General features: G+C 38.8%; 3 protein-coding genes and 3 pseudogenes across 4 annotated transcripts; 4 read left to right on the forward strand and 2 right to left on the reverse strand.

Moving 5' to 3' along the window:
• The window catches only part of LOC114216398 (immunity-related GTPase family M protein 1 pseudogene), a 14,288-nt pseudogene extending 8,003 nt beyond the window's left edge, over positions 1–6,285 (reverse strand).
• A 45,269-nt stretch (positions 6,286–51,554) lies between these two features.
• Positions 51,555–747,833, reverse strand: PLCB1 (phospholipase C beta 1). Of its 2 annotated transcripts, XM_088026705.1 has the most exons (33): positions 747,406–747,833; positions 730,553–730,630; positions 515,847–515,915; positions 288,020–288,157; positions 263,497–263,576; positions 261,639–261,692; positions 260,484–260,559; positions 252,953–253,053; positions 251,535–251,701; positions 226,615–226,761; positions 215,725–215,882; positions 205,183–205,265; positions 198,785–198,869; positions 197,109–197,286; positions 192,927–192,994; positions 190,587–190,683; positions 187,967–188,051; positions 186,187–186,311; positions 181,270–181,424; positions 177,648–177,812; positions 175,958–176,057; positions 175,156–175,260; positions 174,010–174,119; positions 158,861–158,993; positions 156,168–156,221; positions 152,953–153,172; positions 148,652–148,832; positions 131,568–131,644; positions 131,370–131,459; positions 130,873–130,930; positions 130,353–130,439; positions 119,431–119,548; positions 52,993–53,081 (listed from the first exon to the last, which is right to left on the reverse strand). In XM_088026705.1, exons 1-32 carry the CDS (start codon positions 747,502–747,504, stop codon positions 119,450–119,452), a joined length of 3,522 nt encoding a protein of 1,173 aa, XP_087882831.1. In that variant the 5' UTR covers positions 747,505–747,833; the 3' UTR covers positions 52,993–53,081; positions 119,431–119,449. The 2 variants fall into 2 exon arrangements, with proteins under 2 accessions (XP_027968768.2, XP_087882831.1); XM_028112967.2 differs by lacking the exon at positions 119,431–119,548 and having other exon boundaries at positions 51,555–53,081.
• LOC114216442 (small nucleolar RNA SNORA70) lies at positions 140,593–140,711 on the forward strand (annotated as a pseudogene).
• A 98,587-nt stretch (positions 747,834–846,420) lies between the features above and the next one.
• TMX4 (thioredoxin related transmembrane protein 4) lies at positions 846,421–890,881 on the forward strand. The gene is made up of 8 exons (XM_028112972.2): positions 846,421–846,761; positions 857,600–857,715; positions 865,697–865,742; positions 867,348–867,476; positions 870,762–870,807; positions 879,962–880,063; positions 885,261–885,324; positions 886,717–890,881. The coding sequence occupies exons 1-8, from the start codon at positions 846,589–846,591 to the stop codon at positions 887,079–887,081; spliced, it is 1,041 nt and encodes a 346-aa protein (XP_027968773.1). The 5' UTR covers positions 846,421–846,588; the 3' UTR covers positions 887,082–890,881.
• A 27,810-nt stretch (positions 890,882–918,691) lies between these two features.
• Positions 918,692–968,321, forward strand: HAO1 (hydroxyacid oxidase 1). Its single transcript, XM_028113020.2, has 8 exons — positions 918,692–918,828; positions 924,983–925,134; positions 941,442–941,697; positions 949,756–949,931; positions 960,217–960,308; positions 966,183–966,341; positions 966,448–966,517; positions 968,251–968,321. The coding sequence occupies exons 1-8, from the start codon at positions 918,692–918,694 to the stop codon at positions 968,319–968,321; spliced, it is 1,113 nt and encodes a 370-aa protein (XP_027968821.1).
• Positions 953,762–956,844, forward strand: LOC114216434 (ATP synthase F(1) complex catalytic subunit beta, mitochondrial pseudogene; annotated as a pseudogene).
• Positions 968,322–1,153,433: the final 185,112 nt, after the last annotated feature.

Below are 1,153,433 nucleotides of genomic sequence, written 5' to 3' on the forward strand. Positions count from 1 at the left end.
AAAATGACCTCAAATTTGGCAGGGCCTCTCTTGCTGGAAAATCTCCCTTTTCTCATCATCATCAAAGGGCCTATAGCATTATTATTTCTTACGATGACACTGTGACCTTTGGACACAAGGCAAAGGCCACCAGGGATCAAAATTATGATTGCTTCACACACATATGGCCACTTTACATTAGCATTTTGCAGAGTCCTAACTTTCTTATCCTCTTTTGATGTGTTCTTAAAACGTTTGGGGAAAGTTGGGCTACTCCCCACACCAATATGTTTTCAGCTTGCGGGAGGGGGTCATAGATATTTTCTGTGAAATGGCACAAATCAAAACCAAAGTCTTACTTGGATCACATCTGCTTATTTAGGGCCAGGCATTGTTTTAAGGTGCTCCGGTCAAGGCACATGGTATATTCAAAATGGGTAGTTGAAGGATGTTTAGTGAAGGGATTATTTGGGGCGGGGGGGAGAAAACAGTGGAAGTTGTTCTGCTAGAAACAGCCTTACTGCTGACTGGCCTGAAGGAGGTGGGGTGTTATAGCTTGTGAGGGTTCTAGGAGGGCCGCCAGGGAGGAGAAGCTGGCAACTGCCAAACCTTTGGGACTTCCAATCTCCTGGATGTGCTTCCCATCGGTCAAATCCAATTGGAAGCCAGAGGCAAGAGAAGGGAGTGGTATAGTCATCAGAGATCAGCTTCCTGGGGCATGGGGCTGGGCCAGGCTGGATCTCAGACTCACTTTATCATTATCATCACTGCACAGAGCAACAGAGAGGTTACATAACCAGCCTAGGGTCACCCGGGTAGGGAGGGGTAGACCCAGGATTTGAACACAAAGAGTCTCTGTCTAGAGCCTGAATTCTAGTTACCATGCTCACCTGCCATGGGGTGCCTCTGGGCACAAGACGCTTAAAGAAGCCCAGAACTCCTCTAGATCAATGCTGTTCTGCTTATCTATCACTTAACAATTGTACTTTCATCTGCAGGCATCCCAACAGACCCTATGTTACAGGAGGTCAAGGACCTTCTGTCCATTTCATTCAGAGCTGGATTTCTCAGCGCGGAGCTCATAGTAAACACCAACTCAGCATTTTTTCCTTAGGTCTTTTCTAATGAATGAAAGAATTTGTGGGGAACCTCCCATAGGCCAGATTCTTGCCAACCTCCTGCCCTTCCCCTTTCTTTAGAATGACTTTCAGTAAAGGGAACAGAATCCCCTGGAGAGGGTTTTTGTCCTCTGTTTGCTTCACCTCTGTTCTCTGCCTCCTTCTTTCCACGTTTTCCTTTCTTGGCCCCAAATCTACTGCTGAAAAGTGCTACTCGCGCTTAGGCTGGGCCATATCTGGCCTTCGTTTCTGGCACTTTTCCAAACTGGGAAAACCCCAGCTCATTGAGCGGCCGGACTTCATTAACCACGGCTCAGAGGGAGTTGGTTGTACTTGAGGGAGGAAGGCAACCAGGGCAGCACAGAGAGTTTCCAGGGCCCGATTTATCCGCCACAGGACAGAATACTCAAAAACACAGATGCTGTATCCCTCATTTCCATTAGCATCCTGTACGGATACAGAAGAAATCAGTAATGTGATTCCGTCTCCCATTTTGGGAGCTAAGAAAGTACTGCAGTTCTTTGACGCTTTCTGGATTATCAATGGCTTCCTAAGTACCCCTAGAAAGGAGAATCCCTTGCCTTTTGTTTTGAGGAAACCCTTCAATTTCCAATATAGTATACTACAGCTGAGAAGTGTGTACATGTGTGTTGTGGGGGGCGGGGATGGATCTTACAGTGTCATTTGGTCCATTTCCCTGTCTCTGGGCCTTTCCACATCATCCAAGATAGGTCTCCTTTCAGCTTTCAAAGAATCAAGCGTCCGGACACTTTCTTTAGAGCATGCATGATGAACTGGTGTTTTAGAGCCTTTGTCTAAGCAATTTAACATGGTTAAAACCTAATTATTTTGAAATTATTTTGAAATATTCTGAAAAATAATTTTCACATCATCTTCTTCTTATGCAGTTTTCTAAAATATACAAGGTAGCATGAATCAATCAACTCCCATATACCCATCCCCAGATTCAACAATTACCAAGATTTTGCCACACTTGCTTTATCTACTTATTTTTTCTTCTTTTTTTTTAAGATTTATTTATTTATTTGACAGAGAGAGACACAGCAAGAGAGGGAACACAAGCAGGGAGAGTGGGAGAGGGAGAAGCAGGCTTCCTGCAGAGCAGGGAGCCCGATGTGGGGCTCGATCCCAGGACCCTGGGATCATGACCTGGGCAGAAGCTTAATGACTGAGGCACCCAGGCATCCCTATTTTTTCTTCTTAAAAATAGTTTTATTGTGAAACTATTCTAAAGCAAATCCCAGAAATGTCATTTCATGCCTACGTACTGCAGCATGCATCGATAAAAACTATTACCATTGGCTACCACAGCAATAGTGCCAATTCATACTAATTTTTAAAGTAATAGTAACAGCAACCATTACATTGTTAAACAACAATTAGGCGCCAGGAACTTTATTTACATTTTGTTTCAGTTAGGGCATGTTTGTGACAAGAGACTGAAGTCCATTGGAACTAGTTTTAAAAAGCAGGATTATCTCCCTGAATGAAGGGCACAAAGGTAGTGAGGTTGAACCCAAGGAAATGAAACTTGGAAATGGAAAGTTGTTGGCATTAGGGACTTTCCTAAGCTGTCATGTGTTTCTCTACAAATCTGTAGCAGAAGAAACCTTGGGGCCCTCGTTTCTTTTCTATCGTCTATATTCCTGCCCATATCCCACTCTTGCGAAGCCGCCAGAAAGACCCGAGTGTCTGATACACAGCCAGGGAGTTGTTAGATCAACTTCGAGCTGAAGCTCCATTTTTAACAATATGTTCCCAACAACACATCCTGAGACTTGCTGGTCCTGATGTTCAAGTTCCAAAGTTCCGGTTTAGCAGGAATGGGGCTGCCCATTCTGTGTGTGATTGTTTTCTTTCCCAGTCTCATCCTCTGATGCTGGAGGATTCCAAAGAAAAGGAATCTGCAGCGATTGCTTAGCCCATACAGTGGAAGACAAGGGATCCTTTATCTCCCCTGCCTCTGTGACTTATCCATTAGGGGGTGTAGATGTTTGAGGGACTGGGGCGTGTATGCAGCTTGGAAGCAGGGGGGCGTGACTCCGTGGGCAGGACTTTAGACCTGTACTCGTGAGCGGGGAATGCTGGCTGCCATGAAGAATAGGTCCAGGAGGGCTCTGTACCAACAGAGCGGGATCGCTTTCACTCTCTCCACATAAAATATCTTGCCATGTGTTCATTATCCTCAGTCTGCAAACCAGTTTCTCCCACCTTTGCTTGTGGTCCAAACAGGTGGCTCAAATCCAAGGGACTTGCATGCGCTAACTAGAGTTTCCTTGTTCCATTTTCAATATTTCAGGGGGGAAGATCCAGTTGGCCCACAACAGACTTTGCATCAGGTGTCCCTGCTTTGTCCAGTCAGTTGTGGCCAGAGGAGGGGAGGCCAGGTCTGTGGACAGACCTGCACAGGTTGCCCCTGCAGTTGGGGGAACGGGTCTCAGAGAAAGGATTTCTGGATGGACAAACACACCCAAAAGGTGTCTATCATAGCTAATTTAATCCCAACATCCTCCAAGGAAGAAAATTTTATTCTCATTTTACAGGAAGGTTAGTTGAAGCTTAGAGGATTATATTGCCTTAGATTTCATGTCTAAAGGATGTGAACCCAGCTCTACATGACTCTAAAACTCATAGGCTTGCCAAACCCTGCTCTACATGACTCTTATCTTAATATTTATTGATTCAGTCAATCATTGTTCCCCTAATTCTGGAGAACAGAGCAGTTCCTTTTTTATAGCCTTCATCCTATTAGAAAATAGAATCACTATTTTATATGTTTCAATGTAGGGTCCACAAAAATCACTTTTCCCATTGGGTTTCAGCCAAAGCTTAGGAATATGTCCCCCATATATGGAAGCCCAGGAATGATAAAAGCCAGATTTTATCAAGGAGGTCAGCAAACTTTTTCTGTAAAGGGCCAGGTAGTGAATATTTTAGACTTTGTGGACCATTTGGTCCCTGTTATGTACTCAGTGTTATCATTTTAGCATGAAATCACTAAAGCACAAAAGTTACATTATTACACAGACACTATGTAAGTGAATGAGCATGGTTGTGTTCCAAGGCAACTTTCTTTGTGGACACTGAAACTTGAATTTCATATAATCTTCAGGTCACCAGATACTATTCTTCTTTTGGTATATTTTTAACCATTAAAAAAAGTGAAAACCATTCTTAGCTCACAGACCATACAGAAACAAGTAGCAGGCCACATTTGGCCAGTGGGCCATAGTTTGCTGACCCATGGTTTACATTATACTCATCCTAGTATTATTTTATTCATTCAATACACATCAAGAGGACAGTAGCTATAAATGAGGTGTTGTGACAAGCATGACATGTATAGTAGAACCAGATCCAGAACTTGCTTTCATGGAACTGACCATTTGTAGGAGGATGATATTTGTCAAATAATCACACCAAAATTTTAAAAATTGCCATAGTGATAAAGGCCACTAAAAAAAAGACAAAGGAAATTTGAGCGTGCATTACAAGGAGAGGTGATCTTGATGGGGAAGGGTCCGAGATAGCTGCTACGTACTGAGGTAATACTTTGTAGTCGTGCTCATGAGCTCCCTAGCTGGAATAAACATCGCTGACATGATGCTCACCGGCTTGGGTATGAGTGTCTCCTCTCGCTGTGGTCCAGCCAGTCTTACTTACCTGTCTAGACATGTGGATTTTCACTGGGATGAGCCATCCTATGTTTGTGCCCCCCTCCCCCATGTTTTATCTCCTTTCTAACAAGCTGCCTTTTTAATTTGCTGAGGATCAGACTGAATTCTAGTCTGGTCCCTTGAGCCCTTAGGAACTCCATCTAGTTTCATTTTGCTTGCCATTGAAATCCTTATTAATCCTCAATTCCTTCAGCCAGGCGATTGATAAAAACATGCTATCCCCAGAATAAAATTTCCTTCCCTTCTGGTGCATGGTTTTGCTGCAGTTCTAGGAATCTAAAGATGGTTGATTCCATTTTCTTTGCCCAAAAGAGCAGCAAATACTCCCTTCAGTTGGCACTGGTACAATGCTCAACCTAAACAAGTGGGTCAGAACATCTCAGGATACAATTTTAGGATGTAACATATACTCGTCTCCAACGGTCCAGGTACTTGATGCAGAGTATATCACTGACATGACTGAAGTTCATTTAGGCTTTCACCTCTGAGTCATAGCTGCAAATATCAGACTTAGAGTCAGAGAACAAATGTTCAATGTTTAGCCCTGCAAGTCACACAGCTAAGTGACTGCAAGTCCTGCTAGCTTTCAGTGTCTTCACGTGGAGCAGGTGGAAAAACAATGTTTCTCCTACAAAATTAGAGGGTCAAGATGCACAGAAATCTGTTTTTTTTTTAAAGATTTTATTTATTTATTTGACAGACAGAGAGAGCGGGTGGGGGGGAAGGGCACAGGGAGAGGGAGAAGCAGCCTCCCTGCTTGAGCAGGGAGCCCGATGTGCAGCTCAATCCCAGGACCCTGGGATCATGACCTGAGCCAAAGGCAAACGATTAACCGACTGAGCCACCCAGGTGTCCCAGAAATCTGTTTTCATTAGATGGGAGCTTCTTGAGGCTTCTGTGATAATAAATCTAGCAAAGCCATTTGATTAGTAGATTTGCATGTCTATGACTACTTGTAACATTATAGGTGAAGACCCCAGAGAACATCAGTATAAGGAAGGCGATCACATTTAATTTGGTTATTACATCGGTCACAGAGTGTGGCAGTTTTAGAAAACAGTTGAAATATCTTTGCTATTCCTTCCATTGAAAGGTAGGGTCTAATCCCCTTTCCTCAAATCTGGGTGGGCTTGTGTGTCCCGTATAGCAAATAGAATGCAACAGAAGCCGTGCTACGTGACTTCCAAGGCAATAGTAGCCAGTCTCCTGCGTTCTCAGGGAACGCTCACTATGGGGAAGCTAGAAGTCAGGCACCTTACCGGTCAGAAAACCAACAACCCTGAGATCACCATGCCGGGGAAGCACGAGTCAGTGCTTCCAGTCATCAGCGCCAGCTGAGTCCAGCTGATAGTCCGCACTACCTGCCAGCCATACCTGGTGAACCAACTTGGATGTCCAGCCCAGTTGAGCCTCCTGGTGACTGCAGCCCAGCCAACATGTGATTGCGACTGCATGAGAGACCCCCAGAGATAACTGTCCAGCTGGGCCATTTGCAAATTTCTGACCCAGAAAACCAAGAGCAAAAAATAAATATATAAATAAATAAATGGAAGCTGCTGTGTTCTGGGGTAATTTGTTATATAGCAACACTACCAGCAATCATAACTGGAACCTGTAGTCACAAGAGCAAGGGGATGTGACTGCAGACCAGGGTGGTTGGTAGAGATGCTGCTGGTGGTGACAAGGCACAACTTTAAAATGTTAGGTTTACACATATTGACTGTGACTTCTTTGTGTCACTAGGACAAAGTCAAGCAGGAGACACAGTGGAGACCATGGGTTGAGGTCCAAGCCTTGGTTAACTCCCATTCCCGTTGTGTTGAAGATGAGGTTTTAATTGCAATAGTGATTCTTTTGAGCAAGTAACAATCATGACTGCCTAACAGCATCAGGCAAAGTCTGCTTTCACTTCCGTATATTATCTATGAAGGACAGACTGCATCTGAAACTTAGCCCATGCTTTAAAGTGTGTATATTTGCTTATGCTAAAAAACTGAAAAAACTCAGAAAGGAAAGAAGCGTCTAGTTAGAAATACCTCTATCCAAACCTCACATTTATAAAACTGTTTTATTTTTATTTATTTATTTATTTGTTTATTTGTTTGTTTATTTATTTGACAGAGAGAGACACAGCAAGAGAGGGAACACAAGCAGGGGGAGTGGGAGAGGGAGAAGTGGGCATCCCGCGGAGCAGGGAGCCTGATGTGGGGCTCGATCCCAGGATTCTGGGATCATGACCTGAGCCAAAGGCAGACGCTTAATGACTGAGCCACCCAGGCGCCCCTATAAAACTCTTTTAATCTGGTTGGCTTTAATTGGCTGCCTATGACAAAACCCAAGATGGAATCTTTTTCACACGTGTAAGGAGAGTAAGGAGAGTAAGGTAATGGGATCTCTACACTTTGAGGGATCGCTACAGGGGTCCTTAAGTGTTCTGTTTGATTTATAAATAAATGTTTTATTGAAGTATTACACACACACACACACACACACAGAAAAGTGCACTAAGAACAGTTCAGAGAATTTTTTACAAGCTGACCTGGGGAATGAGAGTCCAGGTCTGAAAATGGAACATTACTATTTCTCCAGGAATGCCCTTGTACCCACATCTAGTCACAATGCAAACTTCAAAGGTAACCATCATTTTAACTTCTAACACAATAGATTAATTTGGCAAAAGTATTGGGGCGCCTGGGTGGCTCAGTTGTTAAGCATCTGCCTTCGGCTCAGGTCATGATCCCAGGGTCCTGGGATCGAGCCCCGCATCAGGCTCCCTGCTCTGCGGGAAGCCTGCTTCTCCCTCTCCCACTCCCCCTGCTTGTGTTCCCTCTCTCGCTGTGTCTCTCTCTCTGTCAAATAAATAAATAAAATCTTTAAAAAAATAAACTTTTTAAAAGTATTGTTTGTATGTATTGTTTTGTTCTGGTGGCTTTTGCTCAATATTATATTTGTGAAATTTGTACATGCGGTCAGATGTAATTGGCGTTTGTCCATTCTCATTGCAGTATAACATTCCATTGTGCCAATATATCATAGATTTACTTATTCATTCATCTACTGATGGTCTCAATAATATTTTATTCAACTTAATGAAGAATTTGCAGCTATCACTGGAATCAGTCCACTGAAGATCTTGAGCGTCCAATGTGGTAGCTTTTTGGAATATGGTCTCACTGTCATCTTCCTCTATGGAGACTCTCTAAACTGCAAGCATTATCTCTGATGAGCTTTTTAATGGCAAAAAGAAAAGTAAAGTTGTCTCTAAACCATGTTAATGACTTCAAGTGAGTGGTTGAAGTCCTTTGGGGCTCTATCCTTTGGGATGTGGCTCTAAAAAATGTCTGGTTCCTGATGAAGGTAAGTTTATGGCAAGGAAAATGTTGAGTCTAGGACATCATTGTGCTCAGGAGGTTTTCTTTCACAGGAACAGCCAAATCAAATTTCTAATGACAGTTTGCAGTTTTTGTAGGCTTGTGAAGGATAAGTTCATGTCAGCTTCAGAAGCCACCCACAACTCTTTTTATGTGAAAATACCAAGTGACATTAGACTCATTAGGAAATAGAATCCATGCAATTCACACCTGTTTGAGAAAAGCAAGCTCATTAACACTTTCCAACAGCAAAGCTAAGGGTAGAAAACAAAGGGGATCTTCTAGCATCAAGGAGGGTTTGGGGCAGAAACAGGCTATGACAAATAAACATTTGGATAAACAAAGAATATCAACGATTAAATTTTATAATTCTATTGCTACACATTGAGAGTTAAGCAAAATAAGATAGAGCTTATATCATAAAATTAGCATGTTAGTAGGGTTTGTGTGACAGAGGATTGGTTTTGAATATTCTAAGATCCTTTTATTGTAGGTGAAGATATTTAACTTTAAACTTTTAAAAATTTACAGGACAAAAATGATATCTCTCAAAGAACAAACTTATCAATCCACAAGCACAGTGAAAGGAAGCAAGAGAAGAAAAAATAAAACTGCATAAGAGCAGGGCAAAAAGCACAAATAACAGAAAAGGATCTAATTGTAAGACTGATTGTAGTAAATGACTATAAATTAAACTCCTCAGTAAGAGCACAGAGATTATCAGAGAAGACCAAACATTATAGAAATCAATTACATGTTGTTTACAAGGGACACACATTAGGCAAAAGGACTTAGAAAGATTTGAAAGCAAGAGAATGCAAAGAGAGATAATACCTCTAACAATTTTGTATTTAATTTTGTACACTCTTACTTGAAGAGGAACCCCAAATTTATATATGCTTCAGTCATAACTAACCACTCTAAAACTTAATAACTTAAAATAACTACTTACTTTGTTCATAAATCTACAACTTGCAAGGGCTTTATGAGCACAGTTATCTCTTGTCTTTTTGATTATAGCCGTTCCAATAAGAATAAAGTGATATTTTATTGTGAAAAAAAAAAAAAAAAAGAAACAGGCTATGACATCTGGTTACTACTTAGATCCCTATCTAACTAGGTGATTCTTCTTCTGTATAAAACTTGGGGATTTTCTGTTAAACCTAAAGATTCTCTCTACTTAGATTCCTTAACACACACCTTTCTGCAATGCTATTTTAGGGAGATTTCTACCCCAGAACCTCTAATTAATCCAGCATCAACTCTACATGTTGCCACAACAGAAATTCTTTTTTTCAGCGTCTAGGTTTCTTAAAACCTAGACACTCTATCTTGCTTGGCTCAGTTTTTTTTTTTTTTTTTTTTTTTTTTTTTTTGTGGGGATGATCTTGTATTAATTGAGGTAATATTAAGTGATGTAACAGTGGTTACAAACATCAGTGGTTCAACAGAAGACACATTTATTTGTTGCTCTCATAATGGTCTAATGCTGGTCTTCCCGGTCAGAGATGGCCTTCCAGGTGACATTCAGGAGTTCACTTTCCTTTCATTTTGTGTTTCTGCCTCACCAGGGCCTCGGTGTCTTTTGTGATTTAGATAGCAAATGAGGGAAGAAAAAATAGAGAGAAGATACTTAGGTCCGGAAAGGACACGCATCACCTCCATTCATTGGATGGGAACTGATCACATGGGTCTACCTAATGCAAGGGGTTCTGGGAAATGTAATCTCCTGCTGGGCAGCTGCTTTCCGGTAAATATCCTATCACAGTGCAGGGAACACACATTTTGTTGGAGAACTAACCGTCAACTACAGAAAGTGTTGGCTATTCACATTTTACCTTATTTTATAAGAGATGATTACTACAACAACTAACACTTGTTGGATTTTGAGTAAAGTACATAACTCTAAGGCTTCAAAAGTGGGTTGCAAAAATATATGATTTTATTTCCTGTAACTTGAAACAATTTGCATTTTAAAGCTCTATCTTTCTAGTACAGCAAGATGATTTATTTGGAGTCCCTAAGGTATTCCTTTCCCAGAATTTATGCCAGAGTTCTAGAATGCATTTCTGAGATATTGGGGGCAGGGTAGGAATCTTGTCCTTGATCAGCCTGTTGACAAAGGTCCTCAGAGATGTCTGCTATAGCAGAAGTTATACCCTTTCATTCTACTGATTTTGTCATGTTATTCTCAGGGCATGGAGATTTTCCCATGTCTTCCCCCAAATGAATCCTCTAGAAAAGAAGTATTGAAGTCATAGGGTGCTGTTTCCCTTTGTTTTGAGATCCCAGATCCCTTTCGAGTACCACTCTCTGAATCCTAACCCCAAATGGAGGAGTTTAGCTAGAAATTCTGAGAAGAAAAATCCTTCTTCTTGCATGTTTCTGATCAAGATGTTTTGTCTAACCCCAAATCCTCCTTTTTCTTCCCGTCAAAGAATATGACTTGGAATATGAAATCTTCTTGATTTGCTCTATTTGTGACTTTGGGTAAATTACTTAATCTCACTATGTCTCACTTTCCCCATCTGCAGAGTGAAAATAATGACATCTCTTACAGATGATTGGGAAGTTTAGCTGATGATGAATTGAGCACTAAGAAGGTAGGTAATTAAGTCAGTTTTCTGTGGTTGCAACAATACACAACAGTGTAAGGGACAACCACTGAACCACGGGGGCATACAGTAATAGATTGATCGCTCGCACATCTGAGGTCAGCTTGGGCTTCAGCTGAGCAGCTCTGCTGATCTTGACTGGACTTTTTTGTGTATCTGGGGTTAGGCTGGCTGTCAGCTGATCTAGGCTGGCCTTGGCTGGGATGGCTGGGTGATTCAGCTCTGTTCCATCTATGTCTCATCCCCTAGCAGGTTAGCCTGAAAATGTTGTCATGGTGATAACAGAGGCACAAGAGAGCAATGGAAGCACATAAATTCTCTAAAGGCAAGTCTCAGAAGTAGCACACCATCACTTCTCCTGCATTCTGTTAACTGAAGAAAATCACATAGCCTAGCCCAGATTTAAGGACTGAGGGAATTGACTGTCTTTCTTTGTGAAAGAAATCCAAAGTCAAGTGGCAAGGAACATAGAAATAGAGGTAAAATAATTGGGCCATTAACACACTCAGTCTTCCACACTAATCAATAAATTTTAGTTCAGTCTGAGGTACATTTGGGCATATTGAAACAGAATTCACTTAGAAATCCGTCCCATAGGATGAATCTCTAGCTACCTTCTGGAAAGGAAAATGGTGAATGGCTACCTCTCAGTGGAGAAAGGCCTGCTTTCTAGCCAGGGATGGTCCCTTACTGCCCAAATGTCCACAATTCGTAGATTAACGAGGTCTAGCTCAACTTCCCTTCTCCCCCAGTGAAAGGAAAGTCACCTTCTGGTCTCCAAATAAAGTTTAACATTTCTATATTCAGAGGAATGGGCAAAAAATGTCCATCAGTATAGCGATCTTGCACACCTGCCAAAGTCCTTCTAGTATGGTCTCCAGGTGTGGTAGGCATGGCCTGGGTGTTCCCGTGGAGCTTCACTTCCTAATTTATGTTCATTATACTGACTCTGAGGATGAATACAGGATTAGATGAGCTCAGAAGTCATGGTATGGTGGGAGAGGCAGTGAGGAACTTCTCTTGGGACCCCTGTTCTCCCCCAGAATATCTGAAAGAAAACATTCCCCATATTACAAAGCTGATTTCCTTCTGAAATTTTCATGTTGTCTGCCTGTGGTATTCATAATCCTAGAAATATATCTGTGACTGTTTTTTTAGTAAGCAAATTGCTCTGGTCCTATTTGCTAAAAGAGTATTTACCTTCTACCTGTCTGGAGTTTCAGTATAAAGTTTTTCTTACACTAATTTTCCTAATAGCCTTGAGGTCTATGGGTGAGTGGCCTTGGTGTATAGCCTTCCCATAAAATTCCTTTCCATACAGTAGGACTTCAATACATATAACTTCCTGTTTAAAGCTTAACCTATCTTTTTTCTTTATATACTCCACCATGTAATTTAGAAAGATGTGTCTTGATGTGTATGCTTTGTTGATTTAACATATAATGAAAAATTTCCCTTTCTATTATGTTTACATTTAAAATGCTATTTTTAGTCCTAACAAAACATCCCATCGCATGTATGGACAGAAATTCACTTAATGAAATCTTTTTGTTGAGAAACTAGATGTTTCCTGGTTTGTCATGATTATAAACCAAGGAGAAAATGCTGCGTCTCATATTTCCACAACAGATTCTTGCTGATACACGACTGTAACTGTATTAGATATTTTCAACCATGCAGGTGACAGAGTTAAGGAAGCTATTATAACAGACTCCTGGTTATTACCCCAGAGCCTCAACTCATTCTAACCATACTAAGCTATAATCCTCTACACAGGGGAGTCTTGAAAATCTATATCCATGTGAAGAGAGGGCAGGTGCCCTCCAGCTTATTTCTATGGTCAAAATTTTTGATAATTGTACCTCATTGGATTCCCACAATGGTGTTGTGAAGACAGGAAGACAGATGTGATAAGCACTTGGCCCAAGTCCCAGTCCTATAAAGTGGGGTGTTGTCCTCTGGCTCAGGCTTTCTGACTCCCAGGCTGGGATCTTCCACTGCAGTGTGCTACAAAAACTTATTTGTACTAACAACAACAGTCATAGGTAACTTTCATTGGGCTTTTATTATATGCTAGACTGTGTTCTCAGTGCTTTACATGTACAAATTCAGTCAGTCTTCAAAGCAACTACATGTGGTTGGGTGTTACTATTTTTATCATCACCATCATTGGTATTTTAATGAGGTGGCAACTGAGAGAGATTAAATAATTTGACAAAGCCACATGACTGGTGAGTAAAAGTGCTGCAATTTGAACTCAGTTTGAACTCAATTTAAGAGCCCAAGCTCTTGACCTCAGCGATAGATGGATAGATATTGACTGATGTGTATAACTTAAAGTAAACACAAAGTCAACCTGGAACCTCGTCTATCAATATCATTGCCATGTTAAATCCTGGTAAATTCATCGTCTTCTTGTTTTCTCGATAGCTCTCCGTTGTGCATGCTTGTGCGTGTGCCTGTGCACGCATGTATGCACGTACGCGTGCACGCACACACATACACACACACACACAATTGGAGTATTAACCTACCACCAGATTACAACCCAAAGAATGTTCTTATCATCAAAACAAAGTAATCCCTTCTGCTAATCCTTCTCTCCCCCTACAAATCTCTTCTGTGCCAATCCCCCTCCATCTTAGCATCTTCAGCCATATATGATAAATTAATTGTTCATTTGGATTTTATTTCTACTTTAACATATCATTTATTATTTCCTTCTTATTGCAAAAGTAGTATACATTTACTGAAAAAAATCAGGAAAACAGAAAAGTATAGAAAATAAAGTAAAACCACCCATAATCTCTCTGCTTCCCAGAGATAAGCACTGTTTACATTTTTTCCCTATCTCCTTCCACACATTCCTTCATATGAGATCATACCACAGTTCTAGTTTGTACTGGCTCTTTTCACTTAATGTATCATGAATGTTCTCATGCTTTATTAACTGCATTGTGACTTCTCACATCTACATAGTATCCCATTGTACTAATTAATATAGTAACTTAATAGATGAGCATCCTTTCACACACATAGGTGTCCCATTCCTGCTCATGTCTTTAGGAATGATTCCTAGAAGTGGCATTGCTAGATCTAAAGTGTCTGTTTTTCAGCTCTTAGTGACAGTTGTCAAATTCTACTCTAGAAACACCTCTAAATTGACACTTCCATGAATACTGAACACTTGTTGAGCCCGCCTCTACAAGGACCACAGCTGCTTCGTACTCTCCTGGTCCACCTCGGGCTGCTCCAAGCTGTGTGGATGACCTATGGAGTTGCCATGGGATCAATGACACCCACCTCCCCCGAGGCAGACAGACTCATGCCTGCTCACTCTGAGGGTGTTACTGATCCCATTTTTACAACAACAACAGAAGACCTACTGTTAGGAAATGATCTCCTTCCCACAGGCTCCAGGAATCAAACCCTCTTTCCTGACCCACTACTTTGGAAGTGGCCAGGTAAGCCTGCCTTGTCTGATTCTATTAGTGCCACACAACCAGCCTTTGATTTTCCTAAGAACACGTTTCTTCTGACTCGACTTTTTGCAAGTTCGGAAATCCCTACGTAATTAGCTCTTCTTAGAACCTGCATCATAAAAACCCGGCTCAAATGAAAAGTGGCAGTGAAGATTTCAAGGTAAATGAATTTAATCTTAAATTGTTTGCTGAAATATTTCAGGACATGTTAGTTGCTAGATGGTAAGACACAGTGTCTGTTTTCAAGAAGGTCACAGTCTAGAGAGGAGGCAGAGAACTAGACCAATACGCAGAGTACTTGGGACCCATGCAATAAGCAGAATGTTATACGAGAATTTTTCTGTTGTATTTGAGTGATGGACAATAGCAGATAAATACAGCGAACGAAAGTGTTGCCAGACACCTTTCAGAGGGGACGGGAGCAGCTTTGCTCCTCCAAGCATCTTATTCTCCCCCTGCCAGCCCATATAAAAGGATTTAGTGGAATTTGTTGGAGAGTCTGAGATTGAGTTTCCAGGTGGAAAGTCCTTCCTTCCTGTGGGAAATGGGAAGGGGGCCTTCTCCCTTCACCCCCAGCCAGGTGAGAAGGGCTCACAAGCCTGGTTACTGGGAAGACAGTAGGGTCACTCTCTGTGCCTGACTGCCCTGTGCATTTGTCATTCTGCTCACTGGACCTTTGGAACAAGTTAAAGTAATGGGTGAGAGATAGCGGGGTGGCCGGGGTGGGGGTGGGGGGTTGGAACAGTCCCACTTTCACTATGGGGGCAGGGACGGTTCTTGACTTTCTGGGTAGGCCAGTGGCATAGTAGAGCCTGATCTGGAGCCCAAGCTCCAGGGAGGCAGATGGACAACATGTGCAGGAGGCTAGGAAGTATTCCCTTGGGGGCTGGAGATGAAGCGATGGAGGAATGCTGATGAGATGCCTTGGAACAGAGAGCTTCTTCCTATCAGACAACTGTGCCCTTGGAACATCTTAATAGGCACCCCTCCAGAAGTCAACATTTGGAAACCTGACACATCAGAGCAGGAATGCAGCAGTGCCACTTAAGATGTGTCGCCCCTGCCCAACCCTGTGCCCCAATTCCCTGGGTGTCTGGATCACTGACTATATTCTCCACCATTCTAAATGACTGAGTAGGGCACCTGGGTGGCTCAGACGGTTGAGCCTCCAACTCTTGGTTTCGGCTCAGGTCATGATCTCATGGTCCTGGGATTGAGCCCGGTGTGAGGCTCCAAGCTCAGTAGAGAGTCCAAGATTCTCTTCCTCTCCCTTCCCTCTGCCCCTCCCTCCTCTCTCAAATAAATAAATAAAACCTTAAGAAAAATAAATGACTGAGCAAGAACGATTCATCGGAACTATGTATTTCTATGTCTTGTCCAAAGGTATGGCTGGAGACTTTGTCTAATCTACAAATGTCAAGATGGAAGAGTTTGTTTTCCTTTTTGTCTTAACTGCCAGTAACCTCAGGACCAAGTCCTTGCCCAATGGTGGTAATTAGTCTGTCTCTTGCATCTAGACATGTCACCCTTTGCTCCCATTAAGTGGCTTCTGCCCTTCTAATTGTGCTATTTGACCATTTGTTTCATTTTGCAAATGGCCCCAGGCCACTTTGTGAGTGTTGATGCAAACTTGAGGGGGGTGTGTGTTTCTCAATGTGAGATGTGAGGAGTCACAAACTGACTGTGGTCCTAAAATCTAGAACAACGGGGATCTGCTGTCTGAACAAGCAAATGACTGTAGCTGAAAGCAGAAGTGTAAAGAGGACTCTAATCAGTGGACTGGCTAAGCAAGCATAGTTCCTGTTTTTAGGAAATTAGTCATGGTTTACTCATATATTTTTATGTTCTGAGGTCTCTGTCGTTAGAAAAAGCTCTAATTTGTGGTGCTGGTTTTCACTTTAACCCAAAACATCACCCCTTGAAGCCAGTCAGGGAATATTAGTAAAAATTTATTTATTTCTGAGGTTTTTTTTAAATAATTAAAGATAATTTATTTGAAAGTATTAAGAGCAATACAGTATTTTTCAAATTTCTTATGGGGCATCATTTTCTTATGACTCGGTGGGCACCTGCTATGGGCCTGACCCTGGGGATATAAGAGGGAATACAGTGGGTGTGGTTTTGCCCTGGCAGAGATTATGGTCTGACAGGGCCGTTTGCGTGTTGTACAATGGTTGTTACTATTACTAGCAACTCATGAACAATAATTCCTTTGTTTTGTCTTAATACCTCAGTAACAAATGACCACAAAATGTAACAACCTAAAACTGCTACTTAAAATTTTTGCTCCCAAATTTGTGGGTCAGAAATGTCGGAAGGGCTCTCTTATATGGCGGACAGCAAACCTCTGCTAGGCTACCGTCATCAGGGGGCTTGACTGGGTCACATGGCTGACAGTGAATGCAGGCTGTCAGCTAGGAGCTCATCATGTAGGCTGCTGATGGAAGCCCTTCCCAAGGCCTTTCCAGCATGGTGGTCTCAGGGTAGTTGAGTTTCTTAAATGATAACTGGCTTCTCCAGAACAAGCATCCCAACGGAAGCAGCGCAAGTCACATGGGCTTTCTGCATGGCCTTTTTCTTCTGTGACCTAGCTTTGGAAGCAGCATCACTTCTGCGGTATTCTAGCGGCTACAATAAGTCACCAAGATTAGCTCAGATACAAGAGGAGAGGACACAGAACCCACTTTTTGACGAGAGGAGTCTCCCAAAATTTGAGGTCATGTTTTAAAACCACCAAGAGAGATTTTTCAAGTGGCACCTGGTCCTGCAAGAGTTATGTGATTATCTAGGGGACCTAGGGCAGATAAGGTGGAGGCCATTCTTAAACATGACGGGGATTTGAAAATACACCGACAAAGCCTCCTCCACTTTACTTCCTCCTACAGTTTCTATAAAGCTAATCGAGGTAAATACCCAGTAGTGCAATTGCTGGGTCGTAGGGTAGCTCTGTTTTCAACTTTTTGAGGAACCTCCATCCTATTTTCCAGAGTGGCTGCACCAGCTTGCATTCCCACCAACAGCGTAGCCGGTGATGGGTATTAAGGAGGGCACATATTGCATGGAGCACTGGGTGTTGTTCGCAAACAATGAATCATGGAACACTACGTCAAAAACTGATGATGTAATGTATGGTGATTAACATAACATAATAAAAAAAAAGTTAGTTGAGGCAATGGTTTCCCTACTCCATTTCCTTATTCCATTGAATATCAGGCTTCTTCATAGTTGTTTTGGACAAGAGCCTAGGCTCTCACAAGCAGTGCTGCTACTAATACCCGTAGTATGTTGGATTTGCCAATAGAACACCCAAAATGAACATATTTACTCTTGGTCCCAGTACAGAATTAAGAGCAGAAAACTTTAGGTTATTAAAAACAGCAAGTGTCACATGCTACAGACAGCACCCCCAACATGTAGTCACTGTGTCATTAATCTATTTCTACCTGTAAACTTTCTGAATTTCTTTTTTTAATATTTTATTTTTTAAATATTTTATTTATTTATTTGATAGAGAACACAAGCAGGGGGGAATGGCAGGCAGATGGGAAACAGGCTCCCCAGCGAGCAGAGAGCCTGATGTGGAGCTCAATCCCAGGACTCTGGGATCATGACCTGAACTGAAAGTAGATGCTTCACCAACTGAGCCACCCAGGCGCCCCCTTTCTGAGTTTCTTAAGTGTAGACTTCCCTGCTGCCACCTGGCTCTGGAAGGACTTTTATTAGGGGAACAAGATGTTCTCTGACACAATCTTGAGGATTCTGGGTTCTCCTTACAAATGTCTTTAAGAAAACCGTTTGTAGCTCACATAACCTTGTGAACGAGCTGAGGGGATCCATGTTATTATACACTTTTGCCATAGTCCCAGTGAGCAAGAAATCTCTTGAGGCTTCTCTCTTCTCCCCAAAGGGTCTAAAATTCAAATACTGACACGTCATGTTGTAAAATGTATTTCTTCTGAATGTCTTGGTCAAAAGGTTAGAAGCCACCTGCTTTTTATTTTTCAAAGAGTTTTTTTTATTTATTCATTTGAGAGAGACAGAGTGAGTGAGAGCACGAGCAGGGTGGAGGGTCAGAGGGAGAGGGAGAAGCAGATTCCTCTCTGAGCAGGGAGCCCGACGGAGGGCCTGATCCCAGGACCCCAGGATCATGACCTGAGCCAAAGGCAGATGCGTAGCCGACTGAGCCACCCAGGTGCCCCCAAAACCACCTGCTTTTAAACACCAAATGTGATTTTCAGAGACTAACCAGGTGCACAGTGCCAATGCCGAAAGGATTCAGACCTTCATCCCACAGCAGTGGGCAGGTGTTCATGGGGCTGTGTGAGACCCATGTTCAGCAGCGACATCATATGATAACTTAGACTGGTCCAGACCTCTAGTCTCCTCTCTGCCTGGTGGCAGGACCTAGTCTTGACCGTTTTGAACTCTCTGCTCTAGGAAATTATACCTTCCTACTTCATGTCGTCTCAGCACCCAGGCTACGCTGGGGGCGGGGGGGAAGCTGCTGTCAGAGGAGAAGCTGTCCTCCCTGAACTATTATAGGGTGAGTGTGACCCATCTCTAAGGGATGGGACGATGACTTAGCATAGGGAACTCTCAGCCAAGCTGACCAAAATTCCTTGGGTTCAACCCAGGACTAGGGAGATGGGCAAGAATGTGGTGCTCACTCCCTCACAGGCTAGGATGGATGAGGGACACTGAGTTTAGGAACCACTTGAGGGGTGGGTTGGGGGGTGGGTCGTTTGTGAGTTTCTCTAGTGAGGGCTGGCCCCATCCTTGCTGGCAAAGCCATCTGTAATTTTGGGTCAGGAGCGCTGGTAGTGGCTCCTAAATCCCTGTTGCCCAGCTTTGAGGTGGACCTGGTGTTTTTTAGGCCAAGGACTTTGAACCCTTAGATTTGTTCCAGCAATGAGTGTTATAGTTCCTTTCACGCTGGGGCAGGACCAGTCTTTCTTTGGGATCTCAACCATGCCTCCCTTTCATCTCCTACCACAGGGCATACAGGAGTCTCCCCTCACCACCTTTTAAAGTTATTCCTTTACAGGGGGTGCCTGGGTGGCTCAGGCTGTTAAGCACCCTGCTCTGTCCCTTCTGCCCTTCCCCCTCCTCCTGCTCACGAGTGTACACAAGCTCTCGTTCTCTCTCTCAAATAAATAAATAAAATCTTTAAAAAAAAAAACTCTCTCTTCCTCTCCCTCTGCCCCTCCTCCCTCTCTAAAATAAAAATCTTTAAAAAAATAAAGTTATTTAAAACACAGTAAATTTTTTAATCCCCACCCCCTGTGCTCATCACCACGTTGATCCAATGGTGCTAAGGTGGACACTGTTAATTTTTATCCTTATGTGGCTATTTCTTCCTGTGTTTCCAGGGCTCCGCTACTTCTCTTCTGCTTTTCACATCTTTCCTTTTGATATGTTAATACATTTCATCAAGTCCTCATGCCCTCAAGCTAGTCTGTTCAGCTCTGGTGCCAAGATGAAATTTTCTCTTGGGAGTTTTGACTGCTCGGGAGAGCACAGGAGAAAGTGGAACTCAGTTTTAAAACCTAAGATCTCAAGCAGAGTCTATGAATCAGTTTTAGGGACTTAACAGAATTGTATACAAACTTCCAGATTTGTCTGAGCTTTTTTTCTAGGGACAGAGTCCAGATTTAATTAGGTTCTTAAAAGGGTCAGTGACCACAAACTAGTTAACTTCATAGGATGCTGTTTCTTTCCATATAATCTCTAGCCCATGGGTATCTTGTGCTGCTTCCTAAGAATTTTGACTAAGAACCACAGAATCATATGGAATTAATTTACTAGGATTTTTTTTTTTTTAAGTAAGCTCCATGCCCAGCACAGAGCCCAATTTGGGGCTTGAACTCCTGACCCTGAGATCAAGACCTGAGCTGAAATTGAATCAGTTACCCAATTATCTGAGCCACCCAGGACCCTCTATTAGGCTTTAATTGCACACCTACTGTGTGCCATTCACAATACTAGTGTTTTAGTCAGTTTTGGCTGCTATAACAAACTACCATAGACTGAGTGGCTTACAAACAACAGAAATTTATTTCTCACAGCTCTGGAAGGCGGAAGTCTCACGTCAGATGCCAGCATGGTCAGGATCTAGTGAGAACTATCTTCTGGGTCACAGACTGACTACTTCTCACTTTATAGTCACATGGCTGAAAGATAGCGAGCTGGCTCTCTGGCCTCTTCTTCTGAGAGCACTAAGCCTTTTCATGAAGGCTCCACATTCATGATCTAATTACCTCCCAAAGGCCCCACTTCCAGATACTCTCACACTGGGGATGAGATGTCAACATATGAATTTGGAGAGGTAGGAACACAAACATTCAGAGCATAACAACTAAGCACTGAGGTATGAATGATAAACTAGTATGGTTGGTAAGAAGCTTGCACTCAGGTAGGGGAAAAAGGCAAATAAATTCACTGATACTGCCCAGAATGCAATTAGACAGAAGTGCAATTAGAGATTAGAGAAATACTGGGTACAAAAAGGAGAATTGAAACTATAGCACGTGGTTAAGGGAAGGTTTCTAGGAAGAGTAAACTCTTGGGAAAACATTTTACAGAGTTACAGACCATTCTTTAGTCTGAGAAGTGGGGTTGAGGGATGAAGGCAATTCTGGAAGAGAAAAATAATAGATATGTAAACACAGAGTAGTGAAATGATACTAGCATGTTTTGATTAGGGCAGTGGGAGATGAAGTCACAGAGGTAGTTTGAGCTTTGCTAGCAAAACTAAGAGTTTAAGCAGATAAAGGTATGATAAGACTTGAGCTTCGGAAAGCTCATTCTACAAGAACTATTAGACAGATTGGTTGGATGTGCAGTGGGCCTGCCGTCTTGACCTGTGGTGTTGGCAGTGGGAAGGAAGAGAATGGAGCTAAATGCAATGCTTAGGTGATGTTGATAGAGAAGAGAAAATGGACTTGGAGATTCTTTGTGTGTGGGTGAAGGAAGTTTCTAGTCCCTGGTGAGTCCCAGGTTCTGTGTGGAATAGCTTGGATGATAGGCAAAGATCTCATTCACTTAAATAGGTTTGGGAAAACATTGCAAATTTAATTATAAACATGTTTAAGGAGGTTGAGGAGCACATGGATATACAGGTGGAGAGATGTTCAGTAGACATTTGCATTTGGATCTGGAACCCAGGAGACAACATAAATATGAATCCTTAACATATTTGTGAGAGTTCGGTTTCAGTGAAGGACCCAGTGAAAATCTATAGTGAGAATAAGAAAAAACCAACAGAGAGTCCTGGGGAGTGCTGGAATTTAGAGTTTGAGGGAAATATGAAGATTCTGAAGAAAAAAAAAAAGAAGATAGCCAAAGATATCTAAGGGGTGATGGGGAACCAAGAGGCCAGTGGAGAAGAAGACATCATCAGGGAGTGGTCCTCCGTGTCCCACCCTGCGGAGATGTCAGGAAAGCCAAAGGCAGAGACGTTGTGGGTCAGGTAACTAACCTACTGGGACTTAGCAGGAGCATTTCCTTTTTTTCTGGTGGAAGCCAGACTAGAGAAGATCGAGGCATAAATGGGAGATGAGAAAGCAGATAGAATGAAGAAACTTGGCCAGGAAGGGAGGAAGAAAGCAAGGACCAGTGGGCGAAGTTTGACTGATGGAAGGAAAGCGTTTTATTGTAAAGATTGTGAGGGATTTAAAGACATCACTCATGGAGAGGAGCCTGTAGAAGAAATCACAAACGATGGGATCAACTCTGTGGCAAAGGGTGTGTGGAGGGAAGATTCCCTTCCAAAGAAGGGGTTCAAGAATTCACCCTGGCGTTGAAATCTTATGTTGGGTGAAAGAAGCCAGACCCAAAGGGCCACATAGTGTATGGTTCTATTTATATGAAATGTCTGGAATAGGCAAATCCGTAGAGACAGAAAATAGATTAGTGGTTAATCGGAGGCTGGTGGGAGGAGAGAATGTGGGGTGATTGCTAATGGTGATTCTTCTTTGTTTTTTAGAAATAGATCGTGATGATGGTTGCACAGTTTAATAAAAATACTAAAAATCATTTAATTGTACATTTTAGAAAGGTGAATTTTATGGTATGTGAATTACATCACAATTAAAACAAATTTTGAAAAGAAAAAAGGAATGCTCCTTGAGTAGAAGGAGAGACCTCTTAATCTCCAAGGTAGAAATGCCAAAAGGAATTTAAATAACATGTTACCACTTTGCAGGAGGGGAGTAACAGCCACATGATTTTGGGGCCTGGTGTAAAATGAAAATGTGGAGCCCCATGTTTACAAATTATTAAGAATTTCAAGACAGTGACAGCAGAACATTAAACCAAGCTTTGGGCCCTGTGTGATTGAACAGGGCATACACCCATGAAACTGGCCCTGCAGAAGGGAGCTCTCACAAGATGGATTTTCTCATGAAAATTGGAAGTAAGAGGAGGCACTGGAGTAGCTAAAATGAGAGAATGGGAGAAATTTGGAACTGTCCTTGAGGAGAATTGTAGAGAGAACTAACCACGAATTTGAATTACTGGGCAGGGCATTGGTCAGAGACCCTGAACTTGTAGTAATATGATTGTGATTTTTCACTGTTTGATCTCAAAGGACTAGCTATAGGGCTTAAAGCAATTGGAATGGTAGAGGTGAGGTTTTTCAAAGCAAGTTATTGAAGATCAAAAAAGCAAAAGAATAAAAGTTAATGATTAGACTAACTGAGATTGCTGGATCCTTGAAGATGGGTTAGGGAAATCACCATGCATAGAAGGTGCTCATATAAAGCTTGGAAGTAGAATGGCCTATGAGTCATGGTCTAAATGAAGTGCAGACTCAGAAAAATGAGGAGAAAGAAAGGAACATTGAAAGATCGTGCATGGAGATGGGGTTATTGGAATTTAAGATTTTAGGTGTAGAGTTTTGGGTTTTGATAAGTCCAGGATGAAATTCTGTTGAGTTGAGGCTGCCTCACACAGTAATGACTTGACTCACAGAGCTTCAGGCTTCAAAGCATTTTAATCTTAAGATCTAATTGGGGCAAGTTATTCTCCTCCATGGAAGGAATGTCCTCAACCACACACAGCAAATTGCGTGTTGATAGAAACTGCTACATATGGCATGACAGATGGGAAAAGTGGGGGAACATGTTTTTCCCTTGTCACAGAAGTGTTTTCTCTTGATGGCTTTGCTCCTTTATGGGGGTAGTTGTGCTTCTCACAGTTCTCACCTCTACTACAGAGAAAGGATGTGCCAGGCGTAGTGCTCAGAGGGAGACGACAAACCTGGCTGGCGGACAACTGTCCAAAGGACCAAAAAACTATTTCTACTCTAGTTTCTTTTAAAGACATTTTCATAAAAATATATAAGTGTGCATGAACCATGAGTTGACACACCATGGAGTTGATACAGAAGGCCCCAGTGTCCCCCTCCAATCACAGCTCCTCCACAAAGGTGATCACTACCCTGATTTCCAACAATGTTTTGTGTTTTTCAAATAAAATCATGCAATATGTACACTTCTGTATTTGACTTGTTTTGCTCAACTTTATGTTTTGAGATCTATGTTGTTACATTAACTGAAGTTCAGTCTTCCTCATTGCTGTATAATATTTCATTATATGGACACACTACAACTTAACTTATCCATCCTACTGTTGGACACTTGAGTTGTTTTTAGCTTGGGACTATCGTGAATAATGTTCTCTTAAACTTTTGTTGAACTATATTTGCATTTCTACTGTGACTGTACTTAGAGTTGGAATTGCTGGGTCCTAGAGTATACATTTAGAGTAAAAATTTTGTCATTTTTGTCATGTTAGTCATTGTCTTGGGTTGTGTGGTATCACATTGCGTTCTGTTTGAATTTATCATGTATTTATTTCATAATCTGTGGTGGGCCTAGCCCTGTGCTGGATTCTGAAGGATATGCCTAATGTATTTGTCAGGACCCTGCATGCAAGCAAGAGAAACTTGAGCTACAAATTGAACTATAGTAAGTGAAACAAAAGAGATTTGTTGTGCATATTACTAAGCTGTGGGAAGGAAGCTGAAGGAGGGACCTGAACACCATGGGGACTCCCTTGGTGTATCATCTCTGCTTTGCTCTGCATTTGGGTTTCATCCTTCTCTACAGAGGGCAGGCTTCTTGCCATGGCCAGTCATGTGGGCAGTGGCAGGACTGGCCTTAGTGCAAGGACGAGGAAGGAGAAAAGTAGCTCTTTATCATCAGTTCCACGCATAAAAACCCTGGAGAAGTATTCTTATTGATTAGCTTGGGTTTTGTGCCCATCTCTGGACCAGTCTCGGTCAGTGGCAGGGGATGTGGGAGGGAAGGTAGCAGACAAGTGACTACAATTCACACATTTGGATCAGGAACTCAACCTTTATCCAATTACTTTGCTTGGGGAGGCATTGATTATGGAAGAAGATATAATTCCTATTCTAATGACATAGCTCAGATTAAGGAAGGAGCAGTTCCCCACAATGAGAAGGATAAACACATGTGGTCCAGGAAGAATCCTTAGGAGCCAGGCCAGCATTGCTTGGTGGGTTTTTATAACAATGGGTGCAACTATTTTCTCTGTATCTGCTCCCCTTTGCAATGTGATGCTGTAGCTCCTCCTAGGAGTAGATAGAGTCTATATCCTCAGTCCTTGGATCTAGGCTGGCCATATGACTTCCTAAAGGATTTCCTTTAGGATGTGATTTCCTTAACCCAAGTAGAATGCAAAGAAGTAACAGGGTGACAGTTCTGACCCTACACTCAAGAAGACCTGTGAGCTTTCCCTCATTCTCTTGCCATTCTTCCCAGCTACCATGTGAACAAGCCTGGGCTAGCCAGCTGAAGGAAGAGGGACCGAGGGACCACCTAGAGTAAGGACAAATCTCTCTTTTTATCCCTTTGGAGGCCCCAGACACATGAGAGAATACAACAAAATTAGTAAAGCCAGCTAATGAGAGAGTCGGGCCAGGACCAGATAGATTATCCATCTATGTCTACCCTAAACTGCCAGCCCACAGACCTGTGAGCTAAATAGATGATTATTTTTTTTTACCATGTATTCAATTACCTAATTAGGGGATTATTAAATGATTCACGATGCTATTGTTAAGTTATTGTTCTTGTTAAGTCACTTAATTTGGGGATGGGCACTGTGCAGTAGTAGTTGATGGTGACATACACCCCAATTTGTGATTCCTAGGCAAGAAAATATGTTTCTGTACCCCAGAGACAGAGTTTTGGTGGGCAAACAAAGCATTCACAAATGAAAATGCTAAAGAACAATATGAAATGGTGCCAAAGTATAAATAAAGAAGAGTTCAGGAAACAAGTACTAATGTCATGAGTGTGGTGAGAATAAGTTGGGCATACTCAAAGCATGCTGCATGGAGATACAGGAATTTCAGTTAGTTAGCCTTGGAAGCAATGAGAGCATGAGGTACAGAAATGGTGATGAAAGCCATTCCAGATGGATGTTTAAAAATGAACATGAGCAGGGGGCGCTTGGGTGGCTCGGCGGGTTAAGCATTGGACTCTTGATTTCAGGTCAGGTCATGATCTCAGGGTCATGAGATTGAGCTCCATGTCAGGCTGTGCACTCAGCGCGGAGTCTGCCTGAGATTCTCTCTCTCCTTCTCCCTCTGCCCTTCCCCCTGTGTGTGCTCACGCTCTCTCTCTCTCAAATAAATAAAATTAAAAAAAAAAAGACAAAAACATAAAGATGGAGGAGGACAGGTATGGGGGACAAATGAAAGACTTGCATGGAATTGTGTGTGGGAACAGTGGGTTAAGAGCAAGAAGAAAGGGGAAGATAAGAGAAAAGCGTTGCTCCATGAGTAAGGGCAGAAGAAGGAAGCACAGGTGGCCAAATGAAGACATAGAGTTTTGACCCACATTCTTTTTAGTATGAACAGCATTTTATTTTTTTTAATTAATTTTTTATCTGGGGGGGCACAGAGGGAGGAGAAAGAACATCTCAAGCAGACTTCACATTGAGTATGGAGTCCAACTTGGAGCTTCTCTCAGGACTCTAAGATCATGACCTGAGCCAAAATCAAGAGTCTGATGCTTAACCAACTGAGCCACCCAGGTGCCCAGCACTAACAACATTTTAAAGTTAAAAAAAATATTTTTGTAGAATGCAGAAATGGCCCTAATTCTTTTCTCCTTTCTCTATCCATTGCCTTTTAGAGTGTAATGTTGTATTTCCTCCCATCAATAGAGGCAGTCAGTGTCTTTACTCTGAATCAGAGCTAACCTTGTGATTTGCTTGGACAGCAGAAAACAGAGGAAATGATTGTGTGCCAGTTTCAAGCTTCGGCTTCCAAAGGTCTTGCAAGTACTCACCCTTGGAGCCCTGCCTCTATGGTGGGGAGCAATCTCAGGCTAGCCTTCCGGAGATGAGAGACACATGGAGCAAAGGCGAGCCCCTTAGCTGATCCCATCCTAGAGAAACTAGGTCCCCATCCAACCTGGCAACACAGTGCAAATCCAAAAGGGAGCCCAGCGAAGATCAGAAAAACAGCCTGGATGGACGCAGCCCAAATTGCTGATTCACAGAACTGTTAACTTAGTAAAAGAATGTTGCTTTAAGCTACTTAAATCAAACTGGTGATTTTGGTAGAAATCTGGAAAAATATCTTCCCTAGGAAAAAAAATCATATGATGTGGAAATATTGGCCTGCATGCCTGCTTAGCAACAATTGGGACTTGAGTGCATTTACCTGTTAGAGAACTGCAGATGAAATTTGCTACAATTCTTACCACTCGCTGCTGTGTTACAGCTGGCCTGATTTACTCATTTACAGGACCGGACTGGCCCCTATCAGCATATTCATTTGCAACTTTAGTATAAGTAGTGGGACTGTTGAAGGGGTGGAACTTGGGGGCAATAAAATAGCAGAATAAATGTGATTTTTTTTAAAACACTATCTGGTGGCAGCCTATAGAACCAGGAATATGAAGGCAGAAGGCTAAGGGGCTGAAGTTGTTAGAGGAATTTTAGCAAGAGGGAATTTAGAAGACATTTGCAAATATGAAGTGTCAGAAGACCTTGATAACTGAATGGTTAGTCATGATGAAAATGGAGAAATTAGTCAAATTGTTTACGAAGGTAGAATGACATGTGTGGTTTATGAGAAAAGGCCCAACTGCTCCCTTAGGAAATGAAAGCGATTACAATATAGCCTAAAATTAATAGCATTGACTTCTCATGATGAATTAATTATTTAGGGCAGACAATTCAGTTGATCAGTCAGGACCACAGAGTCTTCTGTCCTAGTTGACACAGTGTGTTGAGTATTTTATCTGTTGCTATTTAATATATTACCCCAACATTAGTGGCTCAAAACAACCACAAGCATTATCTTCTTAGCTTTAGGAGGGTTGACTGGACTTAGCTTGTTGAGATGTCTCACAGCACTGCTGTCAGACTGTGGTGGGTCTGGAGTCAGTTGAAGGTTTCCTCGGGCACATGGCTGGTAGTTGATGTTGGTGGCTGGCCAGAAGTTCATCTGGGATGGTCAGCTAGAACACCTGCACATAGTCTTCCCATATGGTGTGGACGTCCTCACAGCATGGCAGCTAGGGATACAGTTCCTATTTCTTCTTATTTCAGTGTGTTTCTAAGAATTGACAAGATCATGAACCTCAATGAGGACAAAAGGAATGGACAATGGAACAATTGGAAATTTGGGTTTATTATCAATGCAATTTAACCTACTAGGTTTGTGATTCTGAATAGAAATGGCTTTCTCCCCAAGGAATAAAAGAGTAAACTTAGAGTCATAGAATTACTGTAGTGATTCAGGTCACTCGTGAGTATCTAACACATATTTTTGACTCCAGACAAAACTGAATTTAACACACTCCAAAGGAGTTTTTTTTTTTTAATCACCCTGCCCAAAATGTACCCATACAAGGAGACTCTTCTGTGAAATTTCTTGGTTGTATGTTCTAGGTTCTTCAAAGAATTCAGGATCTTTGAATATTTTAAAAAATATTTTAAATGTCATCAGTATTGGTATTTCCCTCATCATAACATCTCATGGTATTGCTGAAACCTAGGTCTGAATCTGAAAAATGCAAACAAGTCCTACCAACCCCCATGGGCTGAAAAATATGCTTCAAACCAAAATACAGTTTTTCATTCTCTTAAATATTTCTCTTTCCTTTCCAGAAAAATTTTAATACTAAATATTCCAAGATCTACTAACTGCAGGACCTCAGCAATTATTTAGGTCAGGGCTGCGTATGAATCTTATGTCCAAAGAAAATTTATGTTAAAAATATCATCAAACTGTAATACATAAAAGCAATCAAAGTAAAGATGGTTACATATGCATTACCCAGGGCACCTGGGTGGCTGTCAGTTAAGCATTTGACTTTGGCTCAGGTGATAATCTCAGTGTCCTGGGATCGAGCCCATATTTGGTCTCCCTGCTCAGTGGAGAGTCTGCTTCTCCCTCTCCCTCTGCCCCTCCCCCTGCTCATGGTGTTTCTCTCTCAAATAAATAAATAAATAAAATCTTTTTAAAAAAGTATGTGTCACCCATCCTCTAGATATTAACCTCAGCCTGTGTGGGTATGCCAAGTCACTCAGCTGCCTCCCCCAACCCTCCTCTCCCACTGTATTATCAACTCCACAGAACTCGGTTTGAGAATCATCAGTTAGAATTCTGAGCAGACAGGGAAGCACGATCAGAAGAGAGCTTTTGCAGTGCTCTTAGCATAACATTACCATTGCTGTCGCTATCATTATTGTCATCATCTTTAGAAAACACAAAAAACCCTGAATGTTCATAAATGCTCTGTGCAAGGTCAAGTGAAGAGTAAGCTACATAGTTACTTTATTCTAAGAAAGACAGCCCAGGCGGACTAGGCACGGAAAACAAAGCACAGGATGAAAGAATTTCACAACTTCAAAGAGTCAATATTTTGTGTTACCCATTCTATCCAAGCACTTATTTTGCCACAGTCAAGTTTTGAGAGAAGAGGATGGGTTTGGGAATGGACTGCCTCCCATCTATTTCAAATTCAAGCAGAAAGATTCAGGAGCTGGGAGGGCCTGGGGCGGGGAGGGGCTCCTCTTCATTAGAAGTCCAACTTCCTTGTCTCAAGCATTGGCCACCTCACCAGGTATAGTTAAATAATTCATCGTGGAGGCTATGGACTTTGGTTTAAGCATGGTCTTCCAGCCCAGAATCTTGTTAAAATGCAGATTCTGATTAGGTAGGTTTGGGGTAAAGACAACATTCTATATTTCTATCAAGCCCCCAGATGATATTCACAGGCCACACTTGGGGAAAAAGGGTCTAAAGAAATACCTGTACTGTGTTTGAAGGTGTAGATTTACATCTTCCTGGATAGGAAAGATGATATTTAGGAACTTCTGGCTCATCATTTGGAAGCAATGACAAAGTCTACCTATTTCCCAATCCTTAATGGTAGCTAGACAAATCTATTTATTTGTTATGGATGCTGGTAAAGAAATGGAAAATATTCTGTATTGTATATGTATATAATCCAAACACATATATAAAGTATATAACAAATAATGTATTATACATTATATACATGTATATTTACATGAAGTACACACGCATGAGTGTATATGTAAACATTTTCATCAAGCAAGAATATATCATTTAAACATTCCTGTTAGACTACCACAGAACAAATTTCACATTGAGATTTGAAAAGAAAGACTATGTAACTTCTTAACTTTAGTTCATTCATTCATTTAATCAACAAAAAAATTTGGGGGGTATCTGTTGTATCTCAGGCATTGGAAGAGAAACAAGATAATGTTCCTACCCTGGGATGAGAGATGGTGATTCACAGTCGACTGCAAGGGACAAACATAAATTTCTAAGCGATGTGGCAACTTTTACAACAGATATGTTTACTGAAGTTTTCTCTCTGTATTGAAGGAAGAATCTTGACTCATTATCAAGCCTGAGAAGACATTTCTGTTTACAAACTTGTTATTGAAACTTTCAACAATGCAAGTGCAAAATGAGAAAGAATTCTGATCCTGGCAAGCACATGACTCCAACAGATGACTTTTTTTTTTTTTTTAATAGAGGAGATTGTCTGACAGCAAAAAGTCAGAATTCCTGTTATGTTAAATAGCTTAAGTGAATGAAATGAAACCACCAATTTTTGACAACCCGCCAGATTGAATTTCCTGTGTTTCAACTGACTTTGGCATTTTTAAAATGTTGACTTCTTTTTTTTCTGAAGCCTTCTACTCAATATGTGAGTTTGGTCTTGGCCGTTAGTCTTCTCCGGGGCGGGCAATGGCTTCTTTGAAAGGCTTGAAAACAATTAAGATCTTGTCCATATAATAGCATCTTTCCTCTAAGGAGTTCTAAGTTTCAATCTCCCCCTAATATTCTCAGATTAATAGCCAGAAGGTTCATCAAACTCTCCAGGACTGTAGCCAATATCTTTAGAAACTTCGTGAGAATTAAAAAATTCACCTCCCCCACACAGTTAAGTTATGAACACGACATCCCTTCTGCCAACCTACAGCCCTGTGCTATGACTCAGGGCTTAATTTCATCCACCATTACCCCCTTGGTGGGGTCCGCATGCTGCACAAGCCCACGCAGCAGTACCGAATCTTCCTCAGTTCAGAAGACTTCCCCTTGGATTTTACACCAAGTTGGATAAATGGCAATCTGTTCCATACTCCAGATAGCTTGGTTAATGCTCTTAGGGGACCAGACATTTCCGGCACTGTTGAGATAGTCAATAAAATTAGGCAGAGAATAACTGAAGCTCAATTAAATTTCTAACAACCACCAACATAGCAAACTTCTGAACGGGACTGAGGGGTGAAGGGTGTGTCTCAAAGAGCAGGTACCTGGTTCTTTGGGGTTTGTTAATCTTTCCTGACAGTGGATGATGTAGGGCAGTCCAGCTCATCCTCTGCCATCTTTTTATTTATTTTTTAAGATTTTATTTATTTGTTTGAGTGAGAGAGGGAAATGGGGAGAGAAAGAAAGAGAGAGAGCATGCAGGAGCAGGGCAGGGAAGGAAGGGGCAGAGGGAGAAGTAGACTCCCGGCCGAGCAGATTGCTGATGTGAGGCTCGATTCCAGGACCCTGAGATCATGACCTGAGTCCAAGGCAGATGCTTAACCAACTGAGCACCCAAGCACCCCCTTATTTGTACTCATGTAGTACACAGAAAGCAAATCTCCAATATTGGATGCCCTGTCTGTAGAAACTGTACCATTTCCCAAAGACCACTTCAGTGAATGGACTGGCACTATATGAGGCAGGAAGCTTTCATATTTTCCTAAGAGACAAGACATAAATGAGGAAAATGGCCCCTGTAGGGGATCAAGTCCTCTCTCACCTTGGATGCCTTTCAGAATTGGCACAGGCTATGTGAGTACCCATTCCTTTCCAGATTTTATTCATTGTGTCATTTAATATTGACAATAATACTGTGAAGTTGGATTTTTTATTCCTTTTTGATAGTTGAGAAAATAGGTTCATAAAAATAAAGTAGCTTTCCACATTCAAACAGCTAATTAAGTGATGGGACTGAGTTTTGAACCAAGGTCTTTAGGCCTTAGTTCTGTTTTCTTAATCCCACAGTGTGCCTTTGAACATAATGCCTGACCAGGAGAGCTCTAGATCCGGTGTATGAGCCAACACCTGTCTCAGGTATTGAAATTGACTGAAGAAAGTTGAACAGGACATAGATTCTCCTGGTATGTATCCACTGCATATGTACCTTCCAGGACATCCCTTGTTTGTCTGCTTCAGTTCTAGGTCCTCTTTGTGATTTTTGGAGAAACAGAAGGGAAGAACTGGAAGGAATTAGTTTGGTTCAGTAGTTGGTGTGACAGGACTCTGAGGAGATAGATGGAGAAGATGAGTGTTTCATGTTATGCATAAAATTTACCTCCACTTCCAACATCTTCTTGAGTCTTCTTGGAAGATTTATTTATTTTCTTTAAAGATTTTATTTATTTATTTATTTATTTGAGGGAGACAGCAGGGAGAGGGGCAGAGGGAGAGGAAGAGAGAGAATCTGAAGCAGACTCTGCACTGAATGTGGAACCTGATGCAGGGCTAGATCTCATGACCCTGAGATCATGATCTGAGCCAAAATCAAGGGTCTGATGCTTAACTGACTGAGCCTCCCAGGCACCCCTGAGTCTTCCTGGAAGATTTAAACTACTTTTTTTTTTTTAATGAGGGATTTGTATTCCTTTGGAATGTGACCACATACCAAGATCAGCCATGAAGTAGCCCAGTTATCTTTGGATTCTACAATAAATAAGGAATCAGAGACCCTAGGAAGGTCTCTCCTGTTACTTCTGACTAATATTTACTTCCCAGGTTTTTCATACACTTTGGTTTTTGGGTCTGCTACCAAACATCGGTGTGTGTGTCTGTGTGTGTGTGTGTGTGTGTGTGTGCGCGCGCACGCGCTTCTACTCAGGCTTGAGTTGGCAACAGGTTCACCTTGCTTCCATGGTTTCTTCAGAAAAGGATATTTTAACAGAATTTGTGCCCTATCCCCTGGTCCCCTGTGGCTCAGCCTTAAAGAAATAACTCACCATGACAGTGGTTGGCTTTTATCCTTACAAGGAAGGCATCAAGACAGCAGAGTCAATAAGCGGTGTTCATAGCAAGGAACCCTCCCCCTCCAAGGCACCACCTACTGCAGATTTCTTACATTAGATTGGTGTCTGTTCATGTGCTCAAGAAGTTTGCCTGCACAGATTACAACAGCAGAACTGGCCTGAGGAATGTGTTCTGTGCAGTCCAGCCTGTAGGGGAATAGGGACGTAAGATGAGGGGAAAGAGAGACCTCAGAGGCAGGGCACAGATGGGATGGAAAAACCTTATGGTAACTGCACCCAAGTAATTACTTGAACATCTTAAATGAAGCATTTTGAATGTCTTCACCAAGGTCATTAGCTGTGTATGGAGCAAAGGCTTATTTTTAAAGTTTGACGCAGCCCAAGGAATGCTTTGTTCCTAATTTAGAGCACTTGCACTGAGAGGTTCCAAGTCTTCGGCATCTGCTGCCACCCACCACGTGCTTTGCAGCAGGGCAAAGTCCACTTGTGGTCAAGTCCCAGAATCAGTCAGCTCCATGGGGAGCCAGCAAGGCCTGGGAGAGAGGTTGTTTGGGGGATTGTTTAGAAAGAACACTAGCTTTTTGAAAAAGACATCTTGGGTATGAGAGTTTGGATTTTATTTCAGGAAGTCTTCACTTCTCTGACCTTTCTATTGTGAGTAGAGTATACTTCCTGGTCCTTTTGATTTGGGGTTGGGCCATGTGACTTGTTTTGGCCAATAAAATATTAGCAGACATGAAGTGGACAGAAGCCTTAACTGAACTTTGGCCATTGGTCTTGTTCTTGCACTCTGGTGATCTGTTGTGAGTTCTGGGTAGCGGCCACTCCTAGGAAGAGCAAACCTGAATTCAATTCACAGTGTAACTGGCCCATAGCCCAAAGCAGAGTGATCCAGCAGAGCCCAACATAGATCGGCCAACCCCCAGAATTGTGATTATGATATTAATCTGTGATTCTTATTATAAGCTTGCTTGAATATTTGTTACACAGCATGATTTTAACAATAGTTGACTAGTACATGGAGTTAATGATTTGTATGCTTTTTCAGCACCTGGGTGGACATTTATGTAAATCGACATGATAAGAGTTAAGATTCCTTTAGCACAAAATATAGAAAGGGAGCTTTAATCAGCTTCAATCTGGAATTCAGAGACAAGAGAAAGGAGTGGTCTACCTCTAACAAAGATGACAGCTGCCCCCAAAGTCAGCCTGTGGAGAGCCAGAATTAACAGATATCTTAAGGGTGGCAGTATTTAAATTAATTTTGACCCCAAAACCTGAAAAGTTCAATGAAATCCTCTAGCCCATAGAGGCTACCTGAAAAATTGTCTACAAACTTTTGAACTTAAATCGAAGATTTTGACTTATTTAAACTAAAGTTAAAAAAAGTAACTCATATTTTCAGATTTCTAGCTTCTCTTGAAGAAAATCAGAATGTCAGGAAATGTTGAGCTCACATTTCTTTCTGATAATAAATATGGGAGCTGAGCTGTTCCCTCTAGACTGAGTGTATGCCTTTCAGTTTGCTGAGATGTCTGCCATGTTCTTTACTCACTTTCAGATGTCTCTGTGTTTTTGTCACTTGCCTAATCCTTAAGCACTGGGGTTTGTGACATCTACAAGGTCAACAACTCTCTTCCTATTTTAAAGAAATCCACAGAGGTAAAGAAAGGACCAGGTGCCCAGAGTAGATGCTCAATAGGGTGATCATACATCACTTTTGCCCAGGACAGTCCTGGTTTGATGCTTGTCCTGGGCAGATTTATCAATTTGCATGAAAAAAAATGACAGGGCCCTTTATGGAAGTTGATACTGGCTTTCAGTACCCCAGGAGCACCTCACATGGCCTCACCATATGGTCTGGGTTTGCTCACAACATGGTGGCCTCTGGTAGTTAGACATCTTATGTTGTGGCTCAGGGTATCCCAGGTTACAAGGCAGAAGCTATATTACTTGAGTGACTTGACCTTTGAAGTCCCATAACATTACAACCATCTCATTCTATTGGCCACAATGCTGCCCAAATTAAGGGCAGGGGACACAGATACCACCCAGGACTGAATGACTAAGTAGTGGCAAAGCAAAAACTAGAGCCAAGTCTACTTACTTTACCCAATATTTATTCTTCTGTTCCAAGAAGCCCTGTCTACATGCTCCATCCCATTCTTAACCTCTCCACCTGTATTATATCATTATATGTATTATATTATTAATGTGTAAGTGCCTATGTATTCTAAGAGAGCTAAACTATGAATGGTCTTCAGATGGTCTTACAAAATCTAGAAATTGCACGTAAAATTGGTTTTTTATGCAGGCATCAATCAGAATTTTCTGTTGAAAATATGGTTAAATAATTTATTTAAAGGCATTAGATAGTTCACAGCATCCCTGAAAGGGTCTGGAAATCAGGTTTGGCACAACTCCAAAGTTAGACTGTGGACAGTTCCCGGTAAGAACTGCTGCCTCTGCACCTCACCCAGTTGCAATAGGGCATAGTGTGTCAACTCATCCAACCACTCCAGCTTCTGAAATCCCGGTGTCTTCACCTCTGACCTAGCCAGAAGGGATCTGTGCAGTGCCTGCTCCCAAATGTCTTGTGCATTTGTACCTGAATGGTCAGTCCTAAGCCATGTCTGTGTCAGAGTTACAATTATAGGAAGTGATTTCTAGTGTCTACTCTGGGGATAAGCAGATTAATAAAGTGGAAAAATTCTCAAGCATAAGGACAACATTTATAAGGAGCTAAGAAGGCAAAAAGCATGAGAAAGTCTACTATGTGAATGTGGCACATATGTGTGCTTTTCTGCACCATGGGTTCCTAGTTTTCATCAGATTTTCAAAGAGGTTCCTAATTCCCACATATCAAGAATGACTGACACACCACTTCTTATATTAACACAAATCTGTGTGTTTGAGTCCATTTGTGTATATATAAGTCTGATATACTTTTCAGAATTGAGGACTGTGAGGTCCAGTGGTGTATATCTTTCTACTCCAGTAAATCAATCAGTTAATAGAAGCTAGATGGATATTGAAATGTTATTTTGTTTTTGTTAAATCTGTTTTGTGTCCCTCTTTTGGGATGATGGAAAAGTACAAATTTCACTAAAGCACTGATTAACAAGGACCCTTATATTTTTTTTAAAGATTTATTTATTTATTGGAGAGAGAGAGAGTACATGAGGGGGGGGAGGGTCAGAGGGAGAAGCAGGCTCCCTTACTGAGCAGGGAGCCCGATGTGGACTCGATCCCGGGACTCCAGGATCATGACCTGAGCCGAAGGCAGTCGCTTAACCAACTGAGCCACCCAGGCGCCCACAAGGACACTTATTTTAATAGATTTTGTTTGTTTGACTTCTACTTCGAGAATAGAATGGCAAAAACAAAAGAAAACGAAAATCATTGAAAGTTTCCAATAAAAAATTGTTTTAAAGGGTCCAACAATACATTAAAAGGATCAACCACCACGACGAAGTGGGATTTATCCCTGGGATGCAAGGGTGGTTCAACATTCGCAAATCAATCAATGTGATAAAACACATTAATAAGAGGAGAGAGAAGAACCATATGGTCCTCTCAATTGATGCAGAAAAAGCATTTGACAAAATACAGCATCCTTTCCTGATTAAACCTCTTCAGAATATAGGGATAGAGGGAACATTCCTCAAGTTCATAAAATCCATCTATGAAAAACCCACAGAGAATATCATCTTCAGTGGGGAAAAGATGAGAGCCTTTCCCTTAAGATCAGGGACACGTCAAGAATGCCCACTCTCGCCACTATTGTTCAACACAGTACTAGAAGTCCTAGCCACAGCAATCAGACAACAAAAAGAAATAAAATGTATTCAAATTGGCAAAGAAGAAGTCAAACTCTCTCTCTTTACAGATGACATGATACTTTATGTGGAAAATTCAAAAGACTCCACCCCCAAATTACTAGAACTCATACAGCAATTCAGTAATGTGGCAGGATACAAAATCAATGCACAGAAATCAGTTGCTTTCTTATACACTAACAATGCAACTGTAGAAAGAGAAATTAGAGAAATGATTCCATTTACAATAGCACACCAAAAGCCATAAGATACTTCGGAATAAACCTAACCAAAGAGGTAAAGGATCTATACTCTAGGAGCTACCAGAACACTCGTGAAAGAAATTGAAGAAGACACAAAAAGATGGAAAAACATTCCATGCTCATGGATCAGAAGAATAAACATTGTTAAAATGTCTCTGCTACCCAGAGCATCCATACCTTCATTGCCATCCCAATCAAAATTCCAATGACATTTTTCAAAGTGTTGGAAAAAACAATCCTAAAACTTGTATGGAATCAGAAAAGACCCCAAATTGCCAAGGAAATGTTGAAAAAGAAAAACAAGGCTGGGGGCATCATGTTGCCTGATTTCAAGCTATATTACAAAGCAGTGATCACCAAGACGGCCTGGTACTGGCACAGAAACAGACATATAGACCAATGGAACAGGATAGAGAGCCCAGATATGGACCCTCAACTCTATGGTCAAATAATCTTCGACAAAGCAGGAAAAAATATTCAGTGGAAAAAAAGACAGTCTCTTCAATAAATGGTGCTGGGAAAATCGGACAGCTATATACAGAAGAATGAAACTCAACCATTCTCTAACACAATACACAAAGATAAACTCAAAGTGGATGAAATACCTCAATGTGAGACAGGAATCCATCAAAATTCTAGAGGGGAATATAGGCAGTAACCTCTTCGACATCGGCCACAGCAACTTCTTTCAAGATACATCTCCAAAGGCTAGTGAAGCAAAAGAAAAAATGAACTTTTGGGACTTCATCAAGATAAAAAGCTTCTGCACAGCAAGGGAAACAGTCAACAAAACAAAGAGGCAACCCACAGAATGGGAGAAGATATTTGCAAATGACACTACAGACAAAGTGCTGATTTGCAAGATCTATAAAGAACTTCTCAAATGCAACAGCCCCCCCCAAAAATAATCAAGTAAAAAAATGGGCAGAAGACATGAACAGACACTTCTCCAAAGAAGACATACAAATGGCTAACAGACACATGAAAAAATGTTCATCATCATTAGCCATCAAGGAAATTCAAATCAAAACCACATTGATATACCACCTTACACCAGTTAGAATGGCAAAAATTGACAAGGCAAGAAACAACAAATGTTGGAGAGGTTGTGGAGAAAGGGGAACCCTCTTACACTGTTGGTGGGAATGGAAGTTGGTACAGCCACTTTGGAAAACAGTGTAGAGGTGCCTCAAAAAATTAAAAATAGAGCTACCCTATGACCCAGCAATTGCACTACTGGGTATTTACCCCAAAGACACAGATGTAATGAAAAGAAGGGCCATATGCACCCCAACGTTCATAGCAGCAAAGTCCGCAATAGCCAAACTGTGGAAAGAGCCCAGATGCCCTTCAACAGATGAATCGATAAAGAAGACGTGGTCCATATATACAATGGAATATTACTCAGCCATCAGAAAGGATGAATACCCAACTTTCGCACCAACGTGGATGGGACTGGAGGAGATTACGCTAAGTGAAATAAGTCAAGCAGAGAAAGTCAATTATCATATGGTTTCACTTATTTGTGGAACATAAGGAATAGCAGGGAGGACATTAGGAGAAGGAAGGGAAAATGAAGGGGGGAAATCGGAGGGAGAGATGAACCGTGAGAGACTATGGACTCTGAGAAACAAACTGAGGGTTTTAGAGGGGAGAAGGGTGGGGGGATGGGCTAGCCCAGTGATGGGTATTAAGGAGGGCATGTACTGCATGGAACAATGGGTGTTATACGAAGACAATGAATCATGGATCACTACATCAAAAACTAATGGTGTATTGTATGGTGACTAACATAACATAATAAAATAAAATAAAATTTAAAAAAATCAAAAATTAAAAATGAAAAAAAAGAAAGTAAGCTCCTGGAAAAAAAAATATACTCTGAGGGATAGCTTAGACTAAGGACACATTCAGCTTAAATTTCTATAATTTCTAATACTTGATGTACAAGAAAGTTCCCTGGAGACTTGATAAATTCTCAACTATTTAAAAGAACAAACTTTTGTCAGAAATGTAGAGTAAATCATTTTGGGGGATTCCACATAACCTGTAGGATTAGAAATTAAAGGAATCTCAAATCTGATGCAGAAAGTGTGAAGTGTTTTGTGCAAGACTAGCAAGCTCATAGCAGAGACTTAAGTGGGACTGAGGACATATTTCCAACTTGGCATCCTCTCCTCTATAACACTGCCAGGAAACACTTGCAAAAAGACTTTGTACAAGTTAGTTACTGCTGTGTAATAAACCACCTGAAAATTGAGTAGCTGAAACCAAAAACAATCCATCAATGCTTACAAGTTTGGAGGTTGATTTTGGGACAACCTGCTACCTCACCTGGGCTCATTCATGCTCTCTGGTCAGCTGCGGGTTGGCTGGGTGGCTTAGCTAAACTTGATTGGGGTCTATCTTACATTTGGTTTTCAGTTGGGGAAATGAGGTCTGCTTTGCTTCATGAGGTTTCTCATCCTTCAGCAGGCTAGCACAGAACTGTTTTTATGGTGGTGTCAGGGTTCCAAAAGATAGAAGTTTGGTCTGGGAACTGGAATAATGGAGTCATCTCACTCTCTTGGTCAAAACCCATCATAAGAGCAGTCCAGATTTAAGGTGGGGAGGAGACATGACCTCTCGATGGAAGAATCTACAAAGTCACATTACAAAAATATAAAGAGGCTGTGAAGAATTAGTGCCATTTTTTCAATCAACCAAGGGTTAATTCATTCAACCTCTGTTGATTGTCACCCATTGTACCTGGCTCAGTACTACACTAAGCTCTGGGGGATGAAGGAATAAGAATCAATCTTGTACTTATTTCTTGAACTATCTTGAAATTTCTTGAAAAATATCATGTAGCCAAAACATCTGTTTCCTCAGGCAATTTGGTGACTCTAGGATCAGGTTTTACATCATTGTTCTGAAAGCCATTAGTCCTTAAATTTGATATTACACGTTCTGTTAAAAAATCACATAAGAAATTCAGAAGTAATTTGGTGTGCATAAATTAAAATTGGCTTTGGTGAGAATAATTGACTTCTCAGAGGTGCAGCCAATAGGGAACTGTCAGGCTAGATGAGTTTTTACATATCTCAGAGAGAAATTGGAGCTCTAAATGTTAAATTTAGCTTACAAGGATATCATACATATATTTGACAACTTGAAGGTCTTTAGATTATAGGGAGAGTTCTTGACGTCTCTATCGGACATTTTCCTATTTAGTTGCTATTTCAACTGAAATATATGATTGAGGCTGTACAATGTCCCCAATAACAAATGAACTGCTTCATTTTTAGACTTTGGTTGTCTACTTTCACAGGTTATTGACAGTAACATATTCATGCTATCTAGATGAAGGACCTGGTCTAGGAAGCATCAAAGGTGTTCTTTGGGAAAATAGTTTAAAAATTTCAAAATCCACCCAATAGAAATTGAGTAAGTGTCCTGCAGAAAACAACTAAAATGGTAGATGAAATAGAAACCTAAATATTTTCTCAAAGGTAATGAAGAGATGACAAGATAACAAGTAATTAATGGGCCAAAATCTGAGGGAAAGCTGGAATCCAGTGAAGTAAGCACAATACTCAAGCCAATTTTATTCCGAGAATATTTACCTATTTGGGCAAATTTGAACTTCAATTCTGATGGCCTTACAGATTGAGACAGATAAAAATGAAAATCTAAGAATTTATTCATTAGAGAATCTGACAGGAAACCCTTCACCCATCAGGCTGGTGCCCCAGTGTGTTTGATGTTAGAATAAAGGAAAACCAGAGCTAATGCTAATATTGTATTTATTATAAATTCTCAAAGAAAAGTTTCTTTGAATCTCGGTTAGAAGATAAAATACCAAAGAGGTTATATCTTCAAATAAGCCTAACAAGAATTTACATCTTTAAGTGGACTATCACATACATTAGTGGTTCAAAACATTAAAAAGAATACTAAACGTGTCTGAGTTGGATACTCTCCCAGGTACCATGCAGAAACAAACACCAATTCTTTCTGTCAGAAAGTGTCTCATTCCTAGGTTTCTGAGAATTCCTATAAATAATTTTCTCAAGGAAAATAAGCATTATAAAGTAAAAATTAATTAAGTACACAAGAAAATGAAGTACCAACAGAAGAACCAGCAGAAACAAAACCGAAAGTGACAGATATAAAGCATTTACTATACGTATGGGAAAAAAAGACAAATAGAAATGATCTTCAGAGAAGAAACACTGTAAAAAATGCCCTTAACAGTTTTACAAGAGTACCAAATAAAACATCTAGATATAAAAAATGAAATAGCTGGAATAACAAACAAACAACTCAACAGACAGATTTATCAGCAGATTAGACCCAACTGATGAGAGAATCAATGAACTGGAAGATAGGCCAGAAAAACTGTAAATTATAAAGTTAGTTGAAAATGATAGTTTTCTCAGAGGCCATTATAATAAGACCAATGTGCCTAATGGGACATGAAGGATCTCAGAAAGAGGGGATTTGGGAGGACATAGACAGCTGAAACAGCTGATTTTAGCCATGTGGCCTTTCAAACTCCCTTTGAGTTATATGGGGCTTAGGCAAGTAGTAAGTAAGATAAACAGCAGAGAGGACAGCTTTATATCCCCAGAATTAGAATCCCCATACATGGTAAGATAGAATAATCCAATATATTGAACCACAGACCCCCATGAACCATTGGAATAAAAGAGGCAGAGTGTGACATCAAACATATTCAAATGAAAATTCAGGTATGGCTGGTCTTAGAAGCAGAGAAGAGCAAATTTGGAGATTAAAGGAGACATTATCACCAAAGTTTCAAGCAATGAGATCAGAATGGATGGTGAACACAGGAATCTCTAAGCGAACACTTTCTTCACCATGGTTGGCCAGTTGAACAACATTTACCTTGCATATCATAAAGTTAGCGTAGTCCTCTGGTCTTAAAGGACATTTTAGATGAACTTAGACCTTTGGGAAATAAAGAATTATCTTCATTATTTCAGAAGCCTTTGGTAGGGTGTGCATTATTTTTATATAACTCAACTTAGTTCATTTTTTTGAGCACCCATCTGCTAAAAAATCTCAGTTAATTGTTTTCAGTTGCAGCTATGTTCCAGAAAGCTTGTATAGTGCCAAGATATGCCAGAAGGAGGACCCACCTGATCTTCAGTTCATCTTTCTATGCAGGCATCCTCTGAATCATCTGTTGTCTTGCTTTGTTCTTATGCTCCTTTTATATCCAATGGTTCTGCTTCATCTGTTCCATCCTTGGGAGTCCTGGAATTCTTTTGTTGTTTTTATGCTTCTCTAGGATATAGGAATTTCCTGAAGCTTTCAAAGTGCAGTTTGATAAGGTTGACTGTGCTCCCTCCAGGGTCTTGTTATTTCTTTGGTATTTTGCATAGGAGGCAAAATTCCTCCCTTAGTATTCCTCTGACATCTATACTCTTAATATATATTATCTCCTATATCTCTTTATTTCTCCCAGCTCAAGGAAAAGTTACTTTGTCTCATGATTTCTCCCAAAAGTTTGTCCATAACTGAAATCGTTTCCATTCTGCTGAGGGTACAGGTTTTTGAATGACAAAGCCTAGGAGAACAGAATGACAGACTTCTAGCTTTCCATTTTGCTACCCGCCTTCCTTGATTTATAGAACACAGAAAGGCTTAGACTTTTAAATAAATGGAACAGCAGTTGGGGAAAGTATTGGGGGAAAGACTACATTATTTTATATTTAAAAAATTATCCAGTTGCTTATGTTTGAAAGCAGTACTGCCCTAGATCCTGCCAAAAAGAGTCCCTGCTATGTGCTCTATGATTTAGAGGGCTTCACTGTGGCCTTTTTCTGTTTGTGCCCTGCCCACCCCCACCCCCACCACCATAGAAGGCATTTGGTGAGCCTAGGGCACCTGCCAAACTGGAGGCCACAGCCCCTTTTTGGCCAAGCTTGGCATTTCAGAATTCCTGACCCAAATACCCTCAAGCACAATTGTCGGGCCAGCACAGGCCTCTTTCCTGGGTCCATCCCCCTGAGTGGACCAAGTTGATATTATGTTCACTTATAGGTCTGAGACATGGAGGGGGGGCAGTTCAAAGTTACCATTTAAAAACTGTTATAATTCTGACTTCGTAGGTAGCTTTATAGGAATCAGTTTACCTTCTCTTCTGTGTATGTTACTTACAGATAGAATGGGGCCTGTCTTGATGTGTTGGGTGTTAGGATGTAGTGGTTAGCTTGCCCCAGATCACCTGAGATCATTCTCTATCCACCTAAGAAATTGTCTCTCTCCCTGAAGATGCTTTCTGGCCACAGGAGCATGTTTGGTCAACAGATGAGACAGCTGGAAGTACTAGACAGCCAATGCCCCACAAAAGACCCTCAACCAATAAGAGATGGGCATTTGTGGGTAAATATCTCAGATTGTTCATGCTTAATGGGTCAATTCTGAGCAATGCTGATGGGGAGTGATCCCAGTTGCTCACAGTGATTACCTGCTTATCAAAAATAACTCATTGGCTTTCCTCATATCCTTGTCTCACTTTAAAAAAATAGAATAAAGAAAGAAAGAAAATAGAATAAATCAAGTGGGAATTGAGAGATGTTTTGGAGGCAGATATTTTATCTGTGACAATCATATACAGGGAGATAAAAAAAATGGGAAAAGTATTTTTAAGACACTTTGTACTATACTGTGAATCAAAAACCACTTTGCCATTTTTAATAGAGATTTCAGCAAAGTTTGTCTCCCAAATAAACTACTTGGACTTACAGATTTTCTCTCAGTGGCATATGGACCGTGTATTAGGTTCAACAAGTTGGGGTTGCTCCTTGCTGCAGATAAGGGGAGAATCACTTAGGGAGACTACTCTTAGAGGATACAAAGGCGTTGTGTGCCTTTTGATGCTGAAGACCCCGTCTGGGCTACGTGTGTGTGCGCATGCGTGCACATGTATCATGCTAGCGTTGTCGCGATAAAAGGGAAATAGACCTTTCCTCTTAACTGTGTTGGGGGAGAGACATGTAATATGAATCATTTTGTGGGAGTAGCCTGAAAGACATATTCCATCTGGGTGTGGTTATGACCAAGAAACCTGGGCTTCTAAACTGATTGAGCCTGTGCTAGAACCAGTGCTTGGAACAGAGTAAGTATTTATTAAACATGTGTTGACTGAATGTATTACTGGAATGATGTTCACAAGGGAATATTTATAGCCTCTACCAGTAAAAGAATAATTCTGTTTTGCCTACTTAGCTTGTGAGCCATTTGGGGGGTGAGTTGGGCAATACTAGAGCATTCAGTAAGGATAGAATGTTTTACTTTGGAAAAGTTAAAGAATTTAAAGAAAATAGAATACATCCAGAAGTGAAGATGAGGGGAAGAGAAGGCAAGAGTCTGTACGGATTGGGATTTGAGGGATATTGGGAGGGAGGTGCCCTTATCTGTGACAATCACATACAGAGAGAGAAAGAGAGGGAAAAAGCAGTTTTAACAGACTTTGTAATATGTTATGAATCAAATCCTATTTTGGTACATTTTATAGAGATTTCTGTACAAATTTATCTCTCATTTTCAACTACTTTTTTGGTCTTGAACTGGTGTCAATGCTTCCTGGAGATTGGGCTTTCTATTGGTTTTAAATAAATGAAACTATAACTTTAGATCTCATGAAAGAGATATATCTTTGAAATTAAAAAAGGGAAATTATGATATTTCATTGACTGTAAGATTTACATTTAGTCTGTCTGAAATCAGGATGCACCTTTATGTTTGATGAGGAGTCATCGTTTACTTGGCAAGAACTTTTTCCTTTCTTACTGATACATTCCTTTTTTTGCACGTTAAACTTTTTGACAGCCTAGGTTCAATAACATGTTCTGAAATTCACTTCAACTTTTAAAGGCTATGTGATGAATATTTTCCATGGCAATATTCAAAATTTCACTGTCTTTAATAAGTTTCCTTCCATAGAAAATACACTGGATTCCAGTGAATTCAACCTACATTATGAGACTTATTTTGCACCGTTTTTAGGAGGAAAAGAGAAATCTGGGAAAATAAACAAATGTTTGACATTTAGTAAAAAAAAAAAAAGAAAAAAAGAAAGAAAATAACAAATGACTTTTTGGATTCACGTAGAAAATAACCAGTACCACTTTCTAAACAATCTCCAAATATTCAGTGGCCCAGGGGAGAATGATAATTGCGAAGACAGAGATTTGGGGTAGGGAGGCACAAAGGGGACTGGAGGACAAAAAGCAAGAAAGGGGGCCCAGATTTTAAAATAAATATTTACCCAATTAAAAAAATGTGCAAAGGATCAAAATAGACATTTCTCCAGAGAAGATATACATGTGGTCAAGATACACAACATCATTCATTAGGGAAATGCAAATCAGGACCACAGTGACATACTATTTCCTACTCACAGAAAAACAAAAAACAAGTGTTGGCAAGAATTTGGAGAAATGGGAATGCTCAGACGTTGCTGGGAATGTAAAATGGTGCAGTCACATTAGAAAACCATTTGGTAGTTCTTCAAAAAGTTAAATGGGAAGATTCCACGTGAACCAGCAATTCTGTCCCTAGTGTTTACCCAAGAGAATTGAAAATATACATCCAAGCAAAAACTTGTGCATGAGTATTTATAGCAGTATTATTCACAATCATCAAAAAGTGGAAACAACCCAAATGTTCATAAAGTGATGAATGAATAAATAAAACGTGTACACAATGACGTATTATTCAACCATTAAAAGGAGTGAAGTACTGATATATGCTACAACATGGATGGACCTTGAAAATTTTACGTGAAGTGAAAGAAGCCGGACCCATAAGGCCACACATTGTATAAGGCTAATCATATAAAATGTTCAGAATAGACAGATCTATAGAGACAGAAAATAGATTAATGATTTCCAGGGGCAAGAGAGAGGAGGTGGGGCACTGGGGAGGGAATGGGGAAGGACTGCTAATGAATATGGGGTTTCTTTTTGGGAAGACGAAAATGTTCTGGAATTAGAGAGTAGTGATTGATGAACAACTTTTGACTATATTAAAAATCACTGAAATGTGTACTTTAAGAGGATGAACTTTGTGGTAGGTGAATTATAGCTCAATAAAAGTGTTATTAAAAATATATATGCAGAATGTTCAAAGTAACAGCTGGACTGTGTGTGGATTCCAGGGAGAAAGAATGGCTCCTGAGTTCTCTCTTGTGGGCAAAATAGACTGTTGTTACCCATGGAATGCACGGTGAGCCTCGTCTTCTCTACCTGTGTCCCAGGACCCAATATCTGGTGATTGACCTACTTTAATCACTCACTCGCTGTTTTATGTTTTGGGGTCGGTGCCATAAGTCAAAGGTCAAGAGTGTCGATCCTGTGTGGTCTCACTTACTGTTACAGAGTTGCAGACCCATGAGGTCCTTAAACAAGACTGTGGTTTTGAGTTAATGACACTTATTATGTTTATATCAATTGTTTATTTTTCTCTACCTTAGAACTAATACCTAGATGAGCAAGTAAGAGCATTAATAGGTAGATGAGCAAACCAATTTATTCAACATAAATGCAATACTTATTGAATGATTGCATCATGGTTGATGAGGGATTCATTGGTGAATGAGACATGACACCTGGTACCATAAATGTAGTGAAGGATCTAAGTAAAAGGGCCATTACATTAGAGTCAGCATGTAGAAGAAAGTACAAGGTGTTTGGTGGATTGATTGCATTAGTGGGCACCATACAGAGCACCCTGTGTCCATATCCTTTTCCCTATAATGTTGCAATGTCTTTCTACTCTTTATCAGGACTGGTCTTATGACTTACTTTCACCAACAGAATGTGCTAGAAGTAATGGTGTGCCAGTTCTGAGTTTAGACTGCATGAGGCCTGAACACTCATTCTCCAGATCCTGCCTCTGACGTGTGAAAAAGCCATTGCTAGCCTGCTGGGGGGTAAGAAATCATATAGGACAGAGCCACGTCAGCCCAGTCATTCGAGCCACAGTCCCAGACATGTGAAAGAGCCCAGGTCAGATCAGCCACTAGCCAAGTCATGGCTGAATGCAGATGTACACATGAGCCCAGCTCAGATCATGTCAACCCAGCCCAGATCTGCAGAAACATCCACCTTCCCCTAGACTCACAAAGAATAGAAAATGACTGTTTTTTTAAATTTAATTTAATTTTATTATGTTATGTTAGCCACCATACAGTAGTACATCATTAGTTTTTGATGTACTGTTCCATGATTCATTGTTTGTGTATAACGCCCAGTGCACCATGCAGTGCATGCCCTCCTTAATACCCATCACCGGGCTCACCCATCCCCCCACCCCCCTCCCCGCTAAAACCCTTAGTTTGTTTCTCGGAGTCCATAGTCTCTCATGAAAATGATTGTTTAAGACACGAAGTTTTGGTGGTATTTGTTATGCAGTGATAGATAACTGATATAGGATGCTATGAGAGCACAGATGATGAAGCCTGGCAAAAACCTGGGTGAATGAAAGAAGGCTTTTTAGAGGAAGTAAAACTTATGCTATAAATCTAAAGATGAATAGGAGTTAGCCAGGGAAAAGAGAGAATCTGAGGGTGTGTGTGTGTTTTGAAGAGGGGTTCAAGGGAAAGAGAAACAGAAAGAAAGGGTCTAAGTAGTTGAAGGAATAATATTCAAAAAGTCAAGGAAGCAAGATGGCCCAGAAGGCTGGAACGTGGTGTGGGAGAGGAGTATTAAGAGACAGATTTAGAGGGGTGCCTGGGTGGCTAGGTCAGTTAAGTGTCCAACTCTTGGTTTCAGCTCAGGTCATGATCTCAGGTTTGTGAAACTGAGCCCCGAGTCGGGCTCTGCACTGGGTGAGGAGCCTGCTTAAGATTCTTTTTCCATCTCCCTCTGGCCCTTCCCTCACTTGTGTTTCTCTCTTTAAAAAAAACGAGAGAGATGAAGTTAGAGAGTCAAGTAGGAACCAAATCATGTAAGATCGCAAACATTTATTAAGGAGTTTAGACCTTAGCCTGAGGACAGTTGGGGTCAATAAAGACTTTTAATCCCATTTTTGCTTTTGTATGATCAGTCTAGCTAGAGTATGGTATAGTAGTATGGTACAGTCTAGTATAGTATAGTATAGCTGCACAATTTGGGACTAGCGGCATGGAGACTATTTAGGAAAACCTTGGCAGGTGGGAGGAGGTGGTAGCCTGAATTTAGGGACTAGCAGAAAGGACAGAAAGTGAATGAATCTGAGGGCTGTCACAGGGTCAGAATTGACCCAACCCACAATTCACTGGAAGGGGGATGAAAGAGCTGTCAAAGATGATGCCAACGTTTTGGTTTGGGTGACTGAATTGATACTGATTTTGTTCACTGATGTAGAACACAAAGGAGGTGGAGTGGGTTTGGGTGTAACTACACATTCAGTTGGGGCATACTGTATCAGGCAGATTGTATTTTCCAAAGAAGGCCACACCTGTATGTTTGTTTCGCTCCTCATGCTCTTGGGTGTGATCCACCGCCACAGTGAGATGGGGCTCATGTTTGTTCCTTCCTCTTGCCTCTGGGAAGGGGCTTGTGAAAGCACCAATGAATGGGGGTCCTGCATAAGTGATAGTATGTAACTTTGAGGCTTGGTCATAAAAATTTGGAGACAGCCCCTACCTGGGTCACCTTTGGAATCCAGCCACCATGTTGTGGGAAAGCCCAGTCCATGTGAGGAGGACATAAGTGGGTGTCCAGCCCAGCTGCCCAGCTGGTCTCTCAGCTGACATGTCATCATTGACCAGATATGTGAATAAATTAGTCTTCAGAGGATTCCAGCCCCCAGCCTTTTAATCTTCCAGTCGAGGTCCTGGACACTGCGGAGTAGAGACGTATCATCTCTGCTTTGCCCTCTCTGAATTCTTGAGCTACAAAACTATGAGAGATAAGAGATAATTCTTATTGTTTTAAGCCACTGGGTTTTGGACTAATGTGTAATATAGCAGCAGGTAACGGATATACAGAGTGCCTACGGGACATTCTCATAACTCACAGGTATATTCCTTTTTTTTTAAAGATTTTATTCATTTGACAGAGAGAGATATAGCGAGAGAGGGAACACAAACCGGGGGAGGGGGTGAGGGAGGGAGGGAGGGAGAAGCAGGCTTCCCGCTGAGCAGGGAGCCTGCTGCGGGGATGCGGGGCCATATATTCCTTTTTTTAAAAAAAAACAATGTTGCAGGGGGCCTGCGAGGCTCTGTGAGTCAAGCATCCGACCCTTCATTTCAGCTCAGGTCATGATCTCAGTGTCGTGAGATCAAGCCCTGGGCTGGGCAAGTAACCTGCTTAAGATTCTCTCTTTCCTCCTGCCCCTCCCCCCTAAAAAGAAAGAAAGGAAAGAAAGAAAGAAAGAAAGAAAGAAAGAAAGAAAGAAAGAAAGAAAGAAAGAAAGAAAGAAAGAAAGAAAGAATATTGCAAACTCTTTTTATGTTTCATAAGAAAAAGTTACATCAAGTACTCTGTCAGTTCATCTCCACTATTTGTTAGCAAACTTTGACTGTTTTGCTTTCCTTAGCTTTGGTGAAGGAAGGGAGGGAGGGTTTCTAAAACGGAAGTAATGGGCAGGTGTACCATCATTCCTGCACAGGATAGTGGAGTGATAGAGTAATGAGAGCTGTGTCCTCTGGCACATGCATTGCAGCACATCCCATTCCCTGTACAGGCACAGGTGGGCTGTATCAGGGTGGGCCTTCTGTCCCTAATGACTGGTACAAAGTGTACTCCCACCACTCGGACCATCTGGTCTGTCAAAAAAGAAAGGTTGGCTCTGACACCAAGAAATGACACACTGGGTTGAGTTAAGAAATTTTTATTGTTTCCTTTGGATTCGTGATGAAAGCACATAAAATTACAAGTGGAAGAAACATCATGCCACAAAATTGCATAGAATTATTACAAAAATGTGAATTACGCATTTTAAATAATTTGAGATTGAAGAACCAAAATATGTACACTTTAAGAGTTTCAAATACTTTGTCCTATCTTTTATTTTTCTTCTGAAAAGGCAAAAGTCACAAGGTCCAATCCATCACAAACAATATTTATACAGTGCACAAGCGCAACATTAAATTCAAAGTAACGCAAGCAACGGCCCTTTCTTTCAGAATTATTTAATGACTGCTTATCTATTACAGGAGCATTAATCAATTAATGTATGGTGAGGTTAAAATGTTCAAGTGAAATGCTGAAAACCAAAAACACACGGCATGTCATTAGAATTTTGAAAATTGGCGTTCATGGCCAAAACCACGCTATTCTCAGTAATGTAAGGGTATGGGGGGGGGCTCTGTCTAATTTACTACACACCTCTAACGCTCTATTACAGGGAAAACCACAGTACAGAATTTCACACATTCAACACAGAACAAGGCAAATACATAAAGGCACAAAACTGCACATCATATAGACCCTTTTTCTTTATCTTACTCTATTTCAAGTAATCTTAATATTGTTAAATGATAGTATCGCTGTAGTAGGTTCAATGATGCAAGATGGACAGTGTAACACACTACCCCACAACTGCAAAAAGTGTCATTGTACAGATATAAAAATGTGATTACAGTAAATGGCCAAATACAAGTGTATTGCAAAATGACTAGAGTCACTAAGAGAATGAAATCCAACTACCAAAAACAGTTTTGTGTAAGTCAAGGTTTTCCCACTTCTGTCTATCTCTGGACTAAAATGTGAGACAGTGTTCTATAATAATCATCATTGCGTTTGGTTATGAATGTTATTATTCGTTCATTCTTCTGCAATGTTAGTCTGTAATTTTATTTATAAAATTGCAGCATTCAATTGTGCCCATTCTTGCTTCCTTACGATTAATGCCTTTCTTTCAAAGTGCAAAAGTTGAATGATTTACAAAAGATTTATCTTTCAGTGGAAGATAAGTTTTATTAAGTGTCTAATTACTACCCCAAATCCTTCAGATCAAAATATAATCATCTCCCAAGAGGATGGGATTTTTTTCCCCTTGTGTCTTGCTAGATGTGTTTTCTTTTTTAATCAAACACTCTTGCCTCACGTTTGAACTAAGCCTTCTTTTTGATTAAAACTTAATTGTGATCCCTAGTTATTGCTTAAAGTTAAATAAAATAATTTCCATAAAAATATTAAATTCTTGAGACACAATTTTCAGGACACAACTGGTTTTTGCATTTTAAGACGTTTCGCTAAGCTACAATCAGACAGATTTATCTTAAAGGAAAATAAAGCTGTGAGCATCTTTCTTCAGCTCTTTAACTTCAATGTTCTTTGTGTTACTCTCTAAATTATATTTTCCTCTATATAATTATTCTCTCTTACTTAAGTTCTTTCAATAATATTTTTGATCAGTTTTCCCATGATATAATTTGTTTTTCTTATGCCACCCAACATAGAAACTTAACAAAAAGACATAGTTAAGTGAATTAAATGTACATAGTAAATACATAATGAAAGATTTTTTATGTTTATGTTAGAATAAAATCGAAATCTGTCAGACTTAAAAATTATGAAAGATACTAATAAATTTCCATATTGCTGTCCTATACATTTTTTGTATATTCTATTAAAACAAGCTTAAAATCTGATACTTAAAATCCAGTTTTTGATCCTGCAAAATATATATCAAATTCATATTCTAAGCTCTAAATCTACTTCAACTTGCATCAAGTTCCATCAACTGTTTTTTAGAATTTCAACATAATTTAATAGCCACATAATATAGATAGATGTTTGACCATTTTCTTCTCTAGGCATTTATCCCTGAATTTGGTTTTAAGTCTTGTGGAAGAGACTTGGGTCATTGCCAATTAAAAAACACACATCTACACTTGTATGTGCGCATGTGAGTGTGTGTGTGTGTGAGTGTGTATGCACTTACATGGCTGTGTGTGTACATATATACATGGGGATACTATATATCATTTATATGTGGGTCTGTGTATTCTCTAGATAAATATTCAATCTTTATCTCTATAGTAAAAATAAATGAACCATAAAAAATGTGAGACAACGAAATAACCACTGGAACCTGTTCACTCTGATTGAATCTCTGCTCAACATCCATCAGCTTAACTATTTTTATTCAACCAGACAGACTCTTCGTAGTTATTTAATAATTTCAGGCCAACAACCAATAAATACCCAGACTTTGAGTGCAAATAGTCAACTCAGAAAGCACAGTGGGCCTGGAACTGTGTGGCCAATTTGCTCAAGCAACCAAATGTATGAGCCATATGGCTAAGTCTTGGGATAGCTTCACTGGGCAAGGATACAATTAAGTGACTTTTTTTCAAGAAAGAAAACCAACTTAGTTGAATCACTATGGTATCTAATAAAGCCATGTCAGCAACAAATACATTGATGCCTCTATGATAAATAAATTAGCAAACTGCAAGCCACCAGTGCTTGCAAAGCAAAGGATAAAACAATTTAATATGCACATTAACTTGAAGATATGGTAGTTGAGGGGCAGTTAGGAAAACGAATCCTCAAAGTTGGCTGTTTGATAGTGTTAAATAATGCTATGCGTTTCTCAAACTATTTCTATTACTTTGAAATACTTTACACCAGAGCTTCAAATAAAAACATGAGCTTGATTTTCTTCAAAAAAGACACTGTCCTTCATTAAATGTCCCATGGAGCCTGGAAGTTGCCTGCTTTGAATTTACTATTGGAAAGAAAACAAAAATCCCACATACATGCACTCTCCGCAAGCAGACCTGCAGTAGTGTCCACATAATGCATGGAGCCTGGGCATGAGGATGTTTGCATGGATCCTTCTAGAACTCTCCCTTTGGTGCAGATTTTAGGCTAAGGGATACTTCTCAGGAAGATGCTCCTGGGCAGTGATTTTTGTAGTAAGAGAGAGTCCGATGAAGTGGCCATGCATGCTTTGAAGGCCTGGCAGGAACAATCACAGAGGAGTATCAAACTCTTTTCCTGGGTTGTCTCCTTCTAGCTCCTCACTGGAGGGAGGCTTGTGGTTCATTTTTCCAGGCTCCGAGTCCAGGGAGGGAGGGGCAGAACTGTGATTGCTGTCTTCGCTGATCTTCCCTTTCATGGCTTCCTGCACAAACTCCAAGATCTCCAGGGGCAGTCTTTTGAACTTGTCTTGATACTCTTGCTCCAGGTCCATCTGCAGCTGGGAGACATCAAGAGAGGAGGATGGTTTTAGGTCATTTAGTTTTCTATAACCACCCACGTGGAAACTCTTTGAAAGAGATGTACAAAGATGGGGGGGGATAAATTAAGGTAAATACCATCCACCAGTTACCTATGGAGAAGATGTAAAACAGACACATCACTTGTCCATGGCTGAAAGTGAAGTTCAGATTATGTGTGGCATAATAGGGCTAAAGACCTGCAACAGTATAAATAAATGCACACATACACACACGCGCGCACGCGCGCGAATCTTTTGAAAAAGTTTACAGAAATAATATGCAGTGATCTGAAGTTCTTACGTGAAGGGACTGGAAGCTACTGACAGCTGGGAGTGCCAAGGTCAGCCATGTTTCAGGCTGGGGAGAGGGAAGAGGTGGCTGGAGAGGACCGGAGAGGTGCGAGTGGGCTTCATGAAGCGCCGCCGAGTACTTCTAGAGAGGAGCTCAATGTACTTTTTAAAAAAGATTTATTTATTTATTATTTTAGAGGAAGAGGGGAGTGGGTGAGGGGCAAAGGGAGAGAATTTCCAACAGGCTCCCCGCTGAGCGCGGAGCCTGAGGCGGGGCTCGATCTCAGCACCCTGACATCATGACCTGAGCCAAAACCAAGAGTCAGACCTTTAACTGACTTCACCACCCAGGCACCCCTCAATGCATTTTTATGAACTGAATATACTCTTGTAACCGACTTTAACTTCTGTTTTGTCTTCTTTTATCACCTCTTTGATTCTTTTTCTTTTTGTTCTAATTTTATTTGCCTTGTAAATTGCTTTAGCTACCTTATAAACTGTCTTTTAACTTATCTGTTTAATGCTCTGGAGAATGCCCAGACTTTTAAAAGTCACAGAACCGTTTCTTTAGACTTAAATGGAAGCCATAATCATAAAACCAGTGAAGGCCGGGCATCTTCTGTAGCTGGGATGAAGGGCGGCCGGTGGTGGGTGCTCCCTCTGGAAAGCTCTGCTATGCTGAGCCCCATTGAAACACAGAATTTTCTTTTCTTTTCTTTTCTTATTTTAGTTTTTAAAGATTTTATTTATTTATTTGACAGAGAGACAGAGAGAGAGGGAACACAAGCAGGGGGAGTGGGAGAGGGAGAAGCAGGCTTCCCGCTGAGCAGGGAGCCCTATGCGGGGCTCAATCCCAGGACCCTGGGATCATGACCTGAGCCAAAGGCAGGCGCTTAACAACTGAGCCACCCAGGTGCCCCTATGTTATTTTTTAATAAAGATTTTATTTATTCATTTGAAAGAGAACGAGCACAGAGGGAGAGTGAGAGGGAGAAGCAGACTCCCCGCTGAGCAGGGAGCCCGATCCGGGGCTCGATCCCAGGACCCTGGGATCATGACCTGAGCCGAAGGCAGACACTCAACCATCTGAGCTGCCCAGGTGCCTTGAAACCTAGAATTTTAAATGAAATTCTCTTTCTTTATTGAATGGTAAGTAGGGAGTCTAGTCTTAGAAACAGCATGTGAGACTAATGCTTTTTCTTTCTGCTCTTACTAGCCTCCAGGCAGCTTTTCTTGAGACATGTCCTTAAAACCTTTATGGAATTTTTTGTGTGTGTGCTTCTCAAACATTTAAGGTTCACACAGATCACCTGGGATCCCGACTTTGCTTCAGATTCAGGAGGCCTGGGTGGGGTCCAAGGTCCTGCATGTCTTAGCGACTCCCAGGTGATGCCAATGAGGCCGGTCCACTTTGGACACCCTGCTTGACTTCCTGTCCTGGTTCAACTCTGAACTCCCGTTCTACTTTTTGTCTTGATCCTAGCTGTATGTCCTCCATTTGAGGCTTCATGCAGTCTCTGGTGCTTGCCCTGAGCCCTGGACCATCCAGGGTAAAGACAGTGCTCAGGGCATCTGTCTCTCGGTGTTGTGACCTCCTTTCCTTACTCACGTTTTGGACAGTGTCAGCAATATAAAGAGAACACCCTTTTTAGTTCAACCCCTTTGCTCTTGCTTTTATGCTAGAGAAATTCTGTCAAGACTTAGTTATATAATATAGGACCAAAATCCTTTATCTGCTATTCTAAAACCCCCAAAGTTCTGAAATCCAGAACTTTTTTGTAAATTTGGTGCAAACACATAGACATTAATTGATATAAGGTTTTTATAATTCTTATATATTTCACTGAATGCACATATCATGCACATATCCATGCACGGTACTGTAAATACATTAATTTGTATGACTATGAGGATGACCAAGCACCCCTCTAGAGTATTATGCTCACAGTATATGCATTATATAACACTTTCTAAAATCAGAAAAATTATGAATTCCAAAAAACAATGATCCCAGGAGTCTCAGATAATGGATTGTGGATCTGTTTGAACAACCTTTCCCCCCCACACACACACATCAAAAAGTGCCTGATAGGGGCGCCTGGGTGGCTCATTCAGTTAGGCATCTGCCTTCAGCTCAGGTCATGTTCCTGGAGTCCCAGGATTGAGCCCCGTATCGGGCTCCCTGCTCAGTAGGGAGTCTGCTTCTCCCTCTGCCCTTCACCCCGCTCTCGTGCTTTCTCTCACTCTCTCTTTCTCAAATAAATAAATAAAATATTTTTTTTAAAAAAGTGTCTGATAAAAATGACTTGCACTAAGTATTGGAAGTCAACTATTCTTCCCAAATATAAAATGTAGGGTATTTATGAAGATGTTGTGCCAGCATATGAATTCTAATAAGCCAAGGAGAAAACATGCTATGAGAAGGGCACTCATGGGGCTCCGAGATTGACATGACTACAACGGAGCAAAGGCACCTGCACACACAGCTGCTCCCTCCCTATTGGGAACAGGTGAGCCACTGGAGCATCAAAGACAAGATGACAATGGGCAATTCTTTCCCGGGTATCGCAACCAGTCTCTGGTGTTAGAAGGGAGTGGGGCTTTTACAGGAGTGAAATCTTAGCCTGGTGTTTGGCAGTTCTCAGTAACTACCATCCAGGTCTCATCATTCATTTGTCTCAACTTTAATTCAGCAAAGCGTGCTGTTCAAGTTTTGTTTCCGAGGAATATGAGGAAAGGAAGAAAAGCAAGGGGCCTCGGGTTCAGCAAACAGTAGATTTCTGTTTTCCTTGAGGTTAGTGTGGGGGACCTTCAACTTTAGATACATTGTATGTGACATAGTAGTCAAATGCTCTTAGGTCAGTGGTAGACAAGACCCCAGAGTGCTTGATAGTGCTGTTTCTTTTTAAAATTTATATATAAAAAGGGATGTGAAATGTGAGACAATATCAAATACTTTAACATTTTTGAATAATTTTTAATAATCCAATTTTTAAAATAATCTATTTTAATAATTATGTTTCTGCACCCAATTCGAATGTGTGAGATCTTTTCCCCTCATACCACAAAGCAATTCCCTAGGACACCAGCTGGATGTCCCATAATTTAACTCAATTCTGATATTATCTACCTGGAGATAGCATCAGATCCTACAAGCTAAGAGCTCAGTCCTATAAGGCTGTCCCCCACCCCCACCTCATGTCAGATATCAGTTGCAAATCCAGGTTGTCACCTGTGATTCTAACTGGATATAGATTGGAGGTTCCAATGATCTGCCCCCCCCATTGGGTTTGATTAATTTGCTAGAGCGGCTCAAGGAACTCAAACATTTTACTTACTAGATTACTGGTTTGTTATAAAAGGGTGTAACTCAGGAACAGCTAGGTGGAAGAGATGCACACGGCAAAGTATGGGGGAAAGGGTGAGGAGCTACCGTGTTCTCCGATTCCCCCTGCATCTCCTTCGACATGTTCTCCAACTCCGAAGGTCTTCAAACCCCAACCTTTTAGGTTTTCATGGGGGCTTCATTACATAGGCATGGTTGATTACATCATTAGCCATTGGCTATTGATTCAGCCTCTTGCTCTTCTTCTGTCCCTGGAGATTAGGGGTTGGGACTGTGAGGTCCAACCTTGGAATTGCAAGGTTGCTTCCCCTGGCAATCAGCCCCCATCTTTAGGTTACCTAGGGGCTTCTGAAAAGTCACCTCACTAACATAACAAAAGACACCTTTATTGCTCATCATTTAGGAAATTTCAAGGGTTTTAGGAACTTTGTGCCAGGAACTGGGATGAAGACTAAATATATATTTCTTATTATAAATCACAATAATAATAATTGAATAATTATTTAAAATAATTTTTAATTATTGACCCAGTTGTGGCTAAATTACAATTTCAGTGGACTCTTCTTTCATCATGGGTTAGTGGTAGATTATATTGTATTCTAAACTACTTTAATAAACTAAAATAATTTATTAACTAAATTAATTTTATTTAATTTATATTATATGCCATGCTTCACTCTTTTAAAAAAGTCATTCAGCTATTAATAAATTAATTACAAATTTGCATTTGTTATTACATTTCAAGTTAGAGCTTTTCTTTTATTTATTTTTGCTTCTTATGCATGGAATACTTGTTCATTGTAAGAAAGTATGAAGGGCAAAGTCTGGCTCTGTTCCCAAAAAGTCCCACCCATCAGGAGTCTAGAATTATTCCAGCCTAAGGGTCACAAACTCAGATGTTTAGGGGGGGCCAGGCAAATCATGAAAATAAGTGAGAGTGGTGGGGAGAACATGCTCAGTCTAAAGGGGTGGCAGAAACCCAGCTCTAGCTAATGTTTGCAAGACTTTTGTTTTTCAGGAGAAGTCAGAAATTTAAATTTTCATGGAGGACCTGATTTTTTATTGTTGGCAGTCAATTTGAACCACACTCGTGAGTTCTACTGGGCTTGTGGAGGGTTTCTAACTTCTGTCCTAGCAGATTTAAATCTGGCTTAGACCGGGAAACTTGAGAGATTGGGTCTATGGACTTTCAGTTTGGATTCCTCCTCATTTTGCCTCACCACCATCCTGAGATTCAGATGGTTCTCCCCTGAACACCAGGACTTGCTCTTGATCATCCTTCTGCTGGGGTTCAGTGCTATCCCAGCTCATTTTCACATTCTGGTTCACATCCTCATTGAATATTGAGTGTCTACTCTGTGTAACTCAAGCTGTAGGTTCTAGGGGAATGGTAGATTAATTGCACAAATGATACCAATGTCTCACCCCTCCTGGTACTCATGGCCTTGGCAGGGTTTCCCATGAAAGAGTAGAGTGTACTTTTCATCTCCCTGAATCTAGGGAGGCCTTATGATCTGCTTTGTCCAGTAGAATGTCAGAGTGACAGCGTGCAGTTCTGAGCCTAGACCTCAAAAGGCTTCATGTGGTTCTGCTCTCACTGCTGGAAGCTCACGGAGCCATTACGTGAAGAGGCTCAGGCTAGACTGCTGCAGGAGGAGACACACGACCCAGTTACCCCCCTCTCCATCACTTTGAATGACTATCAGACATGAGGGTAAAGCTATTATAAACAGCCAGCCCTCAGCTGACCCACCAGCTAAACATAGGCTTGAGTAAGGCTACTGAGACCAGCTGAGCCTGACTCAGACCACAACTGCCCAGCCAGTTCATAGACTCATGAGCTTAGTAAATGCTTAATGTGTTATGCCGCTCAGTTTTGTGGTTTTTTTGTTAGGCAGCAGTATAGTGGCAATAACCACCTAATATAGTAGGGGAATTCAAAGGAGTGTCATATATGGCCTGGTTCCATGAAGCACTCATAGTTTAATTCAGCTGGCCCCGTCTTTCCATCGCTATAATTTTAAAACACATTCTTGAGGGACAATCACCATAGGACTGATAGATCTTCACGAAAAATCTGATTTTGGAGAATATGCTTTGGAGCTTTTCTATAACATTAGCAAACATGAGCTTGCTTGATCTTAAATTTATAAGATCTATTTTTAGGAAATGGGCAAAAAGAGGGAAGGACATGGTCGAATTTAATCTCTAATTTTAAGGCAAATAGTTACATTACACTCAGATATTGATAAGTAAGAGCATTGCCAGAGTTTGTTTTATTATAGGCTGAGTTCTCCAATTTGACTAGCCAGACTCAATTTCTAACTTTCTGTTAACTCACTTTTCAAAACATGTTGCCTGCTCATAGCTTTTGTGAACTCTGGATAGTTAAGCAGGAAAAAGCAATACAGTCAAGTTCAAATGTTTTTAGCTCTGCCTGATTATAATGTCCAAGGTTTCTGCACTTGGGATACTTATTCTGCTTCTGACAGTTTTTCAACTGCCTTAAAAAAATAAGGTAGAGATTTGATCTAGTTATGCAAGGTTTTTAGATTCATAAATGTAAGCGAAGACCAAGGAGAAAGTAAAGTTACTTACGAAGGTTAGTTTAAAAGTAGGTGGGAAATACTCAGTATAATGTAAATGTGGCATAAATATAAAATAAGACAGGTACTGACTTAGTAAAGAGATGTAATCAATACCAACTTTCTAAGGAAACAAATTGAAAACAGAGTGTAATAAGCTACTGTGGGATAACAAAGACACAACTGCTAAAACTTAAAAAAAAAAATGCTACAGAGAAGGCACAGAGAGATACTTAAGGAGAATTTTCACTTTGAGCTCAGGTCCAACTCAAGTCATTTCGCCCAATGAAGTATATTAAAGACCTTAATATAGAACACAAAGCGGGGTGCCTGGGTGGCTCAGTTGGTTACGCGTCTGCCTCTGGTCAGGTGATGATCTCGGGGTCCTGGGATCGAGCCCCACATCAGGCTCTCCGGTCATCAGGGAACATGCTTCTTCCTCTCTCTCTCTGTGCTCACTCTCTCTCTCTCAAATAAAAAAATAAAATCTTTAAAAAAAATAAATAAAACACAAAGCAAAAAAATCTTAGGAAAAAATCTGGGTGAATAATTGCATAATCATAGGGTATAGAGACCTTCTCAAGCAAGATAGAAAAACTGTAAGCTATAAAGAAAAAAATTTATTAGGTATGTAGTTGATCCTTAAACAGTGTGGGGAGGGCAGGGGAGCCACCCCCCTACATAGCCAAAAATCCAAGTCAAATTTTTGACTCCCCCAAACTGTTAATAGCCTACTGCTGACTAAAAGCCTTGCCAATAACATAAACAGTTGATTAACACATATTTTTAACACGTATTTTATGTTATATGCATTATATATTATATTCCTACAATAAAGTAAGCTAGAGAAAAAATGTTTCTAAGAAAATCATAAGGAAGAGAAAATACATTTACAGTACTTTACTGTATCGAAAAAAATCCATGTATAAGTGGACCTATTCAAACCCATGTTGTTCAAGGTCACTGTATTTATCTAAATGAAAATAATCATTTTTTGGTGAAAAAATGGACAAACCTCAAGCAATTCATAGAAGTGAAAATATCCAATATATATTTCAGAAAACGCTCACTCATAGACAATAAGGGAGATTCAATAGCACATTTTTTAAAGGGACATATTGGTAGGAAAAATAAAAGGTTTGTTCAAAGGAGCAGTAACATCTGGGGAGAAGTGGACATTTTCAAACATTGGGCAATAAAATGGTATCCATAATATTTATAAGAAGGAAAATGCACATAGCTTTTCACCTAGCAATTTCACATTTGGAAAAGGAACCTGGCCCAGGGAAATGAAAGCACCAACATATAAGGATGGAAACATCACCAAACTTACTGCAGCATTGTTTGCAGAGGCAAACCCAAAAACCACCACCACCACCACCACCACCAAAAAACAAAAACACAAACAACAACAACAAAAAACAAAACCCCTAAAACCAAAACAAAATAACAGCAACAACCACAAAAACCCTGAAAGCAACTGTAATAATAATCTTGATATTTTGCCGCATGTGCATTCTTATTGTTTATCACTCTATTTTTTTTTTTTTGGTGAATCATTTGAAAATAAATTTCAGATATCACAACCCTTGACCCCCACACCCCTTAAAAATAAAGACATTTTCCTACATTATGGCAATACCTTAATCATGTCAAGGGAATTAATAATAATTCCTTAATGTTACCCAACATCCATCCATGTTCAGATTTTCCCAGTATTACCTCTCCCAACTTTTCTAGCTTTTTTTTGGACCAGAATTCAATCAAAGTTCTTGTATTGCATTCGATTGTGATATCTTCCTTTTTCTTCCCTGTTGAGTTATTTATTGTTTTAAATTTTTTTATGACTTGGATTTTTTGAAGAGTCCTGCTCAATTTTCTTATAGAATGCCCACATTTTGAATTTGTCTGATTATTTCCTGGGGGTGTCATTTAAGTTGGTCCTGGAAGACCTGCCTTTCCTGTAAACTAGAAATTAAGCCTGTAAGCTTGATCAGATGGGGATTAAACAAACATTTGTTTGGGTGAGAAGAGTCAACAGGTACTCTTTTCTATCTATATCGTAACATATTAGTGAGCTCTATTATCATGTGGTTGCATTATCAGCAATGCTAAATTTGATCACTTGGCTAAAAGTGGTAAATATCAGACTTGAACTTTGTCAACACATTTTTTTCTTTTGGCTATTGGCAATTATTCTGTGGGGTAAAGCTCTGGGTCCATATAAAGTTTCCTTAGCACCTTTTCATGAAATGGATGATTCTCACCTATCTTAATAGGGGTAAATGGCAATTTTATAACTCTTTTTTTATTTAGCTAGTATTCTTCTGTAAGGCAGAGCTTTCCCTTGTCAGGTGGAGATGAACCAGAGTTCCTCCTCAAAAGGCAGAGTAAGCATTTAATTCTTTTCCTTTGATTCACAAATATTCTGAGTAAGGAGTTGGGGCAATAATAATTTCAAAAGATAACCAATGAGTTTTCTTTTTCTTCTCTCTCTCTCTGAAAACAATTGCAGACAATATAGTTTTATTTCCATTTATTCCCTTTGTTTAAATCAGTTGCAGTCATTCTTTTTTGAGCTCAAATTGTCACATGTAATGCCAGCAAAAGCCCTTTTAGGGCATGATCCTGGGTCCTTTTGACATGCCCTCATTGGTTTTTGAGCACTTGCTTGCTTTTCTAGGTAAAATAAGGTAACTCAGTCACCTCTTGTGCTTTCTCTGACTCAGACTTGGAATCAGCTAATTTTCCAAAGAGCCTTTATTGGAGAAGGCATTGGGTGCTAAAAGTGCTCACTGCTACCAGATGTCTAGTCATTATGTTTAGGCCAGCAGTGGAAATTAGGACATATATTTTTGAAGAGTCATTAGTACATATTGATATCTCAAATTTAAATGTAACATTATAGAATTTTTTCTTAACTCCTTTGATTTTTATATTTCTATATTTCATTTTTTAAATTTTATTTTATTATGTTATGTTAATCACCATACATTACATCATTAGTTTTTGATGTAGTGTTCCATGATTCATTGTTTGTGCATAACACCCAGTGCTCCATGCAGAACGTGCCCTCTTTAATACCCATCACCAGGCTAACCCATCCCCCATCCCCCTCCCCTCTAGAAGCCTCAGTTTGTTTCTGAGTCTATATCTCTTTTATTTTGTAACTAATTTTGTATATTTTGCTTTCTGGTAACAACGTATTTACTTACTTGCTTTACATTTTCAAATATATGGAAATAGTTTCAATATTGTGACCTAACAATAAAATAACCGTGTGAAGCGTAAGACATTCTTGAGGTTCTGTTTTTCACAGAATATATCCCACCAAGGATGCAAAATTATATTACTCTGCAAAAATTCCCTTGAATTAATTATATTCTTTGTATAGTTACATTACTTTTTCTAAAGATTTTATTTATTTATCTGACAGAGAGAGAGAGAGAGAAAGAGAGTGCACGCACAAGCAGGGGGGAGCCTCAGAGAGAGGGAGAAGCAGACTCTCTGCTGAACAGGGAGCCCAATCTGGGGCTTAATCCCAGGACCCTGGGATCAGTTAACCCAGGCGCTCCTCGTTATGTTACTTTTTATATACACATAAAGCCATTTGTTTCAGTTTGTTTTCTCATTAGACATTTTAGATTATTTCACTTTTTTTTTCTTTCTCTGGAAGCATCTGCTGTATTTTTAAAAATGTAATTCCTCACAGTCTCTTAACCTTTTTAAAAATATTTCTGGCCTTTGGGAAATGCAAGTGGCAATATGGTACTGAAATTATCTTGCTCAAGATATTTTAAAATGTACTGCTAAAGATTAGGGAAAATAATAAAACAAGCAACCCCCCCCCCAAAAAAAACCCAGCAAAAACATCAATAAAACAGAGTTTCTGTGAAGGAAAACATAAGGCTTTTGCTTAAAGAAACGAAATGCTGCCAATAAATGTAAAACAATAAATGGCTATGAAAATAAGGGAACATAATTGTTACTGTGATAAATGAAGTAAATCTACATACAGTTTTATACGTACTGTGATTACAACCATGAGAATATTTTCTAAGAACATAGAATTACTTTGAAAGAAAATGCTAAAATATAAACTCTGTTGGGACTGAGTACTTTTACATTTCCTATTTCTCATTTTTATGGTAATGTGATTATTTTACTTTTAGCATGAAAATAGCATTCCAAAATAAAAGCAAATATTAAACAAACAAACAAACAAACAAACAAACAAACAGAAAAGTGTTTAAACACTGAGCATGGGATAGAGTGACCGGGAAAATTTTATGAAGAATTAATGAAAGTATTTTATCGTCAACATCATCAATTAATCAGCTAAGAGGTTACTGAAAACAGTGGGAAAAGCATTAAAATACACACATAGAATGAGTGGTTTCAAAATCAGCCTGAGCCCCCTTGCAGACTCATCTTATTTTTAGAATAATCTCATGAAGTTTTACTTCAACCAAGAATAGAAATAACAGGATCATTTGGGAGGTCAGTCAGGTTAGCAGGGGATTGTTGGAGAATCGCATGTGGGAAAATGGGACCACATTAGCTATCCCAACCATTACAGATTGTGTTGGTTTACTTGCTTTTCTCTATATTCCTTTAGAATAAATTGCAATGGACTTCAAGTCAAAATGTCTGAGTGGAGATTCCTTCTACTCCAAACAGGGAAATGCTGAGTAAAATAGAACACATACATTTAATTTAAATTGATAACTGAGTTTTTTTTTTAAAAAACGATTTATTTATTTTAGAGAGAGAGAGTATAAGAGGGCAGGGCAGAGGAAAGAGAGAGAATCTCAAGCAGATTCCACGCTCAGTGCAGAGCCCCACCTGGGGCTCAATCTCACCGCCCTGAATTCACCACTTAAGCTGAAACCAAGAGTCAGATGCTCAACCCACTGCACCATCCAGGAGCCCCTGATAACTGAGTTTCTAATAGTAGAAAAAGAAATCCTTAAGACACAGGAATAACAAAGGAACTCAAAGCCAAACAGTCCGCGGTGGCAGAGTAGATTCTCCATCTTAGAGAACTGGGCTTTTAATGTTCTAAGAAGATGGGAGAGAAGGCCTAAGAACTGGGGGTATTAAAATGGTGAAATCATAGTCTCTGCAGAAAGCCACTGGTTTCCACACTTGAAATGCCAACCAGGAAAACTCAATCCAGACTATCAGGGACAAGGTGAAGAAGCCAGCAATTCGTGGGGCCCATTGAAGGAAAAAATGTCAACCAGGAAGAATAAGGAACCCAAACCAGCACCATGAGGGAGGGCAGTCCCCAAATTCATAGTACCCTTTTAGATGGGTAACCAGTTCCAATAAATTAAAGCCAAAACTTAAAAAGGGATACAACCCATAAAGTCCCTGCAGAGGCCCAGCAAATTCAGACTGTTTGGATTTGCCACAATGCAAGGAGGTCGTGATCCTTATAGATGAACAATTCCCACTGAACATGAACTCAAAGTTCAAAGTTACAAGCCACTCAAGTAAAATGCAGCACTTGTTTAACCTTGTAATTTCAGGTTGCCATTGGCAACTGAAGTCTAAAGAAAATGAGTAAAAGGTGAGATGAGTGTATTTCTAGGTCAAAATGAAAAACTCTCCAGACCTAAACAGAAGTAAATTGGATAGCTCATGCCAATGTGGAGGAATACAATTAATTCACAAGGGGTATAAATTCCTGACACTTTTAATCAAGTCCTGAAGTATGTTGCATGCCTGTATTTTTGGCAGATTTTTCCTAAACGATTATATTTGCCTGAAAATGATATTAAAATTAAGTCTCATCTTTTGAACAAAGACCAACTAGCAATAGAGTCCATTACAAAGGGTTAGGAAGACAATCACAAATTAAACTGTTGTCATCGGTCTATACAATTGGATAATTCATTGAGGGATAGATAAGATTCTCTTTCCATGAAAGGTGCTTGCATCTTCCAGATATGACCTTGGGCAGCTTATTTACTATCTTGGAATTGAAATCTCCTCATATATAAAATGGAGATAATAATGACAGCTTCCACAGGTTGTTGTTACAAGGTTTAAATGAGATTATATATGCTAAAGTAATTAGCATATTGTGCTTGCTTATTAATTCTGGATAACTTCATTTCTAAAGGGAGAGGAAAAAACGTAACTTGCCTCTGAGAACAACTGGAACCCTAAGTGGTCTTTGTTCTTTCTAGTTATATCATTTAAGTCATTATTGGGTCAACGCAGCGCAATTATGGCATGTGTTGGATCTCACTTTTAGACTATGTTCTGGGCTGTTGTTGATTTGAAGCATTTATCAACAAATAATATTTTTGAATACTCGATTGGTGCAAGGCCCCATGTTTGGTGCTGTGAAGAATGAAAAATTTAGAATCTGTCCAGGGTGATAAGAGATAGTTATGTGGAAAATAACAAGTTGGGCTGAATGGGTTCTAAGACAAAATATACTATGGATGTTGAAAATGAAGGTTGTATTGGGAAATACCTTGTTATGGGAAATACTTTGTAGAGGAGATGGGACTTAAAAAGTCTGGGCCTTGTAGGATCTGCCAATATCCTTGTTATTATCATTATCCTGGGGCAGAGGTTTTCAACCTTCAACCTATGGCACATATAATAGATGATATTTACTAAGGGGATGGAGTTTTCTAGCTGTAACTTCCTTCTTCCTTGCACTTTTTAATGGTATATAGCACAAGAACTTATCTTTGAATCTGCTCTAATACATAACAATTAAATCATTACCAATGTCTTTCATCTATAACTAACCACAGATTATAATTGAGGGGACCTCACAGTCTGTGACTGAGAGCACTTTTTTAAAAGATGGTTGCATGTTAAAAGTGAAAAGATGGGAAAGCTTTACATCAGCACTTCTCAAAAGTTAATGTAGACATAAAGTACCTGGTGATTTTGTTAAAATGCAGATTCTGATTCAGCAGATCTGGAGCGGGTCCTGAGATTCTGCACCTCTAACAAGCTCCCAGGTGATGTTCTTGTTGTTCGTCTGAGGACCATTTTCTGAACAGCACCACTTTAGACAAAGGGCTCCCTACAAAGTGCTCCTTTTGTATATCCCTCCTCAACATTTTTTGGGGGGTTTGATTCATATAATAGGATTCTCTTTGTAAATCTCATCTCTCCACACCTCTGGAGGTTGCTAATGTTCAGGTTTGGATTCAAGGTGTTTGATGGAGGCTGTTGTGTGAAGGCAGAATGAGGGTTAAGTCTGCAGAGATGAAAGATGGAAGGATCCAGGATAGGCAGGCAGTGGATCCAAATACTAAATGCTAAGTAGATCCGAAATACTGAATCAAAAAGAGGAAATATAGAAGCTAGAGATCATGTGATTTACCAAGCATAGTCCCTACATGCATTTGCATTTTAAAATTTTATTTCATGTCAAAAGCCAAACGCATTGTGACATAGGTCTTATGTGTCAACTCCTCTACACACCCATATACTCCATGAAATTGCCCATGGAGGAAATCTGCTCTTAATACAGCAAAGAACATAATCAGATTCCTGTGACTTTTTTCCTAGCTACATCCCCATTCTTTCTTCACTGTCATTTCCCCAATATACCTCTCTTGAAATGCTTCAGTATCTTAGCTTAACCCATAATTTATACCTCCTTTGATTCTTAAGATGTATTACAGAACTTCTTTTGTAATCTTCTTACACGTGTCTAGAGATTACTGTAGAAACCTTTGAAAGGGACATTAGCAATTATATTGTCAACCTCTCTAAGACTTAGTAGTATTGGAAAGGGATTTTAGATATTATATAGTCAAACCTTTTCCTTTAACTTAGTATAAACCTGTGGCTGAAAGAAGTTAAGCGGCTTTCTCAGGGATACAGCTTGCTAATAGTAAAGCTAGGACCAGAACCTAGTTGATTCTCTTTTGTAAACTGACTGGATTAATGGCCTCAATGCCTCACCTTTCTCTCTCTCTGTATCCACAGCCTTTGCCTTCTGACCTTAAGTTGCTCTTACTAAAGTGGTAGAGGCTACTTCTCTACCTTTTGAGTATGAGGTGGTCATGTGACTTATTTTGGCCAATAGGGTGTTAGCAGACATGGCCCAAGGAGAGGCTTGAAAAAGCACTTGTGCATTTCAGCTTTCATTCCTGTTACTCTGCTATGGCCATGGGAACATGCCCGGTCTAGTCTGGTAGAGGAACATAACTGAGTCACCCCAGTCATCCCAGTCACACAGTCTGAATCGTCCAAGATTAACCAGCAAGTGGCCAGTACACTGATATGGAAATAAGTCCAGCTGAGATCATTAGAGTCCCCTACCTGACCTATACCTAACCATAAATGTATGACCAAGCCCAGCTAAGCTCTACTCAGTGCAGATTGGCTGAACTCTGCAAATTCATGAACTACATAAATATTTATAATTGCACACCAGTGAAGTTTTGTGTTTTTAGGCAGTGTTACTGTAGCATGTCCCCCATGACCTCCCTAATTTCTTTCAAAATTGTGCATGAAATTCTGGTGCCTTGACGTGGGATGAATTGTTTGTCCTGTCCCAGGAGCCATACTCTTGTTGCTTTGTATATGTACCACCACCATTCAGCATCTAAAAGCAAATAATACTATAATGGGAGTCAATAATTTTGCTACCGGGCAAGCCACTTCATCTCAGTGAATGTCGGTGCTCTGGGCCTTGAAATTTTTGTGTCTGTCATGGAGTATTCTCCCCTTAGAGGTGCCTACTATTAAGGCCTAAGAGTTTTCTATTTTTAGTGAAGTGCTTTCTGTAGGATGACTCAGCTGGGGTCTATCAGAGCTGGGAATAAAAATAATTGTGAGTGAGGAAAGAAATTTTTATTTTACCAGAAATGAGTAATCACAGGCCAGTGACATCTTGTCAAACTGAAAGTTACCACTGTACTTAAAAATACCAAAAGATGTTTTAAATCTCTGAAGACCTGTGCTCTGAGCCAAAGAAGTTAAGAGACTTATAACTTTGAGTGAATGCACATTTAGCACATTATTAACTGTCATTCCTTAACCAAGGAAACTGAAGCCTACCACTCCAGAGTTTTAGTGCAGAATCAAGATCTGAGCAGCAAACTCTTGCCACCTAATCCGGGGCTCCATCCTCCCCGCCCCCATTCTTAGCCAACTCCCATTCTGTAAAAACAGAATTTGTGATGATCTCAGTAACCTGCTCTGCTGTGTGTTGAGAGTAGAATCACAAATAACTCTCCTGTATTTTCCTGGCATGTCTAGGATTTTAGAATGCTTTCACAAAATAATTGGAAAGTGTCTTTTACTGAAAAGTGATGATAAGGCAGGGTTCCATGGCATAGGGTCTTACTGACATGCTGCCCTTTTAGTAACAGGATATAGGCTCTTGGAAACAATAGGGACTCTCACCCAGCTGCAATTAGCCTGGTCTATTTCTCAGCCTTCACTGGGTTTTTCTATTTGAATCTGTCATGCTTAGAAGACACTGGCTTTTCACCCCCCACTATGTAATTCTTCAGCTTAGGATCTGTTTATTTGGTCAGCTGGCTGTTTTCCTGTTTGCCATTAAGTGCAGTCTAATTTAATCAGATTATTTCTGTAAAGAACCATATACTACGAGAAGGAACAAACAAATGAAAAATTGGAAGAAGAAAAACATCCCAGTTTACAAGAAAAAAAATCTCTTGGGGTAGACCTGATCTCGTAAATATTGCTAGTAAACTATAATGAAATATAGAACAATAAAAATAATGATGATTAATTATAATTTACTGAGTGCCTATTATGTGGCAGGCACTGTTCTTAGGACTTTTTTTTTTTAAGATTTTATTTATTTATTTATTTATTTATTTGACAGAGAGAGAGAGTGAGAGAGAGAGAGGACACAAGCAGAGGGAGCAGTAGAGGGAGAAGCAGGCTTCCCGCAGAGCAGGGAGCCTGATGTGGGGCTCGATCCCAGGACCCTGCGATCATGACCTGAGCCAAAAGCAGACGCTTAACCGATGAGCCACCCAGGTGCCCCAGGACTTTTCATGTATTTACTAGTTTAATACATGTTCATTAATTTTGGAATCTCCAAATTCACATACCTATGGGGCCCAAGAAACAACAAAAATCTGTGAATTAGATTTAGTATAAGGTAGTCGAGAGGCACCAAGACCTGTGGCCAACTGGAATAGTATTTCATGTTTAAACACTCAAATTCAAAAAGGTATACATGTACCAAGAGTCAAGTAAAAGGCTCAGTTTAGTTTGCAGGTCACCAGTTTGTGGCTCCTGATTAGCTGCACTATAAGGAGCAAGGGTATGACAGTGAAGGATGATCTATGCCCATTGGTAAGAAGCTAAGAAAGGCCACACCAGAAGAATCCTATTCTCTCTACCACATAAACCCTAAAGGAATCAATAAAAAGCCTCAAGTCAATTGAAATAAAAGGCCGTTCAAAGGCTAATTATTTTTAGATGAAGTGTGTATTTCTTTTCAATCAAGTAGAATGCCACCAGCAGGGAAGAATTGAATTTACATTATGAATTCAATTCCTGTACTGAGTCACATTAGAAACAAATGTCTATAGTGCAGATGGTGCCCATAGCCATCTCAGATAAGGGCGAGCTCCGGCAAAACATTCTCTGGGGGATGTCTTGGGCTGGGATCCTTTGAGACATTCCAGAAGTGGTCACTGACACCTTATTCTCACGGAGGGTCCAGCCCCTGTGTGGGTCCTCCTTTGGATCAGAGTCTCCAGGCACACACCTTTGTCTTAACTCCTTTTAAGTCTTACCAAAAACATCAGTAATTATCCACCTTGAGCCCTAGCTAAAAACACTCTCTCTCGACTTAAAGCCTGTGCACTAAAAAAAAAAAAAAAAAGACACAGGCTATGTCAAAGATCCTGGAATGAACTCAGCCATGCCCCTGGAGAACCCCCTTCTCCTGATCACCTAAAATTAGTTTTGTTTTTTTCTTTTTATAAATGTATATTCAAGAGTGGTTAGCAGTCCTAGGGTTTTATCAGGATAACTGATTTTGATTCTTAGGGAGAGGGTATTTCCTAATTATTTAGTCACTCCTTCTAAATATAATATTTATGTCTTCTAGTTAAATCACTGTGGTTTTATGTTGGCTGATTCCAACTTGATTTGAGATTAACGAGACAATTGTTCTCCTAGCCTCAGGGGTTTTGAGAAGTCTGATTGTCATTCCTGAATTCTCCACCCAAGGTGAAGTTGGAAAACTACGATGGAATTTCTCAGAGAACAAACTGACACAGGGCTGGGTAAAAAAGGTAAATGAGTGTCTGGGGCTGGGCTGGAACGAGGTGACCACAGAGGGCGTTCCTAGGCTACAAAGAGCAGCCACCCAATCTTGCCACCTAGATTGCTGCCATGTGCATGCCAGAGGTTGCTACATCTGATTTTTTCAAAAGAAGCTAGCAATCTGGATTTTCATGTTAAATCTTCTGGTTTGTCAGTGTTGGCACCTAAGTTAGAAATGTATAAAACACTGTGCAGTTCTGGGGTGCTTGGCTGGCTCAGCTGCAGGAGCCTGTGACTCTTATCTTGGGCTAATGGGTTCAAGCCCTATGTTGGGTGTAGAGATCACTAAAAAATAAATAAATAAATAAACTTAAAAAACAAAACAAAACAAAACACTGTGCGGGTCAATTTACAACCTCCGAAATATCTGGGTAGTATATTCCATGAATCTGTCTTTGAACTTGATCTAAAAGTCTCCTGAGGTCTCTCCACTCTGGGATTGGCCTCCATCCTCTTTGCTGAATAAATGGAAACATGACTACATGGCCCTGGTGTCCTGAATCTTTGATAAGGCACCAATGACTGGGAAGGAGAAGACACTTCACTTAGCTCCTCTGGAAAGCGGTTGCTAAATAATTTGGGATGTCTCCCTATTCTCCCATTTCCTCATTTGCCAACTTGTGGTGATGTGACTGTGCTAAATGCATAGGGTTTGGGATGGGAAATCTGATAAACCTAACTGCAAGGTGTTTGTATAGAAATGTCTTTTTTAAGTCTTCTAGTCTAGATCCTTCTGCTGATGGATCCCTTTTTTCCAAGAGGTCTGCAGAGGTGATTTGGAACACAAAGTGTTTACTCCACTGACTTTATCATTGGGGTCTTATACAAGGGGCAGTCAATTTAGAGTAATTCTAGGAATAGCAGATTTGAATTCCATTATCTTGGCCAACAGTGCAGAAAATGACTAGTTATCCCCCAATCCATTCTTCCTTCCATGGGGTCTGCTGTGCCTGTATGGCACTGCCTAGGCAGGGACAATGTTTCCAAGCCCTTCTCACTATCTTTGCACCCAGGGGTTGACCGTTTGACCAGTTCTTGCCTCTAGAAGTCAAGGCAGGACTTTTTAGAGGCATGCGAGGTATCTCTATTGTTTCTTTCCCTTTTCCAGAAAGCAAGGCTCTAGAGGATGGTGGAGTCACATTATGAAAAGAACCCGGTTGTCTGAATTAGCATGTGGAAGCATGCTATCCACCAACCAGAAACATCCACACTGGACTCTGTTACACGGAAAAAAAAATAACATTCTACTGTATGAAGCAAGTGACATTTTGGTACTGTTTGTCACAGCAGCTAATGTTACGCAAACCAGTACATACTTGCATAAATAATTTATGTTGCGTGATTTACATTAAGTTTAGGGGAATACTGAACATACATGTAGATATTATAAGTGTTTCTCCTATTAATGATTCATCTTTCTTAGCCAATTTTTATACCATAAAGATGGCCTCTTAAAGGGGCTTATTTGATTATTATGAATTTAAAGTAGCACGAGAGAATAATCCTAACAATAAATCTCGAGTACTTTATAGCTATAAGAAAGAAAGAGCTAGTGCTATGAAACCCAGGGGCATTACTTTCCACCATTTTTGATCTATTTCTCTTCTACAAGGAAAATGCAGGCATGAAAAAAAATCCCCCTTTTCTTCTTTTGTTATCACTGGATTAAAAGTGTCTATAGAACCTATAGTGTATGGCTATAATGAAGTTACTCTTATAAAGGCAGCCATGGGTGACTTCAATTAAGTGCTATTGCAAATCAATGACAAAATATGATTGCTTTTTCTTCTGCTTAGACAACAAGGCAGAGCTACTCAGCTAAATCTTACTTTCTGCTTCCACCTTCTCATCAATTAACAATCTCCTGGCATGCACAACCCTGAGGCTGCTTCCAAAAACTTGGGTGATTTCTTCAGATTGTCCAGTATAGAGGACTAAAAGCCCTTCTGACAGATCATCGGCATCCTTACTTACACAGGAATAAATGTCTTCAGGGAAAGTTACTGGTGACAGAAAGTCTAGTAGGCTCTACCACATCTGTTCTGGTTCTTGGTTGGCCTTGCCAGCCAGAGAGCCACCATAATCTCAGATCATGGTACACAACCCAATGCTTGCAGTACAGGTCTGGATAGCAAATGCCACTGAATCATGGCTCAATCTCAACCTTTACTCATGTTTTGGCCTTTACTCTCTCACACATTCATTAATTTATTCACTCATTTATCTAAAATGTAGTGAGTACTCTTCCATATACCTGGCACTGTGACTAATGCTAAGTGTAGAGATATGAATGAGACATAGCTCTAGTTTCAAGGAGTCCCCAGACCAGTGGGAGGATATGAAGCCTAAAACAATGATGTGGTATGCTGAGATAAGTACCAAGATCAAGTTATAAGCAACATGCAATAATAGCACAAAAGAGTTTCCCTGTCCTTGGTGTCACAGAGTAAGAATTACCTAAGACTCTAAGTACCGGACATCATTAAACTCCAGTCCTTTTGCATACTTGTCCAAGTGACTGCCACGAAATTTTATCAAGGGCTGACCTGTGTCACTTTCCCCTTACTCTCTGTTGCACATACAATTACATTACAAAATCATTTAAAAAGGAAAAATATAAGAATTCTGAATTATGTTTTAAAGACAGAGCCATTTTATCTAATTGTATGCCAAGTAGAATAAAACACCTAAAAGTTGAAAATATCCCATGATGCAGCAGAGATCAGTGACCTAGGAATAGTGGAAAACATGATTACATGCATAAGTTTTGATAGTGCAATCCAAAATCCCACTCAGAAAACCTATCAACCTAATCCTTACCTATGAGTCCTAACTATGAATGACCATCTTTCAATACATGTCAATCAAAAAGATATGATAGAATTTTCAGCCATGGGTAGAATATTTCAGATTCCACTCCTAAGTTGTCTGACTTCTTCAGGGGTGGGGAAAACTTCCTCTGCTTAGCTCTTCCAGTTAGAATTAGATTGAAAATGTATTTCAACATTTTTTATCTGAAGAATATAACATACTTCTTTTGGTAATAATGATAAACACAGAAATGATTAGGGCAGGGAGAAGCAAAGTGTGTGAGGTTACACAGGACATCAGCATCACCTGGGATCTTGTTAGAAATGCAAGTTCTCAGGCCCACACCAAATATACTGAAATTAGGAACTTTGGGTGTGAGGACTCAGTCATCTGTGGGTATCATTCATGGCTGCTTCTGATGAATCCTAAAGTTCGAGAACCGCTGATTTAGAACATAAATAAGTTGTAGGCGACTCCTATATACACATATTATTGATAATCATTCATATATTTAATTATTAAGTTTTGCCAAGACACTAGTGTCAGATTTAGAAAAATATTTTGTAAGCCTAAACACACTTGACTATTGTCAAGGTACTTATATCAGATACAAGGTATTGGCTCAATGCCATCAAAAGTTGAATTATTAAGGCTATAACAATATAACCTTGGGGGACTTTTCACTCAATTCTGGAGGCTAACTATAGCAGTGAGTACCACTGCCCAACATAGAACTCTGCAGAATGACCACTGCAATGCAGACTGCCCTATTTCCAACTGCCTGTTTTCTCTAGTGGAGAGCATAGCTGGCTAGAAGAGCCACCCAGGAGTTGGCATATGTATACCCCAAGGGCCCTAACCCTTGGATGGAATAACTCTAAGATGCATGTTCTAAATAGTCCTCCAGAGTTCCCTACTAGGACTGAGCACCAGTTGCCCACAGTCGTAACTTACTTGATAACAAACACACATTTTATTGGCTGCCTTCGCCTTCCTATTTCACTTCCCTACCCCCTACTAGTTTCCTGGGATCACTTCTCAGGCACGCATTTTTATTTGATATTTATTTATTTGTTTAGTTAGTTATTTAAATCCAGTATAGTTAACATACAGTGTTATATTAATTTCAGATGTACCAGACCCTGAGGCAAGGATGTGTGTACAAGGAATGTTTCTGAGAAGTGATCCCAAATGAGATCTATTCCTCACTTCTCAGAAACACTCCTTGTACTCACATCCCTGTCCCAGGGTCTGCTTCTGGGGGAACCCAAACCAAGACATTAACTTAGTTTGAGTTTATTAGCTGACATATTTTAGGTGTGTGCAAATTGCAGGGATTTTCGGATGGATGTGTCCCACTGTCTGATGCATGTGGATATTATTTGACTTGCTTATAAACAGGAGTTCAAACTGCTGTGAAATTATTTCTGTGAGAAGAGAAATTGATGTACTGGAGAAAAGAAAGGCTGAAATGTGCCCAGCATAGTGATGATGCACATTTATTTCCCTCTTCATCCAGCAGCATATGGAACAGTGGGATAAACCCAAATGCCAATTGGTTCTGCTGTTTTTGTTACATAACATTTCAAGCGAAAGAAAGGCTGTCAAGAAAAATTATGCTGAACACTGAGATGAATAAATAATGTGTGGTATAGTGAGCATATTCAAAGAGTTTATCCCATCAGAAGACCCAAATCTGGGTCTTCTGGGTATTCCAAATCTGTTACTGCGCTGGATTTAATAACAAAAATATAACAATATCCTTAAGAAAATTGCTTTTGCATAATAACTGAATAATAACACCAGAGATATAATTAATGTATGTTTAAAGGAAAAGGCTTTTGCTTTAAAATAAATTTTTAATATCTAACTGTCAAAATGCATTTTCAATGCTTTTCAAATAACTAAAAAGTTAATTGGCATTTCTTCTCTTTAGCCTGCCTTTTAATCAAATGCTCTGCCTCAAAGAAAATGGCCCATCTCAACAATTAATGTTGTTTTCCGTCATTTATGTCTCAAACAGAGTAAGTGCATGATTCTTTACTAACAGTTCCTGTGCCTTGATCAAATGTCATTAATACAAATACACAAATTAAACTTGTTTGCTTTATGCAAGTATGTTTGCATTTCATACTTGTGAGCCAAATGCAATCAATATTTTCAAGTAGAAATGTCACTGAGACATGAAACCTGATTTAAAATATAGTCTTTTGGATTAAAATTTAGTTAGAAAAATAACTGGCAATTTGGCTTTCTTTCCCCTTTACTCATCCACAAAGTATTGTTCACCTTCTTCTCCTACTCCCCTAAAATATTTATTTTTATGTCTAATATTTATTTAATAAATTAGTAACCAACTTGGAAACCATATAACAGAATACAATTACAGATTTGTCTGTCAAGTCAAACATGAACACCATGATGGTACGGACTCTTTCAAGAAAGTTAGGTCTACCAAAAGGTCAAAATAAGGTGTTGGAAGTCAAGCAACTGATTGGAATTATTTAGTTTCTAATTGAATTTGGAAACTCATTGATGATTATCCTATCAGTATATGAACTCTTCTTGCGAGTTCTCTTAAGACATCAAGAAAATCATGTTCAAGAAACAAATGTGAACACACTGATAATGTACCAATTTCTTGAAGAGAATAAGCCTTAAGATGCTTTTCCTGATACACCCAGCATGGGTCCCTGTGGAGGTATGTGGATTACTTCAACTAATCACTGAACTGAGGAATAAATATTTATTGAGCATCTACTAATGTATGTAATTGGCTCTAGGGAGTTGCTTGGGGAATCTTGAATAGTATATAAGTTGTTTCTAAAGGGTTAGAAACTTAAAAAATATATCATTGTTGAGCCAAGGCAAAATCCTATAATGACATGAGCTAGTCATGCAAGATGAATTGCCAAATCAGTGAGTATTATTGATTTGGGAATTGTGAATCAGAGACTTGACTCTGAGTTAATCCATGAAATCAAAGTCTGCAGTTACCACACATAAAACAAACCAATAGCCAATGCTTTTAAGCACAAGGGTTTTCTTCTCCCAGGCCTTTAGTAACTATTCTGTAATGACTATGACTATGAATATTTATTGAACATTTATTATATGCTGGGTACTAGGTTAAGTAACTGGCATGGATTATCTTTGTGAATTGCCTCTTTGAAGTCTCCCATTATTCTAGGCAGTAAATACTATTATTATTTAATGGCAAAGTGACACAGCTAGTCACACAGCTGGTAAATAATGAAGTCGGAATTCAAACTCAGTTATTTTTTTTCTTTTTTTTAATATTTTATTCATTTATTTGATAGAGAGAGACACAGCGAGAGAGGGAACACAAGCAGAGGGAGTGGGAGAGGGAGAAGCAGGCTTCCCGCATAGCAGGGAGCCCAATGCAGGGCTTGATTCCAGGACCCTGGGATCATGACCTGAGCCAAAGGCAGACACTTAACGACTGAGCCACCCAGGCACCCCTAAACTCAGTTATTCTTTAAATGACAGTCTCCAATTACGTATAATGACCTCCTCTCCTACCAAACACTAGCAAGAGGCCTACATATTTGTATTCCCTCAATGACTTGTTAGAATAAAAGGCTGGTGGGAGCTTTTCTGTAGAATAAAGGAGGAACAAAGGGAAAATTGATATATATTATCACGGTAGGTAGACTGGAGAACAGGATATTATGGTTTTTTTTCTTTCCTCTCCTATTCCCACTGTGTTATCCAGGTCTCATCACATTCAAGTAGATATTTATTCAGTTGAATAATCCATAACCTTTGCAGGAAAATATTTTACTTGGTCTAATAGACTTCAACTTGAGTCTATACTGGAAAAAAAGACCTCAACAAGAAACAAGAAAGGTTTTTGACTTAACAGAAGACTGAGGTAAAAAATTCAAAATGTTTTCAAAAGATAGCTAGAAGGCCATCTCTAGAAGAAAAAGTTCTCCAACTCAGCTGTGTGGGATAAAATCACTTTATAAAGCCTCGATCCTCAAAGTGTGGTCCTAGGACCAGAGGTATTGCCTCCATTCACCACAGACCCACTGTATCAGAATTTGCATTTTTAACAAGATCTCCAGGTAATTCACATGTATATTAAAGTTTGAGAATCATGGGCTTAGAGATATTTGTTATGATTTTCATAATGTGGAAAGAAAGCTGAACAAGTACAGGCTGGGTTATTTTAAAATATTTTCTCTTTGTCAGCAGATGATATTGACCAAAAAAGTTCCAGATTTGGTGCTTCTTTAAGATGAATTAAAGCTATTGAGCCAATCAAGAATGAGCTCACTTTTCTTAACTGCTGGCCTCAGAAGTGCATGAGCCAGTTAGGAATAGGGAGGGGCATCTTACCAGAAACAGGCTGTGTTTTGAAGTTACAGTAATCAAGAGATTGGTTCAGACACAAGAATAGACGAGTTCACCAACGGAATAGAATAGGTAGCCCAGAAATTAACCCATGGATGTATGGAATTTTGATATATGAACATGGTGGCATGGCAGACCAATGGGAAAAAAAGAAATTATTTAATAGATGAAGTTTTAAAAGATGGCCATCTATTTAAATAAATATGAAATTTGATACTCACCACACACTACGTGCAAAGACAAAATTCCAATAAAGATTTAAAAGCCAAAACTAAAACTTTAAAACTTTTAGAAGAATATAAATAAATATATTTCAGACCTTGAGGTATTTAAGTGTTGCTGAACCAAGCCTCAATAACTAACACTAAAGCAAAAATTAAACGCTTTAAATTAAGAAATTTGTTAATCCAATGACACCTCGAATAAAGTGAGAAACAAGTTATGAACTGACAAAGATGTTCACAACACACACATCTGAGAAAAGCATAAGATCGAGGATATATAAAAATTGCTATAAAGCAATGAGAAAAAAAACCTAGCTTAAAAAATAAGTAAAAAATACAAATAGGTATTTTACTTAAGAAACACATATGGCTAAAACCAAAGCAACAACAAACAAACAAAAAGAAACAATCATTCTCTTCATTCTCTTCATCAGAGAAAGGCAAAAAAGGCCTCAATGCTATACCATCTTATACCTATTTATGGGAAATAGTAAGAAGACTGACTTGAATATCAACCGTTGGCAAGTGTCTGGATCAACACGGTCTCTCATATACTACCGCGGGAAATGTAAAATGGTACAATTACTTTGGGAGACAATTTCGTATCATTTTGTAAATTCATATTCCCTATGACATAGCAATTTCACACTTTGGTATACAGCCAAGAAAAATCTTGAACAGAGTTTGCATACTAGGGGATATGTGCAGGAATGTTCACAGCAGATCTGCTTATAAGAGTGATAACCTGGAAATCCTTAAAATGCCCATCAACAGGAGAGTGGATACACAAACTGTAATATATTCATGGAATAGAGTGTTAGAAGTCAAAGCAAACTGGGGCCACACCCAGCAATGTAGATAAATTGTATAGACATATACTTTATTTTATTATTATTATTATTCTTTAAAGATTTTATTTATTTATTTGACAGTGACACAGTGAGAGAGGGAACACAAGCAGGGGGAGTGGGAGAGGGAGAAGCAGGCTTCCAGTGGAGCAGGGAGCCCGATGAGGGGCTCGATCCCAGGACCCTGGGATCATGACCTGAGCCAAAGGCAGATGCTTAACGAATGAGCCACCCAGGCGCCCCTTAATTTTATTTTAAAAAACATATTAGTATATATACATAGAGAAAAGTGCATATATCATAATTGTAGTAGGTCGGTTTTTAAAAAGACTGCATTTCCTCACTCCTCACTTGTGCCCTTTTTGTGTGTGAATATAATATGGCAAAAGTGACACAGTGCCATTTCTTTAAAATGCCTCCTGTGCTTCCACTCTTGCTTTTTGAACCCTACTACCAACATGTGAACAAGCCTGAGCTTGCCTACTGGCAGATGAGAGACCATTTGGAGAGATCTTGTTGTTCTGAGGCCATCTTAGACTGGCCTAAAGCCAGCTGACCCCCAAACTTGAAAGACAGTCTGGCCAAGATCAGCAGAGCAGCATACCTGGCTTTTAGATAACACATGTTTGAGTCCAATCAAGAACAGAAGAATTCTCACCAACTTATGACTAATATTGTATACTTACTATTTTAGGTCACTGAGTTTTGGAAATAGTATCAACAATAACTGGTACAATAAATGTATAGATTTATGGGTAGTTGTTTTGTTTTTTTTTTTTCCCCGCAAAGTGACCACATCCATTTAACCAGCACCCAGATCAGGGAAAAGAATATTACCAACACTCCAGAAGTTCCCTTCTTACTACCTTCCAATCACTAGCCACCCTGTCCCCCACCCTATCTTTATACATGTAATAAATCACATATACTTTTTTTGTATCTGGCTTCTTTCACATAATATTTTGTTTGTGGAAACCATCCATTATTCTGTATGCCATTGTGTCCATTTTCATTGCTGTGTAGTTAAATTGTGTGAATATGTTATGTTGTATTTATTGATGTAATGCTTGATGGACATTTGGCCAGTTCCAGTTTGGGGCTATTATAAACGGTGCAGCTATGACCATTCTAGTACATATCTTTTGGTGAATATATGTGCACTTTCTGTTCATCTATCAATATATTTTTAAGTGAAAAACATAGGTCTCAAAAGATTATATACGGTATAATACTTGATTATGATAAATTTACATATATTCTCATAGATCAGTATGATACTTTTAACTTCATTTGATGGTATTTTATGAAGTTAAGAACAACTAAAACCAAAAAATAAAATACCACAGGAATGTCAATAAAATATCATAGGAATACACGTGCATATGATGTATATACATGTATATATGTATGTGCATATATGTATAATGTATGTGGATTCATATACCTATGCAAATATAAAAGTACAAGAATTATACATACAAGATTGAGATTTACCTTGGAGGATAAAAGGGTGGGGAGAGAGAGGCAGGGATACCAGAGCGGGGAGAAGCCAGTGTTCTTGTTTTTGTGTTGTATAATTATTTCACTGGTATTAATTATATTATAAATAGACCAATATCATCTTGCGTGGACCCATGAGAAGGGTGTATCCCGAACTAAGGATTATTATTTATTCAATTCCATACACCTGATGTCTACTTAAACTAAACACGTCTAGGGCTACCAAAATAAAGTATGTGGTTAGCACCGAGGGGTCCCAAAAAGTCACCAATCCATGTGGTAATTTTATATTTGAAAAGACTGAAGACCATAAAGTGTAAGTGGCTTGGCCAAAGTCAATCATATATTTTCATGACATGAATCCAGTGTGAATCGCTTCTCGGCCTTTTGGCTAAGATCAAGTGTATAGTATGAATCCAGTGTGAAAAAAGTACATTTTAGAAGTAGGGGATTTTCTCCTCTATTCTTTATGCTTGGTATGAATTCTGTTTCCTTACAAATGCCTCGTTCTGACATTGAAAACATTGCCATCATAGGCTCCAATCATACATTACTCACTTGCTTCCTAAAATAAGATGTTCTTGCTTTCCCCCACTTGAAGAGTATTCTTTCTTTAGTGAGGTTCTGAACCTTCCTATTAAACTTGCTAGAATGCAGAATGGAGAAATTAGAAAGGTGAGTTGTTCTGTCTTGTCCTGTTTTGCCAGAAACGTCATTAATTACAACACATTTCTTGTATTTCTTAGAAGTTGGAGGGAGTCCTGAGTCAGGAAGAGCTGGTGATTTGGAATAAGTTCTGTTACAGCTGGGTGAACTTGGCCTTAATAGACTTCCCTCCCAAGTCTAAATCAAGAGAGGGATTTGGCCACAAAATTACAATAGAAATACCAGCATCGTTTCCCCATTTCTTATTGCTTACCTAAGAGCACAACTTGAAATATATTCTAGCCTTCACTTCTCTTATGAGCAATACTCTAGAACTGATGGTGGTGGGGAGGACCTGAACCCCACCTCATCCCCATTTCTGAAATGTCTGAATCTTCCTCCCTTCCAAATCACATGCTCAAGAATGTCAGGAGGGAAAGATTTCCAGATCAATTCTACATTTTGGTCACATCCCCTTATTAATCAGATGTTTTTGCTACTATCACAACAAAAAGAAATTCCAAATTCACTGTGCACACATCATTAAGATTTCCCCTCTCCCTATTATGTTATTTAAACTTCTCCTACATATCAATTAGTTTGAAATAATAAGTCTTTAGGCTATCCATTAATTGCTGCGCTGTAGACATGATCTGTATTTAAAATTACACAAGGAAAATTAAGCTGCAGCAGGAAGGAGCCTTGGCTAACACTGAAGGCTTCTTAGCCCTTCAGAGAAGCAAAAGGAGAGAATGGGGACAGGGAATACACAGGAGGCTCCTCTCTGAGTTTGTCATTCGCCAGCGTGGGATGTGAAAACAGACTGCTCCAGCTGTAGGCTCTTCTTCCTTGCTTTTCAGTTTTCATTTTGAATTCTTACTGTATTTGGTCATGCCCAGGCAGAAGAAAACGGTTGTCAGCCAAATGTCCTTTTCTAGTAGAAATTTATTATAAATAGTCTGAAGGCAACTGGCTTCATAATGAATTTCCCTACCCTGCCTTCCCCCTTTTCTGCCCGCCCCCCAACAAAAGCAACACATCTCAGTCTGTAATCTTGGGTAAGTCTGTGGGAGGCGAGAGGGGGTGGATGGAGGGAGAGGGGGAGAGAGACGAGAGGTGTCACAGCTTACCCACCAGTGTCTTGACTTTAGTCAACGCTGTGGTTTTAGTGGAAGAAATATTACTTGTAGGGCAGAAGAGGTGGCAGGATTCCCTGTTGCTTGCTCAGAAACCCTGGGTTTTGAGAGTTCATAAGCTTCCCTCCCTCCCTAATCAAGGCTCTAGGCTATGCTGAAAAACATCCTTTGCGATCTGTCTGACCCAGTCCCGCCTTGCTAAGTGGTGGTTTCAACAAGTGAGGACCCTGGAACTCATTTTTAAGAACTGGAAGGAGAAAGGAAAGACGGAAAGAAAGAAAGTGACTCATGGGTGACATTTTTCATACTCTCCCTACCCAGAACAGTTTAAGTTTATGGATGTTTATTTTGCTTTCCTGTGCTCTTCCCCCCTTCTCTCTGGCTTCTTGTTTTTGCCTAGCCATGATTAATCATTTTGACTCCAGGTCTGGCAAAGCCAAGCATCACGGAGTCGTTCTTGCCCTCTAGTGGTGAAATGCTAGAAAGTACTAGAAATGCTGTGTGGTAAGTCAAAGTTTAGAGCTTGGGGGAAGCATTTTCTTTGTAGAAGACTTTGGCCAGAGCCCACTCAACCATATAAAATGTTTCAGTGCAGGAGACTGCTGGAGGGGCAGAAAGCATCCCATTCTGGGTGTCATCATTTAGGAAATTCATATAGAAGAGAATCTTTCTAGGGAAATGCTTTCTTTTCCTTGATTGTATTGAATTTTTATTTCAGAGGCAGTTATTCTTAAGTCTTTACCTTTCTCTCCGCAGTACAAGCGTTCATAACATCACTACTTATTATAGTCATACGCTGGAAACAATTCAAGTGTCTATCAACCATGGAATGGATAAATAAATTGTAATGTATTCAAATACTGTATAACAATGAAAAAGAAACCAACTATGGCTACATACAACAGCAAAAAAAAAAAAAAAAAAAAAAAAAAAAAATGAAGCCAGATGCAGAAGACTACAGACCGTATGATTCTGTTAATATAAAGTTCTGAAACTTCTAGAAAAACTAATCTCAATATTGACTGAAGTTAGAATGGTGGTTACTTCAGGATGAAGGTGATACTGATTGGACTGGAGCATGAGGGAAGCTTCTGGGATGTTGATAATATTCTGTATCTTGATGTAAGTGGTAACTATAACCTTTTAAGAAATTGTCAAACTATGCCCTTACGACTTGGGCATTTAATTTTTTCCCCTCAGGTGTTCACCTATGGACTAATATTCTATTTCACTGCCTACTATTCCTTTGATAAATGCTCTTTTTTTCCCTGGATAAGCCACTTCTAAGAAACTTCAACATGTATATGTGTTTTTGTGTTGTCTTTAAACTCATGCAGTTGTTAGAGGTTGTTTTTTTTTAAAGATTTACTTACTTATTTTTGAGAGAGAGAGAACGTGGGGGAGCGGCAGAGGGAGGAGCTCAAGCAGACTCCCCCATGAGCGTAGAGCCTGACCAGGGCTCAATCTCATGACCCTGAGATCATGACCTGAGCCAAAATCAAGAGTCAGACGCTTAGCTGAGCCACCAGGCACCCCAGGCACCCCTGTGACAGGTTGGATACTTCCACTCAGCAGCTGTGTGATGCTCACCTTACCTCCAAGGCCCTTGTCCCCCCATTGGTCATAAGGACTGTTGCACTATAAAGACTTCTGCCCACTATCCAGGAGCAGTGAGAAAATCAGAGCCCACCTCCAGACACTGGGGGCATCCAGGGATGTGATCATGCTGTTGTACTAAGTTCCCATTGCCTATAGGATCTAGCACTGGGAAGGTAGAAATGGCAGGTGAACAGTATAAGAAAACTATAAACATTACAAGGGAAGAAAGAGCAGGGGAAATCAGAGAGCAAACAATGCTTTTGGAGGTTTGTGGTGACTTCTGGCATGTTCCAATCTTAGTCTGTAGAAGTGACCCTGCCCACACTTAACCATCAATCCCAGAAAAGGTAGGTGATTCTTTCCTCACAGTTTGCTTTTTGTTTAGGACTGACCCTATGCTCCCATGACTTTTGAAGGTAAGGAAGAGGTGAGTAGGGTGGGTTTCCTGAACACCCAGGTCCGTACTGATAACACTGGGAACACCAGGATGCAGTCAGCTGGGTCCTACACATTGAGGATTCCCTCCACTTCTTGGGATGGGCCCCGACATCATTTCCAGAACAAGGGGAATAAGGTAGTTGAACAGCGTGGGCAGTGTGGCTGTTCTCCCTTCCAGGGGCAGAGCCCAAGACAATAGACTCTTGCCTGGTGAGAGGGGGTTGGGTTTCCGTGGCTCAGTCCTGGAGGATAGCTTCATTGTTCATGAAGAAAAATACTCTGTAATGGGGCAATTTTCTCAAGTTCTCCAATTGGGGGTTAGAAAAACAATCAACATGTCTTTTGCAGGATATAACAAGAAGATACTCACTAATGTTGGTAGCTACAGCTTAGGAGTAACACATAGCTCAGACGTGGCTGAAATGCCAGAAAAATTAAGAGGCAAAGAAGAACTACAAAATAAAGAAAAAGGGAAATGGGATGGAAGCATAGGGCTGATGGGAGCAGGTGCAGTGACCGTGGCAGACATCACTAATCAATCATGGCAGTCTTTCAGGATGAGCCTAGATAGCCATGGAATCCTGATCAAAGTCCCAGACATCTACCACCATACATTGAAACTGGCATGCATAAAGCAAACCATGCCATTGGGGTAAGGCACTCAGGGACTGCAGGTTGGGTGGGCACTCAGGGTTATTTTGCAATCTGGTACAAATCCCCAAGCAACAATCATCTCCTAGGTATGACCTGTGGAGGCAGGGCTTGTACAAGCATATACACATATCATAAATTATAAGGGACCTTGAACAACAGGAAGTTAGTAGTTATTAATGCTACTGCCTATAGGAGGAAGCAGTGTTGGTGGTGGTATGTGGCTGTGGTGGTGACGGGGGCTAAAGGGAGCGCATACGACCATCTAAAGGGGGAGCTCATTCCCCAGCTCCAGAGAAGTACTGCCAAGTGGGAACTTTGACGCAAAATGGCCAGGTCTTCCAATATTCAAAAGAAGCCAGGAAACATTTTAAAATGGGAAATTTCCTGGTTTTTAAAAGTTGGGATCAAATTCAAAAAGAAAATAAAAGAATAACAAAGGGGCACCTGGGTGGCTCAGTCAGTTAAGCATCTGACTCTCGATTTCATCTCGGGGTCATGATCTCAGGGTCTTGAGTTCAAGCCCCACACTGGGCTCCACACTGGGCATGGAGCCTACTTAAAAAGAAAGAAAGAAAGAAAGAATAGTAAAGATTAAAAACCCCACTATAACAACGTGTGAGTCAAATACATTGTGTCTGCTGGTTATTTCAGCCTGGCTGCCAGTTTGTAAAGCTCTGCTTTATAGAATTTGCTTGGAATAGAATTGCCAGAGACAGGGCTCTGGGAGCAGGCTGGGGAATTCTTATTCCCAACTTCTTCAGATATTTAGGATGAGAATCACCGATTAACTGCTCTGAATAATTTAGCCTTTTATCTTTTCCTGACCAGGTAAGGGGAGTCCAGTCTGGTTTCTTCGGAATACTGACCCCTGGGAGTTCCTATATATCCATGATTCATGAGCACTATTGGTACAACAGCAGCCCCTTAAACACTGAGTACATTTCCTGGCTTTGTAAGAGGAAGTAGGAAATGCGCCCATGGGTATTTTTTAGTGGTTTGCTTTGCCCTGAGGCCAAAGGCCTAAGGCTGTGACAAACATTAACAGCATAACCCTTCTCCTTTGCACTCAACAAAAGAAGACTCCGCTGGGAGTTTCAATGGAAAGTTGCGGGACATTTACACACGTGTGTTTTAAAGAGACCATGTAGGCTAGTGGTTTCCAGAACATGAGTCTAGGGCCAGGTGCCCTGCTTCACTTCTCTACTCTGGCTGGTGGAGAGTTGCATGAGCTTGGGCTCCTAGCCAGTCGCCTTATCTCGGTTTCCTTGCATAACATCAAGGTGATAGAGTCAATCCCGCAGACACTGCTTGGACACCCAGAAAGAACTCAATCAAATAAGCTCCCATTATCTCAAAATCCTGAAGCCAGGGCTTAGATCGACTTTCTGGGGGGAAAACCCGGATGCAGACAGTACCCGCTTGAATGTCTGGCTTCTCTTTTATTTCTCAGGCCACATATGACAATAGCATTCGAGCGGAAAGAGCTCCCAGAAGCAGAGGGTGCAGCCAGCCTGAATCTCTCTAATTTTCTTTCTCTCTCTTTTTTTTAAAGATTTTATTTACTTATTTGACACACAGAGAGAGCGAGAGAGAGAGAGAGAGGGAGAGAGCACAAGCAGGGGGAGCGACAGGCAGAGGGAGAAGCAGGCTTCCTGCATGAGCAGGGAGCCCGATGTGGGGCTCGATCCCAGGACCCTGGGATCATGACCTGAGCTGAAGGCAGCGGTTTAACCAACTGAGCCACCCAGGCGCCCCTCTCTCTAAATTTCTCGAAGCCTACAGCCATTCTCTCCTGGGGTAGACCGTTTGGAAACTCCAAGTATTTGGCTTCCAACTTCCCCGAACATGATGCATCTGCAAAAGCATGACAAATTCCCCATTCGACGCTCCAAGTGCGGTTTCCAGGATCTGACTAGCACTGAGAATGGTTAAACAGAGGCCGGGGGCAGGGCGGGGGGTGTGGGGGAAGAGAGGAAACTTTTCCTCTTTGGTTCTGATTCTCTTGCAGGGTTTGTCTTTCCCAATGGACCCTGTGGATCGTCTGCTTCAGAATCTCCTGGGAGAGACTGTGGATGAGGCTCTCAGGCCCACCCCAGACCTCCTAGGAGACCACTCTTAGATCTGGACAAAGGGCTCCTCACAGCCCCCTTCTGACCTCCTCCACGCACACGCTCCTCACAGGGCAAGCTCCTCTGGAAACACAGCCTCTGGAATGCTGGCGTACCAGATGGGGTGTCATAAGATTTGGTCTTTGTATCTGGTTCCTGGCACAGAGCTCCTAAAACCCTTAGAATTTTCTAAGTGATAGGAGTGGGGGTTTTTTGTCTGTTTGTTTGTTTTTGTGATTGATAAGGAGTCCCTTTCATCCCGTCTGAGTTTTTGCCAATGAGGTGACTTAGGTAGGGCCCCTGGATAGCCTCAGGATGGGCCGATGGCTAGAAGGACCAAGTGATTAGAGCATTGGAACTTCCAGCCCCCGGTACCACTCTCCAGGGAAGGCGGGTAGCTGGAGACTGCGTTATAAAAACTCTTGAAGAACAGCACTGAGAGAGTTTCTGGGTTGCAGAAAGCATCCACATGCTGGGAGGTGGCACACCCCAACTCGTGGGGACAGAAGCTCCTGTGCTCTGTCCTTCCAGACCCTTCTAGCCCGTGCCCCATGTACTTTTCCATCTGCTGTTCATTTTCATCCTTCATAATAAACCAGGAAGCACAAGTGTCTTTCTTAGTACTGTGAGACATTCCAGCAAATGATCAAACCTGAAGAGGGGGTTGTGGGAACCCCTGATTTGTAGCTGGCTGCTCAGAGGTACAGGTAGCCTAGCATCTCAAGGAGGGCAGACTTGTGGGACTGGACACTTCAGCTGTAGAGTGGGTGCTAACTCCCAGTAGTTAGCATCAGAACTGAATTGTATTGTAGGACCCCCAGCTGGGTTCAGAAAATTGGTTGGTGTCAGAAAACACTCCACCGGAATACCAGAATTCCCTTCTAACTGGCCCCAAGCCGCCTTTCCAGTCCCTCACAGTCTGCTTCCCACGGCCAGTCCTCTTGAGAGTGACCTTGCAGTCATTTTGCACATACCTGAGTCTAAGGGGTCACCTGGGGTGGACATTTGAAGGGGAGGAAGGAGAGACCTTGGATATCCACACCTATGCACAGATGATCCTTTATGGCACAAGAAAGAACAGGGGTGAGGTGAGGGTGGGAAGAAACAGGGTTTTACTTTTGCCTCTCTGGTCCTGCCAATATTAGGGGATGGGTGGTCTTGACTTTTTGAATCAGAATTTCTGAAGATGGTGGCTAAAAATCTTGCTGCAGTGGTCACTAAATTGATTTTTTAAAAAGATTTTATTTATTTAAGAGAGAGAGCACATGAGCAAGGGGGAGGGGTAGAGAGAGAAGGTGAAGCGGACTCCCCACTGAGCAGGGAGCCTGACACAAGGCTCGATCCCAGGGCCCTGAGATCATGACCTGACCTGAAGGCAGCTGCTTAACTGACGGAACCACCCAGGTGCCCCTCACTAAATTGATTTAAACAGAAATTGTCTACCTTGCCTTCACATTAGAACCACTTGGGAGCTTTTAGAATGTCCAAGCCTCACCCCAAACCAAAGACATGAGGGTCTTTGGAGATGGGACCCAGCCATGAGTACCTCGGAAAGCTTTCCGAGTGATTCCAATATTTAGGCAAGATTGAGAGCCCTTGAGATTAGGAAGGCTGATGAGTAAGTACCATAGATTATGCGCAAGGGGTCAGGGTGATAGAGGTGAGGCTTATGGCAGAAGGTAAATCATGGCTTTCCTCCTCTCCAGCTGACTTGCCATGCATGGAAACAGGCCCACTCTAGCCAGCTCTTCCCAGAGTTTAAGGGAAGCTTCACATGCTTACGTGAAACTTCACACTTCATAAATGTTAGTAAGTAATCCTGAACCGTGTGCACCAACACTACACAAGCCAGGTGAGACAGCCATTGTCACCAGGCAGTGTTTGGGCTGTTAGCTCTGGCTTCTGAGTTAGAATCCTCCTACTCAGTGCGGTCCAGGGACCAGCAGCATCAGCATCGCCTGGGAGCTTGTTATAAAGTCAGATGATGAAGGTGGACATGTTATTAAGTCCACCAGCCCTCCTCACTTAGAACCTGCTTTTCCACAGGATCCCGAGGCGATCTGCGTGCACATTCAAGTTTGAGAATCACTAATGAGCAAGTTACACCACTATGGTGATAGCAAAACCCAGACCTTAGGTGTCTTCCCAGTTCCTCTGGGTTTCACGATTATGGAGTTACATAACCCCTGATGTGTGCCTTCAGTAATCAAAGCCTCCCCTACAGGGAGACTTGGCATCAAGTGGACCTACCACTTGCTCTGTCCCCACTGTTAAAATCAATTATTTGTGGCTTGTCAATCATTTTTTCCTACCTTCCTGAAAGGTGAAATAGAGGAGATGTCTTTCTTCATCTTTTTAAAAATGAAGACTTAATTGTCCCTCCCTCTCTACACTGTCCACTGAAGCCCTTGAAAGACTCATTTTAATGTCACCTCCTTGAGTTCACAGATTTGCTTTCTCTCAATGTTCTCCCTTCCCTCAGCACTTTTATTATCCTGATTATGCTTATTATGATTCAACTTAATGATGAAAAGCAGGCTTTTAAAAAGCCCAGCATAACGGAAAGAGAATGGACCTGCATGGAAGTTCAGCAAATTACTGTTTCAAAGTAAGCTTCTTAATTGAGCAATGAATGCTATTAAATTCATTAGAGAGAAATCAGTGTTACAGGGGGTTTTATCAATTGTATTAATAATTTTCAACTAATAAACCCAACTTTTAGCCTTCTGGATTTTCTGTATTATTGCCTATTTTCTATTTCACTGATTGCTGTTCTTGTTTTTATTTTATTTTATTTTATTTTATTTTATTTTGAGAGAGAAAGAGCACATGTGCAGAGCCCGAGGGGCTCCATCTCACACTTTTGAGATCATGACCTGAGCTGATACCAATGGTCAGACACTTAACTGACCCAGCTACCCAGACACCCCTCTGTTCTTTTTAGTGTTTGCTTCCTTCTACTTTCTCTGGGTTTAATGTGCTGTTTCTTTTCTGGTTTTCTTGAGATGGAAGTTTAGAACACTGACTGTCACCCTATTTTCTTTTCTAATATATGCACTGAAAGCTAGGCATTTCCTTCCAAACACTGCATAAGCTTCATTCCATATATTTTATTTTTTTTTTTTAAAGATTTTATTTATTTATTTGAGAGAGAGAGAATGAGAGATAGAGAGTATGAGAGGGAAGAGGGTCAGAGGGAGAAGCAGACTCCCTGCCGAGCAGGGAGCTCGATGTGGGACTCGATCCCGGGACTCCAGGATCATGACCTGAGCCGAAGGCAGTCGCTCAACCAACTGAGCCACCCAGGCGCCCATTCCATATATTTTAATATGTTGTATTTTCATCATTGTTCAGTTCAAAATACAGGCATTCTCATTTTAATTTTTATTTCTTCTTTGACCCCTGGGTTATTTAGAAGCATGTTGATTATTTTCCAAATATTTGGGGATTTTCTAGTTATCTTTCTGTCATTGATTTCTAGCTTAATTCTAGCATTGACAAAGAATATACTCTGTATGATTTTAATAATTTGAAGTTTTGAGACTTGCTTCATGACCTAGCACATAGCCTATGTTGCTAAATTTCCAATATGTGCTTAAAAGAATATGTATTGTACTGTTGTTAGAGGTAATGTATTAAATGTATGAATTAGATTATGTTGGTTGTGTTATTCAAATCCTCTATATCCTTATTGATTTTTTCCTGCTTTTTGAAGGTGTGTTAAAATCTCCATCTATGATTGTAGACTTGTCTAATTCTCCATGCATTCATTAACTAAAAGAAAATGTAGTTGTTTTAACATCAGATGAAGTAGCTTTAAGCCAGCTCTGTGCAATAGAAGTTTCTGAGATAATGGAAATATTTTTTGTGCTATCCCATAGAATAGTCACTAGCCATGTGGCTCGTAAACACTTGAAATGTGACCAGTGCAACTGAGGAACTACATTTTTTAATTTGTCTATCTTTAATTTAAAATTAAATAGACACACAAGGCTAGTGGCTACTATATTGGCGAGCATTAATTTAAGGTTAGAAAAATTAAAGAGGAACATTTCATATTGATAAAAGGATCAATTTAATAGGGGAACATAGCAACAGTAAATATGTATGCACCTAATAACTATATCTTCAAACTATATAAAGCAAAAATGGACAGATCTAATATGCTTAGATACGTTCGAAGAGATAATGCTTACAACATGGGCACTTCAAGTATCTTCCCTGCCTCCAAAATGCCAGAACTCTCTAGTCACCAAAAGAACTCATGATCTATTTTCTTGGGGAGCAAAATGATCTAGTATCCTCCTGTACCCTAAACCTGTACCCTCCAAGGAGGCATGTTTATGCTCAGAGGATACATAGAAAAACGATCCACTGGAATATGAGGAAAGAATACTAGAGCTTCCACTTGCAAGAAAATGTAGCTTTACTCATACTTATTATAAAGTTTGACACTGGTACCATATTAGTGTTTGTCATATGGTTATGGGTGCCACATGGTGCTCAAGGCCTTCTGAGGAAAGAGGAGGGTCCCATGTCTTCAAGTGTTAAACAGTGGTGCCCTTGCTTATGTGTTCAGTTTTGGCATCCTGTAACCTGTTCAGTTCCCATGTGGCCATGTTAAATGGATTTACAGGCTACTCTGCCTATTTTAACTAAACAAACCCTCATCAGAGGAATGAAACCCTTGCAAAAAAAAAAAAAATGAAGATGGACCATATTAGCAATTATGCAAATGCTAACCAATAAAAAACTGGCAGAGTTGACCTTTCCCTTTTTCCTACATCATGAGATAATAGTAATCAGATACTACCAAAGGATCAGTCTAAAACATAGTATTATTAAGAAGGCTCTTTGAAATATGGATTACTTCTCTGTAGCCAACAGCAAACCTTGCCCTAAGTGTGTAACTATAGCATGTTAATGAATGTGTGAAGCCACTATAATTAGCAGAACACTTAAAAATTAAGCAGCCATTATAAAGTCAAACCTCTACAGCTGGTGGATGGGATTGAATGAGAAGGGATGTAGTGATGCAATAAACACAGCTGAGATGCATTCTTCCATCTCAATCTTCAAATCTGTGCAAGGAATCTTTTCTTCCAGCACTGACAGTTATTAAAACAAGTACTGAAAAAAATACCTAAACTCAGAGCCAGCGCTTTGAATTTCTGAATCACAGTGTTAAACCAAGACATTTGAAAATCATGAAGTCTATTCAAACACACGTGCTCTCACTTTGACAGCAGAGAGGTGTTTTGAATCATTAATAAATAAAATATTATTTTCATCTTTATTTCATCCTTTTCCATTAGTATTTCACTATAATTATAAAATATATTTACATATTGTGTATACATTCATTTATAATGAAGGTATGCGTTAGTCTACAATGAATAAATAAGTAAATGAATATGCCTAAGGTGGGGTGAATGTTCAATTTTTAGGGGCGTGAAATAAAAAAGTTGGCCCTCAACTACTGGCCTAATATTTAATTTTGTTTCAGCAGGAAAGTAAAAGTCATTGGGTTGCCAATGTCTAACTTTAACTTTCACAAAATGAAAATTTCCAAAGCCAGGATGTCCTGATTTTGAAATAATGCCTAACAGAGTTTCTTTATATTCATAGTGTAGAATTTCCTCAAACTTTTTGTCTAGATGACGCTATCAGGTCATGATTTAGCCACAACTTGGTAAAACACAAAAGGGTGAAATATTGTCATTCTCCAAATTCAAATACTCATAGTTTCATCTCAGTAAATTTTGTGTTTTCTGATATTAAAAAAACCTTAATGTGCAATTTAACCAATTAAAGAATACATATTCAGAATTTGTGATTTCTTCTCTTTCATATTTTGGCCTGTTGTTATTCTGAAATCATTTCACTGTCAAGTCCATGAATCAAAACTGTTAGGTACTGAATCCACATACTCTTTAGTTCATTCAATATGAGATAATAAAAAATACTTCAATAGGAGATTTTGCATTGCCACAAAGCACAATATGTGATTCAAAACCACTTCTGAATAAATTGTAAGGCTAGATTGACAAATAGTCAAAGCCAATAGTCATTAGCAAGAAATGAACAATAATTAGCTCTATTTGATATAAAGTTGACAAAGAACACCAAATTTGATCCAAATGTCAAAAATCCATATTAAAAATATCATTATTCACTTACTATGTAAGCATTTTTACTGATCAGTTGCCTATCCCTGTGCATGAGTAAGCGGGCCCTTGCCATTCTCTCTAGGCTTTCAGAATATGGTAAAGCATGGCATTTGCAATGGTCAAATTCATTCTATTTTACATCGATGTCATCATTTCCTTGTTTTGTTTCAATTTTATTACAGTTTGCAACAGTGGCCACATAAGCCAAGGTATTTTCAGAACTACAGATAAAGCTATCAATTCTAACTCTGCTAGTAACTGGACAATGCTAATGTCTTATTTACATTTACTCCCTTCTTACTCCAAACCTCAGACCACATCAGATAACTAGCTCTTTGCACAAAGCTAAAGAATCAAATTAAAGCCCCTCCAAACAAGTTCAACATCCCTAAAAAAATGACTCCGAGAAGTTACCCCAAGTATGAGTCACGCATTCAAGGACGTGAGCTCAGAGTCAGTGGGGAATTTGAATTTGGAACTGCAAAGCCTGATAGCTTCACGCACATGAATACAACTGTCAGAAATTGTGACCTGTGTGGTTCAGAACTTATTTCGTTTATTAGCATTTACCCTGGAATTCTGATTTTAATATCAATTAGCACAAGCATAAGAGCCGAGATTATAAATCGGGAGGTGCACGCACATGCTCACCAACACGCTTGCTACAGAGCCCCTGCCCCAAGAAGGATTTGTCTTATGGAAGGATAGTGCTAGAAAGGCAGTAAAAGCTCAGGAGTCAACTGAACACAGAATGAAGAAAACTGTTGATCTCAATTACTCTGACTATGCTGATCTTTTAATAAGGATCTATTTTAGAAGGAAAAAGGCAAACACAGCCTCATGATTCCCACAAGGGGAAAAAGAATTTGTCTTATAACAATCATGATAAGGGGGTCTGTTCTTTAAAATATAGCTGCAGCTAAAAAGGTAATTAAGGTAACATGACAAAGTGTATTGTTTTAGAAATGACTCCATAAAAGGACTTAATAGCCGTTACTCACACAGTTGAAGGAAGCTGCCTTGTGAGATAACACCAGGCTACTTCAGCAGATAGATTGCAATCATAGAAAATGCTGATGGAAAGTGGTTTATTAGTTAGTTGCTTGGGTTTTTTTTTTTTTTTTTTTGCTTATAATTATTGTGGGATGCTATGCCTGCATATAAAATAAAAACTGATTTCAAATTTAAAAAGGGGGAAGTCATTCGGTATGATGGATGGATCAGGTCATATTATTCTTGATGAGATTCAGTATGAAGTGGTATCTACAAAATTAAAAAGAAAATTAAATCAATGGAGGGTTCCATGTTGAATTTGCTCTTATAGCATTTATGAATTTATTGCCTCCAAAAAAAAAAAAGCATACTGGCCAAAGTTATTGGGAGTTATGAAATCTTGGAACTTTTGAAGAGGGCGACCATGTTTTGCTCTGAGATAATTTGCTCGAGCCTGGCCCTTTACAGACTTTCCACTTTCCCTAGACCTCCTTGCCATATCTTCTTCCACTCAACTCACAATGTCCTTTCCCTGGGTACTTTCTACAGAACCAAGTATTATTTTTTCTTCTCTCTATTTTTTTTCTCTTCTTCTTCTTTTTATTTTTTTGAGCTCTTGTCTACCTATGTCAATGTCACAGATCCTAGCCCTTATGTCATCACTTCACTTGGTTATATCGCCCTAATGAGATTACCGGAGAACTTAAAGCAGGGACCATGTCCCTTTCATCTTTAAAAGCTCACACTATTCTTGGATAGGCCGATTGGGGTACAGGATTGTGTTTCAGCTTGTATAGGAGGAGACCCACAATCGCTGCTTCAATTCAGTCTTATGGGCCCTTACAGCGGTCCTGCAAATGCTGGGGAATTCTCAGTGGCTCTAGGAGATGTGAACAGAACACTGGGGAAAATAAGTTAAAAAACAAACAAACACAGATTAGCCCTGAATACTTGGGAGTCCACAGCTCAAGTACCTTTTTTTTAGAAGTACTAAAAAAAAAAATCTAATAAATAAATGAAAAGAAAGCAGGCTTTGGAGTCTGCCATAATCACGTTTGATGCTTAGTCTCTCAGTGAAACTAGTTATTTATCTTTTTGAGCTCTTTCTTAATTTTAGGTGAGTGTGTGTATGACACATACTAGTAAACCTAGCCACCCCTGGAGCTGCTTGATGTCCAACTAGTCGAATAGAACAAAGGGCTGACCCTCCTAGTAAGGGAGAGTTCTCCTAATAGCCTTTGAACTGAGCTATTTTCCTGGTTCTCCAGCAGCTTCTGGTTTTGGACTTGAACTGCGACATCTGCTCTGAAGATTTTGGATTTGTCAGCCTCCGTAGGCATGTGAACCGGTTCCTAATAATAGCTCCTATTGGTTCTATTTCTCCATAGAACCACCTCCTTAGGGTCACCTTCTCAACAAAGCCTTTCCTGATCATCCTTTAAGAATGGAGAACTAAAATAAAATAAGACGAAAACAGAGAGGGAGGCAAACCATAAGAGACTCTTAGCTATAGGGAACAAATTGAGGGTTGCTAGAGGGGAGGTGGGTGGGGGGCTGGGGTAACTGGGTGATGGGCATGGAGGAGGGCACTTGAAGTAAGGAGCACTGGGTGTTGTATACAACTGATGAATCGCTGAATTCTACCTTTGAAACTAATAATAAAGTATATGTTAATTAAGTTGAATTTAAATAAAAAAAATTTTTAAAAAAGAATAGAAAACTTCCACTCCCTATCCCTCCTTCTTCTTTTAATTTTCTCTGTAGTTTTACTTCCTCCCAGCATGCTATACATTTTATTTCTTTATTTTACCTATTGTTTACCTATGAAACTTTACGGGAGTGGGGTTTCTTGCCAGTTTTCTTCCGCACCAGATCTCCATTACTCAGAAACAATGCCCTGGCACATAGCGAACGCTTGACAAATATTTGTGGAATGAATGAACTCAAGAAGAAGGCAATTCACTAACTGAAGAGTTACTTTTGATCAAATATTTTTTTGAGCTCTGCAGATTTCACACAAACAATCTGTAAGAAATGTGGTTGTAATGGTTTGTACTATTGCCACAGAGAATATTCCAGAAGGATGTGCAGGAGCATGGAAGGGGAAAGACTTTTAAGATACCTCATCCAGAAGTGCAGACTTTAGGATGTCACCAATAAATGGAGGGAACCGAATCCACTGTTGGTGTATTAGTTTCCTGTGGCTGTTGTAACAAATCACCACAAATCAGTTGGCTTAAAAGAACAAAACTCCATTCCCTTGCAGTTTTGGAGGCCAGAAGTCTGAAATCAAGGAGTTGGCAGGGCCATACTCCTTCCAAAGGTTCCTGGGGAGAACTGGTTCCTTGCTTTTTCCAGCTGTGGGGGCTGCCAGCATTCTTTGACTTGGCCTGCCCTCCTCCAGTTTCTGCCTCTGTGCTCACGATCCCTCCTCCTCTGTGTCAAATCTCTCACTGCTTCATTCTTATAAGGACACATGCCATTGGAATTAGGGCCCGCTTGGAAAATCCAGGATGATCTCCTCATCACAAAATCCATACCTCAATTACATCCTCAAAGGCCCTTTCTCCAAATAAGGTAATATTCATAGGTTCAGGGAATTAGGATGTGGATATTATCTTTTGGGGGACCACCATTCAACCCACTAGAGCTGTGATAAAAAATTGGGAGTTTGCTTTGATTCCACAATGACAGTTCTTGATTGCGTTGTCCAGCTGCCAACATGGGGTGCTTTCTGAGGAATGTGGGTCTTTGTAATCAGATAACTAAGCCCTTTTGTGTTTCCCTAAGGACTCAGACTAATCCATGTGGTAAAGTTGCAAACAGTTACTTATTATAGTAAAGATCTTTGCTCAGGAAGCCATGCATTGAAAGCAAGATCAAACATTTTCTTTAAACAAGAGAGTCATCTCTGGGTCAGGCTTTCAATCCTGATTCTTCCCTCTCGTTTCTCATAATCTTATGATAGGGATTCTTATAATCTGGCTCAAGAGCTATCATGTGCTTTAATCCATGGCAAAGGAATACGGTGCACTTTGCACTCGAGCTTATAAAATGTCAGTGGTCATCAGGATCAACTTTTAAGTGATGATGTAGCACGAGGACATGCAAAGAAATCCAAGTTCAGAATTTCTGGCTGTTTTTCCTCGTGCCAGTCTCTACATCCTATGACCGCATTTTCACCTTTCCTGACACTCAGGAAACTTGAGACTTCTAATTAAATTTAATCTGTTTAAAGTATCATAATGGACACTATTCAGGACCAAGTGTTCCACAATTTATTTAAATCTCCTATGTAACTCTCCATTTCCCTGAGTAAGGATAAACAAGTGCTCTAATTGGAATTTTAAGGCCACACAATTTTATTGCAGCCAGTAATAGTTTCTTTTTTGCTGTTGGAAGTCTCAGTCCTTCCAAGCCTAGGTCAATAAAATGTCGATTCAAAGGTCATATGCCAATGGCAAGCAATATCTACCAGGTGAATTCGTAAGTCTGAATTTATTTCATAAAAATTCAGTTATCAAAAACTAAGTTGCCATTTAAACTTTTTAATTTAGGGCTTTGCTTTCAAGAAAAAGAGGCATATTATAACAGAAGGAACTGGTGGGATTTATTCAGCATCCTAATATTGAAGGTATGTCCTGAGGGCATTAGGATGACCCCCCTCATTTATAATGACCATACTTTCAGAGTGATGATTCTAAGGCACTGGAAGCCAAGGCCAAATCATCCAGTTAAGAAACAAAAGCACAGAAATTTTAAATGAGACTTGAGAGACAGAAAGGTCACTGCTGAACTTGTGGTTAACACTCTAATGAAATCTGATGTGACTGTCCATCATGTGGCAGATAGTTTTGTGGGCTGGTGACAAAGCAGGACTGCCCTCACCTCCCATTCAGTTTGCTCCGAACGTGAGTATATGTTATATACTCTGAACATAGTGGAGGGTTCCACCTGCGGAAAACAGATTTGCTTCTAAAGTTTATGTCTGGGACTCCCAGTGTTACCTGTGTGAAATCTGGGCTAGAACATATGCTCTACCTAGATATACTGATGCCACACTTTGGATAGATTTGATAATAATTAATACATGCAGACTCACATTCAGTAGCTTCTCATGAGACTCTTAACTATTAAAAAAAAACTATAACGTTGAGTTTCATTTAGACAGGGTACTTAATACAATACATAAAAAAAAAAAAATGCATATAATGGGTTAGTGGGCCTAAATTGTTTTCTTTATCATCCTGAGCCATTGGATGGGGAATATTTTTATCTATCAAACAAGGATTGGATGATCCTTACCTGTCCAGAATATCACTATTTTATAGAATAGCCTTCTAACTGGTTTCCTCGTTCCCCTTTCCAACTCAGTCCCCACATCACAGAGAAATTCTACTAAAACACAAATTGGACCATGCATCTTCAATGGCTGCTATTGTCCTTGGAACAAAGCTCTAAGCTTTTCTTGCGTCTTGCAGTGATCTGCCAGTTCTGGCCCCATTTTCTTCCTTGGCCTCATTTCTTTTTTTTTTTTTTTTCAGTTTCTTTTCTTTTTCTTCTTTTTTTCCCAATCTCTGTCTATTGTAATAGACTCCCTTCATTTCCTCCAATGGTCCCCTTGCCTCTGGGCAGCCACACTTGCTGTTCCCTCTGACTGGAATCTCCTCTCGCAACTTCTAGAGTTCTCACTCCTACTCACACATCTGTTATTGTCTTACACCTCACATCCTCGAGAAATGATGCCTGATGAAGCTAATACGATTTGTTAGTCCAATGGTTATAAATCAAAGACCACTGACAGTACAAGCATTTAAAAAAGAGACTTTGGATTATATATATATGTAGACAATTTGAAGCAATTATCAAAGACTGATGGGCTTCATGATATTTTCTGACAAAACCATCTATCTGGCATTAGATACTCCATGGGGTGAAAAAATACTTTTTGCTCCCAAAACTGCTGCTATGTGCTTCAGGGATCTCAATCATAACTTCAAAACCCATTCAGTAATGCAAAATTTTACTCAAATATCTTTTTTTGTTTTGTTTAAAAACCAAGTGGTGTATACATTCACAAACATTCTACCTTCCCATTCATTAATATTAAATTAAATTAAATAAGTCTGATGCATGTCAATAAGAAAACTAAATGTCAAAATGGCTGATTTTCAGGTCCTTTTACTATGGAATTACTGTTCCAATGACTCCTTCCAGGCATGCATCAACGTGGAATTCTATACTGAACCAACTGGATGTCCTCAAATCCCCCTACAGAACACTCTGAAAACCTCTGTTTGCCGGAGGACGTAAACAAAGACGGTACAAACCAAAGTAGGCTCAGAAATCTTAGAGACTGGAAGTATATGAGCTCCTGTTCCTTTTACCACATCATGGTATTAACCTGAAATACCCCCTAGCAGCCAGTGATTGGAACTGACACTGGGGGGGTCAAAGGCACACACTACTGAGGTGGGGACTAGCATTTGTACCTGAACTTAGCCATGGACAATCCCTTCGGTCACAGATTTTCCTGATGATTTACTCCTCTGAAGTCAGTTAGGCTTAAGGCTAATGCTGAGGATTTAGAGGCTTAAACAAGAAATGCATTTCCTGAGGGTTTTTTTTCCCAGATACAATCTTGTACATCAACATCATCAAATGGGTCAGCTGAGCTCCTTAGGGTGCTTTGCATGGCACAGGTCAATGCCCAGGTAAAGAAGATACAATCCTGGGGTCCTGCAGGAATTCTCAATAGCCTTGTGGCATTTCTGACAGGGAATGGCTTAACGAAGTTCCTGCATGTATTTAATCGTGGCCCAATAAGAGGTACCATATTCTTATTAGTGAGCCCGTTCTCAAGAGATGAGGAGACATGATAATAATGAGAACAGATTGAGGCTGACTTGGCTCAAGTCCCACTGCAAAATAATTTTTCGTTGTCTCAGCCATTCCGCCCAAGAGAAGGTTAAGAAGATAATTGGCATTGCTGTCAAGAGGGTGAGTGAATTTCCTTGTTTCATACTGTCAAACCTTTGAGAGAACTTAATTTGCGTTTTGACAATGGGGAGGAGAGCGCGTTATAGAGCGAAGCGAACTTTTAGATGGTATCTTTAAAAATTTACAAAAAGACACTGAGAAAGCTGAGGTTTCGATGAAGCCCTTCGGATTCACGTTAAAAACTACCTCCAGCATTTCTGGAGACTTTACCCCAGTCGACCTAAAAGGCAGGGCATCCTACAGCAAGTAAATCAGGGCACGCGCTCTGAATACATTTTTCCTTCCTCAGATTTCCTTTTCGAAAACCACACGGAACGTTCTCTGTCAAGGAGACTTGTGACATTGCTACCTTCCCTCCTTCAGCTCAAGCACTGGCAAACTTTTCTGTAAAGAGTCAGAGAGTAAATATTTTAGACTTTGCAGGCTCTCGGGTCTCAAGGTACTCAATCCGGCAGTTGTCATTAGAAAGGAGTCATAGACAATACATAAAGGAGTGGGCACGGCTGGGTTGAATAAAATTTACCTTAGAAACACTAAAGTTTGAATTTCGGATGATTTTCATGTGTTCTAGAATATCATCTTCTTTTGATTGTGTTTCCATCATTTCAAAATGTGAGAATCATGCTTAGCTCAACAGGCCATGCAAAAACTGGCAGCAGCCTGGATTTGATTCCTGCTTTCCTGATTTGATTCAGAAACCTTCACTAGAACTTTCTGGGATGGTGGAAAAGTTGTATATTCGCACTGCTCAACGCTGTAGACACCAGTTACACTGGACCATTGAAATGTGGCTGTTGTGACACAAGAACTTAATTTTTAATATTATTTAATCTTAATTAATTTAAACTCAGATTACCCTTTGTGGCTAGTGGCTACCATGTTAGACAGTGCCGCTCCATCATCCACTTTCATATGAACTTGAAAAAGACATTCTTATCTCTTGCCTACATTAAAAAAACCCAGATTCTTCTACTTGCTGCTTAAGTTATACAGTTACTGCTCCTTCTGGGGAGATCACAACTGATGTCTTGGTTTTAACTACACAGTAAACATGGGCAGACACACATAGCATGTGCAAATTCGTGTGCCCACGTGAACAAAATGCAACTTTTCATTGGAATGCCATCACTACCAAATTCAGTGAACAGAAAATCATCGAAAGAAAACTGTGCCTGTCAATAAAGATCTTACCCTCTTATTCAATGTGTACTATGAAAACACAATATTGGACAATGAAAACTATTGAATCACATGAACTTAAACTTTTCTGCTGGTTTCCTCAATTATCTGTTTCAAAATCCTGTCCTTTCCGTTAGATGTAGCTTGCCATAATGAGCTTGCAAAACTCACCCCAAAGGATGTCATCTTCTAAAATATACGAGGTGGTCATTTCTAAGTAAATGACCATGCATGAATACCAGGCAGTCTCAAATAAATTCTCAGACTATCTATGGGCAGCACCTCATGCTAATCTCACAGGACAAGGCCAGATTAATTGACCAGTAAAAGACAAAAAGCATGCAATCACTAATACTTAAATGGTTTTGGTAACAAGCATCATTTAGCACACATATAAAGTCCTATTCATTAAAAACTAACTCATTTAAAAAGTATTCTTCATCTCGATTAAAACCATTTATGGTGAAACTTCTATCATTACTGGCAGGGGTGATCGAGTTAACCAAGGAAATTCCAAAAGTGAGAAACCGGGGGGATAGTTGTCTATCCAACCAAAACAAAGCAAAATAATAGGGATGAAATATAAGTTCATGGTGTAAGAAAAAAAAAAAAAAAAAAAAGACTTGCCCCTACAACCTTAATGCTGTGTTCAGAATAACCCCAGGCCAAGCTGCTCCTTGAAAATGCTTAAAGTCTCTATCTGAGGCTTTTTCTTTCTCTTGCTATGTTCTGTTCCTTGGGAACCTCATTCATGCTCACGCCTCCCTTCCACCTTTATATGTATATCTGTATGTGCATACGAGTCACAAATCTTTTATTCCCAGCTAATACTTCTCTCAACTCCAAATCGGTATACCTCACCATCTATAGGACTTCTCTCTCGGATGCCTCTAAAACATCTCGATCACACCATGTCCAAGACTACCCTCATGGCTCTGTCTCGTCATTCTCAGTTTGGCTCTCTTCTGAAATTCCCTAGGCCAATGATAGGTGACAATATCCGCCCAGTTGCACAAACTCCATATCCAGGTGGTTCTGTGACCCCTGCCTTTCCCTACACTCTACCACCAACCCAGCACCAAATCCCACCTCTCACATCCTTCCACTTTTTTTTGTCTCCATTGTCACAAACCAAGTCCACACTAACAGGCTCTCTTGAATGCACTAATATAACAGCTCTAACTAATCTTTCGCATCCTGCTTGCCCTTTTTTTCCTTCAATTTGTTCTCTTCAGTCAATAGTATTTTTTTCAAAATGTACATTGGTTCAGGTCACTACCCCCCCACCCATGGTTAAGTCTTATTAGGATAAAAACCAAAATTGCTAATGTATGGGTTTCACCCCTGTCTTCCTTTCTTTCCTCATTTTATATTTTCTTCTTTCCTTTCTGTACACTATCTACCTTGGCCTTTCAGTTCCTTGAATATACCATGGTCCTTCCTACCACAGGGCCTTTGCATGCACTCTTTTTTTGCTCTAGAAAGATTTCCCTCTATCCATACACCCCTCCTCACTCCACTGGACCCCACATCATTTACTTACTTAGTTCCTACTCAGCTTCAGCTTCCAATTAAAAAATTACTTGCTTTAAGAAGTCCTACCTGATCTTTACCCTTTGATACCTACCCCATCCAGACCAGTCTGGATTTTTCTGTAATAAATTTTCCTGGAACCATGTTCCTTTCCTTCAGAAAAGGTATCTCAGCTTATAGCTCCACACTCCTTTATGTGATCATTTGTTTTTCTATAAACCATGGTTTCCCCAGAACCTGGCACGGTGCTGACCCATTAACTGCGTTCAAGAAATGTTTGAATGGATAAGTGTACAACACTGAAGATCTGGGGATAGTGTAGGTATATGGAGGCATCTGGGGATGGGAAAGTATACAATGCCAACCTTCTATGAAGCCCAAGCTACTCCAGGGATACTTCTTCTCTATAGCTAGTTTTGACTTACAGACTCTGTGGCTCAACACCAACTAATATACATGCTATTATGGAGTGGGTGCTGTGTGTGGTTTACTAACTTACTCCTTCCTGCTTCCAAGTCACTTTTCTGCTTTTATTTTCCCCATTTATTCTCTACTGATTTTTTCTTTCTATTCTACATGCACTATTGTCAGCTGTGTTCTGTCTTCTTGCAAACAAAGCTACCTTTAAATAAATAAAAAAATAAATAAATAACATTTGTAATTATAATTATTAACCCCAATCCTTATTGTACTGTTAAAGCTCTGAAGTCCAGAGTTGAGAACCAATCCCAGTGGCTCTGTGACAACCAGGCAGTCAGTTGGTTACTGGACAAACAGCTAGACAAACCTCATTGTCTCACTATGATTATTTTTTTGCCCTTGGTGCTCCTTAGAGTTTCTATCACATGCTCTTCCTCACCCACTCCATGCTGTTCCTGAACTCCCCTGAATTTCTGGGCATGTAATAAAATTAAGATAAATGAAGCAGATGCAGAGCGTATTTAGACTCTAGCATCCAATGAAAATAATGGACAGTGCGATCACATTTAAACCTGTGCTGTGGTGATTTTTCTAGGACAGGTAGCTGTCCTGGGGTTGGTGCTTGGTCTATCAACACTGTTTTCCAGGGTCTCCTCTCAGAGATATATTTGCATACATCTGACATTGATTTATGTAGCCAGATGGCAAAGGAGAGAGCTGGGTCATTCCACACAAAGTGTGACCTACTTACAAGCCCAACAATCTGTGGTTTAATACTAAATAAAAGCATTGAGACTTTGAGTTAAAAAAAAATGCTTTTTTTTTTTTTTTTGGTTATGGTACCGGCAGCATGAACAGTCTGAATGCTGGATGCATCCGTTCCAGCAAGCAAGGGGATAAGATGCTAAACTGACTCCCCAAGGCTGGGTGATAAGGTGTGTGGTGGGTGTCACTGCCAACTCAGTAAGGGGCTGACAAAAGCCTTTGAGAACCAGGAGTGAACATTTAGGCACCTACGGAACAAAATGTCAGCAGCAGACAATTGTGATGACCTTATGACTTGGTCGGAAGTGTCCCAGGGTATTTTGAATGTACAAAATCTTCAAGGGCCTTCTGAACTAAGAGGTGGTAGAGATTAAATGCATCCCTGTGGAAAAAGCCTTCCTGCTTTGAGCCTGTTCTCTGTTGAAAGAGGGTATGAATCAAAAGGATTACGAACTGAATCAGAGCATCCCAATCCCATAGAAACAAAGATGCAATTAGGGCCTGTGCCCCCACATCAAGACATAATTGGTTTTAAATGGCCTTGTCCAAAACTGGCCACAGACATGTCAAAGCAAATATTAATATTTCAGTATGATATAAAACTGGATAAAGTGTATATTAATCGATTAGGATGCTAATATAATACTGTATTAAGGAATAATATCATCTGTCCTCCCAAGTTCACGTCTTAATTTTATTGCATCAGATCAAAGGTAGAACTATTGTTCCTTTAATCAGTCTTTGAATTCAGAAGTGTTTTCTCAACGGGGGCTTTCAATGCCATTTCTGAGGAAGATGTAGGACCATGTTTAAGAAATTTATCCAGCGGGTGCCTGGATGGCTCAGATGGTTAAGCGTCTGCCTTCGGCTCAGGTCATGATCCCAGGATCCTGGGATCGAGTCCCACATTGGGCTCCCTGCTCAGTGGGGAGCCTGCTTCTCCCTCTGCCTCTCTCTCTCTCTCTGTCTCTTATGAATAAATAAATAAAATATTTAAAAAAAAGAAATCTATCCAGCAACTCATGTTTTGCTGCCTTTTAATTTGCTTTCTGGTGGAAACTCTGACATTGGTGCAATGACTGGCTTTGCATCTTAAAGCTCTTCTTACCACTGATATTCTTATTCTTCAATCGACATGCTGCCTGTAGGCATTGCTATAGAATTAGTTAAGAGAAAGGCCCAGAATCCCACGCCTACCTCTTTGGTAAATTGGCATCCAAATTGCTCAGGTCTTGATTTTACTCTGACTTTTTAGGCCGCTGCTCCTGACAACTGGAGGCTAGCCTATTGAAATATGTTGACATTAATATCAATAATTGATACTAATGGATTCATATTCTTTCATCTTATTTCATACTTTTTCTTTTTTTTACAGTCTTATTGACTATATTCTCTATGCTGTACTTTTCATCCCTGGGACTTAATTATTTTTTAACTGGAAGTATATACCTCTTACTTCAGGATTGCTTGTAATTTTTTTCTTGTTTTCTTTTGGATTACTTTTTCCAGCCTAATTTTTTTCTCTCTGAAACATATGAAGTTATGTACTCTTTTTATTCTCTTAGTAATACTAGACATTTCAATATTTATCACTGTCAAGGGTTCATCAATATCTTTACCCTCTTGCTGAATAACACAAAGACTTAGGAGACTTCAATACCAATGACCTCTTCTTGAATGATACAGAATTGTTTTATGTTAGTTCTAATTTAACCCCATAAGACATTATCAACATTCTATATAATCAATGTTCAGGTAGAATGATCTACCTATTTATAATTTCTTTGGTCTTTGTTCAGACTTTCCATCTGGATTAATTCTTCTTCTGACTAGCATTAAGGTTTATGATTTCCTTTAATGAAGGTCTGCGGATGGTAAATACTCAGCCCTCCCTGGCCCTCACCCCCAGCCCCCATCTCCTGTCATCCTGAGCTAGGCTGAAAATGTCTTTATTGCTGTGACTTTTAAGTGATAGCTTTCTTTGAGTACAAAGCTCTAGACTGGCAAAGATTTTCTTTCAGCACATTGAAGATATTACCCCACTGTCTTCTTGCTTCCATTGTTACTGCTAAGAAACCAACCTTCTCAGAAATTGTCATTTCCCTAAAAATAATTTCTCCTTAGCTGTTTTTCAGATATTTGCTTTGTCCTTGGTCTTCTGAAACTTCAGTATGATGTATCTAGATATGGAATTGTTAAAAAAATGTATCTTGCTTGGGATTCCTGAATCTATGAATTTGTATTTGTCATGACTTCTAAAATACAATGTCTCCAAATACCTTCCTTTCCTCATTTTTGCTCCCCTCTTCTCACGTTATCTATCCTGGCTCTTTATCTCTCTACCATATTTTTCATCTCGTTGACACTCTGTTATATTCTGAGTAATATTATAGGTCTCTTAAAATCTCCTAGGTCTCTCTCTATTGCTGGAATGCTGGAATTTTAAATGTATTTCATTTATAGAAAATCAATTTGTTTTCAAATATACTTCATCCCCTTTTTCAGTCAATTGCTTTTGACACATATTGTCAATTCTAAAAGCACTTGTTTAACATTCTGTATGTCATAATTCCAAAATATAGTCTTATATAAATATAGTAAAATATATAATAAAAATAACATAAATATAAATAAATATAATAAAAGCATTTGTTTAACATTCTGAATGTCATAATTCCAAAATAAAAAGTCTTATATAAATATAATAAATATAATATATAATAAAAATAATATAAATAGAAACAAATATAAGAATAGCACTTGTTTAACATTCTGAATGTCATAATTCCAAAATATAAAGTCATTCTGCTGTCTTTTGTTTCTGTAGGTTCTCATTCATGGACTTTTTTTATATTCATTTTGTAATTGCTTTGATGAACTGATCTTGGATTTTTTTTTTTTTTTTTTTTTTTTTAGAGAGAGTGCATGGGAAGAGGGGGCAGCAGGGCAGAGGGAGAGGGAGAGAGAGAGAATCTTAAGCAGGCTCCACACTCAGCATGGAGCCTGACACAGGGCTTGATCTCATGACCCTGAGATCATGAACTGAGCCAAAATCAAGAGCTGGATGCTTAACTGAACGAACCACCCAGGCACCCCTGATATTTCTTGGAACTTTAACTGTAATATTGGATAAGGTCTGGTTTGTAGATAGGCTCCGTTACAGACAAATTGACTGATTATGTCAGGAGCCCAGAAGATTTCCAGGGTGGGACATATTTAAACTAAATCCTGAGTGTGTCAGGTGAGGTGAATCCATGCTTCAAACCCACACGAGGGGTAGCTTGTGATCATGAATTCTCAGGGAGAATTTTTCCTCCTCTATTCAACATCAAGTTTTAAGACCAACCATTTTCTTGCAATTCTTTGAGATGATGGGTTCATTTTTTATTCATGCATACTGTGAGGTAGTGTGGTCCTCTGCAATCCCAGGTTTATGGAGTGGGTCCCTTATTAGACTCCTCATTTTGTCTTCATTTCCTTTTCTTCCACTACCTACACATCATGGAAAAAAACTCTAAGCTCAATGTCAACTTGACAGATACTTTCAAGGTGAAAAACAGCTTTACTGCTGTTGGCCTCTCTGGGTACTTGCTTTTACTTGGACTTCGTGCTTTGAGCATTCCTTAATTTCTTTCCCATTCACAGATGCATTTAAACATATTTTAAAAGTTATGCAGAGTTTTTATTGGAAACTCAGGTCTCTCCAGTTTGCTTTTTTGATATTTTCATAGCTTAGATCATCAGCGACAGATGTTGATTTTTATATGGCTGAGGGAAACAGGTGAATTTAGGATTGCTTCAGAATCACTGTAATTTTACTAAAAACCAATCAAGTTTGAAGGGCTCATTAACAGAAATGCCATGATATCTGGGACTCATAATGGCTTCTTTTAGCCTGAGTTGGATTTTTTTTTTAAACCAGAAATAGAAAGAAAGAGGGTACTTGGAAGAAGTGCATCCAGATGAACAGTTAGAGAAAAGCTTAAATTTCAAACAATCTCCCATTTAAAACTAATTTTTAGCAGTAAGAGAGTCTTTTACATTAAAATGCAGAATATTTGTGATCACCCAGATAATATACACATTATTTTCAGAAACACATGCAAACATACAATACAGATAGCTAGAAAGCATCCCTTGACCTCCTCCCCAATCCCAGCCTCCTCCCTCAACTTAACCACGGTTTAAAAGTTCGATGCGTATAAGTCTAGAACTTTCTATTTATTCTTATTCATATTCATACCTCTGCACATACACAGACATCAAGTTTGTTTTGCAATTTAGAAAAATATATAGGAGATCTGGTATTCTGCATGTCTGAATATGGTTTTGAGTTCTCTCTTGCTTAATAGATATTATCAATCCTCCATTAAATCCTTTCATAATTTTGAAGAGCTGACTTCCCTTTTTTCAAACTTCCAGAATTTCTGTAGAGAATCCTGATCCCATTCTGACTTTTAATTTGTGACTGGTAGTTTCCTTTCTGGATATATTTAAGCATTTCTCTTTGTTCTTGGTGTTCCAAAATTTCCCAGTGTTGGGCCTTACTGTGGACCTTTTCTTTCTTGTTATTGGGCAATCACTTAGCTCTTCGGCCTGGTAACTAATGTTCTTCAGTTGTGAAAATGTCTCTTATCTGATCTCTTTGATAATCTGCTTTCTTCAGTTTTCTCTTTCTGGTGCCCCTCTCATTTGGGGGCCTGTCTGGGCACTTAGCTTCTCCCTTCTCTTTCTGCAGAATCAGTTACCTTCCTTCCATTTGCCTTCTACATTCTAATTATATATTGATCTCCTATATACTATTATCACCTGTTTTGTATTCTTGGACTTTTTTTCCCCTTAACTATCATCTTAGGAGAAACCATTTAAACACCACTTCAAGGAATCTGTCCAGTGGAAATACGCAAGACTCCTTAAGAATATCAACCCATAGGTTATATAAATACGTGTTACCTGTTTTATAGTTTCTGTTGTTTTCTATTATACATAATTATATTATTATACATAATTATATGTGTATATATATATTATCTATATATGAGAGAGAGAGGGAGAAATGGTATTGCTGCTATAGAGGAAAATCTGTTGACTTTTAAAATTTAAATTGCATTTGGTGCATAATGAAATTCTCTTTTTTTCTCTATAAGTTTTTAATTGTCTTGTAATCAGCAGATAATTTTTAATCTTCAAGCTCGCATAGGTCTTATTTCTTTTTTGTATGTGTTGCATTATAATTCACTGATGCAGAATATCACTGAGGGAAGACAGGAGCAGGGAGTGAGGTTGGGGGAACAAAATAAGGAAGCTGGAGACTAGATTTCTGGCCTGGTCCTACCACTGTCTGTAAGTGGACCTCTCTTGGCACCTTTTCACATCTGCTAAATGAAGGCATCAGTCCAGCTTATTTCAAAACCCTTTGCGTTTCTTACTGTCCATGTGATTTTCTGGAATTCTCCATCTTGGGCTTCTCAGGCTTAGCAGTAACTTTCCCCCACCTTTGGATGCTGATAAATTCAATGTGCCCATGCTCATCAACACATTTTTGTGTGAATAATGGAAAGAGCAGAGCATGGCACTAGAGTCTGAACACAAGATGTTGTCACAAGTCCAGTGGAAAAATCCTCTGTTAAGTCAGAAAGGATAAATCTGGGGAAATGCCATTCCTGGACACTGGAGGTAGTGAAAGCAAAGCCCTCAAGGTTATGTAATCCATTTTTTTTCAATTAATATGCTTCCCTCTCCCTTTGATGGTGCATAAATTGATAGCAGCTGAAAAGGAACACAGAGGAAAGTAGAGTGGAACAATGTGCTAGAGCAGAAATTACATTTACCGGACATCCGCACAACAGGCAAGGGAAGCGTGTGACCTGAAGTCAAAGGGGACTGGGTTTCTAGAATAATGGACATTCTACCTGGATAGCTAGTGTAGAGATAGCTGTGTGGCAAGACACGGTGAGGTGTGCTCGCTTTGGAATCCGTTTGCTGCTGACATGGTAGAAGGATGTGCATAATAATATTTGCATGTGCTTTGAAAAAAGTTAATGGATTAACACATTTGATAGGTAATGTGCATGGTGCAAAATTCAAACAGGACAAGAGACTATTACTCAGGGGTGCTCATCCCCTCCCAGTATTGTATCATAATACAATTTTACTGGTAATAAGCTATTGTGTACCAACACAGACTTCTTTAGTTTAGAGATATGTACCAAAACAATGAGTAAATCTGGCTTTTAATATGTCTACATATTTCATATTTATGTATTATGTATTTTATATACATATGTATCTGCACACCAAACATATATATATATATATATATATATATATATATATATGCATGCCAGTATGTATCATGTATAGATGGGGATGGAGTGCTACTTTCAAATACATTGCCTTCCAATTTCAAGAGATAAAAGATTTGATTTGATCTGACTTTTTTTAGGGGTGGGTAGGGCAGAGGGAGAGGGAGAATCCTAAGCAGGCTCCATGCTCAACACGGAGCCCAACGCGGGGCTCAATCTCACAACCCTGAGATCATGACCTGAGCTGAAATCAAGAGTCAGGTGATTAACCGACTGAGGCACCCAGGTAACCCCTAAAGAGATAAGAGATTTTAAAAAAGAACACCTGTTGTCTATTCTACTTTGATAAGCGAGTGAGCACTATAATTCCAAGATTAGAGATCTAGGTGATAAAATCATTCTCAATCTGCAGTCTCTAGGTTTTCCAATTAAAATAGCGTTAATCTTTAGACAGAATATTCCTAGAGGCCAGAATCCTGGTGAAAACGATGAGAAGTGCAGTGCAGCTGATGGCCCCCTGGGTATCTTCACTTGTCATCTTGGGAATCTTGTAAGGTCTCATATAAGAGCTGTTTTCACGTTTTAGTTTGCAAGCAGGACTTACATACAGAGGGATTGTAGAAATATAAATGATTATGGTAAAACTCTGACCAAAACACGAAACAATATATTTAGGCACAAGGTTTAAAGAAAAGGAAACAGCAATTTCAAAATCCCCCAGCTGAGCCCAAGTCTGGCAGGCACATCAGGATGGAGAGAAGACTCACCGGTCACACGGAAAGCGTTGCTAACTCTGGGCCCTTGCAGGGGCACACATTCACTTAGGAATACATCTGTAGGCTAAATCTATTGAAATATCACCAAAAAAGTGACTGTCAAGAGTCAGTCTAATTAATTTGTCTGTTAGGAAGATCTTATTTTAGAGCCGATCTTAATAGAAAGACGTTCTGAGCAGTTACAGATGGAATACCCATTTCAAAAAGACACAAATTTCTGGTTCTAGCTCAGCAAGACTGAGCATAATTTTCAGCCACGAAATAGCAAACACTTCTTCTCAACATGTGAATTTAAAGGCTTTGACTAAAAATCTTGCTGAAGCTTTTGACAAGAGTTCCATGTGGTAGAGAAGACTCTAAGAGAAAACAGGAAGAGGCTGGCTCCACCTAGGCCAGTGTGCTTTTTGTTGCCCTGTGACCCAACCTTCATGAAACTGTTTGTTATTCACCTCACTACAAATATCTCTCTGTCACAGCAGATGTTGGTTTGGGAGGGGACACGGTGTCCAGGAAACCTGCAATCAGGTTAGCAAACTCCCAGGAGACCCATTCCCTTTCAATTGACTTGGAGGGTCCAGCAGGGCCTACCACAGCCCCTGAGCTGTCTGCCCATGAAACGGTTGTCATTTGAGTCACAGCGGAAACACGTCCCCAAACCACTTTCCCTGGAGGTGCAGGAGCCACACTTCTAATGACAGAAAGGAAAGCTGTCCAAGCTTTTCCAAGCATTAAAGAAAAGACAATTTCCTTAGAGTTGCTTCAAAATTCCACTCCCTATAGAGTTGGTTTTAAGAGTTTCTTGCACGAATCAATCTCCTTGGGTAAAGCTCAGCTTTTCAAATATATGTCCTTCTGATTTTTAGCTCCTCAAAATGGTGGCTAGGTCTATTTCAGAACTCAGACTGCCTTCAGAGCGGGAGAAGAGGATTCAGCAGACTCAGACATACAAGGCCTCTGCTGTAAAGGGGCTGGTCTAGATTTCTCCAGACGAATGGCTGCTGGCCCTCTGGGGTGACTGACTGGTCGTCACTGCTTGAGTCCATGGTGTGAGCCAACTGGCCCGAGGGAGCATCTTTGTCTTGTTCTTAGGTTTCCGCCAGCCCCCTCAATACCACCACTTTTTGTCACCAGGGCACACAGGACCTTTCCTATTCCCTCTAAGATGCACATGATATGGGAACCTTCCAGAATTTCAGCCGGAGAGAAGGGACAGAGGTACATACAAATCTCACCTGTTGCTCTATTCTCTTACCCTACTTTTTCCCATAGTTCTCAGGGTTGGAAGGGGCACACACTTTCCTCCTCTGTGGCACACCCTGAAGTCCTCTCATCACTGGGTGTATAGGAAGACTCCAGCCCCTCAGGCTGTCTGTGTTCAAAGAAGATACAGGAACTTGGGAAAATCCCTTCCTCTCTTGACATCTCTTATCTTTCAAGATTTCTGCCCTGCTAATGAGAATCTTCTCCCTCAGGGAGCCCCGTCCTTCTCTTTCCTGGAGCTATGATTCAGGAAGGATAGGGAGGGAAGGAGGATGCTTAAAGAGAAAAGAAAATATATCCGTTTATTATGGGCAAAGTCGTTTCACCGCTACACAAGGCAGAGTAAACTCTAATTACGGGACGGTAAACGTGGAAGTCTCTTGATCTACCTACACTTTGTGTAGCCACCATTGCAGGTTTTGTGCCCTTGTGAATCAGCTCTGGGGATCACGAAGCAAGCTCTATCAGTATTATTATTAATGTACTAAATAGCAAGAGGAAAGAAACGACCCAACATTTAACTGGTGTCTAGGGAAACCCTTTACTGTTCTTGATAGTTCTTGATAGTTTATGCCACATGCTCATTAAGATCTCATTCTTCCACTGAAGAACTCTGATTCATCACAGAAAAACACAACCCTGACAACAGTAAAATGGGTGAAGTCCCTTCTTCCCTATTCTTGCCTGGCAATCATTTAGTTTAGTCATGGTAAACTAGACTGGACCATAAGTTAGAAGTACTGATTAATCTCTTCTCAAATGGATGTTCCCTTATTCCCTACATTCCCCATGACTATTCCAGATTTCTGCTTCCCTTCAAGTCTGGACTTCTGGAAGAGTGTTAGATAAGCAGTCCCTCATTCCTTGCTTCCTGTTTATCCTACACTTATTTGGTCCCCACTCCCACCTTCCTACCGACCCATCACTAATACCAAAGGCACCAGGGGCCTCCTGGTTATGAAAGTCAAAGGACACCTTTTCTGTACCACTCAGTCGCTGTAGTCACTGTGCATCATTTTGTTCCTCTTGGCTTCTCTGACAGTCTTGGTCTTTCTCCACTCTCACAGGTTGTACCTCTTCTGTCTCTTTCAGGTTCTATCTCCTCTACCAGATCTCTTAAAATGAAGAGTTATCTGGACCTCAGTCTTGGGATCCCTTCTCTTTTCCCTTTCTTGCCAAGGATTTTAGCCATTCTATGCTCGAATTTGTTCTATATTCATCATTCTCAGATTTTTGTGGATATAAGTTACACTCAGAGAAAGGTTGAAAACTTCCAATCACTTAATCTTTGCTGCTTGAATTTCTTCTTTTATAATCACCTTCATAAGAGTCTCATACAGTGTTATGGTGACAAAAGAAATCCTAAAGGAACAGGGTTTTCATGAAAAAGCAAGACGCATTGTGGTGTCCATTTGATGTGTCTACCTGGAGCAGGAAACTGAGTCCCTATTTGCTCTGTAATCTTAGACAGGTACTTTCACTTCCTGGGCTCCAGATTTGAGAGACCACAGGCATGACTTAATTGTAGTGTTAATCAATGATTAAATGTGAATTCTGCCAAATGGCATTTCATTTTCAAAATATGAGCACCTCCTTATTTGTCTGGAAGTGGTATAAAAGGGCAACAGTAGAGGGGTGCCTGGGTGGCTCAGTCGGTTAAGTGTCTGACTTTGGCTCAGGTCGTGATCTTGGGGACCTGGGATGGAGCCCTGTGTCAGGCTCCCTGCCGAGCATGGAGTCTGCTTGTCCCTCTCTCTCTGCCCCACCCCTTCGCTTGTGCCCTCTCGCTCTCGCCCTCAAATAAATAAATATAATCTTTAAAAAAAAAAAAAGAGCAACAGTGGGGAGAAATGTTTCCTACAAAATATAAAGCTTAACCTGAAAACCGCTATTTACCCCAAAGATTTCCTATTCTATTTCACTTATTGTCACTTAAAACTTTCGTAGGAACAAAAGTGTCCCCTTTAAAATGAATGAGGCAAGTAAGTATAAGCTTAGTATTAGCTGCAGGGTAGTATTAGCAGTGGGAGGGATCTTATGTTACAGATGAGGCAATTATCAGGTAGAAAACATTGCTGGGTGGGTTAGAAAGATGTTGTCAATGCTACGTTTATGTTTTAAGGGAATTTTCTGTTGCCCCCAAAATATTGTATATGCAGGGACTGAGAGTCCATGGGTCAGCAAGGCAGCACTGCCCCTTTCTGGTGAAGGAAACAAAGAAATACAGGCTTTAAAAAGGTAATAAATTACATTTCAGCAGAAAGTTTGGTTTTGTTTGTAACGGATGGGTAATAATGTTTGCGTCTGTGGTAGGTGGCAATAGGAACCCTGCATACATCTGTGAGCTGAGTTTTGGGTATTTGTTACCTTTGTTTTTAATATAATTTGTTTAATTGTAAGTGTATGTAATTTACATTTTTATAACGGCTGCATTTAACAACTGGCTCACAGAATCCCTGAAAATTTTAAAAATTAACTTCTTGCGAGCTAGTCTGACCAACTCCAAGTCACCACTGGCTTGTTTTCAGAGAATAAAGGAAAATTACTGTTAATATTTCTTGAGCAATATTTAATTACACTTGAGTTCTGAGAGGTACACACCTAATTTAGGTGTTTTCTGTACTTGTTAATTTTCTAGAACTCTATGTATCTATCAATAGGTAAATCAAAAGCAGTGATTAGAATTATCATATGCTAGATCAGTAGATGATAGTTTTCTATAAATTTGTGTGAGCTGAGTGTGAGGTATGTCTCTCCTCCTCGGGAAAAAAAAAAAAAAAGAACCCGGAGAAAAAGGATATTTGCTTATTGAATGAATGACATGTTTTATGGATATAATGGTGTCTCTTCAAAACTCTTATGTTGAAGCCCCAACATAGATGACTTATTTGGAGATGGGATCCTTAGGGATAAAATTAAGTTAAATGAGGTCATAATGATGCGATCCTAATCTGACAGGCCTGGCATCCTTGTAAGAAGAGGAAGAGACACCAGAGTGCGCTCTGTGCACAAGGGCAGGTCAATGGCCATTGAAGGTTACAGCAAAAAGGCACCATCCGCAAGCTGAGGAGAGACGCCTCACAGAAACCAACCCTGCCGGCACCTTGACCGTGGACCTCACACTGCACAACTCTGAGAAGATAAGTTTCTGTTGTTTAGGCCACCCTGTCTGAGATTATTTTGTTACAGCTGCCCAAACTGACTAATACAACATGCAAATAATGCAATTCCGTAGCAGTTAACATGATACTCATACCTTAGCCTCTGTCACGAGGTCACCAGGAATTTCTTCCTGTCTGCTGCTCTGCTTGACAAACTTCTACTTAATCTTATTGGTCAAGGGTTACCACCTCTGGGAAGCCTTCTTTGGTTTCCCCCAGTATGTATCAGGCCTTCCTCCCCTGTAAACAGCTCTATTATAATGATGATCATAGTGTTTTTGTCCTAACACAAATCCTTTGAATCCTTTACCTTTTTAAAGTTATTTATTTATTTTAAGAAAGAGAGATGAGAGAGAGAGAGAGAGAGAACATGAGGGGAGGGGTAGAGGGAGAGGGAGAGAGAATCAAGCCGACTCCCTGCTGAGTGCAGAACCTGATGTGGGACTCCATCTGAGGACCCTGAGATCACAACCTGAGCCAAAATCAAGAGTTAGCTGCTTAACTGACTGAGCCACCCAGGCGCCCCCACCTTTAAATCTTTTAAAGAAAGGTAGATTACATGTTAGAAATTAAGATTCGGCATACCATGTACCTGTGCTGCCTGTATGTGGCTATTTGTCCTTAAATTTAAATAACATTTCAATATAATTAAAATTCAATTCCTCAGTTGCATTAGCCACACTTCGAATACTTTATAACCACCTGTGGCTGGTGGCTAATGCATTGAGCTCTCAGACGTGGAACATTTCCATCACTGCAGAAAGTTCTGTAGAACAGAGCTACACTGGACTGCAAACAATTTGAGGTGGGGGGGGCAAGCTTTGCATCTTTTTGCATTGCTTTATTGTCCCAGCATCTAGCCTAGTGCCTGCTATGCAGTAGGCATCCAGTATTAATTGAATTATTAAAAGAAAAAAACGAACACTATTTACCTAGTTGCAGCTCCTTAAAGCATTCATGGTTCCTAGAGATCACAGAAATAAACACATCTATATAAGTGTGTTTTTATGATTGGCAAGTAAAATGCTAAAAATAAGCAATTTTCATTTTTCCTGGGATGAAAACACGAAGATGCATTAAGATGTAATTATAGAATTAATCTCAGGTGTTAATATAGCAATCTATAGTTGTTAATTCAGAAGCACAATATCGATTCTAATTTATTTTTTTCTAGGTCATCTCTGCTTCATTGCTCTTTAAGTGACCCTATGGACTCATTAAATCTTTCAGCATGATATTTATGCAACCCTATTTAATGAGTCCTCCAACACCTTGAATTCTCTGGATCTCATACCTATTATTTCAGCGGCAAACTTCTGAGTTTAATTAATCGTACTCTTTCTGGACACAAAGGAGGTCAGGAAAAGGTTGCTGCGCTTGTAGATAGCCCCTTTGTTGCCACATTTAAAGATCTTCGAAGAGACCCGCAATAACCCGTGGGAATTTAGGTATTTAGACGTTCCTACACTAGGAAACTTTTCTTTGTTTCTTGCTTAAATGTTTCGTAAGTTACCTCAAGGGACTTCCCTTCACTCAAACTCTAGAGCAAAATTTGGAGAAGCCCCGGGGCACCTGGGTGGCTCCTTCGGTGAAGCATCCTCCTTCTGTGAAATTTCACGTATTTATGTGAAGGGTACTCTTGGGATCAATCTTAGAGGAAAAAAAAAATCACTCTTTTCTAGCAAATGCACGATGGCTTTATCTACTATTACTTTTTATTCATTCATTTTGTGTTCAGCCGTAGTCTATCAATGGAAATATTATGAGGTGAGCGAGAAACATTTGGGGGAAATATTAAACGTGGCCCAAAAAATGTACCTTTCATATACTGGTAGAAAAGGACTTTTTGTTCTTTTTCGGATACAAAACAGTGCAATTTTTTTTGTTCTGTTTTAGCAATGAAACCTCTTTTCCCACAGAACATGAGAAATGGTTTATTTTTATATTGCTTTTTATATGTAGAAAGCTGAAGGGACCAAATCATGATGTGATTAAAGATTTTCTTAAGGTCCAGGTATTGTGGGAATACCTATCTCTTTTGAAAACAAATATTTTTGCTACACAGGAAGCTCAGTTGACCTTCTAAAGGAAAAACAAGTCGAGGACCAGCCTTTAGAAGCCTGATGGAGCACAGCAACTAAAATGGGGTACTTAGGTCTCTCTTGCATTTGTTTCGAAAAACAAAACCCAAGTCATGTGTTCTGAGCTTCATTGCCATTTACCTCCTTGGAGAGAATTCAGTATCCCATCTGTGGTATTAAATGTTTCACAATAACTTTCAAAAATACCAGGAGAGTAACAATAAGTGCATCAAAAACAAACAAGCAAAAATCCAATGATGCTGATAGCTGATGACTTAAAACATGCCCTGAACATTTATAGACAAATGAAGAAGACATTGTCAAGGTCTTTCTGATGCCTTCCTGGAGAAATCAATATTTCCCGCCCCTCCCCTGCCCGTGATAAAGTCCACACGGGGTCACCACAGGAACAAGATCATCACCTTGGGGAGGACAGGGAAGGAATTCATAGCCAGGCTGAGGCTTTGCTCTAAATGGCATTCTCTCCCTTTCTCTAGTGTCACAGTCCGTAGTAAAAAAATAAAAAGGCTCAAAGGGTTCAGGCTCGTGATTAGGCCAAAAACTTAAAATACAATAAACCTCCAGGAAAGCAGCTTAAAGCTTTTCCTTCCAGGTGCCACCACCAGGAGGGGTAGGAATGTACTAGATCCCTGCTTGTCAAATGTGGTCCATGGAAATGTGGCAGTAAGGGCATCCCCTGGACTCAGGTGAGAAATGCAGATCTCAGGTTCCACCCAGACCTCTGGAATCAGCATCTGCATTTTCATAGGATCTCCAGATAATTCATACACTCATTGAAGTTAGAAAAGTGCTGAGCTAGAGCATTAATGAATGTGCTGATGGATGTAGCGGACAAGAAGGAAATTGCAGCTTTTTTTTTTTCCCCAGTAAAGTTGTTGTTTTCACTAATTCTTCGACATGTTTCTAAATGTTCTGCTTCACAGATCAATGAGGGCTTGAAGATGAAAACATCATAAGCCTCACTGTAGGTCTCTGCTTTCAGTACATCAGAATAGATGTATTCTGCTTTCTCTATAATCACAATAACACCTCTTTTCTCCCTGAAATGCACGCGCACTGGAATGGTTTTGGCCAGTTTTCTTATTAGCAAGAGGAATACGATAGATTTCATGATGCATTTCCTCTGGCGAGTTAAAGTCCTCTCTAACATCTGAGCTTCATTTTGCTTCAACCAGGAGCCCCTGGCCCAGGCGTCCCTATGAGTGAGGTCTTTTCAAGAGCTCTTGATTTTAGAGAATCCTGAGCTATCCCCTGAATTCAAAACATCATGTGGGAATACAATGACTTTTACTGGATTTTTAAAAGGACGGGTGTAGTCAATTGAATGGAGTGGTCAGGAAGACTCCCCGAGAGTTCATTTAATCCCACTGGAGTTTAAGATAATAAGACTGTGGGCAACCAGAGCTGCAAGAAGTAGGAACTTAAAAATGTCTCAAAAGCAGAAATAATAGTGTGAGTTTAAGAGAGAAAGATCGAGTTCTAAAAGGAAGCCAGTTTTGCAACTAGAGAAATAAAATGAAGAAAGGGGAAGAAGACAATAAGGGGAGAATGGAATTGATGCCAAGAAGAGAGAGAACAATGATGAAAAAATAAATACCAGGGAAAGACAGGTAAAGGTGAAGGTGCATCATGGGAATAGCTAGAAACTATGGCAGGAAAAGCATGGGAATGTAGAGAAAGGCTGGCGGGGGACGAGGGTGGCGTGAAAAACAAAGGAGCGAGTCCAAGATGTCTGTAAACTTGATGGCCACATGCCACCCCTCTCTCAAAAGCGACCCCTCCCATCCAGTCCTACCTGGCCGGAAGGACGGTGGTCACCACTTGAGAGCTTGAGGGTTGGGGGGAGTAAAGTTGGGGGAAACAGAGGGATCCTCATGGCAAGTTTCCGACAAGAATGAGGAGGAACCGTCCCCCTGTGTGGGAAAAAAAGGGAGGCTGTCATTTTTGTGGCATTGAAATGGATTTCTAATCATCGGTTGTTTCAAATTCTTGGTCTGGGAGCTCTCTTGGAGTACCTTCTAGAATGGAGATTTAAAATCTCCGTATCCTTTGTCTATTCCAACACTTCCAACCACAAATGCAATAGGATTGGCAACTGAATTCTCCTTGGTTCTTGCCTGCCCTCTGTAGGAATTAGTTGTTAAATATGATTGCAACTAGTAGTTTCAAGAAATTCTTTACAAAATCCCACTACTGTCAAGAAACTTGAAAAGAGATTGTATGGAATCCCTGACAGCAACTGAACAAAGCAGCCCAATGAGTCTGGGCTGAATGGCTATACTTTTCTCTCTCAAAGAGAGAAAACTATTTTTTAAATACATGAAGTTAGTTTTGTTAGCCCTCTGCATAACTCGTTTGTTAAAAAGTTATGTATCAAGCACCAAGTATGCGCCAGGCATTGTTCTTGGGTGCCTAGAACTCAAGAGCATCAGTGAGCAAAACAGTCCAAACCCCTGCCCTCCAATGTAAATGCAGCTTGTGTTCCACTGGGGAGGGATCAACACTGAATGACACACCTAAGAAAGAAGTAAATGACCTAATGAGAGAAGGTGATAAATGCTCTGAAACACAGCAAGTAGAGCAGAATAAAAGGAAGAGGAGATACTAGGAATGGGGAAGTAGGGGAAAGTAAAGTGGTCATGGAAGGCCTCTTTGAAAAGAAAGTGGTCATGGAAGGCCTCTCTGAAAAGAAAGCTTTGAGCAAAGACTTGAGCCACAGGAGGGAGGTGCCCAAGCAGACCCTTGAGAGATGAACATTCTGGGCAGAGGTCCATACAACAGTCCAAGGTGGCATTGGCCTGGGTTGTTGGGTCCCAGCAAGGAAGCCAGGTTGGCTGGAGCAGAGGGCAGGTCAATGAGGAAACAAAGAGAGGATACAGCAAAGTGGAGTCAGATCATGTCAGACCTTGTAGACTTTTATTTCTCAGAGAGATGGGAGCCATGAAAGAGTCTTGAACTGAGGAGTGAGCTGATTTATGTTCTAAAAGATGACTCTGTCTGCCCTGTTGGGAGTAGATTGTGAGTGGGCACGTGATGAAGTGGGAAGACCAGTTAGGAGGCTATTGAGAAATCCAGTTGAGAAATGAGGGTGGCTTTGACTGGGGTAATGGCACTGCAATTGGTACCTTAACAATTATAAAGATGTCCTAACTCTTTTATACTTTGCAAGTCCTGCGGTATTTGTGATCCCACCTAGAACAAAGTCCCAATAATCAATTAAAGAATTGCAACAGCTCATTATATAGTTCCTAAAATCTAAGAACTATTAAAAAAAAAAAACAATATGTAAGATTCAAAGGAAAAAGAGAAGAAAATCCTTTCCAGCCAAAGCTAGAAGACAACATATTCCCTATTCTCTCCATGTCACAAAACTATATACATGCTGCTGGCTACTATTTGAGACAGGATTTCCCATATACTAGCATAATTTGGGAGGGCAAAATCCATTTTGATGCCAAAATAGTTAAACATGTTAAGTTCCCCCGATTACATCAGGTTGTTTGTGTGAGTGTGTGCCTGTGTGTGTGCGTGTGCGTGTGTGTGCGTGTGCATGTGTGCATGTGTGATGGTCACAGACGGTATGCAGTGGAGAATCCATGCAAACTATCAGAAACGTCATGAACTGTTTATTATTCCATCACAAACATTAGCAAAAGTTAAATCCACCTCTGATAAAACTCTTTGAAATGTAAAACTCTTTGAAATATGGAAATACTACTTGAGCCTCAGTTTCAACTACAAAGTCAAAGACCTCCTTGTCAAATTCAAAGATTATCCTCAGCAAATGATTATAATAAATGTAGAAGACTTGTATTAATTGACATTTATTGACAAAAAATGCATAACCAGGACTCCAAGTGGTAGGTTTGTTACATTAATTTGGCCTTAGGCAGGATACATGGGAAACAGAGAATGTGACTCTTGCTTTTAGAAACTGCTTTCCCATTTTGAACTGAAATTTTCTTTAGCATTTTTCAGCTCAGTGGTTGTGCATTTTTCCTTCTGCAATAACTTTTCCTCTGGTCTCTGCATGCTGCTTCCTCAAATGTTTCAAAGCACCAGGACATTTCCTTTTTGGATATTCTACAGGTACATATTTTTCTTGGTTTGAATTTGCCATCCTTCCCGCGAAAATGTTGAGGACCACGGTAAAATCAGGTAGTGGTTCCTTGAAATGAAATGAAATGAAATCTTTACATTCCTTGCCTTAAACAGTATTTAGGGTGTGTGTGTTTGAATATTTTTATTATTCTGGTTATACCAAAGCAGGGCTTTAAAAACAAACTAGAGATACATTTGGAATAAAACATCTAATTACTATTGGCAAAATTCATGTAAATCATGCACAATGGCAGGCACACAGAGTAGAAGTCAACCCAAAAGGTTTTGTGGGCTATCTGTGGTTGTGTGAACTCATTTTTAAGGGCAGATAAAAGTCAATGGGATTAAAGTCCATCTTATCCAAATTCCTGATGTTAATCTTAGTACTTTCTGGGGAGACTGTGAACCCCATCAACACATATACTCTCTCTGCTCTAGCAGGTGGTGAGTATTCTCTTTGGGTCCCCTTCCCTCCAAACTGTATACCCATCACTGCACTCCCACATTTACTTATCCTTAGGAAAGACAGTAAGGACAAAGGAAGGGGAAAGAAAGCTAATGGGGTAAAGAAAAGGGGGAGGAATCAAGGACAACCACGTGAATCTCTCTTCCAATTTTGTTTAAATCTCAAACCCAGTTGCCTTACAGGGGCTAATAGATAACAGAAACCCATGAGGCAACCTGGGGAATGCCATACAGGCCGAAGGCGAGCCTCTTCTCTGTCCTAGAGATTTGTTTACATGTTGGCTCTTTGTAATCATATAATCTAATTTTTTAAAAGATTTTATTTTTAGGTAATCTCTACACCCAATGTGGGGCTTGAACTCACAGCCCTGAGACCAAGAGTCGCGTGCTCCACTGACTGAGCCAGCCAAGTGCCCCCATATAATCTAATTTTTAAAGAGAAATTAAAAAAAAAAGAAAATTTCCAAGCATTAAATAATAGCGTGAGGGTTTTGTAATGTGCTAACTTGCCTAGGCTGAACTACATTTCGAGAGTTCCCTTTCCAGGTAGGGTGAGTTATAGGGGAGCCTCTCCTGAGAATTGGAGGGCTTGAAGAGGGAGGCAGCAGGCATCTGTAACACACACATGCTGTTGCAGATCTGTTGAATGGGGTCTGGAATCACTTTCCCTTCTCTTTGGGTCTTTAGTTGTTCCTACTGCTGGGCCAGGTGTGTGTGTGTTCAGCTCTGTGATAAAGACTCAGTCTTTTGGAGGTTCTGCTTCTCTAGGTGAACTCCAACCAATACAGATGTTAATGAATTCAAACGTATTAGAAACACCATGTGGAGATTTTTTATTTCTGGTTAGGAGTTGGACCATCCTTCTCACAGAAAACAACTAAAAAACCTGGATTTGGGATTGAAACTATTTTCTTTAAAGAATCTAAGAACCACAAAAATTTAAAGAATGATCAGGCCCAAACTGCAGAACCTCAAACCTAGACAGGGAAGCCACTTTTGCCCTGATGGGCTTTTGCTAATGCTGAAAATTTTGAATTCATCTTTTGAAAGCCTGGTAGGGTGGGGCCACAACTCAAAGCCTGGGACCTGTACAGAATGAGGAATCTCAGGGGAAACTTTCCCTACAATAAGCCAGACATACAGATTGTAGATTAGAAAATAAACCAAATAGCACTTATGGAATCAAATAGAACACAAAAGCTAGAATTAAAAACTCAGTGGAAAAGTAGAAGAGCAGTGTAAACAAAGAATTGGTAAATTAGAAAAAGGGTCAGAGAAAAATTGTCCACAGGGTAGCACAGAGAAACAAAAAGATGGAAAATATGAAAAAAGTTAAAAGACTGAGTTGATGGAGTAAAAGGTCCATTTTATTTTATATGTGAATAATGTGAATGAAGCCATTTTTGCTGACACAATGTCTGAGTTTCTACAGAAGTGAGGAAAATTATCCATCCAGTCACCTCAAACACATATTTAGATACATTTTAGAAAAACGGCACAGAACACAACAAAAAAAAATCCTAAATGCAAGAAAAGGAGGAAAAATGAAAGCTATTACCAAAAGAATTACACTGAGACTAACAGCTTCTCAATAATAAGAGAAGCCAGAGGACAGGGGAATTTTATCTTCAATGTGCTAAAAGAAAATAACTGTCAACCTGAAATTTTATACACAGTGAAAGTATCCTTCCAGAATGAAGGTAAAATAAAGACATATTCAGACAAAAATGAGAACAAAACCAAAAACCCCAGAGTTTGCCATCAGTAGACTGTATAAAAGAACTTCTAAAGGTTGTAGAAGATAATGGTCCCAAATGGACGGTCTGAGACACAAGATAGAATGCTGAACAAAAAATCTTGTGAATATGTAGATAAGTCTAAATGAACACTGACTGTATAACATAGAATAAGAAAGTCTTATTTGTTTAGAAATATGTACACATTTATTAATAAATTTTAAAAATATATCATGAAAAGGCAGAGTCAAACGGTTCTAATGTTCTAGTATTGCCCAGAAGGAGAGTCAATGTATCCAAGCTTTACATTCAAGAAAATAATGAATAGCTACACTTTTTAAAAAGGTAATTATTCACATTGATCAAATGAAAAAAAAGTTTCTTTCACAGAAAAAAAAAACCCAAACCTAAATTATTGGGTGGGTCTACCAAGACTTGACAACAAGCAAAACATAGTTAATGGGCAGCCAGTTTGCACTCTGTGGTCTAGCTTCATTGAGACGGTCCAATGGGTGATGGCAGGGAGAAACCACATTTCCCCATCAAGTCACAAAGGATCAGGGAACACACAAATGAATCATGTAAGGAAGAAGCTTTTACTTTAAATGCCCCAGTGTCTTTTCTCCCTGAACACTGGGAAGGCAAGACTGAAATCACAACATTGAGAGTTCTGTCTCAGGGCCCAGTGGTAGGTCTGACAAAACTAACTTAACCCAGAGGGATGAGTCACTCATCCTGTTCATTCTAAAGATGTCAGGGAAATGAGGAAAATCAGTCTATATTCCCCTGGTAGAGGGAAAAAAAAAAAAATAAGAGCCAGTAGGCCACATAATGAAATGTTCTTTCGCTTATAAATTAAAATGCCCTAAAGCTTCCTGGAATTCTCTCTTATTGATGAGCTCAATTTAAAACAGTAAACTTGTGTTTTTAGAAGCATCAAAGACAAATTAAATGTCAGAGAAAAAGTAAATTCCACATTTATTGACTGTTTTATGAGGTTATGGAGACGGTTCATTAAAAAGACCCCTTAAAAGATGATTCTTCTTGTAATGAGAGCCAGTAGCTGCAAAGTGATCAATATACATTGGAATATTTGCAGCAGATTCGGGGCAACTCTGATTAACGATGCCTCAGCATGTTAAAATAAATCTTTTTGAAGTGTTCAGGAGAAAGGCAGAATGTCCTTTTTATAATGAATCAGTTTAGAGTTGAATGTGACCACAGAGGTTATGGTTTCTCTCTACTGGTGGTTGGGTTGTGGGTTGCTTCTATCACCCTTTGTACATATATAACCTTTTCCTATTGGCTTTGGCAAATCCAGGGATGGAAATTCCAAGGAAACCAATTATGTCACTTATATAATTGGTGGGCTTTATTGCATCCATCTTAAGAACTCTGTAGCTATAGATTTCATAAAAAGACACACCTGGAACAAAGCTGAAAATAGCATACACTCAGGGACTGAATAAAATATTTCACTGCTAGGATACATGCAACTGAACATTTTTTCAGAATTTAGAACTTTACCGAAAAGGAACTGAATATTCTCTTTCAAGGATGTCTACTATTGTTTGTAACTTAAGAAATTTCAGAGGGACTTATGTACAGGAATGCACAGTGTAATTCTACATCAAATTGAGGGCCAAAATATTTATCTATTGCATAAGTTGCCTCTAGAAATCACCTACTTCCATTTTCCTCAATGCCCTCAAAAATTACATACAAAAGGAATAGACTCGTTGATCTCTTTTTTAGTGGAGAAAAAATGGACTCTACATATGAAAAAGGCCTAGTGCATGTCACAAAGTTGGACATTCTAAAGTAAATTTTCACACTGTGGCTGGCCAAATTTGGTTCCCTACCAAATATGTGCCAGTAGGATGGAGGTTCTTGGTCTAAGTGTGGAAATGAAATGGTTTTGACTGAGGCACATTGTCTTCTGACTGTTCTATTGGAGGACGGTAACAATTTTAGGAACTTGAGTTGATACTTACAGATCATAAGCCCGTGGTTGAGTAAAAGGTTAGAAGGTTACACTTTGAATTAATCTTCATATGTAGCTTGCTCTACATCCAGCCAGAACTCCTTGCCATTGAAGAACTGTTGTCTTTCAGCAATTGGCTTTTCAAATTTCTTTTGTTAAAAAATACTTGTTCAATTTTAAAGGAGTTGTTTGGTTATCGAAGGTGTGGAAAATTATGCAGCTTGTGATTGTGGTTCAGAACAGCTCAAAATAGTAATACTAGGAGAATATAGGCATGTAAAAATAGCTTCCTCCCTGTTTCGGAGGAGGTTAGGAACATTAAACACATTATTACATTAGTTAGAATAAGTGGACGAAGAGAAACTAAGTGATTATATTTGACATGTTGGTGAAAGAAACTGACAAACAGGAAGAAATATGATGCCATGTAGTGTATATTTTTGCTGTAAGCAAAAGATTAGCTATTATTGGTTTCAAGGTAGAAAACTGCTTATTGCATCTTAAAATACTTGAAGAAGGAACTCTACTCCCCTCAGTAACCTCTGGAAAAGTTTGTCATGTGTCCTCTTCCTAGGAGGGTTGCAATTATCTTTAATATTACCTACTGTAGAGTCAACTCAATTACTTTGTCCAACATTCAGTGATGGAACAGCTCATAAATTTCTAGATGTCATAAAATCATTCCACCTTCTCATCTTTCTGACTGAATGCAAGTGACTCCCTTAACCTCTTTTATAAACACTGCTGGTCAGTTTCATTCCCTTGAGTTACTATTCTTTCTGTATTGTTTCTGCTTTTGTTAATTTCCCTCATGTCTATGTTGAGCTTCAAAGGCCATTCTGATACTGGATGTGAAGAGGGATTATTTCAAAGCCGGTGCTATCCTATTTCTGGTCCACAGCCAACAATTACCAGGAGCATGGATGAATGCTACTCGGGCCTGGACTTTCACTTGCCTATATTTGCTTCCCTGTGCTTTGTTCTTTCTCCACATAACCTATAGTTGATCTTATTTACTTCACTGTTTATTATTGTTCCTTCATATCACAGACATTTCCTTTGATTAGCCACTGTGTCCTACAATATTAACTGTCATGATTTCTTATGTTATTGTTAAAGTCATGGTTCCCAAGCACAACATTTTTTAAGCCTTGAAGAACACCTCTTAAGAAATGCTTTCGTTTGACATGAAATCAAAAATCTCCAGGCAACCTTCAAATCCGGACACAAGATGGTCATAAGGGCAACATGGTTGAAAAGCAGAGAGCTATCACTATGGTTCCTATTTACAATCATAAAGAAGGCAACAGAAATAAATGCTGGTGAGGTTGTGGAGAAAAAGGAACCCCCATGCACAGTTGGTGGGAATGCAAATTGGTACAGCCACTGTGGAAAATAGTATGGAGGCTCCAGTATATCCACTACTGGGTATTTACTCCCCCCAAAAACCAAAACCACTAACTTGAAAAAGTACATGCACCCCTATGTTTACTGCAGCATTATTTACAATAGCCAAGATATGGAAGCAAACTGAGTGTCCATCTATAGATGAATGGATTAAAAAAAATTAGGTATATTTATACATTGGAATATGACTCAGCCATAAAAAAAGAATGAGATCTTGCCATTTGCAACAACATGGATCGAGCTAGAGGGTATTATGCTAAGGTAATTAAGTCAGACAGAGGAAGACAAATACCATATGATTTCACTCATATGTAGAATTTAAGAAACAAAACAAATAAAAAAAAAGAGAGAGGCAAAAAATCCAGACTTTAAATACAGAGAACAAACTGGTAGTTGTCAAAGGGGAGGTGGGTGAAGGGATGGAAGGGGATTAAGAGTACATTTATCATAATGAGCACTAAGTAATGTATAAATTGTTGAATCATTATATTGTACACCTGAAACTAATATAACACCGTATATTAACTATATGTCAATAAAAATGAAAAAAATAAAAATAGAATAAATAAACATAATACCTCCCAAAGGCCTTTTCTCCATATACCATGATTTTGGGGGTTAGAGCTTCAATATGTGAATTTTAGGGGGACACAATTCAGTCCATAGTACCATTTGATTCTGATTATTAGCTATATTTGGACAGACTAAACTGATCATGTGCAGACAGGCTCAGAATTTTGCAAACAAAACAAAACAAAAATGAAGTTAAAAGAACTACTATAAATTTATAGAAACACTTCAAATCTCTTGCTAAGAGGCCAAAAAAGAAGAAACGGGAAATTGCTATATAAATATGGTGGTGGCACAGACGGTTAATTACCTACCTAATTGCCATTTCTATTTCTTTGATAAGAAAACATCAGTTTTGTTTAGGTGCCTGTTGACTATGACACTGAGGAGAAGCTGGACTCCCCTCCACCCTTTTGAGTGAGCCTTAATTGCACTAAGCCAGTCATGCAAATGACACTCTCCTGCCTGTGATTGGTTTTAGGAATGGGTATATGGAACAATCCTAGACAATGGGGAGAAGGGTATCAGGAAGATTTAGGAAGGTTTTCCTTAATCCTATAAGATGAAGGCATTGCCTTTTTTGCCTTTGAATGGTTTTATGTAATGTTGTGATGCATGGAGCTATGGCAGCCATCTTGTGACTACAGGTTTACAGCTTAGGCATGAAAGGCAACAAAGTGAGATGGCATGGTGGAAATTCTAAAAATACCTGGATTCTTGATGAGGTTGCTGAGCTGTTAAATTAACCCATCCTCAAACTGTGACATGTCTAAACTTCCAATAATAGGACTTACTAAGTTTATTATTGTGTAAGCCAGTTTTAACTGAGTTTTCTGTAAAATTGCTATAGAATGCACCTTGACTGATAAGTTGTCCAATACTTATTCTTCTAGTGCATAGTTATATCCAGCGCAGAAGTTTAAAGGTGCTTTAACACCTACCAAAGTTGATTTTAATCATGATGACCTAGAACAGTAACAGAATCTTTTTAGGGTTTTTTTTATACTGTTACATAACTGAAACACATTTGTGATTGCATTGTATCTATAAGACAAGTAGCTGACATTTTTAGACCAAAAACAAAAACAAAGCAAAATAAAACTCTGCAGGAAGAACAATGTCTCACGAGAGAGATTTTTTTTTTAATACAAAAACTGGTTAATGAGATAGTAATTATAACCAGGGTATATTATGTCAGTGTACAAAATAATGACATGTGAATTCAGACAGCATGGATTGAAAATGTATATATTTGAATATATCACCTGGGACTGATTATTAAGGTGTTAATGTATTTCTTAAATTCCAGCTGGAACTGAATCTTTTGCTCTAAACATTCTGAAAGATCAATCCCAAATGGAAAATATAGCAATTTCTGAAATTATCTTAAAACTTATTACTAATGCATAATCAACCCAAGATGATGGCTAAGAATATTCAAATTGCATGTTTACATGAAAAACATAAAAATTAGCAGCATACTTAAGTAATTATTAATTCTCAGATTTTCATTACTGCTTCATCCATATTGCCAGGCAACATAGGAGTTAAAAATATTAAATAAATCTCTAATAAATACAAAAGGAGAAGAGCAGAAATAACCACAAAGCTATATTTAGAATTATCCCCCCAAAATTCTATAAGAAGTAAATTGATGAATGGACTATACAATGAAACGAAAATAACACTTTTAAGCTTTGCAGGTTCATAGAGTACTTGTATGGAATAGCAATACCTTTTAGAGTAGATATTTTAAACCACACATAGAATAATAATAAAACTGAAAAGCACACTTTTCACAGACAAATATTCAGTGATGAATCAAAATGTAGGTAATGATCTAAAATCAAGATGCTGTTTGCCAACCTAAAAGTATTTGATTTACAGATGATCAGTGTGCTTAAAGTTAATATTCATGAAACAGTTGATTTTGACCAAATGATAAGGATAAGGTAATTTTAAAGAGGAGCTACAATAAACTATTACTACAGGGGGAAAGAAGATTTGTTTTTTTTTTTCTGGTTTATGAGAACATTTTTTGGATAAAAAACCAGAGTGATTTTGGTACAGGACATCCCCTGCTGGACAGAGTCCACCATTACAATATTTTATTAGAGCAGAAGAGGCTTGGCCAATTCCTCTAATTCTCTCTATTCTGGCAGGGAGAGAGGGAAGGTACTTCAAAGATACCTGAACCACACCTCACACCAACTGCAACCAAGATGTCAGGAGCTGGGTTCCGAGCATTTGCAATGTGTAAAGCTCACCAGTTGATGATAAATATGTACTGAATATTGCTAGAAAGATGTTCACCATGGCTGAGGAAGATAGAGGAGTTTACCATGTCAGAATGGATCTGAGACTGTGTGCAAGGTACATGACCTACAGAGGTCTTATTCTAATTGAATGGAAAGAAAATGAAGTTATTGTGTATTATTATTCGGTTCAGTTTACCTTGGGCTTTTCGTCCAGGATCTGCTGACGTATCTCCTTGTGTTTCTCTACAAGTTTTTCTTGCCGTTTACTTTGGGCCTCTTCTAACTATAAGAAAGTTACAAAGAAAGTAATTTTCATCTGAACATTCAAGGGAATGTTTTCAAAAAAACTTGAAAGCTTTTCAGATCTATGCATACATTGAATTATTTCATATCCTGATCAAAAACTGCCCTTACAAGTGTAGGAGACTGTTGGTTAAGTGTTGGTTCTCGGTGATGGGGCACAGGGTGGGGGTAGGGTGATCTATAGATTCTGCTCTTTTTACATTTTTGTTAATGTTTAGATGAGCCTTTTTATATATAGGTTTGCAATTAAACTTAAAGAAACATTGATTACAGAACGCCTCCTCTTTAAGCAGCTCTTCTGGGTGCTGGTGATAAATGGATACAAGGCATGGCATTTCCCCTCAGAGGCTCACACTGTGCTTGCCAAACATTCATACATGGTTTGCAAAACAGAGAGAGATTAACTGACGTACCCTCTTGATGTACTGCACCACCTCTTGGATGTATGACCGGATCATCTCTGTCTTTTCCCTAAGAGCAAATGACAACTAGATCATTATATGACGTCATCCTGCGTTAACAAATAGGTGAATTTCAGACTTTCAGGTGAAAGTTCACAGAACTTTCCACAATCTCATTGCTGCTTCAAGAAAGGTACAGTCTGCCCAAGGACAAGCAAGCTAAATGCTGGGAAAGTTGCCCGACAGTATGGGAACTGAGGACTGGGTTTTTTCCTAAGGGCAACTCTTTACTCCATCTTTATCTGAAAGATCCCTGGGTGTGCCTTAGTCATTTATTGAACTGCTCTTTGACTTCCATGTTAAAACCTTTACAAAAGGGATCTTTTGAAAGGTTAATTAGAGGAGAAATTTCACAGATGGGTCTTTATGTGGTTAAGAAGCTGTTATCCTGAACAGAATAAAATAATCCCCAGGTGACAGGTGGGAGAGAAGGGGTTCTTTCTCCTCACTCTTCCATTTGACTTTTGTCTTTGGATTTAGCCTCTGTTATCTTCTCCTGCCTTTTTTTGTCCATTTTCTTCTTTAATTCCTTCTTCTCTCTGAAGTCAAAATGTAAGTAAAAGGGAAAAAAAAAGATAAATGAAACGGCAGTTTGTGTGCAACACGTTTACAGACACAAGCCCATTGTAAAGAGAATGCAGGCTTACTTCTCACAGATTTCTTTGAGCTTCTTCAGCTGATTGTTCTGACATTCTTCAGCAACATCCGTCAATTTTTGAATAAGCTGGGGAAAGAAAATGTGTTTGCTGTTTTACATGATCTTAAACAAAGCACCCTCTCCCCTGGAACCCCCAGACAGCAGTATCTGGAGTTAGAAAAACTGTGATTGATGTTTAACAATAGTTAAAATTACCAGGCATCTAACAGGCAAGGGGGACATGATTTAAAACCATCACATTATCTAGGTTTTAATATCAAAGTCTTCTTCTTCTCTCCTTTTTAATTAAAGGGATTCCTTAGATTATCGTGCTGGTTTCTGCAGCTTGGCTCGGTGCAATGACAAGTAACATGGAGGTTCAGTTTCCAGTCCCCACTCTAGGACATCAAAAATATGATTTTGGTCAAGAGTGCTACATTTTCTGAACTTACATGTTCTTGGTTATAAATGGGATGATCAATGCCTTTGTCTCTTGGACATACAGTGAAGCTCAAAATCATATGAGGTTGGTACGAATGTAAGTTATAATCAACCGTGGATTGGAATTCTTGGTTTCCACCTAATTCATTGTTTAATTGCTTCGAGGACCATGAGTTGCCCACCTTAGATAGAAATTGATGTTTGCGTCCTTGTGTAGGTAACTTCCAAAGACCATCAGAACTTCTCTTCTATGGTATGGTACCATTGAATTTTCATACATGCCATGAAAGCAATTCTTTCACTGTTTTGCATCTATTTTCTTATCAAACCAAGCTTCCAGAGGGCAGCAACTGTGTCTGGGTTTGCATATCCTTGGCCCTCCACACCATTCCTAGTGTTTAGTCGGTGCTCAGTAAATGCTTATCAGTTACATGAGGGTCATTTTGCCCTCCAGCCCCATCTTTTTCTCTTTTCCACATGAAGAACCTATAGAACCTTCTGTCATGACTCAGGCAGCTGTGGTAACTGGACTCCATCCTTCTGATTGGAGCCCCAAGCAGACGGTGTGGACTTCCTCTGAAAGCCCCCCACTGCTGTTTGCCAGTGAGGGGAATTCTCAGATACCGCAGGGTAAGCTGACCAGTTTAACATAAGTGGTTGCTGCAACAGGGACAAGGCAATCTAATCAGAGTCCCAGCAAACTTTCATGGCTAATTTATATATGGCCCATACAGTTTGAAGAGTTTTAATTGTATTCAATTCCTATTCAATTCCAGGAGCTGCACTGTGAGGTTGTGCTTTTATCTTTGTTTTACATATGAAGACACTGACATGTGTGGTTCAAGTTCTGGGCTCCCAGCCACAGAGGTGGTAAGTGGCATAGCTGGGTATAAACCCAGCAAATCAGGCTTTGTGGCTTGTGGCCTTCACCACTATCCCATGCTCTTTTCATGATTTTAGAAATTATTTAAAAAAAAAAACAAAACCTTTCTTGGGGCACCTGGGTGGCTCAGTCGTTAAGCGTCTGCCTTCAGCTCAGGTCATGATCCCAGGGTCCTGGGATCGAGCCCCGCATCGGGCTCCCTGCTCAGCGGGAAGCCTGCTTCTCCCTCCCCCACTCCCCCTGCTTGTGTTCCCTCTTTCACTGTGTCTCTCTCTGTCAAACAAATAAATAAAATCTTTAAAAATAAAATAAAATAATAAAACCCTTCTTAAGAGAATGAAAACTTAAGGGAGAAATTCTCTTAGAGAACTATAATAAAGAGGGCACATTAAATTAACGTTAATGTGAAATTTGATGCATTCATCTGTGAAGTGGATTAAATCTGAGCAAATATGAACTGGGACTTGGGTCAGCAGCAAACCTATTTGATCATTCAAAAGAGACTGCCTGATCGGGACCATCACAATTAAAGAAATCATGAAATATTACAGCTTTGTAGTGCCATTTATCAAGCTGTCTAGACGTAAAATGTCGGTGTGCAAACACTGGAAATTTCCTTGAGGATTCCCGCAATCTCTATTCCAGCTGAGGGTATGCACCCAGCGCCTTTCCTTTCCCTCAAGATCTTTCTTCTCTCTCATTCACTCCGACGAGTTAACAGTGTTATCCCCAACACTGGCTGCAACATCAGAACCGCTCCTGGGTAACTTCCTAAAATGCAGATTCCAGGGCCAGCACCTAGGCCTATGGACTCCAAAGGTCTAGGGGGAGGGCCTGGAAATCAGTATTTTCAAAATTTCTGGTGATTTGGGTATTTTGTCCTATCTTGGAGGTCTGCGTGGGCCTGTCCTCATTCTACAGACCATTGTTGACTCTCCCAGCAACGCTTCTGAATTCAACAACCCTCATACTTCTGTTTCTACTTTGTCATCTGTATCATTCACCTGACTCCAGAATATTCTCTTATTGGTTACGCCAGCATCTACTCACATTTCTTGCTTTCCTTCCACCTCCTGCCCTCATCCTCAGCCACCTCACCATCCAGTCATGGAAACCCCTGAGCTTGAGCTCCCACAGCCCTTATCCCCACCCAGTTCTGACTTTTATTTTGATTTGGTGTCACCCTCCTGTACAATTGGCAGCACTACATTCCCTCAAAGTTCCACAGGGGTTCCGTGCCTGCTGCATCCCCTGGCCTTCCTCATTGCTCCTCCCTCAGACCATCTGCACTTGCTCTTTACTTTTCTCGGGAGGAGTTTCCACTTCCTTTGCTTCCGGAACACACACCTTTACCTAAACTACTCAATTTAGCCACAATTCAACAAATATGTCTCAGGTACCTTAAACACCTGGCACTATTCTACAAACTCCGAGCCAATGACTTGGCTTTCTAGATCTTGTTACTCAAAGTGTAGCATAACCATGTCACACCAGCAGCACTGGCATTGCCTGGGAACACAACAGAAATGCAAATTCTCAGGCCCTACCCCAGATCAACTAAATCCAAATCTGATTTTAAATAGGATTTTCGGGAGATTTGTGTTCATGTTACAGTTTGAGAGGCACTGTCTAGATTATTGAGAAAGATGGAGACAATCTAGAAGAAGCCCTCTGTTATGGACTGAATGTTTGTGTCCCCCCCGCCCCCGCAAATGTATATATTGAAATCCTAACCCCTAATGTGATGGTATTAAGAGGTGGGGCTTTGGGAGGTGATTAGGTCATGAAGTTTGAGCCCTCGTGATAGGAACAGTGCCCTTATAAAAGAGATCCTGCAGAGCTCTACTGCCCCTTCAGCCGTGTGAGGACTCCATGAGGAAATGCCCATCTATGAACCAGGAAGTGGGCTTTCACTAGACATCGGAGCTGTTGGCTACATCTTGGACTTTGGGCTTCAGAACTGTGAGAAATAAGTGTTTGTTGTTTAAGCCACTTTATCTATGGTAAGAGACTAAGACATTCCCTCAAATTCCCTCTTTTCTGTCTCAAAAGATCTTTGGCATTTTATCTACATTCTCTTCATTACCTCAAACTCAGCTCCCTCACATCTGACATAGGGATAACGTCTCCCTCCTGAGGTGGTTGTGAAAGTTGAAAGGAAAATCACATATACAAGACCACTTTGTAGGTCCCTACCTTGGTTTCCTTACCCTTCCTTCCAAGAGAAAGGTTCTCGCCCTTGTTTTCCATCCTGTCTTCTCCAACCTGTGGCAGGACCTGATCAACCATTTCATGGAGATTTGTGAACTGCTCCTGTTACCTGTCTCTCACGGCTTTGTGTTAATGGCATTCTGGTGCAGATTTTTGCTAACTCTGGTCTGGATTCTGAGAATTCCTTTCCTACCTTTCCTGCCCTCAGTCTCTCCTTACTCCTGCCACTCCATCCCAAATATTTTTCCTTCTTGTATGTACCAAAGCCTTAACTGGCCCTCTATCCCCAAATATGTTATGCTCCGGCTCCAAATTTCCTTTCTAGGCTAGCATTCATCATACCCAATAACCTAGGCAGTATTCTGCTCTTTGAACTGTCCAGGCACACACCTGCTTCTATACTTTGTCTCATGTTATTCTTCCACCTTGATGATATTTCCATTTGAATGGGAGACAGCACAAAATAGGACATGCCCATGAATGCAGAAAGTTCCATTACGCTGGGCTGCTCTAACCAAGGGAGTGGGTACTTGTGGAGGGATGCACTTGTCCATGCCCCTTTCTTTTCTAACTAAACCAGCCTTTGGGGATACTCCCCTTTGACTGCCCAGATAACTCTAGGCTTGGCCCCTTAACCGGCTTTTGTAAAAGATGCCAATTATCGATACTGACCTTTGTGTGTTATTTTATTATTGCTCCCTAAAAGAATGTCACCACTGCAAACTCCTTTTCTTAATAATTTTTTTTGGAACCCCAGACTCTACACAAAATAGGTGCTCAGAAAATGTTGTGAATGAAATCTTTTATGTTTTAAAACCATACTGATCCTGACCTTGGTGAGAACAATGAAGCATCATGTCCAAGCCATGGGCTGTCTTATTGGAAATACTTTCAAAACTATATGGTTTGGGTACTTAACAAGCGAAGTTTTGTTTCTTTGAAACAAATGCCTTATTGTGAAATCCAGGGATGTTTTTAAAAACATGGTTTTTGCATGCAACTGATGAAAACTGTTTCTGTAAAATCACAAAGAATATGTTTTAAAAAGGAAAACATCTCTGTGTTTAATATGTTTAATATGTCACAGATATGTGACTGTCTTTCCATTGTGCTCAGTTAACCTTGGGCTCCCCCATTCTTCCATACTACAAACCCCTCCCTCTAGCATTCTGTCCTTTCCAGCTATTTCCAAAAGACTGTCACTCTTACTGTAATTCTGCCTTTTCGATATTTGCTGTTTTCTTTTACTCTTCCTCAACTTAAGGTCCAGGAGGTAGAATGATTAATATTATGTCTTTGTTAATAATATGCCACTATTGTCAGATTCCCATAAAACTGGCAATGGGATCATATATACATATGCATCAATAATTTATCCCTTTCCTACACTAAAAAGAGAGTTGGGGCTCACCTATGGTTTTCTCTACCCAACACTCCTTCTCCAGGAAGAAGTTCTGCTTTCTGAGAACTGGCTCTGTGCCCAATGTGGCTCCCATGGGAGCTACTGTATTCTTTATCCCCATCCCTTGACCAAGGTAACTGGTCCCCGGGGAGACACTGATCCAAGCTGGACCAGGCATAACCTGAGTTGAGCAACAGGTGATTGGCCTAAGGTTGCAAGTTTGGCCAATCACATTACCCTCATAAGGCTTTCCTCCAGATTTTTCCAACCTGCTACTGGAGATAAAAATGTAACTTAGATGGGGCTGGTGCTTATATTTTCTGACGGGAAAATAATAGTGGTTGGAAAATAATAGTGCTAATACACATTGAAAAGCAGGAGGGAGAGAGGGAGACTGGCAGAATGGGGGGGGGGAGGAAAGGAGGGAGGGAGGGAGAAGGACAGAGAGAGAAAGAGAAAGGAACAGAGAGAAAAGGGGAGAGATACAGGTAGACAGACAGGCAGACAGACATAGAAAATGTTGCCAGTGATTTCTGGCATCCATTTCTCCATCCCTTCCCTTCCATGGTGTGGATAGTCAATCTTCCCTTATGTGATCTACCCTGTGCATTTTTCTAGTATATATATTAGCTCAACATGGATTTCTGTCACTTGCAACCAAGAGAATCTTGACAAAAAATAGAAATAGAAAACCCCAAATAAGAAAAAGGAATCTCTCTGAGTATCGAGTCCAGGATTTCTATTGCATGAGATGTGAAAATGGGACCAAGAAGAGGGATTTTTCACATAATAACTGGAGTGCTTTTTAACCAACTTAAGGATACACTCATTTTCGGTGTATTTATTAGCAGACAGGCTCTACTCAAAGAACTATTCAATCATGCATTACTCACAAAACTCACTGAGGATAGATAGGAAAGAAGAAAAGATTAGTTTAGAATTCCCAGGGAAAAAAATGCCAAGAAAGTACATAGTTAAACTGAAATGCAGTAAACATTTAATTTTAACTTTGAGTACAATTCTTTTCTCTGGCCAAAGGAATAGACACATTTCAGTTATTGGGCTTATTTGTTTACCACTCCAGACAACTCTCCTAGTTAAATGTTCCAAACCTTTTAAGGAGTGAAAAAGAAAAGCCCTGGGGAAGTATAATTTCGTGCTTGTTTTCAACTCTGTGCTGAAATTCACTTGGTTTAGGCGTTTGAGGGTGAGAGAATGGTTTCCATGGAAGAGAATAATTCTTTGACTCTAACTCAAAAGGGATAAAAAACAAAACAAAACAAAAACCCAACAACAACAACAACAACATGTGGACAGAAGTTGGCCTGTTTAGTCTCTTCTTAAGAAGGGCAATTTTGGAAAATGGGCAAAAGTCAAGTATAGAACGTTCACACTTCGGGCACAAAGCATCCTCCTTCCCCCTTCCAGTAATATCTAGAGAGGATACCACCTTTTTTTCTGCTCATCAAAGCATCCACTCTGAATTTTCACTCTAATTTGTATTTTTTTCTTCTACAAAGAATTAATTTATGATGCTCCTAAACTAAGTAATGATCTATGGACTAAACATGTTACTGACGATTTAAATGCAAGGTGTATCCTGGCCATTCGAATTGAGAAATATTCATTCAGCCAGCCAACCAATATTAACTGAGCACCTATGGTGTGCTGGATACTGTGCTGGTATTGATGGTCCGAATGTGAGCCGACAGACAGGCTCAGTCCACGTGGGGCTGATAGTCTCCACTAGCTCTCTTTTCTTTTCAGGAGGACAAAATCTTGGACTCAAAGGGCAACCATCATTGTCTGAGATATTCTTTCTTTCTTAGGAAATTATTTTTTAAATTTGCATAGCTACATAGAATTTCTAGCAGCTTATTTGAGTCTAAATGTTAAAGGAACCTTGGAAATTTTTTTCCTTGCTGGGCAAAAAAAATAAATGAAAATGAGAATATGACCAAGATTCCTGGTCCATGTCAATAAGCTGGCCCATTAAAGCTGTAACATTTAAAGTTATTTTTCACTTTTAAGTTATGCCGTGGTAAATGTCAGCTCTTGAGCTTTCAGGAAAATGTAAATAGATCAATGTAGCATACTCCCTTGAATGATATTTCTGGTATACTTTTATGAGTCTATCAACTGGAAATACTTTCAAACTTTTAAAAAATCAAGAAATTTGATAAAGGGAGCTCTACTTAAGGCATGCTAATGATGCTTGGGTTTTGCCAATGAGAAAATGTTTGCATTTCATCAAGCTAATTGATATTATCATATCTGATTAAATCAATTAAAAAAACAACCACCAAACCACTACAATTTTAGGGTAAGGCTTCGTAATTTTAAAATATGTCAAGACCATTTAATTCAGAATAAATAAAATAAATAAATATTGTTTACCACTCAGATGTGGGAAAGCAGCAATAATACTTAAACTGGAGGTTTTCAAATAATTAGCAAAGGAGATCTGATTAAGAGATATGTGATTTGTCCTGTGGTTTGTTACTAAAATAGGGCAATAAATCATGGGCTTAATATTTCAACAGTCCCTTTGGAATTCAGACTCAGAAGAGTTGCCTGTGAAGACAAATACCACAGCATGTCAGCTACTTTTTTTCTTAATGCAAAATATATCATTTCAGCATCCCTGACTTGTCAAATGGAATGCACTGAGTCCTGTAATTCCAGAGGGCACAAACGAAATCATCAGACTTGTGGGTTCTTTTTTGGAATGTTCCTTCCAGCAGAATCCCTTCTGTTCCCTAAGTTTTTTAAGTTGACGCAAGTCAAAGCTATTATTTTCTTTGCCTTTGGGGATGGTTCTGTTTCCTGACTTTTTTCCTTAATGTTACCTAGTTACCAATTAACACATAAAAGTACATTAAGATATATTGTGTACACACACAAAAGAAAAACCAAAGTTTATTGCTTTAAACTGAAATCCCTCATTATTATTTTAATAGGCCCAAGAGTTGGGTCATCTCTGATTCTATAATTAAAGGAAACTAGCATTACTGTCAGAGGGAGACCTTACAAGCATTCTTGAACAAACTTTTTTGTCTTAAAAATGAGGATACAGACACTAAAAGAGGTGAAATGATTTAGCTAATGTTATATAACTAAAAAAGGAAGTCATATCTTCTCAGTTTAAATCCTGTGCAAATAGTCTTTTGGTAAAGAATGATGACTATCTTCTAGGCACCATGTTAAGTTTTCCCTGGATTATTTTATTGCCTCTCACATCCAAATTATGAGGGCTGTGTGTAGATTATTGCCCTAATTCTCCACCATTTCCTGTATTCACACTTTTTGTAATGTGACTTTCAGGTCCCCTAAACAAGAGATAGAATCTATTTCCCTATCCCGTGAATACGATTTGCTTTGACCAAAGAAGGAGGAAGAAGTTTATAAGACCCCTCAAAACACCTTGTCCATTTCCTCCTGCTCTCAAGTGGAATCCTTTTCAATTTCCACATGAACAAGCCCAGAGTAGCCTGCTGGATGATGAGAGATGTGGATCAGTCACCTGTCTTGACCCAGCCAACACTCAGCCAACCTCCAGAAGCAAAGCCCTTAGGTGATGGACAGCTGAACCAGAGAAACATGAATGACTCCAGCCAAGACACATGAAAGAGCCCAGCCAAGATTAGAGGAGCCATTCAGTTGAGTCAAGCTCAAATTGCTACCCACAGAATCAAGAGCTAAACAAACTGTCATTTTAAGGCAATAAGTTTTGAGGTGTTTGTTATGCAACAAAGCTACCTGATAAAGATGGGCATACTCTGAGTAGATCTGTCTCACTTCACAGCGTATACTCTTAACCACTGTAAGCCCCTGAGGGCAGGGCCTATGTTTAGGCTTGGTCCACAGGAATTCCCCCACCAGTATAGTATGAGGACCACAGGAGGACTTCAATGACTTTTGATGCATAAATGGTTATATAAGTGTATTTCACACTCTCTAACTTGCCCAACCTCCCCAAATAATAAATGAAAAGATACCACAGGAACTCTGTGGGTCAAAAGGAAAGGAGACAATCCAACAGAAAAGTAGGTGATGGATGTGAATGGGCAGTTTGTAAAAAGAAAAAAAGACTATAATCTGCAACCAGTTAAGCTGACTATGCTCTCCCCTGGGGACCTGGTGTGCAGTGGTTGCAAACAGTAGTATATGCAGTCCGTTGTTTGTAGCAGTTGCCCTAAGGGACCCTGGAGACAGCCCTTTCCAATGGACATTCATTTTTGATGGTACTATCCTTAATCTAGGCTCTAGACAGGTATTCAGAGTGCCTTTGGAAAGTCCCAGGGCACAGTGACCAGGATTGGACACCTGGACAAATGGTGCACTCGAGAGAGCCTTGGCACTGCCCTCTTCTTATTCATGCCCACCAATAAATCCTACTTCCTGTCCAAAAAAAAGAAAAAAAGAATACAAATACACACATGGAAATATGCTTATTTCTGCTCATAATTGAAGCAATGGAATTTAAGATAAAAATAATATCTATCCATATATATATATGTATATCTCCAAAAGCAGAGCCCCCCCTTATATATATGAAAAGAACAACATCCACTCTATTAGGGTTACCCAATGGTGAGCAGAAAAATTGACAAATAAGAACACATTTTGACAATTCTTTCATTCTTTATTTCACTACTAAAGTCTTTTATTTATTTGTCATTTCTTATTTGGTGGAGAATGTAAAGTTTTTAGGAAAGTTAACTCATTTATTTATCAAGAAAAAAAATCCCATGTTAAAGCTAGAATATTGGAGGAAGACAGAGAATACTACCACTACTCAGTAGAGTTACTTCCTGACACTGTAATTACTCCTGGCCCATATACTTCAGCTGGCTGACCATAGAAGGGAGAAAATTCAAGGTTGGCTTCTTTACAGGCTGCAACAACAAATGGTGCTCATAGAAATCATCAAAAGGAAGGCGATGAGCTCCATCAATCTGTAGCAGGATGTCAAAGACTGCAATACACATTTATATTTGAAGTCAAGATTTCCTAGTCAATTCATGTATTATTAAAGAAAAAGTCTTGGGTGCCTGGGTGGCTCAGTTGGTTAAGCGACTGCCTTCAGCTCAGGTCATGATCCAGGAGTCCCGGGATCGAGTCCCACATCGGGCTCCCTGCTCAGCAGGGAGTCTGCTTCTCCCTCTGACCCTCTTCCTTCTTGCGCTCTCTGTCTCTCATTCTCTCTTTCTCAAATAAATAAATAAAATCTTAAAAAAAATAAAGAAAAAGTCTTCCTTAAAAAACAACGATTTGTGAACATTATGTCATTATTCCTCCTTATGCTTCTGTGAAGTGAGGATTATTCTTACAACCACTGGACAGATGAGAAAATGAAATGGTGGTCACACAGTTACTCAGTGGAAGCGCAGTGGCCAGAAATGACATTTGACTCTAGAGCCCCACTCATCACTACTTACATCCTGATGGGCCATCCATTGGAGCTGGTCAGGATTCACCCAGAGCTTTCACTGTGAAACACATCTTTCAATCCCCAGGATTGGCAGGGACTTGGGGAACTCAGTGGGTCTGGATACTAATGTTGGTTTAGGGCCCCAAAATGATTGCTAGTGAGATCAGTGGGGGGATGTATAAAAACAACAGCAGCCATTAACGCTGATGTGAAGGAAGGGAGAAATGAATGGGACTGGCACAAGTGGGGGACTTAAAATATGAGAAGGAGGAGGAAACATAGGGAGCAAAGGAAAACAAAACAAGCCTCTGCAGAGGATAAACAGTGTGGCAACTGTGAGAAAAAAGGAGGAAATCTTTTCTTGAAGCCTTGAAAAAGAAGAAAAAGAGAGAAGACAAAATGGCGGGACCGCCGCAGTTGAGAACTCACCCCAGCAACATCACCATGGAGTCCCCTCTCACTATGCTATGGGTCTTTAAGCTTGAATATGGTGCTGGGGCTCATTACTGACAGTCATCAAGAGCCCCCAGAGGGACCCCCTATGATTTTCTCTAACTTACCAGTCATTTCTATTTTTATTATTATTATTATTATTTTTTCTATTTTTATTATTTTTTAAAGATTCATTTACTTATTTTAGGGGGTGGGGAGAGGGGCGGAGGGAGAGGGACAGAGAATCTTGAGCAAACTCCCTGTTGAGTGTGGATCCCAACATGGGGCTCAGCTCACGACCCCGAGATCATGACCTGAGCCAAAAGCAAGAGTCAGACACTCAACCAACCTAGCCACCCAGGCGCCCCATACCAAAGTCACTTTTAAAATGAAAACCTAACCCTAATGGTGTGACCAAACTCAGGGGCAACCTATGGCTGTTGATGAAAAACAGATTAAGTCAGAGCAGATTCCCCAACCCCATCCTTGGAACAGGGGGCCCCAACTGGGGTTGGATCCTCACAATATCTATGGAGAGATTTCAGGGAGTGCCAGAACTTGAATGGGGTTGGGGAATTTATATCTTTATTTTCACTCACCTCTAACTGAGAGTAACTGTTTTCTTCTGATGCCAGTATAGGCAGGCAATGACAGGAGTGATTGCCACAGGCCCTGTGCCTTTGGCACCAATAGGTATCCCTCCAGCTTGATCAAGCTGTGAATAATGGAGCACATGCTCTATTTCCCATTTCAACTAAAAGTAACTTTAGCCTTATTCCAAAAGGCATTTTGAGGGGCGCCTTGGTGGCTCAGTCATTAAGCGTCTGCCTTCGGCTCAGGTCATGATCCCAGGGTCCTGGGATTGAGCCCCACATCGGGCTCCCTGCTCAGGGGGAGCCCTGCTTCTCCCTCTCCCACTTCCCCTGCTTGTGTTCCTTCTCTTGCTGTGTCTCTCTCTGTCAAATAAATGAATAAAATCTTTAAAAAAAAAGGCATTTTGAGCGAAGATAAGGATCGATGGCTCTCAAACGGTGCTTCTTTAACTTGAATGTGTAACAAGTCACCTGGGACTCCTATTAAAATGCAAATTGTGATCTAGCAGGTCTGGGGTGGGGCAGGAGACTGAATGTCTAGTAGGCTCCCAGGTGATTTGGGACCCACACTTGCATAACCAGGCTGCAGAGCTATTTGGGTAGAGGGTTTTAAGGATAAAGATCGTTCTTTAGACAGGTATAAAAATGTGTTTGAAGCTATACAGTCTATGACACTTGGTGTGCATTTTACACCTCCTATGAACAATTACCTCCAAAATATTCTGTTGGCATTTATCAATTTATAGTTACATAAATTGTTCCCATATCCGGGTTTTCGTATTAATTTGCTGATACCTTTATTATTTCATTTATCATATGCTATTATAGCTTTGGGATACATGGTCCCTGAGTGTGTGGTAACCACAACTTCTTCATCTTCATCTCCAGTGTCTTGCAAATATTAGCTTTTTTTTTTTAAGATTTTATTTTTAATCCATCTCTACATCCACGTGGGACTCGAACTTACAACCCGAAGATCAAAAGTCATGTGCTCTACCAACTGAGCCAGCCAGGCGCCCCGCAAATATTGAATTTTTATTGAACGTTTGGTAGGGAGTTTATTGATGTAATGCTTTCTTTCTTGATCCTTGAACGGTGGGTGCCAACGTTTGAAATGTATAGACCTTAGCCTAAACACATCTGTATTTAATTCCCAAAGGAAATTTGGGAGATGAAATATCTTGTTTAATTTTCCTCATCACCCAAATACTCCTTTTTACCTGGGACCTACTTGCTTTTTAATTACACTTCCATTTGTCTAATTTAGCCTGAGAGGGCTGTTCATAACTCGGATCCACAACCAAAGATAGAACTAACACTTCTGGGTGCTCTCGGTCAAAAGATTTCCTGGCAGAACAATTTCTGGTTGTTACAAATGGAGTGAGAGAAAGTTCTGATATATGCCAGCTAAGGGCATGTAGTACAAATAGTGGATGCCTCCAAATGGCCATAAAACAAACTCTGTGTGGTTCTAAAGTCTAGGTGTTTAGGCCTTCACCTTCTTAACCAAAGAATACAACTGTGTTCAAAGGCATCAAGACTTTATCTGAAACCCAAATCCACAATCACAAAGGTGACAGGGTGAGTATTTTGAGTATATTTGGCCTGAAAGGGCCAGACCAGCTTAGACATGTGTGTATTTTTTTCTGAAAAACTCTTCAAAGCTTTTTTTTTTTTTAAAGCTTTTATTTATTTGACAGAGAGAGCACAAGCAGAGGGAGAGAGAGGGAGAAGCAGGCTCCCTGCTGAGCAAGGAGCCTGATGTGGGACTGGATCCTAGGACCCCGGGATCATGACCCGGGCCGAAAGCAGCCGCTTAACCGACTGCGCCACCCAGGCGTCCCTTCAAAGCTTTTTTTAAAGATTTTATTTATTCATTTGAGAGAGCAAGCGAGCACGTGTGAGAAGAGCAGAGAGGCAGAGGGAGAGGGAGAAGCAGGCTCCCCGCTGAGCAGGGAGCCCGATGCAGGACTCAATCTCAGGACCCTGGGATCATGACCTGAGCTGAAGGCAGACGCTCAACCGACTGACTGAGCCGCTCAGGGGCCCCAAAACTTTTATTATGGACACGCTCGTTCCTTCTTAGGGAGAAGCGAGTAGAAGCCCCTGTTGTTGGACTGCCACCTCCAGGAGGAGTTCCACTACCTCTCCAGTTCCAGTGTCCCTGCAGGGAAGTAATTTTCCACTTAGAAGCTCAGCTTGGTCTTCCCTAGTTTCCAGCCCACCTACCCCTCTGGGAGAAAATCAGCTGAGCCACTCTCTGTGGTCTCCTCTAGCGGGATTTGATGTGGGACCTCATGCTCAGGTGTTCCTCCCGTGATGCTGAGCTTGTGCAACTCTTTCCTGTGATTTCTGCACCCATTTGTATTGCCCCCTGCTCCCCTAAAGCCCTTTCTGGCATGTCTGGGCTTCTGTTTTCATCCACACTCTGAATTCTTGGTTTGGGACTCTCCTATGACTATCGAGTTTTCCTCTTATTCTGAATTACTGCATTTCTCTCCTTGGGGAAGGGAATCTTGCCAGGGGCTGGAACTCTGGGGCAACTCAGGATGATTATGGATGGATTACCTAGTCCTCCAAGTAACAGTCACCCTATTTGTCAAATGCAATCATCTGCCAGAGAACCCTAGGACTTCTAACCCCATGGACCACCATTCATCTGAACTCTGCTTTGGGATGGCCCTTTCCTGGCACCCTACTCTTCATCATGTACTAGAAGAGTGATCCTTGTAAAGGTTACTTCAGGTCATGTCGCTCCTCCATGCAAAACCTTCCAGCGGCGTCAACTTCACTCTGAATGAAACACAGAGGTCTACAACTCTAAGAGATCTGTCCCTAGCCCCAGAAGTCCCATCTCGGACAGCCTCAGACAGAGCCAGCTTGCTGGTCCCTCAACAGACAGCCCCATCCCTGACCCCGAGTCTTTGCCTTTGCTAATCCTTCTGCGGAGCACAATCCTGCCTCATGTGTGTGTAGACGTCAGTCCTTCACTCCTAAGTCAGCTGCTGCCTCTTAGTGAGTCCTTCCTGGTTACTCAGTTTAAAATTTCAAAGCATGCTCTTCAACTTTTCCTCCATCCCCACTCCCTATTTCCCCATTTCTCATTGATTTTTCTCCTAACCCTTAGGACCACCTGATATACTATATATTTTACCAACTTTTTTAAAGCTTTTATTTATCTGAGAGAAAGAGAGAACAAACGATGGGAGGAGGGGGCAGAGGGAGAGGGAGAAGCAGACTCCCTGATGAGCGGGGAGCCCGACTCGGGGCTCGATCCCAGGACCCCAAGATCACAATCTGAGCTGAAGGCAGACATTTAACTGACTGAGCCACCCAGGTGCCCCTTACCAACTGACTCCTCATCTAGAATGTAATCTCCATAAAGGCTGGGATTGTTGTCATTTTTTTCCCTCTTCTATTTGAAAATATTTACTGAGTAGGTATCTAATAAGTATTTGTTTAATGAATGCATGAATGAGGGTTTATTTTTGAGGTGATAAAAATGTTCTAAAATTGTGCTGATGGTTGTACATATCCAAGAATATACTAAAGACCACTGAACTATACACCTTAAAGGAGTGAACTGCATGGCATATATAATAAAGCTGTTGAAGAAAGAGAGAGACAGTACAGTATCCCAGTCATTGTAATGAAGGAGTTGGCTGTGCATGTCCTGTGTGAGTAGATATGAGGTCATTATGATAAGTTTGGTTTGAAACCTGATTTGCCAGAGGTATCTGCACAATGGTTAGAAAGGAGGGCCTCCAGAGTCAGAGGACCAAGGTTCAAATCCCAGCTTCATCATTTTCTAGTTGTGAATTGCTCCGTTTTTTATTTGTAAAATAAGCTGACAATAATACTGAACTCCAGTGGCGGTTGTTGTAAGGATAAAACCAGACAATTTCTGTAAATGGTTTAGCACAAGGTATGGCCCCTATGGTGAATGCTTAATACATGGTTATTATTTTAATTTTTTATTATTGTTGTTATTTTCTGGAGTACTACGGATGAGGTACTGGAGAAAATCAGATGGTGGTCGTGGTAGCAAGGTCTCAAAACCATTATTTCTCACTAAGATTTACTTTGACTTTCTCTGGCCTGTCAGGCGATCCCTTCCTTACACTGAACCTGATCTCAGACCTACCATTCCTTCATGGCTCAGATCTTATTTCAGTGGTTCACATATAAGGCAGCCCACCGCCCCCCCGCTCCAAATCAAATGGATACTGTTAGAAATAAATCCTCAAGCCTTACATTTAGCAATCAGGCAGCAGTCCTCAAAGTGTGGTCCTAGGACCTCAAGCATCAGAATCACCAGCCCTACAAGAGGCCCAGTGAATTGGAAATTTGGAGCAAGGACCAACAATCTGTGTTTTAACAGCCTTCCGAGTGATTCTGATGCATGCTGAAGTTGAAAATAACCGGCCAAGTGGAATCTGATGTTTGATAAGCTCCTCACATGACTTTGGCCTACTCATTTGCATATCATCCCTGGGGAACTGGCACTAAGTCAACAGCATGACACTGAATCACCTAGTTTGCTGTGATGGCTAAACCACCCACCAATGGCTAAACCACCCACCCATCTCCAAAGCAGAAACATAAAAACACATACAAACTCTGGCTACAAAACTTCAATTTCTATTAGTTTACTCATTTGTTTTGTTTGGGGCACAGGCTTGTTTTCAAAGCTACTTTATCATTTGATCATTTAATCTGTCACCAAATATTTATCATGACCTCAAGGCATCAACAACAGTTGGCACAACCTTGGAGAAACCCTTTTGGAGGACAAAACTGATCACTAAGAGGGACTACGGTATTTCCTTCCACAGGGGGCCTCAGCAATTGGCTAGACAATATCCCAGACTGACCAGACACTCTTCTAAATGTAGCAGAGTAGACAGTATTGTGTAGTGCCTGCAAGGCCCATGGACACCAAAAATAGTGAATATTTATTTGTAGCATGTTGTTAATTTTCTTGAACCAAAATAAGCATTGTTTTTTTTTTAATTCCTTGGGAGAGTTCAAAGACTCTCCCCCCCAAAAACTATAATAACCCCAAAATAAGTTAGTGAAAATAAAACAATAAAACATAGCATCATTGGGGAACAGAGAGGAGCTTGGTGAAGATGCTGGAACAGTGGAGCTTATAAAATGTTAGTGTGGCAGACACTAGGTGCCCTTATGCAATTTCAAGTTCTAAGAAATTATTTTGTTGCTTTTTAAAGCCCAGGTACTGGGTTTTGATTGTGCTTTTAAGTTAAGCATGCATTAAAGCACACCACAATATGGATCCGAGAAATGCACCTTACCTCTCTCTACAACCTGGCATCAAGATAAGATTATTGGCTAAGGAAGCCAGGGGAAGGGGCCAGCCAGACCCGCCACTGTCTCTATTTTTTTTTTTTTTAAGATTTTATTTATTTATTTGAGAGAGAGTGAGTGAGGGAGAGAGAGAACAGGAGCAGGGCGAGGGGGAGGGGGAGAAGCAGATTCCCCACTGAGCAGGGAGCCTGACTGGGGGCTCGATCTTAGGACTCCAGGATCATGACCTGAGCCGAAGGCAGTCGCCCAACCGACTGAACCACCCAGGAGTCCCCACTGTCTCTCTTTAAAGTTATCCAAGAGCATCAAGAGTTTTCCATAGAAAAGAGCGTTCCAGCTACACAAACACAACAGCATTTCTCGGGCTTACCAGTTTAATATGTTCTCGCTTCTGGTATTTTTCACTATAATACTGCTCTTGTCGAAGATTAAGCAGCTGCTGCTGTTGTTTGTCCTTCAAGTCTATTAGCTTTTGGGTCATTTCGGCATCTAGGGCAGCAAGATCTTGCTCAATCGTTGATGAACCATGGTCAGGACTGCTGGGATCTGATCTGCAGAGACACAGAGCTTGACTCACAAAACAGGTGGGTCATAACAAGGTGGAGGGAACATTGCATACCACAGTTCCTCCTAGATAGAGTGCTGTGTTGGGAAATAAATGTTTTAACAAACCACTTGAGATAGAGGCTGATACCCTAAGGACAAGCTTAGCAGTGGAGGGTCTCCAAACACAGAGTGGATGACATTGTGAGATTTCATGTAGGGACAAATAAAGAAAGCCAGGAGGCTGGGGACCCTGTGGTAGTGGTGGAGAGAATGATAATCCTCCCACCCCAGTCTAAGGAAAAACAATGTCTAATAAGGATCTTTTAAGGCTTTTATCTTTTAATTTTTAAACAAGACGTGTATAATGTAATTCTCGGCTACTTATGTCCTGTAACGACTTCAGTACACTCGACATTGATTGGATTCTGTCAGGAGAGTTGAAGAGGTGCTGAATTTTGCATCTGGGTGATATGGATAGAAAACAGAGAGCATGTGCAGACCCCCCCGCTCCCCAGCTGACATGTTCTGTTTCTTGACATCTTTTAATAGCAAAGATACATTATTAAAATGTTTCTTTGGGAGATGTACAAACTTCATGGATAGCTCTACCTAAAATGGCACTTTCCTCCAAAGGGTTAAGTTACAAGAGAAAGGAGGATGCGTGAGTTCATTGAAAAATACTTATTGAGTGCTTACTCTGTGCACAGTGACTTTCTTTGAGTTGTTCACAGAGAATTATGCAGATTTTGAGAAGTTTAGGAGTAATCTTGAAATAAATCAAAGCAATTCTCACTAACTTATTGTGCTAAAACATATAGTGTGATTCCTTCAGATTTTGTGCTCTTACTTTTTTTAGGGCACACAGAAAAGGAGATGGTGTTGGGAATGGGGTACTAAGAGCAGGTCTGTTTCCTTCATTCATATGGAAACCTCTGCAGAAAGAAAACTAAACCACCTAAGATATCTAGCACATCAGATTCTGCCTCCATATTTTTCGCTTGTGGCCAGGCGGAACAGGTGGAAGTTTCTTGAATCAGCTGGCCCTAATTCCTGTTGCTTTCACTTTGACTGAGGTCAGCATTGATGGTACCTCAGGAGAGGCAGTTGGTTGAAGTTGGTGTTAGGATCCTATTGTGGCAAATAAGGGATGCAGAATTCCCTCAAAAGTTTCTATTTGCATTTTAATGTGCAATGCTAAGTGAGAATGAACATTCTACAAGGCTCAGGGCATCTGATACATCAGAATGGCATGGCAGCATTGAGGTGGCCCTCCATCCTGGCATGAATACAAAATGATTTGTCAATATCACAATAAGTAGCATCAGCAAGGTGACCTCCATCTTGGCATGAACGTGAGATACACTTATTGTCTTTGGTAGCAGGAAGTCAGTGTAACCAGAACATAAAGGCATCCTTTTAATCAGCCACAACCACCACAACCACCACAGCAGAGGCCACAGGTCAACAGTTATTGACCATGCAACATTTACCAGGCACTCTCTACTTTTGGTTTTCACAGCAACCCATCAAGTAGGTGTGGCCATCTCCAGTTTGCATTTGAGGAAACTGAGGTTCAGTGAGACAATCTGCCTAAGAACACAGTATGGGGGAGCCCAGAGCAGCTCATCCAAGGACAGACATCTAGAGTAAGGCAAAGGCTGTGTTGTTAAAAACAACACAAACACTGCATGCCCGTGTCTGGACAGAAACCATCTTTAAATGATCTGCTCTTTCCATGATGTGGAAATCTCAGTTGAGGCAGTGGGTATTTTAATAAGAAACTAACCTAATGGACAATAATTTCCATTTATTACTCTGAGGTATTTTCAGGATTTTAATGTGTATCAAAGGTGATGGGAGAGAGACGGACCTCAGTGCTTTGCCTCTTAAAAAGAAGTTTCTCTTGATGTACCTCTTTTGATACTAGATGCTTAGGGATTTTTGTTTATTTATTTTTTGAAGAAAAGTATAAAAAAATAACGAAGGGAACAGTATTTCTGTATCTTCTGTAAAAACAGGGTTGAAGACATTATCCCCTGTTTTCTACTACTGACTGTATAAGATCCATGAGATGAATTCTTCTGTAATTTAATACCAGGAAAATGTTTGTCTCTCTTAGAAAAACAAGCAAGTTTGCTTTAATCAGATAAGGAGAAATATCTAGCCCATATTCCCTTTTCTCAGAAACTAAGAGCTAAAATTCAGTGTTCAAGGACAGAAATTACATTAAATGGTTGATACCGTCCAGTAGAAATATAACATGGGCCACGTATTTGATTTTTTCCACATATGTGATTTAAAATTTTTAGTGGCTAGCCTGAAAAGTAAAAAGAAGTGAGTGAAACAAATTTTATTTTATTTTATTTTATTTTATTTTTTTAAAGATTTTTATTTATTCATTGAGAGAGAGAGAGAATGGTAGAGAGAGAGCATGAGAGGGAAGAAGGTCAGAGGGAGAAGCAGACTCCCGCTGAGCAGGGAGCCCGATGCGGGACTCGATCCCGGGACTCCAGGACCATGACCTGAGCCGAAGGCAGTCACCCAACCAACTGAGCCACCCAGGCGCCCTGAAACAAATTTTAATAACACATTGTATAGAGCCTAGTATACCTAAAATATTATCATTTCAACATGTAATTAAAGTAAAATCAATATGTCAATATAAAATATGAGTTATTTTATATTCTTTTTTTTTAAATGAAGTCTTTAAAATTTAGTATGTGTTTTAGACTTAACAGCACATTTCAACTTCCATGAGCCACTTCTCAAGGGCTCAAAAACCACATGTGGCTAGTGACTCCCATATTGGACAGTGGGTCTTGATAACTGGTAGCCACTCAGATTGTGTGTATGTGTGTTGCTTCCCTTTTTCTATTTTCATAGGATTTTTACATATCTCTTCTACGATGAATTACTTCCATACTCTATTAGAAGTTTTCAGGATATGACCTCTAGGTAAACAAATATGTGAATAAACAAACACATACACATCACTACAACAGAAATTTAGAAGTTTTAGGCCAAGCTTTGCCTGAACCATTGTGTAACTATGTAATTGTAATTGTGTAATTGTGTAAATGTCTTGAGCTTTTGGCTTCCTCCCTGAAGAAGTGGCAGCAGTTCACCTCGATGGCTTCTACGACTATTCTAATTCTAAGAAATAGTGATGCTGTTGCTTTTTAAAACCCAACTACTGGGGCGCCTGGGTGGCTCAGTTGGTTAAGCGACTGCCTTTGGCTCAGGTCATGGTCCTGGAGTCCCGGGATCGAGTCCCACATCAGGCTCCCTGCTCGGCAGGGAGTCTGCTTCTCCCTCTGACCCTCTTCCCTCTCGTGCTCTCTATCTCTCATTCTCTCTCTCAAATAAATAAATAAAATCTTTATAAAACCCAACTACTGGGTTTTGATTGTGCCGTTAAGTTAAGCACATATTCAATCGTATGCCACAACGTGGATCTGAAATTGCCTCTTACACCTCTCTCTAACCTAGCATCAATCTAGGATTATTCCATAAGGAAGTGAAAGAAAGGGTGGAATAGAGCCTATCTGACTCAGCTCAGTGGCAGGTGGCTTGCATGATCACGTAGTTCCCTGCATTGCCATGCTAGCTACTTATGGGTGATAACTGCAAAGGTCATGGTCACTGCTGTGTCCCCAGGGCACACAGTAGGCACTCAATAAATGTTGGTTGAATGAATGTGTGAGAGACGCTTCTCCTTGTCAAGGTCCGGGTACATGGGGCTATGGGGACTCCTAGACCCAAACACAAGGGTTACCTGTACAAGCCTCTGTGGGTTTCAGCAAAGGCAGCTCTTTTATAACAAGTCACCTCTTCAACTAGGTTCTAGAACACAGCAAAATTGTATACCTGCCGGGTTGGCAGCTGTAATATGGGAAGTCAGCCAACTGGTATTGGGCCCACAGGCCAGAACCCAAGGGTAGGACTTCCTGCAATATCTATTCTTAGGAGGCAGGCAAATAAAGAAATTTAGTCCACAAGCAAAACCGAGCTGAGGTGGCCTTCCTTCTTGCCCTGGATCCAAAATATGGTGTAAAATACCGAGAAATCCACGTAAAGGACTCTTTTCCTTCATACTATGAAACAAACCAGAAATACTCAACTTACTTTTTCTTACTGTCCTTTTTGGCTGTCTTTTCCAAAGCTGCCCTCCTTCTAAAGTAGTCATTCTGAATCTCATTATACTTTGTAGTGTGTTCTTTGATTAGGTCAGTGGTTTTCTTGTGGTGTCTTTTAACCAGGTCTTTCATTTCTTTGTAGTGCTTCTTTTGAAGTTTCACAAACGATTTCTGCTGCTTTAGCTCTTCGATGGTCTGGGCTTCCACTTCTGCAACAAATGAGTATAAGAGCTAACAGACGTGGAAGGACTGCAAACACAGATGTAAAGAGGAGTAGCAACCTGCTTCTCAGGCAATATTTGTTTGATCCCAGCCAGCTGGAGCTTCTGAGCAGAGCTTGGATGTCAAACGTATCTTGGTTCCAGGCTGGCACTTGCTAACTTCTGTGATTCCGTCACCGAATTTCTCAAAGACCCAGTTTCTTAACTCATAATTTTTTTTGGAAAGTTTGGCTTCCCTAGAAACAGAGCCTGAGAGAGGGGGATTCTAGTGTATGTGATTTACTGAGAAGGGCTCAGGGGGAGGAAGAGAGTGCAGCAGACAAGGAAGGGGAAGGAGCTGAGCAATGGTATGGTCTCCGCAGGAGCCTGGCTTCTGCCTGTGGGTGGGAGCTCTGGAGGATGACAGAGTGGGTCTCACCTTGAAGCAAGAAGACCAGCCTTTTGCACATTGAGGAGGTCAGGGAGGGAAGGCATAACCCCCTGGTGAGGGGTCTTCCTCTGGGCTTAGGGCAATTTTCAAGAGAAAGGGAAGCTATGAGCTGTTAGCAGCAACTTTCAACCACAGCTGGGGCATGGGTGCACCAGATGGGAAAGGGATGGGCACCAACAGGATCCACTTTAAGGACCTCAATATTTCCACTACTTGTTAGGGTTGTTGTGATGACGAAATGAAAGAATCATGCAAAGTACTGAACACACTTTCTGGCAGTGTGCCTGTTGAGGCTTAACAAATGATCATACATACAGCACTGTCTCGAAGGGCACTCTTCACACCATAGACTTTGTAGGTTGGATTTATCACAACAGTGTTGCAGGAAAAAGCACCGCAGTGGGGCGCGGGCCCCTTGATGGGATTTGCCCAAAGGCACCATCAGGGTTAGTGGTAGCATCCATTACTATGAGGTATTTAATCCCTTGCTTAGAAAACATGTAATGTGACAGACCTGGACCCTAAAACGTTCTGTATTTTACCAACATAGTTCATCAATTCTAGAATACGCATTTTAAAGTACGTGAACATTTCTGAAATTAAGATGCTTTGTACAATCACAACTTGTTGGTGCTTTTCTTTCTTAGCAATCCATGAATAGTGGGGTGCCTTCAAACTGATGGTGTCTTAACTTCAATGAATTACCATTTGTTTGGACCTAACTTAAGTCACAGTTCACATGTTTCCATCCTTTTGTTTGAACTTTCTGCTTCTGGGAACAAAAATATGTTATCATAAATATTTAGAACTGTCAGGAGATTCAGAAATAATATATGCCATGAACAACAACAGACCTGAATAGAAATGAGTAATCTAGTGGATAAACACTGAAATCAGAATAATAATTCATGTGCTTCAATGCTAAGGTCGTTAAGCAATTGAAACATGTTCCCCTTTTTTATAATGTATCTATTCTCCTGACATTCGATTCCTGAGAAAGAGGCCAGGAAGAGAATCAGGTACATTTATCTAATGGTTTCCCTCAGGCCTAAATGGACTCATTATGGTTGCATAATAACTTATACTAAGAATTTATAAGCCTAAAGAATTGCTGCATTTTGGGTATCAGATTCAATCCCACTTCATTAAAATGGTATAGAGCACTCCAGCAACAGCAGGTTTAGCAAGAGGGTTCAAGATATTCCAACCTACGATTAAAAAAAAAAAAAAATTCCACAGAAAGTACTATTTTTTTTAAAAGTCTGGGATAAAAGACTATTCTTTGAATAGGCTCTTAAGCATAAAGGGAATGTTCATTTACATAAAGAAACAAGTATCACTCATAAACAAGCCACCCAGAGATCCTCACTGCTAATAACTTTGGTTCATATCCACTGCCTTTTTCCTACACATTTATGTATTTTAAAATAACATTGGACTGTCTCCTGTTTTATGTGTTAACATTATATTGTTGCCCATGGAATTAAATCTTTTAGAACATGTTTTAATACATTCCTCAAGTAATTATTTGATGCAGATTTTACATATTGGTGAAATATACACACATAAAAGCACATAAATCATAAATCCACCCCCCTATACATTTTCCCAGAGCGAACAGACTTTCGTAACCACCACTCAGATCAAGATCAGAATATTATCAGTGCCCCGGAGATCCTCTTTTTGGGTTTTGCATTCTCTCTCCCCTCCCAAGTATAATCCGAATCCGTGTTTCTAACAGACAGATTCATTTTGCCTGTTTTTAGCTGTACGTAGCAGGAATTACAAAGAATGTGCTCTCTTGTGTCTGGCCTCTTTCCCCCCACATTGTGCATGTGAATTTTATCCATGTTGTGTATGATCATAGCTTATTTATCCCTACAGCTGTACCCTATTTTATTCTGTGACTACACCACAATTTATTTATCTACACTACTGTTTATAGACATCTGGGTTGTTTATAGTTTTTGGCTATCACCAAGAGTGCTGCTTTTGGTGAACATGTGTTTGCCTTTCTTCTATGTATTGGGCCAAATATTGTAAACATTTCGAAGATTCTGCTACATGCTGCTCGTTGTGTTAAAGAAATCATGTACCAATTTTGGTCCCACTAGTTTAAGGAATTAACCAAGTATAAATTATTTTCCAATGGGATCATAGTTCTTAAACATTCTGTATTTTGTGGTCCCAAATGGTTCACATTCTGCATTTCTAAAATACGGCTAATTATCGGCACTTTGGGAAGGTATGTATTCCTGTTCCCTGGGTCATATTTCCAGTATGAAACTATCCTTTGATTCTAATATCGATATCTTATGAAATTATATTATTTTTATACAAATAGAGTCCTATCCACCAAATATGGTTACTTCTCTGTGATGACATGATTACATTGTGTAATGTGGCTTGAACTAGGATTATTTATCTGTGCATGTTTTCAGAAAAGAAATATTAATGATGTTATTTTTCAGAGATGAGGGGAAATCTCTCTAAATACTTATGCTGTCTAATATTCACCTGCCTAATTCCATGGGGGAAGAGGGTGGCATTTACCTGTTAAAACACTCTGAATAAGATCTTCTGTTTTGGCAGGTGCCTTTACAGAACCTGAAATAAAGAGACAAAAGAAATAGCCTCCTTTAACTTAAAAAAAAGTGTGTTCTTCCCGTAAAACAACGAAGTTTGGCCCTTGAGTCTAAGTCTCTTTATGGAGAAATAACAAATTCTAGGAGAAAATCATTCGCAAAAAAACCCCCTTGGAAGCAATGTCTTCATTTTGTTACTTGGAGGCAAACCTAATTAAATGGAAGTCTATATGCTCCATTTACAGACAGAAAGGACGTCCCTCCACTTTGAATCAAAACGGTCAACAAATTCCATTTTAACAATGCTACTGCCACCTTTTGGCAAGATCAGGAATGGCAAGTGGACTTTTAAAAAAATCAAACGGGGACCTGCAGGCAGTAATAACTGAGGCAGGCAAGATCCACTGGGCGATACCAAAATTATCAGATAAGTTGAAGGAAAAAAAGGATATTTTCATAGTCTCAAAGCATCTCCCCCAAGACCACTATTATCTATAAAGGGGAAATGAGAACTTCCAGTTTAAAAACCTGGCCGGCTCCACCTCAACCAAGTGCTCCAACATTGCCGATGATGAGAAATACTAACATCAGGTACCCCTGATATGATGCAGTGAGAAGGACAGTTTTGTCTCTGTGATATTCTCACCCAAAATGCAAAACTTCACTCTAATCGTGAGAAAACATCAGACAAACCCAAACTGAGGGATATTGCACAAAAGAACTGACCAGTACTCTTCAAAAGTGTCAAGGTCATAAAAGACAGGACAGACTGAAGGACTGTCATAGATTCAGGGAGACTAAGGAGACATGACAATTAAACACAATGTGGGATCCTAAGTTGGAACCTGGAGCAATAAGAAGACATTAGTAAATGGGCGTCTGGGTGGCTTAGTTGGTTAAGTGTTGGACTCTTAATTTCAGCTCAGGTCTTGATCTCAGGGTCATGAGTTCAAGAGCCACATTGAGCTCCATGCTGGGCATGGAGCCTACTTAAAAAAAAAAAAAGACATTAGTAGAAAGCAGGTGGAGTTCAAATGAGGTCTGTAGTTCGGTTCCAAGTACCGTGCCAACGTTAATTTCCTGGTGTGATAACAGCACAATGATTCTGACAGATGTTAACACTAGGGAAGAAGAGATCAGTTTTGTGATTCTGTGCCATTTTTTTTTAAAGATTTTATTTATTTATTAGAGAGAGAGAATGAGAGATAGAGAGCACGAGAGGGAAGAGGCTCAGAGGGAGAAGCAGACTCCCCGCCGAGCAGGGAGCCCAATGTGGGACTCGATCCTGGGACTCCAGGATCATGACCTGAGCCGAAGGCAGTCGCCTAACCAACTGAGCCACCCAGGTGCCCGATTCTGTGCCATTTTTAAAAGTGATTCTGTAAGTCAAATTATTTCAAAACATCAAGTTAAAAAAATCAAGTGCTAAAATGCCAAATTTTCTTTTACTCTTCAAAGCACAAGACTATATTTACTCACATATTTAAATGACTTATTTATATTCCAGAAGCACTCAAAATGTTTGTATTTGGTATACAAAACTCTTCATTTGAAAATATCACTCTTTATGATCAAATCATCTTCTTACTGTTATTGATCTCAACAACCTTCTTAAAAGCACAGGCCCCAGTTCATGCACACTTGATACAAATTCAAAATGATTTGTTCTTTTAAAAATCTTACTCTCCCTCATGAGAAATGCCCTTTCCCTTCCAAACAAAAAAAAATCTGGATTTCGTCACTGCCATGCTGTAGTAGGACGAGGAAGGAAGGAGACAAGGAAGACATAACTTCATGGAAGGAAATTCTTCTCCCTTTTCTTTACTTTATATTAACCCATTCAACAAAAAGTGATCCAGGACACGCTATTCCTCAGGTCTGTGCAAAGGAAGCATGAAACTGAAGCCTGGGGAGCCTACCATCTACTGGGGAAAGGGGACATACATAGGAGAGAGAATTGCCTAAAGCAGTCTTAGATCAAAGGTCAAAGTTAGCTGCACAGAAATGAAAGGATTTTTCTAAGGAGTGAGACATGAGTGGACCTTTGGTAGGAATAGAGTTGAAAGCAAGAACTGGGATCATAGGGAACTGTGTCCATCCTGACTTCCTTCTTCACTAGCTATGTGGCCTTCAGGAAGTACTTCATCTTAAACCACTTTCTTCCTCTGCCCACTGGGGACAATGACAGAAGCTACCCTCATAGCCCTGGCATGAGGGTGAAATGAGTCAATCCACTTGAAGGGCTGAAAAGAGTGCTCAGCACATGGTGGACACCTAAGGCCATTGAAAACTCAGTTGGAGAAAGATGGAAAGGAATTCTTGGCAGAGACTGGAAGAGTAAAGGAGAGCTAAGAACGTGCTTGTCAAGCATAGCTCTTTATAAGTTGCATGAAGAACACTTCACAAACCCTGTCCCCACATGGATTATAACTGATCACTAAATAGACACGGAGATCTGGGCGATGGTTTGTTGTAGCTTCATAAATTATCATCAGAACCAGATGAGCACTCATGAATCTCTCTTGGCATTCATTCATTCATTCCACATTTCTGGAGCTCCTCCTATGTCCTTGCATCTTTGCTCATGCTATCTCTTTGAGTGGCACAAATAAACTGGAGGCTCTTAGTCATGTCACATAACTCTCTTTTCAGAGTGTTTACCTGGAGCTGGTTGGCTGTGGAGAGCCTGGGAGGGTGGTTTGGGTGCCAGGGATGTAGTGTGATTCACTCCGTTTTCTGCTGGAGTTGTCCTGGCTTCACTTGGAACTTCTGACGGTGTTTCCCCAGGATCAGTCTAGAATCATAAACATCATTTCATTTTCCACATTTTCTATTGTTCTTTTATGACCTTCCTAAGCCAACAAGGCTACATTTGATTTAGCATTTTCACAACTCATCTGGGGTCTGAAATACCAAATTGAAACTGTCTGGAAAGCAGGGTAAAAATAGCATGGTGTTGAACCATGACACCAGTAGGTTAATTATATTAAAAAGCCCCGATCTGTACACCTTTCAATGCCCATGCCCCTTTGTAGTGCCCTCCCACATGGATATAACCATGTGATTTGTTTTGGTCAAATGAGACAGCAGCAAATTTGCTGCAAGTGGAAGACTGAAAAAGTACTTGCGAATTTTCCCTCTTTCTCAGACCCCTGCTACAGCTGTGGAGGATGAGACACCATATAGAGGAGAGCTGGGTCATCTAGGTAAGGATCTCTTAGGCCAGCCAGGCCCAGCTGACCACAAACACATGAGGGAACTACCTAGCTAACCAAATGACTCATGAAAAATAGTGAGTCACTGTTGATGTTGTAAGCCACTGAATTTGGGAGTTGTTTGTTATGCAGCAGTAGCTAACTGGTACAGTGGTTTCAAGCAGAGATTTTGGAGTCAAACTTACCTGGGGTCAAAATCTGGCCTTGCCACTTATCTTAAAGATTTATTTACTTATATAAGACAGAGGGCAGGGGATAAGCAGGAGGAACAGAGGGACAGGGAGAAAAAAATCCCAAGCAGACTCTGTGCTAAGCACAGAGCTCAATGCGGGGCTCGATCTCACAACCTTGAGATCACAATCCGAGCCAAAACCAAGAGTCAGATGCTCAATGGACTGCATACCCAGGCACCCCTGGCCTTGCCACTTGTTAGCAGTGTAGTATTGGGCAAGTCACTTACCTCTCTGCCTCAATTTCCTCATATGTATAGATGAAGATGTGTCTGTACTGGGTGTCATAATATTATGTACACTGTAAGGTTGTTTAAAGGATCAAATAAGTTAATAGTTATAAAATGCTTAGAAAATTCCTGGCACAGAGTGAATAGGTATGTCTAAAATAAATAAAGCTTTTAAGTTTGTACAATACTACCAGTGAATAATAATAATAAATGCACTGGAATTTATGAAATCTCCACTCCATTCCTTCCAGCAGCTAGTCCACTGTGTTCTATGTAGAATAAATGTTAGTAAATGTTTGTTGAATAAGCATTGGTCTTTATAAAATAATTGCCTCAGTAGTCATCACATACCATTGCAATGATGCATTTCAATTCTGAAATGCCCTGCAACACTTTTCTTAGAATTGCCATCGGGTTCATGGCAGACATTACTGACAATGGCTATCCCAATGTTCTACTTGGTAGTACATAAAAATATATATATTAGGAAATAGCTAGAAGTCATTTGGAGCCCAACCTTGTGATATTTTGTCATGTAATTACAGACAGCAGAAGGTCATATGAAAACATTTTTATGAAATGTAAGATGAGAATGATCGTCACAAGTGGCTTTGACTCTGTCCCCAAAAAGCATCGTTAAAACATGAGTTCCAAAACTGCTTCCCATGATGGCAGAACTTATTTCAATTCAACAAATCACCCTTACTTATCAACCATGGCCTGCTCATGGCTAGTGGTATTGAAGTGCAAGCGATGAGCCCTGGGACGCGTGGCTGGGAATGAAGTGGGGAAGGCAGGAACCTAAAGGGGGAAATGAGCCAGCCTACGGAACTCACCATGGTAGAACACTGCCTTTTGAAAAAAAATGGCGACTTTGGATGGGTAAGTCCTACTCTGCTTGCATTCTTAAGTTACATCCTTCAGGAAAATTCTCCCTAGAAGCATTATGCCAAAGGGAGGGATTCCATATTTTTTGTTCACCAAGAAATTGCAAAGTGGGGGTGCCTGGCTGGCTCAGTCAGAGGAGCATGTGACTCTTGATCTCGGGTTGTGAGTTCGAGCCCCACACTGGGGGTAGAGATTACTTAAATAAATAAAACTTAAAAAAAAATTGTAAACTGGAGGCATGGGGTCCAAACACAGCACACGGAAATGTTTTCTTTGGCTCACCCAAGGTTGCCAAAGATTTTAATGAAAGAGATTTTATGTTAATAAAATGAATTTCTTGCTTTTCTTGAAAAATCAGATTGGCAATGCTGGGCCTGCATTCCCCACGTTGGGCTTGAATGGAGTGGTTTCTATCCCTCTTAGGATGATTTCCTCTTTACTCATTTAGGCTTTACCTGTCTCACTCCTGCAGGCATTTGGGTTTGTGGGACACTTGAGAAGAAATATCATAGATATTTGGCCACAAAATTCATAAAGGAGTTGCATGTACGTTGCAAAGGATGGACTGAAGTAAAGGGAATGTGGGAAAGGGCCCTGGGACATCAGCAGAGTCATCAACTGGGCCTGGTCCTCTGGGTAAAGTAAGGTAAGAGAAAGCTTCCCAGCCTTCCCAGCCTCCCAGCCTCCCAGCCTGCGGTCACCAAACTCAGCTGCCTGGGACACGAGAAGAGGGTACTCCTGTTCCATTGGCATCCGACCTTCCCCATCTATATCCAGGCAGGTTGCTGGAACCATGTGGGAGATAAATCACATTTTTTCTCAATGTGACAGCTGGCTAAAATTAGCCCTCTGCAGAAAGATAGGGTAAAAGAAAATTCTGACGGAGGAAAAAAGAGGTGATGGCAGGCCAGCTTTCAAGAAGGCAATAGTATGTGGATTTTTTGGCAACCAAACTTAGTGTCTTGGGGGTATCAGGCTGGAAGTGTGTTCAAAATGAATCCAGCAAGCCTATTTTCGCCTTGTATCAGGTTTGCAGGCATTCCTTGTACTTGTACACCCTTGGGAAGCCAGGTTCAATCATCTTGAGTCAGGTTGAAGGAAAAATAAATCTCTGCTTATCAAGGTTATGCAAGACAAAGCCCTACATCCCAGAAACTGACATAATGTATCAATTCAGAGAGTTTTTTTTTAAGGCAGATAAATGTTGAATAAACATACAGGCAAACATGTTACAGTTATAACTGAGGATAAAGATACCACCAAGTTTTGGTGCTGGATTTTGAGGTAAGCTTCCTGCCTCCAGGAAGGTGGATTGCACTGCAGAACTCCAGGGGGCGCTATTCACACTGTACAGTCTTTTAAAGATTTTATTTTTAAGTATCTCTGTACGCAGCGTGGGGCTTGAACCCACAACCCCGAGATCAACAGTCGCACACCCCACCGACTGAGCCAGCCAGGCGCCCCTCAGACTGTACATGAATAGGCTGTTAATGGAAAGGATGGAAATGAACAAACTGACCAGACTTAACACAACAGGGCAAAGTGGGGCCGTGGCCAGAGTTGGAGTGGGAGCTCCTGGAAAGGGGCGGCTGCCACTCAGCTTCAGCCTGTTATTGCCCAGGCTTCAAGAAAAGCTGGAAAACGAATTTTGTGTGTGTGTATGTGGGAAAGCTCCTAATTTTAAATCACTGAGGCCAAACAAAGCACATCTTCGGACCACATTTGGCCCAGAAGCTGCCCATCTGTACGCTCTGCTCGGAGGAGCAGGGTTTGTTTAGAATTCGGAGACTGTATCAGGGTGAGCAATGCACCCACAGCAATGGTGGCGCGAGAGGGGCATGCTGGGAAATGCAGTGGGCCAAATGACCGGCAGCCCGCCATGCCCCACCTCCTCGCCCCCGGGGCCCAACAAAGGTGGAGAACAAAGGGTGAGTGACGAGGGCTGAATGCTGGGCTAAGGAATCTGGGGGCTCCTCCACAGTTTTTTCTTTTTCTTTTTTTTTGCTTGATACTTGTCAGGTGTCTCTTATGATATTCCGGAAACAACTTTTATTTATTAATTTAGTGGGAATCTATGATGGCAAATATATCAGACTGATATTTAAAATACTATGTTAACCAAGGGCAGTAGGTACAAATTCTAATCGACTGTTCCCTCATGGAGAGTGCTTATAGAAGCAGCTGTAGATCAGCGAGTGCTAGATGGTGTTAGACACACCAGCCTCAGTGCAGCCTGCGTCGGCTGCCTGCTCAACTCCACTATAAAGCAAAGAAATCCAAGGTGTTATTAAAGGTCTTTACTAGGGGCGCCTGGGTGGCTTAGTTGGTTAAGCATCTGCCTTTGGCTCAGGTCATGATCCCAGGGTCCCTGCTCAGCGGGGAGTCTGCTTCTCCCTCTGCCCCTCTGTGCTCTCTCTTTTTCTCTCTCTCTCAAATAAATGGATAAATAAATCTTTAAAAAAGGTCTTTACTAAAGACTTTATTAAAAGTCATATAACTTGCTAGAGGCCACCCAGTTAATAGCAGGATTGGCGTTCGAATATGTGTTGGAATCTAAAGTCTGAATTTCACGGCTGCCCTACTTCACTCTGAATTCTATGCTAATAGCAACTTTTTAAGGAACCACAAAGGTAACTTAATTTGCAGCTGAAATTTAGAGATGTATAAATGTGAACATCATTCTCAAAGAGTTTACTCTGTTACACTAAAAAGGCATTCATAAATAAAAAGCTAAATGAGTTAAATAGAACAGCTAAACACAAGAACTGAAAAACAAAAAATGCCTATAGTAGTAATAAAATACTAGAAGAAAGGTGTTGACATTATCACTGAAAGGTTGAATAATTCCCCTTTATAGATATGCGAGCTGAAATGCAAAAACCAAATTCCTTGTCCAGATCAAAAGAATCAGTGGGGATCAACCCCTGTGGCTTTATTTCTGCCTAGCCTTTGCTCAAATATTCTTTTTTGAGTTTAAATAAAATAAGCATGAAATACTTTCATATTTTACTGCAAATTGCGATAGAAACAAAAGAACAAGAAATTTCAGTTTTCCCAATTTAATGGAGAGCTTCCTGCGATCCAATTAAATAAATTTCAAGGAAAGAAGGTTCAGAAGATAGTATGTTAATTGCACTAGATTTTGCTTAGGTGGAGAAAATTGTGCAGAATGAACTACAGTAGTAGGTGCCTGCCCTCTAGTGGCCAAATAGAAGCATTACAATATTTTTCCTTCAAAACGGAATAACGGACTTGTTAAAACCAAGATTTTATTTAAAAAAAATTTATATCCTTCCACTTTCCAAAATGAACAGAAGTGACTTTAAAATATAACACAAGTGGATCAGTAAGAGGATTACTGGGAAGGCCGTTTTCTTTTACAAGTTTTGCAGAAGGAGGTGATACCATTTGGTACACCAGTTGAAAAGATTTCCATCCAGCGCATTGAAAATTTGGATCTGACAATCAAGCAATAGAAAACTAGGATTTGGGGAATTTATTTGAGAGGGTAGTATAGTAAGTAACGGGTCTTTCAAATACCAAATATTTATTGTACTATTGGAGGTGTTGGGTCATGCTGTCCTGCCTGAATCACATAAAAAGTATAATCCCTTCCATGTAGTGGTTAGGATGACAGCATCTTGATTCAGATACCAGGTGAGTAAGGGGCAGGGTCATCAGCTTTTACTGAATATCAAGAGCAAGTCTTATAATGTCATCATGTAGAAATCCAGTCCACTTAGGACAGATGTGGGCTTTTCCCTCAAGATAGAACTTGGGGCGCCTGGGTGGCTCAGTCATTAAGCGTCTGCCTTCAGCTCAGGTCATGATCCCAGTGTCCTGGGATCGAGTCCCGCATCGGGTTCCCTCCTCCTTGGGAGCCTGCTTCTCCCTCTGCTTCTCTCTCTCTCTCTCTCTTTCCCTCTGTCTCTCATGAATAAATAAATAAAATCTTAAAAAAAAAGATAGAACTTCCTCAACCATACATAAAATTGGTACCTTGAATTCATATTACCTGGATGAAATTAAATAATGTATCTACTGCATATTTCTAAGGAATTAAAAACATTTCTAGGGCGCCTGGGTGGCTCAGTCGTTAAGCGTCTGCCTTTAGCTCACATCATGAACCCAGGGTCCTGGGATCGAGCCCCGCATCGGGCTCCCTGCTCCGCGGGAAGCCTGCTTCTCCCTCTCCCACTCCCCCTGCTTGTGTTCCCTCTCTCGCTGTGTCTCTCTCTGTCAAACAAATAAATACAATCTTTAAAAAAAATTTCTAAAAACCTCCCGATGTATGTACTCTGAAGCATTTCAGGATGAAGTATACTAATATTTGCAACCTACTTTGAAATGCATTAAAAAATAAGATAGAATAATGAATAGATAGAGGGATGGATAGATATAGATGTGATAAAGCAAATGCATCACAATTTAAATTGTGGAATCCAGGTGATTGATACATAGATGTCATTACACAATTCTTTCAACATTTGGCTATGTTTGAAAATTTTTATAATAAATGATGGCAAAACTCTATTGTGAAGAATCTACCAGAGTGAGTTAGAAACAGAAGACAGCTTTAAGGAGCTGAATAAATTCATCTGTTGACTTCAGTTTTGATCACATAAAAAGTCAGCAGCATTCACATGGTATCTTCGTTGAAACATTTGTAACAGCTGTTTACATGTATATGCGTGAATTTTTATTAATGTTAGTCTCTTCCTCCAGATTGTAAGGCGTATGAGAGCATCTGATTTTTTTCATCATTATATATAATTAATATGTTATTAATAACATATGTTATATATTATATATAATTAACATGTTACATATATTATATATAATATATAGTATATAATGTCCAGCATGGTGACTGACAAAGTTGTGTTCAAAAATTTTTTAATTGAATGAATAAATGAAGAAATCTGCATTTTGTTTTCCGCTCACGTATAATCACTAAATACACTGTCAATGACAAGGTCCTGAAACTAAAGAACCACTTTATGTTACCATAAGAAAACAATTTTTTTTGAATGAATGAATCGGTGAGTGAATGAAGATGCTGCTCTTGTCTGCAGAGAATTTTCATGTAATTCAGAATTATGGCAGTTTATTTAGAAAGAGATTAAAGGGAGACACAATTTTATATATGTTACATATATTATCGTTCCTGCCCATTGTAATTTATTAGAAATATTTGATACAGTTGCCAAAGAAATCAGAAGAAATGAACTCTTTATAGTTGGGCAGAAATCATGAATTTTTCTTTTTAAAATGAATGTAGACCATACAAGGAATTTTTGTGATGTCTTTTTGCAAAAAAAATATTGTGTGGACACTTCACTACTCAAGCCATTGCTCTGGGCCAGGAAATCAGAGACGCCAACAGTCGGTTTTAAAAGCCACATACCATTTCACAGAATGGATGCAATACTGTGTACTCTGGATGGACAGCTAATCTTCCTTCTACTTTTTGCACCTACAGAAAACAATGTTTGTACAAACATCCTTGTATATCTATCTTCAAGTACTGGGTTTTTTTTTTTTTTTTTTCCTTGTTAAGAATAGGAAAAGGCAGGGATGTTGTATAATGGAAAGGGAGATTTTACAAAACAAGCAAAAGGGAAAATCACTCACCGTATAATGTTACAAATGAAAATGTTATCTATAAAGTGACCACATATGAGAAAAAAATGAATATGCATATTTGAAAAAAAGATGAAAAGGAATATCAATAAACAAAGCATTTACTTGAAAAAGAAAAAGATTTTAGACCAACCACCCTTAACATTCATCTTGTGGGAAAATATCTTTTGAATTAAGCCAAATCACTTGGCAGAGACTGCGGTCAATCACTCACAAAATAGATTCTGGACAATTCCCTGAGAAAAGAGTTTCTCTTGGAGCCCTACTGGGGTCCTGTGATAAAGCTGACATTTTAGAGTGGATGGAATAATGGCTTTTTAATTCCACACGGGGAGAGCCCCAAGTGAGACACAGATGTAGGACTCCACAGCATTGGTTCTCAACGTGTGGTCCCTTCACGAGCAGCATCAACATCACTAACAAACTCATCAGAAATGCAAATTCACCCCAGACCTACTCAGTCAGAAACTCTCAGGGTGAGGCCAGCAATCTGTGCTTTAAGAAGTGATCCAGGTGATTCTGATAGATGCTTAAATCTGAGGGTCTTGCTACTCAGAATCTGTTCCTACAGGTCAGTAGCTGTAGCATTGCTTGGAAGCTCCTTTGAAATGCAGAATTTTGTGTTCTGCTTCAGAACAATGAAATCTGAATCTGCGTTGTAACAAGATCACCAGGTGATCTGTATGCATAGTAAAATTTAAGAAGCCTTACTCTAGAGAGTGAAAAACTGTCATTGAGATTCACACTTTTACAGTCCCTAGGGTAGGGGCCTGGCATGGACTATAATATTCAAATTTCTGGATGTAGCGCTGTTTTGGGCAGATGAACCCAAAGCTCCTTATTTGAATCCATTGAAATTTGAAAAATTGATATGGAGGAGATTTGTAAAAGCAGTGAGACTGAACCAATCCTTGAATAGTTTCAACTCAAATTCATATATGGTCTTCTCTTGAGAACTCATTTAAAAAGACTCTAGTTCCATTTTTTGCTTACCGTTATTAGGCAAGTCAATCTACCATGATAAGCAACTGTTCCCTCTTTTAAAAATGGGGATTATGGGCACCTGGGTGGCTCAGTTGTTAAGCGTCTGCCTTTGGCTCAGGTCATGATCCCAGGGTCTTGGGATCCAGCCCCACATCGGGCTCCCAGCTCAGCAGGAAGCCTGCTTCTCCGTCTGTCCCTGCTTGTGTTCCCTCTCTCGCTGTCTTTTTCTGTCAAATAAATAAATAAATCTTTAAAGAAACAAAATAAAAATGGGGATTATGTGTTGTCTAGTTAGGGCTCAGTTTTTTCCAGGGCACCCAATAAAATGCCTTGTAAACTCCAGAGCTGTATATAGAAATAAAGGGATAAGTGTCATTATCTAAAGGCCATCTCCAAAAAGGCAAATTTTCTCTTCCTACTTTATTGGATGCTTATAAAGTTCAGGGATTGTGAGAAACCATTGTTTCTACAAGTTGGTATTTTGCTAAATTATTATTTGAGGAGAAAGATTTTCATTTAAAGAGAATCCAAAATGACCAGGAAAACTCATCTTTGATTTTAGCGCCAAGTTCTTGAACCATGGATGAAGTATCAAGCTTCTGTCTTAGAAATAGATTAAACGACACCCAATGCTTTCTCTGAAGTTAAACACAGTAATCTTATGAGTTGTACCAGCTTGAATTTTTGCTGTTGTTATCCTACTGGTGAAATCCACACTAGATCATATAAACCTTTTTTCTTTTCAAATAATCAAATCCCATCAAAGATGCCTACAGTGCCATACACTGAATAAGGAAATAAATTATTTTTGATACATTCCAGCTCACTTATAAGAACACAAGAGTCTGACAACTTAAAAAGTAGGCCTCTTGGAATTAATGAAATTATGGTATTACTAAACAGCTTTCCCTTTCAACATCAAAGTGATATGAAGACCACTAACACACCTTCGCTTGTGTAATACACACACAGATGATACAGGGAACTCTTCAGAACAGAAATTTTGGCCTTGAGGATTGAGTAAGGTTTGGGGTATCAAGTTCTCTGTCTTAGATCATAACTTCCTCCAAGGGTAGAAATGAACACTTAGTGAATTAATGTGGCCTTAGAAGTTTTTGAGTTGGGGGAACTGAATTTTGGCCAGAAGCCAGGATGCAAACTAATCAAATGGAACCCACATATATAAACCTTACTATTGAAGAACAATATAATATCCAGTGATATAAAGGAGGGGGGAATCCTAACATTTGATTCGACAAAAAATTCAATTCAAAGGATGCTACAACCATTTAAAGTAAAGGTCTTACTATTCTGTGCTTAGTTATCCAGGCAACGTGCTATAGAGGACAGAAAGAGGAATGAAGCATAGTCCTTATTAACGGTTACCAGAAAATTGCAGTTTTGTTATTGAGGTAGTACAATGGGGTAGAGTGTATACCCTTGCTACTCAAAGTATGCTCCGTGGAATGGCATTATCCCATCACCTGGGGCTTGTGAGAGATGCTGAGCCTCTCCCCACCCCAGACATGCTGACTCAGGATGCCCTGGTCTACACATCAGACTTCTAGATATGCTGTTGTAGAACATGAGTCCTGGAGCTAGATGGCTTGAATTTCAACGCCAATTCTGCTCCTTACTGGTTGTGTGACACTGGCTGAGAAATCGAATCTCCTGGTACTCAGTTTCCTCATCTGCTAAGTGGGAATAATCCCAGTAACCAAAACATACAGATATTTTAAGATGTAAGTTTGTTAATACATGAAAGGGCTCAGAACGGTGCCAGGTACATAGTAAGCACACAGTAAAATGCTTCTGCATTCCCCAACATGCTAAAGCAAGTCATGTTCAAATACTGCATGTGGACATTAAAGATGTCACATATTATTTTGTATTCGATACATTGGATATTTACTTTTTTCTCTTTACAGTTGTATTTTAAGAATAGAAAATCAGGAGTGTTACTGATGTCTCATTAGGCATTTCTATAACCACATGAAAACATTAGGATTGTGAAATCATTTTAAAAATTAATATTTTTTAAAAGAAAAATATATATGCATCTACTTGCTAGAAGGACATACACCAAAAATGTTAACAGTATCTCCAAGATTACTGAGGGCCTTTTTTGTGTGTGTGTGGTTTATTATGTTTAAAAATTTTTATATACCTTTTTTTTAAATAAAGATATAGCTATAAATATTATAAAGCCTTTGTTATAATTCAGATTAGGCAATTTTCTACAATTTTACTAACCCAGTGTCCTGAATGACAACTTTAAAAGACATAAAACAAACCCAGCAACTCAAATCTCTATTATTCTTTAACTTACGTAAATATGTTGAATTTATATATAGATATCTATCTATCTTTTCACATGATCTGAAACAAACATCTAGTGTTCAAAGCATGTGGGAATTTTCAACTTGCCTAGTTATTTGGTTTGCAAATTACTCTATGAAGATAATTTATTAAAGTATTAAAAATATGAGGATATTTTGCAGTCCAATGAAGTCTTTAATTTTCAAATAGAAATGACCTTTATAACTACCAAGTTAAAAGGATTATACTAAAAAAGTCTTCGCTGCTAAAATAGCGTCTCCAGTGCCTGCCATGTCCTAGATAGAATTTTCTTTTGAGAAAACCACAGCTACTTATTTTCAGTGGCCTCATTCAAACAAACTTACATCATTACAAGACAAGATAAAGGACACACTGGTGTTCAAAGTGTGGAATGACTTTTCCTTCCTAGAGTTACATGGTAAGGGCAAATGATTTTTTTTTTCCTTGAGTTTCAAAAATGAGGTCATTTAGGGTTTTGACATTTCAAAATAAAAAAAAAAAAATCATATTTTCAGGAGCCTGGGTGGCTCATTTGGTTAAGCAGCTATCTTCAGTTCAGGTCATGATCCCAGGGTTCTGGGATTGAGCCCCACATAGGGCTCCTTGCTCAGCAGGGAGTCTGCTTCTCCCCTGCCTGCCATTCCCCCTGCTTGTGCTTGGTCTCTCCCTCTCTGTCAAATAAATAAATAAAATCTTTAAAAAAAAATCATATTTTCTCTGTTGGACCATTTGGAATCTATGGGATTCAATGCCTCTAAAATGATTTCTAAAACTGAAAATGTCTAAATATCCTCTAAATTTAATGAATATTATGCATTTACTGAAAATCCTTTCTGATCACCACTGCTAGAGGAGAAACAAAAATAAAGTTGACCTAAATTGCTACTTCTGTATTTTTATATCCATTAGCGTTGCTTTCTCTCTAAATAGATTTTTGATATGTGATGTTTGGTGCAAGGATAAGGCTTTGAACGGACGGTAGTGTGACAGGATCCCTGACATCTTGAAGGCCCTAGGTCTCCCGTTCCTTAGAGTGACATTTTTTTTTGCAATCTCGAGAAAAATGGTCTCTCTGGTGCACCATGAGTAAAATACCCCATTAGGAGAATTTTTATCTCAATTGCTGTACTATATAAGCAGAAATTGGCGGTGTCTTGGATGTTCTCTCCAACTGAGAGAACATCTCACTCCCTGGAGAACCTGGCTAACGAATGTGTAGAAATGGATGATAGAAAAAGTATTGTTTCTAAATAGTGACAATACAGGCAATTTCACTTGAAAATGCTTTCTTTGAACTTCTATTTCCTAGAAAATAAAATACATCCAGTTGATTAAAGAGATATTATTAAGGATTATTTCTACCTACATGACCTATCTCTACCTTGAATTATATTTTATTACATATGTTAGTGAGCTAAAGCAGGTAGAAGAGAAAAGAGTTTCAAAGCTTCTGTAAGATTTCTAAGGAGAGCCTCTAATTACATATTGGTGTCTATATGAGCAAAATGAGAAATTCACTGAATTTTCTCCTCTTAATCTTTTTGAAGGCCATTGGAAAGAAAAAGCACTATGATCTCTAAAGAACCACCAGGATTAAAGATGTAACTGCGCTCAAACATTCAAATTCTGGTTCCCAGACAAAAAATTCAGAAAGGGCATTTATTCTTGATTTTCAGTATAAAACAGCAACTGTTCAGCCTTATGTTCCCTATAAGCAGAATTCAACATGGCGGTGGTTGAGTGTGTGATTTACTGAGAACAGGAAGAAACTGCAGGAAGGTGAGGAAAGCAAGGTAAGACCGGGAAAGAAGATTAAGTTGAAATGTGGTCTCAGCCTGATCCCATGGGGGCTCAGGAGTGTGAATTATAATACAGAAGTTGCCCACCCAGAAGCAAGGGACCTGGGCTCTTATTCTCCTGGATCTTTCAGTCGCTCAGCATGGGTCACCCCCTTCCGAGAATAATCTACCAGACATCTCCAGCAAAGTAGCTCCTATCAGCTCAGGCCAGTCCTCTGGAAAAGTCTGTAGCCGTGAGCCTTCTGCAGCCCACACCTGCAGTAGTCCTGTGGCCGTGGGTGAAGCAGCACTAAAATGAAGGTCTGAGGGCGCCTGGGTGGCTCAGTTGGTTAAGCATCTGCCTTCGGCTCGGGTCATGATCCCAGGGTTCTGGGATCCAGCCCTGAGTTGGTCTCTCTGCTCAGTGGGGAGTTTGCTTCTCCCTCTGCCTCTCACCCTGCTCATGCTCTCTCTCATTCTCTTTCTCAAATAAATAAATAAAATCTTTAAAAAATTATAAATATAAAGAAGGTCTGGGTAGGACACCAATAGCATCTGCTTGGAGCGTGGGAAGACCCCTCCTTCTGTGAGCCCCACACAAGCAGTGAGCACTTGGACTAAGCCCTCAAAATTCACACAGGGGGCCTAGGTGTTTCTCATTTGTTTTTTTTCCCTCTGCAGATGCTAAGCATAGATGTTAGAGGCACAGATGACTTTGGAAGTATATTCATGTCTGCTGTTAGGCATAATTTTCTGGCAATGTAAAAATTTCCTATAACCCTATTTATTGCATACCACAAAAGGCATTATTTATGAAACTTACCAGTCTAACTTTAAATTTCACTCTCTACTGGTCCTATGGGACATGATGCTGGCAGTGTAAATAAGATCCTGGGAAATGTTACTCTTATGTTGAATGTTTTCCTCTCCTTTCATTTTTTTCTCATGTTCAATTAGCTCAACATATCTTATATCAAAAATTTCTAAAATTCTATGCAAGAAAAGAAGGAAATAATCATAGATGTGCTCAAAAATGTATTTACATATGTTCACTGAAGATCTGTTTAAAAGAGTGGAGTATTTCAAATATCCAATAATAGGGGATTGGAAAAATAAACTATGGTATGGCTATATGATAGAAAAGCATGAAGTCATTAAAGGGTATGTCACAGAAGAATATTTAATGACATGGAAAATGTTTGCAGTAAGTGAAAATAAAAGGTTAAAACACAGATAGAGAATATTATCCCATTTTATAAAAAAGTAATACTTGTGCATAAAAAGACTAGCTTTGTATACACTCCATATTTACAGTGTTATGTCTGAGTGGCTTAGGGGTTTGAATTCTAGGTAGTATCTTTGGGACTTTTCTTTTCTTATATTTAGTTTAAAAATTTTCCGTGATAAACCTAGGTTTCTTTTGGCACAAGAAAAAAGTTATTTAATAAGTTATATCAACTTAGGGCGCCTGGGTGGCTTAGTTGCTTAAGCATCTGACTCTTGGTTTTGGCTCAGCTCATGATCTTGGGGTCGTGGGATCAGGCCCTGTGTTGGGCTCCACACTCAGTGGGGAGTCTGCTTCTCCCTCTCCCTCTGCCCCTCCCCCTGCTTGCATGTTCACTCTCTCTCTCAAATAAATAAATAACTCTTAAAAAAATAAATTATATCAACCTTTATGGACTTGGTATTAGTTATAGTTATCCAAACAATTTTCCAAAATTTCTCCCCCCATTCTGATAGTTCTCCATTTTTCTCATCTTTCTCCATGAATTGATCTTCAGAATATTCAATGAAGTATGAAAATAGCTTATTTCTTTCACTGTTTTTAATGTTGGTGTCACCTCCAATCATTAAACTATATTTCACTTTTTTGAAAACTAAAGGACTGCCAGTCTACATAGAAGCTTTATATTTTTAAATTTCACTTCTAATATTTCCAGTCCCTTCCTTGATTACTCTTTGCATTGTGACATCTTATTTAGAAAAATATACCAATTATTTGGGAATATGTATTATAATATATAAGTATACAATGTAATAATAGTAGTAAACATTTCATGGCCCATACTACACACTATGTATTTGTATTAATGACTTTATGTATTCTAAGAAGTCACAAAAGCACTTTGAAAATCCTGCACTTTCGATTAAAGAAAAAAGAAAATACTAAATATGTGATGATCATCTTCTTTTCTAAGTGCTTTAGTCACCTTTAATTAATATGAAATCAGTTAGAAACTTTCACCTGAAATGGCCAGATGTGGACTGTTCGATGCAGGCACAAAATAAGATGCTGGTGTGGGCACGGAACACCAGAAGAGGATGAAATATGAAAAATTCAGTCAATCATGTAGATGTTTTATAAGACAATGCTGAGCTCCATCAAAGAGTTTTTCCAATGTATTATTTTCTTCTCATGAGGTATGATGTTACATAGGCAAAGCCAGCCACTGGGTGTGGAAATCATGCTTAATACCACATAAGATTAGAACACTCGCTCACCTCTTTCTTTACTTCTTCTTCATCTTCCAGTGTCAATGCAGCCAATTGTTTAGCTCTTTGTTCCATCAGATTCACATATCGTATTGGATTTGACAAAGCTTCAATCACATCTAGATAAGGAAGAGATATTTTAGATCAAAGGTCCTGGATATATTGATTATCCATCCTCCATTCATCCATCCATCCATCCAACCAACTAACCATTCATCCATCCATCCATTCATCCATCCATCCATTCACTCATCCTCTATCTACTCACCCACCCATCCACCGAATCATCATCCATCTTCCACTCTTCCATCTACCATGTAACTATCCACTCATCCATCCAACATTTTTGGAAATGGACAAGTCAGGACCCTTTGCTTCAACCTCAGGAAGACAGAACTCAAGGGAATTCAGCTCTGACAGCCAAACTGGATAGGCTCCAACCCAAGATACCTCAATATTACATAGTTTTCAGTTTATTTTGAGGGGCCCATCCATTCCAACAATGGCCCACACACTTGTCCTATTTGGCCCAAATGGTGTTTCATAAATGAAGGAAAATATTTCAAATAAAAAGCCTCCTTTCCAGACTGTTGAAACAACCCAAAGACTTGGCAATATGAGTATCATTCACACATGATACTGTCTAGCTGGAGTGAGTTATGGCTGCCATCTTTGGACGGGCATGTGCTCCAAGTTTGCCATAGTCTCCACCACTCCCCAATACCTTATAATCAGGCCACTTAACACCAGGAGTATTTAAATTTATGATTCCTGGTTGACATTGTCACAAGTTAATTCCTCTAAACTTAGGATTTCACCCATGAAAAGGATCTGGCTTCTAAAACTTGCTGAAGATAAAGTCATTGTACAGACCTAGATACACTGCTTTAGTACCAAGTAGCATGGGTTAGAAATTGCTGGACCCATAAGAATAATACCACTAGTAGATAAATATGCTCAATATTTTATTCAGACTTCAATGAAATTAAAATCTATTCACAAAGTCTTGAGCAATTTAATCAACATGGATACATAAATAGAAGTGATTCTGAGGCCAGAATTTCCTGCCTATTTTTGGTCCAATTTTCCTTCCACTAAACCACAAAAATAAGGATGGCCCCAGATAGAAACATCCCCTTGACTTAGGTTGTTTACCTGCATATGTATCTGGGACATAGTCTTTCACCTCTATGTAGACAAAGACAGCTGGGAGCATCAGAGGCTGGTTCCTCTCATTCCTCAGACAGATGTAGTGATAGCCTATAGGGTGACATTAATACCGTGTATCACATATTTCCTTCACAATGTTAGTTACAACACAGGAACATCTATGTGATGGAAGTGTTTGTTTTAGGTGACTTTGGATGACAAACAGGTCACTTCTTATTTTCATCACATGGTTTTATGTGAAATTATTTTTCTCTTCAGACAGGAAAACAATGTTGATTCTGATTATTTTCCTTTTCAATCACGTTTTTCCCCACAAAAGAGAATCTAAAACTGTATGTCATAGACTGAGTTCTTGGTCCAAATTCTTCCCCTGTATGTGATTTCTTGACTTGGGGCTTAGCCATATGCTATGCTTTAGACAACTGGATGTTAGGGTTGTGGTGCAAACAGAGGATTCAAATGCACTTGCAGAGTCGGGCTTGCCCTTATATGCATTCCAGGGGGTGGCCATAAATGTCCATACTGTGGGTGCCACTGCTCCTTCCTCCTGGAAGTCTGAATGAGCTCACGGGGAGCAGACCTAACTCCAGCCCTCAGCCTAAAGCACAGCCACACAGCTGAGCCCAGCCAAACCCTGCCAACCCACAGACTTGTGAGCATAAAGATAAAGCACTTGTTATAAACCACTGAGTTTTCAGACAGCTTCCTAATTCACCCTTGAACAATCACGTAAGGCAGTGATGGTTTTCTTGACAGCTTTGATAGTTTCTCACCACACTGTCCATACCTGGCCGAATTGCCTGTACTGGCAAGATCCGGTGACCGATGAATTTACCTCCTTCTTCATAAACTGCTATCCTCAGACAGGCCAGAGAAGGAAGAACCACCTAGAGGGAAATGCAGGATACAAGTGGTTATAAGAAGGAGCAACTCCAAGAAAGAATTAGAAAGGTAATCTTTAAATATGGAAATGACAAACGTTTAAATATAAAGTTAATAGTCTTGGGCGCCTGGGTGGCTCAGTTGGTTAAGCGACTGCCTTCGGCTCAGGTCATGATCCTGGAGTCCCAGGATCGAGTCCCATATCAGGCTCCCTGCTCAGTGGGGAGTCTGCTTCTCCCTCTGACCCTCTTTCCTCTTGTGCTCTCTGTCTCTCATTCTCTCTCTCTCAAATAAATAAATAAAATCTTTAAAAAAAAAAAGAGATAAAGTTAGTAGTCTTACCACTATTTGAGCCTTTACACTTACATTTTCTTTTTTCTTTTTCTTTGAGGGAGAGAGAGAGAGTGGGCAAGCATGAGCAGGGAAGGGAGAGGGAGGAGGAGCAGAGGGAGAGGGAGAGAGGAAGGAGGCTCCATACCCAGCATGGAGCTCCATGTGGGGCTCATTCCCATGACCCCAAGATCATGACCTGAGCTGAAATCAAGAGTTGGATGCTTAGCAGACTCGCCAGCCAGGTGCCCTTACTCTTATATTTTCAAAGCAAATCACTTTTATACTTTCAAAGCAAAAGCAAACATGCAAAAATAGAGCTTGCAGACAGCTTTCAAAATGAGATTGCTTTATAAATAATTCCCAAATGAGCAACAAGTAATTGCTCATTTTCCCCCCCACAACGTAAAACATGTGTGGAGAACATGAGGCTAACTCTATCCTTAAAGACTTAATTTTGGTAACAAGAGCAAGCTAATATTTGTTGACTATTTTCAAAGTGCCAGACATTTCATAAATGTTTTCAGTGTATTGGGGAATACTTATTAATAACTCTTTGAAATAGACACTACTATTAAATCTGATTAACATATTAAAGATAGTGGGAGCACAGAGACCCTTAACACAGATATTCTCTTTGCAGAAGACAACCTTTCTAGATCTTTTGGCCAGATAAAAGCAAATGATATGGTAAGATAGTCTATTCCACTTTCTACTAGACTATTGTCTTCCTTTGTGTGACAAGCATGTGTGTAGAACATTTGCTTTTTTGGTGAAGGCAGACAGGAGGCCCATTCAAATGGAAAGATTTTAACTCTATCAGACAGAATCCAGACAAGATAGAATGATCGGCTGCCAGAGGCTAGAGGTTATAGGAAGTTTAATTAATATTCTTTTTTAGGATGTATGGGCTTCCTTCTCTCTGCTACCATGTTATTCCCTACTTTCCACTTTACTTCATTTCAGTTACGATGAAAATATACCATTTACCACTTGTATCATGAGGGAATACGAGTTAATTTATATGTTTTTCTGGTCTTCCAAACGAGGTATACTAGAAGTGATTCACAACGCAATTCTGAAAATCCAAACAAGTGATTCACAGAGTTCCTGAACAGTTTTTAAGATAGCCCCCAAAGTGCTATTGCTTTATAAATGTGTAAATTCCCGAATTAGCAACAAATAATTCTTCCTGTAATTTTTTTTCTCAGAGTGAAACACCTTGAATATACAGTTACATCTCATATCAAGGATATGAGACCTACCTTTTTGAAGACAATGGGCTCTTCTTCCCAGACAGGATTTACAGCATTTCCCTGTGATGTTTTGGTCTTAAATGCCTTCCTCCTCGTGTCCACAGGCAAACCAAACATATCCACTTCCACGTAAGTCCCGACTTTCTTATCAGAAAGAAACTGACCTGAAATAATCTAGAAAATAATCAAAAAGGAACTCTTGAAAATGAGTAAGTGATATAAGAGAATACTTTAGGGAGGTACAAATGCTGGTTGAATCATAACCAAAATGAAATAGAGGCAAGAGGACAAATTTGGTTAAGGAATTGATAGAGGCACATTGAAAATGCTGAAGTCAGAAGGAGTCAGTTAATAAGACAAAATTGTATAGGAGGAAATAAATGAAAATATACCAAAAGTTTGATGAGATTATACCTTTTGTACTTGAGATACATCTGTTAAATGTTGAAAATTGATCTTAGAGCCAACTGAATATAAAGGTTTTTCTACTTAAAGATGTTACAAGAGAAAAAAATTCTCATTTTAGCATGATTGTAAATGAAGTTAAAAGGGTAAGAGCACAAATTTAAAACATAACAAAGTAGAAACTTTAGCATTTAAAAAGTTTCCTTTTGTTCATAAAATTCAACTTGAAGAAATGGTTGTAACCCTATGTTATTCAATTCTCAGAGTTGTTATATTTTTATTTTTTTTATTTTTATAGTTTTAAGTAGACTACAAGGTATTGAACTCACAACCCTGAGATCAAGACCTGAACTGAGATCAAGAGTCAGACACTGAACCGACTGAGCCACCCAGGTGCCCCCAGAGTTGTTATACTTTAAATAAAAAGCTACAATGATAATAAAAACAAAACCCAAATATCGACTTTAAACCATCAAGCCCAGTTTATCATCACTCCTAACCCCAATCTGTTAGCTGTCCACACAGTTATGGGTTTCCTTGCTTAGCTATACAATTTATGGATATTGTAGAGTTCAAAGAGTTTAAAATCACATATCCTGATGGCTAGGAGCTTTCTGAGCTCAAGTCCGTGAAAGGGGACAGAATTATCAAGACTATGGCGGGGCCAGAAGTGGGACATGATGTCAGCCTGTGAATGGCCCTCAAGGGCTCAGCGAGGCCAGTGAGCTATTTGCTGATGGGGTCAGAAATTCCAAACCAGTTAGAGAGAAAAACGAGGAATAGGCTGTCTGAATTTGCCAGGATAGCTCATTTCTCCTGAATGTTCTCTTTAGCCTGAGTGCCTGGGACCTGCCAACAATGATCTCTATTTAATTTGAGGTTCTAAGGGAGAACAACTTAGCAGACAAGTGTGAAACTTCCAAGCTTGTGAGTCACAGTGGGAAATCAGATGCACCAAGGATTCTGTGTGCTTAAGGTGTTTGGTTAAAGCAGAGGTTCTTGGGGAACCACTTGGGTGGCTCAGTCAGTTAAGCATCTGCCTTCAGCTCAGGTCAGGATCCCAGGGGCCTGGGTTGGAGCCCTGTGTTGGGCTCCCTGCCCTGCGGAGAGTCTGCTTCTCCCTTTCTCTCTACCTCTGCTTCTCCCTCTGCCTCTCCCCTCTGCTTGTGCTTGAGCTCTCTCTCTCTCTCTCTCAAATAAATAAATAAATAAAATCTAAAAAAAAAAAAAAAGCAGAGGTTCTTAACTAAATTAATGACCTTCAATGTTCCCATCAGTAGAATAGGATGGTGGAACACCTTTTGGGCACCCAAGTCCATTCTGACACTAGGAAGTCTATGTCAGAAGGTCAAAACAAAGGCACCACTGGAGGGACATGAGCCGCCTCTTGGCTCTGGCCATCATGTGAAAGGCAAGATGAGACAGCAGCCTGGCCTGTCTATTCTGAGGACACTGACCACCCAACAGCCGTGTCTCCATTCTGGACTCAGGCAGCCCCTCATGCCTGTTTGGGTCTCAACTGTTTCCCCTCAACTCACTTTCCTGTTTCTATGCCATCATCTTCTAACTACTTCTACCTTCATGGTAGAGTTTTTAAAAATATTTTTTAAACATTATTTATTTATTTATTTGAGAGATTGAGAGAGTGGGGAGGAGCAGAGGAAAAGGAACACACAGGCTCCCCGCTCAGCACGGAGCCCAACGTGGGGCCTGAGATCACGACCTGAGCTGAAACCCAGAGTCAGACGCTTAAATGACTGAGCCACCCAGGCGCCCGGAATTTAAAAAAAAACAAATAAATAAGCAAGCACACATGCACAAAACAAGATGAACTGGCACACAAGAACAAAATTATTAGTTTGATCCAACTATAACAACAATTGACAAGGGTTCTAAAAATAACATTTTGTCAGTGTGTGATGCTTAGGACTTTATCTTAATCAAACTCGGCAGGAATGAAACATCCTTTGCTGAAAAGAATTTCCTAAAATAAACATAATCTCGAAGCTCTAATTCTGCCAACTCCACTCTTCAGATAGATGGCATGAAATAATTTCAAAAGATATAATTTTGAGACACTTCACTGAAATTTTATTTTTAATCTTTTGTGTCAAGTGACAAATTTTAAAGTAAAAATGGGCTCAACAAGCTTAGGGTAGATAGAAATTAGCAAAACTGTTACTTTTTTTTTTTTTTTACAGTCTTTCATATGCCTTTGGTTTAAGGTCAGTCTGAAAATTGCATTTATGTCCAATACAAAACGTTTCTTAGTTCCACAGTTACCCAACTAAACAGGAAAGAAAGGAAACTTTATTTTATTTTATTTTAAAGATTTTATTTATTTATTTGACAGAGAGAGAGACAGAGCAGGAACACAAGCAGAGGGAGTGGGTGAGGGAGAAGCAGGCTTCCCGCGGAGCAAGGAGCCCGATGCGGGGCTCGATACCAGGACCCTGGGACCATGACCTGAGCCGAAGGCAGACGCTTAATGACTGAGCCACCCAGGCACCCCAAGAAAGGAAACTTTAAAGTAAATGAAAGAGCCACAACAACCAAGAGCTTATAGAATTCACATAAAAAGCTCCTATGAAATGATTTTTCATTCATAGCACAAAATATTTTCTTACAGCTAAAAAAATTATATGATGTAACATCAATTTCAAAGACTGCAGAAATAATTTTGAATTAGTATTTTAAGGTCAGATGTATGTTTAATGAAGCGATTCTTTTACTTAATATCACTACTCTGTGTTTTAAGTCCCTGAATACTGATAGATTTTCAAAACAGTAACTTGGGAGCTTTTATTCAATAGTTAACAATTTATTGAGAGAATATTATTGAGAGAATACCTTGTCTTCTCTAGTTTTGCTTAGGGTGGCTATTTTTCAAGAACTAATGGAGAAATAAAAGACCAGAAGATTTCTCCAACATAGGTCACTGATATTTGTACCAAAAGAAAAGACCAACCATGGTGACTCTTCAAGTTGGTTTATTGATTTAGGGTCCAATTTTTATCCTATTAAAGAATAGGACTTAAGTTCCTTTATCTCATGCATATGGCTTCTGAAACTTGTAATTCAGATTTGGTCCTTAAAGGAAAAATGCACGAAGGAGGTGGAGATATTGCTAGCTCTAAATTTTTGATGACTAAACTACTTCTTTACGCAAAATAGGTACTGTTTGAGACTTTTGTTGGGGACAGTTTTGTAATAGAGAGGTACGTACCTTGACAGATAAAGTATTGGCTACTATCCCATCCACGATGCCTTCGGTGAACGGATCAAAATGCTTGTCAGGTCTCCTCATGAACTCTGGCTTTAATCTGTAGCCACTTTTCCCATTGTATTCGTACATCCCCATATTTATTTGCATAGCCAGGTCTGAATATTAAAGACACAACCCTTATTGTGACAATACTGGTGTTTAGAGCAACAAAGTAAGATTGTATTACAGTCCATTTTTACTCCCCTATTTAAAAAGAAATAAATATTATTATTATTCATTGAATAAATATTTATTTAATAAATATTTATTCATTGTAGAAATTTAGGAAACACAGACAAGAAAAAAAAGTTGAGCTGTAATCTCCAAATCTAGAGATAAACCACTGCCAACTCGTTGGTGTATATTCTGTTTTTCTCCTTCAAATATGTTTTGAACATGTAGTATATCCATTTCACTAAATATTTATCTGCTTTAATTTTAACAGCTGTGCAAATTCTTCATTACCTATAATGGTTTGATGAATACCATTGTCATGAAATCTTTGAAGCCATCGTTAATGGCATTATTAGGAGTGACATTTCTAGGTCAAAAGATGTGTTCCAGGAAAAAGATGTGTACTTTTTGATAAGTCTTGCCAAAATGCCCTTCAGAAACCTCATGCCACTTTAAACCTCTCATCCATGCTTCTGAGCCTTCCCCACACCTCACCAACCTTGAACGCTAGAATTCTTTTTTTAATTTATAGGAGAAAAGGATTTCCTTTTTTAAATTTGCATTTCTTTTGTTACTTACCACCTGCATCTAATTACACATTGACTCCTTTCTAATGGACAAAACTTACTGCCAAAGTTTTCCTAAGGCTTAGTCAGCATATGAAATGGATGTTCACACTAATTGCAATTGGTAAGGTTTTTTTAAAAAAAATTTAAGTCATTGGGAATCTGGGAAGCTGTTCTAGGTTGTTCTAGATTCTGAATCATGACTCATCTCTGCTTAGGTGGATAATAGCGAAGTGACCATAGATTTATTTCAGTTCCAAGTAACCAATCATTTTTAGAGCAGGGAAAATAAGTGAAATTTTATCTGTCAATTTATTAAGCTATGGTAACTATGATACCACAATTGGACAAAGTACTAAAATAAGAAAATGACTAACTTATCAGATTTGAAAAAATGGACACCAAAAGCCTAAAAAATTACAATAGCAAATCTTTTGTTCTAAAAAATAACACACAACAAGGAAGTAGAGTTTGTTCCAGGAAAAAAAGGACAATTACATATTAGGAGATCTATTTACTCACAAAAGAAGAAATGAATATATGCTTATCCCAACAGATTTCAAATAGACATTTAATGACATGAACATAAATTCCTAAAGCACTGTTAGTCAATTAGGACAGGTGCATACAGTAGTCCCCACTTCTCCATGGGAGATGTGTTCCAAGACCCCCAGTGGATGTCTGAAACAACAGATAGTACCAAACTCTACATATACCATGTTTTTTTTCCTATACACACATAGCTATGATAAAGTTTAACTTATAAATTAGGCATGATAAGAGATTGACAACAACTAATAATCAAATAGAACAATTATAACAATATACTGTAATAAAGGTTTTGTGAATGTGGTCTCTCTCTCTGCACTCATCCTTTTCGTGATGATGTGAGGTGATGAAATGCCTACGGGATGAAATGAAGTGAAGTAAATGACATAGGCATTGTGACGTAGCATTCGGCTACTTTTGACCTTCTGACAATAAGTCAGAAGGAAGAACATCTGCTTCTAGACCCCCGTTGACCATGGGTAACTGAAACCACAGAAAGTGAAGCCACAGATGAGAAGGGCTATTGTACTCCTTTACTGTGTGGAAGGGTATCTGTCTCAGTCACAGCCAACATCTACTCAGTGAAATTCCCCTTAGTCTCAGGATGAAGAGAAAGCTGCCCACCCTTAATACTATTATTTAATATTGTTCTAGAATGGTCAGTCCAAAGCACTAGGAAGGGAAAAAGCATAGATGTGATTAAATTGTTGTGTGTGTCTACCTGAAAAACCCAATAGAAGCTACTGGCAAAATGGGCTATTATGAGAGCTTGGAGGATGACTATGAAACATTTGTTCATAAAATAAATATACAAATATCAATATCCAGGAACAATTTGCTAAAAATATAATGTTTAAAAAAAAAAAGGTTTTCATCTAAAGAAACTAGACCACAGATGAAAATGTGTGATTTTGCTGCAGGATATTATGTAAGAACTTTTAAGGTAAAGGGAAAAACATTCTTTCTGTGATAAGAAAACTAAAAATTAAAAGGTGTTGGTTTTCTTCAAATTTCCTCAAATTATAAATTTAATGTGATTTTAAACAAAATAATTTTTCCAGTGGGGAGAGGGAAACACAATATAACAATTAAACTAATGTAAATTTAATGTGATTTTATTGAAAATCCCATTTCTTTCTCAGGGGCGGGGACGGAAATAATAATAAGTAAATTAAATTCATTTGGAATAGGAGTCCCACTGGCAGTAGCAAGAAATGACTAAAAACTAATAGCCATGAAGGAGAATTTCCACTTCCAGGTATTAGACCATATTATTAAACATTATAATAATAACTGAGCTATTGGCTCCAGGAAGGCAGACAAATTTATTAATAGAGGAGAATATAACTGGAAGAAAATGGACCCAAATTAACCACACCAAAAAAGGCTACATCTATTAAGCTGTAATTTCAGTTTAGTGTAAAAAGGATTTATCTCTTCCTGAGATTATGTATCACAATTAAATTTGGGTGGTTGAAAGGGTCAAATTCAGATAAAAAAGAAACCATGAGAGAAACAGAAGTAATTATGGATCTAATCCTGGGATGGAGAGCCTGTAATAATAAAAATAAACCAAGACTCCATAAAATAAAACATTAATCAGCCCAATCTCATCTGTTTCACAAAATATGACAATATGCCCATTATATAAAAAGTGCTGTTATAAGTGGACAGGAAAATTGACAATAGTCTTAAATATGCACTTCATAAAAGCAGAAATATAAAAATCAAAATCCATATTTAAAATGTTCAACCTCAATAATAATCAAAGAAATAAAATTAAAGCAACAGTGAGATAATATTTTGTCTGGAATATTATTATTACTATTATTTAATGGTAATACTTAACCAAGATCTCAAACGAGAGGGAATACTTCACACCATACATTGCTGATGGAGGAGAAATCCAGTGTAACATTTTTCTTTTTTGACTTGCTAAAGGTACAGATTTTTTCAAATCATTTAATTTTTTTCATCATGATAAGTGTCCTCTTAATTCCCATCAACCTATTTCACCCATCCCCCCACACGTCTCCCCTCTGGTGACATCAGTTTGCTCTCTATGATTAAGAGTCTGTTTCTTGGTTTGTCTCTCTCTCTCTCTCTTTTTTCTTTGCTCATTGGTTTTGTTTCTTAAATTCCACATATGAGTGAGATCATATGGCATTTGTCTTTCTCTGACTGATTTATTTCACTTAGCATTATACTCTCTAGCTCCATTCATGTAGTTGCAAATGGCAGGATTTCATTCTTTGTATGGTTGAATAATATTCCATTGTGTATATATATATATATATATATATATCACATCTTCTTTATCTTTTCATCTGTTGATGGATACTCGGGCTGCTTCCATAATTTGGCTACTGTAAATAATGCTGCAATAAACAGAGGGCTGCATGTATCCCTTTGAATTAGTGTTTTTGTATTTTTCAGGTAAATAACCAACATTTTTGTTGGACAATTTGGCATACTGCATGAAGGTTTTTAAAATGTTCACATCTTTTAACAGAGTAATTCTATTTTAGGAACTCTTCCAACATTAGGACATAGACTTGACAATTTATATTCAAGATGTTCTCCGAGCATTATAGTAGAAAAAAAATTCCCTAATGTCCAATGATAGGAAATGGGTTTGAGTGAATTGTGAAATGTGCTTAATATACAGTTATTAAAATTCATGTTTCTGTATAGCACTTAAATGTATATAAATATATACATATATATACTTTTTTTTAAATTTTATTGTTAATCACCATACATCATTAGTTTTGGATGTAGTGTTCCATGATTCATTGTTTGTGCATAACACCCAGTGCTCCATGCAGTACGTACCCTCTTTAATACCCATCACCAGGCTAACCCATCCCCCCACCCCCCCTCCCCTCTAGAACCCTCAGTTTGTTTCTCAGAGTCCATCGTCTCTCATGGTTTGTCTCCTCCTTCGATTTCCCCCCCTTCATTTTTCCCTTCCTACTATCTTCTTTTTTTTTAATACATTTTTAAACAAGGAATTAAATTTAAAAGCCTGTATATACATAGCCAAAAAACCTTACAGATTACAGAGCCAAAAAGATAACTGTGTTGACTTTCTGAATGGTAGTGTTCCTGGCAGTTTTATTTTTTTCTTTATATTTTTCTGAATTTTCCAAATTTTCTACAATATATACATATTAATTTTTTAATTTTTTTAAAAGATTTTATTTATTTATTTGAGAGGGAGAGAGAGAGTGAGCAAGAATGCAAGAGCAGGGGGAAGGAGAAGAAGACTCCCCGCTGAGCAGGGAGCCCTACACAGGGTTTGATCCCAGGACCCTGAGACCATGACCTGACCTGAAGGCAGACGCTTAACCAGCTGAGCCACCCAGGTGCCCCTCTACATATTGCTTTAAATAGCATAAAAATTTTTCTTTGAAAATAATGGAAAACCACTAGAAACAAAGACTTGTTCATAAACTATTAAAGACAGTTTCTCTGTTTTCAAAGGTTACCTTTTTTCTGTACGAAATTCACTGAAATTTGCTTCTCTTTTCGTCTGGAAATGTGGCTTTATAACAGAACGGAAATGAACTTTAACTGTGTTACTTACCCACAGTTTGAAAATTAAGTGCAACCATTTGGCAACCCGCATTCCAGAAGAGCTGAGGCATGTAGTTAGATGAATCCACACGGGTTCCTTTTGGATATATTCTGCTAAGCTGCATTTTGTTATATCTGGACCATCATGTTAAGTAGTGAATACAATTATAAAAATAATTAACCAATACTATTAACTGAGAGGCCACCTTCTTCCTTTTCCATTGGAAAATGAACTAGCTGTTGATGATCTCATTGGGCTAGTCGATGAAAAAGGTCAAAAACTTCCCGAACACACGGAATAAATGGACTTTTATAATAGAAATGTACTATCACCTTTGCAGAGCCTTGTGGGTAAAAACTAATGGGGTAGCGAAAATGACCGAGTCAAAGTCAGTGTGATTTTGCGGAGATTATTAAGGACAGGCTTCACGATGAAGGACACATGAGGAAGCTCAAGCGTTTCTAAGCATGTGAGAGCGTGATATTGTCTTTGGCAGAAAGTTAATGTGAACTGCATGGCTATTTTTGAAATGCTCTCTGCTCATTTTTTAACCTTCTCTGAGAATGCTGTTTGCCAAGACTGTGGTACACTTCATGATGGATAACAAGGTAAATAGAGCATAGAAGGTGCTGACCTTGTTTTGTATTTGAGTTCCTCCTGCCATCAGTTTTCGATCCTGAGAACCATTAGCTCTCAACTACTACGTAGTGATTAAACAATGCTATGTCTTTAAAAGCTGGCCGACTCTTCCTATTACCAAATTTGGCAGAGGTTAGCTAAAGTTGTGAGCTTGGGCAGGGGAACAAGTTATCTCACACTGTGAGTTGGTTTCCCTCCTTAATAGATTGAACAATCCCTACATTCTAGGTCTATTGTGAGGGTTCAGAAAGATAAGACAGCGAATGGAAGGTCTACCCAAGAGGCAACACTTAAGAGTGTGACTTCGTGTGTGGAGTTTTACATTTGTTCCCTCTCCTGTTGTGGATGAGTTCTAAGGGTGACTTTATTTTTATTCTGGGACTTGCTTCATGAAATTGGGCTGCTTGTGGCATTTACTATTTATTACTTTCATGAAAAAAATTTAAAGACTTGTTTCATTTTTGATCTATGGATAAAAATTGTAAGGTTTTGTTGTCAGGACTATCAACAAAGCCATTATTGGTAATATGTATTTATATTTTTCTTTTTTAAGGATTTTTATTTTTTTGTAATCTCTACACCCGATGTGGGGCTGGAACTCATGACCCCGAGATCAAGGGTCACATGCTCCTCTGACTGAGCCAGCCAGGCGTCCTAAAATTTATATTCTTATCATCATCCCAACTATCTTCTGATTGGACACCTATTACATGTAAGGATGTGACATGCCAAGAAAGTTTATATTTACATATATAATATTCTGTCTTACATATAGCCTATCTTACATATGTATACATATGTATACACACACTTGACTCATGTTGTCCCTAACCCAAAAGGTTAGCCATAAAGCTGATATCACGGTTTCTGTTTTACAGATGAGGAAATTCAGAAAGATTAAGCAAATTGCCACATGAGAAAGGGCTTGATGGTGTGAAAATCACCTTGATTTTTAGCTTCTTTTCCTGAGAGACCAGTGCGAGGCCACCCCCCTCAGCCTCGCCTATGAAACCTGAAACTGTTTCTCACACCCACGTGACAGTGGGAAGCCATTTCATGCATCTTTCTCCTTATTCAAGACAAAAATCAAACAAATGGTATGTGGCTTCAATTGGGTCACTTCAGCGGTCAATCGTCAAATCAAGGATACTCTACAAATTCCACTGGAGACTTCGTCAGTTGCTCGAGGCCTTTGGTTTCCACGAAGGAAGACATTTCAAAACTTTTGTTTCTTTCTGAGTTCATGACAAGAAAAATGGGCGAGAAGTAAAATGTAACGGTATAAATTATAACATGTAAGAAGTAGGCGCGTGTTCAGTGAAGTTAGGGCAATGAATCCCCATCGCAACTTTATAAATGTATTTCTTTCAGTGAACCATTTACGTGTACCCAAAGTTGAATCTTCTAAGAAGCTGTCTCTCCTAATTCTTACCACCTGAGTCAGCTATGCTTATGGCCCTGTATTAGGATGGGGAAATGAATTTTAAGATGTGGTAAATGAAAGCTGTTTTGTTAAAAAGGAAAGGAGCCCTGGGGGAATCTTTTGTTCTAAATCCATTCAGACTGGTGTCTCTGCCTCTCTCTTTGATTCTCGCATTGTCATTCCCTCAGTTTGTACGCGCCCCTTCGGTTCAGATAACTAATGTGACATTAAGATCAGGGTATTTCAAAGCAGAAGAATCCTTGGAAATTTTCCAGCCTGATGGCCTCATTTTCAGATTAGATAAGAGAGGCCTGAGAGATGAATGTGCTAGAGGTCTCAGGAGAATACAGGAGCAACATTTTTAAAGTGGAATCCAAACTTCCCATTAGAATGGAAGAAACAAAACAAAGTTATCTTAGTCTGTAAAGACTAAGAGTCCAACAGCTTCTCTGTCTTCCTCCCAGGTAAAAACCAAAGTGTCACACACAGTACTGAGGCAAGTGTGGTTAGAAAGCTCTCAGGGTTTGTTTGTTTTTTTTTAAATTTATGTTTTTTTTTTGTTTTGTTTTAAGATTTTATTTATTTGAGAGAGAGAGAAAGTGTGCGGGCAAATGGGGGGAGGAGCAGAGGGAGAGACTCTCAAGCAGACTCTGGGCTGAGTGTAGAGCTGGATTTGGGGCTCGATCCCAGGACCCTGAGATCATGACCTGAGCTGAAACCAAGAGTCTGATGCTCAACTGAATGAGCCAGCAAGGCACCTCGACAGTTCTCAGTTTTTATTTATGTATTAAAAAAATTTTTTTAAAGATTTTATTTCTTTCTTTCAGAGAGAGAACGAGCAGGAGAGAGAGAGAGCACAAACAGGGGGAGGAGAAGAGGGAGAGGGAGAAGCAAGACGCCCCGCTGAGAGGCAGCCTGACGTGGGGCTCCATCCCACGACCCCGGGGTCATGACCTGAGCCGAAGGGAGACACTTGGCCCCTACTGAGACACCCAGGTGCCCCCAGCTCTCAGTTTTTAAACAGAGTTATTACCTTTGAGTCATTTCCCCCTCTTTGATGCCCACTTTCCATAATTAAAGCCTCATTTTTCTTCCTAAGTCATTCCTAGACTCTTTTATCCATCTCCTTACCTTTCCCCAATTTAATCAACTCTATAGGAAACCCTTACTTCTCTTCTTTTGGTCCATCAGAAACCTCTTTTCATCTGACTAGTTATTTAAGCAAGACTGCCAATTAAAATTCAGTCCATTTAGTAGGTGCTTTGGTAATGTATGTTGAGTGAAACACAAGGAGAAAAGTACTTGTTTGTCAATCTTGGGCCCCTGCTGTTCTTACCAGGTTCTGAAGGATTATCAATGCATCAGTTCCTTCTCAACTTGGCTACTTGTCTAGGAACTTTTGACTCATGAATTAGGAAAACTCATTTGACAGCCAATGAAAGTTATAGAAATATAAAAATAGGACGTTTCAAACTGAACAACTTGCAGTAAGATGCATCAGTACTTATAAAAATAAAAAAAGTTGAAATATTTATATATAAACTGTATTGAAAGTTAAATTCCTCATTGTAGAGATCTAGATACTATATACTACAAAGTTAAGGCTCTTTGGACAAAATTATACACTTATACGTAAGCGTATTACGTAGCTTAGATTTTGATGTATTTATAAAACTATGCTTTGTCAGAGCCTGCTATGTTTAAAAATTCAGCCTTTAAGAGCACACTCATAAAAGCAGCTAAAATGTCCCAAGGATTCTCTTCACCCAATAGCATCTTACATGTCATCAAAAAAAGGGCAATTTCATAAAAGGGCTCTTTTCTTTAGGTGGGGGAAAGATGCTATTTTTTTCTTTGCCTCCAGTATTGGATGTGTGTAGTTGGATGAAGGGAGAACAAAAAATGCTGTGAAGTTAATGTTATCAAACAGGCTGGACAAACAGAACGTGGGTGAACTGACTGATTGTGTTCTATTTCTAGTCATTAGGGCTAACCACTTCTCTGGCCGCTCCCCTGCTGGGGGATGGGTAAATAGTTTATTTCAATACTGTCCCTTATCTAATGGAAGGAGCGCATTATGTTGTTGAACAAAAACAATTGTGGAACTCTCAGTTAGCTGTGTTCTCGTATCTTTCAGATAACCATGGGTGGCTTGCAGCCCTACTAAGAATTCTGGGGAAACATCGTGGAACACCTTCTCACATGGTTATGATCGTCCGCCCAGGCATATAGTCAAGACTTTCCAGAGGAGTTCTGTTAAGGGTAATATTCTTTGTTCTAACTACCTTGTATTGAAAGGATACTCATTCTAGGCTACATTAGGGCTTCTTCTCCAGGGAAAACTTACTTTTTGAAATTTCAAATGACTCAAACTTGACCGGCTGAATATAGTTCACCAGGTTAGACATCTCTTCGGTGGCCATGGCCTCGCTCCCCGCAGTCCCCTGGAAGCAGAATTAAAAATAACATTCCCAGAGTCAGCATTACCTTCCCAAGGGTTATTTTCCCCAGGGCAAAGATGCAGGGACCCACGAGAGAGAACATCATCCCTCCTCTTCCAAAAATTATTGCCAATAGAAAGTTCATCACAGGAGAAAATTCGCTCATAAGGTAGGCAAGTGTGGGGTGGTAGGAGGGAGGTTTAGGGACAGGTCCCAGTGTGCCCCCCCCAAGGGCATTGGCCCCCGGAATAAGAATCTCCATTTTACTAAGGTGAGTCAATGCACATTACAATCTGAGAAGCCCTGAGCCCTATTTCACCTGCCATAGCATAAATTCCTTAGCTGATGTCTAAGGTTAATACATCAAGAAATCAGGAATTCACTGTACAATATGAAAATTAGTATGTAGGTGACTGCCAGTGAACCAAAAAAAAAAGTTTTTTAAAAAAAGTTGCCTTGTGGAAATAGGTTGGGGTGGGTGAACAGCTATTGCTTTTCTTTACAAACATTCATCTCTCCCTGCCTTCTTGGTTCCTGGGTGCCTAGTAGGCAAGCAGTACAGTTCAGGGTAGGGGTCAGTAGCTCAGGTTCTGGAGCCAGATGGCCTAATTTCAAATCCCAAACTCACCACTTAGAAGCTGTGCAATCTTGGGCAAGTTACTTAACTGCTCTGTGCCTCAGTTTTCTTACCCATTAAATTAGAATAAAACCAGTCGCGATAGCATCTAGAGTTTTGGGGATTATTAAATGAGTTAGTTGATGTGAAAGAGCTCAGAAAAGTACCTGGCACATAGTAAAACCTCATGTTACTTTAGCTATGATTAGCTATTACATATCACTTTAATCAAGTTTTTATGCAGTATTGACATGGACAGACCTCTGTAGACTGATCTAATATTTTCTCCCATTCTCAGAAGACAGAAGGCATGGAGACATGATTTTTTTTTTTAAATTCCTGTAGCAATATTTAAGTTAAATGTTAATTGGGAAATATTCATTTGCAAATGGACCATCCAATTAGTAAGACAATTTTAAATGATCAAGAATCAGTGATAAAAGTTATGTGCAATTGAAGTAATTATCAGGCAGAACTACTTTACCAGGCATATTTAGTTTTCCTCCTGGACATTGACTTGAAATTTAGTGGAGGAACATAGTTAATCAAAACTTTAGACTACATGAAAGGAAGTAAGTACCAGAGCAAGAACATCATGTAAGAATAGTTTATCATTCATTATTTATCCCTGAGACAGATGCTTTCCAATATATTTGAAAGCAGATTCGGTATAAACTTTTGGACCAAGACTCTTGCTACAACAAAGTTTTAAAAATTCCAATTGACCTATCCCAGATTCACTGAGCTGGTGAGGTTCTTTGGGATGTTCGAGCTTACATCAATAAGGATCTCTAGTGGTTCCAAAATTACAATAAAGGAATGGATGTCACATTTCTGAACATTTCTCCCAAATCCCATGTCTTCTCTGGATTTGGGGCCATTTGACAATCCATTCAATTGCCTCAAAAATTGAAGCAGGTCGTTGGATGTCACGAATTGAATTTTTGAATTCACCCTCCAGATACCCCATTCGATGGAAGGCAGTCTCAGCAGCATTGTTCATTATAGAGAGCTTTGCTCAATGCCATGCTAACTCCTTTAGAGACCCCAGCATGCGTTTTTTAAAATAATTTTTTATTGTTATGTTAATCACCATACATTACACCATTAGTTTTTGATGTAGTGTTCCATGATTCATTGTTTGTGCCTAACACCCTGTGCTCCATGCAGAACGTGCCCTCTTTAATACCCATCACCAGGCTAACCCATCCCCCCACCCCTCTCCCCTCTAGAACCTTCAGTTTGTTTTTCAGAGTCCATCGTCTCTCATGGTTCGTCTCCCCCTCCGACTTAACTCCCCTTCATTCTTTCCCTCCTGCTATCTTCTTCTTTTTTTTTCTTAACATATATTGCATTATTTGTTTCAGAAGTACAGATCCGTGATTCATCAGTCTTGTACAATTCACAGTGCTCACCATAGCACATACCCTCCCCAATGTCTATCACCCAGGAGACCCCAGCATGCATTTTCATTTTCCAACAGGATAGCTGAAAGTTTTAAAGTGAACTATGACTCTTTTGACCACTAGATGGCAGAAGGGGACCACAAACTGTATCCAGATGGAGCCTTCTGGGTGGGCAAATTAGGGGAAGTGCCTCTGTGACCCGAAGTCAGTCCCTAGATACCTACCTCATCCATTGAAGATTTTTTACAGTCATCATCATCATCGTCGTCATCACTCTCGGTATCAGCTTCCCCTGTCGGATTTTAATAAAAGATCATGAGGTAACAGGTTTGAAGGTTCGAAGCACAGGCTAACAGGCGCATTGCCAAAAATTTCCTTGGATGTTGGCCTTTCATGGTTTTAAAATTATTCTTTTGGATATTTAAATTTTATTAATTATATAGAGAATCATCCTGAGATTTTGAATATGGATTTTTTTTTTCCTCCAAGTTTCGTTTGCGAATACATTTGAAATGCCCACCTTCTATGGAAAATGCTTAACATTTTTATCTGTATGTTTAAAAAAAATATGGCATCATCTACAGTCAGCTTTCTATGGTACACACATCCTATATTGATGTGTACCTTGTCTTTCAGGATCTGTATGACCCTAAAAGGGATAAACTACCCTGTTCCCACTTTTCTCTCTTTTTCTGAGCCCTGACTCTTCATGCGATGTTTGGTCAGTGCTCAGTGACTTTGGGGCCACTTTTCCGAGGCCATAGGGGACCTCACAGTGAAGGCCAAGGACAAGAGCTAGGACAGAAAGGGTGGGGCTGTGGCAGCATACCTAACTACACAAAGACTGTAAGCTAACTATTGTATCCTATGACTTGCCCGCAGGCTTCTCTAATGGATGCATTGTCCTCTAAGCAATGCACGTCTCTTAGAAAATGGCTACGTCCCGTTTTAAAGAGCAGGATAAAATGCATGAACCCTTAACACAATGATGCATGGAAATCTACTTCAGTCAAACATAATTCAGCCTCATCGTTAGCCAATACACAGTCATTTCAATGGATTCTTTTTCCTCTCTGAAGATTTTGTGGTTGATTCTGCTAGTTTAAATATTCATACCAGCATGAGGTATTAAATTCTGCCACAGCTCTGGGCCTCAGTCAGACCCAGTGATTCAGTTATGTAAAAAGACTTTCAAGTAAAATACTACAGAAAGCATTATTTGATTTGACTACTATCTTGCGGCATTCACACGGGGCAATAATAGGACGAGCCCAGTAGATGGCAATATTGGCTCAACAATGAGGCAACTTGCACGTGCAGGGCCCTCCCCCCTCAAACCTTCTGAAAGTTAGCTGCCCCTTTAATCTATATAAGTGACACAGTGTCCACAGCATGTCTTCAAAGAAGCTTATACATATTTTCATTTGGCTGACGAAGTTCAATCAATTACTCAATGACAGCAGTGGGCGAAGTATTCATGAAATATCTTTAGAGGGAAAAGATTTCTGGGACCAACAAATCATTATTTATGGCTTGTTTATTAAAAGAAAGCACATACAGCCACTTTATGATGCTGATATTGTGTTAGTTAATAAGATGAATCCATTATATTTTGGTTAGAAAACATATTTATATAGAGACATGTTCTTTTAGGAAGTTGGCACTCAAGTTTTTTAAATAATCAAATGTGTTGCTCCAAGTTCTTTTAACCAGTTTTTGCTTTTTAATTAGGGGATTCTTTTTATAGAGCAATTTAAAAGTTTCTTTGGCAAAACCATTTACACAATGCTTTACAGGACATAACAATACACCAATCATTTCAAATAACTCTATCAGGTCATTCTTTGGTGTATGGGGGGAAAGAAAGAACTTGTCTTCCATGACTTTATGAGCAGACCCTGGTTTTTCCCTTATAAGTCTTTGGCGGGGTCTTGGAAGCATCTTAGGATCCTAAAACCTTGCACCATAAAAAAAATAAATAAAACTACTTTATTCTAGTTCTTTAAGACAAGTGTACTTGACAAAGGGCTGAATCCTGGAAAAGTCACCTGGCCAACAGGGACCATGATAAATAAATTAGTTTTGAAATAAGAACCATTGCATATTTTTCAAGTTACTTGAGTTCCCATTACCGGAGACCATCTACAAACCAAATGGTAAATTAGCAGTGCTCATTTTTCAAGAACCTACCTACCTATTTAAATGTCCCAAATTTTCCATTCTAAGAAAGATTGCACAACAGACCATGGGGCTGGCTTAGGAAATCTACCGAATTACTACCGGATTGCGCTTTTTCTTTGTATTAAGCAATAATGTTCACCGCCTGTAAAAATCGTTATTTGTGTTATGCATCCAGTTAATAAGAGGAACAGAACTGATAGGGAGAATGGCACACAGGAAAACAAGTTTCTCCATGCAAAGGAAGACCTGCTTTCCTCCCTGGATTCAAGAGTTTCAAGAATTATGCTAGGTAGCCTCATAACAATATTTCCTCCAAACCTTCAAAAGAACATTCATACTGAGAACACAACTGTTTTTGAGAAGAGATTCAGAATTGCGTAATAGTGTTTGAAATACACATTCAAAAACTATCCCCCCACAAAACCTTTCAAAGAATTGTATAATATCTGCTGATAAGGATTTTTATCTAACCCTTAAAAGATATTGGCCATTGAGATGGAAAAATTAAAAAAAAAAGATAAATCAGTGTCTTGGTCCACCCCCCATTGCCCTAGAGTTTATATTTTAATTTAAAAAATTATTCTGAAGTCTTTTAATTGACATATGATAGGTATATAGAGAAGTATACATACTTGTACATGTATAGAGTGTTGAATTTTCACTGACTACGCAGACCTTAATAACTGTTACTGAGATCAAGAAACAAAATAAAACCAGTGTCCAGAGGCCTCCTCGGATCCCCTTCCAGCCACTTCTTCAAGGGTCACCATTTCCTGACTTCTAACTGCATAGGCTCATTCTGCCTGTTTTTGTACTTTATATGAATGGAATCAATATGGCGGATACTTTTTTGTATTTGATTTCTTTTACTCAACATTATGTTTCTAAGATGTAGCCCTATTCTTGTGTGCAAAGATAGATTGGTATTGTTGCATATTATTCCACAGTGTGAATACACTACAACCTCTTTATCTGTTGATGACATTTGGTTGGTTTCCAGTTTTTAGCTGTTGTGAGTAGCGTTGTGTTAAGCAATTCCTTACATCTGTCTTGATGACTCGTCTATACACATTTCTGTCTGGTATAAGCCTAGAAGGGGACTCCCTGGGGCAGAGGGTGTGCCTATGTTCAGTTTTTGTAAATACTGCCAGTTTTCCAAAGTGATTGTTCCAGTGTCAGTTAAACTTCTCGTTGAAGAACTTCCTAGATTCAAGCTTCAAGCTTCCTCCCCTTATTCACCTTCCAATCAGGAGAGCTTCCTAATGCCCTTTTCAGATTGCCAAGATTCTGATTAAAGCTAGAACAGAAATCAGACTAAATGACAAGCAATTCAAAGGAAATGGGGTGACCACTTGGAATCCTTTTCTCATCAACCACAAAAATCTATTTCAACTTAAATCTAAAAGGAAAATTAATGATATTAAGCATCACCTAGGAGCTTTGACAGATAATTCAAGTAACTTTACCTTTTTACATTTTAAAAGAGATCTATAAAATATGGGTAAGTGGAATTGCCCAGAACTCTTCAGCATATCATCAATGAGAATATATCCGGTGATCATCTGGTGCCCAGACCTGAGTGAATGTTAAGGGATCACTGTCCTTGAGAAGCTTAAAATCACAGGGTCAGTTTGAAGATGATTTGGCCAATGTGCTAGACAGCATGGCTCTCCCAAATGACCACGTCCTGGGAATATGTCCTGTGCCCTGTGAATATACAGTGAGAGGGTCTTTGCAGATAGATTAAGGAACTGGAGATGGGGGAGATTATCTTGGATTATCCAAAAGAGTCCAGTGTAATGGTGTGAGTTCCTAAAAGCAAAGGACCTTTCTTGGCTGTGGTCAGAGGGCGGTACAATGCCAGAAGTGAGATGGGGCATCGTTGGCTTGACACTGGAGGAAGGAGCCATAAATCAACAAATGTGGGTGGCCTCTGGAAGCTGGAACCAGCAAGGAATAGGATTCCCTAGGGCCTCCAGAAAGGAAAGCCGCCCTGCTGACACCTAGAGTTTAGCCTCGGGAGACCCACGTGGGCCTCCCTACCTACAGAACTGGAGATAATACATATGCATAGTTTTAACAAAGCCACTCAGTTGGTAGCAGAAATAGAAAAACCAGCCCGGTTTTAAAGCGTGTCCAAATAGAAATGTTCAATGTCCTTCTATGTTAAGTCAGCACTTCTGAAACCCATGTGGAACAGGGAACAAGCGTCCCTAACCCCTTACCAGCTCCTGGAGATGAGGACTCGAACACGCTGGAGGAGTCGCTGTACGTGTTGGAAGCTTGTTCTGAGAGCTTCTTTTTGCCACTTCCTTCCGATGACTTGTGCGATTTCTTCTTATTTTTCACCAAAATTTTGTGCATTAAGTCCATGGGGCTTGGAAGAGGAACTCCAGATTCCAGCTAATGGAAAAGAAAAGCGCCTTCTGTAAAAATATCACACCGTTAGGGGCGCCCTGGCCGGCTCTAGTCGGCAGAGGGTGCGATTCAGGATCTCGGGGTGGTGAGTTCGAGCCCCACGTTGTGGGTAGAGATAACTTACAAATAAAATCTTAAAAAAAAAAAATAGTGCCCCCTTCTTTCAGCCTCCCTCCCCAAAGTGCCAGGATGGTGTTGGACACCGAGAGCTTCTAGATTATTCATTACTACCTTCAGTAGAGCCCAGTAAACTGTTCTAAGTGTGTCTTGCTGCTTTGCAGTTCTTTCTTTTTTCATATGAAAGGCATATTTTAATTACCGAACTCTTTTTTTCATAACGAAATCCCCATGAATAAGACCACTGGAATGTACTGGGGGACTTGCTAATCCAAAGGTTCAGGAGTTTGCTGTGGACCGTAAATCCAACCATTTTGGTTTAGGACAGATAGGAAGGCCCTGCCTTGGATTTTCAAAGGAGGGAGGCCAGTTAGTGTGGCATCTGTCAGGAAGCGTTGGTAAAGATGAGCAGGAGCTTCCAGGCAAGCATACAGAATCAATCTTTCAGATGCAGTTTAAAAGGAGCAGACTCCCTCTCCCCCCTCCCGCCATCCAGAACTCGGGAGCTAAGCTGCACATGTCCTTGGCATCAGCAGGACTGGACTGGTGGCTTCACATTTCCTTGCAGCTCCGAGATTCCAGCCACCCTTATTTGCAAGGCTTATTTCTTGTGTTTCAAGCTTGCATGGCTAATGAGAAAAATCAATTTCCCATGAGAGGGTTGTTAGATATTTTATCAGAGAGCATGTGTGCAAGTCCCAAGATGGGTTATTTTTAGAAAGTTCAGTGAACTCTCCTACACTGGTCCTTTATTCTTTGCTTGCAAGGAGTCGGGGGATTGGTATGAAGCCATGTACGAATGTGCGGAGACTAGGAAAAAGGGTTCAAGAGGGGAGAGGCTACTTTGAGATATTCCAATTGCTTTCCTTCCCAAAGCAGGGATGCTATCAGGGCAATAGGAAGCCTGAGTTCCCTGAACAGGCACATGCAAGGACGTGAGGAGTGGACGCAAGGCCAGAAGGGGGTGTCATGGTGCCACCTGCCACGTCCCATTTTGCTGAACCATATCTCTCAAAGGGTGTGATGAGGTTCCTGGTTGGTGATCAGAGCCCCGTCTGCCCAGAATGTCTCCACGGCTGACTGTGATCGGGGGGGGGGGGGGGGGTGGAATTCTGTAGTCCCGACAGTCACATCTGTCAGAGGGGGAAGGAGATGGAGGGTACAGGAGGAGATGGAGGGTACAGGAGGAGAACAGAGGCATGTCTTTCACCCTCAGCAGGGCACACTGATGGTTTCCTCCTGGTCAGACTTCATTACCAACCGAACGAATCTTACTGAGGAACACGGAAAAGATGTAAGGAAGTCCCCCGCACCCCCACCCAACCCCAGGGGCATTCCTTCAGGGATAAACCTTGAAACTGCTTACTGGGTATTTTTCCAGTGGTTCCATGAGAAGAGCGTCTCCAAAGATCAGTCGGCAATACTCCGCCATCTTGGCTTGCTGCTTTGGGCTAAGGGGAATGAGAGAAAGAAAGCAAACAAGGAGGCTTATTTAAAGAGTTTGGACAGGATTACTTCTCGTTATTAATTACAGAAAGAGGAGATTCCCTCTCTTACCCTTCAGGATTAGTATTTATCATTCTAACCCCCTTGTTTATTATCCTGACTTCTGTGAATTTGAATACCACATGGCAGGTAGACAGTGAAAGCTATTCCTAAAGGCTGGCCTCCGTAGACACAGACGGAGAGTATAGCAGGTCATTTGCCAGTCACTGGATTCTTCAATGTCTCAGAATTATGGGCTCAGTTCCTTTTGTTCAATTTCCTGATTCTAAGTCAAATGCAAGACCTTGGGGGCAGAACTCATCCGTGAGTCCAGGTGAATCCTTGCTTGAGATTTGTCTAACCTGCAGAGAGCTAGGCTGTGGAGGAGTGCTTTTTTTTTTTTTTTTTTGGTCTTTAAATTTTTTATTGTTATGTTAATCACCATACATCACATCATTAGTTTTTGATGGAGTGTTCCATGATTCATTGTTTGCGTATAACACCCAGTGCTCCACGCAGAACGTGCCCTCTTTAATACCCATCACCAGGCTGACCCATCCCCCCACCCCCCTCAGTTTGTTTTTCAGAGTCCATCCTCTCTCATGGTTTGTCTCCCTATTCGATTTCCCCCCCTTCATTCTTCCCCTGTGGAGGAGTGTTTTTAAGGAGGTGAGAGAGAAGGAGAGGGAGGAAAGGGGGGGGGAGAGAGAGAGAGAGAGAGAGAGAGAGAATCTTAAAACATAGAAGGGCAGTCAGGCAGAAGTGTGTCCACTTGGGAGGGGATCCTGGAGGAAAGGTAAAAGAAGCAGGCACACTGGGGAAAGGTGTCTGCACCCCTTATGTGCATAATAGGGCAGCAGAGGTGGTGTCAGCCTGACTATGGGCCAGGAGGAATCTGGTCTGATAGACGAAGGCTGGAGCTGTAGGCTTTCTTGAGCTGAGCTCCAGACTCTCAACCACTCTGGATCTGTAAAATGAGGATAATAACTGTTCTTGGAAAAGGACAGAAGGTGCCAAGAAGATGAAGTGGAGTAACGGATGCAAATGCCTTTGACCCGTTCAAAGAGTGGGGCAGATGTAAGATGATCCAGGGTTAGGAGGCAGCCTCCACTCAGCTGGGCGACTTGTGCACTTGCTAACACGGAAACAGTCGATGTGAGGGAACACCCGCATCTTTCAATATTCCTGCTTCCTTTGACCTTTGAAAAAGCAATAACATTTTTTTTTCTTATTCTGTAGAACGTTAAATATCATTACAAAGGTATCCAATTCCATTGGGTTTTATGGACTGTGAGTTTGATCTACAGGCTGTCAAACTTGATTTCCAGTAGTTGTCTCTGCCTGCTGTAATGTTAATACATTTTAGCAGAACTGGGATTGTAGTAATAATAAGTAAGTGATCAAAAAAGGCTTCTTTACTATAAATCAAATCAATTATAAAATGTGATTCTTCTTTTCTTTCTCTCTTCTGTAACTATTAAACCTGGATCATGGACTGTTTTGTTTTTTCCCCCTGGGAAGGGGGTGCTCTGGGGATTCAAATCGTATTGCAGTGGTGCACGGGAAAACCACTTTTATATCCTTTTTTAAAGGATATAGCATATAGTTTTTGGGGTCAAGTGAGTTCTCTGGAGTTCAAATGGAAGTCCAAAGCCACTGCTTTGTTGGAACTGCAGGGAGAGGCAAAGAAGAGAATCAAAGAATTTGCAAAGCCCTGCAGAATGACCTCCTAGCTTCTCGCCGTTGTCCTTTCTTGACCTATAGGCGATTTTACTACGTGGCTTACGCAGCCCTCAGAATATTCCTCACCAGGATCAGGGAGAGGGGAAAACTTGCCACCCAGAGGACTGATCCTGAAAAGCATGGGGGTGGTTGTTTAAGGACAAGTCACTAGAAGTTGGGGAGCAAGCAGAGAGGTGGCTGATTTGGCAGAGCAGTCTGGGTATCCTCTGTTCAGATGCTGTTGCTCAAAGGATAACTAGCCCAGGGGCTCAACCAAGCCAAACAGCTCTGCGTCCATAGCTGAGACAAGTCCACCTGTGCTCGGCCAAAGCGTTCCAGGCTGCACGGGAGAAACTGTCCAAACCCTTCATTTTGCTTTCACAGAATGACACTACTCAGTGTCACAGAGCTTTGCTACTCCAGGTGTGGTCCACAGACCAGTAGCGTCAACATAACACACTTAGACCTGGTCAGAAATGCAGATTCAAGGCCTCCAGTGCAGATTCTGAGTCAGACTCTCTGGAGAAGCCGGGTGCAGGGGTCTTCACAGACCCTCTAGGTGATTTTGATGCATGCTCAAATTTGAGAACTGTTGTGATAGATTAAAATAAGTCAGCAGGTGCTGAAGGAGATGACATTTTTCTTGAGTGTTGCAACTTGGGAACCTCAAGTTCCTTTGACCAGAGACCTGGAGTAAAAAGAGAGAGTTTTACCCTAATGCCCTTTTTTCAGGATTTTTAGGGGAGCCATATTCACACCAGTGGAGGGATTTTGAGGTGATGTTCCAGGTGTCTCTAAGCAGGTGACAGGCAGAGTCCTCTGTCCTTTGTCAGGCTGTCCCCAAACCAGGCCCTAGGAAGGATTTTGCTGGAGCAAAATCTTGCCTGATTCCACTAAAGAATCACCAGAGTGTTAATGCTGCAGGTGGTAGGGCCAAGGGCCAGGCCCTGATTCACTGAATTGGGAGAGGAATCCTGAAACCTGTATTTGTAACAAGCTTGCAGGCAGCTCTGATGCGGGTAGTTAGTGGACCACAATGTTTAAATTAACGCTCTGACACTTCATCCAAATTACCTGGGGTCTTAAGAAAATGACACTTCCTAGGCAGCATCAGCGTGGGGCCTGAGATTCTGCATTTCTTTCTTTCTTTCTTTCTTTCTTTCTTTCTTTCTTTCTTTCTTTCTTTCTTTCCTTCTTTCTTTCTTTTTCTTTCTTTCTTTCTTTCTTTTTTAAGTAAACTCTACCCAGAACGTGGGGCTCAAACTCACGACCCTGAGGTCAAGAGTCTCACGCTGTATCGACTGAGCCAGTCAGGTGCCCCGACTCTGCATTTCTACCAAGCTCCTCAATCAGGCAGATGCTGCTGGTCCGCGGATCAGGCACTCTGAAGAACAAGGATCTAAATCTGACGTTTTCAAGTTTGCCTCAAAATCAACTGAGATGAAGAGAACAAGAGGGAGTTTTCCAAGAAAAAGTAAAATGGGCTACTTGGTAATCAGGCTGTTCTACACACACACACACACACACACACACACACCTGACAGGAACCGAATCAGAGCAGAGAGGAGAGTGAATAGACAAAGTCAGAGGAAAACCAAGCAACTTAGTGGGTCAAAACTGCAGAAATAAAAGACATTCACATTGCAGCTAGAGAGCAAGTCTCATTTCTACAAATTCAAAATGGGGTGTGGGAGTACGGTTCAGGAATCTGCATTTTATGGGATTCTGATGGGGCAGGGGGAGAAGGATGAGTTGCCAGCACCTAATGGCAGACCTCCCTTTGTTGTTCGTAGATAGGGAATTTCAAGTACTTGGAGGGAAAACCAGAAAATCCAGTCGATTTCTTCCTTTCTTCCGGGGTGAGTTTGTTTTCGAGGTGTGGCTCAAAGAAGCCTGAACCACAGTTCTGAATCTGACATTTTGGAGATGCAGCACACCGGAAAATGAAATGGTCCACTAGAGATGGCAAATAATAGGTGGCGGATGTTTTTTGTGGGGAGGTGTCTCTTGGTCACCGTGTTGCGAAGGATTCTGAGGTTTATTTCTAGGTGTGGGAAAGAGGGCTGCAAGTGAAAAATGATGTCTGCCACTGGGTTCAGCACTGAGGTGAGGTGGCCCACATGTCAAGCACAGGGTTTTACTAGCAAAGGGAAAAAGCTTACCAATTTTTTTTTGGGTGTGTGATAATCCCCACGGGAGAGGATTGAAGCTGAGCAATTTTGACATGTGAAGCTCCAGGATCATGGAAACATGAAACAAACAGCTTTCCCCCACCACAGAATTCAGTATCTTAGTATTTCACTGCCTTAAGTGTATCTCACTGGTTTGGGGTAACTATCATGGCATCCTGTTTTCTTTTGTGGCATATGAATTACTAATAAACTTTTAATAGCTAAATATCTCATTTTTAAACCAGAAAGGACAGTATCATGACACTGTCTTTTCGCTTTTGTGTGCAATGCGAGGTTTGGTTTTCACACCCTATTTTGGCTCTCTGTGGGTTTGGTGTTGAAAACCACAAAAAATGTCCTGTGGTTAAGGATCACAAGCCACATAAAAGTTAACATTTATAGACAGTTGCCTTGTCGATGCTCTGGTTGTCTTAATTTGATATTTTGAAGGCTCCAGATGCATCTGCTTAGGTGTGGGGAGAGTGCTGATGAAACGTGATTTCTGAGGCCAGACCAGCCAGATTTGAATCCCAGCCCTGTCACCTTTTAGCTGCCTGGCTTTGGGTAAGTTACTCACTCTCTTTGGGGCTCAGTTTTAACATCTACAAAATAGGGATTATCACAATAATATTTATTCTTAGGAGCCCCTGGGTTTGTGGGGAGGGGTTACATGACCTTACGCCTGTAAGGCTGCTCGGCAGATAATATAAACTCAATAAACATTAGCTGTTATTATGTTTGTGGTGGTAGGTAGTTGTTGATAGCTCTCTGGCTCCCTTATAGGAAAGTTCAATGGGGCAGGTGTGAGAATCAAGAGTGGAACTAGAGCTTTTCATCTTGTCTAATTTATATAGAAACATTTCTTGAAGACCATAAATATGCTAGATTTGGAGATATTTCTCGAAAAGAGACATAATACATCTACAAGTCTGGGAACCACAGTGCCTGAAAGAAAGGTGCTAAAGGACTGTTAGAGCCCAGTTAAAAATGGATGGGCAGAGATGAGAAAACGCTCATGCGCGAGTCAGGGTCGTCACAGAAAATGAAGTATTAAATACAGCAACTCAAGAGGCGCTCCCTTTAGTTCCAAGAGAGATAGCAGTGAAACAGAATCAATTCTTTTCTCTTCAACTGCCCCTCAGAAGTGTTAGAAAAACTATCTGCCAAATGATTAAATCATTCATTGGCTGACTGTTTCCCAGTGCAACAGAACCAAGAGCTGGTAAATGTAATATGGATTTCCTGAGGGCAAACTAGAAATACAGATAATTATAAAATTGGTTACTTCAAAACAAGGCCCTTCTCCATGATCACAGTAACAAATGATCACATTTACTTGGAAATTCCTCAGGCTGAAATGTGTTCATGACCAAACTGTTTAAGATTTTAGGGAATTCTTAAAGAATTCGTAAATTGAAGCATGTGTTGCAAATTAGCTGGACAAAGGGAATCAATCAGTAGCTTGAGAAAGACTTTTCAATAAGAAGAAGGGTAAAAAAAGAACCCGTGAGCCACATTAGGACAGGTGCTCTTGGCTTTTAGTTGAGAAATCTGGCTCAGGTCGTTGAAAGAGAGGGCATCACAAATACTCTTTTGAGCAATGGTGGGCACTTCTACACAGTCTTCAGCCTTTCATTCCATGGACCAGAATTTTAGTTTCTTGAATTTTGATTCAAAGTAGAGAAAACTCTCATTTTGAAGGATTTTAAACTGGGTAAAGATAGGGTAAACTAATGCCCACATTTTAGATAGAAACGTGTCTTACTCTGGCATTTTGTGATAAAATGAATATAAAATAGTGAAGTCAGAGTATCTTTTCTTTGTGTGGCTCAGTGATAAGGGCAGGCTATTTTTGAAATAGGACCACACTTACAAATACTAACGAACAAGGGCAACCAGTGGGAAGAGGAAGGAGGAGCATCTGGTGGTCTGAGTTCTGTGTAAGCTCAGGCAGTGGAAGAGAATTTGCGGCTTTCTCTCCACCAACTCCAGAGTGTTCGGAACTGGCCATTTGAACTGGCCATTTTTGCGTGGCAAAACAGACTATAAATGTGCATGCAATAGAAGGAGCTAATGAAGGAGGATTATAAAAATGGCCCACCAAAAGAGAGACATGGTATTATTCTACACCATTGCAAAAAGAGGAGTCCTTAATTTAAAATCCTGTGACCTGAAAATAGATTACCCAAGCCCAGTGGATTATTGTAATGTTAATGAGGTTTAAGCGAGTGAATCCCAACATATGCAGATGAAAACATGATACTTAAGACATAACATCACTGAGGAACACCATTAATAATGTCAAATAATCTTAAATCTGATGCACAATTATTAAACATGCCTTCTTTGGGAAAAAGACTCCCCAGTGAATGTGTGGAATACTTACGAATCTACGTGGTTCTCAAATGAAAGCAGAATTGGAAAAGGTGACGTCTTAAATGCACACTCAGCAATTGCTTCTATCACTTCCTAAAAATGAGAACACGCATATATTCAATATGCCAGAATTCTAATGTGTATGTATGTTTTCCCTTTGGGGTTACTATGCCCATTAACGTGGTTGCCTTTTCCTTCATAGAATTATATGGAAAGGCCTGAAGTGGCTAGAAGGGGTTGTGCAAGCTGCTGGACTATACATTTTCTGATTCATTTCTTTTTTTTTTTTGTAAGATTTATTTATTTTAGAGAGAGAGAGCATGAGCAGCGAAAGGGGGAGAGAGAGAAGCAGACTCCCCGCTGAGCATGGAGCCCAATGCGGGGCTAAATCCCAGAAACCTGAGATTGTGACCTGAGCTGAAATCAACAGTCAGTCGCTTAACTGTGCCACCCAGACGCCCCTGAATTTTTTGATTCTTGACTTAACAAAGTAGAAAGAAAGAACACTGGTTTGGTGGAGGGGGAGACAATCGTTCTTCTATTTGCTAATTATATATGTATATATATTACTTATACTTGTTATAAGTATACTTATATGTATATTTTTTAATGAAAGAAGAAATCTAATCACATTATACAAATTTTGAACGGGAGAAGGCAACAATTTTCGCCCATACATTCACCCTTTGAACCAAACCACTGTTGGTATTTGTTTATATTTACTTCTGGTTTGTTTTTCATTTGTTTGTATAACTTGGTTTTCTTTATAGTAAATACTCCAATTGCATTTTTTTGAACATTGTTATTGAGATGTAACCTTATTGAAATACAATGCAACCATTTAAAGTGTACAATTGGACAGTGTTTAGTATATTCACAGAGGTCGTGCAACAATCATCCCAATCTAAATTAGGACATTTTTATCACCCCCAGAAGAACCATGTACCCATTAGCAGTCACTTCCTATTTTCCCCACCTCATTCCCATGCACCCTGCCCAAAGCAACCACTAATCTACTTTCTGTCTCCATAGATTTGCCTATCCCAAACATTTCATATAAATGAAATCATACAATAGGTGGCCTTTTATGTTCCGGCACTTTTCATTTAGCATGATTTTGAGTTTCATCCATGTTGTAACGTGTATTAGTACTTCATTCCTCAGTCTGTATTTTTAAGGAATATGTATGTCATGAGATTTAATAGCTGTATCAAATTCTAGGGAGCAGTAGTATTATAATTGATTTAACCATTACCCAACTGTTGGACGGACATATTTAAAGAGCTATCATTCAGATAGTTCTACAAAGAACATCTCCATTTTTTCCTAGTATTTTGAATTACTTTCTGGGAATGAATTCTCAGAAAGGAAATTACTGAATTAAAGAATATGAATACTTTTATAGACTCCTGAATTTCTCCAAATTATTTTTCATCTTTGATCGCCTAATGTATGAAGGACAAGATTTCAATGCATATCCAACCAGCTTTGGGCCCCAGCTTTTCAATATGTTTTTCTTATTGAACTGGTATACTCATATGTTTGTTTTTTAGTTGCATTTATTTTTTTCCTAGTCTCCTCTCAAGTAGGAATTTCTACTCTCATTCCTTATGTCCGAGACTTTTCCACTATCTTCTCTCCCTTCCTTAAACAATACATTGCTTTCTTTATATCTATGTGAGAAAGCTATTTCCCTGGCCCCAGAGTATAAATAAGGCTTTCTAATTCTGTACTACATTTGCATATATCCTCTGAGAAGGATTTGCCTGCACTGAGCAAAAGAATCACTCTCACTGTTTCTTAGAAGTGAAGTCACAGATTGCCCTTCATACATTATCCATTTAACTTTTACGATAGTTGATGCCATCAAAAAGAAGTGCAGTATAAATAGCAAGCAACACCAAGACTTTAAATTCTTGTTTATTTGAGGACAAGCTTCAGATTCAAACAGGCTTGTGTTTGAATACTAACTTCTTAGCTTTACAAACTGTGTGACCTTGGGAGAAATCACTTAAAGCCTCTGTGCATTGGCTTGCTGGTAAGTAAAGTGAGGGTGATAAGCCTCATTCCACAAGCCTGTTGTGAGGACCCAGGGAGAAAAGGCAAAGGATCCCACCATCTCATGATGAGCATATATTCTTAAATCAACTCAGGTTTCTTACAGTGCAGGTGCCTCTGTCCTCACTCACATTAAACCTTTCCTCTTAGACTCTAACTAATAAAAACAAGAGCTACCATTAAATGAGCATTCCAGACACATATTTTAACTCATGCTATAGACATTCTCTAAGAAAAACTTATCCACCAACACAGATTATAAAATGGAGGCTCAGAGATATCAACCAATTTGCCCAAGGTCACAAAGAAGAGAATCTTAGAAACCCCAGGAAAATTGACCTATCCAGAGTTTATGCTCTTAACCAAGGCAGTGACTCTCATGTAACTAATGACCTTAACCACCAAAGATCAAAGCCCTCAAAATAACTGCAAATAGATATCATAAAGAAAGTGGTGTTAAGTGTGAATAAAAAGGAGCTAGATTTTGTTGATTTCATAAATTTGGCCCTATTGTATCAGCTAAATGCAAAACATTAGAGCCATTCTTGACTTCTCTTTCTCCGGTATCTGATTGTCAGCAATCCATTCTAAAATTTATCCAGAATATAACCACATCTCAGCACATCTACCTCTATCATCTTGACCTAAAAACCTCTGCAATAACTGCTTTTGTATATTTCATCATCATTCCCACATATTCACTACCCCTTCCTGTGAGATGTTGACAACTGACATGGCCATGTCCTTTGTTTTGGCCATTGAAATGTGTATGAAAATGACATACTGAACACAGTCTTTAAAGAGCCACCATGTGATTCTGCCATTTCTCTCTCCCCTCTGCCGTGAGCCCAGTGATATCACAGATTGGGCTGTTCTTTCCATATGGCATATAGACGGTATCAATCAGAGCAATAGCCTGAATGAGAAATAAACCTCTGTGGCTCTAAACCACTGAAATTCGGGGGGTTAGGGGAGCTCCTGTTACTGCAGCAAAACCTAGCAGAGGCTTCTACATTTCCCCCTATATTACATACCACAGCCAGAGTGACTGCTCTTAAACATGAGTCAGATGATTTCACTCCTTTAGAGTAAACTGTTCACTGGACTTCCATTTCACAGAAATCCAAATTCTTTATTAGATCTGGCACCTGTTATCTCTAAATTCATCATCTTTTCCTTTCCCATTGCTCACCCAGATATAGTCTATTGATCTTTTCTTGCTTTTCCTCAAATACGTTAAGAACGATTTCATTTCTGTTCATCTCTTTCATTTCTTCGTTCATCTTTGTTACTTCTGTTAGGAATTCTCTTATCTGAAAGCAAGACTCACTTCCTTAATTTTGCGGGTGGTGGTCTCTGCTCAAATGTCATGTCACCCAAGTCTTTTTCCCACCACTCTACTGAAAAGAGCATACCTTAGCCCCCTTTTCCTTCAATACTGACTTGTGTTGCCTTAAAGGGCATGTGTCCATGTGCATAGTGTATGTTTATGTTGGTCTACCTCTTCCCCTCTAGACTATAAGCTTCTTGGAGATAAAAACTCAGTTTTCTCCATGACTCTGTCCTTAGGGCTTTGGAAGTGCTAAGGAATATTCTAGACATTCACTAAATATTTTCTTTTTTTTTAAGATTTTATTTATTTTTTTTGAAAGAGAGAGAGAGAGAGAGCACAAGCGGGGGGAGCAGCAGAGGGAGAGGGAAAAGCAGGCTCCCCGCAGAGCAGGGAGCCTGACGTGGGGCTTGATCCCAGGACCCTGATATCATGACCTGAACCGAAGACAGATGCTTAACCGAGTGAGCCACCCAGGCGCCCCAGCCCTGATTAAATATTTTCGAATAAATGAATGAATTCAACATTCTTAACAGAAGAGAAACTTTATTTTTATAGTTGTATTCTAGTTGTATTCCAATTTAGTCTTCTATTGATTATTTCAGAGGTCAGCACACATTCCACAAAGGGCCAGAGAGTAGGTATTTTAGGCTTTGCTGGCTATATGGTTTTTATGGCAATTATTCGACTTTGCTTTTGTAGACCCAAAGAAGCCACAGATAATATGTAAACATGTGGATGTGCCTATGTTCCAACCAAACTTAGTTCATAAAAACAGATGGCAGGCTGAATGAGGCCTCTGCAAGGTAGTCAGTCAACGCCTGGGCCAGTTTGATCCGTGGCTTAAGCAAAGCTTAAAACTCAATTGTAACCACAGGCAAATGTTATTTTGCATTAAAGAAGTTTAAATATTGGTTCCATACTCAATAACCCAGTTAACTTTAGCAATTTCGTGGCCAAAATTTCCAGTCAAGTTTGAGTGTTGCATTAAAGAAAATATCTTTCTTTTTTTAATTAAAAAAAATTTTTTTTAAGCTTTTATTTATTCTCATGAGAGAGACAGAGCACAAGCAGGGGGGAGCGGCAGGCAGAGGGAGAGGGAGAAGCAGGCTCCCTGCTGAGCAAGGAGCCCGACGCAGGGCTCGATTTCAGGACCCCGGGATCATGACCCAAAAGAAAGGCAGACACCCAACCGACCGACACACCAGGCTCCCCTAAAGAAAAAAATCTTTCAAACATAAAAGTATATAAAACTTGATAACTTTTCTGAGGCTGATTGTTGTCTGTGGCTATTTGAGAGGTACCACAACTGCCTTTATTAATGAAGGTTGACTGTAGACCTGCCCCATGAGCATTTGGGCCAATGAGAGTCAGGCCTGAAAGTGGAGAGAAACCTAACCCCTCTCCCTTAGAAAGTGGGTGTTTTGCCTCCAGCCAAAGGGCTCTCTCTCTTTATCTCTGGCAAATGAAATGTGAGTGTTTTTCTGGGACTGCTCTCAGACCCGTAGGGAGTTTGTGCCTTCCTCCATCTTCCTAGTTCCCTGCCTCTGGTTCTCTCTTCCCACAGCTAGGATGCTGGTGCAGCCTGAAGAGCAGCTCGGCTCTGGAATCCCTGAGCCTTCCTAGCTGGGTCTCCTACTTCTCCCCTCTTCCATTCTGGTCTTCTGCACTTGACTTAGGACACCCTTCTCAGCTCCCACTGGGGCTCTGACCAAGGCTGGGCTATGTTTAGTTTGGGCTCCGGGTTTCTTCCTAGAAGTGGATCCCAGGGGTTGTGTGTAGAGGGCTTCTATAGCGTCTACCATGGCAGCCTTACAACTGACTTAATTCAAACCCCTCCGCCCCATCCTGACTTCATAGCAATTCTTTGCATATGGAATACCACAACCATTACATCTACAGAAACAAAGCTAAAGTGTGGCTTTAAAAATTTCAATATCATATCAATAGCTAACATGTACAGAGCATTCACTGCATGCCAAACCTTGTTCCAAGTAATGTCTGTGTATTAAGTAGGATCTCTGAATGCTTACAACAACCCTACAAGTTAAACACTATTATCATTTCCATCGTGCTCCTATGAAAGAGGCTAGGTCTGGTAACGGAGTTTCTCCAAGCTCCTGCAGGCAGTCCATGGGAGAGCTGGTATCAAAACCCTAGCATCAGCTCCAGAAATGCATTCTTAACTTCTAGAGTCTCTTTTCTCTTTTCCTCCCATCCTCTCCCCCCTCCCACTGTCCATCTCTCCCCACCCCCACCATAACTTCAGTCACTGGCACAGGAAACCTTTTTGAATCTTCAAAGCCTAAGAAAGCACTTACTAGGTTTCATCTAGTAACTGTAGTCAGGAGCAACCTGAAAAATTCAGAAGATTTTCTAGAGAACTTTCATTTTTTAATGGCGTTGGAATGCTTTGCATGGTGTGCATGATCATCGAGGATGAGAAAACCTGTTATAAGCTTTAAGTTTGCTTCTTACATCTGAGCTATCATTAGTGGAGACTGTATCGAAAGTACCTTACTGCTCAATTGCTCCTTATTAAGCCAAAACTGTTTTTCAGGGACTCCTAACACTGGATTCAATAATCTATAATCCATATGGCTCAATTACTGACCTCCAGTGGGAAAAACTGCCCTTGAAATCCTTTAGCCCTGATAGACAACAGCAGGATGTATTTGGATATCCATTTTATGTGACCATTTATGTAGCTGTTAAATTGCATCCTAAATTATTATTTTTCTTAGAGCTTTATTTTCAGAAATGCTCGATTTAACCACATACTCAAATTTAATATATTTTCATCATTGATTTTATCATATTACCCACTTTTCCATCTTATACAATTGCCGGTAACAAAGGCGCTGCCTGAGGGGAGAAAAAAGAGCAATTTGGGGCGGAATGGTCTGGGGGTGGTGGTGTCCAGTGTGGGGAAGAAGGAGAATGAAAACCAAGTGGCGAATGACTATGTCATAACCATCAGAAAGGCTAGAGCAATGAGGCAAAGAAACAGAACAGCAGATATATGAGATAAATAATAAATAAATCCAGAGTGCAAAATAAAAAGTCCTCCATAAAGACACCAAATTACAGCATGTCCCCTTTCTCAGAACATAACCTTTTATTTTAGCCCATATAATAAATAGGCAGTAAATGCCAATAGGAGCTTTCACTTTTGGGGATGTGTTGCACAGAAGCTTTTCAGATTACATAGATTGAGAGCAGATAAACGGTGTGACATAAAAATGATGAACTTTTGTAATCAGTTTATTTTGCTGTTGCAGTATGTGCAGTGGCTAGAGAATACAGCCTAATTGCACCATGAAGGTCAGGTCCAAATATACGGGATAGTCCAAACTGGCAAACGTTCAGAGAATATTTTCACTGCCCACCAATATATCATACGTGGAAGCTGACACATGAAAATGGAGAAAGACAAAATTCATATATCTGATGGACAGAGGCAAGAAAGACTAAAATTAAAAGCTATGCTGTAATTTGTCTATTTCCTAGGGATGGGAAGAGTCATTTACACACACACACACACACACACACACACACACATACACACACACATTTATTGAGCACCTACTATATGCCAGATTCTTTTCGAAGTGCTTGGGACAGATCAGGGAACAAAACAAAGATCTCTATCTTTGTGGTGCTTACATGCTAGTAGAAGAATAGAAGGAGAGAGACAATAAACAAGAAACATAATAATTAAGTAAATTAACAGAGTGGCAGGAGGTGATAAGGTGCCATTTGGTAAACAGAAAAAATAAAGTGGTGCTACGGAGTGTATCAGGAGTGTGGGAGTGTGCCAGTGGGTGTGATGGCTTGTTATGGTACTAAATCGTGGTCCCAGCGGCCTTCTTGAGAAGGTGGCATTTGAGAAAGGCTTCAAAGAGTTAAGAGGTGAGCCATGCAGATACCTGGGGGAAGAACATTCCAGGCAGAGCCTCATAATCTGTGCAAAGACCATGAGGTGGGACCTGCCTAGCATGGTCAAGGAACAGCAGAGCTGGGGTGCCTGGGTGACTCAGTTGGTTAAGCATCTGCCTTCGGCTCAGGTCATGATCTCAGGGTTCTGGGATCAAGCCCCACATCAGGCTCCCTGCTCAGCAGGGAGTCTGCTTCTTCCTTTCCCTCTGCCCCTCCCCACAGTTCATGCTTTCTCTCTCTCTCTCTCTCAAATAAATAAATAAAATATTTAAAAAAATTTAAAAAGGAACAGCAGAGCCCAGTGGAGTTGTAGCCAAGTGAGTGAGGGGGAAAGGGGTAACAAGGGGTGGATTTCACAGGATTTTGTCCCCCATTTCTCTTCTTACCCTTTCTTCCAAATTCATATACACAGTGGTTTCTGGAAAAGCAGACTCTGTGCTGATAACCATGCAGAGCAAGCTGGGACTGTGGTGAGGCAAGGGAGGGGTCTAAGTGTAAAAAGAGACACTCATCCTTGGGTACCAACTCTGCATGTACATGACACCAAGAGCAAGTGCCTCCTTAAATTTTGCATGTGAGGTGCCGCACTAAGCTTCACCTCAGTCCTAGTCTTGATGCAGAGAATGCCTACTCTCTGTATTTGTCCACAAGACAGGTTGACATTTCTACTATCCACAGCCATCCTAGTCTACCACCACCACCACCCACCTACATCTTTGCAAGAATAATCCATCCTGCAAATGCGCATTAGCAAGAAGCATGGCTGGACAAACCAACCATTGGGGAGATGAGTTTCCTGCTCCCTTTGGCCACCCCCCACCCTCCACTGGCAGGCAGAGAAAGGAAGCAGTATTCTGGGCTAGATTTAGTCTTCTAGCTTCTACATCTGTCCACAAATGTGTGGATGTGGTGAAGTTACGCTTCCCCAGCCCAGGAAGAGATGTCCAATCAGCCTATGACTCTGGGATCACAGATGTGACTAAAGAACCGACTGTATAGACAAGTGTCCAGGGAGAGTCACTCTAAGCTGAGTTGGTGGCTGAGATCAAGAAGGCAACGCTCCACATAAAATAAGTATGCCTTAGAATGCGCTTGGTGTTTATCTCTCCACCTACCCCTCCCTTGCCCCACCTCAGAACTCAAAGAACCTTGAGGATTATGAATTTTCAAGAATATATAATTGCGGGACGCCTGGGTGGCCCAGTCAGTTAAGCGGCTGCCTTTGGCTCAGGTCATGGTCTCCGGGTCCTGAGATTGAGCCCTGTGTGGTGCTTCCCGCCCAGTGGAGGGTCTGCTTCTCTCTCTTTCTCCCTCTGCCCTTCCCCACTACTTGTTCCCTCTCTCTCTCTCTCAAATAAATATATAAATAAAATCTTAAAAAAGAAAAGAATGTATAATTGCTCCCCATATGGACTCTGAGGGAACCATGAGCAGGGGATGGGAGGGCCCTCCTGGTACTGGGTCAATTCACAAGGCCTTCAGTCCCTTAGTGCAGTAATGCTCCATCAGGATGTGGTATCTCCTTTCCCAGGATTATCTCCACCCATCAACAGCCAGATGAGCCCAAACTGCACTCTCTCCACACCAGGGTCATCTGTGCCCTACCTTTTCTTAAAGAGCCCAGCGAGGTTAGGGGTTGGTATCTTAGAGAGCTGACAAAGGACAATGGCAGGAGCTGGGAGGGTAGGGGACTATGGAAATGAAACAAAAACCCATTGATTTTTCCATTAAAGAAAACCAAAAGAACTTGAGTGCTCCCTTTCAGGAATAGATATAAATGTAAGGGTTTGATCGGGATTAAGGTCACCTTTCATATTAAACTTTGTTGTAAAATTTAGGGAAGGGTGCTATATATCTCTAATTACTGTGTTGTAGCCTAAGTTTAAGAAATCATGAAAAGTCAAATTCCCTAGACACAACATAGTGAACATATTTTAAGGTGCTAATGATATCAATTCTGAATGCATTTTTATTACTGTCAAATATGGTACCTTTGATCAGGAAATCCATTTATCTCAACTGAAATCTGGCTGTCCCTTGACAATCTTGCTTCTCTTTTGATGCTCTCTCGAGTGATAGCTGTTTATTTTCTCACATCCCAGGTGCCTTGGGGCCAAAAACTGGGGAGGGTTTTTTTTTTTTTTTCCCAATGCTATTTTTGAGTTCCTAGTTCTCATAAGGCACTCCAACCAGATTTTACCACTTCCTCTCTTGTGCCATTTACTGAGCTCCCCCTCATTCAGCAAGGACTTTGGCAAGTGCCTCACTGTCTTCATCCAAAGCTTTGTCAACAATCTTGAGGACATTAATATATAATTCATCCAACATTCTGGCCTCTCAGCACTCTGACCACCCCATTTTCAATGGCCTTGCTCCTCCCTCTACCTTAGCTATCCACATACTTGGACTGTTTCCTTGGTTGCTTAGGGCAAGAGTTAGTGACCCAGAGCCAGTTCTGTCCTGAGACCCAGGTGACACAGGTAATGGGGCTCATGCCTTGGGATTTGTGCTCTAGAGGTTGTCCTCTGGCCCTTCTTTTCTGGTTTACTTCCAGACAGGTGAGAAGCCTGAGTCAGTAAAAAACACATTGCCCCTATAGCCCATATATCCTCTTCCTAGATTTTTTTCTGGGTCCCTAGAGCCCCAGATTTCCCCCACCCAAATGATTCCAAGCTCCTGGGGATGGCTCTTTTCAGGGGATGTGAACATAACTTGGATATTTGGGCGTCTGTGTCCATATGCATGAATGTTAGGCCCTTTATGATGTAGGATGGAGCCTTGTGTAGAAAGAGAAAGGAGATGACCAAACATATCCTCATTCCTGGCTAATAAGAATGACTGAAGCTCCTTATCAATTACAGTTTTAATCTTACCTCCTAGATAGGATTTATTAAGATACCTAGTCACAGGATTATTTCTGCTTATTGATAGTACCCAATCTATAGCAAAACCTTACTTTCTTGAACTCTCCCCCAAATCACCTGATATAAGCTCAAATCCTGTAAGTCCTCTCTAAGGCACTTTTCCTGAAACACCACAGCTCCCTACGACATGATGTTAATTACCCACAAATACACTACTAAATTTTAGCCTCTGAAATTGCAAAGATGATTAATAGCTTATGGACTTAATTATAACCACTGGGACTTTCTACCTTAGGAGGCTTTACCTAAAAGGGTTCAGGTCTCCCTGGTTTCTTCTGTTAGCAATATTCATTCACTCTACCTTGAAGGATATTTCGGTTGTCATGGTGAACCCATGGGTGATGACTGGTTCCTCTTCAGCAGTCCGTCCCTTCCAGCAGTCCAACTCCACACAGCGACAACCAGACAGGAGCACTTGGCGATACATCTCGACAGAGGAGTTTCCAGCCAACTGGCCAGCTGTAAAACACCAACAAAATGATCCTTAGAATCCTACAAAGCGAGGAAGACATTGGTGGCTTCCTAAAAAATCTTTTCAACAATGGGAAAATAAAGAGTTCAGGAATTTGTGTAGTTGGTCTCAACCATCTGCCTCAACATACCAGAAGTTAGTGGCATAATCCCAAATCTAATTGTGGCTGCCTAGCAGTAGTTTTAGGGAAGAGAAAAGTAGAAGAAAAAGAGCATTGTAACAATAATAATAACTTATGTTTCCTAACTGCTTACCCTGTGCCAACTATAGTTCTTCTAACTTTACATGTATTACTACATTTAATCTTCGTAAAAACCTCTCTTGTGTAACTACCTTTATTTTTTAAATATTTATTTTCAGATAATGAAAATGGCAGAGAACAGCTCCATGTGCCCAAGTTTCCAAAGCTGGTAAGTGGAAGTTCCAGGATTATAACTCAAAACTCAGTCTTTTAGTCTGAGTCTTTAAGGCTATTCTGTTATAGATCAACCATACTGTCATGTTTGTCCAAGGCACAAATGCTTAGAAAAGTTAAACATTCTCTTTTCAAAAGTGGAATACATTTGTAGGAATAAATTTAAATGTAACAAAAAAAGTGATAAACATATTATCTAATAAATATAAGCAGGGTTAAAAAAAATTAAAGAAGACCTAAATAAATGGAAAGACAAACCATGTTCATGGAACAGAAGACAACATTGCTAAGATAGCACTGCTGCCCAAACTTATTTGCAAGTTCAATTCCTATTGAGCTCCTACTTGGCTTTTTAACGGAAATTAACAAGCTGATTCTAAAATTCCTACAGAAATGTAAAGGACCCCAAATGGCCAAAACAACCTTGAAAAATGAGAACAAAGTTGGAAGACATACATTTCCCGATTTCAAAACTTAACTACAAAACTACAAGACAGTGTGTTACTGGCACAAGGACAGACATATAGATCAATGGAATAAAACTGAGAGTACAGAAATAAACCTTCACATTAATCATCAGTTGACTTACAACAAAGGTGCCAAGACAATTCATTGCAGAAAGCATCATATTTTCAACAAATGGTGCTAGGACAACTGGATAGCCACATGCAAAATAATGAAGTTCGATCCCCATCCCACATCATAAACAAAAAAAGTTAACTCAAAATGGATTAAGCTCCCAAATATAAGACATAAAACTATGAAACTCTTAGAAGAAAACAGGGGTAAATCTTTGTGACCTGGATTAGGCAATGGTTTTGTAGATATGACACCAAAAACAAGCAACAGAGAAAAAAATATATAGATATACTTCCTCAAAATTTAAAACCTTTGTGAACAGAACTGAAATCCTCTAGTAAAGTGGTAAGAATTGTAATAATCAAGGCACTTGTGAAGTCTGAGGGCAGGAATGGAAGCCAAACTATTCCCCTATTCCTATTTCATTTAAGTAGTTATTGGAAGGTACTCACTTCTTGATAAGTTATTTTTTAAAGATTAATAGTAAATAACTTTCAAGACAGGCCCACCATCAACACACAAATGGAAGTTTTTGGTTTTTCACATTAAAGATTTTCTCTGATTTCTACTCTATTAAGTCTCCATCATTCTTTAAATAGTTTAAAAAATGACATACTGATGAAAACTGTCAAAATGACTTTGAAATAGACAAGGTCTGCCTGGTGGAGACATACAGGACAAAGAAAATGGGATTAAGCCTGTTGGCTTAATTTTATTTTTATATGCACGTCACAACACCCAAACATTGGCATTACAAAAGGATGACATTCTTGAGTTTTACAGAGCTCTAGTAAATGCATGAAAGGCTGATTAAGTAGGTTTTCATAATCACTTGTCTCTGCCGAAAAAATAGGGCATTTTAAACACACAAATGTGTTTGCAAAAGAAGAAATGCTGACAAAGTAATCTAGAAGTTCCTGATGCTAGATAATCAATTTGCCATTTATAATTGCCTCAAAGTTTGTTGTAATAAAGGTTTCTCCTACAGTAGAAAAGGGGGAGGGGACAGTGAGAGTGAGGAGAAAAGGTAGTAATTTATGTGATTTTTAAGCTTAAGGGAGGGCTACTTTAACTAAAGGAAGTGAAGGATTCAAATAATATTTGGTTAACTCATTAAAAATCCTAGCTCCTGCAGAAAATTGTACGTTATTAAAGAGCAGAGCAGATTTTCTTGTGTACTATCTAGAAAACTGTTTAAGTGTATTACTGACTGCACTACCATCAAGATTTCTGGAGTCTATTTCATTAATTGGTGGTTGAGCATTTCTAACTTAAGTAGGGAAGATGCCATGGATTTATAAGCTACATAAAATTTAATGGTAGAATGAAGTAGATAAATGCCTAATCCACCCTAGAGTTTTCAGTCTTAAAAGATTCAAAAAATTTCTTTGGATTTGCATGCAATTTTTTTTTAATCATTCAAAGAATAAGAGGAATTTGATGTCCTTTTTGAATGTTGATCAGTTAATGTTTTTAAAGACACGGTAAGGCATGGGGTTGGGTTTATGAGATGCAAAGCAATTTGAAGAAAAAAACACTAAAAAATGGAAGATGAGAGAGAGAGAGAATGTGTGTCTATGTTGTGTTTATTGTCCAACACCTAAGCCCAAAAGAATCTTTCCAGAATCAATGGTTGTTCAATTTTAAAATGAATACTCTTTATTAGAAATGGAAGTCTCCCAAAGAAAGAGTATTTTAAGAAAACTCACATTTACCCAAAATTGTCCTATTCCTGGGCATGTATGTTAGGTTTCCTGTGTGTTTTCCTTCATTTATGGAGATTTTTTTCCCCAAATAGGTATTAATATTCTCCATTATTTCCTCCTTTTCTGCATAAATCCTCAAACTTAGTTTATTTTTCTTCCCTAACATTCCTAACTCCTCATTATTATATCCCACCCACCCATTATATTTCCATTTGATTACTTCCAATAAATATAGCTTCTGGGGCCAGGGAATTGCCTGGGGTTGGGATTAATTGATATGTTGTGAGTCCCTCAACCCTTGTTATTTCTGAAACTAGTATCTGACCTCACCTCTGCCTGGCTGTGAATACGCTCTGGAATACATTCCAAGTCCATGATTGAACTTGGGAGCCAAAGCTCCATCTCAGATTAATTCATAATACTGCCCCAAGTCATAGCTCTGCAACTGCTCACTTGACTGCATTCATTTTGGTCAATTGGCTACATCCAATGTCTTTGTCTAAGATTACCCAAGGCATCCATGGATGGAAGAGACCAGAAAATTGAAAGTAACAACCCCTCTATTAACACAGGCTTCTGAGATATTGTCTATATTTACAGTTATCATTATGTAGTGTCTTCTTTTCAACTTCTGTGCAAAAAGTTTCCAGAACGTGATGCATTTGTTAATTCAGTGGCCTTCTTCAATAAATAGTAGCTCCTTCAATAAATGGAGATTGGCACTATTTCTCCTTTGCTTTCAATGCTGTGTCAGCTATTCAGGTCACCTAATCCCACAGTTACAGTTGAGGAAACTGTCCAAAATATAAAGGATGTGTTATTCATCTTGACCATTTCTAGGGGCATGAGTTTGACCTGATGTCTCTTCCATAGTATCTGCCAACTACCCCAGGGAGACCATGAAGTTGTCTTCAACATGGATCCAATTGCCATAAGGTGGTTTAGGTGAGAAAGTGGGGAAGCAACTTTCAGCATATGCCTTACTGATTATAGAAGCCTCACCACTAGGGCCTGTGCACATTCCCAAGCATGTCCTCTGTGCGAGGCAAAATACTGGTTCCTGGGGATGCAAAAATGACATGAGACCTATTCCTTACCCTTACCCATCTAGGTAGGTAGGTAAGGACACATAAAGGAGATTCTCTCATGCGCCAGGGAGTTTAAACTCTCACCCAACCTTGCACTTCTGTTTTCCCTTTCTTTCTCTTCTTTCTCTTTCTCCTCACCAATAGAATTCTATTTAGATTCTATTTAATTCTATTTAATTAATTAAATAATTCTATTTAATTAAGGTTCTGATATGCTTCAGGATCCCCTCCTCCTCAGTCCTGGGGTAAATCTTAATTCTTCCTACTCATGCACAGGAGTTCTGTGGCCCACATTAGTGATTAATGTGGGCATTGCTGTGTGGTGTAGCTCTGGGCTATATCTAATAGAGCATAAAGGGAAGGCTACAGGATGGGGGGGCGCCTCACTTGTACAAAGAGCCACAAAACAGGGACTAGCCCTGTGCCACATGTGGATCTTATTTCATAGGGAAGCAATGCTCAGGTTGCCCAAGCATCTTGCAGCCATAAGGGGAGCAAAGAGACAGAAAGAGTCTGGGTCTCTGATGACATCAGTGAATTTTGATTTAATCAAACTTCAACCACTCTGCTTCTGGACTTCTTGCTGTGATTGGTAATAAATTCCTTAACATTTAAGTCATTAAGTAACAGTATCCTATTACTTACGGCCAAAAATATTCTGGCTGTCTCAATTTATCTTCATTTTACAAATGAAGAAACTAAGGCTTAGAAGAGTTAATTTACTTGAAGGAAGATTTGAATGTGGTCTATTTGCTAAATGTGATCTCTTTCTATTCTACCACTTAACTTTCATAGGTTTGTGTGTGTTTTAAACCAAAACTAAGTTATAAAAGGGTACATATGCCAAGGGTTAAAAGGGTAGGAGAGATGGGAAAACAGAGAGTGACACTCAGTCTGGGTGTACAAGGATACAGACAAGGGTAAAACTATGCCTTGAATTATTTCTAGAACTTTTCTGCAGTCCCGAGCATATATGTGAGAAGTGGAGTTGAATAATTATTTGATATATTCAATCAGATCATTTAATTCATCAGAGGATAACAAAAACCTCAAATCTATTTTTTTCCTAAGCTGAATGAGGATTTTAATTACTCAGAGATATACTACTTTGCTTTGTCCATGAATTTGGAGCCATTATCTCCCAAATGGATTGGAGTATGGGAAGATTTATGAAGAGCTGAAAAAGTATAGGTTGAAATGAGTGCATACTGTTCTGTCCTGAGAGAATTTTGTTTTGAGTCATAAGGGTGGATTCCTCAAGGGAAAACAATAATTTAAAACATAATCACTACTTGATGTACTGCCAAGACTATCCAAAACCCTAGAAAAATGACCATCATAATTAAAAATCAACTCATTCTGTGCATACATTTCTCTCAATGATCCTATTTATTTTTCCTTTTGGGCATCTTGATGGTTAACAAAGGGGCAATAATGAGTGAAGAAATAGACATAATAATAATAACACATTGCTAAATTGATTAGTTTTCATACTGTACATTTAATTTTTATAGTTCCTTTGAATGCTCGAAAGACAACATTCCAAATACCAAAATCCTCCTTATTTGAATCCAGACTAGCATTTCTCAGGAATACTAGTTCATAAAGTGCTCCAGGAAAATAAGCAGGGTGGTGACAGTGGGGGAAGAGGGTTGATCATAACCTTAATGATTGTGAATCTATAAGCTTTTTTCCTATATTCAAAACATCCTGCAATAGATGCCAACCTTTGTTTGTACCTAGCATTTTAAAAACTCATTTGAGTAGGAAAACTCCTTTTTCCATCAAATACCCTTTATATGAAATAACATTTCTACAGAAAAAAGTTTCTACTTGTTCTGGAAATGCCTAGAAAATATAAAATCTCATTTCCTAGGTATTGATTTTAACACTTAATTGGATTCTACTGGGTTATAAATTGGTTATAACTTCATTTCATAATATCCTTAATTGGCTTTGGGAAGTTTGAATTTCTATATCACCAATGCTTATATTTTACTCAAAGGCCTCTGGGAGAATTCTACATTAGAGTTCTACATTAGGTTTATCTATAATTAAAGCAAGGATACTAATAATATCATATGAAGTAAAACCACATTTTACCAATAAGTCAAAAGAGAATTTCAGACAAAACATCCAGAGCCTGTATTAGAATTTATATGTACATTTTTTTTGTTAACTATATGGAATCTTCTTTTTAATCGCCTGTAGGAAAATTAAAAATTTTGACTGGTTTTGGGATAAGGTGGTATTGTGAAAGTGTGGATTTATATAATCACACCTCAGTAAAATAATATATGGCTCAGAAAAGTGAGCAAGTTAAAAAAAAATAAAAGCCCATAAAGATCAGAACATGGTTTACATAGACAACAGAGTTTGAAACGTAAATATTTGAAAATACTTGATTCTAATACTACGAGAAATTGAATAATTGGAGAGAGAATTGGTTTACTTGGTCAGAAATCAGAAATCAGGTGGTGGTGGTATGAAACCTTTGTACTGAAATTGGAGACAGCTATTTGAGCTCTTTCTTCATCAAAAAAGAGAGTAGACTCTTCTCTTTCCTAGTAGCTGAAACCTCCAACTACTGATAACTATTAGCTATTAATATACTAACACCCCAAAACCAAGCCAACACAATGATGCCAAATCCTCAAACACATCTGTGCTTACCAAGTTATTCAGAGGAAGGGTGAATGAGTGACTCTGGAAGAATTTCATTGGACTAAAAGTCCTTAATGAAATGCAGTTAAAAACAACAAAAAGGAATTGCAGAGAAAAACTGAACAGTATTCTGTAGTTTTACTGTTCCTCCTGATACCGAATAATTTTCTTGGAGCTATTATTGTGTTATTAGTAAAGCAAATGAATTAATTATGTATAATTTCATAGGTATCAAGATTGATAAAGAAAGCACAGTTATAGAATCAGGAATTTAAATAAATTAGAAGATAGGAATGAAGACAGTTCTGTGAACTGGCACAGTTCAGACACAAATGTATCTTTTCTTGCTTTGTTCACTGAAACGGTCCAGAAACAATGTTCCATAGTATGGGGTTCAAATTGCTGTTACCCATACAATTTTTTTTTCCACTGAGGGAAACCAGAGATCATTTGGGGGAAAAGTCTGATTCCATGGGGGTGCAGAAAAGAACAACGTGAGCCTGAAGATCTTTATGTGCCAGAAAGCAAGGACATTTTCAAAGAGCAATGGGTCATGTCAAGAGACTATAGAAGTCAGCCTAAAAAATGTTCCCATACACCAAAGCTGAGACAATTTGAGTATCAAAAAGAGAACAGTGGCTGTGGTTGGTGAACCTACATAAAATCTAAAAATCGTAAATACATAAAGAGAAGCAGAAAGACTATATTCTGAGAGAAAGTAAAATGAATAGACTGTGTATCCAATCAGTCTTTTTATTCAATCATTTTGCTACCATTGCCTCACTTATTATATGACAAATAATATAGATACTAATGAATGCAAACACATCAGTTGGAAGGCATTTTTGGAGTTAAAAAGGACCATTGGTAAAATTACTGCATACCATGACTTCCAAGCAGATGAAACCATATACTATGTCCAAAATTTAGCTGAACATGTATTTATGTATTTTAAGAATCTTGTGGTCCTAAGTATATGATAAATGCAAGATGCCATCATCTGCCAGTCGTTACAGTTATATTGTTTAGGACATTATCAAGTGAAAGATCTTTTTTGTATGTTATGTTAATCACCATACATTACATCATTAGTTTTTGATGTAGTGTTCCATGATTCATTGTTTGCGTATAAGACCCAGTGCTCCACGCAGAACGTGCCCTCTTTAATACCCATCACCAGGCTAACCCATCCCCCCACCCCCCTCCCCTCTAGAACCCTCAGTTTGTTTTTCAGAGTCCATCGTCTCTCATGGTTCATCTCCCCCTCCGATTTCCCCCCCTTCATTCTCCCCCCCCGCTATCTTCTTCTTCTTCTTCTTTTTTTTTTTTTTACCATATAATGTATTATTTGTTTCAGAGGTACAGATCTGTGATTCAACAGTCTTGGGCACAATTCACAGCGCCAAGTGAAAGATCTTAATTGAGGTTCTGTCGACCTCCTCAAACTTGGATGAGAAAAAAGATTATGTCTTTAATTTAAATCTCTATGTAAAATTTAATAATCTCTTCAGTTATAAATTCAGGTCACAAATCACAACAGTACAAGCAGAACTGTAACTCTGACATGAGGAGAAATCAGATATTTTCATATCATGTTCCATTGTTGCAAAGAGTCACATCATATTCTTTATGCTAGTATTTAAATTGTGCTCATAGAAATACGTATTATTTTATCACACATTTGTTTTTTAATATTTGATAAAAATATTTTGTTGGAAATTATCTCTTCTTTCATCCTATGTATTTTATTTTATGCATTTAACACTACTCTTAGAAGCGTTCATAGATTTCACCAGAATGCCAAATTGGTCAATGATACCAAATAAGATTAAGATTTCCCTGAGAAGATAAATTTTTTTTATTATTGTTTATTTATTTGACAGAGAGAGATGGAATACAAGCAGGGGGAGTGGGAGAGGGAGAAGCAGGCTTCCAGCCTAGCAGGGAGTCAGATGCGGGGCTTGATCCCAGGACCCTGGGATCATGACCTGAGCCGAAGGCAGCTGCTTAATGACTGAGCCACCCAGGTGCCCCGAGAAGATAAAAAATTAAAAATATTTTGACACTCCTACCAATGAGAGCGATGGTCTGTGTTTTCTCCCTTTGAATCTAGGTAGGTTTGTGACTGACAAATAAAGAAGTGACCATACAGAACTTTAGAGGTGAAGTACAACAAGGCAATTAAGCTTCCTCCTTGTTCTTTGGGACATTTGTTGTTGCAGCCATGACCTGCCAGGTAAGAAGTCTACCTACCCTAGGGCTGCCATGCTGTAAGGAAGCCCAAGCTACATGGTGAGGCCTCTTATAGGCAAAAAGATCAGGAGTCCTAACTGAGCTCAAGTTCCAGACATGTTGGAGGAGCATCCAGATGATTCCAGCACCCAGTATGTTTGTATTACCCTCAGGCACTTATTTGGCAGCTGAAGCGCAAGACACCAGGAAAGAGAGACGAGCCATCTCCTCTTGTGCCCTATCTGAATTCTTGACATACAGAAAATGGATCAAAATAATATGGTGGGGGGTTTTATGCCACTGAATTTCGAGTGATTTGTTATGCAACAAGAAGTGACAAGAATAGAGTTTAGGATGAACCAAACATGAATCCAGTTAGTTTTTGGCATGCGTCTCTCCCAGTAGATAATGTCAATTGAAACAAAATGGGCTGTGAGTAGCCTGAGAGCCACCAGTTTTTATGAAGAATGTACAAGTTGCACTTTGACTGACCAGAACTCAGACTATGTGGTTCTGATTAGATGCTCTCAGATTATATGGAAGCATCCTGAGACAGACCACTCTTGCTGTCAGGAGGCTACTTTGGTTTCTCTGTCAAAGGGTCATTTTTATTCTAAGCTATTTTTTCACCAAGTGTGGGATACCAGGCCAATGCCTGATTTGATACCAATAAAACATACCTTTGTACTGGGATGAATGGATCTTCTTAAAGAATTTAGATGAAAGAACTGCTTATCTGCCATATAACCGAATCTGTGAGATTCTCTTGGACACCCCTGAATATACAGTGCCTGGATCTCCCTTGTCATTATGTTCCTAGCTTTGCAGGTCTACCCTGCAACACAAAACACATGCCCCTAGGCAAGGAGCCATGGGCACGTCTAAGCCTCTCCCAAGGCATGGGGGGCATCTACAACTTACACATACCAAATGAGACTTTGGTTGCATTGTGGGCCTTCAAATCTGGCTATCTTATATTAATTTGGGTAATGGAGTGTTGGAAGTAGGAGAGTGACATGGTTTTTTAAAAAGTCCTTTTTTTTTTTTTTAATGTAGATTCTTTACAGGTCTTTTCAAGGCCGGTAATTAGAAATCTGCCATATAAAAGTATTCTGCAAGAAATGTATTTTGATTATAAAAACGTTTTTAGCTTTATTAAAATCTGTATTTACTAAAAATGTTAATTTTAAACTAAGTTGAGATGATATGTATGTATATATGGATTTTCATGTTTTTCTATTTATTTTTTTATTTATTTAAGATTTTATTTATTTGAGAGAGAGAGAGAGTGTGAGCAAGAGAGCACAAACGATAGAGCACAAGCAGGGGGAGGAGCAGAGGGAGAGGGAGAAGCATACTCCCCTCTGATCAGGGAGCCCATCGTGGGGGCTCCATCTGAGAACCCTGGGATCATGACCTGAGCCAAAGGCAGGTGCTTAACTGACTGAGCAACCCAGGCGCCCCTGCGTTTTTATTTAATAATCTGCTAAAAACCATGGCAATGCTCAATTTAGGATCACATTTGGAAGCACACTGTTGCTTTTTCCTCCATTATTATAGTATTTTTTTCCCTCCATTATTATAGTATTTACAACGAAGTATAGGTTGTCATTAAGGGTTAAATTTATTTACATCTGAAGCCCCATTCCACCTTGAACAAAATTAGCTATTTGCCTTGAACATAAGTTATGTATGTTTTAGTACTTTCCTGTATATAAACACAGTCCAAAGAACTAGGTAGTATTGCCAACGGCTTGAAGTTCACTGAAGAAATTCAGTTACACAAAAAGTCCATTGGCCCAAAGATACCAGATGTGATACATTTCAGAAGACTTAAAAACTGGGGAAGAGATATGTTGTGAAGAAGTGATATTGCCTCTTACAGGCAGAACCTCTGGTCCCAGAGCTCAGTTCTCAGAGGCATTTATAGGAAATGAAAGAAAACACACCTTCCCTTCTGAACAACAGAAAGTAGAAGTTGGTGAAGTTTGGTGAGACTGGCTAAAGTCACTGTCAGAGAACTATGAATTCGTACCTGTGAGGTAGGTGTTGTGTGAGGAATTGATGAAATAGTGAGAAAGGGGCTGAGACATATCTTCATTCAAATCCAGTTTCTCAGGCGAAACGACTCCATTTTCTTCTCCACTCAGATAGCGCATAAAGCCATCCACTGATATCTGTCCTGGAGGAAATGAAGAGTTAAGAAGAATGTGAATGAGTCCATTCTATGAGTGGCTGGTATCATGCTGCTTGAACTTTTTTTTCCCAGAAAACTCTGGTGCATCCAAAGTAGAAGACCATAGCCACAGTTGCATTTTAACATGGATAATAATAGTCAAGGATTACGTTATTTCACAATTATCTCCCAATGCCACAGATACTGGAGAAAACTGTATTTACATGAACCTCACTGACATTCAGAGGATTTAAATACCTAACACCAATCTCTTGTTTTTAAATTAAAAATGGTTATCAACTTTATGGATGGACATCAAAATGTTATTAGTGCTTATCTCTGGGTAATACAATTAGGAGTGAATTTCCAAATTTTCTGTTTTGTATATATATTACTATTTTTTTCCTAAAGATTTTGGGAAAATCTATCTTTATCAGAGAGAGACAGCAAGAGAGAGCATGAGCAGGAGGAGGGTGAGGTGCAGAGGGAGAGGAAGAGGCAGAACCCCTGATGAGCAGGGAGCCCGACGCGGGGCTCTATCCCAGGACCCCGGGATCATGACATGAGCCGAAGTCAGACTCTTAACCGACAGAGCCACCCAGGCGCCCCTATATGTTCCTTTTATAATCAAAAAAGTTATTCATGAGTGGTTTTATTATTTAAAATCAAGCGGAAGTGTTTTCAGTTAATGATCTTTTTCTCTGAAACAGAAACTACAGATGACCACAAATGAGTCTGTCCTAGAAATAAAAAATCAAATGCTGATAAACAAGTAGGTCTTTAAATTTCTTATTTAGAATGACTTTACTTCAAATGGAAGAAGTATGACTCACACTTTAGGTTTACTTGGGTCCTATTTAGAATTTTTGCTTTTGTTGTAACCTTTCTGAAGTGACTAATGCTACATATTGAGATAATCCTTTATCTTTATCGCAGTAATCTTTATGGAATGCCCAGAGAGGCCATCCTCACTATTTTGATCCATTACCACAGTTTGTTTCTTCATCCTTAACAATCAGAGCCTCAAAAACCCCAGCACATTTGTGAGCAGTGGAGATGTTACTTGTAAACCCTGGAGGGTAGCATTTCTTTCTTCTTGTTGAAAGAGTTTTGTATTAACATAATAGTGTTATATGTTCACTGATAAAATATTAGGCAATGAGATGAACAGAAAGGAAAACTAAAACTTTTCTAAACATGCCTAACTCTTTCTTCAGACCTAGGTGCTGTCACAATCTTGGTGTGTATGCTTCCAGGAAAAAAAAAATGGGTGTGTGTGTGTAATTTTTTTTTATGAAGGTGCAATCATTTAGTAACTTTATTAGATTAACCTTAATTAGATTAGTAACCTTTGTATTAGCGGAACAATATATGATAAAAATTGTGATGTAATCTATAATATTTGTATTTTTTAAGATTTTATTTATATTTATTTGACAGAGAGACAGTGAGAGAGCGAACACAAGCAGGGGGAGTGGGAGAGGGAGAAGCAGGCTTCCCGCTGAGCAGGGAGCCCGATGTGGGGCTCGATCCCAGGACCCTGGGATCATGACCTGAGCCAAAGGCAGACGCTTAACAACTGAGCCACCCAGGTACCCCGATATAATATTTTATTTTATATGTATAAGATATGTAACCATAGCAAGACTAAGTAATATTCCCTTATCATTAGACATTAAAGATGTTTCTAGTTTTTCACTAGTATAAATGACGTTGTTGAATACTGTGTTGGTTAAATTCTTTGTTCAAACTCTTAGTTATTTCCTTAGGATGAATTCCCAGGAATAAAACAGCTGGTTCAAAGACTATGCACATTTTTAAGGCTTTTAGTACATACAACCAACTTTCTTTCTGTTAAAGTTCTAGCAAGTTACTCTTTCATCAATGTTTTTTCCTTCTCTTCACCTCTATACCAAACTTGTAGGTAAAAACATGAGATATAATAATTCTAATTTTTATTGAACATTACTCTTGAATGATAAGAGGTGTGCCATCTGCAAGTGTCAAAGCTAGTATTGACTATTTACCACAGTATAAATCTTTTATTTATTTATTTATTTGAGAGAGCGTGAGGGGAGGGGCAGAGCGAGAAGAAGAGGAAGAGGCAGACTCTCTGCTGAGCGTGGAGCATGACGTGGGGCTCGATCCTGGGACCCCAAGATCACAGCCCAAGCCGAAATCAAGAGTCAGACACAATTGGCTGAGCCACACAGGCACTGCTGTAAATCTTTTCACATCCAATAAATTTCTCAAAATAACTGATGAATATTTTTCCCAATTCTGGAAATGTTAGAGCTAAATTGCCTTTAATATTTTCCAGGAATGAGTAAACCAAAAAAATAAATTTGGTCACTGGGTCTTGATGAGTGGAGCTGGGTTTTATAAAAAGAAAAATCTTCCTAAACAAGTGGAAATAAGAATAATAATTTGACTGTGAACTTCTTAAAAGTCAGCTCTAACATATACCTTGATAATTTCAATAATGACAAAAGGAAAAAGTGTTAAGAAGGTCTCATGCATTAGAAATAAGAAATGGGACATAAAGGTCCTCATACTGCTATGTTTGTGTGAAATTTTTTTAAAGATTTTATTTTTAAGTAATCTGTATACCCAATGTGGGGCTCAAACTCATACCCCCGAGATTAAGAGCCACATGCCCCAGTGACCAAAACCACTAGGCGCCCCTGTTTGTGTGAGTTTTTAATAGATGCCATAGTTTGTACCTCCAAATAAATCACCATCACCTAACAAAGTGATTGTTCTGAACACACTACCATTGATGAGAACCCTTTGGTTACTGAGCTTGAAGCCTTTGTTTTAAAATTCATTTATGGTGAAATGCATATATCCTGTCAGACTGGTTTCATTTTGGAAACAAACCAAAATCAATGCCACTTAGAGTCAAAGGTATTTCAACAGATGGCTTCAAAAACAATTTTGGAGTATACAACTCATTAGAAATAAAAAAAAACTAATTTTTTCATAGTCTTCCTTTCTTCTGTGACACATCCATCTGAGCAGCTTCTCTAACTAGTGCCCATTCCTCCCTCCTTCTTTCCTTCTTGCGTCTCTCATTACCTTCCACTTTGCTACCGTCTTGTTTAACAAAGGTTCATTGAACATCTGCCATGTGATGAGTCCACAGAAAAATAAAGTACAGTGAATCACAGCTCACAATCTCATAGAAAATAAGATCATTCATGCCTTGCAAACCAGGTGTGAACTCCTCCAAAGCAGGGTGCACATTTATATCTTTGTCATCTCTGGAATCTACCACAGTGCTTTGTGCACAGTAGGTGTTAAATCAGTCCTCTTTTTTTTTTTTTTGGCTGATTAGTGATTCAAAATAGGAAATAAATTCATTTCAAATTGGAAGATCCCAAGGAGAGCATCGTTTTGATTCTTTGATCTGATCAGGTCAAATCATATGAAATTGCTAATTTTGGCATTTTTAACCTATGCAAATGACAATTTCATCCAGCTCATTCTCTAACTCCAGTTATTTCTCAGAGGTCAGGCAGTAAAGACAAGTGTCTTTAGAGGCCAGCAAAGAAAAAGTAATGTGACTGATGGAATAATGTGCACATCAGGGAGCTGTGGAGTGTGGAAAACTCACAAGTGTATGCTCCTTCTGAAGGCACAGAACCGACAGCAATAAAATATTGTGGGACTAAACCAACTGTTTTTACAGTGCTGGTGACTCTCATGCTGTCATGTCTGTTATCTTGCAGGAATAAATATCCTTTGGTCCGATCAGCAACTTTAGAGAGCAATTAGAACAAAACATGCCAATATGGTGAGGATGACTAATGTTAACTTCAGCATCAATGCTCGTTTATTGTGTCTAGTGCCTTCTGGGGACTTACATTGAGAAAAATTCGGAGCCACACTTACGATTAATTTTGATGTGTTTTATGGGTGCAGGACAGGGAAGTGGGGGGTGCATAAGCTATGTATTTGTTTTTCTCAAACGAGGATATTATAATTAAGGTCAAGTTATACTTTACAATATGCCAAAGAACATGTGTCACACTTATATTTAATTCATTAATGAGAAAACCAGGAAGATGACAAAACTATTTCAAAGAGGGCTCTGAGACACTAGGGCATACATCTGTGTGTCAGCACAGTATCCAAACAAAAACCCCCAAATCTATAAAAATATTGCTAAATTGAATATAAAGCTGGTTAATGTTCTATAGGTCAATTAAACATAATCTTTGGTTATCTTCCTACCTTTATTATTTCATAGGAGTTGATTTTAACATAATTTTTTAGTTTAGATTAAAATCAGTAAAAAAATAGTAAGAGTTGAGTGAGTCAGTATTTGTGAGGACTATTTATAATTAATTATATCAATTAATTAAAAAATCCCCAGTGAAGGAATCTACCTAACTTTGAATAAGAACAATGCAAGAGTTTGGAGGACAGTTCAGAATATGATTGCAGGCTGCAGGTGAGCAGCCACCTGGGAGCAACTTTTCAACCCCAAAGCTTGGCTTTGTTAATAAAGGAGCCAATATGCAAGGCTTTTGATGCATAAATGACTAGGCAGAGATATACCAAAGTCAAGAAAAGTCAATGTAATAGTAAGGAAAAGGAGTAGTAGGCTTGTAAGTCGTGAGGGTCAGGAGTACATTTGCAAAAATGCAGATTTTTTTTGGCATAATGAATTGGCTTAAAAAATAGTTCTGACTGGCTTTGGGACAGAAAGCAGACTCTTAGAGAGTTTTCCTTTGTTGCATATAACCTACAGCTGGATTATTGCTATTGCTGTTGACTTAAATGTATCAGTCCTTCTTTCTCCATCAACACTGTACTGTTTTTGCAAAACTGCTTACATTTTTTTTCCTGGTCCACCGAGGAGCATAGAAAAATGAAAAATCTTAAAAAAAAAAAGAAAAATGAAAAATCTTGAGAATTAAGATAGGAAGCATTGCTTTTCTAAACAAATTAGTAACAGAGCAAGAAATCTAGCTTCCATTTCTGTCAGCGGTAACTGATCAGGGACAAATTCCTCAACCACAGGCTGGGTAAACTATATGGGCTCTTAAGTCTCTTCTCCCTCTAAACATCAGTGAGTTCAAGTAGTTTAATATATTAGGGATGATTACTACTAGCTAAATTAAAACAAACTGTCCCATATTAGGATGACATTAGGAAACATCAAACCACAACTAAAAGCAGTGCTACAATTATCTGGAATAAAATCAAGAAGAGAAGTCCAGAAGGATAAGACCAGCTTACAAAGACTACAAATAAAGCCCCTTACATATTTTCTTAAAAGAAGGCTGGTACGTTTCCAATTGGTCATGTCACTCATATAATGGCACCTACCAAAGTAGGAAAAATAGAACTCCCTTAAGGAGTAGGAAAACGCTGCTCTATGACACTTTTCTGTTCAGAAGTTCTGGTGTTCTGGCGAGAAAGGAAACCGGGGAGGTAAGCGTGGAAAGATCTGACTTCAGTGGGGAGAAACGATCTTGAAAGAGATAAGAGAGGCAAGTGGCATGACAAAACGATGGTCCCCAAGGGCCATTCATATATCTCATAATTCTTCAGCAATATCTTTGCTGCAAAGAAACCGTCATGCAGTTGACAAATGCCATGGCCAGCAATGGTACCTCTGCCTCCTTCTGCTTCCCTCCCTCCCATGGGGCAGACAATGACTGAAACTCTTCTAGTGTCTTGAAATCCTGTTGTGACAAAATGAGACCTTCCAGGGATGCTTTAAAACCATGTGGTGTGTCCAGTGACCCTCAGCTGGATTTATCTCATGCTTACAAGTGCATGCAAAGGCTCTTGTATATTCACGAGGTATGAGCTACTCTGATGCCTTCTCTAAACCTGGGGCCATCCCATGGCTTTTGGGAACAGTTAAGAGCAAGGAGGATCTGTGTCCACAAAAGGGAGCTCTGGAGACTAGAATAGAAGGATGGTCTATCAAGAGCTTGGTGGACTGGTTCTCTCACCTTCTCAGGTCCTGATCCCTTTATCTACTGGCTTCTAGAAAGCTAGATCAACAGAACTTTCTCCCTTGAACTCCTGTTCCAGGCATCTGAGAAAAGATGTTTCAGATCAAGTCTCTCCAGGAAGAACAAGAAATCTTGACCTTAACCTGCCCCTGAAGTTGGGGCACCCAACTAACATTTTTAGTGAGGGCCCAACTCTGTGTGTCAGCCTCCTGACCTTCAAGACTTAAAAAAACATAGCATGTACCATTCCTCTTTGATGCCCTTTGATGTGCAGTTCAGGTTTCTATTCAGTTAGGGTCATGTCCTAATGTACATGTCGCCAAAGAATTTGGAGTCTCATTTAGCAGACAAACTCACTAATTTCATGTTGGCAACATAAGCACCTTCTGGTCCAACTTATTTTGGTCCAGTTCTGCTCCATTTTCTCTTTTACCATTTTGCTGCCCAGGTCTGGCCGGAGATAGAGGAGAATTGGCTGATTTTAATTGCGGATGGACTGAATTTGGAAGGCAGGAGTAAGGAGAGGCTGAGTGTTGCCAGTTGGTGGAGTGGCAAAGGTGCAGTTAAGAAGCCACCCCACCGATTTGCTTCTGATGTACAGACACTAATGCAGGAGATGTCTAGGGGAAAACAATATGGTCCACAAGCAATAGGCAAGCGTTGTTTTCTAAATTTAGATCTCTTTCATAGCTGCTGTCCAGAACCACTTCTACTATGATGGATAGTAGAAACAAGCTCCCTCATTTCCCCTTGATTATAAGCAAATGCTTCCAAATCTTTTAGTTAATACTTTTGGTATTTACCCCTATATCTCAAAATAATATGTTTTGTAGTGCTAGTTTTTGACTTCCCACCACGGGAGATGAGGATATTGCTCTTTCTTCTCTCCCCCCACAGCATATGTACACATTCTTCTCACCCTTCTGAGATAGTTACATTGTAATTTAGTTAGGTCAGTATTTAGTACTTACATTATCATGACTATGCATTCTATTCAGGGCTGAGTCACATAGTAAACCAACAATTATTTTTCTTTCCACGCACAATTTAAAGTTTTCCCTGTAGTTGATAATTGTCTTGTTTTGTCATTTGCTTAATTTCTTTGCACATATCTCAAATCCAACTTCAAATGCTCCACAAGTTATCTAAAGCTCTTTGCAATATGTTCAAACACAACACATGTTCTCCCAGTTTCACTTTCTTGAAGAAGTCTTTTTTGGAGTCTTATGACTTGAAGTTCTCTTATTTTTGTATACCATGTCTTCCGGTAGAAGACTGGAAGAAGCAGACTCCCTGCTGAGCCTTTTCATTTTAGTGGCAGCTCATTTGTCAGTAGATTCCTGAGAAAGGGTTCGTGAGTGAAATTTTTTGAGGCTTGTATGCCTAAAATGGCTTCATGACACGCACACTTGATTACTAGTTTAGCTGGGCATAATATTCTAGGTTGGAAAAAAATTTCTTTTAAATTTCTGTGGGAAAATTTGCTTCATTGTCTTTTAGCTTCTAGTGTGGCTATTGAGAGGTTTGAAGACTTACTGATTCATCCTCCTTAAAACAGTTATGTGGCCTATTTAAAAAAAATTGTTTATTTTCTCTTTCTGGAAATTTCTAGTTTCTTATTAAGTCCCAGTTTCCTGAAATTTTGCAACACTGTGCTTTGGTATAGGTTTATCTTTCTCTTCTGTGCTGGGCACTCTTTGACCCCTTTTAGTATGAAAGCTATTATCCTTTTATTTGAAGGATGTCATGAATTATCTTAATGATAATTACCTCTTTTCTCTCTGGAACGTTATTTGGGCAAATTTTGCATTTTGATATATCCTTTCTCCTATTTTTAATTTTATTTCTTTGTTCTACTTTCTGGGAGATTTCTTCAGCTTTTTTCCCAACACTTCTTTTAGTGTTTTGTTTCTCCTGCCTTTTTTTCAATATCTAAGAGACAGTTTGTGTTCTCTGACATTTCTTTAAAAAATAGCATTGTGTTCTTTTTCAACAGTGCAATATGTTCTGTTATCTTTCTAAGTTTTTCTTCTCACTACATAATCTTTGTTTTGTCCAAAGTTAATATTTTCCTTATTTCTACTTTTTTTTTAAAGATCTTATTTATTTGAGAGAGAGAGAGAGTGTGAGCGAGAGAGAGAGAGGGAGAAGGAGCAGGGGGAGGAGCAGTGGGAGAGGGAGAAGCAGACTCCCCACTGAGCAGGGAGCCGGGCATGGGGCTCAATCCCAGGACTCCAGGATCATGACCTGAGCTGAAGGCAGAGCCTTAACTGACTGAGCCACCCAGGTACCCTTCCTTATTTCTACCTAAAAAAAAAAAAAAGTTTTTCTCATATGTCTAATTACTAGTAATTTTTAGTTTTCTGTTCATATTTCAAACTGGTAAACTAAAAAGTTTGATTGAATTTTTGAATGCATCTAGATAGCTGACTATAAACTGAAAATAAATTGTCATCGTAGAGGGATCAGTCTTTGTCTCTTTGGAGCAACCCCTAATGTCAGTATATTTAGGTCTTCCATCTTGGGCTGATCAGAGTTCTGGGAGAAGATATATTTAATCACTTGCCAGGAGAGTGCAGGCCTGTAGGCCAGCATTCGAGGGCACATGGGGAAAGAAGGATGGAGGACTCAGCCCTCAGTATGTTTATGCATACATAAAATATGTAACTTTATCTCCTTGCTTTCAGTGTGGTAGCCCTGCCTTCACTTGGGACTGTGTCATCTTCAGACCCTCTGTATTCTTATCTCCAGAGAGTAAACCTTTAGTCTTTATCCAGGTGGGAGTTCTGACTATTCCTTAAACAATAGTCAACTAGTTTTCCTTATTTTAGGCTGTACCTCTAAACCCACTTCCAGATGAACCTAAGATCATAAATTTTTAAGACTTTTAAGGGTTCATGGAATAACTCAGATTGGTCCCCAGCTTTTCACATGGCAGATCTATGATCAGTTTTGTTAAAACTGTTATAGCTGTAATTCAGCTGAATAGGGATCAAACCATTCTGAACACCTATGAACTCAACAGGAGATCGAAGAAGAGAGTAGCAACAACTCTGAACAGAGAAGCGGCCACTTACTGGAAGACATTTTTCCAAAGAAGACATCCAAATGGCCAACAGACACATGAAAAAGTGCTCAACATCGCTCGGCATCAGGGAAATCCAAATCAAAACCTCAATGAGATACCACCTCACACCAGTCAGAATGGCTATAGAATTAACAAGTCAGGAAACGACAGATGTTGGCGGGGATGCGGAGAAAGGGGAACCCTCCTACACTGTTGGTGGGAATGCAAGCTGATGCAACCACTCTGGAAAACAGTATGGAGGTTCCTCAAACAGTTGAAAATAGAGCAACCATACGATCCAACAATTGCACTACTGGGTATTTACCCCAAAGATACAAATGTAGGGATCCGAAGGGGTACATGCACCCCAATGTTTATAGCAGCAATGTCCACAATAGCCAAACTGTGGAAAGAGCCAAGATGTCCATCGACAGATGAATGGCTAAAGAAGATGTGGTATATATACACAATGGAATATTATGCAGCCATCAAAAGGAATGAGATCTTGCCATTTGCAACGACATGGATGGAACTGGAGGGTGTTATGCTGAGTGAAATAAGTCAATCAGAGAAAGACATGTATCATATGACCTCGCTGATATGAGGAATTTTTAACCTCAGGAAACAAACTGAGGGTTGCTGGAGTGGTGGGGGGTGGGAGGGATGGGGTGGCTGGGTGATAGACATTGGGGAGGGTATGTGCTATGGTGAGCACTGTGGATTGTGCAAAACTGTTGAATCACAGATCTGTACTTCTGAAACAAATAATGCAATATATGTTAAGAAAAAAAAAGAAGAAGAAGATAGCAGGAGGGGAAGAGTGAAGGGGAGTAAGTTGGAGGGGGAGACGAACCATGAGAGATGATGGACTCTGAAAAACAAACTGGGGTTTCTAGAGGGGAGGGGGGTGGGGGGATGGGTTATCCTGGTGATGGGTATTAAAGAGGGCACGTTCTGCGTGGAGCACTGGGTGTTATGCACAAACAATGAATCATGGAACACCACATCAAAAATTAATGATGTAATGTATGGTGATTAACATAACAATAAAAAATAAATAAACCATCAAAAAAAAAACCTGTTATAGCTGTAAGCATATGGCTAGCTGCCAACATTGTGTAATTATTGTCTCTTAACCTGTTGTTTCCACCCTTGCCAGATTATGCCCTTAAAAAATATTTCCTTTAATGCAATTTTAGTTGAAGAGAATTTAATTTAGATGAATATATTCAGACCATCATATTTCTCCTGATATTCCATGATTTTTCTACTACACCAGACTGCAGAGTTTTTAAGTTTAAAAATTCAGATTTCACATTTATCGCTTGGTCCTATTATTTTTAGGTAAAATTGAGTCAGATGGGAAGAACTGAAGGTTTTCTGTCATAGACCTACTTTGGCTGGTCAGAGACTTCTCATGGGTCTCCTTGGTTTTCTTTTATTTATGTCTTTCTAGTGAAGAGTAAGCAGTGAGTAATATCTCATCACAGAGAGCACTAGATGGGTCATTTGTTGGCTAGGTTTTTCCCAGGTAGAGCATAGTCAGAGTCACAGAAGCAGTTTGAGCTCTCAGGTACATACCAGCAGGAAAGGTGCTTGGTCCCCTTGGTTTCTTTTGCCAACCTCACAAGGCTGCTGGTGTGGAACAGGTATGGGAGTGTGTGTAAGTAGGTGTCAATGTCCACACGTTTCTAAGGCAGTCATGACAGAGACAAGCTGGCCTTTCATTTTATGAGTACCGGTGAATTGTCCAACTCCCCTTACGGTGCTCCTGGGATGTGTCCCTCATGATTTCATTCAGTCAGAAGAAAACACATCCAGATTTAATTTGATTTAATGTAATTCTATTTCCCAAGTCTCTCATGTAAAATTACAATTTGAGTTCAAAGCACTACCTGAGAAATTATCTGATTAAATCTAAAAAAAAATATTTAAGGAGACTTCTGGAACTAAATTCTAAGGCAGCTGAAATAAATTGCACATTCAATTCTGGGGTAGTTGGGAGTATTTAACAGATGAGAGATTTCCTCTCTTCCTTTCCAAGTCCTCTCACCCTTCTCCAGTACACATGGCAACAAAATGTTCTAACTTTGCTTCAGGGAAGGGAGGGGTGGCGGAGAAGGGAGAACTAAAGGACATCTTTTCTTCCTGGTTCTGAGGGCACTCTTCACCTAAGACTTCATTGTCCCAAGTCTAGGGGAATATTCAGACAAGTATGATGTCTGGAAGTGAGAAGGCTGTGACTCCTTTCCCTGGAGATGTTCCAGAAAGTTCCAAGTTCTGATGTTCCCCAGTGGCCAGAAATGGCAGAACAGTTTTATTTTTATTCCTTCCCTCTGACTAGCCCCTGGCAGAAGCACTAATCAGACAGCATTAAATGTCTAAAGCCATCAAGAGACCAGAAGGAGAAGACTAGGATAATTCAGAAGAGGGCAAATCAATTCTTAAAACAATAGAAGAGGTGATTGTCGTTACAGTGCAATGACCAGTTACCCACCCTGTCAATACCCTCTCTTAGCTTCTTTGTTCAGCTCTGGTAGAATTTCTTTTTAAATTCACAAGAAAGAAGTATATCTGAAATAAATTCATAGGCCCTCATCTTCTACCTATAAGCTTATGAAAAAGACTTTTGATAAGGTCAGGTAACACAAGCTAATGTTCTTCTGTGCACCGAGACAGCTGAGCCTGGTGGTGAGTCCTCAGCCCCATACTTTCTCAAGATACTTTTTAGGAGCTGCATGACCAGGGGAAGAAAAAAGTACAGCAGGGCATGCTCAAAAGCTGATCTCTAAATAGAATTCATGGCACATTACTAAGGTGCCATGAAAGTCCCACTGTCAGGCTCTTTTCTGTTGAGTTTGTGTTTTTTACCAGGATGGTTACCTTGGCAATGACCCCATCATGGCATCAAAGCACCGCCATGGAACTTTTCCTGAGCTAGTCCTAAAAGCAGATGGAAGGTGGTGACAGCAAAGGGCTCAAGAACAAAATTATGCCATGGAGCTTCAAGGAAAGAAAATGTAATGGCTGTATTTACAAACACAGTTTTTTTTTTTTTTTTTACTAATGGATTCTGACTTGAAAGGAAATATTTTATATAAGTGCAAGCAGGATATGGAAGGAAGAAAGAGAACCAGCCTTTGAAGAGCTTCTTGAATTGAATCTATTTCCAGCATATTATTTCACAAAACTTTCTATACTGTTTAGTGTATGCAAATATTAACTCATTTCATCCTCATGATAACTCTATGAAGTGGGTAATACTTTTATGCCTAATTTATCAATGAGAAACCTGAGGCACATAGCTTGCCTAATGTCACACAGCTTACAAGTGGTTAAAATGGGATTGGAACCCAGGTAGTCAGGCTTTGCGTTCCGTGCTATTAACAACTATGCTATCCTGCTGTAGAAGACACAATACATAATCTGGGAGAAGGTAAATAATGACAATAATAATCACCATTATCAGCATCATCATTGGAGAAGGAGCAACCCTCACTTGAGCACTGACCATGTGCTAGACACAGAAATCCTATGAGAAAAATCCCATCCCATTTTCAGTTGAACAAACTGAAGCTTAGAGAGGTAAGTAGCTTGTTTGAGGTCACAGGGATACACAGCGTGAGTGCTGGATCTGGAGCCGATGGTGGGGCAATGGAGAGAGACAGTTGGTGGTGAGTACGACTGATGTTGTTTATCCACATAACTTTCCCAGCACTGGCCTGGATGAGGGACACAGATGATGAAAAGGAGAGGGTCTTGCCTCCGTGGCAGTTAGCTTTAATCTGGACACCCTTGGATTAGTCCTATAAATAGCCCTGAATGTGACCAAGGAAGAGTGTTTTTTTTTCTTCCATGATTTACTTATCTCTCTAAAACGTGTGACTTTAATCTGTTAAAAGAAGCTGGGCTCAGGCAGGACAAGTGACCCATGTGGCAGAGGTGGGAGGATTAGCTCTTTGATTCGGATTTGTCTATCAAGGTCTAAAATTCTTTTCCAGACTTCATTTACATTCCAATCTCTGCAAGTGATTTAAAGGTGTCCTCTAGCATTTTTATTCTCCAATTCATGAGTCTAACTTTAAGGAAGAAAAATAAAATACAGCAGGAAACTTGTGAAGCCAATGCGAGGACCAGAGAAATACTAAACAGAAGATGTGACATTATTTTGTGGGTTAGGCAAAAATTAAATAAATAAATAAATAAATAAATAACATACAGGTTAGCTTAAAAAAAATAAAAATAGCCAAACACATGCAAATAACATCTTTCACAGCCCACAGGCACAGAGAAATTTCTACAAATTCAGTCTTGGAAGACAGATGGCCTATAAATTCACACAAAGTCATTGCATAGAGGAGATGGGCAAACTGGACAATATGTCTGACAGCTAGCATGGCCACCAGCCTCATTCTGTGGAGCCAAATGCCAATTAGGCAGGATCTGGCCCTCAAATGCTCGGATGTCACTGGGATTAGGTGGTTGAGAATCCATTCTTCATTATTCAATCCCCACTCCTCATGTCATGATACCAGAGCATGTTGGAATGCTACTGGTCCAATGGCTTAACACCTCCCAAATCACTTCCAAGCACAGCACAGAAAAGCTATTCCCTTGGCTCATGTCGCATGACTTCTGCGAGGCCAGCTCAGAGAAAGTAAGTGCAGATGGCTTGACCATCCCATGGCTCACCGAAATCTATTTGTCTGCTTTCAGAAGTCATCTATGAGATGTCCCCTTTTCAAGAAACTTTACTTGGGCACAAACTTTCCTATGACACTTGCCAACTAACTGTGCTTTTGTAGAGTATGTGAACTTGGCCGATTTCTTTATCTGTTTATTTTTCAACCCTGGAGTCCATGTTACAGACTCTTCTTCCATCTCCATTGCAAATCTGTTCTATTGCCATAAGTATATACAAATACAAGTCCACAATATTGTGTGATAATGTCCACGGAATGACCACATGCTCGTCTCAAAAGCCTCTGCAGATGAACCTCTCACCCAGCTGTCATGGCTTTCTGTGTCCTTGAAGTTTCCCTTGCACTCAGTTGAACTTGTTGGTGTGGTTTGTGTGAAAGTTCTTAATGATAACACCTAACTTTGAGTTAACACTTTTCCTTTATCAAAATGTTCTCACATCTGCGAGTTTATTTACTCCTCACTGTTCTGTTTGGTAAGTAAGACAAAGTTTTAGTATTTAACATGACAGATAAACAAACAAGCTCTTCCCAATGAGATTAAACAGTCCTTTAAAATGGATGTGGCAAGGTAAGGACAGAATCCATCTAAGAATCTTAATCTCTTTGTTTGTTTTTGTTTGTTTGTTTTACAGAACTGTACTGTAATTATTGAAAAAAAAATCCCCGAACAAGTGGACCGACACAGTTCAAACCCGTGTTTTTCAAGGGTCAACTGTATATATCTTCTTTACACTAGAACCTTGAGCTCTTAAACACAGGCTTGGAGTCTTTACATCAGAGTTGTGTAAGTACTGATATATTGTTAAGGATTAGAGGTTCTCAGAGGGATGGGAACAGTTTGTTGCATTTATTAGTGCACTGTCATATTGCTCTATCAGAGGAGACCCTTTACAATGGTTCCTGACCATAAGGCAAAGGAGACAAAATGTTCTGGATTCATAACCAGAATGTTATGTTCCATGGTCAGACTCAACATTGGCTTTCTAAGTGCCAGGACCAAACCTTACTTTCATTTATATCTTCCAGTGTCTAGCATAAAGGCAGACCCAGAATATGTGCTCGCTAATGGTTTCTGATGAGCTCCTTGGAGGATATTATCTCTTAGTGCTTTAAATGTCTCAGCAGTCCTGAAATACAGCTCGAATGTCACTTTCCTCTTCAAAAGGCTTCCCTTCTTAAAGCAATTTCCAATGCTCCCTAGAACCTAAATAAATAAGGTTCCCTTCCCTCCAAGTTTCCCTAGCACACAAAGGACACTTAACAGATACTGGGTAAATGAATGGAAGTATATTACCTTCTATCTTGTATTATAGTTATTTGTATATCTCATTTCCCCTCCAAGTTATAGTCTCCTTAAGGGAGACTTTATCTTGATTTTGTTCCATTTCTTTGTAGTTCTTAAGCCAGGTGGGAAATACATGCTTGTTAGATTAAAATGTCCATGCAATTAAGTGAAGTATGTGTTAGAATAAAGAAAAGAGTTCAGTGAGCATCAGGTACCTTGGAGGAGTTCTCCTTTGAGATGTGGAGGGGGCTGGAAGTGCCTGAGGATTAACGCTTCCTAAAAGCATCTGCAGTGACTATGGTTGGGAAACTTCTAGAATTCACCCCCGGACTGAGCTCCAGTTACACACATGGATAACTCACTTGTTTCACAACCTTATTAGCTGCCTTCCCTTCCTTATTCTCACTTTCTATTGGATCATCTCTCAAACTCTTTGTACTTGAATTCTCCCAGAGTTGGCTCCTGGGAGAACCCAAGCAAAGACAAATAGAGACATTAGTAAAAAGCATCTTTTTTATTTTCTACATGTAAGGTAGAGTGTTAGGTGAGAAGGTTGATTTTGTCTATCATCCTCAGTTAAGGCTTCATCTTAAAACAATGTTCTCTCTACTCTGTTTTGCCTTCACACTGGAGTCCTCGAGACCAGGGTGCTTCAGAGTTAAGAGATAGTTCCTGGAATCTCTATAATGAATTAATGAAATTATTGGCCATTCTCAGCTTCCTGACATTATTTCCCTATGGCTGTGGCACATTACTCAGCTGGTAAGTGTTAGGGTAAATGGTCCACATCTCACCTCATCTGGGTTCCTTGTAGACACGGTTTGTTTTCCTTGGAGTTGGTTCACTCTGCATTTGATCTCTTTCTCTCTCACTGATTTGGTGCAAGATCAACTATTAACCATAGCAGACTATGGGTATTGCAGATGTTGTGTGTGTGTGTGTGTGTGTGTGTGTGTGTGTGTGTGTGTGAGACATTGAGGCCTTTCTCCAGAACAATGGACCTGCCAGGGTGTTCCTTTTTTTTTTTTTTTAAAGATTTTTATTTATTTGACAGAGAGAGAGACAGCGAGAAAGGGAACACAAGCAAGGGGAGTGGGAGAGGAAGAAGCAGGCTTCCCGCTGAGCAGAGAGCCCAACGTGGGGCTCGATCCCAGGACCCCTGGGATCATGACCTGAGCCGAAGGCAGACGCTTAATGACTGAGCCACCCAGCCGCCCCCAGGCTTTTCCTTTTAACTGAGACATAGTCCCCTGCTGAGAAGGGGAAAGGTGTCATAGTCAGCAACTGGTGATGTCATGTTCTGATGGAAGGTTACATCTGGGGAAAGTAGCCATTATCTGCTTTGTCCCGACAGTTCTCAGATGAAATGGCAAAGCACCTGGGGAAGGAACAGTCAGCTGAGGGAGAGGTTTTAACAAAACTCAGCAGTCTGGGGTGGATTCAGCTATGAAGCTCACTTCTCCACACCTTGGAACTGGCATTCCACTTATTCTTTTACTATTTATATTTTTCCTGACTGGTTGTTTTCTGAACAAAGGCCACTTCAGCTGTGAATGGACATGGCTGTGACTTTCTGGCTAAAGCTGTGCTTCTTGGCAGATACTGAGGTCACTGAAAGAAAGTCTGGAGGAGGAAAAAAAAACCCAGGCCTCCTGGGCCAGACATATGTCTCTCCTCAAGCTTTCGCCTTCTGGGAAAAGAGGAAATGCAATCAGAGAAGGGAAAAGGGAAGCAAGTTACCAAGTCAACTAATGAACAATGGACTCATAATGGCTATCTTGAAACAATTTTTTTCCCCCCATTTTAGCCACTCTGAAATACAGAGAAGTCTATGAACATATGAAACAGAGTCAAGTGGAGCTTGGAATATACTCACAGATGATAATGTCATTCTTCTTTGACCTTCCACAGAGGCTGGAAAGTCAATAGGTGGAGTTTATATGGGATCTTAATCAATAAATACTAGAGTGGCTTTTCAGCCACTTTCCCAGTGTAGTAACTTAATTAAGGCATGAAAAGAACTGGCTACGTCATCCAGTTTGCATCTGCCTTTGTCTTTTGGGAAGAAAATATTTCGTTTGAGTTGCCTCTGTACATTCATTTCAATTCTTTTATCTTCTTGTACTGCTACACAGGTAATCTCTATAAGAATATGTAAATGGATGCATCTTAATTGTGAAGCAGATCTTTAAACCAGTCAGTATGTCCTCCAGATGAGTGTTTTTTAAAGTGAGCATCCTGAATCTCCTGGGGTTTTGCCAAAAGTGCCTGCAGAGAATGAGGTGGAGAGGGAAGTCAGCTACATGCCAGGCTCCCCCTCTCTTCAACCAAAAGAGTCCTTTGAAAGGTTTTTCCTACACATTGGCCTTTCCAATGAGACTTTCTTAGAGGAAACAAACACAAATAAAATAGGTGATATCAAGGACAGGTTTGAAAATGACTTTTTGTGAATGTCAACTTCTAAAGAATTGATTTGTATCTCTTTTCTCAGTAAGTCCAGATGGAGGGCCCCAAGTGGGCATCTGGAGTAAGAGGGAAGACTGGGGCACAGAAAATATGGTCCCAGTTTTGATGTTGTCACTTCCTTAGCTGCCTCTTCGGAGAGTTTGGGCTAAATGGCTAGGTGCCTTGTAGACAGGAGAGCCCATGATTTGAGGCCACTGGCCATGAGCTATGGGACTGCCTCTTTCCATGTTTTTTCTCTCAATGCTCACTTCTGATTCTGTTACGGCCATGTAGGAAAAGTGCTTATCTTAGTTTGGGTTCTTTTAGAAGTAGGCTTTGAGACAAGGATTTGAGTGCCAGTAACATGTTTGGGAGGCAACCCCAGGAAATAACAGTAGAGGAATACAGAAATGAGAAGGGAAGGAAAGGTGCCTAGTAAAGGGAACATTATTTAGCAAGTTACAGTTGTGAGCAACTCTAGGGAAAGTCCTAGATTGTAGTGGAGCTGTTGACTGTGTTGGAACAATGAGTGCCAAGGAACGTGGGAAGAGCCCCTAGGTCTGCTAGTGTTGGTAACATCCCATTTTACAGATGAGGAATCTGAAGCTCAGGCAAGTCATTTGCCTGAGGTTAACTGGCTTAACCATTAACACTTTTCCTCTTCCTTTAATTATAGCATGTTTGATTTCTTAAGGATAAACAAGCAGACATTAATAAAAATAATCGTGTTTTTTTATAACTTCTACCTCCTAACCAGAAATGGTGCTGGGAAATTAATGATTTTTTAAAAAATCTACTGGGAAAATTAAATGACGAAGTTAAGTAGTAAAATTCCAGTGTAAATCTTCACATTTTTAACTATAACTCCATTTGAATAAAAATATTTATAAAAGAATTGATTGAGTCAGAAACGAACATTTGTGCACACATAGGACTGGCCATATATTTTCAGTCTTCATCATCAAATGATTCTAATTTCCTACTAATTGCAATAAGTTAAATAAGCCTCTCAGCCAGAGACAGCAACATTCAGGAATGCCTTGGCCCAGTGCCGTGAATCACACTTCCAGTTCCATAAATGATGTGAAATAAGGTTTTGTGGGCAGCAATAAATACATGCAACCTTCCTATCATGAGCAACTTACTTAATTCTCCCAGCAACTCTCTCAGGGAATTTTTTTTCAAAAAATGAGAAAACAAAGGGGTGGGACAGGTCAAAGAAGTTAAATGGCTTCCTAAGGTGAAGTAAACAGTGGGGATGAATTGTTGATTTCTGACCCAGGTTTAGTGGGATCAACTGTTTTTATCTGCCTGGGGAGGCCATTGTTGCTCCTTCTGGGAAGCACATCCGAACTGAATTTCAGGGGACCATCTCCCTGCCACTGTCAGTCTAAACCACATGGTTTAGGTAGTGGGCCTCCTCACTGGCTCTAGGGAGAGTCATGTGACCTAAGTCTGTCCACTTATTACTTCTGTTCTCCAGGCCACAGCGATCGTCTTTCAGCAGTGGCCTTGTGTGACTCAAGCCAGGCTTGGGTCTCTGGTATTTTTGATAGAAATATGAGTAAAAATAATGTCAGTATTGGAGCTGCTGGTGGCTTTCTTGTTACATTAGGAGAGTCTGTCCAAGCCAGTATATTACACCCAGTACAGAGAAAATGATTGGAGATGAAGAAAGACAATTCTTGATGACATCATTTGAGCCCCTGGATATAGTTAGGCCTGGAATCATTAATACCTTGCAGTATAAACGCTGACAGTGTTGTTGTTTTTAAATTTTATTTTTTGTAATGGAAGTGCCTGACTTAAGCTCTGATTGCTGAGGCATCCATTCCAAAAAGGCACCCACTTCAAAGACAACTATCCTGAATAAACCCATTGCTAGCCACATGGCTAGATAGGGAGCCAGGCCTCCTCCCCACACTGAGACTCTTTTGATTTAAAAAGTTTGGTTTACTTCAATAACTGGCCATTTGGGCCACTCATCTTCTCTCTTCCTGCTCTTATGTTTTTATGTTTCACCAATAAAGAGTGATTCCATGAAACCCTAAACACGCACCCGCAAAACCCTATAAAAACAGAACCTAGGCTTGTGAGCATATTCCCTTTCTCTTTCTCTCTCTACAAGTGACCTCGCTGTGTGACTCCAGGTGCGCTGAGTAGTTTCCAGGTCTTATAAGTAATAAACATCTATTTTTTTCCAAGTTACATGGTGGTTGATGAAGGGCATCTTGCAATCATAATAAGAACCACAAGGGTTGGTCTAACAACGTTGGTTATTGATAAGCTGAGACCAATACAAAACACTCCCTTTTTGCTCATAAGCAACCAATAAATTTCTTTCTGTGCTTCAGTTTGAATTAAGCTTCTGTCATTTTTCTCCTGAAGGAGTATCACCTAATAGTACAGTTGGCAAGACTCTCAAGTCCAGTGCTTCCTTTAGCACACTGTGTCTTGCCATTGACAATAATGGTATAATATATTTCAATTGTATAAGTATTTAAAATATATATCTTGAAAAAGCGATAGGTTTTTTCTACTGATGTAATCATTAGCGTAGGTCTATTTGAAGCAAAAATGCTTGCTATACCTCAACTTCTATTTGCTTTGCTTAAAACCAAAACAATTTGCTATTGTATTTTGAGTTCATTTCAACTATTTATTAATTCAGTGAGTACTGATCAAATACTAAAAGAGATGATATAGTTTCATTTTGGTGATTTAATTGCAACAAAGTGGGGAAGCTTTTGTACAACACACCTCATAAAAATTTAAGAGGAAGGACTGATGAAAAAAAGGAACATAGCTTGAAACATCTGCTAATATCATAATCTGCTATATTAATTCAATTGCTTAACAAATCCTCATGAACACCTGCTCTTCACAGAAAAATAAAAATATGATCAGACTCAAATGTTTTCTCTGGGTTTGGTTTTTTAAAAATGAATTTTGGCCTTCTTTTTCAGCCAGAACAGTTCAATCTAATCTGTAGTCTGTTACCTAAGGCATCAATTTATTCTTTTTCATGCTAATTTTACTCATTGCCTTCCTTCTCAAAGGTGTAAGTAATTAAAAAAACCAAACAAACTCTGTTTGGGAGACATTAGTCTTCAAACTGACGTTCAGGACCCTTTGGTTTGGAGGAGGCCGGGGTCATCGTGTATTTCTGTGTTAAACATGGTTTAGCATTACGCATTTTTTTCCAGTGCAAACAACATGATGCACCAAAGCATTTTGCAATGTGTGATTTTTCAATCATAAAAATAAAACCAAACTCCATTGAGAATAGTATTTTCTGCAACAAGATTCAAACTTTTTCTTTGTGGAGCCCAAACATGTGCACATTTGGCCCTTACACTGCACAGAAACCCTGTGATTATTTATAACCAATACATACAGCTTCAGAAACAGAAATTCCAGCATGGAAATGTGGCCAACCTGCCAATGACAGCTGGCCCACAAAGCATCAAAGTCTATCATCCCTTCTGGATTTTCATTTCACACGTCTATGTTTAGTCGACTAACCTATGGTCAGTTTAAGCATTTAGGCATTTGGCCATATTGAAAAATTTTCATTTAATTTTAGATTACTTCCTATGTAAAAATTATGTAAAGTGCATATGAAAACTAAACATTAGCATATGGCAACTTTGTGTAGTTTGTTTAACACCTACTTTAAAAAATAACTTTCTTGATATCAGAGGATTTAGTTAGATTATTAAATATGTACAATATGGATGTATCTTATTCTTAGCATTTTATAACAAATAGAGGCAATATGGAAGTATCTTTTTCAGATAACTGAAATTGAATTTGTGGGTCAATATAACCAATGTTTGTGCACACTTGAGAAACTAGTCAAAATGAAAGTAACAGAAAAAATTATGTAATATACTGATTTCTATCTTATTCTTATTTATTCTAAGTATACTTATTAATATAAGAATATTACACTGTAATATACTTATTATATCCTACTAGTAGCCTACTTATTTCCTTTTGTGTTTATTAATCAAAATGTATTAACTAGTTGGCTGAAAGTTAAAAACTCTGCTTTTTCAAAGAGCATCTTGGTATGAGACCTCAGGTAAGTCATTTGACCTCAAAATTTTGGTTTGCTTCTTGAAGCATGAAGCAGGAAACCACGGCTTGATGCCATCTGTCAAGTGTCTAGAGATTTCTGTATCAGATGGGAAGATGGACTCCTATGATACTCTCTGAGATCCCTTTCAAATCAGGACCCTAAGCAAATCTGTCATCTGGGAGGAGATACAAAAATCTTTGAAATTTATTTCAAAGTTTAGAGAGAATCACATGTTCTTCACATAAAGGGGATCCATTGTAGCTAAAACTAAACTTGAAAAATTGAAACCCAGGGCCTGGCTACACATCCTTTAAAAGAGCCAAAGAAAGTTTTGCTTAGATAATCAATCCTCTATTTTTATTTCCATAGTAGTTTCTTAAACATAGTGGTACCCACGTGTTTGTTCATTAACCTGACAGATTGATGCATATTTCAGGAATACCTGTATTTTATACCCATGAGAAGCTCTTGTAATTGGCATAGGTCAGTGATTTGGATTTTCTCATGTACTTTCTGTCTTGTGTAATATAAAATGCAAAGTATTCATTCTAGCTTTGTAACCTCTTTGTTCTAAGCAAAGTCATCCAATAAAGATTCCACCAGTTTTCAGTTTTGAAAAAAAAAAGAAATTTTGGTTTGCTTCTCTACAAAATGATAATGTACATTTTGAAAGTCACATAATGAATGAAAGCTAATTTCCTTGCAAATCCATACCAGTTGTCATATTGAAATTAAAGAATACTTTCTTAAATTGTACTTTGTTTGATTTTACTTGTAGTTATATTATAATTAGAGAAGATACAAAAGAGAGTTTTTGAAAAAATCCTAAAGTCAAACATCAAATGTGAACAACAAAACCAAATTCAAAAACTGATTTTCATCTTTGGATAAAAAAATTATTAAAACTCATAATTACTAGTGAATTGAGGTTTAACTCAGCAATTTCTTAGTCCTACAAAGGAAGATTTCAAAATCATTATCCTTTTGACAATGAAATAACAGTCAACACAATAAAGCACTTTTCTTTAGTATCTTTGCTCACATAAACAGACCCAATGCAGCAAACAAAATGACTCTCAAGTTCATTTTCTTTCAAGAGTTTTTGGGTTAAGAAATGAAATCTGTGATTTAAAAAAAATCACATCAGGGCCAACATGGAGGCTTATCATCAGTATCATATTAAGTTGTAGAAAAATAAATGAAATTGGTATTTTATTTTATTTATTTAATTTTTTAAAAGATTATATTTATTTATTTGAGAGAGAGAGAGAGAGCGAGAGAGAGCATAAGCCAAAGCGAGAGGCAGAGGGAGAAGCAGACTCCCTGCTGAGCAGGGAGCCCAATGCGGGACTCGACCTCAGGACCCTGGGATCATGACCTGAACTGAAGGAAGACGCTAAACCGACTGAGCCATGCAGGCGCCCCTGAAATTGGTATTCTAAATGTACCTGAAATTTGTGTGCTTGCTGTGATTATGAAATTCATATCTAGTATATCTGTAAGATGGCATTAAATAAATTTGCAAATGCTAAGAGATATCATCTTAATTTCCATTAGAATCAAAATAGGTTCTGCCAGGGTTATAGAGGGTTACAATAATGTGTCACAAATTTCTCTCTTTGTATCCTCTAGTGCCTTCAGGTGGTCAGAGTATGATGGATAGAGGTGTTATACGCAGGCTGAGGCATGGACCGTCCACAGTGTGGCGTGAAAAGTGGAGGGAGGGGCAAAGTTTAGGCTCTGAAGTGCCTCACTGGTTTCACAAAAGCTATTTGTTTCCTTTGTGTCATGGGCTGTTTTTAGAGGTCTTGTTGGATTTGTTATAACACTGTGTTAGTTATTTTTGGTGAAGTTCAGATTTCAAGTTGCCCCAGTGAAATCTGCAAGGAGTTACTCCCTGCATCACGCTAAGAAGAAATACCATGTCCGTGGCGCTGGGGACGGAAGGGTGTCAGGGGGGTGGGCCCGACAATGGCAACACACACCATTGGGTCGTCCATTTCCTTTGACTGACCTCACCTCTACGGCAGCAATAAGGATGATGCTGACAGCAAAGGCAAAGCCCTTGACCATGAAAATGAATAAAATCCAAAAAATTTAATCTGTAAGTTTCCAACTAAAAACATGTATGATAAAGTCAATGGTAATATTTTACTTTTATACTTAATAGATTCTTTTTTTTTTCATTTAGACGACTGGTTCCAGAATAACACACAATTTATTTTTTCTTAATGATTGGTTAGTTGCACTTTATTTTCCTCCCTGTGTAATATCTAGGCAATTTACAATAACATCAGTGATAAGACACCAGTTTTCTCAATGAAGATATTTCAGTCCAGGTGAGACATGGTCTTAGTAGTAAAGAGGAAGCTGAAGAGCCAATTCAGGGACGTGATGCCATGTATGATTGAAAACTTCTAGCAAGTAAATCATCATGATCTTATTTTAGCAATTCATTTCTCCAGAATCAAAAACATAAATTTCCTAATAACTTCCAGGCAACTGAAAGCTGTCTTTCTGATATTAATTTTTAGACTAATAATTTTTTCTAGAAACACTGATTTTTTTTTACATATAAAAGGCCAAATTTTATATTTTATATTTTCCCAAGTGGAAAAATTCATCAATAGTGTAAACTAGAATAAAATAAGGGTCTAATGGATTAAATATTCTCTTTAGTTTTAGAGATTTAGAAAAAGCTGTGGGTTTTACAGAACTTCTAGAAACAGAGACAAAAAGGCAAACTTTACATGTTCCTTTTTTTGAGAGAGAGAGAGAATCTCAAGCAGGCTCCATACCCAGCATGGAGCCCAACATGGGGCTCGATTCCACAACCCTGAGATCATGACCTGAGCCAAAATCAAGAGTTGGACGCTTAACTGACTGAGCCACCCAGGTGCCCCTAAAAAGGCAACCTTTAAGATAGGGAATTTCTTGTATGAGAAATATGCATTCAGTCATTGGGTAAATTTAAGAGAAAACAAATGATTAGACATTTAAAAAAATATGTTATATGCATACATACACATAACAACAACAACAACAAAATCACACGCCGAAGTCTAATTGAACCACTAGTGATTTAAGACAGAAAGGAAAGCAGGCATACAAATGTGGGAAACAGACCTAAACAATCCTTGATGTCGATACTTACCAGGGGGTTACCCATTCACAATTAGAAACCACAACTTCCCCATAGTGTGGGGCAAAGTGGACTGACCTTTTTTGGCAAGGCTATTGTTGGGTTCATACTTCTCAATCAGTACTTGGACTTGTTCTTGTTTTAAAGGTGGGTAAAGTATTTCATTTAGCCGGGGATCTCGCTGCTTAAGGTTGATAAAGTCCATCATCTGATCGACGGTAAGGTATGGTTTGCTTTTGGCACCACTAAAACCAATTAAAAACCAGAAATTAGAATATTTGTCCACCAAGTCTCATCCATATATTTGCATTTAACTATAGAGAAACAATATTGCCCTACCTGGTAATTGCATGCTAGACATCTGGACATTCCTATCTTACCCTGAAAACATGTGTTGCCCTATCACAGTTGCTGCATTCTATGGGATGCAAATATCTTTTGCAATCCCTGCCACTAAATCCCAATGCCCTTGAAGTATACCAGATGCATAAGAGAATCTACAGTAGGGAAACTTCGCATTTTGTGCGTAAAGATGCACCACTCTCAACTGAACGTAGACGTATAGGTTGTTTTTTATTATGACACTAACCTTCTGGTTTAGTCATCAAATTCCCACATCCCACTTACTCATTTAGAGATGTATTTATTACTCATTACTAAAAAAAAAGTAAACAACCTGGGTACATTTTTCTTTTCATTAAAGTTATGCTTCAGCAAAAATCTATAAGTCTTCAACATAGCGTGATCCAAGCTTCCCATTTCAAGCCTGACAACCCAAAGACAAGTTCAATGGTACAATTACTGCTGATGCTCAAAACATTGTTGATAGCAATGAGCATCACAAAGTGGGTATATCCAGTGTCATTCTTAGCACTGTTGACCTGTCTTCCACATAAAAAAATCCTTATTTTGTTGATAAATTTTGGATTGATTTTCTGTTATCATGTAGATTTCAGTGAACTAGGAAAGGTGAATTGCTACAGCCCTGCATTTGCCCTGGTGTTTTGGTTTGTTTCTTTTCTTTTTCTCATTCTTTTTTTCTAAGGAATGTCTATATATTTTCTAAAATAAAAGCAAATGACTTTCAGCTGGGAGGGTTCTTAGCAATCCAGAGTTTTAATTTCACTAATGCGTGTCCGAGACATAACCTGACTGGTCCCCTGGTCAGAGTTCTTCCTGCATCATGAGTCTACCTCCACGGAGCCAAGATGCTCTATTCTAGCCATAATCTTCAAACCACACAGAGCCCCCAGGGGATACTAAAACACCAACACCCAGCAACAAATCATAGCAAACATCCACTCATTAAAAGCAGTGGTTGCACCTCACAGGTAGGAATGTTGATTGTCTCCAACAAATGACACAGAAGCATTGTTGTCATTCACAGTGCCCAAAGAGTTCTGTCTCCCTCTATTGCTCAAAATCCTGCTAGAGCCACCCCGAGCACCCCTGCAAGCTGAAAAAGAGTGGGTTAAAATGCTGTGTTGTTCTCTTACAATTCGGAAAAGATGTTATCAATTTCAGGTCGAGGGCAAAGGTTGTTCAGGAAAACTCTGTACACTTCTGGAGTGAAATCTTCTTGAGGTATTGAATCGTTCTGGGAAATAAAGCAACAGGGTCAGTGAAATGTCTTTTTCTTTCCCTAGCTTACAGCTCCCGCCCAACTCTTTTCATGTTTCTCTCTCCCTTCCTCTTTCTCCAGGAGGTCAGGGTAAACATTCAGAAAATATCTATGAGGACAGCTGTAGAGTTCATTTGGACACTGGCTTTGAGGAATCAAAAGCCGTACTTTCTGTTGCTTTTTCATTATCATTTAAGCTTAAGAGTTTTCTGCGTCTAAAAGGATGTTAAGGTGATTTTTAAAGTATATTTACTAAGTAAGTTAGGCCTAGCAAAACCAAGGTCTGTATAGCAGATTTCTTTTAGGTTGTTTTTCTCTTTTTTAGTTTTAATCTTTTTAAATGATCATTATAAAATACACATACCATAAAAATGACCATTTTAACCATTTTTCAGTGTACAGTGGCACGAAGAATTTTCACATTGTTTATGTGCTATTTAGCAGATGTTTGAATGATTTTTTTTTAAAGAGCAAAGGACCTGGAAATAGACATTTTCAAAATGAAAACATAAATTCCAATTTTGTATCTTTTTTTTTCTCCAAACAATGTTCCTTCCGGTTTAAGTAATCTGATAAATTGTAGAACAGTTTTTGTAAGTAGGACAGCACTAGTCATTATTTCTCACTGATTCCTCTTGGTCTTACTGTTTGGGAAGCAAGTCATTGATATAAAAAGTCATTTCTGTGACTTATTTTTCTGTTTATTCGGGCTGCCATGGAAACCGGAAGCATGTATTCAAGCCTTTGTTAACAGGAAAGACATTCTCCATGCTGTTTTCCTATTTCAGGTATGTGTTTATATAATTATTTTTATTTTTAAGCCCTTAAACCAAAAAAAAAGAAAACCCAACAAAAAAAACCCCTTCCTTTTACCATATGCATATGTTTTGAAAGGTACTTTTATAGAAATACCTAAAATTGTTCTCTGAAATTGTACCCTGCCTGCTAACAGATAAGAGAACTTAACTCACCACTTGGCAAACAGCAGGAGTCTCATATTTGTGGAATGAATGAATAAAATAATATTTCCTTTACTAAATCCATTTATACAGCAGGAATAAAGTCTATTTTGCAAAAACAGAATTTTGAGATAACCAAACAACACCTGTAGCACTATACATAGCAAGGTCCATTACATAGCAGTGGTCCAATTTAGGATCATTATACATGGGTCTTACTGAGCTTTTATTTTTTTCTCTCTTCTTGTGTTAGTTTAAAACCTCTTCTTCCTGAACTGGGTTTTGTCTTCCATTCTGAGCTACTGTTACATTTCACCGGTGTGGTATTTCAACACTCTAACTGTATTGTGCTCCCAGTTGTATGTTTGTTTCTTGCTAACACGCAGAACTACGCAAGCTAGGACCTGTGTGTTGCTTGTTAACTTCTAGATCTCCAGTGTGTAACGTACAGTAAATCCACAATAAACATCTAAGAAATAAATAAATGTAATTTATGAGAAAGGTGGAAGTTGATAGAACAGAATTCCCATAGGATATCAGATTCAACTGAAGTCATTTATATAAGATTCCATACACATAATTTCATAGAACAGTATGCTTTCCTAAAACTCTGTTGGTTATTTACCAGCTGTGAATTAGGACTTCTTATTAAAGAGGAAAAATCAATGAGATAATCTAAATAAACACAATATTATTCTCATTGCCAGTTAGATGTTAGCACATAGAAAAGAAACCACTTCAATACAGCTGATTTTTCTTTGTCTCATTTTTCTTTGCCCAACTTGACTGATGAGGATATCCTAAGGCCTTTGGGGTCAGTGTAGGAAAATAGGAGAAGAAATATTTTTGGAGACATGAGTTAAAATGAGCATCGTTAAAAGCTGAACTTAAAGTATAGGGGAGGTATTTGTGGAAAATCTATTGACAAGTCCTAATTCCTTACATTTTAACAAGGCTGAAATTCACAAATCTCATTTAAATATTTTCTTTTCCTGGATCTCATGATTTGGTGAAGTGGATGGAACAGATTCATTGTATCCTATCTGAGCAGGAGGAAGCCCCCAATCCAACACTCTAAAGATCATACCCAATGTTCAGATACTCTTCTGTAATCCTTCCTGACCACACTAGCTAAAGATGGCACAGTCTTCTTTTGTGTTCAGAATTGGCATTTATATACTTTTATTATAATATCTATCACACAGTTTCCCCCATATTTTTTATATTTCTGATTTTCTACTAGGCTGTGAGGTTTTTTTCTTTAAATTTTTTATTGTTATGTTAATCACCATACATCACATCATTAGTTTTTGATGTAGTGTTCCATGATTCATTATTTGTGCATAACACCCAGTGCTCCATGCAGAACGTGCCCTCTTTAATACCCATCACCAGGCTAACCCATCCCCCACCCCCCTCCCCTCTAGAACCTTCAGTTTGTTTTTCAGAGTCCATCGTCTCTCATGGTTCTAGACTGTGAGTTTTTGAGTGAAGTGACTATCTCTTCTTTAATTCCTTTGTGTCCCAAACATGCTGCAAGGCATATAATAGTTACCCAATCAACATCTGCGGGTGAACCCAGGACATGGGACCTGATCTTAGGTTTTTTGTCTTGTATTCTAAGACTTGGCTCACCACATCATGCTTCCAATACAAAACAGATCATCAGTGATTATTTGTTGCTATTGTTATCAGAAATTTTTGGAGGGACAATTAAGAAGGGTATTATAGTCTGAATCGGGCCCATTTATTCCAGAAACTACAAAGTATTGGCAAACTTTAAAAATGAAGTTGCTTCTGGGCGTCTGGGTGGCTCAGATGGTTAAGCGTCAGCCTTCGGCTCAGGTCATGATCCCAGGGTCCTGGGATCGAGTTCTGCATTGGTCTCCTTGCTCAGTGGGGAGTCTGCTTCTCCCTCTCCCTCTGCCTCTCCCCCTGCTTGTTCTCTCTCCGTCTCTCTCACAAATGAATAAATAAAATCTTAAAAAAAAATAAAAATAAAAAAATAAAAATGAAGTTGCTTCAATTCCATGCTTGGATACAAAGAATCCCAAAAGGGAAAAGATTCTTTTAAAATCTGATGGTAGTACTGATGGCATTTGTATTTCCAGATTCCACAGACCTAGTTATGACATATCTACATGCTAAATTAAAAATAAGAAAGAGAAAAAAACCCCACATATATGCAAATGAAAAATACTCAGAGGAAAATGTTTAAGATTTACTGAGCACTTACTGTGTGCCACACATGCGGAGTTTATATGTTTTCATTTGATCCCATGTCAACTCTATGTGGTTGTGACCCTTTTCAGATGCAAACATTAGGGACATGGCAGCTTATAAAACTTGTCTAAGGTCCCAAGTGTTTGTGTATGGAGCTGCTATGGTTTTGAATCTATGTTGTTTAATTCCATAACTCACACTATAATCCAACAAACTAAATGTTCACATCAACTTATTCTCAGTATTTTTGTTCTAAATCTGTAAGGCAAAAAATGAGTTGGCCATAGAGTACGTGAAATAATTACAAGTAAATTACTCATAATACACCAAATTCTTAGTGTGGTTTAAAGATAGAATTTTGATATTAGTGGTTTTAGGAGTCACAGTTACATAAATGATTGTATTTCTGATTTATATTCTGAGTGTATGGCATAGGAGAAAGGCAACATACTGTAGTCATCCTGGGAGAAGATTTTTTACGTTTTATTTATTGTATTCTTCAGTAAAATCTGTGGTACTCTTTTTTTAAAACATTTTATTTATTTATTTATTTATTTATTTGAGAGAGCATAAGCAGGGAGAGAGACAGAGAGGGAGAGAGAGAGAATCTCAAGCAGACTGTGCTGAGTGCTGGGCCCAATGCAGGGCTTGATCTCACGACCCTGAAATCATGACCTGAGCAGAAAACAAGAGTTGGGTGTTTAAGCAACTGAGCCATCTATGTGCCCTCTATGGTATTCTTTAAATCCAAAATAATCACTGTTTTCCTTGGTATTACATATAAGTTCATAACTATAACAACTTTATTATTTAAAGCAAATACACCTGACCCTTGAACAATGCAGAGGTTTGGGGGTGCTGACCCTCTGCCACACAGTTAAAAATCTAGGTATAACTTTTGATTCCTCAAAAACTTTACTAATAGCCTACTGTTGACTGGGAGCCTTACTGATAACATCAGTAGTCAATTAACACAGATTTTGTATATGATATATATTCTATATGGTATTCTTAGAATAACATAGCCTAGAGAAAAGAAAATGTTATTAAGAAAATCATAAGGAAGAGAAAATACATTTACAGTACTGTACTGTATTTCCTGAAAAAATCCACATATAAGTGGACCTGTGCGATTTAAAAATCTGTGTTGTTCTGGGGACAACTGTCCATGGATTTATTCCTATCTTGTTCATTAAAGTGCCAGTGCTATGCAATGACTATCATACAACTCCAAATGTCACTGAGCTATTTTCAAGTTAATAAGCCTGAAATCAAAAGGAATTTGGTACAAGTAAACTACTTTCAGTTCTCAGAAAATTTGTGGGTAAAATGGTAATTTTCTGAATATGGAAAGGTCTCCGAAGGTCTCCCTGGAAAATATGTTTGGATTATTAATAGAAGGACAGTAATTGCTTTGTCTCTCTTTTTAGATACAGTGCTACTTTTTAACAATTAAGGTAACTTTGGCAAGCAACTGTAATCTCTAAAGGAGTACCCTCTAAAGGAATGTGTTATTCCAGCAGATCGTGTTGGCCAGGATACATCTTCAAGTGCATTAATTATCCCTAACAATGTGCACAAAGATAATGTTTAAAAAATCTCAACAGGATATCCAGTGTTTCTGGTAATGTATCTATTTACAGAACACAATACAATCTAGTCTGAACGACCACTGGCTATGAAATGAGGCTCCCAGATATACAGTGCTATCTACCATTTATGTAACCTTTTCTTCTGTGGAGTGTTTAAAACACCTCTTGTCAGTGTATTCAGAATCTTTTTGCTAATTAGTGGATATTTTCTAGAACCTCTGTTCTGTAGATTTGAAATTACAACAAGGATTTAAAATATAGGCAGTTTAGGGAAACATTTACTTCCTAGATCTGAAATTATCTTTGGTTTTTAGATCTTTAGAAAGCATCCTAATTCTACAAGTTGTCAGTCCTCCAAGTAAAGTATACTTTACTGTGAATAATGATCTATCGGGCGCCTGGGTGGCTCAGCTGGTTAAGCGACTGCCTTCGGCTCAGGTCATGATCCTGGAGTCCCGGGATCGAGTCCCGCATCGGGCTCCCTGCTCAGCAGGGAGTCTGCTTCTCCCTCTGACCCTCTTCCCTCTCGTGCTCTCTCTCTCTCATTCTCTCTCTCTCAAATAAATAAATAAAATCTTTAAAAAAAAAATAATGATCTATCAAGACTTCATGATGGAGGTTGATTCTGTTTTTTTAAAAATCTCCAATTTGTTTTCAGAAAATTACCATAGCATCTAATTTACTAAAGATATATTTTTTTCAATTTAAACATAACTCCTGTTATTTGAATCTTATTTTCTTTTAAGAATGTCTCCAGTTGATATTGGTCTGAAAGCATGAACCTATAATAGACACAGTGGGTTGTAAAAACTCAGTTTATATTTACTGACTGAATTGTCAGAATCCAATTGTTTAGCAAACTGCAATTTACAGAGAATTGGTTAATGGATTTGATTTTCTAGTCAGCTTCATCTTCTATTCTTTCTTCCCCTAGCTAGATTTATAATACGTTAAAATTTTTGGTCATTATATTCATAAGATGTTATCCAGTAAAGGTAAAATCAGGAGCAATTGCAGAGGAAAAGAAATTCTTTTCATGTCTTTCTAAATTCATCTCTCAAGCTTCCTTTTTATGCTTAAATTCAGAGGTCTTTTTTGTTACTCAGACCGGTAAATTCTTTCCAGCCTCAGGGCTTTGCACACATTGTTTTCTTTTTCTGGAATGATCCTCTCTTATTCGCAATGGCAGCCCTCTACTCCTTTTGCTCATGGCACTACTCCCCACCCCCCCCACTTACACTTGTGTTGGTCCACATGTTTAAGGAGAGCCCCCAGAAACTCTGTGGTCCTTGAATCTTGGGACTATATTTTGTTCACTACCCCATTCTCAGTCCTGAGGGCAGGTAGTAAGAGTTCAAGAAATATTTGTTGAGCAAATGATAGGACCTTAACTGGCATATCTGTCCTACCCCAGAGCATCTAAGAAAGAGCAATAATAAGTTTGGTCATTTTATTTTGCTTATGAAAGTGAAGGTTAAATTGTTTGGGGGAGTCTCTCCGGGGCTCTGTCCGGTGTTGGCAGCATCACCAGCCTTTTCCACCTATAACAGGAAACTCAGAGTGGGGGAGCACTCTTTCATTTCTTTCCATTACCTACCAAAGTCCTTAATAAACTTCACTTTCCTGAAAAGTATTCACAACAAGAAAGGGCTGACAAATTTAATAATAACACTCAATACTTTTTCATAACCTAATGATAAGTTTAGCAATGGCTTCTTAACTTCATTCAATGCAACTTGAACATTGCCAGAGTGTTCCAAGAGGCTCAAAGTTTCTCCCTATAGTGTAAGTGTTATCCTTGGGAAAGAGCTTACTTGTTGCTTAGATACTAGGATAAAAATAATTTGCAATAGAGAGACGAGTTCTGCATATAGCCTGAGAAAAATGTTTTATACAACAGACTCCGATCTCCTAGAAACGATGGTAACAAACAATTTTAGAGCCAGTTATATAGAAATGCATTGAAATGAAGGCAAATTAATTTGTGTGGGCAACATATATGGGTGCCTCCAATGTGTTGGGCCTAAAAAAAAAGCATGATACGTGGTTTTCCTCTCATCCACTTTACCACCATATGAGCAAATTAGGGGGTCTCCAAACTGAACCTGCACTCCTCCCAGCAAAAACTTTGTGAGCACAGCCCTGCAGAATATGTCAATATAATTATGTCTAAACATGTGTTACCATGTTAATTGCATATTAACTTATACCTCTTAAAACCAGACATTTAAAAAGGATGGAATCTGATGAAATGGATATTTCAAATATCTTCCTAACCACAATCCACAATTATTAGCTAACGTCTCCAGGGACATCAACAAAGGATTTGTTATTAAGGAGAAGTTTAAATTCTTAACAATAATACATTTTGGTCAATACCTTTTTATATCAGATGGTTCTTAAAAATCATTATTTACAAAGAACAAGGGTCTTTCTAGATCAACATATTGGGTTTATGGGAATGAAAGAAAATATAATTATGGTGGCCCCATACATTGTAAATATTAACAAGTGAATCCTATGGTCTTCTTAATTTAAAAAAGTGTTTGGGTAATATGGGGGCAAGTTATATTTCAGTATAATTATTCACAGCTATTTAGTAGTGCTAATTTTAGAAAAGCAACATGCTCACCCTTGAAGATGGAAGACTACAAGCCTCTAAAGCAGTTTCAACTCGCTTCCGGTCTGCTGAGAACAAGCGGTATATGCTGTGAAGTGAAATCACAACAGTGAGTTATGGATCACAGGTTTATAGATGACACCAACCGACAGTATCCCATTGAATCAAACCCTTTTGTCATTCAAAATATCCACCGCTCCATGCATCTGCATATAGGTTCTAAAAGGTCTATGTATGTGCTTTTTAAAATGAAGATGTTAATATAAAATCAACATCTTGAGGCAAAGGTGATGACCCAATTAAAAAACATTGTCCTAAATAGCCTCTAAGAGTAAGCCTAAAATACATCCTTGATAACTCGCTCTCCTTGCTGCTACCTATTGCTCTAAAGGTTTACATTATTAATATTATTAAGAAACAAGTAATTACTACTATTATTAATAATAATTTAACATTGCAATGAACAAGAGCCTAAGAGTAGCTAGTAGATCAAAGGGTAAAGATTAAGGATGCATTCTAAAAAAGAAAATTTATGTGTATCAGCTATACTTCAATAAAAAAGTGGTCAATTTATTGACAAATAGAGTTTAAGTATTATATTAAAAATAGAATTGAATATAAGAATTTGAATTTATGGGTTCTATCAAAACATGACAAAATCTAGCATCCAGAGCCCACCAGTCCCATAAGGAATATGGTAGAGTTGAATTGTCATTGTCTCCTCCAGATGGGGTTTCACTCCAGCTCTTCGGGCTCCTGGCTTGCTTCGTCCCATAAATTCCCTGACTGGTTTCTGTGGACATTTGAGTTTGCAGCCCCTCCTTCAAGGCTAGCATCATCTTGGTAGAAAGTGGCACTGAGGTCGCCCAATTGCCATTCCTCGAACCGATCTGAATCTTAAAGGCCTTTTGGGTTTAACAGTAAGTTTCCCCCACCCCTTCCCCCCTCTTCCTGCTTTGTTGTTTCTTGAAAATGATGCCACAGTAAAATCTTTATGGGGAAACCAGCTGCATTGATGTGAACATGGCGGGGGAGGGAGAACGGGGTTACCATGCATTCTCAGGCTCCCACTTGGGCCAGTGGAGAAACAAAACACAGCCATGGCACAGAGTCAAATCTTTGAGAAAAGAACATGAACACTGACTGGGAAATGCTCCCGTAGCTTACTTTTTGAGAGGAATGCGCCCTTCTGGAGTGACTTGCAGCTTAAGCTTAGTATAGCTGTTGGAGAAGCAGAAAAGAAAGTGTTTAATCTTTAAAAAGCTGTCTATTAAAGAATAAAATATATAGAAAAGGGTTCATGCGTATGTACTGGTTGCTGAATCTCAACAAACTGTCCAGGTCTCTGCAGTCAGCACTCAAATCAAGAAATAGAAACTTCTCCCTTTAGCAGCATCCCAAAAGCCCCTCTCATGCCCCTTTCCAGAGCCAGGCCCACAAAGGGAGCCATTACTCTGACTTCAAACAACATACATTTCTTTTTGGCCGGTTTTGCACTTTATATAAACGGAATCACATCCTTTTGTGTCTGGCTTCTTTCGTTCCATGTTTTTGATATCCATCCTCATTTTTTGCTTATAGCTGTGGATCATTCACTCTCGTTGCAAAGTATTTGATTGTGTCAGTATAACTACTGCATTTATCTCTTCGACTGCTTTTGGACATGTGGATAGAGAGACAGAGCAACAGAAATTTCAAATGCTGCTGATGGGTGTGTGGATTGGGATTACCACTTTAGGAAACTGCATATGACCCATCAATCCCCCATCCAGATGTATAGGTAGCAGAAAGGCTTATAATGGATTCATCAAAAGGCATGTTCTAGAATGTCCATAGCAGCTATTTGTAGGGAGACACCTGTTGGAAAGGGACATTTGCAATCAATAATGATTTGCCAAATAGAGGTTTACTGGCTATAACATGAGACGTTTCAGATAAGACGTCTTCTTCATCTCTGTGTCCCCTTCCACTAATATTATCTGACACAACAGATGTTCTAGAAACGTCTGTTAGTTGAAGGATGGTAAGATCAAAGTCAGTAAAAAGAAAGAAGAAAGGAAGGGGGTAGGGGGAGGCATTAGAAGGGTCCTCAAGGTGACAAACCAAAGAGGAGATGATCACATGAAAAAAACATTTAAGTGAAGACCTATGGAGTACTAACAGTAAAAGGAATTCACAGAAGAGTAAGAAAGAAATGTAGGCTGGAGTCTTAGGTCTCGAACGATGGGTATGTCTTACAGAAGAAGAGGAAAAAGAGAAATGTAATAAAATAGAGGACTAGTAATGTTTCCACTTGTGGTTTTGATTTCAAGGCTTCCAAACCTCCTGGCCATCCATAGCTTCCAAAGTGAACGCATACAGCTCTCCTTGCTGCTCATCTGGCAAAAATCATTATTTTCCTTGGTCAGATTATTTTTAGAAAGACTGTGTAATTCCAGAGTGATTGGGTAATCCTGTTTTGCTTCTCTTTCCTTCTCCTTTTCACTCTGTGCCTCCCTCCACATCTTTTTCTCTTTTCTTACTAACACTTTCTGTGATGGTCTAAGGGCAGGAATCGGGACATCAGCCTGTTGATTTAGGTAGGCAGGGAAGTTATTATAGCATCTATCAGAGATCTAAGACTGGAGAGAAATGAGTACCGTATGTTCTTCTTTCCCTTTGTCAGATTAATAATTGATATGACACAGGCCTATGTAGAAGCAGAGGGCTCTCTGAAATTAATAATTTTTGGTTCTGAGCACAGCTGCTGGGATTTGGACGTGTCTCCTTATAGCGTGTCAAAGACACTGACATTCAGAGGAACTCAGCCTAACATGGATGTGCAGCTCGGAGGAAAAGAGCGATCTGTCTTGGAAGTTTTCCAATTCCAAACAGTGGAGGTATCAGTTCTCTAACAAATCCCAAAGGGAAGTTTATGTTTATCAATGTGCGAAGCCAGTGCAGCATAAACAAAAGACTCACAAAGGAGAAAGGAAACTGACTCAGAAGAAACAACACCCTTAGTAATAAAATTAGAGCTACTTACGCTTTTTCCAGAAATGCATCTCTTGACATGTTTTGGGCCAGCAGGTTTGTTGCCAAACTGAAAACCTCATTTGTCCATTCCTGAAAGATGTAAATCACACTTGCATTAGCTTAAATACTCTCCAGTCATTAGACACATGTTTTTAGCTAGGCTACCAGGAAGGGCAAATTAGTTCAATCTGTATGCCTAAAGGATTTTTTTTTCTTTTTCTTTCTTTCTTTCTTCTTTCTTTCTTTCTTTCTTTCTTTCTTTCTTTCTTTCTTTCTTTCTTTCTTTCTTTCTTTCTTTCTTTCTTTCTTTCTTTCTTTCTTTCTTTCTTTCTTTCTTTCTTTCTTCTTTCTTTTCTTTCTTTCTTTCTTTCTTTCTTTTCTTTCTTTCTTTCTTTCTTTCTTTCTTTCTTTCTTTCTTTCTTTCTTTCTTTCTTTCTTTCTTTCTTTCTTTCTTCTTTCTCTCTTTCTCTCCTTCCCTCCCTCCTTCCCTCCATTCCTTCCTTCCTTCCTTTCTTCCTTCCCTCCCTCGATCTTTCTTTCTTTCTTTTGTAAAAATGACATGATTAAATTCAAGTCCCCGAGTTACTGCTCCTTTCTAAGGAAATGTTCTTTACACATAAACAAAATTTTGTCTGCTTTTAAAAATCCCTATTTATAGGGACCTGGCAGATTGCCTTTCAGTAACCAAGTATTTTTTACTACTTTCCTAGATTATAAAGAGATAAAGAGTTATAGAAAAGTTGAAAATTTAGTCAAATATATTTTCAATACACCTGCAGATATAATCTTGCTTTACTACTCAAGCCAAAGCAGCTATACCAGGGAATCTTTAAATGTTAATTACAGTTCTAGAAGTTCTTGAAACCGTTTGCAGTCACAATGTCACACTCTCCCAATTATGTCAGTCGCTCACTACTCCCCTAATCTTAATCCCTACCTCAAACCACTCACCAGTGATCTCACTTGGCTTCCAAGAAAATGGAAAAGAGCAAATCCACACAGAAAGTTGAAGTTCCATTTTGAGTGATGGTTTTGAACACAAAATTAACATCTTGCCCACCCCCCATTCTTTAAGAGAAGACATGAGAGCTAAGAAACCATGTTTTTTAATTCAACAGCTTTTCCATCTCATTGTATTATTTCTGCTGTTGTTTTGTTGGCCTTCTGTGTTTTGCATCCTGACTTAAGGCACTGATAATATACCATCATGTAACACAGTGACATTTGAGGTAGGACTTGGGGTATAGAGTGCTTAAGGAGGGAAGAGGGAATTCTAAGCAAAGAAAACTGGGAGAAAAACCAGAGGTAAGCACACATAGTAGGACTCAGAGGGAATGGGGAGGAGTCTAATAGGAATTGGAAAAAAGAAGGTGAGTTGCAATGAGAAAAGTAGAGTTGGGGGCAGAGTATGGAGAGCATTTAAGTCTGTTGAGGTATCCGGAGATAACTTGGCAAGAAATGTGAAATTACTGAAGGCCCATTTTTAGGGTGAGAGATGAGGAGAGCTGAGGCCAGATTGTGTGTTAGGGAGATTGCCTGGTGGCCATTTGGAGGATGGAGTTGAAGCTGAGAAACCAAAAAGAAGGAACTCAGTTAAGAAGCTGTCCCAGTTTAGGAGAGAATTTTGGGGGCTTTGACCCCTATACCCTATTGGTGAAGGGCTTGGAAGATCACAGCACAGAGTACTTGTGAGTGAAGCAAAAGAACTGACCACCACACTATGTATAAGCACAGAAGCATTGGAATAACATTTTAACAGCTTTAAAATAAATTTCCTCAAGTCTGATCATTCTAAACTAAGAGTAACTACTAGCTCTGGTTTTTATAATATGTTTCTGGTATAATAGTTTCTTAGCTAAGGGTCAAACTTTAGACATTCCTACCTCGATGGGAACTTTACCACTTTGTATGTTTACTGGGGGTCAATTCCACACCTGAAATAGGTACAGTGAAGGCATTATGAAGAGTTGGGGAAATTTAAACTGGGTCTGACCTTTTAGGTCAAAAGGTAATGTCTCTATTATACCCAGCCCAATAGAAATACCATGTGAGCTACATATATAATTTAAAACTTCCTAGTAGCCACATTAAAAAAGTAGAAGTAAACAGGTGAAACTAATTTTAATATATATATTTTTAGCTAATATTTTGTAAACATTACTAATCATGTAATCAACATAAAATTGAGATATTTTGTATTCTTTTTATGTGCCTAGTCTTTAAAGTGAGGTATGGGTTTTACACTTAACAGCCCATCTCAGTTGGCATTGGCAACCTTCCAGGTACTCAGTCAGCCACAGGTAGCTGGTGGCTGTGGCTGTAGCATTTGGTCAGGTCTTCTAGATCTTTAGCTCTTTTTATGGGTCCTTTATCAAACCAGTTGAAGGACAGCATCATCACCACCTTCACCATACAGCCACAGTTAGCTCATTCAGCAAGTCAAGTGTAATTTATTTTCATCACATTCTCAGAATGTGAGCATCTAAATTTCCAAGTGTGGAATTCCTAGAATCCACTGGCTTCCTGCAGCCTTTTGAGATGTTCAAAAGATCTGACCCAGGCTACATCAAAGATTCAGGGACTAATGCAATGATCAAGGGAACTTTAGAAATCACCCAACTCTTGGTTGGGTACTGGTCTCAGTCTATACCACACTGAGCTAAAACAACATGTGTCTTACTTTGGTTTCCCCAGAAGCAGACCCTGAGACAAGGATTTATGAAGAAGGGTTTATTATGAAGGGTTTTCTGGCAACTTTATATGGGACTGAGCAGGATTGGGGGTAGAAGGGTTGAAGGAAGAAGGAAGAAGGCAGATGGTAACTTTGGTTTTCTCCATCCTGATATAGACCACATGTCAAAGTTGAGTTTTTGATGAAGAACAAGGGAGCTGTAGTGTGGTAATGCCTGTGTCTGTTATTCTTGGTTAAGGGCTACTGGAGGGGATGGAATCCCCAGGCACTTCCTGGTCTCCTTGGTACTAGGCAAAGGGGTTTCCAGATCCAGAGGAAGCAGCCAACAAAGAGACAAGGGGACGCCTGGGTGGCTCAGTTGGTTAAGCGACTGCCTTCGGCTCAGGTCATGATCCTGGAGTCCTGGGATCGAGTCCCGCATCGGGCTCCCTGCTCAGCGGGGAGTCTGCTTCTCCCTCTGACTCTCTTCCCTCTCGTGCTCTCTCTCTCTCTCAAATAAACAAATAAAATCTTAAAAAAAAAACCAAAAAAACAAAGAGACAAGGGTCCTGGCTGTTGGAAGTGAAAGCACTGTGTATGAAAGTGGAAAAGGACTGGAAGGGACACAGGCAGAGCCCTCTAGAGTTGACCTTAGCAGGATAATATATCTCAGGACTTTTGGGTACATTGTGCAACCAAAGCCTTGAGGGAATGGATTCCCATATGTTCTAGAGCAGTGCTTCTGAATCTTTCATGTACATAGAAACTGCTGGGGGCTGGAGGGCCTGGAGGGTCTTGCTGAAATGCAGATGATGATTCAGGAAGTCTAGAGAGGGGACAGAGAATGTGCATCCCAAGTGAATTCTGCTGAACCATGCTAGGAGCAGCAAGGTTCTAGACTAGACTTGCAGCACTGATGGAAAGTTTGGTAGAAATGAAGGACTTTAAGCTCCACACCAGGTCTTTGGACTCAGAATCCACGTATTTTTCAGGAAACCCTTGTTTTTTTGGTTTTTTTTTTTGCATATTAACGTTTGTTTGAGCATGCTGCTGGGCCAGGAACAGCATTTTGAGTAGCAAGGTGTGCCAGGGCCTGGTTTAGGAAACATTATTCTAATCTTTGTCTGCTTGAGCCCCAAGTAAATAAAGAACTTATTTTGGTTATTTGTTTGAAAATAGGCTCTCACAGCTGCATTAAGAACAACATGGCTAAAAAACTGTGGCCAGAGCCTCTTAAAGTAGCCTCGGCTCATCCAGAGATTATGGCATATGCTTTGCGGCAGGATAGACCAATCCCATCCTGGCAGGATTCTCATACATCCAATGCTCTGCCCTGGTGAGTTTGGCACTGGAAGGACAGCTTCTTATTTCAATCTGGAGGGTTGGTTTTTCTACTTTGATAGACAAGATTCTGATGATTACCACTAAGCTTGGCTCTGCTTCTACTATTTCAACCCTGAAGCTTCTTAAATGACATTTTCTGTTTTATGATCAATCTTTTCGCACACAGGGGATAACAGAGACCTGAACGAGAGAAAACATATCTGAAGGTCAACTTCCATGGAATTTCATCTGGAGTTCAACGGCACATGTTTGTGCCTTAACATCTGCAAGATCGTTTGTGCAATTCCCTCACCACATGGATGAGGGCACACTTACTGAGATGCCAGGCTTGACACCATTATAGATCCCAAGTTTTCCTACCAGGTTGAAAAGTCAACACACTTTTATTTCTAAAGCCATTTCAGTTCCACCATTCTTGGCACAGGATTTATGTGTTTGCTTAATACCGCCAACAATTGTTTCACAATTGTCAATTACTCTCAGAGGTATTGAGTGTTTACTCTGCACTGACCTAAGTCCTTTGCATCTGATCACTTCATTAGTTCTTACAACAATTCTCTAGGAATTAGGTACTGTTATTAACCTCATTTTACAGAGGAGGATTCCAAGTTTCAAAGCACTTATAAGATTTATTTATATTCTCAGAGCTGAAAAAATTCACAATTTGGGATTAAATCACTGGTTTCTTGGGCTCCAAACCCTGTACTCTCAGATACTGTGTACTCTGTCATTTTGTTCTAGAAAATTTTAGGGTGGCTAATTCAGTTCAACAAGATAAAAAAGATAAGTAAATCCACCTCACTGTATTCTGTATAAAACATGGACTCAGCACTTATGAGGGGCTAGTCATTGTTCTAGGTATTTGTTGAATCCTCACAACTACTCTACGAGATAAATTCTGTTATTAGCACCCCATTTGCTTATTTAAAAAAATTTTTTTATTGTTATGTTAATCACCATACATTACATCATTAGTTTTTGATGTAGTGTTCCATGATTCATTGTTTGTGCATAACACCCAGTGCTCCACGCAGAACGTGCCCTCTTTAATACCCATCACCAGGCTAACCCATCCCCCCATCCCCCTCCCCTCTAGAAACAGTTTGTTTTTCAGAGTCCATCGTCTTTCATGGTTCGTCTCCCCCTCCAACTTACTCCCCTTCATTCTTCCCCTCTTGCTATCTTCTTCTTCTTCTTTTTTTTTTCTTCACATATATTGCATTATTTGTTTCAGAAGTACAGATCTGTGATTCAACAGTCTTGCACAATTCACAGCGCTCATCATAGCACATACCCTCCCCAATGTCTATCATCCAGCCACCCCATCCCTCCCACCCCCCACCACTCCAGCAACCCTCAGTTTGTTTCCTGAGGTTAAAAATTCCTCATATCAGCAAGGTCATATGATACATGTCTTTCTCTGATTGACTTATTTCACTCAGCATAACACCCTCCAGTTCCATCCATGTCATTGCAAATGGCAAGATCTCATTTCTTTTTATGGCTGCATAATATTCCATTGGGTATATATACCACATCTTCTTTGTCCATTCATCTGTCGTTGGACATCTTGGCTCTTTCCACAGTTTGGCTATTGTGGACATTGCTGCTATAAACATCAGGGTGCACGTACCCCTTCGGATCCCTACATTTGTATCTTTGGGGTAAATACCCAGTAGTTAGCACCCCATTTGTATAAACGAGAAAGCTGAGGAACAGAGGCATTCACTAACTGGCATAGGGTCACACAGCTCATTATAGGCACACCTGAGATTTGAACCCAAGACGTTTGCTGCTGGGATCTATACACCTTACCGTTGTACTATGATGATGAAGCAAACTATGGAGTTTATGAAGTAAACACCTTAACAACATGTTGTAAGGATGACATTAGGGGAGATAAAATGGAGAGGGGGTGAGGTCAGTCACAAAATGTAGGTCTAAAGTCTTGGAACTTTGATAGAGGTAGGTCACAATTTCTATTCACACTTGCCTTAACCAATGTAAAGAGAGATTCAATCACAACATGCTCGACGCTTGCCCTAGATCCAAATGCCAATCATGCAGCAGTTCAACCATGATGACTAGTTCTGAGAACAGAGAGAAATTTCTCCCATTGGCATTCACACCTCTTAACTTCTTGGTTTAACTTGTCACTGTAAGAGGGTGTACAGACAGAGACAGAGTCTTCTGGAAGAAATAGAATTCTTGCAGACATTTCTCCTTCCCATTGTTCTCATTTATGTTGCTTTAATATTTCAATGTCTTTATTTTACCTTTCTTTTCTTTCACTATTACGTATTTCTCTTATACATAGAAATACAGAGAATAGTGTAACTTACACAGATCAAAATGTAATAAATGTCCACATTGCACCATATTTACTTTAGTACTTTTTAAAAATTATATCCTTAGGATGTTGCAGTGCAGATTAATTCTATGCTGTGCATAGAATGTTTCTCCCTGATCCCATTTTTCTCCCTTTCTCCAGGAGCAGGTTCTATCTCAAAAGGTAGATATCAATACCAAATCTATTTTCATGTGGTATAGATCAGGATTCAGCAAACTAAGGCTTGAGGGCTAAATCCAGCCCGTCACCTGTTTCTGTAAATGAAGTTTTATTGAAATACAGCTATGCTTGTTCATTTACATATTGTCTGTGGCTGCTTTCAGGCTATAATGGCAGAGTTGAGTGGGTGCAAGAGAGCCAAAAGGGCAAAGTATTTACTATCTGGCCCTTTACAGAAAAAAGTTTACTGGTCCTTGGTATGGATGGACCCCTGTATATTTAAAATAGTACATAAATCATATCATACTGTATGCATCTTTGGCCAATGGCTATTCGCAACCAATATTATACCTTTAAATGTATCCTTGTTTCTACGTGTGGGTCTAGTTAATTAATTTTAACTATTATGCTATTCCACTATAGGAATGTAGTTTATTAATTCATTATTTTATTGAGGAACATTTATGGTTTCTTCCTCCAGGAAGCCTGGTTTGCATAAACCTATTTCCTGTTGCCCTAAGTCACATCTGGGAGATTCTCTAGGGTGAATATCATTAATTCTTAGAATCCATGTATCTTCATCAGTACCCGATGCTGATACTTGCTCATCAAAGTGGGAAGGAAGCCAAGTTCCCATTGGCAGTGTAGGAGAGCTTGCATTTTACCATATTCTCAAAAACACTTGCCATTATCAGACTTCCAGAAAATGTTGACAAATCTGATGGATGCAATGTGGGATCTTGCAGTAGTCTTAATAGGCATCCCTGACTTACCAGTGGAGTTGAGCATCATTTTATATATCTTGGGCCTGTTCCACTTTTTCTTTTCTGCAAATTTCCTGTTAACATTCTTAACACACTTTTCTTTTAGGGTGTTTGTGCTTATTGTCTTTAAGAAGGGGAGAGTTTTTGTTTGAGGTTTGAGCTCCAGCACAGGACTGTGGTTCAGTATCATTCCTATTGAGAGAAACAAAGTGCCACACAGTGGCTTCGTGTTGTAAATGGTGCCTGGGGCATCGTGGCTTGCAAGGCACCCACCCAGATCATGGCTGTGACCTGAGACCAAGCACCTGAAGTCGCAGAGAAAAAGCAGAATGTGGCCTCTGTCCCCTAAAACATGTCCTCATGCAGTGAGTTCTCGGGGAAAGAAAAACATTCTAAAAGGAATACTGAATATATATAGAAATTATGAGTCCATGCTACCTTAATAAAGTAAAGGAGCGACAAGTGTTAATAATCTCAAAGCACGTGTTTCCAGAGTGCCTGATTTGGAAGTCTCAATTTCTCAATCTATTATATTAATTAATTTTCAAAAGGTTTCTGGAATAAATAATAATTTATACAAGATATGTTAATATTTGTGGGACATATGAAGGTCCTAATAATTTTAAATAACTGTCTAATTATTTTTCATTTTTTGGCACACCCCTACTGCCATCAGTGATAACTGTGTCATTCCCATCACCTAGGCCCATAAGCAGGTAATGGTTTGGGATTTGAGTAAGAAGGAACATTGTGCTTCTCATTCAGAGTTGCATTGCCTGGCTGAGCACATTTCTCTCACCTACTGGCATGCATCAGAATTCATCTCACTGAGCATTTGTCTTAAAGCACCAGTCTTTTCATGGTGAAAGATGGTCTATGAGTTATAAAGACTTTCATTAAAAGCAGAAAGGACTGTTGGAGAAGTCACTGCATTTATGATACTACATAGAGCATTTAGAATTTTGGTAAAATTTCTGGTACAGTGTCTGCTTTGGCTGGCAGTGAAGGTCTTATATTTTATAGTCAAAATGTTCATCTCATACTCAGAGAGAAATGGTTGTCACGTAAAATATAGTTACCAAAACAAAACAAAAACCAGAAAGCACATTAGGACCCAGTATTATCGCTACCGGGACACTAGAAAATTATATTATTCAATGGTGTAATATCAAGGAAAGGTGCATAATTATTTCCAAAAGACTATGTGATTCAAATGCCTTTAAGCTACAATTGACAAAAGCACAACTCAAACTAGCCTGGGAAATAGGAGAATTTCTCAGGGACACTGGAGATTTCCTGTAATTGAAGGAAAAATTGAGCAAACTGCAGGAATAAAAAAAAAAAAAGCATAATACAAGACATCAGGAAGCTGGGGCCTAAATGCGCCAAGGGGATTGTTTTTATTGCTTTTCCATTGCTCTCCCCTACCTGGTGGCATTCTTTTCTCTACTGATCAGCTTTGTTCCCATGGCCACCAACTGCACCAAAAGTTGTTACACATGGCCCCTCCCACCACCAGAGATAGTCTGATGACCTTACTTCCAGTATGAAAAATCCTGGCAAAGGTCTCTGATTGGTCTACTTCTAGAACAGTCTAGTCAAGTAAGAACCTAGCAGTACCCAGGAGACCAAATCACTGGGGCTGAGGGAGAAGCAGTGAGTAGAAGGACAGAAGAGAATAAAAACACTACATATATATCCATTCACAGGAGTACCGTGGAAAAGAGCCGGTGGAAAAAAAGGATGTGAGCGTTCATACTTTGTGGGGGACCTCATGGTTCTACCTCCCATTCTTTTTATAAAATGGGTAATAAATCCACACTTTTGACCTGAGTTGACTTCATGAATGAATGAATGTGTCAATGAAAGAGAGTTATATCCGTGCCTTACAATTAATGCCTTTTGAAATTAATTTTTATGTCTTCCTTATTGTTATAAGTATTCAATCACCATTCTCGGCTACAGGGTTTTGGATAATCACTTTACACATTTCTTATTGCAGTTGGAACTATGCTGGAATAGGCTGTAAGGACTCAAGAGTACCGTGTACAACATCGGGCTGAGGAGGCTCTCCAGTTAGGAAAGTACAGAAGTTTTAGGGTTAGGGCTTAGGGCATCTACGTGGGCTTCACAGACATGCTTTATGCTTTGCTTTACACTTTGGGCTATCTTCGGAAGGACTGTCGTGCCGTTATCTTTTTCCAGATAAGTGAAGCATTGCTGTAGTACACGGTCCCCTGATGACCTAAGGAAAAGTTCACATCCTTAAAAGTGCAATTTGCAAGACGTGGAAGTGCAAGGATCCACATTTTGGGAGGTAACAGGTGTAGAATAGTGTGAGTCTTCTTCCAACCCCTCTTGACCTTCCCCTGCTCCATGGGAAAAATTTAATGTGGTGAAATCAAGTTAAATAAGTCCTCGAGAGGAGAGATTTGCAGCTCTACCATTGGGAATCTCAGATGTGTTTTGAGCGTCAGCTGAGGGACACGGTCCTCCCCCTCCAGCTAGTTGACTGAGTCATCGCTCATTTGTACAGCTGAGAAAATGTTGATCGAGTGCCCCCATATGAAACCCCTAAAGCTTCCTTTTCATGGCTTTCATGTCAACCCACCACAGTCTTGAAATGGTTCTTTCCAAAAGCCCCATGTCACTTTCATGAAAACGCTTGCTATTATGTCTTCTAAGCCTAGCAGTTTGAATGCTAATGAGTACTTTGGTTTGAATCCGCTGGACTGCTGCACACTATAGATAGTAAGTGTATGTAAGCCAGGTCTGTAATTATAATCGATAGCATTGTTTATTGTTTAAAAAGCAATTCCGTTTGAGCAGGTCAAGTGAAAAGGAATTTTTAAAGAAAAAAAAGTCCAGCTAATTTCTTTGGTAAGATGTATATCAAGTGGAATAAAAGGAGCAATCGTAATTTCCTGGGAGTAAAGTGGTGCTGCTTATCCATTAAATGAAATCTGACAAAATTAAAAGTGCATTCCTTGAAATGTGATTAGTAAACTACACACAGGTACTTCCTCATTAAGTCATAACTTAACCTATGGAATTCTACTAAATATAATTTTCTCATTTGGAAGTCAATTTGTTTTAAATACTGTAATTATATCCCCCATCTTTATGTTAGATTGTTTTACAAGCTGGATTCTTTCCCTTTAGATGCAGGGGTATGTGGCCTTCGGTAAGGACTCTATCCTGTTAGTCCTTCCTCCACTGGGAGAATTACTCTTTGCTTTTGGCTCCAATTGCTTCCCTTTTGCTCATTTTCTCACTGCCTATGGAAGGGCAAATCTTGAATATAACTTGTGCTTCTCTTCTACTTTAAAATTAAAATTCTGTCATTAGTTTATGCAATGATTCTTGCTGACCCTCATATTATTGATGCTTTTGCTAGTTTATTTAAAAATAAATCTTACTGGATTTCAGACCCCTCTCTGCTACTCTCTAGCTGTGGGACCCCGTGGTCAGTGTGGGACCCACTGCTCAGTACTCCCCAATATCCATTTTCCCCTTCTCTTCTCATGGAAACCTGACATTATTCAGGCCAACAATATATAATAATTGAAAAATCTGCATTTTTCAACATCTCCAGCAACTTAGGTGGCAATGTGACACATGAGGAACCACATGTCAGCAGAAGTCTGAGAGGAAAATGTGGTTTCTGATATAGAGGCTCTGTTCTTTTTGCTATTGGGACCACACATGCGATGGCTGGAGCTGCAGAAGCCTCTTGATCTATGAGGAAATGGCCGTGGGAATTATAGGGTTGAGACCAAGGCCTTGATATCCTTGAGTCACTGAATCAATGCCAGAAACCCTTACCTTTAGGCTTCCTGCTGCATGAGGAAAGAAAAAAAAAAAAAGCAAACAAGATGCAAACAAATAAAAAATCCTTAATTTATCTAAGCTACTGTTTGGTTTGGTTTTCTATTACTCAGGGCCAAATGTAAACCCTGCCCGATAGAACTGTCTTGGGCAAGTTTTTTAACCTGTACAATATTCATTTGCCTTATAAAAAGGACGAAATCATAGGACTTACTTCACAGGCTGTTATGAAAATTAAGGGAGATAGCTCATATTAAATGTTTAGATCGGTAACAGCCACAACACATGCTTAGTAAATGGTAGCAATCTAAAAATGTATTATTTATCAAAGAAACACATACATAGATTTTCAAAAAAAATCGTCCAGAGGGGCTATAAAGAAAAATCAATGACTGCTTGTGATACTCTTACCCTAGTTCTGCTTCTTGACAACTGTTCTCAGCATTTCTATTCTTAAATTCCTAGGAGTTAATTCCATATTTCTGATTAATCTATTTATACTGCTTTCTCTTGATTGACCAATTTTAGAATTTAACTATCAATATCCAGCTCTGATCTCCTATCCTATCTCCCATCTGCCCTTTCTCCTTCTTCCTGATAGAATTGTCACCACTGGTCTTTCTTCCCAGACACTTGACAAGCTCAAGCAACATAACTTAAGCCATTTCTTAATCCACCAATTAAAGACAGCATCACTTGACTTCTCTGTGAGAAAGGACATTTACCTGCCAATCCTTTTACCTCCACCTCCTGTTAGCTTAAATTTACTTTTAAAATGATCAAAGTTGAAATGTTTTTATCTTTTTCAGGATCCATAATTGACTTCAATTATGTGCATATAAATTGATTCTAAAATTTCAAAACCAATAAAATAAAAATTTACATGATTACAAAAATGCAAATATAATTTTCTGCAGGCTCATATATTAAACTCTGATTATCCTACTTGTTACAGTTCCAACACCACGAACCACATGGCTTTCAAAAGGGAACATTCCCATGGGACACCTGAGTGGCTCAGTTGGTTAAGCGGCTGCTGCCTTTGGTTCAGGTCATGATCCCAGGGTCCTGGGATCAAGTCCTGCATCAGGCTCCTCGCTACGCAGGGAGCCTGCTTCTTCCTTTGTCTTCTGCTCCCCCTGTTTGCGCTTGCTCTCTGTCTCTCTCTCCCTCTCTCTGACGAATAAATACATAAAATCTTAAAAAAAAAAAAGGAAACATTCCCAATACCACGATAACGTACATCCTTTTTGGGCTGTTCCTTCAGTTGTTGAAAATCCTGTGTGCTTTTAGCATGGCTTATATTTGGATAATACTTTTCCATTTATCTTTTCTTTTGGGGAGAAGAAATTTAAGCCTTTTACATGTATCTAATATCTTCCAGTTTCCTACTCGTATTGCCTGAACCTAGTTGCTATTTAAACTTCAAGACAGTACCTGTCTTTGGCTCATATATATATATTTGTATTATGTCTTTTGTATTTTCCTCTCCTCTGTTTTCTCCTTTTCTCCTGCACTCTTTAGCTTGATTGTGCCTGTATCTCTTACCTTTTCTCTTTCTCTTTTTTAGTAATCTCTACACCCAACGTAGAGCTCAAACTCATGACCACGATATCAAGAGTCCCATGCTCCTCCTACTGAGCCAGCCAGGTGTCCCTTACCTTTTCTCTCTTATTGTCACCTTTTTGTCTTTCACGTTTCCTTTTTTGTTTTCTGCCTGATTCCCCATTCTGGGAGATTTCCTTCAATCTCTTCTTACAACAGTTATGTAGACAGAATCTGGCTTTTGTTCCATTATCTTATTTTTAATTTCCAAAAAAAGCCACTTTATTTTTGTTACCTATTTTTCAGAGCATCTTATTCTTATCTTATGAATGTGATATATTCAAAATTCTCTCTGAAGATAGTTTCTGTTTTAATTTTTTGTTTATTTGTTTCTTGAACTATCCCTGTATCTTCTATCATCATTTCTTATTTTGTCCACCTTAGCGCCTTCATCAGTCAATAGTGTGGACTTTCTCAATAGCTTGTGGACATTTTGTTGCTAGTTCACATTTTAGACTGGGGACAAGAGAGGGGCCAACTGGGAGCTCTGAGTATGTGAGTGGGATCTACCAGCTTGTAGATCTCTTTTTTGGGTAAGCATGTGGGTGCCAGCCACTATGGTATGATATCCATAAATTCTAGAATGAGAAGAGCTTTACTCTGGCTACTTGACTCTAATGTTGGCTACCATGATTCTTTTCTAATAATTTGTTTACTTACACACACACACACACACACACACACACACACACACACACACACACAAAAGCCTTCAGCTCTTTGGTCTGGGAAGTAATTGGCTATCAATTATTCTAGATGCAGAGCAAGAGGACCAGGTGGAGGGGCTGATAGTTTTGTCCGTATTCCTTTAATTCCTCGCTCTTCTTTCCACTCCCAAGTCCTATTCCCTATTCTGCTGGGCTGGTAGTTCTCAAGTCTGGGGCCTCTCTCCACTGATTCTGAGTGGTTCAGTGACCTTGTTGGCTATGGTTCTCTATGGAACCTAGACTCTGTTCCATCGTGCATTCTCCTCATTTTCTTCTGCAAACTTATTGAAATATGTCATCTCGTAGTGACCTATCTCATTCTCTTCATCTCTGCGTATTTCTATTCCTTTACCATCATTTTCATAGTATCTCAAGAGAGATAGCAGGTCACACCTGTGCTTATTCTACTGCTTTGGACTAGTACTATTTTAAACCTTATGTCCAAAACCAAATTTCTGATTTTCCCTCTCCAATTGGCTCTCCATCTCAATAAGTGCAATACCAGCAAAACTGACATCATCCTTAGCTCCCTCTTTCTCTCATGCCATGTGTCCAATCCATCAGTATTGTTCTGTGGGTTTTTTTGGCTTTACCCTCAAAGTATATCCAGAACCCAGCCATTTCTTACTACCTCCTCCCCAAGCACTCTGCTCTCCCCTGTTTCTGTTCCATATCCCTACTATGGCTTTTCAACAGAGCAGTCAGGTCAATCCTGTTAAAATATATTACACCAAATTAATCCTTTGCTCAAAGTGATGCAAGTTACTCGTGTCACTGGAAATGAAGCCAAATTCTTACTGTGGCCACCCACCACTATCTGGGTCACCTGTCACCCCTCTCCCAACCTCTCTGACTCATCTCTCACTGCTCTCTTTTTCCTCATCCCATGTCGGGTACACACCTGTCTCAGGGTCTACTCTCCTCCATGAGAACCACTTGACCCACTCCATCATCTTCAAGGTTTTCTTGAAAAGTCATCACCTCAGTGTAACCTTATCTGACCAATTTATTTAAAATTGAAATATGCCCCCCCTTCTAGCTCTTTCTATTCCCATTCCCTACTTTATTTCTCTCCAGCACCCGGCACCGCCTTATTGCCTTATTTATTGTGTTTATTGTCAACCCACCCCCACCATTATGTAGGCTTCATGAAGACAATCATTTTTGTCTATTTAGCTTATCCCCGGTGCTCAAAATCATGCCTGGTACACAGCAGGCCATTGAGTATTAGTTGAATGAATGAATGAATGACTATCATTATATAGCCATTAGGAAAATTATTGACAATGTATTTAACTTTTCTTTTTTTAATTCTCAGGGACAGCTTGTTCATTGGGACCATTTGATGCATTTGGAACCTAAAAATGACAACTGATATTAAGGCAGTAGAGGGCACAGATCAACCTGCCACTCTCAGAGGATGCCAGATATATTCCCCCAGTAATTAAACAAGGAAGCCAAATGTTTTTAGAGCTCTTCTTCCTTCCAAAAATATTATGGTTTTTGTTTGTTTTAATTTTTTTTATTTATTTGTCAGAGAGAGAGAGCGCGCATGCACATGCACAAACAGGGGGAGGGCAGGCAGGGGGAGAAGCAGGCTCCCCACTGAGCAGGGAGCTCCGATGTGGGACTGGATCCCAGGACCCTGGGATCATGACCTGAGCCGACGGCAGACTTAACTGACTGAGCCACCCAGGTGTGCCTGTTTGTTTGTTTTAATCTGCGTGCCTGCTTCAAGGCAATCCACACAGATAGACAACTGGGGCTTAATCAGCCGAGAGCCTCAGAAGGCAGGGAGGCATAGGAACAAGGGGGCAGCAGGTCATTTCTGTGTTCTGGAGTGTTTGGAAAGAAAGGGGAGACACTGCTGCTTAAGCAGTTTTCTGACTTTCCTTTCTGGGGAAAAGTGGGTTTGCACTCACAGTAGCCCATACTTTGAAAGCACGAGCATTTCTGTGCCCTAGAGTATATATTTTCCCTGCAGTTTGTCATTCATTCCTCTGTGTGGATCCCTTGAACACAGCCTGACTCAAAAGAAGCTCTTGCTTAAGGAATGCAGAAAAGACACCCAAAGGCGGAGGGTGGGGCGCTTCCCACCACAGTCACTAGAAGAGCAGCTGTTGGTTCTTCCGAAAAGATTAATGTCCAAGTTGCCTTTTCCCTCCTCTTTTTATTATGAATGCCTCTCTTTTGACTTTTGAACTTTTAAACTTTTGTACAGACATTCCATATGGGTGACATTTTCACAATTTAAAAGTTTAGGATGTGCTTCTTTCATCTGCTCCACACTCATCCAAAATACAAATGCAGAACGTGGAATGATTCTCATTTGCAGACAAAGGACATCCACGACTACAAAATTCCAAGACCAATAGTACAGTGTATTGACTTGGTGAGAAACTGGCCCTTATTTACAGTTAGGTGGGGGAATATCCTAAGATGACATAGGCATGTTTTGCGGGTATGAGGAGGTGAGGAGTAGCAGGGAATGAAGATCTCATAAAGCACAATAATCCATTTGTAAATGGCGATCCTTTTGGCATATATATTCTACCCCCGAGGAGGTCTTGCACAATTTTCCATTATGTTCCAAAATACACTGCTGAAACCAATGTATGATACCTCATTCTATTCTTCTTAATCATTTTTGTTTAAAGAAAATCAGACCTACACCCACTGCTCACTCACCATAAACTGGTCCTAGTTAAAGGGATAAATTACGTATTTTGTACAGAATATATTAGTGTCTGAAAATTCTTATCTCAATGTATATGTCTCAGAATTATATATATATATATATAATTATATATCATATATATATATATGAACCTCATGTTTCTTAAGGTCAGTTTTAAATACACTGTTAATTTGGAGGAATGTCTAAGAGAATTCCCAGTTTTTGATGAATCAAGTTCATCAAGTTCTAGATCAGGAATAGCTAGTGGTGGCTGTGGCAGATCCTTTCACTGGTTCCTCTTTCTCTTCTCTTTTCCAATTTCATTTTGTAGACGATGATTTCTTTTTTCTTAAAAAAAAAAGCATCCCTCCCCCGTAACACCTTCTCTCATACCTTTCACCTAAAAGGCCTCAATTATCTGGCTATTCAAAGCCATTGTAACTAGTGGGTGTGGGAGGGTGATAGGGACCATGACTCCATGAGCAGGAACAAGGTTGAATTTGGGACAGATGAACAGAATGGAAGCCACTGTGGTTAGTGCCATCCCTTACTCCCACTGAAAACCCTGGCAAACCGTGGAGAGAGATCCGTGCTGGGAAGAAAGGGCCTGGAGCAACCCCAGCTAAGGGGCCTCAATTTCTTCAACTCTAAAAAATGAGAAGATCAGAGTACATGTGTTCCAAGTTCCCATGGCTTAAAATTTTTCATGATCTATCAATTGTTTTCAAGGGCTCAAAATCCCCTTCTCCCCTTTCTCTTCCCCTCTTTCCTTTCTTGTTTCCTCAAACACACATGTACTGAGCACTTACTATACACACCTAAGCTAGATCCTGGGAACATAGAAATGAGTAAGCTATTGTTTCTGACTTTAAGTAGCTCACAAATCCCAGGTAGGGTTCAGATACACTGACAGATAATTACAGTTTGATAAATGACACAGAAAATATCCATGGGGTTCACCAAAGAGCATAGAAGGAAACTCCATTATTCATGGAGATAATGGGATGGAGGGGGAGATGGATGAGTTGTATTTAAGCTGAGTCCCTAAGGAAGCTTGGAAGTTCTCCTAGTGGACAAAATGGAGAAGGGAAGTCTAGCAAGGCACACAATTCAGAAGGCACGAAAATTAAAATTATAAAGGCAGAAAGAATCACAAGTAGTTAGGAGCTACTGGAGCAGAATGGTACAAGGGTCCAAGTGGTGAGTTATCAGCAACTACACGGGCTGTTTGTTTTGGTCACTAATCAATCCCCAGTGTCCACCGAGATGCTTGTTACATACTAGGCCTTCAGTAAATATTTGTTCACTAAATGAATGAATGAAATAGACAGAAAACTTCCTTTTGTAGGTAATAAGCAATGAAAAAGATTTCAAGCATGATCAGGTTTCAGGGTTTTTTTTTTAAGATCATTCTTATGCAGATGGGCACATATAGTTGGAGAGCAAAGAGAGGGTTCTAAGAAAGTAGGTAGAAGTTGCCTATAGGTGAGACCTGTCAAGAATTTGACCAACATAGCAGGGGGAAGAGGGATAAGGAAAGAAATGTGAGAGTTAGTTAGGAAATTCAGAGACCTTGCAAGTTATTTGCATGGTGGGTAAGCAAGCAAGGAAAATTTCCAGGGAATTCCAGGTCATACCCTCAAAATGAGTGAACTATATTTTCTATGACATTCATAGCTGAAGACATGGCAGAGGTTCCCCGGAAAGTCTAAAATAACAGCCATTCAAGGCTGATGTTCACTTTCTAGAGCATATCTTTGGAAAGCTCATTATTCTATGACGTCAAAATGTAATAAATTAACATACAGACATCCGTAATTAAACATTATTTTTGCATGTTTGAATTAGTGTTTAAAATACCAATTGGCTCAAACAGTTTGGTAAAGTGCCATTATCTATGAAAGCTGAACATATGAAGATCTATGATCAGCAACACATATCTCACAGAAAGGCATATGTTTATAGCAACACTACTTATAATAGTCCTAAACTGGAAATTGCCTGAATGTTCATCAACCTTAGAATAGATAAATAAATTATAGTATACTCTTTAGCAAAGAGAATGAACTAAATTATAACCACATGTAAAAAATACAGAAGGATTTCATAAATATAATGTTGAATAATAATAATAATGTTGTCAGACCAGAAAGAAAACATGTTTCTTGATTCCATTTACAGAGATTATAAAAATAGGTAAAACGAATCTATAAAGTTCTAGGTCAAAATAGGGGTGTGTTAGGGGCCCTTGGGTGGCTCAGTCCATTAAGCGTCTGCCTTTGGCTCAGGTTATGATCTCAGGGTCCTGAGAACAAGTCCCACATGGGGCTCCCTGATCAGCAGGGTGTCTGCTTCTCCCTCTCCCTGCTCATGCTCTCTCTCTTTAAAAAAAAATTATGGTTATGTTAGTAGGGTAGACACTGGAGTGCTGGTGATGCCCTATTTCTTGATCTGGGTGCTATTTACATGGGTGTGTTGTCTTTTCAAAAATCTATCAAGTTATATTGGGGCGCCTGGGTGGCTCAGTCTTTAAGCGTCTGCCTTCAGCTCAGGTCATGATCCCAGAGTCCTGGGATAGAGCCCCGCATTGGGCTCCCTGCTCAGGGGGAAGCCTGCTTCTCCCTCTCCCATTCCCCCTGCTTGTGTTCCTGCTCTCGCTTTGTCTCTCTCTGTCAAATAAATAAATAAAATCTTTTAAAAAAAATCTTCAAAATAGTCATAATCAGTGCTTTTCAGTGAAGAATTAAAAAACAATCTGGCTAAGTTCCCGCTAAGTTGCATGTTTTTCCTATTTATACATGTTCCAGAGAATTTAGTGTGTAAAGAGTTAAGGGTGGAAAGCAATGGCATCTGCCAAACCTTGTGCAGAGAAATGAACACAAACTCTCCCCTGCAGAATTCTGTCATGAGGCAACTCATTCTTAACCCACTGGATCCTTGTTGTTTCAGTCCACTGCATCTTCATACACTGGAGCAACACCTGGATGGAAATTTGCCAAACTAGGCAGTGGTTCAACAATATGTCCATCCAGAGGGCCTATCAGAGTGTCAAACTATTTAGGACTGAATATCAGAGACTAACTCTCCAATCCTTTTTCTTAGGGTGATAGGGTATGCTGCTAATATATTGCATTGAACAAAGACGAGATAAGAGTTGGGGAGGTTGAGGGAGGGCATGAGCTCCTAGGGATCCAGCCATGGAAAGGAAGCAGAACCCAGGGGGAAGACATGCTGTCTTTGCACCCTGGGAATCCTCCTTGTTAACCATGAGACAGATTTCCTTCCTTGCTGAGATTCTCTCAGTGACGAGTGATCTCCCAACATATACACACTGAATACCTGCAACCTGAAGGTAAACGCCACCAGGCAATCCTGTAAACCCCAGCCCCTGGCTCAGAGCAATCTTCTTTATGACATGACTGCAATGCTGTTTAGCTGCATGACTACACGGGGTAGTATTCACAACTAGAAGTCTCTTTCTGAGTAGCCCCTCACCTCAAAGAAAAACAGAATATTCAAAAGAGAGTCTGGAATTGGGCAGGTAGAAGACAGTTGTTTTTTTCTTCAAGCTCCTTGACCAATGGAAGAATCTGTATTGATCCGATAAACTGGTTACTATGCTCAAAACAACACTATTTGGGGGGCTGATGTGAATGATCTGCTTTCACAGTCCCTGTTCACCTTCAAAGAAATGCACCAACTGGTGCTGAGAAAGACTTGAGGGTTCAGATCATCTTTACTCTCAGCTGCTGACTTCTGTGTCCTTTGTCACGGAGAAAGTAAAGGCAATCAGAAAATGTCTTCAACTTTCTCCATTATGTGTACCCCTTACTGTCATCTCTACCAATATGTTCCACTCTTCCTTCTCTTCTTGATGAGATGCTCTTGCTCCTGTCTGAGCTTAGCTACTCTATCTCTGAACTAGGCCAGGGTCAACACACTTTTTAAATAAAGGACCGGATAGTGAATATTTTAGGCTTTGTGGCCCATATGGTCTATGCCATAACTACTCATCTCTGTCTAGAGAAAGTAGCCATAGACACCATGTGAAAATGGACATTGTTGTGTTCCAATAAAAGTATAAAAACAGGTGGTAGACCAGATGTAGCCCCTAGGCTGTAGTTCACTGAGCTCTGCATGAGATCCTACTGCATCTCCTACTCAAGGACTTGCTGTAGCAATTCTTCTCTCCTACATCGGCACATTGTTTTCCCTCTATGGGACCATTCCTATTAGCATACCTGTATATTGTTGCTTCTCACATCTTAAAAACCATTTCTGGATCTTGCTTCCTATTTGTCTGCTGTCTTTCATATCAAAACTTCTAAAAAAGAGCAATCTTTTTTTTTTGTTTAATTTTATTTATTTATCTGACAGAGAGAGACAGCAAGAGAGGGAACACAAGCAAGGGGAGCGGGAGAGGGAGAAGCAGGCTTCCTGCTGAGCAGGGAGTCTGATGCGGGGCTCGATCCCAGGACCCTGGGAGTATGACCTGAGCCGAAGGCAGACACTTAACGACTGAGCCACCCAGGCGCCCCAAAAAGAGCAATCTTTTTGGCTTCTTTTTTTCTCTCTTGTCAATATTCCCCAGACTCCATTCCAATAGGTTTTGACTTCACCACTCCACTGAAGTTACTCTAATCAAAGTCACTAGTGACCTCTATGTCATTAAATGCAATGGTCCATTCTTGGTCTTCATCTTGGGCAGCATTTGACCCTATTATTGATCACTTTTTTCTCCCTGAAATATTTCCTTCACCTGGCTTCCAATGACACATACTGCCTCACTGCCTCCTCACTGGCCTCCTTTTCTGATTCTTTCTTATCTCAATCTCTTCATGTTGGAGTAGCGATGACTCAGGTCTTGGACATCTTCTCTATCTATAGTCACTTCCTGGCTGATCTCATCCAGTCTCATTAAATATTATGTATAACCTGATGACTTCCAAATTAATGTATTATATTTGGCACTCAGCTCCAGACTCGTATATCCAACTCAACATATCCACTTGAGTGTCTAATAATGATTTCAATCTGAACATGAAAAACTGAACCTTTACTATATACCCCCAAATGTGTTATACTTTAGATTTTCCCAATGATGTAAGTGGTATTTCTCTTGGGCCAAAACTCTAGTATCCATCCTTGATTCTTCTCTTTTTCTTGCATGCAACATACAATTCATAAGCCTCTGCTCTCAATTCTGCTTTCAAATATGTATATATATAGACTCCTTTTCATTTCCTCTGCAGCCCCACATTGGTCCAAGTCACTAACAACTCACTTCAAATATTTTAGTAGTTTCACTGGTCTCCCTGCTTCCATTATTGCCTCTCCCCAGGCAGTCTATTATTGACTAAAGGGTTAAGTCAGGTGACGTCCATCCTCTGCTCAAAACCCTCAATGGCTTCCATCTTCCTCAAAATAAAAGTCAAAGTCCTTCAGAAGCCCATATCACAACACAAGGATCAACTTCTGCTGCCTTGGCTAGTTTCCTTTGCTGATACCTTCACACAAGTCATGTAGCCGGCAGCAGAGAACTATTGGAAGTTAATGGTAGAAGAGTAAAAGGAAGGGTGGTGATATTCACCTCCTCCCCATGGCCCCCGGGAGAGGTCAGGCATCCCATGGAGGGGAACAGAAGTCCAGGAGTTCCCGGGGGTAATAAATGTGTACATGTCCATTGGTCCCTAGGGGAGCTGAGGATGCAGGGAGAAGTATGCGACTCAGAGGGCAAAGGTGAAATCATCTATTTCCCTGGCACATTAAAAGGAGTGCCCCTCCAGGGAGCAGGGAAAGCTAATTCTTAGGGTACAGAGTGGTTGGAAAGTCAAGCTCCATAACAAAAATTATGACTGTTGTATAATTGCAAGAGATACCACATTTTTAGTCCAACTACAGAGAGAAAAATTGAAAGACGGTGTTCTCCCCTATCAATCTTTTAGGAGTCACTTGTCTTAAAGAATAAATAAAAAGTTCAAATTCAAGTGATTTATGTAAGAAAGAAAGCATGCAGATCTGGAATAATATATTTAGGAAAGTTCAAGGTCTAGTTCTGATTAATTTTTAAAGTTGATCCAAGGGATTTCTCAGAAATCTATGGTATTGTTGTAATTGAGCAACTTCCTTCAGATTTTTTCCCTTCTCTGCATTTCCCCATCTCCCCTACTCATGCCCTCTCCTCCTGCTTTATTCTTCCACACAGATCTCCATCTAACTTCCAATATATTTCCTTCATAATTGTGATTTATCTGTTTATTTCTCCCAGAATGCTGGCTCTCAGCATTCTAGAATGTTGTATTCCTAACATTGGAATTGTGGTTGGCATAGAGAAGGCAACCGACAAATAGGTGTTGAATGAATGAATGAGCCAGAATCCCTTTGTAAATAATTTCTTCTGGAGACATTCGAGTTTCAAAGCAGCTCAGGTTTCTGTCAGGCATTGTACATAATGAGAGAGGCTGTCTCCTTTGGTGTTGGCACTACACAAAGCATCATGTACATAATGGGCCCCAGAGATTAAATAAAAGGTGTGATGTTATGAGACAATACTGACAATTAGAAGGAGGGAAAGTAAGTTTTCAGAGTAAAGTGGTGTTTGCAAATCTTAACCTTCTGGCTGAACAATTTCAGTGGGGAAAAAATACCCTACCGGGAAGGCAGGAAAAGCAAAACATATTCTGTAGCCTCATTAATTATACCAGGAACATCAAGTTGCTGCTGAAAAAATGTCTACAGATGCAGTCCTGATGGGGAATATTATAGGGCTCAGAAATCAAAATCCCCAAAGAAAATTAGTGGGTAGGAGTGCACAGAGGAGGAAATTGAATATGTTTTAAACGTAACTGCACAAAGGTTTAATGCAGTATAAGATATGTAGATTGGTTTCTAATATAAAATCTATATTCACTCTTAGTAAAAACTTCCCTGAAAGTCACTGTCATTTATTGAATGTTTCTGAGAGTTAATGAATCTCCTGAATTGGTTATTTTTTAAACTGAATATGGTTGTATTTGGGGAAAGATACTTTAAAAATATTTTTGCAAATCATTACTATTTATTTATCCATGTTCATTCATCTATCCATCCAACCATCCATCCATATACTAAGAAATGAAGTATATACAACTCGCAGATTACTAAAAGTACACCAGAATAAGAATTCTTGCTAGGCAAATATAACGCTGTCACGCTGAATGTTCCATAAAACTGAAGTCTCTCCAAACGTCAAAGCAAGTTATACTACAGAAACAAATGAATGACTTGGTTCTTTCAGAGGGAAAGTAGACTAGGTCTGTAACACAGTCTTGGAGAGTAGTTTCTAAAGACCTCACACTGTTAAAACTGGTTAGCATTTCATTCATTCCTTTGTAAGAAGTAAAGTTGATGTCATGTAAATGTTGGAAATAAGCCTCTACCATAATCACTAAAGAATTAGAGGTCAGGTCATTACTTCTGGTATAGCTCAAAGAAATGTCAGACCACTAAGGGTTAAAAATGTATAAATCATAATGATGACTGGCTTGACATGACCCCATAGTTGTGATCCTTGACACGAGAAGTTCTATAATGGCACAGATATGACATACAGACTTAAAAGTATTCTTTGATTCGTATTCTTAATTCTTGAAGGGAAGGTATGAAGGGTAAGGATCATCATTAGAATCCTGTGAACTGTAAACATGAAAAAAGAAAGCCCTTCTTTTGATATGTTCATTTCAGTGCTCTGATTTTCATGGCAATTGGACTATTCTAGAGAAAACATCAAAGTGGAGTCCAGGGTTCCCAGAAATTAATGGTTTCTTGTTTGATAGATCTTGCCTGTATTCTAGTTATTTCTGTACGTATCTGAAAGGCCTGCTATGCTAGTAAATTAGCAAGTCCTTAATGGAGAGGACCTAATTTACTATTCTAATCTATAACTGAATAAATGTTATTTATTGTCATTATTTGAAATTTTTGTTTTGGAATTGTTTTATTTCTTCTCATATTCATTGAGCAGCTACCATGTGCATGGTGGTGGGCTAGGGGCTACGCAGAGTAAAAGAAGTTAAAAGTTGTCAAGGATATCTGCTCTCAAGGAGAGGATTGGAAAGGAGATGGGGTCAGAAGTGGTTTGGGATGAGGCTAAGAGAGAATGTGTGAGGACAAGGTGTTTAGGTGAAATAAAAAAATGGTTTCACTTATATTTTCTTCTGCAAAGAAATTATATCAAATGCCTTATTCCTAATGAAAAATCTCCATAATTCTTAGTAGATGCCATTATTTGGAAGCATTTGAATTACATTTCTACGTGGCAGCTGACTTATTTTCAGATGTAATTTTAACACATATTAAATATGACAAAAAAATCTTTTGCAGGCATCAGTACAATGTCATAAGGATTCAGAGTGAGGTGACAAACGTCAGAAGTTTCTATCTACTGTACCTTGGCCACTTCTTCTTGGAAAGCCACGAGATTCAAATGGGAGATGTTAACCAAGTCAGGCCCATATACCACCGTTATCATGCGATGCTCCAGGCGCCCGATGTTCCCCACATCCAAAAGTTCACGTAATTTGGGGTCCTGGGTAATAAACATTGAAAAAAGTTAGTCTATACCTAGAAATTCCAACATGGTAGCATAGTTTTAAAAGCATTAGACCTAGAAAGGCTTCAGAACAAAATTGCTTTTTATTCTTACTAAAAAAACAGTATGATTGAAGTCCCAAACCCCATCATGGCCCAGAGAGGTAAAGTAACTTGCTGAAAGGTTATGGAGAGAGAATTTCTTACTCAAGTCTTATGGTCCTTATGGCATTATATGAAGTGAAATGAGTGAGACAGAGAAAGACAAATGCTGCATGTAGAATTTAAAAAAAAAGGTGAACTCAGAGAAACAAGAGAGTGGAGAGGTGGATACCAGGGGCAGGGGGTGTGGAGAAAATGAGGAGACTTTGTTCAAAGAGTACAAACTTCCAGATACAAGATGAATAAGTTCTAAGGACCTAATGTACTGCATGAGGATTAAATTTAATAATATTGTATTATATACTGGAAAGATAGTAATAGTGTAGATCTTAAACGTTCTCACTACAAAAAAGAAATGGTTATTATGTTATGTGATGGAGGTGTTGGCTAATGCTGTGGTGGCAATCATCTTGCATTATATGCATGCATCAAATCATCATGTTGTACATCTTAAACTTACACAATGTCATATGGTAATTATACCTCAATAAACCCAGAAAAAATAAGAATTATGGTCCTCAGTCAATAGCTCTTTCTGTCATATGTCCTTTAGTAGCATATTTTTATGTGCCATAATTCTCCCTCTATTTCCTCCAATCATCCCATGAATCACATAGTGAAATACAAAATCTCATCTCTCTCCTCAATTCATGACACATTAAGATGAAGAAGGTGATTCTTGTAGAATCAAAACATGATAATGATATCTAGGGCTGAGACAGAAACATGGCTGAGAGTCAAAGTTTGGACCTTCTCCAACACGGAGTTACGTTGTAAAGAAATAGGCTGTTAGACTGGACAAAATGGCAGCACCTGTCATGAATATGTTCATTTCAATTCCATCCTCAGAACATACTGGGATTTGGACAGAGAGAACTTCTGCAGTCTTTTCAGAGCAAGTTCCATTCTTTGGGATACCATAAGTGAAGATCCCTTGGAGATCTAGTCCTGCTAGATTTGGGAGGTTTCCGAACCTCCCAAATTGAAAGTAAGACCTAAAACAGGACTCATTCACCTTGGCTGAATTCATTTTCCCCTCATAGGAAATAAGAAGTCCATGCAGAAAATTAACATCAAATCAATCAGTTATCCAATCTGCAGCCAGCTTCTGAGCAAGGAATAAATTTATATTCTTATTTATTTAGCTAAATGCTGGGCCAATGGGACCTGATTATTCTGATCTCTTTTCTGAGGCTTTTATTCACAGCATCCTTACAAAGAAAAAGTGGACTTAAAAAAACAAGAAAGAAAATAAACAAAACCTTCCCAGCTAAATTCTTTTATTGCCATTATTTTACTGCCATTAATTCTTAGTTAATAAAACTTCCTCCTGTTTGGCTGTGTAAAGAGGAACATTTTCAGGTAAGTTATGAAGAGAGAAAAATCCATCTCAAAGGTGTGCCCAATATAACTAAAACTTCAACTCCACTAACAAGTTGGGAACTTATCAAGTACATCAAGCCTCCTAGAAAGATCAAATGTTATCACAAGAACATCAATTTGCATGACCTAGAAAAGGAGAGGAATAGAGGAAAAATTTCATAAAGTAAACAATAACAAAAAAGGGAAATTTTTAGCATTCTAGCGTTAATGAAAGATTAAAAGAAAAGGTTCAGGAAGAAGGGACTTTCTGTGAAGGCTAATAAAGAATGATTCTAGCTGTTCTGTGATATGTTTAATTGCATCCTGATTTTTAAAAATTTTTATTTATTTTTTAATTCAAGTATAATTAACATACAGTGTTATGTTAGTTTCATGTGTACAATACAATGATGAAACAATTCTCTACATTTCTTAGTGCTCATCACTATAATTGTACTTAACCCCCTTAACCTATATCACTCATCCCCCCACCCACCTCCCTGCTGGATACTACCAGCTTGTTCTCTGGATTTAAGAGTCTGGTTTTTTTGTCACTTTTTTTTTTTTTTTTTTGCTTTGTTGGTTTGCATCACAGTTTTTGAACATGTTTGAGGCAAGATTGGAAAAGAAAATGATCAGTACTTTTAATATTTTTTTTTGTATACTTGGAAGAGAAAGGTAATTCTCAGAAACCATCTGAAACTTATAAATCACAAGTTTTGAATCAATGATTACAGAGTCTATCTGCGATATTGTGATTTATAAGAAAAATAAATTTGGTCATGCAGATGACCAAAATATATTTTTTCGTATGTATTTGGTCTTCATCTGAAGTTCCTGGCTCACAGTCCCTAAAACCAGAACATTTTCTGTTCAGTCTGTATTACTTTACTGAGACTAAAAAAGACTTCTCATGTCTTTTAAAACCACTTTTGTGCAAATAGCAAGATCTCATTCCTTTTGATGACTGCATAATATTCCATTGTGTATATATATATATATATATATATATATATATATATATATATACCACATCTTCTTTATCCATTCATCTGTCGATGGACATCTTGGCTCTTTTCACAGTTTGGCTATTGTGGACATTGGTGGAGTGGTAGGGGGTGGGAGGGATGGGGTGGCTGGGTGATAGACATTGGGGAGGGTATGTGGTATGGTGAGCACTGTGAATTGTGCAAGACTGTTGAATCACAGATCTGTACTTCTGAAACAAATAATGCAATATATGTTAAAAAAGAAGAAGAAGAAGATAGCAGGAGGGGAAGAATGAAGGGGGGTAAGTCGGAGGGGGAGACGAACCATGAGAGACGATGGACTCTGAAAAACAAACTGAGGGTTCTAGAGGGGAGTGGGTGGGAGGATGGGTTAGCCTGGTGATGGGTATTAAAGAGGGCATGTTCTGTGTGGAGCATTGGGTGTTATGCACAAACAATGAATCATGGAGCACTACATCAAAAACAAATGATGTAATGTATGGTGATTAACATAACAATAAAAAACCACTTTTGTGCACTTATTTATAGTGATTGATTAAAGAGTGCCATCTCTCAGAACTGTATGGACTAGGGGTGGGAGTCAAGGGGTTCACTTGAGTTGTCCTTGAGCTATAGGAATGCAAGGCAAGTAGAGAGCACTTAGAGAAGGTGCCAGAATAGAAAATAATTCTGGGGGTGCTTGGGTGGTTCATTTGGTTAAGCGTCTGTCTTCAGCTCAGGTCACGATCTCAGGGTCCTGGGATTGAGCCCCTCATTGGGCTCCCTGCTCAGCGGGGAGTCTGACTCTCCCTCTGCCTCTGCTCATGCCCTCCCTCTCTGTCTCTCTCAAATAAATAAATAAATAAAATATTAAAAAAAAGAAAATAATTCTGGAAAAAGACAATATTGTTAAGTATGGTCAACAGGAATTTGTGAGATGATCAATTCTTTGTGGCATCTCTGTAAAAGTTTTCCCACTAATGGCTGTTTATATATAATTTTAAAAACAATGGATTTTTATGTAATTAGAAGTGTGGAATGCAGTATTTGGAGGTAATGTCTGGGATTGGGAGGATAAGGCAGATTAGCAAAATGATGGCGCTGATGATTGAACCTGAGTAGCAGGTATCTGAGAAACCATTCTGTAAGTCACTCTTTATCTGAGACGGTTATACAATAAATAATAACAAAGAGTATTGAGCATGAACTGCAGGCACAGTAAGATTTGAGAAATATTCTTTCAATAGAAACCACAACATTTTAAAATTATGTAATTCTGGAAGTAAATAGAGAAATTGCTTAAAGTATATAATAAACAAGTTCCTTACTAATGTACTTTTTTGATGATTGATCATACCAATTTATTTTTTAAAGATTTGACTTATTTGACAGAGAATGAGCATAAGCAGGGGGAGTGGCAGGCAGAGGGAGAGGGAGACGCAGGCTTCCCGCTGAGCAGGGAGCCCGATGCGGGACTCAATCCCAAGACTCCGGGATCATGACCTGAACCAAAAGCAGATGCTCAACCATCTGAGCCACCCAGGCGCCCCAATCATACCAATTTTTAAACTGTATTTTACTGTCTTTCTTACCATTAGTCATTTTGTTTGTTTTTACAACTATACCTTTTCTTTATATTTTATTTTTTAATCAACATCAAGCTTGGGTTATGTTAGCATTCTCTTCCTTAAGAAATTACTTTTCTTTTTACCTATACTCTGAGTTTTCTCATTTTGAACTCAATATCCCAAGGTGACAGGGTGGCTTCAAACCTTTGTCTCATTATTGAGCATGTTGACATACGAAGGGTATAGTGAAAAAGATATTTGTCCTTTCAAGTACCAAAAGTTGCCCTCAGTTGTTTTCAGCAGAGGAGACCCTCAGAGAATAAGCAAAGAGGGAATTATCTGGAAGGATAAACAGCAAAGGCACCAAAGTGTTTGGAGGATTTATAGGTAGAAGTAATTTAATGGAAAAGTCTTAAAAAATGGTTGTTTCTGGGGTACATCAGTCTCAGGTCTGGAGATATGAGTGGCTGCATTTCAAAAAGAAATGAATAAAATTAAAATAGTAACAATAACAAAAGCCTACAGACAATTTGCATGAAAACCACCCTCTCCTAAAAACTTATCCTACTAAGGATTTTATGTCTGAGATTCTTTCTTTTTCTTTCTTTCTTTCTTCCTTCCTTCCTTAGAAAGAGAGGGAAGGGCAGAGAGAGTGAGCACACACACACATATGCGTGAATGGGGGAGGGGCAGAGGGTGAGAGAGAATCCTAAGCAGGGCTCGATCTCAGGCCCTGAGATCATGACCTGAGCCGAAATTAAGAGTCAGATGCTCAACTGAAGGAGCCACTCAGACACCCCTGTCTGAGATTTTCTTACTGATTGAAACTTCTGACCAGTTTTCAGAGAAGTATTTACCTACTCAGGTTACTACCAGACTCAAACACATTTCTTGGTTGCTGCTATTAATATATATTCCTTGAAAAATTTTTAAGGGTTTTATTTATTTATTTGACAGAGAGAGAGAGCACAAGCAGGGGGAGCAGCAGGCAGAGGGAGAGGGAGAAGCAGGCTCCCCGCTGAGGAGGGGAGGGAGCCCGACGCGGGGCTCCATCCCAGAACCCTGGGATCATGACCTGAGCCAAAGGCAGACGCTTCACAACTGAACCACCCAGGCACCCCCCCTTGAAATTTTTATAAAGAAAACAAGCTATCTCTACAATTCTGTAAAAATGCTCAATTTTTCTATTGAAGAACGCTAAACAATATAGCTCAGAAAAAAATAAGAGGAGAGATGAACTTGGAATTTCATATTTTCACTAAGCTGTCACTCAAGGCCTGCTTTCTCCTGAGAATATCCTAGATATGTCTCCACGGTGAGAATTAACCAGACCAGCTACGAATTTTGGCAGCTATAATTTAACTGCACTGTGCAAGTTAAGTCCTAGATCACTTCCATTCCCCTAAGAGTTACAAAATAGAGACGGAATAAGCTCACTTTCTTTCAATCATCAGGATTCATGATTAAATTACTTCATGTCTGCTGCAAAGAAAGTTGCTCAAGTTAATAATTCTCATTTCCAGGTAATAGACTACTGAAGAAAGCAAAGACCACTGTATGCCTGAGACACAAGGGCTCCATTACAGCATGTATTACTGTAATTGTATCATTTAAAATGTTAGAAATTAATGGAAGGGATAAACACAAGCCAAAGGATGATTTTTCAAAGAGTTAAAAAGCCAGTTTTAACCTTTATTCCTTAATATGACTTTTAAAGAAAAGCTATTTTATTTGTATGTTTGATATCCACAAGATAAAATACCTTTTCAAGACCTGTACATTTCATTTTTGACACCAGAAAATTTTTGAGGCAGAAAATATACCTTACTCATCCCCATGCAATATAACTTTAAAGGGTTTTAGGCTCATGGGACAATTTTGTATATTAGGTTAATTTTATTCTCAGCATTTAATGCAATATTTTCAACCTGAATTATAGATATATGGATGTAACCTTAATCCATCTTTCATATAATGGGTCAGGTATGTGAAAGTCTTTCCATTTAATACTCAGTAAAATAGTCAGAAATAAAGTGACAGATTCCCTGTTATACTTAAGTGACCTTAGAAAAGAATGACCAAACTTTTTAGATATAAAGCTACCTTTTCTTTGAAGGCAGGGCAAACCCTTTTTATGCTTTATTCAAATTTTGTTTTAAAGGAAAGATATTAACTTATATCCAGGATGGTTTTCCATCAAGCTCTTGAAATTAATATTTGCTTCTCAAAAAATAAAAAAAAAGATAGATTAACAAAATCCCTTGGTATCAATAGTTATCCCTACACTTCTCACTTTAAAAGTTTCTCTCTCCTAGATATTTGCAAATGACATGTCTGATAAAGGGTTAGTATCCAAAATATATAAAGAAGTTATAAAACGAATGAATAATGCAACTGATTATTGGATCAAATGAATAATCCAAATGAATAATCCAATTAAAATGGACGGAAGATATGAATAGACATTTTTCCAAAGAAGACACACAGATAGCCAATGGACACATGAAAAGATGCTCAATATCACTCATCATCACAGAAATGTAAATCAAAACTACAATGATATCACCTCACACTCGTCAGAATGACTAAAATCAACAACATAAGAAACAACTGGTGTTGCCGAGGATGTGGAGAAAAGGAACACTTTTGCATTGCTGGTGGTAATGCAAACTGGTGCAGCCACTCTTGAAAACAGTATGAAGGTTCCTCAAAAAGTTAAGAGTAAAACTACCCTATGATCCACCAATTGCACTACTAGGTACAGTATAAATAAATAAATAAATAAATAAATAAATAAATAAATATATATATATTATAAATATCTATCTATATATAGAATAAAAAAATACTAATTCAAAGGGATACATGCATCCTAATGTTTATAGCAGCATTATTTACAATAGCCAAATTATGGAAACAGCCCAAGCGTCCATCAATTGATGAATGGATAAAGAAGGTGTGTTATATACCTACACAATGGAATATTACTTGGCCACAAAAAAGAATGAAATCTTGCCATTCACAATGACATGAATGGAGCTAGAGAGTATAATGCTTAGTGAAATAAATCAGTTAGGAAAAGACAAATACCATATGATTTCAATCATACGTAGAATTTAAGAAACAAAACAAATGATCAAAAGGGGAAAAAGAGAGAGGCAAACCAAGAAGTACACTCTAAACTATAGAGAACAAACTGACGGTTACCAGAGGGGAGACGGGGAGGCAGATGGTTTAAATAAGTGATGGGGATTAAGGAGGGCACCTGGAATGATGAGCACTGGGTGGTGTATGGAACTGTTGAATCACGATATTGTACACCTGAAACTAATATTACATTGTATGTTAACTACCTGGAATTTAAATAAAAGCTTAAAAAAATAAGAGTTTTTTCCTCCTTTTAACGAATGTGATGAGGAATGCCATTCTCTTCAGGATGTACCAGTAGCTTAGGCAGCTGACACAGCCAGCAAGCCTTTTACATAAAACACTATCCCTTTGCATGAACCACAACTCTGAAATATGGTGCTGTGAACATTCTCCTATGCAGAGAGGAAGACTTGGAGGATGTTGTTTAGGCATTTTTTTCCTCTAAGTGAAAGATGAGGGGGGCTTGAGTATTTTTCAGCTATTCCTTTAGATGGAGGGAGCAAGAGGAAAACACACTGACTATGACAAAGAAAGTGACTATGGGCAAATACTAGAAAGAAAAAAGAGAGCAGATAGAGTACTGTCCTTCAGATGTCACGGTGATATTGTCATAACAAGATCATTTATGTTTGTTTTGGAGAGAGTGGTGATGAATGTGTAAAGACAACCTCCACTCCACTCATGGGGAGCCTCAGTGTACAAATAAATCTACTGATGGAAAAAAGACAGAATTGGCTTGCCTATGCATCTCCCTCGAAAATACAGTAGCTCAAAGATGCCAGGCATGAATTGATTGAGCTAAAATTAACATGCTCTTCGAATCTAAAATTAAAAAAATAGTTTGAAAAAAATGTAAAGGCAACCATCCCCAAAATTATTCCCCTTGAATATGGACATATCCATGGGGCTAAAAGTTTGGTTATCCTTGGGAATGGCCACAGAGATGAGATAAAATTCGAAGAGAATGTCCAAATAGCATTCTAGTGCTTAATTAAAAATTCAACTGTTTGATGTTTTTCTCCTCTCCATAAACAAGCTCAGAGTGTGGTTTCATGTATTTTCAAAAAGCTAGAAATAAAAGAAAGAGAAAGAGGGTCCTGGAGGCATGCAGGTGCCTTTTTCCGCTACTCCCAGAAGTAGCAGAAAAAGGGAATTAAAATAAATTTCCCGGATGCCTGGGAACAAATGAGTTAGTCCCAGAATGTGGAGATGTTCAAGGAACCTTTGACAGAGCTGGACAAATGCTGTCAGTTTCAAGAAGTTGCATTATCTGAGCCGGATGCAAAACAACTGTTTGGCTAATAGGATGTTTGTCTTGAAGCTCCAGAAGCAGACGTGAGTGAACAATCTGGAGGCAAGTAGGTTAATTTGGAGGTGATAACAGGAAGGGCAATGATGGAGTGGGAAAGTGAGATGGGAGGAGAGAAAGCCAAAAACAGTGTATTAATAGGAGGTTTACCACTTTGAGCAACTGAGGCTCAATCTATCCAGGGCCATTCCAAGAGACTGTGAAGAACACACCTAAGAATGTTCCCCAAGGAACACTGATCTGTTAAATCCTATCTGTCATTGGTGGGGAGTGTCTCCTGGGGTGCAAACTCTCTTGCATTATGGCCAGAAAGCATTCTCAGGACTATATGGGAACACTGCAGGCCACCTCTGGGGGTGGGATACCAGTGCCCTGAAAATGTCTATTACACTGTTGAAGTAGTGACTGGAAGAAATAAGAAAATTTCATCCTGATATTGATTCATCTTCATGTATTCTATGGGATCTGCTTTTGAAGGAAACTCATCGAGGCAAATAGACAAATTCCTAACTATTCAGTTCTCTATAAAAATAATAAATGTATCTCACTGAGGTTTTGATTTGGATTTCCCTGATGCCCAGTGATGTTGAGCACTTTTTCACATGTCTGTTGGCCATTTGGATGTCTTCTTTGGAAAAATGTCTGTTCATGTCTTCTGCCCATTTCTTGATTGGATCATTTGTTCTTTGGGTGTTGAGTTTAAGAAGTTCCTTATAGATTTTGGATACTAGCCCTTTAGCTGATATGTCATTTGCAAATATCTTCTTCCATTCTGTCGGCTGTCTTTTGGTTTTGTTGACTGTTTCTTTTGCTGTGCAAAAGCTTTTTATCTTGCTGAGGTCCCAATAGTTCATTTTTGCCCTTGCTTCCCTTGCCTTTGGCGATGTTTCTAAGAAGAAGTTGCTGCGGCTGAGGTCGAAGAGGTTGCTGCCTGTGTTCTCCTTTAGGATTTTGATGGACTACTGTCGGAGGGTGTTATGCTGAGCGAAATAAGTCAATCAGAGAAAGACATGTATCATATGACCTCACTGATATGAGGAATTCTTAATCTCAGGAAACAAACTGAGGGTTGCTGGAGTGGGGGGGGTGGGAGGGATGGGGTGGCTGGGTGATAGACATTGGGGAGGGTATGTGCTATGGTGAGCGCTGTGAATTGTGCAAGACTGTTGAATCACAGATCCGTACCTCTGAAACAAATAATACAATATATGGTAAAATTTAAAAAAAAGAAGAAGATAGCAGGAGGGGAAGAATGAAGGCGGGGTAAAGCGGAGGGGGAGATGAACCATGAGAGATGATGGACTCTGAAAAACAAACTGAGGGTTCTGGAGGGGAGGGGGTTGGGAGGATGTGTTAGCCTGGTGATGGGTATTAAAAAGGGCACGTTCTGCATGGAGCACTGGGTGTTATACACAAACAATGAATCATGGAACTCTACATCAAAAACTAATGATGTAATGTATGGTAATTAACATAACAATAAAAAATAAAAAAAATAAATGTAATGGCAATAGGTTCATCTAATTAGTAACTTAGTTATGTGTCAAGCACCACTCTCACTGTTCTATATTTCCCCCTTCATTTCATCAACAAATTAACACTGAGAGGTAGCTATTTTTTGCCCCAATTTGCAAATGAGAACTCTGAGGTTTAGGAGGGTAATTTGTCCAGTTTTATAAAATGGGGGGAAGGGGGATTTGATTCCAAGTACATCTGATTGTAAAGTGTCAGCTTTCTGTATGTCATCTCGTGTTAAAAAGTGTAGCCAACTGGATGGAGTTTATATAAAAATAGTGCAAATATTTCAAGTGGCAGAATAAACCTCAGTAAATCAGCATCCAGTCATCTCCTGTAGAGATATTTTAGACAGTTCGTAAAAATACAAAATTACCCAAATGTGAAAAAAAATTTTTTTAAAGATTTTATTTATTTATTTGACAGAGAGAGGGAAAGAGACAGCGAGAGAGGGAATACAAGCAGGGGAGTGGGAGAGGGAGAAGCAGGCTTCCTGCCGAGCAGGGAGCCCGATGCGGGACTCGATCTCGGGATCCTGGGATCATGACTTGAGCCGAAGGCAGTCGCTTAACGACTGAGCCACCCAGGCGCCCCCAAATGCGAAATTAAAATAGGAAAGAAATAGTCTGAATGATACCACTTGTCTTCCTGGGAAAGAGTGGAAGCTGAACGGCCAAGTTCATTCATCATTTGTATAATCATCCTTACTGAAAGTTAAAGTGCATGAAATACATAGAAGTTTTCTTTCTTCTTTTTTTTGAATAAAAAGTCAGTGGGAATAGTTAGCTTTTTCCTCCAAATCTAGTCAGTATTTGTCAAACTTAAAAATTCTAAAGTATAGAGAGCTTGTCACTCATGTTTCAAACTATCAGTGTTCTCTGACACATGCCCCCACCTAACCGCCAGCAAAATTCATATGCGCAGTCACTGCCACTCCAGTGCATAAAGATCCGTGTGCCCCGAGGGATCATGGTGCATGCAAAGCAGCCTGTTGGACATCATCTGTCCCTTTCTGTTTAACCCCCTCAGCTAAGATGGTGAAACACGTTTTATTTTCCTTCAACTTTCAGGGAGGGAGTTGGTGCTTCTAGGTAAGTCTCAATTTCGCTGTGCCAAAATTTTGGAAGAATAAAGAGGGTTAATTGTTAAAAGAATGCAGATACATTTACTAAGTTCTCCCTGGTCTGTGCCTCCTTTATAGGTGAGATTTTTTTTTTCTTCTGATTTTGTTGTGATGTTTGCCTCCTCACATGGTACTTGATACATGGTACCCCTTAGATGGTACCAAATGGGCTTCTGGAATCTCAGAACATAAATTAAGATCAAGCATAACAAAAAAGAAGGCCCAAAAATTCCTTAATAGGGACAAACGGAAACAATGTTCCCTTTGCAGTTTCTGGAAAACCCAAGTGTAACCTGAAGACTTTTGACACTTGGAAGGAGACAGTAGAAATTATAAACTGCCTGTTTGACTTTGAGTTTTGGTTCTGCCAATTAAAAGCAATGCGACATCTTGAGGTTTCCTTAAACTTTTTATGCCTCAGTTTATTCATCTGTGAGATGAGGATACTAGTTGTGTCCTCTTTTTTTTTTAAAGATTTTATTTTTATTTATATGAGAGAGAGAGAGAATGGGAGAGAAAGAGAGCAAGAGAAGCGGGAGGGCCAGAGGGAGAAGCAGACTCCCCGCCCCGCCCAGGGAGCCCCATGCGGGACTCAATCCTGGGACTCCAGGATCATGACCTGAGCCGAAGGCAGTTGCTTAACCAACTGAGCCATCCAGGTGCCCTAATAGTGTCCTCTTAAAAAAAGTTTGTTATGGGAATGACTAATTATATGTTAAGTGCTCAAGGCAGCACATAACTAGCTGTGACTACCTGAAAAATAAATCAGTAGCTTGAAAATGAAAGATAATACAGGGGTACCTACTGAATAATTTAATCTCTTATAGGCATTAGAACATTTTACTATATATATTTATATATATATTTATTTACTTTATGACTTATCAAGCAAGACATATATTTGTATTTAACATTTATACATGTATGGATTGTGTATATAACAAGAACTACATTCTAAGCACATGCATTTTAATTTTTTATTTTCTTTAATTTACTCTTCCATGGGGAGTATAATTCAAAGAGCATAGAAGACAAGTCATTTCCAGAACTTTCATGTGTCTGGCTCCTATATTTAACTAGCTTTGACAATTAGGCAACTTGTTTTTTGCTGCTTCACATTAGTTTCCACACAATATGGGTGATAGTCCTGCCTGCTCACCTTAAAACATTATAGTGATGACCCAAATAATATCTGCAAACTGTAGTGTGCCACATGGACAGAAAGAACTCCTATATTTTGTGGTGACTGATGTGATTAACTTAAGTGTGACATGAAAAGTAGCAGTGAAAAATTATTAGCAATATACCTTTTCCTTATTACAATTATAAAGTGCTGTAGGGTTTAAAGGAGAGAAATTTTCCTTTCAATTCGCTATAAATAGCTGAAAGAGTCTGAAGTAAATGGATAATTTATCTGTAAGTGTCTGAATACAGATGTGAATATGTGTTTGCTAAAGATATATTGAAATAAAAATATTTCAAGATAAAATATTTGAGATTGATCTCCTTATTTTATTTACATCTCTTTTCCTTTCCATGACTCTAGATAAACGAATTAACTATATTCCATAATGCACAAAGATCAATAGTGTAATTATTCCTTCAGAAACAAAGGGATATAAAGCTCTTTACAATTCAAAGTCTGCAGGAGGTCTCATGTCTACTTTATAAGAAATAACTAGTAGCATCTAAAAAGCCCCATTTTAAATATGCCTTTTTATGTCTGAGCTTCTCTTTGGAAGTAAGAAAATGTCTTCTAAAATTCTTTACTATCCATCCATCAAAATAATCCAACATTATACAGGAAGACCAAAATTGTCCTAAGACCTCAATTTTCCATGAGAAAAAATTACCTTGAGAGTTACACAAATGTGGTCTATTTTGTTAAAATTAGGCAGGCTAATTAGATCTCCATGCCATTAACACCATCACAGATATTTTGTCAGTGTAACTCTAAACAGGAATGAAAAGGGAATTCAATGAGTTCAAAGCGCTCTTAATTTTATAAAAACTGTGCAAAAATGCATAAGTATTCCCAGGACATTATTAGCCATTTCTTTGCATTTTCACTTGTCAACCTACACTAATTTTTAGGCAATTGTTTTTATCATTGCTCTCAAATATCACTTACCATCTTTTCACCTGTTTCCCCCCTTCTCACTCTTCTCAGCCATCTTTTCTCTCCCCTACCAAAGTTTTCCCTAGGGGATTTTGTAAATCCTTTGGAACCTGGCAAATCAAATGTTTTTATATCATCTTACGAAGACAGCATTTAATGCATGGAGTGTTTCAGGTTGAATTGTAACATCTCCCAGTTTCCTATCACGAGAACTCAAATCATGTTATTATCAAGGACTAACACAAATTATTCCACTTCTTGAGTTCTTTAATTCTTTCAAATATTTGCTTTATGATCAAAACAAACACGGTCTTAGGTACTCAAGAAACAGAACAGTATATGAAGTGGGAGTAAGAGGATTTTATACACTTTTCCTTTTTTCTTTTTAGTGACTCCCGCTCAATACTTTTCTTGTGAAATACAGCTTAGAAGATATTGGAAGATTGGTTCACAGTTCCATTTCTACCTAGAGAATCTCTAACTTTGTAATTTCAACAATTAAGTACCAAAAAAATGGACTGCATTGAACCCTGAATAGGGTGCATCTCATGGTTTGCTGGTACACATTTAAGGTTTTCAACAGAAAAAAAAATCAACAAAAACCAAAACCACAAAGAAACAAATTAACAAGAACAAAAACCCCCATAGCCCTGAACTGTAGCATTTACTGATTTTCATGGTGTAAATACTCCCACAGTAGCCAACTTCAAGCTACTCAAATGACATCACTAAATTGGGAAGTAAAAAGAGATGTGCTGTAGCAGGCTATCATATAGCATTTCACTCTATAGATACAAGAGGTATAAATAGCCTCGAGATCACAGATAGTGGTAAAATACAACAACGTAACTAGAAAGTGAGGAGTTCTGAATACTTATTGCCTTTGTTTCAAAATTTTAGTTGTAAATTCATATTATTTGATTTATAATAATGGCTGTGTTCAAAAATCATTACCATAATTGCCAAAAATTTAGCAATTGATTATCATGAGCTGGTAGGAGCTGGCTCCAGCACATCACTGGTTGTGTCCAGAGGTGATCTGTAAAAGTTAAGACTTAGAAGAGAGGGGCGCCTGGGTGGCTCAGTCAGTTAAGCATCTGCCTTCGGCTCAGGTCCTGGGATCGAGTCTTGGGTCGGGCTCCCTGCTCAGTGGGGAATCTGCTTTTCCCTTTCCCCCGTCCCTGCTCCTGTTCTCTCTCTCTTTTTCCCTCTCTTTCTCACTCTCTCTCATGTGTGCACTCTGTCTCTCTCTAATAAGTAAATAAAAGATTAAAAAAAAAAACCTTAGAAGAGAGACTGGTATACTACTGGGAAAAAGGAAAAGGTGTCAATTTGAACAGCATGGCCCCAAAACTCTATAGGCATCAATTTTTCCATTTTAGGTACCTTCGGTTTTTCTTCATCCTGGCAGAAACTTGCTTCCCAATTGCTATATTGTCACAGATCTCTCTCCTCAGGCCTGATCTGAGATGTGGAAGAGGTCCCCACTCTAGGCATTCCAAGAATTGGGAAGATCTCAGCTTCCTGGCCTTTGTAACAATAGGGGGGGGTCCTGGACTATCACCTTTAAATACAAGATAGTCCAACACAAACGGAAGTGTAATAAGGGCATTTCACTCCAAAGTATAATGGCTTGCATGGCTTTCTCCTCATTAGAGGATCTGTTTCTCTAGGGTCACTCTGCTAGTGACTGATGTTCGTCCGGAGGCTCTTTTGTGGAAAACCGTTCAGAGTTTTCCCAGTGTTTGTGGGCATCTGCCTCATGCTCTTTATTTATCCAGTGAACAAGTGTTTATTAAGCATCTACTATTTACCCGGCATTGTGATGATGGGTGAAGCTACATCGATAAACAAAACAGATACTATAAACCCACATGGTGCCTACAATCGGGTGAGGAAACAAAGCATTAATCATAGAGTCTGTAAATAAATGTTAAGAGAGCTTAGTAGGAGAACCTAATATAATTAATGGATTAAGGGGGGCGTCCCTAAAAAAGTATTACATGAACTGAAATGTGAAAAATGGGGAAGAGTCTTAATCACGGGAAGGGGGGGTAAGAAGCACTTCAGACAGAGAAATAGCACATTCAAATACCCTGTGGTAGGAGAAAGCAGCAAAGTGCAAAGCGGGTAAGAGAGCCTGGGGCCAATGAACCTGAGAGATAGAGAGGGGACCAGACTATACTAGGAAATATGGTCTGTCCTTGTTAAGGAGTTCTAAACCCTTGAGCAAGAGGGAGGAATGGTTTAAAGCAGGGGAAGGATAGGATGGAATTTCCGAGAATGTGGAGAAAGATTCGCAGGGAGGCACCTGCAGCATTTCCGGAGGGAAGGGCTGGTAGCATAGTGGTGCAGCTAGACAGAGTTGAAAAGGTAAAGTCAGCTTGAAGTGTTACTGGACCGTGTATTGGGCATGAAGAGATGGAGGTATCAGCAATAACTCCCAGATTCTGAACAACCGAGGTGATGCTGTAGTCAGGAGAGATGGGGATGCCTGAAGGAGGGACAGGTTTAGGAGGAGTACATGAAATGATGATGAGTTTGGTTTTTAATCCACTAAATCTGAGGTGTCTTTGAGACTATTCCTACTTGTTGATCATAAATCTGATTGCAAAGGTCTTATCTACCTGGGAGTGGCTACAGAAAACAAAGCCTCTGATTTCAGTTTTATTCTGGATAGGATGCTAAAATACAGCGAAAACCACCTGCAGAGCAAGATGTCGAGTAGATTTGTTACACTTTCTCCTCTTCCATGAATTTCAGGTCATTGTTCTTTAATTCCTCACATATCTTTTCTTTTATTTCCATGTTAAAGTCATTTTATATTTATCAAAGTGTAGCCAAAGGAAGCCAAATGAAGTATGTACATTTAAAGAACAGCGGGACTTTGAAGGGACTTAACGAGAAGTGACACATTTTGGATAAGTTTCCACAGAAGACGGATATTAACACCGATTTCTGTGTATTGTTATCAGGAGTGGAAGGGGGCACTTGGATTATAAAGGCACTTTACTAAAAGCATTGATTTCTAAGTACTCACTTTTATGAGGGTGGTTTTGAATAGTGATTTAGAAAAAAAATGCATCATCTAATTGTGATCTATGAGAGGTTTCTCTACATATAACAAAAGAACTATGAATCACTGCTTTCCTTGTGAATTTAACTTCCCCAAATCCAAGTGATTTGCAAAATTCTCAAATATTTTAGTAACATTTTCAGGCCAACATGTAAAATGAAAATCACTTAAGCACACAGAATGGAATAAATAGTATAGGCAGCTTTTCAAAGTGATGTTTGCGAGGAATTTTAAAGAATAAGGTACAATGCCTATGGTATAATATTAGCTGTAAAAGCAACACTGAATCCTTGTACATGTGGTGTTAATTCTGTGAAACTGTAAGTGTAGAGAGCAAAGACTTCAAAGAAATAAAACTAGCAGTGCTTGTTCCTATGTAGTGGAATGATAGGTGATTGTTTTTCATATAAAAGAAACTTCTGAATATGAAGATACTACATACTTTTAAAAAATTCAAGTAATTTAGAAAAGTATAATGAAATGAAATTAACCCTGAATTCCACCAGCCAGAAGCAACCACTGAAAACACATTGGAGACCGTTTTTCCAGACTGGCATTGTCTAATAGAACTTTCTATGGTAATGGAACTGTTCAGTCTCTGTGCTGTTCAGTATGATAGCCATTAGCCACATGCATCTACTGAATATTTGAAATGTGGCTAGTGCAGCTGAGGAACTGAATTTTTCATCTACTAAATTTAAATTTAAATAGCTATATGAGGTCAGTGGTGAGTTAAGTTCTAAACGTTTCTAGTGTTTAGATCGTATAGTTCTAACCATGTCTCTATACCCACACACACAATTTTATTTATAAATGGGCTCAAACCATGTATTTATTTGTAACTTGCACATTTATCAATAGTTTGACAAAATGTTTATAAACACAGGCACACATTCCTCTTTTAATTGATTCTACAGTATTCCATTGTAGGAATTTATTTAACACATCATTATAGATTTAATACACCTCTCATCATTGCACAGATATTACTATTATAAGCAATGCTTCAATAAACATCTTTGTGAGGGTATTATCACGTACCTTCATGTACTTGACATGATGATCTACTTGGGATAAATTCCTAGGTTTGGGATTGCCGGGTTAAAGGTAACACGTGGTACATATGGCCAGATACTCACTAAAGAGGCTTTGCTAGTTTATAGCCCCACAAATAGCATATAAGAGCACAAACATGAGTTATTGACAATTTTTCATCTTGGGCAGACTATTAAAAGTAATATTTTATTATTTTTATTTGTGTTTTAAAAATTACTAGTGGTGGTAAGCATCTCTTCTTGTTTGTTGGCATTCACATGTCTTTTATAGTATAAACTATTTGTTCATCCCCCTATTCTATTAGGATATTTCTCTTCTTCTCATTGATTTATAAAAACACTTTGTTTTTATTGATGCTTTGCCTAGTAAATATCTTGTAATATTTTCTCCAAATGTATCCCGTGCCTTAATGTTTGTCATGATGTTATTTTCCCCCCCTCAGGAAATTTAAAATTTTTTGATATTCAAATCTATCAATATTTTAAATTATTTTTTCTGATTTATTGTCATGTATAAAAGGGTCTTCCTTATCCTGACATTAGAAAAATGTATTTATACCTTTTTTATAAGAATATATTTTGTCTTCATCCTTTATGTACTTTTGCAAATGGTTATAAAGACCATGCACTCTTAATACACTGTTATAATATTGAGATAAATATAAAAAAGTACTTTAAAAAATAACGGGAATGCTAATAGTTTCTTTACAGTCTATAGATGAGGATTTACAAATGCTCGACGTCATGAGAGAATCTTCTATTGACTGAAGGTTACATACCAGCACAGAAAGGAGACAGCCACTAGCCCGTGTTCTGAATTTCCCTTGTGAGATTATTACAATACTCAGAGGTATGCTTAATGGGCACAGCTAATGTCCCTGAAGTCAGTATCCAAACGTGCATTGTAATTTATTACTCTTGGAAGACCTTGAATTGGCTCTGCAATAGCCATATTCTAACACCTGAATAAAAATACCATAATTAATGGTGGTCATTGATATCACTTTACACGATTGCTGCTTTGGCTATGTGCATGGCACACAGCTCTATAATGCGTAGGAAAGTTACAAATTCAGCATAGTGTTGGACAGTACTGGACACTCCTTGAAGAGCCTTTAAATGTCTTCTCTTTACTTTATTTGTTTTAAAGGTTTTATTTATTTATTTGAGAGAGAGAGCACAAGCAGGGGAGCAGCAGAGGGAGAGGGAGAAGCAGGCTCCCCACTGAGCAGGGAGCCAGATGCAGGGCTCGATCTCAGGACCCTGGGATCAGGACGTGAGCTGAAGGCAGATGCTTAACCAACTGAGCCACCCAGGTGCCCCTTTTCTTTTTTTCTTTTAGAGACATAAAGAGATGCACATTTAGACATTTAATATTTGCAGCAGAGCCAACATTCACAGTTCCAAGCTCTATTGATTTACGGTTAAAAAGAAAGCAACAAGAATGGCCTTGTCCCCATGGATTTCACATCTAGACCCATTCCTACTTGACATGTATGTTAAGCCATATCCTGACACACTTAAATGTGATCATCCATTTAGGACCCAAAATTCTTCCTGGAAAGTCATTACAGACAGTAACATTTTCTAGACTGTCTCAGAAAATGCCCTTCATACAGAAGGGAAGTGTGGTGTTTCATTAATTAGGTTGGTTGTTTTGTTTTTGTGTAATCAAGCTCTGTTGGGGAAGGAGCTTAAAGTCCCTTAGGGCATAGTAGAGGCTGTGGGGAGCCAAATAAACTGGAACATGTGGCTTAGTCAGTAACTGGGGCAGAAGGGTCTGTGGTAACCTACAGATCTGTGGAGTTTAGAGGGTCCATGATAACCCAGTGCACCTAAGGAACACAGGACATACAGTGCCTCACGGATGTTTAAACTAGAGGGTAATGGGGCCTCCTGGTGAAGCCTCTGGAATTCCACTAGGTTATGGTAGAGAAGAGGCTGTTAGACAAATAAGGCCATGAGAGATGGACATGCGACAGGGCACTGACCCAAAAAGGGACAACCAGCTCTCATTTATAGACCGCTCTTTCCTTGCTTGTCTATCCAATGAATGGCAAAGATGACATCTTAAGGGCTGCCTTCTTCAAAACTGCCTTTTGGATCTTTCTATCATATAGTCCCAGGAAAACTCTGAATGTTTCCTTAAGGGAACTTTAGTACAAGAATCAATTCACCTGGGGCACCTGGGTGGCTCAGTCGTTAAGTGTCTGCCTTCGGCTGAGGTCATGATCCCAGGGTCCTGGGATCGAGCCCCGCATGGGGCTCTCTGCTCAGCGGGGAGTCTGCTTCTCCCTCTCCCACTCCCCCTGCTTGTGTTCCCTCTCTCACTGTGTCTCTCTCTGTCAAATAAATAAAATCTAAAAAAAAAAAAAAGAAAAAGAATCGATTCACCTATACATAAATGAATATTCCAGAAACTTTCTAAACACCATAAAAATACTTCTTTCATTTGTATCTTTCTTTTTCATTCATTCATCAAACTTTACGCTTTTATTTCCATTCTCTATGCTAGGGTGATGTCTATAAATGAGGCATAATCTTTGCCCTCAAAGTTCGAAGGATCTGTTAGAGGAGAAACATACATACAGCATTTGAGTATAATGGGATAAGTGTCTTGGGAGCACTGAATAAGGCCACCAAGTTGTGGTTAGGCAATTAAAAAGGGTGAGCTATACAGCTGGTTGGTTTCTCAACAGACGACACTTTGAGATGGCGGTACCTTTTAAGAGTTTGCAAACACAAGAATAGTGCAAAGGAAACGTCCCCAAAATACCATTAGGAACATTAGGACAGTTGACCAAAGAGTCCTTAAATACTGCCTGCGTGCTCAGTCAATACAACTTAATCAACTGCATTTGGCCTATAAAATTTCTTCTAGTCCATGTTACTAGCCCTCTTGAAGAAGTTGTTTCTACAAGCTCTGGAAGTAAAACACATATGAAAATCATATTTTCTGGGATTAAGGAATTCATAATTTTTTTATTATGAAAATAAAGTCTTAATTGAGTCTCTTAACATTTTAAGTCAGCACAGGCTGACAACTAGGTCACTTAATGTGAAAGAAATTGACTACAATGGAAACCTTTCTTGGTGATCTCTTTGTTAAAGACACTGATGTGTTTTTAACTTTAATCTTATGTATTTTTAACATTAAGCCTTAACCTTATCAAATCCAAAGTATTTTCCTGTATTTTATAACTAAATCAAGAAAACAGACCGCAACGGGCCAGTTTTTTAGCATATGTCTTTTCTTCACCTTGAAAACACATGGGCTTTTATTTTTAAATAAATTTTTACATTCACATAGAGCTTGTCACATATACTTATATGGGTGCCAACCTCTATCCCACGTCTGCATTTCATTCTTACCCTATATAAATTGAAATAAATTAAACAAAAGTAGAAATTTAATTGAAAAATTGCTTAGTAATATGCAACCTCGATTTGTGTTTCTAGAAAGCCTGAAAAAAAATTATGGCACATTTCCCAGATGCTTATAGTTTAACATTTATTTAATTTTTTTCCTTTTTTTAAAAAAGGATTTTATTTATTTATTTGAGAGAGAGAGCGAGAGAGAGAGAGAGAGAGAGAGACCATGAGTGGGGAGGGGGGAGTGAGGAGAGGGAGAAGCAAGCTCCCCAACGAGCAGGGAGCCGGATGTGGGACTCGATCCCGGGACCCCAGGATCATGACCTGACATGTGCAACAAAAGAAAAAATAGATAAATCAAGTTTCATCAAAATTTTACAAAAACTTTGTGCTTTAAAGGACACTATCAAGAAAGTAAAAAGACAGCCAACAGAATGGGAGAAAACATTTGCAAATTCTATCTATTAAGGGACTAATTAGATATGCTGCTGATGGGAATGTAAAATGGCATAACCACTTTGGAAAAATTTTCAGTTCCTTAAGTTGTTAAACATGGAACCACCATAAGGCTTAGCATTTCCACTCCTAGTTATATGCCCAAGAGAAATGGAAAGATATCCAAACAAAAACTTGTAAGTGGAAGTTCAGAAGATTATCATTCAAAACAGCCAAAAAGTAGAAACAAGCCAAATGTCCCCCAACTGGAGAATGTATAAACAAAACATTACAGTGTTCCCCTTTATTTGCAGGGGTGTGTTCTAAGACATGTGTTCCAAGTGGACCCCTGAAACCGTGGATAGTACCGAATGTTATATATACGATGTTTTTTCCTATACACACATATCTATGATAAAGTTTAATTTATAAATCAAGCACAGTAAGAAATAAATAGTGATAACTAATAATAAAATAGAATAATTATAACAATATGCTGCAATAAAAGTTATGTGAATGTGGCCTTTCTCTCTCTCAAGATATCTTACTGTAATTCCTCACCTATCTTCTTGTGATGTGAGATAATAAAATGCCTCCGTGATGAGATAAAGTGAGGTGAATGACGTAGGCATTGTGACATAGTGTAAGGCTACTACCGACCTATCTGTAGATCAGAAGGAGGATCATCTGCCTCTGGACCATGGTTAACTAAGGGTAATTAAAACCCTGGAAACCATAGACAAGGTTTATGCACATCTCTACAATGGGTTACTACATAGTAATGAAAACAATTAAGTAATCTTACATGCTATAGCATAAATGAATTTGCAAATGCTATACTAAGTGAAAGAAGCCAGTGACTAAATACCACACATTGCATGATTCCACATACATGAAATGTCTAGAATAGTTAAATCTGTAGTGACGAAAAGTAGATGAATGGTTACCGGAGTCTGGAGGGAGGTGGGACAGGGAGGGATTTTTAATGAGTACAGGATTTCTTTCTAGGGTGATGAAAATATTCTAAAATTATATAGTGATGATGGTTGCATAATTCTAAATATACTGCAAGCCACTTTAGAAGGGTTAATTCACTGGTGTGTGACTATGGATGTTCATCCATCTGCCCCCTGAAGTACTTTTGAACCCTCACCATGCTGTGAAAGAAGCTGTTCTATGTCCACAGAGGACACGGATGAATCATGGATTTCAGTGTTTTTGGAGAAAACTTCAAATTTTTTTACTCTTGGTCAGTGATTGAGTTTTCCTGGCCTAATGATACGTGGCGAATTGAAGGGAAAGAAAATGCCTAAAATGGCCGAGGCGAACAGGATAGATGTGTTGGAGTCAGCATATATAATGTGCACAACTTTTGAAGGACACATTTTGCTTAACACAACAACTTTTAATTTTTAACTCACCAGTTCCACTTCTTCCAAATGCTGGGGAGCTTCCAAACTTTAGGCTCATTCTTACGCTCTAAGCCACAAACACAAACGCTTGAGACAGCTTCTTTCGGAAATGCACAGTTAGAACAGATGTCCATCTAAAACCAGTAACCTAATGCCCCATAGCCAACATTATCTTTGCTCTACTGACCTCCCTGGTGTGCAAATGAGTGAAGGTGAGTGGGGGAAAAAGTGGGAGGAGAAGAATACCTTCAGATCAGTAAAGTTTTTCTTATTTTGGCAGAGATTAGGAGAAAGGTATTTAACTTCCCGTACGCTCAGAAGCCCCAGAAATGCTGGGGCCAGTTTTTCAGGGTCCACTTAAAAGATTAGGGTATCTATATTTATATGTCTCAAACATTTTAGGAGCTAATAGTACTAAATTACACAGCCCATCACTGCTGTACAAGTCATCGATAATTGTTACAGTCTTCTGATTATGATAAAGTAAAAATTGATTTAAAATCTGGAAATAAAATAAAGTTTGGCTTGGAACCTTAAATAATTACCTCGAATATTTATAGTTTTTCTCCTCATTCATTCATTTATTTATTCAGAAAATATTTGTGTTTCTACATTGTGCATGTCACTATGCCAACTGACTCATATTCGTGTTTTTATAAAATGCATTTATGAAATGTTTCATGAAAGGCATTAGTGTCCGATGCAAGGAAGCGCCCTTTAAATCTAAGTATCATTTTCTAAATAACAGAAAATATCTCTTATTCAGATATTTAACAAATGTCACATGGTAGGGTAAATCTATCTAATTTAGGTGAACATGGGGGCATCTGGGTGGCTCAGTTGGTTAAGTGATTGCCTTCGGCTCAGGTCATGATCCCGGGGTCCTGGGATCGAGCCCCTCGTCTGGCTTCCTGCTCAGCAGGGAGTCTGCTTCTCTCTCCCTCTGCTTTTCCCCTGCTTGTGCTCTTTCTCTGACTCTCAAATAAATAAAATCTTTAAAAAAAACAATTTAGGTGAGCATGATAAAGTGTTTTTGGAGCTGCAACAAGATTGCCCTGTGGGCATACCTCCTTCTTTTAAGCCAGAGATGATTATCAGCTCATTTTGAGGTTCATTTACTACCTTAAATAAATAGAACAATTTTGTTTATCAACCACACAGTAGAGCCCAAAATCTTTACAAAATCCAAAGCTCATTCTCAAAGAAATGTTTAATTTGCATGTGATATTAGCTCCTTAGACTATGTGAAAATGGAAGCTTCTGAGTTAGGCCTATGATTTAAGTTTTGCACTCTAGCTAGTTGTTATCTAGGGATAACATACATGTATTAAAGAGAAAAGAGTGCATTAATTTTACTTGTACGGCTTGATATACATATATCATTTTTATATCTAACTCTAAAAATTCTCATTCCTCAATTCTCATTCCCATTCTTCAATCTCTCAAATCCATGCCTTTTTAATTTTTATTTTTTAAAGATTTATTTTATTTATTTGAGAAAGAGAGAGTGAGAGAGAGCGTGGGGTGGGGGAAGGGGCAGAGGGAGAGAAAGAATCTCAAGTAAATCTGCCACTGAGCATGGAGCCCAATGCAAGGCTTGTTCCCACGACCCATGATATCACTACCTGAGCTGAAATCAAGAGCTGGACGCTCAACCAACTGAGGCACCCAGGTGTCCCTCAAATCCATACATTTTAAAAATCATCCTGACTGCATTCATTCATCATTCAGTGTATATTTAATGAAGGTAAGCCTGTGTCAGGCACATGTGAACTGCACATATAATATTTACATTGTAGAAGAGCAATAAACAAACAACTCTAATGAACAAGAAAATTTCAGAAAGTGATGAGAATATTCATATTTCTTCATATTTTCTATTAAGAAAATAAAATGGGAGAAGGTGAAATAGTGAATGTTTTGGGAGAAGGAACACCTTTAGGTGGAGTGGTTAGCGAGGGATCCATAGAAGAAAACCCAGAAAACAGACAGAGGAGTCACACAAAAATTTGGAGAAGAATATTCCAGGCAGTGCCAATGCTCTAAGGTGGGAATGTGTTAAACTGTTCAAGGAACATAAAGCTCAGAGACACTGGAACACAGCAAGAGAGGGGACAGTGATCTGTGATGAGATGCGGATGGGCTGAGTCAAGTCACATGGGCTCTTGAGAGATGGAGTTTGGATTTCTATTTGAAACAGAGAAGAAAGGAGGTGGGATTTAACACAGGGAAATGACATAACTTGATTTATATTTTTGGAGGTTCACTTTGAGGCAGCAGGTCCAATTAGGAAGCTATTTCAGTCTATTTCATGGTGGTTGGACTAATGAGGAATTCATGGAGATGGAAGTGCATGCATTCTGGATGCAATTTAGACCTGGAGCCAATAGGCTTTGTCGAGGCACGGGATATGGAGATAGTCGTAGGTGATACTGGGGCAAAGGAAAGAACTAAGGAAGACTCCCAGCAAGTCATCCAATGGGGAAGATGGTATTGCCATTTGTAGAGCCAGAGATTACTGGGAAAGAGGTGAATTTGAAATTGGGGATCATCATCTCCTGCCCAGACTGTCAGAATCACAGAAATCACAGAACCAGAATTCCTTACTGGTTTCTATCTTCAGGTGCCTTCTCAGCAATTCATTCTAGAGAAATCTCATTTACCAAAACTGATCCAAACTGAAGGAGAACTTTTTTTTTACAGGTCAAAAAATCAGAGCAAACCCTGAAATAGTTTTCAAAGTCTTGTTTTCCAGAAAGGTTCAGGGCTTATAAAGGTTTGAAAGAAATTTTGTCAATGCATCGGTAAAGATAAATTTTACCCTTAATGAAGTAAAAATAAAAAGATATAGAACTTTGTGTGTGTGTGTGAAATTAGCAAGTCCTTCATTCAAAGCCTGGCAAAGTTAACATAAGCATAAAGCAACATAGATAGTCTCACTTATGAATATAAATATAAATATCCTAAAAAAGTACTAGTATATTGAGTTGAAGAGGGCAATGGTAGTTAAATAGTGCAAATCCTAGTAGTAGGAGCAGTAATGATCTACAGCTGACCAAGCGTTTATTTTATGTTAGACACTTTTTAAATGTTTCCCATATATTAACCAGTTGAGGGAGGTGTTGTATCTTCATTTTTTTCAGAGGAGGAAACTAAGGTACACAAAAGTGAGGTAACTTGTTCTACTTTACACACCTAGGCTGATAAGCTTTTTTCCAGGTCGGTGAAAAAAAGATTATATTGTTCAATAAATGGCAGTGAAACATTTTTTTAAAGATTTGGAGAAATTATTTTAGATCTTTTTACCATCTCACAGATCGTAATAATGTTCAAAGAGTTAAATGTAAACAAGAAGACCTTGATGATGAAACACACAGGTTTTTTTTAAAAAAACACAGTATTGGGATAGAAAGTCAATACCATGAAAGAAAATGTCAAACATAAAACAGATCCTTTCCCCACAAAGGACAATACCAAAGACCTTTGTGTTGCACAACTGCAGGGAGTACCCTCAGATCGTGTTATAAAATACATTCTACCTGTAGAATACGTTTTCTATAAAATATTCTATATTATATTCTATTATGAATAAAACTACTTATGAAATACAATAGGAACTGACCTTCTTGAGTTTATGTAACATGAGGGTGGGGTGCTATAAGACATTTCCCCTGAAGTATAATTTTAAAAGCCTGGTTTCTATGCTTTCTGCTTTTTCTATAATCCTCACTCTAACAATGATAGGCAACAAATAATGATCTTCCTTGTTCTATTTGTAGTTGAATCTATTGTTTGACTCATCAAGAAATTCTAAAGAGAAACTGTCCATGACTAGCACTCAAATTGCAGAATTATGGCAACTCTGTTTTCCATGTATACTTGGGAAACCTTAGTAATTGTGTAATTAAAATATATCATATCATCATATGTCTAGAAAAAATTAGGATATACTCAAAATATGAATGATTAGGGGTTGGAGAATTTGTTAATCTATAGGTTTATTGTCTTAGACTTGCACATCTAAAGCATTTGATTTTCAAAGTGCTTTCATCTACATTACACCTTTTTAAAATTTGTGGTAAAATTCGCATTACATAAAATAACCATATTTTAGAGTGAAGAATCCAGTGGCATTTAGTGTATTCTCAGTGTTCTCAAACCTCGTTGTGCATCTGACTCACCTGTAGGGCTTGTTAAAATACACATTGCTGAGCCCCACCTCGGAGGTATTGACCTGATAATTTGCATTTCTCTCAAGTTCCCAGAGGATGCTGATGTTGTTGGCCTAGGGACCACATTTTGATAACCACTGACCTATGAATTCAGAAACAGCTGAACAGACAAGCATTGAGTCTATGTTTAAGACTCCTTGCTCTTTGAGGAGAGGGTAAATGGCTCATTAGAAGCCAGCTGGTGATGCTAAAACCTACGAGTGAGGATTATCCAAAAGGTTGTTTGAACTGCATCTCAGAGTCCCATACTTCAGGGAAAATGCAAATGTTAACCCAACTTTGGCTTGGAGCCACTTTGAAAACCTTAAACATTGGGCTTAGCCATAGATTTAGAGGATATATACAAAAGGAGGGCACTGGATTTCTAAAAATGTATTTTTAGTGACAGTTTCCATTCATAGTATGTTAAAGTCAGTGAGTAGGAAAAGAAAAAAAAAGAAGAAAAAAAGCAAAGCAAAGCATTCTGGAACATTTCATTTCTTTAAGTAACACATGCACTAAGAGGTTAAACCTTGGATGAAGATCAAATTAATTTTTGCTAGAGTATTTATTCTATTTCTCACAGAGAATTCCTTCATTTTTCTAGAGTTTTGGCGTCCTGAATATAGTATAGTGCGAATGGCCCTGCTATACAACAAGGTAAGACTTTAACAATGAGTTTTATATAGCCAGCACTTTTTTGAAAGCAAGGTGTACTGAGGACAAAAAAAAAATGCTGGATATTGGTCGCCTAACAGAGGAGCTCCCACTGCTTTTGGGCCCCAGCTCCCCATCAGGCAAACATTTAGAAAAATTCTATTGCTTGGGAAGAACAGGGAAAAGTTCTCACCTGAGCTGTCAGCTTTTAACTGTGCTTTTGGCTTCTCTGACTTTCATGAGCCACAGAAATTAAACTTTTTTTTTTTTAAAGAAAGGCCGACATATTTGACACTACTGTAATTAAAGTAGTCTAACCTGCAGCACACAGGTTTTCCTAATCACAAGAACAATAGATCAAGAAGAGAACAATTAAGCATAATTTTGAACACTTCTTTGAAAACTAACTCCGCTTGCCCTTTCAGCGAGGGAAGCTTTTACGTTAATATTCTTTGACCTGAATGCACTCATCTATTAGAATTCTGGAGAATGGGATTGGCTTTCAGCTAGAATCCATAACCTCTGGTTAATTGTCATGTATTACACATTTTGCGGGTAGAATACATTTGGACAGGGATAGATAAGTCTATTCATGTTAATTCGCCCTTGACATTCAGTGTTTAATTTAATTTTCAGAAGTGATGATATCCCTGGCATTTCGGTAAGTCCATTTTAATTAATATCTCTACACCTCTTTAAACACCATTTTGTATTCTATATGCCTGCTTTAAATTAAGGCAATTTAAGTTCTCTTAAAAGAGCCCCTCTTCTGGGATTTCTAAGAGTCCACCTTGCCTTTGTTTGATTAAAAAAAGAGAACTTGGTGTCAAACACTGTCCTTTGTGTAGAACATTCTTAATGATGCTGGAAAAGTATACTTTGCATTTCTTACCATCAGCTTTCAAACTAGTCTCATTAGAGAAATTTAATTGTTATCTGATTCGAGGCTAGAAAAAGTAGCGCCCCATGTAAAAACGTGTCAAGTGACATTAGATGAACATCAGGTCCCCTGAAGTCTGGAACTCGTACATTCCTAGGAGATGAAATGGCGCTGGCGGTGGACATGGTGGTGTCCGGAAGAGGACAGGAGGGTGGGAGAGGTAAACCAACAGCTTCTGCGCTTCCGCAACAAGCCTTGTCTCAAAGCAAGGGGAGATCCCACCAGGTAACAGGAGATTTAGATGAATTTTATGATTCAAAGTTGGCTCTTTCAAAATGTCTGAAAACTTTAGGATAAATGTGAATTCCTCCACTTGACTCAGGTCCATAGAACACTTGCTGAGAGGTATTCTAGCTCAGGCACGAATGACCCGGTGAGTCTGGCTTTGCCACGGACTGGCCATGGAAGTGTGGGTAATTGTTGGACTTGTCCATTTCCTTATGTGTGCAAGGGGTCAGAGCGCACGTACCTCAGAGTCTTACTGCTAAGCGCAGTCCTCAGTACATATTAGTACAAAGGAAGTGCTCAGCAAATGTTAGCTTTTAACACAGTTTTTGACAAGATGCCCTCCGTGACCTAACCAGACAAATTCATCCAAGCCCTGTAGGCCTTGACCTTGGCAACCTCTTGTCTGGCTGGCATCACCCAGTTGTAGCAAGCGTCTTGCTAAGTCAGTTCAGAGAAAACTCCCCACCGCTGATATCTGGTCACCCTCAACATCTGATCAAATTCCTCATCCCCCACACTTGGTATCCCATTGTCCTGGCATGCCTTCAGCAAGAGTCCTGTCAGCTCAGATTAGCCAGCATTCCCCCTCACCCCTGAGGCTTCCTCCTGGCAATTTTCCATCCACTAACCTGCACCTGCTGCTTGGCTGTACGTCCCCTCTTGTCCTTGCTGTGTTCACAGTGGATCCCGGTCCTACCCTGAGGTCTCCTTACCCCACCAGAGTAGTTCCTGAATACAATCTGCTTTTGCCATTTTAACTTCTGTCAAGTTCGTTCTTTCTTCTTTCCTTCTTTCTTTCTTTCTTTCTTTCTTTCTTTCTTTCTTTCTTTCTTTCTTTCTTTCTTTCTTTCTTTCTTTCTTTCCTTTCTTTCTTTCTTTCCTTTCTTTCTTTCTTTCTTTTAAATATTGCAGTTTTTACCATTATTATTTTAAAATCTGTGGTGGTAAACATCTTCACATTGGGCATCACAAGTCTGGGAAGTGAATTAAAATCCCACTCTTTTTTCTCTTTACTTGTTTGGTATGTTCTGGTTAGTTTTAGTCTCATTAGAAGTCTTCTTTTTCTCCTTGTGTATTGTACAGGCCTATTAATTGCCTTTTAAAAAATCTGTGTCTTTATTTGAACCTAAAAGGTCGATATACATTTTTTTTAAAGATTTTATTTATTTGACAGAGAGAGAGAGAGAGAGCACAAGCAGGGGGAGCTGAAGGCAGAGGGAAAGGGAAAAGCAGCCTCCCCGCTCAGCAGGGAGTCCGATGCAGGACTCGGATCCCGGGATCCTGAGATCATCACCTGAGCCGAAGGCAGACGCTTAACCGACTGAGCCACCCAGGCGCCCTCAATATATACTCTTGAATGAAAATTCATAGACCCATCCTAAAAAAAGTATCTAGGTGCTAGAATATGGGATATAAAATGTAAGACCCACTTTTAAGACAAATAAAAAGTTAAGATAAAAAATGAAAATACCTTTTTAAGAACTTGATTGGGGTGAGGAGCTCTGTTTTCTAAGAATGAATCGGATGTGGCCTTAGTGTCTGAACGATACAAGATGCACTAGGTTAAACGATTTATTTCTAAAAGAGGTCCTGTATTTGCTGTTCTAGTTTCCAAATTCATTTAAAGCACTGTGCTCTCACTAATGTCATTATCTCAAAAGTGTTATTTTTTGTTGTTGTTATTTCCTCAAAGCCATACTAGGGGATTCTTAGAAGTCAATGTTCAAAAAGGACACGACACTCAGTAGAGTCAACAGTGTTCTCGGAAAACTTAACGTAGTCAGCAGGCACCAAATTGTGACTCAAAGTGTGATTTGTGGACCAGCAGCACTGGATGTCCTGGGATCTAAACAGGCATGCAGAATCTCAGGCTCAGGCCTGACCTACTCAGTCAGGATCTGCATTTATAAAGATTTCATTTATTTATTTGAGAGAGAGAGAATGAGAGATAGAGAGCATGACAGGGAAGAGGGTCAGAGGGAGAAGCAGACTCCCTGCTCAGCAGGGAGCCCGATGTGGGACTCGATCCCGGGACTCCAGGATCATGACCTGAGCCGAAGGCAGTCGCTTAACCAACTGAGCCACCCAGGCGCCTAGGATCTGCATTTTTAACAAGATCCCCAGGTGACTCTATGCTCATGAATGTCTGAGAAGCTCTGTCCTAAAGCAATATACTGTAGAATGATAGAAGGTCCCTGGAACACCAGGTACAGACAGAAGTTACAATGAGAGATTCCCGAGTCTCAGTCCAGACTACCTAGTTCACATTTTCAGGAAGTAAACAAGTTGCTCAAGAGAGGTTTATTTTCAGTCAAATTTGGAAAACTAAATGGAGGGTACAAGGTAATATTCTGAGATAACACAGAACTGGGCTTGAACATAAGTCTGCCCCTTGGAGACAGTGTAGTGTCATTTTGGGGTAAACCTGTCTTTACTCATAATAATAGAACCTTCCCAAAATGGTTGTCAAGAGGCAATGCAAAACCCATCACAGTTCCTGGTCTATAGAATAACTTGATAAATTTTGAGCTAATATAATAAATTTTGCAAAATTCCTTGTACAATTAATTATAAAGATATCCATTTTCCAGAAAAAAAAAAAACCAAACCAAAAAACACCAATAACAGTAAAGTTCCTATTAAAGCTAATAGGAATTTTGAAAATTTGATAATCTCAGGTAAGAGTGTTATAAGTTGGGACATGATGGTGACAAGTATACAAGTATGCTATTTCTTCCCCTTGCAATTTGCAGATGAATGCAAATGTCCTAGAAAATAGAAAGAAAAATTAGAAAATAAGAAAACAAAAGGCTCAGGATGTCTTCCATAAGGAATGGCTCTGCTCTCACATCTGCTTTCTTGTTTTTCCTTAACTCCTTGGAATGCCATAGAGGTCTCTCTTGGACGGGCTGGTATATACTCTTGTTAGAATTCTCCCTTGCTTGGGCTATTATGTTATTATATAAGAAAGCCAAGAGTGAATTTGCCATGTACCCTCCTAAGTCGGCCCCTAGGCAGGCCACATTAAGAATGGGGCTGTACACGATCTGATAATTGTTTTATTCCTACTAATTAATAATAACCCAACTCATTTAGTATAAACCTTGGGAGAATTCTTTATTGGTACTGCTGGAAGCTAAGTAAATCCTACATCATCCCCCCTTTTGAGTTCTAAACAGTTTTTATATTTGACAGATCTGGCATTAAGTCCCCGAGTAGCAAAGAAAGCAGCTCATGTTTTGTTCTTAAAATTTTGGCACAATTTTGCAAACTATATAACACTTCTGGTAGGTAAAAATACTTTCATCTAGTAAAAGATATTTTTAGACCTGGAAATTTAATAAAAATATCATCCTTATATAACTTATACTAAAAGCTCTACCCTTTTATGTGCTCTTAAATGAAGATGTCCCATCTGATGCTGGGAATCTATATCTCAAAGATTCCACAAGGTATTTCTAGGGGGGGCTCCAGCTTTTATAGCTCAGACTTTTGAGTTAATTCCACAGTTCTGGATTTTAAAAACAAAATTTGTGAGCCCAAACATACAGGTGTAGACGGATTGGGAGCAGCACAGTGTTTATAGATTATGGCATACATCTAGGGGAAACAAATTGTCCTTAACCTAATTTCTATCAAATCAAATTTTGCAGAAAATATGCAAAGGAGATCCTTTGAATTTGCAAATTTAATATTCCAAGTTTTTCCTCTTTGTGAGTCATCACTAAGGTCTATGGCAGGTTGGGGTTTGTCAATGTGAATATCAGACTTTACAAGTCCATTAAGGGAGTGAGATAATTAGCAAGCCTGGCCTAGCCATTGGCCCAGCACCTGCTTTCAAATGCAAATTTGTTTGCCTGTACTCCTTATGGTGTTGACAATAAATCTGCTACTGCCACACAACAACTTTATTTCTTTGTGAAAAATGTGCCTGGAACAAAAGCCAAAGACTAGAGTGGGTGAAGTGATCCAGAAAGATGATTCTTGAGACATATACACACAGCCTTTGTGATATCAAGGGCATGTCAACTTTGTAGGTCATATTGCCTTCCCAAAAGTCAGGTAATAGAACCAATATAATAAAATGTCTTTGACCCCGTTAACTGATGTGATTAATCCATGAGCCTTGCCTATTCACTCAGGTCTGCCTGCATGCATTCAGTGAACACTTAGTGCAGCTGGATGCTGGAGTGGACCGTAATCCAATATTGAATAAGACACTGTCCCTCTTCTCAAGGACTTTCCCACAATCTACCAGGAAAGATAAGATGTGTGAAAACCATGAAGAGGTATTAGCAAACTTAAATTTGTATAGAGAGGAAGCAGTACACTTGAGAGGAGCTGGAAAGATTTCATAGAGGCAGTATCCACATTTAAATCTAATGAATGAATGAACTTGGACACTTGGAGCTAATAAGGAGCAGGGGCCACCTCAAATTTAGGAAACAGTGGAAATAGAAGAAACACATTAGCATGGGACTCAGGCGAGAGGGACTTAACTGAACTTGGGATTCTTGGATGTGATAACTCAGCTTAGATTTGAGGGAAGAAAGAAAGGATCCAGGTCAAGACAGGTAAAAACTTGACAGTTCTAAAAAGTGGTAATAATTTGATGAAAGGCAGATAGACATGAACCAACATAATATGTCAGGAACTAGAAAGTGTTCAGTATTAATGCAATAAAATACGTGTAGGGCACCATGCGAAGAAGTTGTAGTTGTCCCCAACCCCACCGCGACTCAAACAATTCTGCAAGAGGATGGTCTAAGGATGAATGAAACTGTGACATTTTCTGAGTTCCCAGTGGACTGGAGATGTGGCAATGGAATCTGTCCTGGCCAGATGACCCAACTCATATTACAGCATCGGACATTCCCAGAGTCTTACCTCTGGAAGGTGAGAGATATTTGAAAAGATCTAGATACAGGTCCTAAAACATGCATGTGGACCTTGTAAATATTTTGCACCCAGAAAGTAGGCCAAAGGGCCAAGGATCACACTGAGAACACGGCCATAGCATGGGTAAAGGTACCCAGTGGGGGCAATGAGAGTATGAGCTTTTCTGAGTATAATAGGAAAAGGCTAACAAATTCTGGGATCACAGTGGGGTAAAGAGATGCTCTAAATAGGCAGCAAGGTGCACTATGACGGGATTACTCCTGCTGCTATTTAGGGAAATCATTCTCCCACAGAAACAAGAAAACCCAGGAAAATCTACCGTGTAGTCAGAACGGTGGTTACCTTTCGGTTGGGAGGTAATTGAAGAAGCTTTCTGAGGTATTAGAAATGCTCTATTTCAATACAGGTGGTGACTGTGTGTGTGTGTCTATAAATTCATCAAGACATACACCTATGATTTACTCACTGTACTAATGTAAGTTATACCTTAACAAAAAGTAAAATTTAAGAAAGAAGAAACTACAGATGAGGTATTCACAATTTTGGTTTTGAATCCTATTGTTGATATGATTTATGTATTCACCACATATTTATAGAATTCCTACTTGGTGCAAGACATACCAGTTGCTATTCTTTCACTTTTTATTTTATTTTAATTTATTTATTTGAGAGAGAGAAAGAGAGAGCACCGGCCGGGGCGGGGGGCAGAGGGCGAGGGCGAGGGAGCAGCAGACTCCCCGCTGAGCAGGGAGCCCCACTCAGGGTCCATCCCAGGACCCTGGGATCATGACCTGAGCCGAAGGCAGATGCTTAACCAACTGGGAATGAGGTGCCCTTATTCCTCACACTTTAGATATCATCACATATTTTGACTTGGTTATAATCCTTCTTATATGGTCTCTCCTCATTTTAAAAGACATACATAAAAAAGTTATTCAAAATGATTGTTGTTAATAAATTAATTCCAGAGTGTTCTTGTAGTCAATTTACAAATGCAGATAGAACCCAATATTGTTTTTCTCTGGGAGAGTGCTTCATTTCATTTCTCTAAGGTTCTTGCATTTGTGGCCCGGAAACACTCATTTAAATGCAGGTGTGAGGATGCATAAGCTTTTTAGCAGTGACTCAGAGTGCTGACGGACCCCTTTTTATGATTTTTCCAGACAGAGAGGAATGGTTCAGAATGTTAAGTAGCCACAAATGGTATAATTCAGCTGTAAATGGCTGCTTCACATGATTGCCCACTGCCACTAAATTTCTCTACCTTAAATGTCATGCTAATACACTGGAAGTTCATCTCTCCTTCTCACAACTTACTTAAATAAAGGAATATCCAAAGTTCAAAATGCAAAATTGAAAACTCCCCTTGAAAGCATTTTGAGGTTACTACTAGGTATGCAGAAAGTAATGGAGAGAGAACTACATCATGATATTCCAGCAAGCTCAAGATTCACAGGGGTGCTCTTTGCTCAAAGGAAGCCTGAAGATCATAATGTTTTCTCAATGGTTTGTTAGTTCGTACATGAGATATACTAAAGATCGTATGTTTGTGCCATAGACATTCTCCTGGGCTGGATGTTAGGTCATGGTCCCTAGAAGTAAAGTCTAAGATGGTGCTTCTTAAGCCAGTGATTTATTGAGAGAAGCTCCTGGGGAAACATATAAGAGAATAAAGGAAGCAAAATAGGGAAGGGGAAGCAGGTAGGCAAGGATGAGTTCAGCTGGCGACTAGTCTCAGCCTGATCCTAAAGGCAGTTCTGGAATATGCATGGTACCACAGTATTGTCCCAACATGAGAGAAAATTTACCAAAGGTAACTTTGATAGCACTCTTCTAGTCAGTTGTTGGCTAGAGGCCACCAGTGGATGTAGGATACTACTTCTCAGGCATTTCCAGGCAACGTAGCTACTTTCAGGACAATTGTCCTATAAGGACAATTCTCAAAAGGGGGTGGCTACGAATTGTTAGCAGCCAACACACATAGCAGCTGGGAGATATATCCACTGCCTAAGTATAGGGATGGGATAGAGCACCAACTTCATCTACACTGGGTTTTCCCCACAATGGAGTATCTGCCAAACTTTTTCAAGTCAGCTCATGTCACTGTCATGTTGGCAAATGTTTTAAAACCACCCTTGGGATTGAGGGTGAGGGACAGAAGCCTTGATTTATAGTATTGTTGGTTTGAACCATGTAAATTCTTCCACCATGCCTAATTTCAATCTATTAGTGTGACTCACTAAATGCGGGAATGGGAAGAAATGAGCACAATCAGCTCTTGAGAGTTGGTGTAAGTTGGCTTCAGCACAATACTGGCTTACAGTATCCACACTTTCTTGCCTACTGTGGTTCGTCAGGATTCATTGTCAACAAAACTGAGTGGTAGTTGAGACACAGAAGTTTGGAGAAAAGGAGTCCAGATCTCTCCAATCCAAATTTCTGAGGTCAGAGGGGAAAAACTCAATAGCTATTCTTTGCGGATTATATGACACAGCAGACATGGGGGGCCAACCATCCTGATTTGCCTGGAGCTCTCTTGGTTTGGGCACTAAAAGTCCCTCCTGCACCATAGGAAACCCCTCAAATTCTGGATGGGAAAACTTGCACGGTGGGTCACTCTAGCAGATCCAGAAAGCACTACATGTTTTACCACCTATTCTTTCTGATTGCCCATAGTGATTCCTGCCTGTACCATACATTGTAGAATTTGTCTCTATTCCAATTAAAACTTCATCTTATTGATATCTAGAAGTGGGATATTTAAAATTGAACCAATTATCTTTTTTATAACCATTTCTGAACCACTCAAGCAAGATTTTAAGTCATCCTAGATTTTGAGAGTCATCTCTCATCTTTACATCCCATATCCAAAATGTAACCAACTTACTTCTGCCTATAGCCATCGGCCAGAACTAGTCTTTTTTTTTCTTTAAATTTTTTATTGTTATATTAATCACCATACATTACATCATTAGTTTTTGATGTAGTGTTCCATGATTCATTGTTTGTGCATAACACCCTGTGCTCCATGCGGAACATGCCCTCTTTAATACCCATCACCAGGCTAACCCATCCCCCCACCCCCTCCCCTCTAGAACCCTCAGTTTGTTTTTCAGAGTGGCCAGAACTAGTCTTAAGGCTCCAATTTAACTGCAAGGAGAAATGGGAAAGATAGGAAAGCATATGGAACATTTAATTAGCAAGATGGTCTCTGCCACATGAATACCTACTATGAATCAGGCTTCTTATTATGTGCTAAGGCATTGAAGTGAAAAAAGACAGATAGGATCCCTGTCCTCAGAGTTTATGGTCCTCCATAGTGGAGCCCAAATGACCTTTTAAAAATTCAGGTTGTTCATATTATTTCTCTGCTTAAAGCTCATAAATTGTTCCTTATTATTGGTGGAGTAAAACCCCAACTCCGTAGTACAGTATTTAAGATTCTCCTTCATCTTGAACTATTTCCTACTTAACCTCATCCCTCATCACTTTTTCACAGGTATCCCAGGTTCTGGTCATACAGGAAGTATTTGCACTTCCATATGACATGTTAATTTCGACCTCTGTGCCTTTGCATACACAGTGCCTCTGCCTGAAATGCTACCTACAGCCAGGTGTCAAACTCATCCATGAGGTCCTACCTGGAGGATCTCTTCTCGGAAGGTGTCTGTGACTCAGTTCAAGAGAATTGATTTCTAACTGTAGCTCAATCATTTGTTTTCATATAATTCATTCATGCTTACTGAACTATGGGCCCCTTGAGGGCATAAATGGCACTTGGTTAAAATCCTCTAGTCCCTATTGTGTTGCCTGGTACCTAGTAGGTGCCCAATAAATCATTGTTAAAGTGCATTAAGTTGACACTGCTTTCTATTTATTTCCAATTGCTACCCCTGAAGAAATTCAGAGAGCATGGCATACATTTTTCACACACATTTAAGTGGGCACTCAGCAGAATGCTAAGATGGTTCTACATTACTGTCGAACGTTGGAAAGAAAATCCTAGAAAGGAGAGAGAATAGCAAGAAATTACTGCTATAAACCTCAGGACTGAGAAATCCTTTAAAAAATATTTTAAGGAAGTCATGGTCACTGTATCCTCAGCAGGTTCAATTTACATGATTTTATGATATAAAGTTCAGACTCCCCAAACCTTCTTTTCTTAGAAGAGTAAAATATTATTGCTTAAGGAAGCTAATTTCAAGTAGGGATTGAATTAATCATGTTTTTCTATTTTCTGTATTTCTGATGCTTTGAGATCTAAGGCCTGCTGACCCTGAAAGGACTGCCTCTCCCAGGGCTAGGAATTCCTAGAATAACAATTCAAACTAGAGTCTTATATGTAAACCAATCCCAAATCCATCCCCTCACTTTTCTATTAGGCTCTTAGACTCCCCTGCCCTAATTGCCCAGGACAAGCCCCTGCACCCCAGAGTCTCCTGAAGTTATTCAAACCAACCAATTCTAAGCCTGCTTACTCTATCTTGCCCATTCATTCCAGTGGAAACCAAGAAAGGCTCTTGTCTACATTTTCCCCTCACTCCCTGTGCCTCCTGACTGATTCTGGTCTTTCCTGCTATGGCTTCCTATACTGTAGTGTGCCCCCTTCTCTTGGGAACTGTGAATAGCAAACTATCTTTTCAATGGCAGCCTTCTGATCTGTTGGCCTTACCACACCTGAATAATAATAAAATCTATATTTTAAAACAGGGGTGGAATTGTCTTCCATTGGCTAGCTTAGAGGAATGGGCATGTAAGGGTTCTGGTCCCCCATCAAGAAGAGATAAATGTGACATTAGGAGGAAGACTGTTTGCAAAATGGCTGCCATAATTCTTTTCTCTGTAACAATGCCCTTACAAGCATCCTCACCTCACCCTTCCCCATACGGATTCTGGCTTTAACCAATGGGACAACAATACATGTGATACTAGAAGTTTGAAAAGTTTTTGCCCAAGGGGACTTACCTCTCTTGCTGCTGGGAACTCTTCTGCTACCATGTGAATAAGCTCAGGCCTACTATAGAATAAAAGACTTTTTAGAGAGAAGTCTCAGCTATCCTAGCTGAGGCCCAAGACATGTGAGTGAGGCTATTCTTGGCTATTAAGCTGCTTTGAGCTACCCCAGACCAGATCTCCCTAGTCAACCCATAGAATAGTAAAAAATAATACTCTATATTCCATGCAACTGAGCAGACTGCCTTCTAGAGCTTTACTAAAATCTATTGTCATTTTACCAGTTGGAAACATTTTATATAATTCTAGAAAATTCCAGATACATGCCAGGTGGATTCTTTCGTAGTTGCTAAATTTTTTTGAAAAAAATGAAGAGACCATAGTTTGAACTTTCTCAGAATTTTGGAGGAAAAAATCCATCGTATTTTAAATTTAATTTGATACCATATTTGTAGAACAGAAGCATGGACATATTTGAGGAATTACTATTATGTCCATATGCTTCTATATTTGTAAATAATAAGCAATGATTAATTACATATTTGAATATGGAAAAATCAAGGTATAGCATTCAAGTACTGTCATATTAATGCCACGTTAACATACTGCCCCAACATACAATGGCTTAAAACAATAGACAGCTATTTAGCTTACACTTTCGTGGGTTGATTGTGTGGTTCTGCTGGTCTTGACTGAGCATGCAGGTAGAGGTGCTGATGGCTGACCTAGGATGGCCCTGGCTGGGACAACTCTCAGTTCTGCTTCATGTGTTTTCTCCTCTGGCAGGTAAGCTGAGGTATAACCATTTCCTGGCAGTGTCAGAGAGCAACTCTAAGAACAAGCCGGATTGCACAAATGGTTTTCATACATCTGTGAATGTCACATTTGCCAACATCACATTTGCCAGTGTGAGTCACACTGCTGAGCCCAAAGTCGGAGCAGAAAGCAATTACAAAGTTACATGTCCAAGGGCATGGTTACAGGGGAGTGGTGATGATGAAGAATTGGAGTCAGTCATGCAATCCATCTTCCAACAAAGTAAATACCAGTAAGAATACCTAAAGGAAAATAGGTGCTCTGAAAACAGATTAGTATTCTATCATCTGTCATAATGCTTCAGAATCTAGATGTACATTTATTAAAAATATTTCCATTGAACTAATATTTATTCATATCAAGTTGTGATTGCTAAAAGAAATTTCCTCAGGTCTGTATATGAATATCCATCTTGTTATCGATTTACTCACTTGTTATTACATATGATAGGCTTAAAGAAGCATTTGAATCATTGCTTCAAGTTATACTGGAAATTGATAAGAGATAGTGTGATTTATTTCTCAGAAATTCAGGTCATGGTTGATTTCTTTTTGATGACCCTGCGTGGTAATGGACACAGAAGAAAAATACGGTGTTTAAAAACCCAGAGAAATAATGGGGGAAAAGGAAGGGCTGCTTCCCCTCAGAATTTAACCCAATTTCTGTAATCTAGATAGTCCTTTAAACAATATTGGTTGGAATAATCTTTGCACAGAACTTTCTATCTATAATATATTGATTTCTCTTACAAATAACAGAGACATCACCATCATAAATTCTAATTATGGCCCCTTATAATGAACCAACACAGCCTTTATATTCAATTTCTTATTTAGGAGAGGTAATTTTTTATTATTAATTTTTATGGCTCAACAGCTTTGTTCCCTTCACTCACTATGATTCAACAGATCAAGAAGTGTTCCGATCCTATCAATTATTTATTTTTATTTATTTTTTATTTTTTAATTTATTTGTTTGAGAGAAGAGAGAGAGTGGCGGGGGAGGGAAGAGGGAGGCAGACTCCCCTGCCCAGCAGGGAGCCTGACACTGGGATCATGACCTGAGCCAAAGGCAGATGCATAACCGACTGAGCCACCCAGGCACACCTCCCCTTTTTTTTTTTTTTGATCTGATCATTTATTATCTCCACATACTGAAATACTGTTTTAGTCCCCATGGAATGAAGACTGTATCACACAGAAGCGGCTCTCTCATGTCCATCCAAAGGAAGTTGGTTCATTCAACAAAAGTATTAATAGCAGATATACGACGTGCCAAGCACTGGGTTGATGTCCGGAAAACACACACACATGCGCACAAAGTTTGCATTGTCATTGTTCTAACTAAGCCATTAATCAGTGAAGACAAAGAAATGAATTTACCAAAAATAAATTCCAAAGGCAAGCAAAGGTTAAGATTATGAGTTAATTGTTAGTAAGTTTTATAAGAATACAGAGATGAAAGAGATCCCTATGGGCTGAAGGGGTCAGGTTTATAAGTTACTGGGGCAACTTTTAAAGACATGTTCACAAAGGCAGAGGCCCCACAGTCCATGCTGCATAAACCCAGCTATAATGAGAATCTGATATACATAAAACCACAAATGGTTTTTGCAGGACAACCAAATGCAGTAAATAGTAATAAGCTCCTTGATATTTTAACTTTGAAAATGGGGAGGAAGGCTAAAATTAATTTATAATGCATAAATTAGCTAAAAGAAGACAATTAGCATGGTTTATTGTGTCCATGCATCTACCTTTAGCTTTTTAAATTTATTTAAAAAATTTTTTAAATGTCACCTTTCATCAGATCCATTAGATGCTAAGTCTTCTAAATTACAAGATAAAGATACCATATCTTGAGGAGATTTTTACTTTTTTTCTTTTGCCAGGTTAATATTGCTTACATTAGAAGGTCATCAGAGTCTGTGAAACTGTCTTAGGACACAACATGGCTGTTTTCAAGACTGAAAAGCAGTTATCTCTGATATGCCTACAGACTAAACATGATTTGATGGTTGGTTTATTTCTTTAATAGTATTTATTGCTGACTTTCATTCTTTCACCCTCCAGCTCCTCTGTTGGAGTTCTGCGCTCCATTTTGATGATCTGTCTCTATAGAATTTAGGTCAATTCTGCAATGTTACTTTTTTACTTCCTATCTTTTTAAAGATTTTATTCATTTATTTGAGAGAGAGAGCACACACAGGGAGAGTGAGAGGGAGAAGGAGACTCCCTGCTGAGCAGAGAGCCCTATGTGAGGTTCGATCCCAGGACCCTGAGATCATGACCTGCGCCAAAGGTAGACGCCTGACCAACTAAGCCACCCAGGCACCCCTACAGTGACCTCCCTTTAATCATCATCTTAAATACATGTCTTATTCACCATCACACATAGCTTTTAAATTCCCAGGTAGAAATTTAGATGATATATGAATTCTTATGTAGTTAGTTATTCATTGATAGCTACAACTTTAAAAAAATTAAAACAAAAAAACCCAGCAGAAAACACTGCCCCACATTTAACTTCAGTTTAGCTAGATAAAATAAAAAGCTAATGAATGTTTAAAAATACTATTAGGAGAAATGAATAATAAAGTATTTTCTGATTCTTCATAGGTACATATTCTCCAAATATTTCTGGAATCAGTTTCCATTATTTAAGTACACACACACACACACACACACCCCTACTTATATTAAAAACTGTAAAATAATGCATTAAATTATTGTCTGGAAATATCTAGAAGTATGCTAATGTTAAGTGTCATCTCCAAACCTTCTGCTAAAACTGAAAAGAGAAGTTCTTTTTTTTTTGGAAAGAGAAATTCTTGAACCATATTTAGAATTAGGAATGTTTGGTCAGAGAGCGTTACTTTATTCTCCTTGGTCTCTTATTTATTGCTTTATACTTTGTTCATCCCAGACTGGAGGAATTTCATCAATAACAAAGATGTGCTCTTAGGAATTCCCTTTTGAAGCATAGCACAGCCTTTGAACAGTTAAGCAGCATTCTTTTATTAAGATATGAAATCAGGTTAAATGCTTCGGGGCGGGGGGATAGGCCTTTAATGAAAATTAGGCAGAAGTGCCCACCAATTATCAAATGTTTTCCAAATATTAATTTGACCAACTCTGAAGTGTAAAATTAAGAAGCAATTATATTTTCTTAGCAACTTTAAAAAACTGTAGTGCACTTGAAAATATGCAGGCTTGGGTGTGGATTTTAACTGGGATGTTTTTTATTGTATTATATAAATTAGTGTATTGTATTTATGACTTAATTAATATGCAACTGTTTGAGATGGGATGTCCTCCACGAGACAGGAGTACTTGTTTCTTCTTCAGTTGGGTCAGTCTGTTTGAAATGGTGACTGATATACATCTCTAAGCTTGTTACTGGTATAAAATAAAGGGATCAAATAAATAACATAGACTGCAATCTCTGGAGGTGAGGTGGATATCAATTCTTATGTTATGTTGGGCCAAAGGGAAATCAAATCAAGGTGATTAGAGATGCAAATTCCACTTTGAAGTCTGATCCAGCCTGACTGCTTAAACAGGTCAGATCAATGTGAATCCCTCCGCTAGCACTCTTGGGTGAGTTGAAAAACAGCCAGGATTTTTCCCACTTAACCGTGAATCAAACCTGTCCAACAAAGGGATGATCAAAACCTCAGAACAGGAGAATTTAAATCCAGTTGAAGTGCCAGCATAGGGACATTGCTTGATCCTGGTCTAGTTCAAAGGACAAAAGGAATGTCTTGCCCACTTCCCATGACTGTCCTTTGCCAAATTTATATCTGAGTTGAGAAAGAAAACTTGTTACAGTCACAGACACCCTATCTATCCACAGATATATTCTGTGGGCACAATAGTTATCTTCCATGGCAAAAGGAAAACTCCTGTTGGGATCCTGGATGTTGTCTAGTCTAATACCCTTGTCTGTTTCTGAGTCTGGTTGGGGTAAGTATAAGTTAAGCAGTTTCCATTTTGAAATGCTTTGGTTGAATGTCTAAGACAGCTACTTCCTTCATCTCTGTCAAAATATTTGAAGACACACAATTTATTGATGATGCTCATCAGACTCATATATTAATACATCAAGATCTCTGATTTCCCTGTTGTATTTGTGCATCCTTGAGCAAGTCACTTAAAATATTACTGAGCCTCCACGTCCTCATATGTCAATCAATGGGTTAGACTCAACAGCTGATTTCCAAAGTGATTGTGAGAGTCCCCCCGTTTGGCGTAGTATCAGAAACAAGTACTGGAGGAACACTGTTTTAACTACTATTGTGTCCCGCCAACCCAACCCTTTGTTGATGCCCCTTTTGTGTCCTCCCCTTAACATTTTATTGCATTTAGACTTGACTTCCAACTGTCATGTCACCCTTAGGGTCTTTTCGGCCGGAGCCTGCTTGGTGTCCAGCAGGCTGAAAGTGCCACCAAAATAATGTTCCTTGGAAACAATCCTCAACCAACGACTAAAGGAGTTGGTGGAAAAATACCCCAGCTTCTTTGCAGCTCAACTGGAAAAACTGTCTCTCAGTTTCTAGTGGGATTGTCTCTGATTGCCTACAATGGTAACTGGCTTGATAACACATCTTTTGTTGACCACATCCCTTCCCTGTCTCACTTCCCCACACCTCAAATGCTATTTCTTCAGAACTTCTTCAAAATAAACTACTTTCATCCAAATCCTTGACTTAGGACCTACATCTGACCAACTCAAATTAAGATACTTCCCACCACTAAGTGTTTTGTGATGGAAAATGATTAAGAATCATAAATATTTATTATTTCTATCTTTTCTAATGACTCTAAAGTTCTATGATCATAGGATTTCCTAGTCTTAACCCTAGCATTTTTAACCAGAGTACTCTCTGGCTCTTGTTTCCTTCTCTTTTCCTGTGTATACTGCTGGAAACTTTTGAGATCTAATCTATATGCTTCAAACGTTAATCAGACTTTAAAAACAAAGTCTTAGAGGAAATTCTAAAAAGATCTACATTTATCTTACTCCTCTTTCGCCCATGAAATGATGTTCAATAACTACAGACTGCAAAATGTAAATGCTCAATTACCCTGAAATAACAGGCTTAAAGAGGCATGGAATTCTTGGCTTTTTGTTTTGTTTTCATTTGATCATGGCCTGAAAGCCATAAAAGAAACTATTGCTGTAATCACCCATTGATAACCCAGAGTCCAGCTCAGAGAGAAACAAGAAACAAAAATTTAAAAAGGCCTTTATGCCTTGGGGAGCTTAGAGTAAAACTTGATTAGCAGAGTTCAAAGTGAAACTCAAAGTGAGATCATTTAGAAGATGGGTCTTTCTAGAGAGATCTGAAGGATCATTTGGTCAGTTCTCACACTCATGAATTGGGAACTCTTTTCTCTGTTGATGGAAGTGTAAATTCATACAAACCACTTTGGAAAACAGACATATATATGAACATTCATGAAGTATTGTTTTAAAATACAAAATATATTTAGAAACAGTCGAAATGTCCAATAACTTGGAAAGGACATATAAAACTTACAATGGGTTCATAGAATGGAATAACTACAGCATTAAAATGAACTGCAACCGTACGCATCAATATCACTTCCTTGATACCCCATCTTTTTGCAAACATAGCCCCATTTCTCTGTCCCTTTTCCTGGCAAAAATTCTTGAAAAAGCTGTCTTCATTTCTGTCTCTTTTCTCATGGCACATCAACTCCTGAAGTTTTTTTTTTTTTTTTTGGTTTCCCCAAGGTTTAGTTTAACAGTTATCTCTACTACACCAAAGAGATTGCTTCCAGCAAGATCATTGATGACCTCCATGTTGCCAAATCCAATGATGACATTTCTGTTCTCATCTTGCCTAGCTGCGCAGCAGCTTTCAATATAGGTGACCATGCTCCTCTACTTTAAATATTATCTTCTTATGGGTTTTGCAATCCTGAAATTCTTAATCACTTTATCTTTGAACATGTGTTTTGTAACTGAAGTCCAATGGGATAATGAAGACGGCACATGAGTAGAGGAGATATGGGTAATATGCATCCACTATTCCTTGTTGCACCAATCACATATAGCATTTGCAATGCAGACAAGCACACAATTCCTGTGGATCCACAATGCATGAGAATTCAATGAGACTCAATGTAAGCACAAGGTAAGTTATATCTAGAGGCACTGAAAGCCATGAGAAACCATGTTTTCCATTAGAATCAAGACTTGCTTCAAATTCAAAAAAAAAAAAAGGCAGCAATGTTTTAAGAAATATGGATGACCAAGGAATCCTACCTTATTTGTGTCAATAGGGGAAAGGAAGGGCAGCCAAAATATATACGTGTATATGAACTATGCAATATGAATTGCATGATTTGGGTGATTCTGTATATGAGTTAAAGGTTCTTATGTTTGCTCTTAAAAAACATTGCATAATATAAAGATGAATAACAAAATTCATGACAATAATGTACAATCTCATTCTTTAAAATTTAGAATGATATTAAACAGCAAATTTAAAAATCCATGACAAGTCAAGAGAGAGACCATAGAAGAAAAAAAAAAGCTTTATACTTTAGTACCTATAATGGCATTTCCCCCCCCCGCTTTTTGAATGAACAGACCTTGTTTTCATTTTTACATTGGGCCTGTAAATATATATTCATGAATGATGAATAGACATCTCAGGCTTCAAATTTTCATAAAGTATTCTTAATTCTCCTATTTCCTTCCTTTCCAAATCTTCACTAGTCTTTCTCAGCTTAGTAACAGCTCATTAATCCACCAGTTGCTTAAGTGAAAAAAAAAATTCAGTAGCCATTACTCTATTTTCTCCATCAGTATGACATATAGCATTACCTCTACAAAGTACATCACAGGCTGTCCACTCCTCTCCATCTACTATCACCTCTTCATTCAAAGCACCACCATCTCTTTCCTGAACTAGTAGAGATATTTCCTAAATGCATTCCTTGTCATCTCTCCATGATCCACTTATAAGCAGCCCATAAAGAGATCTTTTAAAGGCATAAACAGATATTTATTTTTCTCTACTAAAGATACTCCAATGTGTCTCATTGTTCTTTGAATGAAACTCAAATGTCTACAGTGGTTTCTGAAGTTCTACATGGCCTGATTATCTATGTACCTCTCCAAACCCTCCTCAGCTGAATCTATTTCATACCCATATCTCTGCCTCATAGGACTTCCTGTGTTTTCTCCAGAAATCTCAGGATTGCTTGTACCTTTAGGCCTTTTGTAGCAATGGGCCTTCTTCTTTGTGTGCTCTATACTCTGATCTCTGCCTGGGTGGCTCTTCTTTTCATATACATCTCAGCTTAAATATTTCCTCCTCAAAAAGCCCTTTCCAAAACACTCCAAAAAAAAAAAAAATCCATCTTATTACTCCAATAGGCATCTTGCTTTAATTCCTTCACATACCTTTTTTGTTTGTTTATTCATTTATTTGTTTATTGCTTGTCTTCTCTCACTGAGATCAGGCACCTTATCTGTCTCACTAAATTTGTGTCTGCAGTGCCTAGAATAGTATCTGGAACAAAACAGGTGCTGAGTAAATACGTATTGCCTGAATGAGGAAATGAATAAATGAGTCAGCTTGATAGTTCAGTTGTGTTTTCTCTGTAGATGGGTGTGTATGTATGCATGTATGTATCTGTGAGTACATATACCCACACGTACAAACACATATATATCATATATATATCATATATATATATACATATATATATATATATCATAGTAGATATTGGCATTGCTTCCTCAGCACTCATGCTATGTCTCCCTCACTGTATAGCAGCCATGGATGTAGAGTGGAATTGAACTACCCACAGTTGCACAGGGGTGCCCAAATTGGCTTAAAGCCAATCTTATCCTCTGGCCATATTTTTTTGGTTCAGTGATAAGCATATAATTCAAAACTTTGGGATTTTGTTCAATGTTTGCAGAAGGGAAGCCCTTATTTTGACCCTTACAGCAACTAGTTCCAGTTTCTGCTGATGTCAAAGTGACATCCAAGAGGAGAGCCTGCTTGACCATGATACAGACATCACAGAAGGCAGAGTGAAGGGAAGGAAACTAACTGGTCTTAATGACCTGGCTGAGCTGCCGGACAAAACCTGAAGCTCAGTTGCTGGGTTCCCAGTTACACAGGCAATAACTTTCATTGCTAAAGCTAGTATGAGCTGGATTTTCTGTTACTTGTAAATAAAACGTTGTAGTTGACACTGATGCTAAATTCTAATCTCTGTTAGCATTTTGGGTGTATGTTCTTTAATAAATTTTTGATGCTGTTGAAAGATAAGATAGCTAGGACCAAAATGCGTGAATACTATTTTTACAAATTTTTTCCATTTATTGTTACAGTAAAAGCATTTATTTTCATGAAAATCTTCACAACCATAACCTCATTGGTGATATAAATATCATTGCCTACACTATAACTTACTTAATAGCTCTATTTTTTGGATATATATCACTCTACTATGTTTTGATTAATTTCTTTAATGCTTATTTCCCAGAAATTTGGTTGAAGGTCAAAGTGTATGGAAATTTCTTTAACTATTGAGAAGCAATGCCAAATTGCTTATTAAAATGATTTTAATATTTTTAATACCACCTGACTCTATTAGACTTTACCATAATTTTACTTTTTACAAACATTTGACAACTAAATACACAATAATTGATTTCATGTTATGTCTTAATTTGTATTTCTCTGATTACTAGAGGGCTTGGATAATTTCTGATATGCATTTTACAGTTGATATTTATTCTTTGGGGAAATATTTATCACTTTGTAGTTGGAACATATATTCAGCTTTTCAGACTCATTGGGGCAAATGTGGTCAATGTCCTCTCAATTACTTCTGGGTTCGCATCATTCCCATGTCCTCAGACCAATGATTTTCACAGCAAAGAGCTAAAGTTCTCTGCCTAAGGGCTTTATTGGTGATGCCCATTAGGTCCAAGTATGGGAGGAGGAGTAGGAAGTTGTTGAATCAAATTGAAACCTTGATCTCCTTGAAACCAGAAGCCTTGGTCAATCAAGGACTGATAGGAGTTTGATCTATAAATACCGCCAGCTCCCTTGCTTCTCATGTGGGATAATAATAAGGTTTATGCTTTACATTCTCACTCAGAACGCTCCAGTGGGGTTCAGTTCTAGTTGTCCACAGCAGTAATTCACCTGATGAGTTGCATTATACTGCTTGACTTTATTTCCATTTATCACTCCCATTCCTATATTGTTGACATCACCTTTCAAATAAATTCTGTACCTAAAACCTTCTCTCAAGCTCTGTCTCTAGGTAATCCAACTTAAGACACCCATCATACCAAGATTTACTATAGTGTAATAACTTAGGCTTTAAAAAATACTTACTGGACTCTGAAAAACAAACTGAGGGTTCTAGAGGGGAGGGGGGTGGGAGGTTGGGTTAGCCTGGTGATGGGTATTAAAGAGGGCACGGTTCTGCATGGAGCACTGAGTATTATACGCAAACAATGAATCATGGAACACTACATCGAAAACTAATGATGTAATGTATGGTGATTAACATAACAATAAAAAATAAAAAAATACTGAACATTTGAAATCTTCCCTATTCAGTGCAAGGAAGGAAGGAAGGAAGGAAGGAAGGAAGGAAGGAAGGAAGGAAAGAAAGAAAGAAAGAAAAAAAGAAAGAAAGAAAGAAAGAAAGAAAGAAAGAAAGAAAGAAAGAAAGAAAGAAAGAAAGAAAGAAAAAGAAAGAAAAAGGAAATCAAAACAAAGCAGTTCACTTTCCTTTGGAAATAAACAGAAGTACTTTGTACATTGTACACCAACCTTTTAAAATTCTTAAAAGACTTTCAAGAAAAAGGAGCAAAAATAACTAATGATTTGCAATGATTTTTAAACCAAAAGGAGTATTTATTCGTCATATATGTGGCTTCACATTGTAGTTTTTTTTCTGTGGGGTACTTCTTAGACCTTTTGAAAAGTACAAATTTCTTTCTCCCTAGGCTTTAATCATCATGCTTTAAGGAAATCTTTTGAAATGAAGGCAGAATATGTTGCAATAACTAGGCCTTTCATTGAATTTATCCCTTAGGAAAAGCCCACACAGTACTGATTTTTGACCTCAGTTCAAATAGAACTTTGGCTAGAAAATTCTCAGAGGTAAAATTCCAAGAGTAATGGGAACTTTTCCTATTTTAAAGTTTTCCAACAACCACAATATGCTTTATCCAACATATATTTTGTTGGGGCTGTTTGAAGTTCACTTGGAGTTTAGATGGTGTTTGACAGATTGCATGAATAGCCTGTTTTCCAAGCATATATGAACCCCTGCTTTAAAGACTGATAATGTAACAAGAGATTCTTCTTTCAAAAGCAAGTTCATTGCTGAGACAATACCATAGCTATATATGCATGTCCTTTCCACACATTGCATTTTAGAACTTCTAATTTCTTCAGATTCCCAATTTGGGTATGAGATCTGAAACTCAACTGATGATAAATTCCCCTTAAACTAGAAATTTACTTCAAAGCTACAGCTTTGATTGCTAAGTCACAACTTCTAAATAATGTCTTTTTAAAAATTTTAACAACTTCAGGGCCGTCCGGGTGGCTCAGGTGGTTAAGCATCCAATTTCTGCTTAGGTTGTGATCTCAGGGTCCTGAAATCAAGCCCCATCTCACGCTCCTCGCTCTGAGCAGTTCTGCTTGTCCCTCTCCCTACCCCTCTGTTCCTGCCACCCCTTGTGTGCGTGCTCTCTCTCTCTCTCAAATAAATAAATAAAATCTTTAAAAAAATTGTTTAAAAACTTCAGATGGGCATTTCAACACTGGTTGCTTTTAAGCAGAGTGGGAGTGTACACCACCTACTAATAAAGATTATTGCTTAATCTATTTTAAATTAAAGTAGCATAAAATGTTTCTGATGTGAAAGCTACAGTTTTGTACATCACAATGTTCATTCAAAATATATGGAATTTGAAGGAAGATTTTGCCATCCCAATTTAGATCTTCCATCAAAATCTTGATGTTATTGTAGAATATTCAATTTATGAGCTTCATGTCCTCAAAGGTCAGGCTATTTATAAGGGCAAAATTAAGTAGAGATTTGGGTCTCTGGATAATTTAGGGTAAAAATTGTTAATGTAACTGAGTTAATGTAATTGAGAAAAGGTTCATGAAAGAAGGGAGACAGAATTAAATTACTCGAAAGAAAGAAAGAAAGAAAGAAAGAAAGAAAGAAAGAAAGAAAGAAAGAAAGAAAGAAAGAAAGAAAAAGAAAGAAAGAAAGAAAAAGGAAATCATATCAGAGTCACCATGGTAGCAATCCTCCTATTTTTACTTTAACTACAGTACATTTCATAAGCTCTAATACTACCAGACATGGCCCACCTTCCCTGGGGCTCAAGGTTAAGAACACACAAATCAAGAGGCTACCCTAGGAACCCTTGGCTGAAAGTGCTATTCCTTTCCAATGTTTATGAGACGTATTCCCAGGTCAGTATCACATGGTGACCCAAAATGCCAATAGTATTCTCATTGAGAAAAACTAAATGTGGTCTGACAAGTTACCCATCTAGCTAGCACAGGGCCAGAATTGCAACTTTTGTGATAACAATTCTAAATTAATTACTTATTACATACCAATCTGGGGAATCCCCAGGTACAAATGACACTGGCAAAATTGTATTATCAACATATCCTTTTGCTGGTAGGAACACTGAAGGAGTCTTCTCTAGAGATGCTATATTTCCTGAATGGGTGGTTTTTAAAAATCAGAGGTGACTTATATTTTCAAGATAGTTCAAGCTAGGTAATTGAGGTCCAGAAAACCCAAGACTCACTTCACCACCCTTAAGTACTATAGACAAATAGTCATGTAGCATAGCCAATTGCACACTAAATTTATGTTGCATCAGCAGGAGCATTCCAAGAAAATTCAATAATGTCTACTTATTAAATTTAGCCCTGTGATTACCAACCAAGCAAAAACAAAGCTAAAATATATTCCATGGAAAATCTAACTACTTAAAAGGTGTCTAACGGATATGTTATGTTCATTTGGTGATATTTAAGTAATGTTCATCATCTCATTCATATTCATGTGATTCCTAAGAAATGATGTCTTTCATATTTCCAAAGATAAGTTATGCATCATTTCCCAGCCTTCTTTGACTGGGTGCTAGGGTATCTGTTGTCATATTATTGGAAATAATAATAATAATATAATGTATATAATATAATAAATTAATAATATTTATTTATTGGAAACAAGCAACTTTTTGATGAAATGTGCAATTGGTTCATATGCTGAAAAACCAATACAAGTTAGGGTATTCTGTTCTTCCATTCACTTGACACATTAAGCAGATATCCTCTGTAAAGCTATAAGCTGATTGGGGGATTAAGAGTAATTTTAAAAATTAAAAAGTAATTATTTAAAAATACCTACATCATATTTTAATTGTATAATTAATATCAAATAAATAATGAAACATTTGAAGTATTAAATTTTTTTAAGACATAAGGATTGACTTTCATTCTTATGGAACAAGCTCAGAGTAGGGATCTGGGGCTGATGTAGTGGGTTCAATCACTAGGGACCAAAGCCCCTTGTAAGTTTCTGCTCTATCAATCATCCTTAGCAATGACTTTCAAGTGCAAGGTTGCTTCATCCAAAATGGCAGCTGCAACTGAAGTTTCAATCTTCACCTCTGCATTACAAGCATTAGGAAGGAGAAAGGAAAGCAGGATAAAAAGCAAGCCCCAGCTGTCTACACCCACTTGAAAAACCTTCTTTAAAGTTTGACTTTCCAATTTTTACTTACAGCACATTGGTTAGAAATTAGGCACATGGCCAAACCCAGTCTTTTTAGCTGATTACATTGCCACCATGAATAAAAATGGGGTATGTTACAGAAGGAAACAGACGGAAAGGATATTGGTTGAGCAAATATACTTTATATTTTCTGATTGCCCATTCAGATGCACTTTCCAGCCTTCCCCACCCTGTTCTGTGCCCCAGGGGACAGACTTCTGTGAAGAGCATTAGCCAGCCTTACTCTGGCTTCCTTTTGAGTTTGGACCACAAGGCACACTAACAGGATATTGAAAAGTAGGAAGAGGGAAATGATGAGGGTTTTATTCTCTCTGCTCTAGCTAAGACCAGAACCCCTGTAGATGGAAACTAAATTATTTGTGCAAATATGACTTTTTAACTTGATTTGTTTTCGATAGAGCTATCCTACTACCATCACACCATTTTAAGAAAATCAACTACTTGCTTGTTAATTCTTAAGCAAACTTTGCAATTTGTTGTATGGATACAAGTCTTACTGGCCAGTTCACACAAGGACTGTTCCAATTGAGAATTATTTACCAATTGGCTATCTTCCTACCCTGTGACTTAAGATAATATGTACACTCCCTTATTGGTTGGTTGATTGCTTGATTGGCTGTCAGTCTCATAAGTCACTTTGGTTTATACTCTGTAAGCTAACAAGAAGATATTTTCATGCAAGTGGTAGAAATGATGTTATTAATGGCCCACAGATTGGTTAGCAGTATATATCTCATAAAGATGAGAGACTATTTCAAAATGCTAGCCCTCGAGTATGTACTTTTCCTGGTTTAGAATTTATCCTATTAGTAAAAATGGTGTATTGAGCAAAATGTTACCAAAGTAGTAATTTGAGACTAGAAATATTCTAGAAATTACTTCATTTCAGGTGTTATTAATGTTAATATTATCTTCAAGTGAAACCACATTGCCTAATTGCTTAGAATTTCAGTTGGTTATATTTAAATTGGGGTTATGCTTATTAAAAATGCCACCCATTTTTTTCTTTTTTAAAGAGCCATTTCCAGGCCACAGAGGAGTCCATGTACTATTTGGCAAAAAGACTGCACACCATTCTGTTAGGCAGGCTGATCTTCATATAAATATTATTAGCATGTGGCCAGAGCAAACACGATTGCGTTGGCACAGATACTACTTAACATGCAACAAGACAGAGAAATATTTTGATGAGCAAGGAACAAACACTTAGCTTGCTTTTTGTTCTTATTGAGACAACCATCTTTTCTTTCCCAAAGTCCCCAGGCAAAAGGTATAACACTGTTTCCTGTAAAGCAGCAGCTCTCAAATGTGGCCACACATTTAGATTGCTGGGCAGCTTTTCAAATTCCCAGTGCCTGGAGGGCATCCCAGCCCAAAAACATCAAAATCTTAGAGTAGGAACTGGCAACTAGAATTTTTAAGGTGCCTCAGTTGATTCCAATATGCAGTCAAGGTTGAAAACAACTGCTGTAAAGAGACAAGCCTCAAGATGTTTTATAAAACAGATTTGCAGCGTTATAAACAATGAAATCCAGTAATACAGTGAATCCCCTTACAAGACCTAGGCTCATCCCCGTTTCCAAAATCTTATACTCTTAGGTCAGTATATGTTTGCAATTGTTTTATATTTGTAATGAATTTACCCTTTTATCAATATTTGATGTCATTTTTTGGTCACTTACAACAATTTGTGACTTGCAGTCGATTTTGTCTGATATTCACATAACCACTCCAGCTATCTTTTGGAATTCGCATAGAATATATTTTTCTGTTCTTTCACTTTCAACCTATTTGTGTCTTTGGATCTAAAGTGAGTCTATTGTAGATAGCATATAGTGGGATCTTTTTTTCTTTTTAAAAAATCCATTCTGTCAGTCTCTGCCTTTTAATTGGGGAGTTTAATTCATTTACATTTAAAGTAATTATGGATGAAGAAGGATGAACAAAATGTTTTCTATTATCTTATATATTTTTTGTTCCTCAATTCCTCCATTATTTCCTTTTGTTCTTAATTGGTTTTGAAATGTATCCTTTTGATTCCCTTCTCATTTCTTTTTCTGTATTTTTCTTTTTTTAAGTTATTTTTTAGTGCTTATCCTGGGGATTGCAATTAACATTTTAAATTTGTGATAATCTGGTTTGAATTAATACCAACTTCACTTCAATAGTATACAAACATTCTGCTCCTTTACTCCTCCATCCCTCTTCCTTTATATTGCTATTGTCACAGATTACATGTTTATTCATTGTGTGCCTATTAACATATATTTATAATTATTATTTTATAATTTTTCTTTTAAATCAGATAGAAAAAAAAGAGTTACAAACCAAAATTATAATGAGTTTTTATATTTACCTATGTAGTTACATTTACTAATGTTATTTTTAGTTTGTATGGCTTCAGGTTACGGTCTAGTATCCTTTCATTTTATCCAGAAAGAATCCCTTTTTGTACAGCAAGCCGACCAGCAATGAATCATACTGAGAATTTGAATTGTTGGATCATATGGTAATTATGAACAGTGATTGCAATATTTTACATTCCTACCAGCAGTGCACAAAGGTTTCCATTTCTCCACACCCTCACCAACACTTATTATTTTCCTTTTTTTTTTTTTTAGTAGTCATCCTAATGGGTATGAAGTGGTATCCCACTGTCATTTTGAATTGCATTTCCCTAATGATTAATGATGTTGAGCATCTTTTTTATGTGCTTATTGCCCATTTGTATATCTTCTTTGGAGAAATTTCTATTGAATTTCTTTGCTCGTTTTTCTAAACTATTTTCGAAAGACTGTATTATTGGCTATATGTTGTCTCTGAATCTCTGTTCCTTTAGCTTGTGGTTAGCTATTTTGTTTGAATGCCTAGAGAAAAATAAAAACAAAACAGAACAAACAGTAACTATTTTGGACTTTATAGATTGGCTTTATGTTGGGGCATTCTTTGTAATGCTTAGATAGGCTGTTTATAACTCTATCTTAGTCATTACTTCCTGCTAGTGTGGAGCCTAAGGATTAGCTGAAGGTAAAAGTTATAGGTCTTCTCAAATCTTTTCTGGGCATGGGTCCTACTTTGGGCATATGCATGGCTTTTTAGATTCCTTTATATTGGGATGTTTTCAAAACCATTATTTTCCAAAGTAACTCTCTCTCCAGCTTTTCCTCCTAGGCTTTAAGTGTATCTATTGTTTGTCCCAACTGTAACCTTTTGTCCCCGATGGCAGCAGCTTATTTATTTGCCTTTCAAAAGTTTTGAGGGACACCCTCTGCATAGCTTCTTCTCTGCTGTGATGGACCTCTGAGTTAGACAAAAGAAAGGCAAGCACCTTGTGTCATTCCTTCAGGGAACCCTGAGACACATCAAAACAAACACAATTCCTTGATAACAAGATTCACTCTGTTCCTTATAGAACCAGGTGACCATATTGGGAACATGGGCTGCCATCTTCATCACTGCTGCCATGCTGAGGGAAGTGTGTGGCAAGGCTATGTTAAAATGCCACAAAGCTTTTTCATAGTGTTTAAGTGGACTTTTTCTCAATTTAGCATTTGCTTGGTTGCTTTAAGCCTTTAGCTAAATTCCAGAGTTCTGATAAAGTTGATTATAACAGTTTTTGCTTGTTTCATTGGTGTTTCTCTGGAGGGATGGACCCTTGCAGCTCCCAACTGCCATTTTTGCTGAGCTCACCACCAAACCTCACACCCTTAACCCTGTATCCTTAGTAGGATTGAATGGAATTCAAGCAGCAGGGCAGGAAAAGGATCATAATGCCCAGCCAGTGGTATGAGCTTTGAAGTGAGAAACAGTTCTGAAACAATCTGGTGACACATTCTCTCTCTTCTCCCCCTCCCTCCCACACTTATATATTCCAGAAGCATGAGGAAAACACCAACTCACAGACTAAGACCATCTACCACCACCCACAATGCTGCACCTCACTCAACAGGGGCTCTTGGCTTGAGCTTCTAGAGGCAGGTTTTATGATTTAAGCACCTCTGAAGGCATACTTTCTTCCTCCTGGTTGGTTTTAAGCCTTCTCTGGAAAGATCATACATTTGCATTTTCTATAAATCTCTGGCTTTCTCTCCATTCTTAAGTGTTTCTTCTAAATGTGACAAATAAAAACAAGTGGAAACATTTTGTTTTAATGATAAGGTAGGACCCAGTGTGTATGTCAGGGTATAATATGGCATGTGCTCTTATCATAAGTGTTACAGGAGCTATTTGCTTGACAGGCCTTCATCAAAAGCATCAGAAAATCACTAACGTTGGAGGGGAATAGACTATAATTTCCATGTCTACCCCAAATAATCCATCACTGACAACTTAGACAATTCTTACCAATAAAGATGGAGCCAATTTTCTCTGTTCCATCAAAATAAGCATATTATTTTCAGAAAGAATTTTAAAAATCATTTCTAGACCTAACTAAAATTACATGAAAGAGATAGTGAGTCACAAGAATGACTTTTAAATGAAGAGAAATTCAATAAATGACCATGAATGTATGTTGATATGCTGGGCAGCCCATCTTTGCATGATGAAAGACCTATCTAGTAATAAGAAAAACATCGAGGTTAATGTTGAAATTAGAAAATTCAGAGCTAGTAGGTCTGATCACTTGGTTGTCCCTCAGCCTTCATCAACATGACCCTGTGCTCACATTCATTTCTTCTCCCTGAGTTTAATCATTTTGCTTTTCTCAAATTCCTCCAAATTGTATCTATTAGTTGATACTAAGCAACAGGACTAGAGAAAGGCACAAGAGAATTGTGGTACATTCCACACAGTGAAAATCTTTCTAAGGTACGAAATATCCTAGTGAATAGAAAATACTCATCTGGCTGTTCTGAAAGAATATTAAATATGTCAGAAAATTTTTTTGTCAATGCCATCTGAGAAGATGACCAGTGTGAGACCCTACCAAAAGAAAAAAGCAGTCCCTGGAGATGCCGCAAAACTGGTTAATTTTTTTTTTAAGGCTTGGTACTTGAAGGGGGAAGTTTTGATTTTCTGGAGAGTTTCCTTAAATGGAACAGTACATGTCCCAGTAATTTCACTCAAATTACATCCTGCCATATGCTGAATTTGAATTTAGCTTCCAAGCTAATGTAGAAAAACAACAGATAATATCAATATTGTCAAACAGGAACTTGGAAGCTGGGCAATAGCTTTTGTTAGTGTTATAGAGCTTATTGAGGTATAATTTATGTACAGATAATGTAAATCTTTAGCAAACAGATCCATGTAATTTGGCAATTGTATATGATATGTAATCATCACCCAGACCAAGATATAAGACACTACATTTCTCTAGAAGATTCTCATGTTCTTTTCCAATGAATCCCCCTGCATTGCAGAGTCAACCATTCTATTTTGGTTTTTATCACTATAAAGTATGTTGCCTATCTTTGAGCTTAATATAAATGGATTCATGGCTTGTGTTCTTTTTTGTATCTCTTCAACTCCCTTGTAAGAGAGCTAAGTAGTATTTCATTATATTATATACCAAAATTTTGTTTATTAATTCACCAGTTGTTGGGTTGTTGACAGTTTGGGGTTATTATGAATAAAAGTGTTATGAACATTTTACAGGTCATTATGTGAATATATGTTTTCTCTCTTTTGTGTAAATACCTAGGAATGGAATTTCTGGGTCAAAGGGTAGATAGGTATATATTAAGTTTTATTAGAAACTGCCAAAAAGTTTTCCAAAGTAGTTGTATTATTTTGTATCACCACTGCATAAGAGTTTAGTTATTCTACATTCTTATTAACACTTGGTCTTGTTAGTTTTTTTTTATTATTTTAGCCATTTTAGTGAGTATATGGTTGTAGAATAGATTTTTGTGGGTTAATAAACTATTTTATTAAAGCTCCAATTTTTTTCTAATTTACTTGTTTGAGTTTTGCTTCACTTGACTTTCTGATTTTTAAAACATTATCACACCCCAAGTGCTATCAGCAGTTACAGATGACAATGAAATATTTAAAAAGAATTTCACTATATATGAGTATAAGTATCTGGAAGACCACATAGGAGAAAAGTTGTATACTGTTTACATATATAAGAATCTATTTTTTAAAAATAAAAAGCCTTCAAAGGCTGAGAAATTTGTAGATCTTAAAAGAAGATTTCTGGGCACCAAATTCTTGCTTTATTTCAAGAAATAATTTCACCTTGAACTTGGAAATTGGCGACATCATTTACCAACACTCACTAATGGAAAATTCTGGCAGTCCACTAAAATTTCAATAGCAAATTTAAATAGTGAGAAACTATATCTAAATCCTGCCTTGCAACAGCAGAAACCGAAAAGAACCCTGAAATTGCCTTTTTCACACTTGTAAGAGTTTGCCTTTTGAATTTTGTGATTACTGTGTCACAAGAACCTATAAAATGCATGCACGTTATAAAATCACTCTGATTCTGATATCTGATTTATCTCTGGGTATTTGCAACAAAACTCAGCTTCTGAAGCTTCAGCCCTGCTCTAGAATGAAGGAATGGATGAAGATAAAACTGTTTTCAGGGATCATCAAATCTATGAAGGATGCAACTCAGGAATAGCTGTCATTTGGATACATGCTTCTGCTCAACAACCCAAGTTTATCCTGAATTCTTAATAACTCCCTGAGGTGATTAACACGTAATCACCATGAAATCGGCGTGAAAATGCTTTTCCAGTTATAAAACTTACAACTTGGAAAGGAGGCTGGGAGTGCAGGACCAGATGTTAAATGTCTGATGCCTGAGGGTGGCAATGTGGGTACGAGTTCTGGCATCTGGCTCTGGAATTTAATCCACCACACATATCTGGCTAAACTGCAAATGTCCATGATGAAATTTTGTGTATGTGTGTGTGTGTGTGTGTGTGAGATCCTTGGTCTTACATTTCTTTGCACATGAACTTTTTGAATCTAAAAAAATGCAGAGGCAGGAACGTAAGTATAATCTCAGGGAAGTCCAGTCCATTGTACTCTGCTCGGCATCCCATTGCAAGTACAGTGGGGCTACCAGGCAGGAAATCCTCTGTTTATAGGGTCAGCTCAAGCTGAAATGCTGATAAATTTCCCAGAAGATCATCGGGTATTGATTGTTTTCTACATTCTTCATTCTCTTGTCTCTTTCGTCTATTCCCTAAAAAGCTAGAATGTGTTAGTTGGACAAGAGCCAAAGGATGTCTACACAGAGAAATAATAAGACTGAGTTAGTGGGTCTTCAAGAAGAATTTCAAGGTCTTCTCTACACAGTAATCAAAGGACAAGCTCTACTTTAAGTCTGGTCCTACCAGGTGCCAAATTAACAACAAGGAATATTAAAACATTTGATAACCCATACGGTAGGTACACTGATCATTTGGGACAATTAGTGCTTATAATACCTGATGGGTGTCTTGGAAGCTCCCCATTATGGTCAGTATTAACCCTTAGTTGCTCAATCATGGGAAAGTACTGTTGACCAGGGCAGTGGTCATACCATCTACAGACTTTGGGGAAGCAGCTCTTTACTAACTGGAATAAAAGCATTTCAATATTTTAATAGTTGGTTAGACATAACAGTCTTATAAGCCTGACATTAAGCCTCAAATCTCATTTTACTTACAGCTTTTCATGAATACTAAGGCCCTCTTTCTTAGTTTGGGTTCCCCCTCCAGAAGCAGACCCTTTTACAGAAATTCAAAGTCATTTCCTTTTACAGAAAAATCTAAAGCCTGAGACAAGGGTGCTTGCATAAGTAGTTTATATGGGAGGTGATTTCAGAAAATACGGGTAGGGGAAAGAAATGAGAAAGGGAAGGAGTCAGTGAAGGTTGTACGGCAGAGCACTTACCACTGTGGGCAACTGGGGTTTAATCATTCAGGGGCCCTCTGGGAATGGGGTAGTTAGCCAACTAGGAGATAAGGAGCTGGGTATTATCCACCAACTCCCATATATCATTGTCCGAAGACTACTTCTGGAAGTGTTCACTCCCCAGCACCCAAAAGACATTGAAAGTCTCAGGCTAAGGAGGTCCAGTTACAGCTAGAAAACAGTGGGCGTGCCTAATGATAAGCATTAAAAAGGAGAGCTGAGTATATATTTTACCTAAAGCCAAGAAGGAGAATAAGTATCCATAAACACAAAAACCACTTCTTATAGATTAGAATAAAAGTCTGAGGATATTTCTTTCTTCAAACCAACCTGTACTACTTTGATCTTCCAATGGAAAGATATCTTTCAAGAGAAAGATTTTTGGCTCCATATTTTTGGTTATAACCAACCTTAAGGTAAAATTACTACCCTTCAGTTATATTAAATTGAAAACCCACAATTCAGCAAGAGAGGAATTTATAAGTGCTTTTTGGCGAAATGCAGTCACTAATATTTTATGATGTTATACTCAATTCGATTATTCTTGTTAATCAGTGAGAAGGGCCATGGGAACAGAGGACAATTAGCCTCAGACCTTATTTGATACAATGTCTTAATGTTTATTCTTTGCTTTACTTGTCATTCCTTGTTATAGAATCTATAGAAACTAGATAGATAGATACATACATACATACATACATAGGTAGACAGACAGATAGAGGAAGACAGTGAATGAGCCATCAGCTAGGATTCTCTAACCTCTTAACTACAGAGAGTTGTTCTTTTAATTCCTCATATGCAATGAATTGTAAGGTGCACAAGAAACCATGGGGAAAAACTTTAAAGCAAAGCACTGGGTTAAAGTTTGATTCTAAAAACATATTCAAGGCTTTGTGATAGCCCAGAGAATGAAAGGAGATTTGGGGATGTACCTGAGCTAGGGCTTGCTTCAGTAATGAAAATCAAATGTTATACAGTCCCTTGGCCATCTGGACTTTCCAATGGGCCCTAAACTGGTCCTTGGCTATTTAATTACCTAAAAAAATTAAAATACTTAAAAGCAAGAACTGGATCATGGGCCTAGACAGTCTTCTTTAATTCCACTTTATCTGTTTCTAATAGAAGATAACCGTTGTTGAGAGAAGGGGTTCATTTTATGTGCTTCATTGGCCTCTTTATTCCATTTTTAATTTCTTTTGGTCTTCAAGAATTGTCTTCCCTTTCCTCTCTGCTTCAGTGAAAACCATTCGATAAGAAATATTAAAATATCTCATTTTCTTGGAATCTAATATTTTTCCAGTGGTTACTGCTTCTTGATCAACATTCAGAGCTCAAACAGAACACTTCAATTTATTGTCCTAGTATTTATTGAGAACCCACCTGTACCTGGCATTGAATTAGGTGTAAGCAATACCACAAATAGCCACTATTCTCATGGAGTTTATAGTCTAATGGTAAAGACTGTGGACACAAATAAATATAAATTTATAAATGGAAATAAGTGTCCTGAAGTACAAAGATTCAGTCCTGTTGAATATGTACATAGAAATATAGATAGGTAGACAGACAGATAAAGATTGGTCCTGGAGGTAGTTGTGTGGGGTGGTTAGGAAGACCTCTCTGAGGAAGTGGCACTTGACTTGAAATATAAATATAAAGAAGAGATTTGGGAGAGGAAGCAGTCTTGATAGAGTGGATCTCTTCCTCCCAGAGAAGAGGAGAATGATAACAAAAGATCTGGAGAAGTAAGAACATGCAGGGTCTTCAAGGTCATGATAAGGACTTTGGTCTTGATATTCAGAGGAAGAAAAACCATCGAAGGGGTTTAAACCTGTGGCTCACTTGATATACTAGTTAGTCTGAAAATAACACTTTTGTAAAGTGTGCAGAAAATACTGAGAGAAGCACAAGTGAGGGGTTGTGGAGACTAGTTAGGAGACTACTGCAAAACATGGAGGCAAACCAACCAGGTGGGAGCAGTTGTGAAGGTATATCCAGGACATCTAGCATGGATTCCAAAAGTACCACTGAAGAACAGAGGATGGGTTGGAGATGGGTTGGAAGAAGAAGAAAGGATAAAGGATGACTCCTAAGTTCCTAGATTACAAAACTGGTTGAATGGATGGAGGTGACACCGTTTAAGCCAAGGAGGTGATGTTTTTATAATACATTTGACATGTGTTCCCATGCGGGATTAATTTCCTGAGATTTAACCTTAGGTTTCATGAAGAATAACTTCATGGTCCAAATCTGTGATGGAATTAGATCCTTCCTTTGATAACATTCTATTTGAAGTTACCATAATTGTTTATTTAAAAAAAAATGATACTAGAGTCAGCCGTAGGGGTTCAGTGCACACAAGAGTGAACCATGAGCAGACAGAATGAGCACAGAAAACAAATTGCTTGATGCTTGGTAGCCCGAAGAAACAATGAGCTGGCTTTATTATAAGTTTGGGGAAATGAGAAAGTTCTGTGAAATGACAGCCTGCCGCTTCAGATTCTTTAAGAGAAGAATTGAAGTTATTATTCTAGAAATGTTTGTGTTTGTTTTTATCAGTGGGCCATTTCACCAGTAACTGTTAATTAATGCCAAACTTTGGTTTCCAACTAGAAGGTGCAATTATACATCTACAGATACATATAGCAAAATATACTATCTGGAAACAGCAGAATAGGGATAAGACAAAGCCATTGCCAGAAAATTCTATTCAGAAAAATATAGCTGAATTCAAAAGAACTCATTTATTATGCCATAAAAAAACCCTCTTATTTGGAAAAAAGAAATGATTTTTGTCGGGGAGGTTTATGATACTAGTCATTTCCTACAAACACATAACTTGAATAAGAACAGCCAGTACACAACAATGGTAGTGGTGTTTATTATAATATCATCCACAGATCTGAGATTTGTCAGCCATGCTCTGAATATACTTATTTTTGCAGCAAGGTCTGCTCAGGAGGTGATTTGAGTTTTGAAACACAGTTTACATGACATTACCTCTCCTCCAGATCTTAAGTGTATGGTATGAGCTTCCATGCAGAATGAGTGGTATTTTTGGCAATATAAGAACATTTCTGGATCATCATATATTCCCAAAACACAGTTCAGAATGAATTTGTGAATGTATCATATGTTAGCAAAATGCTATTGAAACATTCACTGGATTGATTTATTGGTGTCCATTAGAAATGATCATTGGACCAGGAGATCAGCCCTGCTTCTCGAGTTTGTAGAGTATACAAACATACTGAATAGATTTTTATAGTGCTCTTCAATATGTCAGGGAAGGGAAGAACTTTATTTTCTCAATAACTTTAGGTAAAACCACTATGTGCATTCCATGGCCATCTGTCTGCTAGATTTTTTGCAACGGTGATATACCAAGAATGCAATATTTAGATTTCTTCTTGAATGACAATTTTGCCACTTAGGCAGGCTGATTTACTTCTTGGGCTTTAATTTCTCTATCTATAAAACTAGTATGATCTTACATTTTGAAGATTAAATAGGATAATATATGTGAATGTGTAGTGTTGAGAAGGTATTCAATAATATAAGCAGTACCACTAGCACTAACTACTCTTAAAAGTAAGTCTACTGTCTTTCACCCAATGCAGTCTTGCAAGATATTTCATTTTGGCTGGAAACCTGAGAGTCTTCTTTGATACTTCCTTCTTTATTACCTCCCACATCCAATAGGTTTTAAAGTCCAAACAATTTTTTAAGACTGTTATTTCTATTTGTACTAACCTTTCTTCCCTTATACCTGTTATACCCATTCAAATCCTCATATTCTCTCCCTTTGATCGTTACATTTGTTTTCTAATTGGCCTCCCTAATATTGGTGTCTCTCAACATGAGTACATACAGCTGCCAGAATTCATTTTCCATTAACATACTTTGAGTCATACCACAGTTCTGCTCAGAAACCTCCAGTGGTTTTTCATTTCTAGCCAAGAAAGACTGGCACATAAAGCCTTCCGTGGTCTTGTCCTCACTTCACCTTCTTCAGTCTGATCTTCCAAACGAGTGCCCCAAACATTAGTCTTCCCCCTGCCAAACTGGCTGTCACAGCATTTCAGAAATGCTTTGTATTTTCCTGATTCCATGACTTGGCTCAATCTATTCTTCCACCTGGAATGCCTTTCCTGTTCTCAGTGGATTCCCCCTCATTCCTTACTGCTCACTTCAAGCACCACCTCTCTCATGAAGCCTCTAAGAGACAAGTGTTTATCCCTTTTTCCAATTCCACTGTACTTGATTTTTCTTATAATGTTTTCCATATATGCTTTTGCATTCAAGTTATCTTTAGACCTATAGTATCCATCCTTCTAGATTATCATCTACTTGACAGCGAAGACTGTTTTAGTCATCTTTGTATTATCTTTGCAATAAGATAATACAGTGCTGGATGCTCAAGATGTTATTGGATACATGAATGTGAAAATCTCCATCAGATCTGTTTTGGGACTTGCAATTTTGTTACATATGCTGTCTCTTTACAGAACGCATTTTTGTCTTTCATCATTTTGTCTCTTATCAAGAAGCCTCTACCCAAGATATCTTAGAAGTGCATGTACTGGACCTGTTTTGGGGACACGTCAGCACCTGTAATAAACAGAATTTGGCATGGACATCAGCAAAAGTTGACTATATACTGAAATTGTAGCAGTGTCAGTAATGCCTGATACCTGGAGTCCTTTCCAGCTTCTTGGTCTCATTGATATGAATGCAACTCAAAAAGGAAGTTTAGCAACCACTTAACATTTTTACAGTGCCTTCTAATTTTCAAAGCACTTTCCTAGCCCCTGACCCTTAAACAGCAGAGTGGGGAAAAGTGCTCTAATCACTACCTGGAAGAGAAGAAAATTGTCTTCCCAAGAAGAAGTGACTTGCCCAAGGTCACAAAGCTAGGAAGTAATAGAAGTGGAAGCAACAATAGAATCTTTAAGATGCTGATCATATCACTTTGGACTCTCCACTCTCTCTCTCTCTCTTTTTTTTTTGCTTTTTAAAAAATTTAATTCCCATATAGTTAACATACATCATTATATTAATTTCAGGTATACAATATAATTATGCAATAGTTCTCTACATTACTCAGTGCTCATCATGATACGTGTACTCTTTAATCGCCGTCTCCTATTTCACCCATCCCCCACCCCCTCCCCTCTGGTAACCTTCAGTTCTCTGTAGCTAAGGGTCTGTGGGTTTGTCTCTTTTTTCTTTGTTCATTTGTTTCTTAAATTCCACATAGGAGTGAAATCATGGTATTTTTGTCTCTCTCTGACTTATTTCACTTAGCATTCTACCATCCAGATCCATCTATGTTGTTGCACATGACAAGATTTCATTATTTTTTAAGGCTGGGTAATATTCCATTATATATATATATATGTGTGTGTGTGTGTGTGTGTGTGTGTGTGTGTGTATGTTCTTTATCCATTCATCTATCTTTATCCATTCATCTATCAATGGATGATTGGGTTGCTTCTATATTTTGGCTATAATGCTGGGATTAACATAGGGGTGCATATATCTTTTTGAATTCATACTTTCATATTCTTTGGGTAAATGTCCAGTAGTGGATGAGTACATCCACTACTGGAATCATAGGGTAATTCTATCTTTAATTTTTTTCAGGCATCTCCAAACTGTTTTCCACAGTGGCTGCACCAGTTTGCATTCCCACCAATAGTGGGCAAAGGTTTCTTTTTCTCCACATCGTCATCAACATTTCTTGTTTCTTGAGTTTTGATTTTAACCATTCTGACAGGTGTGAGGTGATAGCTCATTGTAGTTTTGATTTGCATTTCCCTGATGATAAGTGATGTTGACCATCTTTTCATGCGTCTGTTGGCCATCTGTATGTCCTCTTTGAAGAAATATTTGTTCATGTCTTCTTCCCATTTTTAATTAGATTATTTGGTCTTTTGGTGTTGAGTTATATAAGTTCTTTATGTTTTTGGATACTGACCCTTTATCAGATATGTCATTTGCAAATATCTTCTCCCATTCAATAGGTTTTCTTTTAGTTTTGTTAATTGTTTTAGACTCTCCACTCTTTTATTCTGCCAACTCCCAAGCTTTTCTGAGGTCCTAAAATAATCTTTTGCAGCATACAATCTTGTATATGACAGACACATCTCCATCTGTCCTCTAGTTTGTAGAGAAGTTTGGTTTCAACTGTTGCCCTTTGTCACAGCTTTTCTCTCACCTGCTTTTTTTTTTCTCTTACATAATTAAAGTTATATTCTGTTTTCTTGTGCCTAACATTTTTTTCTTTATAACTTTTGGAGATAATTTGCATATAATAGAATAAATTCATTCTAAGTGTACCATTAGATGAGTTTTGACAAATAGGTACATTGATGTATTGCCCTCAGTCAAGATATGGAATATTTCTATCACCCTCAGAAGTTCTCTGTGCCTCTTTGTAGCCCATCTCCCACTGCCAGGCCATTACTAATCTGTTCTCTGTCTGCCTAACATGTAAAGCTGTGCTACATATAATTTGTATTTGAGTCATATTAGGCCATACCTTTGCTCAGAGTCCTCTCTAGGCTTCCTTGCCCACACAGAACAAAAGCCCATATCCTTCAAATGGTCCACAGAACCCTGGGGACTCTGCCTCAGCATGTCTCTCTTTCCTCATTTCTCGATATTGTCTCTGAACCCTTCCTATGCCCCTTCTTTAAATTATTTTTTCTATGTCTTCTCAACTTCAATATGCATAGGTAACCCCAGAGGATATTTTAAAAGGATATTCTGATTCAGTAGGTCTGAGGTGGGCCCCGAGATGCTGCCTTTCGATCTAACTCCTAGACACTGTGGACACATTGTGACTAGCAAGGAACTGGGTATTTGTCACCCTGTAAGGGCAGAGACTTGGTCTGTTTTGTTTACCACCATATTCCCAGTGCCTAGGTAGTGCCTGCCACACAGTAGCTCTTTTTTTCTCTCTGCTCTCAACAACTTCTAGTCAGGGGCTTCCAGCGTAAGATACTAAAATTAGCTGTCTGCTGAGGATCATAAAAAATGAAAGAAAGGTCTCAGACCTATTCACAGCCACAAGGAATCTTATGCAAATAGACCTAATACCCAGTGATACTTTTGACAGGGGTGAGCCATTAATGCGGAAAATGTGGGGGGGAACACTCATATTGCTTAAAATGATCAAAGGTGGATGCCAGTTTCACCGGCCCATTGCCAATCTTCCCACTCACCCCTGCTTTCACATTTCATGTGTCAGGGTTCAAGATGTTCTGCCAGACAAAGACTAAGGGAGTACCTAGGGCAGAATGTCCCATGGCCAGGTTCACATCTATGAGAGGACAGGTCATGGAAAAGCAGGAGCCTGGGGACCATTCACTTCTGGATCGTTTACCTGGCCATTCAGAGAGAGCAGAGCACTGCAGAGAAAGAGGAAGGGTGTCTGTCTGAGGCCACTACATGAGTTACATAAATGAGCGCCTACAGTGACAGAGCATCCTGGGCACAGTGCTCCTACTCTATACAAAACGTGCTTTTGGTCTATTCAAAATCCTACCTCCGATTGGGAGGAAAATTATTCACAGCTGGGTAATGAAGTGGCATCTGTGTTCTGCAGCTAGCTGAAGCCACCTCATTCCTCTTGATCTGATCTAAATTGTGCTGCTATTTCAAAATCTTATGCAAATGCAAAAGGGAGGGAAGTTTGAAAGGAAAGTTACATCTCAGAATTTCTTGGGGCTCCTGGGCTTGAGACATTGTTCCAAGGTTAATGTTGATTCAATATGTGATTATTAAACTGTTATGTGAGGCATGGGGCAAATTATGTATTTTACTCTGCTAATGCTCAAAAATGAATATAAATTATGCAAAAGAGAAGCAGATTATTCACCATTCCCAAACTCTCATCAGTCAGTCAACATGTACCCATTTCATCATCTTTCTTTCCTGACCTGGGTTTGCCCACCAATCATTCAATCATCCGTCATTTACAGCACTCTTTATAAGAGTAGGAGACTCGACTGCCAGCCACAGAGTACTTCTGTGTGTCCAGAAGGAGGGTGGACCTTAGTGACACCTTGCCATCTATACCTCCCCTTTGGGAGTTAACCTCAAGCTTTTTCCCTACCATGTTACTCCTCTGTTCCACGACCTTCCAAGCCTGTCTTCTGCCAGTGGACTAAAGTCTAGATGTCTCTAGAACCTTCTTCAGTGATTGAAGGCAGGGGGAGTGGTTTGCTGGCAGTCACCTTGCTACTAAATGGTGGGGCCCAAATACCAACACAGATGTGGTTTTCTCTAAAGGCTCCATTCCTAATTTCTATTCCTATAACCTCTCATACAATCTATGCGTAATCCTGATATGTTTAACCGAGGTAAGATCCCCACAATTTACAGTGGAAGAGACAGTAGAAAACAATTTTGACGTCTTTCCCTTCTCAACTTTAATGCAAGATCTGTATGTCTTTTCTCTCCATGTATTTGTGCATATGACACACGCACACTGTGCAGGGCCAGGCGGCTGTAATAATAATAATATGCCTCATTGCGTGAGCAGTGGGAGAATTCTTTAAAAAAATAAATATAGCGAATCAGGGCTCTAAATCATTGGTTTAGAACAAGCCTGGAAGAAGTTGTATTTTCATGAGTCAAAAACAAGTCCTAACTTCAATAGATCAATTGTAGGTGTAACAATGTTGCCTTTATTCACTGTCTGTCAACAACATGGGGAAGGTGGGAATCATTTTAGTCATTAGTTATATCTGACACAACCTCCATCTTACATTTCATCAATGGGGGTCTATGATGAGGTGTGCTCCAGTGGTTTGGAAACGTTTCAAAGGAAAACTAAGATTTGTGGAGTAATTTGAAAGATGGGAGGGAGGGAGTTGTCTGGAGGCTCCAAATGAATTGGAAAAATTTGTGTGAAAGGACCGTTCAGCCTGACAGGTACAAGGGGCAGGCTCTCTGAGATATAATGTGCTTCTGATTGCTGGCTGACAAGTTATTTTCTTTTCTGTCTTCTGAAATATGCGAGACTTTTTCCATGTTGTGATTTACAACTGGGTTAGGTTTCATCCACCTGTGGGTCGCTGTGAACTGTGTAGTGTGCTATTAGTGAGAGACCACGTTTTGAAAGAACCTTTACCACACCAAGGAAGCTAGAGAAATGGGAGGTCCCACCCTGCTTTCTAGATGAGATGGTTCTTGATTAAGCAAGAGAATATCAAGTAATAGCTCATTCATCCGGCCCAAAGCTACATGAGGACTGGGTCGGGCCTGGTTAGTACTTGGATGGGAGGACTTCTTTATAAATGAATTTTTCAGATAAATGAAAAAAAAAAGAGAGCTGTGAACCTTGTTTTCTTGAGTGGAGTATAAAGAGGATCATTTAACATTTTCGTGACAAATTGATATCATCCCTATGAGCTTCAATGGCTATGTTGCCCTATTTTGATATCAATTATTAATTGATTACTTCTTTTGTCATGTCATTGGAGGCTGGAAGTTCAGTGGGGGAAGAACACTGACATAACCTCTAGCCCTCTGAGCACTGCTATGATATGGAAGACCATCTGGTCAAATCCCAGTCTGCTAAGCTTTTTATGTTCTTACTTCTATTTATTTCTATCAGAGTTTGTGTTTTTTAAAATGTCACCCATTTAAATAACAGAAAAAGAAAGACAGACAGATGAAAGAAAGATGAGAAGGAAGGATGAATTGAAGAAGAATTCTATCTACTCTGTGCCAACCATAACCTTAGGCACCAGGGTTATAACTATCTAACAGCAAACAAGACAGGTGAGTTCTTCCCTGTCTTCTAAGGGGGAGATCATAACTTCTTAATCATCTTTAATTCTATTTTCCTAGTATCAGCATTGCACCTAGAATAGTCAATAGATGTGAATTAGGTGGCTGATTTGATGAATGATTTCGGTAAGTGAATATGAATGAGTATGTTACAGGCTGGGGAAACATATTACACAAGTTCATTTAAAATGCATCCAAAATCAAATACAAATGGTTTTAAATTATTTCCCTAAAGAATTTCTTTACTGTAGCGTCTTCATGACATCAGGTCCTAGCACTCTTACAAATGGCTCTGTTTGCTATATAAGTGGATGAAGACACTGTTCTTTATTAATCCTAAATGGTATTTCTGCTACAGCTGTGGTAAACTAAAAATGGGAATTAAAAATATGGTGTGAATATGTGATGACATTTTTTATGGAGAGGTGCTTAAGAAATTAGTTGTAAAAATTAAATGGGGACTGGAAAGTGTAAGATGGTCATAATTTATTATCTCATTTTCTAGTCACAGAATTAGGCATTGTATTTTGATATCAAGAAATAGATTGTTTGATAGCCTTGACATAGAATGTCAGATGTAGCATGTAACAGGTCAGATAAAAGTGAGGTAAAATAATAGCTGGTGTTGGTTAATTTGTGGCAGACTAGCATGCTTCTAATAAGTGGATTGAATCTTTCTGTGTTGATATTTGCAAATATCTCTTTATTCATTATATATACATATTTTTTAATTATCTTGACTCTTTGCTCAGACTGAATCCAAGAAATATCAATCCTCTGGTGCAAGTAACAGTCCCAGTCATTTACTAATACATTTAGAAACAGAATAAGAATTCCTTTATACAGCAAAGAGGTACACTAGTCAACGATTCTGATTAATTTAATGCTGATTCAGGAGGCTTTATAATGAGTTCTACTTCATTCACTTCTTAGTTGCTCTACTAAGCACTCTACCATCATGGAAAGCAGTTTCCTTAAGACATGCCTCTTCACTAGAAAGTAGTTTGTATCTTTTCTTTTTAAGAAGTTTCTAATGCAAACATTAGTTACTGTCCATTTAAAAAATACAGAAAAAATGATATTTTTAATAAGTATCTGAAAATTTCAGCTATTGATTGATTGATTTCCATGATAGAAAATTCTACTGGAGGATTTTAGGAAGGTCCTTTTTTAAGAGCATTCTAACTGGCAAAGTGCTACTTAAGAGCTTTTACTTTCTATAGCACCTGTCAGAAATGTTCATTCCTTATCCAGATGTTCTACATGTCATAGGTATGGATACATTTTGATACTGTTTTTGGGGGGAGTACAATTCAATTCCACACATAATCATTCACTCCACATTCACAGGTGAATCTGCAAAACCCTTTAGTCAAAATTCCTCATGCCGTTATGTTGGTAAACACGGGGAAAAAGCTAATTATAAATTCTTGTGTAAGACTCTCTCATCTTTCTTTCTAATAGATCCATTAACTTTTAAAGATTTTTTTTTTTTGTGCGCAATGAAAGTATAACACAGGCTTAAGAACAGAATCAATATGAAGGGCATGAGTAGAAGGGTAAATTTTGACCAGCTATGGAAGTCATTTACTAACAAAAAGGGCCTTATTTTGAGAAAGGAGAACTTGGTGTGTATAGGATGCTAAGACAAGTGATATTTCAGAATGCAGATCATGTAAATTTACTGAGAAATAAGAATGTCGAAGTCTGACATCTATGGAGGTTATTCCCAATCCTGAGTGTTTTTCTTCAGAAATGTCCCTAAACTTAAAGAAAACAAGTTTTGAACTTCATACACTCCTAGTTCATGGGCATATGGATATGGCCATATGGTAGGCATTTTTATCACATCGTATTTGTAGGGAAGGTGTCTGTTTTTCTTTGTTGACCCCACCCTACCTTATGGTAGTTCCAGAAACCAAATGTCTCTTGCTTTGGTAGCTTCTGCCTAAAGATGCCCACCATCAAGTCTTTCCTTGTATGTGCATGGCAGTCCTCCCATGGAGAGAAGCTGTCTATTCTTCCACCTTCTACCCCCTTCGGTCTGGAATGCCTTGTGACTATGCTGAACCACAGAAAGGGGTCAAGGTGATGTGCTCCCAGTTCTGGGTCTAATTGTTAAGGGGACTGGCACTTTCGGCCTCTTACCTCTGGAGTACTAAATTGTCATGTATGGAGGCCAGGCTACCCTGCTGAGAGACCACAGGCAGGAGCACTGAGACACCAGACATGTATGTGACAGTCATCTAGGAGCCTTCAGATGGTTTCAGTTCCAATCGCCATCTTATCGAAATCATGTGAAAAGTCCCAAATAATCACCCAGCAAAGCTCAGTCAACATTTTAGGTTGTGAGGTTGTTTGTTAGAAGCAATAGGCGCCTGGAACACATGCTCTCTTAGTGAAATAGTTGAATACCACAACAAATGAGAGCTGTGAGACCAGGGTGAACTACCAAGCCAGAAAGGATAGCATAAGAACATCAAGATTCAAACCACACAAAAACTCATAAAGGGGCTTAACACAGTGGGTATTTTCCACATTTTTTTCTTCTTGTGGATCAATGAATTTTTTTTTCTTACAAATAATTTCTTTCATTATAAACTAACATGACAGCTTTACAAAAACAGTTGAGAACTAGAGAAGAGAAAAACATTCCCCCTAAGCTCACCATCCTTACATCATTGAAGTTAGCTGTTTGGTAATTTCCCATCAGATTTTTTTTTCTTGATTATATGCATCATGTTTCACTTCACTAAAATTGTAACCAAAGACAGACCTGGCTCTATGGTGCCTGAAGCTTGCACCTATTGGGACGGGGGGAGAAGAAAAATCTTACTCAAGACAAAATTTAAATAATCTTTAAAAAATTTTTTTTACAAAAATCTGTAACTGTACGAAAGATATGGCCACAGCCTAAGAGACTTCGAAAAGCTTTGTAGGTGAGAGGCCCTACAACTTAAGTTTCAATAGCTTCATTATAAAATACTGTTGGCCATAAAGTACATATAAATTTGCAACTTTTATTTTCTTTTGTTATATCGAAATAATTTTTCATGTTGAAACCTAGCCTTTATATATGAACTTTAAAGATTTCATATTTTTGTATTGAGTCAGAATACCCTAATTGCCCTCATATAGGATTTTTGAACCTTGGCGCTACTGACATTTTATGCTGAATAATTCTTTGTTGTGAGGGACTGTCCTATGGATTACGAGACTGCCCTAATAAATCCCCTACTCTGGTTACTTACATCAATTTCTTTTTTATCATTATTAATTGAAAAATATTTTCATAAATATGATTTTATTCAATTCTTAATTTTTCCCCCTTAAGACTCTTAGAAATGGAATTATGTTAAAGAGAATGGTATTGATGTGGCTTTTGCCAAATTTCTTTCCCCTAAAGGCTTATAGTTATCTGAAATATAGGGCAACACATTTTACTATAGATGTAGATATATTTATTATAATTAATTATTATAATTAATTATAACAAAATAATATATTTAAAGTATATAATAACTTAGGATATTATAATTAAAACCATTTATTTTGCTAATAAACTGTAATTATTGGCTGAGAATCTACCTTCCTATAGAATGGTCACCAAAGAAATTCGAGATTGACTCTTTTTTTTACTTTTTTTTTGTTTACTTTAAAATTCTAAAAATTATATTTTGAAAAAGAATTGCTCTATTTCCACTAACCATGAGAAGGGACTTGAAGATATCATTCTGGTTCATTGTTTTTCTTACCATCTGCCTAGTTTAGCCCTTCACAGGGAAAGTCTATATTTGAATTCTGAAAGCAAATGGTAAAGCAGTTTCAACATAATGGACTTGCAGGGATCGGAAAACTGTAGGCTTCCTGCTCTGGTTATGTTTAGTGAATAGAGAAGACAGACCAGACTTCCCAGCTTGTGTCTACACCTGTTAGGATGGCTAATTAACCACCGCTCTCTTTTCTCCTTGTCATCACTACAAAAACCCCATTATCCACACCCCTAAAGATAAACAAAGATATCAGTTGTTTTGTCTCATGAATAGAATCTAGAAAAGTGACTTTTTGTTCTCTCTATTGCCTGCTGTGAACAGTGTGAACATCCCCTGTCTTTGAGGGAAGGTTCTCCACCCTCTTTCCCAGATGGTTGAAAACACTGCCTTCTGTTTTACTTCAGTCCTACAATGTTTAAGGTGTAGAACAGATCTCTTCCGGATGGCAACCCCAACAGGCTTTGCTTTTAAGGAGTCCACAAGCCTCTCCTACAGGACTGCCTCCTTCAGGGTATGATGCCAAAGCTCTAAACCACTAGAAGGGTTGGCTTTGTCCCTGCTGAAGGAATTGACATAGTAGAGGTAGCCAATGAGCTTAAAAAGTCTGTTACATAAGGAATATTCCACGACAGTTCACATTCACATGTAACATTTCTCAAGGCTATAAAATAGTGCAATTCCTCCTTTCATCAGTCCTTCCTTCCTTCTCTTCCCGCTTCCTTCTTCCTTTCCCTTTTTCCTCCTTTCTTCCTTCTCTCCTTGAGTCCCTATCTTCCTCCCTCTTTCTCCCACTTTTTCTTCTTCCTTTAAAGTTTTTTCCCCCAATTTCATGAAAATGGAAGTATAATACAGATTAGAGTCTCTCTTTTTCAAAGTTTTATTTTTCACAACACCTGCCCTCCTTAATACCTATCACCTGGTGTCACACACAACTAAAGAATCGTTGAACACTACATCAAAAACTAATGATGTACTATATGCTAACTGAACATAATAAAAAAATAAAATCAGAAAAAAAGTTTTATTTTTCATTTTCATTTTTTTTGTTAGCAAACTACTCCCAATGTGGGGCTCAAATTTGTGACCCTGAGATCAAGAGTCACATGCTCTACAGACTGAGCCAGCCAGGCACCCCAAATATGAATTGTCTCTTAATCTTAAAACATTCTCCTCCATACTCTCAAATTCTAAAAATGGCTTTATGGCTTTGCCCTACTTCTGTTTAATGTGAATCTTCAGCATCAGTTAGTACCATATTTAGCTCCTGTAAATGTCCCTGATTAAAAGTTAACACAGAACGGATGTACTCATGACAGGAAAATGAAAAACAAAGAAAGAAACATAAGAACCTGGGAAATTTGGGGAGGTTGGTGTGAAATACAGGTGGCATGAGACACAGGTCTGGAAGGACTGCTTCCCCAACAGATGCTTAGCAACCACAATGTGTACCTGACCTGGCTTTTAATGGACAACATTACGCAGTGCGTGTGTACTTAGTAACTGACAAAACAATGTCTGCCTGAAGGATGTGCTATTACCAATAGCTCAGAAGAATCCAATAGGTTTCTGATTTAAATGTTTTTTTTTTTAAATTTTATTATGTTATGTTAGTCACCATACAATACATCATTAGTTTTTGATGTGGTGATCCACGATCCATTGTTTTCGTATAACACCCAGTGCTCCAAGCAGTACATGCCCTCCTTAATACCCATCATGGGGCTAACCCATCCCCCCTCCCCCTCCCCTCTAAAACCTTGTTTGTTTCTCAGAGTCCATAGTCTCTCATGGTTCATCTCTCCCTCCGATTTCCCTCCCTTCTCCTAATGTCCTCCATGTTATTCCTTATGTTCCACAAATAAGTGAAACCATATGATAATTGACTTTCTCTTCTTGACTTATTTCACTTAGCGTAATCTCCTCCAGTCCCATCTATGTTGATGTAAAAGTTGGGTATTCATCCTTTCTAATGGCTGAGTAATATTCCATTGTATATATGGACCACATCTTCTTTATCCATTCATTTGTTGAAGGACATCTCGGCTCTTTCCACAGTTTGGCTGTTGCAGACATTGCTGCTATGAACATTGGGGTGCATATGGCCCTTCTTTTCACTACATCTGTGTCTTTGGGTAAATATCCAGGAGTGCAATTGCTGGGTTATAGGGTAGCTCTATTTTTAAATTTTTGAGGAACCTCCACACTGTTTTCCAAAGTGGCTGCACCAAGTTGCATTCCCACCAACAGTGTAAACGGGTTCCTCTTTCTCCACAACCTCTCCAACATTTGTTGTTTCTTTCCCTGCCCATTTTTGCCATTCTAACTGGTGTACGGTGGTTTCTCAATGTGGTTTTGATTTGAATTTCCCTGATGGCTAATGATGATGAACATTTTTTCATGTGTCTGTTAGCCATTTGTATGTCTTCTTCAGAGAAATGTCTTTTCATATCTTCTGCCCATTTTTTGACTTGATTATTTGTTTTTTGGGTGTTGAGTTTGATTTGTTTTATTTAAATAAAAATACTCTCAAAATGCAAACAACATACAATTGGTTCATAAAATATTAGATTGACAAATAAGGTTTTCTAGACTAAGGTAGGAAACAAAATACTGTCCCAAAGAAGTTTGTGTATAGACCTCTCCATACCCCAAATTCCTTATTACTTGGACTTTGGGCATTAAGTTAAGCAGAGCCCAGAACATCAGATTTCACCATTAAACTCACAATTATTTCTACATTGCTATATATATTATTTTCACTTCTAGTAAAAACATAGCCAAGCGAAATTAAACTAAAAGTTATGAAACAAAATGACTTACCCTTTTAAAAAATGTATGTCCTAAAATGTTGGATGAGTGGTAACAAATTTTGTTTTTTGATATAACATTATCACAATATTTCCAAGATATATATTTTTTAATCTAGAAGAATTTGTCAATTCGTGGTGAACTGTTTTTCCTATTCTCTTTCTCTTCTACCCACAACTTCCTGGGGTGGTCAAGATTAAATTTTGAATACATAAAGAGGGGAAATCTAAAGGTGGAATAAGCCTTGCTAAAATTTTATAAGTGAGCACCAATTGTATGAAGTCCCCGTATCCTGGAGAATAGATTATAAATACAAACATAGAACATTGGCTTAATTTATAGGGAATTTGCAGGGAATGTTGCAGGTATCAGGGATGCATATATTAACTTTAATATCACATGCCAGTTGCAACCATTAGGTCTTGTCATTTTTGTTCAAAAAGTAAATTTCTTTTTCTACTTGGTTTAGACCAGAGTAAAACACCATAAAACACACATTAACTATATTCACCCATTTCTCTGGAGAGATGAATAAGTACTGCAAGTATAATTTAGTGTGATGTTTATCTCCATAATATATGATGCTTTTTATACAGCAAAGAATTACAGTGATTTTTGTTGCCTGGGTTTAAATAATTGCTAACAATGTGTACTTCCCTATGTTGAAACTTGCATTTTCATTCATTCTTGTACATTCTTTTTTAGGCAAAAATACCATGACCTTATCCATTCTTCCAAAGTCTCTGCTTCACTTTTTTGACTTGAGCCCTTCAGTATATCATTACATGAAAGATTGTTCCAGTTTTCAATGCTGATTATTATCTAATCAAAAAGTCCCATCCTTACATGAATATAGATCAATGGAATAAGATAGAAATCCACAACTAAACCAAAATTACAATAATTTTGTACATAATAAAGATGGCTTAAGAAATAGGTAGTGAGAAAGATGAATTATTCAATAAAAGCTATTGTTACAACTAAGATTGGAAAAAAAAAGTTGGGTCCCTACCTACACTTTACATCAAAATGAATCCTGAATAAACTGAATGTTTGATTACAAAACCTGAAAGCATTAGTTATATTAATAACAGACAAATAAGACCCTCTCATAATTGATGGATTAAACAGTAAAGACAAAGAATAGTTGAAAAGAACAATCTACAGTTTTGATTTAGGAGAATATATATTATGTTCAAGCCCATGTGGGTAGTTATAAAACCTGACCACATCTTAGCAATAAAGCTAATGGGATCAAATTTCAAGGTATTGATATCACACTGAACACATTCTTTGACCACAGTGCAATTTAATTTAAATAAAAAATTATAAGAAATACCCCATCTTTTCTATAAATATAAAACATACTTCTAAACAATTCATGGGTCGATATGGAAAGAGTAATGGAAATTAGACTATTTTAAGAACTGAATTACAGTACACACATGATGTATAAAATTTTGTAAGATTAGGTTAAAATAATACTTAAAAAATTAAATAGTCTTAAATATTTACATTAGAGAATAAGGTTTGAAATTAGGGAGTACTGCATCTTATTCAGGGATTTAAAAAATGTAACTGACAACAAATGCTTTGATCCAAAGTGTATAGGGAACATTTTATGGGTCAATAGGAAAAAAAAAAGAAACAGGCAGAATAATTGAGATAATTCACTTAAGTGAAAACCTGAAATAAACATCTGAAAAGATGATCAATTTTATTAGTATCCAGAACATGCACATTTTAACCACAGTGAGATACGATTTCACACTCAATTGATTGAAAAACTTGACTAGGTATTAGCAAGGATGTGGTGCAAGAACATCTCTCCCACTCCTAATTGTAAGGCTACTTGTCTGGAAAAAGTTAATAATTACATAACGTGGCTGAAAATACCCATAGCACAGAATACAGAAATTCCACTCCTAGGTATACTCCAGGAGTCAGAGAACTTTTGAAAACATGTACATAGGGAGACATTGTCAAGAATATTCATAGCAACATTGTTTGAAATAAATAAAAGAATGAGTCAGTACAAAAATATCTATCAGTAAAATAGATGAATGAATTACAGTGTGTTCCTACAGATGTACATCACACAAGTGAAAAATGGAAGAACTACTGTTGTATGCATCACCCTGGATGATCTCAGAACATAATGTTCTGAGGAAGAAACAAATCACAGAAGAATTTATACTGTATGGCTCCATTTACATATGACTAAAAAATAATTTGCTATTTAGGAGTCTATACATAAAGAGAGGTGGTAAGAGCCATAAAAGAGAAACGAGGATCATAAATAAAAATTCAGTACAGTGCTTACTTCTGTTTGAGATGAGAAGAGTGTCAGGGATGGGTGTTTGGAGGGGCCTAGTGTCTAGGGTTCTGGTGACATCCTTTGGTATCACAGAATAGCTTCAGAGAGAGCAAGTTGACAATACCTAGTAAAATTGCCAAAGCATATACCCTTATAAGAATGAATACTATAAAAATAACCCCACTAATAATGTACATCTAAGGTTATTCATTGCAACACTCTTTGCAATAATAAATATTGGAAACATTCTAAATGTTATTCTAAATCCTATCACTAAGGGATTAGTTGGATAAGTTATGGTTTATCCATGCAATGGAATGCAATGAAGCTATACAAAAGACTGTTGAAGCTCTTTATGGATGGATAAAGACAAAGATGTTCTTAAGTGAAAAAAATGTTTAAAACATTATGTATAATCTGTCAATATTTGTATAAAAATAAGATGAAGAATATATATTTAAAAATGTATATAAGTTCAAAATAATATATTTTAAAGTGTATACAAATTAGGATTATTGTTTGAGGGGAAGTAAACAGGGTAAATGGGAGACATGGACAAGAGGGGGATTTTCAGTATTTATCATTTCATACATTTTCTATGTTGAACCATATGTAAATATTACTTTTGGGGAAGGGAACAGGATAGCTGGAGAAGGGTAGGAGGGAGACTGGTTTTTATCATTCATCATTGATGTATTGCCTTTGAATTTTGTGACTGCAATGCAATGCTTATATTAATTATTGATAAAAATAAACATAACTAATGTTAAAACAATCAACAACACAACCACTTGGTTCTAATTCATCAGGACTCTGTCAAGAGTGAACCAAAAATGTCAATGACTAGCCAATGCTATGGAAATGGCACTTCCTTAAAAGCTGGAACTTTCATCCAGGAGGCACAGAGAACCCCTCTCAAAATCAATAATAATAGGTCAACACCCCGACATCTAATTGTAAAACTTACGAGTCTCAGAGACAAAGAGAAAATCCTGAAAGCAGCTCGGGAGAAGAGATATGTAACCTACAATGGTAAAAATATTAGATTGGCAACAGACCTATCCACAGAGACCTGGTAGGCCAGAAAGGACTGGCAAGATATCTTCAGAGCACTAAACGAGAAAAATATGCAGCCAAGAATACTATATCCAGCTCGGCTGTCATTGAAAATAGAAGGAGAGATAAAAAGCTTCCAGAATAAACAAAAACTAAAGGAATTTGCAAACACGAAACCAGCCCTCCAAAAATATTGAAAGGGGTCCTCTAAGCAAAGAGAGAGCCTAAAAGCAGCAAAGATCAGAAAGGAACACAGACAACATACAGTAACAGTCACCTTACAGGCAATACAATGGCACTAAATTCATACCTTTCAATAGTTACCTTGAATGTAAATGGGCTAAAAGCCCCAATCAAAAGACACAGGCTATCAGATTGGATTAAAAAACAAGACCCATCAATATGCTGTCTGCAAGAGACTCATTTTAGACCCAAAGACAGCCCCAGATTGAAAGTGAGGGGGTGGAAAACCATTTACCATGCTAATGGACACCAAAAGAAAGCTGGGGTGGCAATCCTTATATCAGATAAACTAGATTTTAAACAAAGACTGTAATAAGAGATGAGGAAGGACACTATATCCTACTTAAAGGGTCTATCCAACAAGAAGATCTAACAATTGTAAATATCTATGCCCCGAACATGGGAGCAGCCAATTATATAAGGCAATTAATAACAAAAGCAAAGAAACACATTGACAACAATACAATAATAGTGGGGACTTTAACACCCCCCCTACTGAAATAGACAGATCATCTAAGCAAAAGATCAAAAGGAAATAAAGACTTTAAATGACACACTGGACCAAATGGACTTCACAGACATATTCAGAACATTCCATCCCAAAGCAACGGAATACACATTCTTCTCTAGTGCCCATGGAACATTCTCCAGAATTGATCACATCCTAGGTCACAAATCAGGTCTCAACCGGTACCAAAAGATTGGGATCATTCCCTGCATATTTTCAGACCACAATGCTTTGAAACTAGAACTCAGTCACACAAGAGGAAAGGACGACACAAGAGGAAAGTCGGAAAGAACTCAAATACATGGAGGCTAAAGAGCATCCTACTAAAGAATGAATGGGTCAACCAGGAAATTAAAGAAGAATTAAGAAAATTCATGGAAACCAATGAAAATGAAAACACAACTGTTCCAAATCTTTGGGATACAGCAAAGGCAGTCCTGAGAGGAAAGTATATAGCAATACGAGCCTTTCTCAAGAAACAAGAAAGGTCTCAAATACACAACCTAACCCTACACCTAAAGGAGCTGGAGAAAGAACAGCAAATAAAGCCTAAACCCAGCAGGAGAAGAGAAATAATAAGGATCAGAGCAGAAATCAATGAACTAGAAACCAAAAGAACAGTAGAACAGATCAACGAAACTAGGAGCTGGTTCTTCAAGAATTAACAAGATTGATAAACCCCTGGCCAGACTTATCCAAAAGAAAAATGACCCAAATCAACAAAATCATGAATAAAGGGGAGAGATCACAACCAACACCAAAGAAATACAAACAATTATAAGAACATATTATGAGCAACTCTATGCCAGCAAATTAGATAACCTGGAAGAAATGGGTGCATTCCTAGAGATGTATCAACTACCAAAACTGAACCAGGAAGAAACAGAAAACCTGAACAGACCTATAACCACTAAGGAAATTGAAGCAGTCATCAAAAATCTCCCAAGAAACAAAAGCCCAGGGCCAGATGGCTTCCCAGGGGAATTCTATCAGACATTTAAAGAAGAATTAGTACCTATTCTCCTGAAACTGTTCCAAAAAATAGAAATGGAAGGAAAACTTCCAAATTCATTTTATGAGACCACCATTACCTTGATCCCAAAACCAGACAAAGATCCCATCAAAAAGGAGAATTACAGACCAATATCCTTGATGAACATGGATGCAAAAATTCTCCAAAATACTAGCCAATAGGATCCAACAGTACATTAAAAGGATTATTCACCACGACCAAGTGGGATTTATCCCTGGGCTGCAAGGCTGGTTCAACATCCGCAAATCAATCAACGTGATACAATACATTAACAAAAGAAAGAACAAGAATCATATGATCCTCTCAATAGATGCAGAAAAAGCATTTGACAAAGTACAGCATCCTTTCTTGATCAAAACTCTTCAGAGTATAGGGATAGAGGGTACATACCTCAATATCATAAAAGCCATCTACGAAAAACCTACAGCGAATATCATTCTCAATGGGGAAAGGCTGAGAGCTTTTCCCCTAAGGTCAGGAACGCGGCAGGGATGTCCACTCTCACCACTGCTATTCAACATAGTATTAGAAGTCCTAGCCACAGCAATCAGACAACAAAAAGAAATCAAAGGCATCCAAATTGGCAAAGAGGAAGTCAAACTCTCACTCTTTGTAGATGATATGATACTGTATGTGGAAAACCCAAAAGACTCCACCCCAAAACTGCTAGAACTCATACAGGAATTCAGTAAAGTAGCAGGATAGAAAATCAATGCACAGAAATCAGTGGCATTCCTATACACCAACAACAAGACAGAAGAGAGACAAATCAAGGAGTTGATCCCATTTACAATTGCACCCAAAACCATAAGATACCTAGGAATAAATTTAACCAAAGTTACAAAGGATCTGTACTCAGAAAACTATAAAATACTCAGGAAAGAAATTGAAGAAGACACAAAGAAATGGAAAAACGTTCCATGCTCATGGATTGGGAGAACCAACATTGTGAAGATGTCAATGCTACCTAGAGCAATCTACACATTCAATGCAATCCCCATCAAAATACCATCCACTTTTTTCAAAGAAATGGAACAAATAATCCGAAAATTTGTATGGAACCAGAAGAGACCCCGAATAGCCAGAGGAATCTTGACAAAGAAAAGCAAAGCTGGCGGCATCACAATTCCGCACTTCCAGCTCTATTACAAAGCTGTCATCATCAAGACAGTATGGTACTGGCACAAAAACAGACACACAGATCAATGGAACAGAATCGAGAGCCCAGAAATGGACCCTCAACTCTATGGTCAACTTGTCTTTGACAAAGCAGGAAAGAATGTCCAATGGAAAAAAGACAGTCTCTTCAACAAATGGTGTTGGGAAAATTGGACAGCCACATGCACAAGAATGAAACTGGACCATTTCCTTACACCACACACAAAAATAGACTCCAAATGGTTGAAAGACCTAAACGTGAGACAGGAGTCCATCAAAATCCTAAAGGAGAACACAGGCAGCAACCTCTTCGACCTCAGCCACAGCAACTTCTTCCTAGAAACATCACCAAAGGCACGGGAAGCAAGGGAAAAATGAACTATTGGGATTTCATCAAGATAAAAAGCTTTTGCAGAGCAAAAGAAACAGTCCACAAAACCAAAAGACAACCGACAGAATGGGAGAAAATATTTGCAAATGACAGATCAGATAAAGGGCTAGTATCCAAAATCTATAAAGAACTTATCCAACTCAACAGCCAAAGAACAAATAATCCAATCAAGAAATGGGCAGAAGACACGAACAGACATTTTTCCAAAGAAGACATCCAAATGGCCAACAGGCACATGAAAAAGTGCTCAACATCGCTCGGCATCAGGGAAATCCAAATCAAAACCTCAATGAGATACCACCTCACACCCGTCAGAATGGCTAAAATGAACAAGTCAGGGAACGACAGATGTTGGCGGGGATGTGGAGAAAGGGGAACCCTCCTACACTGTTGGTGGGAATGCAAGCTCGTGCAACCCCCCTGGAAAACAGTATGGAAGTTCCTCAAACAGTTGAAATTAGAGCTACCATTCGATCCAGCAATTGCACTACTGGGTATTTACCCCAAAGATACAAATGCAGAGACCCGAAGGGGTACGTGCACCCCAATGTTTATAGCAGCAATGTCCACAATAGCCAAACTGTGGAAAGAGCCAAGATGTCCATCGGCAGATGAATGGATAAAGAAGATGTGGTATATATACACAATGGAATATTATGCAGCCATCAAAAGGAATGAGATCTTGCCATTGGCAACGACGTGGATGGAACTGGAGGGTGTTATGCTGAATGAAATAAGTCAATCAGAGAAAGACATGTATCATATGACCTCACTGATATGAGGAATTCTTAATCTCAGGAACAAACTGAGGGTTGCTGGAGTGGTCGGGGGTGGGAGGGATGGGGTGGCTGGGTGATAGACATTGGGGAGGGTATGTGCTACGGTGAGCGCTGTGAATTGTGTAAGACTGTTGAATCACAGATCTGTACTTCTGAAACAAATAACGCAACATATTTTAAGAAAAAAGAAAAAGAAGAAGATAGCAGGAGAGGAAGAATGAAGGGGAGTAAGTCAGAGGGGAAGACGAACCACGAGAGATGATGGACTCTGAAAAACAAACTGAGGTTTCTAGAGGGGAGGAGGGTAGGGGGATGGGTTAGCCTGGTGATGGGTATTAAAGAGGGCACATTCTGCATGGAGCACTGGGTGTTATGAACAAACAATGAATCATGGAACACTACACCAAAACAAATGATGTAATATATGGTGATTAACATAACAATAAAAAATTTTAAAAAAAGCTGGAACTTTCCTTATTTGTAAAAACATATTGCAAGAAGTAATTAAAACCCCTACCAATGTTCCTTGGGCATATGTCGGAAGCTGTGGGGAAAGCACTGTTGTTCCCACTCTCCTGGAGAAGGAGGAGTGAAGTATATTTAACATAACACAGGAGAAAATTAACATAATCTTTTACTCAGAGCTATATGGAACTTAATAACGACCTGAAGATCCAGAGGGGCCTTCTGGTGTCCATTTTAATCTTTTGGAAGATGACAAACGGATGCATAATTAAATGCAATCATGTAAGGACTAAAGTCTTTCATAAATTTCTCGATGAGAACACAATTCAAAATTTATTATCAGCACTTCCTGAAATAGAACAAGAAGAAACAAGTAAAAAGAAAATTCAGTAAAAGTAAAAACGTCAAGTGTGAGTGTTGTAGATATGATAAACATCTGATAGTAAAGGGACTGGGAGTACAAACCACCTAACATGCACACTGAGAAATCATTAGGAGCCTCCTGTGTAGAACTGTATTTTCACTGGTGAAGCATCATCTCCTCGGCAGCTTGTACTTAAGCTTTCTCATCTCATATGTTGTGCTCTTGGAGCACCGTATAGAAAATATCCTCTCAGTTGCTCTGGGATCTACCGTAGTCCTTTTAACGTCTCTTTTTTCATTAAGGAGATGAAGAATTGGATGTATATGATCTAATCTTGGCCGTTTGTGTCCTTGGCAAGACACATAACCTTGCTGGGCTTTAGTATCATTTTCTATAAATGCTAATGTCCCTTCCAAGCCTGTCATTCTATAATGCCACAGTAAGTGACAGAAGCCTTCTGGAATTCTTGCTGCTTTCTCCACTGACACAACTCCTTTCTACACTGATACAGATTGGAGCAGCATTTTTCAATCTTCTCTTAATGGGATGTTCTCACCTACAGTGGTTGAACAAATAGGACTTTGCCTTCTTTTACATAAGAAGTATGGAAATATATGGACCCTGGAATTGGTTCACCAGCTCAACAATTTTAGGACTAGTACCTTTGTAGTTGTACTGGGCAGATCCTCAAGGTCACAAGATGGCTGCTGCCGATGCTGTCAAACAAGACAAGGACTCTCTCCATCACTAGGCATTCCCCAACTTCTTATAGTAGAGGCAACCACTGTTTTGGTGTCCTCCATCATGGACTAATTTTGCCTCCTCCGGAAGTTCATATATATGGAATCATACAGTACAGAATCTTTTGTGTCTGGTTTCTTTCATTCAACATGTTCTTTTGGCAATTCATTCATGTTGTAGTAATTGCTGACTAATAGTACATTATATGAATATACCACCATTCGTTTATCTATTCTCCTACTGATGTATGTTTGAATTGTTTCCAGTTTGGGGCTATATGAATAAGGCTGCCATGAACATATAAGTCTTTGTGTGGACCCATATGTCTCCATTTGTATTGCATAAAAATTCAGAAGTAGAATTGCTGCATCATAGGGCCAATGTATGTTTAGCTTTATAAAACACTGCCAAGGAGCCCTCTAAAATGGCTATACCACTTTGCATAGTTATTTTTGATGACTGCATAAATCTGGAAGGGATGCATCATCAATTATGTAATTTTTTTAGATTACTGGAAATTTAATTTATATTGCTTTCAATCTTGCTTTTTTTAAAATAGGAAATGTGAAAATGAATACTTTATGCAAATGACTTTATCTGTTACTGGAATATTTCCACTATTAGAATATTTACCTGAAATCATAGGGGCAGAGTTACTGAGTATTGTTATGATTTCTCAATTTCCCAAAAGCCCATAGTAGTTTGTATTTCTTTAATATCTTTGAGAAATATTGCTTTTAAACCCCTTTTTTTCTTTTTTATTGAGTTTTATTTTACTGAAATCTTAAGTGTACGGCTCGATGAATTTTTACACATGTAAAATTCACTAGCTATGGCCTAGATGAAGAAACAGGACATCTTCAGCCCCACAGAAACCCTCATGCCTCTCTCAAGACTATTCCACACCTCACAGAAGGTCCTACTGTTCAGATATTGATCCCATAAAATGATTGTGCTTCTGTTTAAACTTCATATAAATTAAATCATACAGTTTATATTTACTTACTCTCATATGCATGACTTGAGAGACCAAATATAGTTTTTATTTTGAGTACAATCTTAATTTTTGATATTGATGAGAATGAGTTATCACATATTTAATAAAAATAATGATCAACATTTGTTGAGCTCAGGAAGGCACATCAGCTCCTACATAAGGAATTTACATCCACAATTTCACTTCATCTTCTCAATCACCTAATAAGATAAACTATTCCCACTTTCTGGATAATAAATATGAGTCTACGTTTTGAAATTAGCTTGCCCAGTCTTGTAAGGATAGTATGTGCCTCAGCAAGAATGCATATTCACATCTCATGCTTTAAACTATTACTAGAAACCAGTCCTTTAGAATTTGCAAATGCTCCATCACCAGAGAGAAGATCTAAACAAGTATCAGAGGATGATTGTACTGGTCCTGCTTTTCTTGACTCTTTAATAAAAGCTAAAGGCAAGCTGCTAGAAGTGAAGGATCAAAAGTCAACTTGAGAGATGCAATTGCCAGGCATGATTTTCTCAATCACCCATTTTCTTCAGTCATTATAAGCTTTACTGGAAAATTGAAACAGTAGGTGTATATTAACATTGCAGCCCACATCTGGTCATATTTCTGCCGATCGGGGCCATTTTTTCATTAAAATGCAATTATTACCCCCAAGACATCACTATACAAAATTATATAGAATATAATGAACAGAGTAGCTAATGATGGAAAAACAGCATGGATTCACAAAGTATACCGTGAGTAAAGATGACTCACACTGAACATTTTACCATATTGGAGGGTAATGAGGAAGCTCACTGCCTAGGAGAGGAGCAGAGAAAGGTAAATCAAAGCCAGGGCTTCTATCTGAAGGCAGATGGAAGCACCAGGCACCTTTTAACCCAAGTGATTTTTCTAATCCCAACTGGAAGAAGATATTAATTTGTATAATATATTAGAAATTACAAATAAGTTTTTGCATTAAGGAAACAGGTCCCAGTAAAAAGAAACAAAGAAAGATGGTAGAATACACTTGTTAAAAAGGCATGCATCCAGGAAACATGCCATCATCAAAGAAACTAATGGAGCCAGTACTTAAATGAATATAGGAACCCAAGTGGTGTTTTATAAATTCCTTTAAAAACTTTTGGGATATGATAGAGGTAATATCACAAGTGCATAAAGCATAAGTGCACAAGTTAAGGTAGTTTCACAAAGTGAGCACATCGGGTAACTTTTACCCAGATCAATATAGAATACTTACTGTGTCCCAAGAGCCACCTACATGCCCCATTCTTGTTACTACCGCGCTCCAAAAGTAACCACGATTCTAACTTTCACCTTAAGGAGAATCAGTCAAAGGATTGCAAAACTTCAAATAAATATAAGATGCTTTAGGAAAAAAATAATGAAAATTGCTACCTAATCCTATTTGCATTTGAGTTGAACAAGTGTCATAACAATTTAACAAGTAGAGCTACTGAAAGAAAATTCGACATCTCCCTCCAGCCCCCAAGCAAAAAGAAAATTTCATTTCTCCACATTTGTTATTGATTTTTCTGAATTTCACTTTATTTAATTCAGGTGTTAGTATAGTAATGGATAACACAGCGTTGATTTTCTTTGAAGTTCTTCTTTATCTAAATGACAGCAACACAAATGACTGTTGGTAAGACATGAAAATTAAATTTAGTTTTTCCAGTGTCTGTGTGAAGTGATTTCCCTAAGGTCTGCTTTTCAAGATCTCCTGGTGCCCAAAGGCACAACACGACCAGTAGAGATGCAGTGAGTCACGTCCTCTAGGTAGTGTGTTTTAGTGTGAAACTAACCAGCCTAATTGCCACCTGAACTTGGCCTTATCAACATCACAATCCAATTAACTAGAATATTACCATGCAGACAAATATTTATGACATTTCAACCCTTAAAAATAATTGCAAACCTTGAAAATGCTTTTGAATACATAATACTAATTGAAGACCATGCATTTCTGCCAAGGTTAAGCCTCTTCCGTAATTGGTCTGCAGCTAGCTCCTGTTTTTCCTGTCTTATGGATGGGTTGAGAGGATATTTTATAATAAATTTCTGTTCCCTTCTCCATCCACCAGTCTTCAATCTGAGACTGAAAAACTTACTATTTTTTCTCCCTTTTCCATAAATGACATCGCCAGCAGCTTCCTGGAAGACACTAGAAGATTTTATAAAAGCAACGGAAAGGATGTCGGTTGCTGATCAGGATTTTCTTTTAATTGATTGATTAATTAATTCATCTATTTATTTATCTATTTTTCTGAAAGCAAGCGATCAAACATTTAACCCCTGGCCACACCTCTCCAAATAATCTTCCCAGGCCCCAAAGGTGTGTGTGTGTGATGACGTCCCAGAAGAGGATGCTGCTGATGTTCCTAGCCTAGCTGTGGCAGCCACCACCTTCCTCTCCCACATCCCATCCCTGTTGGGGAATGGCAAAGTAAAACTATTTCTGGACAGAGTGCAGAGGCATGAGTTACTCAGAATGTATTTTTAGATGACTTCTGAACATCGCTTAATACATCTTAGCACTGTTCACTTAATACCAAACAACCCAACTCTAGCTGATAAATAGTGCCCAAGAAAAGTCTTAGGATTCCAATGTTTTGTATCATTTGAGGAGACCCTGCAGGATGACACTTGGTTTCACTTCTTAATTGCACCTTCTGTTCCATTTAACTTTACCCAACCAGACTTATAAATATTTAATCAGATCATCACTGCCGGCTTAAAAAGGAAGGAGAAAACCCTGGCTGATACTCTTGGCCAAACATGACCTTGAGAAGATGAAGACACACTGACAATGTTACTTTCATCCCAATTTCCGTTTGAGAGGGGAAACAAGCACCACGACTGACTAGCAAAATTGAGTTATTAAAAAAGATTGATCTAGGCTTAGGTAGCATGGGGAAACTTTTTTAAAAACCAGTGTTTCCATCTTTCTCAGAAAACGCCAGAGAGATTAAATTTTCTCATGACTTATTGAATCTGCTAGATTGCCAAAGTCACAGAAATGTATTTAAATATTTTTCTTTAATATCTTCCCTAATATTAGTTTATAGAATATTACAAGTTGTGATGAAAGTATGACTATAACATCCCGCTTTTTTGGATACGGAGGCTTTTAATACCTGCCTTTGAAACGAATTGGGATTTTTTTGGTCTTTTATATTTTTGTTTTTGTTGTTGTTGTCATTTATATTTTTCAACTTTACACCAAACACTGAGATGAATGTTGGAAAGTTTTTTTTTTTTTGTATTTTAAAATTAATAAGTTGAACAATGAATTAATTAACTATTGTGAAATCTTGAGTACTAACACTGCCCTCCCTGTCTTATTCCCTAGAACATGTGCTCTGCATGCTAGCCTCTGGGCACGAAAAGCCACAAGCATAGTTTTCAGCCCCCTTCGAGCAGCTTCTTCTGTACCACTGTGCACCTCCCAGGCGCCTCTCACAAACTCTAATAATGCACAAGCGTCTCCTTTCCTCCCCCTCCACATTGATCTGAGAGCCATCTTGATCCGCTGGATGTTGAGTAAATTCCACTTGTGCCTTTTTAGTGGATCTAAAACTGAGGTTTAATAACTCGAATGATGTTCACTGATACCATCACTGTAGCTAAACATTCGCTCTATCTCACACCTTCCTGAGAGATTCAATTAGATCGTCATACTATTCTATTTGTTGATGATCATGTGCTTTACCTTAAATGTACATATATATGTATATTTGTATTTATATTTAGAGGATTAAGTGGTATATATATATGTATATATATTTAGTAGGATTAGATATATATCTGTAAATACCTAGATTGGATATAGATATACCTATATCTAATCTATTAAGTGGTGTATATATATTTAGTAGTATTAGAATCCTTCAGAAAACTTCCACTTGAATCTATTATTGTTCCATGGACATATCTTTTTTCTGAATCCTCACTAAATCACAAGCCTCCTGGGCCTTGTCCACCCTCTTCCTTACCATATGCCAATTGTCTAGATTAGTATCTGGCACAGAGCAGGAACTCAATAAACACTAAGTAAGGGGCTGTTTGGATGGGTGGATGAATGATCACAAGTAAGGCAATCAGGCTTACCTTCTTTACGCAGATAGTAAGTCCATCAGGATATCACACTGGACCTATTTTCTTCTGGTGGAGGATGGTGAAAATCTATAGTGATCTCAACCCAAACTGCCTATTCCACTGAGGACCATAAGCCATGCTCCAAGACCAACATTCCGTTTGACAGCTTGGCCTGCACATTTCAGCCAGGTGAACTTGTAGAATGTGGCCCATGCTTAAGTACCGGTGTATTTGAACTAATATTCGATAGGATGTATGGCATTCTGCATATCACAATTTACTGAAAGTTTTATTAACATAGGAGAAAGCACATTGGACCACCAGCACATTATCGATCTCAATACATTTACTTTTTCTCTTTCTTCCCTTCCTTACGTCTTAAGATACCTTCCTAGAACTTCACCATTTTGATTGGCACCTCCTAATTTGTATACATGAGGAGGGCCTGACTGAATTAACAAAAAGTTCTAACTGATTAATGAAAATTATTGAAAAATGAATTTTTGAAGTGACTGACAACAAGGTTAATGAAGCATTGCCTAAGAATTGACCCTTAAGGGAGCCGCCTTAATAAATGGATAAGAATAATTTATAATTAGACTTTTCTTCTTGCACTTGAGAAGTCCTTAAAACGAGCTCGTTTATCAGAAGGTTAAGCAGATCTTCGATTGCCTGAAATTGTATTTCTATTTTTAATTTGTTTCAGGGTAGTTTTCTTCTGTAGTGTATAGTTAAACTAACACAGTCCCTTCCTAGAGTAACACTTCAAGGTAATCAGAAATTTTCAGGTTAAGAACAGGGTTTAGACAGATGAGTTGCATACCCATACAATGTTTACAGAAGCTCTGGCCTATCCTCAACACTGCAGAAATTCTTAAAATGCACAGATTTTGAATAAAAGAAGCCAAACTCCAAAGACTACATACTGTATGATTCTAATGATATGAAGTTCAAAAATAGACAGAAGTAACGTATGGTCACACAAATTGGATAGTAATTGCCTTTGGAGGTGGTAAGTTGGTTAGCTGGACTTATGGGGGTGGTGTTCTATATCTTGATCTGGGTAATTTTTATATGGGTTTGCACATATGGCAAAGTTCTTTGAACTGAACGCTTAATGTTTGTGCATTTTACCAAAAATAAATTATATCTTAATAAAGTATTATTAAGGTGTAGAATTCATAGGTTGTTACTCGGATCCTGGATCACACTTAGGGAGGAGGTTAACACAGGAAAAAAATAATTGGATATGGAAAACTGAAAGAGTAACTAGATAAAAGTGTTGCATGCTTATGTGATTTATCCAACCTCTGGTCTTTGCCACACAATCTACTATGAATTTTAGGTATTGATTATGGTGAGAATTGCAAAGACAATCTGTTATCTTTTCAAACCAAATGTTAACTTTATTTTTTTAAGATTTTATTTTTTAAGGAATCTTTCCACCCAACGTGGGACTTGAACTTACAACCCCGAGATTAAGAGTCGCATACTCCACTGATGGAGCCAGCCAAGTGCCCCTGAATGCTAACTTTAAATTAATCAGCACGATACACCAAAATTCCTGAAACAAGATTCCAAAATAAACTCCTCATTCACGAAGGCTTGGTCTCACCAAGAACTTGTCAACAGCATTGCCTCCCCATGCTAAAAAGTTAAGAAGATCCACCAATAGTTCTTCTTCAAGCAAAGTGCTAATAACCCCCATAGGGACTTGTTTTATCACTCTGTCACCTAAGTGTGATTTTTGAAGTAGTATTACTTTGTGTCTGCCAGGTTTGAGAAAACCTGAATTCCCTGCTGATGAAATCATGAACTCCAAAGCACTCATGATTTAAGAAGGAAACTATATATTAAATAGTTGAGTCAGGTTGTCTTATGATAGAGAGATGTATCAAGTGTTCTTTCTGGCCAAATATCACGTCCTTGTTAACATTATGGGTCAGGAAATATCCAGCAAAAATCTGAGAGCTAGACATTCTGCAGGATTTAGTGAATGATGCCCAAATGGTGCCTTAAAATTACTGAGCTAACCGAGAGTACAGACATAGAAAATTAATTTTCACTTGGGGTTTTTTGGGATAAAAGCAAGACATCAGTATAGTAATATTTGTGTATCATTTTAGTAGGTGTTTCTGGGGTTCTGGGGTTCTATGTTTGGCTACTAGTGTGTCTTCTGTCTTACCTGCTCTAGTAAAACTAGGCAATTATAAAAAATAGAAGCATTATACAAATATTTAGACCCCTAAAAGTAACTTCCTTTCCCAAATGTTTAATCATGGTATCATTGGGTGGGAAAGGAGTTGCAAAGGATGAAGAGGGCTTTGTCACTATTGATGACATTTTATCTTTTGTTTTGTGTTGTATTCTGTACCTCCCACTCCCTCTTTCTCATCCTGGTTCATCTAGCTTACTTTTAATCTTTTTTCAGCTCTCAGCTTGAAGTCCTTTCATCAGAGAAGCTTTTCCTTATCTTTCCCTCCTATAGGTTTCTGCCCCACCATACTAAATGCACTCACTTGTTGTCTATTTCTCCTGTGTAGTACACAACACAGTTGTAATATCTTTCTTGTTCTACAAACTATAAGCTACCAAGAAGACAGGGATTGTGTCCTTTTATTGCTCACTTTGTAACCTCAATTCCAGGCAGACTGCCTGGCACATTGTAGTAGGTACTCAGTAAGTATTTATTGGATGAATAAATTTAAAAATAACCAATGAATTAATGAAACCTCCCTCCAAAACTGACAAGGTTCTGAACTTAAACTGTGAGGAGAACATTAATTTCCCTTAGAGAAGAGTGGAGATGCCATCCCATGATACCCAGTCTCCACCTGCTGTTTTTCCGCAACTGGGTTTTCTTTCTTCAGTCCTATCTCACCTCCCAACTCTTTGAGAGGATCCTTTGTGAGCTATGAGCAAGTTCTTTATCCATAAACACAGTAGTATTCCTGAAGCTGGAAGAGAGAAGGTGATAAGAATCAAATTAACATTTCTGATTTTATAAGTCAGTATAGGCTAACAATGCTAAGAAACAACTTCCCAATTCAAGTGACACAATGAAAGTTCACTTCGGAGCTCACATAAAAGTCCAAGTGGGTTGAGAAAGAGGTAGTTTTCTTCACCACAGAGTCATTCAAGAATCCAGACTCTGTCCATCTTGCTCCTCTGCTCTTCTCTAAATGGGCTGGAGCTCGAGGTGGGCCCCACCACTTCCCCTCACATTCTGGTGACTACAGAGCTTAGTTATGGTGCCCCTTCCCCAACTCCTAACTGCAGTGCAGCTTGGAAATGTAATCTATTGTATGCCCAGGAAGAAAATGAAAGTATATGAATGTTGCTGAAGCTGCTGGAGCTATTTCTGCAACACAGGGATCACTGGCTCCTCTTTCCTCATTTCCCTCCAACCTGAGTCAAATTAATACCACTCAAAGAAATGCAGGCTTTCACTGGTTGTCAGACTCAAGTGACTCTGACTGATGACTGCTATATCATCCATTGAGCATTGGTTCCAGTTTCAAACATAGACAATGCCTCTCAGAGCATCTACTGTTTCCTATCTTTATGTGAGGTAGTAAATCCTGTCTTGTGTCTGTATCTTGACCAGGGTCTAAGCCCACCCACCACACAGGCCCCTTGAGGGTCCACTACCCTAGGCGAAGCATGTCAGGGAGAATGTATCAGACAGAAACAACACCTGAATGGGGCATGATGTCATCTCTCTAAACAGGATGTCCAACTCTATCCTCCTGGTGAGTTTTTCCTCATATTTCAGTATTCCGGTTTAGCACCCTATCTTCTGTAAAGTGGCTAAACTTAACTCCCTATGAGAAGCAACATACACCTAGTACACAGAACTTCATTTGTCTGTAAACATCGTAAGAATTGTAAAGCCTGGAACTGGCTTGGATTCATCTCCATGGCAATACTGAAGGGCACATGGAAAATATTTGAGGAATGGCTTTTTTGTTGAATGAACACCTCGCCATCTTAACCATGACTCAGCTACTACACCTATCTTGCCTAAGACTTTATTCACCAGACTTTTTAGAATTTAAAACCCTCACATGTGACTAGCAGCACATAGAACCAAACAAAAAATACTGCATAAGTGGATGTTAGGACCATATTTTTTTCACTTTCTATAAAAACCTGAGATTCTTAAAGAAACAAAGCAATACCAATATTTCTAATTTGACTGAATATAGCTACGGCTATTTGGCATGTTACAAAAATAAACAGTTCACAGACTTTAGATACTACTTGTACTTATATGTATAAAAGGGGAAACTGGCTCTGATAGATGAGGTTTTATTGTGAAATAATTACTCATTCCCTTTCACTTCTGTGGGAGGGTAACTCTTCTCTGATCCATTTAAGTTGACTTGCTTTAGCCTCACCATGAGCAAAGTGGGTACACACTGGGCTCAATGGTCTGACTGGCTATAACCAATGTAATTAGCAGATGTAATTCAGTGGAGGCTTGAAATGTGCTTGAATGGGCTCATTCAGCCATGGAAGCACTAGAATGCTTGGGCCATCGCAGGACGAGAACATGGGCTCAGAGGAGGTGCATGAGACATACGTGGAGCGGAACAGTTTCACCCAATACACCCAGCTGAGCACCTCCAGCTGACCTGGCAGGAGTGGTAATAATGGTTTTTGGTTTAAGCCACTTTACTTTGGAGTGTTTGTGATGCCTCACCATTTAATGTGCACAGTTCTTATAAGAACTCTCCTTTACATTGTACCTCTCTCAAAGCCATGCCCAACTAGACTGCAGATTATTTCTGATTAAGGCACTGAACATTAAATTGATCCAGCCCCTGAGAAGTAGAGATTGAGAAGGAAGTTCTAATTAGATAGCCGGTAACACAAGTTTTTGGATAGACCACGTATCAGTTTGAATGACTATATGGGATACAAGAGAAGAGCTATATGAAAGCTTTCATACACAGACACAAATTCAGAGTGCATGTGATAGAAGGAAAGTTGCTGGAGAGGTAAATAATTAGGGGAAAATATCTATTAATTGTATATAACCTGAGTATATTTCATGCCATAATTACAAATGTAATTTACACTCATGGTATCTTCATGCTAACAGTTATTAGTTTAATAAAGCCACCGCTCTAATAAAGCAGATGCCATTACTGAAACAGCTCTCTCACTGAACATTTAGCTACTACTGTAGTCACTTTAAAATAGGAACAGTAAATAAGTGGCACTTTTAAAGTGTGGGGCTTTATATCCAGGGCTGAATATATTGAACCTTCTACCATGTTCTATATAACATTACTTTGAGTTTTGATTAGTATTTTGCCTTCCATTCTCCCCCTCCTTGACTTTTTTGAGTTAATTAATGTCAGTGAGTCTAAATGTTTTAAAATCTAAGATCTTGTTACTCAAAGTGTAGTCTGTGGGCCAGCAGTGGCAGCACCCCTGAGAGTTGTTAGAAATGTCAAATCTTGGGGCGCCTGGGTGGCTCAGGCCGTTAAGTATCTGCCTTTGGCTCAGGTCATGATCCCTGGGTCCTGCGATCTAGCCCCTCATTGCCCTGGGTTCCCTGCTCAGCAGGGAGTCTGCTTCTCCCTCTCCCCCTCCCTTGCTTGTGCTCCCTCCCCCCCTTTCTCTGTCTCTCAAATAAATAAATAAAATCTTTAGAAAAAAAAAAAGAAAAGGAAAGAAATGCCAAATCTCAGGTCCCAACCCAGAATTGCAGAATCAAAATCTGATTTTAGCAAGATGCAGAGGTACTTCATATGCATACTAAAATATGCACAACACTGCTCTAAAAAATAGTTCCTTTATATGATAAAGAAGATGAATTATAATCTAATATCCAAAATTCTACAGTAAAAACCTGAAGGCATTTCCGTATAACTGAATTAAAGTCCTATTACTCCTAATGCAGTGGATGGACCAGCAGCTTTAGCATCACCTGGGTATTTGTTAGAACGCCAGGATCCCAGCCCACCCCTCCACTACTATAGAATCTCAGTTTTAGCAAGATCCTCAGGTGATCAGTTTGACTATTGAAGTTTGAGAAGCACTGCTCTAAGGTATCCTTTCTAAGGAACTATTTACATATAAAGCAAGACAATGGTGTTAGAATATTCTTTCATACACACTAAATGGAATATATGATGAAGCTAACTAAGATATATTGTTTTCACTTTTAGCCGGGATTTTCTTTGTTAGGGCAGAAACAACACTATAAATGAAAAAAAGGGCTTTACTCTCTGGGACACAATTTTGCTTGGGGATAGGATTTCTTGCCTTATTAGGATAGTCTTTCTTCTTAATGACAAAGTTTAGAATGCTTTTGTTTCTTCCGCTCTGGTAGCTCTTTGCCATTTCCTTGGAAAGTATTTTTGGCCTTATCCTTATCTAGTAGGTATTAGGGAACACAATCTTATTTCAGGGGATATTTAATGATAGCAACTGACAGAAAGGGAATAGAATTCTAACAACACTTTAATGGGGATATAACGCTTTGGGCTTCAGCACCCGTTGTATATATTGTATACGTCTTCATTTTGAATTGTCCAATGAATTCCAACACACTTGGTGCATTTAAATGAGGGAAACTATTTACACTGTGAGCAAATGTAATTTGTTTTACTGCAAGTTACCATGAAAACTGATCATTTTGTGCCCTTGTGTTACCTAATAGATTATCTTTCCTGTGGATGTAAATGAATGAGTATATATTGTGTCCTTCATTACTGAACACCAGGGGCTCTAATACTGAGGACATAGCTTAATGAATTTGTTCACAGCTATACCCCTGTGTGACCTTCTCTGAGATTAGGGAGTATGTGCCCTGTCTCCAAAGGCTTCTTCAGGTTTCTTCTTGTTTCTTCTCTTTGATTAATATTTCCTGTTCTTGTATGTCATATATGCACAATAACAGTATGCATTCATTTGTTTCTGGACTTATCTATTGAAATTGTTTGTTTGAACATTAAAGAAGGAAAAAAAGAAAGAAACCACAGTGTAAAAAATAAAATAAAATAAAAGGAGAGTAAAGTAGACATCATGAAAGTTCTCCAAAAATTTAAAATGCTTGATTAAAAAAATAATTTGGAGAAGTTTTAATAGGTTTATATTTACAAAGCTTTAATACCTCCCTCACACACAACTACAGAGAAAAAGGATATTAAACTATAGAGTAATACTAGTTAAAAATATATGAAATATGTTAAAAGAACATAAGAATTGTAAAATACAGCACCTAAGTCTAAATTTTTATTTTTTGATATTGAAATACTGACTTATTTACACCTAATTTACATACTTTCCCCCATAAATTCTCATATCATTTCAATGAGTCAGAAATGTACTGAAAGTGAGGTGGAGCAAGATGGTGGAGGAGTAGGAGACCTAGATTTCGTCTGGTCTCAGGAATTCAGCTGAATAGGGATCAAACCATTCTGAACACCTACGAACTCAATAGGAGATCGAAGAGGAGAGTAGCAACAACTCTCTGAACAGAGAAGCGACCACTTTCTGGAAGGTAGGACGTTTGGAGAAGTGAATCCGAGGCAATATTCGGGAGGATAGACGGCGGGGGAGGGGCCTCCGTCGGCCGCTTCTGGCAAGTGCTAGAGTCGCGGAGCACAAAATCCGAACGTTTAGAAGTTGGCTCGGCTGAGGGACGTCGCTGCAGTGGCTAAGCACGGGGTGGAATCCTCCCGGGACAGTGTGGTCTCAGGACCCTTGGGGTCACAGAAAGACCGGGGGTGCCTGAGTGCGGCAGAGCTCCCAGGTATCGGAGCAGGGAAGCCGGCTGCAGAGACGGAGCCGAGGTGCGGGCTCTCAGCTCGGGGTTGCCATAAACTGTGATCCGTGGCCCAGTCGGGTCACTGCTCCTCCAGCAGGGACCCAACAAGCGGCAGAGCCGGGGAGACTCCCCTTCCTCCCCTGGGAGGAGCGGCGCGGGAACGCACCGCAGGGATCTGCTGGGTTTGGAGACTCCACACGGGGACGGGTGCCAGAGATAGCAACGCTCCGTCACAGGCCGGGTGAGCACGGAGTGCGGCCGGAGACCGGGGAGACGGGAGTGACTGCTTTTCTCTGGGGGCACACTGAGGAGCGGGGCCCCGAGTTCTCGGCTCTTCCGGGTGGAGATTGGGAGGCCACCATTTTCACCCTGGTCCTCCAAGGCTGTACCGAGAGCTTGCAGGGAACAAAAGCTCCTGAGAGAAAACCTGAGCAGCTTGCTTAGCCCAGACCGACAAGGGCGGGGCAATTCAGCCTCCGCAAAGAAATTTGGAAGCCACAGCAACAGGCCCCTCCCCCAGAAGATCAGCACGAACAGCCAGCAAGCCAAGACCAAGTTTACCGATCAAGGAGAACGGGAGAACTCCAGCGCTAGGGGAATACTGCACATAGAATTCATGGCTTTTTTTTTTACCATGATTCATTAGTTCATCAAAGTTAATTTTTGTTAACTGTTTTTTTTTATTTTTCTTTTTCCCTTTTTCAACCATCTTATCAATCGCTTTTTTTAAAAAAAATTTTTTTTTTTCATTTTTAGAGTCATATTTTATCCCTTCATAGTAGTTACCCTTATTTTTGGCATATATATATAAGTTGTTCTCTCTTTAAAATTTTGAGATACAGTTTCATCTAACAGATCAAAATATACCCTAAATCACTAGTGTATGGCTTTGTTCTAGTCTCCTGCCTGATCACATTCTCTCCCTTTTTCTTTTTTTTTTCTTAAATCTTCTTTCTTTTTTCAAACAACTTCTTATCTTATCAAGTCCTTTTATAAAATCTATTATAATTTTCATCTTTACAGTCATCTTCCATCCCTTCATTGTATCAACCCTTATTGTGTACATATATGTCTCTCTTCCTTTAAAATTTTAGGAGGCACTTTTTCTAACAGACCAAAATACCCCCAAAATCTAGTGTGTGGCACTAATCTATGCACTAGCCGGATCATATTTGATCATATTCTGCTTTTTTCTATTGTTCTGTTTTTTGTTGTTATCTTTTTTTTCTTTTTTTTTTCTCTTTCTTTTTTCTTTCTTTCCCTTTCTTTTCCCCTGGTTTCAGGTCTTTTCTGATTTGTATACAGTATATTTGCTGGGGACGTTGTAAACCTATTAGCATTTTGTTCTCTCATTCATCTATTCTCCTCTGGACAAAATGACAACACGAAAAAATCACCTCAGCAAAAAGAACAAGAGGTAGTACCGTCAGCCAGGGACCTACTCAATATGGACATTAGTACGAGGTCGGACCTAGAGTTCAGAATCATGACTTTAAAGATACTAGCTGGGCTTGAAAAAAGCGTGGAAGTTATTAGAGAAACCCTTTCTGGAGATTATAAAAGAACTAAAATCTAACCAAGTCGAAATCAAAAAGGCTATTGATGAGGTGCAATCAAAAATGGGGGCACTAAATGCTAGGATAAATAAGGCAGAAGAGAGAATCAGTGATATAGAAGACCAAATGATGGAAAATTAAGAGGCTGAGAAAAAGAGAGAGAAACAACTACAGGATCACGAGGGCAGAATTCGAGAGATAAGTGATACGATAAGACGAAACAACATCAGAATAATTGGGATCCCAGAAGAAGGAGAGAGAGAGAGGGGCAGAAGGTATATTGGAGCAAATAATAGCAGAGAACTTCCCTAATGTGAGGAAGGAAACATGCATCAAAATCCAGGAGGCACAGAGAACCCCTCTCAAAATCAATAATAATAGGTCAACACCCCGACATCTAATTGTAAAACTTACGAGTCTCAGAGACAAAGAGAAAATCCTGAAAGCAGCTCGGGAGAAGAGATATGTAACCTACAATGGTAGAAACATTAGATTGGCAACAGACCTATCCACAGAGACCTGGCAGGCAAGAAAGGACTGGCAAGATATCTTCAGAGCACTAAACGAGAAAAATATGCAGCCAAGAATACTATATCCAGCTCGGCTGTCATTGAAAATAGAAGGAGAGATAAAAAGCTTCCAGGACAAACAAAAACTAAAGGAATTTGCAAACACGAAACCAGCCCTCCAAGAAATATTGAAAGGGGTCCTCTAAGCAAAGAGAGAGCCTAAAAGCAGCATAGATCAGAAAGGAACACAGACAACATACAGTTAACAGTCACCTTACAGGCAATACAATGGCACTAAATTCATACCTTTCAATAGTTACCCTGAATGTAAATGGGTTAAATGCCCCAATCAAAAGACACAGGCTATCAGATTGGATTAAAAAACAAGACCCATCAATATGCTGTCTGCAAGAGACTCATTTTAGACCCAAAGACACCCCCAAATTGAAAGTGAGGGGGTGGAAAACCATTTACCATGCTAATGGACACCAAAAGAAAGCTGCGGTGGCAATCCTTATATCACATAAACTAGATTTTAAAACAAAGACTGTAATAAGAGATGAGGAAGGACACTATATCCTACTTAAAGGGTCTATCCAACAAGAAGATCTAACAATTGTAAATATCTATACCCCGAACATGGGAGCAGCCAATTATATAAGGCAATTAATAACAAAAGCAAAGAAACACATTGACAACAATACAATAATAGTGGGGGACTTTAACACCCCCCCTACTGAAATGGACAGATCATCTAAGCAAAAGATCAAAAGGAAATAAAGACTTTAAATGACACACTGGACCAAATGGACTTCACAGACATATTCAGAACATTCCATCCCAAGGCAACGGAATACACATTCTTCACTAGTGCCCATGGAACATTCTCCAGAATTGATCACATCCTAGGTCACAAATCAGGTCTCAACCGGTACCAAAAGATTGGGATCATTCCCTGCATATTTTCAGACCACAATGCTTTGAAACTAGAACTCAATCACAAGAGGAAAGTTGGAAGAACTCAATTACATGGAGGCTAAAGAGCATCCTACTAAAGAATGAATGGGTCAACCAAGAAATTAAAGAAGAATTAAAAAAATTCATGGAAACCAATGAAAATGAAAACACAACTGTTCCAAATCTTTGGGATACAGCAAAGGCAGTCCTGAGAGGAAAGTATATAGCAATACAAGCCTTTCTGAAGAAACAAGGAAGGTCTCAAATACACAACCTAACCCTACACCTAAGGGAGCTGGAGAAAGAACAGCAAATAAAGCCTAAACCCAGCAGGAGAAGAGAAATAATAAAGATCAGAGCAGAAATCAATGAAATAGAAACCAAAAGAACAGTAGAACAGATCAACGAAACTAGGAGCTGGTTCTTCAAAAGAATTAACAAGATTGATAAACCCCTGGCCAGACTGATCAAAAAGAAAAGAGAAATGACCCAAATCAACAAAATCATGAATGAAAGAGGAGAGATCACAACCAACACCAAAGAAATACAAGCAATTATAAGAACATATTATGAGCAACTCTTTGCCAGCAAATTAGATAACCTGGAAGAAATGGGTGCATTCCTAGAGATGTATCAACTACCAAAACTGAACCAGGAAGAAATAGAAAACCTGAACAGACCTATAACCACTAAGGAAATTGAAGCAGTCATCAAAAATCTCCCAAGAAACAAAAGCCCAGGGCCAGATGGCTTCCCAGGGGAATTCTATCAGACATTTAAAGAAGAATTAATACCTATTCTCCTGAAACTGTTCCAAAAAATAGAAATGGAAGGAAAACTTCCAAATTCATTTTATGAGGCCACCATTACCTTGATCCCAAAACCAGACAAAGACCCCATCAAAAAGGAGAATGACAGACCAATATCCTTGATGAACATGGATGCAAAAATTCTCACCAAAATACTAGCCAATAGGATCCAACAGTACATTAAAAGGATTATTCACCACGACCAAGTGGGATTTATCCCTGGGCTGCAAGGCGGGTTCAACATCCACAAATCAATCAACGTGATACAATACATTAACAAAAGAAAGAACAAGAATCATATGATCCTCTCAATAGATGCAGAAAAAGCATTTGACAAAGTACAGCATCTTTCTTGATCATAACTCTTCAGAGTATAGGGTTAGAGAGTACATACCTCAATATCATAAAAGCCATCTATGAAAAACCTACAGCGAATATCATTCTCAATGGGGAAAGGCTGAGAGCTTTTCCCCTAAGGTCAGGAACGCGGCAGGGATGTCCACTCTCACCACTGCTATTCAACATTGTATTAGAAGTCCTAGCCACATCCATCAGACAACAAAAAGAAATCAAAGGCATCCAAATTGGCAAAGAGGAAGTCAAACTCTCACTCTTTGCAGATGATATGATACTGTATGTGGAAAACCCAAAAGACTCCACCCCAAAACTGCTAGAACTCATACAGGAATTCAGTCAAGTAGCAGGATATAAAATCAATGCACAGAAATCAGTGGCATTCCTATACACCAACAACAAGACAGAAGAGAGACAAATCAAGGAGTCGATCCCATTTACAATTGCACCCAAAACCATTAGATACCTAGGAATAAATTTAACGAAAGAGGCAAAGGATCTGTACTCAGAAAACTATAAAATACTCATGAAAGAAATTGAAGAAGACACAAAGAAATGGAAAAACGTTCCATGCTCATGGATTGGGAGAATCAACATTGTGAAGATGTCAATGCTACCTAGAGCAATCTACACATTCAATGCAATCCCCATCAAAATACCATCCACTTTTTTCAAAGAAATGGAACAAATAATCCTAAAATTTGTATAGAACCAGAAGAGACCCCGAATAGCCAGAGGAATCTTGACAAAGAAAAGCAAAGCTGGCGGCATCACAATTCCACACTTCCAGCTCTATTACAAAGCTGTCATCATCAAGACAGTATGGTACTGGCACAAAAACAGACACATAGATCAATGGAACAGAATCGAGAGCCCAGAAATGGACCCTCAACTCTATGGTCAACTTATCTTTGATAAAGCAGGAAAGAATGTCCAATGGCAAAAAGACAGTCTCTTCAACAAATGGTGTTGGGAAAATTGGACAGCCACATGCAGAAGAATGAAACTGGACCATTTCCTTACACCACACACAAAAATAGACTCCAAATGGTTGAAAGACCTAAACGTGAGACAGGAGTCTATCAAAATCCTAAAGGAGAACACAGGCAGCAACCTCTTGAACCTCAGCCGCAGCAACTTCTTCCTAGAAACATCGCCAAAGACACGGGAAGCCAGGGCAAAAATGAACTATTGGGACCTCATCAAGATAAAAAGCTTTTGCAGAGCAAAAGAAAGAGTCCACAAAACCAAAAGACAACCGACAGAATGGGAGAAAATATTTGCAAATGACAGATCAGATAAAGGGCTAGTATCCAAAATCTATAAAGAACTTATCCAACTCAACACCCAAAGAATGAATAATCCAATCAAGAAATGGGCAGAAGACATGAACAGACATTTTTCCAAAGAAGACATCCAAATGGCCAACAGGCACATGAAAAAGTGCTCAACATCGCTCGGCATCAGGGAAATCCAAATCAAAACCTCAATGAGATACCACCTCACACCCGTCAGAATGGCTAAAATGAACAAGTCAGGAAACGACAGATGTTGGCGGGGATGTGGAGAAAGGGGAACCCGCCTACACTGTTGGTGGGAATGCAAGCTGGTGCAACCACTCTGGAAAACAGTATGGAGGTTCCTCAAACAGTTGAAATTAGAGCTACCATTTGATCCAGCAATTGCACTACTGGGTATTTACCCCAAAGATACAAATGTAGGGATCCGAAGGGGTACGTGCACCCCAATGTTTATAGCAGCAATGTCCACAATAGCCAAACTGTGGAAAGAGCCAAGATGTCCATCGACAGATGAATGGCTAAAGAAGATGTGGTATACAGACACAATGGAATATTATGCAGCCATCAAAAGGAATGAGATCTTGCCATTTGCAACGACATGGATGGAACTGGAGGGTGTTATGCTGAGTGAAATAAGTCAATCAGAGAAAGACATGTATCATATGACCTCACTGATATGAGGAATTCTTAATCTCAGGAAACAAACTGAGTGTTACTGGAGTGGTTGGGGGTGGGAGGGATGGGGTGGCTGGGTGATAGACATTGGGGAGGGTATGTGCTATGGTGAGCGCTGTGAATTGTGCGAGACTGTTGAATCACAGATCTGTACTTCTGAAACAAATAACACAACATATTTTAAGAAAAAAGAAAAAGAAGAAGATAACAGGAGAGGAAGAATGAAGGGGAGTAAGTCAGAGCGGGAGACGAACCACGAGAGATGATGGACTCTGAAAAACAAACTGAGGGTTCTAGAGGGGAGGAGGGTGGGGGGATGGGTTAGCCTGGTGGTGGGTATTAAAGAGGGCACATTCTGCATGGAGCACTGGGTGTTATGCACAAACAATGAATCATGGAACACTACATCAAAAACTAATGATGTAATATATGGTGATTAACATAACAATAAAAAAATTAAAAAAAATAAGAAATGTACTGAAAGTAATGATTGTGCACTTGACTTTAGAGATTTCTGATTAAAACTTCATCAGTGTCTTAATTTCAAAAGATCTTATCATTTAATCTCAAATTCAATAACTATTTCAATCCTATGGGCTGAAACTTTGGGATACAAAGCTTTTTTCCTGCTTCTGTTTAAAGTAATGGCTGTCCTATCTGAAAGAGTTCAGGTGAGTACACAGTAAGAAACCTCTTCTTTAGAAATAGTCCAGTTGAAGTTTAATTAGCTTCTGCAGAACAATAATTACAAATCATTTCACTTCTGTGAGAACAGTAAACTTTTAAATTACAGTTTATAAAAGACCAGTAATAGCCTCCACCCAAAAAAAACTCAGACATTTCACTATGAATATAGAGGATTGGACTGGGTTAGTAGAAAATTTCTAACATGGAAACAACCTGTCTCCAGTTCTGAAATCATTTGGTTGATAGAATAAACAAGCTCCTCATTATATTTGATACTTGACTCACTCTACATTTATCAGTACAATGATCTTTGGGTCTCATACACAGTAGACAAAATGATGGTTTTACATTCCTAGAAAATCTTCTTAGTCTCTTTGCCCCTTGTTTTCCACAAAATTGACATTTATCAGTCCATCAATCAAGATATTACGCTGTCCTCCACTGTGGGTCAGAAATTATAATCACTGCCAGAAATGACGGCGAATAAGTGTTCCATAAGTCAGTCCCCCAAAAGAAAGCAGAAATATAACCAAGGATACAACAAACAAAGCAGATGGCAATGTTTTTTTTGTGCCCACGCCAGTCCTTAAATGGCCTAATGGAACATTATCATTTCAAGCAGTCACTTGTAAAACGGACAATTATTTCTGCATCTTCAGAAGGATGCCTAGATTGAAGTCACCTCAACAGTCTTTTAATACTGCCAAAATAATTTTTTACTGACTTCTCATCTCTAATGGCTTTTCTCATGCCAACGTCCTTACTAGAGGGTGCCACTGTCTAAACACTAAAACAGTGTTAGGTTAACTTACTGTTATATTCACAGTTTCTTTACTTTCTCTTCTTTGAATTTTATAAGCATAAAGAATCATTTAGGTTTTTTTAAAAAAATTCTTATTTATTTATTTTATAAAGAGAGAGAGAGCATGAGCACAAGTGGGGGTAGGGGTCACAAGGGGAGGGAATCCCAAACAGACTCTGAGCTTCACTGCAGAGCCCAGGAGGGGCTTGACCTCAGGACCCTGAGAGATCAGTACTGAGTGGAAACCAAGAGTCAGATGTTCAACCGAATGGGCCATCCAGGTGCCCCAAGAATCATATAGTTCTGATGAATAACTAGCTTTCTTTCAGAACCCAAACAGAATGGTAAACATTGACTGATTTGCTTTCTACCCAGTTGATTAGATCTCACCGAGGAATTTTTCATTTGAATTTGTGTTTATTTCAAAAGCACAGAAAATATAATCTCCCTTGCTTCGGCTAAAAATGATGACTTCATTTCTAAGTTGTCTTACAAGGATTAGTGCTCTCTCATGTGAAATGTGTTTTGGAAGCACTTTGAATGAAGGTAACATTTCTATTGTCTAACCAGACACACGGGGAGGACTTGTGTGATTTCTTTCTGCAGCAGGACAATGCAAAGACCTAAAATATTATTGGGTATCAGTGAAGTTTTAACATTGAACTGTTACTACTGCAAAAAGGTTAGGCTTTGATAGCCAAAGGATTATAGTGTTTTTTCATCAACAGTAAAGGAAAAATATAATTAAAATATGATTATATAATAAAATAGGCAGTAATGTATACAAGGGTGGAGCAGAGGGAGTTGTCTGCACCAGGTGCGGGTAACAAGGGAATATATTATCTGAAAGAATTTCAAATATGATAACTAAAAGATGGTTGTTTTTTATTATCAGCCTTCCATGGCAATTCTTTTTTTTTTTTTAAGATTTATTTATTTATTTATTTATTTATTTATTTATTTATTTATTTTTGAGAGGGGGAGAGAGAGAGAAGTGGGGAGGGGCTGAAGGAGAGGGAGAGAGTCCCAAGCAGACTCTGAGCTAAGCTGGAAGCCTGACATGGGGCTCGATCTCATGACCCTGAGATCACGACCTGAGATGAAACCAAGAGTCGGTCAGTTGCTTATCCTAATGAGCCATCCAGGCGCCCCTTCCCTGGCAATTCTTAATAAAGTCTGTAATAAAATTCTCCCACCTCCCCCCAAAAAAACCTTTTTTGGTTTTACTTTTAAACAATTGCTAGGGTTACTGTTGAGTTTTCATTTTATATGTGTGTGTGTATATATATATATATATATATATATATACACACACACTTTTAAAAATATATATACACTTTAAAAATATATATATACTTTTAAACAATTGCTCATTTTATATATATGAACATATATATACATATGTATACAAATATATATATATACACTTTTAAACATGTATATACACTTTTAAACAATTGCTAGGGTTGCTGTTGAATTTTCATTGTATATATATAAACATATATATGTGCACATATATACACACATATGTAGACATGTACATATATACACATTTATGTAACCATATATATATACATGAACATACATATGTATATATCTCAATTACAGCTTTATCTATAAAATGCATTTATATATAAATATATATTTTAATTATATGTACATATAATTTATGAATTTATATTTATTACATATTTATACATGTTAAACATATATACATTTAAAAATATATTCATCTATTTATTTAAATTAAATATATACACAAAATATATACTCTATATGTATGCTTATACATATATGTCTTAAGTGAGTGCATTTTTATTACTTATTTTTTAATAGCCATTGCATTCTATGTGGAAGTTTTTTTGGAGAACTACTTATAGTTGATCCCTGACACACATTTGACATATACAGACTCAACACCACACATTTGTTTTCAAGACAAGAAGTAAGTAACATTTTGGTTTGAATTCACTCAGTTTGGTTAAAGGCCTTGTCTCTGGCCTCTGTGGTATTACATATACCAGAGTTTAAGTAGTAGATTGGAAATAAGCAAGGACTGCTAAGGATGAAGAAATAGAACTTGAGTCACTTCAAATTTGTCATCTGATGTGACCACTTGGTATTTTATCTGTATTTCAAATTTAAAACAGTAAAAGAAAGTGTGAACTTTGGGGTGTTATATATTTGTTGGGTAAGTCAAATTTTAGTTCTTATATGACTGTATTTGTTGTATTTCAGGTTGCTATTTGAACTTAAATCCACATATTGTTTTACTTACAACACACTCAAAATCATCCTATTATTTGGTAAGGTAGTCTCCATAAATCTATGCTAGCCCTGGTGATAGAATGGACTATTTTCTAAAGGGGCTTGAAACGCAAGTACTCAATCATTTGACATGTCTTTGAATTATGTAAAGACATTTTTTGTTGTGGTTAATTCTATAATTTTCTAAATTACTTCTCTCTTCTGAGGTTTTTTTAAATCAATTAATTTAGAAACTTAAAAAGTATCTTGGACACCACAGGCCACAGCTATCAAAGATGTCTGACATATCTATAAACCTTTCCTTCTGAAATGAGTTGTCCACAAAGTAATACAGAGGCTAGAATGGCAGCCATAGGGTGCAGCTGTTAGATGCTGCAGGAGTCTACTTTGAATACACAGACCTCAAAATTACAAATAAAAATAAACTGCAAAATCATGGCTTTAGAAAAGGAGATACATAAAATTCCAGTTCTCAGCAAAGAGTATTTGATAATAATGTATTTTTATTAATCCATTCCTTTTGTATTATATTTATCAATGCCTATTATTAAAACTTTTATATTTGAGAACTGCATTCTTAACCTCTTTATAAGTGCCTAACTCCTCTACCTAACTTTCTGATACTCTACAATCCCTTCCTAGATAGGAAACATACAAATACCCCTATGCCTACCCCCATGAGGAAGCTCAAGCTTACCACTTACTTGTGACAAATTTTCATTGTCTTCATTCCAAATCTGCTATTTCTCTGATATCCATTAAGTCTTGCTGTGTGGCTTGAGTCTTAAGCTGATGGACTGATCTCTGATATTTCCCTTCTACCTTGACTTTGATCTTTGCTATTGCACCTGGGAAAAACTTACTTCTTAAAATTTTCACTCTCCTAAAATTGTTTGCCAATTATTACTTACTCTGATCTTTGGCAACTGTTACTTCTCAGTTACTGTTTCTCAGCTCTTCATAGTCATGAAGTGACCTCCAATTTACTGAAATCAACAAATTTCTACCTAGTGTGACCAATGTGACCTTCACAATTTGTTGTTGAAACCATGACACTTGTGAGACTGAAACATTTTTGAACAAAAAAATGGTTTTATTATAGTAATATACCTAAATAATAGTTCTATTAAAACTATTTTTAAGATGAAATTCCAAGAATAATATCCTATTAAAAATTTAAAATCTGGGACAAATGACAAACTGGACAACAGATGTCACCTGAGATTATATCAGATAAAGTGGGGTAAAGTGACTCTCTTTTCATCATTTTTTGGAGCCTATAGAAAGTAGTTTTAGATTAGTTGTGGTTAGTTAGATGAACTGATTATTTGAACTCTATCTTCTTTGGCAATTCACCCCATAAATAACGAGTCAACACCTGGAAATTCATTTACAATGTCTTAGTGACCTTTTAAACACATCTACAATTGTAGCTCCATTAAAGCTCTGATTTTTCCTGACATGTGCTTTGGATTATTAAAATGTATAATTTTCAAGTTCATTATTCATTCTCTGCTAGTTGTTTGGCATGTTAAAAGATGGAATTTCCATGTTCAATATAGAAAACACCATCAAAAAAGGCTGATAAAGATAATTTCACATTGAGAAAGAACGAGTTGTTTATAAAATCTAGTATCAGGGTGCCTGGGTGGCTCAATCGGTTAAGCATCTGCCTTTGGTTCAGGTCATGATCTCAGGGTCCTGGGATCGAGTCCTGCATCAGGCTCCCTGCTCAGTGGGGAGTTTGCTTCTCCCTGTCCCTCTGCCCATCCTCCCTGCTCATGTGTTCTCTCTTTCTTAAAAATAAATAAATAAAATCTTAAAATAAATAAAATATTCTAGTATCTCAAAGACAATATTGGAGAGATAAACAGATTTATCATTAGATAAGGAAGTTCAATTGAGTTAGGTTCAAGTCCATAGAGCTAAAAATACTAAGTTAGAATTATTAACCAGGTACTACTAGACAAATGATTTTTTAAAATCAACCTTTTTATTTTTCTTAAAGGCAAATTATTGTTTCTAAAATTCTTGCAAACCGAAGAAGGCAACCAAAAACCAGATAAGCTGTGTTAGCTTGAGTGTTACGTTAAACCAAGTTACGAATGACGAGCACCTGAGTAAGAAAGGAAGACAGAGAAACCAGGGAAGTGCACAGACCCAGGACAATGATCTCCATCGCACACCAGAGTTAAAACTTACACCCAAAACAGCAAGTTAAGTTCTCCTGCTGTGCTGTGTTATTCCCTGAAGAAAAATGGAAAACAGTGCTTTCCCAGTTGTCCATTTTGACAGATTCCTCCAATAATAATAGCAAGTAATTTGCATGTAATCTAACCCGTCTTTAATTAAATTGGTACCCCATTCACTTTCTTAAATGCCAACTTGTTTCTCGAAACAGATGTGACATAATTACCAGCTCCAAAGGATTGCTTCTCTATGGAGCCAACTGTATTTTTCCTTCTATCTCTTTTAGATGTTAAAATTTCCAGTGGTCTCTTGGAGAAAAGTTAATCTCATTGAGCAATTGGACAATTTCAGAAAATTGTCTCCATCCCGTCTAGCAAAACAAGATATAGTTTATGGAACATTTCACTTGATAACACCATAATGAGAAATCTGTCACTGCAAATATTTTAAAGACATTTATATTTATATTTGAAATGAACACCAAACAGATGAGTAGGCTATATTTCTCTTTTCTTTCTACCCCTTTCCTCCGATAACTGGAGAAGGACATAAACATTTGATTGCTGCTTTACTCACCAATTGGATTAACTCAAAATGTCTCTGATGGGGTAATCAAACCAATATCCATTCCCTACATCCCTGCAGATGTTTCCCTGTTAGGCACAGTGGGTTGACTTGGAGCAAGCTGCTGAGTCTCAAGAGTGCTCTCTGCTTGCTCAGAAAGGAGGCAACAGATTGAAGACATGGCAATAGTCCTGGTAGAAACATCGCTGGAAGCACAGAGCAAAAAGAACGACCATCGGTCCTCCTTGAGAAAAGGCTTGATATTTCCTTGTGACAGTAAGAACATCCCCATGTCTTCTTTCTTAAGAGAAAAGCTACAAAAGAACACAACTGCCCACTTCTCAATGCCACCCTGGCAATATTAGACAATTCAGTGGTATCTTCCTGTCAATATTTCTTAGGAACTGGATATTTCAGAGGGCATGCAGGTGGTTTTATTTTGTTTTTCTGGTGACTTATGAGTTAAACTGTGTTTTTCAAGGGAGATCAGAGGAAAACATAAGAGAAACAGGAGAAGAAGGAAACAAGAAAAGAGGAAATTTGGGGTGCAGCTGAGTTCTATGAAATTCATATGTAACCCAAAAACATCTTGTGGCTCAGATTACAACTAAATCAAAATTTAAAGAGTTCTACTCTTGACTGTTTTTTCTCAGAAAACATTTACTAGTGCTATTTGCTATGATTTTTGAGGTTTCTGGATACATGTGGGCATTGCCTCCGTTTACTTTGAAGTTAGGTGTGGCCATGTGCTTTGTTTTGACCAAGGGGATGTCACTTAAAGGGGCTTGTGTCACTTCTGGGTGGACACTTTAAAAGCCAGTACAATGATTTGTCACATGCCCTTTCCATCTGCCACAGCAAATGGCAATGCAACAAATTGTGGCTGTCCCATCACGGGAACCTTGGAGTGAAGGTGATACGGGGCATAGCCCTTGCCTGTCTACAATGGAACTCACTGCAAGGGAGCTGGACTGAGAGATACACTTTTCCTGTTAAGCTCTGCTGTCAATACCTGATTAAAATTAGGCGTTTCCTACAGGAGTCCATCAAAATCCTAAAGGAGAACACAGGTAGCAACCTCTTCAACCTCAGCCACAGCAACTTCTTCCTAGAAACATCACCAAAGGCACGGGAAGCCAGGGCAAAAATGAACTATTGGGATTTCATCAAGATAAAAAGCTTTTGCACAGCAAAAGAAACAGTCCACAAAACCAAAAGACAACCGACAGAATGGGAGAAAATATTTGCAAATGACAGATCAGATAAAGGGCTAGTATCCAAAATCTATAAAGAACTTATCAAACTCAACACCCAAAGAACGAATAATCCAATCAAGAAATGGGCAGAAGACATGAACAGACATTTTTCCAAAGAAGACATCCAAATGGCCAACAGGCACATGAAAAAATGCTCAACATCGCTCGGCATCAGGGAAATCCAAATCAAAACCTCAATGAGATACCACCTCACACCCGTCAGAATGGCTAAAATTAACAAGCCAAACTGTGGAAAGAGCCAAGATGTGCATCGACAGATGAATGGATAAAGAAGATGTGGTATATATACACAATGGAATATTATGCAGCCATCAAAAGGAATGAGATCTTGCCATTTGCAATGACGTGGATGGAACTGGAGGGTGTTATGCTTAGTGAAATAAGTCAATCAGAGAAAGACATGTATCATATGACCTCACTGATATGAGGAATTCTTAATCTCAGGAAACAAACTGAGTGTTGCTGGAGTGGTCGGGGGTGGGAGGGATGGGGTGGCTGGGTGATAGACATTGGGGAGGGTATGTGCTACGGTGAGCGCTGTGAATTGTGTAAGATTGTTGAATCACAGATCTGTACTTCTGAAACAAATAATGCAACATATTTTAAGAAAAAAGAAAAAGAAGAAGATAGCAGGAGAGGAAGAATGAAGGGGAGTAAGTCAGAGGGGGAGACGAACCACGAGAGATGATGGACTCTGAAAAACAAACTGAGGTTTCTAGAGGGGAGGAGGGTTGGGGGATGGGTTAACCTGGTGATGGGTATTAAAGAGGGCATGTTCTGCGTGGGGCACTGGGTGTTATGCACAAACAATGAATCATGGAACACTACACCAAAACAAATGATGTAATATATGGTGATTAACATAACAATAAAAATTAAAAAAAAATTAGGCCTTTCCTGTGAACTCATTATGTCATTTGAGTTTTCTCCCTATCCCTGCTCCAACCAAAGAGATGTCAGAAGCATCATACTGAGTAATGTAGGAAAAATACTAAGAGAAGGGATGGAAATAGTGACAAAGCCAGTGTCATTCTCCTCAAGCCTATGACAACTTACAAATTAGTTGAGTGAATGACTTTCCTAGACTTTTAAAACTGTATACAAAGTGCTTATTTATTTAATATTTAAATGAGGAAAATACAACTGTGATTCAAAAATTTAAAAGTAAAAACAAAGTATATGGTAAAAAGTGTCTCTCTGACTTCTGGCCCTATAAGCCAAACCCTAATCTCTGATTCCTAAGCAGTTTTTTATTATACCTATTCATGCTTCCAGAGATTTTTAGATGAATGTACAAGTAATACAAATATATAACTCTTATTTTAATGGTAGCTACTATATACACTGTCATGCTTTTAAATATTTTTTAGAGGAGACTATTTCATAAATATGTGATAATCCAATCATTGCAATTTATCAGGGAAAGGGAAAATTAATCAATAGAAGCTGATTATAAGTTTGTGAGATAAGAAATAAAGTAACTTTCTGGGGCGCCTGCGTGGCTCAGTCGTTAAGCGTCTGCCTTCAGCTCGGGTCATGATCCCAGGGTCCTGGGATTGAGCCCTGCATCGGGCTCCCTGCTCAGCGGGAAACCTGCTTCCTCTCCCACTCCCCTTGCTGTGTTCCCTCTCTCGCTGTGTCTCTCTCTGTCAAATAAATAAAATCTTTAAAAAAAATTTTAAAAAAAGAAATAAAGTAACTTTCTTTTCTCTCCATAACATTCATTAAATTGTTCATGGGACTGTATAGGGTTCAATAGGAAAGAAAGGAGAAGAGACAACAGCTGATATTTTTTGAAGATTTATTCTGTGAAGTGCAGTTCATGTACATTCATGTTGCAGAAAGGAGGGTGTCTGCCAAGCCTTTAGGTAAGAGAGATGTAAAAGCAGTTGGAGGGAAGAGGCAATGTCAAGGTGGCAATGATGTGGAATCCTGTGTAGGAGGAACACAGGAAGCACCTTGCCAGGAAGCTCAGGGAAAAGAAAGTTCATGTGTAGAGTCTCTAAGAAACAGAAGAAATAGCTACTCCAAGCAGCCACCAGCCCTCTTTAGAGACCTGGTGTCATTCCAATGAGTTTGGACACATTGTATTGTTAGAGGTGTGTTGAAGGAGAGGCTTGATCAGATTGATGATTATAAAGATTGCTTCCTAGTACTCTACTACTATGGGCAGTCTTTGTGGTCCACTAACCAAGTGCCTTCCCCTTTATAAACGACTTGGATCTTCATATTAACCTCTTAGGTGGGTCCCATTCTGTCATTGTCCAGATGGTGGTCAACTCAGGAGCCAAGATGTCACAGCACATAGCTGGTCAGTGGAAAGAATACATATTCCCTCCTTCTCTCCACTGCTGCCTATGATTGCAAAAAACAGATGACTAGCTAGGATACAGTAGAAGAGAGTCAATGACCCATGGCTTAAGAATTTTCTATGACTTGGGGAAAGGAGATGGGAAAACATGAGGCACAGGAATAGACTAAAATTATACTGATGTTGCAAATCTATTCTCTCTAGGAATTATCAGCAAAATGCCAAATGTGTTATCTGGGATTGGAGTTTTGTACAGCTATTCTACCGGCAGATTTTCTAAGACCTCTGCAAAGATGCATGCCGAACAAAATATTTCCTGCCAGGGTTATAGACTAGCCCTTGGAAAATTACTTGCAATCAACAGTGGACTTACTATTTACCAATCAGCAAACCTTGGGAAATTTCCTTATCTGTGTGAATGCAGTTGTTCAAAGAATAACTAGAACTTGAAAATGTTCAATGGGTAAATGCACTTAGGTATGAAAAAAACTGTATTTAATTAAATGCAAATCCATGTGCCAGAAAATAAATAAGCATTTTATTTCCTCCAAACAAGGACATATGTATATTAATATCTATGCAAATAATACAATAAAAAAATTTAAACTGGAAACATGTCCATCTGCCTTGTCAATTGAAAGATGTTAGAAAATTAATTTACAGAAAAATGTATGGCTATTAATACCACCTTTGTCATTGACTGTGACAGGACTGGCAAGAATAAGAAAAGCTTTAAATGTCAGAATAGTTCATGTCACATAATTTTCTTTCTGGAATACTTTAAGAATATGCATTTTTAATAGTTATACTATCTTTAGACCCTACCCATGAGGCACTTTAAATTTTAGTTTTAAGTTTATATAACAGCATTTTTCATGCAGTAGTCCCTATATACCTTAAAAATGGAAAATAACTTTAGTTATAAAGAAGATATATAAATACATTTAACAAATGAAGCAAAGCCATTAACTATAAATTGTATTTTTTTAATTTAATTTAATTTTATTATGTTATGTTAATCACCATACATTACATCATTAGTTTTTGATGTAGTGTTCCATGATTCATTGTTTGCATATAACACCCAGTGCTCCATTTAATTATGATGGGTAAATTGTATTTTTTTAATTGTTGACTACTTGTTTTTTATTTCATTTTATTTTTTTAAAGATCTTACTTGTCCATTATACTGAGAAGCAGACTCCCCACTGAACAGGGTGCCCAACGTAGGGCTCAATCCCAGGACCCTGGGATCATGACCTGAGCCAAAGGCAGACGCTTAACCGACTGAGCCATCCAGGTGCCGCTGATTACTTGTTTTTTTAGAACTGAATTCCTCCTACCTTAAAAGTAAGTGCCAACCTTAGGTAAAATAAAAAGCAGGCATAATAGAAGCAAGAAAAGGGGTGTGTGGGAGGCTCAGTCGGTTAAGCGTTGGACTCTTGATTTCAGCTCAGGTCATGATCTCAGGGTTGTGAGATCGAGCCCCATGTCAACCCCTAGTGAGCCCCAATTTGGGCTCTGCATCAGGCTCCAAGCTGGGCATGGAGCTTCCTTAAGATTCTCTCCCTCCCTCTCCCTCTAAAAATAAAAATCCAAAATATGTGTATAGATATTTTTTTCCAAAAATGGTGGTATATGATATATAGTGCTTCTCTTCTTAATATCTTTCAAAAAGGAGACTATTTGTAAATTCTTATTAAGACCTTAAAATTGTACACTGCAAAGCAGAAGCCACTCTCAAAGCCCCAGTTTTCTCCTCTGTAAAACCAGGAAAGCAACAGCTTCCAGGACTGTAGAATGTCTATGGTGAGGGAGTTGAAAGTGCTCTCCTGCTGTGATCACTCACTTCCTGATTGGAATGGCTGTGACCTTGCCTCAGTAACCTCAGAACTGCCTTGGCCTAGCGCTCTCTTTAGTCTTGGACAGTCACTGAACTCATCTCCTAACTAAGACTCCCACTCCAGGAGCCCTTCATTTATTTGTAAGGCCCTTTCCAACTTGGAAATTGTTTGATTCTGGGACTCACATATTAATCTAGCCTTTAAAAAAAAATTAGGGTTAACTCCACTTCACTGGAGAGTTACGCAGCAGGCCAGAATCATGGCATGAGGATGTTTCCTACGATCTGTTGCATGGAATTAATCACAGATTGATATTTCCCTTCATCCAACCTGAAAATCTAGTAAGCTCAGGATTGCTGTCTGGTGGCTTAGGGTGGAAAGACTTCTCTCCAGGGTAGCCAACAAGAAGTGGGGCAGAGTTCAGCATGCCCTCATAGGAAGACACACTGGAGGAGACCTGTATCCGGCCCACTGCTTCCAATGCAGGGGGCACTTCTGGGTCTTAGCTTTTTCAACAGGCACACACGGAGTGCCTGCCATGCAGCGGGGTGATAGGCACCTGAGGAATGCTGGTGTGCAAGATGCTGTCCAACAGAGTCTCCCTCAGTCTGGTCTGACCATGGAGGAAGGAGTTACCAAGCACAGAAGTGAAGAAATGAATTTGGAGTTAGAAATTGTGCCAAGTGGTTTTGGTTTGGCCAATGTTGCTCTTTGTTGTCGAGAAGGCATTATCTGTCCCAGGCCGGGAATGGAACACAGCCTCTATCTGGTTGGTCCATGCTATCACCCCAGGTTTCTCTGGTGGCAGTGTGAGGAGAAGGGAGGGTGACTGGGGATCAGTCTCAGGTGTACCAAAGGGAGTGTCTGGATGTGAACAGTCAAGATTTCTCAGAAATCTTAAAAAAGAGAATACACATTGTGGATGACGGGCCAGGGCTGAACTTAGGGCAAGAAACAGAGAGGAAACCCTTCTTTCAGGCTACATGAGGAAACCGTAGTGCAATTTATTTCTATTTAATAATGCCAATGCAAATATAACACAAATAAGCACAGGAATACCAACAGCCCAAATTTTGGGAATGCTTGTGATGCTCCAGGCACTGCTGTGAACTCTTTCAAGCATGATCTCATTTAAACCTACTAGGAAGTTAGGAATTGCTTCATAAATTCCATGTTATGGAGGAGGAAACTAAGTCTGCTGAAAGTTGACTCACTTGCCTAAGACTGTAAAGAGTGACTCCAAGACTTGGATTCAGCCGATGACATCTGAGCATCAGCTTGTCATCACTCATAAGGGATGTATGATAAAGATGAGAACCAAAGATCTGGTAAAAGTTTACTTTCCTAAACTGCAGAAAAAGCAATGCTTGTAGACTGTGAATCATTTGTGCCCAAAGTAACCTCTCAGGGATGACTTCTGTGATTCTTCTCATTCTGTGATTCCTACCATCATTGCTCACACCACACGGGATCTTGCTAAGATCTAGATTATAGCAATGTTGTCAGCATTTTAAGCACAACTGGTTTCTCATGTGTCTTACGTATCTTTACAATTCTAGATACAAGAAGAGCATATAGAACCCAAACCAAAAAATTTGTTGTATTGGCCATAAAATATTTGAATTCTCAAGAGAACAATTTATATGGTAAGAAAGAGAATTTAAAGGCATCTAAAATATTCTGTGTACTTCCTTAGACTTTGCTCCTTTCTCTAGATTCTTTATACCTCATGGGATGATTTTATAGATGTTTCCAATCAAAATGACCTTTTCCTAAATTAATAAACTGCTAAAATAATCACCAGAATACTGGATCCAGCTCAGCTGTGTCATGCAATCTTTTCTGAATTCCTTTAGTAAATTTCTTACATTTTGATTTTCATTAAGAAAAAAAAATATCAGCAGGTTGTTTTCAAAAAGTAGAAAGACGGCAATTGCACTACTGGGTATTTACCCCAAAGATACAAATGTAGGGATCCAAAGGGGTACGTGTACCCCGATGTTTATAGCAGCAATGTCCACAATAACCAAACTATGGAAAGAGCCAAGATGTCCACCGACAGATGAATGGATAAAGATGTGGTATATATATATATATATATATATATATATACACACACACACACACACACATACAATGGAATATTACGCAGCCGTCAAAAGGAATGAAACCTTACCATTTGCAACGACATGGATGGAACAGGAGGGTATTATGTTGAGCGAAATAAGTCAATCAGAGAAAGACATGTATCAAAGATCTCACTGATATGAGGAATTCTGAATCTTAGGAAACAAATTGAGGGTTGCTGGAGTGGTGGAGAGTGGGAGGCATGGGGTGGCTGGGTGCTAGACATTGGGGAGGGTATGTGCTATGGTAAGTGCTGTGAATTGTGTAAAACTGTTGAATCATAGCCCTGTACCTCTGAAACAAATAATACATTATACGTTAAAAAAATGAAGAAGATAGTAGGAAGGGAAAAATGAAGGGGGGTAGAAATTGCAGGGGGAGACGAACCATGAGAGACTATGGACTCTGAGAAACAAACTGAGGGTTCTAGAGGAGAGGGGTGTGGGGGGATGGGTTAGCCTGGTGATGGGTATTAAAGAGGGAACATACTGAATGGAGCACTGGGTGTTATATGCAAACAATGAATCATGGAACACTACACCAAAAACTAATGATGTAATGTATGGTGATTAATATAACATAATAAAATAAAATAAAAAAGCAAAAAAAAAAGAAAAAGAAAAAGAAAAAAAATGCCAAAAACAAAAGTAGAAAGACTGAGTTTCCACCTAGCATCTAATAGAAGGTAAGCTCAAGGGGAGCAAGGACATAAATGTGTCCCTAGCACCCAGAACAGTGCTTAGCACATATAAACTTTAAATATATATTTGTTGAGTGAATTAATGAAAAATCTCACTAAAGAGAAAAACTTTTTGTGAATCACTTAGAAATCTCCATAAACATTTACCTTTATGTGTGTTTTGATTTTTATTCAAAACACAGCAAATTAACGTTTCTATTCTCTTACTACAAATGTAGGAGAGTTAAATACATCTTTTGAAATACTGTAGTAGATTCTGAAGGGGAGAGTGGCACCCATACCAAGAATACAAGAGTATATGAATTTAAATGACAACCAAAAATACCCTACATTTTGTGAACCAAAGTATAGAAATATATTTCTCTGATGCAAGACCTTTTTATCGTCTCTTCAATGAACATGGGATGCAAAATACTTGGCACTGATTCTGTATATGCTTTTGGCCTCCTAATGACAAAACAAAACAAAACAAATTGCGTAGTTGTTTGACTTCCCCTAATGCAACTTCTGCTCAAAATTTTGCCTTCGTATTGTGTTAGTGTTCAACAGGCCAGGTGGATAGATGAGAAGGCATCTCACCATGACCAGTGCAAAAGAATTTGGAGACAGGAGAATACCATGAAAAAAAATCAATGCTTATATTTTTCTCAGAATTATTATTTTCTCTTTTGCCCTTACCTAAAATATCCCATATGTTCCTAAGCTATTATAGTTCTTATTCTTTAGGGAAGTCATAGTAAAATACTTTCTTCTGAATGAAAATGACATACTGGTTCAAAATGAGATAAACATACATCTTGGCACAAGGGTTGACTCCAAAAACTCCCTAATATCACGCCATCAGCCATATGAATTTTATTTTTCTCATGGGTTCAACCCTGACAAATGATACAAGAAGATTTATGGATAATCTGGTCAATGTTTATATGGTATGTACTGGGAAGATTGAAACAAAGGCCAGGATGTTTGCTTTCCAATGACCCCTGCTGCACTTGGAACGCCTGCCACCAGCACCATGTGAAAAATCTGGGCTCAATTGCTAGAACATGAGAGACTAAGGGAAGAAGACACAAGCCTTTTCCGTTGAGGACACACTTGACCAGCCTCCAACTGATGTGAAAGCCGACAGCCCTCCTATAAGGTTCTCCAACAGAGATCAGATCAGCAGAACCACACAGCTCAGCCTAGCCCAAATCACAAACAGCTAAAACATGAGCCTACAAAAAGAGCTGGCTTTGGCCACTAAATTTTGGGATAGTTTCTGTTAGAGCAAAAGCTAAGCTATTGCCAATGGGTTAGTCGCTATTACAGCATCATATGTCCTTTACAATGCATCACAAATAGTAACTGTCTTCTTTATTGGATGTAATCTCTATGAGGGAAGGGACCTTTGACAACCTTATTTTAGCATGTATCCTAAGCTCTTATCAGTTGCTCAGAAAGTTATTTGTGGATTGAATAAATGAATCTATTTCACAGAATTATTTTGAAGGTCTATAAAGTGAATAGTTCAATTCTTGGCATTTAATTTATTATAGGGATAGATTTTTGTTGTTCTTGGCTATGTTATCTTCCTACAAGATAAGCAGTGACGAAGAAATAAAAAGCTATTCAGGAAGTCATTATCATATAAAAAGACAAAGGCAGATCATAAGTACTTGTGAAGAATATTATGCACTAGACAAGCAAATGAATGCAGTGATTCAAATAATAAATAAGGCTAAATTTCTGTAGTTAATGAGCTTCTTGACTATTTACTCTTTATTAACTGACTTTAAAAATTCATAACAAGTTCAAATATTTTCCATACTATATTCAAAACACAGTCTGTACCTTTGTCAAGAAAAATATATTATTAATCTTACTTTTTTTGATCATCCACACAACTAATCATTATAATTATCAATAAGTTAAAGTAATGCTTGAATTTACATAAAATCATCTAAAACTACAATCCAACAGCCACAACTGATCCATTTTATGGTCCAGTGCATGGTTAAATCTTTTATAATTAATTGGCTTGTAACTGCTGTGAGCAGCCTTCAAAAACTTAAAAAAAATTGTCTTGTTTTTCAGAAAATGCCAAGGATAAGATGGGTAATTTGGATAGTAATTTTCTTCTCAAAACATATTTAATAATAGCTGGCAGAATTGTTTTCAAAATATTATCTTCTGAATTACTTTCCAAAATTACTTTTAAACAGACGGTATTTACCTAAATCCTCATATATTATTTTAAAGTTCAGTAAAAAATATCAGATGAGTATTTCAAATATTCAACAATGCATTTAGTAAATCAATAAAATTTATTTTTTTATTTTTTATTTTTTTAATATATTTTTTGAACGATTTTATTTATTTATTCATGAGAGACAGAGGGAGAGAGAGAGAGAGGGAGAGAAGCAGAGGGAGAAGCAGGCTCCCAAGGAGCAGGGAGCCTGATGCGGGACTCGATCCCAGGACCCCGGGATCATGACCTGAGCTGAAGGCAGATGCTTAACCATCTGAGCCACCCAGGGCCCGTGAATCAATAAAATTTAAATATTTGCTATTAATATATAGGCAGTAGTTATACATCAAATAAGATGCAGATTGCTGTTTACTTCCAAATATCAATGCTTTTTCTACATAAGATGCATGTACCTAAGTAAAAATTTTGTAGATTTTTCTTTCATCTCCAAATAATTAAATTCACTAGCATATGTAAAGTATAAATATTTATCAGATTCATCAGATATATGTTATCTATAACATTCACTGTAATCATAGTAGTCCTTCAAAATTTACTGTCAAGTAGGCTTTTAATATCTTCAAAGTAGTTCAAACTTAGTACACAGAGACCCTATATAGGCTAGTTTTTGCTTATGAAAGTTTTCTATTTCTTTGATTCAGTTCTTCCATCTATAAAATGAGGGTATCATTTTTTCCTTAACCATCAGCTGTATTACAAAAAGTGAGCATGATGTCTAATTTTTAAACTATTGATAGGAATTTAAAGGTTTGGTTCTAGATATACTACTAAACAAAAGACAATGTTTTGTGGAATACTGGCCAACTTGATTCATGCATTGACTTAGGGTCCCTCTACACAGACTTTCTCTGACCAATTTCCAAGTCACACCAACGGTAGATAGCATTTAAGAATGCCCTCAGCCAATCCCATGCCAAAAAGAATCCTGAGAAGAAAATATACCTCCATAAGTGGTTTTAAGGTGTGGTCTATTGACCTGTCCATCAAAATTTCCTTAAAAGGCCCACAAGAAAGAGAGAACTAAGAAAATAGCTAGTTATTTTTTTTTATTTTTTTATTGTTATGTTAATCACCATATAATACATCATTAGTTTTTGATGTAGTGTTCCATGATTCATTGTTTGTGCATAACACACAGTGCTCCATGCAGAATGTGCCCTCTTTAATACCCATCACCAGGCTAACCCATACCCCTACCCTCCTCCCCTCTAGACCCCTCACTTTGTTTTCAGAGTCCATTGTCTCTCATGGTTCATCTCCCCCTCTGACTTACTCCCCTTCATTCTTCCCCTTCTGCTATCTTCTTCTTTTTCTTTTTTCTTAACATATGTTGCATTATTTGTTTCAGAAGTACAGATCTGTGATTCAACAGTATTGCATAATTCACAGCGCTCACCATAGCACATACCCTACCCAATGTCTATCACCCAGCCACCCCATCCCTCCCACCCCTCACCACTCCAGCAACACTCAGTATGTTTCCTGAGATTAAGAATTCCTCGTATCAGTGAGGTCATATGATACATGTCTTTCTCTGATTGACTTATTTCACTCAGCATAACACCCTCCAGTTCCATCCACATCGTTGCAAATGGCAAGATCTCATTCCTTTTGATGGCTGCATAATATTCCATTGTGTCTATATACCACATCTTCTTTATCCATTCATCTGTCGATGGACATCTTGGCTCTTTCCACAGTTTGGCTATTATGGACATTGCTGCTATAAACATTGGAGTGCACGTACCCCTTCGGATCCCTACATTTGTATCTTTGGGGTAAATATCCAGTAGTGCAATTGTTGGATCGTATGGTAGCTCTATTTTCAACTGTTTGAGGAACCTCCATACTGTTTTCCAGAGGGGTTGCACCAGCTTGCATTCCCACCAACAGTGTAGGAGGGTTCCCCTTTTTCCACATCCCCGCCAACATCTGTCGTTTCCTGACTTGTTCATTTTAGCCATTCTGACTGGTGTGAGGTGGTATCTCATTGAGGTTTTCATTTGGATTTCCCTGATGCCAAGCGATGTTGAGCACTTTTTCATGTGTCTGTTGGCCATTTGGATGTCTTCTTTGGAAAAATGTCTGTTCATGTCTTCTGCCCATTTCTTGATTGGATTATTCGTTCTTTGGGTGTTGAGTTTGATAAGTTCTTTATAGATTTTGGATACTAGCCCTTTATCTGATAGGTCATTTGCAAATATTTTTTCCCATTCTGTCGGTTGTCTTTTGGTTTTGTGGACTGTTTCTTTTGCTCTGCAAAAGCTTTTTATCTTGATGAAATCCCAATAGTTCATTTTTGCCCTTGCTTCCCTTGCCTTTGGCGATGTTTCTAGGAAGAAGTTGCTGCGGCTGAGGTCGAAGAGATTGCTGCCTGTGTTCTCCTTTAGGATTTTGATGGACTCCTGTCTCACGTTTAGGTCTTTCAACCATTTGGAGTCTATTTTTGTGTGTGGTGTAAGGAAATGGTCCAGTTTCATTCTTGTGCATGTGGCTGTCCAATTTTCCCAACACCATTTGTTGAAGAGACTGTCTTTTTTCCATTGGACATTCTTTCCTGCTTTGTCAAAGACAAGTTGACCATAGAGTTGAGGGTCCATTTCTGGGCTCTCGATCCTGTTCCATTGATCTATGTGTCTGTTTTTGTGCCAGTACCATACTGTCTTGATGATGACAGCTTTGTAATAGAGCTGGAAGTGTGGAATTGTGATGCCGCCAGCTTTGCTTTTCTTTTTCAAGATTCCTCTGGCTATTCGGGGTCTCTTCTGGTTCCATACAAATTTTCGGATTATCTGTTCCATTTCTTTGAAAAAAGGGGATGGTATTTTGATGGGGATTGCATTGAATATGTAGATTGCTCTAGGTAGCATTGACATCTTCACAATGTTGGTTCTCCCAATCCATGAGCATGGAACGTTTTTCCATTTCTTTGTGTCTTCTTCAATTTCTTTCCTGAGTATTTTATAGTTTTCTGAATACAGATCCTTTGCCTCTTTGGTTAAATTTATTCCTAGGTATCTTATGGTTTTGGGTGCAATTGTAAATGGGATCGACTCCTTGATTTGTCTCTCTTCTGTCTTGTTGTTGGTGTATAGGAATGCCACTGATTTCTGTGCATTGATTTTCTATCCTGCTACTTTACTGAATTCCTGTCTGAGTTCTAGCAGTTTTGGGGTGGAGTCTTTTGGGTTTTCCACATACAGTATCATATCATCTGCAAAGAGTGAGAGTTTGACTTCTTCTTTGCCGATTTGGATGCCTTTGACTTCTTTTTGTTGTCTGATTGCTGTGGCTAGGACTTCTAATACTATGTTGAATAGCAGTGGTGATAGGGACATCCCTGCCGCGTTCCTGACCTTAGGGGAAAAAGCTCCCAGCCTTTCTCCATTGAGAATGATATTCGCTGTATGTTTTTCATAGATGTTTTTTATGATATTGAGGTATGTACCCTCTATCCCTATCCTCTGAAGAGTTTTGATCAAGAAAGGATGCTGTACTTTGTCAAATGCTTTTTCTGCATCTATTGAGAGGACCATATGATTCTTGTTCTTTCTTTTGTTAATGTATTGTATCACATTGATTGATTTGCGGATGTTGAACCAGCCTTGCAGCCCAGGGATAAATCCCACTTGGTCATGGTGAATAATCCTTTTAATGTACTGTTGGATCCTATTGGCTAGTATTTTGGTGAGAATTTTTGCATCCATGTTCATCAAGGATATTGGTCTGTAATTCTCCTTTTTGATAGGGTCTTTGTCTGGTTTTGGGATCAAGGTAATGCTGGCCTCATAAAATGAGTTCAGAAGTTTCCTTCCATTTCTATTTTTTGGAACAGTTTCAGTAGAATAAGTGTTAATTCTTCTTTAAATGTCTGATAGAATTCCCTTGGGAAGCCATCTGGCCCTGGGCTTTTGTTTCTTGGAAGATTTTTGATGACTGCTTCAATTTCCTAAGTGGCTGTAGGTCTCTTCAGGTTTTCTATTTCTTCCTGGTTCAATTTTGGTAGTTGATACATCTCTAGGAATGCACCTCCAGGTTATCTAAATTGTTGGCATAGAGGTGCTCATAATATGTTCTTATAATTGTTTGTCGTTCTTTGCTGTTGGTTGTGATCTCTCCTCCTTCATTCATGATTTTGTTGATTTGGGTCACTTCTCTTTTCTTTTTGATCAGTCTGGCCAGGGGTTTATCAATCTTGTTAATTCTTTTGAAGAACCAGCTCCTAGTTTCATTGATCTGTTCTACTGTTCTTTTGGTTTCTAGTTCATTGATTTCTGCTCTGATCTTTATTATTTCTCTTCTCCCGCTGGGTTTAGACTTTATTTGCTGTTCTTTCTCCAGCTCCTTTAGGTGTAGGGTTAGGTTGTGTATTTGAGACCTTTCTTGTTTCTTGAGAAAGGCTTGTATTGCTATATACTTTCCTCTTAGGACTGCCTTTGCTGTATCGCAAAGATTTTGAACAGTTGTGTTTTCATTTTCATTGGTTTCCATGAATTTTCTTAATTCTTCTTTAATTTCCTGGTTGACCCATTCATTCTTTAGTAGGATGCTCTTTAGCCCCCATGTATTTGAGTTCTTTCCGACTTTCCTCTTGTGACTGAGTTCTAGTTTCAAAGCATTGTGGTCTGAAAATATGCAGGGAATGATCCCAATCTTTTGGTACCGGTTGAGACCTGATTTGTGACCTAGGATGTGATCAATTCTGGAGAATGTTCCATGGGCACTAGAGAAGAATGTGTATTCTGTTGCTTTGGGATGGAATGTTGTGAATATGTCTGTGAAGTCCATTTGGTCCACTGTGTCCTTTAAAGTCTTTATTTCCTTGTTGATCTTTTGCTTCGATGATCTGTCCATTTCTGTCAGGGGAGTGTTAAGGTCCCCCACTATTATTGTATTGTTGTCAATGTGTTTCTTCGCTTTTGTTATTAATTGCCTTATATAATTGGCTGCTCCCATGTTCAGGGTATAGATATTTACAATTGTTAGATCTTCTTGTTGGATAGACCCTTTAAGTAGGATATAGTGTCCTTCCTCATCTCTTATTACAGTCTTTGTTTTAAAATCTAGTTTATCTGATATAAGGATTGCCACCCTAGCTTTCTTTTGGTGTCCATTAGCATGGTAAATGGTTTTCCACCCCCTCACTTTCAATCTGGGGGTGTCTTTGGGTCTAAAATGAGTCTCTTGCAGACAGCATATTGATGGGTCTTGTTTTTTAATCCAATCTGATAGCCTGTGTCTTTTGATTGGGGCATTCAGCCCATTTACATTCAGGGTAACTATTGAAAGGTATGAATTTAGTGCCATTTTATTGCCTGTAAGGTGAATGTTACTGTATATTGTCTGTGTTCCTTTCTGATCTATGCTGCTTTTAGGCTCTCTCATTGCTTAGAGGACCCCTTTCAATATTTCTTGGAGGGCTGGTTTCGTGTTTGCAAATTCCTTTAGTTTTTGTTTGTCCTGGAAGCTTTTTATCTCTCCTTCTATTTTCAATGACAGCCGAGCAGGATATAGTATTCTTGGCTGCATATTTTTCTCGTTTAGTGCTCTGAAGATATCTTGCCAGTCCTTTCTGGCCTGCCTGGTCTCTGTGGATAGGTCTGTTGCCAATCTAATATTTCTACCATTATAGGTTACATATCTCTTCTCCTGAGCTGCTTTCAGGATTTTCTCTTTGTCTCTGAGACTCGTAAGTTTTACTACTAGACGTCGGGGTGTTGACCTATTTTTATTGATTTTGAGAGGGGTTCTCTGTGCCTCCTGGATTTTGATGCCTGTTTCCTTCCTCACATTAGGGAAGTTCTCTGCTATTATTTGCTCCAATATACCTTCTGCCCCCCTCTCTCTTTCTTCTTCTTCTGGGATCCCAATTATTCTAATGTTGTTTCATCTTATCGTATCACTTATCTCTCGAATTCTGCCCTCGTGATCTTGTAGCTGTTTCTCTCTCTTTTTCTCAGCCTCTTTATTTTCTATCATTTGGTCTTCTATATCACTGATTCTCTCTTCTGCCTCATTTATCCTAGCAGTTAGTGCCCCCATTTTTGATTGCACCTCATCATTAGCCTTTTTGATTTCGACTTGGTTAGATTTTAGTTCTTTTATTTCTCCAGAAGGGGTTTCTCTAATAACTTCCATGCTTTTCTCAAGCCCAGCTAGTATCTTTAAAGTCATGATTCTGAACTCTAGGTCCGACATCATACTAATGTCCGTATTGAGTATGTCCCTGGCTGATGGTACTACCTCTTGTTCTTTTTGCTGAGGTGATTTTTTTCATCTTGTCATTTTGTCCAGAGGAGAATAGATGAATGAGAGAACAAAATGCTAACAGGTTAACAATGTCCCCAGCAAATATATTGTATACAAATCAGAAAAGACCTGAAACCAGGGGAAAATAAAGGGAAAGAAAGAAAAAGAAAGAGAAAAAAAAAAGATAAAAACAAAAACAGAACAATACAAAAAAAGCAGAATATGATCAAATATGATCAGGCTAGTGCATAGATCAGTGCCACACACTAGATTTTGGGCGTATTTTGGTCTGTTAGAAAAAAGTGTCTCCTAAAATTTTAAAGGAAGAAAGACATATATGTACACAATAAGGGTTGATACAATGAAGGGATGGAAGGTGATTGTAAAGATGAAAATTATAAAAGATTTTAGAAAAGGAATTGATAAGATAAGAAGTTGTTTGAAAAAAGAAAGAAGAAGATTTAAAAAAAAAAGAAAGAAAAAAGGGAGAGAATGTGATCAGGCAGGAGACTAGAACAAAGCCATACACTAGTGATTTAGGGTATATTTTGATCTGTTAGAAGAAACTGTATCTCAAAATTTTAAAGAGAGAACAACTTATATATATATATATATATGCCAAAATAAAGGGTAACTACTATGAAGGGATAAAATATGAGTCTAAAAATGAAAAATAAAAAATTTTTTTTAAAAAAGGGATTATTGATAAGATGTTGGTTGAAAAAAGGAAAAAGAAAAATTAAAAAAAAAGTTATAAAAATTAACTTTGATGAACTAATGAATCATGGTAAAAAAAAGCCATGAATTCTATGTGCAGTATTCCCCTAGCGCTGGAGTTCTCCCGTTCTCCCTGATCGGTAGACTTGGTCTTGGCTTGCTGGCTGTTCGTGCTGATCTTCTGGGGGAGAGGCCTGTTGCTGTGGTTTCCCAATGTCTTTGCCGCAGGCGGAATTGCCCCGCCCTTGTCGGTCTGGGCTAAGCAAGCTGCTCGGGTTTGCTCTCAGGAGCTTTTGTTCCCTGCAAGCTCTTGGTATAGCTTTGGAGGACCAGAGTGAAAATGGTGGCCTCCCAATCTCTGCCCGGAGGAGCTGAGAACTCGGGGCCCCGCTCCTCAGTGCGCCCTGAGAGAAAAGCAGTCACTCCCGTCTCCCTGGTCTCCGGCCGCACTCCGTGCTCACCCGGCCTGTGACCGAGCGTTTCTATCTCTGGCACCCGACCCCGTGTGGAGTCTCCAAACCCAGCAGATCCTTGCGGTGCATTCCCACGCCACTCCTCCCGGGGGAGAAAGAGGAGTCTCCCCAGCTCTGCCGCTTGTTGGGTCCCTGCTGGAGGAGCAGTGGCCCGACTGGGCCGCGGATCACAGTTTATGGCAATCCCGAGCTGAGAGCCCTCGCCTCGGCTCCGTCTCTGCAGCCGGCTTCCCTGCTCCGATCCCTGGGAGCTCTGCCGCACTCAGGCACCACCGGTCTTTCTGTGACCCCAAGGGTCCTGTGACCACACTTTCCCGGGAGGATTCCACTCCCCCCACCCCCCACCCCCCCGCTTAGCCACTGCAGCGACGTCCCTCAGTGGAGCCGACTTCTAAAAGGTTCGATTTTGTGCTCCGCGGCTCTAGCACTTGCCAGAAGCAGCCGACGGAGGCCCCCTCCCCCGCCGTCTATCCTCCCGAATATTGCCTCGGATTCACTTCTCCGCACGTCCTACCTTCCAGAAAGTGGTCGCTTTTCTGTTCAGAGTGTTGTTACTATTCTTATCTTCGGTCTCCTGTTGAGTTCGTAGGTGTTCAGAATGGTTTGATCCCTATTCAGCTGAATTCCTGAGACCAGACGTAATCTAGGTCTCCTACTCCTCCGCCATCTTGCTCCAACCACCAAAAATAGCTAGTTATTAATCATTACAAAGTTGCGATGCATATGAATTACTCCACATTTTTAGAGAATAATTCACTTTAGATGTTATAAATGTGGGCCATACCTTTACCACACTATAAAATACAAGACTCTCATTCAGTCATTCACACTGAACATTTATTATGTGCCAGGAATCATACTAGGCATTGAAGATAAAGCAGCAATAAAAAGGCAACATTCATTTTTTATTACAACTTACCTTCTTTGGGGGCAGACAGAAAACAAAGAATAAAACTTGGTAACTATAGATGATAATATCCTATGTGGGAAGTATTCTGAAAAAGCAAAGAAGTTCAGTGACATGATTGGTAAGAAAAGCAGGTAAGATCAAGTCAGAGACAGCCAGTTTTAAATTTTATGGCTATCAATCCTGCTTCAAATACCAACCAAGCTATGAGTGCAGGGTCTGAAGCCAAAATGTTGAAGTCTACATTTTCACCCCATTACATGCTGACTGTGCAATCTTGGCTTAATCCCTCTAAGACTCTGCTTCATTAAGTGTAAAACAGACATAATGATAGCACTTATTTCATAAAATTGTAATAAGATTAAATGAATTTATGCAAATGAAGGGCTTAAAATGGCAACTAGTCATAGCAAGTGCTCAATAAACATTGGTACTATCTATCAGTTTATTGGTGGTGGTGGTATTTTTTCCCTCCTGCTCATGTATTCATGTCCCTTCCTCTTCTCCATAAGATTTTTTTTTTAAATAATTTTGAACTAAATCTCAGAATAGTAGGGAAAAAAATCTCAGAGTAAAACAATAAAAAGAGGAAAACAAACAAATAAAAAGAATATTTATTGAGTTTTAAGGTCCTAGGCATGCTGTTTGGGCTTTTCACATATAATGGCTCAATCATTATCATAAAAAAACCCTGTGAAATGGATAAGTACCATTTATAGAACAGGAGATTGAAGGTCAAAAATTATCATCCACGGTCCAAAAGAATCCAATGATAGAGCTAGTATGTCCCACAGGTAACGGAGAAGGAAGGAAGGAGGGAGGAGTACAACTAAATTTTGTTGGAAGGAAAAGAATTCTAGAACTTTTTGAGCAATGAGGAAAGAAGTAGAAATTTACACAGAAAGCTGACAAGGAAAGCATTTTGACACATTTAAAGAGCACCCAGAATTACAGACTGAGAAAAGCCTATTTTCTCTCCTTTTTTAGATCCTAAAGTACTTCATTCAATCTGGCAGCTGGCTTTCTGACTAAAGATCATGCTAGCTTCAGAAGTGAAAGAAAATGTTCAAGTATTTAAAATACATTATCAATTTTAAAATATTATGATGGATCCCGGCATTTCCCCCACTACAACAATATACCACCTATCTTGTCTAGAATACATTCTTATGTAATTTGAGTTAATTTCCTGGTAATTTTTGTCTTAGAATTCCTTAAACACATAATTCAATCTAAAATACCTCTGAACATCTACAGAAAAATCTGAGAAAAAGAAATATAAACTTTTAAAAAGCAGAAGGAAAACAATATGACCAAATGTTTTCTTATAATCTTCCAGTTTATCAAATGCTCAAGATATTATTATTAATTCCTTTTCAGAATCTTCTAGGGTATGAATGCAGACTCTTCTATGCCAAGGGAAGGACTATCTGGGGTTCACCTCTGTATCATGCTCAATAAAGCATGCAGCACACTGAAAACTTTATGAGAAATGAAGCATCATAATCTTCCTATTTGCTAGGTTTTAAAAATTATATGAAGATTTAATAACTTTTCTAGACACCCAAAGCAAACCAGAGCCTTTCATCTACACTAAAGGGTATTATTACCTTTGGAAACTGCCATAAAATCAATTAGTTAAAAATCCAGTGATGTATAGTCACAGTCCTAGAATTAGATGAAAATTGAATTCATTGTCCAACCTAGACAAGAAGATTTAAACATGGAGATATTTACTTTGGTTCTAAATTCAGAAATTTTTCTGAAATAAAGTGAAGTCAGTATCCATTTTCTACCACTTTCTCATTCAAATGATAGAACAAGTAATTCTGTCTTTGATGACCAGAAACTGAGAAATCAACAAAAGATGAGTGATACAGGATTGATGGAAACAGAAAATCAGAGTGCAGGGGTAGACTTTTACAAAAGCAGAGAGCTGCCCATGAGTATTCAAACCTCAGGTGTCGGGTATGAGGTGCTGAAGGGGATCTTGGAGCCCTCAGTGGGAGGTACTCCCATCAAACTCATTTCAACGACTACCTCCTGGGAGAGAGATTGGAGATAGAGAAGGTGATATCAGGGGAGTTTTATTTTAGCTGAATTGTTAGACTTCTTTACAATGAGAATGCTATTATTATTCATACACTTACGTGATTGAAAATTTTCAAGAAATAAGCAACAAAAAAATGAGTAGATATAAAATACCCTTTGTGTTTGAGGCATGAAAACAAACTTCCAAATTCAAGATTAAGTCATTATATGAAAAACCTACCTCTGGGAATATTTGCATTTAGGTTTAATCCTATTATATATTCCAAGGGAGACATTCTTAGTTCCTGACTTAATGTCTACAAAAATCACTTGTGCACAGAGGAAATGCATCATTTTCCCCCATTTTATCACACTGAAACTATAAGCCAATAAATTATTTCCCAACATAGATACAGGAAGAAATCTGACTCAACAAAAACAAACATTTCCTACTTAAATTATTTAGCATTCTGCCATGTTATTTTTTAAAAGGCAAGAAAAGACACTTAATTATGCCAAACATTTACATAAAACTTTCTTTGATGCAATCTTACAAAAGACTCATATGAACAGTTTATCAACATCACCACAATTCCACTTGGAAGATGCAGTTAACCATTCAAACTACATAAAAGGGAGTGATTCACTCATACAAATACGTTCTTTACACATCAGAGGGGCCAGGAGCCTACATAATAGAACACTATGTAAGTGAATAGGAAGTGGGCAATGATTTTTTTGGAGGGGCGGAGGAGGTGGTATTTGTTTTTTTTAACAGAGGGGCAGGTTGGAAAAAAAATGGTTGGCAAAGCAACCATTCATTAAAAATGAGCAGGTTTGCTAAGTAAAGGATGTAGCCAAGATAAATAGTACAATTTGGAGACAACTTCTTTAGCCCACCACACCTTGAACCAAGAATATGTACTCATTTCTGGATCAAATTAGTTATTTCTGCTTCTACTCATAAAGGAGTAATGGGAATCAGAATTACCCTCCTACCTGAAACAACAACAGCCAAGATACATGAAACAAACATTTCCTTTCTTTTTTTTTTTAAGACTTTATTTATTTATTTATTTGTCAGAGAGAGAGAGTGCGCACAAGCAGAGGGAGAAGCAGGCAGAGGGAGAAGCAGCCTCCCTGCTGCGCAAGAAGGCCGATGCAGGACTCGATCCCAGGACCATGGGATCATGACCTGAGCTGAAGGCAGATGCTTAACTGCCTGAGCTACCTAGATGCCCTGTAACAACCATTTTTCAAGATATAGTGAACTCTGGATGATGGAAGCAAATGAGATGCATCCTATGTATAACCCAAATCCAGGCACACGGGTTTTATTGTGTCTTGCTTTGTTGCTCTTCATAGATACTGCATTGTTATTTGTTTGTTTTGTTTTTTACAGATTAAAAGTTTCTGGCAACCCTCTCTTGAGCAAATTTATGGCCACCATTTTTCCAACGACATTTGCTCACTTCATGTCTCCAAGTCGCCCTTTGGTAATTCTTGCAATATTTCAAACTTTGTCATTATTATTACATTTGTTATGGTGATCAGCGATTAATTATGACTCAGATGATGTTTAGGACTTTTTAACAATAAAGTACTTTTTTTAAATTAAAGCACGTATATTGGGGTTTTTTTTAGTCATAATGTTATTGCAACTTGATAGACTACAGTAGAGTATAAACATACACTATAGGCACTGTGAAACCAAACAATTCTTTTGACTTGCTTTATTGCAATATTCACTTTATCCTGGTGGTCTGGAACCCAACTTGCAGTATCTCTGAGTTATGCCTATATTGTCTCAAGAGTGTTGGCAATCCATGGTGCAACAAGAAGGGGTTATAGAGACTCCCTGAGTTGAGGAAATGGAGCTGACAATCTAGGCAGACTCACACAGGAGTACTAGAGAAAAGAGCTGCAGAAAGAACTCTGAAGATCTGCACAGGGCCCCTTCTGAGTATTCACCTGAGTACTGATCAGACCATGCGTGTAAGGAATCTTGCCAAGGCTGTGGAAAGAACAACTCATGAGGATTAAAGGTAATGATGACCAGCACTCACTCAAGGCCGGAAGAGTACTTAGTCCCACTAGCCAGAATGAAAAAGCTCACTCATGGGATATTGGGGATAGTAAACAAAGGTGTTGTCTTAGTAATGGGAAATAATCAACAGTAGGCTGAACACCACTGTGGTCTAAAAGAATTATCTTAATAGCAAGACCCCAAGAACTAAACAGTTTTTTAGTTACTTTACTGTGTCCAGAACAAAGTCAAAAATATTGGCATAGAGAAATATCCACCATCCAACAATATAATATTTACAATGTTTGGCATTCCATCAAAAATTACCAGATTTAGGAAAATACAGAACATAATGAGGAGAAAAATCAAGGAATTGAAACTGACCCAGAACTGATACAAATGTTAGAATTAGCATACAAGGACATTAAAACAGTTTTCATGACTATATTACATATGTACAAAAAGTTAAGTAGAGACATGGTGATATAAAAAAAAAGACCCAATCAAACTTCTAGAAATAAAAATTACAATATATGAGATGAAAAATCTTCCCACAAGGAACACTTCAAGCCCAGATGGCTTCACTGGTGAATTCTACCAAACATCCAAGGAAATAATACTAATTCATTATAAACTCTTATGGAAAATTAAAAGAAAATTGAATGTCCTAACTCATTTTATGAAGACAGCTTTACCCCAACAACAAAATCAGACAAAATCTTGAGAAAAGAAAACTACAGATCAATATCCCTCACCAATACAGATGCCAATTTGGACTGATTCCAATAATATATGCAAAGAACAATATTGCATGACCAAGTGAGAATTTGATTCCAGGAACGCAAGTGGGGTTTGATCTTTTGAAAATTAATCAATGTAATTCACCATAATAACAAACTAAAAAAAATCATATGATCATCTCAGGGGATGCAGAAAAAAAATTGACAAAATCGAACATACATTCTTGATAAAAACTCTCAGCAAAATAGGAACTTTCTCAATTAGATAAAGGGCAACTATGAAAAGCCTATAGCCAATATCATGTGTAATCTTGAAAAATCTAAATGCTTTCCCTTTAAGATCAGGAACAAGACAAATTTGGCTGTTCTTGCCCCTACTTTTCAACATTGCCCTGGAAGTTCTAGACTGTGCAATAATGCATTAGATTAAAAAGGAAGAATACTGTGATTATCTTTCTAGAAAATCCAGAGGAATATATAAAAAGCTATTATAACAAATAAACAAATTTAGCAAAATTGTAGGATTCAAGATCAATACATCAATTTTATTTCTATGAACTGGCAACAGATAACTGGAAATTGACGTGAAAAAGCAGTAGTGAAAAAAAGGAATATTTATGGATAAAATCTAAAAAAAAGATGTCAAAGACTTGTACACTGAAAACTACAAAATATCACTGAAAAATTTAAAGAATTAAATAAATGGAAAGATACGCTATGTTCTAAAGAATTAAATAAATGGAAAGATATGTTATGTTCAATATTTTTTAAAGTGTACATTTTCTCCAAATTCATCCATGTATTCAACACAGTCTCAATTAAAATCCCAAATTCTTTGTAGAAATTGATAAAATGTTTCTAAAACCCCAAACTCGGGCTAAATGACCTAGGAGATGGCCTGGCAGAAGCACTCAGGCTCTTAAAAATTTTACTGGGAAATGGATTACATTGTCTCTCTTACATTTCCTTGTTCAAAACAAGACACATGTTCCAGCCTTACAGCAATGGGGGAAGAAGGATGATCCTTTTGAAGGAAGGGGCTCATTAAGAAAAGACAGATGGGAAGGGAATATTTTGACAATGTTACAACCTACCACAGTACTAGAGTCCTCTCTTGCCGGGTTCAAGACATTTTATATGTGTGTTACCTGGATAACTTCTTTCTTGCCCCTAGAGATGACTGGATCACTGTGAATGCACCCTCAGATGCCATAAGGAGGTGGGGGTCTTCATTAAATAAGCCAAGGATCTCATCCAATGGGACCACTATGGCTTTGGAACTCAACAGAGAATCCCAAATCTGCAGAGAGGACACAGCTCCCCTTCAGATTCAGATATGGAAGACTCCAAGGGTGAACATGATCAGGCTAAAAAACTCTCTTTCAAAGCAGTACTTCCAAAAAGTGAGAGCTTTTCAGAACTATCCTGGCACTACAGTTGGCTGCCTTGCTTCTGTTCTCTGGATGACCTGAGACCACCAGGGCCTTGCCAAGCCCTGTGCTGTTTCCATGGCTTGGACCCACCTGACTTCTGGAAGCAGTTAGTTTTCATCACTTGCTTGACCAAAACCAGAACTTGCTACAACACAAACATTTTGAAAAATCCTCTAACTCAAAGATACCTTTCAGACTCCAAGAATTTCGTGGAGGAAGGAAAAAAAAGGGAAAGGTGTGGAGCCAAGTTATGCTTTTTACAAAAAGAGCAGTTATATAGATATGAAGCCATTTACATTTCTTCTATCTGCTTTATCTCTCCAGGTAATTCAGCTGAAATATTGTAGCTACGTAATACTCATGTTTAATGAGAATAGTAATATTTATTCAGCTCCCAGCAGAGCTTTCCTCTGAATTCCCTTCATACATGGCTCATTTCACTGCTAAAGTTGTACCCTGTGTCCTCTTATGCTATAGGCAGGTCTAGTGCACAGATGTTTACTTATAAGTTATTTACAGATCTGCATTCACCCTCAAACCCTGTCCTTTCCCCACAATAGATTGTGGTATCCTCTTGGGATCAAAATCCATATTCCACTACTCTGGGTTTCCAGGCCTTAGCAGAGTTACACATACTTTTAAGATATTCATTAAATGTATGAGGACTAAATTATCTAATGTTATAAACACTGCTTATCAGCACCTCATAAAATGAGGTATTTTATTTAGGAAAATGTTTCCAAATCTCCATTTGTCTTCTTAACATGACACTGCTGAGATTAAACAGGACTATGAACATTCCACATGTATATTTTTCACAATATAAACTATCAATTAAATGTTGATCTCTAAGAAACACTGTCTGGGATAGAGTCATTAAGTCTAACAAATTTATATAGATTTACTGAATTCCGCTATATGGGGTTTTAGTGTGTAAAATCGTGTAGCAAAAATATACTTACCAAATGCAGTTCAATAAATTTTGATCCTATGTTATGATGAGAAGACAGAAAAATTCTAAAAATGCCTGTTTGTTACCTACAGAGCAATCACATTTTAAATGATCTGGGTGGGTTTCAGTATGTAAATGCTAACCATAAGTGAATTAAAGTTTCCTTAGAGAAATTTCAACTAGTCAAAAAAACTAAGGTAGATTATTCTAGTTTGTTTAGGTCATTTCAAGCATGAGCCTTTCAGTTGAGCGGCAGCCCCAGCTGTAATCAGATATCTGATGCTTCCATTATAGCCATTTTATCTTGGTTGCGTTTCCTAGAATCAGAGCCTGAGATGAAGATTCTTAAGCTTGTGATTTCTGGTGGAGAGCTCCCAGGAGAAACTTGTAAGTGAGTGAGTGAAGAAGGACAGGTAGGGAAGAAGTTAGGCAGGGCGCCTAGGTGGCTCAGTCGGTTGGGCATCTGCCTTCGACTCAGGTCATGATCCCGGGGTCCTGGGATCGAGTCTCACATGAGGCTCCCTCTCCTGTTACAAAGTAACTGATGGAGAAGGCAGTAATATGAAAGATTTTGGGTAATATAAAAGATTTTGGGTAATATGGGGAAGCCAGTTAGAGAAGATGGATTTATTATAGATAATAGCAATAATTCAAGCTTGAACAATCAAGATCTTACTGTACTCCATAGCGAGTCAGTACACATCGATGTTTCTTAAGTCATATGTCCTCATTTAAAAAGTCACCTGCATTACAAAACAGCACAATGTCATTTATTTCCAAATGGTGGAAATTTGAAAATAGCACTTATAACAGCTACTTTTAAGAAATAAATAACAGTACATAGAAACTTCTTATGTAAGCTTCCCATTGATTGTATTTCCAGGGGACACAATGGTTTGGGTCTTATCCACTTCAATGCTTCCTATCTGGTTTTTAATCTCAAAACCACACAGCAAGCTTCTGCCAGTTACAAAACCGTTATTATTCAACGTAAAACAAAACAATACACCATACAAGGCATCTAAGGTTAAAGAGAGAAAAGGTATAAAAGTGGTGAGTCAAGCACTTAACTGGAAATTCAAGAGTGCTCTAAATTATGTTCTTAATGAAAAAATTGAAATATCAACTACAAAAATCAAAACAAAAACCTCTCCATTATAGATGACTAATCTGATAAGAGATTAGAGTGTGAAGGAGTAGACTAATTTTCAATTAGTTACAATGCACTGGCATTTTAACCACCCCTAATGGAACCCTTTGTTGAGTTAGAAGTACCCTGCATGATTACAATAGGTCTATTATTCAAGCCTGTGAAAACTCTGAGAATTTAGGTTTAAGATATACTTCGGTAACTGGGTGGGACAGAAAACAAATACCAGCAACAACAGCATTCCCACTGGCCTGGAAATGCTTGAGGCATTTTATTTTCAGTATAAGATACTCCAGATAATTTTATGCCTACACTAAAAATAATTTTTCTAACTCCACCCAGTTTTTTTCCACTTGACATGTATAGTATAAACATTGAACGTGTTGACCTTTGCATTCAATTCAGTAAAGTTTGATTTCTATATTTTCGCTCCTCATTACAGTGTAACATTGAGGGGGAGAGGGTTAATAACAACAGAATACTTCCTAAAATAACACCTTTAACAAAATTTCCATTTGCTAACAGAACATTGAAACATCATGTTATCCGTCATTAAAAAGTTTCTTTCTCTGCTACAAATTCAAATAAAAATAAATCTATAAGTTAACATAGGACTAACTCATCCTACCAATCCTATTTAATATATATTTACAAATACTGTTTTTAAGCAAACTTTTCTAAGACTGATTTTAAAAGCATTTCCAAACCATTCCACATGTTCTAGGGTTTATGGCATATAATCAATATTTTGGATTGTAAGAAAACTTTGCAATTCTTCCTCTTGATTTGGTGCTGGAAAAAAAGAACTGCTAAAGTTAAATCAAATCCGCATTTCCTAAGGCCTCACTGATTTAATATCCCAACGGTGGATTAAAGATGGCACAAATTCCTTGACACACTTCCAGTGGAAAGAAGGGGTTTATGTCTCCTCCTCTTGACTCTGGGTGGGCTCTGTGAGTGCTCTGACCAACCAAATTTAGCAGAAGTGAGGCTGCACCAGTTTCTGGGCCCAGGTCTTAGGACATTAACAGCTTCCTTTTCCAGTCTTCCAGAATGACTTTTGAACCACAGGAAGTCCCACTACCCTGACTACCCAGAGGTCGCCATGCTTAGAAAGGTCATGTAAGAGACTCCTACAGGAGGTCTGAGACCGGGGAAGCAGAGAGATGCTTGACCAGCTCTAGCTCCTCCCAGTCCCTGGCTCAGTATGGAACAAACATTGTGCAGCCAAGACAAGTCTTATTGACCATTGTCCATGGCCATGATGATAATAGTGATAAAATGGTTATTTTAAGACTAAGTTTTAGAGTAGTTTAGTATCTGCCATAGATAACTGAATACCTGCATCTTGGTTTTTCTACTACCCCATGATACCTCACATGTGAGCTCTTTCCTCTTCAATGTCTTACTCCAAGGTCAAGGCAGGGTTTAAATAACACCTTTGTAGGTTATGAATCTGTGAATTTGGAGTAGAGACAAGACATCTACATTTTAATACTTTTGTTTGTGATTGAGATGCACCCCAACATTGGAGAATGACTGGTATAGTGGAATAAGTAGGCTCTGCCACTAATTAGCTGTGCTCATTCAGGCCCAATTTCACCTGATGAGGCCCTATGGCTCTGACCTGTGCCACACTCTGGCTAATGTCTTTCCCAACTTACCTTGAAAGAGCCTGAGACAATAAAACTTGTATAATGGATTTCTGTGTGACTAATGAATCCATATAATGCCATTATCATCACTAAACTCTGATTCTTAGTAAACACCTGGTATGCCCAGTGATTATGTTAGATCCTAGGAATAAGAAATATTAAAGTATGCTACACTTTCTGCCCTTAAGCAGCTTACAATTTATATGGTAAGTTAAAACCAATCAAGAACAGAAGAACAAAGGGAAACTTTTAAAAAAAAATCACTTTATTGAAAAGCTTCTCCCTGCCCCCTTGCAGTTCCTATCAAAAACCCAATAAAAAGAAATGAGATTTGGGTTGGACTGATTGAGAAATACACAATTAAATCTATTCCTTTTATGCAAGTTCTGTGTTTGGATGAATCCAGCCTAACAGAAAGCTCCAGATGTGGACCATGTGCCTTTGTTTCCTATACAATGTTCTATTTGACAACTATGTCTTTCATTTGCTGGGAGACTTGTGTTCTCAAGTTTGCTGGAGGAGTATGTGAGGCCTTGCACATCACATCAGCCAGTACCCATTGAACAGGCTCCTGTGCAATAGCAATCTGACAGAATTAAGTGCTTGTTTTCAAAAGTCTTCTTCCCTGTGAAGTACTAGTAAGCATCCTTCTCTCAAATTCCTCTCTCTTTGTTTTGACTTCCAGAAAGCTCAGGGCCATGTAACACAATCATAAGAACATTTATTCACTTGAAACTATTTCCGAAGTGTCCTCTTGCACCAGGCACCATTTTCAAACCTGGAGGAGGCAGCAGTGAGCAAATTCAACAAGACTCTTGCTCTCCTGGAGGTGAGATTTGAATTGGGGAAGAGAGGTAACAAAACATAAATACAGAAATGAACAAGAAACTTTGATTTTGATAAAGGCTTGGATGAAAATAAAGCAAAGGGAGCTGACAAAGATGACTAGAAAGCCATTTCAGACCTGGGGGTCAATGAGAGCAACTCAGTGAAAATGCTATCTCAAAAGAGACACATGTGACAAGAAAAAAGCCATCAAAAGACCTGGGAAAGTGTCTGTTCTCAGAAAAGGGAAAAGCACATGTGTGGCCCCAAGATGCAAGCCCTCATGGTTGTTGGGTCTGTGCATGTGTATTTTGTTTTCCTTGCTCTTGGTTTCCTAATTTATTTGGTTCCAATTCTTTTTTACCATTATTATATTGTATATACTTTGCCTTACTTGTCTCTGATCCTTTATGGAATGAAGCAAGACAGTCAAAAGAATTAAATGGTTTAGCAAGATACAGTTCTTCACCTGAAGTGTGATAGCATTCTGCAACAGCGCTTACCTAGAACATTTAAAATTGTATATGTGGCTAGCTTTATATTTCTCTTCAACAGTATTCTAATCTGAATTCAAATCAAATGCCCTAAAGTTGCTTATAATTTTAAGGTATTGACTCAAAGCTTTTAATTAGAAGGACCCCAAAGAAGACCTGTTTGTTCATATACTCGATTTGAGGCAGGGAAAGGCTAACCAGGCAAGTTACTTGGCTGACATTTAGGAGGATGTTACTGAACAGTAAGTCACTGTAAACAAACAAACAAACAAAAACGTGTTCTGTACATTGACTTTTGAGGACCAACTTCGTATGACTAATGTTAACTGTAATGATCTGATAAAACAATGTGAAGCTGGTATGTTAGCATGTGGCATGTGATTGATGAAAGTATGCAAATCTATGTGCATTTATAATGTACATATGAGTGCCACATTATGGGGTAGAACAGATTAGCCATGGGAAAGGATGAAATAATCAGGAAATTGTATGCTAAAGACGGACGGTCCATCACTTATGGAGTCCTATTCTATGCCAGGTACTTTGCACCCACTAGCAACAATATTAACTGCAGGTGGAATTATCCTCAGGGTATGACTGGAAAGACCGAGGTAGGAAACAAGAGTTAAATAAATGTCAGGGGTCACACATTTAGGAAGAATTGGATCAGTAAACTCAGCAGAAAACATATATGGAAGGTTCTCTCTGGATGGAATACTGTATGAGGTTTTGTCTCAAGAAGCTCAGAATAGAATTGGGAAGAGAAGAAATATGTTTTTATCTATTTGAATTTAATGCTTATTAGATAGGAAAAGGGGCTGGTATAGAGAATTGTGCATTCAAATAATACTGGCCCAGTTAATTAGCGAAGGCTCTCTTAACCCACCTCGTTTCTTGGTTTCCATAGGTGACTAGAACCATAGTAAAGATTTCAGATGAGTGGAGAGAAAATTCCTCCCACATTTTTTCCCACCACCATTTCCCCACCCCCAAATAGCTCCCCATCAGTTCAGCAGAGATCTTTAGAAAAAGAGGCAAAAAGAAAGGGCTGCCTGCTCTGCGTACACCTGTCACACATCCCTTGGCCATTACACTGTGCTTCACGCTTCACATTCTGTGACTTTCTGATTATGTTCTGAGCATAAGTTTTCAAAACCCACTTTATTACGTGCAGTCTCACTTGGCAAGCAGTCCGCATTTATGTATTTTTTCCAATATATAAAATTGAGTCCTTTGTAATTAAATGGCTTTTTATTTTTCTGAGTGAAAATGAGAAATGCAAGCAGCATTCTCAAAAATGGAACACATATTCCTATATCTGAGACTGTATGGGGTTGAGTGGATAGTTAAATAGTTTTGAAAATATTGTTCTTACTACTTTCAATAAGGGGGATATTATGTTACACAAATGTTTTTTGAGAAATATTCTTTTTTTTTTAAGATTTATTTACTTATTTTTTTTAGAGAGAGAGCGTGAGAGAGAGCGGGGAGGAAGGGCACAGAGAGAGGGAGAGAGAGTCACAAGCTGACTCTGTGCTGAGCACACAGCCTGACGTGGGACTCGATCCCACGACCCTGAGATCAGGACCTGAGCTGAAACCAAGAGTCAGACACTCAACCAACTGCGCCACCCAGGAGCCCCAAGAAATATTCTTTTTATTTAATGCTATAGGTTAATGGGTATGCCACTTTGTGAAGCTGGACAAAAGACACAAATTTCATCCTGGGCTCACAGAATACAGATTTAAAATAATGTCCTTTAAGCAGAAAATAAATTGAGCTACAGAAAAACAGATTTTATTAAACTACGAGTAGGTGATGTACTGAATTTTTTAAGCTGCGGATGTTCGTGAAGATTCACATCACTATTAAGTAATTTTTAATTCTAAACCTGCAAGTTTTCCTGATATTTAATAGTTCTTTCACAAAGAGGAAGGAATATTTAAGTAGATGCCAACTCCAACTTGGTAAAATCATTATTCACAGAAAGCATTATTCACAGAAAAAAAAATCATTATTCACAGAAAGCATTGACTTTCAGTTGCTTTCATTATCTGTGAATTTAGGATCAAAGAACCAATTCAAATTATTTATTTGTTTAAGTGCCTACTAAATAACATTCAGTGTAATATTATCAAGGTGAAGGATAGAAAAGAATAAAGAAGGCACACACAATCTAGTGGGGAAAAAACAACTTGTATATAAAAATAGTTCCCCTCCAAAATGGTGACTAAGGGCTATTATATATGAACTAGTTTATGATTAGTTTTGACAAAATTAACTAAATGGACTAAATTAGGCATACAGCTAAGGAAGAACAAATATGAGATGTTTATTAAGCATTCAGTTTGGTAAAACTAAATGTAACCACGGACTAGTGGCACATAGACTAATTAATGCCCTACTTTATAAATGCAGGACAAATAATACACAAATAATCATCTGCAAATAAAATGTAAAATGGAAGCCTTCCCTTTTGCAACACAGGTCACACCCAAAGGCTATAATCTGTTCACACCAAAAGTACCTAAAAATTGCTGGCAGATCCAAGAGCACCTTTTCAAGGAGAAATATCCTTTCTTGGTAATCTCCTTTAGAACAACTGCTCCCCACTCCCGCCTCCCTCCCAGTTACAGGATTGATGTTTTTCCCATGCTTCTAGTTTGCTTCCTATCCTCTTCATTCCTTGAACTTGCAACTGTCAACCAGCCTTGTGTGGATATTTTTCTGTTTACTTTGTATTGCTGGACATGAGTTGAATCTCACTCTTGATTTTATCCTCTATGCAGCTTGGACATGGGACAGGACCCTGGCTCTCCACCCACTCATGCCCCAAGTCATGTTTATAGAATCTTTTGGTAGGGCTTGACCCTGCTGGCTTCATAAGCCAGGTCCTAAGGTTGCCTCTTTGTATCTCTGAGCTTCTTTGAATTACCACCTAGACACCCTAGAGATGGGGAAGGCTATTGGTCTACCCAGTTTCTCCTCTATTTCTTGGCTACTCAGAAAACCCACTACTCAGAAAACCTCTAGAAACCAATGTCTAGATAGTTCACCCACACCGTCATATGCTAGAGCTCAGCTCAGGGGACACCTGTCCCCAGAAACCCCAGAAAGAATACATGACAGCAGGGAAGGTGCTTTGTGGCAATGGACTGCCATCTGCAGGATCTGGACTATTGTTGGGTCTAACACTGTTTACTCCACCCACATTCAACTGTAGCAAAGATGGGGAATAAAGGAACTGTGAACACATTAACACTATCTATGTGGGTGCTCAGGATATGAAAATGAATAATATACGTCTATGTTGTAAAATAATCTACTGTCTAATAAGATTTGTGTATCTCTACTGTTTTATATTAGTGGAAACCGAGATTACAGCACACACCATTTCCTTCTACAACTTTCCAGGGTCAGTTAATAGCCATAGATTTTATAATATCAAAACATATATAGCATGGAAATTTCTTCATGTAAGCTAGTGTTTTGCAAGTTCTTCTGAGTTTTAGAAATATTGTATCTTCTGTGATATGTTTTGATGCTATCTTATTGAGAGTACACTGCATTTATCTATAATCTAAATATCTAAATTTTCTAAAAATCATAAAAAATGTTCACATATAAATGTATAATTTGATGGCCTACATATATTCTATAATGATGTAATTTGTTGTCAATGAGCATTCAAAAGCAAATAAGATAAAATAAGTAAACAGAGTGGACAATAAAAAGTCAAGATATTAAGCAAATAATGTGAATTTATTGAGTGTATCGTTCTGCACTATTTTGAATATATGCACTTCTTAACATATTAACATTATTACCCCAAAACAGAGAATAGGAATTATAAATCTTGTTTTCCACATTGAAGAGTTAATGACAACAGAAATTCCAAATAATATTCACTTAAAGAATTAGCCACAACTGCCCGACCGCAAAATTAGCTCTATAAATATAGTGAAGATTTTACAAGTAGAATGGAATAAAGTTCATGAAAAAAAGGCAGATAACATCCAAGCAAATTTGAGCATTTTTAACTTATAGTAAGAATCTGCTCAAATTAACAGTTTGCAATTTTTGGATCATTACTAGCAGGAAAACATTCTTTTCAGAATTAATATTTCATAAAAACTTTATGCTTTCCATTTTGAACGTAGTGAGAATTACCAGGAAACACCATAATCCGTACCCTTGAGGAAAAAATAATGAAAATTACAACTATTTAAAATATGTTTATTTTCAGAACTACCTCCCTCCCTTAGTAAGAATTAGAAAAACTGCTACAATTTTCCCAACATATGTAAAATTCTATGACCGAAATTAAATATGTAAGATATAAATTAGCATTACATGTATAAGAGCAAGCTTTCGTATTATTTGTTCACTGTCATTTTTGTGCCAATTGATTTTTTTTTTTTTTTGCCTATTAATGGAATGTCTCACATCTCATATCTAGTCATGTTCCATTGGTCCTGTGAAGCCTCACCTCAAACTGACATCTTTCTTCTCTAATTACTATTTTTTTTTTTTGCTCAGACTATTATGCTTTTTCACTACTTTCAAATTTTATAATGTACTGTTTGCGTATTATTTGCGAGCTCAATACATACACCTTCCACAAGTTTTGAGCAACTAACCCTTTACATGTGCCACTATCATCTTTAGCATGATGTTAGGCACAAGGTGATCCCTCAGTAAATGCTTGTTTGTTCCTTTGTTTGAGTTTTAGACCAGTGATGAGGGATACATCACTGCAGAGTAGCAAGATCAGCACCACTGTCTCATGGCCAAGCAATTCCAGACCTGAATTTCATTTTTTTTTTCCTTTTAGAGATGGGAGGGGAGAGGGGAGGGGCAGAGGGAGAGGGAGAGAGAGGATCTTAAGCAGGCTCTATACCCAGTGTGGAACCTGAAGCGGGGCTTGATCTCTCGACCCTGAGATTATGACCTGAGCCCAAATCAAGAGTCAGACCCTCAACCGACTGAGCCACCCAGGCGCCCCCAGACTTGAATTCTTGATTCAGTTTCCTTCAGGTAAACTTTGACTCAAGAGACTTATAGCTGGAAGCAAGTGATGAGACTTTCTGGGAAAAAAGGCGAGGAAAAGCCATGCTGAAGAGGAGCTAAAGATAGATGGGAAGGCTGATGTGAAGTACTAGTAACCTGGAACTGGGTCTGTTTTCTGTGTCTTCTCCCTGTTATTTTACACCTTCCCAGACGCATTGGGGTCAGTCAACAGACAAGGCTTTGCGGGGGCCCGTTATGGCTGTCTTCTTTTGGTCCTAATATCAGGCAGAGGCCCAAACTACTAGAGAGGAAAGGAGGCGTTCAATACTCACAATTACGTTGCTATGGCAACTATCTAGGTTTGCCTCCTACTTAACAGTGTCTTTAGAAATTTGAACGTGCATTGGCAATGCTTGGGGATCTTTTTAAACCGTAGATTTAGATTCCATAGATCCGGATGGGACCTGAGAATCTAGATGCCTAATAAGCTGACGGGTGCTGCTGAGGCTGCTGGTCTAGAGATTACTCATTAGATTCACGCCCAGAGGTTCGGATTGACTTGGTCTGAGGTGGGCCCTGAACATTTATCCTTTATGCTCTGAGAACCTGCTGAGTGATTCAGAATAGAGCCTGATTTCAGAAAAACTGAAACAGATCATCATCTACAAAAAAAAAAATCCTTTTTAATACAGCTGGTGTTGAGTGGTAAGGAAATGTGATTATGGAATCTACTGGTTTGTGTGTTAAGGCAAATGCCTCGTTTTCATCATTTCAAACTACTTGTCAATATAAAACTTCTTCACTACTTTGAATCTCTCTCTCTCTCTCTCTTTCTCTCTCTCTCTCACACACACACACACACACACACACAGAGTACCATCTTAATGCAAAGCAAAATCAAATGGTCCCAGGCTCCTGTACTCAGAGTAGCCCAAGGATCCACTATATCAGACTCACCTAGGAGCTATTAAGAAATGCCAAATTTCAGTCCCCATCTCAGACCCACTGAATCAAAATTTATATTTTAATAAGATTCTAAGGTGATTTGTGTGCTCATTAAAATTTCAGAGGCAATGCTCTAATGTAGAAATTCTCTTGAACATCTTCAAAAGATTCACACTAAACCATTTGATCAAAGAGATAATTTTAATATAGTGGCCAAAGCACTTAAGAAAATTAACATTAGTGTCCAGCCAGAACGGTCGGTAGGAAGGAATTCACGATTGGATTCTTTTTGTTTTGTTTCAGCAAGATAAAACTGAGGTTACACTGAAGAACAAAATACTAATTTCTCAAGGGGGTCAACAGCTTTGCTGTTAGGAGGGTCTCTGTTTTCAGATCAGCTGTGCTCAATCAGGCTGACCCTCTTAACAAGGAGCAAACGATTCGCTTGTGGTTTCTCTAGGAAAGAGGTGCAGAATTCATTGTGACATGTTTATTTCTTCCCTTTTTTCCCTTCTACCATCACTTTATACTTTCCTTAAATCCTGAACGCTGCTAAATCCTGAACGCTGCTAAATCCTGAACGCTGCTTTACTGGGAAGGTCTGCCCAGCAAAGACTGTTACAAAAGTAACCAATAGCAGGGATGGGGGTCAAGGTAGAGCTTTTGACTGGTGCCAGCAATGACCGTTAAGAGCCTTAAATTCCAAGTGTGGCCCACAGACCAGCAGTGTCTGCGTCCCCTGGGAACTTGTTAGAAATGCAGAATCAGGCCCCAGCTCAGACCTATGAATTAGAATCTGCAGTTTAACGAGATCCCCAGGAGATTCATATGCATCTTAAAATTTGAGAAGCAGTGGTATATGACATTATGTTAGATATTGCCCCTCTAGCAGTATGGAGAAGTAGCCATACGCATGATGGTAAGTCATGGAATTATTCACATAAGGTACTGCGGGTGGGAGACTTGTTCTTAAAGAAAAAAAATCAGATATTCTCTACCAGTTATCCCAGTGCTACTTCATTCTGTTACCAGTTTCTAACTTATATTGGATTATCATCTTAATTGTTTTCTGACTTCATGCAAACATTGCTGCCAAACAAGATATAAATTATATTTCCTTAGATGCTGTACACCTAACCTAACTCAATCCATGTGGATGGAAATACTTGATGTATGCCAGCTTTTGCAAAAAATTAGAAATTGTGCAAGTATTCCAACTTTGTTTTTTCAACCATGGGATAAGATGGAGAAAAAGTTGCACTTGTGTTCCAGTTCCTTCTTCCCAGCTGTGTAGATTGAACACAGTTGAGCTTCCCTAAGGCTCAGTTTTCTTGTTTGTAAAATTGGAATGGTCATGCCACACTTTGGGGTTTGTTGCAAGTACACCTCTTTTGCTCTTCTTTATATCTTCAGTAGCCCAGATAAGTCCCACAAAATGGTTTTTGAACAAATGAATAAAATGTATGGGAAAAAACCTTCCTGGCACATCATAGGTACTGCATAAATATCTGTTTCTCTGTCTTAACAGTTTAACATTTTCCATGTAGGTTCTTTTGATTCCCAATATATCATTCCATTTTAAATTCAAATACTCAATGATTTATCCTTATTAAATATATTAAAGATACATACAGATGTATATGTATGTATATCATGTATATAGTCTTCTGCATATACTATATAGTGTTATATATAATAAAATATATAGAGAGACTGTATATATAGTCTTTTTTTTTAAACAACTATATATAGTTACTAGATATCTACAGGCTTTTGTTTTAGTCACTATTTGATTGCCTGGCACAGGCCAAAGCAGTGGTGTACCGAGGGAGGATGAGGGTGGTCTGGCCCTATGAGAAAGAGTATTCTATCACTGAAATTGTTTCAGTATTATAATAAGAAGTAGAGCAATTTTGGTCACACTTATAATTGTTTTAACGTTCTTTCTGGACAACATACCTCCTCGTTGCCTGAACCTGGGACCGCCCTACCTTCACCAATCCCTGAAGGCCCAGAAATGGCCAACTGCAGGCCCCAGCCCAAATGCAGAGTCCAATGACCATGAAGCATCATCTGTCTGGTGCTTTGCATGAAAGGGAAACCTCAAATAAGAAGCCGTTATGGTTCTATAGACAGTCCCTTGAGAGGCCAATACCCTGCAAGTTTTGACGGCCCCGCCCCTCCTGGCCCATATTCCCTACCCTCTCCCTCTCGTTCACTTTTGCTGTCCATAAATCTGTCAAGCACACTCCTCACCCAGGGCCTCTGTCCTTGGTGTTCCCTTCACCTGTAATCTTCTTCCCCCAAATTTCTACACGATTTTCCCCCTCGCTTCCTTAGGTCTCTGCTTAAAGGTCATGTTCTCAGACCACTCTTTCCATGACATGCCATTATCCCATCCCTCTCTAGCACTCCACCCAGCTTTATCTTTCTTTATGGCATTTAGCTCTACCTGGCATTAGATTATATCTTTACTTGCTTATTATCTATGAGAAGAGGAATCTTATTTTATTCATGGCTATGTCTCCAGCACCTAGGTCACTCCCAGGCCCATAGCATGTGCTCAGTATTTGATAAATAAATAACTAAACACCATCTCCAAGTCCTGCCCCTCTTTGCCCCTTGGGACTGAGAATGAGCAAAGGTAGTTAAGGATATTCCTGCCTCGTCTATAGTGCAGCCAAGAGGAGAGACTGACAAGACTCAAGACCATAGCAGACAATTCTTTAATTCAACAAGTTCTCCTAGAGGCACCAGTGGTATTCTGGAGCACATGATCATTACTCGTTTTTAAAAATAACCCTGCCATGTTTCCATTTGAGAAGAAAGTCACTCCACTGTACAAATGAGATGAAAGTTCTACCCCAGGTTTATGTACTGCTACTGGCTCAAAAAATCAGGCTGCTGAGTGCCCAGCCTCTTCTTGGGGAATAATGACATCATGCCTTTAACTCATCTGAATCACATTTTCACCCACTGAACAGTTCAGACAAAACCAATTACATGATGTCATTTTCTATTTTGAAAAGGAGGCTGAGATGTGTGGATGGATATTTACTTCCCATTAGTGTACCAGAGCTATGGCAGGCAGCTTGATCTTCGTGCTAATGGTACCTGTTGAAATGATAACTAACAAGGCTGGGCTGTCAAAGTCCATTTTCTAGCTATGTGTGATGCTTAGTTACTCAGTCTGACGTTGTAAGGAGATTCAGGAGATATATAAATGTGAGCTGGTTATTTGTTTTGTAATTAAGAACAGATCCTTGGCTCAATAAAATTTGCCTTCCAGGAATGCCCCAAACATCTTTGAACTAATCTGAAGAGAAGTTATTAAGGAAATTACTTAAAATGTGGAAATATTAATTATTAGTCTGGGATTTAAATGCATAATTAACATGCATATGTCATTTTGTTTCCTTTGGAGACAATCAACTCCATTCCATTACTCAAGTTAATTTCAACATCATAAATATAAAAAGGCAAATATCTGGAGATAGTTGTGGCAGAGAGGATTGCATATTCAAAAAACCCATTTCTTCTTTTAGGCACGTGGTTAGACTACATGTCCCAAAGATAAGATATGCCAGTGACTTCTCGCCATTGGAGTAAGAACTAAAGTGTATGCTCAAAAAAACCTTCCACTGATGACACTCAATGCTCTTTCCCTTTTGGCTTGCTGCAGCCTAGCAGGATAAATTAGAAGTCTTTATTTTAAAATGATGGGCTTACAAAGTGTTAGGATTCTAAGACTGTAAATTATGACTTAAAGAAGAACAGTCCACCATCAGGGGCATTTTATAAACAACAAAACAAACTTCTATAGTATGAAGGTACTGAGATTTGGGGGTTTATCTTTTATAGTTTCTAGCTCCAAAGAGGGTAATGGCCTCCCTCCTGGTTCCCCTCTTACATCATGTCTTTATAATCTAGCACTTTGATCCGTCATTCTTCAATTATCCAAAATATCTGAGTGATCCCTACACGATCTCAATGATAAAGAGAATTTTATGTTCCAGAGAGAGTCGTACTATGAAGTGAAGTTATGCCTGGGGTTCATATTACGTACGTTTTATCACATCAGTGTAGCTGGTTTAGATGGCTTTAACTGTTATACCAGGGGTCGGCTTATACATCATCATCTGCCTCAGCTTAACAATAAAACTAAGTAATCACCATCACTGGTGCCATGGGCCAAAAATATAAATAAGTAAATTAAATGAATAATAAAGTACATAAATAAAATAAGTAAAATGAAATAAAATAACAACAAAAGAAAAAGAACATCCTTTTGAGTTATATGTAGTGATTTAATTTGGTCCCAAATAAATTCCACAAAGGTCTGCAAACAATAATATCTTCACAATCAAGTTATCTACTCTTAATTTTGCCTTGAAACAAAAGTTCAACTACTTTGCCAAAATAAAACAAAAAAATGAGAGCTCAATTTCATAATGAACACATTGTTAGTATCCTTAGGGGGAAAATGTTTAAATGATCCGTTTTGCATTTATTATGAACATAGAATAACGTAAAAATCTTTTCTATCTTCAACCTGAAGCAGTGGGAACTGACAAAGGCTATTTTCTGCAGTTCTGGAGAGGGCAGTGAGAGAGCCAAAAACAACTAAGCTCTCAATTCCTATTTCCACAAATAGCTCCATTCCCTAGAAATTTATCAGAAAACATCAGATTTACCAAAATACTACGTAAATGAGAAGATTCCCCAGAATTAAAATGGCTGCATTGAAGAAGTTCTTGTTCTAATTTAGCAGAGATAGAGAAACCAGCTAGAACACAGTCCATAAAGCCCATAGATGGAAGGCTTTCCAAGCTTGTACCTTGAAGAGTGGCCTGTGTTCAATTTAGAGTTCTTTGAAATAACATAACAAAGCAAGCCTGCAAAATCCCATTCATGGAGGAGGAGGGGGTCATTCGGAACTCTAGTGAAAAAAATAAACATGCCAGTTTGCTACGAGGAATCACAAACTATCTGTCTCAAATCTTCTCAGGTTTTTCCTCTTTTTGTTTAATTAATATTAATTTTCATTTGGTAAAATGTCAGGCTCCTTCCAATATTAATTCTATGTAACAGGCAACTTATTAATTGCTACTTCTTCATCCAGCCTTCATCCCTGTCCTATTGTCACATGAGCACTCTCTATGGCAATCCCCTTTCCTTTAGGGAAATTAATGTTTTTAAAGCCATGCTTCTGGAGTGTGTTCTGTAGAACACAATTCTCAAAGGAAGAGTACTGGGGAAAGAAAAAGGGTTTCATATTCATGCCTGGCCCCCCTCCTGAACACTTACAGCATTCATTTCATATTAAATGTTCAAGGAAGCCCTTTATTTAAGATACTACATTCCATTTGCTGAGTATGAGGTTCCCCAAACCTATTAAGCCATACAGAAAGTCCTTTGGTATATCACCTATTAACATTCAGTGGAACAGTTTGGGAAATATTTATATTAAATATGGCCTAGAAGATATGAATTAATTGCTATATTAAAACCAATATGTAGGTTGCACATGATATCCTTCTAACTAATGATGGGGTTCAGGACACCCTACCCCAAAGTATTACAGCTTAGCATTGAACATTTTAAACTGAAGGAGTTTGAGAAAACAAGAAACAGAAAGGTTACTCTGACCTTCCCCTTGCTCTTTTCCCCTGAAGCAGGTCATAAAACTCTCATGTGAGAGATGCCCTCCCTATACTTGAAAAAAAGGAGCATCCTTATGTCTGGAGACAAAGGGATGCTCAAAAGAATTGTAACAAACAGGACTTGCCAAATTTCCCCATTTATTACACTTAGCAGGGGCTCGTTGACTTATATTTCTCCAAGACTGTCCACTCATCATCAAATCTAGCCTAAAAATACTCAAGCTTAACTGTTCTTTTAAGTGTTCATTTTCATATGAAGGCTCATGTCATGTAAAACTGATATTAAATAAACTTGTATGCTTTTCTCCTTTTAATCCCTCTCTGTCACTCTGATTTTCAGATCTGGCCAGGGGCCCTAAAAGGATGGAAGAAAATTCTTTCCTCCCTTATACTAGTAAACCAAACTTTAACCTGTTCAGAATCTGCAAAACTTAGTTATCATGTTTGTAAGGATTCCACACTACTTGACTCTTTCCTGTTTTTTCAAGCCTCCCTTTTTTGTTTCACTGTGGCCATTTCAGTAATTACTCACTCTAACCAATAGCAAAGGGTTAATAAAACAAAACAAACATACAAGAATGTGATTTAATTTTTACAACTTTGTTATACAAAGACAAATAACCCAATTTAAAAAATGAGCAAAGGATCTGAATAAACATTTCTCTAGGGGAAATATACAAATGGCAGGAAAGACGCTCAACGTCACTAAGATTAGGTAAATACTAATCAAAGCCACAGTGAGATACCACTTCACACCCACTGTAATGGCTATAAACAAAAAGACAATGACAAGTGTTGGTAGGGATTCGGAGAAATTGGAATAGTCATACACTGCAGGTAGGAATGTAAAATGGTCCAATTCCATAGGAGAACGGTCCGAACCTTCCTTAAATTTCAAACACAGAGATACCGTATGACCTGGGATCTCCACTCCTTGATATATATCCAGGACAAATAAAATGGGAGAGAGGCAATGAAGGATTGACAGTTGGAGATGTATGAGAACTGGTTACCAAAGTAGGAAGTCAAACAATTCCTGAGTGGGATACTTAAAGAGATGTATGAGAACTGGTTACCAAAGTAGGAAGTCAAACAATTCCTGAGTGGGATACTTAAAAAGAAATCCATACCTGAAGACTTTGCAGTTAAATTACAGAACACCAAAGACAACATGAAAATATTGAAAGGAGCCAGAGGAAAACATAATGTAAAAGGAAGAACGACAGGACTGACAGCTGGCTTGTCAACAACAACAGTGAGGATCAAACTGTGGGATACTCTTGCCAATGTGCCGAGAAACACCAGGTGTCAACCTGGAACTAAAACCCAGTGAATCTTTTACTATGAAAGAAGGCCATTTTTACTCAGACCAAAAAAATGGGAAATGTTTAACAACAGATCCTCACTAAAGGAAATCTTACAGAATGCACTTACAGGCAGAAGGAAAATAATCCCAAATGCAAAGCCGAAGATATAAGGAAAGGTAAACCAAGAAACTGGTAAATATGAGAATGAACTGAAATGATTAATAGTAAAAATAAAAGTTTTAAAGTATTAAAAATGTCTACTTTGTGTGGTTAAGGAAGATACAATTAAATACTGGACAATAATAGCTGAAGCTTAAATGTTTAACATATTTCTGTTATTCAAGGGAAGATAATAATTTTGGTTGAATAAAAATTAAGCATTCATGTTAAAATTTCTGGGATAACCAAGAATTCGAAAAAAAGTGTACAGTATGTAATTTTAAATTAGTTCAACAGGGAAAAAGGAAAAAAAAATAAACCTGTAAATACTGAGATAAACATAGAGCAATGAAACATGAATGACTATAGCTAATTACACCAACATAAATAAATTTCAAGTAGTGTTATTGAATGAAAAAACAAATTTCACAAGAATGCATATAACATGATTTCATTTATATTCACTATGATTCTTTCTAAAGAATTCTCAAGCATGTAAAATTAAATACTACATTTTTAGAGTGGTTTGGTATGTAGTACAATTATAAAGAGAAGGATGGGAAAAATAAGCACGAAATTCAGAAAAGTGATTATTTTGGTGGGGAAGAAAAGGAGGAGATCAGGATGGGGTGCACAGAGGGTTTCTAAGGTAGGGCAGGCTTATATGCATGTGCATTTTATTGTCATTCTTTGCAGCTTTTGTTTATATCATGAACATTTTAGTATATGTTCAATACACAATTAAAAGTACATCCACACACACTCACACACACACACCCACAAACACGCATGTGCGGGCACGCGCGCACACACACACACACACACACACACACGCTACTATGCTGCTCTGTGCCACGTCAGATTATTCCTAGAAAAATGCATTCATTTGTGGAAACCCCACTTCAAACAGACAAAGGCACACAATCTGAAAAAATCCTCAGGATAGCGAGGTGTCTAGAAATCAGAGCATGTAAGAAATAAATGAACAAAGTGCAATTTTTCATCGGAGAATGGAGAAGTCAAAGTGCTTCAGGATAATGGCCTTCAAATATTTGGATGCCTTTTTACAGGGCCAACTGGTTAGATGGATCAAAGGGAAAAGTTAGTCCCAATGATGGCAATTTATGGGGACAGACAGACTCAAGTTCATTAAAGGGAAGACATTTTTGCCCTCTTTCTCAGACACAGCCCAAAAATTAAATTTGACAACTTGGAAGGGGGTCAAGTCTTTCCAGAGGGACACAGTTGAGCTTCCTAGGAGGATTCGGGTATGAGATAACTTTCAGAACACAATCCTTAGATATTACAAAAACTTCCATTTGGGTCACTTTACACTTCATGGAAACATCTCTCTTGCTTTAAGGACATCAAGTTTTCAAAGACTGTCCATAACACTTTTTTTTTTACATTTTTTATTATGCTTTATACGAATGTGGTCATTTTTTACAACATATTTCTACATTTGTCTCCAATTCTCTGGTTTCTTCTTCAATCATGAAACTATTAGTTATAGATGTTTGGCTCAAATAACATTAAGCCTGACTAACAATACACATACGGTTTTTTCTCCCCCCTTCTTAACAACATGTCTGCAGATTTGCTGTTATGGCTGTTAGGATTCTGGGCTCTTCACGTCTTTCTGCTCTGATATTTTCACCCGGGGATTTTGACTCTTGGTCACAAGATGGCTACTACACTTCCAGTTCTCATTTATTCAAGGTTGGAATAACAGAAAGGCTTCTCCTCCTTTGCCTCTTTATCCACGGAAGGATTCTCCCTCGTTTTCTGTTTATTGTCCAGCGCTGGGTCATATGATCTATCACCTGAGGGGTGATTAGGAAGATCAAGTGCTTTGCAGCCAAACCTTACTGGGGATGGAGGTGAGTGAGAAAGCATGGAGTAGAGGAGGTAAGAGAGTCAGTCTAAATTCTGAGCTATTGTCCTGCCATACAAACTCAGAATCAACACAGCATTGATTCAACCTGGAAAGACTGTTAACACTTCACATATCACATTGGCTTTTATATTTATCCATATTGGTTGATTTTCTTCGAAATGGAACCTAGAATGAAGTAAAATGTCTATAAAGAAACATTGACGAATGCAAATAGGAAGCTGAATTCACAGCAACATGAAGTTTTAAACAAAACGTTTAAGTTATTTCATAAGATCTATGGAGTTTAAGAATATATAAAAGCAGGCAGCTGCATTACAAGCTATAAACACTTTAACTGAGAAACATAAAATCAATCTGTCCTTTTTCAGAAATGCCTTGATTTGTCTTAATCAATCATTCTTAAATCATTCTGGTGAAGTTCCCAGTTCAACCCATTTATAAATCATGATTGTACAAAGGTCATTGGCTGGCTGCCCCCTGCCATCACCAGTAATAAGAAAACTATCAATATATTTTCAGAACTCAACCATCAGCAAACATTAAAAGAGCTTAAAGGTTAACTCAGTCTCAATGGCAATTCGGTGAGTTTATACACATAACATGTTTAGAATAGTACTGTGCATACTTACTAAATGTCAGCTATTGTGATTTTTCTTATGTCCATGAAGCAGACAATGCTTGTGATTAATATATGTATATATTAACTTTATTAATACATATTAACTTTATATATATAAAGAGGATATAAAAAAAAACAAAAAATCTACTTCAAAGCAAATCTGTTCAAGAAAAACAAAGAGAGTATGTCCTCTTTGTGTCTTATCACTACAGAAAAGGGGGAAATTTGGTATTTAGCCAGTTGAAATGGGTTATTTCTAAGATGAGGTAAATTTATACAATTCCAATCCCACTTAGCAAAACATGTGTGGCACATTTTTATGAGGGAATTCAATCAAACAATACAAAATCCCAGACCAAAAATATTATGTTTATTTCCACAGTAGAATGCAATGCAATGAAATAAAAGAAACTTGTTAAAGTCTTCCTCCTTGACCATCAAAACTGTTTTCTCCATATGAGGAAAGATACAAAGCTGCACGTGGTTTTGTGTCATTTAACCTCTCAATTGACTACAATCGCGTCCACATAAGGTATCTTTCTATATTGTTTCACCCCAAATAGAAATATTTAGGAGGGAAAGAACACATGCTGACATTACAATAAAAACTACCATTTACAGGACAAAAGCACTTGAAAAAATGATTTGGCCAAAAATTTCATGTGAACAACACAGTGACCCTATGCAGTAGATATTACCATAATAATGATGGCTATTTTGAGATGACAAAATTGATGCTTAGTGGGATTAAGTGATTTCTCAGAACTTATCCTGTAATTGGTGGAGGCAGAATTACCTACCCACCAAGTCTTGTAGATTTAAAGTCAAAACTTTTTATTATATGAGAATTAAATGAATCAGCTCCCATACCTGTAGACTGTCTTTTTTTTCTTTTCTTAATCGAAATGCCACTTACTATGCACACATAATGTTCTTGGTCATACGCAAAATTTTGGAAGTTCAGATAAAAGTAAGAAGAAGCCCTCGACCTTGAGATCACCTTTCTTGAATCTGGGGAAAGCCAATGAACTATAAAGACCTTACATTAAATCCTCTGGCATAGTCAAATAATGTATTTAAATTTGATTTATTAAAATTCAATGAAATTTAATTTCAGTTGCTCATTTATACTAGCCACATTTCAACTGCTCAGTAGCCACATTTGGTAAGTGGCCAGTGCTTTGGAACGGGCAGATAAGGAACACTTCCACCACTGCAGAAAGTTCTATCAAAGAGCGCTGTTCTAGAGCCTTTGTACTCAATGTGTGCTTTCAGCAGCATCCTCATTACCTGGGAGCTAGTTAGAAATGAAGACTCAGACACCAACATAGACCTATTAAATCAAACCAATGACAAGAGCCCCCAGTGATCCATATGCACATTGAAATCTTAAATGGGGTGCTTTAAAGAAAAGCTTCAAGAGCTTTCCCAAAACACTCAAAATCAGTAAAATATGTGAGCTGGCAAGTGGGTGAGGGCAACAATAAGGAGAATTCAGCAGAATATGGGGAAATTTACATTCAGAATAAACACTATTTTTATAAGTCAATATGGCCAATAATGAAGATAGGGTCAATAATGAAGATAATGGTTATAGAGTATGGATGACCTGTATGGCAGGCAAAACACACAGAGAGAGAGACTGTGCATATGTTAAAGTATACACTTCTTTGGACAGAGAATTCTGCCCAGTGATTAATGCTCATAATACATGCACTCCGTGTTTGGATAAATGTTTGGGGAGAGAGAGTATTTCCAGTGAAACTTAAGCAGGTGGTATAATCTACAAGAGGAGTTCACAAAGCTCTGAGTGGGATGCACTTAAGGCAGATATACCATATATGGTATATATCTGAAAATGATATTCTAAACCATGTATAAGAGGATGACTTCCTGGCTCTTAGGCAAATGCCAGGAAAGTAGTTCTGGAGTTCCTTTCAATTGATACTGGACGATGTCAATATGTAACTGTAGCCAAGAGGTCTAGAAAAATGCTATGAATTACTAAGAAGGATTTGGGAAAGTACCAGAAAACAGAACTCACCCTTAATATCTCTGTCATAGCCTCCTTGTAATCTTAAGTTTGGTAGAATCATTTCTACCATTTTCCATTAATGGAGAAGAACAAGTTCTCAGATCTGCACAAATAAATCTTTTTCATCCACAGAGACCAAAGGAGTTCAGGAAGACAAAACTTTAGCTCACAAGCAATTCTGGAACTTAAACTTGCCACCAAAATTGGTGTAACATGAACAAATATTCAGCTGTCACATACAGACATTCATAATTTTGGGTGAAGATATTGCACAATAACTTGATTACTCCCCTCCCACTAGATCTGAGAAAACCTACTGGTGAACATTCATCACTCCCAGATAATTCTAGAAATCTTGATGGTTGTGCCATGCAAGATGGCAATTCGTGAAATGACCTTAAATACAGTGGGGAAATGAAGAAGACCATGCCTTCCACCGCCGATCGTGGCAAGCAATGATTTCAATAATTTGAGGTCATCTGAGATTCCTGGAACAACTCCATTAGATAATTTACATAGTCATACTTTTTCATGAGCATCACAACCATCGCATTAAAAATGTTAGTCTAAACATAGCATGCTTCTTTTATATCAAATGTATTTAATTATCATTCTCTAATAATATTTGAAGCCCTACACTACATGAGGCAATCATCATTACCTAAATTAAAATTTAGGTTATACATTAAACTCAAGCGGCCATTATCTGGCAATTATCTGGTAAAGGCAGCAGCAACACATTGCAAACTAGGGTCTCAGTCATCAAGTTATAAAAAACCAAATCAGAAAAGTAATTAAGCATTCAACATCAATAATTTATTACATATTGATTCTTTAGGAACTATATTAATCCCTTGGCAGAGAAGATGATTGAAGGGAAAAAAATGATTTTTATGCAGATGCACATTCAGATCTAGTACAAGCACTATGCAAATGCCTAAAGACAAAATTAACTTGCTTAGCCAAAACTTCCCCTCGGAGATGAGAAGACAGATTTCTGTGATTTAGTGTTTTTTGGTTCATATTGTAGCCCACTGTCTTTCTACAAAGCTGGATATGAATAAATACCACCATCACCTCCTCCCTCCAAACCAATCACATTCTTCAGACACAGCTTTTAAGCTAACGGCATCAATGTAGCCTTATGCCTTCATGTAAAAGCATGACAAGCAATTCACATTTTATTCTACATTGGCTTTTAATTCTGTTGAAATAGAATCTAAACATTTCACAGAGTAGACACCATGTTATTAGAATATTTGGTAGAGTTTCAAGCTACCAAATAATGTTGGCACATTATTTTATTATTTCATTCATCTGCATGAGCTCCTTCCTGGAGTGAATGGCCTGTTGTTACTGTTTCTTAAGTGGGAAAAAGTAGCTTTGAAGGTCAGCTTCCTTACCTGTAAAGGAAGAACTTCATAAGAGTCCAGAATTTACAACCTTGAATATTTTTCATCCCAAGCATGTAATGTAAATAAGGTAAACAGACCAAATTGAGTATGTAATAGAAATAGGCTGTGGAAGATCAGGGAATACAAGTTCCTGTTTCATCTAAGGATGGTGGTATAGCGTAGTGGTTAAGGGTAAAGCCTTGGGAAATTTCTCTGGGCAAGGAAATCTGCTTTCTCTTGAAATCAGCACTTCGAGACCTGTGTGGAAGCTGCCTAAAGGAACATATAATATGTTGAGAGAGAAAGAAGCTGGGACATTAGAACTTTATCATTAAGGTAGAAGAGGAAGGAATGAATACTTACTAAGACGAAATGTTCATTTACTCACTCAATAAATATTGATTGGTCATGAGTAACTGAATATACAAATGGACAATGGCAAGATCATATGTGACAATATAACTCTGACCACAACCCGTGCAGTAACCAGCCAGAAACCAAACCACAACCTCTCCAGCCACCAGACTAGGAAGCAAACCCATAACCTCTGCAGCAATCAGCCCCAAATATTCATAAGTCTGTCAATGCAGTTTATCCCTATTTTTGCCCCCACACTCCCTTCCCACTCAGGACCAACCAGAGAAAGCTAAATATGCTTCTCAAACCAATCACATCAGATAACCATTTCTACTTAACTCCAGGTTCCCCATGCCAACAACTGTCGATCAGAGCACACCTGAAATTTTCCCTTTGTTTTATTATAAATCTTACTCCTCTGCCTGTGTTTGAGTCTTTGCCAAATGCAAATGATGGTAGCTGACTCCCTTGCAAACTCTAAATACATAACCTCGTTTAATCTCATTTGTGTGGTCTTCATTTATTTCCAAGAGCATATATTAAAAACAACTTTATAGAGTGATCCAGTAAAAGGATGGAAAGAAAGACTTCACAAAGAGGAAAGGCACTGAGAATTATACATAGGATGGCACATGGTAGATATGTGTGAGTGTGCCTGGAGGGCAGGATGTGTGTGTGTGTGTGTGTGTGTGTGTGTATACACGTGTGTGTACTTCAGACTGTAAGCATGAGGTGAATTTGAATAAAGAGGCCAAGAAGATCACAAAGAGCATTAAATGACAAACTTGCAAGTCTGTAAATTTATCCTCCACTTACGGGCAATAAAATAAAAGTTTAATAAGAGAGTAATAGAATTTAACTTGGATTTTTTAAAAAGATTTTATTTATTTGTTTGACAGAGAAATAGAGAGAGAGCACACAAGTAGGCAGAGCGGCAAGCAGAGGAAGAGGGAGAAACAGGCTTTCTGCTGAGCAGGGAGCCCAGGGCGGGGCTCGATCCCAGGACCCTGGGATCATGACCTAAGCCAAAGACAGCCACTTAACCGACTGAGCCATCCAGGTGCCCCAAAATTGGATTTTTGAAATGTTACTCTAGCAGCAGCATAGAAAATGGATGGATGGTAGGAAAATCATGTGGTGAGTCTACTTAGGAAATCATCACTCTGGACACATTAGCTATTTTCCCATGCCTACATCATCACACCTGTGAAGAATTTTTCGGAGGGCAGATCATTCTGTAAGGCACTGCATAAACATAACATAAACATAAGAGCCTTTTTTTTTTTTTTTTGGTCTGCTTGTGCCTAAAGAGAACAGTCATGTGGTGAGACCCAAAGCAAAATCTCATTACTTAAAAAATAAGTCATAACATACTACGTTTTGTGAGCTAAATTCATAACATGTTCCTCTTGGCCACTTATAAAACAAATCTTTGATTCTCTCTGCATCAATCACAAGAGCAAGATCAGAGTCATTGATTAAACCCTCACACATATTCCTATAATTTACTGTGTGGCTTTGATTTTTGATGTAAAAAGCTTTGATTTTGCTGTACACATCATTCTGATTACTGCCCCTGCTTGATTACGGTTCTTGAACACAGATGGGAATTAATACTCAACACAAAAATGAGAGCCTATCAAGGAAGCAGGAAATCTGCATAAGTGTCCATTTGTGTGACAGTGGTGACTGAGCAGCTCTGGAAGGGTAGAGTTGGGCTACAGCCACTTCCCTCACCACCTTCTCCCCAACCACATACCTGCAGAGCCACAGAACTAAGAATCATGGTCTTAGAGGACATCCAATGAAGTGTAGTAAGAAGTGGATGCAGTGGGCTTAGAAACAGAATAATAATACTTACACTCTAGTCATTACCAAGCGGTAAGCAAGATATTAACCACTGTATATGTCTTATCTCATTTAGTCATACAGGCAATGGCCTACCAGAGGTTTCCACTCGGCTGTTCAGTAGGCTTCCTGATAGAACTTTTCAGTCCCTTTCCCCAAGATTCTCCCATTCATTCACCCATTCATTCGTTCACTTATGCAGCAAATGTTTATTGATCACCTATTATGTGCCAGACAGTGTTTTAGGCACAAGGAACCAAAAACCAGTGAACAAACAGACAAAAATAGATGCCCCCATAATGTGTCCATTCTAGAAGACAATAAAGGGAATTTATTGTCTAAGCAAAATTAGACTATGCTAGATGGGGATAAGTCCTATAGAGAAAAGTACAGCATGAAGGGAAATGAAGAAGCAGTGTGGTTTTAAGCTGGTCGAGGAAGGCCTGGATGCGAAGGTGGCATCTGAGTAAAGACATACAGGCGGGGAGAGTGAGCTGTGCCAGAGTCTGGAGAACAATGACACGAGAAGAACAGCAATCTCCACAAAAGCCCCATCATTCACCCGGCTGCTCAGTCTCATGACCTGTGAGTCATCCTGATTTGTTCCTTCCCACTTCACATCCAATCCATCACCAAATTCTGTCAGCTCCATCTCCACACTTGATCTCAACCACTTCCCACCATCTCTCTAGACTCACTCATCTTTACTCTAGATTCTATTTTCCACATAGCAGCCAGATTGATCTTTTGAAAACATGTCACATCATTTCACTTCTTGAAGCACATCTTGCAAGGACATCCATCACCTTTGGCATTAAATCCTGACTCTTCATCCTGGCAAAGGTGTCCTGTATCTCCACTCTTCTCCACCTGACTTCCCAGATCTCTCGTCCATCACTTCATCGGCTGCATCCCTGTGCCAAGGTGCCAAGGTCATTTCAGCCTCAAACCTCTAATAGTTTGCTTGGGCTGCCAGAACAAAATCCCACAGGCGGAGGGGCTTAATCAGAGAATCTTCTTTCTTCACAGTTCTGGAGCCTGGAAGTCCAAGATCGAGGTGCCATCAGCGTTGGTTTCTGGTGAGACCTTTCTTCATGGCATGCAGATGGCTGCTTCCTCATTATATCCTCCCATGGCCTTTCCTTTGTGCACATGCACAGAAAGAGAGAGAGAGAGATCTCTGGTGTCTCTTCCCCTTCTTATAAGGACAGCAGTCCATTGCATTAGAATCCCATTTTTCTGACTTCACTTATATATTAATTTCCTCCCAAAGGCCTTATCTCCAAATACAGTCCCATTGAAGGTTTATGGCTTCAACACATGAATTTGGGGGGGCACAGTTCAGTCTGTAACAGAATCTTTGCACTTGCTATTTTTCTCTGCCTAAAATGCTCCTCTTCCAGATTTCTGCATGGTTTGCTCCTTCACTTCACGCAGGTATGAGGCCTTCCTTGACCATCCCCAACAATATTACTGTCCTCACTCTGTTTCTCTATCTCTCTCCCTTTATTCTTTGTTATTCTTTTTCCAGCCTCCAATCCCTACTTAATATTACATTATGTAACCATTTGCTTGTTTCCTCTCTGAATCCCAGGAGGCAGGGACTTTGTTCTGTGCTGTATCCCCAGGCCCTAGAATAGAGCAAGAGTTCATATCTGTTGTATGGAAATTCCCAGAGCAATTCCACTTAGTAGGTACTATCTGCCCCATCACACAGATGAGAAGTTAATTTGACTTGGCTTCCTCAAGTAGAATCAGAATTTAAATCCAAGTCTGTTTACCTCCAAAGTGAACATAGTTTCCATATATTCTCATCTCTTTTCTTCACAACGACCCCATGAGGGGGCTATAGGAACTACTACTATTGTTCAGCTTCTGTCACAACCTACAGCGCTCTGTGGTGGTTTGGTAAGGGAAACAATTGGGACTCAGAGGCAGGGGGCTTCCTGCCCAAGGACTGGAGCTGAAGGGGAGCTATAGGAAGGAGCACCCTAAGAAGGCTGCTGTGCCAGAAGCAGGGTTACTATTCCAAATTGGTTTATCACGCACAGATCTCTTACTGGTATTGCATAAAAATTTGTCAAATGTTTTAATCAGATACAGGTCTACTCTACAACTTAGCTGCAAGGTGGTGAGGTCTAGTGTGGAGACATCTCCAAGTTGGTGTTTGTTCTAACACCACAGTCTTTTCACAAGATTTTTGTTAACTATCCAACATAGCATTAGCTTCCAGGAACTAGTTCTTATTTTTAGACTGATTTTATTCAGTTGGTCCTATGTCATAATGGAGAATGGTAGACTTCTTCAAATAAAATCCTCCAGCTAGTTTGGTTGTTGGTACAAAGTGCGGGATTTCTGGTGGGTGCTCTGCTGAAGACAGAGTCCTTAAGAAAGATCTTGCTTTCCATAAGGCTAAGGAAAAAAGGCATACAATTCTGGTACTCTGCGTGAAGCATGAAGAAAAGCCATCCAAGTACCTGAGTAGCAGGGACTGAAGAAAGCAGAGACAGAAAAGAAAAGAGTAGTACACTGGAAGAATTCTAATGTGACAATTGTGTGCAAGCCTATGAGTCCAGAATTGTACTGTTTTCACACGTGAAACACCACCTAAGAATGATCCCCACCTAATGGATGCTTCTACCTGTCCTTATTTTCAGAGATTGACAAGAAATTGAAAGAAAAATGAATGTGATGACTTTGTTCACTGCATTCAATAAAACTCTTCCCCAAATCAATGTAGCTGGTTTAATTCATTAGAGCTAAATATTAGGTTTGGAGTAGACGAGAAGAGATTTGGCGTGAAGTTTTCAAAAGGAATAAGAACATAATCATTTCATCTACAATCTCTGACTCATCTAAGACCACAAAGGAAATTAATAGCAGACACTTCCAGGAGTGGGATGGGAGGAAGCCTTAGAAAAATGATCTTGAAATATTCATGTGAAATCATTAGGCTTTTTGAAGACTTCAAAGTCATGGTAATAATGTGTGGTGGAGATTCTCTTTTATTGAATAATTGAATTCCAAAGAGCAAATTTCAATATATTATCATTAACTTCCATTATATAATTAGAGATTTATGCCACAGAAATAATTTCCCAATAAACTTGGGTTTTGTGATAGCCAACCCCCTGGTGCGAGGGACATCGTAGTCCATTAGTGGGATTGTGCCCATAACAAATATAACAGTTACATATTCCTAGGGAGTGTCTTAATTTGGCTTCCCCTCAAAATAGCACCTTAGATAAGGACGTGAGTGCAGGAAGTTTATTTGGGAGCTGATCCCAGAAGGAGAAAAGGGGAGTATGGACAATGAGTTAGGGAAGGAAGAGTTATTAATAAAGAATGCAGAAATGAGTTTGTTACTACTTTGCATTGAATGAGGGCCAATTCTTGCTGGGGGCACTGTGAGGAACTGTGTCTCAGAACAGTTCTGGGAAAAATGAGGCTGCCCAGAAATGTGTTTGTCCAGAAACCACCCCCCATCATTCCACCGAGACCTGTCCCTTGAGGATGTTAACTTCCCTGTATTTTATGTTACTTTTGCCCACTGAATGGTCTCCTGATTTCTCTCCCACGTGCACTTGAAATGAGGTGCTGGCATCTGCAATGAACTGTCTATGGCCAATGCTCTGAAATCTAGTGGGCCAAGGGGATGCCCTATGTGGTGAATCACTCGTGTCTGTTCTAGAGAAGCAGGATGATATAGTAGCTGGGAGTGCATTTGTCAGTGTCAGCTTCATGTCATGACTTCAGATTATCCACAATCCTCTGTTTCCTCATCTATAAAATGGTGAGAATAATAGATATAATGCATATAACACGCCTGATAAAGAAGCTGGTCTATAATCATCATTCAATAAAAACAAATTGTTTTCATTTTCCTAAGTAAATATTTTTAAACATCTTTTTTACTGCTGGCAGTGCTCACCAAACCAAAGAAATATATACAGTTTCTGTTAGCCTTTTCACTGAATTTTCATTTAAGAATATTCTATTGCCCTTCTCACTTTAGCTGGCATTTGGAAGAGCCAACTGATGCATTGTGAGATGTCACATGCACTGGGACTGCTGTGCCCAAGGAATCAGAAAATGTCAGGACTGGGAGGGGCCTCCAAGTTTGTCCCATTCATTCGGCTGTGCCATGCCTTTCAGTGGATTTTGTTTCTGCACTTTTATTTCTTGACTAGAAGCCACCTGTTGACCTCAAACAATTGAGTCTGATTTGTGTGAGATCGTTTCTTTACGTTGTTGTCATCACCACTCATACAGACAGCTAAAATCCAGACAGGGGAGGAAAAGCTAAAACCATCCCCCCAAAAAGAAGTGGTTGGGGGAGAAAGGACATTCATTTTTCAAAAATGAATTATCCCTGAGCAATTATGTTGACATTTTCTCCAAATTTGCTCAGAAATGGTAGACATTGCTATTTCCATCCCAGTAGGAGCTGTGATGTTGAAACAAGTTTTTATAAGACAGGGTATTCACAGTCTTGGGCACACTATTTGTCTTCAGTGGCGTCCTAACATAGCAATTTCTCTGCCAGCTCAGACTTCTTCCGCTGCCTTCTAAACATAACACATCTACAGATTTACTTAGAAGTATGTCAGCCACTTTTCCACACAAAGGCTCTGCTCCCACCAAAAACACAGCATGTTCTGAGTATCTTTGAAAAGCTATAATTATCAGCTACCAGTGGTACAATCAGAAGTAGGCACAAGACTGATGTGTGCTTAAGATTTCCAGAACCTACTCAATTAAGGTAAGAATACCTGGCAGAGCCAGAAGAAAAACACAAACACTGTGAGGTTTCTTCCCCTGTGCAAGACATATTTTCATTCTGGTCAAGAAAAGGAATCCCTCTTAAAGGAAATTTTGGCCAGTTAGTAAGCTCCTAACCCCAAAATAGAGTTTCTTGAAGAAATCTGCAAGTCTGGTGACACAGAAGCCATTGTGTGCCACCTAAAATGTCTCTGGCAAGCAAAACTATCTGAACAGGGAAATATAGGTGTGATTGTCAATATCCACTTGGGACAACATGTCTCAGGGCTACTGCCAAAGGGCTGATTTGAAAAAGGGCAACATGAACACAAACAAAGGTTGCAGCCATTTTCCGGATATTCTGTCCAACATACACATAGACTACCAAAGGGAAATTAAAGGTCATTTTGTCACCTTTTCCCTCTTCCTGCCCCTTCCCCACTCCAGCAACTTCTTGCAGGAGTTCCTACTAAAATCGTATTCCACATAACGATTATCCAGCTTTTGTTGACAAATGACTCAAAAAGACATTGCTCATTAGCTTGTTTCCTTGTTAGACATCTAGAAACTAGAAAGGTATTTCTGATATTGGGCCAAATTCTATTTCCCTGTAATTTCCACTGAGAGTCTCCTTCTGATTTCCTAGGGCAATTCTCTTTACTAATGGGCCAACTTTCACATTTCTAAAGAAGCCTACCCTATTTCTCACAGATCTTTCCCACAACTAAATTGTCCCTGGTTCCCTGGACTGTTAGTCACATAACTTGTTTTCCAGACCAGTCACCCCCTGGTTACTAGTATTCTAGGTATTATTTGTACAGTATTTGAAATGTGCTGGGCATGGCTTTATGTACATTCTCTCAATGAACACTCTCAAGGATATCCTCACTTCAGAGATGAGGAACATGAGGTAGGCTGCTGGTTCAAATTTCATAGCTAGTAAGGAGCTGAGAGTAAAATCCAGGCCACTAAAATTCAGCCCTCAAAATCCTGTGCTGGGAACCCCTTGCCACATGGTTCTCCTGTTTGTTTACCTCTTCATGGTAGTGCCCCCAAATAGAAACATGGCCCAGGATGAGGTCCGACTGGCACAGAGTATAGTTGGTCTTTGATCCTTTTAATGATGTCTAATATTTCTAAGGAGCCAGATCACAATGTTGCCTCACACTAAATTTATGATCAAAGAAATTCACTCAGTGTATGTACATTTCTACATGCATATTGTGATTTGTATGCAATTTTAATAAAACTCCAACTCTGGATATCCAGGACTCCAGATCATTAAGGTCTCTTTGAATGATCTACTCATGCAAACTGCTGTTGCTCACTTTGTTCTCATCCAAGTGCTCCCAAATCAAGGACTTAAAAATCCTGTCTCAGTCAAGGTCCCAGCCCCCATCCATCCTCTCCAAAACTCAAATCACATAAATTAAGCAAAGAGACCTTAGTGAAAGGGGAACTCAGAGGGTTAGGCAGGTTAGGAGAAGCAACAAGGGAAGCTGGTGCACCCAGGATTAGCCACTGGGAGCTAGCATTACCCCTGGGCCTGGGGAGATGGGGTGAAGTGGAAGGTAGGAGTGTAATGGGACTAGAATTACTGTAACTGGTGACAGCTGGAGCCATAAAAGAGGGGCTGCCTGTTGGGGGCCATTGCCAGAAATGTGGGGTGCTAAAGGAGAAGGGGTGGAAGATAAACACCCCACATCTCTTTCCCCCTGCACTCCAATCGCCTGACAGTGCCTACCATTAGTCAAGCTCCAACTGTCCATGAGGGTTACCTTCCCCAGGGCAAGGAGCAGATAGGACAAAGGTGGAAACTGGAGAGGGGTGGAAGTGACATGGGGTGGGGGGCTGCAAATAGAGAAAAATAAAAATACATTCCTTCTCCAGCTTGGCTAATGGTCAATGGGCTTTTTGCCAAATTCTTTTCCCCATTGGTAAATGTTATTTTTAAATTGGTATCGAATGGTATACTCGTCCATTGCCGTATAAAAATCAGGGGTCTTGTCCCATCAAGATGGAAGAAGTGGCCTCTTCCATACCAATCAATGACTTTTTAAAGAAAAATACAGCCCAAGGCCAGGCCCCATAGTCAAGTGTCATTTGCATTAAACTTCACAATATACTTTTGTAACCAAAATGTCAAATGCAATTTTTTCCACTCTCCAGAAAACTGGGCTTTACTGAGTCTTTCTGGTTTGTACTAGTGTTCAGGAGAATAACAATGACTCAGTAGTAATTTTATAATTAAATAGTATTATCCCAGCATGGTTGGTTTTCATGCTTGGCTGTTTCACTGGTTTCTGCAGCATGGCCAAGGTACATCAATCTCTTTGATTTCATCAATAAAATTAAGAAGAACTGAATAGATGGTATCGTAAATCTTGACAAGGTATGTCATGAAAAATCCATCTGAATTACTTGCAAAAAAGATAATTTTGGTCTGATGCCTCCACTAAATTTTAATGTAAATGTTCGGTGAACTGAACTTTATATTTTTAAAAAATCAGGAAAATTCTTTTACAGATAAAGAGATAAAATGAAGTACTTAAAACATATAGATTTTCTAGAAGATTCTCAAAATAAAAATAAGAAATGACCACAGAATCACTAAAACATCTTATACACACACCTGCACACAAACTGAATGTATTTGGTTATTTTTTTTCCACAAATATTCTAGATTCAAGTATATTCAACATGTCTTCTCCTGTTTTCCTTAACGTGAAATCAGAACTAGAACAAAGTGTACTTTATTCATTTATCTTGATACAATGCTTCTTTATATTAACTATATAACAGTTCCATGGTAAGGTGCTCTATTGTTATTGCTCAGTTAACCCTCCTTTACTGATATTTAGACTGGTTTAAAGAAATTTTCCAATAAAAAGCTCCACAGTTGAGCAAGCAGCTGGATGGTCATCCTTCCTAAAGACAGTTTGAAGAAGATCCTGTCTCCTCCCCCTTCCCTCATCTTCCCACAGGAAGCATGAATAACTTTAGAGACACCTTCTGTTGTGGTCAGGGAATGCTCATGTTCCGTATCTGCCTGGGTCAATGGTAAGCAAACAGTGTTTCATTCAGTCTACAGTGTTCATGCAAAACCATCTGTATTTAGATAAATATTGTCATTCAGCAAACTTCCAGAATAAGTAATGTTTATTATTTTTTGTTGATGTGAGTTGGAATTACAATGATTGAATTTCTTATTCTGTGATCACATTGTCTTGTAACTAAAATACTGCACTTATCCAAGCCTTGGTTGGAAAATGCATTCAAAGAAATTCTTTCTTACAGCAAATCACTCTACCTTTGAAATTCATATCATGTTGAGGAGCCTTTGGCTGATGGCGTGTGTTATCAGGTTCTCCTATAAGTATCCTATTATGATCTGCAAGTCTGAAAATTGATTTTAACTTTAACTGTAACCATGTAATTCTTGATTTATTTTTTTATTAAAGAGAATCACACAGGTAAAATGCTCACTCAAATTCCATATAGATAACCATAGATGCTTGATGCCAGTGAAGAAATGACACTGCTTTAATTGAAATATCATGAGTTAGAAACAATGATTTAACTTTAATTGTATATAATAGTAATAGTCGGAACACTGTTAAGAAATGTAGCTACTTATTTTCAGGGACATAACCAGATTTCTTATGATGATATTTTTTTGGAAAATACTATTCTCTTGAATGACAGCAATAAGGTTTCTTGAATTCATTGTACAAGTCTCTCTACTGTAAAATAGTGAGGCTGGGTTAATTTCTTAGCTCTGTGCTAGCTGTAATACACAAACATTCCAGATATATGGAAATATGAGTAAGTCCTGAAGAGATAAGTATTTTACTGGTTTAAAGGTGTGTGATGGAATAACACATAATAATCAATTCCTGCAGAAAGTCCAGAAAACATAAGGAATCACCCTTTGTTCTGTGTTTTCCTTCTCCTTTCAGTTTTCCAGCTATAAATGCTAAGCAGTTTTATTAGATGATAAAAATGTGAATAAAAAAGTTGAAAGGTTTTTGAAGAATAAAAGCAGAATAATAAAAAGAATACATTCTTATTTCCCATCACCCATATCAATATTAGCTATGGGATTCACAAATGTTTAAATCTTTTTTTGCTATCAGAATATTGGTTAACATTAAAATGATTTTCCAGCCTTAGAGATATGTTTTCCAGCCACTGGTTGGTTGCTGGCTTTCAAGCTACAAGGTATTTTATTTCTGTTCAAACCCAACTATTTTAAATCATCCCATTTATGGTGACCTTAACATTTCAATGCTCTTATGAAAGAAGTTCTGAATATTTGAAATTCTATTACTTAGGATTCTTATCATTCCTTTAAAACTAAAGGAATCTTTGAAATTAACATAATCTCTTGAATGACTCACTACTATGCACTACACAAGATAATATGTATGCACCCACAAATAAGCCTGCAAATCTATAGGATGTTGTTAATTGAAATAAAATAGAATGTAGAGATCATAATAATTTCCAAAAAAGGACATGGGATGATTTTAGTCAAAGGAAATTTTTTTAAAATTTAAGAACTTTGGCACATGATAAGAGGAGTTTTCTATGCCTGTAAAAAGATCAATAATCTAGAAAAACATTTAAAGCTAACCAAACAAAAGAAGGAAGAAAAAAAGATTTAAATCAAATATAAGGCAGAATTTAGAAAATATAGTAGATGAGGCATAATATTAGAGTTTTATTTACAGATCTGCTATCCACATATCACCCAAATATCATCCATCTAAATACTTAAATGTCATATATCTAAATATCCAAATACCACACACAACTTTAAAGAGTGATGAATGTCCAATGTTGTCTGAATGGTACAAGCTATACAAGTCTTCAAAAAAATTTCACAAAAATCTAGCTCCTTTGGTTAAGTAGCTGAGTATTTCTGTAACTCAGTTTTTCTCATGAAATAGTAACAGTATTGTTTTTATTGTATTGTATTTATCAATTTTAGAGAAAAAATACATCTTGTCATCATTTGAAGCCTTTAAAAGAAGTTTCTTTTTAAGGTATTGTTTGAAAAGGGCCAATAAAAGAATTCCTTAGTCATAAGAAACACTTCAGTGTGCTAATGCCTACTAGATGCCTCACAGTTTGGCATCTTTACTACAACTACTTCAGCCACTGACCCTGAACCCTATGGATGGAAAATATAGAAGGAATCAGCAATTTGCTCTGTTGACTGTTAAATCATTTGTTCACTCTTGCCAAAATATTTACTGAATGCCTACTTTGCACAAAGCACTGGTGTATAAAAATAGATTAAGGGAATCCTACAGTGTAGATATCTCTCGAGAGATGCTTAAAAATAACTGCAAAGAGGAGGATTTTGAGAAGACAGCCTTCTGAGAGCATGTTCCTGACACTCCTTTCTTCCCAATTCACTTTCCAGAGTAAAGTCAACAACAAAAGAGCAAATCGGCAGTGCCTGAAGGTCACATACAAGGCCAGGTGTGCTCCAAATGGCCAAAGAAGAGCAACTGTTGTAGCTTCCCTCATTGTGGGGTCAGCTGAGATAGCCAGTGGCCAGTTATTAAGCAGAGCTTCTCCTTCTGGTTTGGGGTAAAGACTGAAGATTTTGTGGCTGTGTCCAGAAGAAGGGCAAAGAGCTGGGTCCCAAGAAACCTCTGGCAAAGGAGCTTCACCTGTCTGATTGCTGTACAGAAGCCATAGAGAGGCACACTATCCAGCAGACCCCAGAGCACCTGGCCAGAGGATATAGTCATTGATTTCTGAAGCACGCTATGCTTTGTGGCTAGGAGATAAGTGAGGCTTGCATCCAAAGTTGCCTGAGAACCTCATTTTCTCATTGATCTGTAAGAGCCACTTGTATGTTAGGGATGACATGTATTTAGTTTCTTTCTGACATATCTTCTGTTTTCTTCCAACCTGTAACTTGTCTTTTACCTTTGTCTTTTGCCAATCAGACATTTAACAGTGCTAAGTAGACAATCTGTCTGTGTTTTCCTTTCTACTTTCTGGGTTTTGTATCATGTCTAGAAATGTATTCTCCCACTCCACAGTTACAAAAAGTATTTTTCACATAGTCTGGTAATTTTGGATTTCCCTCAATGTTTTATTTTTTTTTTAAGATTTTATTTATTTATTTGACAGAGAGAGAGACAGCGAGAGAGGGAACACAAGCAAGGGAAGTGTGAGAGGGAGAAGCAGGCTTCCCGCTGAGCAGGGAGCCCGATGCAGGGCTTGATCCCTGGGATCAAGCCCTGAGCCTAAGGCAGATGCTTAACAGCCGAGCCACCCAGGCGCTGCTCCCTCAATATTTTAGATACTTATTCCATCTAGAACTTATTTGTTTATGTGGTGTGGTATAAGAGGCCAAAATTACTTACATTACTTATGAATATCCATTGTCCCAATACCCTTACAGTGGACACCATTTCCTGATTAATTGGAATTTTATTAAATGTCATTTATACCTGATGCTTATTACCAACAATAAAGATATATTAACTTATGTATAAACATATAAAACAAATATAAAAACATATAAAAAAGATGAGATAGATAATATAAAGACATAGAATATATAAAATAAGTATATAAATATATAAAATAAATATAAGAAACAAAATATATTTATAAATATATAAAATGTATAAAATATATTCATGTATATACTTATGTTTGAGGAAACGATGCCTCATCATGGTATTGTCTCTAAGAAGATGTATTCTCAGTATCATTTACTGGTAAGTTCTTTTTCTTTTCCTCCAGCTATTCAATCTTCTAAGGCTGCAGTGATGTTTATGAGACCCACCAAGTTTTCAAAGATTCCCCCTAATACCTAATAACTATGTAACTGGTAATCTTACTGAACATTCCCTGACACTGTCCAGAGAGCTCTCAAAGCCCAGTAAAAGTGGCATGTTAACATCAAATAGGGTATTTTTCTTTGCAATTCTTGTGGACCCTGCCAGAGCTAACATAGGCACGTTTTTGGCAGCCATCTTGGTTCAGAAATGTTCATGATAATAAAAAAACACTGGTAGAGGTAGACACCACACCAGAGAGAACAAACCGATGTTGAAAACAATAGGCTGTCACTCTACCATAACTAGATGACTGGTTATTTAAAAAATGCACATTAGCTGCATCACTCAGGACTATAAAATTTGTGTTCATGTGTTTACACATAGTTTAATAAAAACATTTCTAAAACAATAGCACTATAATGAAAGAGCATTTCATGAAGCCATTCTAAATAAATTATGCCTATTTGAACAGTTTCTAATTTCTTCTCTCACCTAATCTGGTTGTCTATTCCTGTTCTAGTGTATGATATTTTAGTATATAGGTGCTTTAAAATATTCTCTCTTCTAGTCCAAACTCTCTCTACTTTGGGGATGATTCTAAATTTGTTTCCCAACTTCGACCCCCAGGAGAACTTCCTCTTTTTGGAGGTCTTCTGAGTAAAGAAACTTTTCATCCATTTCCACCTCCCACTTTTTTTTGAAAATAGAACTCCAGTCCACATAGTTCTGGTAGATGAACTTTGCTCCTGGCTATTGAGATGGGCACAAATTCCAGACCTGGGCCACCTGATCAACAAAGCCCATGGCCACAATGACTAGGTCAAATGTTGGCCCACTGTGTAAATTGGTCCAGTGAAAGGTATACCAGGGGTTTTGCTGGAGTAAATGGAACCAGGGATCTTTCTTGGATTTGGAGCTAGAAGAATGTAAGACTAGAGCTGGGGTTCAGGGTGGTTTACATGGAGTGGGGAGCTAACAGATACTAAATTCCATTAAATGATGGGGGGATGGGGGAGAAGAGAGGAAGGAACAGGAGCATTGTTAAGTAATAACAGATTTCTTACATTAAAAATCTCTTTCCTTGTAGTGACAGTGTAAACACATCACCTTGAAGTGTTTATTTGCCTGTTTGTTTTTCTGAAGACAAAGTAAGATTTCTATACTTACTGAAGCAGAAATAGTCATTGCTCAAAAAAATTGATGTATGCACACATATATTATATTCCATATTCTTAATGATGGAACTTTCCAACGAAACAGAGAACATAGCATTGTCTTCCTCATGTGGAAAGGAAATTTAGCACATCTCATCTAGGGATCGCCTAACTTATCCTTAGAGGTGCTTGGAATCTCATTATAGTTCGTCTTTCCACCTGGAGGTTAGTCAGCCACAATTATGGTATTTCAAAAAGTACTTATACTAGTCACAACTTCCTTGGAAAACTACTTGCCTTTTTAGTATATCTAATACGGGGAAATGAGCTGTTATCATTTAATTAAATACAAAAACTTGCCTTGAGAAATGGAGCCACAGGAGTAAGAATAGTGACAAAATGGGGGCACTGGCTTACCTCTTGAGATTACAACTGATGCAACCCTAAGGCAGAGATATTAGATTTCCACTGTTGTATGTAAATTACCAGAAATCTAGCAGCTGACAATACACATTATCTCAGTTTCAATGGGTCAGAAATTTGAGCAGAGCTTCCCTGAGTCCTCTGTCAGTGACTCATAAGGCTGCAATTAAGGTGGCAGCCAGGCTGTGTTACCATCTGCAGACTTGATTGGGGAATAATCTTCTTTCAAGATTATCCAGGTTGTTGGCTAAATTTAATTTCTTGAACTGTATGACTGAAAGCCCTAGCTTTTTTTTTTTTTTTTTTTTGGCTGCATTAGATACTAGAGGCTGCTTGCAGTTCTTAGCATTTCTTCACCATGTAGGTTCCTCCAACATGGACGATAACTTTATCAAGTCTGTGAGGACAATGTATCACCTCAGGAAGGACAAAGTCTCTTTCTTAAGGACTTCCACCTAATTAAGTCAGGCCAACTAAGGATGACCTCTCCTTGGACTCGCTCAAAATCAGTGGACTTGAGGCTTTAATCATATCTGCAAAATCCCATCGTCTTTGTCTTACTCCTTCAGCTAGAAGTCTTAGATTCTGCCCCTACTCGATGGGAGAGGATTACGGAAGGTGTGGACACCAGGGTGGGGATCATGGCCGTCTCAGAATTCTGTGTACCACATCTGCGTTCCATAATTTTGTATGGTCAGGATAAACTCTGCCTTAATGTTTTATAGTATATCTGCACAAGAACTAAGCAATAAAGCAAAGAGTGATGAATTCAAATCACTGAGTAGCTTGTAAGTATCATGCCCAATTTTATCCCCAAGGGGTAACTTTGTAGTTCAATTCATTTAGCAGGTATTCCACCACCGGAAAGTTATAAGCCTCAGAATCATGGACTGTGGCTACTTGACAAAGTCTCAGTGCAATGTGTACACCTCCATTAGAACATTTACATGCCTAACTGTCTATGTGCATGAAAGACTTGGTGACAGATTGAAAGAATGTACACTTTGGAGTCCTGAGAGTGTCAGTTTGAACGTAGGAGGTACTGCTTTAGGAAATCTGTTTTATTACCCATGAAGTGGGGGAAACTATCCCTCCACCTCTGCAATATTAGGATAAGACAGTGTAGTAGATGAAGGTATTGATTGGTTAAGGGCATGGATTCTGGAGCCAGGCAGATCTCTGCCTGGCTCTTAGTTGTGTGACCATGAGCAATTTATATAACCTCTAGACCTCAATGTTCACTTCTGTTTCATAATGTTAATAATGGTTTCTGGTTTCTGGTATTGCTGAAGTGTTCAGTACAATGCTTAGCATATAGGGATGGGACTTAGAAAGAGGAAATTAAAATCAAATTAAAATCAATTGCTCAATAAGTATTAGTACTAATATTTTATATATATATATATAATATATATATACTGCCTGGCCCAGTAATTTATTGAAGAAATATTCATTGAGCATCTAATCTGTTCCAGGCACTGTTTTAGGAATAGAGATAAAACAGTGAATGGAAAAGGAATTCTCATTCTCCTGATCTCACAAGTTCATCTTCTTACATGTTCCACTATACATAGCAGATATCATTATTATTATTTTATAATTATGTCCTTTGCCATACTCTGACATCATTAAATATAGAAACCAGGTCTTATTTATCTGTGAAACTTTAGGGTTTGATATGCTGGACATATGTAGGCATTCGGTAAAGTTTAAATGAATGAAAACATGAAAAATAACAAGATAGAGACCATGCTTTCAAAAATGTTTAAATTCCAGAAGGAAGTGCAGACACAAACTAACTGGAATGAATATAGGAGTTAATCAATTGTCATCTAACTTCCTGCCTCATTCTAAAAAGTGATCCCTACAAATGTACCTAATGTGCTTTTAAGCTTCAGAATAGCATATCAAATTCATAAGAAGGAGCAAGAAATAAACATAAAACTAATAGTTACTGTGATTGAAAAATCATCTTGTAATTTTCTGATAGTAAGGGCAAAAACAAGAATATGATGGGTTGATTGATTTGTATTTTTCAGTAGGAAGAAGTGTACCATTCTTCTGGAGAAACAGCTTATCCCCTGGTGCTACCCACGACAATTCTAGATGTCATACTGTTAGAATCAAATACTTTCAGCATGTACGTACAGTCTTCATTCACACCACTCCCAAGGCAATTAGCAGTGGAACATTATCAGATAGATGCAACCACGATCGTCGGATAAAACCCATCGATGATGATGATGATGATGGTCATGGTGATGATAAAACCTATTCATTTACTGAAAAACCACTTGGTGCCAGCTCCTCTTTTGTGCTCTTTATACATTTTCTCATCTAATCCTTGCAACAACACTGTGAGGCAGTTACTTTTATTCCCCTCATGTACAGCTCAGGACGCTGAGGCACAGGAGATTAGGAAACTTATCAAAGATCAAACAGATAGAATATGACACCAGCAATTTCACTCCACAGCCTGCACTTCATAGGTCTCCTTTTTATGGGAGACTTACAGAAAGCATGGGCACGAATGGCTCCAATGTTGCAAATCAAAATAACCATACTCTTCCCAAACTTAAAAAAACCTTCCGCACTTCATTAACAATGTCCCAGAGATTTTTCTAGAATCCATTCTTGCTCTATAGCTATTAGTTAAATTTTCCTTTATAGTTATTAGAAAGTTCACAGTTAAAGTTTTACAGTTATTAAAATGGTACATTCCCAGATGTTTACAATCATACTCCTGATTCTGAGGTCTGAGGCTTTCCCTGTTGGTCAACTAACATGTACAAAAAAAGGACAGAATGCTACAAAGAATTTGTTTCCTGTTGTAACTGTCTTTCATAAACCTAATTGTATTAATTAACCATCCTGGGTCTAATTAGAAGTTTGGTTAACCTCCGCTGATCATGTCCATAATGCTGAATGTGTTCACTCTGGGAAACTGGTTCTAGCCGGAGCTGGTGAATGGATCCCATGTGTAATGGAGAAACCGACAGACAGCAGAACCAGAGAGGTGTCACACTGTCCTTCCCCCATGGGTACAGCTGGGAGAGATCATCCAGGCGTGGTGGGTTCATTGTTAAATTTAACTCAGGACAGGAAATGTTTTTCATGCCAGCTAGACTTCTGTACCTCTCAGTTGTGATTGTCTATGGAGGAGCGATTTCTGTCCTTATTCTGCCAGCAACTAGGCTCGATTGATCAAAGGTTTAATGTTGGCAACCTCAAATGCCACTTGTAGTTCCTATAACTTTGATCACATGGGAAAGAATTTCTTACGAAGAAACAAACAAACATGGAATTGACAGAAAGTTGGTTTAACAAAAATGCCACAATCTACGGCACATAATGAGCTGATCAAGCAGTCAAAGTCAGTTCTGAGTTTCAGCATCTGCTACAGACTGACTTGTGTCTCCCCCAGTTCATATGGTGAAGTCCTTACCCACAATGTGACTGGAGATGGGACTTAGAAAGAGGAAATTAAAATCAAATGAGGTCATAAGAGGAGAGGCCTGACATGACAAGATTAGTGCTTATAAGAAGAAGCACCAGAGAGCTCTCTCTCTCTCTCTTTCTCTTTGCTTCTTTCTTTCTTTCTTACCTGGTGCACACAAAGAAGAGGTCATCTGAGCACACAAAGAGATGGCCGCTGTCTACAAGCCAAGAGAAGAGGCCTCAAAATGAAACCTACCTCTCTGACACCTTGACCTTGGACTTCCCAGCCTTCAGGACTGTGAGAAAGAAATTTTTATGTTTTAAACCACCCAGTCTGTGGTATTTTGTTACGGCGGCCTAAGCAAACTGATACAGTATACAAGCCCTTTCAAATCAAATTTTTAAATTAAATTTCAGCTAATATTTTCTTCTTTCCAAGACCCTCACATGAAAATTCAAGACTGCAAAATAATCTTTGTTGGCACTAAATTATTTGGAGAACTTTACACCATTGTATAGAATGCACTTACAAGTACAGAAACCCTGAGACGTGGGCCATTGGAATGAATGCTGAAGTCCCCCAACACTGCACATACCAAATACAGGACTATAATCCCTAACCCATAATTTGGAAACGCTAAAGCCTCTAAAGACCACAATTCTGGCCACGAGTTTGCAGCAAACCCATTTGGTGGCAAAACTTATTGAGAAAGGATGTGAAAAAATTTATAGTATTTAAAAATCACATGTGGACTCATGCATTCATTGTATTTTGTTAGAAGGGATTCTTCTCTTCCTTCTCCTTCTGCCTCTCCTCTGCTTTTTGGTTTTTGTTTTCCCAAAAAGTAAAAAGGGTGGTATTTCCATCCAGGTAACCATTCTTCTAATATAATTTAGCTATTCAGATCATGACCATAATTCAGGCCTGTTCTTCTTGCTTCAAAATACGGCCTTTCTCCAGTCACCAAACCCTCTCTACTTTAAGGAGAAATTCTTCCATCTTGGACTCGGCTTTGATCATAATCAAATGTAACTCAAACTTACACCACACATTCCTATTTCTCTCCCAGACTCAGCTTGTATTTTCAGACCTATCTTCAGATTCACCCTCTTAGGTGTCCAACCGCAAAGCAAATGCCCCCCAGCTTTATACCAGGGTTCAGGCTCTCAGCCTTCCTCATGCAGCACGCATGTATCTGGAATATGCTTCCGGTTTCGCTGTCTGCTCTGTTGCCTGACCTCGAACTCTGACAAACATATGTACTTGGTGTGACTAATGCAGATCCATGTTCAAATTCAGGCTCTGACACTTACAAGCAACTGGGAAGACTCAAGTTAATTCATGTTTTAAAGCCACTGAAAGTTCATTCACATTTTAGACCATTGAGGGTTCATCCATAAACCCAGTAAAACGTAACGCCTACTTCAAGCGATGGTTGAAAGGATTAAAAAACAAAAGTTTTTAGCATTCTTCCTTTTACCATAAAGAGCTTCATTTTTCAAATCTAACAGAAATACACTGATGTTGGTTAATCAGTGATTTTACATTATTCTGATCATGGTCCCCAGTTGAAATGCACTCTACATCATCACTCAGGACACTCATACATATACGTATATATGTTACTGAAACATCGCGTTTCACAAACCAGCATTTAACCTCATTGGCTGTGAGCCACTCTGACATTTTCTATTGTATTGTACTTGACTCTGTTATATTTTATTTCATTTTTTTTAAATTGGTAGTTCCCAATCCACAAAATTAAATTCACAACCCACAAATGGGTCATGACCTGTAACACAGTGATAGATAACGTCATTGTATCACCTCAGCCACTGACGGCAGTGAAATCTATGAGCTCTAGTCTAAAAGGTCAAGCAGGAAGTTCTCTTGCCTTCCCCCCATGAGTTATTTCCTCTAGTTTTAAAGAGATAAAGAAATTAAAAAAAAAAAATCCAAGTCTGTTGTTACTACTCTGGAAATCAAAATCAAATGCATAGGTACTTACGGTAGCCACTTTGGTGTTCCCAACCCATGCCTAAAATGTTCAAGACTGGCCCCAAGGTGTGGCTGCATTTTTTTGACTGGAAGCATGTTCCCAGGACAGAGAGGATAAGAAACAAGTGAGAAAAGGGATCCACAGACACTGCTTGTGAAGACACTGGGAATCTCCTCTTCTCTTTCTGGGCATACTATTGATTTCCTGAGGGCTTTTAAGAGACCCATCTATTTCAGGAACCACCAACGGCACCCGAGTCACAAACTAATCCACAAACAATAATAACCTCTACTAATTGCCACGGGATAAAATGCAAAATTTTCCCCCCCTTTTTAACTCTAATGTATCAGAGAAGTATCTGACAAAGATGCCAAGCAAAATTCTAGATGGAAAACATAGAAGCTCCTAACTACTGACACTTCTGTTCTCCATCATTTCTCAAAAGCAGTCTGGACCTCCTGTGTCTGAAGTCACCTGCTTCCCTGAGATTTTTGAATTCATCTAAAACAATGAGGTGTTTTCATATTTAACCTACCACATTTTCTTCTCCATGAAGCTTGGTATGCCTTTGCACTTGAATGGTGTTTTTTTGGAGATGGAGAATACAAACCTGGAGTGAATAAACGTGCCCGTTCTATTGACACTGCACATTTTTTTTTTTCTGGTGCAATTGTCTTTTCTTTTCTCTAACTATTGCCATAAAAACCCTTAGAGTTGACCTCAGATTTATTTTTTGAGACTCAGGCCATGGAAGCTCTAGCTGAGGTTCTCCTGAATCACCTGGCCCATTTTTTGGTTTCATCCTCCTCCCTCGGTTTAATTAAAGGCAGTCTTTTTACCTGTCTCCCCGAACAGACCCTCCAGGTGCAGGCCTACCCCCATTTAGGTTCCATTTGACCCTTGTATTTTTCAACCCAGCTAAGACCAGCTGTTGCTAAAGAATCAAAATTCAAGGTTTAAATCTTCCAATCTCAGAAGCTGGGTTTCTTTATAGACTTTCTAGATGGGAGAACAAACTGGACTTTCATCTTCCAAGAGTCTACAAATCTGGGTGTGTCCAGATTCCCATTCTTCATTATCATAAAATCGTCCTGTTGTAATCATCTTCTTCTGCTTTTGGCATTTTCTCATTTCCATTTTGTTTTTACCCTTCATGTTGTGAACGTCTCAGCCTGTAGTTTTGAAGGTCTAGAGCTTAGACTGAGAAAGAAGGGCTTAAATTTAAATTCCATTTTGCTCATCAAGATTCTATTTTGAGCTTCAAATTTGTGTGTGTATGTGTGTGCATATGTATGCACATGTGTGTGCAAACAAACAGAACTAGTTAGTTTGTTTGGTTTTCCATGAAGTGAAAATCAAATTGGAATGAGATTTCTATTTTTTCAAATACCACTGGAAAGAAATAGAACTCTTCTTTCTTTAGGTTTATGATTTATTTTAGGCCTGTCCAGTAACTACAAGAGTTAAAGTACCACATTGCTCATGAACTTGGTCCCCAATGAAGAATGATTACTGAGTTATGTTTCCTTTTTTGCCAATCATACTTCCATGTTTCAGGGAAAGAAATGGCATTGTCTGTAGTTCCAGCTTTTCCAGACAGAAATGAAACAATTCTTCCCATGGTCTTTTTAACTCTACATAAAAGCAGGATCTGCTAAGGATAATGCCAGGAAAGTGTCACCATGAAGTTCAAAGTGAAAGAGGGATGAGCTTAAGCAGGTTTCCCTACTGCCTGCTGGAAGATACCAGAAACATGAGAAGGAAGTTTTAAAAAGAGCACAGAAGTGCTCTCTGATGAAGAAAGTTTCAAAAACTTTTTTTTCCCCTAAAACGCAGTATAGACATAACATGCCAGCTCACTGCAAGGGAAAATCCAGAAATTAAGGCCTCAACTATAGCGCACATTGCTGCTGGTGGTGGATACTAATAGTTTGCTCTGCACTCATTGCCTGGGAGGTTTACATCCACCCACTTCAGAGGCAAAGAGTATGCAATTATGTTTTAAGGATGAGAATAAGATTTATTATAAAATAAAAAAAGATATGTATCCAGAAGAATGACAAATATTCCTCTAGACTTTTGCTATTTAGAGGGTGATCCATGGCATCACCTGGGACCTTGTTAGAGATAGAAAATCTCAAGCCCCACCCAGACCTACTGAATCACAATCAAGAATTGGCCTTTTAAAAGCTTCCCCAGGGGATCTGGACACACAGGCAGGCACCATAGTTTGAGAAGCACTGTCCTAAATGCTTTGATTAGTCTTGCTGAGCACAGGTCAGTGTTGAGGTGAAACCTTTCTGGGGAATGCTAGACCATCTTTGCTCAGTTCAGGCACTGGAAATGATGCTGCGGAAGGCAGAAGACAGCCCAGAGGCCTAATGTATCCTTATGTTAGAAAAAATTCAGAAGGGTAGGTCACTGGAGATAGTTGAAAGAAGGAAACACCCATTTAGTCTTGCATCAAATATTTTTCCATTAAAAAGTTCCTGAAGACTAAAATGAGCCCCTTTATATTAAAACAGTGCTGCATGGTGGGACTCAGAGACAGTAGGTTTGTCCCAGGGAAATAGTAAATACTTAATGTGTTATTGAACAAATACCTTGTTGTCTTTCGAATGTAAATGTGTGTTATCTGAGCCCCTTAGAAATAAACATTTGAATTCCTGTCCTCTGACTCAAATATGAATCCTCACCACAATATATTGTGGAGCTTTGTAAACTCTTGCCTCAGGCAACATATCTTACAACTCATGGTACTCCAAGTGTATCCATTGTTCTTCACTACATTTTAATGTTTTTTTTTGTTTTTCATTTTTTAATTTTAAGTTTATTTAATTTAATTTTTTTTTGTGGGGATAAACTGCAACCTGGCTTAACAAGGTCAATAAGAAAATCGTGTTACTGCAGCATTATTTACAATAACGAAACTATGGAAGCAACCCAAGTATCCAACAAAAGATGAATGGATAAAGAAGATGTGGTGTGTGTATATATATATGTATTTACACACATATGATATATGTATGTGGTACACACACACACACACACACACTGGAGTATTACTCAGCCATAAAAAAGAATGAAATCTTGCCATTTACAAAAACATGGATGGAGCTAGAGAGTATAATGCTAAGCGAAATAAAACCAATCAGAGAAAGATAAATACCATATGATTTTACTCATATGTGGAATTTAAGAAACAAAACAAACAAGGGGAAAAAAACAAAAAGGAGACAATCAAAAACCAGACTCAACTAAGAAAACAAACTGATGGCTACCAGAGGGGAGGTGGGTGGGGGGCTGGGTGAAATAAGTGAAGGGGATGAAGAGTTCACCTATCTTGATGAGCGCTGAGTAATGTGTGGAACTGTTGAATCACTATATTGTACACCTGAAACTAATATAACACTGTATGTTAACTATACTGGGATTGGAAAAAAAAAGAAAAAAGAAAATTGTGAGATATTCAGAGTGGGTCCAACTTCCGGATTCTGTGGGTGATCCCCCTGTCTTTCTAGCAGGCAAAGTCTTAGCAAAACGCTAACCCTTTATTTTTTTTTATGTATTTTATTTCCAGTGCATCTTACACTTTATTTTTTTTCTTTTTTCCTTTTTTTTATTTTATTATGTTATGTTAATCACCATACATTACATCATTAGTTTTTGATGTAGTGTTCCATGATTCATTGTTTGTGCGTAACACCCAGTGCTCCATGCAGAACATGCCCTCTTTAATACCCATCACCAGGCTAACCCATCCCCCCACGCCCCTCCCCTCTAGAACCCTCAGTTTGTTTCTCAGAGTCCATCGTCTCTCATGGTTCGTCTCCCCCTCTGATTTCCCCCCCTTCATTTTTCCCTTCCTACTACTTCTTTTTTAAAACATATACTGTATTATTTGCTTCAGAGGCACAGATCTGTGATTCAGCAGTCTTACACAATTCACAGCGCTCACCATAGCACATACCCTCCCCAATGTCTATCACCCAGCCACCCCATGCCTCCCACCCCCCACCACTCCAGCAACCCTCAGTTTGTTTCCTGGGATTAAGAATTCATCATATCAGTGAGATCTTTGATACATGTCTTTCTCTGATTGACTTATTTTGCTCAGCATAATACCCTCCAGTTCCATCCATGTCGTTACAAATGGCATGATTTCATTCCTTTTGATGGCTGCATAATATTCCATTGTGTCTATAGACCACATCTTCTTTAGCCATTCATCTGTCGATGGACATCTTGGCTCTTTCCACAGTTTGGCTATTGTGGACATTGCTGCTATAAACATCGGGGTACATGTACCCTTTTGGATCCCTACATTTGTATCTTTGGGGTAAACACCCAGTACTGCAATTGCTTAATCCTTTCTTTAAATCCTGGATCTCAAGCACTTGTACCTGTATTCTACACTCTAGAATTCAATTCATTTAACTTGATTCTATATCACTTGTGTTTATTAAGTGCAAGGCACTCTGGGAAACTTCTGAGATACATAGATGAGCCCAATTAGGTCCCTACCACACAGAGTTTGCAGCCAGGTGCAGGGGTTAATGGACATAGAGCATTTGCCAAATTTGAAGGTCAAACTTTTCTGTTGTGAGTTTGACCTTATTCTCAATCATAATATAAATTGCTTAATCTTAGTGGATGCACTGTCTTAATGGGAAAAAAAAGGTAAATCTAGCATAATTAGATGGTATAATAAATGTCTTAGCGAAGCTTCTAAGTATTCTTAAAAACAGAAATTTTTATTTCTCTAGAGACAAATTAAAATCTTAGTCCAAATAATGAAACATGTACCTTCTTCAGGATCTGGGACATGCTACAATCATTCAACAGTCTGGGCTTTGCACCGGCAGTTTCCTCTACCTGCAATGCTCATGTCTTGGCTTTGCCAATTACTGGCTCTTTCTCATTATTTAAGAGACTTCTTTGATCCTACCAAACCAGGCACCTCAGCCCCTAAGCTGTTTACTTATCACTAAGTGCACATGATAGGTGCTCAATAATGTATTCGATACTTAAGAAAATGAAATTACATCTCAGGATTCACTTCTTTAAGAACTGATTTTGGGGGGACCTGGGTGGCTTAGATGTTAAGCGTCTACCTTCGGCTCGGGTCATGATCCCAGGGTCCTAGGATCAAGGCCCATGCCGGGCTCCTGGCTCAGCAGGGAGCCTGCTTCTCCCTCTCCCTCTGCCTCTCCCCCTGCTCGTGCTCTCTCTATCTCTGTGTCTCAAATGAATAAATAAAATCTTAAAAAAAATAACTGATTTTCTTCAACTTTATTCATTTATTCATCCATTCAATAGGTTACTGGTCATTTACTATGTGTCAGGCACTGTTCTAGAGCCTGAGGGGGCAAGTTACATTGGAGAATAAAACAGATCAGCTCCTTACTTATGTCTTGGGGCTCTTGAAGTAGGTGGGTGGGTAACTGACAATAAAAATGCAAAAAAAGTAATTTACAGCAGGATCATTTGAAATAGTGATAAGTGCTCTTAAGGAAACAAAACTGGCTGAAATGATAGTAATAATGCAGCTTCTTTATTAGAGCCACTTGACTTATCCAATAATGCGCATGTTGTATTTGCTATGTGCAAGTACTAGTCTAAGTTCTTTACAAATATGAAGTCATTCAGTCTTCCCAGCCCCTTCCCAAAGAACATATTTTTTTATCATTCCCATTTTACAGATTAGGAAGCCAAGGCACAGAAAGGTCAAGTTACATGCCTTAGATTGCAGGGGACAAAAGCCAGGTTTGAACCCTGACAGTGTTTATCCAGAGCCCATGCTGCATCCCCCTATGCATAGCTTCTCTGATGAGCCGGCATCCCTGATCGGCCTGCCCCAGAGGTCTGTGCAAACTAGCTTATGCAATGTACATGACTACGCCCTCCAATACAATACTCTCCATATACCAAGTGAAGGGCATTTCCCAAGTATTGTTGCCAGCCCATCTTCTGCATCTAATATCAATTGTACTCAAATTTTATAAGACAAAACATTTTACATTTTTACTGAAGTATAATTAATATAAGGTAAAATATACAGATCTTATGTGAACAGTGCACTGAATCTGACAAAGGCATATACTCATGTAACCTCTAGAACAGACCATTTCTATCACCCTAAAAAGGTCTTTCTGCCCCTTCTAGGTCACTTGTATATGTTTTAGTTGCTTCTTGTAGAGACAGTTCTGCAGACATTTTGCATAATGAGCAGTGTTTTGATTTTTCATAAATGTTTCACCTGTCAGAACAAACCAATAATCATCTTTGAAAGTTGTAATATCAGTTGCAATTTTCAACAGCAAGCTCCAATTCTGTACTTCCCTGCCCTTTTTGTGCATATGCAAATCTTCTTCTTGAAGTGTTAGTCATGCTCTGATTTCTGTTAAATACATCTAGTTCTAAAAACTCCACCAGCTGACACTGTGCCTGGGCAAAGGCGTAGGCCCGTTTGTCTGCTATTTGTAATCTAGAGGTTCATCACTCATGACCCAGCAAACAAACGGAGCAGGTTGGAAAGGCTCACTGAGACCTCTGAAAACATCTCCCAACATCATAGAAATTACAGAAGACACGGGCAGACATTACATGGGTTCAACTTCCCTGCAGTTCCCAAATTATTTAAGTTCTGTGCATGAAATATTTTCTCAGCAGGTCCCTAACCTCACTGAAGCGAAGGTGGTAAATTAGAATGAATACTCTTCCTGTGCTTCTCAAATTTAAACAGGACTATGAGCCACCTGAGGATCTTGTTAAGATGCAAATTCTGATCCAGCAGGTCTGCATTTCTAACAAGTTGGGTGATGCTGACACTGCTAGTCCAAGGACCACAGACTGAGTACTAGGGACCAATGCAAGTTTAGATTCAATTAACATTTACCAGTTTGAAAGGCTTTAGGGTATAAAAAGGATCTCTGGTCAAATCAGTTTGGGAGTCACTGGGTTAAACTTAAAATGATTTCTTTAATACAGGACTTATCAAAACCTTTAACATGCTAATGTGAACTGTTACTCTCCAAAAAAGCACTATGTTATATGAGGATTCCCTGAGTTTATTAGATCATGGAACACTTTCTTTGCAGAGCATTTGATGGGTCTGTTACCTGTTCACCAGGGTGAGAAGACATTGTAGAACCTTTCTGAACCTGAATTTTTGCAATTTTCAAAGGCGCTCCCTTGATTGAGAGTTTGATTATCTTGGAGGAAAAAAAGAAAAACAAACCAAAAAACTTTCCATTGTTTCTCACTCCTTATTTTTGTTTCTATTTTTCTGAAATGACAGGTTCTACACACGTTCAGAGCCAGAAGGCCAAGTTTATACATTATTGACAATTTACTGGCTAAAAACAAGGAAACCTGGGTATATATAAAACTGTGTATCATAAAAACTATGTGAGCAAATTGATTACATCAAGGGGTTTCATAAATAACAATAAGGTTATAGGAGTTATTTATTTTTTCTACATTGTAACGGTGCTGTTTATTGCTCACACTAGCTTCCCGGGGAAAGCTGGCCCTATGCTTTATTTCTCTAACTTATATCCTTCCCTCAGTCTGTCTCTTGCTAGGGACATGATATTTGTCCAACAGCTAAGTCTTTAAATTTCCTTTTCAGAATGTCAAACTGGTCTATTGCATCAAGGTATCTAAAACAAAAACAGACTGTAAAAATACGCAGTGCCAGTAAGCCTAAGAAATTCTGAATGGTGATGGAAAATTTTTCTTTCTGGTTTGGATCTTTCTGTTACAGATGCACTTGGAATTTTTGAAGTATAGTCTTATAGTCTTGCATTTGTGGAATGACATCCTTGTCTTAGCTAGTTAGGTGCATTGATCTAATAATGCACAGAGCCGAAGCTTTCAAAATTGTATTTACTGAAAAAGATAACATTTAAAAATGCCACTCTAGCTTTCACTAGAGGCTTGTCACTCTTAGCTTTAAATATTTACGGTTTCATATAATCCTGAACAAACCCGAGCATTCACAGAAAAATTAAAAATGACAAATTTGAGTCCTGTCCTCTGCAAGAAGCATAGACAGGAGCAGCTTGCTTAGATAAGTGAGTGGCTAGCTGACCACCCAGCCATCTGGATCTCAGCTCTGCTTGGTTGTTCTCATTTAGCTAATTTAGGAACTTCCCTCAGATTCATTACAATCCATAGGGCAGATATTATTATCCATACTTTATAGGTAACGAAATTAAGGGCATTTTCTGTTATGAAAGCGTATATTTATAAATGTCTTGGAAGTGTCCTCAGAGCTGTCAAGAATCAGCTCCATTAATCAGAATTACTGCTGTGACCTTATTTAATAATGGAACTTTCACAGGCTCATTTCTAATATGCCAATTCATTTATAATAATTTCAGATATAAACTGCTGTTCATATAGATATTTAAGGCCAACAAATCAAGGACGGTGATAAACCTACCACAATCCTAAGACAACTAATATAGTTACCTTAAAATTTTCAAGCAGTGTCAATGAATTGGATACATAAACATCTGAGATACAAATAAACTATACTTCTGAACAAATAGTCCCATTTCCCACTATTGGCTCCATATAAAATTATCCCAGTAATCACTAATAGCTTGGATGCTTTTTAAAGGCCAAGCCCATGCCACATTTCAGAACATATAAGCTGATTCAGTAAAAAGACCTTCCCCATGGCAAATGCAGGAGCAACATAAAAGTATTATAAAATGTTGTTAAGCACTGTTTAAGGTTCAAAATGTGTTACATTGTTTAACTTTATACATCAAAGACATATTGCTTTTGATTCTTAAAAGATTAAGTAAAAAGTTTTCAAAACACAGACATCTTATAAACAACCATTACTTACTATATCAGTGTCAATATTTTAATTTAACATCTTTAATTTCCCACATGATCAGGGTTGCTTACATAATCACTAGCTGCAATAATCACGGCAAATTACATTAATGAGCTTATCTGCAATGATCGTATGAAAATTACATTAAGGAGGTAATGGAAACATACAAGAGGTATTTTATACAGACTGAGGGTTCTTTTTTCGGGTTTTTTTGTTTTTTTTTTTGTTTTTTGCTTTTTGTTTCTTTAAGAGAGGGAGGGGGGTGGGGTGGGGAGGGGAGAGGGATAGAGGGACAGAGAGAGACAGAATCTTATGAATCCATGCCCAGTATGGAGCCCAACAGGGGACTCAATTCCATGACCCTGAGGTCATAACCTGAGCCAAAATCAAGAGTTGGACTCAACCTACTGAGCCACCCAGGAGCCCCTACAGACTGATTTTTTTTTTTTTTAAAGTTTCTTTTGGGACTCTGAGAAGCTCCATGCTGTCCCCCCACCGTCCCTGTCCAGGCACTGGAGAAAGGGTATCATTTCATCTAGCTCTCTCCAGGATGGTTGGTCACACGATAAACAAACTGTGTTTGAGCCAACCCATGCACCCAGGGTACTGAGTAATTGTATGAAAATTAGACCATAATTAGATAAAAAAAAAAAAACTCACAGGCAATGTAGTTACCCGTTTTCTAAAAATGTAAAGATTTTGATTTTTTCATTATAACATACTTTTTGCAAAACCCAAAGATCATCTTTGGAAAAACGACAGAGAGAACAAAGAGAGCTTTTAGAAAGTGCTCCATTAATAGAGAAGAGACTGCCATTCATTACTCACTACAGATTTTAATGAAGTGAGAATTTACATATAATTGTGTGTTCATTTCTCAGGCCTTTTTGGGGCAGGTGAAAAAAAGCCATGATCCGCATGCTCCAAAGATCATTCAATCACCAATTTGCACCACGTAGTGCTTGATGTTGGGCAGCGACATGATGGTCGGGACAGAGCAAACAGGAGCAAATGCAGCTGTCACATGATCAGGGGGGCAGAGCCGCGCAGAGTGACAAGGAATCAGAGTTTACTAGAGCGAGTCCATCTCACAACACTGTGGGAGCTAATGAAGAAGTCTATGGAAGATTGGTACCATTGCATCCCCAGGTGGGACCCACGTTACTGTAGGTCAGGACTGACAGCTGGGAAAGAAAGTTGAACATGACATGGGGGAGAGTGAGGGCAAACAGACACATAAGTCTGCTCTCACCACCTCCAGCCTTGACATTGCCATTGACCTGAAGAAGCCACTGGCAGCCTTCACCAGGGAGCTGCCCACAAACTTTGGCCTTAGGCCTGATGGAAAAGATCCAGCCAGAGCTCAAGTACTGCAGGTTACAGCCCCATTCCAGCCAGATGATGTAGATCAGTGACACCCTGTGTATGAGGCCTATGAGTGGCCTGGTTTTCCTAGACACGGGTCTGTGGGCCCGTTAGAGTATGCATCGGGACATCCTACTAAACTGAACTATTATTCACAAACAAAAAATGGGCTTCTCATATTTGAGAAATTAGATTTTCTCTCATAAGATTTTCCACTCATTCTGTCTTCTTACAAAGTATATGGGACTCCATTGAAAATAGGAATTAAATAACAAATTGGTTAGAGAATCTGATTAGACTGTATATAATTTCATGGGCACACCTATTAAGATTTATTGCATTGAATAATAACCATTTGTCTAAATGTAGGGTGAGCTCTTCTACAAGAGAGAGCATGTCCTGCTCAATGTTGTGGTTCTAATACGAGGCACTCACCAAAAGATAACAAATATATGAATTCATTAATGAATAAACCCAAAGGCTGTTCTGATGTGGAACTGAAAATACAATGAACTGCTGGGGCGATTAAGTCCTATAGCCATGATCAATTCAAGGAAGAAAGAGAGAGAGAGAGAGAGAGAGAGAAGAGACAGCAAGAATTAAGCCCCTGAAGTTCTATTCCTCCTGGCTTTTCCAACTGCATCATCTCTTATCTGACAAATTCTTCTTCGTCAGACTGTGTACACATGGTCCGTAAACCCAACACAATCATGCCCAACATGATTTGCATAACTTCCTGGAAGTCCTTATACCTATCTTTAATTCTTCAAGACTTGGTTCAAATGCTCTCATCTGCACAAGAGTCCTTACTGACCATGCTAAATGACAGCACTGTGTCCTCTTCTCCTCCACACATTCTTCCAAATACCCCAAAATCTCCTTCCATCCTACTCAAGGGACTATACATAAAATGTTCTCCCTTATAAGCTTATTTTACCTGTTCTTGGGGATATAGGTCACCTTCCAGAGGGACACTAAGTGGTTTAAAGTAAGTGAACATTATCTTTGCATCCTCCACAGTTTGTGAGACCATGTGCCTTAAATTTTTTGTTGAGCTTTTGGAATTTTGTTTTATGTAGGAAAGGCAACCTGATAACATATAACTAAAGCTGATTTAGTAATATTTTTACATCTAAAAGATCCTTCCTATAAATACTTGGCCTTATTTTCTGTCCACCCAGAACTTATTGTACTATAGACCTATGTAAGTTGTTTTAAATCATTTTTGAGGTAAACATAAATAAATGCATAAAAAGAACAGAAAATCTCCTTTGTCACACCATGCATTCTCATTCTCTTGGTTTTTGAAATATAATTCAAATACTCAGAATACCTTGAATGCAGAAGTAGCTAAACACATACATGGGCCAAAGGGAACTTCCAACAAATCATACCTGTTTTTTGGAGATTCATTAGCTTGCAGGGTATTTTTAGTGTTCTCTCAAGGAATAATGAAAGAGAGGGAAAAGGCAAGTTTCAGAAAAATAAAGATACAGAAAAAGGGTGAAAAAGGGTGTAAAAGAATATTGATGGAATAATCTCTCTGATTATAAAGTCCAGCACCTCCAATGTACCCTGTCGCCCTGAGCAATTTACCTAAGCCAAATAATTAAGCAGTAGGAGACCTACGTCAGATTCAGGAGCCCTGGTTCTTAGTTCTCACTCCCAACAGCCATTGATATCTTTCTGCAGGGTGGTATCCTCTTACATAAAAAATTTCTATTATGGTGTAGAAGACCCTACTGGTGCTCCATATCAGAGGCACCATTTAGGTGGTCAACTGAAGCTTAGGTGGACAGTTCCCATACATGCTGGCGTCTTCTTCCCTCAAACACCTGAAGACTCTCAGATGGTTCCCAAGGAGGATTGGGTCCCAGCTGCCTACCTCTTTGACACACTCACCAACGTCCCCTTTATTGACCTTCTCATTCTGTTTCACTCTCCCTACTCCATGCACTCTGCTTCTTGAGATCACTGCCTAATAGACTTCTTGTACCCAAATTCTGGTCTTAGGGTCAATGCTGGGGGAATCCGAAGTAAGGCATATGGTAAGAAGCAGAATGCAATTACTGTTTCATCAACACCATTCTCCAATTCTAGCTTTCATGATGTTTCCTTGCTTTAACAAATTTTGAATGATAATTTTTAAATCCCAGCCCCAAGACTCAATTCAGTAATCTGTTTATTTCCTTCCTTTTCCCTTCACTGCAGAGAAATAAAGCACATACCCAAATTTAACTAGAGATGCTCAATAAACCGCAGGCAGCATGAGCCATGTAGGGACTGTTTCTTTCATGAATGGATGAATCATTGGATCAATGGGGCACGTTCGTTCACATTTGGAAAAGATTTAATGTAAGCAATTCAAACACTATTGCAACTCACTCTTACTGCCTCAAAAACTCTTCTGTGGACAAAATGAGTATGTTGCTAATGTTCATTAGCCCATGATAAAAATAGAGAATTCCCAGCTCTTCTCAATGGGTGATTAATTAGCAAATGAAAATTGCTCTAGGGCAGGGCCTCTCAAACGTATACCACTTGCCTGGGGATGTTGTTAAAATGCATATTCTGAGTCAGTAGGTCTGGGTGGGAGCCAAGATTCTACATATCTAATAAGCTCCCAGATGCTGCTGCTGGTGCAAGGACCACATTTTCAGTGGGAAAGCTGTGAACCTGGGCGGTCCCATAGGCAACCACTAGCCACCTGTGGCTATTACATTTAAAATGATAAATCCAGTTGCCTCAGTCATCCTAGTCAGGCTTCAGGCGCTCCATAGCTATGTAGAACATTTCTGGCAATGCAAAAACTTTTATTGGATAGAATGGCTTTCAACACTGGAGAAGTGTTCTCAGATATTTTACTGTTCTTTGATTTTCACTCTTTTAATCTTTCCTTCCTATATTCCCCATTCCCCACTCCCGCGCAATACCCAGCACCATGTGGGTGGAGTTTTTTCTTTTACATTTTCATAAGGATTCTGAAATGGGGTCCTCGAAGGCATCTTGTGGATACATTTCTTCTAACAGAGTTGGTTAAAAAGCCATAGGCCATCAAGACAATGTACCCTCCATAACTACCTTTATTTCTTTTTTTTTTTAAAGATTTTATTTATTTATTTGAGAGAGAGAATGAGCACATGAGAGGAGGGAGGGTTACAGGGAGAAGCAGACTCCCTGCTGAGCAGGGAGCCCGATGCGGGACTCGATCCCGGGACTCCAGGATCATGACCTGAGCCAAAGGCAGTCGCTTAACCAACTGAGCCACTCAGGCGCCCTACCTTTATTTCTAGCCTGTCTTTTTGTGTGTGTGTGGGGGGGTTGTTTGTTTGTTTGTTTGTTTGTTTTGTTGTTGTTTTGTAGATTTGGTAAATGATAGACAATCTGGGGCAAATACATTAAGTTTGATATGGCTCAAATGTCCTCTTAGGATACTAACTATAGCAATAATCTCTATCAATTTTATTAACCAAACTAAAAATATGTGCAGAAATCCCTCATCCTCTTAAGTATCAAGATTGAGAAAACAGGGCACTTCCAATAAAAGAATTCTGGTTTTTGACCTGATAGCACTCTTCCAATCTATGTTTTCATAAAAATGATACTTTTTATTGACTCACATAGAAATTTACCTTTCTAATAGCTAAAAATACTTCAAAAATATATTTGTTTATGTCTCAATTAATCTGTTAGAATCGCAGGAAGTTGGGATTAGCTATTTGATAACAACCTTTCTGGAAAAATAAAAATACATCCGAAGTTCAAATGCAGCATGAATTAATGGATTATAATTAAATGCAATTCAGTTTAGGAAAATACAGTTGATGACAGAATACACTGTAGGCAACACTTCTATGGGAGGTGCTGGAAATGGCACCAATTCAATCTTCTAGCTCTTGAGTTTTAAAATCTAATTTAAGATGCGGAACATTGCAAAAAATAAAAAGATTCATAACATGTTATAATGCTTTTGCAACTGCAAATACAGGAGGACCTAAGAACAGAGCTGTCTACTGGGTGTCCCTTACCTTCATGGTCAAATAGCAGTGATGGGAGTCCTCTGATGTTAGTCCTTTGGTATTAAGCTAGAGTACCTTGGATATTAAGCTAGAGTGCTTTGGAGGGGTCTCTGAAAAGTAACAATTCGTGATTGACTCACCTCTAAGATCTGTACCAAATTTAGCAGAATACTCAGCCTATTTCAAATATTTGATAAATCTTCTGCACGTTCCTTATCAAGACTGCTAGTGGAAGCAGAGCCTCATATTTTAAAATGCCTTTACTTATCTATACTGACAACTTGAAAAAAGAAAAGCTCACAGTGCTCACCCATTCCATGCTCTTGTTGTTAAGTACAAGTTTCAACAATTCAAAGGACCCTGGAAGACCCTCCATGTAATAATGAGGGTTCATTGTGGCAGTATACCCTGTCTCTGGCCATGAGAGGAAATCAAGTAATACTTGATATTTTAAACAACAGTAGGGTAGCACAAGAAAGAAATGGAGGATTTTGTTGGTTACAGAGTTTAAACAGAGGTAATGCTAAAGTAAAATTTGTATCAATTATTAGAAATCAAATTCATAAATATATAAACAAACATTTCTAGAAAATTCCAAGTGAGAGCTATGAAAACAAAATAAAATCTAACATTTGCATAATTATCTACATAATTTGGTGAGAGTCTTTTGCAAACAAACAAATGTTGGAGCTGGAATTTCTCAATTTAATTTAATACGCTGAGTAAATTACCTTTTAAAGTATTTATGGGTTTTTTTTTTTAAGTCACAGATGATCACTGTAGAAATTTTAAAAGCTACCAAAATGCATGGGAAGAAAAAAATCCTTCATTATGCCAAGACCCAAAGGTACCATTAACATGCTAATATGTTCCTTCCCTCTGTGTTGTTTTTCCTGGCAAAATACAAATAAATATAGATGTATTTCATTTTAAAAAAATTAAGGTCCCCCTGAAAAACTAATAGACAACTAGACAGACAGATACAGACAACAGCTATAATCTTTATAATCTTTAGGTGTCCGGTGCTGTGCCCTTCATATGCGTTACCTCATCAATCTTTGTGATGACCTCATAAGACAGGCAACAGTGTTATCTCTGTTTTACACACAAGAAAGCAAAAGGTATTAAATATTGTCTATTAGACTACAAAGTATTCTCTGTTAGACTATAAAATCCTCTAAGGAGGGACGCCTGGGTGGCTCAGTCGTTAAGCATCTGCCTTTGGCTCAGGTCATGATCCCGGGATTCTGGGATCGAGTCCCGCATCAGGCTCCCCACTCGGCGGGAAGCCTGCTTCTCCCTCTCCCACTCCCCCTGCTCGTGTTCCTCCCTCACTGTGTCTCTCTCTGTCAAATAAATAAATAAAATCTTAAAAAAAAATAAAATCCTCTAAGGCAAGGAACAAAGGAAAAAAGAGACAAACCAAAAAACAGACTCAACTATAGAGAACAAATTGATGGTTACCAGAGGGGAGGTGGGTGGGGGGATGGGTGATGTAGGTGATGGGGGTTAAGGAGGGCATTTGTCGTGAGGAGCACTGAATAGTATATAGAACCTGAAATTAATATAACACTGTACTTTAACTATACTAAAATTATAATTAAAAAAAAATCTAGTAAGCCAAGTCCTGCCTCTTCATTCATCTGACTTCCCACTTCCCACCTACTGCACAATTTGATCACATGCCCCACAGTCAATCACTGTAAACCTAATATTGAAAGGACAGTCAGTTAGAAGAGGAAAACAGGGTTTTCTTGTGCAGTAGAGGGAATTATTGTTCTCAATTCTTCATTCCCTCCCAACTGGGACCCTGACTTTGGGGTTGGTCAAGTGACTGGTTTGCACCAACAGAATTTGATGGAAGTAGGAGTGTTCCAGGCAGGACTCAAGGTTTTAAGAGTCAGGGAGGATTGTGCTCATCCTTTTGACTTCCTGTCACTGTTGTGGAAGAGGAGCCTCAGATAGTAGGTGCTTATTTTATAGAGAACAGAATAGATCATCTGAACTCAATGTTGAGTGCAAAAAAAAAAGCCAGATTCAAAAAAGTTTAACAGTATAAATTTATTTATATAAAATTAGAGTTTTTACTAATCAAAGTGTATAAAGTCAGACTCGAGGGGTGGATCCCCTCCTTCATCCTTCCTGTCCCATTACTGTGTTCTATTTGTCTTCATAGTTCATGTCACTGTCTTAATTGACCTTATTCATTTGTTCACTTAACTATTGTCACCTCTTGTCAAGCCCTAATCTTAATAGAATAAAATTTCCATATGAGTAGTATCCTTGTCTGTCCTCACAGATGTCAAGTTTGGTTCAAGGGTACAATAATTGTAGGCCTCTCTGATTGTTAATGTAAGTTTTTCTAGATGTAAGTCACATGACCATAGGCTTGTAGCACAAGTTCCAGTCATGGTCTTTAATTCTGTCAGGATCTTTCTCATGCAAAGAATGTGATGGGCAGCTGCACACCCTCAGAGGAAAAGTTCTACCATGTTAAAACCCCACCAATATGCCTTTCTTCTCCCCCAGTTCCAGCTTCACATCCACTGGGTTTTCAACATGTCAGCTCAGGTAGTTGGAACCCCATAGTGACTAGATGCAGGTGTGATCTCTCCCAATTGATCTAAAACCCACTAGCAGGCTACTCGTTTCTGAATTTTTTAAGTTTCAAAGCTCAACACTATATAAAATACTGAAAATTAGATTTGATAGAGAATCAACTGTACTTTGGATTCTGGAGCACTTATTCAAACAGAACATTAGTACTGGTAATGAAATCACATGGTTATTAGCAACAGAAAATAATTATTATTACTATTACTAGAAATATATGGCTTTCAAGTGTCCTGAACAAGTAGAGATACGTGTGTGGCATGGGCAGAAAAGCTGATGAGTGGGGATGTAGTAATTTGTTTCTGTTGCCACACTGGGTAATAATGTAGCTAGAAATAGACCCTAAGACAGTTGACTTCTTTACAGTGTGATTTCAGCTACTTAGATAAAAATGCTAATATGCTTAAGGGTGTAAAGTTTTCCAAAATTAAGAATTATTGTACTAAGTCTGTATTGCAATGTACTACCTACAGATTTATACAACAGACACTTAACTTTAAAACCAAACACCATAATACATCCAAGCACCTTCCATAAATTATAAGAAAAATTGGTAAGAGAACTCTAATACTTATGTCATTGTAATCTTTAAAAGAAGATAAATTTCCTTCACAATATATACAAATATCAAATCATGATGCCGTAGAGCTGGAACTAATATAATATGTCAGCCATACCCCAATAAAAATTAAAAAATAAAATAAATAAATTTCTAATTTGGAATGTTTTCACAGCAACTATTTTAGCTTTCTGTCAATAGATTCACGAAAAAATGCAAAAATAGGAGGAAGAATTCTCCTACTCCCCATATCCAGTTCCTCTGCTGTTATTATCTTGCATTGAGTATGACACACTTCTTTCAATTAAGGAACCAATATGGATCTATTATTCTGAAGTAATGTCCATACTTTATTAATATTTACTCAGTTTTAACCTGATCCCCTTTTATGTTCCAAGATCCCATCTAGGATACTACATTACATTTAGTCTTCATGTCTCCTTAGTGTACTTTATTCTATGAGTGTTTGTTAACACTTACCTTGTATTTTATGACCTTGACAGTTTAGAGAAGTACTATTCAGGCATTTTGTAAAATATCCCTTAATTTGGGTTTGCTTGATGATAATCTCATGACTAGACTGGAATCATCAATTTGGGGTAGGAAAACCACAAGCTAAAACGTCATCTTCATGATATCATATAAAGATTACATACCATCATCATGACTTCATCCTGACAGGCTGACCTTGATCACCTGATTGAGGTAGTGGTTATCAAATTTTCCCACGGTAAAGTTACTCTTCCCTTTCCATAATGTTCTCTTTGGAAGGGAGTCACCATGTGAAGCCCATAGTTAAAGGCTGGAGTTATGTTCTACCCGACTGAGGGGGCATTATCTACATAAATTATTTGGAATTCTGATGGGAGATTTGTCTATTCCCTCTCATTTTTAAAATTTATTCAATCATTTAATTATATCAGTGTGGGTTTATGGATATTTATTTTATACTCTGGACTATAATACAAATATTATATTATTTATTTTGTTGCTCAAATGGTTCCAGCAGAGCCACTGAAAGCTCTTTCAGTTGGTTCTGGTATACTTTTGACATACTCTCATTCTTATGTTTTTTTGAGTACCTCTTTACTGTTGGGAACTACGGAATTGTCCAGGCTCACCTTGTAAACCTCCTACCACATCTGTAGACTCAGCCATTCCTCCAAGAAGCCCTGGTTCCTTTTACTGGAGAATGGTATTAGAAATCAAGATCTGGGCACTGGGTACGTTTATTGCTTCGGGGCGGGGGTGTTGCTGCGTCTAGGTTCTGTTAGGGGACAAGCTGAAAATATATGTGTGTATACTAACCTGTGTATGCATACATATCTATAATTATTTCTCAATTACTCCATCTGCATCTATAGCTAACAGCGGTTCACACTGATGTCTCATTTAGCATCACATGACTCATCCTAGTTTTTACTCCTTGATTATCTATAGCAAATAAAAGATCAGGAGACTATGGACTGAATGTTAAGAAAATGACTTTATTAGAGCTATAGAGGCTTAGAAATAGATCCTGATTCTTTATGTGGGTACAGTATAATTTTTCCGACTCTGACATCGCACATCATCTATCCTAAGTTCCTACCATGCAACACCATATTCCAACAATTCATCAAACCATCACTAAAAAGTGGATTTGAAAATAAAATAAGGAACAGCCTGGCCAAGTTGATCCCTCACACAAAACCACTACAACTCTTACTTTTTCTGGGGATGGACTGTGAAGTTGGTACAAGTGAAGAACTGAATTTGAGCAGCCTTGCTCAGCATGTTATCTACTTTCTAGTGCTTCCTTGGTGAGTTTTCTTTCTGAAAAGACTCACAGCCTGGCAGGTTCTTGGGTAGACTGAATGACCTTTTGCTAAGCTGGAATACCAGAAGGCAAACATCAAATCGTCTAACTCAGAAAAATAACTAAGCCCTGTTCTCCACTCACAAGGAGATAGAACGCAGTGCCTTGCTTGCTTGCTTCTCAAGACATAAATGTCATCCTGAAATTATTGTGTTGAAAACACTTAATATTAATAAGGCATTTTTTCCTTGAATGTATGCACACTGTTTTATGACTGTGGCTATCATTTAAAATATTATCTGCCTTGTCTCCCCAGATTTTAAGGCTAGGCCAGTACCTTACCACTAGGAAGTAGAATGAATTTATGTTTTCATTTAAAAGCATTTGACTTTACTAAAGAAAGATGGAGGCAGATTTTACCACCATGTTCGTCATTGATTTAAAACTGCACATTTAGGAATTTTAGGTTTTGCAATTACTCCATATTTTTCCTTCTTAAAGCAATAGAACATATAAAAATAAATCAGGTGAATTTGCAACAACAGGGAGGGACCTTGAGAGCATTATGCAAAGTGAAATAAGTCAGACAAAGACCAATACCTTACAATCTCACTTATATGTGGAATCTTAAAAAAACAAACACGAAACCAAAAACACAAGCTCATAGATACAGAGAACAAATTGGTGGTTGCCGGGAAGAAGGAGATAGAGGAAGAGCGGGTGAAATGGGTGAAGGGAGTCAAAAGGTATAAACCTCCAGTCATAAAGAAGTCCTGGGGTATAATGTGCAGGATGGTGACTATAGTTAATAACATTGTATTGCATATTTGGAAGTTGCTAAGAGAGTAGATCTTAAAAGTTCTTATCACAAGAAAAAAAATTCTGTAACTGTGTATGGTGATGGATGTTAACTAGACTTACTGTGGTGATCATTTCACAACATATACAAATACTAAAGTCTTACATCGTACACTTGAAATTGATATAATGGTGTATGTCCATTATACTTTAATAAAAAAATAAATAAGGTAAACCTGTAACTCAGGCTACAGAGTGCAGGAATGACTTGATTTGAACCTCTAAATCCTCCATCACACTTACAGGTAGTGATGTGTTGGTAACTGTTTACAAGCAGCCATGAGAAAAAGAAAAAAGAGCCCTGATTCATAGTGTTTGCCAATTTCAGTGGTGTACAAACTCCCATGGCCAAAATTCAAGCTATCAACGTGATATCCCACTGAGCAGAGATTTGGGCAGAGATCTGCTGCAGTACATCATTATACAGCATTTCTGCCATTCAGATATAATAATTGTAAATAACCTTGAGAACGCAGATAATAATAAAAATAACCAGGAAGTGATGGGTTTTAGTAATGTTATCTTTTATTCAATGAGATGTATTTACTTTTCAGTTTATGTAATTTAATTGTTGTGTTTAACAACTGGTGTAAGCTAGTAAAACCCAGCTCAAAAATACTAACACCTACAGAGAAAGCTTTGGTTATTTTATTGCCCAGGTTTCAAACGGCCTTGATTTTGGTGGAAGCAATCAGCTTCTGGGAAAGTGAGAATACATGGATGGCAACAATGGCCCAAATTCTCCACCCTCCCTGTATCCACACTATTTTGCAATATGATATTGCAGCTCCTTCTACTGGGAGATAGTGTATTTCCCCAGCCTTAAATCTCAGCTGACTATAAGACTTGCTGTGGGCTAAAGAATGGGGCATAACTGTGCTCGCTTCAGCAGCACATATACTAAAATTGGAAGAATGGGGCATAACTGACAAGATGCCTGTTGAGAATCTGGACCTCCAGAGTACTTGTGTGCTAAACAGTCTCTCTCCCTTACCCTTCTGCTTTCACCTTGAGAATACTCCCAGTCTCCTGCTCTTGCACCCTTGGCTCCAGCAAGAGAACATTCCCTGGCTAGACTGACTTTGAGGGAGTGATATGCAAAACACACAGAGAAGGCTGAGTTAGACCAGATCAGAGCCAAGGGGGGCCAAAGCATGTGAGAGAGCCCAGTCAAAATCAGCAGAGCCATTTCACCAACCCACGGCTGACCACAGACACATAAGAGAACCCAGCCTAAACAGAAGAACCCCAGAGCTGATCTGCACGTTCATTAGCAATAACAGACGCTTACTGTTTTATGACCTTGTGTTTGGGGAGGTTTGGTAGAGCTTGAGAGTAAAGCTGATTTCTGCCTTCCGTACTGAGACTGAAGCCAAAGTCATCAACATTTGAACATTTGCTGGAAGCAAGGAAAGAGCTGCTGAAAATATCAGAGGAAATCATGCTGTCAGGTAAAAATTAAGGGTTGAGGAGGAGATACTGCTGTTTTTGCTAATCTGGATGCATGTGTCTTTCAAGAATTGTCGTCTGGAGATGGCTTAGATCCCAAACTCTAGTTCTAGTCAGCAAGAATTCTGCTATTTTAAATATCAGAATCAGAGTTCCAAAATATTCTTAATAGGTTTTATGGATTCAGTACTTGTGAATATATCTTGGAAGAATGAAGACTTGCTTTTAAAAAATACACCACTGGTAAATACTAATATGTCTGGATAATTAAAAGGATCTTTATATTTTTAAATTTAGAATCTTCAAATCACAGAATGCTACCCTAGCCACCATGTAAGATTGCCAAGTATGGAATCAAATGGCTTCACTGTCTTGAAATGTATCATTTCCCTCCGTAGTCATAAAAATGATATAACAGCCAGGAAAATATTTCAACCATACTTTTTTAATGCAATAAGTATTTTAAAGAGTATAACTAATATGATCTTACTCATGGGATATACAGTTTCTCACCCTGAGGAGTATTCCCAAGGAGAGCAAAATAAGTGACCAGGAATTTTAATTTATCTCAAGGAAGAAGATTAGATGGCCTAAGTTTTAAAATAAAGAGTGTGATTGGAAAGAAATTCAAGTATCTTAAGGCAAAATCCTGGAATACCCAAGGTCCTTTCCGTAGTTGAATCTTTGTGGATTCTTATTGGCAGTCTTGTTAAGGCATCTTTCTGGGGAAACACAAAGTAGCTTTCTAGCCAAGAACAAAAGTGAGGAGGTTTTATCACCAAGAAAAACAGGTGCTGTGGGAAAAGTTTAGAATCACATAATCAACCTAAGAAAGACTAGAACCTTATGTTACAGAACTTTAGAGTTTCCCAAGGAGCTTGATATCCTGTTTCTAAGAGGATTAATGGGAAAAGAAAGGAAGAAAGGAAATGCAAAATAAGCTTGGGAATTGTCCCTTCTATCCTCTATGCTAGGTACTTTTATTTTTGTTTTTGTTTTATTTTTAAATCAGCACCAGGAGATGTGCTTTACGCAGAAAAGAGCAAACCATTTGGCAGACCAGGCAAAATTGGGATTGGTTAAAACCAGTCTCAGGACAGAAGGAACCTAGGAATAGATTTTGAATAAATGAAATTATAGACAGCCCCACTGTTCTCAATTAATGAGAAAGAAATGATCCTAATTTCCAATAGAATGGACACTGAAATATCACGTTAAAACATGTATGGGGCGCCTGGGTGGGCTCAGTTGGTTAAGCGTCTGCCTTTGGCTCAGGTCCCAGAGTCCTGGGATCGAGCCCCGCGCTGGGCTCCCCTCAGTGGGGAGCCTGCTTCTCCCTTCCCCTGCTCTTGTGCTCTCTCTCTCTCTCTCTTCCTCTCAAATGAATAAATAAAATCTTAAAAATAAATACATAAATAAAAATAAAATATGTATAAATGAGTTACTAGTGCCCCAGTCCCAGTCTCCAAATAATATTGGATGTCCATGGGCATAATTATTCTAGGTGCTAAATAAAGTAAGCTTCAAAAATAAGCTTAGATTGGCTCCTGGCATCAAGAACAGTCACCTGAGCAATATACTTCTGTCTCATTTCTGAATATCTATCAAGATTTCATTTACATGCGACCTTTGCTATGAAGTCTGGCCCATTCCGACCATCCCAGCTCCCAGACCACTGAGCAAAATTAAAATCTTGTTATTCCCAGGGCGCCTGGGTGGCTCAGTCGGTTAAGCGTCTGCCTTTGGCTCAGGCCATGATCTTGGGGTCCTGGGATCGAGCCCCATTTAGGGGCTCCCTGCTCAGTGGGGAGTTTGCTTCTTCCTCTCCCTCTGCCCCTCCCCACCACTCCTGCTCAATCTCTCTCAAATAAATAAAAAAAAAATCTTTTAAGAAATAAATAAAATCTTGTTATTCCCAAGCATTTCCTTGGCATCCCGATTGTATCATTTGCCACGTCTGACTGTGAATTATAGACATTTGCATACTTTCTGTTGCTTCCCTATTTCAAGTATAAGAACTATGAAAGCAAGGATTCCTTTTATTTCTTTTTACATCATCTGGGACAAAACACAGGAATTTTCCTGTGTAAGATGTTCAATATTTTTGTAGAATTAAGTAGTTCTAATTCACAAAGAGCTCACACATCATATACAATACTGATTAATGTTGTGCCCAACCACTAAGGAATGAGAATTCTACCAACTCACCAAACTACATAAACTTCAGTTCAAAGATAAAGAGAAAACAGATATAAAATTTAGAGACAAGGAGACATCATTATCATTTGTTACACAAGGTATGGTTTTAAGCTTGTTAGAATGAAGAGAATCAACTTGAAAATATTACAAAGAGATTCAGTGAAGTTCCTGAATATATAATAATAAATAAAAAATTAGTTTTCCTTTATTAAATACAAGGCATTTAAAAATAAATGAAATATTTGCCTAGAACTGCATCAAAGTGATGGAACACCCACGAAAACTTAACTTTAAATATGTAAGATCTACACAATGAAAATTGTAAAATGTTAAGATACATATAAAGACGGATACATATAAAGACGTACTCTCTACTTGGATGGAAATACCATCTTGTATGCTAAACATACAAACTGTCACTATGTTAATCTGAACATGTAGAGTAATGCCAATAAAAAAATTAAAAGAATTTTTAGAAAAATAATATAAATATATTATAAAATCATATAAATTGACTCTCAAATTCACATAAAATATAAATAAACGAAAAGAAAAACTAAGAAGTAAGACTATCTCTACCAAATAATAATATATATTATAAACATAGATTTATAATAGTATTATTATATTTAATTATATATTATATATTATATTTAAATATATATTTATATTATATTTATAACAAGCCTATTTTAACTAGTTTAAAAATATATAGAAAGGTCAATGAGAATAGAAATATAGATGAACTTCCAGTATATAATCAAGATAGCATTTCAAATCAGTGAGGAAAAAGATAGATTATGCCATAATTAATGTTGACAGCTGGGCCACCATCTAGAGTCAAATAAAACTAATATTGTAGTAGACATTACTAGCACACTAATCTTTGGTTCCCCCTTTCTTCCCTGGGTATAGTGAAGACTCTATTTCCCAGCCCCCTTGCAATTAGACTGGGCGATGTGACTAGATCTGGCCAATGAAATGTGAACAGAAGAAATATGTATTGTTTCCGGGCTGATGCACTGAAAAATCCCTGTTAGTTGTCCAGTTGCTTGCTCTCTTCTCCTACCAGAGGAAATGCAAAGGTCTCTCATTAGGATGGCACAGCCCACATTAGAAACAGCCTATATTGCTGAGGGTAGCTTGGAACTTTTTTCAAACCTTCAGAAAAAAACTTTTGATGTGTTATTCCACTGACATTGAGGGTTTTTTTTTTTTTTTTGTCATCACGGACTACCTTAGCCTATCCTGACTAATAAAGATCCCTTTGTTACTGTCATATAATCCATACAATTATAAAAATTAAAACATAAAACCACTGGAAGAAATCACAAAATTATCTTTATTATTTTAGAATGGTTAGGTCTTTTAAGCAGCACTCTAAATTAAAAACTCATAAAGAAAAGAATTAATAAATTTGACTACAAAAAACTCTGTAAAGCAAATATTTCACAAAGTCAAATAAAACTAAAAACCTGGAGCTGACACATGAGGCACAGGTTTTAATATATCGAAGTGTCTTACAAAGCAATAAGAAAAAGTACAATAATTCATTGGAAAATGGGCAATGGATATGGTTGGAAATGCAAATATATTGCTCAGGAGAAAATGCTCCTCTCAACTCATAACTGAAGAAATACAAATTTAAATAATAAAGAGCTCCCTATTTTTCATCCATCACATTTACAACATTCAAAAACTGGTTAATGAAACATGATGTTGGCAAGAGTGGAACAAATAGGTGATTTTGAATGCTACTGCTGGAAGTGTAAATTGATACAACCTCTGTAGAGCTGTTTGGTGATATATTCCATAATTTAAAATGCACATGCATTTGGATGCAGAAATTTCAGTTGTAGGAAATTCAAATGTAGCCATATTATGCCCAAAGATACATTTAGTAAATATATATTGAAGCATTGTTTGGAGCAGCAAAACTAGAAACAATAAAATATTTGTTAAGAGGCAGCTCAATAAATAAATGTTGGTGCATCTATAAAATCAAATAGTCTACAGTCTCGGGGTGCCTGGGTGGCTCAGTCGTTGAGCGTCTGCCTTCGGCTCAGGTCATGATCCCCGGGTCCTGGGATCGAGCCCTGCATCGGGCTCCCTGCTCCGCGGGAAGCCTGCTTCTCCCTCTTCCACTTCCCCTGCTGTGTTCCCTCTCTCGCTGTCTCTCTCTCTGCGTCAAATAAATAAAATCTTTAAAAAAATAGTCTACAGTCTCTGAAAGAGAAGGAAATGGATATATGTGTACTAATACAGTACAATTTCAGTCATATCACTGATTAAATAGCATTTGATAGTATGCCATCATTTACATAGAATTAAAAAAAATTCAATGGGCTAGTATGTGCACAGGTTTTATGGGAAATAAAAATAGGAATATGGAATAGGAATAAGAATAGGACTATGGATTGCTGCCTCTGGGAATGGAACAGAAAAAATGGGAGTGGGAGGGTACACTTCTTTTTTTTTTAATTTTTTATTGTTATGTTAATCACCATATATTACATCATTAGTTTTTGGTGCAGTGTTCCATGATTCATTGTTTGTTCATAACACCCAGTGCTCCATGCAGAACGTGCCCTCCTCAATACCCATCACCAGGCTAACCCATCCCCCTACCCCCCTCCCCTCTAGAACCCTCAGTTTGTTTTTCAGAGTCCATCATCTCTCATGGTTCGTCTCCCCCTCTGACTTACTCCCCTTCATTCTTCCTCTCCTGTTATCTTCTTCTTTTTCTTTTTTCTTAAAATATGTTGCGTTATTTGTTTCAGAAGTACAGATCTGTGATTCAACAGTCTTACACAATTCACAGCGCTCACGATAGCACATAGCCTCCCCAATGTCTATCACCCAGCCACCCCATCCCTCCCACCCCCAACCACTCCAGTAACACTCAGTTTGTTTCCTGAGATTAAGAATTCCTCATATCAGTGAGGTCATGTGATACATGTCTTTCTCTGATTGACTTATTTCACTCAGCATAACACCCTCCAGTTCCATCCACGTCGTTGCAAATGGCAAGATCTCATTCCTTTTGATGGCTGCATAATATTCCATTGTGTATATATACCACATCTTCTTTACCCATTCATCTGTCGATGGGCATCTTGGCTCTTTCCACAGTTTGGCTATTGTGGACATTGCTGCTATAAACATTGGGGTACACGTACCCCTTCGGGTCCCTACATTTGTATCTTTGTGGTAAATACCCAGTAGTGCAATTGCTGGATCGAACGGTAGCTCTAATTTCAACTGCTTGAGGAACCTCCATACTGTTTTCCAAAGTGGTTGCACCAGCTTGCATTCCCACCAACAGTGTAGGAGGGTTCCCCTTTCGGGAGGGTACACTTCTTAATGATAACCTTTAACACTGTCAGAATTTATTTTATTTATTTATTTATTTATTTTAAAGATTTTATTTATTTGACAGAGAGAGACACAGCGAGAGAGGGAACACAAGCAGGGGGAGTGGGAGAGGGAGAAGCAGGCTTCCTGCGGAGCAGGGAGCCCGATGCGGCGCTCGATCCCAGGACCCCAGGATCATGACCTGAGCCGAAGGCAGAAGCTTAACGACTGAGCCACCCAGGCGCCCCAGAATTTATTTTTTTAGCAGATGTATGAATTCCTTTTTTTTCAAAAAATAAAAACAATTTAAATACATTAAACCAGCCCAATTCCACTGCTACCCAAATAGCTAATATCATTTGAATTTTCACATCCCAAAGGTCATAAAACAACAAAAATGATTATGTTCCTGGTAATCACTGTCAAGAAAATTTCCGTCTCAAAGAGGAGTACAGACAGGTCACAGACAGTTGCTACTCCTGACATTCATTTAAAAGAAAAACTTACTCAACTTGGAACATCATTCCAACAGTTAGGAAGTAAAACTGACAGCCCTCACCTTCCTTAGATAAAAATCCAATCAGAAAATGTAACATTTTCACCCACATAATACAGCTAAGCTGCTTCCCTGCCACCGCAAACAGCTGAGGATGTAAGAAAACTTCTGACATTATGCAAGATTTCTATCCCGTGAAACTGATAGACTTAAAAAGCACAGGGCAGATGCAGCATTAATCTGCTCCCACGTGTTTTACATTAATCTGCTCCCACGTGTTTTACATTAATCTGCTCCCACGTGTTTTACGGTTATTTAAAGGGTCTGTTAACATGAATAATGCACAGGAGTTATTTTTACATGAAATGTGCTCAGAAATTACAGAATGAACAACTCGATGATGGCACAGATTTCTAAGAATCAAATTTATAAGATAGAGTAACCACAAGTGTTCTCTTATTTTTATTTCCTGAGCCTTGTGATTAAATTTATAGGATAATGTCAGTTGCTTAACTGATAATGATTCTGTTTACTATTTTCTAGGATTTTTTAAAAATGAAATTTTAAAAAATTACACTTTTGTAAAATCAGAAAATGGCACACCAAAAACTGCCTTGGAAAAAAATAAATTTTTCCATGGGGGATGGTTATTAAGAGGAAAAGAAAGAATAGTATTGAGATAAACATTTGGTAGAGCTAATGGGTTAATAACAAATTATAATTTCTGGGTTTTTTTCTGTTATTCTGGAATAGAAATTCATTTTTCCTAATAAAACTTGAATTTAAAGTATTCTAATAGATGTTAGTAGTCAGACTGAACAATGAAATAGAATAAATAGTCCAGAAATAGACCTAGGTACATAGGGAAAGATTGTATATGAAAAAGGTGGTATCTCAACCCACCAGGACAAAACCTGGACTTTTAAATAAATTGTGCAATAGACAGACTTTTTAAATAAATGGTGTTGGCACAACTGGATAGCAGCACGTTGAAAACGTGTGCAATTGGATTTTTAAATAAATGATATTGGAACACCTAGATACCAGAATAGGAGAAAAGACGGACTTCAAAAAAATGTGTTGTAACAAAAGGCTTTCAAGTAAGAAAAAGATAAAATGAGATCCATACCTCACAACACACAACATAAAAAATCCCAGATGATCATAAAACCATACTTGAGAAAAACTGTGGGGGAATTTCTTGATAAACTAGATATGGAAAAAAGGCTTTCTGTGACTCAAAATCCAAAAGCAATAAGAGAAAATATTAATACGTTGACTACTTAAAAATACAAACAAAAGCTTCCATGGCAAAGAGCACTTAAGGAAATTCAAAAGGCAAAAAACAAACCAGGAGAACATTTTTGCACCTCAGTGACAGATAAAGAACTAATTTTCCTAAAAACCTCTAAAAAAGTTAAGGGGGAAAAAAGACCAAATACTAGATAGAAAAAGATGCAAAATACAAGAGTAGAAAGTTGTAGAAAAAAAATTATATAATATATACATATATTATATAAAGAGAATATATATATTCTCTTAAACTATGAAAGGATGCTTAATTTCATGCATAGTAAGAGAAATGAACATTAAAACTATATTAATAGCATTTCTTACCAAATTGACAAAAATAAAACTTGACAATCCACTATATGGTGAGGCTGGGGGTGTGGGGGCCAATATCATCTTATATATTGCAGGGGGCATAGAAAATGATCACAACAAAAGAGAAATTAGCAAAATAAACAATCCCCAGAGCACGCCCTAAAATTGGACCTCTGCACCGTAGGCAAGGCTTGCATAAAGTTTTGTTTTTTTAAATTCGGCCTCATACGAAACAGCAAAATATTGGAAACCACCTACATGCTTGCTGTCCATAAGAAACTGACTGAACAAAGTACAGTACCCCATGCAGGGGAATAATGGGCCGCTGTATAGAAGAATGAAAAAGATCCTCAGGACCAATATGGAGTGGTTTTGAGGTTATGCTAAGTGAAAAAGGCAAGCTATAAGTGCATAGAGACAGAATGCTACATTTTGTGTAAGAAAGATAGGGATGTTTGATATATATTTTGAAAAAGTGGCATCTCAGATCACTGGGAAAAGATGAGATGAGGGGACTGGATAGCTGTGTGTGTGTGTGTGTGTGTGTGTGTGTGTGTGTGTGTGTGTGTGTGTGTGTGTGTGTGTGTGTCCTTATTTTTGCAAACAGAAACACAGAAAGGAAATAACTAGAAAGTGGGTAGGAACGGGTGAAAGGGGTATGGATGGGAATGAGCCTTCTCTGAGTATTCTTACATATATAATCTTGGATTTTGAACTACATAAATATTTTACATTTTCCCAAAATGTAAGTTTAAGGGGCACCTGGGTGGCTCAGTCAGTTATGCCTTTGGCTCAGGTCATGATCGCGGGGTCCTGGGATCGAGCCCCGCATCGGGCCCCCTGCTCAGCGGGGAGCCTGCTTCTCCCTCTCCTCCTTGCTTGTGCTGTCTCTCGCTATCTCATTCGCTATCTCTGTCTCTCCCTCTCAAATAAATATATAAAATCTTTTTTAAAAAGTAAATTTCATAAAAAAGATGAAGAACAGTAATCTCTAAAACTGAACATAGCTATAAATAAGAGAATCCGATTGTATAGCAAATTCGTATAGCTCTACAGAAAATAATTTTAATACATTTGGAACCTATATTCTGATTGAGAAATGTTCTAAGAAATAAAGAGACCTGCAAAGAAAGGTTGTGTTTTCACTAGGTTGAGGGTTATTAGTGACACTAGTATTTTTATTTTGGAATTATTTTGTGTAGGCTGTAACAAAGCAGTACATGTATTAATGTAGTAAGGAAACAGAATTGCCACTATGAGAAAAAAGAAATAGCTACATGGAAGAAGAGAAAATGAAGAAGAACCCTGTAACAATGGATTAAATCGAATGTATTTGGACAGGTAATACCACAGCTAGGACTATAATTTAAGGAAATAACAACAAAGAAAAAACTGGTAAATGAAGACAGATATTTGCTTCAGGGTTCCTTACAATAGCAAACATAAAGTGGGAATTGTGTCACTATTCTACAGTAAATGGATGGTAAATAGTTAATATAATTTCATATCAATGGATTATTCCTCTGCCATAAACTGATAAATATGGGGCACCTGGGTGGCTCAGATGGTTAAGCGTCTGCCTTCAGCTCAGGTCATGATCCCAGGGTCCTGGGCTCCCTGCTCCTTGGGAGCCTGCTTCTCCCTCTGCCTCTCTCTCTCTCTCTCTCTCTCTCTCTCTCTCTCTCTCTGTCTCATGAATAAATAAATAAAATCTTAAAAAAATAAACTGATAAATATGAAAAATATTTAACATCATGGCCATACTTAAGATAGCATTTGAACTTTAATATGACATGTATGCAAATGCACCGATGAACACTGATCTTTTCGGAGATAAACACATGGCTGGGATTTTTCTTTTATATATTTGGAATTATCCAAGCTCTAAGGCAATTTATTTAGTCTCCAATTTTCTCAAAAACTTTTTTTATAGTAATGTCAGATGTTGCCAACATTAATGACAGAATACCTTTCCATCACTCTCTCCACCTTGTTCTTAAACTGTTCTGTGTCACCCTCCCCTTTTTGGTGACCGAGTCTTTATGAAGGCTTAATTCAAGACTGGCCCCCCAAATAACTGGTTTCCTCTTCTCAGTCACACAGCCAAAAGGATTTATTTGGAGCCAAAGACGCATAATTCTAGTGATCCAATGTAGTGCTAGAATTAATAGTGTGTGAAATTTTTGCCGCATGCAACTAATACCAACTAATGCTATTAAAGCAATATGTTTTGTCAGGATTAAAAAGAAATATTTTGAATGGGCTGGGATTCACCACAGTCTGAATTTCTGCCCTTGAATTAACCACACCACACCTTATTAATTGTGGCAAAGATGCCATCAACACAGTCAGATGACACTCCTGAACTTCTTGCTCCCCTCTGCCTCAGCAACTATATGGTTTTAGATGCATGATTTATTGTCTAACATCTTGTTGCCAGAGAAACTAGCTCAGCTCACAAAGGCAAGGCATGATTCAGCTCCATATATTAATTTTCTTTTACAACTTCATGGTTTCTCAATTCATCTTGAATTAAGCATGAATATTGGTAAATTAAAAGCAGAACATTTAAGGGCATGATTAAAAGAAGCTTGGTGAGTTTCTAGTTTCTTGGAACATTTCTAAGAATTTACTTAAAGAATGTGAACAATGTAATACAACAGTTAAGTATCAGGGGGAAAATACTGACGGAGCAGAGAATCGATCTATGATGACTTTTTTTTTTGTAATTTACACACTAGAATAATAATTTACTTTGTTTTTGAAAAAAAATGGTAAAAATAAGGGCTGTAGTCACACTTCTACAGTATTTCAAATGCTCCACAGTATCCTTCAAGTAAATTATTTGACTTACGATTTATCAACTGGAACCATGAAATTTTGAGCAGCTAGCCATAAAATTAAACATCAAGTCCAGTTGCTGTTACTTATATAATTTATTCAATATACTTTCTGAAGGTTTTATCAACTACTACCTCATATAAAGTATCTCTTTTTATTTTAGACGTTCTAAGCTCTACTCTTTTTCAATATTATGCACTAATTTATTTGAAGCATTGACTTTAAAACTGCGTAAACACAAATTTTATTTGCATTATTCAGCTATTCCACATTCCTAGCTCTATGTGGGACAGAACTAATATAAGATCTTAAATTAATTTTATTTAGATTTTCATTTGGTATTCACATATGTAAATAAAAATATGTAGCTAATGCCTTTTAATAATCTTTAATATTCAAACAAATTGCATGAATGGAATTGATTATTATAGAACTATATTTTCAGAGTCCCCCAAAATAAAATAAATCTCTCTCACTAACCTCTAGTTTCAATAGCAGAGATTTACCTATGGCAAAGTAATCAAGTCAATAGTTAATTTCCCAAATCATCTGTATGTGTCCCAACACATAAAACTTCTTTTTTAACTCTTATTAAATTCACCTTAATGTACCATAAAAATGAAAGCGAATGTAATTCATATACAGATACCAAATGACTTATTTATTTAACTTCAAGTAAAGAGAGTGAAATTTAATTTTTAATTAACATTTGAAAAAGAAAAATTATGTCTGGCAAGTAATTTTTAAGCAGATATTACAAATCCTAGTAAGGAAATGTTTAATGTAAAATTTAAACATCATCTTAGTATTTTTGAAATATGAATGATGAGCAAAGCTTTTTTTAAAAAAAATGCCATTCAAGATATAATTGAAAATGAAAATTTAGCTAGAGAGTGAGAAGCCTACATAATATAAGAGAAAAAATTATGATTATGGCTGATGTAGCAATGCATCTAATTTGTCAGATAATGACCCCACCTGCAAGTGTATTAAAGGTAGGAATTCATGACTTCTAGATTCAGAAATAACAATAGCTACACAGAGCCAGGACTATGAAACATTATGGTCTTTTATCCTCGGAAAAACGCTAAGAAATAGTATTCTGAACTTCATTGTATGGATGAGGCCATCAAGACATGAGGAAGTGAAGTGACTGACTGTAGCCACACAGATAACATTGGTAGAGCCTCTTAACCACTGCTGTCGCTTCCACATTGAGGCGACAGAGCTAAAGCCTTCACTTCCAAGGTATTAAGTCAACTCATGGGAACGCTTCTCTACAGGGAACCAGGAAGAACCTATGGCTTTTGAAAATTATTGCTCCCCAACTAACTTCTAACCACCTTTAATTTAACCTCAACTCAAGCTATATCTTAACTTACGATTCTTTCAAGAGAGCCAAGTGGCACCAATTTTACACAAGTGCAAACAGGTAAAGCGATAGGAAACTGGTCTCCTGAAAGAATTATCAGTAGACTTGGAATTCCACGGTAGTGGTGCACCATGCATTAAGCTGGCCTAAATGCCAAACTACGTTCCAGCTACTGTAGAAACAAATTAAATTCTCATGTTTTGAATGATATATTGCCAGTGCTGATGGCTTTTTGTCAAAACCAATGTATAAATTAGGAAGAAAAGACAAAGTAAGGCCAACACTAATACAGTTTAAAATTAATAACAATCCACGATGGAGCACAAGATAAAACTCAGCCGTATATTATCAAGGGATTTTCACGTAAAGAAAGACCTTTCTGGTTTAGATCACCCAAGAACTTGGTCTTTAAACATCTTTAATTAGGTATTGGCACTATTGTGGGATTAAGCATCGCTCTTAAGCTGGTGTTCCAGTCCCAATATGGAGTGTGATAGACTTCATGAGAACTGACTATAGAAACATTTACCAGAGAGATTCAGCAGAACATTAATCCTGTGAGATGCTTGACAAAGAGGTCCATTGTCAAAAAAAAGAATGAAAAATGGCCCTAATCCATGTCCAACACATCAATCTCAGAAGTTCTGTAACAACAACAACAATAAAACTAGCATCTTCCAAACATATTTGACCAGACAACACTTTTATCTCATTACACCTGTTAGTATTCCAAGGAATTCACTTGGAGAAATGCTGAGTTACTGTTTTTAGAAGTATTCTCTGTCCCTGAGAGGAAATAAAGTGACTCGTCATGGGGTTACACCCATTTATGGTTAACAGTGATCAACAAATTCATCCAGCGCCACTGGTCCTGACCCGAAATCAGTAATTCCTGGATACAAATTAAAATGTCAAGAAACACTGGATGATGAAGGACCAAGAGGCACAGAGAAAATATCTTGGTGAGTGAAGCTGAAAGGTGAATTCTGATCTGTGAGAACTAATGATCCTGTTTCACAACTAAACACGAACAAATAGTTCTGCTTAGTTTGCTTAATGCATCGCCTCGAAATCGCTATAGACATTAATCTCAGCAGTCTTAGAAAATTTCATTTCTGTCATTAAAAAATATGGGTAAAGTAGCAAATATTTTACTACGTTATTTTGCCTTTGAATTGCCACTTTTTAGGTAAGATCAACACTATTTCTTCAGGTACTTGAAATTTCACAATTTAGACTGCTAAGAATGTTGTGCTCAGATTCAGAAAACAGAAAAAAAAAAAAAAAACTATGGCGAGAGTATTCTTTCATCCCTGAACATACCCACTTTGTGTCAGATATCATTCCCAAAGTCTGCCATGTAGGATTTCATGTTTTTATGGTAAACCGAATAAATGTAATAATTTTCAGCCATTTCCCATTCAAAGATGATAAAAACAAAATTCTCAGAAGAAACTAACACATACTCTTAAGTTCCTTCCACTCTACTGAGTGGCCTCACAAATTAATATCATGATATCACACTTCATGGCTGAGAAAGCCATTTCAGGTATGTATGTTTCTTTTTATTCTTCAAATTTTTTATTGTTATGTTAATCACCATGCATTACATCATTAGTTTGTGATGTAGTGTTCCACGATTCACCGTTTGTGCACAACACCCAGTGCTCCACGCAGAATGTGCCCTCTTCAGTACCCATCACCGGGCTAACCCATCCCCCCACCCCCCTCCCCTCTAGAACCCTGTTTGTTTTTCAGAGTCCATCATCTCTCATGGTTCATCTCCCCGTCCGATTTACCCCCCTTCATTCTTCTCCTCCTGCTATCTTCTTTTTTTTTTCTTAACATATATTGCATTATTTGTTTCAGAGGTACAGATCTGTGATTCAACAGTCTTGCACAAGTCACAGCGCCCACCATAGCACATACCCTCCCCAATGGGTATGATGGGGTATCACCAAGCCACCCCATCCCTCCCACCTCACCCCCACTCCAGCAGCCCTCAGTTTGTTTCCTGAGATTAAGAATTCCTCATATCAGTGAGGTCATATGATACATGTCTTTCTCTGATTGACTTATTTCACTCAGCATAACACCCTCCAGTTCCAACCACGTTGTTGCAAATGGCAAAAAAAAAAATCTCATTCCTTTTGATGGCTGCATAATATTCCATTGTATATATATCAGGTATGTATGTTTCTTAATTGTGTCAATAACTCCATAAATATTACCTCCCCTTCCCCAGAATTTTTCTCCTGTTACATCATGTGTCAAATTGCATTCCAGTTTTTTCTCCTGTTGGACCAGGTGTCAAATTGTGTGCCAACTTACTTTAGAACCTGATCTTCAAAGAGAAAACAATTTAAATTATATAAATGCTTAATCATCTATCAGACTCACTGAGTGCTAAGAAGAAGAAATTGAAAAGTGAACCAAAGGCAGATAGTTAAGTAGCCGTGAGTGACCTCCCAAAGTGTCCAACATTAAAATTTGTGTCTAGTTACAAACCATAATCCAACACACGAGACAACCCTAGCCAGCAGGAATTATCATTGCACAAAGAAACTAAGAAACCTTCCCGGGATCTCTCAGTTAATATGTGCACTGGGATTTGAATCTGGGTCTCTTTGACCCCAAACCTTGTTCTTCCATTTCAAAATACTATTTCAGATTTTGCTGCCATGGCTTCGTAAGGCAGAGAAATATGTCAACACATTCTTAACTGAAAGCAAATTGCTCTAAAATTATTTTGATGGTTGGGAAAATCTATTTAACTGCTTGCAAATCCAGATAGTTTTAAAAAAAGAACAGTAAGTCTTAGTGCAACGGATTACCGATGGCCCTCTGTGGGCAGGTGTTTGGCTGCAAGGATAAATATGCTTCAACTTCATTTTTGTACAGTTAATATATAAAAAATAGATTTTCATGGGTAAGTATAAATACCAGAACTACAAAGTATAAATCTCTCATTCTGAAGCGATCCACAGTAGAGATGGAATTTCGCTCTAAATTGGTAACTCTGTCTTGCTTTTGCTACTAAAATATATCACATGAGCCTCAGTGATACATTTTATTTCTTATTAAAATTCATTCTGATGATGGCTAAAATGTATGCGAGGTATACAACAGATGTGAAAGTTGTATTGTTTTATATGCATTTTATCACTGAGTCCTTGCAGCAACCAGATAAGCTAAACATGGAGATTATTTCCATAAATTCAGGTGGGGAAACTAAGTCTCAGAGATGCAGAAGAACTAGCTGTGTTACAGCTAGTTATTGGCTTTGAGTCTTGGCCAACTGACCTCAGGGCTTGTGCACTTAATGACTACAAGTTATTAAGCATTCACAATGACAAGGACACTTGTTGGGTGGTCTGATGTATGAAAAAATGAGCATAAACGTGCTAGTAAATAAGACAAAACAACATATTCTGAAATAAAGGCACTTTTTAAAAGCCATAAAGCCTATTTCTGAAATGATTCCCACTACCCATTTTATCCACTTTGACAATCTTATGATTATAAAGAAAAAAATCTATTTATATTAGATCACTTTTGAAATAATCCTACAGTACCACTCCCTATAAAGAAGGAAATCATAAACTTGGTTTTATAATGTAATAAGGAAATAGTATCAGAAACTGAATTGTGTCCCCACAAAATTCATATGTTGAAGTCCTAATCTCCAGTATTTCAGAATGTGACTCTATTCAGGGGGCTAAGGTCTTTAAAGAGGTAATTAAGTTAAAATGAAGCTGTGAAGATGGGCCCTGATCCAATACCACTGGTGTCCTTAAATCAAGAGTAAATTAGGACATTGATCAGTACAGACAGAAGACCATGTGAGGACAAAGAAGGAAGACAGTTATCCAGAAGCCAAGATGACAGACCACAGAAGAAAATAACCTTGCTGTTACCTTGATCCGTTCTAGCCTCCAGAACTGTGAGGAAATAAATTTCTGTTATTTTAAGCCACCTAGTCTGTGGTACTTTGTTATGGCAGTGGGAGGAGATTAATACAAACACCACGATGCACTTTATGTTAACTAAACCCAATCAAGTTTAAGGGACACTGTACTAAAAACCTGTCTTTTTGACAAGCAAATACTATAGGAAAATTCTCAATACCTTACTGCACAAAATCCCTATTTAAAAAAAAAAAGAAACTATCCATTTAAACTGGTGCTTTTCCCTTGGAGTAATGGTTCTCAAAACTTTGCTAAACACAGGAATCTCTGGGGAACTCTAAAGAAAACATTGGTGCTCGAGTCCCACACCAGACATTTTGATTTAATTGATCCGGGTGTGGCCTGCACATCAAGATTTTAAAAGCTCCCCAAGTACTACTCATATCTCTACATTAGAACCCAAGATTAAAAACCCTTTAGAGGGCGGTTCACAATGCAGAATTAATTTATGAAATAAATATCAGATATATCCACAAGATGGCGTGTCATTGCATTTGTAAGAACTAAAATTGAGAAACGTTTTCAAAATGCAACTCTATACCATCACATGTAGAACAAATTGGGTTTAAATTGAAATTATACCAGATAGGAGCAATGGCAAAATGAGTCACAGCCTTCTGAAAAGACCTGAGGTTTACATAACTCATGTTACTAATCCTGTCTTCAACAAGGGGTCCTCTCTAAGCCAAATGAGAATGTTCATGGCTGCCATGCCCTTGGCCTGCTATTACCTCTGGGCAGAACTGTGGTTCCCCATTCCCTCTCCATAACCCTTCAGGGACCTCATGAACTCTTCAGCAGCAGGGTACTAAGACAGACACTTGCTATTATAAAAAAATATAGGATCTTTATTCAGCTACACACGTTCAGTTAGCTGTCCATCACAGTTGGATATACATATATACTGCTCAAATTCAATTCTTGATAAGAGACATACTCTTCTCAAATTTGGGAATTTACACCAACATCCCAGAAAAGACTTAACCTCTCTGTGATTGCTTGAAAAAAAGTAAAAAGCTTTTAACCATTAGAGAAGATATTCTATACTTTAATGGTAGCTTTTTAAAATCTTCCCTTGTTCACTATTGAATGACCATGAAGATGAGGGGCAGATGGAAGAGGCAGAAGTGTTTTAATGCAAATAGATACCTATACCCCCCTCAGCATCCTGATATTTCTGCTACCAAATCTCTGACTAGTTATATAAAGGTTTTTGTTTCCAAGGAAACCAAACCACTGACATCTATGGAATTTAATGAACATAAGAAAGGAACCATGCCATATAATTTACATCTGGAGGTAAATGTGACTCGCTGTCAAAACCATTACACACACAGAGATAATTCTGTGAAATTTTAAGCTCTACTTTTCTCCATTTAGTAAAGATGTAAATAAATACTTTTATGGAAACAGGATGACAACAAACAAACAAAAACTCTTGCAACATGTCAGGTAAATTAAGAAATAGGTGGAACCAAGAACATGGGTCAAAGGTAGAGCTCCCTGGCGACTGAGAGAAAAAGAGAGAAACCCTTATTTTGTTGTATAAAGGGTTTTCTTCTTCCCTCAACTTCAAATATCTGCATCACATTTTTATGACTGTGGCTTCACACAATGGTGGAATCTTTACAAAGTCAGGGAAATAGCTTATAATCAGCAAAGGGGGACAATAAATAAAACACTCATTTCAACTCCCGGCCTCATGGATGATTCATTGAAACCACTGTTGTAGAACATCCAAATAACAGCTCATTATGAGATTTATATATTGGCATCCAGATCCTATGATGAGCTATTTGGGATTTGATAACCCTTAAATAAATAGCCTATTTTGGATATTAGCAGGAAATCCTGTGGATATAGGGGAAAAATTAAAGCATATATAAAATGGTATCTTGAATAAAATTAAAAGTGTACAAAAGTGAGAAAAGCTAGAAGAAAATTCCACCATTTTACCTAGATGACTACTCCCTTCTTCTTGAAATACTTTTTTAATATCCAGAAAATACTCCCTTCTGATTCTTCTCCCTCCTCACTGGTTGCGCCTTCTGTCTTTTCCTTTTTTTTTTTTTATTGTGGTAAAATATGCATGCCATCAAATTGACCATCAGGGGCGCCTGGGTGGCTCAGTCGTTAAGCGTCTGCCTTCGGCTCAGGTCATGATCTCAGGTCATGATCTCAGGGTCCTGGGATCAAGCCCCGCATCAGCCTACTTCTCCCTCTCCCACTCTGCCTGCTTGTGTTCCCTCTCTCGCTGTCTCTCTGTCAAATAAATAAATAAAATCTTAAAAAAAATTTACCATCTTAATGATTTTCAAGTGTATAGGTTACTGACATTAGGTAATATTTATTGTTGTGTTATGCAACCATCAACCACCATTCATCTCCAGAACTTTTTAATTTTGTCAAACTGAAACTCTGTACCCATTAAATAACTTTCCATTCTCCTCTTCTCTCCTCGCAGTCCCTGGAAACTGCCATTCTACTTTCTGGCTGTATGGATTTGCCTACTCTAGTTACCTCATATAAGTGGAATCCTATAATATGTGTCCTTTTGTTTCTGGCTTATTTCACTTACCATAATGTCTTCAAAGTTTATCCATGTTAGAGCCTGTGTCAGAATTTCATTCCTTTTTAAGGGTGAATAATTATCCATCGTGTGTGTGTGTGTGTGTGTGGTGTGTGGCATGTGTATGTTTGTGTTTATGTGTACCACATTTTGTATATCCATTCATCTAGCGATGGATATGTGGGTTGTCTTCACCTTTTGGCTATTTTGAATACTGTCACTGTGAACACCGGTGTACAAATATCTGTTTGAAGCCTCTGCTTTCAATTCTCTTGGGTATATACCATTCTCAATCTCTTTCCTGGCTCTTTTTCATCTTTTTGAAGTTTAAATGCTGGAGGTCCCAGGGCTCGGGTTATCAGTTCTTTTCCTTCTATATACCTATATCCCATAAGAGACCTCACTTAGCTTTGAGATTCAAATATTCACTTCCAGCTCCATGGCCAACCTTGCCCCTGAACACCAGTATATCCAAATAGGCCATTATCAAATAGAAATCTAATAGGCACCTCAAACTTTTACTATCCAAAAAACCCAACTCTGAGTTTTTCTGATTAAATGTGTTTTTTCCTTCCCAACTGAGGACACGGCAACTCAATTCTTCCACTTTCCCAGGTCAAAACACTAACCATTGTTCTTCATTCTTTTTTTCATCCTTCACATCCAATGCATTCACAAATTCTGTGGTGTCACCTTCCAGTTCAGATTCCGACTTTTTTTCCCCATTAGCTCTACACCTCTCACTCAAAATCACCATCAACACTGCCCCAGATATTTGCAATAGCCATTTGGTTGGTGTCCCTTCTTCTTCCTTTTTCTTCCTTTCTTTTCTATGGTCTACGCTCCACGCAGTGAGTGGTCAGTGATGTTTTTAAAAGCAAAATCAGATCTTATCACTACTCTGCTCAGAACTTTCAGATCCCTTCTTAGGTCTCTCAGAAGAAAAAACCACAGTCATTAGCATGGTTTACAAGGCCAGAATAATATGCCCCTGGCTACTTCCCGGACTTTATCATCTTTTCTGTCTTGCACTCTACTGTAACCAACTGGCCTCCTCGCTACTCCTCAAATATATCAAGCATGTTCCTCCTTCAGGGCCTTTGCTCTTGCTCTGCCCTCTGCCCGGAATGCTGCTCCTTTTCTTAATTAATGTCTCCATTCATATCACCTCAACTTGTCAATAGAACTTACTCCATTATGACTCTGAAAAGCAGCAAGTACTCTACCACTCATGGTCAATGGTCTTTACCACTCATGGTCAATGGTCTCTACCACTCATGGTCAATGGTCTCTGTCCTGCTTTGGGTGTCTCAGTGGGATTTATCTGTTACCTGTTTCCCCCACCCAGTGAGATGCTGGAGTCTGCTTGTAGGGCTAGACACTGTGGTGTATATTGCTTTACAAATCTGCTTTTAATAACTTTAGAAGCCATCATTTTTATTTAGGGATTAGGAAAACAAAAGCTGATCAATTTTTAAAATTTCATTTTACTGTAATCTATCTCACATGATTCTAATGATATTATAAGCCACACAGAATTACTGCACTCTAGATATATACAAGGAACCTGTATTCCAATTAACATTCCACATCTGAAATAAACTGTGCTTTATCAATAGAATGAGTTGGTTAATTGTCATCTAAGTACATGGAGCAGTTTTCTTTGGACGACACACAAAATAAGACGATAGAAATACTTTTCAGTGGTATTGCTACAAGTATTATTGAGAGTGAATGTCAGCAACAGTTTCATGTTGGAAACCTGGGACAGCTTCTGTAATCACAGGGTCTCTATGGAGCCCAAAACAATGCTACAATTGCTTTCAAGAAGCCATGTGCAAAATTTCACATAAATCTTTCTTCTTTTCTTTTATTTCTGTTTGCATTGCACCTTACCTTGGTTAGAATGTGACCTGATTTTTTTTACTAAGTTCATCTGATTTTCTACAACCAAGGTAAGAAGTTTTAGGGCATGTAAATTTCTCAACATTAGCTTTATAATCTGTAAGATGGTGTGCCTTGGCTTGATTAACTTCCCTTTTTTTTTTTTTAAGAGTTATTTATTTATTTATTTGAGAGCGATAGAGAGCACAAGTCAGGGAGGGGCAGAGGGAGAGAATCTCCAGCAGACTTCCCCACTGAGAACAGAGTCCAACATGGGGCAGGATCCCAGGACCCTGAGATAGTGACCTGAGCCGAAACCAAGAGTCGGATGCTTAACTGACTGAGCCACCGAGGCGCCACAACTTCTCATTTTAAAAATTGGAATCAAGGGTTAACCCAACTCACACACCTAAAATCCTGTGCCCCCCCCGGCCCCATTTCATAGATGAGAAAGTAGAGGGACAGACAAACCGTTTTACTGGCAGAACTGGCATCCAAACCCACATTTCCATCTACTTTTCAGTACACGTACAGATGGCATACACCCTAAGAATCCTGAGGATAAAGAAACTATCTTTGTGTGTGTGTGTGTGTGTTTATTCTTTTTTTTATTTTATTATGTTAATCACCATACATTACATCATTAGTTTTTGATGTAGTGCTCCATGATGCATTGTTTGTGTATAACACCCAGTGCTCCATGCAGTACATGCCCTCTTTAATTAATACCCATCACCAGGCTAACCCCTCCACCACCCCCTCCCCTCTAGAACCCTCAATTTGTTTCTCAGAGTCCATAGTCTCTCATGGTTCGTCTCCCCCTCCGATTTCCCCACCTTCACTTTTCCCTTCCTACTATCTTCTTTTTTTTTTTTAACATATAATGTATTATTTGAAAAACTATCTTTTCAGTAGCATTTTTTGAAAACTTTCTGATGTGGCCCATAGTAAAAAAAATACACTTCATGTTGGGATCCAGAACATACATTCACATGCACGAAAGAAGTTTCACAGAACAACTTGCTCTGCATAAGATGCTGATATTTTTCATTCTAGTCAGATCAATTTCATTTTATTAATGCTGTACATGAGCCACGAAATTGATCTGCCTGGGTGAGGAACCACCACTAATAGATCAGAAACCACAGTGATAAACCCTCTTTTTTTTTAAGATTCTATTTAGTTTTTGACAGAGAGAGACACAGCAAGAGAGGGAACACAGCAGGGGGACTGGGAGAGGGAGAAGCAGACTTTCCGCAGAGCAGGGAGCCCGATGCGGGGCTTGATCCCAGGACTCTGGATCATGACAAGAGCCAAAAGCAGACGCTTAACGACTGAGCCACCCAGGCGCCCCGATAAACTCTCTTTTTAAAAGTAAAGCTCATTTTGAAATGAAGACCCAGAGAATATGTGTACTTAGCACATGCAAGATGCTTATCCCATAGCACTTTGCCTCTAAGTACCCTTCATAAGCCTGGGAGAGAGGCAGAGAGAGAGCGAAGAAGGAAACATAAACACCTTTTAGATTTCAAAGGATAAGATATTTTTTTCTCTTTTATTTTTTACATATGGATAAATATCTCCCAATTTCTCTCCAGTGAGAAATTTTGAAACTGATAACTAGAACAAAGGCCGCATACAGAAAAGCCAATCTGGAATTTCGTATACTGTGTTGGGAGTCGACATTTAAAATTCGTTAATGGGGCAACACATAGAAGCTTTTCCATTTCTTATAAATGTTATTTCCAATCACAGCAGGCATAGGAAACAGTTCATCTTCAGCTAGATCGTGAATTTTTATGTAATGAGATGCTGTGAAAAACAAAAATAATACCAATACACAGAAAAATATTTGCAGGGTGCCTGAGTATTTTGATAAATAATATCTGCTCCACACATGTTCTTCCTTCCTTTACGGTCTATAAAGCCCCCAGAATGTCTTCCACTCAATCTGTCTTCATGTTACATTGCCCACCCATCCGGAGTTTCCATGCTTCTCTCACTCCATACTGATTACCTTGACACTTTTTCATCTAAAGCTTTGGGTCCTGCTGCTTTTATTTTATTTAAAATCCCCCACCCCCACCCCACCCCCACCCCCGGGGCCATTGGCCTCCTTCTACAAGGTGGTTATATTCAGGAAGCTGGTCTCTCTTTTGATTCCCCTATTCAACTGCTGCTACTCGGGGAAGCCTGGAGCTGGAAGCAGAGCATGGCCACCAATGGGATCCTGAGGATGGAAGAAAAATCGCTTCCAGTACCTTGGAAGCCAGACTGACTGGCAAGAGAGAGAAATACGTATTTCCTGGTGACAGTTTTTGAGCAGGTGTGTGAGCCTTCACCTGGACACCACACTTCCATTGGCATTTTCAATGCATTCCAATCATTTCTATTTTTTTTATTTATCCAGTTTGAGCTGGGGTTTTCTTTTGCAACTGAAAGACTTTTAAACTGATAGTAATATCACCTTCTTTTGTGCATGTCAACCCACAAAGCCCCTTTCGGCCAGCCCCTCCCCCAATCTCTCTTTACAACGTAAACTTTTCCACGTTAAGTGAACTAAAAACTGACTTCCTGCGAATCTGATGAAAATTTTTAATAATAATAAATACAAAAAGAACAATAACACCAACAACAGTGCCTAATATTTAACGAGTGCTTATTAAATAGCAGTGATAAGGCAGCGGTGCTCAGATTTTGCTGCAAATCTTCTTTTCAAAAGCCCTTTTCAAAAATCCACACTACACTTGGAACACCAGAATCTTTGGGGGTAGGAAACAGGCATCATCGGTTTTTAAAGCTCTCCAGGTGATTCCACAAGCAGTCAAATTTGAGAACTCCTCTACTAAAGATTTGCTAATGAATTTTCATTCTGTCCTTATGGCAATGATATGAAGTGCCCATTTATTATTATTATTACTATTATTACTCTTATAATTACTGTTATCGTTGTCATTATTATGATCACCATGTCGCCCATGAGGACACCTGATGCAACAGAACCCGGGTTTTAAAATACTAACGTCAACAGAAGTTCTTGAACACCAGGAAGGAACGGAAGGGAAAGAAGCCAAGAACATGGATAATCCACAGAGAAAGCAATCTTTGGTGGAAAAAACAAAACAAAACAGTAAAAGCCAGAGTATTCTGAGTGCCCACCTCTGTCCTTAAGAAAAGTATTTTAGGATCTAATAGTGGTTTATCAGCTGAGCACAGAACAGACGCTGGTTCTGTTCCTTTACCTTCATTCAAAAGATATATATCCCACGGCATCCATAAATGAAACACTGAACTGATAAGCAGGCTGGGTCCTGCAATGAAGGAGAGAGACAGAAGCCCCAGAGCTGACTTGGCCTCTGATCCTTGCAGACACAGGGGGTCTGACAGCGTGTAGGCAGCAGTCTTAACCAATATTGATCATGAAATTTCAAGTTAGGCCAATACACCTGCATTCAAAGGCAAACTTTATAACTATGTTATCAAAAAAGTTCTTGGAACTAATAGGCTTCCACGAAACTTGGCTGGAACGCTTTGGGGGGAAGTAGAAAATTTCTTTCCCACACTAAAACTGAACAATTCTGAATCACCAGCGAAGCATTAATAATGACAAGCTTGCTGCAAAATTAAAAGACCAAACAACTGCAATTCTATTATATTACTAAGAGGTGAAGGCAAATAAGAGACTGTTTGCCCATGAAAACACTTAGAGAAACCTTCGCGAAAGTAATTCCGATTTTTGTCTTTTTATTTTTCACATTTTCCTATAGATGGGCTTAATTCCTACAGCAGTAAAGGCAGTATTTGGGTGTTTTTCCACGGCAGAATTTGCCAACAACTATTGCACTGTTACATATCTGGAGAAAAATCATTCTAGGTGATTTTTTTTTCTCTTTCTGCCTCTCCACAGCAACAGATCATTTTTAATGTCAAGGAAGGTATTTTGATTTTTAAAGAATAAAACAAAAGTTGCAGGCAGATACTCAAATAGAAAATCGCTAGTTTTATATCAATTATGGTAAGAGGCAGGAGTTCCCGAATGGCACCTGTATTTCCCTATTTGACAATATTATCTCTGCTAGAAAGGAAGTATTTAGAATACTAAGATTTAAATACAATAAGGAGTAGTTTCCCACTTTCATGACAAGTCAACACACTCTGTTACTAGACTCCACCAGAGAATCTAAGTTAAAAAAAAAGTATGTATGTTCTTTATTCAACATTTTTAAACAATCTTCAAAAAATAAATAAACTGCAAACACTGCTTTGAATATGTCTGCAGTAAGTTTTTCAAGCGAAAACAAATTGACGGGCCACACAACTGATGCGATCCCAAAGTTCTGCAGATCTTCACTAGTGACATTTATAGAAGGACTTCAGAGCCTTTGGCTTCATGGATGGAATGATGGCAGTTGCAAAGTATTAGAACTACAATTCTAATTATTCTAATTATACTATAATTATTCATCATGTCTAAAGGTTAGTTCATGCATGCATAGGAGGTTCAAGGAAGGTTTCAAGTAATTTCAAGCACATCTTACCTATTGAGAATTACCCAGCAACTCTAGCATTGTGATATATTTTTCAAACAAAACTAAAATTAGAGGACAGACAGCAAGCCCCCATGTCCAGCTGCCTATATATTTACTCCCTGTTACCTTCTTTTAACAAAAGTGGTAATGTTTAAGGCATAGAGTCCTTCTGGAAGGACTGGCTGTTTTATTGTGTTTTACAACATCAACAACAGAGAAACTTTTAGTTGGGGCAATTAATTGATACCATGACACAGCTAAACAATCAAAGCAGCATCTGGTGTGGGCACAAGGCTCCACTTCCTACCTTGGGAGCTTTGGCATGCTTCCCACATCTGGCATCCTTGACAAGGCTGAGATCTAACAGCTCCGTCTCCTGGAAAGCAAAAATGTGAAATTGTTAAGCATCCACACAGATCTCTTTTCTTTGTTTTATATCATTGACATCACTTTTTAAAAAATAATGTTCTCTTGAGAACTGCCTGGAGATTTCTCTGCAGTTAGGATATTTTTTTCTCTCACATCATTTACCAATGGAATTGGAATGGAAACAGCAAGATAGCTAACTGCTAACTGTTCGGTTTACTATATGTTCTAAGACATTTTGAAAGTATAATGGGCATGGTTAGGGGCCCCAGTCTATACTATGAGCCATTCCTAAGTCATGATGAACCAGGCCTTCCTGTCCTGTAGTTGAAAAAATAATCCTGAGAGTCGGTCTTAGTGTGAGGATATGTGAATGGCATGGGGTTTTGGGGAAGGGGGGGTGGAAGAGGCTCCCATCAGCTCACCTGGCCAAGGGAAAGAGATAAATCTGCCTCACCTACCTGCCCCCTCCCCAGCCTTTAGCACACCTATCTTATGCCCGGTTCTTTTCATTTATTCATTATATATTACTGAACACCTATAAAATGCAAGTTACTCTAGGATACAAGATACATACAATATGATAGCACCTCTGGATGGACCTGCCATCAAACAGGGGAGTAAAGAAATGTATATACATAAGACAAGGGAGAATGTGCTCATGCCAACTAAAGTTAGCTGCTAGGGGGGTCAAAAGAGAAAAGAAAGTTGTTCCCCCAGGGTCCCAGAGAAAATCCATGGAAGAGTCATTGAGCATGGAGAAGAGGAGTTGGAAGGCATAACATTGGCAAATATCCAGATGAGAAAGGACTAGAGGTTTGGGCAGAACCTTGAGGTATTCACGGCCTTTAGATGTTCAGAGATGGAAAACATTGCGGGGGAGAAAGGGTGGGGAGGAGGACAGGGATAGAGGGGCATCCAGGAGAAAGAAAGAGCACAGGGAAGATGTAATGGCACTGTGGGAAGGGATTCTCATGGGCAACATTCAATGTTCCATTCCTGGGGCACAGAACATATGAAGAAAAGTCATGGGAGATGATACCAGAAGGCGATATAGGTAAAAGGATGGAAACCCTGAGAGTCCATCTCAGAACACTGAGCCATGAGGTTTGTGACACCCACATCACCGAGTTATACAGTAGACCCTACACCAGCGAGATGGAACTATACTGCAATGAACAGTTATCTTAAAGTGACTCCAGCCATCCATCCAACCCATGCTGACAGCAAGAGAGTTGGATGCAGCCATCCAATCCCCTTCTCCTTGTAAGAGGCACTACATCATTATTCAGCTACTCAGACTCTCTGGACAGGAGTGGGTGTAATTTCTTATAGGTCTTAATGTCCCCAAGTTCTCGTAGCTGGGGTTCCCAGACAATTCCTTCAAACAGCTGCCACCAATTCCAAATGCTCTATGCAAAATGGTCTGATTCATTTCTTCCACCTAAGGTTGATCTCATGAGTACAATATAACAGTCACGGGGAAGGTAGAGTCTGTCTGCTGGGATGCACAACAATCACACAGCAGGTCCAACAACACCTGCCTCTTGCATACCTTCTCTGTGAAGGCAGGTCAAGAAACAGTGCCTTCTTTTCTTTTGCTCGCCCTGGCCATCTAAGTTTGCTTTTCCCCATTTTATAGGATCTCTTGACCCATTTCTTGCCAAGTGTGACTCTGGAAATCCTCCCAAACTCTGGGGTGTGACAGGGAGCCACCCAGCAAAGATCTTGCAGGACAGAACAACTGGTGCCAAAGTTCCCCTAAGGCCATACCATCCACAATACTGAAGGTCACCTCATGAGCGCTGGAAAAGAATGGCATCAGCGCAGGGCTCAATGCCTCACTTAGGGAAATGCATAATAAAGTCCTCAGACTTGAGGAGATGGAACATCTGGTCTGGGTTTCTTATCTCTACAGTAAGACTATCAAAACTTGTGTTGGAAGGACAGACACAAGAAGAGAACCAGGCTTGAAGAAGCTTCATCCAGAAAACCAGAAGCAAGTGGACATTTGAGAGACAGGAGACCAAATGACGCTACCTTCATTAGGTAGGTAACTGGAAGAAAGATGAGAGCCATAATATGGAGGGAGAATTGCCTAAAGGGAAGACAGAAGACATGGGTAGCCCTAGGGTTTCCATATTCCAAACTGGGACTTGGAAGTTTGGACAAAATGATGATGCATTTTGGAGATGTTGGTTTGAGGGGTTTATCCAAGTGGAAATGCCAGTCATCAATTCCCTGGAGTATTATTTATCAAATGCTGCAACATGTCAGGTGCACACTTGGTACTGAGGAATGACACCAAAAATACAGAAAACAGACAACTGTTTTGAGCAGCTCCTTCACAAAGCCAATTATTATACTCTAAAGGAGACATTTCAAAGTACACTGCAGATGTGGGCTATGACATCTTTTCAGCTAATACACAAGGATGAGAAACAGTTTGCCAGCCTTACAATTCTGTGGTTTTGAGGGGGGAGGAGGGTTACAGGAAGAGGAAACAGTAGGTGCAAATGCACAGAGGCAGGAATTGTGTGCAGGAAACTGCAAGTCACTCAAGATACACAACAGGGGTGCATGGAGAGTTATCACAAACACTTCTGGACGCGGTAGATATTACATGTGTGTCCTCTTTATAATTATCCATAAAACACTGACATTTATGTGTAGTATACTTTTCCATATATGTCACATGATGTTTACATATATGCAGGATAGAAATCAGACACACACACACATAATACATGCACCTAATTTTATAGCCACATTTCCTTTTCAAAGAAGTTCCTCCCAGTTGAGCAAACAACAGACTTAAACTTCACTTATTTGTTTATACACATAAAACCCAAATTGAGTTCACAAAGAACTAGATCTTAGCAGGAGTCATTATATAGACTTTTACATTACAGATAATGAACACTGTTTTCTACTCTCAACTCAAGAGGAAACATTCATTCCCCAAGTCACAGAGGGGTACTTAATGGCAGCTGCCCTGGGGATTCATTCCTATACCACAGCGACTAAGAAACTTCTTTTGCCTGCGTGTAAAATTGTGTTTGCAGAAAAACCACCGCAGGGCACTATCAACGTGGGTAATGTGGCATGGGAAAGACCCAGGTGGAAAAGCTGTCCGTGGACTCACTGGAGTAGAAAGCAATGATTAAAATAGTATCTCCCACTTCTATTAACATGCAATAGCCTCCCCTCTGGGGTTTAACGATAGCCCATTTTGTCTCCTCCAATAAAAAGAAAATGCGGAACCCAATGCACAGGACCACAAAAACATTGTTTGTGTCATTAAAACTTTTTCTAGGTTAATTTTCTCAAGTAAATAGTTTGAACAACTCACTCTCATTACTAGAAAGCAGTGAAATGGTCCCTTTCTCGGTTCATTGAAGAGATACTGATTTCCGGCTTTATGGAATTCACTATTCCTTTACTCATTTCTTTAAGAGAGGGAGGTCACATGATGTTTAAGTAGGAAGGGCCCCCCATGGGTTCGAGGAAGGGCCCTAAAATTAACTGATCATATATTCAACCAATCATGGTCCCATACCAAGCATCAACTGTATCATCTATAAAATGAGTATGATAACACTTTCTATATCAGTGGCTCTCAAACCTTAGCCTGCATTAGAGTCACCTGGAAAACTTAAAACACAGACTGGCTGGGTGCCATCCATCTGTTTCTGGTTCAGCAGAACTGGGATAGGCCTGGGACTCGGCATCTCTCATAAGCTCTCAGGTGATGTGGGTGCTGCTGGTCCATAGAACACACTTTGACAAGCACTAATATACACTCATTCATGCAGTTAGTATTATAAGGTTTTTTAGGTGAATATGATTGATAAAATTATACATTACTTATACGTTATAATACGTTCTAGGAAGAATCTACAACTGTCATTTCTTTATATGGGAAAGTGTCAAATAAAAATATTTACCTACTGAATGCAAAAGCATGCCTAGTGGTGAATAATCTAGGCTTCAGTTCAGTTTAATTGAAGAAAAACCACTGAATGACAGATGGCATCAACACCGATTCTAATAAGTTTTCTTAGCATTAAATTTCACCCTACACAAGCAAATGTCTCTGTTCACAAATTTAAGCAATCACTGACATTAGTTTATGTTTGCTGAAAATGTTATACTAGATAACCTTTATTTTACACTTAATAACATTAGAGACATCCTTAGAAAAACGAAAGAAGGAAACTGGTTCTCTCTCACCTCTAAACCCATCCAAAAATGGAAAGAGGGTTGGAGTGCCCAAAGGCCTGCAGGCTACCTTGACCAGTAAAAGAAGAATGAACTAATAGACCCCCTTTATTTCCAAGGCACACAATCCCCCCTGCAAAGCTTGGAGACCACACTCCTAGGAACCCTTCCCCATTTATCCACTGAAGTGTTGAAGGATGTGCCTTCTCCCTTTGTCAGTATGGATGAAAGTGAATTAACAGTAATCAAGGATTTATTTTTGATATTTTGAATGAGTGATGAGAAAAGCTAAGGGAAGACCAAATTATCTCTGATGTTTACTATTCAGCAGAAAGATTTCAATCCATCAGCCACAAACCCACTGTGAGGTAGATGAGCCATGAAATGCACTGCAAACTGAGGAAAGAATACAATTTAAAAACCAACTCTTTTCCAGAATACCAATTTCTGTGCATTGTTACCAAATTCCATTAGTCATCCAATATAATAACGTACTTTGAGTTCACACAATATATAATCAGAGCAGCAATTACAAACACTTCACAGGGAAGATATTAACGGCTGGGTGTGTGTGGGGGGTGGTGGTGGGGTGATTGTGGACACCTCCACATATGGTGTATTCATTAAGTTGTTCAACCTCGATTTACCAAAAGTGGAAGACATTAATGTGTTGTAATATGACTGTCAAACCTCCCTAAAATGCCCAATGTTAAAGAAAAAAACTATTTTAGAATCCTTTACTGAAGGGTTTTAATTTAAAGAGAAGCAGATTAAGTAGATCCAATTCTTTGTTCCTTTACTTTATCCCACTTCTGAAGGACTGAAAACTGCTTAGTGTACCTCTCAAAAAAAAAAAAAAAATCCCTGCAGTCTCTCTCACTCTCGTTTCCTTTGTTCCCTAGCCTTCAATTTTGTCTTCTTCCCCAAAAGTCTATAATAGAGGCTTAGTGTAGGAAACTCCAATGGAGATGAGGCACACGGGTCATCAATACCAACTACAGCAGAGAAAAGAGAAAGGTGATACGTCTGGATTTCTTTATTTAAACCACCCAAAGTTTAAAATGGAGAAAATTTCATAAATCTAGGGGGCAGAAAACTTGTTTCTGGGAATTATCATTTGTAATCTATGCATCATCAAACCAATCACTACAGAAGTCTGTGCCTTGTATTCTTGTCTGTCAAATAGAGAAATAGATGCCAACAGCACCTTCCTCACTGGGCTGCTGCTAAATCAAACTAAGATCTCCACTTAGTGAGCAGGGACTAATGCACAAATATCAAGTCATATGCTTGCAACATTTCCCATTCCAAGTGAAAGGCAAAAGATACTAGTAGAAAAGTCAAAAATGGACAGGTAACGCATGTAGAAGAAGAACACGGAATGCAAATGAACAAAAGGAAAAGCATCTGAAAATCTTAAACTCTCGAGACATTTCATAAAACCTTGAAACCAAAATAAGAAAGACCACTTCTAGAGAAAACTGATTGTCACTTTTATGTGTCACAGTTAAATGCAAAATTAGATTAACATCTGAAATCAAGAAAAGGCAATGAGATAGCTCATGTGTTATGGGAAGTATAATAATTATCGACATAGTTTGAGCCAACAAATAAATAAAAACTGAAAAATTATAGCAATTCAATTAAAGTTTCCTGCCTGGAAGGAGGCAAAGTCAAGTAATATAATTCATAATAACAACAGCAATAGTAATCATGGCCATTCACAATGGAGAACCAACAAGGTGGCAGGAATTGTAAGAGATACTATTTGCATATGTCACCTCATCATATATCACCTACAACACCACTGTGACATGAGTCTTATGGCCTCCACTGTGCAAACAAGAGAACTAATGGAAAAGCTGAGTGACAACTGTTGGTCATTTGTACAATGGCATCACAAATCTCAGCATCTTGCCTACCTGTTGTAAGCAGGATTGCTAGATGGCCACCATGACTCTTGTGCCCAGACCTTGTCCGATCCGCACCCTTTGAGTGTGGTCAGCTCCCCAGACTTGCTTCTAACAACAGAATGTTGTGATCGACTATCACTGCCATCTTGATGTTATTTTACCTGGCAAATGTGAAGGGATTTTGTGGGTGTCGTTAAAGTCTTCAATCAGGTGACTTAAACTTAACCCAAACAGAGGTATCCTGGCTGAGCCTCTCAAAAGAGGGTCTAGAAGTGAGAGACGTGAAGCAGCAGATGCTCACCTGCCTGCTGTGTTGTGTGTTGCCTATGAAAAGGGAAGACCTCTAAGAGGTGAGGGCCTCAGTCTTACTGTGACAAAGAACAGAATTGTGGCAACAACCTGAAAGAGCTTGGAAGAGGAACTCCAGCTCCAGATGAGAACACAGCCCAGAAGACACCTTTAATGCAGCCTGTAAGACGCAAAGCAGGTGAGACGCTGACCCAATGAAACTGGGAGATAATAAATGTTTGTTGTTCCCAGCCTCTAAGTTCGTGGTAATTTGCTTTACAGCAACAGATAACAAATACATTGCCCCCCACTGTTTCCATATTTTAATGAACTTTATAAAAAGGGATGTAAATGAAGTTACATATCTTGGCACTCTACCCAGCATAAACATGACTGCAATACTGTCATCTTTTTTGAATATGTCCAACAGGAAACAATTACTCTAATGGAATTGCAGACTTAAGGAGTTGGGACAGATTGCAGGTTAGAAAACTGAGTCCAAGAGAAAACATATCAATTACCTGGTATCACTGAGAATGAGTAAAGAATGGAAAAAGAATCTACATGCCCCCAGACCTAATTATTCCTCTACAGAATTATTTTTCAGTATTCACAAAATAGCAGGAACATTAACTGAGTGATATAAATTTTAAAAAGAACACATTTTTGCTCATGTACAAGAAAAAAATATTTTGATAAAATAGAATGTTACATTGATTTTCACAAGCTGTGTCCCCATGAGGCAGCATGAAATATGTTGGCAAATATCTAGTTAATTTTTTCTGTAGATCACCAGGAAGGTAGTTAAGCCCCTGGTTATGCAAGAGCCAAATTTCTTCCTTCTTCCTTCCTTCTTTAGCTCCCTAGGAAACTTTTATATGTTCATGTAATAACAGAAAGTTGTGTAAGTTGAAAGCTAATGCAGGTAAACATATAATTATACCCATAGCACCAAAGCTGTTTTAGGACATAAAATTAATAAAACAATTCTAATAGCATTTATGTTTATAACTTGATGCATTTATAACCTAATGCATCTATGACTAGGCAGGTGGAAGGAGGGAGGTCAGGGTGGGGGTGGGGTGCAGAAAAATGCCACACATGATTCCTAGGTTCTGGAGCATTAGTATATTCTAAATGAAGGCTGGTAAAATTTAAAACAATATTTACTGGCTTTATTTTAACCTTATTTGTTTGACACTATAAAAAACAGAAAAAAGTCTCCAAAATCACCATGGAAAATCTGTGTATGTTCTAAAGATGAATAAAAGCAGGAGTGTATTGGGTATTTATAAACGATATATTTTATTTTCCTAGTTCTTATTTATTAACAGGCATAGAGGGATTCACTACATTTTTATGGTTTAAATATGATATCGCATTTGTTAAAGACTCAGAGTATTTTTTTAATTGTGACTACAATGATAAAGACTGTATTGTCACAGCTTTCTATTATGCCTGTGCTCAGCAAAAGTCCTCATTTCAGGCTAATCAGATTAACTAGAAAGAGCAGCCATCATTTGGCAAATAGTTTCATAAATACTTAAAACTATCTTTGTGGATATTTTGTGGGAGCATAAAATCTGATCTCCATAAAAAGTCACTTGGAAAGAAATATGGAAATGATATAGATTAATCAGGCACACAAGCTGTTTCCGCTTGAAAAGTCCAGATGATGTAACTGTAGCCAGATTTTCCCTTTAAATCATCTAAAATGTTATCTCTGGTCTACACCTATTTCACTATGGTTGAAGAGCGACGCCAGCTAAGCTTTGTTATCTGGTAATGAAAGCCACTTTTGATCCCTTAACCTCAACTAAATGTAATATTTGAGCATACCACCTAACTGCTTTATGAGTTAAATTCTTTCATTTCCCTAGACCAATGGTTCTTAAAGCGTGGTCCCTGGAACAATACTTTCAGCATCAACATCACCTTGGAATATATGAAAAACACAAATTCTCAGGTCCCACCATAGACTGGCTGAATCAGAACCTCTGAGGTGGGGCCCACAATCTGTATTTTAATTAAGCTTTGGGGTGATGCAGATGCAATGTGGCATTTGAGAAATTCTGTCCTAGATATTAAATGGAGACAACAACTGCCCATAGAGAAGGCAAATTAACCAGAGCTAGAGCTTGTTGCAGGGCATTCTGGACAATGGACAAGCTGCCTAGATCCATTTAAGAAATTTTTACATCAGAGTCATATAAGCAACTATAGAACTGATAATAAAATTGAGGAAAGTCTTCTTCAGACCACTGTGTCCGTCAATACCATCAATTTCACTATAGATTGAAGCAGTCATTTCCACATTGGGCCCTAGAAACTAGACAAAGTCAAGGGGAGGCTCTAAAGATGCTTGGCCTATTTCCAGATATTCTGATTCAACCCTATGCATGACATACCTGGGCTGATAAATAATGTATTTTCTTTTCTCTTTAATCATACTATTACGGCATGCCTAGTGACTTCCAAATTTTCTGATGTATGTAAAAATGACATTCATCCTTGCCTTTCTTGGTAGCCATTTTGTAAAATCCACCCAGATAGTCTCACTTCTCTCCTTCAGCTATTATTCAAACATATGTCATTAATTTTTCTGCCTAAAGGTTTGCATTTTATCGTGCTAAGCCTCTCCCCATGTTCTGTTAACCACAGGACTTTTTTTTTTTTTTTTTTAAGATTTAATAGAATTTTTACTGCTTCATCAAGGACAGTCTAAGGCTTAAAAAAACTGTGATTCATGGAAATTAAAAAGCACACTCTTGAAAAACTAATGGATCAAAGAAGAAATCAAGGGGAAATTAGAAAATATCTTGAGACAAATGAAGATGAAAACACAATATACCAGAACTTATGAGATGCAGCAAAAGTAGCAACCACAGATTTTGACGACCTTTTAATCTCACATGACATCCTGAATATGCAAGGAGTTAATCTACCTTCCAAAATGAGATATTTTAAGTTGACAAGTATGCAATAATATGTCACTTTTTTTTCATTTCAAAGAAGACTTTCTTCTTCAGATCACTTTTGGTTTTCTGGTAAGTCAAAGAAATCCAACTGAGCTCTTTCGCATGCTAAATCGTAGGGATAAGGACTGGATGTGTCTAATGGGGAGTGTTTTCCCCAGAAGAAGACCATTCACTGAGATGATCAACAAATCGTCCCCAATGTCCTGCCTATGTGCTATAAATTCATCAGAAGTAAACTCCTTTCCATTCAACTGTTGATCAACCTCAACACTAATGCAAGTACATAAATAAGGCTAGCTGTTCCTATCAAGAACTACAAATGACTGAAACAGTTCACTAAGTCCAGGCTCATTTTCTAGATCCTCAGAAAATTTTCATAAAGCTCCTATAGCAGTTCTACTGATGCCCACCTAGATCCTTGTTGGTCCCCTTTATTGGCTAAATATCCATCCCCCCATGTTTGCAGGCTTCCCTCCTAACAAGGGACAGCTATGGCCTTTGACTACCTTTGGCCTCATGGAGTCACTTACCCAGATGCAGAGAGAGCAGGAGGTGTCTGAGAGACTATTTCTCCACAGAATGCTCACAGATCATGCCTAGGGTGCAGGAGCATAAGAGCCCATCAACCTTGCCTTGGAGCAGAGCAACCTGCCGTGTTGAGGCAGGGACTTCACCTCAAACCTCACTATTGGTTGGCTTCTTCCTCTTGACTGTCCTGTTTCCCTCATTCTCTGACACTTGTGTCCTAGGAGCTCCTCCTTAATAAAGCTCTTGCAAACAACCACTTGTCTTTGGGTCTGTTTGGAGAATGTGACCCAAGACAGCTATCATTTGCAAATAATCAACTTGGAAAATCATGGTAATCCGAAAAATATTCTGAATCCCATACAAACTATTTTTAAAAATCACATTTTTATCTAAATCCTTTTCTTTGGCTTTTGATAGATTTCTGGAGATTTCTGGCATTCTTAAATTTTCTGTGAAAATAGTCATAATCATTATGATCAATGCACTAAATGAGCGTTCTTCCAGAGAGTTCTCAGTCACTGTACACTGTATTTTATCCTGCATTATTATTAATCAGGTTTTAAAATACTTTAACCATTTCCTGGGAAACAGGCATGCATGAGTATATACCATCTAACCTAATGTGCAAATAATTTTCTCAAAAGCTTTGTCACATCACATCATAATCAAGAGGCAGTGCCTGATTCTAAAGAAGAAATATTTCTTCCTGAAAAAAAAATGAAGAAAAACTATAAAAAGCATCAGCTTACCTAATTCCCAAACCAGAGTTCATTTTTGTCATATTCAGAGCTAAAAAGAAATATGTTCTTATCCTCTATATTTTAGGTCACTTTCTTTTTGGTTAAGATTTATTCCAGTTTCAACCACCTATTACTCCAGCTTATTTTTTTAAATCTATCCCTAAGGGAACATACAAACTTTACTCCAAAGATGAATAAAAAGGATTAATTTCATAAGTTCATCAAAACTTTACTTAAAAATGAATAAAGATGACTCTTTACGAAGATTTTATAGAAATAACATCACTCTTCTAGGCATTTTCACAAACAGCATTAATTTAGTATTACCATCTCTCTGTGAATGGAAGGGAGTAAGTGAAAGGCAATCGGGGTCAGATCCAGAGTGGGATAGGGCAGATCTGAAAGACAACGCATGGGCTGGGGCACCTGGGTGTCTGACTCTTGGTTTCGGTTCAGGTCAGGATCTCAGCGTCGTGAGATCAAGCCCTGCGTTGGGCTCCAAACTCAGCAAGGAGTCTGCTAAAGTTTATCTCTCCCTCTCCCTCTGCCCCTCCCCGCACTCCCTTGTTCGCTCACTCTCTCTCTAAAAGAAATAAAACTTTTAAAAAAGAAAGAAAGAAAGAAAAACAACACATGGGAAGACTGTAAAACTGAGGAGTTACAGTTCTTGAGAGGAGAGACCTGTAGAAAGAAGGGAAGAAAAGACCTGGTAATCATTAAGAGATCAAACTAACATTTACTGCAAGGCTAAAATTCAAGAACAAGTGACTACAGAAGGCTTACTCACCAGGAATCTTGGGATAACTCAGAGTTCGCACAGATTTAGAAGAGAGAGATGAAATTGCGACTTAAAATTGTAGGTACAGAAATAAGACTTTGGTAGTTAATATGACCTTTCTATACATTCATTAAAAAGTGAAATGTTTTAAAGAGAGAGTGCAAGATTTTAAGTTACCAGATTAAGATCTGGACAGATCTGGGAGATGGGCAGTGGGCTACTTGTCAAGTGGAAGTCTGAATAAATGATCTTGTTGGAATTCTTGAGCTTGGAACCAAAATGGGAACAGTGGAGCAATATAGCTATATGTTTCAAATTCACACTACATAACAATGAGAAAGAAAATATCCTGTAAAAACGCTTTTACAAGGCCTTTTGTTTACTCCAATTTCAGCTTCAGAACAGTAGGCAGAAACCGAACAAAGAAGGATAACTAATAAAAGACATTTACCTCCTTCCAACACATCTTTGTCCTGACTTTCACAAGAAATTCCCTGAGAAAATCAACCACTTACTACCTTCATTAAAAAGGTTGCAAAGTGGCAACACAGTGCAGCTTATTTCTATCCACTGGTGGGAAGTATAGAATCTTTCAAAAATTCAGTGACTAAAAATTGGAAACGAGAATAAGCAAAGACAGAGTTAAGGAAAGAGAACGTTAGTGCTGGCGACAAAGAGACCAAAGTATAAATTGAATAACACAGCAGCCTGAAAACAAAAGTACATGAATTAAGCAGTTTCTCAGTTAATGCAAACAACTAAAGCAAAAACAGTTGGAAGATATGTTTTTCTGTAATAGTGTATACTTTTCTAGTATATATCAAAAATATTTCTGGAAAGAAAGCTAGGGAGGAAGGGAGGGTAGGGCGAGGGAGGGAAAAGAACAAGAGCAAGGTGGGTAAAGAGGGAACAAAGGGCATGCCATCTCTCCTAGCTAGCAAGCTTACGGCCCTAGAGCACAAGGAAAGCTGATACACTGGGGTCATCTCATAGGCTGGCCATTCCTGGATGCAGTTAGGGCAGGAAGGAGGAGCCCAGACAGGGTAAATGCGGAAGGAGGGAAAGAAACAGAAGGGCCCCTGGGCCACCTCCCTTCCTTCTACCTCCTGGGGGTTGCTGCTGAGGCTGCTGCTTGATGATGGTGGCAGTTGTGACATGATTCCCTGAAAAACTGAGGACGCTGACCATGGGTTTCTGTGCATGCTTACACATGAACTTCACCTTCTCAAGGCAGAACGCTGAAAAAAACACAGAAGCCAACAGAATGGTGCCAAGAGAGACAACCACAAAAGCCAGTTCTTGGAAAACTTTTCTGAAATATTAAGTTGGGCAATCAAATAAGGAGCAATTCAGAGTGGAACTGCTCTCAAATAAAACTGTCTTTGGCAAAATGCTGGGCAGAATTTCTTTGTGTCTTCTTCTTCCTTCAAATCAAGATATTCTCACGTTTGGGGACGCCTGGGTGGCTCAGTTGGTTAAGCGTCTGCCTTCGGTTCAGGTCATGATCCCACAGCCCTGGGATGGAGCCCCAGGCCTGGCTCCCTGCTCAGTGGGGAGTCTGCTTCTCCCTCTCCATGCTCTTGCACTCTTGCTCTCTCTTGCTCTCTCCCCTTCAAAATATATAAAGTCTTTTAAAAAAAAGACATTCTCATATTTAATTCCTCCTCTGTAAATGGAGTTCAGAAAAAAAAATAATCGTATTAGAATTCTTCATCAAGAGCAAAATAGACGAAATATCATTAGCTTCCTCTGCTGCTTGAGTATTACCTTCCCGGTGTAGGAGGCGTCTCATTCCAGGTCATCTCCTCAAAGAATCACATTATCGATCAACACCAATATTTGTCTTTTGAAGTGAGTCCTGTGTACTCATTCCAGGGAGGCTTCATACTTTCAAAATGGAATCCACTGTAACTTTTGTTCTTTCAATCCACAACATTCATTTTATGATAAATTACTTTATTTTTTAAAGACTTTATTTATTTATTTGACAAAGAGAGAGAGAGCACAAGCAGTGGGAACAGCAGGCAGAGGAAGAGGGAGAAGCAGGCTTCCTGCTGAGCAGGGAGCCCGATGCAGGGCTCAATCCCAGGACCCTGGGATCATGAACTGAGCCAAAGGCAGACGCTTAACTGACTGAGCCACCCAGGCGCGCCTATGATAAATTACTTTATTCTCTAGAGTCTAGAACAACTGAATTTCATAATCTCCTATGAAGCCTCAATTTTGATGAGATTCACTCTCCCTGGGTATATAATCTTTCCAAATAAATGACTCGTGAATCCTTAACATAAGCATTGAACATTCAAGGGACAGACCGTTTGTTCATTATTGCACAATATATTTCTTCCCACTTAGATAAAAGTAAACCCCAAAAATAAATCTGCCTCAGAATTACTTCCTCTGTAAGTAGGTAAATACTTAGGACAAAATTCTTAAATCTGTATAGCTCAGATCCTGGATACACACTTAGTGAAAATATTCTACCTTGTTTGTCCGTGAAGTTTTTGTAATTGTCTTGCTTCTTTCCTCAATGTCTGAGCAACTTATTCCCTGTATACCTTTGGCCTAATCCCTCCTACCACTCAAATAAGCAATCTGTTTCCCTTTAGGCGCCATTATAAACACCTACTGTGTTTCACAACCTAGGTTATTTGGGTTTTTCAATTTTGAGTCAAATGAATCACACTTGCTCTATGTGGGTCAGTCAAAATTAAGTACAGAAGTCTCCACGTACTAAAGTTGCTATTATTCTGCCTTATGATTATGGAATTAAATTAACTTGAGTCTTAAGCACTTTATGTCTTTCGGCATTATTATTTTTTTTTTTTTTTTTAGTATAAAAGCTGGGACACATCAAATAGTCCAACCTTTGAGAAACTGCCTGGATGTAATACCTTTATCATTGGTATTACTTGATAGAATCATCAGTGGTTCTCAAAGTAGGATCTCTAGAAGAGCAGCAGCATCACCTGGGAACTTGTTAGAAACACAAATTCCTGGGCCCCATCCCAGACTTACTGAGTTGGAAATTCTGGAGGGGCAACCTAGCAATGTCTGTTGTCATAAACTCTCCAGGTGATTCTGATATACTCTGAAGTTTGAGGACCACAGGAATGGACATTTAGAGATTCATAACAAAGAGCATTTGGAAAGAAATACCAGGCTTTCTGGTTCTAAATAGTTCCCTTAACTTGTAAACAGTCAGATTTACATTAATGCCCCCAGAAGGAGTATATCTTCCTATTTAAAAATTTTTTTGATCTTTATGACTATCAGATGCTATTTTTAAAGAAAATATGTTAATTATGGAAAATTAAGAGACTAAGGGAGAAAAGAAGAGGAAAGAGAGAGAATATATCAGCGCAAATACAAGGAAAAATTAATTACAGACATGATGGCTCTCACTTTATCTCCTATCTATTTTGCAATTCTATTTTTAAAGTTAAAAAGAAAAATAGAGCATTAAGAGGTTTTTTGTTACATGAGAGAGCATTGAATCCTGTGACTGTATGTAACTGGTGATTTTCTTAATATTATTTTGATAATATATAAGCATTCCCAAGTGCTTTAAAAACATTTTCTGATGAAATTATTATTAAACCATTTAAAGGGCATACAAACCTAAGGGGCCAATGTCATCATTACACTTAGTGATCACCAAGGAGGACTGTATTACAATGGTACTCTTTTCTCTACACAGGTGAGTGGGTTTGTGCACGTCAGCATTAACAGGCTGCAGACCTTAGCAGAGGTGGCTAACTCCACCAAATTTTGCACTTTGCCTTACAGCGTAGAGAACGGCAGAAAATCACCACCTAATCATGAATCACAACGCACAGCACCCCTTTCATATAAAGTTCTCACAAATGGAATGTAAATGGAAGAGATGAGGGTCATTCCCAAGTCTTTTTCTCTCCCCTTCTTCCTTTACATAGTGCTCAAAGAGACCCTAAGAAATATTGGAACCACTATATTGGACAAAGCATAGGTCCCTGAATTACCATGTAAAAGAAAGCCATCTTTAGACCAGCAACACACACACTGGACTCTTACGGGAATGAGAAATACTTGTTGATTTGGGGAACAAAGGCAAAGGAAAAAATTACCCTTCCTTACAACTTACAGCCCATTGACAAGTCCTGGAGACCAGCAGAGTGACCTTCCTTTAGGAAATCAACTGCCTCGATGTTAATACTTTGCTAACCTTTGTTAAAACTTTGCTAAGGCCTAAAGGCAATCAGCTTAACATATCCCAACCTCCAGGATCCTGTAAGTCTACTTTAACTTATAAAAATTCCTGTGGAAACTTCCTTTATCTCTATCCCCCAAAATCTATGTTAGTATTCATCCTCCAAGCAGATGGCCCACCAATAGATATCTGAAGGGTCTCATGACTAAGTTTTACAAGACAGTAGTAAATGACCTTTTCCTAATGACAGGTAGCCCCTCAAGGTCCTGGAGACCTTGTGTCCAAATTCCTTAGAGACTTATGCTATCCCCCTCTCAACTTGAGAGTATATTATCTGCCACTCTTCACAACCCCAGTGAAGCCCTTTCTGCCCACGGGTCCTGCCTGTCCCTATGCTTTAATAAAACCACCTTTTTGCACTGAAGACATCTCATGAATTCTTTTTTGACCATCCTCTCTGAACCCCAACAGTTCCATATTACCTGTGTTAAGACATTGAAATTCTGGAGTTTATGTTTTATAACAGTATACGCCAGTTAACACAGGGCTTTTTTTTTAAAGGCCAAATTCCACTGTCTCAGAACATAAAACATCACAGGCACATTGTGATGCATGTTTTTTTTTGAGTTCTTTAAATTTTTTATTGTTATGTTAATCACCATACATCACATCATTAGTTTTTGATGTAGTGTTCCATGAGTCATTGTTTGTGCATAACACCCAGTGTTCCATGCAGAACGTGCCCTCTTTAATACCCATCACCAGGCTAACCCATCCCCCCACCCCCCCCCCTCTAGAACCCTCAGTTTGTTTTTCAGAGTCCATCGTCTCTCATGGTTCATCTCCCCCTCCGATTTACTCCCCTTCATTCTTCCCCTTCTGCTATCTTCTTCTTCTTCTTTTTTTTTCTTAACATATATTGCATTATTTGTTTCAGAGGTACGGATCTGTGATTCAACAGTCTTACACAATTCACAGCGCTCACCATAGCACATACCCTCCCCACTGTCTATCACCCAGGCACCCCATCCCTCCCACCCCCCCACCACTCCAGCAACCCTCAGTTTGTTTCCTGAGATTAAGAATTCCTCATATCAGTGAGGTCATATGATACATGTCTTTCTCTGATTGACTTATTTCACTCATGATGCATATTTTTATGTGTCAACTTGACCAGGCCACAGGGTATCCAGATATTTGGCCAAACATTTCTTGAGTATGTCTGTGAGGGTATTTCTGAATGAGATTGGCATTTGAATCCATTGTCTGAGAAAAGCAGATTGTTCTCCCCAATGTGGGTGTTCATCATCCAATCCATTGAGAGCCTGAATCAAACAAAAAGGCAGAGAAAGGAAAAATTCATTCTCTGCCTGACTCTTTGAGTTAGGACAACAATCTCCTGGTCTCAGACTGTGTCTTATACCATCAGCTCCCTTGGTTCTCAGGACTTTGGACTGGAGAGTAGACTCTGGGATTTCTCAGCCTCCATAAGTACGTGAGCCAATTCTTTGTAAGATAGACAAATAGTTCTGTTTCTCTAGATAACCCTGAAAATACATACATGGAAAGTTTAAAAAGGGGAAAAACTGTGAGAATTAATTTTATCTCCATTTTGTAGATGGTAAAACTGAAACCCTAAATGACTGTGGATGGTGATATCTCAACACACCTGGCTTAACCCAGTTCTCTGACTTAGAATATAATTAAAGTTACAGCAAGCATTCACGAATACAAGTGTGTTGATTACTGTGGCTTTATACTAAGTCTCAAAATCAGATAGTGGAAGTTCTCCAACTTTGTTCTTCCGTTTCAGTATTGTGTTGGCTATTCTCAGTTCTTTGCATTTCCACATAATTTTTTTAAGTGTGTTGATTTTTTTTAAGGTTTCTAAGATTTTAATTGGGACTGCACTGAATCTATAGTTCATTTGGGAAGAACTGACATCTTTACCATACTGAACCTTTCCATCCATGAGCAGAAAATATCTCCCAATTTATTTGACTTTTTCATCAGAAAGATCATCATTAGATCTTCTCTGACTTTGTTTCATCAGTGTTTTGTGGTTGTTTATGTGCAAGATCCTCGACATATTTTGTTAGACTTAATCTTAAGCATTTCAATGTTGGTATGATTATGAATGGTGTTTCTTTTTTAAGTGTCAAGTTCCAGTTGAGCATTGCTGGAATATAGAAAGGCAATTGACTTTTATACATTGACATTATATCCTACAATCTCTCTGGAGATTTATTTGCTCTAGACAGGATTTTTTTGGTAGATTCTTTGGGGTTTCCAACACAACGTGTCTTGTCATCATGAGATAAAGACAATTTTATTTCTAGGTTTCATATGTTTCTTTTTGATTCACTGATTCTCTTCCTCGTCAACTGGAGAGTGTTTGGTACTTCTCCCACAGCCCATTGCAACCTCCATCTTTTTTCCCCAGAGTACTGATCTTCCACCTGGTTCTACTAAACCTCCTTGTCACATTTCTCCCTCTTATCTTAGGTCCTCTCACCTCACCTTCTTGAATGCTCTAACTTTCCAACTTCCACCAGCAAGGCAGCTAACAATAACCAAAGTGTTCCAACAATAACCAAAGCATTCTGTCGAGTTTCTTCCTTCCCAGACACAGTCACCACACTGCAATCATTCCCTCATCTCTTGACCACAGAATTGCAAGTTGATATAGACACAATAAGGATTCTTCATAGAAAAAAATCAGATCCTAATTGCACAGTTTTCCTGAAAATGCCACCAGAGGAACAGTGTGGTCTCTCATGGCAGCTCATGAATTCCATCAAGACCAACTGAGAGAAATGAGCATTAGCAAAAGATCCTTTCACCAGAATTTTGACTGTAAATATGTCATATTGAGATAAACTAAAATTCTTCCATTTTGTTGACAATATATTCACTGTATCCCATTTCCCCTTCTTGTCACCTGTCTAATCTTTCATTCTCATCTTCAAAACCTAATTCTCTGCCAAGGCTCCCCAGTCTCTTTGAGCAGCATCCGCTGAGCTGCTGAGGATTTTATTGTGTGTGTTAATCTTTTGCTCCTTGCTCCACTGGTTCTATTGGATTGAACTGCTACACAGTGGAATGTTCTACATTGTTTTGCATGTATGTATGTGTGTATATAAATGCATGTATGTGAATGTGTGTGTGTATGCACATTTTTTAATGTCTTGGTTTTTCACTTTACAGAAAATCACTTGAGGCTCAAAATTCCATTTCATGCTTCTTTGCAATCCATACACGTTCAAATACATTTGGCTGATTGATATCTGTTTTTAAGCAAAGATATTGCCATCATTTTAGCACAGACTGGGAAAATCATATAACTTTCTAAATATTAATTCAATATCTTTTAATCCTACTTATAACCATAGTCAATGTGCATCAGTAACAATTTATATTCAGGTATAAGTAAAAAAAAGAAGAAAAAAAGGCCACAATAACAGTAGTTTAGACAGGATGAAGAGTTATTTCTCTCTCAGATTAAAACAAAACAAAACAAAACAAAAAACCCAGAGGTAGGAGTCCAGGCTGGGCAGGGCTGCATGACAAGGCTGATTGGGTCCAACCATTTACTCATGGGGCAGTTTCTCAATCCTCAGCATGTGGTTTCTCCCTCATGGTAGAGATGGCTGTTCAAATACAGTTCATATTGATGATAGAAGAGAAGGAAGATTGAAGACACGCATGCCCTTCCCTCTAAGAAAATGTTCGGGAAGCCTCACGGATTTCTGTTTCCACCTCTTGGCTAGAATTTAGTCTTCCAGACACACCTAGCTGAAAGGGAAGCTGGGAAGTGTACAGGGAGACCAGATACTAGATCAATTGCTAGCAGGCTTCCTCCATCTAGAGGAAGAACATTCTTTCCGTGTAAGTGTGTATCACCAGGACTTCTACGTTCAATAGTAATCAGATGAGCATTTGCTGAAAGGCAGTGGAGTACTAATAATTCTCCCTCTCTTTGGGAATGCTTTGTGGTCTGCTTCAGAACATTATCGCTCAGTCACAACGACACACATCTCTCCTTCAACAGAAACTTACAGTGTCTACAGCCACATCTCCTCCCAAGAGCCTCCCCATCTTTTTTCTCCTGTGGAGTGATTTACCATCTTACCACTGAGCTTCTTCAAGAGCCAGGTCCTTTTTGTCTTCCAACTACTTGAAATTATAGCAAACCTGATATTTCATAGATGTCTCTTCATAGAATTAAATTGAAACTTAACTTTAACAATTCATCATTCTTGTGTTTTCTCTTAACTTTAAGGTCTAAATCCATCCATTCTAATAGTAACATAGTAAGCATTTCTAAAAGAAACAGGAGGTAGAACAATATTTTGATGGACCACTCCACTCACATTTTTGGACCATTTCAACTCCCCTAATATAGCCACATTCTCAAGTTGACAGCAAATAAACTAAGACCTCTGTCCATTACGTGCCCAGTGTCACCCGACTCATGGAAATTTCCATGAATACTGATCCAAGAAAATGAAAAAGAAAAACACACATGAAAGTGTACTTTAGACATATCATCTAGCTCCAATTAGATTCTCCCTTCATGCTCTCATCAGCCTTCCGGTTTGATTTCAGTCCTGCTTCATCAGAGCTCATGTCCAAGGTTTCTTTACTAATTAGCAAGCATGATTAGTATAAGGTACCTACCCTTTTAAAGGTGGCAGCGAATTATGTAGTAGACATTTCGAGACAGTGGACTCCATGCCTTTTTCCCTCCCTACACTCCAGAATTTTAATTATACAAAATGCTTGCTCTGACATTCTTGCCTTTTATTCCATAAATAGCAAAATCCAGAGGTAAACCATATTTGTTTCTCGTCAATCAGCATATTCTTAATTCTTTCCTGTTTATAGCTTTACAGGGAACCCTTTTGGAGCTGCTTTTCTGCTTAGCATCAAAGCTTAGGCTATCCAGGGAGCATGGGCTATTTATTTCCATAGTTTCTATATTTAGTTCTTGGCTTTGTTTACAGTCATCTCTCCTCCACCCCACAAACACTTTAAAATTCCTTTTTTTCCTGCAATTCTGTATCTTTCTTCTATTTCTCTAGCTAGCTAGCTCTCTACCTAGCTTAGCTGAGCATTTTCTTCTTGAGTTCTGGTCCAGAAGATGCCTGTCCTATCTCTGATTTCTTCTGGAGAGGAAGGATATTGCCTTTTGGAACTGAAGAAGCCTTCAGGGGCACGACTACTACTGTTGCTCTTCTCTTGGGGAGAAGGAGCACACCTCTAATTGCGAGTCACAGGTAACTGTAGAACGCAATTTGAGCTCCTGGGACAAGAGAATGTTTTCACCCCCAAAAGTCAGTGGATTTGTTTAACAGCTCATTTAAAAGTGAACATTAGTTTTACTTTAAGGCAGATTAAAAGTTCCGGGACTAAATCGTGCTTGTCACTACCTTGATTAATGTAACAACCCAATACCTGCTTAAGGAGGTGTGTATTTAATAGTTCAAATAATAACTAATGATTACTTTGGGAAAAGGCTCAATGTGGGCTGTACGAACTAAAAAGAAGAGAACGTTAGGAAACATTATAAATGAAGTCTTTATCTGGCTAAGGGTCTTGCTCTGATGCACATCTCTTGCATTTAATTTTCATCACTGAGCAAAGAACGAGGTCAGCATAACATTCTTAAAATGCCAAAATCATAGTTATTAATTATTCAAACCTTGAAAATCAGATTGGTTTAATTATCTTTATCTTAGGCCTTCTATCACGGACAAATATGAAGGAGTGAGCTGCACAGGCAGGCAAAATTGAGGAAGAACACTGGAAGGGTGAAATTTGTCAGTAGGAAAAAGTTAAAATTAGTCTAGTCAGGGCTATGTTTGGGGGTAACGTTGTGAATAGTGTTCCTATTTCCATCTTTATAATACCAGGAAGTTATATTAAATAAATTACTTTCTGGGGTGCCTGGGTGGCTCAGACAGTTAAGCGTCTGCCTTCAGCTTAGGTCATGATCCCAGGGTCCTGGGATCGAGCCCCGCATCAAGCTCCCTGCTCCGTGGGGAGCCTGCTTCTCCCTCTCCCTCTGCCTGCCGCTCCCCCAGCTCGTGCTCTCTCTCTCTCTCTCTCTCGTTCCTCTTCAAATAAATAAATAAAATCTTTAAAAATAAATAAATAATTTTCTTTTGAACAGATAACAGAAGCCTTGAACACCATTAAACCTGCTTTAAAATTTTGTATCTTGCCACAGTCTGATGTAAAACATGCATGTCCTCGGCCTCCCTGCTTTATAAGAGGATCACTCTTAACCTCACTGAACTCTTCCAAAATGAAACCATGGCATCTTCTCTTTTGCCATTTTAGATGCTTGAGGAACTCTTCACTATAAAAGTTTGGCTGAAATTGGGGGGGGTGATATCATGAAAAGAATGCAGTCTCTATTCTGTAGAATACTTCTACGCTCCTTTGTGCTTGGACAAGTTTCAGTGAGAGTCCTGGCTTTCGCCCATCCCACTTTCTCAATAGACCAGTGGTTCTTTGTAGGGAGCCATTTTGCTGCCAGAGCTTTTCCCTCCAGCCTTGGGCATTTGGCAGAGTCGGGAGACATTTTGGTCATCACTTTGATGGGGTGTTACTGGCATCTAGCGGGTGGAGGGCAGGGGTGCTGCTGAACATCCTCCAATACCCAGGACCCGTGCCAGCACCTGTCACAGCAGGGGTGGGGTACCCTGACCCCAAAGGTGGTCTGGTCAGGTGACTGACATCATTGCTCCTCAAGACTCTGGATTTCATAGTCCTGAAGAGGGAAGCTGCCGTTCATGAATAGGCTCATAATTAAGAATCAGTTATTTTTACACATCAGGCTTGATGAATTTTTAGCTCCCTTTTAGGTGTACGGACATTCAGCAGTGATCGCTGAGAACATCACGGTTTTAAATGGTGCCTTGTCCCCTGACACAAATGACAGATAATATCTCTCAAGGATACCTATGGGTGAAAACCTAACAGATAAGAAAAAGTAAAAGGAACTAAAGTTTCAAACCGTAATCCATTTCAAATCCTTCTCAATGCATAAAAACCCAAGACAAACAGCCCAGCTCTTCCTTTTTTCTACTGAAGGGTAGTGAACAGTGAAGACAGAGCTGACTCTGACAGTTTTGAATCGACTTTTCAAAAACTCTAAAAATATGGAGAGTGAGTATACTATGTACCAAGTATACTAAAAAAAAATAAATAAATGTCAGTTTGGTTAGAGTAGTTTTCTACTTTTAATGGCTTCAGGTCTTACTTACAAAAAGCAAGCAGAGATCATTAGGGGCAAACATTCCTTTCAGCATGCCAACTCTGCATCGACTGTGCCTGCATTTACCAACCCTCATATGCTTCTCCCCCTAAGTCTGCCTGAAAGTTCAAACATTTGCCTGCAGCAAATACCTCCTTCCTCCCTCACACACATTCCTCTGAAAACCAGACAAAAACAAAAAACAAAAAACAAAAAAACAAAACACCGAGACAAGTTAGAGCAGTCCATTGCCTTTTGGGGACCCACCACCTGATTTTCACTGGGCTCAACAAGATTCAGTTCAAGACCTGGGTAAGACTGCCTGTGTGGGCGTAACCGGGTGGGAATGGGGACCAGGAGAGGAGACACCGCAGAGAGGACATTTTGGGAAGGGAACTAAGTAAGGAGAAATAGAGAGGCACACGAGTTTCTGACTTCTTGGGGAGTGGCTGGACTAGAAGCACCACAGTGCCAGGAGCTGAGGCTGGAAAGGAAGACCGAGGCCACAAGGGGCTTAGAAGAACCTGGGCATGAAATGGCAAAACAGCAATGGAAGTGGGTTTACACAGTAAAGCCAGAGCACAGTGCAATGAGGAAATCAAATTTTAGCTCAGACTCCATAAAAAATGTGACTGTTCCCAACCAAGGGAGAGGGGTAATAGGTTGCCTTCGGTACTTGTGTGCAAAAAAAGGTGGGCTAAGGACATCGTGCCCACTTGGCACAAACTGTGAGACCAAACACACCCACAGAATCCATCTCCCGGATCAGTTAGCAAAACTGGAAGCCAGCATTTGGCAATGCGTCCTGGAGGCCAGTCAAGCCTCTTTATGGACAGCACTTGGAGTATTTACAAATGCAAAGAAAAAGAATTAGGATCCAAATCCCCGCAACAAAACAAACAGCAGAAGCAACAAATAACCCTTGCATCTAGCAGCCCAGAAAGGAAATGGCATGGGTCTCCCAGCAAACAATAAGCAAAACTATAGCAGAGCAAGGACAGGTACAGGTCAGAACAGAATAGGGCAGCTTCTCTTGCTGACACTGGCGAGTTTCTCAAGACATTGCACATGACGGTTGATGGCGGGATTCTGCTGTATAGCATGATGGGTTCCAGGTTGATATTATGTCTTAGTTATGGATCGCTAAAACGTTGGTAACGCCATTCTGTAGTGGATGTTTATTCCTTCTCAACAAAAGTTTTTGTGGTCTGCTTAAGTCCCTGAAATAAAGAACCACTTAAGGCGCTGGTAAATACAGATAAAAGTGTGCTAGGTAGCCTATATCTCATAGCCATTACAGAGACAGGTCCCTGAAAAATTGTCTAAGGGATGCTTATTTCTAACCATGTGTCACAATACATCAGAGTCTAGAAGTATATTAAATGGCCCATTGCCAGTCACTACACAGTTTTGTAAACAAGAAGAAAATATACAAAATTATCATCATAAGAATTTTAAGGGTAATTCTGGTGGTAGGGAAATAACAAAGTAGAGGGCACAGAAAGACAAGTCAGGGGCTCCTACAATAATCTAGAACAGTGGTTCTCAAAGTGTGGGTCCCAGACCAGCAGTATCAGCATCGCTGGGGAACTTCGTTAGAAATGCAAATTCCTGGGCTCCATCCAAGATCTACTAAATCAGAATGTCTCGTAGCAGGGCCCGGAAATCTGTGTTTTTAGCAAGCCCTAGGACATTTTGATGCATGCTCAGGTTTAAGAAGGGCTGACCTAGGAACTTGCTCTGCAAAGAGTGATCTGGTAGACCAGCAGCATCAACACAACGCCACCTTCCCAGAGCTGGTTAGAAATGCAGACTCTCAGGCCCCACCCCAGACCTGCTGAGTCAGAATCTGTGTGCTATCCAAAGCCCAGGTACATAGTGGGTACATTTCAGTCTGAAAAGCTGGACAAATAAGATTCTCAAAGAGGGAGTCTCTGTGGGGATGGGGAGGAAGTGCAGACTAGAAGAACATTTTGGGAAGATTAATGAACAGCTCTAAGACTTTACTGGTAACCTAGTTGTATAAAACTACCCCTCAGATATGCACACGGACTGGGTTACTGGCCTGTTGGATCTGAGGTCCCCAGAGTTTACAGTAGCTGAAAAATAAAAACTTTTCACCCTGTGTGGCTCCACATCTGCCTCTCTAATTGTCCTCTTCCCGAAATGCAAACATTTCTGGGAGGGGCTGTGCATGAAGTCTTTAATGAAAGGCTTCCAAAGAATTGTTGGTCTCTTTTTGGGGTAAGAAGCAGCAGGTGGGAGATGAGGATGCCTTAGGGAGTTACTCAAGAGGCAGTGATGGGATTTACTGGAAACAGGTTAGACCTACATTATGGTTTCTGGGAGGGCTGGCTCTGGCTCAGGGCTATGCAGGCTTGGCAGCAACAAATCAACAGTTTACAGGGAGCGCTAACGAGCTCACAGAGTGTGCTGTGGATTTGTGTAAAGGAGGCAAAGTTCAACCTGGGAGTCGAAACCAAACAGGTGGGAAACACCTGCTCTCGCTAGCTGCAAAATGCGTTAAAACCTGCTTTCCCTTGCCAACAATCCATGAAGGCCTTGGCTTTAATGATTAAGAGTCAAAGGAAAGAAAATATAAACCAGCTCATCTTTCTTATTTTGTTTTAATTGGGAACTCATTCTGGTTTGTCTTAGATTAACGATTCATTAATGAGTAAACCAGCATATATCTTGCTATTTATAAAATACAAGTTTTAGAAATTTATATCCTTATTCTAAGACTTACACAAGACTTACGATGCACTTTATCATTTAATAAACTCTTGCCACACTCAATGAAAATTGAGATGGATACTTTGTTGTGTATGATCTATTACTTCCTGAGTCGTCACAAAGCCAAACCTTGAAATTCTCAGGGCTCCAGAGGAAACATAAAATATTAGTTCTCTTCAGTGGTGTCCTTTGAAGATGTTCTGTTCCACCAAATTTCTCAGTGTACTCTCAGAAAGCATGAGGAAGCAGCATAACCCAAAGTTTTTCATCTCAGTAATTTTTATCATGAGTCCTGGCATCAGAAGGGCCATGTCTGAATTCTCACTCTGGAACCTACAGCTCTGAGGCCAAGTGCAAGTTATTGAACTTCTCTGTCCCTCAGTTTGCACATATGTATAAGGAGGATCATAATTCCTACTTTGTATTTTAAGTGAGTAATGAGCTAACTTGCAAGTGGCAGGTCATCAATAAATGTCAGCTATCATTTTTTGCCAAACGAGCGATTGGAGAGTTACAAACTCCCCTATGAAATAGTGACACGTATATAAATAAATGAGAATGTCAGGAATGGATAAGTGTTGTTCTTTTTTTTATTATTATTATGTTATGTTAATCACCATACATTACACCATTAGTTTTTGATGTAGTGTTCCATGATCCTTTGTTTGTGTATAACACCCAGTGCTCCATGCAGAACGTGCCCTCTTTAATACCCATCACCAGGCCAACCCGTCCCCCCACCCCTCTCCCCTCTAGAACCCTCAGTTTGTTTCTCAGAGTCCATCGTCTCTCATGGTTCGTCTCCCCCTCCGATTTCCCCCTCTTCATTCTTCCCTTCCTGCTATCTTCTTCTTCTTTTTCTTTTATTTTAACATATAATGTATTATTTGTTTCAGAGGTACAGGTCTGTGATTCAACAGTCTTACACAATTCACAGCAATCACCATAGCACTGTTCTTGTTTTTAAGTACAAAGTGAAGCAAAGAGGTAAAAGTAGCTACTTGGGTTAGGACAATCTGGAACCAGGAAGACCTCCAAAAACAGGTGCAATCCATGTGGAGGAGGGGCATCCATGACAATCTGGAAGAAGAGAATTTCAGCAAAAAAAAAAAAAAAGCAGCAAAGATGGTGCCCTGGAAACTTCAGGATAAATTTCAGGGAAGAAGGAGACCCATCGGCCACATCAAGTGATGCTTAAGGGGCCAAGTAAGATAAAAACAGATGATAAGATGTTGGACTTTGGTAACAGCGATAAGAGTTGAATGATCTGTTAAAACCCTTGAAAATGCATAATGGAGATCTCCATTGAGCAGATAATCCTTAAAATTTCATCTTCATCTTGGAAATATGGGATAGGAAATCCAGATCAAGCTGGCAGGAACTTTAAAGTCTGCAGTGGAAATGGTCATATTAACTACTTAATTGCTAACTCTCCTGTGTCATATTAACTGTTTCTCATAGTTACAGTTTGTGGCTGAGACTTGGAATGGGGGAGACCTCAATAAGAATGCCTAGGGCAGTTCCAAAGAGGGCCTTTTGCCAGAATCATCCATTTAGGAGACCAGGGCTGTGGAGAGACAACCACATGTAAGAAATACAGCAGGAGGGCCTGTGCTGGGAATAGAATAGTCAGCACCTTCTGAGCATATGCTATGTGCGCCAGGACCCATGCAGAACCCTTTCTAGGCATTCACAGCTGCATTAACTTTTTAACACTCAACAGCATTCTTAACCCCATTTTACAGACAAGGAAACAGAAGCTCGAAGATGTTAGGTAATTTGCCCAAAGTTACACACCTGTTATTAAGTGGGAGCACTCATGTTGACAAGCCTTCTGTGATAACAGGACCAACCAAGTAATTGCCAAAAACAGAAGGGCAGAGTGTGTAGAGCTGGATGAATGCAGTGTATGTGTAGAGGGAGAAAAAGCAGAGATGAGGTCAAGGTGCGGGTGGGCTGAAAGCCAGCCTGGGAGTTAATTCTGTAGCACAGCCGGTCTGCTGATGGTAGAACTCTTAATGGAAGGTTGGCAGACACCACGGGGCTGAGGAGTCGTTCTGGGAGCAAATAAGTCTTGGCCTACTGGCAGGGGAAAGATGAATTACCTCTCCAGTGCACTGGTTCTCTAATTCCATTGCCTCCCCTCCCCAGCCTGCTACTCTCTCCTACTCTCTCCAGCTCGGTGATATTTAAGATTGAGGAACTGCCCACATACGGAGCGGGCGGCAGCTTATCACTGTAATCAGGAGCATCTATGTTCATTCATACACTACTGGTGAGAATGGAAAGTGACACAAACACTTTGAAAAATTGTTAGGGAGGTTCTTATAAAGTTAGACATCCACCCTAGTAGACTCAACAAGCCCACTCCTAGGTCATTACCCAGGAGAGATGGAAATGTATGTCCACAAGAAGACCCAGACAAGACTGTTCGTGATAACTCTATTCATTTAAAAAAAAGATAACTCTATTCATAACAGCTCACAACTGGAAACAATCCATCAACTAGAAAATGGACACGTGATAAAAATCATCTGAAGGAATATTACACAGCAATAAACAAGAGCAACACGGATCGATATCAAAACCATTATGCTGAGTCAAAGACGCCAGATACACAAAAATATGCTATATAATACCACTTAGATGAAGGACAAGAATAGGTAATGCTAAGCTGGATGACAGGATAACAGTTGTCTCTGTGTATTCATGTGTCTGCAGGGCTAGCAAGGAGAGGTAGCGCCTGGAAGAGGGCAAAAGAGAATTTTCTGGGGCCATGATAATATTCTATCTTGATCTACTCTCTGCCTACATAGGTGTATACACTTGAAGAAATTCACTGAGGGATATATTTGAGATTTGTGTTTTTCACCCCATATAAATTATGTCTCAAAGAAGAACCTTTAGCATACAATATAAAAATATTACAAATCGCCCTTGTTCTGACAGCTGGGTAAAGAAAACCTCATTGCTGGGGCGGCTGGGTGGCTCAGTCGGTTGGGCGTCTGCCTTTGGCTCAGGTCGTGATTCCAGGGTCCTGGGATCAAGTCCCGTGTGGGGCTCCCTGCTCAGCAGGAAGTCTGCTTCTCCCTCTCCCTCTCTGCTGCTTGTTCTCTCTCTCTCTCTCTAATAAGTAAATAAAATTAAAAGAAAAAGAAAGAAAACCTCATTGCCAGTGGCTTTCAAGTTTATCATCCTCTTCCCATCTCTGCTAATCGGGCTCTTGACCATCACTATACATCACCAAATGCAAAGGGAATCCACACAACGGAGAACCTGCACCACAGCTGCACTCGAATCAACAATCATCCTGGTACTGGGCATTTTATTGCTTTTTCCTTGCAAAGGGATATTGATCAAAAGGCATGCTTGCCATTAACATTAACAAAATAATTAGAATGAGCAAGATATACTCCCACGGAGAAACAGGACAGACAGTACATGAACTTTCCTTATGAATGTGCCAAGTTCCATGAATAATTAACTGTCATTGTTAAAATCCTGCCTTTCATATTTTTGAATCCTGTGAATGTATTATCTACTAATAAAATTTAATAAAATTAAGTATCTGGGAAATAGAAACAAACAGCCCCTGGTAATTCTTGGAACTATGAATTGACCCGGAAGGACCACCACTGTCCCCCGGTCCCCCCCCCCACCCCGCATCACTGACACTCTGGAGTCTCTACCTTCTTGGGTACCGGAGTCTTAGTCACGGGCTGGACATTGGCTGCCCTTACTTCTCTGCTCCCCTTTCTCTGTTACTAAGCAGTAATAGGCACAATGTGCCAAAATGGGCGGATCTCCTCACTCTGGACTACTGCATGGTTTGAGATGCAGGAACTCACTCTTATTCATGTAATTACTCTTTTCATCTTGCTGACAGAAAAAAAAAAATATTAAGGAGTGAATACTAAGTCTTAAGCATAGTTTATTCACTGAGAAAATAAGCCTCTTTAGAAAATAAATTGCATATCTAAATTAATTTCCCTCTTAAGAATGGTGTGGAATACTTCAGGTATTATGTGTAATTTTGCCAAAAAAAAATTTTTTAATTAGTCAAACCAGTACTGAAACTCAGGTATGCTTTAGTTTTAGCAAATAACACAAAATTATAATTATGAATCCTAAAGAGTCTCATATGCATTTTACAAATGCTATTTTAAGTTTTATTTCATGAAATTGGTTATTCCAGTAGATTCTGTGTGTCTTAGACAATTCCACAAATAAGTTAGAATTTATAAAATGCAGCATGGTGCTCTCAAAGGCTAAGAAATATATAAGACTAAGTTATCACCAAAGGAGGTACTCTGATGGTAATAAAACAGGAACCCACACTTTGATGTAAGTTTAAGTTACAATCTTATTTCACATCATCCTAATTAATTTTCCCAATGCGACTATTAACTAATTGAGATTACCAACTCAGGAGCCTGGGTTCAAATTCTGCCATTCACTAGCTGGGAGACCGTGGGCAAATTACTGAATTTCCCTGTATCTCACTTTCTTTTTCTATAAAATGGGATAATGATAATTACTATTTCATAGGTCTGTGTTTTAGATTAAATCATAGGATGCATATAAAATCCTTAAAGCAGTGTTTAGCATGTAAGCTGTGGTCAATTGTTCTTAGCCATTTTTATTTGTTACTTTTTAAAAAAATTCTGGTTCCTTCTATTAGAATTATTAGGGACATCATTAAATACAATGCTTCTATTACTATGGGAACTTAGACACATAGAAATGATCCTAAAATTTATAGATACATAATTTTCAAAATAAAGATACAAGGAACCAGTGGAAATTAAGGGCTACAATGTTTGCTCTGAATGTTAAAATGGGAGACCTTATAATCACAGTTATTATCATAGGTGTTACAGATTGTACTAGCAAAAAGAAAGAGGAAAGAACAAACTGATGGGTAATGGCGAGACAGCAAATGAAGATGTTTATATATAATCAACATTTTTTCCATAAATGTATATGTAAGAAAGATAAAATAAATCATTCAAGTTATAAGGGAACTTAGAAGTATTTTACCCCAACCCAAGACAGGTATTTGTTCTAAGTGTCCCTGGAGATGCTCAGTTAGACCCTTGCTTCTCAAAGACTAGCATTACCTGGGAGTTTGTTAGAAATGTAGAATCCCACACCCCACCCCAGACCTAATGAATCATAACCTGCATTTTAACAAGATCCCCAGGGGACCCGCATGCATATTAAATATGGAGACATGCTGGCCCACACTATTTTAATTACTTGTGTTCGTGGCAAACTCACTACTCATGATGCTGCTGGCCCACTATGAGATATTCCCAATTCCTAACATGTCTTTATTATACGGAGTCCAAGTTTAAGAAAAATATATAGGCCATGATCTTATTTTCAAAACGCTTAAATTTATCAGTGGTACCAAATACATATATATGTGCATGTGTCTAGACTTCGATTTAGGTTTACATAGAAAAACTTCTGGAAGGTAACATCTAATTGCTGACACTAGTAAGCTACCTTAAAATGTGCTGTTGGAATTTCTTACGGTGACTCCTTTTGTACCCTTGAGTCTTAGTTTGATCACCTAGAGAATTCAAGATCAGTTTTATTAATTCTTCCTCAGAGAGCTAAAAGCAGCTTCTAGCCTCCCCTTGGATCTTTTTTCTCCAGGCTAAAGGCTCCAAATGTTCACACTGGCTCCTGCTATTCTACCACCCTTACCTCACCCTTCTGGGTCCCTTCATGCTATCAACAGGTCTTCTAGAAGCAGGTGCCAGAACCCAGCTCTCTCTGACTGCCATTAGTAAAAGCAATCATTTGATCTCCAGGAGTGTTTTCTTCTTGGCAAAAAACTTCTCAATTTTAAAATGTCATTTGCAAAGTCATGGAAGAAATTAGTTCTTAGGTCACATAAATTATTATAGAGCTTTTCTGCCGAGATGTCCCGAATGTATTGGAAATGCTAGGAAGAGCCCTGCAATGGTGTTAATTGCACAGAAGTCAATATTCACTTCTGAAGCAAAAGAAGAGCCATCATGTGTATGGTGTTTGAAGGATGACAGTGCAGGGGCACCAGGTAATTCCCAACAGGAGGAGAACAAGGAATGATGGGGGACAGATCTATTCATGTGCATGTAAAGACATTCAGTGTAGCCAATAGTATGCGAACCTTCAATTGAGCTCCTACAGATAAGATGACAATTGATACAATAACGGAAAATAAGAAGACAAAACTTTAATGGGAACTCTATAGGGGATTGATGGTAAAAAGAGAGTAGGTAGAACTTTGTGTTAATTTTTGTTTTATGTTCAGTCTAGGACAGAGTTCCCCAACAAGTTAGTGTGTCATGATGGGTATAACGAGTCTACCTCTTGGCACAATTGGGTGAGGCCTGGCCAGCACCAGACCTCAGCTGGCCACATCCAGCACCAACGAGCCTGCAAACACATTATATCTGTCCTATGTATGTTGTGCCACTGCTCCCACAAAAAAATATGTATATGTATTTGGAAACACTGGTAGACAAGATACTCCTTTTCTGTCAACTCCCAAGGCTGTTTCGAAAACATAGATCACAGCAGTGGAGCAAATACAGCATCTTCTAGGCCAAAGACAAAGACATTTCTCGGGCAAGCATTGATGGGCACATCCCCATTCATTTAGGCTTAGCACTGCATTAATCTGCGCTGATACCATTTGGTACAGAAATAGCTATGGTTATAGGAAAATTGGTGAATACTCTAACTCAATGTCTAAACATTGAGCTATTGCAAAGAGCACATGAGAATGTTCTGCAAAAGCATATCAACCTTGATACAAGGACACAAGCAGATATGCATGGAAAAGCATGATCTAGAGGTAAGTGTGGGACATAGCTTAGGCTGTGAAAAAAGAGCAAAAGAAGAAAAGTCCACATAGAACCAGAATGGCCACAAAAGAAATAACTTGGACTGCATCAGGATAATCACAATTCTCTAAGTCACTAAAGTCACTAAAACAGAGTTTTACCAGTTCTTTGTCGTGGAGGGACTAGAATTAAAACTGGAACTGTATGAGCTGGGGTTGAATATTAACTTTAGTTTAGCTGTTTTGGGGAAACCAATAAACTGACAATCTATAAATACATGAGTGAGCACATTCTGTCACTCAGTAAATTATTTCTGATTTATTCCACTGTATGATTTAAGATCTTGTTAGCAAGTTATTTTTGTCACATTTATGAAGTCTTGGGAAGGAAAACAATATTTATATTGAGTGCTTGTTATATGTCAGAGATTATAACAAATACTTTAATGTGTATCATCCTATTTAAAGCTTATAAACCAATGAGGTAGGTAGGTAGTCACAAACTTGTGATATTATTCTCTTTTATAGATGAAAGAAGTGAAGCTTAAGGAGATTTGCTAATTTGCCCAAGCTCATAACATCTATTAACAAGAAAGCTCTAGCTTTAAAGCCAAATTTTTCTACTCCACCCAGTGTTTATTCCACCGCAACATGCTACTTAGGACTGAAAGTCTTGTTGTTGAGACTGAATGGGGTACCCTGTAAAAAGGACCCCAATAGACTAGGGGCTGGACAGTATCTCTACAAGTTTCTTATGTAGGAAATGTCACAAGAACACTGTAAGTGTTCATATCTGTCATTCCAGATATGCTTCTAAGGCAGGGTTTCTCAACCTCAGCATTACTGACATTTTGGCCCAGATGATTTTTCTCTTGTTGTAAGGAGCTGTCACCTACACTGTAGGATGTTGAACAGTATCCCTGGCCTCTACCCACTAGAGGCCAATAGCTCCATCCCTCAAATTGTGACAACCCAAAAATGTCTCCAGACATTGCCAAAGGCCCCCAGCAGGAAGTAGGGTAAAATCACTCCCATTTGAGAAACATTGCTCTGAGATCATGAAAGAAGTATTTTCCTTATTGAAGCTTAACAAAAGGCATGGCTAAATTCAATGACTTACTCAGCAATTTAAAGGCCGGACATTAATAGGATCTCCAGTTCTTTACTCTGGACCTAGACTGAAGCCACAACAGTTTGTACTTTGTTTTTAGTAGTAGTTAGGCTAAGTGACTCCAGCTGCTATAACAGATAAAATCTCAGTGCCTTAATTCATTGCAAGATTATTCCTTTCTCATGTTACAATGCAATGTAGGTGTGCCTCCAGGTGATCATTCAGGAACCCAGGCTGCTTACATCTTTGGCTCCACCACCTTCAGCCCATGGCTGGAATTTCCTCCATTCAGCCAGGGGGTGGGAAAAAGATGGTGAGGAGAACACTTCCTCTCTGGACCACATCAGCCTGCAAGCGTCACGCATCACTTTTTTTACACTTTATTGGTAGTCCTTCACTGGGAAGACTTTTTGAGCAATAACCCTACACTATGAAAGAAATGTATATAATTTTAGTGTTTTTTCTAGCCATCTGTTCTGTACATTTCAAAGCAGGTACATAAATATTTCAACCTGATAAGAACCTTGCAACATAGGCAAATATAATTCCGTGTGTGTGTGTGTGTGTGTGTGTGTGTGTGTGTGTGAGAGAGAGAGAGAGAGAGAGAGAGAGAGATCTTCCCATGTTATACATGGTAAAGTTGGACACGGATACTGCCTTTAACTCAGGATTGATATCTTAGGGCTGGAACTGCAGTCTCTCACTCTTGAGAGTTCTTACCTAAGAAGGCAGGTGACACATACTCATCAGAGTAGAGAGTGCCATTAGCCAAAGAGAGGGACAATGTTATAAGCACCGTCTCTGGAATCTGATTGGGTCAAGTCTTGGGCTTTGCCACCGAGTAGTTGTATGTGACCTTAAACAAGCCCTCAGAGCCTACATTTTCACATCTTGGGACAATCATAGTTACCCTACTATAGAGTGGTATAAAGTTTAAACGAGATGATACATGGAAAGTACTTAAAACAATGTCCAATAAATTTTAGTTATTGATACACCACAAGAAACAACTAACACATGATCTACAAGTTTACAGAATTTTCTTGCTAATACACATGGCACTTAAGTTCTATCTATTTGGGGGTTGATTTAGGTTTCTCCACGTTAAGCTGTTTACAAAGACCAAATCGATTCTCATTGACTTTGGCAGATTTGCTCAGTTCTACAGTAGAAACTGGAAGAAGAGGCATCTGGGAAAGCAAGTGTCGATGATTCCGTGTAAATCCATACCCAATGCTGGAAAGCAGCCCAGAGTGCAAGCCCTGCTGACAGCAAGTCAGGAGAATCTTATTCATTTAAACACCAAGGGCAGCACAGAGCATTATGAAAGATGGAAGCAAGGTCAAATGTTTCGTGTGTTCTTCTGCCAGGGTAGCTGTCAGAAACTCTAGGGCCAAGAATAGAAACACAGCACCCAACCTCACTGTCCATTTCATGGTATCAAATCGTCTTCTTATATAGATGAGGAGACAAATGCACTGCAAAGTTGGTGGTTAAAGAGGAGACGACGTGAATACCCGCACCATGTCTTGTTCATTCTTGTCGTACCTGTGTTGCCTCCATATGTGTGTTATTTTATACTCCCTAATTCTGCAGAGTGCAGTGATATTGCCCCATGAGGCAAAACACAAAAGTTTACAGAGTCTATTTCTGGAAGCTGCCAGTTTTTCCCATACATAAACACCTCTTCGAATTGAAGAGCAATTTCCCCCAACCTGAAGGTGAGTCCCACCTTCTGTGAGCCCCTTATTTCTTTAATAAGAAAGGGATAAAGAAAGGAGAAACAAAAACTGATCACTTTAACAACAAGTTCTTTGTTATTGATCAAAATAATCCAAAGCCCCTCTTTCAGTTGAGTGCGTAATAACTGAAGAAGTAATGGTTTGGTGCACACGGACACCACAACTCAGTAATTTCTGTCAAAAAGATGGGGCATGAAAACCCACTCATATTAGTGCAGAAAAGACATCCCCCCAATGACAAGCCCCTCTGAAGAGCATCAGCCTTCCGAGAGAAGAGGTTTTGCCTTCAGCAGACTAGTGTAAAAAAAACTCAAAATGTCAGCTTTGGGTAACGCGTTTCTACTGATTTTTCACATGGATTGAATCTTATTCTTTCAGGGTGTAAATTTTGCTTTGAGAATGTGATGGTGGGCATAATATGCCAAAAACAAGTCTGTCTCGGAAACATTCTTTTATTATAAAAACCTAAGAATGGGTTCTTAGAACAGCCTTTTAATTTCAGTTTTGCAAGATTTTAATATCGCCTGGAAGTCAAGTAAAATTCCACTGGGTAATTCTGAGCTTTGTTTATTTGTTTTACTGACGGAGTTGGCAGCATAAATATCTTCAGATACATATGTACATATGAGCCTGTATATCTGTGCATGAATGTAGATGAAACTTCTGCTAGCTGACTGTTTCTGACCTACAAAAATGCCTAGTTCATAAGGTTCATCCTCATATATTCAAGAAACGTCTAAAAATATTAAAAACGCAACATACTGAAAACATATTTTATGCCTTAAGAGAATATGACATCATACTTCCTATTTCTCTCCTTCTTAGTTCATTCTGTTTTACACCCAATCCTATATGATACAGCAAAGGACCCAGATGCTGTTATCACAGACCCAGATTATATTCCTTCCACTCAGCCAGTAACAAATGCCATCCAAACGCCCAGAAACGGTCTTTCAGAATCTGTTACGTGCCAATGACTTTGTCCCCAAAATAGACTTGCAGAACACTCTGCTGACTTTGCAGGAAACCCTGAATGCTATCAAGAAAATAGAAACCCTGAACTCGTCTTTTCTGCAGAAACAAGCAAGCTCCGTGGAGTGACATATGTTCCTCAGAATTACAGAACTGAGAGCTGGCCACTGGATATAAGACATGAGCACTGAACCAACAGCTGAACCTTCAGCTGAACCAGCAGAAGGGGGCAGACGATCCAGTAAGCTAAAGTATCATTTGAGAGCCTTCTAAGCAACACTCAGTAGTAATACAGCATGACTCTTCAATGGCTACAGATTGCAGCTTCTGGAACATCTACATGCAACACTTGGAAAAACCACGTCCTTCTTACAACAGTTAAGCACATAGGCTCTAGAATCAGCTAAATCTCAGCTTTATAGCTATACCTGTGAGATTTGATACAAGTATTCAACCTCTCTGTGCTCCAGCTTCCCATCTAAAAATGAAAATGAGGGAACTATCTGTCCCCTAAAATTGCTACAATAATTGAGTTAATACAGTGTAAAGTGCTAACAGGCCCAGCACATGATAAGCAATTAATAAGTAATAGCTATTATTATCGATTCGATACCATTGTGTCCATTCATTTTAAGGTCCCATAGTTGTATCCTACATTTTTTACCAGGAAAAAGGGAGGGAGATCTTTGACTAAGTGATTTTTGCCTGAGAAAACAATTATTCCTGGAGACCTGCTTGTCACCTGCCTATTTTCCTATTTTCAAGGGCAAAATATGTCAGCATTTAATGACAAGAAGGAAACCTGAAACATAGCTCCTTTACAAGCATTTAAATAGTACTTATTTCAATGTGCATTTCTGCTGCATAGGAGATTTCAGGAAATTCATAAGGCAGGGTCCTCATGAAGTCGCCCTGTGGTGGGCCAGTGCAGGGTTAAAGAGATTGAATTCTAATTTAAGAACATGCTGGGGCACAGCTCTGAGTATGGCACACGTGGACTCTATAAGGGAACCACAGCCCAAACCAAATGATGATTTTAATAAGGGAACAATGCTGAACACTCTTAATGTAAATCTAGCAGAGGAAGATGTCATTGTCATTAGTGGTACTATTATTGCACATGGGACACAACATGGTAGCTTCGGAGAGGACCCTGGATCACTGACATTTCTGGCAGCTGAAAGGAGGAAATGTTCCAGTTGCCTGCATGCAGGGATGAAAAGGAGAGAATAGTTGCAAATGTGGCAGATAAAAACAAGTCTCTATTTCAGGCTGGCAGGACAAAATACTGACTGTACTCAATGACCTGGTGGCTCGGGTTGAAAGGCTTTAGATCATTTCCAAACAAATTTGGTAGAAAGCAAGTCAACGTTTTAGAAGTCTTGTCTGAAAGAGGCGAGGGTGAATGGGGACCTATGCCAAAGAGCTTCATCGAACTTTTCCTTTTATAGAATATTGGATATAAATACAGGAATACAGAATTAAATGTTGTCGCTTAAGACCTCCCAAAGCTAACTGATTGAGTTATAGCAATGAGTCAGATCATCGCTTGGATCTTGCATTCGGACTTGACACTGGATTTTGAAAACAAAAGGGGTTGTTCAAGGTTGGCAGCTTTTCCTTGATTTTGCACCCAGCACTGTGTCTTAGGCATATCTAGGTGTCCATGATTACCTGGCCAGAACACAGTATTACACTTATGGTTCATTTTCCTTGCTGAGCCATGTCCCCAACCCCTCCCCTAGGGAGTTGTCTAGAAACCCGAGAGCAGCAAGAACTCTTGGAGACATTGTATTTGGGTGCCTCCGTCTCAGAGCATATCAAAACTCAAAACAGCATCAACTTGAATATGCCCAAAGTTGCAAAGTAATAGAGTAGCAGTAAGCTATTGTTTTACATACATATATACGTATTTAATTTATAAAATTATGTCATTCCTATACAATAATACCTAAAAGATACATTTAAACACATTTCAAGATGAAGAAATAACAAAACATACCAGCTGAAATAATGCAGAGCAAGAAAAATTAAAATTAAAATAGAATGGTTAGGACCACTGTCAGGCAATGCTCCCAAAAGACACTGGTCATATGCTTAAAAATGAAGCTAAGAAGAGCCAACACAGTGACAAGAGAAGCTGGCTGCAGATGCCAACATTCCTGCATCTACCTCCTCTTTCCATTTTGAGCACTCTGCAGAAGCAGCAGAATTCACATTTAAGCTATGACCAAGGAGCTCCACAAGAGGAATGAAAGTAAAAAGACTGGGTGAACAATATAAGAAACATAACCCCTAGTCATTTTGGTGTATGTGTGTGTGTACATGTAGGTGTATTACTATATACGTGTATGTGTATATATAACACTCTGTGTATATCAACTGCGTAGATATATATACACAATACGTATTTGCAGTTAGTGAAATGAATGAAAAGATAATCAGTTTTATATGAGGACAACTAGAAGACAATATAATTTTTCAACTATGTGTGAAATAATTTACCAGCTAGAAAAGCCTCAGAAAAATATCTGGGGTCTAAGTAAACCACAAGTTCATTAGAAAGCTGGAACCCTAGGCGCTTGGGGGCTCAGTCAGTTAAGCAGCTACTTTCAGCTCAGGTCATGATCCCAGGGTCCTGGGATCAAGACCGGCATCAGGCTCCCTGCTCAGCGGGGAGCCTGCTTCTCTCTCTCTGCCTGCCGCTCCCCCTGCTTGGGCTCTTGCTCTCTCTCTCTCTCTCTCTCTCTCTGACAAATAAATAAATAAAATCTTTAAAAAAAAAAAAAGGTGGAACCTAAAATAGTGCATAAAGTAAAATTAGTTAGAGACTTATGTCTGCCAAACTAAACTATGATAAGCAAGCCCTCTATGGCAGGGACTGCTAACTGTTCTCTAATATCCAAGTCACATTTCTTCCCTTTTGGTAAGAGCAACCTTTAAGTGTTGGTCAGACTCTTGGCCACTGAGCCAGAGACTACATTCGTCATTTTTCCTTTCAACTAAGCATAGTCATGTGACTAAGTTCTGGCCAAGTGGACATGAGCATCAATGATGTAGGAGCACTCTACATCACGTCTTTAAAAGGAAACTGCTCACCATCCACATTCTTCTACCTTCCCACAGCTGGAATGAGGACATGGTGCTGTAACCCATATTCAGCCATATGAATACTCTGGCATACATATGGTAGAACAAGATAAAAGAAACCAAGATACCTGGATAACCACATAGAGTAGGGTAAACTGCCCACTGGTTCAGATGTTAACTTGCAAAGAAATAAACCTTACATCTGTTTAGATCTTTTGTTTGGCTACCGTGAAAATATCATTGTGGCAAATATCACTTTTGTTTCGGAGTTGTGTTTCACTCTTGATAACCAGGTATACCTTTGAGAAACTTCAGGAAGTTCACAGAAGCAAAACAAAAAACAAGATACAACCTGGCTGTGATATTTTAAAAGTTTTCTTCTTAAAAAGGACATTAGCAAATGCTTTGACAGAAGATATGATTCGTGACAGGTATTTTGTAGCTTCAAAATTTCATGGGTTAATAGTTAAACTGAGTCACTAGCCAAAGTTTGAAGAAGTAAATAATCTGCACCAAGAACAATTTTCTGACTCAAGAGAAAGAAATGTCTTTTTGAAGACTGGTTAAATCATATGCCAAGGAAAAGCAAAACCTATCATTCCTAGAAAGCTTTAAAACAATTGCAAATTGCCTACTCTGGCCTTCAGGATTGTTCTGCTATGCCATAGGAGCTGGACTGAAATGCAAATATTGTAGCTCCAGAATCGTATTAAAAAATCTATTTTGTATTAAAAATCTATTCTGTAGAGGTCAATATAGCACTCCATAATTTCCTGGAGAATTAATACTTAGTATCAAGAGCTGGAAGAAAATAGGTTAGGAATGTTTCTGATGTTGGAGAGACACATGTAAACACATCAGCAGGTATTTACACTTCCAAGTAGGAACACTTAACAGAGAGCAAAATATTTACTTAGACAACCCTAAAGGGTAAATCTCTTTTAAAAGAATAAACTTTTAATAACTCTTAATTAGATTACATAAGTGGGTAAAAGTAGCTTCATTCAGATTTTAGAAATATTCTAAAATATTTTCTCCCTGCAAACAACAGCTTGTCCAATGTGCTCTGTCCTTTCCAATTCAGGTCAAGGGTGCTGTCCTCTGCGGAGCTTTCAAATGCCCCAGGCAAAGTCAAGCCTTTCATACTTTCTGCTTTCTAGCACTTCCTGAACATTCTACTACTCTGCTTAATCCTATAAGCATTTGTTTGTCCTTTCTGCTTTCCACTTAACTAGAATTCCCTGAGAATATCCTTAGGTAGAGCCTCACATATGTTCAAGAACGTAAACTTGAGAGAGAGGCTGGGTTCAAACCCTAGCCCAAATCATGAATGCATGTTACTCTACCTTCCTGAGCCTTATCCATACAATATACAAAATTTTCTCTTAAATGAGTTTCTGAGAATTAAATGAATTAATATATGGTAAATGTATTAATACATGACAAATTTCTCATACCTGTGCCTGGCACACAAAAAATGCCACAGAAGTGTTTTAAGTCAGTTCCTGACCCCATAGGTGCCTAATTAAAACTTACTTGAACAAATGGTGGACCATTTCAAGAATGGTGTGAATCTTATAAAGCAAGTGTTGCTTGTTAAAATATTTGAAACTTTACAATGGAAACATAACTTCATAAAACACTGGGGTGGTCACAACACAACAAGATTATCTCAAGGGCTTACCAGAGATGATTCCAGAATATTAGTTCAAAAAACAACAATTTAGCTCAGAATATTAGTCCTTCCTTTGAAAACCTGGCACTTGAAATAGAAAGCACTGCTTTTCAGAATACGCCATTTACCTAACCAAGAAAATTTATGTTGTACTTTTGAGTCATTTCTTCATTACAGAGACTATCTGAAATGTCCCTTCTTTTCAGTGTCACCTATTAATTCCCAGGACATCGCTCCTGTGAATAGCTGGTGTCTTCTAATTGTTTGTATTGTAATTGTCACAAGAAGCAAACATCTGTTTAAATACAACATTTCACAAGGAAAGTACCTAAAAATCTGTATCTTTACTGTGCCGGCATCTAATATTATCAAAAACTTTCACTGACCATTTTCATCCTTTGAAAATTATTTAGAAATTCTCCCCAAGTGGAAAGTCCATGAGAGCACCTGGTAAATACCAGCACTGCTGTCACAGGTCCTTAATTTGGGTTTCCCAAGAAGTAGCAGTTGTGACAAGGATGTGAGCACAGGAATTCTTTTTGGAAGGTAACCTCAGAAAATCCTGGCATAGCAGGGGAAAAGTGAGGGAGAATGGGAAAGAAAACCCATGAGAGTGTGACATCCCGAAATGCGGCTCGGTACACCCTCAGGGAGATCATGCGTTCATGTCCAAGGCAGGAGGGAGCCAAGGCATTTATACACTGATTCACAAAAGTCATTGTTTGAGGACTGTCTTATGGCTATAAACATTCTGTGGCATGTGGGTTGCCACACACTCTAGGAGAACAGACTTTAGAGTTTTAAGAAAAAATAAAACGAGAAGCATTCCGACACACTCTGCCGATAATGGCTGGGCTGGACCACAGTGATAGCTGTGAAGGATATGTATGGAGTACTGACAGCATTTGCTACACCTAGCTAATCCTATGTCCATGTGCAAACTCAAGACAGTAAAATGGCTTAATAATTACAGGAAAGATCCAAACAAGCATGCACAGCCTGTGTGAGGAAGTAATTCTGTAAATAGGTTGGGATGCTGATGTGTGTGCATTCATGAGAGCAAAAATAACACTGAAGGCCAATGAGAAATTGCCTCTTAGCATCGATTACACTTTAATGAAACAAAGTGAGAGGAAATGAACGTTCTTACTCTCCTTCAACACTTCTACCTCAAAATAGTTCAGGGGAAGTCTCCAGTCCCTAGATAGAAGACCTGTTGATGTCAGGTTTTGCCCAGTGACACTATGTAAAGTCTCATCATTCATTCAACAAACCTTTGTGTGATATTTATGACACATAACAATAATTTGAAGCACAGAAAAAACATCAACCAGGTCATTATTACCTGATGTGATCAATGCCTTTTTTTACTCCAGAGACAGCCTGTGGTTTTCAGGTGATTTGGATGGAGTATAGAAATGAGAGAATGTTGGGAACTGTTACCTGACACTTCTGCAGAACATGAAAACTAAATACATGTCTTCCAGTGATATTTCATTAGGGCGACCTCTGTAATGGTGGGTAAATAATCCTTGACAATGAATTTTGCCTGTGAACGTGCGCGCGCGCACACACACACACACACACACACACACAAGCACGCAAGCTCTTTCGGAGCTGTGAGCTCCTGAAAAACCTACGACTAGGTTCTGTGCATAATTTTAAAGCTTCCTATACCTAGCTGTATTAATCACAGCAGCCTTGCACAGTGTTATGCTTATAGAAATCACTGGAGGTGTCAGTTGAATTCGACGACAAAAGCAGTAGTACATATTTCTTCTTGATTTAGAAGTCAACATCTTCCTTCTGAATCTCCAGTTCTCTCTCACTTAATCCATCCCTCTTGATAAATTTGTTTAAAAGAACAGCTGGACAACATATGAAAATCAGCAAATGTGTTGCTTTATTATAATTTTGACATATTAACTTAACCAATTTTTTTTTTAGCCATGAATGAGAATGCTATAGGTCAGATGCAACTGGGCTTACAAATACGGATAAGGCCCCGTAATGATGAAAGGGAACCATTATTAAATATGGTGGTTTAAAAAAGCCTGCAAATTCCTTCACAATCCCTCCAGCAAGAAGTAGAATCTATGTCTCTTCTCAAAACATAAGCTACCTTAGTGATTCCCTGCTAACTTACAGAAGCCTGGGTCTCAAAGGGCAACACAGCTGTTACCTTGGTTCTCTCTCTCTTGAGACATGCCTCTTTGGAGCACTGAGGCACCAGGTGAGAAGCCCAGACATCTTGAATCCGCCATGCTGGAGAGATCACATGGGGAGAGGAGAGAGACACAGAGACGCAAGCACAGGAGCCTCAGGAGCCCAGACCTCAGTGATCCTTCCTTCGCTGACCTACTTGATGCCCAGAACCAGAATACAGGAGAGTAGCAAATGATTGTGCTGTTTTACAAGAGCAAGTTTGGGGTGATATGTTACACATCGAAGGATAACTGGACCGTTAAGTATTTTGTAAATATATTTGCCCACAAAAACCTTATCTATAACTGAGAGTATCCATGATTATATTGTAGAAGAGATATAAAACCTATCAGAAAGAAAAGAATGGCCAACTTCTGCAAAGGTGTGTGTAACAAAGTTCATTTTGGTGTCAGAGCCCTCTTGGGAATACCCAGTCAGTGAGCTGGGTTTGATTGGCAACCCTTCTCACTCTGTGGGATGGAGATCTGACTGGAGCAGACGGTTCTTTTTTTTTTTAAACTTCGCCTTTCTAATGAACAAGAGCTGTTCCTTTCAATTCCAACACAATGTGAGGTATATTTTTTATGTCAGTTCTGTCAAACCTTGACATGTGGTACAGCCCCAAACAATTCAACACATGCTTGGTCAGTAAGAGCTACTTCCCTTCCTCTGACAGACGATGGAGGCTGCCCACACTACCAAGCAAAGAATTTTAAGGAAGCTTTTCCAGATGTATGCCTTTGTCTGTCATTTTAAATTCAAAACACTGGATGTAAGTTTGGGGGCTCTTCTGCTTTCTGAGAAATACCTTGTGTTGATTTAGATAAGTGGTTTGGTTTGTCTGTCTGTTTGTTTTACTGTCTGATGATGTACGTCTCTTTGAAAACTGATTTACAAAATGCTTGTAGAGTATCTTTTTATTCTATATTCATAAGCATCTTCTATCTTGAAATTTAATGGGTTTTTAAAGGTACCATCCACAAGAATTATGATTCTGGTATTATACTCTACAGGGCTGTATTCTATCTACCTACCCTATTTTATATGTTATTCCTTAGCTCGTGGTGTTCCTTATACATTATTGCAAGGAACTTTGCTTTGTAGGATGGGACTATATAACCTTAGAATTCAGGGGAGGGGGGGACGGAGAAATAGGAAAGGCTTGACAGAGGAAAGAAAAATACAGAAAGAAAAAAAAATTTTTAAGTAGGCTTCACGCCCAGCACAGAGCCAAACATGAGGCTTGAACTCACAACCTTGAGATCAGGACCTGAGCTGGGATCAAGAGTTGGATGTCCCATACCTGACAAGCCACCCAGGTGCCCCACAACAGGAAGAAAACTTTAATAAAATAATTAGGACAGCTTCAGTAATCTAATTTTTGGAATATTATGGTAGACGTCTTCAGTAGGGTTCCCCCAGAAACACATCTGAGATAAAAGCTGGAGTGCAGGATGTTTATCTGAGCGAGTGATCCCAGGAAGCAATGATAGGTGAATGCCGATGCAAGGCAGGAAGGTGAAGGAAGCCAGAAGAGAGTGTCTAATGAGACAGAAAACTGTGGCCAGTAAGGAGGCCCAGTCCTGCTGGGGAGAGCATACCTCAGATCTGTCCCACCTGAAAGCCCAGGGGTTTGGGGTCCTTTGCTACCAAAGGCCATCTGTAATTGGTGGAGGGCTGTTTCCAGGGGCTTTAACTTTCTGACACTTCCAGTCTGCCCAGCACATGGCTGAGAGCTTTGCAGAGGCCAGAGTGATCTCAAAGACAGAAAGTCACAAGTACTTGCAGCAAGAAACTGGGAGCATAGCCCAGATGCCAAGGGAGCATGGACGGGGCGCTGACAGGTCTGCTGTCATTGCTCAAGTTCTCCCCAACACCCTGCTGGGGCGGAGCAGATACAAGGCGGGGGTCTCTCCCCGACTCCGTGCTGGGGTAGAGCAGATACATTGGGGTGGGGTCTTTATTTGGGGATTTTTACTTATTTGGATACATCTTAGTGACTTGGTGACAGAGTTTTAGAATTTGTATTATTATCAAAGCCAGTCTAATGTCGTTGGGGACCCTGTATCAATGGGGTTTTTTAAATGTGATTTTTGAGAACTATGGAGTATTAATAAAATATTTAACGGACCCCTTGCCCTCTTTGGCCTGTTATCAGAAGCCTACTGTTCCCATCCCAGGACCTGTATCACCACCCCTCCAGTTGTTTCAAAGTCTCTCCTAAACTCTAGGGCAGCAAAAATGTTTATTTTAGAAGTCAGTTTTCATTACCATACATCAAACCCATAGGCAGCAGAACATGGAAGTTTATATGAGAAAACACAGGACTGAAAAGTCCATTTATGAAGTGCTCCGGTGGGGGGGCGAGCATAAGGGGTTTGATGAATAGCAACTGGGAGCAGGAAAAAGGCCACCTGGTTTAAAATCTGCTTCGAATCAGAATTCTTCTCATGTGGGTTTACATTTTGCTATAAAAGAGTACAAGGGGGCGCCTGGATGGCTCAGTTGGTTAAGGGTCTGCCTTCAGCTCAGGCCATGATCTCGGGGTTCTGGGATTGAACCCTGCGTTGGGTTCTCCACTCAGTGGGGAGTCTGCTTCTCCCTCTCCCTCTCCCTCTGTGCTCTCTCTCTCTCTCTCAAATAAATAAATAAAATCTTTAAAAAAGAGAGAGAACAGTACACATCCATACAAATAAAAAACACCAAGGAGAATACTTTCACCAGTTGCTGGAATTGTGTACTATCTCCTCTGAAAATTTAACTTACTACCTAAATAATTTATTTCAGTAATGTGTGCTAACAGAGGAGTGCATAGGGGTAAGTGGAGGCACCAAAAAAGTGAGCAGGAGAGAAAAACCCAGCAATCCACTATGCTTGCTTTTTTCCCTTTCCTTTCTTGTTCTTTCCGTCTCCCTTCCTCCCTTCTGCTCTTCGTCTCCTTTCCTTTTATTCTTCCCTTCTTTCCTTTATTCTCCATTTCCTTTCCTTCTTTCTTTCGAGTGGTGGTGACCAGAGGCTAGGAGGTGGGTATAAACTCTCAGTCATAGACGAGTGAGTGCTGGAACCCAGACGTATAGCATGGTGACTACGGTCAGCGATGATGTAGACCTGACATCTGCTACGAGTGTAGAGCTCAGGTGTTTTCACCATTTTAAAAAAAGTAACTGTGAGGTGATGGATTTGCTGACTGTGGCACCCATTTCACAGTGTAAACATATATCAAAACATCATGTATATATATATATATATATGTACGCTGTACATATATTCAACTTTTATTTGTGCAGCATACCTCAGTAAAGCTGGGGGAAAAAAAAACCTACTTTTCATCAAAACGGTTTTGCATTCCTTGATAACGGACACGTGGATGGCAAAGGAAAGTCTTATTATTTAGGTGTCAGGACAAAGCCAGAGTGGCATGAAAAACACCCATGGAATGATACGCAAGTCACGGTTTGGTTTCCCTGAGAGCCGGCTTGAAGGAAGACAGCCAGAGTAGCAAGACTGACCACATATGGAAGTCCTAACTTAGGCAGCAGGGGCAAAGACATGGTGTTTAGGGCTCTGGGCCAGGAGCAGTCCTGCCTGACGGCCAATCTCCTTGTCATTTGTGAGCTGCATAATGTGGAGCGAGACCACCTCGATGAACCTGAATTTCCTCATCTGAGAAATGGGGGTGTGCATGATGCCTGATGCCTACCTAAGAAAAATCAAATGTGCTAATGGAAGTGATCCCCCTGGAACAGAGTCTGCATATAACACACACCTGGTACATATTAACTGCAGTTCCAGGAGCTGCCACATGTTTTGTATTTGCTTCCCACAGTCTTCAATTTCTTATGTCTGTGTGTCTATGTTACTCTGAAAACGCACCTACTTTATTCATTACAACAAAATAAGGACATATATTCATGCATCATAGAGTTATTGAAAAGGCTGCATGCATCACGCTAAACCCTGCTATATACTGGCAGCCCAAATACTGTGTCACACATCTCGCCCTTGTTGCTGAAAACCTGATCCTAACACTTTTTTCTTAAGATTTCATTTATTTACTTGAGAGAGAGAATGAGCGAGAGAGAGCATGAGTGGGGGGAGGGACAGAGAGAGAGGGAGAAGCAGAATTCCCCACTGAGCGCAGAGGCCAACCCTGGGCTGGATCCCAGGACCCCAAGATCATGACCTGAGCCAAAGTGAGACCCTTAATGGACTGAGCCCCCCAGGCACCCCGATGCTAACACTTTCAAGGACACTGCTACTTCCACCATAGCTTGGCACAGTGATACCATGCATGTGGCTCATTCAGTGCCTTGGTTTTGAGTGAGTAGGGTCTTTATTTCACCAGAGTAATGCATCACCACCATGGAGTCATAATAAGGAAAACAAAAAGGTGAGGCTTTAGCACCATGGAAGATTTTTTTTTTTTTTTTAGAAAAAGGGCAGTTTCTATAAAATAACATTTAGTTTAGTACATTAAGAATGTTCTGAAATGAAAGGGTCAGAAGACCTAGAAGATCTGCATTTGAGTGGTCATAATGATCTTAATTCAGATGCTTTATATTCATTAAATGCCCCCCCAATCAAACAAGGACTTAATGAACTTGAAATACTGTAAGGTCAGAAAAAAATGCAAATGCGTATCTCCAATGTGGCTAAAGAATTTCTTTAATCCTGGAGGTCACATAAACTTTATAAAAATTCACCAAAAAATTTTTTTTTAATTAAAGACCTAGTAGGAATGTTAGGGTGTACTGCAGAGATAAGACTTTAGAGAAATAATGTCTGGTTATAACTCCCATTTTATTTATGAATTCCAAACTTAGTGTTGGTCTCTGCATCCCAATAGAGAAGTTGAGATGCTCAATTTAAAAAAAAAAAAGAAGAAAAGAAAAGAAATATTCTTAATGTATTCTCAATGGAAGAAAAATAAGTGGAGCCAATAGCGCTCCTGGGAAAATAAGAAGAAATAATGAGAATTGCACACAAAAGACAAAGGGACAGATGAACAGGTTATTTGTTTATTTATTTTTAAAAATTTTATTTATTTATTTGACAGTGAGAGAGAGCACAAGGAGGGGGAGCGGCAGGCCGAGGGAAAAGGAAAGGGAGAAGCATTTCCCGAAGAGCAGGGAGCCCGACGCGGGAGTCGATCCCAGGACCCTGGGATCATGACCTGAGCTGAAGGCAGATGCTTAACTGACTGAGCCACCCAGGTGCCCCTGAACAGGCTATTTAATAACTGCCTTCAAATCTACAGAGTTGTGTTACAAGGTGAATACTAACATTTTACCCTTTATTTCTACAATGAAAACAAAAAACACCAAAACCTTATTAAACAGAACCAAGATGGGTGAGTACTGAATAGCAGGTACCAAAAGAGGCTTTAACAATAATCTGGGTTTGGTGTTGAGCTCATCTATACAAATCAAATCTGGTCACTATTGAGAGATAGGAACACCTTAGGATTTGCATGTTCATTTTATGATACTAAGAATCTGCAAGTTCCCTAGTTTCACACATTTCCATGGACTTAATGGGGTGGGGCATAAATTACTCATTCAACAACTATTTGCAGAGTATTCACTTGTGCCAAGCACTCCAGTGGGTGATAGGGGATAGTGTTTGTGATAACAGTGAGGCAGCCCCCGACACCTTGGAGCTCACAATTGAGGATGACGGACATTCCTTAAGGACAGGATTACCCAAATGAGGCTCTGATTACAGAAGGCCTGTTGCAGCGACACACAGTGGGTCTTTTTCGAGTCTGGGAGGCACAGGAAGACTTCCCCAAAGTCTTCCCAAGTGAGTTGAGATCTCTAGGGTGTAAAAATCTCAAAGCCAGAAGATAAGGAGAAATTGCTCTTGCCAACTGCCTAATTCAGAGAGAATCTTGACGAATCTGAGGAACTGGAAAGAGACACTGGTGAAGGTAGCAGGGTGGGCATGGGGGATGATGACAGAGGATAAGACTGAAAACCTGGGGGGAAAACCAGAGGCAACTTCTAAGCCAGTGTGAACCTCAAATGAGCACAGCAACATCTTCTAGGAATGTATCAGAAATGCAAAGAAATGAAGGGGGCGAATCGGAGGGGGAGACGAACCATGAGAGACTATGGACTCGGAGAAACGGGCTGAGGGTTGTAGAGGGGAGGGGGTGGGGGGATGCATGAGCCCAGTGATGGGTATTAAAGAGGGCATGCACCGCATGGAGCACTGGGTGTTGTACGCAAACAATGAATCATGGAACACTACATCAAAAACTAATGACGTAATGTATGGTGATTAACATAACATAATAAAATTTCTTTAAATCTTTAAAAAAATTTAAAAAAAGAAAGAAAGAAATGCAAAGCATGAGGCTCCACCCCAGACCTCCAGAATCAGACACTCTGCAGGTGGGGTCCAGGAATCTGTGTCTTAACTCCACCAAGAGATCTGATGTAATCTCAAGTTTGAGAACTTTCTGGTTTTTTAAAAAGCACTTCAGTGTAGTCTCCTTGTCCCAAATCCTTCTCAATTTCATTCTGTCACGTTACTCAGCCTCTATTGCCACTCACCTTTGTTGTGATCACTACCTCCTGAATGGCCACCCTACCTGCACTCGTCTTTTCACTCACTTGTTCATTCATTCATTTGGTATTTATTGACACCTACTATGTGTTTTAATACATTAGTGGACAAACAAAGATCTTTGCATTGGTAGGGTTTACATTCCTGTTTGTGGGTGTGTGGGCAAGACAGAGGATGGACAGAAAGTAAGCCAAAAAACATAAAACATAATCAATGAGCAAATTATATAAGATAGAAGGTGATAAATGCCATTGGGAATACAAAGAGAGCATTTATGACTACAGCAGGGCATGGACATCTCTACCAACTGAGCTTCCTTTAATCTACCCCTCAATATCCACTTTATAAATGGGAAAAGAAACTCAATTTCCCAGGTAGCTGGCACCTCAAATGTTTCTGCCTCCCAGCCCTTGACCTCCCTCCATGTCATTGCAGCTGCACTTTTGGTTACCTGGAAAGTAGTCACTGAGACAGAGATTTTTATACAAGCAGAGGGATAAGTGGATGTTTATGGGATCAGTACCTATTGAAGCGAATGAATGGGGAGGGAAGGGAAAGGCTAGGGCAGAAGTTAGGCTCTGATACAGTTGCCAAAGAAGTCTCAGCCAACCCTGGTGGAGTTCTGCATTGAGACGGTCCTACAGAGTTTTCCTGAATTGGGGATGAGGAGCCTGGGTCTTACATACTGGAATCAACACTATATTGGATGTGTACTGCCCGAGGGGGCATGACTACGGACAAGCTAGCTTTCGTACGCAATGTCAATTCCCAGAGAGTGGATTGTCAAGAAGAGATAGTGAAGCTGTACGTAGTACCTTACCAGCACTGACTGATTCACCAAGTATAGGGGGAGGGCAAAGATATGGGCAAGAACACAAAAAATTAACGCCCTTCATCTTTCTTGGAATCTCCTGTTCCAGAGTATCCCATGATAACATCTTCCCCCAGAATGCCCAGCAATGTTGATCTGTGGCTCAAGCACTTTGTAGAGTTAGCATCAAAACCGTAAGTGAGTCTTTGCATGGAGGGAATCAGCCCTGCCAGATATCAATAAAAGTGTACAAATGCTCATTCAAGAAGAGTAAAACTGCCAAGATTATAATTGCTTGTAACTGGAAGTAGGCAAAGAAATTAATGTTGCTGAATAGCATTCAGCCCCCTGAGAGCTGGCAAATTTAGTCAAGATTGCGTATCATTAGAAAAACTGGAGCAAAACATTTCAGTCAATATGGTCTGTTTTCTCTGAAATCCACGAGTGGTCATAGTTAACTCAGTAAATATTTAATTCCATCACTTACGACTGCCCTTTGCCCCTAGCATTTGACTTTGGCGGCTCTGGGAGCTTAGGCGAACACTCACGGCTCCTTTTACTTGCCGAGACCCTCCTTCTGCCTTCGCTGACTGCCTAGGGACAGAATCACAGGAAATGCGTAAGTAAGACTGGCAGGCACAGGAAACTTAATGAGGTGGGAAGTAGAATGACTAATGTATTCACTTCAAGCTGGAAAGGACCTTAAGGATGAAGAAGTCCACTCTGCATTCCCTTTTATATTAGAATGAGAATATTAAGACATAAAACCCAGAGAGAAAGGTTAAGTGGTTTTGCCCAAAGTCACACAGCCAGATCTTCGGATGTGAAGGCCAGTTCTGTTTCTGTCGCCAGAGGTGTGTGGTGACTCTGCAATGTGTGGAATTAGCTGGACTGAACAAAATTTCCCAGCTGCCTTGCTTGAATGTTTCTGACTAGGGTGGGCCACAAGAGACGGTACCAAGGAGAGTCGGAAGAAGGAAGTGAAGAGGCAGCCATACTATTCTTCACTCTCACAAGGTCACACAGTGCTTTGTAGTTCATGTCCACTTATTTGATGACTCCCTTATTGAGCATGCCACTGCTCCACCTTTTCCTGCTCTCTCATGTTCTCCACTTCCTTGTTCAGTCCTGTGTTCCACTCCATGGTGAAGCTTCTCCTGCAGGACACTTGCTTTGCCAAGGTCGGAGTAAGAATTGACATGAGTCCAATCTGTATTAGTGGGGTCCAGTTCATGCTGCGGAGTTCCAGCTTGTCCTTGCTCTCCCTCACCTTATGCCTACCCTCCCTTCCCTGCAGACTTCAAGCTCCAGCCTCAGATGTGAAAACAGGAGACTTACAGGGACTGTTCAGTATCTCCCACAATTGCATACAGTCAAATCCCTGTAACAAATCATTCATGGTTCTCCATCTCACACAGAACTTGACTGAAACTAGGTCCCTGTAGCTGATAGAATCTTTGCTCAAAATGTTTCCTGGTATTTGGGGAATGGCCTCACCCACTGTTAGATCCAGGGTCACTAACCTTCCAGCCTTCTCATCAACTATCATCATCTAAGATTTCCAAATCCAGGAGTTATATTTTATTTTCATTTTAAAGTTGTTTTAATTATTTGTAGTTTGTCCTACTGCTTAATAATATTTGAATAATACAATAGTAGGTAGTATTTATTGAGTGTTTACTAAATGAACCCAAGACCAATTTTAAGCATTTTGTGTCATGTAGTAGCTTTTTTTTTTAATTTTTAATTTTTTTAGCATATGGGGAAACTCAGGCAAATGAAGGTTATATAGCTTTCCCAAAGGCACGGAGTCAGAAATCAGCAGAACCAGAATTTAAAGTCAGGTTGGTTGACAGAAGGCCCCAATCTTCACACTATACTGCCTCTTATAAAGAGATTTTGCTTAAATGTATGATTTCTTACATACCTTATAATATTTTAGTATCACCATGGTTTCCCTTAATGAATATCGCTACTACTTTGGTCCAGAGCTTAGAGGATGTAATGCCACTCAAAGAAGAATTAAGAACTACTGTGGGACCAAATTTGAATGGCTTGTCCCTTTCTTGCATCCAAGGCAGACATTACTAATCTATGATGGCACTCATTCCAACTCTTCCTAGTTACGGCTGCAGAGGTGTTCTCAACACAGTACTCTAAGGCAGCTGTTATTAACTGACTGAACATGGAACTCAAGATGCTAACTCAGATGAAAATGGATAATGCTGGTAGAGACAAGGATGAGATCAGCATAAAATGTGGAAACCAGACCACCCATCAATCCATATAAATCCATATTTATTCAGCTCTTACTATGTAATAAGCCCATTTGGAGGATACAAATAATTATGACATAGTCCCTGACTTTAAGGAAATTATGCTGTATCAGAGTAACAAAACATTTGTACACATAAAAATAACCATTAATAGTCTGTAAGTGTTGAACAATGACACAAACATTAGGTTTCCAGAAAACTGAATTTGGGCTGGGTTTTGGGAAATATTTAGGCTTTGGATAGATAAAGGGAAAAGAATAAAAGATATTCCAATAAGGAGAATGAAGTATGCAAAATTTCTGATGATGAATGAAAAAGGTAAAAAAGTCGGGACAGGGATCTGGGATCTGGAAAGGAAAAGACAAAGAGAAAATATGAAGTGACAATTGGAGCTTTAGGGATCTAGCTGGGAGATTCATATTTCCCTTGATAAAATTATATATAACAATATAAGTATAATATAATGAGTATAATAAATAATATAATAATATAATATACATATTATTTATATATAATTTTATCTGTAATATAAACTACTTATAATTTATATATAATTTTATCTATATAAAATTTTATATATATATATATATATATATATATATATATATATATATACGGTTGTGTAAAGTAGATGTCTCCAATACTTGTCTCTCCTGGTATTCATACCTTTGACTATTAATCTTGTAGTATTTTCCTGCAGTGACCCTTGGCTTGACTATAAGAGATGCTTTAGCTAATGGAATCTTAGGAAGTATGGTACAAGCTGTGACTTGAAAAGTGGGTAAGTGAAGTTGCTTACTCTCATCCTTGCTTTCCTGCCACCATCACGGGAACATGTTAAGGTTAGGCTGCTGGAGAATGAGAGAGAAGCGACTCACTTGTCCCCATTGCCCCAAACAATAACCGGGTGACTATCAGGCACAGGAGTGAAACCAGCCAGGACCCGAAGAACCGCCAAGTAAATTCAGTCTCTGTTGATGAACCACAGACTCCTGAACTAATTAAACCACCTGAAGTTGAGGAGGTTTGTTACACAGCACTATTTTGCAAATAGATTACCAATACATTTCTTTTTTTGTCACTTCCCTTTATTTAAAAAACAAAAACAAAAACAACTGCTGGTGTTTTCTGCTTTAAATAAAATTTATGCTGCAGGCAGGCTGACAAGCCCTCCATGGCACCAAAATTTTACTCTAAAAAGTAAGAAATGGTTTTCCCTTCCTCTCACATTTAATTAAAAAACAAAAACACATAAACCTCATTTTCAATGTAAGTAAATAAGCAGTGTAAATAGTTACACTTTTTTGTGACTCTATAATCCCAAATATTCGGAAGAGAACACTTGCTCTGCAAGACATGGCGCCACCTGCAAACACAGGAGAGCCTACTGAAGGCTGAAACCATTTTTCCCCCAGAGAGAAAACATGGAGGCTCCTGGCTCCCAGGAGCTACAAAGTCTCTGGCATATTCTAATGACTCAAGGTTAGGGTTTCTATTTCTTCTGTATGTGTCCCTCCTGTTGAAAATTCTACAGATGGAATGAGTATAAATTATGCCCTGATGGGGTAAGGAAGCAAGAGGAGAAAAATATTAAAAACATGCTTTTTCCTATTTTTCTCTCCTGTATTAATATGTGGGAGGGTAATTACACTTGGTTCTATTTCATACAAGAAGAGTTGCACTCCACAAACACAGCATGCAGCTGGTTTCGGGGCAGGAGAAACATGAAAATAGCCAATACCTAATTACGTGTACCCACATGTAATGTCATCTTAGAGGCAGTCATTGTTGCTCTCCTAAGGTGGGCCCGCATTGGTCCCTTTTAAGTTCTGCTGAGGATCTTCATCATTTTCTTGGGGAAGATAAACAGGAAGACAAGTGTTTGAGTACAGACTTTTTGGTCTGATCCCACAGAGAGCTCTGGAGCATAAATCACCCTACAGAGTTGTCCCTATTTGTGGCAACAGAACAGGTCTGGTTGGCTGGGGGCAGAGGGGAGCATGATGTGCGTCTATGTTGGGGGATGGATCTGTAACCTCCCCAACTAGACAGCTTCCACCAGTCAAGGATAATTCTTTGAGAAGGAGGCAGCTGTGAGCCTGAGAAGCCATTCTTCACAGAAACTGGGATCTGTAAAAGGCTCTGGGTGGGCCGCCTACAGTACCTTCTACAACTGACTGTTGTAGACACAGCAACATGGACTCGGAGGTTTAGTGTTGAGAGAAGAGAGAGGACATCAACAGAGAAGAACATCCACAAAGCAGGTGCAGATGAAGGACTCACTCTCTTTCTGCATGGACATTATTTAAGGTTGACTCCATTGCTCACATTCTAAGCTTACATCTGTACATGCATGTTTCTGCCAACCGTGTAATAGGGACCAATCATGACTTCAGGACCAGGATTCAGAGCCACATTCTACAAGGTGACTCGGGCACTACCTCCTCAGCTTCCTAGCCAACTTCAAGTGGCAACTTAAAAAATTCAAGGCATTGATAAGCGCAAATGTCACTCTGGAGTTATGGTAGCATTTCAGAAAGTCAAGACTTTCTGAATCATCAGACATGCCAATGTCTGAGAACTGATGCATTTAACAGAGACAAAAATTAAACTTTCCCTGCCCTGAAGAACAGTATTATCAGATGCCACCTAATCAAAAGCACAATCACAAAGGCCTTTCCTCTCATTTCTAAAAAGGAAAATGGATCAAAATGAAGTCCAAATGACCCACTTTCCAACTCAATCAAATAATTGCTGACCACACAAAACCAGAAATCAAGACAGTGCTTTCTGGAAGCAGACCCCTTTCCACAGGGATCTGGAGATTCCGGTAAATGTTTGAGGTAACAGAGTAGACATATCCACACATAATTTCCAATACTGCTGACTGAACTGTCACTAATCACACCACTTTTTGTCAGTGTCTAGTTTTTCTAAATCTCTTATATAATAACTCCAAATTTTACAGTGGGGAACTTTATTTTTTACTCTTCTGAGGTAAAATTTATATAGGGTGAAATGCACAAATCTTAAGTATACATTCATGAGTTTTAATGCACACACACATACATCACTCAGACCCCATCAAGATATGGAGCATTTTCATCACCCCAACCCTTGCTCCCAACATCGAGAGGCAAGCACTGATCTCTTTTTATCACCATAGATTTATTTTCCTTATTCCAGAAATTCATCAAGTAGAATCAAACAGTATATACTCTTTGGTAAATAGCTTCTTTCACTCAGCATCATGTATTTGATTCATCCTATGGTTGTACCAGTCCTTCATTGCCATATATTGCTCAGTATTATTCAATGGAGAAGTTTTAGAACCAAACATTTTCCAAGCTTTTGTTCTGATAATTAAAGTTGATTTAAAATGCTGATTTAGATAATGGCTAATTTCTTTTTTTAAAAAAATGATGCCTTTTAAGAAAATATTTTTTAGTGAATGAGGCAAAATTTTCCAACAGAGAGACTCACAGCCATAAAAACAAACAATATCTCCAAAGCTAAACTCCTAGAAATCCATTCCGACCCCACAATAAAACCACATACACACACAGAAAAATTTCTCCTCATCGTTTGTAAACTGCCTAAAAGATACAGTAAGAAAAAGAGATTATTACTGAATATTACTGTAGACATTTTATATTTAAGACTCAGGGCTGGTCTAACAAAACCAATCAGCCATATTGTCAGTCCTTGGGCATAAGAGCAGCAAATAACCTGAAGAATAATTCCCTGGGTGCTTTATTTCTGGCAAACGCTTTTAATTGGCTAGCATGCTAATCCCTTTCTTAGAAGAACACTTAGCACTGGAAATGTGTGAGGCAAACACAAAAATATGAGTCCTGGTTTGGTATGCAAATCAGCACCATGGAAACTGGCATGGCATTGCTGAGCTCAGGGCAATCAGAGGGAGCAGATGAGCTATGAATCAGAGCCTGAAGAAAAATGCTGTCAACAGGATTATGGACACAGATTGCTCCTCACCCTATGGCTCCCTTTAACTCTGAACCAGGAGACTTAAACTTGACACTTCAATGGACTAGATCATCACGGGGCCTCTATTTCTCAATTTTAGCCCCCACTAACAAAACTCTCAGTCATTCAGAATACAGATGTCAAAGTATGACATAGTTTAACTACTATTTCCAGTTATTAGGAATATATTTGTAGAAATCCTCAAAATATTACATTTTCTTTTTCAAACAATAAAATAAATGCTTTTCTATGTCAGCTGTTACGTGAGCACAGGAATACTCTTGGCCTTGGTTCTATTTGCATGAACCTCGTGGTTGAGAAAGGTCTTGGGCATTCTTCTGGGGGCAGAGAGAATTTCACTCTTAGTGTCTCATGGAGGGATATTTCCAAAGACTAATCAAAGTACCCTTAGAAAAGCATACTCCCTTGTTCACAGAAGTCTTGTACCAAGTGCCTCTACTAGTCCACTCAGAGAGGGAGCCACAGGCTACTTAACTGTTATATGAAACCAAAAACTTAAGATCTTTTGGCCATAAGTTCCCATTTACGTGTAAAAGAGGAGGTGGATGGAGCCAGTTGTCCAGTCCCCAAAGACTGCATTAGAGATTTCAAAGGCCAAAAATAGTGAGGGAGAAGCCAAGGAACCATGCAGTCAGGAGAACCATCCCATGAAACTACTGTATATTACCAGAGTTTACCACAGAGTGTCCACAGAATTCAGGGGGTCTGTGAGCCAGAATGACAAAAATATCTCTATTTTCATTAACCACTAACTAAGCCTTTTCTTTAATTAAGGATGTAAATAATAAACCACATTAATATTGGTAATATTTGTTATTTTGCCACCAACGAAAAATGACAGATGTTTTTATATGACTTTACAGATGTAACAGACGTTCCTCATGTACGCTCATTGCTACTTCCAAACTACAGTAGTATGAGATCAACTGCAAGAGCTTGCTATTAATGCATTAATAAAGGGGCACACATACTAACCTATCCAATAGATGTTTTCTAGAAATATGCTGACAACTGCATTTCAAAATAGTTTCCCCTGTATGTATATAATTATATACTTAAGAACTTTATTCAGTTATGCAGTAATAGAAACAAAAAACTGATGTGTACAATAACATGATTAAACTCAAAAACTTTAGAAAGAGGGAAAGAAGCTATACACAAAACAGTATCTATAGTATGGTTCCATTATATGAAGTTCAAAACTATCTATACAGATAGAAACCAATAGTGGTTGCCTCTAAGGTACGTAGGGTTGATGGGGAAGAGAATGGGGAAACTTTCTAGCATGATGAAAATGTTCCTGTTTTGGTCTGGATCATGATGGCTACGTATACATTTGCCACAGTTGAGCTGTATCATCAATTATATATGACAGGTTGACGTGATACCCATCAACCATCCATCTTTTAAAAAGACAAATGGCTCCTTTCTGCCAAAGAATCAGATAGCCCTTGCACCCACCATGCTCTAAGTCCTGTGAACAAACACTGAAGCTGCTTGGGAAATGGAGAAAAGAACAAAGATCAGAAAAGATTCAGATTTCAGTATGTCCTTGGCCTGTCTTCTGAGCTGTGATACGTGAAGGCATTTCAGGAAGATGGCTCAGCAGAAAGGCCGGACTGGGAACCGTGTGTGCAGATGGAACACCGTCACCAGTGAGAACTGATCCAGCCTCTCGCCCTTCCCCAACTCATATTCTTCATCTCCAAAAATAAAGGGATAAGAAAATCCTGAGCCTCCTAGCCCTAACAGCTGATGATCCCAAGGACCACACTCATTTTTCCTCCTAATAACATTTGGTTCTAGGTCCACAATTTTTAAAATTTGTTTGGATTTTAATTTTAAATCACCAAATTGCGATTTTGTTTTAACATTAAAAAGAGAGAATATGAACGTTCCTATCTGGGATTCAAACCCAGAAGAACAGCACCATAAAGACAAAAGAGGTACAGTGCTAGTGTTGGCAGGCTTCATTATTGTTAGTTTATTTTTTTATTATTCTTAATTAAGAAGTAGACCAAAAGTACTGATAGAGTATGATTAAGCTTACAGACACTGCCTGGGTTCAAATCCCACCTCTTCTACTTCCTAGCTACACAATCTTGGGCACGTTACTCGAACCTCACTATGTTTCTGTTTTCTCATCTATAAAATGGGAGAGTCATTATGGGAATTAAATTAATTAATGTTTGCAAAGAGTACAAATTACCTGGCAGATGGAAGTGTTATATATGCGTGTATTTAATAATAAATTAAGGGGAAGTGTTTTGTTCAGAAAGAATTTGTGTATGGTCTTCCAGTCATGTATGATTTCGAATTGCTGGCTATGAAAAGCTGTCCCCTCACGAGAAGTTCTTGTACATAAAACAGTAATGCATCTTGATGGTTTAACCCATGTTAAAAGTGGATTTACCACTTTGATATTTAAAGCTCCCTTAATGCAGACAATAAATAGCTCTACTGTGTAATTTGTAGAAAAGAAATAAACCACCATGAGTCAAGTACACATGTTCTTAACTAACAATATAATTAATGATTAATAGGGTAGTGTAGGGGAACTGCTGGACCAAAACAAAAAACAAGACCCAAAAAAAAAAAAAAGAGCCAAAAAAAACTTATTAACATTGAAATACTCTTTGAAGGCTTAAAGAGAGCAGTCAGGTCTTGGGCTGACTCTTGCAATAGATAACCTATAAGAAGTCAATGGTGATTAACATAACAATAAAAAAATTAAAAAAAAAAGAAGTCAATGGGTTGTTCAATTCTATAGCTCATTTTACCTCTATAGATTTATCCCGAATTCATTTGAAGAGGACACCAGAGAGACAAGGAAGGCCATTTTTACTTCATTTTTATGGATCCAATTAAAATTGAATCCAGAGACAAGACCTTTTAACTGACTGTCCGGAATGCCCCTGCCTGCGAGCACACGCACCTCTACCCACCAGCACCCACACCCACCCCTAAGTCTCCAAGCATGCTGTGTCTAAAATAAACAGTATTTTTAACTACTGAAATGTGGATGCTTTTGTAGTTCTATTTAGAGACAAAGCAAGATGCCAGCAAAATGTCCCATTTTACATCATTCCTCACCAGACCTGACAGTTGGAAACGCTTAGTTCTGCTCTGCTTCCATTGTGTTTCTGAAGTCATTTGAATGATTTAAATCAGAGATAAGTATTTGCAAATGAGCTGAAGAAAAAAAAAAAAAAGATGTGTCTGAAAATTCCAAACTGCCTCATGAAGAATGCTCTCAGTTCTAGTTTAATTCTTGGGGATTTGGTTAATACTTGTAAAATATAATGGCAACTCTCTGCTGATGGTAACACTTCACAGTAAAACTTTTAAAGATTCTGTTTCCAAATCAAGTATTAAAAACAATTCCATAAAAAATGGAAGAGAAGATTGCATACGAGGAGGGTGCTTTATTCACTGTTCCATAAATCCACAAACTAATATTAAAACCACAACACTTTTAATAATATCCCATTTTATTGAGCATCTATTATGTGTCAGCACTCATCTGTTGACGAGTCATGGGAGGCATGAGCACACTGAATTCCTAAGACAGTCTCAAAAAGTAAGTATGACTAGCTTCACTCTCACAGGAAAATCCTGAGGATTGCAGACATCAAGGAATTTGCCCAGAGCAAGAAGATGACACAGGATTCAACCTAAAACTTAAGGAAACGTGACCCCAAAGTAACAAGTTTACAATAATGTAATACTTGTCTGTGTAGAAGATTCCACACTCGAGGTATGGAAGTGCTGAATCACTAGAAACCAGAAACTAATATTACACTTATGAAAACTAACTGGAATTTAAATAAAAACTCAAAAAAAAAAAGAGTCCACATTTGGACATGACCAATGAACTGCAGCTGGTATTTCTGGTACACTCCTTCTACATGTCCCCAGGAATCCAACTGGGACCTCCTGTCATAATGAATTCATAATTAAGATGGAGAGGAAAGACCTGGAGAAAGCCAAGAGAAGACGTGCCTAAGATGTTGCATCTTTGATCTTTCTACCCTATTTTGTTCCTGCTTTTCCAACAAATCACTCATTCCCTGCAGGCAATCTTTGCAAATGGCAACCCAATAAAGCAATTCATTCTATAATGAGAACTATCCACCAGCTTCACCTCCTCTGAGAGTGTTTAAACTTCAAAAGAGGAATGCATTCATCTCCATAAATCTTTAACATCCCATTGGGGGTAGCTGCAAAAGAACAGGCCCTCACTTTTGCTCCTGGGGCTGGTGCCAGGTAGCATGCCTGCCCACTCTCCGCTTCTGCCTCCCTATCATTAAAATTTACTTTAGCAGCCCACAAATCAGGCTTCCTACTCAGAGACCCTCTCTTCTTTGCATGCAGCTCTATAAAAACCAAAGCTAACCACCGCATGGGCTCAGAAATGAATGTTTCAATACACAATTTTATTACTTGTAAAGGCTGAATCAGTATTGTACCAGACGTAAGGAGAAGGCCTCAGAATTGAGGAAGAGATAAACATCAGGGTTTACGGGGGTTGGGAAACCAGCTCTGGTGATTTTGCCTCTGAAGGCCTGACACGAAACCAGTCAGAACTCAACTGAACCCCTTCCTCATACCACTAGAGGGCACTAGTCGTGGACGGCAAAGCTAGGCTTTGCAGGAAGCTCTCATTCATTCACCACAGGAGGTGGGCCGCTAGAGCAAACCTCACCTGGGTATGGTCCTTAAGGCAGGTTGGTAGAATGGAAACTCCATGCTTTTGATCCAGAAGTGACTCAGTTCCGATCCTGATTCTGCTGCGTTCTGTTCTCTTTAACCACTTTGAGTCCATTTCTCACCAGAAAAACAGGGCTGATGTGTACTGCGTATTGGGAGGATGGATCAGGACAACACATCTAAAGGAGCTAGCACATATCCAGTGTGGAGTGGATGTTAGAAATGCCAATTTCCCACAGAAAACTGAAAATGGCTCCTGTCTTCGGCACAGGAATGGTTGAAATAGACAAATGAGGACATGAGAGGCATTAAAATGTTGTGGTTAGGACTGTGAATTCTGGATTCCAATCCCAGTGAGCAAGTTACTTAACCTCTCTACGCATCACTTTTCCTCATCTGTAAAATGTGATATAATCCTAGCACCCAGTTCATACCCTTGTGAGGATTCCATGGGCACTGAGAACACTGCCTGGCTCACGGTGAGCACTCTATAAGTACTGACTATTTATGATTATTACAGTTATTAGTATCATTTGCACCAGACCACCTAGACATACATATATAACACAAATCATGCCCGATGAAGCATGTTTGAAAGGTGCAGAGATGTTTTGCCCATATAAGAGGCCCCTCAGGGGGAGTTTGAGACCTGTTTTCCCTTTTATTAAAAAGCTATCAAGCACAAGAAGGTTTTTGATTCATTGTGTTAGGTCCTCAGGGATAAATCAGCCTCAATGGATCAAAGCAGCAGGGGATTTGTTTTGGCTCAATTTTAAGAAAAAAAAAAAAGGAAACTGGCTGAGTTGCTTAGAGATGAAACAGGATGCTCCTGAAGGGAGGGAGTTTCTGGTCCCAGGGGAGTTCAAGCGGCACTTGGACACAACTTTGGCACAAATGGCCCCTACAAACATTGACTGAGTGATGGAAACAGCCAACCTTCATGAACCCCAACCCCCAAGACAGAAGTCCATTTCCCTATCAGGGAAATAGGGATAGGGAAATAATGTAGCCATGTCAACAGGCGCTCCATATTTATTATAGCTTTACTACTGCTGGGGACACAAAAAAAGCCATCAGACTTAGTCCCCATTTTCCACTGGGCCAGAACTTACTGCCTTGTGTTTTGCTCATACCATCCACCCCTTACTCTCAGAGCTGGCTCAGGAGCTTGCTCACCTCTCAGTCTGAGATGATCTTTCAAGAAAACAGCAAGAAACACTATTCATTTGAGATGAGAACCTGGCCTTCGGTGCACTGTTCCATTTTAATTCATGGCTTATTGGCAATCACTCATCTCCTGCTGGAAATTAATTAAGGCTTGTGTTCAGCAGGAGCTTGTATTTGCTTTGAATCCTAGACCCTACTGTCAAAACTTTGAAATGACAAAAACATGTCTCCAATTTGGGGCTCGATGAGGCACATTTGAAGAGCCCCCTGTCGTTCTCAGCTATTCTGTTCTGAACAATGTGCTATAAATGTTCTCGGCAACAATGCACAGGGTGGATTTCAGCCACCTGGAAGTTCCTGCTGATTTTGCCAGGAAAAAAAAAATCTACCTAGGACTGGACATAAAAGGTCAATGTGAAGGAAAAAAAATTAGTATTTTCACTGGAGATTTAAAAAGTACCCTCCTCATATTGTGCTTCTCTGGTCCTTTTATAAAAGAAGCAATGAACCATGTACAAGAAGGATAGTAAAAAGTTAATGATTTATCCCCCACAATTTCTCTTGTCTCTCTCCCAACCTCTTTTTAAAATCTTTATCTGCCTTTGTGGCATTCTTCTAGCTTCCATCTGCTCAGGAGGGAAAGTACAGGTCTTTCGTTAGTGTCGAGAACTAGCAGCTCCCCTTGCCGTAAAGGCAAAAGGGGCCCAGAGACAAAACAACTGAAGAGATAAAATCATGACTTTGACTCTGAAACCCCAGATCTATATAAAGAGTAATGTGACAAAGAGGGAACAGGACACCTTTCAGCCTAGAATGCTCTTCTTATGTTTTCAGGAGCTGTGCATGGGAACAGACCTTCTATTTCAGGGATGCACACAGGATATTAAGATGGAGTCAATCCTCTTTCCAGAAAAGGTTATTCCTCACCTCTACTTCTTCTCCTAGTAGAGACCACCAACCCTCTCCAAGGGCACCAAGCTCTGGAATAGATTCCCTACCTCACAACATAGCAGTATAACCAATGTGATTTTTTTAGAATTCTATTTGTCTGTTTACATGACTGTCTTCCACCATCTGCAAGTCACCATGCCAATGTCCAGATGCTATATTAATGACACATTAGGATATTTAGTAAATGAAACTGTTCTTCAGGGGAAAGAAAATAATACCTCAGTTAATTTAATTGACAAGACAGAAACAATTGGTCTTCTGACACAGTTTGTATATAGATAAAGAGACATACTAAAAAATAGATTTAAAAAGTTAAAAGTGGAAAGCAGCATTAGAACATGCACCAAGCAACTTCCATCAGCAGCAGTGATTAGAATACTCTAAACAAAGGGAGAGAAAAGCCAGATAGTTGCACTGGGAACACACAATGAGAAAATGCAATGCATTGTTATTAAATTTCTAAATGAAAGCCAAAATTTTAAATACCTAAAGCACAACACTGGCTCCTGACATTAGATAAAATACAATTAAAAGGTTAATTCTGACCCAACTGAGTCTATTTAAACAACTGTACTCATAGCTAATTTAGGTGGCCACATATCTGAGTCATATTATCAAGTTGCCAGGGTCTTGAATAACCGTCACGACATTCGCAGATGCTATCATGAAAGAGGAGTAGCTCCCCAAACTAAAGAATTGGCAGGGGTTCCCCGGAAAGAAATTAGTTTAAGAGCCTACATTCCTTTCCTGACAAAGTTACCAATTGTTCATTGAACATCTACGCTAGCTAAAGCACAGGACAGGTAAAAGGTAGCAGAGAATACAAAGAAGAGAGTCTAACTCTGGTATTAGCAGCAACTGCACAAGAAAAAAGAAGAAAAATCCACAGAGAATGAAAACACATCTGAAAACACTAGGCGCTTACATGCACTGAGTTCTTATTGGGTCCTAAGCACTGTTCAAGGTACTTCACACTCTACTGACACTTTTCATCTTCCCAACACGCTTAGTAGGTAGTTGCTAATATTAACTCCATTTTTATGTATGTGACAGTTGGGGCAAAAGGGTTATAAGTGATTTAGCCAAGATCATAGAGTCAGCCAATGGTGGAGCCAGGAATTGGATCTAGGTAATCTGATGACAATGCCACAGTCTTGACCTCCAAATTCCAACTTCTGGAGATGACATTAATACTGCTAATGTTCTGGAGTAGTGCCATGCAATCTCAAAGCACAGCTCCAATTATATCCTTAGAATAAATCACTCCAAACAAATGTACTGGGTCAAAGGTATGCCCATTTTAAATTTTGATCATACCTGACACCTAGACTTTGAGTAGACTCGACTGGCAGGGAAGGTACAGGAGGGTATTCCAGATGGTGGAAACAGCATGAGCAGCAGGATGGATGGGCATCATGATCCAGCAGCAGCAGGAGCTCCATTTGTCTGGTGTGTGGAGAACAGGAAGGAATGCATAACGGCAGGTCTGGGTAGAGCAGTGGATGCTTCTTACCATCATTCTGAATGCTTTTATTTTTCTCAAAGGATTTAGATTCCCCTTGAATCCTTGCAATTGTACCCAATCTTATTGATAAAGCTTGCATTTGTTATTTGGTAGAAAGTAAAAAAGTAGCATGGATCTTCAGTGTTTCCTATTCTTAATGAATTATCCTGAAACTTTTTTACAATAGACAGCAAACGATTTCACTATTAAATTGTGAGTTACCAAACAAAACTCTTTGAAAGGGGTCTACTTTCTTTGAACTGCAGGAAAGCTTTACTAACAATAGTGCTGCCCTTTGGATGGAAGATGATACCATTGAACATGCCATTAGTGGGATAGATGTTGCCTTAGGTTACATTCTTTGAAGGAGAGTTGAATTTCCAGGAAGCCTTTAGGGATTCTCTTACTCCTTTGACTGGTCCCTATGATTCCAGGCAGGAATCTAACAAGCAGAAACAGGCAAGGAAGGTTCTTCTGAATACAGTGTTATGGCACTGACTCCTGCCCCGAACTCTGATCCAGGGAGAGAAGTACATCATGGTCACGGTATCAGGAACTGGGACATCTCTCAAAAGGCTCAGGTGGGGGGTGGTAGGGATGGGGTGGCTGGGTGATAGACATTGGGGAGGGTATGTGCTATGGTGAGCGCTGTCAATTGTGCAAGACTGTTGAATCATAGATCTGTACTTCTGAAACAAATAATGCAAAATATGTTAAGAAAAAAGAAAAAGAAGAAGATAGCAGGAGGGGAAGAATGAAGGGGTGGGAATCGGAGGGGGAGACGAACCATGAGAGACGATGGACTCTGAAAAACAAACTGAGGGTTCTAGAGGGGAGGGGGTGGGGGGATGGGTTAGCCTGGTGATGGGTATTAAAGAGGGCACGTTCTGCGTGGAGCACTGGGTGTTATGCACAAACAATGAATCATGGAACACTACATCAAAAACTAATGATGTCATGTATGGTGATTAACATAACATGATAAAAAAAATAATAAATAAATAAATAAATTTTTTTAAAAAGGCTCAGGAGATCAGGGGCCTTGTGGTGGATGGGCTGATTTCATTAATCTCAAGTCCTTATCCCTACGTGCAGATAAGCCTAGGGCAGATCTCCACTTAGTAAGCAAAGTATAAAAACCTGTCCCTTTACCCCAAGTTCAGAAATGTGATTTGCTTCAGCCAATAGGATGTTAGGAGGCATGACATACCAGAGCACTGAAAAAACACTTGGTGTCTCCACTTATGCTCTTCTGCCTCTGCCTCCCCCATGAGAATATTATCCAGCTAGAGTGCTAGAGGATGACATCTGGAGCAGACCTGAGTCTTTCCAGTCTTCCTAGCAGAAGCCATCCTGAATCAGCCAGCAGACTGCTGAGCACCAGTCATGTGAGTGAGCTCCTCCAAGACCAGCAGAGTCATCAAGGTGAACTCCACCTTACCAAAGTGTGAACAACAAATGTCTACCTTTGCACTCTAGGCCCGTGACGTTTTATGGTTGTTACACAGCATTACTGTGGCAAGAGATAACCGATGCATAAGGCAACATTAAAGCAGTGCCCTGGGGAAGAAGCATCCAACTAAAACAAGGGAAATCCTTGAGTCCTGGGAATAAGTCAAGGTAGAGAGAAGTGAGTGGATTTTAGATGTATATAGGATATAAAATTGACAGGACACTGTGATAGATTAGATAGAGGGAGACAAGGGTCTAAGAGGTACCCTAGGATGACCCTTAGGTGTCCAGTTTGGGCAACTAAGTAGATAGCTATGGAATTTATCGAAAAGGAAGGATGGAGGAGGGGCAGGTTTGGGGTGTATAAAAACGGAGAGTTCACTTGTAGATGAGGAATCAGGGTGTGCGGGAGACACGTAAGTGACAATATCAAAGAGCCTTAAAATCAAAAGCAGCGCATGGAAGAAATGGTCATAGGAGTTTGGGAGTGAACAACAAGTGTATTTCCATCCATGAGATTGAATGACATGATCTTGAGCAAGAAGGATGACTGGGAACGGGAGAGGACCTGAGCCTAAAAGTAGTGTGAGTGTGAGTGTGCACGTGTGTGATGTTTATCTGTACACTGAGGTACATGGTAACATGTAGGTTCAATTGAGACTTCATCAGAAACAGAAGCAAATAATTGAAAAACACTGTTATGGGGTGGCTTGGCTCCTAATGCTCTAATTCAGGGTAATGGCAGGATAGTCTAAAAAGGAGACTCATCTAAGAAGAGAGTCCGTCGGAAACAACAGGGAGACACTCCTGGAAGAAACGAGGTCTAGAAAGCAGTAGTTGTGGGATAAAGCATGGAACGAACAGCTGCTACAAGAGTCAGACTTTGCCTGAAGAGGACTTTAGGAAGTTTTACCGTCTCTCTTTCGCTACTTTTTCGATAAAAAAATAAATAAGTAACTGTAGTCCCTCTCTCTCTCTCTCTCTTTCTCTCTAATTTAATGAAATATGTTTAGAGTTAGAGTGGTACTTTAGATATCTCTTCTATTAGCATAACATATGCCCCATGCATCTGCTTGGTTGTTTTGGAGACTCAACAGCATTTAATCCCCATGTGTTACATAATACCATCAGAGTTTGGATACAAGAAATGCTGAATAAAGAGTGAAATTAAAGAATAGATAGTTTTTACACACAATGATTTATCTTTCTGAGCAATCAATAAATAACACATGCAAACAAAAAACAAAAGCAAAACAAGATTCCAATATTCAAACGAATAAAAGAATCAGCATTTTACATGGGCTCATTTCATGGTAAGGCCAAAAAAAAAAAAAAAAAGTCCAGATTACACACTTCTAAACAGAACTTCTTTGTTCAGTCAATAAACAAAGACTTTTTCGGTACATTTATTCTAAAGTATATCAGTTGAAAAATAAATATTAGAAATAGAGCCAAGGTAATAGTTCTTAAAATAATGAGTGGTTTGAGAAACAGGAATACAAAATGTATTGGATTTTTTTCCCTCTGCGCCTGTGGGTTGCAAGGGTTCTTTTTTTTTCTTTTCTTAAGATTTTATTTATTTATTTGACAGAGAGAGACACAGCAACAGAGGGAACACAAGCAGGGGGAATGGGAGAGGGAGAAGCAGGCCTCCCACGGAGCAGGGAGCCCGATGCAGGGCTCGATCCCAGGACCCTGGAATCATGACCTGAGCTGAAGGCAGACACTTAATGCCTGAGCCACCCAGGGACCCTGGGTTGCAAGTGTTCTTGAAATGAGAATGTAAACTCTAGCAATGACTCTCCTAGGTTTTGAGCTTTATAACTTGATTCCAATTCTTACTTCATCTTATTAGAAAGAACAGGCATTTGGTGGTGCCGTGATTCAAAATGGCAAGAGAAGAGCATATGAGTCTGCAAAATAACACAGGGCAGCTCTTGGTAACAAAACCAAAGAGAGAGCTCCTAAGCCAGTAAGACAGCAAATGAACTTCCGTGGAAGCTTAGGATTGAAGGTGACCCCTCGGGGGTGCTTGACCAACCAGACTGCCATGAACGTTCCTGAAACATGTCTTGCTTTTACTTCTAACAGCAGTGTCTATACCTCACCTTTTAAAAACCTTCACAATGGTTGTGCACTCATGATAGGAACGTCCTCAGGATCCCAAGAAAGCTTTCTTTTGCCAGGCAACAGCATCCACTCTCAACCATCCCTCAATGGCTCTAATTGCTATTACTTGGCATCAAATTGCCCTTCCCCATTTTCTCCCATTCCCCTTTGGAATTTTTATCAATAAACAAAGAGAACATATTATTTAGTGGCTTTTTCCTATACTACTTTGATATTGACTATTACAGTCATCAGTACACTCATCTCTGAATATTGAACATTATTACCCACTAATATGACTAATCACCTTTTCTGAGGTTAAATTTATCTTTCTTGCAGAAAAAGGAAAGGCTAATATTTTTCAATATAGGAAAAAAAACAGGGCCATCTAATTCTTGATTTTATATATACATATATATACATATATAATATACATTTACATATATACAGAAGAAATATATATTTAAACTCACTGTTACCCACATCCTTTCAAAACAAGGGAAAAATGATACACTAATATAGCACAAGCTGTCTCTGGGTAGAAATTATTTTATATCAAAAAATAAACTTTTAAAATCTCATTTTCCATATAAATGGCTACTCAAACATATGGTTGCTTCATCCTATATAAATAATGTCTGGATGAAGCTACGGCAAATGCAAAGCAATTGTGCCCCTTTATAACCTTCCTCTGTCTCTGCCTTACACTTTATGAAGATTCCTCAATTACTCCAGAGTTCTTCTACCTGTTTCATGATATGCTGGTGAGAGAACAGGATCAATAAAGGTTGGGGAGGCCTTGGCTGACTTGACAGAACACCCAGAAGAAGAAACACAAAACAAGGAGTCATAATTCAAAAGAAAATGACTATGCACATGGTCCCTCCCTTTCTTTGCTTGTTTTCCTCAAATCATCTTTCCTTATAGCCTCCAGACAATCGTTTACAACTACAAAGTTCATGGGAAATAGGACTGAAAGGAGGTTTTCTAGGCCAATAACCTTGTGTGATTACCTCAGCTGGACAAGATGGAGAGAGCTCCCAGTTCTTGGTGAGCATGTACCTGTTCTACTTCTCCATCGTCATGATTATATGAAGGTTTAAGAGGGCAGGACACAATAAGGAAGTGAGGAGAATGATAATCCATATGATTCCCTAAACAACACTGATGGGCTACGGGAAATGACTACAGATAATTTCGCAGGATAGACAGATACGCTCTAAACACATGCACACACACATCATTGAAGATACAACATTGCACTAAATAAACATGTAAGTTGCTCATATCAAGCTACAGCAGGGCTCAACTGATGTAATTAAATTAACAAATTCAGTGGCTAGTTACTGACAGAATACTACATATTTGGTTTTTAAATGCAGTATTGTTCTGACAGCTGGTCTTCACATGAAAATAATCATGGTAACTATCTTAGCATATATTTCAATTCCCCGTATTATTTGGTTGAGGCGAATTCACTCAGTAAACTTAATCAAAATCAGTTCAGTAAACTTTTTCCGATTAGGAAAAAAATAAAATAAAATGTATTCATTGTCTTATTAGGTTGAATGTATCAAACCAAACACAAAAAGACATTCCTTCTGGTTTTGTGTGAATGTGTGTAAACTCTAATCCTCAGAATATTTAACCTAAAAGCCTATATAGAAAAAACAATTGAGGATTTTATGTATATCCTGACTAATGGCCAAATGATAGCTAATGTCTTCACATCAAAACATAATTGAAAATAATCAGTGATTTTGAAAATAATCAGTAAATTTTTTGGTTGCAGATCAATCCAGAAGATAGATAGATTTTTCTTTTTCTTTCTTTCTTTCTTTTTCTTTCTTTCTTTCTTTCTTTCTTTCTTTCTTTCTTTCTTTCTTTCTTTCTTTCTTTCTTTCTTTCTTTCTTTCTTTCTTTCTTTCTTTCTCTTTCTTTCTTTCTTTCTCTTTCTTTCTCTTTCTTTCTCTTTCTTTCTTTCTTTCTTTCTTTCATTCATTCATTCTTTTTGGTAAGCCAAGATAGATTTGATGCATAATATATCCTAGGAATTCTTTTTTTTTTTTAAGGCAGGATAGAAACGTAGCTAAAATAAGGTCTTTGCCCTGGAAGCTCTCATAACTATCAGAAAACATGGAGAGAAACTCATAATACAATTGTAAAATACAAAAAATAATATTGAGGCAGAACCTTAGCAAAGAGACATTTCCTTCTATCATATTTTAATATCATTTTTTACAAATATAATATACACTATATATCATACACATGTGTATATTCTAGATCATAATAAAAAATACACCCACCTCTCCAACTGAAAACGTAGGTTACTAATACCACTGCATGACCTATATATCCCTCCCATATCACATCTTTCTAACTATATAGCTGCCAGAATAAAACACTTCCTTAAAATTCTGGGTTGATTGCAGGCCTAATAGTTTTATCAAATAGACATATATCTATAAATAATATTTTAAATTGTTTTTGTTATGAACTTTATAAAAAGTATATCATCCAGTATGCAGTCTTTTGGAGTTTTCTTTCTTCTTTCAAGCTTGTATTTCAAGATATTAGTAAGTAAGTAAGTAAGATTTCCAGATATTATTGCATGTAGCAGTTCGTTCATTTTCATTGTAGTATAGTATTCCAGTGTAGGAATACCACAATTTATTATCCAACTGATGGTCATTTAGAATGTTCCACCCAACTTTTTTTTGCTGTTATGAATATGCTATTATCCATTTTCTTATAGAGTTATCTTGGGGTGCTGTACTAGACTTTGGGTGGAATACATCCCTAAAAGTGAATTTTCTGGATTGTAGGGAATGTAATGTTGAATTTCACAAAATAGTATGAAATTGTTTTCAGAATGGCAGTACCAATTTAATCTTCCAACCAGGAGACAATAAGCAGTCTTCATAATGCACCTCATCCTCAACCCTTGATTTCATCCAACTTTTAAATGTTCACCAATCTATTGAACATAGAACATTTTTTTAAAGATTTTATTTAATTATTCATAAAAGACAGAGAGAGAGGCAGAAGGAGAAGCAGGCTCCCCACTGAGCCCGATGTGGGACTCGATCCCAGGACCCTGGGATCATGACCCGAGTCGAAGGCAGACGTCCAACCTTATCTGAGCCACCCAGGCACCCTTGAACATAGAACATTTCACTGTGATATTAATTTGCATTTCCCTGATTAATGATGTGTATATCAATTGGGCCAGGAATAAAGGGTGGGTGAAAAACAATATGTTATTGTGGGGGCAGGAAGGCAAATGTCACCTTTGGCAAACTGGGTTCACTTTTCATTGCCTTGCACTGTGATAGGCTCATAAAGAAAATCTTTTCTGAATATATGATTTAGGTCATCCTCTAAGGAAGCTTGCAATTTCACGAGGAAAATGACTTTTTGCATGAAAAAAGTTTGGAATGAAATACATTCTTGTCGTCTCAGGCACACAGTGGGTGCTCTATAAATTTTTTCTAGAATGAAAAATTGCACAAGATATCCTAAGATAAGCAATTCAAATAGGATATCCTCTAGCTGTCTCATGCCCTAAAATAGAAATAATTTTTTCTACCCCAAACCTATCCTCCCTCTAGCCTTCTCTGCAGTGGCATCTGTGCCCACCCACATTCTTAGAATGGAAAACTAAGTCATCCTTGACTCTGCCTTCATTCATGAACAACAGCTTCCTGTCAGCTTTGCCTACTGAATGTTTCTACAGCTCAGTAATTCTCAAAATGTGTTCCACAGATCACTGGGTTTCTCTAAGACCCTTTCAGACCCTGTCTGGGGTTATTCCTCTTTTCACTATGTTGACATTTGCACTTTGTACAAAAGTAATGGCAGATAAAACTGCTGGTAGCTTCACATGAATCAAGACAACGGCACCAGAGTTCGAGTGTTCCAGAAGTCAGTTGTTGGATTTTTCATTCCCACACACTGACTGTTAGAAAAAATACACTTAAGAATGTTCTTCTTGAAGCTGTAAAAATTATCAATTTTATTAAATATTAACTCTTTTTTGAAGATTTTATTTATTTATTTGAGAGAGAGAGCACAGAGGAAGAGGGAGAAGCAGATTCCTCGCAGAGCAGGGAGCCCAACGTGGCGTTCGATCCCGGGACCTGAGCCGAGGGCAGATACTTTGACTGAGCTGTCTAGGCACCCCTTAAATCTTAACTCTTAAGAGCATGCTTTTTAATATTCTATATAGCAAAACAGAAAGCAGGCAGAAATATTACTTGTGTAGTATACTGAAGCACTTATTGGATTGTCCGAGTTTTGAACTAAAGGAGTCATTCTTCCCATGTAACATGATTTTTACTTAAAAGAATGAGTGACAGGCAAACTAGGGTTATTCAGAGTTGGGTACACAGCAGATATTTTCTTCAAAATGAATGAAATGAGTCTGTCACTTCAAAATAAATAACTAACAATATCTGTTGCCAATGATAAAATTCAAGCCTCCATGGTAAAATTCAAATTTTTGAAAACCTGTATCCACGACCACGAGCTTGACAGCTTGTCAATACTTACAGACGTTTCTGATAAATGATAACATAAATGAATGTGACCACATATGAAATCACTTCATGCTAAGACCAAATAATATGTCTTTGAAACTACAGTATCAAGGAAAGATGACACTTTAATGTGAAAAATTCTTCCTTACTATGGCTATTGAGTCCATCCCCAACTAAGTCCGTTCACCCATTTCACCATCAAATATTGAGCATCTACTCTGTACTGGGTTCTGGGACAGAGTAGTGATAACAACTAGATAAAAATCCCAGACACTGTCTGAGAAGTTCTGCATATATTAACTAACTTAATGCCCATAACAAAGTTATGAGAATATTCATAATCTCATTTTACAGTTGAGAAAATTGAGTCATAGGGAGGTTGAGTGACTTGATTAAACCACAAACTCATAAGTAATGGAAACAAGCACTTTTTAAGTCCATTCATCATAGTAGTGTTATGCATCGTGGCAATATGATACAGTTGAATGTCATCAAATATGCTTTAAATTACCCCCTAACTCTGTAACAATAATATTATCTGACACTCAGAGCATCCTAACTAAGTACCTGGTACCCTTTAAAGAACTGTGTGGGAATTAATCCTCATACTAATCTTATAAAGCAAGTACAGATTATGTGCCCCTTCTACAGATGAGGAAACTGTAGGTCCACATATTTTATATAATTTATCAGTGTTAAATATCTAAGAAGAGGATGGGAGTCAGACTCGGGCCTCCTGTTCCTTGAGACCCTTTTCTCAACTTATTAGGCTATACTTCTTCACAAAGCACAACTGTGCATGAGTTCTTATTCTCAAAGGTAACAAATAAACCAATTACCAGGTATTAAGATTTTAGAAGCTTGATATGAAATAGAAAGAAATCAACCTTACAGGCAATTGAAACTTTTTTGGTTCATTCATCTGATCCTCATTTATCCCTGGGGATTTGAGGGCTATCTTAAGAATTGCTGATTAGAAAGCCCAAACATCTGTCTAGACTATCTTTTTGTTCCTTTCTTCAGTCGATTTTTGTTGTTCTAGAACTTCAGCATCTTTAGAATTACCCCAGAGGATTGTACACAGGAAAACCACAGCACAGTGTGGAAATCTGGAGGTGTCTGAAAGCATTTTCAGGGCTAACTGGCCCTGTGGCATTTTTTTCCCTTTAGGTACTGAGCGTACAACCTATTCCTTAATATCACAAAACCAGGGTAACATTTTTCTTATAAGAATCCAGAGAGACCACAGATAAACCCTCTAATATGTACTGAAAAACATTCCTAGAGCCATCTGGAGTGGGAGCGGGCAGAAGCAGAAGGATTCGTCTAGGAGTCAAAATTAGTTAACATACACATTTCATCAATCTTAATGCGATTTTCATGAGCGTACCATCAGGACACTCTAGGTGCTTTGATTTTCACATCTCTACAATGGGGATAAAAACAGCACCTACCTCGTGGCCAACTGACAAAGACTAAATAAGCTTAATTTGGCCAGGGCTTAGGATATTGCCCAGCATATGGTGAACACTACGCTTCTGTTAATTAAAATAAAACGGAAATGTGTCATTGAGTTACATCACGAAGCACACAGAGATAGATGTACATCTCCAAATACCAAAGAGTAAATCAGAGATGGGTTTTGGTAGGTTCTCCTGGTCTGTAGTGTCTATAAAGTCCCATTATTCCTAAGGAATCAGTTGAGGAATACAGGTGGTTCCTGGGCTGGGCTTCTATGAGTAGCTTCACAGTGGAGGAGAAGAGAACCAAAGGGGAAAGCTTTTCTTGAACCTGGAGCCTGGTGTCAGTGACCACACTGCTTTTGTTCCGTTTTCCTTCCCACAGGCTAGAAGAAGATACACAGGTGGGCAAACAGCAGCGGGGCTGGGAAGGTGGCAAGACAACCTCTGTGGTGCCAGTCAGAAGGTCTAGGTAATGACGCCACAGACAGCAGGTTCTGGGAAGGAGCCGGATTTATTTCTCTTGGGCCTGGAATGCACTTTGCTATTTCTCCTTCGCCCCTGACAGTGTGAAACATAAATGTTGCATTTTCAAGATTAATGTTTAAACCCATTAAAATGACACAGAAGCTTCTATTCAATTTTCAGTTTGGCTGAGCATTTTTTTCTCCTTCCAACAACAACAAAAAAAAGGTTACTGAGGGTCCACTCAAAGCCAAGTCACCATCACGGTGGGCACTCTGAAAAAATTGATGAACAAAATCCCAAAGCACTGTAAGTTGCTTTATAGTCTTTATAATCTGCGTAATCTCACCCATGGTTCTAGTTTAATTTATATTCTTCTAAATTAAGATACAGTATTGTATTATAAGATGTGAGATGGGGAACGCCTGGGTGGTTCAGTCAGTTAAGCGTCTGCCTTCGGCTCAGGTCATGATCCCAGGGTCCTGGGATAAAGTCCTGCATCGGGCGCCCTGCTCAGTGGGACCCTGCTTCTCCCTCTGCCTATTTTTCTCTCTACCTGTCATTCCCCCTGCTTGTGCTGTCTATCTGACAAATAAATAAATAAAATCTTTAAAAATAAATAAAGTGTAAGATGGATAACTGCCTTTGTTAAATGTCTTCAAGTCAAGGGCATATGTTTTCCAGATGATGGGCTCCATGTAAGGTCAGGGGCAAGAGACTGGGAACTGGTTGGGGGGGGGTAGTTGCTGGTACAAAAAAGAAGATCAAAGCAACACAATTTATAGATGGATATTTTATTAGATGCTGTAGGGTCCCTGCCACATCCCCTTGGCATCGACTATCCCATGTAGGCACAACCCTACAGCTACAAGTGCAAAAGCACTTCTTTCTCTTTGATCGAGGGCTTTCTCTGGCTGCCACTGCCTGCCAGGCCTATGTCCAGAAGTGCTGGGATTAATGCCCTATCCCTCAGGGAGCAGCCCTCCACTAATGACTGACGGGAGGGGTGAATATATATCCCAGCTGACTTGTTCCTTAGTTGGAATCATTCTGAAGTGCAAGATCTACGGTGTCTCCCAGAGAACCCCAGAGAAGAGCTGTCCCAGCAGTTGCTAGCTTGATAATACACTGTGTGTGTTGTGGACTCTTCGTTCCCTGGCTCTCTTCCCATTCCTTATATGGGTTTTCTGGCACCACTTTCCAGAAAGCTACTTGCACAGAAACCCTTGTCTCAGAGTCTCCTCCTGGAGGAACTCAAATCAAGACAGGGTAATCCAGGGTGCTCTGTTGAGTTTTAGAGTCAATTTTCCTCCTGTATGGACCTCAACAGCAAAATCAATTTCTATTTACCTACCACATAAAAGGCAAGTCTCAATTTTTCATAAACTGTTATACAGCTGCCTTCTGACAGCTTTTAAGAAGCCTAGTGCACCATTTTAGGATACACAGGAAAAATTAATTGGACCCAAGGAAGCCAAGAAATCAATTAGAGTGAATCAGGTTATAAATCTCCAGTTGCTTGCTGTTTTACATTACATGTTGAAATATCACAAAAGACAAATCAAATGATCTTTGAGAAATTATAACTGTTGGCATTCTCCTCTATTAGGCACTGGCACCCACCCATTAGTTACTTTTAAGCAGTTGGGAAACAATGTTAGAACACAGCAAGGCTCATGGTTCAAAGTCCTGGGAGACTGGAAGAGAAGCTGAAGGTGGAACAGGCGTTGAGTTATGTGCGCTCAATGACCAAGTGCACTGGGCAGCATTTAGGCTTTGTTTGTCTCGAGATCAACCACAGTGATGCCTGTCTTCATTTTTTGGCCTGATCAGCCTCATTTATCACTTCACTTTCCAGCAGAGATCTTCCTTTAGAGCATTTAAGGTGCCATATTTGGGAGCCTTCTTCCTGGGTTCAAAACCTAGTTCCACCTCTAACCAGCTATGACATTGAGTAAATGACTTAACCTCTCTGTGCCTCACTCTCCTCACTTGTAAAAATGGAAATAGTAGTAGAATCTACATCGGGGAGGGGTGCCGGGGTGGCTCACTCGGTTGAGCGTCCGACTCTTGATTTCAGCTCAGGTCATGATCTCGGGGTTTGTGAGATCAAGCCCCATGTGGGGCTCTGGGCTCCATGCATACTCTTCTTGTCCCTCTCCCTTTCCCCACCTCCTTCTCGCTCTCTCTAAAATAAATAAATAAATAAATAATCTTAAAAAAAAGAATCTACATTGGGGAGCTGCTATGAGGATTGATGAATTACCCCTTTGCTACTCTCTGGAGCTGCACTGGAGACACGCAACAGCAGTACCCCAGTGGAGCAGGGGACCAGGAAGTTGTATAGAAATGCAGTTTCTCGGGCCCTGTGCCAGACTCACTGTATCAGAGTCTGCATTTTAACAAGATCCTCGGCAGATGTGTGTGCACATTAAAGCCTGAGAAGCACTGACTTAACACACGTCAAGTGCTTAGAGCAGACCTTGACAGGCTGGAAATGTCTGATCAATTTTAGCTATTATTATCTCAGTTAATGAGACACTTCCCCTAGGACAGTCTTTAGTAATCTCCAAGGATAAGGTAAGTACTTCTGTAACACTATTCTTTCATGGGACAAGCCACAGTCATACTTTTGCATTCTTTTTCATAGTTAGTTGATTCATGTCTTTCTTGTGGGTTTATTACATGGTGTCAGTGATCCGATGTCCCAGAAGCATGTTCTTGAGGGAAAGGCAGATAAGCATGTGACCTATTAACACAGCGTTCCAAAGAGAATCATATAATGGAGAGATGGAAACCACATGGGATAGGGAAGAGAAAGAAGACAAGCAAGTTACGATCTCAGGCAAAGCCCTGGTCTCAGCCTGATCCTGTAGGGAACTCCATAGCTTAAGAGATGTCAGTATTTCCAGCCTTGCGGCAAAGGACCTGAACATTCATTATCGCACCCCAGTCACTCACTGGCTAAAGACTTCCCCATGAGGAAATTCCCAGGCACTCCATGCACCTTGGAAGGGTAGCCCAAGGACGGTCTCCTAAAGAAAGGAGCAGAGATTAGGACTGAAGCTTGCAAAGCTGGGGGTTGAGAACCCAGGACCAAGAAGCAGGGATCTAAGGCCATCTGGGTGAGTCACTGAAAGTGTCCATTACATTGGGCACTACACAGATAGTCCCAAATGGGCCTCTCTGCCATCCTACCTCACCGTACCACCCCTCACTCACTCATGCATTCAACAAATTATGTCCTGAGTACCTGCTATGTGCCAGGCACTGTTGGTGATACAGTATTGATAGGGCTTATGAAACTCAGTGGAGAAGAAACTGATAATAAGCAGTAAACACATAAATATATCAGGAATTTCCAGCTAGTGATAAGCGCTATGATTATATAAAACGGACTACTAGAAAGAATGACTGCAGAGGGCAGGGACAGGAAGGTCAGGTTGGTAACTGGAGTTGATGCTTCAGTGCCCCAGTCAGGTCCCCTGCACTGGACAGGGAACCCCATTCCACAGATGCCGCAGGTCCTCCCTAACAGCTCCCATCTGTGATCTCAGGAGACTTGCCCTTGGCTGAGGAGTACCACTTTGGCTGGAGGCGGCTAGAAGGTGATGCACCCGCCCCTGGGTTGGGAAAGGTGCTGGTGGCCAATGACCTTCATTGCAACTCATACTCCAGAACTTCCTATGGGACCAGGCTAAAGCCAGACCTCTCCTACTCCACCTTTACTCACCTTCTATCCCTCCCCTATTCTCATTTCCTCACTGTTTCTCCTGAGAGCATTCCCTCCATAAATCACTTACCTGAGAACCCCTATCTCTGGCTCTGCTTCTAGAGAATCTGACATAAGACAGTAAATTTTCTCTCCCGTGAATTTTCTTTCCCTGCCAGCGTCCCAGGGCCAGAGTTCTAGCTATCTAAATGGGTAGCCACTTCCCATTTCCTTGTATGTAGCCTCTGGGCTCTCCAGGTAAGGAAGAGGGTAGCAAAAGCCCCCTTTCCCATTTATGTTGGCCTACTGATGGGAATACAAGAGTGGAAAAGAACAGACCTAAAACACAGATGTCAAGATCTGCTGAAAGTTCCCTATGTACTGGTGGGGAGGGTCTTTTGCTGTCTAGCTGGCGCTAGCGCGAATCATGGAGAGACACATGGTTGACAGTTACATCTTGAATAAAGAAGTCTTCTAGTTATTGTGCACTTAATGAGCTGCAACCAACCATGAGCATCAAAATGGCCAAATCCACCACAAACCTTCTTCCTTTTCTCAATGAAAACATCTAAGATCTTTCTTAATGGTGACATAAGTAGAAGCTACCTAAACACTCACTGCTTAAGCTTCACTGGTTATAAATAGGTTTTTAACAGCCCACTGGTTTCTGGGGCAGTAATGAAGCAAAGATCATTGTCACATGTAAATGCCATAAATTCCTTGAGCAATTACTAGTCTGTGTAGGTGACATCGAGGTGACGAACAAGCCAGGAGGGTCCATGCTGATTCTTTGTACATTCATCAGGAGGATGCTATGATTCTGTTGGCTTAATTATTACACCTTGTAGAGATGAATGCAAGGAACATGCTTGCCTTGTCAGCAGCGTCCCAGGAGACTGGTACTGAGTAATTGCTTTCCATCCCTGTAGGAATCATCGACATAGAACCACAGGCACCATCTGGCTCTCCGTCCCTCCCCCTCATGCCCAGCAAGCCTCCTAGGGACACAATGAAGTGTTTGGGGTGGCAGTTCTCATCAATACGCTGATGACATCTTGTCTCCTTCTTTATTCTAATCACAAACTCTATATTTTTAAACGTTCCTGACACTTGAAAAACTGTGCTAAATACATATATAAAAATACATAAATTTGTATTCACATATCAAATAAGATATAAATAATACATAACAGCAATTATGAAGAATTGTACAAACATATGTATACATAAATGGAAATAAATATTACATATGTAGAAATATAATATTGAAGTATGATCTTTTGGGGTATAGGGTAAAGAAATTCATACATGAACATGTAAGAAATATTTAATAAGCAGCACTGTAAAAATTGGCTGGTGATTTCTGAAGAAAGAAGAAGGAAAAGTATATTCATTTGAGTCTCACCTATCAAAAAATCAAACTAAATTCTTGGATTAAAAAAAAGTAAATACTAAAATAAGAGATAAAAAGTATGGGTCTGAGCATCTATAAGCTTTATGGATGACTTCAATGATTTTTTTTTTTTTTGGTACATAAAACAAATGGAAGAAATACAGAAAACCTTACCAGTAATTTCAACAACACAAGATTTTTCAACTTCTTCGGACCAAAACCGTCATACATAGTTAAAAAGAAAACAGAAAACTAGGAAACTATTTTATTACACATGCAATAGACAAAAAGATAATGGCCTAATTATAGAGAGACCCTGTCCTTAATATTAAGATCTCTGAGAAATGAATCTCTGGAATTTCATTAAAAGAAATCTTTTAGAAATAATCAAAAGCTCTAACATGTAATAGGCATTCAATAACTATTTGCTAAAAAATTAGCAATTAATTAATAATTGACAAAGGGGGAAATGGGTAAAGAGCACACATATACAATTCACCCGGAAGCAAATGTACAGAATTCCTACATGGGAAGCTGTGAGTGATGGTCCCCACTCTCTAGCTCCTGGGAATATTGGCTGCTAACAGCTCATAGTTGTCCCTTCTAAATATCGTCTTCCTCCAAATGGGAGTCACCTCACCTGGGAACCTACAAGTCTCCCCTGGGGCCAACCTCAGCAAATCACTGACTCTCATGAGTGGGAGGGAGCCAGACAACAAGAGGAAGTAGAAAAATAATGTATGATACTTCCATGGGCTGGGAGGATATCATTAAAATAATGTTTTGCCAGAACATCAAATAATATGAAAATCAGATCATTATATACTACGGGGATTACAAAAGTATCTATAGTCTAAGTTAATGGTATTCATATAAACTTGGCACTTACACATAAGATGGCAGCCTGAAAAAACCTATCTTACCATTTAGTGCTAAGCCTCTCAGATACATTCTAAAATGGCCGATGGACTACAAAATAGACTACAAGTACAGGGTATACTACATCAGCCCTGACACAATACCAGCAATATTCAATATCGCACTTCTGTTACATATAAATGGGAAGGGATACACTAAGGGCTATCTTTCATGCCTCCATCTTGAGAAATAAACACAACATGATTGGAAGCAATCCTTGCAGGATCCTGGGAACTCTGCCTCCCCCAGTTGGTGTATAGGTGAGCAGGCCATGGCAGTAGCATGCCCCAGTGGAGAGTCTTATGAAGAGGCTATTCAAGCAAACTTTTGATCATCTTTCTGACCTGGAGTGTATTTTGATGATGTAGCAAGTAGAAGAAGGTCCTACGTGCTCACACTATGTACTTGGTAAGGAGGATAGGCTAACAAGAAAATTAAATACAGAAAGCCACCATGCCCTTCAAGCAGCTAGGTCACTGAACTCGCAATATAAATATATTAATACAACATCCAGGGAAGGATTTCTAAAACAAACAAACAAACAAACAAACAAACAAACAAAATTTTTAAATATAGACATACAAAAAGATCCAACCATCATTATTTCATGCTCATGGGCAATGGTCAGGTCTACATCAGAGATGATTCTTTATTCAAGAATGAATAAATATTAAAATGAATAAGAAATTTTAAAAGCTTGAGCCCCAAAGATATAAAAAAAAGACAAAAAAACAAACAAGGAGAAGGAGCATACATGTGGGGAAACATTTACTAGAGCAAAACAAGTGAAGCATCTGCCTTATAAGATTAATAAAATTCCTGGAAATAAGAACTATATAAACAATGAGAAGATAAGGCCAGAGAATGAGAAAAAACAGGAGCTAAGACATAGGCAGAAACAAAACAAGAGTTGGATAAGCTAGAAATACAATGTCCAGAAAGAAAAATACCATGGCAAAATTAAAATCTTTGTAAGAAATAGGACACATAATTGTCAGGGCAGAAAAATCGAACCACTGGCGCAGGAACAAGCCTTTCAAACTCCCAGAATGGGGAGGAAAAAAGAGATAAAGACAATGGGAAAGAAGATAATACATATAAAAGCAAAGGTAAACCCAAATGGTGATACTCCAAAGAATGAGGCCAGACAGACCCAAGAAAAATAAGAAGTAAGAACAGAAAGGAAGGGAATTTTTCCAAATCTAACTCCTGAAATTCCAGGAGAAATTTATGAAATATTATTAATGTCTGCACATGTTATAATGAGCTGATTTCATTTCTTTCTTCTTTTTTTTTTTTTTTTAGTATTTCAGGAAAAAAATCCTTAAAGCTTTTGGAAAGATAAAACAAAAACAGCAACAATATCTTACACAGAAATAAAAATCAGGATACCCTCACCTCTCCTATCACATACCAGAAGGTGACAGGAAGGGTCAAGAGAGTTGTGAAAGAAAGCAGCTGTAATGAAGGATTCTATACAATCACCCAACTACTTGGGTAAAGGCAATAGAAAGATATTTTGATATGCTTGAGCACCTCAAATATAACATGTATGCAATCTTTCTCAAAAGTATCATTAAAGTATCTAATCTAGTCAACAAAGATACAAATCAAAATAAAGTTTCAGAATGGGGGAGTCCTGATTAAAGAAGAAAAAAATAGCAGGAAATATTAAGTACAGTAAAATGTGGGAATAAGTCTTAATTGTTTACTTCTTGACTTTCTCATTAAATGAACATTTAGTGATCACTGACTAAATATAAATAAAATCTTTGTAGTAATTATGGTAACAGAACAAATTTCCAAGAATACAAATACTTATTGAAAGAGAAGAGTAACTCAAAACTGGGAAAATATTTAAGCATATTTAAAGAAATATAAATTATAATATCTGTAAATAAACTATTATATCTGTATCATACAAAGAGCTTTCACAAATTAACAAGTAGAAAAAGATCACTTGGAGGAAATTAAACTAAATGCCCGAATTGTCAATAAAAATTATTTAAGGTTTCAATGTTATTCACTAGCAAAGAAGTTGAAATTAAAACAATAATAAAAGAACACTTGTTAACTCTGAAGTCTTAAAAAGTCTACTATTTAGTAGTCGTGGGAAAAATTTGGTGCAGTAAGTATTCTTAGACTTAACTGCAGGAGTATAATTTTGTATCACCGTTCTAAAATTATTAATAAAATTAAAATATTCATTGTATCTCTAAGTTAAGGATCTTAGCCACAAAAAATATTTATAAATACTAGTGTCTTTAGAAAAAATTCTAAATATTCAGAAGTATGAATTCAGATAATTACATTATGATATGTACATAGTATGTAATACAATTCAGCCATTAAAATAATGTTTTGAAGGTTGTTAAATGTTGGGGGAAATATTCAGGGTGGGTTATAACAGTAAACAAAACCAGCATATTTAAACATATAGCGTAATTCTGTTTTACAATATCAAACGCATTAAAGTAATGGAAGGAGGGGCGGAGCAAGATGGCAGAGGAGTAGGAGACCTGGATTTCGTCTGGTCTCAGGAATTCAGCTGAATAGGGATCAAACCATTCTGAACACCTACGAACTCAACAGGAGATCGAAGAGAAGAGTAGCAACAACTCTCTGAACAGAGAAGCGACCACTTACTGGAAGGTAGGACATGCGGAGAAGTGAATCCGAGGCGATATTCGGGAGGATAGACGGCGGGGGAGGGGGCCTCCATCAGCCGCTTCTGGTGATAGAGCCGGAGCACAAAATCGGAACTTTTAGAAGTCGGCTCCGCGGAGAGACGTCGCTCCAGTGGCTAAGCTGGGGGTGGAACCCTCGCGGGACAGTGTAGTCTCAGGACCCTGGGGGTCACAGAAAGACCGGGGGTGCCTGAGTGCGGCAGAGCTCCCAGGTGTCGGAGCGGGGAAGCCGGCTGCAGAGACGGAGCCGAGGCGCGGGCTCTCAGCTCGGGGTTGCCATAACCTGTGATCCGCGGCCCAGTCGGGCCACTGCTCCTCCAGAAGGGACCCAACAAGAGGCAGATCCAGGGAGACTCCCCTTCGTCCCCTGGGAGGAGCGGCGCGGGAGCGCACCGCAGGGATCTGCTGGGTTTGGAGACTCCACACGGGGTCATGCGCCAGAGATAGAAATGCGCGGTCACAGGCCGGGTGAGCACGGAGTGCGGCCGGAGACCGGGGAGAAGGGAGTGACTGCTTTTCTCTGGGGGCACACTGAGGAGCGGGGCCCCAAGTTCTCAGCTCCTGTGGGGGGAGATTGGGAGGCCACCATTTTCGCCCTGGTCCTCCAAAGCTGTACCGAGAGCTTGCAGGGAACAAAAGCTCCTGAGAGCAAACACGAGCAGCTGGCTTAGCCCGGACCGACAAGGGCGGGGCAATTCTGCCTCTGGCAAAGACACTGGGGAACCACGGCAACAGGCCCCTCCCCCCAAGAAGATCAGCACGAACAGGCAGCAAGGCAAACCAAGTTTACCGATCAAGGAGAACGGGAGAACTCCAGCGCTAGGGGAATACTGCACATAGAATTCATGGCTTTTTTTTACCATGACTCATGAGATTTTCAAAGTTAATTTTTTTAACTGTTTCTTTTTTTTATTTTTCTTTTCCCTTTTTCAACCAACATCTTATCAATCCCTTTTTAAAAAAAAAAACATTTTTTATTTTTCATTCTTAGGGTCATATTTTATCCCTTCATAGTAGTTACCCTTATTTTTGGCATATATATATATATATAAGTTGTTCTCTCTTTAAAATTTTGAGATACAGTTTCTTCTAACAGATCAAAAGATACCCTAAATCACTAGTGTATGGCTTTGTTCTAGTCTCCTGCCTGATCACATTCTCTCCTTTTTTTTTTAAATCTTCTTCCTTCTTTTTTCAAACAACCTCTTATCTTATCAATCCCTGTTATAAAATCTTTTTTAATTTTCATCTTAACAGTCATCTTCCATCCCTTCACTGTATCAACCCTTATTTTGTATATATAAGTCTTTCTTCCTTTAAAATTTTAGGAGGCACTTTTTTCTAAGACCAAAATATGCCCAAAATCTAGTGTGTGGCACTGATCTATGCACTACCCTGAACATATTTGATCATATTCTGTTTTTTTGTATTGTTCTGTTTTTGTTTTTATCTTTTTGTTTTTTGTTTTTTTCTCTTTCTTTTTTCTTTCTTTCCCTTTCTTTTCCCCTGGTTTCAGGTCTTTTCTGATTTGTATACAGTATATTTGCTGGGGACATTGTTAACCTGTTAGCATTTTGTTCTCTCATTCATCTATTCTCCTCTGGACAAAATGACAAGACGAAAAGAATCACCTCAGCAAAAAGAACAAGAGGTAGTACCATCAGCCAGGGACCTACTCAATACGGACATTAGTACGATGTTAGACCTAGAGTTCAGAATCATGACTTTAAAGATACTAGCTGGCTTGAAAAAAGTGTGGAAGTTATTAGAGAAATGCTTTCTGGAGAACTAAAAGAACTAAAATCTAACCAAGTCGAAATCAAAAAGGCTATTGATGAGGTGCAATCAAAAATAGGGGCACTAACTGCTAGGATAAATGAGGCAGAAGAGAGAATCAGCGATATAGAAGACCAAATGATGGAAAATAAAGAGGCTGAGAAAAAGAGAGAAAAACAACTACAGGATCAAGAGGAGAGAATTCGAGAGATAAGCGATACGATAAGATGAAACAACATTAGAATAATTGGGATCCCAGAAGAGGAAGAAAGAGAGAGAGGGGCAGAAGGTATACTGGAGCAAATAATAGCAGAGAACTTCCCTAATGTGAGGAAGGAAACAGGCATCAAAATTCAGGAGGCACAGAGAACCCCTCTCAAAATCAATAAAAATAGGTCAACACCCTGACATCTAATAGTAAAACTTACGAGTCTCAGACACAAAGAGAAAATCCGGAAAGCAGCTCAGGAGAAGAGATATGTAACCTACAATGGTGGAAATACTAGATTGGCAACAGACCTCTCCACAGAGACCTGGCAGGCCAGAAAGGACTGGCAGGTTATCTTCAGAGCACTAAACGAGAAAAATATGCAGCCAAGAATACTATATCCAGCTAGGCTGTCATTGAAAATAGAAGGAGAGATAAAAAGCTTCCAGGACAAACAAAAACTAAAGGAATTTGCAAACACGAAACCAGCCCTACAAGAAATATTGAAAGCGGTCCTCTAAGCAAAGAGAGAGCCTAAAAGTAGCATAGATCAGAAAGGAACACAGAGAATATACAGTAACAGTCACCTTACAGGCAATACAATGGCACTAAATTCATACCTTTCAATAGTTACCCTGAATGTAAATGGGCTGAATGCCCCAATCAAAAGACACAGGCTTCAGATTGGATTAAAAAACAAGACCCATCAATATGCTGTCTGCAAGAGACTCATTTGAGACCCAAAGACACCCCCAGATTGAAAGTGAGGGGGTGGAAACCATTTACCATGCTAATGGACACCAAAGGAAAGCTGGGGTGGCAATCCTTATATCAGACAAATTAGATTTTAAAACAAAGACTGTAATAAGAGATGAAGAAGGACACTACATCCTACTTAAAGGGTCTATCCAACAAAAAGATCTAACAATTGTAAATATCTATGCCGCTAACATGGGAGCAGCCAATTATATAAGGCAATTAATAACAAAAGCAAAGAAACACATTGACAACAATACAATAATAGTGGGGGACTTTAAGAGCCCCCTGACTGAAATAGACAGATCATCTAAGCAAAAGATCAACAAGGAAATAAAGACTTTAAAGGACACACTGGACCAAATGGACTTCCCAGACATATTCAGAACATTCCATCCCAAAGCAACGGAATACACATTCTTCTCTAGTGCCCATGGAACATTCTCTAGAATTGATCACATCCTAGGTCACAAATCAGGTCTCAACCGGTACCAAAAGATTGGGATCATTCCCTGCATGTTTTCAGACCACAATGCTTTGAAACTAGAACTCGGTCACAAGAGGAAAGTCGGAAAGAACTCAAATACATGGAGGCTAAAGAGCATCCTACTAAAGAATGAATGGGTCAACCAGGAAATTAAAGAAGAATTAAAAAAAATCACGGAATCCAATGAAAATGAAAACACAACAGTTCAAAATCTTTGGGATACAGCAAAGGCAGTCCTGAGAGGAAAGTATATAGCAATACAAGCGTTTCTCAAGAAACAAGAAAGGTCTCAAATACACGACTTAACCCTACACCTAAAGGAGCTGGAGAAAGAAGAGCAAATAAAGCCTAAACCCAGCAGAAGAAGAGAAATAATAAAGATCAGAGCAGAAATCAATGAAATAGAAACCAAAAGAACAGTAGAACAACTCAACAAAACTAGGAGCTGTTTCTTTGAAAGAATTAACAAGATTGATAAACCCCCTGGCCAGACTTATCAAAAAGAAAAGAGAAATGACCCAAATCAACAAAATCATGATTGAAAGAGGAGAGATCACAACCAACACCAAAGAAAGACAAACAATTATAAGAACATATTATGAGCAAATTTATGTCAGCAAATTAGATAACCTGGAAGAAATGGGTGCATTTCTAGAGATGTATCAACTACCAAAATTGAACCAGGAAGAAATAGAAAACCTGAACACCCTATAACCACTAAGGAAACTGAAGCAGTCATCCAAAATCTCCCAACAAACAAAAGCCCAGGGCCAGATGGCTTCCCAGGGGAATTCTATCAGACATTTAAAGAAGAATTAATACCTATTCTCCTGAAACTGTTCCAAAAAATAGAAATGGAAGGAAAACTTCCAAACTCATTTTATGAGGCCACGATTACCTTGATCCCAAAACCAGACAAAGATCCCATCAAAAAGGAGAATTACAGACCAATATCCTTGATGAACATGGATGCAAAAATTCTCACCAAAATACTAGCCAATAGGATCCAACAGTACATTAAAAGGATTATTCACCATGACCAAGTCGGATTTATCCCTGGGCTGCAAGGTTGGTTCAACATCCGCAAATCAATAAACGTGATACAATACATTAACAAAAGAAAGAACAAGAATCATATGGTCCTCTCAATAGATGCAGAAAAAGCATTTGACAAAGTACAGCATCCTTTCTTGATCAAAACTCTTCAGAGCATAGGGATGGTGGGTACATACCTCAATATCATAAAAGCCATCTATGAAAAACCTACAGGGAATATCATTCTCAATGGGGAAAAGCTGAGAGCTTTTCCCCTAAGGTCAGGAACGCGGCAGGGATGTCCACTATCACCACTGCTATTCAACATAGTCTTAGAAGTCCTAGCCACAGCAATCAGACAACAAAAAGAAATCAAAGGCATCCAAATCGGCAAAGAGGAAGTCAAACTCTCAGTCTTTGCAGATGATATGATACTGTATGTGGAAAACCGAAAAGGCTCCACCCCAAAACTGCTACAACTCATACAGGAATTCAGTAAACTAGCAGGATAGAAAATCAATGCACAGAAATCAGTGGCATTCCTATACACCAACAACAAGACAGAAGAGAGACAAATCAAGGAGTTGATCCCATTTACAATTGCACCCAAAACCGTAAGATACCTAGGAATCAATTTAACCAAAGAGGCAAAGGATCTGTACTCAGAAAACTATAAAATACTCATGAAAGAAATTGAAGAAGACACAAGGAAATGGAAAAACGTTCCATGCTCATGGATTGGAAGAACAAACATTGTGAAGATGTCAATGCTACCTAGAGCAATCTACACATTCAATGCAATCCCCATCAAAATACCATCCACTTTTTTCAAAGAAATGGAACAAATAATCCTAAAATTTGTATGGAACCAGAAGAGACCCCGAATAGCCAGAGGAATCTTGACAAAGAAAAGCAAAGCTGGCGGCATCACAATTCCGCACTTCCAGCTCTATTACAAAGCTGTCATCATCAAGACAGTATGGTACTGGCACAAAAACAGACACATAGATCAATGGAACAGAATCGAGAGCCCAGAAATGGACCCTCAACTCTATGGTCAACTCATCTTTGACAAAGCAGGAAAGAATGTCCAATGGAAAAAAGACAGTCTCTTCAACAAATGGTGTTGGGAAAATTGGACAGCCACATGCAGAAGAATGAAACTGGACCATTTCCTTACACCACACACAAAAACAGACTCCAAATGGTTGAAAGACCTAAACGTGAGACAGGAGTCCATCAAAATCCTAAAGGAGAACACAGGTAGCAACCTCTTCGACCTCAGCCGCAGCAACTTCTTCCTAGAAACATCACCAAAGGCAAGGGAAGCAAGGGCAAAAATGAACTATTGGGACCTCATCAAGATAAAAAGCTTTTGCACAGCAAAAGAAACAGTCCACAAAACCAAAAGACAACCGACAGAATGGGAGAAAATATTTGCAAATGACAGATCAGATAAAGGGCTAGTATCCAAAATCTATATGAACTTAACAAACTCAACACCCAAAGAACAAAGAATCCAATCAAGAAATGGGCAGAAGACATGAACGGACATTTTTCCAAAGAAGACATCCAAATGGCCAACAGACACATGAAAAAGTGCTCAACATCGCTCGGCATCAGGGAAGTCCAAATCAAAACCTCAATGAGATACCACCTCACACCAGTCAGAATGGCTAAAATTAAGAAGTCAGGAAACAACAGATGTTGGCGGGGATGCGGAGAAAGGGGAACCCTCCTACACTGTTGGTGGGAATGCAAGCTGGTGCAGCCACTCTGGAGAATAGTATGGAGGTTCCTCAAACAGTTGAAAATAGAGCTACCATACGATCCAGCAATTGCACTACTGGGTATTTACCCCAAAGATACAAATGTAGGGACCCGAAGGGGTACGTGCACCCCAATGTTTTTAGCAGCAATGTCCACAATAGCCAAACTGTGGAAAGAGCCAAGTTGTCCATCGACAGATGATTGGATAAAGAAGATGTGGTATATATACACAATGGAATGCAGCCATCAAAAGGAATGAGATCTTGCCATTTGCAATGACGTGGATGGAACTGGAGGGCGTTATGCTGAGTGAAATAAGTCTATCAGAGAAAGACATGTATCATATGACCTCACTGATATGAGGAATTCTTAACCTCATGAAACAAACTGAGGGTTGCTGGAGTGAAGGGGGGTAGGAGGGATGGGGTGGCTGGGTATTAGACATTGGGGAGAGTATGTGCTATGGTGAGCGCTGTGAATTGTGCAATACTGTTGAATCACAGATCTGAACTTCTGAAACAAATAATGCAACATATGTTAAGAAAAAAGAAAAAGAAGAAGATAGCAGGAGGGGAAGAATGAGGGGAGTAAGTCGGTGGGGGAGACAAACCATGAGAGAGGATGGCCTCTGAAGGGCAAACTGAGGGTTCTAGAGGGGAGGAGGGTGCGGGGATGGGTTAGCCTGGTGATGGGTATTAAAGAGGGCACGTTCTGCGTGGAGCACTGGGTGTTATACGCAAACAATGAATTATGGAAGCCTACATCAAAAACTAATGATGTAATGTATGGTGATTAATATAACAATTAAGAAATTAAAAAATAAAGTAATGGAAGGAAATATGCCAAAATTTAAAAATAAGATTATCTTTACGTGTTGAGTTTATGGATGATACTTTTTTTCTTCCTTATATTTTTATGTATCGTGGCTACGATTGCCACCTATTCCCCAATAGTCAATCTTCTTTTCTTCCTATACTAATAGAACCACTAATTTGACCTGAGCACATGACTATATGAAATCAAGCCTAAATTTTCCAGTTTCTCTTGTGTGGCTGAGCACAGAATAATGGAATTTACATGGAAGTGATGTACAAGACTTCTGGGAATGTCCAGAATACTCTTTTCTCTTTTCTACTTCTTGCTGCAAGGCTGGAGTTGAAGCAGCCTCTCAGACCGTGAGGTGCAAGCAATATTTGAGAATGGCAGCATGGTAACATGGAAAGAGTCCAGGTCCTGGACACCATACCACACCACATCAGCTCCTGACTATTTACTGCACAGTATGTAATGTGGGATAGAAATAAACTGTAATCATAAGACACTTGGATCTTTGTTACAGCAGCTAGACTGATATTCTAACATGCGTACCTTCCAAAATTTCTACCTTGATCCCTTATTATTTCATGGGAGAAAATAGTATAAAAAAAAGGAGAAATGGAGGTTTAATTAAAAGCAGTTGAAAAAGAAAAGAAAGAAAGCAAGCAAGCAGTTGGGCTAAGACCTAACTGGGGCATACACAGTCAAAAACAAAACAAAATAAAATGAACCACTAATGAACCCTTGTGATTGATTATTTCCCTTATTTTGCTGTTTTTTTAAACAAGTGGATTTAAGGCAATGAAATCGATAAAATCCTGCCTCTAATTGCTGCTGTCATTTTTCTCCCCCACCGGATATCACACAAAATGAAAATTATTTTGTTATTTACCAGAAATCTTAAACCAGCTTCCTTCCGAAGATCTAGAGGAAGAGAGAATGTTGATTATATCCCTTCATTGCTTTCCAATGCAAATTCAAAACACCAGATGACTTAAAAGCAGAGAGCCAAAGAGCTGTCTTTCACCCAACATGGCCAGCCAACCTAACCCAGGTTTAATAGTGTGGGTATATATAACCTTGTTCCTCAATGAGGCAATAAAAGTCAAGACTGAGATCTGAAGATTTTATTAATTTATTTGAGAGAGAGAGAGAATGAGAGATAGCACGAGAGGGAAGAGGGTCAGAGGGAGAAGCAGACTCCCTGCTGAGCAGGGAGCCCGATGTGGGACTCGATCCCGGGACTTCAGGATCATGACCTGAGCCGAAGGCAGTCACTTAACCAACTGAGCCACCCAGGCACCCCAAAACTGAGATCGTAAAGATAGAAAGCACAATGTATGCACTTTAGATTGTTTCTGTTTCATCTTTATACCCTTCCCCTTTTTATTAAAAATTAAAGCCAGCAGGAAGTAGAATATTAATGCTTGACATACAGCTGATCCCCATAGTGGGTATTATCTGTGCTGTCAGAGAAATTGCACTACATAGAAATAGTACATTCTAGTAGGAGATCACACTGACCCGTAGTAGACACAAATCAACGTATATAAGAGTTACAAGGTATGAAATATGAAATGATATATTGAGTGTTGAGTGTTTTAACATTATATATACAATATATATATCATATATATATTGTATATATGTATATATGTATGTACATTATATATACTATATATTGTATATATTGTATATATGTATATACATTATGCAATATATATATTGTATTGTATATATTGTATATGTATGTATGTATATATGAATTTAACATTATATATAACATATAATGAATATATTGTATATATATGTGATAGATGTAATATATATTACATATATTTAGAAAAAAAAATTTTAATGTTTTTGAAATATGCCAGGTTAGATTTTCCTATGATAGTTTATCCAAAGTTTTCCTTTTAATGAAATAATAAGTAGCTGCAAAATATACTAGTTATACTAGGAAGACACAACAATAAAGTGAACAATCAAACATTCCTAAATTTCTGGGTTCCTAGGCAGACAGCATTTAGAATAGTGCCTGTTCTTGTGGAAGGTATGCTGTATCTTCTCAAATAGAATTCTAAAAGATAAAAGAAAGGCAAACTTCTAAAAAGAAACACGTATTTTTTGCATGATAAGCATATCAGTTGTTATCTGTTAATTTTGAAGTAAATTAGGAAAAAAGTACAAGGCAAAAGTTAAAACACAGCCGTACCGAAAAAGTAACACTATGAAACATCTTCATATAAACTCTACCTACGCTTTTGAGAATTTTTTTAAGCCAAAGTCACAAAGTCAATTTGGAAATGAATTCAGAAGAGTTACCTTATTGAACTATCTCTGCAGATCTCTGTTTTCTGGTGTGTAAAGATTTATTGGTAAAATGGGTCTAAAAGTTTAAATAGATCTAGCGAACGAACATCTTCATCTCTATGCACCTTTAAAAATCTGTTCTTTGCTGCTGAATTATTTACTGAGGAGAATTCAGGGTTTCTACAATAAGGTTTTGAAAAATAATCGAACAAACAGCACAGGAAAAAAATTTTTAGAAAGAATATTAGGTTCACTTACATAACTTCTTTTTTTAATACAAATAAAAAGTCCCAGTGATTTTAAGTGAAAATGGATGCCGGGATATAAACGATGAGTGCCCCAAAACCTATCTTTTCCTAATCTGACTATGCTTGATAGGCTCTCCCACAGATTCCCAACATCGTACTGCTTTGATAGTTAAATGAGAAGTTTCTAAAGAAATAGGCTGAAAAAAAAAAAAGAAAGAAATAGACTGATACTTTTTAAGATTTTTATTTATTTATTTATTTGACAGAGGGAGACAGCAAGAGAGGGAACACAAGCAGGAGGTGTGGGAGAGGGAGAAGCAGGCTTCCCGCGGAGCAGGGAGCCCGATGCGGGGCTCAATCCCAGGACCCTGGGATCATGACCTGAGCCGAAGGCAGACGCTTAATGGCTGAGCCACCCAGGCGCCCCTAGGCTGATACTTTCTATCGTGATTCTTATTCAATTTTCAATGCCATGTTACCCCAAAATAAGATTTCTACTCTTAGGATGGGTTATTAATTTTTTGTGCAGTCATGAAGAGAGCCACCTGAACAAAACCCACAGACCAGGGAAGAAATAGCCACCTAATGAGCCAAGGGTAACAGGTGATATTCTCACGGAGGAAGCTTAATCTTCTTTTTTTTTTTTTAATTTTTATTTATTTATTTATTGAGAGAGAGAGAGAGAGAATGGTAGAGAGAGAGCATGAGAGGAAAGAAGGTCAGAGGGAGAAGCAGACTCCCTGCCGAGCAGGGAGCCCGATGCGGGACTCGATTCCAGGACTCCAGGATCATGACCTGAGCCAAAGGCAGTCGCTCAACCAACTGAGCCACCCAGGCACCCGGAAGCTTAATCTTCTTGCCCACAAATGCTTCCTGAATCTTTGTGGGGAAACATCTTTATTCAGAAATTTAATGCATGATCCAAAGAAGGAAGTTAGTTTGGCTTGCTGTGAGACTTCTCTCTGGGAAGAAATGCTACTCTGATTCAAGCCTTGGCCAAGCAGCATTCAGTCTCAAAAAGGAACAAATGAATCCATCTTCCTTCATATTTTTCTTTTTATTTGTAATATTTAAAGGTCTGATGTTTCATGACCTAGGTTGGATTTTGGAGATAAATCAAATTTAACATTTGTATTTAAGAGATATTTGTTTTTATTTACACAAAGCAAGTCTTTACATTTTCTGGAAGGCTATATAAATTAAATATGTAAAATCATTTTTTTCCAGTTATCTAATCCAGGTCATTTGATAGCTTACTAGGATAGTATTTCAAATTAAAAAAAAAAATAAATGTAATAACCTCATGGTTAAAATATTAAATTGAAATGGCATAAAGTTAAGATAATCAGGCCCACTACTTTCAGTTCTTCCACTAACATACTCACGACCTAACCACTTCTCGTATTTTTTTGAACATTTTATTGTGAAACGTAACACCTATAGCAAAATGCATTTAAAATGTATAACTTAAACAGGGGCGCCTAGGTGGCTCAGTCAGTTGGGCGGTGGGCTCTTGATTTTTGGGTCTGGTCAAGATGTGATCTCGGGATCATGAGATCAAGCACTGCCTTGGGTTCCGTGCTGGATGTGGAGCCTGCTCAGGATTCTCTCCCTCTCCCTCTGCTCCTTCCCCGGGTTGGGCTCTCGCACTCTCTCTCTCTCTCTCTCTCCCTCTCTAAAATAAATAAATAAATCTTTAAAAACTGTATGCCTAAACAAAGAATCATACAGTGAATACCTAGATAAAGAAATGGAACACTGTGAGCATCCGAGGAGACCCCTCATTTGCCCTCCTGATCTGTACCCACCCTCACCATCTGCCTTCTATGGCAATTGCTCCAGTGCTTTTCTTTTTACTTGAGTCGCTTTGCTCTCATCCCTACACTCTATAGTTTGGTTTCACCTATTTGGTCATTGATATATATGAACTTACATACGCTTAATGGTATGCATTATATTGGTTATAGCTTTCATCATTATATTTGACAGATTCATCATGTTGAGTGTACTGTAGCATGTCTTCATCACTATATGATATTCTTTTCTACTGAATAGACAATAATTTATTTTAGTTTTTCATTATGGAAAAACATACATAACACAAAATTTACTCTTTAACCCTTTAATGTGTACAATCCAGTGACATTAAGTACATTCACAGTGTTGCAACCATCCCTACTATTTACAGAAGTTTTTCATTATCCCAAACAGAAATTCTGTACTCATTAAGCAATAGCTCCCCATCCTCCCTTTGCCCCAGGCCCTGGTAACCTCTATTCTACTTTCTGTGTCTACCAATTTGCCTCTCCTAGATAACTCATGTGAGTGGAATCATACAATATTTGTCCTTTTGTGACTGGCTTTTTCATTTAGCATGTTTAGTATGTTTTCAAGGTTCATCCACATTGTAGCTTGGATGTGCCGGCACTTTATTTATATTTAAGGTTGAATAATATTCCATTATATGGATACACCACACTTTGCTTATACATTCATCTGTGTGCACCCTTGGGTTGTTTCCACCTTTGGGCTATTGTGAATAATGCTATGAACATGGGCATACAAGGACCTATTAAAATCTCTGCTTTCAATCCTTTTGTGGGTATAGCTAGGAGTGGAATTGAGGGATGATATGATAATTTTATGTTTAACTTTTTGAGGAACTGCCACACTGTTTTCTACAGATGCTGCACCCTTTTACATTTTCACCATCAGTGCACAAAGGTTTCAATTTCTCCATATCCTTTCCTCTGCTTATTATTTTGTGTTTTGTTTTTTAAGTAAGAGCCATGTTTATTTGACTGTTGTTGGTGTTTGGGATGTTTCCAGCCTGGAGCTATTGCAAATAATGCTTGCACCTGTAAGAATACATTTCCATCGGGTATATACCTGGAACTGTGATTGCTCATAGGAATGTGCATGCTCAATTTTAGTAGAAAATGTCAAATAGTTTTTCAAAGGGCTTACACCAATTTACACTGCACCAGCACATATCTGATTCCTGGGAACTTGCTGCTGTGAAGATTTTTTATTTTGGCCATCTGGTAGGTGGAGAGTGATAGCTTCTCTTGGCTTGAATTTTCATTATTATTAATGAGGTTACACAGTTTTTCATACATTTATTGGCTATTTGATATCCTCTTATATGAACAGCCTCTATCAATAATGAACAGCCCGTTCAATAATCTTGTCCATTTTTTCACCAGTGCATCATCTGTCAATTTCTTACAGAGTTTTAGGAGTTATGTATATGCCCTGGCAAACTCTTCAACAGTTACCTGTATTGCAAGTACCTAATTTGTGGCTTATGTGTTTGCAGAGTTGTTCGTTTTGTATTTTTTTTAATGCCCATACAGGTTAATTCAAATGTTTATTTTTGGTTTGCTTCCTTTGTTCACACAAGAGATAATAAATATCGTAATCATTTTTCTGCGTCTTGTTCTCTTCCCACCAATCCCCAATTCCCAGCAATACCAGTGCCAGTTTCTACAGCCCACAAGCATATTGCCATCCTTTTGCATTTTTACCAATCCATTAAGAGAATTATGTCCATGTTTCTTTTGAGTGGCATGGCTTCTTCCCTTATCAAAGGAGGTCCCAGCTACAACAGTACAGTGACATGAAACATTAATGTGCATGTGAATTTCTGGGGGACCTTGGTAAAATTCAAATTCTAATTCACTAGGTCTGGGCTGAGGCCTGAGATTCTGCATTTATAACAAACACTCAGATGGTGGCAAAGATGCAGGTCCAAGGAATATTCTTGAGTAGCATGGATGGTATGAAACATTCACAGCAACTTAAAGCGAAAATTCAAAGTGAATCATCAAGTAAAATAATTGTTTACTGAAAATAATCCAGATTTAGGATGATATGCTCAAAATACCTTCTCTACTGTGGGTGGCTCGAGACGTGGCATCGTCATGTAAAAAGGACTCAACATATAATTTTCATGTGTGCAAAGGGAATAAAACTCTCAGACAAATGCAACATAATGCATAATGAGCTACACAGAAGCTTATGGAAAAGCTATGGATGCGCTCTTGCATATATGAGCTCCCTAATGCCCTGGGCCTCCAGACACAGACTCAGAGAACTGAACTGTTATAAAGGCACATTTAAGGCCTGTCTTCATCAAAGTCCAGAGACTTCACTTACTTCAAGTTTTGACCAATGAAACCAAGACTCCCAGACAAAAATTCAAATGGAAAATTAACAGAGTTTATGTTTAAAATACTATGCTAAAATCTCATTTAAGGCATAAATGACCTCAAAAAGAATGTCCAGTAAGAGCAAAGCCAAATGAGGAAATTCCCATTGGATGACGTAACTAACAACCATTGTCCCTGTAGGTAATGCATACTAAGCATTTACCAAGTGCTTTCCCTATATTGGTTCATTTAATCCTCACAACCTCAGTATGAGGCAGGTTTCTCAAGTAGCACTCCACACACAGTGAAGAATACAGCAGGAAAATCTAGTTACACTCTGTTATTTTCACACACGAATACCATGTATGCTCAGAAAAAATATTTTCAATATTTTCAACTAATAGCATTTCAAAGTAAAACACAGAAAGCTAGCTCTTCATCTGGAGATGTTAATCCGATGCAATTCTACCTTTCAAATCAGTGAGCATTCCTTCAGAAACACATATTGGAAAGGAAAAGACCTTCCAATCTCAAGCACATTTTATTTAAATCTACTGGGTTTTTTTTTGTTTAAGTTTTTTCTTTCAAAACATTAAAGATGCAGGAGTTTTAAAAACAATCTTGATAGTGATTTTTATCTGAATGTTCCCCTCTTCCTTCCAATTTGTAAATCTTCTCAGAGCAAGTTAAATCAAGAGGGAAATAAGAATTTCCAACAAGAAAGTCAGTGAGGTGTGAAACTTCTTATTTGACTTGTAAGTGGTAACAACAGGAACAACAACAACAACAAAAAGCTTGGAGAAAACACAGGACCCTTGACACTGGCAGAAGCTAAGAGTAAGAAAATAAGAGCCAGCATGTTCAGCTAAATATCCTTCTCAGAAGCTTAGCTCACACAGGCAGCTCTACTCCTCTGGAAATCTTCCCCACAGGGACAATACACCATCTTCAAAGGCCATAAGAGCAACTTTCGGGGCTTCGGTCAAAATCCTGCACTGACTTTCAGGTTAAGATGGAGGATGAAACCGCCTTGCAGAGTACATTTTAAAAAGAGCAAAAAGAGTTAAACACGAAATTAGAGAGACAAAAAAACAAACAAACAAACAAAAAATGAAGTTTGACCCAATGCAATAACTCTGCCAGCTAATAAAATAACAGAAGTTTTTGGGGCAGAGAGGTACTGTGACTCACAGACTTCAAACACCAATCCCCCAAGCCAACGGTTGAGTACAAACTTACTAAGAATTCTCATCCACAGCCACGAAGTGAGAGAGAGAAACAAACTGAAGAGGTGTCCTTATCTGAGGAATAGCAGAAATGACTCTGAGGGAGGAAAATGGATTCTCTTTGAAGTCAGGGAGGAATCCATCAATGCTTCGTATGAATTGAGAAAGCTGACTGAAGTCTAAGGATGCCTCCCTATGGGAGTGGGAGGTACCCCTTCGCCCTTACACATGCACACGCACACAGACAGTGATATACAGCTGGTAAACCTGGTACAGGACATTTAGCAAAATGTCATAAGAGAAAATAGACCCTGGTATTTTAAAAAAGAATGCAATGTATATATCAATACTCCCTCCAGAAAAAACTCAAAATATTCAGGTCTCAAACTATCACTTGTGAAGGGAAAACACTCTAGTCTCAGAAAAAGGAAGAAAGTCAGGAAGTCACCACTACTTTATTAGAGAAACCAGGATGTTTGAAAAGGCCATTCAGGCAAGATGAAAGAAAGGGCGAAGCAACCATGCAAAATATCCAAATCTAGAGGAAAATGAAGGAAATAACATTTAAAGCAGCCAGGCATAAAGACAAATAACCCATTTCAGGGAAAGATTAAGTTCTCCTTAGACTTCTGTACAGCAACACTCAGTGCTAGAAGACCATGGAGTGGGGGCTACAAATGTGACCTAAGAATACTGCATTGAACTAAAGGTTCACGTTCATGGTTAAAGTGTAACACAGACAAAAATGGAAGACCTCATGAAACACATGCATCTATCAATCTCTTCCTAAAAATATCTTTTTAAATAGAACCGTGACAATGAAATACAGCCAATTTGGAGAAGAAGCAAGATAAACACTTTGGGAAAGCAATGCCATGGTAAATAGTGGATGGATCGTATTGATTTCATTGAAATATAGTGCTAATACCAATCAAATATGGAAATTACATTTCTAGGACAATGTGAGTGTGTTAGGCACTCACAATGTAAACACAAATAATAAAAATTAAGACATGGAGACAAGTGGAGAGGGAGTGACATACTAGGACGTGAATATTCTTGTGTTCATAGGGAGGCAATTAATAGAAAATCTAAGGCTTCATCTTAAAATAATATCTGCAGAATGATCCTATTTTTATAAAACTATGTTTTAATCCTTCCACCTATATTTATATCTGCATATATTCTTAGGAGTATATTTGGAACGACATTAACCAAATGTTAATGATCGTTTCTTCGGGGTGGTAGCATTTCAGATGACATTTTTTAAAAACCTTGATTTTTGTATTTTTTTATTATCTGACATATAAACAATGCATACATACTTAAGTGTGTGTGTTACAAAAACCGTCTGAAAATAAGACTGAAAGCAGGTATGGAAACTTGCTGATACTGATTATTCATCATTTCAAATAAGTTCCTAAACTGAAAGTCCCAATCAACTTTTCTTACCCTCACTGATGATATCTATAATATTACTAATATCAATATGATGGGGTTTTTTTCCTGTATTTCCCTTTCTATTGCTTTCAACAGTGTTTATGTATGGAGATATGTTTGCATCCTCTAGGTTATTCCTCAATGAACTATTGTTATCTGAACATAACAGATCAGGAAACAACTGCCCAAGTACACCTTATGCGGAAGAGGTGAGATCAGAACCCAGATCCGTCTCACACCAGTGCCTATGGTATTTACACCCTAACATTTTAGGAACAATTTTCATACTTCATTTTTAAAAACTAATCCACGTAGAAAAGTCTACTGGGAATCAACTTCTTGAAATAAATGAAAATCATTACCATCCCTAAAATCCAGTATTTTGAAGGAGCTTTGAAAAAAATCCCTATCTAATGGAGGATATGGGACAGAATTCTTCACCTTGGTTGAGACACTGGGAAAGCTGCCTGCTTAAGAACATTCTCAGCCTGAATGCTTTGAAGCAGCAAAGCAGTAGCATTTCACTGATTTAGTGCCTGCCTAGATTACCACCCAATTGGTGATTTATTTTCCAATGTAAAAGTTTACTGTTGCCCAAATGACATGTATAGTCTCTATCTTAAAACAAGTAAAATTAACAATCATAAATGAGTTTAAAAGGTTTCCAGTGTTGCCAATTTCAATTTTGAGCCATTTAGATTTAAGCCCATCTGAGCCAAAAAGTAAGTAGTTGTTGGTTAATATTAATGAAATAAAAAGCCAAGTCATAAAATGAGAGACAAATACTATGAAATGATTAAATTACCCACCAAATGTCTTTAAATATGGACTTGGGCATCCTCCCTTGTTAAGATTTAGTTCGTCCAACATTAATGATGGTAACTTCTACAGGGCAGAATTGGAGGCAATTTTTTCTCATCTGTTAGGCAATCTGTTTTTTCCATCTATGGCTACGTCTTTAACTGGGATCAGCCCATGTTTCAGGAACTGTTCCTACGTGTCTATCGTCACTGCTTACCTCTTGCTTGTTCTCTTCTGAGTTTCAAAATTCAATCCCTAAGTGAATAATGACCTTGAAAACAGGGAAGTTCCACATACACTATATCTTCATCGCCACATGTTTGGCACTCAGAAGGAGCACAAATGCAAATGGTGGCAGTGTACCTCATGTTGATTATAATGTTGGCAGTTTCAGCAATTACATTTAATTTAGCAGGGACTTTAATTTTTTTTTAACTTCTTGAACTAAAGGTTGTCACCTTAAATTTTAGACAAGCAAAAGGCACTAAACTTTTGGTCCCTGACAGAATTCATATGTGGACATGTTCCTAGCTGGTTCACCACTGGCAACAAACTCCAACCTTGGGGAAAATAGTAGAAAACAATCTGGGAAACTGGTTCAAAATTTAATTTTCCAATTTGGGTGTACTCAAGGAAAGTTAAAAAAATACACTTCTTCATCAGGAATTACTGTTGTTTCAGATTTAATAGCACAAGAGTGAGTAGTCTTATCAAGACTGTTGTCGAATGAGAAACAAAAACAACTGTAAGCACAGCAGTTGGAATTATTCTGCTACATCGATTGCCCCTATCAGAACCATCCATTTCCCCTTGTTGCCATCTTTCTTTTCTTTCTCTCTTTTGTATCTTCCCATGACATTGTTGGTAACAAAACATACAAAGTCCAAGATGTGCTCTCTATACACCTAAGAACTCTGTTTCCCCAATACTGAAAACAATCTATCCAAATAAACATGTTCTTAGTTATTGGTTCTTGCCCTCTTTCTTCAGACTGTGTTCTTAAAGGGCAAGCATTGGCTGTTTCCCAAATAGCTGCGCTCCTAGTTTTGCCCCAAAGACTGGCTTGACCAAGGCTTTTAAAAAATAAAACTGTAAGGTCATAAACACCTAAGTTAGATTGTGCATGATTTAAAAAAAAAGTTTGAAAGAATGATACCAATGCACATATCAAACTGTTCTTAGTCATTATTCCTTAGAAATCTTTGCCTGCCCACCTCCTCCCTCTTTCTTCAGAGCCTGTGTAGGTGGAATGTGCTAGTTGATAAATGCAGTCTAATTATATAACTTTACTTCTTTTACAAGATGTTATACCAGGGTTACCTTATTTTGTCCCTGTTATGTAATTGGGTTGTAGGACGCTTGAGCCCATACGCCTACATAAATATTAATTTTATTTCTGTCTTGTTTGATTCCAAGATATTCAAGCTCTAATTTTACACTTTTTAGGACAACTTTATCTTTGAATACAAGACACTCTGCCTCTCCTCTTTTCTCTATTAATCAAACAATTTACAAGTCAAACTCCCTTTTGCCCCAACTATCATATATGCTATATGTCTTGGATGATGATCTTATGCAGAAATCTTCCTACTTTAGATCAAAAGAGAGTCAGAAAGTTAATAATAATGTAGGAAACAAAAAAAACCTGTAAATTTAAAGCAATATAATATTTTTCCTTAAACTAAATTTACTCTGATTTTAAGGTTTTCATTAATTTTAGAACATGGGCTTTTAATTCTATCAAGGGTGAAAAGGAAATAATGGGATTTTGTGATTATACTGGGGAAGGGTGTGGACCAAAATTTCATGAATGCCCAAAGGGATTAGTCAGATGGCCAGCAGTTTCAGTCATAGAACCTACTATCGAGTGCCTTAAATGCTAATATGATAAAATCAACCCAAAAAAGATGAAGAGAAGAGACCAAACCTCGGTGGGGGGGGAGGGGGGAGGAGGAACACGGGAAGAAGCCAGAGGCTAATCTTCCCAATCTCTTTTATTTTTCCATTTATTCAAGGCAAACCAAACTTGTGAAAGCGAATGATGCTTACCACTTTCAGTGAAACTTAGTGTAAAAGAAAAATTTTAAAACAGCAAACAAAGCACAATGGCATGGCAACAAGCACACAGCCCTGGTTAAAGGAATGTTCAGTATTTTCATCTTGAGTTTAGGTACAACAATGCATTCTACTGTGTGACATGGGGGTTGGTATCTGTTGTGGATAATTTCTTCCATATTTGTGTAGGTTTGTTTTGCTCTATCAGCAGAAGCGGTACAACATCTGATTGAGGCAGCAGCTCTAGGATTTTTTAAACGCTGCTGTAGGACTGAGGCACTTAATCAAAAGATAGATCACTTATTCCAAATGTTTTCGACAGAAATAAGCAAGAGTCTTCCACCTATTTTCACTTTGAAAGAGTAGAAAAGCAAAAGTTGGACTTTAATCCCAGGCAGCAGGATTAGCGCACACCAGAGGGCAAACGTCAAGGAAACAGGAATTTAAGAATCTTAATCTTAAGAATTCCCATCACTAGGTTTTCTTTGCAGAATTCCTTCCTCGAATTTTTCCTCAGATTAATCAATCTGCTGGTTGATCAGTCTGTTTAAACACATCGTTCCCTCATTAAAAGAGGATTCAGTAACATATGTGAACATCTGTGTCCAAAGTTCTCCAAACATTGGCAGTATCGGCAATCTTGGAAATTTTCATTCCCATTTACTACACACCCACTTATTACATCATAATCGGTGTCAACCTTCACTGAAATGCAAGTGTGCTAGCATGTGTCCATTTTCCTGGCTTTTTCAAATTCCTGAAGAAAATATTTCCAACAACAACAAAAAAATTCTTTAAGGAAATCGAGTATATATTTCAGCAAGTAGAGGAGCAGAAAAAGAAAGGAGTGAAAAAGTCAGGACAATGTGATTAGAAAGGTGATTTCAAGAGAAAAATCTGTTTGCACACACTGGCATTCTGAGCCTGAGTGTGTGAATCTGGTTCACGGTTCTTTGCAAATTCCCCGGCAGCATTTGATTTTCATTAAATGGTTATTTTGGTGGAGGTTGGTTAGTCATCAATTTGGCCATGACCCTAAAGAGCATTACTTTTCATTTGAGCCTGGACTGACCCAAAATACAGGTAAATTTTACTACTTTTTAAAAAAATTTTTACCACAAACAAGTGTCATTTTCAACTTGAATCTACAATTATAAGATCCAAGAATTTTATAGTTCAGCAGAATTAAACCAGTCGGATTTTTTCAGAAAATTATCTAAATTTCACAAAGAATGTTTACATCATTATTTATGCCTCAAAGCTTACTAATTTTGAAAGTTTATTTTGCCATATGCCTAAAGTAGCATTCAGAAGAGGAAGTCAATATATAATGTTAAAATGAAGTGAACATTCCTTGATGTTACTGAGCTGATGTGATGAAAGCCAAAAATCTGTCTTCATATCCTTTAAATAGAGATACAAAACACATTTCAATTTTGACTAAATTATAGAAATAGTAAGCAACAAAATCAGTTTGAAAAAAAAAACAGTAAGCAACAAAATCATTTTTGAAAAAAAGTAGTAAGCAGAAAATCATTTTTCTTTATTACTCCACTGCTCTATATTACAGTCATTCAACAAATAAAAATAACAGCTCTGTAGCCCCTAAACAAAGCCCTTTGATATGCCTTGTCACATTTCATTTAATTCTCAACATGATCTCTCACAATAGGAAGCATTATTCCCATTTTGCATATGAAGATATTGAAAGTCAAGTTGAATGATCTAAGTTCTCAGAACCAGTAAGTGGCAGAGCTAGGGACCTGAGCATTTCTGCTTCCCTTTTGCTGCTATGTGGTTGAAATGAGAATATGACTAGGCTGGTCACCACGCAGGAGCCATGTGAGAGCCCAGCCAGGTTCAAGGACACCACCTAGCTAACCCAGAGCTGACTGCAGATGCATGGATGAGCCCTGACGAGACGTGTTCAGACCAGCAGAGTCACCACAACTGTATTGCAACAAAAATAGTAAGTGGTGGTTTTAAGCCATGACGTTTGGGAGTGGCTTGTTACACAGCATTATTGTGGTGATAGTCAACTGATACACAATTCAAAGTTGCCAACACAAAAAGCTTCAGCATTGGCAATAACCGAGCAAGAAGAATCCAGAGGCTCAGCAGCACATTAACACAGTGTTTGATAAAGAAAGTAAGGGACTCAAAAAGTTAGGCAATCTTACACAGATTCTGCATAAGTATTCAGGTCAATATGGTTCATTTAACAATAAAAAAAAGTAATTTTCCACCCTACTCCAATGATATATTTCTACCATGACACTCGTATGATTTCTTAATTGTGATTGTACACAAAAAAATAAAAACTATAAAATAATGGCTCAGAAATCACTAAATCCTGTTCTTGTCATCTTGGCACATGCTCTTATTGTTAAATAACTAAAGCCAGTGAGCAGGTTATGATTTCGTTAATAATATTGTGATAACCTAGCAAATGTGACTGGAAATGGAGACATGCATTTATGCTCCAAAATTCTCTATTTTAGAAATGACTTAAGTTGGTACAGTATAGAATCAGAAGCAAGGTTAAGCATAAGACACCAGTAAGATATACACTTGGGATATCCCCAGCGAACAGTAGTGCTCCGAAAACATTTTTTAAAAGCATAAGTGAAACAATGAAAATGCTTATGAAAGTCTAGCACATTCCATCAAAATTCCCTTCTAGCTAAAAATGTGTAATGACCTCAACTTAGAAATTATCAGTGATATCATTATTTGGATATTAAATAGCTCCCCCACCCTTTGGCATGTCTTAAATGGTACTTTGTCATTCCTTTGTAGAAGGAAAATTTTTTTGAGTTAAGCAAATCCAGCAGTAAGAACTACCCTAGTAGTATCATCTGTCAGATTCAGGACTGAGTGTTTAAATCCTCACAACTGTCATATGGGATAGATATTTTTATTCTCATTGTATGGGTGAGAAAACTGAGACTGTCCAAAATCAAACAGCTAATGACTGGTGTAATTGGTAGAGCTAAGATTGAACCCAAGTGTTCTTGCAGTCAAAGCCTATGCTCTTAAACAGTTAGAATTACATACAGTGTCAGACAAATGCCAAGTTATTCTCAATGTGGACAGGTCCTGGACTTAAGAAGAATTTCCTCTCTAAGTGCTGGAGAATCAGGGTCCAGATCTTACAACTTCCTCCCTCATCATCCCCTTCCCCTGATGACCCATCCCCAACCACACATGTTGGACACTTACATGGAATTGCTTTATTTCCCCAGAGCAATAGGAAAAAAGCACCAAAAATTTGTGGAAGTTTTATACCTGTCTCTTACTAAGGTGAAAACACCCTTTGATGCCAATAAATACTGACATTCTATATCAAATTAATGAAGAATCCTTATCACACATGAGAAGAAAAAATATATATATATATAGCTACCCAATATATATATATATCAAGAATTGAATTCTCAACTTTTGCTTTATACAACATACACACCCAAATTTCTACTGAAATTAATTGAGTCAACTGATGCTGTCATATTAGAGGAAATAACCTCAGCATTTGCAATAAAAGACTATTTAATGTCACAATTCAAAATATTAGACCAATTAAAAATTTTGTTGATAACATAATACTCAATATCTCCTTACTAATAAAATAATTTTGATCTCTCAATTACTCCAGGGTCTAAGCTATTGATTAAGTTATTGAATATTTACTATCAGGCACATTTTTAGGTGCTGTAGACACGAACTAATTTGTTCCCATTTCACAGATGAGGAAATTGAGGCTTAGAGAGATTAAGTAACTTGTTCAACGTCACCTAGGGAGTCAGTTCAAAATGCTGACTCTACTACCTCTCTACTGCATTTGGGCATTTCAAAAAAATGGAAGTAGGCACCTAAGTACCTGGAAGAGTCAGTCACACTGAAGGCTTTCCAATGACTGAAGGCAATTCTAAATTTGATTCTTTTCTGCTCAGTCCCATGCTCTAAGCTGCTTCTCTTCACTCATTGGAGTTTTCATAAAAGAAAGACTCCATGGATTATAAATTTCCCTTTCCTCCAGGCATCTGGGTATTTCTTGTGCCAAGAAGAGAAGGAAAAAGACCCAGCTGCTATCAAGAAGAAAGCAATTACTAGTGCTCTGTCAATGATTCTAGTTAATAATACAGCTTTGTATACTTGAAAGTTGCTCAGAGTAGATCTTAAGCATTCTCACCACAAAAAAAGGGGGGGTTAACAATGAGAGGTGATGGATGTGTTTGTAATCTTGATCTTGGTAATTATTTACAATGTATATAGAAATTAAATCATCATGTTGTACACTTCAAATATATATAACTATGTCAATTATCTGTCCTCAATAAAGTTAGAAAAACTAAGATTTCCCAGTCAGAGATATCTGTGGGGTTGCCACTTAGAGATTTATATATTTAATATAATGTGTAGTACTGATTAATCTCAATTACTGATTACTAATGAATCTCAATACTAATTAGAATATTCATACCGTCTGCATAAGAAGGAAAGCAAGTTTTCTGTTTTCATTTGTGAGAACCCAGCATTTTAGTATATTTTTGTCCTTTTAATTATTGTAGGGTATCAAGTAACCTACCAGCAAGCCTCACCAAGCACTTTTCCCCACTAGCTCCTTAAATCGATTGGGTGGGTTAATTATTCTCTGGCTCCTACATGAAAACCCAGGCAGGCTCCATGACTGTTCTGGTTACACTCTCCCAGCTCCCCACTTAATTAATGTCTTGTATCATGGAAAAGTCATATTGTTTTATGTTAATGCTTCTCTTCGCAAGGCTCAAGGCCAAGAACAGAGCTGGAATCTTAGCGGAAGGAAAGGGGTATGATTGACGTATGCTCTCTTCCCCAAGAGAGACATCCCCTTCCTTGGCTCCTAGCACAGTTTCTGAAACTTAAACTTAGTGAAGAGATAAGGGGAGGCAGAGAAATTCTACCCTGGTTGCTGTAGTAGAAAACTGAAATTAAACTCTGTATTTTAAACATCTGAGGTCCCTGTCTCTTGTCTCTAGCTCTGTCTCATTTCCATTTTTCTCTCATGCTTTTGAGAATTCTTCAGAGACCTCTATCTTGGGTCAGGTGCCCTAGATATGGAGCCTGAGACAGTGATTCTTGTGCAAATAATTTTGGAGGGAGATCCTTTGAAGAAACTTCAGAGAGACTGTGAGAAGCAAGCTGGGACAGGAGAAGGAGCTCGGCAAAAATGTTGTTTCGGCTGAAGTTTAGTCTCAGCCTGATCCCATGGAGACCTCTGGAACATGCACTGCAACACAAAGGTTGTCAGGCCTTGAGGCAAGGGGGTTGAGCTTTTATACCTCTGCATTTTTTAGTCATTGGCCATGGCAGCCTCCAGGTTGGTGGGAGACATGAACTACAAGGCACATCTGGCCAAGGGGGCTCCTGTCTGCCAAGGGCAGTCTTCCAGATAATGGGGGCAGCTGTGAGTTGCTAGCTCACAGCTCGAGGATTGGATGCACCTCTTCAGGTAAAGAAGACATAAACAGAGCACTAACAGGATCTGCTAACCCCACTCCCATGACTAGAGCTGTTCTGCCTGCAGCTCTTTTGATGGGCATGCTGCCATTTTCCTGTAGCTCATCTTTTATTCTTTCCTCAGCATTAAGCATAGATATCCTACCTTTTCTCTGCTAGACTCTGCTCACGCCGCCTGGTGGGCCCTTGAAAAGGATATAAGTAGCCCCCATGGTCCGATTAGACCCTGCTTTACTACACTAGAGGTGTATGATGGGGATCAGTCAAACCCTTGATGACTCTCCAAGGGTCCTTCATCAGGCTCTACTCTCCACTTTCTCAACCTCTCTAGTCTCTCTAGCTGTGCTTGGTGATCTTCAAGGAGAAAAGCAGCAGCCATTGTCTTCATGCCTTGGCCAAAACTGGCACAAGAGTTCATTGCAATTTCCTGAGAGGTTAATTTAGAATACTTTCCACATAAAGTACTCTTTTTGAGGGATGGAGCAGCTGGAGGTTACATGATTATGTGGCACACCCCTAAATTACTAGATTAAACTTCAGGAATATCAGTGTAATGATTCTGTGCTAAACCAGGTACCACTTTCTGCTCTGTGAGATACCAAAGTGTTTCAGTTTATTAGAAAAACTTAAGATTTGGAAAACGCAATGCATCAATGGTGAAAATTTGAAAAAGAAAGAAAGAAAGAAAGAAAGAAAGAAAGAAAGAAAGAAAGAAAGAAAGGAAGGAAGGAAGGAAGGAAGGAAGGAAGGAAGGAAGGAAGGAAGGAAGGAAGGAAGGAAAGAAAGAAAGAAAGAAAGAAAGAAAGAAAGAAAGAAAGAAAGAAAGAAAGAAAGAAAGAAAGAAAGAAAGAAAGAAAGGAGAAAGAAAGAAAGAAAGAAAGAAAGAAACCCTGGCAAATCTTGGATTTAAACAAAAACAGAACAGTGTTGATGGTTGGTAACATAGTTTAAGAACTACTGATGTGTCCGATTATACTAGCTGACAGCAGATACTTACTCTAGTAACACCTTTGGACTAAGACTTCCCTCCCTGACTCCCCCTACATACATAAAAAGTACTTCTTTCACACCATTTTATTGGGCCTTTTCCAAAACAAATAAGAACAAAAATTGATTATACTTGTAATTACCAAAAATTAGAAACAAATGTCCCTCAACTGGGGAATGGATAAACGGACCATGGTGTAGCCATACAATGGAATACTACTTAGTGATAAAAAGGGATGAACTACTGACCAGTGCAACAACAGGGATAAATCTCAAATGCATTATGCTACATGAAAGGAGCCAGATCCAAAAGGCTACATATTATATGATGCCATTTATATGGAATTTTGGAAAAGACAAAATTATAGGAAAAGAAATCAAATCAGTGATTACCAGGTACTGAGGGAAAGAGCTGCAAAAGGCTATATGGGAATTTGAAGGGTGATAAAATTGTTCAATACGTTGATTGTGGTGATGGTTACAAGACTACATACATTTGTTAAAACTTACAGAACTGTGGATTTACAAAGGTAAATTTTACTGTGTGCAAATTATACTTAAATTTAAAAAAGTAACGCATGGCTTAGTAATAAAACTATTGCTACATAAACCAAAATAATATTAAGATAAAAAACATAATATATTTATTGATCACTTTTAAAATTCCTGCCCATTTTTAATTTGCAAGCATCAGAATCCTGAAGTCAAACAGAAATTTCAAAATATTTTCTCCTCAAGAAATTAATTTTAATCTATGATAAAGTCCTCCTTATAAATAATCCCAGTTCAAACAGATCAGATTGTTAATTTATTGAAAAGCCATTTTAAGCAGCTCTCCAAAAAAAAAAAATCAATCCAACTAACTACCTGTTTTAATAGGTCTCAATGATTCTTTTATAAGGAAGCCGCTCAGACGTTTTATCTTAGACCTGTTCTAATGACCCAGGAGCAGGTGAAAACCAAACTGAGCCCATCCTTTCCTGATTTCTTTCTTATGGAAAATCTTTATTGACTCTACATTTCTGGGATTGACAAAGGACCTGGCACTTGACAGGAAAAGTTTGAATTGAAGACCACTTCTTCAATGAGTGAGTGAAATGAATATATCACACTTTTTCCTACCATATAGCTCACCAGTTCCAAAGTAAATGTAAATTCATGGCAGGGAAAGGGATAGAATCAAATCAAGAGTAGCCAAGTCAGTAGTAAAGCTTTTACGGTATTGAGACAGCCTGTTTTCCAGGGAAGCTCCACTGATCAATGCTTTGCATGGGGTCCAAGAATCTATGAAGAGAATTATGGTCACTTCCTTTGCTTTGTGGCAGAGTCCAGTCAATAGCAAAGAGGGGTCATTTTCAGGGGACAATGAGAAACCACCAAATGAAGATTAAAATGCTTAAATACTGCAAGAATGAAGAATGTGACACTTTTCTAAGGCTTAACATACTCTATATAAAAAACATGCCTTACATAATATTGGGAAATTTCTGTATAATAAGTTGATATATTCAATAATATAATATTTACCAATATAATATCTATATATTTCTGAGAAATACAGAGATTGGGTATAAACTTGAGTAAATCCAAGTAATTCAATATACTTTAGTTAACAGCTAGAAGTATGTACCTTGGTTCAGAGAATTGTATACATAAAATCTCTCTCTCTTTTTTTTTTTTTCCAAAAAGAACTAAGTCTGGTGGACATTCTGAATGACCTTCAAGCTTGGTTACCCTTTATGGGTGGCATCACCCTGTATGCATCTGCGTGTGTGTGTGGTAGGGGGATATTCATCCAATATTTCTAGCTACATCGGGGCCATATTTTATCTTTTGTCTCTGTCTCCCAGGCCCCTCACACAGGCACACAACACATGAGATCAAACAAGTGTGGAATGAATCAGTGAAAATGCATGAAGGTTGAAATAAAAACAAACCGTAAGTATCGATAGTGAGAGTTAACATTTATTGAGTGTTTACTACGCATGCTCATTGCCCTGGGTGTCCCACGCATGCAGTCTTACTGAATCTTCACATCAACTTATGAAGTAGGTACCATTATCATCCCCATTGTACTGGGAGGTTATAAAGTTTAAGTAACGTGGGATGCACAGTTAATACATGATGGAGTTTAAATTCAAATCTGAGCAGTCTGTCTTTGAAGTCCGTTATACTAACTACTTTATAATATCATCCCACTAATTATATTAAATGACAATATTCACAGGCAAGGTAGATATACACAAATGCCATATTTTGCTCAATTCTTATGAAATGACTACTATATGAGTACATAGTTGGTACTATCCTTTCTAATTTTTTCTAAATGAAACAAACTATTATGTAAAAAATCACTTGAGTACCTGGTTATTTCTAGACTTAGCTGATGAAACTATTCTCAGCAGATTATATTCATTTATCTGCAAGTTTTAAATGACATGTTAGCCGTTCTGGCTCACGTTTTGGGCTAAAGATAGCAATTATTTTCCACAGGTGAAGGTCACTTTGGGGAATGCTCCATCTAAAAACTAGGACTTTTAGAGACATCTGGAAAGAGAATGAATGGCTGTCTTTAAATTTTAGGCTCAATATACAAAATCTGGTTTCAGTCGCAATTCTTTCTATCCACACCTTTTAGGAAAGCATTTATTCAGTAAGGCATGCTTCATAATGTTCTCAGAGCAAACACAATCCTTCTGTTAGCAATAATAGACTTTTAAAAGCATCATATTTATTATAATCAAATTGAGAGAAAAATTTACCAGTTTAAATAAATGTTCTATTTATTAATGCATGGATTAGATTAATTTCCACATTAATTTTCTTTTTACTAGAAACTCAGACAGAAGCAGGAAAGAGAGTCATTATGGATATTTGTCTGAAAGATTCCGTTATATCGCTCCACAGAAAAGGATGGAGGAGAAAAAGCAACTGTTAGGTTGATTGCATGGATGGTCCCAATTAATGGCCTCCTTGTAGCTCTGTATTTTGCCCTGTGACTACTTTGCCATCTCTCCTATCAAGAGAGAGTGTCTATTTCTCCTCCACTTAAATCTGGCTGACCTACGACTTGCTTTGGCCAGCAGAATGCTGCCAAAGCAACACTGTCCTAGTTTCAATATAGGCCTCAACATACCTACATGCCTTCCATACTTTCTTTCTCTCTCTCACTCTCCCTTCCTTTCCCTCTCCCTCTCCCTCTCTCTGTGTGTATCACTCAGTGCCCTGCCTCTGCTCCCTGAATAGGCTAGTCAGTTTAGGATGAGAAATGATTAGGGTAGGGCTGAGCTGAAATACCCCAGCCAATAGCCAACCAACCCTTCAAACCAGAGCGGCTTAGCAGATTAATGGCTGACCATATATACAAGGGAGCCAACCATGGCCAGAACAACCCAGGATAGCCCACCTTAAATTACTGATCCACAGATTTGGCACTCAATAAATGGCTGCTGTTTAAGTCACTATGTTTTAGAATGGTTTGTTACACAGCAATAGCTAACTGATACATCTCTGTTATGCGAAACATAGTAAAAATAATTCAAGCAATATTTTGAAGTTTTTAGCAGGCTTTTAAACATCAACTAGTTACAAAATATTCATATCCCACAGAAGAAACTAAATTGTCATTTAACATGAAGTATAACAATATCTTAATTTATTTCCCTTGATATATTTTTATATATTCCTAAATCTCAATAAATGTGTTGAATTGAACTGTATATCTCACTGTCTTTAATAACTCAGTGTTTTATGAGAAGAATATTAATTGAAAAAACTTTAGGCTCTGTCTGGATTGAAGAACAATTAGCATAAGATATATAAAATCCTTAACATTTTTTTATCAAAATTTAATATAATAATTGGCAAGTCAAAGGACAGCAACATGTTCCTAAAATTTTTAAACAAGGGTTAGGGCAATGGAATTCCTTGTTATTGGATTAATTTGTTTTGTTTTTGAGCAGTGATTTGCAAAACATTTTATATTTCCATCCAATATATGTGTAAATGTATGCATATTTATAAATATGTATACCTGCAAATCATCTCAAACAATATTTATCCTTACCATATCTAATATTTTCTAGTATATTCTGGTACATTCTATTCTGCTTATTTTTCTTTAATGCTGGTCTCCAACCAAAAAACTGATTTCACAACCTACTCATGGGTCAAGACCTCTAGTTTTTAAAAACACTGGTTTATGAGTTAGTTTTCATCTGCTATGAATCACAATCATTGGAAAATGTTTCAATGATAAAGTACTTGCCTAAGGGTTGAGGTGTTCTTTGCTCAGAGTTAAGACTTTTTCTTCGTTCTTGGTGGCCACGGGTAGTTTTTCCAATATAGCAATGACAACGATTAACAACTACCTAGTGCTTTTGAGATTACAAAGCATTTTTCGTATTTATTACCTCAAACCTCCATTGGGTTAATTGGCAAAGAAAACACAATGTTTTACAATTAAGTTCAATTCTAGGTAGATCTGTAATTTTATTATTCAAGATAAAGCGAACCTTCAGCAAGTAAGACACATCACACCATTTTCCCATGTCATGGTAATTTGGTTAGTTTTGAATGTGTGATATGCAGGGATCTTCTGGAAAAGGTACACATTATTTGAACCAAAAAGCTTCTCATAGTTATATAAAATAAGTTAACTGGGTTAGATTGCAGTTTTCAATAAACCTACATGTAAGTGGAGACTTTTTTTTCCTTGATAAATAAGAGTGCCTCAGAAAAGAGGGGTTGTATTTATAGTCAAGTCCTAACAAGTTCTAGCAAGTCACTCATGTTACCGGTATTTTCTTGATTACTTTTTTTGAACAACAAAACAATAAGATACCTTAGCTTGAAATTACCTCAATTAGTCTAAGTTTGGACACCTTTAGAAATTCTTTGCTTAAACAGAACTAGTATAATAAAAAGTTAAAAAAATATTATTTTATTAACATAGATTTAGGAATTATTCCCAGGAAGGAATGACCTCACAATTGCAAATCCTTTGTACAAATTAAAAGGGCCTTTTCAGGGTCACTTTAAAAATCAATATAATAAGTGGTTTCACAGATCCCCCCAATATATACAAGATTAATGGCAAAAAAAAATCCTATCCTATTTTATGCAAATGATATTTAACAGCTTGGGGGCTAAAATTTCCTTATGATTGTATCATATAGGGTTTCTAAGATTGCAAAATCTCAAACTATATAAGTAGCAGTGGATAACATTTGTTCTGGAAAACTCTATTAGATGACTCCCAAAGATGTTCCAGTGGTAACAAAGGCAATGTGCCCAAAAGTCATTTGAAGATTTGGGGGTAAAATTTCTATAAAATGAGTAAGATAAAAGCATTATTCATTAAAAAAAAAAACATTGCTTTATATAACATATGATTCAAATACATATGTAACAGAAACTGTTTTCTGTCAACTCAATACTCATCTCTTCTTTGTGAATATAATCCCAATTTTATTTAGATCAGCAATGCATTCAGCCCCAGGCAATGAATCATGATTTGTTTAAATTGCTGATGCTCAAACATGATGGCAAATGATAGTCACCTGGGACTAATTATGGCAGTCTAGTATTGGTAGAAGGATAGCCCAGTGGATCCAAAGAGAGTCCAGAAACAGACCCACACATATAAAGTCACTAAACAGGGCTGCCCAGGTAAATCTGGATATACGGTCACCTAAATATAACAAGGCAGAACAAAACTATAATGTGACCATAGGTAACTGTTTTACCTCAAGCCTATCGAACTGATACTAATTTTAGCCATGAGAGGAAGACATGGTATAGATAAAGGCTGTACCCTCCATGCACTTCTCCTTCAAAGAGTACGTGGACTGGCCAGTGAATTTCTACACTCAGTGCTCTATATCACAGAGGTAAATGAAGGATAGTGGGATGGTTATTCAAGTGAGGGTTCCATTTGCCTTGGTGTGCTAATGAGGTATTATTAAAAGCAACCTTAGGAAGAATATAGTCCACAACTGTATTGTTTATGCATGAAACAGCCATTGAATAAAACTGAAACCTTCCTCAAAACAAAGTTCACATTTATTCTAATGTTATGTACCATCACTGGATCAGAATTAGCCATTGCCCATTTAAAGGACCTGCTTTTCATCTTTTCTTCCTCTGTCCCAGCGCTGTGCGGGCATTATAGAAATAGGTGCCATATAAGACTTTCTTGGTATGAGTGACCCTGTAAAACTTCACTAAAATGTAGACATATTTTTGTCAAGTGAAGCCAGCAGTTTCACACCATCTGAGAGACCTGGATAAGTGTCCATTACAGACAGGAAGAGCTACGCTCCCACTGGGCACTAAGACCAGCCCTGCCTGATGCCCTGAGATGCCCCTTGGGAATCAAGCTTGGCCAAAGACAATACATCCATGCCTCTGGGGCAGCTGTATCTGGAGCCCCCAAGTTCCCCTCAGAGTTTCTTTCCTTTCCACTCTATGATGGATGTACCACTGTATCCTCACTCTCTCTTTATCCATATTTCCTTACTACCTGTTTTCTGGTCTGGAATATCTGGAGCTGCAAACTGAGTCTTCAGGTAACATCATAGAGGTCCTTCAGAACTTCCTGCCTTTTCCAAGCATTTGCTAAGGGCATGTTGTCAGTGTTGACCTAACATTGAAAATATTCATACCTACATTCCTAAGTCAAGGGCAATAGAAATCTTTCATTCATGGACATTCTCAATTACAATCATCTTTACTGCAACAAACAAATCACATCATCTCAAACTTCATCATAAGGTCTGTCCCAACTGTGAACATTTTAGGGGCAGGAAAATCTGAGTTTGAGTCTCACTTACAAGTATGTAATCTGTGTTGTTGGAAAATTCTCTTTCCTGTGCTCTTGGCGGTAACAGATGACTCCTAGAAGGGCACATGCCCTTCCAACAACTGGGAGGCAAGTAAGATACGACCCACTTTGAACAGTAGACACAGCTTTTTGTGATCTCACCTCCACCCAACCAGGCCTCTCAGCTGCAGCCATTCCTTGGAGTCACTGGTAGATCCTGGGAGCCTGACAAGCCTTTGTGCTTTTGACCGTATCATCAAGATCCCCAAGCTCTTATCCATCGGGCAAACTCCTCTATGTGCAGCGAGCTTCAACTCCAAGGCGTCCTTCCTTACTCTCTCAGCCTAGCCCTTCATCAGAGTATGCATCTTATATCTACCACATTGCTTCTGTTTGTGTCTCTTCTATAAATTCTGTGAATAAAAGGAGCTATGTCTTTCCAGCTCTGAATCCCAGCAGGTAGCAAAATCCCTGACATATTGTTCAGGCTCAGTAAATATCTGTGGGCTGACAGCCTCCAAGCAAGTTGAAATGCCTCAGTGCCCTTGGCCCCACCCAACCCAGCAGCCCTAGTATACTGTTGGGGTCAATACATGTGTGTTGACTGACAGAAATATAAAGATGAGATGCATCAGTTGGCTAAAAGCTTAAAATGGAACTTCTGTAAATATATGTTACTGGTAGTTTTTCCCACTTTGATTAGACTGTAGATTAAGGGATTTAAAAAAAAAAAAGTTAAAAAGGCCATTCAAAGATGACAAAAGATATGATAATGAGTATCTAATTACCAATTACCTCACAGATGCAAACTCATGTGAAGCACAAGGTCACAAAGCCAACAGATCACAAATAATAGAGAAAAATAAATGAGATATTGTAACATAGAAGACGAGGTATTTATAGGGGCAATCTATGCCACATGATTAGTACATGATTTTCTCTTTAATCAACTAATGAAAAATTGCAAATAATTAAATGGGGAACACTAAAGGAGTAAAGACCACCTCTGACACCCACCTCAAAAGCATCCTTCTAAGGCTGCATTGCACATCTCCAGTGGCAGATTTTCACAGATACAGGGTGATGCCCATCAGATATTGAATGATAGGCTTAAGTTTAAATCCCAGTTTTCAAAACCTCCCTGTGTGTTTAATTTTCCAGCTGTGTTGGAGAAAATGCACACATTCTCGGTTAATTCTACACTCAATGCACTAAGCCCAAGATTGAAGTGACTTGGCTTCCCCGTTAATACTTTGTACCTAAAACAATGACAGTAAATCTATGGCACAGATCTGAGCCTCAGTTCCTTGGACTTCTAATCCACTGTCCTTATGGTCATAAATTTCAAATGGGTAACACTAGAAGCATGAATAATTAGGGGAAGGCATAGCTAATATGCTCAAACAGTGACATCAGAGAGATGGCACAGACAGCAACCTGCCAATATTCAAAAGAAACACACTGGGGCTCAAGGCCTTCTGGTTACGGGACTCAATGGAGTCACATACATACAGACTGTCTTTGCCACTTCATACTGACAAACATGAAGACATGGCTTCAGTGGAGGCACAGATTTCGGAGTGGATGTGACCCCAAATCACAGAGAAGCACACAGCAAAGGGAAAAATGAGCTCTCCGTTTTATGATACTTCCTGTCAATCAAAAGACGCCATATCATTTCAATAGCCTTCATAATTAATTTTGGCATCTTGCCACCATTCACCATTTATGATTCTGGTTTCCAGTCTCATGCAGCTTCAGGCAAAATTTTCTTTCCAATTGCTTCCACTGATGAAAAGGTCCTTAACCCAGACAAGAATGGAAGAAGGATGACAAGCCACACATCACAGATAAAGTGTTTTATTAATTTACCTCCAAAGTCTTAAAAATTTCTTATCAGTCATTTCTAATTTCTCAGGAGCTCCCAAAATGAGGAACATTAGTTCAGTTTTTCACAAATATAAATGCCTTTTTAGTATGCCAAAGACCAGGGACAGCTCTTTGGAAATTTGCTCTTTCTAATAATTATTTCTTATTTGAATTAAACCCTCAGAATTTTTTTGAATATTACATTTCCTCAACGAAAAGACTGTACCTAAAGATTTATGCCACCAGAATACTTTATTTTGATTTTGACAAATACCCATAAAACTCTTAATATTTCTCAAAAGAGGAATTTCAAAATTCCTTCTGAATTCTGAAAATTTCCTAAAACTCTCTCTGCTTTTTTTTTTTCCCCTAAGCTCCTCATCCCTAAAAACTGTAGTTAAAACAAAAAGACTGTGCCCTTATGGGGCGCCTGGGTGGCTCAGTTGGTTAGGCATCTGCCTTCGGCTCAGGTCATGATCTTCGGGTCTTGGGATCGAGCCCGGCATCAGGCTCCCTGCTCAGTGGGGAGCCTGCTTCTCCCTCACACTCTCCCTCCGTGCTCTCATTCTCTCTCAAATAAATAAATAAAATCTTTAAAAAAAAATTGTACCCTTTGAGATGTAAATCACTATTTAGCCATTCTTTTAGAAGGATAGTCTTATATGGCCTGAAAATTAATCACCAGTTGTTTCCTTCTAAAAGGGATGATAGTAAAGCTGATTCTTGAACAGGGTCCTCTGTCATCCCTAATGCTCTAATCAAATACCCCTAGCCACCTTCACCTCATGTCTGGCAGAAGATTAACTGGAGGGACTGAAGCTTGACACAGATTTCCTGGGTGTTTGATCTTCACAGATAGACTTGTTTCTTTGGCGGATACTGCTTTAATAGCTGCTCACAAACATAATGCACAACTTTGACCTAAATGTTAGCCTTGCTTTTCCCTCAAGAAGGCCACCACTTAACAGGAGATTTGTTTATCTGATCATTATAAACTCTGAGAGGGTGCAAAAGATACTGTTTCCTGCCTAGATCTGCCACCTCCGTCCCTTCTGTAGGTTCCATGTACCCACCCCTAGCTTCTACATGCTTTATTCCCAACAGCTTATACCTGCAGCCTTCTGTGGAGATTCTCCTTGGTCTCCTGGAGCTGCCATATGAGTATGGAGAGCTAAAATGCCTGGGAAGTTACACCCCACCAGGACAGCCCCTAGCCAATGACAGGTGCAGGATTATGAAAGGAAAGCTCCCTTGAGTCAAGGCAGAATATATTGTGATGTAGGGTTATGCTCTAGAGCGCCCCAAGAGATTTATGCTGATATTGGGTCTCCCCTGAAATGGAGCCTTTATTTTTGGCTTCTTCCTCGTCCCTGGCCTGATCCCACCACTCCTTTGCCATTCTCTCCTGGGACCCTTCCCTAAAACTCATTTGATACAACCCACTTCTCAGGGTCTGCTTCTGGGGAACCCAGACTAAGACAGAGCGCTGGTCTAAGAGCTGTTCAGTCACCAGGAGGAGAGGGAGAGCAATAAGAAGAAAGCTAATATTTACAGACTGTTGACTCTTTCCAGACCCTGCACTAGGCACTTCACATGTATTATCTCATGGGATATTACCCAAGGGTGGTTAATATATCTATCATATCAATCTGGACACTTTACAAGAATCTTGAAAGCTAAGGTGGAGAAACACCAGGAAGTCTACACAAGTGATCTTCTGTCCTACAGTCACCACTTCTGTTCTAAGAAAGTCATTTTCCCATTCTGCCCTCTTGCTTTCAAGAGTAATAATAATGAATATTTATTGAGCATTTACTACAATGTGCCAACCTACTCGTGTGTGTGTTTGTGTGTGTGTGTGTGTGTGTGTGTGTGTTATATTAAATTGCCTAAGGCCATACATCCTTTAAGTAGTGGAGCTGTAATAGGAATCCCAGTCTGGCCAATTCCTGAATCCATGCTTTCATTTACTGTGCCGTGTGACTACAAACCAATGAAAAAGGAACATTCACTAAACACCTAATTTAACATGGTTTTCTAAGGCTCCTTATGCAAAGGCACCACCAATTCTATGCGGACAGGTCTCCTAGAAGAAATGTTATGTTGAAAGGATGAGTTAACGAATATATCACGTTAAGCCTTCAAAAAAATTAAAAGAGTTGGTTCCTAGAAAAACCAGAAACAACCTGAAAATCAGATTAGATGATGTACATGATCAAGGGCCAAGAAATGAGAAACTCTTGTATCTTAGTCCATGAACCCTTTATGAAACATGATACTTTCCTGTGCCTCAGTTGACTCACCTACTAAATGGTTATCCTTCTTTAGCACAATGGGGCAAGGATGCTGAGAACTGGAGTATGATGTTGTAGAATGCTGAAGGCATAGGAAGGGTACCCTTCCTGGAAAAAAACATGAGATGCTCTTCAGGAAATGTACAACTTACACACATTATCAGCCAACCGAGTTAGAGAACTTGGTTTTGATACATGGATTATGTAGCCACACAGTCCTCCTTCCTGGAAAAACCACAACACAATGCCCAGGAAATAGAGATTAAAATCAGTCAGTACAGAAGGACTTCAAGAATGTGAGAATAGCTGTAAAGTGTGGGGAGATTTGGTTCAGCTTAAATATTCAGAGCAAGCAGGCCACTACCTCAGAAAGAAATACCCCCCCAAACCACCAGCTGTTGGCAAACTAAAAGGTAAATATATAAAAGATATTCTCAGCAGAAAATACACATACACATACACACACACAGTACTCATAAGAAATTGGTATTAGAGCTCCACGGGATGAGTTAAACTAGTAAGTATTGTTTTCTTTTGTTCCCACACTGAATGGGATAGCTGCAATTATTCATCACCCTGTATCTTTGCCTCTCTGCCATGTGACTTGGCAGAGAGGCAAAGAAACCATGGACGTGGCTGAATCTGGGTTAGCCTTGTGACTTGCTTTGACTTACAGAAGGTGGTAGAAGCCATGGTGTGCCAGTTCTAAGTGTAGGCCTCCAGAATTCTTATGTTTTCACTTTCCTTCTTGAAACCAAACCACTACTATTTGCATGAGCTTGGGAAGCCTGCTGGAAAATGAGAACTTCCTGGTCCAATTGCCTCCAATATCCTAGTTTAAAGTCCATTGATCTCCAAAGCAGCTTTGCCCAACTGACCAAGCACCTAACCACAGATGCCTGAGTGAGCCCAGATGCAACCAGAAGAACTACCTAGCTGAGCCCAGCCCAGATTGCTGACTCACAGAATCATGATTTACATACATGGTTATTGTTTTAAGCCACAACTTAGAATGGTTTCTTACACATAAATAGTTATCTGATACACATCCTTTCTTTTGTTTTTAGATTTTAATATTGCTCATGATTTACAATGTAATTACCTAATTTTCTTGAGAAGCCATTATAATTTATATTATCCATGTTACTGACGTATAAAATAAAGTATCCAGTGAACATATTTGAGAGACAATATTGCATGAAAGATAAACATCACAGGCTCTCAAGTGGGCTATGCAGGATTTGAATCTCAGCTCTCCTGCTGACTTTGTGTAAGTTACCTCAATTTTTCTCATTTGAAAAATGGAAAAAATAATTCATAGAATCTCACTTGGTGAGAATTAAATGAATATGCTAAAAATTCTTAGAACAGTGTCTGCCATACAGTAAATCTGTGATGTTTAACAATGCCAAAAATCTTCCCATCATAACAAACATATATACTCTTATACACCATCTTTTTGATAATGGGAGGGGGAGGTATAAATTTATCCCCCTTTGATGGATGAAAAGACCTGGGCTCAGACAATTTAAATGACATAACCCTGGTTGATGTTTCTGAGTCTAAAACTCTCTCACTGAAGGTCACTAAAAGACCACGCCCAACCAAAACTCACACACAAAGGTTTGGTTGAAGAAATTATGGTATATCAACACCATGGACTATGGACTAGGCCACCATGAAGTAAGACTTGACTTGCAGGGATTTCCATGGAATTTTGTTGCGAGGATAAAAGCAAGATGCAGGGAAATGTGTATGATATACCATTTTTGTAGCACAAAGACAAATCTGCACTTATCTATGGGTGTGTGTGTGTGTGTGTGTGTGTGTGTGTATCCATACACATACCTCTCTAGGTATATATAATAATCATGCCTTATTATATGAGTTTAAAGAAAATTATGTAGGGCACACAATGGGTTGTCAATAAGAGGGGAAGCAAAATAGGGAGAAGAAACTGAAAAATCATCCTTCAAAAAAATCTGCCATAAAAAAACCCATAAGCATCCATATGATCTTATTTATAGGAATGGTTATATATACAGATATAAAAATTTTTTTAGAAAAAAGTGCTTAAAATTGAATTCTCTTTTTCAACTTAACTGATATAATGTGGTATAAAAGATAAAAATATGATTACTTGTTCCACAGGCCAAAAAAAATAGGACCTCTGCTAAGCCACATCATTTTAATACCTTCACAGTAGAACAAATTTACCTCTTTGCAATAAATACAGGCAAGTTAGAGCCCCTTTGTATTTTTCTCAATACTTAAATTGCATCCTCTCCTCCCCAGCTTGGCCCAGGATCAACTTTTTGCATTAGACTTAACCTCTCTCTTTTCTGAGGAATCAGAAAGAACAAAAGTAATCTGTTGTGAATCATTTTGAGGCATAAAATGCATATGCGTACGTATACTGAAGTATAATGTACACATAGTTAAGTACTCTAACCTCAAGTGCACAACTGAGTGAATGTTTACATCCATCGCCGCTCATTTGGACCAAAATCTAGAACACTTCCACAGGACCCCAAAATTCTCAGGTGCCACTTTCCAACATTACCCTCGGCAGGAAAGTGGTTTACTACTCTGACCTCTATCACCATCGATCACTTTTCTTGAATTTCATACAAGAGGAACCACATTTATCTGTTGTGTATGGCTTCTTTCATTCAACATGACACTTAGGAGATTCCATCCACATTGCAGCATGTATAAAGAGGTCATTCTTGTAACGTGTTTATCCATCCTCTTGCTGGTAGACTATTGGGATGTTTTCAGTTTGGGACAATTACAAATAAAAATACTCTGAACATTCCCCTGTCTTCTGAAGAGCATATATGCTCATTTCTCTTAGACTCATACGGTAGCATGCGTGTTGCTTTAATTAATACTAATAAACAGTTTTCCGAAGTGGTGGCAACCAATTCACACTCCCACCAGCAATAATGAGAGTTCTAGTTATGCACATCTTTGCCAAAACTTATATTGTCAGTTTTCCCAATTTTCATCATTCTGGTGGGCATGCAGCACAGTATTTATCATTATAAGTTTGTTATATTAATTTCACCATAAAAATTCTCTGATACAAAGCAGTAGAAATCTGATCACAGTTAGTAGAAACCAGTTCTTTTAGTTCTTCAAAAATTAGGCAACTACAGCATTTGCCACATTTAATTTTGAGGTAAAGCATAAAAATAATGAGGAAATCAAAATTATAGCATACAAATACATTATTAACAATACATACTTTGGGGATATTAGATACCATTTGTTTTCAATTCTAAGAGAACAGCTAAAAACAATTATTATAAGCTTTTAGTATTTGATCTTATTACAGGTTTTGGAGAGGACAGTTTTCTTGGTTTCTGATTCCACAGCCAAGTTACACAGCATTCGTATGGGCAATGCATATTCTTAATGAATAAAAGAGTGGTTTTTAGGAATTAAAGTGATTGTAAATCAGATCTGAAGTTAAATTAAGTAACCACTACAAAGCATATGGCTTGTCTCCTTAAAGGTTCTATTTATATCCTTTGGATGACAACCATTAGGCAGTACATAGTTCCCTTAGCCCGAGTTATAGAGGTCTAAAAATATATTTCCTGGCTTCCACCAGGAACTGGCAGAGTCTCAAAAAGGAGTTCGTGGCTTGGCCAAAACACAGCCATTCTTTCAGACCAGTGCTGTCTGCATTTGGGAACGGCTAGGTCCCATTAGTACAAGAGGAAGAAATATTTATGCCGCGTTTGAAAATTAACCTTTTCCCGTTTGCCTTTGTGGTCTAAGGCACACTTTGGGAATCACTGGCCATGAGCCAAGCACAGGCTCTAAAGCAGGTTAGCCTTGTCCACAGTAAACATTGGACTTGCTTCTAGAGTCTTCCCTACTGGAGGGAACTTAGGCATTATCACTATACTTCCACAAGATATTAAGTCATGATATTTTTCCGGTGTTTCGGTCTTGATTCACCACTTCAGGATTTGACCTATCCATCTGGAAGTTCAGGAAAATCCTGTCACAAACTCAGAGATGGCATGTCCCACAGTGAAAGAAATTTGGATGGTAAGCTGTCAGCCATTGACTCCCCCATTTTCCTCCAAAGCTCACCCCCCGTCGCATCTCCCTAACTTTAAGCTAATATGGCTTCATGTCTTAGTCAACTCACTTTGCACACCTCACTTGTGGCCTTATGGTCAATATTTACATACCACCATTGAATGGTTGAATCTGAGACATTTCCCCTAACAGATGTGTCATCTCTGTCCTGACAATCAGATTCCTTCTCCCTCTCCTTTCTTTATCTCCCAAAGGCACACAATCTCATCCCTATCCCTGGGGCTGAAAGCTCCCATCTCTTTATGACCAATGATTCCTCCTTGTCCTTCTTTCTAAGTATTTCCTGTCTCCTCCCAAATCACCATTTCTCTCCCGAATCTCAAAGTCCAGTTATTTTGCCCTGTGTCACTATGCCATAGCTCACCTCTGGGCCTCGGTCTCCCCACCCTTTCAACTCACCCCACACCAACCCCTTCACCTTGCAACCCTTCTCCTCTCAATTAAAGCATCAAGTTCATGAGTTTCTACTGGGCCCTCAAGTACTCCATAGTTAGTCTGACCATATGGACCTCCCAAATACTCCTTGTGATTCCAATGCCAATCATTTCCTTCTTAGAGAAGCTGCCTAGGCCAAACGATCAAAAAAATCAAAAACCCTGCTCCCGGGCCAAGGTAAGTGAGCATTCAAAGTCATTCCCTTCATCACAGCTGATGGGTCCAGGGATGGACATCTGGCCCTTGGAATCTGGCATTGAGGCTCAGTGATGCTAATGCATCTCTGCTGTGGTAGGGTGGCCACACACTGGGCAAAGAAATCAAGCCATTTTGCAGACAAACAAAAATGTATGTAGCAGTAAAGTCAAGGGAACTAGGGAAGAGACACAAAGTTCTCTACAGACACATGGGGAGTCATCTGAGCTCCTGACTCCTAAGTTCTGGTTGCTGTTTTTCATGAGGTCCCAGTGAGTTTCTTGCCAAAGGCTTTATCCTCCAAAATTACACCTTCCCAAGCCAGTTGGACAGGGCTCTGTTCCTTGTAAATAAATCTGAATAAACTGCATTGGAGCACCATGCCTCTCTTCTTGTACAGAATCTCCTTCCCTCTTTAAACAATATCCCCCTCCCTTTTATATAATTCTTGGCCACCTTTTTGGAGTTAACTCAGGCTCTACTTCGTCCAAGAGGCTCTTTTTGCTCCAGCTTTCACTGATTTCTGCCAAGATGGGAGGCAGGGTGATGGAAAGAAAGAGGCTTGGGAGCCTCAGTACTAACTGGTTATATAACCCTCCCCTCTCTCAGCCCCCCTTTCCTCATAGGAAAATCGAGTAAAATATAATTTACAACATGAATTTTGGTGATTCTACACTAGATAACATACATGAAAATGCCTAACCCAGTTCCTAGCCTCTGTTCAGCTGAATATTTTATCACATTCTTGTATTTTTTTTATTTCTACAGAACTTTGTATTTCATTCATTTCTTGTATCCATTCATCACTGTATGTTTGTTATTCCTACATAAATTTGCTTCACTGTCAAGCTGATACTAGCTGGCTACGAAGATATAAACAGTTATCCAGAAATACCTTGATGTGGGCCCAATTATCTTCAGATATGAGAGAGTTCAAGTGATGTGTTTTTCTAGTTCAAGAGGCAAACAGGACCCAAATGAAGTTAACTGAATGCCTAGCCTGGATAATGGACCTGTTTACAACCTGACCTGACCCCAGGCTATGGAAGGGCCCTTGGAGAGTGAACCTAAACTCCATTAAAATTACTTTTTCTAGAAAGTAAAGACTCCATTTTTCAAATAATACTTGTGGTTTTTTTTTTTTCTTCAATTTACTCTGCATATTTTCTTACATTTGGAAATACATCAAGTGAAGAAATAAAGATATATTCTGTTGATAAGTTCATGAAAATGAAATTTCCTAACCAGGAGAATTTCAATTATATTAGGAAACACCCGAACCATGAAAATTTTAGCAGATGTAAGAGTACAAGATCACACAACCTGGAAAAATAACTTAAAACAGACAAGTAAAGAATCTGTGTTTATAATCATTTCCCATAAGCCCTAAATCAAGAACTATACTTCTGTTATTCTTCAACCCATTGATTTAAATGACCAATTAGAACTGGTTTTGCAAAGGTGGTAAAGGATAGGAAAAATTCAAGGCAAAGTTTCAAGTCAGCTAGTCTCATATATATTCATTTCTTCTCTAAATTTGGAGAAAATTTGGTGTGGGCATTAGAAATCTATCAGGGAGACAGGATATCTGATTTCCATTCCTTAGATTTTTATGATATTTGGCAAGCTATATAATCTCTATGCCCCATTTTCCTCATTCCTAAAATTGAAAGGTTACTGGTGGGAAAGAAAATTAGTACATTAGTATAATCACATTGGAGGGTAATTTGGCAATGCTTATTAAAATTTAAAATGCATACACACTCTGGTCCAGCATTTCCCTTCTCTGTCTATCCTAAAGAAAGCCTGCACAAGGAAGTATGTACATTCTAGCATTATTTACAATAGGGAAATTTTTGAACAAACCAAACTTCCATCCGTCATCCGAAGGGAATGAGATGAAACAAAAGATGGACCATCCATAGGATGAAATACTCTACCTCAGATGAAAAGTGTGGAGTAGCTTGATGTCTAGTAGTACGCAAAAGTCTCTAGCATGTATCATTTAAGATAAAAAGCAAGTTACCTAAACTGTGGTGCTATTTATTGAACATACACTAAACAATATTGCATGTTTTCTACAGATAACATATAGTTGTATGCGAATGCTCATGAAAAGTTTAGAAGGTTCCATAGCAAATAGGTAACACAATTAACCTGTGCGCTTGTTTGGGAGAACAAGATGTGTCAAAGGAGACACTGATTTCATTTGTATCGTTTTCAGTTTTTACACCAAGAAGGTACTAACAGATTACATTTGCAATCACAATTAATTTTTTATTATCTTATGTTAATCACCATACATTACATCATTAGCTTTTGATGTAGTGTTTTTTTAAAAATCAGAGTCATAGTCTAGAAAATCTCTAAGTCCTCTCTCAGTTTTATGTTTACTGGAAAAGTATGGAGAGTTTATTATTTGGAAATCTTAACATATCTAATATCTTAACTCATATCTAAATGTAACTAATGTCCTTTAGTCTACTAATATCCCTTAACCTACTATTTTGTAAAATCATATCTGTTTTATAAGCAAATGATTGGGAATTACCTGTCATCTCAGAAGGAAGTAACATAAATGTGAAATGGCTTTGTAGGTTTGTAGCCAAATCCTTAGAGCTGTGGGCAAGATATTTAACAGTCTCCAAGTAAGCACCAACAATGAACCTGTTTTAGAGGGGTAAGTGGCTACAGTCCTGGGGCTCTTTTGAACTGAAAGAGCTCAAAGTATACTGTCAGGGCCAATTCTATCACAGAATTCCAAGGCACAGAATAAAATGCTATTCTTTGTGCTTAATAAAAGGATCTGCTATATGGCATCGTATCTTTCTAAAATGTTAACCAGCAACCCCAGTAGCCCATTCAATATTCTATTCTCAAAACTTCTCTCAGAGTATACTTGGATGCCTTTATCTTTTCTCCCCAAGTATTAGAAAGAGGAAACAGTTATAGAAAACACAGAAGCACTATTTGGTAAAACTAAATAGAATTTACTAGAGGCAAAACTCAACATTTTTGCAGACTGCATTTAGCACTATCTCCAATTTATCCACAGCAATCACTGGCCTATTGGTCAAAATCTCTAAGTTGGTCCCCTATTCCTTACAAACGGATGGTGACTTTATTAAAGCATATTATTAGTACTGCTACTTGAATAAGATGGCTGAAAATGATTTCTGTATCTACCACAGGATAATTAGTGACTATGAAAGCTCACCAGAGGGCTTCTTAATGATGTGAGGCCTCTCCCTTTATTTCACATTCCAACGAGATTTTAAGTTGAAGTCGAGGACTTCACTCATTTCTCTTCTGGAAGGAGTTAGTTCCTTGTCTACTTCAGTCTCATGCTGAGAAACTGGCATTCCTTCTCTTCCTGGGGCCACTCCTGGCCTTGGCATATGGATCCAATCCTGGCCTGCCCTCCTCAGGACTCTGTGTAATTAACTCTCCCCTCTTATACCTCTTGTACCTCTGATTTCCGCCCCCCCACCCCCCCCTTTGCCCTGATTCCTTTTGCTCCACTTAGCAACCTGCTCAAGTTTCCCCAAACAGATGTAAAAGTCTTTCCATCAATGATAACACACGCTGAACCCAGGATCTTCCATTCTTCCCCAGGCCCTGATTTCTGCTTCCAGATGCCTTGAGTTCTTCCTCTCTTTTACTCAGTGGACTCCACCATCTCCAAGATATCAGTTTCTTCACACTTGTAGGCCCAGTGGCCTGGCTCAGTTCTCACCGGCTTAGGTCCATCTAGAACATGTGGCATCATGGGACATATATTCCCTGAAATGTTGCCTCATATCATTCTTCCTCTTTTTCCCAGTTCACAGACTCCTGTTTCCTCCTTTTCCTGGTTATGTGTAAATGGGAGTCTTGTACAGCTCCTGCAGGGTTTCTCACCCCGCCCATGGAAATGGGAATCTTTGTACCTCTTCTGTCTTGCTCCGCTGAGAGAACTCATCTTAGGTATATGCCACCATGCATGACGAAGGGATGGAAGGGAGGTTGTTCTTAATGTCACTTATATGAGTTGTATAACTCCAGGAATAGAATGAGGAGAACATTCCCTGGATTGGAGCTGTGCAACCAGGGGGATCTGAACTCACCTGGAATGCACGCTTTCACAGCAGTCACTTCCGCCAACCGACTCCACATCAGTATCGTCACCCCTGATGGGTCTGATTCAAGGGTCAATTCCATATTCCCAAACGCCTGCTGGATATTGTCACCTGGGTCACCTGCCAGCTCCTGAGGTCAATACTGAACTCAAAGCTGTCTATCTTTCAACGGTCATCTTTAACTTGTATATTCTAAATTTTTTCTCGAGACATTACACAAGCTTTTTACAAGTTAACAGGATCAATTTTAAAAGTTGGTACTTCGTTGGTTTTGTAAAGAAAAAGACCTTTTTTGCATAGGTGTGATTGTTGAATCTGGGATCTAATTGAGTTAGCTAATTAATTCCATGCTTGGTGCTTAGATTATGCTGTGGATTCTATTTGTGTCTACATTGGAGTTAATGAAAAAGCTAGATTATCCAATTAAGTAGTAATAGAGAAAGCAGTGAATAGAGATTCCTCTTTCAAATTCTGAATTAACAAAATATTTTACTCAGTCAATTTCTGATTTCTGTTTTTAAAAACCAAAACAAATCTCTTATAAAATAAAACATAATATGATTTTATTGTGATAAATTATGCAAGTTATGTATGGTCACTGTAGAAAAATCACAAATGTGAGACAGGTACAAAAAAGCAAATTAAAATCATTCATAATCCTACCAGCCAGAGAAAACCACTGTTATTTTGGTGCTTATCCATATAGCTTCTAGGCATTTTCCTTTTCTCAAAAAAATAAGATCTTTTTGTTCATTTTCCTTTGTAGTCCACATAGTTCTCTTGACAGCAAAACATGAACATTTTTGTGTATGATTTCATTTGGCAACATCATTTTCAATGCCTGCTTGAGGTTCCATTATAAACATATATCATAATTATTTAACTCATTTCCTATTGTTGAATAGTTAGTTTATTTTCCAATTTGTTATACTGTTGATCAGTATCAACGAAATTCTTTGTAATTTCTGCCCACTTTCATGATAATTTTTTTAGAATAATGCATTAAAAGTGAAACTGTTGGATCAAAGGACTTGAGAACTTTTATGCTTTTGATAAATATGCCTCAAGCTACCCAGAAAAATGGAACCAATTAAATTCTCCTCAAAATAGCTTACAGTGGTGCTTACCCTCACCACTACCAACCACTGGATCTCTTAGTTTGGGGAAAAAGGAAACTTTATGAGTGAAAATAATTATTTTCTTAATTTGTATTTCTTTGGTTAGTAGTGAAGTTGATAATTTTCTTATACTTCTCTGTGCTTGTATTTCTTTTCTTTGTTTCTTTGTTTTGTTTGTTTGTTTGTCTGTTTTCGTTAATGGTCCTTTCATATTCTTTGGCCATTTTTCTGTTTCTCTTACATTCTAGTAATGGAATAAGGATTTAAAGCTTCTAAATATCACCTAGTTTGCAAAAATTATTCCTAGTTTTCTTTGTTTTGTTTTGCCTTTACATTTTGTCTTTTAATTTGTGAATTACCTTTTGTGGAAGTCTTTTTTAATAATGCTGTCAAATTTATTTTTACTCTCCTTTTTTAGATTCTGCCTCTTTTAGAAAAATCTTCTCTTACCCAACTGATTTAGTACCTTTATTATGTGTTCCCTTTTAAAAAAAAAAAAAAATAGCAGTTAGATCTGTTTATGAACTTTCGGTTCTGTTTTACTGATGTGTCAGTTTCCATGTCAATAAAATGCTGTATTAATTATTTTATACTATTTTTCAAATTTGATTGGCAAAATTCTCTCTTAGTGTTTCTCAAGTAGTTTCTCCAAGAAAATTCATGTTAATTTGAGTTATTTCCCAAAATTAAAAATAACTTTCTAATTTTGAATTTGCATTAATTTAATTTGGTAATAATGTATATCTTTAAAATATTATTATTCTATCTAGAAATATGGTATCTCTATTTATTTAAAACTATTTTTGATTCCCTTGAGATTTTTAAAAATACATGGATTGTATACACTCCACTAGGTTTTTAAAAATGTAGGTATTTTGTATTTGGGGTTGCTGTTTTGAATGTCATCCTTGCAAACTTGTAATTACCGAACATAAGGAAACTTCTTTCATAAATTTATTTTGGAAATACTCCACTTATTGAACCCTCCATTAGGATTAATTTTTTTAGTTGATCCTATGTTTTTAGAGTAGATGACCATGTCACATGTAAATTATAAAATGGCTTCTTTTTCCTGATATTTATAGTGCTCATTTAATTTTATTAAACAGTGTTCACCAATACAAATAACATTGAAAAAAATCGTGGCTCCTTCTCAATTTAATGGGAATGCCCACAGAGCGTTACTATTGTATATGATGATGTTGGTTGTCAGTTTGAGATAGTATGCTACTGTTCTTAATTCACAAGATCCTTTAAAAATTATTAGGAACAGATGTTGAATTTTATCTCATGTCTTTTGTCTCTTTATCAATATGATCATGCAGTTTTCCTCCTTTATGTGTTGAGATAGTGATTAAATGGATATGTTCTATAATATTACAATATTCTTACATTTCAGGATCAATCTCTACTTTATTACATTGTATTTTTATTATACTACTAGATTTTATCTATAGACACTTTCAATCTTATTTATCCAATAGAATAATTTTGTAGAGTGGTTTATAAATGGAATATATTACATGAATTAACAGGAAATAATGCATGTAATATTTTCATTTTCTCAAAATTCCACATATATTTCTATATGGTTGAAACAAAGGCTACAAAATTATCTTAGGTAATACTTTTCAAGAAAGTCACATAAAAAGCAAATATTCAGAAATGTCTAATAAATTAACCCTTAACTCAAAAAGGAGTTACATGAATTCAGCTGGGCAAAATGGCACTCCTTTGCTACCTTTTACGGAAAATGACTTTCCTAAATGACTAACTCAGAAATCCCTACTCATCACGCACATTCATTATGTGATTTTGAACACCAAAAGTATAGTCTAACAAAAAGGAAAAATGAATTCTAACCATAATATCAAAAACAAGAAGGGTTAAGCCAGTCAGCATTATGCTCTGGATGATACTTAACATCGTGGTAAATAGAAACAGACACTCACTCACGTTGTCTCTTGAGACACTGGTAATCAGCCAAGAGATCTATTTTTAGTAAAATACTGTTTTCAATCTAGTAATCTTCTACTCCAAAACAATTTATCAATTGTTGCCAGATCCACAAAGCTGAAGCAAAGACAACTGAGGCCCCCCAGAAAATCTGGATTTTCAAACAAATAAAAAATTCATGTTCACTAGATCTTCCCATGACAACAAGTAAGTGTATGTCTTTGAACAGGGGTAGCATTTTGAAGTATCATATCCGGTTCTAGGAATGGTATTTAATAGGATGTGGAAATTTTACAGTTGACCTTTAAAGTGGTACTGCGGTGAAAAGGAAGAAGTTCAAAAGGGGTAAAGTGTTACATTCCATTAGTGACTGGAAATTTCAGGCAAGAATAAGCAAGGCGAACCCATGGCAGGGTTTCAAATACATGCATGTGGCTAAACCAGTAACAACCAATTTTGACAATCATACACTGCACATTTCTGGAACGCTCTTTCCTGCTGCTTTCTTGGTGCTATCAACCTTCCGGCTCACTCTCATTTGCTCCTTAAATCTCAGCCCTGCGTAAAATAAACCACATTGGAAAGCTGTTTGGTAGTACCTATGAAAGCTGGCCATACCCACTGCCTGTAACCAGTGGTATGTCAAAGCTGGCTATGAGCTCTTTAGCTGATTGTACACATCTCTTCTCTACTCGGTCTTCAAGCTCATGACTGCTTTTAACTCAGCAATTCCACCATGAGGTACATGCCCAGCAGACATACTTTCATACGTGCAACATAGATATACACCAGAAAATCCATACCAACACCATCAATAATAGATACAAATTGGAAACCATCCCAATGCCCATTACAGTACAATGGATAAATACGTGTAGGAATATTCACACAATGGAATATTACATAGCACCAAGAATGCAACTGCATGTGACAATATGGATGAGTCTTACAAACACTGTATGGAGAGAAAGAATCCAGAAACCAAAGAAAGCATGCTGCCTGTTTCCACTGATACAAAGTACAAAACAGCTAATCTATGCTGTTAAAATTGAAGAGATCATCCTTGCAGGCCGGGAAGGGCCATAACACGTGGAAGAGAGCAGGGCGGGAGGTCAAGGCTAAGGTTGGGGGGAAAGTGAGGACCTCTGGGATGCTGAAATTGTCCTTTTTCTTAATCTGAGTATCAGAGTGATAGTTATATGGACATGCTCCAGTTGTGAAAATTCACTGAGGTATACACTCAGGAGCTATGTGCTTTTCTATTGCAATATAATAGAAAGTTAAACAGTAAAGGAAAACGAAAGAAAAAATCTCAGCCAGGCATCAATTTCTGGAAGGGGTTTCCCCTATCACAGACACTTGTTCACCTAACCACATGGTGGTGAGACTTTAAATACAAGTGTAAACTGTATTAAAAAATGACCCATGTGGTGCCTGACATCAAGCACACCCTTACAAAAGAGTATTTATTTTCATCATCATTCTCCGACTCCCCCGTTATGTGTGTTACCATATCACTTTGTATATTCATTCCCCCACTGTACTGTAATCATGTTTTTGCTTCATTTCCGTTTCCACTAGATGACCAGCAGCATGAAGCACAGGACAACATCTTAATTGTATCCACAGAGGCTAGAACAGAGTGGGTACTTGATAAATATTTGATGTGATTGAATAAAAGTCTGTCACAAAGCTCCATGACTCTCTGACTAGCAGTGTCCCGGGCGACTTGTGGTCATTCTCTGAGTCCATCTAACAGACCATGTGCTTGAGTTACCAAAGAAGCTAAAAAAAACTGCCCAGGCAGAGAATGTGCTAAGGCTGAGGCAGGCATCTCCTGGAGTGGGAGAGAGAGTTCATATTTTGTGGCGAAGAAATGTATACACGTTTCCTTAAAATACTCCCATGTTCACTGTAGCATTCTTCACAAAAACCAAGGTATGTAAACAACTCAAATGTCCACTGAGAGATGAATGGATAAAGGAAATGTTACACACACACACACACACACACACACACACACACACAAACACACACACAGAAATATTATTTGGTCTTCAAAAAGAAAGAAATCCTGCCATCTGCAAAAACACAGATGAAACTGGGGTGCATTATGCTAAGTGAAATAAGTTAGACACAGAAAGACAAATATTGGATGATCTCACTTATATGTAGAATCTTCAAAAAAAAAGCCAACTCATAGAGACAGAGGAGTAGAATGATGGTTACCAGAGGCCTGGAGGGTGGAAGAAAAGCAGAGATTAAAGGAAAGGAAGTAGAATGATGCGCGCCAGGGCCTGGGTGGAGGGGGTCTTGGTGAGTTATTATTAATGGGTACAGAATTTCCATTTTGCAAGATGAAAAGAATTCTAGAGATAGATGGTGGTGATGGTTGCACAACAGTATGAATGTACTTAATACCACTGAACTTACAGTAAAGAGAGTAAATTTTATGTTATGTGTATCTTACCATACACACACACACACACACACAAAGAAATATATACACATTTCTATTTAGAGCAGACCATAGCATCATGGCAGTGTCAGAGAAATGCCAGCATAAGCTGCTAGAAGGTCATCAGACTGCACATCAAAGGTGGGTGAGGTTCTAGGAAGGCCACGGCAAAAGTGTTGAACCAAGATGGAATGAGGACTGAACCATTTTACTGCCAGTCCAAAATAAGAGATGGCATGAAGGCATAGTTCTTGAGAATTAGAGCCTGGCATAAAGACACACGTGGAGAACCTCTGGGTAGAAATGATTCCCAGTGTGAAGGACAAATGTTAAGAGGTACAGATTTTCAGAATGTGGAGTGGGGGACTCATTTGTCTGAGAGGATGAAAGAGCGAAGAAGAAAAAAGTGAAGCAGAGAAGATGAAGAAAGAAGAGCGAAGCAGAAAAGCAGACTCCAAAGCTGCTGCAGACCTGCCGTATAACTCCTGGGTCCTTTGTACTTCGCTGGTGAGTACCACAGAGCCAACCTGGGTCACCGTCCCATAACACAAAGCATATGATGGCTATAATTAATGGACCCTCAAAACTGTGTGTTTTTCTAGGACACTAATAAAGACTGGAGCAGAACCTAACAAGAGCACCCACATGTAGAGACACTGGGGAGGCTGGAATGCAGAATCATTTAGGTTTCCTACAAATTCTAAAATCCTTTGCTGACAGCTAGTTGAAACCATGATAGATTTGGAAAAACTCTGGCTCTTGGTGAAAATAATCAAACTGAGCATCACAGGGACAATGTCATCTCGGATTCACTCCCAGTCTTCATCTTGGGAGTCTGATGACTTTGTCAGTCCATCTGCTATGGATCAGCCAACCAAGTTAACTGGCCACAGTAGATGCAGTGATTGTCCTTTCTGCTGGGCCCTCCCTCCTGGTCAGTGGATTCACGCAGCAAGTGAAATCTGATATAAGAACATGTTGCTTAGTGTGCAAAGAAACAGAATGTAAGAAAGGAAAAAAGAACAAAAGAAGGAAGCAAGGAACGGAAACATCTGATGATGACAGATTTTCCAGACAAACATTCATTCACCATTTGTGCCAACACAGTGCCATTTGTGTACACAACCTGTTTGTAGTGCTATGGATTCAGTGTTTTTTATAGACCTTAAGAGGCTCCCCTTGTAGAGTGTGAAGATCTAAAGTAGTGGTTCTCAACCACTGGGGATTTTGCTCCCCATTCAACACAGTCTGAGACATATTTGATGGTCCCAACTGGGTGTGTGACTGGCATCCAGTGAGGAGAGGTCAGGAATGCTGCCTATATCCTACAATGCACAGAACAGCTCCCTACTTCCCCAACAAAGAGTTACCTGGCCCCAAATGTTAAGAGTGCTGAAGTTCAGAAATGATCTAAAGGGAGAGAATAAATCAACAATGACAAAGAGTGCAGTGCATGCACATATAGGCTTCTATCTAAGTAATGAAAGAGGACAATCCAAATTGTGTGTGTGTGTGTGTGTGTGTGTGTGTGTGTGGTGTATGAATGGTTTTATAAAAAGCTTTTTGGAGCAGCTGACCCATAAGATGAATTTTGACACAGATATGAGTTGAAGAATATGGGGAGGTAGGTAGGGAGAAGGGAAGGGAACAAACTGTGTTCAAGACAGAGGAATAGCAGGTGTGGAGGAACATAGGAAATAACTACATGATCATTCATTAGAGAGAAGGGTTAACCTGGGTCACTATGGGATTTGAAGTTTGAGAGGCAGGGAGGGGCTAGATGATGCTGAACAATGGATGCTAACTCAGAGTCTAGATCAGCATTGTCCAATCAAACTTTTTTCAGTGAAAAAAATGTTCTATATCCTCACTTACCAATATGGTAGCCACTAGCCTCATGTGACTATTGAGTACTTGACATGCGGCTAGTGAGACTGAGGAAATAATTTTTCTATTTTATTTGATTTTAATTAATTTAAATTTAAATAGCAACGTGTAGTCAGTGGTTACCATTTTGGAGAGAGTAAATCTAGACATCTATGGAGAGACGAGAGAGGAGGCTGGTCAGATTTAGACTTTAGATGGCCCTGGAAACATCCTGGATATGGCTTCTAAGTGTTTTTTTAAATGGTAGTTTTTTGTTAGTTTGTTTTTAAGATTTATTTAGTTGTTTTAGGAGGGAAAGAGGGAATGGGAGACAGAGAGTCTCAAGCAAACTCCCAACTGAGTACAGAGTGCCATATGAGATTCGATTCCACGACCCTGAGATCATGACCTGAACCGAAATCAAGAGTCCCATGCTTAACCGACTGAGCCACCCAGGAGCTCCATCTAAGTTTAAAGGACATATGATTCATCTGGGAATCTTACTAAACTTACTAAAATGCAGGTTCTGTTTCAGAAGGTTTGAGCCTCAGATTCAACATTTCTTACGAGCTCCCATGTGAGAACAGTACTGCTGGTCCATGGACCACTCTTTCAGTAGCAAGGATCTATAGCAACGTAGTCAAATAGAACTTGCCATGATGCTGGAAATGTTCCATATCTGCACTGTCCATGCAGTGAACACTAGCCACAAGTGGCAACTGACCATCTGAAATGTGGCTAATGCAACTGAGGAAGTGGTCTTTTTAAAAGATTTTATTTATTTATTTGGGGAAAAGAGAGAGAGAGAGAGCTCAGGGGGCAGGGGCAGAGGGCGAAGCAGGTTCCCCACTGAGCAGGAAGCCCTAAGCGGGACTACATCCCAGAACCCTGGGATCATGACCTGAACCAAAGTCAGATGCTTAACCAACTGAGCCACCCAGGCACCATGAGGAAGTAATTTTTTTAATTACTTTAATTTCAATTAATTTTAATTTTAATTTAAAAAGCTACATGGGCTAGTGGTTATACACTGCATTATGTGGATCTAGAGCACTGCGACCCAAAGTATGTCAAGTTGTTTTACTAGTCCACAAGGAAGTCAATACAGAAGTGAGAGTAAAAATATAGAAATTTTATAACAAGTTGAAAGGGCGATTAAGTCTATTTAACCTCATAATTTTAAAAAATGGATTCCTATTTTGCATGTCTTTTTTTCATTTATTTTTTCTAATAATTCATTTGTATTACATTTTATAAAAATATTGACCTACGATGAATTGAGGGGAAAATGGGTCTTCTCCACTGAGAATTTGTGAAGCACTGCCTGGAGGACGAATGGGAAGGTAGGGATACAAGCAGAAGGCAATGAGATGTGCTAGGAGACCATGCCAGCAATGCAGGCGGACTGTGGAGGCAGGGAGGAAGTAACGGACGAAATCCACAAGATCTGGCGGCAGAGTGGATGTGTGTGTGCTCACATCAGTAATTCACGCTGGTCATTAAACCCGACATCTGGTTGCTGGAACAGAAATACAGGCCAATTGTCACTCACCTTTGCTCTTATTTTTCATATTTCTAAGTCTCTGACAGTTTATCTTTAGAATGACACTTCACTCATAAGAGATGGAGAAGACTTAGTTAGATTTATTCAACTTATTAAAATAACTTAATTAGAATTATCACTTTTATATAGCACTGTCAGAGATCATCAGACATATTTTTAAATAAGATTTGGAGCAACACTAGCCTCATCCTTCTATTGGTAAGTCATCTTTTTGAATGAGTTGTTCCAAGAAGGTTGCTAATTTCATATATTTAATTTTAATTTTTGTGGGTGTTAAAAGTCAGTGCCCATTTCTGACTCTCCTTCCAAAATCTTTGGTGCACACTTCATTTGAGTCCTACATTTTCATGTTTATCTTACAGCTTCCGGTTTTCTTTCTTGACTTCCAAACCCTGCATAATGATGTGATGTTCTTAAAGTGTGGCTATATCAACCTTAAACTAAAAAGCAATTTGAAACTGTGTGTGTTGGGGCAGAGGGAAGGCAGAATTGGGAATGTGCTGTCAGATCACTAAAATGTTCTCACTAAGAATAGGAGCTAAGGTAGGCAGCCAAAAGTGTGCCATTCTATGAGTTTAATTTATTTATTATTTTCTTTTTCTTAATTTTAAAATTATCTGGAGGCTTTCCCAAATAGGATCTTGGATTGCCTAGACCTGCATTGCACAATGTGGCAGCCACTAGTCCTGAAATGTGGCTGGTCCAAATTGAGAGGTATTGTTAAGTGTTAAACACACACACCAGGATTCAAAGAATCTATGCCAAAAAAAGAAAAAAGTAAGATATCTCAAAAAATTTTATACTGATTATATGTTGAAATGATACTATTTTGGATGTATGGAGTTAAATAAAAATATTTTTAATTAATTTTCCTTATTTCTTTTTATTTTTCCAGAATATAGCAACAGGAACACTCAACCTTACCTATGTAATTTAAAGGAAGGCACTGAATCAATCCTGGAAGATTGAAAAGCATATTTTTGTAACAAGCCACAGAGAAAGAAGTAGGAGGTTATGATGTAAAGATAGAGACAAAAGAACTCAGAGTCCTGGTAACTCCTCCAGACAAAACCCAGACAATATGGGAAAAGCACTCAACTATGGCTCAAGGATTTCAAAACCACTGCAACTGGTCCCCTACTTCTCTGCACGGGTGTGGTGTAAGCTCAGCCATCACAGCAATGGCATGCTCAGTCTGACCCAGGAACAATACAGTGACAAAGCTGAGGGAGATGCTAGGCCTAAGGGTGGCCTCATGACATCTGGCAAACTATACAGAGTGAAAAGAAAGCAACCAGGAGAAAGCTACAGGATGAGTGGACAGAAGAAGGTCTGAGTGAAAGGTGAGCTTGTAACCAGAGGCAACAGTGGTCATCAACAGGGGAGTGCCAGGAGAACCTCCAAAAGACACACAATTCTCAGTGACTGCAGAAGATGCGGCTTGACATCACACAGTATCAGAGTCCACAATCAACCAGCGACCATTGCACGGACAAGATGCTTTCCTGTGCACCCAGGTCCCATCCTGTGATGGAAAGGCCAAAGAGCAAAACTCTTGCCCAGGTCAGATAAGGAAGCAGAAACTCATGAAGACCAATAGTCACGTGAAGCTTTAATCTGGAAAAGACTGAGAGATATTTTTTTTAAGATTATTTATTTCAGAGAGAGAGAGAGATAGAGCATGAGTCGGGGGAAGGACAGAGGGAGAGAATTCCAAGCAGACTCCCCACTGAGCATGGAGCCCAATGTGGGGCTCGATCTCAAGACCCATGAGATCATGACCTGACCAACTGAGCCACCCAGGCACCCCAAAGACTGAGAGATATTTAAATGGAAACATGGAATGCCAAGGTGGCTCAGCTGGTTGAGTGTCCAACTCGTGATTTCGGCTCAGGACATGATCTCATGGGTCATGAGATGGAGCCGCATATTGGACTCCATGCTCAGCAGGGAGTCGGCTTGGGATTCTCTCTTTTCCTCTCCCTCTGCCCCTCCCCCTGCTCTCCCTCTCTCTCTTAAATAATAAATAAATCTTTTTAAAAATGGAAACATTAAACATTCTCTGTGGTCAGAATATTAGCAGCTGGAAAATACATAAAATAGAAAAGAAACATCATTTGAACAAACACCTGATTTGTGTCACCTTTATTGTTATATTTGTAGTCACTCTCCAGCCCCACTGGCAGAAGTGAGAATTTGAGGGTGAGAACACTTTGGCTTTCTCTGTACAGCTTCTTTCCAGGAACATTCTCAGGTCTTAGTGATGAACTTCTTCACACAAGCTGAGCTAAGATGGCCCATTGTGCTTGTCATTTTGCAGGTCGATCAAAGAGGTAAAACAGCAAAAAAGACAGATTAAGCTAGAAGTTCACCTACAAGGCACAAAAGGGATTGGAAGAATGCCAAGACACAAGATGTCAGGAAATTAAAAGACTATCCCAATTTTTAGGATTCTAAGGTACTGTAAATGCCACCGACAGATCTAATTTGAAAATATGCAGAATTTTTCTTTCTTCATAGGTGTTATAAAGAATGGCACTCCCACTCAAATATCCAAAAAATGTAAATAGCACATGGTTCCCAACCTTACAACTGGTCATTTAAAAGAAGGTTGTGCATACTTTATTCAGACTCTCTTGTGAACAATCCAACTGGAAAAAGAAATCACTTCTGAGACAATAGGGAAATGTTGATTCCTGACAGGATATTGATATTACATATTTACTTTAATATTTAGTTGTGACAGGGGCACCTGGGTGGCTCAGATGGGTGAGCATCCAACTCTTGATTTCAGTTGAAGTCATGAACTCAGGGTCATGGGATCGAGCCCTGCGTTAGGCTTCTCTGTGGCTTGTTGCTTGAGATTTTCTCTCCCTCTCCCTCTGCGTCTCCCCCATTCACACACACTCGCTCTCTCTCTCTAAAATAATTAAATAAATCTTTAAAAAATATTTAGTTGTGACAAAAAGAATCCTTTTCTTGTCAAGATACATACCAAAATATTTATTGGTGAAATGACATAATGTTTGGGGAAAATCATCCACTGCTTCAGAGGCAGCAGGGAATTAGGTGAGTATGTTAATGAAAGTATTTATGAATTAGGATGGCTCTACGTCATTACATCATTTTACATCATTTACATCATTACAGGTGACAGACATGTTCTATACCTTCGTTGTACTTTCACTTCCTTTGTGTGGGTTTGAAATTTTCCACAATAAATAAATTTTTTAAAATGAATCTCACAGACGTGATGCTGAGCTGAAAAAACCAACATAAGGGAGTGCACACTACATAATTCCATGATTATAAAGTTAAAAAAAATAGGCAAAACTAATCTAATGTATGAGAAGTCAGTAGTGTGGTTACCTTTGGTGAAGACAGATAATGAATAGAAGGAACACGTGCATGTTTTGGATGGTGCTTGGTGTGTCCTATTTCTTGATCTGGACAATTGTTACAAGGGTTTGTTCAGTTTGTGAAAATTATTTTGAATTACATACTTATTATCTGTATATTCTTCTATAAGAACAACTCCATTAAAAAACTATTTTTTAAGTTTGTTTTTTTTTTATATTTAGGTTTGTTTTTTTTAATTTTATTGTTATGTTAATCACCATACATTACATCATTAGTTTTTGATGTAGTGTTCCATGATTCATTGTTTGCATATATTAAGTTTTTTTAAAGCTGATATATTGAGTGATATTCTATGAAATTCACTAACTTATACATTTATGGCTTATGCCTTGTATGTGTGCTTTATATTTAACGATAAAATGATCTTAAAGTGTATCTCAATTGTCTCAACCCAGCAACAACACTATGAAAATAATGTAGCTTAGAAATTATTAGTCATAAACAAAACGCTTTCATTTTCTGGTCTTGTCTATTCTTAATAATAATAGCATTTACTGAAGACATACTAGGTGCTGGTTGAATCTCTAATCTAACCCACCCTAAAAGATAGATATCATTTCTAATTTATGGAAAAGAAATTTGTGGTTCAAGGAGTTAAGTGACTTTCCCAAAGCCACAGACCTAATCAGCCAGAATTCAAATCCACACCTACCCAGCTCAAAAGCCTATGTGCTATTTCCATTTCACCATGATGATTTCCAAACAAGCATCCAACACATGTGCAAACTAAGTTACATGTTTATTTTACATGAAGCAGGCTGTTTGTTTAAATTCTGATTTCTGTTGTTAACCAAAATAACTCAAAAGGAAAATAATTTGAAATTGTAAATAACAGTTTACTTTAAAAAGATTCCATTAATCTCACACATGCCAAATCTTACTAATTCACCTACTGATTCTATTCCTCTTGTGCTTTCTAAAGTTTGTTTTTTTCCTCTCTCCAAGCAAGTACGTTAGGGATGATGCTAATTCTTCTACCTAAACTTCAGGCATATTTCAACCTGAAGAACGGGAGCTCTTTGAATCAGGCTGGGAAAAGTCATTTTCAAAACTATTACCATAATAATTTCTTAAAAAGAGGTTTAATCTACACATGGGTCTGAATTGAGTCACTGTTAAGAATGTATGATCTTTCTAGATTGTACAAGTATTTGGCTGAATGTTTATATACCCAGAACATAATCCTTTCCCATGGAATTTAACCAAGATTTTATGCCCTGGGAAATAAAGAGACCTGGACTTAATTCAACAAAAGCAAATCCGCACAGTAAAACAAGTTTAATGTTCAACTGCTGAATTTCAAACTTTGATACACATTACAATCAACAGTAAGCAGTCATTCTTCGATTTTCTTAAGAAAAAGAAAAGAAAAAAAGAAAGAGAGAGAGAGTAAAAAGTCAGTGTTGGGACTCTACCAAGACTTCAGTCTTGACTGTTCAATTTGGGTTCCTCCAAATGGCTAGGTTCCAGGGTATTTGCCAATGTGATGGTAAGAATGAATCTTTAAGTCTTGCTTAGGACCTAGAGGTCTTACAGCCTGTTTTAAATAGAGCTTTGAGACAATATAAATGTTCAAAGAAGGCCTGGGCTTGGGCAATTTATTTGAAGAACAAATTCCCTAAAAGGGCAGGACTCCTTAGAACTGTACTATGGCTTCTATGATAGAAATGGAACCAAGTCCTTGTATGGGTCATAAACAAGGAAGCCTAATGATAATGGAACAGAAGAGAATTCCATTTAAAAGAGACACTGCTCAGAACTACAATAAGTTTGGAATATTTACCTATCAGTGGAAGCTTGATCATTGTAATGGTATAAAATTGCTTGATTTGGAATAGTTAATAAATACTGAGGTATGTACATCACTCATGAGTAAAATGGTGATTTAACTAATCAAACAGAATAGCCATAATAGATTTACATAAAAGCTTGGCCATACATACTTGCTGGATAGTTGGACAGTATTTCTTTAAACAAACAAATAATAACCCACAGGTAGAGAATATAAAGAAAGGATTGGATTTCTTCATATTTATCTGTATCTGATTACAACACTAAAGATGCATGTTGAAATAAATTTTTAAAAATAATATAAATTTGGGCAACATTTAAAAAACTTAACACACATATAATTGGAGTCCCTAGGAGAGAAGAAAGTGGGGCAGAAGACATTTAAAGGTTAATGGTCAAATTTTTGCCAAATGTGGTGAAAGATATTAATTTACAGATTGAAGACGCTCAGCAGAACTCAAATAGAATAAATACAAAGAAAAACAAAGAAAATCTGGGCTCATCTTGTATAAATGTTAAAAACCAGAGATAAAGAAAAATCTTGAAAGCTGCTAGGATACAAGATATTCCCTCCAGATGAACAGTGATTTGAATGACCACTGTGGGGACAAGAAGTAAACATCTTTAAAGTGTTACAAGGAAACAAATATGTCACCCTAGAATTCTATATCTAGAAAAAAATATCATTCAACAATGAAGGTAAAATAGAGTCATTTTCAAAGCCTAAAGCTGAGAGGTTTTGTCTCCAGCAGTCCTATTCTACAGCAATCCTTAAGGAAAATCTTCAGGCTGAAGGGAAATTACACAAGACAGAAGTTCAAAACTTCAGGAATGAATACCGAGCCCTGGAAGTGGTAATATGGGGGTAATTTTTTAAAAGTTTTCTTCTTAATTTCTTAAAAATGTATACTATTGTTGAAAGAAAAATAACGACACTGCCTTGTAGAGTTCATAATGTATGTAAATATATTAACATACAACTACTATGGAGCCAAGAATGAGGTAAATGGGCCTATGTGGTTGCATGCTTTCTGTATGATCTGGTACAGCAGTAATGCTCATTTGAAAATTTTCATAATAAGCTCTTGGAAAAATAACAGAAAGCTAAAAGCCTAAATTTCCAGATATTTGGTCTTTCTGCTTCAGTTCAGTCTAACAAAATATGCAAGCAGACATTCAGAAAGTATAATTAAATACACAAGCTTAGGCAATATGGATTTTTTCAGGTCTCTTTAAATATCGAAACTCTTGGGGCACCTGGGTGGCTCAGTCGGTTATATGTCTGCCTTAGGCTTGGGTCCTGAGATCGAGATCCACATGGGGCTCCCTGCTCAGCCAGGAGTCTGATTCTCCCTCTCCCATTGCCCCTCCCCTCCCCCACTCGTGCTCTCTCTCTTTCCCTCAAAATAATAAAATATTTTAAAATAATAATAATAAATAAATAAATAAATAAATAAATATTGAAACTGTAAATTTTAACTTTGACCTCGAAGTTCTCTAAAAGTTTCTCCTAATACTTATTTTGTTAACACAACTGGGTAGCTATTTGAGATTTTAGACCAAAGGAAGGACCGTTCATTGATTAGGGACAGGAGAGCCCAGCCTGAGCTCAGAGAAGACAGCAACCCTGTGTGAGGATGGTATGGATTGCTCATCCTTCAATCAAATGCACCGGCAAAGAGCCATCTAGAACCTTCTCATGATAACTAACATTTAACTTGCCTTTTTATTGAAACACAAACTGAGTCTATAAAGCAGTTGTGAGGCTCAAGAACTTTTTTAAACTCTTCATAACTTTCCATTTCTGGGTTCTTATTAAATAGTGGCAAAGTGCTGTAGTTATTTAAAAAAAATAGGAAAAGATGTCTACAACTAGAATGGAAGCCAGCCAAAAGGAGTTAACCGACCAGTTCTGGTAATTGTCATCATGACAAGGGTGAATTCAGATGTTTTCAGGAAGATGTGGTCAAGAATCCTGAATCATTTATAGGTGGAAAAGAAAACTATTTGGAATTGGACCATGGTTGCCTCAAGTTACCTAGTCTATACAGTCTATAGTCATAACCAGTAACCTTTAGAAGGTATTATTCCAAGTTAAATGTACACATATATGCCACGTTACATACATTACCTTGTGTAATTTTCAAATAAATAAGGAGGATACAGCTATTATCACCTGGTCTTTACAGCTGGGAGGTGGGGTGTGCTCAAGTTCCCAGTGTTGCCAATAGTGGAACGAGGATACCATCTATGTCTGTCTCAAAAGCCCATGCTTTTAAACCTTATGCTACTTGCCTCTCTTTCCATAAAGAAGGTATGGCCAGTAGTAATGATGCCAGGACACCCAGGCAAATTTCCAGAAGCATTATTTCATTTCCAATCTCATCTCTTTCTTCACAAGAGGAAAACACAATTACCTTTTGTAAGAGTTTATTAGGGCTGTTTATAACAAAGTACCATATACTGGGTAGCTTTAAGCAGCAGCAGTTTATTCTCTCACAGTTCTGGAAGCTACTGATGCAAAACCAAGGTGTAAAGGCACTAAGGAAGAATCACTCCTAGCTTCCTCCTAGCTTCTGGTGGCCCCTGGCAGTCCTCGGCATTCCTTGACTTGCGACTATATAAAGCCAATCTCTGCCTCCATCTTTACCTGAGCTTCTTCTCCGTGTGTCCTCTCCTCTTTATATAAGGACACCAGTCTTTGGATTTCGGGCCCATCCTAATCCAGTATGACCTCATCTTAGCGAATTACATTGCAAAAAAACATATTTCTAAATAAGGTTACATTCTGAGCTTCTAGGTAGGTGTGGATTTTTGGACACTATTCAGCCCACCACATCTTTCATGGATCATTATTCCTCTATGAATAAACCAAAATCTGACTCCATAGTCTTTGTGGGAATTATTAAAGCTTGCACTTGATTAGGGCTTTGTGGTTCTGACTTCTCTCTTTTGATCTTTTTTTTTTTTTTTTTGAGAGCAAGAACACAAGTTGGGGGGGTGGCGTAGGGGGACGGACAGAGGGAGAGGGAGAGAGAGAATCTTAAACAGGTTTCATGCCCAGTGCAGAGCCCAATGCGGGGCTCACTCTATCTCAGGACCCTGAGATCATGACCTGAGTCAAAATCAAGAGTCGGATGCTTAACCTACCAAGCCACCCAGGCGCCCCTATCTTTTGATGTTAAGAACAGCTTTATACAAGGACACCGGGCTGGCTCAGTCTGTAGAGCATGCAACTCTTGATCTTGGGATTGTGAGTTCAAGTTCCACGCTGGGTACTTAAGAGATTACTTAAAAAAAAAATAAAATAAAATCTTTAAAAGAAGAACAACTTTATATATAATCCGGGCAAGCATTATTAACCTCAGTTTCTGGATGATGACACCAAGATTTTAAGTCACTTATCCAAGTTCAAAACTCAGTTCGATGACAGATGTGGAAGTGAAAACTAGAATGGATGACTTCAACTCAGTTTACTTTCCCAAATCCACCAGCCCCCCCCCCACAAAAGTTCACCCATTCATCAAAGATGCATTGCATTCTTGTTCTATGCCAAGCACTATTTTAGTTATCAGGGGCACAACAATATTCAAAATTGATTCCATGTCTGCCAATAGTTTGCAAACTAGAAGAAAAAAATCACTTGTGAAACTCTCAGATGGTTTAAACTGGCTGTATATACTTACTAGTAATAACAATTCATCAAACTTGTAAAAGAGTAAGTTTTTAGTATATAACTTAATTCAAATTCTCATCTATCCCACCAATAATGTCACTCTTGTGTGCAGATGGAAGGGATCAAGAAATAAACACTCTTATGTTAGCAAACGAGCTTAACTCCAGAAGAGTGTGAGTATTTAAATGGGCTTGGACCTAAATTAGAAGCTGGACTATGTGCAGTGACAACGTTCCATCAGAAAGACATGAGCTTCTACCTTGTTTATAAAGGTTGAAAGAAAATTGTCAATACCTAAAAAGAGCTTGGCGAGCTAAAACTACATTCAATCCCTCATGTGACAGTTTGTGTCTACTTTCCTCATGGACGGCAGCCACTGTCGAACCCCCAACAACCACCCCGCTCCACACCTCTGACTGACACTTGTCCCAGGGCATTTGCTTGTACCTGTGGTTCCCACCCATATCGGTCCCAATTCTGCCACTGTCAAACAAATATTTGTAATAAAATAAAATCCTCCCATCACATAACTTACTCATCCTGTGATATAATGTCTTTAAAAAACAACATACTGCCCTAATTGTAATACAAAGAAATAAAAGCAAAGTGAGTTACTCTAAAAGTACATGCATTTCAATATATCAGTGCTTGGCCACAGCTTCACTGGAAGATATGGGAAGTCTCTGGATTCTTGTACAAATAAGGAAGAACCACAGTGAGTGCCACACACTGACGGAGGTACTTTGCATCGGGACTCGTATGCTGGGATTGGTGTGCATTAGTGGCATGCTGAAACGGTGAATAATTCTTGGTAACGTTCTGAACAAAACAAAGTACAATCATCCCTCAATTTACAAGGCAGTTGCAGTCCTGGAAAATTCAGTGTATACTAAAACTCTGAAATATCTACCTCCTGCAAGTACATATACAATGGGGTTGTATAAGTAGCTTCAGAACATTATAAACTGGGTGTTATTTTCCCCTACACAAATGTCTGCTAGGAGATTTGAAACTTGTGCAGGATGTGCTAGCCCATTCCCACCATATTCCCCAACCAATTCCCCACAAACTTCTAAAACAGATTCCATGGAATGGTATTATCCCCTTGAGACACTCTGGTTCATGCTCCATGTTGTCTATTATATTCTGGATTTTCTCTAACGGTCTACTTTTATTTATCAATACTTTACCATGTGCCCAGACATTTCATAAATATTAACTTATTTTTTTAAAGATTTTATTTATTTATTTTCGAGAGGGAGAGAGAGAGAGAGAGAGAGCATGAGCATGGGGGAGGGGCAAAGAGAGAGGGAAAAGCAGACTTCCTGCTGAGCAGGGAGCCCCACACAGGGCTTGAACCCTGGACTCCGGGATCATGACCCAAGCCACAGGCAGATGCCCTACTGACTGAGCTACCCAGGTGCCCCTAAATATTAACTTATTTAATGTTCAAAACAACTCCATGAAGTAAGTATTATTATTTTACTCCCAGTTTATATAAGAGCAAACAGAGATTTTAAAAACTTGCCCCCAATCACAGAGCTAGTAAGAATTCACTGGGATCCAAACACAGGTAGTATGGCTCTAGAATCAGCACTCTATCCTACACCAATGCTTCTCACTTTTAATGTACATAGAGATGCTCACCTCTCACATTCTCCTAAGGGAGGCAGATGCTACTCATCTATGCATTAGATGTGGAATAGCAAGGTAACACACTAGATTCCCCACTGATGAAAACAAGGATGACCCCTGTGCTACAAGAGCCTAGGGCTTATAATGCAGAGCAACCTAAATATTGTTAAATGGATGGATGAAGACATGCGAATTAAAAATTCACTTCAATAATTAGCCCAACCCTTTCCAATTCTCTTCCAGACTTTCAGCTCTATGCATCATGCTACCAGCAGATGACTTCATTTCTTATTTTGGTAAGAAGTTTAAGGTCATTGATAACAAATTCCCACAAATTCCTTCCTATCTCCTTCAGGCTATTACACAGGTCCACCCATCTCTCCACCTGGAAGTTTCTCTGAACCATCCTTCTATCTGCTCTCCTTCAATCCTCGGGGAGAGATGGGGTGCTTTATCTCCTGCCATTTTTCTCTCTTCTTGACTCAGTCCTTTGTCTCCTCTGAGCTTTCTTTCTTGTCAACTAATCGATCAGCTTATCTTCTCTTCAACTCTACCATCTTCTAACACTCTGCCCCTGTCTCTTCATCCCCACCTGTTTTGGAGGCCCTATCCTAACACTAACCCTAGACCCCTCAGAGCTGCTAGGAATTACATAACATACTTTGGCTTCTGTGTCAAGGCTCCAGCTGCCTTAAAATGAAGATGTGGATAAGGGATATGTTCTGGGAATGACTGGGAATAATGTCACCTTTGGTCAAGTGGATTAAAATAAAGCTTTGGAACATAGCATTGTGTATCAACTATACCTCAGTGGGAAAAAAAAATGTATCTCACAGCTACATCACATAGCCTCATACTATAGGCCTACAATGAATGTTTGTTGCATGAATAAATACATGAATATTAGTACAACAAAAATGAAATAATAAAATAAAATTAATATAATATAATATAATCAATCAGGATTTGGGAGAGGTAGATCAAGGCTTCACTGTAGCCACTCACCTTCAAGTAGACTGAAAGTATATGGAGAAAGGGAATAAGTCAAAGCACCTCAGCAGTGAGTCATACACAGAGGGCACCTTTGGGAGAGTGACTCTGAGGAGGCAGGAGAACAGTGGCCTATGGTACTAATTGTGTCATGTCAAGGAAACTGGTTGACATTATCATTTTGGTTTGTACAGACTTCTGAATGTTCCATCAGTAAACTTAGAGCCCTAAGCAACTTTGGTTTCTATACAGCCATAGTAGATGGCCAGTATTTTTGTGTTCACATACCGTGAGGGAAACAGTCTGAATTTCTCTTAACGCTATATCATTTTGTGCGTGGTTCTGTTATTTATGTTTAAATATAAGCATTTGTGAGACCCTTTCTCTGACCTCTTTGAGGGCAAGGATCTTCTACTTCCCAGGAAGCTGCCTTGAGCTGGGTGGACACCAGGTATCTTGATCAGATGTTTCCACTTAAATATACCTACTTTCTATCTTTACTCACAATTGCATTTTTAAGCTCGAATTTATTTCTGCATTCTGTCTCTGTTTCACAAGATCCTCTCAAACTGTGGAGGCCAAAGCAGAACACAACAAACTCTGCTTTGGCTCCTTGGAAGAGAACTTTACAACTCCAGCCACCGTCCCTGATTCCTATTTGTCTCAAGTTTCAGGAATGAATCTTGCAGACTGGTGATCAATCTGAGATCCACAAAGCTTTTCAAGCTGTATTTGTGCTCTGTATTCTTTTTCTAACTTCAAATTCTATATTGCTCAATGGCTTTGCTAAATTCATTCTGTGACTACAAGTACATGCACAAAGTATGGTGGGGGCTTTTAATCCCATTATAAAGACTTCCTAAGTGAAAAACATACAGTTTACATAAAACTCTGCCAAGAACTCCCAAATATGGCAGTTCTCCAACGGTGAGAGCCTTCCAGTTTTTCTGAACTTATGTCCCCATGTCCTATCATCATGTAAAATGTCAAAAGGATCTTAAAATATCAGCTAATTTTAACAAACTCCTCAAAATCACATAAATAGCTTTTTAAAATAAAAAGAATAAAAAAAGTAAAGAAAGCTCAGCACTGAATTATTAAGTGGCTAGGGTATCATCAAATTAATTCTGCATAAAACAAATATCTCTCTTATTTATGGTGTGTGTAGTGCTCCCCTCTGTAAATTACACATGTAAAATATATATACATATAACAATTTAAATGTGGTAGATTCATATTTTGTCCCATGTAAGTACTCTTCAAAGATCTTCAGGCTGCCTTTCAGGGTCATTTTGTGCAAGGTTTGGATCTGAGCCCAGAGCCTTTGGTCTGGATAACCAAAACAATGCCGCTGACAGTCACAGAGCATCCAGTGAAGTCAAGTTTGTCAAGAGAGACCAAAAGCTCCCAATGTTCACATCCCAGCCTCAGCCTCAAACTGGACTGCTGAAGGAGAATTCCAAATGGATTGCGTAATCCGTGGCTGGAGTGCTCCAAAGGGGGCGGGGAGAGGAAGCAGTGAATTATTAGCTATTGGTAGGGGAAAAAACAAAAACAAAAAACTTAGCCTTCACCATCTTAAAAAAAAGCCAGACTGTAGCTCCTGATTGGCTATAATTCAGAACAATCCTATGTCCTGCTCAGTGACATGACTTTGCCACTTCTAATCTGTCAACAAATAGCAAAGATGTTCCCCAAACATCATAGCTTCAAAGTCATCCAGGAATTGGTTTAACTTTTTTTTCCCCCACTGTTAGCTATTTAAGTGTGCAGGTTTTTATGGCTTTCGGAGATTAACAAAGAAGTGTATATGACCGGGGGGATGGCTATGGGTTCCCTTTTATTTATAGTGTGGTGATAGGGTGAGAGGAGAAAGGGCTCATGGGAGCTTTCAGGACATCAAGACATCAGAAAAATAAAATAATATTCTAAGTGACCTCAAATTCACATGGTGGACACACAGCTTTTGCGTTAGGCCTAGCTTAGCAAATTCATCTCAGTCCTGAAGAAACTGAGGTGGGGCTGGAAAAGAAAAAGACTTTCTTAGCCAGTAGTAACACAGAGGAATTAGATGGTAGGAGACATATTTCAGCAATAAGCACCCCATTTTCAAGTCAGCTTGGCTTTTCTTATAGTCTTAGCAGCCCTACAGACACAATCCTCAAGCAAGAAAGTGCAAACAGCACCCTCCCCCAAATTTAGAAGTGGTGCCTGGGCCCCTCCTGTATCTGAGAGGAGAAAAAGAAAGTTAAATAGCACATTACCAAAACCACCATCCCAAACCCCATGATTGCTTAAGGAGCAACTCTTGGCCACATCAGAGGATATAGTCACATTAAGAAAGAATGAGGCTACATCAGTCCTTGAAACAAGACATTAGTCCCAATTGGGGGAAAAGCAAGGCTGTGAAATGCGGTCCATGGTATGTTTCAGTAGCCTTCTAATAAAGGAAGACACAGCCACATTCATCAGCACATACCGAACCCATTTCCACTAAGTCATTATTTGTTCATCATCCCTAAAACTGAAACATTGCATCTAAACCTGCCCTTTACTTCAACCACCTTTAACTTTTGCTCTTTTAGCAGCTTTAATAGGGAAAATCTTTAAAACACATGGGCTATTGTCCTTCCTTTGGTTGAGTAGTTAAAGATTAAATTGTATGGAAATTGTTAGTTGTGGATGCTAAATTGGACTGGGACTCTCTGCTCAAGAAGAAAATGACTTTATTAGTATTTCCTTCCAGAACTCCAGAAAATAACTGCATTGTTGAAGAGAATCATCTCCAAAAGAATTATGAACTGTTTATGTGGATGACTGGTACAAAGTAAGCAAAAATCACAGCTTTTTAAAAATTTTAAACATTCTGGGGCACCTGGGTGGCTCAGTCATTAAGCGTCTGCCTTCGGCTCAGGTCATGATCCCAGGGTCCTGGGATCGAGCCCCGCATCGGGCTCCCTGCTCAGCGGGAAGCCTGCTTCTCCCTCTCCCACTCCCCCTGCTTGTGTTCCCTCTCTCGCTGTCTCTCTCTGTCAAATAAATAAATAAAATCTTTAAAAATAAATAAATAAAAATAAAAATTTAAACATTCTTTTCATATTTTGCTGCAATTTATGTTAATGGAAAGCTAACTGTGTTGCTTGCCTGTGGACACACACACCCCATCACCACCTATTCCACCTTTGCTTAAATTTTTCATCCCTTAAGTAATCAGATCTGACCAACAGGGCAGGCTTGATTCTAGCCCATGTTCTGGCTCTACTTTTCACCAAACTTCACTGTGTGTTCTGGGCTCAGCCACATGGCTTCCATTCAGTTCCTCAAACTGGCTTTGCTACCTCTTACCACAGGGCCTTTGCATGTTCAGTCTCCTCTGATTAAAAAGCTCTTCTTCCCAGCCCACTTGCTACCCCCACCACACTGGGCAGTCAGCTTTTACTTATGTTCAGAACTAGAATCACTTCCCAGTGGGCCCTTCTGTAAAGGCCCTCTCTCCCTGCCACCTGCCACCATCAGACTGTGCAGGTCCTTCTGTATTCATAGGTCTCCCTTCCTCAGATGGGAAATTCACATGCATTCCTGTAATTATCTAAATAACATCTTCCTCTTGACCACCTGGACTGTAACTCCATAAAAGCAACTATGGAAGATACTGCTTTCATTCACTACTATAACCTCAGCTTCCAGTGTAATCCTGGGCCTAATAAATTCTTGGGTGAATCAGTGAATACACTTTTTATCACCATCAAGCTTTGAGATGATACAGTCCTCCACTACCAGCAGGAAACATGGTGGATAATCCAAAAGGCAACTGGGAGGCTTTAATGAGTGGAGGAAGAGACAAGAAGGGAGAGACCTTGTTTTCCAAATTCCAAATTTGCAAAGAAATCTTAAAAATACATAACATCCATTTTTGTTACAGATTTTATGGTAATACAGGTGAAAATTTAAATTTTCACATGCTTTGAGGAAGCATTTTTTGCATAAAAACTCTAAAATATATGTAAAAATGTTCTTTGAGAGTCTGCATGGGGGCTCTACCTGAAATTTGAAAGTGCTCCAAATGTCCTTTAATAGGTAAATAAATAATGGTATACTCCTGCAAGGGCATATCATGCAGCCATCAGCAAACAATGAACAGTGCCTTTAACCAAGGTTTCAAATTACAAAAGAGATTTTTGCCCTTTGTGTTATGTATGTCTATGTTTTTCTTTTATATTACTTTTATAAACCTAAAACACAATGACAATGAAAATTCCTATGCCATGAGGTCCTAAAATACAGAGCCTGGAATAAGAATAATCACTGTGATTCAATCATTTCATTTCATTTCATCTCATAAATTAGAATAAAGAGACTCAGAGATAGGTTTATTTGGCAAAGGTCACAGAGCAAAAAGGAAAAGTCTGTTGCTGACTCCTACTCCAAAGCTCTTTCCACCAATTACATACTTCCTTGATGTGAGTTTGATTTAGAATAATGTATATAAAATGTTTAAACACTGTTTTGGAAAAAACTACATATCATCAACTAATATTGTGAACCAAAAAGTCAGACACTCTTCTGAACTTTGTAAGTTGACTTCTCATTTATTTTGCTCAAGGCATTTTTACGTTCTTGAAAAGAAAACAGAATAAAATTCCAGCTTTTCCAAATCCACCAATAACTGAGTGCCCTTGTGATAATTCTTGAAATTTGTTGCCATGCAAGTGAGAGAGAAAAGGTGCATCTATCACCAGACATAAAATGAAGACATAAATACGATTCAGTAAATGTAGATCTTGTCCCTTTGTGTACTAGAATAAAGGTTGCTGACAGTGGAGCAAAACCACTGAAGATAATTCAAATATCAATTAATACTCAAAGCAATGGCATTCATATTTCAGCTGCTTGCAGTTGCTAATAAAGGAAATTAAGAAGTCTTATAATACGAAAAGGATATTAATAGCTTAATGAAGATTGACCTAGAAAGCAGATTTTTATTTTAACTCAGGATAGAATTATAGATAATGAACTGCTTCGAATAATTTATTTTAGGAAAATTGATACACCAAGAGATTTTGCAATCTTTTCCAATCACAATTCAAGGAAGAATTGCAATACATTTAAATAGAAATTAGAATAAACATGTCTTCCACTATAAAACACAAATTTCCTTAAAGAATTTTAGCAACTAAAACCAACATGGTTAATATTTTCCTATTTTACTTCATCCTTAATGTCCATAGTTCTTCATCTTTCCTTTTTTTTTTTGAAGACTTTTATAGACCAATCCACAACCCCGACAATTTCATTCGAATATAACTATGTGTAGAGAATCTAAAAGTTCAAATCAGTAATATTTGCTAATGCTCATCACTGGTATTTTTCTCATAGTAACCAACTAATTCTTGTACTTCAGTGATCTAGAATACTATTAGTCTAACAGAGATATGAGGGTCCACCAACATTTTCCAAGAGAAACATGGGCATGGAGGTAGTTTTAAGGGAATGAGATTGTAGCAAATTACCAATGTTCTAAATCCAATCAGTCTAAGTTACCTGTAGTAAGGCAGCCCCCTTCTTCTCCTTGGCACCCTCTCATTCCTTACACAGCAAACAAAGCCGTGCCCCTCATCCCACCAGAACCCTAGGAAGGGGCATTATCCCAGAGGAATAAGATCCTCTGTGGCACCAAACAAAGGGGTAGAGTAACCTCCTTCATCCCAGGCAGGCATCATCAGTTCCTATGGCACTCTGGATCTTCCCTGCATCCGTCATAAGTATGTTCTGAATCCACATATATTGCAGAGTAAGGCAGCGGGAGGGTGAATGACTGTCATTTAACACACTGGCCTCTTCCATCCCCTGCTAGTAAGAATGAGTGCATCCATCCTGAGGGAGAGTTCCATAAAAACAAATGGAAACAAAGTGGTAAGATATCTTGACAGAAGCAGAGTATTCCTTCACCGAGGCAAAAACGCCTGGCAAAGTTTTGTGCTTCTTGTGTCTCACATTCAAAATAACAAAATAAAATGAAGATCATGGCATGTTATTAACATATTTATCTGGATTGAAAAGTGAGATTAGACTTTTTCTGACAATAGGGGTGGGTTTCCCAACTAGTTATATGATGAACATTTCCCATAAAGTGAATGAGTTAAAACTGTAGCTCCAAGGTTCAGCGGGACATAAAATTATGATTACAGTTTTTCTCAACAGGATATATTACATGGTCAAAGTGTACTGAAATTCCTAATATTCTGATTTCCTGAAATCTTTCTAAGTTCCACATGCTGCCTGTGTGAACTCCCTGGTATAGAGAATGATTTCTTGATGTCTTTCCCAGAAACTGAGAAAGTAAAAGATCTCAGTAATGGTAAACAAACCCTTTTCATGAGTCAGGTTATCTCCAATTCTATAAACTTAATAAAACTGAAGGAAAACCTAATTAACTTGTCAGCTAATAGACTGATAAAATGACTTTTGGTGATACATGAGTGATGATATTTTTTGGGATATAACTCAGGATTTCAAAGACTTGAGGGGCACTGCTATAAAAAATGCTTCCATTATCATCCACTTATTTATGTGAGCCTACTTCTCTGCATGTATGTTAATAAAAGCAATACTACTTATGTTGAAACATTTCATTTTAGAAATCCTAATTTTCACAGCAGACACATGAATTTTTAAAACATAGCCTTCTTCATTTCATTAAGAGATAAACTTCCAATAACGTTTTACTATTTATATTAAAGGTATTATAATATATAAATTACAGGATAGTTAATAATTATTTATCAGGAAACACTTGTTTCTCTAAATTGTAACGAATAGTAATTGATATATTCCATCCAGAATAATATTTTCAATGCTTAGAGAATGGTCACAAAAATTCTTTTCTAATTTCCATATAAATACACACACACACATACACACACACACACACACGTTTTTGTTGCAGAAACATATGATAAAATAATCAGTCCAAGAATTTCAGGCACAAATATGTTAGATTTAAATTCTATGATAGAAGTTGTGTAGAACTACAAGTTAAAGCAAAATCAATCATAAATCTCTTTTAAAAAGAAAACATATGTTTTCTATTTGGATATTGTTGGCATGAAATGGCAATGGTGTTTGAATTTCTTCAGATACGTTAAGGGTGATGAAAGAGTTTCTTTTTGATGTTCATATTAATAATATAGCTAGACTTTACATCTTTTGTAGCTATCTGAACTTCAGATTAAAAGATGTATTATGTTAACTTAGACATTTCCGAAGGGATACATAGATCCTCAAAATTAATTAAAACATTTGGTCACCGTGGTTCTAAAATAATAGCCTAAGGGAGGTTCAAATCTCTGCTACCCACGAACTGTGACCTTAGGAGAAGTAGATCCACGTGAAGAGACCGTGAAACATCATTAACTGTGGACTTGCTTTTCTGCACAAATTGCCTGTGTCATTTTGCATATTTCCCTCCGACATAAATGAATTGGAAGCTGCCAGTAGAAAAAGATCATATTTTGTTCTTTTCTGATAGTACTCCTGAATGCCCAGCATACAACTCAATTACTTCTTTCATAAATTATTATATTACTCTCAGATCCTCCTGTTACACACTGTCCTTTCAGTGGGAATGTAAATTGGTAGAGTATTTAAGCAGTACTTTTCACAATTTCTAATTAACACGGTTTTTGGCCAAATAATTCTAAGAAAATACACTACAGCAATACTGCTACATGAGCACCAAGATGTATGTGAAAAAATGTCCACCACTGTTTGCATAGGGCTAAAAGAGAAACGATCTAAATGCCTACAATAAAGGAAAGATCTCTAAAACAAACGATGGTATATACAAACCATGGAATTATTAAAAGTCATAAAACTTAATAACAATAAGATAGAGCTGGGCACCTGGGTGGCTCAGATGGTTAAGCGTCTGCCTTCGGCTCAGGTCATGATCCCAGAGTCCTGGGATCGAGTCGGGCATTGGGCTCCTTGCTCCACAGGGAGCCTGCTTCTCCCTCTCCCTCTGCCTCTCCCCTTGCTTGTTCTCTCTCTGTCTCTCTCGCAAATGAATAAATAAAATCTTTAAAAAAAACAACAATAAGATAGAGCTATATACATAGACATGGAAAGATGGGCCTGATTTATTGTTAAACAAACCTAAAAGGAAAACGCAGAAGACGCCCAGAATGGCCCTAATTTTATGAACAAAAATTATATACATCTGGACATACATAAATATTCAGTTTATTTATTTAGGGTTATGTGTAGTAATTAGGCATATTGGCTCAGAGGACATGCTCTTGGGTTCGAATCCCAACTCAGCCTTTTACTGTGTGAGCTCACACAAATTACTTTTAAGTTCTCTCTGTCTCATTTTCTCATCTATAAAAGGAGGTTGATAATAACACCTATAATATAGAGGGTTGTAAAATCAATGGCGAATGTGTGTGAAGGCACTTAAAAATAGGCAGGGCTGGGATAAACACTCATGAATGTTAGATATGATGACTACATATACATGCATGTTTTCCTCTTCGAATAAAATGCTATTTTTAGAATAAAATACTCAATATAGCAACACATCCAACCGATCATAATGATGGCCTCTGGGTAGGACAGAAAATCAAGAGCAAACAATACTTTTTAGGTCCCCGTACTTCAAATCCAGATTATATTTGATTTTTCTTCTCCAACAGGAATTATGACCTCGGAATTTGAAAATCAAAACCTACTTCCAATTAACAAGTCCACTTTTGTCATTTAAAAACATGACAAAAACATGTTTTTTAAGTTCGGAGAAGTAAAACAATATAACACACCACAGTGAAATCACCATAAGATTATACACTCCTTTTCTTTTGTTAAATTACATTTTACATGTACCCATTGTTTTGAGACAATAACTAACTCCTCTGAGAACAAATGTTATATTTGCCAACACAAGTTATTTCCTACTTTCACTTACAATGGAAAAGTCATTTGGTTGCTGAACTGAAAAACTGCATACTGGTTTGTTCCTGTAAACTCTTCATTTTATTCCACAACTGTTGATAATTTCAAGGTTAAACACATTGTATCACCTGAATATTTACTTCCCCCCCAAAAAAGGCCCTTTTCTTCTGGCCTCAAGTTTAATTAAAATAGCAATCCGCGTCCCTCTGGTCAAGGTGGCCACCCCTCAAAGACCATCTGGATAGTCAGTAGAACCAGTTTTTCTTTATCATCTCTACCACTGTTAATCCTCCTCTCCAAAGACAACTGCCAGAAAAACATTTTTAGAAACAAACATATTAATTTAATCTTAACTACCTGCTCATAATCTTCACTAAAAATGCCAAGACAAAAACCAAGGAAAATTTTAATATCATTCAAGACCCAAATTCTCTATTTCCCTTCACTACTTGATCTGTGGTTTGGGGTAAACGAATTAAATTCGTCAATAAAACGCATGTTTTGCATACTCGCTTCTCTGAAACAGTATTCTCATAGTTTATTACATTATTTTCAATAATCTCTTGAAATAAACGAAAAGCAGTGTGTTAGTCCTCACTTCTCATTTGATTTCCAAATTTCCTCCTATTTGGTATCTGTACAAGATGGGTATCAAAAGGTACATATAAACTCCTTGGAACATGGACCCTGTTTTTATATTCCAAGTGCGTTCCACATGACATCTATATACAAAATCAGAGGTCAATATTTTATTAAAACTTCTGTGTGTTTAGTAAGATAATGCCTGTTAAACCTTTGAATTAGCACAGAAAGAAATGCACTACATAAACAAGGTTGAGGGTAATACAGCAACATCCCAGTGATAGAATGAACTAAGCACCAAATATACAAAAAAATGACCCCTCTTCCCTTTCTCTTCCATTGCCTGTGCTTATCAAAGATTATATCCATGGTCTCCTTTTAAAAAGCAGCCAGTTCACATGAAAAAGTGCTCAACATCGCTCGGCATCAGGGAAATCCAAATCAAAACCTCAATGAGATACCACCTCACACCCGTCAGAATGGCTAAAATTAACAAGTCAGGGAACGACAGATGTTGGCGGGGATGTGGAGAAAGGGGAACCCTCCTACACTGTTGGTGGGAATGCAAGCTGGTGCAACCCCTCTGGAAAACAGTATGGAGGTTCCTCAAACAGTTGAAATTAGAGCTACCATTCGATCCAGCAATTGCACTACTGGGTATTTACCCAAAGATACAAATGTAGGGACCCGAAGGGGTACGTGCACCCCAATGTTTATAGCAGCAATGTCCACAATAGCCAAACTGTGGAAAGAGCCAAGATGTCCATTGACAGATGAATGGATAAAGAAGATGTGGTATATATACACAATGGAATATTATGCAGCCATCAAAAGGAATGAGATCTTGCCATTTGCAACGACGTGGATGGAACTGGAGGGTGTTATGCTGAGTGAAATAAGTCAATCAGAGAAAGGCATGTATCATATGACCTCACTGATATGAGGAATTCTTAATCTCAGGAACAAACTGAGGGTTGCTGGAGTGGTCGGGGGTGGGAGGGATGGGGTGGCTGGGTGATGGACATTGGGGAAGACATGTGCTACGGTGAGTGCTGTGAATTGTGTAAGACTGTTGAATCACAGATCTGTACTTCTGAAACAAATAACGCAACATATGTTAAGAAAAAAGAAAAAGAAGAAGATAGCAGGAGAGGAAGAATGAAGCGGAGTAAGTCAGAGGGGGAGACGAACCAGGAGAGATGATGGACTCTGAAAAACAAACTGAGGTTTCTGGAGGGGAGGAGGGTGGGGGGATGGGTTAAGCCTGGTGATGGGTATTGAGGAGGGCACGTTCTGCATGGAGCACTGGGTGTTATGAACAAACAATGAATCATGGAACAGTACACCAAAACAAATTATGTAATATATGGTGATTAACATAACAATAAAAAATTTAAAAAAAAAAAGCAGCCAGTTTTCCAGAGTATCTAATTTTAACTGTGGAGTAAAAAGGAATTAGCTAAAGAAGCACCTCATCCAGTTACATGATCTTGCCTTCTGATCTCACGTTCCAAGAACTTCTTTAAGTAAGTCTATGGAATAAATCATTAGTATCAGTGTATCTGAAAAAAAGAGAAAACGAAAACAGTGACCTACAGTTTGGTTCAATACCTGTCTCCGCTTTGGGATACTAACAATGGGAAACAAACATCCATACGTTCCAAACTCTCTCCCAGTACAATAACCCCTAACAAAAAAGCCAACTCCCTCCCACACCTCCTCCTTCTACCAGCATGCAAATACCCCTCAAGAATATAGGAAAATTTGGGGTTCCTGGCTGGCTCAGTTGGGGGAGCACGTGACTCTTGATCTTGGGGTTGTGACTTCAAGCTCCATGTTGGATGTAGAGATTACTTAAAAATAAATTTTTTTTTTAAGATTTTATTTGTTTGAGAGAGAGCATGAGCAGAGGGAGGGGCAAAAGGAGAGGGAGAAGCAGACAACCCGCTGAGCACCAAGTCAGCCATGGGGCTCAATCCCAGGACCCTGGGATCATAACCTGAGCTGAAAGCAGACGCTAAACCAATAAGCCACACAGTCGTCCCCAAAAATAAAATCTTTAAAAAAAGAATATAGGAAAATTACAACAAAGAAGATGTGGAATATTATTCAGCTATAAAAAGAGAATGAAATCTTGCCATTTGCAACAACGTGGATGGAGCTAGAGAGTATCATGCTAAGTTAAATAGGTCAGTCAGAGAAAGACAAATACCACATGATTTCACTTGTATGTGGAATTTAAGACACGAAACAAAGGAGAAAAGGAGAAAAATGAGAGAGGGAAGCAAAACAAGAAACAAACTCTTAAATACAGAGAACCAATGGATGGTTACCAGAAGGGAGGTGGGAGGGAGGATGGGGAAAATAGGTGATGGGAATTGAAAGGACACTTGTCATGAGCAGCACTGGGTAATGTATGGAATTGCTGCATCATTATAATGTACTCCTGCAATGCTCTATGTTAAATATCCTGGAATTAAAAATTTTTAAAAAGAATATAGGAAAATCACAACTTAGTGTTAGCACAAGAAAACATTTATCTATAATTCTAAAGTTGGGGGAGGGAGGGAGTTGTTGAAAAAGGAACTCTATTAAAGAGAAATAAAGTGTCAAAGAAAATACTGCTTCTGGGAAGCACTGATTATGAGCTAAAGGGACACAACAGCGTCCCTTCCATCAATCCAGTAGTGTTTCTTAAGTGCCTACCTAGGGCCAGGCACCGTGCTGGACACCAGGTCATCACTGAGAGCAAAATGGATCAACTCCATCTTCTTAGTGATGCAATGATTCATTAGGATGCAGGATTTACTGTGCCATTTTTGTCTGCTTAAGAAGGACAGAGCCATGAGATGCCCTGCATTATCTCTTATAATACAAATGAGACTTTAAAAAATGTGGCAGTTCATTACAATGTATTCACTGCATTTCTTAGGGTTAACTTGAAATTAATCTTCCATTTTCTTCCCTTTAGGACTTTATTTTCAATATAATTAGCGCCTTCTATAGCAGAAATAATTTTTTCTGCATTATTTTCTATTTTATAAATATCATTAAAACAACAGAAGGGAATTTTAAAATAGATCACCACAAATATCACCATTATAATGCAACAGCTGGCTTCATTTTTTACTATCGTCTTTCAGTCTTTATCTATAAACTAACATATTTTATATATTTATTACCAGAGTGAAAGCATAATTTTTTATTCTGCTTCTAGTTTCCTAATTTTATATCTAAATATTTCCATATTGCTTCATTTTAAAAATATTTCTTATGGTAGTTCAACAATTCATTTTGCTGAAATACCATTATTTACTTTTACTTTTTGCAACTTGTTATCATTCAATTCGTGTCTAATACTTTTAGCCTTGCAAATACTACAGTGGGGCGCCTTGGTGGCACAGTTGGTTAAGCGTCCAATTCTTGTTCTCAGCTCAGGTCTTGATCTCGGGGTCCTGAGTTCAAGCCCCATATTGGGCTCCGTGCTGGGTGTGGAGCCTACTTTAAAAAAAAGAAGAACAAGAAAAGAAAATACTACAGTGACCATTGTTGTGCATGTTTACTTTTTTTCTTCTTTTGAAATATTTTCTTGGGATATATTTATATGATGCAGCATAACAATTCTGATAATTCTTTTTTTTAAAGATTTACCATTTATGTTAAATGGGTAATTTAAATCACTTTAAGATTTACCATTCTTAGGAATGAAAATAATTAAAAACTCAGTTGTTAGCTAAGATACAGTACAAAGTATTATTTATTGTGTAGTTTGTATTATTTCAGGAAGAAGCAAAATCTACATGTAATACCAAAAATGAACTTTATTAATTTTACCAAATCTTATACAAGAGACTTTAATGATTTCCAAGTCAGACTAAGGACATTTCCTTTAAAAATGTAACAATGGTGACAATTCCTTCATACTCTATTATTAAACGACCCATCATCCCTGCCTCATTTTACTGAATCCTACAGTCCTGAAACTAAGCAAATTTAACGGAGGAACACTATGTAAGGCACAGACATCATATTCAAAATTCTGTCAATATATATTAATGACTAAAATATAAAGAAGGATAAAAGGAAAATGGAAAAAAGGTAAGTAACACTGGAAGAATCTTAGCTTTAAGAAAAAACCCTACTGTGTTAACATCTGTACAAATCACGAGTAAGGGAGAGGACATGGACAAATGTGTCCTTTTCATATTCTTTTCTTCCATGAGCAAAGGTCAAAGTTTCAGAGCTGGATTTGCAATGAAAGTTATTACAGGATGATTTTAATTGATTCTTGAACTTGCTTGACCTTATACTATTAAATAGATGAATTTAAGAATTCACAGTATTATATACTAAAACATTTTAATAGAAACATAAACATAAACATAAACCATGTTCTGTTCACACATTAAATGTATCATTAATTTATATATAATTTATAATTATATTTTATATTATACCATATATTATTAATTTAATTTTGATGTTTTTATCATGGATAATTTTAAACATATATGAAAGTAAACAGACTAGTATAAAAAACACCCCAGAGCCATAAACCACCCTCGCAAACCATCCGCCCTACCCATAGCCCACCCTCTTCCCCCACTCCTCTATTCTATTTTAATTAAGTCCTAATATCATATAATTGTATCTGTAAATAATTCAGAATGCATCTCTAAAGGTATGGATTCTTTCTTTGAATATAACAAAACACCTTAAAATTAGAAGTGTTTCCTATATAATATCAAATATTCAAAGTTCAAAGTTTCTCATAAATGAGAAACTTTTTCTTCTTCTTTTTTTAATTTCCCATAAACTAGTCACCTATTTCTCTTCTAAGTATTTCCAATAAATCCCTAGCTGGACTTAGGTGCTTTGTAAATGTCAGGTTTTGGGGCACCCATTCTTGCTTTCAGCTCAGGTCATGATCTCTGGGTCATGAGACTGCGACCCCCACCCCCGCTCCTCCTGCCCCCCCAGTGGGGCTCTGCGCTCAGTGGGGAGTCCGATTCCTCCTTCTCCCTCTCCCCCACCTCTAAAATAAATAAATAAATCTTAAAAAAACAAATAAATGTCAAATTTGGGGATTTGTTTTGGCAAGACTATTTCATAGATAGTATATCAATAAGACTTTTAAATATATAAATGTATTATGTGCATGCTAATTAAGTTAAAGCCAGAAAAGAACATGATTGTCAGATAAGAGACAAGAAAAAAAATCATTTTGCTCTATTTCAGCGCATTTTAGAAAATTAATTACCTTCTATAATCCTGCTATATTTCATGGCAACATTATTAAATTGACTATTTTAAATAATTTTTTATCTTGTCTTTCCTGATTATTGTAATCAATGGATTTTACTACAAAGAATTTAAGGCAACTTCAGTATAGCTGGTCAATTTAAATTCAAAACATATTTCTAGAATAACTTATTACAATAGATGGCAAAGCAGAGTAAGATTAACTGAGGTCAACGTCAACAAAGTAGAAACAACCAGTGTTGTCAAATAAGTGAGAAAGGAAAGGAAAAAAGTGATGGAAGGGAACCTTATGTTTTAAGACAGAAAATCACAAGTGTGTGATATATAGGAGAGTATGTGCTTTATAAATATTTGTTGAATGAACAGAGTTGGAATGAACAGACTATCCCAGAGCTGTGCTCAATAAACAACACTGTCTCCTTCTGTGGGAAATGATAAGATGAATGATAAAAATGATCACACCTCAAACTTTACTCATTCCAATCTCTTCCCTCATGGCTCAGGGGATAGAGAACCTCTCATCCTCCTCAGTTCTTCTGACTACTACTCACTCAATTGCTTCCCTAACCTATCTCAACCAAGCTCTCTTTCCTCAGTTTATTTTCCTTCTAATCCATTCCAGGCTTTCATTTTTTTACAAAGAATGAAGCAAACTTCCATTTTGTCTCAGGTTTTTTCCTCCCAGAAGTGGACCCTGATTCAGGAATGGGATTGTGAGTAGTTTGTCCTGAGGGGACCCCAGGGAGGGGAGTTGAGAAGGGAGACAGGAAGACAACAGGCAATCAGGGGTGTTTTAATGAGCAAGTTACCCACTGTGGAAACTGGGGCTGACTCCTGCAAGGGAGTTCTCGAAGACTGTGTGGAACTTGCTTCGAGGTCATACCAATGGAAACACAATGAAGTTAGGGAATTTATTAAACAACTCCCATCTATGATCTTATTGGCTATTCCTTTTAGAAACATTTGCCCTTCAGTTTTCAAGATAATATTCTCTAACTTAATCCCATATCTCACTAACTGTCCTTCAGCAAGGGCTGCATCTCTCCCTGGACATGCCCATTCACTTCCTTCTCTACAATCATCACCTATCACCAATATCCTGGTGATACACACTTCTCACTATTTCCAAGGAGCAGACTCATCTTCCTCATTGCATGCTGACATCTCCACCTAAGTAGTTAGGCAGGCCCCTGAGCCCCGTAAATTCAAAACAAAATTCAGTCTTTTTCTTTTCATCACCACACTGGAAATAATTTTACATTAAAATAAAACAAAACAATTTTTCCTTCCTAATTCCCCATGCCATTTAGGACATCACCTTCTTCCTGGAAACTCAAAGGTGACCACTCCCCATCATCTTTCTTTTAAATTTTTTATTGTTATGTTAATCACCATATATTACATCATTAGTTTTTTAATAATTTTTTATTGTTATGTTAATCACCATACATTACATCATTAGATTCTGATGTAGTGTTCCATGACTCATTGTTTGTGCATAACACCCAGTGCTCCATGCAGAATGTGCCCTCTTTAATACCCATCACCAGGCTAACCCATCCGCCTACCCTCCTCCCCTCTAGAACCCTCAGTTTGTTTTTCAGAGTCCATCGTCTCTCATGGTTCGTCTCCCCCTCTGACTTACTCCCCTTCATTCTTCCCCTCCTGCTATCTTCTTCTTTTTCTTTTTTCTTAACATAAGTTGCATTATTTGTTGCAGAAGTACAGGTCTGTGATTCAACAGTCTTGCACAATTCAGTGCTCACCGTAGCACATACCCTCCCCAATGTCTATCACCCAGCCACCCCATTCCTCCCACCCCCCACCACTCCAGCAACACTCCGTTTGTTTCCTGAGATTAAGAATTCTTCATATCAGTGAGGTCATATGATACATGTCTTTCTCTCATTGACTTATTTCACTCAGCATAACACCCTCCAGTTCCATCCATGTCACTGCAAATGGCAAGATCTCATTCCTTTTCATGGCTGCAGAATATTCCATTGTGTATATATATACAACAGCTTCTTTATCCATTCATCTCTCAATGGACATCTTGGCTCTTTCCACAGTTTGGCTATTGTGGACATTGCTACTATACACATTAGGGTGCACGTACCCCTTCAGATCCCTACATTTATATCTTTGGGGTAAATACCAGTAGTGCAATTGCTGGATCATATGGTAGCTCTATTTTCAACTGTTTGAGGAACCTCCATACTGTTTTCCAGAGGGGTTGCACCAGCTTGCATTCCCACCAACACTATAGGAGGGTTCCCCTTTCTCCCCATCCCCGCCAACATCTGTTGTTTCCTGACTTGTTAATTTTAGCAATTCTGACGGGTGTGAGGTGGTATCTCATTGAGGTTTTCATTTGGATTTCCCTCATGCCGAGCGATGTTGAGCACTTTTTCATGTGTCTGTTGGCCATTTGAACGTCTTCTTTGGAAAAATGTCTGTTCATGTCTTCTGCCCATTTCTTGATTGGATCATTTGTTCTTTGGGTGTTGAGTTTGATAAGTTCTTTATAGATTTTGGATACTAGCCCTTTATCTGATATGTCATTTGAAAATATTTTCTCCCATTCTGTCGATTGTCTTTTGGTTTTGTGGACTGTTTCTTTTGCTGTGCAAAAGCTTTTTATCTTGATGAAATCCCAATAGTTCATTTTTGCCCTGGCTTCCCGTGCCTTTGGCGATGTTTCTAGGAAGAAGTTGCTGCGGCTAAGGTCCAAAAGGTTGTTACCTGTGTTCTCCTTTAGGATTTTGATGGACTCCTGTCTCACGTTTAGGTCGTTCAACCATTTTGAGTCTATTTTTGTGTGTGGTGTAAGGAAATGGTCCAGTTTCATTCTTCTGCATGTGGCTGTCCAATTTTCCCAACACCATTTGTTGAAGAGACTGTCTTTTTTCCATTGGACCTTCTTTCCTGCTTTGTCAAAGATGAGTTGACCATAGAGTTGAGGGTCCATTTCTGGGCTCTCGATTCTGTTCCATTGATCTATGTGTCTGTTTTTGTGCCACTACCATACTGTCTTGATGATGACAGCTTTGTAATAGAGCTGGAAGTCTGGAATTGTGATGCCGCCAGCTTTGCTTTTCTTTTTCAAGATTCCTCTGGCTATTCGGGGTCTCTTCTGGTTCCATACAAATTTTAGGATTATTTGTTCCATTTCTTTGAAAAAAGTGGATGGTATTTTGATGGGGATTGCATTGAATGTGTAGATTGCTCTAGGTAGCATTGACATCTTCACAATGTTTGTTCTTCCAATCCATGAGCATGGAACGTTTTTCCATTTCCTTGTGTCTTCTTCAATTTCTTTCATGAGTATTTTATAGTTTTCTGAGTACAGATCCTTTGCCTCTTTGGTTAAATTTATTCCTAGGTATCTTATGGTTTTGGGTGCAATTATAAATGGGATCAATTCCTTGATTTGTCTCTCTTCTGTCTTGTTGTTGGTGTATAGGAATGCCACTGATTTCTGTGCATTGATTTTATATCCTGCTACTTTACTGAATTCCTGTATGAGTTCTAGCAGTTTTGGGGTGGAGTCTTTTGGGTTTTCCACATACAGTATCATATCATCTGCAAAGACTGAGAGTTTGACTTCCTCTTTGCCGATTTGGATGCCTTTGATTTCTTTTTGTTGTCTGATTGTTGTGGCTGGGACTTCTAAAACTATGTTGAATAGCAGTGGTGATAGTGGACATCCCTGCCGCGTTCCTGACCTTAGGGGAAAAGCTCATAGCTTTTCCCCATTGAGAATGATATTTGCTGTAGGTTTTTCATAGATGGCTTTTATGATATTGAGGTATGTACCCTCTATCCCTATACTCTGAAGAGTTTTGATCAAGAAAGGATGCTGTACTTTGTCAAATGCTTTTCCTGCATCGATTGAGAGGATCATATGATTCTTGTTCTTTCTTTTGTTAATGTATTGTATCACGTTGATTGATTTGCGGATGTTGAACCATCCATGCAGCCCAGGGATAAATCCCACTTCGTCGTGGTGAATAATCCTTTTAATGTACTGTTGGATCCTATTGCTAGTATTTTGGTGAGAATTTTTGCATCCATGTTCATCAGGGATATTGGTCTGTAATTCTCCTTTTTGATGGGGTCTTTGGTTTTGGGATCAAGGTATTGCTGGCCTCATAAAATGAGTTTGGAAGTTTTCCTTCCATTTCTATTTTTTGGAACAGTTTCAGGAGAATAGGTATTAATTCTTCTTTAAATGTCTGATAGAATTCCCCTGGGAAGCCATCTGGCCCTGGGCTTTTGTTTCTTGGGAGATTTTGGATGACTGCTTCAATTTCCTTAGTGGCTATAGGTCTGTTCAGGTTTTCTATTTCTTCTTGGTTCAATTTTGGTAGTTGATACATCTCTAGGAATGCACCCATTTCTTCCAGGTTATCTAATTTGCTGGCATAGAGTTGCTCATAATATGTTCTTATAATTGTTTGTCTTTCTTTGGTGTTGGTTGTGATCTCTCCTCTTTCAATCATGATTTTGTTGATTTGGGTCATTTCTCTTTTCTTTTTGATAAGTCTGGCCAGGGGTTTATCAATCTTGTTAATTCTTTTGAAGAACAACCTCCTAGTTTCGTTGATCTGTTCTACTGTTCTTTTGGTTTCTAGTTCATTGATTTCTGCTCTGATCTTTATTATTTCTCTTCTGCTGGGTTTAGGCTTTATTTGCTGTTCTTTCTCCAGCTTCTTTAGGTGTAGGGTTAAGTCGTGTATTTGAGACCTTTCTTGTTTCTTGAGAAACGCTTGTATTGCTATATACTTTCCTCTCAGGACTGCCTTTGCTGTATCCCAAAGATTTTGAACAGTTGTGTTTTCATTTTCATTGGTTTCCATGAATTTTAATTCTTCTTTAATTTCCTGGTTGACCCATTCATTCTTTAGTAGGATGCTCCTTAGCCTCCATGTATTTGAGTTCTTTCCGACTTTCCTCTTGTGACTGAGTTCTAGTTTCAAAGCATTGTGGTCTGAAAACATGCAAGGAATGATCCCAATCTTTTGGTACCGGTTGAGACCTGATTTGTGACCTAGGATGTGATCAATTCTAGAGAATGTTCCATGGGCACTAGAGAAGAATGTGTATTCCGTTGCTTTGAGATGGAATGTTCTGAATATGTCTGTGAAGTCCATTTGGTCCACTGTGTCCTTTAAAGTCTTTATTTCCTTGTTGATCTTTTGCTTAGATGATCTGTCCATTTCAGTCAGGGGGGTGTTAAAGTCCCCCACTATTATTGTATTGTTGTCAATGTGTTTCTTTGCTTTTGTTATTAATTGCTTTATATAATTGGTTGCTCCCATGTTAGGGGCATAGATATTTACAATTGTTAGATATTCTTGTTGGATAGATCCTTTAAGTAGGATATAGTGTCCTTCCTCATCTCTTATTATAGTCTTTGTTTTAAAATCTAATTTGCCTGATATAAGGATCGCCACCCCAGCTTTCTTTTGGCATCCATTAGCATGGTAAATGGTTTTCCATCCCCTCACTTTCAATCTGGGGGTGTCTTTGGGTCTCAAATGAGTCTCTTGCAGACAGCATATTGATGGGTCTTGTTTTTTAATCCAATCTGATAGCCTGTGTCTTTTGATTGGGGCATTCAGCCCATTTACATTCAGGGTAACTATTGAAAGGTATGAGTTTAGTGCCATTGTATTGCCTGTAAGGTGACTGTTACTGTATATTCTCTGTGTTCCTTTCTGATCTATGCTGCTTTTAGGCTCTCTCTTTGCTTAGAGGACCGCTTTCAATATTTCTTGGAGGGCTGCTTTCGTGTTTGCAAATTCCTTTATTTTTGTTTGTCCTAGAAGCTTTCTATCTCTCCTATTTTCAATGACAGCCGAGCTGGATATAGTATTCTTGGCTGCATATTTTTCTCATTTAGTGCTCTGAAGATATCTTGCCAGTCCTTTCTGGCCTGCCAGGTCTCTTTGGATAGGTCTGTTGCCAATCTAATATTTCTACCATTGTAGGTTACATATCTTTCTCCCGAGCTGCTTTCAGGATTTTCTCTTTGTCTCTGAGACTCGTAAGTTTCACTATTAGATGTAGGGTATTGAACTATTTTTATTGATTCTGAGAGGGGTTCTCTGTGCCTCCTGCATTTTGATGCCTGTTTCCTTCCTCACATTAGGGAAGTTCTCTGCTGTTATTTGCTCCAATATACCTTCTGCCCCTCTCTCTCTTTCTTCTTCTTCTTGGATCCCAATTATTCTAATGTTGTTTCGTCTTATCGTATCGCATATCTCTCGAATTCTGCCCTCGTGATCCTGTAGTTGTTTCTCTCTCTCTTTCTCAGCCTCTTTATTTTCCATCATTTGGTCTTCTATATCGCTGATTCTCTCTTCTGCCTCATTTATCCTAGCAGTTAGTGCCCCCATTTTTTATTGCACCTCATCAATAGCCTTTTTGATTTCGACTTGGTTAGATTTTAGTTCTTTTATTTCTCCAGAAAGGGTTTCTCTAATAACTTCCATGCTTTTTTCAAGCCCAGCTAGTATCTTTAAAGTCATGATTCTGAACTCTAGGTCCGACATCGTACTATTGTCCGTATTGAGTAGGTCCCTGGCTGACGGTAGTACCTCTTGTTCTTTTTGCTGAGGTGACTTTTTTCGTCTTGTCATTTTGTCCAGAGGAGAATAGACGAATGAGAGAACAAAATGCTAACAGGTTAACAACGTCCCCAGCAAATATACTGTATACAAATCAGAAAAGACCTGAAACCAGGGGAATAGAAAGGGAAAGAAAGAAAAAAGAAAGAGAAAAAAAAGAAAAAAAAGATAACAAAAACAGAACAATACAAAAAAAGCAGAATATGATCAAATATGATCAGGCTAGTGCATAGATCAGTGCCACACACTAGATTTTGGGCGTATTTTGGTCTGTTAGAAAAAAGTGCCTCCTAAAATTTTAAAGGAAGAAAGATATATATGTACAAAATAAGGGTTGATACAATGAAGGGATGGAAGATGACTGTAAAGATGAAAATTATAAAAGATTTTATAAAAGGAATTGATAAGTTGTTTAAAAAAAGAAAGAAGATTTAAAAAAAATAAAGAAAAAAGGGAGAGAATGTGATCAGGCAGGAGACTAGAACAAAGCCATACACTAGTGATTTAGGGTATATTTTGATCTGTTAGAAGAAACTGTATCTCAAAATTTTAAAGAGAGAACAACTTATATATATATGCCAAAAATAAGGGTAACTACTATGAAGGGATAAAATATGACTCTAAAAATGAAAAATAAAAAATGTTTTTTTTTAAAAAGGGATTGATAAGATGTTGGTTGAAAAAGGGAAAAAGAAAAATTAAAAAAAACAGTTAAAAAAATTAACTTTGATGAACTAATGAATCATGGTAAAAAAAAAAAAGCCATGAATTCTATGTGCAGTGTTCCCCTAGCGCTAGAGTTCTCCCGTTCTCCTGGATCAGTAAACTTGGTCTTGGCTTGCTGGCTGTTCGTGTTGATCTTCTGGGGGAGGGGCCTGTTGCCGTGGTTTCCAAATGTCTTTGCCGGAGGCGGAATTGCCCCGCCCTTGTTGGTCTGGGCTAAGCAAGCTGCTCGGGTTTGCTCTGAGGAGCTTTTGTTCCCTGCAAGCTCTCGGTACAGCTTTGGAGGACCAGGGTGGCCGTGATCGTATAGTGGTTAGTACTCTGCGTTGTGGAGGACCAGGGTGAAAATGGTGGCCTCCCAATCTCCACCCGGAGGAGCTGAGAACTCGGGGCCCCGCTCCTCAGTGCACCCCCAGAGAAAAGCAGTCACTCCCGTCTCCCTGATCTCCGCCGCACTCTGTGCTCACCGGGCCTGTGACCGAGCGTTTCTGTCTCTGGCACCCGACCCCGTGTGGAGTCTCCAAACCCAGCAGATCCCTGCGGTGCGCTCCCGCGCCGCTCCTCCCAGGGTAGAAAGGGGAGTCTCCCCAGCTCTGCCGCTTGTTGGGTCCCTGCTGGAGGAGCAGTGGCCCGACTGGGCCGCGGATCAAAGTTTATGGCAACCGCGAGCTGAGAGCCCGCGCCTCGGCTCCGTCTCTGCAGCCGGCTTCCCCGCTCCGATACCTGGGAGCTCTGCCGCACTCAGGCAGCCCCGGTCTTTCTGTGACCCCAAGGGTCCCGAGACCACACTGTCCCGCGAGGGTTCCACCCCCCCGCTTAGCCACTGGAGCGACGTCCCTCCGTGAAGCCGACTTCTAAAAGGTCCGATTTTGTGCTCCGCAGCTCTATCACTTGCCAGCAGTGGCCGACGGAGGCCCCCTCCCCGCCGTCTATCCTCCCGAATATCGCCTCAGATTGACTTCTCCGCACATCCTACCTTCCAGTAAGTGGTCGCTTCTCTGTTCAGAGAGTTGTTGCTACTCTCCTCTTCGATCTCCTGTTGAGTTCGTAGGTGTTCAGAATGGTTTGATCCCTATTCAGCTGAATTCCTGAGACCAGACAAAATCTAGGTCTCCTACTCCTTCGCCATCTTGCTCCGCCCCCCTCCTCCCCATCATCTTTGCTTCTTTCTCCTCCTTCTCCACAGTGAATTTTTCACCCAGTTTATGTCTGTCATGTTTCTTCTATATTCCTATCACCACTACCATTGTTCAGACTCCAAAGTGCATTCTCAACTCTGTAGTGATCTTTATTTACTTTCTCCAGATTGCGAATGATTCTCCATACAACTGTCAGATGAATCTATATAAGCTTATAATAGATATCCCCATCCAGTGTAACCTTTCCTGCTCCATAGTCACATTCACTGCACCACACACATCCTATGTTATTTGCCATTCTCAAAAGAAGCAAAGTGCACCCTTGATTCAGTGCTTTGGCCCCCTTCTACCTGAAATAAACCTCCCTTCAAGGACTAGACCAAATTCTACTTTCTCTGTGTGTCCCTCATCTCTGTTCCCACATCCACCCCAAACCTCTGCAAGACAGATTAATTCCTCCCCTGTGCTCTCTCAGCACCTTATTCATGATATAGAATATCAATCATGATATTATCTGATGTGATCATTGTAAACAGTCCCTTTTCTGTTATGACATTTTCATTGTGTTTGAAAACCCAGAACACAATGTATTGCTTAGTACACAAGGTACTGTCAATACATGTCAGTGAATTAAGCAGAGAAACAAGCAACCTCCCATGTATGATATCAGAATTATCTAGCCCAACAAATATTTGAATGGCTTCAGCATTTGAATGTCTGCATATCTGTTATAAATACCCACAGACATAGATATCATACACACAGACTGTGTACTAAGGGTAAGCACATGCATGCAAACACAATACATACAATGGCTGAAGCTCCTAAAAGTATAATATTGACATTAACAACCATAAAAAAAAAGTAGGCAAATGCCAAGAAGCCAGCAACAACATCTGAAAATACTGACTTCCTGAATATAGTGGCTGAGGGAAAAAATTACTATTAAAATTAGCCATATTGGAAACTCATTCTAATGCAAGTACTAAATATAGTCAAGAATCAAGGACCTACAACACCCATCACAGGTAAAAACTGTACACTTCTTCATTCATACTGTAGGTAAACTGTATTCTTCATGTATCTGCTCATTTTTTTTAAAGTTATTTTCCTTTAAGTTCATTCGGCATTAATCTAAAATCATGTCATTGACTGAAAATGTCAAATTTTGCTCCACAGGTGGAGAACATCACATTTTTTTCCAGATATTCATCTTGCTTCTGTATGCTTAGGAATTCCAACTCCTTGCTAAAGTAAATCTTCAGCTCTGGCTGAGTAATAGTCTATATGAATTGGATAGATTCCTGAATTAAATTTTCTTCTCTAGTTATATTTTGAGATTAAGGCTTACTTCTGCATTAAGCACAGAATCATTGTTGAATTAGGTAGATACTGGATTTATTTTAAGCCTGAAACCTATAGCAATTCTCTTGGGCATCCCAGCTGGTACCATGAAGAATATATTTGAAGCTCCTGCTAAAAACAGCTTTGGAAATTTTTCTCTGGTTTTAAAATAAGAATTGCATAACCCTATGTTGGTCACATATATGGAGGAGCAAACCCTAAGTTATCTATTCAAGATTTAAAGGCTAACAGAATAAAATACAGTATCTAAAATATAAGAAAGAAGTAGGTGACTATTTTTATAATGTTGACAAAGAACCCTTTTCTTTTTTATCTTTTATTTTTTAATTAAATTTTATTATGTTATGTTAATCACCATGCATTACATCATTAGTTTTTGATGTAGTGTTCCATGATTCACTGTTTGCGTGTAACACCCAGTGCTCCATTCAATACGTGCCCTCTTTAATACCCATCAGTGGGCTAACCCATCCCCCCACCCCCTCCACTCTAGAACCCTCAGTTTGTTTCTCAGAGTCCATAGTCTCTCATGAAAGAACCCTTTTCTTAATAACACATAAGAAAGGAACAAAAGTAAATAACTGAGAAGATTTGAGAACATAAAAAAAATTAAATAACTAATAAAAAACAAGACAATTACTCCAACTTATTTTATGAAGCTATATTATCTTGATACTGAACATGGAAAATCCAAGAAAAGATAATCCTAGATCTGTCTCACATGTGAAGATAGAAGCAAAATAAAATACTAGCAAGCAGATTGCTGCAATGAGCTAGTAGGGTTTATCCTAACATATGAGAAGAGAAAAGCTCATTTCAGTATATGCAGAGAAGTCATTTGACAAAACTTAACACCTATTTATGACTGTTCTAAAGCCCTTAATAAATCTGATCTAGAAGAGAACTTAACTTATTAAAGGAGTATCTTCTCCATATTTGAGACAGACATCATACGCAAGAGTAGAACATAAGAAGCAGCCCTTTAAGATCAGGGAAAATACTCAGCCCTTTAAGATCAGGGAAAATTTATTCCGTATTGTACCAGAGGCCCTAGGTGATTCAAGAAGATAAATGAATGAAAGAATTGAATGAGTAATAAATTAAATAATGATAAAAGTATTTGGAAAGAAAAATGTAATTATGTACATATTACATATTTATTACTTTTCTACATGGAAAATCCAAGAGAATCTTCAGAAAAATTATTAGAACGAAAAAGATAGTTGATGTCCTGGGGCACCTGGGTGGCTCAGTCAGTTAAGCATCTGACTCGATTTCAGCTCAGATCAAGATCTCAGGGTCATGAGATAGAGCCACAGGCAGACTCTACACTGGGCATGGAGCCTGCTTTGGAGCCTGCTTAAGATTCTGTCTCTCCCTCTCCCTCTGCTTCTCCCCTCACTGACACACATTCTCTCTCTAAAAAAAAAAAAAAAAAAAAAAATAGTCGATGTCTTGTTAAAAATAGGGGAAGTTGAATGAGATGTATATGGGAACACTCTGTACTATTTTGCAACTTTTACATAGATCTAAATTACTTCAAAAAAAAGGTTAATATAGTTTTCCAATCTGCTAATGACCAAAATATACGTGATCTGTTCCCATCAGTTTTATTCTCCTACTTTTTTCTCAAATATGTAGTTTTATTCCCTCTCCTCTGCCACCACCTTAATTCACCACCACCCCGACCCTCCCGCCTATGTCTATTCCCTCTACTAGTTTTTGGCATCCACTCTGTTGTGACCTTTCTCTCTCCTACTTGATGTCTCTCCAAAATCTTTCCATGGATTCCCATTGACCGCAGAATAAAGACATCCTTAAGGCCTTCAATGGCCTTAAGTCCATTTATCTCACCTGTTTCCTCCTTTAGCTATCCAAGCTCCCCTGCATTGGCCTCACCTTGTAAAGTTCTACAGGTGACAGAGATAAAGCTCCTCCATGTTGCAAAACTCTACAGGACTCACCTAGAACATGAGGTACACACCCCACCTGCACCCACACTTTACCTAGACCTCAGCCCCCACTAGCTCTGTGTACTCCAAGGCCACAGCTTCAGGCATATTCCTTTGTCATATACTTTTTTTTATTTTTTTTTATTTTTTTTTTAAAGATTTTATTTATTTATTCATGAGAGACAGAGAGAGAGAGAGGCAGAGGGAGAAGCAGGCTCCCAAGGAGCAGGGAGCCCGATGTGGGACTCGATCCCAGGACCCTGGGATCATGACCTGAGCCGAAGGCAGACGCTTAACCATCTGAGCCACCCAGGCGCCCTGTCATATACTTTTTTTTAAAGATTTTATTTATTTATTTCACAGAGAGAGAGAGAGACAGCGGGAGAGGGAACACAAGCAGGGGGAGTGGGAGACGGAGAAGCAGGCTTCATGTGGAGCAGGGAGCCCGATGCAGGGCTCGATCCCAGAACCATGGGATCATGGACCTGAGCCAAAGGCAGACACTTAACCAACTGAGCCACTCAGGTGCCCCCTTTGTCATATACTCTGGCAGAATGGCCTACTCCCCCCTCCATAGCTCAACTGATAATTGATCTATCTCAATTGATAGTCACCAACATTTACTGAAGAATTCATTGATTGTAAGACTCCTTTACAAAGCTCTATGACATGTGGTACAAAATAGATGATCAATAAATATTTTCAGCATGATGAATACAGAAATGAATGAATAAAGACTGTATTTAGTATAAAGGCCATATCACCTCTATCTGTATAAATTGTTGTGTTATGAAGAGAAGGAGCTTTATCTTGAATAACACAAAGATAAATTATTGCCATATCTTCCAAGCTTCTTTCCAAAAATTTTTTCTTTTTGCATAGTTTCTTCTTTGCTTTCCTGAAAGATTTTCTACTTAATAGCATGTGGGAAAGCCCATCTCCATAAGTAGAATAATTATGTAAAATGTATTTTAGAATATTTTTTCTACTTAAAGCAGAGAAAGAGGCTGCTAAATTGGGTATGCAAATTAGATTCAGTATAAGGTACCCTGAAGAAGCCATCCCAGGTCTAAAAACAATTAGATATTATGAAACACCAGTTGAAATTTTCTGTTTCTTCTCTCTATTAACTCTGCTCTTTAGTGGGGTTAGTACATTACTTCAGTGAGCGAGAGTTGGTTTAGACAGATAATATCATGTGACCACTGATGAAATTCCCTTCCCCTTCTAATATGAAAAAATGTGAGTCTTCTAGCAATGAGATAACAATATCTTTTTGCTATCAAATCTTTTGGGAAGTTGTTTTCTTTTGTTTTCACTTTAAGTAATCTCCCCAGTGTGGGGCTTGAACTCACAACCCCAGGTTCAAAGGCTGCAAGTGCTACCAACTGAGCCAGCCAGGCACCCCGCTATCAAATCCTTTTGAAAAAAAAAAGGTTAATATTTACATAGTGGATATAGTTTATTTATTACAGTCACATTAACAGATGTCTTGGCTGAAAATACATCAGCCTTTCCCACTTCAGCAAATATCCCATGAATCTAAAAAATAAATGTATCCATGTCTCCATCTCCTTTTCCCTTTCTCATCACACTTTTTTTGCCTGAATTATAGGTGTAGCAATGAAACAGACATGTATCTTTCTTAAGTTCGATGTATTTTCACATCCTTAAGTCGGTGATTGAAAATCTGAATATTTATTTTGACATGGCAAGTATGATTATTTCAACTGCTTATTAAATATTAAAAATTTAGCTGTATATCTACATTAAAAAGAAAAGTGACATGATGCACATACAGGAATCTTTCCAACATTGGCACTTAGGACTGCAAAACACAGTGACAGATAACACTCATATCTCATAATTCTTCAGAAATACTTATCACAGCCATGTTGTATCAACCCAAAGAGGGACTAGATTTGAAATAAGGTCAGAGGCTTAGAATGCCCTAGCAAAATTCACAAAGGAAATGGTCTTAAATAAGGAAGACACAATTTTCCTACACTGGGGGTAAATACTAGATTTGATTCCAAAGTATAATTAACAACATAAAAATCAAAGTAAAGGTGGTGCACACAAGCTAAGAGCTTTGTTTGTTTGCTTGCTTTTCACATAAGAGAAGCCAAGAAGAAACCTATATGTTGGCTCCATAGTGTTCAGGAATTCATGTTTCTATCTTTCTCCTCTGCTGTCTTATAAATGATTTTCAATTATCAAGGTCATTTCATTGGCCGAGATGTCTACTGGGGCTCTGGACATCAACTCAATATTTAGGAAGAAGAAAGCAGGGTAGAAAGGCCCTCATACCTGAATAGATTCATGTATAAGTACCAAGATATCTCACACTATCTCACTGGTCTTAGAGCCACACCTAGCTGCAAGGGAAGCAGGAAAAAATTATTTAAAGCCTAGAGGACAGTGTTTCAGTTTAAAATCAAAACAATTAGGATAGGTGTTGGGGTGAAAAATTAGCCGTCTCTGCATATATGAATGCAATAATTCTCTTTTTAATTTCTTTCACTAACTAGTACAAGAACACAGATCAAAACATTTTTTAAGTATAAAAAGGTTTACATGGTGAAGACTTGTATCCACCCCTGACTCCATCTGCCGGTTTCCACCCACCATAAAACATTTTTATTCCTTTTTTTTTTTTTTTTTTTGTATCTCCTTCTAGTTTCTTCATGCAAACACATGCAAATGAGATTATCCTTGTTTTCCTTTCAGGACTTATCTCCAAATCAGTACACAGGGCATATCTTCATTCTTCTTCTTTTTTATTTTTCTTATACAGCTGCATAGTAGTCCATGGCTGGATCTACCAGGGTTTATTTGATTGGTTTCCATTTTCAAACATTTGATTTGGGTTTTGATCTTTTTCTGTTAACAAACAATGCACATAAATTCTTCTGCATTGTGCATAAGTGACTCTGTAAGAAAAAAATATAGAAGCTGGGCTGCAGGACAAAGGGCAAATTTGTAATTTTGATAGAAATGGCCAAGTTGCTCTCCATGGCTGTCAGAATCATTTACACCGCTCCCAGCAGCATGTGAACATGCCTGTTTTCCCAGAGTCTCTCTTGCAAAATGTGTGTCACATAAACAGTCTTCTTTATTCTGGAGGTTCTTTGTCAGCCTCTCATTGTGTCCTATTATTTATGCCATAAATTCTATATGCAAAGGCAGAAATTTCCAGACTGGACTTCATTATTGGAAGAAGTACATGATCAAAGGTCTTACACAGTTATAGATGTAATTGAATATTTGAAAGGCATCCACCTATCAGGGACAGCTTGCTCTACTAACGGGACGTTAGACACCATTTCCTTAGCATACATCCTATTTTCATGAGAACTGGCAGCAAACTGGAGACCCTTCTCACACACAGTAGCCCCCAGGTCCCAATGCATTTGGCCACAACTCAGCAGTTACCTGTTTCTTTGTAGTTGTATAATTTCATTTATACCGTTTCTTAGAATGTTCTCTTTCCACCTTTATGCATATCCAGTTCCTCCTATGTCTTCTGTATTTGTCTAAAAGATACTCTCCTCATCTTCTGAATCCTTAGGTGCCTACACTGGTACCACTGCTGTAAATTACAGAAGTATAGTCCTGCCTCCACCTTGGCTTCAGGCTTAGGGCTCCGTAACTGACTTGATGGTGCAAGTGACATTGTATTTATTTTTTAAAAAGCTCCCGATGCCATCCAAGAGGCTTAGATGTTACAATCCTCAAGACACTTAGCTGAAGGAGGGCTCTTCTCCCATATGTCTGACCTACCAAGTGATCCAACTGGCTCCACCTGCCCTTTATGTTATTCTTCAGTGTTCACTTTCACCTCACAACTTACCAGTCTACAGTTCAGCCTTATGTTCTTTGATTTGGCTTCAAAGGCATTAGAAGTCCATCTGACTTAATATAATTTCTTGAAACAAAGACTGTAAAAATGAACATGAGGTAGTCAGGTGTGAACAGATGATTCTAATAGACAGGCATCTCTCTAAGATCTTCACGAAGAAGGATTTAACCTTCTTAATTATTACTATAACAGTGCTACATTAGAACATCTGAACAAATTGATGACTTTAAAAAGAAATCTGACATCCAAATAGCATGCCTGTTCGTATTATTTATATCATTACACTGACTCTCCCGCAAGGTATGTTGTTAAATTAACAGTTCTCTTTATTTTAGATGGATTTTATCTGCCTTGTATTGTATCTTAATTATATTTGTACTAAATTCTATACTTAAAACTGGAAATCCAATATGAAGGTGATCAAGTTCAAGGAGCAATGAAGTTCACCTGATTATTCATCTCCAAAGAGAGGGAGTTATGGCTGAATATTAAGGTCAAAGTCGACCTTCCTGGCATTTTTAATTCAAATGTGCTTTACAAATGCAATGTGAAAGTTGGGTTTGAATAAAAGCCCATAATCATCTCCTTGGTAAGTCACTGGGGAAAAAAAAAAAAAGAAAACTTTGAAGTGACTAAAATACGTACAGGAGTTATTGAATAAGTGACCCTCATCTAATTGGTGTTTGGATCATCTAGCAACTTTATAACTGGAATTTAGCATAACAATCTACCCCAGAGCAACTAATGTGATGATATTTTGGAACTGAAGTCATTCATTTTCATTTTCTTGTTTCTCTCCACATAATTTATCAAAAAAGAAAAGAAAAAGAAAATATCCGTAGTCATGTAATAGTATGTATGTATCATTATTATAGTAATGTATGTATCATTATTAAATGTCCCGATTTCGATGATTATGCCCTGTGTTTATGTTTTAAAAAGTCCTTGTTCTTTGAATAGATACATTGAATTATTTAGGGGTCAAGGGGCATCATGACTGCACCTTACCCCCAAATGGTTCAGGAAAAAACATTTTATGTGTATCAATAGCTTGGTAGATACACAGAAAGATGAAAGAAGTGGGGAAAATGATAAATAATCAGGAAATATGTGTAAAGGATGGAAAGCTGTACCTTGTTTTAATCTTGAAAATTTTCTGTAAGTTTAAAATATATCAAAATAAAAAGTTACCAAAGAAATATCCACAAAACTACACATATATACACTCTTGTCTAATGAGGTTGTTTTTATCATCTCTCAGATTTATTTTAGCCTCTGAACCCCTATTATATCTGCCAATTAGCTTTTCCTTGCCAGAATATAATCATTATGAACTTGATTAGCTTACTACGGACCAGCTAGCTACAAATAACCTATCTATCAGCCCTCTTGTCTACCAGACCTGGGTCACTCACTTGGGAAAGGACATTAAATATTTGAAACTGTGGAGTGACCTTCAATGAACTGCACCCGTAACAAAACCGGGGCATTTACAGAAATACATGAACATCTCCGGGCCATTAGTTACTTATTAAATGGTTCCCTGGTGACCCACGAGAGTTAATGCTCACCCTTAAATACCCAACTTACACCCAGCAAGTGACTTGGGTGCTGAGAATAGAAGGCAATGGGAGCATTATGTACTTAACAGGCTGCCAGTAGACAGCCCAGCGTCCAGCTTGCTTTGCCCTATAAACACAACAGCCAGCAGACCTGGAGGCCTGACCGCCAAGATAATTATCTGAAATCTTCACTTTGTTGTGCCACCATAAACACGGAGCTGCATGCGGGTATTGAGCTCACCAACTACAAAACATAACTTGTCCATGATGGGAAAGTTTAAGATGTTTCAAACTTCAAAATCACAGTATTGGTACTGAGAAACGATTTGTTTCAAAAGAATGTGCAAAGGCAGCAATTTCACATAATTGAGGAAAATAATGCTAACTTTTTTTAAGAGCAAATAACAAAAACAGATGTTAAGAAACTACTTATCTGAGAATTTCAGGTGTACACTCTGACCTGTTTAATGATTAATCAAGTTTCACAAAAAGGGGATTAGGAATGTATGCTAGAACAAAATGGGGAACACAGACCATACTTAATAACAGGTGGGTATTGGAGCCACCTGCCATTTAGAATTCAGTTTTTCAAAGATGGTATGTTACATAAGAACTCTGACTTTAGTGCTTGATATGGAATCCGAATTTCTCATATATTTATATATCAGTATATGCGGGAAAGAAAATCAGTGAAACCACATGTTCACTATTAATTCAAGATACGCTAGGAACATACTATGCAGTTTTCACATCATGACCTTTTCTTTGATATTCTGTAAAAATTCTATTTTTCTTCTTTTCCACACTTATGCAAGTTTTTTTTTCCTAGTGAAACATTCCCTTAAAGCATGGTAAATGGTTGAGTATTGAGGTTTCTAAGGGAATGTGAGGATGACAAATATCAAAGAGGTGGGAAGTTGTCAGTTCCTGAATCCTACCAAGTTGAAACAGATAAATTTGTTGAATGAATTTCACCATGAATAATACAACTGTAGAAAATTTGAGTGACTGAAAATTGAATTCATTATCATATCCATGTTTCTTAAGAAGATATCGATGATAATGTATTGCAGTTTTGACAAATTTTACAATTTGATAAAACTTTCTAGCACATTCAACCACAAGTTCATTGTTATTTCCTATGATTGGATAAGTATGCCTGCCGATGTTTCTGATATAGAAGTAAGAGAGACCCATTTTCCTTGTCTTTCCTTTATCTTTGCTTTTCTTTATATTTCCATATCTTCGCTTCTATGTAAAATTAAAATAGAAATGTCTTGCATCTACATAGGCAATTGTAATTCTCTTAATACTGATTAAAAAATACATCTTGTTCATTTAGGTAACATTATTTTTAAATATTACAACTACTCACATACTGGGACACTTATTTTAATTTTTTAAATCATTTGCTTTACACAGTTCTCCTCTGAAACATTTAGAAGATATTTTAATTACCAATCACAATAGCACAAACTATACTAATTTTAGCAGTCAACTACACAATACTTAAGAATTACAAATTCACCTCTGGGTATCCTTTTCCTGATATATTTAACATTTATGGGTTAATGTTTGACCAGCTCATTTTATAAGATACTAACAGGGTTAAGACTAGTTCTAAAAATAAAATACATCACACTCTACTGCACTCTTGGAATAGGTCAGAGATTACAAATGTGAATGAAAATGGACAATTCCCAGGAAGCTTCCAAAAGAACTGTGAAAGTTATTTATAAGTGGGTGGCTACTCTTATCAGAAGATTAGCATGCAATAATGCCATAAATCTCCTTTTGTTTAGAAATTCACATTACCCTTCTGTTAGTTTCCAATTTAATATTAGCAGGAAAATGCATCTCCCCTCCTAATGAGATTAACCATACAGTTTGAAAGGCATTCATACAAAAGAGGGCCCAGGTATTTTTATATTTGTTTTCTTTTTATGGAAAGCAATCATTACAATTGTGTTAGATTGCATCATTGTTCCCAGGACTTCACCCCTCCCTGTGTCTACTTCCTTTTGCAGTTCCTCCCACTAGACCCTTTGATGTTGGGCTTAGCCATGTATCTTGTTCTGGCCAGAGGAATATTAGTAAACATGACATAAGCAAAGACTTCAAAGGTACTTGTGTGGTTGGTCTTGCTTTCTAGCACCTTTGCCATCCCCCCCAAAAGAGCCTCTTCTAAATGGCTGTTGGCTCCTAAGGCTGGGACACAGAATGAACACATGTTGAGAAGACTAGAGCCCAATCCACAGAAACAGGCAAGGTTTAGAACAAAGCTTGAAGTAAAACCAGCCTGAGCCAAGCCTAAATCAGCCAAACCACAGTGAATACACGGCAAGACGTGTGGAAGTGTTGATCACTGCTTTCTGCCACAGAGATTCTATGGTGGCTTGTTACAAAAATAACTTACTGAAGCAGTGGTCAATTATGTAAGCCTTTATCATATCTGTATGTACACACACACATACACCACCACCACTATAAAATGTGTAACAGTCCTATACATTTACTGATTGAGTTACCTACTTTTGATACTTTCTGTATTACTGTATGGGCATTAGGCATTGCTGGCTCTAGTCTCTGGAACTTTCCCATCATAAAATATTATCATTCATAGCACCAATGTGACAAGAAGAGATAGAAAAATTGCCACTACTCTGGTTGCATCCATCATTACAGATTTTGACCTTTTCTAGAAAATAAGAGTGGCAGGCCCCATCCATTCCACTCTGATCATTTTAGGAAATGGAACACTCATGAACCCTCCTTTAAAATTAGCTGGATGATAAAATCCAGCTAACCAAAAAAATGAATCAAATTAAATAATTAATTTAATTAAATCTATTAATTATGAAGAGGAATATGTGGACCCAATTAGGAAGGAAGGACCAGAGTCTGGCATTTTAGATACATGCAAAGGACATGATGGCTAGTTGGATGTTTGGGGTGAAGGGGAGTTAAAGGGATATATGACTCCAAAGATTTTAACTTGGGAAGGAGAAGGAAAATAGTGTGGTAAACTAAGCGAGGGATGAGTGTCATGGATCATAAAGGAAGGACAGATCATGAAGAATCATGAGTTGATTGTGGGTTGTTGAGTTTGGAAAGTCTGCAGGGCAGCGAAGTGGAGATGTACAGCAGGCAACCGGGAAATAGGCTTGGCATGATCAGGACTATAGACTGAGACTAGGTGATAGTCCACATGCTAGGAGCAGATGAGGTCATCCAAGAACAAATACACAAATACAAAGTAAGAGGCCCAGTATAAGCCTTGGAAGGATGCAGTGAAGGCTGAGCCTGCTCATCTCTGAAAGCCACCACCTGCATGTTAAAAAATATCACTAAAACTACAACAACAAAAAAGAAAAGTAGAGGGTAGAAAAAAAACATTCATTTTGATGCAAATGTCATAATCCTATTCTAGAAGAAAGTGGAATGACACGTTAGGGCAGAACGAAATGAGACAAAAGGATTTTAAAGGTTTTTCAAGTAAGGATTCACAGACAAAATTGTGATTGACAGATATTCTCATTCATGCAGCAATTTAGGACTTAGAATACTTGCAAATCTTCCTTTTAAATTAGCTGGAGGACAAAACCCAGCTAACCAAATAACCAAAAAGTGAATCAAATTAAAGAAGTCACAAATGGAGAGTCTGAGACAAAGAAGTACTGTTGAAAATGGAATCCATTTAATTAATGCTTTAATTATTTTTTTGTAATAAGTAATGGTCACTGATTAATAAAATAATTCAAAGAGCTAGAGTCTGCTAGCGTCCCCTCTCTTCCAGCTATACCAGACAAACATTTTCATTAAAGTCATATATATTTGTCTATATGCAAATACAAACAAGGATATTCTTACTAATTTCCTTTATTATACATTTTCTGGACATAAATATTTTACTGATTAGCATATCTTAAAGATCTTTCTACATCAATAGAAAGATGTATTCTTCCTTCCCCTCCTTTCCCCCTGCTTCAGCTTAGCTGCAAAATATTTCATTGTGGCAATGTCCTGTAATTTATTCAACCAGTCCCCTATTGATGGATATTCAAGTTGTTTCCAAGGTAGGCTTTTACAAGCAGCTCTGAAATAAATAACCTTGTACATATATCATTTTGTGCATGTACAGATGTACATAAAAAGATAAACACCCAGAAGAGAAATTACTGTGTCAAAAGATAAAATGCACTTATAGTTCTGGTAGATATTACTAAATAGCCCTCCATAAGAGTGATGCTTAATTGCCCTTTTCCCAGCAATGCCTGATAAGGCCTATTTCCCCACAACCTCACCTTTAGAAGATGTTGGCAGACTTAAAGATGCTTGACAAACCGATAGGTAATAAATGGAAACTCAGTGTGGTTATAATATGCATTTCTACTATCATAACTGGGTTTGGGTTTCCCTTTTTATAACTAAGCACACTACATTTCCCATTTTAGTTGGATTGTTGATTTTCTGATGGAATTAGTTTTAAAGAATTTCAGGAATTATTACCACAGAGTATCATGGCATGGTAGAAACCTTAAAAACACAAAAATAATATTATAACTAATGCATTTAGGGGATGAGATAGTAAAGTGAGAAAAAAGCATGCATAATCTAAATTCTTCATCTTTCAGAGCAAGAATTAAATATGGTTAAAGGGCAAAATTTTAGTTACATAATTAATGACTTGAACTTCAAATTTTTTATAATCACTATTTTTTTCTTAACTTTAGAGGGATCCTTTAGCAACATATCCTGTAGTGAAACTGTTATCTGGAGTTCAGCCTTTCAGAATATATTCAGTTTATTTTTTTATGCTTAATTTCAAGTAAAATTAAATCTAAAATGTTCACTGAATTAGTATGCATGATATGTTACAGTTGTTCCAAAAGTATTCCTATTTATGCATTATCTTTCTATATGGACAGATGCATAGACTGGTATCTGAAATTATAGTCTTATTTAAAAGTTAACAGTGTGTGTTTCTGGGTGAAAGTATTTGGATAATTTTAATTTTATTCATTTATAATCTCTTTATTACCTCAAATTCTATAATGATTATGTATCATTATTACAAAGAAAGACATTATTTTAAAACTAGAAATATTCAGAATTTTCAAGATAATATATGCAGGGGTGCCTAGGAGCTCAGTCGGTTAAGTGCCTGCCTTCAGCTCAGGTCAAGATCCCAGGGTCCTGGGATGAAGGCTGCATCGGGCTCCCTGCTCAGTGGAGAGCCTTCTCCTCTCCCTCAGCCTCTCCCCCTGCTTGTGCTCTTTCTCTCTCTCTCACTCTTGCTCTCTATCCAAATAAACAATTAAAAAAAATGAAATCTTTTTTAAAAAAAAGATAATATATGCAAAGAATACAATTTACAGTCAAACCAAGAAAACTGTTTTCCTTTCTTGGAAAGATAAAGACAAAAGAGTATTATCTGGGGTTATTCTAATAATAAACTAGTTAAAGATATCAAGAGTCAAATTTTATCTCTGTGGCTGCAAATAAAACAACTCTGAATGTTGATGAGATTTAATTTGAGAAATTCTTTCCTATATTTTAAAATCATACAAGGATCTGTGGGCTGTGAAACAAAAGGTGCAAATGTATTTAAATAGGGCCAATTTAAAATTAATTACCTCATTGCACATACCATTACCCGATTAAAGCATGCAAATTTTACTTCAAGGGTGCTATGGGTTCACACCCTGATGTGCCTGGCGACTGACAGTCATATCTGACATTCTGCATTAAAGAGTTGCTTTGAATAAGTCAAAGCTTGTTTTGCTTTATTTTGTTTAAAGGCCCCGTCTGTAAGTCATGTTCACAAAAACTAAAAAGTTCTCTTCTGTAGTTAATTTCAACTTTGATATTGGGCTATCAAAACATGCCTGGATTAATTTAACACTGACTGGCATGGCCTGAAAATGTTCTTTATATGTTTGTTTTATGTAGTACCTAAAGGTTCGATTGGATTGGAAAAAATTTAAACATGGTATATTATTGTAGAGAGGAGAGTTTTAAATAACCTGAACTTGAATTGTACTTCACAGCTACTAAATGCTTTTAGAAATATTTCATTTCTATCTAGCAATTTTGAGTTAGACAAAAAAATCATTTGTGTTTTGTTCTGTTTTTTTTCCATTTTACATATGCTGCTCAGGGAGGCTTAAAATATTTACTAAAAGTCACATATCTAGTTTAATGAAGAATGAGGATTGGAACCCTAAAGGCCGTATAGTTCATATCCTTCTCTACAATGGATGAAGTGAGATATATTTGTTATCTGTCACCACAATAATGCTGTGTAACAAACAACTACAAAACTTCAATGGCATGTACTAAATATTTAACTTTGCTGATGAGCATATGGTCCTGATCAATGGATCTGCTGATCTGGACCAGCCTCTGCTGAACTGGGCTTGTCTCCTTCATGCACATCTGGTCAACTATCAAATCAAGGGAAAGCGGCATGGTCTAGCATGACTCATCTCTGCTCCATGTGGTCTTTCATCTCCTATCAGGCTAGCTTAAGCTTGTTCTCTTGACAGAGGATGAAGCAGAAGCACAAAAGACCTCTTCGGGTCTAGGCTCAGGTAACATACATCATCACTTATAACATCCTATTGGACAAAGAAAGTCACAATGTCAGCCCGAACCCGAAGGGTAAGGTAACAGTCTCCACCTTCTGATGGGAAGATCCACAGAGTGAAATTACAAAGAGGCGTAGACAGCAGGAAGCGAAAACCTGAGGCCACTAGGTCTCCACACCAGACATGCAACAGTATATCTACTGCACACCAGGTTCACATGGTTTATTTCCCCCAGAATTGCTAGTACTCTACAGCTTTTGACCTATGGTTCAGAATAGTATGAGACAAACTCTGTGAATGCTATTGCTTTTATGTCTTATCAAGATGTCAGTGTGGTCACCACTCGCTAAAAGAAGAGATGGCATGGTCTTCTATACAGGGACATTAAGGACACACTGGAGAAATCTCTTAAGTGTCAGTATCAGTGGCAGCTATATTAGGAGCTATGGTAGCCAGGAGACTTCTGAACAGCTGGTCTGTTTTCTCTAATCAACACTGAGAATCTTCACATGTGCTGATAGGAAACTCAGAGCCAAACTGTAACTCTGTTTGAATAATTAGGCAAGCCTTTCAATGCTCTACCTCTGGTTCCATCTTTTTTCTCATAGCCTCATTTTCCCTTTGCTCTAACTTATTTCTTCCTTAAAAATGAACATTTACTAATGAAAATTACATTTATTTTCTGGCTACAAGAATAATATAAAGTCATGACAAGAAAATCTGAATATACAGAATGGCATAAGAAAGAAAATAAATTTCACCCATGTTCCTACCAGCACCCAGAGCAAAGCACTGCTAACCTTCTGATATATTGTTACGGACTGATTGTGTCCACTCCCCCCAAATTCACGTATGGAAACCTTAATCACTAATAGGATGGTATTTGGAAACGGGGCCTTTGGAGGGTAATTAGGTCATGAGGGTGGAGCCTTATAAGAAGAGACAGGAGAGAGCTAGCTTATTTCCCTTTCTTCTCTGCCATATAAGGACACAAGAAGACAGCCATAAACCAAGGAAGAGAGCATTTACCAATAACCCAACCATGCTAGCACCCTGATTTCAGACTCCCAGCATCCAGAACTGTAAGAAAAAAAAATGCTTGTGTCTAAGCCTATGGGATTCTTGTTAGAGCAGCCCAAACTGACGAGTTTCTTCTAGTCTTTTCTTTTTCTTGTTTTTATACACACACACACTTACATATTATTGGTATGTATACAAAATGCAAAATTAATGTCCTTTTTTCAAATTTAATTTATCATAGACAGTTTTCTATGGCACTGAGGTTTCACCCATGGCACGAGTTTTGGTGCTACAATGCTTGCAAGTACCATGATTCAATCAATCCCATATCACCAGCCAAAAGACTTACAGCCTCATTTATTGTTTTCCTGGATACCATATATTCTGTGAGCTACCTCAATGAGCTACTTCATTTGCAAAAAAGAGGAGAATTGATAAATAAACTGTTTTTTTTAACAAGCTGGACTTTGGATTTTAGAAAGTATATCATACACCCCTGTATTTCTCACTTTGGGCCTAATACATAACCTCTATTTCCAAATTCAACCAAACCACATAGTTTCTGATATTGTCCTGGGAATATGTATATACATAGCACTTTGTACTTGCCCAAAATTTTATCCTGAACTCATCTTCTTATTAGGGATAAAATAAACTCATAATCATAAAAAAGATAATAATAGCAATACATGGGCACTGCATGGCACTCTTCACAAGCAGAGGTTGGCGTCGCTAATTTCTGCCCTCATATTTTATAGAAGTGTGTAGCAGCCCAGAGTAGGAACACAAACCATAAAACCATACTGTACAGAATCATCTCTCATAGCAATCATATTTATTTGGATTAACATCATTCTTTTTCTTTTTCTTTATTAAATATTTATTTATGAGAGATAGAGAAAGCACACGTACACATGGGGGAGGGGCAGAGGGAACGGGAAACAAAGTCTCAAGAAGACTCCACACTGAACTCAGAGCAGCGCAGAGCTGGACCTCAGGACCCTGAGATCACAACCTAAGCTGAAACCGAGAGTCAGGCGCTCAACCGACTGTGTCACCCAGGCACCCCAGCATCATTCTTTTTCTAAAATGTAAACATCCCCCCCAAAGAGTTAAATCTGTCATTTGCACATTCGTGCAAAATTATTTTAATTTAACAACTAACACTTATTGATATACCATGAGTTATTTTCATATGAACATGATACTGATTATTGAGAATGGAATAGTGATAATATCACATTATGAAAAACCTTCTATTAAAGGGAGACTTCACTCTATCATTTTTGTTTAGAGATATTAGTAATATCCTGGGATCAAGGATATTACTAAGAATCCTCAGGTGCTAATTTGGGTGGTCCTGTTATTTCATTGAAATTTTTATTGAGATAATTATAGAAATAATACAGAGAGATCCTAGTTTCCTCAGATGGTAATATCTTGCAAAATATAGTACAAGTATCACAACCAGGATATCGACATTGATACTATCCAGGGGTCTCATTCAGCTTTCCCCAATTTTACTTGTATCCATTTATGTATGTATACAGGTAGGTGTGTATGTGTGTGTGCATTTAATTCTATACAATTTTATCATGTGTAGATTCATGTATCCACCACCACAGTGAAGACACAGAACAATATCCTCACCACAAAGATTCCTTATGTTACCCTTTTATAACCACACTAAACTCCCTCTCTCCCTATACCCACGACAAATACCTACAAACACAAATGTTACCCATTTCTATAATTTTATCATTTCAAAACGCTTATATAAATGGAATTATGCAGTATATAATCCTTTAGGATTGGCTTTTTTTACTTGGCATACTGTAGATTATCTAGGTTGTTGAGTGTACCAATAGTTCATTCTTTTTTATTGCTGAGTATCATTCCATCATATGGATATACCACCATTTTTTTAATCCTTTACCCTCTGAAGGACATCTGGGTCATTTTCAGTTTTTTGGCTACTGTGAATAAAGCTGGACATTTGTGTACAGGATTTTTGTGTGAGCCTATACTTTCATTTTTCTGGAATAAATGCTCAAGACATTGCCATATTACGTGAACAGCTACATGGTAAGTTTTATGAGAAACTGCCCAACTCTATTCCAGAGTTCTGTACCATTTTACATTCCCAGTGATCCAGGAGGGATCCAGATTCCACATCCTTGCTAGCATTTGGTAATGTCACTATTTTCAATCTTAGCCATTCTGATAGGTATGCAGTGTTATCTTACTGGGATTTTAATTTGCAATTCCCTAATGGCCAATGATGTTGAACATCTTTTCATATGCTTATGTGCCATCTGTATAACCTCTTTGGTGAATTGTCTGCATATGTCTTTTGCCCATTTTCTAATTGGATTACTTAGTTTTGTTTTTCAACTAGTGAGTTTAAAGTTCTTTGTGTATTCTAAATATAAGTCCTCTGTCACATATGTGGTATGCAAATACTTTCTCCCAGTCTATATAGCTTGTCTTCTCATCCTCTTCTCAGAGTTTTCCACAGAGTACAGGATTTTAATTCCAATGAGACTCAACTTTTCTTTTTATGTATTATGTTTTGGTGTCAAGTGGAAAAACTCTTTGCCTGGTCCTAGATCCGAAGATTTTCCTGTGTTTTTATTTTTTCTAAAAGTTGTATAGTTTTGTGTTTTACATTTATGTCCATAACCCATTTATGTTCATTTTTTTTAATAAAGTGTGAGGTTTAGGTAGAGTTTCATTTTATTTTATTTATTTATTTATTTATTTATTTATTTATTTATTGCCAATAATGTCCAATTTCTCCAGCATCATTTGTTAAAAAATTATCTTTCCCCCCATTAAACTGACTTTGCACCTTTGTCAAAAATCAGTTGGGCATATTTATATGGGTCTGTTCTATTATCTTTAAGGCAATTATTCCTATGTTAGAGCTTGACTCTGCCATCTTATTACTTGTTTTCTGTTTGTTTACTCTGGTTCCTTCTTTATTTTCCTTTCCTTGCCTTCTTGGTGGTTACTCTCCACTTTAGGATTCCATCTTTACTTTAAGTGGGTGTCTGGATAGTTTTCATAATGGTTGCTCAGGCTATTACAATATATGTATGTGACTATTATTAAAATATGTATTTTTTTGCCCATTGCATTTTATCACTTTTATCATTTCCATTTGGTTCTTTGTTTTTTAACTTTTATTTCTTTGCTGAGGTTTTCTATTTTTGCACTTGTTTCAAAAGCATTTTCACTTGATTACTGAAGTTATTTTTATGATGGTTACTTTAAAATCCTTATCAGGTAATTCCAACGTCTGATTTATCTCAATGTTGGCATCAATAGATTGCCTTTTCTCACTCAAACTGTGATTTCCCTGGTTCTTGGGATGATGGGCAATTTTTAATTGTTTCCTGGACGTTTTGTCTACTATTTTAGAAGATTCTGAATCCTGTTTAGGTCTTGGATGTTAGCAAGCAATCACCCTGCTTAGTTTGTCATATGGGTCCTGGTGTCCTTTTGCGGGCTTTGGTTCCAACGATAGTTTAATTTTCAGAGCCCTTACTGTGTTATTTGGGTCTGTTTACTACATCTGATACTGCTGGGACTCCCACAGGTCCTTGTACCTGAGGGAACAGACGGGGTTTCTTCATTCCCGGGCCCCAGTGTCTCTGGGCCAGGGAGGGAAGTCTCAGGCTCATGGGGACCAACGGTTTCTGGGACCAGGCTGCTTGGGGTAGGTTCCCCTTTGCCAGGGCCACCCAGCCGTCCCCACATTTTGTCTCTTGGTGGTGGGAGGTTTCAGGCCTGATGAGGAAGGAGAGCACTTTTCCTGGCCACTTATTGTTAGCTGATCCCCCTTGCCAGTGGAGCCGGGCTGTCCTGGTGATGGTGGAAGGGCCTCCATTAGATCCATGAAAGGAAGGCCACCTTCTGTTTCTAGGCCAAAGGTCATGGAATGCTGAGCCTGGGTTGTTTGTTGTTTGGGGGGCAACATAAGACACCCTGCCGCTGCTCTGTTCCTCTCGTCCTGACGACAAATTAGTTTGCCTTTCTCTTAGCCACTTTCAGAGGTCTGCGCTGTTCACTGCTTGCATTACTTGCAGGATTTATAGTTGTACTTAGCGTGGAGGAGCAGAGAGAAACAAATCTATGCCCTCTTGTCCGGATCATAACTCTGAATGATCCTTTTTTTGAAACTCAAGTTACTTACATCGTTCCTTTGTTTAAAACCTTATAGTGCCTTCAGATTTCATTCAGAGAAAAGCCAAAGACCTTGAAACGGTCTAGAAAACCCAACGTAATTTGCCTTTGCCTTACGGTGACCTCTCTGACCTCGTCTCCTATTTTTGCCCCAGCCCCTCCATTTACTCTGCTCCAGCCAAATGACTACTTTCCTGCTCATCGAACAATTCCAGAAATTACACACCTTCACACTCATTCATTCATTTGCCTAGAATATTCTTCCTCCTGATAGCCACATGGCTGGTCCCCCAGCTCCTTTAAATCTCTGCTTAAAATGCCAGCTTTTCAAAGATGCCTTCCCTGAGTACTTACATCATCACTGCCACCCTTTTACTTACTTACTATGCATCAAGGAGGTTGTGTGTTGTCTAGAGGAATGCCTGCCATTTAGTAGGTGCTCAGTAAAACTGTGCTGAATGAATGAATTAATAACAGGATGCACATTCATGTACAGTGACCCACCTGTCGCTTATGGGGTTTAGAATGGTTCTGTTGCAGGAAAGAAATCACCCGGAAAGAAAGTGCACTAGAACCTACAAAAGTCAACAGCAGGTGGAATAGTTCCCAGCCAAGTGAACACTGGGAGGCAGTTTATTCCCACCGAGTAATCCTCACTGAATGTAAACTGCTTAAGGAAGCCCCACCCTGCAGGCCCACCTGGCTTGTATGGACTTCATATTGACAAAGTGGCACTCCGCAGAGACAAATTTCTAGCACACTAGGAGAATTAGCACAGCTTCTCACTTTGAAGGACAAGTTGTCATTCTCCAGACAATCCATGTACACAAATTACATAAAGAAGACTACAATGAAAAATAATAATGATAAACACATAGTGCTTCCAACATGATAAGCGCTAGTCAAAACATATTCTATTAATTCATGTACTCTCCACAAAAACCTTTCAAGGAAATGCAATTATCATTGCCTCTTTAGATATGTGTAAATTGCTGTACATAGAGGTTAAAACACTTGCTCACAGTCACATAGCTCACAAGTTATAGGGCTGGGATTCAAACCCAGGCAGGTGAGTTTCAGAGTCTGTACTTTTCACCACCACCCTACATCGTAAAAGAAACGACCTAAATTGGTTTGTCTCCTCCACAAGAAAAAAAAAAAAAAAGAACATAACTCATGAGCAAATAAAATGATAAATATATGGGAAATTCATTCCAAATTTGTTTTTTCCAAATTTGGATTGGAAGCTGACCTCTCAAGCAAAAGTTATACTTGCACTCAATTAAATGCATACCATTCAATATAAGAAGCCTGTACAGATTTTTAAAGGTAGCACATTCTCCCCTGTTATTGATGAAGTGTTGTACCATATACCAACGTAAAATAAAATCATATCCATTAACAAGGGTATTAGGATAAAATCATATCCACGAACAATGGAGGAAGGTAACACGTATTTGCCGTGTCATTGTCAGGTTCTACACTGTCATTATGAGAAGGCCAATTTAGCAAAAGTAACACTTACTCTTTCCAAAAGACTGTATAGTTGAAGCTATGTGAAACTGCCCTGCTTGACCGTTTTTGACCTACAATTATGGCAATTTCACACGGTTCAGCCTAACGGATCCAGGCCTCCTTTTTTTCCCCCTTTTTCTGAAGTCCTTTTTATTCATGGTTTTCATGTTTATATAAAGTCAGAGATTAAAGGTCACCTTGATTCTATGTACCTAGCATACCCTTTTGATATAATATGCTTCTTCCAGGTCGGAAATCAGAAACCAGAATAATGCCCACTGCATAACCTATTTCCTACTGATGTATTGATTTGTTTTCCTAAGAAGTCCTAAGCAGTTACACTCTTTTTTTTCCACCCAGACTTTGCAAGACTAAAGACTTAAAAAGGATTTAAAATAAATCTGCAAATGGCATTATTTCCTATTCCAATTTTCCCACTTACTTTGAATGAAACTGTGATTTACTCCAAAGTTATATTTTCATATGCTTCCCCCTTCTTACCTCTGTTTTTAAATAGAGTTTATCACATGTGTTCTGTAAATGTCCAAGTGTAGCTACATTAGGCACTGAGATCTTCTCTGGAAAAAAAAAAAAATGCTATTTTTCCCCAGGGTCAGTAAGATTTTCTATCTGTCCTTAAGGAAGATAGAATCATTTATTAATTTGAGCAGGCCTCCCCACCAGCTAGAATTCTCAGATACAGTAAAGACGAACACGTTGCAGGCACTCCAAAGGGATGGGTGCATAGGGATCCTGGGAAATCTGGGTGGAACATTGGCCAACACTGACTTATAGAGTGACTAAATCAGTGTCCCTCTAATGGATTGCTCAGGGCATCTTGATAGAGACCTTACTGCCATTGTTTGAATAAAAGAAGCCTTGCGGAAAGGTGCTGGAGACATTAAGAAAAATCAGATATGGCTCCTGTTTTCAAAAGTAGAGAATTTAACCTCATTTTCCAGGGCCAACCAGGCAGGCAGGCCCAACAAGATTGTCCAGAACCTTGGTTGGGGTGACCAACTGTTTTCTCCCTCTCAGCCTTCCCGTTCCTAAGGTTCACTGACATGGGTCACAGGCCCCATGTCCTTGCTGAGTTCTGGCATCTAGATCTGTACTCCAGAGCTCTTAGAGTCCAGTGGATATACTAATTATTTGATAGCCCCCCAATCTATCCTTACTCAGGAATGCATCTGCAATCTGAGACACTGGCATTCCTTGGGTACCCCAACTTTTCAATCAAATTGGGCATAGAAAGATTTAAAACATGAACCAGAATTACCTGAACACCTCTCATACTTCAACAATTCTCACTATATATATGCATTCAAATTTACTAAATTCTATTAAAAATAGCTAGCAGGCATGGGGCACTTATTATCTATGCTGTGCCCCGTGTGTCACATGTGTGATCTCATTTGATGCCCACAAGATTCTTAAGAAGTAGATGTATTATTCCCAGTTAGCAGAAGAAGAAACAAAAGCTCAGTGTGGATACATGGCTTCCTCAGGGACACATACAGTGTTTGAGCCAGGTTTCAGACCCAGGGAGCTGGAGTTCAGAGTCCATGATCTTACACAGGGTATCTCACAAAAGAACAATTATGGAGGTCACGCACTAATTCTACAAAGTAAGTAAAGAGATGGCAATGAACTGAACATTTTAACTTCAGTGACTCCCCATCCAATATACATTCACCAGATAATGGCCTTCCTTCCCTTTCACTGCATGCTCTGTTGGCTCAGTCGGATATAAATACGCTGATGCCTGCATCTTCCCAGAGCACACTCAGCTTAAAAAAAGATGAGCTCAGAGTAAGAACTGATCCCTTCCCATGCTTCATTGACAAAACCTACCGAACTCTCCCTCGGTCAAACTCATGTGTTTCTCATCCCAGAAAAATGCACGTTGTGGCCCAGGCTAGAAGAAGAGATCTGCAGTGATTTCCACCTCTCTACTATGGAAAATTCCCCATGATCATTTTCCTACAGTGAAGAATTCTGAGGCTTAATTTCCACTTTCCCTGTGTTCTTACAGATTTTGAATTATTTCCATGTTCCCAACATAGGACTACTGAAAAAAAAAAAAAAAAGAAAAAAGAAAAGAAAGAAAAAGAAAAACAGACTATATCAGGCACAGAAAAATCACTTCAACAGTATTTAGGAAGAGAAAAAGCAAAAAACACAAAAAGTGAGAGCGTGATACCAGCAGACTCTAGCCTTGAAGATGAAGAGTTCCAATTGCCCTAAGCCAGCCTCATCCTCAACACATTTTCGTCTTAAGAGCCATTGCTACGAGAGTGCTGCCCAAGTGCATCCTGGGTTGGAATGTGGCTCTACTCTCCCCAACACCTCACAGGGATCTTTTCCTCTCGGAACATCAATTGAGGACCCCAAATCTAGGGGAAGGAGAGAGACACCGCCCCCCATCTCAGTGCTGTGTTAACACAATTAACACAACTGCCTGGCTAAGATATTTAACATTGCCTCAATACTTCAGAAGGTGAGGAAGCCATTGGTCAGTTCTGCCCCATGGAGACACTTCACTATTACAGACAGAACCTTCCAGACTTTGAGGAAACAATTCTTTTTCTGTATTTAATTGCAAAAGCAACCACAAGTCATTCCCTTACGCATACCTGTGCCTCTTCACAATGTGACTTTGCAGACTTTGTCATTAAGAATTGGCATCTATCTCCCCACCCTATGAATGATTTGATTGGGCATCTAAAATGTAGCAGAAGGGCCAATATGGCCATTTAGATTCTAAGGCCTGGCAACTTCCATCCTCTCTCAGAACTTGGCCAATGCACAAAGCTGGACTAGCCTGTGGGAGGATGAGGGACCACGTGGGCCAGATTCACGTCAGGCTAGCCATCCCAGCTGCAGCCTCACATGTGAGAGGGCAGCCCTGCTCAGCAGAGCCACACAGCCACCCCACAGCCAACTGCGGATACCAGAGGGGTCGGCTGAGCCAGAAAAATGATCTACCTGAGCCCACACCAATTTATCAACCCATATGGGAGTGTATAGTTGCTGTTTCAAGGCACTAAGTTTTGGGGTGGTTTGCTATACAGCAAAAGTTGGCTAACATATTTGTTCTATAAATAGCTACAGCAGATAAGTAAGGGGAAAACATGATACAGGGGAAATCCCTCTCCACACACAACTTAAAATTTGTTAGGAATAAGCAAATGTTGCCTTTTCTTTTGTCAAGTAGATAGATTTAGGATACGTTCAACTCCACCACTGTAGAACAATACAACTTGAATTAAATCACTAGTATTTTAACACTACTTTTTTTTTTTTTGAAATGATGGTGTGATATAGTGCAACGAGTATTGGTTGGTAATTAACAGATGTGCATTTTAACTTGGGATCTTCTGGAAGCTGGGTCACTGTGGCAGATCCCGCTCCCTGACCCTCAATTATAGGAGAGAAAAATGAAGGGATTGGCTGTGAAAACATTTAAGTCCTGGTCCAATTCTAAAATAAAGGATTTAATGACTTTTTTTTTTGTTTGAGACATTAGCATATTTTTTATCACTACATTTCTATGAGGGAATAAGAACACTTCATTCAACCCTCCAACTGTGTCATTATCTTCAACATGCCCAGCACCACTCCCAGTCATGAGGATGGAGCACTGAAGAGGACAGACATGCCCCAGTGGTGTGTTGGAGTTTTCTTCTAAGCTCGCGAGAGCCAACTGTGTCCTTCTCCTCCCAAATATGTTCAGTGACGATGTGTTGGTAGCTTGGAATCAGATGCGGCAGGAATATTTAAACCATGGACATCAGCAATTGCTACAAATCAGTGTTCCCACCAGGACAGCCAGTTGTGCAACATTAACCAGGACAACCCTGGACTCTTCACCCATTGAGTCGACATCCTAAAAGGGGAGCTAGACATTACATGAGTAAGTCTGAAATATTTTAGTACAGTCGAGAAGTGTGGTGAAGCAAGGGAGAGGGTAATGCCTGAGGAGACAACACCTACTCCAAGCAGAGGGAAAGTGCTGTGAAGATTTCATGCAGAAAGGAATGTGCTGTGTCTGAGGAAATGGAGGAAGGCCAGTGTGGTCAGTGTGGCTGGAGAACAGAAAGCGAGGGGCCGAGAGATTGAAAGGAAGGTGGAGAAGGAGGTGTTAAGAAAGACTTCCAGGGTTCAGACTGGGCAACCCTGTGAAGGGGGGGGTGCCTTTCATAAGGTAGCAGGACCAGGTCAGGGGTGCAGGGAGGAAGAGAATGAAGCCAGTCTTATAACGGGGGTTCAGGTATCTTGGGGGCTGGGGGTTAGGATAGTGTGGTAAAACAGGGCCACTGTGTGAAGGCAGTAAATGCAGCTCTACATGCGGATGAGAGTCTGCTGAGTGGAGGACTGCGAGTCAGAGCCAGCAAAGGAAACTGAGTGGTCAAGGAGGTGGGGAGAAGTCTGTGAGCAACGAAGTCAAGAAAATGGGGCAATCAAAATCTAAAATCTAATAAAAGATCAAGCACAGACAGAGCTAAAATGGCTGCTAGGTTTTACAATATGAAGGTCATCGGTGGCTTTAGAAAAAAGTCTGGAGGAGTGATGGGGACAGAATCCAGGCTGATATGGACTGAGGAGCCAGTGAGAGGTGAGAACAGTGAACAGAGGCAGAGAGTGCAGGTAAAGTCTTTAAAGACGTTCTCGATGAATGAAAAGGAAAAAGAAAGGATAGCAGTCAGTTAGGGTCAAGAGAGGGCATATGGTTTTCTTTAAAGGGGGGAGAGGCCCATCGTGTTTAATATTGATTGTCTAGACCTGGTTAAAGGGAAATACGGACAACACAAGAAAGAGAAGCGTTAAATGTTAGCGTCCAATCATTGAGAAGTCAGGGTCCAGGGCCAGTGAGGGAGGAATGGCCTGGGAGAGGAGGAGGGAAACAGGAGGAGAGAGAGAGCTTAAGACCAAGGCAGGCTTCTGGAGTTGGTGGCAGCAAGGAAGTAGAGACGTCTCCAGGGCGTCCTCTTTCCTCCAGGAGGTAGGAGGTCACATAAACTACTAGGAGGGAGGCAGCTAGCGATTCAAACAAGGAGAAGGTTCTAGTGAATGAGTAACAGCAGGACAAGTCATTAGCTCTGGAGCCCGACAGACCTGGGATCCACCACTTAGTAGCCTATAACCTTAGACATGTGGCACCACCTGCTAAATGTTACATTTGACCAACAATGACTGAGCAAATACTATAAACTAGCATTGTACTAGGAATGCCAAAAAAAAAAAAAAAAAATCAGATTAAAGTCCTTGAATTCAAAGACTCCATCCTCTATTGGGTAAGAAAAATGAGTCAGACAAAATTAACACAACATTAAAAGGGCTAACGTGAAGGAAAACACAAGGTATCCCAAGAGCACAGAAGAAGGGGGTCCATTCTAGACTGGCAGTTTTAGAGATGACCCTCCAAGAAAGAACCATTCTAGCCATAGCCTCAGTTTCCTGAATGCACAATGAGGAAAATCAATCAACTGATTAATTAATAAGACAGTCAACATAAGGCACGTTGGCATATGTCTACAGCAAAACAATTATCGATAAGTTCTACTTTCCTTCCCTAGAAATCCTTCCAGTACAATTGAGACTATTAGGCTAATCTACAGAGTTGTCACAAACTTCCATTTTCTGCAAAAATTTTCAATTCTCCCCATGTTTCTCAAAACATATTCTTCCCTAATGATGGCTAGAAGCTATTAAAATGATCCTTGATAGCAAAACCCCAACTTAGAAAAACATACAAAACAACTAACAATAATGTCTTACATAGGGAATTGGAGACACTGGGGTATAAAAATTTCACAAGTTCTATTTCTTCATTTATTTCTCTTTCGTGTTTATGAGCCAGATGCAGCTGGATCCTAGATACCTGAGTCCTTGCCTTCCTTTAAAAAAAAAAATGAGTGATCAATGTATCAGTTAGCAATCTTGACGATAGGCCATCTTAAACTGGCTTAGACAATGAAGGGAGTGATTAGCTCATGAAATAAAAATGGCCTGATCTGGTATCTCAGATGACATCAAAAGGATTTGTTTCTTCACTGGCTTGTCCTCTGCAGGGTCAGCTTACCCTTTAGGCTCCCAAGGTGTTAACCAAACTATCCCAATATGTTTATTCATGAGAACAAAATAACAAATTCAGATCCATCCAATATCCTTGCAGCACACGATCCAGCAAAAGAGAGGAAAGTTCTTTACCCACAAGTTCAAGAAATCTTCCCCTTACTTTGAACTGGTTCTGAATAGACCATTCTGGAGCCAATCCCTATGGAGTGACCTCCAACAGACCTTTCTGCAATGATGGACAGGTTCTCTAACTGCACCTGTTTACAGGTAGCCACTGAGCACTCAAAATATGGCTAGTGTCCGCTGAGAAACTGCTTTTTCATTTTATTTTGATTAATTAAAATTTAAATGTAAAAAGCACAATGTGTCTAGAGGCTCCTGTGTTGAACAGCACAGCTGTGCAGTGAGAGAAGGGTGGATTACACTGATTGACTAACCCAGTGCCCACCCTGCCATGAGCTGGGGATAAAGTAAATCCCATTCATTCCACAAAGGGAAGTCATTCTGTGTGGTGTCCCGGAGCCCACCATTTTTATTTCCCAGAGATTAATGGCCCAATTCAACGTGAAATCCTTTGCCGGGAAGTCATATTTATAGATCTTACCTGGGACAATGCCACATGAAAGTCACTTTCGAATAATAGCCTTTTAAAGCTGAGAGCGACCTCAGGGCTTGCACACTTTAGATCCATATTTCACAGAGAAGGAATGGGCTTGAAGCATCAATTGCTTTGGTTATGGCAGTTCTGAGCAGGGCCTGGGTATGCTGACGTTCAGCCATTTTTCCACCGTAGGATTCGGTCTTCATGGGACAACACTCCAATAAGCCCACTGTGACAGAATTAACTTCATTCTACATGAAGCTTTGTAATCATTGGCTTATTGCTGCTTCCAAGAAAGAATGTTACCATGGAGGTCTTATATTTTACACTCAGAAGTCTCAACGAGCCTAAGGGGTAATATAAACAAAGTAGGTTGGCCTGGTGGGGACTGAGTGGCTACCACATGCTGTGTCTAAAGCAGGCAGCCACCACTCTGCTCCAGCCAAGTGTGGCCATGGGGGTGTGTCAGCCAGCCCTGCCATACCTTCAGATGAGAAATCCAGGTATGTCTAAGAACTCCCCAGATGTTTCAATGCTGGCCTCTCGTGTTTATACTTTGAATGACTTATGCAAGCCAAACAAGATCTGTGAATGGGTTTAATCTGGAGTTTGCACCCTGTGGTAGAGATTTATAAAGTCCGACCTGCTTTAATGTAAAGCCTTCAGAGTAGTTGCTGCTAGAGACACCCATGTGTTCCGACGCATGCCAAGTGACAGCTTCCAAAAGCAACTATGTCTAAGAGCCCTCTCGAAGCCTGGGGCCCACTGGTCTGAGCCCCCTTGGCCATCAAGAGGGGCTGGCAGAAATGTTAAGGCCCTAAGAACCCAGAGGAGAGAGGCCTTCGGTCACTGACAGGTGGAAATTGGTGGGTAAATCCCACAGCTTCCTGGCCCCTCAGCTAGGATAATTCCAAGGTATGTTCTGCACTGTCTCCCAGAGTTCCTCAGTGGCATGGACCTTCCCATGCCCAGAGTGGAAACGATCTGATAATTCAAACTTTATTGGCTGCCTTCATTTGCCTGTCTCCCTCCGTCTGTCTCTCTCCCCTACCGCCCTGCCCCTTTCAGGGGTCACCTTCCAGATAAACTACGTGAACTCAGATCCTTGTCTTGGGGTCAGCTGCTGGAAGATCTCAACCTACAAACACCAGAAACCTGAAATTGCTTTAGTATTTCACTTGTTTTTATTTTGCTTGGTTGGTTTTGTTTTTCTTCTCCCCCTCCCCAGTAATGAAATATGTCCAGGGCTAAAATATATGAAAAATTCACAACATAGTCTAAAGTGGCCTCCACTCTGGTATTCTGATAATTCAATATTCACAATACGGTGCTGAAACTGCTGCCCTCTTGCATAATGATGCTATGCTATAGGAACAAATGTTCATCTAAAAATAGAATCCATTATGTATACCAGCACAGTTGTTAGTTTCTTAGCATAGCAACTAGTTCTGCCCCATAAAACTTTTCATGGAGGCATTCACTTCAAACAGGTGCAGTCTGCCATGCCACAATATAATTTCCAGACCACAGTGCCTAAGTAAGTGGGGAGTTTTGCACATGCCAAAGAGAAATCTCATGCAAAATCATTCTCATCACAATCCATGTTCCCTATAGAAGACAGAATTAAAAAACACAAATTCTATTGGGAGACACATGAATGTTACCACTCTCAAACGCATTATGTGGAGGTGATTAAATCACATGCTTCCTGTCACACCTGCAAATGATCTGGCTCTCTCTGGTTTCCCTGGTGGGATTGTGTGTCAATAAAGGAAGATTCCTACAAATTAATAAGAAATGGCATGATGTTATAATTTAACAAGATGATATCTGTTTCTGTATCCATAATACAAATTTAAGTTATAAAATGACATAACTACACAAAATCATTTTTACAATCACATTTGCTTACTCAAGAGTGGAGTGAATTTAATTGAATATAGAATTCAAACAGCAACTTGGTCTAACAGAGGGTTGAGAAAAACATAAACATAAAGGTTCACAGGCTTGGGATAGGAGGACATGTTTGGTAAGGATAAAACAGCTCATACCTGGAACATTCGGAGAATGTAAAATAAAATGAATTTTAATCAACTGAATATAAAAAAATCTATTTTGATTCTAACTGGGATACTAAGAATCTTTCTAAAAAATGCTAGTAATTTCCTGCCTTCTTAAGTACAGTAGAGGGAATATTATTCAATCGTAGACAAATAATTCAAAATCTTGTAGGGCCTCTGGGTGCTCAAGCTGAGTATTACTGCTGACAGAAATTAGGCCACGGACAGGAAAGGTAGAGTGAGCACATCCTCTCAGGAAGTTTACTGACTTAATTTGTGATGTCAGCTTGCTTTCTATCAGTGTTCACCTTGGCTGCACATCAGAATCAAATGAAGAGCTTTCCAAAAAAAGTCCAACGTCCTGACCACACCCCAGAGCAATTAAGTCAGCCTCTCTGGGGGCAGGGCCCAGGAATCAGCATTTTTGAAGCTCCCCAGGTGACTTCAATGTGCAGCCCAAGTTAAGAATCACCCCATACTGTTCGCTTCTTCTCACGAATGTAAGAAGCCTACGGAGGTTTCTCTTTAGACAAATCTTATAGGAAAAACTAATTTTGCACCTTAAACAGGTTCTTTAAAAAACAAACAGTTAAGAGCCAAGGCATATACCAGACTACCTGGGTTCTAATCCTGCCTCTGCTAGTAACCAACCATATGACCAGAGGTCATTACTTAACCTCTGTGTGCGTGCCAGTGTCTGTACCTGTAAATGGGGATAATAATGGCACTATCCTCATAGCCTTTTGGAAAAGATTAAATGAGTGTGTCTGTGTACATGTGTGTGTATTAGAAGAGTGGCTTGTGGAAAACATGACATACGTGTTTGTTATTATTGGTGACAGTGGTAGCCATGATAATAACAACAATAATTAAAAGGTATGTGCAGATTGGATTCGTGCATGTTAAAAAAAAAAACCTTATGTATAATATTTGAACACCAACTTCCTAATAAAATGATTGTTCAAGTTTCGTGCCTTTTCCTTTTTAAATTAGTTAAACAAAATAAATGATGATAAAATAGGAAAAAAATGGAGGAGAAATAACTATACTCTTTATTTTAGTCTACTTTTACTGTGGTAAGTGCTTAAAGGACTCAACTGTCCATCTAAATTTATTTTACCGGAAAGGGCGGGGCGGGAGACTTGTCTTGCTGATTAAGTACAGAAAAGGCTTGACAAGGACCCCATCTGTAGGATCAAACCATCTTGGATAGGCAGGAAAAGGAACCAGAGAACAATCAAAAACACTCACTCTATCTACAACATCTGTAATTCAAACAAAGGAGCAAAACAGGTATCTGGGAATTCTACTCATAACAAAGGCAAACACATTTTCCACATAACAGGAAGTAAAACTATGAACAATCTACCAAACGTATCTCTTCCACACATCCCTTCAAACCAGTGCCCCAAACTAATGTTGGTATCAAACGGTACAACTATCCCACTATAGTAGCTTCATAGCATGGGAAGCACCCAATTTAATTTTTCCTTATAAGACTGGGAAGAACGAAATATAAGCAACTCATAAAACTGAGGCATAATTTTTAATTAAATTATATTAAGAGTAAAGTGTTTTGCATTAAAGCCAGGGTGTTTTATATTTCTCAACTCTGACCACAATGTATTTGAACAGGCGTCACTATTGTTATTGGCATGATGAAGTGCAGTGAAGGTGACATGAAAATCCTATCAATGCACTTACACCTTACAAACAATCCCAAAGAAACTGCAATGCTGCTGTATCATAATAACCAGCCTGATTTTAAAAGACATTTGAAGAGGTTACATTTCAGTTAGAAATTCTACCAAAAATCCACGAAACACAATCTCCCAGAAGAATTTGTGAGAGATTCCATCATAATAACGTTTCTTCTTATGTTGTGTCTACATAACCCGAGCAATCATAACATTTGGTTATAGTATACTAGCTAGAGTTCATTGAGGAAAAAACTCTGGGGCTCATGGCAGTGAAAAAGAAGGTAGTGTTGAGAATAAATGGAGCTTAATCTAGAAAGTGGTTTTGATGAGGAGAGATTCATTCCTCAGCAATCAAAGAGACCAATGACTATCTAAATTATGCTTTAATTTAGATTTAATCTCTAAGGATCTGATCAGTACGTAGGAGGAACTGCCTGATGTCAATATATCTGTGATAATCCTAAAGTGATTTATCTTAGGAAAAAAGACACAAACAACCATGATGGCATCCGATTCTTCTTGTGAATAATACTTTTTCCTCCTATCCAAGACTTTTAAATCATCTTAAAGTTTATTCCATAAGATGCTTCAGATTCCCGAGGGTCCAAGAAACTTTCACCTATGATGGAGTATTTATTAGTGAATTATCCTCAGAGGAAAATTCTTCTAAACAATAAATCCCTTCTTTTGCCTTCCATGGCTCTGTTCCCAAAACATTATGAAATACATAAATAAACATCTTGTGTGCCCAAACAGACCTAAGCTTGCAATGCTTTTGATCAAAAGACCACAGCTGAGTCTAAACAGAACACATGTCATTATTACCTTGAAGGAGAAAAATATATATATATTTAAAAATATACATAAATAGATGATCACCTGGTTTTCAAAACAGCACATTTGTGGTCCCTAATAATTAGTTAGAGACACTAATTGTTTAATCAGAAACTAGTTATTATATCCCAATAATAAAAAGTCACCACAAATAACCTTGAGGGTGCTATACTAAGTGAAATAAGTCATGGAAAGACAAATACTGCATGGTAGCATGTATCCGTGGTATCTTAAAAAAAAAAGTCAAACTCTGAACTCATAGAGACACTACAGAGGTGAATGCTGGGGCCTGGGGTGGGGGCAGGGTGGAGGAAATAAGGAGAGATTGGTGATAGGGTACAAACTTTCAGCTAGAAGATTAATAAGGTCTGAGGATCTAATGTAAAACATGGTGACTATAGTTGAAAATGCTGTAGTATATAATTGAAATTTGCTGAAAGTAGAACTTAAATGTTTTCACACAAATGAAAAAATAAATAAATCTGCGAGGTGATGGATATGTTAATTCCACAGGGATACTTTCACAATGTATATGTATATTAAATCCCCACGATATACACTTTAAATATTCTACAATTCTGTTTGTCAATAAATTAATAATTATACCTTAATAAAGCTGAAATTTTTAAAACTAAAATTAAGTTTAAAAAATTAAATTAAAAAAAAAAAGCCCCCACAAAGGATCGAAAGTTTACAAAGTGCCAGGCATTGTGTTAGTCACTTCACGTAATACATTTAACAACAATCCTAAGAAAGCAATACCCCATCTTACAGATGAAGAAATCTCAGGCTTAGAATGTGAAGAAATTCACCCAAGGTCACTCATTTAAATAAGGTTGAGCAAGAGCTCAAACCCACATCTGTCTGACTTCAGAGCTGGTTTTCTTAACCAGCTTCCAGCCTCCCAAATTATGGATGTTTTAAGAAAACTGCTTGGCTTAAAACAAAAGTATTCTTCTAATAGATTCCAGTGCCTCTTACTAAGAAATCCTCTTAATGCCCTTAATTAGGGGGCATCTATATTAAGATGTCAAGCATTAAGCATCTATATTAAGCCGTTCCTAGAGACGGATTCTAGTAAAATTAGCTTATTTTAGAAGCGGTTCCAGGACACATCAGGAGTGAGGAATTGAGACAGGAAGGGAAGGAAGGATATAACGGGTGTGTTTGCATGCCAGTTACCACTGCGCATAAATGGGCTTAATCCCACCAAAGAATGCTTGGAAAAAAACATAAAGCTGGCACCTCTGAGTTATCCCACCCAAGAGGGGAGGGAACCGTGGTATTTACCTATCAGACTCCTTGGGTTGGAGTGGTTGTTAATTCTTAGGGTCTTCCAGGCAGCATCACGGGTGGCAAATTGAGCACTAGTGACCAGAAACAGCAAAAGAATGCAAGTGCTGGCCACTAGGGGCCAACTTGGGGCTTGTGGAGTAGTAAGGACTTGGGTATAGATTTCGTGCTGCATCTACACTATCAATTTCTTCAGTAATGGTGAAGCAATTCAGAGAAAGTGAAGAAAAAGATTCAGTCCCTAGATGCTGCTGGTTAGTTAGCAATGATTGGTGTACTGCTCCAGGCCAAAGAATGATCCCAGCCCTCAGAAAGCAATCCTCCCATGCATTTTGCTGTTTTCTAAGGTAATTTAAGTTACTGTTTCAGACTTTGGGGAAAGCTACCAAATAAAAATGAATAGAGTTCATCTTTTTAAATTTATAACCACATCATTGTACTCAATAGACTGTTGAGTATCCTACCCCATTTACCATACACAAGAAAGGTCAAAATTGATGTTTCTGGAATATACCAGAGAACTGTGCCCCCAAGAAGAAACACCATTGCTAAATGACGGTTCATGAAATGTGTGGTACCTGGCAGTTCTATATGGAGGCCAGACTAAGTTTTTAAGAGGATATTCCTAGAATTTCTTGTGGAGATCTGTGATTCATCATTTATAATATTTGTGAACCCTGGACTCTCATATTGAAAAAAAAATGTCATTGAGGCTTACGTAAGTATTTAATTTTTAAATTTTGCTTTTGAACTCTGTATAGAAATTTAAGATTACCGTAAGAGAAGACAGTCTATAGTTGTCATTAATAGAAACTTAATCATCGCTCTGTACAAGGATCCCAAATGGCGTCTCATGCAAATCACAGACCAGAAGAAAACAGCAGATGGAGCAGATGGTAGAGCCTATCCCTCCTGTCCTAAGTCCCTCAAAATGACTCAATATGCAGGTATAAATTTATGTCTATGAACTACGGTCATGGGTAAACAGAAAGGGGGTTGTACTTATTAAGTCAGAAAGTATGAAAGGCAGAAGATAAATGGAAAAAAATGAAGTGGGAAATGACATCCCTGAAGACCACAGGCATTAAAACTTATAGGAGCAGACCTATGGGCCACTGTGGTGGTGGAGGTGTCGGTATTAGGAGCACAATAAGACCATCAACTCAGGTCAACCTGACACCTCAGTTCCCACCTCCACGCCCTCAGCACCCTGAACTACTCGAAAGCCACAGGAGAAAGGGTGCCATCATAGCTGGCTCCAACCAAAAAGAACAGAGAACACTAATACATAGGGCTACCCATTTAAAGAAATTAAATTTAGAGCCTACCTCACAATAGTCCTCAAAACACATTGCATGACTATGCTATGGTCTGAATGTTTGTGTCCTCCCCAGCCCCTGGTCCAAATTCATACCTTAAAAACCTAATGCCCAAAAATGGGATTAGGAGGTGGGGTCTTTAGGAGGTGCTTAGGTCTTGAGAGCAGAGTCCTCAAGGATGCGATTAGTGCATTTATTTTTTTTTAATTTTTTTATTATGTTAATCACCATACATTACATCATTAGTTTTTGATGTAGTGTTCCATGATTCATTGTTTGTGCATAACACCCAGTGCTCCCCGCAGAACGTGCCCTCTTTAATACCCACCACCAGGCTAACCCATCCCCCCAGCCCTCTCCCCTCTAGAACCCTCAGTTTGTTTTTCAGAGTCCATCGTCTCTCATGGTTCGTCTCCCCCTCCGACTTACTCCCCTTCATTCTTCCCCTCCTGCTATCTTCTCCTTCTTTTCTTTTTCTTAACATATATTGCATTATTTGTTTCAGAAGTACAGATCTGTGATTCAACAGTCTTGCACAATTCACAGCGCTCTCCATAGCACATACCCTCCCCAATGTCTATCACCCAGCCACCCCATCCCTCCCACCCCCACCGCTCCAGCAACCCTCAGTTTGTTTCCTGAGATTAAGAATTCCTCATATCAGTGAGGTCACATGATACATGCGATTAGTGCATTTATAAAAGAGGCTCCGGAGATCTCCCCAGCCCCTTTCACCATGTGAAGATACAAGGAGAAGTCTGCAACCTGGAAGAGGGCCCTGGCCTTGGACTCCAGCCTCCAGAACTGGGAGAAATAAATTCCTGTTGTGCATAAACTACCCAGTCTATGGTATTTTGTGAAAGCAGACTAAGATTAGAAACTTAAATTAATAATAATGATGGCCATAAGAATGAGGAATAAGAAAGTCCTTAAGTAAAGCAAAAAGTAAAAAAAGAGAGAGAGAGAGAGAATGAAATGTGAATACATCAAAATTGAAAATGACAAGTCATCTTTTGCCATGCATAAGTTAAAAGTTAAGAAATTTAAAGACAAACCACAAACAGGAAGAAAGTATTTGCAACATCTATAACAGCTAAAGGATTAACATCTAGAATACATAGAAAACTCTCAACACAAGGCAAGGGATATAAGATTTATGTAACAGAAAACAGGAACAGTCTATAAATGTATAAAAATATGCACAGTTTACCAGCAAGTCGGACACTGGCAAATTAAAACAAAGAGATACAACAGTTGCATCAGATTGGCAAAAATAAAATGTTTCTTAATAGTGTTGGTGAGGCCTGAGGAAACAGTTCCTCTCACACAAGCCTGGCAGGGTTATAAAATGATGCAACTATTAACTAAAATTTAAGATATGTATAGCTTTCAATCACCAATTGTAGTTCTGATCATTTACCTCAGGGAAACCCTGACCCATATACCCCGAGCAGGATACACAGGCTGACTATTGCAGGACTGTTTTCTGTAGTCCCAGAAACAAACACCAAATAGTCCATCAGTGAGAGATTATCATTCAATAAAATTTAGTAATCCATTCTATGGAATTTGATACAGCAATTTAAAGTATGAGATAGATACACAGGTACTTACATGAAAAGTTCTCTAAGACAAATTATAACGTAAAACACGGGTTCACGGAACAGTAAAAATAATATGATGGTATTTAGGATACAAACAGACATAAAAAAAAAACAACGAAATATTTCCATAGTTATGCATGTAAAATTCCTTCAAAGGAGACCTGGAAATATACCATGAAGCTGTTACCAGGGTTGCCTTCTAAAGAGAAGACTAAGACTGGGGTTAGAGATGGAGAGTGGTTAAGAACATTTATACTGCTTCACTCTTTTATGCAAAGAATGTATTTGTGTATTATTCACAAAATTCAAAATAAAATCTGTAATAAAAAAAGAAAAAGTAGTAGCAGTCCTTCATTTATAAATGTATATTCTTCCTCCTATTCCTTTTCAACTTAATGTAAGTATGTGCTCTTCTTCCATCTCCCTCCAAGCTCCTCTTTTAAGGATGCAAGAAGAGTCCTCTGAGCTACACTGAACGTCTTGGATCTGAACTAGCAGTAACTAGTTTTATTTTTACACCAACCTTGGCATAGAAACAGGGCATCAAGTTGCAAGGCAAAGGTCTACTTTGTTTCATCTTCTGGGAAGATAGGTTTGTCTTAGCTCTTTAACATTGACTTCTCTTTTCTTTTTGGCTTCTCCTCCAAAACTGTGATGCAGATGCTTCTTGTAGTTAATGATTTTCATGGCTGACACTTTCTGTGTTGGGTCCTCGTCCCAGTATGGGACCAAAGGAAAGGCTTAGCTTAACACTGGCAACTTCTTAAATACTCAGGCTGTGCAGGAGGCCCTTCTCACCCACGATTACAAATAGGCTCATTCTCTTTATAATATACACCAACATAAGAAAAGCCACCGTGCTTCAAACAGTCCTATTCAGAAACTTGTTGCTACTTACAGTCACTGAGATGTACAGAGCCAATGGTAAAGAAGAAAGTGATTAAAATAAGTTCAGAGCTGGTACAACGTATGAACATTTATCCCTTAAGATCGTGTTCATATTTATCTGCTTCCACCAGCCCCAAATAGTCTTTCAATGGTTCACCAAAGCACATGTTTGCTACCTAAAAATTACTTGCTACTAGCTCCAGCTTTTAATTCCTAAATCTATCTCCTATGCTGCCTGTCTTCTTTGCCACCTGTCATTTCTATGATGAAAAATCAAAGGGGGAGTTAGAGGAAGGGAGCATGTCATCGTCCATAAAGGGTGAGATCGGTGGCTCTGGTCTATAGTATCATGTATAGGATGGTATAATGTATCATGGAGTATAGTATCATGTAGCTGCTACAGGAGAGAGGACACAGCTAAGACATTGCGTAAAATGTGAGAATTTTCCTCTAGGGCTATAAAAAGAAAGATCTCATTACAAGGGCTTCTTTACTAAGAGCTTCTTAAAGCCACTCAGCTTGCCTCTGAGCAGACCAGGCGTCGATCTGGCACGGGTCTGATGGACAAAGGAGAAACAAGGTGGGAAGAAGCCCAAAGGTAGCCGAGAAGCACCTTACCATAAATACCAATGCAAGTTTCCAAACCCATGGAAAACACAGTGTGTAAAATCGATGAATAAACTTAAAAGTTTATTGTTTTTCCTCTGAGACACGATCTCTATAATACATGTGATAGATTCACATCACTAAGAGTCATGGCTAGAAAAAATATTTTTAAAAAAATGGGCCTCTAAGTAACATCATGATTGCACCATGCGGCCTGGTACCGTCGATGATCTTATGCAAAAACATGGACTGAAAGCTAGGCTTGCCATCCCTCATTTGAGAGCATCATCTTCTAGCATACATATCCTCTAATATATCACTTACACCCATCCATCTCCTAGAAGTGAATGTATCACTCCTTCTGGCTCCAAGACCGGGCTTAAAGCCAGAAGAAAATGACAAACTTGGAAGAATGGAAAGTTTAATTTTTTTTCTTAAATCCTTTCATCTTTTGTATACTGATACATGATCATTGACTAGAAAATAAACTTCCTAACTCTGATATATGACTGAGGGATGACTTAGGTATTTAAAAAGTGAGAAATGAAATTTACCATTTCTTAGCAGAACTGTAAGATTAATATCCATGGGAGGGACAATAATAAACAGATACAAGGAACTGCTACCACATTATTTGTTTCAATTGGTCATAAACAGCTTTACAACCAAGAGAAAATGGTTGCTGTAAAAAATTGAAAGAAATTTTCCTACATCTGTAAATAGGCATTAGTCAAAATCCTGGGTTCGCAGAACAATGGAGATGCATCAAAGAACCTTTGGTCCTAAACCATTTCTCTTTCTTAAGCAAAGAAATATTTATGACTGGTCTTAGAAGGGAGCTTAACTGAGTTGCCATGAATAATTTAAAAAAACCAAAATACCTTCTGTTGCTTTTATAGAAGCTTGATTTACCAGCTGAAAAATCAAACTGACAGTTTAGTCCCTTGTACAAATACCCAACCTTTAAAAATGCCCAAGGCATTATAAATATATCTTTCATGAATATAGCTTCAACAGTTCTAAAAATAGCCTTTAGGAGGAAAAAAAAAGCTCTTTCAAGCCATTGTTTTATACATAACAGCAGGAAACCAAAAAGAATGTCAAAGCCAAAGTGATTAACACACCCAGTAATAAACATGAACATTAAGTAGGAAATCTTACTCAAAAACATTTTTTTTTTTTTTACATTAGCGTGGAGTCTATGGTTTAGCCCTGCATCTACGTAGGGCTAGAGATGATTCCAGTGCACCCGTATTCAGAAATTAACTTCAGGGCTACAAGGTTAAAATTCGCCTTTTGGATGAGTGTAAACAAGCACGTACAGGACTGGCTCTAGGAGCCAGAGAGTACTGTCCATTACCCTGAGAGTTTCCCCCAGGCTCCACCCTGACCCCAAACGTGCCATTGCAAAGGATCAGTTCCAGACCACTGCTCACAGATGAAGTCGAGGTTGCCCTGAAGGCAGAAGGAAAGGCTGACAAATTCCAATAACTTTGGCTATAGGGACCTAAGTCAGGGATGTGAAAAGACTAACAGTCCTTCACAAGGTGGTACCAGGTGTTTTATTGGTTTTAATATGTATTTAGCACACTCAATAAAGCTTACCCATCTCTCCAAATAACAGAACTTACAGAGTCAAAATATTCTGTGTTCTGTGGCCTCAAGTGTTCAGGAACAGAAGAACTATGGCATTGTCTCTTGAAATAATAACTACTTTCTGTGAATATTTTTTTTCTGCCCATTAAACTCCAAATAAATCTTGCGATCTGCAGACATTCTACTTCTTAATAATTCAATATGGAATCATCTCAATTGGTTTCATAGTAAATGAGATCCTAAATTCATGATATGGTAGACAGGAAGCTCAAATGAAAAGAAAAATCCTGAAAAACTGAAGGTATGAGCTAAAGGGATCTTATTCTTAATTTTCTAATGTGTACAAATGATCAGGACCCAAGTCCCCCCAAGACTGGGAGAACCCTTTAATAAGCAGCAAAGGGGAGAAGGAAGAGGAAAGGAAAGCCAAACTCATAGTCATTTGGGTCAAAAGTGATTTTCTTATCATTTTTCTTTATTCTTGAAGAGTAGACCTGGAGGGGGGACTTAAGTCCCTAATGCTGGCTAATTTTCTTCTACAACAAATGTAATTCACATTTCCATATTCTTGTCCTTAAAAAAATACCAATTGTTCTAAGATTTAGCATATCTAATACTTTGGACTAGAATCCTTGGAAAATCCTAAGACATTTCCACCTAAGAGATTCTAAGTAGAATCTAAATAAATTACAAAGGGTCACCCATGAAACGGATATACTTAAGTAACTTGTAGGTACAAGGATATACTTGTAGGTAACTTAAACACTTGGCAAATCAGCAACCAACTGGAAAATGTAAGAAAGACATATCTCACTTTTTACCTTATTTTGATCGGTCCAGTAAAAGAAAAATCCCTGAGGGTCAGTCCTCAAAATAATTGGAGTCACAATAGCGGAGTCCTAGAAATATAAGAAAAAACACAAATATCAACATATATCACTGTAGAAAGTCCTACCCAGGAGTCGCTTAACAAATAATAATTGTAGAGTTTCTCCAAGGTCATCAATGATTAGCAAAAATTTCAAAAAAATAGACATGGCATCCTAACTTCACAGCATTATTAACACATAACTAAGCTTCTTTACTAATAATTAGAATGTCTGTGCATTACTTGTAAAGAAAAAGCCCAGCAATGCATATATTTATTAAGACAAATTGACATGTTTTCTATTAAAAAGTGCTATCTAGTTTTCCAAATAATTTTAAGATTAAACACCATTACCTATTTTATATAAGTAAAATTAATTAAAATCCATGCTTGAATGTAATATTTTAAATTACATTTGTGCTATAAAATGATCTTTAATAGTACTAAAGAGAGTAAACATACTATTTGGGCATTGCTGTTTCCAAGGTAACAGTAAATAAGGCCATGATCTACATTTTCAGAAAGATATACACGAAATTGTTACAAATTTAAATTTCATAAGATAAAATAAAACATCACAGGCAAATAGTCTTCAGAGTTTAAAGCATGCACATTATAAAGCAAAAACGGCATGCACTGTAATTATAATATTAAACATTTCTAAAATATGTGTTCTTTTCTTTTGGCAATTTTCAGAAAGGCATACCATCTGCACAAGAAAACACATGTCACTGGATATGGATTTTTATACTGAAATACTTGGGCCTTTGCAGGAATTACATTTTTAAAAGAGACATAAATTATCAGTTTATTTGAACTTTTTCATACACATTATAACCAAGGTATGGCATATCCTCTACCTGATTAAAAAGACTTATAATGAAAATTAGAACTTGCAGAAATAATTTTGGAATTGAGGATTGTTTTCCCGATGGGAAGAACAGATCAATGGTTTTAGTCTACATGGTGAGTCTTATCATAAAGCTAGGTTCTGAAAGCCATCCCCTTGGGGATGCCTGTCCCCTCTGAGTGTCTCATCTTACACAACTACAACTGAAAAAAAGTAATAATAATACCTACCTCAGAGGGTCTCAGTGAGAATTAAAGAGGATAATTTGGGTAAAACACTTGGACCAAATACTTGGCTCATAAAATTATTTATTATTAGTGGATTATGCATAAAACTGATTTATTAAAATAGTAAATGAAAGTTTATCATGGCATTCTTTTTTATCGTGGTTCATACCTATAACATAAATAGGTTAATACAGATACCATTTTTAAGTATAAAGTTCAGTGGCATTAAGTATATTCACACTATTGTGCAGTCATTACCACCACCCATTTCCAGAACTTTTTCACCTTCCCAACTGGAATTCCACACTCATTAAACACTAACTTCCCGTTCCCCCCTCCCTCAAGGCCCTGGAAATCACCACCTACTTTTCTGTCTCTATGAATTTGAGTAGTCTTGATACCTCATATAAATAGAATCATGCAATATTTATCTTTTTGTGAGTGGTTTATTTTGTGACTGGCATCATGTGTTAAAGGGTCATCCATGTTGTAGCAGGTGTCAGAATTTCCTTCCTCTGTAAGGCTGAATAATATTCTATTGTATGCACATATCATATTTTGTTTATCCACCCAGCCGTCAACGGACATTTGGGTTGTTTCCACCTTTTGGCTATTGCGAATACTGCCACTGTGAACACAGGTTCACAAATATCTGAGTCCCTGCCTTCAACTGTTTTATACCCAGCAGTGGAATAACTGGATCATTCAATAGTCCTGTGTTTAAGTTTTTGAGTACTGCCATTCTGTTTTATCCCGATATTCTTAAGGTGTATTCTTTTTTTTTTTAAGATTTTATTTATTTATTTATTTATCTGAGAGAGAGAGAGAGAGAGAGAGAGAGAAACAGCATGAGAGGGGAGAGGGTCAGAGGTAGAAGCAGACTTCCCGCCAAGCCGGAAGCCTGATGTGGGACTTGATCCCAGGACTCCAGGATCATGACCTGAGCTGAAGGCAGTCGCTTAGCCAACTGAGCCACCCAGGCACCCTCTCAAGGTGTATTCTTAACGTGCAGTTTGGAAAATATCTTTCACAAGTATTGTGCTTTTACATGGAAATTCGGCTGAAATTTTAAGATTTCAAAATTACTTCCAAATGTAAAAAAAAGACATTCGAAAACAAATTTAATATGATAATGAAAGAACATTTTTAAAGTAGTTTAAGCTTCTTCCATGAGATTATGTACATAAAAGTTCACAGCAATATTTGCAATAAATCACAGAAGTATTTTCAGGTCTGTTTTATCACCCATCATCTCTAGAGTCAGGCAAAATGAAACTTTCTGACAGGTTCACGCAGCACACATCCCCACATTCCGGTGAATCTGGAATTAACCTGCAGTTTTAACATAGTCTCAGATCGGTTCCTTTTCTTATCAGAGTGTCTGACGAGAGCATCTGACAAGATTCTAATCGGGATCTTGGTGATAATTGACTGCAAGGATCCCAGACAATCAAATATTTAAACTCAGCAGGGTAAACCTGCTCAAATTTCTATTTTAGAACACTGTACTAGGCTGCCTCGTTTGCTTCCGATACTGCTATTTCTAGCTTATTCCTTCTCCTCCTTCAAAATTACAGCTCCTTTGTTCAATATTTTCTTGACCCCACTCTTCCAGCCACAGTCACTCTGTTAAACTATCATTTATCTCGGCTACCTGCCTGCTTCCTCTATAATCACCTCTAACATTCCAAGATCAGCTGGAACTTGGCATTCTTGCCATCCAAGGCAGGATTTGACCCAGAAATACATGAATATCCATTTTCAATTCCACCTGCTTTTTTCCCACCTCCCACATAGCTGCAAGTGCCTATATTCTCCCCGTACCAAAGTAGCCACTCAACCCAGATCACAAGTATTCCTAATTGTCAGAACATATGCTCTAGTTTGAAGTTTGAAATATATGGTCATCCTTCATTTCCAAGGCAACTGCAGACAGACTGTAACTCTTGCTGCATTTTACTGCAGAAAAATGGAGACAACTCTCCAAAGGTCTATTTCTTATTTCTCTCCATCTATAACCATAAGACATGGATTCCAATTAAGATGGCGGTTTTCAAACTTCTGGGTGCAGCAGATTTACTAAAAGGACTTGTTAAAACACAGATTGCTGGGCCCTTTCCCCAGAGTTTCTCATTCAATATGTTTTGGCTGGAGTCTGAAAATACGCATTTCTAATAAGCCCTCAGTCCTGCTGCTGGTGGTGGTCCAGGGACCACACTTTGAGAACCGCTGACATAGGCCTACAACAAGCAAGGCTTTGGGTCAGGAACACAGTGATATAAAGTCCCAAGGAGAACCAGCGAGCTGAAAATGTAGACAAACCTGTGTCTTGTAAGTATATTGCCTCTAAGAATTCAACTTTAACTTGCCTGTTGCAAGTTATAAGGGTTTTTTTCTCCCCCAATAAACATCTGCCTTGAAAGAGAGAACACTGGTAACATACTTGTCTTAAGTAATGGTGGATGATGCACGGTAAATTTCCATTTACTTCTCTTTATTTGATAGAAACTGGTTTACTTGAATCCTTATCTCATCAACACATCCATAGTGAAACTAATATAATGATGTAAGAAGCTGCTGCTTTGCAACTTATTTTTTTTTCATTATTGTCCCACTAAGGAGCCCTTTTAGACATTTATTTTCCTAATCATCCTCAATGAAATTTTAATATCACATACTCTATCTATGTATATGTCGTACGTATATCTGTATACAAAATAAAAAAAGATTTTTTTTTTGTCCCTCAAAAAAAGATTTTTTTTGTCCCTTCATGTTTTTGGAGGTGATGTGGCCCCAGTTGAGAATGTACGCTCTGTGCCTGCATTTCCAAGATGGGCTCACTAGCCACCTGTGGCTACTGAACACTTACAATGTGGCTAGTTCAACGGAGATGTGCTATACAACTTCAAAGACAGGGAATGAAAACAAGAATATAAAATAGCTCATTAATAATTGCTGATATTGATTATATATTGAAATAAACATATTGGGTTAAATAAACTCTATCGTTAGAATTCATTCTACCTTTTTTACCTCTTTTTTATTTATTTTTTTTAAAGATTTTATTTATTTATTTGACAGAGAGAGACACAGCGAGAGAGGGAACACAAGCAGGGGGAGTGGGAGAGGGAGAAGCAGGCTCCCTGCTGAGCAGGGAGCCCGACACGGAGCCTAATCCCAGGACCCTGGGATCATGACCTGAGCCCAAGGCGGATGCTTAATGACTGAGCCACCCAGGCGCCCCTCTTTTTACCTCTTTTAATATGACTTCTAGAAAATGTTAAATTTCCTAAGTGGCTTACATTCTATTTTCTCCTAGGTAGTGTAGCTCTCGAACTTATGGAGAAATAAGGTGTCTCATTAGTAGGGAAATGTTTTTCACAAAGCAAACTTGGTCAGATAATTCCCCCCACCTAGCAAATTTGGGTTATTTTTCCATTTACACAGTTACCATCCAGTTTTAACATCTAAGTAGTGCAAAATAAATCTAGTTGCTTCCCTAAGCGTCGATGCTTCAAATATCTGAATAGGGCCAGCAGGTTGCCACCCTCGGAGCTATATACTCTGCCAGGTCGAGGTATGTTGTGGGAAGAATTGTGGCCCCCACAAAAAATGTATGTTTTTTTGTCCTAACCCCAGTACCTCAAATAAATGTCACCATACTTGGAGTCTGTACACAGGTGATTACGTTGAAAGGAGGTCACAAGGGTGGGCCCAAATCGAATGAGGCTGGTGTCCTTACAGAAGAGGAAATTTGGACACAGAAACAGAGAAGACAATGTGGAGACACAGGGAAAAGCCGTCCATCCACCAGGCCAGGTCATGGGCCTAAACAGATTCTTCCCTCATGGCCCACAAGGAAGGAACCAGCTCCGCCAACACCTTGATCTCAGATTTCTAGCCTCCAAAACTGTGAGCAAATCAATTTCTGTTGTTTAAGCCCCCCAGTCTGTGGTACTTTGTGGAGGCAGCTCTAGCAAACTAGTGCAAAGAATAACCCTAAACCTTACAGCTAATGTGAAGGACCAGTCCATAGACCCACAGCATATTCCTTAGTACCATTATCAGAAGGTCTATTGGTCAATGTCGACCACAATCCTAACTCCACCGTGATTTGATGTTTTTATGCTGTTACGAGAGAACACATATGAATAAAGATAGGTACTTCTAAATTAATCAATATTACAGAGTCAACAAGGAAAAATAACAATGTTCCAGAGAGACTGCCCAAGACCTGCATCAGGAGAAAGGAGAGCCAAAGATGGCAAATATATATATTGCAGGGAAAACAGCTGTATAAACAGGGAAAAAGAATTCTAAGGGTCACACAGAAAAGCAAATGTGATCCCATCAAACACTGGCAATGCAACCCTAACTATGCAAACAAAAAACAAAAATAAAACAATAAAGGATGCTACCATATTGGCTAAGGATCAGTGAGGTCAGACTTCCACATACATCAGCACTGATGAGAATTTTCTTCCACAGGTCTATCCAGTCTGAAATTTCCCCCAAATAAAGGAAAGCAGAGGTCTGTTACCAGGTCCAGAAGAGAAGATGCAAAACAGTGGTGAGAAGCACCATTTCAATATTCACATTTTACTGATAGGTATAAAAATCTCTCTTAACACAATACAGAGAAAAGTTGGAAATATATTTCCTGAAATACCACACAGATTACTTCAGACACTGTACTCCAAATTCAAACAAGAGCCCAGATCCCCAGTCATCCAAGGTGCTTTTGCTTAATGGGGGCATCAGCTGAGGAAAGGGACCATTTTTTAGTAAGATATAGCTCTGGTGGGTATAATGGGGCATCTCACCGTGGTTTGAGTTTGCATTTCCCTATGACTAATGACTAATGATGTTGAGCAATTTCTCATGTGCGGTATGTGTGTGCGTGTGTGTGCGCGCACGTGCATGCACATGCATTAACCCAATACTTTTTAAAATCAGTTAAGATTTAAATCAGTGGTTTAATTTAATCAGTGGTTCTGAACTGGGGCAATTTTGCAATGTCCAGAGAAAATTTGGTTTGTCACACTGGGGTTGTTGCTACTGACATCTAGTGAGTAGAGGCCAGAGACGGCGCAAAACATCCTATAATGCAGAGGCCCCCTACAACAGAGAATTATCTAACCCCAAGTGTCAATAGCACTGAGGTTGGAAAACACGGCTTTAATGGCTTCCCACTGACTTTATGATAAAACCTTGCAGTGGCCTCAGCAGGCCACTTGCCATCCTGCCAGCATTACCTGAACCACAAGTTCCCCACCTGCTTATTCAGCTCTGTCCTCCAAAGGACATCCTTTGATCCTTGGAATGCCCTCATGTGCGATTCCATTGGCCTGACACACTCTCCCCTCCTCTTGATGGCCTAAGTCCCACTTAGAACCCAAGTCTTTCCATAAGCAGAATGCCTCCAGGGGACCCTTCCACATTTCTTTTGCTCACATGTACTTCCATACCTTTTTCTGTAGCACTTACCGGCATTATAATGAAATAATTATACTTCTATTTTTTTAGCATCTATCTCCTTATCAATAGAATACAAATTCCCCAAGGTCAGGAACCAAACATTTTATCATCACAACACTAACAAAATGTCTAGTTTTAAGAGGCATCAATCCATATTTTCATCATGAATACTGCATGGGTGGATAAAAAGCCACAGCAGGTAGAGAAGCAAGGAAGCAAAGACAAGTTCTGGAAAGTTATCGGTCGGGGTTGACAAGGAGTAGCTGGGATGTCAGGAAAGGGGAATGGTGGGTATAAGCAACACTTCAGTCATGGCAGGGAAAATGACGGAGGGGGCAGTAACTACAGGAGGAAGGCTGGAGAACATTGTGCAGAATTCCACCTTGGGATTTTTATGACTAAAAGGTATATTGATATGTTCTTGGAGGAGCTTCAGAGGAGGGAAAACTTTAACAGATACTATCAAAGGGGAGATAATAATAAAGTCAGGATCCAGAGAAACCAGGAATCTTGGGCTCCAGAACCTAGAAAGGTATGCTTTCCCGGGGACCAGAGGTAAGGTGGGAGAATGTAGGTGGCCCCCTTAATTAAAGGAGGAGTGGGGAAGGAAGGAAGTCTTTGTGAATCATTAGCATAATAAAGAGAATGTTTTCACAACCATCAGTCTTTTGTTCTATCCCTCCTAACGTGTCTGAATTGCTTTAAGGGTAATTTTCACAGCAATACTTGGGTAGTGGTGCGAGCATCTTTTTCAAAAAACAGAAGCCACTGGTAACATTCAGAATATGGGATACAAATACATTGAGCATCATAATTTTCAACCAATATTAAATTGCAATTGAGTACACACTCAACCTTAAGCCATATTTATACCTTACAGGAAATCGGTCCTGTAACCACAGTCAGCCCTGTATTGACAATAAACATTTTGCTTCTCCAACTCTCATCCAGAAACCCTATCTAGGAAGGCCACAGAGTCCCTTAGGACTCTGGGAGATTTCAGATAGAATGTAAGGATGTAAGGCAGGGATTTCCAACCAATGTTACGGGCAGTATGTCATGAAGGTCTCTCCAGAACCGGACCACCCTCCAGGTCTGCCTTCCCTGTGTGAACGCAGTGCAGACACACACCAGACACTTCCTTCATTCCACAAACATTCCCTCAGCACCAACTGAGTACCAAGCCTATGCTCTGCCCTAGGGAAAGAAAGAAGATAAGTAACATAAAGCTATAGACCTCCAGGTGCCTTGGTCCAGTTATAATACAGACAAGGCATATCCACCTCCTGGTATGCACCTTCCTGCACTGGTAATCTAGAGCTGGCCTCTTGACTGACACTACCTTGAATTCGAGCCATTCTGCATCCTGCTTAAGGCCACCGTCTACATTTCCTTCATGCCTACCAAGGTTCCCAAGATGAATGATTTCCATAAGAAGCCACAGGACCCGTCTTTACGGGAAACCAACAAAATACAACATTTTGCAAGTATGTTGGAAAGAGAAAAAGGTGGAAAAGCACATGCAATGAGTCTTGCTAGACACAAGGCGTTACTTAGTAGGCATGAAAAAATGGCCTTTAACACCCTTCCTGAATATCCACACATACCACGCGTCTATATTGAATGACTGATACAGAACCTTTGTAGACTAGAATATACCCTATGCCTCAAAGTAGCAATGAAGCTTTCCTATGTTCCCATGTAACACGATGTAGACAAAAATGGACTTTGCATATACACCATAAAAATAACTGTTTTTGAAGACAATAGCCAAAAGGTGTAAGTATGTAGGGATCTAAATCCCCTTTGTATGAATCCTAAAATCGGGGAGATTCTTTGGAGAAGAATTTTTTCAACTAATATTGATCTGGATTCTATTTAAAGTCTTTTATTACCAAAAGGATTCTGTTTGGAGATACCACGGTAGCCTGGAAAGAGCCCAGAATGTAACCAGACTTAATTTTAAATTTAACTAACCAGTTGTATGTCCTTGAACAAGTCACAACTCACTAGCCTCAGTTTGCTTCTGTATAAAATGGGAATAACGCTTGCCTTTTCCTACCACTCAAGGTGGTCTTGATGACTGAATGGGAGTGTATAAATAAATAATAGTGCTTTATAAGCGCCTGTTATTAGAACTCACTCTCGATATTGAACTCCAGAGGCAGCGTTAAAGCAAAACTCTATGTTACACAAATGTAATATCGAAGGAGAAAACTACATGGGATGTGCACGGTGCTTGCACATAAGGACTGAAAATCATGAAATCCTAGAACCATAAAAGGCCTATCAAGCAGGGCTTAGTGAAGAAAACAGAAATCTCTCTGGAAATTTTGGAACATAAAAGGATTTAATGACAAGCAATTAAGCATTTGACAGAATCACAAGGATTGAGGAAGGGGGGCGTCAGGTTGGGCCTCCATGAATGATCCCAGAACACCACAGCACTGACCCTTGAGGAGAGCTATTGATTGCCTCCAGCACATTCAGAAAGGTAAGAAATCCAGAAGGAACTCCTGGAGTCAAGAACACACCAGCTTAGCTGAAGACAAAGGAAGAGTAACCTGAGAACAGAGAGCACCCTCTTGCCATTGCCTCTTTAGACCCATGGCCCCGGAAACAAGCCACTGAAGAACAATTAGAGAAGGTCATGTTTCTTCCTTCAGCATCTCACTTATCTATGGAAACAAGCCCAAGAATGCAGAAAGGTGGTTTTACTCATACCTCCGCTTTCCCCATCTCCTATGAGTGCATCTCATACTGGTAGAACTTAATTTACAGCCAGAATATCAGATGCCTCCAAAGGTAAATGTAGCTTTAGATTTCCAGACTCTGCATTTTAAAAAGTCCCACTAAGAGGATGTGAAAATTGATGCTACCTGAGACTCAACCATACCTGAGACAAAACTTGAGAAAGTTTCATGCTTAGCGTCCTTCATTTTTTTAAATCTATTAGCTCATTTGCTGCCTTGTTCTGTGGTCTTCCATCTCTTTTTGAGTTCATATGGCCTCTTCTATAAAATGAATCAAATTAACTTTCTCGGGCGCCTGGGTGGCTCAGTCGTTAAGCGTCTGCCTTCGGCTCAGGTCATGGTCCCAGGGTCCTGGGATCAAGTCCCACATCGGGCTCCCTGCTCCGCGGGAAGACTGTTTCTCGCTCTCCCACTCCCCCTGCTTGTGTTCCTGCTCTCACTGTGTCTCTCTCTGTCAAATAAATAAATAAAATTAAAAAAAATTAACTTTCTCTTACCTAACTTATAAACAAGTTCCAAATAAAATTTGACTTTTTAACAGCAAAATAATCTCTTAATCTTTTAGGTATCAATGTTATAGGCCCATACCCATCGTGATGAGTTTGGGTAAAAGTGTTTTCTTTGCTAACTAATCCATTTTCCCTGAACCTGCTTCTTAAAACTTTAATGTCATAAAAAGAAACAAAACGTAAAGCAAATATCATGAACTAAAAGAGCCCCTGAAATGAAAAACAAATGTGGGATGCTTTTGTTCTAATACTATTTTTTTCTGATTTTATATAATAGTCTCTTTCCCCATTTACAATAATTTAGTTTCTTGATAAATGTACAGATTTAGTCAACATCAATTAAGACACAGACCCAAACATTTTTTTTCAGAATGCAAATTAAAGTTAAAATTTCCAAAAATTGAAATTAACCTGTGAAGAAGATAAGAAAATCGCTTTACATGATATTTCAGTTAGCTTGTTCCAGAAATTGATGGCTTCCTTAAAATCTCATGTGTAACTGAGCTCAGAAATATGTCTCCAATCCCTTTCCCTACTGATACACAGGAGTACATGGCTTAGACTGGGGCATCGGACATGACATAGATGGAGAAAGGGAAGCATTATGAAATCTGCCTGAGCAGATGGAATTTATGACATGATTTGAAAAGGCTGCATGAACCTAACATCAGCTTGGGTAACAGGAAAGCCAACGTTTTCAGTCACCAAGAATGTGTTATTTAGGTGAGATCCATAGCATTAGTCAACAATTCACAATCAATCCCATTCCATTTTCTGCTGGCACTCCTTGTTCATGATAACATGAATCGATCCTGATAAAGAAACATTTAATCATGGGTTACCCAGTTCCCAAGTTCGACATAAAAAAAGAAAAATGTTCCTGTCCCATTTAAACATCATTGCAGGTAAATATAATTTGAAGCTATTTATTGATAGGCTGAACTTTCAAGGGAAGTATTCAAAATATGCTAATAGCCAGAGCAAATTATCCTAATGCACCACAGGCAGGAATATCAAAGTCAGGCAACATAAGAGAGAAAATGTAGAAGAGAAAAAGATAGCCCACAAACAGCATTCTGCTAGTCGGCTTTCCTATGCCAATAACAGCCTGTAGACATTACATTTCCTTATAAATCACTAGAGTTTTGTTAAACTGTTTCCTCCTTTGGGGCATTTACACCTTGCTTCCCTTCCCAGACTTCACCTTAGGACAGATAAGGACCTAATCAAGTGCCATCTAAACAGAAGGTAAGTCATTTTTGCTGTTATTGTTCGAGAGGGTTCATTCAGCAGTAATAAAAATATGCTTTAGGCTGAAGAGGGTTTGTTTTGTTTTCACTGGAAATTAAAAAAGAGGTTTTTTTTTTTTTTTTTTAGATCAAAAACAGGCAAAACAAATCTACAGAGTTCTAAGTCAGATTATGGTTAGCCCTGGGAGGAGATGTAGCGAGGGGAAGGGAACACCTGGGGCCATCAGTGCTGTTCCCGATTTTTGTCTTTTACTGCATGCATGTTACACTCTGATAAAAAGCTTAAAATAGCTTTATTTGACTAGCTTTTTGGAAAAGTTAATACTTTTACACTTAAAGTAATTACTATCAGTAGAAATTCACAAAAGCTCTTTGGACGTCAAAAATGGATATATCTGGGCATATTGAAGTGGCCTTTTAGAGGGCCCCTGTCAGCTTACCAGTCTACAATCTGCCTTTCGCTCGGTGGGGGCCCCAACCAGATCCACCACCTACCAGCAAGAGCTGTTTCTTTCCTGTTTCCCATAACCTTTCCGAAGTGAGTGCTGCCGAATGCCCATCTTGTGAACCCTTCCTCTCTGCTCCCTTCATAAATCTTGTCCAGGTCATCCATCATCTGCTGTCATCATTTGGGAATCTAACTGCAAATTCTACATAATGCAAATATTCTAACTAAGCTTTTGTGTATGTTGCTGGGTAGTATACTGCACCTTCCCCATTACCTGTTTTAACTGCAGAGATTTTGTTTGTGGGGGGAGGAGTGGTAGAGAGGGAGGAGGGTGCTACTTGTTTAAAATCCATGGGGCATTAATGCAAATCCAAACCTTTGAGCTTCCTCAGCTTTCTCCTCAAACAACTTAGCCAGGCACAATTACAACTTTTGAGTTAGACTGCTTGCGAGACAGAATGTACAGAGATTATTTTTATATATATTTATTTTAAATATATATATATTCTTACTAAATTACAAGAGTTTTGTTTAATTGCTTCCTCCTTCCATATATATATGTATGTATTTTAAGAATTTAAGTAGAAATAAAGCTTTTGGATGGTTTTTAAACTGACTTGCTTTAAAGAAAATGTGTCCTGCTTTTTATATAGATTCACTTTCTCTGAAACACCTGAATTTTTTTAAAAAGGATAAAAATGTGATTTTTTTTCTTTTTCTAATTATAAAATATGAAAATCAAAGCCCACATTAAAGGCAACAAAATACATTAAAGGTCTGGATCTTCCCACTTATAGAATAAAAGAGTCATCTAACATACACTGGCCACTATGACAAGATTCATGGCCCTCTACTGGGGGGACAATAATTTTTAAAACTGTGTTTTATTAAGGGTTTCCTGTGTGTTGGACACTATGCAAAACAATGCATGTGCCTCCCCTCACTTAACCTTAACAGCTATTCCATGCAGCAGGAAATATTACAATCCTCACATCACAAATGAGGAACCTGAGGTTGAGGTGCATTAAGTAACTTACAGTGAGCTTGGAATTTGGAGGGCAAGAGTAGAGAAAAAGAAAGAACAAACAAATGAGAAGTCTTCCATGCCCTAGAGGTTGTAGAACAAGGAGACAAGGTCCTGGGAGCTTACACAGGCACAAATCAGGGGCTGGGAGGGCCTACTGTAGGGTTTCTAGCCTTTCTCTTTTCCTCCACATACTTTCCAGTACAGAGCAAGGCCAACCACCAGGAGAGAAGGGGGCCAGACTCACAATCTCTCAAGCTCCCTAACAGATGCAGAAAGGAACCCCCACCCCCCTCCATCTCACCAGAACTCTCCCACAACACCCACAGCCCTTTACACCACCCCCCTCCACTACAGGGGCTCAGAATATACAAATGCAAAATAAAAGCAAGGACAAAGTTGCATCCTTTGATACCATTGGTAAAACAGATCACCAAGATAGGTCAGTCCTGGATCTGCTGGCCTTGATGTTCTGACTATACACGCTACTACTAGTTGTTCAAACTTTGAAATAATTCTACACGCCCCACAGACCTGGGGACCCCCAGCCCTCCTCAGGATCAAGTCAAAGAAAGGCCAGTGCCTGGTCCTGGTGCAAGAGGGAGTTCTCTGAGACCCTGCTTCCACTCCATCGCCCACCTACTGTCTGTTGTGATTGGTTAGTGCCTACATCAAAGCTTTTGACTACCACCCTCCGAGCATCCACAGCCATGAAGCCACAGCCATGAAGCCAGTAGGCAGCCAACAGATTATGCAGGGCAAGTGCACCTGCTAGGTGACATCTTCCATTCCATATGGTGGGCAGAAAGAGGATGGGTGATTATGGTGTTTTAACCACTCAAGGAACAAGAGATAATCTCACCACAACTTTAAATCACCCCACACTCATCATTTTCAAATGTATTATTATGCTTTCTAAGGGGCTATTGAGAATCTGTTTTCTGAGTTTGCCCATCTTTCTTCTTAAGGACCAGAGAGCAGGGTTCTACAGTTTTTAAGGGAGATCAGATATTTGAGAGATTTTAAAAATATTTCCAGAACTTACGTTTCCTCTAGACAAGCAGGTGGGGATGCACCCCTGGGGCAGGGGGGATGCAAGTATTTCCCAAAGTCAGAGCCAAAAGGAGAAACACAGCAGTCTCCCCTGCTCAAAGACAAACAAGAAGGCCTCTCAAAAATCCTCTAGCTTCTCTTTCCCTTCCTAACAGTCCCACCAGAAGCAGGCGACAATGTTGAAAATTTTTCATTGCATAAAGGAAATTCAAAAGACACGTATGGATGTGAATTAAGCCAGCCTAGGCATCAGAGACACTTCACAAAATATGCCATAAGATCTAAAAAGATGGTCCATGATTCCGTCATTGAGGTCCTTCTACCTCTTAGAAAGATAACAATTGGATGAATTTCTCAACAGACAAACATAGAGATAAAATTAAAATCACAAACTCGCAAAAACTGACACAGGCTGACAAGATCACGGGAGCTATCTATCACACTTTTTAAGTTACTTCACAACCGTATCTCAGTGGTTTCCAAGTGTGGTTCCCCAGACTGGCAGCCTCACCAGCACTCAAGACCTTATGAAAACTGCTGATTGTCAGGCCTTCTGAATCAGAAATCGAGGGTGGGACCCAGCGATCTGAGAGTTACCAAGCCCCCTCTTATGATTCTGATGCATGCCCAATTGTGAGAAGTGCCGCTTTATCCTACTGGCTACTCCCAACCACTATATGTAAAACAGGTTTAAAAAAATGTAGCATTCTCAAAGTCTTGCACAAGAGGCAGCAAAGATTCAGAAAAGTTAAGTGATTAACCTCAAGTCACACAGCTGATTGGCAAGAGAATCAGCAGGTAAACTCAAGCCTTTGGACTCAAAATCTAGTTCTCTTCTGTCTTCCTCATAAAGTATCACTAAGATGCAATATAATGAGCCAGATCACCTAACCTGGCTTGATTTGGGAAGGGCAAATATGAACTGGAACCCAGGTTCAAATGTGAACTTAGGTCACCTGTATCCACCTGAGGAGAATACAGGGGACCTGAGAAAGTCTGGTCTCCTCTTCGTTCAAGATCACCGTGGAGACAGCCCGCCAAGGAACTTGCAGGAGAGTTCATCATATTCCTGATAACGTGACTCCTGGGTGCAGTCTAGGTTCTTCCCTATAGAAGATCTGAGATTCTCGAGGCTCCCGCTCTTTAGTGCCTACATCCTTCCTGTAGGGTTTCCCAGTAAACTCACTCTTGCTGTGCTCAGAAGGAGCGCTTCTCACCTTCTTCAGGTGGTGTCTGACTGGTGGCCTCTCCATTACTCTCATTGCATCACTCCTCATCTCTATATGATCGGTGTTCTCGGTCATTTTCTGTCTCCTCCACCTATCATGTAAGGTCTGTAACAGCAGAGATTCTGTCTACATTCATCACCACCTCGTGAGCTAGGATAGGGCCTGGCATTAGTAGGTAAGGAAGAAATACACATGCTATGAATGCACATAATAAAAATCATCTACCAAGATGTATCAAAATGTGTTCCGTAGAAGAGCCTCATTTTTAAAGTGATGCTGCTTATCTTCTTCCAAATACGACATTCTGGACCATTGTTTAAAATCATCACTGTGAATAAATCCAGAGCTTATGGTGGAATACCCTTTTATAACCTGTAAAGTCCTTCTCTCTCTCTCGTCCTTCCGCCCTTACCCTCTTGCTCATCACATCCGCTCTCTATTCGAGACCTCAAGATGGGTAAGACTGTTTCATTCGTTGCTGAATTGCATTTTCTCTTTCGTTGTTGTTGTTTTCCCTTCACACAAACAAAGCGTTTAATCTGTGTCTGAACTTATTGTTTAGATTCTATTCCATTTACAAAAACATCCGGTCATTACAGTGGGACGGAAGAAGAGAAGTGTAAAGTCCTCAGTAAAAGGATGTAGGTTTACAATCTTGCCTACAGCATTTGATAATTAGCATTAGCTTTCAAGGAAGCTGTGGCTCATACTCCAAGTTTCGTTTACACTTCCAACTGGACAAAATATAGACACAGACTCACTCAGCTAAGTAATTGGATTCGCTACCTGGAATATTTAAATTGTTTTCAGACACTGGAAAATGGCTTAAGAAGATTAAAGAAAAATACCCTGGAGGATAACAGGCTATAATTTACTAGGTGGAAAATCTTTTCAGCAAGAACACCTTATTCTCTGATAATTCCTCCTGTTTAAGAGATGTCTTCCTCATTTGGACCTAAATTTCTCTAGATCCTGACAGCTCAGGTTGATCCCAGTGGGTTGTTCTTATCAAACCTTTTGAATGACACCCAGGACACATAAATTGGTACGAAAATGTCCTCCATCTGAAGATTCCCATGTTTTCAGCAAGATTATTATAAAAGTGTGTGAAGGCAATGGTGGGGGGTGGGTGTCACTTGAAGTCCGGGGGTCCAGGGCTCATGTGAAATCCTGGAGATCCGGGTCTGGGCTAAGCTCTGCCCCACTTGGCAAAAGAGGTACATTAAATGGTGGGGGAATGCCTTGCCGGGTCTGTTTCGAGCTGAGGACTCCATCCAGCTCAGTTCCCCCCAAAAAACTAGCCCTCCTCATTTGCCCGCAGGCCCACTGAGGACTCCTAGACCCCTCAATGCTCCCGCTTCTGCCCTGTAGTCCTCCTCAGTTGTGCCCTCACCGGCCCTTCACAAGGCCCCTCACTCCCGAGCCAGGCGCTGAAGTTTGGCATCAGCGACCACCTGTCGGCTGGATCGCTGTGTTCTCTGTCGCGTGGGCTCCCATAAGAGCGCCAGGGGGGTTAGCAGTTACTGAACAGTTTCGGACTTCAAGGCCGTTCCTTCTGGAGAGGGGGCAAAAGAGGTAATGGGGGGGTGCGTCTGCGGGCGGAGAGGGGCGCGTCTTGGTCACACCCCAGCGCTCTCCAGCTGGTCCCAACTTCACACTTTCCAAACTCTCAGGACTGTCCCTGGCAAAGCCTGCCCCTCCTGCTCCACTGGCCCCAAAGAGAGAAGACCCTCAGGGGGCGCCTGCCAGACCGAGCAAGGATGGCAACTCCTGAACCCGTGGAGCCCAGGAGCGCGCGCGAAGCCGCTGATCTCTGCCAGCCGCCTCGGCAGTGGCCACCCCGCGCGCCCCGAGGCCGCCCCGGCCCGATCCGGGGCGCCCATTGCATAACGCGCCCCTCGCCCCACCCCCACGCCGCCCGCCCCGCGCCGGGCCCCGTGCCCCGCGCCCCCGCTGGCGCCCCCAGCCCGCCGCCCCCGACTTACATCATCCCACTTGACGAATTTGGTGCCCTTCTTGAGGCTGTCGGACACGCACACGGGCTTGAGTTGCAAAGCATGCACTCCGGGCTGAGCCCCGGCCATCTGGGCTCATCGGGGCTCCGGGCGGCCCGGGCGAGCGCGGCAGGGACGGGGCGCGGGGCGCGGGCTCCTTTCTCGGCTCGCGAGGCTCTCGACTCTGTTCTCCCGCCGGCCTCCCCCGGCCTCCCGGCCTCCGCACCTCCTACGGCGCGGCTCAGCAAGCGGGGCGCGCAGGGGCCAGGCGCCGGGCCATGCCCCGGGCGGGACGCGGGGTCGGGCGCCCGCGGTGGCTGCGGAGCCTCGGAGGGCGAAGGGAAGCCGAGCCGGGCTGCCGAGGCTGCCAGCTGCCGCCGGGTACTGCTCCTCCTCCGCCGCCGCCTCGAAGCGCACCATTCAGCACATCCTCTATACACAGAGGGAGAGCGCGAGTGACACACGCTCGGCGCCCCCCCCCCACCCGCTCCTTCCCCTCCTCCCTCCTCCTCCCGCCCCGCTTCCCCGCCACCCTCGCTGGCTCGGTCCCTCCTTCCCCCGGCGGCTTCCAGCCCAACTTTGCGCGCTGGGTCAGACGCCGGGAAGCGGGGACGCAGCGGCACCTCCCGGCTCCTGGGCCCCACTGCAGCCAACGCCTGCGCCGCCCGCGCGCCCTCTGAGCATGCCCCATGCCCCGGTTGCAGGGGTGCCCGGGGTGCCCGCGAGCCGCGCGTTCCCTGGGGCTTTCCGGGGAACTTGCGCCGAAGCCTGGAATGTCTTCGGATCCAAACTGGGTGGGAAAAGGGAGAGTTCGGGAGGGATCAGAGAGGCAGCCTCAGAGAGGCAGCCCCTAGCTGGAGCTCTCCAGCGCAGCCACAACCCAGCTCTTTGCAAGGACAATTTTTATTTATTGGTAGAGAGGAGAGCAGTTGAGAGGCGGCGTGAGAGCTCTTTGGGGAAACCTTGCGGCGCCTGAGAGTTTGCAGCGCGCTGGTCTTGAAGCAGGGGCATGCGGTTAAGTCGTGCCTTTGAGAAAGAAAGTCCATCCTAAGAGAAACAATGGTTTTGTTTCCCACGGAGACAGAAGGCCCCCTCTCCACGTGGTGGTGGTGGTGGTGGTGGTGGTGGTGGTGGTGTGTGTGTGTGTGTGTGTGTGTGTGAGAGAGAGAGAGAGAGAGAGAAACAGACAGACAGACAGAGGGAGAGGAGAGACAAAGGAGAGAGAGGTGTCTTATGGATAGAAACTTGCTCATTTAGTAACATGAATCTAAGAATGTTTGTCCTCTTTCAACAAACATTTCTCATTTCGTAGAAAAGAGAGGACCCCCATCAGAATACGCAATATTTAAGATTGATAATACCAGTGTTTGAGAGCATATAGAGCAACTGGAATTCTCATCCATTGCTGGAGAGAGTATAAAATGGTAAAGCCATTTTGGAGCAGTTTCTTACAAAAAGTTAAACGTTTACTTATCCTAAAACCCAGGACTTCCCAAGAGAAATGAAAATGTATGTTCACACAGACTTATGTAACAGTGTTCATGGATTTCTTCATCATAGTCCCAACTGGAAACTACATATGCCAATCAACAGGTTTAATGGGTAAACAAACAACTGGAGGAATTCTGGAATAGGCAAACTAGCCTATATTGGCAGAAAGCAGGTTATTAGTCACTTGTGGCCAGGAATAGGCAGGGATTGACAGAGAAGGGGCACCAGGGAGCTTTTGGGGGTGTTGGAAACGTTCTATATCACGCAGGTACACATTTGTCAAAACTCATAGAACTAAAATGATTACATTTTATCATAAATAAAATTTATCTAGGGGCACCTGGGTAGCTCAGTCGTTAAGTGTCTGCCTTCAGCTCAGGTCATGATCCCAGGGTCCTGGGATCGAGCCCCGCATTGGGCTCCCTGCTCCATGAGAAGCCTGCTTCTCCCTCTCCCACTCCCCCTGCTTGTGTTCCCTCTCTCACTGTCTCTCTCTCTGTTGAATAAATAAAATATTACAAAAATAAAAATAAAATAAAATTTATCTCAATGAAACTGATTTTTAAAAAGAAGAAACAGTATATGAACAAAGAAAAAATGAGAGAAATCTTCCTTTCTCTTAAGCATTTGTTCTCTCTATCCTCGGCCCCTAGGATTTTCCAGGCCCAGTGTTTATAAACTAAGTTAAAACATTACCAAAACTTCAATGGGGAAATTTTCTTATCAAATAGTTCAGTGCATTCAAAAAATATGTGTTGATCACAAGCTATATACTACACACTATAAGAATCACCAGGGTTAACCTGGTGAACATGACCCCTGACTCGTGCTCTCTTGGGGGGGTGGGGGGCTCACCTTGTCCTTGGAAGCCACTTGCTAGAAAGAATCCCTGTAAAGACTGACTTGTTTCATCTGGATCACATGTCCCTAAACTAAAACCTGAGTAAAACTCAGCCTGGCAGCCCTGGTTTGCCAGTTACCTTGCAGAAGTCACCAGTCACGATCCCATGTTGCTTTTCCTTACTTTAGAGGATGCAACAAGACTGCCTCCAGGGTTCTCAATTGTCCTTACAATGGATCCTACCAGAGTGGTTCTTTTCGCTTTCCTATTCTGTCTTTTCTCTTTATTTGTCTTTTCTTTCCCCTTGCAATCTCTCCATGATCTACAGGAAGGATTCTTGGTCAAATAGGTTTTACCCACCAGAGTGGCTAAGGAAGGCAAGACAGACAAGAGTTGTGCCCTCTAGAAGAGGAATTTGGAGGATTAGAGACGGGCTGTAACCAAATGAAAAGGTAGACCTAGCTTCTTCGTGGTGCCTTCCATGTTCTTTTCCTTGCCCCTTTCTGTATCCACACATTTTGCCATGTGACCTTGCAGTTTTCAACTAGATGCCTGTGAATTATCCACCCCATTGATGTGGGACTGTAGCGCTTGCTTTGGCCAATGGGATGTTAGGAGATGTGATATGAGCAAAAGCTTAAAATATGCTTGTGAGGTTGGGCTTGCCCCCTTGGGTTTCTTGCCATTGCCATGAGATAAACATATTTCAGGGAGCCATATGAGGCAGACCAAGGTCTAATCTCCAGGTTAGAGGACGATCCAATAAAACCCATCCTAGATTTGCCAAAACCCAGTCATCCTGCAGACTTGTGAACATGACAATAGATGCTCATTGTTGAATGTTACTGAGAGGGTCATTTGTTAGATACCATCATGGTAGCGATAGCTGATTGAGTCGTTTGTATAGTATTCTTGTTCCTTCCCAGCTGTTTCTGTGAATGTGCGTATAAGGAGAATAGAGCTGTAGAATTCTGAAGAGTGTTGGTCTTTCAAGACAAACATGGGCTCCCAGAACTTCCTGTGCCAGCAAGAGGATGCAGTTTGATCCGGGAAGGCTATGGGATAAATCTCTTCAACATGTTTGATGAGGCTTGAGGCAGGTTGGTTCAACCCCCTCATTTTCCACACCTCTGGGTAAGGATACAAGGCAGAAATACTTTTAAAGTGTGGGGATTTTTGTCAGGAAAAGGGACCTGTAGGGACATCCAAAATTGTGTGAGCCAGGCCTATGATCCATCAAGTTCAGTGTTCTGTTCTGTTTTTAAAACAATAGAAAGTTCTGTGTTTGGGGTTTTGTTTTTGTTTGTGTTTCTGTTTTTTTGTGAGAGCACAGATTTGCCCTCCAGAATGTCAGCCTCAGGGAGTTGGCAAAGCTAATCTTTACTGAGTATTCACTATAGGCCAGAGGGCTAAGCTAAGCACCTCCCAGACACTCAACATAATGCTTACTATTCAACAGCACCCTCCCACCCTCTTTTTCTTGTAAGGACACCTTGATTTGATTCAGATGCTTGGGGAAGGTGGCCCCTTCCTTTTCCCAAGGAATGAACAATTATTGGTCTATTGGTCTAAACCAGTTATAGAATCCTATTCTCCTTAGTCTTTGATTGGTTTAGGAGGTGGTGAAGAGATCCAAATCTGGCCAATGAATTAGAAAGGTAGGGCTTCAGGGAAGCATTTCTCTCCCCCGACCCTCTCTCTCTCTCCGCAGCACATTGCTGTGTAAAAAGAATGGCCAAATAGAAATATGCAAATATGGCCCTTCATGAGATTGTTAACTCTTTGACCATTTCTAGATTTCCTGATAAGTGTCTTTATTGTGTAAGCCATATTGTTACTCCCAGCTGATCTGGTGGACAATATTATTATCTCCCATTTTACTAATTACAAAGTTGAGACTTGGAGGGATGAATTAACCTGCTCAAGCTCACACAGATTAGAAGTGAGATTGAGACCAAAGAACACTGACTTTAGAACTTGCCTCTTCACCACTATGCTAGTCACTTCTAGAACCTACAACTTAGACCTGAGCAATTTCTCCCTGCTTTCAACCACAGTATGATATAAATATTCCCAATTTCCCTAGAAAACTACGGTATATAGCCCAGTCTCTTATAATTCACTTATGGCCTGCCATCGTGGGAAGAACTGGTGTTTTAATTTGAACAGACTTACTTTCTAGCAACCAGTTCTACCAATTGCTAGCTGTGGGACCCTGGGAAAGTCTCTTACCCAGCGGAGTATTTCTAATATTGTATTTCCATACAATAGCCTAATGGGTAATGGGTAAAGAATTATGGTGATCAAAACTTAGTGTGTGCCAGGCACTGTTGTAAGGGCTTTACACTTTTAATTCATTAATCCTCACATGAACCCCATCACCTGGATTACTATTCTTACCTCCATTTTATAGTGGAGGAAGCTGAGTCAGGCAAGGGTTAAATGTTAGTCCACGATTTTTCAGCTAGTAAGTTGGAAGAACCAGAATTCAAACCTGGACGCTTTGGCCCTAGAGCCAGTACAAGCAATCACCACCCTATGTATGCTATGAAATCATGTGTGTAAGCCTCTATCACATAGTGTTAATCAGTGGTAGTTAATGCATTTATAATTATTCCAAAAGGGTACTCTATTGCCTTAATGTGCCTTAGAATAACTTTTTATGAACAGTATTCAAAGACAGCAACCTAATTTTGGGGTCTGTGATCTAGTCAACTTCTTTTTGCCTGCACTGATTCTCTAAACTTTAATCATACCCATTTTTATCTCTAACCTGCTAGAATTCAAAAGCTCTTTTCCATTTTGAATAAATGAGTTTTAATTGCATGTAAGCATCAGATTCCTCTAACTCTACCCTTTCTGAAATAACAGAGATATGAAGGAAAACTTCCCAGAACCAGCTTTAACATAACTACATCTGAGTTACATTAAATAGTCTTTGGCACATAAAACCCTCCATGTGTGCTGCTCCATACCCCTTCCCTGCCTGGCTGTCTGGAATGAAGACAACCCCCATGGTGACCTTGGGAGCCATGTGTTGGAGAAAGCAGAGCCTCTGTTAGCCTGGGTCCCTGGATAGCGGCAAGGTGAAGGTCACCTTGATCACTTGCTCACCTGCCCAATACACTTATGTGAACAAGAAATACACTTTCAGAGTACATAAGTTAAGAAGTAAATATCATTAATATCATTAGTATCATATTTACATTTCACATCAATATAAGAGATAAGGTTTATAAATCTTGGATGATAAATAGGAACATGCATCATGATGAAATTGCCAAGTTCTGACTCAGTGAGATCTGTTATCAAGTAAAACACTGAGATAAGCAGAGGCTCAAAAGAAGAAACTTAAAATTATCACCAGCACATGGAAAAAAAAAAAAAAACCTATACTTTTTTTTCCCTGGAGGCTCTTATTTCAATCCTTTCTTAACAGCACAATGCATTTTGTCTACATTCTATCACACAAAAGAGAAAAAGCTTTCAGATTGATTTAGTTATGTTACAAAAATGGTGAGATTTTTTTCTTTTGGAAAAACAAGAAAAATAACCTGATGTTCATTTAAGCTCCATTTTATCATTCATGTAAAGCAAAAGCTTTCATTGAAATCTGGCTGATCGCCTTAAACACCATTAAAAAAAAAAAGAAGAAGAATTTGGAAGTGCAGCTCCAAAAATGTTTAAAGAGAGACACTCTCAGCAGAATCTGGCTTTCACAGAAAATGCAGGCATTAGGGAGTGAGGACCACAGAAGCGATGCTTCAGGACAGATTGGAAGCATTGAAGAAAGACCTCTTCCCCTTCACCCTTCGACCCTCCCGCCATTGCCAGACCCTCCGGAGTGTCAAGATACAAATCTTCAAGAGCCAGTTTATCTTCCAGACAAGTATCTGCACTGTTCTATAAAAATAAACGTCAGCACACCCATAATCCTCTCTCACTTCAAATATAACCACCACGCTTTGAGTCTCTACTGATATCTCAACAGAGTTTAAAGGAAATTTCTTTTTACTTTTGAGCTTTTGAACACAATGAGTGGGTTCACACTTTGAAAAAAAAAAAAAACTTTTGTCCTGTTGACTGGTTTCAGATAATAATCCCCTTCCTGATTAAAGTAGAGTTAAATTCTACAATGTTGTACCTCTTCTTCTTATACAAAGATTTCAGTCACCATTTACTGATAAATGGTGGCTTTTAGCAAACAACATTTCTTTGTTCCCAGTTTTCTTGTCTAGCATTCTCTCATTTCACTGCCATTGCTCCACCTTAGCAATCTAAGAGCAAACTCTTTGGCTATAGCTATTCATATTATTATTTATTTCTTTAAAGATTTTATTTATTTATTTGACAGAGAGAGACACAGTGAGAGAGGGAACACAAGCAGGGGGAGTGGGAGAGGGAGAAGCAGGCTTCCCGTGGAGCAGGGAGCCCGATGCTCGATCCCAGGACCCCCGGATCATGATCTGAGCTGAAGGCAGATGCTTAACGACTGAGCCACCCAGGCACCCCTCATATTATTACTTAAAACATACAAAGGCAGTGAGGCTCAAGTTGTCCATCCAGTATCCAATCTCTCAGAGCCTATTAGCAGTAGGACTCTGTTGATTGGAACCTCCAGAGTTCCCTAAGGGGAAATTTGAAACTGGCCCCCTTACACAGCGCTGAGGTGGGGGGGGGGGAGAGGGTGGGGACTAAGAGAGACCAAAGAAAGAGGTAGATAGATGGCTACGTGGTTGGTTTAAAAAAAGCAAAGGAACTTATACAAGGTTGTCTTAGAGGCAGCAAGACAAGGATATCCACCAGAACCTTAAAAGGTTATAGACAGGCCTTGCCTTGGTTCAGTCACATATATGGTCCAGGTGGCCTCGACAACACCCTACCTCTCCAGGCTGCATCTTTGAAAATGTCTCCCACTGTGGGAATGGTTGGTAGAACATACATTCTGGAACAGGGGAGGGAGTGAGGAGATTCTGATTGCCTGGGCCCAGCCCATGGGTCAATCCATGGTCACATCTTCTTGATGACCTCCTCCAACAGACCTCAATTTAACTTGGAATAGAAATGTGCTTTGTTCACCCTCCCTCCTTCCTCCTTCTTGCTCCATGGAATGCCCACTTGATGGTTGAAGAGCCAGCCAGAAGCTGACCTTGAGAATGGAAGCCAGGAGCTAGACAGGTAGAACAGAGAGAAGTTCTTGGATCTCCTAACCATCACATCACCCTGGACCATCTAGATTTTAAATGAGGGAAAAAAAATTCTCTATCTTGTTTAAGTCCTTATAATTTGGGGGTTTTCAGCCTAGGCAGCCACAGCTGACCCTAACTGATAGAGAAGCAAACACCAAACACTCTGGTGGCTTCTAGTGTTGCTGTTTTGCTACACATCACTCTTCAAATGCCTTTCAGTGCTCTGCGCTAGCAGTTGGGAAAAATGTCTTTGTTTTTTTCCATGTATTTCTCCAGGGTTTTTGTTCCTGAAGAAATTGCTGGTTCTCAGTCATTCCACCAGTTCAGGATCAGTACAGAAACACTGGTTTTCATAGAAAAGAATTGTACTCAAAGTATTTGTGAGGGTAAGTAATGAGTAGCATAGTGATGCATTTTATTAAAAATAAGTCTCAATGCTATGGTAGCAGCTACATAATTAGAGATAGATGTCACCATGTAAGTCAAGCTACAATGATTTACAGAGACTGTGAGGTTTTGCTTTTTCTCACTTGAAAACCATCTTTTACATTAATGTTGACATTATAATATTCTAGGGAACTGACAGAACAAGGGTTTGACAATTTCATTCTTCATCGAACTAAATAGCATGACTCAAAGGAAAGAAATACACTCCAGCTCCCTTCCAATTTTAAAGACTGAAATAAATAAATAATCCCACATCATTGTTGACCAGACTTTGTAATACCAAACTGAATCATATAGATAAAGAATAATGTGGAGCTAGGATTTTGCATTCACAAAAGAGTGCCAGGTTCGCACCTCAAGGCAGGTAAAAAATTGAATCAATTTGTACATGCATATGTTGGGTAGATACAGGTATTTTATAAATATATATGCATTTCCCTACTGTATATTACCTCCATTGGTACATATTAAATATCAGACTCCCATATACAAATATGTACAAAGAGCAGAGAACAGCTAAGCCAAGCAACAGATGGCCGTGATTATGTTACAAATTAAAAAAGAAAAATAACTTGGAAAATGGTTTACTTATAATTGTAGCAAAAAAATTTTCAAGATGAAGATGCAGAAACACCCCCCTTCTTGATTACAAAGAAAAAAATGAAAATGCTTTAAAAAACAAGTTGTCCCTTTTGTTTTGGGGAGTAGTTAAAAAAGAAAAATTAAGTTGCAAATAAACACAATGGAGAGAACCTCCCCCGCTTGAACAAATTATATTCTGTTATTTAAGCCATGTTGCCACTGATTCTTCCAAAGGCTGAAACACTGTAAAATTTGCAACCATCCTACATTCTAATTCTAATTTTACCCAGTGACGATAATCATCTCTCTTGTTACCTATTCAAAATAATTTATTAGTAAGAATATCATCTTTAGTTGTAGGTCAGGAATGGGCCTCCCTTTAAAGTAAAGGTCAGAGAGTAAATAATTTAGGTTTCACTGGTCATATGATCCTCTATCACAGGTACTCAACCCCATCATTGCAGACTGAAAACAGCCATAGACGGTATGTAAATGAAAGAGTGTGCCTATATTCCAGTAAAACTTTACTTTTTTTAAGATTTATTTATTTATTTATTTATTTGAGAGAGAGCACATGGGCACCTGCAGGGAGTGGGGGGAGGGCGGTGGGGGCCAGGGTAGGCAGAGGGAAAGAATCTCAAGCAGACTCCCTGCTGAGTGTGGAGTCTGAGGCAGGGCTGGATCTCACAACCCAGAGATCATGACCTGAACAAAGAGCCAGGCGCTTAACCAACTGGGCCACCCAGGTGCCCCCAATAAGACTTTATTTACAAAAGCAAGTGGCAGCCTGGATTTGGCCCATAGGTTGCAGTTTGCGAACTCCTGTTATACAGGAAGAAGTAAGCTCCAGATTTCTTGAAACTCTCTTTTAAAGTAAATGAGCAAAAGGGCACCTGGGTAGCTCAGCTGGTTAAGCATCAGACTCTTGATCTCAGCTCAGGTCTTGATCTCAGGGTTGTGAGTTCAAGCCTTGCACTGGGCTCCGCCCTGGGTGTGGAGCCTACTTAAAAGAAAGAAAGAAAGTAAGTAACGAGCATTTATTGCCTCATAAGTGTATCATTTCTTTATTTCTCTGTGGCATGGGGTGCATAGCTTTAATTCTGCGAGTATGCTGTAAAGAGTAAGCCTGCATGATACAACAGATTTGAAGCAGGATGTTTTATATATGAAGTCAAGCAACTGTCTGTCTAGATAAATGTAAGTGAATATAAAATTTGGGCACATAACAACCCAGTAGCCACAAAAACAGCCTGGCAATAGCAAAATTCACAATAAAGAAAAATCTAAGGAAATCATCTTGCAAAATACATGTTCCCCATAAGATAATGTTTGGTGTATCTAATACATAACTATTCAAATTAATCTTTCCATGTGAGAAATGCAGTTATTAAAATAGCATTTCTCATTAGCATTTCTTGTATAAATGAAATATAAAACTGCACCAATCATATATAAATAATAGGCTAACTCTCATTAAATATGGCTAAGATATGTTCTCTGGGGTTTCTTTTCAACTCCATACTTGTCCAAGGAGAGCATATTCACTCAAAAGATGCTAATTGAGTTCCTACCATGTGATAGACAATCTTTTAAACTATACAATTAGTTTTCTCTCTTTTATGCCAATCTATGAAATCTAGGAATTTGCAAATGAGAGGTTTATGGTATCATTTATCACCTTGCTACTCACTCTGTAGTCCCCAGACCATCAGGATGAACATCCCTGGGGTCCTTGTTAGAGATACAGAATCTTGGGTCCCATCTCAGATCTGCTGTATCAGAGGGTGCATTAGTCAAAAATCCAAGGGAGAAGTGCACACACTGGAGTTAGAAAGCACCTATGTAGTGTATTAGAACCACAGTCAAGTAAGCGCTTCTCAATGGCCTGGAGTCCTGGCTCCAACTTCCTTAGGACTAATTTCTTATCAAAGAATATCTTGGCATTGAGGATAGTCCAACTCTTTTAGTTTATAAAATAATCGTAGTGCCTTCCAAACATATATCATAAGCCTCATCTCCTGAGATGTATATTCTTCCCAAGAATAGCTGAAGCCAACTCTGTATGATGGAGTAACATGCTAAGTTTTGATGGATTATCGAAGTTGGGCAAAAAAATCCATGTTGACTCTCCTCTCCACGGGTAACATACTAGTCAGCCAGTTACCCACGTTAGGATATGCTTCTGTGTGCTCTGGTGGAAAGTTACGATCGAACCACGTGAGAAAGCTAATATGCTACTTAATGTCTATACCCAGAAAATTCATTTGTCTTTATGCCTTTCCTCTTTCTTATCCCTGAATGTTGGGAGAATTGATTTCTGTCCTCATTATACAATGACCAGTGCTACTCAGAAAAAGGGCACTACATGATTCAAAGTTGCTCATACTTGATACTTGAATTTTTAAATATTGAGATCATCTAGTCACATAATTTCTTATCTCCTATGAATATGTTTAATTTTTAATCCCTCATTTAGTCAAAGACTTTTATAAATTCTGACCCCTTTTGGGATGCATAAAGTTGTAGTAATAAAGTATATCCTACATCTGTGTATTTGTTTTTTATTCCAGAAGAAGGGGCAGAAGGTGACAGTTGGTCACGTCTTTCTGGCTGTTCAGCCTTAGCTGAAAGTTGCTTGACAGGTTTGGGTTTAAATCTACAGATTAAAATTAGAGAAATAGCTGTAGTACTCACACAGGAAAAATATGTTGCCCATCGAGAAAATAGTTGCTTGCTGATAGTGATGACATAAGTGTGTGCAGGCACGTGTGTGTGTGTGTGCGTGCACATGTGCATGCGTGCCCATGTTTAAAAGCTCCCCCCAAACTGTTTATTGGGTAAATATTTGTCTATATTTTTCAGGACATTGAACCAATAAGAGCAATGTCATAGATACATTTAGGTTTTATACTCATCCAGTTATACAAACACTTAGTATTTAAGTGCCAAATAAATCTACAAGCTTCTTATAAAGAGAAGCAGCCTCCTGTCCCAACCCTATTCAACTTCCCTTTCTCCAGATATATAAGTACTTTTCAGTTATTTTACCTGATTATTCTGGCATTCAGTTGCATGTCATTAAATGATATATTTAGCTTACTACTTAATGATTCATTCTGTTCACTATCTGTTAATTTCTCAGTACGGAAGATGAGGAATTTGCTCTTTGTCAACATCTTTTCCCCATCTTTCTCCTGCCCTCCTAATCACACCACGGATGTAGATTTATCTTCATTTTGGTTAGCTCTTATTTTGTATTTACATTGTTATTCATATATATATATATATATGTATACATCACACATATATGTATATGGATACATATATACGTGTAGAAATAATGGCACGCGTGTACAGTAATAATGCATATATTTACATTGTGTGTATGTATGTATATACATATGTATACGTATGTACGTGTGTGTGTGTATATATACACTATTCGTAGCTAAGTCATGCAGCTGTTACCTTCTTTCCTGCACATTTTTATTCTCAATACCTTGTTTTATCATTTGATCAGCTTGTTTTGTAGTTACCACTAATTCCAACAGATAGAGCCTCAGTCGTTCGAAACTTCTGTGATATGCGCAAACACACTGAATAGTCTCTCAATCTCTTTGTCTTTGAAGAAGTCCTCCTCCGGGACTTCTTTTTTTTTTTCCTGTATTCTTTTTTTTTATTTAAATTTTTTTATTGTTATGTTAATCACCATATATTACATAATTTGTTTTGGTGTACTGTTCCATGATTCATTGTTTGTTCATAACACCCAGTGCTCCATGCAGAATGTGCCCTCCTCAATACCCATCACCAGGCTAACCCATCCCCCCACCCTCCTCCCCTCCAGAAACCTCAGTTTGTTTTTCAGAGTCCATCATCTCTCCTGGTTCGTCTCCCCCTCTGACTTACTCCCCTTCATTCTTCCTCTCCTCCTCCAGGACTTCTGATGCTCTCCAATCTGGAGTCTCCGTCCTTCAAGTTCTAGACCACCATCTTCTGGAGCTTTCCCTTCCTCAGCCTGAGAATTCCCTTTGTCTCATCACTAAGTTGGAACTCTCAATACTTGTTCTCCTCATTTTTGCTTAACCCTTTTGGTTTCAAGGATTTTATCATTATGTAGCTTCCTGTCAGTGTGCTAGGGTCGTAAATTACTTGAGAGTCGACATGTATAAAAATGTTTTTTCTCTGCCCTTCACAACGAATTAACATTTTGGCTCAATGGAAACATTCTAGTTTGGAAATCGTTTTCTCTTAGAATTTAGGGGGCTTTTTTCCATAGTCTTTTTGCTTTCAGTATTGCTTTAGAGAAATCTGACTTCCTGTCTTGATCTTCCATATAAAAACATTTATTTATTTTCTCTCTGGAAATTTGTTGAATCTTCTTTTTGTCCCCAGTGGTCTAAATTTACATGCATTTTGAACTATGGGTTATTTTCATTCACTATAATGGCATTCATTGGGGTCTTTTAATTTCGAAATTTGTGGGAAATTCTCGCAAATTCTGGGAAGTGTTCTAAAATTATTTCATTGATTACTTCTCCTTCTGAAAGTCCCTCTCCTGTTTTGGATGTTGGACCTTCTAGAACATTCCTCTCATTTTCTTATCTCTTCTTTCCTGTCCTCATGTCTTTTGTCTTTTTCCTCTACTTTCTGTGCCAGATATCTCCTCAGTTACATTTCCAACCCTTCTGTGTCAGTTTTCCTCCCTGCTATCATGTTTTTAATTTTGAAGAGCTCGTTTTTGTTCTCTGAATGATCATTTTTATAGCGTCTCTGGCTCATTTCCAATTCTCTTCATAATGTTAGTTTACTTTATTTTTAAAATTTCCTTCTAATGGCTAGTCTTTGTTCTCACCTGTTTGCTTTCTCCTGCTTGCTTTGCCTCTGTTTTTCATATCAGACACCTCCCACAGATATGTGGTGACCTTTGGTTGCTAGTTTATTTTAAGGAGTGGAGCAAGGAAAAAAGCTGACTGAAAGCTCTAAATACGTAGGCAGAGCTTACAAAGTGTGGCTCATACTGTAAGATGATCAGCCTGGGCTGTTTCCTTGGGTAACTTCAAATCAATATACCTAGTCTTTTCTCTCATATTTGTCAGGTTTCCCAGCAAAGATTCTCCCACGGGTTAGGATACCAGCATATTTAAAAATAAGTGTGACTTCTCGCTATTGTTATTTAGAAAAAGCTTAGGAAATATTTACTCTATGCACATGACTGTGTATAACTGTGTAACTATAATAATCATAGGAGATAAGTGACATTATTATCTGCAACTTAAAGGTGAGGGAATGAGGTTTAGGGAAATGGATTACCTCCTTATCAATGTCATGTAGTGAATAATGTAGGATCTAGGATTTGAATCCAAAACAGCTTTCTCCAACATAGGTTTAACAATGCGATTTCAGAATATTATAAATGTCTCAGTTAAGGTACGCCCGGGTGGCTCAGTGGTTAAGCGTCTGCCTTCGGCTCGGGTCACCATCCCAGGGTCGTGGGATCAAGCCCCACATCGGGGTCCCTGCTAAGCAGGCAATCTGCTTCTCCCTCTCTCACTCCCCCTGCTTGTGCTCCTGCTCCCGCTATCTCTCTCTCTGTCAAATAAATAAAAATCTTTAAAAAATAAATAAATAAATAAATGCCTCAGTTAAATAAATATATGAATTCCATGAACAAGAAGTTATAATAGGTAATCAGTAATGTTGGGTAAATATAAGCCAAACAAAACTCTGAAACCAAAGGGCGGCATAAGACTTTCATCTCCACAATTACCATGTAGATTGGCACAGGCCCATGGGTTCAAAAACAGTTCAACTGGCTGCAGAGAATGAAAACTTGAAACAAGAATTCATATTAGAACTTCGGACAGCAAACCACCGGAGTAGCCGTAGGTTTCTCTTATATAACTCTCACTCTCTCTGTTAACTGACATTTTAAAGTCTGGTGAAAACACTGCAGGAAGGATTATTTTTCTACTTCGTGACTACTTAAAAAGCTGTTGCCTACTCTGAATTCATTACTCTAACTTGTGATTTCAAACACTTTCTGAGGGGTAACCGGGGCTAGGTAGCTGCTTCTGCTGTATTTGGAAATATCTAAAACCGTCATTGGGGCTATAGTCACCGTTTTATTTTTTCTTTGTTGAGATACAATTGACATATAACATATCAGTTTCAAATGTACAACATAATGATTTGATATTGGTATATATTACAAAACGATCACAAGTTGGGTTCACATCTATCACCACACATAGTTACAAATTTTTTCTTAGGATGAAAATTTTCAAATATTCAATACAGTATTATTAACTATAGTCACCATGCTATAGATTACATAACTGATTTGTTTTATAACTGGAAGTTTGTACCTTTTGACCACATTCATGCGTTTTGCCCTCCCCCCACTGATTCCTTAACTGTATTATTTTACATTTTCTGTAGTGATTTAAGTGATTTCATTGCAATTATCTGGTTTTACTTTCCCAGTAACACATTTAATTTTATTTTCTTCATATCCAATACATTTTTTTAAAAGATGTATTTATTTATTTGAGAGAGAGAGGGGTGGGGAGGGGCAGAGGGAGAGGGAGAGAAGATCTCAAGCAGGCTCCACACTCAGCACAGAGCCCAACACGGGGCTGGATCTTAAGACCATGAGATCATGACTTGACCGAAACCAAGAATTGGATGCTGAATCGACTGTGCCACCCAGGAGCCCCTCCATATTCAATATTGATACAAGCAAAAAACTCCTGTTTTTAACAAAGGCCAAGCAAAAAATGTTATTCTCATTAATCTAAATTCCTCTTTGAAGCTCTATGTTTAAATGAGGAAGTAGTCTAGGGACACCTGGGTGGCTCAGTCAGTTAAGCAGCTGCCTTCCTCTTAGGTCATGATCCCAGGATCCTGGGACCAAGCCCTGCAACAGGCTCCCTGCTCAGTGGTGAGCCTGCTTCTCCCTCTCCCTCTGCTGTTCTCCCTGCATGTGTGCTCTCTCTCTCTCAAATAAATAAAATCTTAAAAATATATAAAGAAAAATAAATGAAGAAGTAGCCTACAGAAGCAAAGAATTGTAACCTTCTCTTTCCACTCTGCCACACACATACCTTCTGGTATTTAAAGATATGAGTAAATATGTTATATAATTGTTCTTTCTATTAGGGCCCCAATTTTCAAATATGATTAAGTAAAGATAGCTTTCCTCCCTCTAAAAATACAAGCGAGATGAAAAACTTCAGAAAATGATATACATTGTTTCTGTAAATTAAATCCACTATGTAAAATAAATAGCTGTTTAAGAATTATCCTGTTAGAAGGGTGGCTGAGAAGGGTATAACACCACCATTTAATGTATCTGATTTGTTTGCTCAAGTAGCACAAACGGAATGTTTCAGATTTTAGAAAATACATGCCGGCCAAACTCCTACATTTATAAAAATAGTTGGCGTATCTTACAGATCCCTCTAAGTACAAATAGAGCTTTCTCTATGCAAGCTGCTTGTTGTCGTAGCATGCTGGTGTAAACATTCCTTTAGTTTTTAAGCTTCATAGATGTTTATAAGCCTTTAACTATTGATCCTAAGAAAATTCAAGGAGAGTGGTGTGGTAGACTGAAAGCAAAAAAGGTTTTTTGTTTTTTTTTTTTTTAATATTTATTTATTTGACAGAGAGACAGGGAACACAAGCAGGGGGAGCGGGAAAGGCAGAAGCAGGCTTCCCGCGGAGCGGGGAGCCCGATCCCAGGACCCTGGGATCATGACCTGAGCCGAAGGCAGACGCTTAACGACTGAGCCACCCAGGCACTCCGCAGAAAAGGTTTTAATTGTCTACCTCTCCCTGGGTCTATACTTTCTGCAATGTCCTTTTGCAGCTTCTCCCATCTAGCGGTGGAGTCTTTCCCTACTCCTCAAATCTGGGCTGGTGTTGTGACTTAGTGTGCCCCCAAAAATGGTACAGAAGTACACTATGCCGGCTTGAGCCCAAGCCTCGATCATGCCCAGCCACCAGGAGATAAGCCCTGGATGTGAGAAACCAATGAAGAACTTACTCATTTCGGCTGAACTCATCCTAGACCAACTTAGAGCCAGCCTCGCCCCAAATATGTGAGAGAGCCCAGCCAAGGTCAACAGAGCTGCCCCGTCATCCATAACTGATTGCAAATGTATGGTTGTATCCAGCTAAGACCAGAGATCTGTCCAGCTGACCCACATACTCACAAGCAGTAAAAATGTCTGCTGTCTCAATCCACTAGGTTTGGGGGTGGCTTATAACAGCATTGTTGCAGGAAGAGATAAATGATATGAGTGTGGATATCTCTAGCTATTAGTCTAGAATCTTACAAAACTCATAATAGACTTTGTAAAAATCCATTCTTTAGTATTCTCTTTCTTTGCAAATCCAGAGTTTGCTTCCACTTGACCAAAATCATTCAAGTCATGACTTTCTTATGTTCTTTTTAGAAATTCTAAAAAAATTCCATTTTCACAGACTAGAATTCTGACTCTAGTATTAGTCAGGAGTAACAAAATACTATTTACGTAACATGAAAATAAATTGACGTATTAAATGTTATGACTCATCATCTATGCTAAACTAAGGAATAACTTTCATTTTTATGACACTTGATTTTTTTAAATGTGTATTCTTCTATATTCTTATATTTCCAGAGACAATTCAGGAGGTAAATGTTCTTATCATCCTCATTTCTCACATAGGAAATCTGAACCTTAAAAACCAATGAGTGACTTTTCCATTTTCATGCAGTTTTTTATGATACATTGAAATAAATGTACCTTTCTTCTATCTAATTAAGACATGCTACTTCATGAGCCCCATGAACTATTCTGCAGGAAGGAAAGGCAAATGTAAACCTTTCAAATATTTCATATTAATATTTATGTTCGATAACTATATATTATGTGGTTATAATAACTTATAATTAGGTAGCCCTTCAGGGATTTCAAAACCCAGACGATGCAGGAAGGGAATTTAAACATCTCTTTCCATAGATGGAAATACTAGAGTTTAGAAAGGGTAATGAGTTCACCAGGGTCATACAATGATGGAACCAGATGTGGTTTCTCCCAGTTTTTAGACACCAAAACCAGAAACCTGAGTCTGACCCTTTGCTTGAAAGAGATTTATTCAGGTCATTTCCTTAATATTCTGCATGTTACCAGTTGCACACCAACACAGCTGAGATCATCATGGCCCTAGAGGAAAAGCATGCCAAGTCATACTAGTATTGGGTAAGCCATGTGGAGACTTTGCAAGTTAGAACTCTCTCAGACACACCACACAGAAGGATCTATTCATGAAGAAATAGACCAAACTGATTCACTGGTTTCTGCTGTGTGTGTTGTTTGGGGTTCATAGAACAATCTTTGAATCAGTATTTTGTTCTCTAAGAAAAGGAGGGGTAAGGGAGCTGTCACATTCAATTAATGAAGAATATCCTTTGATACTAGCAGTGTGGATGGATTGAGTCTGTACTTACTGTGCAGAGAGTATGCCAGTTGTTCTCTGGAGGAATTTGGAAACAAATTACAGCCTGCAGCCCTCTGGAACCCAGGACGATAGCCACAACTGACAGCTGCATGCAGTGAAAGTGGTGAGTTAAACCACGGACCCCATCTGTTTATGCTTCTTGACAAGAACAAGTTACTCTTCCAAAGATTGGCAGCAACCCCATTAGCACACCATGTCCTTTCAAGTACATTAGCTTCCTCAGTCTCCAGTCAAGCGTAGGCTAAGTACTCAAGTGAGTTTTCACTTCTGTCACTTAAGGCTTGGGATAACAAACTCACCATGTTGGTTGTATTCCGTTGACCCCTCCAGATCCACTCTCCATCCTTTTACATTTTGCTCTCTGCCCTTGCCCCTGGGATGCTAACCTGGATGGATATATTAATAGGAGTATCTTGCTATCTGTCTTCTGGCTGGCTTTAGTCATGGGGTGCACTATTTTGACACAGAGGGAAAGAAGGAAGATAAAGTCAGGGTTTTTATTATCCTGGCTCCCCGCCTACTGGTTAAGTTAGCTGGTTTCATCTACTGAAGACAATAGTTCCTATCAAGTTGCCCTTACAGCTCTCTACATGGATTCTGGGAACTACTTCTCCTTACCTCTTTAGGTCTAGGAGTGGTAATAATGGCTCCCTGTGGTTATTACTAGTACCAGGGTCCAGCACCATCCCTTGTTTTCTTCCTTAACCTTTATAATAGTCCTTTTATTAACCTTCCTCAATTACCCAGAGGGTGTCATCTGCTTCCTGCTGGGACCCCTGACTCATACTTTGTTGGATAGCATCTCATTGGACCCACTCAAGGTTATTCTGTTCATTTATTTAAAAACACATGTGACACATTGATTGCATTTTAATGAGCAGTCTACATGCTGTATTGAAAGCACAAGGCTTGGTTTTCATCCCTGCCATATGTGACTTAGCTTTGTGACCACAGGCAATTAAATTCTATTTTGAAAACTTTTTTTTTTTTTGTCATCTGATATATGCCAGGCACTGGCTAGGACCTGGAATACAAAAATATATAATTCAAGATATCCACCCTCATGTAGCTCATAATCCTAATAGATGAGGTAGAGACATAAACAAAGATCACTAATACAATATGATAAAAGCTATGTGGTGATTTATATAGATGCTATGTTTGCCTACAGTGACCTTCAGTTTTCTCATTTGGTAAATGAGCACAATGATATCCATCCTGCTGATTTCATGAGATGAAAAAACGATTCAATGACATAGGTGAAAAGTTTTGAAATACTTAAGAATATTCAACAGTAAAGTTATAAAGTTATTATTAGAAGTATTACTATAATGTTATTGTTACTTTATTATATTCTCTGCTTTAATCCTTACTCTTTTAAAGTAAATTAATTATAGTGTTTGTTCCTCTCTGGCATTATCAGAAACTTGGGCATTACTTCTCTCCAGGAAAAATTTTGCTTAGCATGAATTTGAAGAAATAAGAATAAATATCTTGAACATCTAATCTTATGAATTTAATCTTATATTTAGCAAGTGATATTTATGGGTAGACTATAATAATTAAATCATAAAGACAATGGAATCCTGATGATTCTATTCAGCTGTAAATAACTGCCCAGATATGAGTTGGAAGATACTGCTTCAACTAGTTTAAAACGGGGGGGGAATCGGAGGGGGAGACAAACCATGAGAGACTATGGACTCTGAGAAACAAACTGAGGGTTCTGGGGGGGGGGTTGGGGGGATGGGTTAACCTGGTGATGGGTATTAAGGAGGGCACATACTGAATGGAGCACTGGGTGTTATAGGCAAACAATGAATCATGGAACACTACATCAAAAACTAATGATGTAATGCATGGTGATTAACATAACATAATAAAATTTTAAAAAAGCAATTAATAAAATAGTTTATTGGTTGTACTCAGGTGGCTTTCTTTGAAGATAAATGATCTTCTATATCTTTATCTAACCTTCTAGCTGAAGCTATTGATCAAAACATAAGAATCAGTTGTTTTCTTCAAAATGTGCCGGGATTATGCCTGGTGCACAATTTTTCGCTAACCTTCTCACAGCAATAAAAATCTTGTTCTTTGTTTTGGGGATCTTTATTTACATAGTTTAAGTGAGGCTGCTCATTTTTTACCTCTTCTCATCTTAGGAACAGGACACCCAGGTCTGAAAAATCTGAAAATTCCAAACACCTGGCCACAAAATTTGACTTAAGATTAGTCATGTGACCCAAGGCAGACCAATCAGAATCTTCACTGAAACTATTGTGTTGCAACTACTTGGAGATACTCCCGTGTATCACTAGGGTTGGTAAACTGAAAATGGACATCTTGTCTACCACGAGGAGAGAGCTTATCCAAAAGATGGAGAGATCAATGATTCAGCCATGAATTAAGACAGATACACCCATGAACTTTTTAATTACATCAGCAGAAATAAAAAGAAATCCTTTCTTTGCTTAAGCTAATTTGATTTAATATCTGCACTGACAATCAAATCTTGATTATTTCATATTGCCATGTAACTAAAAATGAAAATGACTGAATGAATTAGAAATTAGCATTCACCTTTTCTCTTAAGAAAATTCGAGAAAAAAATAACTTAGAAATATACTAATTACTAATCACAGAACAATATGAGATGACTTTACAACTGTACAACAAAAGCAGGAAGCTATGATCAAGAAACAATTTGAGAAAAAGAAAGGATTCATGTAAATTTGAAATAGACTTACTGAATAAAATGTTTAATTGAAAAGTGGAAGAAAACCAATCATTTAATTTTCCAGGACATAAGGTTATTCAATCACTGAATGTTAATTAAATACCTACTATGTGCCTGATTCTGATAGTATGTACTACTAAGTGCTTAGGTTATACTAGTAGAAACAGACACAGACTCCTATCATTCAGAGCTGACCTTCTAGCTGCTGTGGACAGACAATAAATACAAGCATAATAAATGGGTGAAAAATCAGAGTATTAGACAACAAGTGAGTGGACATGGAAACAGACATCAAGCATACTGGAGGGAGCAGGTTTTGCAATTTAAATGGGACGATCAGGGCCAGCTTTTTCCTCTTAAATTATGATATATGCAAAGATTGATACCGATGAGAGAGTGGGTCAAGAGAGTATCTGGGAAGCGAGCTCCAGGGAGAAGGAACAGTTTACACAGACTCTCTAAGGCAAGAATGTGCCCAGGTGGTAGAGATAGAGCAGAGTGCCTGTGTGGCTGTATTGGAATGAGTAAGGGTGAGCATAGTGGAAGATGAAGCCAGAGAAGTACCAGGAGCAGATCAGGTATGATTTTATTGGCTATTTCATGGACATGGTTTTACTCTCAGAAAAATGGGGAGCCACTCTAGGGTTTGAGTGAGAATGTCATGATCTAACTTATGTTAAACTCGGCACACTCTGGGCTGGGAAAAAAATTATGAAACTCCAAGACTAAAAACACAAATATGAAGAAAAAAGGAGGAAAATTATTTTAAAGAACAGTTGAAGCTCATCAAGGGCCTGTCTAGGAGGGATAACATCCATATAATAGATGTGTCAGAAAGAGAAATAGAAACTGGGGGTGGGGAGTTGGGGATTGGTGGAAATAATTACAGACACCATAGCAAAAAATTTCCCATTGCCAAATTAAAATGCAAGTCTGTTGCCCAAAAGGCTCACTGAGATTTGGAAAGGAAAAAAGATCCATATCTGAAATCAATTTAAAAAAAGAGAGAGAGCCTAGAGGCTTTCAGAGAGGAAAACACCAATAAGGTGATTATCTAAGAAATTAGAATGAGAGTGACATCAGACTTCTCATCAGTAACAATAGATGTCAGAAGATGATATAGCAATACCTTCCAAGTTTAGAGAGAACATTATTTTGAACTAAAAATTCCATACTCATTCCAATTATCAATCAAGTGGGTGTAAGGGATAAATAAAGATGTTTGCTGACATGAAAAGATTCAAATAGATTTTCCAAAAATCCTACTTGAGAATGTCCCTCAGCTAAATACAGAGAAAATTCAAAAACATTGAGGACATTGAGCAAGAAAATAATAACTAGGAGTAAGTGTATTATTTGAAATTACAAAGATAACCAGTGAACTAACAAAAAATTAAAATAAAGGTAACAGAAGTTCAAAAGGGAAGGAGATAAGGGCGGTTGGGTGGCTCAGTCGTTAAGCGTCTACCTTCGGCTCAGGTCATGATCCCAGGGTCCTGGGATTGAGCCCCACATCAGGATCCCTGTTCCGTGGGAAGCCTGAATCTCCCTCCCCCACTCCCCCTGCTTATGTTCCTCTCTCACTGTGTCTCTCTCTGTCAAGTAAATAAATAAAAATCTTAAAAAAAAAAAAGAAAAAGGAAGGACTTAAATAGGGCAGGGGTAAAAATGAGGTAAATTACTTTTCATAATCAATGCCAATGGACAGTTTAAAGTTTGCAAAGAGAAATAGAAGAATTAACATAGTATTTAGAATTATAGAAGTAACTAGTAGAAGAGTTAAATTGGTAAAAATATGATTCTCCTTGAGAATTGGGGCATCAGAAGGAAGGAGGCAATTGCTTTTCATTTGTACTGTTCTATTTTATTTGAACTTTTTTTTATTAACACATAATGTATTATTTGTTTCAGGGGTACAGGTCTGTGATTCATCAGTCTTACACAATTCACAGCACTGAACTTTTGTTTTTATATGTACAATTTACTTTTATAAGAAATTAACAAAAATTTTAAATGGTGGTTATCTCATTCTCATTCCCAGTGAAACTTTAAAAAAAGTAGAATCTCTTTTTTTTGTTGTTGTTTTTTTAAAGATTTTATTTATTTATTTGACAGAGAGAGACACAGCAAGAGGGAACACAAGCCGGGGGAGTGGGGGAAGGAGAAGCAGGCTTCCCACAGAGCAGGGAGCCTGATATGGGGCTTGATCCCAGGACCCTGGGATCATGACCTGAGCCAAAGGCAGACGCTTAATGACTGAGCCACCCAGGTGTCCCAAAAGTAGAATCTCTTACAAAGAAATCCAAAAAAACCATTCATGGGTAATGTGTACTATCTAAAACATGACTGTGACAGCAGTTGATGAGCACCTGCTCTAATGAAATGGAAGCACTTGAATTATCAAAAAGGCTGTCTATTAAAAAAGCATGTCTTTTCCCCGAAGTTAAGTTGCTGCCTAGAATACAAAAGGCAAGCAGGACAGACATAACTAGTTATTTGAGCTAATACGTTTTTAATTCTGTAATTAGTTTATGAGGTTACAACTAAAACCACACAAGATTTAAAAGATACACATAATACTCTATCAAATATTATATAACTTGTCCCAGCTAATTGTAGAAGATAATTTCACAGAGAATAACTCAAAACATTATCAAGTTGATAAGATCAGAAATAGAGAAGATCTTTTGAAAGTTCTAACTTGCCATGTGTCGGTCACTGTGAGGGAATTTGTGCCTATTTTCCACTTTTCCAATAACTTTGTGTGGTGTGGTGTTTACAACTTCAGGTGTTTCGATGTTTTCTAGATGAGGAAAAAATAGGCTTGGAAATAAGTCCACTAAAATGGCAAAAACAAGATATGAACATCATAGAAGCATCTGCAGTGTAAACACATGCGGAGATCTGGAATCAGAAGGCTTCTTTACTCACCTGTCTGATGACAAGGCTGGGCTCAACTGGGACTTTTGAAGGATCATGGCGTCTTGTAGGTTGGGCTCCCTCACAGCATGGTGGACTCCATGTATTTGGACTTCCTATATGGGGGCTCCGGGTTTTAAGGGCGACTGTTTCAGCAAACAAGGTGAAGGTTATATGGCCTTTTATGACCTAGCCTGGGAAGTCAGATAGTTTTCTTTCTGCCATGATTCAAGTTGAAAAGAAGGGGACAAGGACCTACCTCTTCATGAAAGAAGTGTCAAAGAACTTATGGCTATGTTTTAAAATTCTGCAGGAGCACATTACACACTGCAAGAGATATATTGAAAACATGAGATCAAAATAAACATCAACATAAGTTGCAATATTTTTTTTGCCCCACTGGCTCATCTTGCTCATTCCTTCTGGTATGGACCCCACATTGGAGATTGACTGGTCTATATAAGTGAGACACAAGATTTCCCTGCTGAAGGGAACATAATGGTTGATGTTCCTGTTTGGTGCATGCTCTCATGGATGTACCAATTTTTAGGCACATTTCCCAGCACACGTGTTCCAACTCTACCCCTTCCTCTCCTACTCTAGAATTTATATTACAGCTCAAAGAAGAAAGAATGATTATTATGGGAGTAAACTTAAATCTATTCTCCATTAGTAATAAATATTATTCACAGTATGATAGTAAAAAAAATTACTTGCCTCACTCTTTAAAATTGCTTGTGACACATCAATGATGAATGTAGTGGCACAAGGATCAACAACTGTTTTATGGAGTACTATCACATAGGTCTGGTGTTGGCCTCCCTTGTCCTGGAATTCACCTCTTTGAAAAAATTGCCCAAGATAGTGGGTGATAGATAGGTACATAATCTTGAGAGAGACTGACATATCACCATAGTGGAAGCTCAGGAACATCTAAAAGGAAATTGAGCACAGAGACAGATAAAGACTGGGGGCTGTAAAAATTAAAGGTCACAGGGTAGTAATATTTCATTGTAAATATCTGTTCTTCTGTGCTGTGATGTAACAACTCTCCTTAGCTGTTGTAATTATCAACACCAAGCTAGTGCTCCATGTCCTTCCCTTGTGTGGGCGCCAGTGGAGAAGAGAGAACCCCTGCAGGATGGCAAGAATAAACAAGATGGTGAATTTTACAAGAATAACCAAGTGGAAGGAGAGGTAACTATGGCATGTAAACCCTCCCTGGAACTTGTGGAAATCTTGGAGAGGGCAAGAAAATTTGCACAGGACTCAGGGTAGGGATTCAAGCCAATTTTGTAAATCTCAAAGGACACAATGTAATGTTTGGTTATGAAAGCATTAAGCCAGCAAAAGTGTTGGCTGGCATTTAGCCAAGAGTCCAGTTTCCTCAGTCCTTGTTGGCAAAGTAAAGGAACCTGACTCAGCTGTCTGTAAAATGAGATCAGGAGAATCTGTCACACCACAAATATGGCCAACACAAAGCAATGCTCGTCTCTAGGGTCAACTGCTCTGCCTCCTTCCTTCCCTACCATCACACAAGTTCCAACAGGAAAGACATCCAGTCTCGAAGGGAATGCACACCATGCCATGTACAAGATGATCTTTTGGAACATGGCAAGACGATATTAGAACTTGTGTTTCCATTTGTTTTCAACTGTGTTTTAAAATGTGTGAACTGTATTCATATAGAAGTGCATACATATCATTTGTCAGTGTACTTTAAAGATGGTATGCATAATCATTTTTACTGATGAGCACTTGGGGAACACAATGTTGGATATTACAGATCTGGAGGAGAAAGTGTTGCTTCAGGCCATCCACAAACTAAAGAAGAGTTGAATCAGAACATGCCTCTAGAGTAGGCTGGCAGAGTCAAAGTATCTGCTGGGCTCTGGATAAGCCATTAAGTTTCCCTACATGTCTCACAGCAGTTAGTCGCCTTTAGACTGTGATGGGTTGAGAAATACTAAGATGAATTATGCAAGTTTCTTGGGGAAAAAATGTGCTGAGAGAGAACATGATTACTTATACTATTAAATTGGCCCACATATCACTGCAAGCCAGGATTCCTGGTGGATGAATTTTGACACTTCCCTGATTCCTCTACCTCTAGCTGTTAGCAAGATTCAAACTCACAGTATTCTGTTTCACATGAAAACAAGGAATTGATACTTACTGTCAGGCAGTTTACATATGTTAATCCATTTGACCCTCTTTCCCATTCTGTAAAGAAAAAAAAAGGCTAATATTATTCCCCTTTTACAGGAAAGGACCAGAGATTATGAAATCTGCCTAATATTCCACAGTTAGGTAGGGAAGAACCGAAATTCAGATCCAGTTTCTCTTGATCCCAACGCCATGTTCTTCGGCTCTGGTTTTCTTGGTCTAGATAAAGATAAAGAAGTTCACTGAGGCCCTCAGATTTTGAAAAGAGATTTTCCCCTGTGTTTTCGTAGCAAAGGAGAGGCACTTCCCACAGGCGGATATTTTGAAATGGAAGAGAGCATGTTAAATGAACATTGAGATTCATTTTAAAAAGAGAAAGTGAGATCATTAAAACCCTGGTCACGGCATTTAATTGTTGACCCCTGGATGATTTGTAGAGCTCTCTTTGACACTCAGCAACTGAATGTTGAATCAGAGAAATGATCATTGGGAAAAGTTAATTGTCCTCTCCATCTCATTAAACCAATTTTGTAAGACAATTCAAGAGAGTAGATGGCTATGCAATTTCCACGCATCATTTGTTTGCTAAGTCACTCAGCCTTGGATACCATTTATTTTCCAATTCAGAGCTAAATACATGTATAAAAAAATGGGTCCTGAGAAAGGGTCCATGAGGGTTTGATGAAAAGAGTCAGCAACCCCATTGGAGAGATAGCATATCTCCCCTGAAGGTATATGCACTTCAAAGCATGCTATTAAATGATAAGAAGGAGGTGGAAAAACGTAATTTCTCCAGAATAATTTTTGCAACCACAGAAATAGCCTGCACAAGTGGACACTCAATTATTTCCATGTCATTCCTAAATGTACATTGCTGTGGCCTGTGATGAAATATGAAAAATGTCTAAAGAACCGTGTCTTCTGGGAGTTGCAGATAACAACCCATCGCCTGCAATAATCATGTCTATTGTCTGAAAAGTGGGGAAAAAAACACAAGGGAACTACAGAAGTGAGTGAAAATCAATGCATTGTGGTGGGCTTGGACACAAAACTATTAAGTTGCAAAAGAAGAGAGCACATCTTAACTGAATAATTTCATGAGAGGTGGGTATATGGGATATTGGAAGGTGGATTTTTTTTAGAAGAATAAAGTAATAGGAGGTTTATATTCACTATATAAAATTATCTGATTAAGCATGTGAATAGTTCATAAGTATTTGTAACTTTTTATAGACTCAATTCCTGTTTCAATGACATTACATAGGGAAAATATTTTTTTAAAGATTTTATTTGTTTATTTCAGAGAAAGAGAGCATGTGAGCAAGCATGGGGAGAGTGGAAGGGGAGGTGGCAGGGGGCAGAGGGAGAAGCAGACTCTCTGCTTAGCAGGGTGCCCGATGTGGAGCTCCCACCCAGGACCCTAGGGTCATGACCTGAGCCGAAGGCAGCCCCTTAACCAACTGAGCCACCCAGATGCCCCGGCAAAATTATTTTTTTAAAGTTTGGAGCATTAGTAAGCAAATTAGAATAAAGCCACTAGAGTCAGCATGGAATTACCAAAGATTAGGAAACATTATAGTGAGAGAGGCATTTGTTTTCCAAGCCTGACTTATTTACCTTCAAATATTTACCTTTAACACATGTTTCCCCTCTTCTTTATCCCCCAATCCTGTTGAGACTTTCAGATCTGTATTTCTTTTCTTGATTCAGTAGCCTCAAAACCCTCCTTGAAAGTAAAGGTTGTTCCAATGTGTCAATTGAAATGATGGTAAGCTGTGCTTTAAATAAGCACTTTGTCACTTTTAGAGCCTTTGGATAAGTTGTTAACTTGACCTTGATCTGAAAGAAAATGTGATTGCTTATGTTCTTCATTGTTTTATCTAAACCTTCTACCTATCCTCCTATTCCTGAGTGGATGAGCATTACTCTGAGTGCCCTGCCACACCGTCCTCCCTTGTTCTTTCTTTTCCTTTCTCTCAAATTCCACATTATTCTCTCCCTCAATAATATTTTTATCCCCAAAAAGTTTTCATTCATAGAAACAAGGTGCCAATTTATTAGGCACCTACTCCCAGGCACTAGGCCAGGCTCTCCAGCAGCATAGAGGGAGATATGGAGGCAGAAGGGGAACTATTTCAGTATTTTTTTCCCACTTCAAGGTTTGCAATAAACACTATTTTCTCAGCTGCCAAAAGTAGAGTATTACCTGCCAGCTGCTGTAATCCATGAGAAATGGTTAGAATTCATTAGATAAAATCATAGAGCTGGAAAAGATTGTAAGATGTCACTTCTGCATTTATCGGCCTTTTGTGGATTGGGAAATATATAGACTAGTTCAGAACATACTTTTATATATACAGAAGACAAACTGATAAAGACGCTCCCTATTTTTCTAGATATACAAAAGCCGAAAGAACTCACCTCCAACAGACCCACACCATAAGAAATCTTAATGGAATTCCTTTCGACAAATGAAAAATGATACCAGACAGAAATATAGATCTACACAAAGGAATAAAGAGCACTAGAAATAGTAACTACATGTGTAAGTAGATAGGGATCATTTTTTTTATTATTGAAATTTCTTTAAAAGGTCATTTACTGTTTAGACAAAAATAATTACGATGTAATGTAAGGTTTACAACATATGTATAGTAAACAAGTATGGCAACAATCATAAAATCTGTGAGTGGAGAAATGAAAACATACTATTTTAGGATTCTTAAACTCTCTAAGTGGCATAAGAACAATTGATAGCAGAATGAGACACTTTGAAGATTCATGCTATAAACCAGAAAGAGATTACTAAGCAAACAAAACAAAAAGTTATAAATGATAAGCCAACAAAGTAGATAAAACACAGTAAAAAAAAAATGCTCAATTTATCCAAACAAAGGGGAAAAAAAGAGAACAAAGAACAGAAGAGACAAACGGAAAACAAATAACAAGATGATAGTCGCATAATGACGCATACCAGTCATTACATTAAATGCAAATTATTAAAAAACTCCAGTGTAAAGGCAAAGAGCATTAGATTGAAAAAGTCAAGACTCAACTATATGTTGTATACAGGAAACAAAATATAATTTAATATGAAATAACAAGTTTAAAGTAGAAGGATGACAAGGAATATGCTATGCCAATTCTAAGCAAAATAAAATTGGAGAGTCTATATTAATATCAGACAAAGGAGATGTTAGAGTAAATAATACTGCAGATATAAAGATCATCTTTTAATAATAAAGGTGTCAATCCATCAAGAGGACATAATAACCTTAATTGTTCATGCACCCAATAACAAGAGTTTGAATATACATACATGAGTGAAAACTGATAGAACTGTAGGAAAAAAATGACAGGTCCACAATTATAGTCAAATTTTTCACTATCTCGCTCAGACAATGATAGAACAAGAGGACAGAAAGCCAAAAGCAATAGAGAAGATTTGAACAACCCAATCACCCAACTTAAATAGACTCACACATATAACGACAACTGATTTTAGGAACAAGTGCAAACACAAATCAGTGGAGAAAGGTTAGTCTTTTTAACAAATGGTGCTCGTTCAATTAGATATACAAACAAAAAATAAACTTTGATGCATTCTCTTACCATATATGAACATGAACACAAAATGAACTGTAGACGTCAATGGTAAACTTAAAGTCTTACAACTTCTAGGAGAAAATCTTTGTGACTTTAGATTAGGCAAAGAGTTTTTACATAAAATGCCTAAAGCATAATTCATAAAAGAAAACATTGATAAATTAGACTTCATCAAAATTAAGAATTATTTTGTTCAAAAGACAGTATTAAGGGAATGAAAAGATGAACCACAGACTGTCAGAAAATCTTTGCCAATCACATATATCTGATAAAGGATTTGTATCCAGAATAAGTAAATAACTCTCAACTCAAAAAGGAAACAGCAAACCAAGTAAAAATGGGCAAATTATTTGAACAGACCCTTCACCAGAGAAGATATACAGAGGGCAAATAAGCACATGAAAAGATGCTCAATATCATTAGTCATTAGAGAAATGCAAATTAAAACTCCAGCGCCACAAGGATGCCTGGGTGGCTCAGTCGGTTAAGTGTCTGCCTTCAGCTCAGGTCATGATCCCCAGGGTCCTGGGATTGAGTCCCACATTGGGCTCCTTGCTCAGCAGGGAGCTGCTTCTTTCTGTCTGCCACTCCCCCTGCTTGTCCTCTCTCTCTCTGTCTCTGACAAATAAATTAAGAACAATATTTTTTTTTAAAAGCTACAACACCACACTTGTAAGAATTGCTAAAAATAAAAAGCCTAATTGTACCAAATGCTGGTAAAGATATGGAAAAGTGAATTCTCATACATTGCTGGTGGACTTTAAGTGGTACAATAGCCTTTTCTTAAAATGTGACATACACTTGTTGACAAATATTTAAGAGTGGAATCCAGTCATTCCACTCCTAAGTATTTACCCAAGAGAAATGAAAGCATATGTTCATACAAGATATTGTATATGAATGTTCACATTTGTAGTAGTCAAAAGCTGGAAAGAACACAAATGTCTTTCAACAGATGAATGGATAAACAAATTGTAGAATGTCCATACAATGGAATAAAGTTACCAGTAAAAGGGAATGAATTATAGATGTACACAACAATATGGGTGTAGCTCAAAATAATTATGAGTGAAAAAAACAGACAATAAAAGAGTAAACGTATTATTTCAGATTCTAGGAAAAGCAAACTCATCTATAGCGACAGTTTCCTGAGGAAGTCAATGGGAGAAGAGGTAAGGAATGGAGAAGGATTATAAAAAATCATGAGGAAACTTCTGGAGGTCATGGACATATTCGCTCTTTGGATTGAGGTAATGGTTTCATGGGTGTATACCTAGGTCCAGATTTATAAAAAGAATACTATAAATATGTGCAGTTTTTATGTCAATAATCAAGTTGTTAAAAAAGAAAAAATTACAATGAAAACAATACTTATATTTTAAGGTTATTTTGAACATAGAACACATTTCCTGACCCATACTAAGTACTCGATAAGTTATGATTATTGTTATATTGTGAATCTTTCTTTATGAATCCATAGTCTTTTCTTGGGTTGAGGAATACTATATTTTACCTTCTATTTCATGAAAGTTTGGAGAACGTGTTGGAAATCTCTGCTGTAAGAAATGTAGATAGACTTCTGGCATAACCTCAAGGGAAGAGAAAATGTGACAACAGAAATAAGAAACATTAAGATGATGCCCCAGGTCTGGTTTTGATTCCTAAATCTAGAAAATATTACTGGCTTTTGTGTGTTCTACTGTTAAGCGTTTCAGTGGGTATAAAACTCCCCCAAATTCTTTCAGAGTGTAAAACCTAATTTAGACGTGCAACTGCCAAATAAGTTGTCTGAGATTGGATTTCTCAGACATGATTTGAACACAACTAGCGACTAAACTGAGACATGGATTCAGGTCCAGATACTCTGTTTGGATGACCCCCAAGGCACTAGTTGTTGTTAGAAATGATCTCAGGATTTATCCCAAAGATACAAATGTAGTGATCTGAAGGAGTATCTGCACCCCAATGTTTATAGCAGCAATGTCCACAACAGCCAAACTATGGAAAGAGCCCAGATGTCCATCAACAGATGAATGGATAAAGAAGATGTGGTATATAAATACAATTGAATATTATTCAACCATCAAAAAAATGAAATCTTGCCATTTGCAATGATGTGGATAGAACTAGAGGGTATTATGCTAAGCGAAATAAGTCAATCAGAAAAAGACAATTATCATATGATCTCACTCATATGTGGAATTTAAGAAACAAAACAGGAGCATAGGGGAAGGGAGCGAAAAATAAAACAAGACAAAATCAGAGAAGGAGACAAACCATAAGAGACTCTTAATCATAGGAAACAAACTGAGGGTTGCTGGAGGGGAGGGGGGTTTGGGGGGACAGGGTAAATGGGTAATGTAATGAGCACTGGGTATAAGACTGATGCATCACTGAACTCTACCTCTGAAAATAATAATACACCATATGTTAATTAATTGAATTTAAAAAAAAAAGTGATCTCAGGAAACACTAGTGGTGGAGTAGGAAACTAACTTAAGAAAGAGAAATCAGACCCTACAGGTTACATTATCAAGCAAGTTATCAGTATGGTCCATCTGCTGCTTAAATTCAGCTGGCGAACTCTGGGGGACGATGTAGATCATACATTAAAGTTGTGCCAACAGAGTGGCAAGAAAGGTTGTGTCTCTGTGGTTCAGCCTCTGCTCCGATAATCAGTTGGAGTTTGCATCCAGAACATTTTCCTCCCTCTGGCATTTTCGGTTTGCCCTGGGCATGGGTCAGAATTCAAGCTCACTGGCAGAGAGCAGCAGATGTTTACAATAGGCAGCCTTCAAGGTGCAGGGGTGAGTCCCAAGGGGATAAGAGCAGGCTCTCAATAGCTACGGTTGCAAAAATCATGCAGGAATGCAGCCCTTTTTTTGATTTTCATTGCCAGTTAAATTATCTTTAGAGTCTGTCACAGCTACGATTGAATGCATTGCTTCACCACTTTGAGGCATATGACTTCAATTTGCTAGTGATGTCGTTGGGAAATGCTGCGAGACTCAAACTGCCCTGCCACTGTGCCAAGCTTGTTATTCATGAAGAGAAGGTCATAAAGTATTTTGTGAGGTGGATTATCATTGTACAGATTTCCTTCCTAAAGAAACCAAATCATTGACATGTTTATGCAATTTGTCATGTGTTTTATCTTAAAAAAAATAGTCCTTGGGTATTTAGTACAATTCTGGTGATAACTTATTTTTCACCCTTAGTTACAGTTCCTGAGCACTATTGTGCACCTGCCCATTTCCCATTGAAATTTTCTGAGATGACAGGCTTCATACAGGGAACTTGACTACAGAAAGCCTCATCGGACCAAACACGTGGCCTTTTCCTAGATAACATGCTTTTTCTTTTTTTAATCGGTCTTAACCAATAACATTATTTTCCTTATCCCAAATGAGAAATCGGTATTAATGATACATGAAACATGTCACAGAAACATGAAAATTCATCATTCTCAAATGACTCTTATGGGAGGAATTTCCAAACCCAACTGAAAAAGAGCTGTATTAAAATGTTGAGGATATGGGAGGTGTTCAAATTTGACTTGACTATCACTAGCAGGAATATTATGAGGGTCTCAAACATCTATGGAACATGGAGCTAGTTGATTGTCAGATCTCTCCCAATTCTAAGATTCTGAGATTCCTTATAATACCCACAGCACGTTCTGTTGCGAGGTGGCCTATATTAGTTATCTATGTGACATAGCAAATTACCCCAAATTAGTGGCTTGAAACAACCAACATAATGACCTCACAGATTCTGTAGATCAGGAAACTGGGTGTGACTTACCTGGGGTCTTCTGTCTCAAGGTTTCTCCCAAGGCTGCTGTGATGGTGTTAGGCTGGAGTCAACTCAAGACTCCACTGGGTGAGAGTTGAGAGTGATTCTGGACAAGATTCAGTTCCTCACAGGCTGCTGGACTAAGAAGTCTCCTTGAGTTCTTTGTCATGTGACCTCTCTATAGGGCAGTATAGTGGCATTGGCTTGCATTAAAGTGAGCAAAAGAGAGTCAGAGAGAACAAGCAAGAGGAAAGCCAGTCTTTTGTAACTTAATCTTGGAAGTAATATCCCAACACCTTTGTCATATCCTGTTTTCTGGAAGCAAGTCATTAAGTCCAGCCTACACTCAAGAATAGGGTGAAAATCTAGAGGGGGAGGAGACCATTAGGAGCCATTTTAAAGATTTTTTTAAAATTTATTCATTTGAGAGAGTGGCAGAGAGAGCACAAGAAGGGGCAGAGGCAGAAGCAGACTGCACTGAGCTGGGAGCCCAATGTGGGGCTCGATCCCAGGACCCTGGGATCACAACCCCAGGGGAAAGCAGACGCTTAACCATCTGAGCCACCCAGGTGCTGGGAGCTATTTTAGAGGCTAGAACATGAACCTGAAACTTCCTGAGACAAAGCATAGTTTTTTCTACATTGCCCCAGAATCTTAAATTTCCACATACTTTCTAGTAAAGTGTGTTCCGTCTCCTGATCCCCTCCAGCAAATTATGTTAAATGCAAATGTATTTCACAGGAGAGTTATGTTCCGGAGCAGCCGTGAGAATCTAGGAATAGAAATCATCTTTAGATTCGATGCACATGTGGTAAAGGCTATTTAATTTTTCTTTGGGGGTTGAAGAGTAGAGAAGGATATTTAGTATCTCTGAGGGATCCAGAATACAAAAGGGCATTAGCACAAGAGAAAAGGTCAACACAACGACACTGAGTACTTGGGGAGAAAAGGGGACTCCACAAGGAACATTGAGGTAAAGAAGACAGATTTTCGTCTAGGGCAGTCCTGCCTTTGGGGTTTCCAGGAGCATACGGGTTTTTTGGGGTTTTTTGTTTTTGTTTTGTCAGGAGCATCAGTTTTTTGAAACCACACATTGACCATGTCCTTCTCTTGCTTAAAAGTTTCCATTTGCTTTCCATCGATGCATATAATGTAGAGGTGGCTTTTAGGCAACGAACTTGAACAGTGGAAACCTGAGTAAGGTAGAAGGGGCCACGGTGACCCCCAACCCCCTGGCTGAATACAACAGGCCCATGAGGTGACCCACCTCTAAACATCCATAAGCGCTAGCTGACCAATGGGCTACTTACATCCGGACACAGGTACCAAAAAAAGGAAAGTCCATATATTCCCATACCGCCTCACCTCACCCTTTAACTACAGCTCCCCCCGCCACCTCAGCCTCATGGCAGACAGTCTGTGCTTTGCTGTCCTGCCTACCACTCCCTTGCAGTGTATTCCATAAACTTCTATCTCCTCTGTTCTGCCCCGGGGGGAATCCTTTCACCACCTCCCGCACCACCACCCTCCACCGGATGGGGTTGCCCCATATTTGGTGGCCCCTGCTGTCCGATCGGGAGACCCCACATATATAAAATCAAAACTTTTTAGTTATTTAAAGCCCTCTCAGAGCTCTCTCTATAGTGCTTTTTTAGTCTATTCTGCAATGACCCAGGCTCCTTTTTTCCATTTCAGTAAAACTGACCTAAGGAAATGAGAAACTCCCCTATCAAGAATGCCCTTCCCTTGGCGTCTCCTTATTTGCATCCCCATAGTCGCATCAGAGTCTCGCTCAATCTTTTCACATCACGGTCCCTCAAACTGCCATGGTTTTTATGGCTTATCCTATTAATTTGAAAGTTAATACTGTACTATCCCAAAGCCTCTCGTTGATTATTGTTCTTGACTATTTATATCGTATCTTTTTGATTGTTTATGTCTCGTTTCCCGACATATACTTGAAATTTTTTTGAGGGGAAAAAAACTTCTACATTTTTTTCTGTGGTTTCAGGGTTTCACAAGTTGACGGTGTTTGATGCAAAGTTTAGAAATGGGTCAGTGAAAATAAATACACAAAACAAAACAATGCCTATGTAGCTAATAAGGCTCTATATTCTTTAACACGACATAAGAGAAGGTCAAATATTTTTAAGCTTGACACCTTCAGATCAGCTGTATCAGTGGTCATGTGGTGTTCTCCAGGGCCCACCTCAATCCTGTGCCCAACACGGAACAGAATAACCACGAGTGCAGGGAATTACACTGTTTGGTTCACTGCTTTCTCCCAGGGCCTAGAATAGTATGACTGGCACATTATCACTCCTCAATAAACGTTGTTAGAAAAACAAAGATCATAATTCATTGTTGCCAATAATTCTTGATATTTATAAGTGACATAATTTTTATTTTTATTATTTTTACTTCTTTCAAAGATTTATTTATTTACTTATTTATTCGAGAGGGAGGGAGAGAAAGAGGGCACCAGCAGGGGGAGGGGCAGAGGCAAAGGGAGAGGGAGAATCCGCAAGCAGACTCCCTGCTGAGTGCAGAACGGGACACAGGCCTGGCTTGATCCCAGGACCCTGAGATCATGACCTGAGCCAAAACCAAGAGTTGGCCGTTTAACTGACTGAGCCACCCAGGCACCCCTACTTTTACTTTTTTTAAGTTTTTTTTTGTTTGTTTGTTTGTTTGTTTTTAGTAATCTCTAAATCCCCACAGTCAATGCGGGGCTTGAATTTATAAGCCCAAGATGAAGAGTTGCATGCTTTTCTGACTGAGCCATCCAGGCACCACTCTAAGTGGCCTAATTGTTGCTTTTTTTTAATTTAGGTGTGGCAAACTAGAGAGACAAGAACTCATATTATGTAAATCTATGAGAATTCCATATATAAATTACGTGGCATCTCTTATCAGTGAGGAAATGAAACATTCACTAAAGGACATTATGACAATAGATTTTCCCACCAGAAAAAATAAAGTTCAAACCCTATCTCCCACCCACCACTCACAAAAATTAATTCCAGATGGATTAAAATCTAAATATATAAACAGAAATGAGGGAATATGTTTATGACTTTGGGAAAGTCCTGAAAATGTTACAGAGAAAAAATTTGATAAATTTTAGTCATAGAATTTTAAAGTTAATTATTAAAATAATTATAAAATATATCCTTATTAAAGTTAAAAAACAAGTAATAAAGTAGAGGAAACCACTTATAACACAAATTCAATAGATATACAGGATATATAAATAACTTTTTAAATTCAGCAAGAAAACACTTTTATAATATGTAGCTAAAAAGTAAACACTGTAATAAACTTCAACAAAATCACTACATTTCTTCTTTCATAAACATAAAATTCAAAGGCAGGAAGTAGAACTGACCAATAACTATATGGAAAATATGTTCAACTGCACTCATTACCCAGGGCACTGAAAATTCGAACAAATTTGATGCAATGATTTGTATCGACTTGGCAAAAATTGAAATGTTTGTTAACCCCAAGTGTTGGCAAGGGTGGGAGATACGTTAACTTTCATGCATGACTGGTGAGAATAATTTAGCACAGCCATTTTGGAGGAGAATTTGGCAGGGATTCCTAAAAATTAAAATTTGTATCCCCTTTAACTGAAAAATTCTGCTTCTGGTGATTGCTGAAAAAAACATGACAGCTGTGCAGAGAGGCACATAAAAGGAATGGTTAAATAAAACCGGTTGAATCTCTCCTATGGAATAACTGTATATGGTAGTAAAAAAGAAATTAGTAGTTCTGTATGTCCTGACAAGGAAAGATCTCTAAAATATTTCTATGTGACCCATACAGTAGTAATACAACTATATGAAACCTTTCTTATACCGAAGATCCCCATATATTTCCGATTCTATATTTCTGTAAGTTCTTAGATAGGAAATTTAGAGAAGAGGAAAAGCAAAAAGCCAATAACTATATGAAAATATGTTAAACTGCACTCGTTACCTCTACTTTCATATATCCACACACACTCATGCACCCATATATACACAAAGCAAAAGAGATGTCAGGATATACTGTGAAGGGGCTGGGATTGGTGGCTATTTGTGATATTGTGATTTATAATAATAACAAAAATATATATACTATGTATGTATGTATGTAATATTTATATTGGTCTCTGCCCTCAGTTTCTGACATAGAGCTCCTAAAACCCTTGTAAATTCCTAAGTGATAAGAGCATTAGGAGAATTTTTTATTCGAATATTTGGCCTTTGACCCCAGTTCCTGACTCAGGGCTCCTAAAATCCTCGTGAGTTCCTAGGTAATAGGAAAGCCTTTTGTTTTAATGAGACAGCTCTGGGTGGGCTCCGGGATGGTCCTGGATAAAAGACGCTCACCAGAAAGAAAATGCCATGCTTAGAAGCTTGGAATTTTCAGTCCTACCTTCCATTCTCTTGAGAAGGGACAAGGGCTGGAAATGGAGTTAATAATAGATTATGCCTCCATGAGGATGCTTCCTTGAAATCCCAATAGTATGGTGTTCAGAGAGCTCCTGAGCTCAGGTTCCCCCCAGACCTTGCTTTATGTATCTCTTCACCTGGGTGTTCATCTGTATCCTTTATCATATCCTTTAATAAAGGATATTGTAGACATAAGTGTTTCCCTGAGTTCTGTAAGCCACTCTAGCAAATTAATCAAACCCGATGAGGGGGGTGGAAGGTCTTGAGAACCTCCTATTTGTAGCCAAATCAGCCAGAATGTGGGTAACCTGGGGACCTACTACGTATGATTGGCATCTGGAGGTGGGTGAAAGCAGTCTTGGGGGATTGAGCCCTTATCTTTAGGGAGATAGTGTCTTGATTTAGTTAAATTGTAGGACACCTAGCTGACGTTGTGGAGAATTGCTCGGTATGTGGAAAGACCCCCCCATGTACTTGTGACCGGAAGTGTCAGAAGCGAAGAGTCAGCTGTATAAAAATACAGGAGACATATAGAAGGGAAAACTGAGGAGTTTTTTCCAATACTCCATTCAAAAGTGCTTCTGTTTTATTTGCTATTTCAATCACAAAATTTGGCAATAGAATCCATGTATTAGTCCATATAATAAAAATTAATAAAATTAAATTAATTTTAAAGCCATGGGAGACTATAAATGACTAAATTAATTGGAAGTGTTACTTCTACTAAACAAATTTAAAAATCCTTATTGCTCATTTTCCTCCCAGGCTCTGCCCATGGGAGATCAGACAGGCATTTCCAGAAAGCAGGAAAGATATGTATGCTCATGACATCAGATTTTTTTCTCCCCCCAGTGTTTAAGGCTGCTGATAACTCTCCGTTCTCAATTCTGACTTCCGTCAGTGGTCTCCTGGGGCTGGACAGACACAGGAATGCAGCAGCTTGACTTCTGTGAGAGTCAGAAGGAGTTCATCACCAATGTCTTCCGGCAGAACACACACAGCCTGGTAATTAACTAGAAAATTGACAATTTTCAAAAATGGACCTAGAGTGCCATTTTTTCAGTTGAACGTCTATTTTTACACCTTTGTATAACAGAGGAATATCTTTCGATGACAAAAATTTATCCTGGGTAATGACTTAATTCCCAGTAATCTTATTGCTTGCTAGGATAAACATAAAAACAATCAGTGATAACCTTTATTTTCATCCTGGAAAATTATCATATGCATTTTTAAAGACTTTTGCATGAAATATCAAACCATGTATTCAAAGGCCCTCTAAAAATGTAAGCCAGACCTACTATTTAGCATCCTAAAAATTACTGTTCCTCCTGACCATGCGTAGTTGCCCATGGTTGGGTAACCTCAGCCTTGTTTTGTTTTGTTTTAATCATTTTTTTGCCAAGTGCATTATCAATTGTTGGGAACTGATTAATACCAGTTCCCAATTCCTTAGATGTTTGAAATCTATTCCTTAAATATTGTTTTAGGACTTGCATTCTTTTGTAATGTCTCATATGCTCTAAATGTGTTAAGTATATGCTTTTAAATATACTGTTGTGCTTCAGTCCTTTAAAATAAGATAATGGATTCTTTCCACATATCAAGGACCACTTTAGTGTGTGGGAATAAAAGTTCTTTCCTAATAATATCGTCAAAGAATTAAGTCTTTTGTTACCTTTGGAATCTAGGTAGGATATTCGTTTGTTCCTTCTCTCTCTCTCTCTCTCTCTCTCTCAATTTCTCTCTCTCTTACTCTGCCTCTGTCTTTTTTACTTTAGGTCTGAGTATGAATTATAGAAATTGATATCACCCTATGTTTGAAATTATTGAAAGTGAAATTATGTGCTAATGCCTAATTTTTCTATAGTTGCCAAGCTTGGCTCAAAGTAAAATCATTAAGGGGACAAAAGGGGGAGAGATTATATAATAATCATTTTAGTTCTGAATGTAGACATCAGTTGAAAGGACATTACATTAATTAATAATTATGTGTATGGAGAATTTCCAGAAATATAACTTAGAGAAGGCACAATCAGTGAGGACTCAGAGGCAGGCATCTCTGCTAAACTTGGGGAAATGCCTTTTCTCCAAAATGGCTGCTTCTAGTTGGCATTTATAAAGTTTACCAAAGTAGAAGATAAAACACTTACACTTCATGATAAAGAAAATGTGTTTCAAGGCCTGGCAGCTATTTATAACTTTGGCAAAATCACAGTCATCTGAGTTATATCAAAAGAAAAAGCCAGGAACTGACTAACCTTGGTTATCTCTTCCAAGTATGCAATAGGCCTGCTTCTGATAAATTCTGTTCTGAAACTTTTATTGAAAAAAATCCCTGCAGGTCTACTAACTGTGTTAGCCTTGTGAATTGCACACAAATTACCCATGTTCTTACTCTGAGCTACGATAATGAACAATGTGTGTTTATATTTGTGTAAAATTAGAAACAATATACTCATGACAGAATTCACATTTTTATTCCACAGCCTTTCCTGCCTAAAATTGTACAGGAGGTCAAGAACAACAGTCCTGTCATGTTTGTCTTCCTGTCCCCAGTACTTGGCACTGAGCAAAGGACTGTTCATGAATGCATTAATCTTGACCATGCATTATTCATATGTATGCGTGTGTATGTATTATTATGTGCCATGTCTGTTTTTTAATGAATGTAGGAGAAACTCAGATTTATGGGTGGAAATGTGGGACCACATCTACAATGGGGCTCACTCTGCAACCTGAATCAAACCCTTTCAGCCATCTGCAGGTTACACACCTAAACTTCATTGAGCCTGCTACTGGCTTTTCTCTGCCAGTCCAATGCCTGGGTTGATAACAATGAGTTTTTTAAAGGCATGTCTTAAATACTGATCATTGGCAAATTTTTCATGCTCAGTCAAAGCAAGGTGCTGCAAGAAGGGAATTGCTTGGTTGTCAGAGCCAGTCACAGATGGAGGAGGTAAGCCAATTTGTATAAGGAGCCCTGTAACTCTGGGGGGAAGGAATCCAACCATTTCGATGTCCAAAATTAGAGAGATTCATTCACAAATCTGAACCACAGTGACAACCACTTAGCAACTGTAGCAAGGAAGGGCTACAGAAAAGTTGAAAGCTACAAGCCTGCAGAGAAACGGGTTCAAAGTTCAGCTGCAACATTAGAGTTTAGCAGGAGATTGGTGGGGGAGTCTATGATTCTGGGCTAAGTTATTTTAAAGAACGGAATTGTGTCTTCTTCAAGCCAGAAGAAGCCACTATGCAAAAACTAAAAGGCTAGTCACTGAGAATTTATAATAGCCAGAATTTGTCTCTTCTCAACTGATCCGGTCAAGCCAAGAATGTTCTCAGCTATGGCTTTGATTAGCAGCAGAACAGGGGTCTCTCCTCAGCAGGTTTCTCCCCAACCAGCAAGGACCCTTTCACCAGTGGATAGATCTCACTTGCCTACAGAACATCCTTCTGCAGAGACTATCAATGGAAGCCATAGTGGACCCTAGAAACTCTGTTCCATGGCAATCTCAATATCCATCCAAGATCAGCCAATAGCACATCTGTCTCTCCATTGCTCTGGGGCTAATGGCACCTGGAAAAGAGGGTTTGGGTGAGAGGCTAGGGGAACACCAACTCTCCCTCCCGAGGTCAGTTCTACCTTGAGCAAAATCTAGGACCAGTCAAGGTGTCACCCTCCCACCCATGTTGCTTCACAATGAGGAGATAGCAACCTCTACTGGCAGCCAGCCCGCCTCCAACACTGCAAGGCCAAGTGCGCTGGACGGCTCTCTGTTCTATAGGTATGAGCACTCACAGATTTCTGGTCTCTAATGGAGTGGACCAGAGCTGTGAAGGGGAGTAAAGTCACCTTCAGAACTTCCATTATTGACAAGTAGGGAATAAAATATAATAGTCTGAGGACTGACTGAAAAATGTAGTTTGTACCACAAATAATATGGTGTTACCAATTTAATAATAATATAGGTTTTTTTGAAATTGACCAGGTTAGTAAATTTCATCAAAAGAGCTACAAGAAAAACTATGACTGTTTATAAGCATGTATGGTAGATGAGTTCCGTTAATGTCCCCAATTTTTCATACTTCCTGGCAGGCACACACTTTGGGAATGCTTTCTTACCCTGATTCTGGCTGTGCACAGGTGCACAGGTGGTTTTTGACCCCAGCAGAGCTTTGAAAAAGCACTTGGGTTTTTTCACTTTCTTTCCTGGGTCCCTGCCACTATCACAAGAATGTATTTGGATGAGCCTGTGGAAGCATGAGGTGTGTGGACTGAATCTGAATTGTCCCACTGGAGCCATGCTACATCATGTGGTTCCCAGTGAACCCATAATTTGACAGCAGACACAGAGATAAGCCTGAGCAAGATCAGCAGAACCACTAAGGTGAGCCATACACCCATAAGAAATAACAATGGTGGTTGTTTTAAGCTTTTAATTATGGTTCAATTCAATGTGTGGATCATTACTTTTGGTAACAACATCTGTTTATGGTTTTACATTTTTCTTTATCTCTTTATTAAAAAAAAATTCTATATTCCGAGGTAGTAAAGGCTATACTTTTACTTGATAGTTTTACTATTTTTTAAAGCTAGTCTTTACCTAGTTTTGTTGTATTTTATTATGTGAATTATGGATTACTTTTTTCCATATAGAAAACCAAATATCCCAATATCATCCTTCCCTCACAAATTTCAAATCCTTTTTATTTTCTTGTACCAATGCTTCATGCATGCTTTTATTTTCTTTTTTTTACTCTATTGGTCTATTTATTGAGGCACCATTACTACACTATTTAAAAAAACATTCCTTTAATCGTTACAGCTTTATTATGAATCTTGATAATAAACAGGCAGGTCATCATTCTTCTTTTAAAAAATGGTCTTGGTCATTCATTCTTATGCTTTTCCTCTTCTATGCAAGTTTTAGAATGAGTTTGTCAAATTCTTTGATAAATTTTGTCTACTATTTTATTGGAATTGACTGTATTCTCTGGTATGGCTAGAAAGGAGAGAACAAATACTTTTTTATATTGAATTCTTTCATCCGGAATATGATATATCTCATCATCTAATCATGTCTTTCTTTTGGTTCTTTAATCATTTCTTAAAACAAATTTTCTCCAAAAATGGCTTACACAGCTTTTTTTCAAATTTATTACTAGGTACCTAGTAGTTTTTGTTACCACTCTGAATTGTATCTTTAAAATAAATATATTTATAATTGATTCCAATCCTCTATTTAGGTAAGTCTGGGTTCTCACAATATTGGGTTGCAAAAATGGAAAAGAGACATTGCCTGTGTAAGGTATCAAATCTCTTCAGTTTGGCCCAATTTTCTGGTATGAAAATACTGATTCAACATAATCTCTCCTATTAACTTGGCAGAAACAGATAAGAATTGTTCCATGAAAATGGGGGTGCAAGGAGTATCACTGTAACTTATTGCTAAAATTAAATTAGAATTTGTTTAGGCCTTCTCTAACGGAGAGCCAGTGTCAAATTCTTGTGGCTTCATGCTGCCCCCCACCTATGAGTGTTTCAGACCAGTAGATCTCAGACTTGCACTCCTTCATGGGCAAACATCTTAATGTCTTAAACTCTCATTTGGCTCTTCCTACTGCTTCTCCTTGATGAAAAAATGCACACATTTGTGAGATCTCTTTTCTTGCTGATTCTGCTAAGCCATGCTGGGTTGGGATTCCCTTGGCCCTACAAAGGCCTATCTCTTTCCATGCTCAAATGGACTACAGGATCCCTTAGCTTAGGCTTCCAAGGATTCAACCCATAACAGCCAGTCCTTCTCCCCAAAGGTCTTGTCACTGCAGAAGTGATTAGCTGCCTGCACCCGCTTCTTCTTAGAAATTCCAGAACAGGGGCACCTGGGTGGCTCAGTTGGCTAATGATGGACTCTTGATTTTGGCTCATATTGTGATCTCAGGGTCATGAGATCGAGCCCTGTGTCAGGCTCCACTCTCCCTCTGCCCCTCTCCCTGCTCTCTCTCAAATAAATCAATAAATCTTTAAAAAAAAAAAAAGAAATTCCAAAACAGTTTCCCCTATCTGTTATGGAGAGACAAGGAAAACTGATACCACTCTCCCTTTTTAGGCCCTCTGAAAGTTATGATATTCCCATCAAATATCAAAGCATTATTTGATAAAGCCTGACTTTAGATATGCTAAAGACTTGTCCATCTTTCCAGAAGGTTCACTCATTCTTGATAATTCACATTTCCCCATCTCAGCTTTTGGCTCTTCATGCCCAGAGCCAAGGGTGGGATCATCTTGCTACCACACACACACACACACACACACACACACACACCACACTCTCTCTCTCTCTCCCCCTCTGTCTCTCTCTCTCTCACACACAAACTGAATTCTCCCTGGGTCTTCTGTCAACAGTTTGATTTTTCCCCTTTCTTAATAATAATAAGTGATTTGAAACATATTATAAAGAGAACCTAAAAATTGTCAAAATTAGCATGAAATGTTAGAGACAATAGACCAGCGTCCAGAGAAAGTTCATGCTTGTGGAAGATTGCTTTTTCTTCTGCCCAGAAATACCTATTCACTCTCCTCTTCTATTTGGAAAATGTTTGTGAAATATTTGTGAATCACTGGCATTGACGATTTCATGTTCTTTATCTAAAAATCTCAAATTAACTCAAAGTGTTGTTACTCTTTTTACAGAGGAGGAAACTGAGACTTGAAAACTGTTATCAAATTTGCACAGGGCTCATTAGATTTAAGGGGTAAAATCAGGTTGTAAACCCATGTCTCCCTGACTCTAAAGTCCATGAGATTAACTATTGTTTACAATGTATCTTTTGCTCATATATTCTGAATTGTAAAGCATAAATGTATTAAAAACAGAAAATATATTTATTATTATTTTTTGTATTAGGACCTTAGTTGTACTGAATTGGATTGTGACACTCTCATGGGTAACCTACTTTTTAAGCTATATTATTTATTTAAAAAATATGTCATGTACTCATCAGCTACCTAGCCAAAACAAAAGCCAAAATTTTGATAACCTATCTAAATATGACCCCTTCCCATCCCACTCTACCTCTCCTCACTGTAGATAAGCAATATCCTGAATACTATGTTCATAATTTCCCTTGGTTTCCTCTGCCTGACCCAGTATCCAAAAGATATATACCTATAGTTTTTCTTTTTAAGTTTCAACACAATTTATTTTAATATAAAATACAACATGAAAGTGCTTTCTAAGAATACAGTAAGCAAACATGATTAAGAAAATAATCTGTCATAATTATTGAGAAATTCTTCCTAAAAAAGAGTTTTCTGTTTTCTTACTGCATTGGCCATTACAATTCATGTAAAAGTAATGATAGTAAAGATGTGTATAATTTTAATTATATTTTTTATAATTTAATTATAATTAAAATTATTTAATTTAATTTTAAAGAGGGTATTCACATGTTTGTGAATGGTGTTTGATCTAGTTGTTTTTGGTTCTATCAAAATGATTGTATATTTTTCCTCTTAATGTGGTGGTATTGTTATAGCTTACATTCATCTTGTCATGGCATATTATCATTTTTTATACACTTCTTCAATTTGCATACATTTTGCTTAGGATATTTGCATCTATCTATAATCATGAGCCAAATGGGTCTGTACATTTTCTATATTAAACATTCATAACCGAATTGACCAAAAAGTGCCCAGGGATATTAGTCTTTAAAGATGCCCCATACCAATAAAGTTTACACAATCTCTTCAGTATGATAATTTCATATTTAGTATCACCCATTTTGGGGATTTACAACATACATTAACAGTGCGAAAAAGTCCGGCAGTGGAAATGTGTATTTAATCCTGTTTCCCTGTCCAGTTTGACTCCAAAACTTTCTTTCTCCTTAAAAGTGTCCTGTTGCGAGTACAGGGAAAGCTTGCGTTCACTGGGAAATGGAACAAATAATCCTAAAATGTGTATGGAACCAGAAAAGACCCCGAATAGCCAGAGGAATATTGAAAAAGAAAAGCAAAGCTGGCAGCATCACAATTCCAGACTTCAAGCTCTATTACGCTGTAATCATCAAGACAGTCTGGCACTGGCACAAAAACAGACACATAGATCAATGGAACAGAATCGAGAGCCCAGAAATGGACCCTCAACTCTATGGTCACCTAGTCTTCAACAAAGCAGGAAAGAATATCCAATGGAAAAAAGACAGTCTTTTCAACAAATGGTGTTGGGAAAATTGGACAGCCACATGCAGAAGAATGAAACTGGACCATTTCCTTACACCACACACAAAAATAGACTCCAAATGGTTGAAAGATCTAAATGTGAGACAGGAGTCCATCAAAATCCTAAAGGAGAACACAGGCAGCAACCTCTTCGACCTCAGCCACAGCAACTTCTTCCTAGAAACATTGCCAAAGGCAAGGGAAGCAAGGGCAAAAATGAACTATTGGAACCTCATCAAGATAAAAAGCTTTTGCACAGCAAAAATACAGTCAACAAAACCAAAAGACAACTGACAGAATGGGAGAAAATATTTGCAAATGACATATCAGGTAAAGGGCTAGTATCCAAAATCTATGAAGAATTTATCAAACTCAACACCCAAAGAACAAACGATCCAGTCAAGAAATGGGCAGAAGACATGAACAGACATTTTTCCAAAGAAGACATCCAAATGGCCAACAGACACGTGAAAAAGTGCTCAACATTGCTCCGCATCAGGGAAATCCAAATCAAAACCTCAGTGAGATACCACCTCACACCAGTCAGAATGGCTAAAATAACAAGTCCGGAAACGACAGATGTTGGCAGGGATGCAGAGAAAGGGAAGCCCTCCTACACTGTAGTTGGGAATGCAAGCTGGTGCAGCCACTCTGGAAAACAGTATGGAGGTTCCTCAAAAAGTTGAAAATAGAGCTACCATACGACCCAGCAACTGCACTACTGGGTATTTACCCCAAAGATACAAATGTAGGGATCCGAAGGGGTATGTGCACCCCAATGTTTATAGCAGGAATGTCCACAATAGCCAAACTATGGAAAGAGCCAAGATGTCCATTGACAGATGAATGGATAAAGAAGATGTGGTATATATACAATGGAATATTATGCAGCCATCAAAAGGAATGAGATCTTGTCATTTGCAATGACGTGGTTGGAACTGGAGGGTATTATGCTGAGCAAAATAAGTCAATCAGAGAAAGACATGTATCATATGATCTCACTGATATGAGGAATTCTTAATCTCAGGAAACAGAAGGTTGCTGGAGTGGTGGGGGCTGGGAGGGATAGGTGGCTGGGCGATAGACATTGGGGAGGGTATGTGCTATGGTGATTGCTGTGAATTGTGTAAGACTGTTGAATCACAGACCTGTACCTCTGAAACAAATAATACATTATATGTTTAAAAAAAGAAGAAGAAGAAGAAGAAGATAGCAGGAAGGGAAAAATGAAGGGGGGGAAATCGGAGGGGGAGATGAACCATGAGAGACTATGGACTCTGAGAAACAAACTGAGGGTTCTAGAGGGGAAGAGGGTGGGGGGGATGGGTTAGCCTGGTGATGGGTATTAAAGAGGGCACGTTCTGCATGGAGCACTGGGTGTTATGCACAAACAATGAATCATGGAACACTACATCAAAAACTAATGATGTAATGTATGGTGATTAACATAACATAATAAAAAAATAAAATAAATAAAAGTTAACAATAGGGGAAAGAAAGAGAGTACAGGGAAATGCAGAGTTAATGGGAACAGAAAACTTCAGAAAAAAATAAAAGGGTTCCTTTGACCTTTAGGAATTTCTACTTCTGGTGCCATGGGGGCACCCAGCAAAGAGGATAAAATTGTCCATTTGCTTTGCTTCAACTTAGGCAGAAAATCCTGATGTTCAGTATTGACTGCAGCACACTTGTACAGAAAGTTTATTTTATGCCATTTATCTTCATCAGGGAGCATGGTCCAAATCCAGATAGTCAGATTGGGTTTCGTATTTAACCAAGACAGCTGGTCAACATATCACAACTAACCCCAAATGTGAATGGACAGAGAGAGGAGTATTATCATGTCCAACATGCTAGAATTACACACTAGAATGTATAATAAGAGCTGTTGCTGTCCCCACCTCTAAACCCTCAGATCACCTGTACTGCTTCTGGGTGTCCATGCCTCTGATTTTGTGTTTTGTTCCAACAAATCACACCTGTAACTTTCCTCAGAGGACCACTGCTAGGCTATTTCACTGGGTTCTTGGAGAGTCCAAAGTAATTGGGTTTTCATGTTTCCCTAGAGGCAATCTCTAGCCAGTGGCTAACGGGCACAGGAGTATAAAGACCATTCCCTTTGTCTTGAGCAGGGAAGACATTCTAATGTGTGACTCACTCTAGGGCTTCTCATGGGATCAGGCCAAGGATAAGACTTCACCTGGAATCATACCATTGCTTAGCTTTCTTCCCTTCTTTATTCTGTTTCTACCACTGTCTTACTAGTTTCCCCTGGAAATGCTCACTTACTCAATCCTTTGCTATGTACACTGGTCTTAGGGATGCTTCTGGAGAAGACAAACTAAGATAAGATGTAATATGTCAAGTGTTGTTAACTAAGGGGATTCAGAACCAGTCCCAGATTTTTGGCCTTCTGTCATTTGTTGATACCATGGCTTAATCTGAGATGTATTTTTTTTTTAAGATTTTTATTTATTTGTCAGAGAGAGAGGGAGAGAGAGAGCGTGCAAGCAGGGGGAGCATCAGGCAGAGGGAGAGGCAGGCTCCCCGCTGAGCAAGAAGCCTGATGCAAGACTTGATCCCAGGACCCTGGGATCATGACCTGAACCAAAGGCAGACACTTAACCTACGGAGCCACTCAGGCATCCCTCTAAGATGTTTTCTTGATCAGGGCAGAAATACGAGGACCTTCGTGACTGGTCTTCCTGTCACTAGGGGAAAAAATGGTACATGAGAGAAAGCCTATGAAATCATTTCTATTTTAAAAACTTGAAAACTTTTCACTCTTTGGTGACTATCTAGCTACTACTAGACAAAGTTACCTGAATTTATTAAAATTTTGTTATAGTTTAATCAGTAGATGTGGTACAACGTGACTATAGTCTATTGCTCTTTACAGGGACGAATATCACTGAAAGATTTGCAATGCATTCATGCCTTATGTTTCTTCCCACTTACTTATCTTTCAAAGATACAGCCCAGTAAACAATGGCTAAAGAAGAATAAAACTAAATAAAAGTATGAGCTACTGTCCCTTTTTTGTAGTTATTTTTTATTATTATATTATGTTAATCACCGTACATTACATCATTAGTCCCTTTTGATGACTCGTTCGATATTATCAGAGTCGATGCATTAATGTAAAAACTCCCATATGATCAGATGACATTTCGCTTTCCAGAATTGACCTGAAGTAATGAAAGGTTGAAAAAGAACTGAGCAGGACGTTTCTGGGATGAGATTGTCCTCACTTGTTTGTGTTTCCCACTAAACATATAAAACTGGCCACAGAACAAAGATATGACAAGTGAAGTAAAAATGCTTCTTACAATGTCAAAGGCTGATAATATCTGTTTTGAATTTTTATTCTTTTCATAAATTTGAGACTGGTACATAAATTATGAATAATCTAATGAAATTAAGACTGGTTTCTTCTCTGTTCAAAAGATTTGCAGCAGCCTGTGAGTGCGGCAGTTCATGCTCCCAATCCCTTTTACAAATGACCTGATCTTAGGTCACATTTTATTAGGTTATGCTATATATATTAATTACTAATATTTGCAAATTGTTCTCATAATTTGATTTGGTGTAGGCATTTACATTTTACAGCTAAGGAAGACACTAATCCAATTTTTGACAGGAGTACTCTTGACATTCCTGGGGTAGGAAGGAAGTCATTGCACTCTTTATGGATCATCATTTTACTCCTTCCTTTGAGGACAGGAATCATACTCCATGCTCAGCATGGAGCCCAATGCGGGGCTTGGATCTCCTCAGATCATGACCTGAGCCAAAATCAAGAGTTGGATGCTCAACAGACTGAGCCACCCAGGCATCCCTCATCACCAATTACTGAGTAGATCTCCTTCAGCCACCATAACCTACCCTCAGCTTGGTAATGCCTAGACGAAATGCCTGCACAAAAGCAATACAAAGTAAATTGTGTTTTTTCAGAATACATCTCTCTACATTTAAAAATCACTCTTAGTGGGCTTGGATTTTATGAGAGTGAGCTAAAATGGAGTATCAGTGACCATAAATTATAACATTATTCTGCTATATGCATAAAGATAAAACAGAGCCCTAAGCATCATAAGAGAGAAAATTGATAAAAGTATGACTCAACAAGGCTTTAGCATGTTAGTAGGCTATTCTCTAGTCATTCCTACCACTTATGTATACACACAACATTGTTTTCAGTGCTACTCAAATGTGACTCCATTGACTAACGCTAAATCAATTAAACATATCCCAGCTATCTTCATTTGTGTTCCTACATCAGCAGGCTCTCAAAGATTTGAGTATGAGAAACTTATTTGGGAGGTGATCCAGAAAGTATCAGTAGGGGAGTGGGAAGTGAGACAAGGAAGAGCAAGAAGCCAATAAAATGTGAGCTAGCAAAATGGTAAGTCACTACTGTGAGATTTTTGGAGATCAGGCTTGTTGGGAGGCTCTGGAAGATCATGCAGAACACACACCTGAGAGTTATCTCTATATATACCAGTTTTCTCAGTCACTGGCTGAGGGCTGCTCCCAAAGGGTAATTCCCTGTCACTTCCAGCCTGCCATGTGCATGGCAGTGAGTAGAAAGGACATCAGCAGCTTCAGAGAAAGCTCTCCAGCACAGTGATACATATAACTTGCAGTTGAAAGTAGACCAGTAGACTCAGAAATGGTAAGACCTAACAGGTATAGACAGGGTACCCATTCTACAATCCAAACAGTTGTGTCTTATGATGACCTAGAATAAGTACAAGTGAGAAGTAATGTGATTCACTAAAAATTTAATCCTGCAAGACTTTTCTGATTAGTGATACCAAAACTCTTACATGTACCTCTATCACGACTTTTCTTAATTATTTGTTTTCTTTTTCTACCTTCCCATAATACCTTCCTTGACTGCCTGACCTCAAGAAATCTATCTCCTTTAAAGTCACCTAGTATTTATTGCCCCTACCAGTTGTTTGCAATAACCATGTCCCGGTCACATTTTGTAAAATTATTTCTATATTTATGCACCCATTTTTTCACATTTTAAAAAAGATTTTATTTATCTGACAGAGAGAGAGAGAAAGAGAAAGCAAGCATGAGCAGGGGGTGGAAGGACAGAGGGAGAGGGAGAAGACTTCCACTTGGGGTTCAATCCCAGGACCCTGGGATCATGACCTGAGCTGAAGGCAGATGCTTAACTGACTGAACCACCCAGGTGCCCCCGTTTTTTTTCACATTTTGATAAAAACTTTTACATCCCAGTATCTAGCACTTAGTAGAAATCCAAAAACATTTTGCTTATCTGACTGCAAATAAAGGAAATAGTTGATTCCTCAAGTTTAACATATAATGATTACAGATTTACTTGTCCTTAATTTTTATGAGTCGGAGTGCTTATAAAATAAGAAGGGAACCAATATAAAATGAACAATAAATGGCAGCACTATAAATTTTTCTATGAAAAATAAAAGTGTTTTCAAAAATTAAGAACGCACAAATATATTTTTGAGCTATGCATTATTTATTTAAAACTTCTAGGGGCTCCTGGGTGGCTTAGTGGGTTAGGCATCTGCTTTCGGCTCAAGTCATGATCCAGGAACCCTGGGATTGAGCCCCATGCCAGGCTCCTTGCTCCGCTGCTCCTCCACTCATGCTCTCTCTCTTTCTCTCTCTCAAATAAAATGTAAAATCTTTATTAAAAAAAAAAAGTTTCCAAAATAATGCATCTCAACCACTGGCTGAATTTTACCTGTTTACTTAGCCAGCTAAAAACTGAAAATGTTGTCTTTTATACTTAAATTTATTTGTTCTTAAATTTTACACCACAATCGAAGAAAATCTTTCACTCCAAAGTCATTTTATTTAGTTACGATATCATTTTATGGCTTTCTTGCTTCAGTTTCCATACTCTGGTAAAAAGCAATCCTGAAAGTTTCTATCTATTGTGATACAGTTGAAAATGCGACATTATAGCTTTCAGAAGTGAAAAAAGACTTCCCCACCCACCCACATCTCATGCCCAGCTGAAAACCTGTGGTTTTCTCCTTGTGGAAACAAGTAACTGGATTATTACTGACCTATGTCTTGCAGCCTTGAAATATGGTGGCCTTGCAGGAGCCATAAATTATGGAACACCTTCCCAGCAGCTTTAGTCAAACAATGCAATTGTTTACATGACCAGGATGGTTTTAGCTCACTCTTAAAATCCAAAGGCAAGGTCAAAGAGTACATGCCTCAATATTTTTCAGATACTTTTTTATTTAAAGATTTTATTTATTCATTTGACTGACAGAGAGACAGCGAGAGAGGGAACACAAGCAGGAGGAGTGGGAGAGGGAGAAGCAGGCTTCCCACAGAGCAGGGAGCCCAATGCGGGGCTCAATCCTGGGTTCACGACCTGAGCTGAAGGCAGACACTTAACTACTGAGCCACCCAGGCGCCCTTATTTTTCACATACTTTAAATAACACATACAATCAAGTTGTTTTTACAGACTTGGAGGTTCTAGTCATATGATTGACTCACTCAGAGAAATACCACATTGGTGCTCATCTTCATGGCACTCTTCATGGTTTATTTTTAAAAAGATTTGTTTAGGTGCACCTGGTTGGCTCAGTGGGTTAAGCATCTGCCTCCAGCTCAGGTCATGATCCCAGGGTCCTGGGATTGAGCCCCGCATCAGGCTCCCAGCTCAATGGGGAGCCTGCTTCTCCCTCTCCTGCTCCCCCTGCTTATATGCTCTCTCTCTGTCAAATAAATAAATAAAATCTTTAAAAAAATAAAAATAAAAAGATTTGTTTATATCTTGCAGTCTTCAGTAAAGTGAGAAGTAAATTCAGAACTCCAGCAAAGTGAGAAATAACTTTGAACCTCAGTAGCGTAAGAGAGAACTTCTGCATGTCATTGCTTTAATCAAGACCATGCAACCTTTTTCATGCAACTACCACATACAGACATGGTAAGCCTATAAAGATATGTATGGTATGGTGTTAAAAATAAAAGTGCATACAAACCAAATCATGTGTTTTGAAAAATTAAGCCAATACTTCAAATAAAATCTTGGAGGTATAGTGTATAAAATGATTCAAGAGCTAATCTGAAGATTGTCGAGTACATAATGAAATGGAACAGATTATGTAGTGAATGTATGACTAACACTGAAATGTAGATATAAATTCCTTTCATCTTAGAACACACTACAGAGGAAGTTTTTCATGCATAATAATTTTAGCAAGCTACCTTATTTATAATTTTATTTTATGATTTCCCCTACTGGAAACTTTTCAAGAGAAACTACTCAGTGTTGGGAAAAATAAAAATCTATTCATTCCTCCCCCCTTTGCATAGTTTTATTTAAAACATACTTTCTCAGGAATTCCTGTAGATATTTAGATTTCTTCATATTCTCTTAGAAGAAAAATACATATTTCGAGGCATCTGTAACATCTATAAATACAATGGAACAGAACCTTATTGAATAAAAATGATGTTCATTCAAGGTGAGAATATCTTCCTAAATTCTGGGTTTCTCCCAGATGGTTATTTTGAAGTGTTTTGCTTCATTCCAGTGAAATTTTAGTATTTCAGGCAATTTGTACATCTGTTAAGTCTTGAATTGTGTTAATCGAAGCAGCAAAAAATAAGTAATAATAACAATGAATTTTCGAAGGCAAGATTTAAAATACACAGAGGCCATGGGCATCTGGGTGGCTCAGATGGTTAAGTATCTGCCTTCAGCTCAGATCATGATCCCAGGGTCCTGGGATCAAGCCCCACATCGGGCTCCTGGCTCAATGAGGAGCCTGCTTCTCCCTCTCCCTTTGCCTCTCTCCCTGCTCATGCTTTCTCTCTCTCTCTCTCTCTCTGTATCTCTGTGTCTCAAATGAATAAATAAAATCTTTAAAAAAATTTTTTTCATAAAATACACAGAGGCCATAGTTCAAATAGGATAAAACATGTCCAAATATGATTTTAAATAACTGTTTACTAACATGTCTGTAACAAACATTTTGATTTTTAATAACAACTGGGGAAAAGCGTATATTTACTTTTAAATCCTGGGAACTTTTCTGGGACTAAGATAAAATATCAGCCAGTTTTAACAGTGTGAGCCAACATTATATAAGAGAGTTTCTCACAATGATGAAGTGCCCCAATGCCTTCTATTTTATGATTTAACTATGTGGGATTCCAGAATCAAATTCTAAGGGGAATAATAGTTAAAAGCAACAGTAGGGTTTATTTAAAATATGCCTTTTATCTTTTCACAATGCAGACCACTGAGAACAAGATCCATTCTTAGAGGATGGAAGTAAAAAAGCAGAAATGAGCCAAAGCCTATTAATATAATGAGTACATCCAAATTTTCACAGTGACAGCAGAGCTAGTTCACTCAGAGGTTAGTTAAATAATTATTTTAAGGACTCACTGTCCTTTATGGGAAAATGAACTGTGTAATGTCAAAAGCTCTCATGATATGAAAAATTAGAACGGTTATGAACATGGATTAATATCTATTCATAAAATAGTGGCTTCACTTACTGAATTACAGGAGCACATTAAATGTTTATTTGGCATTTTATAGTAAGCATAGTTGTGCTGAAACTATGATATCCACTTATCTTTATTAGGCAGATGTCACTAGGCCCAATGTAACTGCCAAGTCTAATGCAGGTTGTATATTACAATCATGGGTATGTTTGGATGTTATTGCTTTTGATGGGGGGAGGATGAGAGTAAATTAATACAGAAGTTGTTGTGAATTGGTGGGGGGGGATTACTTTCTGGGTAACCATTAAAAATTTCTAGAAGACCAAGATTTTGGGTTAATTTCATTTGCTGTTAATATCCCAGTGTTTATGTTTGAAATATAGTAAGAAATCTTTTAAAAATACTTTGAATAAGTGAATTATATCAATACAAAGGATTGGAAGAAGAATAATTTAAATAGACAACACATTTGGAAGATCTCTTCTCCAATATTAAGAGTATGAAAAACATGGATGCTAATTACTGTGATTTCTCTTAATGACTCTCATTATGGTGCTGATGACTCCCAATTCGGATTAGGTTGGAGTGAAGATATCAAGAATGAGATTCTATGTATTCTAGAAAAATCTGTTGTTTTAGACTTCTATCATAAATCATGTCATCTTTATAGAAGAATTTGTTTATCATTTCATTTCATTGTCCAAACTTGTTTGTTTCATAAATTGACTCCGTAGATGTTACTTATTTTCCCTTCTTCTGCCTCCTTTAATTTCCTATCCCCCACAAATGCTTCCATCGTTGATTTTCCATGAGTTTAATACTATTTCCATTACACTAACAAATACAAAGGAATTAAATGATCAGCATCACAATTCCCAAACTAAACTCAGTATTTTCTTTCCAAATTTGGCCTCTGTCCGGTCCTGTGAAGGCTTTATAGAGTTAGAAAGTACTAGTAATTACCCAGTTTTCTCAGTGTCACCTTAGACCACTCTCTCCAATCTTCTTCATCCAGTAGGTCATCAAGTTTAATAGAGCTTGTTTCAAGAATGTATTTCAGGGGCGCCTGGATGGCTCAGTCCTTAAGTCTCTGCCTTCGGCTCAGGTCATGATCCCAGGGTCCTGGGATCAAGCCCCGCATCAGGCTCCCTGTTCAGCGGGAAGCCTGCTTCTCCCTCTCCCACTCCCCCTGCTTGTGTTCCCTCTCCCGTTATGTCTCTCTCTATCAAATAAATAAATAAAATCTTAAAAAAAAGAACTCAGTTTTTTTTTTTTTTTAAATGTAATCCAAATGAATCCCCTCTTTTGCCTTTTCTCTGTTATCACCTATGGTCAGTCTCTCCTCATATATGAACACTTTTCTGCAAAAGTCGTTAGGTTTTGGTTCCTCCCAAACCTAATGTCACTTCATTCATTCTTTGCAAACTTCTTAGATTATGTTTCCAGAGCACAGGCATGTCATTTCTCAATTCAGAGTCATCTCACAAGTCCCTAAAGCTTGCAGAACCAAATCCAGCATGATTGTCAAGATCTATCATAATCTATGTTCCATACACTTCTTTGCTGATGAATTGCATATCTGGGTCTCCAGACCTCGTGATCCTCTTAACATTGCAGGTACAATATTTTGTCAGTTCTTTCATTGTTTTTATTTTAATGGTTTGACATGTCCTTCTTGCCTTCAACTCCAACAAACCCTACTCAACCTTTAAGGTTGAGATCAGATGCTAGTTCGATATTCATATTCCACCACGTTGATTTCTATTTCTTCAACCTATGCATTAGGTTGGCCCCTAATTCAGTCCAGACTCCCCTTAATGACTCAACTGATACTTAAGGGTGACAATTGTGAAAATAAGCCTCGGATGATTTGTTCTGACTATAACCAAATGCATTTTGTAGATCTTCAAAGAATATTAATTCTCAGGCCAAAGATGAAAATACCTAGCTCAATGAAATGTGTCAAGAATCAAACCTAAAATACATACAAGCTGTTAAAGATGAAGCCTTTTAATGTCATTATTTTGACCCTCACTTTGATGTTTGACTGTATTTATCATTGAAATGAAAATAGTGCAGCCTCTGAAGTTACTTTGATTAGTTTATTTCTATCCCAAGGCCCTTTTTTTTCTATTCGCTCTGTGAAAGTGATTCATCTTTTCTTCATTTTCACTCAGCAGTACCACTGGATTTTGTCTTCAAATGGAATATTTAGTAGCAAAGATCATCACATTTTTAGGCTGTCTTTATTTATCACACAAAATAATAATGATAATAGTACCTAATATTAATTGTGCTTTTACTCTCTGCCAGGCGTCCTATTGAGTGTTTGTACATAGATCCTTTCATTCAATTATTTCCCACCCTGTGATGTGGATACTATTATTATCTTCTTTTATAATTTCCAAAACTACTTTTGAAATGACTTATAAGCTACTTTTAAAATATAAACATTTAATTCCTAACAAAAATATAAAGAGCTAAACTTTATTAATTATCAAGGGAATATAAATTAAAACTACAATCCAATATTTCTACTTAGAATGGCTACAGTGAACAAGACAGACAATACTGGTTGTCTGAAATGGACCAAATGAAGTTTTAACACACTGCTGAAAGGAGGAAAAATTGGTCAGTCACTCTGAAAAGCTGTTTGGCAGAATCTACTAAAGCTAAAAAGATATATATTCTTTAAGCCGGCAATTGACTCCTAGTTAAATGCCCTCAAAAATTGTGCACCAAAAGACAGGACAAGGACGTTCATAACAGCACTATTTGTAGTTCAACCTGAAAAATCCTAATGCCGACCAATATCAGAATGGATAAATAAATTGTAGTATATTCACCTAAAATAATTCACACGCAGTAAAGAGAATAAGCAAAATACAACTACATGCAACACAATTGTGTCTTGCCATCATGACATTGAGCAAAAGATGCTGAAGGATACCTACTATTTGATTTTTTTAATGTAGAGTTCAAAAAGAAGCAAACGCTGTATGGTGGTAGAAGTTAGAATAATGGGTCCCCCTGGGAAGCTGAGTAATGTTTGATTTCCTGATCTGGATGTTAGTTGCATGGATGTGCTCAATTTGTGAAAATGCATCAAGCTGCACACTTAACGATTTTTGTACTTTTTAACATGAACGTTCTTCTTTTTTTTTTTTTAAGATTTTATTTATTTATTTGACACAGAGAGAGCGAGAGAGCACAAGCGGGGCGGGGGAACAGCAGAGGGAGAGGGAGAAGCAGGCTCTCCGCGGAGCAGGGAGCCCGATGCGGGGCTCGAACCCAGGACCCTGGGATCCTGACCTGAGCCAAAGGCAGCCGCCTAACCAACTGAGCCCTCCAGGCGCCCAGCACGTTATTCTTCAATAGAAATTTTCCATTTAGGTAAACGCTTGCTATTTTGCCTACATCCTGTGACCGCGAAGCAACTCCGTCACACAGCGGCTCCTCAGGTAAGGAGCGACTGTAGGAGTAATTGACTAAAAGTCACATAAGGATGATTTGGAAATACGGAGAATTCAAATTGCTCACTAGAGAGGGTCCTTGCCCTGTCTCTGGTCCCTCCCTCACCTCGCTCAGCCTCAGTCTCCCTGCAGCTGCTCAAACGTGCCCAGCACGCTCCCGCCTTGTATTTCTCCCCTGAACCATCTCTTTGGCTTCCAATGCTCTCCCTCCAGAGATAATCCGCGGAGCTTGCCGATTCCTTTCTGCCTCTGCTCAAATGTCATCTCATCAGAGAGGCCCACCCTCACCTCCACCTCTAAAAGGGCAGCATTTCTCTCCGTCCCCTTATCTTTATTTTCGCCACTGATATTCTTATATGTGCCATTTTTAAAATTCACTCATTGAACTGCCTCTGTCCACTCAAACACAAGCTCTGTCCCGGCAGGGGTTTTGTACTGTCTAGTTTCTGGCAATTATCTCAATGCTTAAAGAATTCTTAGAAATATAGACAAGGCATATGACAGCTATTTTTGATTGGATGATGTTGACATATGACTTTATGAAAGCCACCCGCAATCTCCGGGACATCTCATTGTCCCCTTTTCTGCTACGTTGCAAAAGGGGCCACACAACTGCCAGGTGGGAGGGTCTGCGGACCCCCTACTTAATTTAACGCGAGCCTCCTCTCACAACTTGAAGGTCTGGATGGTCTCTTCTTTCTCAAAAAATCCTTTCAAAGATTAAATCCTCAACTTTAAGACACAGTTTTACACAACAACTTAAAACCCCCAAAGAATCGAGCCCTGCATCGGGCTTCTTGCTCAAGTGGGGGCCTGCTTCTCCCTCTGCCTGCTGTTACTCGATCTCTCTTCTTTCTGACAAGTAAATAAAATCTTTAAAAAATAAAATAAAAGCCCCAAAGTCCCAAATCCTCTTTTCACTTCCTCTGTATGATTTTGTGCTATCACTTTGATACTTGGACCCCAAGGCAATAAAGAGTTTTCCTATCCTGGGAGATGGGCAGGTCTTAGGGTCAAGGGCAGGACCTCTTAAGATATCCAAATTATATCCTCCCACATATATATGCCTACATTGCTCAGTCAACAAGTACCTATTATGTGCTTAGCATGTGCCCAGCACTAGCAGGAAGCGTATATAAGGATGAATAGGTCAGATGTTTCCTGCTTTTAGTGGAGCTTATGTTCTAGCTGAGAAAATGTCCGAGATTGGATTCTTTCAGAAACAAGTATATGGGCACAAATGGTTTACTTGGAAGATGATGGGGAGAGTGGAGAGGGGAAAGGAAGTAGGGAAGAGAGGGAAGATTGTACAAGTGTGTTAAAGAGCTGTTAGTGTTAAGGGCAGTGGGGGCTCAGTGCTGCTCCGGATTGCTGGGATATTTACAAAGTACATCTCAGGGTTATCCTACCAGAGGGTTCACCAACTTTCAGCCATCATTGCTGGAGGGCTGTTCCTGGGACATGAGCTCACTTGTGCTTTGGCCTCCTCACTCGTGCAGGCTGAGTGGGTTCCTGTGGCCAGAGGAAACCCACAGGCAGACAGGATTGTGTGCTTAGAGTGGGAGCCACCCACCCGAGAGGGGCGGGGGAAAGAGGGACAATTAGAGAGACACCCACCCTCTGCTGCAGGAGGAGAGACAGTACGCCAGTTGCCTAACTGGCAAAGGAGAAGCAAAGAACATAAGAGAATTGGAAGGGCTTGGGTAGCAACGCTAAATGGGCCAACAAAGGCCGTTCTGGGTCTGTGGTGTGCAAGGTAAGAGCTTCTCAGGACTGCTTGTGTCAGCGGAAGAACTTCCTGGGGCCAAGAGAACATCTGAGACAAAGACCAAGATGCAAGAATTCCTTTGTGTGTTTAAGAAACTAAGAGGCCTGTGGGGTTGGAGTGAGAAGGGAAGGCAAGTGAAGAAGAGTAAGGGAGGTACTCAGAGGAGCAATGGGTGGGACGCCGCTGGGCTTCAATCGTGGGAAGTCCATGAGCCTGCTTTCATTTTAAAAAAGGTTATACATGCATGGTATATACACGTCTGTCTATATGTGCGTATTTATTAGATATACATTTCATAAGTATAGATATTTATTTATATAATTATTTGTATACATTAATGTATGCATTTATTTATACCTACCAGCTTAACAGGTGATGAAAATAATGGAATCTGTTTTCATTCCCAGTTACTGTGCACAAATGAACAGTGTAGAAAAGTAACTGTGTATTTCATGATCCTGGCTGAAGTATCTGTACATAACTCTGTAGGTGTCTAGTCGTATATAACCAGGACACTCGTTACTAAGGAAGCAGCACCAGTGGGGAGCTAGCTGGGAGGGGAAAAAGGAAGACAGATGGCTGGCATGTAAATCTAAGTTGATATTCATTTTCTTTTTTCAATGGAAACTCCTCAAAGGAAAAGACTACTATAAAATGAAAGGGACTGGAAGTAAATAACAAAAACATGTAAGTTGAGGCTTCAAGCATGATGGAGAACTTTTCTTTCCCTATTATTTTTCTTCTTTTTTAGACATACTGGTTGTCACAAAACCAGTGAAATTTAGAACTCAGCGACTCACTCCAGGACCCATCTCCTTTCTGATCTTGCTTTTTTAGGATTCAAAGTTAGCGGGGGTGGGGGGGGTGGGGGGAGCAAATGCATTATTTGACTTAAATTCAGTATGCATTGGCATTACTTACAGTGATGTTGAGAGCTTCTTAACAAAGGAGAAAAGATTACTGCATTGACAGTGAAATTAGAGAATGGTGCGGGTGCATTATGTTGAGTTGGCAGTGAAACATTTTGCTGGCACACCTGTTTTATGCAAATGATACAATAGCATGAGAAAATCAGTGAGGCAGCATTGTTCTCAGTTGTTTTAAAGGCAAGGGGTCATGGAGAACAATACTGATATGGGGTCATTTTTAATGGATTTAAAATTAGTTTCTAACCTATTGAAATCTTGCACAGCATGTGAAATGACTCACTCTGAGTTATTGCTGAGAAGGAGCTAGATAATGGAAAAAGCAGAAATATCCAAGTTCATTCTCCTTGGAGCCTCCCACTGTCCTGGCCTTTTCACTCTCTATTCTGCAAGAAACCCATGATTGCTTAATGGACAGCACCATTGAGGAGATGAACCCTAAAAGTCATCCAAAGAGGGTGTTCTATCCTCTAACCCACCTCCTGGCCCAATTTTCATAAGTATACACTTGGATAATCCTTTTGTCATCCCATTGCTATGAGGCCAGATGTTTCCCATTGGAACTTAATCCACTTGAACTCTCTCCATAAACATACTGGTTGAGAAACAGGGGCAATTGCATCAAATCAGAAAGAATTCAGTGGGAAAATGATTGATTATGAAGTGACCATTGCTCTCCTCCCAAATTGTATGATTCCCATCAGAATGATGATTTCTAACTTTTGCTAGTAAGACATGCAAGATGATCTGAAAATATGAAGTTCAAGATTTGGTGGCAAGATTCATTTTTACCCTTTTCTGCTATTTTAAAAATGTTGTGTGTTGAAATCAACCCAAATTTCCCACACTGGGTGAATGGATTAAAAAAAATTATAGAATATATATATATGTATATGTTTTTTTAAAGGGAAGTGAGGCAATTGGAATGTCAATTTTACTTAGCAATATATTGTAAAAACTTAAACAGTATATCCAGCTGATTGACAAAATCCACTCAACTGTTAAGGGCAAAACAAAACTATCTCAAGAGGTACAGTTATGCAGATCTTGCTTTTACCTATAGGCAGATATTGAAAGAGAAAGGGAGAGAGATACAGAAAATATTGAAGCAGAATGTAACATCTGGAATTATCCAACTGATAAAATTCAGAGAGAAAATAAGGGAGTTAGAAGCAAGGATATCATGTCATGTTTACTTTCTTCTTGTTCAGTGAGCCATAAAATATGAGCTACTAGTAATGAAGCAACATGGATGAATCTCAGATGCATTGCAAATGATAGAGTTGTACATTGTATGATTCTATGTACGTGATCGGGGAAATTTTAAACTATAGGGACAAAATGAGATCAGTAGTTGCCAAAGGCTGGAAACGGGTGAAGAGAATTGACTCTAAAGACATAGTGGGAATTACTTAAAATAACAGAATTGTTCTCTATCTTAATTGTGATGGACATTACATTTCTATAACTATAGGCTCTATTTTGTCAAAACTCATAGGATGGCATACCAAAAGAGGGTGAATTTTACTGTATGTAAACCATACATCAATAAACTTTATTTTAAAAATTGTTTTTGGTGAAAATGACACTTCCTTCTAAATTCTGTTAAAAGAACAGACACACCATTCTCATTTTTCTTCCTGAAATACACTGCAATTTCTGCTATGAGGTGCTATGGCCCAGTGTTCCTTCTGAGTTACAGGTGTTACATGTTGCTTTGACTTGGCAATATAAGAGGAAGTGAAGGTCATAGCCTTTTTCTGCAACAATAAGGGACATTTTGGTTGAAGACCCACCTGCTTGTTACCAACACAACGTAATTCAATATAGTTAAGATTTTTGAAATATTTCCTTACTGTTTAAAGGTGTTTTTGTTTTAACTAACAGAAATCTCCTTCAAACTAGAGTCAGGGAAACAATTTATAAAGCTAACAGGCTAACTCATCAAAGCCACAAAATGACATGATGATGAGAAATGTATTTAACTGGCCTGGGGATTCTCCAAAGAGATCAATGATAATCTGTTGTTTTTAAAACATGGTGTAAATTCTTTGACCTATTCCCATTAAAAGGTGGGTGGTCTGTGTCCCCTCTTCTGTGACTGCTTTGATCTGTATAGTTGAACCGAAGTGACACTGTGTGACTTCTGAGGCAAGGTCAGTAAAGGCCTTGCAGCTTCTATCATGTAGTGAACACTTGGTCATGGAGCTTGAGGTTGCCATGTTGTGAGGAAGCCTACGTTACATGGGATGGCCATGGATAGGTGCTCCTGTGGACAGTCACAGCTGAGTCCGCCCTCAGAGTCATCCCAGCTTAGGCAACGGATATGAGCATGAAGAAGCCTTCAGGTGATTCCAGCCCCCAGCCATTTAAGTTCTGAGGCATCAGGCATCATGGAGCAAACACACTGTGTTCTGTCCATTTCTTTCTGACGTACAGTATCTGGGATCATAATAAAATCGCCGTTGCTTAATGGCATTAAGTCACTAAGGTGTCAGGTAGTTTGCTAGGCAACAGTAGATGCTGTGAACGGGCATGGGGCAAAAAGCCAAGAACCAAACCACACCAAGACAAACAACAGCAACAAAAATCAGGGACTGACTTTAGAATAAAGGAGACTAACGAAACCTGACAACGAAGGGCAATCCATGATCTAGATTGCATCCTTGAAGCCAAAAATAACTCTAAAGAAAATATTAGGGACAAAGAGAGACATCTCAAAATAAAAACTTGTTGGAAAAGAAAAGAAACAAAGTTAAAATAAAAATTAAAAGAGAGGGAGAGGGAGCGAGCAAACTTAAGCTCTGGAGTCATCTCGCCTGGGTTCGAATTGTTGCTCTTCTCATCACTAGGTCTGAGACCATAGGTAGTTAAACTCTCCATATTTAGGGTCACTAGGAGTATTTAGTCATCTGACTGTTATAGGGATTGAAAGAAATAGTATATCATATGTAAAGTGGTTGGGAATGCTCAGTAAGTGTTATTACTCATAGCGATTATTTCCAACACAAGAAAAACCGTTATGAAACGAAACAACTGCCTGCCCCTGTCTCCCTCTCAGCTTCTCTCTGCGTGTCTGCTTTAATCTGCCCCTCTACCTGACTTTGCAGCATGGTTTGCCCTCCTTCTGAATGCACCTGTCTAACATTGCTGTCTTGTCTCTCTCGCATTTCCACCGTTCTCTGAACAAGCAACCAGCCCAGATGCTTTCATGTCTCTCAATCTCACCACTAAATACCAGGGAGTGATAGTCTGACCTGATCAGGGGTCCTGTGGACACTCAGATCCTATCAGCTTCAGAAACAAGTTGAACAGAGTTCTGTAGTAGAAAGAAGGTTATTGAGAAGCGCCCCCATCTCTTAGATAAAACAGCCCTAAGAGAGGGAAAATGGGCACTGCAGACTCCTTAATTGAAAGACAATTTTAGTATAGATTGACTGTGGAAATAGAATTATTTTAATTTCAGGGCCGTGGAAACAATTTTAATCGTGAAAATTAGAATCTTATCTGATGTTTATAATCTGAAGAGATGACCTGGTGAAATTGGGAAACCGGGGCTGGAAAGAATTCTCTTGCCCTTCTAACTCTGCCAATTTTTAATCATTTCCCTTGCAATAAAATGGTTGTTTAGAAAGCGTTGCTTATCTTCCCTGAAGCTTAGTAACCTGGAAAAGGACAAAAGAGAGTGTATTGGTGACATCATTTCATGTCTTATGAAAAAATGTATTTGTGGAACTAAGTTATTGCAAAACAATAGCAAACTGGAATGATCTCTTAAAAATATTTGAAGTGGACAATATATTCTTGTAAAAATAGGAATATATTCTTGTAAAAATTCCAGTAAGGCATATGCTGCAGATATAACTTTGATGGTCACAAATCAGATGTGTACAAAAATAAATCTCTATTTTACCACTGTGCATATTTTCCTGGTCGCTGATGATCCATTTTCATTCATCACTGGAAAACTTAATATAGTTACTTCTGGTAGAATTGCTGGATTGAAAAGTGTAAGGGTTTAAAATTTTAATTATATAGCCGAATTACCCTCCAACACTTTAATAGTCTTTGTTAAATTACCAATTCACACTCCCACTTGCAATGAATGAGAACATCACCTCCCCACATCTTTGCCAAACTAGATGCTTCGAACCTCTTTGTTTACCATCATCCCAATGTCACTTGAGTTAAAGTCTATTGTGGTGATTATCAATGAGTTTGAGTATCAAACTTTGTTTAATTATCCTTTCATATTTGTTTCCTGTGAATTGAATGTATTGATTTGTAGAAGTTCTTTAAATGTTCTAGATATTCATCTTTTTTGTTATATATTGTGATGCGATGTTTTCAAAAAAGATATATTTGAACCTAAAAAAAACCCCAAATGAAAAATCTTCTCCACAAGGGGTAGAGAAGAGGGGCAGGGATTTGTAAGGGATTTTTGAAGAGAGCCTCTACCCAGTGTGGGTACCACCCCTGCCCCATCACTGTCCCAGGTGAACTGAAGTGCTCCTCCCCTCTCTCACACCTAGTGAGCAATGTGCTCCATGAGGGTGGGGAAATGTGGGCTGCTGATTGTCTCTTGCTTAAGATGTAGAGAAGGTGACAGACTAGTGAGAGAGGATAAAAGGTTGCATTTGGGAAGTAACTATCTTCTTACTCACAGTGGGTCCAGGAATATGGGTGTCTTTACAACTGTGCCCTCAAACCATCTAGGAAGATGTGGGAACTCTAACAATGAAAGCCTGAGGAGTGGCTCACCTGTTACCAGAAGCACGTCCCAAAGAGGTATGGATGCTATGGCCGGGGTTGAGACGGATCATCTAGGTCTCTAAAGACCCTACTGAATTTTTCATGAAGGTCACCTTCAAACATTAGCCAGGCCCAGAGGACAAGAAGTCAGGTGTGACAAAGGCCACCCCCAGCTAAGCAGGAATCTTCCTGCTTTATCCCTTTACCTCTCCTTCTTTCTCCCCACCTTTAACCGCCGAGCAGAGTCTAAAACCAAAATTAGCTAGTATGAGGTGAGAAGAGATAAAGAATGATGAAAGCCAACCAGATCCCCTTCCCTAAAGGTTAGGGGCCCACAAAATGCAGCACAGAATTGGAGAGGAGGAGGAGAAATCTTATCTTAGAATGAAGTTTGAAATGTTGATTAATATCTTGGACTGAAATGAGGGTATGTTTTTGACTTAACATGAACTTAGCACAGATAAGCCATGGGGCCTATTGAAGCTTCTCCCACTTAAATAATTTGTAGAAGGTCAGTAAAGTTACTTTTCATTGTGTTCCAAACAGCAAGGGTTGGTTAAAACACATAGCAGATATTTTTTCCTGTCTTGGCTTTCTTTATGCTATACTATGTTTGACTTTCTTTATGTTACAATGTTTGTAGACCTTCTCAACTCTAAGTCTTCAGATTCATCTATTATTAGAAGGGCCTTCTTATCCTAAGATTATAAATATGTTCACTGCCTTTTAAACTCACATCTCATATTTTAATTTCCTACAACTGGTTTTTAGATGCATCTGGAATTCATTTTGTGAATATAGTGGTGGTGTCAAGCCTCTCTGGAAAATTGCCCTCGGCTGGGAAGAGCTGCCTCGCTCAGGGTCACATCTCTTTCCCCAGGGGCAGCCCACATCCAATGACTGATCCATGTGGGACTAGAACATACTAGCTCCCTGACCACAAGGCTGACAGCTCTAAAGGATAGCCCAGCTTCAGAGTTCCCCTTCGGACTGGCTGAGGCCACTGAGACTAGATTGCAACTCAACTTGTCCCTCTGCCCATTGATACTTGCTTCACATCCTCCTCGGGTGTTGATCTACTGAAAACTCCCCAGTGAACTTCCTGTCAACCAATCTCTGTCTCAAAAACTGTTTCCTGGGGAACCTGATTTGCAACAAATTTGAAGTAGTTAACTGGAATCTATTTTACTGCCAAGTGCAGAATTCACAATCTCAGTACCTTTTACTGAACAATTAATCCTTTCAATTTAAAATGTCACCTTTATCATATACTGACTTTTCCATTGAACAAAGGTCTGTTTCTGGTCTATTCAGCCTACCTGACTTCTCAATTATATTTTCTGAAATTATCTACACACTCTTTAACTCTGTAGATTTAGAATAAATTCTGTTATCAGGCTAAGCAAGTTGTTCATGATTATTTTTTAAATAAAAAGTATACTTGCTATTCTTCTGTTTATATATTTCTTTGCTTTTCCTCTTCAAGGTGAAATTTAAATATATTTTCTTGAGTTCATATAAAAATTCAAATGTGGATTTTATTTATTATTGCATTGAATTTAAGAAATAATCTGTGGAGAACTGAAATATTTACAATATTGAATTCTCTCATCTAAGAGTTCTGACTGTTTCTTTATATGCTCATGCATTATTTTCCTTTTTGTAGAGTCTTCTTATATATATTACACTTATCTCTTGGTTGGCTTGTTTCTAGACATTTTAGAGCACTTGTTACTACTTATGAAAAGTATTTGAGATTTGTAGGTTAATCTTACATCTAACTATGATAAATTCCCTTATGAGTTCTAATAATATTTTAATTTATACTCTTAGATTTTCTGGGCAGATGATATCATCTGCAAATAATGCCAGTTTTGTCCTTTCTTTTCATTTAATTTCTTTCTTGTTTTATTACATTGGCCATGTTTTCTTACATTACACCATGACCAGGATAGCAGCCACCTTGCATTGCTTAAGACTTTCATAGGAATTCCTCTTACATTTTACCAATGAATATGATTTTTGCTGGAAGTTTCTGGTAGATACCAAAGATCTATTTAAGACCGAGTCTTAAGGATAAGTCATTCATGAGTAAATGGTCAATAACAATAAAGTGAGATGAACCCAGAAGTCAGAGAGAGGGTGAGAGTTCTTACCAAATCTCTGTCTTCTAGCCAAAAAAAAAAAAAACTATTGCAGGAAACAGATGGTAACTTTAACTAACTAACTAACTAAATAAATAAATAAATAAAGGGATATAGAAGGATTCAATTATAAGACATAATAATCTTTGGGGAACAAAAACAAATAATTTTCAAATTTTATGACTCAGGAGAGATATTGGTAATGGACAGTAGATGAGGTTAAGCCCTGATACATTAGCAGGAAGACCCGGAGTAATCAACACTGTTAAACACAAAACAAAATTACAAAAATTTTGAAATCACGAGGCAAACCAAAACCAATTTGGAGTACAACTCCACATATTCTAATATGCCATTAGTAAGAACTTCAAATAGAGATAAAGAAACAGACCGAAGAGAGGTAATAATTAAATAATGAAAGAAATTCACTGCAAGTGGAAGAAAGAGAAAGTCTTTATAGTTGAAGAACTGAATGGGTTCCTCACAGAGCTGATGAAATGACACCTGGTATATACCCTGGTAAAATTCCTGGACTTCAAAAATAAATAGCAATTCATATAAGACTTAAGAAAGGAAGAAAATATTCTTTTTTTAAAATAAGGATTTATTTATTTATTTGAGAGAGAGCACATGGGCGGAGTGGAGGGGCAGAGGGAGAGGGAGAGAAATCCTCAAGCAGATTCCCCACCCAGTGAGCCCAGTGTGGTGCCCGTCAAGGGGTTTGATCCCAAGATCCTGAGCTCATGACCTGAGCTGAAACCAAAAGCCGGATGCCCAACCGACTGAGCCACGCAGGAGCCCCAAGAAAATACTCTTTTAAGAAAAGGAGAGATACTCATTTTGGCACTGTAGCTCCAAGGCAAACAAAAATATAAGGAACATAGTTTTACAATATCAAAGTAAAGAAGAATTTAAGATTCAAAGCACTAACAGGATAAAGGAACATTATGTAAGATAAAAGGCACAATTACTGAGGAAGATATAAAGATTATAAGCCGGGGTGCCTGGGTGGCTCAGTCAGTTAAGTGACTGCCTTCGGCTCCAGTCGTGATCCCAGGGTCCTGGGATCGAGCCACACATCGGGCTCCTTACTCAGTGGGGAGCCTGCTTCTCCCTCTCCTTCTACCTGCTACTCTGTCTGCTTGTGCGCGCGCGCTCTCTCTCTCTCTCTCTCTCTCTCTCTGTCAAATGAATAAATAAATCTTAAAAATAAATAAATGAAGATTATAAGCCAGTGAATATGGCAGCTGACTATGAAAAACAAAAACAATTAGAAATGCAAGAAGATTGTAATAAAAAGTAGAACTATGGTGAGATATTATAAATACTACTTTAAGAATCAGTAAGTCCTTGAGCGGGAAGTGAGTAACACAATCAAAAACTTATTTCATGAAAAAAAATTAATTTCATGATATAGAAAATATTTACAGGTAGTGCATGTATAATTTTTTCATATGCATGGGACATTTATAAAAATTAATCATATTGGGGAGACGGGGTGGCTCAATAAGTTTAGTGTCTGACTCTTGATCTCAGTTTGGGTCTTGATCGCAGGGTCCTGAGTTCAGGCAAAAAAATTAATCATATAGTTGACCATGCAAAACTGAAAAGATCAATTTTATAAGCCACATCTTCTGAATCTCTAAACATAAAAAAATCCAAAAACTGAATAATTAAAATTATTAAACATAATACCAAATGAACTTTGAGTTATTAGGAAAATAAAGTTAATGTGAAAATTGACTTATAAAGGGCCATAAAAAGAATACTTCACATGGTTGAGACATAACTAAAGTATGAGCAGAAGAAAACATATATTCTGAAAGGCCTTTATTATCAAAAGATGAAGAGAATAAAGAAAAAAATACTTAGTGTATGCTAGATAATGTTCTATGTTCTTTATGTATATTAAATTATTTAATTCTCACAAAAATTTTATGAGGTAAATATTATTATCTCTATTCTTTAGATGAGGAAACCGAGGCACAGAATGGTTAAACAGCTTGACGAATATACACACAGCTAGCAAGTGGTGACACCAGTCTTTAAAACCAGTGAAGTCTGGTTCCAATATACACTCTTACCCACTATGTTAAACTCATCTTAAGAGGTTGGAAGAACACATAACTCAGCCATCAAAAAGAATGAAATCTTGCCATTTGCAACACCATGGATGGATCTAGAGGGTAGAATGGCAAGTGAAATAAATCAGTCAGAGAAAAATAAATACCATGTGATTTCACTTATGTGTGGACTTTGAGAAACAAGATAAACAGAGACAAACCAAAAAACAGGCTCTTAACTGTAGAGAACAAACTGATGGTTACCAGAGGGGAGGCAGGTGGGGGGTTGGGGGAAATAGGTGATGGGGATGAAGAATGCACCTGTCATGATGAGCATCGGGTGTATGGAACTGTTGAATCACTATATGTACACCTGAAACTAATATAACACTGTGTGTTTACTACACTGGAATTAAAATAATAAAAAAAAAGAATTTGGAAGAACACAGACATCAGTGAAAATGAAAAGAGGGGATGAAAAAAGATATAAAGTGAAATTTTAAAAAAAAGAAAATAAAGAATATAACAGAACGAATAAACAAATTGTAGACCTAAAGTATTGAAAATATACATGTACTTTCAAATTTTAATGCCTATAAAATACCGAAAATATGTAAAATAAATATGATTAGTAGATAAAAAAGAGGTAAAAAATATTTAGCAATAACTATGATAAAGAAGATTTGTAGGTGTAATGAGATGAAGTAAATGTAAAGAAATGATCATATGTAATTCTGTGATAAAATTTGAAAATTTATAGAAAATGCATGCTTTCTTAGAAAAATAAAAATTACTGACATTGATTCCCCAAGTGTGTAAAACATATGAAGAGATTCGTGGCCTAAGAAGAGATTGAAAGCAAAATTGCTCTTTAAAAAACATGAAAATAGGGCACCTGGGTGGCTCAGATGGTTAAGCGTCTGCCTTTGGCTCAGGTCATGATCCCAGAGTCCCGGGATCAAGTCCCACATCGGGCTCGCTGCTTCTTGGGAACCTGCTTCTCCCTCTGCCTCTCTCTCTCTCTCTCTCTCTGTGTCTCTCATGAATAAATAAATAAATTCTTAAAAAAAAATGAAAATAAAAAAATTTAAAAACCCATGAAAATAAATTTTTTTTAAAAAAACATGAAAATAATACCAAAACTAAATGAGCACTATGATTTTCAGAATAATCTTAACGTTAACTCCTTAATAAAGGAAGAAACTTGAAAAGCTACCCCTTTTCATTATATGGAGTTAGGACATCAAAAATAAGACACTAACAAAAAATAGGGTGGGTTTCAGGAATACTTGGACAGTACAGTATCAGAAAAATCTCTCCATTTATTATATTAAGTCAACAAATTAAAGAGAAAGCACAAACATATCACATGAATATTAAAAAGAGATTTAAGAAAATTCAGCAGCCACTGACAATAAAAACTTTAAACACCATAGTAAAAGAAGCTAATACTCTCAAACTTCAAAAACTAATGACCATCATTCTGATTAATGAAGCACTAAATCCATCACTATTAAAATAATAAGACAGAGATGCCTGCACTGTCGTTATTCACCATTGCTTGAGAATTCCAGTTAATTCAAAAGAGCAATAAACTAAGATGTTATTTTAAAAAATATGTACAATGAGGGGCGTTTGGGTGACTCAGTCGGTTAAGCATCTGCCCTCAGCTCGGGTGGTGATCTCAGGGTCCTGGGATCAAGCCCCGTGTCAGGCCTCCTGCTAAGGGAGCTTCTCCCTCTGCCTCTGCCCCTCCTCCCACTGGCGCACGCGCGCGTCTGCGCGCTCTCTCTCTCTCTCTCGTTTGCTCTCTCTCTCTCAAATAAATAAATAAAACCTTAAAAAAATATGCACAATTATTTCTTCTTATCTACAAAGCAAAAGCGATCTTATCAGAAATTAAGGATTGGGCGCCTGAGTGGCTCAGTCGTTAAGCATCTGCCTTCAGCTCAGGTCATGATCCCAGGGTCCTGGGATCGAGCCCCGCATCCGGATCCCTGCTCGGCGGGAAGCCTGCTTTCTCCCTCTCCCATTCCCCCTGCTTGTGTTCCTGTTCTCGCTATCTCTTTCTGTCAAATAAATAAGTAAAATCTTTTTTTAAAAAAGAAATTAACAGGACTACTAAAGAAATTAGAGAGCTAATTAGAAGATAAATTTATGATAATCAATAGAAATAGCCAACTAGAAATAGAAGTGAGGAAAATGCTACATGCATATTAGGGGCAGAAATCAATAACATACTTATAAAAACTTTTGAAAAGAAAGGTAAAAGACCTGTGTGAAGAAAATTATAAAATCATATTGAAAGATATAAATTCATGTGACAGAATGAATATTAACACCAGACAGGAAACTACAAAAAAAGCCCCCCGTGATTCAGAATGTGATTCTTCAAATAATAAAACCTACTCCAAAGCCAGTATAATCAAAATAGCATGTAGACTAGAATAGACTAGAAATCTCCCAAATATATCACTATATATCTAAGAATTTGATAAATGACAAAGGTGATACTGAAAAAAATGGAGGGGAGAACACGTGCTTTTATTTAATCATCATGTGATATTTATTAATATAGCTGAGAAATGACAGACTAAACTTCAACCTAACATCATGTAGCCCAATCAATCCCAGTTCGATTAAATGCAGAAATTTTAAATGGGAAACCCAAGGAGCTATAGAAGAAAAGATAAACATATTTGACCATATACAAATTTAAAATCTATGTAATTATGCTACATAATATTCAAAAAGCTCTTACAAATTAATAAACAATTTATAGGAAAAATAGACTGGTGATATAAAGAGGTAATGTATAGAAGAGCAAGTACAAACAAACAATAAACAGTAAATAAATGCTCAATTTTTCCAACAGTTAGGGAATTGAAATATAGGTAACAGTGGCACCACTTTATAGTTCTCAGACTGTAAAAATGTGTGTGATTACACCTGCTACTGGCAGGGGCGGGGAGAAACGGTGTCCTCTCACTTGGCTGATGTGGATGTATACCGTTTAGGGCCTTTTGGAACGCAATCTGACAATGTTTATTCAAATTCAAACTAGCTCCTGAAATCCTGCTTTTGAAAATCTATCCCACTGAAATAAAAACATCTAGTACATAAGAATGTAAGCCCAAGATCGTTTACCGCAGCAAAAAGATTAAAATCAAATATTCTCATCCATGGGGAAACTGACAAACCTAGGGACATCAATAGCCATTAAAATAGTAAGTTAGATCTCTAAGGTGGCCTGGGATCCAGAGCAACACTATGTTAAGTGACAAAAGCAAAACAAATGGAATTGTATGTGATATTATCACAGTTTTGTAAAGTGAACAAATGTTAAATCTTCTAATGTGTTCATTTTATATAATTAGGTCAATTGGAGAAAGTAGATGTTTCAGATGGGTCCTCTGGGAAGCAGATGTTCACGTGGGCTTAAAAGTGCAAGAAGTTTAGGGGGGTGACTAGCACCTGTGAAAGATAAAAGGGGAGAGGCAAATAGAGGTTGCAACAAGCCATAGATCAGGCTTCAGCTCTGGCAAAATCTTGGCCAGCCCAATGGGAAGTTCTGGAGCAAAGACTGCCCACTGGAGGAGTCCCACATTTTTTTGCAAGTATTATATTTGTAATCTGGGGGGGGAAACTCAATAAAGGTATGTTCATCATGAGAAAAAAGTTGAAACCTCAAAAGTACAGTAGCCATGGTAACATATTCTGTAATAAGAAAAGCAAGCTAGGACATCTCATTAAACAAAACAAAAAATAAAACTGAGCCATCCATCCTAGTCCATTATCTGGGAAATGTTACAGATAAAGAGCAGCTATCAAAATAGATAAGAAATCATAATCCTTGAATCTTAATCCCAGCTAATTTAATTTTCCTCTGACAGAACTCCTTCCCAATTAAACCTTTCCCTTTGAGAAAGTCATGCTTTTGCACAAGAATGAAATGTCCAAATGGTTTCCTTCTTTTCTGAGATCAAGAACTTCCATAAAACATGAGTTCTTGCTAACTTTATGGACAATATACTAGAATTTCTTAAACATATCCAGTTTTCTTTCACGATTTTATGGGATACTGATGCTTCCAGTTTTAAGGTCAGTGTGTCCCCCCCCCCAATTTTCTAAGTCGTTGAATGGTATTTTTCCAGTCAGTTTAAGCAATAACATTTGTAACGATATGCCTTTACTGTAGAATCAAGGTATATACTTTGCCAAAATAACTGGCAGGCTTGTGCAAACTCCCTCTGTGTTTTTCTATCCTGTCGCTAGGAATCTGTCTTACTTTTTAATTTCAGAAGAACGATGAATGTTTACAAAGTCTTAGTTCACTTCTTATTCTCCTGGCTGAGAAACTTACCAAGATTTTAACAGAAGATTCTAAGAGCACTTAAGCCAACAGAAGGGTTTATCAGTCTGTGTCTACTCAGAGGAGAGAAGACACGCCAGTTTTGTGGACAGTGAGAGTTCAATACAAAGAATTGCTAACCCCAGCACTAAAGAAATAATATGTAAAAAAAAAAAAAGTATCATTGAATTAGCAATCGCAGGAAGCAACCAGCCCAGCAGGGGCTAAGGGCACAAAGGGAAAGTGTTGGACTCATTAAAATGAGCAGTTTAGAGAAGGATTCTGTGGTGGTGAACTTCAGACCTCTACAGAGCCCCCTCTGCTGGCCAGATGGAGTTGGCATCCGGACCTCTGAGGAGGACCATAGCAGGTGGTGTTGGTGTCTCTGGGGGGCCCCTTGGAGTGAGAGGAATTTGGGCATGTATTAAAAGTTCACTCCAAAATTCCAGACTAGGTAAGAAATGGCTGACTCTCTGGGGAGGAGAGGACAGTATGGGAAATATATAGCCATTGATAGAAGTATTCTATACACCGCTCCCCCCCCCCCCACCACGTAATTAAGAAAGCCTCTTTTGTTATATGGTTATTAAGTAATGTTGAGTGACTTTTCCAAGTTACACAGGAAGTCACAAGAGCCAAGCAGATGTGGAATTAACTTTGCCTCTCATTTATAATCACGGCTCCAAATCAATTTCATCTGATGTTAGACACTTGAAGAACTATAGTTTCTTTTCTTCTCCCTGTGTGTTTGATGACTATGACAGGACAACTTTCAAAATAAGTGTAGGAAAATATGCTTCTTTTAGTAGATGCAACGAAGTTTCATTTCAGTGTAATAGTTGAATTTGATACTGTTACAACGGTCAAATTCAAGTAATTTCATTCTGATTTTTAAAAAATAGGATATTTTTGAAATGACGATTATTAGCTAAAGTAGAATGGAGAAGACAAGAGCCAAGTGATTGCATCCCTTCATTTGACAAATATTTATGAGGTTCTTGCTGTTTGTCAGACTCTACTAAATGAATAAACTAAAAATTGCTTCTTCATGTGTGAAGGTCAGCAATTCCTGGGGTCAAACTATAAGACTTCGAAAAAAGGTGCATGTGTTGCTGTTTAACACTTTGTGTTGTATGTTTTTTTAAGTCATGGATTTTTTTTTATTATTATGTTATGTTAATCACCATACATTACATCATTAGTTTTCGATGTAGTGTTCCATGATTCACTGTTTGCGTATAACACCCAGTGCTCCATGCAGTACGTGCTGTATTTTTATTTATACATTGTATATAATTTATTTTAGATATATATCATTTAATATATCTATAATACCTCAGGTATTAAGGGTTACACAAAAAGAGACAAGACTCTATAAACTCATACTATCTGGCAGTTATCTGAGCAATAATTATATTTATATAATAAAGAATTTAAATAAATTAAATGCATCAATCATGGAGCACGGAAAAGATCCCACAGCCTACAACTGTGTAGTTATAATCTCTATCGCCATCTAGTGGCACAAATCTTAAAAATCAGTTGAACCATTGAGCACAGCCGTCTCAGAACCCCACCTCCCTGAGCGCCCTCAGCTTCATTCATTCTCAGGAACCAAATGCCACAGAATGTGATTTTCTCTCTTTGTTCTGGTGGGCAGTATGAAGTAGAGTGGGTGGTGTGGGGTGTTAATGTTCGTTGAAGGATTCCTTAAAGTGAAAGGAAATCATGTCACCGTGTCTATTGTTTCACATGGTGAAAAAAACTAAGTTATCATTTCAGGAAAACTTGATTTTCCTCTTAGCACATGAAGGCTATTAGTTGCTTCAGAAGTAATGTTTACAATATTTTCTTTTATATGAAAATTATCAATGGCTTTTATTTAAACGATTTGAAGATACAGGACGTTTTTTCTAAGCGTCGTTTTCCTGATTTTGATAGCAATTAGAAGAATGATCATCAGATTCAGTGAAAACGACTGACCTGAAAAATAAAGGAGAAATAAATTTTTTTAAAGGTTATTTTGACATCATGTGAAGAAGACACACCAATTAAGCTCTGGAAGACCTATAACTCAATGTTATGGGGAAGGCCATGTACATGAATGAATAAATATGTTTATACTTGGGTTTCTTAAGTTAAAATTACAAACATATTGTTGATGATTTTAATCAAAAATTGCTTAAAATTTTTTCTGAGTATCAAAAAGATGTATAGGATATAAACTTATTTTGGCCTTGGCCTTAATGTTCATCTATTATGTGAATACTGGACTCAAGGGTAGGTAGATAAGACACATGGGCTATCTGTCGTGGAGAAAAATGCAGAAATGTTTAGCTTGGTTTGGTTTAGCTGGATGCAGAAATAAAATAATCATGTACCCAATTCTGGGGACACTTATGATTTTGTACAAAGCCCCTCTCTTATTTCATCTTCCTTTATCCACCTTCCCCATCCCCATCATGGCCAATATTTTGCTCTAGATCTCCTTCTACTTCTTATTTTAACTCCAAACTCTCTTCAGGACCCTCCCTTTGCTGTTTCTACTTCTAGTTCTTTGTGTCTAATACTACATGGTATCCATCATCTTTTTGGTTTCCATATTTTCCTAGTGATAGACCACCAGATTGCCCCTTACTCTTGGTAATACAAGTAGCACTTAGATCATCACACTTGCATGTGACCCTCAGGCAGAAATTACCCTTTTTTTTTTAAGATTTTATTTATTTATTTGTCAGAGAAAGAGAGAGCACAAACAGGGGGAGTGGCAGGCAGAGGGAGAAGCAGGCTCCCTTCTGAGCAGGGAGACTGATGCGGGACCTGATCCCAAGACCCTGAGATACTGACCAGAGCTGAAGGCAGATACTTAAACAAATGAGCCACCCAGGCATCCTGTCCTTGGTTTATATTCTCAGGAGTAATTTATAGGGATTTTACAGATATAATTTCATACTGTGATGAATCATTTGTCTTTTGAATACTGCACTGTCCAAACTTGTATCTGGAGTACATGAAGGCTCCCATTTCCCCAGAGGCTTGCTAAAGGTGATATACCACTGTTTTGTTATGTTGTTTTTTTGTTTTCGTTTTGTTTTGTTTTTGCCAAAAGGGTAGGGTCATTATTTTTTTTTTTTTAGATTTTTTATTTATTCACTTGAGACACAGAGAGAGAGAGAGAGAGAATGAGCAGGGAGAGAGGCAGAGGGAGAGGGAGAAGCAGGCTCCCAGCTGAGCCAGGAGCCCAATGTGGGGCTCGATCCCAGAACCCTGGGATCATGACCTGAGCTGAAGGCAGATGCTTAACCATCTGAGCCACCCAGGTGCCCCGGGTAGGGTCATTATTGTTGTATGCCATTAATCTGATTTCTAGTGTGGTAAAGTATGTCTTCATATTTCTGCTAGATGTTCTGTTTTGACTATGCATGGCTTATTCATGTATCTTGCCTATTTTTCTATTGATTGTCCACTCTTTCCTTTATCCTTTTATATTATTGATATTAATATCTTATAGATTTTTGACAGGGCATTTAATTTCCTCCCAAACTTTGTCTATGATGTCCTACACCAGACTTGTTGAAGATGTAGCGTAAGGAAGGGATCCAACTTTATTTCCACATGCTTATCCATTTTTCCTAACACTATACCTTCTAGTAAACAAGTCATCATTTCCCTACTGATCTGAGGTGCCACCTCTATCCTATGCCACATTCCCATACATACACAAATCTGTTTTTTGAGATTTCTATATGGTTCCAGAACATTGTTCTTATTATTATGACTTTATAGCAAGTCTTTATTTCCGGTGAAATGGAATTTCACCTAAAGCCTAGGGTTCTTGCCCTCGGGAGAATTCTTGCCTAGAACAGATACCCTTTTTTTTTTTGGCATTTTTAAAAATTTTATTATGTTATGTTAATCACCATACATTACATCATTAGTTTTTGATGTAGTGTTCCATGATTCATTGTTTGCATATAACACCCAGTGCTCCATTCAATACGTGCCCTCTTTAATACCATCATCAGGCTAACCCATCCCCCCACCCCTCCCCTCTAGAACCCTCAGTTTGTTTCTCAGAGTCCATAGTCTCTTATGGTTCGTCTCCCCCTCCAGTTTCCACCCCCCTTCATTTTTCCCTTCCTACTACCTTCTTCTTTTTTTTAACATATAATGTATTATTTGTTTTAGAGGTACAGGTCTGTGATTCAACAGTCTTACACAATTCACAGCGCTCACCATAGCACATACCCTCCCCAATGTCTGTCACCCAGCCACCCCATCCCTCCCACCCCCCACCACTCCAGCAATCCTCAGTTTGTTTCCTGAGATTAAGAATTCCTCATATCAGTGAGGTCATATGATACATGTTTTCCTCTGATTGACTTATTTCGCTCAGCGGAATACCCTGTAGTTCCATCCATGTCGTTGCAAATGGCAAGATTTCATTCCTTTTGATGGCTGCATAATATCCCTTTATATATATATGTGTGTATATATATATATATATATGTATATATACATATATATGCCACATCTTCTTTATCCAATCATCTGTCGATGGACATCTTGGCTCTTTCCATAGTTTGGCTATTGTGGACATTGCTGCTATAGACATTGGGGTGCACGTACCCCTTCGGATCCCTACATTTGTATCTTTGGGGTAAATACCCAGTAGTGCAATTGCTGGGTCATATGGGAGCTAGAACAGAGACCCTTTTGAGGCTGCAGACACATGACTAGTTAAGTATGTTCTCCCTCTTATCTCTTCTTTTTCAAAATCTACATAATTGTTTGTGTGTGTCAATTTTCTAATGTAAATTTAAGACTAAGTTTTTTAGTTTCTTAAAATAGCGCATGGGGATTTGATTGGAACTTCTTTGAGATTTTAGAGTGAGTTAGGGGAGAGGAACATTTAAAAAATATTGAGCTTTTTTTTTTTTTTTAAAGAAAGAGATTATCTCTTCACTCAGAATGCATACAACTCATCTGAAAGCTATGGGGCATGTTCAGTATTTCTTAGTGGTTATTTTTTCTAGCCAAGTTTTCTGTTCGTGCTAATTGTGGCATTTTGTATTTTTTCCAGCCATGTATCAATTTAGAAGCCTGCTGGACGATGAGAAGCATTTGGCCACCTCACCCCATTGCCTCCATGGATAGCCAACACCAGTAGTCAGATGAGGCAATGGTAGGCCAACCCCAGCTGACCAGCAAAAGATTGCAGAATTTCCCAGCTTAACCACATACTCACAAGCAATACTAAACAGTTGTTTATTACACACCAAAAGACAACTGATGTACTTTGTTTATTTCAGAGATTTCTGAGATGTGAGATCAGTTTTCAAATTCACTGGTCTTGCTCTCTGCCATGCCCAGGTTTGAGTTGGGGGATGGGGCCAACAGGCTTTATTAGTTTGATCGTTTTTTATATTTGTTTTCTCTCTGAGTAGAGTAGAGAAGAACTTGTCCTTTTATATTCCAAGTGATGCAGAAAGAATACAGGATTGTATTACACCTAGAGCCCAGAGTTGCTACCCCTATAGAGAGAAATGTCTGTCTAGAACAGAGAGGCAGCAGACCCAAAGCTAGGAAGGCAAAACGCACCCCTGTGCCATCAGTTCTCAATGACTGGGGGATCAACCCCAGCTCTGGAGCCCAAAACTTGAAGTTAAGATTACTACCTTTAGGGAGAGGACCAAAAGCAGAATAAGTGGAGGCTGACTAATGCTTGGCCTTGCAATTAATGATAAAGAAAGGGCTTATGAAATCCTATGATCAATATGTCTCTTCCATTATTAAAAAAATAAAGTAATCAAAGTATGTTTTATTTCGGAGAAGGGAGCCGTCTACTAATTTAACAAATTTTATAACCCAAAGAACCCAAGCAATAAAAGATTGGACATTTTTATATTTCTCAAATTTTCATAAGTATTTTATAGTGCAAGTGCAGTATTTAATTTTAATATTATAAAGTGTCCAGATGTCATGTAAACTCAAATGTGAATTACTCTTTGTTTAAAATCTTCATTGCACTTCTCTTTTTCCATGACTTTTCATTTTTCCATTTACTGTGCTTTAGAGGCGTTTAAATTAAGCAAGTCTTACTCTTTGCTCCCACTTCCTTTGTTTCTCTTCTCAAACTCAACGTGTTCCCTTTAAGTGTCCCTTCTGTTGCTCTTCTGCATGTGCCTTTCATATTTTCTTCTCAAAATCTACCATCTACCTTAAGAGATTAAATCTCTTTTAAAAAGATGAATCTTAATCTGAAAAATCTTTTTCAATCTTAAGAGATTAAATCTTTTTTCCTTTAGGATAATTATTTGGCTCTTGTAAATTCTAGTCCTTTTTAATTAACTGCATGAAAAATCCTTTTCATCTTCTATTTTTAAATGAGAAGAAAGAGAAGAATTTATTTTAAAAATATGAAATGTGCCTGGCATCTCTTGTGTGGTGCCAAAAAGTAAGGAAATGCCCAAAGGAGGATGTGGGCATGTTGTAGAGACACAGGCACCAACTTGAAGAGGTTCCCAGCCACCAAAGCTAGGTCAACTGGAGCAAATAAATGAAGAGTTACAGTACTGGATTATAACCCAGAGAATATGACATCTCCACACCGATAGAAAAATAGTTGAATAAATGAATCATGAGGGAAAATGGAAAGCTCTACCTAGAGGAAAATTCTACTTAATAAACGTAGAAGAAATGAGGGAATAGAAAATCATGACAAACAAGAAATCATGACAAGGAATAGAAAATCATGACATGACACCAGAGAAATACTTACTGCAGGCAGGACCCACTGATACACGCTAGAAACAGAAGGCAAAAGTTTGAAAAGCGGGTTTCTGCACAGTCTCAAAGTGTCCGCCCCAAGATATTAATTAATAGTAAGCAGAAAAACAGTAAGTTTATGGAGCAGAAATCTGGCAGAAATCACCTTAACCACAGGACATATTTTCATCACAAACCGCCTGATACAGGATGCTCTGAGAAGGGCATGGCATCACTTGTGGGATGTTCTTGCCAAAAATGCAGAACCTCGGTCTTACCATGGGAAAACATCGCACCAGCTCAAATCAAGGAATAGTCTACCCGCCAAGGTTATAGAAAACAAGGAAAGACTGAAGAACTGTTACAGATTGAAGAGGACCAAGCAGGCATGACAGTTAAATGCAATGTAGGACCTTGAATTAGATCTTGAAACAACAAAAAAATGGACATTAGTGGAAACGCTGGTCAACTTCAAATGAGCTTAGTTAATAATACTGTATCAAGATTCCTAACCTCGTTTTGGTAATTTTAGCTGTTAACATTAGGAAAATCTGAATGAGGGGCAAATGAGAGCTCTCTGTATTATTTTTATAATTTTTCTATAAATCTAAAATTATCTCAAAATAAAAAGTTTGTATTTAGAAGTATATGCAAGTATGTGTACGCATCAAACATTAGTTTTCTCTCTCTTGGAGTTACATCATGTACTTGCGTTAGCTCTTATTATTTCTACTTACCAGGAAGGAAAAGGCCCCTCAGTTTTTTAATGCCCCTTAAGCTAAGCTCCACATTTGTACTCGAAGAACAACAGCAAGAAAACGCCGAGACCTTCCGAATATGTATTATGCAGAAGCATGTAGTTTATTTTCCTGCCCACACCAGAGAACGAAGAGGGAGGTTATGGTTTAGAGTTTTTATGGCTGCCTTGATGTTCTATCAATTTTTCTGAAACTGATTTAAAAAGTAATGAAACATATTACCCATCTCTCCCTGAGTGGGGCGAACTCCAGCCTTTCTCTGGAGGTCTCCGTCCTGTGATGATGGTGTTGTTGTGCCAGGGGCTGTGTTGGGAGAGGGATGGGACTGAGAGAGTGCAATAAGAGTTGAAGAGAGGACAGAAGCCTCTGGGGAAGGGGGGGACATCTTCACCTAATCATCCTATTTGGGAGCTCCACTTGGCTGCTCCAAAAGCCCTCTGTGCTCTTCGGTTCTGGCTCATATTTACTATTGTGCTTTGACTAAATAATCAAGCATCTCTCACTTAGTTAGCATCTCCTGAGGGCAGTAGTCCAATTAGGTGACAGTCAGACCACTGCTCTTGAATACTATTTATCTTTGTTATAAAAGAGTCAAGATGTAAATACCTACATATTTACCCGAAGAGGTTCTCAGCCTGGGCGATTTTGTCCACCATCCCCTGCCCCGCCCCAGGGAATATTTGACAATATTTGGATCGTTAGCACTGAGGAGGTGGTACCCACATCTAGTGGGAAGAGACCAGGGACGTTGATAAGCTTCCTACAAGGCACAGGACATCCCCCCACAAAAAGGATTATCTGGTCCAAAATGTCAGTATTGTTGAATACCCTAATGACACAGGCTTGTTTGTTTGTTTTTAGGAACTAGGTAAAGAACAGTATCAGAGTTCTCTAGTCCTAAATCAGCTAGTACCTAGTATCTCACACACACACACACACACACACACACACACACACACACACACGTCACCACACAGCTAATTTCCGTTTTAACATGTTTGCGTTAATAAAGCAAGCTGATCCATTGACTCAGCCTTATTTCACCATAACAATTATAATAAATAATATTTATATAGAGCTTTAAACTATATCAAGCTTTTCCCATGTATTGCCCCATTTGAACCTTGGCTTGGGATGCTATCACAGTGAGGTCATTCCAGGGTAAAGCCCATTAATCTTGTTTGGTAATATCCAAATTCACGTAACTAGGGGGTCTTAGCAATGATCCATGCTCCCACAGAAGACACAGAGGCAAATAAGTAAGTTAGCTGATTCTCAGAACCAGCCCTTCCAAGTCCCCTGGAATAAATAGACAAACTATTAATGACCCTGGATTGGGTATCTAATTAAATTTTTGGCAGTCAGCAAAAGAAAATCAAATCAGGTTGTTGCTATGAAGGGGCACAACAATGTTTACTCTTTGATTTTTCCCATTTTAAGAAAAGTTAAGAAAAGAATTATGACTCTTAAGAAGGAAGCTATTCTCTGTTCAGTTTTGTTGTAAATATAATACAGCTGTATTTATTAGATGGGAAGAGGAACTTAAATTTTCCTAAAATTGTCTTGTTTTAATTTTCATCAGGCCATCTTTTCCAGCTACCGCTAAATGCTAATGATTTCCAAACACATTTCCCCGTGGTTCAGAATCGTATTAACTCTCTCATGTTCAACATCATCAGAAACCAGTGAACAGTTCCCACAGGCCCTCCTTCTCCTCCCTCTGTGCTCCTTTTGATAACACCAGTAGCCTCACAGCCCAAGAAAGTTTAGAGAGCCCACAGATTCCTTCCTGCTTCCTAAAACCGATTTCTAAAATCTCAGTGAGGGCGCTTTTTTGTTTGTTGTTTTTAACATTCATTTTTTAATTGTAAGAGAGACATAACAAAAGTTCCCCTTTTGAATCATTTTAAGATGCATGACTCAGTGGCCTTAATTACACCCACACGGCTGTGCAACCATCACCATTATCTTTAGCCAAAATTTTTCCGTCATCCCCAACCAGAAACTCTACACATTAAATAATAATATCCATCCCTCCCTCCCCAGGCCCTGGTAAATCTCTAATCCATTTTCTGTCCCTACAGATTTGCCTCTTGTCCATATTTCATAAAAGTGGGATCTTAGAATATTTGTCCTTTTGTGTCTGGCTTATTTTACTTAGGTTAATGTTTTTAAGGTTCATCTACGTTGTTCTATGTATCAGAACTTCATTCCTTTTATGGCCGAATAATAAATGTGGAGGTACCACATTGGACTTATCCATTCATCTATTGATGGAGAGTTGGGTTGTTTCCACCTTTTTGGCTATTTGAATCAAGTTTTTGTGAACATTCACATACAAGTATCTGTTTTAGCCCTTGTTTTAAATTCTTTTGGGTATATACCCATGAGTGTAATTGCTGGGTCATATGAGTATATATATATATTATATACACAAACACACATACATATAACACACATATTATATAATATATATTTTACACACATATTATATATAATATAATATATATTATACACACACAGAGAAAACATTTTCAATATTCTAATGGGATGAATATATTTTACAGAAATAAGGAAAATGTGTAGTTATCTGCAAATATATCAAAGCATTTATGAATTTCTGGGAATTATTATTTTTAAATAATTTTAATATTTAAAAATGAACCATAGCAGACCTTTCTTGTCCTTCAGAGATAATTAAGTTAATAGAGGAATGATTGAAAGAACTACATCAAAGACTCATGAAAAAATTTGGAAGACATTTTCATTATTAATTTGATAGCTTATTGTTTTTATAGAATACAGCTGTGATGGGGAAATGGGTGGATATTGGCCACAATTACGATGGTAAAACTATAGAGGGGTTTCTTGGTACAATCAAATAATATTTTATAAAAGATTGAATTCCATATCTTACCTAACTCAGTGCCCCAAGATTGAGCATACATATCTCCAATAAAAATAAATTGTGATAAAAAAAATATGTGTGTGTTCTTTGGTAATTCCCAAGATAGTTCATCATATAGGAGTATGTGAATTTTAATTTGAGTACCTTGAAGACCAAAGCCCCTTTAAGACCAAACAAGTGAGTAATGTTAGAATTTCAGGCACTTGTTAGGTTAAAACACCTTGTTTAATGTCCCTACATGGTACCACATGGGTCGTTGTCTGCTCTGCCTGTGCAAGAATAAAAGAACCCTGTTGTCAGCACAAAACAGATGTATGAGCTTCACCTCCAGAAATCTCAGGCACCTTCCATGCCATCCAAGTCTGCTCCAGTTCATGCCCCTTTCCTGGGGCCGACAGTCACTTGTCCCAAGAATGTTGAAACCTTCCCCATGGCCACCATAAAGCAGCCAGGCAGGCTCATCAGGAGTTCCGACTCCTGCAGCCACCTGAAGATTTCAATAAAACATCACACCACAGGACTTGAATTATGGCATCCCAAGAGGCAGCTGAAAGAGCCAAATGATGCCACTTGGCAGCATGGGGGGTTATATTCCATTGAGGCAAACTTTAACAGTGGGGAAGAGATGTGTGAAGCCCTGCCTATGTATTCTCTTTTTTTCCTCCCTCTGAGGGACTGGTCTGAGGCATGGAATATCTTTTCTTTGGCAATCCAGGATATCCCACGCCAGGTAGACACATCTGATTACCGTGGTTCTGTACCTCCTTGTACCTCATGTCCCTTCTTTCCCTTACCCTTACTGCTCTAGATTTTCACTACCCCCAAATTAAGTATCATTGCTTTCATCCTGCCCTCAGGCTCTGTTTTCTAGGGAATCTGGGCTGAAATGGTTGGCATTGATATTCCCATTTTACAAATGAGGATAATATTAGCAAAACTCAGGGAAGTGGAACAACTTTGAAGTCACGTAAATAGCAAGTGGCAGGCCAAGTCCAGCCCAAATGCTAGGTCTATAACATACTACATCTGCATCGAAGACAAATTAGTTACGTCTTGCAAAGGCAGTAAATTGACAAAGACAGGCCTAGTATGATAATGTCCTGAAACCTAGCCATCTCCAGAAAGCACAGTAAAATACAATGGTTGAACTTAAAAATGGAAATGTCATTAATACATTCCGAAAGAACATAAAACCCACTAATACATCTCAGAAGGAAAAAGAAAATAGGCTGTTATTAGGCAGAACTCCAAAACCAAACACAAGGATCTGTACTGTTCCTAGCCAAAGGATTTTAATCTTGTTATACTCTCTCGCTGGCTCCCAATCTTCCCTGTGCCAAATGGTCCATTACCAAAATTAAACTGGCAATGTTTAAGTATAGCATAAAAGCATTTTTCTATGAATGTGGACAAAATAAGAATCCAGATATATTATATTGTACTAGTTATAAACTGCAACTTCTCATTTATCACTTTTGCTATTTGTGTTTATATAATCGTTTTTAATGGGTGATACATTCATATGGGCCAAAAGGACATTCAGTTTAAAATCTCCATCTTACTCCATTCCAAGCTATCTAACTTCCCTAAGACACTGTAGTGGGTCCTTCTGGGAGGAAGAAGTTAAATTAACTGCTCAAAATCTGCTTAGTCCCTTACAGAGGACATGGAAAAGGCAGGGGACTTGGTGGACCTGCAAGTAAATAGGCCCACTGATATCTTCAGGAGGAAGAGGCATTGTCTAGAAAAGGTTCTTAGCATCTAGTCCCTGGCTAAGGACAGCCTATGGGAAGCAGAGCCCTGAGTCCCTGAGGTGGCTCTCCTGGGAGAATGTCAGGTAAGCTATACCTGGGTATAAAGTAGAGATGTTTCATAATGAAATGCTCCCACTGTGGGAGGTGATTCTGTGAACCACACATAGAGAGAGCATTTCTAGATGATGGGTGTCAGCCTCCATGACTTCACACACCTCTATCTGCTTCATCTGAGCATTTTGATTGTGTGGGCCCTTTTTTTTAAAAAAAATTATTTTTTATTTTAGAGAAAGAGAAAGAGAGAGAGAGAGCACATGTTGGGGGGGGGGGCGTGCAGAGGGAGAGAGAGAATCCCAAGCAGATTCCTCAGTGGGTGCGGAGGCCGACTCAGGGCTGGGTCCCACGACCTGAGCTGAAATTGAGAGTCAGATGCTTAACTGGCTGAGCCATCCAGACACCTCCCGCCCCCTGCCATTCTTAATAAAGCTTGATGCTGAGAAATATCTCTGTGATTCATGGCCATCTCTGGGTTACCTCACCTTCTAAAGAACTTCTGTGCATACATATAATACACACTTCTATTCTTTTTTTTAATTTTATTATGTTATATTAGTCACCATATAATACATCATTAGTTTTTGATGTGGTGATCCACGATCCATTGTTTTCGTATAACACCCAGTGCTCCACGCAGAATGTGCCCTCCTTAATACCCATCACCGGGCTAACCCATCCCCCCACCCCCTCCCCTCTAGAACCCTCAGTTTGTTTCTCAGAGTCCATAGTCTCTCATGGTTCATCTCTCCCTCTGATTTCCCCCCCTTCATTTTTCCCTTCCTTCTCCTAATGTCCTCCATACTATTCCTTATGTTCCACAAATAAGTGAAACCATATGATAATTGACTTTCTCTGCTTGACTTATTTCACTTAGCATAATCTCCTCCAGTCCCATCCATGTTGATGCAAAAGTTGGGTGTTCATCCTTTCTGATGGCTGAGTAATAGTCCATTGTAGATATGGACCACGTCTTCTTTATCCATTCATCTGTTGAAGGGCATCTCAGCTCTTTCCACAGTTTGGCTGTTGCGGACATTGCTGCTATGAACATTGGGGTGCATATGGCTCTTCTTTTCACTACATCTGTGTCTTTGGGGTAAGTACCCAGAAGTGCAATTGCTGGGTCATAGGGTAGCTCTATTTTTAAATTTTTGAGGAACCTCCACACTTCTATTCTAACATTTTTTTTACTTCATTGGTAGTATAGGATACATACTGTTCTGTAACTTGATGTTTTTCTGTTCATTTGAAAATCCCCCCCCCCGCAAAGAAAAGCAAGCAACAGACAAACAAGAAACAAAAAACAATGACAAAAGGGGAGGGGATCACTTATAATAGCAGCGAAATCTGTTTGTTGTGTGGTTTTTACATTTTCTGCATTAAGCAAGTCTTGGGGAAGGGAGTGGAGTAAACACAAGCTGTGTTGACAGGAGTGGGTGGAAACAGGTGTTTTCATACATCACTTAGGGGAGCATAAGCTGAGACAATCTCTGTGAACGACCTTCGGGCCACGGCTGTCAAAGTCACAGACACATATTTCCTTTAAGTCAGCATTTCTGCTCCTAGCGAACTACCCTACAGATGTACTTGCATATATGCAGTACATTATGGGTACAAGATTATTCATGGCAACACAGTTTAAGAAAGTAAGTTTAGAAACAATCTAAATGCCATCAACAGAAAACTGATTAAATTTGCATAATACTGAAGCTGTAAAAAAAAAGATGAGGAAGCTCTTTATACGCTGCTATAGTGTTATCTATAAACTATATTTGTGACAGCCACAGACAGCAACATTTCTTTATTGACTGCTAGGAAATTGTTGTATATATATTTCAAGGGGTTTTTGTATGTGTGCATGACCACACACGTATTTTTCTAAAATGATATCCTACTATGTGTGCTATTTTATAACCTACCTTATTTATTACATTTTCTAATATGATCAACATTAATTTATCTTAAATAAATTTCAGGAATAAGGCATTTTCAAGTGCTTTATTTCAAGTAACATACACATATGGAAAAGCCTACAAACTGTGAGTGCATGGCTCAATGAGTTATCCCCAAATGAACAAACCCACTTCTGAACACCTACATCTCTACTTATACTCTCCTGACTTGTTCATGAATTCATAGACTTTTTGGAATAAAATCCCATTTTAACAAATGGACGTGTTATCTGTATATTACAAACTTTGTATTTCAGAGATCGCAAAATAGTTTCCATTAGAAATATAGGGCCAGCTATGACTTTAATTTCTGACAATGAATCAACTGGAACACATTTTACAGTGGCTTTCTTACTAAAACATCACTAGATCATTTACATATCTGAGCATGTGAAGGGTCTATGATGGGATGATACATCTGATGCTGAAACTATTTATATAAACTCACAAGGCTACAAGTGATAAAGGTTTTTAAGGAATTAAGGATCGTGATTTCCGAATATCTTTTCTATGGTTATGCTGAGCTATTATCTACCAAATTTATCATTAAATAGGCTTTCCACAAGGACATATGCAAAGATGGCAATGTGAAAGAAATGAATAAGGAAGACATTTAAATACTAAACAATGCTTTAAAAACCGGTGGTGAAAATTGTATTTCTTAAAAACTTAGTATTCTATAAATATATAAGTGTATTATTGGAAGAAAAAGTCGAACATAGGAAAATTTTTTCCTGGAAGATCTCCTCAAATATAAGTAATTATATTCACAGATGTAAGTGATAATTACAAATATGTACATGGAAGTGCTCTCGTTAGCATGTTGTAATTGAAGTTTATGACTGGTGTGTTTGTCAGTGTATAGGAGAAAGCCCACAGAGTCCTTGGCTTGTCAGTGAGGTTCCAGCCCTCTCCTTGCCTGCTGAGGTGAAGTTGGACTTGTCTCCCCCAGTCTTGTTTTCTCTCCCATCCTGGAGTGAGTCTGTAATTTTACCAGCACTTGTGAAGGAAGAGAGGAGTAAGGGGCTGAATCTAAGAAAGGAAGTTATGTCTTCCAGGTACGTGTGTGCCAGAGAAAGACTTGGGAGCGACTTTGATGTATGAGGAATTGGGTGGGAGGAGAAATTAAATTTTATTTTTATTTTTATTTTTATGTTTTTAAGAAGCATTATGTGTCTTAAGTTTCCCTTTCATAAGACTTGAGAAGTACGAACAGGGTTATTTTGACATTACTTTTGGGCATGGCAGTGTGCTCTTGCCTGAACCATGTGGTTTATAACTTTATGCAAATCATGAATGCAAAAGCTGAGATTTACTATATATGTAGCATTAACTAACAACTTTTTGCCAATTAATATTTAAATTCAGCTTATGTTTGTCATATCGTCCAAGATATAGTGTATATGAAACACTATACTGTATTAATTCTTTCTCTTGGATCTTGACTGAAAGTTTGTTTGTTTAAAGATTTTATTTATTGGAGAGAGAGAGCATGAGCAGGAGGGTGCGAGGGGCAGAGGGGAGAGGAAGAAGCAAACTCCCACTGATCAGAGAGCCCAACGTGGGGCTCGATCCCAGAACCCTGAGATCATGACCTGAGCCCAAGGCAGACGCTTAACCAACTGAGCCACCCAGGGGCCCCTGAAAGTTTTAAATCAACAAAATATACTCTCTTTCACAAATTAAGTTTGAAGAAGATACTGGTAATGTTCCATTTCTTCACCTTCATATGTGTGTAAATGTTTGGGTATAGTGAAAGGCTTCTACGACATTTTGGGACTTCATTGTGGGAGGCTGTCCTGTGCATTGTAGAATATTTAGCAGCGCTCCAGGTCTTTGCCCACTAGGTAGGTACCAGTAACATTCCCCCCCCTCAAGTGGTGACAACCGGAGTGTTTCCTGACACTGCCTACTGCCCTCTAGGGGACAAAATCACCTCCATTCTCCATTGACAACCACTATCCTAGTAATTTTCTTTCTTTCTTTTTTTTTATATCCTAGTAATTTTCTTTTAAAAATCTGCACTACCAGAAGAGTGCTTGTTTATTCCTTCATAATAACCCACACAATTTTTACTTGAACCAGCCCCCTTTCAACCTAAGTGAAAAGTGGTGGGGTGTTTGTTACACCTTCTCCTAGGAGGAGTGTTTTCTGTCATCCTTCCAAATCCTGGCTTTGAGGTTGCTTTTATTTCTTTGTTTCTTTATTCCATAGTTCATAGAATAGGACTTTTTATTTATTTTATTTTTTTTTAATTCCAGTATAGTTAACACACAGTGTTACACTAGTTTCAGATCTGCAATATAGTGATTCAACAGTTCCATACACTACCCTGTGCTCATCGTGACAAGTGCACTCCATAATCCCCATCACATGTTTAACACATCCCCTCCTCCCCTTTGGTAACCATCAGTTTGTTCTCTATAGCCAAGAGTATGATTCTTGGTTCTTTGCTCTGTTTTTCCCTTTGCTTATTTGTTTCTTAAATTCCACATATGAATGAAATCATATGGTATTTGTCTTTCTCTGACAGACTTATTTCACTTAGCACTATACTTTAGCTCCATCCATGTTGTTGCAAATGGCAAGATTTCATTCTTTTTTGTGGTTGAATAATATTCCAGTGTAAATATACCACATCTTCTTTACCCATTCATCAATGGATGGACACTTGAGCTGCTTCCATAGTTTGGCTATGGTAAATAATGCTGCTATAAATATAGGGATGCATGTATCCTTCTGAATTAGTGTTTTCATATTTTTTCTTAGTAAATACCCAGTAGAGCGACTATTAGGTCATAGGTTAGTTCTATTTTTAACTTTTTGAGGAGCCTCCATACAGTTTTCCACAGGGGTTGTATCAATTTACATTCTGAAGAGGACTTTTAATCACCTTCAATGGCGTGATTGAATTCTCTCTTTTGTGTTACATAAAATAAGATCAATGGAGGAAGTCTTATACTTTCCAATTAAGCATCCAAAAATAAAACTAATTTACTATTTCAGGCCTGTTAGTACGGGAAAAACAAGCAATTTTAAGTGTTACTTAGATTTATTTCCAATTTTTATTGGTAAAAAAAGGTGAAAAAAGAAGCTGAAAACTTGACAACAGTGCATGTTTTGTATTAAATGTTTTCAAGTACGTGTTGTCTTTTATATAAGTGCATTTTGAGAAAAAAAATTAATGTTGTAATTTACTAGGGTTTAGGCAGTGTCATAAATCTGTCATGGAACATATGAAAAACGTCATTTACTTATGTTGGAAAGAGGATTGTTGCCACAGCCCAACCACCTGTACTAAATCCACACATTTAAAAACTCAAGGGTGTGCGTGAGTGCGTGGGCATGCAGCAACAGGAGCAAACAGTAACTCAACACCAGTTACACTTATATGTAACAATTCCCTTAAAAGCATATATGTCCTTTGGTTATATTTAAAACAAAAACAAAAACAAAAACCTTTAAACAAAAGAAATTTAGTAAGTGCCTAAAAGCACAGAATTAAATCAAGTGTAGTATTTTAAGTTCATAAATATGCAAAACACATACACAGGCACTTATAATCATATATTTTAAAGTATATTAGAGTTTTAAAATTTGTGTCTTTAGTATTTAGAATATTGTTAAGGGGACACATTTTATTAAGTGGTAGGACAGTATTATTTATCAGTGTTTGCAGGGGGGTCCAGGAGTCATCTTGTATCAGATTTTACAAGCCAAATAATAAGTTTTCAGAAATTTTACCCGCTGGTGGACATCAACTTGGTAATCTGAATTCAGCCATGGTGGCAGAACGTAGAACACAGAAATTAGCAAACTCAACAAATCAGGGCTTCCCAGCCTCAGGGAGGTGGATTCTTAAACATCTACCACCACACCACTGAGCTTAGCCTAAAAGGATGTTACATAGACTCAATCTTACTATATTTATAATTTTGAAGTATTCTGTTTATTTGTTAGTAGTAAATTGTATTAGTGATGTTGTGAACTATAGACTTTTGTTTTAGTTACATTTTAATTACGTTTTCTCTTACAGAACAGACCTTGACTATTTTCTCCAGTTCCTATCAGGAGCATAAAAATCACTGCCTAACAATTATTCCAAAGCACTTTATTAGGTAAGATGTAAGATATTGAATTCTTTGCCTGAGTTATCTAGTATTATAATGCTTACCTGTCTACTTTTGGATTTCAAAATTTTATATGATGACAAAGGAAGAGGAGCTTGAAATAGGGACAAAGATTAAACATTAGGAGTATAAAATTAAATTTATTAATGATGAACAGTTGTTTTCCACCTTCACCAAAAAGTAAACAAAACAAAAATTTTTTTTAAAGATCATGATTGAAGTACCATGGGAAATATTTGGTTCACATATCAAGAAATATTTACTAAAATGAGATCTGTAAAGTGAATTCTTGTATGGACACACAAGAGCTAACAGGTTAGTTAACATGTTTTGCTGCCTTAGAGCAGAGCGATAAACTCAATGGACATCTTTGTTCCTTTCAGTTTCTTCTCTACAATAAAAATAAACCCTGACTTAATGTGTCAAGCACACAAATGCAGTTCCTGATTTCCCAACTTTCAAATCCAAAAGATAACAGATATTTGTTCATAAGAAACATGGTTTGGATTTATTTTTTAAGGTTGAGAGTTGAACTCTGAGGTTCTTAGACTTTCAGGTTGTCATTTTCTCCATCTGCCCCTCTTTGTCATCTTTTCTATTCCTACGTCCATTTCAGAGGAGCATTAAAGCTCATTGTCTTCCTTGGTGTATTCTCAGCCTTCCTAGTCTGAAATACTCTAGAGCGTCCAACGATTAGTATTTTCTGAACATTATTTAAATTTTATTATTCAATGTGTTACCAGCCAATGCCTTGCACATTAAGAACAGAGACTCCTGCCTCTCTTGCTCTCACAAAATCTAGCACAAGGCATGCACACAATATCCGCTCCATGAAATTTGTTGAATGAAATGAAGACACCAGCTGCTATGCTTCAATCTCCAGGGCCTGGCGATTATTAGAGATCACCAAGCATTACAGGTTAATTTTTATACTTGGATTCATTAAGGTTTTTTCCCCGCTTTGTGTATGATTTGCTAGATTTGCGGCACACAATTGCTATAGAATAAAATTTATGCCTCCCTCTTTCCCAGTTTTCATTTAATCCTACTTTAAAATTTTCATACATATGCCAGGTTCCTGAATATCCTCTAATCAGAGAGGTATAATCAAAAAGTGAGGAGAGCAAGTAGTTACAGAAGGAAAGCTATTGTATTTAGTGTCCAGTGAGGATTTTATGAAATTGGGGTGGCTCATCCTAATCACAGTTGGTTGAACCCAAAGGGGAATCATAGGGAATCATCACATAAACTGTATTAGTAACTATAAAATATACTTTCCTGATCAGTGTTATACTCAAGCAAATTTCCATTTTCACCCGCCATTTGTATTTCTTCTTCTATGGATATTTATAATCTTTTCTATTTTCCTTTTGGATTGTATGTCTTTTTCTTAATTATTAGTAGAACTTGAATTTTACGGATATGAAAACTTTGTGCATTATGTAAATTTCAGGTCATTTTGCCCGGTTTGGCTTAATTTTATTTTCACTGTGTGGCAACCTTACCAGAATCCTTTTATGGCCTCAGTGTTTCATGTGTTACTTAAAAAAGCTTTGCCCACCAGAAGATTATAAAAGTATTCTCCCAAAACTTTTTAAAGAACATTTGTTATTTTGTGCTTTTTTCATTTGAAATCTATTTGGTGTATAGATTAAGGTAGAGATATATATATTTTTCTTGATGAAGAGGAAATTGTCCTAACACTACTGGGCATTATAAGTGTACATCAATCTTCAATTCCTAAGGACAACCACCATTCCTAGAAATTGGGCTGTCTTAAGACTCCTTCTGGCCAATGGACTATGAGCTGAACTGGTATGTGTTACTTCTGGACTAAGGAAGCCAAAAAAGCTCCTTCTTCTTTTTTTTTTTTCTATTAAGATTTTATTTTCAATGGGCCCCTGGGTGGTTCAGACGGTTAGCAACTGCCTTTGGCTCAGGTCATGATCCCAGGGCCCTGGGATCAAGCCCCACACCGGGCTCCCAGTTCAGCGGGAGTCTGCTTCTCCCTCTCCCTCTGCCGCTCCTCCTGCTCAGGCTCTCTCTCTCTCTCTCTCTCTCTGTATCTCTCTATCTCAAATGAATAAATAAAATAAAACAAAAAGATTTTATTCTCAAGTAATCTCTACAACCAACTCAGGGCTTAAACTTAAAACTCCGAGGTCAAGAACCGCATGCTCTACCAACAAAACCAGCCAGGAGCCCCAGGAAGCCAAAAAAGCTCTTGAAGCCTTTTGTTTTTCTCTTTCTCTGCTATGATCATGGAGGAGGCCTCATGTTGAGATGGAAGAGCCGTAAGATTGAAGCAGCCTATACTGTGTAGACCCTGCCCAGGCTTCAGCTTCTTTAGAGTCTCCTAGATCCAAGGTGGAATTTGCATGGTAGAGACATGAGCTTTCTGAGTTAAGCCTTTGATATTTGCAGGGTTGTTTGTTACTGCAGCCTAAGTCTACCTTTTCCTGACTAATATACCACCTTTCACATACATATCCATAAACATGTAGTTTTGTTTCTTGAGTCATCACTCTGATTCATTTACCTATTTGCTTCTCCTTATACTAATTCTTCAATTTTATTGTCACTTTGTAGCATATATATATATATATATACACACACACATATATATATTTTTACTTTATATCATATTTTAATGCCTGAGGGGGCAAGATTTACATCATTGAGACTTTTAAAAAATCTTTGCCTAGTCATAAGCATTAACTTTTTAAGACAGATTTTTAGAACTCTGTATAAAAGATCTTGGCTGTACTTTGCATCATATTCCATTAGATTTACAGATTAATTTGGGAAAATTGACATCTCCACCATATGAGGCCATCCTGCTTTATACATATGTCTTGCATGTTTTTTCTTCAGCTTTTTTTTCTGAAAGTTTTTTTGCTCTTCAATAAGATCTTTGTCCATATTACATTTTAAAATTATTCTTACTGGTGTATAGGAAGAGAATTGGTGTGTGTATATTTCTCTCTTATGTAGCCTTCCTGAGATCCCTAGTTTTGAAAATAATTGGTTGATTCTCTTTCCCCTAAAGGGGGTCCTGGGATTGCTATTTCTTAGAGACTTAATCCTTCTTCTGAATTTGTTTCTAGTCACTAGCCTGGGAAAATTCAGTGTATTTCCATTCTTCATGGTTTCTCCTACCATCTGTTCTAGGAAGTGTCCTATTTAAATTCTCCCTCCACCTCTTGTTCCTGTAAGGCATTTAGCAAATCTGTTTGTGTAATTAAATTCCTGTACTATTATTACTCTATGGACTAATTTTACAGCACTACCTAGCTTATTTAACATTTCTGTATTGGTTTCACCATCCTCAATAGGAAAACTATTACATATTGTTTATTTACTTTCTTACTACATTTTTTGTAATCTGAATATAATCTCTTTACCTCTCCTTGATTATCCTTTTAATATCAAGTCCTGAGTTATCAATTTTAGCAAGGTCTTTGCTTGTTACTATGTGTTAAAAGTTTCTAAATTTATAGAGTATATGGATTGGAATATATGTTGTTATCTCACTTGGTAAATTGTTTTCTTAAATTGATTATTCAATGTGTAAAAAGCGTTCAGAGTACAAAAGATATCTTACTCATATGAGTATGTTTATATAAATCTTACCACATTTTTTTGAGTCTTTTTGGAATAAGTTTAACAAAAATCCTGTGAAGTCCCATGAGTACTTAAATACTATGGCATCAAAGCGTATAGCTTCCCAAAGGTTTGAAAACCATTTTTCCCAATACTTTTTGCCCAAACAAGTACCTAATAGGGCAAGTCTACTCACAAAAGGTAAAAGGGGAGAGGTAGTTCCCATGCTGCTTTCTGGAAATGTCACCGCAAAATAACACCTAAGCTATTCTTCACAAAGTCATAAAAAGAAAATACTGGGTTAATCAGAATGGGTTAGATGATCCTTCAGTGACAAACAATTCCAAATTTTCAGGGTGACTTTTTGATAGATGAAAGATGGCCACAATTTATTCTGGCTGTTTCTTGTTAAGGGGTAAAGTCTAATTCCTCTTCTCTTTAATCTGGGCTGGCCTTTAGTGATCTGTTTAACCAGTAGAATGTAGTGGATGTGACAAGTGTCTTCCACCATATGCAGGAATCCAAGCAAAAACAGCCCAGCAAACCCCTCAGCCCCCAGAACCATGAGACTTGATATTGTGGTAGTTATGTAGTAATAGCTAACCTGAATAGGTTTATCATAATGAAAATGTATTTCTTGCCTAAGTAAAAGCCCCTGAGAATCCAGGGGACCATCTAGAGCAACTGTTCTCCAGGAAGCATCTTAGCAACTTAAGCTTCTCTGTGGTCTTGTGTAATTCTAGATCATGTCTTTTCTCCAAAAGTTTCATCATAGGAGCTTCCTGCTTCCTGCTTCCACTGGAGGGTCTCACATCAGTGATTAAATGTTCCAATCTTCAAGTGGTATATACACATCCTTTCTACTTGCAGACCTTTTACACTGTTGGCCTAACTTCATAGGGGATGTAGAAGTGTACTCCTTTGTGGGCTGGGAAAGAGAAGGGCGCTGGGTATACATCTACCGCATGTGATGTATCAGTGAGAAACATGCAGATCTGGGGATAGAGGAAAAACGGCATTTGGCTTTTAACTCCCTCTTCAACCCGAGAGGGAAAGGGGAAGCAGGGCTAGACCTATTGTCAACCTGACCTTAAGTCACACTCTCAAAGACTTCACCAGGGTTCCTAATGTACTTGAGGAACGGGAGTAGAGTTACTGGAGTATAGGGGATTGTGGAAATGGCAGCGTGGAAAGCTGGCAAAACTGAAGCAGTATTGTGAAGGATTTTGCGTACCAAGAAAAGCAACTTTGACTTTAATCTAGGAAAATTAGAGAATCTTAGAAGCATTATAGCATGTTGTTGCCTCCAGATAATAAGACATAAGATTTTTAATCATACCATGTGTAAGGCATTATATTTACCCCATTTAATCTTCACAGCCCTCTTATGCAGTTGGTTCTATTATTACCTGCATTTAAACAGAACCTTGGTGTGAACTAGTTTTAGCCCCAAGTCACATAGGTAAGAAGTGTCAGGGCTCAGATACTGATCATTGGACAGCAATTGCCCCCTTACCTGGCTCTGTGCCATCATGCTACTCATTTGCTCCCATACATTCTTGCTATGGTCCTTCCTACTGACCTTACTCTGAAGGCCAGGAAATGTAATCCTTGAACACACGTTTTGTGTTAGAAAGAGGAAGAGCTTCAGCAATGAGTTTCCGTTGTGGCTCAGATACTCTCTCTTTTTAACTCTTCATTTTGCAAATTTTCCAGCATACACAAAAGTAGAAAAAAGCAAAAATGAACTTAGCTTCAGCACTGCTTGACGTTGTGTCACTTACGTTTATCCATCCTCTCTGCACTCCCTAAATTTTATTTCTGGAGTATTATCAAGTGAATTCTAGACACCATATTATTTCACACATAAATATTTTACTATCTGTAACCAATAAAGACTTTTTAAAAATATAGTTATAAGACCATTATCACACCCCCAACAAAATTCGTAGTTATTTCTTAATAGCAGAATCTGTTTTAAAGAATTTTTTTCTACCAATCACATATCATATACAAAAGCTGCACCAAAAAGAATGATAGAATTCCTGTGTATGATATTTCTTTTTATAAGCAAAATAAAGTGTTTTCTATTGAGTTTATAGGATTGATTTGTATGCAGTAACAGTGATTCTTAGTAACACTTATTGCAAGGACATTTTCCAAATTTACAATAATCTGTAAATGTGAGTCTTATATTTTTATAAGGGCTGGCTCCACATAGCATGGAGCTACTACTAATTAACACCCAACTCAAGTCAGATCTTCTCTGGAGGCAAAATTAATCTTTCTCTCCTACAGGATTAGAGATTGATCTCATGTGCCCAGCAATACTGTTAGGTTTATAGCTGTCTTTGTTTTAAGCCCCGGACAGAAATCACACTTTTTCATCATGTATTGACCATATTACCTAGTCTTATGCTTTGCACAGCTAACAAATTTTTATAAAGCACACTTTGAAAAAGCTCAGTCACCTTCTAATTGTATTTCAGCCATACAGACTCAGGGTGTGGTTATCTCAAGGTACAGAAGCATCTAATGTGTATCTGGAGAGAGATTTGGAAATCATTTAGGCTACTTTCATTTTAGATCTGACACACTGTAGCCAAGAGAAGTGCGAGATCCATTTAATTGCAACTGCCAATATTCTTTTATTCACTGACTCGTTTGTTAGTACTCATGTTTTAGAAGTTCTTTATAAAATTACAATTATTAAAAAATACAATTGCAGAATCTAGTTTCACTATTATCTCCAATTAGGCAGTGATACTTCAATATACACACGCAGAGAGTATTTAAATTTTCCTCTCCCTTTCAGGAAGAGATGGCCAAGCATCCTTCTGTTTTCTCATTGTAAATAGGTTCACTCTGCAGTCCGTTTTACTTTCACTACCATTGAATAGGGGATGAATTTTTAAATTAGTGGCCGTGTTTCTCTTTAGAAATTCCCACGCGCGCCAACCCCCGTACTGGAGCCTGGGCACACGAGGTGCCAGTTCTAACTTAAGAAACATTGGGTCATCTGTTTATTTTCGGGAGGGGGGAAGGGGAGGAAGGGCGTCAGAAAGAAAGGGCGGCCGTTGCCCAGGCAACCGACACCCCGGGCAACGGCGAGGCGAGGCGGGAGGGGGCGTGGCTTCGGCGAGCCCGGGCGGATAAGAGGCGGCGCTGGCCACCCGCCTCCGAAGCTGGGACTGTTCGTGCGGCCGGCCGGAGGCGGGGCGGGCCGGCACCACCTCCGACTACCTGGGAAGGCCTGGGCTGGCGGGCTAGCGAGGCCCCGGGCCCGCCGCTTCCTGTCCCCACACCCCCTGCCGAGGAGCCTCCCTCCGCGCCCCAACATGGCGGGCGGGCACTGGGGTCCGCTGCTGACGGCGCTCCTGGCCGCCCGAGTCGCGGCGGCGGCGGAGGGCGGCCCCGAGCAGGCCGCGCTACCGGAGGAGCGGAGCTGGGTGCGGCCCATGACCGCCTCCAACTGGACGCTGGTGATGGAGGGCGAGTGGATGCTGAAATTGTGAGTGTGCCCGCCCGCCCCGCACGCCACACAGCCCTTGTGGGCGCCGCCCTCCCAGAGCCGCGCGGGCGTGTGTGGATCCTGCACTGCCCGTTGGGCTCGACCAGTGCTCGCTGGGCGACCTGAGGCGCCGGGGCCGGGCTGCTCACGCTGCGCATGCGCGCCAGGCCCTCCGCGGTGACAGCTGCGGGTGCCGAGCATCGCTCTCCACCCCCCCCACCCCATCCCCCTGCCTTGTTAGCCCCCTGCTTTGGGGAAAGAGTTTTAGGCGTGGGGTGAGCAGCTTACCAAGGGAAGGAGGGGTAAATGGAGAAAATCTGTGAAAAAATCGCGTGCTTTTGGTATAGGCGTATACGTAGAGAAGGGCTGCCATTGAATGACATTTACGTATAGTACAAATACGTAGCACGGGCTAGGTAAGGTATTTGTTGAATGAGTAATTCCAGCACGGTGAAGGGCAGACCAGTTTGTGCAAAGTAGTTTGGTTTTCATTTTGAAGACCCCGGGATGTCACTGTGAAAAATAAAACAGGAAGATGGGAGTGTTTTTGAAGTTTTAGAACAAGATTGCAAACAAATGTTGATATTTGTTATCATTTTTAGAGGTAGAGATTTCTGGATAGATATCTTAATGTGCTAGTGTAATAAAGAAAAGGACATTCCTAGATTGCCCCTTTTGAACAACAGAAGGTAATTGTGCGTGGTGCCTTTGCTTGAAGGAGAGGGAACAATATAGTTTTGAGTTAGGAACAGAGAAGTAGCTTAAAATAACTTCTAGGAAGAAAGTGATCATTTGGAAAAAAGCCTTGAGGTAGACAATGGGCAGATGTCTGAACAGGCTTCAGAGACCATCATGGTGGGCTTGCCGGGGGAAAATGAAGAACCTCTGGAAAAATGATCACTGAGACCTTATCTCTTTAGACTGTAGTTTCAGGTCATATACATACTTGATCACTACTATTTGCTGATTAATCTTACCTTGAGGACACAGACACACAGAATTGGATCTTTCCTTTCTTTGTCCAAGACCAAATTTTGATTCTTTCAGTTTAGATCGCAAATTGCAGATGCCTATGCAGTGAAAACCTCACTTGTGAGATCAGGGCCAAAAGTGACAACTCTCTTAGCAGATTACATTGTTCAGAAAATCATTACCCCTTCAAACATGCATATACCTTTTGGTCACAAAGAAGGGGATTTTTTAGACCTCTAGGTAAAATGCCTTTGGTATCATAATGAGCAAATGAAATGATTAAAGAAATCTGTAGACATGAAAGACTTATTAAACTACTCAACCACTTTGGATGATGATGAGGAGGTCATTTTCCATTTAAGAGAGAAACTTTTAAGTAAGTGGAGACTTATTCAGGACTGTTATGTTTGTAATAATTGTAGGAATTTTAGACTGCATTTTGTCAGCTAGTACTACAGAAAGTTCTTTTTTAAAATAGATGCTTACGCAGTGGACCTTCCTAGATGTCAATTTTCTGAATAAATCTGACTTTGTGTATGTACATGATGAAGGTCAAGGCAGAAGGCCTCAACACCTTTATAGCTCCTTTTTGGAATAGCTTTTTTTTTTTTTTTTTAAGTAAAAGAGCTAAGCAAACTAAAGGTGAGTGTAAGCCACATTAAGCTCGTAAACAGCAACAGCCAACGATTCCTGTGTTTGGACATGTCGACTGTTCAAATTATACTCCTCATGAATGTACAAGTCCAGACGTGGTAACCAATTGCTTTAAACTTGCCATGCGTCCATTGCATGGAATATGTTTGGGCTGTGATACAAGATGAGATTTGTAACCCAGAAGTAAGCTGCCCTTGAGATCATTTTAGTAGAAGTTCCCTTTCCATCGAGTACACTTCAGAATAGTTCAATATGAAGGGAGGCTGTAAAGGAAAGAAGATTTAAACCATTATATCCAACTTTTTTCTATATACCAGAACCGAAGTCCTGAAGAAATATTGTAGCTCTTGTCTGTTTGTAATACTCCGTCTCCTCCCTTTGACAGAAATCCAACACTTAAAAAATATAAAGTTCATTACATTCTCTACCATGATAGGCCTATAAATTTCCAAGAATTCACTCAAATAGCCAATAATTTATCAGATTTTTTTCTTGGTGTATATAACAGAGAAAAGCCAAATGTGTTAATATTCCTACCAGGTCAACCCCTTTTTCAAGTGAACTGATCGTAATGAACAGATTGTTAGGGGTCCACAGATGATGCGTTTAACTTTCCTACAGAAGCAACTTAGGAGGCTTTCTGACAGTATTAAAATTTTGACCATTACTTTGAATGACAGTTCTTTATTTGTTCATTTGCTTATATGCAACTTCTCTTCAGGGAATTTTTTCTTTCATATCCCACTTCATACAAAGCTCCTATAGTACAATTCCTGGTCATATTGGGATTGATAGTTTAACTTATTTTTAAGGACCTAGCAGTGTTTTCTGCTTCTATTGTAAAACCTAATTTGTTATATTTTCTTTGTCTTTAAAACAGTCAATTTTTTTGGCAACTTGCAATTGAATTTTTAGTTTTTTAAAAAGATTTATTTATTTATTTTAGAGATAGAGAGGGAGAGAGTGTGTGCATGTGGGGGAGGGGCAGAGGGAGAGAATATTTGAGCAGACTCCCCCACTGAGTGTGGAGCCCAATTCCTGGCTTGATCTCAGCACCCTGAGATCATGACCTGAGCCCGAACCAAGAGTCAGTCATTCAACCAACTGAGCCACCGAAGTGCCCCTGAATTTTCAGTTTTAAAAAAGCACTTCTCTGTTAAGGAGAAATATCAGTTAAAAATATATTTGTAGTAATTCACCATTTCAATTCTGAACCTTTTTAAAAATCTGAAGAATTATCCCATTACTATTTACATTTTCATTAATGCTTATTGTATATTCAGTTTTTCTCTTCTTGTTTGCTTTTATACATTTAACATTTATAATTTTATGCCTATTTCTGCCATGTCTCTAAAATTGGCTTACTGTGCTTTTCTCATCTTAACCTCTGATGAAAAGTTTCTCCTTTTTCAGGGTTAGAAAAGATTATATAATCTTTAAAATATCTTCTGATGTTTTCTTTTCTCTATTTTCATTGTTTTGTACTATCCTTCATTCCATTACTTTGTAACCTTTTGCTATTTTAAACTTTTTTGGTTCCCATTGTATCCGTCCTTGAGAATACTACTTTTGTTCTTTTGACAAACAACAGCATGCATTCTATATACTTTTCTGGTGTTTTTTTTTTTTTTCCCCCAGAGGAAAAAGTAGCTATCCAAGCAGCTTAATTTTGACCTGCCTACTTTTAAACTGATATCCAGAGGCAAAGTATGTCTTTAGGTTAATTTACCTTTGTAAAGCGTATAGGTCTTTGTAAAACACTACCTTTTCTGACTTTGTTCTTGGGCGATCATGTTTCAAAATTGAAAACAGTCACAGTGATAGAGGGAAGTCTCATTTATTTCCCTAGGACCTCTAGGTTTTAGTACTTTTTTCCCCCCAAATCCTTCTTATTCCTGAAGAGAACATCTTCAACATCATCGCCTTAGCTTGTCCCTGTCAAATATCATTTTTTTGCAGTTTAACAGATTATTTTGATGTGCTGATGTGCTGATTGAATGTTTAAGAGGTAGTCATTAAATGCTTATTATGTTTCAAGTTTAGAGTTAGGGATCTGGGAAGATGAAAATGAAGGAGCTAAATTCTTTGCTTTCTAGGGACTGTCAGTCTTCTGTGCTCTGAAGGAAATAAGTAGCAGATATAACATTCATTTATTTAGCAAATGTTTACTGAATGCTTCTTCTCTTTCAGGCATTCAGCAGTGGTTCTCATCAGGCACTACTGGCATCTTGGTTTGGACAGTTCTTTGATATGTGGGGATGGCCTGCCCATTGCTGAACCTTAAGTATTGCTGCCCCTGCCCATTCTAGTATTCATGTGACACCAAAAAAATTTAGCAATCTCCATCCCTTATGCATATTTCCAAATGTGTCTGATTGAAAACCACTGCCCTGGGTACTGTTACGGGTATGTAAAAACATACAAAAGAATAGCTCATAAGTGAACATATAAGTATTTGATTTCAGATTGTTTTCACAAGGGCTGTCCACATCACCTCCATGATCCTCATCATCTCAGTCACAGGAAACCGTTACATTGTTTATATAACAAGTCCTCTTCTTCATCAATGCTCTCTTATTTGATCATCCCAGCAATCAGGTGCAGAACTTTCATTCTCATTCTCATTTCCTAGAGGAGATTAAAACTGGAAGAGGTTAAAGCTTTGGCCAAGGCCAGTAGTAAGTGGTTGTCAAGGCCAGAACTAGAATGCAGGCCTGAGCTTTGCAGTTCCTGATGCAAGCCTAGAATAGTTGGGTAGTGGGGGAGCCTGGCTTATTTATGCTTAGGCTGTCAGCTGGCCAGCACCATGAGCCACCTGAAAGAAAGCCTTTTCTTTGAAGCCTGTGGAATTCAGAGGCCCACCCATAGTTTTATCATCTGTAGAATCTCCAAATGAAGAGCATTATTGCTATATCCTCATTCCTGACACTCTTCACTCAAACAGGTGCTCTGCCTTCTATGCACACAAACCACCCAGGAAAATTCTCACTTTGTCTTGTTTGTATCTATCATGGCCCTTATCACAACTTGTAATTATAAATTAATTTTTATGCTTCTACACTAGGTTTTTGTCTAATTCTTCTTCTAGACTATCAGCTTTTCAGTAGAGGATGAAAGTCTTTCTTCTTTCTATTTATCTCCAGAGCCCTGATAACAAATACTAAGTGTTCAATAAATACTTTGACTAAGTGAATGAATGACCAGTTGTTCCTTTAATGAAGAGCTTCCTCATGTACATCACTGAAGGAAACATCTATCTGTATATATTTTCATAGGTACTAAGGATAGTCACTGTCATCTCCCGTTTGTTCATTAATGTAATAAATATTTACCGTGGCCTAGGACCTGCCAGGCTCTGTTCTAGTTAGGTACAAGTGATGCACTGGTCACTGCCTTCATGGAGTCTTCATTCTAAAGAAAGTAGTGAATTCCATTTTCTCTAGCAGGTATCATGGTTTTTGTGGAGTTATCAAGTTTTATTTTTCCTTTACATTTTTTTAAAGATTTTATTTATTTATTTGAGAGAGAATGAGAGATAGAGAGCACGAGAGGGAAGAGGGTCAGAGGGAGAAGCAGACTCCCTGCTGAGCAGGGAGCCCGATGTGGGACTCGATCCCGGGACTCCAGGATCATGACCTGAGCCCAAGGCAGTCGCTTAACCAACTGAGCCACCCAGGCGCCCCTTTCCTCTACATTTTATGACAATGTCCTAGACATGATCTTCTAAAGAAATAAAATCAAACATAAGCCTTCCAACTCTTGGATCATTAAGAGTTTTTCCTTATTTTCCAGAGAGAGGAATAGCACTTGATGTAGATCATCTGTTGACCTTTTGATTTAGTTTCATGTATTAAGTCATAGAAAGGTGATACCTCTTTCATCCTCATTGTCACATATTCTTTTGAGCACTTTGGTCAAAGTAAGTTCTAAGTGAAAATCGACCGTATCAGTCATTGTCCATTTCTGTTCTGCAAGGATAAGAAAAGAGAATGTACAGGAGTGTGCACTCTCCCCTTGAAGAGAGTGTGTGAAATTTGAGCCAAGATAGAAGAAAAATTGTCCATTATTGGGGAATAAAAATGTATTTTTAGTAAAATTTTATTTCTAGGAAATGTTTTTAAGTAACTCCTTTCTTGTACACTTAATGAAATCTCACACCAAATTCAGTTGGTTTATGCAAAGTAATCAAGGGCTTTCAACCACCTTGCATATAGCAGAAGCTAAGTACAATATATGCATAAATATGGACATGGATGACAAAAAAATGCTTTTGAATTTTGTTTCCCAGAAGTGGTTAAAACATTGGACTGATACCAAGTTGATGTAATTTAACAGTGTTTTAGCTACCTGGAGTGTATTTCAAATGTCTTTATGAAGCTTACTAACTTTATATACCACTGCTGCCTGGGAAAAACTTAAATAGAAAAGATACTATTGTATAGTTTCCATGACTATAAAGGTTCTAATTCCTCTTGGAGGCTCTTAAATGAAAGAAGGATTAATTTGAATGTAAAAGACAAAGTTATGGCAGATCAACTCTTTTAGAGTTCTTAGAAGACTGACATTATGAACTAGTCTTAAATAATATAAATGAAGATCATATTCAGTCCTTCCTGCTGATTTTTGTCATGCATGCGTGCATAAAAATTATATCTACATACATACACAGAGAGAGACAGAGTGTGTATGAGTACATGAAAGTTATGGGTTTCCTTGTTTGTATTCCTTTAGCCCCTGAAGGTATTTTCCTTTAGTAGGTTCTAAATTACTGTCTAAATCACAGTCATTTGGGTCTAAAAGAATACTAATAATTTAAAAAACTGAAACAACAGTGGACCATTTCCCACACCAGAGACTCAGAGCTTATTTCTACCACCAAAAGAACACCCTAAGTTAGTGAATGATGTTTGTGCACTCCAACACAAATAACTCTGAATAAATCTCAGAAATGATAGCATTCATAGTTTCCACTGGTTGGCAGCTACATAAAAAAAATGGAATATCTAAAGTGAGCTCAGTGGCATTTTTATATCTTGAGATCAATGTCACCAAAATCCCAATTTATATAATAGCCTGTCTAGAGATTAGGGACTGGGATTTAAAAAAATAAAAGATGAAATGTGCATGATTTAATAATTACTGATGTAGTAAATATGTCCTTGAGTTAAATGCAAAGGCCTTGGCCTAGGAAAACAGCAAAAAGGATCTAGAATTTGTTTAATTGTACTGCAAGTTTTCATCCTTATTTTTGGTAATTTCTGCCTTCTGTGGTTCTCTCTTTCAGTGTTGGGTCTTACTTTCCTTGGAGGTTTTATCACATGAATACCTCCATCTGGGTTCTTGTGCTGTGTGGTCTTAGGTGACCTTAAGCAAGGTCCTTTAAACCTGCCTTGTCTGTTTGACAGTGAGGTTGTAAGGTTCAGATGAGCTCTAATGCATCATAAAAGTGTCTTGGAAACCAAGCAGTATATTACAAATGTAATTGGTATTGTTCTTAATTTGTGCCTGCTTTATATAAGTCATCTAATCTCCCAATAACCTTCTAAGGTAGCTGCTGTTACTGTCCCATTTTGCAGTTGAGGAAGCTGAGGCATGGAGCGATTACTAACCTGCCCAAAGTCACATGGTTAATTTGTGGTTGGTCTTGTTGAATTCTTTGGCAGAACTCTTATCTAATACACTGAAATGCCCATTGAAGTACTAAATAATAAAATGTTCTCTTTTTCCCTAAAGTTTACCAACAGCTTGTCCCAGTATCATCTGCCATACGGATATTTGTAAAATATATAAAAAATGACTTTTCTCAAAGACTATAATTTTCTTTAAAGTTTGTTCATTTACTTATTCAGCACGTATTTATTGAGCACTTACTGTACCAGGTATATACTTTGCCCTGGAAATGTAGAGATACAGATGTTTAAATCAGCCATGGTCAAAGATGTCAGCAGATTGTTCCTGGTCCATATCTCTGGTGTCTCAGGGATTAGATAGTGAGCTGTAATGAAAAGATTAATGACTTTTTTTAGAATTATCTTGGAATTGGCTATACCAGACCCTTTTAGAGATGGATGAACAATCATTAGGATGAACAAATGTGCTTAAGTCTGGCTGCTACTGGGGCCTGGCTGGAGAGAGAAATGCATGCCTTGCTTTGGGTAGTCCTTTCTCTCCTCGGCTGTGCCCAATCTCAATATTTGTCTCGAAGTACATGCAACCTCCCCATCATGTTGACTTTTTAACCCCCCCATACCCTTTCATAATGTGAAAGATCAAAATATTGCCCTATTTCAGAAATGTTTGTTATTGTTGGCTTTCAGGAAAGTTGGTTTGTATGCATCATTGCCTTGAGTGTTGCATGGCGCTTACACACATGCTTCTGATCAGGTCAAGATAAAAGGGTTCGTAAGTGACGACCTGACAGCACCTTTGAGCTTTTTCTATTTTCTATAAATCTTTTTATAGAATTCGATCATTTAACATTTTTCCCCTTTATTTCCTTTCCTAAGACATTTTTTCCTGTGTGTGTTTGTTTTACTCTTTTGGCAGACATTCTTTCCTACCTCTTTTTCTCCCCACCCCTTTCTTCTCTTAATGTAGAAATAATAGATGCCACATTTTGTAAAAATAATTCAGGAATGGAAAAAAAATGGAAAATAAATTGGGGGGAATCAACATTTTCACAGTGCTGAGCTTGCCCATCCAGAACTTGTTGGGTCTTTCCATTTAATCAAATCTTTAAGAAAAACATATTTGATCATTATGTTGTACCTAAAACTTCTGTAATATTATATGTCAGTTATACCTCAATAAAAAAAAAACTATTCGGAAAATTTCAAACATAAACAAAAATGGTAGTATAATGAACTCCCATCATCCATCGTCCGGATTCAGTAGTTGTATCAACATATTGCCAATCGTGGTTCATCCATGTCTCCTGCCCTCTACCCGTGGGTGGCGTAATTTTCACACTATAAAATTCACCCATTGTACATAGACCATTCAGTGGTATCAAGTCTTTTAAAAGTATCTATTACATTTATTTCCTCAGCATTTTGACTTGAGTTGAGGGTTTTGTTAAAATATAATTTAAACAGATTTAAGCAGATCTTTAAAATAATCATGTCCAGTTGATGGCATCCGAAGTATTATTCAAAGTGTCTGGTGATGTTTTTTTCCTGGAGTATCCTATCCTATTTTGTGAGCATTGATTAATTTTATTTACTGCTTTTTTTTCTTGTGGGTATTATTAAGCAAAACAGAATGTCTCTCCATTTGTATTCATGTATTTTTGTGACATTGTGTAAATGTTAATTTTCCTTTTAATTGTGTCCTCTGTTAGTATTTTAAAATCGATTTCCAGTATATTATTGTTTGTTCACAGTATTTGTTATATGTTAAGCATAGTTCTCCATAAGGCATATTTAAGTCTCCATAAGGCATATTTGATCTCAATTTCTCCCAATTTCAAATGATATCTTCCTTTCTGCCTTCGTTTCCTTGGACTGCTGCAAATTACCACAAACTTAGTAGCTTAAAACAGTAGCAATTTATTCTCTTACAATTCTGGAGACCCAACTTCCAAAATCACCATGTTGGCAAGGTTGGCTCTCTCTGGAGGCTCTAGGAGCGTGTCTGTTCCGTGCCTTTCCAGCAGTTCTTGGCATTCCTTGACCTGTAGCTACAGACCACCCATCTCTGACTGCGTCTTCACATGGCCTTCCTCCTGTGTCTCTGTGTCACACTTTGCTCTTCTTTCTTTTATGAGAACCTACTCTAAATCCAGGATAATCTCACATCAAGATCCTTACTTTAATTATATGTGTAAAGACCCTTATTCCAAATAAGATCATATGCACAGGTATGAGGGGTTAAGACTCTGAGAGATGCTGTTCAATCCACTATACTTTCTAAACAGCAGTTTTCTCTGGATTCCTATTTTAACATCTGCATGTGAAATCCTGGAGCACATTAAAGCTTTATGGCCCATTTATGATGTTTTCTAGCATCATGGGAGGCAAAGTGAGGCCATTAGCATACTGCCAGGAGGACAGTACAGCCTTTCGGTTTGCTTCCGTCTTATCCTTCCCTGATCCATTATCCACAGAGCTGCCAGATGACTTTTCCAAAAATGTAAATCTGATCATGATTCTTAACTTTTTTTAAGGCATCAGTCATGGAGCTTGGAATAAAGTCCTAACTCCTTATACAACATTTTTAAAGGCTGTGAATGATGTTTTCATCCTGTCCTGTCAGTACTCTGTCTTCACACTTCCTGTTCTCTCTGCTTGGGTTAGAACATTCCTTGACCCCTCTCTGGCTGTTACTCTTACTTTAGATCTTACCACAGATGCTCCTTTCTCTGTGGGCCCTTCTGAGATCATCCAGCTTCTGAGTGTCCCATAGCATATGTTCCACATTCCCAGTCATGGCATTTGCCACATGGATTGTCATTACCCCCCTGGGCTTACCTCTTTGCATCTGTAGATGATAGAATCAACCAGGAGAACAAGACCATGTCTGTCTTGTTCACAGGGGTAGCCTCAGTTTTTAGCATGGTGCTTAGATCATGTTTATTGAATGAAAAAAACAATCTAAAACAGCAGAGTTCTGGTTGAAGGCCCAAGTATTTATTTCTAACCCCTCTTCTATTTAAGTGTCTGTGGAGCAGGCTTAGCCTATAGCTTCTACTTTCTTCAAGTGGGTCAGACCTGCCACATATCTTTGGAAATGACTTGCATTTTGGGGGACCCAATAGCAATACATCTTCTGGTCTCTACCCATCAGATCTCACTTTGATGAATCTGAAACTAGTTTGACTAGTTTAAAGGCACCCTTGTAAAAATCATCCATCTTTCGTGGGACACTCAAAGCCTTTCCACCCTCAAAAATCAAAAGCTATCTGGACAGTAGTAAAATTTGAGCCCATTGTAAGAATAACACTGAAATAAGATACTTTATATATTACAATAATTTGTGAAAATCTTCTTAAACTTTAGCTATTTTTTCCCCAGGGAATTGATATTCATACATTAAATTCTAGGAGGGGGGGAATCTGCTTCTGTTTTTCTATATCAAGCAACTTTGGAAAAGCTTGCTTTTGTTTTTCCCTTTAGTTAAGAATTTATTTTTTAAATTTAAATGCTCTATTTTTCTAGTTTGTTTTATACATTTTTTTCATATGTTTACATTGACTAGCTCTTTTTCTTTTACAGTTACGCTCCTTGGTGTCCATCCTGCCAGCAGACTGACTCAGAATGGGAGACATTTGCAAAGAATGGTGAAATACTTCAGATCAGTGTGGGAAAGGTGGATGTCATTCAAGAACCAGGTACTGTACATGTTGAACATTAAATGCAAAAGTTTGTTACTTTTTATTTTGAGTTTTTTCAAGCATATAGAAAAGTTGAAAGACTAGGATATTGAGTACCCATGAACTGACCACCTAGAATCAACAGATAACATTTTAGCGTATCTGGGAATGTCTATGTATGTTTGTGTTTACATATATATGTATATATATATTTATGTTGTTATTTTTAATTTGCTGAATCATTTGAAAGTCAGTCATAGACCCCATTATACTTACCCATCAATACTTCAGCATATTAAAATCTTTCTAATTATTTCCCATGTTTTTTATAGTTTTTTGAACCAGGATCTAATCAAGGTTCACCAACTGAATTTAGTAGTTACAACTTTTAGTTTCCCTTGACCTAGAAGATAGTCCCCCTGTGTTTTTCATGACATTGACACTCCGAAGAGAACAGGCCAGGGATTTGCCTAGGTGTTTCTTTATGGTAACATTTAATTTATTCTTGTAACTTGAATTTTGGTCTAGAAGCATGATTCAAGTTAAATGTTTATGGCAAGAGTACTTTATAGGTGATCCTGTGACTTAAATTGTATTCCAACAGAAGACACATATTATCACCATTAATGCTGTTGAGTTTAAGCACTTGGTTAAGGTGATGACGATAAACATCTCTATTTATAAAGAAAAGACCCCATTTGTGATTAGGAGATAATCTGTGCGGTGATATTTTGGGGATTTAAGATCCATGATGATCTTACCTGAATCAAATATTTCATAGTGGTTTCCAAGATGGTGAATTTCTAATTCTGTTGTTCCATCTACATTTATTAGCTGTTAATGATGTAATTTTTCAAAAGAAAGAGGAAAATAAAGGAAACTTTTAAATTCAGAAAAGATACAATTTGTATTTGTAGTTTTAAAATAACTGTGTACTGTGTAGGGATGCCTGGGTGGTTTAGTAGGTTAAGCATCTGCTTTCGGCTCATGATCCCAGCATCCTGGGATCGAGCCCCGCGTCAGGCTCCTTGCTCAGCGGGGAGCCTGCTTCTCCCTCTGCCTGCCGCTCTCCCTGCTTGTGCTTTCTCTCTCTCTCTTTTTTTCTCTCTCTCTAACAAATAAATAAATAAAATCTTAAAAAAAATAACTGTGTATTATATATAAAATGAGAAGAAAAGTTGGGCTTTTATGATTCAAATTTCAAACTTGACTGTTTTGAAACTTTGTTATTTTTTTTCCTGTCTACATTCAATTTCTATCTACTGTATCCCTTTACAAGAGAAAAAGAAAGGCATGGAGGTGTACCTATTACTTTTCTGTAATAACTGTGAGTGCAAAAACACAAAGTAATGCATTACCAATTACTTGGACAACAAAATGGATGGTGTCTGTTAAGATGGATGTGTTGACAAACCCTTGGAGAGAGATTTCTGTTAAAGCCATTAGTCCTCAAGTTTCTGCCTTTCTAATCATTTGAATCAAAGCCACTTCAGCCAAACTGCTATTTAGAGAAGGACAATTATACTTATTAGTTTGTGGTTTGGGCTGTTAGAATGAGTTATTCTGTTTGGACATCAAGTCATTTCAATTATATTTTTGCTGTAAACTTGTTTTTGTCTTTTAGTAGTTCGAGTCCAACAAAATCAGGTGTAAGCCTTGCTAATTAGTGAGCACCAAGCACATTTTATGATGAGTTTCTTAGAAATGCAACTGGCCTATTCACATTTTAGTCATTTGGTATACCTGCCGTGAATTCACAGCACGATTTGAATGAAAAGAATTAAACAATTAGCTTTGTGATGGATTCACAGATCTGGAGGCTAACTGAATACAGTCTTTCCATCTAAAATGTAGATTTACAGCTATTTTTTCCATTGTTAATGGATTGAGTGCTTTTTTTGATAATGTAGAGAGAAATTTATTATAATGAAATATTTTAAAAACAGATTTATCATTGACTCATGCTATTTATGCAAATGTAAACTATATATATTTGAAACTTTTATCAAAAAAGAAGGAAAAAAAGTCTTTGGTCCAGTATTTTTTAGGAATAGTGAAGAAACAAAGTACAAAAAAGGAAAAATGATTGTTTTATGTATTAGAATAATTTTTAAAGTATAAGTTCTAGAAGTCTTAAATAATAAAAATTTAAAAACTGTAATTCATAAATACAAATTATGAGACAAAATTCCACACACACGACTGAGTGGCCTAAAGAATATTTCACTTCAGATTATACTATTTTATTTTATACTTTATTTCAAATTATAAATCTGATGCTGTCAATCTTTTAAAAGGATTTTAGAATAATGTACTTATTCAACAAACGTTTGCGGTTCTACCATGTACCAGGTCTTGTTCTAGATAGCAGTGATAGAGATAAATGATACAAGCGAGTAAGGAAGATAAAGACCTGGCTCCCCATTGAGCTTACATTTTAGTGAAGGAGAGAAATAGTGACAAGAGTAAAATGGAAAACACTGTCTGGTGGCCGTAAGGACTATGAAGAAGAAGAAGAAAGCAGGACAAAAATGTAGAAAATGGTGGGAGCCACTATTTTCAATAGGATGTCCAGGGGACGACTGTTCGACTAGATGCCTTGACAAACTGAGAGAGTGAATTCCCAGAGGCTGTAGGAACAGTCCAGGCAGAGCAAGCGGCATGTGCAGGCAGGGGTATACTCGGCTGATTTGAGGAGCTGTGTGACAGCCAGTGGGGTACTCAAGAGCAACAGAGCGAGAGAGTCCGCTAGGAACCACACCATGGGGGTCTGATTGGCCATGACAAAGAATTTGGATTTTAGTGTAATAGGAAGGGAGCTACTGGAAGGTTTTGAGCAAGGGAGTGACATGATACGGCTTATATTCTAAAAGGATTGCTTTGACTGCTACGTGAAAGCTTATCTGTAGGAGGTCGGAAGTGCAAGCAAGAAAAGAGGTTAATGCAGTAGTCCTGCATGGAGGCTATGGTGGCTCGGACTGGTAGCAGCAGTGCTGAGGGACTGGATTTGAGATATTGCATTTGGCTGGAATATCCAAAAGGATTTCCTGATAGATTGGCTGTAGCATTTGATGGAAAGAAAGAAGGTGGAGAAGACCGAAGGAAGAGCACATCTGGAACAAAGTTGAAGTTCAAGATGTTCAGTAGGAAACCAAATAGAGCCGAGCTGGAGATGTACATCTGAGGATCGTACCTGTAGATGGTATTTGAAAGGAGGGGAGGAATTGAGATCACCTAGGGAGGGTGTGCCAGAGAAGTGTTTTGAGGATCGAAAACCGGAGCACTCTAACATTCCGAGGGAAAGATTTGGTTCCAACAGAGGGAAGAGAGAAGCAGGTGAGGTAGGAAGGAGGTGGAGGGCTAAGGGTCCTGGAAGCCAAATGAACAATATGGTACTAACTCCCTGGCAAGCCTCCGGGGCGGCTTGTCCCTATTCTTGAAAGCTCTTTAGGTATTTACTGCACTTTTACAAAATCTAACAGCCTGAATGAGCAGTGGGAAATAATTGAAATAATACTACTTTTCCTCAAATTGAGTATTTTACTGGATACTGGATATTTCTGTGTACAGATTTATATTTGGTTACAGATCTCCATTCATATATTCTTTCATTAGGGCTGCCTTGCCAGGAGTGCTAATGAGGCATAATTTCATTTCTTTTCCCTGCAAGTAAAATTTAAAAAAGAAGTGAAAGCAAGAGTTTTTGAAGTGCTTCTGCATAATCTTTCGTTATGCCTGTAACTCTTCCACAAGAGATTTTCTTAGGTATTTTGAACAGAAAATAAGTTTTCAGAATTATAAAGATTAGGGATTATACATTGTATTTTACAGCTGAGATGTAGAAGTCAAGGAAAGGAAAGGCCTTAGATTCTATTACATGGCATTGCCTGCTTAATACTGCATAGGCCATGTGATGTATCAGTTGCATGTTCTTTGGGAAATTAAATGCAATGAGCATGCACTTGAACCTTCTGTTCCATGCAGATGAGCTTAGTTGTCAAGGACAAGAAAACAGCAGCTGCTCATAGAGTACCCATGGGTGATGGCTAGTTCACTAGACTAGAGGTAAACCAGACTCCTACCACAGCCAAGAATAAGCATTGTGTTTAAACCACTAATTAGTTGCAAAAGCCAACTTAGTTTACTGTGCTTCAGTTAGTGTTCATATTTTAATTTTATAATTGTAAAAATTAGTCTTTTGTATTATACTGACAACTTTCTTTCAGTCTCAAAGGTAAGGTTAGTTCTACTTTTTTTTCTTTTCATTGCTTTCCTTCTGCTACTGTTTTGGTGATAATGACTAACATTTAGTTAAGCATTTACTTCAGCCTATAGTTGTGTTAGGCACTTACATACATTTTAGCTTCATTCAACCTTAGGAAGAACTGTTTATCTCTATATTACTCAGAAAACTGAGGCTCAGAGAGGTTAAGTAACATGCCCAAAGTGACACAACTAATAATGGTAGAACCAAAGCTAATGGCTATCCCCATTTTTTAGGTATTGAACTTAATCATTTCTATTGTGTTTTTGCATATCAAAATATAGTTCCCTGGTATAATTTTTTCTTTCTCTAATCTTTTAATTCTTTTCTTTCTTTTGATATACATGTTTAAGATAAGCTTAATAATAAGAAATTAAATTTTGTCCTGCATTTTGCCCTTTTTAATGTTGCAGTCTTCATTTTAAAGTAAAGTTCCCCATAAAGTAAAAAAGACATGCAGAAATGTTGGGAGACCTTGTGGTCAAACTTTATCTCTTTCAGTTAAAATTTAAGAGTGCACTTGTTTCTTCTACACTTTCTGAGGTTTCTTGCAGTGAATCATGATGCCAACCTTTGTAATGAGTTGCTGCCCTGCTGTTGTAATCCTTTGTTAAGATCACGCTTGCCTTGTTTTTAGACCTTGAAGCCCACAACCTCAGATGAAGCTTATCTGTTCCAAGTTGGTCATGTTTTAACTTTTCAGGTAATGAGAGGCTCCCTTGATATTTGATAGCATCAGTATTAAAGGTTAGAAGACATTTTTGGAGCAATGACATGAAACCCAAAGCTTTCTGACATTTGTTAGCCTCTCAGAAATGACATTTAATTGAGGTAAGTTTCCTGTGGTGTCATATCTTCAAGGACTTAGTAGTGTGTCATGATCTAAGGGCTACTTTGGTTGTTTTGATTTTGTTGTTAATTGTCCTGAAGACATTCTCAGTGACAGTGTATTATTCCAGACATCAAACTGAACTCATATCTGTGTTAGATGCTGTGATCTTATTATTAGTATCCTGCATGGGTTGTCATTTGAAGAAATACTGACAAACATAAATGTCAGCAGTTTTGAGGTGTTACAATTTATTACTAATCTTTATTTTAAATGAACTTTAATTGGTGGTCTTGTAAATTGGTACAATAGTTATGGAAAAAAGCACAGCAATTCATATCAAGAGCCATAAAGTTCTCCTACCCTTTATTCTAACAGTTTTGGGGATGAGCGTCCTTTTAGTCTGAACCAGAAAGGTAAAGAAAACTCTCAGAAACTCATCTATCACTGTGTTGTTTTCCTTATTTCCTCTGTATTCATTTTTTTTTCATGGGCACATTTATTTATAAAGATACATTATCCAAAATAATGTATGATTTCCAAAGCACGTAACACTAAATTAGTTTATTGCATCTTACTTTATTCTAACTTTGAATCAGAGATTTAAATATAGAACATATTTGCTAGCATGTATTTAGTACTTATTCTATGTCAAATACTATATTCTATGTGCTTTATAAATATAAAATCACTTAATACTGAAAAATACTGAGATAGATATTATGATGCCCATTTATGAAAAAACCGATGGTTTAAATTTACTGTCCCAGATTAAAAACTAATAAGATGCAGAAGTGGGGTTTGACTTCAGGGAAGCTGGCCTGTGAATCTGGAAATATTGTTATATATACTGTGTAAGTTCATATGTTTTATGAAATATTTTTTATATTTATTTATTTTTTAATCTATTGCCATGGCCAGTGATGACCAAGAACATACGAAGGATTTTTAATTTTTTAAAAAATATTTTATTATTTATTTGAGAGCTTGACTGGGGAGAGGGGCAAAGGGAGAGGGAGAAAATCCAGCAGACTCCACACTGAGTGCATAGCCAGACATGGGGCTCAGTCTCACAACCCTGAGATCACAACCTAAGCCAAAACCAAGAGTCAGATGCTTAACTGACTGTGCCACCCAGGCACCCCTGTGCATTCCATTTTAAAAGACCATGTAAATAAAGCATAATTCCCTAACACTGTGACTGTCCTTATATAAGATTTGAGGTAGTCATAAAAATCTGTAGCTAGGAAAGAAGTGAGATATGAAACTTTGTAATAAGCAAAACATATAATAATTTTCAAGCCTTTAAGATTACCAGTACTTTTTCCCTTGGCTGTTTGGACTTGGAACTCTACTAAAATATGTCTTTGTTCCTTGGTAGAGTGGAGTTCCAAGCCTGTTAGAGGTTAGAATGTCCTGTAGACAGAGATGCTTATTCCAATCCTCAGCTGACTTCTCAGGTCACTTTTGTTTCTGTTCCTGTCAGTACAACCTTTAAAAAAATGTACAATCATAAATGTATGAAGTTTATGTTTCTTTTTGTAACATTGACTTTTACTGCCTTCAGAATACTGTGTTTGCTTTTAAGTGCCATATGGGTGTTTTAGAGTTACTTGCTTGGATATGAGTCTTCTTTGGGAAGACTCATCATCATTAGTCAATAAATTATTTTGCTGAGTATGGATTTAGTTTATAAAATGAGTAGAAGCAAATATCCCTTGTTATTAAAAATACACCTTCAGTATTTCAAACTGCAAGTCATCACAGAGATGTAAAATTTGAGCCACTTTATTTAACTAGGGATTTGATTTTGTCCAGATTGTTCTTCAGTGGGAAAGGCAGAAATGATGAGAAATGTGAAAATGATATCAGGCAGGCCAGGAGGATCCTTTAGCTTTCCTTTTCTTTGCCAGAACTGGCTTTACTCACTCTTGGTGCCCACATATATATTATTTAGTTAATAATAAAGAGCAGGGATCTGTTCTTTACTCCTAGCGTCATGCAGGTTTTTGTTGCATGCCGTTTTCCTTGATGTCATCCATCTCTGTTTCTGGTCATGATTATTTGATTAAATTCTCTCCCTCTGCCACTAGATTGTAACTTCTGTGAAAACAAAGACTGTGTGTTTTTGCTCATCTATGTGTCTTGAGCCATTATCACAGTCCCTGGAACAAAGAAGTTGCTTAGTAAATATTTGATGAGTGACTAAGGGTTTTATTTATCTTTATCCTCACATGTACCTAGCATAGCACTTGATATGTGGTTATTGTTCAGTAAATGTTTGCTGAGACAAATTGAAAAAAAAAATCTGTTTAAAGTACATAGACTTCCTTGACAGAAATTACAAATTTTATAAATGTGAAAAGATTATACATGATCTTATTTCATATTTATTCTTTTTAAACCTATAACATATAATGATATCTATAATTTACTGAGTCCTTAGTATGTGCTAAGCACTTAATACACCAATCTAATCTCACTTCAGAACAGTTCAGTCAGGCTTTAATATACCCATTTTACAGAAAGGTTAAGTAATTTATTTAAGGTCACAAAGCTAGTAACTGGAGAATTTAGTATTTAACCCAGGTTGCATGACTCTACAACCTGTCCTTTCAGCCACCATACTATTCCAAGCAATGCATAAGCCAGAAAACTTTAGTGTAATACATCAAAGGTAAGCAAATTGTATGTCACTGACCAGAAAGTGGTAGGTAAATAAAAATGGATAAAAATATGATTTCTTTAAGTAAAAAGAAAAAAGGTAAATGTGATTAAATAGTTGGAACAATTTTAATAATGTGGCTATGAAAACAAGCTCAAGGCTGCTAGTTCTTACAACGTAAGTCAGGTGCTTGGGGTAGTTTGAGTTTGACTTGTAACTTTTTTGTTTATGCCTCTTATAGGTTTGAGTGGCCGCTTCTTTGTCACTACTCTCCCAGCATTTTTTCAGTAAGTTTAAATAATTTTCTGATTAGAACTTAGAAACATTAGAAAAGATTCAAAAGCAGTACATGTGTATCAGGAATTCTAAGTTGTTTTCCATAACCATTGCTTATTCAGCTTAATGTTTGAAGAGGGAAAGACTGGTGTGCATTGAATGATAGCTGGTAGAAGAGAGGGGTGCTCAGACTACAGCAGGGGAAAGGCACCTAATGTCAGACAGTGAGTAGGAGGGGGTGGGCGGTGTCAAAGAAGATTTCTCCGATAATATGAAAGGTAGGAATTGGGTTAAGCAGACAAGGTGGAGAAGGCCTTTCCAGATACAGGAGATATCATGGAAAGCCTGGGAGAAAGTGAGATACCTTCTGAGGACTGTAACTGGTTCTGACCCATAGGGTGCAGTTGGATCATCTTGGGTGATAAGGCTAGAGAGGCTCAGGTAGTGATAGGGGAAGGGAAAGGGGAAGATGCTTAGGAGGTGGGATCATTGGGACATGGTGACTAGTTAGCGATAAGGAAGGAAGAGCCTGTGAGGACTGCCAATGGGCCATGTAGAACTCATAAAAGCTTTTGAGGAGCCATTAGAATAAGATGAAGTTTGGAAGATAGAGGCCAGAATGGAGAAGACAGTGTGAAATGCCTGTTAATTCCAAATGGAGAAGTTCAGGTAATAGTTTGATTTCAGGATCTAAAGCTCAGAAGAAAGATCTAGACTGGAGACATGTATTGGAGATTCCTCAGCATTGAGGTAGACAAACATTGCAATGTGTCTTGGGGGAGAACATACACAATGGGACGAGAAGTAGTTCAAGGATAGAGCCTGGGGTTGACCAACATTAGGACATCTGCAAGGGAGGACAGGGAGTGAGGAACTGAACAGGGGTGGCCAGAGTAGTAAAAAAAAAGCCAAGGAAGCTCATGTCATAAAAGCCAATGGAAAGGAGGAAGCAAGGGATGGTCAGTAGTGGACAGTGCCGATGACAGACAGGGAAAAATGACAGAAAAGTGCTCTATGCATATGGCATTGAAGAGTCATTGGAGACCCACAATAGGAGCAATTTCTATGGAGTTGTGGAAGCAGAACCACCAATCACATGAGTGCTGAATGAGTAATACATGGGGAGAAAATGGCCAGTGCAGACTCTTCCCTCAGGAAGGGGACTGTGGCAAGAAAGTCAGAGAAAGACTGAGGGGCCTCTGTTTGTTAATTTTTTTGTTGGGGGGGGAGCGGGGGTTGAATGACATAAGTTTGGAAAGCTGGATACAAGTTTTTAAAGCTTGATAACAATTCCTGTTTTGCCATTGTAAGAGAAAAAATTGAAATAATTGATAGCAAAAATGATAAAAATAACTTGGTAGATTAGACACTGCCAAGAACTTTGCTTATGGTCCCAAATTGTGCAGCAATAAAATAGAATGTGTAATGCTTGCTGTTTTGGAATTTCTAATCTGTAATTAATATTTATGCCTAACTATAATTTTTTTCTTCATTTGAGTCAAGTTAAAATTCAAAGTGGAGTTCAAATGTAAAACCAGTATTTATTTTGATTTTTATTATCTGTAACACTTGTTATTTTAAGAGCTTTATTTTCTGTTTGTTTTTCTAATTTATAGTGCAAAGGATGGGATATTCCGCCGTTACCGTGGCCCAGGAGTCTATGAAGACCTGCAGAATTATATCTTAGAGAAAAAATGGCAATCAGTGGAGCCTCTGACTGGCTGGAAATCTCCAGCTTCTCTGACGTAACTTGTTATTTTTCTTATATCAAGGTGTTATTTATGAAGCAGGAGGTATTAAGTTAAACAGCCCATAAACCCTGCAAGTCTACATTTTTCTTCATATTCAGTTCTGATTACCCTGACTACACATGACCATACTTGGCCAATGTTGTGTTTCTAGTTTTATGACCCACATGTTTCAACCAGTTGTTAGCATACTGGGAATTAAGTATTGCAAATTCACGTGGGTTACGAAAGCCTTTCCTCTGACTGTTGCACTGAGCCATATCAACTATTTTCTCTTTACAAAATATGATATTGAATATCATTTGCTGTTCTTTCTTCTGTTTATTGATAAGATAGAAGAGTTAACACTTTCTTGAATTATAGTTTATGAAGGAATTGCTATTGTATCTATGTGGAAAATAAAACCTATGGTGTCTTTAGCTGCCTAGTGGAACACAGATGGGGGTAACTTTTGTCCATAATGTCAAACTGTATAATTCTTGGTGAAGTAAATTAAGGCCCTAACTTTTTCCACAGTTGTTTTACCTTTGAATGAATTGTCATAATTGTAGTTAAGTTTATGTTAGTATATATAAGAATAAGGAATATCCCTGTTGAAATAGAATCAAATTATGCAATATTTCAGGAATAAATCATCCAGTAGCATTTATATACTACCTAGGAAATACAGAGCTTGCTCTAAAAGCAGTTCACTGGGGTGCCTGGGTGGCTCAGTCGGTTAAACTTCTGCCTTCGGCTCATGTCATGATTCCGGAGTCCTGGATCGAACCCCGCCTTGGGCTCCATGCTCAGCAGGGAGTCGGCTTCTTCTCCCTCTGCCCCTCACCCCACTTGTGCTCTCTCTCTCAAATAAATAAAATCTTAAAAAAATAAAAGCCCCTCACCTCTGGCGTTTCATTTTACAAATATTTGAGCACTGATTTTATGCCAGATGCTGTTCTAGGTGCTAGATATTAAACAGTGAGCAAGGCAGAGCTGCTGTCTTTAGGTAACTTAAAGTAAGACAGATTAAGAAAAAAAAAAAAACTAAGGATATAAAGAATCTTGATCTGGATAGCTACCTTTAAAAACAAATATTTACTAAGACAGGACTAACTGGGGGGGCATGGGCCTCCATCGGATGAGAGGTAGAGCGGCAGAGAGAGCCGAAGGATAGAATGACCTAGCTGGGTAAAGAGCATGGAGAGAGTATTCCCAACAATGGGTACAGCACGACCATAGCCCACCATCTGGAAAGAGCTCATGGTACTGAGGAGCAGAAAGATGGCCAAGGTTGAGCACAGAGAAAGGGAGGGGGAGCGGTATACACTAAGAAAGAGAGGCAGGGAGGAGCCAGATCATACAGGTCTGCAGCCTCGGTTTGGAACTTGGATGTATCGGTGCGTACAATTAGAAGATGGCTCTTAGGGTGCCTGGGTGGCTCAGTCGGTTAAGCGGCTGCCTTCGGCTCAGGTCATGATCCCAGAATCCTGGGATCGAGCCCCACATCAGGCTCCCTGCTCAGCGGAGAGCCTGCTTCTCCCTCTCCCTCTGCCTGCCTCTCTGCCTACTTGTACTCTGTCTCTATCTCTGTCAAATAAATAAATAAAATCTTAAAAAAAAAAAAAAGACTATGGCTCTTAGGAGGAGAGGTTGGAGAGGTGATGGATGAGGTGAGACAGCAGTCTGTTGCAGTGTCCAGCCTAAGGGTGGCAGTAGTGCCTAACAGGGTGGCAGAAGTGGGCATTGAGAGAATTTGAAATATGCTTTGAAGGTCAATTTGGCTCACATGCAGGAGAGGGAAGATTCACAGAAAATCTCCTGGGTTTCTGTTTTAAGTACTTGGTGGGTCTTGGTGTCAGTTACAGATTTGAACAACGGAAAAGCAAGGGCTCAGTGTTGGACATGGTGAGTTTGAGATGCAAACTTCCTTCTAGAGCTGTCAGGTTGGATATATGGAGATGGGTCTCCATGGAGAATTCAGGAACACAAATACAAAGCACGTAGATGGTATTTAAACCTTAGAAGGGAAGGAATCACCTAGAGAGAGGGAAAAAGTGGAAAGTGTTTGGGACTGAGACAAGAGACACCCCAAAATTTAGAAGATGGGTAGGGAAGGACTCAACAAAAGGAAACTGAAAATGGGTACCAGTGAGGCAGGAGGACCATCAGGGGTATGCAGTTTCCTGGAAGCTAAGCAAAGGGTACTCAAGAAAGGGAAGTAGTCACTTGTGTCCCATGTTACCAAGGGGTGAAGGAAGATTGAGTCTGAGACATGGCTGTTGGATGAAGCAATGCAAGGTCATCATGGCCTTATCACAAATAGTGCTAGCACAGTAGTGAGGACAGAGGCCAGATTTGAATGGTTAAAGGTACGGTGAGGAAGAAGAAATAGTAAGCATAGACTACTCTTTGGAGAAGTTTGTGAAGCTGGAGAGCCCTGTGAAGTCCAAGAATGCACTTTTTAAAAGATAAGAGAGGGTAGAACATGTTTTCATGCAGAAGAAAATGATCCCACAGAAAGGGAGAAATTGCTAATGCAGGAAGAGGGATGGCAGAAAGAACCAAGTCATTAACAAGACCAAAGGGATGGGATCCATGGCACAAGTGGAGGAATTTGGCTATGGTAGGGCAGATCTACTCTCTCTGTCATAACAGGAGGTGGATCAGGTGTACAGCAGGCTCAGATTTGGTGGTGGGAAGATAAGAGTGATCACATAATGGCTTCTGATTTTGCAGTGACGTACAAGGAGTATTTGTTAGCTGAGCATGCATGGGAAGGGGAGGGTGTGGAAGGTCTGAAGAGAGGGAAAAGACATGAGCTATCATCTTGAGTAGAGCCTAAAACAGTGCAGTATTGAGTGCTCCCTGAGGTTTGTGACTGGGAAGGGAGAGCAATCAGCTGGTCATGTGGTTTTCCCTGGAGACATGCAGCTACCCAGGGTAGAGGTTTTTGCCAGGTATGTACAATGGAGGGAGAAAGGCCCAGGGGTTTGAATGTGTTTATAACAGAAGAATTGAAATGAAGACTATGGAATCTAAGCTTTATGTGAATGGAAGTGAATCCAGGAGAGAGGACAACATACTGCAAAAAGTGGAAGGGCAGATCCCTGTGACCTGAGGTGTTTTGTTTTGTTTTGTTTTGTTTTAAAGTAGGCTTCACGCCCAGCATGGAGCCCAACACAGAGCTTGAGATCAAGAGCCAGATGCTTAACCAACTGAGCCGCCCAGGCCCCCCTTGTTTTTTCATAGTATACATCACCAGTGGTTCTCCTTCTCTTCAATTATTCATTTTTCTTTTAGGATGTCTGGAATGGCTGGTCTTTTTAGCATCTCTGGCAAGATATGGGTGAGTAATCTTAAATATACTTTTTTGTGATTATCTTTGCAGAGAGGTTTTTAAAAAGTAAAAATGTAGCTTCTAAACAATAGGAAAGTAAACACTTACAAATACTTTTATAATGTCACTTTTCTTCTTAAGCCACACAACTGCTCTCATGTGGAGTCCCCAGTAGAATTGTGTCCCTGTGTAGAAGGGCATAAATTGAACAAAGACCTGTGTCATATTTTCTTGGATCAGTGATGGATTCCTTTATTAAAGCTGAAAGGGCTTATGTGGTTTTACTTCATCTTATTTTCCCATTGTCAGAATCTCCCTATAGGTCAAAGATTATCTAAGCCTGAAAGTGATACTGTGTGTCAGGGATCCGCAAACTATAGCGTGGGGGCAGGCCACCTGTTTTTATAAGTGAAGTTTTATTGGAACACAACCATGTTCATTCATTACCTATTATCTAGAACTACTTTCATGCTACAGTGGTAGAGTTGAGAAGCTGTGACTGAGACCATGTGGCCCACAAGCCTAAGATATTTACTCTCTGGCCCTTTAAGAAAGTTTGAGCGCCCCTACTATAAGCAATTTTATCGTTCCACTGAGTCATTTCAGTGAGTTAGAACTGTTACTTAGGTTAAAATGTTGAACAGTTATATAATCTTGAATGTGTTACATAATCTTTTACTTCCCTTTATGTGTAGGGTGGGCTAAATTCTGCCAAATTTAACAAACTTGCTGTGGAATTAAATATATATCCTTAAAGTATTTCAAAAAATCTTTAGAAGTGAGTCCTTACATTTTTCTTTTCAAGGCTATGATTTTACGTCATGATGTCATATTTGGAACTTAATATTCAAGGAGTTCATGAAGAATCTTCTTCTGTTTCTCATGCACATTGATATATGTTTAGGGAAATTTAAGAACAATCTTTTGTGTCCTAGTTTTTCAGTTATATTTTATTTTCTGCCTTGTGAGATGGAATACTAACGTCAGAATTTCTTCACAACAGAAACTAAGTTTGTCACTTGGATTCAGTACTTCTTAAAGTTTGTTAACTGTTTTTTTTGGCACTTGTGTATGATATTAAACAATAACTGGAATTTTCCCTCTCTCCAGATCATATGAGTATTATATTTCTTAACACTGATGAGAAGTTTATTGAGGGTTTGAGAATTATGAATTGCCAATTGGGAATTGAGAGTAAGGATTTTGCCTTTTGCAGTATGTTGACACTAAGGGTTGACAGAGTCATATATTCTGATAGCCATCGGAGAACCTTGTAGCCTTATAATGTCTAATTCAACAGGATAGTCATAATAGATGGATGTCAGGAATCATAAGAGCAAGATCTTGGCATAGAACCTACAATAAGTGCAAATCAAGAAATGAATTGGTTTAGTGGTTTAAGAAGAGCTTAGATGGAAGGTGGTCATGACTTTCACGCATTGTTAAAGAGGTGTATTTTCAAATATAGTATCTGGGGAGAAAAATAATTGCTTTGACTTCATATAACGGCATTTTGTGCTTCAATAAACAGGAGTTTAGATAAGGAGTTACAGTTTTTCATTTTTATCATGCAAATAACTACAATGTGTGGCATTGTCATGTCAAGGCCAGGAGTGGGTGTTTTATCTTTATACTCACAGTGCTCCAGCCATGGGCAGCATGAACAGATCTGTGTGTATGCATCAGACTACAAAGAAAGGGCAACTTGGAGAATAGAATATGATCCATTTCTGAATAACCAATGAAGATGTTCTGCCTTTTTTTTTAAGATTTTATTTATTTATTTGAGAGAGAGTGAGAGAGAGAGAGCATGAATGGGGGGAGAGACAGAGGGAGAAGCGAGAAGCAGACTCCCCACTGAGCAGGGACAAGACTCAGGCTTTGATCCCAGGACTCTGGGATCATGACCTGAGCCAAAGGCAGATGCTTAACCAACTGAGCCACCCAGATACCCCAATGAAAACGTTCTTCTTAGTGACTGAAGAGTATATATGATATTTACATATTATGTATACTTAGAATGTCTTTCCAGATATCTAAACAGGGAACAAAAGAAGATAGTTTTATGGGATAAATTGTTAAAATTTGACACACAATTACATTTTACATTCTGTAGAGTCACTTTTATCTAATATTAATACCATATTTTTTTTCTTTTTGGTCAATTTTGCCTGGAATGTTTTTCCACTTTTAGCCTTTTTCTTGCTGTTATGTTTTAAATGCGTCTTGTAAAAAGCATGTAGCAACAAGTAATTCTTTTAAATGGTAAATTTAGTCCATTTATATTTATTGGCATCACTAATGTATTTGCACTTTGTGTGTGTGTGTGTGTGTGTGTGTGTGTGTGTATGTGTGTAGACAGGGGATAATATGACTAAAAGAACATAAGTGGGAGGTTTGTAGATTATTTTGATCTCTCCATGTATGTGTATTCATTACTTTAAAAATCTGTGAGAGAAATCTGGTATCACCCTCTGTATCAGCATCTAGGTTCCCCAAGCCTCTTGACAACTTTTGTAGTTTCTTCTTTTCTTAGAAACAAGTTTTCAGCCTTCCATGAAATCTCTGGGAAGGGCTCTCACAACCTGTTTCTGTAATCTAACCCTTGTCCTCTTACAGAGGACATAATTTCCAGCCTATTGAGACCCAATCCTTGGCTATCTGTCAGGTTTCCACTTCAACTTTGAGGTGCAGTCTTGCCTGGTTGCACCTGAAGAACCACTTAATGAGCAAGTCCTCCTAGCTGACTACCCAGCTCACTCAGCTTATTTAGCCAGCCCTTCTCCCTTGTCCAGGATCCTTTCCTCAATGTTGAATGTATAATTGTGGGGAACATAATCTGTTTATAACTCATGTCTAAACAATATAAAACTATAGTGCAAACATATTAACAGTGAACAAAAGGAACATAGTATGTGGTGAGAGAGAGAGAGAGGGAAAGAACATGGCTAGAACTAAGTGAGTGTAAGGTCTCCAAGAAAGATCAAACAAGGGAAGGAGGAAAGACACAGAGTGGCTAATGTCAGTGAGGTGAGGTTATTGACGTCCATCCACAATCTCTTTTATCCTACTGTGATGTCGTGGATACATAGACAGATAGAAGTCAGTGTTTCTTCATCAACAGTCTCCCCTGGATGAGTGGCTGGTTAGGTATAATACTTCTATAGGAAAAACTGCATGTTATTAAGTGAGGGAAAAGATAACAAAACAGTGTGTGTAATGTTATGTTCGTGTGGAATTTTTATGTGTATACCAGAAAATGCCTGGAAGGAGATTAATCAGATGTCAGCAATAGCTATCTCTGATACTGAAATTATGGCTGATTTTTAGAAAATCTCTTATCTTTCTCTGTATTAATTTTTTTTCTGTAATGAAAAAGACAAAGTAAAAACAAGAACAGTATCTATAACATAAGCCTACTGAACTAGTCCTTAAAGTCTTTGAGTTTCTGCTTTAGGAATGAAGGCAGCTTGCTGGATCTGGCATTCTGGAAATAAAAGCTTGTCCTCAGGATGTCAGAATTGCTCGGTGAGGAGACACCCACACAGCTGAGCTCCCATGAACTCAGGGGTTTTGTTGTGTTCTGCATTTGGCTTTCTTAACTCTACACCAACCTCCCATATGTTCTTGCTTGACTAAATCCTTGAGGTGAAGAAGTTCCTTGAATAGTGTTATAAGCCAGATCCTGTGAGCTTCCTGCTGTCACCTGGAATCCAAGGGATCCTTAGTAGGTAATTTGTATCACAGTATGGGGGAAGAGTGGATAATCTCAAATGTTCTATCCATCACTAAAATTCAGATTGTCTTTTCAATCCAGTCATGATGGTATCCACCGATGTATTTTAATTTTTATATAAACTCATAGAAGTCATTGCCACTCTAGCTATAACACCCATCCTCCTATATAGCCTTGACATTTGCCTACCCCATAAGAGTCACGGGCGCCTGGAAGATGTACAACTCAAGGAGTTCCTCAAAGAGTGGATAGACATCTTCTAGCTACAGAATTGGCACTGATTTTATATTTATAGTAGCAATATAAAATGTCTTTGAAATTCAGCTTAAAAGAAGTTATGCAACTTAATGAGAAATGTTAATAATCTAAAGAATAGTACAAGGTGAGGTTCATGCCATGGAAGCAATGCACAGGAGATTGAACTTGGGAAGCACTGTCCCTGAGTCAGGTGCCACAGTCAGGGTTCGGGATCCTGGGGCTGACATGTTGTCTGTGGCCCATGTATGGAGAGACTTTCCAGCCTTCCTGTCTTCTCATCTCTTTTCACAGTTGACGACAGTGGTGTAGGGAGGTATTATCTTTCTCTCTTCCAGAGAGACAACTCGTTGTTCTCTACCCTGTGTGTGTATCTCTGAGTCCATGAGTTTCCTCTGCCATAAACTGTTGTCACTAGAACACTTTGAGTGCTTAGCATAGAACCTGGCACCTAGTCAGTACTCGCCAGCTGTTTCTTGTTAGTTGTATTCATTGATCATTGTTGTCATCATTATTTTACTTTTTACCTCTCACTAGTCAATAAGGAATGCTTTCTCTTTTTATGCAGTTATTTTTTTAATCCAGGCTGATAGCAGGATTAAAATAAGGTTCTATGGCAGTTGTACAAAGAGTATTTTTGCTAACTAGGTTTAGCATCTGAATGCATTTCAATGTTATTTGATTTGATTTGGTGAATTTGTACTGCTTACTGAGCTAATACAGTATGTAACTTCCCTCACCTCAGTGACACTGTCGTTATGCAAGGATGCAGGCAATAAGGTAGGCTGCAATCCTTGGGAGGACAGTCTGTATGATGGAGAAGATTTAAGGCTTTATAAATACCTCACAATGAGAATTTAAGGCCATGAGTGTTTAGACTGGAGAATAACAAGAGAGTATTTTTTTCAAAGTGGGAATACTTTTTTTAAAAATTTTAATTCCAGTAAATAACAGTGTTATATTAGTTTGAGTGTACAATATAGTGACCCAACAATTCTATACATTACTGAGTACTCATTGTGACAAGTGTTCTCTTAATCTCCCTCACCTATTTCATCCATCCCCTCACCCAACTCTGCTCTGCTAACCGTTATTCTCTACAGTTAAGAGTCTATTTTTTGGTTTGTCTCTTTTTTTCTGGTTGTTTTGTTTCTTAAATTCTTCATGAGTGAAATCATATGATATTTGTCTTTGATTAACTTATTTCACCTAGCACTATACACTCTAGATCCATTCACCTTGTTGCAAATAGCAAGATTTCATATTTTATGGCTGAGTAATATTCCATTGTGCACATCTTCTTTATCCATTCATCTGTCGATGAGCACTTAGGTTTCTTCCATAATTTGGCTATTGTCAATAATGCTGCAATAAACATAGGGTGTATATATCTTTTCCAATTAGTGTTTTCATATTCTTTGGGTAAATACCTCATAGTGAAATTACCGGATCACATGGTAATTCCATTTTTAACTTTTTCAGGACCCTCCATAGTGTTTTTCACACTGACTGCACCAGTTTGCATTCCCACCAACAGTGCATGAGGGTTCCTTTTCCTCCACATCTACACCAACACTTAATAAGAATATATTTTAAAACTCCCCAAATGTCGCCCTGTGTTTTAGATAGTGGTATGTCTCCTCTTACTGTTTTGAGTTTTTTTTTTTCCTTGTAAAATGATCTAGAACCATATTACAGTGAGATGGTGTACACCCACAAAATACCTCTCTTAATGCCTATAAGAGGCTGCAAGGTTGTGTTTTGTTGCAAGTGTTGAAAGGGTAAAACATTGAAGGTGAACTCCCTTGGCCATTACTAGAGAAAGTCTTTCTGAGCTGCTCCCACACAGGGAAGATGTTTTGAGGATTCTGATCTGTGTTTGAAAGGGATATTGGGTTTGTCCCAAAACTCCTCAGAGTATCCCGTGACATTGGTGGGATCTAAATCCAGAGGGTTCTGTGTCATTCAGGGCCTACCCAGCTCTGACTGAGACTTTGCAGCACTGGGCTCGCTAAGTGGGTGCCCTTGGGCAGCATTGAATCTGACCTGCAGTAGTTCAGTCCCCAGAGAGAGTACTTTTCTTTCTCTCTGGAGACAAAGGGCTCTACCTTATCCAGGGATGCTTTGGCCTTGCTCCATTCCTTAAATCCATCTGACCACTGGGTAGAATGTTCTTCTCATTTATTCTACTGTAGTGGTGTCTTCATTTAGTCTCTCACTCAAATCTGTATGTAGCCAAAAACTAGCTCTAACTCCATTATCTATTACACTAGTACTGTAGAAGTTGTCAGGCCCATTAGGTGATATTTTTGTGCATTTTTAGGAAACAGAGTAAGATGCTTCCTTATAATGAGCACATACAATATTGAACAAGGATCAGTATTTTCCACAAGTGAAAACTGTCACTTTGCCTGACAGTTAAAGAAACAGAAACACAGGAATCTAAAACTGAGTTAGATCAGTTTGAATCAGTTATTACTTGAAAGCATACATACGGCAAGACTTCAAGTACCTAATGCCACAAACCCCAACACTCTTAAGGTGTTCTAAAACCATTGTGAACTCAAAGTAAACAGATAAAGATTTATGTCTGCAGTTGTGAAAACACAACTTGGTTAATAAGGCTTTAGTATTAATCAACTAAAAGACCACAAGATGGCAGGATTTCTCTAAGAGGCTCAAATAAATCCTTTAAAGAGTAAGCTGAAAAAAAAAAATAAATGCATATGTGTTAGGGTTTCCAAAAAAAAACCAAACTGTACTTTTCATCATGTATGAATAATAAATGCTTTATTATCAAATTAGTATTGATAATAATAACAGCTAACATTTATTGGAAAATAAATAAATAAATAAATAAATAAATAAATAAATAAATAAATAGTTGATGGAGAAAATTGAAGCGGAGCTTGCTACAATAAGAGGATATTTTGAATGCACTAAGAAGTGTGTGACCCAAAATGCAATGATTCGAAGTCATATAACTTATTGAATTCCAGAAAATAACTTAGAAAATTTCTTACAGGTTACTTTAATAATTTATTTTGCAGAAAGGGTGTAAGAGACTATGCAGAAGGACTTATAACTGGACATTATTCAGTCCAGCCATATGGATGGATATTATTTATAAAACAAGTTCCAGAATACACACCTCTCTGGGTCGACACAAAGCCGGACTGGCTTTCCATATCTTCTAATTCTTTGGCACATTTCAGAGTTTAATCCTGATGGTGGCACTGAGTCATCAAGTAAAGCATAAACTATGAACACATAGAGTTTTCTGAAGTGGAGAACTGTATGATACATTTTAGAACTTACATTGAACGGAGTTTGAATGAAGCAACCTGTTGATATCCCAAATACCTCTTTGCCTACTGGGCTGCAGAACATTAGATTACTCTTAATAAATAATTGCCCCGGCTAAAGATAAAATGATGACCAATGCCATAACAGAGGATGGATGATAGTTTTACAAATCATGAGTTGTTTGCATCTCCTATGAATAATTGAAGGATATGCTAGTATCTTTTTTTAATTCAATAAATATTTTTCGAACACTTTGCATATATAAGTATGTAAAATATTTGCTGAGTCTTTGGATCTATCTCTTCTACTGAATAAGAAATTGGAGAGAGGAGATCTCAGATTATTCTAGACCATTAACAAGCTTTTTTATTTGTTGGTTTATCATTCAGAATTAAGCCAGAATAAAAGATAGTGTTTAATTGAATTGACATTTATAAACTGAGAAACCAATGGGAGATACTCGAGTAATTTGGATTTTGAGAAATATTAAAATAGAAACTAGGAGTCATTTTCATCCACCTCATCAGTTCTAAGCAAGTCATTCAGTTGTTATCTCTGCTTGCTGGTGGCACTTAGCTTGGAATGATTTCATCATGTGCCCATAAATGCTTGGATTATAGTGAATGACTGGTTTTGGAGCTGTAAGGGCCTAACACAGATGATCACTAAGCCATCATGGTGAAGCTTGGCTGCTGCATGTCCACATTTAAGTGGGCCTTGACTCCAAACTGGTAGGTTCATACCTGTATGACTTAGCATGTTATCAATTTTTAGCAAAAATGGTTATCTCTTCACTCATTTTTTAAATGTTTGGTATCAAAGCTAGTCCTAGGGAACAGTAAGCATGAAGGGATGAGGGCTTTACTCAAAGACTGATGGAATCTCATTTATTCATAATGAATTAACTAGAAAAACTTTCTTCTGTCTAATATTTTCAGTTTTATGGTGATTTAGGCAAGTTATTGAGGATGGGTAGAGTAGAGTAATGGTCTGATTAGGAAAAGGAAATGGTACATTTTATTTTAATTAATTACTTCATTCATTCAAAGAGAGAAGGAGTGGGGGTGAAGGGGGGCAGAGGGAGAGGGAGAGAGAATCATAAGCAGGCTCCATGCCTAGCACAGAGCCTGGAACAGGGCTCCATCTCACAATCCTGAGATTGTGACCTAAACCAAAATCAAGAGTCGGACGCTTAACCGAGTCACCCAGGCACCCCAGTATGGGACATTTTTAATGATTGATGTCTATAAGTAGTAATTTAGTTCCACTTAAAACTTGACAAAGGCCTGGGGCGCCTGGGTGGCTCAGTCATTAAGCGGCTGCCTTCGGCTCAGGTCATGATCCCAGAGTCCTGGGATTGAGTCCCACACTGGGCTCCCTGCTCAGCGGGAAGCTTGCTTCTCCCTCTCCCACTCCCCCTGCTTGTGTTCCTGCTCTCTCTGTCTCTGTCAAATAAATAAATAAAATCTTTAAAAAAAAAAACTGACAAAGGCCCAGGAAGTTTAATTTTTTATGGATGCCACATGATGAGTAAAAATTGAGGTGTGTGGAATTATAGGGGAGAATGACCCAAAAGAGTCTGTCATGATGAAAGAAGGGGCTAGAAAAACAATTCTGCCAGAGTTCTACCAGATCATGAACAAAGAAATATAACTCTCACTTGATATGACCTTTATTATTACTCTCTGATTTTCAGTGTTGTAAAATTTGACTTGTCCTTGAAGAATCACATAAATGCAGATTGGGTGAACTTTGTGGGAACTCATACATGTAGAAACAGTTTGCAGACTTGAGTTCTAGCTAGAGAGGGAGATTCAAACATGTTTGGTAATAAGTAAATATTTTATTTTTTTCTTCTGATTACAGCATCTTCACAACTATTTCACAGTGACCCTTGGAATTCCTGCTTGGTGTTCTTATGTCTTTTTCGTCATGGCCACCTTGATTTTTGGCCTTTTCATGGGTCTGGTAAGAGATAATGCCATTTCCCCCCTTTCTTTAAAGCCACATGGGTTTTATGCAAAACTAGAAAGCAGCCAAGAAAGAAAAGATGCATAAACAAGTATCGTTTTGTGTATAATCTAAGCAGTTACTTTTTTGATACTACTTTCAGTGGTAATTTGAGATATAATGGAAAGTTTATTAAATTATTATCTCCTAATCCTAACCTTAAATATTCTGAAGATGGGTGCTACCTAGAATATAGGTAGTAATGAAAGAATTGGAGACCTTACATGAATTCATAGTCAGTTTCTAAGACAACCAAGTCAGCTGTGATTTCACACATTGCCTACTTGATTGGAACACTGTGGTGAGAAGGCCAAACCTGTGAATTTGTTCCTTGAGTGAACAAGATTTTTTCTTGTTCACATCCTCCAACTGAACCTCTAATTCTGACCTGCTGCCTATACATACACTCTGGTTATCCCAAGGTGGATTTTGTGAGATATTGTAGATAAAAAAAAACAGTCATTATTATGGAAAAAAAAAAGATGCAAAGCACATTACTATGTCTTCTTTAGGTATGAAAATTAGTACCTAGTAGGTATCTGTGTGTTTTCTCCCTAGATGTTTTAGGTAAGAATTGAAATAATAAATTTATTTACTTAACTACATAAGCAACTATAAGTGTTTTGGCAATGTTTTACTCTTTTACATAATTTTTAAATCTTTCTTTTCATACTCACACTTGATCAGTTTGATTAAGCTTTAAACTCTAATTAAGAAGTTCTTAAAAGCCGGGCGCCTGGGTGGCTCAGATGGTTAAGCGTCTGCCTTCGGCTCAGGTCATGATCCCAGAGTCCTGGGATTGAGTCCCACATCAGGCACCTGCTCCTTGGGAGCCTGCTACTCCCTCTGCCTCTCTCTCTCTCTCTCTGTCTCTCATGAATAAATAAATAAACCTTAAAAAAAAAAAAAGAAGTTCTTAAAAGCCATTGTGCTGTGTATTAATCACAAAGCTTCTAAACACTGTATGATAGGAATAATTGATGATTACTAAAAATTTATATAAAAAGGACAGATGTTGAGGTTAGATTATCTTAAAGTCTGTCCTTAGATTGTATAATGCATTTCAGCTCTTTAGTAAGTCCTTTTTAAAAATAAGCTTAAGTGCTCGCTCTGGCAGCACATATCCTAAAAATAAGCTTAAAATGTCAGCAATTGCTTTTATATATATTGATAAATAACTTGTTATGACAAAGCCATACTCCAGGAAGCCAAGGAGGCTTGATTTTATTTTGCTGCAAACATGCTTACTTCATGCTATGGCTTGTATTTGAGATCTGACCACTGGTGTTAATTCCACAGATGGGGCTGGAACTCAGATATGTCATTCATTAGGTCGCCTTAATCTTATTGCTAACCAACATGGCCCTGATGGTCTGGCCTAAAAGATTTGACTTGGGTATAAATTTGACTGGATGTAAATATGCTTTTCCCATCTACTGTCTAGTGTTGATCTTTCTAGCAGTATATTTTAGAGCCACATGAGTGTGAGGCTTTTGCAGGGGGAATACCATGAGATCCTGGGTGGTTCTCAAGTGGAGTTATGGAGAATGTAGGTTGAGTGTGAGCCTATTGAAAGACCACTGGAAACTCTACTCAGCATAAAGAGTTTCTGAATTTTATCTTTGATGTTAATGTTAAGTTCAAAAAATCAGGCCAGGCCTGCCTATGCCCTAAGTTTATTTGGAAACTTAGATTCAAATAATTGGTCCAGGAAGATTATTAAAGTTTGGACTGAAGGAAGAAGAGAGTGGATTCTAGATTGTTCAAGTGATTAAATGATATAGAATATTATTCCTTTATAAGAAGTTGGGAGGAGAACTTTATTTAACAAAAGAATAATACATTTTCTGGTAATACATTTCCATAAATACCAAACACATATCTCTGATTCCTTTTCTACAACCATAATATGTATTTAAAAAAAAAAAAAGTACACAACAGCTAGAATTTTTGCCTTCAAGGAGGTCTGCAGCTGTGCATTCCATGTTCTGTGGTACCTTTGCCATTAACTGAGGGCTGAAAGCAGAGCCCAGGCCTGCAGTCCTGTGTCCCTGGAAGTTCTTCCCTCTATGAATCTTTCTAGATTCATACATATATAAGATTCAACTTACACAGTGGCCAGGAGGAACACGATATTTTCCATTGAAGTGATTTCCTGGTCAAATTACTGTTCCCCATCAGCCTAATGATTATGTTTCTTACTTTTTCCTAATTTTAAAAGATGGTAAGTCAAAACAAGGCTGCTAGTTTAGATTTTTGTTTGTTTTCTTGATTGACTTTGTGATGACCGAATTACGTTAGTAAACGTTATTTTTCACCTGTAAACAAAGGGCTCAACCTCTAATTCTATATACTATTTTCTGCCAGCGCAGGAGTTTTTCAGTTCTGAGTGATCTATACACTTGGTATTCACTGGAGGATCCTGCTGGGCTTCTGGGGGAGGGCCCTGTTGCACCGATACTCAGGTGTCTTTACCTTTGTGGAGTTGCACCACTCCTGGCCTGACTCATTGGAAGCTGCTTCGCATTGCTCCATGTGACTTTTGTTCCCTTAAGCCTTTTCGCACCACTTTAAGGGATGAAACAAAAGTAAAAAATGGCAGCAGAGCCCTGATCTCCAGCCCCGGAGCTGAACGATCACGGCTCCCTCTCTCCAGCGCACCCTCAGGGAAAGGTAGTCAGTCCCTTTTGTGTGCGCCAAACCCCGCAGACTCCTGCCCTGCACACCTGCACCAGTCCACCCAGCTGTGGAGGAGTGTCTCCTGGAGGCCCCGCCACTCTCTGGGCCCCTGCTCTGGAGCGTTTGCCCGATGGTGCACACCCACTCCGCTCCTCCCTGGGGAAGGAGCCAGATCTCCCAGCGGTTGTCGCTTGCAGGTCCCCTGCTTGGTGAGCAGTTGCCCCAATCGTGCTGCAGTTTGTGATGTATGGCAACACCTAGCTGAGAGGCCATTCCCGGGCTCGCTAATTGTAGCTGCCTTCCCATGCCTGGGAACTCTGCTGCACTCAGGCAACCCTGTTCTTTCGGTCACCCCGGGGATCCTGAGACCACACTGTCCCACCTAGGATTCTGCCCTGCTTCGCTACCTGAGCATCTTTCAGAGAGGGACATCCCTTAGAGGAGCAGACTTCTAAAAGTTCTGATTTTGTGCTTCACTGCTATATTACTTTCTGGTAGCCAGCTTATGGAGGCTGCCTCCCCTTGTGATTTATTTTCTGATATATCCCCTCAGATTCACTTCTCTGCACCTCTTACCTTGCAAAAAAGTGGCCACTTCTCTATTTATAGAGTTGCAGCAGTTCCTTTCTTAGATCTCATGTTGAATTCACAGGTGTTCAAAATGAGTTGATAGATAACCTAGCTGCATTCAAGGGACCAGATGAAACACAGGTCCCCTACTCTTCTGCCATCTTCCCTAGGGACTATCACATGAAAATGAAATTTTTCAACCTCAGTCTTTTCAGATGGAAATGTTTTCCTCTTTACTGTTCAAATCAATTTAGTGGATTGGAGCTTGTTCCTCTTCAACCCACAGAGCTTCATGCATCCCATTGCCCTACCACAGGGGTCTCCCCAGCCTGGCATTCAGGCTTTCTCTGGATGCAGGAGCCCCCATGGTCCAGTTTGGTGTAGCTTAATGGAGCCAGGCAGCTGGTGCTACCCATCCACTCGGGACTATGCCAAGTGGATGGGTAAATGCTGCTTCAAGTGGCCATTCTTGATCCTTCCCAAAACTATAACTGGTTGTCATATTTGTTATCTTGTAAATATCTGTCAAAGTGCTTTATTCATTTTTCTTATGGAATTCATGTTCCATATTGCTTTATAATTAAACTGCCATTTTTTCCCTTTTTTTGAACTCCTCCCCACAGAGGTTAACATGATACCTTGAACCTAATGAACCAAATTTTGAGTAAAGTAATAAATGAATATACAGATTGGTAATAATTCTGAACACAAAGTAGGGTACTCATTTGATGTTTATGAAATTGAATCAAAAGTACTATGACTTCTTTAGGTTCTTTAAAATTTTAGAGCACCTTTAAAACACTAATGTATGAAGTAGTGTTACTATTTTATTTTTATTTATTTATTTTTAAAGATTTTATTTATTTATTTATTTGATACAGAAAGAGATAGCAAGAGAGGGAACACAAGCAGGGGGAGTGGGAGAGAGAGAAGCAGGCTTCCCGCTGAGCGGGGAGCCTGATACGGAGCTCGATCCCAGAACCCTGGGATCATGACCTGAGCCGAAGGCAGACGCTTAAGGACTGAGCCACCCAGGCGCCCCAGTAGTATTACTATTTTAAAGCCTGGGCAATTATTCAAAGTAAAGGCAAAGTCCGAGAGTTAGCTGGGTACAAGAAGTGGATTGCCCTTCTAAGCGGGCAGCTTCTCCCTGGGTGGACGTTTGCATTGTGGGGTGCTGTAGGGGAACGTGTGAAGAATGACTGCAGCTTATTCCCGGTCAGTGAACTGTGCCCTTTATGATACAACCTGTAGCTTCATGATCCATGCCAGTCTGGGCGTGGAACAGGGACTGGGACGAACCTGCCCCTAAGGAGCTTGTAGTTTATGAAGGGAGAGGGATGTTTATAGGGTAAATAGAAAGTGGTTCATGCTGCAGTAAGGTTGGAGATGAAGCCAAGGCAATTACCGTCTAAAATAGGGTTTCGTTCATATCATTAATGACTTTTCTCACAATTTATTTCTGTAGAAATTTCTTATGTTACTCTTAAGAATTCTAGACCCTGACATCGTCTTTTACTCAGTAATTGGTTACCCATTGGTGAGAGGCAGCGATATGCAGACTAATTTTGTTTGGCCAGAGGAGTGTTTTTAAAAAGGCCATTGTAGACTTGGCTCAGAGTATCTATTTTCTTATACCTGCTTGATTTACCTGTTTTTAATGGGTCTCCATAGACATTTGACTTTGTGACCCCTGACTCCTGTTAAGTATTTGTAATTTTTTCCTACATTGTTACATTTGAAAAATAGGAGATCTTAATTGTATCCATGTCTTTTTTGAGGACTTTTGACCAACTGCTAATTAATTGTCTGTGAATATCTGGTTATAGAACCAAGGCCTACATTTGAGGTTCTTTGTTAATAAATGTCGTATCTAGTCACAGTAAAATCACTTTTTTCTCTCCAGGTCCTGGTGGTAATATCAGAATGTTTCTATATACCACTTCCAAGGCATTTATCTGAACGTACTGGTAAGTATGATAAAGTCATGTGATAGAGTATTTTTGGAATTCTGTGGTGTGCCCTTTTGTGCTCAAAGAAGATACTAGATTCTTTCTCCCCAGTTCACTAGGTGGCTAAACCATCACCACTTACCAAATTCTTTGAAATATGTTCTCTAAATCAGATTTGAACAAAAGTTCTTTTTTTCCCCTTAAATTAGGGAGTACTTCATTTTGGCAATTATTTTTTCCCTTTAAGTGTATGCTCTTCATCAGTTAGTTGATACCTTTTCTTTCATTCAAACTGGAATGAAGGAGGGCAACTCATATTTATTGAGTCTCAACTATGTATCATTAACTATCCTAAGTCCTGTAAGAACAGTCTCCCCAAATCCTTGCACTGTCCCACACCATTTGTAGGATTCAACAGCCCTGGATTTGCATGCTTTTATTCCTAGTTTTGAGACTTTGCATGAAGACTTTTATGAGACTTTAAAATTGTTGCATTTTATGTGGGAGTTTAAGTAAACTTCTATTTCTTTCGAGTTCTTGACGTTTTCAAGGCTTGGAGACTTCCTTAGATAATTAGAAAATATATTATGTTCCTTAGAATTCTTAAAAATCACAGAAACCCAGTTTAAAGTAACTTAGGAAAAAAAGGAAAATTTATTTATTTATTTATTTTAAAGATTTTATTTATTTATTTGAGAGAGAGAATGAGATAGAGAGAGAGCATGAGAGGGGGGAGGGTCCAAGGGAGACGCAGACTCCCCGCTGAGCAGGGAGCCCGATGCGGGACTCAATCCCGGGACTCCAGGATCATGACCTGAGCCGAAGGCAGTCGCTTAACCAACTGAGCCACCCAGGCTCCCAAAAAGGAAAATTTAAATTAACTCACATAACTGGAAGACCCAGGGATATTCTGGCTTCAAGCACAGCCCAAGGGATTTTAGGTTTCTGCTTCTCTGTGGCTGATTTGGGGGCTGTCAACAGCCCTAACTCACATATTGTCAGTTGAACAATTCCTGTAGAAAGAGAAAAGGCTTTTCCTCTTGACTCTGGCCAAACGCTCCTGGGAAGTCCCGTGATTGGCTTGGCTTAAGTCACATTTCTCAACCCATCACCTGACCAGTGAGTGAGTGGGTCGCTGAGTGTTCTGTAAGGTACCAAATATAAAGCATGAAAGAACCTTTGCCCTCCCTGGCCCTGTGCTCTCCCAAAGTCTGCAGGGTCAGTGAAATCTCCCAAGAGGAACAGGGAAGCCCCGGATGGAGCTAGGGGCCGTGTGATAACATAGCTTCAGATTGGAGAACACTGTCACGTTCCCCCCGCCCCCCCCCTTCATTTCATGGCTAGACACACTCGACTGCCTGCTGAATAATCAGTTTATTGAGAGGCCGTTCCCTTCTGCTCCCTCCACAGAGCAGACTCGGAGGTCAGAGGAGGCCCACAAAGCTGAACAGCCGCAGGATGCAGAGGAGGAAAAAGACGATTCAAATGAAGAAGAAAATAAGGACAGCCTTGTAGATGAGGAAGAAGAGAAGGAAGACCTTGGCGATGAGGATGAAGCAGAGGAGGATGAGGAGGAGGACAGCCCGGCTGCTCGTGTGGACGAGGAGAAGAGTGACGCCCAGGACCAAGGGCCCCTGAGAGAGGTCCAGGAGCGGGGAGGAGCCGAGCCTGGAGAAGACGTGCCTGCGCAGCCCAGCCCAGCGCCCTCAGAGGCGGCAGAAGACACACTGAGGCAGCGCAGAAGTCAGCACGCCGATAAGGGCCCACAGGTCTAATGACAGTATTTCCGAGAATTCAGGCCAAAGGAGTAGTCAGCTTCCTTCTGGTCTGCAGTGTAAATCAAATCCTCATTTTTTTCTGAATGAGCAAGCTTTTCTTAAAAAACGATCTCTAGTCATGTAGTCTCTGGCATGAAGCCTCATGTATGTTAATGAGAGTGTTTCAGACACGACAATCAGGAAACAGAAAAACAAACAGGGTGTTAGGATCCGTTTGGGGACTTGGCATGGGCACACATTCATTGGCTTGAGGCTAGAGTTTTGACCAGAGAAAGCACCCCGCAGGCACCATAAAACACAAGCCAAGCCACACGACAACATCCGCACAGTGCATGGGAGGTCTTGCAGAAGTCTTCTTGTGTTAAGTATTTGTTTTTGTCAAACTGTAAGAGACATCAGCCACTACGTACGGTACAGAGACACTTTTTTCAGAGAGAGAAATTGAGAGGGCCCTGGTTATTGTGGTAGAAAAGAGCTTGGACGTCATCCCAACTCTCTAAATCTCCTTTGTTAGGATTTATTTCTTACCTTTAGTATTTCCAGCTTTCCCAGCACGGGCCTGCAGGCGCCCCACACTCTTCACAATACTTCCTCAGTGAGAGGCCTCCGACAGCGGCCGCTTCACATCAGCCGCCTTCGTTCTGACTGAAGGGTTTACATAATCCAGAACCAAAGCCCACGGAGCTGTGACTGCCAAGCATCTTGAATGAAATGTTGTAACCTTTGGAGATTCAAAAGGAAGTAGGGATTGTACAGGAGAGGTTTTTGTTATTGTTGTTTGCCAAAATGTAGTCATTTTTTTTTTTTTCCAAAAGGTTCCTTTAGCAATATTCTTTTTGAAGCCAGAAGTGCCCTAAGTGTTGCCAGTGCAAGGTTGTCTTGTGAAGAAAACTTGAATACTTTGTTGTTTTGCTTCCATCTCAAGGGGTTCTCTGGCTCTTGAACCACTTTAATATTAAGTGCAAAACCATTTCTGGTTTTCTTTCAGTGATGTGCTTTTGGTGAAAGAATTAATGAAAGTGAATATCTGGAAATGAAAGATTTGGTTTCCTTTCCTTCTTCCTTAATCTTGTAAAGAATTTTATCCCTGTAAATCTCTCAATACTCAATCTACTAAAAGTACCCAGGGGGCCCAATTTCTTTTAAAGAATCCATCCATCTACTTCTGCCTTACCTGATTTATGTCTTCCAATAAATTCATAAAATTAGATTCCAAGCTTATGAAAGATGTCTGAAGTTGATCCTACACCCTTTGGGTCCTGACAGAAAAACAAGTAATACACGTTTATGAAATTCGAAGTTTCTGTCATCTTTATAAAGAAATATGCAATATACTCCTGTCTGGCTGTTTTGATAACCCTTACCTTGTATTAACTTTGAACACAGTCTCCTTAGAGGAGGGGGAGGTGCTGAGATCCTCTACCCTTGAGTGGTTGGATGGGCCTGTTGCAAGCCTCACACAAAGGGAGTTTTTATTCTGACAGAATCCAATTTTTAGAGATGGTTATTTCTCATCTTTCTAACTCAGTTACCTGACAGTCTCATCCCCCCTGTACTGTGAGATTCATGAGGAGTCGCCAATAGTCTTTCTCTTCAGATGGCAACAGCACCTTGAGTTTGAGGCCATCACAGAACTGACAGACTGGGAAAACCTTGACTTTGGCTCATTTCCTGCCCCTCCTGCCATGTACGTCTTCTAACACATCCTCAGTGCAAGCACCATGGTTCTGATGATGGCAGCTCCCTCTCCCTTATCCTAGGAAGCTTTTCTGGATCATTGCTGAGCGGGGCCTGCCCTTCTGTCACTGGATTTCTTTCTCTTATAATCAGCTGAAACAAAATTTTCAAAGATCAGTAAGTTTAAGTTCAGAGGTATGGAATAAGAAAGGTTCCATAGTTTGGCTTTTCTGTATAATACGTCCCCCCTTTTACACTCCTCCTATTAAAACTTTTTTTTTTTTTTAAAGTGGAGTGTTTGACCAGAAGGGAAGGAATGAAGAAATAAAGTCCACTTTCGCTTTTTATAAATGTAAGGCCAATTTCCAATTGGACCCCAAATAATACCTAATTATATAACAAGAGAAATGTATGTTCTTTCTCAACAATACTTAAAAAAAATTGGAGGAAGAGGGGAAACCAGTTTGGAGAAGAAGATTCATTGAGAGTTGAAGCCTCTGTGGCTATAGGAACCATTTTTTTTTTTAACATCCTGGCAAAAGGTGGGGTTTTTACTAAATGGTCTGATAAGTACACATCTAATTTAATTTCTTTCCACTTGAGGCCTTTATAGGTTTTCAGTATTTACTGAATATAAAACTAAGGGGTGAAAAAGTCAATCTAAAATAATTTGAAATTAGATTAACATTTCAGTAGGCTTTTATGGATTTTTTCTGGAGATAATCTGTTTAATCCAGAAGTCAAATGTGTGGAAACATGATTTTGATTTAAAAAATAAAAAATAATCATGCTTCCCATGTTGCAACATCAGTTATCTAATTACAGAATAGTATTTTCTGTAAATCAAAATTAGGAAAATTAAAAGTGACTGTAGATTTGAGAATGGGGGTGCAGTGCGTTATATGTGAGTAGTTTCTCTGATGAGAGGGATAAAGTCTGAAACTTCCAGCTACGTTTTTTTTAGTTTCGTTTATCATCCATCTCTTGCTAGATCTGCTCTACCACCCCAGCTTGCTTAGAGATCTCCTATTGGAGCTCCAGATAGGCAATCCCACTGCTTTCTTTTTCTTTGAAGTCTAAGCACAGAACGGGGTGACAGGCAGGACTCGTTCACTTCACAGGTCCCCGAACCTCATGGGTGCGTACTTAAAACCTCTTCTGGTGTGTGAGCCCTGTTAGCCACAGGCTTCTTTAACTACAAAAAGAAATCCAGAATAACGACTGTAATACAAAATAAACAAGTGTTAGCCAGGTTGGCTTTTGACAGTGGAGAAGGCCAAATCTTGACTTTTTTTTAATGGCCAAAATCCTTGTTGCTAACTACGGCATTGCTACGTGATTTGAGGGTGTGTAAGCCTGCAGAACCGGCATCCTGTAACACCTTTGGGGAAGGATGATAAAAACACCTTCTAGCTGAGCACTTAGCCTTTATAACTTTTACAACCAAGTCTTTAAGAGTGGAACCTGTATGCTGCTTTCCAGGATGGCAAACATTAAAGAGTCCAGCAAAAAAAAAAAAAAGGATAGAAACAATAGGGTCCACCTAAGATTTCAGTATAAAATGTTCAATTGGCATGAAGTGAGAGAAAGAAGGGAAAGATTGGTGCTTTTGCTAATGTGTATCAACTTATCTCTGTCCAGCTCAGTATTGAAGTGTTATTTCTACCAGTATTATAAATGTGTAACGGCCCCATCCCATCAAATACAACATTTTGAAAAGTATTCATGTGAATCTTTTGTGCCAACAGAAAAGTTCCTTCTTGTTCAGTATCTATCTCAGTCCTACGTTTTGATCCTCTTCAGAAGATCAATTTCTCTTGAAAAACCAAATGATGAACCTTGATGGGGCAGCTTTTTGAGCGGCTTTTCTGAACCAGAAGATTTAGTTAGAAGGCCTTTGGTGGTTTCAGACCAGGACATGGCCTTCAGATGGCTTCTCGGTCAAGTTTCATGGGAACTGCGCCCCTGTATATGTGTGACTCAGATCATTTTCACATGTTTCTGACGTAGTTTCATGTATTTGTTACTAAATAGCTTCTTTGTGCAAATGCAGTTTTTATGCTAAAAATACTGTTTATTTGTATTGTAATACATTATAAATTTGTTTATATTTTTTGTAATAGTCTTAATTATTTCGCTCAGTGATATTTAATTATTTTTCTCTTCATCATGTTCTTTCCTTCCTCAGATAGCATCTGCAGCATCTGGAATGGGAAATCAAGATATGAGTCTCAAGCATCACAAAATTGTATATAATCTTTGATCATATGTTTTTATTTTATTGTGAACTTCTATTTGTGTCCAAACCTAATGATAGTGCTAAGTAAAGTCAAAACAAGTGTATTGCTTTTCATAAAAGTATTTTCACAAAAGTCATTTGCCTAGGCAGTGAAAAGTACTGCTTTGTTAAAAAAATAATTTTCCTGTGCCCATCCTCTATCCAATCTGTTTGCTCCCCCATCTTTCTTTCTTTTTCTTCCTTTTCTTTCTTTTTCTTTTTCTTCCTTCCTTCCTTCCTTCCTTCCTTCCTTCCTTCCTTCCTTCCTTCCTTCCTTTCTTTCTTTCTTTCTTTCTTTCTTTCTTTCTTTCTTTCTTTCTTTCTTTCTTTCTTTTTCTTTCTTTCTTTCTTTCTTTTTCTCTTTCTTTTCTTTTCCTTCTTTCCTTTATTTCTTTTCTTTCTTTTCCTTCTTTCCTTCTTTCTTTCCTTCCTTCCTTCCTTCCTTCCTTCCTTCCTTCCTTCCTTCCTCCCTCCCTCCCTCCCTTCCTCTCTTTCTTTCTTCTCTTTAACTTGGTGAAATGCAAATCAAGTGCCTTTTAGCTACTCCAGAAGGTGCATCAAACCAAGAACAAGTGCAAAGATCCAAGACTTCCTCTTTGTTATAGCCATTGTGTTGCCTATAGAAACTCATTTCACTCACTTCTCAGGTTTCCCTTGGTCCTGAGGTCTGGAGGTGGTCAGGGCTGGCACAGATGGCAAAGGATGCTGCTAATCCTTCAAGATGCTGTGGACTGATCTGGTCTCCTAGGGCATTCAGAAGACTCTGGTCTACACCTAATCCTTCCTATCACCGTAGCGTTGGAAAGGTACAAAGGAGATGAGGTGACTCTCTTAAACCCCCTAAGGGACTGAACCATGAATATTGGATATTTCACTTTGGAAAGATGGTAGAAGGAAATGTAGGAAGAAGAAAATGATTAAACTTCCATACCACCAAGTCATTCCCTCAGAGAAACTGGCTCAGTAGGCTCATTTGTCTATATAGAAAAGAATATCCATTATGTACTGTCTCAGCCTATGTGACCTTGGTCATGCATCCTTGGTGGGAGCAAAACTTGCAGCTTTTGAAGTCAAAAACACTGAATTGCAAAATGCAATCCACTGCTTTGCCCCAATCTTGAAGACTCTAGAGCATATTTCAAAATATTAAGAATTCTTTCTTAGGACATGCAAATTTCTCAAGATTGATAACCCTATTAGGTAGTCTAGGCTGTGTTAACAGACTCCCAAATCTCAGAGGCTTTTAAGAAAAAGAATTTCTGCTTCGCTTAGGTCAGGTTAGCCATCCCAGATAACAGTAGCTCTGCTTCATGCAGATTTTTCTGGGACCCAAGTGAAGAAAGGTTTTGCTGTCTAACATGGTGGCTTTGAAGGTGCCTATGGCCATTTTCATCCCACCAGTCTGAAGGGAAAAGAATATGGAAGAGTGTTTCTGGGAGATTTTAAAGCCAGGTTGCAAAGAGGCACAGACGCGCATTTCTTCTTTTCTTATTCCTACGAGAGGACCTAGACACGGGGTCACACCTAACCAAATGGGAGGCTCAGATATGTCATCTTGCCATGTGCTTGAGAACAAAGCGAGATTAGAGAGCTGGCCTCTCTGCCACAGGCAATTTATTCTACCTACCTGTGCCACCTGCGTGTCTCACAAAGAGTAACACCCGAGAAATGTCAGCCATGTGAATGTGCAAGTGGCAGGAGAGGGAGGAAAGCACGTGGCTTCGTGCTACTTGGCTTCCTTCTGGACTTTGCTATATTTGATCTTCAAGATACCAGGCTTTTCAAACGATGAGTCGGTGTTCTCAGAGAGTGTATATTTTATTTGGGAAGATGGACATGAATAAGTGGGACAAGAATTACAAAGGGAAAAGTTAAGAGATGCTATATAGGTTTATAAAAAAGGAACCTGATAGTTTAAGTGGTACACGGAACCAGGAAGCATGATGAGGGGTTGCTGAGGCAGGGATGGATTTGAGACCCCTCTGAGACATGCACACAATGCTTAAGCTGCACATGTAGAAAAATAGGACCAGCATTTATCTCAATGGGAGGATCTTTGCTGAGCCATCAAGATGGATTCTGGGTCTCGGTTTTCCTTTTGTATGAGGGAGTGATAGAGAAACAGTTTCTTATTCATCTTTGCATGAACTGTTTCTCCCATTTTGATATCTTTAATATCCAATCAGTAATTCATAAACTCCATAAATCTCCCTGAATGGGATTCTAGTTAATAGACATCGGGTTAATCATGTTAACCTAAAAATTATACTTTAGAAAATTGATACTATTAAGATTCTTTGTGTTCTGTTGTTACTGGCGGGGCATATCATTCCTAAAATTACTTCTTATTAGTTACTCTGGTAGAACACATAGGATAGATCAAGAACACATTTGTGTTCCAGAGGGATAACCTGCAAGACTCACAAAATTACAATTGTCACTCTATGTCTTCAAATTCTAGCTCTCTGTGCAATCAATTCTAAGCATGAGTCTCAATCCAATAAATAGCGTTAAAAACCCATTAAAAATGGGTTGGCTATTAACTTTTAATTAGTTTACTGATAGCAAATTTTGTAGAGAGTATTCTAAAACTTTTCAAATCCTTGACACTCCATAGATGGGAACCAGCTGTGGGCAAAGTCATATGATTATAGTGTGGCATCAAGTCATGTGGCCCTCCTACAGAGCCTTTATTCTATTGACACTGAAAAAGTAAGAATTACCTCCTAACAGAAAATTGTCCTATTAAATGGCATGGAATAGGGTGACTTTTTTTTCCCTAGGATTTATTTATTTATTTTTTTTTAGAGAGAGAGGGAGTTGGGGGGAGAGACAGAGGGAGAAAATCCTCAAATAGGCTCCCCACCGAGCAGGGAGCCTGATATGGGGCTGGATTCCAGGATCCTGAGATTGTAACCTGAGCCAAAACCAAGAGCTGGACACTCAACTGAATGAGCCACTCGTGCCCCGCCACCAATACTTTCTCTTCTGTCTTTTTAATATATATGGATGGTATTGGCATTTGTTTTAAAATGGCAGTTCTGCTCTTATGTTACAAAGACAGGCCCCTTGTCCTATGAGTATAACACAGTCCCAGTGACAGGCTAAAGTAGTGACCTCAAGAAACAGTGAAGCCCATCACTATTCTTGAGCAGGGAGAACTGCTTCATTCATAATCTGCAAGCAAAGTAATGATAGGAGCAAACCCATATCAAGAGAGATCTTAGTGTACATTGTTCCAAAAAGGGTTAAGTTGTTGTCTTTTACCAGGCTGATAATGTGACTCTTCAAGGAGTTTAGCATTTCTAAGACTTATTTGACAAGCAATGTTGTAGAACAGAAAATTTGAAAACCCTCCCACTATAAAAATTCAAAATGTTGGCTAAAATATAACTGACCTCTTTTTAAAGGCAGAGCTGACCACAAAAGAAAGAATTCACGGGGCCCCAAAGCCATGAGATAAATAAAGTGACATGGTAGCAGGACTGCCTGGGTGGGGGGTGATGGTGGTGATGTAACCACAGGGCATGGACTTTACTGGCCACATAGGTCTAGGGTTTAAGGTCTTGACTATAGCAAGGCTGGAAGTTGGAACTGAAACTGAGTAAACTTCCCAGCTACATCCTCAGTGGAAAAAACAATCTGCTCACTAGCACGGGGAAACTGCTGTAAACCTTATCTGTCTCAACCTGGTCTATGTGTTCCAAACTAGACTTGTCTGAGAAAGTATAACCACAGACCTAACGTTTACATATCGAAGTTTGAATTTACACTAGTTTCATAGTCTCAAAAGTCCCCAAACCAAGAGATTCTAATAAAAAGGCTAATGGGGGAAGGGAGCATATGAGCAAAAGCAGGCACTAAAATAAGTGCTCTTGGAAACACCCTCAACCTGGCCGTCAGATTCTCATAGATAAAGCCTGCTGAAGATGATCTTACAATCCAAAATTACAAATTATACTAGGAAACTATTAATCAGCAGAATTAGATTTGCCCTAATCCTTGAAATCATATCAGATAAAAACTTTAAACTTTTAAAAACGATTAAAAAAAATAAAAGAAGGAACATAAAACACAAAAGAATAAGGCACTTTTCCCCCCCAGAATAATGTATTTTAGGGGCACATGGCTGGCTCCATCAGTTAAGCCTCTGATTTCTGGTTTTGGCTCAGATCATGATCTCAGGGTTGTGAGATCGAGCCCCGTGTCTGGCTCTGCAATCAGTGCTAAGTCTGCTTGGGATTCTCTCTCCCTCTCCCTCTGCCCCCGTCCCCCCGCTTGCTCTTTTTCTCTAAAATAAATAAAATCTTTAAAAAAAATGTTTTAGGTTCATCTGTGCCACATGTATCAGTAGTTCAATCCTTTTTACTGATATATAGTATCTCATATGAATATGTAACACATCGTTTATCCATATAGAGTGTTTCCGGTTTGGGCTGGCCCTTTGAATTTTCTGCTTATGAGGCATTCCCAGAACTACTTTCTCATACCCTTTGGTAGAACTACTGGAGTGAATGTTAGAAATTTATTCCTCAGGATTTTCCAAGATTTGTTCTCATGTCACCAGCAAGCAATGTATATCACCCTTGTCGGGAGCAGATGCTTGAGAAAACAGAGGCTGGTTCAGGTCTTCCTGGGTTGAATTCCAGGTCCACCATTTGCCAGTGGTGTGAACTTGAGCAAGTTACCTAACTTCTCTGTACCTCCTCTTTACAGTGGGGTGGTAAGGGACTTCTACATCCATTAATGAAATTCTAGACAATTTTAACCAACCCTCCTAAATAGGACAACTAGAAAAGCTACTCTAAAATATATATTTATTATATATTTATATATATGTGTGTGTATATGTTGATATTAATATATTATAAATTTTAGACACCACACACACACACACACAAACACACACACACACAGAGTGCTTGAAGGCATCAGCGTTTACAAGACTGAGAAGGATGACCAGGCCAGAATCTAGGGGAGATGGAAAGGTAGAAATGCCATGTTGGTGTTCAGGGCTGCTTTTCTGGGGGCATTTGCTGTTTCTAGGAGCAGGGGTAGAGAGTGTGCTGAAAGGCTGAGTGTTGCTTTTGATAACTTTGGCTGGCTGTGGGAACAGGGATTGGCTGGGGGTGGGAGGGCCTATGAAACTCCTTGTTTGGGTTGGATCTCTGAAAAAACTCACACTAGAACTCAGGATGAACCAGGAGTAGGCAGGCCCCACAGCTCAGCTCTGATCTGCCCAGCTCCTGAAAACAGGAGGAGGTGAACCTGGAAGCAAGTGCTAATGCTGGGAGGAAGTAATTTGGTAATGATTGAGTTATTCTCAAGTTAACTGGTGGGTTCTCTTGCCTCTTTTACTTTGCTGCAAGGTGGGATTCCATAGTCTAAATAAATCCTGGGCTTATATAGCCTTGTCTTTGTGGATTGTTGCATCCAAAAGACCATCATCGAGCAATCAAAAATAAACATTGATTTCCTTATATTCCTTTCACTATCTGCCTCTTTTAGGCCCCAAAGCAATCCCTTCCCCAAGCCAGCACTACCTGCCTCTTTTATTCTTTATATATGCCTGAAAAATTATCCATGGTATCCCCAAAATGTGGGCATTAATTGCTGCCTTTCCCTCTTACCTACGACCTCTCCATTATTGCCCTTTCTGGAGTAGGACCCTTCCTCCACAGATCCTTTCCAATACAGTTAACCCATCTTGGCTCACAAGTTTCTTTCACTGCACAGTTAGGCCACAGAAGTCTAGGAAAGTAGCAAATACCAAAATGACATTGCCAGAACTCTCCTTGATTGGGAGGAGAGGTGGGAGGGAGGCCACCAATGCCCATGTGTCAAAAGAAATTGTGCCTATGTGCCTATTACACTTTCCATCTGTTGCCCCCAACTTCTCTAGTTTATTCTGGGCGGATCAAACCCCTGTCAGGTATCTCTGACAGGAGGAACTGTCAGGCTCAGCTGCCTCTGCCAAAACTAATCATTGTCCTTTCCACAAACATTGGAGGCAGAGAATGGGAAAACTCCCTGACGGCCAACATGTCAGATGTAGTATTTAACAGCCCCCGAGAATCTCCCTTCCTCTCCTCCAGTTCCCCTTTCTCATATAATGAAATATTTTTCATCTAATAGACACCTTGAGGTAGAGACTACCATGAGATGTTTCACAACGGAAGCAAATATTGGCTATGTCCAGTCCTCTGAGTTTGACTAGGCAGGCTAAGAGGGATCCCTACATGGACTCACCCATGCTGGGTTCTTCCAAATCTCCTTTCACCATAGGAAACCTACTTGCAATTTGGTGCCCAGTCTGCAAGAAGAGCTGTCTCTCAGGGTCCCTGATTAGGATTTGGATCCTATTCAGCTCAAACCTAGGAAGAATTGAATAAGATGGAGTATCCTTGCTATAACTTCTAGTTTCCTATATCTGCTCAACGCTTCTGGTGCCAGCCCCATTAGGTGATTCTGAAGGCCATTACAATTCATTCTTTATCCTCCTCCACCTAGGCCTGCTTCACCAGTAGTGAGAATTCATGAGCCTCTTGCTTTGGGATTAAAACCCAGCAAACCAAGGCTCACTCACCTACTTGCTCCAACCAGTAGATTTGCCAAGCCTCATTCCATCATTCCTGGCGCCGTCCACTTTAGGAATTCTTCCAGCCTCTTACTTCTAATGGGCACATCCTCTCAAAACCATCCATAACATTAATGGCGGCTTTTTAAAGCTCTGACTTTGTAAATCATCCCTGGTGGAGGATGGTAGATGCTAGCATCTCTATTTTTGTGTCTGTGCATCTTTGTATCATTTTGGTGGATGATCAAATCAACTCATGGTTTTTTATTTGGCCCTTTCTTGGCATGGCATTTCCCATAAATTTCTCAAGTTTCTGGGAGCTATTATTCTGTTCCATTGGTTCCAAACTTCCATGGCAGCAGCCAGATCCCCCTGGAATGAATCTGTTCACCAACAGTGGAGCAGGGCAGGTTTTGACTGCTCCAAGCAGGACTGAAGTAGGCCTTCTTTTCCTATTGAGAAAGGAATATAATTTCTTAAGAAGTTAGATGGCCATTGAATCTGTCTTAAAACCAATGTCCAGTTTGCAATTTCACAAGGGAAGTTTTTTGTTTGTTTTTTTTGTTTTGTTTTGTTTTAAGACAATCTCAATTTAATTCATTATATTTGCTTCCACAAATTGGATTTCCAAACTGGAGCTATTTTCCCTTCTTCCCCTCCCAACTGCAGTTTTCATTTCAGCAAAGCCTCAACCACATTGCTGTGCTCTCTGGAGTTACTTCAAAAACCCACTCTTCAGTTCCCTCTCCTTTATTTCATTGTTCCAAGAGTCTGGCTTTCGTACCAAAATGCACCATTGACTCGGGTGATAATTTAAATTAAGGTGCAGTTGGATATCACATCACAAAATCCAAAGACTTGGAGATTCACTCCAAAAATGTAACCCAGCTAAATTTAGTGACTCTACATGGTTCAGTCTTTCCAGCCAATGCAACGCAGCCCAGGAACCAGAAACATAAATAATTCTATCTCTGGAAAAATACTAAGGAGAGTCCAATTCATTATCCATAATACTTTTTAAAAGCCCCACTCCATCTCTTTGTTTTGACTACTCTTCACCTTCTACCCCTTTGCACATTCTCTTCCCCACAAACCTCTCCCTGGACTCCTTTCATATAAACTCTTTCTTTTTAACTCCTCTTTCCCTTTTCCTTCCACGTCTCTTTTTTTTTCTTTTTTCACAAATCTCATTTTTTTCTCTTTTTATCTCTTATTTTCCTTTGGCCCCCTCTCTTCACCTGACTGCTTTGAATTTGTATAAGATCTAGGGGGAAAGAGGAAGACAAAGGAAAAAATGGGATATAGCTAAGCTGTTCCTTGCTGAGGAGAAATCATCAAGCACTCATAAATTAGTACATTGTCCCTGTCACATTACAGGGAGATAATAAGTTACAGCTGATATAATTTGTTTCCTCTACAGACCGTATTTTCACCCACCACCTCCCCCCCTACCCCCCACTTTTTTCTCTCTGGGTTTGACACTTTGAGTCTTCAATCTAAAACTAGAAATAAAACAATTGTTCTTTCTTCCCCAACATTTACTTATAGCAATTTTCACATTTGAGTGAAAGATGTTTTAATGAGTTCCAAGTTAGTGGTATTAATTCAATTCAGTTCTTTTCATTTGCTCAGAAGTAAATTAAGCTGTAGAAAAAGAGAATCTCACATTTGCTGCCTCTAGCATGGGAAAAATTTTGCCTCTGCCTCTCTCCTTCCCTCCCAGTCACCACCATCATAATTTCCCAGCAAAGAGCGTGCAATGCCAATGTTTGCTTGTTTGTTTTTCTGTATGCAATTTAATTGTATATGTAAAAACCTCTCCAGAGGGCTACATAGTTCTCAGCATGACACCATTGTCAACTCAAGGAAACAGGCTCTCCATCAAAGGAAGTGTTATTAATTAGTTTTCTTTTAGCAAAATAACGCCAAAAGGAAATTAGAATTTATTGTGAAGGCTTGCAAAAACTTCTCTAATTTAGGTAAAATTCAACAGACTTCTATTATTGACCTAACTCAATGAGCATGGAAAGATGGGGATTTCTCATAAGTTTCTAAAACATAAATCACTTCATCGTATGAAGAAAAGGAAGGCAATTAGACTAAAAGACTGGGATATATTTCCATTTACAGTAACGGCCATGAAATAGTACCTTCTCACATCTGATTCCTGAACCAACTCAGTAGTCCCTGATACACACTTAACTAGGAGATTTACAGATACATTTCATATGGGCATAACAATTTCAAAATCCTCAAAAATCATTCTCATAATTTACCTTTAAATTTAAAAATATTATCATCTTAACGATGAAAAGTTAATACTTCAGGCTTTTCTGTTATAAAACCTAATTGGAGGGGGCGCCTGCCAGGGTGATGCAGTTGGTTAAGCATCCAGCTCCTGGTTTCAGCTCAGGTCATGATTGATCTCAGCGTCGTGATCTCAGGGTCATGAGATCGAGCCCGTCTCAGGCTGTGTGCTCAGCATGGAGTCGACTTGAGATTCTCTCCTTTTCCCTCTTCCTCTGTCCTGCCCACTTGTTCTCTCACTCTCTCTCAAAATAAATCTTTCAAAAAAATAAAACTTAATTGGAAGTTATTACTTTACAGTTTTCCCGGATATTTAATACCTATTATAGCAGATACTGTCTTTGAAATATGTTTTGTGAGAATTCTGAGTGTAACTCGGGAGGTTTTAATTAAATGGTGTACCTCCCATGTGTTCTGTAGAAGCAGCCTGTAAAAAAGTGGTATGGGCACTATCTGTGGAATCAGAACCTTTAAGTTCTAGCTTCGACTCCCTCCTTATGTGATATTATGCAAATCATTTAACAATTCTGGGTGAGGATTCAGACTACACAGTTTATTGTCTACATTTATATGACTGTATTATTCTATTGTCTTCATCAATTTCACTTTACTACTCCTGGAAACACTTGCACAGGAAGTTAAAAGTTACAAATAACTTCATGCTATTACCAGAAACTTTCTAAAAGGCCCATCAGACTTTTCAGTAGAAGGCATCAGATGGTACGTTACAAGTCTTTTTGGCTTACTGTGTTCACTGACCCCGAACTACTGTATTCCGATTCTTACCCAGTTCCAACCAAGCCTGCCTTCACTCATAAGAAAAAACTACCTTAAACAGGACTTCCAAATTTCAATTAATAGCCCAAGTTCATCCTTCCCCCACCGAGATGTCACTAACGATCCGCTGGGGTAGTGCTCTGCCTTACCAGAGTAAGCAATGAACTCAACTTTGTCTTATCAAGAGGTTGTTTTAGTGATGTTCTGGACATGGGCCCCAGCATGCTTGATTTACTAAATGATATTGTTGGACTATATCAGAGGCTCTCAACTGTGGCTTTATACTAGAATAATTTGGCTCCTCAATACCACAGTCACCAGAACACTGCCCTAGATAAATTCTTTCACAGTCTTCGTACCAGGTGGGCTCCATGGGGATCCATCTTGTACAGTTGTACAGGGCCCCATGCTTAGAAGGGCCCAAAGCTCAGTTTAAATGTCATCTTGTTGGGGTGCCTGGGTGGAGCGCCTGACTCTTGGTTTCTGCTCAGGTCCTGAGATCGAGCCCCAAGAGCAGCTCTGTGCTCAGGGCTGAGTCTGCTTGTCCCTCCCCCTCCTCTTCTGCCCTCCCCCAGTTTGCATACCCACTCTCTCTCTGAAATAAATAAAAATCTTTAAATGTCATGCTGCTGCTGTTTTGAAATTCTTAATAATGTATGAATCTGTGGCCCTGCAAATTATGTAGCTGGCCTGCCTTTGGGAGATAAAGCACAAGCATTTTAAACCTCTTCGAGTGATTTTAACATGAAGTGGGTTAAGGAGCACAAGGCTAGGGTTTCTCTTTGGACCAAAAACAATAATAATAACGACAGTTGGCATTTATTGAGTGATTGTATAAAGTGCTTTACATGCACTCATTAATCTAAGAGATTAGATATGAACAGAAAGTATTCGTTTACAGCTTATGCTCTCAATCATAATTATGTCTGCAAGGAATTGACTCATGAAGCAAATATCTATTAAACACATCTATATCCATTTCCTACAGCTGCTGTAACAAATTACTACACATTTACTGGCTTAAAACAACACAAATTTATTCTCTTACAGTTCTGGAAGTTAAAAGTTCAAAATGGGTCTCAAAGAGCTAAAATCAAGGTGTCGGCCAGATGGTTCCTTCTGCAGGCTCCAGGAGAGGATCCATTTCCCTGACTCTTCCAGCTTCTAGAAGCTGCCAGCATTCTTTAGTTCCTGGCCACATCATTCCAATCTCTGCTTTTGCCATCACATCCACCTTCTCCTCTATTGGTCTCGTTACCTTTCTCTTATAAAACTCATGATTACATTTGGACCCACAACAGATAATCCAGAATAACTTCCCATTTTAAGATCCTTAATTTAACCACATCTGTAAAGTCCGTTTGCCATTCAAGGTAACATATGCACAGGTTACAGGAATAAGGATGTGAACATGTTGAAGGGGGTGGGGGGGGGAGTCGTTCAGCCTACCATAGCATTCTATATGGCATGCTCCATTCTGGACACAGGAGACTCCACTGTGGAAAAGAGAGATGAGCTTGTGACTTCAAGGAGTTTACATTCTAGTGGGGGCACCAATACTAATAAAGGGCAAAAGACTTAATTTCAGATTCTCGTAAGTCCTAGGAAGAAAATAAAGCAGGATAAAGGGCAGGGTTAGGGAAGGAGGATGCAATTAAATAGGGTCAAGGAAGTATGCTCTGAAAAGGCACCATTGGAATGATTTCTTCAATAAGGAAAAGGAGCCAGCTTTAGAAAAATCTAGAAGATAACTGTTTCTTGGAGAAGAAGAGCAATTACAAAGGCTCTGGAGCTAGAATAAGTATGATATCTTTAAGTAAACATAAATACGGGGTGAATAGTTGGAGATGAAGCAGTCAGTGTGTGTGTGTTGGGAGCGGGCAAATCCTGTAGCACCCTGAAGGCCACCTGGAAAGAAGTATGGATCTTCTTCCAAATGGATGGAAAGTCATTGCAGGGTTGAAAGCAGAGGAGTGACATGATTTGACTTGTTATTAAATTCATTCTTCAGGTCATCAGGTCCAGTGAGAAAAGATGGTAGCTTACACCATAGTGATTGAAACACAGGTGCTGGTTAGTGATGGGAACTAGGATTTAATTTAATATGAAGCCAGTAGGAGTTGCTACTAGATTGGATGTGGGAGGTGAAAGGGAAAGAGAAGAATTAGTAACGTTTCCTAGGTGTTTGGCCTGAGCACTTGAATGAATGATTCATGAAAGATGAAATTTTTGGATTAAACTATAGTTATGGACTGAATATTTGTGTCCCCTACCCCCAAACTCATATGCTGAAGCCTTAACCCGTGGTGTGAATGTATTTAGAGAAAAGGACCCGTGAGGAGGTGATATGGATAGATGACTTCATAGGGATGGGGGCCCTAATCTGATAGGGCTAGCGCCCTTAGAAGAGAAAGAGACACCAGAACACTGTCCCCTCCCCTCTCTCTGCCATGGAAGGACACAGTGAAGAGAGCTATTTGCAGACCAGGAAAAGAGCTCTCCCAGGGGCCGAAGCAGCCAGGACCTTGATCTTAAAGTCCTCAGCCCCAGTGAAAAAATAAATTTCTGTTGTTTAAGCCACCAATCTGTGATATTTTGTTATAACACCCCAAATTGACTAAGACACCTCCCAATCATTAATAGTGAAGACAATTAACTTTTAATTCTGGAGTGCTTTCTACTGGCTTATATGTTAGAGGCAAATCTAAAGATATGAAATGAATGCCTCTTATATTCATGAACTTGTAGAGAAATCAGAGACCTTATTTAGTAATTGCTTATGCTTTTATGTGTTGATCAACTGTTTACATTATCAGTAAGGCTTCTGGCCAACAGTAGGCTACTAGTAGTTAAGTTTTTAGGGAGTCAAAAGTTACCCTCAGATTTTCAACTGTGCAGGGGCTCAGCTCCCCTAAGCCCCACGCTGTTCAATGGTCAGCCGTATCATCATTTTGTAAGACTTGTTGAAGTAGATAGTGAAGGAATGGCTCGTTTTAAGAAAACTGATACTTAAAAATCTATACAACAAACACCTTAATGGGAGATGCTCATTCAAAACTATTTACTGCTCAATTTCTTGAAGAAGTAATTCAAAGTGGTGCATTTGAACAAGGGTCTGAATTTCTAAAGTTTCAATATTTCAGAGGTGCAATATTTCAGCAAGATACAGATATCCCCCACCTTTTTGGAAGTCTACCTTAAGCCATTTGGCATTTATTTATTTATTTATTTATTTATTTAATGCAGACAGAGTATTTATTTACCTATGTGCCCAAGAGTCTGGCCCCTAAACTTAAATATCCAGCATGGAGCCTTGGCCCTCCCGGCTGTGGGTGGGTGCAAGAATGGGGATACCCTGGTCTAGAGCAGTGGAACCCAGAGAGCAGAGGTGCATTTATGAAAGACCTATATTAATACCTGTTTTCTCTAACCAAAAGAAATTCAAAGATGATTTTTGCTTTAAAAAAATATGGAATGCACAAATCACTTCTAGTCTTTGTTTTGCAGCAAGCTCTTGTAAAGGCAGCTCATGCTCCAAACACTGAGAGTGGCCCCACCAAGCTCCTGCCCCCCAGGACCTACACCCAGCATCTCAGCATCAAACTGCCATAGCTTTGAAGTGCATGTGAGCATCTGTACTTGACTGATTTTGTGTATCCCTCAGCAAGGTCCTAAGGCATCAGAAAAACCTAAAAGAAGTTATGTTTTCGTTCTGAAAACACTCAAAAATGTTTCCAAATAAAATGGTAATTGCATCTTCGCTTTATGCCCTTTTGGCTTTCAAAAGTTTCAGGGGAACACTGTCATTTTGTATAGTGGAGGAAACCTGTACCCCTAAAAATGCACCTTCAAATAGTATAGCAGAGATCAACAGAATAAGTGCTCTTCAGAGCCAGAAGATGACTTGTCGGAAAGTTGCAATTTGAATGATAACTGAATATTTGATGACTTACAGCAGTTTTTTGTTAGTTTTATGCATGATAATGGTATTGTGGCTATGACTTTTTAAAAATGAACCTTTATCTTTTAGAGATACACAACATAGTATGATGTCTAGAATTTGCTTCAAAATAATCCCACGGGAAGTTGTAGGGAGAGAATGGAAGAGATAAGATTGGCCATGAGAAAGCTGGGTAGTGGTCCCGGACAGAAATACTCACAGGAACAAGTACGTGCCTCAGTGAAAACTATTAACTGTTTAGATCGCAACCTTCCAGGTTACTTGATTTTAGTCTCTCATTGTCTTTGAGCTGTTTTACAACACTGTAAGTCATAGACATCTGATGGAAATGCTATAACATTCTTATCTATAGACAAGCACACTCAGTCCTATGCTATAGAAGAGCAAGAGGCTTGCTCTTGTAGAAACATCGGTATTGCTTCCATATGCGCATTTCTCTTAACGCTCCTGATCTAGAAATGCATCAACCTTTTCTGTCTGGTTCTTTCACTGATTATGAATTCGATAAAATCTTTAACAAGGGCGCCTGGGTGGCTCAGTCGTTAAGTGTCTGGCTTCGGCTCAGGTCATGATCTGAATGATATAGCATTTCCATTTGAACTTGAGAAATTGTTTCCTGCACATTGAAAATGATGCCATCTCCTTTCTGGAAAATGCTGATTGTCTGTCAATACTGAAATCTCATTAGCAGACACTTTCCTGCTACTGAGAGCCGAAAAGGCAGAATAATTTGTATGATCCGTATCCACATGACTTCTCGGAAATCCTATTAGGATAAAGGGCTGAGAATTATGGAGCTGGCCCGGTTCCCACCATTGAACTGCAAGGATGACTGTGGATACTCAGAGAAGAAAAAGGTAGATAGACATGGGTGTGCTGAGCACTTGTGAGAAAACACAGGCTAATTTATCCTTATTGTCTTCAGAAGTGACGTAAGTGCTCCCAGGGGACAACTGTGAAAGCCACTTGACAGAGAAAATGTTAGATGGATTTTTTCCAATTGTCATTCTGCTACAAATTCACCATATTCTTTTCAACAATTCCTACCTTCTTTGTGATTTTTCTCTCAAACAAAGGGTAACAATAAGATTCTTAAACACACATATATTTAACCTTCAGGGGATATTCCTCAGTGGATAAAGCATGGCTCAGGGGGAAAAAAAAAGAATTGTAAGGTTTCATTATAGTATTATCTCATTCTAGCCTGGGGGGAAAGCCATCCATTAAAAAAAAAAAAAAACAAAAAACCCTGTGATTTGTCTTTCCCCTCGAGGGGCTGGGCACCTTGGTCACCTGAGAAATTCTCCACTTTTACTTTCTATAACAGGCTGACTTTCTGTAATGGGCTGACTGGTAGACTTCACTCAAGGGCTGCATGGAGGTTGAAAGCAGCCTTTGTTTTCCTGATTATGAAGCTGTTGGCACGAGGTAAATTTATAATTACGTTCAGAACCTTGGGAACATTCTGTTGTTTATTATTGAAGAGAGAGCTGAGATAGTAAAGGTCTCCTTCAACAGACTGGAAGAGTCTCTGAGCTTGGCAGTTGTTGAAGGGTTCACTAAGAAACAAGGGCCATGAGAGACCCGAAACCGGGGGAAAAGAAAAGGAAAGAAAGAAAAAAGAGAAAAAAAGAAAAGAAAAAGAAAAAAACAAAAAGAATATGATCAAACATGATCAGGATGGTGAATAGATCAGTGCCACACACTAGATTTTGGGTGTATTTTGGTCTGTTAGAAGAGGGGGAGACGAACCATGAGAGACTATGGACTCTTAGAAACAAACTGAGGGTTCTAGAGGGGAGGGGAGTGGGGGATGGGTTAGCCTGGTGATGGGTATTAAAGAGGGCACGTATTGAATGGAGCACTGGGTGTTATGCACAAACAATGAATCATGGAACACTGCACCAAAAACTAATGATGTAATGTATAATGTATAACATAATAAAATAAAATTAAAAAAAGAGAGAAAAAGAAAGAAAGAGAAAGAAAAGAAAAGAAAAAGAAAAAGAGAAAGAAAGAAAGAAAGAAAGAGAGAGAGAGAGAGAGAGAGAAAGAAAGAAAGAAAGAAAGAAAGAAAGAAAGAAAGAAAGAAAGAAAGAAAGAAAGAAAGAAAGAAAGAAAGAAAGAAAGAAAGAAAGGGCCATTACTCAGGACAAAATCCCATAAACGCTACCTTGCCTCAGCTCTGAGGGTTAATGTCCACCTTGGGTGATAGGGTTCAGGCTTAGAATATATGTCTTTTATCTATCTTCTTATACAGACCAAATCTTTTCTTCTGTTGGGATTTCTAAAAGCCAAGTGCCCTGGCTTAGTGGTTGTTGAGATAATTTATCCATTTCCAACCTAAGAAGAGGTCCTCCAGATTTGGGGCACATAGCTTTATAAAACGTAGTTTAAAAGGGCACTGTAGAGGAATCAATCATTCTACTCTTGTGGTTTTAGAAACTACAGTTGGGCACTATGAATATTCTCATTGATAGTGTTTGATTCTATTGGAAAATTTTAGTTGATAAGGTCCAAAAGAGAATCTTCAAACTGAGGTTTTTCTGTTAATGTTGAAGGTCAAAATCACAACACACACATATATGCACACACCTTTGTTCAGCCCAATAAATCTGTAGAAAAGAAAACAACAAGAACCAACATTTTAATGATTGTTTTGGGGATTATTCTCAGTAAAACTAATTGTAATGACTTCTAATATCTCGAGTTCTGTAGATCATGTATTAAATTACATTTAATTCTCAGTTAACTATAACTTACAGTTAATCTTGTATATATATAAACTGCAATTTCATATATTTATATACATACAAAATATTTGTGTGTGTGTGTGTGTATAGTATAAGTGTGTATATATTTGTATATATAATATGTTATATATCTTATTATTATCTTATTGCATCCTTTCCTAGGCATGCTGATGAACTGAGTCCTGGTCAGTAAGGAGCTGTGTTTTGATTCTAGCAAAAGATACCCCGCATATTAAGAACTTAAATAAGATAAAGAGTTATGTTCTATTATATGAAGGAAATTGGAAGGCCAGATGGTTTGGCGTTGGCATGGTGGCTCTGTGGGCCTCAGGACCCAGGTTCCTTGCCTCTTTCTGCCCTGCTACCTTTCGCTCTCGTCTCCATCCTTGGGTTACCTCATTATCCCCAGATGACTGCTGGAGCCTTTTTTTTTTTTTTTTTAACATTTTATTTATTTATTTGAGAGAGAGAGAGAAGACAAGTTGGGGAAGGGGCAGAGGTAGAAGCAGACTCCCCTGCTGAGCAGGGAGCCCCACACAGGGCTCGATCCCAGGACTCCCAAGGCAAACACTCAACTGACTCAGCCACCCAGGCACCCAAGCTGCTGGAGACTTCTAAGCAGAATAGAGGAGAAAAGGTAGCAACAGCAAAGAGTGGATCCAGCAGCTGAGTTATCCTCCCTAGAGGAGTATTTAAAAGGGAAGGCCATGTGGAAGGTGAAAGGTGGTGGTAGGTTTTTCTTTCAACACATAAAGCACATATCAGTTGGGCAGCACAGTGTACTGATATGAAATTTACCCATCATTTCTGTTTCCTAGAACTTGACCATGTAAATTTTGATAAGCAAGAGACAAATAGAGGCACCTGGGTGGCTCAGCCGGTTAAGCATCTGTCTTTGGCTCAGGTCATGAACCCAGGGTCCTGGGATCGAGTCCCATGTCTGGCTCCCCACTCAGGAGGAGTCTGTTTCTCCCTCTGACTCTCCCCCCTCTCGTGCTCTCTCTCTCCCTCTCATTCACTCTCTCTCAAATCAATAAATAAAATCTTTTTTTAAAAAAGAGAGAGAAATACGTGAAAGGTCCCTGTGGCACCTATATTTAATATTAATTAACAAATATTACCTGGTGCTGTACCAATAGTGGAGTTACAGTGGAGGATATTGCTGAACCACCATCTACACAGACCAGTGTAGTACTTCCGGTGTTGAGTGGCCGAGGAAAGGGGGCCTCATTGATTCTTTCCAGCCCCCTTCACGCTGGGACCCAGTGTTTCTAGAGAAGTAACTGCCACAAAGAAATTGCCTTTCATAAGTAATAATTAATGTTTTCCAATTTTGCCTTAGCCTAAGATCTGTATAAATTTTGATCAAGTTTATCATAATAATATATATTAAAATAATATCATATGATGCATGCTAATATAGTAGATGATATACAATACACATCAATATAATATTATATTGAGCAAATATATCTACAGTGAAAAGCAAAGAGACTATATTATTGTAGCTTCTAAAGCCTAATGGGTCAATGTGTGACTTCCAGTAGAGTTTGAAAAAGCTGAGAATCAATCCTCATGTAACTAACCTATGTTGGCCTGAAACCTCACACTGAACCGTTCTGCACTACCGATCACAAAGCAGATAAGAGACATAGCATTCCTGCCAAACTATCTCCTCACTAGTAATATGTGAGAAGTTAAATGTTCTTTCTTCCTATGCTATCCTATGTGGATGGGCGACTACCCTGACCCAAGAGTTATTGCCAGCAATATTGAGTTGAAGAGCCTATGGAGTTGAAGTATCAAAATATAAAAAAGCACTTTATAATTCTTTTTAAAAATTGGGTCATTATTATTATTTTTTTTAAATCTATCACCCTTACCACTATCAACAAAACGAGGAAGGAAGGATGGAAATTCATTCAATTCTGCCCCTTTCCCCAAATCCATTTGCTTTTAATAAATTTTCATGGTTCCCACACACATTTCTTGTAAAAATATTCTCTCATTTTAGCAATTTCCAAAAGATGTTGGCCCCAACAATTTTCCAGTTGTCAATTATACTAACAGGAGTTTTTCATTTGACATGTACACAGATTTGTGACTTTCAGGCTTTAGTGACTGGGAATGATTTACATGAAGCATGCTTAATTAATATTCATCGGTCATAGAGTTGAACAGGTGCAGGACTGTGTGCATCTCGGTCTCACCCTCTAGACAAAGTGCCTACAGAATGAGACTCTATTCCAGGTTGCACGTCCAAATGCAGCAATCTCCTTTCATCATGGGCTTGTAGGTAGAGCTTTCATTTCTGTCTGGCTTCAAATTATCTCCTTGCAGAAATTACATCGTGTTTTCAATATCCAGAGCTTTTTCTCCTAGAACAAGACTATAGTTTAAACAAAACCACGCTGGTTCAGGTCATTTCGATTCTGATTCTTAATCTCTAAATCAGAGAGCATGGCATCTCATTATTAGCCAGTCTGCTCTTGTTCACCACTTCCTCATGCTGCTGTTTTGTTTTGTTTTTTTAAAGATTTTATTTATTTATTTGACAGAGAGAGACAGAGTGAGAGAGGGAACACAAGCAGGGGGAGTGGTAGACAGAGGGAGAAGCAGGCTCTCCACTGAGCAGGGAGCCCGATGTGGGCCTCGATCCCAGGACCCTGGGATCATGACCTGAGCCGAAGGCAGATGCTTAACGACTGAGCCACCCAGGCGCCCCCATGCTGTTGTGTTTTAAGAACCGTGCCCTCCAGAGATTGCTGGCTTACCTTTCTGTACACTGCTTACGGAAAGCATAATTGCTAGCGCTTAGTATCCATCTTGTTTCATCATTAACCTTGGGAATATCTTTACAGCTACAGATAGAAACTTGTGGCATAAAATTAGTTTTTTTTTTAAAGATTTTATTTATTTATTTGAGGGAGAGAGAGCACGAGTGGGGAGGGGGTTGCTGAGGGAGAAGCAGACTCCCTGCTGAGCAGGGAGCCCGACGTCGGACTCAATCCCAGGACCCTGGGTTCATGACCTGAGCCAAAAGCAGACGCCTAACCGACTGAGCCACCCAGGTACCCCAAGTTAGTTTTTTGTTAATCAGAAGAACACATTTTAGGGGTGCATGGATGGCTCAATCGGTTAAGCATCTAACTCTTGGTTTCAGCTCAGGTCATGATCTCAAGGTCATGGGATCAGCCCTGCCTCGGGCTCCCTGCCCAGGAGTCCGCTTGAGATTCTTTTCCTTCCCTCTCCCTCCCCCTCTGCTCCTCACCCCCCCACACACATGCTCTCTCTCTAAAACAAATAAAATCTTTTTTAAAAAAAGAACAAGTTTTAGGTTACATGCATAGTATGACATATTCTGTCTTACAGAGTATTATTGAGAGTGGAGAAAGATCAGCTATTGATAAGTGACAGTGAAACAATTGATTAGTTATTTGAAAACATAAATTAATTCCTACCTATATATATCTGGAAGATTGGGATGCAGTATACGACCTAGAACAACAAAGGTATAATTTGTGATCACACCATGTTCCCATTATGTGTTGCCTGGGGCTCTTCGTTGCCTTAAGCCCATGAGCCAGCTTGACAAAGCAGCCACTGTTAGAACTTCGCTGGCTGATGTGACAAGGAAAAGAGGTAAGGAGGGTCTTACATGGGTGATTAAATGTTCCCACCCCAAACTGACAGTCATCACTTTCATGAACAATTCATTGACTAGAGCTAATCCTATGTCCCGGAACTAGCAGGACCTCCTCCGAAGGCAATCCAAACCTGCACTATCACCATGATGAGCCTTGAAGGGAGGAATTGGATATATCTGTTAAATCAAATATTTGGCCCACTTTGCCTCCTAAAGCAAAGTGAACTCATTCCCTCCCCATAAGAGAGGAATAGAAAATCTCCTTTAATAAAATGGCATTCAGCTCAGAGCCCAGGCTCCGCACTCCTCGATGGGTGGGAGTTTTGAGATCAGAGATGATGTGTAGGATCTCTGCATTTGGTCAGAATGTGGCTTCTCTTTATCTGGAGACTTATAACCTTAAAAAAAAAAAATGTTTCCTAGCTTCTATAGAAGAATTCTTCAAATTGTGGGCCAGCATTATCAGATATTTGAGATGTAAATTCTCAGACCTCAGAAATCAGAAATGCTAGATATAAGTCTAGGAACTTATGCTTAATCCCCAGGTGATTGTGATAAAAGATCACAAAGCACCATCCTACACAGTGTATAGAGACAAAACAGGAACAGAATAACCACTATAAAGGAGGAAGAATGAGTGCCTTCTGTGGGCATTTGTCTAGAGCAGTTTTGAAGTCCTCTCTTGCTTTTTGACAACACAGTTTGGTTCTTAATATTCACAATTAAAACACACATATAATTTCAATTTTTTATTTGAACAATTTTCCTAAGTCAAAATGTATATTTTTATTCCCCAAATGCAATTGAACATTTTAAATAAAATTATGTGGGCAAAAGTCTTGCATTACATTCTGATTACCATTTGTTAAAGGGCAGAAACACATGCGGATGCTTTGAAACATGTGCTGAGGGTCTGCAGGGATGTGTGGCCTTCTTAGAGAGGCAAAGTAATTGTTTAACAACGCTTTAAATCATTTGATCATCGGAAATGATGTTTTAAGCATTTTATATCCTGACATGATAGCTTAGTTACAGGTAGATGTCCTACTCTGTCTTTTAGGAAATTAGTTGAGGATTGAATGTTCGCATTTATTGTATTATAAATTTTCCCCACTTAAATAATAGGAAGTAGACTTCCAATTTTTATTTTCATGTAGAATTTCTGATCTTCAGGAATGGACTCCTGATAGTAAAGAGGAAGCATTTCTTTACTTTCTGCCCCCTATGCTGTTCTATCTCTTTTGACCTCATTGTGTGTGTATGTTGATTTTAAAAAGTGGCCACAAGTTCTTAGACAGTCATTTCATTAAGAGTTGGAGTTTCTGTCTCCATCCCTTTGAGTCTGGGTAGACCTGAGACTGCTTTGACCAAAAACAGAGGAAGTGATGCTACATGGCTGCTGATGCTGGGTCATTAAAGTTATGTAGCTTATGCCTTGTTTGCTAGCACATTCACTCTTGGAGTGCTAAGCCATCATGTAAGAGGTCCAGTCACCTGAGGCTACCATGCTGTGAGGAAGTCCTAACAACGTGAAGAAACTTTGTGTAGCAGATGCTCTGGATGACAGCCGCAGCTGACCCTAGCCTTTGAGACATCCCAACAAAGGTGTTAGATACGTGAATGATTAGCTTCTAGATGATTCTAACCCCCATTTATTCATGTCATACCCTCTGAAGCCCATAGCACAGAACAGAGTAAAATCATCCTTGCTTGCCTTGTCCAAATTCCTTACGTACAGAATCCATGAGCATAACAAAATGGATCTTGCTTTGTGTCACTAAATTTGGAGTGGTTTGCCATGCAGCATTGGATATCTGGAGCAGCATACCTTGGGTATATCAGTCACATGACTTTACTCTTTTCCCCAAGCTGTCTTATTCATATGAAAAGATTTATTGAGTTTCATATTCTTATTTGGGTCTTGCTCTGAAATGGATTAACATATTCAGTTGTATTAATAAGGAACGTGAGGACTGTGTCCTAGATTTGATCCTTGCACAGAACTAAATTTGAACTGGCCTTTATACGCAAACATCTTTTAAATTTTATATTTTATTGACAGGGTTTGGGAACCACTAGCTTCTCCAAGCTTTTCAAATCCCCAAATTTCTGAACTCTCTCTTTGGAGAATCTTTTGTGTTTTTCCATTGGAGAATCTTTTCCCCCCCCCGTCTATGATCCAGTCAAGCCTTTGTGAGTTTATTTATTTTTCTTGTAATAATTCACCCAATGCTGTCAATAGTAGCCAACTCATGTTGCATATTTTGCTTTCCAAATCCTTCTCTTAATAGTACATGTTCATTAAGTACATAATCTGCCTCCAAGTTACTGCAAATGACATGAATAATAATGGTTTTGCCACTGCATGACATGAATTTTAATTCTTTTTCCCTTCAACAGGTTTCCTACCACTCACCCCCTAACCAAATACTTATTTTTTTTTTCTTTTTTGGTGACTCTTTCTCTAATACTATGGTTTAAGTTTGTCAGACTGTGTTGGATTATACTGCAGCAATAAAAACTTCAAAGTTTCAGTGTCTCAAAACAACAAAAGCTTATTCTTGCTCACATTACATAGTCATTTTGGTCTGCCTGGAGGTTACGCTTTATGATACTCACATTTGGGAACTCAGGCGGATGGAATTTAGAATATTTGTAGTTACTGTGGCAAAGGAAAAGGTAGCCCCAGAGGGTCTCAGTTGACAATTAAATTCTCAGTTGATAAACTATACTTCCATCCATGATTCCTTGGCCAGAACAGGTCTTACGGCCCAACTGCACCAGGACAATTCAGGTCATGCAATCCCAAGATGGGCTTAGAAGACAAAGAGTCCTATTGGCCAAAGAGCAGTAATGACAAGCTCGGTGCACAAAGATCAGTTCCAGATGGAAGAAAATACAGGAGAATGCTTTGATGACCTCTGGGGAGTTTTGTAAATGAGACTAAAGAGCCCAAACCATCAGTAAAACTAATGAGAAATTTGATTACATTATAAATTTTAAATTTCTGTACAATAAAAGACCCATAGTTAAAGAAAAAGCATAGACTCTGGCTTTTGAAAATCCTGTGGATTTGGTTTTCTAAAGAAAAAGTCTTTCACAAAACACCTATAGATATGAGAAAATATTAAAAGCATATTTTACAATGTGTTGCTGAAATGGCAAAAAAGTAATGATATCCTCGAGAAGCCAAACAAGTAAACAAACACAAAGATAAAAACTCAAAGCCAAACAAAAGCCCAACAGTCTGGTAAACAACACTGAAGCTGAAGGTTGTCCAAAGGACATCTGCGAAGCTCTGTCCACTGAGAGTCTGAGTGTGCAGGGTGAGGAGACAAATAGCCACAGAGCTGTGGAGCCACAGAGCCACGGAGACTCCCATTTAAGATAGGAATCTGAAGGGCCACACCCTCAGTGAAAGGATAGTGGTGGTGAGTCAGGGGGTGGGGGGCGGGAAAGGAGGGGAGGGGAGTCCCTGTTTCCACATCCTGGACCAGGTAAAGTAGGAAAAACAAAACCGACCTAATAATTCATGATTACCAATTAGTAGTTAAATGAGTTGTCACCCAGGTTCCTACTAACTAAGTGATCTAAAACATGTCAATTCAATCATCCTGCTGGAAATAATTTATAGTTGTTTTAAATATAATACACATATTTCTAAAGGTATCAAAATGTTCATAAAATAATCAGGAATAAACAGACCAAATATTGGGTGAAAGCAAGAGCCCAGAGAAGTAAGGAGAGCAACTCATCCCCCAAAGGTATATGTTGATCCCTGTATTGGAGCTCTATTTTAAGAGCCCCGTGGACCTTGGGGAACAGCAAACAAACCATGCCACTTAAAATGTGGACACTCAAAAGGGTGTTGACTCAGGGCAATGGAGAAGCACAAGTAAAATCTTCACACCCCTCACCTCCATCTTCAGACCACCCCCAGATGACTGCTTGCAAGGTCAGCCCTCCTGCATAGCATGAAAGAGGAAATTTTTCCAAAAGTTTCTAATGACTGCACACCCTTTCATCCCAGCTCAAAACCAGGACCTCAAGGGGTAACACATTTAGTAGATGAACCAAAAAAAAAAAAAAAAAAAAAAAATCCACCTAGCTCTAGGTAACTTGCCTGTTTAGGACTCATCTCTAATTAGAACAAGGAGAGAAAAATAAAAGAGGGATAATAATAAGAGAATGAGGAGGAGGAAGAACAGGAAGAAAAGAAGAAGAGGTAATGGAAGGAGAAGAATAGGAAGGAGAAGAGGAAGAAGAAGAGGAGGAAGAGGCAGAAGAAGGAGGAAGAGAAGGAGAAGGGGAAGAAGAAGAAGACAACAAAGGAAACTGAGTGGAAGATGACACAGATCAAGAAAGAGAGAAGGGAAGGGTGTAGAGAAAGTGTGAAGAAGGAAGAAAAAAAAAGGAATTGGAGAATATCTAACCACATGCTTTCCATCACACGGCTTTGATACTGACATTGGCATCTTCCTGTAGGAAAGAAAGCCAAGAACTTAGTAAAAATGTACCTTATATACATACACCCACAAAGGATCTGTCTCCAAAGTATATAAAGAAATTCTGCCACTAGATCAGAATAACAAATCTAATACAAAAAAAACTGCCAAAGACACAAGCAGGTGTTTCACAAAGTAGAAAAATAAAAGGCCAATAAATACGCTTATAAAAGATTATCAAACTCATTAGTAAGCAGGAGAATGCAAAGTACAACCACCATGAAATAGTTTTTGCCCTTGTGAGAGGCACTCTCTCCAGCTTTCCTGGTAGGTTGGTTTCTTGCTGGCATTGGTGCCTGTGATGCCACCAACATGGCCCTTCCTGGAAGGGCCATGCCTAGAAGTAGTGGAGGGACCGAGATTCCATCAACCCTACACCTCAGGGAAGATAAAATGCCTCTAAAAAGGATAAAAACAGGAAATAAGACATTCTCCAACATTCTGCGTGGAGCACTGGGTGTTATGCACAAACAATGAATCATGGAACACTACATCGAAAACTAATGATGTAATGTATGGTGATTAACATAACAATAAAAAATTAAAAAAAAAAAGACATTCTCCAAGCAATCGTCTAAATCATACCTTAAGACAGAGGAGAGTGAAGACCCAGTTGAGGATATGGCACTTTTTTATAGCTCAGGCAGTTGTCCTTGAAATGAAGGCAGAAAAGGTCCCCATGATTTGGAAGGTATCCAAGGGTTGTAGAGATGGTGAGGCATGGTTCTGCTGCACATTTTATTGGGATAGTCTGAAGAGTTGGCAGAGCATTAAGATTTTACTGAGTCTAGTACAAGGAAAAAAAATCCCTATCTTTTGGCCATTGTGAAGGAGACTGCCCAAATCCAGTAGGTGCTGTTATGATGGCACTTACAGTCCTGATCCCAGACTGGGGGGAAAAGAGGGGGTCAGGTGGGCAAGTGCAGCCTGTTGCAGCTTGAACGAAGACTGAACTTTTGTCACCTTCTACCCTCAGCATCTCACTTCGCAGTCTTAGAGAGGAGTGTGTGTCTCTCAGAGAATGTAAGGTATTGAAACAATGTAGTTATCACAAATTAACAAAAGCTTTCTAAGCTCCAACCACTTCTTTTAGCTCTTTCCACCAAGAGATTAATTAAGCAAAGTGGGACTATAGTTTATTTTATTTTATTTTATTTTAAAGATTTTATTTATTTATTTGAGATAGAGAGAATGAGAGATAGAGAGCACGAGAGGGAAGAGGGTCAGAGGGAGAAGCAGACTCCCCGCCGAGCAGGGAGCCCGATGTGGGACTCGATCCCGGGACTCCAGGATCATGACCTGAGCCGAAGGTAGTTGCTTAACCAACTGAGCCACCCAGGTGCCCGGGACTATAGTTTATTCATGAACATGGTACTCCAAATCAGCTGCCAGGCTGCCATTGCATAGAATGAGAGTGGATTTTTTTTGTTTTCGTTCAAGCCTTTAAAAAAAACAAAATCTTCCTTTATTCTCCATCTTGCCAAAGCAGTGGTTCTCACACAATCTTGTGCAACCAGAGTCACTTGGAAGGCTTGTTATGGTACAATAGCTGTAGAATTTCTGATTTGGCAATACTGGGATGGGGGCCTGAGAATTTGCATTTCTAACAAGTTCCCAAGTGAGGCTGCTGCTGCTGGTCCTGTTGGTCCAGGACCACATTTTGAGAAGCATTGGGCCTAATTATCTTCCTTAGTTTCACCAGAACTTGGTCTGCTTAAAGTTCATTACAGAATATTAAGTTGCCTCTGCACCAAAATTACATTAGTTGCAAGGTGCTGACAGTTTTAACAATTATGAAAGTTGCAAATGAAAATGTCATGCTTTAATCTGCAAATTTTGAATTAGTTCTCCGCAGAATTAAGATTCCTTAGATCAGCTTTCTCAGTGATTTCAGTAACTGTAAAACTGAGTCATTTCTTTTAGGATTCCCTTAATATTTTAACAGATATTTATATTCCAATAGAAATATTAATGTCATTTTACCTATTATCACACTGATGCACAAAAGTAAACATTTGTGAACTTTGGGGATAAACCTGTGTTTAATTCAATGCCAATCCTGACAGCTTAAAACTTTTTGATTAAATGGTAGGAAAGCGAGATCGGAAAGGAGGGCAGCTAATCCACAGGTTGGGTTACCAAACAGCTAACACTGCGGACACCTGAAGGTGGCAAGAGAGAACTAGGGAAGTGGGAGATTTGGGGTATTTATGCACCAACTCCCTTGAGTCCTTGGTTGAGGACTTGATGGAGGGCTGTCCCCTAGAGCATTGACTCCTTAGCACTGTGGTCTGCCAATGGATGGAAAAGCAGGGTCCAAGTTGAAGAGAACATTCTCCTACAGAGGTAGGCGGTTAGAATTCAGCTGCCGAATGGCTGGTGGGCAGCTTCAAGTGGAGGCTCCTAGACTGAAACCCAGGTCTGACTGATGTCAAAGCCATTGCTTTGTGAATCATGTCTTAATAATACAAGTCTTCCCCCCAAGTGTTCCATGATTGAGTGAAATTTTAGATTGAGACCACAAGGTCTTTGGAATGGCACCTCCCTATATTCTCCCCAGAGTGAGACAAGACTCTTTAAGAATAAGCTATAAATTTGGGCTTAATGTTCCTTGTTAAAGCCAAATGTTTATAATCAGCTGAATTTTATATTATATAGAGACCCTGTTTTTACTGGATGCCTCATTCATTCCATAAGCTCTTTGTCACATGATATGTTCATGGTCCAAATGTGGAAGAAAAATGAGTGGGCAGCCCATTCAGGGTTCCAAGCAAACGCACATACCATGCAGAAGAAGCAGCCTTAGCCAGAACTGTGCCAAGAGTGGATTCATTCAAGTACTTCTCTACGTCCTTAATTTTTGATGTGACAGACAACTAATCCCCTTCTCTTGCCTCCCCAACCCCACCTTCTCATGGCTTAGGGGTAGCTGTTCTTTGGCAGACAGATGCAAGTGAAATTGCAAAATCTAAGCATATATTTGCTCACTTAATGTAAGCAACAGAGAAGTAAATCTGAACTTTGGAAAAAGTCTATTAATAATTGACAAATAGTGGAATTATCAGGATGTAGAAGGCTAGGCAGGGAAAAAAAAAACCAAACCTGGGGTGACAGTAACCTGTGAAAATGTTTACACGGTTAATTTGTATCAGTGATTATGAACAACATGCTAAATCAGTACTTCCGAAGTCTATATATGACTATTATATTTCTGGGGCAAATGACCAGGAAACATTGGCTGATAATGTTGCAGCATTTTCCAGGTAAGAAAATTTATTTATAGTTTTAAAATTATATGAGGACATCCTACCAAAATAAGATCTCCAAGTTTTAATGTTGATGATGTGAAATTATTTGTCTAGATGGATGCTTAGTAGAGAGGTAAAAAACTCCTGGGGCCATGAGAAGTCTTGGGCTATTAAATTGTTTAAAAATATCCCAAGCCTGGGAATCTCAAACAATTGACTGACAAAACCAACCCTAATTTGCCTCACATGGAATTACGTGGATACTTAATTTAACTGTGTATAAAAATAGTGATGCAGTCTGATGAGTCTCTATTCTTTTTCTCTGAGTATAAGAGGGAGGGTCATCGCTCATGGTGTAGGAAGCAGTTAGCATTAAGTGCAAGATAGCCATCATATCTGGTTGAACCAGATCAGATTGTTGCCTCAAATGTTCCCATCCTGCCGCCTTTCCGTTATCATTCATTTTGATTACTGTTGTCTAAACTTTCACTTTAGATTTCAATTTGTCTCCATAGCATTAATCTTTCAACTTGGCTATTTCATCCCTCATCCAAAGTGCTTCACCTACCTCTATTCCCAAATTAGTTTTCCTTGCCTTTCATATTTCAAAGCACAACATGGTGGGTGTCATGGTTTATATTTTCTCTTTGTAATAAAAATAAGAAACAAAATAACTTTAGAGGAGTGTTTTTCTCTCAGCAGTTATGAAATGGTTTATTTGCTGGGCTAGGGGAGGAGAGCCCTCGATACACTATACGATTTCAGGCTCATCCATCTTACATTATAGCCTTTAGTAAAGCCAGCGAATATTGTGGGTGTTCATTGATGGTGATAAATTAAAGAAAAAAGGAAGAAAATATCCAGAGGAAAGACTCTGCCTTCCTTCTTGGCTTTGTCAGTCTAGAGAAAAATCTCTCAGAAATCACTTTTCTATGTGTAAATTAGGGGAGAGATTATTCTAACCAAGTGGTCCCTGGCAAGCAGCACCAATGCACCCCCAGGAACCTGAGAATGGGGTGAAGGATGGGATTCCCCCCCCAAACTTCCATAAGCCTTAACTTTGTTTCAAATCTTCCCTGGAACCCACATGAGCTTCACAAATTCGGGAAGAGGAAGAAAAGGAAAAGTTGACTAAGAGCAGAGGGGCTTAAAATTCTGTATGATCTTTTTTCAATCATTTAATGTCTTGGGCCTCTTCAAAGTTTTCTGCTCTTGAAAGATGTCCCTTCCTAGGCCCATAGTGGTTCTATTCATCAGATAATGTGGCTTACCTCTTACTAGTCTCCTGAAAACAACACTTTAACCCAAATAGGTCACTTTAACTAAGGAAATCTCAGGCCTCTGACAGGTTGGTGTCTCTTTGAATTTCTCAGGTCATAATGCTCAGGTGATCACCTATTTCCTGACCCACCCTTCAACCCCCTTCACCTCATGCTACTTAATTAATTAACTCACATTTATTAGGAATCTCTATGGGCCAGACTCTGTACTACATGCTGAAGATAGAGCAATGAACCAGACAAAGTTCCTATTCATGGGAGCTTACCTTCCAATGGATGTACATTGATTTTTGACCGCCATAACACTGGTGGGTTGAATTGATGCAAAGTGTCCCCAAAATGTACCCAGTAGAGGCCTTAGAGAGGGAGCAAAGGGCTGCAGCAAATACAAACACCTCTACAACCCTGGAAATTCTAGAAACTTTGTGAGACATAGAAGACAGTGTTGACTTCCAATTTGTGGAGGGGAGGAATGCCTCATGCTTGTGCAGGTCACATGGTACTCCAGTTAAATATTCCTGGCCTATGCACGTACTAAGTAACTTCAGGACAGAACACAGATCATGCGAATGAGTTTGCAATGCCGTCCTTTCCATGAACCTTGACCTTTCTCTTTTGTTCAGTTTGAAAGTGAAAAAAATGGGGATTAATCAGCTCTGGAGGTCGGTTGATGCTATTTTATTATCAACTGTTTGAGGAGTTTTTATATTGCAACTAACGTTAGGGGCCATCGCCTACTTCAATTCCTCTTTTGTTGTGTAACTGCCTGTGACCCTTCATTCCTCACCTTCTACCATTGAGCTGATGACATGGAGCTCAGAATAGATTTCCTGCCAGGGTCCTGGTGGCTTTGGGCTGATGGGATGAAGAAAACCAATCTGAGCTCTCTCATTCTGATTCAAATGAAGACTGCAAAACAACCAAACCTCAGATAACCCGTTGTGACACAGTGTCAGGGCATTTTAAAGACATTTATGAAGGGTATCCAGCTCCCCCTCCCACAAGCACAACAAAGTGTCATTCACAGTGACCGCTGTTATCTCTGTGCTCCCGCTCTGACAACCGCGGTTTGGCTTCTGGGGACCTGGCTTACTTATGTGACCTCGCACTTGCTTGTAAACATTTCTGGGGTAAGACTTGGGACTCTAATGTTATTGTAGCCAAAAAAGAATAAAAATAAAGTAAAATAAAATAAAATAAAATAAAATAAAATAAAATGCAAGAGGACAAAGTCAAATAGATGGAACCAGACTGAAGAGCATAACTTCCTATTGTGAACATGAAGCGAACAGCAGATGTCAGCTTGCTACATTTTGCTTGGCCTGACCTGATTGGGGTTAACTTAAAATAAATAAATAAAAAAAAAACAAAGAACAACACAGTACGTGTTTCTCTTACAAATGAACTTAGTGTATCCTTCTCAATCATGGTCTGCACTTTGTGGCTTCTTGTGAAATTATCATTAGTGGAAACTAATTCTACAATTTGGGGCATCTAGAAGTCCCGATGATATTAGAAAATGAAGCTCCTTTCTTTCCTCACACTGAAAATGGCATGATTTTCTTTTAAGTAACAGATGGAAAAGTGATAACCTTCTCTCACTTTAATATTTGAGAAGCAGTCTGAACTCCCCTGCGGCATTATAAGTATTCTCCTCCTAGGTGTAAATGCCACAAGATGGTTTCCATGATAGGTGAGTAGAGTAAGCTGCTTTTTGCTCTTGCGTTATGCAAAGTAGCTAATTGCCTCTTCTTTTTGAAGATTCATGTGGCAAGAGGTCTCACATCCCAGCTCTGTTCTCTCCTCCCCCTCCTCCTACCCTTTGTCCTCCCTTTCTCCTCTGCTTCCTCTATCTTGGACCTCAGAGCTGTGACTTCTTTATCCATACGAGTGTTGGCAAATCTATACACGCATGAGGACACGCGTGCGCACACACACACGCAAGCACAACTATACACCTTGTCAGGAGGGTCACAGGCCTTCCGAAACCCATTTACACACCAAGGCATTCAAAAATTGGCTTGACTATTTAAATATAGCACTGCTTGCTGTGCAGTGTTTTCTTCAGACGTAGATCCCTGCCCTCCTTACTCCTTTACTGCAATACCTCAGAGGTTGAGGGCCATCCAGTTAAATGTTTTCAAGATCTCACGATATTAAGAATGAAAGGTAAAAAAGGAGATTACAAAAATTGTGCTATTTTATATACTTGATATATGTATTTACATATATTTCATTTGATGTAAATGCTTAGAGTAAAAAATTAATGTGGAGAAATTGGGATGCAATAAGATTGTCTTACAGGACTTATGAAACATTAATTCACTGGGTTCAGTTGATGGGATTCAGTAACAGCACATGACTTTAAAGCTGGATGTTCAGTGTCTTCCTTCAAATAGAGTATCCCATCATGGCAATGTGGACATCACCACATTTTTTTTGTAAATTAAATGTGAGACTTTTGTTGGTTGTGAGGTGTGGGTCAAAAGCCCTATGAAAGGATCGCCCCTTCTACCCCACTTCCATTGCTTAGGCATCTTATTTTCCATCCTTTGAAAGAGGTTTATTATTCAATTGGTTGAATTATTTTGCTGATCTTCATATCTTTTTTCCAAAGTGGAGGTCCTATAAGAGCACAGTCCAAGGTTATAGTCGGCTGCGATTTTCTGTAAGATTGTGGGAAAAAAATCATTTAAATTGGGGGTGGGGTCAGGTGGGACTTGGAAAGCTATTAGATTTACCTGACAAGGTTAGTTGTAATGGCTCTTCAGAAAATATCAAAATGTGGAGAACTTTTTGGAGAGCCTACACTTTCCACTCCATTGACCTTACCTAATTTTGTGTGAAAATTGCATTTTGTTCACTGGTTTGTGAGTCTCTGTAGTGTCACCCTCAGAACAGAAAGGAGTGTTGAGGGGGAGAACACACAGTTATTAAAGGGACTGCGCCACCACGTGGACAAGCATAAAGCTACTGCTTGGAGATAGAAGGACTGAGCCTTGCCTTCTATGTAGGAACTGAACATTAAACAATGTCCTTTCTCTCTCTCTCTCTCTTTCTCTCTCTCACACACACACACAGCTGATGCCCTGCAGCTCTGTGTGTGCCCTTTGTAAAAATGCTCATTGTTTCCTCAGCTCTAAGTAAATACTAATGCCTTCCAAGGCCAGCCTGCCAACGGCTATTAAAACCTTTTTCTCTCATTCTAATAATACACTTAGAGATGATTGGTAATAAAAACTCTCTTCAAGGCTTCTGCCTCCCCCCCCCAATGGAGATCAAAGAAGCATGCTGTGAGAGTCAGTCCAAAAGAAAAGACTTCCAGCAGCAAGGCGCGTGGTGTGACAAAAAATAATGACAATTATGATGTTCAAAGGAATTACGGAGAAATCGCACAGTAAAACTTCTTTATTATGCATTTCAAGGGCTGGATGTATTTACTTTATTATGTGAAGAAGGGTAAGATTACGGACCCAAAGCAACAGGAAGGCAGAATTTCTTCGTCCGCTACAGGAAGTAGGCTGCAATTAAAACTTCGGAGGTTCGATTTATTTTGGTTACTCCAATTCTAAATCACACTTCACTATATTAACTAAAAATCTCGATTTCTCTGGAAGCAGAGCTCAATCTAGGTAATGAAAGCTGAGGGCTGGTTAGGTATGTATGTGGGTCTTATACACATGTTTATTGTCTTAGTGCTCATTAGAAATAGGGCTGTACTTTCTTCCCTTCTAATCAGTGACTAATGAGAGAAATAATCCTGAACCAATAGGACATAGAAATTTTGCTAAGAAGGAAGAGAACTTGTTCTCCTCTAAACTTTACTCTTAAAATTTTGGTTCTTGGTTTATTGATCATTTTCACTGTAACACAAAAGAATTGCAGGAAGAGTCATTTAAGATCATGTTCAGGAGTCAAAAATTCTTCAAGCCAAAACTCCAGTCTCTGCCAAATAACCTTTTTGAGGAAACTAAAAAAAATTATCTCCCCTCATCGCCATATTTCAATGAATACTGACTTCAGTTTAAGAATTTCCAAGAAACCACATTATAATTTTAAAAGTAATTACCTAAGGAATTACTGTCGACTTCCAATTACTGTCTGTTATATACATACATACATATATATATATATATATATATATATATGACAAACTGGACATATCTGCCTTCCATGTTTTTGTATACCATCTTCAGAATGACTTGGAGGAAGTGAAATGAAAGCTATGTTCACACAAAAACATTTAAGTGAGTGTTTATAGTCGGCTTTATTCATAATTGCTTCAAACTGGAAATGTTCCAAATGTCTCTTAGCTGGGGAATGGGCAAACAGACTGGGGGACCTCTGTACAGCGGAATACTATTCATCCACCAAGAGCAACAGATGACGGACGAATTGGCAACATGGGTGAATCTCAAAAGCACTATGCTTTTAGTGAAAGAAGCCAGACTCAAAACGCTACATTATATATGATTCCTTTTGTATATTCTTGTGAAGTAAAACTATATGGACAGAAAAAGTATCAGTGGTGGTTAGGGGATTGGTTTCACTGCAAAAGGAAATGGGGACATTTTTCAAGATGGTGATCTGTTCTGGACTGTCTTGGCACATACACAATCGCATGCGTGTGTCAAAGCTTGCACGGGCAAATCCTACCATATGTTAATTACACCTCACTAAGAACAATAACTTGTGAAATCCATTATTCTTATGGCTAATTTGCCATCTTCACAAACATGAAAAATGCCCCTTTTCTTTAACTTTGTAAAGTAGTTTGCCAAATGGGAGAAATAAAAGGATATTTTCTCTTTCTAACTAAAATGAAATGTCAAAGCTTTGGTGATGATTTTAGAATTCTAAAACTTTTTTTTTTTTTTTTTTAATTCTAGATGGAAGCTATATCCACGGATGCTCCGGAATGTTGCTGAGGTAGACCTGTCGACTTCCATTTTGGGGCAAAGGGTCAGCATGCCAATATGCGCTGGAGCTACTGCCATGCAGTGCATGGCTCATGAGGATGGGGAGCTTGCAACTGTGCGAGGTAGGAAGAGAGTCTCACCCAAAGGGACAGAAGAGGACTAACATTTAGTTGACTTCTTTCTCTGTATGCATCAAGCAAACACTTCCCTGGATATTTTTACACTCACAAAAATTAAACTCATTGACGCTGCCATCCAAATACCTGTTCTTGCACATTCTCCTCCTCTAGGACTCTGGGCAAGATACTCTTGGTGCCTCAGTTTTATCAGCTATAAAGTGGGGATAAAAATGGTACCCATCTCCTTGAGTGACTGTCAGGATTAAATGAGTTCACACATATAAAGTGCTTAAAATAGTGCCTTGCACAGAGTGGTGGTTCAATAGCTTTTAGTTATATTACGTGTATTAATATCCACATTTCAGAAAATGGAGGTCTGAGAAATTGACTCCCCCATGGTCATACAGCTTGGTAGTGGCCGAAATGGGATTCAACCTCATAGCTACCTGATTTCAAAGCCCTTCCTGCTTCCCCAAACAACTTGATTCTCTCAAGGAAACAGCAGATGCAGACACCCGGTTGGTTGAGTTTTCTGTCATGGTTTGGGACCACTATTCTGTTTTATGAATGGGTTATATTCCCAATAGAGTATTTCTGCCTTACGAGAGAGAGATGAGAAATTCAAATATGATGTAAAGAAATTCCTTATTAGGGCTAATTTATTAACTTGCCAGTCCCCTAGCAACTACGAACATTTGAAAAGGTACGCACAGTGATAAATCTCCCCACTCTGCTTCAGAAACTCATATAAAAGTTGGTAATGAATTCTATCTGACTTCTTTTGATGCTAAGCAGGGAAGGAAATTCAGGTCCAAAGAGCAGGAACTAAATACTATTTTAAAGCATTTTAGTTCAAAGTATCACAGATCTTATGGATTTACTTCCCTTCTTGAAATGTCTGCCACAGAATTCTGCCAGGGATATCAGCATGACCCAGTGGTTGTGCTGGACAGACTTAGGTTAGAGTCTAGAACTTTTTTAATTCTAGGACCACACACAGAGAAGTGGTCTTGGGGCCCCAGCCATTTGTCTATGGTAATCCTGAAATATGGGCAGGGAGAAGGGGAAAAGAAGAAGGAAACCAGTATCTTTCCATTTACAGTTGGGGTGAGAGAGGCCTTCCCAAGAATTCCATAGATAACAACCATTAAAACAAAAGCCAACAGGGCACCTGGGTGGCTCAGTTGGTTAAGCGACTGCCTTGAGCTCAGGTCATGATCCCAGGGTCCTGGGATCGAGCCCCGCATCAGGCTCCCTGCTCAGCGGGAAGCCTGCTTCTCCCTCTCCCACTCCCCCTGCTTGTGTTCCCTCTCTCGCTGTCTCTCTCTCTGTCAAATAAATAAACAAAATCTTTAAAAATAAATAAATAAAACAAAAGCCAACAAATCAACACAAACCCCAGAAACTTCCATGCTGTCAAAGTTCTATAAAAATTGAAAAAATAAGTGGCAAACAAAACAAATTTGAAAAATTATGAGGCTGCAAAGTGTTAATGAACTTTCCGTGTGAAGCGCCCTTATACTTGAATAATGAAATAACATCTAACCCCAAAGAGATGAAAAGATGTAAGTGGAAAAAGACAAATAGAAAATTCATAATTGGACACATGAAAATGGCCAATAGACATATGAAAAGTATTCATTTTCCCTAGCTGTCAAATAAATGTTAAGTTATAACTATATATTTTATTTTCTGAATATGAAGTTATTATTTTCAGATTATACGGTGTGTGGAGGGTGGAAGGAAAGTGTGCATTTTCAAATACCGATAGGAAGAGCGTAAAGCGGAATCGTATCTCTAGAAAATCATTTGACAATTGTTAACCAAAGCTTTGAGGGTGTGAATTCCATGTGATGCTCTAAGTCCTCTTCTAGAAATTCCATGGAAATAATTATGACTTTGAAGAATGACATTTCTGCAGGGATTCTCATGCCTTTATTTTTGATAGGAGAAAAATTAGGAAAAAAAAAACCTACCCAAGTGTCCCATAATTGGAGATTGGTTGTAAAAAACAGGGTACCTTAGAAATGGGATTAATTTTTGTAATGATATCAGAGAAAGAGTATATGGAAAGATGTTGCGGTATAGTTTTTAAAAAGCAGTTACAAACCATAGTAAGGCCCTAAAATACATTTATGTTTTAAGGTAAAGAATGCAGACTCCATTTTACATGTGTTTATTTACGAGTGATAGGATTACTCCTGACTTTATATTCTTCTTATTTGGGGTCCATACTTACTAAATTCCCTTTGAACTATTTTGTAAGACAGGACCAATAACCACTGAGCAAAAGATGGAGAAGAGACCATGAGGAGAATGGTGGTGAGGGAGAGGACATAAGAGAAGGCAATGAGCAGAGCTCACTTGGTTAAAACAGCAACGACAAACCCCAGAGACTGCAAATACTTGTATATATTCCTTTATGTGACACTTGACAGGCGTCACTGTGTTCATTCTGTGGGCAAAGAGCTAGAGCTCCAGAGAAAGCAGTTTTCTTGACCAGTAAATGACAGGACTTACTCTCCACCTCTCTTCCGATGGTTCCAAGATCAGGGCTCCCTATTTTTGGTGGGGACGGGATGAAAAGAAAAATGAGAAGAAAGCTCACTTAGAAATTATGATTTGATGGCCTAGATAAGACTGTTTTGTGCAACATTATTTCCTCCCAGCACTAACCAGGAGGCATTCTTAAGTTCCTGTTGGAATATTCCTTACAAAGCAATGACCATGTTCCAGGTGCTATTCTAAGTACAGTACAAGTATTAAAGCATTGAATCCTCAGAGCAGCCCAAAGAAGTAGTGCTATAGTAAGCCCCTTTGACACATGGGAAACTGAGGCACCCAGCAGATGAATAACTTGCCCAGGATCACACAACTCATACGACAGAAACAAGATTCAGGCCTAGGCAGTCTGGCTCCAGAATCTTCACTCCTAACCACCTTGTGCTGCTTTCCATTTCCAGAAAATCCCATACAAAGTCATGACAGGAAGCCCATTATTCTGTCAGTTACAATCCCCTAAAAGTAATTGATTTATTGCTTTAGGTGCATACAAAGCAGGTCCCCCAGGAGAGTGGGATACATCATCGGTATTGGGACAGGGTTAAACAGTTAAGAATGCAGAGGGGTGGTGACACCGCGAACACAGAGGAACTGGCAATGAAAGGTCACACAATACCCTCGAGAATCTAAGATCCTGGATCAGGTTCTTGTGAGGGCAGTGACATCACAGTTTATATCCAGATTTATGGTAGAAACCTCCTTTAAGGATTTCAACATTCCTAAGGTTTTCTTCTATGGCCCAATTGCCATGGATGGATGGATGGTCTATTTAATATTTAGATTAACCCTGAAAGCTGATGGTGATCAGCTCATGACCAGGAGTGCTCCTTGGTTGGTATGTTTTAGTTGTGGGATGGATAGGTTACTTGAAAGGAAAGAAAGCATGCATGCCTGGAGCAGATGCTGTTGGTGCTTGGGATATATCCCCCTGTTCTTTATCATTCCTATCAGAACCTGCAACTTTTTGCCTGGCATTTTCTCTGGCAACGGGGGCAGATGGATAGGAAGGTTGGGCGCTTCCTGCCCATTAATACACCCTTCATTGACTGCCTTCCCATCCCTATCTCACTTTTAAACTCACCTTGTGAATATTTCCAAATACAAGACTTGTACTCATATCTTTGTCTCATTGCTGGCTTCTGGAAGAATGCAAACCAAGGTGAGGACCACTCAAATTCCCAGGGAACGGTCAGGCTTGAATAATTAGAATGGGCGTCCAGAAAGTTGTGGAAGTTGCCACAGTACCACAATCTTGGCTTCTCAACTGGCTCTCCAGACTTCACAGAACCCTGCTTCAAGGGTCTTTGGACTTTCTTTTCACCACTTCGGTGTGAACTGGGCCCGAGAAGAGAGCTCTGTTTTCTTACTCAGCTTTGTAGTTGAAGAGTGACCGATGGAGCTACTCTTTCTTCATTTTCAAAATGGCAGTGAATATAAGATTGCCAAATAAAACACAGGGAGCTAGTTACATGTGAATTTCAGATAAACAACAAATCCTTTGTAGCTGGGTCATCCTATATGTTTATTTGCCGTATCTGGCAACCTTAATTGAATAAGAGCCCTTACTTCTGGGGGGGTCCTTTGAGAATCACATGAGAATAATGCTGGGAAAAGCTTCCCAAAATGGGGTGCACTTTTTATTTGCCCCTCAGGGTCCCAAAAATCTCTTCCACATATTAAAAAACTGCTTTCAGAAAAGTACACTCCATTCACACTTTGATGGGAGTGAAAGTCGCCCTTTTTGCTTTGCTGAAGATATTTTTGCTTTAAGCTTTACGCAGGAACCTCAAAAATGGCTCTGAGGGTCAGACTGGTAACATAAATATCCAAAGAGGGATGAAGTTAGGAAAACAACAATGCAGGATCAGTGGTGGAGACGGTCGTGGTGGAGATTGCAGGTTCCACGGACGGGGGCAGCCGCATTTCAGTGCTAGCTAACTAAGGCCCCAAGGGAATGAGGATGTGGGGTTGCCAAATCTTCCAACATTTCAAGAGAAGCCAGAAACCTTGATTTTTATGTGTAATCTCCTGGTTTTTAAATGTTGGCAAATAAATCAAAAATTCTCTAAAACACTGTTTGGGGCAATAACGTGTGGGCCAAAGCAAATACTTTTGTGGGCTACGAGTGTCCCCTGGGCTGTCAGGCTGGGACACCTGATTTATGTGGAAATTCACCACTAACTAGTTGCACTTCTGTGGCAGGTCATTTTCACTCTCTAGGAGGATTACGTTTCCTCACTGATAAAGTCAGCTGCTTAAGCAAGATCAGTGGTTTGCTTACCATGCCCCAAGGAGGTCAGGATTGTTCCCAGGGCTCTCGGGGAAGTTAGGTGTGTCACTGAGCACAGAGCTACTCCTGTTGCATGCTGGGGTTCGGCAGGACAGACAGGACAGTTCTTTAAAGAAGGAGTTCTGCTAACAAAGGCAAGAAAGAAGACCAAATCTCCACAATGAGAAAATGTTGGAAACCAAAACCAGAAAATTTCCAACAGGAAGATGATCTTTACCATTTTTTTCCCCAGGCCATAAATAAATGATTCTGTCCCCATTTAAGATTCCATGAAATAGAGAAACCATTCAAGGTAGACTGCTGCCCTTCTGAGATCCCACCCCTTTCCTCTACCCCCTGCCTTCCATGCCAGTCCTGGAGAGCGTAGATGCTGGAATGAACATTTGCATGCCTTTGATTTTCATTTCTCATAGCTTCATGCTTGGGATAGAGGAAAACAAGAAGACACTTTTATTTCTGGATCTTGCTGAAAACACAAATAGATGTTTATGCCACACAAACTAACTTTCATGAAAAATGATGATAGCCAACATTTATTTGGCAATCAATGTGTGTCAGGCAATTTACGTTTATTAACTCATCTATGTCTTACGCATCTTCAAATGTGAATCCAAAGCCCTAAGGATCATTTTCCAACTCCTTGCTTGTGGAAACTGAGGCTTGCAGAGGATAAATACCTTGTTCCGGGTTATTAATCACTTGTGCAATGCTGCTTATAAGGTCCTGGTCAGTGACTGATATTTCCAAGTATCATTAACTGCAGCAAGAACCCTAAGGCAAATTCTATGTTATAGTCTTGGAATATTAACTGCAAACATTCTATGTTTTTATAGTTTTATCCCTTTAGTTTTGAGAGGATGGAATAAGCCACAGACTATGAAACTCATTAGGAAATACGGGTCTTGAGCAAAATTCAGGAGCATAAATAAAGGAGCTTGAATTTTAAACAAAAATTAAAACTCCTAAAAGGACGCCTGGGTGGCTCAGTAGGTTAAGCATCTGACTCTTGGTTTCAGATCAATTCATGATGTCGGGGTCATGGGATGGAGCCCCCCATTGAGCCCCATGTTGGGTTCTGTGCTCAGCAGGGAGTCTGCTTGAGATTCTCTCTCCCTCCCCTTTTGCCCCTCCCCCAACTTGCGCTCTCTTTTTCTCTCTAAAATAAATGAATCTTAAAAAAAATAAGCAAAAACAACTCCTAAAAGTCTTTTAAGATGGAAGGAAACTGGGGTACTGGGTGGCACAGTCGGTTAAGCATCTGCCTTCGGCTCAGGTCATGATCCCGGGGTCCTGGGATCGAGCCCCACATTGGGCTCCCTGCTCAGTGTGGAGTCTGCTTCTCCCTTTGTTTCTCCTCCCCACTCATGCTCTCTCTCTCTTGCAAGAATGAATAAATAAAATCTTAAAAAAAAATGGAAGGAAACTGAGAAACACTGAGTGGAGAGCAGTTTGCCATGTACTATGTTATGAATAAGAAGACGTTTATTGTACTAGATGATTTAGTTAACATTTTGATAATTGACAACTGTTATAATAGTTTTGGAGCCATATAAATGCCTTTACTTACAATGGCACATCCATTTGAAACTCTATTAGATTGTTTTTTTATTTGCGTTTTATTCTTATGAGCTTCAGGGATGACTACAGAATCATGTCTACAAATACTCAGCATAGTGAAGGAAATATCAATAAGCATGAGCCCTAGGGCCATATAAAAGCAGGTAGTATCCTTAGGTGAAATTCCCATCCTGCAATAGAAGTAAAGCATCGCTGACTTCTCAAAGAAGAAACAAAATGCTTATTATACCACAGAGGCTTTTAGGACATTATCATGGAAATCTCTCTGGTGTTAGGCACTGTGGCTGTAATGAAATTTTATTTCAGCCTCCATGGAACTACACGAGCTCTTTTGCTTCATTTAAACATGAAGAATCTAGAGGAAAGAGAAGAGATTAAGTGTTAATTCATCCGTTTGCTTCTGACTGTTATTTGTGCAAGCGCCACATGAGGGAGTGCCGGGACCTCAAATAGAGAAAAATTAAAACCCACCTACCGCGTTCCAGGAATGCTCAGCGTATTAACAAATCCTTAGTAAACTGTCAAAAAAAAAAAAGATTTTAAAAGAAATTCCTGCCCCTGGATGCAATTAGAGGCTACCACACAGGATTTGATGGGCCATAAAACCATTAAATCTAAACACTTTCTTTTTGAGCCTAAAAGGCCAGAACATTCCAAAGTGAAGTTTTGGGACTCAGCTATGACTTGACCACCTATTAAGGTGCAGGTGGAACAGATTGCAGAGTAACACAAAGAGCCTTACAGACCCCAAAGAACTGAATTAGAGTGTAGGTGAGAGCGTTAGCTGTTGAATTTTCTGGATTTTCCGAGATTAAGTGATCGACTTTAACATTGAGTGAAAGACCATTCAGCAAGAAAAATTGTCATTTCCTTTGCTCCAGACCCAAATGATGTATTTTTGAAAGCTTTATTGATTTATATATTTATGTGTTGTACTAGGTGACCGAGTAGATATACATTTCAGCATACCTATGAGGAAAATATCCCCATTATTCTCAATTTTACCTAAATCCAGGAAAAGCATGAGATTTCTTTTAAGTGAAACTTTTATTTTTTCTGAAATGAGTGCCTTTTATGCACCAGATGCTGGACTTTACAGTCCTGTCATTAATCCTCACAATAGACCTGTGAGTTAATTATCATTTATCATTCTCCTCATTTGACAATGGAGCACAAGGACGCCCTTGACCAAAGTCTAGGGCTGGTCCATGATCAAGATGGGGTGTGAACCAAGATCTGTTTCACTCTAGAGTCTGATCCAGTTATTTGTCTTCATCCCATTATTTTATCCATTTTCACTGAGAAGAAACAAAACTAAGGAGGAATAAGAAGAAAGGACAGTTCACTAAATTTTTGTCCAAATTACATCATTAAACATTTGGAAAGGAATACCTCTTGGTTTCATTGTAGTAAAAAAGAATCAATTCTTTTATTTTCACCTTTATTTTCAACCTATTTCAGCTCAACTTTATGTTTTGGATGTTCTTTTTCAGCAATTAAAATTCAGTGGACCCTCTCTTTCTGCATACACGACTCACATACAGTATGTGTGCATATACACACACACACATACACACACACGTGCACACACACATATATTAAAGACACATATATTAAAGGATTATGGACCTTCTTTGTATATATGCAGAGATATATATAAAAATGGGTCACTGACATCTAAAAATTTTCCAAAAATGATAGATTCAGTGTTGAAATCACTTTGCCCTAAGACAAACTTCATCAATCAAAAACAGCTAGTAAAAACAGACTCTTACTACACTGAAGCCCAACATCAAATGGTCCGATTTCTAGTATCTCACACCAGAATTTAAGCTCTTGGGCAGCTATCTTGAAGAGCTTGAGATTGCTTCTTCTCAAATGATTGGTGTGCCTGATGACATTAAAGCATGACAGCAAGAAGTCAGAGGCTCCCTGGTGTGTCCTGACACCGAGGTTGTTATGCCTTGGGAGGTTGATTGAGGTCAAGGGCAGCCTTGATCTTCCTTGAACCCGTCCTAAAAGACATCTCACTATGGTGTGGTCTCCATGCGATCTGCCAGTTATGCCAAGCCCTGACAACTTAATAAAATGACAGAATAATAACCTGGGGATCATTACAGTAAAGATGATGTTTTAGTCTAACGCAGAGTTCTGCCTCAGAAACAAAGTGGATGCAGGAAAGGGAGAACACGGATGTCATTGGGACTAACTGTTTCTTGCAAATCTTTCCATACAATCAAAAACAGCTCTGCAAGTGCCATGACCCTGTGATCCCTCAAGGTTAAACTGCTCTTGATTCAGACAATGGACCATCTTGAAAGCACTGGAAAGATGAACTCTGGTTTCCTGGTCTTTCTTGGCAGTGTTGAAATTGCTTTGGTTCTCTAAATCATAAATTAAGATTTGTTTGACCGTTTCTAAGTATTTCACGCAGAATTGTAGTGGAAATTTCACAACATTATTTTTCTAAGTAATCGCAAGAGTGATTTTAGCCATGCAGACCATAATATTCACCACCTCTTTAATAAGTCTGTAAATGGCAGTTCCTGTGTGAAGAAAGGATGATACAGCCAGTGGATGTTAGGGTGCACATTTATGCAAACACTTTAGTGGGTCAGACTCTGAGTTTCGAACCACACAACTGCCTGGTACTTTGTCATTGCATATTTTCCCCATTGCACAATGACTTCCTGTGCAGAGGACAGAATGCATTTTCTCAACATAATTTTCACAAGACAGCACAGCTGTCTTGGTGACTAAGTTTTGCAGGAGCTTTTTAATCAAAGGCACCTATAAATAACTTTAGACACTTTCATCATGCTGCCCCCTTTTCCTTTAAACACACAATTTTGGAGACTTAACTCACCTTTCCCATAAAGGAGAACTGTTTTCAAAGAAATAATTTGGGCCCAAAGTAGCACATTGCTTAATCGTTCTGCTCTAATCTGGGAATATGATTTGACCCACATGAATTAATGCTTCAAATAATAGACATTTACTCCCACTGATAACTACTGGTTTATATTTTCCTCTGTTGTGGTGGTGATGGTGGTAGCTGTGGGTGAATATCATTCTCAGATGTATTATCATTCCCCTTCTTGTCAAGCCTGGCATGATAAACTTCAGTTTGTTCTGGTGATTCGACATCTTATTTATATGTGTGAGACTGTTGGACTGGACATTAAACATTTGGAAGCTACTTCATAGTCAGTAAATTGCACTGCCTCAACTTTGAGAAACTTCTCTCTCCCTCATCTTCTGCCATTTTATTTTTATTTTGTTGTTTATTTTTGCTTCTAACCTAAACCCTAGGAAGCTGGGCAAATTCTAAATAAGCAAGGTTATAAAATACGTCTGCTAACGGTGAAATGTGCCGGGGGCTTTTACTATAATGCGATTTAATTCCTTGACTTCACAACTAGAAGAAGACGCAGAAGAAAATGTGGCACATTTACCTGTGCCCTCCTCAAAGGCACACCAGTGCAGAGGACAGACAGAGGCATTGGCAGGAGATGACTGGCAATTGGCAAGCTGGGAGCCAGTCAGTCTCCACCTTACCACCCCTGGTCAGTTTGCTATAAGGTCCTGGTTTTCGGGGCACCGGGGTGACTCAGTCGTTAAGCGTCTGCCTTCAGCTCAGGTCATGATCCCAGGGTCCTGGGATTGAGCCCCACATCGGGGCTCCCTGCTCCGGGGGAAGCCTGCTTCTCCCTCTCCCACTCCCCCTGCTTGTGTTCCCTCTCTCGCTGTGTCTCTCTCTGTCAAATAAATAAATAAAATCTTTAAAAAAAAAAAAGGTCCCGGTTTTCGAGTAAAGAACTTGGACAGGCAGGCTTAGCGTCCCCTGAAGTTTAAGTCCACAGTAGTTTTCCTCTCTTCTCTCGCCTACATCCAGATTGCCTAGATTAGAAATAAATGTTTTCATTAACGCTTGATGGAAAACAAGACCCTGCCAACATCTAGAGGCACGATTGCCTTTCTTAGCCATAGGGGGCATTCTGCCAGTTCCTGCAGTTTTGCAAACCTCTTTACCTGTTCTAGCCCAGCTGAATCATTGTACATTGGAGTTTAGGATTTATATCGACTCCAGAGGTGGTTGCATTTATATCTAAGATGAGTTGATGTAAACCTCAGTGGTTGATTACAGTTTCCGTAGTGTAGAAAATTGAGTTAACTCTACTGAATGGCAGTTTGGGGAGGCAGAACTACATTTAATCTGATGGCAGATTATTGTAGACCCTTGTAGCATTTCCCCACCCTAGCGCATGTGATTTAACTCTAATAAAAAACTTTGCAATGGGTGAGTCCCAGGATAACTTGGATTCTCTTAAACAGAATGCACCAATATTTTCCACTAGCCCATAGCCCATTCTGGGGTGTGTGGGAGGGGCAGGATTGTGGGTGACAGTAAACAATGATATTAAACTCATTTATATCCATATTATTATACTTACAGTTTTATTGCAAATAAAGTAGAGAAACAAAAAAAAGTAGTGAGAATTAAAAATTTTTTATCCTGATAAGCAAATGCAGCCAGTCCCTCAGATCTACTCAGGTAACTCTGCAGACCCTTCTTGGAAATCTGCAGACAGGTAAGGGGTAGAGGTGGGGGGTGGGGAAAGGCATGTTTTTGTCGCACCTCTTGGATTATTTGCTGTTGTCTTGTCCCTGGCTTTCCAAAGGAATGTGTACCCCGGCAATGTAGGGATTTTCTGCTTTGATATTCTCTTCCTATATCAGCCCTATCACAGAGTTCCTTGGCCTGGAGAAGATTCTGCTCTCTTTTGAGAGCTTTCTTGCTTAAGGTAGTGAGCATTTGATGCGATCTCTGCAAAGAGGAATGGGTATGTTGATCAAAACCAACACAGGGAAAAGCTGGGTGTGGAGAAGATTATGAGCAATGATAAGAAACCCAGGTCCTTGGCAAAATTCTAAATTTCTAAGGCTACCTATCTAGGACTTCTTTTTCCAAATGGTGTTAGGCATTCTCTCACTTAACCCTTTATAATACATGGCTTCAGAATTTACGCAGAAAATGTTCACAAACCTTGCCTCAGTGGGCTGTCCAGCAATGCCATGAAGTGGACAAGAAAGCAGCTGTGGTGATAGATGTTTTGCAGATGAAACGTGCCTCACGTGTGGCAAGGCTGGGACAGTCGCTCAGGCCTTCTGACTCAATCCATTATATCGTGTTGTCTTTTCAAGAGATATATATTATCACCTAGGTCATTTCTAGGGCTTTATCTTCAGTGCTTTAATGTCCACAACCTTACTCATGTCTCTTTTAGTGATATGTGCGTGTATGTATCTCATATGCATTTTTTATAGCAATGGCAATAGTGTATTACCAGTGTCCCTAAGTAAAGAAGAGAAAAAAAAAATCTGAATACATCTAGAGCATTAAAAGTTTAGATGTTTATTTTTTTAAGATTATTTATTTATTTGAGAGAGAGAGAGAGAGAGCGTGCAGAGGGAGAAGCAGACTCCCCACTGAGCAGGGAGCCCGATGCGGGGCTCAATCCCAGGACCCTGAGATCATGACCTGGACCGAAGACAGACACTTAACCAACTGAGCCACCCTGGGCACCTCTTAGGTGTTTATTCTTGAAAATATATCTTAAGGATGATAAAAGAGGGAGGGAGTGGAAATAAGGAAATAGAATTGTGGAATGTCATATGGGATCAGTGTTTACTTGATGGTGTATCCTCCTGGACACTTTATCTCTAGGATAAGCTGACTATAATGAAAGCCAAGATTTTTAGAATTGGATCAACATTAAGAGCAAGAGCCAGGCCTTGTCTTTGTTACCTCAGATGTGATCTCCATTTTGCTAAGAGCTGTGGAAAAGCAGCATGCCCCGGAGTCTTACGTCATACCATGCAAGTGCACTGCTGTCCCTTTAAAATGAAATCTGAGAGTTGCTGTTTTGAGAGCCAGAGGTCAGTTTCATTGTGGAAAATGAATAGGGAGAGAAAATGGACTTCAGAAATATTTGTGCTTTCAAGCACCGGACTAGGATAACTCTACTTAGACTTTCTTAACAAAGTCTGACTATGCCAAGTCATTTATCAAATCAAGCCTGCAATTTTTGTCCCCAGAAGAGTGATGTGAGCTAGAAGGGAATTATGTTTATTTCTCAGGCAAAAATGACATATGAAATATTTAGCAACCAGTACAACAAAGCCCTTCAACCGATTAGAAGAGATGCTCAGAGGCTCATTTCTAGTGCTCTAACAGCATTCTGAATGCCCCCAGCTCTGCCAGGAATTGACCTTTAAATTTCTGGAATGTACATGTTGGGGAGGGGGGATCCAGGGATTCCTTGAGGAGAGAAGGGAGTGATGCCACATTGAAGGGACTCAGAAAGGAGGGTCATTTACTTCAGAGCCATGGTTATTTACCAGTTGGAATGGAAGTGCTTCAATGTTTTAACAGGCAAATTTGTGATTGTCTCTCGGAATGCTCCTTGCAAAATCCCAGGGTCCCTCATCTCATTCTCACATAAGCTGTGTTGAAAACCATGGTTGTAATTCATCAGTAATTTGCCTTTATCACGGCACATGATCACAAGTGAGTGGGGATCACAGTGGTCAGGAATATACGTTCCAAGGAGCATGAAGCCTTCTAAGTTTTGCTCCTGTTCTCTCCTGAGAGTAATATCTTAGCCTCAACTCATAAAATGTCAGCACAGACTCTGATATTCTTCTTGCATTTAGGAGACTCTCTTGGAGTAAATTCATTAAATCACCAAACATTTATTAAATGCCTACAACTTGGTTACTTAGACTTTTGAACATCCTTGACTCAAAATCTCAGCCCCATATGATTTAATCTTTGAAAAATAATGACTCCAACATCAGGAGTCATTAGTACCAGAGCCAGGAGACTCAGGAAATAGATGCCATCGGCTGGCCTTGCTTTTCTCTGGACATGCCTACCCAGGGGAAGCGGGCAAAATGTTTGTGAAAGTTGACACTTCCTGCAAGAGTGATAGCTTAAGGATTTTTTTTTAATGGTCTTTGTGGAGTGTCTGTGTTTCTTAGGAATACAAGGAGATTTTTTTTTTAAAGATTTTATTTATTTATTTGACAGAGAAAGACACAGCGAGAGAGGGAACACAAGCAGGGGGAGTGGGAGAGGGAGAAGCAGGCTCTCCTCTGAGCAGGGAGCCCGATGCGGGGCTCAATCCCAGGACCCTGGGATCATAACCTGAGCTGAAGGCAGACGCTTAATGACTAAGCCACCCAGGCGCCCCTACAAGGAGATCTTTTTGAGGAGTTTTGATCCTTATTGATAGAACAGCTGCTCATCTACATGATGCCTTTGTGTAAACTACAAAAAGGTGTCCCATCATTTGATGGTGCTCTTAGCTGAACTCCTTTGCGTAACCACACCCTGCACAGGCAGTACGTAGCAGGTCCCATCCATAGATTTCCAGTTTCCCTGCCTTCCCAGAGCTATCGGCATGGTGGCATCCTTGAGGGATGTTGCGAACCTATTCCCTTTGGGTGCCATGGCCCCAAAGGATTAGGGGAGTGCATTATCTATGCTTGATACCAGGGAGTCTTGTGGGCATCTGAGCATTCTAGCAAGATCGTTGCCTTGGAGGAACGGTCAGACATGCTGGGTTCTCATCCCACTCAGCTCTCCATTTCTGTGAGACCTTAGTTAGGTCACATCCTCTTCAGGACATATTTTCTTTATGATAAATTGTTGGTTAAGGGATCCTGACCTGATCAATGTCCCCTGGTGTTCCTTCCAAACTGCAGTAGATGACCTGGAGTTATTTTTCATGTTTATAAGTCTTAATGAAAATCAGACAATGGTCTAGATGTTCATATGTGTTATTACTTAATAAAATGTGTGTTTTTTTAGACACTGTTTTGTAAGTCACGAGTCTCTTGAGAGAATTTCTCAAAGGCCCACTCGGTGGGGACAGATTAGTGACCAATGGACAAGATCATCTCTAGTTTAGGTCTTCTCTATTTGAACTGTCACCTGAACAACAGGGATGAAAAACACCTTCAAAGGCATAGGAAAAGTAACTTTTATCAAAAACAAAATCCATTTTATTACCATGTGAACTTAGAGATTTACTACCAAATGATACTGCTACTATTTAAATTTCAAAGTGTGGTACAAGGGACTGGCAGCATCAGCACCCGTGGGAACTAGGTGGAAAGGCAAATTTTCAGGCCACATCTCAGACCCACTGAATCAGAAATTCTGGGAGGATGTCTGCACACTGTGTTTTCACAAGTGTTCCAGGGGGATCTAGCTGTCCCTTAAAGTCTGAGAAGCAAGGAAACATTTTAGTTTCTCAAAGTAGTGTTTTGAATAACACATCACTATATTCTCAGCATCACTTGATGAGTGTCACTTGGACAACTGCCATTTGATATACGTCAGGCACATAGCTAAGTTGAATGACTCAGGGTCATTTAGTCAGTTTTATATATTTATTATTGTCTCTTGCCATATTTGGTATTTGGGATATAAACATTATATCAGTTTCTGCTCCACTAAAGCCGACCCCAGTTTTATGGGCTTTTACCTATTTTTGGTGAAAAGCCTATCACCCATGTTCTTTCAAGTTCTCTAAGACAATTGGGTGGGTGAATCTAATTTTATTACTTATTTTTCACTTTCACTGCACTCATTTTTTGATATCTTGCTCAAAAGATTGTGAGGGAACAGCTGTCTACTTGGGGTGTCTAGTATATGTATTTTGTAAATTTAAAAATACAACAGGTAGAATGTGCCTTGAACAAAATTTTTAAAGATAAAATTTTAGAAGTGAAAAAGGAAGAAAAAAATTTAACGCACCCATAATTCTCTGACCTATCATTAGCAATCAGTTTAGGGTTATATACCAATAAGCACATCTGTACAAATGTGGAATTATGTTGTATGGGTCATTTTGTAGACTTTTTTGTTTTTTTAATACATCTTGAAAATCTTTCTGTGTCCACAAATAGTAATATTCTTTTATAACTGTAATCGTTGGAAACAGAATATGTACATATATGGAGAGAGAGAGAGAAAGAGAGGTGAGGGTGGGGGGATTGATTTGGGGAACTGGCTCATGCAGTTGTGGAGACTGGCAAGTCCAAAAATCTAAAAAGTAGGGGTGCCTGGGTGGCTCAGTCGGTTGGGCATCTGCCTTCGGCTCCGGCATGATCCCAGGGTCCTGGGATCGAATACCGCATTAGGATCCCTGCTCAGTAGGGAACCTGCTTCTCCTTCTGTCTGCTGCTCCCCCCCTGCTTGTGCTCTCTCTCTCTCTCTGACAAATAAACAAATTAAATCTTAAAAAAAAAAATCTAAAGGGTAAGCTGGCAGGTTGGAGACCTAGGGAAGAGTTGATGTGGTTTGAGTCTGAAGGCAACCTGCTAACAAAACCCTCACGGAAGGCCTTCAGAAGGTCAGGTGAGTCCTATTCACATTACAAAGAGCAATCTGCCTTACTCAAAATCTACTTATTTAAATGTTAGTCTCCTTTGAAGAATACCTTCACAGGAATATCCAGTGTATTCAAGCAAATTCTGGGAACCATCACCTTGCCAAGTTGATGCACAAAATTAACCTTATCACAAAAATATATGAACTACAGTGTATGCAATCCCCTAAGGTTGGAGATTCGGGTTGTTCCCAATTTTTTCATCCTTATACACAAAACATCTTTGGCTATTTGACTCACTTTTGTCTCTAAGATCAAGGCAGAGTGTAGAAAGGAATGCATATTTCTAACTTTTTCAAGAATTGACTTCTTATTGCCTGATTGCCCTTGTAGATGTCTCTACTCCTTGAACAACAACCTGAAGGCTTTGGGGTGGGGAAAATGCCAGGCTCGCCTTTATCTTCTCCTTTCTTCCTCAGCCTGCAGGTCCCTGGGAACTGGAATGATGCTGAGTTCATGGTCCACCTCCTCAATTGAAGAAGTGGCAGAGGCCAGTCCCGAGACACTACGCTGGCTGCAACTATACATCTACAAGGACCGTGAGGTCACTAAGCAGCTAGTGCAACGTGCTGAGCGAAAGGGCTACAAGGCCATATTTTTGACGGTGGACACTCCTTACCTGGGGATCCGCTTTGACGATGTGCGTAATAGGTTCAAACTACCACCTCAACTCAGGTAACCATGGGTCTCTGATCACCTGGGCCCCTGAGCTGTTCTTCTAATTCTCTTCACTCTTGTCATGTACCAGCTCCGAAGGCTATTTTCCCCCCAGTTTCCACATGGGTGCCATGGGGAATTAGATTCTTCACAAAACATTGGTATGGAAGTATGATTGGCAGGGACCTTGTTTAGGAATAATAGGCTCTGGGTTCTAGAGGTAAGTGCATTTCTTTGTCTGTTGAAATCAACGAGCCACCTATTAGTTTTATTTTTAATTGTATTTGGAACAACTGTGTCTAGGAAGATTAAAAAAAGCTAAAAGAATAGAGACAAAAGAAGCCACATGTTTGATCCCCTATCTTCTTCTTTTAGCAATATTCCTCTTTCATTGTGGTTCATCAATGGGTCAAGAGTCATTCATTCACTCATTCACTCATTTATCTTAGCATATTTTGGTAATCAAAATGGAACTGTGATGGTTTTATCAGGTCATTCAGCCTGTCCATTAGCGAGGAACTATCCTTTTCCCTATAATATTTTAGGACTAGAATCATCTTGTGTCAAAGCTAGGAACTCAGGGAGTTTACTGAGAAAGACCCTCACCTCCCTATTTTTTCCCCCTTTGTTTTTGCCTTCCCCCAGTTCCCCTCAAAATCTGCTCTTGAGTTTTTCATGCCAGTATGTGACTAATAGCTTTCAGGGATAAAACTATCTGAATAAGAATCAAAATCTTAGTTTTAATGAAGGATATTTTGATGATGGGATTTCAAAGCATACATCAGAGTATGTGAAATGATAAAGGATGTTTTCCTTGGATCCTGGACCTCATTTTACAATGGGCCGTTGCTTACTCTATCTATATGTGAAAAGATTCAAATCCAGAAGATTTCAAAAGCAAATCAGCATTCCATATAAGTAAGAGGATTGTTAGAAGGTAGGAATTCCATGTATATTAGAGAGTGACATGTGTCTCAGCCACCACATAAGTCCATGTACAGTCTTATATGAGTGTCGTAGAACTATTATGTAGCTCTGCTGTGTATACACCTATCTGAGTATAAACTATTGTGCATAAAATCTTGCCACTGAACCATATGTAAATTAGTTGTGTGCGGCTATCTCTGTGATTCTTCCAGGTGGGTTTAGGATATTATTTGTGTATGTGGTACCTTCAATAACCCAATGACAAAAGAGAAAATGCTGTCTTGACAGAGCTGTCAATACCCTCATTCCCTGTATCCCAGACACTGGGTTACCCAAACACCTTGTCTTTCTCAGAGAACAGAAACAAAAAACAAAAGTCCTGACATATTCCTACTTCTTGCCAAATTCATCCAAACTAGATGGCTTCCGATTCCCCTGATATGAAATCTGTATTCACCTTATTTCTCTATTTTGGTTACCTTATTTATTAGACTTTCTAAAATAATTAGTTTCACACTATTTAGGCTTCTGACAGGAAACATTCCTCATGATTTCCCTTTGGACATTTGAAAGAGAATTTGCTATTCCTCTTTCTCCTCCTCTCATTACTACGACTCCTGACAACAACAATAACAAAGAATACAGTAGGGTTTTTTTGCGGCTTAAGAAGCACTTTCTTGTTCTGGATAACAAACCATGTTTCACAGCGGTATCTACTCAGGCAGGGGAGATGACACAGGTCATCTGTGCCAGGTCACTCAGTCAGGAGCTGGAAGGTTGATCTGCTTTTTCCCCCTTTTCCTTTGCTCCTGGGCTCCAGCCCAGATGACGAGAAGGACCAGGAGGGAGACAAAGGCCCTTTTCAGCTGTCGATGTGCTCACGAGTGGCCATGACTCCCCAGCTTGTCACATCTCCCATCTGAAGATGATCAAATAATGAGCAACATATCCAGGTTATGGGGAACACAGGAAACACCCCACAGCCTGGTGCCCTGGGCCCCTGGAGCACACATTGTCCTTGTTTGTCCTCGTGGGCTTCAGGGCAGGCCAGTGCCCTCTGGGTTCCCTCCTCAGCAGCCCACATTCGGCAGCCGAAGGCAGAGCGCGCTAATGGGAGGCCCAGGCTTCCGCTTGAGGCCACATACAACCAAAAAGCTCATCTGTTACAGCCTGATATGAAATCAGGTTTTTTTCTGCCACTGACCTGACTCATAGAAGGTGAAGCCGGGCTTTTCAGAAGTGAGGTTTGGCAGGCGGGAGAGGCAGGAAATCCAGAGAAGAATGAGTCTGTAAAGCAGTGGCTCCTTCCAGCCCTAGCTACTTCCTCTGCCTGGAAAAAGGGGGGTTGCGGGGGGCGGGGGGGGGAGCGGGGCGGGGGAGGGTCCTGACTCTCGGCATCAGGGACCAGCCAGAGTTCAGGAGTGTGGTAGTCTCTGCTTGGTCTATACGCAAAACACATGTATGTGTGTATTATGAATGGCACAGAGGTTCCTGAAACTGAGGGGGAGTAAGGGAAATTCTCATCTGCTCTTGGAAGAAGCAAGGAGTGAGGCCAGTTCCCTAGACTCATTTCCTCAGGCTTTGAGGCAGGGGCCTTTTTCCTCTCTCTCTACCCCATGGAGATGGTTCATTTACCCTGGGTAAAGACTTGGGTCTTTCGTGGAGCACCAGGGCAGTTGAAAGGGAAAAAAAGGCATTTCCAATCATTGACTAAGATCAAAGTAAAACATGACACCGAAAACTATTTGTGTGCCTATAACCCTATAGCCCTGAAATGATTCATTAATCATGACGGGCAGAACAGATCACACAGAAAAAGATCAGATGGCCATTGCCTTCCCAGAGTTCTGGTGATAAAAGTAGCCTGTGGGGCTTTCTGTGAGCAGGACCCAGTTACCGCTCAGTCCTTACCACCTGGCACCCTCACCTCCATCCACTCTTCCCAGCTGCACAGGCTACCTTAGGGTCCTTTCAACACGCCAGGCTTGCTGGTGCCCAAGAGCCTCAGAACTGACTCCTCCCTCTGCCTTTTACATCTTTCCTCCAATCCATGCACAACTGACTTCCTCCCTTCCTTTAGGCTTTGACATCAAGGATGGATCTACGTGTCTTTCTAGTGGGAAACCGAAATAAAAATAAGTAGTAGAGATCAGAATAGAGATACAGTATGTATGGGGACCCTGGACAGGGGTTGCAGGGAGAGAGATTTGTGAAGAACCGGGTACGTGGGCCAACAGCCTCTAAATTGTTTGGTTTAGGAAAACATTCACAATATAACTGTGTTAAACAAAATAGCAAGCTCCCAAAGACATTCATGTCCTAATCCCGGGAACCTATGAATATGTTATTTTACGTGGCAAAATGGACTTTGAATGTGATTAAGTTAAGGGCCTTGAGATGGGGTGATTATCCTGGATTATCCCAGTAGGCTTAACGTAATTAAAAGGGTCCTTAGACGAGGGAAGCAGGAGTGTCAAGAGTCAGAAGAGATAATGATGCTGGAAGCAGAAGTTGGAGGGATATCATCAGGAGTCAGAGCATGTAGGTCTCTACAGGCTGGAAAAGGCAAGGAAATGGATTTTTCCCTAGAGCCTCTGGAAGGAAAACAGTCCTATCAACACCTCGAGTTTAGTCCAGGGAGATACATTTTGGACTTTTGACCTCCAGAACTGTAGTATAATAAATCTGTGTCATTTTAAAGCCCTCATCTGTGTCATTTTAAAGGTTGTGGTCATTTGTTATAGCAGGAACAGGAAACAAATACGGTAACAATGCTCCACTAATGTCCTCCACAAGGTAGCTTCTCAGGGAGGACCGGTCTGATTATGATATTTAAACTTTCAAGTTCAGCCTCTACTGGCTCACATCCTCTTATTCTGCTCTACTTTTTTCCTTTATTTTATATAGCACTTATGTTCTAACATGCTCCATAAGTTATTTATTATGTTTATTGTTTATTTGCTGTCTCCCCTTGCTAGAATGTTAACCCTAGGTGGCCAGGTACTTTTGATTGTTTTACTTACTGGTATAGCCTAAACATTTAAAACACTGGCACATGGTAGGTGCTCAAGAAGTGATGTTGAATCAGTAGATAAAAATGTATCAGATCAAGTGAGATTTGCCCAGTAAAACATGACTACTAAAATGTTAAACAATATTTTGAGCTCAAACTTAAAATCCATGCCTTGCCCGTTTCTTCTAACAGCCTAGCACACTGAGGAAGAAATTAGCAGGGCTATGGTCTCAATGTAAGTGTTTTCTAATCAGCATTAAATGCTGGTGGCCCATGCGCCAATTTCTGTATGTATTATGAATCTCTCTCTCTCCTCCTTTCTCGTATTGTGTTGATATCATGGGCTCTACTGGTTATTGTCTTATATTTCTTTAGTAGTTGTTACTACTTACTAAAAGCTAAAATAATTTCTATATTAGATTAAAAAGTATATTTGGGGGCCATTCAGGGCACAATGAGGTCCTTACAAGGCTGGTTCTTTTCCTTGCCTTTGGGTCATTAAACAGCTCGGGATTTGGAGCATTAAGTCCCGAGTTATTGTGTTATTATTTTGATGTGGCTCTTTTCCTTCCTCAAGAAATGGAATACTTTGGTTATCAGCAGCCACTTTAAGGGTTTTTGTGTATGTGTCCTAATTCGAATAAAAATAGTATTCATGGAGGTTTCCTTCAGAAGCACTGGTAAAACACTCCATCGTGGGTCTCTGTCAAGATATCTGAAAACTTTCTCTTGGCTTCTGGCTTTGAACGACGTTTTAGAGTAACAACAAGGCTTCATTGTGCACTGAAATTTCTGTAAGGCAACATTCATTCAAGTGTTGATCTGCATTTCACCATCCAAGAATAACAACAGTTATTTATATAATTTTATCCATGTTTCTGTTTTTTCCTATCCATTTCACCCTTCCACCCCGCCCCTGCTGAAACACTGTAGCTTGTTTGGGATGGGGGTGGGGTGCCAAGCAGAGTATATACACATACAGATGTTTTTCTTCTTTGCCCCCCTGGTCTTGCTATAGGATAGACAGACTGAACCTTTTTCTTATTAACAATATTATTTAAAAGTTTGGTATTTAATATCACTTAATACCATTTCTAGGTAATGGAGTAGGTTTTCATAATAAAGATATGTTTATTCACCAAAAGCGTACCTTAATTCAAATTAAGACAACCACAGAATACCAAAGGCTGTGAAAAAATGCACAACCCTAAATGGTTTGATAAAAAGAAATGCCCAAATATTTCAGCCAAAATCTGAACTGAAGCTAACAAATAGGTGGGGACCAGTATGACTTTCATGAAGTTCGAATTTTCTTAGAATTACCTTTAATGGCTACCCAAGTCAATGAAACTATAGGACAAATTGTTCAATCCTTATTTTTTTAAAAGAATTTATTTATTTATTTGACAGAGAGAGACACAGCGAGAGAGGGAGCACAAACAGGGGGAGTGGGAGAGAGAGAATTAGTCTTTCCGCTGAGCAGGGAGCCCGATGCGGGGCTCGACCCCAGGACCCTGGGATCATGACCTGAGCTGAAAGCAGATGCTTAACGACTGAGCCACCAGGCATCCCTTCAATCCTTATTGAGAAAACTTTGCTAATGGCTTGAATAGAATTTGGTGGGATGTGAATGTTCATGCCCTTATGATAATATATGCCCCTTGAAGTACACAACCAGCTATGTCAGCTGAAAGTATACTAAAAACATTGTATTAAAGCAAGTCTTTAAAAAATTAAAAATAGTGTGCCTATGTACTTCCAGGTTTATATAAAAATTGTTATAGTCATTGCTCCAAAATCCTTTACACGTTCAATGGCAGAGCTAGTAGAAGCAAAGAAAGACCTATGACTAAGCCAGAGATTAATATACAGCTGTACTTTTACCCAAATTGGAGATTGGTTAGCAGAGTAATTTATAATGTGCAGAAAAGCAAGGTGAATCCAGGTCACTGTCATCATTCAAAGACAGCCTTTCAGGGAAATGAAGTTTGCAATTGGATTTGCTTCTGTAGGCAGCTAAGTCACAGGGGTGATGCCATTGCATATCCAGATGGTCATCTATCCAGTTAGTGATCAGAGGTGCAAGCAGAAAACACTTTGTTTCTAGTTCAGGGAAATGCCAAAATCTAGTCAAGATATCAGGATATTAAGCCAAGAGAAAAGATTTCAGATGTAGAGTGAGCCAGTAGCAGAATCTTACAAGTAAGTTAGAGAAATCCTGGTCTAAGTTGGGTCAACAAAATTAGACACAAGGAAAGGCAGCAATTCAATGGGGTTGTGTCTCAGTTTGGGTTCCCCTAGGAGGAAATTGTGAGCCAGTGACTTAAATGCAAGCAGTTCCTTTGGAAGATGAAGGGGATACTGGTGGAGGAGTGAGGAAGTGGTGCAAGGAAGGAAGGCAGCAAATAATGGGCATGTTCCCAAGACAGCTCCAACTGCAGGCAACTGAACCTTAAATCTGTTGGGAAATTCTGGAGAGGAGGTATAACCTATCTCAGAGTTAGCCCTCATGGTGGTGAGGGAGCTGGGGTATTTATATGCCAACATCCTTGACACTTCAAGTCTGTTGTGTCGGTGGTTACTCAGGCTTCAGGAGCAGGAGAAAGTCACATGTATTAGATTCGCCAGAGAAACAGAACCAATAGGGTATACACACACACACACACACACACACACACACACACACACACACAGAGATTTGGACGGATTGGCTTCTGCAATTATGAAGTCTGAGAAGTCCCACAATCTGCTGTCTATAAGTGGAGTCCCAGAAAATTCAGTGGTATAGTTCCAGTCTAAAGCCTAAGGCCTGAGAAGCAGGGGAATCAATGGTGTAAGTCCCAGTCTGAGTCTGAAGGCCCAAGAACCAGGGGATGATACTGTAAGTCCTGGTCTAAATCTGAAGGCTTGACAACCAGTAGGTTCAATGTCCAAGGTCAGGAGATGATGGACGTCCCAGCTCAAGCACAGAGAACAAATTTGTCCTTCCTCCACTTTCTTGTTGTATTCAGGACCTGAACAGATTGGATGATGCCCACCCACATCAATGAGGCCTATCGTCTTTACTCTAGTCTACGATTTAATCTCATCCGGAAACATCCTCACAGACACACCCAGAAATAATGTTTTACTGGCTATCTAGGCATCCTTTAGCCCAATCAAGTTAGCACATAAATTAACGGTCATATTATAGGCAAAGAAATGAAGATCTTGGTAATTGGATAGCTCAAGCCCTGGCCAGGATTGTCTGAAAGATTGGGAAGTTTGAGTCAGCAGGCAGACAGCCTCAGAGAAAACAACCTAAATGGTGGAGGGAAAAGCAAGAGCTGACAACTCATCTGCTGGGAAACACTTCCCACTTCTCCCTGTGCCCACCACCACCACCACCACCATAATAGTAGGGCAGGAGAAAGCATCTACAGTCACAGCAGACAGAAGGTATTAACTGATGTTATTGCAGTTCCAATCTCCTCTAGAATTTTGTATAAGGACATTGGAAAGTTTCCTGAAGTCAAAAGCAATCGCCAAGGTGCAACTGAGATCTGAGCAGAGAGAATGTAATTAAGAGTCCAGAGACCCAGGTTGGAGCCCAAACGGTGATTTCATTTGTGGGGACATCTTGCTCTGCACTTCTGTTTTTATTTTCTATATAAAATGGGAACCATAAAGTATCAATTTTATTTTCTAAAAGTTTTCTTAAAAATTGTGGTAATACTGGTTTATGAAAGTCCTTTGTGAATTGTAATGTACCAAACAAATGTCCGTTGTTATAATTAATATGCATTGCTGGCTGAAAATAGCATCAAATCTGTTGTCTATATTCATAAACTGGCTTAAAAAGGTAGAGATATTGGAACTTGCCCGTATGTTTTTCCTTGAAACTGTTTTATTTTATATAAACGTAGCCTAAGATGCACAATAAACTTTAAGTGACCAATTAAGTCCACTTGATTGTCACATTTAGCCTGGAATCTTTCACCAGAACATAGGAAATATGTATGCAACCAACCTATAGATGGTTGAGGAACATCTAATTGATTTGAAAAGGGTGACATTTCATTTTTCATTGAATGAGTCATTGTAAAATTATCTCTAACTTTGAGAAGTTTCTCATTTTATGTATCTCTTTATTGCAGAATGAAAAATTTTGAAACCAATGATTTAGCATTTTCTCCTAAGGAAAATTTTGGATACAACAGTGGACTTGCTACATATGTACATAAATTAATAGACCCATCTATCAACTGGGAGGATATTAAATGGCTGAGGGGGATCACATCACTGCCAATTGTTGCAAAAGGCATTTTGAGAGGTTTGTGTATTTCTCATACTGATCTTATGATTCTTTGTAGATACAATCATGATATGTTTGAGAGAAAATAATCAGGAAAAATTAACATGGAAATCTAAGGAGACATTCCATCTCTCAATTCTCCCTATTGATGTTAGTGAGTAAATATTTCTTCATTCTTAAGTAATATACTGAAGAGCTGGGCTCTCATGAAGTAAGAAGTTACCTTCATGGTAACATGGGATGCTGCTGCCTTATCTTGGAGACATCACTAAATCATGGAGCTTGACAAGATCTAGGCAAAAGGTTTTGAGTTCATTGCTTTGTCTGAAAGCTACAACAAGCTGCTCTCAGACCCAGAAGAAATCCAAGGATGATATTATGACAGCCAGACCCGTTTTAAGAACCTTTTCTATTTTTCTCCTGTTCCCTGCAATTACCAATGACTAGGACTAATTTTTGAGGGTGGTGAATCCCATATCACCTCCCTATAAAGAACAGTTGACTATGACATTAAAATCCTCAAATATCAAGTCATGGGTATTAAAAATCTTGACTGCTTCCCCAGTATCCACATGTATTCAGATCCCACAGGGAGGTACCAATGACTTCAATAATTTGGAGTATAAATGTATTCACCCACAAAAAATGTTTTCTTGCCTTTGAAAACATTTTTTAGTTGATTATATAGAAAACTGCCAAAAACTTATTATGTTAAATGTGAATGTTTAGGTAAGTGGCTCTGAGATGAGAGATTCTATTAACTTATCTCAGGGTCAGAAACAACTTCTAATCAAAACATTTCATCAGTTTTATTTGAATATGTGAGTCACATGGCCCCCATTTATAAAGCTATAGGCATCCTCCTGGCTTTATCTCTTTAATCTCAAGTATGCAGAAATGAAGTTAATAGAAGTAAAAGAATGGACCCAGCAAAGCTTTTAAGTAGTGGAGATATTTTTAAATCCAGATCTGTCTTAATCTGTGCTGTTAAAAAATACTGTTACATTCTTTCCTGTTGGTCATTGTTCCAGTTCAAAATTTCTGTGGATTATACTTCAAAGAGTGGATCTTGGTATTAGAGACACCTTTAAACAACAGTTTCACTTACTTTACTGGTATCCACATTGTCATCCATGATTGTTAGCACTACTTCCCATGGCTACCTTCAACTTTAGATACTAAAGAACACTAACACAAAGGTTCTTCCCCAATTCATTCATGTAATCATCCATTCAGTTACTCACTCAGGCATTCATTTTGTAAACATTCATCATGCTTAGTGTGTGCTAAAGTTAAAAATGAGATAGTAATTTGAGGTCCTTGGACAAAAGGAGAGCCCATTCTTGTAGGAGACAGACAAACAAGAATTTGCGTTCAATAAGATGTTACAGGTGCTGCATACAGATATGCGGTGTTAGGGTGGGGTTTAAAATAGGGCATGGACACTTAGAAGAGTGAGTTAGGGAAGGTTTTATTTCAGAATGAAAGATAATGCTTGAATTTTGCCTTGATATCGAAAGACTCAGACTGAAACAATGGTAAAATAAAGCAGTTCTGAGTAAAACTTTATGGAACATGTAGACTTTAAGATGTTTGAGAACCACTGAGGTTCTTGATCAGGGAATCAACCTCATCAGATTAGCATTTTAGAAAAATCAAGCATTATATAATGGGCCTAATGGATAGAGGTTGCAAAATTGTGGTCAGGGGGACATTTAAGAAATGGTTGCTGCCCTCGCAAGAGATGACTGTGGCTGACCTCAGGAAACTGAGAAGATGTGATTGAATTAGAAAATTAATGCCGTTTCGAGTATTTAATTCACTCTCATCACAGAGATGGCCCAGGGCAAATAGCTTAAAACACCAAAGAAGAATGAAGTTTTAGTCTAGTCTCATGTTTGTCTAAGTTAAATAGGGAACATATAAAAGAATGACGTAATTTGATTTTTTAACCAATTTTTCAATGTAGGATTCCCAGTATACATCATTTTCTAGAACTCTGTCCTCTAGGATATGATGCAAATCTATTCAATTAGACTTCACTATCATGTGTTATGTTGCAAAATACTCTGGCTTCTAGAACTTTCTTCTGGGGTCATCTCACCTAGGACCACCCCCCTCCAACTCTTCTTTTTGTTCTCACCCATATGGATCATATGACTTCTTTCCACATGTTTCATAGTGTTTTACACACAATAGATGGCCCAAATGTTTACTGAGTAAAATTTTCAGTGAAAACTATGAGTCTATATAATTAGAGAGAGCTCAAAAGCAAGAGAAAGAGAGAGAGAGAGCATTTGGCATTTGAAAGGAAATAACTTATTTATACATGTAGAGTTTACATTGTCTAGTTTTTCTGTAACTATTTATTTCATTTATTTAACAAACAAGAATCATCTCCATGACAACTACATCAAGTAGTGCCTAAACTCAGTCTTGATGGGGGCAGGGTAGGGGCAGGGCCAATTCTGGGAAATCTGGTTCTCACTATTTCACAGATCTTCATCTAGAAGTCACATGGGTAGACTGAGAGTCACCCAACCTCTTTCATTTTCCTTTGACTAGAAAGGTATAGATTATGTTTGCAGGAACATGAAATCATGGGTAGTTGGAAAGATCTTAATGAAACATTCCCCCCTTACCACCATTTTAAGAATTGCATCTTAACGAATGCAAACTGAAGTGCAAGATGTAATAATCTCTTGCTGTGGTTAAACTCTGCCTTTGGAAAACTTCAACACAAACTCCAAACAAGTATTTGAAATAGGATTTGGTCTTCTAAAACTCATGCTAATAAACAAATGGCTTTATGAGCAAAGGCATAATGCTTTTCAGAATTGTTTTAAAATTTATAAAAAATATTTTTAAACTATTCAGTGGTATTTCCATAGTAGCTTTTTGTTTCTCAAAAAACTGTAACTAGCTCTTTTCCTATATACTTTTTTTTCACAACACTCTCAAAGATATTCACTCAATGTTTCCAGATTGTGCTCAAAACTGCTGCCATGCATCTAGGATTTAGTTACTAAATTCCTGTGAAATAGCAGAGTCCTGAGTCAAAAGTTCCAAGGGTTTGAGGGTAAATCTTAAGTACTTACATTTCACTTTGGTATTTTCGATTAAATATAGAAATAATATATCAATAAGATAGCAAACAGTGCTATCCCTTACTGACTATTGTAATTGTCAATCAATTAATGTATTAACTGGCAAATTAACATATATGGAATACCATAGCAATAAACTTCAAGGATTAATGAAAATATTAAGGATTCCTGAACTTTTTGCTAAGTCAGAATATTTTCACCCTCCTGTTAAGGCTACATTGTTTTTCTCTCTGGGTTAAAATAAAACATAAAACTTTGGGCAAGGTTTCATAGGCAGCTAATGAAAGGGGTTCATATCTGGTCATAAATTGTTCTTATTTTGCTTCTCAGGTTACTCATGATCTTATCTTCTAAGCAAACCATTCTGTCATTTCCCCCTACATTTCCAGCACTGCCTAAAAGAACCTGGTAAACCACCTGAAGTGATAGGAGATAAACAGTTGTGTAAGTAGTGCTTACTTCAAATGAAAGGCTCTTTATAATCATAATCCTGACTAGGATGACAATTTATTGTTATAGACAAAACTCAAACAAACTTGCCAAAAGCATCCAGCAAACTAATTTCCTTCACTTACTCATCTTCTGAGTTTATACTTCCTGTATCATCAGATGAAATTAATAGTAACAGTTAATATTTACCTGAGTGTTCAGCATGTGTCAGGCTCTTTCTAAACACTCACTCAACTAATTTAATACACAAGCCAATCTTCTGTGAAACATATTTTATGGTTTAGGACACCGATGCACAAAGAAATTAAGAAACTTGCCACTTACATAGTAAGCAAGTCGCAGATACAAAATTAAAATCCAGGTGGTCTGATTACTAAGCCTAAGCAGCTAATAATTTTTTCATACTGCATAGGATCAGTTTATTGATAATTTTCAATTTCTGAAAACATAGGTTGTAACTACATATATTTTTATTTATTTTTTTAACTTTTGACTTGATGTTTGGTATCATGCACACAATTAGATAACCAGAACAAACCTCCCCAGCTGCAAATATATTTTACATTGTATTAGGACCGTATTTTTAGAGAATCATTTTCCCAAACACGTTTTAAATGATAATATATTGGGCTTCTTGTTCCCAATGATGGACTGAGTACATATGTACCCTCCCATCAAACCCATGATGCCACTGAAATTGAAGTATGGAAATGCAAAAATACTTAAGTCTTATGACAGTAAAGCAAAGGAAAATGAAGAGCACATACAGTGGAGAAACTTCGAAAGATTTATGAGAGAAACAAAGTATAAGGGAATGTGTTGATAGGAGGAAAATGCAAAGAAAACCTGCCCCTCCAGATACATTCAGAAGCACCCTGGAGGAGCCAGGGGAATTTCCATAATGGATGCTGGAAAGGTGCTAGGTGTCTGGTCTGCAGGTGTGACAGAGATGGAGGATGAGAAGTAGAGAAGAAAGCCAGGGAATTCATGGGAGCTCTGTTCATGAAGCTCGTACAGCAACCAGCCATGCTGTCCTCCCTCTATCACCTGTGCAACAATGGGTGCCTTAGCATAGGAGCTGCATCCTTTCTAAAGAAATGGATGGATGGCTGGGATAACCTAGGGGTGGATAACATTTAAGATATGACATGATGCTGTTCTCAGTTCTGACATGTGAGGAGCTCCCAGTCCAGTAGCCCCTTAGTTAACATTCTTTGTCTTGTCTCACAAGGAGCTCCAAGAGTTTCTACTACAAGCAAAGACTTGGAAGGAATGAAAGTGATTTACAAAACAGTCCAGAGAGTCAAAACAGTGACCCAAATCTTTCTTCCTTAAATATAAATGGAAAATGTAGCATCATAAAGCATATCCAAAACACCAAAACATAAAAGACCAAGATAAATCTGCAGAAAAGCTGATCCCAGAGGAAAGAGATAAAACAAAACAAAACAAAAAAAGAACTTTAAAAATTCCAAATGATAGATTCAGAGAAGTTGAAAGTATACCTAAATAAGAAGAACCTCCCATGAAAAGAAAATCAGAATATTAAAATAAAACAGTTCTCAAAGATTATAAACATGATTTCTGGAATTTCTGGATTTCAAGAATTAAATCTCTTGATTTAACAAGAGAGTCAATGATATTTCCCCAAATATACAAGAATAACAAGACAAATAGAAGACATGATTAAATGAAACAGAGTCTTAAAGATCCTTTAAAATGCTTAATATCTAACTGATGGGGGCTTCAGATAGAAAAATAAAGGAAAGAGTCTCCACCCGGGCTCCACCCTGTTGGGTCTTGTGGGTCGTGTGGCCGCTAATTCGGCCTCCGGGGCCTTGAGGGGACTCGGCCCTTCAGCGCTGCTACCCCAAGCCCAGGTCTTACTGCAGGCCGCCCCGGCAGTGCTCCAGCTTGCCAGAGACTATGCTGCTTAAACATCTCCTTTGTCAAAAGCAGGCGCTGCCACCGGGTGCATCGTGGTGGTCATTGGTGCAGTGGTGGATGTCCAGTTTGATGAGGGACTACCACCCATCCTAAATGCCCTGGAAGTGCAAGGCAGGGAGACCAGGCTGGTTTTGGAGGTGGCCCAGCATTTGGGTGAGAGCACAGTAAGGACTATTGCCATGGATGGTACAGAAGCCTTGGTTAGAGGCCAGAAAGTCCTGGATTCTGGTGCACCAATAAAAATTCCTGTTGGTCCTGAGACCTTGGGCAGAATCATGAACGTCATCGGAGAACCTATTAATGAGAGAGGTCCCATCAAAACCAAACAATTTGCACCTATTCATGCTGAGGCCCCTGAGTTCATGGAGATGAGTGTTGAGCAGGAAATTCTGGTTACTGGTATCAAAGTCATGGATCTGCTGGCTCCCTATGCCAAGGGTGGCAAAATTGGGCTCTTTGGTGATGCTGGAGTTGGCAAGACGGTACTGATCATGGAGTTGATCAACAGTGTCCCCAAAGCCCATGGTGGTTACTCTGTGTTTGCTGGTGTTGTTGAGAGGACTCATGAAGGCAATGACTTATACCATGAAATGATTGAGTCTGGTGTTAAAGGATGCTACCTCCAAGGTAGCACTAGTGTACGGTCAAATGAATGAACCACCTGGTGCTCACGCCCGGGTGGCTCTGACTGGACTGACTGTTGCCGAATACTTCAGAGACCAAGAGGGTCAAGATGTATTGCTCTTTATTGATAACATCTTCTGCTTCACCCAGGCTGGCTCTGAGCTGTCTGCTTTATTGGGCAGAATCCCTTCTGCTGTGGGCTATCAGCTTACCCTGGCCACTGATATGGGTACCATGCAGGAAAGAATTACCACCACCAAGAAGGGATCTATTACCTCTGTACAGGCTATCTATGTGCCTGCTGATGACTTGACTGCCCCTGCCCCTGCCACTACCTTTGACCATTTGGATGCTACCACTGTGCTGTCCCATGCCATTGCTGAGTTGGTCATCTATCCAGCTGTGGATCTTCTGGATTCCACCTCTTGAATCATGGATTCCAACATTGTTGGAAATGGGCATTATGATGTTGCTCATGGGGTGCAAAAGATCCTACAGGACTACAAATCTCTCTAGGACATCATTGCCATCCTGGGTATCGATGAACTTTCTGAGGAAGACAAGTTGACTGTGTCCCATGCACGGAAAATACAGCGTTTCTTGTCTCAGCCATTCCAGGTAGCTCAGGTTTTCACAGGTCATATGGGGAAGCTGGTACCTCTGAAGGGGACCATCAAAGGATTCCAGCAGATTTGGGCAGGTGAAGGTGACCATCTCCCAGAACAGGCCTTCTATATGGTGGGACCCATTGAAGAAGCTGTGGCAAAAGCTGATAAACTGGCTGAAGAGCATTCATGAGGAGGTCCTTTTGGCAAACTAAGCACTGGTCCTCTTCTGTGCTGTGCTTCTCCTTGCCCCTAATCCAAAAATCTCGGTTTGCTCTGTAGGCCATATGAGAGCCTTGTTTGAAGATATTGTCTGTCTGAAGAGTATTTAAGGTTTCCAATAAAATGTAGATCCCTCAAAAAAAAAAAAAAAAGGAAAGAGGCAGGGAAGAAATTGTTAGACAGTGTTTGAATGCTGGAGACCTAAGTCATTAGATGGAGGAAACAAATTGTAATTTATTACATCCTTTATGAAATTTCGGGGGGGAATGGGTATTAAGAGGGAAACAAACATAAAACAGGTTACTTACAAAGAATGGGAATCAAACCGGCATCAGTCTTCTTGTCAGCAACAAGGGGCACTAGAAGATAGTGGAACAATGTCTTTGAGGTTTTAAGGAAAAGGATTTTCAACCTAGAATATTATACCTAATCCAATCACCAAAGACAAAAGAAGTTATTTAGGTGCTCTGTAAGTTTACCTCTCATGGATCCCTTTTTAGGAGCTTACAAAGGAATGGACGTACTACACACAAATGAAAACCTAAACCAAATGAAGTCATAAATTAGATTTCAAGAGATTCAACCCTCAGAGAGTAGTAGCAATCCTTAGGATGAAGTTCAGCAGTCAAACTTGAGAGTAGTCAGAGCAGGATAGAGAAAATAAAAGGCTCAGGGAGGATGTCTCCAGAGGGAAAATAAGATGATTTACATAGGTTGGATAGGATAATTAGAAAGTTTGAAGAACTTGAGGATACTCTTTTAAAAAAAAATGATTTATTTGAGAGAGAGTGTGTGCTCTTGAGTGCAGGGGGGAGGGGCAGAGTGAGGGAGAAAAAGTCTCAAGTAAACTCCTCACTGAGTGTGGAGCCTGACTTGGGGCTCAGTCTCACACCTCAAGATCACAACCCATGCTGAAACCAAGAGTCAGTCGCTCAAACAACTGCACCACCCAGGCCCTCTAGAATTTGAGGATTGTCTTAAGGCTCATGATAATTGGAGAAAAAAGGGAAAAAAATGTAATTAGAAATCCAGGAAAATAAAGCTGTGAAATAAAACATGTATGGTCCAAATATGAAGCAATATTAAAATTTAAAATATGAATGAATCAATAGGGTCAGAAAAAAAAATCTATCAACCTTGGTGCTAGGGCCTTTTCCCTTTGGGTGACTCAGAAGTTTCCAATGGCACCTCACAATCCGCAATTCATGCTTGAATTAAAACAGATAGCCAAAACAGTGTCATAAAAACATTAGATTGTATATTTAATATGAAATAAATATAGATTATCAATCACATATTGAATATATAACAAAATGCATAACACAGCACAGGCTTAGAGGTGAACAGATAACATACAAATTAATTAGTTGGGAAACACTGGCAATTTATGTAGCAGAACACCTTTCATACTATTTCATTGTATCTCGTGGCTCATCAGAGCATTCCTTAAAGGTGAACCCTAACAAGAACAACAACACAATTACATGATGTCTAGGTCAGCACTAGCCGCCGTTACAAAATGCCATAGACTATGTGGCTTACACAGCAGACATTTCTTTTCTCATAGTTCTGGAGACTGGAAGTCTGAGATTAGGGTTCCAGCCTGGTCAGTTTCTGGTGTGAGCTCTTCCTTTTGGTTCTGGAGGCTGCCTTTTCCCTGTGCACTTACGTGACCTGTTCTTTGTGTGAGTGGGGCTTGGGGGAGGGGGCCAGCAAGCTCCCTGATGTTTTCTTATAAGGGCACCAATACCCTCATGAAAGCCCCACTCTCAGGACCTCATCAAACCCTACTGATTTTCCAAAGGTACCATCTCCATATATTATCACATTGGAGGTTAGGGGTTCAACATATGAACTTTGCGGGGGATCACAGACATTCAGTCCATAAAACATGAGTTTAACATTTTCATCTACCTATAATTTTGTTTTTTATTTTTTATTTTTTTTAAAGATTTTATTTATTTGAGAGAGAGAGAAAGAGTGAGCCAGAGAGAGAGCACAAGTGGAGGGGAGGGGCGGAGGGAGAAGCAGACTCCCCACTGAGCAGGGAGCCTGATGCGGGGCTCGATCCCAGGACCCTGGGATCATGACCTGAGCCGAAGGCAGACGCTTAACTGACTGAGCCACCCAGGCACCCCATCTACCTATAATTTTCGAAGAAAAATAATACTAGCATCATTTTTTTTAATGTGGATATTTAAAAAACTAACATTCAATAAAACACAGCTTGGAAAAATGGAGTTTTAGAATAAAATTTTAAAATACTCAGAATTACAGATTCTTTTATGAGTCTTTTTTATTATTCTTAGATATGCCCTTGATTTCCACTGCTGAATTTATGAATATATACAATGTCCTATATCCGTCTGATTACATCACCTAAATCTGATTTTCACCACAACATTAGACCAAGTATTTTTGAGTGTTAAATTAGAGAACCAGTGTTACTTTCCTGATTCTGTTAGCGAATGGTTTATTATTGGAAGCATGCTGAAAATAAGAGTTTAAAACATAAAATATAAAAAATGAGGGAGAAATTGATTTGAGAGAATGTTAATCTTATTTATTTATTTATTTATTTATTTTAAGATTTTATTTATTTGAGAGAATGAGAGAGAGAACACAGAGAGAGAAGCAGACTCTCGATGAGCAGGGAGCCGGATGCAGGGTTCAATCCCAGGACCCTGAGATCCTGACCCAAGCCGAAGGCGACACTTAACCAACTGAGCCACCCAGGCACCCCTAATCTATTTTAAAATTACATTTTCAGAAGTTTGATATATTTTGAAGCATGATTAGAGACATAGCATATAATTTTAATTTTTGTTTATTTTTATATACTTCAATGGGCAAAATACATTTAATTATAGAACAATATAACTTAATAATTGAAGATATAACTTTGTATTAAAGAATGTTTTTGGAATAGTCTTGTTCCCTCCATGTTATACTTCATGTGCTTGCCACTTATGTATTCTTTTATGCTCTCCAAATTGCAGAGGAATAATTCTGCTAAATGTTAAATGGTATGACCTTATTAATAATAATAAAAATACTTAGCAGGAGTACTTCCACATGAGAATAAATAAATTTTAACTGCATGTCAATTCGCTGTCTATTGAAAATTTTTTGTCATGATGCAATTGTTAGAGGTGCTAACATTTTGGCCAAGGAAACTGTCACTACTATTCTAGATCTAACTGTTGGTGTTATTTCTATGCTAAAGGTTCTGAGCAAGATATAGATGTGTGAGGTCAGGCTCCTTTTGACTGGGACCTTTCACCTTCTAAACCCAAGCCTTCTGTTAAGTTGTCTTTTTTCATACAATGGCGGTCTTGCTCTTTTCAGGTGATGACGCCCGGCAGGCAGTTAAACATGGCTTGAATGGGATCTTGGTGTCGAATCACGGGGCTCGACAACTTGATGGGGTGCCAGCCACTGTGAGTTTCAGCAAATGCTGAGATTTCCCTTTGGAGTTCTCATTTCCATCACAGTTTTGACTATCTCTGTGTCTGGCTCTTTTCTGTGTATTTTGTGTGTGAGACCATTCAAGGCAAAATGTGTGCGAACAGATGAGATCTTGGATTTTAAATTTAGTGGCATATATCTACCTAGATTAGATCATTAATTCATCTAATACATTTATTTGTAAGCTTATAAAAGTCACTATTAAATAATAAGTCCTTTGTGGGCAGGGATTATTCTTGTATTCATAGGTACTCTGAAAGTTATAATGTAAATTAGAGTATGAAAGAAATGATTACATCATAGGAGTCCAAAGAAGAGGAGCTAACAGACAATTGTAATTATAAAAGGCTTGGGTGGAGTTTGAGATCATTGGTACAAGAAGTCGGGCGGAGAGGAAGACTAAAATTTCTTGTGGATGTGGGAGTTGAGAAGCTGCAGAGAGAGGGTTGGTGGGTAGGGGAAAGGAAGAGTATCATCTGGGGAACTTTAACGAATCCTGATGCACAGGCTGCACAATAGATCAACTCATCAGAGTATCTGGGGGCAGGGGGCAGAGGCACCATTTTTTTTTTAAAGCTACCCAGGAGATTCCAATGTGCATTTGTGGTTTTTTAGACACTGTACACACTGTACCAGACAAATCTGAATCCAGAGTCTAGATATAAAAGTAGACCAAACTGGCTTGAAGAGCTGTGGGACTGAGTTAAAACTGTGGAGGAGAGCAATTAGCTCCAAGAGGGTTATCAGATGTTATCAGAGTCGTTCAGTCATAGTTATTATATGGATGGCTTTAACTGGGATGACCAATGAATTTATTCAAACGACCGGAAGTACCGTAGGACAAATAGTTTTGTCAAGTAGTAGTGGATTACTCTTTCATTGAACCAGCAGGTTGATTTCGATAAATCCATAGACCAGCCATGTGGGTCTTAGGACAGACTAAACGACTACAGGGGAATACTGGGATGCCATCCATATTTGTACTCACAGTTTTTCCTAAAGCGCTAATGGTAGGAATGAACCTCACCTTTGCACACTGTAGGATCACAGAGTCAAGAATCAAATCACAAAACTGGGAGTTTTCAGTCCTTCCCAATTCAGCTTTACTTACAGAGACCCGTCTTCTTCCGTGATACTAAGTACTGCCTGCAGGTAAAGAGAGGTGGAGAATGAAGACCTCCTCTGGGCAGAGAGGAGAAGTTGGTCACAGCTTGAGGCTCTTTTGCAGATTTACGCCTCGTGCATGAAGACATAGACTTAATGTGCCAGCCAAATTAAGTTTGTTTTCAAAAAATAAAATCTAAATCTACTGAAATCAAATCTAACTAGATTTTAAGGGGAAAATATCTAAATGGTGTGGTTTATTTCCCTCTGGCCAAGGGGATATGGAAAGTTATCTAAAAGGGCTTTTTGAGCTGTGGTCTCAGAGACTGTTTTAAAAAAAAACAATGACACTCCCCTTTGCATGCTGTGTGAAGAGAGGAGATGCTTGCTTGGGTTTTGCCTCAAGCTTTAGAGCATATTTGAGGCCCACGATGGTGAGAGAAATGTGAGATTAGATTCGACTTACAGTGAAGATATTTTTCCCTCAGTATGTAGGTTTTGAGATGAGGAGCAAACAGTTACAAATTAAGCTCATGTCAATGTCCTTACACTCAGGGTCATAATGTGGCCAAGACTGCTCTTAAAGAGGGTCGCCTGGCTGGCTCAGTCGGTAGAGGATGCGATTCTTGAGTTGAGGTTATGAATTCAAGTCCCACTTTGGGTGTAGAGCTTACTTGTAGAAAAACAAAAAAAGATTGCTCTTGAAGTAATTAGAGAACAAAATGTCAACATCAATTGATTTTCAAAATCCATAGTTCTGGAATGCCTCAAACTGGGGTCTAAGGACAGAGTCTCTAGAGTCTTTGAACCCTAGGAGTATTCTTTTTTTTAATGTTTTTCATTTTTCTTTTGATGCTAACTGGACCCGAACTACCTTAAACTTAAAAATATGACATTCTTTTTAATGAAAGTGTTCAAATATAAAAATTTTCATAAATTAATATTTGGATTGTTCAGTCAATAGTTTCCAAAATTGAGCCCTTGGGCATGTTCTATGAGATCTTAAGAGATTTTATTTTTCCTTTATTTTTATTATTTTTTATTTATTATTATTATTATTTTTTTTTTAGAGAGAGCAAGAGTAACTGGGGGTAGGCAGGAGGCAGAGGGCAAGGGAGAGAGAGAGAATCTTGAACAAGCTCCATGCCCAGTGTGGAGCCCAACGTGGGGTTCGATCTCATGACCCTGAGACCATGGCCTGCACCAAAATCAGGAGTTGGACACCCAACCCGCCGAGCCACCCAGGTGCCCCTATTTTTCCTTTTAAAAGGGGTCCATGCAATTATACCTTTGAGAGACACTTGATGTATCGGTTAGCTTTTGCCAGGTAACAAACCACTCTGAAAGTTACTGGCCAAAATTCAATAGTCACAATTTCGTGAGTTGCAGTTTGGGTTGAGATCTGCTTGAAAGTTTTTCTGGTCTTGGCTGGGCTCACTCATATGCAGACGGTCACCTGCTGGGGTGATTAGGACAGGCTGGTGGGGGTGACTTCATCAGGGACCGTCCTGCATGGTCTCCCATCTAGAATGTCAGCTAGGCTGGTTCTCACGAGGTGGCAGGTCTCCTACAGGGTAAGTGCAAACGTGCAAGGCCTCTTGAGATTGAGGCTCAGAAAACACACACTGTAGCTTCTCTCTGTTCTGTTCTCTCTACATTCTGTTGGCGAAAGCAGGTCCCAATGTAGTTTAGATGCAAAGGATGGAGAAACGGACTCTTCTAGCCTCATTTCTCTTCTTTCTGGGAGGAGCAGAAATATCACATTGCAAAGAAATGAAGATAGGGAAGTAACGTCAGCCATTCTTGCAATTGTGAACAATCAGTCAAGCCTATAGAAACCAGTGATTTTTCTAAGTGTGCTTAGTAGAAACCACATCCAGGGCTGCCTGGTGAAGTATGATGGGTGGAGTGGGGTAGAGAGTCAAGGGACGATTTCTGGAGAGTAACCTGGACTCTGACTCTTTTTGCTTTTAACTAAAGCATCTCTGGCTTTATCTTCTTTGTCTATGTTCAATTGCTTTGATTTGAAAACTTTTTTTTTTTTTTGAGAGAGAGAGAGAGAGAGCTGGTCGGGAGGGGGCAGAGGAAGGGGGAGAGAGAGAATGTTAAGCAGTAAGCAGACACAGGGCACAATCTCACGACCCTGAGATCAGGGCCTGAGTTGAAATCAAAAAGTCAGACACTTAACCAACTGAGCCACCCAGGTGCCCTGCTTTGGTTTGAGACCTTTAAAGTGTTCCATGCCCAAAACATGAGCAATCGGGAGTATACCGATGGATGTTATGGGAAGATAGAAAGGTGGACGCTCCCTGTGAGTAGTTTTGTGGGACAGGGAACATCCTGGAAGAGTGTGACTTGAGCAGGAATGGGAAAAGTCTCCTTGTGAGTCACAACCTTGTGGGATTCTTGTTGGCTCCCTTAGACCTTCTTGCACGGTGGCTTGAATATACAGGCTGCTAAGTCAGTGAATGGATGGATGAGTTAGCCAGTTTATCGGGATCGTAGTGTATTTTCCTGTAGATTAACCCCACGGGAGGTGAGCCCACAATTAGTTGTCTAAAGAATCACGAAGGAAAGAAAAACCAAAATGAATGGTCTTTCAGATGTGTAGCAAGCTGGAAAGAGGAAATGTAACAGTTGTAAAATAGTGGATTTGTCTACTGTATTTATTTATTTAATCTCCTCTGATCAGAATTATTCTCTGAAATATACACCCAGTGAAACTGCAGTTATGGAAAGAAAGAGGGGGAGGATAGAAATGCTCAGCAATGAATAGAACATCCTTGTCCACAGACACCCAAAGCACCAATCGGGGTTCCATTTTATAGCCCGGAATTCACATTTTAAGTATCCTTATTAGCTTCCTCTTAGGCCAGGTTGGGCATTGGAAATAACGTAAACAGACTTGATTTGCCTGACTTTGAAAATGTGTATTGAACCCAAGCTAGCTAATATTTTTCTTTGGTTTTGGTTTCAAATGGGGAAATATGCTTAATTATGGCTTGCATCATCTCTTGGAAATTGTAGCATTTATATGTTGATGTAACTTGCCTGAATGTAAAAGGAGGACTATGTATAGGTAAAGGGACATATGTAAATGGATCCAAAGCATGTTTGGCAAGGCAGAGAAGCCAAAAGGAAAAGGGGAAAATCACATTACCTGCCAAACACTTAGGGGCTGTGCGCCAAAAGTTGCCTTCACTTCCTCCAAATCTGTAGCTGGGTTTGGTCTTCAGCCTTTTACATAAAACTCTTTTTAAGTTGAGCCTCTACAATTTTGGGGGAGAAGTTGGAAAGCCTTTGAGTGGTTTCAGCACTAATTATGTCTAGAAAAACTGCACTCAAATGCATGGTCGCTTCTTCAGCATGCATTTTAAATGGGGATTGGACTTCATTTTATGCTCAAATATTTGAGAATGAACGTGGGTAATTTCTACAGCTTTTGACTTTCAGGTCATGTTGTGAATTATTTCCATTCTCGAGTGCAAAGATTTACACAAAATATACAACTCTATCAGTTATTAGCTGTTAACTGTATTGGTTATTTGCCAACTCTATTAGCTATTGCCACATGATGCTATGAAATAGCAAATTCCAAACTCAGTGATTTAAATCAACAGTCATTTATTCCCATGAAACTTTGTGTCAACTGGTGGGGGGTGGAATGGGGGGGCACTCTGCTGATCTGGATTTGGTACTGGTTAGGTGGCTGTGCTCCGAGTTTCGAGTCCAGCTGGGCTTAGCTGAGCTAATGCTGCTTCCTGAATTCCTGAGTGTTTATCCTGGGGCCCCAGCTATATGGAAAGCAGTGCCCAGAGGGTGCTCCTCTCATGGCAAGTGGCACAGGTGCCAGAGAAAGTTGACATGCATGAGGTCATTTAAGGTCTGTGCCCCGAAATGGCACTCTGCCACCTCTGCTCACATGTTATTGGCCCAAGTAAGTTGCAAGGCCAAGGCCAATGTCAAGGAGCAGGCCAGTGCACTCTGTTTCCTTTATCAAGAAACACTGCAAAGGTGCCTTGGAAAAAAGAGTGGTTTCAGAGTGGTGTGAAGGATCAGGAACCATATTGCGGTCCACCAGTTCAACCTTCATGAGTCTCTTGTATTCTCTGGTGCTGATACAAGCCCATCATCAATTGTCAATCAAGACAAGGACCTTCAAGGTGCCTGCGGTCATAGTCCTTTGAAAGCAAGAAAGATATTTGCATTGAGAGTTCTCTAATATATGGTTGGATGCAAAAGATGTTGGTGGGGGAAATCAGAGAGTAGGTTTTCATTGCTATCCCTGCTTGCATTTTTATACACCACTGCTTCCACCATCAATTAAGTATTAATTTTAACAAATGATTTTCAATGGGTAAATAACGTACAGAATAATTTATATGAGCAAGATACTTCTATGCATTTTATAAAGCATAGCTATAAAAGGTCATTATGTGTATTAAAATTTTGTTTATATATTTTTTTTAAATCATGATCTTTGAATTTGAAATCAGGAATGGAAAAAAAAGTCTTGAACTTCGAAATAAAAATAAGCCACTCAACTCCAAATTTAGTAGGTGTTTTGGGTACTGACATTTGCACCCTTTTTCTTCCAGGAGGGAATAATTGTACTGTTGATTCCAAACCTGTTTAGCTTCTTTCATGCTAAACCCTCGTCAGATGGTCAATGGCCATGGGGGCTGAGCTGGGTAACACTTCAGCATGCATAGCCTCACATGATTGACCTCTCCTCCCTGCAGATTGATGCTCTGCCGGAAATTGTGGAAGCTGTGGAAGGGAAGGTAGAAGTCTTCCTGGATGGGGGTGTTCGGAAAGGCACTGATGTTCTGAAAGCTCTAGCCTTGGGAGCCAAAGCTGTGTTTGTGGGGAGACCGATCATCTGGGGCTTGGCTTCCCAGGTAATTGGAGGACAACGAAATAAATAAACCAGAACAACAGTGAGATAAACGCATGAATCAAGTCAGACCGACTTACTCCAAAGATCTGTATCTTTTACTTGCTTAGGGAGAGAAAGGTGTTCAAGATGTCCTTGAGATACTAAAGGAAGAATTCCGATTGGCCTTGGCTCTGAGTGGTAAGACTTGCCATTCTCCTTCCCAACTTTCTTTTCTTCTTGTGCACTCCTTGGTGGAGAGCAGTAAACTCGAGGGGGAAGAAGATGGAGTCATTTGGGCTGTAATGAAATTTGAAGTTGGCTCCGTGTTTACACCTCTAGGACAGAGCACTCTCTGGACAAAGGGAGTCCACAGCCTGGAACAGTCGCTTTGCCTCTGTCTTTGACAGTCTCATCAGGGCTGTTTGGGCGAGTGTGAGTGAGTACTTGAAGGGCGAACGCTCTCCTCTACTCCTCCTCGTCTCATAACACATGAGCAAAAATTCTAGCTGGCTAGTCAACACCTCCACTGGCGTGTCCAAATGAAACTGCTAACTTTCCCTATTGAACCTGCTCCATCTGCAGACTCTCCAGTCTCAGTTCTTGATAGTACCGTTGTTTCAAAAATCTTGAGTCACTTTTGACTCCTCATTTCCCTCACACATTGACAGGAGCTCTATTCACATTTTCAGGAGCTCTATCTGCAAAATGTGATCAGAACCTGAGCTCATTCGCTACTGCAATAGGTTCTCTGTGTTTTTTCCTAATCAGAGCCTCTCTCCCCTTGGGCATTGCCAGTCTGTCTGTCCACCTTGCCCCCTTCTCCCTCCCAGCCTGTTCTACACGGCCAACATTCTCCAAGTTTTCACTGAAATCGTATTTTCTCAAAGGGTGCCATCCTGACCACCTTATTTAAAAAATGGCAATCCATCCTCCATGCATCCACTGAGCTGCCAGTTTTCTCTTCTTCCTTTTTTTTTTTTTAAAGATTTTATTTATTTATTTGAGAGAGAGTGAGTGAGAGAGAACACAAGCAGGGAGAAGAGGCAGAAGCAGACTCCCCGCTGAGCAGGGAGCCGACGCAGGGCTTGATCCCAGGACCGTGAGATCATGACCCGAGCTGAAGGCAGATGCTTAACCAACTGAGCCACCCAGGTGCCCCTCAGCTGCCAGCTTTCTCTCCCTGTGACTACCTCATTCTTCTCCCATGGCACCCATTACCTATACATCATCCATCATATGATTTACTTCTTAAATTACTTGCATTACATATTCTCTTTTCCTTTGGAGATATAAGAAGCATGAGGCAGGGATCTTTGTTGTCTTCAATGCAGTATTTCCAGTGTTTAGAGCAGCGCCCAGCACACAAATAGTATTTGCCGGAGAAATGAGTAAAATATAAGCGCCATTATTACTAGTTACTGCTTTGAATTTGACTCAGAATGGACCTCTGGATGCAAAGAATGCCTTTGAGTCAATTATCCACTTCTGAAGGTAATGAGGGTTTCCTTTTCTGTAATCCATATCACCCAGACGGTCCTTGTAGATAGAATTCCCAAGATCAATTGTCTACTGCTACCGCGCTGAGCCTGTGTGGACACAGCCTCAGGGAGAGAAGAATGCCATTCTGTGAATCCTCACTATGCATTTTAATTTGCTACAGACATATCCTAAAAGAGAGCTTTCAGCCGCTGAGTCTCTATTAAATGTGGCAGAAAGAATATACTCTTTGTGTTAATAAAAATATGTGCCAGTCATTTTGTGTTAAGGACTGTTTAGGTAATAAAAGTGGTCTCATGCCACATAAGATTTGGCAAGCTTACCTTGAATCATAAACCTTGCATTTGTCAAGTTTTACATTCCTTGGGAAAACGATTACCTGCCTGATTATTATTGCATTCATTTCATATTAAATGTATGCATTATTTTTTCAGGGTGCCAGAATGTGAAAGTCATCGACAAGACATTGGTGAGGAAAAACCCTTCGGCCGTTTCCAAGATCTGACAGTGCACAATATTTTCCCATCTGTATTATTTTTTTTTCTCAGCATGTATTACTTGACAAAGAGACACTGTGCAGAGAGTGACCACAGTCTGCAATACCCCACTTCAACACAAAGGGTGTCGTTCTTCTCCAACAAAATAGCAATCCCTTTGAGCTCATTGCTTTTGACTTTTCAATGGGTGTCCTAGGAACCTTTTAGAAAGAAATGGACTTGCATCCTGGAAATATATTAACTGTTAAAAAGAAAACATTGAAAATGTGTTTAGACAACGTCATCCCCTGGCAGGCTAAAGTGCTGAAAAACAAAAGATAGCCTTTGGTAAAATGGGAGGTAGCTATCCCTGAGGTAAAAAGATAATGATCTCACTGTTTATTAACCTGCATTGTGTTTAGATATCCTTAAAGCAGTGTTCCTAAAATGTAAGCTAGGGTTCAAAAGGTTGGACATGCCTAGAGAAACAGGAGATTTAGATTCCCAATGCTGAGGAGTCAGCTCTTGATAGAATTGGGACGAGTTGGTGGTAACTGGTGACTTTCTAGATACTTTTTAACACCCTGACTTAGGCTACTTCTTTGAATGTAGGTTTCTGTTCCCATCTTTAGTGTCTGCATCTATCTGCATATTTTATGATACACATATTACTTCTTAATCAGAAACAAATAAAGCATTTTTGAAAAGAATATATCTGGTCCATTTGTAACAATATGAAATTCAACCATTTTAATCTCTGAACCTTAGTCACTGCCCTGTTGCTCATTAATTCTCTTATACCTTCTAGCTCTTCTTTATTCTATTGCTTTTTTTCCACTCATGGTCATATGCAGAGCCAGCTACATGATTTGTGAGGATCGTGCCAAATGAAAATGTGGGCCACTTGTTCAAAAAGCAGGAAAAAGGCCTTTCCTTCCTTCCACGGTTTTTCTCTTAACTTGTCATGGTATCTTTTATTTGCTATTTAATGTCATGTTTCCTTGGGCATGAGGATACTCACAGAGCAGGACGGGTGCTTGACCACCATCCTGTGATATGCCCTGCTTCTTCTGCGCCTGCGCCCAGGTCCCCGTCAGGAGTGGACAGCGGTGCCCATCACTGGCTGATGGGTGAGACAAGCCAAGGACTCATTCAGGGGAGGTGGGCAGATGGCAGGAGACGAGACATTGTATGATTCTAGGCTCCACGCCCCTAGCACATGTTTCATTGTCCCTTGGCTTTGACTCATAAAACGCAAACTCAAAGATAAAATTATTGAGAATTTCAATCCAACAACCACAAAGCATGAAACGCAAGTGTGAGGCCCCCTTCTGAGTGTAGAATCCTGTGCAACCATATTGGTAGTGTGCATGTGAAGCCCCGGTCATGTGACTTAAATTTATTCCCCAAACTGGGCATTTGGCAGATTGGAGGTGAACTTGGTAGCCAACATAATTTTGAAATTTACGTATTACCATCTCCCTGGTTGTTCAACCACTGTGAAATATTAAATGAAACAATTGAGAGAATCACTACCTAAAAATATGATTGTTAGGTTATGTTTTATTGTTTTTTCACAATGTTTTATTATTCTCAGATCTCTCTCTCCCTCCCTCCCTCTTTCCTTTTCCTTAAATGCTAGGCCTTTCCTAAATGCTATGATGTACACAAACATAGTGCTTTCTTTCTAAAATTATTAATTTAGCCTGATAACAAAGAAACACTTAATCTGATAAAAAGGAATAATTATCCTTCAAAATTTCTCCAAATGTGAAGAAGGTGGGGCATATCATATCATGTAACTGTTTAATGTACTTGCAATTAATGTTAATCAATTAATAAGTATGTAATAAACACCTCTTTGATTCCCCCAACTGATTCAGAAATGTCTTTTCTGTTGGCAAAAATGTCTACTTTGACTACATCATAGTATGTGGTTGGGTGGTGAAAAAGAAAAGTTGATAACTTTGCCAGCAAGTGGACATCCACATGTTTTAAGTTTTATGCAAGTTATGTGAGATGGGATTAGTGCTCTTAATTTGTGAGTTTCTGAACACTTTTATGACCCCTAGAGCCATGCTACCTACTTGAATGTAGCTTTTCAGTTTTTCTTCAGAATTGTAATATCACTGAAGCTTCTGTGATATACATTATTTCCATCATCAGAAAGATATAAAGTTGTTTTCATTTTTCTTTGAGTGTGTCTCCAGTCCAGTTGTAATAATCCTAAAACTAAAGCTATCTGATGGCTAAGACAGAAATGGGGCACATTGGTTGCACATCTCTTTCTGAAGATTTGTTACTTGAACTTGATAGAAGTTTTCTGAGGGAGCCAATTGACTTTTCTGTTGCTGAGTTTTCTGCAATATGTTGAGGAAGGGGTAAAAGGGAATGGATAGTTTAATATAGGCCAACTCTGCTTTTCTGGGATGTTATTGAATGTATATATTGCTCTAGAGTGGTGCTTCTCAAACTATCACCCAGAGGACCGGTTAAAACAGAGTGCTAAGCCTCATGCCCACAGATTCTGATGCAGCAGGTCTGGGGAGGGAGCTGGCAATCTGCATTTCTAACCTGCTTCCAGGTGAGGCTGATACTGCTTATCTGGGCATCATACTTTGAGAACCACCCATCTAGTCTAAAGGAAGAAGCATCGAATCAGATTTGCCTGGCCAATCATGTAATGAGCCAGCTGTTGTGTATGAACCATGCCCCACCTACAAAGGGCAACTTCTCCTTAGCCAATTGATTCTCTTTGTTGAATTTTCTTTCTTCTTGAGGTATAAAGTACTTACAGTGAGATATAGCAAGTGTTGAAACCTAGGTGGATAGGTGAATGCATTTTACATAGACACCCACATCACTGCTCCACCACCATCTCCCAGATCAAGATACAGAACATTTCCATCATCTCCAAAAGTACCCGCTCTACCAGAAGTGAACTCACGCTAACTTCCATCACCATTGATTAGTTTTGGCCGATAACTATTCCTTTTTATCAGACTAAGTGTTTCATGTTTGTATACATGAAACCATACAATATGTGCTTTTTGTTTTTGGTTTCTTTCGTACAGTGTATGTGAAATCCATTTGTGTTGTTGAGTATATCTGCAGTTAGTTCCATTTTTTGCTCTGTAGTAAATCCAGTGTCAAAAATACCACAATTTATCAATCCATTCTCCTGTTGTTCTATGTTTGGGTTGTTTGCAGTGTTTCCACTGAAAGCCAATCCCCACTGATTTTTGTGAAAATATAAGCTCAGTCTTATTTTCCGATTTTTCAAGAAAAGAGTGAGACATCTACATTTTTACAGGGAGAAATTAAATGTTGGTGAATATTTAATATCTCGAGCACTGTGCAGGTCACGTTAAACACAGTTGTGGCCCATGTTTGGCCCGTGAGTCACTGGTTCTCAACGACTGTCACGTCTTGTCCCCACAGATGTTTCCCTCATGGCTAAAATCCCTCTAATGCTCCTACACAGAGTCATGTCTGAGACATGTAGCACCGATGGGGGCCTGCCAGCAGAATTCCTCAGAACCTCTGTTGTTTAAGCTTGTGTACATTCTGCTGTCTGGAAAACTGTGGATGTGAAGTAAACTTCCTTCTCTCTGCCAGGCTCGGGGAGCCCAGGTTCACAGTCTTACAAGAATGAATCAAATGGTATTGATGCTTCTTAGCGTGCAGTTTGCAAACCTCATCTGTGTCATTGCTGTGTTATTCATTCATTTATTTATCTTGCCAAAACATTCGCATTTGTGAAACAGCTTTAGAGGGTTGTGGTGGATTAGGACAGCATGAAAGGAAGTCGTGGCTTGTTCTCAAACAGGGAGAAAAGACTTTTCATTGTAAAATTCATAATCTATTTACTGTCTGAGGGACTGTATTGCATGTAGGTTGCATAGCAACAAAACAAAGTTTGTCTGTTTAGGAAAGTCTGAAGGTTTCTTATCATGTGAAGATAGAGGATGCTTTCTGAACTTATATTTGCTCCAACATGCACTCTGTCACATGCCAATAATAGAACAACATCACGATGATGGTTTAACTTAGGTAATATAAATGTTAGCCCAAATGATGGAAGGCTATTATTATATGTTTATGTGATGGGAAATCTTATCCATTTTAAAAGATGCAATTTCCTGGCTTTATACAAATCTACCTTGAGCAATAGCTGCCTTCTTTTCTCCCTCCTGTGATTGCCCCTAGTTGGTTGGGAGAAGTTAGAACAGCTTATTTTTTTTAATTTTTTAATTGTTATGTTAATCACCATACATTACATCATTAGTTTTGGATGTAGTGATCCATGATTCATTGTTTGTGCATAACACCCAGTGCTCCATGCAGAACGTGCCCTTTTTAATACTCATCACCAGGCTAACCCATTCCCCCACCCCCCCTTCCCTCTAGAACTCTCAGTTTGTTTTTCAGAGTCCATCATCTGTCATGGTTCATCTCCCCCTCCGATTTCCCCCCTTCATTCTTCCCCTCCTGCTATCTTCTTCTTCTTTTTTTTTTCTTAACATATATTGCATTATTTGTTTCAGAGGTACAGATCTGTGATTCAACAGTCTTGCACAATTCACAGCGCTCACCATAGCACATACCCTCCCCAATGTCTATCACCCAGCCACCCCATCCCTCCCACCCACCCCCGATTCCAGCAACCCTCAGTTTGTTTCCTGAGATTAAGAATTTCTCATATCAGTGAGGAATCGTTCCTCATATGATACATGTCTTTCTCTGATTGACTTATTTCACTCAGCATAACACCTTCCAGTCCCATCCATGTCGTTGCAAATGGCAAGATCTCATTCCTTTTGATAGCTGCATAATATCCCATTGTGTATAGATACCACTTCTTCTTTATCCATTCATCTGTCGATGGACATCTTGGCTCTTTCCACAGTTTGGCTATTGTGGACATTGCTGCTATAAACACTGGGGTGCATGTACCCCTTTGGATCCCTACATTTGTATCTTTGGGGTAAATACCCAGTAGTGCAATTGCTGGATCGTATGGTAGCTCTATTTTCAATTATTTGAGGAACGTAAGAACAGCTTATTTTTATCCAGGCATCTATTTGTTTCCCCACTGATATTTTTCTGAATATCATTTTAGATAATGAGCATGGGTTCAACTGAAAATTTTCCAGGATCTTCTGTAAACCAAGAATTGTGTTACCCTGAATAATGCCAAAACAAGGGCTGAATTCAGTCAAACAGCAAATTTGATTTTATTCGTTCACTTGATTCAGTATCACTGCGGAAGACATCCTGGCTTAGTTTCCTAGCTGTATTCCCTGGTTAGATCATCTATCTTGAAGGTTGTTTTGTTTTCCATTACAGTCAAACTCTTCAGTCTGTTTCTAACAGTGGAATCTTCTTGTTGATAGAGTCATTTATGGTAATATGCTTCACATTTTGTGTTAGAGCTTCATTACTAACCTCACTAAGTGAAGGTCATGGCCAATCTGCCCAAAAGCACTGGATTGGGATCCTGAAGATCAGAGTGACTTGCAGAGTGAAACAAACATTATTTAAATGTTTGGACCCTCAGATTCTCAGCTGTGGAATGAGGACATAGCATGGTGAACTATGTGAAAACATATCCTGGGTTATAAATTGACACTCAAAGTCTTATTAATAAGAATTATTATCAGGAGAAATAATACAACAAGTTTTGACATGTATTTTGTTTTCATATTATTTATTTTGAAAAATTAACTTTTTTGTAAAAATCTTTAAGGATTTCAAGCAATTCAACAGAGTAAAAATAAAAATCATAAATTTTACTGCATAGTTAGATGAATATTATTTCAGATATTGCTATACACATATAATAAATAGCAATTGGATAAATAGAAATGGCTTTACTAGAATAGGAATGCACAATAAATGTTACATTTAAGTAAAATATTCAATTTGGTTGTACTTGAATTTAGTAGAAGAGAAAGTGAAATTGAAGGGATTCTTAAAATTAAGGTAAATGCTTCTTTCAAAAAAATATAGCATAAAAGTACCTGCTCATGATATTTTTAAAATTATGAAGAACTTATGGAGTAATTTTTTGTTTCTGGCATATACCTATTTCAATTTAGAACATATCAGTTGACTCATTGCTATTAAAAAAATGAAGAAATTAGCCTCTTACACCTACTCTCCTCTTCTTTCTCCCCTTCTCTCCCAATTTTCTTAATATATTATTACTTTTATACCATCAAAATAGAAAGCATCCTCCTACATAACAATAATTTCCAAGATTGTTTAATATTAGTTTTCACTGAAATGGTTTCAATGCTTACTACATCTTCATAGCTTCTTCATTCCCTTGTTTTTGACCTGACTTCACTTTTTAGTTTCCTGGATTTTATTGCTAAATTGTATTTTCAAGAATAGTTTCAGTTTGTGCATGTTCAAAGCTCTGCTGGATGGGTTTACATTTGAATGATGGAGGAGTATACTATTTTGGGGTCACACTTCCTTTTTGCAGACATTTTGGATTGCCATCTAGCATTGAATTTCATATGGAGGCATGGACACTGGCTTGCTTCCCTCCCCTTGTTGTTAACTGGCTATTAATCCCCCCAAGCAAAATAAAACAAAACAGAACCTGGTGTCTGAAACACTATTTCTTTGTCTATGAATTTTAATAACTTCAAGTAGGGTAATGCTAGATATCACGTGACTCACAATTTAGAAACTGAACTATGCTTCTCATGCTGTGTTTTTATTTTTAATTTAAATATAAAAAAAACGACTCCACCAATATCAATTATTAACATATAATTTTACAACATTGCCCTCTACTCTTCTGTTAGCTTGACTGCTAATGTTCTAACAATGACAATATCAGTGGTTTTTATAAATGTTTGGACATTTGTTCCTTTAAAACAAAGTTATTTAAAGATTCTTATTATCCAGTCCATCACCACCCCCATGAATGCTCCATGATGATGAAAAAGTTTCATATCTGTCCCGTCCAATACAATAGCTATTAGCTTACATATGGCTGGCTATTGTGCACTTGAAATATGCCTAATATTAAATGCTTCAGTTTATTTAATTTTAATTAATTTAAATTCAAGTGGTCATGTGTGTACCATACAGGATTGAATAAATCTAGATGTTCAGAACAACCTTATGCACCAAAGAGACTTTATCTAATAGACTCAGGACCAAACTTGCTACATAGTTAAACTTTGTGACATAGGACTTTTCAATGTAGCTTTCCAGTTTAAAACATAAACTGTTAAAGTAGCTCTTACCTGTATGGTAGGTGCATCAATTGTGATAGTAAATTTAATATTGTTTAAAATTATTTTGAAGGAAAATACTATTTTGATCTAAAGCAGTGTCGTGCTTTGTTTATCTTATTAATCTTTTCAGTTGTGGTTTATGGGAAGATCCCAAGACTTTTGCTTAAAGTCTGGAGTGTATAGCCCAACCCAGCCACTGAGGGAACACTTTTTGAGAAAATAACCTCAAATGTTAATTTTCATCCTTCAGGTGGAAAAGTAATATCACTAATCAATAAGATGTAATGATGAATAGTGATGCCCTTTCAACTGTAAGAAATGATATATGTGCAAACTATTACAAAAATAATAGTAATAAGAATATATGCCTTGTAGTGTAATAACTGACATCTTAGAAATCTGAAAAGAATGAGCAAAGTTTGTTAGACACAGTGAAATAAGTCCTGTAGAGTAGACAAAATCCTGTATCCTAAAGAGCCGACTGGTACCAATAAGGAATCTTTCTCTAAGCAAACTTGGCATCTTCTTGATCCAGGAGAACAAATTTCTTTGCCATATGAACAAGTAACATTGCCCAAGTCAAGAACACACCTTTGGTTCGATTTTCCTTTGCAGTTGTTGATACCATGTTATCTGGTTGAATATTGAGCAAACCTCTCAGAGTTTTTGAAAATTTCTGAATAATAGTAGATAATAGGTTTGCCTTATTCAAGAATATATTTTTGGTTTCAAAATCAGCTAACATTATAACACTGCTGACTATTTTAAATATTAGTGAGCAATATTATTTAAATTTTTGAGAATTTATGAATAATAATTTAATATAATAGGTGTCATAATGTGAACATCCCTGTTTTAAGCAGTGATATTTTTAAATGCACTAAAAAAGCAGCCAGGAAGAAACTCTTTTAAAGTATTGTTCAATAATCTGACTGAATAAGGTTAACATTCAGTATTTCTAATACTCTTAACCACACACACATACACACACACACACACACACACACACACACACAATACAACAACCTGACAAACCAACAAAAATATCTGAAGATTCAGGCATTAGAAAAAGTATTAATCTACCAAAAAACAGAAGAAGAGAAGTTTTAATTTATGCAACTATTAAATATCCATGATTATGGCAGGGCAGTGTATAAGAAAGCCAGAGTCTGTAAATTTGAAAATGCAATCATTGGATCAACTGGTGGTTTTGTCTGCACAACTGCATAAACAATTTGCCTACTTTCCACTAAATTGACCAGATGCTTTGTTGTCATGTAAACATGATCTAAATGAAATCCACAGATTTCCCCCCAACCTTATTTTAGCAAAATGTTTCTTGGCTAATCTTATTCCAGGTCTGTTAACAATTTACCCAGAATGATTTGATTGGCTTTCAATTCTTTTGCCACCTCTGGTCCATCCTTTATTGGGAAGGAAAATGATGGAGAAAATGATGCAAGTGGAAGCACATAAAACAGAGAAAAAAGGTCTTTGGAAAGCAGGACACTCCTCACAATTGTTGGCTCTTCCCCAGGAAGGGCATGGGAGGTTCATGCCCAAACTGCCTCCACATTTGAGAGGCCTTCTCCCAAGAGCTTAGGAATGAGAATCTCTCCTCCTCTAAATATCCTCTCCATTAGCACTCCTACTTCCAAAAGGCTTCAAAGGCTTCAGGTAAGTAAAAAAGTAGCAATGCATTTTTTTAAGTTAATTAAAAATTATACATGATGAATTAATTAAGATTATTTAGTCTCTAGTAATTTTCATAAATGTTCACATTCTTGTTGCTTATCCAAACCTTCCCGATGATGAAGGTTCATGTGGTCCTCCAATATTTTTCATCTTGCCCAATTGTGGGGAATAAGAAATATTGGAGCTGCAACAATAATAAGATAAGACTCACATCATACAAGAATCCAACTCTCCATATCAATTTCAATTTATTTTATGTACTGCTGACCCTTGTGAGTTTTTGACTCTCCTTCAGAAATAAAGCATAGTTTGGGTTTTCTCAGTGGTCTAATCCAATGTAAGAGCCAAGATGATTTCCAGTCTAGATCCATTTATATTTTTGCTTCCAGCAAACTAAGTATTAAGAATGAAACTGAAGGGCACCCTAGTGGCTCAGTTCTCTGAACATCTGGCTCTTGGTTTCGGCTCAGGTCATGATCTCAGGGTGGTGAGATCAAGCCCCAGGATGGGCTCCACACTCAGCAAGGAGTCTGCTTGAGATTCTATCCCTCTGCCCTCCCCTCTCCAAAATAAATAAGTAAATAAATAAATCTTAAAAAAAATGATGAAACTGAGAAAAATGGGACCTTATTAGAAAATGTTCATAATCAAATCTTTGCTCTATTGAAGCAGTTCAGTAAAATGAAAAATTATGTTTGTCCCTGGCTATCATACAATAGCATATCAGTTACTAAAACAATATGTTATTTAAAAAAAGAAAACAACTTTTAACCAGTTTTATGTGGAAGGTGCAAAGGAGTAGGAGACTGGAATTTTGCAGACATAACCTTTAATTCCCTAGAGACCCCTAGATGCCATCAGATGTTTCTCTGAGCATTGAGGTCATGCCATGATAAGTACTGGAGTAAGGGATGCCATCCGGATCTCTGGGCTTCTGACAGAGACTACTTTCTGTTATGGCACACTGCTGTCTGCACTGCTCTTTGGTGCTTTGAATATTTATGTCAGATAAGGTAGAGTTCTATTATCACCAACTGCCATATTTATTGACCCTTTAGTATAGCAGAAATGTAGTGTCAAGAACAATAGAAAGAGTTTCCCTCAAATATGTTCTCTCTCTTTGTGTAGCATTGCTTCCAGTTCTTGCCACACTGAGTGCATTCAGGGGAGAGCAAGCAACATGGTAAAGATGTCTAGATATCAAGTCCTGCTTACAGAAGGTACCACAGTCTTGGGGTTGACGTGATAATCTTTACTTTCTTACATACTGTTAAGTAAATATATGGATAAACTTATTGCATGTTGTCCTAAGAACAAAACAAACACCAATAAGGAAAAATTATGAGGCAATAGTGCTAGAAGCTAGATTTTCGTGTCCACGAAAGCAGAGAATCTGTCTTGTTTTTTGTAGTATTACCAGCACATTATCTGAAAAACTGTCGTTATTCAATAAATGTGTGTTAAGTTAATAGACAAACATTTGTTGGGGATGTTACAGAGTTTTTTTTTTTTAGAACCAACTCTGACATTTTGTGTTTGGCATCAGATATAGCAAATACTTAGTGCATTTCAATTAGAAATTTAAAATTACAATATGTCATGGAAAAGTCTAAGAACACTGATTTTATATGTGAGTGTTTTACAATCATGAATAGCTATTGTGAAATTGTGTTTGATTTTCAAGACAGAAATTGAGAAGCATAATTTTCTCAAGGGTAGATTTCATAATTTCAAATTTTTGATTATATTTTATAAAAAGTTTAACTATCAAACTGAGTCTGACATTGTTGAAATGTCACAAAGTCATAGAATTTTAGAGCTGCTTGGAATATGTCAGATCATGTGGCCAAGTGTTACATGTATTCAGTGGGCAAGTCCGATGACCCACTCTCTGAATAATGGCTCTAGAGCCACATAAGTTCAGTGATGTGGGTGTGCTATATCTCAATCATGCAACGGTTAGACCTTAAAAGGTGGTGAGTAATTAATATTTATTTAGTCCTTCTGTGAAAGTTAATTTTTGTTTAAGCATCCTAAAAAAATATCCCATTGAGATTTTATAACTCATGACACTTCATTGGAAAAAACAAAACACAACTTGAATGAGGTCAAGGAAAGGAGGATTTTTTTTTAAATCTCACTAAATCATAAGAAGTGTTAAGGCACCAAGCCATAGGAAAAACATGAGTGCAGTTGGACTTTGGGAGACTTGGGTTCAGAAATTTAAAAGCAACAAGGACTGGTTTTGCCTTTTTTCATTTTGGTTCTCTCAGAATGTTGGCATTATTGCTTTCTCAGTGCAGACGGTCAACTTCTACTTGATGGGTCACATGGCTACCAGTAGCTCACTAGATTCACATCTCCCAGCTCTGCCACTAAGAAGAATTCATGCTCTTGTTCCAGCTCCAATTCAAGATTATCTGAGAGCAGTATGCTAATTGGATCACTTGTGCATTCCTTGCTCAATCAAACATGGTCAGAGAAAAGGTACAGTTAGGAGCCCAGTGCCACAGTGAATCCCAACTGTTATAGTACAGAGAGGAGGGGAGAAAAGGGGTACTCCTCTTTCCAGAGTCAGGGAGTTTAATTTGGAACAAAACAACAGGTGTTCCTTGTAGAAACAACAAATGCTTTTTTTAGCAGAAGTATATCCCATGCAACATTTGAGACATACTTATCTCAAAAGATTATTTGCTTTTGACCTCATATTCAATTTCAACTTGGCATTTTGTTTTTTTCTATCTGTGTGTGTATCCTAAATTCATGGGCCTCTTGACAAATTAGCATTGTTTTCTGGTCATACTTTCATTAAAAAAAAGAAACTGGAAACATATGAGTTCTTTGACCTTAATCTTAGGAAATCTGAAGGGTACACCATCACTTGGCAACTGGGAAATTCGATGCTGGTCAGGGATTGCCTCGAATCCCCCTGTGAGCAGTGGGTTACCTGCTTGACCATGCGTCAGTGATCCAGAACCATACTGCCAGGTTAAGACCACAGAATGTTTGATGGAAGTTTAACATGTTATTCCAAAGCTAGTGTGTTCATTCTTGCTCATTTAATTTCTTGATTGCTTTATTGTTGAAGTGCATAAATTAATCATATAAAGTTGAGTTTGTGACTTAAATAAGACACATCTGCTTATTAATATATCTCAAGTCTTATGTTAAAGAAATCTAGTTACTTTTGCTAAACAAGGTTTTTTTCCATTAATACTTTGTGTATGTCTGCAATTAATATAATAAAGAACTACAACTCTGTGGAACACAATGTAAGAAAAGCTAAAAATCCAGCCCTTTAATCTTTAGTGTAGAAAACTGACCCAGAAGGATTATGATTCATCCAGGGTCAATCAACTAATAGCAGTCCAGAGCTAGAGATAATTGATAAAGTTTCAATAACAAGATAAATCAAAGTGTAATGGTAAGAAATTAAAAAAAAAACTTGTTTAATGCAAATCTCTGTCAGAATACTCCTCTTCAGTTTAAATAGCATCTATAGACTTCAGATAATTGTTACTTCAAAAAATTAATAAACTCTGAAGTGGTACAATTTTATTTTCCACATCACAATGCTGAAGGAACTGCATGAAGCAAGAGAGATACAGTGGTTCTTCAAGATCACCAAACAGTAAAAGAATTCACCACAGAGGACATAGAAGTCAGCTGGCATCATGGAGCCAAAACCAATGTGTTGAAGTTGTCAGTCTATTAAGGTGTCCTTTTCTAACATCTGTGGACACTGACCCCATGAAAGTAGTCCAAGACCCCTTTGTATGCTGTTAATTATCTTGATCTTGCTATCAGGAGCTAAGCATACTTCAGGATAGGGAACCAACAGTTGGATAGCTAGTATACACCAAGTAGTCTCCCAGAAGAAAGGGAAATAATCTAATTTTCTGCTTTTCTGGAGATAGTACTGGCCCTACATGCAGGCAGAGCACAGAGTTGTTTACATGACAATGCCTTAGAAATCATTAAAGTCATCAAGGGGAAGACAGAAGGAAGATGACATCTCCCAAAGCAACCTCAGGAGGTTGCAGGATGAGTAAGGTATAGCATTAAATCTCCCCATAAGAAAGCAACTCACCATCCAGAGAAAAAAGTGGAGACTGAAGGTAAGTAGAGAGAATCGGCTAGAAGATTCCATGTGTAGGGTGATCACATGCTCCAGTTTGTCCACAATAGTCCCAGTTTTATACTCACTCTCCCAGTATAAATACCCCATTCACTCCCAGAGCCTCCTGGTTTGGACTATAAATTACATGGGCCACTTTGATGGAACGATATAAACTATGCTATGATATACCTCAACTGATCTGAAGTTCTCTTGTACAGTTGAAAATTTTAGCTGCATGCCCAAACAGATGAGGTATTGGTGGGGAAAATGCAGTGTTTTTGGAGAAACCAGAGGAATGAAATAAAGGCTAGAACCTACAAAGTGGTCTTTAATAAGTAAAAGGTCCTTTACAAACAAAGAAAAAGTTTGTTTGCTTGCTTGTGTCCAAGATCAAAACATAGAATCACTTGTACACAAGATTTCATGGGCCACTGTTGAATCAGGTTACTTTCTTCTCTGATAACATAACAGTAATGAGTATCTAGTAGGAATTCTTTTTGACATAGTAATCTGATGTGCTTTGAAAAAAAGACTTTCATAGAGAAAGATAGACATCTAATTCTCTTCTCTGCTACTTCAAGGTCAGAATGCTCAGTACAGGGAATGGATGAGAGGGAGAGGTTTTCCTGCCTGCTCTAACTCATCTGGCCTCCCACATGTCTCTGGGCATGTATGACAATCCATCATTCCTGTCTACCATCTAGTTTTTCCTGCAGAAGGTCATTGCCTTTGATTCCCTCCAACAGCTCTTCATCAAGTCTTACTTTGGTAAGGGCTGGAGCCAGGGGGAATACAGTTGAGCATTTGCCTCTGGCTTCCATTCTGGCCTTGGCAAGGCTACTCTCCAGGATAAAGGCAGACACAGGATTCCAGCCATGAGTATCTGTTCCAGTCGCATTCTCGCCAGGCTTGGATTTGGTTCTTATTTGAACACCTGAGACCCTGCTCTTCAGCTCTGTGGTGTAGTGGTTTAGACAATTATTTCCATTGTCAGGTGTGGGTAAGATGGCTGAACCCAGAAAAATGCAGGATAGTGATTATAGAAGATTTGGGTCTGCAACTGTTATTTGAAATTCAGAAATACAGAACATTCCCAAGAAGATTTCTTCCACATACGGCACTTGGAGTAACATTTGTTAAAAATGATACTCATGGGAAAAAAAATGATTCTCATGTTCTTGAATTACCCAGATAATGCATACATGTAGGTAACATTTCTGTAGATACAAGGGCAGACCAAATGTTGGCTGCTGAACAAAACACACTGATGAGCAGTCAAAAAAAGAATATTGTACATGGACAACACTTAACTTATATCTACAAAAACATATTTTATTTATATTTATTAACCACTGGGGGCTCATTCATTGATTGACTATTTGCTACCATAGTCTTTTGTATCCATTTACAACTCACTTTCTACGTGAGTTTTATTTGAGTGAGAGGACCTGGAAGATTAAAAAACAAAATCTGGATTCTGAAGTACTGATTTGTGAGAAAACTGGATTATAGGAAGACCAGCTCCATTCCAGGCTGTGTGACAGGCACAATTTTCACGTTCTTGTGTCTCAACGTCAAGGACATGTTTAAAATGGTTTAATTCGCAAGTGTTTTCCAACATGTCTCTTCAACACCTGCCCAGGTGACTAATAAAGCACCAGAAACAGATCAAAGCTGTGGTTATTTTCCCTGTTCTTCACACAATAAATGCCTCAGGTATCTGTCTGGCATTTAATATAAAAAGGAAACCTGCAACCATCATAACCATTGATATATGCTACCAATATGTTGAGCTACTGACATATTTGCCTGTTATGTCAAGGCATCTGAAAGTTTAAAGCTTGGCAAAGGAATGTTTTTCTTTTTCTTCTCCTATAATCCCAGGGTAAACATTAAGCAGACAGCATTTCTGCTTTGAGCATTAAAGAAAAAAAAAAGACTGAATTTGAAAAGCCTACTAGTACACGTTGGGGATTTTGGAAAGTGTCATTTGGCTGGGAGCTGAGTGGAGAAGTTGCCATTCTGTAGATGGGATAGGAGGGAGGCCGCATGGCCTCATTCATAACTTCACAGCTACTGCAAATATCAGCTGATGAATATTTATGTTATCCCTGGCTGAGACCCGAAAGACAAACAGGGGAAAAAAAAACTAAAGTTAGGAAAAGGTCGTCTGAACTCTGTGGGATTTTTTACCAACACTTTCCATGCGCGAGCAGTAGCCCTGAATGAAGTCATTCTGTCCAGGGGCCCTGCACAGGAAAAGAGAGGCTGTTCATTAGTGCCCCGCACTTTGTTTGAACCTTGTACATTCATAGGGTCCTGAAAGGGAAACCCTTTTCCTTAAATCAAACACACAGGATATATAGCTACCTTATTATTCTGTGGGTTTTTTTTTTTTTTCCGTAAATTGTTGCAAATTGCTCTTCATCGTCTGGTAAATTCAGTGGTTCAAAGAGAGAGAGCGCAAATCCGTGAAGGAGAACCTTTAAGTGTGTGTATTAAAAAAAGGACAGTTCCAGGCCAGGTTAAAATTTTATCTGTTACAGTTTCAGAAAAATATCTGTAGGTATATATAAATAATATCATCTACTAGTATCATCATTGAGAAAATTGTTTTCTTAAAGTGTACTAGAGATTTTATTTTTATTTCAGGAAATAGCACTGCTTTAGTTCCACTGTATAAGAAATAATAAAATCTTAATCGCTCGGGGCTTATTATTTAAATTCTGTGTCTCTCCTTTTAACTATTTCTCTGCCCATCAAAGCCACCTCTTTCCCTTGCTGCCATTTCTACCATCTTTACCACCTAAACGTTGACCCAAGGACACAAGAAAAGGAAACAAAAAGAGGAAACTCACCAAGAAGAGAGAGTTTCTTCACCTGCTACAATCTCTATTATCAGTTTCTGTTCAGGAGAGGAAGCTCAGAAATTTGGCTAAAAGGAAATGTGTGGCTGCCTTGTGGATTTCAATGACAGACACATCCTGTGATTTTCTGACACTCACAGAAAGGCAGGTTTCTTCAGTAGGGGTATCCAGAAGTGTTTCACTGAGATGAGGAGGCGGTGCAAGTGATTTATAAAGAAAGTGCTTCCAGGAGACATGGGGAAGTGAGGGAGAAATAAGACATAAAAGGAAAGATGCCAGATAAGGGAAATTCCTGGATCTTGCCAGGAACTCTAGAACCTAATTATGTCTGAATGTTTGTCCCAACTTGAGGCAAGGGAACTGGGCTTTCCGACTCCTGCACTAGTCAGGTATTGGCTAAGGACTGCCCACTAGAGGTGTTGGGGCAGCACGGGGTGACCAACCATCTCAGTTTGCCTGGGACTTTCTTGCTTTGGGCAATAAAATGCCCACATCTTGGGAAACACTTCAGTCTCAAGCAAACTAGGCTGCTTGGTTACCCTTGAAGGATGTAAATTCACAGGCACTTCTGGCTCTCTGGGCAGCAAAGTAGCTCTGGAAGTCCAAGGTCAACCTTCTAAAGGAAGTCGCAGATTCATGCCATGTGAAGCAAGGCCCACTGCAGCTTATGGTCAAGCCCACAGACAGGGCAAAGGGAACTCAAGGGCCTGTGGATGGAGCTCAGCTGTGTCTCCTACGGCAGTCACTTCCTATAACCAGTTCTCAAAGCCAACAACTACGGGTTGGTAGAGATTATTTTAGATGTGGAACTGAAGGCAGGAACTTCAAGTAAGGTATTTATTTCATCATCCACATAAAGTTCTTTGTTGTGTGAGACTTAAGAGCTATAGCATGTAGGTTCAGCACTAGTGAAGACTTACAGGCAGACTTATGAAGAGAGTATTAACACATGCACGAAATTAGGTACCAACCCACGAGTTAGAAATTCACAGAGTGTACTTGAACAAAATATCTTTAGATATCACGTGGGGAGGGCATAATAAGCAACTGCTCTCATCGGTGACTCCCTTTCAATGTGCTGTGGTGTCTAACTCTGAAGGCACATCATATGTATCAGAAGACATCACAGACAGACGGCGCATCTTCTCTAGCACTGCCCAAGACTGATGGAACCCTATACCTCTTTTGATATAACCTCTAGGAGTTAGCAATAATTGCCCAAAGTAAATAGTGAAAAATCTGCAAAACTGACCTTTTCTCTTGCATTCTTTTCTGAGGTTATAAACATAAAAGGGAGATTTATTTTTTCTTTTTGTTCCTCCTGGTTAATAAAAAAAGAGTGAGTGAGAAATTGGTCAATTTACTAACTGGAGCAGGTACAGTTGGTAAATGGTGTTGAGTGTTTTTTAACTCCGTTGTGTTGGCAGTGACAACGGCCTCACGTTTCACACTTGGTTCTCCTGTTATTTTTCTTAGCTTTTTCAAACCCTTGCGGAGCAGGCCCACCCAGAGGATTTATTATAGGAGTGCTTCCTTCTGCCTGAAGCAATCCATTATCCACATGAAAGGATGTCTCAGACAACCCACTTAGTATCACTGTTTAAGAGAAACAGGGACTCCAAGAAATGGTTTAAAGCTAAATAGCTATGAAACTATCTGGCAGAATATTATAGGGCATGCAAAAAAAAAAAAAAAAAAAAAAGGCATCCGCCGTTGTTTGTTCATTGAGAAGACAATGGAGGTGTTGGCCTCTTGTTAATTCTCAAAGTCTTTCTAAATGTCAGCCAGGTTGCTGTTTGGTCATGAGTTTAAAACCCTCAGGGCCCCCCCTGCAAAAATCTCACCTTAGCCTATTGCCCGCTGACCACCACAACTAACCGTCAGACTGCCCTTCAAAATGTAGGAAGATTGAGATCCAAAACAAGGAGGAGGGGACATTACAAAGACAATGACAAAATGCTGCATGTGAAAAAAATATAAGGGGATGCTATTTCTGAATTACTTATTATGAATATCTTGAAAGGGCAAAGACTGATGGTTGAGGATAGACAAATTCACTAAAACTGAGAACTGTAAAAGTATGAGTAAGCTTTTGAAGCAATAGAGAAGTGAATTTATGGCATGTTAAAGAATAATATTTATTGAAACTCTATCTGAAAAAATGGTACAGATCCAAAATAGGGCTAGGTTTGCGACATTTTAGCCTTCATTTCATTATAGGTTTTGAGGTTTGAGGGAGAGCTGACCTAAGCATTTAAGCCACTGGTTAAGTAATTTTATGTGTAGCTTTGGACCTTTATATGACTGGTGAGAGCAGTTACCCAACTGCGTAACATAAATGAGGATTCTGGGTCGTGGCACAATGAGGGAACTAGGTAAAGAATTGTTAAATGAATGAATAGTTTTTCTATGAATGATGAACTTTTTATGCAAAGAAATAGCAAGATTAAATGTGCACAACAGTTCTGTTGGCAGGAAATTCATAAAAAGTAAGAAGTTACCATCAATTTCGAAAATGACATCTATCAGAAATCAGTCTGATCCGACTATACCTCCAAGTGCATATCATTTCAGAACTAGACAGCTTTCTATGGGAGACTAGTTGTCTCGCATAAGTTAGTCTCATGCCAAAATATGTTCCCCCAATCAAAGACAAATTAATTATATTATTCGGGGTTAGAATTTTCTCCAGATTAGATTTGCTCCCTCTGTTCCCACTTGGCATCAATTGGATTACTTCAGTTAGATACCTACAAATCAGTTAAACAAGGATTTGAATTTTTTATTTTTTTAAAGATTTATTTATTTATTTGAGGGAGAGAGAGCAAGTGCTGGAGTGGCAGGGAGGGGACGGGGTAGGGCAGAGGGAGAGGGAGAGAGAGTCTTAAGCAGACTCCATACTCAGCACAGAGCTTCACGACCCTGAGATCACAACCTGAGCTGAAACCAAGAGTCGGGTACTTAACCCACTGTGCCACCTAGGCGCCCCAAGATTTGAATTTTTTTCAAGTATTACTGAGTCTTCATATCTTACAAGCTTTTTTTTTTTTTCGTGTGGAAAAGCTTTAATTACATAATAATATAGAGTTATAGACTTCTAAGCTTTTCAGATTTGTTTATATTTTCTTCTCATACTGCCCACATCCCTAGTCAACCTGGTCAGTAGGCAACAAATGGGTTAAGGCCCATGCCCTCAAAAAAATCTTTTTTCCTTAAACCATGCCCCCCTGGTTTGGAGACTCCATTGAGAAATCTGCCTTTCTTTCTTTGCACTCCTGGAGACACCCATCACAACTCAGATCCTACTGTTCCCCATCATTTCCAATTTTATTATCTGTATCCTCCCTAAAATGGTGAGCTGTCCTTTGTCTTCCTGTTTGCTACTATATCCTAAATTTGTTTTCAGCACCATAACATATGTAACAGGCATGCAAGAAATAATTGCTAAAGAAATTATGTAGAGCCCAAGAATCATAATAGTGGATGAAGGATCTAAAGAGAGGAGTGATCAAACCACTGATGAAGTGAATGCTATTGTGGTAAAATGGCCTTCGAAGCTGTGAGTTTTAAGAGTGTTTTCCCTTCCTCTCCCCCTTTGGTTGACCCTTAACACCCGGCATCATAAATCCAATACAGTAAGTGTTCTTCCATAGGTGGCAACCTTTGAATTCTTCAGTCTGTGGCTAAGAAGTCACCTGGGTTGTATGAAAAAAATGTATGACTTCAGGAAGACAGATAAGAGTGTAGTTTGGGGCTTGAAAAGAAAGCAAAGCATTCAGAACTGTGCATTCATTTATTTGTATAATGTAAGCTACCAGAAAAAAATTTTTCTTTCTCTCTTTCTCTCTTTTTTTTTTTACCGGAAAGAATTTCTGAAGGCATTTCACACAGATAAACATTCAGGCTCAAATTGTACTCAAGGATTTCATTAATGACAGTAAAATCCACTATTTACAATAAATTTTAATCGTTAAAATGTGGATGATGTAACTGTTCATATTAGACAAAAAACTGACTAATTCAGATTCTATTATTTTTAAATGTAGGATATCTTAGGAGGCAGGATGAGTTTTCATTTAGCAAGTGCTTTCTTTTAAGAAATACATTGGTTTGCTTAAACAATTAATGTGCAAGGGTAGAAATGCTTTTAGTCCCATCTTTTTTCAACATAAGTTATATATTGAACTACAGGTTAATTACTTTTTACACTTTTTATCAAGGTGTAATTTGAACAGAATCTATTCTTTTAATTGTACATTCCGAGAGTTTAGACAAATGCATACAATCTTGTCATCACAACCTTAATTAAGATATAAAACAGTTTACTCACCCCCCAAAACTTCCCTATGCCCCCTTACAGAGTCATCCCCTCCTTCCACCCCAGCAACCACTGATACATTTTCTGTCCCAAAAGTTTTTCCTTTTCCAGAATGTCATATAGTTGGGATCATACAGTATATAGCCTTTCTAGATGGGCTTCTCATACTTACCAATGTGCAGTAAAATTTCTTCCCTGTCTTTTCATGGCTTGATTGTTTGTTTCATTTTGGCACTGAATAATATTCCATTGTCTGAAGATACCACAGTTTATTCATTCACCTACTGAAGGACATTTTAGTGGCCTTAAAGTTTTGGCAATTATGAATACAACTGCCATAAACATCCATGTGGAAGTTTTTGAGTAGACCTAAGTTTCAACTCCTTTTGACGATACTAAGGAACATGAAGGCTGGATCATGTGGTAAGAAAATATGTTTGGTTTTGTAAGAAACCGTCAAATTACCCTCTAGAGTGGCTGCACCTTTTTGCTTTCCTACCATCAGGGAATGAGAGTTCCTGTGGCTTCACTTCCGTGCCAGCATTTGGTGTTGTCAGTGTTCCAGAATTTGGCATCCTAATAGGTGCACAGTGGTATCTCATTGTTGTTTTAATTTGCATTTCCCTAATAACATATTGTGTGGATGATCTTTTCTTTTCTTTTTTTTCCTTAGGCCATTTTTTCATATGCCTTTTCCATATGTGTGTCTTCTTTGGTGAGGTGTCTGTTAAGGTCTTTGGCACTCTTTTTAACCTGGTTGTTCATATTCATTTTCTTCTTCTTCTCCTTCTCCTTCTCCTCCTTCTTTTTTCTTTCCTCTGATTTTTCATTTTTTAATTGTTGGATTCTAAGGGTTCTTTGGAAATTTTGTATAATAGTCCTTTATTGTATGTATTTTCTGAAAATATTTTTCCCATTCTATGACTTGTCTTCTCATTCTCTGGATATTGTCTTTTGCAGAGCAGATGTTTTTAATTTTAAGGAAGTTTAGCTTATTAATTACTTCTTACATGGATTGTGTCTTTGGTATTTTTCTAAGAAATCACTGCCATTCCCAAAGTCATATAGATTTTCTGCTATATTATCCTTTAGAAATTTTATAGTTTTGCTTTTTATACCTAGGTCTGTGATTCATTATGAGTTACTTTTTGTGAAAAGTGTAAGATCTGTATCTAGATTCACTTTTTTTATATGTGAAAGTCCAGATGTTCCAGCACAATTTGTTGAAGAGACTATCTTTGCTCCTTCACTCCTTTGTCAAAAACCAGCTGCTTAAATTTATATGAGTCTGTTTCTGGGCTCTCCATCTGTTGCACTGCTCTATTTGTCTATTCTTTCACCAACACCACACCATCTTGATTATTGTTGCTTAACAGTAAGCCTTGAAGTAGGTAGTGTTAGTCCTCCAACTTTGTTCTTCAGTATTGTGTTGGATATTTTGGGTCTTTTGCCTCCCCATATAAACTTTAGAATCAGTTTGTCAATATCCACAAAATTAACTTTCTTGGAATTTTTAAAAAGATTTTACTGATTTAATTGAGAGAGAGTGAGAAAGAGAGCACAAGAAGGGGAAGGGCAGAGAGAGAAGCAGAAGCAGGCTCCCCACTGAGCAAGGAGCCAGATGTGGGGCTTAGTCCCAGGACCCCGGGATCATGATCTGAGCTAAAGGCAGACGCTTAGCTGACTGAGCCACCCAGGCACACCAACTTGCTTGGATTTTGACTGGGATTTCATTGAATCTGTAAGATTAAGTTTGAAGGAACTGACATCTTGACAATGTTGAGTTTTTCTATCTGTGAGCATGGACTATCTCCCTATTTATTCAGTTCTTTGATTTTGTTCAGCAGACTTTTGTAGTTTTCCTCATATAGACTTATACATATTTGGTTGGATTTATATCTAAGCATTTCAGTTCTGAGGTACTGATGTAAATGATATTGCATTTATACCTTCAAATTCCACTTCTCCATTGCTGGTCGAATTTGAAAGGAAAGCAATCGACTTTTGTATATTAACCTTGTATCCTACAACCTTGCTATAATTGCTTATTGTTAATTGCTAATGAGAAAATTTGTTTTTATTCTTCTAGATTTCCTACATAGGCAATCATGTCATCTGTGAACAATGACAGCTTTGTTTATTCCTTTCCAATCAGTGTACCTCTTACTTCCTTTTCTTGTCTTGTTGCATTAGCTACAACTTCCAGCACAAGGTTGAAAAGAAGTAGTGAGATGGGACATCCTTGACTTGTTCCTGATCTTTGTGAGAAAGTTTCTAGCTTCTCACCATTAAATTTGATGGTAGCTGTAGATTTTTGTAAATATTCTTTATTATGTTGAGGAAGTTTTCCTCCATGCCTAGTTTATTGAGAGTTTTTATCATGAAAGAATGTTGGATTCTGTCAACTGTTTTTTCTGCATCTATTGATATGATGGTGTGATTTTATTTATAGTACATAAATACACATACATACGTATGTAGGTATGTATAGTCTGTTGATGTGATGGATGGATTGCATTCATTGGTTTTCAAATGTTGCACCTGTCTTGCATACATAAGACAGATTCCACTTGGTCTTGGTCTGCTTGTTATATAATTCTTTTTATACATTGTTGTATTTTATTTGGTAATATTTTGTTAAGGATTTTTCTATCTATATTTATTAAAGGTATGGGTTTGTAGTTTTCTTGTAGTGTTTTTGTCTAATTTTGGTGTTAGGGCCTCATAAAATGAGTTAGGAAGTGTTCCCTATGCTTTTATCCTCTGAAAGAGATTGTAGAGAGTTGGTATAATTTCTTCCTTAATTGTGGAATTCACCAGTAAGCCCATATGGGCCTGATGCTTTCTGTTTTAGAAATTTTAAATCATTGATTTAATTTCTTTAGTAGGAATGGGCCTATTGGGATTGTCTATTTCTCCTTGTGTGAGTTTTGATAAAATTGTGTCTTTCAAGAAATCAGTCCATTTCATCTAGGTTATCAAATTTGTGGGTATAGAGTTGCTCATAATATCCCTTTGTTATCCTTTTAATGTCTATAAGATCTATATACATGTCCCCTGTTTCATTTCTGATTTCCTCACTCTTATTGCTAAGTAGTATTCTGTTTGTTTATTCATTTACCTACTGCGTAATATTTATGTGTTTTCCACGTTTTGCTGGTTATAAATAAAGCATTATAAACATTTGTACACAGTTTTTATTTTAGACATAAAATTTTATTTCACTTGGATAAATATCTAAGCATAGAATTGCTGTGCCATATGGCAAGTGCATATGTAGTTATATAAAAAAATTGTCACACTGTGGTCCAAATGGTTGTGCAATATCTTATTCCCACCAGTAATATAAAAGATTTCTTACCACTTTTGCATCCTTTTGGTATTTTCACTTATTTTTAAATTTTAGACATTCTCATAGGTGTGTAGTGGTATCTGATTGTTGTTTTAATTTTTCTTTTGAATACTGTTGTTAAGCATTTTGTCTACTCAAGTGTTTGGACCAGTTTTAAGTTCGGTTGTTTGCTTTTTTATTACTATGCTTTGAAAGTTCAAATTGTAGTCTGGTTCTTTATCAGACATGTGATTTGCAAATATTTTTTTCCTCAGTCTATGATTTGTCTTTTCAATCTCTAAACAGTGTCTGTCAAAGAGCAGACAGTCTTAATATATGATAGTGTCCATTTTATATTTTTTCTTAATGATTGTGTTTGTGGTGTTATATCTAAGATTTCTTTGCCCAATCCAAGGTCACAAAGATTTTCTGCTATGTTTTCTTCTGGAAATTTTACAGTTGTAAGGTTCTTATTTAGATTTGTGGTCCATTTATTGAGTTAATTTTTATACAAGGTATGAGGTGTGGTTTGAGGTTGCATATGTTTTGTATAATTGTTCCAGCACAATTTATTGAAAAGACTATCATTTCTCTATTGAATTGTTTTTGCACCTTTATAGAGAATAGTAGACTCAATGTGCGGGTCTATTTCTGGATTCTTTATTCCAATCCTTTGATCCTTTGATCTATATGTCTATTCATTCTCCAATACCACAGCAGGCTCATTATTTTTTAAGTCTTGAAAATGTGAAAGTGAGTTTTTTTAATTTATTTTTTACAAAAAAATGCCCTGAGAATCTTGTGCATTCTTGGTGAATTCACCTAAACTTCCTGAGCTCAGCTTCTTTACTGATGGAATGAGGAATTGGATTAGTGGAAAGCTAAAGTCCTTTCTTTTCCCCCCCCTCTTTTTCCTTTCCCCTCCAACCTCATTCCTTCTCACCTTCTCTCTCTCCCCCTTGTCTTCCTGTCTCTTCTTCTTCTCCCCTACATTCTTTCACTATGTGGACAGTAGATGGTGCTGTGCTGCAACACATATATTTGTTAGTGTCTTAAAATTTTTAAAGATCGTATTATGTCATCTGTTAATTCTACACCTTATGCCTATACTTTGAAAAATGATTGTTAAATCGTTAATGGAACAATGATGTTCACACCTCTGCCCCTTAAACAAGCAAAACCTCGGGCATGGATCTGTTCCCCTAAACAGGTACACTTCTTCATTGGAAAAGTTGTCAAAAGAGAAAAGCTTCTCATTAAGAAGGACCTTTTCAAAAAAAAGCAGTGGTGAGTAGTGGCCCTGACAATCCACAGTCGGGCTTGGGCTTGTGTGACATTTGAGTTGGTATTTGTTTATACAAGAGCAAAAATATGGATGGCTGCTAAGAACATAGGCTAGGAAGCCCCTTTGCTCAAAATAAAATCCCAAGGTTAATTTGTTTGTGAATCATTGAGCCAGCTGGCTGTCCTGGCCCAGCTATGACTTTTGTGGTGACAGCTGCTTCTACCAAGATTTGATGGGTGGGAGGGAGGGCAGAGCTGGTGGTTGCAAGATGGGATGGAAGCGGGAGATGGATTGAAAGAATGGACTATGGTTTCTTTAAAAAGGAAACCCATGGGTTTCGGATATTCTCAACTGAACTCATATTTCCTTTACTATACAGAATGCTTTTACTTCCTAGACAAGAGGAGGTGGGCGTGCATGGTCAGTTGTTTCTCCGTGGCCCCTTAGGTTATGATTTAATGGTGGGTGTTTAATTTTCCCAAAAGTTTAGCAAACTGTGAAGGTTTCCAGAAAGGGCGCTATATTTGTTTGCAAATAATTCAGCTTTTACTCTTTTGGCCCCAAAGCCCTGAGGGGCTATGGGCTCTTGTATGTTTCCTATAGCTTGGTTTTCCAAAGGCAAAGTAAAAAGCCCTTCTTGGGGTTGACAGCATGATCCTAGGATTTCCGTGTATAAACAGTAATAATGTTCACTTTATAGGGCTTTATGGTTTCACAAAGCAATTTTACAAACATGTGTAATTATCCCTTTCCTTAGAAAATGGAGGTTCAAGTTAGGGCAGTGGAGGTCCAAGCCAGTCAGTGAGGAAGACATGCATAGGTTGCTGAGGACCTCTATCTTCACTTAAATCGCCACTTGGGTGTTGCAGTTTTGCACATCCAAAACTGAGCTTCTGATATACATCCCCAGTCCACTCCATTTCCTGTCTTCTCTGTCTCAGTAAATGGCTATGTCATTCTTTTAGTTCTTGGCTCCCAAACTTTGGAGTTATCCTGATTCCCCTCCTTTTTACTGTATACCTGATCTACGAAGCAAAACTTGTTGGCCCTACCTTTAAAACACACTCAGAATCTGACCGCTTTTTGCCACCTCGGTACACCCTGGTCTGACCCATCATCGCCTCTTGCATGAATGAGGACAAGAATTCTCTCACAGTTTTCCCTGTTTCAATCCATGTCCCCACTTCAATCTCATCTTAGTACAGTAGTGAGGTTGCGAAGAGTAAGTCAGACCCTGTCGCTCTCTTGCCCAGGACCCTCCAATGACTCTCTACTGCGCGCTGAGGAAGGGCAAAGGCCTTACAAAGGCCCTGTGTGATGCAGCCCCTCCTAACTTAGGGAGCCTGTTTTGTGCTGCTCATCCTCTCCCTCACTCACATCCTCCTCGGTTGCTCAAACTTGCTGGGAATTCTCCTGCCTTGGAACCTATTCACTTTCTTTTTCTCCTTGCCCAGATCCCATGCTCACTCTCCTTTCCTTCACACCTTTAACTCGATGTCACTTCCTTACTGTGGCCCTCTCTGGCAGCTCCATTTAAAATTAAACCCCTCTCTATGGAGGTTCCTCAAACAGTTGAAAATAGAGCTACCATACGATCCAGCAATTGCACTACTGGGTATTTACCCCAAAGATACAAATGTAGGGATCTGAAGGGGTACCTGCACCCCAATGTTTATAGGAGCAATGTCCACAATAGCCAAACTGTGGAAAGAGCCAAGATGTCCATCGACAGATGAATGGCTAAAGAAGATGTGGTATATATACACAATGGAATATTATGCAGCCATCAAAAGGAATGAGATCTTGCCATTTGCAACGACATGGATGGAACTGGAGGGTGTTATGCTGAGCGAAATAAGTCAATCAGAGAAAGACATGAGGTCATATGACCTCACTGATATGAGGAATTCTTTATCTCAGGAAACAAACTGAGTGTTGCTGGAGTGGTGGGGGGTGGGAGGGATGGGGTGGCTGGGTGATAGACATTGGGTAGGGTATGTGCTATGGTGATTGCTGTGAATTGTGCAAGGCTGTTGAACCACAGATCTGTACTTCTGAAACAAATAATGCAATATATGTTAGGAAAAAAGAAAAAGAAGAAGATAGCAGGAGGGGAAGAATGAAGGGGAGTAAGTCAGAGGGGGAGACGAACCATGAGAGATGATGGACTCTGAGAAACAAACTGAGGGTTCTAGAGGGGAGGGGGTGGGGGGATGGGTTAGCCTGGTGATGGGTATTAAAGAGGGCACATTCTGCATGGAGCACTGGGTGTTATGCACAAACAACGGATCATGGAACACTACATGAAGAACTAATGATGTCATGTATGGTGATTAACATAACAATAAAAATTAAAAAAAATTTAAATTAAACCCCTCTCTAACCACTTCCTATTCCTTTCCTGGTTTAATTTCTCCCTTTGGCACTTAATCTGTGTTTATTAATCCTGCTTATCAGCATCCTCTAAGATCCTAGAGTATAGACTCCAGGAAGTCAGGGATTCCTGCCCATTTTATTCCTTACTGCATCCCTAAAGCCTAGAATAACGCTTGGCACGCAGGACGCACTCAATAGCTATGACTGACTGACTGAATGATGTTCTCTAACACACTTCCATGGTATGAGTTCCTGGCAGAACCACCAAAGGTATACAGCTAGATTTCATGACTAGAAGGACTGGAGCATGGAACTCAATGCCCTACAGTCACTTCATGAATAATCCAGTTTTATGGTCCTTCCCCTGGAGATTCTGATTCAGTAAGTCTGAGAATCCACAATTGCATGTGTTCCTCAAGTGATTTTATTGTTTAAACAAATCTGGAGACCCACTGGTCCAGAGAAGAGTTTGCTATAACTCAGCAAATATTTGTTGAACATATTCTGTATCTCAGAAATTATGCCCAGGAGTGACCCCAGCCTGATGCCTGGTAAGAGAGACAGATGTATAAAATTACACTTGTAATGTGGTGTAATTAATGCTTTCCTGAGGCATCTATTAATTAGAGGAGTTGCAGAAGACAAAAGAAGGGCATATCTGGAGTGTTTAGGAAAGAATTCCCAGAGAAAATGACTCCTGGTAAAGAGGAGGTGACAAGGCATGTGAAGGACAGAGGATAATATGGACAGTGAAAACAGTCTTGGCCTCTGAGTTCAAGGCAATTACTAGGTTCCTAACACCTGTTTAGAATAACCGAGGGTGCAGAGTTTTTCTTCATAACCGGTGAAGAGAGAAAAGTTAAGCAATCCTTCATTTTCCCAAGAGATACCTACATTTCTTTTCATGGCCTTCCCTTCCAGGTGTCTAGAATTTTAATTGTCTATGAGAGCATAAAATATATTTCTGCTTTGTTTATCTGGTTTCCTTTTAAAAGGGTACGTACAGTAAAATCTTTCTTAATGTGGAGTAAATAATGATTTTTATACACTTCTCTGGGATATTTATATTTCAACAAAAAGAGGCAGCTTTTAATAATAAAATAAGAAGCAGGCAGACATTAATGACAAACCAGCAGGGAGATATTCTTTTAGGCCTGGACCTCCAGTTTTCCTCAAATCACATTATATGAGGAAGATGTTAGGGTCAGCACTGGAATTGGTTTCTGGTGGTTCTATGTCAGTTTATCTCATCTTGACATTGACAGTGATGATAACCAGTCCTGTCTTTTCCAAGCTTTGATATATGCTTGGGACTAATGCCTTTATTTTTCTGTACTGCAATTATCTAAATTTGTAATATCTTATTTTTACAGGGTACTCTGTTTTTCCCTTTTATATTTGTTAAGGTAAGTAATGTTAGCTGCTGTATAAAAAAGGCCCAGATCTCAGTACCTTAACAAAATGAAGTTTTATTTTTCACCTAGAGCATGGTCCAAAAGAGTGGGAGTAGGCTGTTTGTTTGGACAGTGGCCTCAGCATCATGCGGTCATTCATGGACCCAAGTTTTTCATGATGGGTCTCTGCAAAGTCAAATCGTGGCTTCAAAATCTCCCTGGCACCTTCTGGACAGCAGATAAGTAGAAGAGAGTGTGGGATAAGCACTCAGATTTAAGATACAATCAAGGGTTGGTGCACATTTTCAATAAAGGGTCGATAATACATATTTTAGACTCTGCTGGTCACCTATTCCCTGTTACAACTACTCAATTCTGCCATTATAGTATGAAAGCAGCCATAGATTATGCATAAATGAATAGAGGTGGCTGTGTCGAAAACAAAACAAACAAACAAAACAAAAACAAAACAAAACAACAACAAAAAAAAACCCTTTATTTTCCAAGACCGGTAGTGAGCCAAATTTGGCCTATGGACTATTGTTTGCTTACCCTTGCATTAAACTAAAAGGGATGCCTTCCATTCATATTGCATTGGCAAGAGCCAGTCACATGTCTTCACCTGACAGAGGGTGTCAGGGGGCTGTAGTTCAGCCGTGTGCTCAAGAAGAGGAAACTATTTGGTGAGCATCTAGCCAGTCTCTGCCATATCATGTATCAGGGCTAGAAGGTTCATTGATTTTTTGGAAACATCAGCGTACTACAGTCTAGTCCAAATTTGGTCAAGGTCAAGAATACTCCTCTAAAAAGCATCATCTCACTAGTTCTCTAAGTGGGGATAGCTTGCTTAAGATGGTCCTGAGAGGTCCTATATAGATCAGGTGGGAAGTTCTCCTTCCAGGCAAAGATAAGCATGCCCCCCACTAGATGACTGAGGTAAACTTGCTGCCCATTGGTAATACATGGTCATTATTGGATGCCAAGGATAAAGATAAGGACCACTCTGTGTTCACTCAACTTTCAAATATCAACTGGGAGCTGAAGCTCTTCTGTCAACTCTTTTTTTCTCCTTCTCTCCTTCCAAATTCCTCAGAGATGGTAAAAATCTTGCCCTGCAAGTGTGCATCCAAAAATCTGTACCAGTAACAATTCAGTTTGTGGCAAATATTTATTTCTTTGTCTCTTCAAAGTTTTCCCCTTTAATCTACGGTAGAGTGAAAAACAAGGGATTCCTTCATCAACTCTGTGAAATAAGCAGAAAAAACATTTGGCAAAAAATAAATTTAGTGGCGGCTTCCTGTAGAGGAGCTACAAATAATCTCACAATCCCAGCCCTTAAACTTTCACACTCCATGCTTATGTGATAGATTTAGTGCAGGAAAGGCTCGAAATTCTCTACTCCTCTCCTTGCATTGGGCTGGCCCTGTGACTTGTTTTGGCCAACAGAAGTGGAGACCTGCATGTTCCACTTTCTCTCAAAACTCTACTGCTCTTATCTGCAAAAGTCTGGGCTAGCCAAGTAGAGGGTGGGAGGTATGGTGAAGCAGAGAACAGTTGTCCTAGCTGAGGCCTTCCCAGAAGAGTCAGACTGCTGGTGCCTCCAGAGTCATACAAGAGCCCAGCCCTGCAGAAGGGTATTTGCCAAAAGTAATGAATGAGCAGGACTCAAAGGTACATCTTCAGATTTGTACCACACCTGGCAAAAATAAAGGGAAGTCCTGTGATCTGAGTTCCCTGTACATATCTTCTCAGTGGCCCTTATCACATTGAAATACAGTCATCTCTTTACTAATGGGTAGACCTGAAGGCCATATTATTGGTTGGTGAAATTGTGCACATTACTTGATCTTTTGGCCTTAGTTTCCAAAAAAATGTTGTTAATGGCATCACTCAGTTATCCAGAAGGATCACCTCTGATTCACCCTGGGTGAGGTTTCCCACCTCTAATAATTTGCAGAAGCCCATCCATTTTACATCAATAATATCTCACATTTATCCCATTGGTATCAACCCATTTAAGCTTCCATTACCTCTCCAAGGTCTAGTGCGATAACCTAGTGGTCTGTTCGGGACTCCTCAAACCCATCTTGATCTGAATTCTGTAAGGCTCTTTCTAAAACACAGTTCAGCCAAGCACTGTCTGGCTTAAGACTCTCTATTTCTGCACTGCCTTTCCATGCACCAATGCCTGAAAATGACAGCAGATGCTTCCCTTAGGGAGACCCACAGCCAGATCTGCCTGAGACAATCACGCTAATAAGTCTCTTGTCCTTGTGTTCAGTCCAATTTGGCATTTGTCCCACCCTCAAAACTGAACAGCTTGGATGGTAAATTATGCGATCACGCTCTACCTTTCATATTTCCTTTTTCTGTGGCCTTTATCATCACTGGCAAGGACTGAGCTATTTCTTTGAAGGACAAGTGGTAACATTCTCCTCAATGCCTATATTTTTCTCTTGTGAGATTTGAGCGAAAATGAAATGTGTGTTAGCATGTGGGAAGAGGGGCATGAGAGGTGTTACCCAGTATGCAGGAAGCAATTTGAAGCTTTTGCCCCACTGAAGGAGACGGGGCATAGCTTATTTATTGTGTAAACTTTATGATCGTCCTGATAGTTGCCATTTTGACCCCACCTTACTCTTCTTGTCGTTAGGTATAAGGAAGATCTTTGGGATTCTTGGCCAAAGGAAGAGTGGCAATGTGCTCACTCCTTTTGGGGGTTGAAAAAGAAAACAAATTGACAGGCATGGTGGGAAAGGATGATTGGTCTCAAGGCCCTCTTGGGTGGCAGGTGCAGGCTTGCTCTGAAGATTCACCTGAGAGATTTGCAGTAGCAGGAGTTTCTCATACATTGGAGAGAAAAATCTCCTGGAACATCTGGAGCATGAAGAGGAGAAAAGTTCCAGAGACCCTGGGTTGTTAGAACCCTGAATATCATCTCTCCCCAGGTATGCCTGTTGTTACCCATGTGGTTGGAATATCATTAACCCCTGCTAACTTCCTCAATTTCTTCCTCAGTATTATGGATTATGGAAGGCTCATCAAGGTTTATCATTATGCAAGCTACAAAAGGCATTCCCAGTTCCAAATAACCGAGTCACATTCATACCTGAGTAGCATCTATCTGGGCAGTGGGGTAAGGAAACTCTGGGCAAAGGTGTGACTATCTTTGTAGAGGAGGTGGGGTCTATCCATCTGTAGATAAGCTGGAGACATTGAAAAATTTTATAACTATAGGTTTTATTTGAAAAATGACCAGGAGAAATCAGAATCATATCTGGTATTGATTAGAAAATTGAGCTTGAAGGTAAGAAAACATAAACTAAGTTGCTTGGTCATTGTCTGGAAAGAAATCCCTGCTTTTCACTACCCCTGGCAACTCTTCTTTTCCTATTTACTTATTTATTGAGTGAAAGGGAAAGGACTCAAGACAATCAGAAAACAGATATATAGGAAAGGGGATTTACCAAAGAGAACAGATGTTTTCCTAATTTTGTAAAAGTATAAAGTTCAAACTTGGATTTCAAAGCTAAAGATACGCACAGATTACCACGCTGTATGGGTTATGGGCACTTGGGGATTTCTTGTCCATTTAACATTTTTTGAAGTTTAATATCTCAGCAGTGAAAGGAAACAGAAGCAGCTAATTCTGAACCTAAGAGTTCTTTCCTGACCTCTTGGTACCTAGGCACAATAGGGTGAGTTCAGGATTGAGTGAAGTCTTAACTCCCTGTTTCCTGTCTTTTGTTAATTTTATTCTGACACTTAAACATGCTTCAATGTGGACTTTTGTGTAGAAATGCCTTTGATGTGTTTTTTTTTTTTTTCTACTCCCAAGGAATGGTAGCTAAGAGGGGAGAAAAATAAAGTTATAGTCATACATAATATGTATCTTAAGAAGTGATATGTGTGTGTGTGTGTGTGTCAGGCGAACGTGACAACCACTACACTACGGAAACTGTGTGTGTGTGTGTGTGTGTGTGTGTGTGTGTGTGTGTGTGTGTGTGTGTGTGTTAAACCGAGAGCCAGACAGTGACATTACAATGCCTTTCTGCCCATCTGCCCTTCTCTTAGAGGGACTCTGAACTCTAATGCCTTAGAAAGAGGGTGTATTCTCAGTCCTTTGAAGTGTGCACATCTCCATGAGAAACCCACACTGCACAGGCAATGAGCCGTGTGGCTCCTGGGGCCACGTGTTATTTTCGTGGATGGAAGCTGAAGCTGAAGCTGGGGTACGTGCATTTGGAAATGGGAGGGCCTTTCCTATTCCAGGGAATGGTGTGGGCAAGCCATAATAAACGCACACATCTGGCTGGATAGGTGGGTTTGGGGGTGAAATGGGGAAGGGCTCCTTGAGTGGTCCAATGACATGCTTTATTGGCTTAGTAAATGCTTCCCTTGAACTAGTTGACCCAGTTACCTGGTCAGTCATTTCAGTAGATCATCTGTTGAGTATGACTAATGGGCCATTAGATTTGGAATCTTTTGCTTAATGTGGTCTGCTCAGCTGCCTTTATGGGGAAAAGCTCCTGTTTCCACTTGAATGAGTGGGGCCACGTCTAGGGGGGATGATACATATGTCTTAGTTAGGGAGAATGATGGAAAAACAAATAACAGGCAAGGGTGAGTAATAGTGATTAAAAGAGTTAAGCAACACTGTTAACATTGTGCCTTTAGGACTGTGTGTTTAACAGAGTGTGATACATACTTGTGATGCAGAAACCTATAAATTCAGGATTACTGTATGGAAAATATGTTGGCTACATATATATCAGTTACATTTTAACACACATATGTACATACGTTTCCATATTACATGTGTATACATACTAGGCAACCATCTGCTTTAAAGGGCTCTATTTGGGTGCCTGGGTGGCTCAGTTGGTTAAGTGACTGCCTTCGGCTCAGGTCATGATCCTGGAGTCCCGGGATCGAGTCCCACCTCGGGCTCCCTGCTCAGCAGGGAGTCTGCTTCTCCCTCTGACCCTCTTCCCTCTCGTGCTCTCTATCTCTTATTCTCTCTCTCAAATAAATAAATAAAATCTTTAAAAAAAAAAAAGAAAGACCCTGAGGATTAGTGGTCTGAAATACTCATTTGTTAAAGGGCTCTATTTATTGTATTATTTGGTTGGTGTTTTCATTTAGTGGTATTATTTTAACAGGTATATTCACTTCACTTTCAAATTGCCTTGCAACTATTATGTTGAGTTGTTCAAGAGAAAACATCTTCTATATTCTATTAACACACACTCAATCTATGCTATTTGGTAGTTTGTGCACACATTAAATGAAGATATTTTGTTATACTGTTAAAGCATAATTTTTACAAAGGTAAGATCATGACTTATGCAAATATAAAGTGCATGCATGTCAAAGATCTTATCCAACTTGTTAATAAATAAGAGAATCAGTAAGATGTTAAAACAGGTCCAAATGAGAATTTGACTACTGAGACACAGAATTCATTTGCATTGCTGTGGGCAGGAATCATTCACGTGGTCATTCATTTTCTACAAATTAACATTCGCCCCTACAGATTTTTTTAAATAGCCAAGAAATATTCTTCAAAAAAACTCATTTCCAAGTCTTGAATAAGTTTTCCTGACGAGAGTTTTTATTGCCTCATTAATTCAAGCATTTATGAGGGTCTATTATGAGCATGTATTAGAGACTGCTACACAGTTGTAAACATAAGAAGATGTCTGATCTTTAGGAGTTTAACATTTAGGTGGAGGAAAAGGATGTACTCAGGTAAGTACAGTTCACTTGATAAATGCCAGTAGGAATCTTAATGAATCATTCTGTTAATAGAAGGGCATTCATGACTGCTGAAGAAATACTGTTTGAGCAAAGTCTCACTGGTTGAAATGCTCACCAGCTGGAAAAAGGGGGGGCGGTGGTGAAGAAGGGCAGGCTTTCCATCCTACCTAGAAGGAACCAAAAATATGGAAGGTTCGTGAATGCAAAAAAGCAAGACATATTTATGGGAACTGCAAGCATCAACAAAAAAACAGGGCACTGGGGAGAGACGGGGCTGGAAGATGAAACTCCTGGGGCAGGTAAGGCAGAATTAACTGATAAACCACATTGTGCTAAAAGAGGTAAAGGACTAATGGTGAATTTTAAGCAGCAAAGAACTAATCGTTTCAGCATTTCAGATCACACTCTGAAATAATGTAAGTGAGTATCGGGAAAGTTAGTTAAAATCAGTTGATACAATAGACCAGAGGGGCACGGATCCAGATTCCACCCTCCTTGCCCCCAAAACATTCTACCACTTTGATTGTTTGTTTTTAGAGAAGGGGGCTTCTCCTGCTTTTCTGCTTCTTTTCATTGCTCCTAATCTTTTCCCTTTCTTCCCCTTCACTCCTTCCCTCATGTATCCCTCCCTCCACATTTTCCTCCCCCCCTCCTTTCTCTCTTTCCTTGTGACCCCATTTCCCTGCTGTTTAGTGCTCTAGGAAACACCTGCTGCGTGTCTCACAGACTGCGATCCCCTCATGTAGAATCAGAGTGATTCTGGAAGGTGTTCTTATTTTCAAGACATTTCTGGACAAACACTGGCACATTCCTAGGCTTCTATTCTTATTTTAAAATCCGTTGCTCAAGCACCATGACATCATCCTAAGCACGATAAAATGTAACTGCTGTTTTCTGCTTTATAATTATTACATGCCAGTCCGGTTTTGCTGATCCCTCTCAGGACTGGAAACCCTTTGCTCCCATTGACAAGGCATTTGCAGGTCACCTCCCAGGATGGGTGATTTCCGCAGATGGCTAATTTGGTCCATTTGTCTTGACTTGTGCTGATTTCCTCTCGAGGGGGTGAGATTGTTCTGACAATAGTAATTTTTTTTATAAGTAGTAGTAGTGGGGAAAGATGGACAAAGGGGCTAGAGGAGTATTCCTATGTGACTTCCAACACTCTAAATTTATCCCAGTGCCCTCAGAACTCCCAACTCCTTTGGGGAGTGATTTTCCAAGGGTCTGGATAAATTTAACCCAATTAAGACAATTCACATTAAAGAGTGAAATGACCAATAGCCAACCCATCTAAGCTTGATGTTCTTTTCAAAATAGGAGATTATTAACCAGAAAGAATCTCATATTGAGTAAATTTGGAGTATTAAGGAGAAGGAAAAACTTAGAGCAGCTGAAGAGTAACATGTTTAATCCATTAATATCTACTGCACCATAAAAATAAAAATCATTATTCACCCTATGACAAGATAGGAATAATTCAGAGCTGGTCTAAAAAATGACCTCATAGTTCTGATTGCTGTGAATTGGCTGGCCATGTCATACCTACGAAGAGTAGGGAGAAAGATGAGTTGTGAAAAATTAGAAGGCTACTATCATATTAGTCCTTTTCAAATATGACAATAAAAAAAAGAAACCTAGTTGTAAAAAGTATAATATGCAAGTAGTACATGCTCGTGGTGTAAAAAAAAAAAATCTCAAATCCAACTAAAGCAATTTATGACAACACAATGTTGAATTGTACAGTGTGTTATAATGTGATGATGGAAGTTCCCCTCTGTACCTTCAGGACCTATGTCCCATTCTTTTCTCAGAGGTAATTAGTGTTAATTTCTTGTGTATCTTTCCAAAAATGTTCTTAGTGCACTGCATTAGTTAAGGTTCTTTTGGTTTCAGGCCACAAAAATAAACTCCAGCTGACTTAAGCCACAAAAAAGAATTTACTGGAAGGTTGCTGGGGTATTTTGCGGAATTGAAGCAGGATTAAATCCCTAAGTCTTTGGAAAGGGTAGGTTAAGGGAAAGTTAGAAGACATCCCAGCACCATAAGTCACTCGATTGCCGTTGATGTGACTTGGCTGCAAAGATTCCCAGGCTCTGGTACTTCTGTTTTAAATTTCAAACATGATTGGCCAAACTGGATTGGGCTGGTGAGCTGTAGTGTGGCTGGATGTGTGGGGGTGGAGGGGTTAGTAGATGAGGCAAATGTCATAGTGTAGGAAGTTGGGGAAATTTTCTGGATAGGTTAAGTGGTAGCTTGCGGGGTAGCAACCCCGTGAATATCTATTGCACATAAGAATCTTTCCATTTACTCACATACAAAAGACACATCCACACTGTATATATTTGATTCTAAGGTAAATATCTTTCACATTTTAATTATCTATGAAATCAGAGATGCATTTTATTTTATAATTGATGCTATCTGGGCATTAGTGGACAGTTTTATATAGACCATTTTGTATTTCTCTGTGGCATATAAAATAGTGAAATCTCTCCAATTTGGCATTCCAGTAACTTCTACATGGTGGAAAAAATACTTTTTGTTCTGGAGCCAGATGTCACTTATAGGCATATTAGAATTGCATACCTGGCACTATTTTTAGGAATCCCTACATTTAAAACGGGTGCCTGAAATTACCTTCATAGAAAATTCTCTTCACCATTGCAATTAAATTAAACTTTATGTAAATACTATAGAGCTTATTTTAGGAGCTAAGTACAAAGCTAGGTAGTGTGGGTTAGAATAAAATGTGACTCCATTTTTGCTCCCAAGATAATTACAAATTGACAACTTGATTTTGAACTTCTAGCCTTCAGAACTATGAGAGAATATATTTCTGTTCTTTCAAGGCACCACATTTATGGTAATTTGTTATAATAGCCCTAGGAAGCTAATATACCCTGGGAGAGGTTATATGGAGTTTTAAAAGTACAAAGCATAATGGGGTATATCAGATCTTTCTTGAGATCTGGTTTTGGTGGCAGAAGGGGCATTATGAGTCTAAATCTGTGGATTTTTAGCAATTTGATTCACCAGATACAGCCTGAGTTTCTGTTAAATCAGTAGCTGGTGGGAATTCCACTTCAGGCTAACAGGGCATTAACAGGAAATGTACTCACCTGCTTACCTGGAATGACCAAAAAATCAGACCAAATATATGAAGAAAGAATTTTTTAAGATATTAGTCATCAGGTAACACAAGACAATGATACCTGTGGGAGAGAGACAAGTGTGGTGAGCCTTATGATTGTCCCAATTTATTGCCTTGAGAGAGTCTCCAGGCTGTGATTCATGGAAGGAAAGCCCAGGAAGAGCTTGGTGGATTAAGTGAGTAAAGCAGACAGAGCTGAAAGTCTGGGGAAATGGAGGTGTTAAAAGGTCAGAGTACTGGAGGAGAGAGGAATCATGCACATTGATGCCCAGAGCTCTAGTACTTTAATTGTCATCAAATGCCATACGATCTCCTTCGATGTATAATTCTTCCCAGTTAATTCATCAAAGTTTAAGATTTCTATCTGGGAAACCTTGTGACATGTACTACATACATATTTTTTCCATATCATTTCTACCGAAGAGCATGTGTAACCATCACTATCCTGGGAAGAAAAATTCCTCTATGCATATTCTGTCTCTGTCAATCCCTGTGAGCTAAGAACAACCCAACACCTTCGGTTCTGCCAGCTGAGGAGGGTCTGACCAGTCCTTCTGGCATTTGTGATGGGGAACCAAAGATGGCTGTAGAGGATCAGGACCTGGAAGCTGAGAGGTAGAGGGAAAGGATTAGCAAAAGACAATCAGTGGTCAGAATAACAGGATGAAGTGGTGAAAAGGAGAGGTAGGAATAAACTCTGGATGGCAGGAGGTTTAGAGGGCAATAGGCTCTTGCTATTTTGAAGAAAGTGTCTTGAGAGCGGCTTCCATGCCAAAGTCAGTGGATGAGAGTGGAAAACGCATTGTTTTCTTCAAGTTTATTACTGGGACTCTTTGTCCTCTCTTCAAGGAGTTAAAAAAAATGAAAATAAAGACCTTGGGGGGAGCATCTCTCTTCTTGCTGGATAGGGTGCTAACCAATTTATGAATTGCTTAATAAAGCCACTTACATAATTATATCCTCAAAATAAAGAATTTAGGTTACTTTGAGAGTTCTTATTGTTTCATGAACTGGGTTTATTTGATTGTTTTCTGATCCTGAACTCAGAGAGATACATAGCATAGTGCATCATAGCACTTCAGAAAACTTTTAGTCCTCACTGTTTCATCAGGACGATATGATAGTTCTGATACTATGGGACTTCAGAAAGCATTTAATCCTGCTTCAGGTAACCCTGAGAGATAGAATTAGACTAAGAATTTAGAGTTTCAGGGGATTTTCATCTATCTCTTCTGTAGGTACATTTCATCACATTGGTCTCTCCTCAACTCTTTGAATTAATCAAGTTTTCCTGCAAGGTCTCCCACTACCTATCAGGTTTTCTTATTAAGTTCTTTGCTCCATGATTATTGTCTCTATTCACTTTACATTCCCTTTCCCCCTTTAAGATTAATTTATTTATTTCTCAGAGAGAGAGTGAGAGAGAGAGAGAGTGCACAAGCAGGGGAAATGGTAGGCAGAGGGAGAAGCAGGTTCCCCGCTGCACAGGGAGCCCGATGCAGGACTCGATCCCAGGACCCCGGGATCATGATCTGAGCTGAAGGCAGACACTTAACCGACCGAGCCACCCAGGCATTCCTCTACTACTTCATGTTCCTAAATACTGAGCAATGAAAAGTTTAGTTTGGCTGAATTACTCTACCATGGACCCATCTGCAAGAAAGTTGGCATTCAAATGTTCAAATGTTCAGAATGGACATGTAGGGAAAGTCTGAAGGACAGATCTCACCTGAACCAACTGGAAAGGGAGAAATGAACTTACTTGAGCTTGGTGGTTATGAGTGTGCCTTTTCTTTCTTCTCCTCTATGCAAACTTGATCCTGAAAGTCATTTTCAACTAGGTATGAAGACTAGTTTCCAAAACCCCTTACACACACGGGGTGGGGGGGCAGTATTAACACATTATTTATATTAATAATTCAATGTTATCTCTCATAACTAATATGCTGCAAATATTGAGCTGGGGAGCAGCTGTGTAGCTGCTCATATCTGAAATAAACAAAGAGCTAGTGTCTGTAAAAAGAAAGAGCTCAATTCATAACAAAATTGCATATATTTCTAATATAGGAAATATAGCTGCTTTGCAAAGTTCTCTCTAGGACAGTGGGAGATGTTATTTTACACACTCAGCATTCACCAGTTTTAACTTTCCAAACAGAACCTATTTCAAATATTTTAGGGATTTTTTTTTTTGTTCTGTTTTATTTTTACTTTCCTTAAATTGGATGGCCAAAGACTGCTTTCTGGAGGTCAAGCCCTTGATTGACAGCTGAGCTCTAGTTTAAGCCATCAGAAGGCAGCAGGCCATGGTGCAGACAGGAAGAAAGAGAGGAACATCAGGTAGAAAATGGGCCAGGGACCCTGGGCCTGGGAGTCTTACCACGTGTCAGAAGTGGAGTTCGAGGAGGCTGAAGATGAAATGGAAGAGAGCCAGAGAAAGACAGATGAGGGTGGCAGGTTGTGAGGAAGACAGAGGGAGTTGGGAGAGGGGCATACGAAATGTTGGAACTGTATGGGGCAAGACAGACTTCTTCTGTTGGGGTCTGCATGCAGAAAACCTGCCAAGGCTCAGTTCTAGGCTTAAGTAACCAGGTTGATTGAAGGAAAAACTATGAAGGAGGTAAGGGCTGTTTCCAACATTCTGCCATTACTTTTCAACACCCTGTAACTCTTTTGGCAGATTGTCTCCATCCAGGTGTTCAGACCCCCACCCTCCCTTCCCCTGAACTACAGCATACCGGGTCACCCACATTGTAGTAATCATTGGACAATCTTCTTATTCCAAACTTTTCTTCCCAGCTTTTTTGCTTCCCCCAAATCTGATTCCCTCTTTGCTCATGCCTTTGATCCCTGTTGGAGCTAATTTGACAACTGATTAGATCCAGGGTGTCAGTGACTTATGTTGTCTCAGTGTTTCCTCTCTCTCTCTGGTTACATTTGGACTCCTCCTAACGCAAGAAAGAGGGAACTTGAAGGAATTGGGCAAGAAAGTGGCCTTTTCTTGATTCCTTCACCCACAAATAGGGGCCAACCCCGAGAGTGTGAACTTAGCTGTTAGAATAGCTGTGTTTTAGGAGCAATGCAGGGAAGGATGGAGATTACTAGGGGAAAGAGTCAGTTAGAAGCTTGATAGAGACAGAAGACCTGTGGGGTCAGAGTGGGGGCTAGACTAGGGTGTCTATCAGCCAGCTTTTGAGGATAAACACAGAACATTCAAAGGCCCTGGTTGAGTGGCTGAGGTAATTTCATAAAACCTTTTTTTCTCAAACCATGGCTTGAGCTAATGGATTTCTCCAGGATGGTTTCTCCTTTCTCCTACTCTGTAAGTATAGCCCAGCCTTCTGTTCTGCTAATGTTCATTGGTTCTGTTACTGGGTCTGGGGTTGGAAAAGGTTGCTTAGGTGTCAGCCAAGACACTCCCTCTGTTCAGGGGAGGTGGAGCTGCCAGCCCGACTATCCACTTCCTGCCAGCTTAAGGAGCTTATGACTCAGAGTCAAGCAAAACACTGAGCTGAAAGCAAAAAGAGAAGGAGGGAACCTCAGCTCAGATGAAGCCCCTGGTGCCAAACTGCATCACTGAAACATTCAACTCAGGGGAACCCACCACACCAGAAGGCTGGGTGATTTTTGTGTTCATGCTCTGCTTTGGAAACACATATAGGTGCACCAACACACATTTCCTTTCTCTTACACTCACACAAACACATTTCTCCCCAGGCTGGAATTCTGAGGCTGTTGTACCCTCCTGTAGGGAAAGCTATTCTTGGAAGCTGGAATGATTATTAAACATCTCTCAGATTCTGTGATAACAGAAACATCCTCACCCAATGTTATGATTCAGTGGGAGTGTCCATTTGTCCCTTCTTGCCATGTGTCCCCAGTTTCCATTCCTCATCCAAGGAGGTAGTGGAGGAAAGCTATAGACATCTCTTGGGAATAACACTGAATCCCAGACTCATGTGTTTCAATGTTAGCTTCCTGGATATTGCTCTGAGCTACTACCAGAGTTGACTTGCTGGTCACTTTGGAAGGCAAACTGTACCCCTGAGGAAAGGTACTGGATGAATTAGAGAGATCTCCATTCTTCCATTACTCATAGGCAGGCCCACATCCCTCCCTTTCCCCTTCCAATTGTCTCTGTGTAAGTAAACATTAGTCATTTCCTTCCTAGTGTCTTACCTCCAGGTACCAAAGAGAAATGTGTGATCTCTTTGAAATTCAAGGTACTGAACTATATACTTTTGTGCTAAATATAGCTTACGGTGTGGGTTTCTTCATGTACAATTAGGTATCTATGCATAATCTTCCTGATATTCAAAATTAGCCATCACTCCCTTTCAAGAAACCCTAAAAATTCTCACAGTCAACTATTCAGCACCAGATGCCTTAATGCCCTTTGGAAATCCTCCTGATCTAGATTGGCTTAAGTTTCTAGTTTCATCTCACTTGGCATCACCCTTCTCTCTAAATTGACTGGACTGGTCTACTTAATCCCCCAACCCAATTTAATCACTCCTGTCTTTGAAATTCCCTCTTCTAAAATCTTCCTAATCCCAACCATTCTTAAAACTCAGACCCATGTTCATTCATTATGTTTATTGGAGGGGAAGAAGAAGGAGAAGAAGAATGGGGTGGACAGAGAGAAAGAATAAATGCATTGAAATTTGAGGGGAAAGAAGCCCAGTTGTGATGTGTGGTGCTTCTATAAGTCTGTCTTTAGCCTAAGAAATGCATTATAGGCACCACACCCCCCACCCCACCAACGTTTTGAAAAGCTCAGAAAATGAGATTTATCAGTGCATCAGGAGCTATCAATCCCAGTCAGAAAAACATTACTGTCATTCTGGAGTGGGACGAAATTTTCCCTGCCTAACAGCGACAGATACATGGGAAGTCACATTGGAATCAGAAGGCAGTTTCGTGGGCATGGATACAATGAGAGTGGAATTAGTTGGAAGAACTAAATGCTGATTATAATTTAGCATGGCAGCTTGGTCTCTTCTATTCTTGAGGACCTCTCTTAATGGGTGTTTATAGATCTGAATCGCCCTAGAGACTGGTTCCCATCATACACATTTCTTTTTCAAATGTGTGAGTACCATCATCTAGTTACTATCCAGGCTTGGCAGCGGGGGGTGGGGGGTGGGGTAGGGGTGGGGGGGAGCTGTTCTGCCTCGTTAAGAGGACTCTGCCTATCTCTGCTTTGATCATTACCTGTGGGTCTCACTGTTAAATTTTACTCCCAGTTATAGGAAGGACCACCACCGATTTGCCCCATAGCTGGTTCTCAGGGAGCCTCTAATACTAATCAGTTTTATGTAGCACTTGGCCTCTAGCGGCCTTTCCGTGAATATTTGCTGCCTAAGTATTTGCCACTTTTATAGGCTGTTGTATAATCATTTGTCTGGGATGGGCAGCCAGAAGGTTAATTAGTGACTCAAAGTTAGTGGCTACAATTTTCCAAAAAGCTTCAACATTTAAGGAAATTTTTTTCTTTCACTTTAAAAATAAAATTAGACTAATAATTTATATTTTTATTATGAAAGTCACTTCAGAGACATCTAGATAAACCATTTCTTATTTTAATAGGTAAAAGAACAAACACCCAGTTCGATTGATTGTCTTATTAAAATTCAAATAATTGGCCAGTGACGAAGCACGACAGGAATCCACATCTTCCAAACGAGGCAAATGGAAATCATTTGATTAAACCATAGCTCAATTATAGACCTTAATTGAGGACATAGTTACTTGATCTTTATATTTCAGTTCGGTCTCCCAGGGAGCCAATGGAACAAAAGCCACCAGAGTTAGGCAATTTCATTATTGCTGCCAAACATTTATGTCCAAAGTTCTTTATGTTCATTATAAAAGTTAGTAATGAAATAAACATTGCTATGGTTACCATGGTGTTAGACAAAAATTTCAACATATCCTGCTTGGAGGGATTGATCCGGCTACTTCAGATGTGATTTCCAAGGTAAAGATTGTGGTAAGGGTGACTCCTATGAAAGAGTCAGCTATTACAAATATTGGGCTTCCATGTTGCAATGTCTTTTCATACATTTCTTTATTCTGACCTGGGTGGAGTTCAGAAATATTGTATGATAGATTGGTTGATACCAGGGAAGCAAAAAACGGTCATTTTTTTTCTTTCCACAATGATACAATGTGCACAAAACTACTTTTATAGAAATGTGGGGGTACATTTTCTCTTTGTGCCCAAATGTGAATCAAAGAAATATTAATTGGGAACAGGTTGGAATAATGCTAACAATGCAGTTTTGAGAACAATAGAGTTTGTTTGACCCTGAGTCATATTTGGTTGGCGTCTTTTACAAAGCTAAAAGAGCTTTGTGATAAAAGTTGAATTTCTTAAAGTTTGATTTGATTGTAGTGAGTAGCCAGGGTAACAAGGGCATATTCTGTGTCCGTTGAATTGTTTTCAATGTTTTCTTCTTTCTTTATGTGGTGGACTTTTTCTCTATAAAAGAAAAACGAAGCCATGATCTGAATAAGATCTGTCTTGTTAATAATTCGGGGAAGTCAATATTCAAAGTATGTTGGTAGTTTTTACCTTGAACTGGCATTATTTTATAGAAGGTGAAGATCTTTTCATCAGCTTTGTCATTGAGGATAATACATTGGCATGGCCAGGGTTCGTAATGTCAAAGTGTGCTTCAAAGAAATACAACAATGAGGATAATTCCTGTAGGAGATTATAGATAATTAGACTACATATAGGTTTGTTTGTTTGTTTTCTCCCAAAGAGGTACTATGTTTCAAATAAGCGTATTTTGTTCCTGTGTCCTGAAGACCTGAATAATAGACTGGCTAAAAGAATAAGGTAAAGAAGCAGAGCTCAGTGTGCTCCCAACTAACATGTAACCACACTACCACCGGGCATGAATCATATTGGCTTTGTAAGGGTTATGTCCTGAGTGTTTTATGATAACAATTTGTGCAATATTTAGTCTGGGTGATAAGTGGCTTTAATTATATTGTGTAGGACTTTTTTTCCTTCTCAAAGAGTGACGAGAAAGGATTTGGGGTTGGTATGGCTATTTGCAGCAGTGGATATAGTAATGCTTGTTAAAAACAGAATAAATTTTATTATGATACAAATTGTTTCCTGTCAGTCATTCTTTCATGGAATGATGTGCGATCTTGTAACTTAAAGATGGTCAGAGGATTATTTTCCATAACAAAAAGCAGATGAAGTTCAAAGTGTAATGGAATTCTCTGAATATTATAGACTATGTCAATTAATAAAGGGGTGGGAGAAAACTATGTCAGTCCTGCAGATGAGATCAAAGGGGAGAGGTGAGCATGCATTGTAGTCATTTTTTTTAAAATTTCTCTATAATATCTAGATCCTTGAGACTCAAAGTGTGGTCCATGGACTGGCAACATCCACATCTCCTAGATGTGGATGAAATGTCAAATCTCAGTTTCCATAGTAGATTCAGAATTGCATTTTATCAAGATCCCCAGGTAATTCATATGCGTGCTAAATTTTGAGAATTGCTAATATGTAGAGTTTTTTTTCTGTAAATGTCTATAGAGGTAAACATATGAAGTTTCTCTGTTGATGTGCAAAAGTGGAACACCTTTCTCCTTTGTGTAGGAGAGACAGCATCGGGGTGGGACTGCTAGCCCCAGACCTCACTAAAATAGGAGTCCTTCTCTACCACTGGGGTGGCTGTTGGTACAGAAGTCACATCTTGAAGGGATCAGATGTGGCTCACCACCACTGTGCTGAGGTGATTTATTTATTTATTTTCACAAGGAGTGGAGTGAAGGTTGCATTCATTGGAGAAAGTTGTTTCTCATGCTAGATTTGACTGTGTTGTTTCTGGTAGATATTAACTTTTCCTTCCAAGATGTGCTTGCATCTTAGGTAATTAGTGAGGAAATCAAATGCAGCACTCCACAGTCAAGAGCCTAAAGTGGATTCACACATTCTACTTTCTCCCCTGGTCCTGGAAATAGAGCCAATCTCTACCCTTTAGGGGTCTATTAGGGCCAGCCTCTGGGGTTTAATGGAGTTAAGTAGACACTGAAAGAGACTATGAAACTCTCCAACTTTTCTGGGAAATGATGAATTTTCTCAGCGGCTGGGTTGAGGAACAAGGAGCCAGAGTTTAAAAAGGTGTTTTTTGGGGGGAGGGGGCTGTTAAACTGTATAAGTTTTACATATATATATATAGGATACTAACCCCTTATTAGATAGCTATACGTGTGGTGGGCAAGCATGACATATAGAGAAGTTGAATCACTACAGTGTACACCTGAAAGTAATGCAACATTGTCCATTAAACTCAAATAAAAAAAAACTTAAAAAAAGGAATATTGAAAAATAAATAAATAAAAATAAGGGTCATGAGACTAGGATGGTGAAATTAAAGAAGAGAGATCATGAGAGGGAACATTCAGAAGGGTTTTTCTCTGTAGTTCTCAACTTTTTGCTGCACATTTGAATCACCTGGGAAGATTGTAAAATTTCTACTTCTTTGGCCGTACCTAGACCAATAACATTAGAAGTTCTGGTGGGACGTATGTATCAGCTGCCTTGTTTTTGTTGTTGTTGTTTGTTATTGTTGTTGTTCTTTAAAGGTCTCCAATCATTCCATTTTGCAACTAAGATTCAGAATCCCTGAAGGTCAAGGTTTGTAACGTTTCCTCCCCTTATGTGGTAAATATGTTCTGTGTGGGAAGCTTAGTGGGCAGGAAGTATTCCAGCTTTCTGATTATTTGAAGAAAGCTCAAGGGCTGAATGAGACATGAGGCTTCCTTTGGGGATCACTAGGCAAAACATGCTCAAGCACCAGAGACAGTGTGATTAAGTTCCTCTTGGTAATGTCTTCTGCTCCCTATTCTCAGCCCCTATAATATATCAAGAAATGGTGCTGGCCAAGTATGGTAACCTCTAAGATGGCTCTAAGATGGTTCCCAGTGATCCTAGTCTCCTAATAGTCATGCTCTAGTGCATTCCTTGAATCACTCACGGCTGACCTGTGTAATCAATAGAATATGGTAAAGTGATGATGTGAGATAGACAAGGCTAGGTCACAAGAAGTAGTACAGCTTTGGCTTTAGTGTCTTGGATCTCTAGCTCTACCAGAAGCCAGTTACCACGTTGTGAGGACAAAGTCTCATGGAGATGAACCAACTTGACAGCTATTTGAGTAAGTCACCTTAGGAATGATCATCCAGGTCAACTGAGTCTTCAGATAACTGCAGCCCCAGCTGACATTTGATGGCGAATTCTGACTCCGACCCAATTTAGGTGCTCCCAGAATTCTGGTCTACAGAAACCATGAGAGAGAATTAGCAATTACTACTTTTTTAAGCTACTGTATTTTGGAATGATTTGTTATATATTTGGAATGATTTGTTTGCTCATCTAAACTCTGGTTACCCAGTAAAGCAATCAGTTTGGGGACATGTTTATAAATGACTTTGAGAGCATGGGAACATAGATGTATATTTTAGCAACAAGTTGCTTTCAATTCTACCTTAAATTATGCTAACTACTTTGTAAGTCAAATACAGAAATTTGTGGCAAACTAGTGATGTCATTAAAACCTTAGCTTTTCATTAGGTCTTAACATGTAGCTAGACAGTATTTGATACATAGATCAGCACTGTTGAACATAACTTTCTGCAACTATGGAAATGTTCTATATCTGCATTGTCCAGTATGGTAGCCACTAGCCAATAGTTGCCTACTGAGCACTGGAAACCTGGCTAGTGTAACTAAGCTGAATTTTTAATTTATTTAATTTTAAACTGTTGCTAGCATATTGACAGAACAGTTTATATAATTTCTGGGAAGAATATGGAGATGAAAAAAATAATCTGCCCTAGTTTGTAAGTTGTGAATTGAGAAATAAGTGGAAAACTCAGTAAGAGGGGCAGTTTACCTATGGTATATTCAGTTAAAATGCTTTTTATTTCTTTTAACCCCTAAATATGGGTCTCTTGGAGTGAATGATGACAAACCACAAAGAAACGGGTCATAAGGGAAACATCGTATATCCAAGATGTAATTGATTTCAGACTTTCTAAAGATAAAGGAGGTTATATTGGAATTTGAAAGGAATTCTGAGATGTTTTCAAACACAACTGTCTGTGTGATTACCTGCTGAGCTGCATTCCAGAAAGGTACTGGCCCTGCCAGCTGCCATCTTATTCCTTTTGCTTCATCTTTTTTTTTTCTTTTTAAGATTTTATTTGTTTATTTGAGAGAGAGTCAGAGAGAGCGACAGAGAGCACAGGTGGAGAGGAAAGGGAGAAGCAGACTCCCTGTTGAGCAGGGAGTCTGATGTGGGACTTAATACCAAGACCCTGGGATCATGACCTGAGCCAAAGGCAGATGCTTAACCGACTGAACCACCCAGGCACCTCCCTTTTGCTCCATCTCATTGAGTGACTACACACTACAGTGTAGGCTCAGAAAGATTTCCAGGGAATATGCCACCAACATGGTCTATTTATAGTGTCTCTTATCTGGAAATGTTGTTTATTTGTGATGGTGTGATGATGATGGTGACAATGATGATGATTATTAAATATCAATTACTAGTTTGGATCAAACATAATTTATTATGTTTACCTGGTCTCTTGTACGTTTTTTGGTATTTAATCGGAACAAACACTCAAAATCAGGGGACAAGAAATAAATTAATAGAAATTCCTATCATCTTTTTTTTTGTTCCCTGCTTTATCCAAAATTTTCCAACACATTATGTGTGGAAAATTATGTGTATACTAAATTTTGCAGCCTGAATTTTATTTAAAAATGCACATGAAATAGTCCCATTTTATGATCACTTAGTCATAGTTTAATAGAAGAAAATTGTAACTTATTATTGTAGTAATCAGTGGTGGATGAAATGTTCTTTAATAAAGTAAGGATATTTTTTGTCATACAGGTATCTATGAATAATATCTTTCAATTTCTGCTTTCTTATTTTGGATATTTGTTTATACCATTTACCAAACTTCTTTTTTTTACTTGTTTATTATTACAAAAATAAAATGTAATTTTATTTTTGAAAAAGTAAATCAGACACATAATGAAAAGAAGGGGAAAAAACCACACCCAAAATCTGGCCACCTAGACTTTGATTTATGTTTATATACATACATTTTTATAAAAATGAGTTCATATTATACATACTGCTTTGAAATTGTTTATTTTACAAAAAATCCTAATTATCATATTTTCATGCCATTGAATGTCCTATAGTTATTTTATAGAGCACTGAAATAAATAATTATTTATAATTATCCAGTCTTTAAAGAACATCTGATATACATTTGTGTATATATTAACATACTACTTCTAATCTGTGAATTCTAGAAGCATGTCAACTATGTCTTCAACAAATTATGATGCAAAGTGAGGAAAAATAATAGATGTCAAAGTCAGATATACACAGATGTTCCATTTAAATCTATGTCAGTCTCTGCTGTCTGGAGAGAGTCAGTCTCTTCCAGAGTGCTGAGGAGAGTACATGATTTTGTTTGGGAAAGTGGGGAAAATGCTTGCAATATGAAGTCACCAAAACATTAGTTACTCCACTAAGCTCTTGAGGTCGATCTGAATGACTGCTCCAATTGCAAAGATTCAAGGATGCATTCTTCAATGTTATGAATGGAAGAGCTAAACCCTTCATCTTCCCTTCACCTGTCTTGCTTCCCCAATTTCCTTCTGGCATTTCATGGGGTTACCTCCAAAATAAACTGCTTGCATTTGAATACCATTTCTGGGAGGAACTAAATCAAAACACCTACTTTTGAAAGGATATTTGGCATAAGAATAAGATCAAATTTGGTGTTTCTCAGAAATACATTGACAAGTGACAGAGAGAAAACTGAAGTCCTATTTTGTATCAGTCTTCATTAAGAAAAAGGTTTTTCTAACGGGGAGGAATAGACTGATAATTGTGATATCGAGTGAGTCATTGAGTGAATTTGAGACCTAAGGCCGTGACTGATTATGTCTCATTCCTTCATTTAGCATCCTTCTACGCAGTGGTAGTATTATGCTTGGGGCACTATTTTAGGCACTGTGGATACAGTACTGAGAAAATCAGACAAGATCTTATGCACTTATGGGCAAGGGAGAGACAGAGGACAGTATAGAAAGTAAAACCATTGAACATGGAAACTTCATACAGTAATGTTCTATAAAGAAAATGAAACCAAAGAATGTAACAGTTCATGTATTTTTCATTCATTTATTAATTTGTTCATTCATTTAATAAATATTTGTTGCTAGTGTAAGATAGCTATCCTCTAATTTTAAAGAAATAATTTTAAAGAAAAAAAAAGAAATTTTAAATTTAAAAGAAATTTAAAGAAATTTTAAAGATTTCTGGGAAAAGTCTGAACTAGGAACTATATCTTGGCCCTAACAATGGTTATAAGCTTATAAACTTATTGTAGAAGTCATAGCCTTTTCTTTTTTTAGCTTAATACAATATTCTAGAATGAATTGCCATGCCTGTAGTTTATAAGCTTTGGGAGATACCATAGATAACCTCTAGGAGCTATCATCCATTTACTCAAGATAGATCATGCTAAATTCACATGATTTCTCATTTTGTTAGAATCTCTAGGAAACAGAAAATTCCAGGGATCAAATGCATTTTTATGATTTCGATTACCTTACCACATGTGACAATATCTTTTGCAAAAACATCATCGCTAAGAAGTACTTTGAATGATAAAGTTACTGATATCGAGTGCCTTTTGCCTGCTACGTGTTGGCAAATCATTTTATATTATTCTAATGGAATTTGACTAGGCTATCTCTTAGCCCTGTTGGTTCAATATTCATATAGATAATTTTGGTAGAATTTAGAAGTGGATATGCATAGGTGGGATGCATAGCTAAAACTATAAGTGATACACCCAGGCATAAAAGTGATGTCAACTGACAGAGACACACAGGCCCAAAACGAATGAAATGAAATTTAGCAGAAACAAATTTCAAGTTCTGTTTAGGTTCAGAAAGTCAGCTGCATGAGAGTGAGCTGGCTTGGCTACTATACAGATGGCAAAGCTGTGGGACTTACGTTTGATGACAACCATGAAAAAAGCCAATAGTGTGATGTGGCTGTTAGAAAAATAGGCTAGCATGACCGTCAGTTGCATTAATGAAATATGGTGTCTAGCACAATAGAGACAATAAAGGATAACAATTTTCACCAAATTCTGTTCAAGTAAGATGACTTATGTAATAAAGTGTCAGACTCCTTGCACTATATGTTAAGACAGACTTCTCCGATTGGAGTATGTTCAAAGGAAGGTACACGGAATTCAGAAAATCCTATCTTTTGAGGCAAGTCTGAAAGAATAGGGCATTGTTTTTCTGTAGGAGAAAAGACCAAGGAGATATTTGCTGGATACTTTTATCTACATGGCAAGCTTTCATGTGAAGAAACCAGAGAAGATTTGTTTTATGCTGACCTAGAAGGTTAATCTAGAATAATAGTTTGAAGTTAGAGAGATGACGATTTTGGTTTCATATGAGAAACAAAATAGTTATCCAAAATATGGCTAACACATGAAGGGTGTCTCCTTTACTAGAGTCATTTAATCCAAAAGCTACATCCCAGAGTGGAGATTTTGGATCAGATGGTATACAGGTTATCTATCACTGCATAATAAATTACCCCCAAACACAAAGGGTTAGCGAACAATTTTATTTTTTTCATCCTTTTGTGGGTCAGGAACTCAGAAGGGTTGGCTTGCTTGGGCAATTCTTACTTGGAGTTTCTCATGCAGTTGCATTATGTACCAACTGCAACCATAGGAATTTGTGTACCAGTTGCAACCGTATGAAGGCTTTACTTCTCCCTCTCCCTCCCTTCCTCCTCCCCCCACTCATGTTCTCTCTCCCACACTCTTCTCTCTCTCTCTCAAATAAATAAATATCTTTTAAAAAAATCCAATCTGCTACTCTGTCTAGCAAATACTCTGTATTTTGACGTCAATTTTATTTCAAGTCTAATTTTCATTCACCAGAGCAAAATAGGAGACCTCTGTGTGAAAAGAACCACCAGCTATATCTACCCATTAAAAAACAAAAACAAGGGTGCCTGGGTGGCTCAGTTGGTTAAGCGACTGCCTTCAGCTCAGGTCATGATCCTGGAGTCCCAGGATCGAGTCCCGCATCGGGCTCCCTGCTCGGCAGGGAGTCTGCTTCTCCCTCTGAACCTCACCCCTCTCATGTGCTCTCTCTCTCTCAAATAAATAAATAAAATCTTAAAAAAAACCCCAAAAACAAAACCAAATCCTTTTTTGTCAGAAATATCAGCTCAAACAGAGCCTCTTAGTATCCAAAATGCTGTGAAGAGTCATGAAAGCCGAAAGGACACAGGTCATAGGCCCCATGGATGGGAATTCAGAAATGGTAATTTGGATAAATAAAATGCTGTGTTCCAAGGATTGTAATGAGACTCGTAACCTATTCTTTAACTTTTCTTTTCCTTTAAAGAACAAAAACAGACTCGTTTACAATAAAGCTACAAAACAATCCCTGCAAGAAATGAAAATTGGCTCTTTACCAACACACTTCCCAGGGGAGTGGTCCCGCCCCAGACTGATTTTAAACAATTTCAAACCTTTCATGTATGGCCCGGTTTGAAGTAACCCAATTGTGTCAGATGTATCAGCCCCTCCAGGTATAAGCTCAGCATTCAGGCCAACATTTGGCCAATGTCTGTAAAGCCTGGTCAAATTGATTCTTTATTTTTTTGGAAACTGAAGCAGAGATGAAATATGGTTTGAGATCTTGCGCCAAATTTTTCCTTGAAAAAAAAATCAGAAGACTTACTCCTGTAAAATGTCCAGCAAGGGAGTAAGAAAATAAAATAAGGCAGCCTGTTCTTCAGGGATATATGTGCTCTTATTATGGTGTCAGTGATACACATGCTGTGTTATTCTTGATCCAGTACCGGCAGTCATGACCATTCTATCGCCCTCGCCAAAAGAATGTCAAAAAGGTGGATGTGGAACAGGTTCTCATGAGGTCATTACTGTTCAGTGAGTGGAGGTGCTTGGCTGGACTCAAGAATCGCTACCTGAAGAATATTTGGTTACTTTGGCCAGGGTCACAGTTTCCCAACCCATTGTCCCAGGACAGCTGGTTATGGATGGACCCAGAACCTGAGTTGTGGGGCTGCTCATGGCAAGAGGTAATTGAAAAGAAGAGAACAAAGGTTAAACTTCCTCTAACTAGAAACAGTGTCTGACCTAGTGGTGATAGAAACACAGTTTCCAGAATGTTCAGATGAATTGAAACAACAAAAACAACGAGTTAACTTTTGCATACTTCACAAGAGATTAACAGAAAGTCTGGTCATGTTCACCAATGGGAAGGAAAAGATCTTTATTTTTGAATGGTGGCAAATAAGGTCATAGCCAGTTTTTAACATTTTTTTTTCTGAAAAGAATTTATTTTCTTTGCAAAGATTAGCAAATGAATAAAGCACGTATAATAAGAAAGAAAACGACAATAAAAGTAAAAAACACTCAAACCATGATATTAGATTAAATAAGAATCGATTTTTAAGGGGCACCTGGGTGGCTCAGTCGTTAAGCATCTGCCTTCGACTCAGGTCATGATCTCAAGTCCTAGGATAGAGCCCCGCATTGGGCTCCCTGCTCAGGAGGAAGCCTGCTTCTCCCTCTCCCACTCCCTCTGCAGTGTTCCCTCTCTCGCTGTCTCTCTCTCAAATAAATAAAATCGTTTTAAAAAAAGAATTGATTTTTAATATGTATGTAAGTTTTTACCCACATACTCTAAATATAGGGTACATAGCAAAAAAGGTAGATGTCATGTTGTACTCTTATCTTATGCATAGTTTTTAGATATATTTTTCATGTCACATTTTTCTTAAGACATTGATTCTATTGGTTATATGGTGTTCCATCATAAAGATGCAAAGAAATTACTGTTGAATATTTAGGTATTTCTTTTTTTAAAAAATTTTTTTATTGTTATGTTAATCACAATACATTACATCATTAGTTTTTCATGTAGTGTTCCATGATTCATTGTTTGTGCATAACACTCAGTGCTCCATGCAGAATGGGCCCTCTTTAATACCCATCACCAGGCTAACCCATCTCCCCAACCCCCTCCCCTCTAGAACCCTCAGTTTGTTTTTCAGAGTCCATCATCTCTCATGGTTCGTCTCCCCCTCCGATTTACTCCCCTTCATTCTTCCCCTCCTGCTATCTTCTTCTTTTTCTTTTTTCTTAACATATGTTGCACCATTTGTTTCAGAACTACAGATCTGTGATTCAACAGTCTTGCACAATTCACAGTGCTCACCATAGCACATACCTTCCCCAATGCCTATCACCCAGCCACCCCATCCCTCCCACCCCCCACCACTCAGCAACACTCAGTTTGTTTCCTGAGATTAAGAATTCCTCATCAGTGAGGTCATATGATACATGGCTTTCTCTGATTGACTTATTTCACTCAGCATAAAACCCTCCAGTTCCATCCATGTCGTTGCAAATGGCAAGATCTCATTCCTTTTGATGCCTGCATAATATTCCATTGTGTATATATACCACTTCTTCTTTATCCATTCATCTGTCGATGGACATCTTGGCTCTTTCCACAGTTTGGCTATTGTGGACATTGCTGCTATAAACATTGGGGTGCACGTACCCCTTCAGATCCCTACATTTGTATCTTTGGGGTAAATAATCAGTAGTGCAATTGCTGGATCGTATGGTAGCTCTATTTTCAACTGTTTGAGGAACCTCCATACTGTTTTCCAGAGTGGTTGCACCACCTTACATTCCCACCAACAGTGTAGGAGGGTTTCCCTTTCTCCACATCCCCGCCAACATCTGTCGTTTCCTGACTTGTTAATTGTAGCCATTCTGACTGGTGTGAGGTGGTATCTCATTGAGGTTTTGATTAGGATGTCCCTGATGCTGAGCGATGTTGAGCACTTTTTCATCTGTCTGTTGGCCATTTGGATGTCTTCTTTGGAAAAATGTCTGTTCATGTCTTCTGCCCATTTCTTGATTGGATCATTTGTTCTTTGGGTGTTGAGTTTGATAAGTTCTTTATAGATTTTGGATAATAGCCCTTTATCTGATACGTCATTTGCAAATATTTTCTCCCATTCTGTCGGTTGTCTTTTGGTTTTGTGGACTGTTTCTTTTGCTGTGCAAAAGCTTTTTATCTTGATGAAATCCCAATAGTTCATTTTTGCCCTTGCTTCCCTTGCCTTTGGCTATGTTTCTAGGAAGAAGGTGCTGCGGCTGAGGTCGAAGAGGTTGCGGCCTGTGTTCTCCTTTAGGATTTGGATGGACTCCTGTCTCACGTTTAGGTCATTCAACCATTTGGAGTCTATTTTTGTGTGTGGTGTAAGGAAATGGTCCAGTTTCATTCTTTGCATGTGGCTGTCCAATTTTCCCAACAGCATTTTTTGAAGAGACTGTCTTTTTTCCATTGGACATTCTTTCCAGCTTTGTCAAAGATGAGTTGACCATAGAGTTGAGGGTCCATTTCTGGGCTCTCGATTCTGTTCCATTGATCTATGTGTCTGTTTTTGTGCCAGTACCATACTATCTTGATGATGACAGCTTTGTAATAGAGCTGGAAGTCCGGAATTGTGATGCCGCCAGCTTTGCTTTTCCTTTTCAAGATTCCTCTGGCTATTCGGGGTCTCTTCTGGTTCCATACAAATTTTAGGATTATTTGTTCCATTTCTTTGAAAAAAGTGGATGGTATTTTGATGGGGATTGCATTGAATGTGTAGATTGCTCTAGGTAACATTGACATCTTCACAATGTTTGTTCTTCCAATCCATGAGCATGGAACGTTTTTCCATTTCTTTGTGTCTTCTTCAATTTCTTTCATGAGTATTTTATAGTTTTCTGAGTACAGATCCTTTGCCTCTTTGGTTAGATTTATTCCTAGGTATCTTATGGTTTTGGGTGCAATTGTAAATGGCATCGACTCCTTGATTTGTCTCTCTTCTGTCTTGTTGTTGGTGTATAGGAATGCCACTGATTTCTGTGATTGATTTTCTATCCTGCTACTTTACTGAATTCCTGTATGAGTTCTGGCAGTTTTGGGGTGGAGTCTTTTGGGTTTTCCACATACAGTATCATATCACCTGCAAAGAGTAAGAGTTTGACTTCCTCCTTGCCAATTTGGATGCCTTTGATTTCTTTTTATTGTCTGATTGCTGTGGCTAGGACTTCTAATACTATGTTGAATAGCAGTGATGATAGTGGACATCCCTGCCGCGTTCCTGACCTTAGGGGGAAAGCTCTCAGCTTTTCCCCATTGAGAATGATATTCGCTGTAGGTTTTTCATAGATGGCTTTTATGATGTTGAGGTATGTACCCTCTATCCCTATACTTTGAAGAGTTTTGATCAAGAAAGGATGTTGTACTTTGTCAAATGCTTTTTCTGCATCTATTGAGAAGATCCTATGATTCTTGTTCTTTCTTTTGTTAATGTATTGTATCACGTTGATTGATTTGTGGATGTTGAACCAACCTTGCAGCCCAGGGATAAATCCCACTTGGTATGGTGAATAATCCTATTAATGTACTGTTGGATCCTGTTGGCTAGTATTTTGGTGAGAATTTTGCATCCATGTTCATCAAGGGTATTGGTCTGTCATTCTCCTTTTTGATGGGGTCTTTGTCTGGTTTTGGAATCAAGGTAATGGTGGCCTCATAAAATGAGTTTGGAAGTTTTCATTCCATTTCTATTTTTTGGAACAGTTTCAGAGAATAGGTATTAATTCTTCTTTAAATGTCTGATAGAATTCTGCTGGGAAGCCATCTGGCCCTGGGCTTTTGTTTGTTGGGAGATTTTGGATGACTGCTTCAATTTCCTTAATGGTTATAGGTATGTTCAGGTTTTCTATTTCTTCCTGGTTCAATTTTGGTCGTTGATACATCTCTAGGAATGCACCCATTTCTTCCAGGTTATCTAATTTGCTGGCATAGAGTTGCTCATAATATGTTCTTATAATTGTTTGTCTTTCTTTGCTGTTGGTTGTGATCTCTCCTCTTTCATTCATGATTTTGTTGATTTGGGTCCTTTCTCTTTTTTTTTGATACGTCTGGCCAGGGGTTTATCAATCATGTTAATTCTTTCGAAGAACCGGCTCCTAGTTTCGTTGATTTGTTCTACTGTTCTTTTGGTTTCTATTTCATTGATTTCTGCTCTGATCTTTATTATTTCTCTTCTCCCACTGGATTTAGGCTTTATTTGCTGTTCTTTCTCCAGCTCCTTTTGGTGTAGGGTTACGTTGTGTGTTTGAGACCTTTCTTGTTTCTGGAGAAAAGCTTGTATTGCTATATACTTTCCTCTCAGGACTGCCTTTGCTGTATCCCAAAGATTTTGAACAGTTGTGTTTTCATTTTCATTGGTTTCCATGAATTTTTTAAATTCTTCTTTAATTTCCTGGTTGACCCATTCATTCTTTAGTAGGATGCTCTTTAGCCTCCATGTATTTGAGTTCTTTCCGACTTTCCCCTTGTGATTGAGTTCTAGTTTCAAGCACTGTGGTCTGAAAATATGCAGGGAATGATCCCAATCTTTTGGTACTGGTTGTGACCTGATTTGTGACCTAGGATGTGATCAATTCTGGAGAATGTTCCATGGGCACTAGAGAAGAATGTGCATTCTGTTGCTTTGGGATGGAATGTTCTGAATATATGTGTGAAGTCCATTTGGTCCAGTGTGTCCTTTAAGGTCTTTATTTCCTTGTTGATCTTTTGCTTAGATGATCTGTCCGTTTCAGTGAAGGGGGTGTTAAAGTCCCCCACTATTATTGTATTGTTGTCAATGTGTTTCTATGCTTTTGTTATTAATTGCCTTATATAATTGGCTGCTCCCATGTTAGGGGCATAGATATTTACAATTGTTAGATCTTCTTGTTGGATAGACCCTTTAAGTAGGATATAAGTGTCCTTCTTCATCTCATTACAGTCTTTGTTTCAAAATCTAATTTGTTTGTAATAAGGATTGCCACCCCAGCTTTCTTTTGGTGTCCATTAGCATAGTAAGTGGTTTTCCACCCCCTCACTTTCAATCTGGGGGTGTCTTTGGGTGTAAAATGAGTCTCTTTCAGACAGCATATTGATGGGTCTTGTTTTTTAATCCAATCTGATAGCCTGTGTCTTTTGATTGGGGCATTGAGCCCATTTACATTCAGGGTAACTATTGAAAGATATGAATTTAGTGCCATTGTATTGCCTGTAAGGTGACTGTGACTGTATATTTTCTGTGTTCCTTTCTGATCTATGCTGCTTTTAGGCTCTCTCTTTGCTTAGAGGACCCCTTTCAATATTTCTTGGAGGGCTGGTTTCATGTTTGCAAATTCCTTTAGTTTTTGTTTGTCCTGGAAGCTTTTTATCTCTCCTTCAATTTTCAGTGAGAGCCTAGCTGGATATAGTATTCTTGGCTGCATATTTTTCTCGTTTAGTGCTCTGCAGATAATCATGCCAGTCCTCTCTGGCCTGCCACGTCTCTGTGGATAGGTCTGTTGCCAATCTAATATTTCTACCATTGTAGGTTACATATCTCTTCTCCCGAGCTGCTTTCAGGATTTTCTCTTTGTCTCTGAGACTCATAAGTTTTACTATTAGATGTCGGGATGTTGACCTATTTTTAATGATTTTGAGAGGGGTTCTCTGTGCCTCCTGGATTTTGATGCCTGTTTCCTTCCTCACATTAGGGAAGCTCTCTGCTATTATTTGCTCCAATATACCTTCTGCCCCTCTCCCTCTTTCTTCTTCTTCTGGGATCCCAATTATTCTAATGTTGTTTCGTCTTATCGTATCGCTTATCTCTCGAATTCTGCCCTCGTGATCCTGTAGTTGTTTCTCTCTCTTTTTCTCAGCCTCTTTATTTTCCATTATTTGGTCTTCTATATCACTGATTCTCTCTTCTGCCTCATTTATCCTAGCAGTTAGTGTCCCCATTTTTGATTTCACCTCATTAATAGCCTTTTTGATTTCGACTTTGTTAGATTTTAGTTCTTTTATTTCTCCAGAAAGGGTTTCTCTAATAACTTCCATGCTTTTCTCAAGCCCAGGTAGTATCTTTAATGTCATGATTCTGAACTCTAGGTCCGACATCGTACTAATGTCCGTATTGAGTAGGTCCCTGGCTGATGGTACTACGTCTTGTTCTTTTTGCTGAGGTGATGTTTTTCATCTTGTCATGTTGTCCAGAGGAGAATAGATGAATGAAAGAACAAAATGCTCACAGGTTAACAACGTCCCCAGGAAATATACTCTATAGAAATCAGAAAAGACCTGAAACCAGGGGAAAAGAAAGGGAAAGAAAGAAAAAAGAAAGAGAAAAAAAAAAGAAAAAGATAAAAACAAAAACAGAACAATACAAAAAAAAAAACCAGAATATGATCAATTATGATCAGGCTATTGCCTAGATCAGTGCCACACACTAGATTTTGGGCGTATTTTGGTCTGTTAGGAAAAAGTGCCTCCTAAAATTTTAAAGGAAGAAAGACATATATGTACAAAATAAGGGTTGATACAATGAAGGGATGGAAGATGATTGTAAAGGTGAAAATTATAAAAGGTTTTATAAAAGGAATTGATAAGAAGTTGTTTGAAAAAAGACAGAAGAAGATTTTAAAAAAAAGAGAAAAAAAAATGGGAGAGAATGTGATCAGGCAGGAGATTAGAACAAAGCCATACACTAGTCTTTTAGGGTATATTTTGATCTGTTAGAAGAAACTGTATCTCAAAATTTTAAAGAGAGAACAACTTATATATATATGCCAAATAAAGGTAACTACTATGAAGGGATAAAATATGACTCTAAAAATGAAAAATAAAAAATGTTTTTTTAAAAAGGCATTGATAAGCTGTTGGTTGAAAAAGGGAAAAAGAAAAATTAAAAAAAAACAGTTTAATAATTAACTGAAAAACTAATGAACCATGGTAAAAAAGCCATGAATTCTATGTGCAGTATTCCCCTAGCGCTGGAGTTCTCCTGTTCTCCTCGATCGGTAAACTTGGTCTTGGCTTGCTGGCTGCTCGTGCTGATCTTCTAGGGGAGGGGCCTGTTGCTGTGGTTCCCAAATGTCTTTTCCGGAGGCGTAATTGCCCTGCCCTTGTCGGTCGGCCTAAGCAAGCTGCTGGGGTTTACTCTCAGGAACTTTTTTTTCCCTGCAAGCTCTTTATACAGCTTTGGAGGACCAGGGTGAAAATGGTGGCCTTCCAATCTCCACCCAGAGGAGCTGAGAACTCAGGGCCCTGCTCCTCAGTGCGCCCCCAGAGAAAACCAGTCACTCCCGTCTCCCTGGTCTGTGGCCGCACTCCGTGCTCACCCGGCCTGTGACCCGAGTGTTTCTATCTCTGGCACCCGACCCCGTGTGGAGTCCCCAAACCCAGCAGATCCCCACGGTGCGCTCCCACACCACTCCTCCTGGGGGAGGAAGGGGAGTGTCCCCGGATGTGCCGCTCGCTGGGTCCCTTCTTCCAGTAAGTCGTCGCTTCTCTGTTCAGAGAGTTGTTGCTACTCTCTTCTTCAGTCTCCTGTTGAGTTTGTAGGTGTTCAGAATGGTTTGATCCCTATTCAGCTGAATTCCTGAGACCAGATGAAATCCAGGTCTCCTACTCCTCTGCCGTCTTGCTCTCGGGCCAATATTTAGGTATTTCTGTCATTTAAAAAAATTTAATGAGCACGTTTGTGGTAAATAAGCTTGTAGATTAAGTTTTATGCAGCTAATGATTTTTCTTCTTAGGGAAAATTCCTCCTACTGTGAAACCTTCAGTGACTCTACACTGCTAATAGGGTCAAGATAGGTTCTCTTACTCTGTCTCCTATTTTCCTTGCTCTCTCAGATCCAGCCACACTAGATATGTGATTAGCGTGCCCTTGAAGTATTTCAGCTTTCTGGCATCTTTGCACCTGGTGAGAGGGTATTCCCTGGGCCCCTCTGTGGTTGGCTGAGGCTATGTGACTAATTAAGGCCTTTGAACTTTTCCCCTTAGCATGATGATTGGTAACTACTAGCATTCCAGACAGCGGTTGTTTCATTAGACTGTGTTCCCGAGTGAGATGAAGAAGAGCTGATGGGAGCAAAGTCAATTCACACTGTACCTGGGTGGCTCAGTTGGTTAAGCAACTGCCTTCAGCTTGGATCATGATCCTGGAGTTCCAGGGATTGAGTCCCACATCGAGATCCCTGCTCAGCGGGGAGCCTGCTTCTCCCTCTGACCCTCTTGCCTCTCTCATGCTCTCTCTCTATCATTCTCTCTCTCAATAAATAAATAAAACTTAAAAAAAAAGAAATGTGAGTGAGAAAGAAATCTCTATTGGTTTAAATCATGAAGACTTTGGGGTTATTTCTTACTGTTGAATAGCAGAATCTATGCTAACTGCTACACTGGAGCAGAGCCTATGCTAACTAATACACTGGCCTTTATATTTTGCATTCCCTCGCTTTTGTTATGTTATTTGTACATGGTGTTACATTTTCCCGGTATTTCTTTTCCTTACCTAGTAAGCATTGACTTACTCAATGCTTTATAGATAGGTGCATCTTAGGAAATTTTGTTAGAATTCTGGGACTGCTCATCTTACCTTATTATAGGGACCTCTAACTCCATATAAATTCTTTTCAGTGTTGGTCACAATTGCAATTTTACACTGTTTGCTTTTTTACTATGCCTATTTTGGGGGAATGTCTATCCTGTCTTGTAGATCATAATCACTGTGAGAAGTAGATGTTTTACAATGTGCTTGACCCATAATAGATGCTTGATAAAATATTTGTTTAATGAATGAATAAGCGCTAAGATATATTCCTAAGCTTTATCACCGTCAAGCCAAATTGATCTGAAGATTTTGTACGACACTGCACAAAAGTGAACATTCTCTCTGTTATCAGCAGCTTCCCAATTTAAGAGGCAAAAAGATCTCATTGCCCACTGTTTTAATTTTAACTTCTTCCATAAGAAGTTCTGTTGGCTCATTGGCCATTTATATTTTTAGTGGCCTATTCCTATTCTTTGTTCAATGTGAGTTGGGTTTCTATCCTTTACAATTGAAAGGGTACTGAATAACGCAAAATAATGAATAAATTCAGCTTTGTTCTGCTATGTAGACAGTGGATGCTCTCTTTTGCTCTGGATCTCTGGGCCTCTCTACTTTCTCCAAAACATTCTAGGACTGCCAAGTTCACTGACCTTGAGAATATTAAATTTCTTCAGCAGCTAGTAATAAGCTAATATTTTGACTCCTACTCCACTAATTTTCCCCCTTGTAGAGTATTCTTGGGAATCCCTCAAGGAGATCCATATGACTGACAGGACACTATTAGGACATTCTAGAGTATATGGCTATGAAACAATTATTGAGTCACCAGTTCTTTAGAATCCTGACACAACGCATCTTATTTAGCTATGGATCTCACCTGTGAGACTAATTAAACTCTGTCATGTACGTACCACCCACAGCCATAGAAATTATAACCCAGTCCTTGCTATAATACTGATGGCATGACATTCCAAGAATTAATTTTAACCTAATTGTTTTCTTTTCTCTGGATGCAAAGTATGAATAAAAATTCATTCAAAATAAACAAATTTATCCATACTCTTTTGTTCTCGCTCCTTGGCAAAGTGCACCCTTTCCTTTTATAAGAGTGCTCTCTATATAATTTACAAAAAGATTAGTTTCCTATTAAACTTGTACATCTTCAGCCTTGTAATGTAAATCCTATTCTCTTGGATTTGTAGCAAAAGTTAATTTCATATGGATTCTATTTCCTAGTGAAAACGTGAATTGTTTTTCCTTTGGTCACAAAATGTGTACATACACCTCCCTAATTTCATCCTAACATCTGCCTGAAAATCCCAGTGGAACAACCTTTGAAATGCTGACCTTCACTGTAGTCTCGCCCTCCAGAAAAAAAGCAAACATTTTCTTTTGTATTTCTTTTATTTGACATTTGTGATCTTTTTCCTCTAGAATTTAGTTTTGTTCAATTGATTGCTCTGTTTCAGTGAAGTAAAGTGCATTTCCAGACTTATACTGCACAGTCTGTTATAGCAATACATTGAAGGAATTATTAATAAATATCTCCTATTTATTGTGCATTGTTTCAGAAAGCAGATGCCTGTGGAGAGGAATGACACTGGTGTCCATCAGATTCATTTAGTGGTCTTGGTGTGTGAGTGAGTTTGCCTGCCATGTCACAATCACCATATCCTTTGCTTCGTGCTGGGCTAGTCCACAATATATTACTGTTCTATGTACCACACACATGTGCCACAGATGGTCACTTTCAATTTCAGAGCTCAAATGTAATAAATTCAGCACATTAATATTTGGCTAAGATTAAGTGCTTGGGAGGCTACCACGGAAAACCCATCGGTCAAGTTCATCTCTAACCAGGAAGTTGTGATTCCATTGCTACAAAATAAACCTTTGTTATGCCTTCTCCTTGGCCTCACCACCCTTTCTCTTTCTTTGTGAGTAAGATGTAAATCTAATCCACACGCTAACATTTGCTTACAAGCTGTGCAAAAGAACTCAAAGTTTTGATGTTTGGTTAAAACAGACCGTTTGGGGAGACATTCTACTAGCGGTATACATCAGAGTGAGCCCTGCATTTCTTTTTGCCCTCCGGACTCTGCATTTATTTTACATATTTATTTTATTTTTTATTGAGTGCAGAGGAAGGCAATCGTACCACCATCAGCAATTCTGGGAGACTCACTGTGTTGATGGCATAATGTGAGAAGCTTGGTGGGAAATTTGATTTCTGTACTCAGGCCAAATAAAAACACAACATCTTCAGGTGGAGAGGTGATAAGGAATACCAGATAAAGTTTGACAAAACTATCGTAGAGACTCCCATCCATCCTTTCCTGCCATTCATCCACCTTTTTTCTTTACTACTCTCCATTTACAACTTATATTCCAAAGTTTATAATTTCATAACATCCTTGCCAAAAGCCCTCCTACTTACTCTCCTTTTATCCACAATTACCTAGTACTATCTTAATTCCCATTGAGCCCATACTTCCACAGATAAACACTACACTCATGTTTTGCTATTTCAGGACTTCTGCATCCCTGGTCATGAGTTTCACTAATTCTTCCATGTGCTCGGCCCTGTTGGGACAGTCTGCGGTCCACTCACTCTTCCTCTACATGATGACTGTGTCACGTCGTCCTTTCTCTTCTCCATTACCCAACTTCTCCTCTTCGTTCTCAGAAGACCACACCCACTGTTGAGGTGCTACGCTTCATCCCAGAGTTTGTATGCTGTCTTTCCCAGCCATCTTGCTAACTTCAGCTCTTTAACCCTTTCTCCCATGAATATTTAGCCACTGACTCTTACCTGGATCCTTTCCCATTGTCCTTCGAACAGATGTGTCAATTTATAGACTCTCTGTCTTAGTCCATTGATCTGTTGGTTTATTACTGCACCAATACAGACTATTTTAGTTTTAGTATCTTTACAAGAAGTCTTTAGGAGTGTCTGGGTGGCTCAGTCGGTTAAACCTTCGACTCTTGGTTTTGGCTCTGGTCATGATCTCAGGGTGGTGAGATCCAGCCCCGCATCAGGCCCTGCTCTGGGCGTGAAGACTGCTTAAGGTTCTTTTTCTCCCTCTGGGACACCTGGGTGGCTCAGTTGGTTAAGCATTCAGCCCAGGTCACGACCTTGGGTCCTGGGATAGAGCCTGGGATCGAGCCCCGTGTAGGGCTCCCTGATCAACAGGCAGTCTGCTTGGCCCTTTGCCCCTTCCCCCGCTCATGCTTTCTCTCAGATAAATAAAACCTTATAAAAAAGATTCTCTCCCTCTCCCCCTGCCCACCCTGCCCCCCACCAAGTGAGCACTCTCTCTCTTTCTCTCAAAAAAAGTCTTTATAAGAAGTCTTAGTGGGGGGTGGGTATGGACAAGTTCCCGAGCATTATTCCTCTTCAAGATTTTCTTGGCTACCTTGAATTTTCTTATTGATTTTAGAATAGGCGTGTCAACCCGCCACATACACACACTGACATACCACACTCACATACTTGAATACACTTCTCTGTTGGGATTTTGATTGTGATTGCATTGAATCTATAGATCAGCTTGGGGATGGTTGGCACCTTTATAATATTGAGTCTTTCAAACCATGAGCATAATATAGCTCTCCATTATTATGTAGATCTTCTTTAATGTCTATGAATGAAAATTTTATCATTTTTCCTTCAGAAATTTTGCATATCTTATGTTAGATTTAATTGAAAGCAGTGTCTTTTAACTTATTTTTTGGCTTGCTGCTTATAAACAGAATATAATTTCACCTTGTATATTAATTTGCATCCAGCAATATTCCTAAATTCTCTCACTTATTTGAATAATACCTTGGTAGAGTATTTGGATTTTCTATATATAATCATATTATCTGTTAATAATCACAGTTTTTTTTCCATTTTTTAAAATTCTTGTTTCTTTGTTACTTTTCTTTTCTTTCTTCCTTCCCTTCTTCCTTTCTTGAACTTGGGAAAAGGAACTAGTAATTTTGAGAACCTGAGAAGGAGCCTAGCAATTTTGTATTCATACTTTTTTTCACTTAGAGAGGCCTTCAAAACTAAGTTTAAGAATACACAAACCCTTGTCACCTTTGAATTTAAAGGTTATAATGGGTGAATAACCACAATTTTGACTTGTTTATTTTTTAATGTTTAGGGAAATAATGATAGCTACAGATGAAACAATTATGGCAAAATGTCAACAACTGATGATTTTCTTGATGGACATTAGGGTTATTGTACTATTTTTTCCTCTTATTTATGTTTGAATGTTCACAATAAAATTTAAAAATACATAAATAGATTAGTTATTTTATTAAAAGACAAAGATTGACAGACTGGAAAAAAATCTATGTTATGTTTATGAAAGACCCACCTAAAACAATTATGTGGAAAGGTTGAAACATAAAGTATAGGGGGAAAGATTAATCATGCAAATACAAAAGAAAATGATAGTTATAGAAGTATACAATATAGCAGACTTTAATATAAAGAAGGCCAATTCACAAAAAGGGTAAAATAATTCTAAATGTATAAGGCAGAATCAGTTTTAAAGATTAAAGAGGGCACGTATTGCATGGAGCACTGAGTGTTATACGCAAACAATGAATCATGGAACACTACATCAAAAACTAATGATGTGATGTATGGTGATTAACAAAACAATAAAAAAGATTATTTAATCTCTTCCTTTAGGTACCCTTTTGAGAGCAGGAAATTGGTGTCTTATGTAGGGTCTTCTGTGTCATTCTATATCATTATGAGTCATTATGTATTTAGGAATTTTTACATATTCAAGCATTTGCGTTACAGACAGTGTTAGTTCTGATGGTTAAATGAGCTCAAATTTGGCCAATGTGAACCTCTTTAAATGTTTGATTGTTTTACACATACTAACATGTATGTTGTTTGAGTGTTCAAATCAGTTATCACTTTTTCTACTTGGTATTTTTCCAGCTTAGAATTTTTTTGCTCCTCCTTCTTTTGTGACTTCTTTTGAATTGATTTTTTTTTTCTCCCCCGGAAGCTCACCAAAGCTGAGTCTGGGGTTTATCGTGGGTCAGTCATATAGGCATGCAGGGCCTGGCTGACTGACCTCAACTACTTGGATTCTGGCTGCTCAGGTCAAACTGACATATCATGGCCCAAGGTTTCAGGCATACAAAAAAAAAAAAAAACACTCTTATGGAGCAGGATATTCTAAAGGTTCAGAGTTTATCTCCCAGGATCCAGTCAAGGGCTAGTCCTGAAGACTGGCCTTTCTTTGGAATGTGTGGATTTGAACAGTCCAGGCCTGCTGAGTTAACCCTTTCTTGCACACAGGCTGTGGAAAAATAAATAAAAGTTCAGCCAGTTATTTTTCACCTCATGAGTATTAAAAGAATACTTTATCCCACAGTTGTTAATTAATATACTTTTAAAATTCACCCCTCCCTAAAATATGCCCATAAAGGAAAATGTTACCTCTCAGCTTCCCTTATTAAGAATCTCCTCCGCTAGGATGAGTTTTCTCTTTTGTCTGCTTGCTTTACACATTTCAGTAACATGACTGTTACCAGCTTATGGATCTAAATATTGAAATTATTATTATTAATAATGAAGGCAAATGTTAGTGTTCTTGACCCTATCAATTTAGGCTCAACCTCCACCCCCCCCCCACCCGTTTTTATCAGAATCTCTTCCTGCTGAGTCTAGGAACACAACTGCCTTTAAAATGTTGGAGTGGGTCTATGCTCTGGGGAGACTTCAGTGACTCCAAGTTATCTTTAGTTCCACACAGACGTGGGGAGAACATTCACTCTATAGTTTATGCTACATCTACTCTGAGTACCAAAGCATCTTTATTTGATTCCCTAATCTCTCACAGTCCTTGGTGCCACAGTTTTCCTATTCTGCCTGTAACCCATTCCCCATGAGGTTCAGATTAACAGGCACAGGGTGACTCACCTCACCCATCCCAGCAGCTTTTCTTTCCTGCAGATTCCTTCACCTCATCCAACTAGCAGCCTGGCAGCCCTTCCTTTTTCTGATCATCTGATATGTGGGCAGAGGTCACAGTGAAACTAGAAGGCTGCTCCCAGTGATACCAGATTAGTGTCAATTTCTGAAAAATCTTGGGAATCTCATCCTTTTCTTACACAATAGAGAAATTGGCCAAGCACAACCAGTGCACTTGGAAGCAGGGGTTCCCAGACTTAATGCTTTCCAAAAAAATCAGTTAATCTAAATAAATTTGAGAGAATCTAATAGAATGTCCATATATTTTCTAAAGATTTTATTTATTTATTTGACAGCAAGAGAGACACAGTGAGAGAGGGAACACAAGCAGGGGGAGTGGGAGAGGGAGAAGCAGGTTCCCTGCTGAGCAGGGAGCCCGATGCGGGGCTCGATCCCAGGACCCTGGGACCATGACCTGAGCAGATTCTTAACGACTGAGCCACCCAGGTGTCCCAGAATCTCCATATTTTTTACTTTTCCGAGAAAGAGTATTACAAAGTACAGCTATAATCTTTTATCCATCCATTTATTCCTGCTTGTAGAACACAAGTGTCTGTACAAAAGAGTAGGGTGAGCATACTCTAGGAATAAAAAATATTTATTTAAATGGAAAAAAATTCAAATTCTTTAAAAATGTATTCCATTTTGTCTCAGGGTGGTGAAAACTCTGCTATGGCCCAGCTCTGTATGGAAACCAGAACGTAACTACCTTCTTACAAATTGTTTTGGTCACTGTTGTCTTCCAAGGGCCCACTTCAAATCCTAGCCCATAGTAGGTACTCAAGTACTGGACAAATAAATGGATGAGCGAAACAAGGCTTGGGTGAAATGCTAAACAATGGATTGCTGTTATTTTACCAATTCTTTTTATTTTATTATTTAAAAATATTAATTCCATTGTCATTAACATACAGTGTTCTATTAGTTTCAGGTGTACAATATCATGACTCAGCAATTCCATATATTACTCATCAAGACAAATGTACTCTTCACCCCCTTCACCTATTTTGCACATCCTCCCAGCCACCTCCTCTCTGGTAACCAGCTGTTTGTTCTCTAAAGTTAAGGGTTTGTTACACAGAACTAATGAATCGTTGAACACTACATAAAAAACTAATGATATACTATATGTCAGCTAACTGAACATAATAAAAAAAAAATTTGCTTTTGGGGGTGCCTGGGTGGCTCAATCGGTTAAGCTTCTGCCTTTGGCTCAGGTCATGATCCCAGGATCCTGGGATGGAGCCCTGCATTACGCTCCCTGCTCAGTGGGGAGTCTGCTTCTCCCTCTCCCTCAACCCCTACCCCCTGCTCATCATCCTCTTGCTCTCTCTCTCTCTCAAATGAATAAATAAAAAAATCTTTTTTTAAAAAAAAGAGTTTGTTTTTGGCTTCTCTCTCTCTCGCTCTCTCTTTTTTTTTTTTTTTACTTTGCTTGTTTGTTTTGTTTCTTAAATTCCACATCTGAGTGAAATCATATGGTATTTGTCTTTTGCTGACTGGCTTATTTCACTTAGCATTATACTCTCTAGATCCATCCATATTGCTGCAAATGGCAAGATCTTACTCTTTTTTATGCCTGAATAATATATATATATATACCACATATTCTTTATCCATTCATCTATGATAGACACTTGATTTTTAATTCTCAAACTTCTTTCACAATTTCCATGAATTCAGTTATGGCTTCCAAAAGATTTGTCTATCTAGAACCTCAGAATCTGACTTTATCTGAAAAGGGATGTTTGCTTACAGTAAGAATCTCAAGATGAGACATCCTGGGTTAGGATGGGACCTAAACCCAACGAGGAGTGTCAGACTAACAATACAGAGACACAGAGTGAAAGCCATTTGAAGGCAGGGCACTGACCACAAGGGTGCATTTGCAAGCCCAGGAATGCCAAGGATTGCAGGCAACCACCAGAAGTTAGGAGGGAGGTCTGTGAATAGACTACTTCAGAGCCTCCAGGAAGAACTAACCCTGCTCACACCTTGATTTTGGATTTCTGGTCTCCAGAATTGTGAGGGAATACATTTCTGTTGTTTTATTTATTTTTATTTATTTTTTTTGAAGATTTTATTTATTTATTTGACAGCTAGAGAGACACAGCGAGAGAGGGAACACAAGCAGGGGGAGTGGGAGAGGGAGAAGCAGGCTTCATGAGGAGCAGGGAGCCCAATGCAGGGCTCGATCCCAGGACCCTGGGATCATGACCCGAGCCGAAGACAGAAGCTTAACTACTGAGCCACCCAGGCACCCGATATCCTATTTTCAAACAGGAGGCACCTCTGGGATTTCTTCACTCGTGTTAAATGAAAAGATAAATTACATATAATCCCTGCTGTATTTTCTCTTTTTAGCCTCTGATTTTCTTAGATCTAAAGCTATTTTGATTTGATCTACAGGAATTTTAATCAGAAGAATTCAGAATGTTGGTATGGTGCTGATCATGTTGAGAAAAGTTACATTTGTGTGATCTCCCTATTATAATCTATGTTTCTTTCCTCTTGACTTCAACCAACTATCATCTATGAATTCAATTTAAACATACATTAAGAACAGTGATAGATTAGATTATTTTTCAGAAAAAATTTTTACTCCCCCCATCCCCTACCTGTGATATTTCCCCACCACTGATGTTTAACTTAGTTTTTAATATGTATTTCAGTTTTCTGGTGTATATTAAAAAGGAACATCTTATTACTATAATTTCTGTTTATAAATTCAAATAAAAAATAATCAATTTTTAAGTATGAATAATAGGGCTGTAAAGTAAGCACAAAATTGGTTATTGGCTCTTAAGATTGGCAGTTATTTCAACTTATTAAATGTTTCAGCATTCAAAGTATTTATATTTTTTGTTGTAGTTGAATAGAACCAAAAATATTTCAGTCATTTAGAATAATAAAAAAACAAGCATTGACTTATTTTTTAAATGTTGTTTTACAATGTTAGGATTATCTTTAACTAAATTAGAAACCCTAAAGTGAATTACTAGGACATTATTTTGTTACAAATGCAACAAACAATATTTCTCAATTGTTAATAGCTATCTATCTATCATCTATCTATTTATCTATCTATCTATCTATCTATCTATCTATCTATCTATCATCTATTTAAGGGGGGGAGAGTAGAGGCAGAGGAAGAGAGAGAGTCTTGAGCAGAGTCTGCTCTGAGTGCGGAGCCTGACCCAGGGCTTGACCTCACGGCTCTGAGATCAGGACCTGAGCCGAAAGCAAGAGTTGCATGCTTCATCTACTGTACCACCCAGGTGCCCCACCACAATTGTTAATATTCTTAATTGTAATTATAAAAGTTAGAAAATAAGGAGTCAAACATCATATTAGTGGTAATATGCAATTATTAACAAATGGTAGACTGCTATAGGTGAACTTATTATTGAATAATTGTCCTGGCCAAAGGCCCCTCTGAGTGAAACACCAAAGCCTTGACTGGTATTTGAGTACAACACGTAGATTCTAGTGCTCTAGCTGCTTCATCTGTGGATGGCAAGTATGATCTGTGGATGGCAACATCAGCATTGCCAGGGAGTTAATCAGAAATGCAGAATCTCTGGCCTTAGCTGAGATCACTGAATCAGAATTCCTGAGGGTGGGGTCCAGCAATCTATTTTAACAAGCCACTTGTGTGATTCTTATGTAGTTCAAGTTTGGGAGGTGTTGGGCCAGACAGACACACACTTGGACAGTGTACCTATGTACCTATGCATAGGCCAGAAATCACATAAAAGATCAGTCTAGTGCAAGTTTAATGCAGTGCAAGTCTTATTAATGATTCACTTATAAACATTTCAAATACCTGAGAAAAAGGGCAGAAGGAGATGGATTTAAATTAAAGAAGAAATTAACTTGAATTCAAATGATTATTCCAACATATCCATTTTATAGTATATAATTAATTTTGATTTCATATATATAGTTTTTTTACAAACAGAAATCTAGATCAAAATGTCTGGAAATTTTGAGGTAAAAACCCATGACTTCTGTGTAATTGCTCACAGTTTTGTGAGAGAGAAAAGCAAGAGAAGAGATAGCTGGGGCCAGTGAGAACCAGGCCAAAGGTACGTCAGATACAAAGAGTCAGTCCCTGGCAAGGGGGTAAATAGATATACAACTTCCAAGTAGAGACAGCAAGGAATTGTCCATTTGGAATTACAAAGCCATTGACACGATCGTGTGGTTTTGCATTCTGATGGGCAAAGAAAGAATAGGCAGCTTCTTCTCTTTTGATTCTGTAGCCACTTTATTGAGATTTAATTCACATACCATAAAATTCACCCATTTCAAGTGTATAATTCAGTGTTTTTTAGTATACTCACAGAGTTATGCAACCGTCACCACTACCTAATTTTTTCATCGTCCCACAGAGAAGCACACATACCCTGAACATTCTGGACATTTCATATAAGTGGGATCATATGACATATGTCTTTCCCATTCTTTTGTGCTGGCCTCTCTGACTTTGCATGTGTTCAGTGTTCATCCATGATATAGGATGTTATCAATACTTTATTACTTTTTATTGCCAAATAATGTGCCATTGTATGGCTATAACAGATTTTATTAATCCATTAATCATTTGAAGGGCATTTGAGTTGTTTCTACTTTTTTGCTATTATGGATAAAGTTTGCTATAAATATTTTGAACAAGTTTTTTTTTTGTGGACATACGTTTTCATTTCTCTTGGGTATATACCTACAGATGGGATTGCTGGGTCTTATGGTAACTATGTTTAATCTTTTGAGAAACTGCCAGGCTGTGTTCAAATAGCATTGCACCATCATTTTACATTCTCACTACCACTGTAGGAGGGTTCCAATTTCTCCACATTCCTGCCAACACTTATTACTGAATCTCTTTCTGATTATAGCCATTCTTGTGGTTGTGAAGTGGTATCTCATTGTGATTTCAATTTGCATTTTCCTAATGACTACTGATGTTTTCATGGGCTTTTTTGGCCACTTCTATGTCTTTGGAGAAATAGTAATTCACATCTTTCATATTTTTATCATTAAGTAATCGTTTTTCTATAATCTGGATATAAGTCTCTTATCAGTTATATGATTTTCATGGATGAAGTACAATTTACACTTCATCATGCATACAGACTTCCTCATCAATGGCCCAGCTTGGGGCGCCCAAGATGATCCTTGGGTAGGCAAGGGCATGCACTAAACAATGGCCCAGGAGCCTCTGGCATGGGGCGGGGGAGGGCAGTGCACTGGAGGAAACTGCACAAGAGCCTGCAGGGGGTACTCAGCATCTGTTTCCTATGGGAGGACTCTGGTCCCTGCCACGTGGGGATATGCTAGACACAAGCTGGGATTTCTGGTGGACGCAACGTGCTGCCAAGATGAGAACTGCTCCCAAACAGATATCACTGTTCCCCTGATGTCAGAGCTAATGGGAGCAGTGCCAAGGAGTCCACTCATGAGAGACAGTTGGGAGGCCTGACTCCCCCAGACGCCCTGAGTATCTTTCCTGCACTGCGCAGAAGCGGTCCGGCTCAAAGACCTTCTTCGTTGGCATCAGAAATGCAGTGTGGGGAACTGCTGGCCCCAGGAAGATGGCCTGCTAGAGGGGGCAGCCCACGGGTGTAGAAGTCCTGACTACCTGAGGGTGAACTGTGCATATACCTGCCACCAACTGGGAATCCGGGATCCCTGCGTCATCTGAGGACAGACCTCTGGGGGACACACTCTGCTTCAAGGATCCACCCTGCTCCATAACAGAGTTGCTAATTTCCCTGAAGCCAGATCTCGCCAGGATTGCAGAGGACATTCTGTGCCTGACCAGAGACACCTGTCAATCATGATGGCCAGTCTGTAAGTCCCATATGAATGGTAGGTCCTTTCGGAGTCTGAGGGTAACCACCATTCAAATATCCTCAGGAAGGAGCAGTTTGGGAAACTGCTGACTCCAGGATAATGGATCAGGAGAATTCAGTCCCTGTCTAATAGGCCAGGGAGATGCCTGAAGGTAGGTGCATGGGAGTGATCTGTGCATGCACCTGTGGTGTTACTCAGTATCCAGATTCCCAGGTTCCATGTCTGGGTTCAGTCCATGTAGGATAGACGGGACCACTGGCTGGGACAGAAGAGAATACAGGGCGACATGGATGGTGTGAGGTAGGCACATTATTTTATTATTTGCTTGTTGTTGTCCTATTGTCTCAGCACCATTTTTGGAAAAACTATTATTTCCCCCACTAAATTTTCTCAGCACTCCTATCAAAAATCAATTGACTACCAATGAATGTAAAGGTTTACTTTTGGATCCTGAATACCATTCTATTGATTAATATACCATTTTATGCCAGTATCATGCTGTCTTGACTACTGTAGCTTTGTAGTAAGTTTTATTTTTATTTTACTTTATCTTTTTCCAAAGATTGTTTTAGCCAGGCTGGATTCCTGGCTTTTCCATATGAATTTTAAGATCTGCTTTTCAATTTCTGCACAAAGCCATCTGAGATTTTGGTAGGTTGCATTTTTTTAAGATTTATTTATTTATTTTAGAGAGAGAGAGAGAGAGAGAGAGAGAGCATGAAGGGAGGAAGGGCAGGGGGAGAGGGAGAGAATCCTGAAGCTGACTCCTTGCTAAGTGCAGAGTCCCACACAGGTCTCAATTCCAGGACCCTGAGATCATGACCTAAGTGGAAACCAACAGTCAGAGACTTAACTGACTGAGCCACCCAGGTGCCCCTTAATAGGCTGTATTGAATCTGTAGGTCCGTTTTATTTTCTTATGTGATTGTAAATGCCTTTGCTATGCCAAGAAATCTCAAATGTCTATACTTAATCCAGACATGTTAGAAAGTCTAGACGTGTATGTCTACCTGCCCAGTTGGCCCTCTCTGAGATATCTCAAGCTCACCCCATTTAAACTAACTCTTGGTGTTTCTTCCCATCACTTCCTTTAGCCTCCCCCATCCCCATTAATGGCATTCTTTTAAGTGTAGAGGACTACACTGCATGTCAGGTCATGCTCTTTTGGCTGTAGGTGATTCAGACATAAAAAGTTTCATTTTCTCATGAAAAAGTACTCTGGAGGTATGCGGGCCTGGCTGGCATGTGAGTGCCTACCTTCTCCAGCATATGGCCTTGTCTCCATGGTCCAAGTTGACTGCTGAGGTTACAATTTTACATCCAGACAGTAAGGTTTAGGAAGAGAAGAGTAAGGCCATGACACCTCAGAAGGTCCCAATACTTCCACTTATATTTCACTGGCCAGTGTTTAGCTCTATATATAATAACCATATGTAGCTGAAGGTAATACAGAAAAAATATAAATCTTATCTGGAACTTTTGGCCCAACAAAAAAATTTAGGGTTTTCTTGTTAAGAAGTGGTGGGGGTGGGCATGGATGCTGGGATAGGATATTATCAAAAAATCATCCTTTATAAGAGAGTTTTCCTAAGGATCTTTTGTTTTCCTTTAAATTTTTTATTGTTATGTTAATCACCATACATTACATCATTAGTTTTTCATGTAGTGTTCCATGATTCATTGTTTGTGCATAACACCCAGTGCTCCATGCAGAATGTGCCCTCTTTAATACCCATCACCAGGCTAACCCATCCCCCCACCCCCTCCCCTCTAGAACCCTCAGTTTGTTTTTCAGAGTCCATCATCTCTCATGGTTCGTCTCCCCCTCCGACTTAACTCCCCTTCATTCTTCTCCTCCTGCTATCTTCTTTTTTCTTTTTTTTTTTAACATATGTTGCATTATTTGTTTCACAAGTACAGATCTGTGATTCAACAGTCTTGCACAATTCACAGCACTCACCATAGCACATACCCTACCCAATGTCTATCACCCAGCCACCCCATCCCTCCCACCCCCCACCACTCCAGCAACCCTCAGTTTGTTTCCTGAGATTAAGAATTCCTCATATCAGTGAGATCACATGATACATGTCTTTCTCTGATTGACTTATTTCACTCAGCATAACACCCTCCAGTTCCATTCACGTCATTGCAAATGGCAAGATCTCATTCCTTTTGATGGCTGCATAATATTCCACTGTGTATATATACCACATCTTCTTTATCCATTCATCGGTCAGTGGACATCTTGGCTCTTTCCACAGTCAACAAAACCAAAAGAAAACCGACAGAATGGGAGAAGATATTTGCAAATGACCTATCAGATAAAGGGCTAGTATCCAAAATCTATAAAGAACTTATCAAACTCAACACCCAAAGAACAAATGATCCAATCAAGAAATGGGCGGAAGACATGAACAGACATTTTTCCAAAGAAGACAACCAAATGGCCAACAGACACATGAAAAAGTGCTCAACATCGCTCAGCACCAGGGAAATCCAAATCAAAACCTCAATGAGATACCACCTCACACCAGTCAGAATGGCTAAAATTAACAAGTCAGGAAATGACAGATGTTGGCGGGGATGCGGAGAAAGGGGAACCCTCCTACACTGTTGGTGGGAATGCAAGCTGGTGCAACCACTCTGGAAAACAGTATGGAGGTTCCTCAGACAGTTGAAAATAGAGCTACCATACGATCCAGCAATTGCACTACTGGGTATTTATCCCAAAGATACAAATGTAGGGATCCGAAAGGGTACGTGCACCCCGATGTTTATAGCAGCAATGTCCACAATAGCCAAACTGTGGAAAAAATCATCCTTTAAATGTCATTTTCCTTTTCTTTCCCTCCTCACCCAAACCATCAACAAGTCTTATTCAGTTCACTTTCCAGAAGTATATTAAATTTGTTCACTTTCTATTTCCAGTGCCTTTTTATCCAAGTCATCATCATATTTTGTGGGCAGTAGTCTTTGGTTCTCTCTCTGTTGCTACTCTTTGCCACTATGTTCTCCAAATATCTGTCGGTGTAACAATTTACAAAATGCAAATCTGGTAACATTGTTTAGTTTAAAACTCCTCTATAGTTCTCTTTGCCCTTGGTATCCTCAAGTTACCTATACAGCCTTGTGTGGATTGGTCACTACCTATCTCTCCAGTCTTAACTCATTCCATGTACTCTTGACTTTCTCTGATTTGGCCACATGGACTTTACCAGTCCCTCACATGCATTGTGGGTCCTGTCACAAGGCAAATAATGTTGCCTTTGTTGGAATGCATTTTCCTCTCTCTTTGACTAGTTAAAATAATACCTTTCATTCTTTTGATCTCTTATGAAGTCAAATCCTCCTATTATAGGTTCCCACAGCTTCTCTCTTGTGAAATACGTAGCACCGTGGTAATTTCACATTTATATAATGATTTGCTCTTTGTCTGTTCCCCAGTAAGCTCCTTAAGGGCTGATACAATGTCTTTATTTGCTCATCATTGTGTTCTTAGAATAGCATTTGACATTTGATATAGTCAGTGAATCTTGTTTAAGTGAATGGAATAATGAATTGAATAGGTATCATGGGGGAGAGTAAATCAATTTGTTTGAGCTTCATCGACCCAAAATTAGGATGGATATATTGAATTTTTGGAAAGCAACATTGTTAAAAAAAAGAAAATGACATATATAGAACTGCCCAACAACTTGGGGGCAATTTTTCTTGTGAATGTGTTATTTCATTCATTCATCAAACAGTTGTTGAGAGCCCAGTGTTTGCCCTGCCTCTTGCTGTTTGTATGAATTTGGCAAGTTATTAAGTTCTCTGTCTGCTTTCTCATTTTCTCAAGTAACAGTAGTTGATTTCCCTGGACTCTGCTCAGTCAGTCTGTTGAAGTACTCTTGCAATTTCTATTTCTTGGGCCTCCTCATCATTCATTAATTAACTGGTAATTAAAGATCTGCCTTTGAGGTTCATATCTCTCTGAATAAGAAAGTTGTATATTAGTAGATGCTTTCTTCACAATGATTATATACTGGCATTCCAATGAGCTGTCCTAAAGTGTTTGGTGGGATTCAGCATTGAACAAATTGGAATTAGTTCCTGCCCTCTTAGTCAAGTGGGGAAGGAGGAAGATGTAAAATATTTTTAAAAATAGGAATTAAATGCTAACTTGGAATAGGCATTATGAGGGGAAGTTAAGGATTATGATATGGGTACATAGAAAATATATGTATGTATGTATGTGTGTATGTATGTATTTGGCAAGTTGTTGTCAGGTTTTTTAGAAAAATGAAGACTATGGGGATCATTAGAATTAGGAAATGCTAATAGTTAATGAATTAGGAAATGCTAATATCCAATCAGTGCTCCTTCACAAGGGGGCTTCCTGGGATCCTCCATTTATACTGATCTTACCAGATCTTTCCTGATGAAAACAAGAAAAATAAGAGACTGGCCAGAGGCGTATATGTTGTAGGCCAGTTTAGGTGAGGCTTTGGGACTGTTTCTCTGAGAAAGTGGTATTTAAGTAAAGACTTAAAGGATGAATAAGGAGTTGCACTAGCAAGGAATGGGAGGAAAAACATTACAGGCAGGAGTATTAAGCTCCCATGATGAGTGACTTTGCAGAAGGTCTGGGAGGCTTGTATGGACTCAGGCTGCTGAGAACACTTACCATGTCTCACCTTAAATTGTAACTTCTGCTCTTCTAATATCCCTCCTAAACAAGACCCAAAGATTTGACATAGTTCCTCTGCAGCACTGTAAGTGCAAAGAATATTAGTGTATTCTTCCCCCCACAGCCCTTTTTCCTAGGAAGAGTGTGTTTCCATTAATGTAACTGAGCAAACATTTGCATTTTTAACCAATTCATCACTGCCGTGTTTACAGTCAGTGAAGTCCCTAGAGTCTTGATCACATAAATGGGTGTTAGAGAAGTTACATGCTTAGAATTAATATTTGAGACCAAAGAGGGTGTTTTAAACATCCCTGCTAATCCCCAATTTTAATGTTATTTTTATAGCATCTTTTTAAAGATTTTTTAAATTTATTCATTCAAGACACAAAGATACAGAGAGAGAGAGAGCATGAGCAGGGGAAGAGGCAGAGGGAGAGGAAGAAGCAGGCTCCCTGCTGAGCCGGGAGCCAGAATTGGGGCTCGATCCCAGGGCCCTGGGATTATGACCTGAGCCGAAGGCAGGCGCTTAACCATCTGAGCCACCCAGGCGCCCCTATAGCATTTTGTTTTTGAGATAATACTTAACCTTCAATCTTATTACACTTTACTTTGCTATAAAAGATAACACTAGATACTGCATATTAAGTACATATTAAGCCTAATTACATACTTTTTTGTTCAGGAGAAGTAACATACACATTGGAGAATAAGCAATAAAATGATGGCAAATATGTCAATGTGAAGAAAGCATATCCTGCACAATTCTCTAAGTCAAGTGTGATCTTAATAAAAGGCAGGCCTTTACTTCTAGTGAATTAATGAACAGATGAGGAGGGCCACAAAATAAATATAGGAAAAGAAGATTTGGAGGGTATTTTATTTTTTAATCAAAGTAATACCAACAGATAGACTGGAAAGTTTCCTAAGGTATCAAGAAGTCAGTCACCCTCACCTGAAATAACTTATTGTTATATGGATGGCAAAAATGGTCTGATTACTAATATAGTCACACACACACACACACACATATACACACACGCACACATTCTTTCCAATAAAGAAAGGGAAAGGGAAATAAAGACACCTATTCAAAGCTAGTGAAGTGTTTCCAGGGAGTTTGGGTACACCATGCCTCATATTTTGAGAATTCCCACTAGATGATTTGTAAGCATGTCTAGTGTTCACATGTAGCATTGGAAAGATCAACATCCATGAGCTTATATTTATAGTCTGGACAATGCTAGGCACTTGTCACAATATTGGCCCCAAATGTGATTCCTGCGAGGGCTCATATTCCCGAGACATCATTGAGTGTTTCCAGTGTCCATGGACCAATGTCAGCTTCATGGAGTCAGGACCAGATGAGCCCTGGTAAAAACTAGTGAATTCATCTCTTCCAGGGCAAAGTGAGACCACCTCCATCTGGTCAACAAAAGACAGATGAAAACCATGTCTGTTCATATTCTCTCTGAAGATTATTTCACAAACTCAGCCATTCATTCTTATATCAAGTGACTTCCCTTGTTAAGGAATTCTTTCTTATGTCTAACTTTGAAATCCGCTCCTTTCACTATTTTGCCCCAGTAGAGATGAGAAGTTGGCTACCATATAATCATGGCAATTACTCCTTTTTAACCTTTGTCCCTCTGGTTTGCAAAATAATCTTAGGTTCATTTGCTTTCTCTGAATGACATACAACAATTTTGACCTTTTCTTTGTGATGTTGAATATTCTTATGTTTTTATAAAAAACAAGCTTTACAGCAGGGAAAAGAATTTAACTAGAGGCCAAAAATCAATGAGAAAGTAGATTTCTGAACTCACAGGCTAATGTTCTTTCTTCTCTACCTCCATAAACTCCCCCTTCTGTCTCTGGAACAGCACCTAGCATTTCTAGAGTGCAACTCATAGACAAGTAGGGTTTCATAGGAGTATCAGTGTTTGGAAGATGATGGTAGTTGGTAGGAGAAGAGTCAGTTATCTTACTATTTTAAACACTTGAGGATGAGAATTAAGACCATGATGAGTTTCCCATCCTTCTTGAGGCAAGCATGTTATACACTACTGATCATTCATTCTCAAAGTAGGAATATGAACGTAGTTGAGTTTGTTGTCATTCCTGGTCTTGGTTCAGGGTTTTGGTGATATAAACAGTAGTCATTATGGCCATTCACTGCAAGTTTCAGCACAGGATTGTGAGAGTCATCAAGTCTGCTGGCCTTAACTCGTGCTCCATGAGTGCATTCTACAGCCCTGGCCAAAGAACACTCTTGACTTCTTTTGACATCCACTCTGTACCTTTAATTATAATAATAACAGAGCGAACAGTTACTTGGTATTTAAAATGTGCCATGCATTTTCCTAAGGGGGATATATATATATATATATATGGAATATAAAATATATATATGTACATATATTTTATATATTTGTGTGTAATTCTGTATGTATGTGTGTGTAATGTTTATCTGTGCCTATGGAAAAGTACATACATGTGTATGAATGTATGTAAACACTGTCTACATAGATATACACACATACAAACCTATATGTATGGAATAAGGTCTAGAAAGAAATGTAATAAAGTACAAACTGATTTTCTAAGGCTTATGAGATTGTAGGTATTTTTGTGTTCTTCATACTTTTCTGCATTTTCAAAACTTTTTGGCTGAGCATATATGGATTTTATCATTAAAAAGAACAAGTATAATGTGGAAGAAGATAGGTCCCATATATGCAAAATATTATAAGGCTTTAAAGTCTGTTATATACACTATTTCATGCATTGTCCTATTGGTGTCACAAGCCCTCTAGTAACAGAGTGAGATAAAGCTATATTTTGGAAGCCCTCTACCTGTGAAATCTCTGTGAGTATGTCTTTGACTTATGGAAGATACCATCTTCAATCAGATAATTCTGGTGCAATTAGATAATTCTGGTGCAACTAGATAATTGCAGGCAGCTCTCTATAGTTTTAAGAAAGTATAATTAGAATAATTAGAAGTGAAATTGCAGCCATTCTTTATCCAGGAACTCACAAGGTGGAGTGAGTCAGAAGAAAGAACAATCTACTCAGCAATGAAAATACATTTATATTTATGTTCATATTCATATTTATATATAAATTAGAGAATATAAGTAACATAAAATATATATTAGAGTCACCATGTTAGTCACTCAAACTTTTTACATTTTTGTTTTATGTAATATGAACAGGTTGGATTAGCCTTTGAGGACTTCTCCAGATCTCAGTGTCTGGAATTCTGAGTTGATATGAATTGCACCATTAAAAGACTCTTGGAACACTCACAGGAATGATAAAGTTATAGATGAAGAATAAATGGAACCTTCTTTCTAAGCATCAAGAAACAAATCAGCAACAAAGAGTCCCAAGAGTAGCTCCATTTACAATAAGAAAAAACTTTCCAGTTTCCACTGAAAACCTTCCTTAATGTTTTTATTGTTGTTTGCAGTGGGTTTTTTCCACTGTAGTTAGAAACACCTAAATCAGAAGGGCCTGTGTGACTGTTTTCTGGTCAACTTGAAAGGACAAGTGGAAATTTTTATAAGACATGGTTCTGTAGAGGAGAGGAACCAAGAAGGTAAAGTGTGTGTGGGAACACCCAGAGTTGAGGGGTTACTGGTCCAAATTCTTAGAATCTGGAGACAAATGGAAAGTGCTATGTGCGGAGATAGTTTGGGAAAGACATACATACATTTTCTCCCAGGGCTTAAACTTGTCCATAGGCAACAATGCTCAACTTTCTATCTTCAGACCACGTGGTTCCTATAAGGCTGAGACTCAAACATCCAATTATTCATTTGGCATTTCTGTTTGGATGTCTCATAGGCGTCTCAAGCTATTATTAACATGGCCAAAACAGAGCCCTTAATCTCCCCCTTAAGCCTGGCTCTCCTCGGCCTTTTCCATCTCTATAAATGGCACCACCATCGACCCAGTTACCAAAGCCAGAAGCTTGAGAGTCATTCTTTATTCCCTTTCCTTCATCCCCACATCCAATTCATCAGCAAGTCCTGTCAATTTTCTCTCCAAAATATACTCCATTTCCATCTTTTTTCTCAGTCTTGAGAACTCCCACTGTGTCAAAATCACTATCACGTTTCCCCCAGACCTCTGCAACAGCCTCCAGATTGGTTTCTTCATGTCTGCTCTTCCCCCTCCAATTTGTTGTCCACCTCACAGCCAGAGGGAAGGGGATCTTTTAAAAACATATGTCACTTATCTACTTAAATCCATTGTTCTTAGAATAAAAACTGTTCCTATCCATGGACTCTAAGTGTCTATGTGATCTTGTTCATTTTCCTCTGTAACTCCTGCTACTGTTCTCTCCTTTGAAATATCAAAGAGATCTAGCTTCTTATTAAGTTTTAAAACATATCCACTTATTTAGGCCACAAGGCTTTTCTCTACTTTTCCTCCTCTTGGAATATTATTTTTCTCATGCATTAGATCTCATTGTGTTTTGCCTTTACTATCAGTCTTCATCTGAAATTTCACTTTATCAAAATGTCCTGAATGTGACCAGTCTATTGAAAATTAGACCTTTCTCTCATTCGGTACCATGCCATCCTGTTAGTTTTTCTTTCAACATCAGTGTCAGTCAGTTATTACTATTTATTGATTTAATGAATTATGACTAGCCAGTCTCACCCTCTTGCATTGGAACTCTCAGCAGATAGGACTTTTGCCTTCTTTGTGGGATCCACAGTGCCTACACAGTGCCTGGCTACTGATAGGCACTCGATAAGTCTTTGTCAAATGCATGGATAAATATGTAAGCTTGGGCCTCAATGAGTGGAAGATCCAAACACATTTTTGACCATGGCGACCACACGATGGAGGATAATATCTTCAGAAGTGACTTTGAAAATCATTCTCAGTTGGATGCATAGCCTTTAGAGAGTTTAGTTGAAGAAAATAAATGTCACTTGTCTATTTTCAGATCTTTATCTGTATAGTATCTGCAGAATGGAATGAATTCCAGATCAGTAGTGACACCTGTATTTTCTCAGAGGAATTCTTGGTGCACCATTTTGCTCCTGAAATCTATGTGTCGAATATGAACTCTCTTACTAGCTCCTGCATGGGATATGAAACACAGTTCTAAATCCAGCTTTTCCCAAAATTATTTGTATAACTTCAGCAGCCAATGAGCCTCCAATCCTCAATTTTCTTATCTATAAAATAATACAGAGGGAGAGGGGTTTGGAAATAATTTTTCCTTGGGTTACTTTTGACTCTAAATTTTTCTAATTTCAGGAGATGAATTTATTCCCTTTTAACCACAAGTAGGAGGCACTTAGCCTGGTGTTTCCAAACCTTATTGAACTTGCGTACTTCCTCTAATTTTTTTTGTCATATATACTTTCTACCTATACAGTTACTGGTAGACATCATTTTTAAAAAATATTTATTTATCTGGGGGCGAGAGAGAGAGTAAGCGAGCAGGGGGAGGGCCAAAGGGAGAGGGAGAGAGAATCTCCAACAGTCTCTCTGCTGAGTGTGGAGCCTGACATGCTGTGGGGCTTGATCTCACCACCCCGAGATCACAACCTGAGCCAAATCCAAGAACTAGACGCTCAACTGACTGAGCCACCTAGGTAAACATCATTTTTAAATTGATTCACTTTGGTTACAATATCACTGCTATATATGCAAACATAGAATCAATGGTCATAATTAGAATTTAAATTTAAAAATATATTTTTCAAATTAAATATAATGATTATTTGTGTCCCTACAATAATAATTTTATCCTTAATCACTGGTATTATAGAAAAACATGATGGAAATCCCAAGTTAAAACATGGCTTAAAATCCTAGCTCTTTTAAATCCAAGTTGGAGGAATTGGAAGACACTTTTTGAGCCTTAGTTTTTTTCAGCAACAAAGTAGAGATACACACAGATAGATAGGATCAGAAGGGCTAACTGGCAAAAGAGTTAATTACTCCTTTATGGTGTGCTTTGAGTCCTTTTTCTTGTTGGGTCAGAGGACCTAATAGAAAGGAAGGGTGGGGGGAAAAAGAGAGAAGGAAAGAAAGATTGGGGGAAGGAAGGAAGGAAGGAAAAAAGGAAGGGAGGGAGGGAGGAAGAGAGGAAGGGAGGAAGGATAGAAGGTAGGAGAGATGGAAGGAAGGAAGGAAGGATAGAAGGTAGGAGAGAAGGAAGGAAGGAAGGAAGAGAGGGAGGAAGGAAGGAAGGAAGGAAAGAATCTTGTCTCTACTCATGCTTACTGGAAAACATGTTAAAGCAAACAAATAAGAGATTCATCTTAAACTCTTATTGTGCAAAAGCAACAATTGTGACCTTAAAAAGTTGCATTGTCATTGCAGCTATTTGTAAGAGCAGCTTATTAAAGTTGTTAATACTTGCTGTGGTTGCACCTGTTATATTTAGCAACAAGAGGGATAGTTTACAGAAATAGATGCTTAACAGAATAGCCACGAGAGTCCGTTCACTACTGTGATTAAGTTTTGACTGAATTATTTTTCTCTGCTTTATGTTTATGGTCCAAACAAGCCTGGCTCCTAAGGATTTCTTTTCCCCTGATACCTAGTAATTCACTTAGCATCCTTAGCTCCAAGATGTGTTATGAGAACCTGGAGCTAACTTGAGCCTGGCCAGTAGTTCAAAGCTAACTTTGCATATTCTACGTAAAGCATCAGCTGGATTTCTCAGCACACATTGCTTAATTTCCTTCCCATTCAATGTTTGCATTTTACCCAACATTACTTTCTATTGAGCATGTATAATGGTCTTTGCCAGTGGTGTAGTCCGTGAGGATATAAGAAACTTTCTATCTTGTGTAACTTCAGATCTGGAAAAGTCAACAGACTTCTCCTGGATCCACAGGCATAGATAATTTTCTCATGAGAGTTATTTTTCCCATATTTGTAAATAAGTACCTCCTCAAAGACATAGTCAACCAAGGATTCCTTTCTGCACTTATTCATTATTTTCTCACTCTTCACAGTAAGCTAGAGTCTGACTCTCAAACTAATTACCAAAATCTTGGCCCTGTTATTATTTTCTGTCTGGTAAGTTACATTCATCAGAGTCAACTGAATTTGAAAACCCTTCTAAATGACCTCTGGAGGAAAACCACTCCTGGCAATTAAAAAAAGAATAATTTGTAATCATCATATATTGACTAAGATCAGTCATAATATTTATAAATAACCATAGAAACACATGACTAACAGGATCTACACAGTTGCTTCCAAACCTCCTTCCAGCACCAGGGGAGTCACATAACACTTATAATCTGAGATGCCAGGTGATGGCAAATATTACTTACATGAAGATAGAGAAATGACCTGCTGCAGTGATTCCTTAATGGGGTTACTTTGCAAACAGCCTCGCCACATTCACACAGTGTCCTGGTGACTGATGATTGATGAGACCTCAGTCTAGCCATGCCCACTTAGTTGAGAAAAGAGATTTCAGAAAGAGCGGAAATATGTGAAATAGAATTTATATTCCATCCTAAAATACAGTGGAGGCAACCTTCATTTCTGGAGTGGAAGCCATTCATTCAGGATCAAAATGAATGCAGTCTTGTCTCTGATAACAAAAACCAAGGTGCCACGTGAATGTCATGGAACCAGATGGCTATAGAGTCAAGTGTTGAAGGACTGGTGCTATTTGAGAAAGTTATTTCTGCCTAATTAAGTTTGTCCTATGAAATCACAGGGGGAAATGCATTGTCCCACGTCATTTACCCAAGGATGACTTCAGGAAGCTGGAAATAAGGATTGTCTGGCACTGGAATGTAATGAATGCAAGTTGGCTTTTCACAACTAGAAGCATTAAACTTTGTGTCTGCTTTAATGCTCTGACAAGATATCACCTGTCCCAAACTCCATCTATTCACCCCATTTCCATCAAACATCATATCTCCTGGGTTCTAATACAAGTATTAGAGATATGACAGTGAATACGTAGAACGGTCCTTACTTGAATATGAAAGTAGTTCCTGTATGTTACTTGTCTCAGGTAATTGGCCTGAATGACAAATAACACTATAAGCATTAGTTAGTAAAGTGTTAAGGATTTATTTGACTTCAGTCTAAATGTTAGTTTGGAAATATCTACTTATGAATAAAATGGCTAAATTAGAATTCTTTGATATTTTCTTATTTTAATCTTTCATGACAATAATTCTGTTGGAAGTTTATAAAATCATGAAGCCTTAGACAAATCCCCTGTATTTCAGGCCATACTCAATTAAAATTGAAATACTATATATGTTCCTCAAGGGTAGGGGTTCTGAATTTGAATTTTTTGGCTTTTAATATTATACTAGGAAGTCATTGAATAAATATTAAACAAAATTAAACAAAACAGATCCTTTCTCTTGCTTTTAGGATGATGGTCTGGGCTCTTTGTTTCTTCATTTGCCATATTTAAGGACTATTGAGTTGGAGACGAAATTAGTATTGCTCTTTGTTTTAGGATCCTTCAAAAACAAGGATGATAGATGCAAGATCCTTTTGTGTGTGTGTGTGCGTGTGTTCATGTGTGTGTGTATGTGTTATTCATATTTATTTTCTGAAATGTTTGAGAGTACATTACAGACATGATTTTCTCCTACCTCTAATCACTTCACTGTGTGTTTCCCAAAACCAAGGATATTCTGTGATATAAACACAGTACAATTACCAATATCTGGGAAATCAGCATGTGCACAATAGTATTATCTGATAAGCAGACCTCTTCAGATCTTGCCAGTTGCCCCCTCAGTGTTGTTTTTCTGTCCCAGGATCCAATCCAAGATCTTATACTGTCATGCTCTCTGGAAATAGTTCATCTGGAATTATTCCTGGTCCTGCCTGGTCTTGCATGACCCTAACATCCCTGGAGAGTACAAGACAATAACTTTGTAATGTGCCCTCAATTCAGGCATGATATTTCCTCATGGTCAGATTCTGGCTGTGCATTCCTTATAGGAATCCACAGAAGAAAGTCCGGGTCTCTCAATGCATCACACCTGGAGAAACTGGAAATATCAGGCAATGTGACTTGGGGAAAATTATAGAACTCTGAATTTTGGTTTCTTCTCTTATAAAATGGGAATATTAGTATGAACACCACATTGTTGCTAGGAAATGATATAATATGGTAAATGACATAGTGCGATGTCTGGCATGTATGAATTTCTTAATCGGAGGGGGAGATGAACCATGAGATATGATGGACTCTGAAAAACAAACTGAGGGTTCTAGAGGGGAGGGGGGTGGGGGGATGGGTTATCCTGGTGACGGGTATTAAAGAGGGCACACTCTGCGTGGAGCACTGGGTGTTATACACAAACAATGAATCATGGAACACTACATCAAAAGCTAATGCTGTAATGTATGGTGATTAACATAACAATAAAAAATTTTTAAAAATGTTAGTAGTTATTGCTTCTATCTCAGAAGTAGGCCTTCAGAAATTATGGTAATTACTATCTAGGTTCCCTCATATCTCACCAAGAAAACAATAGAATCCTTGTGATTTGTTGTTAGTTTTGGCAAAAACATTTAGGAGGAAGAAGAGGTGGTTGCAATTACTCTTTCATGTAAAGTTTAGGATGAACTGAATCACTCAGTTCAAGCCAACTAACCCTGTCCATGATAACTCATGGAAACTCAGGCTTTAAGTCATAATCCAGCAATGCAGTTAATGTAAAATTCATTTCCCACTCAGTGTCAGTGAGCCAAATTTGGATGAAAGGAGAGTGGGAGGATGGCGGGAGGGGCGGGGGTCTGACTATTTGAGGAACCAGCTAAAAGACAAGAGATATACATCCCACCACATTCATTTCATCTAGTGGAACTGTATTTATTTTTTAAAGTTTATGAATTGTCTTCTGAACTAGGAGGAAGTCATCTTGGTCTAAACATTCTGTTTTTTGTTGTTGTTGTTCTTGTTGTTGTTGTTGTTTCAGATGGACATTATTTTTTTTTTTAGAGCAGTTTTAGATTCACAGCAAAATTAAGCAGAATGTACAGAGATTTCCCATATATCCCTTGCCCAACTTCTCTCCATATCAGAATCCTCCATAGGAGTCATATTCTTTACAATTGATGATTCTGCATAGATACATCATCATCACCCAAAGTCCATAGTTTCCGTTAGGGTTCACTCTTGAGTTACATATTCTATGGGTTTTGACAAATGTGTGATGACTTGTATCTACCATTATAGACTCATACAGAGTAGTTTCACTGCCCTAAAAATCCTCTGTGCTCTGTTTATTCATCTCTCCCTCCCCCTGACCCTGACAACCACTAATCCTTTTACTATCTTCATAGTTTTGACTTTTTCAGAATCATATATTATGTAGCCTTCTCAGATTGTCTTCTTGCACATAGTAATATTTAGTGTTCCTCCATGTTTTTTTCATGGTTTAATAACTCTGGGTTTTTTTTAAGCACTGAATAATATTCCATTCTCTGGGTGTACTTCAGTTTATAGTTCACCTACCGAAGGACATCTTGGTTGTTTTCATATTTTTGAATATGAATAAAGCTGCTTTAAACACCCATGTGCAAGCTTTTCTGTGGATATATGTTTTCAGATCATTTGGGGAAATACTAAGGAGTGTGACTGCTGAACTGCATGTTAAGAGTATGTTTAGTGATGGACATTAAGGAGGGCACTTGATGTAATAAACACTGGGTGTTATATGCAACTCATGAATCACTAAATTCTATCCCTGAAACTAATAATACACTATATGTTAACTTAAAAAAGAGTATGTTTAGTTCTGTAAGAAACTTTTAAATTATCTTCTAAAGTGGCTGTACCATTTTGTATTCCCCCCAGCAAAGGAAGTAAGCTCCTGTCACTCCACTTCCTCCTTGGCATTTGATTTTGCTAGTGTTTTGGATTTTGGCTATTTTAGTAGGGTTTTTTTTTTCTCACTTAAAAAATAATGTGAATTTTGTTATTATTGAGTTTTAGCAGTTCTTTGTACATTTTAGATGACAGTCCTTTATCAGATGTGTCTTTTGCAAATATTTTTCCCCAGTCTGTGGCTTCTTTTCTCTTGACAGTGTTGTTTGCAAAATAGAAGTTCATCAATTCTTTCATGAATTATGCCTTTGGTGTTGTATCTAAAAAGTTATCACCATACTCAAAGACATCTACGATTGCTCCTATCTTATCTTCTAAGAGATTTATAGTTTTGCATTTTATATGAAAGTCTATGATCCATTCTGAGGTGTGTGTGTGTGAGAGAGAGAGCAGGGTTAAGGTGTGTGTACGTCCAGTTGTTCTATCTCCATTTGTTAAAAATGCAATTATTTCTCCATTCTATTGCCTTTACTCTTTTGTCAAAGATTTAGTTGACTTTGTTTATGTAGATCTATTTCTGGGCTCTCTGTTCGTTCCTTGATCTATTTGTCTATTCTTTCACCAGTACCACTCTGTCTTGGTTACTGTAGTTTTATAGTAATTCTTGAATTTGAACAGTTTCAGTCCTCTGATTCTGTTCTTGTCCTCAGTTTTACATTGGTTACTCTGGGTCTTTTGGCTCTCTATATAAATTTTAGATTCAGTCTGTTGATACCCACAAAATAACTTGGTGGCATTTTGATGGATTGCATTGAATCTATATAGGTCCATGAACATGGAATCTCTTTCTTTTTATGTAGTTTTATGTAGTTTCTCTTGTATTTCTCTTATCAGAGTTTTGTGGTTTTTCTTATATAGATATGGTATATAATTTTTTAAAGTATTTTATTTAATTATTTGCCAGAAAGAGCATGAAAGTACAAGCAGGGGGAGCGGCAGGCAGAGGGAGATGGAGAAGCAGGCTCCCTGCTGAGCAAGGAGCCCAATGAGGGACTCAATCCCAGGACCCTGGGATCATGACCCGAGCTGAAGGCAGATGCTTAACCAACTGAGCCACCTGGGCATCCTTATAATTTTTTTATTTATACTGAAAAATTTCATTTTTGTGGGTGAAAATATAAATGGTATTATATTTTTAATTTCAAATTCCACTTGTTCATTGTTAGTATATTAAAAAGTGATTGACTTTTTTTTTAGAAATACTAAATATGAAACTATGTTATCTGGAAGGCAATGGGATGGCCTTTTTAATGTGCCAAAATAATTTTTCCCCATTATTTATTTATTTTTATTATGTTATGTTGATCATCATACATTACATCATTAGTTTTTGATGTAGTGTTCCATGATTCATTGTTTGCGTATAACACCCCGTGCTGCATTCAGTACATGCCCTCTTTAATACCTGTCACCAGGCTAACCCATTCCCCCACCTCCTCCCCTCTAGAACCCTCAGTTTGTTTCTCAGAGTCCATAGTCTTTCATGGTTCATTTCCCCCTCCAATTTTCCCCCCTTCATTTCTCCCTTCCTACTATCTTCTTTTTTTTTTTAACAAATAATACATTATAAGTGATTGACTTTTACATATTAATGTTGTATCCTGCAATCTTGATAGAATTACTTCTAGGAGTGTGTGTGTGTGTGTGTGTGTGTGTGTGTGTGTGTGATTTGTTTCAGATTTTCTACATAGACAATCAGGTCATCTATGAACAAAACCAGTTCTATATCTTTCTTCCTAGTTAGTATACCTTTTATTATTACAGTAGCTAGACCTTCTGGTATGATGTTGAAAAGAAGTGGTCAGAGGGATCATCCCTGACTAGTTACTGATCTTAGGAAAGCTTCCAGTTTCTTACCATTCAATATTATGTACGTTATAGGTCTTTTGTATTTGTCATTTATCAAATTCTGGAGGTTCCCCTCGCTTCCTAGTTTGCTGTTTGTTTGTTTGTTTATCATGAATGGGTGCTGGATTTTGTCAAATGCTTTTTCTGCATCTGTTAATATGATCATGTGATTTTTTTATTTTAGCCAGCTGTTTCAATTTGCATTTTCTTTCCCGTGATCTATTTTGAAAAGGCTTGCAATCAGTAAAGAACTTTCCATATTAAGAAATAATCTTTATGTAGTGAAAAGAAGGGCCACATGCACCCCAATGTTCAAAGCAGCAATGTCCACAATAACCAAATTGTGGAAAGAGCCAAGATGCCCTTCAAAAGATGAATGGATAAAGAAGATGTGGTCCATATATACAATAGAATATTACTCAGCCATCAGAAAAGATGAATACCCAACTTTTGCATCAACATGGATGGGACTGGAGGAGATTATGCTAAGTGAAATAAGTCAAGCAGAGAAAGTCAATTATCATATGGTTTCACTTATTTGTGGAACATAAAGAATAGCATGAAGGACATTAGGAAAAGGAAGGGAAAAACGAAGGGGGAGAAACCGGAGGGGGAGACGAACCATGAGAGACGATGGACTCTGAGAAACAAACTGAGGGTTCTAGAGGGGAGGGGGGGTGGGAGATGGGTTAGCCTGGTGATGGGTATTAAAGAGGGCACGTTCTGCATGGAGCACTGAGTGTTATGCAAAAACAATGAATCATGGAACACCACATCAAAAACTAGTGATGTACTGTATGGTGACTAACATAACATAATAAAAAAATAAAAATTAAAAAAAATCTTTAAAAATATCTTTCTTGATACCACCCAATTTCTCTGTTCTCCTTTTCAGGAACATTTCTTGAAATCATTGCGATTTCATCTTTGCCTCTGATTCTATCCCTCACACTCCCTTTAAACTTCTTGTCTAGGTGGCTAGTGGCCTCTATCCTGTCAAATCCCATGGCCTTTTCTCTTTCATCTTCTTCATCTCTTAACAGCACTGGACCCATGGTCCACTCCCCTTTTTCTGATTCATTCTTGGTGTTTATTAGTAAGTTCCAAGACTTCAAGCTTTATGAGAGCAAAGTTTTGAACTATCTTTATTTCCACAATGTAGAATGATGCCTGGTATACAGATGTTCAATATGTATTTATTGAATGAATGAATTTTCTAGAGTACTATTGTGGACATCATTATACAATCTGTTTATTCAACTTTGCTTCACATAGTAAATCATTGTCATGAATTTGATCAGAAAGACTGAGAATACCAGTAGCTTACTCAGGAGATAGAAGGAAAACTAACTAATTCCCTGGGTGTCTGGTACTGCTCAAGGTCCTTTATGTGAATCAGGTCACTTAATTCTTACCCATGAAAGACTTATGGTTAAAGATGAAGAAAAATGTTCAGGTATGTTTAGAAATGTTCACAAGATCACATAGTAAATGGCAGAGAATGTATATAGATACATGTTTGAAGACTCCATACATTCTAATAAAATGAACAAGGACCTAGATCTATTAATAACCTTTCCAGGGCCATTCTTTTAGGATAAGGGTCAAGAAGCTTTCACTGTAAAGGGATAGTGTCTTGATCTTGAAATTCCCAGCCTCCAGAACTGTGAGAAATAAATTTCTGTTGTGTGTAAGCCACCCAGTCTATAGTGGCTTATATAAGTCTGAACAAAGACACCATATTAAAAAAAAAATAAGACACTATATTAATGGTATTAAGTCTTCCAATCTATAAATGCAGGATGTCTTTCCATATTTAATGTCACTGGTTTTTTTATAATTAGGAAATTATGTGTAGGTAAATGGTAAGCAGAATTGAGTTAGTTCACAATTTTTTATGCAGTTGTATGATTTTAGTTATGTGTTTAGGCTTTCCTAGCCTCAATTCTGAAATCACTAAAATAGCTATAAGGCTTACTCTTTGTTTACACCTACAAATCTGGAGGCTGAAGACTGGTGTATTAACAAATTTTAGCTCGAAATTCTTTATTTTATTGATGGGGGGACAAAGGGTGGAGGAAAAGAGCTTTCTTTATTCTTCCTTTCTACTACTCTGCATTTTTATATAAGGAGAAGTGGAGTTTTGGTTGTGATTGTGTATTAAGAAAGCAGTAATTACTTCTTTACACTGTCTCAAATTTGTGTTTTCAGGAGATATTAAATGTGGGAGACATACAGGGAGCCAAAATCTATACTTATAAGCCGCTGAAGTATTTTGACTATGATTGTTTCCTGCTACTCAAACCACAATTATTAGAAAAATCTTACTGAAAACCTCTATGCCCTAGGTGCCATGCTAAGAGTTTTAAATACATCAGCCCATTATATTCTCAGAGAAACTATATTGAACATGTATTATTATTATTTTATTCATTTTAAATATAAGAAAATTGAGGCATTAAGAAATTGACTTTTCCAAATTTAGGCAGCATTAACATCCTGAGCTAAGATTGAAGCCAAACTTTATATACAGTGTTCTAAAAACCTGTGTATTTTCCATGTGGTATACATGATCACATTGGTTGAGTTGAGACATGCCTGCCAGTTGCTACACAGCATCTGCGGGGGGCTATTGAAAGGAGCAACATCCCTTTGCCTTTTTACTCTTGTCATTTTGCCCATTTGAAATTGTCTCCTTCCTCTTTAAACATCCGCTCCAGTTCATCTGCCAATACCTAATTTGGGTTTTTTTTTTTTTTTTTTTTTGTATTTTTGTTTGTTTTTCCTTTGCAGGGTTCTTCAGTCCCTCTAAGCCACAACTACAGCCCTGTCCCCGGATTTTCTGTGGACGGAGAACTTGAAGGGATTTGTGAAATGACCTCTCTGAACCTCTTCTTTTTTCACATTAGGAAGCTGAAGCCCAGTGGTGTTAGTTAAGTCATAGAACTAAAGATGGGTTGGTTTTCAGGGCTAGAACTTCCAACATAGTCCTTCTATTATATGTTATATCGTCCTTAAATAAGGCAACATAATATATGATCATACATTGTCTTCTCTTATTTTATGCATGTGGGGGCCTTCTTTTCTCTAAAGAGCCTGTGATGGCCACCGTGTCAGCAACTTCCTTGTATCTTCCATAGCACCTCATTATTAGAAATAGGCTTTCATCATACGCCTGTAGAATTAAATCTTGTGTCCAATAACAGATTATCACAATTCCACAGAGAATGGGTTTTAGTATAAGACAATTTGTTATATGTGAGTCTGGATTTTCCCAACCAAGCCTAGGAGGCACTAGCTGAGCATTTTACTAGGCAATGAGCTCTGTTCATGACTGATTCATTATTTACTCATGTGCACTAGTGCACAGAGAATTATTCACAAGTGGATTCCAAGTCTTGGGCAATGAATATACATTATTTTTGCCATAGCTTAGGACATTATTGAGGTCTAAGAGGTCTTTCATGATATATATATGATAAGAAGATAAATAGTAAATTTGACTATTTGACTAATGGACAAACATACTTAAAAAGTGAGAGGTTTATTTTGTTTTCAAATCTTATGTGGTAGCTTCTATTTTTTGGTCACAGTTATTCATTCTCTTCCGTCTTTGTGTGTTTCCATGTGGGTGGAGAACACTGGCCTGTCATATTGATTTGGGGCGTGGCTGTGTGACTTGAGTTCTCCAGTGAAATTTTTGCAAGTATGACAGCTCCCATAGAGACCTGAAGAAAGATTCATGTTTCTGTTTCTCTGATAGGGGTATAGAGGTTCTAAACTTGACCTGCATTTAGAGCAGGGGTACTGCAGCTAATCCACTGATCCATTAGCAAGCAGTAGATGCTTAATGTTGCAAACTGCTGAAATTTTGGAATAGTTTACTACTGCAGCAAATATTTAGTAATATAGCTAGTACTTTGGTAACTAATTTTCAGAAATTATTGATCCATGATAAAAGTTGTTATTAAGATTATTCTTTGCACAAGAATGTTTTTTTAGTCTTCTTTGCACCAATAAACAATCTTAGATTGAATAGAAACAGAGTTGTTCTGCCTTCTGGCAACTTTAAGGAAGGTCTTCCATGTCAAGACATATTAAGAAAAACAAAGATTGGAAATGTAATAACATGTATAGTTGTTGATTCAGAATGAATTTTCTAAAATAATAAAAATAAAATAAGAATATATAGATTAAGAAGTGAAACAAATTGTGTAGCAAGAAACTTAGCCAAGGCATTTAGGCCATGGGAAAAACTATTTGGAGAATATGGGGACTCATATAGCTTTTGGAAGAGCAAAGAGACATGATTGTCTTGAACAACTAAAACCAGAAACTCAAATTATACCAGAATACTCTTGCTCAGACTTTTGTCTCTGCTTTCCTGCTGCATCTTAACTTCCTTTTCTCTTACTGTGAACCACCTACATGGCAGATAAGGCCTTGGGTAGCCTCTCAAAGCATATAAAGCACTGCAACCAGGGAGAGACTTCCTTGTCTCTTTGTTTCCAGTTAGAAAATTCCCAGTTAAGGACTCTTGATTGGACTACCTAATGTCACATGCTCAACTTCAGGCTAATCAACTCTGCCTTGAGGTGGTGTATTAGGATTGAAAGTTTCTAGTAGAACTTCATGATTGAAAAAGATGGAGAAAATATCCCTTAGGGGTGTTATTCCCAGAAGAAAGGAAGCTTCCTGGGTAGGAAAAAAAATAGATAACAAATTTAGAGGATTTGAAAAAATAATCTGATAATCTGAAGCCTGGTAAAAATTTATTGTAGTGGTACATATTCAGAAGTCCTTGATTTGGTTTTAGGTTGGTGTTTCTCAAAATATGGCCCATGGATCATGTGCATCAGAAATCACTGGAAAGTGTGTTACAAAGGATCGATGACCTGACTCTATTGCATACCTACAAATTCAGAATCTTTGTGACAGGGACCAGGAATCTGCATATTAAATTATTCCTTCTGATAATTACAAAGCCCTGTTAAGTTTGGAAATGGCCATTTTAAATTTTCCCACGCAAAAGTGTTTGTGAGATTAAAAGGGAACAAGTTAAACAAGAAGAACTTAGTTATCTGGCAATAAAGCCAGAACAAACATGGTTCCCTGGTTCTCCCATGCAATTTTGCTTCCATATTTTCTGGTATCTCAGTTGCAGTATTTTTACTAAAGTGGATCTAATTACATTTTCTCTTTTTAAATCTTCCTTTTCTCGTGACTCAGTTTATTTATTAACCAAGACTTCTCTAATTCCACTTCAGCAATCTTTCTGTATTTTCTTTTCTCTGTTCCCACTGAGGTGTTTTCAGTTCAGTCTCCAATTACTTCCCATTTTCCATCTGTATTATTAGATTTGATGGCTGCATAATATTCCATTGTGTATATATACCACTTCTTCTTTATCCATTCATCTGTCGATGGACATCTTGGCTCTTTCCACAGTTTGGCTATTGTGGACATTGCTGCTATAAACATTGGGGTGCATGTACACATTCAGATCCCTACATTTGTATCTTTGGGGTAAATACCCAGTAGTGCAATTGCTGGATCGTATGGTAGCTCTATTTTCAACTGTTTGAGGAACCTCCATACTGTTTTCCAGAGTGGTTGCACCAACTTGCATTCCCACCAACAGTGTAGGAGGGTTCCCCTTTCTCTGCATCCCTGCCAACATCTGTCGTTTCCTAACTTGTTAATTGTAGCCATTCTGACTGGTGTGAGGTGGTATCTCCTTGTGGTGTTGATTGGGTTTCCCTGATGCCGAGCGATGTTGAGCACTTTTTCATGTGTCTGTTGGCCATTTGGATGTCTTCTTTGGAAAAATGTCTGTTCATGTGTTCTGCCCATTTCTTGATTGGATCATTTGTTCTTTGGGTGTTGAGTTTGATAAGTTATTTATAGATTTTGGATACTAGCCCTTTATCTGATACGTCATTTGCAAATATTTTCTCCCATTCTGTCGGTTGTCTTTTGGTTTTGTGGACTGTTTCTTTTGCTGTGCAAAAGCTTTTTATCTTGATGAAATCCCAAGAGTTCATTTTTGCCCTTGCTTCCCTTGCCTTTGGCGATGTTTCTAGGAAGAAGGTGCTGCGGCTGAGGTCGAAGAGGTTGCTGCCTGTGTTCTCCTTTAGGATTTTGATGGACTCCTATCTCACGTTTAGTCTTTCAACCATTTGGAGTCTATTTTTTGTGTGGTGTAAGGAAATGGTCCAGTTTCAATCTTCTGCATGTGGCTGTCCAATTTTCCCAGGACCATTTGTTGAAGAGACTGTCTTTTTGCCATTGGACTTTCTTTCCTGCTTTGTCAAAGATGAGTTGATCATAGAGTTGAGGGTCCATTTCTGGGCTCTCGATTCTGTTCCATTGATCTATGTGTCTGTTTTTGTGCCAGTACCATATTGTCTTCATGATGACAGCTTTGTAATAGAGCTGGAAGTCTGGAATTGTGATGCTGCCAGCTTTGCTTTTCTTTTTCCAGATTCCTCTGGCTATTCGGGGTCTCTTCTGGTTCCATACAAATTTTAGGATTATTTGTTCCATTTCTTTGAAAAAAGTGGATGGTATTTTGATGGGGATTGCATTGAATGTGTAGATTGCTCTAGGTAGCATTGACATCTTCACAATGTTTGTTCTTCCAATCCATGAGCATGGAACGTTTTTCCATTTCTTTGTGTCTTCTACAATTTCTTTCATGAGTATTTTTTAGATTTCTGAGTACAGATGCTTTGCCTCTTTGGTTAATTGATTCCTAGGTATCTTATGGTTTTGGGTGCAATTGTAAATGGGATCAACTCCTTGATTTGTCTCTCTTCTGTCATGTTGTTGGTGTATAGGAATGCCACTGATTTCTGTGCATTGATTTTATACCCTGCCACTTTACTGAATTCCTGTATGAGTTCTAGCAGTTTTGGGGTGCAGTCTTTTGGGTTTTCCACATACAGTATCATATCATCTGCAAAGAGTGAGAGTTTGATTTCCTCTTTGCCGATTTGGATGCCTTTGATTTCTTTTTGTTGTCTGATTGCTGTGGCTAGGACTTCTAATACTATGTTGAATAGCAGTGGTGATAGTGGACATCCTGCCGCGTTCCTGACCTTAGGGGAAACGCTCTCAGCTTTTCCCCATTGAGAATGATATTCGCTGTAGGTTTTTCATAGATGGCTTTTATGATGTTGAGGTATGTACCCTCTATCCCTATACTCTGAAGAGTTTTGATCAAGGAAGGATGCTGTACTTTGTCAAATGCTTTTTCTGCATCTATTGAGAGGATCCTAAGATTCTTGTTCTTTCTTTTGTTAATGTATTGTATCACGTTGATTGATTTGTGGATGTGGAACCAACCTTGCAGCCCAGGGATAAATCCCACTTGGTCATGGTGAATAATCCTTTTAATCTACTTTTGGATCCTATTGGCTAGTATATTGGTGAGAATTTTTGCGTCCGTGTTCATCAAGGATATAGGTCTGTCATTCTCCTTTTTGATGGGGTCTTTGTCTGGTTTTGGGATCAAGGTACTGCTGGCCTCATAAAATGAGTTTGGAAGTTTTCCTTCCATTTCTATTTTTTGGACCAGTTTCAGGAGAATAGGTATTAATTCTTCCTTAAATGTCTGATAGAATTCCCCCCGGGAAGCCTTCTGGCCCTGGGCTTTTGTTTGTTGGGAGATTTTGGATGACTGCTTCAATTTCCTTAATGGTTATAGGTCTGTTCAGGTTTTCTATTTCTTCCTGGTTCAATTTTGGTAGTTGATACATCTCTAGGAATGCACCCATTTCTTCCAGGTTATCTAATTTGCTGGCATAGAGTTGCTCATAATATGTTCTTATAGTGTTTGTCTTTCTTGCTGTTGGTTGTGATCTCTCCTCTTTCATTCATGATTTTGTTGATTTGGGTCCTTTCTCTTTTCTTTTTGATAAGTCTGGTCAGGGGTTTATCAATCTTGTTAATTCTTTCGAAGAACCAGTTCCTAGTTTCTTTGATCTGTTCTACTGTTCTTTTGGTTTCCATTTCATTGATTTCTGCTCTGATCTTTATTATTTCTCTTCTCCTGCTGGGTTTAGGCTTTATTTGCTGTTCTTTCTCCAGCTCCTTTAGGTGTAGGGTTATGTTGTGTATTTGAGATCTTTCTTGTTTCTTGAGAAAGACTTGTATTGCTATATACTTTCCTCTCGGGACTGCCTTTGCTGTATCCCAAAGATTTTGAACAGTTATGTTTTCATTTTCATTGGTTTCCATGAATTTTTTTTTAATTCTTCTTTAATTTCCTGGTTGACCCCTTCATTCTTTAGTAGGATGCTCTTTAGCTTCCATATATTTGAGTTCTTTCTGACGTTCCTCTTGTGATTGAGTTCTAGTTTCAGAGCATTGTGGTCTGAAAATATGCAGGGAATAATCCCAATCTTTTGTTACCAGTTGAGACCTCATTTGTGACATAGGATGTGATCAATTCTGGAGAATGTTCCATAGGCATTAGAGAAGAATGTGCATTCCGTTGCTTTGCAATGGAATGTTCTGAATATATCTTTGAAGTGCTTTTGGTCCAGTGTGTCATTTAAAGTCTTTATTTCCTTGTTAATTTTTTGCTTAGATGATCTGTCCATTTCAGTCAGGGAGGTGTTAAAGTCCCCCACTATTATTGTATTCCTGTCAATGTGTTTCTTCACTTTTGTTATTATTTGCCTTATATAATTGGTTGCTCCCATGTTAGGGGCATAGATATTTACAATTGTTAGATCTTCTTGTTGGATAGACCCTTTAAGTAGGATATAGTGTCCTTCCTCATCTCTTATTACAGTCTTTTTATTAAAATCTTATTTGTCTGGTATAAGGATTGCCACCCCAGCTATCTTTTGGTGTCCATTAGCATGGTAAAAGTTTTCCACCCCCTCACTTTCAATCTAGGGGTGTTTTTGGGTCTCAAATGAGTCTCCTGCAGACAGCATATTTAAGGATCTTGTTTCTTAATCCAATCTGATAGCTTGTGTCTTTTGTTTGGGGCATTGAGCCCATTTACATTCAGGGTCACTATTGAAAGGTATGAATTTAGTGCCATTGTATTGCCTGTAAGGTGACTGTTACTGTATATTGTCTGTGTTCCTTTCTGATCTATGCTGCTTTTAGGCTCTCTCTTTGCTTAGAGGACCCCTTTCAATATTTCTTGGAGGGCTGGTTTCGTGTTTGCAAATTCCTTTAGTTTTTGTTTGTCCTGGAAGCTTTTTATCTCTCCTTCAATTTTCAATGAGAGCCTAGCTGGATATAGTATTCTTGGCTGCATATTTTTCTCGTTTAGTGCTCTGAAGATATCATGCCAGTCCTCTCTGACCTGCCACGTCTCTGTGGAGAGGTCTGTTTCCAATCTAATGTTTCTACCATTGTAGTTTACATATCTCTTCTCCCGAGCTGCTTTCAGGACTTTCTCTTTGTCTCTGAGACTTGTAAGTTTTACTATTAGATGTCGGGGTGTTGACCTATTTTTATTGATTTTGAGAGGGGTTCTCTGTGCCTCCTGGATTTTGATGCCTGTTTCCTTCCTCACATTAGGGAAGTTCTCTGCTATTATTTGCTCCAATATACCTTCTGCCCCTCTCTCTCTTCTTCTTCTGGGATCCCAATTATTCTAATGTTGTTTCATCTTATCGTACTGCTTATCTCTCGAAGTCTACCCTCGTGATCCTGTAGTTGTTTCTCTCTCTTTTTCTCAGCCTCTTTATTTTCCATCATTGGTCTTCTATATCGTTGATTCTCTCTTCTGCCTCATTTATCCTAGCAGTTAGTGCCCCCATTTTTTATTTTACCTCGTTAATAGCCTTTTTGATTTCGACTTGGTTAGATTTTAGTTCTTTTATTTCTCCAGAAAGGGTTTCTCTAATAATTTCCACGCTTTTTTCAAGCCCAGCTAGTATCTTTAAAGTCATGATTCTGAACTCTAGGTCTGACATCGTACTAATGTCCGTATTGAGTAGGTCCCTGGCTGACGGTACTATCTCTTGTTCTTTTTGCTGAGGTGAATTTTTTCATCTTGTCATTTTGTCCAGAGGAGAATAGATGAATGACAGAACAAAATGCTAACAGGTTAACAACGTCCCCAGCAAATATACTCTATACAAATCAGAAAAGACCTGAAACCAGGAGAAAAGAAAGGGAAAGAAAGAAAAAAATAAGAGAAAAGAAAGGATAAAAAAACAAAAAGAAAAAGATAAATACAAAAACAGAAGAATACGAAAAAAAACGAATATGATCAAAGATGATCAGGCTAGTGCATAGATCAGTGCCACACACTAGATTTTCGGCGTATTTTGGTCTGTTAGAAAAAAAGTGCCTCCTAAAATTTTAAAGGAAGAAAGACTTATATGTACCAAATAAGGGTTGATACAATGAAGGGATGGAAGATGACCATAAAGATGAAAATTATAAAAGATTTTATAAAGGAATTGATAGGATAAGCAGTTGTTTGAAAAAAAGAAAGAAGAAGATATAAAAAACAAAAAGAAAAAAGAAAAAAAAAGGGACAGAATGTGATCAGGCAGGAGACTAGAACAAATCCATACACTAGTGATTTAGGGTATATTTTGATCTGTTAGAAGAAACTGTATCTCAAAATTTTAAAGAGAGAACAACTTATATATATATGCCAAAAATAAGGGTAACTACTATGAAGGGATAAAATATGACTCTAAAAATGAAAAATAAAAAATGTCTTTTTAAAAAAAGGGATTGATAAGATGTTGGTTGAAAAGGGAAAAAGAAAAATAAAAAAAAAAAGTTTAAGAAAATTAACTCTGAAAAACTAATGAATCATGGTAAAAAAAAAAAAAAAGCCATGAATTCTATGTGCAGTAATTCCCTAGTGCTGGAGTTCTCCCGTTCTCCTTGATCGGTAAACTTGGTCTTGGCTTGCTGGCTGTTTGTGCTGATCTTCTGGGGGAGGGGTCTGTTGCCGTGGTTCCCAAATGTCTTTGCCAGAGGTGGAATTGCCCCGCCCTTGTCGGTCCAGGCTAAGCAAGCTGCTCGGGTTTGCTTTCAGGAGCTTTTGTTCCCTGGAAGCTCTCGGTACAGCTTTGGAGGACCAGGGCGAAAATGGTGGCCTCCCAATCTCCACTCGGAGGAGCTGAGAACTCGGGGCCCCGCTCCTCAGTGCACCCCCGGAGAAATGCAGTCACTCCCGTCTCCCCAGTCTCTGGCCGCACTGTGTGCTCACCCGGCCTGTGACCGAGCGTTTCTATCTCTGGCACCCAACCCCGTGCGGAGTATCCAAACCCAGCAGATCCCTGCGGTGCGCTCCCGCGCCGCTCCTCCCGGGGGAGGGAGGGGAGTCTCCCCGGATCTGCCACTTGTTGGGTCCCTGCTGGAGGAGCAGTGGCCCGACTGGGCCGCGGATCACAGTTTATGGCCACCCGAGCTGAGAGCCCGCGCCTCGGCTCTGTCTCTGCAGCTGGCTTCCCCGCTCCAATACCTGGGAGCTCTGCTGCACTCAGGCACCCCCGGTCTTTCTGTGACCCTGAGGGTCCTGAGACCACACTGTGCCGCGAGGGTTCCACCCCCCGCTTAGCCACTGGAGCCACGTCCCTCAGCGGAGCCGACTTCTACAAGTTCTGATTTTGTGCTCCACGACTCTAGCACTTGCCAGAAGCGGCCGACGGAGGCCCCCTCCCCCGCCGGCTATCCTCCCGAATATTGCCTCGGATTCACTTCTGCAAACGTCCTACCTTCCAGTAAGTGGTCGCTTCTCTGTTCAGAGAGTTGTTGCTATTCTCTTCTTCAGTCTCCTGTTGAGTTCGTAGGTGTTCAGAAAGGTTTGATCCCTATTCAAGTGAATTCCTGAGACCAGACGAAATCCAGGTCTCCTACTCCTCCGCTATCTTGCTCCTATCCTCACTTCAATTTCTTTCCTTTTTTTTTTTTTTAATGATTCACTCCATATAGTCTTTATCCTGGTAATCTCGAATCATTTTCTATTCCTGTATACACTCTATGACTGTCCCTCTGCTCTCCCTCCCTCCACTATTCTTATAAAGTCTACCTGGAATGTACATGAGGCTTTCCCTTTGTGTGACATTTATTTGTGGGTGGTACCCCATGCTAAACAACAGATAGAAGACAGGGCCACCATCTGTTTCATATTAGTATAAACAACTATGCTTTGGACGAACAGATTTTTGAGAATAGCATGGCTAAGTTAATGAATAACAAGCCCTGCCAAGAGGTTCATCGTTGACAAGAAAGGTATTAAAAATGTGAACTGGATGGGACAAATTTTCCTTGTGTTATGAGTTAAAAAAAAAAAAGAAGAAAATCAAATCATGAAAAGGGAGGAAATTTGAATCTTTAGTTAGGGCTGGGATCATAACAGATACAAGGATTGTTATAAGAGTGGAAATATACATTCTGATGTCACTACTTCAAATTCTCATATTTTCACCTTATTCTTTGTAGAAATTTAGGCAGGTTATAGACTGAAAATTTCATTTTCCATATCCTTTCATAATGTATTGGAAAAATTAAATGAAGTATATGAACTGGCAGTCAGAAATATCAGTTTACAATTCTTTTTCTAAATCTTTCAAAAGAAAAGAAGAAAAATAATATAAAAAACTTATAATCTTTCCCTGAGAAAGTTCATGTAGTTGGTATTATTCATTTTTTAATTACTTTCCTATTCTATCATTCCTCTGATAACAGATCACTTGTGAGCCTTGTGATGCACACAGAGAGAGAAATGAGGCACCTTAACCTCTGACCGCCAGTGATTTGTGAAAATGCTGGTCAGCTCATGGGACATCCTCTGCCTGATGTTTCTGCCTCACAGCCCCGGTCATTGGCAAACCATAATTTGCAAACCTTCTGCAAAGCCTTTTGTGACATCTGGAGATATGTTGATGTTTGATATTCTGATCCAATTCATCAAAGACCTTTTGGAGAAAACCCCTTATCTGTACTATTATATGCATAGAATTGAAATACACAGCACTCACACCGAAATAATCTGAAAGATTCAGGAGCAAGAAAGAAGAAAAACGATGGTGTCTCCAAAGTGATGCTAAACCTACTGTGTACCTTGTTCTAACATTGCTCAGCTAACCAGAAGCTTGCTGCTAGTCTTCTAGAGACTCAAAACAACACTTTAATGACTCTATGAAAGTGATTTATATGCAGTAGAGGAATATCACAATATCAGTTCTGTGGTCAAAGAGAAACGAATTGTTAACCTTGGTACTTTGAGTTTTGGTTTGTCAATTATGTAAAGATGCTCCCAACAGTGTACTTGCCCCTCAAATATTAAACACCTGGCAATATGCCACATCCTGTGGAGCTGAGATCTTTCTTTTGATTTGAAAAGCAGCATCATGGTTGGGTTTCCACTTAAGTGACTTTCAGCTGCTTTTGAATCGCCTGAAGTTGAATGAAAATATGTTTTACCAGGTGTTTTCCAAGCAAGGTTGGTCAGAAGTCTGCCAGAGCAGTTGGGAACTGGTTTGCTAATATGTGTAATCATGACTGGGCTCACCAATCTCTGAAAACAAACAATAAAGATAGAAAGACATAGTAAATCTATAATAAACCACTTCTTTATATTTTTATGAGAACATGTCAAACCTCTATCAAAGGCTGGAAAGAAGCAAAGGTATGTTCATTTAATTAAACCATGCCAAATGAAAGACCAGGAAGTGAGTACTTGCTCTGGGAGAACAGTTTATCCAAGAATAAAAATAACAGGGAGCACTTTCTTGCCGGGGCTCATGCATGAGGCAGCCTGATGAAGTGGAAGAAATTGATAGGAGACTTGACTTCTAGTTCTCTGGGATAGAGATTCATGTAACATCCTCTTAAGTAGAGATGCTGTCATGATGAGCGCTTGTGGAAGTGAAGCAGGAGACGCAGGATTGGGCCGAGGGAGAATGCAGTCCCATTGAAGCAGGACATACTGAGAGCAGGATCTCAGTGTGATCAGTCTTTGGGTATAGGCCACTCTGGAAGGAGGCACAGTCTTGGACACAGCTCTGTCTTCACTTGAGGCAGTCCCCAAGGAGGGCGCAGTGGAGGTCATCTTCCCATAACATCCCAGCAAATGCAAGGATCAATCCTTCATTCCTGAAGGGGGATTTGGACATCACATCACCGTACCAGCCCACCATTTTATTTTTTCCTCATTTTCTAATCCATAGGTGTTTACTTCTGCCACCTCCTCTCTCAAAGCACTAAACAATGATCAAAAGTGCCAGATTCATAGATAAATTTTCTTTTTCTTTTTATAAAATGATAGTGATTCAAGCCTGTGAATTGATATTCATTGCGTATCCATATGTTCATTGAACTCAGCAAATATGCAAAGGATTGGGCACGCTTTGGTGAGCAAAACAAAGCCCCTGTCCTCTTGGAGCTTACACACTCATTTATGACTAATCCAATTAAGTGCAGTTGTTATTCTTGGCTTCCTAAGGGTTGTCACTTCGTCAGTATAATGCAGTAGTTAGCCAATGATCAATCAAAATATATTCTTAAATACCTTGCTTTTTATGTCTTCTACTCCTTGTCAAGGGAATCTGTGTATGAGAGCACACTTTCAGAATTCAGGAAATTTACAAGACAGTTTTAGGTTTCACTTCCGATTATGCAGTGCTTCAAGGTCAGCCAGAGGTGAATGATTGAGGTTTGTACTTTCCCATATTTTTTGTGGCATGCACATAGCACCCTGTATGTGCAAGAGGCCTTTTAGATCCCTGGGAATATATTGGAGCTTTTCAAAGTTCCTTCTGGTCTTGCAGTTCTCTAGGACTCCCTTTTAAAATTTTTGTCTAGGATCTAGAATTCCCTAACTCAAATCACAGCTCTAAGCATCTGCAAAATAACTGAAAAATTGCTATCGTTTACACCAATTGCCTAGGGGTAGGGCTTTTTCATTTTATTATTATTTTTTTTATGAGCTGATCTCTGAATCAAATCAAATAGCCATACAAACATGGCAATGAGAGATTTTCTAGGGAGCTATCAGTTTGGACAAAATATTGACTGTGCTCTAAGCGTGAAGCTTTTAACAGAATTCCAAAAGATGTCAGGCATCTTCAGCTGTGAGGCTGCCGGCTTTTCATGGCTACAGTACCACTGTGCTGGTAAGGGAGAGCATGGTTGGAATAATGTGAACTTTAAATGCCATATAATCCACTGTCTGTCTTGGATATGTCAGTCATTTCTCTTGGACAAGCAATTTTTAGTTTGTTCAGTGGTTTTGGTTAATTTCAAGAGTTCTGAAATTACTGTTTTTAATTGTTTTGCCAGGATTTTCATTGTTTTTGTAGGAGAGCAGGTTCATGGACATCCTCACTCCATCATTCCATCAACCTATCTATCCTTGGGTTCTTAAACTTCATGATGATGTGCATTTGTGTGGCCCTTTTATTTAATTTTCCTTTATTGTCCCAGGGTTTTCAAGTAAGAAATGCATGTATTTTACCTTTGGTAATATTTCTTTTTCTTTTTTTAAAGATTTTGTTCATTTATTTGACAGAGAGAGAGAAAGAGAGCACATACAGGGGGAACAGCAGAGGGAGAGGGAGAAACAGACTCCCAACTGAACAGGGAGCCTGATGTGGGGCTCAATCCCAGGACCCTGGGATCATGACCTGAGCCGAAGGCAGATGCTTAACCAACTGAGCCACCCAGCTGCCCCCCTTTGGTAATATTTCTCATATAATTTTAAAAATAATTTCTTCCCTCGGGCACCTGGGTGTCTCAGTCGGTTAAGCAGCCCACTCTTGGTTTCAGCTCAGGTCATGATCACAGGGTCATGAGATCAAGTCCTGCGTTGGACTCCATGCTGAGCGAGGAGTCTGCCGGAGATTTTCTCCCATTTTCCCTCCCACCACTCACACTTGCTCCCTCTCTCTCTAAAATAAAATAAATCTTTAAAAAAATTAAAAAATAAAAACATTTCTTCCCTTCTCTTTTCCCTTTTTCTCTAAATGCCTACTTCCTGTATTAATTTTCAGACCTCTTATTATTTATCTCCTATTTTTCCTTCTACACTTTTTTTATTTCCTCAGATGTTTCCTTGATGTTATCGTCTCAATCTGTTTTTGAATTATTTTGATGCTTATATTTTTAATTTCTAAAAATTGTTTATTCTCTATTATTTAAAAAAAATCATACTGTTCTTGTTTTACAAATATATATTTTTTTTATTTTTCACTGTTGAATAACAATTAACATTTCTCATGAACTTTTGTTTGATGTTTTGAGTGTTTTTTTTTCCTGCTTATTTTCATCTCTCTTTTATGTTGGTGGCATATTATAGTGTTTGGTGGTCCTTGGTTGTCTATTTCATGTTAAGAGTGAGGCACTAAAACTTATTGGCCACTGTATGTGCTTTGGTGGGGCTTTTCAGTGGGATTTACATTAGGGTGATTATTTGGGTTGTGAACAGAACATTTAATTGATGGACTCATGCTAGTATGCAAGCAGAATTTTTTTCAATGGGGACATTAAGTTCCATCAGAGAATAAATACTTTATCACTTGAATGGGAGGTAGAAGTCTGATCTCTGGCATTCTGTGTATCGACTTTCAGTGAATAACTTTCATTTATTCTTTAACCTTACTTCTTGCCTCTTTTGTGTACTTCAACCATAATATTTGGTGCCTCTGAATGTCATGCCTTTCTAGGGTTCTTAAGGGAAATTATCCCTACCAGTATCCTTCACCTGTCTCCTTTACAGTGAACTTAGGCTGCATTTTTCTGCATCTGCAAACTCAGTTACTATCTTCCATCTGCTTTCTGCCTTCCAAAACTGTTGAAATATTTTGTCTGCTAATGGAGACTCTCTCCTCTCCAATCTTTGTGTACTTGACTTATAGCATTTTATACCTTACTTTTATTGGTGAGGCTCTAAAGGAAGTCCCACTATAAAGAAGAGGAAATAGATAATCTTTTAAAAATATTTGAAGAATAATACATACATAATCTTTAGATGGAAATCTTCTACATTTGACTTTATAATTAAATCTCTGGACATTTTCTTTTTAAAAAAAGATTTGATTTATTTGTTTGAGAGAGAAGTTATGTGCAAGCACGATCAGGGAGGGGGAGCAGAGGGAGAGGGAGAAACAGATTCCCCACTGAGCAGGGAACCAGATGCAGGGCTCCATCCCAGGATCCTGAGATCATGACCTGAGCTGAAGGCAGTTGCTTAACTGACTGAATCACCCAGGTGCCCCATTTGGACTATTTTCCATATTAAACTCATCATTAACAGTTATTAAATTCTAGCATGTGAGCAGTTTTTGAACTTAGATATGAGGAATATTTCACAAAAAGTAGTTTGTCAAATTAATGCAAATAATATTGTCAAATTAAGGCAATAATGAAATTAAAATTGTCATTAAGCTATAGCATATAAAGTGCACAAATCATAAACTCAAAGTTTACATATACACGTATCCACTTTACTACCTAGGGTAAGACACAGAATATTTCAGCATTGCAGAAATATTTTTCATGTCTCCTTTCAGTCAAAACTCCTCTCAAAGACAACTACTTTTCTGAATTTTCTGGCTATAAATTAGTTTTATTTGTTCTTGAACCTCATATAAATGGAACCATACAATATGAAATCTTTATGTCTGGCTTCTTTGACTCAGTATTGCATCTATGAAAATCATTATGTTGTTGTATGGTACACTAACTTTTTTATTGTTGTTCAATAATTGCTTGTATAGATAGGCCATTATTTATTTATCGTTCTATTGTTAATGAACATTGGTGCTGTTTTCAGTCTTTTTTTATTATGAATAAAGTTGATATGAAAATCCACATAGAGTTCTTTAAAAAATTATTTTATAAAAGCATTGGTGCAGAGAGGGAGCAAGATGGCGAGGACTAGGAGATCTGGATTTCGTCTGGTCTCAGGAATTCAGCTGAATAGGGATCAAACCATTTTGAACACCTATGAACTCAACAGGAAATCAAAGAAGAGAGTAGCAACAACTCTCTGAACAGAGAAGCGACCAATTACTGGAAGGTAGGACAGGCGGAGAAGTGAATCCGAGGCGATATTCGAAAGGATAGATGGCGGGGGAGGGGGCCTCCGTCGGCCGCTTCTGGCAAGTGATAGAGCCCCGGAGCACAAAATCGGACCTTTTAGAAGTCGGCTCTGCTGAGGGACGTGGCTCCAGTGGCTAAGCGGGGGGTGGAACCCTCGCGGCACAGTGTGGTCTCAGGACCCTCGGGGTCACAGAAAGACCAGGGGTGCCTGAGTGCGGCAGAGCTCCCAGGTATCGGAGCGGGGAAGCTGGCTGCAGAGACGGAGCCGAGGCGCGGGCTCTCAGCTCAGGGTGGCCATAAACTGATCCGTGGCCCAGTCGGGCCACTGCTCCTCCAGCAGGGACCCAACAAGCAGCAGAGCCGGGGAGACTCCCCTTCCTCCCCCGGGAGGAGCGGTGTGGGAGTGCACCGCAGGGATCTGTTGGGTTTGGAGACTCCACACGGGGTCGGGTGCCAGAGATAGAAACGCTCGGTCACAGGCCGGGTGAGCACACAGTGCGGCCAGAGACCAGGGAGACAGGAGTGACTGCTTTTCTCTGGGGGCGCACTGAGGAGAGGGGCCCCGAGTTCTCAGCTCCTCCGGGTGGAGATTGGAAGGCCACCATTTTCACCCTCATCCTCCAAAGCTGTACCGAGAGCTTGCAGGGAACAAAACTCCTGAGAGCAAACCCGAGCAGCTTGCTTAGCCCTGACCGACAAGGGCAGGGCTTGCCCCTCCCGCAAAGACATTTGGGAACCACGGCAACAGACCCCTCTCCCAAAAGATCAGCACAAACAGCCAGCAAGCCAAGACCAAGTTTACCGATCAAGGAAAACAGGAGAACACCAGCGCTAGGGGAATACTGCACATAGAATTCATGGCTTTTTTTTACCATGATTCATTCGTTTTTCAGTTAATTTTTTTAACTGTTTTTTTTTTAATTTTTCTTTTTCCCTTTTTCAACCAACATCTTATCAATCCCTTTTTAAAAAAAATTATTTTTCATTTTTAGAGTCATATTTTATCCCTTCATAGTAGTTACCCTTATTTGGCATATATATATAAGTTGTTCTCTGTTTAAAATTTTGAGATACAGTTTCTTCTAACAGATCAAAATATACCTTAAATCACTAGTGTATGGCTTTGTTCTAGTCTCCTGTCTGATCACACTCTCTCCCCCTTTTTTTTTCTTAAATCTTCTTTTTTTTTCAAACAACTTCTTATCAATTCCTTTTATAAAATCTTTTATACTTTTCATCTTTACAGCCATCTTCCATCCCTTCATTGTATCAACCCTTATTTTGTATATATATGTCTTTCTTCCTTTAAAATGTTAGGAGGCACTTTTTTCTAACAGACCAAAATACGCCCAAAATCTAGTGTGTGGCACTGATCTATGCACTAGCCTGATCATAGTTGATCATATTCTATTTTTTTGTGTGGTTCTGTTTTTGTTTTTATCTTTTTCTTTTTGTTTTTTATTTCTCTTTCTTTTCTCTTTCTTTCCCTTTCTTTTCCCCTGGTTTCAGGTTTTTCTGATTTGTATAGACTATATTTCCTGGGGACATTGTTAACCTGTTAGCATTTTGTTCTTTCATTCATCTATTCTCCTCTGGACAAAATGACAAGACGAAAAAAATCACCTCAGCAAAAAGAACAAGAGGTACTACCGTCAGCCAGGGACCTACTCAATATGGACATTAGTACGATGTCAGACCTAGAGTTCAGAATCATGACTTTAAAGATACTAGCTGGGCTTGAAAAAAACGTGGAAGTTATTAGAGAAACCATTTCTGGAGAAATAAAAGAACTAAAATCTAACCAAGTTGAAATCAAAAAGGCTATTAATGGGGTGAAATAAAAAATGGGGACACTAACTGCTGGGATAAATGAGGCAGAAGAGAGAATCAGTGACATAGAAGTCCAAATGATGGAAAATAAAGACGCTGAGAAAAAGAGAGAGAAACAACTACAGGATCACGAGGGTAGAATTCGAGAGATAAGCGATACAATAAGATGAAACAACATTAGAATAATTGGGATCCCAGAAGAAGAAGAAAGAGAGAGAGGGGCAGAAGGAATATTGGAGCAAATAATAGCAGAGAACTTCCCTAAAGAGAGGAAGGAAACAGGCATCAAAATCCAGGAGGCACAGAGAACCCCTCTCAAAATCAATAAAAATAGGTCAACACCCTGACATCTAATAGTAAAACTTACAAGTCTCAGAGACAAAGAGAAAGTCCTGAAAGCAGCTCGGGAGAAGAGATATGTAAACTACAATGGTAGAAACATTAGATTGGAAACAGACCTATCCACAGAGACCTGGCAAAGCAGAAAGGACTGGCATGATATCTTCAGAGCACTAAACAAGAAAAATATGCAGCCAAGAATACTATATCCAGCTAGGCTCTCATTGAAAATTGAAGGAAAGATAAAAAGCTTTCAGGACAAACAAAAACTAAAGGAACTTACAAACACGAAACCAGCCCTCCAAGAAATATTGAGAGGGGTCCTCTAAGCAAAGAGAGAGCCTAAAAGCAGCATAGATCAGAAAGGAACACAGACAATATACAGTCACAGTCACCTTACAGGCAATACAATGGCACTAAATTTATATCTTTCAATAGTGACCCTGAATGTAAATGGGCTCAATGCCCCAATCAAAAGACACAGGCTATCAGATTGGATTAAAAAACAAGATCCATCAATATGCTGTCTGCAGGAGACTCATTTGAGACGCAAAGACACCCCTAGATTGAAAGTGAGGGGGTGGAAATCCATTTACCATGCTAATGGACACCAAAAGAAAGCTGGGGTGGCAATCCTTATACCAGACAAATTAGATTTTAAAACAAAAACTGTAATAAGAGATGAAGAAGGACACTATATCCTACTTAAAGGGTCTATCCAACAAGAAGATCTAACAATTGTAAATATCTATGCCCCTAACATGGGAGAAGACAATTATATAAGGCAAATAATAACAAAAGCGAAGAAACACATTGACAACAATACAATAATAGTGGGGGACTTTAACACCCCCCTGACTGAAATGGACAGATCATCTAAGCAAAAGATCAACAAAGAAATGAAGACTTTAAACGACACACTAGACCAAATGGACTTCACAGACATATTCAGAACATTCCATCCCAAAGCAATGGAATACACATTCTTCTCTAGTGCCTATGGAACATTCTCCAGAATTGATCACATCCTATGTCACAAATGAGGTCTCAACTGGTACCAAAAGATTGGGATTATTCCCTGCATGTTTTCAGACCACAATGCTCTGAATCTAGAATTCAATCACAAGAGGAACGTTGGAAAGAACTCAAATACATGGAGGCTAAAGAGCATCCTACTAAAGAATGAAGGGGTCAACCAGGAAATTAATGAAGAATTAAAAAAAATTCATTGAAACCAAAGAAAATGAAAACACAACTGTTCAAAATCTTTGGGATACAGCAAAGGTAGTCCTGAGAGGAAAGTATATAGCAATACAAGCCTTTCTCAAGAAACAAGAAAGGTCTCAAATACGCAACCTAACCCTACACCTAAAGGAGCTGGAGAAAGAACAGCAAATAAAGCCTAAATCCAGTGGGAGAAGAGAAATAATAAAGATTAGAGCAGAAATCAATGAAATAGAAACCAAAAGAACAGTAGAACAGATCAATGAAACTAGGAGCTGGTTCTTTGAAAGAATTAACAAAATTGATAAACCCCTGGCCAGACATAGCAAAAAGAAAAGAGAAAGGACCCAAATCAACAAAATCATGAATGAAAGAGGAGAGATCACAACCAACAGCAAAGAAAGACAAACACTATAAAAATATATTATGAGCAACTCTATGCCAGCAAATTAGATAACCTGGAAGAAATGGGTGCATTCCTAGAGATGTATCAACCACCAAAATTGAACCAGGAAGAAATAGAAAACCTGAACAGACCTATAACCATTAAGGAAATTGAAGCAGTCATCCAAAATCTCCCAACAAACAAAGCCCAGGGCCAGATGGCTTCCCAGGGGAGTTCTATCAGACATTTAAAGAAGAATTATTACCTATTCTCTGAAACTGTTCCAAAAAATAGAAATGGAAGGAAAACTCCCAAACTCATTTTATGAGGTCAGCAGTACCTTGATCCCAAAACCAGACAAAGACCCCATCAGAAAGGAGAATGACAGGCCTATATCCTTGATGAACATGGATGCAAAAATTCTCACCAAAATACTGGCCAATAGGATCCGATAGTACATTAAAAGGATTATTCACCATGACCAAGTGGGATTTATCCCTGGGCTGCAAGGTTGGTTCCACATCCACAAATCAATCAACGTGATACAATACATTAACAAAAGAAAGAACAAGAATCATAGGATCCTCTCAATAGATGCAGAAAAAGCATTTGACAAAGTACAGCATCCTTCCTTGATCAAAACTCTTCCGAGTATAGGGATAGAGGGTACATACCTCAACATCATAAAAGCCATCTATGAAAAACCTACAGCGAATATCATTCTCAATGGGGAAAAGCTGAGAGCGTTTCCCCTAAGGTCAGGAACGCAGCAGGATGTCCACTATCACCACTGCTATTCAACATAGTATTAGAAGTCCTAGCCACAGCAATCAGACAACAAAAAGAAATCAAAGGCATCCAAATCGGCAAAGAGGAAGTCAAACTCTCACTCTTTGCAGATGATATGATACTGTATGTGGAAAACCCAAAAGACTGCACCCCAAAACTGCTAGAACTCATACAGGAATTCAGTAAAGTGGCAGGGTATAAAATCAATGCACAGAAATCAGTGGCATTCCTATACACCAACAACATGACAGAAGAGAGACAAATCAAGGAGTTGATCCCATTTACAATTGCACCCAAAACCATAAGATACCTAGGAATCAATTAACCAAAGAGGCAAAGCATCTGTACTCAGAAATCTAAAAAATACTCATGAAAGAAATTGTAGAAGACACAAAGAAATGGAAAAACGTTCCATGCTCATGGATTGGAAGAACAAACATTGTGAAGATGTCAATGTTACCTAGAGCAATCTGCACATTCAATGCAATCCCCATCACAATACCATCCACTTTTTTCAAAGAAATGGAACAAATAATCCTAAAATTTGTATGGAACCAGAAGAAACCCTGAATAGCCAGAGGAATCTGGAAAAAGAAAAGCAAAGCTGGCAGCATCACAATTCCGGACTTCCAGCTCTATTACAAAGCTGTCATCATGAAGACAATATGGTACTGGCACAAAAACAGACACATAGATCAATGGAACTGAATAGAGAGCCCAGAAATGAACCCTCAGCTCTATGGTCCACTCGTCTTTGACAAAGCAGGAAAGAATGTCCAATGGCAAAAAGACAGTCTCTTCAACAGGTGGTGTTGGGAAAATTGGACAGCCACATGCAGAAGAATGAAACTGGACCATTTTCTTACACCACACACAAAAAGAGACTCCAAATGGTTGAAGGACTTAAACGGAGACAGGATTCCATCAAAATCCTAAAGGAAAACACAGGAAGCAACCTCTTCGACCTCAGCCGCAGCACCTTCTTCCTAGAAACATCGCCAAAGGCAAGGGAAGCAAGGGCAAAGAGGAGCTATTGGGATTTCATCAAGATAAAAAGCTTTTGCACAGCAAAAGAAACAGTCCACAAACCAAAAGACAACCGACAGAATGGGAGAAAATATTTGAAAATGACCTATCAGATAAAGGGCTAGTATCCAAAATCTATAAAGAACTTATCAAACTCAACACCCAAAGAACAAATGATCCAATCAAGAAATGGGCAGAAGACATGAACAGACATTTTTCCAAAGAAGACATCCAAATGGCCAACAGACACATGAAAAAGTGGTCAACATCGCTGGGCATCAGGGAAATCCAAATCAAAACCTCAAGGAGATACCACCTCACACCCATCAGAATGGCTAAAATTAACAAGTCAGGAAACCACAGATCTTGGCGTGGATGTGGAGAAAGGGGAACCCTCCTACACTGTTGGTGGGAATGCAAGCTGGTGCAACCCCTCTGGAAAACAGTATGGAGGTTCCTCAAACAGTTGAAAATAGAGCTACCATACAATCCAGCAATTGCAGTACTGGGTATTTACCCCAAAGATACAAATGTAGGGATCTGAATGTGTACATGCACCCCAATGTTTATAGCAGCAGTGTCCACAATAGCCAAACTGTGGAAAGAGCCAAGATGTCCATCGACAGATGAATGGATAAAGAAGCAGTGGTATATATACACAATGGAATATTATGCAGCGATAAAAAGGAACGAGATCTTGCCCTTTGCAACAACGTGGATAGAACTAGAGGGTGTTATGCTGAGTGAAATAAGTCAATCAGAGAAAGCCATGTATCATATGACCTCACTGATATGAGGAATTCTTAATCTCAGGAAACAAACTGAGGGTTGCTGGAGTGGGGGTGGGGTGGGAGGGAGGGGGTGGCTGGGTGATAGACATTGGGTAGGGTATGTGCTGTGAGTGCTGTGAATTGTGCAAGACTGTTGAATCACAGATCTGTACTTCTGAAACAAATAATGTAACATATGTTAAGAAAAAAGAAAAAGAAGAAGATAGCAGGAGGAGAAGAATGAAGGGGTGTAAGTCGAAGAGGGAGACGAACCATGAGAGACGATGGACTCTGAAAAACAAACTGAGGTTCTAGAGGGGAGGGAGTTGGGGGTATGGGTTAGCCTGGTCATGGGTATTAAAGAGGGCACGTTCTGCGTGGAGCACTGAGTGTTATGCACAAACAATGAATCATGGAACACTGCATCAAAAACTAATGATGTAATATATGGTGATTAACATAAAAATAAAAAAATAAAAAAATAAAACAAAAAAGAAAAAATAACAAAAGGTTTGGTGCATACATAGCCAGCCAAAAGGAAGAAATGGATTTGATACATTGATACGTGTGACATATAATTGTCACAGAAGGGACTAGTTTGATGTCCCTCACCTGGTATTAGAGGCCAGAGATGTTGGGGGTTTTCAAAAATTAGAAGAAAGCTGTTTCCTAAGTAATGAGAAAAACATTATGAATTAGATAAATATTTTGAATTATTGCCTTTTTGCTAATCATGGTGCAATTACACAATTCTGTGATGTCTTGCTGCTCACCAAGTGAATTGGGTGAAACAAACCAGATACTTCATGAAATTGATTATAATCTGTGTTATTTACAACAGTTACAATTTCACCTAAGTACCACATAAGTAGTTTGTTTAAACATCTCAGTTATATTTTATGAGTTGGATTTCTTCTATAATTGTGAGGGAAACGAAGCCATTAAGACTTACTCTTTGGCACTGTCACCAATATTTCCATTAGTTTGTCAAATTAAAGATTATATAATGCTGTTAAAAACAGCTGTTTGCATTAAACCAATTTCTCTAAAATATAAACAAATGAGCTTAATTTCTTTTGCCTAAAACTGTCAGATCAACATATTCATGTAAGACATTGGTTCTCAAGGTGTGGTCCCATATTAAAAGCATCCGTTTAAGCTTCACTTGGGAACTTGTTGGAAATGCAAATTCTTGGGCTTCACTCCATACATACTGAATCAGAAACTCTGAGGTCGAGGCCCAGTAATCTATATTTTAACATGGTCTTCAGGTGATGCAGATACACTCTGAAGCTTAAGAACTATAGTTTGAGACTGATTTTTGATCCTGGCTGTGTTGGAGTCACCATGCAATTTCAGAGAATACTGAAGCCTGAGTCCCACCTCCAGCATTCCTATTTAAATGGGCCAAGGTGGTGTGAACTTTGGGATTTTTGAAATCCCCTGAAGCAAATCTAATGTGTGGCCAAGTTGAGAACTATTTATTTAACAGGATCGAAAGAAATAGCATCCTAGGCTTGTTGGTCACTGGATGGAGTAAGACCTGGAAACCATCACTTGCATTTTGAGATAAGTCTTTGATAATGTTCCTGTCTTCATCTGAGTCCAATTCAGAAAATTAAGTACCTCCAGAAAACAAATGGACTATGGAGTGTTAGAAATGGCTCTTTTGTTCCAGTTTAGTAGAAAATCCTTCAGTTAAGAAAATACAAGTAGCTCATTCAGTGGTGTACATGAAGAGGATATTGTACAATAAACTTCTTGGTTAAACAGAACTTCAGTCATAAAGGGAAATCAATTCTGGATCCTTCCTAGGTATAGAGAATTTGGATGGAGTGCCACTCTGGTTTGTATTTTTACATCTAGTTCTTTAAAGTGAAACAATGCTGCATGCCCCTGTTATCCTCAAATTCCTCATTTAAACCAAGTCTCAACCAATAATAACTCTTGTTTCCTTTGTGTTAGAATGTCTTATTTTTCCCTGGCTATGAGAGATACTTTTTGTGGGGTATGGTAAGGGTGGAAGGCCACAGATACCTTGAAAATCAAGATGTGGAGGAAGGGCCATTCTCTGCTAATGGCTTGATTAGAGTCACAAAATATTAAGTTTACATATTGGTGAAACCTCCAACTGTAAGCTAACTGAATGAAAGGGGAAATTTGCTAAAGTTGCTTAACTAATTCTTACTCTGATAACATCTCTGTTATTCAGGTGAAAAGGAGGGGCTGAAGCCAAGGAGGGTTGTAAATAGGAGTGATGGAAGACGTGTTTCTCTAACATATGAACTTTTTTGAGAACTGACTAGTTAATCGTGGGACATCCCTATCACTCCTGGGAAGCCACAAGCAATACATCCTACTAAGATTTTGTAAACCAGAGCAGGCTGACATCTCTATTGTAACAGCAGTATAATTTCCTAAGACTCTGAAGGTCAAACTAGTTCACCTTTCTCTTCCCTAAAACCCCCATCCCCACTGGTCATGAGTAACTCTTATAAGGCTGTGATAAGGCTCTGAGTGATGTGGACTGATCAGGGGAAAAGAATGCTGTGGCTCAGTCTGTTAAGCTTCTGCCTTCGGCTCGGGTCATGATCCCAGGGTCCTGGGATCAAGCCCTGTGTCTTGAGGGGGGACCTGCTTCTTCTTCTGCTCCCCTGCTTCTGCTCTCTTTCTCTCTCAAATAAATAGATAAAATTAAAAAAAAAAGAATGCTGTTGCTTTGCTCTTTATAAGGTATCTACATTCTTCTGTGAATATTGGAGAACTAGTCTGGATCTTGTTCAAAATGACCCAATGGCAAATGCCTCAATGATTTCTCTCTTCTAGGTTGGGTATTTATTAATGTTAATGTGAATATCTAAAGAGACAAGACAGCTGTCTTCCTCAGTTCTTCCTATTGGGATTCAGTGTGAGTTATCTAAGTAAGTGTTTCTCTTTAGTCAGAGATCCTTATAGGCATCTGATGAATGTTTATAGGTTATATAAACATGAAAATGGTGGTGATGAGATTATTTACATAAGCAGGTATTGGCTACTTAAGAGTATGCCAAAGTTCAAAGGTATAAATCCTTGTTCTTGAGTTGTTTAGTGGAGATGGTATAGAAATCTAGAAATTATGCTGTTATACTAGGATCCCTTCAAATGTGGGATGACCATGAGCCAGAAAAATATTACCATAAACTTAGCTAACTGCAACTGAATTCATGTAGAAGTCCTCCTGGATTCCCCAAGAACTGGGCTTTCATTACAGTCCCTGTCCAAGCTTCCCAATGGTTCTAACTTTTGGGTTTTACAAGAGTCTCTCACAGTAGAGATGTTCTGACTCAGTATAGACGTTGATATGGTTCAAAGCAAGCCAGACATGTTTTCCATCAGCATCTAGAAAATGTTATTCCAAAGTGACCTCAGATTGTAAATATTTGTAGGATTTCCTGGAAATGAGCAAATATGGAAGAAGGTATTCTAGGTGGCACAGCTGCGCTGCTGAATTGTTAGCTGTGTTTGTGATATACTGGGAGCTGAGAAGGAGGCCTGGCTTTCTCTCCCATGAGTTCCAGCAGGAGGGTGGTTAACCCAGGCCTTATTTTTAATTCTGATCGGGTAGTGTATCCGCTGGATAGTTTCACCGCTAGGTGAAATATCTGAGAGGGAAAACCCAACCATTTTTCTGACCAACTTCACCGGACCTACTAACATTAATGCTGTGAGGCTCTGGATGCAATTTATTTTAAATGAGGAAAGTCCTGATATTTTAACACACAGTTCTCATTCTTTCCAGACATTGTCAGCATAGAAAAACATGGATCTTGGGAATGCTTGTTTCTTTCTTCTTACCAGCAGCTGGGTGGTCCAGCCCAGACCATTTGTTAAACATTATTGGAGACGATTGAGTAAGGATAAACACTTCTTGGCAGGAACAGGAATCAGGTATAGGAGCTGCTATATCCTGTGGGTGAAAATGAAAATTTATATCTTCATTTAAAGTAGCCTGTTTGTGATGATCCCCTGAAGAAGACAAAGTTCTTCTCTCAGATGATGAGGCATGATTTCTGAAAAATAATACCTCTCCTCTGGTTTCATTTATCATTTTTTGTCCCAAATTTTTGTCATTTGAGGCAATTGAGGCATGTGCCCTTGGGTGGTATATATTTTACTTCCTATGATACAACAGAATGTGGAACCCTGGGCCCCTCAGTCAGAAGTTCTGGCTTCTAGTCCCTGCTCTGGGATGAATTGTTAATGTCTTTCCATGTCATGTCTCCTCCACAAAATGAATGTAATCAAAGACTCTTCTTAATCTCCCAGGAATATAATGCAGATGAAGGTAACACTTGAAGAAGTGGTGGTGACTCTTTGAAGAAAGATTCTATGTAAACATCAGATAATAAATAAAGAATGATAAAAATGTCAAGCATCTGAATGTGGGCGAAAATAATTTAGGATGAAACCACATCTAATAGATATTTCTTAAATGCTATTTCCTGCGCTGTGTTTATCTTAGATGAATCCAATGCAGCCTAATAGCACACATGTGCAGTAAACTCTGCAAGTCAGGGGTGGGGGGTAGAGGGAGTAGGAGGTGTGGGGTGTTAGGGACTGGCTTTTTATGCCTCCTGTGGAAGTTGGGTGGTAGCAAAGAGACTAATCATGGCGTTCGCCTTTTTCTAATGAGAACTAACTTAATGGAATCCTGCACATGTTAGAGTCCACTTATATTGTTGTGTTTATTATAATATTATAATTATTTGTGGGCATGCTTTTATTTTCTTCTTCACTGTCAATGCTGAGAGTTTAAGGAATGTGTGTTATTCATCAGAGTAATTCTAGCAACTCACCAAATGTCTGGTATATAGTAAGTGCTCAGGAGGGGCCTGACAAATGAAAAATAATGTGGCCTTCTATTTAAGAGCCCAAACTCTTTATTAGGTGTGTTTCTAAACAATTCTACATGTGATTGCCCATGTAATCCCTATTATAGCCATGGACACACCACAGTAGCATTAGGCAATACAGATATAAAAGAAAGATTATTGGGGAAATATTACAGTCAGAAAAGTAGTGAAGTGTACATCCTCACACTCTCTATACCCAGAGCCCAGTGGTTCTGTAGAGAGGAAACCTGTCCCCATAGTGTTCGATATTGGTGGTTCTCAAAGTATATTTCAGACTAGCAACAGTATCACTTGAAAACTTGTTATACATGCAAATTAGCAGACATAGTCAGACCGATGGACTTGGAAGCTCTAGGGGTAGGGCTCAGAAATTTGTGTTTTATCAAGTCATCCAAGGGGTTCAGTGCATGCTGAAGTTTCAAAATCATAGTTCTACATAACTGTGGTGAGAATGGGCTTGGAGGAGAACAGGTAGGGAATGTCTGTGAGATTATAAACCAATATAAACTCCCTCATCACGGAAGTGGCCTTGTTAGAAGTGGAGAGGATGGGGGCACTTGGGTGGCACAGTTGGTTAGGTTCCTGACTCTCAGTTTGGGCTCAGGACATAATCTCAGGGTCCTGAGACCGAGCCCTGCATCTGCACTCTGTGCAGAGTCTGCTTAAGTTTCTCTCTCCCTCTGCCCCTTCTACCCATGCTCTCTCCCTCTAGCAAGGAAATGAATCAATCAATCAATCAATCAATCAATTAATCTTAAAAAAAAAGAAAAGAAGTGGGTAGAATGGAGCTGGTTCTAGTACCAGTCTGTTCTATTGAGATAACTCAGAGCCACCGAGCCGTCTCTCTGGTGAGTTAGTCAAAAGGGAGAGGAAGAGAGTCTCCACAGCTATCCACATTCATTCCTCATTAGGTGTGTCCTACCCTTCTTGCTCTACAGATGTGGAAAATGAAGCACAGATGGAATGCCTAACTTGCTTAAGGTACCCCAATGAGGGACGGTGAAACCCTGATTTGAACCCACAGTCTCACTCTAGATCTGTGTTTCTCAAACTTGGTGGGTAGCAGAAAGACCTAGGGCACCTGATAAACAGAAGAGTCCAGGCCCTGATCTACTTGAAGGAGCTGAGCCTCTGTGTTCTTCATAGCTCTCCAGGTGGTTTTGATGCCCACATTTTATGAAGCATTATTCTAGAGGACTCAACCCTTGCTAGAGAACATGGAAGAAACACAGCTGCTCAGGCTATACCCTTAACCAGTTATATCTGAAACTTTGGGGCCTGGGTATAAGCATTTTTTCAAAGCTCCCAGGTGATCTCAGCCATAGCCAGGGTTGACAACCCCTGCTCTGGAGTCCATGCTCCTATCGATAGGACATAGCAGCCTCTAGTGAAGGCACTGTATCCAAACTGCTATTGCAATGACTGGCATGTAGTTATACTTGGTGACTGCTGATCTAGAATTTTCTTATGGTCTTATACTTCCCAAACTTCTGTTTTTCCCCAGATGGTTTTAGGCAAAGTTTTGAAATCTGAGATTTTCTTTTTGTCCTCAGCAGCTGCTCATCTTCTCTTCCTTTTGGTCTTCTACCACTTTCTGGAGTATTTTGCCCTCAGGAGTTTCCCATCATTCCCTGTTCCTGAGGCTTTACCACAGCCAGAAACTCTTGCCAGGGTCCTTCTCTACTCAGGTCTTTCCTAAATATTCCTCTCCCTCCAAAATCGGTTACTCTCAGTGGAGGCATAGTATAAATCTTTATAGGTGTGTCTCAGTGTTGTGCTTAGACCATCCCTGGAGTGCCTGTTAAAACACAGATTCTTGACCCCTCCACAATCCTTGTAAATCAGAATATTTGGGGTTGAGGCTCAGACATCTGTCTTTTAATGTTTTCAAGTGATTCTTTTTCGCATTTGGGTTTGAAATTGATGCCTCTCAGCCTAACACAATGTCACGTAGACAGTAGACTTCCATAGACATCTGCTGAACTGACTAGAATGAGTGGCTAATTATGCGTCTGATGAAGTAATGTTTCCTGACTGATGTCAGGTGTGTAACTTTTCCCGCAATCTTTTACATTTAACACAAGCTGCCTGGGGCTGCTGACCTTGATTTCTTACTACCAGGGACCCCACTTGTACATGCCCTTTCGGAAAGATTTTCCAACAGAGCTCTTTAATCGCACTTATTTATAACCACTTCCCAGATTTATACCACAGCAGACCCTATTGTTCTCTTTTCCCCACCCATTAAAGGGTACTCGAGGACATAGCAGGTGTCTAACTTTTCCTACCAGCTGTGTATGATCCACCTGTTACCCAGAGAATCCAGATCCTGCATTTATAAATGTTATTGGACTTTTCTTATTGCCTTGTAGCATAACAAGGAGGGCTTGCCCTGTATTTGGAATTGATGGTTTTCAAAGACTGAATTTCCAAATCAAATATCTAAATTGGCACCCAATTCCTAATTACCCAATGATTCTGTAAATATCCCGTGAACTCCACCAAGGAGAAACGGGAAATGAACTAAAACAGGCCATCTGCCTACTGGACAGATGCTATTTGAAGGAGTGGTTTTACAATTTCGTTTTGGTTTTAAAGATTTGTTACTTGGAAGAGGTGGTGTACTTGGCACTATTTTATTTTGATGGAAAAATAATTGTAGAGTATTAGTATTTTTCAAGAGAGTTTATTTTACTGAATCTTTCATGCTCACATTTTTGTTCTCAAATCTACACACAGTTTTCTACACTTAACAAGTATCATTTGAAGATCTACATTCCATTTTAAGCATCTTGCAAAACTGATTGGCTCTAGATTTTCAAACCTTCTGTCCTTATTGTGCATCAGAATAAATTGGGGGCATTTGAAAAAATACTGCATCTCAGGTCCCACACCCAGAGCTTCAGGTCAAATTAGTCTTTGAGCTAGTCACCTGTATTTGTTTAAATCTTCCCACTTAAGTATGTGGGATAGCCAAGGTAGAAAATACTGGACGAGAAATGAAGTTTTTGAAGGTAATTAATTTGATGGCTAAGATAATGGACATTTAATCTATTCATTTTATAACTTTATGAGAAAAACTCTACCTCTTTTACTTTAAGTTTTTCTCCATTGTCTTAATTTTTATGTTGATGCAAATAAAGTTATCTTAAATTACTTTTGGAACAAGATGAGCATAAATATTTGGATTTTTAGAACAGAAACTGAATGAAACACGCAAGAATTCTGGTTTATAATGGAGTCAAGAGAATGAACATAAACTAAAATGTATATAGAAAAGGACAACACAAGTTGAAGAATTCTTTTAAATCACAAAAATTTACTTAAGACTATAAGTGGTAGACATTGGGTTTTGGCTGCTGAAGGTTGAAAGATAGATAACATAATCCTGTGTTAGGGTTCTTTGGTTGCAAGCAACAGAATTCATTTTTGCTAACCAAGCAGAAATGAATTTTTTTGGAGGGACTTGGGGTGGGATACAGGACTGAAGGGAAAGACAAAAGAAGAAATGGAAGAAAAATCAGAATTAGAAGGGCTGAAACCAGGCATTCCAGTGACCTGAGGAAGAGCAACCATACAAGTTTTGTTAGGGATCTAAGTTTGAAATGAAAGTACACCAATTATTCTTTTTCAACCTTTCATTACTCAGTTTAAAGTACCAACTCCCAAAACAGAAACTCCAATTTGTTCTGCTTAAATAATGTGCCCACAAGCTTGGCAGGAAAGACCAGGCACCTTGATTTATAGCCTCTTCAGGACTGGACCTAATGAGGAGAAATATTTCCCCAGAACGCTGTTACCAAAAGAAGATGGAAAGGATGTTGGGCAGGCAAAACAAAAAAACAAAACAAAACAAAACAAACAAACAAAAAACCCAAAAACAAACACAAACACAAACAAAACCCAAATTTATTTAGTCTCTCATTAAATAATTTTAACTAGAGGGCAAACTCAGACTTACAAGATATAATGTTTAGGGGCCATGTAAATGCTACTTACTATGGGACAATTTCATTCATTTATTCCTACAAAAGCCTGGAAAAATAAATACTGTTGTCCTAACTTTTTACAGGTATGTAAAAATTAGGGCATGGAGCCATTTAGTTAGTTGGCAAAGGTCACAGAAGTGACAAGTGTCAATGCTGGGGTGCAAACTGAAAACTGTTAGACTCTATCATCACACACTGTACTGCTTACTAACACCTAAGAAGTTTAAGGATGTTAATATGAGAAAGAATCCAGTGAAAGATGGTAGATATCAAAGGAAGGAAAATTGTTTCCTTTGGGGGAATTGGGAAGACCTTGAGGCAGGCTTGGTGCATGTGGAAACACCAAATCCAAGGGAAGACTGTGGAACATGTATTTCAGGGAGAAATAAAAGGAGTGAACAAGGGCTTAGAGGTAATTCAAACGAATCTATGATGGAAAGGCTGGTATGTAGCTAGGTTGGGTCTTGGGTTTGGATTTTATTTGCCCAGTAGTAGGACCCTGCCAACATTTTTTGATCAAGGCTAAGCAAGGGAGGCACAAAGGAATCTGTGTTTAGTTTTTGTTTTTGTTTTTTTAAATTTTTTTCCCTTTAAATTTTTTATTGTTATGTTAATCACCATACATTACATCATTAGTTTTTGATGTAGTGTTCCATGATTCATTGTTTGTGCATAACACCCAGTGCTCCATGCAGAACGTGCCCTCTTTAATACCCATCACCAGGCTAACCCATCCCCCCACCTCCTTCCCCTCTAGAACCCTCAGTTTGTTTTTCTCCACAAAAGCCAAACTGTGGGAATCTGTGTTTAAGAAAATTAATCTGTGGCTCTGTTGTACAGTATCAATGGAGTGAGTAGGGTCTTTGAGCCAACCATGGGATTGAGCAGGTGAAAGGTGAAGCCAGGGAAGGCATGTGCTAGAAAGCTGTTGGGAAGTGTGGAGGAACACTGATAGGTTTCAGATACTGAGTGGATGTAGGGGTGGTGGTAAGAGTGAGGGAAATGTCAAAGATTCTAAGATTTTGAGCAAAGAAGGCAGGTTGATGGCAGTGCCATGGCATGGACACGTAAGGAAGAGAAACAAGTTTGGAGAAGGGTGGAGACATTCAAAGGCCTTTGCAAATGGGGGACTGGCACATGGAAGAATGGGGTGTCCTGGACATAGGGGATGGGAAAGTTATCTGTGTGGAAGTGATGCTTGAAGACATGACAGGAATCAGGGGAAGTGAGCTATTGAGGTGACAGAGATGAAAAATGATTAGAAGCATGTATTTCAGCTTTGAAATGTGCCCTAAAGTTAATCTGATCCAACCCTGATTGTGTGCACAAGTCAGAGTTCATTGAAAGCTATTTTTTATAGAAAAGTTCTAGTTTTTAAACCAGCCACCAAAGTAACATGTTTTATGTTTCAAGCTTGAAAGATTTCAGACAATTTGCATACATCTTTCTCCCTTAATCAAATCCATATTTCCTTCATTTTCTAAAACTCTCTTATGTCGATGGGGTGGTTGAAAAGGGAGGATTCTGAGCAATCATCTATGCTACAAGCAGGTAGTTACTACAGAATAGCAGAGCTGGGAAATACCTAAGAGCTTTATATTGGTGAGTTGACTCATTTTACACATGTAAGTAGGATGCTTTTCTGTCCACTGACTTTGAAGACATAGGGAGTGTTGGATGTTGGAGGTGGCATCAGGAATCTAGGGAAAGTCGAAGTAGTCTCACCAGGAGACTTGTGAGTTTGTCTGGAATGAAGAGAAGGGCCTCACACCACTTGCCTTGTTTTTCCTAGGCATTTGTGCTGCTTATCCTTGGTGTTGAGTATAAGAATGCTGGCATGTTTGCCTCAAAGCTAGATGTCAATGTTTTAATTTTCAGAAAGTTAAAAACATAACTCTCAAATAAATAAAGAATTAATGCTATTTGACTTATATAACTCATTAATTGGGGGATTAGAGGGATGGCAAAGCTGGATCAAGGAGCCTTTGAGGCTCTAGTCTATACAGAGTCAGTCCATTGGGAAAAGCATACTAAAACTAAGATTTTACTTTTGAAGATAGAATCAAAACTGTTTAAAGTCCTACAAGACAATAATATCCTAACTTTTGGGGTTGTCTATTTTACAAAATAATAATAATTTATAACTCTAAAGGATCAATATGTAGCTATCAATATCTACACGTTAACTTGTGACCTGGGCCCTTACTGAATGCAAATAGCAAGTCAAACAATGGTCCTTCTCCTTTACTAGAGCAAAAGTTGGCAAATTACAGTGGACAAAAATCCACTGGCCACCTGTTTTTGTAAATAAAGATTTTAATAAATAAAGTTTCTTTGGAACAAAGCCATGCCTGTTCATTTAAGTGTTGTCTTTGGCTGTTTTGTGCTACAACAGTAGAACTGAATAATTGTGACAAGAGAGTCATAGGTAACCCCCAAATCCTAAAATGTGTTCTGCCTGGCCCTTTAAAGGAAAAGTTTCCTGGCTCCTGGCCTAGAGAACGAAATAATCCTTGGTTGGGCCGTTAAACAATAAACATGAACATGCAATTATCCTTCTGCCTATTTCACATTTTGGATAATTTCAACAAGAGAGAGGAATGAAAATCTTGACAGTAGAAATCTTGTAGAATTCCATGAGAATGGGGACCAGCAGAGTCCAAATTACCCTGTACACTGATTGGAAAGGTCAAGAGTTATCTTCTGGTTCCCAGTCATGATCCAGTTTCAAGCATATCATTTTTTTTGTATATACTTCTGTTAAGACAGAAAGAAAAAGAGAGGGAAATGGGGGGAAGGATGGATGGGTAGACTGAGAAAGTAAAGAGAAAGAGTAGATTTTCTGTATCTCTGCCTTGGGCACCTGGCCTGAGCACCTAATGCTGAGAGCTAAGAGCATGCATATTACTTCCTTGCTCCAGACCCAGCAGCTTAGGATAGCAACAGCAAACAGTCTGGCTACGGTACTGGTCTGGGGGCCAGGAGACCTGCATTCAGACAGAGGCTCATTGTTTTGAGGCTTGTATTTAGTTTGGGTCCAGGGTGACCTATGTTTTCAGCTCCTCAAACACTCATCACCTCCCTTCTCAGGAATGGCCTTGGAGATGAACCACAAGTCCTGCCCACAGAAACACCGAATTCAAGCTCAAAGTCCATTTGCTTGAGAGACAGAAAACCTGCCTAGTCCTGTAAGAGAGACTGAGACTAGATGAACCCCCACGTCCCCCAAAATCTGCATTATACTTCATATAATACATTTTTTTTCCCTAGAAGAAACAAGGAACTGACTCTTCAACAAAATCGCCACTTTTATTCTTGAGAGGCAGGACAACATTGGCTATTCTAGAATTTAACAGATCAAAAATCACTGAGAACATGATTATCTTTCTCACCTAACTGAGTTTGATGCTTCAAGCATAGTTGTTATCACCAGCAGTACAATTGTTTTCACTGCTCCTTGTATGTTTCATTGTATATTCCTATAAGCATATTTAAAAATAATGCTGAAGAGGTTGAAGCAACCTAAATACCCATGGTAGATGAATAGATTTAAAAAATGTGCTATATGAGTGAAATAAGTCAATCAGAGAAAGCCATGTATCATATGACCTCACTGATATGAGGAATTCTTAATCTCAGGAAACAAACTGAAGGTTGCTTGGTGTGGGAGGGATGGGGTGGCTGGGTGATAGACATTGGGGAGGGTATGTGCTATGGTGAGCGCTGTGAATTGTGCAAGACTGTTGAATCACAGATCTGTACTTCTGAAACAAATAATGCAACATATGTTAAGAAAAAAAAAAGAAGAAGAAGGAGGGGAAGAATGAAGGGGAGTAAGTCGGAGGGAGAGACAAACCATGAGAGACGATGGACTCTGAAAAACAAACTGAGGGTTCTAGAGGGGAGGGGGTGGGGGGATGGGTTAGCCTGGTGATGGGTATTAAAGAGGGCACATTCTGCGTGGAGCACTGGGTGTTATGCACAAACAATGAATCATGGAACACTGCATCAAAAACTAATGATGTAATGTATGGTGATTAACATAACAATAAAAAATTTAAAAATGTGCTATATACAAACAATGGAATAGTATTCAGCCTTAAAAAAGGAGATCCTGTCATATGCTACAACATGGATGAACCTTGATGACATTGTGCTAAGTGAAATAAATAAGTCATTGAAAGACAAATACTGCATGATTCTACTTATGTGAAGTATCTAAAGTAGTCAAATTCAAAGGAGTAAGTAGAATGGTGGTTGACAGGGGCTAGAAGTAGGGGGGAAAGAGAAGTTGCTGTTCAATGGGTAAAGAGTTCCAGTCATGCAAGATAAAAAAACTTCTAGAGATCCATTGTACAACAACATACAACAACACTGTACTTTAAACCTAAAATATTGCTTAGAGAATAGATTTCATATTATGTGTTATTTTATCACAGTAAAAATTGTGCCATTTTGGTAGGGGGGAATATCATCATGCAAATGAATATCTATACTCAAATAAACTCAGGTGATCAGAACTGTAGAAATGTTATGTCCATCTGGAAGATCCAGTTCTTTATAAGGTGTAACTCCAAATTACCTTCAAGCTACTAATGATAGACTCTAAGTTGTTTATCTATGTGATGAAGCCATGAAAGGTCTTGAGTTCAACAAGATATAATTTAAAATATATAATGGTTATAGAGTCCCAAGATAAAATGGCAGGCATGTTGGATTCCACCAAGGTTAAAGCACAGACAGAAGGCATTTATAACTCTTACCTATGAAGTGAGCAAAATCACAATGAGAGATAACCAAGTTTGGAGTTGCAGACTTCTTCATATATTATTAATCCAGTGATGTCTTGAACTAAGGCCACTCCCTCTTGTTACTATAGGTTAATTGACATAGCAACTATAGAGTTTAGAATATCCATTCATGCCTGCAGTAAGAATTCAGTCAAACCCTTGACCAAAACTCTCATCCTTACTATCCTCAAAGAAACTAGAGAGGCATCCACCAAAATTATATAGTATGATATAATATTTTATATCATTCCAACTACTATGCTTGACCTAAATAGCTATATTTAAGTGGATGGGAAATTCTTTTCCCTTTAATTTCAGATATATTAATTCCAATATTATTCAAAGTATAAGTAAGTATAAAGTATAAAATGACTTAAAGTATGAAATATTTAGAAAGTTCAAAACCACATATCAATATTGTTTCATTAAGAAATCTATACTAGTTTAGTATTTTATAATTTTGTAACGTTTAAGAATAGGTAACCTATTAGAATACAGATGAGTCCAGTTTTAAAATTTGACGGCTTGAAAGCTCATTTCTTTTTAGCACTGAATAATATTCCATTGTCTGGAGGTACTACACTTTATTCATTCACTAACTAAAGGGCATCTTGGTTGCCTTCAAGTTTTGGCAATTATGAATAAAGCTACTATTAATATCCATTACCATGTTTTTGTGTGGACATAAGTTTTCAACTCCTTTGGGTAAATACCAAGGAGCTCAACTGTTGGATAGTATCATGAGTTTGTTTAGTTTTCTAAGAAAATGCCAAACTATCTTCCAAAGTGATTGTACCATTTTGCATTTTGACCAGCAATGAAAAAGGGTTCCTGTTGCTCCACACCCTCTCCAGCATTTGGTGGTGTCAGTGTTTTGGATTTGGGCCTGTCTAGTAAGTCTTTTGCCCATTTAAAAAATAAGGTTGATAATTTTCTTATTGTTGAGTGTTAAGCATTCTTTGTACATTTTGGATAACAGTCCTTTAACAGATAGTTCTTATGCAAATATTTTCTCCCAGTCTGTGGCTTGTCTTGTCATTATCTTGGCAGTGTCTTTACAAAATGGAAATTTTGAATTTTAATGAAGTCCAGCTTATCAATTCTTTCTATCATGAATCTTGTCCTTGATTTTGTAAAAATGCATAGCCATACCCATGTTTCTTCTGTGCTATCGCCTAGGAGGTTTATTGTTTTGCATTTTACATTTAGGTCTGTGAGGCATTTGAGTTAATTTGTGTAGAGGATGTAAGGTCTCTGTTTTGATATAGCTTTTCATGTGGATGCCCAGTTATTCTAGCACCATTTGTTGAAAACACTCTTTGCTTCATTGTATTGTCTTTGCTGCTCTCTCTCTCTATCTATCTATCTATCTATCCATCTATCTATCTATCTATCCATCTATCTACCATCTATCTATCTATCTAATCAGTTGACTGTATTTGTGTAGATCTATTTCTGGACTCTTTATTTGGTTCCATGATCTACCTATTCTTTCATCAATATCATACTGTCTTTATTACTGTAGCTTTATAGTAAGTCTTGAAATCTTGTAGTGTCAGTCCTCCATCTTTGTACTTTTTCAGCATGATTTTGTTGGCTATGCTGGGTCTTCTGCTTCTCCAAAAAACTTTAGAATTTGTCAATATCTACATAATTAACTTGCTGGGATTTTGAATGGGATTGCATTGAATCTAAGATCAAGTTGAGAACTGATATCTTGACAATACTCAATCTTTTTATCCATAAAGGTGGAAAATTTCTCCACTTATTATTCTTTGATTCATTCATCAACATTGTATTTTTTTCATATAGATCTTATACATATTTTGCTAGATTTATATCTAAATGTCTCATTGGGGGATGCTAGTATAAATGGTATTGTGTTTTTAGTTGCAAATTCCACTTCTTCATTGCTGGTGTATTGAATTTTGAATTTTGTATATTAACCTCATATCCTGTAACCTTGCTATAATCATTTATTAACCCCAGGAGTTGTGGTCAAAATTTTCAAATTTTCTACAATCATGTCTATATGAACAATGACAGTTTTGTTTATTCTTTTCCAATCTGTATACCTTTTATCTCCTGTTCTTGTCTTATTGCATTAGCTAGAATTTCCAGTATGCTGTTTAAAAGGAGTCGGGAAAGGGAACATCCTTCCTTGTGCCTAATCTTAGGAGGAAAGCTTCAAGTTTCTTACCATTAAGTATGATGTTAGCTCTAGGATTTTGTAGATATTCTTTATTAAGTTTAGGGAGTTCCACTCTATTTCTACTTTGCTAGCATTTTTATTATGAATGAATATCACCTGTTGTCAAATGCTTTTTCCACACCTATTGATATGATGGTGTGATTTTTCTTCTGTAGTTTGTTGATGTGATGGATTATATTCATTAATTTTCAAATGTTGTGCCAGCCTTGCATACTCAGGATAAACCTCACTTGGTTGTGGTGTATAATTCTTTTTTTATGCATTTTAGACTCAATTTGGTAATATTTTGTTTAGAAATTTTGCATCTTTGATATTGGTCTGTAGATTTCTTGTAATACTTTGCTTGCTTTTGTTATTAAGGTAATGATGCCTTCATAGAATGATTTAGGAAGTAGTCCTTCTGCTGCTAGCCTCTGAAAGATTATAAAGAGTTGATGTATAATTTCTTCCTTAAATGTTTGGTAGAATTCAGCAGTGAACCTATCTGGGCCTAGTGCTTTCTGTTTTAGAAGGTTTTAAATTATTGATTCAATTTCTTTAGTAGATTTAAAAGTGTTCAGATTGTCTATTTCTTTTTTTATTATGTTATGTTAATCACCATACATTACATCATTAGTTTTTATTTATTTATTTATTTATTTATTATTTATTTATTTATTTATTATTATGTTATGTTAATCACCACATCATTTATTTTTGATGTAGTGTTCCATGATTCATTGTTTGCGTATAACACCTGGTACTCCATGCAGAACGTGCCCTCTTTAATACCCAGCACCAGGCTAACCCGTCCCCCCACCCCCCTCCCCTCCAGAACCCTCAGTTTGTTTCTCAGAGTCCATAGTCTTTCATGGTTCGTCTCCCCCTCTGATCCCCCCCTTCATTCTTCCTCTCCTGCTATCTTCTTGCGAGCACTGTGAATTGTGTAAGACTGTTGAATCACAGACCTGTACCTCTGAAACAATACATTATATGTTAAAAAAAAAGAAGATTGTCTATTTCTTGTGTGAATTTTAGCATATTGTATCTTTCAAGAAAATGGCCCATTTTACCAAGGTTATCAAATTTATGGGCATAGAATTGTTCATATTATTCCTTTGTGATTTTTTTCCCTTTGTGATTGTTTTAGTGTCTGTGAATTTTATAGTGATTTTTCCTCTTTCATTTCTAATATTAGGTATTTTTGTCCTCACTCTTTTTCTCTTAGCTGGTTAGGGGCTTCTCAATTTTATTATCTTTCAAAGAACAAGTTTCACTGATTTTCTGTAATAATTTCTTATTTTTGTTTCATTATTTCTGCTCTAATTATTATTTCTTTTCCTCTGCTTACTTTGGATTTAATTTGTCTTCTTTTTCTAGTTTTGTAATATGGAAAGCTATGTTATTAATTTTAAATCTTTTTAATTTTTTTTATTTAAATTCAATTTAACACATAGTATATTATTAGTTTTAGAGGTATTTTCTTTTCTTATATATGCATTCCATGCTATAAATTTTTCTCTAAGTACTTTCACTGCATTCCATACATTTTGATAATCTTTTCATTTTCATTTATTTCAAAATATTTTTTAATTTCACCTGAGATTTCTTATTTGACCTATGAGTTATTTAGAAGTATGTTGTTTAATCTTCATGTATTTTTGGAATTTATTGTTTTTTCTATTATTGATTTCTAGTTTAATTTCATTGTGGTTTGAGAACAGACATTGCATAACTTTTTTAAGGTGTATTTTATGGCCCAGAATATGGCCTATCTGGGTGAATGTTCCATATGGACTTGAAAAAAATGTGTGCTCTGCTCTTGTTGGATAAAGTTGTCTGAGGATGGCAATTATATCTAGTTGACTGAAGGTGTTGTTGAGTTCAACTATATCCTTACTGACTTTCTGCCTGCTGGATCTGTCCATTTCTTTTTTTTTCCCCAAGCACTGCTATTTATTAGTCAGGCAAGTTACCCAGCCTCTCTGAGCTTCCATTTTCTTATTTTTTTTTAATTTTATTTTATTATGTTATGTTAATCACCATACATTACATCATTTGTTTTTGATGTAGTGTTCCATGATTCATTGTTTGCGTATAACACCCAGTGCTCCATTCAGTACGTGCCCTCTTTAATACCCATCACCAGGCTAACCCATCCCCCCACCCCCCTCCCCTCTAGAACCCTCAGTTTGTTTCTCAGAGTCCATCGTCTCTCATGTTTCATCTCCCCCTCTGATTCCCCCTTCATTTTTCCCTTCCCCCATCTTCTTTTTTTTTTTAACATATAATATATTATTTGTGAGTGTTGAAGTCTCCAACTATGATAGTTGATTCATCTATATCTCTTTGCAGTGCTATTAGTTTTTGCCTCACATAGTTTGATTTTCTGATGTTAGGTGCATACAAGTTAAGAATTGTTATGTCTTCTTGGAGAATCGACCTTTTATCTTTACATAGTGTCCTTCCTCTTTCCTGATAATTTTCCTTGCTCTGAAGCTAGATTTGTCTGAAATTAATATAGCTATTCCTGTTTTCTTTTAATTAGTATTAGCGTGTTATGTTTTCCCCATCCATTTGCACATCTATATGTGTCTTTATATTTAAAGTGGGTTTCCTGTAGACAACACATATTTGGGTCTTTTTTTTTAATCCATTCTGACAATCTCTGTCTTTTAATTGGTGCATTTATATTATTTATGTTCAAAATGATTGTTGATATAGTTAGATTAATATCTATCTTATTCATTATTGTTTTCTATTTGCTGCCCTTGTTCTTTATTCCTATTTTCCACTCTTTTCCTGCCTTTTTTAAAAAAAGATTTTATTTATTTGAGAGGGAGGGTGGGAGAGAGAGAGAGAGTGAGCACTGGAGCAGGAGGAGGGACATAAAAAAAAGCAGACTCCCCACTGAGCAGGGAACCCAATTGGTGGGGCTCGATCCCAGGATCCAGAGATCTTAACCTGAGCTGAAAGCAAACACTTAACCAACTGAGCCACCCAGGCGCTCCTCTGCCTTTTTTTATTTTTTAAGATTTTTACTTTTAGGTAATCTCTACATCCAATGTGGGACTTGAACTCACAACCCCAAGACCAAGAGTCAGATGCTCCACTGACTGAAACAACCAGATGCCCCTGAATTTTGTGGTTTAATTGAACATTTTGTATGTTTCTATTTTCTCTCTTTTCTTAGGATACTGTTATATTCCTTTCTTTCTTTTTTTTTCCTTTATAAGTGGTTACTCTTGAATTTGCAGTATATACTTACAACTAATCCAAGTACACTTTCAAGTGACACTATACTACTACATGGGTACTATGAGTCCTTTATAATAACAAAATAATCCTAATTCCTCCATCCCATGTCTTGTATTATTGCTGCCATTCATTTCACTTGTATACAAGCCTACATAAGCATATTTATATATCTTTCTATATATGATATGTGCATATGCCAACATAATTAAATGTATTTTTGGCATTATTATTTTGAACCAAACGTTAGCTGTTACATCAATTAAAATAAGAAAGATAAAAGTTTTTATTTACCTTCACTTAATTCTTCTTTGATGTTTTCTTTATCTTATATAGATCTCAATTTCTATCCTATGTTATTTTACTCTCTAAAGAATTTCTTTTCACATTTCTTGCAAGGCTGGTATACTGGCAACAAATTTCCTCAATTTTTTGGTCTGAGAATGCCTTTATTCTTTCTTCACTTTTGAAGGATGATTTCATTTTTTTTTAAGATTTTACTTATTTATTTGAGATAGAGATTGAAAGAGAGAAAGAGAGAGCATGAGCAGGGGGCAGAGAGAAAGGGAGAAGTAGATTCCCCACTGAGTGGGGTGCCCAGCACAGGACTCTATCCCAGGGCCCTGGGATCATGATCTGAGCCGAAGGCAGAGGCTTCACCAAATGAAGGATGATTTCACAGGATACAGAATTCTAGGTTGTTGAGGTTTTTTTTCTCTCAATACAATAAGTCTTTTACTCCAGTCTTTCTTGGCTTGAATGGTTTCTGAGGATGTGTTTTTTTTCTTTGTTCCTCTGTAGATAAGGTGTTTTTTCTCTCTCAGTTCTTTCAGGAGTTTATCTTTGATTTTCTGTTTGAAAATTATACGCAAATGTATGGTTTTGTTTTTTGTTTTTGTTTTTGTCATTTATCTTACTGGTTGTACTTTGAACTTCCTGAATCTGTGGTTTGGTGTCTGACATTAGTTTGGGGAAATTTTCAGCCATTGTTCTAAATGCATCTTCTATTCTTTTCTCTCTTTCTTTCTCTTCTGGTATTGCCATTCTGCATATGTTGTACCTTTTGTAGATGTCTCACAATCCTTGGATATTCTGTTCTGGTTTTTATTGTTGTTGTTTTTGTTCTCTTTTTCTGGTTTTCAAGGACTCCATTGATATATCCTCTCACTTAGAGATTGTTTTCTCAGCCATGTCTGGTTTACTACTGAGCCCATCAAGGCCATTTTTCATTTCTGTTACAGTGTGTTTTATCTGTAGTATTTCTTCTTTAGTTTTTCTTAGTATTTCCATCTCTCTTACATTGGGTTTACATTGCTCATCTGTTCTTGTATGCCATCTACTTTATCCATTAGAGCCCCTAGCATATTAATCATAGTTGTTTTAAATTCCTGGTCTGATAATTCCAACATCTTTGCCATGTTTGGTTCTGATGCTTGCTCTATCTCTTCCAAATGTGGTTTTTTGTTTGTTTGTTTTGTTGGGGTCTTTTGTTTATTGTTCGATTTTTGAAATGTCTTATAATTTTTCTTGATAGCCAGCTGTGATGTACAGGATAAAAGGAACTCCTGTAAATAGGCCTTTAGTAATATGGTGAAGTATGGGTGGAAGGAAAGCATTCTATAGTTCTATGATTAGGTCTCAGTCTTTAGTGAGCTAATGCCTTTGGACTATGGACTTACAAGTCTTTCACATTTTTCCCTTGCCCCTTAGATGAGATGGGTTAGCTAGAGTAGGTTGGAGTTGGGTATTTCCCTTTACCTAGGTTAGTTGTGCTCTGATGTTACTTACAAGTTAGGCTCTGGTTAGCCAGTTTCCTCTGAGTGCAGTCTTTGTTAGGAAGAAAAGTAAACTCTGCTCTGTTGTAAGATGGTTTCTTTTTCCCTCCCCCTACTGAAAGCAGGAGTGGGTTTTTCACTAATATTTAATGTGGGAACCTGGTCAGGCTCCTGGAAGTACATTTCACAATATTGGGGGTCTGACTCCCAATAACTGGGTCTTTTTGGAGTGTTTAAATCTTATGCTTATCTACATTGAGGCTTGAGGAACTTATCAATCACTTACAGTTTAGGGTTTTCTATTCCTACACTGGATCCTGAGATAGTTTCTGCTTGTGAGTCTGTGCTCTCTCTGGTAACCTGTGACTCACTGTATTTGTCTGTCTCCCACTTTTGGGGGCAGAGATTTGCCCTATGTCCTCCCCTCCCTTAAAGTTCCAAGAAGAGTTAATGATTTTTCAGTCCCTTCACCTTTTCATTTGTTGTTAGGATGGAGTGGGAACTTCCAAGCTCCTTACATGTGAACTGGAAACTGGAAGTATCACTAGTGAATTAAAAAAAAATTATTCTGAAATAACTGTAGACATGCAGGAAGTTGCAAAAGCATTATAGTCTTGTGTATCATTCACCCAGTTTCCCCAAATAGTGATATTTCACCAGTGAATTATTATTATTATTATTATTATTATTATTATTATTATTATTATAGAGAGGGAGAGAGCAGGGGGAGTGGTTGATGGGGAGGGAGGGAGAAAATCTTAAGCAGGCTCCATGCGCAGTGTGGAGCCTGATGTGGGGTTTGATCTCATATCAGAGAGATCATGACCTGAACTGAAATCAGGAGTTGAACGCTTAACTGGCTTAACCACCCAGGTGTCCTTCACCAATGAATTTTTATCAAACAGTTAAGAAAAAAAAATAACAGAAATCTTATATAAACCAGCAGAAAATAGAGCAAAGTCATCACATCCCAGCTTTCTTCATAAGGTCAGTATCATCTTGATACCAATACTGATTTTTAAAAATTGCTTATAGGGGAAACTATAAACCAGCCTTTGACTCAAAAAATCCTAAACAAAATATTTTAAAAATGCTATCCAGTGATTTACAGAAATGAAACATCATGACCAGGTTGGGTTCATATCAACAATACAAGGGCGATTTGAGATTTTAAAGTCAATGATTTTATTATTAACAGATATTAGCCATATTAAATAACAGACAAAAGGAATAAAATAAGAGAAAACGTGTGATTAAATTCAAATCCATATATATAAAACAAACTCTCAGTAAACCAGGCATGAAAGGGAACTTCCTTAATCTGATAAAGTGTATCTCCCGAAAAACTAACAGCACACATATCACAATGAAATGTTGAAAGCTTGCCCTCTGAGATCAGAACAGTGGAAAATCTTTTATTTTACATTCTAATAGTGCTATCTCAAGAAGAAATGTCTATTTTAGGGGAGTTGGACACTTTCTCTTCATGGGAGATGCAAAAATCAATGGGCAGTATTCAGAAGTAGGCCCGCCAACAGGAGTTTCCTATGAAGAAATCCATTGTCTTTTAAAGGAAAGGGTTTGACCAAAAAACGCAATGACCTAATCCAACTATTTTAAATGGCTTAATTGTATGTTTTGTTCTATTTGGATTGGACGGTAACTATGAAATTAAAGATGATGCATTTTGTTAATGTTGAAATCTGGCTGGACTATGATTAATGAGATGGCTCATATTCTAGTCACATTGATTGCCTTAATCATTGTCCATCTATTTTTAATACATTAATTATAACACAGATTTGTGTATTTTTCAGTAGACTGCCATTTTATACACAAGGGAATAAACCTAACTTAGATTAGTTGCTAAGAAAATCAACTTCATGAAACTCTCTGGTATTTATCATCCATCTTCATGGATTTATATCATTGAATAAAAAGTGACTAAAAAGTTTCATTTTTTATTCCACCTTGAGGTAAAACCTAGAAAAATGTTTGCATACCTAGGGACAATAGTGAATTTTCCCACATTTTGCGACTAGTCTAGTTACCCCTTGTCTATTTAATTTTACTGTAATAATATAATTTTGATATTAGGGATTTTGAGGTCAAAAGTCAACTCCTTTCCCAATGTTTTGTTAAATAGACTGTTTGAATGAAGTGAACTGTTTTGAGAGGTCTGCTCTTCTGCTAAATAGCTAATTGATGGGAAGTTCTTCCTTTTATTTCTCTGAAGATTCAAATATATTCTTCCTGGGTAGAGTCACATGTCTAATTCTCTGATTATTCACTTTCCTTATCACGTTGGCACATCCTTCTGTTCAACATCTTCAGCAGCCTACTGTGATTCTACATGTTTTATTTTGTTTTCTTGTTTACTTATTTATTCTAGTGGTCCTCATCTTTGATAAGACAAAGGCCCTAGCATTGTTCCCTCAGATTACTATCTCAGACAAGTACACAATCGAAGACCTTTTCAGGTAGAAAGACATATGGCACACACATACTGGAGAACACTGCCACATAAGGGTCCTTTGAAATTTTCTTTTCTGGGTACTGACAATGGACCCCAGACCTTCATATTCCTCTCCTGAAAATTTCCATACATAAAATGATTTGGAAAATGTGATCTTTTCCCTTATAGCTTTACATAATAACACATCAGTGCACTAACACATCATTAACAAGAGTTTCTCTTCTGTGAAGGCAGGGACAATTATTTCTCTCTTAGCACCCAGGTAGATAAAACATCAGGTCAAGCTTGACATGCAGCTAGAACTAGACACTTTCTCATGGAAATGATAATGGAACAGATTAGTGAGTGCCTTCTCTGAAACATTCACACCAACATCCATGAAGGTTGCTGATTGACCATAGATAGTCCAGTGTTGGTGACAGGTCAGATAAGCCTCTTGTCTGTCAATTTTCCTCTTCTTTTTCATCTTCTGTTAAGCCTCAGCAGGGTTTCTTGGCTGGAGTGGTTAGTGAGGGGCCAGGAGGTGATACAGAAGCTGGCTCTACAGTCATCCATTGACATTCTACCTCCACTGGTTCTAGGTTGGTTCTGGTTCTAGGTTCTAGGTTGACTTGACTCTTCAGCTTGGTGCTCAGTGCAGATGGAGAGCTGGTGTTAGTTGCTTTGTGATGCCTATTATGACCTGGTTTCTAAATATCCTGCTCTCAGAAAGCCTACAACTTGTCCGTTTTCAGATGATTTGTGCAAATCATTGGTAGATTTGATATTAAAAATAGAAGTTTAGATCAGATCATTGATCATAAAGACAATAAAGTGAGAATTATTTGCACAAAGATGTAGACTGCCCTCCCTAAATCAAGTGGTAAGGGAAAAGGAATGAAGAAACTTCAATTTTGTTCTATAAATTTTTAAAAGAAATATGAAAAAATTGCCATGCTAAGTCCAGAGATTAATATCCTTGTATAAAATAGAGTTGCAGTGGGCCAAAAATTTCTGTTACTCAAGCCAGAGAAGAATTATATATGATGTTTTAATTGGTAACAAAATTTGAGCCAGATTCTAACAAAGACTATAGGTCTGGCCCAGATGGTTCTGCTTTTGTGGCTCATACCAGTGGCAATTTTGCCATGAAATTTTAAAAGTTAAGGAAACCAACTTGCAGAAGTTTTTTCTCCACCTTTCAAAAATCCCAATTTGGATGTTCTAAAAACATACTAGAAGAAATATATGAAGATGGTGCACTTTAAAAACACTTTCATTTCACAAAAAGAGGTCCATATATGCATTATGTGTGCATATGTATGTAATGTATATATTTACACATATTACATATATGTATATAATGTGTAACACACACATACGCATACATACACAATGTATGCGTATATATGAACATTTTGTAATTTTGTGAAATGAATATACACACCTCTAACTGGTTGTTATCACAGAACTGACTAACAGATTAGACGTTCAAAATATAAAGTTGTAATGACAAGAGACAGCACTCTGTTGCCAAAAGATTATCATTACTTCTCTTGCAAATCTTCCTTAATTACTCTTTTGTTTATTCTTTTTGGATTATTCTCTATTGCCAAACTTTTCAAACACTGCCTAAAACACAGCCCTCAGTTGTATTGAATCCATTGTGATAGAGCTTCAATTAACTTGTCCTTCCCTATCCCACTGTCTTGCACGTTTTCTTTGACCAATTTGTTGCCTGAATATATAAGAGAAACAGAACAAGTCATGGGGAAACCACTTGAGAATCAATAAATCCTAAATACTCTTTTCCCAACCTGTCTAAAAAGTCTGGGTCCCAGACAAATTTTGGTTTTAGCAAAAGAGCATAATGCATAGAAGTGGGAGTTAGGAAAATCAGACACGAGGAAGAAGTAAACTACAATAGGGATATCAATAGGGGTTTGTTTTATGTGTCAACTCCTATTAATTAACAGTAACTGCCTGGAGTGCTGTGTTGAGAAGGATTCTGAGCCAAATCAGACTTAAGAGGGAATAGTGCTCTGAAACACTATTAATAATTCCAACGTGCATGGGTAAAGCAATAGGCGGTATTCTTGTCAAAAATTTACCATTCGTTGTTCCTTTATCCATGTTTCTCAACCTTTGTTCCTTTATCCATGTTTCTCAACCATCCCTACCCTGGGGATATTTGGCTATGTGTGGAGATATTTTTAGTTGTAAAAACTAGAGTAAGGATTCTACTGGCATTAAATGGATAGAGACCAGTGACATGCAGAGGGCAGCTACCCACAATAAGTAATTATCTGATCCAAACTGTCCGTAATGCTAAGGTTGAGGAAACTTCTCAGATATTACTGCCACACAGAACTACACTGTCTTATTTTTTTTCCCTTCACCTACATTTTTAGTTGCTTAACATCTAAGTAAAACTAGATGTTTTAGAAGAGGCAATTGTTTTTCATTTAAAAAATGAAATACTAGTAAATGTGATCTGAACCCATAGCTAAGTTCAAAGTAGGCAGCATTGGAACTTCCATGATGGATTTCTGCTGTCCCTTTGTCATGGTCTAAAATCCAAATCTTCATATGGGAGAGGATGCCTGCCTGTCTTGTTTCACCTGCATCAGTTACTAGTGGAAAACGGAACCCACTTTGATTGGTCTAAACAGACATGCAGTTTGCTAAAAGGATATCCAGTAGTTCAGAGATTTCCAAGAGGGCCAGATAGTCAGAGATAGAACCTACATGCCCAGGAAAAACATACAAAAACTGTGGGAGTCACTGAAGCAAAGAACTCAATGCTGTGTGGGACCCAGAAACCAGCAACTCCTTCCCATGATGTTGTAGGATGAACTGACTTCACCATCCTTGATATCCTTCGTAACAGAGGGACTCTTTTGGGTGATCCCTTTCTCACACTGCTCTCTTATGAACTGAGGTCTCACGTATGTGCATCTCTTTGGTGAAGGGTTGTTACACCTGTGCTCTTGCTACAAAAGCAGCTGGAAAGCAAATTTTGACTTACAGTGTGAACGATTGTTTAAATGGTGCTGGGCAGGGCGCCTGGGTGGCTCAGTTATTAAGGGTCTGCCTTCGGCTCAGGTCATGATCCCAGGGTCCTGGGATCAAGCCCCGCATTGGGCTCCTTGCTTGGCGGGAAGCCTGCTTCTCCCTCTCCCACTCCCCCTGCTTGTGTTCCCTCTCTTGCTGTGTCTCTCTCTGTCAAATAAATAAATAAAATCTTAAAAATAAATAAATAAATGGTGCTGGGCAGCCACAAACAAGTGAGGTATTCATTCCATTGCTTCTCCAAACTATCAAAACCAAAACATATACAGCTGACCCTCAAACAACATGGATTTGAACTGTGAGGCTCCATTTATATGCCAATTGTTTTCCTGACAATCTACAGTATGATACTGTAAATGTATTTTCTTTTGATTTTCTTAAAATTTTCATTTCTCTGGGTTACTTTGATGTAAGAATACAATATATAATACATATAACATACAAAATAAGTATTAGTTGACTATTCATGCTGAGTCAACGTGGGTACAATAAAACTATGTCCTGGTCTTAGTTTAGTTCCTCCTCAACATATGATGGGGTTACATCCCTATATACCCATTTTAAGTTGAAAATATCCTAAGTTGAAAATGCATTTACCTCACTTACTACACTTACATGTACTACTAAAGTTACACATTAAATTCTATGTATAAAAAGTGTATTGATGCAGTATGTGATATTCAAATGTAAAAGTGGATCTCACCCGCCAGGAGCATGTCCTATCCAGAAATCAACAGAATATAGGACTTCAGCTGGATCAAGACTGTGTTCTACTTTTGTCCATTCTGAAAGATCTCTAGAACCTTCCCATGGTCATCACTGCTTATGGCCTACACAGTAGAACACCTCCTGCATTCCACTCCACCCCCAAATTATGATCTCCCACCTCTCTGCCCTTATTGATGTCACTCTGATTTTTTTTTCAAGTAGTACAGTATCTCTCAGAGGGATTCTATTGGTATTTTAGGAAACAAAAAGTTTTATTATATGTTTTTTAATCATTGCAAATTGTCCAAACATTACTTAGGAAGTAATAAGTCATAAATTAATGTCAACTAATAAATTATTAATGTTTAAAAATAAAATCCTGCTTATCTTGGATTCAATTTAGAATTTATTTATTTATTTATTTTGAGAGAGAGAGAGAGAGAGAGACAGTGTGCAAGTGTGCATGGCAGGGCGGGTAGAGGGAGAGCGAGAGAGAGACTCTGAAGCACCCTACATGGTCCTGGATCTCACAACCCTGAGATGGAGACCTGAGCCGAAATCAAGAGTCAAGACATTTAACTGACTAAGCCACCCAGGCACCTCTGAATTTAGAATTTAAATGAATGAATCTATAATTAGCATTTATTACTTAGTAGAATCACATGTCCAAATAATTTATTAAAAAAAATCTTTTGGATAGTGTTATATATTTCTGTGCCTTTGACCCAACTCCGAAGTTTCACTGAAATCTCATAAAGGCTTTTATTTTTATTTCAATTTAATTATAGATAGACCCTATTGTCATTCAGTAAGTAGCATGACAATTACTTTCCAAAAAATTCAGCTCTTGGAAATATGGCTCTGTAAAATATTTTGGAGAAATTCCAGGTTACTGGGAGTAACCAATATTACTTCCTTTGGCACCATTGGCAACATGCTTGGGGCAGACATAGGTAGCATAACAAGTAAGAGTGATTCACTCTGGTATTGAACATATCCCATATTAAATCAGGGCTGACCACCCTTTTGATTCAAATGTATTTTTTAAAAAAATCCACCCATCTGCTATTATCAGTAAGGGTTATATGATGATAATATCACTTTTAAGAAATGTGACACAGTTGTTTTATTTAATAAAAGTAAGACAGTCTATGGTTTTTTAGTCCATTGTTTATGTTCTCACAGAATATCCTTGATAATTATCTGTAAGAGCTGCAGTGTAATTTTATGGATTCTAGCTACCCTTTCACATACAGGCTTAGAATACTATGTGTCTTGCGGCACTTCAATTGTGTTTTCCAATTTCTGAGACAGGGACTGAAAAATATTTAATTAAGAAGACAAAAATCCTGAGCAAATACACACCATGCTGGGTCCTGTAAAAATGTTGATCTTTTCCTGGGGCTGGGGCTCTGGTTTTACTTTGAGGCAGTACTGAAGGATGTCTGGAGCCCTGGCAGGCAAGTTATATTCTCCTAGCAAAATTGATCTGATTCGTTGTGAATCCTGAAACAAAAGGAACACTGTTTCAGAATGATAACTGCCATTTCTAAGTGTTTACATGTTTAGATTGTCACCTACTTCCATTACTTGAGAAATTCCAAAATGTATGTTCTGAGGTTATATTAAGCACAGATTTTAGGGGAGCTAGCCGGCAGGCATGAGTCAAATCACTGAGGAAAGAGTCTCCATTTACCTTTAAAAGTTTATCTTTCCCTCTGTTGCACGGGTGCTGCCCTGAGGGTGAGCAGAAGCTGTGGAAAGGGCAAAGAGAGTGGAAAGGAGTGAGAGAAAGGGAAACGGAGATATCAGGCCCCATTCTCCCTAAGTTTCAAGCAGAAGAGAAACTGGGTACCTGAATGCAACCAAATATCTCTTTGAAGGAGACTGAAGTTATAATAACCACATTATGCTACCAATTATGGTGCTAAACTGTTTTCTATTTGAATGGATTGAGGCCTCATTAATTAATGATAAAGTTTTCTATTTTCTCATGGTGTAGTAGTTGTGGTTGGGAGATGGGGGAGGAGGTTGATAGCATTTATTAGAGAAAATTATAATTACTCATCTTGTTCTATCACTGAGTAGAGACAAGCCAGGAAACACTTCTACACTAAGTGAACAAGAAAAAATAAAAGAACAGTATTTGCGTGATTTAACTCCCACTTAAGGAATTGAGGACACATGGCAGTTTCCATCCTATTTACCTCAGGAAGGTCCAAGATTTGGGGGGAGGTGGTGGTTGTATCCTGAATATATGAGAATGTAGCTTATTGTGTGGGTCCCTTTTATTCTCTAGTGTTCCTTCACAAACAGCCTTTTCAGGGACAACTCTTTTTGTTTTGATCTGTGCTCTGACTGTTCATGAATGTTGCACTTGGCCTACCTTAGTGTCCGGTGAAACACGTCAGGCCCACATCCATGGCTTCGGTCCTTTCTCTTTCGGCTTTCTATATTTGACGTCCTTTCTCGTGCGTCCATTTGTTTTCATGCTTAGCTTTTCCAAGGGTCTCTGTTCTGAATTGAGAAAAATGCCCTATTTGGGCAAACACTGAATAATAATAATTATAATATAATAGTCATTGTTATCACAATGATGCCCATTTACTGAGCATTTACCATATGACAGGAGCTCATGTGTACCTTTTGTTCCATTGCACAGGATTCGTCCTTCCCCTGGGATGCTTGCTGGCCTCATCTTGGGTTTCTTTTTTTCTTTTTCTTTTTTTTAAGATTTTATTTATTTATTTGACAGAGAGAGAGCACAAGCAGTGGGAGCGGCAGGCAGAGGGAGAAGCAGGCTTCCGGCGGAGCAGGGAGCCCAACGCAGGGCTCCATGGGATTATGACCTGAGCCGAAGGCAGACACTTAACTGACTGAGCCACCCAGGTGCCCCAAAATCTTGGTTTCCTAACCCTTATTTATAGTCCGGGTCTCTGTTCACTGGCAGTCCCTTGGGAAGTCTTCCCAAACTCTCCCAGGCATCATGAACTACTCCTTCCTAGCTTATAACACAGTTGTAACTTGGCATTTGTTTGCATGGTTAATGCAAGCTTCATGCACGACTGCACTCAAGATCTTCCCTCCACCCACCCTCCCACCAATCCTCTCCATCCCAGCCAGTCCTTTTTCCCATTAGCTCCGGGTCACCGACTAGCATGATATGAGTGGCAGGTGACAGAACAAGGTGAGACAAGAAGGGAAGAGGCTCTCCAAGACAAGGCTGACAAGATCTGGGGGATTTGTGAGTGAGGAGAACCCCTGGAAAATGGTAGGAGAATAGCTGTCAGATAAGCCCAGGTGGCTGACTTGAGTCATTCCGAGGCTCCCCAGAATACAGAAAGGGTACGCTGCTCCAACATGGTCCTTAATTGGGTTCTGAAGGAAATATGCCAGCCTTGGCAGTAAGCCATTCAGGGTGATTTGTGTGACCAGAGTATGAGTTGAGGGGCCTGAGTGAATATTCTATTCTATGTGTCATCCCTGAGCCCTTCAGAGATCATTGGTGTGAGGGGAGGGTGGACACTGGGGATTTCTCTCCATCGAGGCAGCATGGCATGCACTGTGAGATATAAAGAAAACAAATAAATATTTCACTTTCTGCATTCACATTTTTAGAGTAATATTCATTCCCACTGCACTTACAGTAATGGTAAGAAGGAAAAAGCAATATTGGTGGCCCTGTTGTCATTGAGGAGCCCCTAGGAATCTCACATTGGAGTTGCGCCATGATTGAGGCTATTCTCAGCACATTCACAGGGGCTGGAAGGAAAAGGAGGCAGGTACATTGGTCATTGTCCATTCCTGACCCATTCCACTACTCATGGATCTGTGGCTTAGAGCAAGTGATGATACTCTATTGGACTCAGCTTGAAAAATAAGAATACTTTATAATATTTTTAACTTAGGATGTTTTCCTAGAGGAGGTCATGACGATTTTCCAAAATAGGCCACTTTGATTTAAATGTCTTCAACTTCAACATAACTTCAACTTGCTTTTTGAACTCGACATTTTGGTTTGAGACTTTTGTCATGTTGATAATACCTATCTAGTTTATTCATGTTAACTGTTGTATAGTTTTCCATTATGTGAATATATCACTTGCTTATTACTTTATTCATTCATTCAGCAAACATGTATCGAGCACCCACTTTCGTTAGGATACCAAGTTCTGGGGATACAGGAGTGAACCAAACAGATGAAGTTCCATCTGTCATGTAGTTTACAGTCTTACTGGGAGAAGAGAACAAGCAAATAGTGAACCAATTCACATATCATGTGTCAGCTAGAACGTCCTTTAAAGAAAACAAAGCTGGATAAGGGAATAGAGAGTTATTGATTGAGCTGTTTTTGATAGGTCTTTTAGATAAGGGGATATCTCAGCAGAGCTGGATTAAAATAAGGTGGCTCCACAGAGACTTGGGAGAAGAACCTATCAAGAGGGAGTAATAGTTACAAAGATGGAAGGGTAGGGGCAGTCTTGGTCCATTCAAGGAATAATGAGGAAGCCTATGTTACTAAATTGCAGAGAGAAAGGGAGCTAAAGGTTGGAGATGCTCAGAAAGAGCAGGTCATCTAGGACATTTTAGACCACAATAAATATTTAATTCTGAATATGATCTGTTTTGACCAGAGGAAGAATTTCATCTGATTTCAGTTATATAAGGGTATTCTAACTACTATAAGGAGAATAGAAAGATTTGTAAGTTTTGGAAGGAGAGAAACCAAGTTAAGATGCTATTGCAATAGTCCAGGCAGGAGGTGAAGAAGACATGGACCAAAGTGGCAGTGGTGGAAGTGATCATACTGGGCTGTATTTTACATTACATATAGTCACCAAGATATGCTGGTGCTTAGAATATGGAGTTAAGAGAGAAGCCAAGATAACTCTTCATGCCATTAATCAATTTTTATGCTGATATTCATACTACTTCCTACTTCCCCTTTTTTCCCTATTTTGAGCTATTTTTTTAATTCTTTGCAATATGTTTTTTGTTCTCTCTCTTTCTCTCCCTCTCCTCGTTCATATTTGTATTGTATATGTCATACATACTTATATATTTTTGGTATTATACTTGTATTTATGATGTAAAGTATATCCATTTGAATATTAGTAATGGATCCAATTTGGGTAGCATATAAGAAAGAAACATGAGAGGGAATAGCTAGGGATAAAACCTAGAAAGCCATATTACAGGAAAGATACTAAGGAATTTGTGCCTTGTTTTGTAGAGTGGAGAATCATCGCTACCTTTTAGCAGAAGAATGCTGTGTTAAGAAATCAGCTACAGGAAAACTAATTTGGAAGTCAGACTGGACAGAGGGATTCCTATAAAAGGTCCTGGAAATTATCTAGGGAAAAATGAACTGAGGACCTGAGTTCACAGAGTGACAGTGAATTCTTAAAGCCACAATTTGTAAAGGGGAAACCTACAGAGCTGGTTACTTGTGCTTGTCCTCAAGGCCTAGCTGTTTGTGAGTCAGTGATAAAGCCACAACTCATTTCATGCTTAACAGTCAAGGTAATCTTTCAAAAATGGGAGCCGTATCACATATCTTTGCTATTTTAAGTCTTTCAAGACTATCACATGCTTTAAGAATAACATCTAACATCCTAATTCATTATTTTCATCTGCAGGGCTCTGCATGTTCTAAGCCATGCCCCCTCCACCCTTGCCTCAGACATGTGTCCCCCATGCCAAGGCAACATTGGCTGTTTTCTCCAATTGCCTCGCTCTTATCCTTCGGCCCTCACCCCTCCCTTTTCCTCAGAGACCCGCTACACAGGACAGTCTCTTTTTTTGTCAGCACTAATTAGAATTTGCAATAATCTTGTTCATTTATTTGCTGAAGTGGTTATTGTTTATACGGTAATCTTGTGGGCTTCATGGGCCAAATTCCACATTCTTTTTTACCCAATCTCCAGAACCTAGCATAGTGGCTGGACCAGATAAGGGCTCAAATAAGCATTTGCTGAATTACAGATATTACTTCAAGGATTTGGGGCATTTTGTCAAATGAGCTGTTGACCAGATCATTTTCTCCTGCCCAGAAGATTTTAATAAAAACCAGTTAGTGGTTATTAAATGCTTCTAAAAGACCTCATATTCACTTGGTAATTAAATTCTGTGTAATAAGAAGTACTTCCTCTTTATAACAAGAAGATTGGGTTTGAGGTACTCTGTCACTTTTGATCTTTCTGACCAAATCTTATTGAGATTATACTCAGAAAAGGCTTGATGAAACATGCATGGCAAAATCTTGATGCTCAATTTTGGTGATGATCAAATGGGCATTTATTTTATAATTCTATGTAATTTTGCATTTGAAAATTATAACTGTAAAAACATGAAAACATATTTTGGAGAAACATGATATATCCAGGATGTGTCCTTGAGTTCTCACGTAGGTAGAAGCTGAGAACGTGGGTGCAGGTAGTTAGAGATGGTCAGACAGAGAGAAGTGAAGAAGTGAAGAGAATAAGATGCAGGAGGCAATGGGGACATAAAGGTGCACTGTTGAGCAGGTTGTCGCTGTGGGCAACTGAGGAACATTCCAACCAGGACTTTCTGAAGAATCATGTAAAATGCACCTCAGAGTGTTTTACCAGAGGAGAGGGAGATGAATTGTTAATCTACTGAAGTCAGGGACCAGTAGTTGAGGGTTGTTCCCTTCCTTATATGCCCAAGGCTACAAAGGCTGAACATCATATCATAGCTTTGGAGAAAGTTCCAAGGCAGAAAAGCAGACAGGTACAGCTCATGTGCTGAAGGTGGAAAAGGAGTGGAATTGCCCAACACAACAGATGACATCAGTCTGGCGGGAGGGTTGTAGCATGGAGATACCACAAAGATTTACCATGATAGGTATGTGTGCATATTTTGATAACAAAGCAACGGTTTTACCATCTCCTCCATTTCTTTGAAGACAGAGTTTGCAAATCCAATGCAACTGCCCTAAATCCTTTATACAACTGGAAGATTTGCATGTGGCCTGTAAAGCAGGCAGTATATTAACCCTTTAAATGCTAGAGATGAAATTGAAAATAAGATGTGGTGAACTCTGCTACTTTGGGGATTTGTCTCTTCCGCGGTAGAATGTCTTCTGTTTAAACTTTGATGCTATCTTAAGAGTGATAAGAAGAAATCTGGAAGAAAAAACTCTAAGAGAAGCAAGTATAAGTAAAAGGAGTTAGACAAAATGAGTAGTTCTGTTCCTCATCAAAAGCAATAATTATAGTCAAAGAATACCTCTGTTACCTAGTTGAACTTAAAAATTTTAGTAGTATGAAACATCTCAATGTGTTTTACTGTTTTAAAATTTCAAGCCAGGACTAGGACTTGACAAATGACACAAATATTGTAGCCTATAATGCTTGTGTTGCAATAGGATATATATATAATATATATGTTGTATATACATGTATACATATGAGCTTAATTTCAATACAATTAGAATAAAGACTGGTTAATATTCTTTAGTAATAAGATCTTTTCAAAAACATTTATGAAGCATGTATACTGGACCAAACATCTCATGATTTTGAGTCAAAGAACACCATCATTCACTAGGCTGGATATCTCTTCCAAACCCTCGGTTTTCCTATCAATATAATGGGGATAAAATGCAAAATACCACCACTTAACTGAAAATTTAAATTTCAAAGGCTAGTCCTTAAAAAACTTGTATCAGGGTTAAAATCATTGCTTTCCTATCCTTAATGAGTGAAAGGAAAGAGTGAGATGATGAGAGAAATAGCTTTACTTCAATCATAGAACCATAATATTTTAGAACTTCCTGCAGTTCATTAACTATAACCATCAAATCTAAGAGCTAAGGTTACCCAAGCACATAAATGTTAATTAAGAAATGTGAAAGTGCAATGAGTTGAGGCTGCTGAACAAAAGAGCAGAGCACTAATGAGTATTGTTAAGAGAAATTTCTAGGGTGTGTGGGTGGCTCAGTCAGTTAAGTGTCAGGCTTTTGGTTTGGGCTCAGGTCATCTAAAGGTCGTGGGATCCCCACATCAGGCTCCCCCTCAGCAGGGAGTGTACTTGAGATTCTCTCTCTCTCCCTCTGCCCCTGTCCCAATTCACTCTCTCTCTCTCAACAGTAAATAAATCTTTTTTTAAAAAGAGAAATCTCCATATCTATTTAAAATCCATAGCTGGTCTTAACAAAATTCCTATATTATGTATTTCTGATAGTAATATTTTCATGGTCCCCATTGGTTGTTTTAAGTTTTCCAAGTTATCACATTTTCTCAGAAATGGCACTGAAAGATAGGCCCACCTCATTCTTGCTTCCTATCTTTTTAAAAAAAATAGAGCTGAAGAATTAAATACATCAACAAAAATACACTGGTTAGTATATCTCTATCAAGTAAAAATTTTATGTGCCCCTTCCTTCCTTTCTTCTTTCCTTCCTTCCTTCCTTCCTTCCTTCCTTCCTTCCTTCCTTCCTTCTTTCCTTCCTTCCTTCCTTCCTTCCTTCCTTCCTTCCTTCCTTCTTTCCTTCCTTCCTTCCTTCCTTCCTTCCTTCCTTCCTTCTTTCCTTCCTTCCTTCCTTCCTTCCTTCCTTCCTTCCTTCCTTCCTTCCATCACTCTGTGTTCATAAACTCATTATGGCATATATATATAAATGTGTATATATATATATAGCATATATATATATATGGTGTGAAGAGAAGTGAAGGTGTATATATATATACACACCTATATATATATATAATGGCATATCTATATATCTATAAACCTATATCTATCTATCATCTATCTATATGGTGTGTTGGGATCCAACATGCACTAGATAACGAGAGCTGATTCTGTGCATCTTTTCCGAATTCCATGTTTAGTGACCCTAACGTGATAGCTTGAAATTGGCTATGATGAGACTTTTTACACCATAGAAAGTAGCAAATGCTACTTTCCCCACTTTCCCACAGTGAACTGGTTGTTAAATATTTACTAGCACAGCGCTGTCTTGCCAGTAACTCCATCTGAGTTTGGTTTAAAAAAAATAAGATGATAAACCTGAGGATAAGAAGAAGTTTACTAAAGTAAGCTGTCAACCCAAAATATAGAGAGGAATTTGTGTGATTTAAAAAACATAAACCCACAAATCTGAGGAAGAGAAAAAAATATTTCCTTGCAACTAAACTGAGAATCACATTTTCTTCTTTAGTACTGTAAAGTTCACTGTTGAAATGGACAGTTCTTTGATGATCTATAAAGGTTAAAGTTATACTATTTAAAAATATACGTCTCTTATTATTTGTCCAGATCATGAAAATACTATATTTCACTCTGTCAAATTTAGATTTTTTTCTAGCTTATTGAGTTGGATGCTTATGAAATTATTTAGTTTAAGATTAGTTATCATGAAAAGTATTGTTTCTCTGAGTATAGGTTTAGAAAATTTTCCATAAGTTGTTACATGTATAACTTAATGGCATTGTCATTGTCAAATACTTACTTATGAGATTTTTTTCTACTTTCCAAATGTTTGACTCTTAAATATGGTTTTTTTGTTTTGAAGTCCTAGTTTTATTTCAGTGTGATCAGAGTATGTAGCTTGAGTAAGTTCTGTTCTTTCAAATACATGTTTTTTAAAGATTTTATTTATTTATTTTAGAGAGAGAGAGAGCATGAGCAGGGGGAGGGGCAGAAGGGGAGGGAGGGGATCTCAAGCAGGCTCCACGCTGAGCATGGAGCCCAACACAAGGTTCAATCCCATGACCCTGAGATCATGACCTGAACCAAAACCAAGAGTTGGGCACTTAACTAACTGAGCCAACCAGGTGCCCCACTGTTCTTTCAAATATAATGAGAGTAGCTTTTTAATTACAGTTGAATTTGTTTTTATTTTTTCATGAACATGTGTATAGTTTATGTATGTAGCCATCAAATTAGCTTAGTGTTCAAATTATTACATTTATCTGTTTTACCATATAATTTATGTCTTCCTTATCTAACACTGATGAAGATAGATCTGCCAAATCATTGTAATTATATCTGAACCATAATTTTAATATTACATAAGTCTAACCACTCGTGTTTTACATGTTTTGAATGTTACTTGATGCCTACAAGTTTAAGACTATTAACTTCTTCACTGTGAACTACATCTTTATCAATATAAAATACCCCTCAATTTTAAAATTTTATAGTTTTACCTAGAGTTCTACTTCTCATATTCACATCAGTATTCCCGTTGTTTGTCTAGAGTTTCCTGTCAATGTTTGCCCATCCTTCTATTAAAGAAAAATTGTCATTAAATTTTATCAAGGTCTTTTGTTTATATTGAAATATTTTTATTCATATTGAAATATTGCTTAAATCCTCTTGTCTTCATATAAATGGTGTTAGGTAATATATGCTATCTTTATTTCCCTAGGTTATTTTCACTTTTAAAATGATCTATTTGTGGATTAGAATATACCCCTGTGAAACAGGGACACAGATAAGATCATTAATCTCTGCACATTATCATTGAACCAGGTCCTTGCACAGGGAAGATAAATGAATAAATAAATCAACAGACAATATAAAACAGAACTGATTTGCTATCTCTGAATGAGAGAGAAGTTTAGAATACCTTTATTTCTTCCCTCTTCCTCAGTCCTGCTACTGCCCTGTTTCTATTGAAATAAAGCTAGAAATGTTCAGTATTTTTTTAAATGGTATGTTTTTTTCCATCCAAGAATTACTTTTGACATTTGTCAAGTTTCATAACTATGTTTGTAACAGTTACTTAGACACCAACCCTGTGTTAAGTTTATTACTCGCTGCTTTTCCTTTTGAACCACACATGCCCTCAAATTGAGTGAATTTCTTGGTTTTGATTCATTTCTTGGTTGAATGAAGTACTTCCTTAAGTACCTTTTTTCAAGACAGATAACTAAGTAGTGTACTTCCTGAGTTATTTCATGTCTGAGAAGGTCCTTCTGTCCTCACTAATAAACGTTGACTTGAATGAGATTAGAATTTGGGGGATCACAAACATTCCCCCTGAAACTTTGGAAATACCTCCCCATTGCCATATTTCATAGACCACTGAGAAATGTCTGATGGTATCTTCATAGGTCTTAATTTACTGTCTTCTGCCTGGAAGCTTTTAGAATAGTATCTTTTTTTTAAATTTTATTTTGTTATGTTATGTTAATCATTATACATTACATCATTAGTTTTTGATGTAGTGTTCCATGATTCATTGTTTGCATATAACACCCAGTGCTCCATTCAATATGTGCCCTCTTTAATACCCATCACCAGGCTAACCCATCCCCCAACCCCTCGCCCCTCTAGAACCTTCAGTTTGTTTCTCAGAGTCTATAGTCTTTCATGGTTCATCTCCCCCTCCGATTTCCCTCCCTTCTTTCTTCCCTTCCTACTATCTTCTTTTTTTTTTTTTAACATATAATGTATTATTTGTTTCAGAGGTACAGATCTGTAATTCAACAGTCTTACACAATTCACAGCACTCACCATAGCACATACCCCCCCCCAGTGTCTATCACCCAGCCACCCCATCCGTCCCACCTCCCACCACTCCAGCACCCCTCAGTTTGTTTAGAATAGATAGTATCTTTATACCCAATGAAATATAAAATAAATTGTTATTACTTGTTTAATTGCAGGTTGATTTTTGTTAATAGGTAGTATTCTTACACCCTTGGACTAAATGTTCAAAACTTTCTTTAGCTCAGAAACTTTTTTTTTTTTAAGATTTTATTTATTTGACAGAGAGAGATAGCGAGAGCAGGAACACAAGCAGGGGGAGTGGGAGAGGGAGAAGCAGGCTTCCCGCGGAGCAGGGAGCCCAATGTGGGACTCGATCCCAGGAACCTGGGATCATGACCTGAGCCGAAGGCAGATGCTTAACGACTGAGCCACCCAGGTGCCCTAGCTCAGAAACTTTTCAGATTACTTTGATTATTGTATCTCCTTGCTTTATAGAATTCTAATTCACACTTATTCAATCTCCTCGTTCTATATGCCTTGCTTCTCATATCTTTGATCATTGTCTTTCTCTTCATAATATTTAACCTCTGAATTTTGGCTGAATTTCTATAATCCACCTTCTAAATATCGCCTTTAGCTTTCTGTGGACTATAGTCCACTGTTTATCTTATTGATTTTTAAAATTTTGTGGTAATGATTTTTGCCTGCAAAAGTCATTCCTATAGCACGCTTTCCTTTTCATAAATGTTATGTCCTTTCAGATTGGATTATGAATGGAAATTAGAATATTCTTAAAGAAAAAATTATTCTATGGACAATACAGGTTCTCATGCCTTCAAAGAGTCCTTTATATTGAGCTGCTGTATTTTTCACATGTCATTGAATTTTCAACACACACACACACATGATTATAGTCAATGATAGTACAATATGTGATTTGAAATGCATTCTTTTAGATATTATTTGGGTCATTAGAACAAGGAAACAGTCCCAAAAGAGGAAAAACTGTTTATATTTTCTATAATTCCTTTTAAAATTGGGGATGAAACAGGCCCTGAGAAATAGTGAAAACACTCTAGGAATCCAGTGTCCAGTTGAGAAGTTCATGGGATACCTTCTGCTTTTCCACTTAGCTACTCTGTGTACCTATGGGTGTAGTTCACAAAATTGTTCATGAAGTTTTTGTGCCTTAGATTGACTGACCCTTGTCTGTATTTTAATCCATCTCTGTGCATAATTTAAAAATTACTTCAGCTGCATGTGAAAAGTCCCCAAAAATAATAGCAATAAATAGGCTACATTTTTCTTTCATTGCTGAATGAAGTATGATCAATGGAGACATAATGTATCTTGAGGAAGGAAAAAGTAGTAGGGGCACCTGGGTGGCTCAGGTGGTAAGGTCTGCCTTCAGCTCAGGTCATGATCTCTGGGTCCTGGGATCGAGCCCACGTCAGGCTCCCTGCTCAACGGGTAGTCTGCTTCTCTCTCTCCCTCTGCCCCTCCCCCTAGCTCATGCTCTCTCGCTCTCAAATAAATAAATAAATAATCTTATAAAAGAAGAAGAAGAAAAGAAGAAGTAAGGTCAGGCACCAGTATGATTATGATTTATGAGATAGAATGAAGGAAAGCTGGGGCCCTCACAAAGAAACTTAAGACAAAATAGTTTCAAGGATGAATTTAACAAGAATATTTGACTATTAATTGTGCAGCTCACCCTTAGGTGAAACTGTTTCATCATCATCATCCACGAATGTTGAGGCCATATTAGATATTGTGGTGATCAAGAGCATAAGCCATGCGTTCTGGCAGATTTGGGTCTGAATCTTGTCTTTGCCATTTACAGGCCATGAACTTCCAGCAAGCTATATCATGCTCTGCATCTCAGATTCCTCAGCTCTAAAAGGGGTAAAAAAATCCTTAAAGCATTATGGAAAACAGATGCAAAAATACTTGTGAAGCAAACCTGGCATATAGGAAGTACTCATTAAATTTAAATATTATTATCACCACATATAGCAACAACACAATGTATTAAGAGTTGATCACCAACCCAGAAAGAACAGAATACCTCTTCTGTCAAAGTACCACACGGAGAATATTAGTCATATATTTTCAGTTTTTAGGGTTATCTGATTAATACCCCAGGCTATTAACTTTCTGCAACACAGAAAGTTAATAACTTCCAAGAACTAATATAAAAAAATACGTGGTTCTATCTTGTCACCAAGGAGTTTCCAAACTTTTCTTCACATTTGAATCACTTAAGGATCTCTTACAAATTACAAAGCCTAGGTCATACCCTAAAGCAAATAAACTGCAATCTCTGGGGTTGGGACAGAGGCATCAGTCCTGTATTTGGAGCGCTCCAGGTGATTCCAATGTTCAAATAAATGTAGAAACCACTACTCTGACACATAATAACCTTATCTAGCATTTAGTATCCTTACTTCTAAATATCATATAACTATGGGCTCAGTGACAATACTTTAATTTAATGAACTTTAATTTTATTTGAATGGATACTTTAAATGATTTGAATTCATTTAGATAGCCCTGAGTTTTATATCTTCTAAGATAAAATATTTTAAGTTTTCAGTAAGTGAGAAGTATTAGTGTCAGTAATCGTATTGAAAATCCTGATTAAAAAAAAAATTCTCACATCTCTGTTACTAAGAACAGCAAAAATGTTTATCAACCCTGAAAAATGAGTAATATGTTGGGCATTCTTTATAAGAGAAATATCTCCTCACCTAGCACACCATACTGTATTGATGTCAACATTCTGAAACACTGTTTGCTAAAGTCTCACAAAATCAGCAACAATAAAGTTCTCAAGAATTTTTTTAAAATGTGATTTGTGGCTTAATGGCAAAACCCTACAATATCCACAGATGCCTAGAACTATGGTTGCCTTTTTTTTTTTGAGATTTGCCCACAAAACAGGTAAAAGGACATTTAAAAATCAATAGGCACTGTTATTTCTTTTCAAAATGGGGGTGTCCTTCATTGTTTCCTTAGCACTATGAATTTCTATGTTTCAATGTGTTATGTCCACTTTTATAACATACAACATAGACACGGGTGTGGAGAGACCAGGACCACTGAGGGAACGGTCTCCTGTGGGTGATGTCAAAGATTTAGGACACAACATCTTTAAAAAACCTTCTAATCTTTTGTAGGACAACGATCTAAGACCTACATAGTATATCTGCAGGTAATTTGTTAAATAAATTGTTGGTATCACCGCAAATATCACTTCTTTAATTTCATATAACTAAATGGAATGGATTTGTGTCCAGTCAAAATCAAATCAAACCACCTTCAAACATGTCTGCTATAAATTTTGAAGGGAAACAAATAAGGAGTCACAAGTGCATTGTTGCTGTGGGACATGTTAAAATAAATATCCTTTCACCAAATATTTTCCAAAGCGCCAAAGGCACATCAGGAAAAGGAACCACTTAAAGGGACTATTTTTACATTTGAAAAGATAAACAAGCTGTTGATGATTTGGGTTAAGTGGTCTACAAGTACCAAGATGGCATTCATCTGAGTTTCTCACAGGTCCAATATATACAAGTTCTAAAAATCTCAATCTGGGTTTGACTGAGAAATTTAGATTCCATTATTATTGGGCATGTCATTACATGCATAAGCTTTCTGTGAAATTAGACTAAAACTGTTTGAAAAGGAATTAGAATTTCTAAAGCTGGTGTAAGCTGTTCCTGAGGCTGGGAGAGAGGCTTTTGGCATTTATCAATAATACAAGATTTTGGGGCGCCTGGGTGGCTCAGTTGGTTGAGCGACTGCCTTTGGCTCACGTCATGATCCTGGAGTCCCCGGATCGAGTCCCACCATCGGGCTCCCTGCTCAGCAGGGAGTCTGCTTCTCCCTCTGACCCTCCCCCCTCTCATGCTCTCTCTCTCTATCTCATTTTCTCTCTCAAATTAATAAATAAAATCTTTTAAAAAATAATAATACAAGATTTCTCCCACCACGGTGACATTAGCTTTAACTGCCAGATGCAGAGGATATTGAAAATAGATTGTGCTTCAAAACTTAGAGTGCATATAAATTAAAAAATGCTAAAGAATGTCCCCCTCAACCCCAAACACTTCCCCTGTAAGAACCTGCAACAATTCTTATTATTGCAATGTCTCCTTTGAAAACAATATTTTGTCATCTTGAGAAAAAAAATACATACTTTCCCATCCTTATGGGACAACAATTACCAAGAAATGGTGCACTGCAGGAAATGGAGTCAGGCGTGTTGGGAACGACAGATCTGGGTTGCATGGTCAGCAGAAATTCCCCCAGAAAATCGGTACTGAGAAAAATCTGCTTTCTTACTTACAGATTTTCTCCTTTTTTTTTTTTTTTTTAATAGTGGACATTCTCCCACCAGGTTATCCTTTACGTTCTCATTGCATCGTGCAAAGCCGTGGTGGGGCTCATTTTTCAGACAATGTGGGATGATGTTCAAGACTTGACACATAATCAGCAGTTAAGACTGGCGCCCTGGCCAACAGAGTGGAAATATTCACTTTGAAAAGGGATATCATAAACCAGAGTATGAGAATCGCATTAAAGCACATGTCTATAAAACACAACCTATGTCCCCAAAGCTGACATTTGACCTCTAATACTTGCATATGAAAAATAATTTTCTGCTGCCCCAAAGTGTGTTTCAGAAATTGATCTGAGGGGAACTGGTGCACTTCTCCTTGCAGGGATAGAATTTCCGAAAGGCATGCTTCTCCCAGCGTTCAGTTTCATTTATTCTTACCTGTAAAGCTTAAGAACTGGAAGTTGGGTTTAAAAGGAGTATAATAATATCTTCCCGGGATATTTATCTTCACTCTTAGGAGAGTGGGCTTACCTAATTGTCCTCCATTTACAGATGGTGACGAAGTTAATCATATTTGACACCCTTCTTCATTTTCTATTGTTTTTCATAATTCATCTTCTTGCTCATCACTTAACATATATTAAATATTGGGCGCCTGGGTGGCTCAGTCGTTAAGCATCTGCCTTCAGCTCAGGTCATGATCCCAGGGTCCTGGGATGGAGCCCCTCATTGGGCTCTCTGCTCTGCAGGAAGCCTGCTTCTCCCTCCCCCACTCCCCCTACTTGTGTTCCCTCTCTAGCTGTCTCTCTCTCTGTCACATAAATAAATAAATAAAATCTTTTAAAAAATATATTAAATATTGATCTATTGGAGAGGATACTCATACCTTTTATTTATTTAATTTTTTAAAGGTTTATTTGAGAAAGAGAGAGAGAGTGGTGGGGTGGGGCATAGGGGCAGACAAAGAGAATCCTGAAGCAGACTTCCCGCTGAGCGAGGAGTCTGACATGGGCCTCCATCCCAGGACCCTGAGATCATGACCTGAGCCAAAACCAAGGGCCAGCCACTTAACCCACTGAGCCACCCAGGCGCCCCTCAGACCTTTTATTTTTACCCAATCTCTGCCTTTTATTATCATTCAGAGTGGAATTCTGTTACATTTTAGAATTTGACTACGGTAAATAACAGGGATCTCTTTTTTTCCCCAATAGTTCTTGCAGTCAATTGTATGATTCTGTTTTAATCAGATTTGTAGACCATCTTGTCATGTGTCACTTGTGCCATTATGGCGAGCCAGGAATCGAAATGTCTGTGGAAACTGATGCCTTGAATTTGTTTTTGTTTTTTTTTTTTAAAGATTTTATTTATTTATTTGAGAGAGAATGAGAGATAGAGAGCACGAGAGGGAAGAGGGTCAGAGGGAGAAGCAGACTCCCCGCCGAGCAGGGAGCCCAATGTGGGACTTGATCCCGGGACTCCAGGATCATGACCTGAGCCGAAGGCAGTCGCTTAACCAACTGAGCCACCCAGGCGCCCTGATGCCTTGAATTTGAATCGAAGGTGCTTCTCCTTTATATATATGGCCTTGAACAACATGTCCTGTCTCAGGAATCCCCAACTTTCTAGGGTGTAAAATGGAAGCAATGACCCTAACCTACTACAGAGCACTTTTGAGAGCATCAGATGGATGTACTTGAGACTTAATTACTCAAACACATAAGGTACCTGTCTTCATATAAGCACAGAAATAAAAATGTTGAAAATGGAGATGGGAATTTTGCAGCTTTCTGGTGCAAGGAGGGAGTGTCCACGTGTAGATCTGTGGTGGGGTTGCTGATACTGAGTGACCTCCCAGGTGCCTTGAGCCTCGCCACTGTGGGGCACAATAGCCCAGCTTCCCACTGCCTGAGGGCTATCTCTGGTGGGCTCTCACACAGTATGGCCCACCCCAGGCCCTGAGGTCCTAAGATGCTGGAAAATTAATGTGCCTCCCCCAGCTTATCCCATCAAAGGATAATGAGAATTGGCGAGGAAAGACACTAACTCCTTTGCCCCTTGGGTGCGATGCTCCCAAGGTGCATGCTCTATACTGTCCCCCAGTTCTCTGGAAGCTGGTGAAGCTTCAGTGGCCCACAGTGCTAATTTAACTGATAACCCATCCTTTATCTGCTGTCTTCCCTTCTTTGTGTCACATTCTCCCCACTAGTGTTTCTCTAGTGAAACCTCCCACCGGAGCCCTGGTCCCAGAGGCTGCTTCTGGGAGGCCAAAAGTCCAGACACTTCCATTTCCCTCAAGGCCCAGGAGGCTCAAAACCCTCCTAATGCCGCTCCGAGCCTTTGCTGACTTCCTTCCAGCCCCTGGATCTGTTTCCGTTCCTCAAATACACGCATCCTCATCCTCTCTCAGGGCCTTTGCTCACGCTCTTTCCCTCACTGGGACACATTCTACCCTTATCCTAACCTTCACAGCAGTTAATGTCTGCTCATTTTTCTGGTATCAGTTCAAAAATTCATTTTTCAGAGAAGATCGGCATCCCTGCCTAGACTGGCTTCTACTTTTATATACTTCTTATCCTTTAATCTTCATAGCATTTATTACAGTTTGTAATTATATACATGTGGGGACGTTTCACTGTCCGCCTCCCCAAAAGGAATGTAGAACTCTAGGAAGACAAGGATCATTTCTATTTTACTCACTAATTTTTCCTTAACTCCTGGCCGAGTGCTTATTGAAGATTTGTCGAATGAATAAGTGTTAGGGTGTATATGTGTCTGTGTGTAAATGTATCTATTCATTTTTTTTTTTTTTAACGCACCGTCTGCTTCCAAAAGCTTCATTTAGCAGCCCTTCCCCTTCTAACGAAAGACTCCTGGGACTAAAGTTCTCTTATGTCCGCCACGATGGAGGTGGACCTCTTTATCTTCAGAACGTTTTCGAGAGCAGAGTGTGGTGTGCCGACAGGGGCTGTTAGAGCAGCTGTGGCAGGCAGGTGGTGGGCAGGTGAGGAGGAGGTGACCCAGAAGCTGTTGCCACTGAAGGCTTGAACCTTTGGGTCAGCCTGTGGAGTGTCCTGGGGCTGGAGCTGGGCACTGGAAACCAAAAATCCCCTCCATTTTGTTGACCAGCTTCAGATGGTTTCCTTTCGGTGTTCAGTTTCCTTCTATGACCCCCATCCCAGGATTGCTCAGTGCACATTTTAATCCATGTATCAGAACTTACCTGTATCAGAATTGTGTCATCTTAGAGTTTTAAGGGCCTATTGGATTTTCCCTGGCACGGTCCATTCTATGGGTAGATTGTATTTCATGTAAATTGTTGTTGAAACACACACACACACACACACACACACACTCACACACACACACACTATTCTAAATAAATTCTAAATAAAATTATTTAGAATTCTAAATAAAATTATTCTAAATAAAATTCTAAATAAATTTATTTCTAAATTCAGAATTCTAAATAAAATTATTCAGTCTAAAATGTGACTCAAAATAAATAATAATAAATGTGTAAAAACCGTTTTAAAAATGTATCCCAAATTCTCATGGGAGGTGGTATTTAGCTACCCTTGGAATAGAAAATGTATAAATGTGAGCAATTCACCCCTTGCAGGGTCCTGTGTAGGACAGCTTCTTTTGAACCACGCAAACGAGAGGCAGAGCCCTTCTCCCTCACTGTGTTTCTACAAGGCAAATTTGTGTGTTTGAGGGAAAAAAAAAACAAAAAAACTCTCTCAACTATTGGAATAATACAATCAAACGTCACCAGCCCTTGCCCCAGAAATCTCCAGATATCTGAAACAGAATAACAAAATTATTTCCTATTTTTCTATTTTGCTTGAACAATGACCTCATTCTGGACTTTGTTTTCCGGGTGCTGACATAAACCTTGGGCTGCTAATTGTTGTCTCTGATCAGCTCCATCAATTAAGGGAAGCACCTCCCCCCAGCCTGGTAGTCAGAAATGCTGGGGGAGCTTACAATGGGCCCTTGGGAAAGGACTCAGATGCACAAATGAAATTATAAGAATATCAGTAGAGAGGATACCTGTTGGGTTTGTTTGTTTGTTTCTTTTTTTCCCCTAGAGCAAGAGGAACCTTAGGGGATCTGAACACCTGGTGAAATGGTTTGCTCAAATTCATTTAGCAATTTTTTTTTTTTTTTTTTCATTCCTGTAGGGGAATTAGCAGAGTGCTAAAGGTTTTAAAGAAATCAGATGAAAAGCCATCTGTTCTCTGGGCTTTGTTCAATCTGAATTTAAGGATGGCTTTGGAGATTTCCTATTCCCTAATTAATTCCTCTAGATGAGCTTGTGGGGTTGGCTCAATTTATTTTTTGAAAGATGGAAAAAAATGCTCCCATCAATTAGTCCTTTGTTACGTCGTGACTGAGATGGAAATAGCTTTTTGCCAAATGGAGCGAGGAGCTGAGAGATGCCTGTGTTTGCAGTGGCCAGGTGTCCTTTGTCATTAGGCCTGGCTTTGATGTAAGTACTGTTCTCTGGGCCTTTCGGATAATTGGTGAGAAAGCACCCGGCCTTGCAGGAATCTGAGTAATAGTTCGCCTGAAGCACAAAGGCAGGGAAACCAAAGCACTGAATGGGAGTCATGTTTTAAAAAGCATAATTGTTCTAACAATTTTTTGTATTACCACGTGTAATGCATTATAGTTGAAGGCTCCCTGAGTATTGTTTTCTGGAATGGAGTTTTCTATGTGGACAAGCACAAGGCTGCCAGCTAGAGGACTGAATAGAGAAGTAGGGAAGGAAAAGAGAGAGGGAAACAGAGACAAGAGAGAAAAGGGGAGGGGGGGAGCCTCTCCGATAAGTTGGCTATGGATTTGGCAGTGGGACAGTATAAAAGTGTAAAAATCTGCCTGCTTCAATTCTGTCTGCCCTCAGATTAGAGCATCAAATCAAAGCCTTGCGCAGAAATCTCCATCCACAATGAGACACAAAATGTCTGGGGCTTTCAGATCCATTGGTTGTGGGTGAGTCCAATCTAAGGCCATTCTGAATAGCACATTGAAAGAAACGGTTTTAAACAAAAATGATGATCTAGCAGTGTTATTTTTAGAATATTAGCCAATGGGTTTTCATCCTCCAATGTCCCTGTTTTATTTCCAAGATGTCTGGGTAATTCTTTATAAGACTTATGTCTGGCAGACTCAGGTTATAGGTTGTTTCACTATGCAGGGTAAGCCTTCTATTTTAGTGCGGCAGGTAGTGAGGAGGATATGATGTAGGAAAGTACCAGCCAGAGCAGGATAGGATGGGAAATCTCAGCCCTTCTGCCTGGTGGATTGTGGGAAGGAGAAGGGAGCCAATGAGGAGGAAGAACAGCTGGTGATCCATGTGTCATACCCTTAAATTTCGAGTCTCAAAAACACTCTAGGGTTTTGTTTTGTTTTTTTCTCAGATCAGTTAAGGTCTGTCTCAGACAGTTTCCTGTTTGGACTTTGGGAAGACATTGGCCCCCAAGATATCCCAACAATGAAAATATACATTATGGCTAAGTCAGCAGTGTGGCTTGATTGGGTGTGTGTGTGTGTGTGTGTGTGTGTAGACAAGCATGACATGGGGGCATCTGGAATTTCCTACTTCTCCCATTGTGGAGCGGATGCTGCTATTGATGACAGCTGGAGAGAGGGGCTACCACAGTGGAGACACAGAGAGCTCTGTAGCTGAATGTTTCAGGTTTGACTGCCTGGCTGGGATTGGGTAGGAGTCATGCCAGACAGCTGTGGGAGGGGGATATGGATTTCCAGCAAGAGCCAAGGAGGACCCAGCTCAACAGGAAGGGACATCATCCCTTGAATACAACCAGAGAGTAAGACTGCAGGGTCACAAGCAATAAATATCACAATGATCTTAGCTAGGCAAGCAGTGAAAAGGTAGCTACAGGACCCATTGCCAATCGTGGCCCACGGATACCTCAGTTGAGACAACATCACAAGACGTTCCCCCACAACACACACTTGCACATCTTCCCCTACCTGCTATCACCATGGAGCAGAGGAGCTGCCCCTACTACGGGAAGGAGAGGGAGAGGAGATGGATCTTCAGGCTGAAGAGATTGGAGCAGGTATAAAATTCAAGGAGAAGTTGATAGTCCTCTGTGTCATATTGATGTTGACATTCATACATAAAATGGTACGAAGATTGGACCACTATAGGAAAAAAATCCCATAAATTGCTAAGTTGTCTTTGCCCATCTGTAGGTATATAAGGACATTTATGACTCCATGCCACAGGATCATTTCACAGATTAAAGAAGTAAGATTGAGAAAGAAAAGTTATTTGGGAAGAGGGCCGAGCAGGGAGCCCGATGAGGGCCTAGATCCCAGGACCCTGGGATCATGACTTGAGCTGAAGGCAGATGCTTTTTTTTTTTTTTTTGAAGATTTTATTTATTTATTTGACAGAGAAAGAGACAGCAAGAGTGGGAACACAAGCAGGGGGAGTGGGAGAGGAAGAAGCAGGCTTCCCACAGAGCAGGGAGCCCGGTGCGGGGCTCAATCCCAAGACCCTGAGATCATGACCTGAGCTGAAGGCAGACGCTTAATGACTGAGCCACCCAGACGCCCCTGAAGGCAGATGCTTAACTGCCTGAGCCATCCAGGCACCCAATAGTGTTTTCATTGTATAAAATAAAGTATATAAGCAAGGGAGAACAGTTCTTTGGAAATACATCCATCAAAATGTTAGAGGAAATAACTTTTGATACATGTGCTTCTTCATTAATGTTTTCAATGGCAAAATAGAGTGATGGGTCTAATAACCTGTCATTTTGAAGTGATAAGAAACATCAAGGACATTTTAGATCTCTTCAGTAGTTGTGATTCGAAAATACCTATGATTCCTATTCTGTGATCACAGATTCTACTTGGGCTGCTTTGGTTTATTGTCTACATTCCTTATGGAAAGACATGCTAAATTTTCAGTTAGAGTTACTGAAAATAAAGTTGTAATATTTTTCACAATCCAAGTTCTTAACCCTAAGTTGAAGACCCCTTGATATTTCCACCTGCTTTTCATGACTTTGCAGCCTGTGCTAAGCTCTTTCTCTGTCCCCATGGCATACAGAGCCGTCCCTTTTATACCGCATACCATCCTGGGTTGGACCCATCTGTTTATCATCTGGGGACTGTCATTAGATTGTAAACTTTATGAAGTCAGGTCTATATGCTTATCATTTCCTCATGCTCAGTGATGCTGACACCCAACAGCAGGTTCCCCATATATAACTGTGGCATGAGGTTGAACTTTTTGGGGTCTGGTCATGTTTTTAAAAGAATAAATAATCTTAGCCCTCAACTCCATGAAGAATTGTATTTTTTATTGCTTTTGGACATTTAAATCACCGATTCTACTTAGAAAAGCATATTAAAATGTCTTTTAAGATAGGCTTTACTTAAGGGTTCATGTAAATAATGTTAGTGATATCAACTTATTGATATATTTGTTATCAACTCATTGATAACAACCATCTGGATTACATTCACTAATTCATTTGTCCACCATTAATTTGAAATGTTCATTTCTTGGGTCTGACATTATTAAAGGTGGATCCTTGGGTAAATAACTATAACACAAAGAAGGTCAAAGGCCAAGCAGTGTTGACAGACAGGTCTGCAGGAGCTGTGCATTCACTGGAGAAACTCACTGCCCCTAGATCAGTTGCAGACATACATGTCTCCTGGTGCCCTCGATGAGTCTTGGGCAGTGACCTATGATTTGGTAGGGCCTGATTTGCAGGAGAGCTTCTGACCCTGGTGCTGTGGAGCTTTGGTACTACATGATAGATTCTGATGTGATCAGGGACCAGAATATGATGGCAAAATGAACAGCAGAGACTTAGTGCTGACTTTCTCTGGGCAGCTCATGTCCTGTGCTGGGGATGGAGGGAGGCACAAGCCCCTGCCCTAGCATAATAGGGAAGCTGGATTCCAAGACCTGTAATTGCAGCTGGATTATGTGAGCTAGCAGCATGGTTAGCCATGTTGGAGTTCTTGGCTGGTAGAGCATGGACATCTCTACTGGCAAGACTGAGGGTGGGGAGAAGAGGATTGGGGTCCAAGCCTTGCTGTTACCCAGCACTGATTGGCTTAAACACTAACCATGGGGGGCTTCTCACAAGGCACTGCAGAAGGAAAATTCCTTTCAGTAGAGGCCAGGCTGCAGGGGTCAGTCTTGGACAAGTTAACTCTTATCTCGCAATTATTAACTTACCTGTTCCTCAATTTCCTCACCTTAAAAATTGTACCCTTTTCTCTAATTGCTGGGAGGAGTCAGTGAAATGATACATTTAACACCATTGGCACAGTTCTTGGCAGATAATAAGAACTCATATTTTATTATCATTATTTTTCTATGAATGTTTACACAACATTATTCATGACTTGCTTAGAGTGTTTAATAATAAGATTTTCTTCAAGCACCAACTAAACTATATTGATCTTCTCTTTTCTATCTCTGGAGAACCAACTTCCTGAGTAGTTTATTTAGGTTCCATATGTATTACCATGTTCTCGATTGGTTTCCTGTGTATGTTCTGGTTTTTTAACATGATTATAAAATTCATATCCCATACTTTTAATGTGCCCCATTGCCCTGGCTCCAATCCTTGGTCTAGACTCAAGAGCAAAGAAACTCAACAAATATGTATTAATTATTAAGATAGTTATAAGTCCTTTAAATAGATTCCTTGAAGCAAAGCCAATGAGAAATTCTGCTATACCATTTTGGTATTTCTCAATTGGGGTTTAAAATATGTTTTATATCTCATTTGGATTTTAGCTCATATGGCCACACCTAATTTGTAACATTTCCACTAATATCCTTCTCATTAAGGTTAAATATAAATAGAGTGTAATATTTAATGCTTTTTCACAGATGTATTTAACTTGACAAACTTAGCAGATTCATATCAATAGTCTCCCCTTCCTTATACCTGACTCAAGACATCCAGAAACTGAAATATGCTGTGTTCAGTTCTTTCCCTTTACCTGTGTGAAAGGATGAGGTCAATTCACAACAGTGACTGTTCTAGAGTCTTACAACCCAGGATGCCACTCTTATCTTACCAGCCCTCAGTCTAGGAGGTGTCCTGACTGAGCATGGCTTTTCTAGACCTCCATACCCTAACCTACCCATGAAGATATGGTTCTCACAACTTTCAGCCCTTCATTCAGCCAGCTGGTCTGCAAGCTAATCTCTCCAAGCATTTAGAGGGGCCAATTCACCTATTTGACAATTTACCAAATACTTTCCACATGCGTAGCCGTTCATGTCCTCTGTCTTCTAAATAAAGCTAGTAAATCCTTAAGAGATCTATTTCCAAAATCTTGATTCTGTCACATTAGCTGAGTGGCCATCAGAAAATTTACAAATTACTTAATTCTCCTGCAGCTCAAACTCTTTGTCACTAAATTTTGTACTAATACCTACCCCACTTCTCCTATCTGAAATGAAATAAGAGCATGCATAGAGATCTCCTTGCTCAGGTAATTCAAAATTCAAACTCACATGTTCTCCCCCAGCCCTGCAAATTGTCCCCCTCTCCCCACCAAAATTGTCCATATCTCATCCAGTGCAAAATATCCACTGTGATTGGAGAGAACACATATTAGCTCTTCCCTTAAAACTTTTATCTTACTCCAGGAATTACCCTATTCCTGGTTAATTATTTTGGTTTGTATAAAATCCTTAAATGTTCTTGTGTGTTTCTCCCTCTACTCTGCTCACCCACTGTTGCTTAGGGATGGAGAAATGTTTAGCAAACGAATAACTTAAATGAAAAGAAAGACCGTGTATGTTGGGTGGGGATGGGGCAGGATGCAGGAAGAGAAAGCCAACACAAATGGACATCATGGAAAGTAGACAGTGTATATGTATTTGTCAGTAGGAGTTAGAGATACAGGTGGAAGTAGACAGTGATAGGAGGAAAGATGTAATTAATGTGACCAACAGACCCAACTGGACTGAGATTGAGGGGTTTCTTGGGCCAGGAGACACTCAGTGCCAAGTGGGATGAGTTGGTTACCTTAGGGGGAATGGAAGTGCAGTGAGCCAAATTCAGTAACAAGAAACTGAATCACAAGGACGTCTGGGTGGCTCAGTCGGTTAAGCAGCTCCCTTCAGCTCAGGTCGTGCTCCCAGGGTTCTGGGATCGAGCCCTGCATCAGGCTCCCTGTTCCGCAGAGAACCTGCTTCTCCCTTTCCCTCTGCCTGCCACTCTGCCTGCCGCTCTGCCTATTTGTGCTCTCTCTCTCTCTCTCTGTGTGTCAAATAAATAAATAAAATCTTTAAAAAAGAAAAAAAGAAACTGAATCACAAGGCAATGAGCTGGTTGTTTTGGAGGGTGGATTCAGAAACTCAAACCACTGGTTGTTAAAACATATCCTGATACTTAAGGGAAAAATTATGATAAATCCTTTAAGGATGGAAGCTAGAATGATTTTCCATGAAAAGGGACTCACCAATGAGTCTCTCCTGATTTGTGGTCAAAGAATTATTCTCATCTAAGCATGAGGAGCAGCCCTGTGCTACAAGGCCAGAATGATTAGGATCAAATCAGGTACAGCGAGGACCCAAGGGGTTAGTCCCAGATATTGATGAGTCAGTCCCAAGGACAACTGCAAAGGAGCAGACATGTTTGATCAAGCTATGGATATTATTCCTCCTGATCTCTGGTGCTGCTTCTGGGAAGCAACCAAATTAGCAAATGTCTCCCCAGCCCCACTATTGATTTAGATTTCTTCCTGAAGTCTGGGTTTAACAATCCTTAAATCCTTTGGAGTGGGATAATTTTCAGCTCTGTTTATTTTTTCCATAAATGTTATGGTAACTTCTAAAAGGATTTTCAAACTATGCAGTGATATCATCGAGTGAACAATCTAGAAAGCCTAACATTAAAACCCATAGAATGATCTTGAATTATCATTAGTGCTGGAGGCAGGCTTGCAATCTGTTTGAACTGCTCTCCTTTGCAGCCAGTTCCAATACACATTTTATTTTATTTTATTTTTCAATATTAAAAAACTAGTGGTACAGGGGAAATCCAGATTCTTTTCTCTAAGTCACTGGCCTCATGACAAGCTATATTAGACATGCCCTTGTGGTGAGGGGATTAAAATATTACTAGCTTTGTTTTGAAACTGTGACACCAAGTGTGTTTTTGGAATCTTTCTGAGGTGGTTTGGGCCCTCAACTTGCCTGGTAACCACAGCTTCTGGACTAATCCAACTCACAGTTTGGGAATTTCCAAAGTGACTTAACAGGGGCCTTGGTTTATATATATGAATGCTGTCTGTTAAAGTATACAGGTGAGCCTTTCTTTAATCAGCAGGTGGGGGTATATATTTTTGACACTTCACCTCTGGACAGCGAATTTGGAGGGACTCTCTTAGACCAGAAATTCTCTAGTGCTGATGAGCACACTAATCACAGAAATCTGGAAAAATTGCTGAATGATTAAGTCTAGGGTGAAGCATTCCCATCCAGGTGATGCTGATGCTACTAGTCTACAAACCACACTCTACACAGCAAAAATCTTAGAAATCAAGGGTGCTTGTGGCAGAAGCATACCATGTGTTTTCAGGACACTCAGAACTTATGAGTCTTATTTGTCCTTGGGGACCAGTGCAGCAGTGTCAAAGAGAGTAAACATCTTCAGCTATAATAAGCTCACCTGAATTTACATATTATGAAAACCCCTCTGCAGATCTTTTCTTTTGTGACATTTATAGTTCTCTGTCAGAGTGTGGCCGTCCCTCTTCTCTGTTGCTCAGTCTAACTGGGAGGTGTTGCACATTTGATTTCTTCAGTTATGTTTGCTGTCCTTGCTTACCACTACATAGAGAACTGATGATTCTTGCCAAGGTGTGCAATGGTTTTTACTCAAGGCAACTTTTTTCTCAAAAGATGTATTTATTTATTTTAGAGAAAGAGAGAAAGCACAAGCAGGGAGAAGGGCAGAGGGAGAGTGAGAAGGAGAATCACAAGCAGACTCCCTGACAAGCGTGGAGCTGGACTCGGGGCTCAATCCCACAACCCTGAGATCATAACCTGAGTGGAAATCAAGAGCCAGACACTTAACCGACTGAGCCACCCGGGTGCTGCCCCTCAAGGAACCTCTTATTCAGAAGGAATGAACATTCAGATAAATATGGTTATCACTGTGAAGAAAGAGTAAGATAAAAATTAAAAAGTGAAAAAATGAAGAAGTGGGAAGAATATATTCAAAGACAAGACTATAGAGATGAAGACAGTGGTTCTGCTTCCCTTTACTTCACCTGGCCTCATAGAATAGAGGGCCACAGAGAATTACTATCCTTGACAACAGGCATGGAGTCTTAAGGCATAAGAATTGAGTTGGAATACTCTAAATCAGAAGCAGAGGACTTGAGTGGTAAAGGATTAGAATTTACACACGTGAATCTCACGTTCAACTGTGTAGAGAGGGTGTGTTTCTGAAGAGCTGGATATAAACTGAACTTTGTCCAGTTTCTTTAAAACACATGATCATTTTGGAAATCGTTTCTCTTTTTTTCAGGAATTTTGTTCACAGGTATTCCCAACAATTGAGACCTATCAAATATTACTAAATCTAAAGGAATCTCTTAATGTGAGACTTCACCCTCTGCTAATTCACTGCAGAGGTCGATAGTAGGCTTTAAGATCAGGAAGTTTTTCCTCAGTATATAACTGAGTGGAAGCCTGCTTCCTCACAAAGCTTATTGCTACATTTCTGTGTGGTTGGTATACAGGACAAATGGACACTCACCAGAGCCTCCTGTTTGCACATAAAATAGAAGCCTTGTAGTCATGAGTGCGTTTGGGTTAACCAAAATAGAAAACCAAATGGAACAGAGAGCACAGGGATGGTTTAATGATATATAGTTACATGATAAACCTATGTGATGCCTCTTGAATATGCATTAATTTTGTGTCTTCTTCACACTAAGGTGATCAGTTTCAAAGGTTCCTCATCTACTCACCAGCCATGTTGCCCTTTTCCATGACTCCAACTTCTAGCTGAACAACAGAAGAGTTGAATCATAAAAGAAAAGTCCAAAAAAACTTTTATTTGTTTGAAGGAAATTCTTTCCATGTGTCCCTGCTCCATCCTTTGCTAATTTGGGTCATGTGCTTTGCTTTAGTCATCTGTCCCAGGCAGAAATCAGCCAGGCTCCTCCTCCCCTTACCACAGAGAGGTCTGGAGGTCCACAAGTGGTAACTGAAGACTGCTGGACTCACCACATCCTACAAAAAAACGTAATAGCTGCTTTAGGCTGAAAGGTTCCACTGGAATGTGAGGCTAAGAACGCAAAGTAAGCCCAAAACTAAAAGATCTTCAAGGCAGGGCACGAGTTAACTGAAGGAGAAAAGGAAAGAGAGGAGGAAAGAACAAGAAAGAACCAATGCCAAGAGTGTAGAGGATGAGCCAGGAGGAAGCAGGAGAGTTTTATGTTTGAGTAACAGAGGGCCCCAAGTGCTTCTCCAGCACACTGGAGAAAGACAAGCTAACTTCCTGTTAAGGATGGACTTTGAACCATCAGTGCAGATTGCTGCTCCTGAAGATAGAATCACAATGTATGTCAGGTCAGCAGGAGGACTGGCCTCCAAGAATTCAGAGTTCACTTAGGCTCGTACTGAATTTGTATATGACACACTCTTCTAAAGTTTTGGAAAAATCGAGGGTTCCCTTGTAATTCTCTATCTACCTCAGCTTTACAAAAACTAGAGAATATTTTTGGAAGCCATGCCTACCTCTCCTCAGTGATTTATCCCTCTAGACCTTGTGAAATGTTTATTGCTTGTGCTACTCATTTGGCAGTTATTCGGAGTGCACGGTGATATGTGCATCATGTGTATTGTTTTCTGGTATTGTTGTTTCATCCTGACATTCCTTTTTGAATTTTGTTCTTTATTTTGGTTTTCTCTGCACCTAGGAGAGTTTGTTTGAAAACATGGCAGCACATTCTTTACCTGCTTCCTTTTCAGAGATGGGCTACATACCCCCCTGCCAGTGAATCTAGGTGGGTGGTGACTGTTGCAATCTATAGAGCACAAACTCCCCAAAACACAGGGCTGTAAAACCACAACTCACTTCCCATGGTGGCTCATGAAAGACTCAGCCTTGTTTGCTGGTCAGATTCACTCTTGGATCCCTAACATAACCATGTGAGAAGTTTGACTACCCGGAAACCACAGTGTTGCAGAAGCCACATGGAGATACTTCAGCTGACAGTTCATGCTGAGTTTGCTCTTTAGTTGTCCTATGCAGGCACAGGTAAGCCTTTAGAGTCATCCCAGCTGAGGCTCCAAGCATCAGAGAGCAGAGACCAGCCGCAGCTGCCACACCTTGAGCCTAAGCAATGGTTGCGGTTTTACAGTGCCATGTATTTGTATAGTTTGTAACACAACAGTAAATAACTGGAGTGCAAGAGAAGAACTAGAAACTACATTTTCCACTGGTTTGAAGGTAGTTGCAGCCAATAGGAAGCATTAGTGGCTGACTGGAGGGCGAGAGTAGGGGACAGATGGACAGGCAGTGTCTTGTGTGACTGTGTCTCCTTTATGGTCCCAGATCCTGCCACGTAGCCCTTGAAATGGCTTTAAAAAGTACCCCGAGGTGTCAGCTCCTGGTCTCTGGCAACAACTTCCCTTTGACCCTCTGATCCTAGTGATGGTAGTGGCTTTCTGCTATTGTTAATCTCTGGGTTGCCCTACAGTCCCCTGATTTACCTTGCACCTCTTTCTTTTGAACTAGTTCCCAATATTAAAATGCTTCTGTTAAACTCCCTGTTTTCTTGACCACGCCCTGGTTGATATAGGCTGCAGTTCATATTTCTTTATATGCTCAAGTGGACACAAGAAATATGCACTAGATACTAGTTGACCAATTAAATATAAGCTGGTCTGCAGAAAAGTCATCTTGCTCTATGAGGTAGGATTGGAGACTCCTTTGAGTCATCAGGTTGACCCTTTGTAGTACATCCGAAAGTCTCCCATCTCACAATATTAACTATAATTTGCACTTGAGTATGATTTTATGGGAATTCCTATGCAATTTGTCAATTCCTTTACACATAACAGGAGCAGACTGCCAAAAGTTTTAATGAGTCTCTTTTGCATTTGGAAGAAAAGTTATTTGAGCCGCTGGTCTCTAAAAGATGTTTCCAGCTTAACTTTTAATATTTTGAGGACAAGAGATGGAACATGTATTGGAAGCTAATGCAAAGCAGAGGGTCCATGGGACCAGAGGGTCTATAGCTCTGCTTGAGCTATAGAACTTATTTATTTCATTAGTATCTTTACATTTAGAAAAGCTTAGCCCTTATAAGAAGGAACTTTATCTATATACCTCTATCTGTGTCACATAAAATTGGTTGAAGACACATATGACATCCATGCAAAGCTGTATTTTCTTTTAACTTTGTCATATTAGCTAATACATGAAGGTAGCTTGAATGACTCATTCTAGTAGCAGAGATGCAAGAGCAAATATCCTCTTTTTCTATCCCGTATTATTGAGTTTGCTGTAGTGGGATGTAGCCGTGGCTCTGCAGGATCTCTTGTATAATCATGTCTGAATCACTTCATCCTTTTGTTGCACGGAGTCCTATCTATAAAATGAAAGTGTTGGACTCCCTCCTCAGATCACTCCGACTTGAACATTCTGAGTCATTCTACCTAACTTCCTGATTTCTTGCTGCTTCCAAGGATGTTTCTTTCTCTCCTTTTTGGTAACCATCATGAAATCATTGCTTCCTAATGCAAATGAAGGACTGAGACCTGATGGTACAGGATACTGAGTTCTGTACAGCTTTATAATAGCTGAATCTCGCCATCATTTGCATTTAACCTTGATACTATAGGGAAAGATGAAGTAGAGAAATCACAGGAAGGGCACCCAGAAGGGGACTCTGATTTTGAAGAACATGATGTGCTGAAGGACATTTGCATTGAAATTCATTGACAATTTTAGAAGATGGGGAGAAAGACAATATGAATGAACACTGTAAGACCAGCTCATTTTTGTTTAGGTTAACATATGAAATAGTTGATTTCTCCCCATCTGCTTGCTAAGACTAAGAAGTCGGGACAGTTCCTCCCATTGACCACCAGGATGCCCAAGAGAAAAAAAAAGATCAAATGATCTTTGGCAATTATCTTGCCTTTCTCTAAACAGCCTTCACAGTGATCTAAAGGCCTGGGTTTTATAGAGCATTTAAAGGCTCAAGTTAATCCTGGTGGGTTTGTCAGTTTATTTGTGATTGCTTGGTTCTGATAGTGAGTGTCCAATGATAATAATTTCCAGATTTCAGATTTCTGGGATCATAAATGATGGATTGGGGGCTTTTATAGGTTTGTGGATGTGTCTTCACTGATGAAAGAGGACTAGCTTGGGAGTTAAACTGAATTAATGTAAGCCCTAATTTCTCCATCCAGCCCTGGGATAAGTTGTTTAAACCCTCCAATCATCATTTTGTTTTACATTCTAGAGTTTTTGGTAAGCATTATATAAGGAAACATTTTGGTAAGCATTTAGCACAATGTCAGCTCTTGGAAGGCATTCGATATTTATTATTGCTTTCTGCTTCCTCTCATCTCTCCCAAGATACTAAAAGAAATTTTAGTATGCATTTTATCTGCATTAAAATATACAGTACAGAATATTCCCTCCAAAAATTAGAGGATTATAGGAAGGGGAAAAGAGGGCAGTTGAATGTGATGACCAAAATGTTGAGAGAAGTTTATTTTGGCAGTAGAATTTTGGAAACTCACTTTATTTTATTGATTTATTTTTAAGTTTTGTTTTTAACTTATTTAAGTAAACCAACTGTCATTAATTTTTTTTCCAGCAAGATGGCCAGGTACATGGTCAGACTTGAACTTGAGATTCCCAGAAGAGAAACACATTGGCATCTTTTAAAACTGTGATATTTTTTCTATCTGAAAAATAATTTTATTTTCGTAATTTTTTTCTTAAATTAGAATTGTATTAGATAGTCTTTCACGGTAGTATGTGCCAAAGGTATTATGTAAGAGCAGTGACATGTCATACTAATATTTTCCTCTTTTATTTTTTCTTTTTGGTACCTAAGCACATTTCTCTTGAACTGTCATTTGTGTAGATTATATGTGACCCTTTTCTCCCCTGCTACCTAAAATACTGTAATACTGTTGAGCTATCACTAGTAGGGACTAAAATATAACCTAACTAAAGGTTTTTATCACAAGCCATTTTCAAATCTTGGTACAGTCCTCTTGGTGGTAAATATTATCAGTGGCGAAGAGCCTTGGTGCCAGATGAACTTGGAGCTCAGAGGCAAAGCTTTGAAAGACTATAAAGCAAGTCTCCATGTCTGGAAACCGCTTTTAGTAACTCCTGGGGACCCAGATTAATAGATTGTGAAGCAAGAGATTGTGTTGAAATACTATAGTATTTTATAGATAAGAGCTTAGAGGCCTATTATGTATCAGTAACATGGTTTTTTAATGATAACCAACTTGTATTCAAATCTGTCATGGGCCAATTGCTAGCTGTGCCAACTTAAGGAAATTACGGAAATTTTCCGATCCACAATTTTCAATCAAATTAGGGTATTGCCCAAAGTCAGGTGGTGTGGTTATTATCTCTGTTTTACAATGCAGAAAAAGAGTTTGCATTGTGAAATTTCTCCTACTTTTGTACCCTACACTTCTTTTATCAAAATTAACACAGGTGCATTCCATAGAATGAACGCTGGTGTGGTCATCATACTATTTGGTCACATATGTGTGGTGGCTGTGTGTGGTGGATACTTCCCTACTCCATTGTCTCAGGGTCACATAACTTGCTATGATCAATGGAATGTAGGCTGAAGTGTCACTTCGGGTGACACTATCAAGCCAGATGGGCTGATAACAAGAGCAGACGCAAATCAAAGATAGGTTATTTTCATCAGTTAAGGATAAAGATTGGCATAACTTCAAGCCTGGTCTTGATAATATGCATATATATTATTATTGAAAGTAGAAAGTGCTGTTGTACATGTTTGGACTTAAGAACGTTATTTTGAGGCAAAACTGCCACACGGTGACCACGTAACAAACCCTTGCTTTAGTGTTCAGTGATTAGGGGTGAAATAGCAGCATCAGTGGTGACATTGTCCCCAACAATCGTGGCTGCTGCTACCATGGCATGTGGCTCATGAGCTGTCCAGATATGTGCTCTTCCGACCCAAGTTGTAACTAACCAGTGACAACTCTGGGTACTTATATTTATGCAGTAAAAACAAAGAAACAGGTAACTGTGTAAGCCAATGGCTATGTTAATTAACTTGATTGTGGTGACCATCTCACAATATATACATATCAGAACATCAAGTTGCACACCTTAAATATATACAATTTTTATTTTTCAATTATACTTCAATAAAGCTGAAAAAACCTCATTAAATGGATGATTGTTTTTGTGTTTAATTCTAAAAGTTTAGAAGACATAGAAAACCATAGCAAATAGTGAAACAAATACACATGCACACTACCCAGATTTAACAAATGTTAATATTTAATCACTTTCTTATTTTTTTTAAATAAAAAAATTAGGTCATTAAAGATAATGTTTCTGCATTTCCCTGCTGGCCCCTTTCCAATGATAACACATTTGGTGTGACTCTTTTCAGTCCCTGCTTTTGTTAGAGTAGGTAGTTAGTTAGGTTCTAATGGGATACCCGGAAGCCAGCAAAGAAGAAGTCATGGCCAGCTACGGGCAGGTCAGAGGCCTGTCCTGACAGCACTCCACAGGAAGCCAGATCGGACCAGACAGACCCAAGATGGTGGGTGACATGATAGCACACCTCTGGCCAAATAAGGAAGAAAAGGCAGGAAATCCTGCTTCCAAGAAATCCCTGTCCCAAGTAATGAATACTCTGCCCCCTAGTTAACACCTGTCAGTAATAGACACCCAAACCCCAGGGCACACAGCTCTCTCTTGGGCTTGCCCACTCTCATGTCTTGAGAATGTACTTCTGCTTCGATGAGCTTCCCCCCTTGCATCACTCATCCGCTGTGTTGTGTCTGTCCCAGAATTCTTTCTCATGACGAGACCAAGAACCTTTGTCAACACCTTTGGGACTGGACTGGTGGGTCGAGGCTTCAGGGCCTGGGGTCACCTCAGTTCACCCAGCAACACTTCTATATTTTGCTCTAGATAAATAATTATTTATAAATAACATACTGTTAATTTTCATTTTTAATTTTCTATATGTGCTATCATATTGTATCATTTTGTAACTACATTTTTCATGAGCATTAGGTCTTGAGATCTCAAGTGGATGTATATACCCATCAATATATATGTTTCATTTAAGTGTTGCATACTATTGATTTATATAATTTTAACACAGTAACTTTATCCATTCTTCTTTTGATGGATAATTGTTTTCAACCATTTACTGCTACATAGAGTATCATAAAGATTTCCTTTCTACTGTCCTAAGTATGTCTGATACTAGTATGTTTCTGTCACTTTTGAAACTGTGTGAAATCCCATTTACTTTTCTCCCTACAGTTTTACTGAAAAGTATCTGACCTCTTTTATTTGATTTTCTTCCAGTTTGATTGAGATATAATTGACATATAACACTGTATAAATTTAAGTTGTGTAAGGTGCTGATTTGATATTTGTATATATTATGAAAATGATTGCAATGGTAAGGTTAATTAACACATCCATCATCTCACACGGCTACCTTTCTGTAGGTGTGGTAAGAACATTTAAGGTCTACTCTGTTAGAGAAAGACTTGATTTTGACCTCCATCTGTACTTTGGACTGGGTTGTTTTTCTTTCCACCTTATCTGTTAACTCAGGCAAAGACCCTGTGGGCAGACCATCCTGTCATGGGAACCAAATTTACCCCCTCAAGCAATAAGGACTGCCCTGAGCCAGCAAGACCTGCAGCGATTGACCCCATGGCAATGATCAACCCGTATTTAGTGCCCACCCGCATGTACATACTGCCCTTTGTCCCACGTTTTCCTTATATAAACCTACAAGTATTTTCAGCTCTTTGGAGACAGTCTTGAGATGTTAGTCTTCTGTCTTCCCAGTGTTGGCCCCACTGAAATAAATTCCTTTCATGTTTCACGTCCACTCGTCTCTCTGCCTGTGGATTTTGTCAGCGGTGAGTGGCTGGACCTGATCCCTATGAGACCCCTGGAGCCAGGTGCTCTTGCACCCCTGTGCCCTGGTTGCATTACAAACTTCCAAGTATACAATATACTCTTGTTAACTGTTATTGCAGGTTGTATGCTGTATCCCTGGAACTTACTCATCTTATAACTGGAAGTTTGTCCCCTTTGACTAACATCTCCCCATTACCTCTACCCTCCAGCCCCTGACAACCACCAGTCCACTCTCTGTTTCTTTGAGTTCAGCTTTTTTAGATTCCACAAATATTAGTCTCACCTCTTTTGAGAACAGAAAATGAGACATCCAAAAAGGAAAATGATATATCTGAATGAACCAACTGGGAACAAGATGGGAAGGCATAGTACTGAAGGGAAAAAGGCTTGATGAAGCATTCCACAACATGCCTCTATATCCAGAATGTTATGTTTGTGGGTGATAAATGGATGGGGGTAAAGGACAATCTCATGTAAGCATTTTAATTATTTAATACCAACTCAATGTAACTAACGTCAACCGTCTGTATTTTCCTAAAAATTTTAGTTTAAAAAGTCAGTGTTTCAGTAAGAATATGGGAGGGAACACTGCCAAAATGTAGATGTTTCTAAAACAATATTTATAAAATACTCCCCACTTTGTGATGTGACCATTAGTTCACGTGTCTTGAAATGACCACCAATTTAATGGCTTGTTCCCGTAGGAACATTTGGCTTAAAATTTTTTTTCTTCTTCTATCTTTTTTCTTGCCTTAAACATTTGACTTCATATTACTCTTTTGCAAGTTTATTACCTAAAGAAAACTTAAAGCATCTATTATCTGGTTATATCATTTCATTAATTTAAGGTGTAAACAGTTACATAAAAATTACACCAAGAAGATACAGAATTCTCACTTAAAAACATCACGTAATGGGATGATATTTTAAGTGTGCGGAGAGAATATTTTTATTTATGTCTGCAAACTAGGACAGGTAATGATATAAACTGATAGTTATGTAATCTCAGAGCCCACACCGACTAAGTCGTTTGGTTAAAGTTGCCTTTGTGGTTGAAATGGCAGAGAAACCCTTCACGTTTTTGTTTGACAGAGAAAAAAAAAAAAGAATGCTTTTTCCTCTATAGCTTTTGGAAATTATTTTGCCATGATTTGTATAAGAATAAACCTCCATTATCATTATTGGAGTGTTTCCTTTTTAAGGCCTACCTTAAAATGATTTTTTTCTTTTTCTCCCAAGGGGGAAAAGAGGAGAAAGGAGAAGGTTATTCTGTAAATGTTTGAAATTTGACTCTACTTGAATGAGTTTTTCTTTTGTCGGACTTAACTACTTGCCAGGCACTGTTTTGAGCACTTTGCAAATATGTCATTTACTCCTTATAATATCTCTCTGGCACCCTCATTTCAACCATAAGCAAACTGAAGCACAGAGACAAAATAACTTGCTCAGGGTGACACAGCTAGGGAGTGGCAGAGCTGAGGTCTGAATACTAGCAGGCCACATTCTCCAACTGTAGACTATGCTGTTTAATAACATACTTGATCAGCTGTGGGGATCATAGTTCTCCTAAAAGTTGAACTTCCCAGCTGGCACATTGGGGAAAGTGGGCCAGATTTGGAGAGGAAGTTGGACAACTCTTATGTGTAATTTCCACAAATAAGAATGTAGAACATTCATGTAGAATAAGAGGAAATGTTTAAATTCCCTTAAGAATGATTTTGCTTGAGACCCAGTCAGCATTTTCTAGAAATTGGAGTCATTATTAAGGCTAATATAATTTCTTTCTATTAGGTTTGGATGTGACCACTCTTGGAGGCAGGAAGTGGATAAGATGCTCCATTAGTATTCTAATCTCTGGGTTTTTTAATTGATGCTATCTTGGTATGTTCAGGTTTTGGTCTGGATCCTACCTTCTTTCCCTAATACTTTGCATCTACTTCAGACTCTTGGACTGGAAATATTACTCTAAATATTTCACATAAAAGGTTTTATTCTGATTACATATTTAAATTTATATAAAAATATATATTATGTGTAATAGATGTATAATATATAGTATATATTAATACTACATATAATTATAATAAGAAGTTTATTATATATCTATATATATACATATATAATTTCTTTTTAAAGGGACTGAACTTGGTTTTATTTTCTTTCCCTAAACTTTGTATTCTCTGAGCTAAACTCCCTTAGGCTCCCTAAGACTTACTCTTTTGAGCTATTTTTTTCTATTTCCTCTAAATATCTTTATTCTCTTGAAATTGTATATATATACACACACACATACACACTCTGTATACTTATATATGTGTGACTATACAAATGAATATTATACACACACACACACACCCCTATATATTAGAGTCAGAGAGAGAGAGAGCAAGAGAGCAAGAACACATGTGAATAATTTGTTGCTGAGCTTCTTTTCTCTGTGTGACATAGTTCCTGACAGAATAATGTGGTTCTCAAGCTCCAGCTGCATTTGCAGCAACGTCTGTACATTGTAAAATAATTGAACACCAATTGGTGGCTATAGTTCTGTCTACTTCTGTAATAATACATGTGGGCTACATCATGTAGCCTGGCTAAAAGGCAATTGCTGGATGGTGATGGAGTGTTTTCTGCTCTATCAGGAGGAAAATTGCCTCCATCTCTACCAGTTTATCAAAATAAAAGAAAAACTTAAATAGCTTACATAATCCTGGGCTTTTAAAAATGGACTAAACATTTCCACCCAATATTGTAAACACTTACTAATTAAACAAATGGAGATTTTAAATTAAGGTTAATTTTAGAGCTAATATTCAGGGTTTTTGTTTTGCTTTGCTAAGCCCTCCAAACCAAACAGGGTATTTATTATCTAAAACTTATTTTAATGGTTGCATATTTCATGAAACTTGTTCTGAAAGTGTGCTTTTACTGGATAGCAAAATACTCTGTCATTTCAATTATTTCACATTTATTGAGACTTGTTTCTGACCCGGGATATCTTCGCGAATGTCCCATATTTACACTTGAAAAAACTATGAATTCTCTTGTTGGGTGGAGTGTTCTTTAATTTATTCACACTAGTTGCAAATGTTGTTCATACATACATACTCTTACTGTTTTCTGTATTCTTTTTTTCTGATAATCACTAGGATTTATGGGTTGATTTTATTTTCCTTTTAGTTCTGTCAATTTTTGCCTCATGCATTTGAAACTCTGTAATTGGATGCATGAAATTTAGGTCCTGCCTTATTTTAGCTTAATGAGTAAGTTTCATATTCCATTTTATTTCCACTATTGGCTTCATTGCTCTACATCTTTGCTCTATTTTTGAGTAATGGTTTTTCTGGGGGATACAATATGCCTTCTTATATATAGTTTTCCTTCAAATAATACTATACCACTTCAAGTGTAATGAAGAACCTTACAAATAATAAATTTCCATTTTTTTTCTCTCTTGGTCTTTGTGTGACTTGATAATCATTTTATTTCTACATATATTATAAACCCCACAGTGGAATCTTACTATTTTTCTTTAGACCAGGGAAATTTTTTTCCCTAAAGGGCTAAATAGTAAATATTTTAGGCTGTGCAGGCCATAATATCTTTATCAAAACTACTGAACTCTGCCATGGTGGTATGAAAACAGTCACAGACAACACATAAACAAATGAGCGTGGCTGGGTTCCAGTACAGTTTATTTTCAAAAAAGGACAGGAACTCTTATTTAGCCTACGGGCCATCATGTGCTGACCTCTGCCTTAAACAATTAATTCTCTCTTACTGACATTAAAATAAGAAGAAAAAAAACTTACCATTTTTGGCTCTCCATTTCTTTGAATGTATTTGAATTTCCATCTAATACAATTTTCCTTTCACCTGAAGAATTTCCTTTAAGATTTCTTATCATGTAGTTTTGTTGCAACCCCTTCCCCCACAAACATAAAATTCTCAATATTTTTATGTTGAAAAGGACTTTATTTTATTTTCATTTTAAAATGATACTTTCAGGAGGTAAAGATATTTTTGCATAGTAAAAAAGGCCTTCCTCCCCTCCCCCCCAGTATTTCAAAGATTCCTTTGTTCCCCGGCTTGTATTGTTTCTGACAAATGGGCTGGGGAGATTCTAGTCTTTGTTTCCATATAAGTCATGTGCCTTCCCTCTTCATCCATTCTTCTTACCCTCTTCCTGCTTTTAAGATGTCCTCTTCATCACTGATTTCCAGAAATTTGATTATGATATTCCTTGATGTAGTTTATCTTCTCTGCTTTACTGTGCTTCTTGGATTTGTGAGTTTATAATTTTTATCAAATTAAGGAAATTGTCAGCTACACTCATTTAAAAAAAAAAAAATTTCGGGCGCCTGGGTGGCTCAGTTGGTTAAGCGACTGCCTTCGGCTCAGGTCATGATCCTGGAGTCCCGGGATCGAGTCCCACATCGGGCTCCCTGCTCAGCAGGGAGTCTGCTTCTCCCTCTGACCCTCTTCCCTCTCGTGCTCTCTATTTCTCATTCTCTCTCTCTCAAATAAATAAATAAAATCTTTAAAAAAAAAAAAATTTCCTGCCTGTCCTCTCTTTTCTGTTCTTCTTTTGGGACTCTACAGTAGGTTGAATAATGGCGCTCCTAAAGCTGTCCATGCTCTAATCCCTGGAACCTGGTGTATGTTACCTTACATTATAAAAGGTAACATATCAACATTTGTTGATATAATTAAGTTAAGCTCTTGATTATCAAATAGGTCCAGTGTAATAACAAGGATTCCTCTGAGAGGGAGGAAGGAGGACAGAGTGAGAAGATGATGTGTTAACAGAAGCAGAAGGTGGAATCCAATGCTTTGAAAAGGGAAGATTGAGCACAAGCCAAGGAATGCAGGTGGCCTCCAGAAGCTGGAAAAAGCAAGGAAATGGATTCTTCGCTGGTCTCCAGAAGGAATGCAGCTCTGCCTACTCCTTAATTTTAGCCCATCAGACCAATTTCTGACTTCTGAGCTCTAGAGCAGTAAGATAATAAATTTGTGGGATTTTTAAAAGCTATTAAGTCAATAATTTCAACTTTTGGTGCAAGAATTTTCACCAAATCTATTTATAAATTTGCAGTTCAAACTCTTAAAAAAAAAGAAAATATATCATTTTTTTATGCTGTGTTTCAACAAGAGGCTTATCCTTGGTGCCAGGGGAATATCTTTAAGTAAGGAGGTAGAATAATTATTTTGGCAATGTTATACAAATACATGTCACTTAAGGAAATTGTAAATTTATTTTTAGAAATGTGATTTTTTCCAAAGACAGGTTAATTCTTCCCTAACCCTCTTCTTCCTTTCTTGGTAAAAAATAATTTAAACTTGACATTCCTATCCCACTTTTCCATGTAAATAAGTTTCCTTTGAGGCCCATATTGACTCTGTATGAGCATCACATACTTATTTTTCTATTCACTGAATGCTTTGTTGGTTAATCTGGGTCCTAATTTTCTTCATGACCTGTAAAATTGTCTTTTCCAACTTCTTGGCAGCAGCAACTTACTGCCTTGATGATGTTTCATGTGGCCTACCCCTTGCCTTGGCTAAGCTCAGATCATATGTCCATCATCGGAAGTATACAAAATGTGGTCTAACCACGAAAGATACTTCCAAGACAAAATCATAAATAGAGATGCTTTAGTTTAGAATGCTAAAATATCTGTACCATCTGTGGATACAGAATTCACCAAAGAAAAATAAGTGGGAAATCTATGGTTTTCCTTTTGAACTTCCATATTAAAATGGGCCCAATATTGAAGTTATTTAACCACAAAATATATTTTTAAAAACAGTGTTAATTATAGTTATGCTTGCTTTCCATATACTATTTTCTTCTGTGATTATAAACACCGTCGTGGTTTCATTTTCTATAAAGTAATGAAAAGAGATTCTTACAATATCTTATGAGCAAAGCATAGTAATAATAATAGTTTTCAGGATGTTGATCATTTACTGTGCATATCCTTTATATGCTATCCAATGATGAAAATATTTGGGGCTTAACAATATACTTAATAGCTCATTCCATCATCACTGAGTGTGGATTATCAAAAATTAATAGCCCCTTAAAAAAGGAGGGGGGCAACTAGCAGGGGACCTCCTATTCTGCCATCTTGATGATGTCATTCCCCAGTAATCCATTTCATTACATGACCATCTAGCTGCAAGATAGTCTAGATAAGAGAGTATTAAACATTCTCTTGTAGCCAAATGGTCAAGCAACATAATTCTGACCAAAAAGATGTATAGGGCAATTTTTATAGTCACAGCAGTTTTTGTTCTTTGAGAGCCACTCTGAGCCCTTCCTCAGTTTCCACAAAGGAAATGCTCCTTTTAAAATATTCTAAAGCAAAACTAAAAGCCTGTCAGGCACACAAGTGAAGGAAGTCTCCAGTGATTTCCCAGGGCTCCTCTTGTGATGGGTGGGATTTTACTCACAAAAAAGTATTATTTTTCTCCCAGCAACAAAAGTTCCAGATTAACCAAGTATTATAATTTTGTGGGGTTTTTTTATTATTTCACTATTAGCTGAACAGAAAAGTATTCTTTGAGAAAAAACATTATTAAATAAAACTTTTTTCCCCCTAAGATGTGGGATGGTAGGTTATTCAGACTCTAACAGTAGGAAGTCATTATCACACCTATAGCTGAAGAAAAGGGGAGTAAAGAGCTAACAGGGTCAAGTGGGAAGTGAAACTGTGGAGGAAGGACCGGGAGGCAGGGGTGGCACATGCAGCTGCTGCCAGGGAAGCATGACAGAAGGCAGGAGGAGGAAGGGAAAATGGTAGGTTAGGGGCTGCCATTGGTCAAACCCAACTGGAAGCCCAAAGACTGGGGGCCGAGATGGTAGAATCTGCAGCCCAGCTGACATGGAGTGAATCAGAGGAGCATGGAGAATGGAACTTGAGGAAGAGAGAAATCAAGTCTAACCATCACAGAGAAACATCTCTTTTAGGTAAAGGAGACTTCTGAGTTCTCCTCAAATATTAACATTTACACAAAGGCCTACTTCACCCAACGAAGGATGAAGGAGTTTTTGCTAATTTTTTAAGTGGACTACATAGGACCAAAGCTCTGATTCCATTGAATGCTTTTCCACGTTGGATATGTGTATGGTGGATCTGGGTGTGGTATGATAGAAAATGAGGCTTGTCAAGAAAGTTATTCTAACTGTGAAAAAAACTTGTGGTAGATTAAAAATGGTCAAAAGATTATTTGCTATTC

Source organism: Eumetopias jubatus, unplaced genomic scaffold, assembly GCF_037043125.1.
Source record: "Eumetopias jubatus isolate StellerSeaLion01/CBP00866 unplaced genomic scaffold, mEumJub1_p1.0 scaffold_9, whole genome shotgun sequence".
Taxonomy (NCBI): Eukaryota; Metazoa; Chordata; class Mammalia; order Carnivora; family Otariidae; genus Eumetopias; species Eumetopias jubatus.

Excerpts from the sequence above, each read along its gene's own strand:
- PLCB1 (XM_028112967.2), bottom strand. The coding sequence starts at position 747,504 with ATGGCCGGGGCTCAGCCCGGAGTGCATGCTTTGCAACTCAAGCCCGTG. Across the intron at positions 288,158-515,846 it reads AGCATGCCAAAGCTCCCAAG|GACCCCAAATTACGTGAACT; the intron begins GTAGGAAGTGGA and ends TTTATTACCCAG. Across the intron at positions 156,222-158,860 it reads CCACAGCCAACCAGCTCCAG|GTTCTGTAAAGGCACCTGCC; the intron begins GTAAACACTCTG and ends TCTTTATTTCAG.
- TMX4 (XM_028112972.2), top strand. The coding sequence starts at position 846,589 with ATGGCGGGCGGGCACTGGGGTCCGCTGCTGACGGCGCTCCTGGCCGCC. Across the intron at positions 867,477-870,761 it reads AAATCTCCAGCTTCTCTGAC|GATGTCTGGAATGGCTGGTC; the intron begins GTAACTTGTTAT and ends TTTTTCTTTTAG. Across the intron at positions 880,064-885,260 it reads TTGGCCTTTTCATGGGTCTG|GTCCTGGTGGTAATATCAGA; the intron begins GTAAGAGATAAT and ends TTTTCTCTCCAG.
- HAO1 (XM_028113020.2), top strand. The coding sequence starts at position 918,692 with ATGTTTACACGGTTAATTTGTATCAGTGATTATGAACAACATGCTAAA. Across the intron at positions 925,135-941,441 it reads GGAGCTTGCAACTGTGCGAG|CCTGCAGGTCCCTGGGAACT; the intron begins GTAGGAAGAGAG and ends TTTCTTCCTCAG. Across the intron at positions 941,698-949,755 it reads AAACTACCACCTCAACTCAG|AATGAAAAATTTTGAAACCA; the intron begins GTAACCATGGGT and ends TCTTTATTGCAG.